Source organism: Pezoporus flaviventris, unplaced genomic scaffold (assembly GCF_033815535.1).
Source record: "Pezoporus flaviventris isolate CSIRO_AGI_PZ_B2104156 unplaced genomic scaffold, CSIRO_AGI_Pfla_v1 ptg000047l, whole genome shotgun sequence".
In the NCBI taxonomy this organism is placed as follows: domain Eukaryota; kingdom Metazoa; phylum Chordata; class Aves; order Psittaciformes; family Psittacidae; genus Pezoporus; species Pezoporus flaviventris.
The window spans coordinates 12,751,650-13,726,824 of NW_026892595.1; the positions used below are offsets into that span (position 1 = coordinate 12,751,650).

At 39.9% G+C, this 975,175-nt stretch overlaps 13 protein-coding genes, 2 long non-coding RNA genes and 2 pseudogenes across 41 annotated transcripts; 7 read left to right on the forward strand and 10 right to left on the reverse strand.

Annotated features, from left to right (window-relative positions):
• Nucleotides 1-16,200: 16,200 nt before the first annotated feature.
• LOC133277021 (macrophage mannose receptor 1-like) lies at nucleotides 16,201-43,045 on the reverse strand (annotated as a pseudogene).
• Nucleotides 43,046-43,160: 115 nt separating this feature from the next.
• On the reverse strand, nucleotides 43,161-107,665 carry LOC133276941 (macrophage mannose receptor 1-like; annotated as a pseudogene).
• LOC133276945 (macrophage mannose receptor 1-like) lies at nucleotides 86,778-89,037 on the reverse strand. Its single transcript, XM_061468335.1, has 4 exons — nucleotides 88,572-89,037; nucleotides 88,280-88,455; nucleotides 87,614-87,674; nucleotides 86,778-87,149 (listed from the first exon to the last, which is right to left on the reverse strand). The coding sequence occupies exons 1-4, from the start codon at nucleotides 88,576-88,578 to the stop codon at nucleotides 87,034-87,036; spliced, it is 360 nt and encodes a 119-aa protein (XP_061324319.1). The 5' UTR covers nucleotides 88,579-89,037; the 3' UTR covers nucleotides 86,778-87,033.
• Nucleotides 107,666-122,194: 14,529 nt separating the features above from the next.
• LOC133276940 (macrophage mannose receptor 1-like) lies at nucleotides 122,195-152,903 on the reverse strand. Its single transcript, XM_061468316.1, has 30 exons — nucleotides 152,608-152,903; nucleotides 150,500-150,898; nucleotides 149,307-149,480; nucleotides 148,080-148,244; nucleotides 147,659-147,775; nucleotides 146,976-147,119; nucleotides 145,426-145,608; nucleotides 145,100-145,254; nucleotides 144,126-144,239; nucleotides 143,308-143,423; nucleotides 142,391-142,539; nucleotides 141,765-141,964; nucleotides 141,260-141,381; nucleotides 140,440-140,527; nucleotides 139,638-139,782; nucleotides 139,146-139,181; nucleotides 138,888-139,057; nucleotides 138,353-138,420; nucleotides 136,608-136,708; nucleotides 135,296-135,438; nucleotides 133,949-134,063; nucleotides 132,631-132,779; nucleotides 131,593-131,695; nucleotides 130,667-130,899; nucleotides 128,925-129,090; nucleotides 127,846-127,998; nucleotides 127,474-127,590; nucleotides 126,030-126,197; nucleotides 124,114-124,155; nucleotides 122,195-123,684 (listed from the first exon to the last, which is right to left on the reverse strand). Exons 1-30 carry the CDS (start codon nucleotides 152,666-152,668, stop codon nucleotides 123,440-123,442), a joined length of 4,341 nt encoding a protein of 1,446 aa, XP_061324300.1. The 5' UTR covers nucleotides 152,669-152,903; the 3' UTR covers nucleotides 122,195-123,439.
• A 4,826-nt stretch (nucleotides 152,904-157,729) lies between these two features.
• On the reverse strand, nucleotides 157,730-218,214 carry LOC133276939 (macrophage mannose receptor 1-like). Of its 4 annotated transcripts, none has more exons than XM_061468312.1 (30): nucleotides 217,870-218,213; nucleotides 213,720-214,121; nucleotides 212,117-212,290; nucleotides 207,092-207,256; nucleotides 203,530-203,643; nucleotides 201,023-201,169; nucleotides 195,786-195,968; nucleotides 192,276-192,433; nucleotides 191,206-191,319; nucleotides 189,787-189,902; nucleotides 188,408-188,556; nucleotides 186,730-186,929; nucleotides 186,089-186,213; nucleotides 184,846-184,933; nucleotides 183,843-183,987; nucleotides 182,314-182,355; nucleotides 182,029-182,192; nucleotides 180,168-180,235; nucleotides 179,610-179,710; nucleotides 178,985-179,127; nucleotides 177,141-177,255; nucleotides 171,723-171,892; nucleotides 169,908-170,010; nucleotides 168,806-169,035; nucleotides 167,569-167,734; nucleotides 166,479-166,631; nucleotides 162,928-163,044; nucleotides 160,891-161,058; nucleotides 158,655-158,708; nucleotides 157,730-158,320 (listed from the first exon to the last, which is right to left on the reverse strand). In XM_061468312.1, the coding sequence occupies exons 1-30, from the start codon at nucleotides 217,928-217,930 to the stop codon at nucleotides 158,070-158,072; spliced, it is 4,386 nt and encodes a 1,461-aa protein (XP_061324296.1). In that variant the 5' UTR covers nucleotides 217,931-218,213; the 3' UTR covers nucleotides 157,730-158,069. The 4 variants fall into 4 exon arrangements, with proteins under 4 accessions (XP_061324296.1, XP_061324299.1, XP_061324298.1 ...); XM_061468315.1 differs by having other exon boundaries at nucleotides 214,007-214,121; nucleotides 217,870-218,212; XM_061468314.1 differs by lacking the exon at nucleotides 217,870-218,213 and having other exon boundaries at nucleotides 213,720-213,903; nucleotides 214,007-214,118.
• Nucleotides 218,215-236,329: 18,115 nt separating this feature from the next.
• STAM (signal transducing adaptor molecule) lies at nucleotides 236,330-274,067 on the reverse strand. The gene is made up of 14 exons (XM_061468329.1): nucleotides 273,878-274,067; nucleotides 260,815-260,899; nucleotides 254,585-254,660; nucleotides 254,402-254,497; nucleotides 253,713-253,859; nucleotides 253,319-253,409; nucleotides 251,946-252,138; nucleotides 251,533-251,627; nucleotides 250,175-250,263; nucleotides 248,354-248,441; nucleotides 245,614-245,668; nucleotides 245,122-245,275; nucleotides 243,012-243,187; nucleotides 236,330-241,880 (listed from the first exon to the last, which is right to left on the reverse strand). Exons 1-14 carry the CDS (start codon nucleotides 273,915-273,917, stop codon nucleotides 241,631-241,633), a joined length of 1,635 nt encoding a protein of 544 aa, XP_061324313.1. The 5' UTR covers nucleotides 273,918-274,067; the 3' UTR covers nucleotides 236,330-241,630.
• Nucleotides 274,068-283,590: 9,523 nt separating this feature from the next.
• HACD1 (3-hydroxyacyl-CoA dehydratase 1) lies at nucleotides 283,591-301,328 on the forward strand. Of its 3 annotated transcripts, XM_061468338.1 has the most exons (8): nucleotides 283,592-283,942; nucleotides 287,693-287,810; nucleotides 288,964-288,982; nucleotides 289,063-289,151; nucleotides 291,839-291,960; nucleotides 294,275-294,453; nucleotides 295,845-295,974; nucleotides 296,172-301,328. In XM_061468338.1, exons 1-7 carry the CDS (start codon nucleotides 283,815-283,817, stop codon nucleotides 295,925-295,927), a joined length of 738 nt encoding a protein of 245 aa, XP_061324322.1. In that variant the 5' UTR covers nucleotides 283,592-283,814; the 3' UTR covers nucleotides 295,928-295,974; nucleotides 296,172-301,328. The 3 variants fall into 3 exon arrangements, with proteins under 3 accessions (XP_061324323.1, XP_061324322.1, XP_061324321.1); XM_061468339.1 differs by having other exon boundaries at nucleotides 283,591-283,942; nucleotides 289,069-289,151; nucleotides 295,845-301,328; XM_061468337.1 differs by having other exon boundaries at nucleotides 283,593-283,942; nucleotides 295,845-301,328.
• Nucleotides 301,329-336,208: 34,880 nt separating this feature from the next.
• On the forward strand, nucleotides 336,209-383,369 carry ST8SIA6 (ST8 alpha-N-acetyl-neuraminide alpha-2,8-sialyltransferase 6). 9 transcript variants are annotated; one of them, XM_061468367.1, is made up of 10 exons: nucleotides 336,726-336,814; nucleotides 337,857-337,905; nucleotides 346,140-346,238; nucleotides 351,760-351,846; nucleotides 361,438-361,530; nucleotides 362,275-362,419; nucleotides 364,733-364,845; nucleotides 366,016-366,108; nucleotides 370,502-370,974; nucleotides 375,777-376,111. In XM_061468367.1, the coding sequence occupies exons 6-9, from the start codon at nucleotides 362,351-362,353 to the stop codon at nucleotides 370,968-370,970; spliced, it is 744 nt and encodes a 247-aa protein (XP_061324351.1). In that variant the 5' UTR covers nucleotides 336,726-336,814; nucleotides 337,857-337,905; nucleotides 346,140-346,238; nucleotides 351,760-351,846; nucleotides 361,438-361,530; nucleotides 362,275-362,350; the 3' UTR covers nucleotides 370,971-370,974; nucleotides 375,777-376,111. The 9 variants fall into 9 exon arrangements, with proteins under 9 accessions (XP_061324348.1, XP_061324346.1, XP_061324344.1 ...); XM_061468360.1 differs by lacking the exons at nucleotides 337,857-337,905; nucleotides 361,438-361,530; nucleotides 375,777-376,111 and adding exons at nucleotides 336,211-336,445; nucleotides 382,683-383,369 and having other exon boundaries at nucleotides 336,719-336,814; XM_061468361.1 differs by lacking the exons at nucleotides 337,857-337,905; nucleotides 361,438-361,530; nucleotides 375,777-376,111 and adding exons at nucleotides 336,211-336,445; nucleotides 373,763-375,145 and having other exon boundaries at nucleotides 336,719-336,814.
• Nucleotides 383,370-387,111: 3,742 nt separating this feature from the next.
• LOC133276956 (uncharacterized) lies at nucleotides 387,112-393,098 on the reverse strand. The gene is made up of 2 exons (XR_009746060.1): nucleotides 393,060-393,098; nucleotides 387,112-388,250 (listed from the first exon to the last, which is right to left on the reverse strand). It is a non-coding gene; the product is annotated as an uncharacterized LOC133276956 (long non-coding RNA).
• A 4,696-nt stretch (nucleotides 393,099-397,794) lies between these two features.
• VIM (vimentin) lies at nucleotides 397,795-406,237 on the reverse strand. Its single transcript, XM_061468347.1, has 9 exons — nucleotides 405,606-406,237; nucleotides 405,383-405,443; nucleotides 401,417-401,512; nucleotides 401,111-401,272; nucleotides 400,508-400,633; nucleotides 399,579-399,799; nucleotides 399,425-399,468; nucleotides 398,956-399,041; nucleotides 397,795-398,435 (listed from the first exon to the last, which is right to left on the reverse strand). The coding sequence occupies exons 1-9, from the start codon at nucleotides 406,145-406,147 to the stop codon at nucleotides 398,394-398,396; spliced, it is 1,380 nt and encodes a 459-aa protein (XP_061324331.1). The 5' UTR covers nucleotides 406,148-406,237; the 3' UTR covers nucleotides 397,795-398,393.
• A 12,899-nt stretch (nucleotides 406,238-419,136) lies between these two features.
• TRDMT1 (tRNA aspartic acid methyltransferase 1) lies at nucleotides 419,137-449,236 on the forward strand. Of its 3 annotated transcripts, none has more exons than XR_009746058.1 (12): nucleotides 419,137-419,254; nucleotides 427,646-427,755; nucleotides 429,448-429,524; nucleotides 430,805-430,876; nucleotides 434,585-434,650; nucleotides 436,140-436,209; nucleotides 437,101-437,184; nucleotides 437,676-438,046; nucleotides 441,999-442,056; nucleotides 443,046-443,175; nucleotides 446,586-447,063; nucleotides 448,519-448,722. XR_009746058.1 is itself a non-coding variant. In XM_061468356.1 (11 exons), the coding sequence occupies exons 1-11, from the start codon at nucleotides 419,191-419,193 to the stop codon at nucleotides 448,617-448,619; spliced, it is 1,203 nt and encodes a 400-aa protein (XP_061324340.1). In that variant the 5' UTR covers nucleotides 419,137-419,190; the 3' UTR covers nucleotides 448,620-449,236. The 3 variants fall into 3 exon arrangements, 1 of the variants encoding a protein (XP_061324340.1); XR_009746057.1 differs by lacking the exon at nucleotides 446,586-447,063 and adding an exon at nucleotides 445,579-445,768 and having other exon boundaries at nucleotides 448,519-448,588; XM_061468356.1 differs by lacking the exon at nucleotides 446,586-447,063 and having other exon boundaries at nucleotides 448,519-449,236.
• A 6,285-nt stretch (nucleotides 449,237-455,521) lies between these two features.
• CUBN (cubilin) lies at nucleotides 455,522-853,670 on the forward strand. Of its 3 annotated transcripts, none has more exons than XM_061468343.1 (67): nucleotides 455,767-456,112; nucleotides 456,265-456,394; nucleotides 456,751-456,843; nucleotides 457,683-457,721; nucleotides 458,441-458,542; nucleotides 459,456-459,559; nucleotides 464,734-464,860; nucleotides 466,305-466,473; nucleotides 467,227-467,358; nucleotides 468,523-468,618; nucleotides 469,176-469,297; nucleotides 471,126-471,312; nucleotides 473,769-473,887; nucleotides 475,166-475,400; nucleotides 475,932-476,113; nucleotides 476,873-477,035; nucleotides 477,239-477,429; nucleotides 481,693-481,849; nucleotides 482,477-482,655; nucleotides 483,144-483,306; nucleotides 483,549-483,765; nucleotides 484,690-484,820; nucleotides 491,724-491,910; nucleotides 494,279-494,439; nucleotides 494,969-495,150; nucleotides 495,756-495,912; nucleotides 498,283-498,470; nucleotides 511,550-511,709; nucleotides 521,118-521,299; nucleotides 527,806-527,980; nucleotides 529,611-529,792; nucleotides 535,751-535,907; nucleotides 537,624-537,740; nucleotides 540,043-540,156; nucleotides 541,415-541,546; nucleotides 541,819-541,951; nucleotides 543,899-544,104; nucleotides 545,100-545,281; nucleotides 546,703-546,892; nucleotides 547,630-547,827; nucleotides 548,175-548,321; nucleotides 549,203-549,393; nucleotides 549,685-549,868; nucleotides 551,155-551,329; nucleotides 551,963-552,141; nucleotides 553,857-554,066; nucleotides 554,355-554,495; nucleotides 556,474-556,655; nucleotides 557,848-558,019; nucleotides 558,869-559,075; nucleotides 562,061-562,210; nucleotides 563,035-563,156; nucleotides 565,046-565,271; nucleotides 567,603-567,790; nucleotides 570,109-570,265; nucleotides 571,750-571,899; nucleotides 578,498-578,698; nucleotides 580,935-581,064; nucleotides 581,960-582,177; nucleotides 591,923-592,128; nucleotides 592,992-593,154; nucleotides 593,605-593,813; nucleotides 594,475-594,622; nucleotides 594,740-594,921; nucleotides 595,951-596,116; nucleotides 597,188-597,423; nucleotides 597,822-598,146. In XM_061468343.1, the coding sequence occupies exons 1-67, from the start codon at nucleotides 455,994-455,996 to the stop codon at nucleotides 597,927-597,929; spliced, it is 10,908 nt and encodes a 3,635-aa protein (XP_061324327.1). In that variant the 5' UTR covers nucleotides 455,767-455,993; the 3' UTR covers nucleotides 597,930-598,146. The 3 variants fall into 3 exon arrangements, with proteins under 3 accessions (XP_061324330.1, XP_061324327.1, XP_061324328.1); XM_061468344.1 differs by having other exon boundaries at nucleotides 477,242-477,429; XM_061468346.1 differs by lacking the exons at nucleotides 578,498-578,698; nucleotides 580,935-581,064; nucleotides 581,960-582,177; ... (6 more) ...; nucleotides 597,188-597,423; nucleotides 597,822-598,146 and adding an exon at nucleotides 853,641-853,670 and having other exon boundaries at nucleotides 455,522-456,112.
• Nucleotides 599,935-707,692, forward strand: RSU1 (Ras suppressor protein 1). Of its 3 annotated transcripts, none has more exons than XM_061468368.1 (9): nucleotides 599,945-599,977; nucleotides 604,611-604,722; nucleotides 613,244-613,294; nucleotides 627,163-627,283; nucleotides 630,860-630,978; nucleotides 632,474-632,556; nucleotides 632,826-632,940; nucleotides 645,543-645,675; nucleotides 707,225-707,692. In XM_061468368.1, the coding sequence occupies exons 1-9, from the start codon at nucleotides 599,960-599,962 to the stop codon at nucleotides 707,325-707,327; spliced, it is 855 nt and encodes a 284-aa protein (XP_061324352.1). In that variant the 5' UTR covers nucleotides 599,945-599,959; the 3' UTR covers nucleotides 707,328-707,692. The 3 variants fall into 3 exon arrangements, with proteins under 3 accessions (XP_061324354.1, XP_061324352.1, XP_061324353.1); XM_061468369.1 differs by lacking the exon at nucleotides 599,945-599,977 and adding an exon at nucleotides 604,171-604,317; XM_061468370.1 differs by lacking the exon at nucleotides 604,611-604,722 and having other exon boundaries at nucleotides 599,935-599,977.
• On the forward strand, nucleotides 730,861-739,502 carry C1QL3 (complement C1q like 3). Its single transcript, XM_061468342.1, has 2 exons — nucleotides 730,861-732,169; nucleotides 736,703-739,502. The coding sequence occupies exons 1-2, from the start codon at nucleotides 731,582-731,584 to the stop codon at nucleotides 736,880-736,882; spliced, it is 768 nt and encodes a 255-aa protein (XP_061324326.1). The 5' UTR covers nucleotides 730,861-731,581; the 3' UTR covers nucleotides 736,883-739,502.
• PTER (phosphotriesterase related) lies at nucleotides 737,990-760,592 on the reverse strand. 2 transcript variants are annotated; one of them, XM_061468340.1, is made up of 6 exons: nucleotides 760,425-760,592; nucleotides 749,717-750,152; nucleotides 747,340-747,605; nucleotides 743,776-743,916; nucleotides 740,273-740,479; nucleotides 737,990-738,127 (listed from the first exon to the last, which is right to left on the reverse strand). In XM_061468340.1, exons 2-6 carry the CDS (start codon nucleotides 750,146-750,148, stop codon nucleotides 738,100-738,102), a joined length of 1,074 nt encoding a protein of 357 aa, XP_061324324.1. In that variant the 5' UTR covers nucleotides 750,149-750,152; nucleotides 760,425-760,592; the 3' UTR covers nucleotides 737,990-738,099. The 2 variants fall into 2 exon arrangements, with proteins under 2 accessions (XP_061324324.1, XP_061324325.1); XM_061468341.1 differs by lacking the exons at nucleotides 737,990-738,127; nucleotides 760,425-760,592 and having other exon boundaries at nucleotides 739,641-740,479; nucleotides 749,717-753,607.
• Nucleotides 853,671-864,934: 11,264 nt separating the features above from the next.
• Nucleotides 864,935-921,773, reverse strand: LOC133276955 (uncharacterized). Its single transcript, XR_009746059.1, has 3 exons — nucleotides 921,726-921,773; nucleotides 870,183-870,349; nucleotides 864,935-865,511 (listed from the first exon to the last, which is right to left on the reverse strand). It is a non-coding gene; the product is annotated as an uncharacterized LOC133276955 (long non-coding RNA).
• MINDY3 (MINDY lysine 48 deubiquitinase 3) lies at nucleotides 921,363-973,555 on the forward strand. Of its 7 annotated transcripts, XM_061468348.1 has the most exons (15): nucleotides 921,363-921,575; nucleotides 929,973-930,052; nucleotides 931,973-932,030; nucleotides 932,476-932,649; nucleotides 937,049-937,100; nucleotides 939,042-939,156; nucleotides 939,564-939,637; nucleotides 940,053-940,132; nucleotides 945,179-945,249; nucleotides 946,437-946,517; nucleotides 963,509-963,581; nucleotides 964,443-964,515; nucleotides 969,081-969,168; nucleotides 971,225-971,296; nucleotides 972,505-973,555. In XM_061468348.1, the coding sequence occupies exons 1-15, from the start codon at nucleotides 921,479-921,481 to the stop codon at nucleotides 972,652-972,654; spliced, it is 1,338 nt and encodes a 445-aa protein (XP_061324332.1). In that variant the 5' UTR covers nucleotides 921,363-921,478; the 3' UTR covers nucleotides 972,655-973,555. The 7 variants fall into 7 exon arrangements, with proteins under 7 accessions (XP_061324332.1, XP_061324334.1, XP_061324333.1 ...); XM_061468350.1 differs by lacking the exons at nucleotides 921,363-921,575; nucleotides 931,973-932,030; XM_061468349.1 differs by lacking the exons at nucleotides 921,363-921,575; nucleotides 929,973-930,052 and having other exon boundaries at nucleotides 932,460-932,649.
• The last annotated feature ends 1,620 nt before the right edge of the window (nucleotides 973,556-975,175 follow it).

Sequence of the window (975,175 nt, forward strand, 5' to 3'; positions counted from 1 at the left end):
GACTAAAGTTACATTTTCTTATTTGTCAGCATGAATTCAGCTGCACTTTACTAGATGTGGGATAGCTGAACTGACAGGCACCAAGACATTCACAGTCACAGTGAGTGCTGTGAGCCTCTGAATCAGTGTCACACATGAGAGCAGATGTGCCTTGACATGGGGATTTGTAAAGTGTGACGGTAAACACTGTACTACATGCTAGAACAGAAGAAATGCTAGTACTGGATAACATCTAGCTTCTTGAGGGTGATAAAACTGAATCTATACATCAATGCAGCCAGCTTTTGTTCTCTCAGCCTGCCTAAATCAGTCTTTTTCTAGTTGTGAATGCTCCATCCCTGGTGGTGTTAAAGGCCAGGCTGGACAGAGCCTTGGGTGACATAGTTTAGTGAGAGGTGTCCCTCCCATGGCAGGGGGTTTGGAACTAGATGATCTTAAGGTCCTTTCCAATCCTAACTATTCTATGATTCTATGAAGAGATGGGCTCATAGTTTCCTTTGCCGTACACCACCATGTTCCGTGTCATCTGGAAGATGATGCACACAATTCCAGAAGCTCAAAGAGGAATCCCTTTATCCACAGGCAGGAAACTGGAGAGAAGAGGTACACCTGTACACTTGCCCCATGATGTTTTCTTTAAATGTTAATATGAAGTAAAGATCTTTGAAATTCATTTTCAAGCCTTGGCTATAATTCAGATTGGGAACTCATCCAGTATATTACTGAAGACTAAGAATCTTAAACCAATATATAGAACACCTTCATAAGTAGCCAGCTTAATAAGGAAGCTATTTAATTTGAAAAGAATGGAGCTGTTACATCATGTATTACAGAGCACCATACATAAAACATTAAGGATGACAACAGCATAATAAAAAATATTATCAAGACAAAGAATTAATTTAGAGTTTGATTATACACTATCGTAAAAACATGATAGACAGCTGCATCACTATCACTAAAACCTACTGAGCTTTCATTTTTAATTTGCTAATTGAGGCAATGAGTATTCATTATCTCAAACTTTAAGCAATTCTGCAGTTCATTTGCCTGCTATGTGATTTGCAGCACTACCATAAAAATCCAGACTAGCAGAAAATGTCAAAGAAAACTAGTGGACCACGCAAATTTCCCTTTACGCATTGCTTCTTACTCCCTATGCAATAACACAACACTATATTGCAGACCCAGATCAGACTTAAATTCATGTCCTATTTTTTGAACAGGGAAAGCAACTGCCCACAAAGGATGTTCATCATTTAGGGATGTATATTAATTGTACCTTTCTCTGGTTCACCACAGTTGAAAGAAGTGGCTTTATATATTGTTTTGCTTAAAAAGATGGCACTTGCAATTGCCCACTATTTTTCTACTACAAACATAAAATTAAAATAGAACAGTAAAATTACTGAACATACTAAGTGCTGCAGTGGTAGATTTGTGCAATGATTGCTTAGGGTTGGCAATAATTCTAGATTACTTGCTTAATGGTTTAATAGAAAGCATTGGATTAAAATCTAATATTAAAAACCAAAACCTGCACAACTAAACAATGACTGCTTTAAACTTTAATTTGGAAAGATTTCTTTGTTCATAAGTCATCCATCTGTCAAAGAAAACACGATAGTTTTTTGTTACCCCCGCTTTTTAACTATGTTTGTTTTGTTTAATAATACATTGCGGGACTAATGTCTAAAAGACAGAACCACTGAAACCTCCACTGATTTTGTAAGATTATGATGAATTTCACTGACAAAAGTGTTTATATAAGTGTAATTCATGCCATTGCAAAACCAATTTAAATACAGAAAAGAACTCACTGGTTAGGACTGACATTTGCAGTGAAAAATCCGTCACAACAGATGTCTCAATTCCCTGAGACATTTTCTCAAGGAAAGACAGATAAAGTACATCAGCTAGATATTCACAAGTTATTGGACTTGAATTCATCAATACATCTCACCTATCATGTCTATATAAGGCTCCAGTTCTGCCAGTCACTATGTGATGTGCAGCACAGAGCGTCTGACTAGAGCGAGCAGAGCCTACACAGGAGCGCAAATATACCCAGCTTACATTAGGCAAGCCCCCATCTTTAGCAGAAGTGAATTTCAAATAAATTTCTCAGGGAGCAGCCATACATGGTTACAGGCTTGTTTACATGTAGATTTCTTAGTTCTGAATGTGATATTCAAACTGTTTTTGCTAAACTTGGGAAAAAAAAAAAAAAGAGTTTAGAGTATCATTTATTGTGATATAAAGAAACTACACATTTTTCATTTTAAATTGACTAAAAGCCAAGCTACCTTTCCATGAATATGAGGGAATCAATGCAGTAGACTGAATCAAGGTAATGACGGATTAAATTTTGTGTACAAACAAGGATAAAACCTCATTATGACCAGAAATAGCCAGTGTTCCTCAACTTTTTCAGTCTTCAGGAAAGAAAAATGTAGTGACCAAAGAGCAAGGCTGAATATTACTTACAGGATTTTCATTTGGTCCAACGAGACACTTTCTTTTCAATTTACAAACACATCCACTCCTGTTCCCTCCCACTCCATCCCCCCCCCCCCCCCCAAAACACCCCAAATAGACCAAAACCCAAACCAACACCCACCCCACCCATCACCCCCAAAATTTACCCACAAAACATATTGAAAGCAAACAGAATTCTGAAAGCCTACCCTGTGGGTTACTAGTATATTCATATATAGACACAATTCTCTTCAGCAATTTAATACCTGGGCTTGACTGCCTTTTAAACTGCATCATGGCTTGGGTTTCACAGCTATGCAGTTACTAGCACATCAGGAAAACAGAAATTCTGGAATTTGTCCTTCAGCTCTCTAACAGTCCTCTTATTCTTAACCTTCTCTATCTTCCTGCAAAATCTGTTACATATTCAGGAAACTTTAACTTTAGTTCTGCCTGCCTTGATGCATGCAATCTTCTGGGATAGTGCTCAGCTGAGAATTTTCTAGGTCCTGATCATTTCAGAAAAACAGACCTCAATCTTGGGCAAGATTCAACCAGAGGTTAAATTTCAGCAGATTTATAGCTTCTGTGAAATAGAAGGATTAGAAAATCTTGGAAAGGGTAAAAAAACCCCAACCTTTTGAAGTCAGTTTCTTCTCTCTCAGGATTTTTGCCTATTATTGTTAGAATGGACACTGAGAGGATTGTCTTGATTGAAGACCTATTGCATAGTATTGGATTCAGAACAAGAGGTCATACATTCTTAGGATACAAGCAACACTGGAAATCATTCTTCTCTGCTTTTTTTTAATTTGAAATAACTTTCCCCGTGTAAACTTCTTATCTCATATTTTCCTTTTATAACATATTTTTTAATTTCCAAGTGTTCAACACAAAGGAGAATAATTTTTCTTTAGAAAACTCAAAATACTTTGAAATGATGCAGAGTTTGCCACAGATGTACAGGAAAGCTTTATTCTGATTCTAAAAAAGTAATTCAGCTATATCTTAAGATTGAAAATTCTTCCTGAAAGCAAGTGTACTAGACATTCTATCATGCATTTGAAAATAAAATGGTTATTTCTTTACATAATCTTTTGATAACTCAACATGAAACCCATAAGATATGATCCTTCTTTGTAGTTAGGAAAAAAAGAAACTAGGAGTGAAAGCTACTACATTAATTTAAAAGCTCCTATTATTACAACAAAACAGTCTTTGATTTAGTAAGAATTGTAGGGCTTCCCATTCATTTCAAATTATTTGAATTGAATAACAAGTACCTGGTATCTAAAGCAAAACACAACAGGTGAAGTACTAATGAGATAAATAAAAGGAAAATATAGTCTACCTCTAATTGATTATTTGCCTCAAAATTCCTATTTTTGTCTTGAATGTTTTACCTGTGATGAAGTTGGTTTTGTTAATATTTATCCATTCAGTAAGCATGTTTGAGTCAAATGAAGGGTTAGCACCTTATGCAGAATTTGTTTAAAGATTCTTTTTTGTTCATGAAAAACATTAATTTCAGTATGACTCCAGAATGCCCAGTAATTTCTTCACTGTAATTATTTAAGCTACTTTCATCAGTCTTTTTTTATGCATTTTCCTTTCATTTTCTCCTACACAACAGCACATGTTGAAGCTTTTCAGGAGCTTTTTCAGAGGAGTTGAATTATACAGTGGTTTTACTTGCCTATCAGTTCTGAGATACCAACAGTCTTGACAGGCTTACATCTTCTAAATGTTTTCAAGAGATCAATACAAGTTTCAGCTGGGTGAAGTTGTATAAACTATATAAGAATTTAATTCTTTTCTTTACAACAGCATGCAGAAGATCTAAAGTATTGATTGGAGAGGCAAAGCTTAAGCTACGAAAAGGCTTCTCAGCTGTTTGAATTGATTTACAGTATATGTGCATGTATACACATGTGCTTCCATAGAAGCTGTAGAATGGCTATGAACCCTTTTAGACAGGTCCCTTATTGTTCAGTTTGTCTTGGAATCACTTCCAGCCACCTGTTCCTCAGGTACAATTCAGTATCTAAGAATTTCTGAATGTAAAGGTGCGATTGTACAGATAAAAGTTGAGTAGATGAGCATTTTTCAAACCAAGGCTTTCTTAGGACAGTTAAAACCATGTTGAACTCCAGGAACCTTTTTCAGTGGTGATCACTAGCAAGGTGGACCTAGATTGCTTGGAAAGCCTTTCTGATACTCTGTTGTGTACCCAATGAAATAGCTGTATGGTCATGTTAAACTATGAAATGTGTTTCCTAATATACGCTTTAGAGGACAAAACCCACAAACATTTTTGGGAGCAATGAGAAGAAGAAATACTTTGAAATAATGGGTTTGTTCCAATTTCACTAGAAACTTTAGATGAAATATTATATTTTCCACTTCCTATTATTCAGAAATACTAGGAATTTTTTTCTTCATCTGCTCATTGCTCTGTAACTGGAATTATGGGGAAAAAACAGACGTGCTGATGGCAACTGATGTTTCTGATGATACAGGCAGCTTTTAGACATCTCTCTTTTCCACAACAGTTGAAGCACAGTATTTGTATGTAGCCAGATATAGAGTGCACTGTTTATTTCAGGAATCTGTAAGTTCATCAGTTAAAATAAAGCTGAGGTTGATTTCCTTCTGAAAAGACCATTGATTTATTAGGACAGCTGGCTTTCTCCTGCAAAGCCTGAGAAATGACAGAAATGACAGAACAGCAGAAAGGGGGGGGGGGGGGGGAATGTAAAATATCAGTGCATTGCCTCATCAGAAGACATGCATTCTGAATAAGCGATAAGGTGGTTGATGGATGGTTGTTAGAAGGCTTCTGAAAAGCATTATTAGTTGCCCTACCCTAGGTCTTTATAGGTTAAGCAATCAGCATTTTAAGTCGTCTTAGATCTAAAGGACAAATTAGCCTGCTCTGTATTTCCAGCATAGTGCTGAGATAAAGACAGTGCTGAAGGTTCATTATTTAGTCCCAAAGACAAAGATTAAAGGGTGTTTTTAAGGTGAAAAGCAATAAAAGGCCCAGAAAGGAAATCTTGCAGGAAATAAGGCAGTGTATTTTTGAAACAAAGCTGACACTACAAGAAACAGAGCTGGGAGACTGTTCAATGTTTGTTTCGGTTGTTGATGGTAGTGGGAAAACATGTAATCTCTTTACAAAATAATCAAGAGATATGGTGCAAGAATAGCTTGACAAGAATTGATTCAGATAAGTCTTACAACCTCTGGTCTCTGATTAAAGCAGGTAATTACCATGCCATTTTCTGGCTTTGTAATGTATGAATCAATTGTGCTATATAAATATTTATTTAATGCAAGCAATTTGGCGTAGCCCTACACACTTGCTAAGCACCCAAGTCAATAGAAAAACAATGTCGCAAAGTATATTAAAGTCAAACACTCAACATTTTTCAGAACACTGAACATAAGGATTTTATTCATGTCCTGAGCTCCAACCAAAGCACTACTGTGGAAGTCCTCAAAATAATTTTTTACTAAACAGAGGCAGAAGCCACTCCTGAGTGGAGTGGAGTATATTCCTGACATTTAGAGTTATAGAAGGAGTCTTCTGTTTAGTCACTAAAATATGCCTCCACAAATGATTCCATACAAACAAACAGACCATATTTCAGGTTTGTACTTCAAAGACTGGAAAACTGCAAAGTATGCAAGTATGGAACTTGCGTGCATATTTCCTTCAGCAGAATACACATGGCAATGTCTTATGAAAAGCTACATTTTCTTTCCCAAAATAAAATTGCTATAAACTGTCAGAATTCCTGAGTAGCAGACAAAGGAAAGTTAGCTGAGTTTTTTACTTTAAACAGTAAAAGAAACACTTTGGAGAAATCACACCAGTGGACACATGCAAAAGAGAGAAGTAAATTTTTTAGCCCTCTGAGATATGCAGTGTAAGGTATTTAATCTCTTCATGTCTCTGAAAGAACATGAGAAGGACCTGCTTTTGTGAAAGCAGTGATAAAGCAATCAGTCCATTGCTCAAAAAACATTTCCAAAACCAACAGACTACATATGCAATAGTTGAGAGTTGTGTACCTTTTAGAAACATTCCAGGCATCTGACAGGTTGATTTAAAAGACATGCTACAGAGCCGTACTTGAGATACTCAAGAACTCAAAGCTTATTCTTTAGCTGAGTGAAGCTCACTTCTTTTCAACTTTGTCACTAATAACAAGAAGAATTAGAAGAACAAGTAGTACTACAGTGCCTCAGACCGGAGGCTCATCTAATAAATTATCTTGTCTTTAACAGTCTAATAATGGGCACTTTTAGGAGTGTACAAATTAGCATGTACTGAATAACTCTTCCTTGCTACATCATCCTGTTTTCTTTGAATTAACAGTTTAGGAACCTCCTGAGATGGAGTTTACACTTGGATGATTGTATTCAAGAGCCCCTGTGGGCCTTCCCCAGAAACATGGCAAATTCATTTTTGACAATATGCCACCCTATGGTAACTAAAAAGCTCACGATTTTATCGGCTTCCATAATATTTACCCTCAATCACTTAGTCTAATGAAAGTCTAGAAAGCTCTTAGTGCATTTAAACCTCATTGAGTCCAGTAACCCCATTAAAAAGTTGATAATTTTGTTAACTGCCTGTCACTGTACATGTATTTTTAGGGTTAATTTTCCCAAATACATTACCTTGACCTTCATAACACTAAATTTGGTTTCCATTTTATTATCTCATATCTCAGCAGTGGACAAACCTGCAGGTGTTCACAGTCCAGCTCCAATTTTGACAACTGTGAATAATTATGAGTTATCAGTAAACACCATCAGTAGCTCTTCCCTTCAGGTGACTCAGGAGATTACAAATAGCACATGACCTATATACGCCACATTTATTGCATCTTTCAGGAGAGTTGTTAGGCCTTATTTCCCAGTACAAAAAACACACTTAATCTTCTCTAAGCTATCATAGATATTTCCTAATTCCTTCCTTATTACTGTTTTTACCAGTCTACCTGGGAGAAAATTATGTAAGCTGTTTTACAGCGCTCAGGAAAGATAAGGATTTTTTTACGGACTGATGTGCTATTTGTGACTTGCTGTTCCTTTGGCACTGGAGGTGTTTTCAAGAACAAGTTATGTACAAACAATTTTGAGTTCTTTTTGAACAACTCCTAGGATATTGTTTCTTTTTTTTCTTTTTTTTTTTTTTGGCCAATATGTCAAATTTGAGAAGAACGTGATCAGTATTACAGTAACGTTCACCAAGCAAATCATGAACAAGGCCTTGTGTTCCTGGTATGGATTAACCTTCTGTTGCAAGTTTTCACTCCACACAGCAGTGATGTGTGTGTACATGTATGTGTAGTGTTTGCATAACAGCACATGCGATAAATAAAAGTCTATGTACAAGTAACTGAAGTCTTCCATTATTAACGCTTTATTTGAAGCCTCTCAATCTGTTGCTGTTGATAGCATCTTAGTGAACAGCTGAAAAAATGAAAACAGGAGAAAAGAAGTACTGTTAGTAAGTCCACCGATGCTTTCTGACGTGTCAAAGTCATATTGCTTCTAAGTGCAATTCCATTTCACTTCTTGAAAAATCTGTAGAGAAATAAATGTAGCTCATTAAAGTCTGGAAAAACATAAAACTAACAAAATGGACATTTACTGAAAGACATGAAACGGACATTTACAGAAAGACCAGTGATGTGGTGAGATGTCTTCATCCTGACAGTAAGACAAAAAAGTTGGTAATAAAAGTGGCCATATTTATATCCCCAAGAGGGGTGAGTCTGGTGTGTAAACAAGTTTCTGAAAGTGAGCCAGGAGAATTCCTGTTAGTTGTGCCACTAATGATAATAAGCTAATGCTCTTTGCATTTTTGCAGAGATTTTCAGTTTTAAGATTTAAAAGCAATTAACTGATCTTGAGAATGCTTCTGCAAGACAAACACACATTATTATCCCCTCATTAGTGAGGGAGACAGAGGCACTGACTACCAGAACCAACAGTGAATCACCCACATCTTCTGTTGCTAATATTGTACGAACTGACCCTAATAGCGTAGATGATGACAAATGTCTACCTGGAACATTAAAGCGATGATCCCATAAGACTTGTGGCAAGGAGGAAGAAAAAAAATAAAAGGGAAAAAATTGTACACACATTAGAATAGACATTAGACTAGAAAAGGAGACAATTCTGGCTGGAGAGAGAAGACCAGGACTATCTTATTCATCCTCCCAAAAACGAATCATGAAATCTGAATCACTTTCCTCTCATCTCCACTGTTGTTCGTTTGCCTCCAGGTTCTGTCTTCCAGAGCGTTACCTGTTTTGTTTCACTCAAACCCTGCACCCTTCGTGCTGGCAGTCCCTCAGGGCAGAGGGAGCTGCCTTTCTCTGGAGGTACATCCCGGAAAACTACAGTAATTCACATGGCACCGCGTTGACCTGCAGAAAAAAACTCAGTCTCCTGTCATAGCACAGATGGCGTCGTAGGCTCCAGAGCTTCTGCCAGCGCTTAGTGCACTTAAACAAAACTAAAGCGGATGGCGGCCTGGGCCGGCTGAACGGCCGAGGCCCTCTGCTCGCTCGCTAGATGGCGCCGCCGGCTTCCGCGGGAGATAGCGCCCCTCGACCCCCAGCCGCACCGCGGCCGCTCTGCGCTGTCGGATTTACCGGTGCGCCGCTCTCACCGCATTCATCTGCTCCCCAGCCCCGACCCGTCAAACAAGGGAGAGCCCAGCTCCAGTGAGCCTGACTGGCTCCCATGGAGACGGAAGGGTAGGCTTCACCGCTCCCTGCCAGTGCGTGTAGGGCTGCGGGGACGGTAGTGCGGTGCCGGGGTCCTTTTGCTGGCGGTGCGGGTGTGGAGGGAACGAGAGCCAGGGATGGGTGGAAGGGAGGGATGCGCGCCGTGCAGACTTCCGAGCTGGGGAGCAGGGCTCAGTGCTCCCAGGACCTAGGGAGAACTCGCGGATTCGAGCCCATAGCTGCATGTTAACAAGGTGGAGGGCAACAGGTGGCTGTGTGCCATGGAGTGTGGGGCAAAAGAGGGAATTGGGAAGTCTCCCTTCGCTCTGGGGCACTGTTCATTTGTGGTGCCTGGCTCGCCATATTAGAAGATGCTGGAATTGTTGCCCATTTGCTGCTAGAACGGCTGTAGTAGGGAGGATGGCTGAGTCATGGAGTCGCTGCAGGGTTGAAGGTGGAAGGGAAATCACCTGGTCCATTCCCTGGCACTGAGCAGGGCTGTGGGTATCTCCAAGCCTGGAGACTCCACAACATATTTGGGCACCCTGTGCCAGTCTTCAGTGTACTCATTAGGCTCAAATCTGGGGTCTTTTATTGTGCAGAAGATAGGCTCTCCAATGGTCATTCCTCAATCCCCTGGCCAGAGTCATCCGGGACACCTAGAAAGTGGTCCAGGATGGAGAGGACCCTTATCCAAGGCATTCAAGTTGCTTTGTAGCTCCAGGAGAAATAAAAGCTTGCTTATGAGCTGTGGATGGTCTGTGATGCAGCCCTGTCCTCAGCCCCTGGCTCATGCAGTACTGGGATGCCAGTGAAGACTTGTCATCTCAATGTCTGTGTGATCTTGTAGGAAAGACATTTCTCCATTTCGCAGCTTCTGCAAACCTACCTAGAACTTGACTCAGCCAAAGTTCAGAGTAATTTAAATCATGCAAGTTCTGTTTCTGTTAAAGAAGGGATCAAATCAGGAAGTGGAACGATGTCCTCTGGATCTATAGCAGATTTATGAACAAGGAATTCTAAAGTTAGGAACATCTGGGAACTGCTGAAATGCAATGGAGAAGCTAATGTTCAGTTAGGAAGAAAAATCTTGTCTCATTGTACTGCCGTGCTAATGAACATAAAACTTGTATCATTTCTTTTAGTTTAAATAATCTTTCTCAACCATAAAAGTTTGCAAAAGTTTCTTAAGTATTTTATAGAAATGCTGAAATAATTACATTGAGAACTTACATTTAAATGTCTTTCCAATATGTCTCTTTCAAACCTCTATGTGGTACATAGGTAGTCTTGGGAAACTGAATTTTCTCCAGGGTATCCTATATATGTATAACAAATTAGAAAAAATCTCTATGGGGCAGGCATAAAAGGCAAAATAAAAGCTAAAGATTCAGGGGAACAAAGTCATAGAACAGGAGAAAAGAGGAGAATGTGGCTAGGATCAATGATTTGTGCTTTCATAGGAACGTCTGTCAATGTTCTTAACATTTACTTAAGAAAAGCTCTCTGCTCAATTTCCATTCTGGATTAGTATGAAAAATAAAATCAACAGAAATTTTTTCATTTAATAGAAATTTTGTTTCCCAAAGTAATGGTTTTGAAGGGGGGGGGGGAAGATCTACCAGGGCTGCTTTTGGTAACTGTTCTCTGAAATAGCCTGGAGCTATTGACGATAAATGTAATCAACAAAAAACGATTAGTGTGTGCTGTGCCAGATTGCATAAGATACCAATTAAGAATTGGATCCTGCAGAACTCAGTTACTGGGAGATAATTGATTTGGGCTTCCTATGTGTTAGTGGGAGTCTAGAGGTTCTCATCAGTCCCTATGCTAGATCAAGTAATTGCACCCTAATGTATCCATTTCTCTGCGCTGACCACAGAGAGGGCCTTGGGTGAGTAGTTTAGCTAGATATGCCTGCATTTTAGATAGCTACATTATGTGAGATTAATACCATCCCCTTCAGATGTCTTAAATAGCTGAGCCTATAAATGAAAGAGATGATAGTGTTATTGTAAATTATTATGATGGAAAATATTATGTGAAAATGTGTCCACAATTCTTCTTCCTGCAACTGTTGAAACTACCCTAAGACTATTTCCGCAAAACTTATCTTCGTCTTCTGAAGACATAGTAGGGTTATTTGTAGAAATGTGAAGATTAAAAGTTTATTGTAATAAGCAATTTACACCCAGGTGCAGTCTTTATACTTTGTCCAAGTGCAGAGGTTTAAAATATGTAATTACTGAAAATAACCCTTAAAGTATGCAGGGTATACTTTACTTCTGTTTTCCTAAATGTTTAAAGTACTTAAAATACTAAAAAGACTACAAATTATTTTTATAATTGTAATGAATGAATTTGCATGTTACAAATTTTATATAATTCATACAGGGAATTTGTAAACCCCATGGCCCATATATGGTCCAGCCTGTTACATACAGCAGTTTATAAAGGTCAGCAAAGAGAAAAGTAAGCCTACTGATACCTTCTAGAGACTATAATAAACAGGTAGAAGAATATGAATTAATTAATTAATGGACAATAGCAAGAAGACTAATTGTTTCATGATGCCTTTCAGGGTCCATTGTTTGACAGATAACAGAAGGGTTTAGAGAGAGGATTAAATTTTATCGTTCTGGGTAATGCATTTATTTTGTATAAGGGCTCATTGTTCACAGTGATGCTGCTGTGGGTCTTTCTCTTGCAAATTGAATGCAACCAGGTAAAACCAACCACAGGCAGCAGTGCCAGTCCTGTTGTCTATACTAGAATTTTTCATTCTGTCAACAGTTCATTTTGCAGCAGTAGTATGAGGTACAAAGTGTTCTAACAGATGCAAAAGAAAATTAGCACAGAAAGCTGAAAAGATTAATTCTTGGAGAACGGACTTTGTAATTGTGAGACATCAAATTAGTTGTAATCCCACACATCCCCCTGTTTTAACTCTGGTATTTCAAACAGTATCATACCAACTCTTCTTTGGCTACAGTTGAAAAATAAAACTTTTCCTTCGGCTACAGAAAGACTGAAGATTCTGTATTTTCATTATTGAATTACATTTTCCTGTCACAAATTTACCACAGTCTAGTTGCAGAGGAGGTGGTGTGTCTTCAGAAACTGGTGAGGAAAATCAGGCAGGAAAAATCCTACATGAATACACGTACACGCATCAGTATAAACACTTATATTTGAAAACAGTGCTGGGGTGTTTTCTCCACTCTGAAGATAATTTAAACAGAGTCATTCAAACAGTGTTTTTCTTATCTCAAACACTGAACTGACAGTGTGTTTAAGTACACAGGACTTTTTGAAGAGAAGAGAGATACATGCAAATAACTGACTTGTCCAGAAACACTGGGGTTTGGGTTTTAAGCATTGAGCATTGAAAGGGGTAGGAGTCTCCTCTGCCCAGTACAGATTAACCAAGTGCAACCCAGCCATCTTCTGCATCTGAGCAAGGCATGAGGTGTGTGGCCAATGTCTTAGTCATATCCAGTATCAATTCCAAAAGACAAATACAGAGGCATCAGAGGGTTCAGATGCATTGGTCTCTGCCCCTGTGGTGGTTCAGTTATTTGAGACTTACTAAATTGAATGACCCAACCTTGCTATGGCAATACTGTTCTGTGCTGCAAGCAGTGGTTAACAAGCCTACCTGATGTGAGCAGGTCTGCTCAGGGCTGTAGCCCTCCTCCCAAGTCTTTCCCCAGATACAAGTACCACTGCCCTGGCTCACTCTGCCCTGGCCTATTTTCACTGCTGTTCTCACCACAACACTCTCTGTTGTTCTGTAAGAGGCGCTTCAGATCAACCTTTGCAGTGTCCTAGTATCTTACAGAAGGATCAGCAGCATACCTTAGGCCTAGCATGTGATCCTGTCCATTTCTTGGTCAGTCATAATGTTATTCAGTCTAGCTGCAAAATAGCTTTACATAAAATAGTATGTATACCAAAAGATTTTCGTATGATAACACAGATAGCTAGCATGCAGAGGAGCCTGACTATTGAGCTCTCCATGCTTCCTGAATAGTGTTGATACCAGCCCAGTTTTTCCTGTGTAGGCTTCTCTGGAGGCTCTAGGCTTTAAGTTAGTCACAAGAATACCTCTGTTATGAGCTCCCAGTTTTTACAGTTAACTTACAGAGAAACAAAATTTAGTCTCTTCTGTTGTATGTTTCCATTTTTCTTTTGGGAAAAGCAATTTTAATTTATCAGATTCACTAAGCAAGGCATATATGATAGGATGCAGCAGCCTGTACTGTTTGTAAGCATAGAACAGGAAAAGCACTTTCAATATTTACTTGTCCAAAAGTCAAGCATAGCTATATATTCCCTGATATCTGTAGCACACACCAGGAAACAATTTTATCTCTAGTCATCTTCATGGGAAGCAGGTGGTGTTTTTCTCATCTGCAGAGTTTTCTGCAAAGTTCTCTCAGCTATTTCCTGTTTCTTCCTGAAAATAGCAGTGAGCATTTCTTTATCAGAGGAGTTGGTATTACAGGGCTTATTATAGTAATTTCAGGAATTTCTTTTTATCTCAGGGCTTTTATCTCGGGGGTTTAAAAAGTGATCAAAGGACATTAATTGTAAAGTTTACTTTTGGTTTACTTAATTTTAACTCAATTTTAAATAACCTATAGGGTTTTTGTTTGTTTGTTTGTTTATTTGTTTTACCAGGTCTCTTGGTTAAGTAATGTCATGTATACAAACCAGAAAGGGAAGAGCAGTACAATCCTTAGACGTCTTTCCGTACCTGTGATTAGTGAAACTTCTCTACAAACTTAGCTAAAGGTGTGTCAATCCAGTAAAGAAGTGCAGTGGTGAAAACTGAAAGCTCAGATGAAACATATTGGTGAGGTGCCCCGTATTTTAAGATAGCCCTTGATAAAACTGAAGTCAGTATTCCTAAAGGAAGGGATTACTTACGTTCTAAGTACCTATCAATAGCATTTCTACTTAGGAGACATTATTGTTTACTGAATATCTAGAAAAATGGTAAATAATAGTGGTAACACAAATGTTCTTAAGCTGCTTGGCCATAGGCACAGATGTAGATAATAGACAGTATCTATTATTCTAGATACTGTCTTCTATTCAGCATGACATCATCTTTTTGACACTCAGAGATGCAGGTATTGTAACAGGTTTTAAATGAATGTTGAAAATCTGAAGTTAGCCATGTTCCCATCATACCCTAGATAACACTGAAGTAATACAGCAGGAAAAAAATATTTAAAGAATTGAGTATAATGATTTCCGTTGTGTACAAGAAAGAGAATTTCTGCGTTGAGTTAAATAAAATAATTTCACATAGTAAATTTCTGTCAGGGCTTTCCTGTAACGCCTCTGGAGCCAGCTTTTCAGCCATGCTCATTTATATGAAAAATATGTGTACTACCCAAACTAAACAAAAGAAATTCCTTTGGAGGGGATTTTGGAGGGAGTATGTGTGTGTATTTATAGAAATCCACTAACTGTATTTGTGAAGAGAGGAGACTGTATCTGCGTAGGAAAATGCAAAACTGACGTAAGATTTTCGTGAGTTGGAACATACAGGCTTTTCGTCACCCTACATCTTGGTATGTGCATCTTTTTCTTGGATATCCGTAGTTGCTTCTAGTACACTCATTCTGGTCAAACTTTGTAGCAGGTTTTGTCTGTTGATGATGCTGGTGGGAAGTACTGTCTCCATTTTCCCTTCTGTAAGTGGATAAAATGAAATCAACACCCTTGATTTTAATTGATTTCAGAATCCAGTAGTGAATGGGATTGCTTTAACCAGAAATCAGACAAATACAATATGCATGTGAAATTTCTCTTCAACACTTATTTTTAATGGGCTTTTCTAGCTATTCAAACAAACAAAATATTATGTCTGGTCAAAACCAGATTTACTTCAGAATAATCTGCATTTGCTACATCTAGATACAGATTAAGTTTATAGACTTTATTTTAAATTTTTTGTTTTAAATGTGTAATTATATTCTTATATTTGAGCATTTAATTATAATTCTACTTAAAAGGAAGTATGCTTACCTATAGCTTCTCTTAACATCTCTGTGTTTTCAGGAGCTTTTCAAAGTAAAAGAAAATGTTTATTCTGAATGCTTTAATTAAAAAACAAAACAAAAACAAAAAACCAAAACAATTTAAACTTTCTAAGTCCAGATGCTCCTAACAATTCCCCCTAAATCCACTTACTGGTGACAACTGCTCTCACAGGGACGTGGAGCTACGTATATGTAAACCTCTAATAGGATGATTGGCTCTTTAATTCCAAAAATATCTGACATCCTCAGTTGAGATACCATACAAGACAGGAAATTAAGAATCAGAACTCTGTTCTTTCTAAAAGTGTTTTCAAATATTTTCATTTCGGAGCAACTGCCCACAGGATCCGTAATCCTTTTAAGGTGTTTTCTGAAACATGAAAAATTTCTTGAATGGATGTGTTGAGTGTTAGAGGTGTATCATGAGCATTTTACTTGAGCTGAAAAGGATCTTCTGTAAGTTTAGCCCCTTCTGTCAAGAGACAACCATACTGTGTGGACGTGTTTCCTGTGGTAATTGTACTTCCTAAACTTAGCAGGTAAGGGAAAAGTGAGCAGGAATACGAAGTTTAACCAAACAAAATGTTCATGCTCTGGACCACTTTCAGTTAACGTTGGTTGGTAATTGAACTCATGCATTTTCTTGCAGATTATCATTTTGCAATCAGGATAGTACCAGCGTTTTATTGCATATGCTCCTACCATGCTGTAGATCAAAAATGCCACAAGAATGTGTCTAATCTTATTCCTCTAATGCATCAACTTAGCAAACAGTAATGAAAGGAATCACCAGTTCCAACATTTCTACAAGAAAGTTTTCCTTGCACTCATCAGAGCAAGATACAGCTTTTTTTATAATATATTCAGCCGAAAAAAAAAAAAAATTGTTTTGATCTTAGTCGGTATGATATTTGAGGGAAAAGCCTACTAAAAACTGAGTTCTTATTAAAAATGAATGGTCTTTGACAATTCTTTTAGCTAAGCATAGGGGTCTAAAGTATTCATGGTGGCTGTGTGGGACTGATGGTAATTTTACAGGATTTATGGGAGAGGCAGACTTCTGAGGAGGTAGTCAGGAGCTGTGTAGGGCTTGTCAGTATTTAGGCAGGTGAATCCTGCTATTGGGGTCTATAGATTTTTCACACAAGCCTATAATGTTTTACATATTACATTATATAATGAAAATACAGTATGAGGTATTATTTACCTTAATGTATAGAGATATTACTTAATTTTTGTTTTTTTTTTACAGATATATCCTTTTTTGAATGAACAGATGTTGGTGTTCCAGAAGCCAGACAGTGCATACATTTCTCTGCAGTCTTCCTGCCTTGTGTGTGAAGGTTCTCCCATTTGCCATTTGACAAAATCCATTGCAGATTTGTCTGTCTACACACACTGTTCTAAATATTTAAAATGAGCATATATGTATAAAATACAGGGGTTAGACAGAATAAGTTGTGATGAGGAAAACAAAAACGTTAAATGTTTCAGGTACATTTCTAAGCATATGTAAGGATTCTTTGACATAAACTTTGATGTATTTTTTATATGTGTGTATTTTTCCACTATACAAAGTTAATTTCTTTCTAATATAACATATCATCATTTTGTATGATATGGTAATGTATAATCAAATATCGAAGATATTATCTTTCTCATTTTTCTTTAGTCCTATCCAAAAGTTTGGTGATTTTCCATGGAGTATCTTAATGGTGTCTGCCAGAAAGTTTACTTCAGTATAGTCTCCTACCGATACCAAATTGGCAGCTGAAAAAATATTAATAACACATCACAATGTCACATTTTTTCACAGTGTAAGTCAATAAACACATAAAAGATATGTAAAAAGGTGTAAAAGACACTGATTCTTGCATGCAGTATTCACTAGTCTATTATATCACTGCATTGTATTTTGAGCATGACTCTGAGCTGTATGGATGCAAGTTGGCACAAGGACATGGATTTTGTTTAGCCTGTGGTATTTTGGAGAAGAAAAATTGATGTCCTTCAATACCATTTGGAGAAGCCCAAGGACAACACAGAATGTGGTGCAAGTAGGCTGAAAGTGGTACATATGATGTAGTTAGCACCAAGTATGTTACCACTACAACTCTATCACCCACCAGCGGCTCTGCAGCATTTTTAGCAGTGCCTGAAACTATGTACTGCAAGGGTAGATAGGATGTGTAAGGAACCCTTACACACTGCAAATTACACATATTACGCATTACAAATACACACAGCCTTGTTAGGGTCTTAAGAAAATGACGACCTTCCTGGCATGGTCAGTGGGTAAAATGTAGGCAAAAGTCTAGAATTAGACCAGTCTCCAAATGTGACCTTTCATTCTGGTTATTAGTGTGATATTTACATTCTGTAGTAATTTATTTTTCTGTAGAACCATTTCAGGAATTCTGCTGTCAACAGCTATAAAGTAAATTATCTTGCAAAGCTACTTTTTCTGTTTACTCAATCATAGGCTCATGCTTTCATACACATGAGGAAACATCCTACACATTAACACTATATGTCTGAGTGATACTTTTAATCATAAGAGAGAATATGAGGGTTTCTTGCAGCGCTTCCCTATGTGTATGAAAACACGGAATTCTGAAATATATGCTGCATCATGGCATTTGTCACTGGACACTCAGGAGAAGTCAGAAATGTAATATGTAAAATGTCTTTTCCTCTCCCCTGGTCCACATACTGTTCTTCTCTCCAGCTTGCAGAAGCTGCATGGCTGGGCGTGTTTTACTGATTCATACAAACTGAATGACTCCTCCATCTCAGTTGTGGGCCAGCCAGTGCGATCCATTTAATAAATTGTGCCCTGGAACTAACAAAGGCAGCTTTTCTATTTTACATTGTGTGGGGATTCTCTCTTGCTTGGGGAAGAAAAAGAAAATGTTTATTCTGAAGTCTGTGTCTTCCTGGAACTGTAAAAGTGTTTATCTTCCTACCCAATTACTGAGGTTTATACAACTAGTAGGAATTTAATTTTTGGGGGATATTCATATTTCACCTAGTATTTGAGATACCAGACACCTCTGTCTTTGACATAGTTTTATTGTGAAAAAGTACACTCAGAAAAGCAAGCTAAAAATCTTTAAGTTTGAAGTTTTAAAGTAATTTAAGATTTGCTTAGCAGTATCATCCATTCTTTCATGTGTTTAAATGACATCTTCAATCTTTCTGAAAAGAAAACCCACTCACCTAGTGGGGCGCATTTCTGGTGAGCTTGAGACCAGCTGCTTCTCCTGGAGGTCTCAAAGTAATAGCAGTGACTGTGGAAAGGTATCCAGGATTTGTGTCGCTTTGATTCAGGGCATTTTCCCGGAAGTTGTGGTAGCTCAGTAGGGGCCATTACTGATAAGAGATCAGGTAGTTGGAATCCAGTTATTTTATGGAACTTTTTTTATCCCATTATATTATTTTTTATATCCCATTATTATTCTATGATTATACTAGTAAGACAAAACTAAAGAGACAATATTAGGTTTGTCATTGTAGAAGAAATGAAGCATGTTCTATACTGAGTTTGAGTATGGCTTCGATTTTGATTTTTAGAGAATATTTTGCTTTATTTGTCAAGGTGTTTGGGAAGATACACTAGTATACGACGAAGTATAGATTTCCTCTAATTATGATTTTTGTAATTACTCTAGTCAACAAAATATCCAGCTGGTTTTCTGGCATAAATATCTTCCTGATTAGTTAAAACTGCTGTTTTTAAAATGTCTTCTGAGTCTTCAGTCTCTCTTTTTGACAGGATCAAAACCTTATAGGAGAAACAGTGACTGTGAATGAAAGTGTTGGTATGACTAAACATGGCTTGCAGGATTTTTTTTTTTTTTAAACTGCTTCCTGAATATATTCCATAGTGATTTATATAATGGGAAGATTTTGGATGAGGAGATAAATGCAGATGGAATGAAAATTAAATGTTCTGCCAAATTACATTTTCTTCCTGTGAGTCTTCTACAGTCTATTTCTTTCCCTGTTAAGGAACATTCAGCACTCAGATTAGATTTCCAGAACATTAAAGTGGAAAGAGACATTTTATATCAAATATGAGGATTTTTTTCAAATTACATCATTTTAGACTGTATTTTGGCATGCAATTTTAAAATTTATAACTGTTCAAGATCCTCCATAATGTTGAGAAAAGCAAGAATATAGCTAAATTGTTAAATTATATTTATACTTGTTTCCATAGAAATCGTAGAAGTTTGTGCTTAGAAAGCTCCTCAAGGGGTTATTTATTTCATCCTTGTGCTCACAGGTGACATGAAGTTGATATATAATTATATAATTCCTAACAGATGTTCATCCTGTCTATTCTTAGCCAGCTGCAGTGATGGAGGTTCCCTGACCTACTCAAAGTACTTATTAAAGGCTTCTGTTTTCCTTGACATATTTAAGTCTGATACTCCTTTTCAACTGATAGCAGACATAGGGGAGAATTTAATTCCATTCGTTAGGGCTCATTTTTAATATTCAAAATTCATAATCTAGATCCTCTTTAGTCTTTTGCTTCTTACTCTTTTGTGCAACACCAATTATGATATTACCTTTAAATTCTTGTAATCCTGGTCATCTGAAAACTCTATCTGACTGAGAGCCTTTTCAAACTTTGGTGTCCCAAACTGGATACAGAATTTCATGATGTCTAATCAAAACAAATCTCATTGCAGGTGAATGACTTTTCCTATAAGAATGAATAATTAAGAAATTAATGCATATTCAATCCTTTGTTTCTTGGGCTTTTGGCAATTATTGTTATGAACTGATTTATTTCTGGGAATAATTCATGTCAATATGTAGAGCTAGTTAGTTAGCTACTCATGTCTTCCTTTATACTAATGTCTAAACCAAGTATTTTTCTAGTGGCTTCTTATATTTACCACAGTTGATAAATCTACACATCCTCTACTTAAAATGCTTTTATACAATTGCTTACCATCTGATTTTTTACAGAGAGAAAAGATTTTTTCCTTGCAAGAAGCTGTCTTCCAGGTGCCATCAGTGTCTAGGCAGACACATGCTAATGTCTGACCCTCAGGTTTTACTGATCCTTTAAAAAAAAAAAAAAAAAATCACTGATCTAGAGCATGTTAAACAAAAAAAGTTATTTTAATCCTTGTGATATAAATTTCAAGAGTAGCAATACAGAGCTCACTGCTATTCTAGCATGTACCTGAGTTTAATGCACTCCTCGTTGTTCCATTTTCCTGTCATCAGCATGACCTCTCATCAGAGAAACGCAATCAAACTGTTGGAGTAAGGAAAAGGATATGAGTACATTGATCCTAGAAGTTATAAAGCAAAGTATTATAGCTCCCTGGGTAGTTTCACTCCTTTTTTAGAATCACAATATTGTAGGGTTTGTATTACAACTCCAGAAACACCTTTCTTTTACCCTTCTCTGTCTGTTCTGGCCTCCTTCGTGGTGGACAGCTCCCCTTTGGTACTGTCTTGTAAATCTTTGTTAACTTCAGCTCAGCCTGTTTGGTTGGTTGGTTATTTTCAAGGATATATACTTGAAAGGCACTATTATTTTAAAGAACTTTCTGTCATACCTTCTGTCTTGACTAATGAGTGACTGCCAGCAAGTTCTTTTGAATAGGAACGAAATAAAATAAACTGAGATAGTGCTTTATATTTGACTTGAAAAACTGACTTTAAATTGTAGTTATTATTGACAGAATCATCTAAATGGTGATTCTTGATGCAGTTATCATTACCTCTAGTTCTTAGGATTTCCCTTTCAACTACACCAAATCAGGGTACCTGAGTGCTTAGGAGGTTGGAACTTTGTCAAAACCTGAAACAAACTACTAAGTTGCCATGCAGAAATTTTAGGAATGTCTGTTTTAGTGGCTCTTGCCTCTAGTTTCTCAAGCTTGAGTAACTTTCTGATGTTATTTCACTCCTTTGAAAAGGATTTTCTGAAGGAGATATCTGCGAGTAACTTGAAGGTGAAGGAGAAAATTAGAATGTACCTTTGTATTTCTCCACCGCCCCAGTTGATATTTCTTGGGAGTGTTATTAGAGGAGCAGTAGAGCTATGTATTATACTGTATCCTATTTTCCTTCCTGCATGCCTTGGCCAGTGGCTAGATGGGCAAGAGCAGATTGGCTCAGATGCAGATTAAGATGCTGTAGGATTTCTGGGTTTCTCTAGAGTTGTGGATGTCAAAATGAAGGGAGGATGAATATAGAGAGGAATTACATAGTGTGAAGGGCACGTTCTGAAACCATGATACAGAAATAAAGAAGAAAGGCAATGTGGGTGTTCAAATCAGTCTATATTGACCTGAATATGTAGAATGCTATTTGCAACATTCTGAGGTTTAATTTCAGTGCTAGCAATGGAGAGAATTTGATTGCTTTAGAAAGCAGTTGCCATCTACTAACCCTTAGCCATTCAATTATGATTTTAAATAGAGAAGTAGAAAAGAATTGAAATCTTTCCTCCTGCATCCTCTGCTCTTCCTTTTCATGACTTAACTTGTCAAATATGAAAATACTCCTCATGTGTGCTAACTTCTAAAACCTGAATGTTACATTTATATTTTCATTTTTATATGAAAATCAAATCACTATGAAACCCAAAATTTGATTCAGTCTATCTAATATTTAATGCCATTTTGTGCTCTAAGATAGCTAGAATACTCAAACATTGAAATTTTTTATTGCAATTGCTAGTGTAATGGTAGATGAATAACCTGGGGAGAAGGCTGAACCAATATCTGTATCAAAGTGAACTGTTACTTGAAGTAACATTGCTCAGATTTAACGATGTTAAACACTAAGCAGTATTTACCTGTTGTATTTTGTGGCCATCTTCTGGATGTAAAGTATCAAACAAAACAGATTCTACAGGTTTTGGGGAATCTGGACCCCAACTTGTATAGGAGACAGCATTTCCATCACTCCAAAAGAAGTTGAGTTCACTGAGAATATCATTCAAACCAATCCAGGGATCACTTGAAAAGTTCTTCAAATGATATGTGAGAAAAGCTGGAAAAAAGCCAGTAGAAAAGCAGATAAACACATAATCAGACAAGATATCAGCTCCTAAACAAATCCTTAACTATTTAGATCATTAAAGTCTTGTATATATATATATTTTATATATATATATAATTATATATATATTTTTAATTAGCATTTGATCAGAAATTTCACCAAGTTTGTTATTTCAAGGTTATGCTAAGCCTTTGTCTGTGAAAAGCCTCAAGCAGTTAAAGTATTTGGAACTATGAATCAAGCTTGGAAAGAGGAAAGATAAAAAAATATGCCTGTTACCTAATGAAACACCATGTTACCTAATGAGTTCACTTATTTCAATACTCGAGATGAGCTGATTGACTAATGGAAATTTGTAGCTGTACACAGCTGCAGATGGATGACCAGGAACACAGGCAAGGTGAAAATGTGTTTTCTTCTGACATTCTACTATTGAATTAAGTTTCAGAATGCAGACAGTCATTTCAGAGAGGTATAGTAATATACCTCTTCCTATTTCTGGCAGAAACAGACCACGGATTCCTTTTCTTTCTCTGTGTCTAAAACTACAAATGCAAGGTCTCAATTTGTTATTTTATGATAATTCATACCCTATAAATAATGTAAAGTGGTTTGTGTGAAGCAGGAGGAGGCAATCTTTATTATCAATAGCATGCCCTAGACGGACAGCTCCAGTTCTTCTAAAAAAGGTTCATGCCATGGCCATATAACCCACATTGAGTATACATATTGTAAAATACATACATTTACATACTGCCTCTTTTTGCCATTTTCTTTGCAGGAAGTGACCATTATATACAGAGTAAATGCTATCTGTTACATGAAGGGCTGTTGCACTATACCTTGTACTTGTTCATTGTGTATGCTTGCCAGGTTTCCTCCATGGTCCAGATAAATTCTTCTTGCATTATACCAGTATTCATAGAAAGAGCCAAAAAATTTGTAACAGTGAGGAAAAATGAGAGTAGACCGCTACTGAGTGACAGCAAAAGGAATTTTGGTTTGAATTACACTAGTTTTAGTAGAAATTAGCCTAGCTCAGGCCCAAAAAATAGTTTTCCAAAGTTAACAGGGACTCAGCTCTGGAACCAGGTCAAAAGCACTGACAAATTGAAAATTTATTCTGTGTCTTTCTATTAGGGAACTGGGAAAGTCACAGCAAAGCTCAACCAACCATTTATAAACCACAACAGGAGTCTGATGAAATTCTAATGCATTAACTGACTCAGAGATTTTTGAGAAGCCATACTCCATTATTAGTAAAAGACAAAAGAGTGCTGACTGTACAAGAAAAGCCCAGCCGAGGGTTTTACATGAAATCACATGAACTTTCTGAAAAATGTTTCTGACCTGTGGTCAGTGTGCTTTCATGGATACATTGAGCCTTTTTCATTTTACAGCTCTTTAGTTAATGGAAGATATGATTCATAGTTATTAAAAAGTGTGTAGTCATCATATTACTAATACTCACTCACCCTGGATTGGGTTTGATAATTATCAGTCTGCCTAGTGTGCCCTCTCCACATTTCCAGCTCACTCTCTGCTCTGTGGCATGGCAATAACACTTTCAGAGACTTATCTTGCATAGCTGGTGGAATATAACAATTCTGCAACTGTAATAAAAATGCAAAAAACCTGTACTGGCATAAACACCACTGGTGTGATTTTCTATGGTTGTTTTCATAACAATACTGTATATACTAGAAAAAAGAACTCTCATTCAATAAGTACATCAGATTTGTCCCTTTTGGGAAGAAACATGTAATTTACATTGAAATCTCTTTGGAAAAATTTGGCTTTATTTCTGGTTTGTTCCAGCTGAGATCACTGATGTTACTCTATAGCTGGTACTTGCAGTTGAATTCAGTTCTTTTTTTTTTCTAAGTGTGTGAAATTTAACATTTTTTTCAGTTTATCTCAGATGACTACTTCTCAGGAAAACAGAAATCTATAAAACCTCGATTTTGCAAGCATTAGAAAAATGGTTCAATTTTTAATGCAGCTTTGGATAATCACTGTCAATCCATAACTGAGACACAAAAGGCCTCTTGCACTTTCTCAAGGACTAATACCATTGTGCTTAGATGGATGTTACCATATCTGATTTTTTAAATAAAAGCCAATCCTCAGGACATTCTCCAGGAGAAAACACTATAAAATGTGAAACTGCATGTATGTTCTATTCCTTTGATAACTGTTCTCTAACTAGTTTTTGAAAGACCAATTTGCTGTTGATTTGAATAGAACATTTTGTTTGTGCAGCTGAAAAATCAGTGATGGAATTGTCCCTGCATTCCCCATTAAAATAAATTTCTTATATTCCACTTTCATGGCTAATAATGTTCCTGAAAAAAACTCAGATGTAATGACTTTATTATGTATATTTTCCCAATTTGCTGGGAAAGAATGGATTAAAATTGGTAAGATATGGTTAACATATGGGGGAAGAACAGTACCCATAAAAATACCTTTTTAAAGAAGTCGTGTATCTCACCATCCTCATTATTTAAGACCACACAATTTTCTTATCTGTGGCAAATTTGGGCTCACCTGGTGCCCAAGCTACATAATGCACCATGCTTCCATCCACCCAACTGAAAAAGACCAGCAACAAAACAGTAGCAGTTGCTCAGACAATGTTCATGGAAAAGTTCAGAAATATCTACCTTAGCACGACAAAAGTATTTTTTAAAAAATCACAGCCAAGTCTGTAATTTGAGTTTCCATTAGTACTGGAAGCCCTTAGACAACTAAATCCTTGCATGTTAAGTCAAAGAACAAAAATTCCTTTATTTTTAACATTACCTAAGTATTCACAGCATGTATATTCCCTATAAAAACATGTAAAGCAGTGGTTTTGCAATGTAGTTGAACCAAGGGAGAGCACTCATTTCAATGTGCAATATAAATCTCTGAACCTGCATTTAGCTCCCTTGTAGTGGTCCCTCCAGAAGGAATTCTGGCAGTACAGAACCTTTACAACCGCTTTCTGTGAGTCTTGATACAGCTTGTTTATCTACCTTAACTGTCAATGAGCATTCTGAATTAATCCTACGAGGTATGACTCCAATTTGCCATTTTTTAAGATCTAAACAAACAAAAAAAAAAGTGCATTTAGTTAGTGCTTTCTAATATTTAGTACTTATCTAATGTGAGAAAAAGTAACTTTTGTGTTATGGAAGCAAATAGAAGAATACACATTGTAGAAATGGTCATGTAGTGACCAGGGAGCCCCCCTGATGAAGTAAATACCATACAACACATATTTTTGCTTTATCATCTTTAATGCTGCTTTCCCAGTTTTGGCTGCATTAGTGGTATGCTTTCAAAAGCTTTCGAGGTTGTTCTCAACTGAAGAAGAAATGAAGATCTGAGAAAAAAAAAGTATACTTTTTTTTGGTACTTAAGCAATGTGCGATTCATGTGTCTCAAGATGTCTGTTGTTTTCCTCCTTTCATATCCTTTCCCATACAATAAAAGCAGGCATCTAATACCATGACACAGAAAGGAGATTATGTGGCTACTTTGGTATTAGTAAACCTGACAGGATTATGGCAGAGGTTTGAGGAGGCAGCCATGCCATTAAACTGTTACCATGCCCCTGTCATAGTTTTGGCACGTGCCCAACAGAACAATCTCAGGCAGTGTATAGGCAGTGCCCCTGAAATACATGACCAGTTTTGATGTGTGTTGCAGGAAAACCAATTCATGCAGGTCCTAGTTCATCAGTCCCTGACCTGGATCAGGCTAAATCTTTCTTCGAATAGTTGTTTTGTGCAGCAATATGGCATGGTCTATGACCGCCAGAGATATGCTGCCAGTAGCCTCACATCTACATGTTACCATGTATTCTGGACTATGATATTCAGATGAGAAATAACCACCCTCTCAAAAAGACAGTTTTCTCAGTATGCAACCAATCTGCCTGTTCATTACTCCTTACATATATTTGGTCATGGGCAGAACTCTTTACCCTAGAGAAAGAATGTACCCACCCTAGTAAATGGCAAATTCTTTTGTACTTATTTTCCTAAAGAGAAGCTCTATTCTGTGGAATAAATATTTCTTTTTCATGAAACATTTATATCTACTGCTAATAAAGTGTTTTAGTATTATGCAACAAGCACGTTCTCCTGCATTTCACAATCATATGCAACAGGGTGTACAGGCCATATATTGTAGAAGATAGCCAAATTTCCTCTTGTACTTTTCCACAAAGATTTTCTTTCACTATTATTTCCAATACTAGCAAAATCACCATGATTGTTTTTGCAGAATGTTCTGGCTTTCTCCAGAGAGGTCTTTTCTGTGCTGAAAAAAATATTCTTTGTCTCTTTTTTTAATCCAGCCATCTTCTGTGACTTCAAATACTGAAACACAGAAGAGGAGCCTCTGTATTCTTCACAATTCTTATACAAACTTGGTATTGTTACATGATACCACCCTTCAGATAAGAGAAAATAAACAGAAGCATACTGGCAGGAGGGTCCAGAGGTTCTGGTTTTAAGAGTGTCCCTGTAATGAAATGGGAAAAAAAAAATGAAGGTTTAATATGTTTCCGAAATATTAAACCAGTATAAGTGTTCAATTAGTGGAAAGTGTCTTAATGTCTATAAATTTTTCATATTTTACATATTCAACACAGAATATATATATATATAGTATCTTTGGTACAGAGAAAAACATGGATGTTCAGGGTATAACAGTGGCTTTACAGGCCTACATCTCTGTCTTGGTAGATTTTTTTTTGTAAGTGCATCTTGCACATCAGGAGTGTTGCCTAAATTAAATGACTGAAGTTAATCTGAATGAGTACTTGTTTCTGAAAGAAAACTGAAGCATAAGAACACTTCACCTCAGAGATCCTTCATGGACATTGTCGTATATCTGGACAAGAAATTCAAATACTAAGCATTGTTTTTTGCTTTGAAGTGTTTTAAATTGTATTAGTATTCATTTACTTATGAAACTTTTGGCTGTTTTGTTCTTTTGTTTGGGTTCTTTGGTGGTTTTTTTTTTCTATGAAGCCACTTTGTTAAGAATCACATTTGACTGAATTTCCATCAATTTTTGAGAAAAAATTGAAATGAGAAATTTCCGCATCACTCAGAGTGGGATACTGGAGCAATGTTTCTTCAAACATGTGAGGCCAACATGCATGAAAATGTAAGACAAATGTCACCTTTTTAACTTTTTTCCATGGAATAATTTGTAATGTTTGTGTTGCTGTATGTGTAATTACAATAAATAAAGTAAGTGTGTAACACACCTGCTTGGGTAAAAAAAAAAGTCATGTCACCTTTTAAAAATAGTCTCTGGCATGATTCATTAAAAGATTTAAAAGAAAAAGTGTATTTCTTTTCTGGAAGTACAAAGTATTATGACTCTTTCAACATCTTTCAGTATGATATTATGCACTGCTGACTAGTGATGGTAATTTCTTCAGGCTGTAATTTCTGTCCTTTATATACCACTAATAATTAACAGTATACAACTACTGACATTTTTGCTAATGATTTTTAGTTTAGTGCTGATCATTCAGGTGAGGTCTTACGAAAGAAGTTACCAGGAAATGTATCTTTACATTTCTCTGAGATAGATATCCATGACTATTACTTTTGAAGCATGAGAAGCAAGGACAATGTGTTTTGGTTAAAATCAGATTATTCTGAATAATTCACTAGCACAGAAAAGAAATAATGTTATTTAGAAAAATATCACTTTAAACATTAACCCTTACTACTTGTGTTAAGGAGTGCAGGGAGCCATAAAAAAAATAACCTTCATTTCAGCAAGCCTGTTGTTATAGGAGTTTCTTTACATGTCATATTACAAAGTGAATGATTCTAGTATGCTGGTAGACTTTAGATTAGAGTAGGTGGATTAGAGTAGGTGACTAGAGTGTCCTTGTGTAGCATTCTAGCTACACCTGGGTGGAGGAGTTTCTATTCACAAAGGAGACAGACATTTAAAGTGATTTTTTTTTCTTCCAAATTGTATTTTTTTTTCCCTCTCTGCCCCCTTAACCCCCAAATTGGGAATTTCCTGTAAGTGAAAGTTCCAAGAAATGTATATTTTCATGTCAGTTAAAGCATCTGTTTTGATAAAAAAATGCTTTTGTGCTCAGCAGTGGATTTTACCAGATAAGACCTTGAGGTTGCTTTTACCTTATTTTCTATAATTTCATAATTGTATAAGCAAGTATATTTTTAGCAAAGCTTATCATATAATACGCTCTTAAATAAAACAAAACAAAACAAAAAAGTTTATCAGGAACAGTTGAAATCTTTCATTCTGAAAGTATTTATATGTTTTGGCCTATTTGTCCTTAAGCAAAATTCCCGTTCAATCTACCAAATTTTCTACCAGCATGTAACTTGGAGAAATTCCGGTTTTGATAGAATGGGATTAATCTTAAATTTATTCCTAATGTGAATTTAGAGTATAAAGTAACCTACCTTTCTTTATTTTACAAATCCAGTTATGACAGGGCACCATAATCCAGAACATGGAAGACTCTTTCCTGATTGCTCCACAATATTCAAATGCAATGTTGTCAATATAAGCATTCTTCTCATAATCCACCTAAAGAAGAAACACAGCTTTGTTTTTCATTCTTATCATACAGGGGAAAAAAGTTGTACTCTGGAAGGAAAGAGAAGTAGAACTGAAGTTTCAAACCACTCCTTACTTTCCTCTTACACCTGTGCAGTCTATGATGTGGGCTATTAAAGCAATACAGTCACTCCACAAGAAAAAAGAATGGGTTTATGCAGTGTTTTACAGGCTTTTGCAGTCCCATGGAAACTTGAATCAAATGAGGTTATAAATCAATAGCAGGGGAAAAGAATGTGGCAGTATATCACCAGAGACTAATAAAAATCAAGAGAAACATTTCTTGTGTTTGCCTCGTAGATAATCATGTCTGTAGCTGTAATTAGTACTCTATCTAGTTTTCTATGCCATCACTGTTGTGATAGTGTAGCCTCAGGATTTATTCGCCTCTTTTAAACCAGCATAGAGAATTACGATTTAGAGTTACCTAGGTAGACCTTTTGGGAATTCTTATATAAATTTCATCCTCACCAGTCATGAAAACAGCTACAACAGCCAAGGTCAGAACAGAAGGAAACTGGCGAGGTCAAATACTGGTGATCCATCACTCCAGGAAAGCCCAACATCAGAATCCAAACACTGCAAACCTATCCAGAAAGGCTGAGATGATGGTGTTTCTTTTTCTAGAGCATGAAAAAGCATATCATGGAGGAAGGGGATGTGTGTGGTTAGCGCTGCTAAATTTTGAAAGTTACATGGGACAATAACTCTCACACTTACTGAAGATAAAATTTAAAGAGATTTTAAAAATAACAAAAGGGGTCAAGTAACTCCCATTAACAAGTAGGTTAAGGTCATGCCTTAAAATTTGCTACTTTGCAAATGATTGGGCTGAAAACACAGCACATTATTTTTCTTCACTGATGTCGTAATTAGTGTTCATTTTAGAAATAAAATGCTCAGATTTTCTGGAAGACACAATTTAATTTCAAGACAGTTCATTGAACAATCTTACAAATGGGCCTGAAGGAGAAGCATTCAGTTTGGTTGTTGGATTGGTATTCTTTAATTTAAGAGATTTGCAGTTGATGACAAATTTTAGGAACTCCAAAAATGTCTTTGAAAATGGTACCCATATGAAACATATTCTCAGCTCTTTTTCTTATGACTACGATGTTAAACAGATAAAGGTTTTCAGCTAATTATCTCAGGAGCAACACAAACATATTATAATTTAGTCCTATATAAATTTATTGTTGCACAAAAATATAAATTACTAGATAGTTTGTTTACTTACATTTTTAAGTTTTCTATCAGTTTGCTCTTCGCTTCTAATGGCAGCCAGGTCTCCTTCTATTTCTTTGCAAAAATCTCGGGCTTCATGTTTTCTTTTGCTTTTCCTCTCTCACAAAACCCTATAGATATAGGTAGAACAATGTTTCAGCATGTTAAAGACAAATCTGCTGACTGCCTTATACAAGCAAACTAGGAAAAATTCCATTACAGTTATGAGATATAACATGGATTAAAGATTATGCTAATTGGATAACCTAATGTATCACTGCCAGAGCGATAGCTCTGTATATTGTACATAAGCTTACTATGTTTATGCAATAGCATGCCATTCTCTGAGTTTAGATGCCCTGTTTGATGCTCTTCTGTCTCATGAGTAGGAGTGTTGGAAAAAATAATAATTACTCTGAAATATGAATTAATGCTATCGCTTGTATCCCAGCCCAAGGGACATCTGGAATCAGAAATGGTTTGGGGAACAAGAGGAAGAGTGATTATTTCAGCTAGTTTTTTGCATAGAAATTTTGCCTTTACTTCAAAGTTCTGAATATCCCATAGTACAGCTGCATTTCCAGTCCTTAGGACAACACAAACAGCTTCATTTCCTTTGTGACATATAAAAGAAAATTGAAATGTGTTTTAAAGTGGTTCCCTAGACAGTTTTACAGCTCATGTGATTAGTTTACCAAAGATTGTTCAAAATTTTAAGTGTAGTGTCTGCTCAAAGGAAGAGTGTTGTGAAAAGAGGAAACCAGCAAATGGAGTTCATCATCTTCCCTCCCCTCTGAAAAGCTTTACAAGCACATGAATAACCCCGTGCCTACCTCTTTCCTATACCACTCACTGCAAGGATCTGGCAGCACAGGCTGGGAGGGATTTCATGCTTTCCACTCTGATTTTACTTTTGCAGTGAAGAGCCAGGAAAGAAGTACTTTCATGGCATCATAGAAAATCACAGAATCATTTAGGTTGGAAAAGACCTATAAGATCATTCAGTCCAACTGTAAAAATAACATTGCCAAGTCCACCACTAAACCATGTCCCTAAAGCACCACATCTACATGCCTTTTAAATACCTCCTGTGATGGTGGCTCCATCACTTCACTGGGCAGCCTGTTCTAATGCCTGACAACCCTTGCGGTGAAGAAACATTTCCTGATCTCCAGTCTAAACGTCTCCTGGTGCAATTTAAGGTCATTTCCTCTCATCCCATCACTTGTTACATGGGAGAAGAGACTGACCCACACCTCACTACAACCTCCTTTCAGGTAGTTGCAGAGTGATAAGGTCTCCCCTGAGCCTTCTCCAGACTGAACACCCACAGTTCCCTCAGCTGTTCCTCATCAGACTTGTGCTCCAGACCCTTCACCAGCTTTGCTGCCCTTCTCTGGACCCCTCCAGCACTTCAATATCTTTCAGTGAGGGGCCCAAAACTGAACACAGTATTCGAGGTGTGGCCTCAACAGCGCTGAGTATATGTATCAGTGACGCTCCTGTTTCAAAGGCAGAATGTTCGTATGTGCCATCATATGAATATATTTTAGCAAATTTGGGTAACAGTTTAGAATTACAACATAGAAAGTTCCTTAGTAGCATAAATTTATTCCAATGGCAGAGTAAGGCATTGCTGCGTTCCAGTTTGTCTACAGAACGCCTTCAGCAGTCACCCACTTGAACATGCCTTGCTATTCTGTGTCTGAGAGACCAATCCAAAAATACTTCTCAGAGCTCAGACCAATGAGGCTGGTAGGTAAGCTTGCTCATATCTGAAATGACAGAAGTCAGATAGGGGTTAAGCCTAGCTTTCCCTTAGTCTGCCATTTCTCATCATCGTAAACTACACAAGACTAGAATGAATGGAGTCTCTGTTAGGTTTCCTTTTACATGGAAGTATGTGCTTAACTGGTACCAGATAGACTAGTTTCAATAGCAGGTGAAGCTGCACTATAGTGAAAAACTCCTCCTTACAAACAGAAGAAGCTGTGATCTGTTTTTTTTCAGAGTAAAGTGCTGGAAAACATGAATGTGTAAAATATATTTAGTTAGAAAAGACACACGGTATTTATTGTTGGTTTGTTTTGGTTTTTTTTCCTCAGAAAAAGTATATTCTTTTTTTCTGGTTTCACATTTTTTTCCAAAAAAAGCTCTCAACTATTTTAAAAAATTCCAATACTATTGCATCAGCTACACAATTTTAAACTGTTTCATACCTGTCTCCTATACTCTTTAAATAACTACTGCTCTTTTCGCAGGTTTTCTTTGCTTCTAAAAACTTTACAGAGATACGTCCAACCAGGTAGCAGTAAAAACCATGTCTTTCCCAGCCCTGTCAAGAACATGTGAAATTTACTTGCAGTAGTAAAAGCATACGTTATAGTAGTTAACTTCAGTGTATACTCTTAAATCAACTTATTTTTAATATAACCAAATATGATAATGTATTAAGTTGAATTCCAGTATGCTACTGGAAATTAAGCTTACTAAGCATGTAGACAGAAGATTTAATGCATGAGTCCAGCTTTTTTAACAGTTAGTAACTGATAAAGAAGTCAGAGGCACACAGAATGGAGAGTGCATTCAGGTGAATAAAATACTTCTTTGCTCAGAACCAAAGAGTAGTCTGTTTTATAGTGAGATGCTAACTCAAGTTTCCTGACGTTTCAATGCCAGAAGAATAGTAACTAGACTAATTATTTGGACTCATCAGTTCACCTAAAAAGTCTGACTGAAGAGGTAGCATAAAAAAATATTGAAAAGCAAAAACCTCAAAATTACACTTGAATTCCAAGTCACTTTTTCCCTTCTATACCAGCTCAAGATTTGCTTGCTGTACGCAAGAAAGGTAAATAAAATCTGGTTTCAGTATTTGACTGCTGCCTAGTTCTATCTAGCACAATAAGTCTTAGCTCTGTTCCCCGTATGGGGTTGTGGGAAATGTTACTAAATACAGAACTGTAGTACGTAGGAAAGTAAAAGGAGGGAAAAATAGAGGGGTGTGGGAAGAAAGCAATAGAATACAATTACTTGTTCAAAACAAACTCACTCATAAAAGCAATTTGATTGTTTTAGTTTGGCCTCAATAGTGAAATTTGTCATCATCTTGCATTATGTCACATAGTCCAGAAATGGACCCCAGTCTCTAGTACGTCTTAAGGCAACCACAGGTGGTTGTAGAATAATATAACAAATATGTAGAAAACCTCAGTAATGGCTTCAGCCTCTTTCACAGACAGTTCTGAGAGATAATGGGCATGACTCATATTGACTAAAAAAATTTCAAAATAACTATTTTAAGAAAGGGAATATAATGAAAATTATCACCCTGAATCTGATGTACAATCACACTTGTTGGGGGAGGGGAAGAGGGAGGCAAAAACTATCAATGTCAAGTGGAACTTGTGAAAACAGACTTCACACTTGGAAATTGTGCAATGGATTTTTGCTAACCAGATTCTTGGTTAAGCTTTCTTTTTACCTTCAGGCAGGCAGGATCAGCCTTTGCTGTCCCAGAAACTCCTTGTAGTGAGACTCTTCTGCAGAGTCTCTTTCTATCACAGGCACTGTCTGCCCAGTATCCATCCTAGATTCAGTTTGGAAAGAGGTGAAAAATAGTGAGGTAGAACCTGTTTGTTTTTGAAACTTTATTGATTATATTTTTTAAAATATTGTTTCAGTGGGAGAATAAAGATCTGTACTTTTTAATGAATTCCAAGTATTTATGCTTAATTGTGTGGTTATATTAAGCTAACTGTCACAGGCAGACTGTTAAGGTTTGCTTGGCATATAATGTACTCAGAATCAGATATGAGCATTGATTTAGTTATCTTTAATGTAATTTTAAATTTAGCTTAGAACAAACAACTTTTGTAGTGAACAAAGATGCCGTTCTCTGACCTGTTTCTGACTTGCATTCAAAAAAACCCTAGAAAGAGAAACAAAAAGCAAATAGTATAGTGCTACACAAATGTGGAATGATTCTACCTCTCCTGCCACAGTGACACAATCTTCTTGCCCACTGACTGCATGGGTTGGTTCTCCAGGCAACCATTTGGTGTATGGCACAGGAGTTCCATCACTCCACTCAAAGTACATTTGAGTGTTGAGGTAATTCAGACCAATCCATAGCTCGTCCACAGCTTCTAAGAACAGAAATTCAGCTGTGTTAGTACCCAATCAGAAATAGTCCATAGGAGCAAAACTTCATGCAAATAAGCAGAAAGTACAATAGAAATTGATAGAACAATGGAGTTTATTTTAAGATCTAATACACAGTCTTCTGTTAAAAAGTTAAAAAATTAGATACCAGCAGGAAATGAGACTCCTCAGCTTTATCTGTAAAAGCTCATTACTGTATCTATAGCTACAAGGTGTTTGAGGCAGATAATCAGCCCAAATATTGCAGTAACTTCAGCTGCTATTTCCTTTAAGTGATTTCATGCAGTAAAAAAAAATATTAAAAAGAAAACCAACAGAAAACCAACACCACAAATTAAAATCAAAACAGAAAGAAAAAGGAAATGAAGACAGCACCAATGACCCCTTGTGTATTTTTGGTGTTCAGTTGAGGGGTTTTTAAACCTACATATCTGCGGGCTTCCCTATAAATATTCATAACAAACAAAAAAAGATATATATTTAAACCTGTAATATGTCTAATAATATAATTCTACAACTATATCAATAGATAGAAATCTGTTACATCAGATAGAAATCTGTAGAAATACTCACTGTAGCCAAGTTGAGAAAATATGAAACCATGCTCTTCAGGGTTGTGGATACTGGCCAGATTGCCATTGCTCTCATTGCGGGAAATGAGGGCTTCTTTCCAGTCTCTGGGATCTCTATGAACCACAAAACAGTGATCTCTATCAGCCAACCTTCTGGGCATTTAACAGGCTCTGCATCACCTGAAAATCAACAGATATTTCAAGTTATTAAGCTGTGCAAACTGAAGCCTAGAATAATTGCAAGTACATTAGAAATCATTGAAAATTAAATGTTTATAAATAAGTAGTACTTCATTCCTTGTACATTTTAGACTTCATTGTTGCACACTGGACTTTTGTAGAAAACATACTGCATTTAAACAAAAGAGGAGAATAATAGCTTCTGGACAGAGGACTATTTTGGAATTCCATGTAGTGTCTTCACACAATGTACCCCACTCAATTATGTTTTAAAGACATTATTACTGCAGCCCAAATAACTCTCTACACAGAAGGCTTTCCATACTAAGTTTCATTAAATAAATCAGAGAAAAGCATAGTAGAAAAGTGGGCTGAAGGATCTTGCTAATTTTGCCATCTTTTTGTTCTCCAGAAATCCCACTGAGAAGCTGGTTGAGCCTATTGGTACCATTGTTCCAAGCCTTCCATGATAAGTCTCAGTGTTCTCTTATTAGAATGCTCCGCATGAAGGGTGAGGCATCTCTAACTTCATTTTCATATTCATGCAGTCCATGATACATTTGTGAAGGTGTATGGCTTAGACCAGTGCCTCTGCAGTTGTGAAGAGTAACCTGAAATAAAAATGGCTTCTGTGGTTTCCAGGTTCCAACAACATTTCAATATTTAAACGATTTGGTTAAAAAAAAACAACAGTATGCTTTGTGCTGTGCCACTTATTAAAGCAGAACAACAAATGACAATGCTTTTAAAAAAAAATATTTCAAATAGCCATGAAATTTCATTTAGTGACATAAATCCTGTTTTTGTCAAAGGGTTTTTATTTGCTTGACATACTTGACGGAAGAATGAAAGGATCCAGTGTGGAGTTTTCCTTTTTACAGATATAGCCAACTGTCAGGTCACACGGCTGTTTTTTCCCATTTGGCATCTCTTGTAGGATTTAGTACTGCACAGTTTCTCAGGCTGAGGCTCAGGATTTCCTTCTTTGAATAAAAATCAAATTAATTTTATGTAACACATATTCTATGTCAGCAGCTAAAAGAGCAATTTACTTCCAGCATTTTCATATGCCAATTGCAAACTCAGGACTTGCTACAGTTACTTTTCTACTGGAGATAAGAAATGTAATTTAAAACTACCCATCAAACACTTCTTTACTTTATAATTTTTGCTTGTTGCATAACAAACACTTCTGCCATATTTAATTACAGAATAGTAGTCTCAAAAATAAGACATTCCTATAAGTTTTGTGGAAACTGTTGGCTCACACTATAGAAATACCAAACTTTAAGCCTGCACTGATGGAAAGACTGCAGCAAGTCCTTTTCTTGTTCCCCCCTCCCCTCCCTATTTGATCAGCAGTACCTCCCTTAAGGAATACATCGCTCACAACCAGTTGCAGAATAAATTATGTTGTTGCCCAGTCAGTAGATGCTGGACTGACGAGCCCAGGGTACCTGTTACTGCTGCAGCTGCAATGCCCTAACACAGACTGTAGGAAATCGGAGTTCATAGTTTCACAGCTCATGAAACATCTAGTTTTACACACAATTGTTGCCAGGACCCAATTATACTAATAGGACTAAGTACTGAGCTTAAAACACTCATGTACATTCATAAAATCAGACAGGTTAAGTTTGAGCTGGTATTTTGGGGCAGGCACACAGTAAGGTAACATCTTAACATAGCTCATATTCAGACAAGGAATTTTACAAATGTAAAGAGAGAAGAGTGTCCTTGAGAGTAAGAACCATCAGGTGCTAACAATAAAAGCAGACTTCAAAACTTTAAAATTAGAGTTCTAGCTCTGCATTGTAGAGCTAAACCAAGCTTAGTGAATTAATATTATTTGTTAAAAACATGAGACAGAAGCAAAGTGCCACCAGTTGGTTAGACATGTCTGGTGGTTGAGCAGGGAAGAGTGGGAACCTGCTCTGGATGAAGCCTGGCAGGGTAAGCTTCCTCTTTGTGGGAGCATGTTAAATAGCTTCTAGTTTCAAGAGATGTGTTCAGCAGAGCACAAAAATAATAATATTAAATGCCTAAAATAAAGTATAAGGCAAACCTTTTGGATGGGACATACCAAATCGTATGTGAAAACTAATTTCCTCATTTCCACAATGCCCTTGTTGGGGAGTCTTTCCTTTCTATATGAGGTTCTGGTCCAATAGCTTTCAGTGGTCTGCTGGAACAAAAAAGTTCCACTCAAGTCTTTGGGAAAGGACCTTTCTGCATATCCCTTTGGCAGCTTGGCTGCTGATTTGCTCCTTGCTGCAATCAGAGCCCAGTTACACGCACTCACAATTGCTGTCTCTTCTCTGCTTGCCACTGCAATCAGCTCTCCAGAAGGTTCTCCATGAGCACTGTCCCTGGAGAATGGACAGTGTTTTCCCCTTCTTAGAGAGATCTGCAGAGTGGTAACTTCCTTCCCCCCCCCCCAAAGATACAACTTACAATAATTTTGCAGTAAACTGGACATGTATAATTAATTCATAATAGCCACCGCATGGGAATAAAGGAACTTCAAGGGTGTGGGATGTTTGACCTGAGAGCCAGCTGCTCCTCTTCTCTGCAAGGCTTAAGGAATTTAACCAGCTCAGCTAAAGGTAGAAAACCCTCTAGCAGCTCTGGGCTTTCTCTTTGTCCTCCGTGCGAGATAAAAACAGGTGGCACCTTTGAGACTTGTGGAAGGCCAATATATATGTGCATTTATTCACCAAGCAAACATACAGTATTTTCTGCAACTGGCTGTTGCTATGACAATCAAGTTACTTTCAAAGATAAACTGCCAGTGATGTGAACTCTATTTACAGTCTCACTTGAATGTTAAAGAGGAGAGAGTGAAAGAGGAAAAGCATAAACAGTGAAGGGGAAGGCTTTGCAAGACTGATGCTCACTGACAGCTGAGTCCTTGCAGGATGCAGGGTCTGATAACCATCGTGAGAGCTGAAGAGAAACACAGAGTATTTAACTGACTTGAAGGCATTTTTAGTATGCTACAGCTCAACTAGGGCTTCTCATTGAGTCTGTTTCTGGTACAAAATGAGTTTATTTAGCTCTTTTGCTTGAAGTTACTTGTGATATACCCAGTGAAGAAAAGCATCACTCTCAGCTTTTTAGTTTCACATATTTTATAAGCTTTCAACTCAATTCCCTCATGTTCATGGGGAATACTACAAGACTGTAATTAATATGCATTCATCATACTGTCGGGAAACATTAATTCAAAAAACTGCCAAGAAAATGATTACATGGTGCCCCCTTAAAGTACCTGAAGGGAATGCCACCTCTCCAGTGCCAGCCACTGTTGAGATTCAGACTGTTCAACTCAATCCAGAGAGAGGATCTCTTGCTGTCAATCAGATCTAGGTAACCAAAAGAGTTGAATACTAATAAAATTTCTTAGGAAATTGTCTGCATTGTCAAAGTTCAGAGTAGGATAATAAATGTCTGCTTTCTAAGTTTCAGTACAGATTCCTTATTTACTGGCAATAAACAGTTTATTCTGCAAATAAGGGTAGTGAATGGCAAAAGACTGTTTAGCATAATAGTTTATCTGAATGTAAGGCTATTCTATAGTTATATGTAAGGAATAAGCTTTGAAAACTGAAACACTGATATTTGACAAATATTTGATAATATTTGTTACAAGTTTGCTTCATTATAATGGAATTAATACAGGGCCTTTATTCTAGTCTTGCATAAATCCAGAAAGTCTTTAGATTTTTCATAGTGTTTTGTATAAAATTTGTACAGTATTTGCAAAAATCTGTTTTATAGATACATATACCATTTTTATATCAGCTATTCATCATAATGTTATTAAAACAATGAAACATTTGTAATCAGTCCAAAAACCTCCTTGCTTCTCTTTTAACTGAGTCTTGCTTATTAATTCGCCTTCTAGATACTTTTCTTCATGTATCTCTGTGATACTTAATAATTCTGCATTCTGCTGCTGGCAGCTCTTCCTTGCTTGTTGCCACGTGAGAGCGGACTGGTAGTTTATCTGGTAGTAGGTTCCTGTTAAAGGATCTGTATTCCAAAATCTGTCATTGTCTGTATGAGAAAAAGGAAATTTAGTGTTGCAGTTTGTATAAGCACCTTGCCCAAAAAATTATGAGAAAATTTAACTACAAGCTTACTTATGAAATGAGATTCTGGAGCAAATTAGCTCAGACTCTCCAAACCTATACTCTTCTGTTAGCTTGTTCTTTGTTAAGCAAAAAAGAGCTTGCCATTGATTTCAGCAGAGATGGGCCTGTCATCCTTTATTTTGAGTTTCCTCAGTCAATTTGATAATCTCCAGGTGAAAAAATAATAGTGTAAAGAGATCAATAAAGCAAAACTGTACCTTGGTCATTATCTACACTGAAAACCTGTTCAGCAGCTCATGGCGTATGCCTGAATAACGCTTGGCTGAAATACAACTGAAATGCAAACATTTCCAATGATAGACAATTTTATTTTCGAACTATGCCATCATTAATTACATTGGCAACACTACAGGCTTGGGGCAGAGTGAATGGAAAGCTGTCAGAATAAACCTGGGGATGCTGATTGATGGCTGCTTATCATAAGCCAGCTTGTGCCCAGGCAGCCAAGAAGGCCAGCAGCATCCTGACCTGTATCAGAAATAGTGTGGCCAGCAGGACAATGGCAGTGATCATCCGCATGTACTCAGCAGTGAAGAGGCTGCACCTCGAATTCTGTGTCCAGTTCTGGGCCCCTCACTACAGAGAGACATTGAGGTGCTGAAGGGGTCCAGAGAAGGGCAACAAAGCTGGTGAAGAGTCTGGAGCACAAGTCTGATGAGGAATGGCAGAGGAAACTGGAGTTGTTTAGTCTGGAGAAGAGAAGGCTCAGGAAAGACCTTATGCTCTCTGCAACTACCCGAAAGAAGGATGGAGCAAGGTAGGGATCAGTCTCTTTCCCCAAGTAATAAGCAATGGGATGAAATGAAATGGCCTCAAGCTGCACCACGGAAGGTTTAGATTGGATATTAGGAGAAAATTATGCACTGAAAAGGTAGTCAGGCATTAGAACAGGCTGCCCAGTGAAGTGGTGGAGTCACCACCCCTGGAGGTATTTAAAAGATGTGTAGATGTGGTGCTTAGGGACATGGTTAAGTGTTGGAAGTGGAAGTGTTAGATTTCCAGGTGGACTCAATGATCTTACAGGTCTTTTCCAACCTAAATGATTTGATAAATTTTGAAAAAAGTATTCCCTATTTCTAGTCTGCATGTTTTTTTAGGTAATTGGAATTTCTAAACTGTCTGGCGAGAGCTTACTGTTAGCAAAATTGTTCCCTGGGCAAGTGCTAATGAGCTGTATTTAAAACTTCCCCTAACTTTCTCTTTTGTTGAGAAAAGTATATGGAATTTCTTGATTGATTCATTAGAAGAGAAGTTTTCTATTTTTCATTGTGTTTCTTTATTGCTGATTCACTTCAGATTTTTAACATTCTTTTTTAATTGTAGACTCAAGCGTCAGTGTCCCAGCAATTTTATAATGCCAAATACTTCATGTTTGCAAGTTTATATCGAGGATGTCCTGGGATATTTCAGGGTATGCCATGTAATATTGCACCAGGAAATAACTGTCAGTAATACTAGTCAAAATTGTGGTGGTAGTAATTGGTGGTTGATATTGAATTACACTGGTTTTCCAGTGCAATTCCCATCAAAATGACAAATAGTGAGTCTGCGATATAGCACTGAAAAGTTAGCTTTTGGGCAGCCTTTCTAATATCTTCATTAATGCCGTATTTTGGTGTCCTTCATCCTGCTCTCAGATGCACATACATTTGTCTGTTAGGATAACTTTGTCTTGAAATGTAATTTCAGACATTACAAGGGAAGGGCTAGCACTGCTGCTATTTCAGTAAGACCTTTGAGCCAATTTTCTCATTTCATGTCTTTCAGAAAAGAAACTGCATCTTTCCATTGACTGTAAACCAATCACAGTATCACAGTATCACAGTATGTTAGAGATTGGAAGGGACCTCGAAAGATCATCTAGTCCAATCCCCCTGCTGGAGCAGGAACACCTAGATAATGTTACACAGGAATCTTGTAATACAGAACAAGGATTAGCATTGGTAGAGAAAGTTATACTACTGTTACCACAAATAGCGATGAGGCAAGGAGAATTAGGCTTAGTCTCACTTTTCAGATTATTTTCTGCTGAATGCAGTCATATTTAAAGCATACTGGTCTTTTCCTGGGTGTTAGCTACTGATAGACACACCCAGACAACTTTTACCCTGACTGTAGACTTATAGGAAACATTTTTGTTTCTTCTGTAAGGAATGCTGTGGCATGACAGAGACATCTTTTAGTAGATTGAAGTAGTTACAGGGCTTTTCCCTTCCTCTGGTAAGTACATGTAAATACAATAGAGAGGAATAAGAGCACATAAAGTACATCATGGCAGCATCAAAAATGTCTTCACTATAATGCAATTTTCATTAACTTTCCACTGAAATACACATTTCTTTCAAGAGACCTTACTGAAGATTTGGAAGTTTGCCATCACTTCATGAGCTACAGATTTAGCTCATATCCATGGGTTTGCATTTGTGCTTAATACAGACAGTGAGTGAGCCTCCTGTGACTCTTGCGCCTTCGGCATGTTCTTTATGGTTTGGATTTCTTTTTTAGGAAGAAAAACCATGGAACAGTGACTTGTTATCTCGCCTTGTTCCATTATTCTCTCATTAGAATGTGTATCATAAGAAGTTGATGTAATTCACACAATCGAATCACAAATATTCTCACAAGAACCAACACTGAGCAGCATACAGAGATAAAGATACCATAGTTGTGGGCCTGTCTGTCTGTACATTGTCATGGAAAGGCAATGTGTGAATGCTGAAAAAACTAGCTAACACCTCCATGGGATTATAGGCAGCCTAATTTAGTATTCCATCAAGACAAACAGGCCCTTCTGGGAAAGGCTGCCCAGTACTGCAGTTGTACTCTTGGCATGTAAAGCAGGTCATTCAGTGCTGGGCATCAGTCTGAACACAGCTGCCTGCTTTTCAAGACATCATACAGCATGCAGCATAACTATGCCTCTCATCCTTACACTAAAAGCCATAGTGATTATTTCAGGCTTGTTCTGTTTCTTTCATTAGTGTCTACTCAGCCACAATCTTACATCTCACATCAGTCCACAAGCTCCATCTCATCCACACAACCTCATCCTAAGGCTAGGAGATACACATACAACACCCTATTTAATTCCTTTCTCTTTTTCATTTGTTGTAAGTCACTCACATATACAGACAAAGACTGTGAAGCACACTGTGAAGTCCATGAACTTCACAGAGCAGACATAGCCAATAATTAAGTTGTATCCAAAAGGAAATCTTTATCTGCACACATGACTCTCCTGACTTCTGATTCCCAGCTTTATTCTGTCTTGACTCTAAAAATGAACCAAAATCTCTGATTCTGTACCTATTTAAGCTTCTAAGACCACACCAGTTGGTTAGGATAAATATAAAATGCAGGGTAGTCAAGCTGCTTGAAAATCTCTAAGAGCCTGAGAAACAAGCAAGACAACAAAAATGCCCGCGTTTACATCCACTCTTGCAGGGGACAAAAGACAAAGACTCACCAAGTGTCTGGAAAGCAGTATGAACAAAAGACAAGAAAGCTAAGGCTGTAGAAAAATACAAGTGTTTCATTTCTTTCTTCATATTCACAAACAGATGAGATGAAATTAACTGCTGCAGTAGAAGTCCTTAAGGAACCAGCTGGTGGTGGCTCCTTCTCAGTTTTGGAAAGTTTTAGTTGAAAGAGAAAACTCTGGGCTCTAAATAAGGAAATATCCTGTCACATGTGGTATTTTGAAATCTATAACGAATTACAAAATTCAAACTTTGCATCTGAAAGTGAAGTTTCCATCCATTTGCAAGTGGCAAAGTTCAAACAGTATAACATCATTCTGCTGAATTATCTTTCTTGGTTCTGCTCTGGGATTGCGAAGTCTATACCCTCAAAGACAAAGAAACAGAGAGTGCACTTTAAATGAATGCTCTTGAAATCTCATACATATGTACCTGGGAAACTCAGAAAAAAATATGTGGACAGTTTTTGGCCAAATAGGTCTTCACTACTACAAGAGTTATACTCATTTCATTTGATGAACTGAACAATATCAACTCTTTCAGTGTGAAGAATTAACCTGGAAGGGAAAATTTAATTTTGATTGGTAACTTGACAGACTGAGCGCTATGTATACATTTGGCATTTATTGTCTCCGATCAACGGTAGAACTACTGTGCTGTTATTTCATGTGAATTTATCTCACTAGGGCCAATACAGATTAGCCTGATCTTTACAAACTTTTCTTTTAACCAGTGATTTGGAGAAAAAAACGGCCTTTCAAAATAGTCCACAAAGTACAAATTAATTTTAAAACTTAATTTTAAAGAGTGCAAGACAGAGGCAGTAATGGGGAAAACCAATTCATGTAAATTTTTGTTTATTCCAAACACCATTTTACTTGAGTAGCATATGCATGCTTCAGTGCATTATGGTGAGATATAGTCTTAAAACGCAGGCTTTGGGGTTGAGTGCTCTGCAGAAAGAGTGCTTACTGTATGTCAGCACTTGCCTGTATGTGATGCTGCCACATATCTCTAAAAAGAGAGAACAATAGGGTGTTTTAAATCTAACTTCCCATTAGCTTCATGCTTGTTTAATTAGCCATTTTATACATTACTGGGTTGCACTGTCATGAGAGTATTTTTCGAAGAGCATACAGCAATAGCTCTTAATCCTTTCCAAAGAATGGAATAATTGCTAATTTTAGTTCATAATATCTATTAGGTGCATTTCCTTTGTTCAAGCTAGATATGTTTTTTTAAGCTTAATCATCTGGCTGTGTTACCCCATTAGAAAACACTCTGCTCACTTTTTGTTGGTAGAATCATTTTCATCATCCCTTCGAGTTAGGGCACAGTTGTATTCTAGCACTGTGCTGTACTGCCTCGTCTCTCTTTCAGTCTCACTTTGAGTTTTGATCTTGAATAAAAAATAAGTAATGAAGCTCATTCCTAATAAAATGATGAGGACCAGAGTAAGTAGTATCCACATATTCATGTGACCATGTTCTTTGTCCTTTTTGGCATCTGTAAATAAATACAGCAAACAGAAGTGGGTGTACTGTAGCCATAAATAAATACAATATTGAAAACTATTGGTCTAAGTTCCCCCTTGATTACTAGGGACAAAACCTATTCTAATGTTTCTGTGTCAGTCACCCTCATAGGTCTTAGCATGCAAATGGAGGAGCAAAGAAGAGGTGGTCAGTTTACCAAAGCATTTAGTTATCCTAAGATGCCTTAAATGTCTTGTGGATACTGCTAAATTACGTTGGGAATTAATTCAGTGGCAACTAAGTAAATTAAGCCAATATAAATAAATATCTAAACCACAAATAATAAATAATAAATACCAAATCATAAAAAATCCCAAATATTTATTTTTGTGTCTCTTTGAAACTATTAGGAAGGAAAATTAAATCCTACCTTCTACATTTGCAGCGGCTTTAAGAATGGCTGTCAAAGATAAAGACAAATGTTTAGCCAAAATCTAAAAAGGTCACATTTTCATCCTGACAGTTTCATGTTAGCAAAAGGACTCTGCATCAAGGTTACCCCATCACTTCTCCTGGAAACGCATTTGCTAAATTAACAGAGATGAAAAGGTGAGATTGATTTTTAATCTGATATTCACTGTAATAAAACTGCTATTTTGTATATTAAAGCTCCCTTCTTGCTCCTTTTTCAATAACCGAAGAATCTCTAAGCACAGGTAGTGTCCAGCTGGTTTAGGTGAACTTTCTCTTCTCCTCTGGTTAATAAATCTTGCCCTCTTCACTGGTTCTGCATACCTGCAGAGACTGGAGACAACTTGGTCAAACACTGAGGATATTTGCCATTTTTCCTGTACTGCACACAGTTCCTTAGAGACCCGGCAGATTTCAATTTACCATCGCTCATTTGCATCTACAATTATGTTTAAGGTTTCTTATGCAGTTTTTCCTGGCTGTGCAAAGAGGGCGCCATCTGCAAGGTCTTTCCTGGCTCTCTGGGTGAATAGCGGGATGGCGGCCAGTGCAGGAACAGGTCTTCCCCATGGGCAGCCTGAGCCGCAGGGATAGTCAGGGTGTGTGTCCCAGCCTAGGAAGCACCAGGAGCTGGGGTGCTGCAGCAGAAGCACAGCAATGCTTTGAGCTCCTGGGTGTTTGTGAACAGGAAGGGAATGCGATTGTTAAATTGTCCCTTGGAAGGATGCAGAGCTCAATGTAACGTAATATTGGCTTGCGCTGAAATACTGTTCTGTTGGAGAATCTGTCAGGGAATATTCTCTATACTTTGGCATTGCACATGGGGGCTGCATCAAATAAAGTCTGTGTTGACAGGGAGTTTCTGTGTTTCCAACATATCTAGCGACAAAGGATAAGCCTTCTGTAGTGTTTATTGCCCTGACTATCCAAAGAAAACTAGGAGTTGCCCTAAAAGGAGAATTTTTCTTTTCAGGAAATGCTCTGACACCACTACGAATGTGTATGTCTGCTATACCCCTCACCTGCAGCCCTGCTCTGAGTGGCGGAAAAGGACAGAACCACAAAACCATCCCCAACCTCAGGGTTGTGAAACAGGGCAGGAAATCATACTTTTTTTCAGCATTAACAGTTAAACTCCAAAATACCACATGGCTGCTTGGCTCACGATATTGTGATATTTCTACTTCCTGACCAAAGCAGATGGTACACGGTTACACAGAAACACAATATTAAAAAGAAAAAAAGAAAAGCTAACAAAAACACTTCTACTATTTTCAAAGGTCACTATATGCTCTCTGGATCATGCTTCCATTCTGTTATTATTTAAATAGAATTGCTTCATCCATCCCTTTCTGGAACAGCATGTATCATAGTACAGGAAGAGGAAGAAAAGCAAAACATTGTCCCATAGAAAGTGAATACAAATGTTAACAGGAAAGTATATGTGTATGTTGGAGCAAAATGACAAAGGTGATTAAATTTTCTTAAAGAAAATATCGATCATCTTTAGTTATTAATTATTCATCACACAATGCAAGAAAATCTGAAGTTATGAAGCAGTAAAACATGAACAGAGCAGACAAGAAAAGATAACTATATATTCATATTATTTTTGACTGAATGCTGAAACAGGTGATAACGAAGACTGCAAATACAGCTTTTTATGTCAGTCTTTTGTAATTACCGTATGTGATATTAGTACTGAAATAAAACCATGAACGTGAAGAGCAAATATTAAAGAAGTCACTTACTCTTAGGTTTCTTACAAATAAAACCCCTTTGGGAAGAGCAAGGAAGGATATTCCACTAGCTGGATAAGGCAGGCAGCTCCACACAGCAGTCAAGCTCGTCCCCCAAGGACTATCCTTCACCCCAGCTGAGAAAGTCTAAGGCACTGCTGTCTTGCCAAAGCAGCTGCCCTGTTGAAAAAGTTAGTAGCAATACTAATAGTTCCATATCAAAGACCTTTGCCATTATGAGTGAATATTCATATTAATGTTATTACTTTACTTGGCCTAATAATGCAATCCTGCTTTCTTCAAATTCTATCTGTGGATGTTTTCTAATGCATTTTATTTCTTTAAATCCTTTTCTAAAAAACAATATAATTGCTTTTCCAAAATATGATTTGCAGATTTTCCATTCCATTTCCAATAGTTTTAAGTTGCATATCCCCATATTTTAGTCTAGGGTACTAAAGTTTCAAACTGAAAAGAAATAAAGCTAGGATTTTAGTTTCTAAATTAGTATTTCGTCAGTACTCGTTGAAAATCAAGAAATTTTTACTGTAATACCTAATTTTCCCCTTACACTAAACCAGAGGAGTTTGATGCTGTGGACTCTGGTTGGACTGCCACAACTCCCACGTGGGTTGCTCCCCAGCTATGAGAAGATGAGAGCCAGCCAGGCCATGTTTCCCACCAGAGCACAGAGCTAATCGAGCAGGAAAGGCTTTCTCACAGTTCAGGAGTAGGAAAGGTGTCCTCACGGAGGGCTGAGGTCAGTGGCGCAGATAGTCAGTGGTCCTCTGTGAAGGCAACCATACTGACACTGCAACATAAGCAGCTGCACAAAACTATCATTGATTACAGCAGTTTCTGGATTGTTCAAATTTAGAAATGAGGCGCCATGATTGCCTCAGGTACGGGCAGCTGAAACTGCATGTTATATCTTGCTTTCTTAACACTATCTTCTCTGTTGTGCTTCTCAAAAGATATTCCTAACACGTCTCCATGTCTTTGCTACTGAACCAGATATAGACAGGATATTTGAATTGAGGCAGACCCAGATGAAGGCATCCCTTTGGTGGACACATGCAAGACCCATAATTGAAGCCAAGCAAATTTCTACAGCCTTTCACACCATCAACTTCCAAGCATTTTCATATTAAATGTTATCATTCTATCTTTTTTGGTTTTAACTACCTTCTATTGTACTTCAACTATTTCCTTAAAAACAACAGTGTATCTTATTCATATTTCTGTCCATTTAGTGGAGTCTATTTGTTATTTATAGAAGTTAAAATAGTTACCATTTACATTTCTATATATTCCTATCCAAAAAGCCACTTGTCTTGCTTGAGTACAAGTCTGCATGCTCTGCTAAAAAGTTTGAGTCAGTCAGATTGTCTACCGAAGTCAACATACTACCTACAAGAAAAACAACAGAAAATAACTGGAGATATCCCCTGCCACAGAAGTCAGTGGCATGTCATTGTAACAGCCTTTGATATAGGGTAAGGTTGATAATTAAACCTCTCCTGATGGTAAGGAGTAAGCAAGGATATAGAGACCAGAAAGTAGTGTTCATCTGCAGCTGAACAGCACCAACTGTGGGTGATTTCATCAGAAATGAAAGATGTAAAAGCACAGTGAAGATTAAGAGTTTTACACATCAGGCAAAATGCACATTATTTTCAAGTGAATGGATATTTTTATAGGTATTACAGATGTTTATTTGTTCTTCATGGTTTGACAGGATATTATGTAGCATGTAATACTGCACAGCAAACAAATTTACGATTCAAACTGAAGAATTATTTTTCTGGCAATGGTGGTGGAGGAAGAGGGCTAAGAGGATCTGAAAACATATAAAGCAGAAGGATCAATTTCTTTGGGGCAGTACAGTGCTTCCCTTTCTCTTTCATAGCCTCCTGAAGCATGGATGAGGTAGCTGATGATTCAGCAGCATAGGTGGAAGGGCTCCAAGGATCAGCTCATGGTTTTGGCTGAGACCAGATGCCTCCAATATGGGTAAGGGAAGCTTTTGCCCTCCCCTGGCTCTGCAGGCTGCCACAGAGCCCTGCTGCTAGAGCAAGGACTTTCAGGCAGTACCTGCAACCCTTTTTGGATCCCCCCATGTTAAGAATAAGTGATTGCTATTATGATATTTACTTCTGCTCTTGTGTAGGGACAGATAGAGAAAAGAAGGAATGAAGATAAAAAGAAGTAATTTAAAAATCTTACTAAAAGAAGATATTTTGTGAATAAAACATGAAATAAGAACAGCTGGGGAATAAAAACATCACCTTAATTTCAACATAACTGAAAAGCAAAAAAACATCAATGGTGAAAAGTAAATGCAATGCTGATTTTTTTTTTTAACCTGTAGATTTTGCTGCATTAGTTTTCAGGTGTTTTTTAAGTGAGTTTTCTTTATGTCAAGATTGAAATCCTATCTTTAGGTAAAAATAATAATTACCCAATTGAGTGCACTGTGTCACAGACTAAGCCCAGCTGGCTTGACTGGCATTGAAGTTATAGCAATGGCTTCAGAAAGGAATCCAATATATGTGATCAGATTCAGGACATGTTCCAATACCCTGTGGGGGATCAGAAGGAAGTACATCTGGAAGAAGTGAGACATTACAGATGCTTCCATTCAGTAGGGATAGCAGCTCTTCAGATTTGAGATCAAGTTTTTTAAAAAACTCTTTCTTAAGATCACTTAAAATATTCTTTGGCAGCCTGTGCTAGAATTGTCAGTGACTATATCGAGAGCGGCAATGAGGAGAGCCAGTCATAGCTGAATGATTCAATGAGAGCCTGCACTCTTCTGTGTTACCAAATAAATCAAACTAATCAAACTTGGACTGTCTCAAGGATATTTGAGTATTCTGGGGGGGTTGGTTCTAGTTTACTTTGTTATAAACAACAAATCTGTATAAATAAAAGGTACTGTAAAAAACAGAAAAAGAAAAGCTGTAAAAATCCCAAACCCTCAGGAGGTTCAGATAATAATTTTACTTTAAATGAAATAATAATCTAAATCATAGTTTGCTGTCGGAATTTCCCATTTAATATTATGCTCAAGGTAATAATCCTCATATAAAATTTCTGAACAGCTTTAAGTCTGACACTGCATGGAATACTCTGATGCTCATTGAATATTTATGTAGTAGCCTCATATTTTCCTGCAAGCAATGAAATTATGGAAACAGTAACATTGTCAATTAGTACATGCACTTTAAAATGAAAGTTGCGAATGAATAGATACAAAGTTCAGAGCATGGCCTGGGAAATGAATTAAAGAAAAACTACACAAAACCAGATCAAAAGAAACTCAGATTTTCCATGAAGTCTGTGTCACTAAAGCTAACAGCAGTTCTCTAATACAAATAAGAAAGCAAAGTGGTTCGGTCTCATCCTAAGATTTGCCTGTAGCTTTTAATTTGTAGCATTTCTGGGTGACACCCATAGAATCACAATGAAGTATGAACTTTTGTTTGGGTCAATAACAGGCTCTTTTTTTTTCCCCAGTTACAATTCTTCTTCCTTTCCCCACTTTTTAGAATCTAGTAACAGTAAAGCTGTAATCAGTGTATGAATGCTGTTTATGTTAATAATTTATTTTATACTTAGTGGATTTTTTTTATTACAGTCCTTCCCACAAAATTCCTGCCAGCAGAAAGTTTCACATTCTAGACTTGAAGTGAAATGTTTAATAGTCCCATAATTTCTACGTTCTGTCTGCCTACAATGTAAGATAACTCCTACAGCCGTTATCACCCAGTACAGTAAACGACAGTATCTTGGCTGATGAATGACAACTTCATCAAAATAAACATGCAAAATAAAGGTATTGACATTGCATATTCAGGCTTATTATTCCTTAAAATATATTTAGAAATTTGTATTTCAGTCAGAACAGATAGAGCAAGGTTTCTGCCATAAAACCAAAAGTCATTGCCATAGCTTACCCTCAGATTTTTTGCAGACAGGAAAGTGTTTTTCATTACAAGGTGCTGTTTTCCAGGCCCCACTGAGTTCTATTTAAACACAGGCTGTTTTTTGTTTTGGTTCTCGATAGCACCACTTTGAAAAATTTATTTTTCTTTTATCTGTCCATCTGTAATAGCCATGATGCTAAAATTGAAACAGACATTCAACACAATTTTTCTATGCTCTCATCTGCTGCTTATGGTGAGTGGATTTATACAAATGCACATTTTCACAGTCCCATAGAGAACTCAGTTTGTAGATCTGTGCTACTATTGTTAAATATTGAATTGAATTGAATCAGGACTCAGCAACGTAAAAGTAAAACACATCAGTATGTCTCCCATGCTGAGACAGTTTTGGATAGAGATGTCCCATGGATTTGCTGAGTGGAAGTATTAATGTCAACGTTGGTGATTACTGATCGCTTATATATTCTAAGAGCAAGCATTTTGCCTGATGGGGAAAGGCACTGTTGGATTCATGGAGATACATACTGTTAATCAACAAGTTCATTGGCTCAGACAATGCAGTGTTCTAAGAGGCTTTATTAGAGTGCTGCTCATTATGCAAGAAAAGCTATTTTTGCAAAATATTTATTCCAAGTTCTCCCTAGAGATACTGAGTTCCAGATACATTTTGCTATGTTATATGTCAGGGTGGAATCACAGCTTGTAGAAACAATCACCAGTTAAGAAGATTATTACTGATGAAAGAGCTCTTTTATGATCAAGGTAGTTTAGTTAGTTCAAACAACAATGCAATAGAAACATGATAATGAAGTGCATTGAACAACTGCATATTTGCTAGAGAAGCTGAAGCTCCTTCTGTCACTCAGTCATAGATCTAGTAAGACTGATGCTTACTCAAGTGTTCTCTTACGCAGTGGTGGACCTGGATATCCATATTCACTTCTAGTACAGTATAGCTTTTACTGCTTTTAATCTTTGGGACGAAGCAGGTGTAACAAGGAGGGTGTTCAGGGGCACATAATATGTCCTTGTGAACCCTTCTGAACAAAAAGTAATGAAAAAGTTATAGCTGCCAATGATCACGAGGCACTAGCCTTAGTGACCCTGTTGGTGCCTTACCTGTTGGGTAAAATTCCCTTCTTCTAAAAATGGCCACCTAAAAGTTAACCAGGTAGTTTTACCTAAGTGTCTAAGATTCCTATAGAACTAGTAAAGAGAGGCCAGCAGTGTCAGAGGTTCCCATCTTCCATTAGCTAAAATGAAGTTTAGTGATTTAAGATGGGTGAAGTCAAATGAAGTGGGTGCTGTCTACCGGTCCTGGGATCCTAAATCTATTCATGCTACAATTCTCCCTGCTGATAGTAATCCAATCATAGCTTCTAACTGCACCATCTATAAATTGATTAATCTTACCACATTGCTATTGAGCCTAATCCATAAGGGCTCACCATATTGCACTGCCTGCAGAAGCAGGAATGTATTACTGTAACAATCAAAACTGCTGGCAAACTGAAGATTTCTCCTTGCAGGCTTTTTTTTTTTTTTTTTCTTCTTCCCAATTCATTTTAGAAGGAATGCTTAAACATCTGCTGTTATCATAATGGATGAAGTCAGAACCTGGAGCAGTTGTGGATGAAACCGTTCAGGCTCTGTAGGAAAAAGGTACAAATATGAGAGGAATGGGAGAAAACAGTGAAAAAGCAGTATTACTTTTGAGTAACAGATGACTATAGTGGCAGCACCATCATCAAGTTCTTACCTAAAACACTGAGATATATTTTAATGGTAAACTGGAATTATTTTTAACTGTAGAGTATATTCAGGGATTAGGGAGAGGCAGAAAATGAGTTGTGGACAGATAAAAAGGACAAAAAACTGCCTTCATATTCAGTCAGTATCAAGAACACTCTGGCAATTGTTTTTGTTACAATTTTTTTTGCTACAACTTTTTTGCTACAAAAAAATGACACCATTATGCATCTTTCTGCACTTGTAAGGAGCAGAGCCATGAAACATCTGGCCCAGCTGTGGTTTCTTCCTGTATTTTTAGTTGCAGTTCCCTATTTCTGTTTCTGCAGACTCTGCAGTGAGCTATGCTCCGGATGTATTTCCCACCCTGAGGATACATAAATTAAACTAGAACTTTCACCCTTCTGATTATTCCTGGTCTTTTAATATGAAAGCATTTTTAGAGACTGAAGAGCAAACTAACCTGTTTAACTGACCTTAGTTAACCCCCAGAGGAGTATGTGTGAGGGTTTGTGCTAGCTGGATAAAGCATAAATGGCTAAGCATTTTATCTATCTGTCAATAGATAAAAATGTATTTTGAAGGCATAGATCTTCTAACAACCTGTTTTGGACATTTGCCTCACAATGAGGCAAGTGAATCCTGCCTTCAAATTATCTACTCGCCATGTGCAGGCAACTGATCTGAGTGTAGATGTCTGTAGGGCAGGTGAAGTCATTCTCTCTAAGTGTCAGTGGGTATGCTGGTAGGGGAGGGGCTGTAAAGATGAAACTTTTCTATAATCCTTATCACAAAACAGGCTTTGAGTCCGGAATTCCTGAGCTGGGAAAGTAGCCCTACTTCTCTCACCCTGGCTGCTACAGGCGCATTCAAGCAGTTACAACTGAGGACGCGTATAGTCAGATTGTTCAGTAAGCGCCTTCCAACAAAGAAGGTAAAACATAAAATTTACTGCTGTCCATCTGGCAAATATAGCTTTTATTATGCTGTCAGTCAGCACTTTTCCAATACCTTGCTTCATGTATAGATTCTTTAGTCACTACAATGCAGTCAGTCTAGGGAAAAATAAAAAATAAAATTAGAGGCAGTAAAGTACAAAATGTCTGGTAAAATAACAGAAATAAGATTGGGGAGGCAAAGTTAATAGCTTTCTTTTCTCATTTTCTGGCTCTTATTTTCATTTATTGTTTCTTGGGAACTAAATGTGTTATATACCTCAAGCAAATGTATTTTTTTTGGCAGATTACTGGAAGAACTTTAGTCAGTTTACTAAAATTTCTTAAAGTACACCAAAGCTATTTATTTTTACCATGTAGTTTATGGTAATGTGTACTGAATATAGTTGCATTTTCAGATGGATTCATGCTGTACAAGGAAGAACAACAAAACAAAGTAAAAATCCCAGCTAGTAAACGGAACAATTCGAGTAATTTTAATTAATTCTTACAGTTATAATACAGCCCACCATTTCTACAGTTCTAAACTTCTGCAAAGGAATGACAATAAACGTAGACTCTAAACAGGCCTATTAGTCTCCAGCTACAGCTTTAAAAACTTGGTCCCTGAAATACTCCGTCGACTTCTGCTTTAAGCCATTGAAATATAGGATCCTATTTGGGACAGAAGTCAGGCTCATTACTCTAACTTTGACTATGTTATTTAAGTTACCTGTTTTCTGATTTTTTTTCTGTTTATCTGTATTGTAATAAACTTCCTGTCAGCTTGCATATATTTATCTCTAAATGGCAATCCTCTTACCCACTTATAATAGCAAAAAATTCTTTCATCTGACCAAATATATGTACTCTCTCTGTTAATGTCGTCCGGTCTGATCCATGTTTTATTGGCAACATCCTTTAGGTGGAAGGTGAAGAAGGCTATTATAAAAAAAAAAGATCATAGGAAAAGAGTAGCTGAGGAGTTGCCTTTCTTCAAATTCAGTGTAAACCAAACTTCAAATGAAACAACTAATCAACTTAAAAAATTTTGGAAATATAAAGTTCAGTATCGTTAGAGTATGAAAGAATGGTAAAAGAGAAATATTAACACTGATATTTGGACTGAAGCAGTTTGATTTCATTAAGGGAATACAAAAGGATATTTTTTATAAAAATGATACAGACTTCTTGGGAATATTGTAGAAATTAGAGCTAGAAAGGACTTCAAAAGGATTAATCAGTCTTCCTCAAGGTAACATCAACTACACATATATCATTTCTGATGGATATTTGTTTACTAACTTGAATATCTGTAGGCATTTCATTACTATGAACTATTTACACCATCTTCCAAGGCCATGGGTAACAGATTATTCTGTTCCCTCCACATGACACTTATGCCAAGAGATAAGAAGTGTCATAATATCACACTCCAGTCTTCTGTCTGGATGAAGCATCTTCCTTCATAGGTTACACTGTTTAGCTCTAAAGGCTAGTTTGGCCTTGTCATTAGATGGTGAAATGTGCTGGGTTCATACTTAGTCCTGAAAGATTCAAACGTCATACCTTGCACTTGCTCATTCTGTATACAGGCCAAATTTCCCCCTAATTCTATACAAAAGCTTCTAGCAGAGTGCCAAGTCAGTCTTTCTTCTTCTCTGGATCCAAATATTTTATAACACTGTGGGCAGTAAAGGAAAAAACAAAATTTCAGGTGTCAAAGAGTATTAGAACCACTGGGTTAGATTAATACAGTTCTAGTCCTTGCATGTAGAGAGCAGCAGATGAGGGATCTGCTGAAATGTGAACTCTTTCAGCCACCAAGGTGATGCAGGTAATCACAGTGATGTGTGTGCACATTTACAAACCTGTGGGCTTCCAATGTTAGTGCTCGGCAAGAATGGGCAGCCTTCAAAAGCTTTTGAGGAGTTAAGTGGATATCCAAGATGCACAAATAGAGGTTTTGGGTAACATAGAATCGTAGAATAGTTAGGGTTGGAAAAGACCTTAATATCACCTACTTCCAACCCCCCTGCCTTGAGCAGGGACACCTCACACTAAACATTACTGAAAAGTAGAACTTTTGAGGGACTGAAACTATTTCCTGATTGAGAACACAGGTTGGGGCAGGTATCTCTGAGGTCAAGTTCCTTCAGTTATCTATTGCAGATGTAGTGCTAAAGCCTGAGCTTGTGTAAACCCTCAGCCTAAGTGGAATGGTCTCAGGAAGAAATGCTCTTCTGTACAGTGTATTAGTATCCCATGGGGATTTTTCCCAAATACTGGTGTAAAAAATGTTGCTTTTGTGGTTGTATATTTTCTCAGGGACAGAAGACATGGTTTGTAACTGGCATATGCTGCTTCTCCATTTTAGTATCATTTGAATGCCTAAAACCTTTTCCTATTGTTTGTACTGTGGGATGGATTTGTGATTTTCATCTGATTTGGGGGCTTTTTTGAAGTTCATCTAGCTAGATGTACTTTCGCTTAACTTAGCAAATAACAACGCTTGCTTGTTTTCTATATTTCATTTGACATTTGTTGCTGCTTGTGTTACTCAATTTGAGTTCTTTTGGTAGCTGATCACATATGAAAAGCGTGACCTTTCATTTTTTTGTCTCTGTTACTCAGAAAAGGAGACAGGATAATGGAACAGGATTTCTGTGGAGTAAAATAAATTCTAGAAACTGAAAAAGTAGCTACAGCTAAAAGCACATGGACATTTACAAAAATTGTAACTTAAACCATTCAAGTTCAACTTCTTTTAGAATTAGATACACACTTGCCAGTATGAAAATTATTTCGCTGCTAATTAGAATACCACTTAGTAAACTGGTGAGGGAATTTATATAGTGAGATAAAAGGGACAGTTGTTTTCTCTGCCTCTAGTAAATTAGCTAAATATGGCTGAGATTTGCTACTGCACCTTGTTTTTAAACAAACGCCAAGTTTCAGGACATCCTCCCAGAGATGGAAGTACAGTAGGAGCAAATCCTGAGTACTTTGAATTCTGCCTTTCACAGATGAAGGCATTTTTCTCAGCACAGTTCACAACTTTCCAGAAACCTGTAAATAAATGGAATACAGAGAATCATTGTCTGAAACTCCCATACCACCATTACAGCATTAAGCCCCAGACAAAATTCATAAAGCACAAATGAAACCTTCCTGAGGTAGGTGAAACAGTTGCCATGTACACACTTACCCAGATAACTTTGGATGAGGCCTTGGGTGATATGATTTAGCGTAAGGTGTCCCTGCCCACAGCAGGGGGGTTGGAACTAGATGATCTTAAGGTCCTTTACAACCCTAACGATTCTGTGATTCTATGATTCTATAAATACACTCCTCCTTTCTCTGTGGTATGTTTTGTCTCCTAATAGTGATGGTGTGTTTTAAACCTAATCTGGTTTTGGCTGGGATAGAGTTAATTTTCTTCCTTGTAGCTGGTGCAGTGCTGTGTTTTGGCTTACTCAAAACACCAACGTTTAAGTTGTTGCTCAATAGAGCTTACTTGATCAAGAACTTTTCAGTCTCTCATGCTCTGCCACTGAGGAGGAGCACAAGAAGCTGGGAGGGAGCAGAGACAGAACACCTGACCCAAATGAGCCAAAGGGGTATCCATACCACAGCATGTCATGTCCAGTTATCTGGAAGGGACTGATTGCTGCTCAGGGATGGGCTGGGTATTGGTCAGTGGCTGGAGAGCAATTATATTATTCATCACTTGTTTAGTCCTTCCTCTATTTCCTATTATTATTGTATTATTATTTTTTAGTTTTATTTCAATTATTAAACTGTTCTTATCTAAACCTGCAGAGTTTTACATTTTTTCCAATTCTCCTCTCCATTCCACTGGAAGGGAAGGCAGTGGCAGCTGCATTGTACTTAGTTGCCAGCTGGGCTTAAGCCATTACAAACCTCAGCGTACTTGTTCTGAAAAGCTGTCAGTATTGTTCAACTACCTGCTTATAGGGTAGCCTCAAATTTAAACATGTAGCAAATGTCTGGGATTTTGATGTTAAATTTTCACACATATATTTCTTGTTGCTATTTTACTTATCAAAATCTGACATTATCACCCAGTTTTCAGCATTATTCACAAAATTGGATCCTTTTGAAGCCCAGGCAACATAATTCACTGGAGTCCCATCCAGCCAGCTGAAAGAAACAAGGAGACAATGCCTGCCAGACAGATCTCTAGCAGTCATTTTGTTACAAGGTCTGTTGAGGCAAGGGGGTAAGAAGGCGTTAGCAGTGATGAGAGGGCAATGGCTCTTCATATACTGGAGAGAAAATATCCGTAGCATTACTGCTGCTTCTCATCTGTTTAGTACTATCACATTCAAGTCCCATCCGCGTCCCATTTTGCCAGAGGTGGGATAAACAATGCCATACTCAAAGGGAAGGCTTCTTATGGTCTCGACAAGACTGAAACCTCAAAATCTCACCAATGCACAGATTTCCCTTTCATCCCAGAATGATGTCCTACTGGGAGCCTTCTACAAATACATTTCTAAAACAACTTCCCTACCAGCAATTTCAGAAAGCCATTGGGTGAGGTGTTGTTTACACTTCTTGCTTCAAGCTCGTATGACTTGGCATTAGTCTGATTAAACCATTACGGCTACATTTTATCAAAATCTTTCTCTCTAACCACTGGAGAACTGGTCAGAGTTAATCTCATTCTAAGGCTGATGTCTAAAGTAGATCAGGTGAATAACATCCTGAAATTAGCTGGTTCTCCTCAACTACGTATGAAGGGTTGCTTAGTTGTTTAACTCAGTTCTCTTAGTGTAAGACATTAAGTGAAATGTATCTTAGTCATGAACTTCTACTGGCATTGCTTTCCCAGATTTGGGAAGAAAACACATTGCTCTCCTTAACTATAGAAGAATTTCACATTTCTGATCTGAGGCTTCTCCTGAAAACTATCCTGAAGTCAGTTGCACGAGTTAGTAACTTGTGAAATGAAAGCACACAAGAATGCTCTCATAGAGCAAGGTGAAATTATCATTATTTGTTATCGCTTAACAATTTTCCTCTACTCACCTGAATTTCTTATCAAACCTGACAACTAAGCCGACTAAATGTAATTCCACTTGGACTTCTGAGGTAATCTAAAACAAAAATGATGAACAGTTAAACACTAAACAGTTCCTCAACTGCAAGCAAAAATCTGGAAGCCCATTAACCATCCCTGTGATTTTTTTATTCTGTTGGGGATGGAGGAGTGGGGGTAATGCTTTTGGTGATTTGGTTTGGTTTTTTTTCCCCAGTATTAGAGCCTCAGGCAGGTTCAGACCCAGATTTCAAGCAGTCACAGGGATATGGGAAACATGAGGAAAACTGCACAGGAAAGCAATAATCACTGTGCTGAACACTATGTATCTTAGAAGAGATAAGAAACCTGGGCCTGGAACTACCCTTTGCTGCACCTTTAGCATTCGCATGTCTTTTTCTTCTACCTATGAAAAGCAATAGGAATTTCTGTATAGGTTCTGAACAAAGATATTGTTATATAAATAAGTAATGTAGGACGATAGTTCAGGACTCCAGCCTAGCTAAATTCATAGGCTGTTCTATTTATTTTATCAACTGCTCTGCTTTAGAATTCAATTATAATTAATAGGCTTAGTGCTTACATATTTCCATAGAAATTGTCCTTCACTTTCATTCTCAATGACAAGAAGATTTGCAAACTTCTTCTGACAAATTCTCCGTGCCTCTTCTATATGGACACGTTCTTTGCTGAAATAGTACTGCTTATCTTCATATATAATCCGTCCATCATGGGTGGCTTGATATTCTAAAAGATAAAGAATATTACATTCATATCTGGTCTGTGCAAAGCCTGAAAACTATACAGTAAACTTTTCTTTGAAAGAGGAAAAAAATCCTACCAAGTTTGTAGTTTGGTTCAGGTTTTAGCAGTGTACCTATAAAATAAAAGATCATCATGAGCAACATTCTAAATACAGAAAAAAATCAAGAGGGGTTTGCTTTATGTAGTTGCAAATTCTTTGTATAATACAAAAGGGGAAAAAAAGAAAACTATGAATTATTTAATGTAGTTTCAAGATTTTAGGACAAATACCACTGGATTAAATTAAAAAAATATGCATAATTCAAAAGTAATTATCTAGTGAAAAATATTTAGAGTATATGTATGTATATCCAACAGTGCTGTGTTCAACAATCCAGGATGTACAGTAAACACTTCGTAGAAGCTTACATCAATTTGAAAATTTATTTAGTATTTTTACTCTGCATGCTATTGTTAATGTTTTATATTCATGAGAATAGAGCCAAACAACATAATCCAGCCAATGTAGTAAATCCTCAAGTTTACTTACATAGTAGTAAACTATTCACAAGTACTGAAAGCTTAATGCTAGTATTTTATTAATACTGCACCTAATTTCCTGTGTCTAGATGCATTCCTGCTATCCTGATGGCTTGGACTTTACTAGGAAAATCTGGTTTAAAGAGTCCTGGAGAGCTAGTAGATATCAAACCCAAGCTTCTGATTACAGGACGGACCAGGAGGAAGTAATTAACCTGTTGCGATTCCTAGAGCCACCTATAGCTCCTCAAAGGTAGTTCTGCTTTCACTTGGATGCCTGTTATCTTGTTCTTCACAAAGACTTCTATTCTTATCTTTCGCCATTTCTTCTGTGATTTGATGGAACAGGAATAGTTTAGATGGGAAATAAGTAAACAAATTAAAAAAATATTAAAATTCCTCAGGAGCTTTTAAACATTTTATTCTTAAGTACTGAGTGAAGAATAGATCTAAAATAATTCATCTATCATCTTCATGATGAATTTACATTCTGAATCTCATATTTATTTTAGTTTTTAATTCTAACATAACGTCCCTGTTTTTCAAAAATATGGAGTATCTAAAGTAAACGTGTCTTAAGTGAGCATGTGGGAATTAACACTCACGACGATCATATAATATAGAATCACAATAACAAGGTCTATTTTTTCCTTTTACTTTTGAAAGGTCATCTAGGATCACAACTAACTGATCAGAGTATTTATGTAAGTAGTAATTTCTTGAGTAATCCCACCAAGAGCAGAGAGCCACATCTGTACAAAGCAGCAGTGCTCAGCATACCAGAAAGGGCTGCACAGGATGTACTGCTTCGAGTACTGGTATGCAAAAGTCACTGTTTTGATGGCGCATTTGTATGACTAATCTACCCACAAGGGAACTATGACTCTTCCTTTTCTCTTAAGCAAGTTTTCCATGTTAGCATGGTGCCTTATTCAAAGGAAACTTTTGGCAGAGTAATCAAATATTACAAATACTCACTACTTTTTTATGCAACTACTTCTCCCTTCCCCTCCCAATTGTGCCTCACATCCTACTAGTTCCCTGTGCTCATCCAACTTTCTTTTAATTTCAAGAAGCTTTTAAGGCTCTCCATGAAGATGCATACAAGTACTCAGTTTACAACCAGGAAGCAGGGACATAAAAACAGGACTGAATAAGCAAGACAGTTTCTCTTATTATCAGCTACCACCTGGGGTCCTTAGCCCATGAAGACCCTGTTTCCTTCTGGCAGGCACCCCAACACATGTTCATCTGGTCCATTTTGTGCCCTGGTGTCAGGTGCAGGAGGCCTAGTGTTAGGGTCTGTCTACCCAGGCAAAGCTGGGGGATGCAGGAGTCCTTCAAGGCTACACCAGCCTCTGCTTTTGACCTCTTTTTCAGAATTGCCTGTTCCTATAGCAACTGGTCTCTTGCTTTGGTACTCACTATTCATTTCACATTTCACAAAGCTTTTTTCTCTTTTGTACAGAGAATTCTGGTGTGTTGCATCTTTGGCTTTCCTGGGTAAGCCTGAAGCAGAAGATAGAAATACAGAGGGGAGATAAAAAGAGTAGGGATAAGGGCAGCCTTGTAAATTTATTCAACCCGTTGCAGGAAGAGATGAAGCCAGAAATAAATAGGGACATCTTTAGCCTCCTTCATTTGAAATATCTCAATTTATTCCTCTTGCTTTATGTGCTCCCTTCACTGCAACTGATTTTAAAATAAACAATTTCCAGTATCTTTTTTTCCTTTCAATTTGTTTAAATCCATACAATTTGGTTTTGAACATGAGTTTATTGCTCCGATTAAATGCAGAAGTCATCATAATTTTTTTTTTGTTTCACAAATCCAATTAAGTAAATGTTCACAGCGCAAATCATTCCAGCACATTTTGGGGGATTTATTAAACATAACACAATGTTCAATTTCTTCATAGGTATTGGGTTCATCTTCACCCCAGTTCTCATAAATTACTTATGTTGGAAATGTATCTCAATTACTATGTGATTAGAACTGAGTAGAAGTATTTGAGATTGCCACTGTAACACAACTTCTCAGGATCTCATCATCTCAAGTACCTACTTTATAGAATCACTAGGAGTTCAGATAGGGCTGAGAGGGCTGTGAAAGTCATGCTGATCAGCTTACTTTCCCTATCAATCCCAGAAGAAAGTGTGAAAATTACAGAGTATAGAAAAGCATGTGTCTGATGAAGGGAAAACTGATGGATGGAGGGAGTCTTGTTTATCTTATTTTGTGAAAGATGGCAACCTGCCTTCTCTGTTCTGACATACAGCAGTGCCCAGCTGGGGATGCTGCGAAGATCTAAGAGTATGGTCTGTGAAAGATGGGATATAACATAGTACCAGGAATGAAACAGAGCCAATTTTATACTTCCTTTATTGTGTTAAGATAGTAGCATCACTGAACACTGCAGTTGATCAGCTCATATAGATAAAGGGCTTCCATGCACTATTGAAAGTTTAAAAGAGATTGGGAAAAGGGCATAAAAATATGAAAATCTGTGTATTCTAAAGGACAGAAAGTCAAATAATATTCAGCAAATAAGTACTCACAGAGGAACCATCAATCCAGGCAAATCCTTCATCAGGATTTAAAAGAAATAAACCAATTCAGAAAGCCTGAGTGTGCAGTCCTTTATCCCTAAAATAAATTATGCACTATAGCTACATGAGCGTAGAAAGGAGGGCCATGATATAAATGTTAGAAAGCATGGAAACACGCTGCTTTCTGTCACATCTGAGTTGGGAACTTCTCCTGCACTGTTGGCCCACAGCCAGGCTCACCACCTGCATTTCGTCAAGGGGTTTCATTGAGAAACTGTCTCCACGTCTCCAGACTCTGGTCTGTGTTGGGACCAGACTTGCTATACTTGAATGGAACTTAAAGGACAAGTGATGTAGCACAGAACTACCTCAGGCTAACATCCTTGTGCGTGCTTCTTGGCATTTTCTATGTAGTTTATTTAATAGTTCATGCTATTTATCTTGTTGTACCTATGGACCAGATTAAATAGTCCTATTTCATTCACTACATAACACAAAGATTTCCCTTCAAAATGATTTCATAGTCTAAAGCAAAGAGACTTAACAAACAAGTAAAAACACCTTCAGCGTCTCATAATACTGAAAAATAATAAAATGAAGGGTGAGGTCATGAAAACTGTTCTTTTTGATACTTTTAAATCTATTTGAGAAATTAAACCTAGATATACGACTAAGTGAAACAGTTCTGATTAAATAGCTATTTATTATATGTCATTGAGATGTCTTGACATTACAGAATACAGAATGTAGTCATCTAATTTTGGGGGAAAATAATGGCATCATTTCCTTATTGTGGGAAAAACATGGCATCCACAGTACTAGCAAGAAATAAAACGAATTCCTCTTTGATTTCAGGAGTCTTCAGTTTAGAGTCATAAAATTTCCACATTAAGTCCTTGGATTTTGGTTTACATTGCATGTTAACACAAGGGGGTTTTTAATGTGTTCGTTAAAATTTAATTGCAACAGTTCAGAAAAGGCATAGTTAGAGCTGAACGTTTTATTGTCTCCCTTTCAGGAATGATACTAACATGTACAAAGTTGGTAAGAGCTGGAGAACAAACAGGATAAAAACGGATAAAAATTTCAAAACTATCAAGCTTTTTCTGAAATATTCATGATTTTTTTTTTTTAAAGCAATGTTTCAGGATGATATTTCCAAGTAAAAAAATTCAATTTTAATTAAAAAATTTATTCTGTTTATTCACTCACTTGCCCAGTTCCACATACGTTTCGAAGGAATTCTTACGTAACATAGCATGAACATGAAAGATAATTGTTGTGCAAGTACTTACAATACTAATTGCCATAATAAAATTTGATCCTCTCGAGTTAATTGTCACTAGATTTCTTCCTATTTCTCTACAGAATTCTTCAGCCTCAAACCAAGACTTCTTTTGATTTCCCTCTCTCACAAAAAAAAACTATTGAGAAAATAAAAGGAATAGATTACTAAATGTGTAAATTTTGGCACATAATAATATATGTAATTTTGTAATTAAAATCAGTATCGCTTTAGCACCTCTTTATCCTTTCAAGACCTATAATATTAAACACAAGGACAAAAGTTATCACAATAGAGTATAGGGAATAAAAAAATAATTCATAACATAATTGGAACTTTGACCACTGAACGACTCAAAGAAAGATGGAATAGCTGTGTTGTGGTATTTTGCAGTAGAAAGCAGGAGATTTTTGAGAAATGAATGGTAGAGGGAACTCAATCGGTTGCAATAGAAGAGATAGTATGGATAGTGAAAGCTGTTTGGCAAAGTGCTGATCCTGACTGAGGAAGAGATTTTTGTATTGTGCTTCAAGCATACAAATATCTCTACTTTGTACTTTGAAGTATATGTGTTCTTGAAGTAAGGAACTGGATCCTTGACATTCTGGTGAAAGGATGATCAACAACTTGGTTATTGGAAGAACCAATAATGTTAGTTACAATAATTGTGTGACACAGAAGTTGAGATGCTTATAAATACAGGGCTAGAAACATCTCTGGCCTCCCAACAGGCAAAAAGTCTCAAGAAAGAAAGAGAGATTTTTGTAAAGACCTGAAGTGCATTGCTGCATCTTCACTTTTACTTGATCTATTTTGCCTCTTCTTTCTTTATTTTTTTTTTCTTTCTCTTCAGAAAGGAGACTTTAAGGCATTTTTAGCTAAGTCAAGAGAACGCCCAAACTTTTACTTGCTGAAGAGTCACCGATGTCAAACTAAACTTGGATCTAAGATTATCACTAAAAGTATCACAAGCTATGTGAGAAAAGGTTGGTGGAGGGCCAGGTTTCCATGATTTTTCTCCTGGGAACAGTCTTGTGCAAATGATGCTGCCAGCTTTTGAGATGCAACACTGTGCTTTCCTGAAGTCCCAAATTCCTGGAAGCAAATAAATTAGGTGAGGCTCTCACCTGACACATATTTACTTTGAAGCATGCGTCTGTCTGAGCAGCTCCATCCCAGCCTTCAGCACAGGCAGCTGCAGGGACCCGTACCGTCACAGCAGGAGGCAGCGCTCCCGCTGCCTGCTGTTTGCAAAGACAATTTGCTGTCTTCTCACAGCTAACAACATCCCATAATCCGGCTGCAATTCCAGTTCCCATGGCAACACAGCTTTGCTCTTTTGCTTTGTGATATGGAAAAGAAATGAGTAAAACCAGTCTTAATTTCTGTATAAGAAATGAGACCTTTGTTTTTACTCATAGAAAATTATGAAAAAGAAGATGCAGATCATGCAGATTAAAAGTCGTTCTGGATATAAAATTATTTTTAATGCTTCCCACCAGAGCCCAGATATAGGCCAATGAGTCTCACAGACACGTTTGCCAAAACCAGAGATTTTCAGCTTTAGAATACAAATCTTCCTTATCTTGCCACCTCAGGGAAATCACAGGGCAAATGGCACTTGATTTTATTTACATATGTAGCAGATGGCCCGAAAACTACTTAGAGGTTTTCAATATCCAGGTACTTAAATTTCAAGAAGGCTGATGTCAAGTGCAACAAGTTTGTTTTAAGGCATAACTAGCTAACATTATGCTTTAATGCATACATACATACATACGTACTCTTATACATGGAAGAGTTTCCATATAGATGCTAATCAGTTTTGCTGAAACACACATGCAAAACAACTAGATGTTCACTGCTCATTTCTCAATATACACTTTGTGGGTGTCCTGGGTTCAGCAGTAGCAGTCATGGTTTTTTTTTTTTTTTCCTTTGTGCTAGCTGGTGCAGTGCTGTGTTTTGACTTCCAGCCTGAGAACAGTGTTGGTGAAGTCAATGTTTTCAGTTGTTGTTAAGTGATGTTTACCCTGACCAAGGACTTTGTGAGGCTCATGCTCTGCCAGGGAGGAGGGGGGGCCGGGAGGAAGCAGAGATGGGGCGCCTGACTCGGGCTAGCCAGGGAGGTATTCCATACCACAGCACGTCATGGCCGGGGTGGGGGGTGACTGGGAGTTACCCGGAAGGACAGGGGCTTCCGGGTGGAACGCGTCTTCCCTGCCAGTGGTATCGTATTCTCTTCCCTTGTTATTTTCCCTTATCATTGTTGTAGTTGATAGTTGCGGTGGTGATTTGTGTACATTGGTTGCTGGACTGTTCTTGTCTCAACCCGTGGGAGTTGCACTCTTTCGATCCTCCTCCCCGTTCCTCCAGGAGTGGGGGAGAACCCCGGTGTGGGGGGGGGGGGAACACGGACCTCGATTTTTGTCAGCTCGGCACCACTCACTGGGAGTGAGTGAACAAGTTACCTGACTGGGTTTAAACCACGACAGTTCTTTTTGGCGCCCAACGTGGGGCATGAGGGGTTGAGATAAGAACAGATCTGACTGGATTGATAGTCACTCGTCACAATGCTGATTTATTGGCTGTCAAGGTTGTTCCTCTTGATCTCACAGTTTCAGTATATCGTATCTTACATCCATCCGGTATTTGCTGTATTAGTGTTTTTCAAGTGTGGGGCTTGCGCTAAGGTTTTTGTCCCATTGTACTTTATGGTAATGACTGTAATACAATAGAATCATTGATCATGAAACTGATCTGGCTTATGTTCCCAGTGTGGTCACCACCTTTATACTTTGGGAGGTATATGATGGAGGTGCTTAGCAATTACACATCTTTTTTCTCCTTCTCAGGTGCTCAACCTGTGAAGGAGACATCCTTTTACCCTCCCAGTCCTCCCCCCAGACCATTTACATTTGAGAGTTTTGAATTTTTTGAATGGCCTTTTAATGCTGTTGAGACTTGTTTGCTGATGGTGATGGGAATCACCATGCTAACACGCATACAGAGTGTGTTTTGCCCACTACTGATTTCAAGAGTTAAGCAGATTCAGGTTTGGGTCTTGTCTGGGGTCAAACGACAATGTAGGAGGACCGAGAGATTTTCCCTGAGGCTGGACAGTCATGAGTGGCAGGGTGTGTGGGATAGTATGGGCAAGTATCTAGGTCAGTGGGCCCCTCCAGTACTTTGGAATTTCACTACCGAACAACTGCAAAATCCAGAAGAATTAGTAAAACACTTAAATGAGGTGTGTGGTCATTCTGGCCATACCAGAGATGGACAAATCACGGCAACGTGCTGGGGCTTGGCCTATGCTTACAGGGCCTTGTTCAACACTATCCAGCACCTTCAAAAGGAAAAGAATGTCGGCGGATCTGAGGGCAGATACCGGTGCACAGTGTACCCTGATGCCATCAAGCTGTCAAGGGGTGGAACCCATCTATATTTCTGGAGTAACAGGAGGATCCCAAGAGTTGACTGTGCTGGAGGCTGAAATCAGCCTGACTGGGAGGGAGTGGCAAAAGCACCCTATTGTGACTGGTCCAGAGGCTCCATGCATCCTCGGCATAGACTACCTCAAGAGAGGGTACTTCAAAGACCCAAAAGGGTACCGGTGGGCTTTTGGTATTGATGCTTTGGAGACTGAGGAAATTGAGCAGCTGTCCACCTTGCCTGGTCTCTCAGAAGATCCCTCTGCTGTGGGGTTGCTGAAAGTTGAAGAACAACAAGTGCCAATTGCGACCACAACAGTGCACCGGCGGCAATATCGCACCAACCGAGACTCCCTGATTCCCATCCATCAGCTGATCCGTAGACTGGAGAGTCAGGGGGTGATCAGCAGGACCCGCTCACCCTTCAATAGCCCCATATGGCCAGTGCGAAAGTCTAATGGAGAATGGAGACTAACAGTAGACTATCGTGGCCTGAATGAAGTCACACCACCATTGAGTGCTGCCGTACCGGACATGCTAGAACTTCAGTATGAACTAGAGTCAAAGGCAGCCAAGTGGTATGCCACGATTGATATTGCCAATGCATTTTTCTCCATTCCTTTGGCAGCAGAGTGCAGGCCACAGTTTGCTTTTACTTGGAGAGGTGTCCAGTTCACTTGGAACCGACTGCCCCAGGGGTGGAAACACAGCCCTACCATTTGCCATGGACTGATCCAGACTGCACTGGAACAGGGGCAAGCTCCAGAACACCTGCAATACATTGATGACATTATTGTGTGGGGCGATACAGCGGAAGAAGTCTTTGAGAAAGGGAGGAAAATAATCCAAATCCTGCTGAAAGCCGGTTTTGCCATAAAACGGAGTAAGGTCAAGGGACCTGCACAGGAGATTCAATTTTTGGGAATAAAATGGCAAGATGGACGTAGACAGATCCCCACAGATGTGATCAACAAGATAACAGCAATGTCTCCACCAACTAATAAGAAAGAAACGCGAGCTTTCTTGGGTGCAGTAGGGTTCTGGAGAATGCACATCCCGAATTACAGTTTGATTGTAAGCCCTCTCTATCATGTGACCCGGAAGAAAAATGATTTTAAATGGGGCCCTGAGCAGCAACAAGCCTTTGAGCAAATTAAACGCGAGATAGTTCACGCAGTAGCCCTTGGACCAGTCCGAACCGGACCAGATGTAAAAAATGTGCTGTACACTGCAGCTGGGGAGAACGGTCCTACCTGGAGCCTCTGGCAGAAAGCTCCAGGGGAGACTCGAGGTCGACCCCTCGGCTTTTGGAGTCGGGGATATAAAGGATCTGAGGCCAGCTATACCCCAACTGAGAAAGAGATACTGGCAGCGTATGAAGGGGTTCGAGCTGCTTCGGAAGTGATTGGCACTGAAGCACAGCTCCTTCTGGCACCCCGGTTGCCCGTGCTGGGCTGGATGTTCAAAGGCAGGGTCTCCTCTACACATCATGCAACTGATGCTACATGGAGTAAATGGGCTGCACTAATTACACAACAAACTCGAATAGGAAATCTCAGTCGTCCAGGCATTCTAGAAGTCATCAGGGACTGGCCAGAGGACAAAGATTTCGGAATGTCACCAGAGGAGGAGGTGATGCGCGCTGAAGAGGCCCCACCATATAATAAACTGTCAGAAAGTGAAAAGCAGTATGCCTTGTTTACTGATGGCTCTTGCCGTATTGTGGGAAAGCATCGGAGATGGAAGGCAGCTGTATGGAGTCCTGGACGACAAGTTGCAGAAACTGCTGAAGGAGAGGGTGAATCGAGTCAATTTGCAGAGGTGAAAGCCATCCAGCTGGCCCTGGACATTGCTGAACGAGAAAAGTGGCCAGTACTTTATCTCTATACTGACTCATGGATGGTGGCAAATGCCCTGTGGGGGTGGTTGAAGCAATGGAAGCAGAGCAACTGGCAACGCAGAGGTAAACCCATCTGGGCTGCTGCACTGTGGAAAGATATTGCTGCCAGGGTGCAGAACCTGGTGGTGAAGGTACGTCATGTAGATGCCCATGTACCCAAGAGTCGGGCCACTGAGGAACACCAGAACAACCAACAAGTGGATAAAGCGGCTAAGATTGAAGTGGCTCAGATGGACTTAGATTGGCAACATCAAGGTGAATTATTTTTGGCCCGGTGGGCCCATGACACTTCAGGCCATCAGGGCAGAGATGCAACATACAGGTGGGCCCGTGACCGAGGGGTGGACTTAACAATGGACACTATTGCCCAGGTTATTCATGAGTGTGAAACGTGCTGCAATTAAACAAGCCAAGCGGTTAAAGCCTCTTTGGTATGGAGGACGATGGTTGAAGTATAAATATGGGGAGGCCTGGCAGATTGACTATATCACACTGCCACCAACCCGCCAAGACAAGCGCCATGTGCTTACCATGGTGGAAGCAACCACCGGGTGGCTGGAAACATACGCTGTGCCCCATGCCACTGCCCGGAACACCATCCTGGGCCTTGAGAAACAGATTTTGTGGCGACACGGCACCCCAGAGAGAATTGAGTCAGACAATGGGACTCATTTCCGGAATAACCTTATAGATATTTGGGCCAAAGAGCATGGCATTGAGTGGGTATATCACATCCCCTACCATGCACCAGCCTCTGGGAAAATCGAACGGTACAATGGGCTGTTAAAAACTACACTGAGAGCGATGGGTGGGGGAACTTTCAAGCATTAGGATACACACTTACCAAAGGCCACCTGGTTGGTCAACACCAGAGGATCTGCCAACAGGGCTGGCCCAGCACAGTCAGAACTTTTACATATTGTAGAGGGGGACAAAGTTCCCGTGGTGCATATGAAGAATTTGCTGGGGAAGACAGTCTGGGTTATTCCTGCTTCAGGTAAAGGCAAACCCACTCGTGGGATTGCTTTTGCTCAGGGACCTGGATATACTTGGTGGGTAATGCGGGAAGATGGGGAAGTCCGATGTATACCTCAAGGGGATTTGATTTTAGAGGAAAACAGCCAGTGAACTCAATTGTATGCCGTTGCCTGCTGTGTAATGCTTTTATAGCCCATCAACTAGATGTCTCCAGGTCACCAGCGACTGGCCCTGACTTCCCTCCAGCCATCAACCCAACAGAGAATGAACTTTGAACATCATGGACCGAATGGACTCAGCAGCATTATAGGGATTGGTCCATGCACTAAGAAAATGATTTTTTCCTCTTGGTCTGTATGTATATGGATGTATATATATGGGAGAGCGATGGTGTATTGAAAATGTGGGATCTGAGCACGACGTGAATGGTATGGAATAAGGGGTGGATAATGTCCTGGGTTCAGCAGTAGCAGTCATGTTTGTTTTTTTTTTTTTTCCTTTGTGCTAGCTGGTGCAGTGCTGTGTTTTGACTTCCAGCCTGAGAACAGTGTTGGTGAAGCCAATGTTTTCAGTTGTTGCTAAGTGATGGTTACCCTGACCAAGGACTTTGTGAGGCTCATGCTCTGCCAAGGAGGAGAGGAAGCCGGGAGGAAGCAGAGATGGGGCGCCTGACCCGGGCTAGCCAGGGAGGTATTCCATACCACAGCACGTCATGGCCGGGGTGGGGGGTGACTGGGAGTTACCCGGAAGGACAGGGGCTTCTGGGTGGAACGCGTCTTCCCTGCCGGTGGTGTCGTATTCTCTTCCCTTGTTATTTTCCCTTATCATTGTTTTAGCTGATAGTTGCGGTGGTGATTTGTGTACATTGGTTGCTGGACTGTTCTTGTCTCAACCCGTGGGAGTTGCACTCTTTCGATCCTCCTCCCCGTTCCTCCGGGAGTGGGGGAGAACCCCGGTGGGGGGGGGGACACGGACCTCGATTGTTGTCAGCTCGGCACCACTCACTGGGAGTGAGTGAACAAGTTACCTGACTGGGTTTAAACCACGACAGTGGGTTAAAATGATCTTTTTTTTCCTCAATCTGATGAGTTGTTGTTAACTGGTGTTAAAAAAGTTGGGTAAAAAAAAGGGCTCATATACCTTGTTAACTCCTGCACATTATTGCCTTCACTCTTTCCTACAAACAAATCTCTTTCTGTACAACTTTGCAGGAGGTTGACTTACACAACACCTGACACTCAGCTGTGACAGTGCTTGTTGCACTGGCATCAAACAGAAGGTCTGATGGTGTTGGCCACCTGCAGCTACAAGCAAAAAAGGAAGCATTTATTATTTCTAACACTAGGGGATGGAAGCAAAAGGCTGCATGAATTGCAGCTGCACTTCTATCAACAAGGGTTGAGCCTGTACAGAGCTTAGCTGGCATGGCTGTGTTCCAGCGTGTGACGAGAGGAGTTTCACCACTGCTCCACCTGAAACTCCCTCGTTCTTCTGCACTGGAGAGACTGATCCAGAAATATTTGTCAGACCTCAGCCCCATCAGACTGATCAGAAAGGCTTGCTCATTTCTGAAGTGGAAAAGAGTGTCCTTTCACAACTTATTACCTTGCAATACTAATCTAAGTGATACAAATCATCGTTGTGCTAGCATGAGCCCTAGGAAAGTGTAGGCAAAACCTCAGAAGTCTTTTAAGTGTAGTCAAAAGAATTTGGTGAGGGACAACTTTCTCCTTTCCCCCAGTTCTGTGAAATGTCACAAGCAACTACTCACATGGGCTTCCACTTGTGTATTCTGTTATTTTCCTTGTCTTTCCAAATCTTTGAGGTGCCTCAAACAGACCACCAAGTCAGGACCAAATTGTCAGCTTTGGTAGCCATCACCTCTGAAAGCAGTCATGCTCTTCAGAAGCCATGAAACCTGCAAAACCTGATTGAGGTATGGGTAGGTTGGAGATGATACATTTGGCTGTGGGAAGATTTGCTGCGTTTGTTTAGAATTTGGCTTAGAAGGTAGTTTAGGAAAATATTTCTGCTAAAGGTTTCTTATCATAAATAGATTAAAATTGTAGTAACTACTTTGCAACAGAAAATAAACCAAACAAACAAAATAAAACCACCAAAACCAACCAACCAATAAAAACTCACAGAAGTTTCTTTGATTAGAAATTGAAAGATAAGGGAAAACTGTTTAACTCATGAACCCTCAGAATGGGAATAATACCGTAAGTAGAAAGCCCTAAAGCAGAGTCTGTTTGGTTCTTTTTCCCCTCCAAGGATGATTTTATTTGGCTTAATACTACATTTTTTTAAAAAAGAACTGATAAAGCGCTTTAAAGAGTTCAAAAACAGGACAAGTTTTGCAATTTGATTCATCAGAAGCGCTGGTTTTGAAGTATACCTGCTTTCCAGCGTAGCTAGATCACCTTTGCTCTGTTCACATCTTACTTGCTTCTGAGAACATCGGAAGTGCAGAATAACCACCAAGTAACAGTGTAAACCATATCTTTTCCAACCCTGTGACAAATACAAGGTTATGTGCAATTGAAAGATATTTCAATACAGAAATTAGCTCTGCTCTTTTTTGTGCAAATACTCGATGTTAAGTTTGTTGCAGCTAAGCTAAAAAGCATGGGACTGGGCTGATCTTTTTATACACTAAAGCTGTGGGTTTTTGCTGTTTGCTCCCACAGAAGGCCTTTTTTTTTTGTTTAAAGGATGGCGTTGAGATCGTTGTTTCCATCTCTTGCAGGTGTCCATGACTTTTCAAAAACGGTGACTGTGCTATTTGCTAGTGCTTTTCAGGCTGGGATTGTGCAAACTGCACCAGAATGAGCCAGTGATTCATCCAGGGGGGAGCTGCAGCTCCAGCCTTCCAGAGCTGTGGGATCTGACATAATGAAATATAAAAATATTGCAGTATGGAAATAAAATCACACACAAGCACAGTTCCCTAAAGCAGCCCCTGCCATCCCTAAGTGCAGTGTCTGAAGAGACTGTATGAGCCAAGAGGAATCCAGTCAGTGGTTGTTACTGGGGAAAGTAGGAGTATCAATAGAACACCCCTGTTTCTTCCTGCTCTCAGAGAAAACTGTGCTGACCAATAAGATTTTCTGAAAGGGTCAATTCTGGAAAAAAATCTTGGGAAAAAGAAGCCAACTAAGGCCATCAGTAGGAACAGGGTACAGAAAAACTGTTCCTTTCCTGTTTTGAAATTATTTTCTTTCTTTTATAATTTTTATATAGAATCATAGAACAGTTAGGGTTGGAAAGGACCTTAAGATCCTTAAGTTCCAACCCCCTGACATGGGCAGGGACACCTCACACTAAACCATGTCACCCAAGGCTCTGTCCAACCTGGCCTTGAACACTGCCAGGGATGGAGCGTTCACAACTTCCTTGGGCAATATAATGGTGATTTTGGGCTGATGTAGTTATTAGTTTGCATTAATATAAAATGACTGGATGGTTATACCTGCCCCTTCATAATAACGCAGTCCTCCAGACCACCTGTATATGTGGAATGACCATGCTGCCATGTAATGAATGTCACAGGAGTCCCATCACTCCACTCAAAATAGAAGTGAGTCTTCAGGTCATTCAGTCCCAGACATAGCTGTTCGGTTGAATCTGAAGCATGAAAAGAAATAAGTTTGCTTATGGTGCACTGTGCAGTATGGTGAATGTTTTCTCATGCAGAACAGGGACTGCTGAACATGAGAGGTGGTCCTTGTGTTTTAACACAAATGCTGGTTTCCTCTCAGATCTGCAGTAACAGGTATCTTGGTTTATAATGACAAGGCCTCAGATTGCATACAGAAATGCTGAGTTTCATAAACATAAGGCTCTTTATGGCTGGCAGAGGACTTTTACAAACTTTCTGAGTTTCTGAGATTCAAAACAACATAATGGTCTCTAGCATGAAGGATAGGACAATGAGCGGCTGTGAGTGTCACATCTCTCAGAAAATCATACTGAGCCCAAGCCATGAAGACATCTGCCAATACAAGTCCCTAATAGTGAAACATTAGACGGCTTGTAATAGCCCATCAGGGGTGTTCACCAAGTCCAGCGTGTGCAGCAAGTGTCAGGACTGGTTAGTACATATCCGAGGAAAATCAGAAGTGAAAATGTATTATTCTCTTAGGAGGATATATAGCAAGTGGTTAACCTCAGCAAGAGGATTAAATCTAAGCAAAAATTTAAATTTCTTCTGAGCTTGGAGCTCAGTTCTGAAGATGTTTGCCATAGAATAAAGGTGCCCAAAGTGCAATTTTTAGTTGTCTTTAGTGTCTCTTTAAGGCATACTTTTTTTTTCTTTTCCTCCTTTATGATATTTTACAATCTAGATTATTCCTTGGTAAATATAAATATACTTCTATGTTTATGCAACAACAGCACATAAAGGAGCACTCATAAGTTAGATTTAGCCTTCCACTTGTGACATCTCAGAGTAAGCATTAATATTTAATATGAAGCCCAGCTTTCATGTTACAGATAGGGCAAACACAATACAGGCCTACATATATACTCACTGTAACCAAGCTGTGACACTAGAAAGCCATATTCAGCATGTTGTGGGCACTTGCCAAATCTCCACCTTGCTTCTTACATGAAGTCATAGCATCTTTCCATATTCTAGGCTCCCACTGAATGCTGTAGCAGTGACCTGTGTATGGCCACCAACCATCTGCGCACTCATTAGCTCTCAATTCCTCTAAAATCAAAATGCAATTTTTCAGATCAATTTTGTGGGAGGAAAACAGAGGACACTAGAATGAGATCCCTCGAGCACACTTTACAAAAGTGGGCCTATGTAAATAAACATAAAGCTGTAGCTAGAAATGCAAAATACATTCAAATGAAAAACAAATATTATTAAGGCACAGTATGTTAAATATGCAAATAGAATTATGTCTCCTTAAGCAAAGAATCATTAAAAAATGCCTACACTGTGTCAAAAATGCAATTTGAAATAATGGTCTGGAACAGAAGAGAGACTCAAGAAGACATTAGTCTCTTCCCTCTTTGTCCCCCAGAGCAATTCAGTCAGTGTGCCATGGTTTCTCATTCTTTCTGTGACAGCTAACATTAGGCTCTCCTTTCTGTTCAATGTCTTCTTAAAGACTCGCAATATTTTCAGATATGGAAAAGTGTGAAGTAATTCCTTGGAAACTGTAGGTCAGTAAGCACTGCAAATTAGCCCAGAGCTGGAAGACTCCTCTTCATATTAACTCAGTAGCTTTTTTTATTATTTATATCCTTAAATATGTTTAAAAGCTTACCTTAAGCTTGCTTTAAAAATAGAATCCTGCATTTCTTTTTAAGGCTAATACTGGAATAAAGATTCTCTGAAATTATGTTTCTACTTTAATATAACCACCTCTTTAAAAGCAGCTTTTGTACGATTCCAACATGACAGCCTCCAGCAGATCTCTCCTGTCTGTGGGATCTGCTGACATGTGGATGTGGGATCTGCTGACATGAGATCCCACAGACATGTGGGATCTGTCTGATCCCACATGTCTGTGGCATGTTAATAGCCATGTTGTTGCCATCAAAGCTGTAGGTCGGGATGCCCCCATGGCTGAAATGTAGCCTGTACCAATACTGCTGCTTCTCATGCTCTGCTTGTATGAATGCATTGCATTGCATACTATTGTCACCAGAGTACATTTTGTATGAATATTAAAGAAATTGCAGTTGCTCATTTGGAGCAAATGAGAGTAAGATTTCTAATGCATTTATGGAAATTTGATTGTTGGTGCTGGTTACCATGACAGAGCAGCTTCTATCTGTCCTGCAAGAATGAATAATAGAGTGATGGAAAAACATAATAATATTCTCCTATGAATGTCAATTACACAATGGGAAGACAAAAGCAATATACAAAGTCTGCCTGTGAATGCGTAGCTGTGTTTTTCAAAGGCTCCTAACTTCTTGGTTGAAAAATAATCTTGGATAACTTTTACAATTTGCAGATCTTTACAGACTGTTCTTTCTGGAAGTCAAAGAAAAATCTTTCTTTTTATTTAATTAACCCACCTTTGGGTATAAGATGTGGAACTGAGGCTTTTCTTTTTACAGAGATAGCCAAGTATCTGATTACATGCTTGGTTCTCCCATTTATCATTCTTTCTGGGATTCAGTAGGAAACAACTTCCTTGGAGTAAGAGAGAAAATAGGAAATAACAGCAAAATTAAATTAAAAAGATTGACAAAGCCTTCGTATTATCAGTAGAAACATCAACTTATTCTGATTTATGCAATACTAGATATGAAGAAGCCCTCCCCTACAGCATAAATGCTGCTGTAGCTTACTGCATGCTGGTTTTGGTCTATGTTTTGAGAGTGAAGTAATGACCTACCATTGACTTTGTGTCGGGATAATACTGAGAAATTTCTAGTTCTTTTCTTGATACCCTGGTGCTCACAGAGAGAACAGCTAGAACTTGACCATGTCAAAATTTCCAAGCCTTAAAAATAATGAGTTTTAAGTTCGATTATCCCTCCAGTATATCTCAAGATTTTGATAGTTTTTCTCCTTTCTTTGCAGTGTGTAAAAGACCAGCAAAGGAAGACTCCTGATACAGAATTTTTGGAAACATAAAGCAGTTTTTAATTATTCTTTTACTACCCTGTAAATTTTTTGAAACAGGAGATGGCTTGAAATACCCAGGGCACAAAGCAAACACAGGACCAAAAGAACAACAAGCAAAAGAATTCCCTGTGTGTCAGCAGCACCACAAACCCACCTTCCTTGAGGTGGCCCAGTGAAATTTTGCATAAACCCTTAAGGAATTACAAGCTGGCTCTTTAAGCCTCTCAATAATATTTAGAATTTCTCCACACAGCATAGTGCCATTATTTTCTAAATATTTTTCTGCCATTGGAAGATTTCATTTATGTTCATAATCTTGGACAACGTTATGGAAAAATTCCAATCTCTGATCTGTGGGGTTATAGATCACTCCAAATGATACTCTGCTTTCATGAACAAGATCTTTGCTTAGATAAGAAAACAGAAGAGCCTGCTTTAGCTGATAGCCACAGCAAACTTCATAATTTGGAAGTGTAATTCTTAAAGTAACAACCTAGATCTTCAAAAAGGCCTTTCCTGAAATAAAAGTAGCTATGCCAGTTTTGTTAGTTGGTGTCTCATCAGAATCCATTCAAAGATTACAAAATGGATACAGTTCTTACCTGGAGCCCAGTTTAAATATCTGAGAGGGCTGCCACCAGCCCACTGCCATCTACTGTTGAAATTTAAAGTGTTCAATCCAATTCAGAATGAAAGACTGAAATTTTTAGTTAGCTCTAAATTAGGAAAAAAAAACCCCAAACAAAAAAAGTAAGTTCCATCTCCCTATTCTCATTCTTAGCAAGTTTATCTGAAAGAAATTAAATCAAAAGTAAGAAATTTATATTTCTTAGTTTAAGCCAGCCCCAGACCACTAATTTCCATTTTACTGAGTTGCACAGGTTAGAAAGTAAAATAGGTAAATGGATAAACATTGATTTAGCAGAGATCTCAGTAGTTAAAAGGGCAAATCAACATCCTATTTCACTACTTAAATAAGAGTTTACTTCTCTCATTTTGTTTCATTACAACATAAGAGATGTAAAATATACCTTATTTTCATAAGGGAATTGTGCTAAAATATTTCTGTAACAGATTTCATGGAGTAAACACATCAAAAAGACAAAGGCAGTGTGCCAGTCAGTTGCTGCCAGATATTTTCAATGTGATTGGCTTCAAAGCCTCCTTCACAACATTTGTAATCAAACTGATACCATAATATTTACATTTGAAATCCACTGGAGTTATTTGGAGTTTATATATGTCAGTGTACCCATATTAGCACCAATCTAGCCATCTTCATACATTCCCCTAGCAAGATTAATAACCCTTGAAACACCAAGGAAATAGGTCACTTTGACCATAGCTGTGCTCAGGAATGAGTGCACCAGCATGAAGTCAATCGGAGCAAACACTCCCCCTGGGACAGGCGCAGAAGATGACGTAGTTCCTGCCTAGAGCACAAAGTTAGGATGTGGTCATCATATTCCCATAAAGGTTTAGGGCCAACCCTTCATATAAAACCACCAGCTGGTAGAAGGGTACTTCAGACCATCCCCCTTTTGGCAGCTGCTGAACCAGCCCTGACACCCTTTCTTCTTCACTGAAACAGAAGACAAGGCAGCCAATTTCATAGTCTAAAGCTCTAGGGAAGCATATTTTAAGGGCATGTTCTCTATCATTTTACCTCCTATATATGCTTGCTCACAAATCTCTGTGATGCTTAGTAGTTCTGCATTTTGCTGTTGACCGCTTTTCCTTGTTTGTTGTCGTGTTAGAGCTGATTCTGAGTTTATCTGATAGCGAATGCCAGTTGAAACATCTTCGGTCCAAAATCTGTGTCATCTGGAAGAAGTGACACAGAACACTGCTGTTAGAGGACTGACATCACATAAACTAAAAGCAAATGAAGTATGTAATGAAGCAAAATCTCTAAAAATTAACTGCATGGTGTCATACACCAGAAAAATTGAAATCAGATTAGGCATCAACTAAAAAAAAAAAAAGTAAACTTTTTAATTAAAAACATTATCCTAAATTTCTAATTTTTCAGAAGGGAGTAAATGGGTTTCCAGACTTATCAGTTGATTGATTGAAAAAAAGAGATTCCAGGGTGAAGTCAGAGAAGGAAAGTAAGCATGTAGGTGAACTATATAACTCTGGAGGCTCTTCATCCCTGCAGAGCTGGAACTCCCTCTTAGCCCATCATCAAGAGAAACATCTTTTTTAAATGTGTCAGAACCTGACCCTGTATAGTCGGAGGAGCTACAAAGACAGTCTGTGTAGCACCAGCGCGCAGATCAGCTGCAGTCTTTTTAGCAGAACAACTCACAAAACCTTATGAAACTGTTGTAGGAAGGCAGTTGGTGAGAAAAGTGAAAAGGTTTGTCCTAAGGTGGAGAGATCCAACCATAATATGGTGTCAAAGATATAGTATAAAAATGGCAAAGGAGGATAATTTTAGCTATAACATTTTTATGTAGGCTGGCAATAGGAGACAAGAAAAAGGTAGGAAATGGATGTTAGGGGGAAAAAACAGCATGTAGCAATTTAAGTGATAATTGACCTACAGGGCATGCCTGAGGAATAAAGAGCAATGGGAATTTTTTGAAAGGAAGATATTGGTCTGAATTTATGTTGGTCATGCCATGCACTAAAGTTTCACAAAATGAGATATCAAAGAGCGTACTCATGTCTCTGATCCACAAAGAGAAACTGGATTTAGAGTCTGAAATATATACCTTGTAGGACCGCCAAATTCTGGGATGATGTGTTGCTGATAAATGTGTTTCCTAAAGGCAGAAAAACTACAAGTAGATCTCAGACAAAAGTGAGTTCACTTCACTGTTGTATTCTGTAGAGCTCAATAGGTTTGTTTTATTATTCCATCTTTTCATTAATTGATCAAGGGATAGCTGACCAGTGAGAATATGGAACAGGTCATCATGAGCATATTTACACAGTAAAACTTTTAGGTTTCCGTTACACACTTCTGCATTCGAGAAGTCTTGCATAATCACCCCCAACTTAGACTCTCTAAGGTTAGCAATCTTTCACTTTTTTAAACTATCACAGTATTATCACACATAAGTATCACGGTATCCTTCTATTCTGAAATTTCTAACGTATGCTGTCAATGTGATATTCATGCAAGCACATTCATCCACTCAGTTCTACATACATTACTGCTTTACCATTTCTCTCTCTGGCAACACCCAAAGAGTGCTATACATCTTCAGATTAGAAGTATTCGTCTAATTTGGTCAGGCTGAGGGGAGGAGCCAGTTCTTCGTCTCTTCTTCCTCTCATACCTCATGTCTTGAAGCAGAAAGAGGAACTTGCACAGCTATCATGAAAACATGGCTCCAAAACCCTTTTACTGATCACTGCACCATAGGTGTGATGGGGAGAATAAATAGAAAGAGCTCCATGATTCCCTATCTCCCACCACCCTCCCATATATGTATCTAGTTTAGTATTTCCACAGAATGGAATTCCAGTTTAAAGTTCCTGCTTTTGTTAACTCCATTTCCCCCAACATCTCCCTAAATATCCCCTTTTATTTATTCTGTGAATCAAGAACTGCCAGGATAATATAAAACATACTCTTTAGATCATGTATCAAATCTGAGAACAAATACAAAATAATCAGCCTATACATAAAAACTGTAAAGCTGCCCAATAAAAAAACATTTTCATATGTAGTTTAACACAAAACCAACAGAAAACGTACCCAGTGACTCTAAGGAACCATGTATGAGGGAAAGAAAAAGTAGGAACCTGGAGAAACTCATTGCAAATGTAACTTTCTTTTCATTCCTCTAGCAGAAGTTGGACTACAAGACTGGCAGTGTATGAAATCCTTGTAAGTGAAGATAGTGACAGGTCCTTCTCTGTGTCAAAGGGTCGATGGATAAAGCTCTGTACTCTAAATAGGGACATATCCTGTCACGTGGTATTTTGAAATAACTGGAGTGCACATTGCAAACGCTGCAGTCTTTGAAGAGCAAGTCACTTCCAAAACTGAAGTCTCCATCCTTGTAACTAGAGGTGGTGACATCTGCCTTTTTCTGGGACTTTGCTAGTATTGCATACAGGTCAGATTTTTGGGTGCTACATGGGGCAGGCCTCTAAAAAAGGCAGCTTGAGAGTTGGTAACAAGAAACCTGCAGTGAAGTGTCACTCATTAAAAACACAGTCTCTGCTCTAGCCCTTACACCTCAGAAAAAAAGGGAAAACAATCCACAGTGGTTCAGTACATCACTATGACGTCACAGCTCTACATATCTAGAAGAAAGAGAGCAATTTTTACAGGCTCTGCAGTGTTCACTGTATTATGAATTATTGCTCCCTTTGTGTTTTTTCTGCACTATTACACTACTTCCTTTGAGAACAGTTTGCAGCTGGGCTGTTCAAAGATCTGAAAGAAGCAAAGATATTCCATGCTATAGGCTAGTGGTAAGCTTCCCTGTAACAGGAGGGAAAAGCTTGCCAGGAATACTTTTGCAAGCAAAAGGATGTGTTCATCTACCTGAGAAATTCCTAAGGAGTATGTTCCAGGACAAAACCAAATGTAAGCTAAATTGGAAAAGCTCCTTTTAATCTGTAAGCAGAGTGCTCATCTGGAAACGTATTGTCATGGCAATTCTCGTACAACTAGGCTGCAACGCTGTGCTGTCAAATATTCACATCCAAACAAGTCCTACTCTTCCTTCTGTTTATTTACATCAGTGAAATTGAAAGAAGTTGTGATAATGAAACTGAAATATGTGAGAAGTGAAAGAGCCATTAGTAATATATATATATAGAAGCTGAACAGATCTTATATGATGAGCAACTATGTTATTTGCTTTTGTGTATAAAGCATTAAGGAAAATCATTGCAAGAATTGGCTAAACTTGTTGACTGTTAGAAAATAGTAAAAGAGAAAAATATCTTCTTTTAAAAAATGTCTGGATTTCAGTAAAAGCAGGAATACAATAGACTGTTTAATAATAACTATTTCATTTTAAGGTGACATTCAGGGAGAGCTCAGTGTGAGCAAGGCTTGCAAAAGTAGCCCAAACTCATAAAGCTGAGTTTAGAGAGTGAAATCATATTTCAGGTACGCCTGAAATCACAAAATGAGATTACTCCAACAGGGAGGATCCCAAAAGACAATACCTGGAAGACACAATTCCTGCCTAGTTCCTTCTGATTCATGACGTGCCAGTTGTGTTCCACTCAAAACCAGGCTTTAGCCCCCATCTTGTGTAAATGGATGCTTGCGAGGATTTAGCTCCTGAAGGCTGCAGACTGATGTGGGAGATTAGTGCAGGAGCTGAGGTAGGCTAGAAGAAGAACTGAGCACTTCAGAGCTGCTCCTTCACATGACCAATCAGCTTGATGCTCGTTACAAACTTTCTGGGGTCAGTGCTCTGCGTGCTGCATTTCACTTGTGCAATGACCTGTTCTCGCCAGCATGTTAATTTCTTGATTGTATTGATGCCAAGAAAAGGGAATTCAGTGCTTAGAAAAGAAACTTCATTGCTAAGCACTTTTCCCATAAAGTGTTGTCTGAATCATATTTGCAGCTCACATAATCCTATTTTGTACCGATTTCCATGTTCACCTAACGCTATTTTGTACTGCTTCCAGATGTTTTTTTAACATCTAGTCTTTTTGCAGATTCCTAGTGCGGCATCATCGGTTGCATTACTTAGTTTTCATTTCATTTTTCTTGCGTTAAAAAATGGCAAGTTGGTGCATGTTCATGCAGAATTCAAAGTGGCAGGGAGAGAAGCTGTCCTTGTTATTGACAGAAGGGTTATTGTGCAGACAGGAGCAACTCACTTCCCCTTTCCTTTCATTTGATTCACAGGGAAGGCTGAAGCTGAAAATTTTACTAATAACTTCATTTATTTCAAACCATTAACAAAATGAAAAGTTCAAGGGTGAGAAGATTTTAATTCATGTTAGTGAACACACTATTGCTAACAATCATATCAAAAGAAAAAAGACCAAAACCTACACCTGAGCTTAATACACTTTGCTGGTATGAACTGTATTTTCCATAGCAGAAAATCTAAATAGTAAGGTTTTCTATGCCAAAGTTACCTGATATAGCTAAGTCAAGAGCTAAGTATATGAGGCACCACTTTATAATATGAAACAGCTTTTGATAAGGATAAGGAGCAATAAAATATACTGATATCAATAAGAAATAACCAAAGTTCTGGTCTGATGGACTGAAGTTTGTGGGGCAAAATGAGACAAAAGACTTTGCTACTGCAAAAAGAGAAAACATTTAAGATTACCGATATCCTCTCTAGAGACTTTTAAGGTACATCCTTTATTTTCAGCAAATAACTTGATCCGCTGAATTGGCAAGTGCCAGGGGATCCATTTTCACCAACTCTTCAGTCACCAACACATCAGTTTAGAAGTGCTTCATTGCCCGAATCTGTTGATAGTTGGTTTTGTCTTTTCCTCTTGTACAAATAAACTGACACACCAGCTCCAAGAAGGGTGAGAATAGCCAAGAAAATGAGTGGCCAAACAGAGCCATGAACATGTGAATGAGTTTCTTCATTATTTTCCTTCCCTGAATGAATCCATATAACTTTGAGAAACCTTAGTAATTTTTTACACAACATAAACCATGAAAAACACAGAGGAGGGGAGCTCTTTTGTCTGAACTTGGAGTCTGCTCAGTTTAAGTCAGCTCCAAATTGTTGCCGGCCAGAAGCCAGGTCTCTGTTGCTGAAGATAATGTGGTTTTAGCAATCTTGATTACAGTGATACACAATGCGTGCAGCGGATGCTTGTAAGAATTTAATGAAAATGCATGCGTTAGATATGGATATGGGATGCTAATTGTCTGAAAACTAGTTTGCAATATTTTTATCTTACAGTATTTGCAATAATACTTATGCAAAAATATTGCATATACATCTACATAAGTTTTAATAGCCTAGTTAAAGCTGTCTGCCTGTTCTCAAAGTTAGTCACAAGTTGGGTCACTGCTCAGGGTTACCCCTTCAGCAGTCCAGTTTACCAATAATATGTGAGTGTTCACATGCCTGTAAAAGGCACCATGGAGCTGCTCTGATTTATAATCATGCATCCCAGTAACTGTCAGCAGGACTTGTTCTCTAAAAGGGGGTGATTTGGGAAAACTTGGATTAAGTTCTTCTTGTATCAAGAGTTTTGTAAATTCTCATAGGAAGGCTCTTACCTTTTCGCTGTAGAGGAATCCCACTTGATTCCACTTGAATGAATATCAGAGAGAAATAATATCACACTTCATCAGAATTCATAAATTTGAGTGTTTTGCTAAAAGTATACAGGAACAAAAATTCTTCAAGTATTACCATTGCATTAATAAAACATACGTCTGTTATAAAAGGTAGCATAAGTAAGGCAAACAATATGCTACTAAGGTTTTACAGTCCTATGTAAGATTACCAAACTATAATATTATTTCATGTAAAAATTTACACTGTTTTTATAACTACCAACATTCAAATACTGTTTTCTTTCTATATTCTCTTAAAAATAATTTTCCATGTTTTTCCTGAAATATTAATTTTCATTTATCAAGAACATGAGCCATAATTTCACATAGCACATTTTAGGAAACTCTCTCTGAATCAATGCTGTAATCTTCCCATTTGCCTATGTGCATAAGAAAGACACAGAGAAAAAGGTCTTCAGAAAAAATTCTTTTCCTTAAGGAGGTTCAAAATGCCTTGATTCACATTAACTCCTCCTTGCATGGATGCAACAACTGTTCCAATACTTAGTTCCTTGAAAAGTCATAAATTTGCACAAGTATTTGACAGACACCATACTAATGTTTGTGTTACGTATTCCAAAGGTTTCTGCAAGTAGAGAGTATACTCTCTAGAGGCCTGACTAGTGCAGACTAAGACTTATAAATTGGATATTTGCATTCCTGTGCTTTAGGTTATTTTGATTAAATCTGGATATCTGAGTGTACACCTATTTCAGATCACTGGTAGAGAGGATATAGGCCTAGATGTTTAAGGCATTTACTGTTGTACCCTCTTGTCACACAGCCTGAGACTTTGATGTTTGTTAATTGACCACCACTCCCTGTTCACTCAAAGTTGTTAACCTGTCTGTGAGTGCTGCCTGAACAATTGCCTCTACGTTCGAGTCAGGCAGTGTGTATTTCCTCTTTTGAAATGTGAATGCATTCAGAAGAGCTATAACTGGTATTAAGCAAACTAAAAATGCCACCCTAAAACTATATGTTTACTGTGCAGGGAGAGGGAGTTCTCACAAGCAAGTTAGCTATGAGAGTGAACAGTCTACAGGAGCTGATTGAAGTGGGGGGAATAGATTTTACTGATGCTGTAATGAAGGTGAAGCATAGTGCTATCTGTGCTTTGCCTTCTCTATTCCCATTGTAGGGCTGGGCAGCAGGGATTTGCATAATTAAAGTTCTCCAGCAGGAGAGTCAACATTCATTACTCATTTTGGTACCAAAAAAGTGAAAACAAGCAAACAAAAAAAAATCAGCATTCTTCTATAATAAAGACGCAGCCAAAAGGCTGTACGTTTTAATAGTCATCACACTCATTCAGTTGAAATGTCAAGAGAGAATTAAATGCTCTGCTCAGAGACAGACAGGTGTACAGGTAGACCACTACAAGAACATGGTTTTGCACTGCATTTAAAGAGGTTGCCAAAAAGCCTCATATTTCATTGAGAAGAAATACATTTCCATCTTTTATTCTGTAGTATTATTCATTATTTAAGTACAAAACTCCAATTAAGATAGTAGTTCTTCTCCAGCAATTTCTGTGGAACAAATTATGATAAGCCTTAAGACTGGTGGAGCTCTGAAAGCCTGAAATGCTCAGAATGAAATTCAGAGCTGAAAGAAATCACATCAGATTATATATTCGAGCTTATCTATCCAAGATGCAGTTCCTATTTAGGAGACTGGGTTGAACAGAGCTCACGTGAATTCATCTGACATGTATAGCCTCTCTTGTTGCCACAGATCATTTCTCCATTTCCCACCTAACTCCATGATGAAGACACAATCTATCTGGAGGGGAAGATACCCAGCCATTACAAAAGTCAGTCAGGAGGTGGTGAGCTGAAGCACCTATACTCCTAGTGCAAGCCTGGTAGCAGAGAGAAGGGAGAGGAGGAAAATCATATAGCTGTCTAAAATAAACAGATTATTTAAATTTCTGGTACCTCACACAATGGTGCCTGTCAATGTTTCCAAGTCATAATAGTCAAAGTGTTTTTTGTTTGGGGTTGGGTTTTTTTTTGGGGGGAGGGGGTTCATTTTTTTAGCAGAACAAAATGTTCTGTGTTTTATATTTCAGGCTGCAGCTTGATCTGAAGGCAAAGTAACCATGGCAGCTTTGAATGAGCCATTTGAAGCTCCAATAGTAGCACAGCTGTAGCCATTTGTGCTTAATTTGAACTGCCTTACCCTTCTGCTCCTTATCCAGGGCTCTCCACGGTGTGTGTACCTGTTTATAATTTGTTCAAGCTATGGCATCATCACATTGCAGGCAGCAGGGGAAATATACCAGCAAGTAAATTTGAAATGAAAATGCATCTGAAATGGATGAGATCCAAAACAATGGATCAAGATAAAGGCACAATGTAGTGTTCAAACATACTTTATGAAATATGTACCACATTCTGGGGGCCAATTTCTCAAGTTAATATAATGTTATCTAGGGATTCAGGTTGCAGATTAAGATACCTCATTTCAGTCATCAAGATATACACTAGGCTTCTAAGCTCCTATTATAGTCAATAAAGAGCTAGGGCAGGATTCATTCGTCTAAACAGAGGTACTTAGTACCGTTTGGGAGGCTATGCAAGGTACCTGCAGAGAGCTGACAGATATGGCATTGTTTCTGTGGGAAGCTTTCAGTCAGGTGGGGCAACTCTAGGGTGTCACAGGTGGCTACAGTCACCTACATATAGGCAACTGAATACTGCACTGGTACCAATTGCTCTGTGGACAGTGCTGGTTCTTCAGGTGAGATCTCCATGTGACCAAAATGAGACTTCAGAGGTCTAGCTTACGTTAGTTACATCTTGTTTTCAACTCAAGCTTGATGCTTTCCTTATGGTCCAATTCAGCTTCCCACATGTAAACTTTTGGCATCTTTTGAGACAAGATCAGGAATGCTCAGCCATGTATGCAGAGCTGGTAGATATGCCAGGGACCAGTGGGATAACTGCCTCTTTCTGTATCAATAACTAATAATCAATAAGAAGGACGGATGCACCTCAATCAGACCAGATGCCTGTGTTTAGAAAAGTGAACCTTGTTGGTGTCTCCATATAAAGGCAGAAAATCAGGTGGGATTGCTGAGTCAATTCATCATAAAACATAAATGGGGAGATTGATTTCATTGCACATACGTTATTGAGCCTCATTAGCCTCAGCTAAGTTACAGAAATACCACCAAGAGAAAAAAATAGCTCTAGGATTTACAAGATATTTACATTGAAGAGTAATTGCAAGCATGTAAAAGTCTTGAGTCATTACATGTATTTGTCTTTCTCCCTTTCTCACTGGCTTGTACCTTCAATCCTCTTATTGTAGCTGTCATAAATGTTTCTTAAGTTCATAGGAGTGAAAAGAGAGCCCACTCAAACTGTTAGAGTGAAAAACCCTATAAAAAGGTGTAATATCAGTCTTATAAATCCAGAGACATCTGATTAAATTACACATAGTACTAAAATCACCCAGTTTTAAGAACAGAGATTCTTCCATGACTGGTATTTTCATCAGTTACTGCAACTTCTTGGCTTGTCACTGTAAAGAAATTGCAGAAAACAACCATAAAAGATTGCGTGACAGCTGACAGTAGAAGCTTGACAGCATCAGTTATAATCCAAGCAGAGACAAGTAAAATCTAATAGTTTAGGCTTGTTACTTACCTTGCTCCGAGAACATTACCACGCTATTTTCCTCATTATTTGCAAAGCTGAGTTCATTAGGTGCCCAAGCCACATAGGCTACTGGAGTTCCATCTATCCAGCTCAAAGAAAAGATATACAAATAGTTATTAATTAATACATTTCAATTGTGAGATGAGAATCCTAATTAACATCTTGAATAACATCTCACAATTAAAGCTCAGCTTTATGGTATGGAGCATGGTTTAAGTGTGTGTGTTTATAGGTATAAAATCCAACATAGTAAAGTATCACTCCAATTTACAGGGAAATCTTTGACAGAAACTTGAGAGAGCGTGTATGAACAGTACAGCTGCCAAGCCTCTCTTCGGGTAAGTGTTTACTCAAGAAAAAAATGTTCTTTTCATATTTCTTTTTGGGGAAAACTAATGCACTTTAGAATATTCTAGGACTGTTTTGTTCTGCTTTGTACTTGTTATGCGGGACTGCCCTCAGCCCTTGAAAACAGCACATTTAGTACCTCCAGCTACACAAAATACTGGGTTTGCTTCTACATGTTAAGAGCTGCAGGGATCATCTTTGCTTACCCAAACTTTTGTCAAGACTCGCTCTTAGACCAGAGAAGTATCCTTCTGATGAACTCCAGAATTCCTTCTAAAACAGAAAGATACTATTTCAATAAATAAATATTTTAAGCAAAACAAGCAGAAATGGATGTGTCATTGATTAGGTTCACAGAGAAGTCAATGAAGGCACCAGCAGTAAGGCACATTCTTACAGTAAAGCACAATGATGTGTTTGCACACTCAGACATAGCAGAAGCCAGATTTTTATCTGGAACATCACAGCTGAGTCCTGCAGCATTGAGGGCTCTTAGGATGGAGTAGGAGAGAAGCAAATCTTGTGTCAGAAGCTGGTACACATCTTTGATTCTTCCTCCAGGACTGCAGAACCTTCTAGTGCCGACCTACAGTTTCCCCTCTCATATCAGCTACTTTCCAAGCCAACACAGCTGGCAACTTCACACATTGCTCTGTCCACTAGCTTGTCTCATGGCCTCAGCACAGCTGGCACAGAGCAGGACAGACCAAATCCCACAGGACCAAAGGGCTCATTTGGGGTGAACGTCGTAGATCTCCTCTCAGGTGGATTTCATTATTGAAAACGCTGATGGCTCTACTTCTGAGGCAATTGAAGTTTTGCAAGCAGATTGTCGAAAACATTTCTACTTTAGGCTCTTTGTTTATAATGATTCTTACATTTTCTTTTAGTGCTCTCTGTAGGAATATTCTCTCAATATTGCTATCAATAAAAGCCAAGTATGTAGAATTCATCCTGCAAAACTCCTGGGCTTTTTCCATGGAGGTATATTTTTTGCTGATGTAGTATAGCTTATCTTCATATATGACCCATCCATCTGCAGTGGTTTTATATGCTGGAAGGTAAATAAGGTAACCTTAAATTCTGTATCTGTAGAGCACAAAAGCTCATTTTAGAATAATGATTTGATAAAAAAATATTGAACAAGATTGCATGTACACAAAAACCTACCGTACATGTTGACTGCTTCATATTTTAGTGGCACTCCTGCAAAACAAGAGAATAGAAGGCATAATGCATGTTCACAGTGTGCTTTACGATGTGGCTTGTGACTGACTGCAAGGAGCAGAGTGAGGAACAGGGCACGATTTTACACTCACTGTCATTGACTGGAAAGCAGGCTTAACCACACATTTCAGCTACACATTATGCAATATGCATGGTCATCTACTTAGAATTGTGTATCATAAGCTGTGCTCCATGTCAGCAAAGCCATAGCTTTGGCTGGATCACATTTCTACACAGATCAATGTAAGAGAAAATTTTTCTTCTGGTAAGTAAGTCACAGTAGATTTATCCAAAACACTTTCATTTTTGGGTTTACGGCCCCTTGACTGATCCACCAATAGACATTCCATAATCCTCCAGAGGAGCCTCCTTATCAAGAAAAAGAATGTTTCCACTAGATGTATTTAAGCTCTATTAAAAACTTCTCTCACTCCCAAATGTTCTTGAGCATTTCAAGCAATTGCTTGAAAGAGTCCAGCGCAGAGCTACAAAGATGATTAAGGGAATGGAACATCTCCCTTATGAGTAGAGGCTGAGGGAGCTGGGACTCTTTAGCTTGGAGAAGAGGAGACTGAGGGGTGACCTCATCAATGTTTACAAATATGTAAAGGGTGAGTGTCAGGATGATGGAGCTAGGTTTTTTCAGTGATGTCCAGTGATAGGACAAGGGACAATGGGTGTAAACTGGAGCATAGGAGGTTCCATGTGAACATCAGGAAAAATTTCTTTACTGTGAGAGTGACAGAGCACTGGAACAGGTTGCCCAGGGGGGTTGTGGAGTCTCCTACATTGCAGATATTCAAGGCCCACCTGGACAAGTTCCTGTGCGATGTACTCTAGGTTACCCTGCTCTTGCAGGGGGGTTGGACTAGATGATCTTTTGAGGTCCCTTCCAACCCTTGGGATTCTGTGATTCTGTGAAAAGGAAATACAACTATATGTACTGCCTGTTATTTCTGGTTCTGATAGAAAAAGAAATGCTGCTGCTTTGAACCATTGCTTTTCCAAAAGCAGTTAAATCCTGAATAATATTAAAGGAGAACTTGAAACACCACTAAATGTTTTGTGTACAAACATGTTTTATTTGGTTTTTAGCTTTACCTGTGTTAGTGTAAAAACCAGTATTATATGGAATTCACAACTCCTTACTTCCTACATTACAAAAATATAACCAAAAAACTTCTCAATATTCACAGAATTTGTAATCTCTGAAAACCTCTGAAAACACATGGATTATTTATGCATCCTAACTTATGTGATAATATAAATTTATTTATTTTCATTGTCTATCATTGAAAAATCCTGCCCTATGTTACACAGTGCTCTTGACCTCCATTTAGAAAAAGTAGTTCTTCAAAATTTTATCTTTCTCCAGCAGCTTGCACTAGAAAGCAGCTACTTTGTAAAGTTAATTTAGCTTCTTGTTTAAGGAGTAGAATAAATCTACCTTTTTTTATTTGACAAAGCCAGTGAAACTGTTCTTCATAGACTGAAAGTAGCCATTGTTTAGAATAACTCCTAGTACAGCACAGAACTTGCATCCTCCTGAATTTCTTGAATCATCCACCCAGTTTGTGTGCCTAACCTAAAGAAGAAAACACCTTGGTTACTTTTTCCACCTGTTTCAGTAGTTATCCACTCCACTAGCAAACAAACTATTTCTGTCTGAATGATTCTGTCTCTCACTAAGAAAAGGTATAAATACAGGGAAACCTATGGACTGTTTCTTCACTTAGCTATGAAGTGCACCTTCATTCCACTCATGCCAATCATGTCCAGAGAAGGCAGCTTTCACTTCATCTACTGTCACCTGGTTTAAAATTACATTGTCCAAGAGCTGTCTGGTGGTAGTGACTATATTGTGTATTAAGTCATAGAATCATAGAATAGTTAGGGTTAGAAAGGAGCTTAAGATCATCTAGTTCCAAGCCCCCTGCCATGGGCAGGGACACCTCACACTAAACCATATCACCCAAGGCTTTGTCCAACCTGGTCTTGAACACTGCCAGGGATGGAGCATTCACAACTTCCCTGGTAAACCTATTCCAGTGCCTCACCACCCTTGCAGGAAAGAACTTCCTCCTTATACCCAATCTAAACTTCCCCTGTTTAAGTTTTAACCTGTTACCCCTTGTCCTACCACTACAGTCCCTAATGAAGAGTCCCTCCCCAGCATCCCTATAGGCCTTCTTCAGATACTCGAAGGCTGCTATGAGGTCTCCACTCAGCCTTCTCCTCTCCAGGCTGAACAGCCTCAACTTCCTCAGCCTATCTTCATACAGGAGGTGCTCCAGTCCCCTGATCATCCTTGTGGCCTCCTCTGGACTTGTTCCAACAGTTCCATGTCCTTCTTATGTTGAGGACACCAGAACTGCACACAATACTCCAAGTGAGGTCTCACAAGAGCACAGGAGAGGGGCACGGTCACCTCCTTCGACCTGCTGGTCACACTCCTTTTGATGCACCCCAGGATACGGTTGGCTTTCTGGGCTGCGAGTGCACACTGAAGCTGGCTCATGTTCAGTTTCTCATCGATCAACACCCCCAAGACCTTCTCCACAGGGCTGCTCTGAATCTCTTCTCTGCCCAACCTGTTGCTGTGCCTGGGATCACTCCGACCCAAGTGTAGGATCTTGCACTTGTCATGGTTAAACTTCATGAGGTTGGCATCAGCCCACCTCACAAGTGTGTCAAGGTCCCTCTGGATGCATTCCTTCCCTCCAGCCTATCAACCAAACCACACAGCTTGCTGAGGGCGCACTCAATCCCACTGTCCATGTCAGCGAGAAAGATGCTGAACAAGACCGGTCCCAACACCGATCCCTGAGGGACACCACTCGTTACTGGTCTCCAGCTGGACATTGAGCCATTGACCACAGCTCTTTGTGTGCGGCCATCCAGCCAGTTCTTTATCCACTGAGTGGTCCATCCATCAAATTGATGTCTCTCCAATTTAGAGACAAGGATGTCGTGTGGGACAGTGTCGAACGCTTTGCACAAGTCCAGGTAGATGACATCAACAGTTCTACCCTGTCCATCAGTTCCGTAGCCCCATCATAGAAGGCCACCAAATTCATCAGGCAGGATTTCCCCTTAGTGAAGCCATGCTGGCTGTCACCAAGCACCTTGTTGTTTTTCATGTGCCTTAGCATGCCTTCCAGGAGAATCTGCTCCAAGATTTTGCCAGGCACAGAGGTGAGACTGACTGCTCTGTAATTCCCTGGGTCATCCATTTTCCCTTTCTTAAAAATGGGGGTTATATTTCCCTTTTTCCAGTCATAGGGAACTTCACCTGACTGCCATGATTTTCCAGATATGATGGACAGTGGCTTAGCAACTTCATTCACCAGCTCCTTCAGGACCTGCGGATGGATTTCCTCAGGTCCCATGGACTTGTGCATGTTCAGGTTCTTAAGATGGTCTTGAACCAGATCCTCTCCTATAGTGGGTCCAAGGTCTTCATTCTCAGTCCCTGTGTCTGCCTTCCAAGACTTGGGTGGTGCTGTCAGAGCCTTTGCCAGTGAAGACCGAGGCAAAGAAGTCATTCAGAACCTCAGCCTTCTCCAAATCCTGTGTAGCCAGTTCTCCTGAGAGCTTCCTGAGGGGGCTCACATTCTCCCTCATCTGTTTTTTATTTGCTATGTACCTGTAGAATCCCTTCCTGTTATCCTTAGCATCCCTAGCCAAGTTTAATTCTAACAGGCCTTAGCTTTCCTAACCTGGTCCCTAGCTTCCCAGACAACATCCCTGTACTCTTCCCAGGCCACCTGTCCTTGCTTCCACTTTTTATAAGCCTCAGAGTTCACATCTTCCATTCCTTGTGGTTAATGAGAGAAGGAGTGTGGTTTCTGGGACAGATGTCCTGCAAACCTAGTGAAGTTATGTCTTAAGAAACTAACATCCAAATCAGAAAGAAGAACCATGTGATATAACCTACTTGGGATTTTCAAAAAGTTCTTGATAAAATAGCTTCCCAAAACTTTTATGGAAACTAATGTTTGACAGGATAATAGGAAATGTCATTAGTTGTGTTAAAAAATAAGGAATAGAGAGCAGAAGTAAAAAAGGGTAATAAGGAGGGGAATCCTGCAGCAACATTTCAGACCTCTGTGGATATTTATGTGGTCTCAAGAAATGACTCACTAAATTCATAGAAATAAATAAATTTAGATTACAGGTCTGAGCTCCAGTTATGAAAAACCCTGAGCCATCACTTACTGGGGGAATGCATGAGTATATTGAGAAATATGCTTTGCTGTTTGATTAGCTCTTAAGATGCTTCCAGCCACTGCCAGAGACAGGATGCAAGATCTGGTATGATGAACATTTATTTTCTACATTATGTGTTCATATTATAGTATGGAAAAGAAAGTTTGTTGGAGTGCTGTGCAGAAAGCTGGAGTTCCTGAAGAGATACAGATAATTTCTATGTATTCAAATGCGTTGCATGATTTTAGCTGTTGCCATGATTATAGACATGGTAATAAGGGTTAGTGTTTTCTTTGATGAGGATACCAGTAAAACCCCCAAAACATCTTAGCAAGCAAATGTAATGAAAAATTAAAATATTCACTGGAGAGCCATCACTCCAGGCAAATCCTTAGTTTGGATTCAAGGAAAATAAACTAATCCAAACTGTTTGAAAGCTACAGCGACTGTCACTAACAGAAATTACAAGGCAGAGCAGTGTGTAAACATCAACACAAAAAACACACAGAAGCACATTGTTAAGCATTCTGGAGCACACTGCAAATTTCAGTGAAGTTGTAATAACCACCTCATTACCTTTTGTGAAGTGCATACCTTTTTTGAAGTGCATACATATACCTACGTTCTTCATAGAAATATGTCACATTTGTATGGCTCAATGGCAATAGCTTAATTATCAGTCTTAGTACTAGTACTGAACCTGTATTTCCTCTATATTCTCTTAGGAAAGGCCTTCACAGATTCAGAAACTGATCTCAGCATTGACTGCTTCAGGGTGAGTCAAAAGTAAATCTACTGGTCATGGTTTCTACCCTACTAAAAATACCACCCCCCACAATTCCATCTACCTAGTAATAATGATACTAGATTTTTTTTAATTTCCTGCATACAAAAAAACCTCTTTTTTACATGAAAGAGTTAAAAACATTCATGAGCAGACAAAATTTCTAAGCATCACAATTTTTTTGCTTTTGAGAAATTTTTATGTTTCAGAAATCATTTAAGAGCATTCATAACAGCTCATATGAAACGTCTCTTAAATCTGGCAAGATAAACACACAGCAAATACTCACTATACTGCTCTTCTTAGTAATGGTATCTCATCTTTACTGTTAATATTGGTCAGATTCGCCTCTATATGTCTACAAAACGCTCAAGCTTCAAGCCATGATTTCTTTTTAATATCCCATCTGTAAAAAACACTATGGAGAAATTACTTTAAATCACATTATAGATGTTATAATAAAGAATCAGTCTCACTCACCCACAAGTGAGGTTTCATACAAGCCAGGTAAATATCCATAAGAGAAATAACATTAATTACTCTATGCATAAAATTTTTGCACTAGAGCCCTCTAGCTAGTTAGAGCAGTGGTGACAAACAAAGGGAAGGAATTCCTAGAAAGAAATACAATTCCCTTTAGCTTGTTTTGCCTAGAGAAGAGCCCAGGCCACCTTTCAGATGAAGGGAAAGGAAAGTGTTTGTGATAGAGAGCAAGGCATCCTGGGAGGAGTCTGAAGATACAGGGTGTGGGGTTTTTTTGGTTGGTTGTTTTTTTTTGGTTTGGGGTTGTATGGTTTGGTTTTTTTTGGTTGATTGGGGTTTGGAGGGGGGGTGTTGGGTGTTTTTGTTTTTCCTATTTGGTTGGGTTGTTTTGTTTCCTATATTCCAATCTCAGATATTGCAAAATGAAAACAACACTTAGTTGTTCTTCCCTTCTCCGCTCCTCCCTCAAACAGTTGAAAGCCTTTGTCATTCTTTTGATTAATTAGGCACTTACTTTAAAACAGGAACTACTAGGGTACTTTGATATCCAACCTTCAGGGCATGTGGGGACTGGAGCAGTAGTTGGAACAAGTGGAGTTGTTGCACTCTTTGCCCACTGCTAACAGATATATTTCTGCTCTGTCTCACAGTTAAATATACCCCATAATCCAGCTGCAGTCCCAGTTCTCATGGCTACACATCCTGGATTGCTTCTTTTGTGAGAAATTAAAAACACATTGTACATCTTATATGAAATTGTTTAATTCTTATTGAAAACCTTTGAGCAGTAGCCATTCACTTCTTGCCAGATTACACTTAAATAGCAGTTATAATTTAGGTGGTTTTCCCACAGGCAAAGAGTAGCATTTTCTGTTTGAGGAGGCCATGACCAGTTCAGGATAATTTTTTTTTTTTTTTTTGGTTGGTTGTTGGGTTTTGGTGGATTTTGAGGGTTTGGTTTTTTGTTGTTTTTTTTTTTTAGTATCCTGCATAGTTTCATGCATAGAAAGAAAGATTGTGTTGGCTTTTTTGTTTGTTTGTTTGTCTGTTTGTTTTTTCCTACAGTGAAAACAAGTGTTTTCAAGTGAGGACCTGTTCCTACTTACATTAAACCTGTTTCATACCCAGTACCACAACCTTGGTCGTTAGTGCTTTTCAAACAGATGGAAACAAAACCCTTGGTGCATTCATACGGCAGGCATGGAAACCCTGACAGAGACAAAATGAAGCTTATCCTGTGTCACTTCTGTAATTTTAGTATATTCTCTCAGAGTGAACTAGAGGAGCATACATCACATAAGATACATTCAAATGCATGGAATGAACTTACATGATGGCTTATTTGTGTTCTTTCTACATTTCCTAGGTATTCTTAACATTCTTATTTGGTTTTTGATTCCGGCTTGTTGGAGACCTGATGTTTTAAAGAACCTGTCTGTCATGGTGCCAGGAATTGACTCCTGAAATGAAATGGTCAGCTATAAGTCCATCAAAAACATTAACCTGCCATTTTACCATCATGTTTGGTCACTTATTCTAACAAGATTAACCTGTGTTTTCTCACAGGTGCATCTTCACTATCAGAAATAATTTCATATCATCAGCAAATCTATTCACCTCACTATTTCACCTTTTCTATATTGTCTGTAAATATGGTGAACAGTGTGGGCTTTGGCACAGATCATTATGGGACACCTTTATAGTGAAAACCCTTGTGGTGAGCACTCTTCTACAGTAAAAAAGAACAGCAACCATTAAAAAAAAGTATAAAATAAACAAAATCAAAAAAAGAAACAAACAAAAAAAAAACAACAAAAAAAAAACATACCTTCCATCCCCTCCTTTTCGATCAAAATTTTTATTCAAGACCTTTCCTGTGTCAGATTAGCTTCAAGGCTTTTGGTAACTGAGATAGACCACACAAACTAGATATCACTTATTTGTATGCTTTTGGCTCCTGTGGGGAGCTGCGGGAGAGCTCTAAGCATGACCTTCCTTTACACAAGCAATTTTCTGTCTCTTTCTCACTACAACTTCTTTGTTCTATCCTTTAGTACAGATTCTGCTAATTTACCAATGACTCATTGGTCTGTATTTCGCCACATCTCCCTGGAACCATTTTAAATGTTGATAACAAATTCACTCTTTTTTCATCCGTTAGCTGTTAAGGCAGTTTTAGCAGGTACTCACAAATTAAAGTGAACAGTTTGCTTAATGTAACCTTTACAGCTCATGGATGCTTCTGCAGCTGTGCTTAGTCCTGACTTACTATTCTTCAAGTCATCTATTTTTTCCATAATCTAGTCTCCTGGTATTTCAGCTTGAAATAGACTCTCTAATGGTACCCTCACAAAGAAACTTTCCAGCACAAAAGTCATTTTCTTCCTCAGTGAGCACAGAGGCAAGAAAACTAATTTTTCTTTACTGTTCCAGACTGATCTGAGTGCTAACTTTATACTCTGATTATCTGCTGGCATCATAGACTCTCTGGCAAGCTGTCTTCTCTTGGCATTTATAGAAGTTTAATTCTATGTCTTCTGGGTTTTTTTATTGCTTTTATTTTATCTTACATTTTATAACCTCACTGAAGATTTTTGAGAAAGTTTTCAGACCAATGATCACTAGGAGGGACATTGCATATCTTGGGGAGAGCAGATTCCTTCATGGCATTTTGAAATCTTGTTTTCTGTGCTGCTGCACAGCATGATTTTGTGAATATATTTCTCTTAACATCACAAGAAATAGTGACATAATCATCTTTGATACTGATTTTTTCATTCTAACTTGAAATCCTTTTTTTACAGTTGCCATTTCAGACTCTTCTCTGAGGTTAACTTTTCCACCAGAGAGATGAGTGTGGAATAGACTCAGGACCTGCCTGTAATTCGTGTTTATCTCCTCATGAAGATGAGACAAAAAGTTAATCTTATGGGTGAATATCTAAGATGTCCCAATATAAAACTGCACTTCAAATTGTTCCCCTTGAAATTAAAAGATGGTGTTTTAAAATTGCCAGTTCTTGTAAATATAATGCAAGCTTAAAGAGTAAAACTCAGAGGACATTGTCAATACAAATCCAAATAGGGATGACGACCTCAGTCAGAGATCACCTAGCACCCACTGCCGTGGCACCTACCAGGCATTTCCGCATCCCAGTGTGTGAAAGAGACAACTTCACCATTGGCCCACCTAAAAGTGCCTTGGCCATCCATGTCAGAGAGACCAAGCCAGAAATATTTCTCACGCCTCAGCCCAGCAAGGCTAGCTTGCTCATACCTGTAAAGGGATCATAAAGACACAAGTGACAAATCCTACTTGTCTGATCTGATGAGCCCTTTTCTCATTTTCCTTGCTTCAGACCTGGGGAGAGAACCTTGTGACAAGATTCTGACTCTCTATAAATCAAAAAACCAAAAGTGAGACTTTTTTGTTGTTCAACTAGAATCCTCATTTGTAACTCACCTAACCTGCCTAACTTGCTCCTTGATGTTGTCTTAGATTTTGTAGTTCCAGGAATATTTCAGAACACATAACATTTATCTATATAAGCCAAGGAAAAGTTATTATAATACCTACTTTCAACTGTGTCTAAGTAACCACCTTCTTCACAAGTGGTATTTGCTTTTGAAAACATTGCTGGAACATGTCCAGTAAAATAGCAGTAGGTTCCATACCTTCTTCAGACCTGTAACACAATTACAGGATTTTCGTATAACTTTTTAATAATTGTGATGCGATATATATGAAGTGAGCTATAACATTTTGAAATTAAGCACAATAATCATTAATATTATGAATTAAAAACCTTTTGCAATGAGATTAGTTTCCTTCTAAGCATTTTTTTAAATTTCTGTCAAAAAATTCTGTAAACTTTCTAAAGTTTAAAGTAAGTGAAAGAAACTACATAATAAACCAAAAAAAAGTAAGTAAAATTAATAAAAAAACAATTAAAAAAAAATCTAAAACATCTATACATAAATAATATAAATAATTCAAATAATTCTAGATGATTCTCAAAGTATCTAATTGATTTGGGAAATAGATATTCATTTCTATATACTTACTTTTTTGCGACCTTAATCAGTAGTTTCCTTTTCTCCTGATATTTGTGATATAGCTTTTCTTTTGCAAATGTAGCCAGCTTTCTTTTCACATAGTCTGCCCAATAGCCATCCTATGGCAGGAAAAAGAATGAAATAACCAAGAGATTAAGAGGAATAATCTAAAGAAAAAGAATAATTTCTTTATAATGTAAACTATTAATTTTCTTTTTCCTTTCATTTTGAAGGAGATTTCTTTTTACCTTATCCAGTTCACCTGGTTGATAACAAAAAAAAATATGCTCACATTCAGTGATATAGTAGACTGAGTTATAATAGTACAGCTACAGCTGGTAGTGGTAAGAAGGGATGATGATAAGGGGAGAATGTACTCAAACTACATTCAGAGATCTGTTTTATAGCCTTAATAATTTCATTGGTGACTTTCAGTTAGTTTCAATATTGAAGTAAAATTTGTATTAAATAATGTTACCTGGCCCTTGATCAGTACACAGTCTCCTGGCCTGTTGTTTCTGGCGGATGGCTCTCCCAGGTGCCATTTTGTGTATGTCACTGGTGTACCATCGCTCCATTCAAAATACGTTTGAACTTTATGATCATTCAGCCCAATCCATGGCTTGTCTGTAGACTCTGAAACATGGAAACACAGAACTAGAAGACCTCTTTATGCCATTGCATCCTTTCCACAGTGCCCTCAAGCTCTAGAACGTATAATTCCTTTCATAAGTTTAAGAAACAAAATTTAGTGTTGTATGATCATTTTGAACGCAAAGACATTAAAATATACTTTGAAAAATCAGAATGCAGTAAAAGCCCTGCACTTCATTAAAAATTTGTACTTCTCCTCCTCATAACAGTGGGAAAAGAGTCAGCCCAATGTTAATACACTATGTTGGTAAGACAGAACTACTCTTTAGGTTTTGTTGCAATGGTCAGGTTTTAAAATACTGGGTTTATGTAAATTGAAGCATGAATGTTTTTAAAGCTACTTTCAAGAAAATGAAGAAAGCAGGGAAAGCCCCTAAGACCACACTCACCAGCTCAAGATCAATTGTTTAGGCAATAAGTAACATCAGAGGTTTGACAACATCCAAAACTTTGCAGGGAAAGTCTGTCAGCAGCCACATCTAACTTTGAAGCTGGCCCTACTCCAAGCTGAGTCTGGACTAACAACACCCAGGGTTCTTTCTGGCCTAAACCAGTGTATGATCCTATGGCTTTAGGCATTCTTAACAAAAGGAAAGCAAGAAAAATGAAAGGTAAATTTAGACAGTATTCACAAAAATGAGAAAGAAAGATACAGAAGGATGCTCACAAATTCTTCAGTAGTCACTAAACTATTCTATGATACCAGAATCAAAAAAAATAAGAAACAGAAACTATCTCCTTGTGCGGTTGGACACCAAGCAGGAAAATTACTCTTTCTGAATAAAAATGTTTTCTGCCTTGAATATCTTCCACTTTTTCAACAATTATATTAGGCCTTTCACCACCCTAATCATAGAAAAAGGCAAATAGTTAACCGGGGCAAAAAGCAGCAGCAGGTCTACAGACTCCTCATGTTTCTGCCAGGGATATTAAAAAGACCATGGGGATATTAAAAAGACCATGGCAAGACCACACTGACATGTTAGATCCAGTGACCTGAGTACTACTCTTTAGGCAGCCCAGGCAATTCCACAGCTTGCTACGTGGAAACCACATTGGCTAGCTTTGCCTATCATTTCCATCTGGCAGTGAAGAAAGCTACACTTTTCTTTAGTAGGTTTCGTCTGTCACTTCTTCCATCATGCAAAGACCTGTGAGCTTGCTGATCTGGCTGCTGGTTGACCACAAGATGCAGAGAATGACTTAAAGCCATGTTGTAAGTTCCCTAAATGCACAGAAAGATGTACACATATGTGGTTTTTCCATAAAAAGCATTTTTTCGAAGCGGAAGTTATATTTCACAATCCTTTTACTAAGAAACCTCACTGGGATGACTGATGTCCTTCTACCCTCATGCAAAGCAAAGCATAAGTCAAGACAGTTGAGTAGGTCTGCAAGTTGCAGCACAGAAGGCAGCATCTGTTTTAAATCTGAAACGAAAGCGTTGCACTAGCCTAACACCACTGGACCTCTGTCTCATGCAGGCATTTCATGGTAGTACAGTTGCTACATCTCAATTCAGCTAACTGGTACTTCTTATATGCAAAGACAAAAGCCCTGCCCTGGAAACACTCACTGTACCCAAGCTGAGACACCATAAAGCTGTGCTCCTCAAGGCTTTGGATGCTGGCCAGGTGACTCCCTTCCTTCTGACAAGAGGCCAAAGCTTCTTCCCATCCTTTGGTCTCCCTGAAGATCTTATAACAGTGATCTATATATGGTACCCATCCATCTGGATGACTAATAGGTCCAATGTCACCTTGGAAAAAAATACCATCATTTTATAGGAGTTCAAATGCCATGTGAGGGATATGACATTGAAAATAATTTCACATATTCTGTGCAGAAGTTCTCTTTGAAAATTCTCATTATAAGGAAATGATGGACACAAAACACAGTAAACATAGGTACAAGTCTAGGTTGTAAAAAGCAAACCAGACACACGAGAAATAGCTTCTATTTCTAGTAAGCTTCTGTTGCTCATCCATGTCAACATGAATGCCAAGCAATTCACGTAATGGCTTCTACTTTAATTATCAACATATATAAACTTACCTGAGGGAACCAAGGTAAAGTTTCTTTTTCTACAAATGTAACCAAGTTTATAATCACATTCCCAATTTTCCCATTTAGCTTTTGTTTCAGGATTTAAAACCATGCAGAGTTTTCCAGAACCTGGAGAAGGGCTTCATTTGGGAAAGGTACAGGTGAAAGAAGTGAACTTTTCTGAAAGGCAAATAGACCTCTAAGCTCAAAGATGCACGAGAGGAGATCACTCCTGGCTGAAGTGAGAGCACCACAGATCATGTCTCTCCCAGCTTTAGAAAGAACTAAGGTAGCTCTCTAGTAGTGGGCATGTTTGCATGAAATGTAGTATCACTTAAGTGGATATGAACATGTAACCCCCTCATAGTTTTATTGTTAGAGACAAGAGAAGACAGCGTAGGTTGGGAAAGACAGTATTGCCTTCAGAGCTAAAGTAGTTTCAAAGTACATAGAAGTTTCTGGCTCATATCTCTATAGAAAATAAAACTTTTTCTAAAGCTAAAGCAAGAAAGCTAAAATCCGTATCTCAGGGCATATCTATATAATAACAGAATTTAAAACAGTATTTAAGGTATGTAATTTTTTCTTTATTTTGAAATAGAGAATCAAAGTCATGGCTACCTGAAGCCCAGTTTAAATATTGGAAAGGGCTGCCTCCGATCCACTCCCATCCACTCCTCAAGTCCAGTCTGTTGAGTCCAATCCATAGTGCAGAATTTGTACCTTCTGTTAACTCTATGTAACCAAAAGAAGATAAATTATTTTTCTAAATCACTTTCTTATTTGCAATAATCACTATTAACGTCTCTAGGAAGACTAGCAATTCGTAAATATCTAACTGTATATGTCATTAGATACTGAGATACCTGAAATATTGACATAGATCAAAGCTTTGATTACTGTAAAACCAAGCAAACAAAAAAATCCTGTTTTATTCTAGCACTTAATGCAAATGAGCACAGATAAGATTCTACAAAGTATATAAAAAATAAAAGTGTTTTTGTAGAATAGGGTAAATTCTCTACAACACTGGATTTATTTGGTACAGTGTAAGTTTAAACAATAAAGCTTTTAGAAGTTAAATTTATCATTAAAAACAACAACAGAAAGTTTCTTCCATACTGTTTCTCCACCAATACATGGGTAGGTAGAGCCATGATTTGGGAACTATGAATAACTGATATGTTTCAATTTGTCAAATGAATGAAAAAAATATCAGATATCAAACTCCATTTGCAAAACCACATCTTTCTTTAGGCACAAAGATATCTCTTAATTCTCATTTTCAATTTTAAAGCTTCCTTTTGACCAAAAAATGAAACTTCCATTTACTTTTCAGATCTCTTTTTCTCAAAAACGAACAAACAAAAAAAAACAAAAACAAAACAAAAACAAAAACCAAACAACCACATCAAAAAAAAACCCTCAAAGTTTTAATAGAACATTTTTAAACAGGAAGTCAAAGTTACACTTGCAGGATACTGGAATGCTTTGGATTCTGTTTAAACTTGACAGTGATTTTGATATTAACTTGCAAATTCTGAAATATTTTGTTTGCTTACTCATGCTTATTTAGGTCCGTAGACATTAGCCAAAGTTATACTAAGAAGTCTTTAACTGTGATGATAGACTGAACAGATCCTGAATGTAAGTCAGGGTTTACTTCAATTCCTTACTTTAATGTATATTTGTTCATGAATGTCTGCGATGCTCAATAATTCTGCATTTTGCTGCTGACAGCTCTTCCTTTCTTGGTACCACATAAGAGCTGATTCAGAGTTTATTTGGTAGTGGACTTTTGTTAGCAGAACTGTAGTCCATGTGGTGTCTTTGTCTGTGGAGAAAATAATTGTTTTGGGGATGATAGTAACTCCACCACAGAAACAAATGGGCCGCAGGTTCTTGTTATGCACGGATTTCTGATTAAATATCACCTGCACTGTTCTTTCAAGAGCACCAAAACTGTTACGAGCAGGATGGGGAAGGATGAAGTTAAGTCTGTAAACTGACAGATAGAGCTGTCAATATTGCCTCCTGTTCCATGAAGATGCATATTTCAGAAATTACTAGAAGAGCAGTGATCACATAGAAAAATATGTGGCATGGAGTGCTGTGTCAGAAATCCGGGGGGAAATCAATAAAAAGATATGCAACATCTCCTCCTTTTCGTTCTGGACAGCAGCTCCCACCGAGAGCTGTGAGAGCCAGCTCTAGCCCTGAATTTAGTATCAAAACAGTTCTTAGACAAATCCCCACCTTGCAACCTGCTTCTGGATGTGCTTCTCACACAGCTTCAGAACATAGGCACTACAATGGTGCTGAGCTGGGTTGCACCCCTCTTCTAATTACCTTTGCATCTTTGTTCTGTTGAAGAACTATCTATACACACTCAATCAAGCACAATACAAAAGGGAATCAGATTATTATTCCCAAAAGACTGTATGAAGTTGAATTGGAAAAAAGAACTGAGAGATGGGACTGACTTTCAAAAGCTTTAAAAATTATTCATTGGCCTATATCATCACATACCTTTTGGGGTCACTGTCCTAGGTGACTTTGTAGGGACTTGGAAAGTGTATTTGACTATGGATTTGAACCACACCAAAAACACATTTTGAATCAACTGGAGTAAAGGGGAGTTTCAACAGTAAAAGACATAATGCTGAACAGGAGCAATGGGGAGGAACATAGGGTAAAGCTCAGAAGTGTTAGGATAAGCCTTCAACACTTTGAATGCAAAGCTTTCTTGTCAAGAACAAGTCTATGAGGGGAGATGGAGAGGGAAGTGATCCCAGAAATGGAAAATAGTTTTCAGAAAGTGATTGAAGTTGTAAAGAAATTCCAGGGATGGAGCTACAGAGTTAACTGTCACAATAGAGTGGAAAGACTGCTTCCCTGGAAATATGAATAGGACTTGATATCATGGACAAAAGGACATATTTCACTTAACTAAAAAAAAAATAAAAAAGAAAAAAAAAAGAAAAAAAAAAACCACAGCAAAAATCACATGAGAATCATGAAGACTGACATGTTAACTTCATCATTAATCTTCCCACATCATTAATTTCTGTGTCCACATCCATTGCAGCAGGGGTCCTCAGAAAAGGATTGTACAATGGTGACAGCACACATCCTGGCTGGAAAACAGTGAGGAGCTCAAAATTATCATGCTGCTTATCAACACCCCCACAATTAGTGGGAAGTGCATGCTGGTTTACTCTTCAATGACATCTTTCACCACATCTTAATGTGGCATTTTATTTCCTTGTATAGAGAGCTTCTGAATGTACCAATACATCATATACTAAAACACATTATTGTAAAATATGTGTTATTATAAACATTCATATTCCACTAGTGCTGTTTTGCCCATACCGCCCCAAGGGAAGCTACATGGGAACAGTGAACTTACCTTTTGATGGGCAAAATCCATATTGCTACTCTGTGTCATAGTTTGCAGTGGTTGCACACCATAGCCAGCCGTCTGACCAGCCAGCCTCTGTGCACTTGGCATACCACTGCTTATTGCATATGAAAGGGAATACACAGGGTGCCCCAAAAGCATTTCCAAGCAGTTTAAAAGTCTCTGAGAAGACAAAATGCACATTATGGAAAATAATAGATGGATGTAAAGTGGAAAATGTGAAGCCTATGCTTCATCACAGTATCACAGTATGATAGAGATTGGAAGGGACCTCAAAAGATCATCTAGTACAATCCCCCTGACAGAGCAGGAACACCTAGATAATGTTACACAAGAATGTGTCCAGGCGGGTTTTGAATGTCTCCAGGGAAGGAGACTCCACAACCTCCCTGGGCAGCCTGTTCCAGTGTTCCGTCACCCTCACTGAGAAGAAGTTTCTTCTCAAGTTTAAGTGGAACCTCTTGTGTTCCAGCTTGTACCCATTACCCCTTGTCCTGTCATTGTTTGCCACTGAGTAAAGCCTGGCTCCATCCTCGTGACACTCCCCCTTTATATATTTATAGACACTTATAAGGTCACCCCTCAGTCTCCTCCAAACTATAGATACCCTATATGGCTCTATTCATGGCTGAATTGCATCTCCAAGTACTTTCCATGTTACCTTTCTTATAACAAAATTCATTTTAACACTTTTTCAGATTTAAGCTGCTGACAGATGTTTTACAACAGCATTATTCTGAGGTAATATTTCATAGATGTGGTCTACAACTAGATTTTTTTTCTGACAAAGATGCTTTTACAAATTTAAGTCTCCAGAGCTCTACCATAAGATACTACTACTGTAAACAGTGTTAAGATTTACATATAATGTGTAAGAGGAGGAACTAATTTTTAAAAGTTTTACTTCCTGGAAAAAGTAAACATCAGATGAGATATTTCATCTCTGGTTTTATTCCAGTGAATATTTAAGTATCTCACATACAGTGGAACAGCTCCCACATTGCAAGGTTCAGAGTTTAATACTTCAACTATACCTTGAGGTGGTTTTTTGAAAATTCATCCTAGATGTAGGAAGGCCATTCAGAACAATCAGACTTCAGCTAATTACAAAAGGTAATTGCACTGTTAATTACAATCATTCCATGAGCATCCCCATCTGCTGAGTCACAAAAGCCATGTTTCCTCTGCCTACACTGGTACTTCCAGCCCTTTCTCAGCCCACACATAATGTGTTTCTTGAGGATGTAATTTCATTTCCATGTTGCTGTAGAAGAAATGTATCAGTGTTTATACTCTTTATTGACAATGTAGTAATACAGTATGGTAAGCAACAGTGACTCTGGAGAATAGTTACATACAGTATCAAAGCAGGTATATCTGTATACACTTACATATTTAGATAATACAGAGAAAGCACATGAAGTATATGAAATACTTTTAATACTAATATCCTATAATTAATATACTGAAATAATGTGTATATAAGATACATATAAAATATATATGAAATACATACTTAGCAATAAATATGAAATTCAAGGCTAAATACCTCAGTACACTGATTTTTTTAAACTCTGAACGTTACTGAAAGAATCAGTCAGAGCCAAAGATCCAAAACACTCTAATGCTCACAAAGAAACTGGTGCAAAACGTGAAAGAATCAATTTTCTGTACCTTCATATCCCCAGGAACATAAAATATCTATGGCCCCAAAGATCTTCCACTTACTCTTCACTCTGAAAAACAAATCTTCTCCTTGGATTGCAAGGAAGCTTTCATTTCTGCATTCCCACCGCTGGAGCTCACTTGTTCAGCTACATGGGTATAGGGCAAACAGAGCCTAACCTTTTGATGGCACCCCTAGGCATAGGTTCAGCCTCACACTCATAAGCTGATAATCAGTGATCTACCTGAATTTTTGTGATTCATTGTCTTGATTGCAAGTGGCAGTTCTAGCAGAGTGTGCAACAGATGCCTGAAGACAGGCCTTGTTGAATTTATTATATATTAAAAACATTTCAATGCCTGTAAAACAAAATAAAACAAAACAAAAGCAAAAACCTAGTAAATGGTTAATATAGAAGATATGTATAGTGGAAATATGCCATGATTCTATCTCCCATTCACATAAACAAGGAGTAATACCATTTATATCAGATAAAAACAGATGGTTTTGAATAGCCCAGTGCAACATCAATTTTGTTTCACAAAAAATTTACTTCATCTGCTTTATCAATGACAGTGAATTCAGTGAGTCTGTCCAAAACAATGAATGAAAATAATCTTCTTTATAAGCACTAAGTCTCCCTGGTTTCCACAGCGGTCATCTGTGAGTATCTTTATGTCCTACAAAGAATTCCACATTTCACCACTTCTGAAGTTTTTCCTGCCTAACTTTGTTACCATTACCCAGACACCAACAGCTAAAAAAATCAGAATACACATTTAAACATATCTCATTATTTTTTTCAGTCTGATCTTCTTGGGTTATTGAAATGACTGTGCCACTGTATCTGGATAAAGCCGTTAAGAATTCAGTCTTTTCTTCCTTGTCATCCATTTCTTTTTTTTTTTTTCCTGTTAGATCCTGCCATTAAGAAGCTCCCCATCCATATGTCCCAAACTACTAACGTACATATAGGCACTGCCACAGAACCAAAAATCACCCAGAAATGCCAGAGGACATCAAAGCAGTTTCACAGGCAGCTTCATAAGAGACAAGCTGGAGGTACTTACCCACCAGCTGCAAAGCACTGTGGACAAGAGAAAGAACAATCAAGAACCCAGAGAACATAACTGCAAATGCTGTTTCCTTCTCTTCCCTTCACCAAAAGCTGGATATGAGAACTGCTGGCAATAAAGTGCTGCTGAAGAGTGGACAGTGACCAATCCTCCTCAGTTTTGAAGGCTGGGCGGATGGATAGAAAGCTCTGAATGCTAAAAAAGGAAATATTGTCACATGCCACATTTCCAAAAACACCAACACACAGCACAAACTTTGCCTTCAAAAAAATAATGACTTCTCACTGAGAACTGTGCTGCCTTAGGAAAGCAGGTATTACACGGACAGTTATATCTCAATACCTTCCAGCCATCTCTGCTAATGAGACGCCTGGAGAGCTCGTGGGATCAAAGCAACAGTGATTTACCAATGACAGAAATTCAGCCACAGCTTTTAAATCTTACACATTAATTACACAGAAAAAAGGTATCACCAGGAAAACATGTTGGTCTCATTTCCATGTGTGAGATGAGGCAGGATTGAATTTTAGAGAAGTGAAATCCATTCTGCAGGACATTATAGAAATTTCTGTGCTTCTAAATGAGACTGCCATTGTCCTAACAACCTGCATTTCTGCATAAATGCAACTAAGAGACCATCACCCAATGGTGATACTATCTGAAAAACGGCTCATTTTAACAACAATCCCCATTTTTCTTACAAAGTAGGTCAATCTTGCTGGACAACCATACCAAGAGCCAGCCAAAATTTCAGGAAATGCCACAATTCTCTTCTTACCTAGATCACAGAGCAAGCACTCAGGAGTCTGGCTTCCAAACAGATGGCTGGAAATAAACAGCACTCTTCTCCTAACCACTATAAACTGTCCCCATAACTGCACAGAGGCCTGGCTTTGTCACAGTAGATTTTTACCACAGAAATATTTTGTTTTGTTCAGAAACACTGCAAAATGGAGAAAACAATCTGCGGTGTGAAAATATTATTCAAAGCATAGTAACATATTTGTTCAGCACCTGTAGCAAAAACATGACAGCAAAGAAATTTGGCATCATCTCCTGTTTGTTGCCAAGATGATTGCCTTTTCAAATAACAAGATTTGTTCCTGCTTGCCTGCTCAACAGAAAGACAATGCAAGAAATAGTTAGTTCTCTGAGAAAGTCTACAGGCTAAAATAAAAAGGAGAAATTGAATTGTGAAATAAGAAACTTCAAGGAAATGCTAGGTACAGATGTTGGGAAGTTACAGGCAATGTTAACTGGATTTTCTTTTCAGATGATTACAAAACGTAGTAACAAGAGCAATAAAATAAAATGTCTTTTTCTGGAAAATACATTTCTAGAATTTTTTTCTTTTTTTTCTAAACATAAGTCGCTTTATCAGCTTCCAAAGAACTTGCCTAGAAAGAGCAAAAGTTTTCTTTGGCCTGAACTGATTGGTCTTAGACTGACTTAGATTTCCTTACAGCATGTGGCCTATTATTATAAAAGATACATTGTCATTTATACTGACAGGAATTTTAACAGCCTTGTTTATTCTGGAGCTTGTATGGCATGAGGCCCCAAGGAATTCCACTTTCTTCTTGGTTAGACATTGTGAAATAACGAAGCAAAAAGGGCACAGTCCCTTTTCTTCACCCTCCTCTGCTCCTCAAGCCACACCAGAGTCAAATGCAGCTTGCCAGTAAAACAAATATTGGTTTGTTAAGAAAAAACAAGTACTTGACAGGAATCCCTTCAGCCAGGTTGCAGACCAGTTTTAGGGCTAAGAATTCGAACAATTCGTACTGTGTTCTTGATACTCCAAACACACAATGTGCACTTGCACCTTTCCTCATCTGGCCATAACTTTGAATTACAGAGTGCTTTGCTGGTTGTGGCTACCTAAGGCTGTTGAAATCCATGAGGTCAGGCTCCAAGGAAAAGCAAAGCCAGAAGAACAAACCTCACTGTCACCTGCATCTGACACCTCCTGATCCCTGTGAGCCACAGGGCACATACCTCAGGGAGTGCCAGGCAGGAAGTGGTACTACCTTTTTACTCCTTTGTGTTTCAGAAATATGGCAATGATGTCAGGCACCTTCATCTCACCATTGCTCATGTGCAATAACTCCAGTGCAAGCTGTATCGAGCCATGAAGCACAGCGTGGCCAGTCCCAGTCAGGAAGGTCAGAAGCTGGGCTAAAAGCAAAATTATACTCCCTAGCATGAATTTAATTAACTGTTACTTTAAATCCAACTGCTAGACCTACATCCTAGACACTAATCCCATCAAGAAGTTACCAATAGTATAAAAAATGATTTACTAAGGATTCCCTGGAAGTTCCACCAAGTTCATTAAACTTCTACTCACCCAAAGATTAAGGGAAAAAAGAAGAGAGCGTTATCAACATCACCCTATACCTCAGCCAGTCTGATGAGTCTAAATGATTAACAGGTGGGAGGTAACATGCAGTGGCTGCTTTGCAGGGGATAATTTGCCAATTACTGATGCCAAGTGTTTGCAGATAAAGTGGCATAAGAGTGCTTTGGGATCGTTCAAGGGCAAAGGTCTTTTAGGATCTGGTCTGCTGAAACTGTGCCTCATTAGGGTATGTCTACCTATGCACTTAGCTGCAGTGGCTGAGAACAACTGATGTACTCCTGTGCTTATGGATCATCCCCAGCTATCAAGAATGATTGCAACGGGGTTGTTCTCATGGGCTGTAGATTTAATAGATCTTCTATGCTGAATTTAGTTGGGTATTATGATACAGAACTGAGATGAACCTGCTGGTTTTCTGTCAGATTCCAACAAGGGGATAGATACTGTTTGCCATCCTTTGTAACCTTTCTCATTCAGGCTTCTAAAGGCATCAGTTTAAAGCTGCTCTGTTTATTGAAAATTCTGGCAATAAAATCCACATAGGTCAAAATAAGTGCTAGCTTAGGGAAGCAGACCCTTAAAATGAAAATATCATGGCTGAAAATATCATGCATGAATTTGCTTGGCTTTTGTGCGTACCTAATGAAAACCTAATGAAGGAAAAAAACTAATGGAATCATGGAGTAATTAAGCAGAAAGGCAACTTTAGGAAAGTGAGAACATAAAGATTTCCATGGGGAAAACCAAGTTTGTACATTGTTTGAGGAGGGATATTGTTTCTTTATTAACATTTTTTAAAGAATGAAGGTATATATGCATTCCTTGTGAATAAGTGGCATTGCATAAATAAGTACTTACTGAAGAGTCTCAGAAGAGCCTAGCCCTGCCTGATGGCCCAAGAGCCTTTGAACCTCAATATACTTGGCAGACCTGCGTATGCTCCATGACTGCTGATTTACGGATGCACTCATCAACCTTTTGTACTACTCTCTAACTGTTTCTCATTAACTAAGCCTCAGTAATCATTGGAAATAATCAACAGGCATCTTCGGACTATTGTTTAAATAATGGATTGTATCAATACTTCCTGGATAACAGTATATAGTTATAAAAATAACTAGAAAAATGCCTGTTCTTTATGTGATGAGTCATTGTTTTTTTCCTTTGCTTTATCACTGTTTCCTTCCTTATATAAAAAAAACAACAAAACCCATATACCACTTCCCAGAAAGAAACCCTTCAAAATATTTTCCCTGGGTTAATACTTCCAGGAGCATCTGCACAGTGGTCTAAGTCATATTGTTTAATGTCAGGTAGTCCTGTGAGGAGCAGGGAATTGGACTTGATGATCTCTATGGGTCCTTACCAACATGAGACATTCTATGATAGCTTTCTACACATTTTCAATCCATTTCTTTTAAGTCCTTACAATACCTAGATGCAACATTTGACTTGAATATTGAAGAAAAACATATTGAATCAGAAACGCTGGCAGAAAATGTATTTAAGACTGTTACCTTCCCCCACTGTCTGCAGATTGGTGAGGTCTAGAACATTACTTTAAATACAGGTAACAAGGATGTATGAAAAATGCCACATGTGAAAAATGTTCTAATGCCAGCTCCCCAACAATGATTCATGACATGGCCTGCTTGTCAGCCTCTGTGAGTGTGGGAGGTATGTAGTAACTGAAGATTCTTTACATCAGCTGGCAAGGAAGACATTGTAGTTCCTTCCCTACTCACACACCTTCCAACTACAATTGTATCAAACCTATTTTCTGAAGGAGGAAGTAAATTTCACGATTAACAGCACAGAAGGAGATATAAAGAGAGCAGACATTGGCATGGGCTGTTACCAAAGGAATCTCTTAACTACAATACTATAAAAAGATCTGTAGGGCTCAGTTTTTTTTTCCTCTGGGAAGCAGTTCAAATAAAAAGTAAAAGGAGCTCTGTGAACTGCTCTAAGGGCTGGCTTTAATCTGAAATAGTTTCCACATTTCTATGTAATGAAGGGCATCTAAATCTATCACAGCTCTTCCAGGCATCATTTGAACATTGTAGTATCACTGCAATGCAATTTGTTCTTTTATGTAGTTTGGGGATTTTAATTTATAACTCTTTGGGAGAAGAAAGTAGTTTGCCTAAGGCATCAGTTCGGTTTACCTGCATCTCAGGACTGCCTGATCCTGAAGGTATAATTCTTACCCTGAACATGCCCTGGGCACACCACTTTGGTCACGTCATTTGTGCAGAATTGCCTGGTTTGGAGAGAAAGGCATCTATCCCTTGCCTACAGAAATCCATAATTAGGCAGGCAGTCATCTGAGCTCTACTAACAAGCTTGAAAAGAGCTACAAAAGTGATGGTCTTGGGTGGGATTTATGATTCAGATCAATTCTGTTTGTCTAGTTTGTGGTGACAATCCCCACATGTGCTGCAGGGAGCTGAGGCCAGGGCTCCAGGGCTCCTTTAACCCAGCCACCAGCCATGGGCATGTATTTAGACCAGTCTCGCTCTTGGCTTTTCTGTCTCTTAATCACCTACTCCTTGATGCATGGACACAAAAAGAGGGGTGGAGAGTGTCCTCACCTAAGATAAGCCAGGCACCACATTTAGAGAACATTGAAGGGTTTAGATTCAACTTCTCTTACCCACCACTGGCATTCCCCAAGACATCTTGACTTACAAACAAGACAAGTCAGTAACCTGCAAACACTGCAGGCACCATGTAACTTTCTTAACAAGGACTTCAGCAGATCAAAGCACAAAATGCTGAAGGCATCTAATGCTTCTTGTTGGACATTGCCTTCTCAGGAAAGAGGTAAACATCTAGCATAAATGTATCAAAGATTTTTCTGGGGCAATATATACCAAGGGAGAGGAAGAAGCACTCAATACACTGCTTATCTCTCTGCTAAAAAAAATCCAAGAAAAAGTGAGAAAATTGAGAAAAAAGTGCTCTACCTTTCAGACATTTCAGAAATTTCAGACAGGAAGACTGGATTATACCCACTGGTGTCAATAGCCTTGGAAATTATCTAATGCAGAAAAGAATTACCAGGTGCTCCTTTGCACTATTAACCAAAACCTATCATTTTCTTCACTAAAGCATAGACAGAGAAAGAGGAAACTTGGGAACCTGAAAAGCTGAACCTTGCCATTCCTATTTCTGCAACTAATGAATCTTAAGAGGATGGAAATGAAAGAACTATTAAGAATGTAGGAACAAGCTATATGCAGGAACATCCATTTGATAGACGGATGGGAAATGAGCTGGTCATCTCCAGCCAGATTTCCATGGACAAAACCAGAATCTCTATGGTGAGTAAGAAAGTTTTGCACTGCCCAAACCTGCCCTGATTTTCCACATATCCAGACACAGAGAAAGCTAAAAGTTAGTGTTTCTGTTCCCAGCTCTGCCCTTGCGGACCTTATCAGGCCAAATCAAACCGTACGTTCTCTAATGTTCACATCTGCAGATCACAGACAATGTGGTGTTGTGAAGTCTAACTGACATCTAGAAAAGTGTTTTCAGCTCTTTAGGTACAAGACCTTTTGTCATGACGCACAGCCTTAAAAACTGCTAGGAGGATGTGAGCTACATCTAGAAACTTGGTAAGCCTTGGTCAAAACTTCAAATTCGAGGCACAGCCAGTTCCCAACTAAAGGACTGTTCAAGGCCACATTATCTGCAGCCAATGCCACGCTTATCTCTAAACATTGGTCTAAGTAGGCACATCATCCATCAAAGTACACTTTTGTGGATGCTGTTCATATCACTGCATGTACCGAGTGCTCTCAACTTAGCTGAATTTCTATATTTATGAAACCAATGTGCATCTAAAATGAGTTTGGGCTCCTGCCCACATTTTTAGTAATCTCGTTCTTTTTCTTGGCAGCATCACAGTCTATCAAACTTAAGCCTGTTCTGGAAAGCTTCAGTGCAGAATACATTTTCCTTGTTATTTTACACGAGGCAGTGTCACTGCATTCATGAGCTTCATTCTTCATACACAAACATATGCAAGCAAGCACTGCTTAAAGTATGCTCTTCATTTCAGCAGCATTTTGTCAGACACTTCTTTTGGAGGCATGGAAACAATGGAAGATGAGTGAACATTTGCAAGATCATTTCCTGTAGCATGAACATTGATTAGTTCTGCACAAGTTCTGCCCAACTTTACCTAAAATAAGAGTACTGATTAAAGATTAAAAGACCCAAATATGATATTTGGGCTGCAGGAAAACCCCATACATTATTTTCATTTACTGTATATACCTTCCTTTTTTTAAAGGAAGATGAATTTGGTTAGTCTTAAAACTTAGAGACTGACTAGAGTGTTTGGAGAGGTTTACAATTATTAGTAAACATTGCTGAAAGCTAGACAGGGTTTGAGCATATCAGAAAACAGTAGGTCAGAAAGGAGGAACTAAGGAATTGTAAAACAGGCAGACTAATATGAATTCTGGAAAGTCAGTAGAAAAAAATGTACTATTTGTCAATCATGAGATGAGAGGCTAACTAGACAGGAAGGAGCCATAGTCAATCCCTTAGGAAAGAGCAGTAATTAACAGTTTATACTGAACTGTAAGGTGTACTGACAAGGGTTTTATGGAAAGATTTGGTGCTATTCTGTGTGTAAAAGCACAGATTATGGTAAAAGTTGTACTTAATAAATTATTAAAACTTGGCAAATGAACTGAAATGCTCAGGAAGAGACATTACTGCAGAGTTGTGTATCCTGTTAATGGATATAGGCATGTGCCCTTCACCCATGCTAGTGAGCACTCCACAGAGGGATTTCTAGGTCTAGCTGGCACATCCAGTGTTTGAGGGACCATTCCTATGAAGCAGTTTGAACACAGCAACTTCCAGCCTGTTCTGGAGCGATCAAGAGCTTATTACTAGCACAGATAAGGACCACTCTAGCCCAATTGTGCTGAGGAGCTGGTGACATTGCAAAACCCACCGACACCATTAGAAGCTTTGAGTAAATTCCCCAGGGAATGGGTGAAATCGTCATCGCTGTTGGAAGCTTTATACGAGGTTGTATCTTTCAGCAGCTGCTTAGTTTTAGCTGACACTGCCTTTGGGCAGGACTTTTTCAGTTCCCTATTTCTCTTCAATTTATAATAAAAGGTTCCTATTCACAGGATATATAAAATTCTAAGATCTTTAACCTTTAAATTAGTCATGCCTTCTACTGCTTACTTTAGCACTAGAAGAAAGAAACATCATTTGCACTTTTTTTTTCAGTGGCATCCAGAACAAAAGAGAATACGTTTATTCAAGCATGATTGAATCCCTCCTTAAGTCAAAATTAGATATTTTTAAAGCTTACAAATCTGAAGTGACACACTGTTTCACAATACAGCTAGGGTGACATGGAAGTGACACGTCCCAGAGTGAGAATACAATGTGTCTGCGTACTTAAGATTTAAATACTGACTGGTTTTATAAGACTCTAAAGTAAAGGTCAATTCTATCAGCTAAGAACAATTTCACATTTTGAGTATCTCTGAGTAGTACTGCTCCTGTGTACAAACAAGAATGGCTAGATAGCTGTTTGAGCCCATGTGCAGCATCATCACCTACTTTTCCTCAAATATCAGGTGAAGCAAGCCTGAGGTTCACTGTCCTCTGTTTCTTCTGTCTCTTCACATAGACAGGAATGATGTGAAGGAAGAGACTGGATCCACATGTGCTCCTGCATGGCAATTTGCTTTTGCAGAGACCAGCAACTAATGGGCATCCACTGAGGGTCTCTGCACATCATTCTCACCATAAAGACATTGAGAAAACAGGGGATTGGCAAGAAATGTTCAGGGGTTACAACACTAGCAAGAAGCAGAGGACTGAGACATAGACAGCAGTCCTGGGAGGGAATCTGATGCTGGAGACAGAAGATAAGTGACCACAGGATGACAAATAACATGTACCCACAGCCACTCAGAAATATGAAAAGGAGAAAAATATTGGTTTCAGCTCCTGCCTCCTTACTTTCTTTTCTCAGCTGATTTCTTTGATTTGTTTGGTTGTTGAGGCTTTTCTCACACTGACACTAATTAATTTCCTGAGGATATGAGAACTCAGTTGCTTGGAGCCTCACATTCTGTTTGGACTCTGAGTTGGAATACCAGCTGCAATTTTTACAACCTGCTAGAAGCACTCATCTAATTGACCGTAGGAGTTGAATATATGGGAGCATTAACCCAGCTTTCCAAGTGGGTTAATGTAGTAATCCTTGCCACAGGACAAGATCCAAGGTGAATATCTGACATGGGACGTTGTCCAAAGAAAGTGCCAGTGAACTACAATGAGCAAAGATACATGCTTTTGAAATCAATATTCTTCAATAAACAGTCCTCTTAGTTGCTAAATAAAAAACAGTATCTGTATTAAACTATTGGTAGAAACTATGGATTTGGCAAAGGCGCCCAAAAAAGTAGCCCTGTATTTGTGATACCCTGTTGATGAGCCCTGAGCTCAACCATGCCACGGACCATCTGGATGCAATGGCAGGTACAGCTTCACTGCCAAGCTGTTCTGAGCAAAATGTCATGCAGCAGATTGGGGAATCAAGACTTGCACATCTGCAGTCTTGATAAGGACTCCACTCAGTGGTAAATAAAAGATTCTGCAGCTCTTAAGGGTGGCAGCGTGTCAAGGAAGCTGCCTGTGGTCCACGAACCAAAGCCAATGATTTGAGCTGGCATGGCATCGCCTCGCTCCTGTCTGCAAGCCAAAGCCTCGTGCCCAGGCTGATCTGCCTTAAGCAGTGAGAAAAGTGCCAGAAAGCCATGTGAACAAGGCCTAGCACCCACTCTGCCCCTGAAAGGGCTGTGGATGTCCGTGCCTGATCTCATTGTCAGACTCAGAGCTGCAGCAAAATCACCCACTAATCATGTCTTTAACAAACAAACAGCTTTCCCTGAAACACGGTAAAAATCATAAGAATATTTTAGAGCATAGGATAAGGAATTACTTTCACTGCTATCTCTGGCTTTTTTTTAGCAATCACATGATTTTTCCTAAAACAGCAGCGGTACAAGATATTTAGCTCGTGATATACAGACAAATAGGATGACTCTTTCAGATACTATTGCAGATTTCTGCCATTCTTTATCAGTAACTGTATTTATTATTCACACTGGCATGGATGTGGCTGTTTCATTTCAGACGTTTTTACATATAAGAATGTATAAGGGTCACTTCCACCAATAATTAGAAGAGGTCCAGTCCTGCACTTTCTGGGCACATACATTTCCTGTTGAAGCCCAAACACTAGGGCACAGAGAACATCAGGAAACTTACATAAATTGAAATGCAGAATAAACTTTATAAAGAATATACAGTAACTGCCTTGTGAAATTAAATACAAAATTTAATATACTTATGGAAAGACAGACTGACCAGAGAAAGTTTCCTTTAATAAAAGCAATAGTAAAAGACACACACACAGCTACCACAGTTCTTCATGGAAAGATGTGAATCAAAATTTTACTCCTCTGAACTAAACCACAATAGTCTACTGCCTGGCTACTTACAAAAACATAAGTATATTTTTCTTCAAAGATGATTTCTTTTAGAAGTCATTGATTGAAAAACCGTGAGTCGAGCTGTGTTTGCTTGAGGACAGGAATTAAGCAGGATTATAGAGTGTCTTTAACTCTGATTTAAAATACAACATGTCTCCTCAAGGACACCAGATCTCTGCCCTCTGATGTACAGACCACTAGAATGTCTTTCCATATACTGACACTGCAGGTTATGCTGCACTGCCCTAAGCTGCTCACTCTGTACGGCATTTAGTAGAATTTGTCAGAAAAGGAACAAAAACTTGGAAATGGTAAGAAAAACACAGTAAAGAGGACTGCTGTCAGAACTTGTCTCGATACATGTCAATGTCAGAACATCCAAAGGGATTTAACAGGAAGTAGAAAAAGGAAAGCATGCTGAAGAAATACTGAATACTTTACTCTTTCCAACAAATATTGCATAACTATATTTTCCTCTGCTGGCTTTCAGGGGGCCTATTTATATAGGAAAAAATTCTAACAGTATACACTCAGTGTATTAGCTAGCCTGTTGCTATGTCTCTATGTGGGCTTTTTTTCCTATTCCATACAAATCAGAGTAAATCAACTCACATTTATTCTTCATTAAAACTTGTCTTTTTGAGGGCTTACTATGGAGTTGTTAGAGTGCTGTAAAATTCAAGCGCAAGGTTAATTGCATGCTAATGTCTATATACAGATGAACGCAAAACCACCACTTCTGGCTCAGGAAATCCCCGAGCTGCAGATGTCAAGGCCAAGAGAGGCAAATAAGGAGATACCACTTGATGTTTGCCAACTCTTTTGCTCTTCATTAAGTGCCTGCTTTTGGACACCATCAAGGGCAGGATGCTAGGCTAAACAAACCTTTGATATGACCTAGTAGAGAGGTTCTTAGATTGTGATGAAAGCCAAGATTAAGTGGCTTAATTAAAGTAGACATCCCTGTCAATTCGGTTGCGTTGGCCTGATAGGGCTCTGTAGGGATCCAGGTCGCCATGGCTAGAGAAAACGTCTCACAGAAGACAGGTCATACATATACTTTCAATCAGCCCTGTTCTTTGTCACTTCAGAACACTCTACAGATGCCAGTCTGTAAATCATTTCCAGCAGATTTGTATCAAGTTTAGAAACCTATTCAGGATAATGATTTTTTTCCCAAGTGTGATTAAAATAAAATAAATTAATAGAACTGCTGGGTTTTGACAATAAATAAAATTCTATACTTGAGTTTCAACAACAAAACCCAAACAAACAGCTCTTGAGCTGTTAGCACCTGATTAGACACCACAAAAAGTTCCACTGATGGAGGGTGCTTGAGGCTTCTGTGCTTTGATTTCGTGTTAGTGGAAAGCTTAAGCCTGATGTGGGTGCTGCTTAAGCCTGATGTGATGCCCATGCATCCACCAGTCATGCAGCCTCTTCCCTGCTTCTGCCACATTTTTGTCTTGCTTCCTTTACCTTTTGTAACAGCACAGGTTTTAGCTCATCAAAAGCTCATAATCCTATAAACCTCTACTGTCCACAAAATTATAGGATAGTTAACACTGGAAGAGATCTCGAGGGTCATTTGGTTGAAATCCTTGCTCAAAGCAAAGGCTCAAAGCTATACACTGTTTCAAAAGTTCCTCAGGGCCTTTTTCAGCTGAATTCTGAGTATTTCAACTACCAAGAATAACATTTCTACAGAAAAAAAAATTGTCTGCGTTGGTGCCCTGTGAGAACAGGCAGAAACTGTTTACAAAATTCACTCTGAATGACACTTTAATTGCTTCATCTATCAAACTCCATAATTGAGCAAAATTATAGGAATATAAATATATATATATATATATAAAGGAATATTTGGAGTGAGTTGTGATAAAATATTAAACTTCTGGAACATAAATGTTTCGAGTATTCAATGCAGTTATAAAAGCACACAAGAAAAAAAGGAAAACAGTTAAAGGAAGATGATCCATAGAATGTGCTTGTCTCTTGTGATTTTTTAGCTGAATGCAAATAGTTTTCATGAAAAATGTAGGATTTCCTTCCTTTTTATCTTATTTCTAGCTTCCTCATTTATTAAAAACTTCCCTATTTTGTGTCACTATGGAAAGTTTTTATATCATTAAATTTCATAGCTTTAGTAAAGTAATGATAATGTAGCCAGTTTTTAGTGGCATAATCAACCTCTTTCATTTTTAATGGACAGCTTCACTGTTATGTGCACTGAATGTAGCTGCTTTGACAAATATTCAGTCAAAAATCAAAATTGTCTTTGCTTTCACAGACATTTATTATCTTTACAGTGTGTGGAGATTGCATAATTGCGCTTTCCCATTTCCTGTTAAAAACTTGTTGTAAACAGACAGAACTCCAAATAGATTCTAAATTATGCTTGTTTTTAAATACATTATTAAGTCAGCGTGCACAGCAAGCTGTGCCTTTAAGAAAAGCACACTTTCAGACAGCAGCCTAAGAACCATCACCATCCCACGTGGTAGCTCTGAAATTAAAACTACCAGGGAAAAATGTTTCTGTTCCCACTGCCTGATAATGAAAAAAACCAAAACTAACAATTTTCTTGCAACATGTAGTGCAGGAGAAATCTGTGCAGATGGGAGATGTGCAATCGAGCCTTGTTACTATTACACTTGCCTCCTGACAACTGATTCATTTCTCTCACTCCCACCACTGATCACAGGCATCATACAACTAATACATCTTTATTCTTCCTGTTTTTCTTGCTTTGCACCACCCCACTGAGAGCGGACCCCAAGACGGCCAGATCCAGCAGGTGGAATTATTGGCAACTTTTCTTAAAAATGAACACACCCCAGGACACTAAAGGGGGTTTTGTTCCCTTATGGGTTGTTTAAAAACAAATGTCTCCACTTCCACAATATCTTTGCAGAGAAAGTGCTTGCCTGAATCGGTGGCTTCTTGGGTTGCAAAACAAACCATACAGTTCCTCTGTAGCTCTCTAGGAGAAACCCCTTCCTGTCCATCACTCCAGAGGCTTTCCCACAAGTCCACTTTCCGTTCCTCTTAGGAAAATTCTGGTTTCCTTCTTATCCTCAGCACTTCAGCACAATGCTCCAAAGCATTCCCCCACCCTGTGCACTCTTGCCACTCTCAAGGAAGAAACCTTCTCCTCATCTCTCTAGACATCTCTGTCCTTTGAAAGATATCAGGAGACGGGATAAGAAGGAAAGGCAGCCTGTCTTTTTCTCTGATCCCCATCTGTGGCCTTTCCAAAGAACACAGAGTACCCACGCAAATAGGAACAAATGTACAAATATCTTACGCCCTTCCAACCCCTCCATGTCCACACGTGCACAATCTTCCCTGATCTGAATGGTGCATCTTGGCTCCTGGGGCAACAGTTCACTTCACCTGGCTTTTCCTCTTGGCTCTCTCCTATGAAGCATGCTCCACCCCATATTGCTTTTCCCTATACCCAGGTGTCCTATCCTCTTGCAGGAACCACCTGTCTCTTGAAGCCCCTGCACTCCTGCCAGCATTATCCACATTTCCCAGACCTCTGCTTTGCCAAGACACTGCTGAATGCCCTAGCCTGACCTGGCTCTCCCAGGGGTAGTCAGCACTTCTGGACCAATTCAACCTGTTTTATTTCTACTTTGGCCTTTCCCATCTATCTCTGGGGTTTTGATAACTCACACTGTATTTTGTACCATTCTTGGTCTATGTTTCTCATTGTGTGAGCCCCTGCTCCTCCCATTACTGGATATTATCCCAGGACCTTAGTCTCATCATTAGCCTTTTCTGGTGAACCACAGAGCAACTGCAAATCTTATATATATATATATATATATATTCATAATTATTGATTGTAAAGGAGGATTATGTCAACTACTTCTAAAAGGAGGTGAGATTAATTTCATCTAGCTGTCTAGATCAAGAGTCTGGATAAAAGGCAGTATAATGGTTGCACTGTGTGCATTTCGTAGAATGAGAGCAAATATTTCCCGAGAGGAACTAAAACTGCTAACCATATGCTTAAAATGCTTTAGAAATCATTATTTAAGAGGTAGTGAATTAAAAAGGTATGCCCTGCAGAGTTCCATAGAAGGAAGAAAGCATGGTATGTCAGAGCAGGACACAGCTAAGAAACAAACTGAACACTAACTGTTCCTGTGTCCGGATACGGTGACATCAGGACAACTTTATGCTTATGGAGTAGTTCAGACCTTTCCTATTGACCCCGGAAAATCTGGCTCTTGCCCACTGGAAACTGGCCTGAAGGCACTAATTCCTTTCACAACTATCTCTCTATTCTGTTTGTATTTATAGGTCTCCCTTGCATTTTGTTCCAAATTACTCTTCACTTCCTTTTTCAGTTTCCTAGTTTCAGAAACATAAATGACGAAGTAAACACACCAGTTCACAAACTTCTTTTGAGATTCCTGCTTTAGCTAGGGAACTGCAGTTAATGTTTTCTTTTCTGTTCCAAGTTATTAGCAAATTGCTTCTCTGTAAACTGGCATTCTTTTGGAGGAGGAGGATGTTCCATTCCTCTTTTTACATCTGTCTGACATGGCTGTGTGACTGTCTGACATTACAGAATCTTATAATCACACAGTCATAGAATCATGGTGAAATCTTCCGCAGCTTTTCCTTCCCTAGAGGCATTTATTATTTCTCACACTGTAGTAAGTGCAAGTTGAGAATCAATTACTTTTTCAGCCATGTTATAGTTGAGAGATATAATGAAAATAGTGATAAAAGGGAGGACGTTCTCTCTAAAATACTGCCCTAATATAAAGAAAGGGCAAGCAACTGAGAAAGTAGGTGTCCACGTCATGTCTATATGGAAAGGCATTTTATAAAGAAAGGAACAGCAAAAAGGATTAGAGACCTAGAAGACATAGCCAGTGAATTAAAAAGGGAAGGACTAGTTTTGCTTTAAGAAAATATAAAGAGGGAGAGGAGACATGCAAGAGCTATCAAATTTATAAGAACCTGTCTCAGAAAATGCTAGAGCAGAACAGCGCATAAGTAGCCTTAAATTACACTTTCTTTAGATGTCCATTAGGGTAAACTTTCAAATGTCATGAATGAATAAGCAAAAAGACACACTCTTTCACAGGACGGTAAAGACAAATCCTTACTGACCTTTAAGAACATGCTAGATCAGGAAAAGTGGATGTTTGTTTGTGTATAGAAGTTTAAGAATCCCATCCCTCCTTCCTGTTATTTTTACTTTTATGATCAATTGTTCCGTTGAAGAAGACACACATACTTTTACTTAGAACCAGACTTTTAATGCCTACTTAGTGAACAAATGTAGAATAAAAACTCATTTACATGTATTCCATAACACACAAAATATTTTAATTTAAACAAAAAGTCTGTCAAAAGTCTAAAATATCAAAAATATCAAATTAAATAAGGACCTTCTCTAGACTAAGAGCCTTGAGCCTTTTTCTTTTGTTTACATTTGGCATAAAATACACTGGAAAAGTGAAAAAGAAAACCTGTATGTGAGCCTACTGTACATTTTTAGGGTTTATGAACCTAGAGAACATGATTGCAATGCTATCAGCTCCATCATGGTGGAAGTCTAGAATGATATTCAAAGAATTAACACTCTTGGACAGGGGGAAGTAGGTTAGAAATTAAAAAATACTTCCTAATGGTAAGTTTCATTAGGCTTTGAAAAAATGGCCTAAAAAGGTATGAAATCTTCACTGATATTGGAGACTTCAAGAATAAATTTTATGTACTTTTTCTGGGTATGAATTAAGTATAATTCATCCTGCCTATCCCTCTTTCCGCAGAATCCTTTGAGATTGTTATTCTACTATTTAAATGATAACGTATTTCTACTCACAATATATTCCTACCTCTTATTACAGTTGATCTTTCAATGCTAATGTGACAGAATTAGAGCAGAATGAAAACAATTTACACTTTCTATACAGATGAGGAAAATGTGTTAACTCAGATATTACAGGTATTACAGGCAACATGAAGGGTTTCTGTGGGTACCTCAGTAGCAAAAGGAAGATGTGGAGTAGGCTGCCTAGCAGCTAGTCCTGCTTTGAGCAGGCACATGCTTCAGTTGAGTTCAGAAATCCCATCCAACCTGAGCAAGTCTGCCAGTCTTTGCTGGAGATTGAGGTGACACAGGATAACAACAGACCTGGCTATACCTTTTGGGGCATGCTAAGGAGCATATTCTCACAGTTGCCTGTGGTGAGCATGGTTCTTCTTGTGCCTAAAGTGACACTGGACCCAGGCAGAGACTGAAACTAGCTGAGAGTTCACTTACACAGATCTATGTGCATGCTCAACAGTCCTCCCAGGTATGACAGTTTGTGAGCAGATCTCTGTATCTGCCTTGCAAGTTTGCTTGTTCTTGCAAGTATAGAAAGCAAGAAGCATCCCGTGCAAATTGAACTAGAGAAAGTCACTTTGCCTTAAGAATTCTTGTATTCCAGCACTTTAATTCCTTTCAAAATAATGCCCAAAATTACTCTGCTTATTACACTGTTGCCTGCTCATTTTGTTCAATATTGGTCACAAGCCAATTTGATTCATGAGTTCCAGGGTCAGCATCACCACGGTATATGGCATTGTCAAAACTGGTTGGAATTGCTTGTCGATCACGCCGTTTTTTATAGAAGAAATAGAATGTAAGGCCAGTCCCTGCTAGCACAAAGAAGATCAGTATAACAATCATCCCACCTAAATTGTTTCCAGATGAAGCAGCAGCTTCCTTTTTCGATGCTGTGAAAGACAAACAGAACAATTACTAGAAATGGCCAAAGACTGTGACTGCATATAACAAACATCTAAGTAAACTGAGTGAAGGTAAAAGTACTGAACAAACATAACAGCAGTTCAAATTGAAGCATGCTCCAGATGGACAATGCAAAACTGGGCTCAATCTCTTGTATGTTCCTTTTAAAAGGAGCATTATATTGTACTACCGTATACTATTAGTAAAGCAAAAAAAAAAAAAAGAAGAAAAAGAAATCAGTAAGACATGCAGTGTGAGAGAAGAGTTCTTTCAAACAGATAACAGATGAAATCATCTGTGAAAGTTAAATGGGTATTTAAATAAAACTTTTCTGAAGGCAATTTTACTTGTAAATAATAAACGCCTACTAACTTATTGAGATTTCAGTTTAATGGGCTTGTAAGAAACCAACTTACCTTTATTGATGGGTGAATCATGGGTTGGCTCAACTTCAGCAACTTTAAAATTAATATATATATATTAGACATAGTTTGAAAGCAATCCTTCAAAGATTAAATAAATACTGCATATATAATTTTCACTTTGCATTCCTATCAAATTTTAATTAAACATAGAATCACGGAATGGTTTGGGTTGGAAGGGACCTTAAAGATCATCCAGTTCCAACCCGCCTGCCATGGGCAGGGACACCTCCCACTAGAGCAGGTTGCTCCAAGCCCCATCCAACCTGACCTTGAACATTGCCAGGGATGGGGCAGCCACAGCTTCCCTGGGAACCTGTTCCAGTGTCTCACCACCCTCACAACTGAAGAATTTCTTCCTAATGACTACTCTAAATCTCCCCTCTCTCAGTTTAAAGCCATTCCTCCTTGTTCTGTCACTACATGCCCTTGTAAGAAGTCCCTCTCCAGATTTCTTGTAGGCCTCTTTAGGCTCTAAGGTCTACCTGGTGCCTTCTCTTCTCCAGGCTGAACAGCCCCAGCTCTCAGTCTGTCCTCATAAGGGAGGTGCTCTAGGCCCTGATCATCTTTGTGGTCCTCCTCTGGATCCAATTTAGTAGGTCCATGACTTTCTTATGTGGGAGCACCAGAAATTTACGTAGTACTTGGACATGAAAAATATATGAAAACATTTTCCCTGGCAATTCAGTCTATCTATAGCTTGAAGGATCCATAGAATATTCTTATTAAAAATATTTGCAAAAATAAAAAGGTTGTCTCACTATTAATTAGTTGCTTTGAACACTTTTTTTGGTAGGGGAGACAGATTTTCAAAGTTTTTACACTTCCACAGTGTAAGGTTTCACACTACACACTGAAGAACTAATTATTTTTACACTTGCAAAGGTGAAAAGCACATTTGTACTTAACAACATTTAAGCTGGTTTAGGCAACTTCCTTTTCCTCCCTCCATTGGTTGGGGAGTATGATTCAGTTAATTGCTTGCAGGCCTGGCTGGCTGGGCCTTACAAAACTCATGGATGACTCCATTGCCAACCTGCCAACATGTGGAGATTCACCATCAGGAGGCTCAATTAGTTCCACATTGCATCTATTATATTTGTGCAGTGGATCTCTTTGCCAGTGGCAAATCTGGCCTGTTTCAAATTGTCTCCCCATTGATGTGTGCAAACAGAGCTGAGTCTGTGTGTATAAGGTGACTCACGCTAGCTGCATGGGTGCACACTGACATCCTTCATGCTGTGCACGCAAGGGAGACTCACCCAGCCTGTGACACGTTCAGAATTCATGTGGGTTGATATCCAAAATGCCACAGGGCCACAAGTAATCATTACAAATGAAATGTTCTATGCTCTTTGGTTGTCTTGTCATGTGTCCATGCGCCTGTGTCAGCAGAGAAATGAACTGGGCCCCACTGCCCACCCTCACTTGATGATTTCCACTTGGTCATCCAGCACACTTCACTGGTACCAACCCCAATGGCAACACCTATCCTCTTTCTGCAGGAGCTCAGTGACTTTGCATTGCTTCCCCTTAGCTTAACTATCAGGATAGTGTCTGCCTTTCTTCTCAGCACTAGTTTAGTCATCTATTCTTGTCTACTGCCGCCTGCACTCTAACTATAATGACTGTGAATTTTGTCCACGCTCTCAATAGGTGATATGTTCTCCTAGCCTAAGGTACAACAAATGCCTAGGAATCAATACTTTTAAACGGAGTGGAGGAAACAGTGACTCAGATTCTTCAACATTATTTCTCATTGTTGTTAACAGAAGTTATTCTTGGCTTCGATGCAGATGCACATGCACCAGCATCAATACATAAAGTGTGCCCAGTGCATAAGCAGTTTGGCTTGATCTATATAACCACTACTTCTAAAATAACTCCGTGTACAGAAATTCAGAACTTACTTTTGGGGATTTTGCAAATAAAATTCTGGTCGACAGAGCAGTAATAGTTCCTCCAGGTTCCACTTGAGACATCCATGTCAACACAGTGTTCATCAAAAATTACTGTAGGCTCTCCTTTCTCCCAGTTGACAAAGTCTACTGCACTTCTGTCTGTCCATAACCATTCCCCTAAAATTAAAAGTATTACCTAGTGAGTGAATAAAGTGAGCAGTCATTTCTAGTCTACCAGGCATGATGACATCAGATACGGAATTTATTAGTTGATTAAATTAGTATCACAGAGGGCTCATTTAACTCTTTTAACACTCTTTTAACAACCAGAGATACTCAGATGGGAATGTAACAAATGCAAGTGCTCATAAACAAAATTAACTCCAGTAGCCTTCAGGGCCATGGCTGTCAGTGATGTAAGGAAGACATGCCCAAGCTACCCAAGGACTTATAGCTGAAGCCTGTGCCTGGGAGCCAAGTTCAAGGATACATATTGCTCAGAGATTTTATTTGTGTATCCAGAACCAGCAAATAGCTGCTTTATCAGAGCTGGATTAATCAATTATCTTTGCAGACTGAATTAGCTCCCTAAGGAGAGCTCCCTCCTCATTTTCTGCTGAGGCTCATCACATAGGAATAATTGCCATCTCTGTTCCCTCAGTGTGAGCTTTCATGGCAGTATATCGTGATATAACTCACAACTGCCACAATGCCACCCCTTCCTTCACACTGTCTGCAGCTGCACTTTCCTTTTGCCTCTGGTGGCAGTGTAGTGGGCCAGGTCAGGACCAAATCACTGCATTTGTACTGCTAGTTTTAAGCTAGAACAGATGAACCTGGCCCACCATGCAATAAGGTGCCTACCATTGCTGGTGGGGAGAGACAGGGACTTGGGCACCCATGGCCAAGGTCACTCACTGCAGCCCAGTCTAGACTTGCTCTGGAGATGTACACTGAAAGTCTCCCATAACTGCAGAATTGCCATAATATACAAACCAGGATCAGATTTGTAGTTAAAAAACAATAAAAAAAATAAGAAATGGTGCCAGGCAGCTCAGATGAGCTGCTGTCCCGTGTGGTTTAGAAACGTATTTCAATTTCAGGTTGCCTCATCTTTGAACTACAAGGCAACATTTTTCTTAAAAGGTTAACACTGGTTATATGTCAAGCAATTTGAGTAAAAAAAAGCAACAGGAAATGTTTTAATCAACTGCAGTGCTAAGCTAGAAAATTTTACAGACAGAAATATACTCTAATCACAGTAAAGATACAGAAAGTGTGGTTTTGTTTTAAGAATTTTAGCAGAAAAGTTATTAAACATATAATAGTTGATTTCTCCCTGGTTATTTATTTAATATTAATGCATTAGTATTAAGTATGTTAGTGTTATTTAGTATTCCCTCTGTTTATTTAGTGTTTATTTTCACCTCAATATGCATTGTGAAACAATTACCATCAATATTTTTGAACAATCCTATCCAAAACTTTCTGAAGTCACTTGCAAGTGGAGACAAATAAAGTAAGAGAAAGTCCATTTCAGCAGAATCTTCTATGGAAACCAGAGAAGCACCTAAAAATATCAATTAAATATTACATCCAATTTCAGCAAGATTTTCCATTAGAAATTAATTATCTCAGAAAACATTCATGACATATTTCATGATCAGCCTTTTCATACAGTAGAAAAGCTTGATAATAAATTTAAATTAGCTGTAGTTTGTAATTGATATACATACACACATCTATGTATTATCTCTTCGTTCCGGATTAAAAAGTCAAGCACACAAACAATCTGTAAAATATCCTAATGAAAAAAGGCTCTTACCCATTTGAATACATGCCATGGATGCATCAGGCCAGCTTTCCTCAGAAGTGGTGTGAACGTAATAGCAATGACCACGGAAGGGAATCCATGATCTACCACGCTTCGGTTCAGGACAGTTTCCAGGAAGCTGTGGTGGTTCACTAGGGATTAACTCTATTAAAAAGACACACAGGTTTCAGTGAGGTCTTAAAAGCCAAGGTAAACATGTATTCTTGCACTGCTCGCCAGCCCTACCAGTTTGACAGTGATTCCAGAAAAGGCACTATCCCATAGACTTAAATAATCATAAAAGATTAAACTAACTGGTAATAAACTATACTGGTTGGAGCTGGTTCTCCAGTCTGCTAAGGAAGGCTTACAGCAGTCTAACTGCAATTGTGTTCAGCAAGGCAATTTTTCCTTAAACTTGCGAAGCAGAATGAAGAATGAGTCAGTATACCTAAAGGATCTCAATAGCACCCTAAGCCAGTGGCTTGTGTAGCAGTTTGTAGCAAGGGTGGTCAGAGAAGCTGTCTGTACCCTCCCATATACATACATCCTAAACTATGCAAAAGTAGCCTATTGCATTGCCTGATCAAAGCCAAAGCAGAGCTTGGATGAATATAAAATTTCTGAAGTATGGTGCAGAGATCATAACTTTCATATATAATTTAAAATATCTTGGAAATTACATGCAATATTTGAGTTCTAATGTATCTCAACAGAAGCTTCCCAGGATCTTATCATTTAAACAAATCAATTTAGCTGCTACCTGAGAGAAATTTCTTATCTCCAAATATTATGAAAGATACTTTTAAATATAAAAATAAATTTGCAGGTCTTGACAACCAAGGGTGCAGAAAAGAATTATTGAATGTGGCATGAAATATTGCAGTTGTCTTTATGATGTGCATATGCTGACTGGCTTGTGAAATCACTCAAGACAGTTTGGATCTGGGAGTTCTTCTGTAATGAAAGCAATAGCTTATCACAAGGCATGCATTATCTATCACAATCTTTGCACCTGTGGGAAAGCTGCGTTCAAATAAAGCTATTAAGTTCTAGCTTCCCAAATCACATTTCTTCCATTTGCAACTTACCATTGGATTGTTTACAGATTGATAAAAAGGTTTCATTGCAAGATGCTGTCTTCCAAAACCCATCCATATCCAAATAGACACAGGCTGTGTTCTTATTTGGTTCTCCAGTGGCCCAGTTATGATACCTGCTCCTCCTTCTATCTGACCATATGTAACGGCCACTAGTCTAAAAGCAAATAACAATAAAGATCATGTCACTTACAAGCATCAGATTGAAAGAACATTAAGATTCCACATGAAGGTATATAAAAATTATGAAAAAATCAGAACCACAGTTTCTTGCACAAAATAAATTAGTCCTCTGCCATGAAAACATACCCGTCTGGCCCAGGCTTCCACTCTCCACAGCAATTAGGGCAGTGGTCCTACAGACATTCATTTAGTGCACAACCTACATTATGCAATATACACTGCTCATCTCATGAGCTAAATGGACAAAGGTCCTTGAAGTAACAAATGTGAATATAAAGTTGAAGATTTTATCAAAAGAGTCCACATATACACACATATCAAATAAAGATTGAAGAGAAACCACTGTTAGTATTCCTCTGACACAGCCTCCTCTCTATTTTTAGAAACAAATACAAAAAGTAGAAGTTCCACTGGAGAGAAGAACATTGATGACATTTCTCATGGGACACACACCACAGACCTCTGCCACCCATGCTAACAGGGTTTATTCTAGGCTTCTAGTTCCTGCAAGAACCAGCTACGGAAGATAAACTACACATATGGGGGGAGTTTCAGTGGATTTCACCACTATTAGCAGAGGATGATCAACATGAGTCACATCCATGGCTCCTGTCACCTACATCCTGTGCAGCCTAACTCCTTCTTCCTGTGTTCTTTGGAGTCAGGCTCCCATCCAGTTCTTTGTGCCACTTCTTTTCCTGTCGTTTTGACTTTGAAGTCCTTGGCCACATTTCATCCCAGGTTCCTGTCTAATCCTAGTTCCCCAGTGCCTGCTCCAGCTGAAGTGAGGCACCAGTTCCTCTCACTTAAGCACCTGTGTCCTCTCTTAATCCTGTGTTCCACCAAGCTTCAGCTCTACCTCTCTCCTCTTGATTTCCTTACAACTCTGCTTCCACAAGTATTTACTATGTCTTCTTTTTTTGTGTTCTTTTTACATGCCCCTAATAGAGGTTTCCCCTTTCAGACCTTCCCACTCTTCATGGACTGAGTTTGTTGGCAGTATTTCTCAAGACACTAGCTTCATCTCCAAAAACCAGCCCAAGGTGTCCTCATTGCCAGAGGTCTGTTCCTGCCTCTACGCTGCCCCTTCTCATTTGCCCTATTGCCCATCACAAGCTGTTGTAGTGCTAGGCTGTGAATTAAACCAAAACTAGAAATAACCTCACAAAGAACAAACTATTTTTAACCAGTCTTTTCTGTGGTGTGTTCAAAAATGTGTCTTGAGAAACAGCAATGCTCCCCTACATGAGCATGTGGTAGACCATAGCATAGGAAATGGAAACCTCACACCCACTTTTACCACTCAAGCCACTGTTTACCGCAGCTACATCCTTGGTGGCCTTTGAAACATGGGCTGTGGCAGCGCAGCTCTCCCTTACATTATGGCCAAGCAAAGTTTTGATGTCTGCCACATGTTCATGGATCTGACCAATAGCACTCACACGGGAGCAAAGAGCTGTGGATCCTGTCAACCTCTGAGCAAGAAATATGGCTGATCTATGATAATCTAGGGTAGCGGTATGATTGTCACAAGCATTTGGTGGACTCACCGTGTTGCTGTTAAGACCAATCCATACAGGCTCCCCGTGCTTTAATATTTGTAACCACAGGTAAGATTCAGCATAAGGATCCAAAACGCTGGCAAGTTCTGAAGACTGGTCTCTGCAGTTCTTCTCTGCTTCTTCCCAGCTCATTTTGTAGTTGATGACCGCATAACGGTCATCACCATATTTGTTATAGCCAAACATTGGAACTACAGGTTGGGAGCTTTGCAGTTTGGGGTCTGTAATAAGCAAACAGACAAAATGAAAGTCAAATGTTTTATCTTGATTATACATATACCTGAGAGAAGATCTAGTGTACTGGAATAGTCAAGTAATTAAGAAAGGCTGGAATAACAAATTAAGATGTGTCCCAACCATCACTGCAGTGATGAAAGCCATGTTTTCTTCTTCTGTGGCAAAACTTTTTAGTTCTTGTGAGAATGACCTTTCGACATACTTAACTGTATCACCTCTAGGAACATGTTTTGTAAGCTCCAGACTTTCCCAAAGCATACTGCAACAATGTAGGGCATTAAAGGGAATAATTCCTTCACTTTTTCCATGGTATATTAGCATTTGTTTTATTTTTTACAAGGAATAGTTCTTGAAGAATTTATCCCTATTAAGACAAAGTACTGTTCTCTCTCTCTCCCTGATCTGATCACTAAAAATGATAAAATACATGATGATCCATAGTTTTTTAATTTTATTAATTCATTGGTCTAGTCCTTAAAATAGGAAAAAATTAAGTGTTTTTCTCCAAAAAAAATTAAATTCCTGCTCATTTTGTTAAAATATCCTGCAGTGCCTGTAACAGTGTCAGATTAATTTCAGTTAAAATAGGGTTGAATACAGGAAAGACATTTTTAATACCAGTTTGACATAATCATTTATGATTCAGCTGTACTAGGAAGTGGTGAAAGAAAACTCACCTGATTTTTTTTGGCATATGTAGCTTTTGCTTGCTTTACAGTCTTCATCTTTCCATTTTCCTGCCTGTTCAATAGGGTTCTTCTTCATAAAGACACAGTCTTCCTAGAGGGTAAATGAGATTCACAAGAAAAAGATGTAGATAGGTAAGAAACACTTCAGCTCCTTCTGGCCATCCTGACACAGCAATCACACACAGACCCACACAGATGAATTGTATGAAGGTCATCTATACGAACTCGAACAAGCAATGGTCAGGAGCAGTAGTATGACAATAATAATTTAGCCTGGATGGCAGCAGAGGTTGGACCTCACAGACCTTTTTCCCATTTTAGCTGAACTCAGAGAAATTCTGTCATGAAAAAGAGAGAAGCTTGGTAAAGCTAGCACAGGAGTACAGAAATAGCACTATCGAGCAGTATTCTACACTAGCCATTTTATAATTTTTGAATAACACTCAGTTTTGCCTTGCAATTAGAAATGTATAGCAGTGCTGAAAATGTCACAGCATGAAGAAAAGGACTTTCAGAATGAAGATTCAAGGGAGAAGATAAAACTAAGGAAGGAAGATCCAGTCTCCTTCGTTTGAGGATTTTGTTCAGTGAATTCATCTTAATAAGCTCAGCGCCAAGAAATGTACATACTCACAGTCATCTGGGTATTTTCGTCAAGCCTAAATAACACTCACTGTATCTCAGAATTATACTGTTACTGCTAAGTTATGGCATATTTGAATCCCTGAGCAGTCATAGTAAAGTGAGAGAAATTTCTCTTGTCTGAGTTTCGCGTAGTGCTTCCAAAGCTCTGCTGGATTCATACAGAATCACAACAAAACACAGAAGTTAAGTTAGAAAAAAATATGTGAAGGTAGATCTCTCACATGAGTCCTCTGGTTTTAAAAAGCAATAGGATTACTAAAAATCTTCATAAAGGAAACTTTACGGAAAATACAGCTGTAGCTACATTACATGAAATGCATGACATTTTATTCATCTGCCAAAGTTGTAATGTTTAAGTGATAAACAAATATTAATGTTTACCTTACTATAATAACTTCGGGAACCTTTTGCCCAGTTTGTATAGTAAACCGGGCTTCCATCTGTCCACAAGTATGTGTGCTCCTGATTTATGTCATTCAGTCCAATCCAAGCATCAGTTGCAGCATTTTTTAAGAGGGACATGAGGGAAGCTGAAGGAAAACAGAAAAATTGTACAAGGAGTGAAACTGAACGCACCTTTCCCAACAGTGCAGACTTTAGAGTGCATGGAACCAGGATGATGAGTTTTTGTTTTCTCTTTTTCAGTAAGGTGGCAATCTTATAATAAAAAATAAAAATAATACATAGTCATCTGATGTTAAAGCCAGAAAAAGTATTTCTAAACTCAAAGATGGGCAAATTTTTAAGAAAATGTGAATTTATGTGTGCACTCTCCCATGTTGTTCATCGTCTGAGGAAGCAGGGAAAATGTGTTAATGGCAGTACAGAAATTAACATGGGTACACTAAACCTTGGCATGTAGAAAACGAGTCTACAGACTGTGTACCCCCTTTTGTTCTTTGATAACTTCTTCGTAACCAGGCTTGATAACTTCATTTCTAAATAGGCATAACACAAATAAAACTACTTAATATCCAAATATGTATGTACTGGGATCTTATCTTTTTGGAAAGTCGGATGCTGTTTCCCGTAGCTCCTGCCTAGACTGACTTTCCACTTGAAGAATGTCCTTTCTTTGCTATAGAAAAAGATATAAACCACAGGTACTGATGGGGTGAGCTAGGAGATGGTCCACATGCAGCCCTCAGGACCTGAGGTATTACATTTTCAGAGCAAACATAAGGCCTCATTAAAATCCTGTAACATGCTGAGCAGCAAGGGCAGGAGGCTGAGGTCCAGCAGAGCAAGGGGAACAGGGGGAAGTGGGGACTCCAGCATTGGAGCTTTCTGCTGCCTGAGGATGTGTCCTCCACTGACACCCACAACATTTGCCTCAGCAGCTAGGTGCATAGCGATTTGGTTGGGATATTACTCCCTTTGTGTGCTATTTTCACAAGCAAACTTTTTGTTAAAAAGAAAAAGACATTTTATTATATGACAAGCCCCTAATATAAAATCATAATATTTGAGTTCTTTTGTATGTCCTATATTAATCCCAAAGCTATGATTTTGAAACTAGTCAAGACACTAAAACCTATGCAAGCAATTTTCCAAAGGTGTAATTTCACTTTAAACATAACTTTACATTAATATGGCATAAATAACAGTATATATTTTAGAAGCTATAACACCTGTTTTAATCTGTTTATCAGGAATTACTTTATGTGTCATCCAGTATCAAAACATTGGTACTTTATACCTTGCATTTCCTTTCTTGATACAGTTGCCAGGTTTCCTCCAAAATCAATACAATTGTTCCGTGCAGCGTGCCACGTCAATGTATCATTTTCATTAAAGCCAAACACTTTGAAACACTGAAAAAGAGAAGTGTGCCAAATCTGTAAATGATCATTATAATATAAATTATATTATATAATATAATATATAATATATATGATATATAATATATAAAATATATAAATTGTCATTATAATTTCTGATGAAAGCTTCTCTGTTTGTAACAAAAATGATAAGCTGGACATATTAAACAAAAAGAGAAGTCAGTTGACTTAACATTAATATCCGACTTGTCTTTAGGTCTTTCATAAAGAGAAGTTCTATAGTAGAAAACTAATATAAAACCCAATATTTTAGCATACAGTTAGAATATGTCAGTCTAATGTTTTAGTAAAACTTATGTTAAAGCTTCTGAGCACACTTCTGAGGTGTGACTTTGTGGGAGGAATACCTAAGAATACCTCAGAAAACAAACAAGTTTAAGATATGTTATTGATGCTGAACATCTCAGCTTCCGTTGCCCTGTTTGACAAACCAAGTTTTGTTCTCACAGGATAATCAATCACAGAAAGAGAACGATTCTGACATTATAAAGAAAACCAAAAATTTACCATTTCTTGTGATATGATTTAACCAAGATGTCATTAGACAGCTTTGCCAGAGTCAAGCAACCAAAATGTGCTAATTAAAGCATGCAACTGAAAAGTTAATCAGGCAATTTGGGGGCAATTAGCTTTTATAGCTTCATTGATGATAATCTATGGATTTTAAATACATACAGGCTCTTATCCTGAACTTTTGTCTTTTGAGAAGGCTAAGAGTGATCTTACATAATAAAATGTGTTGAAGCTTTATTTAAAAACCTTAACAGATTATATTAAAAAAGACTCATAAATTTGCCAAGGGAAGGTGCCTTTGACGATTAAGACGCCAATACATAGTAGGCAAGGGACTAATAAGTGTCCAGGCAACATGTGACAGGCAGACAAGCTCAGTGCAATATATGAGAATATACAACAGCTCCACACAAGTTGTTCAGCCATCCTTGGCAACACAAAACACCAGCAAACATATGACATGAAGTTTTCTTCTGGTACGTCTCATGACCTCCTTAATAACTTCTGTGATCCCAATAGAGGCTATAATTTCTATTTCAGAAATCATACTTTTAGAATCTTCAAATACAATCAGATTTTGTGATGACTGAAAACCCTGGTACAGGGTTTTCACTGATACAGTGAAATCCTCAATCAGATTGTTTTCATTCTGTTATTTTCAAAATACAATATATTGACACTTCATACTGTACCTTGTTGTCAAGGAGGAGCCAGTCTTCTGGACACCCACCCTTCGGTGGTGGTGCAGTGGGAGCAACAGTTGGACGAACAGTAGAATTAAGTCTTTCACAGATGAATAACTCAACGCTGCCACAGTTGAGATCATTCCATGTGCCTGAAAGCAGATTAGAATAAAAGAAAAACAAAATGCAACTGAGACTGGGATAAAAAGTGTACTTTCCTAGTATTTCTCTCCCCCAGAAATAATAAGTAATCTTTAAATATGTTCCTCAGAAATATTCAGGTCTCCAGCAAAATATATCATATGAATATTTTGTCTGAGAACAGAAATATTTCAATATTGCAAACTCATATCATTATGAAAGCTGAGTTTTAGTTCAAAGGCTTAGCTCACCTCTGTAAACATCTATAAGACTTATAGAATCACTCTATCTATATAAGGTACTTGATCTTTGTTACCTTACTTCCTGAGATTCTAACAGTCTTATAGTGTTCTTGGTAATTTTCTCCTAGAGGAGGGTGATGTAAGAGTATAACATTCACATCATCATCCCTATTTTGTGGATCAGGAACTTGGTAATTTTCTCCCTAGAGGAGGGTGATGTAAGAGTATAACATTAACATCATCATCCCTTTTTATGGATCAGAAACGAATGAAAAAATGACATTAATTTCATTAGCTGCAGACAGTTACAAGGTAATTATTTACAGCAGAGCTAATCACATCTTACGTTTAATGGAGATATTTTCATAATTCAGTGAAGTTAAGGACATAATTCATCTTATCTGAAGATCTCCCAAACAGGACATAGCATATGATCCCCGAAGTGTTCATTTCCTTCCATTGACTTCTAATAGAGCCTAAGAAGACTACCTCACCTACAGATTTCGAGGCTAGAAATGCTAAAAAGTAAAAGATATTAACTGCTCCAAAGAAGACTAAGTGCTTGGCCAGTGAAAGCACCATTACTTCCAACTCTCTGTATTAACGGATGTTTGTATTCACTTTAATTAAAATAGTGTATATCATTGTTTAGTAACAAAGACATGCTCAAGTCCTAGATTATTAGGAACTGCACAAATGGTATTAGACAGCTGATGTCCTTGAAAGATAGTCATAAAATGGACAGAGGTTAGAGGAGAAACAATACTGATTCTATCTGCAGATGGTCTGATACTTAACTGATTTGTTCACATTAAAATTTTCTGACAAAGCTAAGAATGAAATTGCAGATATAATCCAATGGGTTAAATACACAGAAATGCACACACAGCCCTCCCAAGCCTGGGCTACACCTGCAGACTGAATGGTACAGCACCCACCTGTCTGGGTATACATGACCACACAGTTTTCATCATTATTTGCAAAATTGGGTTCATTTGGAGCCCAGGCAACATAGTTCACTGGAGATCCATCCATCCACCTGAAAGAAGTAATTTAGGGGAATTTATAATTCTTATTTGAATTTGTTAACTTCTCTTTGTGAAGGACATAGTTGAGATTTGTATTTTAAGTTTCCTATTATCCTAGCTTATGAACATGTTGTTCTCTGGTAAAAGAAAAACAAGACCTTCCACTTTTGAATTAGTAAAAAAATCATTATATCAACTGCCTATTCTGTTGACCTGGACCAGGTCTGAACTAACCATCTCGACTGGTGGTCCTAGCCTTTCTTGGTCTCTGAGCATTGATAGCCTGCAAGAAACACAGCAGTGTGGCACTGGACCTGGCTTTCTGTGGAGCACAGAAACAGAAATCTGAGCCTTGGGTCCAAAAAGCAATACTGGAAGATCTTGTAGGGTAAGAGAGAGCTTTGAACATATGAGGGACCGCTTGGAACCATTTTGTTAAACAAAGAAAATCTTTAATATTATGCAGCTATTGCTTTCAGTTGTGCAAAAATCGTTTCCTAGTTTGGTGATTCACAAATTTATTCTCAAAAAGTAGCCAAGAAAAAGTGAAAAAGCCTCAGTGTGCTGGAAGGAGGAAAGTCAGGTGGGTAATCTGCCAAGACCAAGAGCCACCAGACATCATCAGCTCCAGGGCAATTTAGTGGTTTTCCAGTTTTGGAGACTAAACAGCCATAAGTGTGTTTTTGCAAGTGAACTACAAACAAGGAATTCAGCAGGATGTCTGGCTGCTTCCAGTTGCAAACCTCCCAAGCTAAATAGGAAAAAACAGTACATAATAAACCAGGAGAAATATTATAAAGACAAATAGCAGCACCACCATCCAGCAGGGAGGAGGATGAAACTGGTGAGGAAGCAACGGAGAACTGTACAAACAACAATGGGTTTTGAGCAATGGGTGTTATGTAGAAAGCAGGAGCCTCAGGAGATGAGACTGTCCAGTCTCTGTGGCTTGTGGCCAAGAAAGACATCCAGAGGCAACACAGGAAAGAATGAAACGAAGATGCTGAGACTCATAAGACCCAGCTTCAAATCCCAAGAGTAGTCTCTATAAAAAGAGACAGGGACTGGGAAGGGAAGAAGAGTGCCACAGGAGATATGTGTCTGTAACTCATCTAAGGCTCCAGAGGATATTTACAACGTTCCCAGGATACTTTGTTTCCCAAGACATCTGTAGAAGAATAATGACTCCATGTAGCTTGAAGCTGTCCTGCCCTTGGCTCTGACAGTACAACCATTTGGAAATTACCTTCCAGACAAATGTTCTCCAGTATTGAAATTTCATCTCTAAAAACCACCATGATGACTCTTCCTGCAGGTTTTGAGGGTTCTTTTTCTTTGATATTTGAATGTTCTGTAATGTCAATTTTATCTTCCATCTAACAAAGAAAAGGGGGTGCCCCTGCACTGACTGTGAGTGAACATCTCAGCCTTACAATACAAAAGCAGAGTATAGAACCAAAAGAAGAGAAAATGGATAATGAAAATTTTATGTGAGAAGTGCTTCCCTGAGGACCAAGATCATATATTTAAAACTTTATGCCAAAACATGTCTGTAGACAGGTTGTGGCTGTCATTGAGCTTCAACAGTCTCTTAGAGACATCCATGCCAAATATTCACATCATGAGTCTGGTAAACTTAATTGCTTTTTACTTACCCGAATGTCTTGTCAAGGCTCACACTTAAGCCAATATAAAAACTATTTCCCCAGTCTTTATAGAAAGCCTAAAACAAAAAACAAACAAAACAAACAAACAAAAAAGAACTTTAATGAGCTGTAAGAAAGCAAATTTCAAACAAAATAAGCAAGCTCTCAAAAAAATGCTTTGGTTTCAGCTGTACAGTTGCATAGTATGCAGATGTGGAATTCTGTGCCTGAACAGCAAAATGCAGAATTTTCCTCAAAATTCCAGTATTTAAGGTTTTTTTAAAAGCAGAATGAAATGAAAAAGAAATAGGGCAAGGTTTTTGAAGGCTGCACCCTGAGAGTGTCCTTGAAAAGAAGCTGAGGATTTGTCTACATGTAGCAATTTAGCAAAATAATGATTATGGTAAAGCTCCTAAGCCCGTGAAAGGTGGCACTGATTTCTTTTATGATGGGGAACATATTTTGGTATTTCACAAGTCAGTGAAAAAGGTGCCTCAGTGCAGGACAGAACGGTGCATTTTCCTAAATAAAACACGTTTCTTACATATTTCCAAAGGAAATTCTTTTCACTTTCACCCTCAATGACAGCAAGATCACCAGCATTCTTCTTGCAAAAGTCCCTGGCTTTTTCCATAGGCATTTGTTCCTTGCTGAAGTAGTATTCCTTGTGATTATATATTATCCAGTCATCTTCACCAACAACATATTCATCATCTGCAAGGTAAAACGCCAAGTAGTCTGTCATAGAAATTAACATCATTATATGTTAACTAATTTCTGTTATTGGAACTACAAGACTTACTGAATGTAGAAGCAGGCTCTGGTTTCAGTGGTGCTCCTGCAATTTAAATCAACAACTGAGTATGCATCTTAGACATGTCTCAATGAATTATATTTATACAGGTGTTAGCAATTTAATTCCCAGTAATAAAATTGATCTTACTCAATATGCCTATTTTTGTCACACAGTTTCTCAGAATAGCTGAGAAAAAAGGTGTTACATTCAGCAAAATACCATGTTAGTGCCGATCACAAGTTAAGGATAGAGAAACTATGCCCAAATTTAGGCTTCTGTATCTCACTTCCTTAACCTGCTGCGTATACATCCCAAACTTACATGTGTATCGCATGGATGAAGTCATTGTTTCAAACTGCTTTTACTCAAATTAAAATGCATTAAGTATTTCGTTGCGCTCGATAGCACAGCTGGCTCTAATACATGTAGATAGTGCAATCTGACCTGGAAAGGGTATTCTTATATGCCTTCAAGAGTTGTTTAAGAAAGTTATCTTACCTTTTTTTATTTGACAAACATAGCCTTGCATATGTTCACAAAATAAATCATTCCAATTCATGTAAGTGTAGCCATTAAACACACCACATTTTTCATTTCCATCATAATTGTTTGGTTCTCCGTGTGCCCATTTTTCAAAATTTACCTATAGTGGAAACACAGCCTTGTTACTGTCTCCTGTTAAAGTGAAACAATTGTCTTATATATCATCCTGTTAAAGAAGAATGTACTTCATTTGATCTCGTAGTCTTTCTTGTGCTTTGATGCCAGACCTTGCAACAAGAAGGACATGACCCTTGCGTAGCATGATTTGTCAGTGTATTTATAAGCCCTGTTAGTCAGCCAAGAAGCTGTTGACTTCTTTGTTATCAGGAGACATGAAGTTCTTCTGTCAAGCTTTAGAAAGAAGCATGGAAGTAGCGCTCTCTGATCCCTGGGTTGCTTATTCTGCTCAGATGTTTCAAACTAAGATAATTCATCAGTGCTGTCATAGGGACTTAGGCCCTGCAGACCTCACCTACTTAAGACAGTGAGGGAAACAAAGCCTAGCTTGTGTAGACATACAAACTTATTTTTAACAGGAAATGACAAATGGGAATGTAGAGATTAGTACAACCAGATTTGCTTAGATCAAGAGAAATACTCCATCACCTTTGGTGTTATTTCATTATTCTAAATGTCATACTGTTATCTAAAACTATGAACTATCAAAAGATAAAAACAGGAGAGGTTGAGAGAGCTGTTTGCCAAGACATCCAGTGGAAATTAGACAAAAAGCTGGAAAAATAAATTATTTACTCACTGGGGAGCCATCACTCCATGTAAATCCACTGTCGGAGTCCAAAGCACTTAAACCCATCCAGTAAGATAAGTGAAGATATTCCCTCTTTCTGAATGATTACGAATATAGACAATCAGACAAAGTGCGAAACAGAGAAGGAGGGGGTATATCATTACATTATTCTCATGTTTGACATGTTTTGATGCTTGAAGTATTATTTGAGACATTCATATAAAGTAATCATTTATGTGACAAAAAATGCCCTGGCACTGTATTGCAGTGAAACACAGAGCTTCATGGGAAAGATCACAGGTGTCATGAGTACAGAAATATTAAGTTAAACATAAATATATTTTAAGGTCTTAGCTCCACCAAGTAGCTTAAACATCCAAATTCAGACCTGTCTGTACACATAGGCTTGATGTAAACATTTATATAAGCACATCAATAGGTCAGGTTCAGTCTCCCAGTTTTCCTCCTTAATTAAGGAAGCTAAACAGCACAAACTCTTCCTTTACTCAAGAGCATTTCATCTACTGATCAAATATAAATAAGCTAAAAAGATCAGTTTGAACTCTCTCTTTGAACTAAATGCAGTTGAAACCAGTTTTGATGATCCTTCTTGCATTTTTGTGTTATGTTCAGGCTACTTCAATGCGTAACACCACCTTCCAAGAGGCCTACCAAGAAATCCTTTTGGTTACCTCTTTCTACCCATTTCATTCTGCCACTTCGCAAAGATATACACAATCTTGCAGAGCAGAAAGTGATCATTTCTGCCTTTCAGAAAGGTGATAATTTTTTTCGCTATATTTAAACAATGGACTATGCAGATACTCACAAGCCAGCTATTAGGTTTTGTTCTTCTTCACTGTGGATACAGGCCAGATCTCCTCCAATGGCTCTGCAAAAATCTCTTGCACCAAACCATGTTTGCATTTTCTCCCTTCCTTCCTGAAAAATCTATAGAAAGTGGACCACTAAATACGGTGCTGTATATTACTGAAATTTAGAAACAGAATTCTAGGCTTCTATATTTCTTCTGGTCTTCTGGTCTCTAGTTTTATCACTTACTATTTAATTGTGCAACCGTAAGCTTGCGGTCATCTAACAAATTTGATTATGGCAACTGTGCTTTTCCTTTCATCTCAGACTCCAAACTTCAGTTCAACCTATATACAGCACTTCATAGCACTTCCCAGCCACACTACTTGGTGATGATACTGGAGACATGTTACCACAGACTACCTATCAGGTAGGCAGGGTAAAATCTCCCTTCTATGCATACATGAAATATATTCTCATTTGAAATTACAAACATTTGCATTCAGAAATTAAACACCTACTTTGAAGCAGGAGCTGCTCTGAGGAACGGACTGCCATCCTTCTGGGCATGATGGGAGAGGGGGTGTCGTTGGAGGAGGAGGGGGTGTCACTCCCTCTACCAGCTGCTTGCAGAGAAACATGTTGTTTTCTTCACAGTTCAAAACATCCCATAATCCAGCTGAAGTTCCTGTCATCATGGCCACACAGCCTGGCTCCCTTCCTTCATGAAACAAAATTTTCAAATCTTATTGATAAATGCCTGCGTCTTTTCAAAGCATATGTTACTTACTTAAGAGTAATCTGTCTCCACTGTGTTTGGATGCCAGTTGCTCACAGTTACTCACATGCATTTCAATTATATCATAAAAAGAAACGTTATCATTTTTACATTATAAATACATTATATATTTACACTATACTATGAATCACTTATCAACACTATCAAACAACAAAGAACAAATGATCTCAATAGAGACATGCAGTCCCAGGTGGTCTACTGGAAGGAGTTACCACGACCCCCGATTTAATCCCTTTGGCACAAGCGGAAAGTTGCACTGGTGTTTCTGCCACTTTATGCCAGTAGAGTTTCTAAACTGCTATTTAGCTTTCATTGGACCCCCAAAGCGGAAAGTTGGTGGCCACGTACCAGGCATTCCTGCGTTCCAGTGTGTGAAGGTGACCACATCCCCACTAGCCCACTTGAACGTCCCCTGCTCCTCTGTGTCTGAGAAACCAATCCAGAAATACTTTGCTGGATTTAATCCAATTACAGAAGTCAGAAAAGCTTGTTCGTACCTGTGAAGAATAAGTACCAATCGAATGTATCACATTTTATCATAATTTGTTCATTTCTCCAAACCGTTCATTGTAGCAAATCTGATAAAGTTACGGTGACTTGTTAATATGTGGGGAAAGATCAGTATGGAATGAGACATTCTAATTGTCATGTAATCATAATATATTTTTTTTAATTTATATTTCAAGGTCATGTAAATTGATTTTTATTTTCTATTTTGGTAATGTGAATCATGTTTAGAATTTAGAGTGATTCTATTTTCATTTTGTAATGCACAACGAACATAAGCGAAACAGTACTAGTAATAATGTACATAATATTATTCATTCTGCATGAATAAGTGCTAGTGTTTTACTGAGCTTTATGATAACATCTAGATGTTTAAATTCTTCTAAAAAAGGGTGTGTCTCTAGATTTTCCTATTGCAGAGAAAAGGCTGAAAAGCTCATATTCTGAAGAAATAAATAGTTGCATGTTTATTTTTTTTTTTAGTTCAATCAGTTTTAAACAATCTGGCAATCTGGGTTTGTTGATTAAAAAACCCAGAGTCACCAACAGCTTAGGCAGGTAATAGCAATGGCTTGAATGCGTATATTGATGACATAAAAGACCCTGATGTATTTCGTAATGCTTCTTCAGTTCCAACATAAATTTCCGGCAAGGGGGCGGTACCACACCAGACACTGAACAACTGCAAAGAAGAGATTTCTGTTTGGTCCTTCCAGCCTCGTTGCACCTAGGAAAGGACAAGAATTATGTTTCCATACCTGTCTCTCACAGTAACCAGGTAACCTTTGTTTTCTTCACATATTTGTTTTGCTTCTGAAAATGTTGCTGGCAACTGACCCACGGAGTAACAGTAGAAGCCGTGCTTCATCCAGCCCTGCCAGTGTCAACAGCAGAGATGCACAAGAGCGACTGTCAGATGGCACACCACAGTACACTTCCAAAAGCCACATTAATACCACAACTCAGGTCAAAATTAACATCAGAAGCCATGAGAAGAAACAGAGGATAATCAAACACAGCTTTTGTCTCCACAACTTTGTGTCTTGCCCCTTGATAAAGGACACACAAGGGGTCTCTGTGAGCAGTGAAACATGGTTATGACTTGGAGCTGACAAGCACGGTCACAGCCACTTTGCAGCCTCTTGAGTAGCCTGCTTTGCCTTCTCATCGTGCAAGTGTAGCTGTTGCTGGAGGTTACAAACAATCTGCAACAAAAGTCAGCCCACATATTCCTGCCCCCTGTGGCGGATTGGTTGAACCAAAGAATGCAGCATGCAACCCAAGACCAGTGGGATATAGCATGAAAAAATACTGACATGAACTGCAGAGAGAGGCTTTTATGGATGAAGTGACCACTTCTGCACTAGGAGAGAGCTGAGGGGAGTTCTCATATAAGGGAATAGAAAAAAAAAATCAATCTACTTTTTTATTAAATGAAGACAAATTTTCCCCATTGATCTAATCAGCAGTTTTCTAGGGCTCCACCAGGAACAGTCAAAATAATTGACTTAATGGTAACATCATGGGAGTGAAAGTAAGAAGAAACAACCTTTCACTGCTTTGGTTTTATACTTACTTTCTGGCAACCTGGGTAAGTAACCTCATCTTCTCCAGCTTGTTCTGCCAAAGGTTTTCTTTTACAGACATAGCCGAGTTTCTTTTCACAAGCACTGTCAGCCCAGGATCCATCCTGAGCATGGTAAGAAGAAAACACAAAGAAAAGTGAAATCTAGAGACATACAGATCCAACAAAAATAATCACCATCCTCAGAATGAACCCCTCTCTCTTTGACTGGCTGAGGCCATTTCAGCTCTCTTCCTTGCCTTTGCCTTCTCCAAAACTCCAAAACAAGAAACACAATAAAGACAGCAAGGGCCACGTTTTCTCAGAGGTGTGAGAAGGAGGGTTACATGCATTAAAGATTCAGTGGCCTACGTGAACAGGAGGGAAACATGCTGTTCCACTTTATTCTCACCATCATGCTATTTATTATGTTCATATAACCAGATGATAATAGAAAGGAAATGCTGGCTCAACTAAGCATAAAATACATAAAATGCATTGCTTGAGTTTTTTTCCATAGTATCATATGTCATTTTATGCTGACCACAAAGCAAGATAAATTTTTTTTTGTACCTAATATTTTGTGCCTCCAGTAACATGAGACTCCAAAGTAGCCCTAATAAACCTATATTTTAGGTGTCTTAGGGGAAACAAGGAAGTCCTTGCTCCAAGAATCATACTATGCAGCTATGATCAGCCATGTTGAATGTGGATGATGAGTTACTTCCCCCAGTTTCAGATGGGAGATTTACTGTAGAGCAGACTGAGTCTCAAAGCAGCACACTGCTTCTGGTGCTTCATCATACAACTTCCCCCACCTGGTCTTCAGTCTCTCTCCATCCTAAAATATCCTGAATTAAGTCAAGTTCATAAAAAGCTTCCAAACCCCTGTCCTTTTTACCTTTTATCCAATTTTTTTGTCATGTTTTCCTTTGAGAGGGCACAAAGGAGAGAAGAAAGCATGAAAATGGGAGAGGGATTTTTACCTCTCCCTTCATAACGATGCAGTCTGCCTCATTCAGTGTGTGGGTCGGCTCTCCATGATGCCATTTGGTATAAGTCACAGGTGTCCCATCACTCCATTCAAAATACATTTGAACCCTGAGGTCATTTAGACCAATCCACAGCTCATCCTCCGGCTCTGGGAACACAAGGGTAATTGTAGGTATGGGCAGATCTTAAAATGGAGCAATCACATCTCATGCCCACTTTTGACCAAGGATATTTTAAAAAATACAACAAACATCTAAGATCATGGTTACGATGATCAAATGAATAATAGTAACAGTGTAATTTCAGATAAAATACTTACTGTACCCAAGCTGAGACACTGTAAAACTGTACTCTTCAATGTTATGAATACTCGCCAGCTCTCCGTCTTCTTTTCTACAGGAAGACTGGGCTTCTTTCCATATTTTGGGTGCTCTGTAAATTCTATAGCAATGACCTGCATAGGCCACCCAGTCTCTGGGGCACTTAAAAGGCTTTAAGTCACCTAAAAAGATTATTTCAAACAATTCATGAGCAGTCCTATTAAGTGTTTTCTTTTAATCCAAAAGAAAATCACTTGTACTGACTTGAATTTGAAATATTGGAGCACATACTGGCAGAGGAGAGAAGCAAAAGTCTGAGAATCACAAAGAACACAAACCAGATTTTTCCACCCCAATTGTGCTGGAAGCTAACAAAAAACACTTTTCCAGGATTAAATAAATGCTAAATAATTTGGCATGCAGACTTTCAGGACACAACTCCCTATTAAATCCCCCTCTTTGTGGCTCTGGGTACAGCCATGTTTTACAGAAGAGGGGGTCTTTTCCTACATAGGGAATTTATCTTACTGAATTTGGGAGATTTTGCATATTACTTTCTGGAAACACCAGGTGCTCAGGAGACAGTTGGAGCTCCTGCACAGCCCAAACCATATATCAGAGGCCCCAGACGTGTTTATGTTTTACTAGACATGTCAGAAATCCCAGCTGCACAGAAATGCCTCACGCTTCATTCAGAGGCTATTTCTTGGTGTGAAATTAGAGTGGCCAGCCAGGTTCCACAGCTTTGAAGGTTCACATGATCTGCACCTACATAGTAATCTGAAGAGTGCAGCATGTGCACCCAATGTTGGCATGTGATCAACTACATTGTTCAGTGCTCCCTGGACACAGTTTTGACTGGCACGAACTTGCATTGCCCTGAACAGCATCCAGGCATGGTCTGGAGGTTACCAGGGGTCAGAAACCATTCTCAGTGAGCCCTCTGGATGCAGCCAGAATGTACAGAACACCAGCTACGATGTGCCATTCATACCCTGAGCCAGAGAATAATCTTATATATTAGCATACATGCAGTTCAGTTACTGTAGAGTTAGTTACAGGCTAGGAATTCCCAGGTGAAGTAATTGCACACCTTTCTTCACACAGATAAGACCTAGTCTGCCTCAGGTGGAGAGGGAACTCAACTGGGAAAAGGTGCCAGCCCCATATTCTGAATATTGCCTTTCAGAACATTAAAAAAAAAGGGTCAGAGAGAGCAGGGGGAGTGTGAACTCTGGCTCACATCTTTTAGCAGGACACATCATTACTGTATTTTTCAGAGTACATGATATTCATTAGTATCTTCTGGTCTGGACAACATGACTAAATATATAACACTGCTTCCTTTAGTTCCCTTGGATCCCTTCAAAATGATGAACAATATCTAGATATCATCTTCAAAATAAGAAAATTAAAGTCTTCTCAGTGTTTGACCCAGGTCAACAAGTGTAATCCTTTTGTTTTAACAATATATTGTCACTGTATATATGGCATCTCCCCAGTATTTCCCACTGACTACAAAAATAGCCTTGTTTTTCAATAAACATACCTGAGGTAATAGTGGAGGAATCCAAGGAGGAGTTTCTCTTTTGGCAGATATATCCCAGTTTCCGCTCACACACCTGGTTTTCCCATTTGCCGTTCCTGCCTTGGAAGGCCCCACATATTTTTCCAGATTCCACAGCGGGATTTCCTTTAGGAAAGAGGCAAAGAATCCCTCTGTTAACACTGAAAATTTTCTCCTTATCACAGGAGGGAGCACACAAGTCTTTTGCAGTTGCAAAGCCTCTACTGAATTATTCTTTAGAGTGATAATTCACTAGATAGGTGACAAAGGAACACCAATGGGATGTCTGAGAGGGTTGGCATTTAAAACATGAGACTGGCCACTCTTCTCCCATGCACTGGTCAAGAAGAAATTCAGTGTATTTGAAGCATGGCAGCAGACAGAAAGAGTTTTATAAAAGTTCATCTAAGGCACAATTACTTATGGGGTGATAGTATAGCAAACAACTCAGCATCTTTTACAGCGGAACACGGGACATGGAATGTGCTTTTTAGGTCCACAGGAGTGCTCAACCTTCGGATTTCCTTGTAGTCACAGCAACTATTATGAAAATACGTAATATGGCAACATGCGAGACGGTGAATTGTATCTTAAGGAAATAATATGGGGAAGAGAAGAGAATTTTAACCCAGACACTGATCATCTTTTCAGGAAAGTGCACTTACCTGGAGCCCAGTTTAGGTATCTGAAAGGACTGCCCCCAGTCCATTGCCAGCCACTGTCAAGTGCACTGAAAAGACCAGTCCAGAGCTTTGCATTGACACTCAGGTCACTAGTGAGCCCTAAATGGCCAGAAGAAACAAACAGTAAAGTTATTAAATGCCTCTGATTTTACAAGTTATTCGCTAAAACTTAGAGCATGGAAAACCAAAATGTGCCATTGTAGATATCTTTTTTCTTTAATATAGGTTACATTTTTCCACTATTTTAATCCATTTTTTTTTGTGAGAAAGGGACAAACTTTTTTAAGGCCTGTTTTCACAAGGTAAATGTAAGTATCCATGTTAAGGCTCTTGGAGATGATTTACATTTTAAACATATGCATTAACTTGCTTGTTTGATGATGTTCTGGGTTTTTTACTTTACCTAATAAATACATTTCTTCACGAACGTCTGTGATACTTAATAATTCTGCATTCTGCTGCTGGCAGCTTTTTCTTGCTTGGTACCATGTCAAAAGTGACTCTGAGTTTATCTGATAGTGAGTTCCTGTCACAGGATTTGTTTTCCAAAGGTTGTTGTGGATGGTGTCTATAAAACATGATAACAGCTGTTTGACAAAGACAATCATACTTGCCAACTCCGAAAATAAAACCTTCATTGCAGACTAAAACTACATAACTTTATAGTTTGCTAAACTTTTACATATAGTTTGCCCCACTTAAATATACTTTGTTCAATATTAATAATACATTAATCACATAAGGAATTCTTCCTCCTTACAAACCTAATTTTTCTTCATTAACACTGTTCTTTATGTTATCTATTTGTCTCACAGTTCAGTCCACATTAACCCACTCACTGATATATTCTACCTGTACACATGCCTTTCTTTACTCATGCAGAAAATCTCCAAACCCATTTCTGACCTTAGGACCCCTCTTATGCTCTTCAAAACTTCTCAACATGACAGAAATGATCACTTCCAATCAGATGTAAAGTGAGGGTGAGGGCTAAGGAAGTTGTGCTGGGAATATTGGAAGGTTCTGTTGGATGTAGGCATAAGGAGCACTGGAGCACTGGAAGCAGGTAAAGGCCACTGCCCATATCCTGCACCCTTCCATTCACTTCAGCCTTCCTGTTTTCCATCCTACAATACACCACTGTCTCCTGCTTCCCTGTATCTCACCTTCCCCATCCGTTGCACTCCTTCTGACTTTCATTTGCTCATGCTTCTCCCTAGTCCTAGCACTTTCTCTTCCTTTTTCCATCAGTTCCAGTCACCACCCTCAGAATATTCCCTATATGCACCAGTCTCAGAAACACTATAGGACCACTCCTCATCTCTGCTGGAGAAACAGTAAGAGTGAAGAGCAGATACCTCATTTTGCTATTGTGTAACTCACCAGTGAAAGAGGCTAGTAGAATCTAGCTCACTGCCCAGTGCTAATCATAGAATCATGGAATAGTTAGGGTTGGAAAGGAGCTTAAGATCATCAAGTTCCAACCCTCCTGCCATGGCCAGGGACACCTCACACAGGGACATGTCACCCAAGGCTATGTTCAGATTCCACATCCCAAGGAGATTTTGGCTGTGAGAGAGGATGAAAACTTTGCTTAATGACTTTCCTGAAATCTTTATAAATAAATTACCTTTTAGTGGACAGTTTCCAAACAAATGGTCTTTATCAAAGTCTGAAGAAGTTGCACACCAGAGAGAGCCTGCATCGTCACTCCGGGGGATACACTCAGTGTACCATTTACCATGGAGCTTAAAAGGGAACACGCAAGGTGCGCCAAAGGCATTTCCCCCCAGTGTATAGATATCTACAGAGAGAACAATAGATCAGTAGTAGTCAGTTGGTGTCAGACATACAGCACAGTGTCTGCTCATAGGCAGCTCTCCATGGACACACCTGAGTAGTACAAGAGCTCAGCTTATGAGTAATTCATTACCACAAAGACTTCCCAGGCTGCTGTGCTAATGAGGTGTGATTATGGAAAGATACTCAGAATTAAGACTCTCAAACAACTCTTAATTTGCCCTTAGACCAACTTCTATCTAACTTTTATTTTTCATTGCTATCTGGACTACAGTGTCAGAGGTGCTCTAGACTCAGCTTCTCCCATTGCATACATACTTCTGTCCTTGGATGATATTTAGGTTCGTTTTGTATTTTTTTTTCCCTGTATGGTTGAAGAGGCTTGAAAGGAGATATTTTTATTATTCATCATGACAGGAAGCTATATCTTAAATTTGTAAGTGTCCTTGCTGGGGAGTAAACTCTCCCATCTCTATGTAGTGTAATTTCCTGCTATCTAACAAAGTCATGACAAACTTCATTCCAGCTGGAACCATTGTGGGTCACAGTCAGATTTTCAACCCTTGTTACTTAACTTCACACCCTACCAGTGTCACAGCAGAAAAGAGGTTGAACACTCGGGCCACTCTAAACACCCCCAGAGGGATAATAATGCATGAAAAGGAAATCCAAGTAACAGAAAAAATAAATATTTAAGTATAAGACAAATCAATCAGACATGTTTTGAAATAGTCATAGGTTTTCTCCTGCTTTTGCTGTACAAATAGATTTCCCATTCTCCATTACGATTATATTATAGGCCTTCATCATTTTATTCTATCACTTGGAAGAATTGCACTTTCCAAATTATGCAGAAATAAATACAGTCGTATTTGCCTGCTTTTCTACAACCTATTCGTAGTTAGCTCTGCTGCTGGTGTCACTGTAAGAAAAGGATTGCTGCATGGCAAGCAGGAGGTGGAATGCTTTGCAAATAGGGGCAGTCAAGTTAACTAGAAATAGAGATTAATTTTCAGTACTCACCCTCGTAGCGCTGAGAGCACATGCTGTCTGCAGTTGCATAGATTTTCCACATGCTCCCTTTGCCTAATGCTTTGGACAACCTAATTTTCTTCCCTTTCCCTTTGCCATAGTTGAAAAATAAATCCTTGCCATAGGTTGCAAGCATCTCATTTCTACATTCCCACCACTGGAGCTCATTCGTCCTGTTGCAGGATTCCAACGTGATGGCAGCCTCTTCATCCTTGGAGAGCACTCCTAGGCACAGCTTGAGCCCCACACTCAGCAGCTGCTTGGCAGAGATCCACCTGAACTGTTGAAACTCATTGTGCTCATCACAAGTAGTAGTTATGACCGAGCTAGAGTTTTGAGCTTGGGCACAGAGCTTGCTATCTTCATTATAGAATGAAAATATCCCACTATCTATAAAATAAAATGAGAAAGCAAACATCTGAAGAAAGATTTTTTAGATCAGTTACTTGCTATTTGACAGTCTGCTACAACAAAAGAATTGATATATAAAGTCCACAGAGAAAGAAATCAACGTTAATCAATCAGTATGAAGGATATTCATCAATATATTCTTAAGATGCAAGCAAAGCAGAAGCTGAAAATACATTTCTTTCAATAGAAATCACTCTTCCTCACTCTTCTTCACATCCCTCCTTAAAGCACAATGTTCTCAAAACACCATTCAAAAACGGCTTTTATTAAATTTAATGAGTTCTTCCACCACCCCACAGCCCATTAAACAGGCTTTAATTCTGCAAGTAAAAAGACTTTTTTTTCTTGAGCTATTAAAAATCATTTACATACTTCAAAATTCACCCCAGAATATTCAGTCCAGAACGACTTTGTGGTCTTCAGCTCAACAAGCAAGGGGTGTATTCTTCGGGTTTGGTTAATTACTTTTGAAATTCTTGGCAACTGTGCAAAAAGTTGTTTCTTCACAAAGTTCAACTTGCGAGTTTCTCAGGAGGGAAGCTACAACTTGCAGCATCATCAGTTCAGTTCTGAGCACAGTTAAGCTAAGTACCCCAAGTGCCATTAATAGCTACATTTGTAAATAGAAATGCGAGACACTGCACAACAGCATTTTGTTTCTTAGGAGCAGCTTCAGAAAAGGGACATAACTTCAGCCTGCTCTGAACCCTGACCATTTTTGCAGCTCACCTTAGCAATATCTAAAAGTGAAAGGAACATCATCCAACTCTCTCCACTGTGCCATTGAGCTTTACTGACACCCAAGATTCCTTGTGAAGGATAGAATGGGCTTTCATACCACCACCACCACCACCCCCCCCCTTATGCCCAAGCTGCCAGGAGCAGTTGAACAGCCTTAGTGAGTTTGTCTGAGAGGCTGCAGACCTGAACAAGGCAGATGGCATTTGCCCTGGCACAGCTGTCCTGCTGCAGTGGTTCTTTGGTTCTTGACAAGGTTAGCAGAGGACGGGTTAGAGCCAGCTTGGTCTGACCCAAAAATATGCAAAGAAATTCTCCTGTAGTAGATTAGATCAGTGTTGGCAAGTCCCTGCTGCTACTCAGGCGATAGCACTGGACTCCCCCATTTCTCTAGCTGGGAGCTTCCTAAGGGAAAGAGCTGCAGACACACCATCATTTGTTTTCCTCTCAGCCACAGAGTATCTGAAATATAACAGACTGAAGCTTTTAAGGTCCATCCTAAAGCCATCAGCATGGAAAAATTGGATTCTACTACACAACAATCAGTATGCCATAGTCTATATGAATGAAGAAACTCAAAGCACACATCAGCCAGCGTTTCTGTGCATGCTGAGGATGCTCCCCTGCACTTCTGAGCTCTTCTAACCCCCAGAGGAGTAATTCCAGATCAGCTTTTGTCTGCATTCAGCTGGCTGACTTTCAGGGACCAGTACTGTCTAGATTATGCTTACATCTCTTGGCATATTTCTTTCATTTGTGCGCTACCTTCAAAGCTGTTTTAAGGAAGCAGAATGACAATATAGATACCACCAAATTTAAGAGTTGAATAAAACTGTTTCAAATTACATGCTGTAACTAGATCTAAATTCACTGTTCACCAAGCAGGGACATCAGGGAAGCATGAGAAAAAACTTGCAAACCTTCATATTCAGCAGAGGACAAACACTTACCGGATATTTGAAGAGCTGTACTAGAGGAAAAGAGAAATGTCAGGAGCAGGTAGACAGCCATGGCCAAACGTTTGACTCCCTTCTCCCCTTCCCGTCAAACTGATGCTAAGACCAACTCTGTGCCTCGCAAGAAAACCCTCATGCAGTGAATCACCCTTTCTTGTTTTTAAGACCCAACAGATGCAGGGAAGTTCTGAGCTGCAAATAAGGAAATAAGGAACTGTATCATGTCACATGAGTAATTTTGAAATAATACATCGATGAATAAACTTTGCTTTCTAAGTTAGTTTTTCTATTGTATAAAATTTTTGTCTTCCATCGAAATACGAGATCTAAGAGCAAACATTTTAGTGAGGATTTTTGGAGACGTACCTTGCAATTCAGGATCATTATTTTTACAAAAAGGTGACATGAATGTCTCTTCACCAGAAATAAAGGAAAAAAGGAAAAAAGAAGAGGAAGGTTTGTCTGTAGCAATAAATGATGAAAAAAAGCCACAGTGCAATGCAGTACTGTGAAAACTTGGCTTTGACACCTTGCAAATCAAGTACCTGTGGCTCGCAATCAGAGAGAACCAGAATTTCCCATGTCTGTAGTTCCACAGAAAAGAGAAAAACTGTAGAAAATAGGGCCTGTGTTCTTCAGGAGGCACCTCTCCCTTCTTTTGCTCCATTCCTGGCCATATGCAGGAGCACTGGACCCAAACTGATAGCAACAACCAAAGAAACTCCAAAAAGAAACCACAAACTTCTAGGAAGAAGAGAACCTGTAACTGGAAGATAGTGGATTTTCAGCTATTACTAGAGAGGAATATGGAATGCTGCCACCTTTTTCACCCCACTGGTCTGTGAAAGTTTGCACCCTTAAAATGCACACCCTTCAGGCATCCTGACAGAATTTGGATAGTTAGCTTGAAAAAGCTCTCTCCTTCATGTTAGGTAAAAGAATTAGACAAACATAGAGGGTAGGGAAGAGAAAAGGCACTCCTGTGCAATGTTTGCATCCCTTTTTGCTTGTGGCCTTTGAAAAATTTCTCTTACTGTATCTTCAGGAGAGGCTAGTTTGGAGTAACTTCCCCAATATTGTATTTGCAGCAAGTAATTTATAGGGTCTTTCCCTGAGAACTGCTGCTGTTCCAGGCAATAAAAGCCCTGGACACCTACATGAAGGTGTGGGATCCTGCTTCTATTGTTCTGGCTGAGATGCAGATGTCTCAAAAGGTAAACAAGGAATTAGAGCAGAAAAAGAATTACAAGAGTGAGAGAAAATAGTGGGACCTGAGGGCCAGCAGGTACAGCTAGACCAAAAACACGGAAAGAATGTGATCCTGAAAAGGACACTGACACCTGAAGGAAGTGAGAGAAGAGAGAAAGCTGCCTCCACAAGGCAGCAGATGGCCAATTACTCAGTAAATTATGATGCATATGCGAAGATGGCTGCACTGAGTCTGAAGTAAAGAATTCTGGTACTCCCCAGCATGGGAATGCTTAGCTCTGCAACCTCAACTTCCCAATTGTCCTTGCTTCCTTGTTCAGGAACTCCAGATGTGCAGATGGAAAAAGTATTCTTATTTATTTAGGCAGGAGAAATGTAATGTCTTGTGGTTCTTCTGTACACAACATCTCAGCATCTCCAAAGCTACTGTGAGGCAACAAGTGGAATTACAACAGGGAAAAGGAAACTAGTTCTATTCTGAAGAAAGATCAGTGTTTGGTAAAGGACTGTGAGTGACAATCTGCTGAGACAGGATGAAAAACAGTAAAGCATACTAAGGTCAGCTTCACCTCAGTGTTTGTATGCTTGCCTGAGCAGACCCCATCACAGCCCAAAGAGTGGGAAAGAAAATGAGAAGATTGCAAAGATGCACTCCAGCATCTTCACTTGGCAAGGCACAGGCTGACATTTTAGAAGTGGCAAGGAAGAAAGGCTGCCGGATTTCGTGTTGAGTCAGCATTGTTCCTCCAGCAATCTCTGCTCCCAGGCAGGAAGTTACACTCACAGCCTGCAGATTCACCACCTTTCCTCTGAAGCTTGAGCTCTTCTGGAGAAAAGGGGAAATGAAAGTTAAACACAAGGGTACCCAGAAACGTACAAATGTGCAAAGATGCAAACCTTTACGCACTATCAAATATTGCCAAAAAATCATTCCTCAACTGCCCACAGAAATGCATGGGTGAGTTCATCCAGGTTCAACCAGATGCTTCCCTAGAGAAGTTAAATATATAAGAACAAGTAGTAATAGGACCTGGCTCTAAACTGAAAGAGGGTAGCTTAAGATCAGATATTAAGAAGAAATTTTTTATTGTCTAAACTGCCAAGATCAAATATAAGAAATCTTGGCAGAATCAGAGGATTATGGGTATGAAATATTAGTTAAAAATTACCTTTGCTTTTTTATCCATCATGTATGTTTCATCTTATTACTCAAGAAATTATTTACCTTGTTCTTACACCAAGAATATTGCAAAAAAGCAAGATCTCAGTTCCTCTGTGAGTATATATTTATGCAATATGCAGCCTGACACCTCCTCTAAGTAGGAGCATCTGCTCAGGAGACAAAGCAAGAGGCCACAAGAGCAAGATGGTTCTAAGGCAGCTGACCTATCCCTACAGAAATAGCAGTAGTAGAAACTGGCTGAAAGAATTGGTGAAGGATCAGAATAAATTGAATAACAAATTATGTTTCATCCATATGAATATGAATCATTTCCAAGAAGACACACTGTTCTTTTTCAGTCAAGTAGAGCAACAGGAATGATTTCCCCAGCCCAGTCTTCAAAACATTCTTGATGTACTCCTTCACTTGTCAGTAACATTGCAGTTTAGCAGCAGGAAAAAAGAACATAATGTCAGATCACCAAATGATGTTTGGTAAAACAAGCACGCAAGAACTCAGTCCAGGAAAGATGTAAATAACATGAGAGCACGGAAAGAGAATATCATTTCAGAAAGTACTCTCTCAATTTTTCTTGCAATTACATGATCAGTTTTGTCACAAGCATGACCAAAGGAATGATGATATAAAAACCTAGGACTGGACCCTGCATTCAGACAGTCTAATAAATGAGCTGCCATCACTGAGAAAACAAAACAAAAAAAAAAAAAAAAAAATTCCTGTATAAGTCCCTAGGTAAAAGCCTTTGATTTAATCTTATATTAAAATTAGGTATTATTTAAAGTGTTCAAGCTTGTTCGTTTCTCTGCCTTCAATCAGTCCTCATCTTCAGCTAGCTACACGGAACTGTAAGGATTTCCTGTGCTCTAAGTGCCATCTCTGCCATGTTTGCTCATTTCAGTGGGAACTGAAATTCCATTGTATTGTAGTAGGGGGGCAGTAAACCATGCAGCTTAACTTTCCCCCTCTTCTGAAAATCTTTCAAGTCATTCACTCACTCTTTCTATAATAAGCAGGCCAAGCAGATCAGAGCAGACCTTCTGGTTTGGTACCTCCTGTTTTATCCATACCCATTTGTACAGGAGAGCAGAACAGACATGCGATTTCACAGAAGCAGCTAGCCCTACTGCCAGCTAGTAACTAGCACCGCATTTTAATTCTCTTCAACTCAAGAATGATGTTGAATTTCAGGCAGTGTTACTGGGTGAGTAAGTTCAGAACTATCCAGGCTCTAGTAGCTGGATTCTCCATGATACTGTTCAGCTATACAGATGTATCAGACAGTATCTGAGGCAGATACTGCCTCAGATTGTGCAGGGCCCCACAACAGGACTGAACTTCCTTCAGATAGAGACTGCATCTCTTTGCTGTTTGCACAATGAGGGTGGGATTCCAGCCAGGGCCTCCTGACCTTCCAGAATCCCTTTCACATACCTTGCTAGGCAGCACCACTTCTCTATGTAACTGAAGCATCATCCTCACATTAATCAGCCAGTTTGGTGGTTTCTGGCATGTAAGCCACATCAGGGGGCATGAAGAACCATTAGAGCTGCTACTCCTTGAAAAGACATGCTCAACCAACTATGCATTAAAAATGGAAACGGTGGGAGGGACAGAGGCAAGGAAGTAACTGGGTGAAAGGGAGCAGAGCCGGGGAAAAGTAGTTCCAGCACAAATTGCCCCATCTTACCCACATGTGTATGTGAGATTTTTACTAAATCACTGAGCTGACATTTTTGTCTTGGTTTTAAACAGACAATCCTGGGACTGGTTCAGGAAAATATGGTCAATATGTTACTTAATCACAACTTCAGATGGAAAATCTCCCCAGTTGTAACATCTCCTTTTTAATTTTATTGTTACAGTCTTATATAGACATGACTATAAAATGAAAAAAAAAAAAAATTGTTTAAAAAGTCAAAGCTAGTTACTGTTTTATTTCACAGAACAAAATCTGAAACTATTAAAACAAACCTTGTAAACCTTTGTATGCAAGTGAGGACTCATGCAGGATTTGCATCTTGTAAGATTTACAAAGATGCATATTAACTCCACCCTGGGGAGTCTAAGATTTCCATAACTGGTAACTGATCCAGCCATTTTAGAAAGGAAATAAAATCAGTAGTAGCTAATACACTGGTAAAGATAAGTTATGCTTGACTTCAGCACACACCCCACAAACTTATGCTGTGTATTGAGAGGCTACAGGAGAACAGTACCAGTGTGTGATCACCCTAACACCTGTCCAGCACTCCTGTAAAAGTTCTGAACACATAGAAGTAACGTTCCTCCCTCTCCTCGGTAACTGTCCTGTAAAGAAAGAAGTTTTGTCATCACCTTCATTACCTCCCTCAGACCAATCAACTTGCAGGCAGCCAGAACACTGGCAGTTAACGCCAACCACACTTTCCACTCCAGCAACCTGTCCCCAGATTTTACCTGATTAAATTTTAGAATAAAGAAACTACAAGAACTACCTACTTGGTTCTCTGGGATGTGTGTAATTGTGGGAACTGAAATTATATCAGAAAAGGATTTTTTCTCTATGTGGTTCAAAGAGGATGTGCCTGAACACAAACTGTCATCCAGTAACTACCCCTGTAGTTGAATCCCTAGCAATGCCTGAAATATGGTAGAATTAGAGATGTTTGTTGAATAGCATGGAGAATCTGTGCATTAGCATGGCTGGAAATAAATCTGCCGCAGAAACTTCAACTCTTGAGAGCCTTCTCAAGTGGATCTGTCTACATTTTACTTCCTTTATTGCATCCATTTCTATTGTTCCATTTAATAACTAGTCAGTGTTATCTCTTTCCTTAAGACCCACCCACCAGTGTGGGCCATCAAATCAGGATATCTGAAATCTTACACATGATACAATGGTTACAAAATAAAGTAACTGCTGTAAATAACTACGCACACACTGCAACTGGCTAATGCGGTATTTGCACATGAGAAAATGGCTTTGGCTTAAATCTAGTTGCATAATTTTATTAAAACAAGGCACATTTTATTTTATTACATTACATTTTACATTACATATTACATTGCATTTCATTTCATTACATTAAAGTGTTGCATGTTCATTCCGTTCTATGTTGGTCACAAGATCCTTCGTGTCACTAGTTCCAGGAACAGCATCACTATTAAAATACAAATTGTTCTCAAAGCTGTCATTTGTTGACAAGCGATTCTTCCTTCTTTTGTAGAAGAGATAACCTGCAAGGCCACTTCCAACTAGGATGAGGATGACAACAATAACTACAATTCCTGTTTTACCGTGGTTCAATGCAGGAGTCTTCTTGTCCTTCGTCATTGCTGAAAACAAATACAAAGAAATCAAGAGGACACCACATACTCTTTATCTGATTACTGGAAACAATTTCTTTAGAAAGCATGATCCTTTAAGCAAAAGCATTCCATTTGTTTCAAAATAATGACAGGCAAATTAATTGATTTTTAATCTTAACACTGCATACATCACAAATTATTATTTTTAAATCTGTGTTTGGGCACTGAATAGAGGATATTTTATCCTATGCTCTTAGGAAATAGATATATCAGAAAATGTCAGAGACATAATACAGAATACGATTTGTTCTGTTTATGATATTACATGAGATTTTTGCTACTTGAAAGACAATATTCTTACCCTTTGTAGGCATTTCAGCTGGTGGTACTTCAGCTGCTGGTGGCATTTCAATTGCTGGCATTTTGAAACATTGGAAAAGAATTATGTTATTATGTTATTCTGGTTTTTATTTCTATTTTTTTTTTTCTACATTTGGAAAATACTGAACATCATACTCAGATAAATACATAATACACAACCTTGCATACTGAAAACACCTAGTTTTAGTCCAAGCAAAGCTACATCTGGCCTATCAAAAGGCACAGCACCCTAGTCTACTGTATTCTGGTCTCCTATGTAGTTAGTTATATATACTAGCAGAAAAGAAGAATCATCAAATTGTTCCACGGAGATGGACATCACTACAAAACCACAAGAAAATCTACATAGCATCTTCAGGACAAAGATGATCAAACATAATCCTCAGTATAATTACAAATGTAGTACTTGTTATCTCATAAAAACGTAACAAGTAAAATAAATTTGGTTTGCCAAGAGACTTTCATGGCATACCTACACAGGCAACTGAAATCACTCACAGACTCCAAAATGTCTTAGCACATATCACATCCAAACTAAAATGTTTGTAGCTCACTTAAAATTTAATATCTGGACCATGAAATCTGGCTTGCTGGAAGAACCTGAGACCCCTTTCCAGGCTCTGGGCAGCAACTGCTGACACTGGCATCAAACTGATGAACTGGGATGGATTGAGGTTCCTCTCCCCCTAGAATATACCTAGTTACTATCTCTAGCACAGCCAACTAGCACCTATTGAACTACTGAACAGTACTTTGGAGTACCTCCTTACTTACGGAATAAAGTTAGATTATTTATGAAAGAGACCAGCTACAAAATTTCAGATTAGTGTCTTAAAAACTACCTCAATAAATAGAACACAAAATTACATCTATTCTATTGGAAGGCTTCAATCACAGTTTTGCATTTACAGCCTCTTCAGAAAACAAGAACTATAAGCCATATTTTACTAAGTAAAATCGTGTTTTTAACACCTAATTTATTAGCCTATAGCCTATAGTGTTTTTAACACCTAATTTATTAGCCTATAGCCATTTAGTTTGGTGGTGTTTGGGTTTTTTTTTTTCAATTCTGCAAATGGAGCATTATCGCAGCTTTACAAAACTGTGTCAAGCCAAGGTGCATTTCTACAACAGTATAGGACTCAACTGTGCCCTGTTCTTGAGTAAGCAACTGTCTAGCCCTTGCATTGACATTGGCATTTGGCTGACTCCATGGTGTTCCACCTCAGGAGGCTAAAGCTAATCCTGAAAAATATATTAAGTGAATGAGAGAAAAGTTTTCTGGATAGAGAATGAAAATAAAGTGCTTTCTTGTTTGTTAATCGCAAAACACAGGCAACTAAGACTCTGAATCATACAGATGGCTGTATCTGACAGTTCTGCAGTATTTCCCGTAGAAGATAGAGTCATCATTACAAGCATCTGAGTAAGTAAGAATAATTTTGCATGAGAACAAATTTATAGAAAGAAAAGCAGAATTTCATTTCTGGTACGTAGAGGAAGTGGGCATATTTCAGCTACTATAGGCATTTCACTCTTCTCAGTAAATACTAGTAAGACATTTTGATAATGCAATGCATGCTGGAAGAAATTATTAGGAACTCATATGCACTAGATGACCTTAATGTCAAATTTGCACACTCTATTATTTCAGGACACTTTCGGTTTAGCATATGCTCTGCTTTTCATTCATGTATCTTCTCAAAAAAAGAGAACACAGAGACAAAAGGTTCAAATCTATTCATTAACTTACAATTAAAAAATACTCAATTCACAGAAACTACTTCATACTCAGAGAATGCAGGCACATGAGACTGCCAGAGGGAAATAAGCAAAGGGCTGAGCTGAGGGTATACCCTATGGAATGTAATTTCAAATAGATGAGACAAATTTGTGTGCAAGGCACAGTACTAACATTGTGATTACTCAACAATTATCAATATAGAACAGGCAAACTTAGTAAGTGTATACACTAGGTACAGTTAAGATAGGAACACAATCTTTTAAGCCAATTCTGAAGGGGGTTAAGCACTGGTCAGAACTTGGACTTTCAAAGAGTTACTTACTCTTGTCTTTTTGTTGGCATGCACCCCTCAGCATTTATAAAACCTCAAAACACCCAGCTAAAATGCACTGAGTGCATCAGCCATCTACCAGTGCTAGCACACAAGGAGCGTACTCCATGCATAAAACAAATTCATAAATGTAGCACTTACTTTTTGGCTTTTTACAAACATAGCCTCTGTAGGAAGAACAATAGAAATTATTCCAGTACCCAGAGCTCGCATACATTTCAACACAGTGTTCATTTTGTTGAGGGGAAGGCTCTCCTGCATTCCAGTTGACAAAATTCACTGCAGTGTTGTCTAGCCACAGCCATTCCCCTAATTGGAAAAACATTGAATATATAAAACCAAGATAGTATTTATTTCCATCTTGACACCCACTCCACATTTATTGCCTTCCTGAGAAATCTACATGTGGCCTCTCTTGGAGACAGGTCACAAGACTATTTGAATTTTTGGTCTGACACATCACGTTGCCCTTACATTTTTATCCAAATGATATAACAACAGTTTCTGGAAAATGGCAGGTCAATCTGGATTATGTTACAAAGGCAAGACAGTTTAAAGAAGTATCTCCAACAATATATTGCAATGGTGCAGTGTCAATTATTTACTCCGTTTATAAAAATAACTGATGTTAAAACATAATTTATCTTTCCAAGAAAGCCCTTTATTTCAGTAATTTGCAGGGAGGTTTTGTATTACTCTTTTCAAAGCCTGCACTGAAGTCTTTCTAAATACAATTTTATTCTATTTGGTTTTTAGTTTCTGCTCCTTTCCACCGACTTTACTCACACGGTTTTCCTTCTGAAAGATTTGCTTCAGGGATCTTATGATCACTGTTGTTCAGTGGTGCCGGGACTTTCTGATTCTTCCTTCCTGTTCCTTTTTTTCTTTCTTTCTTTTAATAGTGCTATTTATTTAGAACAAATTTACCCCTTGTGACTCTTAAATTGTATTCAAACAAGCAAATTCTTAGACTCAGCAAGAAAGCTGTGTTTTGTTTTCTTATGAGATTCTTCACATTTTGTTTTTTTAAAAAAAGAGGACATAATAATTTTTCCAAAGATATGAAATTTAGTTATGCAGTTATGCTGAAATCACTATAATCATTATCTAATAATATAATGGCATCTACTTGCTGAAGCAACCCCTTTGTTTATGATCAGTCTAAGAACTGTATTGTTCTGCACCTGCCCTTGCATAACTTTAAAACACATTTTATGTGTCCATTAACCACATGAGTAAACATTAGCTTTTCCTTATGGGTTATGTTTCTAAATCACTGCTCTCTTCAAATTCTTTCTCTTCTGCTGAAAACTCCCCTTTCCTGGTTAAGATTCGAGTAATGTTATTTGAATACTTGTCTTCTCCCCAACTAGTTTGTCATTGAAGTGGCTGAGCAGGCAGCTGTAAAAAAAAAACCTCCAAAACTCAAGAAAACTGCACCCCAAATCACCTGAACAATTCTGCAGTCTTGCCTTTGACACTGGAGCTTTTAGTCTGAGCACCAAAAGACCGTAGCACTTTTAGGTCTATCATAAATACAGATTTTTACTGAATACTAATTGTACTATTGAAAAAAGCAACAATCAGCAAATTTAAGATTTACTTAAAGCAGCTTATTGCCTGTTCTCTCTTACCTTACCTTTGTTACAGTGAAGCAGAAAATAGAAAAACTTGCAATAAACAATTCTATTTTAAATGTGAAGCTGTTCTGAGGGCCTGCTGTAACTAAAGATGGGTCACTGGTCATTCCAGGATAGTCATTCCAAAGACTACAGGTGATATTAGACACGTTGCTCTCTAGCCCCAAAACTGGAGTATCTCAATGACAAGTACATCAAGCTAGGGCCCCTTCCACATCTGAGAAGAGCCAAACTTCATCTCAACTCCAAACACAGTCCTGTTTGTACTGTGTTATATGCACATTTGCACCTTACTTTGTTGTGAGTAAGATTTTTCTTGCTTTAAGATGAAAGTTCCATACCTGGTCTTTCTGTTATATATTACTGTTTATTGCTTGATTACCATCCACCAGCTTCCCCTCTGATGATAATATAGTAACTTCCCTGATTTCACTTCTTATGAGTTACAGGAGTATAATGTGAAGTCTTCAACTCTCAGGTCAAACAGCTTGTAACTATTATTTATCAAGCAAAATGATGTCAAATGTAAAGAAATTACCATCCACATTTCTGTACATTCCTGTCCAAAAAGTTGATGTTTTCCCTTCAAGTGGCTCAATGGTGTATGTCAGAAAGTTGGCTTCAGCTGAGTCTTCAACTGACACCAAAGAGGCACCTGGAAGACACAGAGAAAAAGAATAACCTCTTGGAGACATAAGTCTTCTAGCACAAAGCATTCTCATTGTCCTGTCAAATGTCAGTCTAATTTTGCCAAATTCCAAACTGAGTCTGAAGTTCAAAACAAAAACTAACTTTGGATAGTATCTTATGAAGGACTTTAGCATTGTTGCTGATGTATTTCTTATCATTTCCATGGCAACGCACTAAGAGTTTGTTTCCTCATCCACTGGGAAACAGCAACATAACTAAACAATGATACTAGGCAAAATACAACAGGCCAACATTGTAATCAGCATAAATTTCTACTGATATGTTACCATTAAAACCAAACAAAAAGAAAACAAAAAAAAAAAACCCAAACAAACAAAAAACCCCACACTAAAAAAAAATTAGTTAATTAGTTTTTAGTAAAACATGTATAACTTCAGTCTGTGCACAATATGACATTGCACATTAATGATTAAATATTTTCTGAGCCTTCGTATAGCTCATGTATAGCACAGACTTTGCCAAATTTATAATGCACAGTCATTAGTTTAACTCTTTAAACAGGTCTTGTTTATTTTCCTATATTTTCTTTGTAGCCACCAGAGAAACAAAGATCACCTTGGTCATCTGCTGCCCAGTTAGCATAGTACCCTGTTATTTATATACACACACCACCAGGCATTCTGCCGGGATTCATTCTGTATGATGCTCTAGCAAAATCAAGAAGTCACAGCATAGAGCCAGCAGACAGAATGAGTTGCATGGCTTTGTATGGAGTGGCATTAAACACCAGAAAAAGGGCACCTTCAGTTGTCTTTCATGTGGAGCTGGCATCCAGCCAATAGCTGTGTTTGGCACTTGACTGTTTTGATTTGGCTGTTGATTTTTTGAAGTTATTGTCTCTCAGGTAAGGAAGACACACTTACAGAGAATGCAAATATAAAATTCATTTGAATCACTGCTGAGCTATTGATAAATCCTACAATGGCTCGGAATTCTGCTATGGATAAGATATAATTGAAAAATGTCCAACTGCAAACAAAACCCAGAGTGCAAGCAGGGACAGCATAAAAGAACATGGAACCTTCCTCTTTTTTCAGTGTAGTCTTTATGTTTTTCTACTTGTTCCGCTTTTGTTGAATAGTATCAGATGTTTGGTTACTGTTACGCTGTGTGATAAAAAGCTCTACTACACACCCATGAGGGAGCACAGAGAGACAATGGCAAACAGGGGACCTCTTCCCTGGCTACTCACATGCCCATCACAGGAGCCATCAGCCCATCAAAGACCACACTTCACAAGCCCAGAGGAGCAAAGAGGTGCAATGGCAGGGGAAGAACACAGATTACAGACTCAGAACATCTTGCTCAGGCCCCTCCCAGGGCTGTCGAAGGACATGCTAAGCCACAGTGGCCAGCCATGAAACCCATCAGGACAGCACAATGTCAGAGTTCCTTTCAGATTGAGGCGTGTTACTGCCTAGGGTTATGGGACACATGATGGGATGCAGAAAAGCATTTCAAGATTGCACAGACTTAGGGGAGGAAGCAAAGGCAGGGAGAGGGATGGACCTAGATCATTTGCGAGGAACAAGGATGGGAAAACGGAGGGATAAGAGGATAAAAAGACTGATAATGTGTAAACAGTTTTCTTGTCAGTACAGCTGTCTGGCCACAATTGCACCTGATCTGGGCAGACAGTCCTATCTTCTGATTAAACGCTAATTACTATCACAGGTGAAAACTGTTCACTCTGTGTGCATGTGTGTGCATGGGGGTCTAAGTACCACCAGCTGGAGTGGTGTGGGGGTTGGAATGTATCAAAGCTGTCAGAGACCATGGGAAGGAGAAACTACAGCTGACAATTAAGAGTGACCATGAGAAGAGTGACCTGTCCCTGACTGGTACTTGGAAGATGTTGGAACTGGCAAGGAACAAGGACATCGGAACTGGAAAGAGGATGCCGATAAGAAAATCAGATAGACCTTTCACCTGATGTAACCGCAAGGCAAACACAGATGTGCTTGGCTAATTGCTTGGAAGCATATAAATACCGTGTAATCTGTTCAATAAATGATCCAGCTTGCACTCTACCTCTGGGTCCCTGCCTCCATCCTCACAGAGTGGGACCATGAGTAAGAGACCCTTGTGTCCATGGTGCCACAACTGGAGCAAGTGCAGGTACACAAGTTAATGTGTCATCACTAGGGAGTATCAGGTCAGCCTAGTCAGCCAGGTGTGTATCACCAAGGGTGACCACAAACTGAGCTGGCTATCAGAGGTACCAGGGGAGTCCCATCCAGCTGCTGTCTCTAAGGATAAGACCCACTAGTGTATGTGCATCTCTAAGGGTGAGACCAAGGAGGGGATGGCTACTGGGAGACCTGGGGAATTTCAGCTAGCTCTGTATGTCTGTGTGTCCCTGTGTATCTCTACAGGTGAGACCATGGCAGGCAAACTGGAGGGAACAGTGTGTATGTGTGTGGTGGGGACAGGTGTGTACCAGCAATAGGAGACAGGCTGGTGACCATGAGAGCTCATATTTCCAGCTGCCAGCAACTGAGGACACTGAGATCAACAGGCCAGCTACAAGGCAAACTAAGTGTCTGAGTCCAGCTGCTGGAGGGATCTACACTGTATTTGTGTATCTATTCCCACTACAGACTTTCACCCTGATCAACCAGAGAGGGGAACATAATAAAAGGTGTTAGTTCAGGTTGTGTTCATGTGAATGCTCTCTGTTTCTACCTGTGCTGACCTGTGTGGCCTGCCATGAATATATTATGTATAGATGCATTGTACGTGTGTGTGCCTACAGGGAACACACTCTCAGCCTTGTCACTGGCAGCATGAACAAGATCTCTGCGTACTCTGATGGCAGGTTAGATATCTAAGTCATGTTGCTACCAGTGCTATAGACACTAATGACATATGAAGTCTAGTATAACAAATCTTACACTACTTTCCCAGAAAAGGAAGTTGCAAGAAGAAAACAGCACATCAACCCTAGTTTTCTAATATATTCTGCCTAGAAAGCTGTAACTTTTATTCCAGTAGTATAAAACTACAATAATGAAGGGGCAAATTAGATCAGGAATAAATGTATAAAATGACATTAAAATAAGATTTAGTGCCTGCTGTGGATAAGGCTGACTACCTCCTGTCCTGTCAAAGGACAAAGTTTCCACTTTTGTGACCTCTGCTCCAGGCCACAGAGCTCCTCTAATGCCTGGTCCCACACACATAAAAGTGTGTGTCAACAGGTAGACAGCTATTTTCCATATCCTCCCAGATTAAGGCAATAACTGGATACAGATATCCTATCCAACACTTGGACAGACCATCCTTGAAATCACAAAAATACACAGCATAAGTTCAGATTTTCATAGAGAGGAAAAACAATTCAGAAAAATGTGTTCTTTGGTTAAGGCGAATACTTACCAAGTCGAAGGCATTCTAAAGAAGCCTGGGCCCAATTTCTTGTAGATGAAGATTCAATGTAGTAGCAATGACCTCGGAAAGGGATCCAAGACTTGTGTCCTTCTGATTCAGGGCACTTTCCTGGAAGCTGAGGGGGCTCAGTGGGAGCTTGAACTGTTTAAAAAGAAGAAAGCACAAAATTTAAAGAAACAGCTTCCTATGCATTCTTCTATCATTAACAGATTATTCTAACTGAATGTGTGAAAACTCACTCAGTTCTTTAAAAAAAAAAAGAAAGTAATCTTGGTAGTCCATACTGCTTACTACAAGACAATAATGTGAAAATCCTAAATCTATGAATAAAAAGTACTGCAACTTCAGTCTTAAGAAATCTAATCTAGCTAAGAATTCCAGCATACTTTGATCTTTTAACAGATGCTTAAACTCAGCTCAACTCTTTACTCACAGACATATTTTCATGCCTGACTGCTATGCTGAACTAGGGCCCATATGAACTTGGCCATATGGGCTGTGACCTAATATCATGGAATGCAGAAGGCATTATCAGATGATATTAACAGAAGTTTGAGGTCAAAAACAAAAGAGAAGGCGTCCTGAAGAAGTATCCTTAAAGATTTCTATACCACCTGTAGTTTGTCCTCAGTTATAAAAGGAAAATCTGAAAAACTGTTATAGGTAAATACTGCTTGTGTCGACATATGGCTTGGTCATTAAGCTCTTCTCCCTTCAATACTGTACCTGTGTGACTACTACCTGGCATTCATTGCCTTTTGATTTCTAAAGGTTTTGGTCTTGCATGCTTGCTCAATATCAAAATTAATAGCAGAGTAATGTGAGTCTAAGCTTTGCAAAATACATCAGAGATTATCAATGCAAAGTGATGGCCATTCAGAGTCATCTTAGCTCTTTCTTAGTATGTGTTTGCCCTCATTTTAAAACATTTGACCCAAATAAATTTTAATGATTTTATTAATTTAGCTCTTGAACTAAAACCCAGCATCTAAGTTTATATCAGAAGATATATAACACAGCACAATGAACTCTACTGAGATAATCATTGAAATTACAATGGTTAAATTCAAGTTCTTACCATCAGCTTTTTGGCAAACAGAGAAGTAACTTTCATTGCATGATCCTGTCTTCCAGGCTCCAGCAATGTCGAGATAGACACAGCCTATCTTCTGTTTTGGCTCCCCTTCAGCCCATTTAGTATACTTCATTCTCCAGTTATCAATCCATTCGTAACGCCCATTGGTCTGAGAATAAAACAAACCAGAAGAAATTATTAAATGTAAGCATTAACCATTCCTTCACTGGTCAAATGTCTGTCTATGCAGCACCTTGTGCTAGAAGGTTTTTTTAAGAAATCAACAACAAATACAAATGGCTGAAACTTTTCAACTCTTGTTGTGACAAGCAACTACTCATCCAAAAATACACCAGTGAAAAAATGCTTTTCAGCAACAGGAAATGCAGAGTGACATTGAATTAATTCTGAATGTAACAAAATATTAATTTTGGACTAATAAAAATTTCATTTAAAATAATTTGTAGGACCAAAAGTCTGATTACTTCTTGTACTATTTCCCCCAAAAAATTCAAGTACTGTATATTATTTTAACTTGCAGTATATTCAAAAACTTAATAATTTCCCATCAAAGCTGGTGAACTCAGTGAATCGTAGTGTTGGTTAGATTAGGGGAATCTTTTGGGGCTTAGGAAGTGGTGTGTTACGTTCACTCATTTGTATTTCTGTCATATGGTCAGCCAAATGGAGTGAATGCAGGACAAGTGTTTGTGTCAAGGAGAAAGGGTAGTGTATTTTAGCATCCAGAAAGTATCAAAATATCAAAGAATTGGGAAAGGGTAGACAAATAAAATTAAATGAGGTAAACAAGTAAATTATTTGGCTAACTATCCTCAAAAAGTTGAGAGAGTCATAGCAACAGCACCTTATTCTGTTTCTGAAAATTATTTGTTATTTAGAATAGTTTCTACTGTACATCTTAAAGTATGTGGATTTTATCTCAAATACACTATATATACATATAAAGAGCCAGTTCAAGATGCTAGCCTAAAATATCTTGTTTGGAAGTGCACAGAGTGTAATATCACAGAAAAAGTGTAAAAATGTGTGTAATATATACAATTTAATCAGAGTAATCAAAGAGGTCGGATTCCTACGTGTAAATCTGACAGTACACTAAAATATTTATGACCAAGACAAAAACTAGTAAGCTAAAGTAATGAGATATAATAAGACTTTTCAGCTCCTGATTTGTCAATAAGAGAAGCGGCATCATGTTCAATTAGGTTGATACTCGTACCACATTACTGTTAAGACCAATCCACATAGGCACCCCATACTTTAACATCTTTAGCCACAGGAATGAATGACTGTAGGGGTCTAAGATGCTGGAAAGGTCAAACTGATCACGTTTGCAGGTTTTCCGTGCATCCTCCCAGTTCATTTTGGTATGGATGAACAAATAACTACTGTTGTCATAACGCATAATGCTGGATGGGGATGAACTTGTAGAAGGCAGAAACTCAGCATCTGTAAAATACAGGATAAAAAAAGACTCATATAGTTGTTCAAAAGCGGATTGTGATTTCACTGTGGTTGCAAATAGAGTTAAACAAAAAGCCTTTTTTCTTGATTCCATGTTCCCTAATTTTTAATCAGCATGGATTAGATACACTATTATTTAAGCCAGCATCACTAGTAAAAGTCAACTGCAAATCTGTAGAAAGGCAAAGAGCATCTTAAAGCAACCTTTGACAAGGAGTAAAGAAGCATTTTGTATAATCCTCCAGTAGTATTACTGAAATGAATTAGGGTCAGATTAGGTCACAAGTTCTTTAATAAAATATCTTTTCATCAAAAGAAATGTTTTGCAGAGACTGTGCTGTTTTCCAAGGATTTTGCGTTGGTTTGTTTTTTTTTTGGTCAGAGAAAAGAAAAACTCCACAACAGATCAGTCCTTAAATCAGACAATTAAATCCAGGTTTTCATTGCTTTTTGGAGGTGGATTAGCTCAAGTTTGGTGTGGGTGAGTTACAGTCACTCTCCAGACATTTTATGCTACATTTACAAGCCAGTACTTTCCAGAACATTTTTGAAAGCCAATGTGTTCAGAGAGTAAGAGAAAAATCATAGTACAAATATCATGTCAAGGGTCATAGTAAAGACAAAGATGCAGATGCAAATTCCAGCTCAGGAAGGTAGGAACATGGCCATTACTGGGAAGGGTCAGCTAAGAGTAGTGACTCTAACCAGACCTCTGACACACATGACCTTTGTGTTCCTGCCTGAAAAACAATTTGTGGATGTATCTTTATTGGAAGCAAAATAATGCTGAAATCCACACACCCAAGCCATTCCCTGAAAAAAAAAGTAAGGTCTGATTGAACTAAAAAGACAAGTACCTGCATTAATTTGGCATATATATCCTCTGTTGTTATCACAACTCTCATCAGCCCACTTCCCTGCTTCCTTAACAGGATTGTTTCTCATGACAACACAATCAGCCTTGAGGTAAAAAGACATAAGATCAGTTACAAATAGCTAGAAAAAGCAAAGAAAAAGCTTTTGTACCCCTTCAGACACAAGTATGTTGTAGTTTTACTCTCATACTCTTGTAACATTTCAGAGCATAAGTTTTATGATGTGGAGGTTCTGTACCTCTTGCACAGAATACTGAATGTTCCTCTTTTGCACAACATTAGGGTGGATAAACAGACCAGAGCAATTCTGGTATTCTTATACCTCCAGGCATACAGCATGGAGACAAGGAAAGCCACAGACAATTTAAAGATAAGTGATGTCAACTACTGTAGAAAAGACCAGTTAACTTTGCCCCAGGAAAAACCCTGGACCTTCAATGAGCAAGGCAACATTTCTGACATATCAGTCTCTTCAAATTTATTGTTGCAAGTTGTAATAGTGCACACAACAAAATTAGAACTGGTCCTGCCCAGAGGCAGCCAATGATCTGTCAGTATCCCTCACATTTCAATTTCTCTGATATGGACATGATAGCTGGAACCTATGTTGGCACATATTGAACAAACAATGATGAATGCAAAAAGCTGCATGGGAACAAATGGGTTGCGCAGTGAAGAATCCGTATTTATGTTATTCTATTCTATATACTTATTTTGGGGGAGATGCAGAGAGAAACACTTTATTTGTGAGTGAAGTACATTAAGATTTAAATCTTTCAAACTGAACAGTTGCATGGTATTTTGTATTAACTCAATATGATATGACTATGATAACTTATTTTTTCCTAAGATCAAATAAACTTAAAAATAAATCTCAAATCTATAAAATAAGGACTTTATAAGTTTTCACAGACAACTTCATAGAAATCCTACTACTTTTCATAAAAAAATAAAAATATATATTCCGCTCAGAAGAAACATTTTAAAGATGCTTTCTCTTTTAAACTCTGTATTCTTTCAGGTTTTCTCCTTCCATAAGAGATAAGCTTAGAGGCGCTACTTTCAAAAACAGGAAAAAGGACATTATACAGGAAAGTAAGATTTCTACACCAAAAATGGCATTCAAGAGAAATAGAACTAGTCCTATAATGTGCTGTAGTTTCATACCACAGAACAATGCAACACATAAGATCAGAGCTCTGCAAAACTCTATGACCTAGCAGATTGGTTTGTATGACAGAGAAACAGGGGAAGTGATTTTCCTTTTTTTTTTTCCTGTAAAAACTGAATGGCTCTCTTTTCATGTCCATTCTGCAGCTGTGACTGACAGAATTTCCTTCAGTGTAAGACACAGAGGGGAATGTTTTCAGTGTACATTGCAAGCTACAAACAATTGAGAAACCTGCTAAATTCAGGCACAGGCATGGTCAGAGGACTAGGTGGATGTGCTCATTCAATGTGCTTTCGGGACAAACACAATGAGGCAAGAATCCTACTGTCCTCTTTGCCACAGCCTCTGAGGGAATGCAGGGTGAACACAGAAGCAGTGTAGCTTTCACAGGCACACAGAACTGAAATCTGAAACCAATCTTCTTATGAGCACTCCACAGATCCTGTCACCAGTTAATACAGCGACTGCCAAAGGGCTCAAAACCATTCACTCTATTTAGATTTATATATGACATGTATAAAAGTATGAAAGTAAGAAGTGAAGCAGTAACATGTCCCAAATCCTAGCAAATGTGTAAATGCAATCTAAAATAAAATTTCAGTGAAAAATTTGTGACTTCTATTTACCTGGCCATCATATGAGTATAAATCCATATGTCCTGATGGGAAGCCTTTGGCCCAGTTTGTAAAGTAAACTCCTGTTCCATCTGTCCAGAGGAACCTCATTTCATGATTTATATCATTTAATCCAATCCATGTATCAGTAACAAAATCTTTCATATGGAATGTGAGGAAAGCTAGATTTAAAAAAAAAGGCAAAGTAAAAGAGAAATACTTTTAGTGAAGGACAACTGAAATGTCTGACCTCACCAAGCTTGGTGATATTATTTTTTTCTGAAACACAGAACACTCCATTGTTGAGAACAAAAGCAGGCAAGGTGAAAAGGGGGTATCTTTTGATTTTAATGAACTGGGAAGCAGATGTATAACTGTGGCTTTGGGCAAAATACTTCAGCTAAGTATCTAATCCAGTACTGGGTTGAGTCCCAAAAGCATGATAGAAATGCTTTTAGTATTGTCTCAGGACAGTTTTGAATTCTAGTGTCACAACTAGTGCTCCCCAACCTGGTGCACCCGACAGACTACTACCCGCTGCTGGTCTTCCAGACAGGTGAGGAGGAAGCTGCTTCCCGCAGTCTGAGGGGGATGAAGAAAGACTACAGGGCCTTGGGGCAGATGGTGAAAGAGTCTGGGGCTCAAGTGATCTTCTCCTCACTCCTTCCATCTTCCACTGATGATGTGGGAAGGAATGGGAAAATTCAGTCCATAAACGATTGGCTTTGAGACTGGTGCTACAGGCAGGGCTCTGGACTCTTTGATAACAGCTGTTTTTGTAGGGCACCAGTCTGGACAATGACAAGTGGGAAAGGTTTGTCTCACAGACGCAAAAGGATGCTGGGGCACGAATTAGCAGGGCTCATTTGGAGAGCTTTAAACTAGATTTGAAGGGGGATGGGGTTGTAGCTGGGCTTGCCCCAGTGGGGCAGCACTCCAGAACTGATGAAGACTGGGAGGCCTCCTATAATCCTAGGGTGAAATCGGTGTGCTCAGCTCGCTCCCTGGAATGTCTGTACACCAATGCGCGCAGCATGGGAAATAAGCAGGAGGAGTTGGAAACCTGTGTTAAGTCAGGAGACTATGATCTGGTGGCAATTACAGAGACGTGGTGGGACAGCTCACATGACTGGAAGATAGTCATGGAGGGCTATGTCCTTTTCAGGAAAGACAGGCCAGCCAGGCAGGGTGGTGGGGTTGCTCTTTATGTGTGAGAGCAGCTACAATGCACTGAGTTCTGTCCAGGGACAGAGGATGAGCAAGTTGAGAGTCTGGGTGAGAATTAAGGGGCAGGCTGGCAGGGGCGATACTGTTGTGGGTGCCTGTTGCAAACCGCCAGATCAGGGTGAGGAAGTTGACAAGGCCTTCTACAGGCAGCTGAGAGCAGCCTCACAGTCACAGGCTGTGGTCGTCGTGGGGGATTTTAACTTCCCTGATGTTTGCTGGAAGGACCACTTGGCAACCCAGCCGCAGTCCAGGAGGTTCCTCCAGTGTATGGATGATAAATTCCTCCTGCAAATGGTGGATGAGCCAACCAGGAGAGGAGCACTGCTGGATCTCATCCTCACTAACAAGGAGGATCTGGTTGAAGCAGTAAGGGTTGAGGGCTGCCTTGGTTGCAGCGACCACAAGATGGTGGAGTTCAGGAGTGTGGTAGGACTAGTAGAATACCAAGTAGAATTGCAACCCTGGACTTTAGCAGGGCAAATTTTGGCCTTTTCAAGCAATTGCTAGGGGAAATCCCGTGGGCAAGGCTGCTTGAAGGTAAAGGGGCCCAAGATAGTTGGTTGACATTCAAGGACTGCTTTTTCCGTGCTCAAGATCGGAGCATCCCGACACGTAGGAAGTCAAGGAAGAGGGCCAAGAGACCTGCGTGGCTAAATAGGGAATTGCTGGGTATGCTCAAGTGGAAGAGGAGAGTTTACAGGTCATGGAAGGAGGGGCTGGCCACTTGGGAGGAATATAAGGCTGCTGCTAGAGGATGTAGGAAGGCAGCTAGGAGGACTAAGGCATCTTTAGAATTAAACCTGGCGAGAAGGGTCAAGGACAGCAAAAAGAGCTTTTTCAAATACATGGCAGACAAAACTAACACCAGAGGCAATGTAGGCCCACTGATGAACGGGATGGGTGCCCTGGTGACAGAAGATACACAGATGGCAGAGTTACTGAATGCCTTCTTTGTCTCTGTCTACTCTGCTGCAGGCAGTCCTGAAGAGCCCTGTACCCCTGAGACCTTAGATGAAGTCAGGTTGACGGAGCGGTTTGCCTTAGTCGATGAGGAATGGGTTAGAGATCAGTCGAGCAATCTGGACATCCATAAATCCATGGGTCCAGATGGGATGCACCCGCGGGTGCTGAGGGAACTGGCGGAAGTCATTGCTAGACCACTCTCCATCATCTTTACCAAGTCTTGGGAAACGGGAGAGGTGCCCGAGGACTGGAGGAAAGCAAATGTCACTCCAGTCTTCAAAAAGGGCAAGAAGGAGGACCCAGGTAACTATAGGCCGGTCAGCCTTACCTCCATCCCTGGGAAAGTGATGGAACACCTTATCCTTGGTGCCATCTTAAGGCATATCAAGGATAAGAAGGTTATGAGGGCCAGTCAACATGGCTTCACCAGCGGGAAATCATGTTTGACCAATCTCTTAGCCTTTTATGAGGAAATAACACGGTGGATGGATGATGGCAGAGCGGTGGATGTGGTCTACCTTGACTTCAGCAAAGCATTTGACACAGTCTCCCACAGCATCCTCACAGCTAAATTGAGGAAGTGTGGACTGGATGATCAGGTAGTGAGGTGGACTGTGAACTGGCTGAAGGAGAGAAGCCAGAGAGTTGTAGTCTATGGGGCGGAGTCTAGTTGGAGGCCTGTAACTAGTGGAGTGCCTCAAGGGTCAGTACTGGGACCGGTATTGTTTAATATATTCATCAACGATTTAGATGAGGGAATTGAGTGTACTATCAGCAAGTCTGCTGATGACACTAAGCTGGGAGGAGTGGCTGACACGCCAGAAGGCTGTGCTGCCATCCAGCGAGACCTGGACAGGCTGGAGAGTTGGGCAGGGAATAACTTGATGAAATTCAACAAGGGAAAGTGTAGAGTCCTGCATCTGGGCAGGAACAACCCCAGGTTCCAGTATAGGTTGGGAAACGACCTGTTAGAGAGCAGTGTAGGGGAGAGGGACCTGGGGGTCCTAGTGGACGACAGGATGACCATGAGCCAACACTGTGCCCTTGTGGCTAAGAAGGCCAATGGCATCCTGGGGTGTATTAGAAGGGGGGGTGGTTAGTAGGTCGAGAGAGGTCCTCCTTCCCCTCTACTCTGCCCTGGTGAGACCCCATCTGGAATACTGTGACCAGTTCTGGGCCCCTCAGTTCAAGATGGACAGGGAGCTGCTGGAGAGAGTCCAGCGCAGGGCAACAAAGATGATTAAGGGAGTGGAGCATCTCCCTTATGAGGAAAGACTGAGGGAGCTGGGTCTCTATAGTTTGCAGAAGAGGAGACTGAGGGGTGACCTTATTAGTGTCTATAAATATATAAAGGGGGAGTGTCATGAGGATGGAGCCAGGCTCTACTCAGTGGCAAACAATGATAGGACAAGGGGTAATGGGTACAAGCTGGAACACAAGAGGTTCCACTTAAACTTGAGAAGAAACTTCTTCTCAGTGCGGGTGACGGAACACTGGAACAGGCTGCCCAGGGAGGTTGTGGAGTCTCCTTCCCTGGAGACATTCAAAACCCGCCTGGACACATTCCTGTTTAACATTATCTAGGTGTTCCTGCTCTGTCAGGGGGATTGGACTAGATGATCTTTTGAGGTCCCTTCCAATCTCTAGCATACTGTGATACTGTGCGACACTGTGACTTAGAAATACACAGCCACATAGATCACATACATTTTTGATAATCCCATCGGAGTGGTTACCCCACAATGGCATCAGACAACACCACTAAGCAGCTACCACTTGTGCCTGTGCACAAACAGTGCTGTTACAGAACTGCAAGAGTGTTTCCTCTCTCCCTGCAACACCTGTCAATGGCCTGCACTGTCTTAGCAAGGAGCAGAAGGCACAAACGGCTTAAAATGAGTCTCAACAGAGCTCTTCAGCACAAGCAAATCAATTACCACAGCTTTGCACGGTTCAGGAAGGTGCTTATGTTCCTTAGCTAGCATGGCTATCCCACAAATAGAGCAGTCTAGGTCAGCTGGCATTCATAACCCACTAATCCACAATACATCAACCACTATGATGAAATGAACACACCATGGCTTTTGCCAAGTGCTACAATCATTCTTATGAGATTACTTTTTCCTACAAAAAGATTAATTTCTGGATACTTCATCAATCGTTCACCTTCTTTAGTCTTTTAAAATGAATGCAACTTACACTTCAGGAAACCTGTGGATTTCTTTGCCAAATTTTAGCATTGCTGTTAAGCCAGAGACTGTAGCAGGAACTCAAGCCTTTATACCTACATTGCCTGCAGTAACAATAGTTTTGTGCTAATAGCTTTATTACCCATTTCTCTTTTAGCTGGAATTCAACCCCTGTGCATGAACCAAACACCTGAAATCTGTGCTGCAGAAATGATGCTGCATGAGAATTTAACTATGTTTCAAAAGTGAAAGTTTGATTCTTCATTTCTTCACATGTGGTAAACATAAGTTCATGTCAGCAGTCTAAATTTAAACTACTTAATTGCTCAAACTACAACACAGATTTATTTTACAATGGCTGATTTTTCAGTATGCTCTTTTGAGTTCACAAACAGTATGTGTTGTGCAACCCTGGTTTCTCAACACTGTAGTATATATTTCTAAAATGAGGGTGTTATCAACTTCCATCAAAATCTTCCCCATTTTTTAATTTGAATTTGTGCCATTCATGCATTTGTTTATTCATGCATGAGGTAATTTCCCTCTGCTCATCCCACATAGCCATGCATGCAGCTCTTAGGTTCACTAAAATAAGCACATCTAATGAAAAGAAAGGTACATCTAAGTGGTGAGCTGTGGGTAGATGTACGCACAGTCAAACCTCTGCCCTAAGCTGCCCAAAGACAGCCAGTTCTGACCCTAGTGCTCTGCTTGAGTTAACAGAAAAGCTATGCAGCAAGTTAATGCCACCCAGTGAAACTGCATCACTTGGAATGAAACTTGCTGGGTCTGGCTGGCATCATATGTAAGCAGAAAAAGAACTACTTTGGCTGCCAGGACAACATACATGTATATGTATATCTAAGACAACATTAAAATTTGGTAAGATTCAGGTGAAAACTTCATTGTAAATTCCTAAAAATTTGACATTTTGGAAGGAAAATCAGATGCACAATCATTATTCAAACCCTGTCCATATTCACATGAATACAACGGCCACCCCGTAAAAATGAAATATCCCATCTAGTTGCTACAAAATTACACACAGTACCTTGCACTTGTTCATTAGGGATAGTGGCCAGGTTTCCTCCTAAATTCATGCAAGCTGTTCGTGCGGCATGCCAAGTGACACGTTCATCTTCCGTAGATCCAAATATTTTATAACACTAAAACATGAAGAAATTCTCTATGTATTATCTTTCCTCCAATATCCCTCACAGATTGAAAACCACTGTCTTCAGCAAAGCAGGAGAGAGAAAAGGCAGTAAAATAATACATTTGTCTGAAAAAAAACACATTCAGCTTAAAACAAGATTTTTCATAGGATCATAGAATCATAGAATAGTTAGGGTTGGAAAGGACCTTAAGATCCTTAAGTTCCAACCCCCCTGCCATGGGCAGGGACACCTCACACTAAATCATGACACTCAAGGCTTCATCCAACCTGGCCTTTAATGCTGCCAGGGATGGGGCATTCACAACTTCCCTGGGCAACCTATTCCAGTTTCTCAACACCCTAACAAGAAAGAATTTCTTCCTTATATCCAATCTAAACTTCCCCTGTCTAAGATTGAACCCATTACCCCTTGTCCTGTCACCACAGTCCCTGATGAAGAGTCCCTCTCCAGCATCCCTATAGGCCCCCTTCAGATACTCGAAGGCTACTATGAGGTCTCCACGCAGCCTTCTCTTCTCCAGGCTGAAGAGCCCCAACTTTCTCAGTCTGTCTTCATACAGGAGGTGCTCCAGTCCCCTGATCATCCTCGTGGCCCTCCTCTGGACCCTTTCCAACACTTCCATGTCCTTTTGATGTTGAGGACACCAGAACTGCACACAATACTTCAAGTGAGTAGGGGGGCAGGATCACCTCCTTCGACCTGCTGGTCACGATCCTTTTGATGCAGTCCAGGATACAGCTGGCTTTCTGGGCTGCAAGTGCACACTGCTGGCTCGTGTTCATTTTCTCATCGACCAACACCCCCAAGTCCTTCTCCACGGGGCTGCTCTGAATCTGTTCTCTGCCCAACCTGTAGCTGTGCCTGGGATTGCTCTGACCCAGGTGTAGGACCTTGCACTTGGCATGGTTAAACGTCTTAAGGCTGGCATCAGCCCACCTCACAAGCATGTCAAGGTCCCTCTGGATGGCATTCCTTCCCTCCAGCGTATCAACCAAACCACACAGCTTGCTGTCATCAGCAAACTTGCTGAGGGCACACCCAATCCCACTGTTCATGTCAGCGACAAAGATGTTGAACAAGACCAGTCCCAACACCAATCCCTGAGGGACACCACTCGTTACTGGTCTCCAGCTGGACACTGAGCCATTGACACAACACTTTCTTGTACTGGTCCTTGTTTTGTACAAAATTAAATGTCTCAAGAAAGCATTTTGCCTAAAAAGACACACACTACATTTGATCTGAAATACCTAGAAAATAAGCAAAACCTGACCTTTTATAGACAGCCAGCTAACAGTAGTAAGTTGTGCATGACTGATAGTCTGCCTGTTTATTTGACTCTACAAAGCATATCATATTAGTAAAGTTAATGAAGACAAAATATATTCAGTACAGCAAAAGAATTATGATTGGTTAAAAAACATGAAGAGCAAAGCACCAGTGCTTCAGGAACTCTGTCTAAACTCTTTAAAAAATGCATATCAAAACTTTTGAAGAGATAATTAGAGTATGACTTGTCTGCTGCAACTGAATATGCTCAATTAGAAGCATAAAAAAACCACCTTTCCTGCAAAACAGTGGATGGGCAAGCAAACCAGCTCCCACAAAAAAAAAATCATATTTTATTCTAATAAGAAAAAATATTATTAAATAGTTGACTTGTTTTGTGTTTAATGCTTTGCCAAGCACCCAACATGCACTGTATTTGGTATGGTACCTTGTTATGAAAAGAAAGCCAAGCTGGATGACATCCTCTTGGAGCTGAAAATGTTGTTGGAGGAACAGTTGAATTAACGGAGCTGTTGTGCCTTTCACATATGTAGGGATTTGGATAACCGCAGTTTATATCATTCCAAAATCCTGAATGTAAGATAAATGGGGAACTGTATGACATCACATCCAGAACTGGTTAAACAGGAATCAGTTTCACTCATTCTTACACAAACTGCCAAATCCTCAGTCCCTCAGATTATTATTATTCTATTTCAGTTAAATATGTCACTTTATACACACCGTAATTACGAAATGTTAAAAGCACCATAGAACCAGTTACTAGAAATACCACTGTTACAGTGGAACATTAGGCCAATTTTAAGAAAAAAATATAAAGCAGTTATATAGCAACACAACCACAAACCTCCATCAGAGCTTCCCCATGCTAGGCTTAAGATAAACATAGGAGCACAAAAATATTAGGTCCTGAAAATAACACTGTGGTCTACTGTAACATTTTACAAAAGAGCAAAAAGATGGGGGAAAAGAGGTGCCTCTCATAAGAAAGAAAAATATTCTGACACAAACACGCAAATAATGAAATTCAGGAACAAACATACAAAACTCACCTAAATTCTTATACATAACTACACAGTTTTCATCATTATTTGCAAAGTTAGGTTCATGTGGTGCCCATGCCAAATAATTCACTGGAGTGCCATCCATCCAGCTTAAGAAAAACAATCCAACAAAAAACTTCTTTAACATACAACTAGAATTGCTTCCATGTTACACAAAGTAATTTTGCAATACATTTAATATAGCAGTCCATAGTTTAAGGTGCATAAGATTTTTTGGCCAGTTTGCCTCCTTCTTAATTGCACTAAACTTACTCTCTGCACAAAGACATACGTGTGTGTATGTTGAAGTTGTGTTTATTCTGCATTTATTACAGTCTCTTGCCAACAGTTAAAGATGGGGAATAAGAACACTTTTACCTACAATTTTGAGTAGGGGCATCTCTTTAATATAAATAACAGAATAAAGGAAGCTAGAATTCATGAATGAATATTAAAAATACATGATCTGCAGTGTAATTTTTCAAGGACTTCCATTATTTTTGCTCCACTCAGTAGATTTCTTTATTTTAAAGCACAATGCAAGCTTAATGGTTCTAGTTGGCCTACCTTGTCCGTTGGTCAACACTGAGTTGCAAACCAATGAAATATGCATCCTCTTTGCCATTTTTCAAGATCTAGAATGTAAAGATTATAATTGTATAAATTTCCTCTTTTTATCATAGGAATAGAATCACAGAATCATAGAATGGTTTGGGTTGGAAAGGACCTTAAGATCATCTAGTTCCAACCCTCCTGCCATGGGCAGGGACACCTCCCACTAGATCATGTCACCCAAGACTGTCCCACCTGGCCTTGAACACTGCCAGGGATGGAGTATTTACCACTTCTTTGGGCAAGCTGTTCCAGTGCCTCACCACCCTAACAGTAAAAAACTTCTTCCTTATACCTAACCTGAACTTTCCCGGTTTAAACCCATTACCCCTTGTCATATCACTACAGTCCCTAATGAAAAGTCCTTCTCTGGCAACCCTGTAGACACCCACCAGATACTGGAAGGCTGCTATGAGATCTCCATGCAGCTTCTGTTCTCCAGGCTGAACAGCCCCAGTTTTCTTAGCCTGTCATTGTATGGGAGGTGCTCAAGCCCCCTTATCATCCTCATGGCCCTCCTCTGAACTTGCTCCAACAGTTCCATGTCCTTCTTATGCTCAGGACACCAAAACTATACACAGTACTCCAAGTGGGGTCTCATATTATGATAATTATTAAATATAATGTTAATATTAAATATTATTATCCTAGTATTATGTTAAATCATGATGTTAATATAATTATCATGTAACTGCTACGTTAATATTAAATATTAAGTTAAGAAATGTTAACTATTATGTCAATAATGAGTAATATATGTGTAACAGACAGAAGATATGAACCGCTGTATCCTCTAACTACAATATTTAAGTTAAAGCAGCTCACAGTTGACAGTCCACAGTCAAACTTCACTGCTGGCCAAAAGGTGTGGTCACTATACCAACACTTCTCAGTCTTACTTGAAAGTCACTGAACTTAGCACCTCTTACACAGTGTCTGCAGTGGGTATCATTGACAAGTTTCTTACAAGTGACAAGCATTCCTACAATTTGGAGATAAACTGTTATAGGCCCTCCTGTCATGTCACCACCATTCTCCAGCCAGCTCAGGAAAAGTTCTATGTAGTTCAAATGCACCTTTTAAGCACATTCCTGATAAAAAGAAGTTGGCTTCTATACAATATAAACAGGCAACCAACCCCAGCCACCTAGGAAATATTATTTCAAAGCTCTTACGGCATAATCCATGCCTCAGGTTGGTTTTCCTGCGTAATTATATTCTCCCCACCAGAAGAATGAGGCAAAGGAGCACACATAAGAACCAAAAAGAGGCTGCTAGGTAAACTACATCCCAAATACACTGACAAGATCAAAAGCCAATATTCTGAGTATTACATATAAGCTACTATATGTTTTGATCCACTACTGAAAGTATCTTGAGTTCATATGTTGATAAACTTTATTTTCAGTTAACTCATCCCACCTACAGTATCATAGCTCACAATCACAATACCTCTTGCTAAAATGAAGCCATGGATCAATTGAAAGTAAGCATTAAGATTTACCTTAGCACACTACAAATTGCAGAAAGATATAAAATGGTGTAACTGCCATACTGAATAGGAAAAGCAGATAATGATGTTTAATGCTTACTGTGCTTATTTCTATACAAAATACTAAACCAACCCTGTTCTCACCTCAGCTAAGAAACAATCTGAAAAAAGACTTGAGTGTGTTCTTCATTTTAATCTGGCTTAATGCTACTGCAATTTCACTATCAATACATCTTGTAGGGAAAACACCAGGGTGAAAAGGATTTGTGCCCATGCTCACTTGTTTTGGATGATTTATTCCATAGTATTAATGATTTTTCTTACATATCGCCAGAGGAACTTTCTTTCACTTTCACTCTCAATGACAGCAAGGTCTCCAAAATTCCTTTTGCAGAACTCCCGACCTTTTTCCATGGGAACAGTCTCCGTGCTGAAATAATATAGTTTGTCTTCATGTATAATCCATCCATCCTCTGTAGTCTTGTATTCTGTAAAATACATTGTAATCCAAATATGCTGTTCCTGAGATACTGACACTCTTATTAGCAAAATTATAAGAACTGCTTTTAAACATACACATGCATAAAAAGTAATAGCAGTAACACTTACTGGGTGCAGGAGATTCTGTTGGTTCAGGCTTTACACTTGCTCCTGGAAGAACAAGATATTTATTACAATTGTAAACTTTCTGCTGTAAGAGAAAAAATTTACTCTGATTGATAGGCATGTTTTTCAATTGACATTGAATGTTATGGTTAGCAACAGATTTAACATCAAATAGTAGAAGAAACTAACAAGCCTAAAAGTCCTACGTTGGTACACTATTTGATTTTAAATATATGTTTTTGTTCCCTGTATAATTATGTTCCCTGTTCCATATGTGTATCATAAAATACCTTGAAATTTATCTCAAATAATTAATTTTTGCATTCACTGGATGCAGAAAAATTTATATCCCAAAGCACTAACTCTATTAAGACAGTCCTGTATCTCCCTGTCCTTCCTTTCTCCAGGTCATTTCTACATGAATTCTGGCTTAAACCACAGGCAGCAGGAATGCAGGCTTCTTCCATGGTGCCATAGCTACCACATAGTCAAGTTCTTTTTATCTTTCTCCGTCTGAGAAGAACTTCTGTCTGGATCTTAAATATTTTTCTAGGTAAAATCTCACTGGAAAAGATCCCAAGAAATTAACTGGTCATTTCTGAAAAGAAGACTTCAGGCTAAAGGATTCCCCTGTTTGTTTTTGCTATGGCACCATGAAGATGGCGTCCTGGATGGCGTCATTAGCATCTCAGGAAAATAATTTCTAATACAGGAGATCTCTCCTTATAGGTTTACCAATTTATTTTGTGCTAAAATATTATCTCACAGCTACTGGCATTTAATGAGATATTCTCTAAGAAATTCTCTTACCAGTGTAAAGCAGACGTGGTACTTCATTGTCAATTACCTAATGCACCATCTTTATTTTGCTCCCCTCCCAATGTAAGAATGTGTCAAAATGCTTAAATGAGCACTTTATAAATTACTCAAACTTAGGTAGATGCACTGCTTGTGGAACCCAAGATTTCCCTAAATTATAAATTTTGTATTGATGTCTTCAGAAAAGCATCCAAACTCAGATCTCAAGAGAATTTAGCAAGAAAACAACATGTGAATATAAGCCTGATTAAAGCAAATTATCTTGAAACCATCTTGCAGCTACAGATACGATTGGCTGACAACAGCTGACAGCACCTGAACCAAGTGAAGGAGGGAGTTTCCACACAAAAAAATTCAGGTATGTGAACTGATTTGCAAACTATTTTCTAATAATTTGAAACTCAATGCAGAAAAGGAAAAAAAAAAATCCATAATAGGATTTGCTGGAAAATGAAATGTCAAAAGTGAATGTGAATATTCAAAGTAGTATTTTCTATCTTTCAAATATCACATTTCCTCTTCTGAAATCATAGAGAAGGATCAGTGAGAAGTCCCAGCAGGACACCAAAGGCTGTGTATCTTTAAATGCACTGAAGACATAGAAATCTTTATTCCACTTTCATATTTCACTTTCCACAGGAAAACATTCTGATAAACAGGTTCTCAGATTTTTTATTTCTTATAGTCAAGGAAAAAATCACATATATCCATACCTTTTCTTATCTGGCAAATCCATCCATATAGGTAATCACAGTGCCTGTCATTCCATAGCATGCTGGAATCACCACTGATCTCTGCACAAAGTTCAATTCCTTGATAATTATTGGGCTCTCCGAAGCCCCAGTTTTCATACCTCACCTATGACAGAAAAGGTTTTGTGAAGATTCTGTTATATAGAAAGAAAATAATGGACAGAGAGAGGATACAGCATCAAACCACAGACCTTCAGGTTGTTCCCACTGTCAGTTTAAAAACTTAGATAAGAAGAAACAAGACTCTCCCCAGGCAAATGCTGACATTTCAAAATTTTTCTCAGATTACAACTGGACTGCAGCTTAACAATGATGGGGTATGCTACATGTTGATATTAAATTAAATAAATATTCTATATGATTCAGAGTAGGACATTATTAAGACACAACATAAATGTTAGCATTTTTCTCAGAAAAAATATTACTGCTATTCTAATTTTTCTGTATAAATTCCAATTTCAGTTTTCTGTACGATAAACTTCCATCAATATATTTTGACCAGCCTTTCATGAAATACACCCACATCTCCAAAACCTCCTTTGCTTCTACAGTTTTGTATCTTAGTTTAAAGTATAGTCAAATCACACTGGCATAAAACAACTGCCTTCAGCTCTATGGAAGGTAGGCCATTTCAGATAAAGATCCAATTAACAAAGAAGAGAAATACTATAGATAGAGTACTTCAGTCCAAAAAAACCCCTTGTATTTACAAGAACATCCTTTTGGTCTACATGGATTTAATTTTTTGTCAATTCAATTCACATTTTCTTATTAAAAATTAGTATGTTTTAGCAAGAAAAAAAAATCAAGACAAGAAGTTGTTGTTCATAAACTTTCCTAAAGACAGCATGATGCAGGGGAGGATTATGATTAAGCATAAAACTACACAGGAACACATATACCACACACATCTGAGAAGCACAGGGAATGCAAAATAACAGCTATGGAAAATTAAATCACTCACTGGAGATCCATCACTCCAAACAAAGCCATCATCAGGATTCAAGTAATATAAACCCATCCAGAAATGCTGGTGGTAATAGCCATTGTTCCTAAAAATAATCCCCAAAAAGTAATGATAAATGTCCCATTTGTTAGAAGTTTAAATATAAACCCTGAATTAAGAAAGGCATTGCAATATTTTTAATAATCTATCATTTACAACAGTAACTGTAATAATTCCTAAAGCTGTTAGAAACAATAAGAACCAGGGTAGAAATTAATTAAAATGTAACCACTTCTGGCTGTTATCAGTATATGTTAATTCAAACAGATTGAAATACTGACCAAGAAAATGTCCCAATCTAATCCAACTCCTGAAAATAATGTGGCGTAACACTGTTGTATAATAGTTCACTAGCTACTGTGGCTCCATTTATCACTATCCATTTTCTCTCTAATGGCACTTACAGTTTCCAAACACAGTTACTTGCTGCAGTTGAATCACATTAAGAAAATTGCACCTTAAACTAATTCTTGTTTGCAAGCAGACACATTTTACTGATTTATCTGAAATTACTGAGTCACTTTGTGATAATGCAGCATCTGAGACTTCTTCCTTACTATAAGTATGGAGCCTATATGGGATTCTAGTATGGCTGTAGCATTATGCAAGGCTGCCATATTTCAGTCTTGCTTCCTAGTTAGACAGGGATGTAGAGGTTCATTGAGCCCACTCTATTTAGATCATATTCCAAGTGTTACCTTTTCAAAGTATTTGATATCATTCAGAAATCTCACACCTGCTTTTTACAGTTCAGGGACTTACTAACCTTATTTATATTCCCTGTGTAGGAAAAAGTGAATCTGAAGTTGCTCTTTTTGCTTTCTGATGAGTTCATAAAAGTGACAGACAATCAACATATTGACCAGAATTATATCACACCTGTTTGTACACTTGCTATGAGAAAACTGGTATCTATAGTAATATTATAGTATGCCCAAATGCACAGTAGGTAATTTTACATCAGATGATAAATGTTGCCTCAACTAGGTATCTTGGCAGTCTCATTTTAGCATTAGCTTCTGGGATGATTGTTGCTGGGCATACAACTCTTGCTATTTTACCATATCTGGGTTTTTTGCTGTGTTTATACAGATGCAGATAATGTATCCAGACTGGCTTATACTGAAGAAAACACATCTAAAGCTAAATATTTCAGAAACATCAAAAGGCTAATTAAAGTGAAAGGACTGCAAGTACTTACGCAATAGAACGCCATATCACATACTGTTCTTCTTTACCATTAATGGAGGCCAGATCTCCTCCTACAGCTCGACAAAACTCTTGAGATTCAAGCCATGTTTTCTTTTGTTCTGGTCTTGAAAAAGCCTAAAGAGAGCATTTTGGAATCAGACAAACTAGACCATACAGATCACAAGATCAAGAAACATCAGCTACCCAAAAGCAATTCATTTACAGTTAACTTGTTCTGTGGGGATTAGAGAAACTGAATATAGGGTTTATAAGCATTCGCCTCTGTGAAACACTCATTTAGTATAAGCATCTTTAAGCCAAGTTAGCAAACTGACACATTAGCATTGCTGACACAAGTATCTGCTGCAAGACTACAGTGAAGAGAAAGGCACTTTGACTCTTAAAAGAATGGGAAATTCAATCTTAAAAAAAAATGGGAAATTCAGTCTTCAAAGGACGGGAAATTAATACCAGAAGATCAAACCCGAAGATCAGGTTTTAACTTAATAAACAAAACCATGCGAATTTCATTAGAAGGGAAAAAGAGTCTTACATATAATCCGTAAATAAGCTTAGGAAGCAATTAGATATATGTATACCAATTTTTATTGCATGAAACTACCTTAGTGCAGAAATAAGCAATATACTTACTTTGAAACAGAAGCTAATACGATTGTTTGAGTCCCAGCCTTCTGGACACCTGGGAACAGGAGTTGTTGTAGGCACAGGTGGAAGTGTCACTCCCTCTGCCCACACTTTGCACAGGAACTTTGCCTTTTCTTCACATTTTATTACATCCCATAATCCACCTGCAATCCCAGTCCTCATGGCAACACAACCTGGCTTTCTGCCTGGTTGTAAACAGGAATGCACAAAAGCAACATATTTTAGGAGACATAAGGATTTAGAAAACTTCATATTCTATCCTGACAGAAATTAAGTCTTTGTAGAGTCAAAAATGTTGCTAATGCTAGAGCATGTCCAGGAGAGGGCCATAAAAATCATCAGAGGGCTGTAACACCTCTCCTATAAGGAAAGCCTGAGTGCATGGGGTTGTTTAGCCTGGAGAAGAGAAAGCTCTGGGGAGACATTACCATGGCTATTCAATATATAATGGGGGCTTATGAGGAAGACAGAGAAAGACTTTTTGGCAGGATCTGTAGTGACAGAACAAAGGGCAATGGTTTTAAAATAAAAGACAACAGGTTTCAATTGGACATAAGGAAGAATTTTTTTTTTACTATGAGTATGGTGAGACACTGAAACAGGTTGCCCAGAGAAGCTTTGGATGGCTCATCATCGGAAATGTTCAAGGTCAGGTTGGACAGGACTTTGAGCCATCTGATCTAGTTCAAGATGTCCCTGCCCATGGTGGTGGGGGAATGAACACTAGGCCTTTTACATGTTTCTTCCAACCCAAACCATTCTGTGATTTTATGATTCCAATTCATAAAAAAAAGAAAAAGGGAAAAAAAAAAAAACAAAAACCAAATCCCGATATCAACAACAACAACAACAAAAAACAGTTCTGGGGTTCATCCACACTTGACATACTGAATTGTGCCTCACAACAAATCGTCTCCAGTGACTGACTCCAGCAACATCATAACCTTTGATCCAACAAATCCTCCCCTAAAACTGAAGATGCAGTTAGAGCTAGTTTCTCAAATTTGTCTAATCTGACTATGGTTTTCAAAAACTGAACTTGCTATATATTAGCTTATTACTGGCTTGATGGTCTACATAGCCTTACCTTAGAGCAGAAAAAGAAAAAGCAAGGCTTTCATCAACAAAACTCAGTAAAGAAGGAAATCACAATCTAGCAAAGAAATTAACTTAAAAAAAAAAAAAAAAATTAAACACAAATCTTGCCTTGGCCCTCTTGTCCTTCCCCACAATCTCATTTTCTGTAGGACCAGAAACAAGATGCTTCATGCATGCTGTGATCTCACACACCTCAGACCATGCAGTGATCAAGTGCTCTACGAAATATGACTGAACAGGCAGCACTTGCAAGCAGGGTGCAGTATGCCAGCAGAGATTGCACTTCTGGAGTAATACAGACACAAACTTTCCCAGAAATACAGACACAACTCAGAAACTTGATCTCAGTTTAAGGTTTCTTCCCAAGCTCATGTTAAAAACTCATTTCAGCATTAAACACGAAGTCAGTGACAGGATTTCATGCTTGAGAAAGCAGCCAGGTACATTTGAGAACAATTAGTCATTATACCACCAAGTAAGAACTAAGGAATAAAGTAAAAAAATTAAGTAGTGAGCAGCGTATTTTGGGCTCTGAACTCATTATACAGTACAGAGCCATACCTACCAGGCATTTCAGAATTCCAGTGTGTAAATAAAACAGATTCACCGTTAGCCCACTTGAAAGTTCCCTTTTCTTCTACATCTGAAAGTCCAATCCAAAAGTATCTTTCTGTTCTCAGCCCAACCAGGCTAGTCAGATAGGCTTGTTCATACCTGTTCCAAAGAACACAACTGTTAAATTAATACCGTTAAATTAATTTTTAAAATTACTAAAGGCTTGTTATTTTCACAGGACTACTGCTGTACCTTCTTGAAAGCACAGCTCGGATGGATTTACTTCAACAAAGCACATAACAAAACACTACATAACAGGTATTTTGTAAGCCTCAATAACAGAGTATTTTGCCTTCTCTTCAGATGTCCAGTAAAGAAAGTGACATAATCAGATTGAAATGAAATTGGTGGGAAAGAAGACACCTGACATGACCTGTGTGTTATACCACTGTATTTTTTTGAGATTTTCTAGTAGCCTTGTGTTTTACATACTTCTTGCTATAGCAAAATCCAAAACTGGAAAAGGAATCTCAGCATTATTGTTGAAATATACAAAAATTGAGGCTAGAGTAGTATAATACTAAATTATCAAACTAAGAATCACTACAAATTAGATCCAATGATCATTCAAGAAAAGTTATGTTTAGGAAACAAACCTATGTAGAGGTAACACCTGTCACAGTTCTTTATGGTGTTTAAACAAACAGCTCTTAAGAAATCAAAGTAAGTCAGTCTCCCCTTAACAATGTGTAGTCTGAAGGCCACATTAATGTTAAACCATTTTTATGACAGCTGCAGTGCTACCTATATTTAGAGAGCTACCATTCCTGACAGCTAGAGTTTTCACAGTCAAAAAAAAACTATTTTGATTAAATAGAAACAAATTAGAGAAAGGGAAAAGCACAGAGGTAACTGCAAGCAAAATAAGCTGTTCTTATCCCTTTCATTTTCCCAACATTCCATGTGCACCAGTTGTTCACAGATTTAGCACACACAGAACCCTGGCTGAATTATGATGGATTTTCAGGTACCTTTTGAAAGGAATTCAGAGATGTATCTCTTAATATAATAATCAAAATTGGATCCTGCATCTCTCACTCAACTAAAACCCATCTTCAAGCCACTGCAATTAACAAAATAGGAAATATAATTCTATCTTTTCCCTTGACATAACCATCTACACCAATACCGATTTCACAGTCATCACCTATTTTTACTATAAACTGAATTCCTGGATTTGCCTTCCATGCAAAAACTGTGAGAAGCTCTGTATCTACAGATAGCTGTCCTTTCAAGCAAGATGTTTGTCTGGATCAGAGTACAATACTCAGATGATGCCAGATGTTAAATCCTCATGTGATCCCCTAATGCAAGTAGCCTTTTACATACCTGTCTTCAATAGTTGCTAAAAAGGCCTGATGCCTTCCACAGGTTTGATTCGCTTCAGAAAATGATACAAATGTATTTCCAATGAAGTAACAATAAAAGCCATATCTTTTCCAACCCTGTCAAAATAAACATTAAATGATCACATATGTTGCAGCTTTTCTAAACTTCCTGAAAATAAAAAGTAAAATACGCCACTATCAGCTAACAATTAGACAAAGGAACAACTGAAACAGACAGATTGGAAACAAGCAGGATCAAAGCTTTTTAACATACTATTTTTCATATATTATGATTTTTAATCAGTGCATTCTATTTACAAAGGCAGAAGAGGCTTTGCTGTGTACCTTTAGTGCTCAGCATAGGATTATAACTAGCACACAGGCATTGTGCAATCATGAGAATAGTCTTGAGAAGCAAATTTCAGCTTTGCTTTTCAGAAATGGAATGACACCTCAAACAAGTTTGTTTATTATTAACTAACATTAAAACACTCTTCTAATATTTTGTCATTCAAATGTCACTAATTCTGAAATATGCTCTGAAGTTTGCTGTGACCAGCCACAATTCACACAAATTGTCTTCTGATGGTTTTCAATTTCTCACCTATGAAAGACTTTTGTCTATGAGCATCTACTTAGCTCTCCAGGCAACAATAGTATCCAAAAGCATTAGGAGCTCTCTATCTTTTTCAGCAGTTGAATATTTGGAAGCTTCCCAGGTACTCTTACAAATACTAGGAATAAATATCAAAGACTTCCTCTGCAGCTGTGTAAAGGAGACTTGGGAGAAAAGGCAATTTCTTCATGGAAGACAAAAAGCCAGTAAGATTCCCTATGACATAAGAAATTACAGTAGGTTTTTCGGAATTACTGAGTGTTATGTTACCAGAAGGCAAACATTACCAAATAAACAATAGATCCGCTGGCAGTTTAGAAGGAGCACAATGGATTAATTTTGTTCAGGCATTCATAACAGACTCTTCAAAGTAGAGAGCACTGCCAGAGACCACAGCAAAGCCTAGAGAATAGTATGTAGGCAAGCACACCCTTCCTGCTACAAATAATTTTAAAGAAAATTGTAGGCAGAGATGAAGAGCAACTGCTGGTACAGGTCAATTCCATAGGAAGGCTTGAGTCCCAGTCAAGGAAAAACGGCTGGCTGCAGGGACTACAGGTTTGAGTTTTGGATTAAGTTTTGAAAAAAAGGGAGCATCAAGAGCCAAATGACAGTCCCAGCCTCGATTTATTCATATGTTAATGAATGCCTATCCCACCTGCCCTAGAAATTAGTAGGCCAGATGTTCTGATAATGACAACACAGAACCCATTTTTCCTGTTTAATCTAAGATGTAGGTGTCATTTTCACCTCTTAACCATTCCTAGCAGCCTATTCAGATCAGACTACTTTTTCTTCACTTACCCTCTGACAGCCCATGTCAATAATTTCCTCTTCTGCAGGACCTTCTGACATGGGTTTCCTTTTACAGATGTAGCCAATTCTCTTTTCGCAAGAATGGTCTGCCCAAAATCCATCCTGAACGTAAGAACGTCAGGTTTGATTAGTTAAGGTTAGTCAAGTGGGATCTAATCTTCAAAAAAGGTGCTTTATGCTTTTAAGTATTTAATGATTTTTTTGTTAGCTTTAAAAGAAGCAAAACCTGCATCTAAGTTCAGTACTTAACTCGAACCTCATTCCAACCTATTTTTACTGGCTGATTTGCCAATGACTTACACCTTCGATATTTTTAATTATCACAAAGATGAAAAAAAGCATTTTGCAACATCACACACAGACTGACTTTCACACCAGCTATTATCTCAGTTTCTGTAGTACATCTGGTCAGCAATCACTGCCACATTCAAAAAGGCAGCCTTTCAAAGCAGCCTTTTAAGTGTAGGCATACAGGCACTCAGTAAAGGCTTCTACTAATGCCACTGCCAACTAATTTTCTCATAGCTCTACATGAGCAGTGCAAATGCAAGCATAACATCTCATCCACCTAGACCTGAGATCTATAACTTTGCCTAGAACAAGAAAGTTAAGGCTTCTGTTTTCTTCTAAAGATAATATAAAGACAATACTTCTCACCAACACATTAAAAACTATTAGTGCAATTATTAAAGCTAGGTTTATATCTCATATTCAGCCGCAGCAGAAAAAATTCAAATATACCAAAAATGCCTTGGTAGCTTACTGAAGAAAAGCATTTGCATGTCCATGTACTTAACAGTGAAATTAAAAGTCTTTTCAAAAAAGCCCACGTGCACAAACTGAAATCCAGAAAAATGGATACTGAGGGGCAAGGAAAGCCACCACTTGCCTGCTTCTCAGGGAAAACAACAAAAACAAGAGAGATCCTTCCTCAAAAAAATAAAAGACTCTAAAATTGGCTGCTTCAAACAGTAATATCCCCTACTTTGTCGCTCTTGCATAGAAAAGCCCAACTGATAAACAGAATTATAAGGTAATTAATTCAATAACTACATTACCTTTCCTTTCATAACAACACAGTCCTCTTGCCTGTTGTTTGCATGAGTGGGTTCTCCACGAAGCCACTTGGTATAGGTGACAGGTGTCCCATCGCTCCATTCAAAATACATCTGAACCTTTAGGTCATTCAGCCCAATCCAGAGCTCATCAGATGGCTCTAAAACATACAGTCAACAAGGCTGACAGCGGTTGTTTTACACAATGTGAATTTTTATCTTTATAGAACTCAAAATAATTTATTCTCAGGAAGTTTAAAAGGCAGTCAGGAAATTCAGGCTCCCCGTTTCAAAAAGAGGGCAGATCATTCCTCATATACACACTCCAGTCAGTATTATAAATTATTTATTTCTAGTCTGCCATCCAGCCTATGGTAAAGGCAGCACGTGTTTCCTTTTGTCCACTGCACTGTGACTTAGATCACACTGACCAGCTACATGCACAGTCCTTTCCTTAGATAGCAGTATATCCAAGCACAGTATGAACTATTTGGTTGCTATGAGCCACTGGAATAGGTTGCCAAGGGAGGTTGTGAATGCTCCATCCCTGGCAGTGTTCAAGACCAGGTTGGACAAAGTCTTGGGTGACATGGTTTAGTGTGAGATGTCCCTGCCCATGGCAGGGGGGTTGGAACTAGATCTTAAGGCCCTTTCCTACCCTAACCATACTATGATTCTATGATTCTATGATTTTTCACTGACAAGGAAACTACTAAGAGGGTTTTTTCCAATGCTTATTACCTTGCATTTTTACAACCCATCTACAGCACTCAGAGCTTTTTCCTGTTCAGTTTATTATAATAGTTCTTGCCTTCTTCTGTAAGTCTTCCTCTAACATCCTCTATCCAGACTGACCACAGTCAACCTGACAATGAAATCAGTCACGGAAATGAAAAATGGGATTGTGAGCCCACCCAAAAAACTTCAGCTGCAGGAATGGGTCTCGTAATGGAACTGGAACAACTTGTTTTCTGTTGCTGCTGTGACGAGCAACAGAAGGGCTTGTAAAAGACTTAAAAGACATAACCCTGAGGCAATCCTTTCTGATTAACACATTTCAGATGAAGTTCTCCTAGATACCCCCATAATTTCAAACTTCCATCTGCTAGTTACTGGAACATGGAGACTTCCCATTTTGACCAACCAAGCTGCTGCAAAAATCACCCTGCCAACCTGACACTAAAGGAGTCAACTCTCTCCTCTTTCCCTTCCTTCTCTCCCGTCTTTACTATACCTAAGTATGATCAGCCATCATAGCTCATACATACTGTTCCTACCATCTCTCTCTTAATAAGAAGAGCTCAGATTCACAGGACATCAAGCTCCATTTTCAAACAGGCACCTTTATCTCTTCCTCCAGACTGCTCTTCATGTTCAGAAGTCCCCCACCATCACATCTCAGTATCCCTGCTTTAAACCCTGCTCTGCAAGCAAAATTGAAACCTGTTCCAGTTCCACTGCCCATCATGCTTTCATTCCTTCCTTAGCTACCTCCAGCCACGCTATTTTTTTTTTTGTTTGTTTAGTTATATGTTAAAATCTTGCTGTCTGTGTTTATTGAGCACTTAATAAAGCAAAGGCCTCATCCATAGCCAGAACCTACTTTAGTGGGCTCACACCACAGTAATATGAGCAATAAACAGCTTTCTTCAACAAGGTTATTAAATCAAAGTCTTCCACATAAGCCATGCAAATCAGAAATGGCCAAGAGCCATTTCTGGCTCTGTGAAGCCCCTTCCTACATAACATTTTCTCCCTAAAGAAGAAATGCTGTCATGGCATTTTGCAGTCACCTCTAAAGGTAAGACTAAATACTAAGATTCTTTTTTTCCCCCAGCCACTTGTAAATAAGCTGTTTTCTACTCTCTCAGACATGCAATGAGCCACAGTTGTGCCGTATCACATGCTGGACTTCTGTGTAAACATCCAGAATGCACTTCTTTATTCTTCTTCATGTTCCTCTCTAAAGTTCTCCTTTGTGGGTAACGACAATGAAACTTCAACTATTATGACAATACTCATCTCATTGTACCCCCTCTTCCATTGTTTTATCATGGGACTGTGAAATGTTTGGCACAAAGATAGGCTTTTGTTCCTTCTGTAAGGCAGAGTTCTGATGCAAACAAGATTTTCTAGGCACTGCAATACATGGTGTTCTCATCTCAGTGGTGAACAAGGGTAATCTGATACTGTCATAAACTGCCTTAAAAGGCTTCTTTAGTTGTTCCAGTTTTACTCCTCTGAAAAGAATGCTTTCAAAATAGGCCGTTGCAGTAAGTATTCCGTATGTGAGAAGCCTGGTTTCCTTCAGGACTATTTGCGCTTCAGAAACATTCACTTTTATGAAAACAGTGCAGCGCAGTCAGTTCAGAAAAGGTCTTTGAAGAAGGCATTAAAGTATGAAAAAATCTGTTTCCAAGGAGTAAGGCAAAAATGCAACTTATTTCCTTTAGAAAATGAAGGAAGAGCATAACTTCTTTCAAATGTCCTACTGTCTCATCAGGAGGTCCCACCTTTCTTAACAATATCCTTTGAAAGAGTAAAAGTTTCATGTTCATGAAAAAACAACAAATCACTCTTTCAGGAATGTGAAGACAAGCACAAGTTGCTGTGGAGTTGGCTAGGATACAAACTAAAACATATCAGCTATTTTATGTTTTCCACACCAAGACTGCTGTTAACACTGAAGCTCAAAGCAGCTTACTGCACTTTCTCTAAATCACACTTACCTGGCACTAAAAGCACATATAAGATCAGTTACCGCAAAAATGGATATATAAGTGTGAACATGCTGCTCACATCAAAAGCAGTAACTGATCCTGCATGCAAAATCAGGTTCATGTACAGCAATGGCAACCACAAAACTGCCTCAGTATCAGCGTGGTTTCACCTCCTGGAATGAACACACAGCGTCCACAGCCTAACTTGCCTTGCAAGAACTGGATCGTGTGCTCAGAATCTAAGCACCTAAATACCATATTTAATTTGTTGCACATCTGAAACCACATACTGGGACAGACAGCTTCCTTTTTTTAGAAGAAACACAGGCAGCATGACTTGGAGAATAAGGGCATGGCAGTGCTGCTAACAGGACCCAGATCTTCCCAAACTGTCTCTGACCAACAGACTTTGCTTCCCCTCATCTATCTCTGCAGACCAATAGTAAAAATCCTTCCAGCTTCTGAAAAAGTTGAAAATTGTTTTAATCTGTAAAGAAAGAGGTAGAAGCAGACCCTAAAAGACAGAAGTTTGGGTTTGATGCAGTTCACAACAGCGACCACAGCTTTTCTGTGTCAGTAGAGTTTGCTCAGTTTTTGTGATCTTACTGTATGTTGTTTTCTTCCAAAGATTCTTTTTAATTTAAAATTTAACTCCTCCTGCAATCAGTGATCAGGACAATTATTTTTACTTTTTTTTAAACTATCTCTTCCTTTTATTAAAAGGCAAAATACATTGAAAACTCTTTATTTTCTCAGTATAAACACATATATGTTATTGTAACAAAATACTCACGGTACCCAAGCTGTGAAATAACAAAGCTGTACTCTTCAACATTATGGATGCTTGCCAGATCCCCATCCTCCTTCCTGCAAGATGTTAAGGCATCTTTCCATATTTTGGGGTCCCTGTGAATTATGTAACAGTGACCAGCATATGATATCCATTGATCAGGACATCTAATAGGCACATTAGTCTCTGAAAAGAAAAATTGCCATTAAGAGTTTCAGAATTCTACTCATAACTAAAGACTTAAAACCACATAAGGAAAGATTTAGCAGCATAGCTGAAAAATACATACAGGGATAATAATCTGACCGCAAAAGTAAAACTTATGATACTTACAGATTTCTTTTACACACTACAGTTGCAAATGCTTGCACCTTGCGAAAAGCCAGAATTAAAAATTACCTTAAAACACAGGTTTGACCTTTAGATGCATACATAAATGCTAAAATGTAGTTTGCAGAGCACTGCTTTACCACTTTTCTCCACTCATGTTAGCCTTTCTCTCATTCTTCCTTGCTGTATAGCTATATGTTAAGAACCTGGGCTTACAAAACATTTCTGAGGGCATTTTCTCCCACAAACCTTGGGCATTTTATGGATTAGCCCCATTTACTAGACTAGCAAAATAAAAATAAATGGCTCTACAGGATCATGAGAGAACACAAGTTAGAAAACTGCTTTTAAGAATCCTTTTTAAAAGCTTCATTGAGAAAATTACACTAAGTAAAAGATTTATGCTTAAAATTCACTTTTAAAAGTTCAGCAGAACAGCACCAGAGTACTGCCAGCAACCACACAGCTGTTGAGCAAACAATTCAGCCTTGAGAGGAGTGCCACCAGAATGGACAATAAACAGAATATTGCTGATGTCGAAACAAATTATGATTCTTGCAGCACTTTATCTGAAATTAGCAGATGGGTTTAGCAAACACCAGTATACAGAGTATAACAAGGTAGCAGGCTTGCTAAGAAGTCTTTTGGCAAAAAGTACTTCTGTATGCCAGGGAAGGAGAAGCAATGTATTTGTGCATGACAGTGGGATATATCGTGTAGAAATAATTAAGTACAAATCCAAAGCTATGACCAGTCAGGCCCAGGTTGCAAGCACATATCCTCTTTCAGCTGGAGTATGCTGATCATGCCCCTTTACTCTGCTCTCCTGAGACATCACTTGGAGTATTGTCCACAGTTCTGGTGTCCTCAACATAAAAAGGACATGGAACTGTTGGAACAAGTCCAGAGGAGGGCCACGAGGACGATCAAGGGACTGGAGCACCTCCCGTATGAAGACAGGCTAAGAAAGTTGAGGCTGTTCAGCCTGGAAAAGAGAAGGCTGATGGAGACCTCATAGCAGCCTTCCAGTATCTGAAGGGGGCCTACAAGTATGCTGGGGAAGGACTCTTCATTAGGGACATTAGTGATAGGACAAGGGGTAAGGGGTTAAAACTTAAACAGGGGAAATTTAGATTGGACATAAGGAAGAAATTCTTTACTGTAAGGGTGGTGAGGCACTGGAATGGGTTGCCCAGGGCAGTTGTGAATGCTCCATCCCTCATGGTGTTCAAGGCCAGGTTGGACAGCCTTGGGTGGCATTGGGTATGAGGTGTCCCTGTCCATGGCAGGGGGCTTGGAACTAGATGATCTTAGGGTCCTTTCCAGCCCTAACTATTCTATGATTCTATAATTCTATGATTAGTAGTTACTTAGTGTCACAATACAGATTCCTAGCACAGCTGTAAATAGTGTCTGCTGCCTGCAGACCTGCCTCAAAAAAGTGCTAGCATGTTCTCCTCACAAAGTAAATCTGAACTTTACATCCCCAGGATAAGGGGCTCAGAGCCTTGTCAGAGCCATGTTAATCTTGCCACAGGAGAGTAAGAACTGGACTAGAGAGTGGGGGAATCTCTGAAAAACAATCTCAATGTATGTAGTGGTGTTGGGAGAAACAGGAGAGGGCAGAGGTGGCAAATGCTGTGAGAGGTTAGTCCAATGCTTCAGCCAGCTGCCTAATTCGTCCTGTGTCTGGTCTCAGCTCTGAGCATATGCGTGCTCAGAGCTAGGCATATCTGCACCTCCAATACACATAGTTCACCCTTCTGCAAACTGTAGACACTGAATAGAACAGATGTCAGCAGTTCAGACATAGCTACAGTCACAGAGGTATTTATTCCCCAGTGAGTCCATGAGACTTTTTCAGACCAAAGGAGACTGTGAGACTACTACTGTAAACACTAAAGTAGCTATGGCAGGGCTGGAGAATCTTTTGCTTATAAATCCACTAACAGCAGGGAATTTGTTGCAGGCTACCAAGAAAAGCAGTTGACAGCCTAGTTTCTTTGGTGCAGGTCTTATCAAACAACATAGCTGATGATTTCTCAGTAAGAGAAAGCCTTCAGCTCTTCATTTCCAGTACTCAGCAAAAAAATTTACTCTGTGCTTACCCATTCTCCTTTTAAAGAAAATACTTTGCAACACAAAGCCATATATACAGTCTATCATCTCTTTTATCCTAATGGAAACGAGTACTACTCCCTGAACTTCATTTGGTTTAAGCAAAAGAATCAATAAAAATTACAATAAATAATATGTAACAAACAAAATCATATTAATGTGCAAAAAAATTTATCCCAAATGTCAAGCTGATGAATTTACTGTGGAATAGATCAAGATACAGAAATGAAGTTTGGAAGCATAGGACAGTTATTCTTCAAATAGCAAGCAAATACTTTTGTAAACTGTAAGCATGGCTTCCTGAATACTGAAGATCTCGCAGTGATGGACTTGGGTGTCTGAATGGGTGAAAGCACTAGTTGAAGTTTTTATCATGATTCAGGCATTTGGATTGGCATTCAGATTTCTCTCTCTCATACCTACCCTTTGTGGTCTCATGAGAGCTCACAGAGGAGTCACAACAGTGACACTAAGAGCACCTATCTCCTCTAATTGAATGTTTTATGAGGTGTTTTGAAACAATACTTTGAGATTCCTACACCTGGTTGGATTGGGATGAAATCTATTTTGGTAGTGACTTGGTGGAGGTATAGAGGCAGACAGCCATTCCTTAGAAAATTAAGTTAAAAAATAAGCTAGTTTTGAAGGTTAAAATAACAGGCTCCTATTAATCCACCCTGATGTATTGCACGGCCAATGCTTTGAAGTCCTGTGGTTCCACATCATTTAGATGTGTACAATGACGTGGCCCCCTGCTGGAAAAAGCACTTCTGTTACTAAGAGAAAACCTTGTACAGCTGCTGGCTTTGTGGAAATCTTCATCTGCAACAGAAATAAATATCCTGTAAAGACTTTTCTCTACTTTGTTTTGGACACAAGCATGATTATATTCTATCATAAAATACATATTCCTGTCTCACAGCCCTCACATACTTACTGCCTTGTGACACTAAATTGTAACTTCAAGAGTTACAATTTCAAAGGATTGCCTCTGTTCAACGTGAAGTGCACAACTAAGTGCACATATGGATTTGTGATTCATTTATTTCTTGACTCAGGAACCCTCATCAGGAAAACATCATCTGCCATGAGTTTCCTTTACATCATTAGAAGCTGAGGGCACTTAACACCTTGCGTGATCACATGCTTATTCCTTTTATGACTTCCCCCCATGGGACGTTTTGGAAAATATTTTATGAAGCGAATCACTTCCAAACTCTGGTTAATCTGTCACCATGATTACTCAGCAATTTCTGTATAATTGAAAACTTCTGTTTCGTTTCTGTTTGTCCTCCAAATTACTGGCAAACTGGGGAGTGGAGACAGGGGAGAGAATAAAAAGCATACTGCAAAAGAAAGAAATGGCCATTAGACCACCCAAAGCTGCATTAAATCTAAACAAGATAGCAGCTAGTATTGAATCAGTAGCATATTTACAGGCACCAGTGTCTAAGAACTGATGTTTGATACCTGAAAAGCTGAACTGTAGCAAACTGAACAATCTAAAACAACCTATATAAATTAAAGTATCTGGTTGTTGTGAGCTGTATGCAGATACTACAAAACTTTACAGCTTAATTTAGGAAATAATTAGAATATGCTTTAAAGTCCTTCTCACCTAGGCAACAAATTGCTTGATTCCAAGAGTAAAGTTTTAATTATTAATTATTTGTTCAAATATTTAATTAATGGTATAATACTCATTCCTGCATAGTTTGGTTTTGTTTGGGATTTTTTTTTTTTTTTCTGTTAGCAATAAAGCAAAATGAAATAGGCGGAAGTCTCTGTCCTAAATGTTTTTGACTGGACTGGTTACATACTAGCAAAAGCAGAAAGACGATTAGAAAACATGTTTTTTAAGCCAAATGCTGAACACTGAGTTTCCAAAATAGTTGGTCTGCAAATAATGCATATAAGTATTTGAACTGGAAATCCTGGAATACTTTCTTTCTCTGCTTCCAAAACCTATAGAAAATAATGTCAGTGAATTTAAGAGATACTTGTATGTCCTGGCAAGAAAAAGAAACTCAGAAAGAGGAAAAAGAAGAGGTGATGAAACAAAAGAATAAGTTATAAGGTTTTTATAGTACACAGAGAGATAACAAGGATGCAGGTCTAAATAAAACTATAAACTTATCCCTGTTTTGTCTTTCCTATTTACATTAGGCCAGTGCCAGAATAATATTTCTTCTGAAAAAGTCTGCATATATATATATAAATAATTTCATAAATAAGTTCGGTTTTATATATATACAAATAAATAATTTTATGTATCTCCATATAAATATGTCTATTTGTAAAAGAGATAGATATACAACATTATTAGCTGTCAAAAGAATTTTTTTTCATTCTCCTAATCCACTACCAACTTGCACTGGCAAACTGACTCTATTTCGTAAGCAGTAAAAATGACAAGAAGAAGAAACAGATCAGTTTCACTGAGTACATGCGGCTTTAGATAATTACACTTTTTTTAAAGAAAACATTAAATTATTATCTTTTGATTTTATGTACAAAGTCTGAAAGATATGCTTGTTTTTGAAAATGAGAACTCCACCATTTCTGCAATTTAGAACTCAAAAGCTACTGAAGAAAGACTGCTACACAGGAAGTAGGGAGGCCAGAACAAAAAGGAAGTACACAACGTTCACTTTTACAGGGAACTTTGGTCAAGCCATAGTCTACAGAGACCTTTAGTTAGTTTTACCACATATAAGAACAAAAACTTACTAGAATTATAAAAAAAAACACTGGTCATTCATCATTTGCTGGGGATTTATTACCAAACCTACCTGTAGGAATAATAAAAGATTCTAAAGTAGCGTTTCCTCGTTTACAAATATAGCCAAGCTTCTGATCGCATTCCCGATTCTCCCACTTAGCACCTTTGCCAGGATTTAGTGCTGCACAAATTTTTCCAGGTTCTGGAGAAGGATGTCCTTAAAAAAAAAAAAAAAAAAAACAAAAACGAACAAACAAGCAAAGCTTCAACAACAACAAAGTGTAAGCACATGATGGTTATCCTCCTAATTACTCTCTAATCTGTTCCATGCTTTAGTTTTAACATACATTAACATATAGGTAACTGTGATTCTCCACAGTCCCCTAGACTGAACAGTGCAGTTCATTCCCTTAAAAGATATTTTTTCACAGCAACCACAAGTTGAGATATTTTTCTACTTCACAGTTTAACAGCCTCTTCACAGATTCAAAGTCTTGATGGACGGTGTTACAGTGCACCTCTTTACTTTGCTTTGTTTGGTTTCCTCGCTAAAAAGAAGACTGTCTAAACTCCAGAGCACAGTCTTTAGGTGAAAAAGCTGTTCAGTGAGCTCGTCAAATTCGGTACGTAATAAAGCAGTAAAGGCAGAAAAAAAATAAGTAATTATTTTGCTAATATGAACATCTCATCCACTTGTCTAAACAATACGACAATAGCAGGATATTTGGATATTTACAGTTGAAGATTAGCATTAGCACTAAAGAAACATCTAGAAGAAACATAGAAGCTGTAGAGCAGAACATATTTTTTAAATAAAGTGGATGAACACCTCAAGATCTGGTCTAATGTGACTGAACTTAACATGGATTTTCTTTCATTTTTCAACAAGTGCCACACTTTACTCCATAACAAGCATTATGGAGTAAGTACTGCTCAGCAATAAACACAGCATAATAGTACCTTTTATAGTGTGCAAGATTGTTCACTGAAAATTATCTTATATCATTATCATTTCATTATGATTACATTATGATTACAGTTAGTCCTGTATTTGCAGTCATATCTTCTTCCCATAGGAGAAAAAGATATGTTTACTTCAAAAATAGAGATTTAAATTGTTTTAATGCACAACAAAAGTTAAGCTATTAGGAGTTAGCTATCCAAAATGCCTAACCAGCATAATTTTAGTTTAAACGTTGAAAGCTTAGTTCCCATGTTTTTTTGCCATTTATTTTGGGCTAATGAGATGGAAGAATATGAAGCTTCCACAAATTTAAAATATACTAGTAGAAGATCAGCCAGCTCTTGAACATCCAGGGTGATGAGAATGAGATAGAGGTAGGCTGACAAAAATAAAGTCATGAAGGAGATAGCACAAATAGAAAATAGGTTACAGGGTTATAAGCGTATTATCTTTGAATGAAATTAAGGAACATGAGGAGTTAAAGATAAATGGAGCCCATCTTAGTTACATCAAAGCCCATCTAACTCTTTACAGGACAACAGAGAGCTGTCTGCAGTTTTAACAACCATGAAGAGCTCACCTTACTACTTTCGCTTCACCTCAGTTTTCCCCCGCTCTTCATTACATGCAGATCCCTATCAGTACACTTGTATGACAGACCTACAAATACCTTCATAGCAACTTGCAGTTCAGCCCATCTGTTTGCTTCATGTGCTCAGTCCATTGGAGAGCTATTTATAAAGTAGCTTTATTCACTCTTCAGAGCTTGCCTATTCAAGAAGTTTGTCCACCCAAAGTATGCTTTTGGCCTTATCTACACAAGGAAGCCACTGGGAGATATGATGAAGCATATGTTTATAGTTACTGCATATTAAATACATGTGGCATGTTCAATGAAGAGAAAGAAGAGTATTTACATTGCACAACTTCAGACATCTACTGTAAACTAGTCTCCAAAGGCTTCCTGAATAGCAAACGCAAGGGAACAAAGGTCCTGCAAAAAGACACCTTATCACAGGTACTCTGAATAGTAAACCAGAAAAACAGCTCTTCTTTACTGTGTACACAGATGGGATAGAGACTAGCTTTTAAATAATGGCACCAGAGTGCAACACTGCCACTACAGGTGTGCTGTGTGTGGGTTTGCTTCGAAGTAGACTAGCCTAACATGTTCAGTTTGATACGTGATACTGCTATGGCTAGGTAAATCCCAAATTAAAATGAAAATCTAACCTTTAAGCAAATAATCAAAACAAATGGGAAAGCAATTGAAAAAAAAAATCTCACAAATCAAGACACCTATAGCATCAGATTTATTCATACAGAAATAAAGTAAATTAAGAAGATATACAAATGAAGTGTAAATAGATGACTTCTAAGACTTTCCTCTGCATTTTGAGGCAACAATTTGCATTGTGAATAATAAATTAAGCCTAGTGTGTATCCCAAGCATAAGGGCACTGTTACTCACAGTGGTAACAGCCACACCCAGAATCTTTAAACTTCAAAACAAACTTGATAAGTGCAGGAGAATACAGTACTAGAAAAGAAATATGTTAACCAATGACCAAAGCTTTGCCTTTTAAACTGACTAGCAGTATATTTAACCTTACCTGGAACCCAATTTAAGTATCGAAAAGGTGCACCACCAACCCACTGCCATCCACTGTTGAAATTCAAACTGTTAAGACCAAACCAGAGAGCGGAACTCAGTCTGCCAGTCAAACCTAACAGAGACAAAAAAAGATACTGCAAGAACACAGCAAGAGCAAACATCTTCTCCAAACTTGAGAGCTGAATTCTGGCTAAACCGTCTGCTATTCCTTTTCCCAGTACAGGTTTTAGCTTTTTAGTTAAGGTGGCTACGCTAAACCCGCAAAGCATTTTACATGGGTCACTCTAGTTTTACAGTTTCCACATACAGTGATCATAAATATAAAACAAATATTTTTCTTCCATACTTATTAAATCGATAAAAGTTGAACAAAGGTCTCAAAACCAAAAATCAGCTTTATAACATGAAGCATGAAAAGTTTCCTATTGTGCATTTTCTTTTCCAATAAAATTAACAGTGAGTTTCAACTTTACATAGAATAAAGTAAAAAAACTGTTTGCATTTTATTAAACCACATTAAAATGCGATAATTCCAAACACCAAACACATCTTGTACATTAAAATGCACTAATTCCAAACACCAAACACTTCTTGCACATTTTTCAGACTCATGATTTCACTTCTTTAGCCAATGATAAGTCAGGCTTCCAAAACCAGTTCCAACTTACCACCCTAATTCTGAAAAGCACCTAGAAATACCATGCTTATGTATAGTCCTGCTGCATTACCTCTAGTCATTAACCCATTGTCTATCTCTGCCTTTTGTTGAAGACTTGGAAGCCCAGCTGCCTGACTGCTGATTTTTTTTAATTAAATGTGTTTCTGCATAGATCAAAGAAAATCACTGTGCAATGTGTATCATTTATTTCTGCTTCTACTGATGGCATCATACCAGTATGTAGTTTTGTTCTATATATTTTAGTTTGGCACCATGTTCTATATATTTTAGTTTGGCACCAAGTAAGCAGTACTTGAAGCATGCAAAGGTTGAAAGAAAGGTAGTTAAGCAGTATGACTGGAATGTCATACCAGAGCCTGATCTGGCCCTAGAACATGAATGTGTTCCAGTACTTCTTCCATACAAACAAGTTGTGGCTAACACAATCAAGAACTGAGCATGACAGAAAATCCTGGTACTGCCAGGGTAGCTGTAGAACGAAAAACTGATTTTCACATGCATTTGCCAGCTATATCTAATAGTTTCCAACTAAAACACACCTATTAATATTTCACTTCTATATGTTACTGCCAGATTTCTTCCTTGAGTATTAATTTCAACAATAATTTTATCACACTCAGTAAAATGCTTTGACCAAATCCTTAAATTGAAAACAAAATTTTAGACATAACAGACTGTTCATAGCATTAAAAAAATCATTTATAGTTCATCTAAATTGGAGAAATACGGATTTGATGGATGGACTACTAGATGGATAAGGAATTGGCTGGATGTCTGCATCATCTAAAGAGTTACAATAAACGGCTCAGTGTCCAAATGGAAACAAGTTGTATAACTCTAGGGTCTCTTATTGGAGCTGACAGTATTAAATATATTCATCACTGACATAGTGGGACGGAGTGCACCCTCAGCAAGTTTGCAGATGACACTGACCTGATGGTTTGCTCCATCCTTGGCAGTGTTCAAGGCCGGGTTGGACAGAGCCTTAGGTGACATGGTTTAGTGGGAGGTGTCCCTGCCCATGGCAGGGGGGTTGGAACTTGATAATCTTAAGGTCCTTTCCAACCCTAGCTATTCTATGATTCTATGATTGATTCACTTGAGGCAAGGGATGGCATTCAGAGGGTCTTTAACAGACTTTATGTGTGGGCACATGTAAATCTCATGAAATTCAACACGGCCAAGTGCAAGGTCCTACACGTGGCCCAGGCAATCCCCAATATCAATATGGACTGGGGGATGAATGGATTGAGAGCAGCTCTGCAGTTCATGACTTGAAGGTACTGGTGGATGGACATGAGCCATCGATGTGTGCCGATAGCCCTGAAAGCCAGGCACAGCCTGGACTGCATGGAAGAAGCATGACGAGCAGATCAAGGGAAGTTATTGGAATCATAGAATAGTTAGGGTTGGAAATGACCTTAAGATCATCTAGTTCCAAGCCCCCTGCCATGGGCAACTGACACTAAACCATGTCACCCAAGGCTCTGTCCAACCTGGCCTTGAACACCGCCAGGGATGGAGCATTCACAACTGCCCTGGGCAACTCATTCCAGTGCCTCACCACCCTTAAAGAACTTCCCCCTTATATCCAATCTAAACTTCCCAATTCTCCCCCTTTACTCCACTTTGGAGACCCCACCTGTAGTACTGTGTCCAGTACTACAGGTCCACATCCTCAGGTTCCCAGTACAAGAAAGGTACAGACCTGTTACAGCAGGTCCAGAGGAGGGAAAGAAAAATATCATCAGAGGGCTGGAACATCCCTCCTGTGAAGAATGGCTGAGAGAGTTGGGGTTGTTCAGCTGAAGAAGAAATGGCTCCATCAAAATGTTATCCATGGCCTTTCAGTATCTACAGGGGACTTACAAAAATACTTTAAGACTTTTTAGCAATCCCTGTAGTGACAGGACAAGGGGCAATGGTTTTAAATTGAAGGAAGGTAGACTTAGATTGGACATTAGGAATAAATTCTTTCCTGTGAGGGTGAGACACTGGAACAAGTTGCTCAGAGAGGTTGTGGATTCCCACCACTGGAAGTGCTGAAGGCCAAGTTGGAATGGGCTTTGAGTCATCTCTTCTAGTGCAAGATGTCCCTCCTTATGGCAGGGAGGGTGGATTAGATAATCTTTAAATGTCCCTTCCAACTCAAACCATTCTCTAATTCTCTGATTACATCATAAAGCTTACGACATAAACAGTTTTGAATTGAATATGTTACATCATCCAACTGGTGTATCATATCCAAAACATTTTCTAATCTGTTTAATAGATGAATTAGTGGACTATTTCATCTGTGCACAGACTAAGAAGGTGCTGAAGAGGGGACTGCCTCATTGTAGAATCTAGTTTTATTCAAGTACAAATTCAGGAAAGAATTTCCTCTGAGAAGTTTGGAAATTACTTAAAAAAAAAAACACTGACAGAGATTGAAGATAAGAAAAGCTATTTGTGAGTCCTTTTGTCTATTAGTTCTTTTTCTTTCTTTTCATATTATAGCACATAGTGATGATACAATGGTTTTAATGAGGTGGGCCGAATATGCTGACTAGTACACAAAACACATAGAGCAAAATCTTGGTACCTGCATTTTTGTTTTACAAACTTTTGCATTTTCCTGCATTCCAACATGCATTTTTTATTACTTACATTACTTAATTGCTGGGGGGGTTGTGTAACTGTAACTTTCTGGCAATACGTAATCAGGATAAAATAATCATTATCTGTCCAATTTTCATAGCTGAATCATTCAAGATAACAATTTAAATCTACGAACTACCAGAACTGAACAAATATCAATTTTCAAGATGGAACATGTCATATAAGTGTCACTTTTACATGAATGCACTTCTTTAAAAAAAGATGGGTCGTATTACCCTACCTGCCAGGTATGTTTGTTCATGCAATTCCGTGATGCTTAATAACTCTGCCTTCTGTTGTTGACAACTTTTTCTTGCCTGGTGCCACTTCAGAGCTGCCTCAGAGTTTATCTGGTACTGGACATTTGTTAAAGGATCTGTATTCCACAATAAATCAACACTATTAACTGTAGGGAGAAAAAGAAATGCTTTAAGTGATCATGAAGATGGAGCCAGAAAAAATATAGAATGAATTACATAGCAAAAATACACAAAACCTAAACACTGCTATAGAAAACTGGTTTGAAAGGAACCCTGAGGCTCTCTAGTAAATCCAGGGCAGAGCTAAAACATGACAGCCCTGTGGGACAGGGGTAATGAAACAAGGTTACCGTTTTCTCTAGTGTAACAAAGCTGCTGTTTAAGGTAGAAGCTAAGTGGCTAAAGCCACACTAAAAAAGTTGATTTGTCCCTGTGGAGAAAAAGACTAAAAACATCAAGACGCATGCCAGCTAAGATATATATCAAGCAGACCACTTTCCCCCCCCCCCTCCATTTTTTTTACAGATTTGAGGTACTATTCAAAGTGGCTGTGGGTCTTCTTACTAGAGGTAATCAGACCCAGGCACGGAATGCGAAACTTAGGTTATCAGCATCCATCTCACACTTTCATGCAGTTCCTGATTTGTCTTATGCATGTATCTGACATAACATCATGCTTTCTTCTCTGCCATGTGACCTAAGAGTGATCTCTAGGATTACCCGACCTTAGCACATTTAGGCAATGCCAAATCAGTGGAAACATTATGCAGCATTAGAAGCAGCCTCAGAAGATACCACACTCCTTTCCACTGCTGTAACCTCTCCTGGCTCATCTCAATTGAATCCCCACAACAAGCAGCAGAAATCAGTGTGATCTTGCTCTGCCAGAAATGGAACCTACAGAAGGCCCCAGGAGCGAGCTAAATATCACATAAAGAGATTAAAGTTGCATGACAAAAGCAGAAAATAGCAGAGGTCACTGTATGTCTGCTGACAATAGGAAAACAACTGAAATTCCTGCAGCCTGTATCAGAGTTTTTCAAGTTGCAAGCTGTGAAAAAATTGAGAGAAAGAGGTCTTTTCCTTTTCCGAATTCTGAGAGCTCAGAAAACTTGAGTGCGCAAATAAGAGGAAAACAGTATAATAAACAAAACTCAAGACAACGGATGATACATGTTAAATGTCAGCAGGTCAGTAACCAGTTCCACTTTTTCCTGTATTAATTCTGATAGTGTATAGATAATATGCAGTGCTTCTTTTCTATATTACTCCTATGACAAAAAAATCAAATATAACCTACTGTAATAATGGTATTTGACTAAAAATGGATACTTTCATCCTAGTATCATTATCCACAAACCAACTTCTGTACAAAATGTTTTATGACTATCAGAAGGCGAAATTTCTTTGCTACTCTATGTTCTACAAGACCATAAATTCCTGTGGACAAGCACAGCCTAGGATGAAAAGGAGATTGCAAAAATAGTACAATCTATAATTCAATAAAGAAAAATGTTTCTGACTTGAAATAAAGGGGTTTAGAAATCTTGTACGTTAATACAAGTCTTGGGCATTCATCCAACCTTCCATCTCACTCCCCTAGTCTTATAATTTACAGCTGACTTGCATATGGTGCTCTCCTGTAGAACTTTGCTCTTTCTAAACCTTGGAAAATTTGGTTTAAATATATTTGAGTTCTATGAGATCAAATGCCTTCACAAGGCAGGATTTTTGAAAATCTACATGATATTGCTTAAAGCTTAGCATCCCCAGTGAAGCCAGAAGATAAATCACTTTTCTGGAACAATATATGTTAGTATCTAAATTAATGTTAAACTACACCTGTCCTTAGTACATGACTGGAGATAGAAATAAAAGCTGAACTTTGTCCTTACACAGATGAATTGGGTACACATTCTTTGTAGACACTCAAATTAGTGAGAACTAGCTATTTCCACTACAATTACGATCAAATTCCTGGAAGTAAAATATAGTAAGTTGGAAAAATTCACCCACGTCTTTGAAACGTCTCCATCTTTAAAGCAAAGCAAGGCAAAAATGCTTTGAATTTCAGGTATAGCCCGTGACAGACAAGTTCAAACTTACAGGAAAAGCATAAAGTGCTGACCAATACAGACATTTATGACATTTATAATTTTTCAAATTATAATGACATTTATGACATTTATAATTTTTCAAATTATAATGACAACGTGATTATCATATCAAAATATATTATTTCTCCTGAACTGGCAAATGGAAGGTTCTTGAGAGACTTTCATTTCAAAAATGCAAGCTGAAATCTGGCCTTTGACTAGCAGTGACAATAAAGTGTTCTTGTTTGTTTAGTTATCCATCCAACGCAAGCTGGACTCCCAGTCCAATATCCTCAGAAACAGCATGAATAGAATCATGGCAAACAAAAACTGAATCCAAATCTTGTTAAATAGTGTATAAAATAACTGCCATTGCTTCCTCTCTGAGCATACAGTAGGGAAGGAATCTCATTATAGACACACTACAGTTTATTATATACAGTCTTTACAACTGTATATAATGCTGCCAATAGTAAAAAAGTCCAAATTATACTAAATTTCCTTCACATGCTTATTTTCACTTAGATAACTTTTCTCAAAGTGTTCCTTTTTTATTTTTCCTAGAAAAGTTTGTGACATCCAAAGTCAGGTTATGAGTTCCAGGCAAATCAGAAGAAACAAACACAATTAACCCCATATAACTTAGTTGATCAGTTCACCAGGTATTTGAACCAGACATAAAACCACAACAAAAAACCCTTAAAAACATCTTGAAACAGAAGCATGGGGAAAAATCCTGTCATAAAAAAATAAATTCAGTATTTTTTAATTAATACAAAAATGTAAAGTGGTAAATGCTCCATCCCTGGCTGCATTCAAGGCCAAGTTGGACAGAGCCTTGGGCAATATGGTCTAGGGTGAGGTGTCCCTGCCCTTTGCAGGGGGGTTGGGACTAGGTGGTCTTAAGGTCCTTTCCAACCCTAAACAACCTGTGATTCTATGATTCTATGTAGATTTGTCCAATAATTAACATACCAGGCTAAGACTATTTAAATATTTCCGCATTCTCTGCACTTCTTGTTTCCTTCCTAGTTTTATGCAAGTTTTATGCATAACTTATATGGCTTTCTAAATTCTTCACAGAAATTCTAGCTCATTTGTCAAGAAAAAGGCCTTAATGGCCTTTTGCCTGCTTGAATACATCTACAGGCACACTCACTTTCCTGAAGGTCTTACAGTATGCAACCTGTTTTCTTCTGCAACACCCAGTTTTGTACTGCAGTGCAACATACAGCTCAAAAAGACACAGTGTAACCCGCAAAAAAACAGTACTTCCTAGGCTAGTAAAAATTGTGTGATGTACCAAGATTTCTCAGTTTGTTCCAGTGGGATTTAGGTTTCTACTGTCATTGTGTCAGCATCTCTTTTTAAAGCACTGAATAAAAGGTCAGACTCATGATTATGTTACCTCCACTGGTCAGATTTCTTCACCTCCATTGGGTATTATAACTGTTGTAAGTATAGTCTTATGCCTTCTTCATTTCAGAAAACATTTGAGAATGAAAAGAAAAGCAACTGGTTCAATTATGATAATTTCAGTGTATGTCCAGGCCCTGGGATGAACACCTTGCAACACACTGATGATTTTCATATCAGCACCTTTGCTCCCCCAGACAGTTTAAGAAACAGCAAACACTTCAATCTTATTAAAGAACCTCACATACAAAGACTTAAGCATTCTATGTTTAAAGGTGCTGTTAAGGTTTATTAACTTATCACTCTCTCATGCAGTGTATTCTTCTTTCATAGGGCTGACTAAAACTTCTGCTACCACAGCCTGTCTCTCATTAAAATATATGACTCAAACTTGAATATTTTATAGCCAGTACTGAAGAATCAGGAAGGAAACATGCAGACAATCAGCATAAAGCAGCTTTTTCCAAAAACAATCACAGCCATCTGAATGGATTTCCTTGAATTATGCCAAGGAATTAAACAACATTTTAATTACGCCTCCTATTTGCTACACTCAACAAATGCTAGACAGGTAGCATGTAAGTTAATTTTGCATATGCTCTATAAATAGGATTGGTACTCCCAACATGGGTTTAATATCTTAAAAGTAATACTGGCAGATTAAAAACAAAAACCAAAAACAAAACCAAAAAAAACCCAGCCATGCAGTTTTTATTTGTGTAAAATAAAAAATGCAACATCCATGGAAATCAGGACACTAATCCTTCATCATCAAACCAGTTAGGATCAACATGAACTGTTTTCCTCACATCAAAGGAAAGACATATTTTTCTCCTTAGCTCTGACTGCAGTCAGCTGGAGCTTTACCACAAAACATAGTAATAAAGAAGAAGGGACGGAGAAGTGCTACCTCTCTCAGCATGACAGAAGAAGAAGCAGCTTGCAGACAAAATGCTTAGTGCCTATCTTACAGAAGTTCAGAGAAACTGTATTTTATACTCAAACCTGGCAATTTAGAATATAAATACTTCTCACTGATTTTAAATACGGAACTACAATGAAGCACACAGATTTCAGAAATACTGTGATAAGAAAAAAGTTCATGTAAGCTCCTTCATGTTTAAAAGGCAAGTTACTTTACAAAGTAGTCTTCATTTTCAGTTAAACTATGTTCTAGCTTCCAATACTGCTGCACAAATTTCTGCATGGCTTTTGCCTGTGCTAATGTCACATCTTTACATCTAATTAACTTTCTATTTAAGTAAATGGTGTAGTTACAGATTCCAGCATACAATTAACACACACACAGATGTATTTGGTCATTCCTTTTATGCTGAGCCCTGTATTTGCATATTTAAGTAATTCCTAAAAGGATAACAGGCTGAATGGAGACAGAAAACTGCAACATTTCAAAATGTATTTTGTACAGTAAAGCACATGATAAGAACACCAATGAATAACAGCACAGCAAAATGATGAACACACAAAACTTACATTTCAATGGGCAAAATCCATACATCTTGTCAACATCAAAGTCTGAAGTGGTTCCACACCAGAACCAGCCATCTGATCTGCCAGCATTTGTGCAGTCAGCATACCATTTATCACCAAATTTAAAAGGGAATACACAAGGTGCTCCATTGGCATTTCCCTTCACTGTGTAGGTATCTAAGGAGACACAGCAATTTAAAAATGTATGAGCAGTAATAAGCATGTGACATATACCAGTTCAGCTTTATGATACTATTATAGCATATTATAGCAAGCAGAACTTGCTAGCTTAGTATACAAACTGTACTAGAAATGGGAATTTGACAACTATACTCTCTAAACTGATACCCATGTCCACAATGAGACAACTTTTTACTGCTTAAGGAAACCTGAACTGGACTGGAACTGGGCCAAGACACGTACATTCCCATACTAAATTTTGTATGCATAACAATCAAAAGTACAAAATCCACAGAGTTGAGCAATTTTCTTTTTAAGCACAAACAACTGCTAATATTTTTGTTAATAACTGACTCAGTTGCTGACCACTGTAGACAGGGAAGGGCATGTAAACATAAACTTGAAAGATACATACCACTAAGCGCTATACTATACCCAAATAAAATGTCCATTTATTGCTTTGGCAGAAATATGACTCGATGAAACTTATCAAAGTAACTAAAGCAGTTTTCTGTGCATGCACATATGTACATGCATTCATGAGAGGACGTACAGAGAACACTACTTGACAGGGACAACTAGAAAGTTGACGTATCAAGGTCAGTGCCTCATAGACCTGCTGGAAAACAAAGGAGGAAGGATGGCAGATGACCACTCCACACACCCCCTGCCTCCTTTCACATGGTTTGCTTGGCTACGGTTCTTTTATTCTGGATTTAGACCAAGGATAGTACTGTAATCAGCCATTGTGTAAACCACAGAAAATGCATCCATACCTCTCCCGTGACCATTTTTTGTTTATCAAAGAATAATAAATGGGAAGCCAAATGTTTTCCCACATACTTATCATAAATATATGTATATATGTATGTATCTCACACATAACTTTTTCAAATTTAACTACGTAAAGTATATGATTTCTTTAACAATTCAGCACCAACTCTGAGACTCTCTTCAAACACTTACGAAGGCATCTTTTATATGCTGGAGCTGAAGATGCCAAGAGTTAACTGAATCCTCACAGCATTATTAATATTTTTTCCCCAAAGAAAAAAAAACATAATCACAGACTATACACTTACACTACATCTTTCTGTACATAAGTATTAAAAGCTATCATTAACTGTTGTGTAATAAAATAATAAATACACATGTTCTAAATAACCACAGACTTTTTTACCCTCTCCAAATGAATAACTACCATGAATGGTTAATTATCTATCAGACCTTTGACAACTTGGACAAGAAAGCAAACTGAACCCCTCAGAAAACTTGTAACACACACTCAGGTATTGCTGATTTCACCAGAAGACACATTCACTGATCATTAATGAGATGAAGCAAATTCCCCTACACTTCTAGATATTTTAAATAGATACACAGAGAAATGAGTTTGAAATACAGAAATTAATTCACAGAACTTTACCTTCGTAGCCTCGAGAACACAGATCGTCTGTGGTTCCGTAGACTTTCCACCTACTCCATAAACCAGATCCCTTGTACAGCATAATATTCCTTTCCTGTCTGTTTCCATAGTTGAAAAACAAATCTTCCCCTTGGATTGCAAAGAGAGTCTCATTTCTGCATTCCCATCGCTGAAGTTCACTAGCCTTGTCACAAGGATACAGAGTGATCGGAACCCAGTCTTTCTTCGAAGGCACTCCCAAGCACAATTTGAATGCTACGCTCATAAGCTGGTGATCTGAGACCCACCTGAATTTTTGTGACTCATTTTCTTGAACGCAAGGAGCAGTAGTCACTGAATTAGAACTTAGAGCTAGTACACAGCGCTTGTGTTCTTCATTATATATTAAAAAGATGCTAGTATCTGCAAGACAAAAACCACAGGAATCATTTGGTTTGAAGTAATCTTGCCTACTATCTAAATGAAATATGAACCTGGACATTACTCATGGGGTTAAAATCTGTTCAGCAAAAGGAGATATGGCAGCCCTGTGGCCTACACCTTTTAAATTAACCACAGAATGCACCTAGTTCAGATGTGAGGCCATTTCAAATACTTTGCTTCAGTGGAAGTATGCACATTCAAAAGTGCAAGGCAGCAGAGATGCAGATCTAGTGTCTCCTGTAGCATTAAAACACAGGTTAAAGTGAAGAGAAAAAAAAGCACTCGTGTTATTCCAAGCTGTACCCATGGGAGTAACTGAAACAGGGGAGTGCATACACCATGCACTGCAGATCCTGACTATGAGTACTCCAAGCAGCACTGGCTCCTTGTTCCTGGCTCCCAGATATGAGGAGATGACAACAGCCACTAAATTCTTCAGGCTCCATTTCCTCACCTTGAGGAGTTCTGTTCCCATGCACTCTGCTAAAATCCTCAAAGTCTTAACTGACGGGAAGGATAATTTTTTAAATCTTATACACAAGCTACCTGTAGGGCTAGAACAGCATATTCATTTTTCACTCTGCTGCAGTTGTCAGCGATTTCTTTTTCCTTTCTTCCATTTCTCCAGTTTGAATGAAACAATGACAATAATGGGATCGGCCATTATCAGGTATGCCTCTTACAAAACTTACAAAAATCTCCGAGGCTCTTCACAGCTCCCAAGGTTGTTCCTCCCCCCATGTTTCACAGCACACATTTTCATGTATTCAAGGTTTATTTCAAAATCATAATCATTAGAAAAGTTTTCAGCATCTGGTACATTTGGATGTGCTATGGAGTGCAACACTTCTGAGCGCTGGTCTTGCCCAAAGACTGAGAAATTCTACTCTCCGATCCCCCTGAGACACATTTTAGCACACTAACTTAATAGTTCTCTCTGATACTGATTTACAGAATGTCACGGGATGCCCAAGGTCTTGAAACTGTATTTTAACTGGGCTATAAGCTAGGAAAGAGGAATACTAATTTATATGACTCTGGGGATTGAAGTTAATTAAGAAATATTTTGGTGTATGATTACCAAATTAAACAAATTATATAATAGTGAAATATCTAAGGAGAAAACAACAGGTTAACCACAGAAAATCTTCCCTGCTGAGGCTCCAGTGTGGAAATAATCATACTTCTATGCAGAACAACAACCACCTAGGAATAAATAACCTCTCTCTCACAGAATGAGCTGACCTAGACTTATCTCATCCCTGGTTCAGTTTCCTTCTCCTGTCCTTTGGCTTCCAACCCACTGGGAGGTAGTACAAAACTGATGAGCACCGGGGACAGAAATTGCTCCTTTTTGCCAATCTGTTTTACTCACAGACAATAAAAGGAAATGTATAATTATCATTCCTGGTGATAATTTTTTTATTCCTCTTTTCTACCAGCATTTAGCACAATGTTGCTGTAAACCGATATATGCAATGCTTGCAATTCTCCTTTTCCTGAAATCTTATTTAAAGTTCCTGGGTAAAAGAGACATCAGGCGTGTGTAGAAAACACTTCCTGATCGTTCAAACTCCTAAAATTGTATTTGTTGGCTAAAATAACACTCCTTATTTTATTCAGCTTATCGTGTTAAGGAGAGGATGCTATGCATGTGAGAAAGGTAACCTAAAGTCAAAAGCCTGGATTGCTACACTCAAGCCTGAAAAGGAGTAGAGTTTTGGCTTCAGAAACAAGATTAGAAAAGTGAAAAAAAAAGTCGCTGCAGGTGTGGGGTGAAGACAAATCTTTAGCCCTCTGCTATTCTGACTGCATATTTACTAAGTGTTAGCAATGTAGAAACACAACACGGATTCTTATACAAGGGCCTCAGCACACACAGGGCTCTGACAGGGACTATTATAAAGGTAAGCAGCTAAACGGGCAACATAGCCAAGCAAGCACTGAGAATAAGTTGGCACCAAAACATAACAGAACAGGAGGCAGCAGGCTGCAGGAGGAGCTGTGGCTGGGAATATAATTGCAGAATTTCCTTCCCCTCAGAGTTGCTCCTGTCTCATCCATAACCATACAGCAGACCTCTAGCCTGGTCCTCTATTCCTCTAGTTTACAGCTTCATTTCTGTGTTTGCTTTGCCTGCTTGGACACAAAAGGGGACTCCCATACAACACTTTCTGTGTGAGTTATTAGGTAGTCTAGAAGAATATGAAACAAGCCAGGTATTTGTGCAACACATCTTATGCCCTGCCAACTCTTCTCTCTAAACACTTATCGCTCCTGTCAACATGATGAGCTGTATCTGTAAAATGGGCTGAGCAGAATTACTCATATAACCATCAACTGTGTTTCACTGTTATGTAGCAGCATTTTTTATAGGGCTCCCATAGCAAGGTGCCATTCCTCACTATAGATAAACTGTAGGTGGTACACTTAAAGAAAGGTCCACCACAGTGTGATCATTGAAACCTACCCCTGGAAGGAGGTTCTTTAAAATGCAAAGACACACACCAGGCATAGGAGCCAACTTACCTCACTATTATAAGCCATTCAGGGACATCTAGAATCTTTTCCCTCAAATGTCCCAAGTAGGTCTTGTGAGAATTTTTCTCGCAGGCTTTCATTATTCTCCACCCACCACAATGTGACTATTTGCCTATCTTTCGCCTCAGCTTATATCTGAAGAATTGCGCCAAGTACTGCAAAAATCTCTCTGGTCAAGTATCTTTCCCATATATTTCCAGTATGCCAAGGTAGCTTCCCATTCTGCAACATTTGCAAATTATCACAGACTGTGAAAGTGTAAATCCAGCAGTAACTCATGAAGCGGCTGAACATTACCAGTGTTAAACACTAATGGAGAGCACCAGACGAGCACACCAAAACCCAGAAACAAGAGGGGGGAGCAATGAGGCAGCAAGCAGGTAAGTTGAGTGTCTTCTCCATGGAGAAATGGAGAATGGCCTACAATTGCTGCTAATTACACAAAGCAAGGAAGGCAGTGTCATGAAGTTTTGTTTTAGTAGATCTCAAACTGGGGAGTGGATGATGTTTTCAGTGAGAGTTTTTGTTAAGGGTAAATGCAAAACTTCCACTGAAAAAATAGCTGTGTGCTGGAAATGATGGTAATTTCAGAGTGAGCAAGCACAAGCTCCAGGTTTCACCAAGAAACACAGCTTTCACCTGTTTTCACAGCTCTAAATATACCAATTCCTCAGCTACCTCAACATCACCCCAGGAAAGCCATCTGCCAAAACCAGGTCCCCAGACTCATAGAGGACCAGAGGACTGGAGGAAAGGGAAGCCCCAACACCAAGCCCTTCCACAAACCTCAGTGGTGAGGAGCTACCTGGGGGAAAACTGGGTGATGGTGTTAAATTCATCAGGGACTGAGTCCCCAGAGCAGTGGGGTAAACAGAGGCACTGCTCGTGACAGCCCTGTTTGGCATCCACAATGCCATGGGCACCCAAAATGCCACCTCCTTGGGTGCCTTTGCTCACCGGGCACCTCAGGTGCGGGTGAAGAGAGGCAGGCAGCTGAGGGAGGGCTCGAGGGGAGGCTCCCCTCAGGCAGCACCGAGGGGGTTAAAATGGCCGCGGCTTGTCTACCTGCACGGACTCTTCCCACTCCACCGCCCTCAGTCCCCGGGTCAGGCTGGGCTAAGTGCCTGCCGCGACCCCGCTCTGTTCTCGGCACGTCTCCTCCGGCACAGCCCCTGCGGGCACTTACCCAGCAGCGGAAAAACCCGGGGGAGAAGTGCGAGGAGAAGCAGGAGCAGGGAGGGAGCCATCGCCGCAGCTTCGCCCTCGCCGCCCCGCCGCTGAGCAGAGGGCTTCCCGCCGGGCAGGTCCTCCGCACTTGTGAAGGGCTGGTGGATCAGGGGAAAGCTCTGGGCTCGAAATGATAAGGAAATATCCTGTCACATGGGGTGTTTTGAAATAACAGGAATTCGCTGTTCAAACTTTGCTTTCCTAAGCTGATTTCCCCCCCCCCCCCCCCCCAGCGGAGGGAAGAGCCTCCTTCCAGGAGCATGCAGGTGATAAAGCGGTGATAGCTGAGAGGAGGGCTGTTTTTCTCGTTGTTGCCGTTGGTGGTTTGGGTTTGTTTTTTATCCCCTTTACGACCCTGCCAGCGTTGCACGTGGGTCTGTGGTTTTCCAAGAACCCGTGCCAAGTGAGCAGGACATCTCCCTTCTTTCCTCCTGAGGGGAAGCCAAGTCTCAAACGGAACCTCTGCTCGAACGCCCGGGTTTCTCCCGAGTGCGAGGGCTGCAGAAGTAGCAGATACCTACTTTGGGGAATCCGGGACTTTGCTTCCTCCATCTCCCCCCCTCAGCTCCCCCATCACACTGGCGAGCAGGTGGCTCCAGAGCAGGGAGGCTGCCGGGGCCGGAAGGGAACGCATGGGGCGCAGCCCGTGCTCGGGGCCGCGGGGCTAAGCGAGAGCCGGGGCGGGGGATGCACGGGCTTGAAATCTCTTAACGAGGCGTTTTCTGAGCTCAAATAAAGGAAATCAAACAGATTTTTGTTTATTTATTTATCATTTATTCTCGTGGCTGCGGTGGCTGTATCTGCTGTTAACTGCATAAAAATCTTGCTTGTGAATCAGTGTGAGAACAACAGAACCTTGCTTGTTCGCTGGGTTTTCACAAACTGAAGCACCTAGGTGGGTGGAAAAGGTGCCTGCACAGCACAGCCTGCCTTGAGTTTCTTACAGCTTTTTTGCTGTGCTGGGTAAGGGACCTCCCCGTGTGCTTTTTTTTTTGTGGGGAGCAGCAACTTATTCCTTAGAGGCTGTTACCAGTATACACTCCAAAGGGTCCCAAATGGGTTTAAATCATAAGTCATACTGCTGTTTTACATATAGAGGCTTTTGTAATATATGGGACTTGAGCATAGTGATACAGCATACCTGACTATGCAAAGCATCAAACTTACCATATTTAATAATAAATAAGCAGTAAAGCATGTTGTAACAGCACCTCTCTCTGTACTATCATGCACTCAGAAGTCTCTGGTAAATGTTAATAAACTCCAAAAGCCTCCCTGCTGGAAGTTCTGGGTGAAAAAGTAGAGCACATCCAGGGAAACATCGAAGTGAGATTAGTATGGAAGGATTGAGAGGGTACTTCAACAGCATTTATTATTAGAGGAGAAGAACTGATGAAGACCAAGCTCGTTTGAAGTCAATTATGAGAGTCACATTAACATCAGAAGGGATTCCAGCCAGGCACTTCAGCTGTGCTAGGCCGTCTTGTAGACTACGTGCAGGGAGTGAAGAGGAAGTGCTTCATAATTTCTCCTGACATCTGTGGACCCATGTAAAGGTCAGGAACAGCCTGGCCCGGGGACAGTAGGTGGGAAGTATTTCAGCCACAATCGGCAATGTTCTGTATAGTTATGTTGATGAATTCTCATCTGGGAAACTTCACCTCTTGCTGCACGATATGGTAGATATTTATTATTCACTATTTGCAATGGCCCTTATGCTGAACAACTAAAAGATCCAAGTGCTCACACTGAGGAAATTACAGCTAACAGTAATTGTACAATTCAGAAATGAAGAATTCCTCCATATCCTAGCACTACCCCCCTTCAAAAGATTCAAATCATGTATGAAAAGTGATTTTAGACATGGAAGAAAAAAGTATTTCCTAAGTCACCTTAATATTTGTTTACATATTTATTTTAACTCGCAGTTAACAGCTGGAAGCCCAGGAAAGCGTCTAGTGCTGTAAGGAACAAGTCAGAAGATAGAGAATAATTTTGCTGTCCCAACAGAATACTTCTGTTTGTAAGATAGTCACTGAAAGTTTGGGAATTCATGGTATTCTTTTGACCCAAGATAAACAGAAGGGAGACACTGTATGAAGTTCAGTCTGAATGTAAGTACAACTGCTACAAAAGTCTTTAGATAAAACCCAGATGAGTCAAAAGGCAAAGAGGGCTGTACATAAGTGCATATGCGTGTCACACGAATAGGCAGAAAAACGGAAGCAAGTAGATGAGTAGTTATACCTATTTGGCAGTCAGTGGCTGTACCAGGAATGAACCATACTCTGAAGTAACAGGAGCTGTATTAGGCCATTCTTGGAGAGTCTCAAAACTGAACTGGACAGGGAGCTGAGCAAATTTCAAGTTAGCCCTGCCTGGGGGGGGGGGGGCTACTAGATGACTTCCAGAGGTACCTTTCAACTAAAATGAGACATCAGAAGAGCTGCATCCAAGGCAAGCATTCCAGCCTTTCTTGGGATCTGTGCCTCATCAAATTAGCTCCCTTCCTGATCTGAAAACTGCCATTTTCTCATTGTCCTTTGCACATACTAGAGATACTGGCTCTTCAAAACCATTTTGATATATACACACCTGCCTGAAGCAGCACAGGTCTCGATAAGCTTGTTCCCATAACCTCCACATCTCATCTGCAGCGTACTCCTCAACTATTATGTCTGGATCTGGCTTGCTGTGTGGGAATCATCACACAAATGCATGAATCAAATTCTGATCTGATCTAGTCCAAGAGATTTTTGCTCTTTTGAGACAAAAGGGTTCAGCAAATTCTCAGGCTGCAGAGATTTGTAGGCAAATAGTTACCAGAAGTCCAATCTGTTAAATAACTAATGGCAGGATACATGCCCTATTTAGACATATGTTTTCATCTCTCCCTGGATAGCAAGCCAGCTGCCATTTACGTTTGGAACAGGAAGGCCTAAATTCCTTTGAAACAGGTCAGACCCTCTCTGCTTCTGGCACATCTAGTACTTGCAATTGGTGACTCTTCCTAGCAAAATACCCTGAAATCCTGAAGTCACAGTGGCCCTTGACTTTGATAGTGAACAGAAACATGCAAAGTTCAGTCTAAATGAAATCATATCCCAATCTGAAACATAATATACCTGTTCTGTTTGTGTTGAAGTAAAACAACTGAATTGGTTCTTTCACATTTGCAGCGAAGATGGGTTTTGATGTTTTTATCTGTATCTCTCAGAAGGCATTCAGTAGTTTTCTATACATTTGTAATGTTTGCATGGTCATACATTATAAACACAGACTCAAGAACAAAATGCACATTGTTTGCATCCTTACTATTATCACAATACCAATACTATATTAAGAAGCTCCATAAACAAGACACTGAGCAGGGGAAAAAAATGAATTGGAGAATTGACGAAGTGAATATTTCCTTTTTATGCAAATCAGATTCCTGTGAAATGTTATTAAAAAAAATATTTTGAAGTTTCTAATTTCTAAAAACCAAATATAATGAAAAATGTTTTAGGAAGGAAAACAATCAAGGCTTCAATATCTGTCACTGGAGTACCTTTACCTAGCAAAAGTCCCTTGAGGATACCATTAATATCACGTACAATATTCACTTTAAATCCAACTAATGCAGTCTTCAATCTGTGCCTTAAATAAAAAATTAAAAAAAAATTAAAAATTTCAGCATTCTGCCTTTACTACAAAGCAAGTATGTTGTTGACCCTTGCATATACTTTAACTGCTTCATGGCTATACATAGCTATTGGAATGTACGTATACATACACAATTTCTAACATTTCAAGTCCGGTTCATGCTCAAACCACACTATGAAAATAAAGAAAAATGTCCACACCCTTGCATTTCTCATTGCTTACAGCTACAATGAGTGTCACCTGCATAGTTAAAGCCATGGTAAATACAGCCCAAAGTTTTCAGATGCTCATGACGAGTAAAGAAATTCTACGTTTCTGCTTTCTGTGCCATAGAGGAGACTCAAATGGCAAAGGAGGGAAGATATTTGGCTGTAGAACACCCAGTGTGCCTATGCATATCCTGTCACTTGCCTTTTATCAGTTTTAAATTGATTTTTCCGTGGTATTCTACTACATCATGTTTCTGAAATACAGCTAGGTATTGGATTGTGGGGTGGGGACTGTTCCATTTAAAATGCATACAAGAGTCCTTAATTATAAGGTATTCACATCTTAAAATCAACATATTTTGTTAGGGGCTACTTGATGAACACAGCCAAGACTTACTTTCTTTGAGTGAAAGGGCTTCTTAATGCTTGACGTCCCAAACTGCTTGTGAGATGGCAGGTTGTAAATGCTTTCTCTCTTGATATAGATATTACACTCTTATTCTGTGAACACTGAGGTAGTTTATATGCAACAAGCAAAGGAGTTTTGATGCTGGAATGAGTTACCCATAACAGTACAGTGTTTCATTAGTCATCCTAGACTATTTAAACAGCATTGTCACATTATTGCATTATTTTCGGGAGTTAGCTTTCTAGAAGATTGTATTGGTGAAAAGATATAATTAGACACTGTACTGGTTTTGGCTGGGATGGTGTTAATTTTCTTCCTGGCAGCTCAGATGGGGCTATGTTTTGGATTTAGGACCAAAACCTACTAAGTGAAACATCCCTGTGTTGATAACACAAGGCTGTTCCAAAGGGCGCTTCCACACTTTATGGTGTCATGCTCAGCAATAAAGGCTGAGGAAAGGAGGAGTAAGAGGTGATGTTTGGAGTTATGGTGTCTGTCTTCCCAAGGCCCTGCTTACCTTGGGAAGTAGCTGAACACCTTCCTTTTGTTGGGAAGTAGTGAATTAAGTCCTTATTTTGCTTTCCTTGCACATGCAGCTTTTTGCTTTACCTATGTAACTGTCTTTATCTCAACCCACAAATTTTCTTACTTCTATTGTTCTGATTCTCTCCCCTGTCTTGCTGCAGGGGAGTGAGTAAGCAGCTGCATGGGGCTTTGCAGCTGGCTGGAGTTAAACCACGACATAGGCTAAAACATTATTTATGATGATCATTTCAAGAACTTTACTATTCTATACATTCTAACTAGTATGTAGGAATTGGAGAATTTAGCTTTATTTAAGCCATAATCTTTCAGGGGTCAAAACAAATTAAAGGCTAAGAGGAAAAACACAGAAATCATGAATCTTCTCCAAGAATTTTCAATGTCAGACAAACTAAATGTAACTATAAAACTGAGGAAAAATTAAGAGCGCTGTTGCATATGAACTAAAAAAAGCAAGACACAAGCCTATGGGTACTGACCAGCAGTCACCAGACCTGTTTTCAAATGTAACTAAGGCTGAAACAGGCATCTTTCCTCCATACAGGAGCTGTATGGAGAAGGGTTATGAATACTTTCAGCACTTTTTCATCTCCTCTCTTGCTTTGCAAGGCTTAAGCTCATTCTGTTGACTTGTGCAGGCACACAGAAATGGCAATAGGAAGAGTGAACCAAACAGTGCGTAAGAATCCAGTTCAAAACTGGTTTTACAATACCAGCATCACAATACCACCACAATCAAGAAATTTTGGCCACTGGTGAGGAAACAAAAAACCACAACCTAAAGCACTACCAAAAAAGTTTGCTTTAAATCCCACCAAAAAATCTCCTCTAAATACCCAAATGTGTTCAGATCACACAACTCCTAAGGCAGCAGTTCAATCATCCCACCCTCCCTTCGCTGTTGGTGGAGAGATACAGAGGAACGCTTTGGATCTCATACCTTCCATGAACATGTCAGATGTCCCTTCTTACCTAGCTTGAGCCTGGGACTGCAGTCATCACTAGGATACATGTGCTAAGAAAAGCAATAGAATAAATACTAAATCCGAACAGCCATTTTGGTTTTCTCAAGGCAGCACCTCAAGCCTTTGTCGTGAAGCCCTACATGCTCTTTTTTTTTAAAAAATAAAACATTTTTTAATTACTTTTTTACCCTTCAGTTGTCCAGCATAAAGCAAATGTGATTAACATTTTTTCTGTCATCTGCCTACAAGCTGTGTCCGGTATCTGTTATACAGGAAAAAAATTGCTTACCAGTAATTTGGGAGGCAAGTACCTTAGTTCACTCCCAGAATGGAATTGCTCTCAAACATGAAATCCATGTTACAATTCCCCTCTAGCCAGGATGCAGAAAGGGAATTCCACTGGAGTAATCATTGGTTGCTCTTCACAGTCTATTCAGCTTTCACTCCCATTTTGTGATAACAAAGCACTCCTAAGTGATAACTGTGGGAATTTTGTTTTAATTACAACGCTCTCTGCATGGCAAAGAGCTGTACACAACCAGAGCAGTGGGACCCGTGATGCTGTTATCTGCACAACAAATGATTATAAATCTCTGGGCTGCCATTTCTTGGTTTTCCAGGGACTGTAAGTCTACTTCTCAATTAACAAAATGAATACACATCTTAATCCCCCTCATAACTTTACAAGTACAACAGTGATCTCTAAGTTTTCTTCAGGTGCAGTAATAACCAACTATGCGGATATTGTTGGAGTCCAAGGTCAGCAAAATTTGTAACTCAGTGGGAGTTGAGAAGAGCACACCTTGGCATTAATGTAATGCCATAACATATGGATAACTGTTAACTACCCTTGAGCTGTATACTCAGTTCTAGTTATTTGTCATAGTTAAAAACAGACACAGCAGAAATGTGGCAGTTCACAGGTGAAATAGTGTTTAATAAGGAATGAAAGTATTTTCTTCCCAGGAAATAGGGGGTTTTAGGAATGAAAGGCAAGAGCAGAGAAGAGGGTTATTTGGGGGTTTCTTTGTTTTAACTTTATTTCAAATAATACAATTTTGGCTGAAATTACAGGCCACACTCCTTAAACTCCTTAACCACAGCTTTGACCCTGTCTCACAGGAACAGGAATGCTATGGCATTCCTACAGGTATTAAGGAGGGTACTATTCTTTTGGCAACTATTCTGTTGGATAGTAGTTGAGCAACACAGCAGTATTCTTTATTATAAATAAGAGTCTACATCCATGATCTATAAGTCTATGCCATCATGAGTATTAGTCCGTGATGGCTACAGGAGCGAAGTACTGCACAGATATGACAGAGGAGTTGTATTTGAAAGAAGGAAACAGTTTTCAGTTCAATTTCCCAAAGAACTATGAAATGAAACAAAAACATGAGTAAAAAGAAAGGCACATATTTTTATAAAAAAGTTGATACTGCCCCTAATATTAGTCAGATTATTATTATAGGAGTTTAAACATATGCTGACCTCAAGTTCCAGAAGTGTTATCCATGGTATAGAGTTTATCCATGGGCAGAATATTAGATTTTTGGAAGGAAATATACCTAATTTCACTAAATGCACTGAGAGTTGCAGTCACATCTACGATATCATGTTCAAACCTCCTGTCTGATTCAGTGCAGTCCTTAAGCCTGTGCTGGCTGGAATTTCTTTCACCATTTTTGTAGAATTTAAAAATCTTTTTTTCACCAGCAAATTAACCCAGTAAAATTGAAATATTATTAAATATTATGTAAGCTAAGCAGTCACTGAGTACATATGATTGCATTTTCAGTATAGTAGAGGGAAAGATGAAATTTTGTTTTGCAAAACATTAAATTTCATTCTAATTTCAACAACAAGATTTTGGGGGGTTGGGGGTAATATTTCCTGCAGAACAGAATAAAATTTCCACTCCTCAGTTCCATCCTTGCCAGAACAGACCAAGCTTCTCTCCCAGTGACTTCCCTTCAGGCCAGCACCAGAACTGTAAGGTGGCCCTCTGCCACCTTGTGTTTTGCTCATTAATGAGCTGGGTTTGTACCCCCTGAGAATGACCAAGTTTGATAATGATGTTTTTACTTGACATTGTTTAGTCACCAAATAATGTCATTTTGATTAGTCCGAAACTATTTATTCATTCAGGCTCACCAGGTTTTTTGCAAAGTGATTGTCATGCTGGATTCACAAGACAGGGTGACTCATTAGACCACAGCAGGTGCATTAGGTCTGGGCACAACTACAGCAACGGATGCCTCCCACAGTGGATTTCAGATCTGTGCAGCACATGTCCTGTCACTGCAGCATTGTCCAGGAACACTGCCAGTCCTAATGAGCACACAGTTCTGCATCAAGCCACTCCCAAGCACCTAACTTAGTGATCCCGTGTTTCACTTTATTCCTGCCTTCACTCCCTTGCCTTTACAATGAGATACTTACTACCTCCCTCGACTTAACAGAGCAGCAAATGTAGTGATGTGTACATTGAGTATTGAATATAATGGAATTTATGATCCAGAAAGTGGCTGAGACAGTCTCAAAGCTATTTTGCTTTCCACCCTATTTCCAATGAAATAAAACCCGTGTAACAATTTTTTAGATTGTGGTCTGAAGAGGTATGTGTTAAGGAGGATGACCTGCAAGACAGCGATAGAGGAAGGGAGGCTGGTATCACCTGGAGTAGCTGTGATGGAGGGAGCACACCTGCCAGGGGGTGAAGAGGAGCAAGGATGATGCTGGCTTTTGCTGTGAGAAAGCACATGCTGAAACAAGAGGCTGGGACTGCTGTAAAAGACATCTCAGGGCTTAATTTTTACCTGGATCTCAGAAGGCTGCTGGAGTTGCAGTAACCAGCCTCACTTTTATCTGTCTGCTCCTCCATAGCTGAACTTCAGAGCAGCGCTGCTGCAAGAGATAAACACCTTACCACCTCCTCTCAATACAGTGTCTCCTGCACTAGGTCTTAGGGGGAGAAAGATAAAGAGAAGACGGAAGCGCTCTCTTCTTCTTACAAAGTTTTGATAACTTGAGGGGTGTGCCTACATCTGCAAGTCACCGTTTCTGCAAAATCCAACACCCTTGTCTTGAGGTTTGAGAAGTTTGGCAAGAGCTCCAGAGAACTGTAGCAACATGTTAACATCACAAGCACCACTAGACTGCCCCAAAGACCCCACCGTCTGAAAAACTGCTCAGTGAACCAGGAATGAAATGATCGACTCTGGCCAGAAATGTCCTCAAGTAAGGCATCGCTTCAGCTCTTCTGTGGGTAGCATTATCAGCAGAAATACCCTGGCATGAAAAAGCAGAGAGACTGAACCACCTCTTTCTTTCCTACTGGGAAGAGTTACAAAGAGTCAGAAAATCTCATAGTGCCTCAAAGCCAAGCTGTACCTGTTGTACACGAAAGGAAAACAGCCAATTTCACTGTTACTTGTGCAGCTGGTTTCCCATTATATTTTAAAATGTTGAGATTTAAGTGAAATGTCTCGTACCGCTGTGTAACAGACTCAACAGGCGTTTCCTTGAGAATATTTATGCATATTGACTTTGTCAAATCTGAAAGGGAAGTAGTCCAGATTTCTGGGATCTATGCCAAGAGATTTTGAATCCAGGGAAGCAGCGCTCTCACAATGTGCAAACAGGGCTAAAACCCAGACTCCTGAAATTTAACCTCAGCTACCAGTTTTCTGCATGTTTCTCATTTCACCAGGTTAAGGTATGCTGACATGTAGGTTGATCAATACTTCTAAGACAGTGACCACTCATAAGCAAGATTGTAATGTTCCTCATGATAAAACTTGTTGCAGAATGAACAATAAAGTACAGCCATGAAAGCTTTCCTCAGAACAGCAGGAAGCCAAATTCCTACATGGTTCTGAAAAGACCAAAAGACCAAATGACAGCAGCCAGTCAAGGCCCTGCCTGAAAAATGTCCTTCCCCTCAAAACAGTTCAGAGTACAGGACTACTGTCTGTGATTACTAAATCCTTTTTAGTGCCAGCAGTGCGAATCAGCCTTCATATATGTGGACATCGACAGCACCACAGGGCTAAGGAGCCTCATGCACTCTCCCTTTCTCTGCTGCAGAACAGCCCTGTGTCTCTTCCCTGGCCACACAGCAATGGTGCTGTTACCAGCTGCTGTTCCCTCCTGTTTTCATGCAGATACAGGTTGTTTATGGGTGACCTGGACTCCAGCTTCTGCAGGCATTTCCATAAGATGGACAAGACATTCCCTACATAAGTCAGAATCAAAACCAAACAAAACCCCCAAACCACACATGGTGAAGAACATCCAGTAAAGATGCTTAGAGGAAAGACAGAATAATCCAAATGCAGAGAGAGTTTAGGATTAGTTACTTGCTTTTCTTGCTGCCCTGGTTAGAAGCAAGAGATCAGCCACAGTTGTGGCTGGATTATTTTGATGCCCATTTCAGTGGGAGTTAAGCATCCAAATTACTTTGAAAATGTGAATGCCTGCTGTTATTTAGTCATTAGTGTGAAGTCTCAAAACTGATTAAATGGTAGTTAAATCAGACAAATTCACATGGAAACAGATAGACTGATAGGTTAAGGATTGTTTTGTGATAGACTAGGTTCTCCCCTTTTTTGGACACTCTTTTTGTTAAGACCATTGTCTTTTCTGTGATTTACCATCTCCACCATTTCACAAAAGAAACTCCTTAATATTCCAAAGCACTTCTGTCATTTCAAGCACTGTTGAGAGTCCTTAGGTAAAACATACTGACTTTTTATTGCCTAGTAGTTGCTGTGCTATCTGCATTTAAACCACGTATTTTACCTCCGCTTGCAATTCCAGAAATTAGATCTCTGCATCATTCAGTCAGTACAAGAGGTGCTCACAGTCTGTTTCTGAAGGCACACAGCAACTGTGCCATTTGTTATTTCAGCCTGTACAGCATGTAACTGCTCAGGCAGGCCTGTTGTGACAGCCTGCCAAGTAATCAAGACAGCAATGATACGGCCCCTTCATTCCCTCTTAATTTCATGCTGACATTGTCATCTTATCTAAGCTTTCTGTAGAGCAATGGGTTTGAAATCATCAGCAACTTAAAATATCTATATTTTCTGAGTACAGCTTCCTTCTGCAGTATCAAAACATGCTATTTGCTGTTTCTTCCTAAAATAAAAATACTGACTTCAGCCCTGTGCAGCATGGAGGATTTATACAGGCTATTCATCATGGGAGCCCTGGCAGCTCTTCCTGCCTGTTATCTATGACCAGAAGTGAGCTGATGTATCAGTTTTTACAGGAAACCAAATCAGCAAATATCACACAGGCAGCAAAGCAGGATATAGTAAAGCATGCTCCATATATACATCCCATGCTTCCTTTACGCTCTTAAAGCTGAGACTCAAGTGACAAACAGCAAATGTAGCTGTAGTGGGGAAAGAAAGGCTTCATAAATCATAAACACTGATTTTCTCTGCAAACTACTCAATACAAACATAAGCAACTGAAGATGAACACTGAAGTGCTCAGGATGTTGCGTGCCATAGGAGTCAGAACACTGTCCAAAGAGACTTGCCTATATGTCTCCTTAATTTTTGTTTGTTTTGATAAGTCTCCTGGGTGAGGTACTTAACTGCTGCACCCAAAGCAGGAAATGTCTGAAAGTCTCTTGACATTAAAGAAAACGCCATAATTCAGATTTCTCTGGCTTACTTCACATCTTTTATAAAGCAAAGAGGTTATTTTTTATACAGACTTAAAATACTGCTCGGTTTACGGACAACTGAGGGTTTCTATGGATGAATCCTCCTTATAGAAAGTATGCCTGTTCTTCTAGAAATAAAGCTTTATTATTGCAGAATCATTTATTTGTGCAAAGTCTTCCTCCCTCTTTGTCTCTCCTGGTTGCATCATCCACCTCAAGTGTTAATTTTCTTTTCTCCTTCATTCTCTCCACCACTCTTAAGTCCTTGAGACTCTACCCCACGTCATACCCAAATCGAGTGAAACCAACGCTTGATGAGTTTGGCAGTGAAGCACTAAGAAAAGAGATTAAATTCATTTTCATCACAGTCTCTTGCTTGTCATTGGTGTCCCAAAGGACAACATTACTCAGAAAGATTCACTACCATATTTTGTGTTATACCATGGCGGCCCATGCTGTTCTGTAACGCAAACAAGTATTAAAAATAAATAATAAAATAGCCCCAATACCTGTAGTGACCTATGGATAACAAGTCTGCTTTAGATGAGAAACTTGAAGCATTTCTGGGTAAACATGACAGGTTGGATGTGCAGTGAAGATCCATTTTATGGCACAACAGCCTTTACAGTTTTGCCCTGGGAGTCATAATCAGTGAACACTCAAATGAAGCAAAGATTGCCGTCCATACAAAGCATATGTTAGAAGTGACATCTTTATCAATATCTGCTCTCAAAGAAGCTAACGACCCTCCATTACCGCCTTTCTCAAATGAAACACAAACTCTTTAGGCTTAAACTGCTGATGCAGATCTTATGCAGGCCTAAATACTCTGCGGACATTGCTCCAGCTGTCCTGTAGGATGCCAGGGCTTAGGAGGGAATCACAAAAGAGAGACTTTTCCGTAGACTGTCTTGATAACAAAGATTCTTCAGCCTACAGGATTTACTGTTATGGAATGTGCAGCAGGGCTGCTGATAAAAACCAGCTTGGCAGCAATGGAGCAGGAGGTCATAGTCCTTGAGGAAGCAGGGGAGCATTCAAAATTTACAATTGGACACGTAAGAGGTCAACGCTATTTTTCCTGACCTCCGCCTATACATGAAACACTATTGCAAGTGTCTTAATAACAGCTTTGCTACTAGTAAGGATACAGAAACTCAACTCTGCCGGCATCTACTACCCATCGTCTAGGACCTTCAGTCGTCCATTTAGGACAAGCGAGTGTGAGTGCCACACAGCCTGGAGCACCCTCTTAAAATACTGACGTGGAGTAACACCTCTGGTGTCATCCCTATGCATAACAGTAATCCAGGATAGGGAGAAACCCAAGAGCACGGGTATTTGGTTCTGGATTCATTGGAACACATCCAAGGAATGCCTGGCCCTTATCTTGCTCTTCATCAGAAACATGAACTGAAAAGTAGCTCTTACCAGAGCTGCCACTCATTTGGTTAAATCTCCAACTCATGTGTCTTCCAGGAAAAAAAAAAAGAGAGGAGTTCCAAGATCACAAACTGAATATAGGCAGCACTGGCATTGTATAGGTAAGACAAGAGGCTGTAAGAGGCTAACTGACATTATTATACAAAATGCCAGTGATAAAGGGGACATTACCACTTTCAAGACCCACTCTGATCCAGCACATGTTCAAACTCTTTAAACAAAGCAATTCTCTGAACTTGCAAAGGGGGAACTGCAGAGTACCTACCCATCAGTGTTCTGAAACATTTTAAAAACAAAATTTAGTAAAGAAAACAGCCAGAAAAAAATCAAGTGACCCTAAACTGCAATGCTGACAATAAGATTCCTGACAGACCACGGCAGGATTCTGCAGCAAACCTTCAACAGTGAACCGTTATTTCCAAATACTGAGGCGAGCTGCACATCACACAGCTGGCTGCAGCCTAAAAAATTTGCTGGGAACTGAGACCAGTAAGGTTGAGCTTTGTTAGGATAAAAATAGAAGGAAAATGCAAACATAGGAAGGAGTAAGAGGCAAGACAAAAAACAGGAGAAGAATGTCAGGATCACCAAGGTTTTGTGTGCAATAGTTATTGATTTATTTGAAAAAGAGCCAATACAAATGGGAGAGGGAAAAGACTATTTTTTTCCACCTAATACTAAAATAACAAGATTTAAAAAGAGTTGGTGAAAGAGCCCTGTTAAAGAGAGTGTTTTGAGGACAGGATGGGCCCTCCCAGCGTGATTACAAATGTGCTGCACTTGGGCCCCATTGCTGACTCCAGAGTTCATGAAAGTGATTCTCTTTTAGCTGGGAGTTGTCTTCATATAAACTGTATTTTAAAAAAATCCTAAAAACTATCAAAATAATAATAGAAAAACATGAGGCAGGAACAGGTTAATAACACAAATACCATGATAAAAACACAGAATCAACTGGATTATGCTTAAGTGGAAACTCTTACAAGGCCTATTACAAATTCCACTTCTTAATAAGGTCAGCTAATTAGGCAGACAGACATTTCCGTCAGAATATTGTGTTCAGCACAACACACCACTTTAAAAACAACTTCCAGAGGAAAGCATTTACTGTGAAACACTTTGAACTATTCCATTTGCTCTACCTAAACAATTAAAATCATTAGAATAGCTTCCTCCTGAGGAAAGTATGAGAAAGGAATGAAGAGCTGATGGTGAGATTTTGGTTGTTATCTTTAGAACTGTTCCATAACAGAACTTTTTCCTAGCAGTTTATTCTCAAAAATGAGGCCAGGACATGTCAACAAAAACGATCCCAGCAGCACTGACTGATTCTTGGAAAAGCTTAGAGTCTTCATCTACCTGTGTGATAAAAATTGCAGCCATTCAGTAATGCTTAAAAAGTCATCATTTCTGACTACCTGGAATTTGTGGGCTCACAGTAATTCACTGTAGGATAAAGAAAATGCTTCCTTTTCAAAGCGGTCCAAGGTGTTCTGGAAGTACACCCTTACGTGTCACAGATTTAGAAACTCTTTTTTTCCCCAGGAAGTTGTAGAAACAAGCTGTGCTCTTGAAGGACATGCTCTCACTTCGGAAGATATAAATTAACACCTGAGAAACGCAACACGTAAACGCAGCTTTCTCCTATATTCTTCTCCCCCCCCCCCCAATCATATGAAGTTCTTAGTGACAAACCAGAGTCCAAAGAATGTACAAAGTCTCTAGTAGAGACAAACAAGACTGCAGGAGCTGTTATGTGCATAGTCTAGTTGGAACGACAGCTGCAATCACCTCTGGGATTTTACAAGCATATTCTAATTCTTAAAAGCAATACACATTGAATGGTGAACCGCTCCTAAGTTTATGAGGGACTTGCCACACACACTAAAGTAATTGCCTTCCTGGATCCTGTAGTGGATAAAAATTGCAAATAGGATGTAACTCTCAGCTTGTATCATTAAACCGTTTGGAACTAAACTTTGGACCACAAGAACAGAGGTGCTCTCTTCCTAGGTTGAAATGTGGCCAACTCCCTTTTGAAACTGTACCACTGAGAAACAACAAATCAAGTGAATGAGAAAATGATGGTCCAAAGTTAATGGCAGGGTCCTTTGTGAAGAAAACACCATAGCCCAAAGCAACATTTCAGAGACTTGGAAAATACAAAGGCCAATTATAGCAGTTGTGAGACTGCACCAGTGGTGAGGGAAGGAGATTGTACTTCAGAGATGGAAGAGCAGGAGTGCCTGCATTTCAGAAAACAACTTAAAGACTCCACAAGACACATCTATATTATTGAAAAACAATCTACAGTCTGGATATATATAAGGTATATTACTTTATGTATAATGTCTAAATACAGAAATATGTATATAGAAAATTATTATTTACTGCAGTTAGATTTGTGAGTATGCTAACTGTAAGGATCAAGTATGAGAAAGCATATAAAAGAAGCAGATAACCATTAGGAAACATATAGTATGCAGAATTGATTGAATATATATATATATGCACACACACACACTTAGAGGAGAGCTGGGATTTGGATTCTTTGCACTGCTGCTGAACTACAGGATCCCACTGATTGCTGCTCAGCTCAGAGCTGTTTACAGATGTGCAATTAATTTCTTGCTACCAACTATCTATCCTGAATAAACCCAAGCAACAGATCTGGTGTCAGCCTGAGCCTCATGGATAGATGAATTCAAGGGAGTCTAGTTCTTGGAAGAGACAAAATTAGGGATTGGTTTGAGCAATGGAGGCAAATAGCTGCCCCCTGAAGTTATCAGTGGGACTCTGAAACCTTGGAAGGAGCAGCTAACATTCACAGGAAGCTTTGATTATCTGGAAGATAAGTGCTGTAGAACAGAAAATGTATCTGTGTTGAAAGGCAGCAAGTTCACCAAGATAAATTACTAAGTTAGATTGCCTACTTTGCCAATAAGAGAGCAAAAGCAGTTTTAAAGATTACTAATGCTGAATCCTACTTGAGTGTCATTATCCACACAATCAAATATAAACCACGATTCCACAGAAGCTGCAAGGAACTTGTTACAAAGTGAAATTGTGGATTCTGTTAAAGCAAAACATGCTTTACTATTTGTTTTTCCTCACTGTACCAGGAGGAAAGAGAGCAAACACACCCCTAATGAGAGTCTTTTAGATAACACCTATGGTTTGTTTTCTCCAAAAAACACCTATTTGAACTTTTCAGTAGTCTGTTTCAGGGAGGTGGTTGGTACTGATTCTGTGTTCTACACAGTTCCAGAGAACCAAGACTGCTCTGTCCTCGGCTGAGTTGATACTTCCATTTGTTCTTGTATAAACCACTGTGTTTTTATGTAAATCATCATACCTCAAGCAACATGTTTTTTGCTGCAGGGTGTACATAAATGAGCTCTACAATTCTTCGGCATCAGCCTAGAGAGTATGTCACCAGGGGAGCAAAGACTAATTTGGAGACATTTTTGCTGGTCTAAAAGTCATTAAACCCAAGGGCTCTAAATGTTCACAGCCCTTGGGGAAGCACAGTAAATTGGGACAGTCTGACATAGACACTTGAAAGTAATCACGTCTGTAGAGCCCACAAATACCTAAGGATTCATGAGTCAACAGGGGTGAGGCATCATGGCTGGCTAGAAATAGATGCCAGTGTGATTTCAGTAGCAGTCAGGGCAGACTTGTTTACTTATTTGTAAATCAAGCTTAGAAAATGCTATAGAATATACTGTATAAAATTGAGTGGCCCAGGCACGGATACATTGAAGGGTTCCATTTCTTGATATGTGTGCTTTGACAGCCAGAAAGTGGTACATAGAGAAACCGACCAGTCAAATGACATAAACACCAACCTGCATTGATTTTAGAAATCAAAGGTTCATGCGTAAGGACTCAAAACTCATGCTTAACAGTGTTAAGCAAAGTCAAAGCAATATATATGGTGCTACAATCACTACATTCCTTATATTGTATATCAGCTCAAGAGACTGTACTCTAAAGATGCTCTCAATCTACAACTGGAAGTACCCATTTATCTTCTTCCCCCATATTATTTTCTGTATTATTGGATATTGCCCATGTATACTGCCAACAGTGACGTGAATTTTAAGAAGTGCAAAAGAGCCTGAACCACAGGAATTATCTCCAGGTTCTCTCACAATGGCTTCTTTCTCACTTAAAACACAGACCATGATCAGATCAACCAAAACAGCCCTGACTTAAAACAATCCAGATAATTTAAATTTACAAATACTGGGAGAGATCAAAGCGTTTATCCTGCAACAGGGTAGTGTAAGATTTTGAAACCCAGCTGCAGCAATGAGATAATGCGTTAGTCCCCAGCTTCGCAATGCAATATTAAGTGCCTGCCATGAAGGCAGATAACATGGGAACCACTTCATTGAAAGTTTAAGTGAAGGTCATTGGTTTGATCCCCTTAAACACAGACTGATGCTTATTTTACCTGTTGCCCAGATTCATGGCATTAGGTCTTAAAATAAGCCTTGAAGACTATGATGGAGCAAACTCTCACAGTATTTTCATCATAGGCCTCTCAACAGAAACATTTTCTCTGTCCAAAAGAAAAGGTCAGTAAAGAAAACTCAATATAAATTCTCCCTCGCTGTTCCAAATCAGAGACATTAAATGTTTAATTTCTACACTATCTGTAGGACTTTTAATTCTGTCATCTGAATTGATATTCTTTTGAAACACAGAAATTATCATACTGAATGAACCCACAGTCCCCAAAATCACCTACCCTAAGCATGTAGCTCACATTTTTGGGAAGAACAGGCCAAACTGGTAATCTACTGCCCACTGCTCCCAAAGCCCCATGATGATCTCAGATGCTCACATTGGTTTGAGCAAGAAACCCATGAAGTTTAGCATTGTTTTAAGAACATATCATCCATCTGCCAAGACCACCACGTTTCAGCTGTGGCAGTATCTTATACAGTAATGTAGATCCACAGAGCAGGCTGTAGCCTGATCTTCAGTTCATTTCACAAAGAGCAGACAACCAAGTTTAATGCTACTTTGCATTAACTGTGGTCAGAAATGGAATTGACTGTCAAATAATTGTGTGAGTTAACTGTTAAGCTGCCAGTAGTATCTGCTTATTGATCTGTGTATATACACATTAGACAGTAGTTACAGTTGTTTTCATTGTTCTTTACCACCCCTTTAAAATACCCATGCTGTATTTCTCACCAAAAAAGAACATGCAGCGTACTTGAAATAAGATGTACAATGTACTACTTGGATTTTAGCTAAAGGAAGTTAATGACAGCTTAAAAACTTTACAAGTACAAATAATATAATTATGTGTACGCCATCACATAAAAGAAAAAAAATTCCCCAAAATTCCAGAACCCAAACCTCACCCCTACCTCTCCTGTAATCAGAAAATGTGAGCTAAATGCTTCTAACACACCATGCCTATTGCTGCTCCAAGTCCCTCCAGCAAATGAAGTCCTTTTCTGATTAGTCTTCCATGAAATATATAAATTAACTTTGCAACATAATGAACTAAATACTCCAACTTTAATATTTTGCATTCATACCAAAAGCAATTAACAGTTTTTACAAATAGTGTTATTTACTAAAACAGTTCTTGTACAACAGTGCAGTATATCTAAATATATACATATGCCAACATCAAAGGGAGCATCAAACCAAACAAAACCAAAAATGCACTTTGCTACTGAGTACAGTTTATTAAAACCAAAGCACACTGCAGCAGGCTTCTTTTCTTTTTCATGACAGAGACAAAAATTATTTGGATTTCCAGAAGCACATGCAGGAGAGAACAAAAGCTCCTACCACCTTTTGCAAAGGCAGCAGCACGAAAAGTGAACCTTAGAGCTGCAATTTTACATGGTAGCAAATGGAATGTTTTTAAAACACAAAACATCCTAATTTAAGAAACAAGGCTTCAGAAAAGTACATCATTTTTACACATTGGAGAAAAAAGTTCAAAGGTCAAGGCCCTTCCATATTCTACTGTGGTGCCGGATAGTATGCGCACATGAAGGTTAATATTCTTCACTGCAGCTGAAAATGAGAAAGGACTAGCTGTAGTGGAGCTGGTCAGCTTTACTAAGGCTGAATAACAGAGTAAAAAATGATTCTGCCTGCTCTTAGCAATGGAGGCTTTTGTAACTTGTACTTTACCTTTTTAGTTAAAAATAATCTCCTTGAGTTCTTAACTGGAAAAATTATACTCCCATGTTCTTCAAAACCAACACACGCATCTTCTCCAAGGGAAGCTGCAGTTACGCATTTCAAAGTGCCAGTGTAGCTGCTGTAATTAGAAATGTTCTTTTTCATCCCGTCTGTGAAACCCAGCAGGCAAGGAATAAGGTAAGACCTTTATATGTAAAGACTGCACAGATATTTGTTTAAATACAAGTGAAAAATAAGGTAAGTCATATTAGAGAAAATACTAAACAAAGTGGAGAATGAGGTATTAAGCAGTTCTCCAGTGTAAATCTGATGTTCCTGCCATCTAGATGAAATCAGAGAACTATAATAGCAGCCTAGATTTGATCAGCAAAATATATACACTATTAAATGCAAATTTCTCTCCTTTGTTAATCTAAGCATTTCCACCCTGGCAGAATTCTCTGAAGTTCCAGTTACTCAAATTCAGTTTCCCCACCTCAAAATTCATTAACAATAGCTGTACCATGAGGGCAAAATGCTGCTCCACACCTGCTGAGAAGCATGCTGCAATTCTTCTGGTTTGTTCCTTTTAACCGTTGCTTTACTGCTGTCTATATATCCTTTGGCCAGTAATGTTAAATGCACATCTACACGGGTACCAAAAAAGAGATGGGGAAACCTGTTGCCACTGTTCCTCCATCTGCACACTGGAACACACTGCCACGGCATGAGCGTAGCAACTTCTAACCACTGCCTCAGTGTTTTACCTGGGATGCTTTACAATAAATCTTGACAACTTTGTTATGAGATGATACACATGGGTAAACAGGCTTTGTTTATAGAAGTGAAATGCACAGAAGGCACTTTCCAGCATTTGCCTCAGTTCATGACAATCAACCACCAAAATACCCCTTCTAAAGTTAATGAACATTTTTGTATGCCTTAATGAAAGGGTTAAACAACAAAGGGTTATACAAAATAGTATGAAAACATTTTAGCCTTTCATTGAGAAGGTTGCATGTAAAGAAACAAGACATTCAATAATTACGTCTTCTACTGAAACACAAATAACATATTTCCAGGAATTCTTAACTTTCAAACAGATTAACTTTCTGGCACTTCATTTATTTGCTGAAAAGCTTTTCCATACAGTAGCTGAACATGTGCTTTCACCCTTTCACCCATGTTTCAGTGTTCAATACTATAGTAAGACAGAACATACGTGAACTTGGTCAAAACAATGCATATATGAGGAATCTCACAATAAATCACAACAGAGAAGCACCGGAAACGACATCTCCAGGTTCATGATACCAAACTGGCAGAGAGGAGGTGAACTGAAATGTAATTGCTAAATTATCAGTTACAGAGGATACAAGAGGATGAGTGAAGGAATTAGTGCAATGACAGCATCTAGCAAGGCAGGAGGAGGCATCAGTTCAGAGTATCTAGCATAAGGGACACAAACAACTGAGAAGACAAATAATCTTTTCTGATAAATGAGAAAAATCAACATGAAGTTATACAGCTCCAAATTCAATTTAATCTGAAAATTGCATCTGAAATGGAAAATGTGGGATGCAACAGAAACACAAAGACTCTGAACCTAAAATTCCAGGGATCTACTGCACAAATTGTGGACAATGAAAACTGATTCTAAGTAAACTAAAATTCACAATTTGTTACAGGAGATACTTTAGAGCAGTGAGTTAGGGTTGTTCAGCCTGGAGAAGGGAAGGCTCAGGGGAGACCTTTGAGCAGCTTCCAGTACCTAAAGGGGGTCTAGAAGAAGTCTGAAGAGGGACTTCTCTTACAAGGGCATGTAGTGATAGCACAAGGGGGGATGGCTTTAAACTGACAGAGAGGAGATTTAGATTAGATACTATGAAAAAATTCTTCACTGTGAGGGTGGTGAGGCACCGGCACAGGTTGCTCAAAGAAGCTGTGGCTGCCCCATCCCTCCTGGCAGTGCTCAAGGCCAGGCTGGATGGGGCTTTGAGCAACCTGGTCTAGTGGAAGGTGTCCCTGCCCATGGCAGAGGGGTTGAACTAGATGATTTTTAAGGTCCCTTCCAACCCCAACTATTCTATGATTCTATGACTAATAAAGACAAGAAGGAAAATAAGAAGTGTCTGTCTTTTCTTTTTTTTTCCAGAGCTTTCAGTATACTGAATTTATAGTGGCATCACATTAGACAGTGTTATTCGGTCACGATGAACACAAATAAAAGGTGATTTTCATTTTCTTAAAGACAGATAAATGCCCAAAATAAGCAAGCTGAAAAAGCAGAAGAACTTACGATTACACGTAAGTTTTCAGCTTTCAAAGGAGGAACCAGGAATAAGCATTCCTGTGTGTTAAGGAAAGAAAACTTCCAAAATTTTAAAAACAAAGACAATTAGTAACAAAAAGTATTTCTGTTGAGTCATTTCTGCACAGAAGTTCCATAGGTCTTTATTACGGAACATGTGACACAACATGTGAAAACCTAAGACTGCAAACAGTCAGTGCCAACTGCATGATTTTGGTGCTTCAAGCTTCTCCTTGAATCGGGGTGTAAGAACTACGGATTAAACAGTCATGTTCACTTTTGTGTAAAGCCGTCACCTCTATACACATTGTTTCTCTGCTTTTACAATAGGATACCCAAAGCATACAGAGAACATTATCTAAATGATGCTACATGCTCTTTCTTAAGAAAATCACCTCTTCAATTTATTAAAAATTACCTATGACACAATTTTTTTTTTTAGTATTTCCTTTCAGATTCCACAGACTTTTGTGATGGCACCAAGCACTGAAGTAATGACAGTTTGTAAGGGTGCTTAAGTATTCTGGAGGAAAAAAATAATATGTGAAACCATTAGTACCAAACTAGCCAGCTGGCTAGAACATCCCTAGCTGGAACACGTCAGCTCTGGGCATGTTTTGTAGCCACCCCACTTGGAAGTTATGCAAAGCAGTCATTTGAAAGCATTAACAGGCAAAATACCTGTGTCTATTAAAATAGTGAAACAAAGGCATGTCAGGTAACTGTGTAGGAGTGCATGGGATAACTGAAATCAGCTTACAGTATAATGTACAATTGCAAACTTTAAGTCCAGAAGCATCCCACTAAAACAGAGTACACAAAAGTGAACAATTTCCAACATACATACTAACAAGTCTGAAAACACAGATCTTGTGGTGAAGCCATCTAGTATTGCTCTAAGTGGAGTCAGAGTTGCTGGAAAAGATAAGAGGAAAGCAGGATGTATTAACAGGCTGAATACAAACGCAAAGCAACAACAGTCTTTGTACAAGAAACTGTGATCAAGCATATCTAAAACACCGCCTTCTGTTATCATGGGGTTTTTTGCAGCACCTCAGCTACAGAAAGAAAATAGCATGCCTTAAAGAGCCACCTGGCTAAATTACTGAGAAATGCAAGGATTTAAAAAAGACTAATGCACATTGCTGCAGAAGAGAGTTCAAAGTAACCGGAAAGTGAATGAAAATAAGATAACTGTTCACACTATAGAAGGGCTAATAAACTCAAATGGTACAACTGGAAATTGAAACAGATGTTTAAGGCAGAAGTGTGTGTGTAGAACAGTAAACAGAACAAATTGCTAAGCAAGGCCACAAGAGATAAAATAAAGCCCTGAAGGTTTGTTTAGCAAAGTATTTTAAATGTCCATAAATTCTTCATGTTCTAATTAAGAAAACTTGAATAGTGTTACTCATGTTGTGTATTCCAGTTTAAAACTCCATCACTTCTCTTCCAGCTCAACTCCTCTGTCTTTGGTGTAATCTCTACCAACAAACACAGAATATAGTTCTGGTTCTCACTGTAGAAAACAACTTGGAAAAAATAAATTATGTGCTTCTTATGATAAAATGCAAGATCCTGATCTGTTGCATGGTCCCATGATATGTTTAGCAGCCTCTGAATAGTAGTTTTAAGTTATTAATTATATCTGAAGCAGAATCATAATTTGCTGTTATCCCCCCAAATCAATTGTTAGTTAATTAGTTTACTTTGGTAGATAAGCCATCTAATAGGCATGATACTCTTGTGTTCAGTTCAAGAAGTAATGAAACCTAGACTCAGATACATTTGTAAATTCATATGTAGACTTTAGCTCGTAAGTGTAACCATGATATGCAAAATTACTGATTTTCCTGCATTGGAAAAAGACACCACATATGTCATAAAACTAGACAAAACTATGAAACATGGTTGTCAGTTCATGATTAAAATAAAATAGTAAAGTAAATTATTTTTAGACATTGTGTTAAATATATTCACATGATCACGACAGCTATACGACATGGCCACTATTGCAAGCACACACTATATGTACATAACATATATGCCACAACAGTTTGCAAGTGTTGAATTTTCACAAAGTAGCCAATTTTACCAGACATAAATAATCTTGTACCAATTTTTAGGCATTTTAAAAGGAATTAAATGTCCTAAATATATCCGTTCCTCTGCAAAATTAAGAAGAAAAAAAAATCCTAAAAAGTCAGTGCAAATTGAACTTGTTCACCAAGATAGATTCTTATTAAGCTGAGGATAAACAAAGTTTAATAGATTAAAGGAAGAAACTCATAGAACTGCCAACTGCCTTTAGCAGAAGTTAAAGAAGACTAGGAATCAGAAGTCCTGGATCCTATAGCAGAGCCTTCTGTGAGTAGCTATGCTGTGGTTGCTGAGGTGGCTGAGGCTGTGGTTGCTGTGGAGGTGCTTGTTGACTGCCTGCTGTCTGTGGCAGAGATGTGGATGGTAAGTTATAGTTTGGCACCTGGGACATATTAGTTCCAGTGTTCTGATAAGCAGTGACATCAACAGTAGCAGGTGGTGGACTATACACTGAAGCCTGGTTAGAGTAAGTATTTCCAGCAACAGAGCCAACCATTGCACTGGAAAAAAAAGAAGTAAAAAGTTGAATTGGCAAACAATGTACCAACAGAACACAACACTTTATTGCATCCTCCACTGTTCTACACGCACACACAAAACTCCCCTAACTCTGGACACCTTGCATATTTAAAACTGTAGCCAGTGAATATTCCAATTAAAACTCAAAGACACTCCTCAGATTTAAACACACCTAACACACCTCCCCCACTGAGTTAAAACTAGACTGAATCTACTTTATTTTATTTTAATGTGGAATGTGGAATCACATCTATCTTCCATTCTGCTCATGAAAACAAACCAAAACCCAACTGTTTCAAATAGTGAACCAAGTCAAGTGAAATATGCAGAAACTGGCTTTACCAATGTATGTCTTACCACTCAAAACATGTAACTTCTGGGGACAGAGACTAACCAATACTTTAATAACTCAAGATGGATGTCTCTCCCAACTTTATAAAATAAAATTATTTTATACAGACAGTAATAATTAATAACACCCAACCTAATTTTTCTTAAGGTCAACTCAAAACCTTTCATAATATGGGTAGTTTAGCCAAAGCTTAGCATCTTTGGGCATCCACGCAAAACAGACACCCACTTGTAGCTCCTTTACATGGGGAAGCCATGTAACTTCCAGTAAGTATTCATAGCCCATTCGCTTCCTTTCCAAACTGAGCAGAATTCTCCCCATGTTTCTACAGTCAAATATTAGAGAACAATACAATACACACTATCTCAGAAATTATGCAAAGCCAGCCAGAGCAGCAGATATCATCATCATTAAATGTCTATTAAAAGTTATCATAGAAAGTCATGTCTATAGCACTTTCTCTATTTTTTCTTTTATATAAAAGAAATAGATATAAATTACATATTCCTCATGTACAAAATAAAAACCTAGAGAAAATCATTAAAAAAAAAAGAAGGTAAAAATTTGAAGTTTGTCAGGAATTTTTACCAAATTCACAACACCACCAAAAAGCACACTGGAAATAATTGCACTGAAGTTTCTGTCAGTTCCATTTAAAATTATACTTCTAGAAGAAAAAAAAAAATCTCCTTTAAATATTTTCTGTCGCTCTGTATGTTTAAATTCATCTAAACTTGAATAGGAAAATATTTAAGATTACTTTGTGTAGGATGCCTGTGCAGGCTGACCAGGCAGTACTGAGCTGGCAGATGGAGTAACTGTGCCTTGGCTAAGAGAAGACAGCTGCTCAGGAGGAAGGTTGTAGCCTTGAATATGGCCCATCTGTGCACTCCCTGCCACCAAATACGCATTGCTTTGAGGTTGCCCCGGATAAACCTAGGAAGTTAAATAAAGAAATATTAAAAACAAAATACAAGAAATTGTATTCAATATCTGACTTTGGTATTCAATATCTGACTTTAGAACTTAAAATACAGACTCTCAAACCTTTCTATTTCAGACGTTTTAATAGAAAGCAACTGATTGTCTCCAATTAAGTGTCACAATGCAAAAAAAACAATTATCAGATTTTCAAAGGACATTATTTACATTTCTAATCTCAGGCTTCAGTACCAGAAAGGTCGAACAGTTTACTGGAAAACTTGTATTCCAAATTTTATTTTAATGACTAACACTCATGCTAACTACTTTTGAATGAAAATACCAAAGAATTTAAATCATGTAACAAATAACAGCCCAGAGGAGAATACTTTTTTGGTGCCCAGATGACTTTCATAAGGTATAATCACTAAAATGGAAAGTCAGTAATGTATTGGTTTTGTGTCGTTACTTAACCTGTCGTATCATGTAACTGTTGAGATTGCCATTACAGAATTGTTTGAGTGGGACAGAAGAGAAAATTTGAACTGAATATAAGGTAATGTTTTACAACTAGAGGACTAGCTTGTTAGCAGATGAGTCAATTAAATCAAGATTGAATTTGTAAACTGAATTTAATAGTGAATTATTTGGTTTAACACGAATTACCAGAATTATCAAGTTTCATGCACAACTTACATGTGTTCATGTAAGTTTATGATATACAGCTCTTCTATCTTAAACTCCATGAATTGCAGGTGACATTCATAGAAGCAAAGGCATGAGACCTCTTAACTTCTCAGAACTTTATACTGGCTCATCTTCACCACAAAATCCAGTTTTTCACTTTAAGAATCCCCAGAAACATGCCCATTTAAAAAATATTAAAATTATTTGATAGGGTCACGATATGATTGCTTATCACAACAACATTTGAATGGAAGACAATATTCCTCTTAATGACACTGAAAAAACATATATTATCTTCTTTAAAAGCCACTGAACGTACATATTTGTTGGAAGCTACTAGATTATTGGAAAAAAACAAAACAAACCCAAAGCCATTTGAAATGTTATATATTCCTATAAACAGGAAAAGACTACAGGAAGCGTGTATTAGACTATGGAATTAAATGTTTAAGTGCTTAAAAATACCATAGTATATGAATAAGTCAAAAGACCTACCCAGAGATAAGAGTCAATTATATGGAAATGCTGCCATGAAAGAACTATAATCCTTAACTTCAATAATTTGAACACTAAATGCTCTCCACTGATATTTCAAAAAAAGGAAACTAAAAGAAGAAGTTGAATTTACAGTGGCATAACCTTAACCAGGAATTGTTCTCCTTTGGTTCTTTTTTTTTTTTTTGACCCACCATGCAAAGCTCTGGCAGCTTTCATTTTTAATTTTATGTGCACCTCAAAGCACAGGATGGGTGTTTTCCTTGATCAAAAAGTTCTGAACAGAAAAGAACCTGCAAAAGGAGAGTATCCAAAGCTTGCAGCTGAAAACAAACAGTATTTTATTGGGGGGGTTGGTTTTTTTGCTGGGGTTTGGTTTTGGTTTTTTTTTTTACATATTGTATTGAGAGAAAACACTGCTCTTTCATTTGAGATCATCTCTGAGAGTGCAAGATTATTTTAACCCAGCATTAAGGTAACAAAGATAATAAAATGAGGTTTCCAACTCAGGGAGTGAGGGGAGTGAGAATACAAGGATAGAAATAGGAAAAACTATTACTTGCAATCAACATGCTCCACCATACTTTATATATCAGTATATATTTATTTTAGTAATGTAGAGAAGTATAGTGTAAAAAAAATATTTGAGCAAGTTTTGTAAGAACCTTAGCTCATGAAAAACTGTTTATCAGTAACAATTTAAGAAATCAACCATAGCTCAGTAAGTACTTGATAGCCTAAATGGCCATTGGAAGTTACATACATACCTGAGAGCCAGAAGCGCCAGATGACTGCATGTAATACTGTTGGTTTTGTAGTTTTGCATACATGGAATACATAGGGTCTTCATTCATCAATTTGTTATACAAAGAAAGAGCCTCCATTGCTTTAACATTGAGCTCTGAAAGTTCTGAATGTTTCCTAGAAAACACATTTTGCAATTTATTCTACAATTTAGATAACTTCAGTACAGAGCAGACAATACGAGGAACTTTCCACGAGGTGGGATATGCAACATATTCTTACTGCCTGTGAAGTGATGCCTGACAAGTGCCAGAATGTCAAATGGTACAATACTATAAAATATCATGTGACTATGGAAAAAAAACCCCTCATGCCTCATCCCAGATGAGAAGCTACTAATAAATATACCTGTTTTCTTTTCCAGTATTCTTAGAAACTAACATATGATTAAGCAGCAACGCTTCTATTTCTAAGACTGAATCTTAACATGAATCAAAATACATGACTTTTTTTACCTGTCTATATCTTCCAACTTTTCATCTATGAGAGGTCCCATCTGGTGGCACATTGCTAGAATTGAAAGACATTAAAATCTATCAGAGTAATAAAGATTTCCACACTGTAGAGTCAAAAAGCAGCTTTTTTAAAAAAATTATTGGATAGAAAATGCGTGGATGCTAATTCTTTACGCTAAGAAAGTTATAGTAACAGAGGTAGTGTCACAAACAATGTAAGGATGAGATACAGCTGAAGTTTTCAGTAGCGGTATGGTTTTAAAAGTACATTTAAAAAACAAAATACAACTAGGGCAAAACAAAACATTTAACATCTGGGGAGCATAAAGCTGAAACTGTTTTGCGTAAAAAAGTTCAGGTAAATCTGAAAGGCAAGCTCTTCTTCAAGAAAGAAAATCTGCCACTGCAACCTAGACCATGTGCTCAACTAACATTGCTACAGAAAGACTATATATGAAAACAATGAAAGGGGAAACAGGTTCCAATGATACAAATAATGTGCACATCAAAGACACTTACAGCACTTTGCTATCTCACTGGAATCCTAATAGGGGTAAGGGGACTTTTTCAAACCACTAACACATGCAAAACAAAAACCAAACAAGAACACAAAAATTTACCAGAAGTAGAATGGAAAAGCATAAAAATAAACAAAAATGCACCCCCTGCCAACTTTCAGCACAATTACATGGGGTTCATGTAATTGCCAAGCAAACCACAGTTAACTAGCAAAAAGACAGAGTCTGCCAAATGTGAAACAGTCAGGGTAGCTGGAAGGGGATGCTACAGTCTAACCCAACTCCAGAATGCAAGATGTGACCACTTATTCAAGCAATGAAATATTTACTAATCAAGATATGCGTTTAATCCCAAGCACCACTCAACATTAAAACTGAGAGATAAGAAAAGGCATCAAAGTTGATCTAAATGCATTATAAGCAGCTGTGAAACACTGTCTTCACTCCCAGTCTTCCCAAATTAAGAGATGCAGAAGGTCCTGAAAGCCTCTGGCCATGACTGGTCAAAGAGCACCACTGATGTGTTCCTTGGAGGCAATTCCAGGAAAAAAGGACATGTATAAAAGGCACCTATCTGCTTCTTTGAACCTGGGATCAATAATACATTGGCAGAAACACTGGGAAAAGATGTAAAACCCAGTGTAAGTTATGCCTATTTTTATGTGGAACAGAGTATGTCAAAGGCATGAGAAGGATTGATTAGATTTCTGTACGCTAACATGATGATTGCACTGCTGCCAACCACAAACCCTCGGCTCTGCAAAGTGTTGGGATGAGCTCGCCAACGTAAAGATGTTTGTGACTGGACAACTGGATGGCAGAAGAAAATGAAGTGGTTTGATCAGCACCTGCCACCACTGATATGAACAAAAGATCCAACACACATCTATAACAAAATGCCCAGAATCTATGCCAAAAATAGTAGCTGCCCAAGGCCTACTTGAGTGTAAATACAGTCATGCATATGCCATTGTAGAACTATGTGCAGCCATGTGTTTGCCAAGCACTGTTGTAGGTAGCTGGGAAGCTATCATATGACTACACTACAGCTTTCAGATTCCAGGAGCAGTCACATGGTTTAATATAAAATTCATCATTGTTCTAAGGATCTCACAATGTGTTTTGAAAGGAGATCCTAATGTAAGCCATATCTGGAGGTTGGTTGACAAGCATACCTTTAATTTCTTTACCTCTGTCTTGGACCAGATATAGGCAATCTGCTTCTTAGACAACAGCCTCTGTAGCTATATTTGGTACTATTGGAAAGAATAAAACCATTCATGTTTCTTTTTACCCTTCTTTAGCTTTAGTGGAACTAGAATACATGCAGACATGTCACTGATGTGCAGTACCTAAAAAGGGAATTTTTTTTTTTACAGGTATGATGAACCAGGTGGGTGTGGAAAGACAGGTATTATCCAAAAGCTTTCAAAGCATATGCACTTTTTTCTGACTTACTTCTAGACAGATAGGTCTGGAATGTGCCATTTTCTTTAAAAAATTCTTGTCCTCTCTCAATTGTCAATAAAATAAAAAATTGTTGATAAAAAGCCAACGTTGTCTTATAATAAGTAAGTTTCTTTAGTTCCTTCTCCAAAGTTCGCTCGCAAAAATTTTGATACATCTATCAACCCAGGTAAAATGGTCTACAAGGCCTCTTTGAAGAGGTAGTCTGAATAATTTGAGCTTAAAGAACTAGTCTATTTTGTAGCACTCTAAAGAATTTGTTAATATTAAAGTCCTACAGAAATACACATGATGTGAAAAGCACATGTGGGATACCCACAGGCCTATTTAAGCCTCAGTAGTATTTCTGCTTCCTCTCATGGAATCTTCCTCACACTCCTTTTGCAACTCATGCTGTGCTACTTTATGAAGGGGAAAAAAAAAGGAAAAATAAAGGATAAATAAGACTGAAAAGCATTCCCAGCTCTTGAAAAAAAAAAAAAAAAAGAACAGAGAATACATATTTTTAGAGAGGAGTGGACTTTTTTATTTTAAAACTTTGCACTTTAGTCTCTTAGATGTGGGAAACAGGAAGTGAGAAGATAATTACAGCTCAAGCCCTTCTGCATGCTTGTAGCATGAACATGAAGCTGAAATAGTTTCAGCTTAGTTTCAATTAGGTTTGATAGAGGTAATTAGTATTATTAGTAATTAGTATTATATAATTACAGAGATGAAAACAACAACAACAAAAAAAAACAGTAACATCTTCTTACCCTCAAGATGAAGCAATTCTGGGAGGTCTGGCTGGTCATCAGATGGATCCGCACTTTGTAACATCTGCAAGAGTTGGTCCATTTTGTCCTAGAACACAAATTGTGTAATTAGGGCATATGTGGGTGTGGGAGAATTAACACTTTCAGCACAGTAAATTAGAGCAGCTATTTACAAAAGCCATTTTGACCTCTTGGGCTTTGGACTTAACTTCAAGAAAATACAAACCATGCATGCTACTCTACAGGAATGCAGATGCCCAAACAAGGGAAAGCCAAATGATAAAAACTGTTACCATTTCTTATCACAAGTGGATAAAAATACAAGCAGAATGTGCAGAATACTCATTTCTAGGAGTCCTTCTAAATAGTATTTTCTGAGCAGTTTCTATTTTTCCCTTTCCCACTATTACAGATGCAATGTCACCACCTAGTGGGATTAGTGGAAATGTTTTGACAGAACGCATTGAGAGAATAATTTAAAAAGAAATGGGTACTTAAAACTAAATTCACTGAAAAACTATCCTGCATTCTGTAAGTGTATGAGGCCTATCTGCACATAAGCAACATCATCACTAACATATATGAAAGGTTTTTTTTAAGATGACATTTGGCCAGTTTGCATGGTTGACTTCAGAGTAAGCCATCCTTCGTTAACCAGTTGAAATGCAACCCATTTATAAAAGTACCAAAGGGTAGAAAATTAATAGGCATAAACTCTTTCAAAATTACGTCTTGGAGTAAACTATACTGCTTAACCAAACAGTACATCTAAATGATTGAAAAAAAGTCATTTTTTAGCTGAGTGCTATTAAGTAAATAGCTTTTAACAGGCCAGAGTTATATAGAATCATAGAATCAACTAGGCTGGAAAAGGCAGTATCAAAGTGGAAACTAAAACCAAGTTTTTTCTTCCCTAATCCCATGAAAAGCAGGAAGAAGCCAGATGAACTACTTTCTTAAAAGAGTACGGTAATTTTAAAAACAAGACAATAAAACATAAACCAACATGGAACCACAAAAGACAAAAGGAAGGCACCTCAAGGTGGGCCTGAGATAAGCTATTTCAGCGAATCACAAACTAATATCTGTTGGGAGGAAGGGTATTTGAGGCAGGAGTTAAACAGGACTTTAGGAAGGCAGTAACTAATCCTTCATTCAAAAAACAATTACTGAACCTAGTTGAGAAAGAAAGGGAACAATTCTAAAGACAGCAATTCTAAGCCCTCTGGTAGGGAAAGGGGAAAGATTAAAAGGAAAAAAAAGGTAGAAAAAAAGGCGGCAGAGGAAAACATCCTGGGCTCAGAGGGGAACCTTGCAGAATCACTGTGGAGAGATTGTGCAAATCTTGCTAAGTATAACTTACACAGAACAAAAAGCTCACAGTTTTCAGAGAAGGAAAGAGATCTTTCAGACTGGGGGAAGACAGTGGTGGTTACAGTGGAACTAAATCTAAAACAGTATTCAAGATGGGTATCTCCAAGGTATCTTGAAGTACTTAAAACAAACTTGAATGCAAATGTGTTACTCCACACCAAGCTTCTAGTTTGGAGGTGAACAGCTGTACAATCCTAGAGTAGGGCCCTAAATGGAATACAGTTTCCATATTCAGTTTCAGAAACTCCTAAGAACTTCAAAACACATGAACAAATTAGAATACTGCACTTTTTTGTTTTTAATTAGTAACTTTCCCTTCCTATTCATTTTCTTTTGTTTATGTTCTCCTGATATTTCAAATTGGTTTTGAAATACATGATGAAAGGGTTAAACATCACATATTTAAATGTACCAGCAGTTGAAAATCAGTACTTTTATCATGCTTACTTCATCAATATAAACTGGTTCAGGCTCAGGTTCTATAGTCTCTACTTGAACTTCATCACTGAACTGCACTGTTTTCTTCTCAGCTTTCACTGTAAGATGAAATAGACAAGCAGTTTACTATAAAATAAAAATAAACAAAACAATGGCACAAGTATACAGCTAGCGTGTTGCTTAAGTTCTTCATATTTCAAATATCTATTGTGAGAATTTAAGAAAAAAATAGTATTTTGTTGACATTTGAAGGCAAAAACCTTCTCCACATACTTAATTTTTTAAAACAAATCTGTAAACTGCTTAACAGACATCAGTTCAGACAGGTTCAATTGAAACATGTCTTAGCAAGTAAATGTCTGTATTGCAGTCTCCCTGCACATAACATACTTGTTATTAAGTATCAAGAAAATAAATTAAGAAAGAGTAATTGGAAAAAATAGAGCTAATAAATCAGGATTAAGAGAACACTGCTAAAATCATCCATGACAAACCAGAGCCTTCTTTTCTCCAGAGCAAAGTATAGAATTGAAAGTTCTCAAATTCTGCTCTTCTTTCTTCATCAAATAGTACCTGCGAAAGCATCTTACTCTCCTGTAGTGGAGGCCACAATAAAAAAAAAAACAACCTACATATTTGGAAAAAAAGCCAAGTACTACTTTTATCATACTACTCTTATCAGTTCGTCTTAACATACAACCAATGACCCCTACAGCATGTAATTCTGCTCATACCTATGGCACACTCGTATTGAAATCACAAGAGATTAATCTTGCAAACCCATCAGATTTACGGAAATCAGGTCTAGAATCTTAAAACCTTGTCGCATATTTAGTATTTGTATTAAATATTTACAGTAGGTTAGATGATAAAAATACATAGAAGATAAGCAGTGCAGAAGAAACCCTCTTTCCATTATGCACACATATATACCTACAGTATGGAGGTTTCTTGAATTGTCTGAACTGTGGTAACCTGACTCCAATGACTATCTGCCCAGGGGCTTTCAGGTTTTCCTTGATTAGGTAGGTACCCTTGCAACTAAGCAAAAAGGCAATTTGGAAAAAAACTGCTGTTGCCTGCATCTCTCTAGATTTCAATGGAGTTCTTAAGTAAGTCGCAAAGAAGCTACTGACAAAGCCAGCAGCAGACAGGACCATATTTTTCAGCAAATACCAGCTTGGGCAACCTTGGTCTGACATAAACGTATGACTGTTGTTTGTGAGCGCAAAGCAAAGGCTTCTCAGTTTTGAGTATCATCTTAACTTGCAGCTGAACTCTATCATAAGGGAAGGTAAATCACTACAGAAGTATCCTGTGAGCCATGGCAAGGCTTAATATAGATACATAAATGTAATGTTACTTACTCATTTCTGGCTCAGCAGAAAGATCAGCTGTTACAAAGTTAGATGGAAACAATCCTATACCCTGATGAGTTTCACCTTTCCACCAATTTGGATCACTAAAGATAAAAAAATAATTAAAGCACCCACACATTAATAATACTCACATGAATCTTCCTAATAATTGCCTTGTACAAGGCATTTTTATTACTTGTACATAAATACAATTTGTATTGATGCAGAAATATTTATACAAGAATCTTTATGCCATTACATTTGCATGTAAAAAAATCTAGGAGATAACTAAATAAAGTATTTAATGTTTAAACATATTTTATCGCAATGGTATTCTAATGCATGCTTCTACATAGGAGATATCCTAGCCAATTGATTTTTACAGTCTACTGTACTTCTAGTAAGCATTCTATATAAATTACCTGTCATCAAGGATAGTTATAAGTTCTCCAGCTTTAAAAGTTAATTCATTGTCTTCAGCAGCCTCAAAATCATAGATTGCACGAACTTTTCGGCCTTCATGTTTGTGATTTGTTAAAAGGCTTGAGGTGCTCGGATACAAAGAGGAAAGTGTTGCTTGCTGTTGCCTTTGCTCTTTCAGTGACAGTTCAATAGCTACAAAAGAAGAGGCATTAACATGAAAATTCCCTATAAAAATAGTTTTAATTATATGAAAATTTAGCTCTGTGAAAACTTCTAATATATTGCCATTCCTGTTGCACCATGATCAACTTCTGCCTTTCACTTAGAAATAATGGTAAAAAACAAAAAAGATTTTTTACAACTAGAGAGCACAATCTGCCCAGAGATTTACTGAGGTTTTCAACATGCACAGGTTGAATAAATAGTACGTAAGTATGAACAGGATAACTCAGTGAAGTCATCCATTTTTTATTATTAAAATGCTGTTATTACCTTGAACTGATGTAAAGTATCAACATCCTTACTAATATATACATGATGTTGAACTTTCCACATCACTTGAAATATTAAAAAGATACAACTGCTCAGGCACACACTGTTTCTCTGTTAGATCAGGAGTTTGTAGCTTAGATACACAGAATTGCACAGATTTGTTAAAGTTGGAAGACACCTTGGAAGGTCATCTTGTTCAACCCCTGATCATGCAGGATCACCTGCAGCTGGCTGCCCAGGACCATGTCCAGACAGCTTCTGAATAGCTCCAAGGGTGGATACTCCACAACCTCCCTGAACAACCTCTGCCAGTGCTGAGCCCAAAGCCGTAATACATTCAAGGGCTAACACTTGATGCCTTTACATTGCTGAAGTTTGACATCAAAAACCAGTATCTCAACCAAAAAGATCAAACCAAAAAGAGGTAACTCTTCACACATGTCTCATTAAGGATCATTAAATGACCATTAAATATACTTTAGTACAATAAATCAGAAGAAACCACCCTAGTTTTTTTTATTGGGACTGCAGTGAGACATTTGTAATTCATGCTTAGAGCAATCAAAGCCTCAAAGTATACCACAGAAGCAGTATTCAAACGAATAAAAGTTTAGAGTACCCAAAATACTTTCATACAATTTATACTATAATCCGTATTTTGTCCATCCATCAAATGTTTAAATTGCAAGTGAATGTGCTTCACTTGCCCCAGAGAAAGGGAAAGGAATGGAAATCATAACCACAATCCATAAATATACTATTCATATAGGAATACCACAATCCATAAATACACTATTCATATAGGGAAGCAAAACATTTGTTCCTGGTTTATTTGACATTTACCAATATATTCATTAGATCAGCAAGTAAATGCACTCACCTTTAGCTAAATCCTCCTCTTCCTTTTTGTTGGCTACTGTACCAGGATCTTTGGCAACTAGAGCTGGACTTGCTTTTGCCTGTTCAGCAGCCTGGCCAAAGTGAAAGATGTAAAAATTAACTCAACAAAAAACTGACAATGCATTATGTTCACCATTTTGATCTGTATTCATCTGCAGTGTAAAATTCTAAGGTAAGTCAGAGCATTTTGAGATGATCTTTTGAGGTCCCTTCCAACCCTTGAGATTTCACCCTTCAAAGGAATGTTCTATTAAGACAAGACAGTTTTTATGTTTGACAAACACAAAATTCAAGACTGCAAACTATAAAATACGGAACTGAGACTAAAGAGAATTTGTGATGCCCTTTAAGAACAACCACAGAATTTAATATACCTGTGAACCAATAGCTGGAAAAGTAACTCCTTGCTCTTTAAGATTTTTTATCATAGCAGATATTAAACTAAGCTGTGGGTCATTCTTGAATTCATCAGTCCATTCCACCATAAGGGCTTTCAGCTTTTCACAAACTTTTGGATGACCCTGCAAGAACAGTAGAAACTAGTTACATAATGTAGGAATCTGTTCTAAATTACTTCATATAAAATAATTTCATGTTACTCTCAATATAAACTACATAAATACTTTATTTTCAAGTCAACTGTATCATTAAAGGATATCTTTGTTAGAAATAGAGACTAGTACACCAGCATTGTGTTTGTACAATACATATTAGGCCCAAAATAAAATAAAACAAGGTTATATATAAGCTCTGCATTATCTCCATTTCACCACATCTGTATTTAGCATTTCATTGCTGTTATTTAACGTGAAAATGAATTTGTATACTTACAAATTAACACACCACGCACCACCTCCCACAGACAGAATATGTAACTAGTGTCAAGTGGCATTCAGGAAGTTCTTTCTCACAGCCACAGTCTTCCCAGTAACCTTGTATCCTCCTCCCCAGCTCCCAGATTTCCAGTCTTCCAAAACTAGTTTCCATTCCACTTTCAGATTACCCCAATTCTCTGTATGATTTCACTTTTCTATGAATTGTATAAACCAATGCAATACATTACCTTATTCAACACATTGCTTACTTCACTGGCAAAATCTCTTGAACAGACTTCTAGATGAAAGATTTTACCACAGTTTGATACACAAGCTCCTAGAAGCTAAAGAAAGAAAGATTAAAACTCAGAGAATATATTTTGCAATATAATTGTTCACAAAGTGAAAGCATTACATTAAAAAGAGCCTACTGTTAATGCTTGCATAGCAACATGGGGATCTTTATGGTTCACTCTCTTCATAATAGAACGGAGACAGTCCTTAGGCCTGAAAAACACAAGACAGATTTTAAAAGATGTAATGGAATGAACATTTCCTACTGTACACCTGATAACACTTACAAACAGTAACATTGTCAGTAAATTATTTAGTAGCATATAAGTGCAACATTAAAAACAATAGATTTACACTTCTAGTAGTTGCACCCAGTTCTACCTGTAAGATTGCTAACTTTCTTACTTATCAAAATGTGTCAGTAAGTTACATTACCTTTTGTAGTTATAGCTAAATACTGTAAATATTCTAGAAACGCATAAAATTCTCTGTACTCCATGCACCCGCTCCTCTGTATTTCACATACATATGTAAGGATATTTGCTTACATATTGATCACTGACACCCTTTTGTTAGGTTGATGAGGTTTTTTTATATTACCACCACTGTGTTCCTCAGTCTCTTCTCATCTACAGAGTATCATTTATAAAGAATATATGCAATAAACCAGTAAGCCCTAAAAGACCCTATTAGAACATTCTACATCAGTTTCAAAACCATTGAATACAGAATTCTAAGTATTATCTACACTGTGGTAGATAGTGTGAAAAACAAATTTAAGAAATAATTTGAATGGGGGTTTCAGACACAGTATAGCATACTAAAATCTGTGTGATTTTCTGTTGTTCTGTTGTCTTTAAAGGTAGTAGAAGGCTGAGAGAGGCTGGGGTAGGAACTGTGACTGGCGTAAAAGCATTACCTGTTGAATAGATCTGAAAAGGTACCCTGAAAGAGGGTAAGTAGGGAAAAAGGAAAAGAGGAGGTGTATTTAAACTAAGAGATTTGATGTACTTCTGGAATATTTATGGTACCTTTTTGGGGTGGGGGAGTAAAGGCTACCAAAATTATTTTTCTATTCAACTGATATCCAAGAACTAACATGAAACTCAGGTATAAGTTACACCACAGCTTGGCTATACTATATTTGGCAGTGCCTACATTTTACAGAAGTGTCCACCTCATATTTAGTAGTACTAATTTTAGAAAATGCTATCACACAGCAAGACTACTTATCACTCAGTGTATACCTTCATATAACCAACTATTAAAAATGAAGGCTATAAGGCAAGCACTGCCTTTTATCTATTAATTATCCATGCATTATCATGCATTCACTTTAACTGAGAAAGAATACAGGCCAAAATTTTCAGAAATAACTGACTTTTTTAACCATTAATTTAATAGTAGGATTACCCATGTGATACAAGTGTGAGCACAAAAAAGCACATGTCCATTAATTGTTAAACCAGTATTTATAAAGGTAGGGTGCAGGTTCAAGAGCTTAGCAGTTCAGGAACAGCACCATTAGCCTGACATTTTTATTAAGGAATCCCAAGTCTTATTAAAAAGTAATAAAGTTCCAAGAAAGCCTCAAAGGCAAATAATGTTCCATACATGTCAAGTAAAATTTTGAAGAGGCAAAAAACCACGTAAACCCCTCAGTAATTCATAAGAATACCTTATCTATTTGCTCACATATTTAACAGAAATTATCACTATTTGAGTGTTACTGTTTTAACATGCTCCAACAGTAAAAAAAAAAATAATCTTTTCCTTGTATCTACACCAAAAAAAAACAACCCAGGCTTACTGATGTTTAGTCACACAGACTAAGAATCCCTATTCTAGACAAATCTGTAATCCTTATTTTTACTTCAAATTAATCCATCATACAATTTAGCTTGTAAAAGAAAGTGAAAAGCATTATACAGAAATTTGAGGGAAGGCACATGCCCCATGAGAACAGAATTCTATGTGTTTCTTAGACACCTCTCCAGATGCTATACAAATATTGGTCCACAGTTCAGCTCCAACAGTTCTACAATCAAAATTTCAGAGGCAGCACAGTCAGCAGGAATAACAAATCATTTAATACATTTTCAGGAATTTATTGTTCTGTTACAGTCTAAGGTAACTTGACTGTGGGGCTCATGACTACACAGGTGACTAAATTTTCCTCCTTGCTTCTTTAAAAACAAGCTAGTCAAAGAGCTTCCTGGTTAGCCTGTTAGACGTATACTGCACTGCTACTGAGGTTAAGTAATTTGGGGGAACAAGGAAGGTTGGAAAGAAAGGAAGGTAGCTTGGAAGACTATCAAGCAAGCAGTTTTACTGTTGTCTCTTGTACAAACAGGCACAAAAACAACCAAGAAGAATCATCTAATCAGAATATTGACTCACTGAGGCAGTGATTAATCCAGAAGAAATCAAGACAGAGTTAGGCAAGCAGCAACATAGACAAACCATTTCCCAGTGACAATTTTTCCCAGCAGAGAGTGCTGCAATTAACATTTCTATTTTCTCAACTGTTGGTGAATTTTCACTGACTTCATTTTTTTTTTCCAGCTGTCATTTTTATTAAGTAACTTTTCTGGAGAAAAACTGATGATATAGCTTCAAATATAAAAGTACAAAAGGTATAAAAGTACAAAAGGTATAAATGTACAAAAGGTACAACCATCTCAAAGCAAACAGAATTAGCACTTGGCTAACACTGAACTCACTGAGGAAGGAGTGGTGCTTCATGCTAAAATATACCATATGTGGCCTTTAATTTTCTCATTTATTATGCTTAATGAATCATTCAGATTTTATAATGTTATTTTACTCAGAGCTGATAAACTATAGATTCAGTTGTGTAAGGATTTCCATTGCAGAAAACCAATACTGTGCAAAAATCTGTATCTTTTCTGTAGGAAGATGATTCAAAATGCCAGTCAAATATGATAAAAATAAAATAAAAAATACACAAATTTTTAATAATGCTGTGTAAAAAGAAAAAAAAACTCAGGGGAAAAGAAAAAGCCTCTGACAGTAAAACCTTTGTTTTAATCATGTTCCCATGCTGAAAAGGCAGCTTGCTCACTACCAATGTTCAAAAAAAGTGGGGTGCAAACAATGTAATATGTAACTGCTGAGCTGTACAAGTTCCTGAAAAAAATTCAGAGATTAAAAACAAAGTTTTGATTGTCTTATAGTTAGACAAATCAAAGTGATTTTTTGAACACTTCTGTTCCTGGCTTTTTTGTTCAAAAAATGTGTAATGCCCTTCGAGACATGGTTTAGTGGTAGTCTTGGCAGCCCTTGGGTAAAGGTTTAAAAATTTATCTTATGAGAAAATGTAGCACCTTTGTGACGTAACAGTTAACAACAATTCTTCTGGATGCAAACAAGTTTTTGGCAGACCTAAATAAGACAATGTATCATGTAACACTGTAGGACAAAAAGTCCTTGTTCACGAAGAGTAGTTCTTCTAGTCTACTGTGGCTTTAGGTATAAGATGATCTAAAATGCTGCAGGCATGCAATGGAGCTTACAGACTGGTACACAGAAAACCATTTGCTAGTGACATTGGATTTCTTTGGACTAGCTTTTGTGTAGGTCTGTAACTTCTTCCAGCAACAGACAGCTTGCATTGGAGCAGAACTGGTTAAAAGATTAAAGCATATCCCAGTTAAGAAGACTAGCATCCTTGCCACAGGAACTTAAACTGCAGGAGGATTTCAGTGTAGCACATCTTATTTAAACTTAAAATGAGGAACCTTGTCTTGCTTTACCTTGCTTTGGAATGACATAATACATTAAATCAAAGAAAACCCACTATCAGCAAGCTTAACAGATTCTGAATTTAAGCTATGAGTCAGCTGACAGCCTATTATTACAAGCAGGGTAAATATTACAAAGGTTAAAGTCACAGACAGGATAAACCCACTGTTTTATTACACATGAAAAAAAAAAACCAAAAAAAAACAATCAACCAACAACCAAACAAAAACACACACACACACACAGTACCCCAAAACCAACCAAATAAAACCCAAAAACCGTAACACAAATGCCAGCTGTCCCATAGCAATTTAGCCACACTTTCCTGGAAGATCTCTGGTTTTGTCTGTACACCCAAGCAGCCGTCTCTTGCCAGTTACATACGTTTGAGCACTGTCTAGGCTAAAGTTGCTGTGAGACTAAATCTTGCCTGTGGAAATGTTTTCAGTGATTAAACAGGATACTGAAGCCTTCAATAATATTGTTACAGGCTCAGCATCAATATGCACAAGGAGCAGAAATGCAGTTTGATATATACAGACTAATGTGAAACATTATTATCAACTGTTATTTTAACTACAACTATACACAGCAGCACAGAAGTCTCAATATGCCATGCTATTTATAAACACTCCTCTGGAGACCATCTCTAATCCCAAGGAATAATCTTATTTGCAAACCTGTCTTTTGAAACAGAAGTCCCAGATGGGAATTTGGTGTCTGACATGTTACACTGTTTTCCTGCAGGTTTAGAAGGCAATCCAAGTCATTCTCAGAGAAGCCTTTCACTAAACAGCAGCAATGGCAAACTCTTTTTAAGGCTATTCTTTAGCTTTAGAACTGAACTGTTACAGGGAATGCTTCAGATGTATATAAAACATTTACAAAGCCTAGTACTACACTGAATAAAACCACTAGATACACTAAAATAATGTCTTTAAACTGTATTTTTATTTGCTAGCTCAAATTGTGCTTTAACATTTCATGTCCAAAAAACATGTGCATGCATAAATTCTATCAGAGCTCAGTAAAGAATCAATAATGAAAGCATTAGCAGACCATATTAAGATGTGTTTAATTTAGTATCACATTTTCAAAATGTATATTTATTAAAGTTCTGGTGACAGAAAATATCTTCTTCAAACAAGGGAAAGAAACATAGAGCTTCATTGTTTTCTGTGACAAAGACACTGGTGGCCTGTTGGTGAGAAGGAAAGGGCAGCAGATGCTTTATACCTCAGTCTTAGCAGTTTCCACATACAGTGGAAGCTCATAGTCTCCTTATCACTCAACTGGTGAAACATGGGCTGGATAAAAGGATGGTAAGTTGGGTGATAACTGGCTGGCCTCCTAAACTCCTCAAAGAGTTGCCAGCCAGTGGTACAAATTCCAGCTAGTGGACAGTAACTAGTGGGGTCCCTTAGGGATCCCTGCTGGGACCAACACTGCTAAATGTCTTCACTAATAACCTGAATTATGGGAGGCAGTGCACCCTCAGCAACTTCACTTTGACAACAGCAAAGTGGAGGGGAGCAATCAGTATACTGGAGGGCAGGGCTAATCTTCAAAGGGACGTGGATGGGCTGAAGAAATGGGCAGACTGGAACATCATTAAGGTCAACAACAACAAGGACAAGGTGTTATCTTTCAGATCCTCTGCACCAGCAAAGGCCAGGAGCTAACCACCTAAAAAGCAGCTCTGGAGGAAAAGATCTGCAGGTCCTGTTGGGTGACAGGTGTCGGTAGTGCAGCCTGGCAGCAAAGAAAACCAACTTCCTTCTGGGTCAAACAAGTGGTCAGTGCAGCCAACAGGGCTGCTAAAGTGATCCTCCCCCTCCATTCTTGTAAGATGGCATCTTGAGTACTTTGTCCAGTTTGGGGCTCCCCAGCGAAAGAAGGGTATTGATGCATTAGAGTAAACCAAATTGAGAGGTGCCAGCATGGTCAGAGGGGAGTCTGACAAGAGATGGAGAACTGCTTTCAGTTTAATAATAGAATACATAGAAGATGGAGCCGGACTCTTTCTTAGAGCTGCAGTCATAAGACAAGATGCAACAGACAAGTTGGAACAGGGGAAATTGTAATCAGATTGCAGGGTTATTTATTTACTTACTTGAAGATAGTAAAATATTGAAACATGTTGCCCATAGAGGTTTTGGAAACTCTGACCCTGCAGGCATTCAAGACTCAACACGGTCCTGAGCAACCTGATCTAATTAGACCTGTTTCAAGCTGGAGGGTTGGACTACATGACCTCTGGAGGTCACTTCCAACCTAGATTATGATTCTATAAGAAAAAGCCCTCCTGATGTCTCCTAGGTTTACAATGACACTGCTAAAACATACCAGCTAATTTAGTCCATTACATTGGCAAAAATTTGCTGTACACAAAACCTAATTTTAACAGATCAGCCAGTATCTCCAAAGGAAGAACTGTAAAATATTTGAGCAGAAAACCCATACATTTTCCTTTTACTTGTAATAAATTTAATTGAGCTGTTGCAAAAGACTATATAAGCTAATAAAAATTTCAGTCCTCTCATCTGAGACTGACATAATAAAATTAAAAAAGCTTGGTGAGGAAATCTCTAAAGTCACTTACCCTGTGCGTGACTGTCCAACTTTGTCACAGATGTCTAAGATGAGGCCCCAGTCCTCTGCAGTGTTCATCTCACTGGTTGCTTTCTCTGATGAATAAAGATTAAAATATAAATTAAAAAAAATAAAATAATTTAACAAGATTGTCAACTGGGAGGAACAACCTAATGGCAGAATCTATTCAGCATCCAACTGAAAGTGCCAAAACATGAGAACCAAGCAGTGATACTGTATCCTGCTTATATAGAATCATAGAATAGCTAGGGTGGAAAGGACATTAACACCATCTAGCTCCAACCCCCCTGCCATGGGCACGGACACCTCACACTAAACCATGCCACCCAAGGCTTCGTCCAACCTGGCCTTGAACACTGCCAGGGATGGAACATTCACAACTGCCCTGGGCAACTCATTCCAGTGCCTCATCACCCTCACAGTAAAGAACTTCCTCCTTATATCCAATCTAAACTTCCCCTGTTTAAGTTTGAACCCGCTACCCCTTGTCCTATCACTACAGTCCCTAATGAAGAGTCCCTCTCCAGCATCCTTGTAGCCCCCCTTCAGATACTGGAAGGCTGCTATGAGGTCTCCAAGCAGCCTTCTCCTCTGCAGGCTGAACAGCCCCAACTTTCTCAGCCTGTCTTCATATCAGAGGTGCTCCAGCCCCCTGATCATCCTCATGGCCCTCCTCTGGACTTGCTCCAACAGCTCCATGTCCTCCTTATGTTAAGGACACCAGAACTGTACACAATACTCCAAGTGAGGTCTCACGAGAGCAGAGTAGAGGGGCAGGAACATTGTTTCATTACTCAGAATTTTGGTTTATTTAGTTGGGGATACTTTATAAATACAAGCAAATGAGATGACAGGGAAGAGAAGAAGGCAAAGAAAACCCACAGCAGAACCACACATTATACCTTTCCTACTTGTTTGTTTGGTTTTTGTTTCGTTTTGTTTTTAATATAGCCAGCTCTGGGTAATCTGCAGGCAGATTGTGCCACAAAACACCTGAATTGAATGACTTGCATAGAGAGCCATCACAGACAAAGACATTCTTCTGTATCATAGTCCATGAGCACAGCAGCTGCACTGCTACCAAAGCCAGCCTCATCTCTGAAGCATCATAACAACTTTTTTGAAACACAGATCATGAGCTGCCTATATGTAATTCCCAAAACTAAAAACAACTGGCAAGCACAGTCCAGAGACACACAAAACGCGCTGCATGGAGACAGTTTACTTCCACGACTCCACTGTTTCAGTGCCAATTCTGCTGGAGCTGGAGCAACTCCAGCCAAAGTGTGTCTGCACGGTGCTCTCCACAGCCTTAAGATCCCATCAGGCTCAGAGCTGACATCCAGCCTTGCAAACCCACACCGTTCACTCATACATAATGCTGTACTTCAGTTAGCTCATCCTTCAGCAGACAGCTGAACTACCCAATGGAACTGAAACATTGGCCTTTTCCATTATTCTACATAACAGTCAGTCATCTGTACTTCTGGCAACAATTGATCCTTCTTTCCTCACAATGTCAGCAAAGACAAATGGCACGGCAACCTGCTGTGTCTTACAAACCAAAAAGTAAACTAATGCATGCTTAATGTTTTAAGATAACACCCAGCTGGTTTATGCTATTTTAAATAGCTGGCTAAAACTACAATTAAGACTGTAATTGATGACATAGCTGATCCATACGAACCACACCAGTTACAACCTTTTTTTAATTCTCAATGAGAATATTTTACAGATTTATTAGTACAATTACAAGCCTTCTATGATGGCTACATCTCTTCCTGGAAGTTGAACTCAGTTCTGTATAAAATCTGTCATTTGCTTGCAACACCTTCCCCCTTGTTTGTTGGGATATTTCCTCAGCCAACAAACAGTAGACCGTTTGTTACTAAATCGCAGCCTGAAACCCAGTTTCATTGTGTGCTTTCTGTCTTCTGTAGTAACAAGCATCCATTAATTCCCTCAAATTATACAATTAATCATAAGACATGAGGAAAATGAATTTGCCTCTAGAGTTTTAGTTACATTCTGTCTCAAACAAGGACAGTTTTAAAAGTTAATGGCATACTGTGAATGTTAGCAGTACCCTATCTAAGACCGACTGTCCACAAAAATGGCCACTATCACTGTCAAAGCATTAGTGAGTGACTATCACCTTTCACCACTCTGGGAACAGGAGCAACAAAGATGCCTGACAAAATTCCTATGTTGCATCAGCGTTTTGTAGACAGAATTATGACTTAAGGCTACTTAAGTTAAATTACTTACACTAGCATTACTTAAAATCCATTAATGTTCTCTTTTTAATGGAAAGCACACATCTATAGCCAAAAAAAACCTTTATGTACATTCAGTATTTGCTTACTCTAACATCTGGCACCCACCAGCCTTCAGGTACAGCTGACATGTCACTATCAGACTCTATCATCTTAGTACCAGAACAAACTCTGATGGGGAGGGAAAACCAGACATTTGTGTTTAAAATATCGGGGTAGGTTAGCACAGCAGGTAGAAAATAACTTAAATAAGAAATGTTCTTCATCTTTCACCCCAATAAAAAAATAATTATGCCATAGCAATATGAATATTTACTTCAGACCCTATCCCTCTGTCGTGGTTTAAACCCAGTCAGACAGCTTGTTCACTCACTTCCCCCCTTTCTTGCCCTCCCCCTACTCCTGGAGGGACACAGAGGAGAATCGAAAAGAATGCAACTCCCACAGGTTGAGATAAGAACAGTTTAGTAACTAAGGTATAACACAAATCAGTACTGCTACCACCAATGATAATAATGATAAAGGAAATAACAAGGGAAGAGAATACAACATCTCACCACCAGCCAACTGATAACTCGCCCCCCCCCCCCCCAGCCTGACCAAGCACCAACCGATACCTCCTCCAACCCTGCAGTCCCAGCCCTTCCGGGTAACTCCCAGTTACATCCTGGGCATGACGTGCTGTGGTATGGAATACCTCTTTGGTCAGTTTGGGTCAGGTGTCCTGTCTCTGCTTCCTCCTGGCTTTCCCTCCTCCCTGGCAGAGCATGAGGCTCACAAAGTCCGTGGCCAGACCAAAACATCACTGTTATCAGCTCTGTTCCCAGGCCGAAAGTCAAAACACTGCACTGCACCAGCTACCAAGAAGGAGAAAAACGACTGCTACTGCTGAACCCAGGACAACCTCCACCTCATCACTGCCACAAAATCTTATTCAACTTAGTGAATGCCAAGCCAGGATCAGATAACATTTCGGACTTTACTAAAACAACTTTTAAAGACAGCACTGGCTCCTTCATTAAATCAGTGTTCTTTAAAACTTACTAATGCCATGTCAAAGACAAAGAAAAGCACAACTACGTGACAGAGGTACACAGGACTGAACCCTGTCTCTAGTTTTCTGAAACAGCACTCTCTCATAAAGCTGGGTCACTCAAATTCAAGATATTGTTTTCCTAGCACAAGCAAGGCCTACAAATTATATTAATGTAGTAATTTTAACCAGTGCAAGCCTGTAAAATCTCACATCACCTCAGATTGTAATCAGTAGTTTTTAAATGTTACTGCTTTTTTCTTTTTTCTTCTTTTTTTTTTTCTTTTCCCATTACAGGTCTTCAACCTTAACCTTTTATTTTTCTCAGAGTTACTAAAAACTATTTTCTTACAATTAATTCCCCAAAGACAGGCACACAAACTGGTAAACACATATCATTTCAGAGGAAAAGAATACTTGTAACTACGGCTTCTTTGGACAACAAGGATTCTGCACAATATAAGAATACCTTTTCAAATAACTTCAGCAATTTATTTAGTTCTTAAAACAAAAGTAAGATACACAAATGCATACTATGTATCGCATTTTTCAGCCTCTCTGCAAGGCACAGGGCATGAGATCACCAGGCTTCTCTCTTTATACTTCCGTACTCAGAACATTAACTATACCAAGCCAGACCAATTCCATGTTGGCCAACATTCATTCTCTAATGTATATTATACTGAAAGAAGCAGATGCCTAGGAAAACACAAAAAAAAAAAAAAGAAGAAGGTAAGCATTACTTGTACTTCCCTACAACACAACTTTCAGTGACTAACAATTTGCAGCTTTGTAAGTCCTGAGTCAGAAACAGTGCTTCAACCACACTGTCGTAATCATAAATCACATCTAAAACAATCATTAAGAAAATGTTCTGAAGCAAAATGCATCTCCTCTGATACGAATCGCAGCTGTGTCTGTATCTTCTAAGGTTCTCAGTAAGTTCTAAAACAATCTCTTTCAAATATCTAGATGCTGAAATCATACTTAAAAACTTATTTTCCTTTTTTTTTTTCCTCAAGTAAACACCTGAATAAAATTTATACAAACCTGAACATCATTTGCCTTCTATAGAAAACACCATTCCTCAGTATAAATGCCATCCAGTCTCACTGAAATACTGTACCAAAAACCCAGGAGACAGCATTATACCTATTGATCAGAAGGCAGGCCAGACTGATCTAAAGATATGAGTTACCTTACTTATACTTTGGTTGTGGAGAAAGTACACAGGCCCTTGCATGGGGTCTTTTAGTATACCTAAATGAACCAGCCTTTCCTTGAGCTATAAAGTCCATTAATTTTGTTGAGGTCCCATTTCCCTCCAATTTACACACACTTGAAGGCTTGGAGTGTCAACAAGATTCTGTTTTCTCCTCTGTTTTTGTACATTACTTAGAAATCATATCCAAATAAAGTTTGTGCTGTGATTTTATTTGAAGTTCCCCATTACAAACAAAACACAACTGCAGTTGATCATTTTTAGGGCAGAAGAAGCAAACTTCTCTCAGAAGAAAAAAGAATAATTTCCCAATAATTCATAATTGTCTTAACAGAAATTTTTAGTCAGGTGCATAAAGTACTACTGAATAGAAAAAGTGTAGTACATGCTGAAAGAATCCACTGCCAGGCTTACTGGTAAGGAAATAAAAATATTGCTGCACATTTTCCATGCAAATATGTGCCAGTCACTCGAGTTCTCTGCCTCAGTTCTGCATCTTAACAATAGCATTTTACTCTCTTATTAGAATTTTGCAAGAGTAAAGACTCTCATTAATGTTCGGATACTGCAGTAAAAAACATAGGATACTGCAGTAAATAACATGATACATTTCTTAGAGCAGAAACAGGTAGAAGACCCATTGCTAACAACATTTTTAGAGGGAAGTTTTGGTACGTTTGAGCGTCCTAAGCTTTAGATTTTACAGAAGTTTATTTTTTAAAAACTCCAATCATAGAACTGAGCTTTTTTTCAGCCACAAAGTCTCAAAGATATTAAAACTACATAGAACTTCAAGAAATGACAAAAACAGATCAAACACTCCCAAAACCAACACTTGAAATGTACATGATTTGAAGCAGTTAAAACAAATATGAGTAAAAATTGTCAGACTAGTATACTAAACTATGGCTTTTAACCATTCTAGTTGGTATTTGCTGTTACTCCATCCATGGACACAATTTAATTTCCTCAGTTGCACATCTCTAAAATGAAATACTGAAGTTCTCAGTAACTGAAGTGACAAAGAGTGGCAACAGAAAGTCTTCAAAAGAATGGATACAGAAAGTCTTCATTCACAAGCTAAAATTACAACCAGTTTCCAGCATGATAGAAAAGACAAAAAATAAAAACAAAAACAAGGAAAAAAAAAACAAACACAACACCCACCCCCCCCCCCCAAAAAAATCTATTATATCAATGTAAACACCACAGAATGGACAAAAAAATTTAACACTCCCCTCAGCCTTCTCTTCTCCTCTCCCACCGCAAGTCTTGGTTTTCTGCCAAGGCTAAATAAATAACTTTTCCCCCTCTCTATATAAATGCAAATACTAAAATTCCAAAGCATTGTAAAAACATAAATGTAACTACTTCATCTCTTCAATATAGTTTAAATAGTGCTGAAAGACTGAAACAGATTGAAAATTTTTCTTTCTTTTTGCAGTCACTCACTAAGAAATTCCAATTACATACCATTCCACATCACTGAAGTTAAAAGTAATTAAATTTGTTCTTTTTGTCTGTCAAATAAAATGAACAAATGCATCTGTTGGCCCATTCTACAAAAACCCCTGCTTTAGTATTAACCACTCTGCATTTCACTAGCATGCTCAGAACTGTACAGAAGAATACGTCCAACCAAGGTCCATTCAGACAACATTGAGTATAATCTCTGACAGGCAGTGCCACCACAGAAAGGAACTAGAATTTCCTGTTGAACCATTAATTTTAAAGCTGTTAAGCAATTTCTTCAGTTTAACTGTATCCCCATTTCCAGTATTCCTAAAAAGTCCTTATGGGAGCACTTACAGAAAGTGTCCTTTAAGAGTCCCACTAGCTGATCCAAGGCAAAGCAAGCAGCAGTGACCAAGCTGACATGAGGCCAGCTCAACCTATTTCTTCAGAAGACCTCATTCATCTCACCATGCATGGGGCAACCTGGCCAAGATAGACATCATGCAACTCAGTAAAGCTAAGCAGAATGAAGACAAAAGGATTCAAGATGTGCTGAAAACAGGAAGACAAGCCGGGCAAAAATAATGCAGATGTTCAGACATCTTACACAAACCCTAACAAATCCATGGAATTCAAACGATCTTTCACCCAGAAATACTACAACAGAGCAGGAAGTGGGTGCATTAGAGATATATGAAAACAATGATGATTACTCTGTAAACAAGATGTATCACAGGCATGCCATAAATGGTGCCAGAACCTATTTGCAGAGCCCCATTGAAAAGCCACAGTAGCATTTCAGAAGGAAGACTGATCATCAAGTTGGCTGGGAGTGTTGATCTGCTGGAGGATAGCAAAACTCTGCAGAGGGATTTGGACAGGCTGGATCAATGGTATGAGGTTTAGCAAGGCAAAGTGCTGGATCCTGCATTTTGGCCGCAGCAATCCCATGCAATGGTACAGGTTTGGGGAAGAGTGGCTGGAAAGGTTCTCAGTGGAAAAGGACGTGGGGGTGCATATTGACAGCCACCGAGCATGAGCCAGCTTGTGCCCAGGTGGCCAAGAAGGCCAACAGTATCCTGGCCTGTATCAGAAATAGTGTGTTTAGGAGTACCACGGCAGTGATCATCCCCCTGCACTCGGCACTTGTGAGGCTGCACCTCACCTGTGTTCAGATCTGGGCCCCTCACTACAGAGAAACATTGAGGTGCTGGAGCAGGTCCAGAGAAGGGCCACTAAGCTGGTGAAGGCTCTGGAGCACAATGAGGGACAGCTGAGGGAACTGAGGTTGTTTAATCTGGAGAAGAGAAGGTTCTGGGGGACCTTATTCCTCTCTACAAATGCCTGACAGGAGGCTATAGAGAGGTGGAGGCTAGTCTCTTCTCCCAAGTAACAAGTGATAGGACAAGAGGTAATGGCCTCAAGCTGTGCCAGGGGAGGTTCAGACTGGATATTAGGAAAAATTTCTTCACCAAGAGGGTGCTCAGGCATTGGAACAGGCTGTCCAGGGAAGTGCTGGAATCACCATCCCTGGAAGTGTTCAAAAAACTGTTTAGATGAGGCCCTCAGTGACCTGGATTTGTGGTGGATTTGGCAGCCCTGGGGTTATGGTCGGACTTGATCTTAAAGGTCCTTTCCAATCTAATTGATTCTATGATTCTATGAAATATACAGTATTATATTTATCAGCTAGAGGAACAGATTTTACATGTTGGAGAACAACTTTGATTCTTCTGAATATTTGTATTATAACGCACACTGTCACGGATGAAATGAGGGGAAACACTTAAAATGACAGCTCTTCCCAGGGAAGAATGAAAAAGAATTACCAGAAAAGTACAGTCTACAGAAACTATGGAATGAACTATGTTGGCTTCAAATTGCCCAGCTGAAGTCAGAGTCTGGTGATTAATTTTCAGAAAGACATACTGAAAAGGATCTGGTTTTTGGCTTTTATACGGAAGAGGTATTCCACTCTTTTTTATCCTGTCGGTGTTGCCATTTTTCACTGAGAACATACACCAAAGGTATCTTTAGAGAAAAGTTCTTGTTTTTCATAAACATTTATAAATAACTGAAAAAAGGGGTGGCTATAGCTTCTTCCCACACATTTTCTATTCAGCCTCCCTGCTAGCTCACAGTTAATGCCCTTCTATCTAGAACAATACCGAGAAAAGCAGTAGGCTAACTTGGGCCAAAAACTGCCAGACTCATGACAAGCTGAACCAAAACCTTGGAATACATCTTCCATTGCAGCCAGAAGTTAACTCACAGTCTGTAGTCTCCATAATTATCTGGGGTCAATCTCCTCTGCAACTATTTTCCCCCCTTTTGGGAAACCTGGCCTAAACAGAAAAAGGATGGTCTTAGGGAGACATGTAACTGGATGGTTTTAGAAATGTTGGCTAACCAAGGGAATAAAGCTAAAGAATAATGAGTTTAAATAGTGAAAGTATTTCATTACATGAAAATGGGAATCATAGTCAAAACATTTCTTACATCCTAATAACATCAGACTGTACACTGATGTACACTGACATGTACAATCATATGTAATTCATGCATACTATTAAATATCCAAAGAGTTGCAAGTATAAAATGATCACTAACTACTGTAGTTAATAAAATGTGTGAAAAATCATTGCAAGTCATATCAGGTTGACAGTTCTACTATATTACTAAAATACTTGCTTAATTTCCTACTACTGTAAAAAATGAGCTTGAATCTTTCGTTTCTTCCCACTCCTGTGGTTCCTCAAACCATTACACATTGCAAACTAGACTAAGGGCAAGTACTGCCTTCATTCCTTACAATCACAGAGTCACAGAATGGTTGAGGTTGGAAGGGATCATCTAGTCCAACCTCCCTGCTCAAGCAGGGTCACCTAGACCACATTACTCAGGCTTGCGTAGAGACAGTTCTTGAATATCTCCAGAGAACTAGACTCTAAAACCTATCTGGGCAGAACATACTCGAATGCTCAGTCACTCTCACAGTAAAGTTCTCCCTCATGTTCAGGGGGAACTGCCTGTACTTTAGTTTATGTCTATAGCCTCTTGTCCTACCACCTGGCACCACTGAGAAGAGTCTGGCCCCATCCTCTTGACACTCTCCCTTCAGATACTTAAGCACACTGAGCAGATCCACTCTGAGGCTTCTCTTCTGTAGGCTGAACAGGCCTAGCTCCTTCAGCCTTTCCTCATGAGAGGTTCTCCAGACCCTTAATCATTCTCTTAGTCCTTTGCTGAACCCTCTCCAGCAGTTCCTTGTCTTTCTTGAACTGGGGAGCCCACAACTGGACACAGTACTCCAGATGCAGCTTCACCAGAGCACAGCAGAAAAGCTAAGGGAGATAACCTCCCTTGACCTGCTGGTCACACTCTTCCCAATGCAGTCCAAGACATCATTGGCCTCCTCAGCCAGGAGGGTACATTGCTGCCTGCTGTGGTCCACCAGGAACCCCAGGTCCTTCGCAGACCTATTCTGCAGCAGGTCAGCCCCCAGCCTTTACTTTCCAGGAACTGAGGTGAGGCTGACTGGCCTGTAACTACCAGGGTCATTCTTCTTGCCCTGTTGAAGACTGGGGTGATGTTTTCTTCCAGTCTTCAGGCACCTCTCCCGATTGCCATGACCTTTCACATATGATCATGAGCAGCCTAGCAATGATGTCCACCACCTCCTCAGCAATTGTGGATGCATCCCATCAGTGCCTATAGACTTGTGGATGTCAAGCTCATCTAAATGATCTCTAACAAAATCCTCCTTAACCAAGGAAAAGACTTCCTTTCTCCAGACTTTCTCCCCAGTTTCTTGGATCAAGGATTCCTGAGGGGTGGCCCTGACACTGAAGACAACGTTTGACATTAAGTCAGAATGACTACATTAACTCCATACTTACGGATTTTATTCTTGAGATAACATCTAAATGACACTTTAGAACTGCTTTAGCAGGGAGTCCTTCATCAAACCTAGCCTAATCACTGCTACATTACTAATTAGCCTGTCATGACAGATTAGCAAACAGTCTCTTAGTTCTTACAGCACATTTCACCATTACTGTGGCTGCATTAAACTTACAGACAAACCTGCATTTCTCAGGAACAATTCTCTGGGAATTTTATGATTAAGGTTGTGAAATCTGGCAGAAGCTGACTTCACATCAAACTAATAAGAACACAATTGATTCTAACCCCTTAAATGAAGGCTTAGTCTCTTAATTATAATCTCAGTGGTACAGTGTCTTCAAGATTTTTTCTTTTGTTAGATTCCAATACTATGTTCCTTACTTGGACACACTGTCACAGGTTCTCAGACTTGATTATGAAAACCCCCACGAACTTGTGTCACCAGTGATTAACATCCCTTCCTGTGAAATAGTCTTAAATATGATAAAAAGAGGGTTCAGAAAACAAAACAAAGCGTTTGGGCTTCACCCAGAGATCTGGATTCTTTGAAGATGACAATAGCTGACCTCAGATTTCTGAGCATCTTAAAGCATTCTTTAATATTATTAGTTTAACAGTAGTCTTAAACAACATTATTTTACCAACCACACCCTAAGAAGAGATGCACCCTCAAAATCTCTGTACAAAGTTGACACTAAATGGCTGACACTATTATGGCAACGTTCCACAGCAGAAGCACACTAACAGGACTAGCCAAATGCCGATGACTGGCCAGACAAACAGGGAAATTTCTCCTTCTGAGCTTAGAGATACTTATGCTCTTCAAAATAACAGAAAACAATTTAGTTCCAGATGTGTTCTCTGCAATCTATCATCCGAAATGGTTCCAAAATAATTTCCAACTATCACACAGTACTGATTAGCTGTCACGTAGACAAGAATGCCCAGCTATCACAGCAATACTATCAACTACACCAATGTCCAAATCCACATGAAATTAAGAATAGCTTTTGACTGCCTTCCTGCTGCAGGAATCCAACTTTCAAAAGAAAACTTTCTTGCTGGGCAAGAACAAAAGCAGAGCACTCAACTTTCACTCTGAGAAAAGAACTGAAAAATAACACTACTGCTTGGCAACTTTTGGAAGTTTCCTGAGAACATGAGACCTTACTCACAGCTGACGTTATCTTATGAAGCCTGCCAAGAAGTTCATCCAGATAATAGCACATTCCCAAGGGGCCTTGGGGAAGAAGGGCCCAGGGACACTTTCCAGGAGACTTCATCATTCCCATCTCCCTGGCACAAGTCCAGTTAAGTGATGGATAAAGGCAGCAGGCTCCTGAAAGAAGGTTGCCACCAATTGAACAGCCTGCTGCTCCTTCCATCTCCCTCAGGACGTCATGAAGGAGGCCATCAGAAAGATGTGTTTACTGGTGAAAATTAGGTCACTGCCCACTGCTTTTCCAAGAGCAATTTCAGACTGAGTGGTTATTTCCCTGTGCTCATACAGGATACAGAATAATGCTTCTGAAAAATATCTACTGGTCATTGTACTAGGCAAGCACAGTAGGTAAGGTGTTGCCATCCTCTGCACCTGGAAAATAGCAAATCACTGAAGTAGCAGTTGGGTGCTACTCCTTGCATTAGAAAATTTACAGTGCTGACAAGCACATCTACCAGATGCAGCTCTAGAGAAACCCATTCAAGCAGTCTGATTTTCACTGCAAGACTGACTTAGGAAGAAGTGAAGGTTTGCCAGAACCTCAGCTATCACTTTTTAATCTTATTAGTTCAAATCATTCTCACATATAATATTACCAATGTTTCAATCTTCTAATGGACCATGGAAAATTGGCAAGCAGTGAAACCTCTTCCTCATTTTCAACTGCCAAATTACATTAGAAGACAGCAAAACAGTTAGGAAAAAAATAAGTCACCATCAACTTTGCCACCAAGAAAATTATAAATAAAAGGGCAGTCTTCAGTAGAGAAGTGCTCTTAAATGTTCAGAATGAGAAGAGCAATTATGCTTTATTAAGGTACAACAAAGAATTCCTGGTAACATACATACAGAATTTGTGTCACAGGCTCTCATTTATGCACTAACCCCTTCCTTTAAAAAGAAGATACACACTTTCCAATTAGTTTTGAGTAGGGTTTGTGGTTTTTTTTAAGATCTGGAAGAATTAAACTGGAGTCCAGACTTCTTAAGTTGAAACAACATTAAGAAAGAAACAATGTCTTTGTAGTTGAAAGCTACAGCAAGTAAAAGGCTACTAAAGAAATTTGTGCCAAGGAACATATATAGTGTTACACACTGCTGCAAAAAAAGTAATCTAAGATGGGTGCGGAGGGTACTTAACCTACACAGGTGAAAAAGTCCATTACACTGTTTACCACACAAAGCTTTTATCACTCACAGTAAAACAAACGCCAGCAGCAGGTTGGAGACAAATCCTATTACACAATCACAAATCAGACGTGCAAAATTAATTTTTAAATGCCTCGCTGTTATTTTACCTTTGGACACATCACCATTAAGCACAACCTTTGTCAAGTAAAACCCAGGCATTTCCTCTCCATCTACTTTGGCCTTGGAATAAGCAAAGTGAGGATGAAACCTGCCCACAACACGTCAAGTTTCAAGAAAGCTCCCACAGGAATTCACTTTAAAGAGCAGAATACAAGACTCGTTGACAATGTTCTCATGCCTGTCTGTGAAGAATTGTAGACGATTCATTTTACTTTCCATCTCCCAGCAACACTTCAGCACAAGCATTTCTCAGTACTTGTTTTGTTGTGCCGTAATGATGCTTCTGCTAGGCAGACCAGCTTGTCTCCCACAAGCCCCCCCGTTCTCGCCCCGTTGGCTAGCCGACCCACGCCGCCAGGCAGGGCCCGCAACAGCCCCCGTCCTGTGACCGACCAGGCCGCAGCCACTACCGTCCCCTGCCAGGAGGCGCCCGCCCGCTGCTGCCTCTCGCTCGCCGCCACACGCGAGGCCGGGCGGGCACCGGAGAGCCTGGGGCCGAGCGGTACGGCAGCCGGCGGGGGGCTAGAGGCAGGAGCGAGGTTGGAGGGAGGCCCGGCCGCTGGGTTACCTCAGCGGGAGGCCGGAGCAGAGGGCCAGGCCGGGACGGGCGCAGCGGGAGCCACTCACCCACATCCTGGTCGAAAGGGTTGGTGGCGAAGAGCGGCATCGCGGGGCGGGGGGGAGCGGCGCTGCCACCCCTCCCGGCAGCGCGACGGCGAAGAGAGAAGCTCTCAGCAGCGACAGCAACTCCTCCTCCTGCCCGAGGTACCTCCGCCACTGCCTCCTCCTCCCAGGGCCGGGGAGCCAGCCCCCCGCGCGCAGCACGCTGGGACACCGAAGTGGTCCCGCTGCCGCCGCCGATTGGGCCCCGCTACCCGGCTCCGGCTCCAGCCCTCAGCTTGCCCCGAGGCGGCGGCGGGGGGGAGGGTCCTGGAGTCCCGTCCCGCAGGTCCCCGCGCCTCGAGAGGTGCCTGGCCCTCGCCGCGCTCGGCAGGTGCGCGGATGGGCTCCCTGCCTGGCCTTGCCTGGCCTTGCCTGGCCTTGCCTGGTGCCCTGCTCCCGGAGGCACGGCCACTGCGAACCCAGGCCGGGCATGGCTATGGCGGTTCAAAGCGGTGGTTATTTTGTCTAGTTCTGCTGAGCTTTTCTGTGCCTCCCTAGGTAGGAGGTGAGTCGGTTTCGAGTCCAGATACGTTTGCTTCCTGTAGAAAATTTTCAGAGCTTCCCTATGCATCAGGCTGACAGAGTCTTTTAATTATTGATGCTGTCATGCTTCTGAAGTAGGTGGCCTGACCACAAAGGTGCAGAGTGGTGGTTATGATGGCATCTTTCACAGTATGGCAGGGGAGCCTGACCACTTCTCCATGATTAGATGCTGCTGCAGTCAGTAGCTATCAGCTGTTCACAGGGCCTTGACTATTCTGTGGCCTTTGGTTGTATCTTGCTACTTTGTTTTGTGTGACTATCTTGTTGGCTCCAGTGGGGTGTGCCCCATAACAATTTGACTTACTGAATATGACATGTTCTGCCTATTTCGGCTGTCACACAAAAAAAACAGTCATTGTCCCAAAGGACTTTTAATACTATATAGTTACTCTTAACTAGTTGGATCACTAATCAACCAAAAGAGAGCACATGCATGCAAGTGAGGCGCATCTCAAAGAGCAATATGGGCACACCAGAAGAGTGCAAACAAGAAATAAAAAAGGTGCTACTGCTATTTGCAGTGCAGAAGCACTAGGTGCAATCAATAGCACTAACCATGCTCAATAATGAATGTAATTGCATGCATCAGGCAGAGTTCTGACACATCCAATGAAAACTGAACACCAAGCCTCTTCCCACAGGGATTTACAGTCACTAGCCACTTCCTTACTTTACTAAATTTTTTTCTACTGCCTCTGGTTTTGCTTCTTTCCTTTTCTACAGCAACAGTTTTCAGCAGCTGATGCAGGTCAGCAGTGATCTATTGCTTAGGACTATTTTTATGGAATTGCGTGTTTTCTTTGGATTCTGCCTCAGTTCAACGGCATCTGCTAGATACTCTCAGAGGATGCTTTACCTCCTCACCATTCATCAGCCCCCATTATGTTCACAAAAAAACATATGGTAGATGTTCTTGGAGCCTGTTTTATCCCTTCCTTTTCCATCCCTTCTCAATAGGTTAAAAAAGGAATTGTAAGAACCCTTTCAAAACAGGCAGAGCTTTCGTGCAGTAGTCCTGCAGTAAGAGCAAATAAGAGATGTGGGGAACTAGGGTTTTGGACTGTCTTCAGCCTGAAAGGATTCCCACCCAATTTTACTTCCCAGGCAATACCCTACTCAACATTTTGAAAAAGGTGAGTCTGTACTCAAGGAGCATTGTGGAACTCTGTAGTTGTCCTGGGTTCAGCAGTAGCAGTCATTTTTCTCCTTCTTAGTAGCTGGTGCGGTGCTGTGGTTTTGACTTTCATCCTGGGAACAGCACTGATAACACCGATGTTTTTTAGTTGCTGCTCAGTAATGTTTACTCTGACCAAGGACTTTCTGAGTCTCATGCTCTGCCAGGGAGGAGGGGAAGCCAGGAGGAAACAGAGACGACACCTGACCCAAACTGACCAAAGGGGTATTCCATACCACACCATGTCATGCCCAGTATGTAAACTGGGGGCAGTTACCTGGAAGGGTTAGATCACTGCTCGGTCAGGCTGCGTATTGGTTGATGGTGGTGAGCAGTTGTATTCTCTTCCCTTGTTATTTCCCTTATCATTATTATTATTGGTGGTAGCAGCAGTGGTTTGTGTTATACCTTAGTTACTGGACTGTTCTTATCTCAACCCATGGGAGTTGCATTCTATTGATTCTCCTCCCTATCCCTCCGGGAGAGAGGGGAGGAAGGGGAGGGGAGTGAGCGAGCTAGCTGCATGCCTGACTGAGTTTAAACCATGACAGTAGTCATGGCTCAAGTTTCTGTAACAATCTTTTTTTCTGTTTAACACAGTGTGAAGTACAGGAGTCCTTTGAATACTCTGTATTATATCGCGTCTTCCTCTTTTCCTTGTCCCATAGCTCAAGCATTATTTCATAGCGCAGCAAAGTGTAGTGGTTAGAGCACTCATCCACCAAGTGCGGGGTTTGGCCTCTCAGACACAGGTGACTATTGAAACCAGCTTTTCTACTTTACGTGTGAGTTGTACAACGAGTATACTATTTAAAAAAAGGTGTGTTAAGCTTCCTTTGTTGGATGTAGTTCAGAATGTTTTTATTATTTCCTACTGCATTTGAAATGGGACTTTGGTTGCCTAAGTTAGCTATCTAAAAGTAAGGAATCTAGTTCAAAGGTGCAGTGCATCTAATTTCAGGGTAACTACAGCTGATAGAGAATATAGCAACTCTGCACTCCCTGCGCCCACAACTATGTGCTGCCACCACATTTCTCATATTAGATTTGGAATTTGATCCAATTCATTTGTGGCTGCAGTCAGCTGATCCAGCTGAAAACTACCTCACTGCAGAAAGTTCCCTGTTGGATCATGTCAGTTATCTGACTCACCTTGCCATTAAACCGCAGCAAGAGGCAGGAAGGCATGGCTGGGGACTGTACTTCACTGGCCTGGGTCAAGAAAAGCTGGCCTGGCCTGGGGATAGCTCATCTGTTCTATTTCAGACCTCATTCTGAAGATGGCCTCTGCAACAGATTTGACTTTGTTGATTTCCTAAAGAAGCTTTAACCAACAGTTGTCTGACTTAGGGCTTGTCTCCAGACAGCCTTATAGCAAGTTTTAAGTAGGGTGGTTTTTAGCAATATGTGCTACTTTTGTCCAAAGTAAACAGCCTCACATGATCAGTAAGGACGCTTCTTTCTTTGCACTCTTCATTTTTTACCATAATACCATTGTTCAGATATTGCTGAGAGATAAAAGACATGTATTCAATTGCCAGTGCAACTCACTTCCTGGATTTTAAAAAGTGTGACATACTTTTAAATTTGCTTAAGTAACTTTAATTTTGTTGATCATTTATATATATATATATTTATTTTAATTATGACAAGGGTTTACCCCTACCAAGCTTAGTTACAGACTCTGATGATATACAATGATTCATTTTAATATAGTCTTCTGGTAGGAAAGAGTACTTAGATATAGAAGCTTATAAATTACAGTCTTCTAGGGAAGTTCTAATATTTTTTACAGTCCCTCAGCTGACACATATCTGCATTAGACAACCATATTTCTTAAGAGGAAGACAAAAACATTATGGCCATGGAGGGGAAGGCCACTGCACTTCCAGTTCACTGCTGGACTACTACACTTGGCATAACCATTTTTTTTTAGGACATATTAGTTTGGTACCTGCTGTGCTGTAAAGATAAGGTGTATAACTCCAAAAAGTCAGGCCAGTACACTTCTAACAAGGAGGGAGATATAAAGACCAATGTTGTCTCAGGGATCAGGACACTGACCTCTATTTTAACTGCTTTTTCATTATAGTTGTACAGTGCTTTCAAAACTGGAAGCTGGGCAGAAAAGAAAATCAAAGGAAAACAGGAAGGTTCAGAACAGAGAAAGTGCCAGCAGTCCATTTAATCACAGCTTTTGTCTTTGACAGGGCAAGTACAAGATGTTTTGGATTGCATACAAGATGCTGTAATGCATAATAATACAATGATATGACTGAGAAAAAATTTATCCCAGTCACAGGTCACATGTAAATGTTCTAAGTACTGGACTATAGTGATTTACTTCCCATCTATAATCTTACTGTACATATCCTAGAATTTTGCAAGTGTCCAAGTTACATGGCTTACTTACAGTATTCATATTCTTTATTATATAAAGAGATTATATGAAACATCAGTACAGTAAGTCTGATGTCCTCTGTTATACAAGAAGTCAGTCTAAAAATATTTAATTGCCCCTTTTGGCCTTAATATTTATGAAGTATGCAGGTAGAATTATATGAAGTATATAGCTGGAATTCTCTCAAATCCATGTAACTTTAGAACTAGGCAAGTATTCAAATAATAAACTTTATAGAACAATTCATTTTGCCCTTACCACATTAAAAATTGTAATGTGCAGCTTTCTAGTTGATATTTGCATGTATAGATGTCAGTAGAATGGGTTTGTATCTTCCTCAGTCTTTCTGTATTCAAGGCAGTACTTGCAAACTAACTCACATGAAGTAATACTTCATATGTTTAGACTGCAGTTTTGTTAAATGATTTTGGATAACAAGTCAAACACAAAAATAGGCTTATACCATTTGCTTTAGTAAGCTCACAGTGATGTATGGTGATAGAGCTGTAAGAAGCAGATAATCTGGAAGCTGCTGGAACTTCTGGGTGCCTGTCCTTCCCTGGGGATGCTGGCAGGAGCATCTCGCTTGCCAGCTTCCTGACGCTGCCATGGGGAACCACTTGTCCTAGTGCTTTTTTTGGCATGAACACCTGTTCTCAACATGGCCAAACTGACTGCACCCAATATGGTCACTTTTTCTTGCTGATAACTCAGACCAGTTTTCAACCAATGATGAAGTTAAAATTAATCTTTGCACTCTCCACCACTTTTCTAAGAAGGAAAATAGAAATACTTCCACTGACCTTACTGGGAGTTAGATTGGAACACTACTCCCTTGATAAAGAGTCTCTCTTAACTCAAGTCCTTGAAATAAGACTAAATAACAAGCAAAGATTGCGTACGCTCTGAAACTAATAATGGAAACAGTCTCTTCCACAGAGATTGTAATGCTCATAGAAACGAGCTACCACTGACTGAAGTATACTGAAAATCAGAAGGTATTTTTAGTATTATTGAAGTGTTTTGTGAAACCCTGTGAAAAATATGCTTGATATCTATTGGCAAGGTTGGAAATCTTATTTACAAAAAAGATGACATTATTACATAATATTGGGAAGGGGGTTTAAGAATATCTTACACTAGCATTTTATTTTAACATGTACTTAATTTTATTCACATGCACAATACCATTTAAGTTAATGGTACTAATTTTAAGTTTTGAGCTTTTTGCATATGTATCTGTAGAATTAGAACATGAGAGTGGAGTTAACTTCCTGACATGGCCAGTCTGCTCAGTGTGCAAAGGTGCTGGCTGCACAGATGACAGTCTGTGGGACTGGTCTATACATAAATCTATCCAAGTTAGCAAATGTAACATAATATCAGGTTGCTTAAACTGCGCTATAGCGCAAAATATCCCATAAATAAAATAACTATTGTACAGAGTCAAATTAGTCTATTATAGCAGAAAGCACATTGAGTTTGGGTAAACCAAACCAGATAAGCAGTACAGTCATCTCCCTTTAACATGTGCATGTCCTTCATTATTTTAGTTTGGGTTATAGTTCTGCTTCTGAAGAGGCTTAAATAGACAATACATAAGGGTGTCCCAAACTGGTGCTTCTCAGAACGTAAAATATATATACCAGTGCTTTTCAGATATATAGAATCAGTAGTTCTCATACAAAGACTTCTAAATATTCACACCAGACTTTCTGTATTTTTGCAACAGAAATATAAACTTCCACTTTGGCCTGTGTTCATGGCCCTTGTTTTGCATTGCTGATGACTGAACTATACAGTCAGGGGCTTAATATGAATCACTTTATCTTGCAGTGGTAGTGCAAAACTCCAGCTGCTTCAAATGTGCCAGACACAGAGACATACTCTAGTTCTTCCAGCAAGATTTATTCAACCCACTCTATATCATGTCTTTTGAATGCATTTTCTGCCCTGTTCCTATAGTAAATAAAATGATAACCACACCTGAATGAATGCACAAAAGTGTGTAAACAATGTGTTGTTCAATTCAGACACAGCTAAATTTTGTTTACTTGCATTTATCCTTGAATACCTCACTGATTACTACATATCATAAACCTAAAATAGTGTGCAAGTACTATATATAAGTCTGTTGTCTGAATACTTTGTTCTTGCAAAGTGTGTTGGGAACATTAAGTGAAGACATGGCAGAAGAACAGGCAAAATTCAAATCCTTATTTTTTTTTACACATTTACCTTCCTCAGGATTTTAAATCATCATTTGTCATTTAACTGTTCTGAAGTATAAAGGCAATCTCATGATTCTGCAGGGCTCATAGTAAGTAATTCTTGCAGTATTTCATAACCTTCCCCTGGGATAGTGGAGCTGATAGGTCATTATATAATTTTCAGCATGCTACAACTTTTCATTTCATAGAAATGTTCCCATATTGGATAGGTAAATTTTGTAACAACAACAAAATCATTATAGAACCCTGCGTGAGAACATAATTCTCCTAAAAGCTTCACCTTGTATTTCTGGAATTAGGTTGGAAATAAACCACATTCAGATTTCAAACGTATTGAATAGCTACTTGTGCAATGGGCACCTAGAAGATAAAGATATGTCGATAATATCAATCATGAAGCAGGCCAGGAAAACAGCTTCTTTCTGCAATAACAGTATAGCAATGTTGATGGTTTGGAATTAGAGTGAATAAAGGAGAACTGCCTGTGAAAGTTGAGAATGAATATGAAACTTAATGATGTGCTCACCTACAATACAAAAGACCTTGATCTGACTGCCTTAGAATTTATTGGGAAGGTTGGTTTCAGACTGTACTTAAGTAACAGCAAAGTTGAGCTAAATTGATGAGCCAGTCATAACTGATTTTAAAAAGATGATTTAGGTAATACAATAAATGTATAGGCCTATTTAGTTCTACTGATTACATTTCTATATGTAGACAAAATCTGTCCTATGAATCATAAGGTGCTAGCCAAAGCTGAAGTATCAGCTGAACTAATTTTGCCACTGTAGAAGCACAGTATGTCTAATTAAGCAGATACTGTACTTAATGCTTTGGAAATAGCTGACATTTTATCAAATCTAAATAAAAATCTTATCGTGATTCAGAAAATACAGATTAGTAAACCACAGATGTATACATGGTAAATGATTAAAAGAATAACAACAGAAAACTTATGTAAAGGAAATTACATTTCAACCAATATATTGCAATTCCTGGAACATGTAACTACAAAACCAGATTAAAACAAAATTATCTACAGAACAAACACATTTTGGAAAAGCTGATGAAAATGATCACACAGGAACTACCAAGGGTATGAATTAGTTGTGGATTAAGGAACAAAATATTCCCATGGATCAAAACATGGGAAACAGAAGCTAAGAGCAGGTTTTCTTTATTATGGCAAAAAGAAAGCAGTTGGGTGTTTATGAAGGTTCTGTAATAAGCTTTGTACTTAATACATTCATAAGTGGTTGGGAAATGCAGACAAGTGTGGGACGGCAAAACTTGCAAACGAACCAAAATGTTTAGTTTATTCGAATCCAAAAAGGATTATGAGGATATTTAGAGATTTCTCATCAATTGGGTGAATGGGTATTGTGATGGCAATAGAAATTGCATGCTTTTACATAAAAACCACAATGTTTAAGCAAAGCCATTGAGCTACTTATCCTCACTAATAAGTTCTTAATTGACTAAATCAATTGAAGAGAAATCATCATTACAGATAATTTGTGCATCCAAAATCAGTAAATTTGAGCAAATAAATAGTGGGAAGGAAAGTAATACAGAATCCTAATGAGAATATATCAAACTTCAAAAGATTCTGTGCAAAAGCATGGAAAACATCCAAGGAGGGATTTAAAAATGGACAATGTTCACTTCAGAAAGCAAGAAGGATTTGTTTCCTCAAATCTGCTTTTGAAGAATCTCAAGAGATAAACGTAAAGGATATCTAAAAGTATTAAAAAAAAATCACAACTAATACTAAGAACTGGGATCAGGTCATGCCTTCCTCCATGTATCATGATCTAAAATTAGAAAGTCTTCATCAGTTGTCATAAGTTGGCAAATTCAAATGAGACAACACTTTACACATACTAGATAGTTTATTTCTGATACCCATTTCAACAAACACTGCGTTGGCAAAGCCAAGAAGCCAGAAAGGTTTAAAAAGTGAAATTCAAGTGGGAAAAAGGTGTTAAGATAGCAGAAATGCCCAGCATTCAAATAGTAAATATAGAAAGTATTTTGAAAGCTACGGAGTTTCAACCATTTTACAACTGTTGTGTTGAGATGAAATTTAGGCTCAGATTATCCCATATTTGCTCACTACATAGTTTTTTGCACTTTCCTCTGAAGCCCAAGATTGGCAAAACTTCTGAATTACATCATTCAATCCTGTGTGTAAATTCTTTTGTCTGGATTTTCTAACTATACGATTCCCAAACTAGGTTGTTTGAGACTACCTGAACATGAAAAGCATCTGTGTATATATAATATTAGTACTTTGTATAATTATACTAGCATATACATGGTGCTGTTTTGCCAACTACTCATTTTGCTGTTGCCAGTGGGTGTGTATTTTGAGGATGACAGCTGAACATCTGTTTGTGTGCTCTGGTGAGGAGAGGGGGAGAGACCAAGTTTTTGTACGGCACATCTACTGTCTTTTAGCTTTGCCCATGAACCAAGACCATCTCGGTGTTTTTAACACCGAGATGACCTACTCCACTCTAAAGTAGGTAGATTTTGACTCTTGAAATCTTTTAGGACTAAAAAAGTAGCACTTCAAAGACATATCCTGACCCATTTTTGGAATTCATCTGTTTGTATATGTTGGTGTTTGAGGTGTTTGGGCTGAGTGGTCATGGTCACCATGCTTAGCTGTAGAAATGGGGAGCCCGAGGATACATGTACGCTGCCCAAAGTAGTGAACAGCATCCCAAGGCTACCGCAGTCAGAGCCAGATGTCAGGATGGTGGATGCAGCCTGCACCTTTGAAGAGCCACATCACAACAGTGTAGCTCAGGCTTAGGCTGCCAATCCTTTCATAGCCGGTCCCAGTAATGCTCCCTGTGCATGTGCACGGGCAGCAGGCTTAAGAGACAACATGCATATTCAAATGTTATCCTTCAGTCCGCCAGCTGGGATCTCTTCGGGACCTAGGAAGACATTTCCCCCCATCTCGGGGTGGGCCTTAGTCCTCCGTGCTAACTGACCGTGTTATTTTAGGGGACCTAACAGACTGGAAGGTGTCCTGTCCTCGAGGTCGCCCTGGCAGGTAACTGTTGGCCCTCTGCCCCTGCAGGTGGGGGCTTGGACATATCCCTACCACTCGGTCTCCAGCCATACTCCCGTATGTTCAACCTCAGACGCACATGTCTGTGTTTCCAAGAGCTGCGGTATTTTCTGTGTCTTTCCTGACCGTGGGCTACACCTGCCGCGTTTACCTGTTGGTCACCAGCAAGGCAGGAAACGCGGCACCAACCCACAAGGCGCTTCCTCGATTCATCAACAACACCGTGACTCCTGGGGATCCCGTGTGAGGGCCGGGGCCAGGGCCCTGCCCACCGTGGAGCCCCTGCGGGGAGGAGAAGGGAGGAGCGCTGCGCCATGTGAGCGGCTGGCGGCAGGCAGCGGCCCCCGAGGAAGACAGATGGGGTGAGGGACAGCGCGAAGTCCGGCTGTCAGCGCGGCCTCAGCCCCGCCGCGGAGGGAGCCCCTCCTCCCCGCGGGTGTGCGCCTTGCTGCCTGGACGGCGAGACCATGGCGTCCAGCGAGGAGGACGGAGGCGGCAACGGCGCGGTGGAGGAGAAGGAGAGCGGCAAGAGGAGGAGGCTGGGAGCTCTGGCCACGGCCTGGCTCATCTTCTACAACATCGCCATGACCGCGGGGTAAGCGGCCGCGAGGACGCCGGGGCCGGCAGCTCGGTGCCTCAGTGGCAGCTCGAGGCGGCGGGAGCCGGGTGCGCGGGGGGCTGAGGCGAGGCGGGGTCCAGGGCAGCCCCGGCGGGCCCAGCCAGGCCGGGGGAGCCACGGAGAGCGGGGCTAGCCCTCGCCTGTCGGGCATTGCCTAATACGGTGCAGCGCTGCCAGCCGCCAGCGCGTCACCCCGAGCCCGCCACAGAGGTTAAGTATAGCCGGGTCTGGAATGCCGGGCGGGGGAGCTGCGCGGGCCGCGTCCCACGGCACCGCCGCCCGCTTCCGGGCCGGCCCCCGCGCTTCGCCGGGAGCGGGGACGCCAAAGTGCCCCTCGATGTCCCGGAGGGTCCGGGCGCGGAGGAGCCCTGGGGCTGTGCCGGGCTGATCCGAGTGTGAGCTCACGCCCCGGGCTGCCGTGCGGGGCGACTCCTTCAGGTCCGTGAGTCCTGGGTCAGGGAGAGCAGAGTCCGCACCGGCTCCTTGCGGGGCAGATGTTCCGCCGCCGGGCAAACAGGGATGGGCAGCGGGGAGAGGTGTACAGCCCCGGGGCTCGCCTTAGCTTGTGCTGCTTGCAGCCGTGCTCTGCTGTGGGGAAAGTGGGTACTGACTGGTAAAAGCACTCAGGTTTATGCTGTTTGTGCTTGAAGCACGTATTTTCACTTGAAAATTTGTCCGGGTCATGATCTCTTGAGGGGGGAAAAAACCCCAAGATACTGATTTCCACACGCATAAAAGAAAACTAAGAACAAACAGTTTTATAACTTGCAGGGTGACATTCATCACAAGAACATTTTTACCTTAGTTACCAGTGGGTGAACTCTGCCCTTTGAATCTCGTAGAGCAAAACTGATATGCTACAGTTGAAGCAGGAGTTCAAGCATTAATGCAGAAAGCCAGGAATGCAATCGTAATCTGCTCACTAGCATCTGTGTGTCTTGAGCATGTACTCAAGTCCGTTCGTACACTGCAGCAGCGCCTGACTTTTGAAAAGTGCATTTACCCAATTCTTTTTCTAGCTGGCAGGTTAATGTTACCTCATTGAATTCCCAGCCTCGTGTTCCATGTGTGAATTTGCTAATTAACGCTGACTCTTGCCACTGACTTTTATATATCTGTAGAAGATTATCGAACCATATTTGTTTTGACCTTAGGTGCTGGTTCAGAATCTCCCACTCTCCCATCTTCCAGTAATATCAAAAGGGATTAAGACATGCACAATTGCATATTTTATGTGGAAACAGAGAAATAAGAGATAAAAACAAATTCTTATCATCTTTTATGGATACAATTTAGAAGAAAAATAAACATTTCAAATAGAGCAATATTTGGCAGGGGCACTGCATGGGATAAATAAGTAACAAGCACAGTGTTTGTCCAGACAGTGTAATGCAGCAAAGCATTTCTAGAGTCTTAACAAAGTAATATACAACTGCACGTTAACAATGACTCTAATAAAAACTGTGGCTTATCTTTCTTTCTAACAAAGGTTTAAGGGATGAAAAGGACAGATCAGTAGCAGTGACAGATCAGTACCCAATTTTACTGAAAGTCCCAAACGGAAATGCTGCGTTCATTATGGGAAGTGTTTTCCATTTCGCAGTGATGTGCAATACTGGGTACAAGAGCTTTCCTGAGACCCAAAGTCAAAGACACTGGCAAATAAATAAATCAATTAACAGAAATCCATGTCCAAATAAAAATTTATTTAAGAAAAACGTATTTGCAGTCTTAGCTTCTGAGTGTAGTCCAAGATTACTTCTGTTTGCTACCCTTTTGCTACAGAATGAGATGCAGAAAATGCCTTGTTAGGTTAGATGTATTATGACTTCCTGGGCTGAGGCTGGGACAAGAGCTGTTGCTGTCACCATTCATACTGCCAGCTGCATGTAAACTCACTGTCACCTTCCTCTTGTCAAGTACTTCACTAGAAAACATGGCAGCTTTACTGTGACGGACTAACACTGGTATTCCAATAATTCCTTGTTTCCACAGTAGTGGGTTGCAAACTCATATTAATGCACTCAGATTTAAAATCTGTTATAAAATCTTGGTAACACTTGTGGGGGCAAATTTTGGAGCTCGGGCAGATCAGATTCATGGGCTTATAGTAGAAAGGATCAGGGAGAGGAATGGTTCCTTCCACGTGGGGAAGCCTGACTTAACTCTATGTGAGTTTGAAATGCTGTCATGAAGTGCTAGAATGGACCATGCCAAGTGACAGCGTAGCAGAGGCCACCGTGCGTAAGCATTAAGGGGCTGATACTGAAGCACATGCCATCTGAGGTGAACAGAGGGCTGTCACGATCCATGCGACTCTCATGCCATTACAGCATAGCAGGTCTGACTGCAGATCAGTATTTCCTTGTGCCCTGTTTCTGGTACTAGCTTAATACCTTATGATTAGAGAAGGGTATGAGAACAGGAGATGTGTTAAATATTTATCCGAATGTTTATATAAACATTTATCTGAACATTTACGTGCTCTCTCAATCTGTCTCTGAGTATTTCTCAGCATCCTTGCTGTATCTTTGTGTAGAGTGAAAGCAATGAGTAACTGCTCCTAATATCATCAGACAAGAAGTTAAGATAGAGTTATTTTAATTTTTGTATCTTTAACTCTTAAAATAGCCATCCATAGCTGTGGATATGCCTGTAACTGTATATTTAAGAATTTTTTGTACTTTCTTTGTCTGTGTGCATCGAAACCTGAAATTTCAAGGCATCTAGCTATCATGATGTTTGTAAGAATGTGCTATAGCTCTGCATTGAGGATGGAATCGATAGTGTGCCATTTTGAAAATCTTAATTATATGAACATGAGTTAATTATGTGGAAGGAATTGCATATGCCTTAGGTTATTGTTCTGGGTCTGTCTGGGGTGGGTGGTGGGGATCAACTCACCACAGTTTAGAAGGCTGGTGGTTTTTTTGGTCTCAGTTTTTATCTGAGATTTCAATGTAAGTTTTCTACTAAATTCCATTTGATCAAAATATACTGTTAATTTCTTTCTTTCACATTGGAAAGGCTATCAGTTGGTGTCATTGATGAGTTTTCTTCCAAAAAAAATGATTTGCAAGCACCACAAATGTGCTAGTTAAAGCCAGGAGCACAGAGCACTCATCTTTCAGCACTTTGGAGTCTGGTTTTCAAAGATGAGTTCTCAACACTTTTGAAAACTGAATCGTAATGTTAACTTCAGTTGTACAGTCACAAACAGAAGTATTTGGATCACTAGTAGTTCTGACAATTGTGAGTTGGGGTGTCATGAAAAATGTTAAAATGGTGTGTGTAGGTTCCAGTCCTTTCCTTGTATGCACCTATGACCCGTAACAGTAGATTCAGCGCTGTGTTCGTCGCATATTTTCCAATAACTAATTTACAGTAGAAATGAATGAGGATTTAATAGTAAAAATATGTAGTCACTGCTAGTGAAAACTCTGATGGATCCATGGTTTTTGGGAGGTTGTCATCATCATTTCAAGTTAATCCTCTGAAGGTAAACAAGTCATTCTCTGTCGTTCTCCAGTTAAAGAGATGAGTGTAATGTTTACGTAACATTATATAATATTTATGTCTAAAGATATTTTTAATGAACTTCTAAGAACGTTGACAAGCAAAGAACCAAAGATATTATGTGAAGAAAATATTCTACTAAATTATTTATGCTGGATGGATATTTTTAGAATTCTAATTTGAAATGTATCCATTCTCTTTCTTTTGTAGGTGGCTGGTATTAGGTATTGCCATGGTGCGGTTTTATATACAGAAAGGAACACATAGAGGCTTATTCAGAAGTGTTCAAAAGACACTTAAATTTTTCCAGACATTTGCTTTGCTTGAGGTAAATCTTAAACATAAGTTTGCTTTACTGGATACTGCATATCATAAGCAAAACAGATTTTTAACCTGGATTTAGTATCAAAATATTATATTAGTACTTGAAGTCTGTTCAAATTGAATTATAATATTTCTTTAAAACAAATACTGCCTGGGAACTGCTTTGGTTTGAGAGTCTTTAACTCAAAAGGCAAAATCTCTGAAGGCATTCCAGTCAGCAGATCAACCTTCTTGTGTAGTAGATAGCTCGTGTCCACCTCCATTCCTTATACTGGACTCATTATCCTTATGTGCCTTTCCTGCTTCTGCTTGTTTCCAGACTTGATCATGTATAATCCATTCCAACAGGGTCTGTGCAGTTGTGCAAAGTATTCTTTAAATAATACGACTTTTGCTAACAATGCTCTAGTGGTCTCAGTTTATGGTATGTCTGTGAATGAAACTGTTGGGTGTATTGAGCACTTACAGTTCTTTCCCAGGCACAACAAAGAGTGCCTATCTGAGTTTTAACTTTTTTTCCTCAATCTGTCTACAACATGTACTGTGTTCAAGCATAAATGTTAAAATCACGTGGCCAGCTCTATATAGGCTGTTATACTATTAAACTTTCATAGCAAGTAATTCACTCAAATCTGTCAAAATAATGAAAAGCACTCTACTTGCTAATCATTACTGACAATACAATAAAAATACAACACAATATAAAGAAAATACAATAAATCCGAAGCTTCATTGCTGCCATTGGAAAAATTATAATAACGTTATTAATCTGTAATACAGAACATTTTAAAATTGCTATGCTTTCAGCATCCCTTATGTGACTCCCTCCCCATTGTCCTGTAAAATTATTCTTTGAATAAGGTAATGGAAGGGAAGCTTACTAGTTCAAAAAGTAAATGCTTTGTAAGTATTAAAATATGTAATATATACAGCTAATTAGGAAAATCTCTTTTATGTGTTTGCACACAGATACTGAGCCCGTCACAGCACTGGTTGCCAGGGCTCTGATGTGTATTTCTTTTAAAGATTGCTAGTTGAAAACAATAAAAACCAGTTCTTAAGAATTAAACCTAGGTTTATATTAACATCAAAAGACCATGTTTATAGTGTAGATAGTGACATACTGTACATCAGTAACCTCTTATTTTTATTTACAGGTAGTCCACTGTGCAGTTGGTGAGTTCTTTGTTTAGTTTCTCTTGGAACTACTTAAAATGTGAATTTTGGAGCAGAGATAACATGTTTCTCTTTTTAAGGAATAGTTCGCACGTCTGTGCTTGTGACTGGGGTCCAAGTGAGTTCAAGAATCTTCATGGTGTGGTTCATTGCACACAGTATAAAACAGGTATGTGCTTGAGCAAGTCATGTTTTGATTGGTTTTAAGAAGAAGCTATTAATACAGTTCTCATTTCATAAGGAAGGCCAATTTAAAAGTTAATTACATTCCTACAGAGAATACTTACATACTTGAGTCTGATTTTGGAAGTTGGGGTTACAGGATTTTATGTGCTTCTACCCAAGAGACTGAGCCTGGGTCTCAGCTGTGAGTCAGCATTGTCTTCACCATTGTGCTGGCTGTGGTCTACCTAAGCGAGATCAATGACTACTATGACTATTTACCAAAAAAATCTATCACATTGGAAACAGTTCCCTTTCAAAAACTTTAATTAGCACTTACTGAATTAATCTATATAAAAATATGCCTTAAATTAAATTTTCCTGGATAAATGTGGTTGGAATTTTGCAGTATATTTTAGGAACCTTCTCAAGATTTTAACGTTATGATTATATTAACATTTGCTGGCATGCATACTGCATTTTTTTTTCATTAAAGTTATATCAGGCTGTCCAGGATGCCACAGTGACACTTAAGGTCTTGTATAAATAAATTATGATAGTTTATTTGCTTGGCTGTAGGTGATTATTGTAAGTCTCGTGATTCATTAGCAGAATAAAACAAGCAGACTGCTTACAGCTAGTAGATAGGACATCAGTTCAGTTTATGAAGTCTGCTTTCTGTGAAAGGCATGTAAGAACTAAGTGATGGATTTTGAGTCTGTGCTCCTTAATTTCCTTGAAATTAAAAAGCTGAGCCATTAAACTGTCTCACCAGCAGATGGCATATGCCTTTCTGTTGGTGGAATATTATAGCATCTGCCTCAGTTGTCAAATCCCTTTGTTTCAGTTCAGAGAAGGCATGTTTTCTGCACTTCATCTTTTCCTTTACTGTTGCTTTTCTTAACAAGGAATAGGCTTTTCATGTTTTGGGTTTTTTTTAAGCTAAGTATTTTCATTTTTTGCATAAAGGAAAATGTCTCAAAGATTAACAAGTTTTTTATATTGAATGTTTACATGAATGCTGAAATATAGCACTGCATTTTGCCATTTTATTATTATCGACAGTGGATTAAATCTTCAGCAGCATATCCAGTCATTTCATTTGTTTCCTCTGTCTTCAATACAGTAGGTGAATCTGTGTCCAAGAAAAAATACATCTGAATATATGTCTGATTGTATTTCACGAATTTATTGCTTAGCAGGCATGAATGTTCAGGGTCACCTTAGGTGCTGAGAGGCATGTTAGTGATAATAGCCAGACCCAGATCTCTCTACTTGACTGGAGCTTTGCAAGGCAACAGATAGGAATTCTCTGCATACTTATTTAAAGCTCTTCTGCTTGGATTTAGCACTGTGACATGAATCCAAGTTTGGGTTATCAATGTTTGTCTCTAATCGCATGATGTTAAGAACAACCTAATTCTGTCTTTACCTTTTCTTTTTTGTTTGGACATCTTTGCACTTCAGTGTTGCTGTTTGAGAGTTTGGTGGTATTTTTATACCACCGTCTCTTTTGTAATGTTGGCAAGATCCTTTCACTAAAAGTGAACCTTCTTTGACTCACACATTGAGGGTGCGATTTTATGAGCTGATGAGCATTTATAGTTCTTCTTGACTTTTGACAGAGTTGTGGATTTTCAGCATTTTTGAGATGTATTTTATGCATCTTTGTCACCGTGTTGCATTTTATTTAAAACAATAATTACCATTTTTTGAAATCTTAACAAAGCTTGTATTACTTTATTTTATTTCACAGACATCCCTGGAGCTTTTCAGCCTTCAGGCATGGAAGTGTATTACAAAATTCCTCCCCTTTTAAAGAAAAGAAAATTACTTGCGTGTAATTCTTCTTCTCAGAAGGTAGTGTTTGTAATAGATCCCCATGTGCCTTCTTCATATTTGGGGACTTCTGTTTATTTATTCCTTAGAGTGAAAAAGAGCCAATGTTTTGAAACAGCAGAGGGATGTGCTACCTACCGATGAGGCAGTTTAATGACTCAGAACATAATCTTAAATGGAATTGTTGAGTGAGTTTACCCAAAGCTCCTGATGTACCAACTAATCTTCATTTAGTGATCTGTGTTCCAGCTCCTTAACTATCTTACAGCTCCCTGAAGTCTGCCAAATTCCATCTCCTGTGGCCAAGTTCCAGTTAGTAGATTATACTGAGCGGTTCCTTTTGTCTAAATTTTCCTGGAGACATGGGTTATCTGGTGAGGAAGAAGAAAGATAAAAAGTAAGAGAAACTCCAGGAGACAGAGTAGTGAAAGGCAGAATGGGTGAAAACTGACTGTGAAAGGAGCATATCTTCTGTAGCATTGTTTTCTTTTTTGTGGTTTTGAGGAGTACGAAAACAATCAAATCAACCAGAAATAAAAAGAGAGAGACAGATAGTATAGTAAAAATGAAGGTAGAAAATAAAGAGGAAGAGTATGCTTAATTACAGAAGTACGTATTTTGATATTTGCATAATGGATAAAGATTGCTCAGTTTGTGAAATGCTTGTATATTAGTAAATATATATGCTAAAGAACGGTACATGATAATGGTTTCAGCATATCGCTATATGCCAAAATATTCTTTCTTTACAAGATGTTAGTTCTGTTCCATGTATCTTAAACAGAAGTCTGTTACAGTTTGCACAGAAAAGAAGCTTAAGGATGAAGGAAGTGTTGGTTCTTTATACTTCTGCAGATCCAGAATGAGGAGAGCGTTATTCTTTTTCTGGTCGTATGGACTGTGACAGAGATTACTCGATATTCCTTCTACACATTCAACCTGCTCAACCATTTGCCATACTTCATTAAATGGGCCAGGTGGAGATGTCTTGCACTTCAGTTTCTCGTGGTTCTGTGCATGTTAGTTTCACGCATGCTGAGCTAATACACGGCAGAGCAGATGTTTGAGCTTTGGTTATGTGTCAGCAGAGTGAAGTTGGTTGCTTTCTGTACTTGGGATCGTTGTTACTTGGTTTAAAATGTTAATATTTTAGCTGAAATTTCGGGGTGTGATTTGTTCTTTGCTTTCTGTGTCTCATGGTCTGAACTCTGTTTTCATTTACTTCTTTTTTTTTTCTTCTATCTTTGGAGCTATCTTTTAACTTACATTATGACTCCTTAAGATGCTTTTGAATACAATACCCCAGATTAAGTACCTGTGCTAGTCTTTGTGGATTTCAGATCTTTGAAAATGTGGGAGTTATTGTCACTCAATATGTATGCGTATTATTACTGTATGAAAAGTTCTGCTTTATCAGAGCTTTTTTCTAGTATCCATGTAATGAAGCTAAATACTGATTTAGTTCGGCCCGCATAGAAAGTGTGTTCCATATCAAAACTGCTTTGATGTTGAAGCATACTTATGGTTGGTCACTAGATCACATGTATTACAGAGACTGCATGTTTATCAGGAGACTTAACTGGAAGAGTAGTAGTATCTGTAGTCATTATTTGAAAAATATCTGTAAGACAGACAGACTTACACTGTTACAAGGAAAATCTCTAACCTACATTCAGCATGATTGGTTCTTATTTAAAAGAGTGTTTGTCTATTTTCCTTTATTTTTATTTTCTAGATAATGCAGTTCTAATGCTTCTAATGCACTTCTTCGATATGTCTGATATTTATGTCCATTCCTATAATACATTGTCTTTTTTTGCTAATAGGCTTGGTTATGTTTAAGCACTAAATGGTAAACTTAAAAATAATCAGGTCTGGTTTCATTAATATTTTATTATGTAGGCTTCAGAAACGAGATATGCATTCAGAAAGTACTACATTGACAGATACACTGTTTGCCCTCAAGTCAGTATGTCTTTGAGTGACAGATTTTTTTGCTTCCTTATAATGGACAATAGGGAAAATTGACATTATCCTGGCGAGAAATGTGGTGACATATCCTATATACAAAACATTTGAGAGTGTATTATCTTTTCATAGAGTCCAAAATATCCCATCGAGATTTACAGATAATCAAACAGCACAACTGGGTATAAAGTCAGTACTCCAAGGGAGCTGGATATTTCTGATCTTTATCTTATAATTGTGAAAGATATCTGTTGTTAATGGAATAAGTATGCTCTAAATTTTTGTTTGGAATTTTCACTTTGGGGTTGTTGGGTTGTTTGGTTTTTTTCACTGCATAAAGACAAACTGTGTGTAGGTCATGCCACCGGTTCTTTTTTATACCTCCCCTGTCTGTTTTGTGACCTGTGAGTCCTCTAAGCCCATTTGCTCCTAGAAGGTTTCATGTCTGGTTGCGGCTGTCTGGATAGAGTACACAACTGTACCTTTCTCTCTGTGTGACAGCTCTCTTTGCTGTTCTCTGCATGAATTTGAGAGCTGTTCCGTAGGAGAAACTGCATCTCCATGGTACACTATGCCTAAGGACAGCATAAACCCCATTGGTTATGGTTTTCATTTTATCACCACCTATGTGGCCTATGGCATTCAAACCACATTTTCTTTATACTGAAAACCTTCAACTTTCATTTGAGTATCTTTTTCCCATTTTAAAATGGATCTGATAAGTTTCTGGCACTCTCATTTTCTTTTGGTTTTTTTGTGTGTTTTTTTCCACTTCCATTAGTGGTAAATAGAGTAGTATTTGGATTTCCCATGTGTCAGTGGGTAAAACAGGCTTCTAATGTTTCTCAACATTTTCATTATCTTCAAAGAGATAACAATACATAGACCCAGTGTGTGTGTACTGTGACAAAGATATATAAGATCATCTGAATTTGGAATCCGGTCCTGGTCAGAGTCCTGTCAGTGACAACAGCAGCAAGACCAGAATATTTTTTAAAAGGACATTATTGCAGACTGCACATTTGTGGACTCTTTACTTTTCGATATTAGACATACAGACGTTCTGATACTTCACTGTTTTTAAATAAAAGAACTGAGGAATGCATTCTCTGTAAACCTAAGTGGTGCTATCCAGAGTAACTGAAACTGGTATTCTGTGCCAAGTCAGGATGTGCACCTTGATTTTGGTCCAGGATCTACTGTAATGCATTGCTGTGCCACTAATAATAGCTAGAAGAAATTTTAAATTCATGGGGTGTTTCTCACAAGTTGTTTTTTGTTTCTGGGTTTTTGTTTTTTGTTTTTTTTTTGTTTTTAATGCAGATACAACTTTTTTATCGTTTTGTATCCTGCTGGAGTTGCAGGTGAACTGCTAACCATATATGCTGCTTTACCCTATGTGAAGAAAACAGGAATGTTTTCACTGAGACTTCCCAACAAATACAATGTCTCTTTTGACTACTATTATTTCCTTATTGTTGTCATGTTCTCCTATGTGCCATGTAAGTATTACTTGACTATAGTAATGCTAACAACATAATAATCAATTATCATCAATTCTGGAAACAGTTCCTGTAGTTAAAGTTGCTGAGCACTGCCTACTATAAAAGCCTGCTTTCTGTTGTTCCAAGCTCTGCTGTGCTTTAACTGGGTAGACTAAGATTTTCTGTCCTGTTACCTTCCTCAGAACATAAACTATCTTAAAAAAATCAGTGAAAATACTGAAAACATTCCTAAGACTTGGACAAAGTAAAAAAACTCTTTGCTTACACACAGAAATGCCCATACCTGTGTTGCTGAGAATTTCTAGTGCCTCTACCACTTTGAAGCGATGGCTTAAAAGCTGTGCAAGTTGTGCCAAAGATTTGCCTTGTTTTTATTGCCATTAATATCCATTTACTTGTCACCTCTGAAAATCACCATTTGGGAATGCTTGGGAAAAACCTGAATCAATATTCTCCAAGATTTCGTTTACACAGAAATGCACCCCCCAAACCTCTTTGAACATATTTCAGTCCCTGGTTTAATCAGATTGTCCTTGAACTTCTGGATGCCAGAAGTCACAGATCCATCGGCTATAACCAGAGCTAAGATTAGAGAGACTATGTCTTTCACCTCCAGTGTTATTTCCACTGGTACCTAAGCAGTACTGACAAGGAGGAAGCAACCTGATTCAAATATAGCACCATGAACAGGGCTAGACCAAACTAGGAAAACAGAATATTTTAGATAATCTAGACGGCGAAGCTAGAAAGAAGATGAGAGATTAGGGAGAGGCATTAAGAAGCAGGAAGATTGAAGTTTCAAGGGTCTGTGATCTGCATCCATAAAAGGTATTAATTTAAGAAGTTGACCTTGAATGTAGACTTTCACAGTATGCACTCACACTGATTTTTTCGTCACAAGAAATCATAAAGGCCATTGGGAGAGATTTATGTGAGTAAAAGATGTCCTAAGCTATCATAACATACAGTTTTGCAATTGTGTATATAACTGCATGCTTCAGGAATAAATCTAATTTTTTGTTCATTAAATATAAGGATCAAATCTATCATCAGGACAGTAATGTAATAGATTATAGAGAGCCTGGAGGCTTCTAATGTTTCTCAACATTTTCAGACTTCACAAATAGAGTATATCTGTATCCTCCTTAGTCTTGATGAAAATAATGCTTATCTTAGCACATATTTGAAGACTTCAGGTGTTGCCAGAAAGTGGTTAAGTCCTGTTTATACAAAGAAAATGTTGGAGGGAAGTTCCTTGAACATGGGGTGTACATTCTGCAGTGTGCCATAATTTTTCCGCAGTTCTTCATTATGCAAACTTTTATTTTTCTGTTATTTGAGCTGTGATTTTTGTAATCTCATTTTTTTTCTTTTATGCTTTGATCAAGTGTTTCCACAACTTTACTTCCACATGCTGCGGCAAAGAAGAAGGGTGCTTCATGGAGAAGTGATTGTGGAAAAGGACGATTGAATCAAGCCGTGTAACTATGGTGCTTTTAATGGAAAAAAAAAAAGAGGGTAAAAAACCAAAACTTCTTGGGATTTTTCTGAGTCCAAGTTTTAAAACATGGAGCAAGAATAAACAACTGTGCATCAAATAGCATGGACTGTATTATTTTTACAGTTAATACATCTTCAGACATTTTCATCCTTGGTTTCACTTTGATTTTTAATTGTTCATTTCTTCAAACAAATTATTTTCTTGTTTTCAATAGGTTGACAAATAGCTTTAAGAATTGGAATGGTGGGCTGCTGTGCTTTTTGTTCTGAAAGTTCTGTTATGACCTGTAGTCATCATGAAAAACAAGAGAGTTGATAAGTTATACTGAAAGTCAGTCTTCTGGAAAACAGAACATCAATTGGGTAATGATTTTTTTCACAGACTGAGTGGCTTAAATGGTATTTAAGCTTTATATTAAATACCTTGCCAATTATAAGTATTGTTAGCATATTGTTCAACATTCTTTTGATTACAGGATCACACTATAGAACTCTAGAATGACTTTTCAAAGGAAATGAATTCTTGATTCAAATTTAGATCTGTCTGTATTTTCACTTGTAATAGTAAAGATATGTAGAATAACAGATACAATATTAACTGGTTAAAAGTTTGTGCTGAGGAGCAGATTTGATATGCCTACCTTTCTCTGATCAGCGACTGGAATGGGACTTGTTTGCAGAGGAAGACTGATTGTCGGTATGTTTTCTGTTCTACATTTAATTCTGTATGCAGAAAAAATACAGTCTTGCATTTAGAAACTATAACTATAGTGTGATATTTAAATTCTTATAAATGGCTAAGTGGGATAAAATATATTTGAAATAGCGTCTTAAAATATCAGTTGTGCTTTAAATCATCCCATTGTGCAATTTTAATTGCTCCCTTCCCATTAATTGTTTATACTGTGTTGACCTAATTCTATTTAATGCCTTCAATAATCTGCAAGAGGGATCTACAGTATATTAATAAAAGTTGCAGATGATATTACACTGTATGACACCTGAGTGGGAGAAGTTCGATGAACTGGACTCAGCCTGAGAGATTCAAATAAAATGTAATGTGTTTGAGGAAACTTGGATACTTAATGAGAGAGAGTGAGAGAAGATTCAAATGTAATCATGTAGTAAGAAGCCTTGATAATGTCAGCAACAAAGTTGCTTCTGGCATCGCTAATATCAAAAGAAGAGTATATATGCAGAAGAGCTGCATCAGGCGTCTGTTAATCAGAACACTCCTTGTGATTGCCAAGGTCATTTCTGGAGCATGGTATTACATTTGGGTATGTCAAGGATGAGGAACTGAATCAGTCTTCTGAAAAGTCAGAGAACAGTAACAAAGTTGAAGTGAGAAAAGTCAGAAAGATTGAACCTTGAGAATGTATAATTTTTTGTTATATGACAAATATATGTAAAGGAAGAGGCTTTCTAAGTGTGAAGGTGTAACTAGAACTGATTATAAAAATTTGAAACAAGGTAAATAGCCAGTGAATATCAGGAGAAAGATCCTGCCAGTGAGCAACGAGCTGGGTTATGGAATGACACAGTAGAGCTTATCAATGCATACAGTTTCTTGGAAGGTTTTAAGTCAGATGTGATGCAGCAGTGGAAAGTAATCTTCCTTTGGCAAGAGTTTGAACTACATACTTGAATAGGCAGTTTCCATTTCTAGCTTCAATGATTCTGTGATAATACTGCTTTTTTGAAAATTGTAGATACAACTTTTCCTGGTGTATGAGGTAACTTGATGAAAAAGCAAGGATTTAGTACATCCCTAGCTTTCAAATTCCATTTTGTGCCTTAAATTTGTGGTATTTATGCATGTCTTCACTATGTGTAAATTAGTTTTCTTTTAAATGACAGGTTCGTGCTGGACTTGAGACAGAATAGTTGTATTTCTTACAATTTTAAAAGGTGTAATCTTTGTATTTTTAAGATTAAATTTCACGCAAGGTGCTATCATAACTTATTACTTCTCTGTTTTATATGCAGCTAAAATGATTAAGAGTTTGAAGTATAACTGCAACACTGAATCACAAAATAGTTGTTACACATGTTGTTACGCATGCTAGCAGCATATTTGTCCAGAGTTCTTAGAGTACTGTTTTATAAACTTCTCTTGCTTTTTTTTTTCCATGAGGAACATCATGGCAGTTTTTAGAAATATTTCTCAGCAAGCGGAATAGTGTGATGAAGTACGACTAACTAATATTATATTAAGTTCTGTGTCTCTTTTCTAACTGTCAGGGCAGCTCACTGAAGACCATAGCTATCAATTAATTGAAAATGCTTTGGATACTTTAAGGATGTGATTTTGAAATCCTTGACTGGATGAGTGTATCCCACAGATACTATTCCTGTAATAAAAGGAATACCTGTGCTATAACACTCTATTATGGTGGAGCTTTTTTTTCATTGTGGCCTTAGGATATTATCATTTATCAGTCAAGGAGCTATTTTTGTATCCTTTTGCACCCATCACATGAAAAAAACATAGCACTGTTTGCTAAAATCTTGGGTTTGCACTTTCATAAAGCAACAGTGTAAAAGGTAGTGATACAATTTTGAAAGTGATTTGCAGCAACAAAAAAATCTTGCTAAATGATAAATGAATATAAATACAGCTAAAAATTACTTACAGTATTGCATTCAGCATTTCATAGACCAGAGAGGTTGCCATGTAGATTACCTTACATGGCATGTACTTAGAAACAAAACAAAACAACACATTCTTTTCTTCCTCTTCTTTTTTTGATTAAAGCCTTTTGAAGCCTCAGTGTGTACCTTATCTTTTAATATCTTCTCATATATAGTCAGAATTGCAGGTAAAATCCTTTTACTGTTGACTTCAGATGGGCCAGGGTTTTATGATAGGTAGCTTAAATAAACTTCAATATAACATCATTAAACATTTAATCAGCTTGTTAAATGGACATAAAAAGTATGATTTTCATATGGTGCTCTCTTTCCAACTTCTTTTTGACACCTGTTTTTTTTAGTCTTCCTCTCTGCAATATTTCTAGTTTTCTAAAGCATTAAAATCCTCCTGCTTATGAAAGATTAGGAATGTATTCAGATATCAGCATCTTTAATGTTTTGAGTTAGTGTTCAACAAATTGTTCGTATAAAGGTGCTTTCTTACTTGTGCTAGATATGCCTTCTGGAATGGATTAATACAGAAGCTTTTTTTAATAATAGTAGATAGGAATAGGATTTTGGAAGGAGATTCCTATTCATCAGGTGACATATCCCAGTAGTGGTAATAACATACACACACCATCCTTTTTATAAAGCCCAGCTGGAAGCAGTTGGATTTCTTGAGGTTCCCCCCCAACACTTACATGATCTTCCCACCGTGAAAGGCTGTCCTGGGACAGATTGGGTGAATCGCCTTGTTTCACAGCATTGCCCAGGATGTCTAGAGGCCACATGGCCTCCCAACATGGACAGTGCAGAGGAATATGATGCTGAGAAATTGTATCTTCCACATTAGCTGCCAAGAGGATCACTGAGGCCATTGTGGACAGTAGCTGTGAACATCATTACTCTCACCTCTCACTAAGCAGAATGTGAGAAGGGAGGAAGCTCAGTGTGCTTTTATACCTTTTGCTTAGGGAACTCATGAGATCAGCTGGGAGAATCTCTGTGCACACAGGGTGTGTTACAGAAAAGTCTTTTCTGCTCGCTCAGCTATCTCATTACTATCTGTCTGTAAGCCTGTATTTTTTGAAATACTGGTATGCCAAGATAGCTGTGCCACACTGCTCTCAATTGTGTAGTTCAAAAATAACAACCTGGGAGAAATGGTGCAGTGTGCTGCTTCTGATTCCTATTGAACGTAACATTTAGCTAGGTTCATGTTAATGAACAGGTTGCAATGGCTAGTTACAGGGAGGTCTGTGGAGACCTTTTCTGTGACCAGAGGGAATCTACCTTTTCTTGTCCAGAAAGAAATATGTGCATTTCAAATCTAGGTCTAGCTACTGCTCTGACTGTGGAAATTGCAGTCTTCACAGCAACTTACTTTAGTGCATATTTGCATATTTATATTATTGCTAAATAAACTCGAAAACAAATTACAGTCATTACAGTAAGTTATAATTTAAGGTAGTTGCTACACTAACAGTTTTTGTGAATTCAGCTCTTACTTAATCTGCCTTAAAGGAATAAAAAAAAAAAGGAAGTTAATACAAATGAGTGTTCTGCAACTAGGCAGGAGGGCTTCATAAATCAGAATTTTCAGGCAGGCAGACTGGCTGCAGTTGTTATAAAGGATTGGTTAAATGTGGTTTTGAACAAAAAGGTTGAAAGCTTTTCTGAAAATTAAATTTCATTTCATTATGTGTATTTTACAATGTGCTCAGAGATACTGTATTATTTATTACCGGTTTACAATTTGAATTCATGCTGAACATACACTTTTTATAGGTGATTAACTGTAGCCCATTAAAATGTTTCATTCTGTGTTTGTTACAATGACGATTTAAGAAACAAACACCTAATGTTTCTGCAGAGCTCTCTGTTCTCTTACTCAAGTGAGTTGAAGTACTGCTGGTGTCTATGAAGCTCTGCAAGTCTGTTAAACTGGCAGATTTATATTTTCCAAGGATAGCGCCTTACACTTGCTTTCATGATGGCACACCTAAACAGTGAGTGATGCTCTGGTTCAGTATCTGGTACCACTTGTCCCTGATGCCATTCCAGGGCTCTCGAGTGCCTTCAGTAAGACTGAAGGTTTTACAGAGGTCAGTAAGTGATTCATCCTTAGGATTTACCAGATTTGGAAGACCTGTCTTGTGAACTCTTAGCCCACAGAAGTGAGTAAGTCTGACAAATGGACTTAAGGCTATAGCAAGACAAACTGTGGCAAAACTGGCTAGAGTTGGGTAACTCTAGCCCTCTCATAGGAGCTAGCTGTCAAGTTCAGGCCTGCAACTGGTAGTGGCTTTTGTGTTGTAAAATGGACAATACTTTCTGTGCCATGTTGTATCAGCTGAAACATGTCGTCTTTTTATTCACAGCTCTCTTGCTGCTTTGTTCAGTCTTGAATGTATCTTATGTCCTTTAAGTTGATGGCTTTGTAAAAGTGTAAGTACAGAAATATTTATCGAAGCATATCATGTATAGAATTGTACTTAAAGATTCTTGGTCATGTAAATGCACCGCCACTACTCATTGTTGTCATTTTTTCTGAGATGCGTTGTCAATAGCAGTTTACACAGACAGGAAAGCAACACAATATGATAATTTTAATAACTTATTTATTTGCAAATATTGTAAGATTTGTTGGGTTACAGATTCAGATATTTGTTTTAGAGATTGTTAATAATGTAGCACTGTAGAAATTCATCAATTAAAAGATACATTCTAAACTATGTTCTATTTGATTTTTATTTTTATTTGTTTTGTAGTGTGTAGACATCAGTACATACAAATGTTCACCATTTTATACCAAACTGGTTTTACAAATACTATACTTTTTTATCTGGAATTATTTCAAATATTAATCTTGAGGTTCCGTGTATCATATTTACTATCAGCCAGTCTTCCATTTTATATTTCTTTAAATATATTCCATTAAAAAGCGGTAGGTTTGTGTAGTAATACTGGTTTATCAAACCAGAGGGAAAAATGCAGGGCATCAAAGAGAATGCGTAACATCTGTCAGCATGTATGAAGAGAATTGCGTTACAGTGGTCCTGAAATAGGTATTACAGTAGTGGATATTTCTGTGTTTTGGAACAGGACTTTTTTTGGTATTAACCTTTTGAGGAGGGGTGGAGGCAGTAAACATCCTCTGGCTGTCCTCTGCTACATGACTACAAGACTTAACAATGACATTGCAGGGATGAGGATTTTGTTGCCATGACAGTGTGATATAGCAATATGTGAACACTCACACCTACTTCTTTTGAATTAGGAATCAAGTGGTTGTACCCCCAAGGAGCTTGACTGCCTACAAAGGCTAAATCCTGTTAGTCAGATGCATTATAAGAGAGTCAGTCGTAGATCTCCTAATCTGAACGTCACAGAAGTGGTCTTCTGATCTAAATTTACAGGATAGGATTTATTTGTCTTGGTCCTTGCCAGCTTCACACCAGTCAGGTTTCTACAGAAGATGGTGGAAGAACATCCACTGATCTCAGCAGGAGTATGATGGGACATAGACATTCACGTACTCTCTTCTGTGTAAATCTGGATTTACCAGGAAAAGAGTAAACTCTAGCACTGTGGGAGAGAGCACATGCACATGTGCATTAGCTGCTGCATGGTAGCTCGCCTGCCTCCCAACTTTGCAGTGTGACAGCACCCAACAGGGCTCCCTGTGGAACATGCCAAAAGTCTAGGAAATCTCCACTACATTCTCCACTAGGAAATCTACGCTAATATTGCATTGTACTAATCTGAATTCAGCAGAGTCACAGAAACTCCCTTGACATATCTGCAGGAGTATCTTTTATTTCTGAAATTAACCTAGGCCCAATGACACATCCCATTAAAAATAGGCAGGGTTAGATCAGCCCTCACAGCTGCTTGGACATTCCTAGCTTGGAATGCTGCTGCCACTGAGCAACTTTGATTTTCATATGTAGTCTCTTGGCGGTCTGTGTTCATACCACTGTCATAAAATGGCACTTTGCCTGCCCTTAAGTGGCTGTGCCACGTTCTAGATGATAATTTCTCAGTTGCTTCAGAGCCTTGCTATTTTACATGTTAGCAGTAGCCCACAGCTGGAAAAACACTGCATTGTGGTATTCCTAAATTGGTGGAATGGCTACATTCCTTAGAAATAACTTCATTCTCCCAATGATTGCAGGATGAAGATTAAATACTCAAGACTAGTATTTTTTATGATGTGATTGATTGCCTCCTGAATAATGTCTGTTACGCATGAACAGTTATTAGGGGTTTGTTTGTTTGTTCTACCTATATCATTACTTACAAATTACTTACATCATTGCCTACTCAGTATGAAGCCAGTGGGAATTTGTGGTTGGCATATATGTGAGTTCCTTGAGTTTATGGCAAATTTGTAATCCACTTCCTTGATCATTAGCTTCAACTCTTGTCTGCAAATTCTTGTGGAAAATATGCAGTGATTTCACCTCCTGTCTGAAGTGAGCATTATACTTCAGGTTATCTTTCTCAATGCATTCAATATTTAAGCATGATTCCCTTTTTGTCTGTTTTCCTTCTGACCTGTGTAGGCTAGTGCCATAGAAGGAGCAATCACAAGATCTCTTGTAAATAACACCAGGTTCTTGTTAGTTCTCGTTTTGCTCCCCAGCTCCTTTGAACACTCGCTACAATCCTTGAGCTTAGTTAAACAGCACTAAGTTGGAGATAACTCAGTCACCTTCCTGTGCTCTGTAAAGTATCAGAGGACAGAGTATGAAGAAGACAGAAAGCCATCAGAGGACAGAATATGAAGAAGACAGAAAGCCGGCAGAGAACAGCGAAGCTAACATTTTATGTTAGACAAAGAGTGGGTGGCTTTACTCGTGTGCTGAGGGTAGTACGTCGGGTATATGTTCAGAGAACTGAAAAGGAGACTATTTCTGAATCAGTCACTCCTGGATGTGCTTGTGACTAGAACAAGCTTGCTATTTAGCCCTTGGTATTGAGAAGACACATGAGACGAGCTTCACTGATGAGTGGTACCATTTATATATCTGCTCTTGCTTTTCATCTCTGAGCACGCTATGTGCCTGCAATTGCACGGTTTGCAGGTGCTGCTTTCTACATGTTAAGAGAATTAGCACCTTCCCCCAGTGTTTTAATGTAGTTCAGTTCTGAGATGCCAAGAACTTCTTGGGAAAAAATAGTGCTGTAGACTGAGCTGATTCCATCTTGAGAGCCTGAATGTTTCAAGCAGTAGAAGTATATCTATTCAGGGTTTTGGGTGCCCTCCGTAAATAGTTCTGGCAGCTAATTTAGTCCTGCCTCCCATCTTTCTGATGTCATCTTTTCCAGCACAAACTATCTTCTAATTCATTCTGCGCTATGAAATCTCATTACACAAAATAAAACATGTATGAAAAAGAAATAAGAGGTATGCAGGTGGGCCAGCATGCTTAAAATATGGGACCTGTCCTTCCTCACTGGTTTTGTTTTGGTGGGAATCACGAGGGGGAGAAGCAAAGCTGTTGTTCACTAACAGTGGTTTTAAAGTTTCCTGGCTGTGAACCAGTTTGAGGGAAATCTGCTCAGGGATGGGGTTTGTAAATGCTTGCTGAGAAGTCGGTCATTCGCAAGTTCTTTTTCCCAGTGTATATTGGAGTGCTCTTATTGCTTTAAAATGATTGCATGTACTTTAAACATGATGCTTATACCTTCAGGGTGTCTTGTGCTGGTCCTAAGATTTCTGTCAGCGGGCTTTAACCTTTCTTTTATTCAGTTATATTCCCATTACAGGCCTATAGCATCCCTCCAGTGATGATCTTTCTTCAGCATGTATTTCATATTTCCCTGTGAGGCTGTGACTGTTGTACTTAAACATGTTCAGAGCCTAAGTAATATTACTTACTATTTCTTCTGGTTGAAAAAGGCTATTACCCTTGTTTTGGTGATGGTGAGCATGGAGGGTTTTTGATCAAGGAATGCTTAGTTTCAGAGCTCTGAGATCTACAGTGAAACCTGGAAACCTTAAATTGGAGGAAGGAGTAAAATTGCTTCATTATCGACTAGAAAATCCAAGACCTGTAACAGGTGTCTATTGAATGAGATAATTAGGCATGCTTTAAAGTCAGCTGCAGCCAAGCTGTTATTTCAGTATTGCTCTCTCAGAAACCCCAGGCAGAGGATTACTGGTCTCATGATGATAGCAAATGCCTTAAGAGCACCACCCAGGCTAACCAGTGTTATTTCCCGTTGTCACTCTTCTTCCATGGGAAACTGAGAAATAGTTACTGTGTAAGTACACTGAGCTGTTATTCTTTAGGTATACTATTTACCAAGAGGTTTCATCTGCAAATAATGCCTCTTGAGATGGTGCATGGGAAGGATCTGATAATTCAGAAAAGCCTTTAAAGAGATCAGGTTTTCAATTGTCACAGCTGGGTAGGTTTGCAGTTCACAGTAGGTTTGGATGATAGGGATCGTGGGACCAGATGCTCTGCTGCTGTGCCTCAATGGCATTATGCTGGCTTATACAAATCTAAAGACCTGACTCTTAAAAAGGCTTTTCTAAGAAGAATAGTTACAAATTTGAAAATGTTGTCCATGAGAAATTTTGGTATTTTTCTATTTTAATTTGGACAAACGCTAGAAATACCAGCATTCCTTTCAGAAAACCAGAGATGGAAACAGGAGGGATTTTTGTTCTGAACCTGTTCTAGATTAAACCTTTTCTGAATGTTTTAATACTGTGAAACTCTCAAACCCACATTATTTTCCTAGGAAATCCCTGGCTAGCTCAGTTGCCAAGTCCTGCAAGTGAGGATGTGGGTCTAGGGAGCAAGGTGTAAGAAGGTGAATGAAGAGCCGTCTTGCCTCCCCCAGCTGTGAGCGGCTGGCAGAGGCTTCGACACCAGGCAGCTGCTGCGTGGGACTGCAGCCCTGCAGAATGAGGTCAGTAGGTGGAGAGGCAGCTGCCAGGGGCAGGCTTTAGAGATACCAGCGAAAGAAGCTGTGGAAGGAGCAATACAGAGTGGAGCTTGCCAAGGGGGAAGCAGGGAGTGGCCGCAGCGAGCAAGGCACCAAAAAGAACAGTCCTCAGTTGCTTCATGCATGGTTGTTAAATCGAGAGGGACTTTTTAGGTCTTCTGCCCTGCAGAAAAAGGAGGTAATGTTCCTGGAGGAGAAGGGGCAAATGAATTCATTGGTCCCAGATTTGAGAAAAATACAGTCTCGTTCAGTGAGATTCCGCTATTAATTTTACCCCACTGTGTCACATTGTGTAAGCTTTTATCCTGACTCAGTCTGTTTCTTTCCAATATAAGCAATGAGATGGAAACATCTTCTGATACGTCGTGACATCTGTTTTCTTTCCTGGTGCCTTTGACTTGGAATTTTGAGACCAGTGGCAGGAACTTGAACCAGGAAACAGCTAACTCCTCCTCCTAAAGGCAGCCGTGCCCGCCTTTGTACTGCACCCTTCCAAAGGAATGTTTGGCTGTTCTGTGCATCAGGACGTTAACCCTGGTTCACCTTAGCTCTGTGGTGAGAAAATCCTTTAGGGTCTGTCTGAGACGCCTACACAGCCTGTGGGAATCCCTGGAATAGTCAGAGCTTTGCTAGCAAGCCAGCAGTTTGAGATCTGTCTCTGCTGAGGATTTGGTTTCAGTCTTGAGTAGCCTCCTCTCCCCCCAGTACAGGGGGACAGATCTGCAAAGGAAACCTGGTCACTGCTGTGAATCTAGACTATTGCAGTGGTTCCTTGCTCTCAGTCTGGGAGTGTAGATGGAGTTAAAATAATGCCTGTTCTAACTGTTCACCCATCTCATCTTTTTACCACTATGCCCTCTGGGAAGTGTGACTGGCTGGAAGAACTGTATCTTGTGCTCAAAAGCGTAGAAAGAGGCTTAATGTTGCGACAGACAAGAAATTGGCTGGGAAAAACGAAGGATGAAGTGACAGCAATAACTGTTTAGAGAATATAAACGTGGGATTTAACAACAGTACACAGTAAAAACGAGCTAATTCCACAGTATAAATGCTGATCTTGCATATCTGAGGTAAACCGAGGTGGTTTCTACTTTTCGCAGGTTTTCCAACACTTGAAGTGAACCAGATGGTCATTTTGTGTGGTGCCCTGAAAGTTAAGCTGACAGTTTGCACCAACCTGTACATGGCCTTTTATAAAACACATCACGTGTATTTCTCTTGTCTGTATTGATTTAAGTTTTCTAAACTACATCTCTCCAGATCATTCTGTGGAAAGCTGAAATAAATCCAGGCGCTCTCATTTCACTGTAGCCGGCCTTACTTGGTTTAAGGCTATGGCAAAGGCAATTTTTCCTCTGCGTTATGTGTGAGTCCCTTCTGACACTGAGAACATTCTATTGTCTTCACAAAGGATTGATGCTGTTTATTGGACATAAAACTAAAGAGGGCACTAAAACCAATGATAATAATACAGTATCTGCAGACAAATAGCTTTTCTGAAACAAAACAACAAAATGAGTTATTGCTGGAAGTGCCAATTAATGCTTTTAAAATGCTTTAATTGCACAGTATCTGTTTCAGAATATTGAAATGCAGAGGTAATTTGGGCTAAAAGAAGATGTGATTCACAGTCGAGATGTAAGCTGTGACTTGACAAGGGGTTTAATAGCTGCCTTAGGCAGATCAGAGTGTGCGATAATGAGCATCTAGCAGAAAAACATGTCGTGGAACTGAACTTTAGAGTTTGCCAGAGTAAGCAGTCAGTAACTAGCTGGTAATGCTCCTTCAACTACACAAAGAGGCAGAAGTGGTCACTCTTGGCAGCAGTGACTGCTGCAAGCTTTGAGCTAGTTACAAAGTACTCATTCTCAAAAGAAATACATGCATTCATATATAGTCATAGTCATATATATGCACATACATCAATGTATAAATAAGAAATCTGGTTTTGTGGAATACAGTTCAGTGAAATGACAGAGAAGTAAGTTCATGATAAAGCCTTCACCAGTTTACTGTGCTCCATTGTCTGCCCATGTCCCCTGCCAAGTCCTTGCTGGGAAGCTGTGAAAAGAAAATGATTTGCTGGCTTAGGCTTAGACTTGACTCTGTTCCCTCCGTTGCTACTGTACTCTTCTCTGCAGGGGATCACTTTACATATTCTTAATTGCAGAGACAGCTCGTGGCATTGGCACAGTTGCACTGAGAAATGGGTTTTAATGAAGTGCAGTTCTCTTATTCCACTGGAACTTCACCATCCACAAGCTGAATGATAGCATCCTGTCAAGATAATGCTGACAACTTTGTCACCAAGAGAACAGATTTATTTGGCATCAATGCATTTTATGGCAAGACTGAGCTTTAAAAATGCCTTGCCGTGTTGTTTTATGTTTACCTGTATTTTTCTGTTTGAGATTATTGCTGCTTGGAAGTAAAACGAAAGGGAAGTTCCTGGCTGGACATTAAGATTCCTCTTACCTAGCTCTAGAATTTTGTGATGCAGATGTTTGCAGCTAGGACAGATACCCAAGTTTCTGTTTAGAGTCAGGAGAGAGAAATGGGCACTTGGAGGGCTCAGTCTATTTAACCTTTTGTAGACATCTCCTTTGAGTTAAGTCCCACTCTAGCCTTTTTGTATGAAAGATAGCATACTGTACCTGGTTCTGCAAACAGTGTTCCTACAGGTACACTGGTAACAGCCTCCTGACTCCACACTGTTCATAGGCTTCCTCAGCAGAAGAATGGTTGTATCCCTGAGGCATAACTTGAGAAACTCACCAAACAGATCACTTTCCAGGATGTAGAAGTTCCACTTGGAGAAAATGGAGGGAAACATTGCAGATGATCTCTAAAGGGGGAATTCCATCGCATATTTTTGAAGATTTTGTCTACATACGGATCAACCCAGCTGTGAATTTCAGCCACATTAGAAAGAGGTGGTAATGTCTCCAGGACATCATATTCCTAAAAGATTTTTAGAAAATTGGGGCTTGAATAGGGAAAGATAGAGCCAAATGAATGAGCTGGGGTGCACACGCTGGCTGCCCTACCAGCAACCTCTGGACAAGCCACTGCACCCTACTGCCTCCCTCTACCTGGTACTTTGGGTATGAGAAAGAGCCCAGTGATTTCAGGAATGTAAGGCCAGAAACTGGGGCTGCTAAGGCATAAAGGCAACAGAGAATAGCTGGGTCTGGTGAAATGCTGGGTGGATAAAAATCCATGGGAATCCAGGCTAAGACTGACTGTTCTGTGCATGTCATTCCTAATCGTGCATAATGTTGTTACTGCATAATACCCTTAACTTTTGTAAGTGGAAGAAGGACCTGGAAAATTCGAGTGAATAAGATGGACACACTGTTAAGAAATTAGAGCAAACAATTGCTTGTCTTCACCTGAAGCATCCTTTTCTGCAATCCCCAATTTCCTACTGCAAAATCCTCTTAGTATCTCCCTGAAACACAAGTCTAAAGAAAATTGCACTCTGTCTGCACTTCTGTTGAGCTAACAGAAAAGAGGTCATCTCTGCTGTCTGGGTATTGTCCAAATGCTACACTTAATGAGTCTGCTTAAACATTTAGATGAGAGAAAAAGGTATATAAAGGCTGTTCCCTCAAGCAATTTATCACAGGAGCTATGGAAAGGTCAACGACAGAAATACTGCGAAATGTGTAACACAAATTCAGTGAGGAAATGTGAGGCTGAATGTCCACAGGCAAAAGAACTGTGTTTCCCCCACTTGTCAGGATGCTTATAAAGAACCTGAACAACTGCTTAAAATCAGCATGTGCTTGTCAATATTGTGGCTAGTAACTTAAACCTCCCCAGTCTTTGAGTTAGTCTTGAGTGGGTATTCAGAGCATCTCCTGTGCATTAGTCCCTAGCATGCTCCCTTCATTCCCTGCGCTGATCTGCTTAGTCCTCCTCTCTGGCCTGTCTTATTGACCAGCTTCTCAGCCCTTCTACTTGAGTCTCTGTGACTTGGGTGCACCACTTTTTCCTTATCTCTGAAAGGAAATAATCTGGTTCCCTTTTCTAGCTGAGTGCCGTTTGTTATTCAGAAATCACAGAATTGTTTAGGTTAGAAAAGACCTCTAAGATCACGTCTAACTGTAAACCTAACATTGCCATGTCCACTAAAATGATGTCCCCAAGTGCCACATCTACATGTCTTTTAAGTACCTCTAGGGACAGTGACTGCTGATGAATGATGGAAAGTGGCTTGCTAAGCACTTACACCAGCTCCCTCAATATCCTTTGGTGGATCCCATCCAGCCCCGTAGACATATGTGTGAGTGGTGCAGCAGGTGCCGACCATTTCCCCTTGGCTTATGGTTTATTTTGCTTCCTGTCCTTGTCTTCCAACTCAGCAGGCTCAGTAGCCAGAGAACAACCAGTCTTACTGTTAAAGATGGAGACGGACAAGGCATTAAGTACCTCAGACTTTTCATCATCCTTTGTTACTATGTATCCTCTCCCCCATTGGATAAAGGATGGTGATTCTCCTTAGCCCTCCTTTTGTTGCTAATGTATTTATAGAAACATTTGTTATTGGCTATTACAGCAGCAGGCAGATTAAGTTCTAGTTGGGCTTTGGCCCTTCTAATTCTCTCCCCGCAAAACATCACAACATCCTTGTGATCCTCCTGACTTGGCTGCCCCTTCTTCCAAAGGCCGTAAACTCTCCTTTTTAACCTGAGTTCCAGCTAAAGCTCTCTGTTCAGCCAGACCAGTATTCAGTCTGCCTCTTCATCCTGGTTGGGCGGTCTGTAACAGACTCCCACCATGATATCTGCTTTCTTGGCCTTCCCTCTGATTCTTACCCATAAACATTCAAACCCACAATCACTATCATTAAACTGTAGACGATGAAAACATTCCCTAGCATACAGGGCTGTGCCACTGCCTCTCCTCCCTTACCTCGCCCTTCTGAAGTGTTCATAGCCATCCATTGCAGCACTCCAGCTGTGCGAGTCATCCCACCACGTTTCCATGATGGCAACCATGTCATAGTTCTCCTGCTGCGCAATGGCTTCCAGATCCTCCTGTTGCCCACACTGCTTGTATTGGTGTAGTGCACTTCAGCTGGACTACCGATCTCACTGCTTTTTTGCGAGGAGAGACCCTAATTCCTGTGTGACCATTCTCGGGCACTTCCATTGTTTCTAACCTATCAATAACCCTTGTGTCTCTGCTGCCAGATGGATCTCTATCCCCTGCATCCTCTGAGACATAAGACTAAAGGACCTCGCTAGCACATTGTCCCTCAAACACTGTCATGCTGCCCTTGGGCTTATCTCTAGTGAACCAGGGTTGATCCTTTCCCCGCCTTCAAGTCATTATGCTGGGATGAGAAACAGGTTCACAATGCATTTACTCACTGTTATATCTGCATATAAATTCATCTCCCCGTGACTACAAAGGCTTTTGTGATGTACATTTTCAGTTTGATCTGCTGTTTTCTCATTGTATTTTAATGATTTTTAGTGCCCTAGTTTTAAGACCAGTTGTTAAATAAGGAGGTAATGCCTGTCTGTTGAACACGAATCTGAAGCCATAGTCCCAGTCCCAATCTGGTCTCTGCAATCTGGTACTGCTTTACTCATGAGTCTGGCAATTTCAGTACTGGTTTCAGGAAGGTTTTAGACTGTGGCTTGCACTATCTTGAAAAGCATCTGAAATTACCATAATCGTGAGGTAGTGTATTACTTAGCATTAGCATAGCTGCTACGTGGAGTCCAACAGATAAGCATGAGATTACGTGTCTTGCATTGTCACAGTGCTATTTCTAAGTAGTGGGAATAATAATCCAGATGTGATATATAGTTAGCATAAATAAATTCATTTCATGCTATATTGAGCACTCTGCATAAAACACTAGACTCTTTTCTCTATATTTTTAATGGTAACAGTATTTCTTGTTATTTTATTTCTGTCCTTTTTCTGCTTACTCAGAATTAAACTTTCTGTTTGCCATTTCTAGACCTTTACTGTGTCCATCATTCTTTTATCTGTGTGTTTGCTTTCTATCTCCATAGCCTCTTTTCTTTTACTTTTTAATGAGCCTGGGGTTTTGACCTGTTTCCACCCCAGAAGAGGTGCAGTAGTCTATTCCATAAAAATGAATTTTCAAGACATTACTGGCCTTTTGCACGGAGCTCTTGAACACCCCCCATGGCAGCCATTCTGTCTGTGCTCAGCAGTACAAGGTTTTCTCTCTGAGATCTCAGATTAGCTCAAAAGCCAGCATCAAGCTGATACAAACCTTTACTTAACAGGGGTTCCAGTATCCAGATTGATGTTCTGCTCACATCATTCCCTTTTGAAAGATTCTTTTGCACTGGATGGACTGTGAATGGTACCTTAAATTCTGCTCTGCAGGCTTTTACAGAATGTTTTTCCCTACAAATGTAACAGTTCTGGCCAAAGTCTGGGTACTTAATACACACACATCTAGCATGATCTTTCAGGTTGCTGCAGGTGCACAGTGATTCTTACTGTGATTTTGAGTCTCTGGCCTGTAGAAATCCTGGAATTTTCCTCTAGCTTTCAGTGACTTAAGGTTTGGTTACTCTCTGTACTGTAATACTGTTCTTCCTTTTAACTCTTGCAATCAGACCGGGTTCTGTTTTGCTAATGCAAAATAATCTCTGCCTTTTCACAGGTTAAATGAGGACTGTTGATTAGATTTTTCCCCCCTTTGATTTTGATATCTGATCCCTCTTACAATTTGTTCTGACACAGTGATTATAATAACAGTACATGATGTATTTTGAGTTAAGACAAGTTGCAGCTCTGCCATACATGACTCAGTTTTTCCCCTCTGATTGGTTTCTCCTTTAAAGCTGATACCTTTGAAGAGTGCTTTCTTTCTCCTGGATGTGATATACCCCATCAGTATCTTTCGTGCTTCCTTATCACTGGCTCAGACTTCAATACTTGCCTATGCAAACACAAATAGATGAAAATCTAATCTGTCTCCTAGTAATATTTAGAAAAATACCCACCTTAGGGCCATCTTTCCGGTTGCTTTCCCAGCAAACATAATGGTCACTTGAGCTTTTTCCCCTTGTCTGATACATTTCTGGAAAATGTCACCTTTCTTGCAGTTTTAACTGTCTCCCAACAAAACACTTTATTCACTGCTGCTTTCTTTTTTAAAACCTTCTTTCTGTGTTTGAATCTACTTCTGTTTATTCTCTCAGTCCTTGCATCAAGAAGCATTCTTTGCTTTGGAAGCTTCTGAAGAATTCATAGTTTCAGCTTTTAAGCACAGTGAGTCATTATTATAACAAAAGGTAAAAATAAAGACAATGTGAAGAAATAGTACATGAGGGAGGGAGAGAAATCCGTGTAGCCCACTCTCAGCCTGCCTGCAGACAGCCGATTCAGACAGAATTGCTCCAAGCTGCCACGTTTCAGTCACTGTCATGGCCCTTTGTCCTAATGTGCATGGCACACACAGCCTATAATCACCTGCACTCTAGGGAAAATAATCTGGTAAGTCAGAAATATATTACAGAAATATTCTGGACACTAAAGCACAGTAATATAGCCCTCTGCACTAGGAAAGGTGTAGACAATTATTTCAGGTATTGGCAAGAGAAGTTATATGATACTTGTAAAATAGGAAACCTTTCTCAGAAGGAGATATTCAGTTGTTTGTAAAAATACTAATTGGAAGGGGGTGGCGGGGAAGCATCAAAATTGAGCTGTAAGGTGATTAAGAAGAGGGTCCGTGCTTCTGGAGACTGATGCTTCTTCTCCATTCTGGTGGCCGGTGGATGTGTATATGCAAAACAGAGGTAAGCCCCTTGACTCACCTTAACTCAAGAAAATTGCATGGCTGCCCTAATAGCTGCTCCCAAATTGTGCTCTTCTGCATTTGCAGGATGAACCTGAGGAGTGACTTATGTGTTATTAGCAGCAATAAATATCTATTGGACAGGTTGTTATTGAAAGCTTTGAGACAATAGAGATGAAAGAGATGAACAGATATTGTCCCACTTAAGAATCACAGCTATTTTGAAAGGTGTACCACTTTGAGCAAGAAAGACCTATGGAAAGCTCTTCGGGGATAACTGACAGCAGGAGATGAAACAATTGAATGATGTGAAAGGCAACCTCTATAGGTGAAATACAGAGGATAACCTGTCTGGGAGGTGGGGTTTTTTTTTCCTCTTTCAATAGCTGGCAACAATAGCAGCAGCAGCAGGAGGTACCTGAGAGTGAATGAGAGTGAGGGAGCCTGGGATAATCAGCAAATGGCAGTAAATAAGAAAAAGGACTTGAAAAGGTTCTGGGCCTGAGCAGCTCTATGAACAGTGAATAGAGACAACAAAAGGAAGAGTGCATTTTGAAAGAAAACACAAATGTGCTCTTCCTCCTGGCTGCATCTGAACCCTTTCTCAACTGATAGATCAAAGCATAAAGCAAAGATGTGTTTCATCTTTCATGTGGCTGTGCTCTTCTGTAATAAGCCTGAGCAAACAGGTTATTTACCCGCCTTCCAGTGAAGCCACATTTTTTCAGTCAGGAATCTTCTCATGCCCCATTCTCCAGCCGATTGAAGCAGAGGGTTGATTTTCGCCTGACGCAGACAGAGCTGCACCACTTTCCATCGGTGGGTTGATAGCGGCTCACTTCAGAAGTGAATTTTGTCATATTAAAAAATGTTTAGTTTTTGAGTAGGAGGAAGACAAATATTTTTCGTCAAGCCAAGAGCTCAGTGTAAACTATCGCAATTCCTTGAAGCTGGCAACAACTTTTGGTGATGTCTGAATTCACAGACTTTGCAAACAGAGTCGGATTTGGGTCATAGGCTTCAGGTAAATATCCCTCCCTGCCCTTGGATAAACAACTTCACAGCTGCATTGTCCTACTTGTTTAGTTGGCCGCTCTTTTAAACTGGGTTTTGTCAAGGGAAATGAGAATATGTTAGGTGCCTTGTAAAGCACCTAACAAACAGCTTGCTTAGTCAAGGATGGGTTTTTGCCTTGTTTCCTGCCACTGGCAATCTCAGAAGCAGCTTGGGTTTGTAGGTCAGGGATTTTTGTTCTGACTTAATGACTGTACTTCTAAAATCTTTCCTGTTTAGCAAATTACTTTTTTTGTCTTCATGTCATTGTCTTTTTAGCACCTCCTTAACTGGAGACTAATTTGAGGCACAACAGCAGCAGCATTAAAGAAATTGGCAGCAGTGTGGAGATCTGACCTGACAGCACAACTCCCTTCTCACTGTAGTGACTGCAGGTTGTTCACATCTAAAAACCTTGTCCTCATTCACAAAAATATAACCCCCTTAATTACGACCTCCAGACAGCTGCTCTCTGTGCAGACCCAGATCAAGACATGAATACTCTTTCTGATACATCCGTCCTCTGTCGGAATATAATGTCATGGAAAATGAAATATGACAATCAAATGTGCCAGTGACCATGAGGTGAATAGTAAGTCTTCCCTCTGCTCCCCATATGTTCTGCGGTTGTAGTACTGAGTCTGGCAGAGCTGCTGCATTTGCTCATTTCCTTTACTCTGAGCCAAGATTCCCAGTAGTGTCAGGACAATTTTAGAAGCAAGATGTACTCAACTGAACTTCATCTATGAAGAGAAGAACAGGTGCTTATAGCTGAGTTCTCAAGTCCATATATTACCTTCTTGGCTTTTTTTTTTCTGTCTGAAACAGAGCAATTTGTGAATATGGGCTTTTGGCCAGTCCTCAGATTTCTGGAAGCCATCTACTCCTGAATATGTCTATTCTGGGGAAAACTAAAAGGCAGAGGAGAAGATAGAAACACATCTGCAATGCACAGAATAACTGAAGTAGATAATATAATTGTCAAGCAATATGCAGAATGCCTTCTGGCATAAGAATACCCTCTCTCAGGTCCACTAACTCAGTGGACTTAATAACTTCTCTATGCTTTGCTGTATTGCATGATTTCAAGTTATATCTTGGGAAGGAACAGGGCTAAGTGCATCCACCAGTGTAAAGAAGGGATAAGGAAAGGGTATGTGGAATTGGGAAGGAAGGAGCTAGAGGTTATGGGAGGGTACACGAGGAGAATGTGTGGACACCCTGACATACAATCTGAGAGTTTAGCCTAAAGATTTTGAAGTTTACAGCCTGCAAACTGAAGATGTGTCAGCTGACATGCTCCAACTGAATCGGAAACAGCAGAGACCCTGTATTGCTGCCCAGATCAGCAGAGGCATAAATCAGCATGAGTCTGGCTGGAGCATCTGAATGGATACCCACACCGCCAAGTAGTGCCTTGCAACAGGAGTAAGTCTGTGGAGTGAAACAGTTGGCACTGAGGATCCGATGTCCACACTATTCAAGGCAGGGGGGAGGAGAGGGATGGAGGAGGTTACTACTGCCATTAGTGGTTGGAGCACATTAGGTACAGTCCAAAAGCATGTCTTCTGGTTTAATTTAAGCTGAAAGCAATTCAGCTTGTGCACCCTGAGAGATCTCCACAAAGCAAACAAAAATAGGGTTGGTACAGCAACTGACTTTAAAAACATGCTCTCTGAGTGAAAAATGCTAGCGCAGATGCGCACTCTCCCCACCTCTTTAACAGTGTATAACAGTACAGCTGAGTGGAAATCATTCCTGTGGGTAGGAGGAGGTTTGGTGACACGTGAGCTGGAACTCATGGGAAACAAAGCAGTATTTATTGCAGAGTTCTTTATTTAGGGTGTGGAAGACTTCCTTGTGCAGCCTTTAACAAACTGTATAATGGCACAGCCCAACAACTCTGAGAAACATTGCTCACCTGTGCCAGTGTCTCTGGTCTCTGGCACCATAGGTCTCTGGTCCCCCTACTGGGTCCGGGTGTGATACTGCTCAACCAGTAACATAAACCTGTTGATATTTCCTCGGATAATTAATCACTCAGGATTTCATCAGTACTTAATCGAGATACGTAAGGCACCCTTATGAAGACTATGAGATTTCTTACACTTGGAGGCCTTCTCCCTTTCTAAGGCACTTAGATTTTCTAGGAATAGTCTTGGTGATAAAATGAGTCACCTAACCCTCTGCCAACAGCGAACACGATGACTGACACACGGCATCTTTCACGCTAAGAATGTTGAAATCTATGTGTGGAATCCTGTCCTGAGTCCTGGTTGTGCTGTCAATATGATGCCGGAGCTTTTCTACCCGGGTGTTCTCAGTGTGAGGGTTCAATGCCCTTTGCAACTGCTTTGAAAAGGATCTCTGTGTAGGGTTGTCTGACCTGGCTGGCATGCCTAAGTATTAGGTAGAGAGTTATGGTGCTCAAATGCCACGCCACAGGGAACAGCGGCAGAAGGGACTGTGCAAGTCCTTTGGTTCGGGTCTTGCAGCAAGTCACAGGCACCTCTCCTCATCCCTCCTAACAGCAATGTGCCAACAGCTCCATCCTCCAGTGCACCAGCATGCTCTTTGGTACTGTGGAGATCCAAGCAATAGAGTACGGAAAGGTAAGTAAGTGACATGAGCTTTGTTTTTAGTATTCCTACTGGGTTAACATAAGCAAGACTTGACCGTGCATGCCTAGAAGCATGCCTAGCACCACACATCTAACATGCATCTAACCAAGCACAGAAACAGTAGAAATGATCAGAAAAAGGAATGAGATCTTGCTTGATGGGAGTCAATGATGACGTCAAGTCTATGTTACAGTCTCCATTATTTTCTAGTAACAGCTTTGGGATATTTACTTCTCTGTGTTGTCCAAGAGGATCTTTGCTTTATTTCTTATTTACATTCCTCACTAATATATATCCTAACTGTATGCAGGAACTGGGTGGAAAAATGTTCCCAGCTCAGTTTTCAGAATCACCTTCTGTAGCCATTGCCAAATTCGTTTGGGATTTTTCTCAACCAGCTAGTAACTAGTCCCAGCTCAGTAAGATGTGATATGATGATGTTAGAGAAATTGTTAGTGTAGCACTGCAAAGTTCCTGAAATATAAAGATGGCATTTTAGATCAAATCAGAAATAAGGTAGAACATGAGTGTGAACGTCCTTCCTGAATTTGTCAGTCTGATCATGTACTGATTGAGTGTCCATCATGCTGTAATTACAAAAAGGGAGTTCAGGAGGCAAAAGAACAGGCTCTACAAGAGCCTAGAGATTGCTCCATTATGTCAAAGAGAAACATGATTCTTAGTAAGCGTAAATTTCACTCTTCCTACTTCTTTGTGCAAACAGGCAGGACTGATGCCATGGCTGCTGGCAAGGGAAGCTCTGAGTCAAAGGGGGGGAGACTTGAATATTTCAGTGTAAAATACAGTTCAAAAGCAGAAATGCTTATACACAATTGAAATATAAGGCCTGAGCTCTGTACCTCAGTCACGGGCCATTAATTAACATCTCAGTGCCACTCTAAATTACCAGCATGCTGCAAAAGGAGAATGATATATTCTTTTTGGCAGTTCAACAGCAATTTGAAGAAGAAAAAGCCACTAGCAATTTTTAGATGACAGACTGAAGACTAGGATTATTTAATGCTAACAGGGAAGCCAAAAGTGACGTGCAGATGTCAGAGAGAAGACTAAGTAGTTAATATTAATACAAGTAGTTTATGGAACACTCTTCAAAACCACCTGAGGAGCAGACGGCTCAGCTGTTCCTTCAGCCAGCCGCCAGCCAAACACATCTTCAGCTTCTATACCACAAAGTTCCTTATTCAGATGAACCTATAAACTGTATAGAAAAGGAATTAGAAAAGTAAAATTAAACTTTTTTCTTTTATGAAACTTGAACTTCTGTGGAGCAGATACCCAAGTTCTTACATGAAAATGTCGTAAGTATGAAATGAAAATATCATTTTGTTACTAGAGAAGACAGTATTTCTGTAGCCAACAGCAAGCAAGTGGAACAAGAGGGCTACTGAAGAGAATAGTGTCATTCAGTTTTGATGGGAACCCTGGTCTTTTGAGTGCCTGTGCACATCTGCCCAGCAACATCAGTAGTTTTCTATTTAAAGTGAAGCACTGGTCCACTGAACCTGACTCAAAGATAACCGCAGCCTGTTTCATAAAACTGGAAAATTAATCACTGTGAAATGTATTGGAAAACAGTGCAGTTATTCATGTGCCTCAGCGGATTCCTTATTAGGTAAAACAAGCTTTTGATTGTTCTCCCAAGGCATAGAGTACCTCAATATGCTGCAAAATAGGCTGTTATAAAACGAGCCTGCACGACTTGCATACCTCAATGGCCACTTCTGTGACAAATGCAAATTACTATGTAGAATCCAAGGCTTAAGCCTAACTGTTGAAATGACAATGGCTTAGTCACTAACTAGCTTCTTTAGATGTATGCCTTACCATACATTGCCAGCTGGTCCTGGGCTGACTGGGATCCGGTGAGATTTGTAGAGGGCAGGGACCAGCGGCTGCCCTTGTGATGAGTTCCCTAGAAAGACACAATGCAAATTCTTCCCAGCAGATGGAAAAGAAGCCAGAATCTGATCAAAGTCTTCCTATGGAAAAGGAAAGCACCACACACTAAAATAGAAGGATTAGAAGCTCATAAAACAAAAGGGTGGCTTAGGGTTCCACATATATCATATTGCAAATGGTCTTTCACAGTTGGCTCTGCTCCTTGGAACTACTGAATCATTTCCTACTTGGACACGTTTGGAAATGTCAGCTTTTTCCAATTCAATTCTATCTAGCTGGTTGCATCAACTGAAGCTTCAGAGTGTCTCAGTGACAAAGTGGTAAAGATAGTTTACAGAAGAATATCAATGAATTCAATACCCTTGTAGAATTAAGCTTGTTTAAATAGCTCTGACCCCCACCCTGAACAATGCTAGAACAAAAACTAGAGGCTGGTGCTTTATCAGGAAGAAAGGGTCCCTTTTTAAATCTAGATTACTTTTCAGTAAGTAATCCAGGCTTCGGTAACTTCTTAAACCTTGAGAAGTTGTTTTAATGGGAGGGGATATATTAACACTTATTATCTCCAGTTCAAAAGTGATTATTGAAGTTGGTATCTGAGCCACTTCCTTGGGCTCTCAGGATTAAAGCCTGCAGCATTTTTATATTAATTTCAAATTATACTGAGATATTCTATAGATTGTATTCTATTATGAAGTCGATAAAACAAATCTGTAATGTCAGTTAAAGTATTAATGAGGAAAACTTGTTGTGTATAACACAAAAGCTACAATTGTACCTAGACGTCGAAATGTTTTATTAGGCATAAAGAGCCAGCTTCCAAGGCAAGAGATTGATGGGTGGAAACTCTCCTAAATGTCATGAAACAGAAGATCTGTCTTTTGTCTGATGTTAGTGTAGGAGGGAGAGACTGTTGTAGAAAGAATCTGGCAAAGTTACTTAAGAACCCAAACGCATGGGGCAAAGCTAAGGAGCAGTGTTTCTGTGTGTGCAAGGATGTTCCTCCCAGAAGCCAGGGCTCTTTTGCTGTCCCCTCCTGTCCAACTACAGGTGACATTGGTTAGACACCCTATTCATGATTTATGAAGTAGAAAAGTATTTCTGTCCTTGGGAGTTATGGAAATAACTGGATGCAGGAGATCAGGCTGCTCTCTGCCTCTACCCTTGAGGAATGGGGTAGTAAGACTTTTTATGCTGACTTAACCATATGTCCAGGAGGATTCATTTGGACTCTGCAGTCTTGCTATCAGCTACCAGCTCAAAGAAGATTAGTGTGATGGTCATGTTTCAAGGCATATCATTGATTGGCAGCTATTGATTACTTTGTCACGGATCTGAAAAATTACAAGACCCCCTGATTTTATGTGTCTCCAGCCTGTCTGCAGACTAGTGCTAGGAGAAAGAATTAAAAGGGATGGTAAGACTGCTTTACACACATCCTTATATCTGGTCTAAATGCAGGCTCCCTGTCTCAAGATGTGATCTGCTGATATTTCATTTAACTAACATCTCAGATGGTGTAAAGTCAACACCAGACAGTGCAAACTGCAGCAAAATCCCTGTGCAAGGTGGCAGAGCCACCACAGCCAGCAGCACCTGCACAGGCATCAGCTCTCCTGAGCCTCAGCTCTTAACTTACATGTCCATGTTACGTGGGCAGCATACAGAACAGGATGTGCCTGATGATTTTGGAGTGCAGGCAATTACTCTTTAAAGCCTTGTCAGTACCCCTGTGGTTTGTGCACCCCCTGGGGCACTGCTGCATGCCTGCTTGTGCCACAGATACCCCCTGTGGTCCTCCCAGGCCACCCCCAGCAGCTGGTGGATGGACTTCATGTGAGGGCAAACAGCTAGCCTGTCACCTCCTACCTCCCTCCCCTTCCCTGCAAACACCAGCCAAAGAGCTGTACAGTGGCTAATGCTGCTGTGCAATATACCTGGGATGTGAGCTGCTCTTTGAGCACTGGAATTTTGAGTATATGGTTAACACTGCTAACAGGCTAATGGGAAAATACCTTGATAAATATAAGAAGTCAAAATAAGCTCCAAGTGCATTATTTCTAGTGTTTATGTTTTTAAATAAAGTTACTCCACGTTTCTAGAGGATCTCTACATGGTGAGGGGACTGTTTCACCAGGCAAAGGATTAACTCTGATGGCTGGCTGCAGTGGCAGTGAAAAGAACTTTGCCACAAAGCAGCATCCATGAACACATATTTTCTGACATTACATTTATTCTCTATCCATATTGTGTTTGCTGCTTGCAGACATTCATTTGTAAAGATTTTCTTTTCCCTTCCTGCGAAAATTGCATTTTTATGAGTAAAACAATCAGTGAAGGTGGCCAGGGTGCCACTATCCCCTTTAAACCATCAAAAATAAAACATAACCTGAAATTCTACGATGCACAGATCATTTCGGTTTGCTATCTATTATTTATATTCATTGTCAATAGTTCATCAGTTCTGGTCTATTTCCTCAGGTCAAAAAGCTTGTTTTTCATGCATACAGCTATGCAGTATGAAAAGCAGTGTAATCAATGACCTCAATATAGTGAAAACAACCCACTTACAATGACCTGTTTGCATACAGTCTAGAAGTTGAAAACTTATGTCCCATTTATATGAAAACAATAAAAACCCCAGCAATGTTTCAGGGAAATGAAGTCTATTCTCAAATAGAAATGAATTCTTTCTTACTGCTCTGGACGAGGTATTTGAATAAATTCTTGCAAATGACAAATACACTGGCAGAAATCGGGATGAGTTTGTAAGCAGTTTGCAAAGAAGAAAAAATGCATTCTTCTGATAACATATCCCTCTTCATAAGCATTGCAGCTAGTCCTGCCTAACCAGGAGCTGTTTGTGAGCATTTCTCAAAGTGATGAATGGTGTCTCACCATTTCCTTCTCTCTTTCTTATGATCTGTTATAATGACAGCAGCTTTTATCATAACTCTATTTACGAGAGTCCCTTGCTTTCTTCCTTCTTTTACTATAAAAGCTCTCAAAGGAAGCCTTTGTATGTCAGGAGAAGCCAAATGAATATAATATGCAGCACCTATAAATAGTTCCTTCAAATTAGACTCTTCCACAAAACCTTGAAACGATATTTCTTTCCTTTTTTTCCCTACTGCTGGTAAAAGATACAATTTCGTACAACATTTTTTCCTTTATAAAACATTAATTTTATTGTTCTGATTTTGGCTATTTTCCAATGCTTTTATGCAGCCACAGGTGGAAGATGGGCAGCTCTCTGTTACTGTATTTTGAATTTGTGTAAAAATGAGTTTGTTAGAAATGCAGCGTGTAGTATCGGCAAATTAATTACCAAGGGCAATGGAAAACTGCCCTAAAGACAGGTATTGGAAAAAATGGATTTTTTGCAAGCTGTGGTTTGGCCTGGTTTTTTTTTTTTTCAAACTTTTTGAAAATAGCTTCCAGATATAAATCAAATTAACTAGAAAAGGGCTCATCAGCTGAGGAGCATTCAGACAGCGATATTTAAATCAATGACTGGTACGAGGATGATAAATGAGGAAATGTTAGTCAGTGTTTGCACACTGTAAGGATCATGTGGTGAAATTACCAGATATTTAATGCAAATGATATTACAGAGTATTACTCTTTTTCACACAATGCCCAACTGAAGTGTGGAATTCAATTCTACATGGCAGGTGAGCTCATGAGGAGTTTAGACAAATTCCTAGCAGAGAAATCCCTTAGTCTTTTTAACAAGCCAGTCCCAAGATCACCAGTAACTCAGAGATTTCACAGTGCTGAGGGGTTACACTTAGGGAAAGCCTACTGGCTATATCCCCTTCTCCTTACGCTTTTCCTTTTGGACATGGTTGGAGAGGTATTGATCTTAAAGGTCTCTTAGTCATTGCCCTGGTTTTCACCTAGTGCCACCTTGTACTCACGGGGGCAGTGTGTACGTATGTTAGCTCGGCCCCCCCCCCCCCCCCCCCCCCCCTTCCCCGTTCTCCTCTTGCCTTCAGGGCAGCCTGGTGTAAACTTCTGGTCCCAGCACATGAGCATGGCTGTGAAATCTGTAGGAAAACATGAATATTGCTTGTTGATTGAGGGTAAAGGCCATTGAGTTGTTAGTAATGTAAATATCAGTCACTGCCAGGAAGCACCAGTGCCAGCTGTGCCACATCACTCCTACCTGACACGTGTGCCACTCCCCGTCTGCTGCAGCTGGGATGGAGACGGCCCAGGGCTCTGCTCCGGCAGAGGCTGGGGCTCTTCTGCCTGATCTTGATTTGTTTTCCTCTAAGGACCAAGCAGTACAGAATGGTTTAAAAATGATCCCCATGAACTATACAGTCTCTTGGCAGTTGTTTTCCACTGCTGAAGAAAGAAGAAACAGCTCATACTATCAAACACAGCTTTTCAAAACCTGCACAGGAACACACCAATTCTTCCAAAATAGTTCAGCTTTCTTATCTCTGATTTCATTAACACTGAGGATATTAATTGTATTTTTTAACTCAGCAATTCTAGGGACTGATAATAAAAGCACAGCTTCTCAGAATCTCATGACTCCCATGACTGAGCAGTGGGGAACACACTAAATATCACAAGATGCATAACTAAATCACAGGCCTCCTTCAGTTTCTTGAGATTTTGTCTTGCAAATATTTTCCTGTTCTCCAAAGCAGCTAATAATTTAATCCCTGCCAGGGAAAAGCAATCATTCCTAATCTAATCTAATCTAATCTAATTTAATTTGGGGCTTGCAATGGAGCCAAGGCGTGACCAAACTGTTTGCTTCTTAATTCTATGGCAGTATAATCCATAGCTATACGGTGGGCAAATTACTGATCCCAGCTCATGTGTAAATATGAAATTTATTTGCATAGAGCATAGATTAAAGTATTGAACAGCTACTCAAAGAATGTCTCCTTTGTTCAACTTCAGGATAGCATGCACATCAGAGAAATCCTGCAAAAACTATGATTTCAAACTAACAGGGCTCCTCAACATGTTTTTTTGAGAAAGGTAATAGATGGAGAATCATGAAACAAGCTCTTCGTGCAGCCAAGCTCACTATGTGTCCTGAGACAGGGGCATCTACATTAATTGCTAGTTCCGCTTCCCTGTAACAGTTACTTCTTAAAGAGAAATTTATGAGATGAAAATAGCTTTGATTGTTTTGCATGATGGGAATTCTTTTAACACTTCCGCTTCTGTAACTCAATACAATGATTCAAATACAACAAAGTTCCTGAAATGGGTTCCCTGGAGGGGTTTAGAAACAGTTTTCTTGCCCTGCTTTAACTGTCTTCATTTTTTTTGCAGCTTAAGGCTTTTTTTTATACTGTTGCCAGCCCTTTTTTAAGGAGTTTAGCTCCCCTTTGCTCAGGAAGACATTCCAGCTGTAATTCCGCCCAGGAAGGTCTCTTGCGCGGCAGGGCTGCGTTTGTACTCACCACGCTTTGCAGATCTCAGCGCTCTTTGTGCCTGAGCCCGTGAGCTCTGTTTGAGGGCTTTATCTGCTATAATCACCTTGCACATTTACGGCTTAGTACAATAAGACCTCGGGCAGCTTGTTTTCTTGAAGCAGCACGCTCAGGCTGACAGAATGCGAGTTCCATGATTTGCTCCTCTCTCAGCTTTCTGCAACATTTCAGCACCCAGCCTTTCAAGGAATATTTTTTCCCCTCATGAATGTAAATAAAAATTTAAGCCAATATGCTTTCCAAGGCTCCGATAACTGGGGGAAGAATAACTTTGAGGGAAATGGGCTTTCAATAACTGAATTGCCAAAGAGACCATACACTGTGATCTTCTTAATGTAAACAACAGTGAGTAACAAGCCTGGTGGTGCTGTGCATGCTGGTGCCATCCAGATTCAAAGTACCAGAGCCCTTCACAGACAATGGATGAATTACTCTGGTGGGGGTAGGATTTTTCTGAATATTTCCTACCAACTAATTCTGCTCTCCAGGGAATTTAACAGCAAAACTCCTTTTGGTTTCAATGGTAGAGTGCTTGGAAAATCCCACCCTGCTCTAAGGAAGAGGGTGGTGAGAGAGATATCGTGGCAGCCATTTTCTACATGAAGAGGAAGATAAAGGCAACTTTTGGATCAAATTGCAAGGGAAATTGAAATAGGCAGTGTGAATGTAGAAGGGTGTCCACTGGTAAAATAGTTCATGTCAATAACGCCATGAGTGCAGGCACTGTACGAAGTCTCTAAATTATTCTTCCCACATAATTAATTATGCAAGGACAATTAAAAATGTAGAGTTATCAAGCCTAGTCCATGTTAAAATGTGACTTGATTCAACCTTGCATCTTCAGTAGTTGTGTACCAGGCTATGTAAGAAATACAATTATTATAATCATAGAATCATCATAGAATGGCTTGGGTTGGAAGGGATCATCCAGTTCCAAACCGCCTGCCACCAGCAAGGACACCTTCCACTAGATCAGGTTGCTCAAAGCCCCATCCAACCTGGCCTCGAACACTTCCAGGGACATTTCTACCAAGACATTGTTTTTGTGTTATTTTCATATCACTAATACCCATTTAAAAGCTTGCCCCATCTCATCTTGAATAAAGACAACAATCTATGTTTTCAAATGAGGACAGGAATGTTTTGAATTCCCCTAAGTCTATCTCATTATGAGGGGAGAGGGCTTTAGGAGGGCTTTATCTCACCTGTAGCTGAAACAGTCTCTAGTATTTTTTTATATGTGTAGTAATAAATCTGACCTTAAAAATGTTCACTTTTGGATGAGATAAATTTCTCCCCAGAAGTGAGTACTTTTCTTTTATGTATAAATGAAGCCATGGTGAATGGTTCAGATGTGGATGTATATATGTAACAGGACTGTATCTGATTTTATGAAACCCAGTTATGGTGTCCCAGCTGTGTGATATTTTTTAAAGACCTTTTAAATAAATAGATGTAATGAGGATGATGTTTTGCATGAAAAATGTATAATTTAATATTCCTTTTGAAACCAGAAGCCCTTACGAGGTTTTGTACTTATAAATGGAAAAACCAGCTTGTTTGTACATCATTTATTTATTTTACACCCTGCCTAGGAAAACACAGTATCTATAGGTTATTTGAAAACAAGATGTGACTGGGTAGCTAAGTTTATATTTAATAACTTACCCAACATATTCTCTGTACTTAAATATAAGAGAAGTGACTAAATATGGGATCAGGAATCTGGCAGAAGCTTCCAAATGTATACAATCTTAACCTTCTGATTACAGAACAGATCAAGTACAGCCAAAGAGAGACTTCTGACACTTTTTTGTTACACTACTTTGACCCAGGAGTGCAGATGCTATAGTCTGAAAAAGATTATTCCTGTTTGCTATAACCAAAAAAAACCCAAAAGGGATCTGATCCTCATGTGCCCCACATCTATGTGGATGAGTTACTCTGGTGGGGGCAGGATTTTCTGAGTATTTCCTACCAACTAATTCTGCTCTCCAGGAAATTTAACAGCAAAACTCCTTTTGATTTCAGTGGTAGAGTGCTTGGAAAATCCCACTCCACTGTAAGGAAGAGGGTGTATAGAGATAACCCCACTCAGTGTGTCACCAACCAGAGCCTGGGGAAAACACTTCCCCACTGTCCCCCCCAACAGCTGCTGCAGGATGTGGTATTAGGATGATGCCTCTGTGGGGGAAACAAGTGGGCAGTTCAAAGCACCGCCACTCGCTTCACGTCAAGCTCAGGACCTCAGCCAGCCCTGTGTCCAGGGCACAGATTCACCCTAGAGCCCTACCAATGCAATTCTCCATTCACAGCTCCCTGGCTCACACCTCCTTCCCCAATTTCTTGCACCTTCTCATCACTCATTAGGAGTGTACTCCCGTAGTCATGCATTTCTGCTTTTGTTCAGTCTGAAATAGTTTTGTGCTCATTAAAAAAGGTCCTGCACTCTCATTATGAGCCTAGGTAAAATATATCCTCAAGAAATGTAAAATCTCAGTAAACGTTAAAACAGTAGCTATAACTGGGCTACTGACCACTCATTACAGAACAAAACGTTGACTTTACAGCACTGTGTTGCAGCTTTGCAAACCATACAGTGTCTGAACAAAGAAATCAGTATGTCACAATTTTGAACTACCAGATATCATCTTCCTTCAGATCTAGACATGCATCACTGGATCAGACAAGAAACGGGCCCCATGACAACCACTGGTTCCTGTCTTACTGGGCTCAGAAAGCTATATGCAAATACCTTGTACAGCAGCTCTTTCAGATACCAGCCACTACATGTTTTTCAACCTTAGCTAGACACTAATGTCCCACAGAAATGAAAACAAGCAATTTAGTGCTGCTAATCTGGTTTATTAAGGTTGAGAAAGGAACTTGTTCCATCTCCTAAAATGTGGACTGAATCTGTGGTCTCAGACTCATCCCTGGTGAAAGGACCAGTGGGGTTTCTCCTTCTCCGTCTCTCCCCCCCCCCCCCCCAAATTACTGCACCATACATATTACTGAAGAGTGAGTCACACAAGAAGGGAAAAGGTGAGCAGAGGCTGAAGCAGGAAAGATCCAGGCAGTGAGGTTTGGGACAGTTCAGAGAGGCTCTACGGTGTCACCTTGCTGCTGTCTGTGTTACCCTGTGGTCAGCTGTCAGCAGGGTTCAGTCATTTCATGACCATTCTCAACAGTTATCAATAAAATCACATACTGCTTGCTTGTTAAATTCTCAGTTTGCTCTTAAGCACAGCCTGAGTACATCTGGGAAGCCCGAATGAATTTTCTCCAGCTGCAGGTTTCAAGTGACGATTCCTTGCTTTAGAATCGCCTTTTTACACATGCTCAGCTATTTGGTCAAATGCATACTCATGCGGTATGCAAACACAACATTAAAGGCAGAGGATTTTAAATGTTGATATTTAAAATGCACATCTCTCCAGCATATGATAATGGTACTTTAAGCATCAGCATTTCCCTCCACTGAAAATGCCTTCCTCTTCCCTCTCCTCCTCCCCTAGGGCTCCATACACCCTTGCATGCCAGCAAGCTTTCCCCCAGGCCTCAGTCCCTGCAGCCCCCTGTGCACCCCCTCACCACCCTGGGGCCTCCGTCCTCTCCTGCTCACTTCTGCTTTCCCCTTAGGGTTGTCCTCCCAAACACTGACATGTTTTCAGATTCCTTCAGATCTGAAGGTGAAGCCAAGAGTGCTGAACACAGACAACTCCAAAATGGTTTATGTAAACCGTACCTTAATAAGCTTAGTCTGTTTAGAGGGACTTGTTAGTCTGGGGGCATTTCCAACAGCACCTCACACAGTAGGTCTCTAAATAACTACTACGGGTGTTACAGCCCTCAAGGTTAAAAATAAGGTTGATCAATCTGCAAGAAGAAAATGACCATGTGCTGCAGAAAAGTCTCACCTGGGAGCCAGGTACTGAGTGCCTGTTATGAAAATAATGCTACATATTAAGAGTATATATTGATCCCTTCTGTTCAGATGGCACCCTGAGTTCAGATGGCTACAGTGGGTTTTCCCCTCTCCCAGATCTTAATTCTCTCCTGCCAGGCCACTGAAAGGACTGGATATTAATAAACCAAAATGTGCTTTCTGTGAAAGTACAGTAATTGAGAGGGAGACAATACATAAGTGGCTATCTGAGGACCATAAGAAAGATTCTGCCTTACCCAGCACAGAGACTTTGTGACAATGGCAGTATATTTGCAGAGGCTAATGAAAGTGAGCCAGGAGTGCGATACGATCAGCAAGGCCTGTCACTGAGGCACAGGCTATCAGCATATTTACTGAAATGGAGAATGTAACATTTAAAATAGCTGTTATTTTTAATTAATTCATGAATCACAGAGGAGATTATATTTACATAGCAAAGGATTCCACTGTGGTGATGAAGTTCTGTGCCTAGTGCTGCATGTTTGAGGACAGAGAGCTAAGACCAAGTGATGATCTGCTGCGAGAGGGATCCCTCCCTTGGGCACTGCCTTTTGCACCCCTGGCCATATCACAGGACGTTGAGGTTTGTCACTTGCTCCCTGTGCCAGAGAGGGGCTGTGCTGTTCTGTGCCTGCTAGGGGTGGCTCCAGTCCCTCTGCCCCACCACATCTGCCCCACAGCAGGACAGCAATGTGATGCACTGGCTGAGGTGTCTCTCCCCAGGTCAGCATACATGAATGAATACCATCAAGCATTTGCCCATTTTGGATGCCAGTCTACCACTGGTATCATTCACACATGAAATTACTTCAGAATGGAGAAAAAACCCACAACCCCAGTTTACAAGTAGACTTCCCAAACACCTGCATATCTTGCTGGCTCATGAACCGGAAACATGCTATAGTGTTTCTTGCTTGGAGGTAAAGCTTTTCAGTGTTGGTTTATAAATGGTTCAAAGCCTTACAAGACAAATGGAAATAAAGGATTGTCTGCATTTTTTTTCCCTTGGTTTCACTGAGGGTCTTGAACCAGGAAGGCTGCCCTGCTGCTAAGAGAGGTAGGTTTTGGCATGTCTTACTTTCCTACGTCATTTCTCTTCCCAGGGTGTGCTGAAGGTTTGGTGACTGCCTTGCTTTTCCCCATCACCGCACAGTGCTCCCTCCCTGTGCAAACACTGATGTTTCATTGCAGAGACACATTAACCTTTCAGAGGATTCAGGAAGGGGCTTCACCAGAAGCACGAGACTGGCCCCAGTTTAAGAAACATATTGCTGTGCTTAAAGCTGCAGCTGAGCTGAAGGACCTCTCTGAGCTGGTCCCTGGCTCTCAAGCACCCTCACCAGTAACTTCCTACACAGCCCCATTACCTTTGGGACACGGTGTCTTCTCCAGATTATCCCTGCTTCTCAGCGAGGCATCCCACAGTCACTAACCTTATCCTGCTGTCCTCACTCCAGATCCCCATGTCTCTCTCTTTGGCAAGGCTGCTGCAGACAGGGCAGGCGGATTCGGGCACACCGGCACCCATCTGGTACCTCTCTGGCACCACAGCCTTGTCAGCATTAACTTCACAATGCTGCAAACAGTTTAAGAAGCAAACAGTGCAAAGCGTTCGACACTGTCCCACATGACATCCTTGTCTCTAAATTGGAGAGACATCGATTTGATAGGTGGACCACTTGGTGGATAAAGAACTGGCTGGATGGCCGCACGCAAAGAGCTGTGGTCAATGGCTCAATGTCCGGCTGGAGACCAGTAACAAGTGGTGTTCCTCAGGGATCGGTGTTGGGACCGGTCTTGTTCAACATCTTTGTCACTGACATGGACAGTGGGATTGGGTGCTCCCTCATCAAGTTTGCCGATGACACCAAGCTGTGTGGTTCGGTTGATACGCTGGAGGGCAGGAATGCCATCCAGAGGGACCTTGACACGCTTGTGAGGTGGGCTGATGCCAACTTCATGAAGTTTAACTATGCCAAGTGCAAGGTCCTACACCTGAGTCAGAGCAATCCCAGGCACAGCTACAGGTTGGGCAGAGAAGAGATTCAGAGCAGCCCTAAAGAGAAGGACTTGGGGGTGTTGGTCAATGAGAAAATAAATATGATCCAGCTTCAGTGTGCGCTCGCAGCCCAGAAAGGCAACCGTACCCTGGGCTGCATCAAGAGGAGCGTGACCAGCAGGTCGAAGGAGGTGATCCTGCCCCTCTACTCTGCTCTTGTGAGACCTCACCTGGAGTATTGTGTGCAGTTCTGGTGTCCTCAGCATAAAAAGGACATGGAATTGTTGGAACAAGTCCAGAGGAGGGCCATGAGGATGATCAGGGGACTGGAGCACCTCCTGTATGAAGACAGGCTGAGAAAGTTGGGGCTGTTCAGCCTGCAGAGGAGAAGGCTGCTTGGAGACCTCCCAGCAGCCTTCCGGTATCTGAAAGGGGGCTACAAGGATGCTGGGGAGGGACTCTTCATTAGGGACTGTAGTGACAAGACAAGGGGTAATGGGTTCAAACTTAAACAGGGGAAGTTTAGATTGGATATAAGGAAGAAATTATTTCCTGTTAGGGTCATGAGGCACTGGAATGAGCTGCCCAGGGAAGTTGTGAATGCTCCATCCCTGGCAGTGTTCAAGGCCAGGTTGGACAGAGCCTTGGGTGACATGATTTAGTGTGAGGTGTCTCCCCATGGCAGGGGGGTTGGAACTAGATGATCTTAGGGTCCTTTCCATCCCTAACTATTCTATGAGTCTAAATATTAATGGTTAATGGCATTTTCTCAGTTTAAAGACAGAGGCCCTGTCTCCCTTTCTCCAAACCCTGCAAATCCATGAGTTTATGGTGCTCTGGATCACTTCTGTTTTCTTCAGTACCAAAGAAGCAGTCTATCCCTACACATCAGCATATGATGCTTCCTTATTTTTTTTTATGTACTGTACTCTGTGAATTTCAAGAAAGGAAACGTAAGAATGCCAAAAAAAACACCCCAGGCTCTAGCTGTTTTCAGTGCACTGTGATCCCAAGAAGCCGGTTTGGAGCTGAGCTGTCAGACCACCATCCTGGATCAAACTCAATAGATAATCTTCCCATCCTAAGATTAGGCCCTCATACAGCTGACTCTTTTTTCTTCTTCCAAGTAACCCCTGCTTTGGTTTGTTTGCATTATGCATTTACATTTTCCTAAACTGTGGCTCTGATTTCCCATAAGCATAAATGATGCTGACTGACCACCACAGCCCTTCACATGTATCATTAAGGATGACTCTGAACTCCGCTATGGCCTCTCATTTCTATTGCTGAGCATTTAATGCACACACTTCAATAAACATGTGATCCCAAATTGGATTTTTCTACAGATAAGCAGCTGGACACACTGTGCCACACTCACTGTCAGAAAGAAATGTTTAGCTTGCCATAATTACCTCAACCATCAACCACAGTGCCTGATGAGAACCCTTCCATTATGTGACATCCCTGGAGGCATATTCCCCCTTCAGCCATGCAGGCATCTAAAGAACCTCAGGGAGCTGTACCATCAGTCTGCATGCTGATCTATGACAAATAAATGTTGCTCAAACAGTTTCTGTCAGTGCTGATTTACTTGCTTTGTTTCTTTGCTTGGGGTTTTAATAACAGTATTAAAAGTCTTTGCTCCCAGTGTATTTGACATTGTGCCATTGGTCCATTAGGATTTGGTTGAGTGTTGTGCATTATTTTTACTTTGCATTCACAGTGTGCTCTGTAATAGCTCACTCTGAATTCTAGCAACGGATGCTGTGAATTTGTATTAACAGCAGTGCTGATTTGTGCAATGCGTAGTAAAACTCTTTGCAAAAGAATACTTAGCGCTTCATGTCCTTTAGCATAGGAGATCAGAGTTTCCAAACAACAACAGAGACTTTTCTTAGCAAGTTGTTCCTGGACTAATCATAATGGGAAGGATTTCAGCTTGGATGGAAATCATTGACACAAGCTGCTGTTGAAGCCAAAAGTTTATGTGGCTTCAAAAAGCAATTAGACACAATTATGGAAGAAAAAAATCCATGAAAGGTGACTAAACACACAGATAACTCTGATTCAGAAATTCCCTGAGCCCTTGGTTGCTGAAGGCTAAGAAAGGATCCTAGGGACAGATCACTGTACAGCTCTTCTCTAAGAGTCTCCTATTAGGCACTGCCTGAAGAACACACTGTTCTAGTCTGACTTAATATGGCCTTATGGTGTCACGTTAAGAAGTCACGCTGAGAGCACTTACGAAGAGAGAATGAGGAAAAAAGACCCACAAAATATCCCCCTTCAGGTTAACAACTTGCAAGTGTTAAGATTTTCAGCATTTAAATCCTCCTTTGTATCTGATTAGAATTCAGGTCCTCATAACCCCCATCAGCTTCCTTAGGAAGAGCATACACACTGGACTGCACTATAATCATAGGCATTTTGGTGCCCACGGTGCCCTTAATTGGCTGAAGCCTTGCACAGTGTCTGGCATAAAAGCACTGATTTGCTGTAGTCTGTTTACACAAACTGGCCTCAAGTTTGTATAAACTACAAGATACATTTTTGGCAATGAGTGTTTTAAAGTCTGCCATGGGGTAGGGTCACAATTGCTAAGGAGGAAAAGCTGGTTACTCGGTTAAACTAAGCAGAGGAATCTGGCAAAGCACAGAGAATACGTTACTCTGACAAAATTATAGGCAGTTTACAGCAGTGAAAAATCATTAATTTCGAGGCAAGTCCTACCACAAGTGTCACATCTTAGGAGATGCTCAGCACCATGAAGCTTTCTCCATATGCCTTGACCTTCTCTGGAGAGTGAACATGCCTCCTTAAACAAGTGGTCACTGGCATACTTGATGGACGTATTGAAACTGGGGTAAACAAACATACCTGTCCTGAAAAAAACTCAAAGACATTAAGGTAAGACTGAAAAAGTAGCAACAGCCACACAAGGTGATTATTTGGTTTGGATTTGACTATTCTTTTTTTTTAGTGGGGTACAGGAATGCACTGGGTTTTGGCATTTTTCTGTTGTGAAATGATCTGGACAATTTGATGTCTTGGGGCTTGGCAGACAGCACCTCAGTTCTTGCTGTTTATCGTTATTTAAACCATCTTGCTCAAAACTGTGGGTGGAAATAAATAAAAAAAAACTGTGAAATGCAATGAACCAATGACTTTCTCCCAGTTGAAAGACATGTGGTTTAGTTTTGTGGGTTTGTTGGATTTTTTTTTCCCTTGGTTTTGTTTTTTCCCCCTCTTCTTTTTGCTAAAAGCACTGGCATTGACTACTACACTAGAAATACCCAAATAGTAGTCTTACACCACCTTCTCACTCTGGGCACTCTTGTGCTTTGCCACAATTCAGGACTCTGCTTTCCCTGTATGTCTTCAGCACCTTTCTTTTCTTCCTAATTATGCCAGTCCTCTCCCTTCCTATTTGCAATAACTAATATCCCTGTGACAGCCATTGCTGAGATGAGAAGGCAGCATTAGGAAAGCATTTAGTGAACATTAATTGCTTCTTAATATGATTTAGCTGCTGGAAATAAGAAGGCTAAGCTAGCTCCATGTGACCAGCAGCCCTACAGGCACTGCCACCAGACTCCATTGGAGATGCAATCCTGTCAACCTGGGGGGGCAGCAGCCATTCACGGATGACACCCAAGGCTACGTTTTACTTTTCCAAATTAGCAGCTAAGTAGGGTTGTAGGAGCACAGCAACAAAGTCATCATGACACCACCTGGCTGATTAGTGATCTCTTCCTTCTCTGCGATCCAGCAATTATCAGTTCCCACTGGCTTCACAAGCTAATGGGAATCAGCGGCTGGGGGATGCTGCCAAGATGCAGCAGCTTCCAGCTGTCAGGAGGAGGATGGGATGGGACACAGTCTCAGTGTACTCTCTTCGGTCTCTGCTTTTTCCTGTGTGGCATCTTTGGCACCTGTGCCTGTACCATTTTGACCCTCTACATTATGCTATGTGACACCGTCACTTCAACATGGCAACACGACGCAAGCGAAACTTGGTCTTTCAATCTAGCATTCCTAAATTTGAATCCCGATTTACCATTGATTCTTAACTTGCCCTTTAGTTAGATCACTTAATCTCTTTACTAAGTTGCTCTGCCAGGAACTTAAGGCTGGTAACACGTTAGAGGTATTGTGACAATCAATCAATAAGTGTCTGTAAAGTTGTTGGTAAACAACAAGCACCGAGTGCCAAGTCCAATTTAAACAGATATGGTTTATAAACTTCCCATTTTCTTTGCAAGAACTTTAACACGACACAAAGATTAACCTTCTGATATGGAAAAAAAATATCTCTGCTGATATTATATACTGGTGCTGGCAGCAGACCTCTAACTTGAAATACGATGTTCTTACTGACATCACTAAATTTCCCATGGATTAGCTGACAGTGATGCTTCAGGACTCATGGGAAAAGTGTACTGAAGACAGAAATAACAGCAAGGGGAAAAAATAGTTTTCTTGTCTGTAATTCCACATCTTCGTCTATTCAGAGCTGAAATAGAATACCACCAGACTTCCCAAAATGAAAGATTTATTATTTTATATGAAGTATTTAATGGGTGTTATGAAACAGTTGATAGTATCCACTAACATAAGGAGAAGCCTTCAAATTTTACAGAAGTAACAGTGCAATTGAAATTTCTAGTATCTGATACCTAGTGAACATATATATACCTTGAAAAGCATCACCGTTGGCCCCTACATGTTCATGTACCATGTCACGTGGATTTATAGGATAAGGCTGAAGCAAGTTTTTTTGGGAAATGGTGATGAAACACCTTCATGTTCAAGACATCTAGGATTCATGATAACCTCAAAACAGCAAACTTCAGGACTTCTAAAGTCTTATCTCTGGCTTTGGTTCTTGATTACAACTAAGTACTTGAAAGCCAAGAGGACAACTGAGCTGTGTTCAGGGGGATTGTGCACTGAGCCAGTCCACTACCTGCCACCCCACACAGAGACCAGCCCACAGTGGCTTCTAGCTGCCTCCCACCAGCACCCACAGCACTGCTAACCAGTGAGGTAACAAATGCCCTAAAAAAGAATTAGGCATTTCCTGGCATACCCAATCACAGCTGGTGCTGTGCTGCTCCTCTGATGCACCATAGGCATGCTGCTTCCCATCCTTGTCTCTAACCACTTACCAGTCATGATATCAAGACCCTTGTTACTTCATTTATACAGCTGCAGCAGTGCTCGCTCTTTGCGGCCTTCCAGCCCTTGTTTGAGAGCATAAGAGGAGCAGCCCCAGGGCTTAAGAGAACGCTTGCAGGCACAGAAAATAGGATAGTGAAGAATCTGAAAAAAACAAGGTATCAGCTGGCTACAACTGAAAGGCTGTTATCAAGTATAGCATCTCTACTACCTGCTCTGTTAATAAAGGAGGCTTAATGGCACGTTGTCACCTTACTAGGTTTCTCATAGCTCTAGGTGGTCTTGTGAAAACCCCGTTAAATGCACTACTAGGTAAAAAAAAGATGCAGAAATATTTATTTACCAAACCCACTGCAAACGCATTCTATAAAACCCCAAATAACGCACTGGGTGTTATTTATAAATAGAGACCTATTAAAGCTGCAGCCACCCAAGTGCACCAGCCACAGGGCAGGGCAGGGCAGGCACCCCCAGGAACCTGCCCCATCGGCAGCGGCGCTCCTTGCCCGAGGGTAAAGTTTGCCGAGAAACCCTCCCCCTTCTCCCGACCCTGCCCTGCCCTGCCCTGTCCAGCCCCTCAGCGCGGCCGCCCCAGCGGGCAGGGCCCCGAGCAGCGGCCGCGGTGGGAGGGAAGGCGGGAGGCGGGAGGCGGGTGGGGGGTGCTGTCAGCGGCGGCGCAGGGCTGCGGGCGAGGGGCGGAGCGGAGAGACCCTGTGTCTACCATGACCGCCTCCCCCTCCTCGCAGCCTCCCTTAAATACTATGGGGCGGCCGTAGCTGTGGTGGGTGTTGTTGCCGAGCGCACCATGCGGGCTGTCATCGCCTTGGCCGCGGCGTTGGGCAGCTTGCTGCTCGGCGGCTGTCTCCTGCGGCTGGGTGGCCAGCAGCCCCTCCGCGCCAGGTAGGGCGGCTGGGGGCTCCTCTCCCGTGGCGGTGGGGCTGCAGGGAGGGAGAGCCTGGCGCCGGCTGGGGAAGAAGGAGTGGGACGTGGTGAGTCCCTCGCCGGGAGAGGGGCGCGGCGGAGACTGGTGCTGTGGCCGCCCGGCGCAGGCTGGGCTCGGCTCGGTTGTTGGCGGCGTGTGAAGGGCTGGCGGGGAGGAGACCGGCGCCGCTCCCATCTGGTAATGTTTAATCACTGCTTTTGACAACTTTGTTTTCCTGTCTTGCTTGCCAGGGGCTGGGAGCAGGACGCGGGGGTAGCTGCTGTCACGCCGAAAGTGGTGCGAGCCCTCCGGCAGCCCCTAACGCCCCTTCCGCGGACCGAGAACAGGTACTGGCTGACCGCCACCAGCCGCTGGTAGCGGGGTCCGTGCGAAAGGGTCCGCAGAGGCAGAACCCTGCCTGCGCTCCGACTCGTCCTGCCTTTTGTGTTGACGGCTTGATCAGGGAGAGTGTTAAGAGGCTTACCAGGCTAAGAACATGAAAATTCACTCAAACTGCAGTAAATTATTTGCTCATAGGCCCTTTTAATGACAGGTTTTGCTCCAGTGTTGGTTTTGAGCCCAATAAAATGTTGCATTTAGCAGTTTTGTTAACGTACGATGCAAAAAGTGCTTGCTGTATGTCATCTTCCAGGTATCTTTTATTACTCTTTCCAGGAAGGTGGAGCTGGAGCTGTATAATACTGTTACCGTTTCTGTAATGAGTATTTAGTTAGAAATACCCATTTCTCTTTTAAAATCCATAGGATGAAGACAAATGAGCCCTTTTTCATGTTGTGTAGCATCTTACTTTGTGGGAGCCCTTCCACCTGGTTCCACGTCTTGGGCTTAGATCAGTGTTGATCTTTGCTTTACTGCCTCTTATTTTATACTGTGAAGTTAAATATGAAAATAGTTGTTAGAATTAGCTGTGAAACAAGTTATGTCTCACATGCAGGCTTCACTATAATGACTGTGTTTTCATGCTCTTGATTCTTCACACACCGTAGGAAAACTAATAGTGCAGAAGAGGGTGGTGTCATCCTCACATGAGATATTACTATCTAAGAAGTAGCTTACAAATATTTTTGTTACTCTTTTACTTAATATGGCTTCGTTACCATTGCAGTTTCAGTGATTATCATATGTTTTCAAGGATATCATATGTTAATACATATTATGGGTAAAACCACATGATGAAAATTAGATGTAACTGTGATGTCCTGATTATATTGAAGTCAATGGTGAGCCTTACCTGAGGCTGCCATCTCACCTGATCTAGCTGAATTTGAGGTTGAAACAGCACATGCTTTCCCTAAATGGATGCAAGTGGCATTAGTTGTAGTAACCATTGCAGTGTACCCCAACAATAGGTTTCTTTTGTGTTACCAGTGAGACACCCTTGTGCTCCTGGCCTCAAAATGTAGAACTTTCACAAGCTGTAAGTTTATAATGTCTTTCAAAATTAGACTGAAACAACAGGAACATGTGCAGAATTCTGACTGCTGTTACGTGCTCTTAGGCTGCTTCTCTTTCCTGTGCTCATTTTTTCCCATTCTACCTCTGTTTTCCACTCCTTACAATTTATTGGGTTTGCAGTATGTACCCTGTTCTGCTTTGCTTTTTGTAGCTGTCGCTCCATCCTCCTCTTCAGCCTGTTTTGTGTTATGTCTGTGGTTTCTCTGTGCCCGATGTTCTACGACCCTTCTTTTCTCCTGCTTGTTTCTGAGCTGCAGTCTCCTTCCACTCCGCTCTGTGCTAAACCATGGAGTCAAACTGACTGAAAATGCTGGCAGACAGCATTTCAGAGAGCAGTCTAGGTACTTTCCATCTGCTGTTTAGTACACTCGCAACTGGAGCAAAGAAAGGGTAAGCAACACATACTGAAGTGGGCTGAAAATCCATGGCATGTATGGGTCGGTTTTTAATCTCTGTAATAAGTGAGCATGAGATTTTAAATACATGTTTTTTCTTTAATTTACTTGGAGGATTTAGGCACCAATTTAGAGCTAGTTTTGATCAATCTGAAATTGTATTTCTTTGTGATTAAGTGACTGCAAAAGTGTGACAAGTAAATTGCTCACCAATGAAAGTTTCATTTCATTCCATCTCCTGTAACTATAGTGTCTTTGGAAGGGATGGCTTGCTGGCTGAATCCAAGAGAGGATGTTCTTTCTCGCCCTAGTGGCTATGCTCAGTAAGCTGGCCTGACAGGAGTTCCTGGTGCATGTTTGGTGTATGAGGAAGGAGAGTGAGCTGCTGGACTGAACAGGAGCTGTTACTTAATCCAGAGAGCAGCTGGACTGGGCGGGGAGCCATGCTGAAGGGGTTTGATCCAGGCAGCAGCTGGACTGGGCCTGGCTTAGGGCCATGCTGGAGAGATTTGATCCAGAAAGCATCTGGACTCATTCAGGAGGTTCAGACCCATCCCTCAGTGTTGGAGATGGATGGTCTGGTCAATAGGAATTAGATTCCAGTTTGCAGTGTGAGTTTGCTGCGCTATTCACGAGTATAGCAAAAGCACAGAAGAGTCCCTTGTTGAAATAGGTTGTACAGGGGTTAGTGAATTTTTGAATCGGATGAGGCTATATGAGTATGTTGATCCATGAAACTAGGACAATCTCTTGGTGCAAGTATGGGTCTCCTACAGTATCCCGATAGTTTGATCAGCATTGCTGTGTTGCTGACACCAATGTCCTTTACTGCGTCAGAGTAAGAGGATGTGTGTGGATGTTTGATTAGATTCTGATCTCTTCAGCAGTTTGATGCATTTGTCTGGAAAGGTAAGATTTTCTCACCAACTTCAGTGGAAAAGTTAAAAAAAAAAGGGCACTACCCTGCTTTAACTGTAAGTAATCTAGACAATCTTCAGAATTTCAAGCTAATCTTTCTTCTTATCACAATTCCCTGTGCTGTTGGAGGCATATTTGTAACCAGACATCTCCTGAAGAATCTCCAAAGCCCTATTATTCTGTTGGCTTGCAATATTGAAAGTTAATCTGTTCTTTTACTTCGAGTAATTCTTCTAAAGGGATGAAACTGAAAGATGAAAGAATGAAAAACAGGGGATTGGTTCAGACTGTCACAGACAGTTAGGCAGCTGTCATGCACAGCAATGTTTAATTAGGTAGTGACCAGCCACCTAAAGTTCTCTGAAGATCTGTGCCTTAGTAAATGACCTTGAAGATGTGGCTTGTCTCTTGCAGGACATTTCTTACCACTTTTTCTTGTTAAGGGTTAGGTCACTCGAACAATGTGACTGCCTCTACAGTGTAACTTCCAGGTTCTCTTGTGGGTTTACTTTGCAGCCTGCAGTGCCTGTTAGTAGGGTTTCTTCCTAAAAGAAAAAAAAGGCCAGTGTTAGTAAGATTTCTCTAGTAGTCCCCAGATTTATTCATGGAACCAGTAGCATTCACACTGCAATACTATGGTTCTCTGGAAAATCTTCATGTCGCTGCCTCATAGCATCTTCTCAGTTGTTAAGCTGTAACTGAAAGTACAGCTTAAACTTGCTCAAGCCAACAGTACAACCAAAAGTAGTCTTGCACTTGTCCCACCTTTAGACCGTTGGTCCTCCCCTCACAGCTGTGTTTTTGCTGGAATATTTGTTTGTGTAGTCACAGCATTAACAGCAAAATAGAGGGCTCAGTACTGCTCGTGCTTATCAGAGAAGGTGATAGCAGTAAGAGGAACTAGGTAGTCTTTGTTATGAGGCCTAGGGTGTACTAGGTTAAGCTTGTGCAGAAATTTTAGCTCCTTTTGCACTGTCCAGGGATATATAGCAGATAAATAATGCCAGGTCCTACAAAGGAAGTGAAAACAGTTTTCTCAAGCACTATTTCTATATACTTTGTGCACAACTAATAACAAGGCAGCAGTATACCCTGAAGAACTGACCATCACTACTATTATTCTGTTAGTGTCACTAATTTTAAGGCATTTACTTACTATTTCCCTAACTTACACTCTTCCTTTGCAGGTCCAAGGCAAGCACAGTGTAGAGACTGTTGGGGTAATTGAACAGTGGGAGGAAATGATTGAGGAGCTATGAGTAAACAAGTTAGCATTAATACAGTGTTTTCCATAGTATTTGTTTCTCCAATTCCTCTCTCAGCGGCAGATCTTTATGCAGACCTAGGGAATAAACATCTATACTTAATTAACTGTGCTACAGAGACCTGTACATTCTGTCTCCTGTCAAAATACTGCATTCTGGCAGTCAGAAAGTGAAGAGACAGACTTAACCACAATTATGAGCAGTAGTTTAGTATACTGTAGCATAATTTGCTAGAGCTTAGATTAGTCAGTACTGGTGCCTACTTCACTATTGTTACCCTTTTCAGTATTTTTTCCTTTCATTCCCAAGTGATGCATGTAGATGTTTTTTAGGAGTGCTGTTCAAACACGGGCCTCATGTATTAGTTCTGTCTAAATGAATAGGTGTTCAACTGAAAGCTGCTGCCAGGACACATTTATGTTTTGACAGTGGTGAAAGGTTTCTCAGCCTCCTTCTGTTTACTTGGTCCAAGTGAAACTGCTCTGTCATTCTGTCTCTTGCGTACTGTTGTAACATCATTTTAGTGTAAGTACCTGTTCTCTTCATTTTACCCACCATGAGACTCTGCATGTTGCTTGTCATGTTACCTGTCATGCGGTTTATGGATTTTAGAAAGAAAAACTGTCTGATGTATAACTCTGAATGCATTGGAAGGTCTTCCTTCAAAATGCAGCTTGTCTTAAAGACCTGATTTAGCATTCCTTAGATAAGCAAAACCTCTGTGGGAACTTGAACAAGGACAGTAGAATCAGTCTCTTTCAGTTACTGTGATTAATGTTACAAGAGAAACTCTTACTTCTGTGGTTTGATAAAGCCATTTTAATAGTCCATTTCACCAAGCATTTAAATTGTGTATTGCCTTATTAATCAAGGTGTTTTGAACCTTAAAAATGTCACTATATTCTTATCATCTGATTAATTTGAAATAGTGTCAGAGGTAGCACTTTAGAACACTCTTCCTAGGAAAGTATGGGTTACTGGTTTTTAATTGTGTTCAACTCAAATATAAATTAGTCTCTTCAAGGGAGAGATTTAGACAGAAGGTGTTCACAGTCTGGATAGTGTTGTTCAGCGCCACTTTGCTAGAAGGATATAAATGTGCAGTTTTGCATGCAGAAGTTACCCTTTTTTAGCTGGAGATCCTCAGCTGGAGGAGGGATCAGAGGTCCTGTGCTGCTTCAAGGCAGACAAGAGCAGAAAGCTTAGGAAAAGTGCAACAACTGCTTTTGCTGGGCATGGAGTGAATGGAGTCAATGAGTGAGATTTTTCCATGTGTTCAGTGTGGACTTAACTCTTGTTGAAATTAGGGGTGAAATTCTTGCTGCTTTTAGTGCTGTCAGACAATCCAGTTCTGAGCTCTTTTGAAAATCTCACCCTGTGTTCTTTGAGTTGTTTCCAGCTGCTTTTATGGGAATTCTGGAGGATTGGCCTTTCAGTCCTGGGCATGTCTTTATGTTACAGTATAATTCACAGCACTCGATGTTATTTTTCCATTTTTACCTGTCCCTGTATCCCCCTTCATACTTTTTTCATCTATCTTCTGTCCATCCATTTTCCTACTCTGGTAACTGTTTGGGGTTTAGTTTGGTCTTGCTTTCAAAGAGCTTCTCTTTCCTTTCCCTCCCTACATCACTGCTCCCCCAGTGTACTTGTCTGTTTGGTGATTCCTTGCACTAAGGCTCCCTATAGGCTCAGGGCTGCATGCTACAGGTATAGCAAAAGGGGCCATGTAGTTCCTCTATTTCTTATTCTAAGGGTGGGTGCAATAGTCGTCTTAAAGAATTTTGCAGGTAAAGGAGCTGCTGTCTTCCTGAGAGCAAGATATAGAATAACAACTTGCTGATAAATATGGCACATGGTCCTAATCTACTGTGGATTTATTAAAGTACAGATGGTGTACTTTCAGAGTTCCTAGAATTACCATAGGAAGTATGTGGTCCTCAAGCTGTTCGTATATGATTAAAAAAAAAACGTTTTTCAGATTCTGGCCAGTGATACTGGCTTTGAGAACATCTAAACCCTAAGGGAAATGCAGCAGAAATTTCACTGTTTTGTCAGTTTTATGAGTTCAAGACAACAGAATATAGCAAGGTTTCCACTTCAAGTTCTCATCCAGAGTTTGTAAAATTAGTTGAATTTAGCCTGATATCTGCGTTGCTGGGCATGTTACCTGATTTCATTGCAGAAATTTTAGCGCAGTTCTAAGTATTGAACAAAGACTGTCATGCACTAGGTCAGGTAAATTCATTTAGTGATAAATGTTGCCTAGCATAATTGTCATAAGTGTTCAGAAATCTAATCTGAGCCTGCTGTCTGCACAACTGTGCAATGAATAATGCAGTAGAAGTCTGGACTGCCCCCTGCACACCCCTTTTCTCTGCATGTGGAAATCTTTCACTCATGAGAAGCAGAGGCTACTCTGACAGTGAAACAGAAATTCAGAAGTTTAACTTCTACTCGGATGAGTCATTGCTTTGCATGTCTTGCAAATAATTTGTTTTGGTTTTGTGTCCTTTTACACCATATAAATAGAGTGTTGAGTAAATTTTGTGTGGAAAAAGCTGCAGAAGCAGCATTTTGTTGATCTATCTTGTGCCTGCATTGTATGGATAAAGAACTTAAAGTTCATGTTTGGTTTTCCCCACAGCTGTGCCATTTTCACTATCTACTTGTTATGGAAAGGGAAGACTCCTTATTCCTTTTTTTATTCCCTTGATTGCTGTAAAAGTGATTGGCAGGATATAATGATGAAATGGAGCAGGAATTTATTTTGATCGTTCTTTATCTGACTTCTTCCTTTTTTGAAATTTTCAGGTCTTGAAAATGTGTGTGTAAAAAGCAATTGTATATTGAAAAAAGAGGCAACTTCCTTCAATTGATCTCAGTGCTGTGAATTTAAAAAGACTAAAAGGCTGTTGAGTAAAGCTTGTATTTGGTTGAGAGAATATTTATTCACTGCCCCAGTGATCTGAGGACATAAATTAATAGTAAGCTGTAAGGACCTTGTAATGATTCTCTGTATGGTGTTGAAACCTGCATGTGAAATAACATTGGTTGTCTGACGATGCTCTGAACGTACCTCACAGTGATCTGATCAAACCTAACCTCCTGATCTTCCTGGCAGGTTTCATGCGTTAAAGGAGGTCTCCTCTGTCCAGCTTCTTGATTTTTAGTTGTAATGAAAAACTGACCTGCAGCAGTAACATGCACTTGGCTTATGATAGCAACAATTCTTTTTTTCAAGGTGCTGCTTATGCACCTAAGCTTTGCCTGTAGCCATTTCCCTTACTTTAAGCTGCAGCTGCAGACGAATCATCTGAGTTTGCTGAGTTAAAGAAGCAAGAGGGAGGAAACATGATTTAGTGCTAACTAAACTTGCTCAGGAACTGGTGTTAGGTTGTTTAGTGAAAGGGCCCATCTGGTTCTTCTGTGTAGACAGAACCATTCAGACCCACCTGCAATAAACCTGTGTTCGTTCATAAATAGTGTAAGCAGAATATTTGCTGGCGCTTGCTATGTGAGATCTGCAGAATTGTTTGCTCTGAACCGTGTGCTCTGAGAGCCTTCTGTCCTCATGTTTGTATGTCATTCCTTGAAAAGGAATTAGATGAGGAGCTGTACGCAAGACTGGCCAAGGAGCTCTCGGTAGGTAGTGCCAACTGTTGCTAAGTATTGCAGTCACTGCAGAACTGAAAGGACGGAGGTTTACATTGTGTTGTCTTACCATTACCCTCAACAAGGAGCATGCAGGCTGCTTGTTTCCTTAGGGGCACTGAATGTATACTGGGAAGAAGATCTTCATGATGGAAATAAAGTGAGGGAGCTTCTGCAGCCTGTATTCTGGGTGAATTGTTCCTATGGAGTGACTGACTCATTAAAAAATTCATGGGTGATGGAAAGAGAAGGACAGGTGCTTTGTTCCTTTTCCTCCCCTGTCATAGCTATGAGCATGCCACTCAGTTCAGTAGCAAAATTAACAAGCATTTATTCTGCTCTCTCTTCTTCAGTCAGCCTTTTTCTTATTTGAATTATTTAAGATGTTAGCTGTTTTGAGAAAGCTCAAGGGGGACGTTACCAATACCTGAAGGGAGGCTGCAAAGAGAATAGAGCCATATTGTTCTCAGCAGTGGCCAGTGGCAGGACCAGAGGCAATGTTCACAACCTGAAACACAGGCGTTTCCCTCTGAACATCAGGGAAGACTATTTCACTGTGAGGGTGCCTGAGCACTGGCACAGGTTGCCCAGGGAGGTTGTGGAGTCTCCATCTATGGAGACACTCAAAAGCCATCTGGAGATGGTTGTGGGAAACTGACTCTAGGTGCCCCTGGTTGAGCAGGAGGTTGGACCAGATGACCTCTAGAAGTTCCTCCCAACCTCAGCCACTCTATGATTCCGTGACTTGAAATGGCATCTTTCCCAACTAAACTTCAAAATCGGCTTGCCAGAAATCTTGTTTAGTGGTCAGCATGTTTTAACAGGTGAAGGCAATGGCGTTTTGGTCCTTGTTGGTAAAATGAATCATGGTTCAGCAGCACAGCACATTGTGTACAAACCAGGAAGACCCTTTCTCTTTGTGTATGAGTGCCTCTGTACAGAGATGGCTCAGTTGTTCTGTGTTGCTAAGAACAGCACAGGTTCTGTTCACTGCTGCAGCTCATGCCCAGGAGTGAATGACACAGCATCTGTCTTCTGTATTTCTGTTTCTGGTTTGGACAAACAGGTTGCAATATTCAAGTGGTCTATAAGCAGTGAATCAGTAGAAAGAACCCAAAAGGAAAGGGGAGGGGAGGAAGAGCGAAGGGTGAAGAAGAGCAAGAAAAATAAAAAACGTCACAATAAAAGACAACACCCACAGCAGAAGGCTGATGATAGAAGAGGGTGATAGTATGAGACTGAACCTCGATACAGGGTGAATCGAGGTGAATGGAATAAGACACCGGTATCTTGGTCATTCACTAATTTCCGGCTCAATCTTCTACTATGGCTACCAGGGCAAGGGGACCACACAGGAGCTTGGCAAAAATAAGGCAACAAGATTTAAAGATCACTGTCTGGCACTTGCCTTGGCTCCTTTTACAAATGTTTATCCTCACTGTGTAAATAAACAATAAAAGAGGGAGGAAGTATTAAGCTTAAGAAGTTAAGGTCCAAGTGGAAAGATCCACTTCACCTGTGGTGTTTCCTGTATATATTATATTGGCTCAGAATATTGCATTTCATCAACAAGTTTAGGGAATTGCATCTGCTAAATATTTTACTGGTGAATATTTTAAATATCTGCAAAACATAATCTTCCAGAGGCTTCCCACTTCATTTCTCTTTCTAATTACATTTTCTGATTACAGTGTGAAGCAGAAAATACAATTCACACTATGAAATAGGGTTACTTTGACGAATCAAACATTTTTATCGTCACTAGCAGCAAACTCCCCTTTTATACAAGAGCTTCACCATATGTCAATAAGATTTCTTTGGTGATGATTTCAGCTAAATCAGTGGTTATTAATCATATTGATATAGCAAAAAATGTGACAGCATTGTCAGGGAATGTTCTGTCTTGTAAAGTTTGTTCCTTTTTTGTTTTTCTCCTCCTCCTCTCCCCCCCCCCCTCCCAACAGAACAGCTGTTAATAAAAATGGAATTTACCAGTTCGAACAGGCTTCAAAATGTAAGGCAATTCAGGACAACATTTTATCATCATCTACCAAGAAGAAAAGGTAGGTGTTTGCTGTGCTTTCTGCTTTGTTTGTTTTAAGTAGGAGGGTAGAAGATTGCCCTCTTTCACATAATTCTTGGTGATATTAATGTGGAGCTATACAACCGGAAACTGAAATTATATAACTAATGTTTGCCTGCATTTTTTTCTTTCACATGAATTAGATTTAGTCAAGGTTGTATTTTATTTTTCTTATTTTCACAATATAAGCAAGATTTCTCCTTGCCAGTTAGCAACATTTTATTCCAAGATATTCACAAAAGGCTGTACAGAATTTGTGAGGTATAATTTCATTCTTGAGTGTCTTTTTCCTGATTGGTGAACACTCCTGCTATGAGCAACCTCCGTTAATGGGTTCTTTTCAGTGTATTCACTAGAGTAGGTATGAAAATGTACTAGCATAAAAAATTGCTAATTAATTTTACTCATTATAATGAATGGTTCACAGGCAAAAAATACTCAATTTTGGCTACATTGAAAAAAAAAAAAAAATCCCAGATTAATTTTGGATTTTAACCTTCTGTTCTGCCTTTTCCCAACATGGAAAAAAGATCTTTGATATCAGCCCTGCTCACATTCCTTGCCACTTTCTAAAGTGAAAGTGGGAGAGGCAGCACATTGCTTTTGACATGTAACATTTTGTCTATATGGATGCACCAGTAAATAAAACATTGTAAATGAGAAAGGCTTCCCATCAAGACTGGGTTCTAGCTTAAAATTAATTATTTGACATGATTGCTTTAAAATTGGAAGATTTAAAGCTTCCCTCCCTCCCCCCCCCCCCCCCCCATTTGTGAAGAGAAGTGGAATGCAAAAAAGCTCTCCTAGAAATAATTATGTGCTTTTCCCCATTCAAAGGACTGGAGATGTCAAATTTTATCACAATTTTAAAACTTCTCTGTCTTTTCTGCCCCCTCCTTTCACCTGTTTGTAAGTCACCATATTCTCAGCATTCTGTCTTTACTCTTAATTATTTATTTTTTCTCCTCTGTAACCTTTCCTCCCACCAACATTCCACATCATCAGCAACACTGTTATTGAAGTTTTACTCTTTTGAAAGGTGTTAGACCACTATGTTACTGATGCGCTGCTGGTGAGAGCCAAAACAGAGACTGGCAAACAGAGGTCAAAGAACACAGTTGACTTTAAAATTCAGTGATTAACAGCAAGAGAGGGACAACCAGTCACAGTAGTGCCTCCAAAATCCAGCTATAGCAATATAAATGCTGTTATTTATTCCATGTGGTACAAAATTGTACAGGCTGCAGCAATGCAGATGAGCTCTTCATACCTAGAACGTTTTGGAGCTGAGACTGTAGGAGAAACTCTACCAAGTGTGAGACCTCTATTCTGTGACTAAAGAGAAAGGAGCTGCACCATTTAACAAGGCAGAAGATGAGCTAGGCAGATAGGAAGAGAAACATGCTTGGAACGAAGGAGGAAGGGATTGCTTTGTGCCATGAATATTGCAACTCATTGCCTTTCACTGAGAGGAGCTTCAGGGATCTGTGTTGCTTTTTTGTGACCCACAGGCACGGTATATAAATGTTTTATATTGCAGTTCTAGACTTTCAGGGACATTCTGGATACTCCTTCCTCTTAAGTTGGCAGAAAGGGAAAAAATAGCTAGTTTAAAGGTTGTCAAATGATTTGATAGTAAAAAACGCAATGTAAGTGGGAACTTATTATTACAGCAGGTATGTGCTGGTGGTGATAAAGAGCCTGAAATGCTGAGTTTTGCTGGCAATTTTCCATTTTTATTCTAGAGCAAGCCCTGTGCACACTCTCCTGAGGGCTTTAAAAACTAATAGCTGTTTTGGTACTATTAAAGTGTCCAAAGGCAAAAGGGACCGTCCTTTTCTCTTGCATTTCCTGTAGTTATTTCTCTTTTTATTTGCTTCTTTCTTGAACATGAGCTGCCAAGTAGGAATATCTCATTTTTTCACTCTTGCTGCTCAATTTTCCTTCTAATTCAAATAGCCATTTCCTCTTTTCCCTCTGCCACCCCTCCCCCTCTCCCCCAGTAGTTGTTTAGTTATAGCAAGTAACAGTCAGGCCGCATCTGTCTTCCTGTTCTGACATTTTACCTATTGTCTCCCTACTTTCTAAACACTTCCGTCCTTGCTGTTGTCCTTTAGATATCTGCCAGAAATTAGAAGGTACTTATACTTCGTCAGTGCCTCAGCTGTGCATAATGATTCTACCTTAGCCACTGCAGTTAATATAGAAGGTCACTATGTACCTGACAAGTACTATAGACAAAAAACCCTTCCAGGTGTTATTTGTCAGCAAGGCTCTTACAGGATGAATTTCCTACAACAGCAAGTTATTATAATGGCTGTGGTGCAAGTGGTAGACAAAACCAGAACAAAATGTGTTTCATTCACTATTCTCAGCACTGTCATTGTTGTCTTGTCCATGTATTTTCATAGTTCAATTTACCTGAGCTTTTTTATCTTGGTAATAAACCCCTTTTAGTGAATAAGTGCTGTAAGCACCTGGGTACCAGAGGAAATACAGGTATTGTTCCAGCTCTTTAAAATGGAATAGTGGAGAAGAGGACTGTCTGGGTTACAGCAGAGCCATGAAATGATACCCTGATGGCCTTCTGGACTGTCCTCGATTGGAGGAATGACTCCCCAAGGCTCCCTTAAAGCAGGAATGCTAAAATAGGCTTTCTGAGAGGAAAACAAAGCTTTCTGGGCTGTAAACCCAGCTGCAGCAAATCCCAGAGCTTCACTCTGAGTCTTTAAAAAAAATTAATCAATGGGAATATTGTCTGTTAAAGTAGAGCTCATTGCGTGGAAGCCTTATATTGGGGTGAGCAGATGTGGTGGCTGCCTTGCAGACCTGTCATGGCTGGGAGCTGTCCCCTGGCCCCCAGCACATGCTACTGGGATGTCTCTGCCAGTGCTGGCAAAGATGAGTTCTGACAGTCCATCATGCCTTTGTAAGTCACAAAAGGAGCAAAACTGGATGTGTAGGGTGAGCAGAGGTGGTGGTCTGCCTTTTAAAAACCTGCATGTGGTGCTTTTCTAGGTGAGCTGCTGAGCTTAGAAACCTCTTGCTGAGTGATTCCACCCAGTAAATAGTAGTGGAAAGGCAGCAGGGTTCTTGCATTATTGGTATTTTTACCATAGGTGCAGCTTCTGTTACAGGAAGGTCCTTACAGTTTGTGACAGTGAGTGCCTGTGTTTCTCACAAAGCCTCAGAACTAGCATTATGGGTGATGCTTTGATTTTTCTCCTTACTAAATGTTTCCCTGTAAGTTGCTAATAACTTGTCAGTGCATGCAGTTTCTTTCTGAGCTGATGGTAATTTTTCTTTCTGAGTCTGATCTTCATCTTATCAATGTCTTTAGGGTGGAATTTACTTTTTCTGTTTTTTTTTCTCTTGGGTAATTATAGTCTAAGTAACTCTTCATGCTCTGTTATCCTATTCATTTTTGGAATTTATCCAAAAGTCCCAGCATCTAAGAGTTATTTATCATTTACCCTTAAGGAATAAAACTAGATAAGTGATTAAATATTAGCATAGGCTATTTTGGTCCTGTGCTTCTATCCCATCTTCCCCCACACACACACTCCCTTCCTGCCCTGTGCTGGTACTAACACTTCCCTGACCCCATGGTGAGCCGATTTAGGTAGCAGCTTCAGCAAGAAAGCAGTTCCATTTTCTCTGGCTGCAGTTCCAAGGCTGCTAATACAACACACCAGCATGCAGCTGCCAAAATAAGAAGGCCTTGTTCCCAGTTTCTCCGCTCCCATCACTCCTTGCTTATAGTGGCAGTGTTCTTAAGTGGTGTCTTTCCTGATCTCATTTAACACACTAAAGAAAATGTATTTCCATTTTTTTTTTTTTTTTTTTTTCTTCTGAGGTTGTTGATTTTGGTGGGTTTTTTTTTTGGCATGGTAGCAACTTAGTGTCCTATGAAGGCCTTTGACAAGTGTAAAAGCTGGTAGAAACAAAACCAAGGTGGAGTCAAGTAAGTACCAGCAGCGAGTGGCACAAGGGAGGGAACAAATTCAGAGTTGGACTGGAAGGACGAAGCATGTGCTGCACCAGGTCAGATCAGCTACAGCGGCAATGAAACTAGTTTTGCTTTTCTGTCAGTTCTGCCCATTTATTCCTTCTTTCTGAGCAGTGCAAGGGCTCAATAAAATCAGTTTAGTCACAATCAACTAGTTCTGTTAAGAGTCTGCCAAGTCTGGAGAATGAAAATCATACATGTCACAGGAGCAAACTTGAGACAAAGACCAGTTCTAATGTCATATTCCTCTTAATAGTTTCATTTCTTTTTCTGTGTGAAAATAGGACATGATTTTACTCAGGGGTAGATAAGTTACCTTTAGCAGGTGCAGTACTTCTATGAAGCAAACAAAAAAAGGGATCTGTTCTTTCAAATGTTTGCCATAAAGCTGTGGTACTAAAAGCATGTTGAACACAGACAGAGAATGAAACTTTTGGGTTGACCTCTCCTGCTGCAAGCCCGCTACAACCTTTTTAATATTCCTTTTTAGCAATTTTTATGCTACATTTAAAAACCAGTGAGATTTCTTGCTATGTGTAACTCTTGTAAAACTATTCAAAATACTCACTTGTAAGGTACAGCTTAAATAAACTCATGATCATTTGGTTTTGGGCCAGCACTAAGCCATTTTTGCTAAAATAATAGAAAGTAGATCTTTTCTGAAGAGGTTAGTCCCATAGAATTAGTAGTCATTGCATCCATGTCATCTCTTCTTCCCATTCCCCAAGTCCTTTTCAAAACTATTGTTAGGATCCGGGCACAAATGGAAGAAGTAATAACATTGAACCTATAGGGGAAGAAATGTCTCCATTCTTTTAACTTATGTGGTCTGAAGTACTAAACATATAGACAAATATGAATCTCTTGAAAGGTTTTAAAGGGAAGCGAAAGCTCTTTGGTTACATGTAACAATATAACCAAAGTCCTGGTTGTTGTAAAACAATAGATTGTTATGTTTAAGAGATAATTTGAAGGAAATTTACATCTGTAAATATGGGTCTGTGTTCTTAGATTATTGGACTGGGCTTTAAGGAGTCTATAAGGTAAATGGAGGAAAAGGCATAAGAAGTGTCATGTTTTAACTTGGCTTGCAAGAGCCACATTTCAAAACATTTTTGAAGTCTTGAAACACCAAGTGTAAGAAGGTTTTTGAATTATTTTGAACTTCTGCACTTGAGATGATTTCAAATAACTTGAAGGTATTAATGATCAAATATTGAAGTTTGAAACCAGTGTACTTTGGAAAGTTTCTGAAAAGTTCATTAGGGCATCACTATTAAGAAGAGATTTTTAATAGGTTGTGTTAATTAAATGAGGATAGTACTGTTACAAATTACAAAAATAAAATGGGTCATAGAGTTCTAAAAGCAACCTATTATATATGCACTGTGCACATTATTATTAATACATTCATCATTTGAATGTTTTAGAGACTGTTTCTAAATATACATACAGCTATAGTGTTTGATGTTGTTGCTGTTGCCTTTTTTAGATATACAGAAGACTATTATCTTCACATCGTCACAAAACTGCAGAACTGCACCTGGATAAGGAGACCAGAAGAATCTATGAAATTCAGGTAATTTTCATTGTCTCACTTAGAAAAACAGTTTACTCTAGATTTGTATAACAAGCCATAATTTTAAATCTTCCCTTCTGAAAACATAATTTTGTGTTGCTTTTAGACTACATTTGTAGCTGTACATTTCTATTAACCTTTTGCTGTTGAGGCTCTTCTTATTTATTTGAATTGAACTGTGCAAACTGAGTAGGATAAATGAAGCAAATTCACCCACCTCCACTGTAACAAATAGTTAACTAACTTGGGTAGAATGGATTAAAATACTCCTATCATAAAGCCTACAATATTTAAAAAAAAAAATCAGTAATGTGATTTTGTCCATCTGAGCTGGCACTCTGGTAAAAGACTGTATAATGAAGCAGTGTATTTCTTACCCCAAGGCTATTGCTTCTATTACAGAAATGCCCAAAGCACTCATTAGATTTGATGCTGCATGCTAGGTTTGAAACCCCTGAGCATGTAAGCACGTGATTACATCTGTCCTTTTTCAAGATGGCACATAAATTCATGCTCAGTAGGGACGGTGGTCTCTGAAAAGCTTCCACTATCATTTGGAAGTGCATCATGCTGATTTTAGAGGGCAGCTTCACTGTGCCAACCCTGTTTTCTCCAGGGTGAATTTCTCTCTTGAATTACGTTATTACATGGAACAGAATTAAAGATTCTGTCATGATCATTAAAAATAAACAAACTGACCTGTCTTCCACCTCTGGAGTTAACCAGCATTGAAAACTGAATATCCATGCCCAGCAGGATACCTTTGGAAGAAGTAATTTTGGGGTGTGTGCGCGAAGCTTTCTGTGTAACAGAAATTGCTGTGTTTGTTGTGTATTGTAACTGACTAATTGTGTTTCCAAAAGCTGAGGTAGGAGAATACACATGGTTAAGGTTTAAGAAACTTTCAGTTAACTTGGACAGGCTTTAACTGTGCGCAGGGATATCGGAGTGTGATAAGGAGCTGTAGAAGCAGCCCATTCTGCTTAAGAACAGGCAGGTGTCCTGTACAGAGTTGACAAGAGGTGAAGCTGCTCTCATCTGCTCTTCACCCTGCTACATTTAGGCTTATTGTTGTCCAGTCTTTTTAACTTCCGAACAGACCAGCCACCACTTGCAAGCATTTTGTTCATATGGACACAACCCATGCTGCAATTCTAATGGCAATACTGCATATTCTTCTGTCCCTATGATATTTGATCTGCTTTGATATCATCCAAAATTTCTGTTGCTATGACCAAGGACTGGTCCTTCAGATTAGAGCATTGCAGATGATTGTTTTACAAAAGATGTGTGCTTTTGCATCAGTCTTTTATTTTTCCATTGTCTCAAACTCCTGTCTGTTGTTTTTTAGAAATAGGATATTAAAATCTTACAATTATCCCTGGTCCCATACCCTACTGGAGACTTTCAAGGCTCTTAGCAGTTGGTCAATAGAGGCTTTAAAAATATGATTAAAGAAAGAGAGAAACAAATTCAGTATAAAATTTACTGCCTAAATCTGTATACACTCCATGTTTTTTTATCAGATTTTATCTTAAGCACAAGAGCCTGAAACTAGCTTAGTGAGGGCACTCTAGCTGAGAAATGATGCATTGACAGAGCTCTATGGGGTACAGAGCTTCTAGAAATGCGGTATAATAAATGAGTTAATAATCCCTTGGCAGTACATTTCTTCTTTTTTCTAACTTTGCCTAGTGTCAGTAATGCATAATAATTGTGTGTTACAAGTATTACTCAGTTCTAAAAATCTCATTGAGTAGGTAGATAAATACACCCATTTTGCAGAAGAGGAAATTAATCTCGGAGGGGCTGTGCAGCAGGAATTGAGTAATACAGCTAGCCACCTTCAGGAGCAGAGCTTGAAGCTGCCTGTGTCATACTACTCACCTGCCAGTGCCAGCAGAAGTCTGCCTGCTGACTAGACTGCAGAGAACATGCTTGACCTCTTTCCCTCTTTGACCATCTGTTAAATGGAGTGAGCACTTTCATGCTTCACAGGTGTGGTGTCAATTTTATGACAACTCTGTATTATCCTGAAGTTCTGAAGAACAGGCATGCATATTTATAAGGGATTTAATGTCTTGTGCTTCAGGGCATAAACTAACCTCTAATTAATAAGGTTCAAAACCAGCTTTCTGTGGGGTAGTGAATTTTTCAGAGAACCTTTCTTGCATTTTCCAACAGTCTTTGCTGTTGGCTACTGTCATCCTGGTAGTGGAGTGAGGGAATATACGATCTGAGCCAGTAACTCTTGTGTTCCTCGAAGACAGCACTGTGTGCCAATGAGTACACATTGATTCTCTTTGTAAGCCATGCTCCCAGCAGGTCCAGGCCAAATAAAAGAATATGAATTAGAACTGCAATGCAGGAAAGAAATATTTGTCATTGTTTTTGCCAGAAGCATTACAACCGACAGCCATGCATGGCACAAACCACAATGCTTTTACTAACAGAGTGCAGGATTCTAGGTTGACCCTCTACTGTCTAGCTCAGCTTTGCCATGCAGCTGTGCAAACTGTGTACATTTGTTGGCAGAGAGCTGCCCTTTTCCTTTCCCAAATGGCTTCCTCTAAAGATCCTCTGCTGTGCAGGCTCACACGCACTTGGCTGTATTGCTGTCTGGCAGTGGTCAGTGGTTCTTGACAGCTCTATAACATTTAGCCATGCAGCTCTCAAAATCAAGAAGAATCATGAGGCGAGTACAAGCCATGATTCTCTCTTTAATACATCCCATATCCACAGTCACTCTTCTCTGGTTGATTTTTTTTTTTTTTTTTTTTTTTTTTTTTTTTTTAATTTTTTTTATTTGTCCAGTCTCTCTGTCAGGGAACCAGGCTCCTGACCCTTCACTTATTTCAGTATCAGTAACGCTGACATCACCACTGCCAGATTTAGGCTGTCCTCAAAGGAGAAAGTGCAAGCACTGGATTCACTGCTCTTGCAATCCTAGTCAAGATTTATTGTGCCCCACAGTAGTGTTTGTCAGCTGTCACTAAAGAGGTTTTATCTAACTTCACAACACTAGCAGAACAGAACACAACAGAAGGGTGTATAAATGGCATCCTACTAACAGTGGTTTAGGGAAAGCCTTCTCTGATGTTTACTGCTACTGATATATAGAGAACTAGTTAAGTATTTTGTTATGCAGACCTTTCCTTTATGAAATTTAGCTGTGCTTGTTGGTTTTGTGTGTTTTTGGTTTTTTTTTTTTCCCTCCATTTCTCTTCTTTATGGCTCTACAATCATCAAGCATTCTCCATATTACCTCTTTGTTTCTAAGCCCACCAGGGTTCTCCCTCCCTTTTCTGATTCACATCAGCTTTAACTTGTTTTAGGCAAAGCAAGTCCTCAGATCTCTTGGTTATAAGACAGTAAGAGAGGATTGGTAGAAACTCTGAAAGGGGGGGGAAGTAATCTCACAGCTGCCTAGAAGTGTCATTCTCAAAGCTCCAGGAAAAAAAGCTGTGCTGAGTAGCTTCCTCGGCAAAGGCCCTTCTAGCTACATATAGTGGAGTCTCAGGTTCCCTAGGTAACCTGAATATTAATTATTATATTAGTATTCTTCAAAGGTTTTCCACTTAAAAGAAATGTTTCATTAGTGCAAGAAATTACAGAGCCCAATTAGGTGCAAGCTGTAATCGTTTTGTTGTTTGTTTGTTTTTTTTTTTTTTTACACCTCCACATCCCTTTGCTGTACAGATTTCTAAGCTCAATTTATTCTCATTTGAGCTGCACACCCATGGTGGCAAATAATCTGCAGGTTTTCCAAATAGTTGCAACTCCTGTTTTTGCTGGAAGCTAAGAAATGGCTACAACAGCCTTCAAAATTACTGTGGGGGGAGGGAGGGAGGCTATGGAGAAAGGCTAAGCAGATGCTGTGTTTCAGTGAAGCCTCTGGGCATTGTATTTCTGTGCTGTCTTGCTGAGCTTGGAGCCTGGCAAAGCAGCGAAACAGTTCTTCAGGAGTGGTATCAGAGTGAAATAGCCCTGTGTGAGCTGTGGATAATGGCCCCTCTGCCCACAGAAATACCATCCTGACAACCCTTATTTGCGTCTGATAATGATGGGAGAAGGAGATTCCTGCAGTTTAGCTGGCACACTGCTCCACCCTACCAAAATATCTTAAATTTTTTTTTTAAAAAGAATACAATACTGCTTAAAACCCCCTGGATCTTGAAAAGAATAGTTCAAAGATCAACCCATTTTCCTAGCCCTGTAATTTCCCTCCTGCTTTTTATTCCACTTGACCTCTATTAGCCTTTTCCCACTTTAATATCTCTTCTGAAAAGTGTGTGTTAAACATTCCTGCAGATTATAAAATCCCACTCCTTGAAGAGATTAATTTGTAGTGTGCTACACTGTGGTATATAAATAACAGTGCTGCTCACAACATCTGTGTACTGCAGTGAACCACAGTTGAAACACAAATAAAATACCCTTCAAGGTCAATTTATGCTTTCATAAGCTTACACGACTGCATAATCAATAGCTTTCCTAACACTAAACAGGTCAATAATTCTACTCTACTGTCTGAAATCTTTCATTGGAGTATGCAAGAAAACATGCAGAACTCCGAGATTACAGTCTGACTTAAGAGTACATTTGCTCCATAGGTTTAACAGATCATATGTAAAATCAGGAGTATATATTCAGAGACTTTTTTCTCTTTCAGAAAAAAGGTGGGGTTGAGAGATAGTAATTGGGGACAGTTTGGAGAAATAGTTGAATTTTTAATTGCTCTACAGACTATATACTTCCTGAAGGCTGGAGGATTCCTATGAGGGGAACCTAATATGGAATCAGACTGAATTAATTATGTCTTCATGGCAGACTCTTTAAATAGTCTTTGGTTTGGCAATTTTATTACACTTTTTACATATGCAGTCTTGATTTCAGATTCAACCCTGTTGGCTTTCACTGCTGTAGACATTTATGATGGTACTTCATTTATGGACAGTTTAAGAGCTGTCGGAGCAGCATTCTCCTTCAACACATTCTGTTTCAGACATGAGATTTAACCACTCTTTTCTAAAAGATTGGGATAATATGCCTCATTGCACACTGATGCTATTGACTTGGATTGACAAGAGCCTGCCTGACCCATATGGTTGTCTAGAGCCCCCAGTGCAGTACAGTAAGATAATTGCTTGCTCATTATAAGGTTTTACAGCAGTGGGCATACATGAAAGGTAGTCTCACTATTTGTGGTCACACCCTTGACTGCTGTTACACAGTGGGATATTTTGTAGGTGCTTCTCTGTACTGACAAGACAGTCTCTTTAACATGAAACCTCAGAGTCCTTGCTGTCTTCACATGTACAGGACAATAACTCACATGAGCTAATGGTTGCAAACACCCAAGTTAGGTGAAGTATTAATGCAAGCTATTAGTCAAGCATAGACTTTATCTGGTTATTAATAATTCTCAGACTTTTGTTGCTTGGAATACTTTGCCCTTTATTCAAATGATATTACAAACTGTGCTGTGAGATACACTTAGCATGAGGCTTACAGGAGTTACAGCTTTAAATATTTGCTATTCTTACTTTGGGTTTGGTTATCCCTTTTATGTGGTGTTTATGTGTCTTGGGTAACTGAAGATCCACAGAGAGATATGTCTGTGTGAGCATTGCTGGTGTGGATAATGTGCAAGTGCATTATAATAGCACTGGTATTTCTTTTTGCCAACAGTTGCTTGTACAGATGTTAGTAAAAGGTGAGTTAGAGTCAAATGGACTGAGACCATTACTGAAAGAAGTTTAAAAGTCTCAAACTGTTGAAATTCTGTACCTGTTTCATTGTGCTTCCTAGCTTTAAACTAAGCAAATTGAGAGCAAATTATGATTATTTGCCTCATTGTCCCAAGTGTGGCCTTTGATGACAGTTGAGCACTTACTATTTAGAGGAATGTTCTGTGTGTTCTGATACTTCTGCAGTGTCCATCCCCATCCACTGTTCCTCTCCTCCCACCTTAATTTAGTCCAATGTATAATGACAATGAACTAGTTCACACTGTCCTCAACAATGAAGAATGCCCTCTGGCCCCAGGTCTGCAGACACTGGCATCACACTGAAGTGTAGTTTACACAGAAGAAATGCTATCAAGTTCACACAGTTTTGTCAGGTTCTGCAGGCTCCCATTCTCCTGGGGGTACTGCAGCCCCTTGAGGATCATGGTTAATTGCGCTAGCCCAGTGCTCCAGCTTTAGGCTGGAGCAGACAGTTCCAGTGCTATATTCTCTTTCCTGTGTCCCAGAGTAGGAGACTGTGTAAAGTTTTGGTGCAGAAGCAAGTGCGTTTTCACACCAGATATATATCTGAATAAAATATTTTTAAAAATCTAGAGCAAAATGACTTTGGCTAAGCATTCCTAATTAAAGAATGTGTTCTGAAAAAAGAATCCTACTTATTGCAGAAGGGTGAATCAAAGGTCGTCTTGGTGCTTGTATCAGTAGTTTGGAGGAGAGGGGAGTTTTTAAACTCTGTACAAACTTATTCCGTAAGGACAGATTTCACCCTTCTAGATTCTTCCCATTTCATTCAGGATAAGGGCAGTTCTGGTCTTTGGATCACCTGAGAAACTGCTAGCCCTAGACTGACTGCTTTGGCCCTTATGGCTGGTTCAAATTGAGTTGTCGACAGGAAGATGTTGAGATGCTTGCAATCTCTTGCAGATGTGTGCACGCTGTGTCTTGTCAGCGGGCACATACAGCCTGTACACAAGCACTGAACCAGCTAAAATGCTTCTTAGCTACAGAGCTACTACAGGAGCTGCAAAGAAACTACATCAGCATATTTAGATCCTGCAGGTACTTTCTGACTTCTGCTAGAGTGGACTGTGTAGAAGCAGGGAATGGTTGGGTTTGGAAGGGCCAGTAAACATCATTTAGTTCCAACCCCCCTGCCATGGGCAGCGACACACCTCACGCTAGACCAGCTTGTTCAAAGACCCATCCAACCCGACCTTGAACACTGCCAGGGCAGGGGCAGCCACAGCTTCTCTGGGCAACCTGTGCCAGTGTCTCATCCCCCTTGAATTTCTTCCTAATATCTAATCTAAATCTCCTCTCTCGCAGTTTAAAGCCATTCCCCCTTGTTCTATCACTATATGCCCTTGTAAACAGTCCCTCTCCAGACTTGTTGTAGGTCCCCTTTATGTATTGAGAGGCTTTTCTAAGGTCTCCCAGAGCCTTCTCTTCTCCAGGCTGAACAAGCTGAACTCTCTCACCCTGCCTCCATAGCAGAGGCGCTCCAGCCCTCTGATTATCTTTGTGGTCCTCCTCTGAACTTGTATGATACATGTCTTAATCTTATGAAGTACATGTTCTTAAGGGTGTCATTACCTCATGAAAAAGACCACATATGACATTAATACTATGATGACAGTTGCAGTAACAGATTGCTTGAACTGCCTTGTCTCTACCTCTTTGTTATCCTTTGCTGTCAGTTGTAGACGTACCATATGTGCAAAATCCTATATGAACAGAGAGTTAAATATATTGTTAGTGGGTATTGCTTTCTACAGGTTACATGCATTCCTGCTGAAGTTCTGTACATAAATGCTTTGGTACAGTGAGACTCTGTGTCATGATTTGATCTAAGTAGGAGGTTTCTATTGTTACCTCCAAATTTTTAGCATGTATGCTCTTAGGTAAGATCAGAAAAGGTATCATTAATCAGTATCTATTCTCTTGTTTTCACTGTGTTTCTGAATTAGCCTGGCTTTGTTTTACTTGTGCAGTGGATCCATAATATTAATTTAAACAGTTATTTTCTTATTAATTCTGATATCCATTTTTCTTCCAGACTATTTCTGCTTTTATTGAAGAACTCATTCCTGTGGAATGAGTAATAAAAAACAAACCCATATCATCTGTATTAATGACTGTTATCTGTCATCAGTTTGCTTTTTCAGGTTCTGGTTGCCATCACACACAGAACTAAAGCTGAGCAAGAATATTTTGGTGTTATTCCTTCTCCTCTGAACCTCCTGTGATTTACACATAATATTTAGGCCTTTTAGCTACTTCTAGCTTTAAGAAAAGAATCAAAGAAAGCAAAATTATGAGGTTTGTGATCCCTCATCTCCATGTGATTGCCAGAGAGCAGTGAGGGATGGCTGCTCCTTGAGGGTCAGGGAATGGGGTCCCAGCGCAATAACCTGCTGGCAGAGCAGACTCTGGCAGCCAGGCTCCTTGCACCCTAACAAGGAGTGAGGCAGCCCTAGACATGGGCATGTGCCATAGGATGGGATGGGCACAGCTGGAAACTGTCCCTGCTGTGGTGTTGCTGGGCAGGGACTGATGGCTCTGGAGGGCTGAAATGGGGCCCAGTGTCATGAGCAGGATGGGGGTGGCCCCTGGGGTTGGACAGGGGTAGTGAGGCTTGATGGTGCCCTCAGGGCATGACAGTGATGCCTGAATCTTCTTATTACTGCAGTACATATTAAGGTTAGAAAGAGCTGCTTATAGGAAAAAGTGTACAAAAAAAGCAAGTAGACCCTAGTCAAGAGTGGTTCAATAACATCCAGTGTTTTCGTACTTAATCATTGCACTCTCCTGCCTCATTGCTCCATTTGTATTTTTCTATATGCTTAAAATAGTATGCTATATGCTCAGTTGTTTTCACCATGTGTGTACCTCCTTACTCACAAGAGCATGGTCTTGGTTGCATCCCCACCCTTGTACCTAGCGGTTTTAATTGACCACAGACCTGCCCTGCTCATTAGAGCTTTGAGCAAGGCAGTGGAAATCACTGCATTCAGGGAGTGGAGCTGAATATGGCTTGTGGAAATCTGAGCCCTACTGTTTCCACCCTCAGGAGATGTATTTCCTGTTAACATTTCCTGGTAACTCTCCTGGTATGATTATTTCAGATCTGTGTCACCGCAGCACTCAGTTGTTGCCAGTGTTCCTCACACATCTGGGAACTTTGAGGGGTTTCAGACCTCAGTATTCAAAATGGGTTAATATGTACAGTAAGCCGTTTGACAACTGAAATGGTAATCTTTCATTTGGTATTTTATGCATGAATCAAATCAACTTTCCCACCTTTTATTTCCTCCGTTTTTGACCATTATTTCAAGAGAAGTCAGATTGAGAGTTATCCCAGACCTGTTCATTATCTTCCTTGTCTTCCAGGAAACATAATCCTTGGGTTCTTCCATGTGCTGGACTATGTCTTACCTCCATCAGAAATAGAATTATATTATTATAAGAATATTTGCCCTGTGTACGTTGTTGATAAAGTTGAATGAAGCAACTTCTCTTATCTGTGTCTTGCCCTATTAAAGTCAGCTTATCCAGAATTTGGCCTGTATTGTTTAAGTAGTTCCAACGGGTTGCTTTGCCTTACTCATGGAAAAAGTGTGAAACAAAGCTTTTCTATTCCTCTGGCTCCAACTGTAAATATATCTGTATTTTTTCTTCACAATTAACCTTCAGTGTTAGGACAGAATTCTGTGCTCTGTTATCTTCTAAATTCCAAGCATGTTATCAATGAATTTCCTTCTCTAAATGGTTAGTAGTTTTCTTAATATCTCACCTAATGTCCTGACAATTGATAGATAATGTCTGGCCATGAGTATTTCAGCCTTACAGTCTGAAAATTAGATCAGGTAGCAGCCGAAAGAACATTGTTCCCTAAAGCAAAATGAATTACAGCATTTCATGTCTGATTTCAAAGGTATGATGGGGCTTTTCATTGCATCTTACTGTTAATAACATAGGATATTTGCACACATAATATTTTTGTAAGTTTGGAGGCAGCAGGAATTGTAAGATGGGTGATAGCCTTCACTCCTACATAAAATTTGAGTGATTCACTTGCAGTCTTACCTACTTAAGCTAGCTGTTTTGGAGAGCAGCTTTGCTGTCTGTCTCTACCATGAAGATATCCGTCTTCCTTATTTTCAAGTTGTGATGTGATCTATTTATTATCTGTGGTACTGTGCACAGAAAAAGTGTGCTGAACAGGTGTGATAATGAATTATTAATTAATTGGCCTGTGACTGTTTAACTGTTCGCTAAGTACTATAGGCAGTACTTCCCGTCACCATTCCTTTAATCTGCTTGGTTCTTTCTTCAGCCTTCTAATTTCCTACAATCACTCATTCTATGTGGATGGAAAACACATTGTTAATTCTTTGGGGGCTGAAGTGAGTAATAGTAAGGAGAAGACCAGTTACAACTTTTTCTGGATGGGAAAGAGAGACCAAGAGAGAAAAACAGGATAAGAGAAGGGGTTCTTGGTCTGATTATTTCTGAATGTTTGCTGTGAAAAGGACTTGCTTTAAAAAGCAAGTCAAGGGTTCATATAACATTTTGTTGCTTAGTTAATTAGAACTGTTTTTCATTGATCTACTTCTCTAACAACATTTCCCTGCTTATTTGTCTGTCTTTGAGCAGGTTTTCTTTGGGTTTTTTGCAGATCAGAATTAGCTTCCTGCTGTGATGCAGTTCACAATTTTATTGCTTCTCAAAACAACAGCCCACTGGGAAGTAACATGAGTTATGAAGTGGACAGTAAAAAGACCATCCTCATTACAGAGGACATTTTTAAGATGCTGCCTGTGGTAAGAACTGTATTTATAAGATATAAAGAACCTGTTATAAGGTATAAGATAAGGTATAAGAGCCTCTTATTATAATTACAGTATCATATATATTTTGGGTTAGTAAATGAACTGCTTTCTTTGATTCCTCTCGAAGAGGCCATTCACCCCCGTGTACACTTACTCATTCACCTTGTAAGACCTATTTTTTAACTGCCTTCTGCAGTGATGGATGGACAGGGTACCGTAGAGCACATTGTAGGCAGAGTTGCTAAAGAACACAAGTTGCATCCTGATTTGGCAGCCAGCTGAATTCAGCAGTGAATACTTTGAGCATGTTTGCCTTGCTTTTCTCATTCCCATTTTCAAAGGCATTTCAGTATGGAACAACATTTCATATTCCTCATATTCCCATGGCATTTCTGGTGCTGGCTTGGGCATATAACTTAGGAAAGCTATTTTGGTGGTAAACCTGATATAGAACAGAACAGAATAGAATAGACTATTTCAGTTGAAAGGAACCTACAATGATCATCTAGTCCAACTGTCTGACCAGTTCAGGGCTGACCCAAGTTAAAGCATGTTGTTAAGGGATTGTTCAAATAGCTCTCAAACACTGACAGGTATGGGACATTGACCATCTCTCTAGGGAGCCTGTTCCAGTGCTTGACTACCCTCTTGGTAAAGAAATACTTCCTAATTTCCTAATTCCTAAACCTCCCTGGTATAGCTTTGAACCATTCCCATGTGTCCTATCACTGGATACCAGAGGGAAGAGCTCAGCACCTCCCTCTCCACATCCCCTCCTCAGGAAGCTGTGGAGGGCAAAGAGGTTGTCCCCAGCCTCCTTTTCTCCAGACTAGACAATCCCAAAGTCCTCAGCTGCTCCTCACAGGACATTGCTTCCAGCCCTTTCACCAGCTTTGTTGCCCCCCTGGGGTGGAGCCTTTGCAGCCAGAAACGCCGGTTGAGCAAAGGAATGCAGTTTTGTAGACTGGGACTTCCAGTCCTGATCTACAAGGGACTCACAGTCCCTTACAGACATACAAGCTCTGAAAATGAGACAAAGATGGGCACAGATACGTACTTAATTTCTCAAAAGTAAGAGCACATGGGAGCCCTCTTACCCATTGTGAATTTGTGAGATGCCAGCTACCATGAGTCTAGTCCTTTCTAATGCCACTGTGAATCACTAAAAACTTCATTGAAATAGAGGTTACTGTGGCTCCAAATTTAAACTGAGTGGAAGAAAAAAGTGGCATATTTTATCTGAACGTATACTTGCTAAGTTAGTCAGAGTTGTTTGGCCTTTGTGTTCTCCTACTGTCTTTTCAGAATTGAGCAAAACATTTGAACGTGTTGTTGATGTCTGCCACTTTCCCCACACCTCTTGCCTTGTTCGTAACAGTGTCACTTCCTGATTCTCTTCCAGTAAGCTGCTGAGAGAAGGAGGAAGGATAATGCTTTCTGTAAGCAAATTTTGACTCAATTTTACAAGTGAGTTCAGTTTCTGCAGTGAAAGTAGCTCATCTATTGGCCTCTCTGAATGTCAGTGCTTCCACAGCAGGAGAGGCTGAACAAGATGCATGAGGTGTTTCTGAGGCCCTGGGATAACAGCCAACTATATTAATGTCAAATGAAATAGCCAGCAATTTACATTCATTTGCTAGGTTGTGATCTGTGCTGGTTCACAAGTGGCTGCACTTAGCCCCCATTCAGCTTCCCCCCTGCAAGACAGCAATCTCCAACAAGGAGAGGAGTAGAGGGTGAGCAGCCACAAACATTAACTTCTTCAGTTAGCTATCACGTTTGCCATGGCTTAAACCAGGGCACATGACTATCCTTAACAGCATCTTCAAGTTCCCCTAAACTGGTTATTTTATAGCAAGTGTAATTGTGTGATGACAAAGTAATGCACATTTGCAAAGTTACCTTCTGTTAGCTGTTAAAGACAATGACTGTGACAACCCCCAGTCTGTTACAGTGCAAAGGAAAATGGGTAAATTCAACCTGTCTTCAGTACAGCTTAGGTCCTTAGCTTGTAAACATTCAGTCCGCTACTGGGTAACTTTTGTGTTGTGTCTTTAAAGACGTTAATCTAGTTTTAACAATCCTGTGTTATTCCTTCAAAGTTCTGATGATAGATGTAGCAGTTCTCAGTCTGTTGGTACCTATTTTTGGCCCTTGGTCCAGGCATGGCAACCCTGTGTGCTAAATGGTGAATGCTTTTACTGGGATTTACCAGATTAAACCTACAAGGATGAATGACTAAAGGTGCAAAGAAACAATCACAAGATTTATAAGGTATTGGCTGTGTCTTTTTATTTGTTGCAGTCCTCTCCTCTTTCAGTCTATCCCTTCAAGACCTGTGCTGTGGTTGGAAATGGGGGCATTCTGAAAAATTCCAGCTGTGGAGCTGAAATCGATCGTTCTGACTTTGTGTTTAGGTAAGAGCTGCTCTTTCTTACTGAAGTGTGTCTAGTGTTCCTGAAAACTTGGTAGGCTTGGAAGCATGCCAGTGCAAGTTTGTAGCAAGATCTTGCCCATTCTTTATTGCTGTCTCCCTAAGGATACTCCTTATGCTTTGTAAATTTCAGACCACTGCTTCTTAAGTAAAGAGAGGACTATAGGGATACATGTATGATCTATGATTGCAGATTTTTTTTTTTTTTTAATCAAGAGAATAAAGAAAACCCTGAAACTGAAATAAGACTGGCATTAAATGTCACATGTTTACTTTTGGTTATAAACCCTTTGTTAAACAGCACCCTTATGTTGGCTCACTAATACAGTTATTTAACTGCCCCAATATTTGTCTCACCTTCTCTTAGCCATCTAAAAATTTAGTAATCTAATTGAAATAGATTATTTTACCTCCCTCTGTAGCTTGTGGAGAAACCCAAGCACACTCAGAGAGTAGTTTGGTGCACTCTCTTAGTATGTGACTCACATTTTGTAGTTCATGCAGAGGAGCAGTGTAACAGCATGCGGGTTCTCTCAGTGATGTCCAGTCACTCAGTTTGCTGGATTTTGTTTCCTTTCCTACTTCTGACTAATATTTGGGCTTTTAAAATTAAAAAAACAAAACCAAAACAAAGTAAAACATGAAAAAAAGCCAACCTTTCCAGTTATGTAACTGTCTTCAGAAAAATGGTATAGTAAGATGCTAAATTTACTGACTGGTTTGGAAAAAATGCTTTCTTTACCTTTTAGGGAAACCACTGTTTCTGCAATTGGGCAAGTTATTCCATTGTTGTTGTAGAAGACATAATAGAAGACTTCCAGAAGAAATGCATTGTTTAGGCAAGAGGGGCAATTACACCTTAGCACCTAACGTAGGGCATTGATAGACTGGTGCCTTCTGGGATTTTAGCTTTGCTCCTGATTTGTGAGATGATTTGTGAAAATGAGCTCCCTGTGCCCTATTTTAACCATCTGTACAGTAGATTAAATATTTTTACTGGAAGTGCTGTAAGCCTTATTTAATATTTGTAAAGTGCTTAGAGATCTCTGGGAGCTGACGTGAAAGTGTCATTGCTCAAGAGAGGAATTTGCAAATATTAACTATACAGCATTTCTGGTATGCATTTGTTAAAGTAAATGTTTCTCAATTTCAGGTGTAACCTCCCTCCAACCGTGGGAAGCATTAGCAAAGATGTTGGCAATAAAACAAACCTTGTGACTGTTAATCCGAGTATCATAGCTCAGAAGTAAGTGCTACTGCAAATCTGTTTTGGTGCAATATTGTATAATTGTTTGACATGATTTAGATTTTGTTGGAAATCCGTTGGGATACCAGCATAGAGAGCAGTGCATGCAGATTACTTCATTAAGCTTTAGTTTCCATGTAAAATATGTACCAATGTAAATGGAAATCTGTTAAACCTGGCCTTTTATGGAACAGGAAGGAGTCAGCAATGCCCACGTTAGCAAGTGGTTTGATTAGCACCAGTCCACAATTTATGACAGAATAAAACTGATAATTGCAAGCCCAAGCCTCTTCTTTTCCCCCTGTGACCCTTATGACCTCCAGCATAAGAAAGGAATTGTAATCGTAAATCAGGAAAGCTTGGAAATGTGTGTCTGACTCCGTTGGTAGGACTGTAAACACAGGTTAGAACCTGTTCTGATGAAGGCTGTTTCCTGAATGGAGGTCCAATTTCTGTGATCCGTTTTCTCAATCTGTGTAAAATCTACTCACACACTTTTTTCTCAGCAAAGTTCTTTTTTTGCACTTTCTTGATGAAAAGAAAATCTAATAAGGCCAGGCTGAGTAATCTGACATCTTCAGCAGGCTGGAACTGCGGCTTATCTATGAAAAGGACTGCTGTGGCATGTTATTTACTGCTTACTGATCTTACTGTATCTTATTGTCTGTCATAGCTATATTTGTCAAATACACGACATCAGAGCTTTTTATTTTTTTCCTTTAAAGGAAGAAGGGGAAATTACAGTGAGCATAGAAATGGCTAACAAGCATTTGTTATTGATTCAAGGATAGAAAGTGATTTTTGCAGTCAGTACTAACTACCTTAATGCTTACCCAGGACTTTTTGACTTAAATGAAAATGAGTTATTGCTTCCCCAAAACCAGATTTAGCTTACTGATGTTAGAAGGGCTGCACAACAATATGGGGCAGGAAAATTTTGTCCAGTGATTCAGCATCGTTGGTGGCTACTGACCTGGTGCATGATTTGTCTGGGCTTGATCAATGTGTTCCGCCACAGCTGCCCTCGTTTTTTAACCTAATGTAGTCACATCACGGTTCATAGCAGTTACAATGAAGGAAACAGGAGCTGTATCTGCGTAAGGATGAAATGAGATTGAGAGAACTTTAAGATTTAAAAATCAAAAAAAATAATTGAATACTCAGAGAACACTGTAAATGCCTTTGAAAGAGGAGCAGGAAGGAACTTGGCACCATTTAGCAGAACTGAGTTTTTTTTTTTGTCTCAGAAGACCTATTCTGACTTTATTCACTCTAATTTCTAATTCTGTGTTTGAGTACTGGGTTAGTCTGCTGTTATTGTTAAGGTTAATCAGCTTTTGAACTGTGCCTGTCAGGGTGTACAATGTAGGTGAACTCTCCTGGGGGAGAGAAGCACGGTTCTTGTGTGTCCAGATGGAGCTGGGCTACACTGCACCTCACAGGGTCAGAGCTGAAAAAGAAAACAAGACTAAGTTGAGGTTTTCAGGTTTCTAGCTATGGAAGAACAGATCTGAATTGTGTCCTGAAGGCTCTTTATGTACTTTACACTGAGTCAAAATAGAGAAGATTCTTGTAGTAAAGGCCAGAAGTTCACCCTTCAGCCACTCTTCCTAGACACATGCTCAGGCGTTTCTTGCTTGCTTTGGCTGTGTGGCTTGTAGCATGCACAGGGGGCTGGGGTCAACAGGAGGGCCTGAGTTGTCTTCATTTTGCTTCAGAATCTGATGGTAATGTGTCGTGGTTTAAGCCCAGTCAGTAACTCAGAATCATGCAGCTGCTCACTCACTCTCCCACTTTCCTCCTCCCCCAGCTCCTGGAGGGATGGGGAGGAGAATCTAAAGAATGCAACTCCCATGGATTGAGATAAGAACAGTCCAGTAACTAAGGTATAACACAAACCACTACTGCTGCCACCAATTCTAAGCGGCGAGGAGAAGCAGACAGGCCAACCCAGTATGGGTGATAAGCAAACTTCTCTCCAAGGCTTACCAAATTTCCTTGCCGTTTTATCATCATCAAGCATCGAGTCAAATAACTCATCACCAAACTTTCGCCACTCACTCTCCTCAAATACTGTATTAGGATCTACAAAAAATCCCTTAGCCTTCCCTACAGCCACTAGACCTGCTAGCTGCTTTAGAGTCTCAGGCTCAATTCCCCGCTTTTATAAAAAGCACTGTAATAAGTCCAAGGCTACCTCTTGGTCCATTTTCATGGCCGGCCTTTTCCGGATCGTCTTCTTCTGGGTCGTCCTGTAACCTTGGTCTCCGGATTGGCCTCCCGACGCAGCAGTGTCTGGTTCGCCCCAGCGGCGGATTCCTTTCGGTTAGTCCAAGCACCCGCGTCCGCACCGCAGCAGCATAGCCCGTGCTCCCTGGCCGCTGCCGCCGGCGCTGTTTACTCGCCGTTCTGGGTCCCTGATACTCAGGGCCCTGTAATCCGGGTCCCCACCAACTGGGGCCCTGTAATCCGGGTCCCCGCCAACCGGGGCCTTGTAATCCGGGTCCCCGGCAGCCAGGGCCCTTTAGTCCACATCCCTGTTCGGGCACCATTTGTAAGCGGCAAGGAGAAGCAGACAGGCCAACCCAATATGGGTGATAAGCAAACTTCTACTTTATTTGTGATGCAGTTCACTTATATAGGAGTGGTATTCAGCCACTCCTCCTAGGCACAACAGTATTGGTTAGACCCGCACAGCTTCCTCCACATTCTCCTCCCACCTCCGGTTTCCGGTTACCTGTGGGGCCCACCCCTTGCCTTGCTCGCACAGACCTCCAAGGCTCCATGGCCTTGCTCTTAGAGCCATTCTGCAACAACCAATAATAATAATAAGGGAAATAACAACGGAAGAGAATACAACCACTCATCACCTGCTGACTGATACCCAGCCTGACCCGAGCAGTGATCTCACCCTTCTGGGTAACTGCCCCCAGTGTATATACTGGGCATGATGTGCTGTGGTGTGGAATACCTTTTTTGGCTAGTTTGGGTCAGGTGCCCTGTCTTTGCTTCCTCCCGGCTTCCCCTGCTCCCTGGCAGAGCATGAGACTCAGAAAGTCCTTGGTCAGAGTAAACATTACTGAGCAGCAACTAAAAGCACTGGTGTTATCAGCACAGTTTCCAGGCTGAAAGTCAAAAACACAGCACTGCACCAGCTACTAAGAAGGGGAAAAATGACTGCTACTGCTGGACCCAGGACATAATGGCACTTTTTGGGAAGCAGAGCTGTAAGTTTAAACCCCCTCAGCCTGAGAAGAAGTATCACTCCTTGCAGGAATTCAGTTGTTCAAGAGGTAACTGCCAAGTCTTCCGTGAGGGTTTTGAATGGAGATGGTGGTAGCTGCCGTCCCCTGCCTTGAAGTGCTCAATAGGAAGAGGGTTTGAACCTATTCAAGTTGTGAAGAGAAATGAAACCAATTTTTCCAGCTTCTGATGAAGCCATTTGTGTAAAGTGGGCTCTGGTAGTCCTTAAAAGGTGAAAGTACATGGCTCAGATAGATAGACAAATACCTACAAAAGAAGACTCAGTGCTTTGAATCCTAAAAGGGATTCAAGTGCCGTATATTCACGTGATTCAGACAACTCAGATCTATAGAGGAAACTAGGTGAGTGACCCCCTTGTGTCTTGTATCACTTCTTGGGTAACTCTAGAGGTTCACTATTCAATGTTTGGGAGCATGGGAATTAGTCAGTTGTGAGAACTGAAGTCTCCTTGCTAGCTGTTGGGATCCGAAGCATCTGAGAATAAATCCTTTTTATTTGTGAAGTTAGATCTCTAACTCCATCTGTTCCCTTTGTAGTCTAAGGGGATAAATAGATATGCTTATATTTTCAGCTATTTTAAAAGTATATGAAAAACAGTTAAGACTGTGAAACTTGAGCACACACTACTCTTTAACACTCCAAGACTGCTCATATGTGTACTTGCATCCATTTCCAAATGGGGCTGACACCCAGGTTTTGAAGAGAGTTTATTATATACCTCTTGACGTAAGAAACACATTTCACAAGCACATGCAGTATATATCATACTGCGCATAGTATAAAAATACATAGTGCATGTATTTTTAAACACAGGAAATAAAAATGCCTTTTTTTTCCATTCTTCTTTGAAGTTTCTTGAATTGATTAATTCTGTAAACAGGTCCTGGTCTTACTAGCTGTGAATTTGATCTGCTTCACTAACTCCCATGTTGCCAATTCAATCCTATGGTATGTGTTCTTATTATAAAATAAAGACTGATTTTCATAACTGCACATATGACAACATACAACAGATTGGTATAAATTGACTGTATAGACAGGCTGAACTGGTGCAGCAGAGTTCATAACTCATATATGCAACTGTTCCAACATTCCATTCAGTCTTTTCCTGAAATGTTGTACTTTGCAGGTACAACAAACTAAATGAAAAGAAGGCTGAATTTCTGGAGAACATTGCAGTCTATGGAGATGCTTTGCTTTTATTGCCAGCGTTTTCCTTCAGAAGCAACACAGCCACTTCTTTTAAAGTGTATCACACTCTGCAAGAGTTCAAAGCAACCCAGAGGGCAATATTTTTTCACCCCAGTTACCTGAAAAGTCTTGCCCAGTTCTGGAGAACTAAGGGTGTAAAAGCCTACCGGTTGTCATCTGGTTTTATGATCACTAGTGCTGCTCTTGAGCTCTGTGAGAATGTGAAGCTCTATGGTTTCTGGCCTTTCTCAAAATCCATGGAGAAGATGCCAATCAGCCATCACTATTATGACAACCAGCTGCCTAAACCAGGTTTCCATGCAATGCCCAAAGAGTACAACCAGATTCTTCAGCTTCATGGCAAAGGCATTTTGAAGTTGCAGTTTGGTAAATGTGAATCAGACTAAAAAGGTAGGTCACATTCTTACCACATAAAATGTCTTTATTTAAGTAATGTGTCAAGAGAAAATTTGTTTTGTGAACTGTGGGTCTGTTCTTCCTTAGGAAGACATTTCTACCTTACACTCAATGAAAGTTGTGTTCGTAAATAAGTGAAAGGTCTAGAGTTTTCTGAATAAACGTACTACGGAGTAATGTTTTCTAATTGTAAACTTTAGGTAGGGAGCATGGTAAATACACATTGCCACCATAATTCACAGTCGTTTGATACTGTTTCCTCATCTCAGATATGTGTCTCTAGCAACCTGTGTCTGATTTGGGATCAGTTCCCATGAACCAGCTTCCTTCGTGAATTGCTCTATTAAAGGCAATATTACATACCATAAAGTACAAGAGAAAATACCTAATTCTGGCACAGCCTTTCAAGATGTATAGAGGCCAGAGTAAGGATTAAGATTGCCCATGAATTGAGTACCAGGCATATGCACCCTTGTTCCCTCTTGTTAGGTAAAGATAAGTTTAGAGCAGTGTGTTCTCACAGCCCTGGATGCAGCACAGCTTCTGGACAGCAGTGAGGAAGCTGCCACACACTACAGCAGATCTTGCTGAGGATTTTACCTTGAGGCAGCTCAGAATCTGGAAGTTACAAATACAGGAAGAAATGCCATTCCCTTTCTTCTGTACTTTCTAAATGTCCCATCCCCCTTGGATCTCTATGTATTGCCTCAGAGAAGGGCAGCCCAGAGTCTGGACTCTGATTTTAAACCAGTTTACTGTGTGTGGATTATAGATTACTTTGAAAATATTTGTGCATGTTTTCAATCTTGATTTGCCCAGTTCACAAAATAACATCAATTTGTATAAATACTTCCATCTTTCAAACTAACTCAAATTCCAGCTCACAGTACTGTTGTCAGATGTGTCTTTTACAGACCTGTATTTTTCCACGGGATTCAAATTGGTATAACAGTAGGTGTTATGTGTGGTAGAACTACAATTGTATACAATATGCTTTAACTGGACTGATGTAATCTCACAACTCTATTACTCAAGTTAAATAAATGAAAATAGCATCAACTTGTTCAAGCCAGAAATTTTAAGTTCAAAAGCTTTTCTTCTGGCTATGTGAAATTTGTTTGAAAATCTCCTTTGATGGTATTTAGAAAACGTGTTACCAAAGATACATTCACACTTGGTTCATCGTCAGAGACCAAGTTTTAAACTAGCAGATTGCTAGTACCAAGAAGGCACAGTTTTATTCAGTTTCAGTTTGTCGTGGTTTAAACTCTGTCAACCACGCAGTCTCGCTCGCTCACTCCCCCCTTCTTCCCTCCCCCCAACTCCCAAAGGGATGGGGAGGAGAATCGAAAGAATGTAACTCCCATGGATTGAGATAAGAACAGCCCAGTAACTAAGGTATAACACAAATCACTACTGCTACCACCAATAATAATAATGATAAGGGAAATAACAATGGAAGAGAATATGATACCACCCACCGACCGGGCCCGACCTGAGCAGTGAGTGCCCTTCCAGGTAACTGCCCCCAGTTCTACATCCTGGGCATGATGTGCTGTGGTATGGAATACCTCTGGCTAGTTTGGGTCAGGTGTCCTGTCTCTGCTTCCTTCTGGCTTCCCCTCCTCCCTGGCAAAGCAAGAGGCTTAGAAAGTCCTTGGTCAGACTAAACATTTGAGCAGTAACTAAAAACATTGGTGTTATCAGCGCTGTTCCCAGGCCGAAAATCAAAAACACAGCACTGCACCAGCCACTAAGAAGGAGAAAAAATGACTGCTGCTGCTGAACCCAGGACCCAGTTTTATTTGAAGAATAAACTAATTTCATACATTATTAGAATGATATCAAACATGTAAGAAGGAACCTTAGAAGCAATCTAGTGAATCCGCTCTCCTAGTCCGTGACAGGAGTTTACCAAGGAGGAGGTGTATGTGTATGCAGTTTCACATGGCTAAGGTATGCTTTTTCACTTATGAAAAGTTGCAGCATACTGGAAAGGTTAAGAAATACATAATGCATTTTTTCCTAGTAGCTAAGCTGTTTATACCCTCCAGTTTCCATTGTATTTATTCTTCCTGTAATATAAATGGCTGGAGACATACCATATAATTTTAATTGTAGCAACTACACCAGCTAAGAAAATGAAAGGCAGCTCCTTAGAAATATTTAATTTGGGGAGAAGCAGATAGAAGCCACAAAAATGTTTAAGCATCTGTATGGGTTAATTAAACATTGTCCATGCTTGACAGACTGAAAATCACTTCTGTTGCCAAATTTGTAAAAGAAAAAACCACCAGAAGGGTAAGATGTGCTGCCCTAATTTACATTTATACAAAGAAAAGTGAGTCCTTTAAAACCAAAGGAATTAAATGCTTTCAGTATGAGCTACCATTCTGCTACTATTATCGGCTATTAGAGATAATTGAAATTCTATAATGAGTATATTTTACTGAAGATGACCTTTTCTAAAAATTGAACAATCTCCTTGTTCTTTTCGATTTCCCTTTTATGTTCTTCTCTCTGCTTTGTGCTCTTCCCTGTTAGTGGGTAGCTGAAGAAGATTCCTTACACCACTGGGTGCCCACAGAAGTCTCAGGCAGACCCATTAGTGGAACATGAAAGTTTGGTGCTATAAATAAAAAGTGAAGGAAGCTGCTTTGCTTCAAGCACCTATATTGCAAGCGGGTAGCAGGCTCTGGAACATCACAGGGAGAGCGTAACTGCATCCCAGTGAATCATTTTGGTAGTATTGCTCCTAAGCACTATCTTTGCCATTGTAAAGGTGAACTTTTGGAGTTCATGAGAGTCCAGCAGAGATGGTGCTGAACAACATGGGAACTCCATTTGCCTTCATATCAGCTCCTGCCCCTCTACAGTTACACTCAACAGACATGTCTGTATCTCCTCTGCTAAAGTAAATGCGTACCTATCACAGATGGTAAAATGCAAAGTGAGACATCAGCAGAATCTTAAAATGTAATTAAAATAATGATCTTTATTATTTTTTATTACATTACCAAATCAGTTTTGCTATGGCCCTGCAGCTGAAGGAAGTCTTCTTTGAGCATTGGTTTAACCTGATAAGCCTGAAGGGCATGTCATTAGCTTCAAGTAAACATACGTTCAAGGAGGGAAAATGGCCTGATTCATATTTAAAAATAGACAGAAAAATCTGATTACACAAATTGTCAGATGATAAATTAATCCAACTGGCAAAAATCTGATTGCCCAGAAGCCTGGTTAAAATGCAGGTTTTGTCTGACCAAGAATCCATCAAGTTTTCTGTTTGCTACAAAGAGACGGCAGGGAAGATGAGTATGTGTTGCTTTGACATACAACACAGTAACATTAAGCAGCTGCTCAAAGGAGTCAGTCAACAGAGAAAAAAGCACCCAGACATGGAAAGGAAGAATGAAACTGAGATTCAGTGAGCCTGGGAGAGAGAATAGTGTTCGATCGTCCGAGCGGAAGGACTGAAAGAGGAGAGGCTGAGCAGAGGTGTGCTGGTGGTTAAGGAGTGAGAACTGCTGAACCTTCGACCGAGTGCAAGTGTATCTTACCTGGAAAGTAAAAATTGGGTCTGGGCTTTTTAATTCCAACCAGATGATTAAAAGACATCTGTTTCTGACAGAGCAGCAGTGAAGCCCTCCACTCAAGCTGGAGTTAGCATGGCAGCATCCTGTAAATTAGGGTGCTTCCTGCTTAATTCCTCAGGAATTAACATCAAAGAGAATCATTTTGTTCCAGACTCTATCAGCATGTTATCTTTCTTAATCTTGAAAGTTGCTGCAATCCAAATAAGTCATAAATACTGTTAGAAATAACCCATTTATAAATATAATTGTTATAAATAACCCATCTATGTAGCTGTAGGATACCAACATCAGCTTAAGTTCTGCTGAAATTCTTTCATGCTTCTGGTGCCTCAGTGTAGCTAGAGAAATATGACCTGTCCCACAGTTAATTTTTAATTACCTTGAGAAAAACGATACCACATTTTAAAAATAAGGACACCTCTGGCTTCCTGTCAAGCAGCCAAATCTCAGCCTGTCCTTGACTTGGACAAATATTATCCGGCAGGAAATTATTAGATGTATACAACATTGAACGAAAGGTCTTCTGCTTTAGTGCCCATGCAGTATAGCTTTTAAGCATGTCCTTTTGCCGCTAATTTTAAGTGTGAAGAATAATGTCAGTAATGCAACAAGTTGCGTGTGGTTTGGTTACAATCCACCAGAATAGAAAAATATAGATTAAAGCGAATTTGAATTTATATTTATTTTTGAATCAAATAAAAAAGTCTTTAGAGGTCTAGAAGGGTTTGGTTTTGGTTTGGTTTTCCACAGCAGAACTTGCCTATTGAAGAAATGGAATAATTTCAATCACTAGCTATTTCAAAATAAGATTAAGGTAATGAATTTAGAACATATCCATAGATTAGCAGTGGATGTGTCCCATGAAGATACTGGTTAGACCCAGCCTTGGTTATCTTAGGAAGTCTGAAGGGGTAAGTGTGCACAGGGGGTGTTCTAATGAAGGAGCCCTCCTTTAGAAAGAGCAGACACTAAAGCTAAATAGGGCACTAGCAGTCCAGCTTACCCAGGAGAATTTTGTGAGTCTGTGGTGCTGTATAATAAATGTCACAGACTCCCAGTCTAAAATAAGGATGAAAAAGCAGATGCAGAAGATGAAAGGCACACAGAGAAGACTAAGCTCTTAGCTTATTTTGAATATAATAAGCTATTTTGCTGGTGTACAAGAAATATCAATAACATATTTTACTGTTTTAATTCCAGGGTGATGATCCTAAGGAGACAGTTTGTGTGTATCTCAGCAGTTCAGTGTTGGATTTGAGCTGATGTGGTTTTGTGAGCATTAAGATGCATTGTTACAATAGAGAAACATTTTACACTTGGGGAGAAAAGAGAGTGATTTTTTTTCACACAGTGGCTGCTACATTTCTGAATTTCAAGTAATCATTTTTTTAAATACAAAATAACATTTATTTGGGAAATTCTGAAACTCCTGTCTATTGGTTTAGTTGCTTCAAAGCACAATCTCAGGATGGTGGCAATATGTGACCTTTAATGTATTCTGCTTCTTAAAGGATCATTAAAATATTTTGACATGAGATCTCTGGTTTTGTTAGTATCATGTAATACAGGCAATAGTCTCTGTATGGTAGCGGCATGAGTTGGCAGTGGAAATTTTCAGTTAAGAACTTGATCCTATAAAAACTGACATTTGTCTACATGAGAAAGGTGATGGGAAGAGCTACAGTGGAGTAATTAATTCTGAGCCATGTCATTCTTAGTTTGTTCCAGGGTGCACAGATTCAAAAATCACCCAGGTTGGCGATAGTCAAGTTGTTTATGGGTTTTCATTTTGTGGGAAATAGATAATGGTGTGGCTTTAAGGGGATCTCTCATATGAGCGATGTTAATTTTGTGAGCAAGCGTTTGAAGGACGAATTTGTATAATTGCTTTTAAATCCATCTTCTTGCTTGTGTTTCTATCTAAGGTCCAGTTCAGCTGCAAATGAGAACAGTGAACTAGGTTCTATGCTGCAATCCCTGGAGTCTTGATAGGACATGACTTTGCACACGTTCCTGCAATCCCAGCTCTCTATCTCGGCTGACATACAAGATGGACCATTCATTAGAAAAATGATAGGTACCAAACCCATCATTTCTTCTATTGCTTTTTCACCAACCATAGCTCGGACCAATATGTGACTACAGATAAGGAAACTGCATTAAGCATTATTAGAAGAATGTTGCTTATACAGTTGACCCCAAGTTCTTCTTCTGTACCAGAACATATGAGAACAGACCCTACAGTCCCTGAATTTAAAACCCATGCAGTTCTTGTGCATTAAGTTTTCAGATGGTCCAAGAATACCCAGGGAGCAACATCCTGTGACTAGAGAAAGTGACGTATCAGCCCAGTGGAAAGAATCACATTAACATTTACAGGAGCTACCATGAGCAATTGTTGCCCTAGCTGTGGCTGCTTGTATGTTATTGCTGATACGTTTTCCTGCAGAAGAAAAACCCAACTAAACAAAAAATTGTGATAACAGCTACTGTAACCTCAGTTTCAGTAGCTTTTCTGAGAGTCTTTTGAAAGATCAGTTCAAACATAGTGTCCTTCTTCTTCTTTTTACAGATACTGTCATATATTTTGTTTACTAAAACTCATTTTGCCACCGTAGCATTAATTCCCCAATCAACTGGTTTAAAGAGCATTGAATATTCCACTCATTGAGGATTATATCTGTAAAACAAAAATCCTACTTGAATCAAACCTTATAAGGTTAAAAAATGTTTTAAAGTGATACTTCATAAAAGCATTTTTGTGTTGCAGTATTTGCAAGCTTAACTTGCAGCAGTTTTATAATAACATAAATAGTCCTGAAAGTTTTAGAATCAATCAGTATGGGTGCCGGTCTTTTAGTTGAGACACGTTCAGCATCGTGATCCATTTCCAAGGTAATGATATCGGAATCCAATACTACTCCTACCCAAGGAGAAGCATCCGTAATTCCTGGCTGTAAACACCAGCCATAAAGTAATTTTTTTTAAAATAAGGTTTTTAAAAAGTTGATGGTGTTTTGGGGCATTGAATGACACTGCTAATACATGGGTGGACCTCTGAATATCAATAGGGCTCTTAATGGAAACAAAGTCGATGAGTACATCTGTGTTACCAGCTGGTGACTGAAAGAGGCGAGCACAAGGGTTTGATTTACTGTGATCTGTTATGGTTCCATCACCACACATCCACATTTTATCTTCACCAGCAGTGAAATTTGTGCCAGTTTCTGGCCATAGGCATCTGCTGCTCATGTGCAGAGAGCTGGCAGCTGCAAGACCCTGCATCCATGTTGTGAGTGATTAGGGGTGATTGCCTACTGCAAGTCCTAGTTGTAGATCAAAAATAAATGTGCTCACAGAAGAGCTCCTCCTATACCATGGGATACCTATCACTCACATAGGCTATCCCAGAGTGTTGGTAGCTGGAAGCTGTGCAATGTGACATAGTTGTTCTTTGGGTGATGCAAACAATTTGAGGAGAACCACATCCTATTTTATCCAGAGAGACAAAGATGCCCCTCTGTCTAGGCAAGGACTGTGACTTGTTCCAGTCTAGCACAGTGCAATGAGATGGCTGTGTAGAAGCTACATGGTTTGATTTGGAAAAATTCGTACATCTTTTAGAGACTGAGGATCCTTCATTGTATCCAGAACAATAGTAAAAGTGCTTTGTGTGCACGTAGAGATGATGCAAAGGGTGTCATTCGTTGCTCAGATTAAATTCAATGAGGTACTCAGTGGCTGAAGTGGCAAAACCTGTTTGTGTGTAAGCAGAAGATGTAGAGAGGAGAAAATGAAATGTATTTGCAATGGAGAAGCAATTTCTTTCAGTAGCGTTTATTAGTTAGTTTTGAGTGTATTCCATTATCTCAGTGAATACATCTATACAGAGTACCATGACACATCATGAAGTCATTGTGTGTCTGGACCATTTCTGTGCAGCCATGTTATTTATAACATACATGTACTAGTTACTGGAAAGGTTATTGGAGTACATTTTTAAAAAGGTTTAGCTAAAGGAAAAAACTATTCTAGTTTCCTTAACAGAAAGAGGTCTTAATTGAAGGAGTGTGATGTCACACTCACAAATGAGAGCAAATGGAAGGCTCTGTAACGTGGACAGACACTATGACTTTTTAGCGCTATTTAAACTTGTCATTGACCTGAAGACCTGAATCTCTGTGCTCTCAGAGCTCTCAGTGATTTGTGTGGTGCACAGGGCTAACAAGAAATGTGTGGAGGAATTGTTAACATTTCCTACCCTTTCCCACAAATACTCTTAACTCCTCGTAAAATTAAAATATGCTCTATTAGACTTTAAATTAAGAACCTGTTTTTAATGTAGCTTTCTCGGGCCTTGCTCCAGACGTGAAGTTCCAATTAGATGCTAGTTTCATCCACTTCACTCCACAGGAGTGCAGACCTTGTATTGGGCTTTATTACAGCTATTGCTGCTGTGTGCTTGGTGGCTAGGTCATGTTAATTTGTGCACAGACCAGGCAACCTAATAGTGGTGTTTCTGCGTGACAGGTTATAGTGAGTGAAGTACACTCACTGTAGGAAAGGGTGTTTTTCCAGGTAGCCAAATAAATTCTTTATTTGACATCTACGATTTCTCATTGATTTTACATCTGTGCCAAGTTAATGATGAGTAAATGGATCTTGAATCCATTCTCTAGCTGGGAATGTGTATGACACTTGCAAGACTCAGCCAAGTGCAGCTTTCATGAAGGATTCATGACCAAAGGTTAGGAAGGGCCTTTCAGTTCCCTCTACTTCACATGAGGAATAATAATTTTAGGGTTTGTGGGCCTCCAGTCTGTCACATGCTGTGGAAAGAATATTGAGATTAAATAGTTTTCTAAACATAGAAACACTGACAACGTGCTAATAGTTCCAGTGTACCTTTGCAGAGGCTGACAGTGTCCTTGCACATGACTGCTTTACAGCATCGTTAGATTAAAGCCTGCTTGGCTGCTTTTATTCATTTTTCTCCTCTGAATCTTTAATCTTCCTTTAGGATCTAGTGCTGCCTCAAGCTGGTTATTTCTCTTCCCTCCATAGGGCGTTATGTAGTCCTGTTTAGTGTTTGTTAGGGAGTTCGTATGGCTATGAATCAAATGCTGCTATGCTTGCAGCATAGTAAAGCATACTTTAAATGATTCAGTTTACAGCTCAAGGAAAGCACAGCATGGTGAGATACTCACATTGCATAATTGGAGGTGCTAAAATTGGGCTGTAGCTCCATAGTGGCTTTAGCTGTAATGGCTGGCTCACAGTCCAATCCTCATTCTTGCTCGGCACCACTTCCTTCATGCCGTCTTTGGCTCGTGTCTGATCCTACACTGAGCTGTTTTGGCACACTGAGCTGGGAAAAAACTGACATGGTGGAAAATTGGTGCATGCCAACAGAGCCAGGGGAATTTCAGAGTCAAAGCCAAGGAGGTGGTGAGAGCATACAGGTGGGGCTGTATGGACATATTTAGGTGTCATTTGTTCTCTGACAGCTCTTGGATAGGCCCAACAGTCCCCTGAAACCTTGGTCAAGTCCAGAAGGTGTCATCTCTGGGGAGAGAAGGGCTCCTGCAAGGGGAAATCACATCATGGTGGCTGCTCTGGTGGGCAGGAGCCCCGTCTCTCCCTGTGGTGACAGAAACCAGTTAGGAACTCTATGTACCTACACTGTTAATGATTGCTCCCTCTTCTCTCTTTCCCATTACAGTTACTTTAGCAAGCTGTTCACCATCAGCAGGTTCAGGAATTATAACTGTAAAAAAAAAACCCTTTTGTCTGTAAATATTGTTTCTCAGGCCACTAACAGTAAACTTGCATACACCTGCTCATTATTCAGCATGCCTGTGCTTTCAGTCTGCTAATCCCAGCATGTCCAACAGCATCTGCAGAGAACAGAGCTGCGCAGGGTCTGGTGATTTTGAGACCAGTTAATCTCACTTGGATTCTCTGTACAGTAGTGAGATTTCTGACATATTGCCATGCTTGAGTCAGGGTGAAATTCACTGTCCTGTGTGATTCAGGAAAATAAACCAATCATTTAGGTGGCCTGGCACCTTCTGTGGGCTCCACAAGTTACTAGTAAAATATTCCTGTTGTTATGTATTATTTGATTTTATCCTGTGCAGGTATCTGGATTGGTTAAGCAGTCTGGGTTAATTGATCACTTAGACCTTAAGCCTGCACAGACTGTAGTGAAGCTACAGCCTGAGTTGGCAGTCTAGGTTTAAAAACCCTAGGTTTGACCTGGAGATCTTTCTGTGTCCTGTTATTCACTCTCATGTGACAAATCTGGGGAGTGAGATCCTGAACATCCGTGCAGCAGCCTCTCCAGAGACTCTCAGGTCCACAAAGCACACATCCACTTATATGTATATATAGGAGTCTGTGAGAGTTCAAGCCCAAAGAATATTCTGGCAAGTGCTTTATTCTGAAAGAGCTTTATTTCAGACAGCTGATAGCCACTTGTTGCACACTCTGGAGCAGCAGACTTTGTATACAAGAAGTTTTTAGTATATATATATATATATATATATATATGTATATATTCATGGCTAGGTAATCCTTCATCTTGTGGTACTTCAGCAGCTGATCTCTTTCGTCTCTAGGTCTGCTAGCCGAGAACAGTGACAAAGGGATATGTATTTACACATATAAAGCCTGGCCCTCTTGATTTTGAATTCAGTCATTTTAGGCAGGAACATCATCCTTCTCTGAGTTTCTGAATTTCAAAGGCTGCTGATCTCTCAGGGTACTGTGAAAAAATCATTTTGGCCTTTCAGCCACAGCACAAATGACTGGGCAGATTTATATCTATTAAGCTTTGTTCCAGATTTTCATAAAGTATTTCTTAATTGGCTCTAAATTATCATACTGGTCTAGTAGAGCATGAAACAATCTGCAGCATGCCACTAAACAGAGGAGCTATTGCAGTTGCTTAGTGGTCTCCTTTCATAAAGTAGCATTTCAGAATACATCCTATCTAGGGAACACTGGCTCACCAGAGGAATGACCCTGGGGCCAGCTGGGGTAGCAGCCTATCAGTGCGCTCTCGGTGTCCAGCAAGTTGAAGCACTGTGACGAGAGCTTAACACAATGGGAGTCCACCAGCTTGGGGTTGCTGTAGACCGAGGAGTAACCTTCATACTGTGATGTATAATTGGCTGCGCTCACATTCCTCTGTGTGTGAGCAATAGCTGCTGTTTGGTGGTGGGTGTTGGCAAATACTGGTTTAAGGATGAAAACAGCCTAGCTGTTAAATACAAGAAGGAGTGACATCCTCATGTCATCAGGTAAACAGTCAAATCTGTGTTTTGCTAAAACCTGGCAGAGCTTCAGCAATGCATTGGTGTTTGTTGCTGCACCTAGTACTGCTGTGCCCTGTCTTCTTTTTTATCCCTCTTTTCTCCAGTAAGGGAGAAAACTTAATTGCATGGTGGAAGTATTTAATGATACCACCATGAATTCATGGTATCATAGCAAGGTGCCATTAAATGAATCATGCTCATGGTTGTGACAGGATAGTCTAGTCTAAGACAATATTGCTGGTTTTAAATTCCTCACTATCCACTTTAATCCCTGACAAGAGGAGGTTCTTCGCAACAAATTTGTAGTTCAACAACCTGCTGGGCTTCTCAGCTCTTGGCTTGGCTGTGAGCTGAGTCCCTAAGGACACCTCCTTGGTGTATTTATTGGAAGTGCTTATGGTACAAACCCAGTCTTAAATTCTTGTGAAACAGAAGTTTAGCAGCTGCTATTTCATCATGTTTCATATGCACATTTTATATAGTAGCTTCATATATATTCTTTATGTTGATTTTTTTTTAGATTCTAATTAAAATTATTTAAAATACTCATATTTTGTGCTACCAGAGTAAACTGTGGGGGAAGTTACATAATGTCACCTAAAAAAACCAGTGATACACCAAAACCTCATTTTTAAGGGTATCATCTGACTGATTTATTGATGGGTATTTTTGTATCAAATTTGTCATCTGTCAAAATGTATCTAAAGTGTAATTTAGACATTTGATTCTTAGATGAATCTTTCTAAGGTGGTCTAAGAGGCCACATCTGCTTCTGATTTACTTCCAGACTTGCAAGCAAGAAGGTGGGAGAATGGAGAGGTCCTACACAGAGCTGCTCCTAAAGGATGGCAAATGCATGGTTTTATTTCAGACTGTTCCATGTGTCAAAAATGTATTTTCATGAAGTTTCCATGATAGCTTTTGCCCAGAGGTTTCATTGTCTCTTAAAATGCTTGCATTAATCTTGGTTCCATTCTTTTCAATGCAATTGTGGAAGCAGAGCTTATCCCCCCTTGGCGCTGGTATAATTGTGCTCCTCCACATGCGCCAGGCTCTGTGTGAAGCTGCTAGTGTAGGCTCTGCTACTGCTGTTCCCAAAAAGGTTCTCTCAGATTCTGTCAACGCTGAACTTATTTAGGTTTTCAGATGTGAACTTGCTATTGTCTGAGTAGAATGTGTGCAGTGTAACATAGAAGTGTCTCTGCGCAGGATTTAGGAGGAGGCATGGAAAGCCCCTCAAGCGTGTGTGTGCTTTATTACAGAAAATCAAGATGAATTTGTATTGTTGAGTCATCTGTTATGGCTGATTTAAGTTGTACTTTGTTTTCATGTTTTAAGTGCCTAATGATTTTTTGGTCAAGGAGGCAATGGTTTCACTGTTACAATGCATACTTAGAATTCTGCACTTGTTACCTGTTCAGTAATAGAATATTTTTGCAGTTTCTGTTTGGAAATAAAGACTTATTAGGCATAATTGTGATTTATTTTCTTCTTTTTTGAATTCCTGAGACTTAACAATCAGAAACATGGCTTCTGAGGCACAGCACCGTCGAAAATGCATTAGTCTGATTCCTTTACAGCAGTGCTGGCAACTGACAGTAGAAATATGGGTGGTTCCTTAAAATTGTACAAGGAAAAAAGAAAGCTATGCTTAAAACAGGTATGGGGGAGGTGTGCATGTATAAATATGTATTGCTTAAACAATGCTTTCGTGTAATTGCAGTCTTTTCTGTTCCACACAGTTAACTGTCTTCTTCTTTTGCTACTCCTAATGATTTGAAATCATTTTTTAATTATTTATTGAAGACAAATCAAACAAGGAAAAGAAGCAAACAAGAAAAGTAGCCATTAAATTCAAAAAACAGCTCTAAAAATAGCCGAATACTTTGAAAGCAGTGATTAACTGAAAATAGTAAACCACTGATACAGAAGTTTTTCATAGAAATACTGACCATGGGTACATGTCTAGCAGATATGTATCTAGTAGACCTCTGGACATGCTTTAGTGGATTATATGGATTTTTTCTTAGTATAGGTTTTGGTCACATACACAGGTACTTGTAGTGAACAGATTTCAAACAGATGAATTTCAGAGAAATTTCCCCTCTGAGTGTTTACTCTTGGCCAGAAGGCGGCCGTATAGCTTCTGTGCTGCTTACCGTGACTTCTCCAAGTAGAACTTGACTGTCTCCTCCAATCAGGGCAAACAAGTACATGCAGCTGTTTTGTGATGTGGACTGTTATCCTTTAGGGCCCTCTAGGGACTAAACTGCAATTGCCAAATTTTATTACAGCCAGAACAGAGATTAGAACTGAAAGGTTTTATTTGGCCTCATGGACAAACAAGTGGCTTCTGCCCAAAAATTAAGATCTGGATCTTTGTGGCCTCCCTTCTTCCTGTATAGTACTGGTCTTTCATAGAAGATCAAACCCAAGGATTTTCTTTTGTTTGTTGTGCTGACAGCTGGAATTGCATATGAGTGATGCAGATGCAAATGTGCCCTCATAATCAGAGCAGTTTCTAAAGCAGAAGTGTGATTTCTGCTGTGGAAAGGAAGTGACTTTGAATAAGATTAAGCATCTAAAATATTTAGCTGATAAACAGCTAAATGTTGAAGGAGCAGCACTGGCTGGTGATTAGGGCTGCTTGGCCCAGATACAGAGTAAGTGAGTGCTGCTTCAGACAAAGCATTGCCTTTTCCTCATCCCCTGCTTGAAAGGGGAGGAGTCTTGGAAAAGCTGGCTGGACAAGAGGCGAGCAGAAGGGTTATGCATTGAGGTTATGCTTGTCAAACAGCTGTAGTACCTCTGATCTCACTCAGCGCAAACCTTTCTCCTGGGAGCATAGCATCTCCCATGAAGATGGCACTCCTGCCATGGGAAACACATGGCTGCTGCTGTTAGAAGGGCTTAAGAAGGAATTTTACCAGGAGCAACAAGATTGTTCAAGGCCAGGTTAGGTTTCCTCCTGCCTCAAAATACTGTTAGGCAAAAAGTGTCATGTGAAGATCATACAACATAAGGACACTGGGTTCATCCAGGAGAAAAGAATGGACAAAGCCTGGTCCACAAGCTGACAGCCATGGTAGTGGGTGAGGGGAGCTGGGGTCATGGCCTCAGCCACATGAGCTGAGGAAGATCATCAGCTCTTTAAAAAGAGAGGGGAGAGAGGCCGCCTCCTCCTCAATGATCCCAGTGTGCCCATGTTCTGGTGTCTGGATATGTCTGGTGCTTGAGATGCACGTCTCAGTTTTAGCTTGTTTCTTCCATCCTGTATCAAGTGTCTGCTTCATCCTCACTCTGCGGCCAGAGCCAATTAATAGCAAATAGGACTGGTGAAGTCTCATGGCCTGTGCAGACTGATAGATGAAACCATCTGCTTAATGGAGACACCATAATGAAAGTATTAGCTTTTATGTATATAAATGCAGATGAAACTCTTTTATCATGTAAGTGAGAAAAGAGAGAGCACAGCAAGGACTGAATTTAAGTTGCTGTCTGGTTTCACAGCACAGGGAAACAAAGCTGAATTGGTGCAGAATCTCATGTGCTGCCACTGTCAGTGGAGGCAGAAATGTGGATGTGCTGGGAAAATAATATAAATATTAGAAATGGGATAACTTCCGTCTTCAAAATTACTTTATTATTAGGTATTTTAAGAGACTTTTAGGGGGAAACCAATCTGGTTGATTGAATTTTAAGCACAGTGCTGCTTGTGCAACTCCAAACCTGCAGGGGCATGACTTCTTTTTGTTTAGCTTTTATTCTGCTCTGTGAGGACAATAACTGCTCTTGTATTATGTGTGGAGTTTTAACAGTGTAAAAACACCCAGTAACAGCCCTTCAGTTTGAATAGCCCCTCTAAAACAGATCCTTCACCTTTAACAATGTGCATTGTGTAAAACCTGCCATGAGCCCAGGAGCAGGCTGCAGTCCCATTTTCTCTGCTCAGGCATAGCTCCTGCCTGCTGGCTGCCACCAACTCCCACCAGACCCCCCGGCAGCTGGGTGCCTAGGACTCCTGCCAGGCAATTGGGAACCGTGGGTCTGAATCACCTATAGGACAGGAAAGAGTTCAGCTCTGTGGTTTGCTGCCTTGGTAATGTGCTTGGCAGCAGAAGGAAATAGCCTGTAACTCATCACACCAACCAATCTTCAATTCAAGGTAGGGCGCCTTTTACTACGAAGTAGCATAGGATGCTACTTCATAATCAGGGTGACTACTTCTGTATAAATTTCTCCATCATGAATACCCTAAGCTTACTGGGTCAGTCCCATTATTCCTGTCCTACCCTTTCTCTATCTACACTGAAAGTTTTCTAACAGCGTGTTAATCATAGAGCTCTGAACTCTGTTGGCCCTATTCCCTCTGCTATAATATAGATAATAATTTCTAGGATGAAATATCTCTTTTTCTGAATATATTTAACATCTTTCAGAAGAGTCTAAAATAGAAACTCTGAGAACATTATCTTAGAGCACTTTTCAAGTTCATCTTACTTGCAGTCCATTTAAGTGAAGTGACAACTGAGGTGTGACATGAAGTAATTATACTGATTGTGTTGTATGTGCTCCACAGGAGCTAAATGATTTGCTGAAGATATTAATTTCAAAAGCCAGACAGCAAGAGATCAGCTGAGATGGAAGATCACTGCAAAGTGACCTCAGACCAGGGGAAAAGAAAAACAAGAGTTGGGGATGTGGCCCAGCACAGGAGTTCAGTGCTGTGTAGTCTAGCAGTGACCCGAAGTAGATGCATTTTGGCACCAAAGGTGGTCTCCATGTAACTGAATGCAGATGTCAACATTGTAGTTCAAAGTCATCACTGTAAATTCCCTTTATGATCTATGGAGAGAAGTGGAGAATAATTAATCCGGCTTATTTTTGGTAACCTACATTAGGAGATGATAAATCATGCCATAGATTCCCTGGTTTATAGAGAGTGTGGGCTGAATAGCTGGGCCATGGTGTCTGTAGTTCAGTGCTTCACCGTAAGGGACAGTGTTGGTGAAAGGCAGGTGCAACCTCAGACCAAGCTACCATCTACCTTATCCATACAAAGTCCTGGACTTGTCTATGGCCTGATCATTACGCCTGGGGCATTACACTTCATGACTAGGGGAATAGTAGCTAAGTAGCAGACTATCACTTAGAGATAACATATAATGAGATCAGGTTAATAAGGATTCTCTGAAATAATCTGTACCTTTACAAATAACAGACATAGCAAACTTCGTTTATTTGATCTCTGAACAATTTTCACAGTCGCAAGAAATTAATCAGAATGTAAAAGCTCTTTATCAAATGTTCACCGTTGAAATCAGTGCTGGATTTGTGTACTTGAACTGTTGCTCAGCCCTGAATAGATATATTAAAAGTAGTTTAATCCGATTGGTTTTAGCTTAGTTCTGCAGCCTAGCAGTGCAAGTAAAACTGCTTTCACTTAGGGATTGTCACTGCTTTGCTTGAATAAGTTCATTAGCAAGGCATAAAGTAACTGTGAGTCTGAGGGGCTTTGGGGCCCAGGGGCTAGATCTTCCTGAGAGAACAAAAATTGGAGGCAAGTAATAGCCAGTACTCAGTGTAATACAAAACACTAATGAAGAGGATGTCATGAAGCTTGACAGGGTAGCATATCCTTGAATCTAGATATCCATGCTCACAGAAAGAGGTAGGCAGTAGCAAGAGCATAATTCTGTGCTAACAGGGAGCTCAACACTCAATCTGTTCCACATGGCTTCGTCTGCCATTTGCCAGAAAAAAAATGACAAGCTACTTCAGTTTCACTGAAGTGATGACTTTTGACCAAGACACAATGTTTTGGCACATCCACACAAACCCAAGTCTGTAACCATCATGGTCATCGCTGCTACTGACTCATAGACTTCATGGACAAACACAGACAGTCACTGAACTGAAGGCCCTCAGCCTCTGAGCACGTCTAAGGATCCCTGGTCACTTATGGTTTTGATCACTAAAGCTCAGCCTGTACAGAAGAGGAGACTGGCTATACAGACTGCCTTAAGCTGACCATCTGGGCTAATACAGCCTTCTTTTGGAGGCAGTGGGCTGTTGAAAACAGGCCCTTTATCCCATCCACCACAGTGCTGTTATGCCTCCACTAACAACAGAGAGACAACTTGAACAAGAGGTTTAGTTTTCTGACAGCCAAAGTAAATGAAAGGGTCACCTTGCTCACTGATTATGATTGTATCTTTGCATGGCACTGTTAACTGCATCAGTACTCCAACCTCTGTAGCACAGGCATCATCCTCGGGTCTTCTGTGATGGTAAGAAGGGGTGCTAACCAATTTGTGGCCATCAGGAATCTTTTCTTTCTTTTATTTCCACACAGCTGGAAATAAGGCAAGACTTTGCAGTTCAGAGGGAAGGATACCTTTATTTCTAATATCTCTGTAGGAGAGTAGAAAGCAGTCCCTTGATTTCTCTATGGCCAAGCTCATCTGTTACTCCCTCGTCAAAATGGGAACAGCAATGCTTGGTCCTCTCCCAGTAGTGTTAAGGGGGTAAATACACCTCATCTGAAGACCTGATTATGTTCTGTATGATGGAGACCATGTATGAACTGCAGACAGACAGCTTTTCCGCTCTCTAAAAGCTGCAGTTTATCTCTTGCTGCTGCTTCAGCTTGGTTGGCCATGACATAAAGCACAACTAGACAGATTAGATGTATAGTAGCACTATTATGATATTTGAATTACAAAGACAGAAAACAAATCAAAAGAACAAGGAGAGAATTTAACATTTTTGATCAGCCTTTCTCCTTCACTTTCTTCCTATATAATTTAAACTGGAGCTGTTTTTCCATCCCCAAGAAGTGAAAATACATTTGCAAAACTAATAAATGAGAATCTATTTGCAAAGATATTTATTTATGCGCCTGGCACTTGAGGGTGTTTAGAGGGTAATCTCAAACTGTGAGCTCTGCACTGTGTAAATTTAGAAGCTATTTTTTCTAAATGTCAAGTATTTATTACATGAAAAAAACATTTGGAGTGTGGAGCAGGTCCCTAATGATATACAGTGCATTTGGGGAAGGACTTCTTGGATGAACAGAAGTAATATTTGAGAGATGAAAAGCAAATCATGTGTTTGAAATTGCTTTGTGTACACAGAAAGGAAGCTGAACAAAGGTAGAAGGCCAGCCCGGTATTTTGCTTTGTCTCATGCATAAAATAGTGGTTTTCCAAGCCTATACCAATCTCTTTTCTGAGTCCTGTGGCACTTCTACCTCCTCTGCTTAAATGCTGCTGTCTCCCTTTCGCCCCCTTAACAGCTCCAGCAGGCTCTGTTCAGACCGCAGGCAAATAAACCCTGCAGAATTTATTCATGTAGGATTTTACCCACATGATACCTTACCTTAACGTCAATGTATCTCGAAGTGTGGAGTAGTGAAGTGCAACTCTCCAACTGGAGACTGATGATATGGAATACAAAGGACTTTATCTATTGTGAGAAGCCTGTGATGCCTGTTGTTTTGCTTGGAAATACCAGCCAGCCTGGAAGGCTGCAGCACAATGAGAACCATCACAAGCAAGGGATGCCTCACCTACTTGTTCTTCCTGATCAGAGCACACACCCCCTCTACATCAGGCACCTCCTTTTCCATGGAGGTCAAAGTTTGTGGATAGACACCCTGTGTTTTATTAGTCCATCTAATAAAGTTGGGGGAAACTCGAAAGGCTTTCATCTGAAAGCTGCTCTCATGTCCGAAATAGACGCCATGAGCTTCAAGCAATTGCTCTGAGTTTGATTAGGTACGTAGGAGCTTCACTACCTAAAGGAAAGAGTGACTAGATAATTTACGGGTTAAAGGAGAGAAATGCTAAGACCATTTCTTGCAAAGGACAGAGAGAGACAAGTACTTTACAGCCTGTGTGGAATGTGAAGAGGTTAGTGGTGAGAACGATGTAGCAATTGCATGTACTGAATTCAAGCTAGGAAGGAAAAAAAAACAACCTGAAAGTCCATTTCAAACATGCAGAACTTCAAAAGGGAGCTTCAAATGTGAGCAGCAATAAAGAAAGATAGAAAAAAAGAAAGTAGAAACTAAAAGATTGAAAATGCTGGTAAGGCCAAAAAGACTTATCTTAAAAGATACCGTGTCTGACAGCTGCCGACTGGCTTGTGGAAAGCATCTTACAAAGAAAAAGAGAAAAACCCTCACAAAAATCTCAGCCTAATTAAAAAAGACAGTGAAGGGAACTTTTAGAACTTGACAAAAGTCATTTCCAAATGGGAAAACCAGGAAAATCTGGCAAGTGAAATGTAGATCTCCAGTGAGATGGGTCAAATACCAGTTCAATGCAAGCTGCTAACAGAAACCACTTTCAGACACATCCAAACCACGATGTCTTCCAGAAATTCAGTCAAGTGAGACAGTCAAGAGGTAGAATTACACAGCAAAGGCTATAGGAAAAGTACTTGCTTGAACACATCTCGTTAAGAACAAAGTGATAGAGCCTGCTGTGACAGATGAAGAACAATCTCAAACCGACGAGATTTTGAAGCAAACCAGTACAATTGACCAGTGAGAAGACAGGATGACAATCATCAAGTGGCTCTGGAGTAACTCAGCATGAAACTGCTAACTTGTTACTTGAAATATGGCTGTTGTCAGAGGAACAGCCAATAGCCATTATAACTTTCTTCTTTAAGAGAGGCTCCAGGGTGATGCTGAAATCTATAGAGAAATAAATCTGTAAGAAAAAAGGCTTTATCAGGAGGAACTGTAAGAGCAGCTGTGCTGGGCAGGATTCCACAAGCATTTTTCCCCAAGGAAGTCATGCCTCATGAATCTGGCAAAAAGATCTATAGCATTTCACAAGCTTTGTGGGTAAAGGTGATGCAGGTGGAGGATTTTGTCAAAGGCTTTTTCAAAAGTGATAACTGAAGGTTCCTAAGAAGTACAAAGGGCAGGTTCTCCCGATTTTAAGCTAGGAAGTAGAAGATGGCTGAAAAAGACAAGAGTCTTCACTGTGGAAGGAAGCTGGCACTGGGCTCGCACACATATTTGCACTTTGGACTTTACTCTTCAATATAATCCCCAGTGACCTAGCAAAGGATGACAAAAGTTTTCAGTTGGTACAAAATTAGTAATGGCAATCAGTATTAATGCAAAGCTCAAAGTTGCAGAAGGATACCACAGTTCTGGATGACTGGGCAATCAAACAGTGGATAAAAAATTTATGTCAATGATGATGGAAAAGGGGGGGGGGGGGGGATGAAAACATCAGCCCAGTGATCAAAAAAGTAGATGGGATATTTTTACCTACTTTGAAGGTAACAGAGCACAAAATAGAAGTCCCCATTATGTCACTCTGTGCTGCTCCAAAGCGCGTCTTGAAAACTGCCTGTGTTTTAGTCATCTTGTTTTAAACAGATTACAGCAGAACTAAAATGAGGGGAAGACTGATGTGGATTATTAAGATTTTAGGATTACAGGATAAGGTAGATTTTCTGCAGGATGTGATCCTGTGGTCCTTCCTTTCTGCTCAGTCACAACGAGAACCCTTTGCAGTGCTCTGTCCACTTCTGGGCTCCCCAGTAGAAGAGAGATGGATGCACTGGTGCAAGTCCAGACAAAGGCCACAAAGACAATGAAGGGCTTGGAACACCTGACGTACAAGTAGAGGCTGAGAGAGCTGGGACTTTTCAGCCTGCAGAAAAGAAGGCTCAAGAGGTTTGCATCAACGTGTATAAACACCTGACGGAGGGAGTACAGAAGACAAAGCCAGGCCCTCCTCAGTGGTATCCAGTAACAGGACTAGAGGTAATGGACAGGAACTGAAATGTAAGAAATTCTGTTTCAATGTAAGAAGCAACTTTTTCACTTTGAGAGTAACAGAACATGAGCATAAGATTTGGTCAGGATAGAGGCATATCCCACTGCTGCAAGAATTCACCACTTCAGACCCCTCCTAGATCACAGTCCAATGTTTTTAGCTAAAGCAGCAGGGAAAGAGACTTGTGCTGTGTTTCGCAGGAGCGGTACAGGCATGCACTTCTACAGCCACCTAGCTGCAGGGCACTACGGTCTGATGGGAAAAGGTGGAAGCAGGGCACTACGGTCTGATGGGAAAAGGTGGGAGCAGCAAACCTGTCACACTCCAGCAAGCAACACTGGAGAAGGGCTGTCAGAGCAGAAATTATGTTTGCAATTACCATCCTCAATTTGCAAAATAAGCTTTAAAACTACAAAATTAGTATTAGAGTAGGTGGGTACAGTAGGTGAATTAGTTTACAGTAGGTGGTAGCCAGGGTGCTTTTACAGTCTTTCAATACTAGTTAGGGATGGGTATGGAAACTTTGTCAGCATGTGGAGCACTACAGCCAGCAAAACCATCCTGTATTACTCATTTTGACATATAATATAATAAAGCTGGTTATATAAAAGGGCAGGGCTTTTCTAGCCCGTACATTTCTTGGACATCCATAAAATCTATAGAGTGTCTTGTTGGGCTTAAAATCTTGCTCCTCATTTGGAAAAGATGGACTTTGAACCTGGGTCCTTCCAGGCCCTCGTACATAGCCTCAACCCAGCTGCCAGGTACAGAGACATGCACCCATCTGAACTGCTGCTAAATTCTTTTACTGGAGAGTGGGGTAGAGTTAACCATCTTTACAGCAGCTCCTACAGTGCCATGTTTTGGATTTGTCACGAAAACGGTATTGGTGGCACACTGATGTTTTGGCTGTTGCTGAGGGGTGCTTGCACAGCATCAAGGCTTTCTCTTTGTGTCCCACTCTGCCCTCTCAATGAGTAGGCTGGGGATGGGACACAGCTGAGACAGCTGACCTGACCCAGCCAAAGGGATGTCGCACACCATGCAACATCACGTTCAATCAGCTCAGTCATCAGGGATAAAGTCTGAGGTAAAGGAATAAGAAGGAAGGGTACTGGCTTCCAAGGTGGGCATCGTTCGCACACCAGCTGGGCATGTGTCTGACTGTGGCGGGTGGTGTGTGATTGCCTTGTTTTCTCCTGGGGTTCCCTTCTCTTTCTTCACCCATTAATCTGTCTCTATCTCCAGCCACAAACTTTCTCACTTTGTTTTTCCTGTTTTCTCCCCCATGCCACTGGTGGTGATGGGGGTGAGCAAGCAGTTGTGTGGGTGCTTGGCTGCTGGCTGGTTCAACCCACCATACTTCTTCATCCCCAGCGTTTTTGTTCTCTGCCAAGCTGAAGCATCTTCATGGGCTTCAGAATCACAGTCAGTAGCAGAGAATAACTGCAGGGCTACTCCTGGGGAAAGCTGCATCACCTCCCTTTGCAGCCACACCATCCTGCATGGTACACTGCAGCCAAGGACCCACCGGAGAGGAGAAACGCTCCGCGCAGGCTGCCTGCCCTTGCAGTTGCTGTAAGCCACCGCAGGGAGACAGCTGCAATACGTCTCTGAAACAGGAACAGGCAGAAAACGCCAGGCTGAGGAGTTTGCATGGAAACTATTGCACACGGTTACACTGTGCAGAGAGCTGGCTGCTGTGGGCTTGCCCTATCTGAAGCAATGCGTTTGATACAGACTGCAGCACATAAACTGCTTTTACCTCTGGCCAGTACATGAGACTGGGCTGGGTTGTGAGGGGTCCTGTTGGCAAGAGCATCGCTGCCCTTATTGCAGCAGAAGGGAGCTGTTGAATGAAGGATGCTCTTGCGAGAGAAAGGTCCTGTGGTTAAGGTTGGAGAGGAGGTACTGGACTTCTTTCCTGCTTCCTGGTCAAGGCTGGGAATTTCACTTGAACTGTGCTTTGCACTGGTACCCATCAATGTCTGAGCTTAATTTTCCAGGAACTTGGTGTGAGATCCAGACTAGGAAAGTACCTGGACCTGAAATCAGTAAGTGCCTTAAAAGTGCTAACCAGCCTCACACCAGACCCCTAAGTTCAGCTTCCACTTGTGAGCCTGACCATTGCGCTCCATGGCCCCTTGTGTAAAACAGGGCTGATAATACCCCAGGGCTGCTGTGAAGAACCTTGAAGAACAGCAGAGGGTAGCCCAGAGGAAATTAAACATTCAGACTGTTTAAAACAGATAAATAAACTGTGGGAACACACAGGCAGGAGGGCTGAAAATGCTCTAGCAGTGAGCAGCAGTGATTCCTGAAGCGCTGTTGGGGATGTGCACTGAATGAGACAAGGCCCATGAACTTGCAGCTGAATTCTGTGGCATTATGCATGAGCACAAAGGGACCAAATGAAGACTGAAGATGCAATATTATTTTTTGCACTTCCCAATTCTGCATGCGTGGCTGCACTCAGACAAACATCTCTTAGAGCAGTTTCTTGTATGCAAATGACTTTAAATTTTCAATAATATCCAGGCTTCATTTCCCTTCCCTGTGGAAAGATTTGCAGTTAAAATCTCCAATACTTACCTGCTGCTAGGACACCAGTGGGATTCTCTATGCAGACACTCAGCTGCTCAACATCTCCAAATGTAGGAATTCATATGCGCTGGGCAGCTCCCATTCCACCACTGGCATAAGCAAGTCCTGGCCAGGAGCGGGTTAACCCCAGCAGAACACGATCTTCACAACCACATGGGTCCTTGGTGACTGCCACCATCAGGCCTATGACAGAGATGTCAGACACAAGTTTCTTCATGCTTTAAAGGTGACTGAGAGTCTACAGGATATGTTTTAATTGACTAATGGAGAACAGACCAGTCCCAAAGTAACTAGGAACCCACTTTTACACCTGCAAATAAGACTTTTAGCATGAGCCCTGTAAGTGCTCTGATCACAGGCAGCTGGCATGGTAGGATTGGCCCAGTCTCCATTTGGAGGTTTCACATTGGGCTGGGATAAGCATTTGCCTATAAGCAGTTTTCTGAAGGTCTTTGTTCCTTGAGTGTTTTCATGGCTTTGCATGAAGCACTCAGACACCTGACAGTGTGTGGGGCAGCACCCTGCTGCATGCAGCACAGCAATGCCACCATCCTTCCACTACTGCTGATGGACAGCTTTCCACCATACTGCCATCAGGCCTCATCTGGAGTGTCCCGATCTCTTTAAACCTCACATGTAAACTGAGTTTTCAGAACCTCAGAGCAGTCTTGCAGCTATTTCCTCAACTTAAGGGAAGGGAAGAAGGAAGAAACAGAAGGGAGAGAAGAAAGACAGTGGAAGGAGGGAAAAGTACACTTGCTGTACACTGAAGCAGTCAAACTGAATGGCAGAAGAAATGCATTAGCCACATGTTCCCAGGGGCTTGGAACATGGGGTCTCTGCTAACAGTTTCCATCTTTTGCAGGATTATTAAAAAGAAAAGGAAAGGAAAGCAAGCTTCTGGCTCCATAAAGCAAAATAAACTAAATATGAGGACTCAATTATCTGGAGGATTAATAATATTTACTGTGAGTACAGCTCACACATTTGGTGGTAGTTGCTATGTAAGCTCACGGGAGCAGCTTCACGGTGCTCACTGGAGGGTAGAACAAGTGCTCAGCCACTCTGAGGGCTGCCCCATGGTACAGCAGTTCTGAGGCCAGCTGCTGGCTCAGCACTAAGCAGTTTTCAGTGATTTTATTTGAGCACAAGGCTGCTGTGCCTAGGTCAACCAGTGAGAAGTTGTCACAGTCACCATCTGCTCTCCTTTCCACCACGAGGGTACTGTGACAGTCGCACAGAGCACAGGCTTTGGAGGTTTCTTGCAGTCTTCCTATCCCCTTGGCAACTAGGTTTTATTTTTATTTATTTTTATTTATCCTTGTATTTACTCCCAGCAATGAAAGCTCTGCCACATGCTTCTCTCTGCTCTGGGTAACCCCAAATACAGAAGATCCAGAAATAACTCCTTTGCTGCACTGTCAGCGCTTGATACATACAGTCAGTTCTTTCATCTACTGGGTGAAGCAATCAAAGGCAACAGAAAGCCGTGAGCCAAATAGCTGGCAGCAGAGGGAGAAGCAATACCTGAAAGACTGTCCCACTTGAGGTAACCTCCAGCAGTCAGTGTGCATTTCAGGCAGCACGCTGCGCCGTGGGTGTCTGCCCAGAGCCACGGACGGTCCCACTGCCCCCTGATCTGACTCTCCCTGCCCACCTGCTGCCAGGTGCCACCATCCAGGGCTCGCACACTGCTTCAGCTGCAAGAAATGGCACTTAGCACTGGCCCAACCTTTTCAGTGCCCAGATCCAGAAAAAGACTTCAGCAGTCTTCAATAGGTAGAACATCAGCACCTTATCTCACTCTTATCCTGAAGGGTACACACTTGAGCCTATTGTGTTTAAATTTAGCCATTGCACATGCCTAGAGCTGTCACTATCACAGAAAGCATCTCCTGTGCAAGCTTGCTTGTGCTTTTTTATCATTCCGCATGTCAATAGGTGGTAGAAAACCTGGTGTCTGTAACCTCCCCAGCAGGAAGGAGGCTGGGTTCACTCTCACTTTTTAACACGACTGTCTCACCACATTGTAGACCAGGTTGAATCTGCTCTGCTTTGCAGCAAGCAGTGCCTGAAGCTTGGGTCTGGGCACTCTCCTTGGAGTCGCTTCTGGCCTTTCTGTGTGAAAGAGTCACCAGAACAAACAGGACCAGTGCAGGACTTTTCTCTCAGGTGAGCACCTAAAGCACCAAGCTCAAGAAGCACGTATTCCAGCCAAACAGATTTGTATGCTTTGCTGAACATCAGCCCAAGTGCAGTGTAATGGGGAAGAGGAAACTTCCCTCTGACTTGCTGGGAGGTGGAAGTGAGAGGCTGAAGTCCTCTATAAACACTTACGAGAGACAAACAGGGTAAGAACAGCATCACCTCACCTTGTTTGAAAAGTGAAGTGCTTTTCTGCAGCAAAGAACAGCTTCAGCACTTCCCCCGGGAGAGTCAAAGATGAAAACTGCAGTCACGCCTAAGCCCCTGCATGCAGGCTGTGTGACACCCATGTGTCTGAGCCGTAAGAGGGCTGCAGCACACCGCACGCGTTCCTCACCTCCCTCTTCAGCATCCTCCCTGCAGATCTCCTCACCTCGTGCGGCAGACAACCGGGGCACAAAAAGTGGAGTCTACTGCCCCCTTACTCCAGTGCCTGTACTGCATCTGGCTGGTCGTACGCTGGAGTAAACGGAAGAGCTTCATAAGGATGAAAAATGCAGGGTTTTCATCCCCGTCAGATGAGGATAACAGTAATTTATCTATAAGACAAGCAAGTTTTTCTTACAGATCCGTTCTCGGGTGCATGTGACAATGTCTGTATATGGAACTATTACCATCACCTTGAACAAAGACCGAATGCAATTCACACTTGCCAAACAACTCCAGTTTGAACTTACTGCACAAAAACTGTGTCCAAGTGAAAGCTTACAAACAACAGGCTTTGCAGAAGAAGCAATGCAGAACAGAGTAGCAATTTTTGTGGGGTAAGAGCTGTGCTGAGGTTTTGACTATGTGTTGAGAAATACTTTACTCTGCAGAAGAAAGCTTCTAAGTGTCTAAGTGTTCAACCTTCCATTTCTGCCTGCTAGAAGACTATGGCAGGCCAAACAGGAGTTTTTAGTTCCCCCTTCTGCAGTTCGGCTGATGTTCAGTAGAAAACACAAAGCACAGTGGCTCCCCTGAAAAGGAGAACTCCACTTAAAGGGGTTTAAATCCTGGAATGAAGTCAGCAGCAAGGCAAGTTATTCTCTCTATACATTAATTTTCTCTACATCTAACCCTCACTTCAGCTGAAGACTTTGTTTAACTTCTGTAATACAGACAAGCCTTTGGGAACTAGTCTTTCCTGGAAAATGAAGTCAGCTGTTAACTTATGAAAGCTGCTTTTGCAGATAAGGGTTTGCGTGAACTATTTCACAGCCACTTAACTACTATGTCTTATAGAGCTGAGTCTTAAGGTATTTTGGGAATTCTTAGCTCTTAGTAACTAGATTAACTAGTATATGAAAGCAAGATTAATTTTTATTAGCTTGAAGTATCAGATTTTATTCAAGTGATAAGAAATATCATAATACATTATGCATCTGCCAGTTATAGTCCATTTTAGTTGGTTCCAAAACCTAAGCAGTAAATGAGTAAGACAGTTTATCTAGTTAAACTGAAAAAAACAGCAATCCACACAACCAGTACTAGATGTCAACCGTACAGTAATTCCAGCATTATGATGTTATGGCTTTCCAGAAAGTCATAAAGTTAACAAATTAGAACACATCAATAGCCATTTTCCAAAGATTTATTGAAGTAGCGACAGGTTGCTCATACTGTGCTGGAAAAAGCAGTTTTATTGAATTCAGATACTTAAAAACAGTATTGCAGCACAAGATATTGCTATTTGTAAACTAGACTCCATTGTAAACTCTAATCTTTCAGGGAGAGTCAGTTTGCAAGATCTAAGACCTATTTCCTAGCATAATAATCTTGCGCTCATGGAAAAACTGCAGAAAGGCACTTGAAAGCTGTTTCTTCCTTTAAGACATGGACTTTTTAAATCTTGCTGGTAAGAATTTCTCCTGCACTTATAAGTATGCATCTTCACTTCAGCTTTACTCCAAGTCATCATGATGCTGGGAAGTCTCATTAATAACCTGTTGATAAACAGAGACGCTTGCATTAAGTTTTAGTAGGAAGATTGTTGAGCTTTCTATAGATAGAATTCAAACATCTGGTACCACAGAAGTATGAACGAACGCGTATCAACTCTCACTTCTAGATGAGAAGTTCTAGTTGGCAAAGAGTGCGCACAAACCATTTAAGCTTTGACTTGGTATGAAAGCAGTTTCTTGTCCCAAACAAGTACCACTTTATCGCCACGTTTTCCTTGGGTGATGCGAGAAATCTTTTGAGAACTTGCTAACTCAGCTGAACTCAAGTACTCACTTCACAGGTTAACTATCAGCCACTTAAGGTTTCACTATCAGATGAATATTGCAATTGTTTCCACAAAAGCCATTTACTACATTTGTATGCTCAGTCATGCAGCTCAGACTGACAGATGCTGTTCTACTCAATACCTACTACCCTACAGAGGCTGCACTGACCAGTAAACAAATTTAAAGAGTATTTTAAGGTAAAATCAGCTGTGATAGAAATAAAGTTGCCACCAACCTGTCCATCTCTAGTTTCGACAGTCTTAATTAGAAGTGTCCTCTTTGAGTGAGTGTCAACCATTGGCTGAGACTCAATGTTAGTTTCTGCAGAACAGAATGCATTATTAGTCATAGTCTAGATGAAGTCCTTCCTCAAAAAAAGATGAGGAGTAACAGATTTTAGTGTCTACTTTCAGAATCCTAATTTATATATGAAGAAGTCTCCTGCTCTGAATAATAAGCTAACCTTCTCCATCTTCTGTCTGCTCCCCTTAAAGCACTTTCAGCAGGCATCTAAACCAATCACCCACTGTGCACTGATATTTAAAAATATCTGTGCCCAGGAACAAAGTTGCTCCACCCACCCAAGCTTAAGTAATGGAAAATAATGTAGTTATATCTAAGAAACATACACAATTGCACTTATACAAGTTCAAATACTAAAGGAAATTGTCCAGGGCTCTTTTGCTAATGATAAAACAGCTTACCTCTCAGGTTCAAAGAGGCAAAGGTTGGAATAGGCATGTTAATCCTGAAGGAAAAAAAAAGAAACGGATACAGTCAGACATGGTGTGTCTAGTCAGACACTAGAGCATCTTCAAGTAACTGCTATTTAGAAAACTGTCTGCATGTGATGTTTACCTGCTCTCTTCACCCTCCAGCAGTTTTCTGTAGGTGGCAATCTCGATATCAAGAGCCATCTTTACATTCAGCAGGTCCTGGTACTCGCGGAGATGGCGAGCCATTTCTTCCTTCATGTTCTGAATCTCATCCTGCAGACGGCCAATAGTGTCTTGGTAGTTAGCAGCTTCGACAGCAAAATTCTCCTCCATTTCATGCATTTGGCGCTCCAGGGATTCATTCTAGAAGAGATAACAAAGTCAAGCCCTGCTGCGGCTCAGCCACTCTTCCCCACCCTCAAGACCTTTAAATTCTCTTTTTTTAAAAGCAGTTATGTTAGTATTCTTTCTGAAAATGCCCAGACATGTCCCAAGTTTCTCATCGCCTTATCTTCCTCTTGCGAAGTCAAGGTGGGTTATTCTGCTACTTGATCTGAGGTGTGCCATGTATTTGTCCTACCAGGTGGCAAAGCAATCTCTTACAGTAAGCCCAACACATGCAGTACAATTCAGCATGCAGGCAGCCCTCAGTGAGGGGATTTGCAGGTTTACTACACACTTTCATCAATTTCAAGCTACCCTTTAAGGCATACAGGTTCTAGCAGCTGCAAGATTTGCACCTCCTTTCCACTGGTCCTCCAGCCTTCTTTATAGCTTCAGCTGTACCTGACACACAAGCCATAAGCACTTCAAGAAAGTGTTACATAAACAGTGAATATTGTAGCAGAAGAATGAACTTGTCACTTATACCTTAAGTAAGGCTAGTTGAGTGTATCAATCTAACCAGTGCACAGTAGGGCAAACTGAGCTCACAGCATCCTTTTGAAAAGTATTAATATGCAGCTGTATTGTATGGGCAATCAGCCGCACTCACATTTGTATCAACAATTAAGCTGCAGTGTTAAAGCTGCAAAGGGGAGAGTGTCCCAGGCACTCCTGTCTTCTACTTACGCTTCCCTTAAGGGCATCAACTTCGCAGGTGAGAGACTGAATCTGTCTGCGGTACTCATTAGCTTCTTGTTTGGCCTGGCGCAGGGCATCGTTGTTCCTATTAGCAGCTTCGGAGAGATCTGCAAACTGTGGAAATCCCCAGCTTGGTTAGCATAACCCTTCAACATAAATGGTGTAACAGGCTTTTTCTGAACACAGCATTTGAGGGCAACTGAAGCCTCAACACCCAAAACATTTAAATACTAGCATTACTCTTAAAATTCCTTTCTAATTGTTACATTAGAATTTCTCATCAAACCTTTCATATTTGTTTCCCTGCCCTGTATATTACCCATCTTTTCACCCATTAATTCACTCCTTTCTCCAGTATTTCATCCAATATAGGAAAGACTCTGAGTACAGATCCATGCTGTACACTCTATGCTGTACTTCTACAGGACAAAATGTTTTCAGCTGCACTCTTCCTAGACTAAAGAAGACTGTGCTACAGCTGTGTTCATGTCCAGTAGAGAGACAGAAGGAACACCAAGTTCCCTCTGAGCTACAGCAAAGCTCTTCTGTACAGTTAAGAGCGCCTGATGCATCTGAACAGATTTTACTTACTTTGGACTTGTACCACTCTTCAGCTTCCTGAAGATTCTTAGCAGCAACACTTTCATACTGTTGGCGAACGTCACGCAGGGCAGCAGTAAGATCAGGCTTAGAAACATCCATATCAATTTGGATGTGCTGTTCCTGGAGTTGGGCCTGCAGTTCTCGGATTTCCTTAGAGAGAAGCAGACACTCAGTGTTACTACATGACAGCATATGGAACGTACACAGATTGAGACTCTGGGCCAGAACTAGTGGACAGCTTACTTGCTCACTAGGCTGTCAGTACCTAATCACAGACCTTTTTATTCAGCTTACCTCATCATGAAGCTTCTTCAAGAAGACAATCTCCTCTTGCAGGGACTCAACTTTGCGCTCAAGGTCAAGACGTGCCAGAGAGGCATTGTCAACATCCTGACCAGAGAGAAGAACAATTAGCAATCTTACCAAACTAACGTAGAGAAGACTTTTACAGCAGGCTCAGCAGCATACAGACTGATGTTATACCTGAGCTTTTTGGCAAGACAATATGAAATAAAGAGCTGTGAAAAACCTTTTTTCTACCTCCTAGCCTCAGAGACCACTATGTGCACCTTTATTGTGATTTTGGGAACTATGCAGAATATGGAGTGTATTGCTGAGCATGATCAAGAACATACACTGAGAAAGAGCGAGTCTTGCAATTTGTAAAATTCCATTTTTTTCCAGTGGGGGCTTAAATTACAACCCATGCGCCTACATGCCTACCAGAGGGCTTGATTTCTTATGGACTCCTTGGTGATCAACTACAGAGTCCTTTGGGTCCACAGACTTATAAAGCTAGTGAGGCACACATAGGAACTGCAAGCATTTACTGTGGTTCCAAGTGGTTTGACAGATCTCCCTTGAGAAAAGGAAGGTATGACCATAAACGCAGAGAGAGTTAGTCATCACTGCCTACACCCTCTCTGCAGCTGCCAAAGACTCCACCTCTGGCTGGATGGAGATAGTCTTAATCAACAGTAAAAATTCATTTAAGGCTTAACAGAAAACATGTCATGAATATTACATGGAAGCTGCTTGAATTAGTTCAAAAACATAATTTAAGACTAAACATTGATTGGTAACTTCTTACATCTTAAACATGCAAGACAATTAGCTTGAAAAGGGGAAAACTGTTACTTTCATACTAGTTAAATACATGGCTTCCTGCTTACATTCACATGGTAATATATCAGGGTTTCACAGCTTACTTTAAAGCTATTTTGGACTGCCCAACACATAAGCATTCCTAATCAGCAGTTCTCACTTTTATGGCACTTTTGAAATAAGGAGTGTTTTCTCTGGACTCTTAGAAAGCCATTCCTTGTATCCCTCTTACTCTGGGGTAAGGTTCTTGCTCCAGAATAATTCTTCCACCTTCTTTACCCAGTAAAACACCCCAGAACTTCCCTATCGTTTTCAGTGTTACACCCACATTCGCATAGGCTCTTTTTTTCAATTCAGAGAATTCCTTCATTCATTTGTTCTCCTACTGGATATCATTTTGGTAGGAAATTATATGGCTGTGGCCCAACATGTACGCACAGACAACCAAACAGTTTCCAGTGGATTTTAAAGAAACCTACATCCTATCAATTTTTTTCAGGACAACTGAACAGATAAAGGATTTTTAGGAGCTTATAATAAATTGAAAGCATCTTAAAATGAAGACACTTCAGACTATATGGTGCGTATTTTACTATGTACCTTATCATTAAGTTAGGGAGTAAAGAATCAATGTATCTGTACTTCCCAGATGTACAGAGAAACACAAATTAATAAGCTACCTGTAACCTGAGCAAACCAAGTGTAAAGCATCCATACATGCAACTGGACAAAGCACTGACTTTATCCTAGGAGATTCTTTAATGCCAGCCACAGTTTGCAGGGTTGAGCATCCATGGTTACTTTAGAAAAACCTCACGTTAGCCAAGAGCAGACCTGTTAGTCTTGTCCCAGGTTCAGGACCTATTCCTTGCTGCCAGAGTAACTGGCAAAACTGCAGCAAACAACTTTCTCACCAACTGTGATGCTTATTTTGTCCCAAAGAGAAGATCTCACTGAGCCTTTAGCATCATTTTATGTAGTACAGCCCTCAGCATATGAATAAAATCATATCTTTGCTCAGGAGAATAAATTAAAATTCACAGTACATATGAGTTGTCAAAGCAAGCAGCTTTGAGAAATATAAAATTTAAGTTCAAACATTTGTCCACTTTCTTTTAGAATACTGAACTATACAACTGCTTCATCAAGGAAATTTGACGCTATACCAGAATAATAACGTACCTGCTAAAGTGTTCCAGATTAATGTATACAACTTTCCAGTGCAAGAATCAAGAATATAATTGTTTAATAAAGAGCAGTGCTTTTCTATATTTTTTTTTTTTTAAAAAACTGAGAGTTTGCAGGATGGAAAGTAAAGAATGTTTCAACTTCCGTGTCCTCTGAATTTAATTTCACTTGCAGGACAGTAATACTTATGCTGAAACAGATGTTAAGCCTATCCTTTCATTGTAAGGAAAAATTAAATATAGTGTTGTTCAAATCAAACACACCTGAATGCACCACTTATGTCATGAGTAGATTTAGTGTAGTGTTTCTACAATGATTTACAATTCTTATGCATAAGCTACACCTCAGGAGGTTAAGTGGATCCAGTTCTGATTGTACTGCGCACAGAGATTTGGTAGAGGCTCAGCTCCTGAATAATTTTTCCACAGCCCAGGGGGGAGCTGGATAATGAATGTGGAATATACGCAAAGCAAAGTTCACTTAAAATCCTAGAGTCTTCACAAAATTTAACTGATTGAAATTGAGGTAGACATGCCTTGAAGTACACCACTTAAGTAGGAAAGATCATTTAAAAGCCAGCCTTAACTCAAAGGACTTCAACCAAATTCAGCAAGGATTCAGAACAGAGTAGGTTCTTTAAAGCTTAAGTGCTTCTGCATGGGACATTCTATTGGCTTAGCAGTCGGAAAAAAAGAAGCTAAAGTTAAGGCAGCATCTTAAACTGTTTTGTTTCAAGCTTCTGTCCCCCCAGCACAGACTCTGAATTCCCAGACTCCAAACAGGAGTAGGTCTCCCGGTTTCCACATATTACCTCACCAAGACACCTGCTCTCCTTCAGAGACTATAAATATACTGTAGTCAAGAGCCTTAGCCAGGGAAACACAGACACTCAAGTAATGATCAAGTGATGATTTCCTGAATGGTGACACCACTAACGTCTAAGAAGACTTTTGGGATGAAGTCAGCCCATGTCCAGCTGTCTGGAGATAATGACAATCCCTTCCAGCCAGGAGGAATGCTACCAATACTGTTTCTCACCAGCAGTTCTTGGGAAAAGACCTTGTTTTGAGAAAGCACATTCCAAAATACCTCCTACTCCAAACAAGACTTAATCCAAGTTGAAAGCTGGTTTTGCATATGTGAAATCCTGAGCTTAACACTTTTTGAACACTGTTTGCACAGTTGGTTCTGGCTGTCACATAGGTTTTAGTTTATCCCGGTAACATCATAACATCGTGCAGAAGCGAAGCACTTAAGGCAACTTGTTTCTTATGTTAAGATCTTTTACAGAGAATGAATTCTGTGTTCTTAAGGGACATCCATAGGAGGCAGGCTTGCCTGCTGCGACCTCACCCCAAGGAACAAATTGTCTGCTGCTGCATGTCGGCAGGCAACACCCATATGAAAAAACTTAAATTTGGAACGGCTGTCCAGTCATGCACCAACCAAAGTGATTCATTAAAAGGGAGCTCTGGTTTATGTAAAAACTGGACCATACACATGATGGGCACTTTCGGCTACAAATACGCTCACACCATTACACATGTAGTAAGAATTCAGCCCACTGCACCCTCCCCTCCGACACAAAGGGATCTATTATTTCAATCTGCTGCCACCACACTTGCCATAATGCCTCTATCTGCATTCCACGGTGAATCCCATAGAAACCATTAATACCCTTCAGCCAAGCGAGCAGATGGCCCCCCTTTCATTTTTATTGGATCAGAAAGCGATTCCACATCGGAGCGCTTTTTGTAAAACAGGCTAGACTTGGATAAAGCAAGACAATAGTTTTCCTCCCCTCCCTGCAGACCGCAGCATCCCCCTAAAGAAAACAAGGAGGGCTTGCGTGAGAACCGACGGGATTCCTTTGTGCGAGGAAAGCCAACTCCTGCAGTCCCACCCTCCCGTCCCACCACCACCTCGGGCTCTCCTCCAGCTCCCGCCCCTCCTCCAGCCCCCTCGAACCTGTCTGAAGGACTGCAGGGTGTTCTCAGCTTCCTCCCTCTGAAGCATCTCCTCTTGCAACCTAGAAGGGGCGAGACAACGGTGAGGAGAGTGTGGGGGTCCCCCCAGCCCCCTCTAAGCCTCCCGCGCCTCCCCCCCCCCCCCCCCAGCCCGGCTCGGAATGGTCAGGGTCCCGCCCGGGAGGTGGTTCTGAGCCCTCCCCGCTCTTCCCTCACACACTCACTTCTCCCTCAGCCTCATGATGTCGTCGGCGAGGTTGTCCCGCTCCACCTCCACGCGTGCCTTGTCGTTGGTGAGCTGGTCCACCTGCCGCCGCAGCTCCCGCATCTCCTCCTCATACAGGTCGCCCAGGCGGGACGTGCCCTTGCCCTTGAGCTGCTCCAGCTCGGCCAGGAGGATCTTGTTCTGCTGCTCGAGGAAGCGCACCTTGTCGATGTAGTTGGCGAAGCGGTCATTGAGCTCCTGCAGCTCCACCTTCTCGTTGGTGCGGTTCGCCTTGAACTCCGTGTTGATGGCGTCGGCCAGGGAGAAGTCCACGGAGTCGTGGAGCCGCATGGGCGGCATGCTGCTCCGCAGCCGCACCGACGTCGTCTTGCTGGCGTACATGCCTCCGGGCGAGGCGGACACGTACCGGGCGGTGCTGGGTCGCAGCGAGCTGCCCAGCGAGTAGCGGGTGCTGGAGGTGATGTAGCGGGTGCCGGTGCTGGGGCGGGTGCCCCCGCCGAACATGCGGCGGTACGACGAGTTCTTAGTGCTGATGCTCATGGCGGCGGCGGTTCGGCTTTGTAATCCGGGACCGGAGCGGAGCTGCTGGGCGGCACGACGGGCGAAGAAGGGCGGCGGAGCTGCCCGGGGCCCCTTCTTATGGGGGACCAACGCCCGCAGCGGGGCCCGCCCCGCCGATGGCCGCCCGCCCGCCTTCCGCCGCCCGCCGCCAATCGCCGCCTCTCCCGCACCGCGCCTCGCCTCGCCTCGCCTCGCGGGGAGGGGGCGGCGGCCCCCGGGGCAAGGGGGGATGCGGGGGGGCCGCGGGCTGTTGCGGACACAAAGGCGGGCGGCGGAGCGGGAAGAGGTGGCAGCGCACCGCGGCTTCCCGGCGCGGCGGGACCCTAGGGCCGGCAGGTTTCATTCTCGGGGCTGCGGGACGTGGCCCGGAGGCGGGGCCGTAGGAGAGCCCCGGCAAGGCGAGGACGGGGTTTCAGCAGCGGGCGTTGAGCTCTCCCTTGCTTCTCGCTGTTCCCCCCCCCACCCAGAGTTAGCGCGGTGACTCCAGGGAGGGGCAGCAGACTTAATGTTGTGCCGCAGGACAGGCAAAATAAATAATCCAGGATGCATGCATCAAAAAAGTCCTCTTTAGGTATGATGTGTATATACATGTATCTTCTTGAGAACTTGTTTCTTTTCTTTCTTAGCTTTCTGAAAGAGTAAGATCAGGGAAGAGTGATGCTAACTATTCACAAAGGGCTGCCAAATGTCTGAAAAATAATGTCTCTGTGTCTTAAGCTTCCCCCACCACAGCAATCAGATTCCACTTCTGGGCTGAAAATACAACCCTTACAGCCTAAATGTGTAGCTGGGGGAGCATTTACACAACTAAGGGTTAATTCTGCCATCATTGTAACAACGATCCCAGCAATAACTGATTTTAGGTTGTTTTTTTTTAGTGTGGACAAAACATTATTGAAATAGCTGCCATTAGGATCTTCTGGATGCAGTCCTTCTAATAACTGGGATAGTGGCAGACTTAACAGAGGCTTGTCTCCACACTGTTGTATCCAACAGACTTTTATCTCTTGTACCCAATAGATAAAATGATAATTATTAATTAGACATGATCTGCAAATATTCTATGCGTATAGCATAAATGGCCACACAAAAATCCCAGTGTTTCAAGAGCAATTTTACTGTCAAGATGGGGCTACCAGTGGTAGAGGTGAATGATGTACATGGCAATGGCATAAAATTTAACAGAAAAAAACCTTATGACTAAGTAGCAGCAGACTGTTTTCAGTTGGGATGCTGAAGTTATTTAAAGGAGATGACAGAATCCCTGTCATTTAGATAATTTAGAACTTGAGTGGCCAAAGCATAACTCATAGAATCATAGGCTCATACGATAGCTAGGGTTACAATGGACCTTAAGATAATCTGGTTCCAACTCCCTTGCCATGGGCAGGGATGCCTTACACTAGACCATGTTGCCCAGAGCTCTGTCCAACCTGGCCTTGAACACTGCCAGGAACAGAGCATTTACCACTTCACCACCCTCACAGTCAACTTTTTCCTTATATCCAACCTGAACTTCCCCTGTTTTAGTTTAAAACCATTTCCCCTTGTCCTACTGCTACAGTCTCTGCTGAAGAGTCCCTCTCCAACATCCTTGTAGATGCCCTTCAGATACTGGAAGGTTGCTGTGAGGTCTTCACACTTTGTTGAACTTCATGAGGTTGGCATTGGCCCGCCTCAGAAGTGTGTCAGGATCCCTCTGGATGGCATTCCTTCCCTCCAGCGTATCAATTGAACCACACAGCTTGGTGTCATCGGCAAACTTGCTGAGGGTGCACTCAATCCCACTGTCCTTGTTGCCAACAAAGACGTTGAACCGGATCGGTCCCAACACCGACCCCTGAGGGCCACCACTTGTTACCAGTCCCCATTTTGGACATTGAGCCATTGACCATGACTCTTTGCGTGTGGCCATCCAGCCAGTTCTTTATCCACCAAGTGGTCCATCCTTCAAATTTATGTGTCTCCAGTTTAGAGACAAGGATGTCATGCAGGACAATATCGAACACTTTGCACAAGTGCAGGTAGACGACATCAACTGCTTTGCCCCATGCATCAGTTCTGTTGTGCTGTCTGACCCTCTCCTAGCTCTTTATTTAAGCCATCAAGTTCGAGCTGTAAGCTTTTGTGAGCCCTGGCAGAAAAGTACACACTCCTACGAGCAGGCAAAAAAGTAAACCACTGCATAACCAACAACCTCACAGAGTAAAGATATTTTACTCAGAAGTACTGATAGTTGTAGTAGATTGTTGTTTTTTTAAAAGGTGTGCTGTATCCAATCTTTTTTTCCTAATGGAGCACAACTCACACTCCACATAACCTTTAATGGTACACACATGCAACAATCAGCCTTCATTCAAAAATTGCTTTGCCCCTAAAATACAAGGAGGTGTTTGTTTTAGCAAATAAATATGACACCACACCCCCATGTTTTAAATGTAGTTTCCATATGTTTATGTCACCACTGCCATATGTACTCTTGGCCACCTGCCTCATTGCTGTTTCTTACTACGAAATTTTTCTAGAAATGTTAAGATATTGTCAGCTGTCAGGACTACAATAAACCTTTAAGTGCCTTTTGCTGGTTGGCACTTACGCAGATGCATAAATGGAGAAAGCTCTAAGTTTCTTGTAAGGCTCTAATAAATTCAACACACATTTGCATCCCAAACCCCAAAGGGGAACAAAAACTGGTCTCTTCAAATGCAAAAAGATCTCCACAGTGCTTGTCAGGAAAGACTCTATCTCAGTGCTATAGGACTCTCAGAGACTGTGGCTGGTCAGGATCTTGACCATGTCTTTCACAAGGGAGACAGCATCACTAAACACCATGTTGGGATTATTCATCAACTGTTATGTGTCACTTGTGGTTTTTTATTGTGATGCCTTCATTTGCAATTCCAGTATGTAGTCAGTCAGCTGCCTGGTCAGCTTGCAGTGTCACACCTCTAACAGAGGTAGCTCAGAGGTAAGCCAATGGCACTCTTAAAAAAAAAGAAATAGGTATTTTTATTGTGAGCCTTTCAGCTCACACTGCAAAATTGATCTTGGCATTTTTTGGCTTTTCTTTACCACAGAATTGATGCATTGGTTCACTGCCAAGAATGACATATGGAATCAAGCCCTAGAAGTGTAGCAAAAAAACTAGGTTGTTGTGTAACTTTCATTAAAAGGAAAAATATGTGTGCACAGGGAGAGGGTATGGGTGCCTGAATGGCTTTATACTGAGAATCTGTTACACTAAAAATGAAAAGGTCCTTATGACAGTCAGATTTTCTTGCACAAATACCTGTTGGTCTGAAAACATCCATGAAAAAAACTATCATTCTTTTTTTTTTTTTTTGAGCTGCCATTTCATTTAAACAGTAAGAAACTAGAGAAATTTAGTCCAAATATTGAATGTGCTTTCCACTGACTATAGACCTTGACTAAGCAGATGTGAGTGCTTTCATTAATCAGATTTATGCACTTTTAGTAAAGTTTCTGCTTCCAGGAGGTGTCAAATGACCCATAAATATTAAATACCCATGAAAAACATTCTGTGATGCAAATGCAATCACTTTTGTTGTCAGTATCATACAGCAACCTTAAGCCTTGGCATGCATGGGGCCATAGACACGTTCCTTCACACTTTTCCCCTGCTCCACGAATATTGAGCAAACTCAAGGCAAAAGGGACCTACTTTAGCATGAGGGTATGAAAGACTCTTGATATCCTACAGCTGACTGAACAGGGACTCTCCGTAATGCACAGCCACAGCAAGTGCTGTGGTCTATCACTTGTGTGAGTGCTGTCACTTCTGAAAGAGCACTTCCTCCTTCAGCTGTGATATGAAAAGACTAAGACTGCTATGGTTTTGAAAACAGAAAGGTTCCTATTTCTAAAAAATGGATTCTAGCTCTAGAACTTCAGTTGGGGCCAGTCCCTCCCTTTAGCTGGGAGCCAGGTATAATTGAGGGGCCCCCAAGAAAGGCCAGTGCATCCAAGGAAGAGCTGGTTTTCCTGAACCCTGAGACTACATCTCCCTGCACACTGCCTGGGAGAAGCTGATTTAGGTTTTTGAATACCACCAGGCTGCAGAACATCTAAATGTGGAGGTGTTGCAGTCTCCCCTTGTGAGTAACTTCTCTGACTAATTACGGTCTTAAGAAAGAAATCCGCAAATTCTTTTACGAAATGTATTTTTAAAATTATGTTGCCCGCAGTTGTTGCCAGTGTTGCAAAGCACATCAAACTGGAGTGACTGGTTGCTGATTTTTACAAGGAAATTACTAGGCTCTATACTCAAAACTAACCAAGTCTCTCTTGGTTATATTATTAAACAAGCCAAGTCTCTCTTGGAAATATAATATTGGCAATATTATATTTCAATGTAAAATTAACTATATGAAACTGGCAGGGGTTTCATCACTAGGGAAGTGTTTTGTACATGACTCATGCCACCCAGTTGCATGGCTTACATTTCCAGAAATTATTATTATCGTGCATAAAGTTTCCCTCTCCTATGGCTTCTAACTGCCAAGATAGGAAGTTTTATGTATCAAAACAGGACATTTCTGTACCAAATCAGGTACTCATTTCCAAAGCCAGTACAACCCTCTGCCCTGAGTCCCATGGTTGTCTCAAACACCATGCACAGTTCTAGCAACATAGGGAAGGTAAGTTTTTTCAGTTCTATCACAGGTATTGCCATTTATTTAATCCACCCCTTAAACAACAACAACGTAATTATGACGGCCTGTATACTCTGTCTAACTTATTAGCAATAGCACTGACTGCTGAATGTCAGCAATACATTTGGCAATGTCTGGGACAGAGAGCACAAGGTTTTCCAAACTGGCAACAGGTTTGTCATGATTTGAGGCTCGATGCTCAACCTGAAACTCTTTAAGCATAACTAATTTCCAGAATATACAGTCCCTCAGTGTTGATCTTGGTGCCTAAAAGTAGATAATTTGAAATTTTAGCTCTCCTTGTTTCACAAAACTTGTATTTTGCTAAAGACCAAGAAACTGTTCAAGGATCACAACAGGCACTTTAGTAAGACCATTTAACTTAAATACCAGATTCTTTTCATAGTCAGCTGAAGCTTTCATCAGGATCTGTGTAAAATGTTGTGTAATGTGCAGGGCTTCTTTTAGTCTGTGATCACTGTTTTAAATTTGAGGTCCATCCATTCATTCTCTTTTTTGGAAAAAGCTAAAAGAAGTGATTCTAGTATGTCATTAATAAACCCTGTCAGTTAGACATTTACTACTTCTTTTTGGCTGACATTTTTCAAGGCAAACTCTTTAAAGAGCTACTCTAGCCAAAAAACAATTAAATCTGAGAAGTGATTTCATTCTTCTCTCTCCCCCAGTTCCATCACATACACAAAGCATAAACAGCATAATGTTTTCTTGCCATGATATACCAGGAAATGATGAAGTCCTTTCTGAGGAAGAGGCACAACACAGCAATGGAATCATTAATTGCATGCAGCAATTGTTCCATTCTTCCTCTGAGATGCCCAGGACAAGCAGAATAGTACGAGCTCCTCGAGGGCCAAGTTTTTAGTGGATTCCCCAGTCCAAGTTCTTGTGCCAAATCCTTGGTTCCAATGAGACTCATAAACTGAGCGTACATTGTGTTAGCCATTCTGAGATTAGTTGGCTCCTTACAAAGGGAGGAGGCGGTGGCGCACACACCCCAAAGCTGAGAAGACCAAGTTCCTAAAAGATAAGCTGTTTTTCATGCCAGCTCTCTGCCTAATTTTTTTCTACCCTAATTTTCAATTTTCAGCTCTATGGCTAATTAATCCAATTGGGATTGAGGAGGGAAGATGATCCAGATTTGAGCTGATAGTATGCACAAAATATTGTGGCTACAGGGAATGAATGTAAAATTTATCAAGTACGTATAGAGGAGATGGTGCATATGGCTGGAGAAAGAAAAGAGCAAGTATCTGGAAGAGTGGAGGCATCCATATTTTTTCATGTGGGAAGGTGTCCTGCTTCCCATTACAAAGACAAATTCACTATCTACCTGAAATTTTCCCTAAGAATTTGGTCATTGGGTGGGAGAGAGCTTGTGTAGGATGACAGGAGGAAGGACCCAGCAACTACACAGGAGCTTTGTAGATGCTTTAGTTTGTTGACTTAGACTTTTGCCAATGCCTGTGGCTGTTTATTTGACATGGATCAGGCATTTCCCATAAACTCCATGATATGGAAGTTACCAAGCCTGTTATGGAAGTCTGAAGCACACCAGGATGAAACATCATGCAGGTCAGATGTCAGGATCTTTCAAGGACAGAGGCATGGGATACCCTGAATATGGTAATGCCACTGTCCTGCAGTTGTATTCCGAAAATAATCATCTTCTGTGGTATCATGGGAAATCTTGAGATATATCCTGCTGATGAAGGACTATAATTAGTATTATATATAATACTAATAGAATACTAGTAATATAATAGTAATACTACAACAATATAAATGATGCTTGGGCTGGAAATGACAATAGGAATTATGCACAATTAAGTTAGTTCATTACTTGAGTTTAGTTATGATCACTTTTTAATAACTGTGTCCTATACCATAGGGGATGAGTGCTACATCTGACTTGGCACTGTAACTGTGATAAAGTCATCCTCAGGGACTTATCTGCCATGCAGGGTTCCTGACAGATGGTTCCAACATTTTCCCATTGTATTCCTTTTATGAATTATGTGAAACATATTTGCTAGAGTCTTAAATCAGCCCAACTCCCTACAGCTGAATATTGACACTGCCAGTCCATACTGGTGTATGTCTTGTGCAAGAAGATTTCTTCAGGAAGAGCTATTTTAGGCTTTCTTGACCCATTTAGGTTAGAATTATTGAGGCTTCTCTCTCCAGACTATCTCAGCAAAAACAATGTTTTACATTCATGGCCCTTTTTCTAAAAAAGGCTTGTTTCAACTTTAGGAAAACCCGAAGCTTTTTGTTCTTACTTGAGGCAATACGTAATTGTGGGAAGGGACACTCAAAGATCTAGCACCCAAAAATGACACTTCAATATTTTAGCTGTGGGTTTGGTTTTCTTTTTTTTTTTTTTTTATTTTCAGAATAACTTCTCAATTTATCCTTCATTTCAGTTTATCCTTACAAAATCTCATGACTTCTTCAAATCTGTGCTTTTCTATAGACTATTTTCCAAGAGACTTTCTGGTAGAAAAGAGCTATGTCCCAGCCATCATATTGATGTGTTTGACAGACATCTATAGACATGTTCAAAGTGACAGAATATTTACAGTGCAATCACTTCTGTAACTGCAGTTCAAAAGTGGCATCAAATAGCTGTATATTAGCTTTACAGTAACTCATCTGCAAAGTGGCAGCAATATAGCCAGCATGGGAGACACATCTGTGCTGCCTAGGCACCAAGTGCTCAACTTCTTGGGCAGATTTTATGGTACTTATGGCATGTATTTGTGGTTTATCTCATTTCAAGATAGTTCAGCAAGTCCACAGTTACAGCTCTGCTGCAGATGCATTGAAGATTTCTTTCTCTCTGGAAACACCCTGCTATTGAAATCTACCACCATGGTGTTCAGCATAAGAGATCTCATTTCCTGTGTTAACTACTAGCTTAGTCAAAGATTAAACTCATCACATGGGACTGAATAAAAAAACAAACAAACAATCTAATACTGGGCAAGGGCTGGACTCCTTAAAAGACAAGTCTGTGGTGTACAGAAAGCTTTAGGTGATACTAGATGGCCTTGTGAGCAAGAGGCATGAGCAATACCAACATATATCTACAAGTATTTTTTGCTTTGCACACTATAGGCTGTGCAAATCATACAGGGATGCTACAGATGAAAGTTTCTGCCTTCAGCAAAAAGGTAAGAGGCACATCCAGGCTCACCATCTGTACTGTTTTTCTCTCCTTTCCCTCTTTATCCCTCCCTCTGAGAGAGCAGCAGGCACCATGCTGTTTCCTCCTGCCCCTGCAAGTGAGCTGGGATCCCCCACTCCATTACCTCATCCTGCCGGAGAGGCTTGATCTGATCCCCTATTCAAGAACACCTGGCTCTGTGCCTGCTGTCACCCATCTCCTGTGACGCTTCAGGGGTCTGATTCAAAACACATTCATTGCAGCAGTAATCTTCTGACTGACTGCAGCGGGCCTTATAGAGCTTAGAGTCTGTCTTGTCAGTCCAGTGAAGGTTTTACTTTACTTTTATTTTAATTTAATTTAATTTTATTTTATTTGTTAGTAGCCTTTTTTTTATCCTTTAGGTTTTGTTTTTTTTTTTTGGTCAAGCACTGAAATGTTTAAGTGCAACAAGAAAGTAATAACATTATATAAACATATGTGTCTCATCCAGCCAGGGTGACCCCTGCAAGCCAAACATAACAAACCGGACAGATTTATTTAGATTTTAACTTATTTAAACCAGAACAGTGAAGATTTAATTAGAGAAGCAATGTCTTTTTGTTCCTTATTCCCTATAGAGTATATGCATAGCTCCAGAACCCAAAAATAAAATACTCAGATGAAGAGATTAATGTATTTGAAAAGAGAAAGGTTAAAAATGTTTGTGTCTGATGACTCTTCTAAATAATTTCAGCTAGATAAATTTCCCCTGTATAGAGTTCTTAGAAATGCATTGGGAGAGTCTAACAGCCCTGGTTTGATGTGGGTTTCACTTCTAGTCTTGCAGATGCGTGGTGTTATAAATGAAAATCGCAGCCATTGGTAGCCATAATCGCACGGCCCAGCAGGCTTCCCAGAAATGCCACGTCTGTGGCTGACAGCTACCTTTACTGAGCATCCCTTCAGCAGAAACCAAGTCTGATAAATTCCCTCCTGAGACATTACATCTAGTACAGAACAATTTTGATAAGCTGCAAAAGGTTTTCAGTTTTATTAGTAGCCTACTGGTCCAATGGTTATGGAAACAATAATTTATGCTAGACATTCTCGTTTTTTTTCAATTCAATGACTGCATTACATGCCTCACATTCTTTCCTAGCCACAGTGATTTCTGACCCAGAACATGAGGGTCCCTTTTAGACAGCTGAGATATCTGAATACTCTTCCTGGTCCTCACTTAGGTGTTTAGTAGGTTATACTGGACAGTCAGACACAAGAACCATTATTCATCCATCATCCAAAGTTACATTTGCCTCAATGTAAGTTTTGGCTGATCACTGTGAATGTACTTTTAACATCTGGTGCATATCTCCATTTTTTTAATACAGAGCAAATGCTCACAAACACTTCACAGCTACAGGTCTGCTAGCTGCCATTACCTACCCTCTTATGTTGAGGGGTTACATTCAAAGGAAACTTCAAGCAATTTGTACTGCTGCATTATTGTGGCATCAATAAAACCCCGTGACATGCACTGCAGACTGGCAACCTCCTGCTTACAGCTTGGGGCAGGCAGAGGCTATCCTGGCCATGTTAGTCTCTGCTCTGCTGCAGATGGGAGGGCAGGGAGAGGAGTTACATGTAATGGCAGAAGGTTTGAGATGCCTATAAAATGTTTTATGCACGTTTGTTGTATGCATTTGTTGCTGGTGTGAATTATCGAAATACCACAGTGAAAATATTTTCTTCTCACTTTGAGGACAAGAGTATATGGTCCAGTCACAGTCTGTAATTTTATCTTTCAGTTGCCAAGTACAATGCAGAATCTTAAGGCAGTGGCTTTTTGCATGTTTCTGAGATTTTTGTGGCAGCATTTATGACTGCAACATTTTTAACATTCCTAAAGCATTTTAAGAAGAGAAAATACTGCAGTGGTTTTGTTTGAGTGTTCTTCTTACCACATGTAGCTGTTTCACTGGCTCTGTTTATTAGTTACCAGGGCAACAGTTTCAGATCTAGCATGATTACCTGTATCATACCCCTCATCAGAGATGTGGGCAAAGTTTGGAAACTTCTACAGTGAGGAAATGCTGCTAGTTGCTAGGAGGCAGGAGTTTTCAACATGCTGATATCACATGCTTTAAAAATGTCAAATAATCAGTCTGCTTAAAATATCTTTTACTATAAATATATTGCAGTCAAGAAAATAGCTGCTTCATCAATGCATTATCATAGTTCTATAGATATGCTCGTTCAGAATAAAATAAGATCTTTTTAGTAAAGGCTATCAATAGTTATTTAAAGCCAGCTATACTGTTGAGCCATAACTCAGATATGAAGCAGCCCATACTTGTGTCCTAAAAAATGTAAGAGTTCTGAGATGGGCATTCAACTCTGTTATATTAATCTCCTCTGTTATTCAAATGAAACATTCATTGAGATTTACAGGAATCCTATTAATCCTATATGCACGGAGCGGAGAAAGAAGAAGCTGTCACAATATCCGAATTTCATTAAGTCAAGTCATGAAGATCCAGTTGGGAAATCTTGCAGACGTGACTGCTTTGGGGTCACAAGACAAAGAGTGAGCAACAATTTAGGCTGTGCTGTGTCAGTGACAGCAAGTGTTAGCAAAATTTTCTGAGTGAAGTATGAACACTCATTTTTACAGAGCTCATCTTCTGTAAGAAGAAAGATACAAGTTGCCATTGGCCATGGATCTTGGCACTTACCAGCTATTGCCCCCATCTCTGAAACAAGCAGCAAAGCTTTAATACTATTATATAAGGTGTGATCCAAAAAGTATGATTGTTAATATTATGCTGTCTTTACATTTAGAAAGGGAAGAGCACTAAAAGTAACTGTAAAGTTTTCATTTTGGTCCTTTTTGCAGCAATTAATAATGAGAACCAGGTTAGGGCAGGCACAGTTATACAGAATTATAAAACTGAATACTGGCAGCTGTTTAAAAATGAGCACTAGGGAAATTTTGTTTTTCCCCGTTCTTTTCAAAAAGCAGCCAATAAAATCCCAACCTAGGTTATGAATTTTATTGTGGCCAGTGTGGAGGCATGCTGATCAGCTTCTTCAGTTTACTGGTTGAGGAGGTAGGTGGAGGATTTCCCTTGAGCAGGAAATGTTCTGCTGCTACCAGTATAGTACAAACATCTCTGCTACTTTCTCCACAGACTCCACCCTTCCCAAGTGTGAACCTTGGGAGCAGGGAAACAAGAAGGAAAAACAGAGCTCAGCTATGTCTTCCTGTCTCACACAGGGAAGTACTCCTCCTCTGTAGCTTTAACTGCACAAGGTACTGAGCAGCTCAGAAAATTAACTACTCCCTGCTGCCTAGAGCTCCCACTCATCACAGTATCTAGCATTGCTGTGCTGTATAGTCATGAAGGAGGTAAAATGCACTCATCACTTTACTAATCTAAGTAGTCGAAAAGCTGCCCTTTTCTTTCCCTTCACTTTGCCGCTACATTTTAAAGGGGTGCTACTGAAGTGTATCTTCGTCGCTGATAACTTTGATCTTTGTAGCCACCTTCATCATCTTGAAACCTCTTCTTCAGAGCCATCACTCTCTTTGTCCATGACTGTTTCCTCCACCTGGCATGTTCCTGGTTTTGTTACGCCATTAATTCACCCACCTTTCTCAGTTCTCCATCAGCCATTTGTGCAGGCAGCCTGCCCCACCACTGTTTGCAATGCATGCTGCTCTCCTCTGGTACCTTGGCTGCTGCACCTCCTTTCAGAAATTCTAGCAGTAGACGTTGGACCTCTTGTTTTAAGTCACCTGCTTACTTCCATCACTGACAAATAAGGCAGCAGCTCCAGACTGATGATGATCCACTGGTGAATGACAGAACTGTTTTGAACAAGCTGGTAAGGACCAATATTCTTACTTTTCAATTTTATTTCTAATTCCATTGTTTTTTGCAGTTGATGCATCCCATATTCTGGAGAAGCATGTTGAAAGGCAGCAAGTTTCTCTCTTTTTTGCCCTTCAGTTTCACCTAAAAATTTTCTCCCCCTCCCCCCGAAAGGTAAGAGGTAAGAGCTACTATGACAGCCTGTATGAGGCAGCTTCTAAGAAAAAACAAACATTTCTCAAATCCACCTTATTTCTGACAGGTTTCTAAGTGGCTCCACAGAAATATGATTGACTCCAGAAACAATCACAGAAACATGTTCAGGGTTTCTTTATTTTCTTTTTTTTTTCTTTTTTCTTTTTTATGTTTCATCTTCACAATCTGAATCTGCAAACTGAGGCATAGGTGAGCGTCTACTTGCATGTGGTGGGCAACTCTCATAATAATGTGCAAGATACTCTGGTTACTGTATATATATATATGCAAATACATCTGTCTAACATTTGTTTTAAAAACAAGCTACTTTCCATGGGCAACAATGTCTTTGAGTCATCTCTTCCTTTTCAATGTAGCAACAGCAATTTCGTTGTGTTGGAGCAAATGAGAACCATTTCATCAGTTACTTCCTTCCTTCCTGTTCCACCAGTGGTGCAGGCTTTGAAATGACTTCTTGAAAACATCACTGCACATTGAAATCACAAAATGATTGAACACATAAAACTGCTGAGGGCCATTTGCACCAGCTGGACAGCACACACAGCCCTGCAAAGGGATAATCCCCTTTTGCTGCCCTGTGTCCCCCTTTTCTCCCGTGTCCAGGCCAGATAGAAGCCACACCAATCTATTTCAGGCTGCAGCCTGCCCTTGGGTGCTGCCCTGACCACCGGGCTTGGCCTCCACTCGTAATGCAGGGCCTGAGGAAGGGCAGTGGGGCTGGGAATGTCATTGCTATCTGAAAGGAGCCCTTGACCCCAAAGGATTCATGGCAGAGAGCACGACCTTCTTCTCAGCCCTCACTCCCAGGATGTTACAGCTGCTGACCAGCATCAACCCCACAGACACCTCAGCGGGCATCAAAGCCATCTAAACCAGGGGGTGGCTCCAATCTCCGGGCCTAAACCCACTTTGGGGTTTAAAGAGCAATTAGCAAAGCCGCATTAAGCCGCTGCTCTGGGGCCACACAGTGGGTAAGTGCTGCCGGCCCTAAGGAGGCCGGGCAGAGAGGTGGGAACGAAAGAGCAGCGGAACTGGCGGGCGGCGCTTCGGGAAGCCGCGGGGAGGCCCACGCCGGGTCCCGGCTTCTGGAGAATGGCGCCGCTGCGGGTGCTGGAGCTTTACAGTGGCATCGGGGGGATGCATCAGGCCTTGAAAGGTACCGGCGAGCGCCCGCTGTCAGCGCATCCCTCGGTGCTGCCTGGCGCCGCAGCTCTGTCGTGCGTCCCCGCCTCCTCGGCGCCATCTTTTCGGTGGGATCCCACCCCCCGAAGCGAGGCTTTGGAGGGCGCCGTCTGCTCGATGCGGGGGTTAAGGCCCGTCTCGGCCCTCAACCTCTTCCGTAGCCCAGCGTGTCGCCTCTGCCCCGCTGTCTCGCACAAGCACACTGTGGAAGAAAGCTGTAGGGCGGGAGGCTGGCCTAGGACCCGGAGGCACAACCTACTGCAGGGACAGGGAAGTAACCTGATGGCAGTGGGGTTCGTGTTGTCTCACAGGCCTGCTGCCGGGGCTGTGTGGAGGCCAGTTGTAAGGGAGATGTGTTAACTGGGTTTTGGGTAATGATATGTTTGTGCTAGGGGTCTGTGGCTGTAAACTGAGCAGTGCCCAAAAGCATTCGTAGCCTGCTGTGTGGCTTAGGTATTCAGGTGCATACTGCGACGGAAATCAGGGATCCAGCTGCTCCTGGGGAAGGGTGTGGTTTTGTGTTCATTAGTAGATGCTCTGTCTGAACACTGGCACATTCCTCCTGCAGATAGGATTAGCGTTATGAAGATGTACAGGATGGTAATCAAATTAGCCAGGGTATCCTGTAGACATGCACATGGACCTGTTTTTCATGATATTTAGTTAAGTAAACAGCTGATACGTGATCCAGTGTGAGTCTGGCCATATGAGGTTGGTATAACATTCTGTAAATTGGGAAACTGAATATGGAGTTTGAACTGGTATAGAGAGTTCATGCTAGACTGTGTGGCCAGGTGAGTGTTTGATCTGGTACAAGGAACCCTGGAGCTCAGTTTTCTGAACTGTTAAAAGCATGGCTTGGGTAACCTTCAGCAAGTCCTGTAGCCTCTCTGTGACCTGGCTGCTTCATATAAAAAATTGAATCAGGGCTATTGATTTCCTTTGTGAAGTAACCTGGGCCTTGCTACTTGGAAGTCCAGGTTTCAACCCACATTTGTATAATTTACGAGAATCACCACAATAATTTTAACTGTAAGTACAATCCTTCGAATACTTCATCCTTCATAAGCATTAGCAGCTGTTCTATTAGACTCTAAAAAAGAGACCATTGGCATAAAACATCAGGTGAGAACTCACCTTGTTTTGTTATTTTTCCCAGGGACCTGTCTAATAATAAAAGGTTATGCTTACAGAGTAGAATCTGTTTATTTACTTAATACATACAATTGGCAGTGAAGCATTTTTTCTACTATCAATTTTTTGCTTGAGTGTGTGTATATGTTTTCTGTATTCATAGTATACAAATATACACAACATACCAAAATAGGTACCAGCACTGTTATTGTAAATAATCCTAATCACCTGGTGTAGGGATGCATTTTCCTTATTCGCAGAGACAGAATATTGAGAGCAAACTTTACCTTTGTGTGCAGCTACAGATTTTGGAGTTTTTGTGGAATGAGAAGAGGGTATTATATCTACTATATATGGCTGTAATGGTAGTACTCTGCTTTTCTAGTAGTCTTGTTTCTGAAGTGATGGGGAACTATCTGTGTTTTATTGGCAATTTCCGTATTTTCATAGAAAGTAGACTGGTTCCAGAACCTTAGCCTACACATTGGTCCTTCACGCAGCTGTTTGTCCTGACCAAAACAGACATGTGTGGGGAGGTATGTGGCAACTCTTCACTGAGTATTATCTAGCTATGTTCCTCACGTTGTAATAGATGTTTGATAATGTGCTGCAATAGTTAGCAAATTGTAATGTCAGATGTGATACCATGTGTATGGCCACTTAAGAAGATGTCATTTGCAACATAACAAATACTTGTAAAGATAGGAATATTGAGAATGCAGCCTTAGAAGATTATTAGATACTGTAAACTTGTATCTAAAAGTTACATTGATTGAGAGATGTTCCAGTGTATAGTTAACTGTGCACATGAAGGCTTGAGATCATGTATCACCTTTTGTGCAGTTTATAGGGTGAGGGAATTAACCAGAACCCTTGTATTATTTCCTGAAACGGTAAATTTATTTCCAAGCTTACTGTTTCTGAACTTGCTGAACACAACTGCATCAGCATTATTGTATGTTCTAATTTCTGTTCTTCAGGGCTTACTTTTGACTGAAGAAATTACAATAGATGTGAATAGTGAGACTAATATTCTTCTGTAGTAGCACCAGCCAAAGCAGATGAAGAGACGGTGTATAAGAAGAGGCAAGTTGTTATTTGTGTAAATGACCCTAGATAGTACTAAATGGTTAAATACCAATTAAAATTTGCAAAGTGGATAGATAACAATGCTATTTACATTACAGTTAGTATAACTTCTTTTCAAATCTGGGTGTTTATTTTTCTGGGAAGCCTATAAGAACTCAGCCCATAGGCATTGTCTTGTCTTGGAAAAAATTCAAAACCATACACTTCTAGATAAAAATCTTGGTTTGGGTGTTGTTGACACTAATAATTAGGCCATTTGAATAAAAAGGATTCCATGCAGTTTGCACCAAGTTAAGCATTTAATGACAAGTCTTCATACAAAACTGGTTTTGATAAATTGTATTGCATTCAGTAATGCCAGTCTAGTCAGGCATTTTGATCCTTTCTGCTGTTTTCACTTTTTTAAGTCTTATAAAAATCTGGATTCAGTTTTCTTACACAGTTTCTAAAGGGACAAAGTGAAGTCACGGGAGTTTAAGTGTTTGCTTTTGTGTGGAAATAGGACAGAAAAAAAGTCAATGTTCCTCTGTAACTAGTTTAATAATAGGGTTTATTACATGTTTTTGGCCTGTATGTGGATGTGAAACCATGCTGTTTGGAAATGTCTAAAAAAAAAAAAGGTTTCTTTTATATCATTTAGCAAATGGCAGATTGTTTGGCATCTTCCATTTAAATTAAGTATGGAAATATTAGAAGGCTTTTTTTTGTTTGTTTGTTTTCCCCGTATAAGTAGGAAGCTTGAAAGAAAAACTTCTATTTTGCCAGTGCTTTCATAAAGCAGGTACATGAGAGATGAAGGTTATGTATAATACTTTGTTTTCCTGGTATGCTTTCTAGTGAATCTATATAGCCAAGAAAAATAGGAACATGTAGAAAAGCGAGAGCATAGAATACTTAAGTGGAAGCATCCCAGGAAAGCTACTTGTTCTACAAAAGGCATTCTGCAGCTTTGGCAAGTTCTGTCTCAGTTTTGGTTCCTGGCTGTGTCATATAGCCAGTTTTGTGGCCAGTTGTATTTAACAGTTCTAGTCCAACCTTCTACTTTTCTGTGAAATTGGCAGTGTTTTCTATTGGCAAATGGGTGTTTTTGAGGAAATCTGGCACTGTATTTTCTACCTGGAAGCCCTTTTTGGCTGTGATCTTTCCTAAACTTAATTTAGGACAGCATGTGTACTTACACTTGCAGAATGGGGATGTTCATTGTTTTGGCAGCTGTCATTACAGTAGAATGCATTTGGCACCAAGTAGTATGCAATTGGTTTTAGAGATTGACCTTGCCTGCAGTAGGAAATAATTCAATTTTAATAAATTCATGGAAGCTTTTACTCTAAGTACTTCTTCAGTAACAGTACATAGAAGTTACTAATACATAGTTGAATCAGGCACTGTTTGACAGGAAAAAGAAAGCTGTTCTTGATTTAGGTTTCAGTTCAGAAGTGAAGAAGACAAATCTTGGGCATTGTCTAGCTCTGTGTTGATATTTGAGTTGTAGATAATTCAAGATATGCAGAATTTTGAATTCTAGGTATGTAAAAAGATATAATTTAGAAAGTTGAGCTTGGTTAAGATCAGAAGTCAGCTGATCTGTTCGTATTCACACTCTTGAAAGATTGAAGCAGATGGGAGTGCATTTCTTCCTTCTTCCCACGCTGTGCCCTAAAGTTTGTGAGAATATAAAGGTTGAAGTTTAGATCATATATGTCTAAACATACAATACTTTATATATGTGTGAATGTATTCTTTATACATCAAGTGCAGAGTTTCTGCAATGAAGTATAGTGGTTTAGTTTTAGAAAGCTTATGGCTACAAATTCATTTCCTTAGCAACTTTCCGTGAAACAAACAGCCTGCTCTACCTCATTCCCAACCAAAACAAACTTAAACTGGCTTATTAATTTAGGCAGTGTTCCCATGAAAAATGGGTTCCAGGTCTTTGCCGCAAGCATTTGTAATCTGCCAGGTCACTGAAAAATGTCTCTGTGCATGAAAGGACCTCTTTTAGAAAATACTGTAATTTTGCAGCATTGAACTTGGTGGCATTTTTTCTCTGCAGTTGTTGTGTTTTGATTTTACAGAGTAAGAATTTGAGTCTCTTGTACTCTGTCATTGTGTTTATTGATTTTATTTCATTATCTCTGTGGATTGCACAGCATAATAAACTGGTGTTTGAAATTACACAGAGCATAGCTATCTTAGGAGGAGAGGCAAAAGAGACAAAACTGTCAAGCAGCCTTGGGATTTGGCACAATGCGAAACAAAGATATGCCTGTTTTGAGCAGGTTTTTACACCTAAACTCATTTTGCTGTAGTTGTTCTCTAAAATACAGACACCTTTAATACAGGATGGTGCCGCTTGTGTTGACATGTAAGTTTATGTCATTTATATAGCTGACTATGAACAAATCCTATACAAATAGAGCAGTGAAAAAAGTCATTAAGTATCCTGCAGGAAGCAACTATCAGTGATAGTTGTGTTTGCTGTAGCCATGGGCAGTTCAGCCTAATCATTTCATCTTAGAGCTGACAACTCAGAAATAAAATCTTTGCTCTGTTTTAAAAGGAAATAGGACTAACAAATCATGTGACTAATCTTCCCTTTTCCATCTGTTTCCATATACCTGATAGAAAAGATTCTGGCTCTGATTTTCCAATATGCTGAAATCTGCCAGGCTGTGCCCTTGGTTTAACACTGTGTTTCATGTGCTCTGTTGACATTGACAATTCTATTACAAAAGTACAATGGTGAATATAAACAGATCTATGTTAATTTTAAGGTCTGCCAGAAACACATAGTAAAGGAATTGATTCTGAAGTGGAAAAAGACAGGTACTGTAATGTGAGAAATTTTATTTTTGGGATCTAAAGATGAAACCCGTAGGGTTTGGTTTTTTTCCAAATCGGAAAGCTAATGGATGTATCCTGTTTTCCTTTGTTTCAAATGCCACACCTTACAATCATTACAGCATCATCCCTTTCACTTGAGTGACTGCTACATAGCTAAAATGGCTCATAAGCATTGTGTGTGCAATGAAATAGAGAATTGGGACCCAAAGTTTGCTGCCTTTTTAGGCAACTTGAATAACAGTAAAAGAGTTTCTTCTGTGTGAATCCTAGTGGTTTTAAGCCTCGAGTGGAGAATCATACTTCGTTAATAGGAGGTACAAATTTGAGTTCACCTGCTTTCAGCCAAGAGAGGTTACTACAATTTAGTCTGCCTAAAAATAAGTCCTAACACCTCCCTCAGTAACTTCCCCATCATGTCTGTAGCTTCCATCTGAGCTACAACATCTCATCCAGAAATGTGGTCTTGGTGGTGTTGAGGAATATTGTAAAGCAAGTATCCCAGCAGCTACTTAGTTTCACTTAGAAAAATGTGTGTTAGTTTTTCCTTAGTCTGCATAATATTGTTTAACTTAATTAAACACAGTTAATGTAGTGCGGAGTTTTAATTCTCTTAAGTGGCTTTGTTTTGAAAAATTGACATAGTTTTTCTGAGGAAAAAAAAAAGTCTCCAGAGCTGTGTCTGTTTCTTCTGCTGTGTATTTTGGGGGATTGGTTTAACCTCACTAAGTCAGCAATTCAGGGGCATTTTCATATTTATTAGCTGCTTTTGTGCCTTTTGTCAGTGGAGATAGTTAAATATAGTCTTGATTCTGTTGGTTTTTAGTCTTTTTTTAATGATACATTCCTACAGTCATTTTCAAGTGATAGAGATAATTGCTTTAGCAAAATCAAATATCACAGCTTGACATCAAAGTTATGTACATTTCAGGAGGAGCAGTTCTTTTAAAATGTTTCATTTTAACATTGTTTGAAATTTACACAAGCTTTTCTTTGTTAGGTTGGATGTGTGAGATCTGCTTGTCTGCTCGAGCTCCTTCATGCGTTTCTAGGGTATTTCCGCACAAATAAGCTTAATCAGCTGTTAGAGGGAGTCTGTTCTGTGACAGGAACTCCCAAGTGAGCCACAGTTTTTGAGTGAAAAGCTTTGGAAAAGTTATCAGATCTTTGAATTGGGAAGAGAGGATGTTGGATGGAATAGTTCAGGAAAAGTTCCCGTGCCTTTTACATGCTGGTTAACATCTGTGGTTTAGACTGAGCATTGTATTGCAAGGGATTTAATAAATGGCTATTAGCTACATACTTGCTTTCAGTAAGTCCAGGCATTGAGGCCTGTGAAATCCCTTGATGCAAATCCCCAGTACTTCTTTCTTTTGTTGTTCGTATGCAGGGAGAGATTGGATTGATGTTAGTAAAAAGGATGAGCATCAGAATCTTGAGTTGCGAGAAAAAGTACAGTGCCTGCCTTTCCAATTGTCATTTTTAAACCACGTATTATTTTGCATAATTTGAGTTTCTTTCTTTTTATTTTTGGAATGCCTGGAACATGTAGTAGGGATCAACTTCTTAGGAACTGAAAGAATAAATGAGAAAAGCAGTCTCTTAAACAGTAGTTTTGAAGTTTGTTCCTATTAGGTGCTACAACTTTGTTTTAGGAAGATAAGGGTGTTGGTTCTTGAATATGCTTGTAAATTGAGACAGTCAGCCTGCTAAGGGATGTTCTCTTCACGCTAGGTGTCAGTGTTAATATACCTGTTCTGTAATCTCAGGTGTCATTCTTGTCCTCATGGATATACCTGTGTTTAATACTTCAGTTACACTTAATGGTCAAAAAGTCAAGACAGTAACTGCAAATAATGATTTGTATGTTGATCCTATTGAGTAGCTGGTCATCTGTAGGTCTTTTTCTTGTGAAATTCCTATTCTTTTTGTCCTCTATTACATCAAGTAAGCTCAGGAGAACCAGGCTGGTCTTTGTTAAAATGTGTGCTACAATCTTACCAATAACAGTTTTCTTTTATCTTGGTTTGAATAAGATGGCCTTGAAAATCTGAAAGGTAGTAGATGGGTGATAACCACATCATTGAAAATTAAATCCACTAGTGACATCACAGTTGTTTTTTCATCCTCTCAAACTGTAAATAATCAGCTGAATAGCAGCAATTTATAAGACGTCGCATGAGTTCCTTTGTTAATGTGTTACTTGAGCATGTTGTGAGACTTCTCAAAGGCATATGGCTATTTGCCTTGTTTCTTTTGGTTTTCAAATGTAATTTATAAATTGCCTGAATTTCATCTGTGGCTTTTTAATGTGACCATAATCTAAATTTCCTGGTGGTTGAAACTGGTCTTGTATATCAGGAAGTACAGTCACTGTTTTCTGCTTGTGGCTATAACAGTGAACACAGCCGATCTTCCTGGATAAAAAGCCTCAGTGAAGGTATCGTCACACTATTTATTACTGCTAACCACATGATAAAGCAGTGGATTAAATACTGTTCTTTTTATGTCTTTGGCTTCTGCAGGAACTATTGTTCTGTTACTCTATAAATTAACCTTTACTTGTTTACATTCTTTTTAGTGTATTTTTATTTCAGGATTTTATCTGTCAGTAGATTTGTTACACTGTGTTCTCTTCTTTTCAGTTGTGCCTCTAAGTGTCCAGACGTACTTCCTTTGATACCTAGAGATACATTCAAGGCGTTTGGTGTTTTGACTACCTTGAACTCAAAGGAGGCAGCAGTTGTGTTCAAGGCCTGAGATTTTACTTGAACATAAGCACAGTTGATTTCAGGCAACTTCTTAAAGTTGTATTGTAAGAGTAGATATACTTCAAACATATTTATTGATGCCATTTTTTTTTCACAGTGAGAAGTAGAATACTGCTGAAATAACACATTTAGTTTCTATACGTTGTCAGTGGCTGGAGAGCTTCAGTCTGTGGCAGGGAGGCTTGGCAGGCTGACTGTATTCCTATAGCTGAGGATCTTGATGGCCGCAGAGACCAACTGGGTGAAGGAGGGGAAGTTGTAAAGATGCACCCTGTTTGGGGTTTATGTATGGCTGTATCTAGAAATTATAAAGGGCGCAGTTAGCTCCCGTTTTTGGATATATAAGGAAGTATTTGCTGTATGATTAGAAACACAGTGTATTTTTCATATCATTAAAGGCAGCACAGCAGAGTTTGGCCATGTAACTTCCCTTTTATTTTTGAGCATAGCTGCAATGCAGCTGAACAAACACATTTTTTCAAGAATTGCAAAAAGGGGCTGCAATTTTAAAGTTCTTTTTTTAATTTTAGAAAGCTGTGCATCTGCAGAAGTTGTTGCTGCTGTTGATGTGAACACTCTTGCCAATGAAGTTTACAAGTACAACTTTCCCAGCACGCCATTATGGGCAAAGACAATTGAGGTGAGTGATGAATGTACTTTTTACTCTAGTCTGGCATTTGTCATAGTAAGTTCTCATCCTTGTTCTTATCAGTAATAAGAGAAACATAAATATTTAGTTTATGTTGTTATGAATATATCAGTTTTACAATAACTTTGATTTCTTGTGCCATGGTTCTTTGTCAGAGTTGGAGAGATACTCACACTGCAGTCTTTTCCTGAAAGTCTTGACTGCTGTATTAAGGAGGTGTATGTGAATATCAAGAGGAATGTCTATCACCAATACAGGAATGACAAAAATCATACTTTTAGATTAAAAGAAAATATTTTCATGTATTTTGAAAGAATTTAATAAAATTACTTGGAGGCATGGCTTTGTTTTGTAGTTATAGTTCAGCTCAGTAAAACACAAGAAAATATACTGGATGGGACAGTCTTGAAATTTTTTGTAGGCTCAATAGATCAAATGTTTTAGGAGTTGTCTCTTGTCCAAATTATTTGAAGAAGACTGTAGGTAAAATTGGACTCTGTTTTAATAGTTGAGGAGCGAGTTAGGCATGGTGTTTTTCCCTGGGTTTAGTTAGAAATTATTTTATGCTTCTTGATCTTCTTTGAATTTTACAACATGACAAAGATATGTAAGACACCAGCTTATGTAATACCTAAATAGGTGGCTAAAGGTTAAATGCTTATTCAGCACTCAGTAGTAACACTCTGAATGACAGTTTAGTTTTATATGGGGAAAGAAGAATGCTTGACCACGTCTTCTTACAGTAGATAAGCGCAAATTAGAGTCAGTAAGATCTTTAGATTTATTTGAAAAAAAACAAAAAAAGGCAGCTTTTTTTCTCTACTTTGTGGGCAGTTATGTTACATTTGCTATATAGATACACCTCAAAATACATAAGGCAGTGATTTCTCTGTCCAGCTCATAGTTATTTGGTCATTATCCTTCTGTCCTTGGCCCCTTAATATGTTGCCCTTCTAGTGCTCGTTAAAATTTAGTTGAGAGAAACTTCTAACTGTGTAATTAATTCATGCCACAGGCCTTTCTTCTCTGAACAGACACTCTTTTTAAGAGTAGAGCTTTCAGCCATGTAGTATCTTTGAGGGGTTTTTACTGCATAAAAACTAGAATGCAGTAAACTTTACAGGATACATGGGTAGTGAGCTCCTAATAGTTAAAACCCCACAATTTGGACCTATAAAAATGATGATGTTTAACACTTGAGATTCTTTCCTGTTCAGATATTTTGTCTTTTGAGAAGATGTAACTTTATTTTTTTTTACCTGTTTTGAATATATTAATACTGGTTTTGAGGTACAACGGCTTCATATATGAAAAATGATACTTTATTTGGAGGAGGGATGGGGAGACATAACGAGTCAGTAGCTCAGTGTGATCTACTGCAAGAGTCACTACACGCCTTTTCTGAAAGAATGGGTATATAAAAACCTCAAGTTTGCATATAGATGCTAACTAACACCCTTAGTGGTTTTGGTTCATTTTCAAAGCAATTAATGCATATTTGCATTGTATGATTTGCCAAGGTAGAAAATATTTGTATTATTAGGTCAAATGGGAGATGAGGTAGTTTTTTGCTGATGAACTATATAATGGGAGTAAGAGGAATAGTTTCTTCTGAAAGATGACTTGAGAGTTTCATGTGGTTTACAGCACTCAACATTCTTCTATTTTTTTTTCCTTATTCAGGGCATAACACTGAAAGAATTTGACAGATTATGTTTTGATATGATTTTGATGAGTCCTCCGTGTCAGCCATTTACAAGGTAGTTACAGCGCACTAAAGTGCAGTTACTCCAGTATGTACTGTTAAAGGAGAAATATTTTCAAGAGTGACACTATTTGTGGTTCATCTGGGTATCTTTTTCTTGCTAAGCAAAAACGTTGCACCTCTGTTCACCGAGATGTTTACTGAAGTGGGAGAAATGCAGAAATGTGAATCTTAATTATCGATCACAATTCTTGTAATCTGTTTTTATTTATACTTTGAAAAGTGCACATGCGCAAAAATAGTTTATTCTGAGGAATATTCCTATTTTAGCCAAGACTAGGAGGGTAATAATGTCCTTAAAATGATTTTGTGGCTAATGTAGAGAAATATTTTCCTGATTAAGAACTGAACTTACTGAGAGGTTATTTGTCAGATTGGTTTCAAATTCATATCATTTGACAGCAGTGACCAGTGGAGGTAAGATTCAAGTAACTGTACTCATGAAAAGAAGTATCTTTGTGAAAAAGTCTGTGTATGGTGATGAAACTGCTTGTGTAAGAAAGTGCATTTTATTGAGTGCTTTGATATTGAGAAGAAATCTCTCCAAAGTAGTGCTCATCTGTAAAAATGTATTTTTGCAAACCTATGATGTATATAGGAATAATTTTCTTCTTTAAAAAAAAACCAACAACAATACTGTGAAAAGAAAAATGTATGTCTGTCTAATTTAAAGACATGCTGAAGCTCTTCTACCAAGGCTTTCTTTTTTTCAAGAGCTAATGCAGGTATAAGTTAGGGAACACAGTCCTGGAATCATTCTATTATGTCATAATTTTTATAACCTACAGGAGCTGTCCAGATTGATGTTACAAAATTGTTTACAAGGTTGCTCACAAGGGGCTCAGTCCTGCAAAGTAGTGAGCACTGAGGCTTTAAATCATAGAAGTCATTTAGTATATTCAATGTAAAATAGTGGGGTGTTCCCAGGAACCCAGTGGAGTTCTTTTGTTCTTTCAGAGTGAAGTGTGTTCAAAGGGTTTGCTGGACAAGACCAGAATGCTGAACATTTTGCAGATTTGGGAGTGGGTTTCCTTACTAAATACTTCAATTTTAACCTCCCTATGAGCTAAGGAACTCCAGGGACAGACCTTTCATTACTCAGAGCATTCCTTGGACACTGCCTCTGCGAGCAGCTCCTCTATGTGTGTACATGATGCTTTTGCAGAGTCTGTTTTTGAAACTGAAAGCAAAATGTGTCAGCATTCTATAGAAAAAGGCAAGTCGAGTGTCAGTCTGCTCTGAGTAATACACAGATGTTTCTTGATTCTTTCTTAGAATTGGCCTGCAAGGTGATATATCCGATCCACGGACAAAGAGCTTTCTCTATATCCTTGATATTCTCCCAAGGTATGAATTAACTTCTGCCTCAGTTCTTAAGACCTTTGTAGTAACTAAGTATGTCTTTCATATTTCAGTGAGACAAGTCTGCTATAACATTTTACAAGGGTACAGCTAGTATTGTGTTGTATTACTTGTTTGTTTTCACATGAACATATAATATTTGCATTTTACTATTGCCATTATTATCACATTGGTTACTATATATGTTTTCATTTGTCTGGTTTGCTTTTTACTGTGTTTCTGTTTAAACTGTGGCTGTATCATAAATTAAGAAAGTGAGTTATTTTCCTTTCAACATCAAACTTGCGCTGACTTTATGTAGAGGCAGGAGTAGGTAGTATAGTAGTTTGCTGATGGGCATTGTGGAAAAATGAAAATTATTTGAAATACCAAGTTAAGGCTTTAATTCAATATTTAGTCACCTATTCACTAGGTAGCATTTGAAAATTTGTTTAAATATGTTATTGACGTCACAATCTTCTGTCCCCTTGTTTTCTTTCTTCAATTGTATTATGTCTTTTTGGTGCTACTTTTAGATATCTTAGGTCAGATTATCTATTTTTGGTTATAGTACAGTCCCTTGTTTTGAAAGTAATACTAAGGAATTCAAATAGCCCTGCGTTGCTTGAACAGTGCCCTTGTCTTTCTATTGATCTGTCATTTTTTCCCAGTTAAATCACAGTTCCTAATAGCCATAATTATTTGTATTACTTATGCCTTGTAATGCTTGTAGTCCTTTTTGGGAAGAATTACAAAGCACTGTAAGAATCTTTCCTGGGGAAGTGGAGCAAGCAGTTACTCAGGGAGATTTATCCAGCAGAAATCTCTGCCTCTGGATTGAGATGTTCATTGGGTACCAATTAGCATAAGCCTGGGAATTTCTGTCAGTTACAGTCCAGCAGACACTTACCATTCCTGCAGTCCCCTGTCTGCTGGAGCCTGGGACAGCTGTTCTCTAGATAAACACTGGGGTCTCATTGGTTAATCTTGCTCTCAGAATTGAAGGAGGAGAAAAGGAGGTTTGGTTGCCTGTCTCTTTGTTTGGGGCTTTCTTGGTTGGGTTTGTTTTGTTGGGGTTTTTTTTGGTTGGTTTTGGGGTTTGGGTTGGTTTTTTTTTTTGTTTGTTTTGGTTTTGAGAGCTTTCTGCACTGAAGGAAACCCTTACCAATAACATCCTTTCTTTCAAACTGCTGTTAACCCTGGGGGGAAATGGTCTTCATCCTTCTTCCAGAAGAAACTTTTTTGCAGCCATCAGATGGGACTACCTTTTTGCCCTTGTAATCTGCAAATGTACAGCACAGACACAGAAGGGCTGAGTGGCTTGGCTGGGATCACCTAAGAAATCCTTGGCAGAGAACACAAAGCAGAACACAGTATGGATTCTGCAGCCTTGCAAGTTAGACAATAAATAGGTAAAAGGAAAGGTTATTACTATTACTCCCTGGCCTCTGGCAGAGGCACAAAAATTGGGAGGTAACGTGGGCATCTAAAAGTTGTGAAGGATATCTTTTTTGGAACAGGGAATGTAAGTCGGTCTTCCAGACTGAACTTTCAAAATGAAAAATTAAAACCAGCAGATAGTGTGTAGGTTAATAATTTATATCTTTCTCATAATAATATAGTATATAATATAATAGTATGGAATAATATTACCTTCCTGACCCTTAAGGGGATCCTGACCTCAGTATTCCTTTCTGGTAAACTGAGACACAGTTAAGAGGCTGGGGACATTGCTGTTGTGCGTGAATGTGGAAATGTAGCTTCCTGGTTGCTGTGGGCTTGGCTGGATAAAGGTCAGAAGCTTTTCTTTCTCAAAACCAAAGCTTTAGACACTGTAGGACATACGTTTTCCATCATGATGATGCAAAAGAGCTGGGCTTGGCTGTGGCACTTTATCTCAATGCCTCACGAGACCCTGTGATGTCCCTTATCTCCCTTGGGCAGGTTGCTTGAACGTCTGTAATACGTTCAAGATGGTGGCTTCTGCAGGGTTTCTCAGTTCCAATAGATATATGTTTTAACAAGATAGTGTTTGTGTAATTTTTGGATATGACATGTTTGCCAGACATTGAGTATGTAGTATTTTAGTCCAAAAAGGGGAAAATTTTAATATAGGAATTACTACTTTGCAGTCTAAATTGGTACAACATGAGTTATTAATTTATGGAAGCTATACGATTTCTCATCCTTGGTTATTGCAGCCATTTCTAATGAAATGTCACAGAAATGAGGCTCACAGATAACCTGGGAAGACAAATATTAGAGATCTGGAAAGGACAGTTTCAAGATCTGGAAAGACCTGTGAAATCCTTGGAGTACCCAGCCAGCAAGCAGAGTCTGACCCAGATGGTCTGGATACTGTCTGTTTTTTGTGTCCAAGCCATAACCCAGGAAATCTAATGCTAAAAAAGTTCTGCTTTTACAGGAACATTTGTAGTGTTAATACCTGCCAAGTACTTAAAACACTCTTTGTATAGTGATTACTTGTCTTGTGACCTGCTGATCCTGCATGAGTTCTTGCATTTGAGGCTATGTTCTGGATTCATTAATTTAATAATAAGGTTTAAAGTAGGTGACAGTAATGTGTGGGTAAGCATACCAGTGGATATGTTCTCCATTCCTCTGCAGGGAATTTGGCTGCTGCTGCTTATTTTCAGTTTAGGGGTTTTGTTTTTTGTTTTGTTTTTTTTTTTCAGCATTGTTTTGAGTATTTTTAAATTTGATGTAGTATCTTGTACGTTTCCCAGTTTCTTGTGAAGCACTTTATGTCCTTAATTCATTTGAATGTCTGTGATTAGTGGCAGTTAAGAACACACTAAAACAAATTCTGCTGTGATTTGTACCAGTGGAAGTCCAAAGTCACTTTCTGGTGGCATTTGTATTCTGTTTTTATGTGCTGTTTTCAGATCCCAGTGTGTGGCAGACATACTATGTCTACGTTAGCTTTATTAGAGAATTGATCGGTGTCAAGGAATGTTCCCAGAGACTTATATCATCTGTGCTTCTAAACTGTTGGAATGGTCACTGGTACAGTTTGGGCATGTTCCTTTCTCCAGAGATTTAATACACTGGTTTTGGAATGAGCCTATTTCCACTGCACTGATCTTGTTAAACCTCAGATGTCTTCTTTCCCTTCCCCCATCAAAATGAGAAAGTTAAGTGTAGAAAACAGAATATCTGCAGTTTGAGCTGTAAGCACATTGTATTTTTTTAAAGCAGTTAGATGAATACTGGTTCTGATGTGTTGTCACTAAAGCTGATGTGACATTTTGACATTGGTTTTGGGTTTAAGCACTTTAAAACAAAAGTTTTCTGTTCCATGGCTAAACACCGCAAACAGTTATCTTTCCTATTACAAACTCAATCTGTTGAGTAATAAGATTATACTTTACGAAATGAACAGTGGTAAGCATTTTCAGAAGTACATGCATGGGGTACTGGAGGGTACAGCAGTCCATCTGAACATAAGTGGGTTTTGTTGGGTTTTGTAATCACCGGCAGTCCGTGTTTTTTGTTCAGTTGGGAATTATTTCAGCTAGGCAACCTTGAAAGTTGAGATACTTTAAAGATGCTAAACTTTAGCAGCTAGCATGATGTGGAAATACTTTGATCTTTCTTGTAGCTAAACAAATCTGTGAATGAATATAATGTAGTTTACATCTTGTTACTCTGCTTTGTGATTTTTTTTTTTTTTTTTTTTTTTTTCCTGTGTAGACTTCAGAAGCTTCCAAAATACATACTTTTAGAAAACGTTAAAGGATTTGAATCCTCTTCTGCAAGGTAAAGTCTAATTTATGCAGGTTTTAGTTTTTAATAAAGGACATTTTTCTTTAGAAGGGGAAGGTGTGATTTCTATATCCTAGACTTTAAGTTAACAGCGTAAGGTGAGATAGGACAGATAGCAGCTGTATCGTTTTAGTTTAGGAGTTAAGATCTTAGATTGTGAAAGGAATTTGATAAATAACTATTTATTTCTTTAAGCAGATAAAATGTTGTGGCAGTTTGACTCCATTGATTTTATTTGATGATCCTGTGTGCTTTAGAAAGGGTAAATATTAATTTTCAAAGAAAAATAACAATAAATATAGCATTCAGGTTTTGGGGTTTTATCCCTGACCAGGAGCTCATGGTGTCTTGTGTTACAATCACAGCACAGTATAGGGACTTTCTTCAGTACCTTTCTTGATAGTAGGTTACCACTGATTCAGGGTTGCCATCCAAGTGTCCAGATATATGGTATGAAGACTGTATATAACCTTTGTCTGAAATGTGGAAAAGTTGTCAATAAGGTTACCTGATGACAGCAGGAGCATTCTCCTCTTTTGTGGGCAAAGTAGGAGTCAGGATCGTGGTCTTCCTTCTCATTTCTGGCTGGAATAGAGTAGGATCTTTCTATAGCATTCCTTAAAGCGCCAAGACAGCAGCCACCATGCATATTGTGCTCCTTAACGAATATGGCAGACAGCTGGGAGGCACGTTCAGCTCTTTTACTGGCTAAGTGTGCAGCAGTCTGCTGTGAGCAGCTGGACACTCTGTTAAAGGTGCAGGATGCTGCTGTAGACCCTCCAGTCTATGCCTTGCTGCTGGCCAGTGTTTAGAACAAGTTATAGTTCAGAAAACACCCCTGTCAGGATGCTTGCTTTCTCTTAATAACACCTGGGGTGCAATGTGACTTACAGTGCTAGGTACAGCTCATAGGTCTATAGTTCCAGCCTAGTGCAACCTTCATGGAATAGAAAACATAAGTCTCTTTTAAGAAGATTTTGGTATAGTTTATAAAGTCGCACCTCATTTATCAAAGCCAATTTTTGTCATCCCTTGAGTTGGCCTTTTTGTTAGGCTTAGCTGATGACATACATGTGGACAGAGGGAAGTAGTGAGCTATTTGTAGTGGTTTTAATCTCCTGTTTTATAATTCACAATAAAAAGAATGTTGTGCGCTCTGGTTATTTTGCATGTGGACACACTCTAAGTACTTTTCTAAAGGGGGTATTTTTTGAAGGGCTGTTTGCACTGAAATACCTGTGAGATACCTGTGAATGTGTAATAGCAATTTTTTGCTACAGTAACACTGAACTTCGTATATTGTCTCCTCAAGTTCAGAAGTGGATGACTTCATATCTGAAATTCTCTGCCCAGTTTTTCCCTGATAGTGCTGAATGTCATGGTACCCAAAGTGTTGCATTTAATATGTTTTCATTTAGGATAAAAAAAGGGTCTAAAGGTTGTATAAAGAGAGTTATTGCTTTTTGACTCTTTTCACTGCCAGAAATGAACTTTTGCGAACACTAGCAACATGTGGATTTACATATCAAGAATTTCTCTTATCTCCAACCTGTGTGAGTACAAAAATTGCTCCAGTATCATTTAACTGTTCAAACTGCACTGAGCCCAAGAACATTTGAAAATGATCTGTTGTATTAGAAGAGAGAATCATGCCCAGAACTGAAAATACTCTTGGATGAGAAAGCTATTTGGCATGACTGCTGATTTCTCAGCATTATACTGGCATAATCATACTGCTGTTACTGTTCAGAATCTAGTCCCATATTGCTGTGCTACCATTTGGTATTTTTTAAGAAGGCATGAATTTACAGTGTGACCAGGAAGGTGGTTTTCCCTGCAGGAGCCTCATTGCTTCTGAAGTGCTGATGCCTGTGGATTTCCCAGCACAGAAAATGTGACTGTGTTATTTGTGGGAGGTGGAGCTTTGTTTGCAGGTTTCCCTGGCAACTGAAAAGAGTTGAGGGAGATTTCAGATTGTGCAAGACTAAATGGAATCAGTGAACTGCTATATATATCTGAGAGAAGCTGACAGAGGTTAGCTTAAAAACCAGTTGTGGTGTATTTGTTTCATTGTTAGCTGTTCAAAAAGGCAAGGAGACACCTTTTTACTTTTTTATAGAAAAAAGTATTACCTGTCCCAAGAAGTGGTGCTGCATGTAATTTTTCTTCTTACCTGTCATGAAAGTTTGTTTACATTCCTCTTCATTTACAAAGTCAAAAGCATGAGGTACAAAGAATAATTGCCCACTTGTTTCCTTGACAAAACCTAGTTCTGGAAGTTGTAAGTGTTTAGGTATTACCAGTTAATACCAATACCTATGAAATCGTAAAATATATTAAGTGTGTAATAGTTCTGTTACTATATATAGTGGCTGATAACTTGTATGATACTATAGACCGCTTTTTGTCCCTTTATCACATGGACTTGTGGATTTTGCTTACAGCTTGGCATTCCCAATTCTAGGCTGCGATACTTTCTAATTGCAAAGCTTCACCAAGAACCATTCTCCTTTCAAGCTCCTGGTCAGGTGAGTCTGTTAGCGTTACTTGAATTTGCTTTGTGTCATGAAGATTGAGGGTTAAATTTTCAGTTTAGTAGTGTGTGTTAATGGTGAAGAGAGAGATAAGTGATATCAACTGAAAAGTGAAATTCTGTCTTATTTTTTCAGCATGGATACTGAGTTTTCTAAGTACTGAAATGCATGCCAGTGGCTTAGATGGGTTTAAACAGTTGTGGGACAATGGCTGATAGTGGGCTAGAAAGCAGTTCATTCTGCTATCCTTTTCACACCCTTGGAAGTCTTTTTTCAAAGGGAATTATTTATGGTTGTTCCTGACACCACTGCTGGTAGGTCAGCAAACCTTGGTGCTAATGTGTTTTTTAAATCTTCGTGAAAATAACATCAAACAGTTACTTGCTTTATTCTGAGCATCTGTGAAGGAATTCTTACTCGCTGTAGAGTTGGCTGTCAAGTTGTTTATCAAATGCATTTTTTTTTTCCTCACAATTTGTTCTTAGATATTGACGAGATTCCCAGATCAGGATCTAGAAGACTTACTCAAAGACAAAGTCACTGACAAAGTGGGTGAAGCTTCTTCTTCCTTGTGTTCTGAAGAGAAGAATCTGGATCGAAACATTGGTCCCAGTTGCAGCAGCAAGAAGAGTTTACCAAAAGGGGCCTTTCTGTTTAAACTTGAAACAGTAGAAGAAATGGAAAGGAAACATGATCAGGACAATGATTCCTCTATTCAAATGCTTAAAGCTTTCTTGGAAGAGGAAAATGAAGAAATGAGTCAGTATTTCATACCACCAAAGTCCTTGTTGCGCTATGCTTTCTTATTAGACATTGTTAAACCCACCTGCCGCAGATCCACATGCTTTACAAAAGGGTAAGCTGCAAAGAAAATGTCTTGCTGAATCATGGCCTGAAATTTTAAATGTATTTTTGTTTGCTTCCCTTAAAAACAAGGAGAGTCATTTCATCAAAACCAGCCAGGCCTCTGAAAAATAAATCCTCTTATACAGTGTGCTCACTGGTCTGGTGGAATACTAGCATGAGAATCTGTCTGGCAGGACATCATGTGCCCACTCCAGAAAGGCATTCACAGAAGACAGTGCCATTCGTTGTTGACCTTCACAAAAGCTTAATTACCCCTGCGGAAATATGGTTCCAGTAGACTGGTATAGTAGTGATTCATTAATGAATTTCTTTATATTGCTCGTTGAAGTTACAGTGTCATGCATGACAGATCCATTCCTCATTAAAACTCTCCTCTCTATATTTTATTGATTTCTTGGATTTTTCAGCTGTGTAGGTCAGAATAGCTGTGGATTGCTCATAAGTCCTAAAACCAGTTAGGCTGCTGCATTACAAATCATATTTGATGGGGCAGAACATCAGTGCTTCTCTATCTAGTAGTTATCTGATTTGTACCTTGCAGTTTAAAGTTTGACAGCTTGAGGTTGGTGAGTTCTGAAATCTCACAGTCAGCTTGTAGGAGCTTTTCCACTGGATGCATTTGCATTGGAAAATGCCAGTTGGGGCCTGGAACTTTTGGGGAAATGTTAGGATCAGCTGTTTTCAAATTAGATTGGGTTTTTGTTTTGACTTCTCAGAATGTTTCAACAAAATGACATAGTTGATCACTTAGAGCTGATGACAACTTCCATTTTTAATTCATAGAAATTAGATAGAGCTCCTGCAGATTTTTTTGATTTTTAACTTTTAAAAGAGCTGAGAAGAGAATGTCAAATGTTCAAAATACGTGTAACAGGAAAGCCCTCCCCCCCAGCTCCCATTGATACAAGCCTTTTCTGCCCTCAATCTTTTGAGCTGGGGGGAAGTCAGCATCTCATGGGATCTATTTCTTAACTAGAATAGTCAAATAAAAACCTTAATCCAGAATGATCCCTTCTGTATCTATTGTATGCCTTGAGTGTCATCAAAAATAAATTGGCCACTTGTGGTTTCACTAGAATATGCCATGGTAGTTTGTGGTCATGTTTATCAAAATCACATTGAAGGAGGCTCCTGAGTAGCTAATACGGAGTTTTCTTATATAGCGGTGGGAAGTCTGATGTGGAACGTGAGTGTTGCACTTCTGCTGATGTGGAAGGAGCCGGGCCAGATAGCTGTGGTAGTTCTTGGCTCAAAATGTAGAAATCTGATTTACTGCCTTTGTTCCCCTTTTTTAAGAGGCTTTTCCCCCTTTTTGCATCATACCATTTATAGCTTTGCATTAACAGAAGGATTATAATTACAACTCGGACTTCATCCAGATCACTTTCTGAGGCCAAGAGTGAGTTTCTGCTGTATGTGTTCTAGGAGTTCTGATTTTATGTTTTTCCAAAGTATGAGATTTAGGAAAGAGGACCGTGAATGGAGCGGAACAGCACTCCACGTACTACAGAGAAACAGCTCTGCTGAAATGCCTGCCTTGTGTCTGTCCTCTAAGATACTGATCATCAGCTTTGAGAATGGGAGAAAAATTTTTCTCTGATTGGTTTTCAAATATTTCCATCAAGGTTGATGTGATGAGAGTAATCAGGGTATGCCTTTTCCAGTCCTTGCTAATTCACCAATTTTTCATCAGTGCTTTTTGTCTTTCTGCCTTTGTCCTACCAGTCTTCTAAAGGCTTTGGTGGAGTATAGGGCAAAATGTAATAGCTTGTGATGCATGAGGGATTGAGCAGATGAATCTGTGTTCCCTTCCAACCTTGGACTTCTAGGAAATTGGAAAATGATTGTTCAGTTCCTTAAGACTATAGACATGGTGGTTTCTTTTAGGAGTATGTTTGTACTGTCTGAAGTTGAGAGAGGAGATTGTCCATTTTAAAAGGACAGAGCAAATGAGAACTACTTCTTTAGATGCGATCATTCTGGACTTTCAAGTGCTTGACACTATTGTCAAAAGAAGCAATACCTTCTAAAATATTGTAGTATTAGAGAAACACTCTAGTGTTGTGAAAATTACCTTTTTGTTAGGCATAATATAAGACACAGTATACCCAGAAATAATATATCATGTGTATGAAATTAAAAGCTTTTTTTGAAAGCTTGCAAAAATTGGGGGGTGAAAAAAGCTCTTGAGGCAGATGAAAATTGAAGATTGTAATTTCTTAAGGCAGCTTCTGTCATTATAATTGTAATGAAATGTCAGAAAATCAATGCATTGGGTTTTACTGTGGCAAAAATTCCCATCTTTAATTACGTTCGGAGTGTAAGGTAGGAATGTTAATATTTCTGTAGTCAGCAGCTACAATAATAATTAATAACAATAGAGCTAACATTGGCCATCTGCCCACATTTGTGTTAAAAATCCCACCACCCCCACCCCTTGTCTGTTCCCAAACCACTTTTACACCAACTAGATTTTTTTTTTTTTCAGGGGGGGTGTGAGGGAATTTCGGGGTGGGGGAGGAGGGTTCTTTAGTGCAAATTATTTAGACTGGAGTATTTTTTATAACAGAGATCCTATTAAAAGATTCTTGTCCCCCAATAAAACCCTAAAATACTACTTTGAAATTTATCCTTATTTATTTATTTTGGCTCAGATATATTAATCTGAAATATGGTAAGATGATGATGATCAGAATTCCTCAGTGCTGTGTGTGTTACAGGGAATTTTCAGAATGCAACTAACCAATTGAAGGTGGTTTTATTCCATATGGTTTTAATCTGCACCAGTGTTTAGGGCCTTTTGTTCTGATCCTAAGGAAGATTTGCAAGCACTTTATTTTAAAACGAATGTTGCTCTCAGTGGTATTGGCAGAACTGTTCATAGGCTTTTCCAGCTAAAGAAGAAATTCTCATGATTGAGCCATGCTGGGTCATTGTGTCTGTGCTGGAAGGGAGAGTATTCCTTTATTCATCATGGAATTAGAAAGGCTTGAAACAAAAATTGTTCTGGGGCCTTGCTTTAGAATGGGCCCCAAGTGGGAGGAAGAGACCTTTATACTTGTCTTTACAGATGCACAGATGAAACTCAAGAAGAGTGTCTTCAAATGATTGATGTAGACCACACCCCTCTAATGCAGGGGATCTCCTGAAGTTCTTCCACAGTGCAGAAGTCATCAGTTGGCTTGACTCAGTCTTTTTCTGTTCAGAACATTCAAACACTATCGTAGTTAGACTAGCAGAGCATGTTTCTGAAACCCCATAATTATATTTAAATGATAGCCTGGAGGAGATTGCAGGGTAAACATGTTGTTATACAATTGACCACAAAGCATCCAAAAAGCTATCATATGGTTTTAGAATGCAAGTTTGCTTACTGTTCAATTGGATTTAGGGTTTTTTTCTTTTGTCTCTTTCTTCTGCTCTGCATAAATGCCTGGGCATCTCCCATCCCTCTGTGGAAAATCCACATACAACCAAATGTTAAACGCAAGTGAACCCTTTCATTCCTAATGGAGTGATATAAAAGCTGGAGGCTCACACCTAGTGGTCCTCCTTCAAATATGGAGAGCCAGTTTGAGCCTCTAGGACCTTTAATGCATTTTGCCTTAGCGTAAAATTGGTTTGTGCAATGTAGCTCGCCCTTTCTGGTGATACTACATTTGAATTCCTTGGCCTTGTATAGTTGCCTGGTTGCCTTATATAAGGCATTAATGTAAATAAACTCTTGTGCATTGATTACAGGCTGATCTCCAAGAGAGCATGGTCAGAGACTACTGCACTCCATGGGATAGCATTGTTAATAACAAGGCCTTTTGCATTATCTATCCAGGAGGCTTTTTATTAATCAGAGCAAAACAACCTTAGCAACCTCCCTGCATCTTTGTAGTTGTCAGAACTATGAGGTCTGATGAAAATACTCATTTGTTCTTGTTGTTTTTAAGGTATGGGCACTATGTAGAAGGGACAGGCTCAGTTCTGCAGACAGCATTAGATGTACAGGTAAGAATGTGTATACTCTCACAGAATCATAGAATGGTTTGGATTTGAAAAGACATTGAAGATCATCTAGTTCTTTTTTTTAAAACTTGAGACTTATTTTAAGGCTTGGGTTTTTTTTCAGCCTTCTGCTTTCTTATTCTTAATATTATAACAAAAAAGCTTTTGAAACTGCACTTTGTGGCATCTGAGTTTCCAATTGATTTACTTTGTGTACTTAAACAGCAGCTTATTTAGATAAAAATTATGTTTGCACCTTTCTGTATGGAGAATGAGCTCCTATTATTTTATTATCTGTGGTGTCATACAGAGGTTTCACAGGGTATGTGAAGGTATTAAAAATGGCTAATTCTATGGATAAACTACAGTGCAGTATCATGAATCCAGGGCCATTTTTTGTGCACGTATGATCCAGTAAATAGTCAAATTGTTTGAATAGTCAATGCGTTTGAATTTCAAATGTATTATTTATCTGGGAACACACAGAATTTTGAAAAGTTCTACTGTTGATACCAAGTTCACCACAAAGTAAGCTTAGCACTTCTGTGCTGTTTACTCATATATGGCATGTCTAAGCTTAAGAAGAATGCACCTCTGGAATTCAGAATAATCTTAAAGTGAATGTATTAAAACAGCTGCATCCATACAGCTCAATTTGTGTAGATGGTGTCCTATTGAGGTATGTTAAGTCACTATCCTGTCATTAACAAATGTTTCTAGTCCTTTTATTGCCTCATGAAGCATTGGTGTAGCATGCAACTGGAGGAAGAAATGATGAATGCCCTCATGGCAACATTGATTTATTTCTTGCAAGTCCGTAAGATGAGATGTTGGCTGCGAAAATACACCACCCGTAGTACTTTCAAGCAAAACATGTTTTTTGTTTTTGGTCAAACTGTGATAGTTAAAGAAATACTCTGTTAAGATGTGACTTAAATTTTACATATTTGGCCTGCATTGGTGATATCTGTTGTTTTGGATATTCTTCATAGCTTGAATCAGCATTTGAACATATTGAGGAGTTACCAGAAGAAGAGAAACTTATGAAATTGTCAACACTAAAACTTAGATACTTCACCCCAAGAGAAATAGCAAATCTTCATGGATTCCCTTCAGAATTTGGTACGTGCTGCAAAGTACTTATTTCTACATCATTCTTTAGAAATGCCAATGCACTTTTTTTACTGCGGAGTAACCCATGCTTACATTTTGCTTCCCTCCCCCATGCTGTCCCTCCCTGCCCCGACTGTTCAGTTCTTATGATTGTTGTTATTTAGCCAACCCTGAATTTCTCTGAATTTGCACTAGGTTTTTATATTTTATAAGAGGCAAATTCTGTGGTTAGGTTTATCTTCATAAACTAAGAAAAAAGTTTCGGCATGAGAAATGCTCTATTACTGAACGGCATGAAGGAATACCTTTGTTTAAAGTTCAAACTATTTACTCAGCAGCCAGCATTACTGACAACTGGTAAATCAACATATTCTGCCAGTTTTAGCAATTCTATTAGTGGTTCTCAGTGTTTGAGCTGCTTGCTTTCTCCCTTCCGCACATTTGCAGCTGCTGACAGAAAGGGAAATTCAGAAGATACAGATACTTCTTTGTTCAAGAATAGCCAAACTGTTCAGTTAATGATCTTTTAAGTCATCTCTATTTTCTAGAAAAGGCAGTCGTAGCCCTTGGTCACTTCATTGTCTAACTGGTATTGTGAAGACGAAGGAGTCAAAGAACGAGACTCAGCAGTACCCGCGCATTGGACGCAGGTCAACCAGAATTAAGCCTGAAATAAATTCACCAGAACTGTAAAGAAAAGCAAGCAAGAAAGTGTAGCTGTTACTAGCTGCTGCGGACCTTGGCCTGCTGCCATCCCATCAGTGTGATTGTCTCTCAGCAAAACAAGCATCCATAGAATAAGACACCACTGACCTTGAGTAGTTTGTTATGCTTTTTCTTTGACTTCCGTGATGACCTAGGGCTTTGAGGAGTGCTAATAGTCCTTACACATTTCTTTCTTTTGCAGTTTTAGCTTGTCTTCTCATTCATTCCTTACATTAATATTCAAAATTGCTACATTCAAAGAATGCTAGCAAGGTTGCAATTAGAATTACCAGCACTAAGCTTATTTGTTTCAGAATATTTGCAGGACTGTGCAGTGTTGAGTTATATGCCAACATAAAGGATTTTTTTCATTGACTCTCTTCTTTAATAGATCTGTTCTTTTTGCAGACAGCCTGTTTTTTTTGTTTTGTTTTGTTGTTTGTTTTTTTTTAGCACAGCTCTGTTCTATGTTGATTTAGGCTGAGGAAAAGAAATGAGCTAAACAGGGCTGGATTGGGCTTGTATAGGTTTATCATAGAATCATAGAATAGTTGGGGTTGAAAAGGACCTTAAGATCATCTAGTTCCAACCCCTGTGCCATGGGCAGGAACACCTCACACTAAACCATGTCACCCAAGGCTCTGTCAAACCTGGCCTTGAACACCGCCAGGGATGGAGCATTCACAACTTCCCTGAACAACCCATTCCAGTGCTTCACCACCCTTACAGTAAAGAACTTCCTCCTTATATCCCATCTAAAGTTTGAACCCGTTACCCCTTGTCTTGTCACTACAGTCCCTAATGAAGAGTCCCTCCCCAGCATCCTTATAAGCCCCCTTCAGATACTGGAAGGCTGCTGGGAGGTCTCCATGCAGCCTTCTCTTCTCCAGGCTGAACAGCCCCAGCTTTCTCAGCCTGTCTTCATAGAGGAGGTGCTCCAGTCCCCTGATCATCCTCGTGGCCCTCCTCTGGACTTGGTCCAACAGTTCCATGTCCTTTTTGTGTTGAGGACACCAGAACTGCACACAATACTCCAGGTGAGGTCTCACGAGAGCAGAGTAGAGGGGCAGGATCACCTCCTTCGACCTGCTGGTCACGCTCCTTTTGATGCAGCCCTGGATACGGTTGGCTTTCTGGGCTGCGAGCGCACACTGAAGCTGGCTCATGTTCACATCAACCAACACCCCTAAGTCCTTCTCCACAGGGCTGCTCTGAATCTCTTCTCTGCCCAGCCTGTAGCTGTGCCTGGTATTGCTCCGCCTCAGATGTAGGACCTTGCACTTGGCACGGTTAGACTTCAGAAGGCTGGCATCAGCCCACCTCACAAGCGTGTCAAGGACCCTCTGGATGGCATTCCTTCCCTCCAGCGTATCGACTGAACCACACAGCTTGGTGTCATCGGCAAACTTGCTGAGGGCACACTCAATCCCACTGTCCATGGCACTGACAATCATGCTGTTCAAGATCTCTTTTGAGCACAAAGTTGCTTATTTATTTTAATGCAGCTTGTGTTTTCCAAATGTTAGATCAGTCTTTGCAACATCACTTAGAGGTGTGGTAGAGTTCATATTGCTTGTATTTTACAGAGGGGGGGACCGAGACACTGGAGAAATTTATGTTTGGAAGATTCCATGGGTGATGAGTTTGTGAAACCTGACCTTAACTATTTCAGAGTGCTTAGAATGATTCCGTGCTTTCTCTGTTCAGGGCCTATCTTTAGGGACAGCTGTGAGGTTCAATATATTTGCAAACCAGAACTGAACTCTAAAGACAAGTCATGCTCCTGAATTTGAAGAGCGTCCAGAGCATCCGTCTATGAAGTGCTGATTTAGCAAATTTGTCTTTTGTGACCCAGGAACTGAGGAGGGAAGGACAGGGTTAGATTCCACCTCTGAGGGTAGTACCCTTCTGCCTGAATCATAGGACCTTCTTTACAGTTCTGGCTGTTCTCCGCCTCTCTATACTACTTCCCCAGCTTTCAGAACACATAAAACAAGCTTTTCCCATCTAGTGGTTTCCACTCACATATGCTCCTGATTCAGAGGCAGACCAAGCTTTTCCCAGTGCATTGACTCACAAGTCTGACTTTTTTTCCTTTGTGCTTAATCTAAGACATTTCCTACTTTGTGCTTAAAAACCCCAAGGTGTTACTCAGCTTTAGGCTGATTGAAATCTTTGGTGGATTTATGTACTATAATCTCAGGTACTATAATCTTCTGAGGGTTTGCAAACTATGGGGTGGGCTTTTGGAGAGTTGCTATATTTATGGCTACACAAAGGATGTTTCCCTGACAGCATTTCTTCCATGTTAAATTTCAAGTCATTATTGTGAAGTGTGGTATTTTCAGAGAGAAATATGCTGTAATTTCTGTCTCCATGTTCTGTAGTGACAGCAACATTTAGGCTGAAATTTTCAACAACAGAAATCTTGGAGGTGTACCCACTGCAAGTATATTGTTGATCTAAGAGCTAAGAATGAGAAAACTATAAGTGGAAAATGAAGGGAACATCAGGAAGCTTTGTAACAGATACTGTTTCTAGATGCAGCTAAAGTATTCTCAGAAGGAACATGATTGTCTCTAAATGGTTCTGTATTTTAACAAACTGATGGTCTTTTCCAGTATGTGAGATACAGAGTTAAAATTATTGTCTGCTCTTAACAGATTTATTTGTGCTTTTAACATCTAAATGTGTAAATAGTAATTGCACTGCAGGTCAATGAAATACTGCAGTCATTTGTCTTAGTTGCTGCTGTAGGTCCCATAGCAATACCATTAAAAGTGATCAGAGCATTCTTGCACCTGGGACCTGCTTTCATGAGGGGGGATGTCAGGATGCCTTTTCCATTTTTCCCATTTGTGATGTGTGTAAGCTATTAGGAAACAAATGGCAGCCCCATGGAAAACCAGCACAGTGTGGTAGTGTGCATTGCAAAGACCACTACATCATCAAGTAACACGCGTAACTTAAATGATGCAGTGAGAGCTGTGCAGGAAGTGCCAGCGTAGTGTGAGTTGTTAAATCTGACCTTCTGATACAGGCTACTCTTGAGCCAAGAAGATAGAAGGTGTGAGACAGTGTGTGCAGGCAGATGGAGGAGCCTTGAGGAGAAGGAAATGGGAGCTCTGAAAATCAGTTTAGGCTTTCAGTTTCCAAGAGGCAGAAGGAGAAACTGAAATTTTCAGGGTTCTGGTAAGTTTCTTGGGCTATAAGTAAGTCACGTGTATGCATAAACACATAGGTATTTTGATGTACTCTTTTAGAATGTGTAGATTCTGTACCTTATTCAGTGATGTAACATGAAAAACTTCATCTAAGGAAGTGTGTGTGTGGGAGTGCAAGTGATTGTTCCAAAGCAGGAACGGTTGCCCAAATGTGGGTGCCAGGAGGCGGGGCAGAGTGGATGGAGCTGGCGGAAGATGTGTTTACCGAAGTAGTCCATGTTTGAGGCATTAATAACTGGCACAGAAGGATGGAACAACGCCTCCCAGACACCTCCTCCTCAACTTTCCCCCCCTGGCTCAGCAACTGTCCAACCGTGTTCTCTCCTGAGCGATCCCTGGAAGAGGACTTTTTCTGAAGTGCTGTGCAGATTTCAGGACACACGTATAACTACTTACACACAGTGTGCCTATGCATCAAAGCTAAACTGGGTGGTGATTATCTCGGAGTCAGATTTAAGTGTTACTTCTTGGGAAATGATCAAATAATTGAATGTGATCAAGTTTCAACAGCTTGGTAAATGACCCTAACAGTTGAATCACCACTGCTGTTCATCTTTCACTCAGGTTGAAGCTAAAGGCACTTTAACTCACAGCTGGAGTAAGCCAAGAGTGCAAGCAATGACAGTTACAGATGAACAGCTTCTTCATACTTGGAAGTTTGTTCACCTTTGACCGTGTGCTCAATACACAGCAGAGCCCTTTCACAGTAGTCGGACCATTTTAATTATTTTCTGAGCTTCCCTTCTTTTTGCCAGCCCATGCACTTACCATATGAAGGACTTTTCTGATGCTGTCTGTATTTCTGAGTGCATTTGTCAGGGTTAGCATTGAATTACATGGAAAATTGTTCAGCTGCTTCACCAGTCACTGGATAAGCCTTGCTTGTAGCTTCATCTCTACTGGTACATTGCACTGTGAGACTCATTGGATTTGTTTGCCTCGGTTGGTTAGAGGGACTCATAAGGGAAGTACAATATAAAGCTCACTGAAAAATGCAGTTTAGTTCATCTGCAGAATCATCACATTTTCTTTGTGCCACGGCCACAGTCTTCTATGGATGTTGGGCTGTGTTTGAGGTGCTGCTGCCCCTCCCTGCAACTGCTGGATGTTTTGTACTATACGAAGAGGAGCTCAGCATTAGTTATACAATAGAGCAATGTTCTGAGGCTTCTTGTTAAACCTGAGAGCTAGCAGTGCTGCTAATGGAAGAACTGATCCACATCATAGAACTGTAATTCCCTCAAATCCCATGAGCTGGTTGGGATTTGATTTTGTAACTTTGTGAATGGTAGTGGTGGGGGAGGGGGTGAGCCCTGCTGCAGTCTGTGATTACTGCATTAAGATCTGCTCCCTGAACAAAGGAGTAGACTAAAAGCTAGGAGCAAACCCAGACTAATGGTGTTGCACTCTGTTTTTGTTGTAGGCTTTCCTGACAAAGTGACAGTAAAGCAATGCTACCGTCTTCTGGGAAACAGTCTCAGTGTACATGTGGTGGCAAAACTCATCTCCATTCTACTTGGATAATTTAGACCCTGAATCTGATGAGTACAGACTGGTGACAGAAAATATTTCCGTCTTTCAAGACAAAGCTGATGGCAGCTGAACAAAAATCACATATACCAAAATATCTGTTCTGACACTTTGAACAATTCTGATATATTTTTAACACCTTGCTTTTATGGTGGATTTGCATTGTAGGGGTTTTATTTAAATGGAAATTTACAGGACTTGATTGCTTTATTTAAAGTTCCTTTCTAGTTTGCAGAATGAAAAAGAGCAGCATTTACATGTACCTCAGTGAAAATGGATAAGACTAAACCATCTTTGCAGTACAGTGTAAAAAGGCTTTAAGTGTCAAAGCTGTTTTAATTAAGTGCAAAGACCGAGTTCTATGTATAAAATGTCTTCATCTGTAAATATCAGTGATCCATTCTCAAAAGATTTATTGTATATATGATCTGGAATTTTGATGTGGTGTTTTGTAGCTGATGAAATGATAAAATTTGATATTTTGTATATGATTTTTAAGAAGACTCAGTATCAACCTCTCTAAATACTTGCAGGATTCTGGAGCCTAACTGTATTTGTCTGGAATGATTTGTTTAAGTGCAGCTGAATAAAATATTTCAGGATTATCATAACCTTGACAATAACTTGCCTGTTTCTGTTCTCACTTATATTATTCAGGATTCATTGCTCTTTAACAAGGACCTATACATAAAAGACATAAATAAATAAATGAATTAAAAACTCCATGTGTGATCATGGAGAACAGAGATACTGCAGGTGTTCTCACCTGAGAAAGACTATGAGCTTGGTATCATTATTTTGTGCCGTGGTTGGTCTTGTGCTCACTTCTTGTGCATTTCTTCTTCAGACTTGATTTGCATGCTGGACTGTTAAACCAGGAACCAGGAAAAGCTTGGGTTGACCTACTTCTATCTGTCTTACTCTCCAAGAGCATTTGGGCCTCCTGGGAAGTTCCAGCTATAAAAGAGAAATGGGAATGGATTCTCTTAAAAGAGCTCTGGACTAGGCTCTAGAGAAGGATGAGTTTTGCTCTATCTTTACCCAGTCTCTTATAGTACTTAACGGCAAAATAGTACTAATGTTTTAGGCTGTGCCTACTAGAAAACTGCAAAAGAACACGTGTGGTTTTAACAGTGTCATGAACCAAAGTTACCTGTTTATGTGGTGGTTATTGTGTAGATTTATCAGCCTAACTAGCTTCTGTATGGTCTTGCTCTTGGGAGAGACACAGTAAAAGGAAGATCTGATGCTATCTAATATGATCCAAACATTGAAATGAAAACAAAGGAGGTCAATTTTATGTATAAATTGGGATTATTTTCTGCTGAACCATGTAAGTAGTCTGTTCATTTTGCCTCACCATAATAATATTTGGTAAAATGTTCCCATTAACAATTAGTTTTCAATTCCTTAATGTGTAAAACATGCTTTAATGATTTGCATGCCACTTGTAAGTAAGCAGTATTAAAGTGTAAGTTGAAAGTTCCCTAGCTGCTTCTAAAACATATTGACAGTGAATTTTAATTCATTGTCCTGTGCTTTTGTCCATGCATTGTGCTGTTGTAACTCCAACCTTTTTAAATTACAACCTGGCATTTGGAAGCAAAGCACATTGATGGTGCTGATATATTTTGTGATACCTAGGCAGTAATCAGTAGTTCTGATTAGTTCAAATGTTTGCCCTGTATATATTTTTTGAAAGAAACTAATCCCATTCTGTTTGTAAATATGACACTTAGAAATGGGATTCTACTCAGTATTTGAGTGGCATTTTGACTGTTTATTGATCTTGCTTACCATGTGGCACTACTCATTAATTGTACATGTGTTGTATGTAAGATGAAGCATAGGGAGGAGGAGAAGACTGGATGAGTCCATGGAACTAAAATCCTTTGAGAGTGCTGAGTAAGTAGACTTCTGGCTGAAGAAGTTCCCAAGCTGCAAATAAATGGAGGCTAAGAGAGTACCTAGGAGAGGTACTGTATGTGCTTGCCTCTTCCTCTACCCATTTACTAACTCTCTGCTCCTGGCCACTGTTGAAGATAGGGTACTGACCTAGATGGATCTTTTTGTAACCCAGGTTGATCACTCTTACCTCCTTATATTTGTATGGTGACAGAATGCCAATGTTTGTAATCACAGCATCAATACACAGCAAGTTATTTATGGACTTGGCTCAGATCTAAACCTCTTGATAAAGCCAACAGCACAGAACAGAATGAATCTGAGGGAGGCTGTGCAGACATGTCCATTCATGGCTTTAGGGTTATTAGTGGTAAAGGGTGACTATGCAAATGGAAGTCTCTAAAAATAACTCTAGTGTATGTTAAAGCAATTGGAATGTGCTAATAGGGCTGGAATAATCAATAGAAAAGAACAAAGCCAATGTAGCTGCCTGGAAACTCTTCATGAACCTAATTTCAAAAAAGAATGAATCAGAAAATGGGAAGCATCAAAGAAGTTGGTGGTTTGTAGAAACAACTTGTAGGAATTAAAATCAGAAAGACAGAGGAACCAAAATATTAGTGTAATGAAACTAAAACCCTAATATATGTTGTAACTGCCTTCATTGTGATAAAGGAGCTCAGGGAGAACTGGGACAGTAGATGAATTCCAGCTGAAGGAGCTAACTAGATCAGAATTCATTTATTTGTTATTTGCTATTAAAAACAGAAACTGTAGATTTCCTGGCCAGTTAGTTTAACTTCATGAGCAGGTAACTTTAACTTCATCAGCCGTGATGAGGGAGCAAAATCTTGGGCAGGTGTCAGTGAGCAGTATGCTGAGAAGTAAAAGACATCCTTAAGGAATGGTGTGGGAATTGGAGTTGTGCAATGGCTGTATCCCCTGGGGAAGCTGTTGTGGCCATAAAACTCTCCAGGTGCACTTAAAGAGAAGGAAGGAAGAGATGATGGGTGCTTGTAAGTAAGGGACAGAAAGGGCAATGTTATTTTTCTGAGCCACTGTTGTGGTTTAAACCCAGTCAGGTAATTCGTTCACTCACTTCCCCCCCTTTCTTGCCCTCCCCCTGCTCCCGGAGGGACGGAGAGGAGAATCGAAAAGAATGCAACTCCCACGGGTTGAGATAAGAACAGTTTAGTAGCTAAGGTATAACACAAATCACTACTGCTACCACCAATGATAATAATGATAAAGGAAATAACAAGGGAAGAGAATACAACACCTCAGCACCAGCCGACCGATAACTCGCCCCCCTCAGACCGACCAAGCTCTGACCGATGCCTCCTCCAACCCTGCAGTCTCCCAGCCCCTCCGGCTAACTCCCCGTTATATCCTGGGCATGACGTGCTGTGGTATGGAATACCTCTTTGGTCAGTTTGGGTCAGGTGTCCTGTCTCTGCTTCCTCCCGGCTTCCCCTCCTCCCTGGCAGAGCATGAGGCTCACAAAGTCCTTGGCCAAACCAAATCATCATTGTTATCAGCTCTGTTCCCAGGCCGAAAGTCAAAACACTGCACTGCACCAGCTACCAAGAACGAGAAAAATGACTGCTACTGCTGAACCCAGGACAGCCACCCTTGTTTGATGTAAACCTTGTGGTTTCTGATCCTCTGTACAGGGGCTAATAATCAGCTTAATGCTTGGTTGTCTTAGAGCCATAGGGACACACAGAAAGTGCTAAATTTGATGCGGACCATTGTTTACCCAGCAATTTGCACATTTGTACCATGGAGGTAACAGCTGTGCTTCATATATTATGTGTCACTTCTGAAGGCTGGAATATTATTAGAGGAAAGATGAAAGAGGATGCAGTGAAGTGAGGATGGAAGTACTGGGAGACATGACCTCAGCTCAGGGAAAACTCAGGTAAATGTGCACTACTCAGGATTAAACCAGCAGCAGGGCTGGATTTATAATTATTTCCAAAGATTTGAGTCATAACATTGAATAGCAGGGATTTTTTTGCATCTGTAGAACAAAATAATGGAGTATTTGTTAGTCTGCCATTAAAAACTTTGCCAGGTTGGGATTCACATCAATATGCTCTTCCCCCATATAAAACGGGAGCATTGTCAAGGACTCATGTTCTGCATATGAGGTGATTTCCTAGGTGCAATTAAAGCTTACTAAATTTTTTGGCCATAACCGGAGTCAACTCTTGTCTTTTACAGCAATTACTTGCCTTTGCAAGCACATACTGCTGGAGAGCCACCATTTAATTTCACACAGCTACACAAGATGGTGGTGGTAAATCATAGTCCATGCTGGTACAGGATGAACTTCAACCAGAATTGGCTAGACACAAATGCTCCGTTACTTCCTGCCAAATCTGCGCACAACCTACACTCCTTAGAGGTGTTTCTTCAGCCATCACGTCAGTGAGGTAACGAATGATCTGTCCCAGGAGGAGGGTTTTGTGCCAGCTCTTCTTGTTGCAAAGAACAGTGCTTATTCTTCTGCCAGACATTTGCAGGGTTTCCATTCTGTTCTTCCAAAAATGATGTCTCAATCCAATGTACTTCGGTAAAATTAAAAGGTGTGGACCTATTTTTCCTCCTTAAGATGGTTCATAGATTTCCCAACTTGGCCAGCCTAAGGTGCATCCATTAGGAATAAAAAATAACCAAAATGTAGCAGGTCTAATGAAATGGAAAATAGTGTGTCATGCAAAGTCTGCATAAATGTCCGTATCTCTCTGTGCATAGTCAAAGTCACCTGGTCTTCAGGTCAACTATTTTCTAAGCTATAAAGCCTGCATGAAGAGAAGGTGGATTTCTTCTTCCTCATTGCAGTAGCTTTCTCCCCATTCTCAGTGGCTTCTTGCTCATTGGTCATTTGGTATATTGGAGAGAATTAGTTGAAAACAGAAGCTTGAATCCAAGACTGACAGGCAGCAGAGAGGGGCAGTGTGTGTTCAGTGTGTAATAGAGACAAGAAAGAAAAGGGAGGGTTTTGTGAGTCACAGCCAAAGTCCAGGCTGAAACTGGTCAGCATACACTCGACTTTGTGAAAGAAAGTCCCTGAAGTATGCATACATTCAACAGTCTGCTAAGAAGTGCAGGTTTAGTTGGCACATAGTTTCTTCCAGTTGACACTTAGCAGTTATAAAAACAAGATAAAAGATAGTGAAAAAAATCCCTAACAGACATCAGAGCTGACATGAAGAATGCAGTGACCAGTAGTTTGACAGTACCAGGATGCCCAGAGGCAGAAGGTGTCCTCTCGACTAGACAGAAACATTGATAATTTGGATGTGCTCTCTTACTCCAGAACAGTTCTCAGAGCAAAAAGCATAATAGTAAATGAAGAAATATGCAGGTTAGTTTATCAGTTGATGTAAAATATCGCAGCTCATTTGGATTGAATGGACCAAGGGTAGTTTTCAACAACTGAGGATACAATTCTCTGTTTTCACGTAAACACTATCCCCTGTAATGGTAAAAGACAACACATGGAAATTCCTCCTCATGATCTGGCAGCAGCGCAGCAGATAGTCTTCTGGAGCCACAGGCTGCTGTGGAGCTGATGAATGTCCAGAGAGCTGAGCTGATGCTACTGCAGTAAAAAGTGTATGGGACAGGGTGTCTGCCATGGGTTCAGGAGGAGCTTCACACCGCCCTTCCGGATCTCTAGGCAGCAGCAGTAACTGGGGGGGGGTGTGTGTGTAACTAATGCAGTATCCTGCACCACAGGATGTGTGATCACAACCAAGATGGTCAGCAGGGCCACGCTGTTCTGAATTCTGAGATGTTTCAAATAATACATTTAACAAAATGTAATGAAAGTCTAGATTTTCTGCAAGCAACATGGTGGGATGCAGCTGATACAGTCTTCAACATTGTAGTTATTCACAGTAAAGATCAAGTTACTATCTGCAGCAGCACCACAAACATGAGCTGTCCTGGCTTCACCCCCATTTCCACAGTCCACAGCAGTCCCTTTGTTGAGGTGACATGAATATTTTCTGTTGCTGCATCCATTCTCTGCAAGGGTGCATTGGCCTTGTAACGCTCCTGTGTGTGAAAACTAAATTTGCTCAGTCCCCCAGCTCCAGGGCATCTCTTGCATATCTGTGGGACATCTGTAGGAGACAACTGCAAACTGGATGAGGCAGGAAGACTGGGCAGGGTTAGGAAGTGCAGGAGCTCCGTGGCCTCCAGGAAGGTCTGGGGCATAAAGGGTAAGTGAATGGTGGCTACTGTTATTTTCCAGCGGGACCAGTTACAGCTGTTTCTCCTCTTTTCTTTCCAGTAAAGATTTGAAATATGAGCAGTCTGAAGAGCTGTCTACTGGTAAAAAGTAAAATCTAAAAGAATGGTTGTGGGCCTGGAGGCACAGGTACCTCCTAGCATGGGGAAGGAAAAGATACACAAAGCTCCCCTGAGCAGGGGGAGGAAAGCACAGCAAGTTCTTGTGCAAGGGGAACATGGAAGCTCTGGCAAAAGCAAAGGGGAGGTGGGCATGGACTCTCATGCCAGCAGCAACAGCCTGGGCCTCAGAGATCAGTGCCAGCAAGCATCTGGTGGGACACTTTTGTGAAGGCTGTGAGGTACTGCTGAAGGGTGGAGAAAAATATATCTTGAGATTCAAATTTTGGCTGTCGGAACATAGTGATTTGCATTTTTCAATCACTTTTGAGCCTCCTTTGAATTCTTCCTTGGTCTTCTGCATTGTCTATTGCTGGCCTTGATTTTGGGAGCCCTAGTGTGTGCAGTGAAGACAGCCTACACATGCCAAACTAACTGCAGTGTGTGATGGTTTCCTCAGCATCTGGGGACCGAGTCATCCTTGATTCAGAGCAACCATATTTGGTTAAAATTGTAGTTTGCTGTTGTAATCCATGTGATGCTGTTTGGTACTGCGAAGTTGTTTGTGTCATCTGCCAAATAAATCACTGCCTGGAAGCTTCTCTTTCAATACAAGTATTCTTTGCCAGCCACTGTGGGTTTTTTATGTGGAGGGGTGTTTTTTTGGGTAACAGTCTAGGTCCTTTAGTGCTGCCAAATAATCTTCCCTTCACCCATGTGGTACAGCATGTGAGGAGAGCAAGCCATTGCTGCAGATTCCCTATTACTGCAGCAAGCTAGCTGCAGAGTCCAAGGTACTCAGGGGTGTTCAGCTGTACAGAGGTCAGAGACATCATGATAAAATACAGGCAGATTTCAATTAATGGCCTTTTGAAGCTTCTGAAACCAAAAGAGACAGATGCATTCAGTATCTAGAGGATTTGCACGCTGTCAATCTGTAATTGAGATACTCGAGATAAAGTTCACCCTCGCAAGACAAGACAGCAGAATGGGCACCTTGTGAATAAAGAACTGTGTGAGAGCAAAGGGCACTTGGGCTCACAACAGCACAATTCAGCACTAGCAGTTTCACTTCAAGAGCAGGACAGCTGGAGGAGAGCAATGCTTTGGGCTGCTCCTGCTCCTGGGCTTTTAGTTGCATTATTATTACTTTCTGGACTGAGCTGTGAATCAAACCATCACAAAAATACGAGGCAGAAGAGAACCACTTATGAGGACCAGTAAGTACCATTGCTTGCAAAAGCATTTGTCAGATGATGGCTTCTGAGTGCCAGTAATGGGAACAGAATGGCTTTACTGCAGCTTTTTTACATGCTCTTTGGCAGATATGTGTAACTAAATGATCTCTTTGTTTTTTTGCAAAATACAACAGGCCTCGTTTGTCCTCCGAGCAGGGTAATTTAGTGTTCCATGCTGGCTCCAGCAAAAACATTGAGTTTAGAACGGGACCTCTGGGGAAAATAAAGCTCAATGAAGAAGATCTTGCAGAACTCTTTAGCCAGGTGATATCATTACTTTTGCTTAATATGTTATTGGTTTCACTTTTGCACATTAATATGTTAATTGTCCTAGTAAATGCTTGATGTGTTTTCTATGATTGTTATTTTCTATTATCTACATTGATAGTCCAGTACGAAAGTAAGCTATTGCAGACTTGTAATCATTCCAGTACCGAAAATAATTAAAAGATTCAGTTGTGTGTGTAACACAGGTCAATCTATTTAAGTGTACTTTATAACAGTAAAGTTAAGCAAGAACAAAACTTTCCTAAGCTTTTGAAAACCCAAAGCTTGTTTACATTTGCAAGCTTTTGAAAAAGCCAGGCTTGTTCCACTTTATCTTGCTTGTTTAAATTTAGGTGAGAGAAAGTAACACAGAGATTCAAGAACTTAAAAAAGCCAGCGGTGCCTCTCAGAACACGTCTCAGCAGGTCTCTCTGCTGACCTCCAGGGTAAGCCGTATCTTTGTGTTACCCTCCAGCATTCCCAATTTTCTGTTCCACCGATTAACATCATTGCCTGTTTCATTTTAGTATTTCTAGACCTGAGGGAACAGACATTCCATTCCATAGGTGAAATGAGCTATAGGGGGTTGCGGTGGAAAGACCTGTGCAATAGTTTTGTCTCTTCCTTGCGACTGAAGGTTTTTCTCCAGCAGAAGATTTTGAAACCTTTGTCTGACCTGGCTCAAGTGTCTTTTGTTTCAGTGTTGCCACAAGTTCCTCATAGGAAAATACTGTATAACCTAAGAGATCTACCGTTAGGGAATTGTGCAAATACATATCCATCATATTCCTTGATTCAGTTCCAGCTTGCTGTTTGTGGTTATAGGCCACTGAGTTATTGTAAGCCTTTCCTTGGCTTTTGGTATGTTGTCTCAGACCTCCATCCTTCATGTGCAGATGAGCACCTGAACAGTGCAGCTGCAATATTCACGTTCTCAGTGCTGAGCATCTGAATGGATATTCACAAGACTGAGTCTTGGCTTTTTGAGGCCAAACTGGGATATATTCAGGCTGTCATTTTCTGCACAGCCAAACCCACCCAAATCCCAGTGAATGGGGCCTGATTTCGTAGAATCATAGAATGGTTATGGTTGGAAAGGACCTTAAGATCGCCTAGTTCCAACTCCTCTGCCATGGGCACAGATTTGAACCTGATTGTCAGGTTGCTGGTTTCACATACCAGCTATTCTCTCAAAAGAAATCATTTTATTTGACTTCCAGCATCCAGCAGGTACCTGTGTGGTCACTCTCATACCAAGCACAATGTATTTGCATTTCTCTTGCAGATTGCGAGTCTTGATAACCAACTTCAAAGCTTAGAGCAGGTAAGTAAATGGGAAGCAAACTAAATATCAAAAAAGAAAAAAACCAACCCCTAGTCAATAAAGTGCTGATTAAATGCAATGATTAAATAGCTAAATTATTTCCTTCCTCTCATGAGTTACTCAGGAAAACTGTTTTTTGGCAACAGGAGGTAAAAAAAAAAGCTAAGATTTGTGGAGGAGGTGAAATGTCTTCTTACAAAACATAAACTGTGTAGGAGCCTGCATTTTTTAAAGGAAAAACAGTTGTAGACTCCAGAACAACAATGTGATCCCAAGGACAAGTAAACTCTTCCTTCACTGATCTGTCAATATGAAGACTGAGAATACAAACTGGATTTTATATTGTGCTGGAGATAGCTAATTTTCAACTGTGACTTGCTTTTTAACTGGGCTTCTGATAAGCCACAGCTAGAGCTGCCAATAGAAGCAGTTGTCAGATGAGTTACCCATAGAATCAAAAAGATGAGATGTCCCTCCATCTAGTCTCACAGTCTGCCACTGCTAAAGAGCAGTCTCTATTAATATTTACTTGCTACAGGCCTTTTCTCATCTTAATGAGAAGCTCAAAACCTTTACAAATCAACCTTGCTGAAAAGTAAAAAGGAGGCAGGGAGGACACAAAGAATGAAAACAAGAATAGAAGTTTGTCTTGAAAATAAATGCTAATAGAACCCCAAATAATCAGGAACCTCATTTTCTGCTCTTTTCCTGGGTTTCAGGCTATCCAGAGGAAAGCCTGCAGTAGTAACCCCTGTGAGAACTCTGGGACCTGCATAAACTCTCTGGATGGTTTCTTTTGCCTCTGTCCCAACAACTGGCAGGTGAGTCTTTAGCCTCACTCTTTGAATAAGGAGTGTATATTTTAACTATAAGGATACTTGGCTCAGGGTAATTTTGATGAAGCATAGCATCTTAAGGTTGCTCAGGACAGAGTGAGTTGTACTGAACAGCAAAGTAGCAGTACCACACTCATTGTTTGGTTGAAGGACAACACGTTTAACTTCTCAACAATATCGATATATACCAAAAAATATGAGGTCTGAACCATGGGGGCAGACCCTGCAGTGTTATATGTGTGTGATGGCCCATGAAGTCAGTGATGCTTAGCAGTTTCCACAGCAGGGAATTAGCCTTTGGTTTTTGCTGAGCAGTGAACTGAACTGCATGCCTTGCTGTTGATCTTTCACAAGGGTAGAGAGGGAATGGGGGAAGAGGAGGATATTTATTCAAGCTCAGACAAGCAGGACAAATAGGGGTGTAAGTAATCAACCCCATTATGAGTTTTTAAACCCAAAGACTTCACTGGCAAAGGCTTTAATGGTGCTGTTATATGCACTAGAGATGGAAAAGTTGTACCTTCCTCACAGTCTGTCAACTTGAAAGCTGTTCCAGCAAGATCTAGGTCAAAATTGCTTTCAGTCTTAATCAAGCAGTCTGAAACAAAGTTTTCTGAGCCCTTTGCTAGCGAGGTTGGGGGAGGGAGGATGACAGTACTGTGCTGTCCATATGCTTTCTACAAGCATCTGAAATATTTTATCCCCCAGCTGGCTGATAACCAGGGTCACAGAAACACAGCTGAAAAACAGAGTTTTGTTATAATGTATCATAAGGCAAGCTGTGTTGATAGCAGCCCATGGTTTGTGTATCTTTAGAAACTATATTAAACATTGGCTCCATGGTTTGCATCATTTCTCATTTATTTGGAAAATAAACTGGTTTTCCATTTCATCTTAGGGCCTCCTGTGTTCGGTGGATGTTAATGAATGCCAGATTTATGCTGGAACAGCATTAGCCTGCCAGAATGGAGCCACTTGTGTGAACACACCAGGCAGCTACAGGTAACTTTCCAAAACTATAGACACAAAAATCCTATGTAAAATACTCTGCTATTTTCTGTACCCCGTATCACACCTGCAGCACAAGTTTTAGGAATAAGTCTGTTTCATACCTATGCACTGTAATCCCTTGCAGTCTGAGAGAATATAAAATCCTTAGTAAACCATACGCCAAACCTGCTGCAGACACAGAAGGCCCCCTGAAGCCACTGCCTGCTGTGACGCAAGAAGAGCAGCAAGAATTAGGTTTATCACAGCAGTGCTGGGGAAGAAGGCTGCAAACTGGAGGCTGGCTCCAGTGACTGGTCCCTCTGCTGCAGGTGTAGATGCTTTAATAGAAATTTGCTGGGATATAGATGGGGTGGTGAGATGTTGCATGTTGGTCAGTCATCAGCACTCGTCAACATGCCCACCTAGCACAGCCACATTGTCATCTCTCTGTTAGCTCCTACCCCTTGAGACTAACAGGCGTGAGGAAATGAAGGAGGTCAACAGTTTTGGCCCAGCAAAGGCTTTCTGTTGTTGGAAGCCTCCTGAATGTATCGGTACCCTTGGTCACTGGCATTCCTGGCAGACTGCATAACCCTGAGAAATGCCTTCACTCCTCAAGAAAGGCAGGCATTGCAGAGACTGCAGCAGAGCAAGCAACACACAATGCTGCCAGGGTGAAAGGGAGGAGGAATGCTGTGTGCAGCTGGCTGGACTAGAAGGGTGCCTGGGCTGCCTGTGCGCGGGCCCCATAGGCATGAGGTTCCTGAACTGTATCCTCTGGCTGTGCTCAGCTCCTTAGGAAACATGCTCTTGTTTACAGGGCAAACCAACCTGAGTGTTCTGTATCTTATTTACCCAAACATCAAATAATCTGGTAAATAACTAACTTTCAGATGTAATATGAAGCTATCACTGTGCAATGGGAAGAAGCAGTCTGGAGAGTACGCCACAGCTTTCTGCAAGGAGTTTTGACTCCTGCTGCAGCATGAAAATCTTAGCCCCCACAAATATTTGCTTGGCATCACACAGGCTTATAGTGCTTTGTCAGCTCTTGGAAGAGCCTCATGCAAAGGAAGTTCTCCTGCAGTGCTCCTCACACTTCAGTGTTAGCACAGAGCCTGCTGAGGTGTCACTGGTATGTGATCCTTCCTCTTAGCTTTTCTTTGATTTTAAATGATTGCCTGCAGCTGTCCCCAGCACTGACATTTGCCAAGGAAATTACACACAAAGCAGCTTGCCTTTACCTATTGTTTCTTACTGAGCTCAGGGATGTGAGCTCAGGTGTGTGAGTAAATTAGGATTTGTGAGGACAAACCCGCTGCCTTTCTCATGAATGTGGTCATTGTGTTAGTACAGTCATGACTCCCGTAAGTTTTTTCCCCAATGTAATCCTTGTCCTCCTTGGTGCTTGCTGAATCAGTGCCTCCTGAAATGAGCAAAGACCTCTTCATCAGTCATCCAAATCTTAATATTACTGCTTTTTCATTGCACCCTCAGGATTATTGATTGGTCCTTTCTCCAGTCCCACTGTACTGTCTTCAGAGTCTCCCTTCGCAGTCTCCCTTCACAATCTCCCATACTTATTTCTGAGTACCCCCCAGATGCTAAATCCAAACCCAGGTACAAGGTGATACAGCTCTTTTCAACAACTGTGAGAACATTGTTGCTAGATTTTCCGGGACCCAGCAACCCAGGTATCCCCACTCCTGCTGTAGTGTAGTTACATTCACCAGTGTGAGGAAGGAAAAGGGTGATATTTAACTTCTCATCAGATAACGCCAGGGGAAGGGCAGTTCTGGATTAGGTACTGTGAAATGGAGCATAGTGCAGTCTTCACTCCCTCTTCAGATTCTTCACCTGCATGTTTCAAGCTGTAATGCAGGAAAGCATTAAAGTATGAGGAAAAAGAATAGGTATCCAAGAAATGCCTTCCTGAAAAAGGAAGATATTTAAGGAGACATTGCATCAGTTGGGTGAAAGGTTGTGAGAGTTCCCAAGTGTATCACATTTTGTGTCAGAATCCAAATAACAGGGGCCTCACCACAACGTGCTGTCAGCGATGGGAAAGAACAGGAGCAGTTCCAAGCAGCAGTGCACCCCAATCTGGCTGAAGCTCCCTGCAGTGTGACTTACTTCTTCAAGCTGTTCTCTGAGCAACTTCAGAGGGGTAGCAGGTTAATCTTTGTCAGACCAGGCAGGAGTGAGTGGCATTGTCCTCCTCCTTTGAAGCCAGTCAGATTGCCTTGCTGTGTCCTTTGGAGTTGAACACGAAGCTCTGAATGTACTTTGAACATGCAAAGGTGAACTGGTTCTCTGACCTGTTACCTCTGTGCTTGCTCAGGTTGAAATACTGCACTATAGTGGTCTATCTGGTCTATCTGGCATCTCTTAAATGCTGTCTCACAATACTGCAGACTGCAGTTAAGCATTAAGCTGTTGTGGGTTTTTGAAACCTAAGTTTATGTGGGTTGCTTGTCCTGGGTGCAGTGTTTAGTTACCTGCAATTACTTTATCAAACTAGTGTTTCAGCTGAGCATGTGACACTGGCAGGGACAGTAGTAGCCTATTAAGATATTGCTCCAAGGTCCTGACCAGGTGCACTCAAATACCTTTTATTCAAATTCTGCAGATAAATGCTTTTACAGGATATTTTTCCTTAGCCAGCTTAAAAGTGATCCAAGAAAGCTGATTACCTGCCATAAATCTGTGCGAGAAGCAAACATCAGCAGATGTTGCAGCATATAACTTGCACCCAGAAAAGTGTCTCACTGTCGTTTTAATGAAAAGCTGGTGAACTGGAGGAGGCTTCCTATAGGTTTGTGTCCCTTTCAGTTGTATTTCAGAGCCTCAGTCTGTGTGAAAATAAAGGGCCACAGAAAAGAGAAATGTTTACCTGATGGCATAGAAGTTCCCAATTTCAGTTCCACCTCATATGTACAGTGCTGTGTCTAAAGTGTGCCCCTATAAATGACAACATGATCTGCAAACCAGACCACCCCAGTAGAATGCCTCCCTTCAGCCCACTGCTTTGCTCTTCCCACCCCATGAACCCCAAATGCTTCCTCCTGCCCACCATGCTTGCCTGAGAGCTGAGTTACTGCTGAGACAGCAGCTGCCACGTGTTGAGGTGTGAGCGTGAAGGTACCCTGCTCGGTGGGACAGCCCAGACATGGCATTTCTGCGTATTGCTAGGGGTAAACGGTTAGGCATTTGGCATCATAACTGTCATAAACTGAAACACAAAGTTTAGGTGCTTTGTGACTGAAGTGGGGATTTCCAGGCTGATATTCTGTTGAAGGCTCATGTTAGACATTTCTAAAGGTTGTGGAATCACTCATAGGATCGGACAGTCATGGGTATGCACAAGCCCTACATGATTCTTGAGTCTCTGCTGAGCAGGAGCCTTGCTTCTGTGCACGGTTATTAGTGGGGCTGTCAGTATAGCTCAACAGACAGATTTCATGAGGAATACCACATAAGGAGAGGATGTAGGAAAGGATCTGGTTCAAGACCATCTTAAAAACCTGAACGTGCACAAGTCCATGGGACCTGATGAGATCCACCCGTGGGTCTTGAAGGAGCTGGTGAATGAAGTTGCTAAGCCACTGTCCATCATATCTGAAAAATCATGGCAGTCAGGTGAAGTTCCTGACAACTGGAAAAAAGGAAATATAACCCCCATTTTCAAGAAGGGGAAAATAGATGACGAGGGGAATTACAGAGCAGTCAGTCTCACCTCTGTGCCTGGCATAATCTTGGAGCAGATTCTTCTGGATGGCATGCTAAGGCACATGAAAAACAACAAGGTGCTTGGTGACAGCCAGCATGGCTTCACTGAGGGGAAATCCTGCCTGATCAATTTGGTGGCCTATGATGGGGCTGCGGAACTGATGGACAGGGGTAGAGCAGTTGATGTCATCTACCCGGACTTGTGCAAAACGTTCGACACTGTCCCACACGACATCCTTGTCTCTAAATTGGAGAGACATCAATTTGATGGATGGACCACTCAGTGGATAAAGAACTGGCTGGATGGCTGCATGCAAAGAGTTGTGGTCAATGGCTCAATGTCCGGCTGGAGACCAGTAACGAGTGGTGTCCCTCAGGAATCGGTGTTGGGACCGGTCTTGTTCAACATCTTTGTCGCTGACATGGACAGTGGGATTGAGTGCTCCCTCAGCAAGTTTGCCAGTGACACCAAGCTGTGTGGTTCGGTTGATACACTGGAGGGAAGGAATGCCATCCAGAGGGACCTTGACATGCTTGTGAGGTGGGCTGATGCCAACCTTATGAAGTTTAACCATGCCAAGTGCAAGGTCCTACACCTGGGTCGGAGCAATCCCAAGCACAGCTACAGGTTGGGCAGAGAAGAGATTCAGAGCAGCCCTGTGGAGAAGGACTTGGGGTGTTGGTTGATGAGAAAATGAACATGAGCCAGCTTCAGTGTGCGCTCGCAGCCCAGAAAGCCAAATGTATCCTGGGCTGCATCAAGAGGAGCGTGACCAGCAGGTCAAAGGAGGTGATCCTGATCCTGCCCCTCTACTCTGCTCTCATGACACCTCACTTGGAGTGTTGTGTGCAGTTCTGGTGTCCTCAACACAAAAAGAACATGGAACTGTTGGACCAAGTCCAGAGGAGGGCCACAAGGATGATCAGGGGACTGGAGCACCTCCTCTATGAAGACAGGCTGAGAAAGCTGGGGCTGTTCAGCCTGGAGAAGAGAAGGCCCCATGGAGACCTCATAGCAGCCTTCCAGTATCTGAAGGGGGCTTATAAGGATGCTGGGGAGGGACTCTTCATTAGGGACTGTAGTGACAAGACAAGGGGTAACGGGTTCAAACTTAAACAGGGGAAGTTTAGATTGGATATAAGGAAGAAATTCTTTCCTGTGAGGGTGGTGAGGCACTGGAATGGGTTGTTCAGGGAAGCTGTGAATGCTCCATCCCTGGCAGTGTTCAAGGCCAGGTTGGACAGAGCTTTGGGTGACATGGTTTAGTGTGAGGTGTCCCTGCCCATGGCAGGGGGGGTTGGAACTAGATGATCTTAGGGTCCTTTCCAACCCTAACTATTCTATGATTCTATGATAAATGGAAGAGTGGGGAATTGTCTCTTACTACGGCAATATATGATCTTTAACAGCTATATGAAGACCGCATTTTGATTTTTCTGCCTGCTTTCGCCATTAGCTGCTCCTGTACTCCAGAAACCTATGGGCCTCACTGTGCCTCGAAGTTTGATGACTGCCTGGGAGACTCTGAGACACTCTGTGGGCACGGCATCTGCATAGATGTAGACAGGGATCAGCCCAACAAGGTAAGGAGCAACACGTAAATCTCCTTTTACAGCACAGTATGAATAAACTAATGCTGAGCATCATAGAACTGTGTAGCACATATTGCAGCTGAAAACCAGCAGGAAATGCCACTGTACAACATAACCTAACATTTCTGTTGTCCTGAAGACAGCAGAAAGGATTGAAAATGCCTTGTGTCTTGTTAGAAGTACTTGTCACAGTATGAGATCTACTACTAATCGTAAAGAGCTTGGGAGTCTAATTTGAATAAGTAAAATCTTATTTGAAGAATAATATCTTTACTGGTCATTATTTGAGGTGTTCTAACTTGATAGAATATTTTATTACTTAAATGATTAAGAAGGACAGACATAATAAATCTTGTTTTTCCTTGGAAAAGTCATCCCTGTGGAACGCTCTTTGTGGCCTGGGATCTGCAGCGGCTGCATAGCAGCTGCATGGCTGCTGTGTATCTTTGGTGCTCCTCACTGTCAGCTGGCTTGATCCCAAATTCCAGGCCCAAGCTCTCCAAGTGTCTGTGCTGGGTGGACGATAGCATGCACTTGAATAGTCTTCTGGAGCAAGCCAGCTCATTCTTTTTGGGACAGAATCTGGGTACAGGATGTTCACTCCAAAGGGACATATGGAACATGCCGGCTTTGGTTCTTTCCACTCACAGCAGCCCTCCAAAACTACCCTGCCAAGCCTTTTCTCCTTAACACTCCTATACACCCAAGCACCATTCCAGATACACCAAGTATTCTTTGTGCTGTGCTATAAAATAACTTCTTTGGTCAATTTGTAAAAGTGTTCACAACTCATCACTTGTTTTCTGCCTATTTTTTGTGGAAGAAGCTTTTCAAAAGGGTTCAGTGTTGGCTTAACAGTGTCTGCTCCTGTGACAGTCAACAATAAAGCTCCCATTAGCTTTAATTGGACCAAAGCAAGATAAATGCTGAAATCTGGCCATTAGTACAATTTACGAGAGAGAAAACTCTTTTCCTCAAATAAAACGCGTATTTGAAATTTAATGTCAGTGCTGCACACTGCACAGAATACTGAACAGTTTTCCTTAAAGAAAACAGACGAGCTGATTTCAGGTTGCTTACACTGATCTGTTTACCCTGGTTAAAAAGCAAGCTGATGACTTTTAATTATGTTTATGTACAGTTCATAATTGCTGTTCATTTTCTCTGGGAGCTTTGGGGTAAATTGCAGGTTTCTTTTATGAACATAATGAATGAGCCTGTTGTTGCTTCTGTAATCTAAATAGATAAATTCAGAGGAAGAAATAGACTGAGAAAACTACCAAAGCAACTTGTAAAAGAGAATGTGCAAACCATGTAATGCTCTGAAAGCTTTCCTGCTATAGTTTAAAAGACATTTTATAAATTGAATTCCTCCTGTGTTTTTCTTGTCTGTTCTAACTGTCTTAAATATGTAATGTGATGTTTACTGTGGCAGCCCAAGTACCGCTGTATCTGTGACACTGGCTGGATGTCCCCTCCTGGCAGCCCTGCCTGCAGTGCTGATATAGATGAATGCAGCCTCCCTAATCCACCATGTTCGCAGAATCCACTTGTGCAGTGCCACAACACACCAGGCTCCTACTCCTGTGGTCCCTGCCCCACAGGTATCGTGTCCTTTCATACTCTCAGGTGGGTAGGGGGTGGCTGTAGGGAGTACTGCCTCTATGTCATAAGCACAGTCACAGGATCCAGATGATAGTAACTCCGTGAAATGCTTTGGTCTGTATTCTAAAGAATAAATGTCTACAGGTTCTGTCTTATCTAGGCAACACAGGCAGTCTATCCTAATGTATGATTTATCCCATCCTAAACTAAGCATATAAATAGGTCTGGTGTACCCTCATGTGCAGAGGTACCTTCATGTTCATCATGTCCTATTACCTTCATGTAATATGTCCACAGCACTTTTGTAACTTTATGCTCACTGCCTTAAGGCAATATAAAAACCTAATTGTCCCCTCAAGCTGTACAACTTGTGATTCCTCTTCCTGAGTTGAGTAGGTGGTGGGTATAGGAGGAGTATTTGAAGCATTTAACCAGAGTTACGATAAAGCTTTGATGCAAGTTGTACATGTGTGCGCTAGACCAGAACAGTCTCCTCTTTAGGTTAAAGTGTGGAATATCCAGGTTACATTAAAAATAAAACATTCCTGCACGCACATATCCATCCCGTTGTGTTTGTGACCTATTTTTCAGACCAGTATTAATTTTCATCAGTTACGAGAAGGACAGGTCTGCTCTTGGGTTAGTGAAGTGTCAAGTCACAGTTTTATGCTCTTTGAAAAGATCTGGTCAAAGCAGAAAATGAGAAGGCCACGCATTTTCTATTTTAACGTCTTTCCTGTGCTGCTTCTTAGGCTGGCAAGGAAATGGCTACAGTTGCCAAGATATTGATGAATGTGAAAATAATAATGGAGGCTGCTCAACAGCACCGATGGTTCAATGTATCAACACAATGGGATCCTTTCACTGTGGGGTCTGTCCACCAGGTAAAATGGATATTTTTTTGGCTGATGAAACTATAGAAAGACCTAAAAGATGAAGATTCAACACATTTGAGCTTGTCTTATGGTAAAGTTAAGAAGCTGAAGATCGATTTTATGTAAAGAAGTATCACATACACAAAGCAATACTGTAATGTGGAATGCAGAGTACACGTATATTCAGACTGTTTCAGCTATTAGTTGAAATTTTGTAGAGTATGTCTGTAACAATGATCCCCTGAAATGCATTTCTTTTGTACTAGGTAGCCCTTTTCTGTGTAAGTATTCATTTGATGAAGTACTTCCTTTGTAAGATTATTAATGGGAAACAAAAACTGCATAACTATGATAGTAATTTTGTTGTCTGTATTAATCGAAAGGATATCCTGTGTGCCATAAATCAGCCGTATTGTCTGTCTCAAAAAACCCTTGATATTTCACGCTCTGAATGCTGTCTAGGAAAGTAGTATGTCTGTTACAGTACAAGTCATGCAGTGGAAGTCATGACTTACATCTTTATAATATGTAGTTTATGATTGAAATATTTTATGAAATGCATGCAACCAACACTAGAGAGACTAGCAGGAAAATTGACCTTCCAATTGCTATTTAAATGGCAGTGGACTGTAGGTAGCGAAGACTCAGTTACTGAGTGCTGCAGGGTTATCACCATGCTAGAAATATGGCCTTGGATGAGTTTTGATGTGGTGGTGCAGCGGATCTCATCTCTGGCAGTGCAGAGTCTGTGCTCCAGTGCTTCTCTCCTGCGGAGCCTCCCAGGAGGAGCTGTGTGTTGTGTTTGAGACCCGAGGGCAGCTCTGATGCGCAGTGGAAGCCTGGAGGTAGTCGTGGTTGGCAGATGCATAGGGAGGGCAGCACATGGTGACTGAAAGAGCAGAGCTTCTATGGACTTACTGAACTCAGCTATGTTTGTCTAGCACTAATACAACTGTTTTCTAAAATCATGGGAGGATTTAGTTGCAATCAGAATCCATCCATGCAATGGAGGAAAAACAGGTTTTACTTCAGTGGCTATCTCCACCCTTTTAGCTGCAGAAGACTATGATTTTACACCACAAATTAGTCTTTTGCTCCCCGGATGATTGCTTTGATGTCGATTCTCAGAGAGCACAGTTTGTTACAGACTAACTGTTATTTACTTCTGAACAGGTTATGAGGGAGATGGACAAACATGTACACAGGTTGATATCTGCTCAATAAATAATGGAGGGTGCCATTCTTTGGCTACTTGTACCTCAGGTCCAGGTACGATGCTTTCTTACAGACTGTAAGTAATACCAATGTGAACCCCAAGGAGGGTTTGGTTAGGCTGAATCCACTTTGTAGCAACATATTTAGATTGCAGCCCCTTCTCCACAGTCAGTTTTGCCTCATCAAAAGGAGTTTACAGGCAGGTTAGCTAAAGCCAGCAGGCTTTTTAACCAACACTGACAGAAACAGATTTAGGCTCCATCAAAGTGCAGGTTTAATCATAAAAATGTGGAGACCTTTGCCTTACCTCTTTGATGGGGTATTCCAATTTCAGCTGCTTCTACTATTCTTCTCCTTTCTATTAATATCCTTTGACTACTCCCAATACTTCTGATGAAGTTGACCTTGGACTCTCAGGTGCCCACAGCAAAGCAACACTAAGGTATTTCCATGGCCAAACTGGAGAGTAGCCAGGGAATGTGTCAAAAGATAAAATAAGTTAGAAATATTATTAAAACTCTGCTTCAAAATGTCAAGGACCTTTACTGTCATTGGTATTGTTGTTGTAACAAGAACTGAATTACTTTCTGTATCTTGTCTCATTTCCCAAGGGTCAATACCGTTTTGTTCCTGCACATCTGGGTACACTGGAAGTGGATATGGGCCAAACGGGTGCTCTCCTCTCAGTGATACCTGTCAGCTGCAAAACCCTTGTGCAAATGGGCAGTGCTTAGTAAGTACTTGGCTCCTGACTATTAGTGAGAATGTTATGTAGTTTTAACTAGCAACAACAGGGAGCCTGGTGAGACTGAAAGCTGAGTGCGCACTTAACTAAGTGTAATGAGGCAAGGTCAGTGGGGAGTGGGAGATCAGCAGATATACCTGGAGAAAACAAAGTGAGTTTCAGGGCATACAAGCAATTTCTTTGTGTTTGAAGTAGATGCAGCAATCTTGGCACTAGCAACTTGAGAGACTGCAGCTGGTACTCCAAGCTAATGATGGGATGCTGGTGCTGGTAGGGAAGAACTGATGAGTGGCAGTCCCCTGTGGGACAGGGAAGTAATTTACCACCTTGTGTCACAGAGGAGTTACCCATGACAACAAAACCAATAAACCGTTGACCTCAGACTGTCAATATCCAGTACAGTTAGTGATGTGTGCCTAGGCTGATGTGAGAGCCCTCCTGGAGTCTCAGGCTGTATATAGGGATATGGAAAGGGTACTTCATGGGGATTGGTTGTACTCCTGCTGGTAGCCAAGTGTTTTGGACCTTAACTGACACTGGTGGTGTGAATTCATTCTCGTGCACAGCAACCATTTAGTTTGTCCATATGGACACTGTGAAGGCCTTTTGGCTTCCTCAGCGATGTGTGGTGTGCTCAGGAAAGTCTGTGCTGCAGACCTAGGGATTTTGATAATTCTGTTCTGGAGGACATTTATGATGATGATTTTGGAGAAATGTTCACAGATGATCTAATCTAATCTACTTTTTCTGACTATTCAGAAACTATTTATTTTAGTCAGTCTATTAAAAACCATTATGTCTTCCCCTAAATTTACCCTAACATACAACTGTAGGCAGTCATGGCTATGAACTACTCCGTAAAGATAACAACACAGTCAGATAATTCAGTAAAGGGGCTACAAGAACATATGAAATGGAGAAACAGCAGAGCTACATTTGGCCAGTGTAATGACAGATGAAATGTAACATGCATGAAATAACAGAAAACACATTTTCACCTTCTAAAGCAGCATTCAGAGCACTAAATACACATCAAAATCCTCTTCCATCACATTGAAAATCTCTGTTCAGGACACAAAGGACATGAACAGAGAACACAGAAGGAAATAGAGAATATACAACATTGGTTGTATGTCATCAAAGATGGGATTGTTAGCATGTACCTTGGAATACATTGTTCTTTACTTGTAAAAAATGTTCCTGTAAAACAAGAAGTGTAAGGGAAGAGGAGACGTAAAATGAAAACAGTTAAGTATACAGAAAAACCTGATTATAAGGAAAAGTAGTAAAGGTTGAGACAAAGAAATGGAAGAGACACACAGAATAAAGAATAATGCAGAGAAGGCAACAGAATTGTTTCCATTGAATATTCCTCAGGGTGAAAATGAAAGTTAACAGCCCACATAACTGCAGTGCAGACTTCCCAGGAAACAGGCTTGAGATAAATGACTTATAAACCACTGTTATCTCGACTTGCTATTTATAAGGTTTAGATAATATGATTGACTTGTTTCTAGGGTGATTGTTTCAATGCCAAGCAAACAGTTCTCTGAATGGCTAAATGAATACAGATTCTGGCTTTTTAGAAAGTAATTTGAAAGAGCCCTGCAAAGAAATAACTTAATAGAAAAAGAAAGAGCTAGATAATCTGATTTAGCTTTAGGTTTATTTTGGAACTCACCAGTGACTATAAAGGCCATTAAATTCCAAAGATTTTATTTCTTTGCTCTGATATCTCCACATAAAGTAAGCATAAATACCAATCTTTCTGCCAACTCATTCTCATCGAGTTTATTGTATTTGATTATATCTGTAGGCAATGATCTCTGGATATTTCTGCCTGTGTAATGTGGGCTGGACAGGCCCTAACTGTACAGAGAATATTGACGAATGCGTTAGCAACCCATGCCAGAATGGGGGGACCTGCACCGATGAGGTCAATGGCTACTCCTGCGAGTGCACCAGTGCCTGGACAGGACCACAGTGCCAGACTGCCCAACAAGGTACAGCCAGACTTCCCCCCCCCCCCAGGAGAAATGGGCCACCAGACTGCAGATAGTAGATGCTTGATACATATGATTAATATGTGAATAAGAACCAAGTTATGATGGGGAAAAAAACCAGCATTCTTCTCAGTGGATTACAGGTCCCAAGCCAAAGTTCCTTGATGTCAGTTTTCCATGAGTTTTGTTTATAGCTGCTTTGTTTAGCTGTAGGAGTGTAACAATTGATCTGCAGGCCCACTGGCCTTGACTAGATGCCAGATATACCAAAATCAGATCTCTGTTCCTGAGAAAGTGATCTGGTAAGCTGGTTGAGAAAGAAGATCAGAGACCTCATAGCAGCCTTCCCGTGTCTGAAGGGAGCCTATAAGGATGCTGGGGAGGGACTCTTCATTAACCACTGTAGTGGCAGGGCAAGGGATAATGGGTTCAAACTTAAACAAGGTAAGTTTATATTGGATATAAAGAGGAAGTTCTTTATGGTGAGGATGGTGAGGCACTGGAATGGGTTGCCCAAAGAAATGGTAAATGCTTCATCCCTGGGAGTATTCAAAGCCAGGTTGGACAGAGTTGTGGGCAACATGGTCTAGTGTGAGGTGTCTCTGCCCAAGGCAGGGGGTTTGGGACTTGATTATCTTAAGGTCCTTTCCAACCTTACCTATTCTATAATTCTATGATTCTAAGATCCGATACAAGTAGAACAGATTTACAAGAGAATACATTAATATTTATTTTATGCATACTATTTCATTTGTTGTGAAGCTGAGATGTCCTGACATTCTTAGTCAAGAGGGAAAGCCAGGAACAGTTTCCAAACATAAATTTAATGAAAGAAATATTGTGAATGAAAATGCGAGACCGAGTTTTATAGAGTGACTGAAAGGTTCTGTCTTTAACATTTCTTCTCAGTATCACTTTTTCTGTTTGTCTGGGATTTTTTTTCCATTAATTTTAATTAAACAAGGTCAGAATAGCATTTCAGTGAGCATCCCTGCGGCAACCATCTATCAGATGGCTTGTATTTATTGCAGGTTGCTGTGAAGAAAGCAGATTAAATTTTCACAGAATCTAGACTGTAAAACTTGCACTGAGCCCCTGTGAAATATGGTCTATTTTAGAGCAGCCTTCTGAATCTAAAGGGGGCCTACAAGGATGCCAGAGAGGGACTCTTCAGCCAGGACTGTAGCAATAGGACAAGGGGTAATGGGTTTAAACTTAAACAGGGAAAGTTAAGTTTAGATATAAGGAATAAGTCCTTTACTATGGTGAGGCACTGGAATGGGTTGCCCAAAGAAGTGGTAAGTGCTCCATCCCTGGCAGTGTTCAAGGCCAGGTTGGACAGAACCTTGGGTGACACGGTCTAGGATGAAGTGTCCCTGCCCACGGCAGGGGGGGGTTGGAACTAGATGATCTTAAGGTCCTTTCCAACCCAAACCATTCTATGATTCTATGATTCCATGCTACTTCAGGCTTTTTCCTATTTTCCTTAAATATATAACTAATAATATTTTATTATCAAGCACATATAAAAATATGTATATATATATTTAACCATTCATAATAGGAGGGATATAAAATCAAGTTTTATCCAGTGAGAAAGTATCAACTTTTGGTTTAGTTCCTCATCAGGGGAAAAAATAATACATTTTATGACATGTTAATTCTGGATGTGGTTGAGAAACGGTGAGATGTTTGAGGTGGACACTTAGATTCTTTTTACCACTCACTGAAACAAAATACTTCAGTTTGTTGAGAATCAAGTGTTTCTTTAACATCAGTTCAACATTTAACTGGAGCTGCTTGCTGTACACCATAGCTATATGTGCATTGTATTTTGAGTGCTTTATAGACATATTTTTCTGTAGGTTTGGGATTTCTAGTTCACAGCTCCTATTCACTGAATGACTCAGTGAGAAAAGAGACAACAGCATTTCATGAGAGGTATCATCAGACCCAGAAATCTGACCGAAAAGAGTAAATGGGACAATAAAACACCTGAAGGATAACTTCAATGATGGACCATTACTGAGAAAGACAATTTTGGATCATGTTAGCTTCAAAATATCATTTCACTGTAGGTGAAAAATTTAAAGACTCTGGAGAAATTTTAAGGAATTTAAAGAATTCTGAGAAAAATTAAATAAATCTGGAGGTAGCCTTCTGGAAACAAATTCGTTTATGGATATTTTCCTGAGATAGAATCAACATCTCTTGGCAGTATCCATATATTCCAGCTAAAAATCTTTGTTCTTTTTCCAGGAACTACTTTTCTCTCAGGGAATAATTTTGCTTAGTATTTTGTAATGTCATTCCACTTTAGAGGAAATTCTGGAATCTTTTATAGATGTATCTTTCACCCTTGTTTTAGATGTGTATGAAGCTAGAAAGTTAGGGGTTTGAGTCTGTATAGTGATAGCATGAATTAATTAGTTTAATTTTCTGTCTTTTTTCTGCAGTTTGTGGAGGGTATCTCTCAGGCTCCAGGGGGACTTTCAGTTATCCTAACAACCCAAACAGCCAACAGTACAACAGTGGAGTCAGCTGTGCTTGGGTTATCCAAACTAACTCCAACAAGGTAAAATAGAGCTGAGGTTAAAGAAACCCTCACTCTGCAGGACCCCGTAGCTCATCAGAGCAAACACGACCACCTTCATGCCACATGTTCCAATATTGTCATCCAATCCCCTCAGAATAAATAGCTTTGCAAAAAGAGTAAGTTTCAGATCCCTACAAGCCATCAGGCTCCTTACCTAAAGAATTTGCCTGGGTTACCTTTTCAGGCTTTTTCCTATGCAACTGAAGGTTAGAATTTCTTCACCTACCACCAGCTAGAGAAGGTGCCATTAGTTTATGATGTGATCTGTGAATAGCTGCATGAGAAGAGCTCTGCTCTGATGGGCTCCACAGTTGGTTTGTGAGCTAAGTGACCCCACAGAAATTTTATGTTTCTGATTTCTGAGCACCAGAAATGTGGAATTCATATTATCAATGCCTTTGTGTAGTAACAGCGTTTGAATACATTTAAGGATTAATTTTTAAATGTTGCACTTCAATGTTCGTTCTGCTTCTGATCTGCAACTAACACTTCTACTTGTGTATAAATAACAGCTATAAAATATGTTATTTCACACTTTAGCACTTAGATTTCTTACTTGGGATCTAAATATTTGATCTATTTTTGACATTTCATGGAATGAATTAAGTAGCTTCATAAATCAGTGGTTGCTAGTGGTTTATACAGCATTATCTATATGTATAATATATATGGATATACAATGTGTATTCTCAGCTTTAAGCCTGAGAGCCACTCCTGTCTTCAGCAGAGCTATCTTAATGCACATCAGTGAGGAATCTGAACATATATATATAAAACTGTGAATGTCACTAAGTATCCAGTGTAGGCTTGGGATACACTGTTTTATGTGTGCAAAAAAAAAAAAAAAAGATAATTTAATTTTTTTAACTGCCTTGACAATACTTTAACCATAGAAGGAATGAGAAATATTACTTATCTGATGAGAAAACTTCCATGGAGAACATGAAATGATGTATTTTATGCATATTTCAAGCCTTTCACATGGCTTGAAATAGATACATATCTATATTTCACACAAACACAGGTAAATGGTCTCAATTATTAGTTTATAGACAACTTCCCTGTCCTAATTCTTTCCTTTTGACCCTTAAGGTTCTGTAATATCTTCTTCTGTCCTGGAACTTCTCAGGAAATGGCATAATGGCTCCAAAGCTTGTAGGTTCTCACAGCTGCATGAACACATGTATCTGCTCTTTACAGGGTGTCTTAGCAGATGAAAAAAAAAGAGAGTTTTCTTGTTTTGTTAATTCCCATTAGATTCTGCGTATTGCTTTCCCATTTTTCCATCTGGAGTCAAGTAATGAGTGTAACTCTGACTTCCTTCAAATACACGATGGGCCTTCAGCGTCAATGCACATGCTGGGGAAATACTGTGGCTCCTCACCTCCTGCAGAACTTTTCAGTTCCCACAACTCCCTGTATATTTGGTTCTACTCAGACCACACTGTTACAGCTGGAGGTTTTACTGTTCAGTGGGAATCTCGAGATCCTGGTAAGTTTGATGAAATGCTTAGTAATTTAGCATTTTTGCAGCTTTGAAGCAAAATGAACGACTTGTTTCCTCTGATTAGGAAGCATTAGGAGAGGTAGGACAGTATTTTACTAGGGAGTGGAGCTGAAATGTCACTTTAAAACATTTAAACTCCAAATCTTTTTCTTATTACATCTATATAAATCAGCTTTGCCTGGAATTATTTTTTTGGTTTTTAATGAAAACAGTTTTGTGCTAGGATAAAACATGGACACTAACTGTGAAGTACAGAAATTCAGATTAATTTTCTAAATCCAATCCAAAACACGGTGCTTTTGATCATTCTCCTAAAGACATTTCCATCATAACTGGGAACTGTTATGCTTTTATAACTGAGATGCAGAATTAATTGTAAAATAAAAAAAAAAGTAACTTGGTTTGTTCGGTTTGATATTTGGTTTTGAATTTATTTTGAATCCCAAGTGATACTTTGTTTTGACACTACTGGGGAATTCATCTGACCTGACACATGGTGTTCTGCTTTTCTGTTAGAATGTGGTGGTGAGTTGACGGGTACTTACGGCTCAATAAGCTCTCCAGGATACCCTGGTAACTATCCTGTAAACAGGGACTGTTTCTGGACCATCTCAACCAGTCCTGGCCTCCTCATCACATTTGCTTTTGGCACACTAAGCCTAGAACACCATGAAAACTGCAGTTATGACTATTTAGAGGTAAAGTGTAATTGTGGATTATGACAACATTTTATGGCTATGTTATTGCAAAACAAGATATTTCAAAACTTTTGTACATACAGACATGAAAATTCAGTCCTGGGTTGAAATGATCATTTGTACTTATTTCAGCCATAAATGCACAATCAGATACGGGCAATGTAACAGAAGGAGGGTGAGAGCCTGCTTCACTGAAGACAGTAGAATCTTGTGACTAAAGGTGACAGGATTCAGGCAAAATACCTGTGGGAAGCTTTCACTTTCTTACAAAGTTCAGTTTCCAAACTCCTTGTCAGATGTCAGCCCACAGAGTATTACCATGCTAAGGTAAACTATTACGAAAAGGAATCTAATAGTAATAGATTCAGTCTGTGACTTGATGTGTAAGCTTAAGGCATTTTGGCAGGTGTAATGGCTACAGGACTCACCAGTATCCAGTCATGGAAATGAGAAGCTGTTTTAGAATAGCATGTTCTCCAAAACTGCAGTGCAGACCATGATTTCAGGAAAGCAGTTCAACAGCAGATCTCCTGATACTTTCTCTTTTCACAAAACTCCTCCTAGGAACAAAATCGCAGCTATGCTGGTGGGTCTATTTCTGGGTTCCCCTGTGTTTGGCGGAAACTTCCTATGAGCTTTCCCTCCATTTATCATCTACAATATCTCCTAGGCCCCCTGAGATAACTTTAAGAGTGTTACTACTGTTTACAGTTGGGACAAATCTAATAACCCTAAATGCTGTTTTATCATTCTGTCTAGATTAGAGATGGTCTTCTTCCACAAGACCCTGTCCTTGTTAAATATTGTAGCACTGGGACTCCACCTCCACTCCAAACCACTGGTCCATATGCATGGATTCATTTTCACTCTGATGACTTTGTTACTGATAAAGGCTTTCACATTCTCTATACAACATCTCCTGGTAAGTAAAATTCAGCGTTAAAGGCTGATCTGTGACCTTTCTAAGATATAGCCAATAACACATGAATGGACGCAATGAACACTTGCTATTTCATAATACAGAAATCCTCTTTGATTTGCAGCCTTTGTACACAGGCAGCCTAAACTGAAAGAGTTATCATACTTGTGAATATTTCAACTGATTTATTCTTTTTTTTAATATAGCAGATCCAAGTTGTGGAGGAAATTACACGGACAGTGAAGGGGTTATCACATCCCCTTTCTGGCCTAACCCTTATATCAGCAACCGACAATGTATCTACATTATCAGACAACCAGAGGATGAAAAAATATACCTCAACTTCACCCATATGGAGCTGGAGAGTCACACTGATTGTTCATCGAATTATATTGAGGTGACTTCTCTCAATGGGTTGATATGAGAGGTTGATTGCATGTGTGTACAAAACCATGCTGCATCATTTCTGTCACAAGGGCCACTACAGTGTAGTTTTAACTATAGCAATTTTTTGGGTTCATAAGTCACCGGGTCTAAAAGAGCATGACTGTATATCTGGAATGAAGCAAAGGAAAGCGAACAAGAAAATCTGGCTAGGTTAACACTAATTCTTAATTGGCTATATATGATTAAGGTGGAGTTTGGACCTTTGCTAAATGCATGCCAAACACAAGAAAATAGAAACTACCATAGCCACTATGCAGTGTTTTCTGGAGTCATGGTGTTATTCAGAAAATCCTGTTCTGGCACAAAAGGGAAGCGCATGATATATGTATGTATGTATACATACAAACATATACATACATACACACACATACATACATATGTAAAACCAGGAGTTTATTGTTAGCATAATTGAAATCTTACAAGTCTAATTCAAGAATTGCTATCAATCTAAATCTAATTATAAAAAATAATAGTACAGTTAGAATGTTTATATGGAAAATATAATTAGAATAGTCATGTTGATACTAACTGGGATCCACTTGAGGTGATATTTATGTTTGCTTTCACACCTAGCTCTCTCTTCACTGGTCTGCAGCTTCATGTTATATCTGGATTTGCTACCATAGGGTGCCTTTTTGGGTTTCTTTGGTTTGTTTTTTTGGTTGTTTTTTTTTCTTTTTTTCTCTGTTATTCCTATAGCCGGTTTTGTCCGGTTCCAGGTCTAAATTTCTTTAACTGATAGTAGGAGAGGTTTGGCATGGGCTCGCAGGGGCCATGGGGCTTCCTGGAGAGGCACAACAGGGCCTTCTGACCTGGCCAGTGAGCAGGACAGCCCCGGACATCAGGCGCCTTCCTGGGGATGGGGATGGACCAAGGCCACATGGGTATGCGGGCACGGGGGTGAGCCTGGCTTATCAGAGCCTGTGGCCAGGAAGGGCTATTGGAGCTGGAGACTTCCCTGCTGTAGTGTCGCTGAGGTGGGGACTCATGGCCCTGGGGGGTCAGCGTGAGTTCCTGGCTTTGGGCAGGGTGCAGGGGTACTGGGAGAGGCAAGGCTGTGACAGTGAGTCCTGGTGGTGCCCCCGGGGCCTGGCAGGCTCTTTATGTTGGCGGCTTGTGACCCTTGTCCTGTCATCCTGTCCCTGTTCTCCTCTGGTTTGTGCCCTGACTCAAAGCTGTCAATGCCTGCTGTCGTACCTGTACTTCTCCATACTGTCATAATACCTCATCCTACATGGAATGACTGCTGGGTGCTCCTGCTTGTATAAAGCTGTGGCTGTACCACACAGAGGTAAACAGAAGTAAAACTGTTAGTGAAGGTGCTGCAGCAACTGAAGCAGGTGGGAGAATCATAGAATCATATACTCAGCTAGGTTGGAAAAGGCCTTTAAGATCATCAAGTCCAACTGTTACCCCACAGCTGCTAAGTCCACCACTAAACCATGTCACTAGGGACCCCATCTACATGTTTTTTTTATTTCCAGGGATCATGATTCCACCACTTCCCTGGGCACCCTGTTCCAGTCCCTGATTACCCTTTCAGTGAAGAACGTTTTCCTAATATCCAATCTAAGCTTCCCCTGACACAGCTTGAGGCTGTCACCTCTCATCCTATCGTTTGTTACCTGGGAGAGGAGACCAGCCACCTCCCCTGTCCATCCTCCTTTCAGGTAGCTGTAGAGAGCGATAAGGTCCCCTCTGAGGCTTCCCTTCTCCACGCTAATCAGCCCCACTTCCCTCAGCCATTCCTCTCCAGACCTGTGCTCTAAAAGAAAACCCTGCAGCCCAGAGCAGAGCTGGGTCCCCCGCTGCTGGCTACGCAGTTAAGTGGCAGCACAGGTTTGGTTTTGTGTTTAATCTCTTCTTGATCAAGTCAGGAATAGGCTCCTGTGAGCTCCATGTACTTAATCTGTTTGTAAAAGATGTTACTGTACTGACATCGTTCCCTTCCCTCCTCCTCCAGTGCAGACACTTTGGTTGGAATGAAGTGTAATTAATTTCTGGAATGAGAGGGGAAGTGTGTTTAATGAAAACAGACAGCTTTTGTTTGTTTGGCCTAGTACTCCTCTTGCCTAATTGCTGGCAGAACAGCAGCTAAATTCACAGCAGCCAGAGAGACAAACCCATTTCTGTTGAATGCAATTGGTTTGTATTAGTTCAGCAAGGCATTTACCTCACTGTTTGCGGATCAGTCACAAGCCATTCAGTGTCCCTGTGTTTCTGTCCTTCACGTCTTCCTGCCCTCTCACTCAGTGGCTCAGCCCAGAGCAAAGAAACTGGACCGACATTTTCTGACAAGGACAGTCAGTGTCACTAAAGCACCGAGTTCTTTTATCAAGGCCTGATTTTCCACGTATGTGCATTTTGTAATGAGGTTCAGCTAGAGAGGTAGCTTTTTGGTGCTTCAGGTACTTTAAAGGTCACTCTCGGACAACTGTTTTGTCATTTTGAAAAGGCACAGATTTTTCCCGTCCCTGGTGATACAGGAAACCTGCAGAGTTTCCACGGGGACCAGACACAGCTCACAGGCACTTGTTTAGGGAGGGAGTTTACTCTCTTACTAAGGAAGGAACAGCCTGGGACCAGAGATCTGCAATAAGAAACTAGAGACAATAAAACTTATCTAAGAAAGACTGAGATGTGGTGCTGCAGAGGTAAGGTGTTAGCCAAGACAACTTCTTTTCTATGCCATTCTTCTAGCTGGCAATAGGAGACATTACTGACATACTTTAATGAACCTGTTACTTTTAACACTACTCACTGGGCTTTATAAACCAAAAATGTAAGGAGAATAAGATCAAGAAAAAAAATATAAACTCCTGTGAACCATAGTTCTGGAAAATTTCACTGCTGTCCAAAGACTTTCTAAATATTCCCAGTTGCTGTGCTGTAGATCAGAATAATTCTGTCACCTTATACTCAAATTCCAGGGAAATTAAATATATCTGTTAGTCGGAAAGCCATCTCACCAGCTTGAGATTGCCAAAGCTGGGCAAGCAGGCCTGCCACTGCCACCTGCTCACCAGAGGCTTCCCTGCCTTCTTTCAACTTATGGAGGAATACAGCTAAGGAATGAGGGGGCCCTGAAAACTGGATGTCCCTGTCTTTGCCAATGGTTTCACTGGAATGATTTTTTTTTGATAAATAGCACATAGGTGCATTTAAAAGCGGCTCCAGCTACATGAGCTACCACCACTTTTACAGCAGAAAAGAGCTGTTTTATTTTCAGGAGAATCTTTGGGAGAAAAAATGCATTTATTTGCTTGGGTAAATAGCAGAGGACCTGGCTTTTTTTGACTTCATCTTGTTGGCTGCCCACTTGGAATTAGATGGGCACCTCAGAGAGTGTTCCATGCTCCTTGGCTATACCAGTGCTTTGCCTGGTCCCTTGGATGCACCTATTCTTACAGGCTGTGGGTTCAGAGCCTGAAGTTCAGATATGCAAATGCCTCTTTCCCTTCTAGTACTCTTGATAATCAAGGTTTATAATCAACTTCTGCGAAAACACATAAGATACATGTCTCTTTCGATTAGCAAATTAATTGAGGTCAGTAGAGTGGCAGGGCAGAAGTTAAAAGCTGGAAGTGATTCCCTTCATTACCATTATTATGCATTGGACCTGTCAGATAAAGTAATAGAAAGATGTCAGTATACCTCTTTACTGCTTTGGGGACTCAGAGCTGCATCTCCTGTAAGTGAGCTGTCTGGCTGCATTGCTGTAAGGGTGTGACTGGACATGTACTTGTTCTGGAGAAGTGACACTGAAAAATCACTAGAAGCTTCATGGTGAAAGCAAGAAAATCACAAATCATACCCCCCCCCCCCCTTTTTTTTTTTCCTAGCAGGATTTAGTGCTGGCAAAATTTTCGTAGCTATCACTGGTGAGCACTCTGCCTGGCTCTTTCATGCTAAAGGTGTCACTTTTGGCAGCAGTGTTAAAGCTGTGGTTCACAGAGAAGACCTGTTTCATCTTTGTGTCCTGTGATAGTAACATGTGTGTCTTCTGTGCTGATCATCCAATCTTTCTTTTGAGCTCTTGTAAATCTTGTACTTGTGCCAATTACTATGATGGTTCTTTTTCTCTCTTACAGATAAGTAAATTAGTTGCTCCTTTTGCTTTTAGTATCCTTAGTGAGATTATAATTTTGTCTGGATATCAGATCCCAATGCTTTTCTGGTCTGATGTTTTTCTTTTTTTATTTTCGATGACTAGGTTCGAGATGGTGACAATGAGATGTCTTCTCTTATTAGCAAATTCTGTCATAGTACACTCATGTCTCCAATCACTTCTACCAGCAACAGTCTTTGGATCAAGTTCAAGTCTGATGCTTCTGTGCAAAGGGCTAGCTTCAGGGCCGTTTATCGAGTTGGTAAGAGGAACTGGTGACTTGCACAATGAATTGATCTGTAATTAGGATATTTTCAGCTATTTCAGTGTTATGTTATCCATATAATGGGTTTAAGACAAAATTCAAAAGAAAGAAAATCAAAAAATAGGGTCAATTTATTTATTGATTGCCACTTTTGGAAATGCTAAAAGATGATGTCTGAAGTAGGTCTGTTGTAGGCACTCCTAGCATGCTTGCTGGGATGTGCACCCCTCATTGCTTCTATTAATGATAAATCACTTACTGCTAACATACCAAAGAGGATAGAGCTATAAATCTGACTAAATATTTTTACTTTATATCTTCCTATATTTCAGTTCTTAATCACCAACAAATCTATCTGTGTTTTTGAAAGGAGTCAAATCCATTAGTTACCATGGTATGGTCAGATTGATGGTATCTGTAGGTACATGTTTATGCTATACATATAGCAATATGCTATTTTAAATACATTTTAATACTAGTTTGATGATCGGTAGTAGATGCTGTGAGAAGATAGGTTTTTAGACGTGGTTTTCTTCTAATTTCATAGTGATATTTGTAGACATCATGTTATACATTCCTTGAAACCATTCTTCACAAGTACTTATTCTTAGTGTCTCTTGGCAGCCTGTGGAGGTTTCTTGTCTGGAGCAGGCACCATCCATTCACCTTACTACCCCAGGGTGTCCCCTCACCCAAAGACCTGTGAGTGGATCATCTCCCAGCCAGCTAGCAAAGTGGTGATTTTTAACTTTATTGACTTTGACATTCGGAATACAACCACCTGTGACTCGGACTACATTGAGGTAAAGAATAATACACATATACTATGAATAGTAGATAGATTCCTGTCTGTATATTCATTCTCATAGTCCTTTCCACCAAAGCTGAACTGCTTGACAGTTATAAAAGTTATAAAAGCCCTTCCAGGTTCATAATGGGATCCTAAACCTTTTCTTCATTCTCTGAAGATCGTATGACCACTTTCATAATCAGAGACAAGTATGAGGTGTTTTTAAATAGACAGACCTAGTTTTGGAGGTTTATGTGCTGCTTACTGTTGACGGTGTAAGATCTTGGCTTTTATTCATGTGACATGCTTAGTGTGGGAGAGTGCTTCTCTGGCAGTCATAAGGTAGCATTGTATGTGCGTATAGTAGAAACCATGCTGAGGAAAGTGTAGGGTTTGACTTACTAAGGGTCTCCTTCATATGGTTCTTACAAATTCATTTGTGCTTAAAACTTTAACATAATAGAAGTTTGTATGGGATGTTTCTAATGCATTGTTCTTCAGGTCAGAGATGGTAACAGCACAGATGCTCCTCTTTTGGAAAAATATTGTGGTACAGCTGTACCATCTACAGTGCAATCTACGCGGAACAATCTCTATATCAAATTTAGAGCTTCTTCTTTTTCCAGCCTTGGATTCAGAGCTGAGTACTGGCCATTAGATACAGGTAAGGATTTTTTTTTATTGTTTTTCTGTGTTGGGACTCACCAGATTTTCCTGTACACTGAAAACATCTGGCCATCAAGTTTTATGATGGTGTGATGGGAGATAAACTGTGAATCAATTACCGTGTAGTATGCATTGAGGGGAAAAACAAGACTATGAAATTTCTAGAAAGAAAATAAATTTTATAAGTGCCTAACTTTTTTATAAATGTGTCATTTAACCTGATATTTTAAATCCCTACAGTATGTGGAGAGATGCTTACTGAGCCGGAAGGAACTATTACAAGTCCTAGTCATCCAGATGTCTACCCACATGGTATTAACTGTACCTGGATTATCAACATTGAGCCCAGCTACCTTATCCGCCTGACTTTCACTTCATTTAACTTGGCGTTTGATTATGATTGCAAAAGTGAATATCTTGAAATATATGACAACATCACTGTGGAAATACTGGGAAGGTGAATATGTCTATTAGCCTACTGAGCTGAATTACTGTAGAGGGAGTGCTGTTCTGTACGTCTCGACATCCAAGGTCAAAGCAGCTTGCCTTCTTTGATCATGGAATGAGAAGCACATTTATTAAATATTATACTGAAACTAACTTGTGTCAAAAGGGCAGCTTTTTTAAGGACAGGTTTCAATATCTGGCATTGTCCAGTGCCATTAACATTTTGATTTATGGGAAATAAATTCATAAGCATTAATGTATATGTGCCCAAGGAAAGACGTGATGTGAAAAACTTGCAGAAGTGAATGATTATTAAAAGATTATGCACTTGGATCTCAGCAAAATCTAAACCAAAATCTGCATTTTATAGGAATTTGTTTTCACTTTCTCCTGATGTGTGATTTTCTCTTAGGAAAGAATCTTTTCTTTTCTTCCCCTTCTCCAGTTGGGGTATACACAGGGTTTTCTTGCCACTCTAGAATTCAAGAACATCTTTACTACTTGGGAGTGATATTCAGATGCAGCTACAGACTGTAAAGTAGTTGGCTGACATGGCAGTATTTTGGAAAATAAGAAGCAAACAACTCTCATAATGCAGAGTGTTTTGCACCCTTAGTCTTCGGCCAGCCACTCTGACTCCTACAAAAGAAGAGAATGTGTTGTAGGTACAGCATAGAATAATTTCAATATGAGTTTGGCAACTTGATGAACTGTTTCTTCTCTGATTTTGCCCTAAGTTAGACTTGTACCCTTCCTTGTACATGTGCTATCTAGTCCCATGATACAGGGTATATGTCTGGGATCTGTGCCATACAAAGGAGAAATTTGTGTATGTGTAGCTGTTCTAACTTCCCAGGAAAGCTGAGTCCCCTTCCAATAATACAGACATTTCATAAAGTACTGCTATTCTATCTGGGGCATATTTTTGCTGCAGGTACTGTGGAAGATCAATTCCACCATCGCTCACTAGTGGTGGCAACATCATGACGTTGTACTTCGTGACCGATCACAGTACTGCATCTGAGGTTTTTTCAGCTAATTATATCTCCCTGGATGCATCAAAAGGTAATATCTCAGTCTGTTTGTTATGCAAATTCAATGTTTTCATCTGTCACTGTAAATAGCCACTATGTGAAGCAGGAACATTATTTTCTGTGTTAACAGAAGACTGCTTGATGCCTCTTCTACCCTTTCTTATTTATCCTGCTTTGTTCACAAGCTTTTTCCTCCCTAGAAAAGCAGAAAGCAATTTCTATAAGCAAAACTGCTGTTTTCTTTAAAAAGCCAGTAAGAGCTGACATGGCAGAACTACATTAATTTAGGCAAAATATTTTCTGAATTTGCTTTGTCCATTCTGAGCTGAGTATGCGTGGTCTAGGAAGCTTTGCTACTGTGGACAACTCACTTGCATGGGAGACTTTCAGGTGCCATAAAATTGATTTAGTCGCTAATAAGATTTGATATTGATGATGGGCAGAAAAGGTCATATAGGATGAAATTTGATAAAGCAGAAAAATTACCTGAAAGCACAAGCTGTCTTTCTTTTCATTACAACAGAATGCAATGTTTTTATCTCCACTAGAGTTCAAGGCTCTTGTTATGCCTTAAATCTGTTCTGAGTATTGACTTTTAAGGGGGAAAAGACTACTGAAGAGAAAAGAGCTGTTCATTTCCTTAGTTCTCTGCACTTGAAAAAGCAATCTCTTGGTAAAAGACCGTAACTACCAGTTTCGTGGACCCAATAGCCATGGCTCTGCTATTGCTCCACTCATTGCTGCATGCAGATCTGTAGTAGAAGAGGGACAGGTTCTACTAGCAGAATTAAACTGCAGAAGACGCAGAGTAAGACAATGTAAAAAAAGTAGCTGGGTTACTTGTGTATCCATCATTAATCAGTTTCTAGGTGGTTTGTGTGTATGAGTGCAGACTATGAGCAATTTATTAGATGAATACCTGATATTCGTCGTACTTATCTGCGCAGCCATAAAGTACCAACAGCTGCTCCTTGTTTGCCCTTAGTTTCTTCAATAATTTTTCCTACTTTCTGAGTTTCTCCAACCTGTTTAAAACCAGAAAAATTTCCAATTTCTGCCTTGTGAAATATAACAGCTTTCTTGGTGACACCTTGGAAAATTTGGCTATTATTTAATCTCTCAAGCATGTGTGTATGTGAGACTAGTACAGATTTTGCTACTATGTGTTTATTCACTATCAGATATCTTACAAATCCAAGTAACCAATTTTCTCAGCTGCATTCATTCATTGAGTTGTCTGGCATGAAAACCAAAAAGCCAGTAAAATCAGTTAAGATTTAATGAGAACTGTTCCAAGGAGGGAACTTCTGTTTGTTAGAAAGTAATAGACCAAACCCCAAGTTCTACTTTTAAAAAATCTTTCCAAGAAAGACTCTGTAGTTTAAAACCTGAATTCTTACTAGTGGGAAATTGTGGAATTGACAGCCTTATAAAATTTTTTATGATCTTGTTTTTGCAGCTGCAAACTAACTTCTGCAAATATGAGATATTTTTCCTTTTACCTCAGATTAATATTTCATAGGTAGATTTGGTTCCTTCCTAACTGTTCTTGTAGCAGCTCTTCTCACAACTCATCAAGATCAAAATATTCTTTACTCAACATTAATCTCTATTTCTGTCTCTGTGTAACCTCATCTGTTTCTCTGGTTGTTAGTTACCTTAGCGCTGTCCAGCTTTGCTGCTCTGTCTCCTCTCTTCCATATCCCCCTTCTTTACCACCACCGTGGTGACCGGATTTTCTCATCTTTCATCCAAAACAATGCTGTATGCATCATGCAAGGTTCTAGCTGCACCAACACTGTCCCTGGAATTTTTTCAAACCATGCCTTAAAAATGCAAGTCTTTTCTCTTTAATGTTGTCTACAACTAGAAACTGTATAAAATGTTTATCTGAAATTAGAACAATATAACATCTTTATCCAAACTCTAAACAATATGCATGATTTTGTTTTCCCATAATTAACATATATATATATCTACTACTCTTCAGTTAAACAGTTCTAACTCTCAATTACTCTCATTTAGACCTAGAACTATGATCTGTAGAATAAATGCTTTTTCATTTCAGCCACGTAGTTTCTGTAAGTATGGCGAAGAAGCAGGTAACTACTGAAACTGAGAGTAATAAACTTATGGAGAGGTTGAAACTGTGAGCTATTTTCTTTACAGAGATTTGTTTCTTTTGGTCTCAGCACAAGCATAGCAGTATTATGAAGTTGCCATAAATACTGGACTGCTAACATTTGTTTGTTTTCAATTAAGAATAAAGTGTTTTGAAGCTTCTATGGCCTGAGAGAAGGCAGGCAGATGTGTGTATTTGGACTTTGCTGTGAGAAGCAACTCCCCACTTCCCTGAAATTGTATCAAGTTTAGTTTTCCCACTGAGAGATGTTTAGGCCTGATATTCATCTTGTGTATATCCAGTTGCATTAAGGTAGCAATTTGCTGAACATAATCATAGCTGAGACTTTTACCAAAGCTATACAGAGTTTGTTTGTTTTTTTCTTTACATCTGTTGCCTATTTTCACTTTTCTGCTAAGGAAAATATGGTACTAATAATGTTTCTTGTGCAGTAAGACTCTTTCATATTTTTGAGCTATGATTTCTTAGGCAGCTAGAGCGTAACCAATATCAGAACTGGTCAAAGCTGTTCTGGTTCATATTAGACATTTCAATAGGTTTTGCCTAGGGTTGTTTTACAGAGAATGAACTATTGACAAAGTTGACAAGATTATTTAAGAAAATAAAAAAAAAAGGGTTAAAAAAGGATAAGTAGGAGTGAAAAAATATTTTAATGTAAAACAAAGCTATTTTTTTTCTCCCTGCATCTTAGCAAACACTGCTTTTGTTAGCATAGTTTATCTGTGATACATTAATTAGTTGAAAACTAGCCTGAAAATAATGGCAAAGCTCTGTTTTCCGCCAAAAAATCTGAATGCCTCAAGATGCAGTCATGGCCATGATCCATAAAGTGCAGACAATAGTTTTAACACTCTGCCAAGCAGTAGTCATGCATAGCTAATATAGCAGCGAGACAAATGGAATCCTTCAGTAAACATGACCATGTGATACAGAGCTGTTTAAGTGTATATTGCCCACTGAAACTATGCCTCAAATGCTTAGTTCTTGTCTGTCTGTCTTTTAAAGGATGAAGTCACATGGAAAGGAAGGTAATATTCTGAGTTATTTCCTAGAGTCCAGCTCTCAAATACCCGGTAGATGAATACCACAACAGCCACCTAAGTGTTAAGATAGATTTTAGGGTTTTCCTTCGCCCATCTTGGCTGACCACACCACAAGCAATCCATGTAGAGTTACTGAAAAATCTTTGAAAGGGCTCAGGGTCTTGAAAGATCCAGGCCACAATTTTCCAATAATAATAGCACTAGAGTCAGTGTATGTGTTTTATTGTCCTCAGCTTCTTCCCCTTAACAAGTAAGTGGGAATTTATTTGTTTTGCTTTGAATTAAGGTTTTGGATGGAATATTTTTTTCTTTTTCTTTTTTTTCATTTGTTCGTTTCATTAAAGAGGCTTCATTTCATCCTTTCTCCTGAGAAAATTCAACCTTAGCAAGGTTTTTAACAGACTGCCTTATTGATAGAGATTTTATTCCTGGTCTTTCTTTGGCTTTGGTGAAAGATTAGATTTTTCCTCCTTTTCATGGTGAGTTGTGATTCCTGTTATTTCTCAAAAGGGGTGACTTGGTTTTAAATAGCTTAATTGTGTGGTGTATGTTAGCTGACAGTGACTGACTAGAAAAGTCAGACTTTGAGAAGGATGAGGAAAGACAGGAAAATATTTGTGAACCCATGACCTTAAAAGTGCACCTGAAAGCAATGTATAGATTTGTTAACTTATTGATACTGAGTGCAAGTTGAGATCACAGTTGCCATCTTGTTGAAAGAACCCAGCAAGGATGCTGTCTCGCTTTTCTCTTCATCTGAATGGGCAATGACAAGAATGGAAAGCAATGTCTGATAAATATGTGTGTGCAGAGATACAGGGCATAGTTGAATGGGGCTGAGCTAAGACAGAAGAAAATGTGGAAGTCCTGCATGCATTTTGGGCATCTACTCAGCTCGTCCCAAGTCTCAGGAAAAAAGCTCAATCACCTGGCCATTGACCACTTGTTAGGCCACTGTAACTTGATTATGTTTGACTAGGGTATTAGTCTGCTTATTTATGCCTGTCTGTGTGTACATGACTCTATAGTATGGGTGTTCATGTGTAAAATAGCAGAAGAGGGTCAGATAAGCTTTTTGAACAGCTGTACCCAGTGTTTCTAAGGAGTTTGGATCTGAAATGCTACAAAGGACCTTTGTGTGCTTTCTTGGTAAAAATTAAGCCTGTTAGTATCTGCCAGCAGCAGTAACAGAAGGCCCTGAAGTGCAGACGTGCTTTTCCATTGCCTGTGGAGAGGCATATATATCATGTGCTAGCTTCTTCCTTTTTCTTTCTAAAGGTGCATAGTATTACATGAAGAGCTAATTGTTAGGGATCCCAGTTTTCCTTTGGCAGAGTGAGATTGAAAGAAGACTCCCACTTTACATACTAAACTGTAGTTTTATTTTGGATGAATTAGATTTGTGGCAGCTTATGGGAAAAACCATGGATATAGTTTTCTGCAGTATGCATGATTGCACAAGTGAGTGGTACAAAACCTGGCATTTTTCTCTGCTGTTGGCTATTACAGTGGGTTACTGCCATTTATGGCATTTTTTTCAGAAGAGCACACACAGTCAGTATCAAAACCAAGAAGCAGACTGGATAGCTTTCAAAACCTCACACACTGGCAAAGCAAGATGTGTGATTGTCCTCGACAGTTGCCACCACTTTCTGCTTTTCATGAGCTGTGGTAAATGTCTTCAAACTAAACTGAATTAATTTGTTTTCCAAGCATATAATAACCACAGTATGGCATTAGACTGCATTCTGAACTTTGGCAAATGAGTCAAAGTACCTTTTGCTGCTAACTTTGCTAACAGTTTTCACTGGAAGAACTGTTACTGCCCAAACACACTCGCAAATGCTGTGTTAGTGAGGTGAGTGAAAAAGGGGAGTGTCAGCTTTCCTACTGGGAGTAGAACATAATAGATGAATCCAGTTACCAGAAGAGAGTTGGCTGTCAAAAACCATGGGTTCATTTATGCTTTTCCTAATCCTCATAGCAGTGTATGCTCTGTCTACACTTGGATTTATTTCACTGTAGTCAGAAGTCTGACATTTCTCAGTCAGTCATTGTTCTACCGTCTGTATTTATCCCTTAGCTCATAAAGAAAATTCTTATGTGAAGCGCAGAGCAATATGCAGCATCCAGTTTAAAAAAACACACGTGGGATACGAGTTTCTGTATGGATTGTTCCCAAGGAAGCAAACTGGTGAGGGAGGGATCCTGGACAATTTTGTGGAAATTGTTCTTAAAGGTGTTGATAAAAATACCGTGGCTTCTACGTTACCCATTTTACCCTAAAGACCCTTATCTAGTACATCAACGGTAACATTCTCCAGGCTGAAAGCTAATATTCATGGTCTCAGCCTCTGAGTGGATAAGGAACAGCAGTATTGCAATAGCTCTAACCACTGTGTGTGCATGAGTCAGGCACTTACCTTTCCAAAATCAGGAAGAAATAATTAGTTAAAAACAAGTAATCTAATAAACACGTTTTCATTTTAATTTTGTATTTGTGTAGTGAGCTGTTGGGAAAAAACTTGGGTCAGATTTCTAACCCTGCAGGCAGGTTACTCAAGAAATCATATGACTTAAGGATCTGGGGTTTGGTGATGAGCCCTACATGTCATGAAACACCACAGGAGCTGGCAGCACAACAAGGGACTTATAAGGATTTCTAAAGCATCACAAGGTTTTTAAGACGACCAGGACTACCCTAATTGTTATATGCATACATTAGAGTGCATTTGTGACGGAACACATAAATGATTTTTATCATCCTAGATCGAGGATTTAATAGATCATAATTTTAGGTAAACTAGGGCATGAAACCTTTTTGACTTGTCTATACCGAAGTACAACCCAATGGCAGAAAATTATTGACCTGTTTCTGTGTCATGATTCTTTCTTCTCCTTGTGAGGAATTAGGAACTTGAGTCTGGTAGCTAGCTTTGGGGCTATTTATCTCACAGAAAACATTTTCAACAGAGGCCTTTCAGATGACCAAGAACACAGAAATATACCATTGCAAAGACACCTATAAGAGCCAAAGCATTTTAGTAGTTAAAATGAATGGAGAATAGGCATGGAAATGACCAACCCTAGACATGGAGGGCCTGAACTGTAACTTCATTCTCTCCCCCAAGTTATTACTCTTATTGAAGTGTTAAGCACAAGTATTACTAAACTGCAGCTGTGCTGTGTGAGAAAGATTTCAGAGATCTGTGCCAACCATCTTAAAATGAGTATAATCATATTTTTCTTGCTTTTTCAGTTGTGTTTGATAATTAGTCCAATCCTGCTTATTTGATAGATAGTATTTAAGAAATCTACTTTCACTTCTTATATTTACAACCTGTAGAACCTGAAGCAGGGGAACAGAAGATCAGAATGAGTCTCTAGGGCCATCAGATCCAGCACACAATTTTGTGTGTATATTTTTGTGTTGGTCAAGACACCCCTTTTTCTCTGCTTACCTGGGTTTTAGGTCAAAGCCAATTTAGGCAGCTGGGACTACTCTTACATTGCCTATTTAGACACAGTGTTCTGGTAAAAGCTCAACAACTGAAATATAAGAGATCCATGTAAACAGCTGTATTCTGGTTTTAGTTTATAGTGATGACATTCAGCAGTAGGATGTGTCCAGTAAGAGTTATAATGCACAGGAGCACAGGATGTTTGCTCTTCTGTCGGTTGGAAATAGAAATTTCCTGTTAATCTAAGATACATGTTACATTAATCTGTACTTCTTTTCTTTTCAAAGTGTGCTCACACAACTACAGTACTGAAACTGGTGTGCTAACATCTCCAAACTATCCCAATAACTACCCTATCCAGACAGAGTGTATATACACCATCACCGTGGAAATAAACAGACAGATTGTTCTGAACTTCACCGACTTCACCTTGGAAGGGAATAAGCGCTGTACACAAGATTATGTAGAAATCAGGCAAGCCTAATTATTTCTTTTGTCCTTATTATCAGTAACCTTGGAAGTTGTCCAAATCCACTTAGGAATGCTCAGAAGCTAATTTTTAAGTATAGACCTGCGCTGTCAGTGTGGCAAAAGAACAGGGAACCTTCAAGGCTACCTTTTCCTCCTCTCATTCTGTTCCTCTGTTGGCTTTTCCACTGCTTAAATTCCAGTTCTCAGAGCAAGCAGAATATGTGTACTGTGTTCCCATGTACTGCATCTGGTTGGTTTCCTTAGTGGAGAAATAAAGTTTTATTGCCTGTTTTGTGACATATTCTCCATGATATTTGAAAAGTCATGGCAGGCAGGTGAAATCCCTGGTGACTGGAGAAGTGGAAACATTGCATCCATTTTTAAAAAAGGTAGAAAGGAGGACCCTGGAAACTACTGACTTGTCAGGTCACCTCTGTGCCTGGGAAGATCAGGGAACAGATCTTGGCAGTGTTTGCGCACCCATTTTCGTCCTCATAAGCCAGCTCTCTAAAGGAGCCATGTCTGCAGAATGCCAGTGTGTTTTTTCACTCTGTGCATGCCATGAGTTTCCACAGCCTTGTAAAGCACCACAATAAAACTTATTCTGAATATTATACCAGATATTCTATACGGGTTATTCTTCGGTAAACAGTGTTTTATTTTTTAGAAGCAAACAAAAAGCTGCTTGCAGAACTTGCAGTATTGAGATTCTGGATTCCTGCTGAATTCCTCTTGAATTAGAGTAGATTGTTTTCAGCTGTACATGCAAACTGGAGAAAGTTATGAAAAACTGAAAAGCTTTTTCAGTATTTTCTAAGTAAAGTGTTTTTTAATTTTAAAATAATAATCTGAGATTAAACTTAATCTAACTTTATTCTAACAGTTAATACCTTAATTATAACAGGCTTGGGGTTCTTCTATCTTTTTCACCTCAAGAACTGAAAACATTCATTTATTGCATTAATCTAGTGCTGTTTGCAGCGTGAAGAGCACAGCAGCATTAAACAGGTTTTTAAGACATGGCCAGAACATTGCTACGTGCAACCTTGCACGTGGCTTCTACCCTAACTGGGTTTTCAGAATGTCTCATCAAATCTGGTCCTGTTGAATGGAGCAGCTAGATAAGTCTTAGGCGAAGTGCCACTCTGGTTTCTTGTCCTGAGGTGTCCTCTGATAAATTGCATTCAGTTAACTATGAAAACTGTTCATCTGACCGGAGCTGCAGAGGCCGAGATGCAAGCTGGGGAGGTTCTGGCACAGATCTTCAACTGCCAGTAACCTGAGACACCTTCAAGCAGTTTAAGCAGGAAGGATGACACGAAATCAGAGTGGCAAGGTCTAAATAGAAATTTCTCTCAAAACCAGGTATAAACTTGCAAAAAAGTAATTGCAAGTATTTCTGTCCACTTAAAAAGCATTATATCAAGATCACTCTCATATACACATATAAATGTATTTATTATTGTCCTATGTCTGTATGGTATTTATAATATGAAAGTGCTTAAAGATAAGCTTCAAAAAGTTCTTTACTGTGAGGGTTGTGAGGCACTGGCACAGGCTGCCCAAAGAAGCTGTGGCTGCCCCATCCCTGGCAGTGTTCAAGGCCAGGTTGAATGGGGCTTTGAGCAACCTGGTCTAGTGGAAGGTGTCCCTGCCCATGGCAAGGGATTGAACTGGATGAGTTTTAAGGTCTCTTCCAACCGTAAGCATTCTATGATCTTGTCAAAGCAACTGATAATCAGGTTGTCATCATCTTTTTTAATCCCATGAGACATGTAGCAAACCAAACATCCTCATTATGGTACTAGGGAATATTACTTCATTTAAAAATTGGAAATGAGTGTTTGTAGAAACAATTTTGAAGGCTAAGAAAGTATTTAAAACATGCATCATATCAGTTCTGAGAAAGGGGTTCCTATTTGTGTGGTGGCAAATAAGCATTTTTTTAATATGTCAGGTCATCTGATTTCATGAAAGACTAAACAGTGAGAAGTGAGCAAAGTCTTATTTATTCAAATTAGAAGATTAACTTTGGTTACACTAATGACTGTTACCTCATAGAGTATGGAGGAAGTCCTGCCTCTGCAGCATCAAGTCTACTTGAGACACTTCCTGAGTCTGTCATTATATTGACAGACTCTGGACAGGCTGCTGAGATGAGAAGGTGGACGTATCCGGCAAGTAGGTGCTTGCAGTGGGACTTCTTACTGTGAGTAGCAGGGCTCATCCAGTATTTGGTACCTGTATTTTTGTGGAAGATGAAGAGCAATGATTGGTCTTTCCCGGGCCTGAAAGAATCCAAAGATTTTTGATTTGTTAACATTTCTCATGGTTTCCCTCTTTGAAAGTTATTTCTTCTCTACCATTCTAGAGATGGAGGCTATGAAACTTCTCCTTCTCTTGGAAGATACTGTAGCACAGACCTGCCTCCTCTTATAATCTCTCATAGTAACAAGCTGTGGATAAAGTTTGTAAGTGACAGATTTGGCACAAGAAGGGGATTTTCAGCAGAGTGGGACGGTACATCATCAGGTAAAAAGACCACATCAAATATAAAACCATTTTACACATCTCATTTTTGATCCCACATATGTATTTAATTTCTCACGTTTCCCCCCACATCTTTTCTGCTTCCCATCTTCTAAAATCTATCTGCTAATTGCATAGCAAAGTATAGTCATGTTAAGATCAAGGATACAACTTTCTTGATCCTTAGGCTTTCTTTTTCTCCACAGGGAAAGATATACTATTCCCTAGATATAGTGTAGCATCAATGTTCTTGTATGTTTAAGAGAGCAGTAACCAAGAATTTATTGGAGAGGTTTCTATTTGAAGATAAACTACGTACCAGGAGCACTCTTCAAATTAGATAGTTAATATTTCTAGGTGCTATGGGCTGTCTTCTGCTCAAAACACCATTGGCTAGATGCACCTTTTGGAAGCATCACTGAAGATGTTCAGGGCATGTGAAGGAGATCAGTAGCGTGACTCTTGCACAACATGTCTGATCCTCTGCTTTTCTAGGTGTTCAAGGTTGATTTGGTTTCTTTGCCATTTCCAGGTTGTGGTGGAACTTTGATAACAGCCTCTGGTATCTTGATGTCTCCCAACTACCCTATGCCGTATTACCACAATTCAGAGTGCTACTGGTTGCTCAGAGGAAACCGGGGAACCCCATTCGAAATCCAGTTTGAACAGTTCCATCTAGAGCATCACCCACAGTGCGACTTTGATTACCTTGCGGTATGTACCTTGTGACAATTGGCTCCATAAATGCATATACGGTTAAAAGCATGTAGGAAGATATGGAACTTCACCACATACAAAATGATGTATATGTGGTGAGAGCAGTAAGAGGTAAGGCAGCAGTGTCTGTGTAGCTGCTGGTAAGAAAAGAGTTTATGTCCAGATAGAAAAGGCCACTGAAACAAGAATCTGCCTATACATTTTAAATTTCCTGTGTTTTGGGCCAAGGCCCTAGTATGCTGTCTTGCTAAATTACAAGGAAAAAAGCACAACAGTGTCAGTAACCCTATTGTTAATCCCAAATTTCATATCTGAATTGTTGCATAAATAATTTGAATATTTTTAATAGATTTGAAATGGACTGCAGTTTACCCCTTTTGGTGGATAAGCCCCTAAAAATCTACCACTATTTGGCTACTGGTTTCCTGTTTTTCTACTGATCTGCTTGTTTCTGAAACACCTGTCAGGCTTCCTCTGAGCAGAAATAGAATTTAGCCTCTGCTATACAGTGTAACAATGCACTCAGCAGACATTTGTCGGGGGAAATTACTTGTGTTTGTAGTGCTGTCAGCTTTATTAAATTCTCTTTTGTTGTTTTTTAGGTGTATGATGGCAACAGCAGTAATGCTAGACAGCTAGGTAAATTCTGTGGGAGTCAGATACCCCAACTCATCCGTTCCAGTGGAGAGAACGTGTATGTAAAACTAAGGACAGATAGCAGTCTGCAAGGTGGAGGTTTTTTAGCCACATACAAACAAGGTAAGTAAAAGAAGGTGAGAAGAACCTGTTTCTACAGTTCAGCTTGTTGCTGAAACTGCTTCTTGCAGCCCATGTTGCTGCCTATTTATGAGCAGGGGACAATGCATAGAGCATATTATTGACCCAGATTTTCTTGTCTGCTGCGGTCACAGAACAGAGAGCTGAAAACTATCTGCCCATTTACCTGTGATGGAGATTATCTCCTCCCTGAAAGAAAGCTGGTGAGGTGGCTCTACTTCTATTACCTGCACCAGTAGCACTTACCACTCCATATTTACTCAGAGTAACAAGTGCTAGAAGTCCATAACGTAGTAGACTGGACTGCTCTAGCCCTTCTGCCCATCCAGCCTCCTGACTTTTTAAGGGAGAAAGCAGATAGAACAAGTTTCTCTGCCCTTCTAGCTGCCTGTGAGGTAGGATGGCAAAGGACACATGAGTTACCCTGAGTCATCCTAGATCATTGTGGGTGCTTGGGATCATTTAGCCTACCTGGAACACTTCAAAAAGTTTATTTTTTTTTTTATATTTTATGGTAAGGGTTACATTTTTCTTGCAAACATTTTTTTTGTTAAATATTTCTACCCCAGAAGTATCAGAATAATAGCATTTGGAGAAAAATTCAAGAAGATACATGAAAAATTAAAGCAATTTTGTTCTCACTCATAAGCTTGAATATCATCCCAGTGTTTACTTTTCTGTTTATACTCTCTAGCATATATGCTGAAATGTATGTAGAAAGATATGGAACTTCACTACATACAAAATGATTTACAAGCATTTTTGCATACCCTAAATATGACATGCCCAAGTGATAGGCATTGCTGCAGGTTCATAGACGTTGAGTTGTCCTAGTTTTGGACAATAGTAAAAGGATTATGAAAAACCCAAAGCTATTCATCCACACATGGCACATATAATAATTAGAAGAGCTAATGGAGCTTTGGCTCCCTCATTTCTTAAAGATATTACAGTTTCATCTACCATGTACTTTTCATACAGCAAAGTCAAACAGATCTGTTAGAAAAGGGTTCTCCCCCTTCCATTAGTTAAATAGAAAGAGCACTTTCAAAGCACTCAGATGTAGAACTTGAGCTATCAGATAATGTGAGCTACATTTTACATTCATATTTAATTCCTGAAGATGTGTCAGAGAAAGCTTTCAGTGTCTTACGGGAAAGTTAAGATTATATAGGAAGTAGTGGTCTAAAATAAGGATGCTTATATGCCAGATGCATTTATGTGTACATGAAAGAAATGTAATGATGAACTGAAAATCACTGCAAACGAAAACACGAAATCAGGTTAACATTCAAAGGCACCATTGTGTCTGATAATGTTTCTAATAAATCCTGATGGCAGGGGGTAGCAGCTTTTACCCATCTTGCATTCTTCGAAATCCCTTTTGTGCTCTTCATCCTGTCCTTTCAAACAGTTGTATACTTCAGTGTAGCTTTGCAGACAAGCTCCACTCCACCTGACCCTGACCTTCAGCTGTATCCTGAGCATTTTGAAGTCCTAAGGACACAGACCTTGCTGCTTTCTAAACAATTTAGAAAGAATCAAAAACTTTGCAGGAGGTAGGAGTATTGTCCCTAGTGACAGACAGTAGAAGCGTTTTACAAGCTCATCTCAGCTATCTCTGCTGTTCAAACAATGCAGATTGGCTGTACAGAGCAAACAGCAAGTCTTACTTCCCACTTCCTGCCAACTTCTTCTCTGTGCATTATAGGTCTGCTCCTGATATTTGCTGTATGCTGTCTCCAGATGAGGGACTGCCCACATCAGTATTTTCTCTGAAAGATGGGTACAGGAAAATGAGACTCACTGACCTAATGCAATTTCATTCTTTATCTAGTTTAGTTTCTTTTTACTCCAGGTGATCATCCAGTTCTTATATTAGGATACTATTGGATGACTCACAAAGAAAATCATGGCTCTTTTTTTAACGAATTTAATCACTGGTTCCAGTTCTTGAAGCTAAAAAATCCAATACAAGTAGCATACTTTCAATTTGTTGCTTTAACCAAGCATTATATTTTTTTTCCCAGTTTGCTGAAATAAACCACTTTAATCCATTAGTCAGTCTTTGTTGAGCACCCTCCCCAAACTGGTGAATCTGCAAGTGTCATAAAAGAAGGACATCATAGAGCTGAAGGATTCATGTTTGGAAAGCCTGGATTTTGGTTGCATCATATGCATACGTTCTTCAATAGGTCACCATTCTCTTTCTTCATGATTTCTCTTCTCTAATCTGTGAATAAAAATATTTCTCATTTTGTGATGCTATCAGTAAGTCCAATTGGTAACTTTTTTGAGGTACTGGGTTAGTAAGCACAGCACAAACACAATTTGTTATCACTTCTTTTTCAGTTTGCCAGAATGTACTGACTGTTAATCGTAGCCATGGCATATTGGAAAGTTTAAATTATCCAAATAACTACCCATTAAATGAGCACTGCAACTGGACTATCCAAACTACAACGGGGAACACACTCAACTATAGTTTTATAGCCTTTGATTTGGAAGATGGATCTGATTGTGACCGTGACTTCTTAAAGGTATGCATTATCTTACCTAAATTTGGCCATTAAATCTCAAGTGTTAAATCCAAACTATTTCCTCTGCAATCAATCAGTAGTGTGTGAAGCATTGCCAGAGAGCACTTCATCCTGCCTTAAGACAAGTCTGCAACAGGGAGGATGAATCACTTTGCAGGTGCCTAGATTTGCTATGGAGAATTTAGCTACCACCATAGGTTTGATGCACTGGGTTTTCTGGGTGAAGTGAGATGTCATGACACCTTCATGTAAAGAAGAAGAAATCCTGAGATTAGTAAATGGATTGCAAAAAAGCGATGAACTCAAGTATTTTTCTCTTGTTTTTATCTGAGAAGAAGTGGGGAATGTTTAAAAACTTTAAAATGTGTTATTTCTGCATTTTTAAAGGGAGGGTTGCTTTGACTCCTGTTCGTATTTTCCTTTCATAATTTATCTGCTACTTTAAAGGAACTGAAAGAAATTACATTTACCCACAAACAGAATGAAAAAAATTAGCCAAATACCCTTTATTCTCATTTCCTCAAAAACTTTATTTCTAGGGCAACTGAAAAGATATTTTCTCTCAGTTTTGTACTTTGTACTGCGGAAAGTAGAGTGTATCTATGATCACTACTGTACTGAAGATTATAATCTCCTGTCCACAAATTTGCTGTTTGCTGAACTAATCCATCCTTCAGATCTCACCCTTGTACAGGATGGCAGCACTTAGCCCCTGTGCTCTACTTAGGTTTTGCACAAGAGGATTTGATACTTAGAGAAATGTTAGAGAAGACTACTTACAGCCAAAGAGAGGGCTAAGGAATTATGCCCACATTTCTGGGGACGCTTCATTATACTGGGGTCTTGCAGAAGGTCCACCAACCTGGTGGTGAAGGGCTGGTGAAGGGCTAATCTGTTCCCTCTAGATGTCTTCCCTTGCTCCCTCTACCTCCTTACTATGCCAGACTTCACAAATTGGTAATAAACTGGCAAAAGTGGTGTTCTTCCCGCTTTCTTCTTTTTGTGGTCAGGAATGGAAAAAAAAGAATAGACTTGTGAAGAAAATAAACAAGGGAGCACTGTATCGAAAACTATTAAACCCTCGTTCATTTCTCTGAGGAGACTGAAAAGGAAACACTGGAGCCAAGTGGAGAGGCCAGTGCTAGTCTCAAGATGCCTAAGCTCTTGATCCATGAAAAGCAGGAGCCCTGCACACAGTAGCCAGCCAGTGAGGAGCAAGAGGCTTGCCAGAAGACGCTATTCTAGACATAAGTCAAGGCTGAAGGAATAGTGCCAGAGGCAAGACCTCATCCAAAGCATTTAAAAGGATGGAAATAAAACGTATCAGAGGGAGTGAGGAGACAGGGAGCACAAAAGTACTTGCACTCTTTGTTTTAATTTTTCAGTGCTTCCAGTCAAAGAAAATACAGGCTCAAAGAGGATAGAAAGAGGAAAATGCGAAAAAAACAGTCATGGAAGTGTGTTAAGGAGGCTTTAATTTGCAATTCATGTGACATTACTTACAAATGTTTCTCCAAATACCAATAAGAAATACCACTTGGAAAAGATGTTCTCATTTGGTTGTTGCATGCTGCACAAATATGTGCCATAGTGTAAAAAAGAGAACAAGGTTGAACCAGCCAGGGAATTGAATAGTGTTTGCTTGCACCCTGTGTCTTGCGAAAGGGGAGCATGTTGGCAAGGATCTGAGTGTTCTGTGGTGTAGGGGAAAGGGGGAATCAGCTGGAACAAGTGTGCAGTTCACTTTCTAAGCAGACTGCAGATACTTGGACTTGTCTGTCTGAAATCTATGTGGAGACTGACACCACTGCAAACTGGAAAAAAGGTTAATAAAGAAAACACCCAAACCAACTTATAGCTCTTCAGCTAAGGTAAATTTAATTTGTGCCACATGCTAGTTTTGAGATTCTTTTATTGCAAAGAGGCCTAAAACGGGAAAGCTCTGGTTCCCTGGCTAACACTGGGAAAACAGAGGTATAATCCTGTTCACTGCAGTCCAAGTGGGTGGTGAGTGGACCATGTGCCAGAGCCCTTCTTGGAAGAAATGGGAAGCTGCTGCTCAGGCAGTTTCCATGTATCTGCACTCACAAACCAGAGTGGGCGCTGGTGCTGATTGGGTTCTCTTTTTCACCAGGAGCTTTTAGGTGCCCCTTCTGGGTTTGGTGGCAGCAGCTCTCCCACCTCAGCCCGTTGCAGCAGGCAGCAACACTCTACTTGTCTCCTTAGCTCTGCGACAGCCCTGACAGTAGCAGCCTGAGCTCCTGAGCTGCTCAATGGCAGCTAGCAGATGGCAGGCTTGGTGACAATGTTTGCTGCTACTTGCTGGAAGGCTGGGGATGGCAAGGACATGAGTTAGCTGTTAGGTGGGATAAGATGATTATCACAGTTGTGGTGGTAGAGGGAGTAAGGGAAAGTGATATATGATGGAGATTAAATGTTGCAGGGGTGTCATGGCACAGAGCTGATGTGTCTGAGCAGGGTAGGGCAGTTGGAAAAAAAAACAAACCAAAAGACAAAGTAGGAGAAACAGATTTAATGCATGTAGACATACTATTATGATGTTGCAAATGTCTCAAACTAGAGCTCTGATTTTTTTGAGGTCTTTCTGAATTATGGAGGTGCTTGATGGGGTGAGGTCAGCTAGACTGGGCAAGCTGCATTCCTAAATCCTGCTGGTCTTCGCCTGCTGGTCTCACAGGGTTTGGTCCCAGTCTCCATACTGGAAAAAGGCTTGTTTTTCAGCTTTGAGTTTAATTGTGACTTACTTATACTTCTGACCCAAGAACATATGTAGTATTCAAGAGAAGCATTTTGTCTCATGACTAATCAGTCTGATATACACAGAATATATTAATTTGCTATTTGCTCCCTGGCTTGGTCTGCAGAAATTAAGTCAGAAATTAAACGTGTAGAATAGTGACAGAACCAAAACCTTTTTCTACACACAAGTATTCCTAGTGGTTGCCAGTTATCAAAGATATTATCATCACTTAGAGCAAATAACTGTTTCAGATATAGGACAAGGAAAAAGTCAGATGTCTGAAGAGTGCAAGTAAATGCCAGTACAGTGAGTGGCTGCCCCAGACTGAAATGCAGTCACAGCTGTACAATGAGAAGTCAGCTATGCATTGTGCTACCTATTTCCTTTTGTGCTTTGATCATGGGAAGCTTCTTGTGAGCCAAACTGCTGTTTGTAGCAGCTGCCTCGTATTACTCATGGTGAACAGCATTCCCTCTCTCCAGAGAACCTTGAGTTACTGTGACTCAATCTGACCTGGGCAGGGCAGGCATCTCTACTGCTTCAGCATGTACAACTGTTTATACCTGTGTCAGGTAGGAAGGAAAATGCCCTTTTGTTCTGACTTGGTGGCAATTTTCTTCCCCTTTGCATAAATGCCAGGAACTGAGAAGGGGCAGTGTGGGAGGGAGGCAAAACTGAGTTTTTTATAATATCAGTCTCCAGCATGAATCTCCTATGAGCATTTTCTCAACAAATGAGCAGCATACAGTGTTTCATGGCCTGTCAGAAGATGTTGTCTCATTGCTAGTAATGCTCACAGGATGTGTGACATTTTGGAAGGAGTTTTACAGCAAAGTTTCAAGAATATGAGATGAATTGCTTCTGATAAAGACATACAGAAGTGGCAATGATATAATACAAGGCATACCAAATAGCAGACTGTTTCCCAGTGATGCGGCACTAACTGTAATTAGATTGGATGGTCTCCATATTGTGTGCTGTGTCTTGGCTTAATAACCTAACATTAGCCTTTCTAGAGGAGTCATCAGGCTGTAGCAAGTGAGATATTGCAGACAATAACATAAAAATGTCATTCCTTCCTCTACATTCACCAGGTTGTTAGCTGAACATGCATATATTTAACTCCCCATCTTCAATGATGAATTAGCTTCTTATTTAGTATGACAGAATATAATCTCCACAGAGGCAAAGCTTTTTTATAAGTAAAAATGTCATGTTATTGCCCTGAAGATTAGAACCTGCAGTAGGACTGGAATTTACTCCTTTCATATCCAAGAGAAATATAATTTGAAACACACTAAATCTTTCTGTCCTTCAGTGACAATCTCCCTCTATGTTCTTCTGCTCACAAAGTTCAGCTGGCCCTTGAAGTCCAGTGTGTTTAGCTTCTGCTTTTAATAAATAGAAGGAAGAAGCATCTGCTTTTAATAAGGAAGACCTTGGCCAGCCTTTTGCAAGATGCCACCAGCCTGATAAGCAGATAGTAAACTTGTGTCACACAGCAAGATAAGTTTTAGAGCTCTCTGAGTCTCACCCCTTCTGTCTGGGCAGCACATTAATCTAGTGACAAGGACAGAATTATCATTAGGTTCATGCAAAAGAACATCTTATGGGGGCAAACAACTGCCTGATAACAACAGTAGCCTCCCTTCTGCTGCAGGGCAAGATTGAGTTCCTCTTTGGAATAAAGCACTTCCTTGCTTGCTTACTGCCAGTGTACTTAAGCAGTCCAGACTCTTTCAGCAATAAGGTTCAGAGTGGTTAAAATACTATTGCACTCATATACGTGGAATATTATCATATGAGTACAGTGATTAATATGGCATCTGCTCCTGAGAACTGTTTAATTTCCTTCTGGTGGTAACAGGATATGTCTTTTTTTTTTTTTTTTTTCCCCTTTTTAAACTACAGTAGCATTCCAGGGATGTGCCATAATATCCTTTTTCTCCATCTGGGAATACTTCATTAGATAGTTGTTGCTTGCTCTCAGCTGGTCATACTCTTTTTTTATTAGCTGATCATAGGGAAAAATAGCTTACCCTGCTTCTAGTTTTACTCCCTTTTGTACTTGTAATTAGTAAATATGTTTAAACCATATTAGGAGATTAACATTATTACGTATTATTTACGAGTATGTCTTTTGAAATTGCTGCAGGAATTCTCAAAGCACAGAGTATAACTTTGCTTGTGGCCATGCACTGATTTACAAAACGTCACTGGTAGTCCATCACCCTGGGGAAGCAGATGATATATTAAATATACCCATCCAGGTTCTGCACACCGACAACAAATTACAGCCTGCCGGCCAGACTGCAATCGTATCCGTTAACCTATTACCATGCAAGCTGGCAGTATGCCAGCCTATCCCTGAATTCCTTCAGGGTTTTCTAGGCCTCCAAAAGAAGTCATTCAGTGTAAGACTGTAAGGATAAAAGCGACAGTTCTTGGGTTTCTGTGGACAGCTTCACTACTGATACACAAGGAAATCTTAGCTGTTGCACTGCTTTCAGTGACTCATCTGGATGCTTAGAAGAAGAGTATTGGTCCAAAAAGCTACCCACGCTAGACAAGACTGGCTCAGGGCTCAGATTTTTGTTTCCCCTATTGCCTGCATTGACAGAATCAAAGTACACTTTGGCTTTGCTGTTTGAAAATTTACTTAAAGCAGGCCTACAATTGCACACAACAAGTCCTACCCATCAAGACAGCTAAATTTGTCTGTGATGAAGGGTTGCATGTTGCCTACATAAACCTCAGATGACAAGAAGCACGAGTGAAGGCAGCACAGACTTTGCTATTACACACACAAAATGAGTCAGACCTTCATGGACTCAGCATTTTCCACACCCTGCCAGCTCAGAGCAATGTGACTTTGCCTGTACCTTCAGGAAAAAGCACCGTACAATGAAGTGACTGTGAAATAGTACCATATGATGGTAGTGTGAATGGCACCTGTTGGGGAAAGGACTCATCTAAGTTGCAGCTGGATTTTTCTCCCCTCTGTTCGTCTGTATTCCAAATTTTGCTGGAAAGCGTGTCTGTGTGATGAAGTGGCTTATCCCATTCAGCCCAGGCATCACAATACAAAATTACATGGTGGCTGGAGAAACTCAATCTGAATTGGTCAAAGCTTCCCCTCATCAAAAGGAAGCTCCCAGATGACTCAAAGAAAACCACATGTAATTTAAGGAAGGTCTTCTCCTTCCTCTCCCCATGTTCCCATGATTTTCTGAAAGCCTAGGAGGCAGGAATATTCCCCTTTTCTCCCATCTTCTTTTGCCAAGACCAAGCTTTAGCTCTCCTTAGTTGCCATGGTTATGTATGATGCAAATTCTTTCACATGAGGGGATTCCCAGAGAAGATCCTGCCCTATCTGGCCTCTGGTGGTGTCAGTGTGAGTTGCTTGCTCCAGCAGTTCATCTCATCTGGGCTGGCAAAGCATGTGAGGAACAGCACTCAGCCCTGCACCTAAGTCAGCAGCACTGCAAACTGCTCAGACCTCCCTGGCCTATTCAGACCATGAGCACCTTCTCCATTGCCCTGACTGCTGTGTCCATAGGCACAACTCCATCTCTTTGTAAGGAGCTTTTCCTGCAGTAGCAGCCTTCTGCTAAAGAATAAGTTTGGAAGTATTATTGTCCCAAGCTGAAAAGCAGTCCTGCTCCCTTCACCACGAGTGGCTTCTCACCGCAAAGGAACCACCAGAGTTTCTGAGGCATTGATGAAAGCAGGCACTCTAACAAAGTAGCCACAGCCTTGTGACAAGGCAGGTGTGCTCTCATTGCCACAAAGCTGTGGATCCCCAGGCAGCCCCTTGGTCAGCCAAGGCAGGAGGGACAGTTCAGGGATGATTTGGATGCTGGCCTTGACACAAAACCTCTGCCTCCAGCTCAGGAGAGGCACAGGGTCAGGAACAGAAAGAATGGGCACAGCCTGGGTTTGCCCCAGGCTATGTAGCCATATTTGAGGTCAAAGCACCCACAGTGGTTAGCAAAGCAGGCTTTTTGGACGCACTCCTGCACTGGACTGCCTTGCTTTTGACTCAGCCTGCTCTGTCTGGCATGCATGCAGGAGACTCCAGGACTGCCCCATTGCAGGTGTCTGAGACCTTCATCCAGACAGCATGGCAGTTAGGTGGAGGTGCTCTCCTTGTACAGGCTTCAGGATTTAAAATATCATGCTCAACAAATAAGGTTTTGAGTGCAGGTCTTCAGTTTGACAAACAAGGTGGATGTCTCCTAGGCATTCCTGTCTTAACCAGCAGTTGTTCCCTCCTCCTATATTAAAAACAATCTTAAGATTTCACCCAAAGATACACCCCTGCATTTCTTACATTGTTATAATAAACCCAGAGCCTTGCAAAAGAAAATTATTATTTTCATATCATTTGCAGAAATAAGCCTTTCCTAAAAATACAGCAATGAGCATATTTGCCTGCAGTTAGAATCATAGAATCATAGAATAGTTAGGGTTGGAAAGGACTTTAAGATCATCTAGTTCCAACCCCCCTGCCATGGGCAGGGACACCTCCCAATAAACCATGTCACCCAAGGCTCTGTCCAACCTGGCCTTGAACACTGCCAGGGGTGGAGCATTCACAACTTCCCTGGGCAACCCATTCCAGTGCCTCACCACCCTCACAGTAAAGAACTTCTTCCTTATACCCAATCTAAACTTCCCCTGTTCAAGTTTTAACCCATTACCCCTTGTCTTGTCACTACAGTCTCTAAAAACTTCTTGTTTTCTTTGAGAAGGTATTGAATGGTAATATATGAGATGAAAAATTAATTTAAAAAAATATCACTGCTGTCCAGTGTGGAATTTAACATTGCTTGAAACTTTCAAAGGGCTCTGAGTATTTCAGGCTCAGGTTATGAGCCAAAACATAGACTCAGATGCAGCTCTTTAGAGCTAGACATTTATGTGTTTCTGTATGTTAGATAAATCCCAGTGAGATTAACCAGTGCGCTTAACTAGTGTGCTTATGTGTAGTGATGCACAATATCAAGCTCCATTGTACTATAGAATAAAATGGTTGCATAGTGAAAGCATGTAATTGTGTGGAGACAAGAAAGTTGCATACGGTGGTCAGAGCAAGTTTTATCAAAGGTCATCTAGGGCATAAACATATTTAAATAATCATATTAAAGTATTACTTAGGCTGAGTTCTTAAGGAGGGCTTTTACTAGTGGCAATTGCAAATACTTCTCATCACAGAAGCACAAACATAATCTTATTGTATTCTCCTGTTTGTGCAGACATAACAAGGCTCCAGAGAGTAAGTCAGTCAGAGTCTTAAGCTGCTTTTGTTTCTATGAAGACTATGCCTCTGTGCTGCTAAACTAGTGTAATGTGCCACATCCTGGAGTTTTGGTTTGTTTGTTGTTTTTTTTCCTCTGGCTGACAGACCTGCAGGTTTCTCAGCTTGCATTCTAGTTCTTTTAGAAGGAAATGTGTTGCTTAGAAATGATTTATTTTTATTTGTGTTAATTCTCGCTGTAATGATTAATGGTGATCTCACTTTGGAGTGCATTCTGTTATTTGGATGATGATTGTATTGTCTGGGTTTTGCTTCATTTTTTTTTCTTGTAACATGTTCTTTGCAATGACATAAAAATTTCCTTTCCAAAAACTGACCTATTCAGGAAGAGCTGCTCAGATACTGGTAATCACTGCCTCTAGAGCTTAAATCAATCAAAACAGTCCCATATCAGGTTTCCCACTTTCCATTAGAGGAAAGAGGTACTTGTGTGTGTCAGAACAGCTCTTCGAGGATGTCCTAGAGGCTCCAGCAATGGGTGGGACACTCACAGCTATGCCAGACCGATCCAGGCACAACCTCCCTTCCTGAGTTTTGCAAATAGAGCCCAGGGCTGGGTTGGTCCCTGTTGCTGCTGGTCCCTGTAAAAAGGCTTTCAGACTGCAAATAATTTGTTTTAAGTATCAAGTTGAGGCAATTATTGATATAATTATGCATAATTATACAGTGATTTGTTCATGGTACAATACAATGAGAAATGTCAGTATTTATAGAATGGATGTTCCTCCCATATTATACTGAAAGTTTGCCTTTGATAGACCCCATCATCTGGGGTCATCTGGATCCAGTGTATGTGTTATGCCTAACTAATGTACGTAAGCAGCTTTCTTCCCAGAGCAGGTTAGGCTGTGGGGCTTTTTTCTGTAATAATTTTCCTGATGAAAAAAAAACATGCATTTTCATTGAAATAAAGTCCTCCAGGAGAAAATTGAAATCTTGCCTTAAAAAATTAAAAAAAAAAAAAAAATCAGTTTTCTGACAGGAAAACTGAACAGATAGAGTCCTACTACCTGGAAGGCTCCTGCCATTCTCACTTTGCAAGAAAGAATAAGCTTGACAAGGTGCTCAGCTAGAAAAACGGCCCTGTTTCAAGTATGCCCAAATGGAACACATTCAAAGTTTCTTTCCTCCCATTTGTTTGAGAGTGATTTCTTTCCACAGAGCAGAAACTCCATTTTCCAGATGCTCAGTCCTTGAGCCCTTGCTCCAGTTCTGGCAATGAGCTTCTCTGTGGCACAGGTCATGCTGCTTTCCTTTTCTCCTCTGAAGAGAGGTGAGAAGCTGTGGCCTCCAGAGCACCATTACTGGTGTCAGTGGCATATTTCCAGGCTGAAGAGTCAGAAGAGCCAAAATGTAATACTGGTGACCATGGTGTCTCCTCTGGGATTGCTGCCCAAGGCGAGCCCTTGCTGCAGCCTTGGCTAGCCCTGCTGTTTCAGCCACACTCCAATGTACAGCAGATGTTCTTCAGCTGCCGCTTTGCTGCAGGGCAGTCCCACAGCTTGATTCGTCCCTTAGAGAGATAGTACCTCCCCTTCTGACCTTCTGCGTCAGCCTATACGCTTGCTCCTTGGCAGCCTGATAAGGAGTTTCTTGTAACAGTTATTGAGCCCATGCCTAATAATTCAACTGAATGGTACAACATTCCTGCCTGGGCCCAGTGCCGGGCTGCAGCCTCATGAAAAGGAGATCTCTGGATGCTGATGGGTAATTGGTTCAGTTAGAGAGGAGTCTAAGGATTTGATCATGTGCTGCAGCTGTTTGCATAGTTTGTCTGTTAGATTGCCTGCCAAAATGATTACGAAGCCCTTGGATTTTCTGATGGAGGCCAAAAGGTCTGAATAAATAAATAAATTACGAAACAAATATCTAAGCAGAATGAGAGCAAGCGCTTTCTTCGCAATAAGGAGGTGGGAGGGAGCCCAGTCCTCCGTTTTTAGAGTCTTATGGGACTGGAATGGCTAAAAAATTGTTCCAAAATTCAATTGTCTTGCACAGTCAAGGGAGTACCTTGCCTCATATAGCCTGGGGAAGAATCTTCCCTTGATTTGCAGCAGTTTAGGATAGCACAGATGACAAAAAGGCACTTAGACAAGAAACATTATCTCAGAGATCAGAAGAGAAACTGTGTCTCTTGAGATCCGTGTTCAGCTTCAGTTTCACTTGCCCAAATTTGTGTGAGAGCAAAATGTGGTTTGAGAAGTTCAGAATGCCCTGTGAAAACACACAGCTGCTCCCTTCATTTAGAAATGAAAGACAGCTCGGAAAACACCGCAGTAATTCTAGTGGTCATGGTTCTGCCTCCCTCAATGAGTTACAGCTGGCCAGGCACTCGAATTTCCTGCGAAGCTCTGCTCTGAACCCAGACCCACAGGGCAGCGCCGCATGAAGGGATTGCCATAGTAACCACTCTTTGTGTCTTGCAAAACTGACGGACTGTTTCAAGGGGAAATTACATAGAAATGTGACATTTGCAGTCATAGCTCTTTGAGTCCATAGCTCTTTAGAATGGTTTTTAATTTGTCATCACTAAAGCTAATGGCTGATCGTTGAATATGAGTCTTAACACAGTAAAAATATTTCTATTCAGAGCACAGATTCATGGTCTCCACATTGAGTCATTCTTCACCATTCATATTTTTCTGGTGTAAGGTTTCCATGGCTTTAAGCCACAGAAATATGAATAGTATATACCACAAAGCTGTCAAAGGAAGTATTATTAAAAAATCTAATTGAATCTGACTTGATTTAATTTTTCTGAACTTAAGCCATGAAAGAATGTGTAAAGCTCTCAGCCTGGCTTGGAGGAAGGTCATAACTGTAATATTGGTCATGGATCAGCTGATCTGTCTGTCAGATGGTCCTTCAAGCGTTACATTTGGAAAGAATACAGGTGGATGTTCAACTTCTTAACATCTGTTCTTTATGACAATTTCATGTCTGATATCAAATACATCTGATCAGAGCTTTGCAAGAACTCAACAGTGTGTCTGTAATCAGAAACTTTCAAGCTTTTCCGGTTTCCCCCAGAGAAATCATACCAAAAGGAGCGATAGTTCTCAGGTTCCAATACACTTCTCATGCTCTGAGCCTTTGGTTGTATTAGAGGATTGAAAACCTTGAAGATTCATGGTCAGCAGCCATAAAATAGATCATGAAATATTTCTGCAATTTGCCCCAAACTTCTGGCTGAACTACACTCTGTTCATTTTTTATGAAGAAAAGACATTCAAACTAGACTGTCTGCTTGAGGATTTGAAACCATTTGTGTAGATTTCTTGCCCCCAACTATGTCTTAGATCAACAAGATGATTTCTGAAGGTTCTGCAAGACCAGGATCTCGAACAGAAAAGATGAGAGTTTAATTACTCATTCCCATATGTGGGTCTGCTAGAAAACATGTGCAAAAATTAGTAGCTAGCATGGTTAATCATTATTTACTGTAATATCATACTTCTACGCTATGGGTGTTGGGTGTAAGAGAATTCTTAGTGGAACCAGAGATATTTGGAGAACAGATTTGAATGGAGAGCAAAGACAAATAAACCTTAGCTGTTTCTCTAGAGATTGTAGTTTTGATTTTTTTCTATGGAGAGAACTTTACGGTGATGGCTTCAGAACAAAAAAAAAGTTGTTGTTGAAATTCTGAAAGGAAGCATGCCAAAAAATCACAATGAGAATGTTCAGACATAGCATTTGTGCCGGTAATTTGTGTTAGGACGATGTGATCTGTGAGACAGAAGGTCAGATGAACTGTGGCAAAGTGATAAAAAAGACGCAAGGGTTGCTGTTTCACTAAATTTTAAGAACTCTAGTAACGGAAGTCGACATAAATAAAGAACTTCTAACTTCACAACAGCTAGAAATCTGATATTATAAGTCAAAGGCAATTTAGCTAAAATGTCTCATTTTTACCAGCTTTGCAAAAATTGTACTCCACACCCTGGAAAAATGACACTGAGCAGTGGGATATTTGGTGAGGAACACTGATGTGGATTCAGTGTGATTTACTGGATTTGGACGAAGTCACAAAATTAGAATTTGAAAAGCCCTTTAAACCAGTTTTGAGACAACTAATGTAAAGAGGCTTAAAAAGCCTGTATTAAATGTTTTAATTTAAATGTGAGAATGTTACTAGCTTCAGAAGTCATATACTAGGAACACTAAGGAATACTTAGTCAGTAGTTAGGAATATTTCCTCAGCAATCTGGGGGGTTTTCTTGTTGTTGTTTTGTTGGGGCTTTTTAGATCAGTGATGTTTTAAGAGTGGGATGGGGGATTTCTTGCCTGTATTTGGGGAACAGAAAGATTTTCAGGCTGCCAACACACTGTCTGTCAAAATACCATCACATAGACTATGATTAGGTGATCAAACAAAGTGTTTCTAAGTACAAAAGTTCAGAACGCAGGGCTCAGTCCAAAGCAGGATAAGGTCATGAAATAATAAATAAACACATGTGAAGTTTGCCTTGTGGTTTTTGAGGCTTTACTTTGGGTTTGGGTTTCAGTTTGTCACCACTGTGGGAGGCCCTGGTGATGCTGACTGCTTGGTTTTCTCTATCACAAGCTCAATCAGTCCTGAAATCATCTGAGTGCAGTCTTAAAGAAATGGAGGGAAACAGAGCTGTCACCAAGGGGTTTGGAGGCACTATCAGGCTCAGTGCATGGTCAAATCAGGCAGACATCCTCTTTTTCTTTCTATTTCGGTTCGTTGCCATTTGCCCTTTATCTTCTTCCCCAACAACCCCCAGTACACACCAAAACAGAAACAGCAAACCCTTCCTACTGGACACAGTGTGCAGCCAGGTTTAAAGACATATTGCAATTATATTTGCTCATCATTTCCTACAAATCTCTCCATGATCCCCAGAGCTCATATTGCTGTGCAAAGGTGGCCAGTGTGAGAAGTCTCACTGTTTTTCATTTGACATCCTGTACAAGACATTTAGAATTGGGAGCTGCTCTTTACTTACTCAGATGTTTTTTGCTTCATTTCAGCTCTATGATGGGCCTGATCTACAATCCAACCTGATAGGCACTTTTTGTGGACAATCTCTTCCTCTGGCAGGGCGCACTACAGGGACCAGCCTTCATGTGGAGTTTTATTCGGATGGACTGAATGCTAGAAGTGGGTTCCAAATGCTGTGGAATGTTAATGGTAAGTTAGCCAGGTTTCCTCTGGGAAAGATATGTTTCCTTCTTCCCTGTTTGTGTAATGGAGTCACAGCTTATGCCACCCTATGCCATCTAAGTAGAAATAACCCATTACAGCTCTAAAAACATTGCATTTCCTCATAATTCCTGACATACTTTCCCAGTGGATGTTTCTGCACATGCACACCTTTGACATCACCTCATCAGGGACTGAAAGCTGTAAGTGAAATATACTTTCATTTGCAGGAGTAGGCACAGGGATGAGCGGCATCTGCAGAATTTCTGTGCTAAACAGGAGATAATGTGCTATCAGAGGGGAACTGTGGGTGACGTGGGCTTTCTAATGGGAAACACTGAGCCCTCAGTTTGCCCCATTCCTATAGACTTGCATTTCATTTTCTGTGCAGGCTTCTCTTCAGTTTTATTTAGTGGTGCTTGTTCTCTTGGGTAGTGCATTCACTTCCAGCTGCCCCTCACCCCTCTTCTCTGCATGAAATAACACTGGCCAAGGCCTTGGGTGTTTTTCTCTTGTTCTTGCATGTCACAAAGACCATCATGGGCCTTATTAAATAGGCAAGCATGCGTGCTAATTATAAACAAATCTGTTAATGACTGTACAATTGCAAACTATGTTTTCAGTTTCTACATAAGTGAGGCTACAAATGCAACTTTTTCACTCTGCTTATTTAACAGCAATATTGGGCTGTAACAAGATTAAATCGTGTGCCATTGTGCATCCCATCAAATAGGACCCAACCTTGAAAATAATTAAATCGCCACAGTTGCCCTGTCTGCCTAATCAGTTCACACCATTCAGCTTTGGCAGCATTGTAAAGCAGCTGAAATCAGCTGCAGAGGCCCCACTGTGGGTTGCTGAGGTGTATGGCATGCTGTATGTTGTTTGAATAGGAGCTCCTCCATGCTACCACAGACTGCTGGCATTTGCGGGCTCCCAAAGGGCTCTCGTTGGCTAGACAGGGGTGTTTTGTATTCAGTGGAGGTCAAGGAGCATTTCTGGGCAAAGGAGGGACATACGAGGGAGGAGTGAGATGTGTGGCAGGAGCCAGCAGGGGAAGTGCTGCAGCACAAAGGTACATTCTTGTGCTTCGAGGTGATGTCATTCTGGGACTGCACAAAAGAAGAAAAAGTGGAGGCTTTTATGCACAGCCAGATGACATCAGCTCCATACAGTAGCCATGGTGCTGGGCTGACTCGTTTTTCTAAAGCTCCCAAAGCTTTCCAGAATCTGCCTGCCTGGTAACCTCTCTTGGGCTTTCCCCTCACGTCCCCTTCTAAACACTTCCCGGACTCTCCAGCCCTCTCCCACCCCCCTGTACTCTTTTTCTGCACTGACACATTCGCTTCTCTGTCAGACAGCATTGCCCCTCTGCTAAGTCCTGGACTTTAAACTGTGGCCTGACCCTGCACAGGGCTCAGGCTGCTAATGCAGGGCTGAGTCTAAGCAGCAGAGCAATATCTGTGGGCTCAGATAGGCTTGGCTCCTAGGGAATGTCACTGCTGGCTCTGAACATCACAGCTGTGGCTCCCTATAGCCTGTAATATATGTGCAAGTTCTTCCAGAGCTGACTACAGTTGTCTTTTTGTTCATTGCAGGCACCTCCTTTTTTTGTCAGTCTGTGTAATGTGCAGATAGGTATTCCTCTTGCCCTCGATGGCTGCATTGTCTGGGTATATACCATTGCCCTATCCTGGATAAAATTAGATATTTTCCTGTGGTAAGGGTGCTATATTTGCTTCTCCCTTCTGAAAAACTTTCAAATGCACAAAAAAATCCCTCATTGGAGAAAGTCTCCTTGTCTAGGGGAACTCATCAGGAGATGCAGCCTTTGAGTTGGGTATTTCTTAGGCAAATCCCCAAGAGAATCTAAAACTGGATCTGGTAACATCTCACCTGACAAGAAAATAGCAAGGCTATAAATATTGCTGAGAGAAGAGCTTTTACTTCTGCTCAAGTGACAAATGTGCACTCTAGAGTTCAAGCTGCTGTGAACTATTTTTTAGGCTGTCCATGTGCTGGCAGTGGTGAAGCATCTCTGAGATATATATCAAGGACATTCACATGCTTTCGTGATAAAAGAGAGCAGCACTTACATTTGCCACTATGTGCCTGATACTATGTTAACTTCAGACACTCTTTCTGGCAGTTCTGCTTGTAGTTACAGGCTGATTAAAAAAAGCCAAAAGCTTACTTCATTGATAACTAACGTGAGGAGCCCTTCCTGCCACACATGACACAAATTTAAAGTGTTCTGATTTGAAATATTTGCATCTGATCTTTCCAGTTGCTGAGCCACTGTTTTTCGGTTGCTGAGTTGCTGAAGGAAATCCAGTCTTTAGGCTTTCCCAAAAATAGAATTAGTAACTGATTTTAGGAAAACGATGTTACTTATGCTTAAAAGTGTCCTATATAATTTAAATTGGATGGAAAGCTGTAATGTATAGGATTCAGCTTAAACATGGTTGTGGTTCTGAAATAACGCTGTTCATCTGAGGTAAAGGCCTTTCATTGATGAGGCTGTGGTTTGGCTAAACCACTAATATTTTCTTCTGCAGCCAAGGCCTCAGTAGGAATATTCACTAGAGGAAAGTTTGAATCTGCAAGTTGTCCATTACACTTCTGCTGTTTATCAAGAAGCTTAATATAGGCAAATAAATTTCGGGGCATATATTGGCCCTTTGAGAAAGAACAAACTCTTGGTAACAGTCTGGATGCTGCAGAAGGCGGCACACCAAGTGAACTGCTTTCCTTAAAAAAAAATAAATAAAAAAATCAGGAGGCCAAAAGGACAAAGGTCTCTCAGTGCAAAATTACACCAGTGACAACTGCCACTATCTGGGAAGACACATATTTCCTAGACCCGTCACTTACCTTATTAAGCAATGCGTGTGTGGGAGCTGACTGCTTTTTATATATATCTGCATGTCACTGGAAGCTTACTCATTTTGCTGCTTGATTATCAGTAGAGCTTATAAATGTAATTGGCTCTTCTCAGCATAGTCAGAATTTGTGCCCACTATGCTATTTTGTTACATACTAATTCCCCCTCTAAAAAAGAAGCAAAGAACACTATTGAGAAAAGAATTACATAGCCCCAGAGTATTGTACTGTTCATTTCCTTCACCATAATGTTCTTCCTGCTGTGTTTCCTTAGGAAATGTTTGATGGACAGGGTATGGAGAAAGCCACTTAATTCATGAGAAGTTTACATTAATCTGGGTCTGTATTTTCAGAAGATGAAAATTGTTAGAAGGCATACAATAACTAAAGACTGGGGTTTCCAGTATGTCTGTCAGGTGAAGTGTGAAATAGTTTCTTAGTTCTGCAGAGAAGCACAACAGAAACAGAGATTAGATTAAGATGCAGAAGTCATTCACAGCAGACATTTGCCAGGCATCGGTTAGGATTGCTGGAGAGAATATTGCATTGCAGGGCAATGAAGGGGCTGAGTCCCAGATTTTCTAATCCTGAATCATAGCTATGTTGTTGATTTTTTGTTCAGCCTTTGAGAAATTGCCATTTGTTCGGTTTTTGAAGTGACTATTCCTTTTCAGTGCCTTTCTGACACATTAAGTCTAAGGAAGCACAGGGTCTGATCTTTTGAAGTCCTGAGCAGTTGTTTTGAGTTGTGGATGCTACCCTGTTCAGAGCTAGCTTTTTGTATTGCAGTCTGGCTATTAAAATCATGGACATGTTCTCTGTGAGAGATAAGAATTAATTCATTTCTGTTTCTTCCACAAGCTGGAACTTCTCCCACCCCTCCAAAATAAAATATAAGAATAGAAATCAAAATGTTCTTAAAATGCTTGTTGCTGAACAGTTCAATCAATGTTAGAAAATGTTTTGGGTTTATGCTTTTTTTTAACACTGAACACTGGCAGCTGATATGGGAACTATGGTCATTTACTATCTATCTTGGAGGATTCAGCTCCTGTTTAAATGCCTAAATTTGCCTTTATGTCTCTGGGCTCCAGTAGTCTATCTACTTGTAATAAATCCTACTGCATTCAGACTGAAATATGTTGAAGGAAGCTGCTAAAACAATAACCAAAGCTACAGAAGGGATTAACAAATCAGAAGGAAGAAAAAACCAAACAAAACAAATTCTCACTTGAATTTTTACTCTCTTGCATAAACCCTCACCACAAAAATAATCCCAGTTGCTCCACTTATGAACTCAACTTACTCAAGAGAACAAAAAACTTCAGAATTGAATCAAAGTTATACTTCATGCAAGTATGAGTGTAGTACAGGCAAGTATTCATTCTACATGCTTTTTGCAGCCAGAGTCAGTTAACACTTACTGAAATATTTTACCATGAGCACAACAAATGGAACTCTGAATCCTTTTATTTTCCTAACTCTGATTTTACAGAAGCAGTGCCACTTTAAACTTTATGGAGGGGATTTTTCTAGCATGTGGCTTAAACATACCCCTGAATAAATCTTAAAACCTTTCAAATAATAGAGGTTTCCACAGATTACTACTTCTCTATTCAGCTATAATTATTTATGATAATAGGGATTCTTCTTTGGTTAATGAACACCATCTGCTAACCAGACAGGCAATAAGTAATATGGAAAGATCTATAAATCATCCCTTGCACAATCTTCAATGACTACTTCGAGTTTTATCCAGAGGAAAGCAAAGTCACCAAATACATGTTTCCTGAGCTTTCTGTTTGTTGTCTGATTTCCTAGCAACTAACACCATGTCAGGTAGTTGTTTTAAACATTTTTCAAGGGAATTCTGGGACCTTTGCACTACTAAAAGAGTATTTCCCCTCCTTTTTTTCCCCTCAGTTTAACTGCTGGGCTGAAGTTTCCAAAATGACTGCACAAAGTGAGCATATGCCACATGCAGCTCTGCTGCGAGAAACTTTTTGGCAATGCAGCTGTCGATCTGTCTGTCCACATAAAGCAAGATGGTGTGTTTCTGCGCTGAGAAAAACTTTTAAAGATGTTTCACTAGGAACATAATGGTTTCAGGTTATCTGCTATTATTTCAGTGAGAGCTGAAGTCGTGCAGCAATTTATAGGTTCTGCTTCCGCATTTTTATTTACCCCTAAAGGCCAAATAGTTTTTACTTTGTTGTCATAAACAGCACAAATCCCATTTATTTGAGTAGAAGCAAATTGTAATCTGATGTTTGCAGGCAAATGTAAACATTAGGAGAAGGCTTGTAGTCATTTAATGGTGATGTCAGAGATGGAAGAAGTTTAATTAGCTGAGAAGTTTACATTTCCATTTAAACTTGTCCAATTTTAAAATCTTAATAAAGCAGGAAGGCTACTTTTGTAGGAAAATGACATTCCAGGTTAAATCAAAATGTATTTCTTCACTTGCTCAAAGAATAGGAAAAGGATATCGTACATGCTAATGCATGCTTCAAAAAAGCAGCACTGGCATTTCTCCTTGAAGTCTTCCCTTTAAATGCAAAATTCATATGTATATTCATGTATGTATACAAATGAACAGACATCTGCATCTACTTCTGTGTCTTCAGCCTGAACACCATTCGTATGAATGTAATTTGTTTGCTATATTTTCTAATTATTTTAACTATCTACCAAGGCAGATTTCAAAGCCTAAAATAAGCATCTTAAGGCAGGGAATCTGTCTCACAGGTAATGCACAAACAGTGTGAAAAATACCTGCACTTTAGTTTTCCTTCGTGGCTTGTATCTGTGATCCAATCACAGAAATGCATAATGCTACAAGAATTTTGTGGGTAATGAAGACACTGGATAAATCAGGGATCAATTCTAAATTCTCCTTTTTAAAATATTCAAGGCAAAATGTTTGTGAATAGCAATGTTCCAGGAACTGAAATACAAGGTGCAATGTTGGCTAATAGACGTTTGTTTCTCATTTTGAAATGACATTCCTGGGCAATTCCTTTCATTTATTTATTTATTTTCCATTCTAAGCCTGGAAATCTTTCGCATACAATGTTTGTAAGCATTTCAACAAGTTTTTCTATTGTAATTGAGTTTAAAGGCAGGAACATTTGTTTTAATCTCTGAAATTTCTGTAAATATTTTGTTAAAATCATCTAGCATCTCTATTTTAAAAAATGTACAACAGAACTGATCCCTACCTCATCTGTGTAAGAGCAGGAACGTGATGTATAGACTTTCTGCCAGTTGGCCAGAGACTTCAGAGATTATGTTTCTGCTCTGATATGGAGGTTTCTGCTTGCATATGCAGGTCACTCAATATAGTTCAGGTGTGAAGTTCACATATTTGCAAAGATCAGTGAGTCCTTTTTTTACCTGTTAATAGTGAATACTTAGGCACAAACTCAAGGAATTTTGATTTGTTTGCAAACAATTGAAAAATGATTGGCAACATGAGTTCAGCACATTCATTATAAGAACTGAATCACAGAGATCTACGCTTTACCTCCAATTTACTGGAGCACTTAAGAATCACTTCTCTTGTAACAAAAAGCTTTTCCTGGGAACATTTAGAGTTGGAAGAAAAGGAATGGCACATTAAAGACAGCTTGACATTCTTATTCATGTGCTTCACATACCCCATCCAGAGAATATTGACTGAGCTCAGAGAAAATATAAACCACTCTGGAGAGGGAGCATGAGTGATCTGAATGCTACCTGCAAGGGTTGCACAGAAAGTAAGGTCTGTGCCTCAAAGCACAGCACACAAACTTTCCACTTGTCTGAGCCATTTTAGGTTTAAATAAAAACCATGTCTTTGTGGCTATCAGGAAATTCTTAGTAGGAGAAGCTGAGTCATAACTGCCTGTTTAGTTTTAAAATGTTCCCAGCTTTCTTCAGGCTGAGATAAATAGCAATTGGCTTTGCTCTTGCCTGATGAAACTCCCCTGCCTTCCCCTTCCCACCCCCTCAGGACTCCAGCCATCAAGTCGGTTGTGAAATTGTTCTGTTTCCCAAGCTGGAGAGGCTGCTTTCCCCTCCTGAGGTCTGTCCTCAGCAGCTGTGTCATTCCTGCTGCTGAGAGAAAAGAAAGGGAGTTAAGTCCCCCTGCAAATTCAGCTGTTAAGGCTCTCCCCCTGCTGACACCTCTTTTTTTCTCCAGTTACAAAACCCCAATGACCTGGCTTTTTTTGAGGAAACTCAGGCCATCTTCTGATGGCACTGGGGAAAAAATGGGGTGGTGGGTGACACTGAAGCTTTCTTCCTCTCTGTCTCTTTGCTGAAATGTTCATGGATATCAAAGTTTTAGGAGTTTAACATTTACCCAGCAGTGCTGGCAGGCCTCAAGGGAGTTAAGCGTATTACCTTTTTCTGTTTCTCTCTCCAGAGGGACTGAAGGCAGGATTGGTTTCAAATACACTTAAAAGCTTCTTTTATTTCTTGATTGAGGGTTATGGAGGCCTCCTCAGGGTTATGGAGCATCTTGGGCAGTAAGGTGGGGAAAAAGGGAGAAGACCTGAGCCTGTACCAATTCATCTGTGAGGTCAACATTGGTTATGTAAAGGTTTTCCTGGGTTATAGCTAACGGTGTTCAACTGTGGGAATTCCTGTGTTTAAAAGGTGGTTTTCCATGAGTACTGGGTGATAGACAGAGATATGTGTTACCTTGCTGGCATGGCTGGACTTTATTTAGATGACACTGATTTAGCTTAAAATAGCTTATTGCTTTGCTCCCTTGCAGGCCTGCTGCTCTTTCCTCTCATAGTCCTAGAAGTTCTAGGCAAAGCCAGGCAAAGCCAAACTCAAGTTTCCAGTGAGGGGTTGAAAGACCCCATGGTAGATACGATGGCAAATGCTTCTGGGGATGAGCAGTCACTTTTCCATAACCACAAGTTTGTCACAGAAGGTGCTGAAGAAAATATCTGCATTTAATTTAAGATCTTGATTTATAGCTTCCTGAAGAAAAAAAAAAAAAAGTGTTAAACAGAGCAGTGGCCAAAGATATCTTGTTGAAATTATGCATAGACTAAATAGAGCTTAGGGGAGTTTCACACATCTGTGTAGATTAGTTGAGCAGGTGAGAAGGGTAGTTCATTTGGTTTATGTTATAAAATATCTCCTGTAACTGAAAGTTCTGATATGGATGCTATTTATCACTTCTGACATACCCAGAGGCAGTATTTGCTTCTGGGAATACAGAGCTCATGGTTTATTAGATGGTTTTAAGTATTTGGGGGCTTTTTTGCTATGTGACAGAACCTTCCCTCTGGAGATGAAGCCAAAGAGATTGATGGAGTGTGGGCTTTACTTACAATGCTTGAGTGACCCCATAAAAGCTGTGTAAGCAAAAGATTAGCTAGTCCCTAAATGAAGCACTTGAGGGCTTGTAATGTAGAGAGGGGGAAAAAATGCTGCTGCAAGGAAGAGCGACACACACACATAAAAGCAGATCAGACCCACAATTCCCTTGTTTTCTGCAGGTGACAGATATAGATCCACCCTCCTGGCTTCTGTAAAGGTGAGGTTTCACCATGAATGCACCTAAGTTTTCCCTAACACTGGGAAGGGCTTTTGTCCTTCCCACCCTGTTAACACCTGCACCCAGGGATGGGGTCAGGGAAAGTGTCTTCCTTTAAATTCAAGGAAAGGAGAACAGTGCCACATCTCCATAAAACAGTGCCAAAACTGCAGTCTCAGGTGTTCAGCTGCTTTGTGCTGTCAAATCAGGGCCTGCATTTAATCCATTGTTTTGCATATTTTAATCGTTTAAATCTAGCTCATAATATCCAAGGACTTAATCACCCAAGGGGCTGAGGAGTGAGTTTAGGACAATAATTTCTTACCTGAAAAGAAAATACTTAACTTTTCAAACATGCCATGTCTTACAATTGCACAGTTACAATTGAACAAAAAGAACATTAAATCTACCAAATGTCAGAAAGCCAGTCTATCCATTGTGACTTGGCAGCTTATGATCACACTCCATGGGTTGAGGGAAATTGCATTGTCTTTCATTTTATGATTTCTAAAGCACTGGGAAATGGCATTTTTACAACAATAGGAAGCCCTCCCCATGATAACTTAGTTTGTGTATTAGTTGAGGTCAAGAACAGTTAAGGAAGGATCTGGTTCAGCTTTCTAGAGCTGAGCTAAGCTAGAGGCCAATAATAATAAAAAAAAAAAAAAGTCTTTTTTTCTTTTTCTTTTTTTCCTCTGAGCCACAGTTTCTTCAGCTTTCAAATCAGATGCTGAGGTATGGTGAGAAACATGCCAAACCATGAGGCGAAGTGCTCACTGCTTGGGAAGTGCCAGCAGGTCCACCCTGCCATTTCTGAGTTCCTTGCTAGACTTCAGTTCCCTGTGATAGAGCAGATCCTCAAACCCATTATACACATTTGTGCATGAAATGGATGATAATGCCTGTCCTCATTGCAGAGCTGTTGGTGAGATTTTCCAGAGCCTCACTGATGGGCTGCTTTGTTGTCTTGTCAGGTTGTGGAGGAGAACTCTCTGGCCCTTCTGGTTCATTTCACAGCCCTGGCTACCCCAACAGATACCCAAACAATAGGGAATGCATCTGGTACATTCACACAGCACCTGGCAGCAGCATCCAATTGACCATTCACGAATTTAAGGTTGAATATCACCCAGACTGCAACTATGATGTTTTGGAGGTAAGAAAATTAGATTTACTCCTCAAAAAATACATGCTTTACTCCTCAAGAAGTTACACGCTTTTTTGTCTGGAGAAGATAACCCCAAGAACTGCCGGAGCAGAACAAAAAATTCTACTGCAATTTCCCATTTCTGCTGTGGTTACAGTTAGATCCCACAGGTGTTGTCACAGAAGCCACAATGTTCTCAGTATATTTTGCTTTTATGCCTTTGGAGTCTGTATACCTTAATGAATAATGATGCTAGGCACTGTACACTTCCTAACAAGAGACAAAACTGCCTTGAAAAACTCAGTCTTGTAAAGTCCACTTTTCACAAAGAACTAAGTAATAGGGTGCTGTACCATGGAGATTAAATTTTTTGATGTAAAGGGAGATAATGGATCACTGAGGGGTAACTAAGGTGAGACTTTGTGTAGGACCTTTCAAGGAAAGAGGGAGGTTTATAACTCTGAGCACCGAAAGCTATGAAGATTCCTTTTACACATTAAAAAGAGTAAAGAAGAGGCAGTGTCCTAATCAGCTTAGGGTGGTGGACAAGGAGAAAAAGGACCTTTCTAAGGGTTTACTGACCTTTCAGAGACCCATGAAACTAGATGGTCTTGTTATATACAGTATCTTTGTGCTCATGCTGGGAAGCCTCCAGGTGACCAGTCCCAGCTAACCGATTTGAATAGACTTCCACTGCAGGAAGAAGGGTTAGGAAATAATTTCATGGAAAATTCTTTAGAAGTATTGATTTTCTAGATCACGCTCACTAGAGACATTTGATGTCACTAATGGAGGGGCAGTTGTTGGGTCTTTCAATGTTAATACAATGGTGACATTTAAATGTTTTTGTAATGAACACAAAAGATTTATTAAGAGATCTTATATCACTTCACTGGGTCCTTTCTACTCTTCTGCTGGCTGATGTGATGTGTGACTGGCATACAGCTGGACAGCTTTCTGTCCAGCACCTACACATACTCACTGCTGCCTATTCTGACCTTTGTAGCTTTGATTCCTCCTTAATGTGCACTCATCAGCACTATTCCTGGAAGACTTAACTCAGATCCTAAATATACAGCTGCTGATAGATGATTGCTAAGCATTTGTATGAGTAGAAGAGATGTATAACTAAACTCCAGCTTTTCGGTCTGAAGCAGGCTTCCCTAGAAATGGAAATCGACCAGATGGACACTGTGCTTTGGGACTTTTGTAGGATCTGGGAGTAATGAAATTGTTCCATGAATTCTCTAGCAGCAGCACTGACAAGTATGACTGTATGTCACATTCCTGACACCAGTGCCTGTGGGTAGGTGGCCTGTGTTGGCTGGTTTGGGTTTTGATGAAGCCTGCTGTATTGAAGCTTCATTGCTCTTTGTGCCTAAAATGACAAGATTGAAGCTAATCTGCCTGTGAGCTTCAGTTTTGTCTCTGTTGCCCAAAGGAATCCATTAAACAGCTACAAATATAAGTCTGCTATAGTTGACCATTTCTTGACTAGTGCAAGGACAATGCCTACATCTGCAGGTGGGCACGCAGGTGCTACTGTGATCCAGTAAGCGTAGAGATGGCTGGCAACCATCTGCTTGACAATCTTTTGACTAGTGGGGAGGGCTGTCCTAAAACCAGTGAGTGGGTTGCCAGACATGAACTGCTTAAAGAATTTGTTTAAGAGGATTCTGCTGTTTGCTGCTCTGTATCCCTGACCAAGGTATTCGCCTTAAGTTTGGGGTTTTCTTTCTTTACCATTTCAAATTTATTTGCTATGCTTTTAGTTCTTTGCAACCTTACTTATTCATCAGCACAAATGCCCACCTTGTTTGTTTGAACTTCCCTGCCTTCAGAATTGGCATGCCTCTAAGTTGCTTACCTCCTAACCTTGACTCATCCAGTTCCCAACACCTGTCTCTGATCTGCTGATAGAGAATCTAACATAAATCAACTTACTGGGGAAAATTGGTTCATGTCATAGTGCAAGATCAAAGCTTCTGCCTGGCAGCAAACAGCTTCCCCTGCCAAACTGCAGCTGTTTGGTGGAGTTCTATGCACCTTACCACATACATACTTTCTTTCTTTTGTTATAAAATTACACATTCACAGCATGATTGATAAAGTCTGCCCAAAACAGATGATAACTCAGATTTAGTGGGGGAAAAAACCTCAAATGTGGTTAACCATTTTCAGGAGCTGCTCTACATTGTCATCTCCTTTCCTGTAGCTGTCTACATAGGTCTGGGCTAACAACCACACACACAAATGTTTGAAAAGTGCTAGAAAAAAGAGATTCCTGGTGTGCCTTTGCCACAGTGTGTTTCAGTGATCAATAAGATTTCCAAACTTCTTTCACTCTCACATTGTTTTCCCAAGAATATCCTGTCTATCAGTTCTTCAGGTTTTAAAATCTGCTTTTTCTCAAAATTATTCTCCTGATTTCACTTTTTCCTCATCTCTGAATAGTTCTACCACTTCCTGTTTTCTTCCAAGCCAAATAACTTTCCAGTTTTAATAGGAAGTCAAAATCAGTACTAAAGTAGCTTTGCACCCTGCTATTCCTCCCTGTCCCATTAACACTCTCTACTCTCTGAAATAAGAAGCTGTCTTGTAATAAAAGTTCCCCAGTAATCATAAAACCTGCTCACCTGGATGCATTTAGCTTTTGCTTAGAAACACACTCATCCCTTTTTGAGGGCAGAGAATTGTAGGAACATTCTAAGAGATCTTTCCCATTACAGCACGTTTGCCACTAACTTTATATTTGTACCATCACTTCTTGACTATTTCTCTTGCGCATTTTTTCTGAAGCATATTTGTTCTTGTAAATCACAGCAGCTCTCTTCCTTCCCTTCCCTTTGCCAATGCCTCCTAAACAAGCTGTCCCTTCCATGTCAGTATCCCAGAACTGCCATATGTTTCAACAAGACTGTGCAACAATAGTTAAATAAAACTTTTGTGTGTGAAATCCTCAAGTTCTCCATGTGCCTTCTGCGTGCTCAAGTGTTTGGCATATTCTTCTTTTATCCTTCTCCTTGTTTCTTTATGACACTTACACTCATTCTCTCTTCCCTATCAGGTTCTATTCCATTTGCAAACATCCAGAATCAAAATTTAAATTGTTCTTAAAGATATTTTCTAGAAATGTTTAATGGAAATAGAAGTCATCAGTTTGGACACAAGGAAAATCTTTACATTTAAATGGCTTCTATTGAAAATACGTACGTAGAGAAAAATGAGCATGTCTGCTTTCTTGAATTATGACATCTTTCTTTAACGTGGACCAGATTTTTGTGATCTATGATTATATTCTGCCACAGCAAGATGTAGCTCTGAGCTGAAAAGGAGGGTACCCTGACAATCTATTTCACTTCCAAGTCTTTATTAGATGCTTTGGGTTTCTCATTTAAATATGAAGAAACATCAAGTATTACCATAATTCTTAAGTCTCTGTCAAAGCCAGTCTCTCTCTTTGCTGGTAGTTATATCTGAGTGGGGATCAGTTTTATTCCCAGAAAATCTGTGTCATGAGGGTGACCAACCGCATAAAAACAGCTTTCTGTTGCTCATAACTCTGGAATGCTGACTGTTAACAATAAATGGAGCTAACGGGGCAGAAGCAAATGATAAGAACAGATTAAAACCCGGGGCTTTATGGCAGTGTCGTGCATCTCTGCTATGCCATCCAACTAAATTTTATCTCTGGATCAGGTACTCTGGTCAGAGTAAATGTTTTTATTCTTATTTTTATCTGTTTGCAGCTCAGACATCCTGTGATTCTCTGTGAACCACACCCTGGAATTCATTCTTTCCATCCATTCTCTTTCCCTCTGCTTTTTTTCATGTGGTAACTATTGGTTTTCCTCTTTGTAGCCAAAAGTAACATTTTATTGGTTTTTGTCATGGAAACACTCTAACTTGTTTTTGTTCCAGCCCTTGTGAAAGCATCTGATTAATTGAACTGGCATAAGGGAAAAAAAGGAAAATACACTCTTAACTGTAGAGATCATGCCTTTGACTGAGCTTTTTATTTTGAAACTGTGCAGAAGGCCATTGCTGCACAGTTAACAATGCAAAAGAGACCCACAAACCTCAGATTTCTATCAGTATTTCTTTCCCATCTCTAATTGTCTTCCAATAGGTCAACTATAAGTGTTCATTTCTGAGGTAATACTAGAAGTCAGAAGTGTTTATGTCAGGGCTGGGTTTGGTCTCCTTGCCCATGGTGCGCAGATGTCCCCAGGGAGGCACCAGGGATGATATGAGAGGCTGGTCCATGGTGCTTATTAGATGCATATTAGGAATTCCTGCTGTTTCCTCTACCACATTGCTTCTCTGGGCTGGTTTAGGTGATTAAGAGCATGTGTTCCTGCTAGATCTCATGCTGTGGCTCTGACTCAGGGACTATACCACAAACACATTTTAAAATTCGCATTTTGAACAGACTTCTGACAAATGCAGCTGTCACTGAGCCCCACAAGCAGTCAAGCAGTAAGATTTTTCTGAAGGCACTGAGCTTGCAGCAGGCAAACATGCTTCTTCCTCAGACTGTGACTGCTTCATTACAGATTCTTAGTCTGAGCTGTGATTTCTTCCATACTGACTTCTCTTGAATGCCTCGAGATGATCCATTAGACATATGAACCATTATCCATTCAAGTCATGCAGTCTCCCTACAGAATGCAAAAAAAGTGCTGTCTCAGTCAAAACAAAAATCTTTAAGCTATTAAGCCTGTGTAATCAGCCACTAAAGCAGAACACAGTCTTCTGAGCATCTAACACACTGTGACATTCATAAAAGTTTAATTCCTCCTTCTTTCTTCTGGGGATGCAAGCTTCAGCTTCTGAGGTCTCACATTACTCTGGAGTCATTGAGTAGTTTTCCTAGTTAAAGAAAAATTCTTTCCATTATATCTGTAACGGCAGAGCAGTGTCAGGCACCATGAGCAGTTAAGTGAGCACACAATCAAGTTGCGTAGCAATGCAGTACACGTAGCCCTGGAGGTGGTGGGACTAGCTCAGCTATTTGTAGGACTTGCACAGATATTTAGCTTGGACAGAACACAAACTTCTTCTGCGGTTAAAAAGTATACGGCAGAGCTTATTAAAATATTGAGTTTCCCCTCATCTAGAAGTGATCAGAGGCAAAAGGGCCATATAGGAGGCTGGTTCTTACAGTACTATCATTTCTGAGGGAGATTGCTGGTTTTGACCTTTTTGATGTTTAACAGACTAATAAAATACTGGAGAAGGCTCGAGATGCCACTGGTGGGAAAACCCTGATGGGATTTCTTGCCTTATCTTCCTATTCCCTGCTTTTGTTGTTAGAACTTTCCACTCTCTAGTTTAGCTTTAGGATTTATACATAACATATGCTGATAAAATGAGAATCTATCACTAGTTAAGTTGCTGAAAGACAATAGCACACTCTTTATTCAGGGCATCTCTTTCATAGTTTTCTCATATGAGCTTACTGTGAAGCTGACTTTTGCAGCTGCTGTCCTACCGGGAACACACCAATGGAAGGCGGGAGACTCTTAATATCGGGTTGCCTTTCATTAGCATGCAAGAAGCCAAAAAATTCATCCACTGAAGGCAATAGGCACCAAAATCACTGGATTTGAAAATTGCACTGAGCAGGTGTGTTTTCTTCAGCTTTGAGGAGGAAGATTAAGGAAGATGAGGCAGTTCCACCAGTTATAAATGGGCTTAAACTAGAATCCCACACCCCGTCTGGAAAACAAGAAACAGGATGAACTAGGCTTTAGCACTGCCACCTAATTCACTTCAACTGGTTTTAAAATGCATTATAAACTACACGATATTGCTGGTGATGTTTGAGAGAGCGGTGGTTTTCTGGTTTATAACTGCCTGAGGCACAGTCTTCTGAGTAGGAAATAATTACTCTTAAAAGTCTTCTCTGGCAAATATGTATGATATACATCCTTGTTTCCCAAGAGTATTATCAAAATATTTAATTATATGTATTTATAATACACATGTATTATTTACTTCACCAAAATCCCATAGTTCAGATGTTGATTCTGCCATTGAAGTCAATAAAATTGCAATGTTTTTTGTTTCATCTGAAAAAGTTATAAAATCTAGCCTCAATTTAAAAATCAGTCTTAGCTGTGCCTTTAAACGTAAAGGGTGCAAAATATCAGCACATGCTGATACAGTTTGTTTGCAGAAGCACACAAAAAGTCTTGCTTTATACCGCCACAGAAACAAGGTGCCAACCCTGCAAGAATGGAGCAAAAAGAATGTGACAAAGTCCCCATAGCAGAAAATTCTTATTTAATGCATGGTTGTTTTGAAATCATCTAGAATTTCATACTTGTGCCAGGTAGTTCAGGTACCAAGTAAACCCACAGAGAAAATTACTAGCTACTTTACATTTCAAAATGTGGAATCACTTTCAGTATTTAGATTATTTTTTTCTCCTATCTAAACTGTTCTCATGTATCCTGCATGGCAGGTGGTGTCTGACAAACTTTGACTGTGTTTCTTCCATTCATTTATAGGTTTATGGTGGCTCTGATTTTCTCTCGCCTAGACTGGCCCAGCTGTGTGTTCCGCGATCAGCACAGAACCCATTGCGGGTCTCTACTACTGGCAATTCAGCCACTGTCCATTTCAAGACAGATCTATCAGTGACAGAGAAAGGCTTTAATGCCTCCTGGCAAGAAAATCCCGGTGGTGAGTATGCTGATTAATACAATGAGAAATTCAAGAAGTCTGATAATCAAGGATCAGCCATGCTGGCGTTTAAAGTAGGCAAACAGCATAGGGCTGAAAGCTGAAGGAGAGTTTGGGTTTTACTGGATTTGGTAACACTAAGAGATGCTGACAAACACACAGAGGAGAAAATTGTCTGACTAGCTCAGATCTAGGCCTGTTTATGTATTTTGTAACAGTCTACCTTGGTGTTGTTTCTTCTTTACATAATTAATCAAGACATTCCTGTAATCAGAAAAGAACTTCTGCATGCCAGCAGTTCTTCCCACCCACTCACCCACACAGATTCCTTTATTAGCTGAATGCTCTTGGTTTTAAACTGTGAAGTGAAAAATATCTGGGAGCGTGGCTTAACTGGGAGAACTCGGCAGACTCCAAAAATATTTGGAGTGATTAGTAAATACCTGACCTCTATAAGGTCCATCCCACATGTGATTATTTGTTCAAAGCTGTACTGGTAATCAGTAAAAGAGGAGACAGGATTAAAAGGCCTGACCACATATCTCTCTACATGGGAGTTCTTACGAGAAGGCCAATTATCAGAAAATAATTGCAATTAAAAGTAAGTAGAGGCAGATTTTAATTCTTGCAGTTTTGCTTGATTAAGCACACTGATTCATCAGTTTGTCAAGGTTTATACATCTCCTTTCTCACAAGTTTTATGAGAAAGGCACAAGATTTTGTTTTGAATAAAAGAGTTCTACAATGGTCTTTTGAATTAATCCCCTTCTGGCTTATGTTTTCTACTTAGGCCCCCTGAAGCTTTCTCATCCCTTCATGGCACCTTGCCTGTTGTACTCCAACCCCTCTCTAGCCTCTAAAATACTCACTGACCAGAATGAAATAACAGTATAGGATTTATCCTTCCAGCAGACTGCTTCCATCTACAGCAGTCCCAATATCCTTCCCTCACCCTCCTCCATCCCCTTCCAACATACAAAATTCCATTTGTTTGGTTTAGTCCTATTGAAAGCCCTGGCACTTCCCACACAGTATCTATCCTTCCAGGCTATTTAGATATTCATGAGCACTGGAGCGATTCTGGTCAGAAATACCTGAGGGTGGAGTCCTTGGGAAGCCCTCAGCTGTGTGGATAGAGAAGTGGAAACTCGAGGCTTGCCATTATTTTCTGCTCACGCAGAAAATGGAACTCCTGGCTGCCTTGGTATTTTCAGAAATGTTTTTTTCAGCCCTATGCTCAGCTAGGCATAGTCATCGCTTTCTCAGTATGCTAGGTCTGTCACATTCATATGGATGGTATTTTTGATTACTTTTACAATATCTAGGATAGAGGAATACCAGCACAAATGCTTCAGCCTTTACGACATCTACTACTGGACTGGGACTAGAAAGAAATGTTATTCACAAGCATTGTTATTGTATATTCACAAATAATGATAAAGTTATACTTTTCTGATAGTCATTTCCATTGAATTTTGTGGACAGGACACTTGAACAGTTGGATCACTCATCTTGCAAAAGTTTAATGTAAAAAAATATAAAGATAAAAGTGTTTGTAGCTTAAAAATAGATGTGGAATCTCACTGAGAGCAGAAGTGTTTGTGATTAAAATTGATTATGTTTTTTTCAGGCTGTGGTGGTATTTTCCAAGCTACGAGTGGGGAAATCCATTCTCCAAACTATCCTCAACATTATGGTAACAACGCAGACTGTTCTTGGCTTATCCAAGTTGACTCCAGCCACCGAGTCCTACTGAATTTCACGGATTTTGACATTGAAGATCGCCATTCCTGTTACTATGACAATGTTGCAGTAAGTAACAATAGATATTTCAAAAGCTTCCTTAATGAGTCTGGTGAAATGCTTGCAAAAGAGGAAGCTTACTATGCAACCTAGGCTGCAGATAGTTTCAGACTGCTAGTTGCATGGTCGTATTTATTCACTGATGATCTAAGGCTTAAATTTACAGCTAAATAGTTATTATCTAGCTCCCTTTGCTTCGCCATTGAAACAGGCTTCACAAATGTATTTCTGTGTTCTTTCAAGTTCCCACTTATATGTGGAAGGATCTTGAAAGCAGTGCATATTGCACCCTGGCACATTTTTCCTTTTGGTGGTATGAGTTGTATTTAGTACTGCAGGAATAACCTCATACATAGATGGCTGGGTTTATGACCTTCTTTCTCATTTTAGTTCAGTTTATGACTGCTTGCTCCAAGCCATAGCCTGGACTGCCACATATATGATAGATTGCACAGTCTTACAAACTCAGGACAGAGGGAGATCTGCATCCAGAGGGAATTGTGGCTGGCTGGTTTTCTTTATGTATTGTACTATCTCTTTATGTATATGTACTGTGTACTCAGGTGCTCCTCAACTGTCTGTTTAATTGCTTCATTAGAGCCACTGCTCTGTTAAAAGCTTCACATTGCTGTTGTTTTGTGAGCTTTTGTTGATGTCACAGAAATTCAACTTGCTGCTCAATCAGTGCACAACAATGAAGAACTCCCCACATCTCCACTTGGCCTTTTTGGGAACAGAGACATGAAATCCTGACCTTTGATGTCAGATTGCACTTCACTCAGGACAAAGGCATGTGTGATCAGTACCAGTCAGATAAAGCACAGTGGCTGTAGCCCCAGATCCAGCTTCCCTCTCCTTGGTAAACTGTCATTCACAGAGAACTCAATTTGGCAGGAACTGAAACTCTTTTGAAAAGAACATCAGTTTTAACAGCATTGCCCCCTAAAGCTTTTATGTACTGAACCAGAAAAAAGGAAACGTGTCCCTGTTTTGCTGAGCAGAACTGAAGATTTCATTTGGCCACAAAGCATCCTTGTACAATGACTGTTCATTATTTTTCTGATTCTGAAGCATAGGCAAATATGGGTCTGTCTTTTTTTTTAAATTGTTTAACTACAGCAGGGAGGGTCGTTGCAAGTGCAAATCTATTGGAAAAGCTTCCAAGGCTTCTATGATAGAACACAGGAGTAGGAAATCACATTGCCTGACAGAAACACAGGCCATCTGAAATACCAGCACTGGTATAAATGCCAAAAAGAATTCAGAAATTAAGGGCTAAATTCTGATAAGACTTAATAAACAAGGTTCTCTTTTAAACTTGATGCCAATGGATGTATACATCTATCTAAAAACTTTGCAGACCATTCAACTCCATAAGCTACATGCAGTTACAGGCGTAACTCCCATTACCTTTATGCACCAGATACAGGTGCTGAGTTTTTAAGCCTTGAAAGGCATCAGTCCTCAGCTGTCAGAGGAGATGGCTGTTGTGGAGCTCTTTGCCTGAGTGGAGTTTACAGACCATTGCAGTGCAGTGACACCCCTTGTCCTCTATTGCCATATGAGTATCTGTTGTTTGCTTTTCGATTTCTTGGGGGTGGTACAGGAAGAAGTTGCCCATCAACTCCAGATGTGCAAATACAACTGAAGAACAATGTGTGCAGGGAGAGAGATTTAAATTTAATGCAGGCATCAATCACTGCCCCTCGAGTGGAAGGTGGTTTGAAAACTGGTGACAGAGAATGCTGATTTGAAGCCAAGAGATAGCAAAGGGCTCTGAGACTCTGTGTTTGAGATAAAGAAGAGCTTTTCAGTGCTAATATAGAGGAATCAGGAGGGCAAGAAAGGAGTGGATGGGGTTTCTTTCTCTACCTGGTATGCCAGTAAGCACAAAACCACTTGTTACCAACACCTGGAAGTGATTTGTGTTCATCTTATTCCAAGGCTTCCTATATGCCTCACTCCCAGGAGAACAGAGTGAGTGGCACAGAGTGCCTGGAAATATGTAAGTAGAAGCCTGTTTGGTGAATGGTCTGGGAATTGCATTCCAAAAGATGTGTAAATGGAAAAAATGGGCTAAGGAAGCAGCTGGGAGTAACACAGTGGTTCCATCCTTTTCTGTTTCTCAAATTTTTACTCAAATTTTTATGGAGTTTATTTGCTCTGTGAGTTCTCTTGAGGCTTCCCTCCACCCTTGAGCGTACCAGTGGCTTTTTCCTTCATTCTTCCCTTTTGGGATCCACTCATTCTTCCCTGTTTTATGACCTAGACTATTTATTTTTTTTAATATATATTTCTACCGTGAATTACTGTCTATGGGGAACACATGAAAATGTGTGTTTGGTTGGGTTGGGTTTTTTCCTGTAACATTTTCTATTGTGCATTTGTTATGTGAGTAAAATGGAAGGAGGGAAAATAGTCATGTCTGCTGCTTCTTGGCTATGCTGCAACTCCAAAAAGCCTAGTGCATTTTTCAGCTCAGCTCATGATCGTAAGTGAATTTGAGCACAGATGCAGGTTCAGCCAAGTGAATTCGAAGCCTGTAACGGTAAACCACGGTGTAACTGCTCCGAGCTCCCTCTAGAGTAAATGGGTGGAGTGCACAGAGAAGGGTCAAGGCCACCAAAAAGCACTTTCTTCATTCACCTAGCTGCATAAATTTAGTTGATTCTTCAGTTTCTGTGCCTCAGTTCTGTACCTTATCTATTCTTGTAAGAGATGAACATGTCTTCATTACTAAATGAGGATACATAGCCTTTGCTTTTTCTGATCTCAAATACAACTCAGTTATTCTGTAGAAAGCATAAGGTCTTCAAGAAGAATTTTGTTGTCACTGTCACCATACATAAGGAATAAAGTTTTAATCTCTCCTTCTGTACCAGCCCATTTCTACCTGGAGAGTGTGTCTTACAACAAACAAATCTGTTTCTTTGAAGGAAAATAGAGGGAAAGAACTAGTGAATGAGCTAATTCCTGCATTTTTTTCCCCCATGTGTTTAACCAGTATAGTATCAGACGCAACACCAGGAGTACTGGTCAGCAAGAGTTTGACATATTTAAGGACTCAAGATTTGAGCATGTGGCTCAGAAGGCAGTGCTTGTAGCAAGGGAGAAATAGTTTGTTCTTTTCAGTGGCTTTCATTAAGTAAATGTTATTTTTCTTTCCTGTTGCAGTGTAACAAGTAGTGTGCAGGAATATAGAAATGTAAGCCTCTGGGAGCTAGAGAGAAGGTATGACTTCATTTATTCCAGGTGCTGGCAGAGAGGATCTTCCAAGAGAGGACAGCTAGAAAAATGGGGAGTTTTTATAGCTCAGAAGACAAAAACTATCTTCTTTTTGTCATGTGCTTTTGCCAAATGGAGGACACATTTGAACAAGAAGGCAATGAGTCACTCAGTTATGCTTGTTGCGGAAAAGGAAGGGCAAACTGCTTCTCTGCAAAGCGCAAATGAAAACTTGTCTTTTAAGTAAGCAAATGCATCGTTTTCCTTTACTCATTCAGCCACAGAAACGCAGTTCTCAGATGTTTCCAAAATCACTTTAAGAAACTGAGGAGAGAGACACAACTCTTTCCTGAGCTAGTGTGTGAATATTGTGGTTTCTGATCTAGATTCAAGACTGAAATCCTCCCTATGAAATAGTTTAAGCTAATAAATAGCAGGTGAGCAAAAATGATGAAGCCATAAAATATCCATGTGTTACTGTTCCTGCTTAACTTTGTAGTTGACATAGCTTCTAAGAGTTGCTGTTGTATCTCACTAATGCTTATGCTGAACTGTTTCTGGAATCCGATTTTTACCAAGTGGAATCGTTTCCAGGTTTCTGAAAGAGGAGACAGTACTATCTTCAGGCAAACTGTGCAGAAACAGCAAATACCTCTGATTTAGAAAATGTTTCTCTGACTTCATGCTCATCTCCCAGTATTACCACAGAAAGACTTCATTATTCCAAAAAGCTCTTGGAATAAAACATCTTCTTAGTCTCCTGTGTTACTCATCCCAGCTGACTGAGAAAGCTCAACTACTAGAGTCTCACCACAGTCCATGTGTCAATGGTCATATCCTCAGCTGTGCAGGGTGGCGCAGATCCAGCAAAACATAAACAAGGAGTTTATGTGTAGCCAGGCACTCTCTCTGCAATCTGTCAATGCAACACTTAGTTCGAGCATTCAGGTAAAATCCTCTCACCACTGTCTAGGGAAAGATAGTACCTAAAATCCTAAGGGTTATTTTGCTAGTCATTATTTCTTTCCACATTCCATGGTTTGTGGTTTTTAACTCCAGTCTGTTGTATATACAGAATATATGTGCAGAGAAAGAATAAACACTGCACACTATGTATTACAGGGCTGATAGTGGCAGGATGCCAAGAGAAGAAGGTTGAATGGATGGATATTTTGGGTCTCTTTACCAGGTACTCATTTTTGCAGACATTGCAGTACACTTAATACTCCATTACAAGGTCCCACACAGGTAGCTAGTGTTATAGGCCCAAGGGCAAATGTTTAATTTATGAATACACCATTGGCCATGTAGAGTATGTCAGCAGATTAAGCAGGGGTTTTGTCCTTTGTTTCTCAGCTTTGAGGTTTATTTGAGGCTGGTCACCTTTATCTCAGCTACTGTTTTTTATATATTTATATATAATATATATATAGCAACACTGCACTGCATTATACAGTTTTAATTAGAAATCTTTAATTCATTGATACTGCACTGCTGGAATTTGAGGCATTTTGAAGTAAAAGAAGACAATCTCAATAAGAAGTACATTTCTTCTGAATCAGTGACATTATTTTGCTCAAAGCAGGCTTTTAGATAGCTTTTAACATCCTAGCACCTGAATATCTTCCAGTCCTCCACCCATGTTTTTATCCATATTCTCCTCTAATTTGTTATAGGTACCTGAGTCACAGATTATAGTAAATTGCATGCCTGCTGTAATGTAGGGCGTTAATACTGCAACAGGAACTTAATTCAACTGTTGTTGCTGCCCAGTAGCCCAGAGGTTCTTCCTCTGTGGCTCATGCAGCCGTGCTGATGGCTCCAGTGCTCATCACTTCTGCAACCAGGCACAAGGGCTCTGAGACTGACCAATGCCTTCAAACACAGGAGCAACAAATCATGTCTGCTGGAGTGCTAGGGAAGATTGGTGGGAGACTCTGAGACGTGCTGGTTTTCCCTCTCTGTGGTTTCTGTTATTATAATTTCGATGTTGCTTAAGCTAGAAACTCACTGGTTTTAACTTCACTTTCCTTCTTTTCTTGATTGTGAAACGGGGAGGAAGGAAACAAAATTATCAGCTGTAGGGGGTGGGGGGAAAGAGAAGGAAGGCATTTGTGGTAAAATTAAAAGTGAAGTTTTGCAAACACCTCTACTTCCTTTCTCACTTTTTTTTTTAAACTTTACCCTCTGCTTAAATAACACCTCATGTTTATGTGTGTAATTCAGCACCCTAAAGATATTGTAAAGCATAGATGCATGGGCTCTGATCCTGGATGCTGGGTGCGTGTATCTTTAAACCGTAGTCCTAGTGTCTTCTTTTCATGGTTTTCACTGGTGCACTAGTTTCATGTTAGCAGCATAAAGTGGTCTTTATTGAGGCAAGGTGTAGGGTTTAACTGAATAAAAGCTACATGTAAACTCATGTTAGCCATTAACAGAAAACTATAAACATATGCGGATATCTGGATTGTTAAAGGAGAGTTGCTTTCGTATCAGATACACACAGGAAGATGGTTACCTGGTGCATTTTTGTTACAAAGGCTACAGTAGCTTCAGCCTGTAATACACGTGTTTTTTTGAAATGGCCACAGACTTCAGATAGGCAGTGTACAGTCTGTTTGCACTGCCCATGCCAGAGCTGTATCAGGATCAAAATGTAAAACCAAAAGGGAGGGAAAGAAATAAAAGTCTTCTCAATATTCCTGTTGAAATGAAATACTTCATTTGTTCTTTTCATGACAGGTATTTGATGGTCCCAGCAGTGAAGCACCACTTCTTAGAAAACTCTGTGGAACTCAGCTTCCTCCTCCTATCACATCCTCCAAGAACCTGATGTACATCCGAATGCATTCTGATGCAACCATCCAGCACAGGGGCTTCAGTGCCCGCTTCACTGAAGGTAATTTTGTCATTTACATTAACAGATATTTGTCTACTCACCAGTTTGTTTGTGTTAGTCACAATCTTTTAACACAGCTGATAACGTGAGGTGTTGTTTCTGTGCGTACTGCCTACCAGTGTGTATCTTAAACAGGACTGAAATTTTCCAAATAGCAGATTAAGGAATTTAAAATATAAGGATCATCTTAGATTCTTTGACTGAGGAAAAAATGTACTTCTTATAGCGAGGCATCTAGCACAGGTCAGCTGCCTCTTTTTAATACTCTCTAGAGGGTAAGCTATCCATAACTGTCCTGAGACAAATGTGCAACTGGCAGTTTCTATGGACCTAGTGACAAAATAACATTTTATATGTCCATCCATGCACATGAATCTGAAGAGCTATAAAAGAATTCTGTGTGGTGCTGTTGATGAAGTCCATGAATTCCAACCTGCAAGCTGTGCCAAGTATCAACTATTCAATTTGTGAAGGACTAATTGGTATTTTACATGGTTTTGTTTTTAATGAAGAATTGCACCAACTGGGCAAAACTTCCCATGAAATTACATATGATTTTATGATTGGAGATTTTCCTTTTTTTTTTCCACAGTAACTTTGGAAGCACTTTTCCCCTACGATACAGCCACTTAGATTTTGCAGAGACAATCTCTTTCTCTCATTTTCTTAGGATTCTTTTCACTATAAATTAGTACTTTGCCCAGAAATGCTTTTTTCTCTGAAAATATTGTGCAAAAATTAGAATAAAGAAATCAGAAATTTGCATCAGCGAAAACCTCAGGAACCACAGTTATTGAAGTATTAGTTAAGGTTTTTAACTGGGAATTTCTGACTAACAACTATGAATGCTTAATTTTTTAAACGTTCTCAGAGCACATTTACTGGATTAGGCCCTGCACAAAACATGCCTGGTGAGCAGGCTCTTCCTGGCTAGGATGTAAGCAACCCAGCTTTCCTCTTCCTGAGAAAACCCTGCAAGTCCTATCTCCTGCTGGATGTTTTAGGCAACACAGCAGGATAAATGAATCTCAGTCTTTGGTACCTAACTCCCCTCCTTACTGTTTAAAGCAGCTGTGTGTTAAACTCAGATATGGGGGGGTTATGATGAGTCAGTATGGTAAGAAATGAGGCATGGCAGCACTCAGCACTGCTAGCAAAAGTTATGCAGTCAGCCAAGCTCTTGCACGTGTGTAACATTTCACACAATTGCAGTTTTGTTGAAGCAGCTCGCAAGAGGATCATGCCAATGCAATGTGATGCCATCCTTGGGCACTGAAATGTTCTGCAGTTTGGAAAGTTCTGAAGAGTTTCTTATGATTTTTTTTTCTTTTTAGTTGCCAACATAGGCAAATTATCAGAGAAATGGGTGTATGAGTGTATTTATTTCAGCCAAGTTATTATGGTCCCAAGATTGCTCTTCTGGGCTATAAGGAGCTGATAAAGATGAGATCTGTTCCCAGGTCACTCTGGCTTCTCTCACATGGTCAGCCAGGTGTAGCATGGCCTGTGGATCCAGGTCAAGAACGTATACCCAGTGTTGGTGGGTCATTGAGCTAGACCTCAAGTCTCTTCTGATAAATTACTATCATGAATTTGATCCTCATTTCACATTGATTTAGCATGTTACATTTTATGCATTCATCTTCATCACAGAATCTAAGATATGTGTGTATCATACATAAATGTCTCTCTGTGTGTATGTGTTTTGTTCTAAAGCATGCGGAAGTTTCATAGAGTCAGATTCAGTTGGGGGAGCAATTTCCTCTCCTCTGTATCCTTTCAAATACCCAAAAAATCAGAACTGCAGCTGGATTATTCAGGCTCAGGAACCATGTAAGTAAAAACATCTTTTATAGTTAGCTGGGATGACTAACATCCTCACCATTTTTTCTGTAATAACAATACAAAGTCCTCTTTTATTTCTCTAGGAAGTTCTGCATCCTGGTAGCTGGAGAGTGTGGCTCTCCTAATCTGTCCTAAATCAGATTTAACTGTAAAAGATTTAGTGCATAGTGAGGAAAACAGTTTACAACTCTGTCATCTTAGCTGATTTATTGTTACTCAAGTGTTGCAATTATAAATGAGGTGTTGAATATTATGTGAAGTTGGACTTGTCTGTGAGAAAATCTAAGTAAGAGATTTATATATAATTATAGCACTCGTATTTAGCTGACCCTATTTTGGTCTGGATTTCTCAAGCTAGAGTTGTGTTAGATCAAATCTAAGCTGTTAACATAACAACTACAAAAAAATCCCAACGACAACAAAAAGAGAACAAAAGAAAAAAACAAACAACAAAAACCAAACCCAGTTAACTAATGAGAAAAGGTACAGAGGAATTTCAATTTCAAGTACAAATAAAAATTAAACGAACTGATCTTATCTGCACAGATACCCTCTCAGATGTTCCTGTCATTTTATACACAGATTTACGATTGATCATAAAGCACCAGATATTTGCTGTCAGATACTGCTACTACCTTTAATACCCAGTGTTACCTTTACTTTGTATAAGAGTCCTAAAAAATATTTATAGTTGGGTAATAATATCCTGGTAACATAATTAAAAATAAACATTTATTTTAAATAGCAACTACTGAACTTCAGTTGTAGATCTGATATTTACCCATTGTTGTTAAGAACATAGAATGTTCCAGCCACATTTATAAGTTTATTTTGAGAAGTTATATAATGGAAATCAATTTGCCAAAGAAAGCACCAACAGAAAAATCAAGGGATAGACAATACTTCTTTTTTTTTAATTTTTTTTTTAGCATAGTTTCTTATACAAATACATGAAAAGGGCATCAACAAAGCTCTTCCTCACCTACACAACATTTATTTTTAAAGACAATCTTTTCCTGGGTTCAGGTGGAAAACTCATACATAACTGTTGTCTTCCGAATTAAATCAGTATGACCAGAAAAATGCTTTATAAGTAGCAGCCTGTGTATGTAATGGCTTCCCCCACTTACCGCCAGGACCACTACATACCACACGCCACTCACACAGCATTACATACGTACATACATACATACAGTACGTTACACAACCATATGCAATAGATTTAGCCAATGACAAACCACCGCAGAGTTCCTGCTCTGCTTTTACGGAGAAGGCCAGCAAGTCTCCTGCTCTTTGCCACCCACTGTGTTTATCCTTTTAGCTTTGTATCCTGAGGACCTGCATTGATAGCTGTAATTGATTGACCAGACAGGACACAAAGGAGTGCCAAAAAGGCAGACTAGGCAGCTGAATGCCAGTCAGTGGCACCCTGCTGAATGCAGCGCCTGGATCCACGTCTGTCACTTCATTTTGTTCTGGCTAATTAATTGTAGCGAAAGAGAAGCAAAATTATTTGTGTCAAATTCAGGCTTGGCCAATGTGGGAAAAAACTTAGTTATCTTCTAAAGCATGAGATTTTCTGACCTTCTCGAACTGCATAGGAGCTCTATGGCCAGATGAAACTACTGTCACAGCATGGCATTGAGGACAGCCTCTCTTCTTCCAGCTGTGACTTCACCTTTGTTCATACCAGACAAGCAAGAGCAACACGAGAGTCAAAATTACCCTGAGTCAGAAATCCTCTTTTTCAGGATGTAGCCTGCTGTCCAAGGGTGTGGAAAATCCAATTCTGTACAAATATAGCTGAGGGTCGTTAATGATCCTTTAACCAGTCCAGTTGATGCATTTGGAATGTTACAAAACAATGAAAGAACCAGCTCTTTCTAAGCCTGGAGCAGGGCAGTGTCAATTCACATTTTGTCTGGATCTATGGTATAGATCACAAAGGGACAGAAGGTCACGGATACGTAGAAAGAAGTTTTGTTTCTGAATGTGTGTAGATTTTTCCATGTTGTGTTTGCTGACATTTTCAGTACATAATGAACCTGTTTAGATATCGGGAAACTTAGATTCATGTGTATGTGTTAAATCCTATGCTTCTAATGTCAATTGTGCTAGAAAGCACTGAAATAGGAAGAGATATACTAGGACCTTTTCAGGAAGGATTAATGTACTTCCGTCAGATTCATTCCATGTATCAGAGAATAAACTATTTCATTTGTTTACATGTAACAATTTCTCTGTGAAATGCCAAACTTCTGTTTAAGTTTTTACTCTTTGCTGTTGCCAGTCAGTCACGTCACACTCTCATTCACTGACCTCGATATTGAAAGCAATCGACAAAACTGCACAATGGATTTTGTGGAAATTTTGGATGGGAATAACTACGAGGCTCCTCTTCAAGGTATTGTACCTTTGCCTTGTTTATTTATATATGGAACTACACCCAAGGTGAGCAGGAGAAGCTCTTCTGTGAGTGTCCTCCTGCTTCATGGATTTTCTCTGATAAAGGAAGCTCCTTTATCAGCAGACTGGGAATGGAGGATAAGTCTTCATTATGAAGAGCACTGTCCTCCCAGGTTCTGACTGTACTCCTACTAGCTTGTAGTTTAGGGTTGACTCCAGCTGCCTTTTCCTTCCTCCTCAGCTGAACAATATTGGGAACCGAGCAATTCAGTTTAAACTGAATTCCCAAATAATTGTACAAAAACATAATGTAACCCACACTCATAAGCACAGCTCACAGTAAACGCAGGTAAAGAAAGCTGCAGATTTCTGGGAACAGAAAATGGATTTTCCTCAGCCCCTGGAAAGTCTGATTTTCTGCTTGTTCCTGAGTTTTCTACAGCTTTCTCCTGACATAGCTGTTCAGACGCATCACCTTCAAGCGGCAGGAGTCTCGAGAAGCAAAATTCAGTGCTTATATGCTAGGAAGCCTTGAGAGATCCCTGGCCGCAGGGTAGTCCTGACTCCCCTCACATCCCTGGGGTTGCCTCAAATTCCATCCTGTGAAATTTGGAGTATCTGTGACTTGAGTATGCTTTTCATTACTCTACTTCTGTATATGCTCCTTTGTCAGGAGTCAGGCTGCACTCAATTTGAATGGCTTGTAACTAAGAGCAGAATTGGGTTTTGGTCTCCTGCCTTTGGCTTTGACTTGGGAAGAGGACCAGAATACTAGCTGCTATCTTTCTTTTACTGTCAGATGCCTTTCTGCTAGATCATCACTCATATTTTTAATCCCCATGTTACAATCCATTACAAGAGAACCGGTCTCTTATTTGTTGCTTTTTTTTTTTTCAATCAGAACCCAGTGAATGAAATGGAAACTACTGTCAGATACATTTGATAGGATTTTATTTTAATTATCAATTAGGCTGTAATTTCTGGATAGAGTGAACACAAAGGAGCTCAGTAACAGAATAGCCAGTGACCAGGGAGCCTGGAGTGCAGGAGGTCTTTCCTCTGTTAACAAAAATTGCCACCAGACTTGAGTTCTGTGTAAATGAAATGGAGTATTTCATTTTTTATGTAGATTATATTGACAGTGGCAGTTGTACACAAGAGAAGTTACTCATGGTTGCTGTCAGTCATTGTTAAATTAGCAATAGTAATTACATTCTGAACACCTTTTTTCTTCTCTCTGGCTTGTTCTCTTTCAGGCCGTTACTGTGGCAGTACTATACCACATCCTGTCACTTCTTTTGGTAATGCTTTGGTGGTGAACTTCATCTCCAATGACAACAATGTTGCTGCCAGCGGTTTCCATGCCACCTATGCTGCATCGTCATCATGTAAGTCCACATGACAGATGTTGCTAGCTTATGCCTCTGACTTCTAAGGAAAAGAACAGATCCTGTATCACTTTGTCTCTCTGACATACCCTTTTTGAAAATCCTCTGTTGCCCTTCCTCTTTTTGGCCAAGGTCTCAGCAAGCATGTCAACAAGCTAAAGAACAAGACAACAGAGAAATGCTTTCTTGATTAGCAAATGCTCTGGTTCTGCCAAGGTAGTTTTTTTTAATGTCATCCTTCTCAAGCCTCTGCTGTCTCCTTCTTCTTGCAGCCTGTGGGGGTGCTTTCCACATGGACAGAGGAGCTTTCAACAGTCCTGGCTATCCCGAACCATATCCACTCAACACCGAGTGTGTCTGGAGGATTCTCAGTTCCCCTGGCAACCGGCTCCAGCTGTCCTTCATGTAAAAGCATTGCCAGGGGTTATTATTCAGCTCTTTAACAGACCTGAAGGAAGGGTTCTCTATGTTTATTAGGAAATGTGATCACCAGATGATAAAGCTGGAACATGTTTTTAGAGTAACTTGGAAAGAGAACACAGCAGTGGTTAGTGGCAGCTTGCAATCGGTGTTCTCCTATGTTAGTCATTGCTTATACTAAGACATATACAGCATTATATAAATAGACAGTTTATTGTTTGAGCAACACAGGATGCTGAAGAAGCCAGTTCTCACTCACTTCTGAACAAGCAGAAATTTAGCATTTCTCTGCCTTTGTAAAGAAAAGAAAATTCCTACTGTTTCCCTAATTACTGAATTCATTGTAGTATTTATTATATAGCTGAGTAATACAGAGGACCAAGATACTCCACAGATTCTAGGGTTAAAATTGATATGAAACTCTTCAAAACTTCTCCAGCAATTACATCAGTGGAGGCACAAGAGGGGCCAAGAAAGTATCTGAAGGAATTTTGTTTCCCCTTCAGCAAAGTAACTTTCCTTTGAAGACTTACAGGAAAAGTTACACGTGATCCACAGAACAATGTGGACTCCTTTAGCAGGGTCGTTAAGTTGTTCTTTAACCGTGATGTGGATTTCTGAGCCTCTCTGTTTCCCGGCATCTAACAGTGGCTGCTGCCAAGAAGTAGAGCACTGACCCTTTGCAGTCAGCTAATCAAGAAAGAGCAAGAAAAGAAAAGTAATTCTGAAACCTGCATTTACATTTAATCAGAACAAAAGGAAAATTTGCCCAGTAACATGCTGACTGCACAAGGTGCAATTTGTGAGGTACGGACTGATTCACTAACGCCATAAAAAGGACATTCTGTTCCTCCTTTTACTCACCAAAGCAGAGAAAAAGTACTACAGCCTGAAAGCATTTTCCAAGATATTTGCTACAAAATAATGAATAACTGCTTCTCAGAATCAAAACAGAAATCTAGTGTGAGGCAGAAACTCAGTGGAACATGTACTCAGTTATATGAAGTGACACTGAGTAAATGTAAACTCTTTTTCTTCAGTTACACATAGCTGAAAGGCAAGCTGAAAATATGGGAAAGTATGGCGTAATTGTGTTAGAGAGCAATATTTATTTTATTTCATTTAATATCAGGAGTTTATAAAGTTTTGTTGGCATGAGGCATTCATTTTCTTCAGCTCAGTCTGAACAGAAACGCCTGTCTTGCAATTTGAGGGTTAGCTTTAAATTAGATTGAAGGATATCCAGATGAGTGGTTGAAATCATTTCACAGCATGTGTATGCTGAACACATATGGCTATATTCAGGACTGGAAGGGAGGAGCTGTTACCAGAAAATTAGAAAACACAAATATCTGGGGCATTGGTTAGAAGAGATACTCTCTGGAATCTTTACTGTATGTTCACAGCCTTCTTCTGAAAAGTACGTTGGATTGGATCAAAGCACTTCACTTAGAATAACAGATCATGGTTTTTAGAATATATTTATCATTCAGCTTAGTGTAATAACTGCAAATTTATAATTTGATTACTAAATCCTGTTCCTTTTCTAAGGTAAAAATTGATTTAGAAGAGTTCATAGCAAACATTATTATTATTTTGCACACCCCGCTATGTGAAACTCAGGCCAAAGAAACAGTAATATTTCACAGATCTGGAGAAACCCCTAAGGGATTTCTGAGCTCTGAGGTATTAACTAGAAATTAATGTAGGCTTTTGGCAATTGTTTTCTCACCAGAGAGTGTACTGAAATCTGTATCTGCAGTACTACCAGGTGATGAGAGTGACTTCCCTCTACTGGAGGGGTTTGCTGCTGCCATCTTAACTGTTGCAGCAGGATATCAGCTTCAGGGGGATTAGTGGCTTGGTAGGGCAAACTCTGAGGCATGTGCCAGTTGTATGCCTGCTAATGTTCTTCTACTGCTCTTGAAACAGAGCGTTTCAGGTGGAAGATAGTAGTGGCTGCACCAAAGATTATGTGGAGATTCGTGAAGGGAATGATACAGGCAGGCTGGTAGGACGATTCTGTGGGAACTTCTTGCCTTCAAATTATACGTCTGTCATTGGACACATCCTGTGGGTCAAATTTGTCTCGGACAGCTCAGGCACTGACACTGGCTTCAGGGCCACATTCTCTCACTGTAAGTAAATGTTATTTAACTGAAAACTAATCTGTTGTAACACTTTTGAAACAATATAAAAAAGTGATCATTTGTTCCTGTAAAATCTATTAGATGTTTGTTGATGTTCGTAAGGCTGTAAATTCACCTAAAAAATATTCTGCGACATGTCTGCTGAATGTAAAGGGATGATCCAAAACACGTAAGACCAGAACTCATGTGCATGTATGTTAAGTATAACATAACCAGAAGAATTCAGTGTGACGTTCTATCTTTTTAAATTGTCGTAACAGACAGTATTTATTCAGATTGATCGTATTTCCTTTCCAAACGCAGAAAGTTTCACGGATTATATAAAATGTCCTCTATTTCATTGTCTGCTTTCTAACAGTTTATCACCTGGTTTTCAGATTCTTCCTTCAGCAATATTGGGCTGTGAAGATGCAAGAAAGAGCTATATACTAAAAACTTCTATGGCATCCCTAGTTTACCAGTAGCCTGTTAGAGTTAAAAATATCCCACCATATGTCTTTGCTACCTGTGAGTGAGGAATGGTATTTGATTTTTATGTTTCCATTTCTTAGACAATTGACGAATTAAGAAAAAAACCCATTTAGTTCCCAGTGTTTCATTTTGCTTTTGAAGTGCAACTCCATTTTCTTTCAAGTGTATTTTCCAGTTTGGATCTAGATGCCAACAATCAGGAAGCAGAGCTAGAAGAAAAGCAAACAGTGCCAGCTCATAGATACAAAATTTCAAGGGATCATTGCGAAGTCAGTCTGACTTGCTGCATGAGCAGACTGCTGAAGCTAAATATCCACAAGCTAACAACAAGAAAATAATTAGATATGCATCCTAGGACTGTCCGAGGCACAACTCTATGCCTCACAGTGCTGTCTAATCCTAAGTAAATAGTCAGATCAGCCAAAATGGAAGATGTATTCCAGGCTGGGCCCTGGTTCTTCTTTTGATCCATGTGAATTAGAAGCATTAGTTGTCTCTGTCTTGTTTTTCAGTGTATGAAAATGACATTGTGGGAAACAGTGGACAAATAGCTTCACCACAGTGGCCCAGAAGTTACCCTCACAATTCTAATTACCAGTGGAGAATAAGTGTTAATGCTTCACAAGTTATCCATGGCCATATCCGGCAGATGGACATTGAAAACCACGGCAGATGCCAGTATGACAAGCTAAAGGTGATTTCATTGTGAGAAGTTACATTATTTCAATTAACTTCGATAAAAATAATGGCTAGAAAACCTATGAGAGGAATGGAAGAATTTCCAAGGATCCGGTGTGGTTTACTGCTTTTGCTGTGTCATCTTTTCAATAATTATTAGCTATAGAAGGGTCGCATGCCCTTTATCTCCCTAACAGATATTTCCAATCTGTAAATTTGAAGCTTATTTGATATTTCCAATCTGTAAGTTTGAAACTTAAGTCCATGATGGTACAATCCTGAATATTCAAATCAAAGAATTTCAGGTCAGATGCCAGGTTGAACTTTGCTCTGTGCTGATCCAGTTGGGGACAACAGTGATAATAACATCTCAGTGCCTTTAAAAATAAGTTTCTTTTAAAATCCTACACGGAACAATCCTTTACTTGCACCTTCTTTGATCTCTACATCAGTAATTTGCTGTTTGCCATAGGAAAGTACCTCTTTGGTTGTTTTTTCTGTACCCTTCTGTAATACAGTCTAGCTTTTTTTACCAGGCTAAAAAATACAGTGCATGTGGTGCTAACCAAAATGGAACAATAGAGGGAACAAGTTGTTTCTGAATTTAGCTAAACATAAATGCCTAGTTAAATAAGGTAAATACCTTCTTCTCTTTCTTTTTTTTTTATTAACCAGCTGATTCACCAGTTAATACTAGTTCGGTATATTCAGTATAGTCAATTCTTTATTAATTCACTGATATGCAAATCTGATCAAAAATGATCAAAAAGGAAATATAACTCTCCTTCATCTCATGTCAGATTTTCACAGCATTTTCCTTCTTCTAACTCAGCCTGCTTTTCTGTGTCTGTCACTCTGAAAGCAAAATCAGCTAGACATTCAGTCAGTGTGAATCACTGGCCTTTATCCTGGCTCAAGGATGAGATCTTCAGTGTAATATGAATGTTTATTTAACATTTAGAAAAAATAATTATTGCATATTTAGCTTATAAAATTTAAAATATGTGTTCATCGGGGAAGGAAAAAAAAAACAAAACCAAAAAACAACCAAAACCCAAAAGCAATGCCCTTTTTTTTTTTTTTCCCTGGAAATCGTATTGCTTTTTCCTCAGCAAGGAACAAGTTTGTATCAGTGCACTTCTTTAATGTGGGATGCCAGTCCATGTTCCCAAAGAGCAGCTCTGTAATGGGGAATGAGCTGAATTTGATGACTTCCATTAAGATCCTGCCTCTTCTGAAAGCATCACAATTAACAATAGTATATAATGGAAAGGGAGATTTTGTTCCTTTTGTTCTGAGACGTTGCTCTCTAACTGGAATTTGTTGAATGATCCCTCAGTCATTTAAAGAGAGTAATTTTCTCCTTGGAAACTTGCTGAGTATGGGCTGGTTTAAAATCTGCCTGTGTGAAGAATGGCACTGTTGTCCTTTCTGCAGGTTTATGATGGGCCCACCATCCATTATTATCCTATTGCAACATACTGTGGCGAGGACCCTGCTTCTTTTGCATCCTCTGGCAGTTCAATGACAATCCAGTTCCAGTCAGATTCGTCTGTGGCTGGAAAAGGCTTTCTTCTGGACTGGTATGCAGTGGATGCTTCTGCTGTTACACGCACCATTGCTAGAGGTGGGTTTTCAGTTGTTTACGTGGTTAAAAGTGATACAGCCAGTGATATTCTGAGCTTTACTTAAACTCCAAACCAACATCCCCGCAAAAGAAAGCCCTTTTCTTTTGGGGAAGGGGAAAGCTTTCACTGACATTTTAATTAAGCATCTTAATAGCTTTTAAAAACAATGTATAGAGACTCTCAGATATACTGTTTTACAGAGATTAAAAATAAGCATGTTGCTAAAAAGGCTTTTTTCTTTACACAGGTATTTCATGAAAGCTAAACAGTTTATATGCTTTCATGAAGAAGTATCCCTCCTGCAATACCATTCTTAAATCACTGGCCATTGTGGTATAGAATCATAGAACAGTTTGGCTTGCAAGGGACTATGGGCAAGAGACCTTTCACTAGACTAGGTGTATAATTGGTTATATGGGCACCATTCCTTTCTGATATGCAACCTGCGTTAAACTGTGGTAGATGCTCTTTGGTCTTTTGCTAGATATTCCTAGTGGTAAAATAGGTCACATCATTGCTGCACCAGGTAGCACAGGAACATCCTTATAGCTCAGGATTTTCAGGTTTTGTATTCCCAGTCCAAACTGAAGTTGAAGAAACGCATTCCTGTGACTACAGACACATCCTCACTGTGCCCCCATTGTGATTAATTATAGGACTGTCATCTTATATGATATGAGGGAGTGTTCATTTTAAAAAGAAGATGCTTTCATTTTTGTCTTCTTGTATGTGACAGGTGCATGCGGAGGGGCTGTAACAGCTGAAGAGACACCTTCATTCCTCTTCTCACCGGGCTGGCCCATGAATTATAGAAATTCTGCTGACTGTGTGTGGCTTATCAGAGCTCCTGCATCCACCGTAGAGTTCAGCATCCTTGCCCTCGACATAGAATCTCACAGCTCATGCAACTATGACAAACTTATTATCCGAGATGGTAAGTAGCCGATCTTGCCCTGCCCCATCTACACGTGATAGATACCCAAGGTCACAATACCTGTAATTTTCATATCCCTTGAGCTTAAGCAATCTAGATAGCAGTGACAACATGCTCTAAATCAGTATTCTTCTTCTGTGCTGTGACATTTTCTAGTTAAAATAAAGTAGCAAGGTCTAGCCAAGTCTAGCAAAATACATGGTGATCTATGGTCTATACAAACATTTCTCAGTCTGGAAGAAGTTAAAGATTTTGAAAAACACCTACTTGAAAGTGTGTGTCACAGCAACCAATAGGCAGATGTGAACTGATTTGATTTTAACACTAATGTGTTCTTTTGACCTCAGGCGACACCAGTCTTTCTCCAGTGCTGGCTACTCTGTGTGGACGAGAACCTCCTGGGCCAATAAGATCATCTGGAGAGGCAATGTTCATCCACTTCACATCAGATGCAAGTGTTACTGGAGCTGGATTTAATGCCTCTTATCAGAAAAGTAAGATTTGTTTTTCTTATCCCCCAGATAAATGTCTGCCATGCTGCTAACAATGGGGTAAGGAAAGAAAAGACTTTGGCATTTTTAACAGCTGTCTACAGTCTATTTGATTAATCGCATGGACCAATTATTCACATTTCATGAATATGCATGATAAATGTCTGACTTTGCAAAGGTAAAATTTGCTATTTTACCAGGAATGTAATACAACAAAGCATGATTCAACCAGGCCGGTCACTTTTCAGAAGTAGGAAAAGTGTATGTGTAAGTTTATAACAGCTGAGCTGAAGGGTGAAATAATGCCCAGCTAAAAGAGAGAAATGAATGACTCAAAGCACAGACGCAAAACAGGGAGAAATGCAGAAAGCTATGTAAGTTCCAGCAGGAATGTCAGCAATTTCAGTGGCACTCCTCCCACATGCACCCAGGGATAATAACAGATTCCTGAATGGGCTGAGGCTCCAAGGAAGGTGCTAGGGTTACAATAGGTAGCCAAGGGAAGTTTTTCTGACTTGCAGCCTGTGTAGGTGACAGAAGTTTGGTCCGTGGATAGAAGCAATGTACTCAATAGTGTAACAATATGCTCATACCATGGGAGGTCCTTGGCATAGCTGCCTGCTCACTCATCTGTTAAGTCTCTGAGAACTCAGTCTCACTTGTCAGGATGTTTGGTGTGTGTCATCTTGCAAGCTACTAGATTATGTTTGGGAAATCATTCATTGTGTGCATTGCTGTGTGCCCCTCTACTCTTCATACACTTGCTTCAGCATTTGCTTTTACCCATTTACATCTTCCTTTTAGGAGACAGGGTTTTTCTTTAAATAAATATGGGAATAGTTGGTGCTAATATTTTTTTCTTTGCTTCAACTCATTTTTCTAAGGTTGCGGAGGCTATTTACATACAGGCAGGGGTGTGATAACATCCCCCAACTACCCTCAAGACTATGCTCCTAATCTGAATTGTTCCTGGCATGTAGAGGTAACCTCTGGATTTACTATTGCCGTCCATTTCGAACAGCCTTTCCAGGTTAAGAGTGAAGATACCTCCTGCAGCCTTGGAGATTATGTAGAGGTGAGGTTATTGGCTAGCTCACCAAATCCTCAAAGCTATTAAAGCCACTGAATCTTGTAGATTTCACTGTCAGAAAGGCAGCCCAGGTTGTCAGGTGGTGGGAATACCAAAGAGAAATACCACAGATATTATTTCTCTCTCTCTCTCTTTTATATTGCTGTGCCTTAAATAATCAGTAGGTTATTGTCCACATACACACACCCTGGCTGGAAGCTGTAAGATGGTATGTGCTCAAAGTTTACATTCCACGGCTGTTTGCCTGAGTAACATTAGTGATTTCTCTTCTTCTAGCTGAGGAATGGGTTAGATAATGCTGCCCCACCTTTGGTGTCTGGAAGAGGGAATGGGCGGTTTTGTGGAAGCAGCCCCATCTCTACCATGTATACCACAGACAATCAGCTCTTTGTTCACTTCGTTTCTGACAGCAGCAATGAGGGTCAAGGATTCAAACTGAAATATGAGGCTAAAAGTCTAGGTAAGTCTAGGAAATAAAGAATCCTGCTGCTCAATAGATACAGCTTGGAGCTTGTCCTCTTAGAGGAGGCTCTTGTTGTAAGTCTCAACTCTGGTAAAATCAGATGTCTGCAAGATTGTCCTGTTTCCTTCTAAAGAGAGATAGATAGCTCTAGATGACCTGGGGATATTGAAGTTAAAACCCCCCCAAACTTATGGGAAACCCTTTAGCAGGGGAGTAGTAGCTATAGTTAGGAAGAGATGTTCAAAATTCATACATGAAAGAAAAATAAAACAAAACACATACCTGACAACAAGAATATTATTTTGAACATACAGTACACAGTGCAAGTGCTAAATGATGCCAGGAATGATTTAGGCTAGTGCGTCTAGAAAGGTGGCAACAGTTCTCACAAGTTGTACTCTCAGCTGAGAAAATAACATTCCCTGCCAGAGCTAACATTTTTGAAAGAATGAAAAAGATGGAGACCCAGGTTCTAGCAATAAATCAGGGTTTGCAGTTATTCCACTGTACTCATGACACATGCTGCTTGGGACACTAGGAGATCTCCTGTTAAACACAACTGAGGCCACCTGTCAATCTACTCAAATCCTTAAATGCTTGTTTTCTGCCAACTTTTCCAACAAAGAACCAGTCTTAGCATTACTGTCAGGGATTCATGAAGGGAATAAGTGAAGCCATACAATAGCATTTCTACCACTTCGATTTATGAATCTTGACTAAAACCCTGTATTGCTAGAACCCAGTATTGCTAGAACACAGTGGGGGGTCTTGACAGAAAGGTTCTGGTCAAAATAAAGGTATTTCTGTGGGATAAAGGACCTGAAGAAATCCTCATGTTTGCTCTGACTGGCATTCCTCACGCATTCGTTATTGTCTCAAACAGAGATTTCAGGTTTTGGAAAGCAGAAGTGGGAAATGATTCACAGAAGTATTGATGGGCTTGACTTGCAGGCTTTCTGGCTCTTGGGAATTGGGGTAGGAACAAGGCAAGAAATATGTTTCCTGCTTGGTTTAGAAGCAATCCAAGGAAGAACTAACAGGTGTTGAATCTGGGGCCCTGAACGTTTGAAAATGAGGAGGGCTAGGTAAGCTGGAGCACAGGAATATAGTATTCTACTGTATTAAAATGTTTTCCTATAGTAAGCAGTCAAATGCATTTGGTTTTGATATAACTATATGACACCAGAAAGAAACTATGTTGGAATATAGAGATAACTCATGTAGTTGATGCCTCCCACATTTCCTTAACATGTGCTTTTTATTGGTGATCTTTTCTTTCCCAGCTTGTGGAGGGAATATTTATATCAATGATTTCAACCCCAGTGGATATACATCCTCCCCCAACTATCCAAGCAATTATCCTCCACATGCTGACTGTGTCTGGACCATAAGTGCTCCTAATGGACATGCAGTAGAGCTGCAGTTTGAAGATCAGTTTTACATCGAACCTTCACCGAAGTATACATCCACATTATTTTGCCTGTGTTTCTTCAGAGAATCCATTCTTTCCCTTTTAATTTCTCTAATTTCCCCCAGAGTGCACTTCCAGATTTACAATCAAAAGTGGTTAGGAAATTTTTGAGAGAGATCACTGAATCTATCAGGCCACTGGCATACATTCTTAGGACTTTGCAGATACTTTGGGTCTTTATATGCCCACCTAAGTAAGACCCCATGTTTGGATTTTAATTCCCTTCATGTGTCTTATATCTGTTCCTTAATTCAATAGTCATCACTGAGATTTAATAGGGAATATCTGCTGAATTTGAATGCTGCCCAAACCAGTAGTTTAATGATGGTCACAATTACTCTTAACAGTGCTGTTCATAACCCTCCCCAGGACTTGCTTCTGTCAGATCTGATCTGATCATAGATTGGGCTTGGAATCAATCATCTTTCTTCATCCTTCTAGCATTTCTTTTGATTCAAACATTACATAACTAACATGGATTATGAACTTCTTGATTCTGTCCTGGTCACGCTGAATGGAAAGTGATCTAAATCACTACAGCTTCCTAGCTTTATGCACATACTGAGATGATTTCAAACTATTACCGCCATACATTGAACCGAAAATCTCTCCTCTTCCAGCTGCAGTTCCAGTTACCTAGAACTACGTAATGGTGCTGACTCCACTGCCCCCGTCATTGCCAGGCTCTGTGGAGATTTGATGCCAGGCTTACAGAGATCCTCAGGAGCTGTAATGTACCTGAGGTTCAGGTCTGACAACAGTGCCACACATGTGGGATTCACTGCCAAATACTCCATTGGTAATGCTTGCATTTATCAATTTCTGATTTTAGAGGAGATTTTGGTCTGAAGTGTTAGGCTTTTGTAATAGGGCTTAAATCATGCCTATAAGGTAGACTGACAGATACATGCCTCTTTCAGTTAGTGTTAGAGCTAAGTCATCAGAATCATCATATGGGTTAGCATCAGCGTGTTGTGCACCTAGGAACAGGTGAAAATTAGAGAAATAGAAATAGGAAAGTGCTCATAGGTCTGCAGCAGTGGAAACAACAACTGAATAACCTCTTGTCAATGGCAATTATCAAAGGGGCAGTACAAAAAAAAGCCAACATGGATGAAGTAATGTAACATGGTTTGATTTTCAGCATGTAAACTTAGTGTCACTTTCATGAGCAGGATCCTGAAGGGGAATGCAAAGATTAGCTGAGAGCTGGTAGGAGAAGAACAAATCAGGAGCTTCTCTATGTAAATGTAAATAACAATGTTGCTAGACAAATGGGGCAACACAACAGTGGGCTGAAAAAGAAATGAACGGTGAGAACCATTATTTGCCAGCTGGGAAAAGAAATAACTTTCTGGGAAAGGAAAATTATTTGCTCTCAAACTGAAAAAAGACGAAACCAAAACGAAACAAACCAGGATTAGAAAGCACTAGCAAAGCTTTAAAATGAAATAATGTTGTCTTTGATCAGATTCAGAAATATGCTACCTTTTTATTTTGATAATGTTAATAATCTTCAAAGAATAGCAGCTGTTATGTTCGTATCACTCATATAGGAAATTCAAGGACTTAATTTCTCAAAGGCAAAGTAGTGGGCTGTATTGCTTTACAAAGTTTTTTGCTGATTGTGTTAGATCTCAAGCACGTAAGCCAAAATAGTGTACTATTATATTTCTGAATGTGAAAACTTAAGCAATTTGCATGAGAACAGTGTTAGTATACAAAGCCATAGCCACAGTTTATATTTATCCATAACACATTTACTGTATCTCAGCTGTATGCCAGTCATCTTGGAACAAATCACAAATCACTCCGCAGACAGCATGAACACAACTGTGCCACAAAAAGATTGTAACTAGTAGACACACAGAATGCACTGTAAAATCCACTAGATTCCACCTGGGCATATTATTTGATGTAAGCCTTAGTATTGTGAACTTATGTTTGTAGGTACCACAGAGAAATGAGTTTTCCGAGAGAAAATTAAAATAAAATAGCTGCTTCCTGAATCTTGCAGTGATCACTTACCAAGCACTGCACACAGTGGAATGTGAACAGGAAGGGGCTACATGAAAGAGGCATCTGAACCATAGCTGGGGACTCAAACCAGCAACCAACTTTTGTCAGTCGTAAAAGACTTAGATTCACATTTAGCAAACCAAATTTCTTTGTAATTATCTGATACCTCTTTCCAAGATTTTCTGGTAAACATGAACATGGGTAGAGATTAGATATAGACCTTGAAATCTGTAAGTTTTCAAATTAATAATAGATATGACAGAGAGGAAGGGATGCTTCCAATAGTAAGGGCTGTGCAGGGAAAAAAAAAATATCTGAACTAGGACTGGTTGATTTAGAAGGAAAATATAGAAGACTTTTAACTGGAACACAATTCCTGGTTTATTACCACAGGTAGAAAATGAGTCCATTGTGCTTTAGTTTTAAGTCTTGTTTAGAGGAAAATAATCCTTCTGAGGTCCTTCAGTCAGCCAAACAATGTTCTTCCTTTTGCAGCTCCCTGTGGCGGGACTGTGATAGGACAAACCGGCATCATTGAAAGCATAGGGTATCCTGAGCTTCATTATCAAGACAACCTGCTGTGTGAATGGTTTCTGCAGGGTCCCAGGGGCCACTATCTTACCATCAGACTAGAAGACCTAGATATTCAACACTCTTCCAACTGCACAAATGACTTTGTGGAGATCCGAGAATACAATGCTTCTGGTGAGAGAATTATTTCAGTGTTTGTCTTTCCTTTCATAGTACTACTGCAAAACCTCACCAGAGTTCCTGAAAACATTTCCCTTTGAGTACAAAGTAAGCCTTTTCAATGTACAGTATTTGCTTCTGACTGCCTTGCTTGCTGAAGAAAAATGAGGCAAACAAACCCCTTCTGTTTCCCAGCAATAACTTGATTTTACTCCTGCCTGTCTGGCTTAATAGAAAAGTGATCCCTCTATATAAATATAACATGTTAATATAAAATTGTCTTTCTATATGTGATTTTTGCAGGAAATTTGTTGGGCAGGTACTGTGGTAATACTCTTCCTGATGCTGTGGACACCTCTGACACTTTTGCTTATATCAAGTTTGTCACTGATGGATCAGTCAATGCCCGAGGATTCAGACTGCGCTTTGATTCCAGTACTGAAGGTTGGCTTTGTAAGGTTGCAAGTTACTTTCAGGAAGCAACATACACCATAATTGCACTAATATGGCATATATTGTAGATCACTTTTTCTTGGAGTGGTATTTGCTCTTAAATTTAAATTCTGGGATATGTATGGAGCTCTCTGATCACTACTTAGCTGAGCTGAAATGCTGAGAAGCGAGCAGCCTCCCACTATAATTGATGTTGTTGTCAGTGGTAGGTCTCACACAAAAAGCATGCTCTTCCACACCTTTTCTCTCCAGCAATCAGTCCAGAGATGTCCTACCATCCCTCCCCACATCCTTCTTGATGAGGAGGAAGGTAGAGAAACCCTGTAGTTTTCCTTGATGATATTCTGTCTCTTTGAGGTGAGTAGTATTCTTAAATCCCCCTAAAAATAAGGTTTAACCAGTAGATTTTAAGCAGAATTACAGAACTGCAGAGACACTGAGATTGGAAGGGAACTCCACGCCCCTGCTCAAGCAGGGACAGATAGAGGAAGTGTCCCAGAACTGTGGCAAGTTGGGTTTTGAATGTCTCCATGGATAGAGACTCTAAAACCTCTCTGAACAACCTATTTCAGTGTTCAACAACCCTCACAGTGGCAAGTGTTTTCATATGTTCAGATGGAATTTCATGTGTTTTAATCTGGGGCTATTGCCTCTTGCCCTGAGTGCAATGACTTCAGAGAGCTGCTCAAATCAGGACTAAGGACATGGACTTATTCCTGTTTCACACTTCTCTTTCACATTCTTTAGTGTTTATGCAATGCTTGTCCTGCCACAATATGGCTACTTTTAAAGAAATTCATTGCAGTGATGGTCTTGAAAAATCTCCTGCCAGCCCCTCTTAGCTCCTTACAGCTCATTTAAAAGCTCATCTGAAGCTTCCTTATTCTTGGTGTTTGCTTCCGCAATAAAGTAACAGAGCAGGGAAACAAATGCCAAAAGAATGTTATTCCGCTCCCAATAGAAGATCAATAGAAGAGAAACTGTATTAGCAATCATGGAAGAGAAACTGTATTAGCAATCATGGAAGAGAAACTGTATTAGCAATCATGGAAGAGAAACTGTATTAGCAAAAAATTAATGCAGGTCGATACACAGATGAGAAAATTTTGCAGGAGTCTGTAAGACTAAAAGACTAAATTTCCCACTGCGTTCCATTAAACTACATCTTCATTATAAAAGGAAACCATATGTGGGCTGGTAAAATTATACCATTAGGCTCACCAAAAAAAAAAAAAAAAAAAATGCACTGTATTCCCAAGGCATTTAGTGATCTTTTCTTAGAGCAATAATTGGATATTCATACAAAAGTAGGAGGAAAAAACCCCTCAAAAATGAAAAATAAAACAAACAAAAAAACCCCAACAAAACAAAACCAAAACCAAAAAAAACCACATACAACTATACTGAAAAAGTGTTGCTTAAAATCCTTGAAAGCTTTTTCCTTTTTCTCTACCTCTATCAACCAGCAGAGGAAAAACACATCCTTCATCATTACCCAGTCTAAGACCCTGCTCATTCTGTGTATCTCTGCCTAGTCATCTGAAAGGCAGAAATTCTCATTCCTGCCACAGTGAGAGGTTTGTATCATTTGACAGCAAGGCTTGTGGGTGTCGTGGTTTAAAGCCAGTCAGGTAACTTGTTCACTCACTCCCCCCCTTCTTTCCCTCCCCCTAGGCTCCCCACAGCCTCACGAAGATGGAGGCGAGGGCGAGGGCCAGCTTCTGAAGCCTGGCACGAGCCCTTCAGAGAACATTAATAATCAGACTAACAGAAGTTCTATGGTTAATTTATGGCTGAATGATAAAAGCTGGCAGTAACTTAGCTGTTCAGGCAAACATGGACAAGATAGGCACGTAAAACCAACCTCTCAGCATCTCTTTTTCTTGCATCATTAATGTGTTGTGGGTTTTTTGCTGTAACTCTATTAGCAATGCTTCATTCTAAGTGTCCCAATATTTGGGTATTTCAGAATGTGGTGGGGATTTTACTGCCCCTGTTGGGACATTTACTTCACCCAACTATCCCAACCTATACCCACATAATCGAGTGTGTGAATGGAGAATCACAGTGGGAGAAGGCCGACGTGTGACTCTAACCTTTAATGACATGAAAACTGAAGAACACTGGAGGTGCTCATCAGATTATGTGGCTGTGAGTATCAGGCGTGAAGGCAGAAAATGCTCTTCCTAATCCCTTTATGGAGCCTTAATGGATCTAATAGAGCTGAAATGTCATTTATAGTCGATGTGTGGTTTTAAGACAAATTATTATTTAATCTGGGGAAAACAGGTGGAAAATTCTACCTCTTTATCACCCCTTATTTCCAAAAAGATAGATATGGGTTGCTTTATCATGGTTATTTTAAATTTTTGTTTATTTAGTGAAAAAAAAGAAATCAAACCTGGCACACAGAACTGGACATGGTCAATGGTACAAAAGCCTCAAAAATATGTTTCCTCTGTGAAACTGAGGAATGGGAGATGCAGTTAAGTTTCCCACTTTTTCAGATTAGCAGTGCAAACATGGGAATTGGCTTTGGTATGGTCAGAAGCTAGGCCATGTACATGTATGACAGGGTGAAGTAGCCCTCCCTTGAGATTCATAGATGATGTTTGCCTTGTTTTCCTTCACAGATGCTGTAGACAGACCATGCAGAGCTGGCTTTGCATTGATTAATGAAGTAATGATCTCTTAAAGGAAGATCTATCTTGCTAGCTTTTGTGTCTTCAACACTAATATATTCCAAATCTCAGTGGGGAACATCATTTCTGCCTAGCTCGCACTGCTGAGATCATAGTAGAAAGAAGGAAATTAACTCCTAGGCTAAAAGCTGTATGAAAGAAACTGAGAAAAATACCTCTGGACCATCAAAAAGTGAAATGCTTGAATTAATAAAAAATGCTCACCAGCACTCAATATGTTGGAAGTTTTTTATAAAGTTGATGTTGGCTTTAACAAGAATACAAAGATGATCATTTGAATGAATATGATCAGTAGCTGGCATTATTAAGTGGCTGAAGGTCTAAATATCAAGCTAAAATACAGTATTTTTTTCCCAATAAAACTGTTTAATTTTTTTTTTTTTCCCAAGAAAAGAGAAGGAGAGAGGGAGTATGTTTGGGTTTCACCAAAATAAGCAAGATATTTTTAAGTTTTACTTCAGATCCTCATCCACTCCAAGCAATGGAGTTTTGTTCCAAGGTTTTGAGTAGGTTTGGGAACTAGCCTACTGTGAGATATGTCAATGAACCTTGTATTAAAGATGTGAAACACTGTTAATTGATACAAGAGATGCTTATAAGACTGTACTTTGGTCTCATAAGAGTTTATTTTGACTCAACAGGTTTACAATGGCCTCAGACAGAACTCTCCCCGGCTGGCCAAGTTGTGTGGAGAAGTAAATCCAGGCACTGAGGTGAAATCCTCTGGAAACACAATGAAAGTAATTTTGGTGACAGATATGTCCCATGCAACCAGAGGCTTCAGTGTGTCATACACATCTAGTGAAAATGCAGGTAGTGTATGTTTTTAAATTAAGTAACTGATCTTTGGCGATTCATTTCACACCTAAAGTACTGGTACATGTCAAAAAATAATCTAAACAGATAAAAAAAAATCTCTGATACCTTTTTTTCCTCTCTTACATTACTACTGATTTATTGTTTTGTACTTAGTCTTGAGTAATAAAGTGGCCTTATTCCATTAAAAGATCCAAAAAGCATAGTGCCATAGACAAATTGAATAATTCAAGTGCTTCCATATTACTCAGGAGGGTAATTAACTTACTGTAGCTTGTGAAAGATTGCAGCTAACCTACTTTTGCAAGCTCAGCCTCCAGAGAGGAGGCAGCTGACAGAGCCTTACTATTAATGCTTTTAAACTTGATTTTCCAATTTCTCCCCAAGCATCCTAATGTAGAACGAGTGTTCCAACTCCCCCAAGAGCATCCTATTATAGCACAAGTGCACTGTGCTTGAGAGTATGTTCCAGAAGAATCTCCTTTTGAGTCTAGAATTAGGTAATGGGTAGGGGCAATACTGAACTGGAGCTGCAGTGGGATTGTATGAGAATGTTAAATATACTTCTTGTATTGATAGTGCTGCTGAAACATTTTATTTGGTACCGTATATAATTGTTGTTCTTTGATTTACAAGTCTTTAAAAACTTGTCAATAAATTTCAGGACACTAGGCAAGAATTCTCTTGTACATGTCAATAAATTATAGAAGAAAAATGGAAGAACTTTTGATCTAATCAGCACATTCGCTTGCTGACATGAGCAAGCCTCTGAGTAAACAGGGGCAAGATTTCTCCTCTTACAAGAATTATCACTAGTTTTAAATAAATTCTATTTTGTTTCTGCAGTTTGTGGTGGAACCCTGATGGGATATGCAGGTGGGAATTTCTCTTCTCCTGGTTATGATGGCGTCAAAAATTACACAAGTAAACTGAACTGTGAATGGACCATTGAAAACCCTTCCCACTATAATTCATCCATATATGTGTATTTTGAGGATTTTCACTTGGAACATCACCAGGACTGCCAGTACGACTACCTGGAGTTACGAATAGGTTTGTACATTTACCAGGAGAATGGGTAAAGCCCGTCAAGATTCTGCATGTGCAACTCTGTGCCAAATCTTGTTCATATATGTTTGCAGAGAGTGATTGTTGTAGGATCTGTTCATTTGAGAGGGTGTTCACATGCATTCATTCCATGTTGCCTCCAAGACCAGGAGTGGGATTTCAGTACCAGATGCATGGATTTGGTCACCCTTTCTTTCAGGGCAGAAAATGGAAAACTGGATAGGTACCTTGGGGGGATAAATTATTTTCGTGGTTGCAGTACACACCTGATTCTCTCTTTACAAGGGACAATGTGAATTTCACTTCATCTCCATTAAAAGACAGCAGTCAGAAGTTGGAGTCATCAAATAATTTATTTGGTCCACAGCCCATCCTCTACCTGCTCCTGAAATATCTCTAGAGACAGCAGGAGTGGAGTAAATTTAATTATTCATAGCCTCTGGGCTGCAAACTCACTTCATACCCTATTTTTGTACTCAAAAAGATGCTTCTTCAAAAGCAGATCTCTATTTCCTATAAGACTGCATCACAAAACACCAACTACAGCATTTAAAAGGAAAACAATCACAGGATTAATGCACCAGTAATATCTCTGCATATTTGAGCATCTTTAGCTATCCACAGGAACCAGCAACTGGAAATGTCAGATGAAAGTCACTCAGCTAATGCCAAGTGCAGTATGAAAGCTCCAGCTGTTGTCTTTGCTGAGAGGCTGTATCTGTGAGTCCCAGAGAGAGCAAGTTCTAATTTGCCAGGAAATTGTTTCTGAAAGGTGGTGGGTGAGTTGAGAGCAGGAATCTGTTACATCTTTCTTTGCATTCATTGAATGAGAGCTTTTGGTTGTACAGCATTGGTTCGTCCTGTGCACAGCCAAACCATGCATGACTGCATAACTTACCAGTTCTCTGCCACATAAGTGCTGGAACTGGGAAATGATAGAAAGATAACTCAGATAAAGAAATAATAAAATATATCTGTTCTATTATTCTTCAGTTCTCACTGCTCTCACTTTATTGTGAACCTCAGGCCTCCAGGCAATACAGTCAAAAGAAAGAGATAAAAATATAGTTGTCTTTTGGTCTACACAGTTTTTTTATCTAAAGAGTAATGTTCATTTTGGCCATAATAACAGACCTTCAGTTTCACAATCAGTCTCATGTCAAAGGCAAAATGCTCTAATTCATCTGTGTATGCTGACAAGTGATGAGCGCTGAGATGCAAACAGTACAAAATATCACTAAACTCAGGCAGGTGCTGTTTAAGTCTCTCATCAAAACAGGTGTGAATTTGGGGAATGGTCCAATTCAATGGTAAGTTAACTAGGAGACCCCAAAGGAAGCTGAGATGTGTAAAATTTTTTTGAGTTACCCATGCAACACACTTCATGGTACTGGACAAAAAAAAAAAAAAAAAAAGGCAGAATTGTGTGTATTCACTGAGAAATATCTAATCTGGATAGACAAATATTTCAAATTCCTTTGGGTAAGGATTTATTAAATTATCAGGCATGTGCATGTAGTCTGTAAATGGTAGTACAGCTGAGCATATTGCTGCAGTGAAATGTACTTCTAACTTTTGACTTCTGTGGAAGCCCCTTGATTCTGCCTTTCAGTTTGAACCCAATCTTACAGCACAATCCCACTATTTATTTACATTTTCTGTTTATCAGAAGCCTCCATGTCTGGCCATCTGGCCATTCATGAAAGCAGTGACTGGTGTCACTTTTCACACAGGAGAGACTGAGTGACCTGTTTCACATCTGACACATAGTCAATCCCCTCACAAGAAGTGCAAAAAAGAAAAGTTCACTCCACATTCTAATGCTCAAAGTAGTTATTCCTATTCCAAACCATAATTTACCATGAGCGTCTTCTGCTTGTACAGCTCACTATCATTTTTAGTGCATGTTAACAAGACAGGTTTTAGCATTTCTCTGTGTAATTTACATTAACAGAATTTTATTATATGTCTCCATCTATCTCTGTGCTTCAGGGCACTGAAGTGGCTGTGACACTGTATATGACAGAAAGATGAATTTACTCAGCCATGTTAACTGGAATAACTGTGAAAAGGCTTTCAAGAGCACCCAAAGTTTCTCCCTCTTGCTCTACTGCCTTCTTCACAAGAACAGCCTGCCACTCTGTGTGGACCTAGGAGTTGCTATTGAACAGAAACTTTAAAGTCCAGCAGTATGCTTTTATTAGAGAAACAAATGTAGGAATGGCATTGCCTGAATATCATGAGAAATGCTATTAAGATTATTTACCTTCTCCTGAGAATATATCAGTAATAAAGAGAAACTGATACTTCTACCAATGTGACAGATAAGGCATTACACCAACTTGAGCAAACATACAGTATCACAGATGTGTAGCGGTCTGCGTTGTGCTTTCCTTTTAGGTTTCAATGATTTGAGCAAATGCTGGCGATATGTTAAAAGAGACGCCCACTATTAATACAGTAATGACAGCTTGTTCATGGGTGTGAATCCCTGTAACATGCCTATATGGTAGAAACTTAAAATCCCTATTGATTTTAATGAGGATGTCAAAACCACATAGGCTTAATGAGCTTCCATGACATCAGGTCTTAGGGCATTTCTTCCCACTGTTCTGCCTGAAAATGTCTGCAAGTCTGGGGCATTTTCTCTGGTTTTGGGTCTGATGGGTTATATAAAATGAAAATGTGCAGGGTGGCAGTAAAGGGAAAGAAGCCTAAGATACTAAAAAGATCATTACTACAGCTTTAGAGAGAATTTCCTTGATGAGATTTAGATCCCAGCAATGAATTGCAGTGCTCTACCTATACCCGTAACAAATAATCTGTTATTAAGCGTGATATATTCTTTTGCCTGTACTTCTTTTGTCAAACCAAAATTAAATGCATGTTTTCCCTGTCTATTCCCTGTCTATGTTATTGTAGCTCCTTTAGGATTCAAAAAGTGTATTTTTGTTTTCTTTCTTTACACAGGGGATGCTGATGGAGAACTAATAGCCAGACTTTGCGGTCAGGCTGCACCATCTGTGCCACTAGTCATAGCTGCCCCCCAGATCTGGGTACACTTTATAAGCGATGAAAACAAAGAAGATAAAGGATTCTTGGCCCATTACACATTTGAAGGTGAATGGCATGATAGGCTGTGGCCTTTGCTGACTGAGGCACTTCCAGGGAATGTTGCCATCTATATGGTGATACTGAAAATACACACTATGGGCTCAACTCTCAAAGAGTTCCTCAAAAGTTACACAGTGCCTGCCCCTATATATATCCATCTAAAGTAAACATATAATAGCAACTGAACTTTCGGGTTTATTTTCTGCATTACTGTTCCCATTCCCTGAACTGAGTTTGAGTTTTTTGCAATGCAGTGCAACACTTAGAACAGCTGGTTGCTCCTGGCAATAGGGATGTAACAGGTAACACCAGCCAAGTCTGACTTACTTCAAATAGGCCTCCAGAGTGCTAGCATGGCTGAAATGCATTCTTCTGCTTGAACCTTTGCGCTCATTTTGAAATCCATTTAAAGCTGTATCCGTGCAAATTACACCACTTTGCCATTTACATTCCAGAACAGCTGTTCTTCCTGTCACAGCTGAATTTAGCCTTGGTGCTTATCTAGACACATCAGCAAGTTTTTGATTTGATTGTGTTGGTCCAAGAGTGGCACTAGTTTGCTTAGGAGTCTGAGATAAATAAATTGGAGATAAGGTGGAAGAGGCAGTTGTGTCAGGGGGCAAAGGTTTTGCAGAGCTATATTAAGTATCAGAATAAATACAAAGTTTCAAGGTCATTGGATCTGTTTACTCACTATTCAGTGACAAAGATTTTAAAACTTGGATTTTCCCAGATAAATTGTTCATCCTTGCAAGCTGAATAATCTTCCACTTATTCGATTACAGTGTTCAGTTCCTAAACTGTACTGAAATGTTACTTTTTTTCTTCAGCCTGTGGTGGTATACAGTCAGGTGAAAGTGGAGTTATCTCAAGTCCTAACTACCCAGAGCCTTACAGCAATCTGAATCGCTGTTCCTGGTTGTTGGAAGCCCCTGAAGGTGAAACCATCACTGTGAGTAACACAGCGTCATGGTTGGGTCTACAGCTGCCAGTGTAAGAAGCACCCTCTGAGTCTTGACACACGTTTGAGACAATTTGGAAAATCAGAAATGTGGAGGAATTAAATATCTCCCCATTGGCCTTACCTAAGAAAGAGGGGAAAACAAAGATAATACAACCAAACTAAATTGTGCTTTTTGAACAGGAGAAGGATCCTGGTCTAACTTGACCTCAAAACATAGCACCAACTTTTCCCTTAAACAACTACTTTCTATGTTTAGGAAACTAAAATAACTCATGTTATTAGATATGCATGGATAGTCTCACTACCATGTGAATTAACATGAAGCTGAAATCTTTCCATTTCTGCAGAAAAGTTACAAGGCACTAGAAAGTTATTTTCATGCCTTAATGGCTAGTCTGGAAGATGATATGATTGCTGGAACAAATTAAATCAATAAGATGCTCCTCTTATTTCCCAATAACTATTAACAGGCTGCCTGAGGTGCTCTTTTCTTGAGCCAAACTGTCAAGAGACCAATTTGTGCTTAAATTGGTCCACGGCTTTATAACCAAGCAGTATTAAACTTCATTCAATTAATTATTTGATGGATCCTTTGGAGAACAGGTCCAATCAGTGATGTTTGTGGTTCAGGTCAGAAAAATATCTGAAAAGCAATTCCGTAAAAGTTGCAGATTTTCATATGTAATGTCTTTCACTAATTTCCCTATCATGTTTTCTTTATTCACAACAACAAAGGTATTTCTTAGAAATGCAAACCTATAGTCCTAATTTTTCTGCATGGTAATCTGACCATTGCTTAGGTACTTTTTTTCAGAGAATACAGTATTATTTTAGTAGAACACAAAATTTCTATTTAAGCCACAGATTTGTTTAAAGCAGAACTAATCTTAATCAGAATCACATGTAAGTAGATTTCTGCTTTAAAAGGACTGAATAGCAGCCCCTCAGTGAAGGCAGACAAACCTTTTCCAGTATAAGCTGGCAGTTTCTGTTGCTGGTAAGGTTCCAAACTTAAACCATTTGAGCTAAATTTATATTTGTTTTTTGCCTCAGGCAGAGTTCTTTTGGAAATGAATACACACAGGAAGAAGTAGTACATATTTCCTAAACTTTTCCACAAAGATCCCTATGCTGGAACTGGTAAAAAAAATACTTTCTTGCAAGAAGGCCAAGCAGTCATTATTGTACATCAATATTTCAACATCAACAAATCCAGGAGGCTACTGGATCAGCAAAATAAATCTTTGAACAGGAAATACCACCTATGTGCATATTACTCCAAGGACAAGCAGCATCAGTGTTAGAGGGAGATAGGGTCAGAAGCTGCCCGCATAGACTAGCCTATTTGTGGGATGCATCAAGGCCCATAGGAATGAAACATGCAACTCTTTCTATCAGATTTAATTGAAATTATCATTATTTTCAGCAACTGTTGGAGTATTCTGATTCAAAATAATAGGAAGAAAAAATCCAAGGCTTTATGCTTACGTAGCTACTCATACTTGAATCTGCAACTTCAGATTTCATGACCAGAAGCCTTGAGAGCAGGAAAGTGGCTCAACATCTGTGCATATTCAAGACCGTTTTGAAGCACATACTTAGCTTCAAACGTATGGTGAAGTCTCAGTAACGCCAGGTTTGAACCTGTGCATTTCTCTTACATTTCTGGTTTCATGCTAAGTAGCTGCTGTTACTTATAGTGGCAAGACACCAAGCAATACTTGCAGGAAAGCATCAATGTGAAGTGAGGGTCAGATTTCCGAGCATACCCAGAAATCATTGTGCTAGGATGGCTACAAGATCTGGCTGGAATTGTTTTAACCCCCACACTGGTGTGGTTAGTGTTAGCTCCTGAATGTTGCTTTTGTGTGTTGCAGCTCACTTTCACAGCCTTCCACATTGAAAATCATTCACTTTGTAAGTGGGACTCTGTTACTATCCTGAATGGTGGATCTCCTGGGTCTCCTGTCATAGGAAAGTATTGTGGAAACTCATCCCCTGGGACTATTCGGTCTGGTTCCAGCAAGCTAGTTGTCATCTTTAACTCTGATCGCTCAATTCAAGGAGGTGGCTTTTATGCAACATGGACAGCAGAATCTCTAGGTAAGAAAAAGTAGTGATTTTGTCAGGTCTAACCTCGCAGTACATCATGAATATATAGCACTAGAAGGCTGCTCTAAGGTCTCCCCAGAGCCTTCTCTTCTCCAGGCTGAACAATACCAACTCTCTCAGCCTCTCTTCATTGAGAGGTTCTCCAGCCTCCTTATCATCTGGACTTGCTCCAACAGGTCCACATCCCTCTCGTGTTGGGGGCCTGAGCTGAATGCAGTACTGAAAGTGAGGTCTCACGAGAGCACAGTAGAGAATCACCTCCATCGACCTGCTGGCCACACTGCTGGTGATGCAGCCCAGCACATGGTTGGCTTTCTGGGCTGCAAGCACACATGCTGGGGCCTGTTGAGCTTCTTGTCAAGTCTTTTTCCTCAGGGCTTTCTCAATGAAATAGTATTCCTCCTTTTTAATTAAGTTTGTGTTAAAGAACAAAAGAAATACATGCCAATATCTTCAGCATTCCTGAGAGAAGCCAGCACTAAAAAAGTCAAGTATTAAACCAGTGTTGTCTGATTTCACACAACTAAATCAAATTTGGACTGATTTTGTACTTTTTAAGCCTCCCACTGGCTGTTTCTTGATGCCTGTAAATTGATACCATTCCCATTATCCTCCCAGCAGTGGTATCGTATCTATTGTCAGTGACTATGAGACATTTCATTTCTTGAATAACAATTGTTTCACAGATTGATTTGGTTTAAACACTTAAAACTACAAAGAGGTCAGTTTTAAGACAGAGAGGCAGACAGAACTTCTCAAACAGCACATGTGACAACAGCCTAGAGCTATTCCACTTTGGTGGAGATGTTGGTACACTTTTGAAGGCAGTACACATGCAGGATTGAATTGGTATATTTTGAAAAGCTACCTTCCTTCTGTTGGAATTACTATCTCTCTGGATTAAAAACAAAAAAACAAAAAAAAAACAAACACGAAAAGGAAAAGCTAGCTCACTTATTGTCATGCAGGAGGTGACTAAAGGCAAGAGTAGGTGTGCTGGCTGGTGGCAGGACAAAATTTGCCTTCCTATCTCAGTAAGGAGCTGGCAATGTGTTCCCTATTGTCACTTCCACCTGCAAACCTGGCTGATGTTGATCGCGTTTCCATCAGTCAATGAGCTAGCAGTATTCTCACAGTCAGCTGATGGAGTGTCTTTCTTAAATATATCAGTAGTCTGTGGTTGCATGAATATACACTGACACTTAAGCAGGTTTTGGCACTGTCCCCTTTTGTCACTGAGATTTCAAGTACAAGGAGGGCCACTCTTCAGTGACGCAGTAGACATTAGTGTACACATGCAGCGTGCATAGGCATCATTCTCTGTGAAAAGATTTCTTTCTTTATATACCTGGCTTCCCTTCCTCAGCTTTCTTGTCATTTGTCCCCTGAGAATCTCTGGGTTTACATTCTGCATGTGTGACCAAAACATGGCCTTATATCTTTCTAAACACAACTGGTATCTCTAACATAGAAGAATGAAAAATAATCTTTCTTTTAGAGCTAATATATTTTTTTAGTTAAGAGGCAAAAAAAAAAAAAAATAAAGAATGTTATAAACCTTTTTTTGCTCTTTACTCGTCCTTTTACTACATCATCTCTGAAATAACAATGGGTTGCTAGTACTCTATGCATAGACCTAGTAAATTATTCTTGGCATGATTTTTGCAAGTATGCTTCAAAGTAACTAAACATATTATGTATAAGAACATGAGGTGCCACAGAGCTGTAACCAGCTATTGCCCCCTTATAAATGAATCTGTTAACAATTTTAAAAGCATGTTTTTCAACCCTCTCCATAATTCCATTGAAATCCACAGGGCTGCCTGGGCCGGAGGAGAAGTCACCATTTCACCCATGGTAAATGGTTGTAGCTTGAGTAGATTCACATATGGAACTGCAATATTTGTATGTTTCAGAGTGAGACTAAAAAGGATTCTGCAGTAGATGGAAGCTTTTTTATTTCCCTAGGGTGCATTTCTGAATGCTTTCAGTTAGGATGTGCATGCTGTGGGGTGTGGAAAGGAACCTGCACAGTACTGGGAGAAGCTCCTCATTAATGTATTTCTGACCCTTACTCACTCTCTCTTTCTAAGGAGTACTCACTTCTGACTCTCAGGAGTATATAGATGGACCAAAACAAAAGGGTATGAACTGGCAAGGAGAGGGAAAATTAATTAAAAGAGGGCAAATGCGGTTTGATTGAGTGCTGGGGCTTTCCCCTCTCACTCCTGCAGCCACAGAAGCAAACAGCCATTCCAAGCTGATGCCAACAGGAAATATTTGAACATTTCTCCCACCTCCACCTATTGCTATTTTTTCCAGGATGTGGTGGAATCATTCATTCAGATAATGGTATGATCAAGTCTCCTCATTGGCCTCAAAACTTCCCCATGAACACCAGATGCACATGGACCATCATTACGCATGAAAGCAAACACTTGGAGGTGAACTTCCACAACAACTTCCAGATTCCAGACAGCAATGGGAGCTGCCAGAGCAGCTATGTGAAGGTAAAATGATCTTGGCATTAGATCAGCAGAGCAGTGCTTTAAGAAGGCATAATTCCAGAATCCTCTTTTGCAATTATCATGGTTAGGATTGCCAAGGCACAAAACATAAACTGATAAAAATACCATCAATTTTCTGTTTGCCTTGTGAACTGGCTTGTATATACTTTAAATTTTTATCAGTTCTTGAAGTTCCACCTCCAGCAGTGTCTCATCACCTTACATACTGCTCCAAAAATTAAAAATATGAAAAAATTACGTATGACTTCAGAAACAAGATATAATAAAAAAATATAGTGTGAAGAGAAGACCCTTCAGTTATTCCAGTGAGTAAAAAACACAGGAATTTCACTCTACAGTTCTACAAAACTTCTTTATAAGTGTACAAACTGTCCAAGTTGCACTAATCTTCTTTTTTTTTTTTTTTGGTTCAAAAAACAAAGATAGCATTCTTATCTTTCATAGGTTGTCAAGAGGCACTTGTTTTCAAAGCAATACAATGGAATAGACATGCTTTGAATTTTTCAGTGTCATTTTTCTTCTCAGGCATTTGGCATATGTTCAGTGATTTTGTGCTCATTTTCTCCACAGCAGTACAACTCCCACTTGAAATAAAGGGCAAACATAATTTGACAACATGTAGGAAGACTTGAGCAGCTGTACATCTAATCTGTACCTACTAACTGACAAACCACAGTTACACTAATTTTTTAAGGCTGTTGAAAAGAATACTGTTTGATTTGCTTTTTCATAGCCTGCTCCACTGATTAATTGATGTAATATGTTACAATAAACTTCCCTAATATGAAAGTCTTAATGCCACCCAGTAAAGGTGCTTTAATTTCAAATTTCTAAACCGTCCTAAATGACATGGTCAAACTATGTCAACTGGAGATATTCTCCATGCGGAAAAATATGAAAATATTGGTTTTGTCCACCTCCATTTCTGAATTCCCAATCTGAGCTGTATGAAGGTGTCTGGATATGAAAAAGTGCAGAACATGTGTAAGTTTCTTCCACACATTCCAAGCTGAGCAGCCAAAAAAGAGGAATCCAAAATCAATAGTGACTTTGCAAAAACTTGGCCAGGCCATAGACTGTTTATATTAATCCTTTGAGCATCCATTGCCTCAAACACCTGGCCTGATGAATGAGGTGATTCATATGCCTGCACTTACAAAATAACCCTTGGCTAACCCTTTCTAGAATGTTTCTTAAGGCTATCACAATTTCACGTGGTTGTTCTAGTTCCACTAGACTTCTTTTGAACACATTATTTTAAAAAACAAACATTATTTGGTTTTAATATATGTTTAATATACATTACCAGTAAAAAACTGTTCAAAAACATTGATGAAAAATGAATTTATTATTAGACTAAATATTTTTTTCTTTTTTGTTAAAACAGACATTTAAAATGTTTGGCAATAAACATCCTGATTCAGGAAATTATTTAATCACTTAGAAACATCAAGCATTCATGCCTATGTTTCATTTTATATGTGTTGAAATCCGGTGCTTAAACTGTGAGCCTCCAGTACACATACAAGTAATTACCTAAAGAGGGTTTCATTTTAATACCTACCTAAACTTGCATGTGCTTCTTGAATGCATGGTTTGATTGAACTTCAATGGACTATTGGTTCAGTTGAAGTAATATTAAATTAAAGAAAAAAAAGTATTTTTCGTTATTGTATTTTTTTGTGAATTATTTTGTTAAGCCTCTATATTATTTGATACTTGTCATTCAAGAACAACTAAATGCAACATAACAAAAATGGGAATAAGTTTTGATTAGCGAGACTAGATATTAAGGATCCAGATCTTCTAGTTTGAGCCTCTGTATTACCCTAGCATGACAGCTTTGGTTTTTATTGACTTATAAATAATACAAGGATTGCGTTTAATAATTCATTGTATACATGGGTGTTCATTCATAGCATGTATGGAGATAAGTGAGCAGAGACAAAATGGGGGTAGATAATGATGTGCATAAAATGTTTTTCTCTGGTTCTCTGGACGCGATCTATGTTGACTCTGCTATCAGCAGTGATTCAAGCACATGACCTCCAGATGACCTTCAGAAATCCCCGGCAATCTGTTATGCATTGTGATTCACTTCTTGGAAAACTCTCCTTTGTCTCCCCTGATTGCAGAGTAAATGCAGAGTGACTAGCTCCAATTTAAATCTCTAAGATTCAGTATGAGATGAATCTATTGAAAGTCTACGGAAAGAACAATTGCAGATGCAGTTCCTGGTGGATTCCCACAAACTACATGGGCTTTGAAAGCACTAATCCATTTCCATCTGGGTTTGTCAGGTGTGGAGAGGAAATTCTGAAGAAAAAGCAGCTTTGTTAACCGCAGGATGTGGAAGTTCAGCTCCGGATCCTGTTGTTGCTCCAAACAATGTGATAACTACAGTATTTCAGTCTCAGGATGCTCCGGGGCCAGGTTTCTCTGCATCTTTCACAAGCAGTAAGTAATATTAAAGTCAGATGTCTGCTTTATTAGTCCATTCTGGATTAGTTTGATCTGTGTGCAGCAATTCAGACCTCAGTCCAACAAGGCATTGAAGCCTCTGCCAGTTTTTGAAACCAAGAGTTTCCTTACCAAAAGCAATGGAGCTGCAGTGTGCTTGTGTTTGACCTGCCAAAGCCCCTCTATGCAGCTATAACTTTGCAGTTATTCATAGACACCTTTGCCTCTTCAGCGCACTGAAAAGAAATTAAAAGGCTTTAAATTTTAAGAATTCTCTTCCCTGTAGTTGAACTGCTTGGAAGCTAAAGCTATAATCTTCCTAAAAAGGAAAAGGATCTGCTCCTCCTTTAGATTTTTTTTCTTCTTCTTCTTTACAAGGAACATGCTGAAACCGCGATAATTTCTCCTGTGTATGGGGTAGCCCATGCACATCACAAAAACTGCTCTCAGGAGAAGAAATGACTCCTCACCACCTCCTCTGGCCTTTGTTTTGCTTTGCCTTGTTGTATTTGCATTAAATGTAGCCCAAGTGGCTTTTTTTGGGTGGGCCTCTCTGATTCTTTAACCATGGCATGTGCTTTATGACAGTCAAACCCACCAGAAGTTTAGGAGGTAGTGCTCAATTGCCATCAACTGTTTGGGATTTTTGTAGGATGCTGCCAAATGAAACCACTTTCCCTTCACTGGATTCAGATTAAAACAGAGAGAAATCAGGTGCTTAGAAGAAGACATTATTGAAGTATACAGAATTCTGAACTGAAACTGCTTTTGTTTTTATAATGTCTCCGCTAATGTTGTCAGTAACAACTAATAACCTCTTCGTGGAGACAAAGACAGGTTTCATATGTCTGCTCCTAATCTTATAGCAGCATTTCGCTCTGCACTGCACTCTTTTAAGCCTGTATTTTAAAATAAAGAGAAACCCCAAGGCCATACAGCTGTGTGTGCTTGAAACATTTAAGGTGGCAAACCTTTCCTTCCTCTGCCTCTAGCCAAACAACACAGAGATGGCTCTACAGCAGACTTCATCCTCCAAGCTGTTGGGCATGAAGCAAGAATGGTACCACTTGGGCTAACACGGGCATTTTCAAATAAGGCTAAAATGATGATGTGCCCCAATAACCTCCCATCCAATTCAGATGCATTTGTAAGTTACTAAGGTGTTTTGAAGTGTGCAGGCTCCAAACCTGTAAGAACAGCAGTGCTGTGTCCTTCTGGTCAGTGGGATGAGGGGCTATGGCCTCGTCTTATCCAAGACACTGTGTGAGGCTGTAGACAGGAAGGCCCTGCATTTCCCCAAAACACTGCTCTGTGTGTGCAAAAGACCTGCTTTTGCTACCATGATATATATTACTCTCTTTTTTGACCAGCCTCTTAAGGAGTGATGAGGTCCTTGTGTACATTATTGTTTTTCTCACTGCAAAACTGAAATGATGTTATCACCTGAATTATAACTGTGTCTTATTTATTTCTGTTTGCAGAATGTGGAGTAAATTTCACCAGCCCTGCAGGTCGTATTGTCTCTCCTAACTACCCTAGTCAGTATGATAACAACTTGAACTGCAGTTACATCATAGATCAGGGACCACAGTCACTGGTCATCCTGGAGTTTGAGACCTTCCACTTGGAAGGTAAGTGGTTCTTGATAATTTCAGTGTGTACTCTGAAGCGCAGCTTCTCACTTGTAAACAATACAAGTCTTTTATCATAGAAAATGGTTAGTGGTTAAATTTGCTGGTCCATTCTGAAAATCATTACAGACAAACATTTACAGGGGGCAGTTTTGTGTCACTGAAGAGCGAAGACAGATTTCACCTACTCAGTATCTTGCAAAAATGAAATTGTGGACTTGCCGTGTTGTTAGAGTATGAGAGTGTGGCCAATTCTGGTCTTTACTCCTGCCTCTTTTTTTTTTTTTACCATTGAGTATTACAGTCTTTTTGATCTTAGGCCAGCTGTTTTGCTTTTCAGTGCTTCTGCTTCCATAACAAATAACATGGACATAAATTTGCTCAGGTATTTTACAAGGATGTACATACATATAAATGTGAAACTAGGTGAAAGACCACAGTAACTGAAAACACATAAAAGTTGTTACCCTATATGCATGAACAAAAGTTCCTCTTGAGATTTGAAAACACGGAAGCATTTAGCCAAGAAATAACAGGTATAATATCCTAGTCTTATTGGTGTGAATGATAAAACTTTCCCAACTTTGGTAGGATCAAATTTTTATTGGTGTGATGTGTTGATAGCACAGAGAATCAGCATGTCTGAATTACTTGGGTGGCATCACATATTTTGAGGCCATCTTAATTTTGTTCCCTTGAAGTCACCTAGACAAAGAGATTTTTGAGTAATTTGTTACTAAAATGGAGTGTGTAATTTGAACTTTCCTTCAGACTAAGCAATAAAGTCAGAAAATAGGCTGCTTCTATTTTCTTTTTATGTTTTCAAACTGTTTTGAATTTAAAAGTATTCTGGCCCAAACTGAATTTAGGTCTGAGAAAAAGATTTGATTATGATTTTATCTGAAACATTTTTTTCATCCCCTAATTAAAACTGCTACTTTAAGAATAATTTTTTTTTAATTAAATGTAAACCACAGGATTTCTTTACGTAGAAGACCAGCAGACAGGCTAACCATTTCATTGAATCAGATGATGCCAGTTTTGACACCTTTATGAATACGTTACTGAACTCTATTCTGTTTGTGCACTCAGTTAATTTATAAATGGATTCAAGCTTTTATTTTAAAGAAGGTTGAAGCAAAGAGGCAAGTGATACAGACATAATAGTAAACATAGAGCTAAATGAATACTAAAAATATTCTACTTCTTGCAGGTCAATTTGCTCCTTTATTGTTATAGGCTTCCTAGGCTAAATAAACTAAAAGTCCTTAGTCACATGGAAGAAAATAACTCTGGATATGAGCTAAAGGACATCTGGCTATAAAAGAGGAAATATAATCAGTTGCACCAGGAGAGGTTTAGATTGGATATTAGGGAAAATTTCATCACCAAGTGAATTGTCAAGCATCGCAACAGGCTTCCCAGGGAAGTGGTTGAGTCACTGTCCCTGGAGGTGTTTAAAAGATGTGTAGATGTGGTGCTTAGCGAGAGGATTTAGTGGTGGACTTGGCAGGGCTAGGTTAATGGCTGCACTCGACGATCTTAAACGTCTTTTCTCAACCTAAACGATTCTATGATTCTATGATCTTACAAACTGTCATGCAGAAGGGAAAACTTACTCAGCAGTCCCACTGAATATGTTTAGCACATGTGTCTAAGTGTTTCCAGCATGAATTCCCTTAATTCTTTTGCAAAGGCAGGAGAATGTTTGGCAACATCTGTTAAAAACATTTCTAGCTATTACATATTCATACTCTGCTGAGACTGTTGCTGAGTATGGCCTTTAAAATTTTAACTCATACTAGTACAGATGTTCTGAATCGGGTTTTTACAGTTTAGCTACATGTCCAATTTACTACCTATTTGACCTCCCAAAAGAAATCCGTTTTTTTTCTGTGGTTGTTTAGTAATGTAATGAATTATACAACATGATGCCTTCAAGGCATACATCTTGTTGCCTTTAACTGGTTCAGAGATCTTTTCCAGAAAATTAGAAGGCAGAAGGTAATCGGCTATAGTGCAGTGACACATTGGTACCAAATTGTATGACTTCATGGGTAAGTCACAGATTTCTGCTGTAGAGTAGTTATGTTTTCAAGTATGATGAGGCACCTGTTCTGATTATAAAGAATGACTTCAAACGAGGCAGTTGACCCACAGGAGTGATACAATGTCAGTATATGGAACCAAACGAACACGACATGCATGTACTAAATATTAAATATGTATTAAGCACTAAATATAGCAAGTAACAGGGCAAAAGAGAACTGGAGGAAAATGCATTTTTTTAACATTGTGATCAAAATTCAATCTAAATTGTCTGCTGGTAGTAAAAAAAAAAGTTTTTATCTGACTTTCAGACCCTGAAAATAGACATCTAATTTAGATTATCGTCTACCTAGATTTATCTCCTAATTTTGATTTGACTGATTCATGAACTTGCATAGGTTGCCATTTGCTTCTGGTATTACTACCTGCATTGTTTGCTTGGTTATTTTATAAATAACCAAACAAACATGGATGAGTTTATTTACTCAGCACCACTTCTGTGACAGTGATGTCACTTTCCATCTGTCCCCCTCCTTGTATCAAGGGTCTGCACAAATAAAACATATTAGTAAAAAAAAAATCCTTATCTCAGTAGACTTACTATCCAAGAAATAATAATTAACATCCACCTTCTATTTGTAAGATTTATTCAGATGAACATCCCTACAAATACAGCTCTAGGACAGCTACAGTACTGTATTATGAAATGACTGTAATGCATTTCAAGTATGAGTATAACATCCAATAAAGTCTGAGTTCCAAATAATGGAAAATTAGGGGATAAGTCTGCAATATCTGCTTTTAAAATGCTGTAATATTAATACTCTGTCCATGCAAAACAACTGCACAGTGTTGATACCACGCTGACCTGGAAAATGTTTTAGTAACTTATTTATCCTTTTTTTCTTTTTTTTTTTTTTTTTTTTTTTAACATGCAACTGTAATTTTGCAACCTGGGATAAGGTCACAGCTTCATTTTGGAGTCTTCTCTAACTGCTTGCTTAGTTGTTACTAGGCAATTCAGAAAATAGGTTTAGCAATAGATTATTTTGAAAGAGGAGGTATATATATGTGTGTGCATATGTGTAGTGTATATATATATACATATATATACGCTATATATATATATATATATATGAAAGACTTGTAATTCCTTGCTTTCAAAATATTACCTTGTGCTATGGAGCTGGTTAATATATTGCACAGTAGTATATAGCTGCAGAATACTTCCCCTACATTAGCAATTACTAATTGTATTACTATTTATACCAGAAGCTACAGTTGTGAAACAAAATTTTATTATTCTAGATTTTACAGACTTTAAAAAACCCTACATGTTCTGCCTCAATGTATCAATGTTGAGAAGATAAAGAGAGCAGATGATAGATTAAAAAAGGCCTTGAAAGAAAATACACTCAGCAATTCAAAGACAGAGGGATATGTTCATAATGTCAGGCCAAATAATTGATCTATCCAACGCTATTTGGAAGAAACATTTTCAAGGCTAGAGAACAAGTGGTACAGTATCCATGTTAGGAAAATCACTATTTCTCAGGTGAAAGTCATAGATATGTGAAAGGGTAGCAAAGAGTTTATCTTAAAGATAATAACTGGAAACACTTGAAAATATTTACATCTGGCATGGATGTGAAGACCTAGAGAGATCCAAATTATAAGCATGGATCTAATGAGGGCAGGCAAAATGATGAGGCTGTAAAGAAAGAAGATGCAACGGAAGATTTGAGGGGGGAAAAAAGCTCTCCTATGGTTTCGTTGAGAGACATAAATAAGATTTTAGTCTGAAGAGGCCTGGAAGGCAGAAGTAGACTTATGGGGTCATCAGCATAGAGCTAGTAGTTTCATCTGTCCTTGCAAGTGAGATTATGCAGAGCTAATATGGAGATAAAGAGAGAAAGTCAGGAGAGGAAATGTCTCATTGAATCCTCATAGGTGAATCAGAAGAGAGAATACAGTAATACCAGAAGGATGAGCAAAAGTCCTTAGTAGACAAGGTTTTACAAAGAAAATCAGTGCTAGCTATGTGAAAAGTGCCTGTCAGCTCAGAGGATGTGGGTCTGACATCTGGCTAAGAAACAATCTCTGGAGACCCATAGAAACTGTTCCATTGTAGTGCAAGGGGCAGAAATTTGTCTAGAAAAGATACAAGATGACAGAATTAGAGGAAATAAACCACAGAGGAGAACTGATGATGATGTGCTGACTATGTGTAGAGGCTGGAAGTACAAGAGGAGAGTGAATAGAGGAACCTGAGTCTGGGCATTATTTACAGAATAATGTATTTAGTATGGTCAGAAATTAAGGAAAGTGGAAACAAGAGAATGAGTTACAGGCTAGAGATTAAACAGCCATCAGTCCCGTCAGGATTCATTGGTCATAAATTATATTGTCCTAGACAATGAGGATTTAAAGCTAGACATTAAGCCTTTTGCTCATAACTTCAACTATCTTATTCTTTCCAGTGCAGCAGTTCAAAACAACTTGTGACTGGTATTGTGGACCTTTGCTTTGCTGAGAAATACCTTTCACTCTATGCCTTTCTCTGAAGTCTTTTCAGAAAAGGACCTGAGTTGCTTTCTCTAATCTTTTCTATTTGGAAATAGCACTTTTCTCTTTTCTTTTTTTATTTTAAATTCTATTAGGTTTTTCCATTGTATTGCATTATTCTCATAATTGGGTAGGACATTAAGAATATTATTAATGAATTAATTAATTAACCATGCAAGCATCTATCTGATGTGGCTGGTTGTTTTCAGCTTAGATGCTCTTACTAGAGTCAGACAAGCACTATATTTCCATATTAGCATAATTGTAAAGCACGTTAGGATACATTGTCTTAATTAAGAGAGAAGGAATTAACCTTCCAGAGAGGATCTAAAATATATCTGACTGCTGGGATCGCTCTGTTGTTCTTGTAAAACAAGATTATCACCCCATGCCTATTTGTCATCCTATTCAATAGGAGTCATCCTGTTTCCTACAAATCTAGGAAGCAGCTTGTTTGGTCCGGACAATCTGCAGGAATCATTCCGCTGCAACAGTAGGCTCAGCATCTCTCTTGTTAAATTTAGATAATTCCCTATTAATCCTTTGCAGTTTAAGTAACTGCCCTATTGTTGCTAACAGGTCACTAAACAAAACCTCAATAAACATGTGCCACCCCAGCTTCCATTATGCTTGTAAAAGATAAACACAAAGAAAACATCAAGTTGTTCTAAAAGCATAACAACTAATGAAGGTCATTTTTCAGGAGAGGTGCTGTGTCTTTCATTAACAGCATTAATCCACCTTTCCTGTATAATCCATGTGGGTCCCTTCTGCTCCTTTCCTGGTACCACCCTGAGTACCAGCTTCTCCCCATGCTTATGGCTTCCAGCTGGGCAGGGAGGTGGTGACATGGCTCTGAGCTCCCAGGGTGCTGGTGGCTGGTGCTCAGAAGGTCTCTGCCTGAACTCGCAGCCCTTGCACTGAACTCACACCTCTTGCACTGAAAGCAGAGGTTGTCCTTCTTTGGGGACATCCCTCTGGCGTTCTAGGTCAGCTACTGGCCTTCATGAAAACTGTATGCACTCAGTACATTTCAGACCTCTTGTCTCAGTTGAATCTGGTTGCAAATTGTGAGGTGGCTGGGAAGTCAGGAAGGTAGGGCAGCGAGTTAGAGAATGGCTCATTCCTGCAGAAACCTAACTGCACATGGGAAACTAAAAACCAATGGAGAATAATAGTAGAATATTGCATTTCCCATTTCTGTTTCTTAGTGGTTACAAATGGGCAGCTTTGCACTCACCCTAATATCTGCACAGATTTTCTCCTAAAGCAGATTGTTCTTGAAAATCATTGGGTTTTTTTGCTGTTGCTCAGTTATCTCCAAATCTCCACTGACTGACACAGTTACAGTATTTCATTGGCAAACTACAAGATTAATTTTACATTTTTCTTGTCTTCTAACTCAGGCTGAATAATTTGGATTTAGGTACTGCAAAGTTTGAGGGAATTGAGAGAGAAAGAAATCAGCTCTGAAACAAGTCAGTGTGTGGACTATTTTTTATCTTTTTTTTTAGTTTTCTCACTCTTAATAATTTAAAATTCCCTGCACTGAGTGATGACTTCTACATTAGAGGAAAGAAATACCTGATATCTGGTTGCCTGTAACAAAAGGTGCATTGCTTTGATCTGCAGAGGTGATCCAGGCTTCTGTTAGATACTCTCATCTCCTCATAGACAGTGTTTACTCAGCTATGAACTGCCATGAACTCAAAGGGCCTGGAGCCTTTTCCAGATGGTAGATCTCTTGAATGAGACCGATCTGATGTCTTGTATACAAGGTCTCTTTGCCTTTTTCTGCCTCAGGTTTTTTGCATGTTAAAAATTGACATTTGCTTCCTCAGCAGGCCAATGAGATTCCATTACTGGAATGGAAACTAATAAAAAATTTAATTCTTATCCTCTGTGAGGTCTAGGTACTTGCAGCTCAGTAAATTTTCACATGCAAAATATGCTGCTAATACTTCTGCATTATATGTCCATGCAGCCCCAGCACTCTTGAGCAGAATTTGTCTTTATGATGGATTAAGCATCTTCAGTGGGACAATGGTTACCCCACATCCTCTCATCACGCTCTGTGGTAATGAGCTCCCTGCCCCAGTCAGTGTCTTTGGACCTATGCTGCTCAACTTCTACACCGACTCCCACATTGCAGGCTTTGGATTCCAGGCAAGATACAGAGCAATTGGTGAGTAGCCACTGTCCTGTGCTTCAGGTGGTGGAAATATTCCAGCTGAAGAATGGTTAAGTGTAGGAAATGTTGTACCTCATTTTGCGAATACTGTACATGAATAAAGGTGGTTCATATTCCCTGTGCATTTGCCCAGAAGAGCCCTCAGGACCAGGATGTGGGACTGTTGGTGCGTGTTGTCACTGACCGGTGTGTTATCTCACAATTCCAAGACACTACATATGACCAAGTCAGGGACTGAAACACTTTTCCTTTACTGTAGAAAATAAATGCAACCCATTTTAGCAGAGTTTTCTTGTTTGTTTTGGGTTGAGCTTTTCACAGTGTTTAAGGAGAAACATCACCAGTTTATTTAACTGGGTTTAAATAAAAGATTGTGTCACATACAGGAGAATGGTCTGAATCTTAGTTGTACTAAAACTACATTATACAACATAGGAACCAGAACAAGATCCTTAAAGGTACCCAGCTATATGCCTCCATTTAATGACCCTCTTGCAGTGTCAGGTATTAATGTACGTAAAAACCGGCATCTAGACATATATTTATTTTTGATTAATATTTTCACCAAAACCTTTTGTCATTCACGAGATCTCTTTTGTTTTAAAGTGGAAATATGTATTAGAAAAAGAAGTTTTCAAGTTTAGAATTTACATCTGCACTAATATAAATATCCCAAAAGACTAATTTTCTTTTCAAAACAAATTTTAGTATTTTCTGGGTTGAGCTCATAGAGACAGTCCTTGGACTTTTGAAAGCATCGTTTTCTAACTGCAGAGAAAAGTGTGAGTTCTTAGCTTTGGTATTTCCCTTAATGCATTCCTCATGTTCAAAGCCACAGCAAAAAGCATAAGGCCAAATTCTTTATATAAAATGAATGGCCTTATACAGATAAGACAGAGGGAATGGCACTGAGTAATGACAATGTGCAGTTACTCACGGAAAAGGCCTTCATAACACATTCAAGACTGTTGCTGCTATCTGACTTGTGACTTCTGACATTTAAGAAAGATGACTGCAGCCTTATTAGCTTGTTGTTGTATACAAAGCAGATTCTAGCAATTAACATTCTTCTTCCCTCTAGTTGTATTGTTTGCTGAAAACAAAATGGAAAATGCTTCCCCCTCCTAGAGTAGAATAAAGCTGATTCTTTATCCTCCCAGCTCCTGTCCTTTATCTGCCCGTGGTTCAGGCCGCTAGCCTTTGTGCGGCTGAGGAGCTGTAGCCAGCAGCACCCTGTATGGGACTCCCTTTGTTAAGGTGGTGGCTTGAGCAATGGCATGTTTTTTAAAGCATGAAAAGCTGTGTATGGCTTTGAGCTATTTATCGACAGGACACAGGGAAACGTTTTTTCCTAAGTTAAGATTGTAAAATAAAGGCTGAAGCTAACAATGGTCATTAGAGTTGGTTTTATAATAGTTTTTGTTCCCTCAAGCATTGAAGCTGGGAACAAACATTAGCCACATCCTGGCCTCGTCAGCATCCATGGTGTGAAACCCAGAGAAGCCAAGCCGTCCGTTTAGTTCAGGGCTGCAGAGTTTAACTTGCTCCTCAGCCAGGCAGCAAGCATGCAGTCCTCCACTCATGACAAGTCTCAGCATGAGGTGAGGTGGGGAACAGCCCCAGGGGTTAGTGATACCTGGGGACTCCTCTCTGCCTTTCTGCACAGAGCAAACGCTACAGGAATGTTCCAGCCCTGCTGGGAGGTGGAAAGGTGATGGGGAGCTGCATGCAGTTATCCCAGAAAGGTCAGGAGCAGGCTAAGTGCCAAAATTTCAGAGGCTTCTACTGGGCCAGGGTTTGGGTGAAGGAATGTCTTTGCCACATATCAACCATGTTTCTCATGGCAAGCTAGAACGAGTGCAGAGCTACTCCAGACACATGTCACTCACACTGCTGCATGGCGCACCCACATCATCCTGCTGCTCCCTGCTCCTACCGCAGCACACTTTAAATCAGGCTCAGTTTTTTAGTGCACCAGCACGGAGCTGTTGTCATTTGGTACAGACTAGTAACAGCCTGTTACTTCGATACTGACTGGTTTTCCACTGCAAAGCACAACCTGACAGACATTTTCATGTTTACCAGTTCTAGACATGGCAGTGAAGACTGCTCCTAATCTGCCAAGGGCATTTCTTTCCTTATGGTAAAACTCCTTCAAGAAATAAGAGAATTAGGACCAAACTAGTATTCAGAAACTAATCACTTTTTTTTTTTTTCTGTTTCCCTACAGCTTGTGGTGGCGTTTTCAGTGGCTCTGTTGGTGTTATCAGCAGTCCAGCCCATTCAGTTCTTGATTATCACAACAACATGAACTGTTCATACGACATCACAGTTGGAAACAACAAAGTAGTGTCCCTCAAGTACGTAATCCAAGTTCAGATTGTCATCAAGGGGAAAGGGAGGTCTCCTATTCCAACTAAAAAGAGCAATTATGGAAAATTTTCTCTCTGTCTTTCCTTTTCCAAGGGGAAAGTGTCACTAAAATGACAAACAGCTACTGAAGGAATCTTTATTAACCTCAGGTTCCCTTTCATCTTCCTCCGTAACTTATGTGCAAAACATCACCACAATTTTAACTTCCCACTTTGGTTATCAAGAGGATTCAGTCAGTTTTTGAGGAGTTATGAGGCTCCTGTGAGTTTATCTAAGAAAAAAAAAATTATTCTTTTAGGAAGCTGGTACTCACTTTATAACCTGAGTAAATACCCATCCAGAAAGAGTATATTGAGTGTATGCTGTCTTGCCTAAAAGAAGGATAAGGCTGCCACAAAATCTTGCCACTGAGAAAGTAAAAGATGGGTACATTCCTCTGTCACATATATGCTGATGGTGAGAGAGAGAATTAAGAGAACATTTCCCAGCTAAGCAGAAGACTCAGCTGGTCTGCACTCCGAGCCTGCGTTTTAAATGCCCCTCACGTGCTCAAGGAAATTGCAGCCTGAGCAATTTGCAGAAGTGAGGGAGGGTATGTTTGCACAGGGGAGATCTGCTGCTTCACAGAAAGCTGAAGTATACTGACAGTTTGCCTTGCAAATGGCCCTGGGGGTGAGGGTTGCAGTTTCTGAGGCTGGTTGACTGGAATGTTTTGCCATGCAGTTAGTAGTTCTGCTTGCTTGCTCCTGAAGAGAAATGTTTTGTCTGTGTGTGGCTTTGGCTATTGCTATTACATGGACTTTTCCTCAAACACTACAACCACACATAACACAGGAATAGAAATAAAAATGTGATACCTAAAGCTCCAAATGTATTTTACAGATTCAACAGCTTCCAGCTTGAAATATCTCCCTCTTGCTACAAAGACTATGTGGCTGTATATGATGGCTCAGACACCCATGCTCCTCTTCTCGGGAAATTCTGTGGCTCCACACTGCCTCCGAATATTATGAGCTCCAGTAATAAGTTGTTCCTGGTGTTTAACACAGACTTCTCTGGAGCAGATAGGGGATGGAAAGCATCTTTCAGGGAGACCTTAGGTAAGAGTATGATCAGACTCCTAAACCTAAGAATCTGCTAGTAAGCAATTTCCTTTGGTGAGGAGTGGTTATGGTCTCCCTCACTAGGAGTGCTGGAAACAAAAGAAAGTTTCTTGATTTTGAAAACATTGGTTGAACTAAGATAAATACTAGGCTTTATGGGATCCCTACATTACAGCCCTGGTTCTGAACTGATTCCTTTTATTCTTTGCTAACCTTTTCCTCCCTCTCTGAAGGAACAGGCATTTCTTAGGTGACCAAAGCTTAGCAGCACCCAAAGGCCCTCTCTTTTGGAGGAGATCTGGCAATACCAGAGAATTGTAATTCTTCTATGGGTTGGTGGTGTCCTAAAGATGCCTCCTTTCAATCTATCTTCCATTTCCATTTTCTTGCAGAAAAAGTAAAGTGTTTTAAAAAAAGTAAAGTGTTATGTTCAGCCAAGATTGGGGCTCCCCTGCAGGCACCACTGTGATTTTGTGGGATCAATCTGGTTAGCTGGCTATAACATTAATGGGATCATTCTAAGAAGGAACTGGATGTTTAATGTTTTGATGGACACAAGAGTCAGGGCCAAAGCTTGATTGTTGCCTTAAAAAATGTTTTAAACCCAGCAGTCTATTTTTAAGATTAAGGTGTAAAAGGAGATTTTTACCTTCTTATAACATCTGAATTGTTTAGGGATGATAAGCAGTAAATGATTATTACATGTAAATTGATTTCATTTCACCACTACTAGTTTCCTGTGTAATTAACTCAATGTTTTTGTGATCTAGAAAGAAGTAATTGTCCCATGTACAAAGCTGGCACTCACACAGTTTGGAATGAAAGGCCTTTGTGGCAGAACAAACATAGTCTTCTGCTGAGTCATTGAATCCCCTCCCAACCCCTGGCCAGCCACTTTCTCATTTGATACAGTCTGAGAAAGTATTTACAGATAAAGAAAATAACTGGTTCTACAGCCTTTGCCAGGAAAAATATTCCCACAGAACCTCATGGTCATTACTATTATTAACTCTTCCTTTGCTTCACTCGAAGTAATTGCTACAAGAATACTTAAGACCACTCTTGTGGACTGTTATTTCAAGTAACATAATGTTGCTTCATATGTTGCTGTCTTTTAACACTTAGATATCAGTTATCAGAGATTCCCTGCAGCCTGGGTTCCTGTTTCCAGGGTGAGATCACCAGGAACTCCCCAAGCTCTTGCTTTTCCTGTTGGCATATAGTCAATTTTTTTTAGCCACTGACTTTGGGTTTACTTGCGTGACTTGTCAGAGATTCTGCTTAAGCACACAACAGAACAAACGCCAAGCTTGTCAAGTCAGAACTGTGCCTGACAATTTCCTAGAGTGAGGAGAAGCCTTTTATGAAGAAACTTCGACATCTACTAGGCTTAGTTTTGGAGGGTCATTTCTGCAGGCTCCCAAGGAAAAGGAGGTTGTGGTGTTTCATGAGTTCACTCAGGAGCAATGGAGTTGCAAGTTGGAAAGGATGGTCATGTGGACATATGGGTAATGTGATGAAGAGGCCACGGTGGCAAGATGCATGATCATAGAATCATAGAATTGTTTAGGCTGGGAATGACCTTTAATATCATGGAGTCCAAACATTAACCTAATAGCAGGTCTTCTTTCTTCACTGTAGGAAGCGAACCACACTGACTAAACCACACAGGCACTAGGAATGACTCTGACAGTCCCATTCTGGTACAGAATGGCAAAAAAGTAGAAAAGTGTATTATAAAAGGAAAACATGAGTCATAGTCCTACAAATGTTTCCAGTTTGACTTGTCTAAAAAACAGAGCCAGGAAAATCTGTGGCACATCTTTGTACTATGAGGTTGGAGATTCTGCTTCAAATGAAAGAGAATAAAACCATGAAGATCTAAAAGACTGTTATTGTAAATGGCACTTTAGAGAAGCTCCCTCCTATCTGTCAAGAGATAAAACCCATGTGGTTTTACAGGGTACAAATGTAATCAGATGACAATTAATAATAATAAATCTCTTGGATAAGGAAGATGGTATCTGTAGAGGAACAAGAGGCCCCATTCTCTGTTGGATGACAGTGAGTGTATTATTCTGTAGTTACCCTAGGGAAGCACAACTGGATAATGTAATTCTTGCCCTCTGTTTAATGTTGTGAGTGACCCTGATGATGTATTGGAAAGAAGCGAGGAGAAACAGTACTCTCATGTGTAGCAAAATAAGCTATTTCCTTTCCTCACAAGCTTTTCCAATTTCTTTGCTGATCAGGCTTCTCTCAGGGGTACTGCCAAAATCCAGGGTTAAGCTATTCTTTCACTTGTGAATTTTATTAGTAGGAAGTCCATCTGATAACCATTGTAGTGGGAGGATAGAGAAGCATAGCAAGACTGACAGTAACCAGGCATTCAAAGAGATAAGCCCAGAAATTTCTGCAGAAAAACATGCTGTTTTAATTAAAACAAGTGGTTTGCATCACTGATCCTGCACCCACTAGTGTATTCAAGGTCCCCCCCAGTCAGAAAAAGGAGGCTAACATAACATATGAAATTGTATTAATTTGATAGTACAGCAACATCTCAGCTTTATTTTTTTAATATCTTTTCTTTCTCTTTTTCACAGCAAGTGTGTGCTCCTCTAGGCAATCAATAAAAGGATGAGAAAAGATAAATCAATATCAGCTTAAGGCATTTGGTTACATGAGATGTCTCTGTGAAGGAAGGAGAGCTAAGATTTCCCCCCAGAGAATGAGATCTGCATGTACTGAGCTTGTGACTCAGACAAAGATCTCCTGATTATCTCTCCAGCTCTAAGGGGAGACCTGAGTTTTATAGCTGACCCTGGCTGGTAGGGATAGAGTCTGCACATACCTCTGCCATCCCTGCTGTGATAACAGCGACTTCGTACTTTGGTGATAAAAGGAACTTCTGCCTATTCCCATGTGGCAATGGGGTGACCCTCTCACCCAGTTTGTGATGCCTCTGAGGCTTACAATACAAAGGCTAAGAAGACATATATGGATTTTGTGTGTTTTCATGTTTTTAAAGAGTCAGCAATGCCTGTCTGGAGATGTAGCTGTGACCTTATTAACAGCACATCATTTCTCCTTGGCAGCTCTCTGTGCTCATGTACATAGTTCTGTTGTCTCACTAATGAAATACATATCACATTCTAAACCATCGGAGAAGGATGTAGTTTTCTGAAATGCAGGTCTGCTCGCTGAGGCTGTCTAAGGAATCCATATGAATTTACAAGAAGCAAAGTGTTACACATGGTCAAATAAACAGATTGAGTCAGAAAGCTCTTCCTGAGCTTTCTTTGCACAATACAGGCAAAACTAAAACAGCTGGGACGGTGGGGAAGGTGTGGTGGAGAGGGGCAGGAGGGCTGCCTGCTTTTTCTCTACAGCCCTAAATCCTGCTTGACTTCAAGCTGCAGCCAGCTCTTTCCCCTCCCTTTTTTTTATACTATCTCTTGTGAGCATGCAGAAGAACTTACATGCTTTGTGAAAGAGCAGTGTGGTGTACTGAATTAATATCGTTCCTTGTTTGCCTTACCTTGCAGCTTACGAGTTCATGGACTGTGATTCCACTGGGCACTGCACAGGCAGAATAAAACAATCTGCTGTCACAAAGAGATCATGATTTAAACAAGATGAGGAAAACCAGATGGGTATAGACAGGCAAGAAGAATAGGGTGGCAACAATGAGAAAACTGGTATTCTAGGCAGAAGAAATGCCTCCAAAACCTTTGGCAACCATTAGGCTGTTGGAATGTGAAGTCATTAAAACACCCTGTCCTCTGCATTGTCCTCAGTTTTCCCAGTTTTGTCCTCAAGGATCCCTCTCTCCTTTTTATTCAAATAAGCATTTCTATTGAGTGAATTGTAATCATTTTACATAGGGAAAACACCATAAGTAAGTATAGTTTACAAGAAAAACAGTTGGAAAAAAGAATCTTCTCTGATATACTAGAAAAATGGAATAGGTAATTCATATAAATAATCTAGTAGGCCTATCATAGCAATAGATGATAATTTATATGCTTTTCTTCCTGAAAAAAATGATCTGTAACTTACCTGATAAATTATCTGGAGGTATCTGCCTGCCCTTATTCTATTAGCTGTTTATTGAATTACTTATTTCCTGTTTGGAATACAATACAGCAAGTGCCTATCACTAATGGGTTTAGTGTTATGCTCTCCCCTAATGAAATTAAGTGTACTTTTAAAAAATGGATCCAGAAGAATTTTCATGGTATTTTTATGCTATTTTATTTTATCAACAACAACAAAAAGATGTTTAATATAGTTCTAAGTCCAGTTCTTCCCTGCAAACTGAAAGCTTGGCTCACTCCGTCTTCAGCTTCTAGCTGCAGATTTTCAGCTGTGCTCAGCAAGCACAGTTGCTGTGGAGGTCTTTCGGATTGTTGAGAACTGCAGAAAAGAAAACCCAGTTCTGAATTGGCAATATAAGGTAAAACACTGGTTTGGTTATTCTGTTGCATAGGCCACGTTTAGGTGTTCTACTGAGTCATTTCTAGATTCTTACACCACCAGGAATAATTCATTGCACTGATTTATGTAAATGATGTGAGCACCTGCTGTAGGTGGCACCAGGCACCTGCAATGACAACAGCAGTTATGGCCCATTAGGTGGAAAAGGATTCAGCACAGCTGAATCTCAGGTTTCCTGCAATCTTTTCTCCTTCCAACAAAATAAGTGTTTGAAGAATGCGTCCCCAGCTGTGGCATGTGAGTATTGTTGCATCTTCTTGTGCCTTTGGAAAAGCAGCAGTGCCTGGCAGAGATTTCACAGCCCATTACGACCAGCTTCCAGGGGCGTTATCTCAAGATAAAGACTTAGAACCTGGTGCTGTAGAGGCAAATCTGAGAAGCAAATTGCCTCGAAGTCATAAGTCTTCTTGCAAAACTTTCTTTGGGCTTTTGGTTCACACAGCTTTTTACAAAATGCATTACACATTAATATTACACATTTCAAGATTCATTACATTGTCATGGCTTAACTATGTATAGCTTAATCTATTAAAATAACGAATGAATTTTGGCTAATAATATCTTTTCTTAATCTTATTATAGTCTATGAAAATAAGAACATCCATAAGAAGCTCAAAATATATACTAATAAGTTACAATTCCTGGAATGTTTCTAAATATATTTTGGGGTTCAAATGTAAAAATATGCATCAGCTTGAAATCTGACTAAATTTAGAAAGCACTTGTAGTGTCAAAATACATCTCTTCAATATGTCTGAAAAGAATACAACTGTTGAGCTAAGGGATAGTCTACAAATGCCTCTCAGAAATGTCAGTTATTTAATGTCTGTGACATTTCTTCTCCCACAGCAGAATAAATAGAAGTGAGTTGCATACTCAGACTAGACAGACAAGAAGAGAGGTACACACTTAAGTAAGACATTTCTGACAGGTCTGATAAAATAAGGTGAAAAGTTATTTTTAGACACTGATTAAATATAACTGTAGTGACTAAATGGTTAAAAGTTGATGGGATATTCAGATTAAAGGCACTTTACACAGGTGTGGGTGAACCCTGCTGGTATGATTTATCTTAGCTTGACTGAAGTCAATGACTTCTTTAGCTGAATATCTGTATTCTGGTGTGTACAAACAAAGGGTGAGGAGAAGTTTCTGTTTCATATCACAGAGAGATCTGCAAAGGCCTGGGTGGCTGCGATGCCAACAAGTACATTAATGCAGTATTTGAATGAGGCCAGACTGCACACCTGCCAGTGGTCACCCAGACAAGCATCGAGGAGATAGATAGGAAGGTACATACATTAGGGTTTTGCAGAAGTAGGGCAGGCTTTGCACAGAGTAGGTCTCAACAGTTATATTTGAGATCAGCCAATGGTCTAAAAACTTAAGAATATGAACTTTGTCTTATTGCATTTGTGAAATCCTGCTAAAGCAGGGCACTGGGGCTTCGTAATTCTAAACGTCACTGCTGGTACCATTGCCAGGCCACCAATCCAGTCAAAAAAACCTTTCTGTGTAGAGGCGAGGCTAAGGACTAAAAAGAGTCCCATGCTTTCTGAAGGCTGTTCCTGAAGTGTTGCAGGCACTGCCGTCAGGCTAGCACTGCTGTCAGCATCCTGCCACCCGAAGTCACAATGTCTGTACAATGATTGCCAAACACGGGAACAGCTCAGCTCAGCTCACACAGGTTTACCAACCTTCAGTATCAGCCATGAGACAAAAGTATAACAGTACAATTTTTCCCTCCAGTTCCTTGTCCTTCTCAGCCTTACTGTTTGAAACCATGAACCAAAGAAATATGAGCTAATTATTGCAGCCACTCCTCTGCACTGGAAATAAGGCCCATCAGGAAAGAAGAATTAGTCTTGGCAGAGTTAATCTTTGCTTATTCTGATTTTCAGTTCAGACCATGGAGAAGCCTGGAATTCCCAGGGATTGATATAGGTGACTCAGAAATCTAGGAGAGGATTTTTATTACTCTTTTATTACTCTTCTAACAGAATTAGAACTTTGCTGCCTTCTAGTAGTTGCTCATTTAGTAAGAAGGGAAGGGCAGCAAAATGAGTTTGTTGTGTCTTGAAATGTCGATGGTTTAGTTGTTTCTGCTAGATTTAAAACTACTCAGTAGGCTCCCTTTCATTGCATCCATACCTGTGTAAATGAACCTTACCATTGGCTGTGTTTCAAAAGCAGGCAGCTTCGCAGATTCAGCTTCATTCCCTATCTAGAGAATGAAACTTAACAGAGAAACATGTGCTTGGTCTCTGCTGTAATTAATTTTATTTGCCATAGGGAACCTTCAAGTCCTTCTTTTCTGAATGGTCCTTCAGCCTTTTAGTTTTGTTAATGCTTCCCACCAAAAGCAATTAGTGATGACAGTGTGTGCCCTAGTTCTCCTGATAATTTGTGTTCTCTGGCAAGCTGTTTATGGGGAGGACAAGATTGCAATCTGATTTACGATGACCTTATGATTTTCATTTTAAATAAGAAACCAGAGACTGAAACAACACAGTCAGCCATTTAGTCAGTCCATCTGCCCCCACACAAACTGTTCTATAAGGTACATTTCTCATTACTTTTACAAAGTTTAGCCTTTAATATCTAAAAGCCTGTTCTACAGATTAATAGACTTTTCAGTCCCAGATCTGGCTTAAATTTTAGCTACAATTTCTTTGGCTGTGTTAGCCAGCGAGTATCAGTCTACTAATGATCACCAGCAGGCTGGATGCCTACTCTTTGGCCTTCTATTCAGAAGTGGTGCTGATTTTTCAAACAATGAGTTTTGTCCTGGCTACAATGCGATGCAATAGTGTTTCTCTTAGCGTGAGTGCCCTCCTATTAAGCAGCTGATCCTTCATTTACTTCTGGGTGTTCCCTCGACCTACGCAGCTTCATTATTCTGTAACTTCTAGTGGCTGCAATCAGATGGAGCATTGATCAGTACTAAAAAGCACCATGATGGATAGATTTTTCAACAAGGGCTGCCCTTTATTTGACTTGATGCAGGCCTACTTTATATCTGGTTGGCTTCCAGTCTAGCCGGTATTGATAATGTACTGTCCTGCAAGCATTTGTCTCAACCCTGCCTGAGCAGGCTAGGCTAGGCATTGTGAAAGCTAATGATAAAACTTCATTTTTATTAACTGTAAATCATACTTTTAGCTATTTATCTCCATTTAGATGTGATTAATGGCTCTATTAGCTAGAATTAATTTTCTGATGATGAGGATTTGGCCTGTTTCTCTCTCTGTCAGGTCCATTTTATGTGCTGTACAAACATACCTTACCCACAAATGTATTTTTTGTCATCTGGGCTGTCTTTACAGCTGCACAGCTGGCACTGAAGTGCACCATTGCAAAGGTCCAGACATTTGATATCCAAAAGAGCACTGACAGCCTTGCTGTTGCATGGTTGTGTGGCAATTCCCTACCTCCTGTTGCAGTAGTCTGACTGGCATCTCTGCAGCTCTAACCCAGAAAAGGATGAAGGGAACCTTTGTAAGTTGTCTGATCCATGTATCACTCTGGGCTCAGTATTGCAGAGCTGGAAGGTTTGACTATGATCTATGCCTCATGATTATATGCTTAATGCTATGTTTAGTAGACAGTGTCCAGAATGCTGAGCAGGAAACGGCTCCAGCAAGACTGTTCCAGGAGGACTGAATAAATTGTGCAGAAGGGTGAAAAATAAGGCCTAGGCACCCTCCTGTCTGACATTTTTCTCCTTCCTAGACTATTTGTAAGAACGTTATTTATTGCTTGCTTTTCCCCCACTTGCTCTCAGCTTCTGCGGTGGCACTGGAATGAACAGTAACTTCATTAACAGCCCACAAAACTGGACTTGAATCTATTAATTCCTGACTTTTTCACTTTGTAATAAGTTTCTTCTGTTCATTTTTGGCTACAGCAAAAGCTTAAATCTCATGTTATTACGGTTTTGGTGTTAAGCAAACTTCTTTGCGGGGTGGGGCTTTTCCGGCTTTGGTTAGTAGAGCAGGACAGCATTCAGCCTTAGTCACTCTGGTTTAACCATTACAGTCTTGCAAGACAGGGCTCTTTCTGCTGCAATCCTGACACTTGTATGCTGATTTTTCACCAAAGCGATCTTTTGTAACACTGCAGCTCAAGTAGGGCACAGTTTTATATGACTGGACATGTGTCAGTGTGTCATGGTTAAGTCACTGTATGTCCACCAGGCAAGCATATTTCACACTCACAGATGAAACTCTGAAACTCCACTCATGTTGCTGTAGCTTTGCTTCTTACTGAATTCTCTTAAAAGGATTTGCTGTGGGAGACAACAGGCTGGTTGCAGTTATTGATTTGCTCTGCGCAGTTTACAAAAGCTCCTTCTCAGACTCAAAAACAAGAAGATGAACTGTATTTGAATTCCTGAGTTAAATAACTGGCTAGGAGACCCCACAGAGACTGGAAGGAAGTAAATAAATTGAGCAGATTTATTAGCTGAGTGCAACCTCTGGAAATCAAACTGCGGATAAAAAAGTAAAAAAAAAAAAAAAAAAGAAAAGAAAAATCCCTTCAGATAGCCTGTATTTTTTGCTTGTTTGTGATTAGCTGCAATAAAAGGGTTCTGATCTTCTAATAACTGCTTTTCTTTCAATGTGACTGAAAACATTATAGGGTTCAAATTTTCATGGCGACCAAGTCCAGGACTTGGCTCTTCCTGTGGGATCCAAATGAAAAGCACACTGCTTTTCAGAGGAGTTTTAAGTTCTCACTAAGCAAAACGCTTCCAGAAGTAGGTCACTTTTAGCTAGGTTCATGAATATGAGTCTTGGTCCCAGCGCGGGGCTGCCAAATTTAATCCTCCCCGAATGAAGTTGTATTGCCAAAACAAGCAGCTTCAGTTTTAACCGCGTTTCCAAAGTCAACATCCCAGTGCCCCCTACTGTCCAAATATTTGTACTAGCAGGTAAGAACTGCATTAAAAGGCCTTTTAACCACTATTCTTCAATTTCTGCCCTCTGTCTTCAGACAATCCCTTTTAAGATTCATATTCGACAGAAAACATGAGCCTTTCTTAATTCACTCTACCAAATCTAATTGTGATTTGTATCAATCTAACACACTGCATTGAAAGCCTTTTAATCCTTCAGATAGTCCTTTGTGAGACAGGACAGTAAAATTCTGTACCACCAAAAAAAGCTGCTGGCTTGACATTAAAGAGTTGAAGATTAAATAAATGCCAGGAATTGCTTTTAAAAAGCTTCTGCTTCTTCAACAGGACCTCAGAATGGCTGTGGTGGTTACTTGACGAAATCACCTTATAGCTTTGGCTCTCCAGTCTCCAATGTGACCAGAAGATACGAGAGAAATCTGGCCTGTGTCTGGATCATAACTGCACCTGCAAACAAACTGATCAACCTCACCTTCACTTCATTCATGCTCGAAGCACGATCTGCTCAGACTTGCCGATATGATTATGTCCAAGTAAGATAGCTGTATACTTTAACAACAAAATATGAGTGAGATACAATCCATTATCCTCTCAGTGGGGCTAAAACTTAAGTAATAGAAAATGGTCTTATGAAGAAATTAAATTGCTTAATATAATCAATTTTTTTCTATGGGGCTATATTACTATTCCAGATGACATCCTATCTTTTTGGAAACCAGTAAGAGTGTTAACACTGTTTATGGGGACACACTTCTGGTCTTACATTGTCTACATAAATGAGCATTTATTTTACACAATAGAAACAAAACTCAAGCACTTTGAAATTAAACTTGCAGATTTATTAACATACGCAACTGCTTGAAAGGATTTTAATTTATAAAACATATTAAATTTTGAATAAATATGTCTTGATGCTCACTGCTCACCTGCAAAAGCTATTTTGTTGGAGCAAAATGCAAATTGCAAAATGTAGGATAGCAGAATGCTGCTAAACAAGATTTACCAAGGAGTATTCTAAGATCCTGCTGAGCTCAGTGAAATTAGAAAGTAGTTCTACAGTTTGGTGAATAAAATCCACTTTTCTACTTGAAAAGTGCTTTGAGATTACATATAAAAAATAGATCGGAATGCCAAATTAAAATAGAATAATTTTTGATAGATTTGCTGAGACAGGATCAGAATATTCCATAATGAGATTTACACTGTCCAACAGGATTAGTTAATATAGCAATGAATAATTATAGACATCAAGAACATCCTGTTAAAGCACAAGAGCATCTCCTGTGCTTTTAAGTAAAAGAAATTGTAATGTCTGGAGGGATCAGAGAATTTCATTGCTATTTATTTGTTTGTTGCGCCTAAACTATTAGTGGTTTATATACTTTTCTTCTTTCAGCTTTATGATGGAGATAATGAAAATGCCAATTTAGTTGGCACATTCTGTGGATCTACAGTGCCAGCTCCTTTTCTTTCTACCCGTAATTCCTTGACTGTGAAGTTTTTCACAGACAGTTCTGTGGAAAGGGAGGGTTTCAATGCTACCTACACCACAGTGGATCGTAAGTACACAGATATATATATTTGCATGCATATATACTGTTGTGACTCTTTTATGGAAATAGGTATTTAAATAATAAATAATGAATATTTATTCTAGATATAGGGCTCAGGAAGGACCAAAGACAGTCTTTATCACAGCATTTATAAGCACTGGTAGACTCTGGTGCAACTCTCTTTGGTCTTCGCTGGTTGCAGGGTGGCTGTCAGTCTGGAGTGCAAACCAGGAACAGTCACAGATTGTTAAGACATCGATATGATAGGGAACAAACATTTATTTTATTTTTATGACATACATTGACACAGCATTATCATGTGTTTTACTTTTTTTCTTCCAGAGACTCACAGGTAAATATGAAAATGTATTGTCCAGTGTGGTTTTACTCAATAAATATTCTTTCCCAGTGGGAAAGGTTTTCACTTTATGATGCATTTTTCACTGTTTTACACAGGACTGTGTGGAGGAATATATAATGCAACTTCTACATCCCTGACTGCAACATCTCCTAACTTCCCAAATGAATATCCACCATTTACTCTCTGTACCTGGGTCATTGATGCGCCTCCACAACAGCAAGTCAGGGTGGTGGTAGAGGCCTTCAACCTCCATTCCAGCCAGGACTGCTCTCACAACTACCTAGAGCTCCAGGATTCCCCAACAGTAAGAAATTTACAGGAAATACCATTTCCCATTCATATTCAGCTCCCTTCACTCTTTGCAAAGAGAGGAGAAACCAACCATCTGGTAACAGACTGATGATTCTCTGTGAGGGCACATCCAAAGCGTTATGCACTCTACCCCACTTAAGGCGTGTTAACTGGTACACAGACCTCATGGAAGCACACTATATACATATTCAATTAGACCTGTAAGTGTTAAGCCAATTTTTCACCGTGGTACCAAGTAACAGGGATGCCAGACTTAAGACCCAGAAAATACTGCCCAACAGCAAGTTTTCATAAATTAATTGTGCTTTCTCTCATCCAAGAGCCATAATAAAAATAAATATTCATGCCTAGAAGAGTGCTTGTTAAAAGCACCAGAAAACCCCCCACCTGTTTATGTCCCTTGCATTATATTATTCTAAACTTTCTTTCATTGTTTCATATTTTGGCATGAAAATACCTGTTACATTTGATCTGTTTCTCATCATAATTGGACACAAAATGTTGAGACATTATTAAGTGATTTCCATGAGAACTTTAAAATGTGATTCCATAACTGGTATAGAAAGTATTAAGAGATTTTTTTTACCTCAAGATCAGGAAATAGAAAACCGAATTCTATCATTAAGTAACTTGTGACATGTATTGAATTCCAGCACAGCCAAGGATCAGTCCATAGATTTTGTGGCACTGAAACTTTTCCAGTCCCTGAATTTTATTCTTATGATCGCACTGCCATTGTGACTTTCAAATCAGATGAATATATGACTAATAATGGAGTCAGATTTACCTATCAAGCTACAGGTAAGCTTGAAGAAACATCTAAAAACATCTACCTACCATTCTTTTTGCTTATTTCCTACAGTGAAAAGCAATAAAGAGACCTGAAATGCTTACATGTTTCTGGTTTTCTGCCTCAAGGTTGCAGCAGAGAATATAACCAACCATTTGGTTACCTGAAGAGCCCTGGCTGGCCTGGTCATCACCCCAATAATATGGACTGTTCCATCATTCTACGTGCTCCCCTGAATCACACAATTTCTCTCTTTTTCCATGCTTTCAGTTTGGAAGACAGCACCCAGTGTTCACATGATTTCCTAGAGGTATCAAGCAAGTATACGTATTTTGTGGGCCTGGGTCAAAATCTGCTGACTTCAAAGGATATTAATAAACTTGGATCAAGCTTGAGATGAACTGACATTAGGGACTAATTTATTGTTACTGTTTTATGGGTAACAGACTAACTGATCAGATTACTCAGATGTTACATTAAAAGGTTGAACTAAGTCCAAAAGCAGTAAGTAAATAATTTCATTATCAGCTAACTCATCTTTACCTAGCTCTTGTTGATGTTACACAGTTAACAGAGCAAGCCAGAATAGTTTTCATCTGATTTTAACATCTGTGTATGAACAGAATGCCATAAATCTGAGTGTCTTCATTCCAGCAGTAGATACCATCTGCTTGATATTTTTCTTTTTTTCCAAAAAAAAAGCATTTTTTTCTTAAAAAAAAAAAAAGGAGCTCTAATAAGAAGTGACTGTCCTTTCATGCTTGTTGAAGGTTGTTGTTGAAGGTTTCCCTATTCACTGGTCAGATGACAAAAATCAGATGTCTGTGGCAGAATCTTATTTAGTTCTCCTTTCATATCCTCTTTACTGTCTCAAGAAATAGATCTGAGCACCAGCATTATTGGAGCTCAGGAAAAAATCAGATTAAATCTGAGCTATGTAATATGATCTGTGTCTTAATGTGAGTGGGCTGCACATCTTTTCATCCAGAATATTAACATTTCTTATGAAAAATAAAACATGAGCTTGAATTGCAAAATCACATCTTAGCTACTAGTCAAGTAATTTTTTTCAGTCAGGACGTACTACACCATAAAATTTAGCTGCCTGTTTCTGATGATACTTTTCTATGCAATTACATACTAAAAGGCTGGTTAATGGTCTCTTTTTCCTTCTCTTCAAGAATATATAGTTGGAAAAATAACAGTATTAAAACGCTAATTATAGTATGCATGCAAGTCACTACATAGTTCGTGCTGTGCCTGTGTCACTGCATAATTATACTTGTGTATGACTGGCACAGGGATTTAATGTTGACAATGTCTTTTGTGTCCATTGAAGGTCAGAAATGGGAGTGATGTGCAATCACCACTACTTGGCAGGTTCTGTGGAAACACTGTGCCTAGTCCCATCTTCCCCCAAAATCATGTTGTCTACCTTCGTTTCAAGAGTGATTTTTCAGGGGCTCGTGATGGATATGAAATTACTTGGACTTCATCATCAAGTGGTAAGACTGTAATTACAAAGTAATTCCACATAGAGGGAAAATATATGAATGTATAATTGGACCCTTCCTTGTCAATACTTAAGGCCTTCCCAAGCACCCATAGCCCAACCTATTCAGTCACTGGAGAAAGGCAGATATTCCCCAGGACCAGTAGGGTGAGATCCGTTTTATGTGATGGAAGCAATTCCCTCTATATAATGTTGACTATAGCAACCCCAGAGGAGGTTGTCCACTTAAGATGAAGACCTACTTCTTTCACTGAGAGCTCAGCTAATATCGGAAACATCTGTCTTGGGATCCACAGAGCAATGGTGGTGGTGACTCAGCCTACTCCATTAATAGTTCCGTAATGTGTCCTAGGATCTAGGCACTACTAAGCCTGAAAGGGACTGAAATATGCCCCAAGAAAACAACCTCACTATAATGCTGTGTAGTGACTATATCATAGACACATTCATAAATGGCTTACAAAATGGCAGTGAATAGTATAGGACTATTATAACTAAGGGCTCAGCATTCAAAATAACTTCTGCATGAGGTATGCTAAGACTTTCAATCTGGTTAAGAAACTACTGAAGTCTATAAAATTGAGTGATACTGGATAATAAATAGTGACCAGCTATTCACTGACATTTCCCACAGAAGAGCCAGAGGCCATCAGATAAAGCCAGGAGGTGGCAGGTTCAAAGCAAACCAAGCAAACCAGATGAGGATTCATTACTTTTTCATTCCGAAGAACAGCCAGACAGTTTGTCTCTAGTGAAGTATCTGGCAAATGAACTGACCAAGGCACAGCCTTTAGACTTCGGTTCCTATTTCAAACAGTTTTGGGAGTTTCAATTTTTAATATCCAGTGATGGTCTAATGCTCATTGCATATTCTTCTCAGGCTCCTGAAGCCAGAGCCTCAGTTTAGTCTCTTATTGGAATAATGCTGTTATCCACATTGGTTGTTCCAGTTTCCAGGGTCTCTCTTTTTCAGTGCTACTACTAATACTGTACTAATGCACTACAAGATGTAGTACCTTGTGAAACTAAGCCTTACAGGCTAATTATCAGTGTCTGTTTCCAGGATGTGGAGGAACATTATACGGCAGAAGTGGCTCATTTGCTAGTCCCAGCTATCCGGCAACTTACCACAACAACACTGATTGTGAGTGGTCCATTACTGCGCCCAAGGGACGAATTGTCACAGTGAACTTCGATTTCATCAGCATCGATGACCCAGGGGATTGCAGTAGCAACTATCTGATCCTTTACAACGGGCCAGATACCAGCTATCCCTCAGCTGGACCATACTGTGGGATGGTATGTATTGCCTACTGTCTGTGACCCTGTAAGTGGTTAAAATGAATCTTTACTCTTTCAAATTCAAGACTGTTTCACCAATACTGGCATGAATTCCCCATAGATGAATGTAAGTGAAGGCCTAAGGCATGTAGAAGCCTTCTATTGCAGACCTTACAGTGACATCTAGTGGCACGCATCAAGCTATTTTGCTCTGTATTTAGTTGTATTTGTGATTTAAATATTTGTGGTACCCTCAGAGAGAAATGGAACAGCAGTACCTAGCACAGACTTGAGAGACTTGAGGTTACTTCCAAGCTATGATCCAATCTGTGCCTCAGTTTTAACTCTCTGACTAGCTTTTCCAAAGGATCTTGATGTTCAATAAAGCTTTTCATTTTTCTTGTCTTTACTTTTAGGATACAAACATTGCTCCATTTACTGCTACATCTCATCAAGTCAGCGTAAAATTTCATGCTGAATATGTGACTTTACCATCAGGATTCCAGTTAAGCTGGACAAGCTAGAACACTGTTTATGAGAAATGTATTGCCATTCCTTGATATACTGAAGAGACTTTAGACGATAAAGTAAGTTTGAAATCCAGTTATGATAACTGCAGCTGAAGTAAGGCCTTTTCAAAATTACTCTTAGTGTAGCTGTTATGAATTAGAGTTCTGTCAAAAAAATGTCATCTCCCATTGTACTGAAATTAAACTCTGATCTACCCAACTGGGAAAATGAGGCTTTGCTGCTTTTTGAAACACATTTTTCTTTATGTTTTTCCACATAATTTCAAAGTTTTACATTTCATGCTATGAAAAGTGAATTAGCCAGGATAAAATTTAAACACAAAATATTCAACATGAAGTTGGTAAGAGGACGTAAAATATAAAGTTGGCTTTTGATTAGTTCTACAGAGTTATGTGGCTTTGTCCCAAGTGTCTTTGGAAATGTTAGCAAGAGTTTTATTAAAATTAGAATAGAATTAGAAATTGCTAAAAGATGGCCCCTGTCCTACAAGCACTTACACACATAACTTTGCTGAAGAACTTCCAGTAGAACATATAGTTACATTAAACATTTTCAGATTAGTAGCCCAGAAAACTTTTGATGAGAGACCACTCCAAACCGAGTTCACATTTGCAATCAAGGCATAATGCAGTCTTTGTCCATGAAGTTTATTAAAAGCCCCATAAAGAGGACAGCAAGCAGTAATGAAAACAAACATCTGAACTGCCTGGAGATAAAGCTACAAACTAAGCTCTGAAGATAGCAGATGAAGATGTGAGGCACTGCAAGTGCAATCAAGCATGGCTTCAGTTGTTTTCCTGCAGACATCAGTAGGACTGTTTCTTCCTTGTGAATGGCTGCATCACAGGGCTTTGTGAATGTCTGTTTTGGTTTTGATTTTCCTCTCAATAACTGCGGATTTGGCGCAGGGCAGAAAATCCTCTCAAGATGTGGGCGCTGTCTTTTCCTGCTAGGTGCTGGTCATGGAAACACCTGACTTTAGGCCAGAATCACACTGGCAAGAACGCTGTCGTTTTCTGCATTTCACCAGCCTGGAGCATAGTTCAGCTGGAAAGCACAGGTGAAAGAGAAGGGCATGTATCCCCAAACAGCTCCCTGCCACTGCAGGTGGTGCTCCGCAGTATGTTCATCTCCCCTGTTAAAAGTGGAGTTTGCCCTGACAGACAACAGGTTCTCAGGTTAAACCTTGGCCTGATCAGGAGTATGACAGAGCATAAACTGACAAAAAAAGGAAACCTATACAGTGTTTTAATGAATGAAGTTCATTAATGGCTTTGCGAGACTGGTATCAGCCACGTGTCACAGCTGATGGACACAAAGGTGAGTCTACCCAGGACAACCCTATGGCCATGCTCCCCACACTGCAGCTGCCCTGCTGTTGACTTAGAGAATAGTGCATAGGGCGATCCGGTGACCCGTGATGTGTGTGAGGCCATCTGGTAACACGACCTTTGGCCTTGATCTCTAGACAGGAGCCGCAGTTAACCCAATTAAATTTGTACTTCAGAAAGATTTGTTTCACCAACAGAAAAAGCACGTTTCACTTAAAATGTTTCTGTACGCTTTTTGATATGTTAAATACTTGCTTCTGCAGAAGACAAAAGAGCACTATGAATGGAAGAGAAATGTGTAAGATTATTTTTTTTTTTTTTTTAATCTAACAATAACTAATGCTTGGTGCATCTTTAGATGCCACAAATACTCCATACCTGTGTCAATAACTTTATTTACAAATAGGTAAAATGCATAAAGTTCTTTAGAACAAACAGCAGAGAATTTGTGCACATGCAGACTGTTGAATGAAGCTGCTGGTACAAGGTTCAATTGATCTAGCCCAACCGACTCTTGCCAAAAATAGTCAAAGTCTAAAATTAGAGTAAATTATCAAACCCATTCTTTAAAAAAACAGAAACAAAGTAACCCACTGCAGTCCTCTAACATTTTGTATGAGGAACCACAACAGAAATACCACTGCAGAAGTATTAAAGTGGAGGTCCTCAGAGGACAGAGCTGATGCTAAGCCATGTTTCTGCCTTGGAAGGTAAGAAGTCATTTAAAACACTTGCTTTACAATGAATGCACAGCAGAAGCAAACAGGAACAACAGATAACTTAAGAATAATTATTCCATGAAACTTCTACATGTTTTTTGCAGTGTACAATTCAAAAGACAAAGCCTGTGTTTAATAATATTTATGGCTTCATCTCACAATATTGCTGTGAATATCTTTGCTTTTATGTCTGTGCACACTGCTGTCTATTTTATAAATCATGTCTTAGTAGTTGTGAATACTGCATGTCTGTACTATAATACTGGCATATATACAAAAAAACCTTCCCCTGCCAATGACAAAGCACAGATAACGAATGTGCATGTTTTCACTTCCTAGAGCCTGCATGTTTTTTACTTACATGTAAATAGTCTTCTACATGTTACTATACATATTTATTCTTATACGGAGGTATATTTTTGAGACAGTTATATATGAGTAATAAGGCTAGGACTGAAGAACAAGCTCTAAAAGGTCTGAAACAGTATTTTTTTCAATTGCCCTTCCCAGGGGCAGGACTATTCTTTATAAACAATAAATGAGAAGTAATACCACAACAAGACCATTGGGGTTATAGTTACTTGAAGCAAAGGAGAGAGAAGATATACACCTAAAATACTAGAAATCATAGTGCTGGTCAAATTAAAATGTTAGCTAATTTTAGTTGAATTTACAAAAGCAGTTTTGACTGAAAAACAGTTTTCACTCAACTCATAAAACAAAGAAGGAGCCGTCTTAGTTTCCCACAGTAACTCAAGGTAAGTGTCCTAGGCATCAGAATTAACATATTTAGTGTAACTATTTTTTGTCAGCTACCAAACTAAAACCACAGAATTCTTCTGCAGTCCTGATTAAAATGAAATCTAACAAAAACTCACAGCATTGACTACTGATAATAACAGCAGCAGCAACAATGCAGGATTACTAACAAATAAATGTTTATTTATTAGCTGATAATAAAAATAAAGGCTAAATTTTGCTTTTACAAGGCAAGGTCAATAAAACAAATACTATGTGACAGTTATCACACATAGCAACTGTAATGCTGTACACAACTGGTTCTGCAGATGCACACTGCTGTAGTATTGTTGTGATGGTACGCTAACCCCCCATTAATACTAACTATTATGACAGCTTTTCTTGGAGAGGAAAAAAGGAGGTATAAATAGAATAATAATGCAAAGCCTCATTTCCTTGGTTAGAAGAGCCACCTAGGACAGCCAGAGCAAGGGCAGCATCAGAGCTGCTCATCCCCTTGCTGTTCCCCAGCACAATGACTGAAGGCACATCCAGTTCTCGCTGCCTGGGTGGAGCAGGTTGAGGGGAACCCACACAGAGAGCAACTTATCTCTCCTCTTACCACCCCAAAGCAGCTACAGCTCTGCCACACCATCCTGGCCACGCATCCACCTCAGAGCCACCCATGTCAGCCTGCTGTCCCAAGGACAGAAGGCACATGCCCCCCTCTGGCAAAGAATTCAGGCATTTGCTCTACAGACATTTAAACAAAGTGACAAACTTAAGAACAAATCTGACAGATAGCAGAGATGTTTTATAGCTGTTTCATAAGCAAAAAATCAGTAGCTGGAAGTACAGCGAAGTCTAAATTGGAAAAGCCTGTACCATGTATGAGCTGAAACACTGTACACGAGGGGAGAGCTTCACTGGGCAGTCCCCAAGCACAGGCTGACCAGCCTCTCTAGCTGGAGGTATAGAAGGTGCTAAGGATTATCCGGAGTCAAAGGGGTTGTGAGACAACTGGATGCACTGGGAAGAGCTGGAACACGGTAAGAGGGGAGATGGGGCTACTGCCATGGCACAGGCACTCTGCAGGAAATTACTCTTCAAGAGTATGACTGCTGATGGAGCAACCTGAAAGTTAAGCTTTCAAGACAGAGGAATAACGTGAACCTCAGACAGCATGGCATGTGTACTTCTTATCCATCCTCCTTCTCATATAATTGATATTTAGTGCTTCATGAGGAGCTGAGAAGCTTTAACAGGAAGGCTTGATAGCAACTCCTCTTTGCCAAATCCAGTGTGGATCTGACTAAGGTATTGATTAGTGCGTTGACTCAGATGAAGGGTTTGATAAAGCAGGAACCAAATTAGATCACACAGAATGTGGGAGTGATACATGAACTATTTACATATAATGAAATTAGGTACATGATAACAAACAAACAAAACCAAACAAAAACCCAAACAAACAAATCCTGACTAAAGGCTGTAATGGCAACACATTTATTAAGTGGGGAGTAGTTAAATACTTCTATGGTAGGGTTAGACTGTTGACACTTACAATGTAATAGGGTATTGTTTTTTATTACTGCATAAATGGGGCAGTCGGAAGCCAGGTGAGCTTCTCATTAGCCAAGAAGACACTGTTTCATGAGTATCTTGTCACAGTTAACGTGTGCTTTATCTGTTTGTTGGAATAAGCAAGTTAGGATCATATTTTATAGACAATAGATCTATAAAATAGAGCCTAAGCCTTTGCTACTAAATGAAGCCCGCAATCATTCATTCTTTGTGAAACAAGAACAGTACACATGCTAGCACCTAGGTCTCTAAGACAACTGACTACTGGCAATTAGGGCATTTTCTTAGACAGGAAAAGGGTTCGAATTAATGTTCCTGCAGACAAAGAGAAACTGTATGTCACTGTCTTGTACATCGGAGTGACCATGTGTTCTGCTGAGCAATCTAGATAAAAGGAAGTTCTTCCATCTGTGTTCTGGCAGCTTGTAACTTGAGGAAAGGACTCAAGGTAGTAAACACCACTTATCGATAAATGTGCTTCAATTCTGCAACTCAGAATTAAATCCCTACATTCCTTAAAAAGGAAAAGCTAAAGCTGCACCTCCAGCAGTATTTCTCATTTCCTGGTTTAGGTACCTTTACATTCATCATTGTGGTTTCTATGGTTATTATTCTCTTTAAGCTTGTAACACCATGCAGTGTTTAGGGAGCGCATATGCAAAAGTCAAGACTGAGGTTCTCAATGTGTAGTACGGCATTAGGCAATTTTATAGATTGCAATTAATTTCTCTGAGCTTGCATAGCTGTCAAATGACAGTAAATAGGAATTTCTTAACTTCCGTCAAAGAACTCACATGCCCTAATACATCATGGGCAGTAAGGCTGTAACTCCAGCATCATGGTGATAAGGTCAGTTAAAAGTACTGAACCTGGGCCCAGCCTTGTGAACAGTTTTGCGACTAAGCTGACTAGAAAATCCGTACCTGAAGAAATGGAAAACATTGATTCGATGAACTCTTTTGCCTTAGGGCAGCCTTTGCCAAACTTCAGTGCCCTCAAACCTTACTTGGTCATTCTGAGCTTTCCAGCTCTATGGCTTGGCAGCTTCTCCATTCTCCTGTTGCTGACCCGGTGGGGCATGAAGCTGCCCAGCCACCGTACGCACAGACCTGCTGGTTTCCAGACCTTGGCACGGGGAGCCGCTGCTGCTGCAGGTGCTTTGTGGGAGCTCCCCGAATGCGCATTTCTCCTCTGTGCAAAATGGTGCTTTGACCACAACCCACCTTCTTGGGTTAACACTTGCACAGCGCTTTTCACGTGCTACAGAAATGGAATTGGGTGTTAAAGCTGCATTTTGAAAAGCCAGGTGTGTAAGCATTCCAGGCTAGTAACGGGAAAGGACAGATCACCCTCACGCATGGCGCTAACCCGTTACCTAACCCCCAGACGCACACGCGCCCCTAGTGAGCACGGTGAGGAACTGCCGCCACCAGAGCGGCAGCATGAAGAGAGCACAGCTCCCTCTCCTAAGGTGCCGTACACAGCAGCTCCTCACACAGGCCTGCGCTGCCCTCCGAGGCAAGACTCCCTCAAACCTGGCAATGGCACTCAGCCCGCACAGCAGCAGCGCGGAACTCCCGAACACGACGAGGACTGCGGCCCCGGAAAGCAGGATCCGCCGAGCCGAGCCGAGCCGAGCCGAGCCGAGCCGAGCCGAGCCGAGCCGAGCCGAGCCGAGCCGAGCCACCTACGGGGCGTGCTTATTGGCCTGCGAACCTTCCTCCAACCCCTCCAGCCAATTGTCAGCTGTCCTGCGCCGAGGAAGGCGCCCTGATTGGCCCGACGCCTTCTTAGCCGTGGGTGGAACCTCTTGGGCGGGCAGGGGCCCTGAGGAGGCGTGGGGAGTGCCTGCGCTTCCCGGGGCAGGGCCGCAGCACGCCTGCGCGGGGCTGGCGGTGGGATGAGGCTTGGTGAGGCGGGGCGGGCGTGTGCAGCTGCCGGGAACCGCCCTCGGGGCCGCTGACTGTCGTCCCGCCGCGTCCGGCTGCCAACCGGGGCAGCACCGCGCAGTGAGTTCCCATGGCCGCAGCGGCGGGCCCGTGCCTCCGCCCAGGGCCGGGAGTGTGGCCGGTATCCCGGTCAGGGGTCCGCTGGGCTGGGCTGGGGCGGGCGCGGCGGCACGGCACGGGACGGGACAGGGCGGGTGGAGTCGGGACGGGACGGGATCCCTGGGGCGGCTCAGAGCACATGAGCGGGCGGGCTCTCTGCTCTCGGCCCCCTCGGGACAGGACCCGTCCCCGCAGTGTCCCGGCGGCGCCCCGGCCGCCTCTTGCCTCACGGTGTCCGCTTTTGCCCTGCCCAGACCATGTCTAAGTCGCTGAAGAAGATCGTGGAGGAGAGCAGGGAGAAGAACCAGCCCGAGGTGGACATGTGCGACCGCGGCATCTCCAACATGCTGGATGTTCCCGGCCTCTGTAGGTACCGGAGGCGGCGGGCGGGGAGAGCGCGGAAACTTCCTTATTTGTCCCGGGACGATCCGGGGCGCGGGGGGGGTAGGGGGGTGAGGGTGGTGGTAGGACCTCCCCGCTGCCGGCGGCTGCCCTGGCCCCGCGGCGGCGGTGGGGCTGCCCAAGCCTTCTTTGAGTGTTCCGCGGTGTATGGGAGCTCTGGGCATCGGGGGCTCAGGGAGAGGTTCGTTCGCAGGGGGAAGCGCCCTGCTACCAGCGCCCCACAGCACCGTAACGAGTCGTGAGCGTGGTCACGATCAAACACTAAGCCGCTGCACCGGAGAGACCGGCGTGGGGAGCTGGGACCCCTACCCGTCTCTCCATCACCTGGAGCCTGCAGAGTGCCTCGTTTCTCAGTGCTCTCATTCTGGCACTTGAGTGGTGGGAGACTTTGCTTCCTGCCCGTCCTTGCCCCTCCCTGCTACTGAAGCAAAAACTACCAAGGAGCATCTGCACTCCACTTTTTCAAAGGGATAGGTCATACCAGCCTGGAGCTACACGTGGCTGGTCTCTGGGGGAGAATAAGGTAGTACTGTACTACAGATACAGTAGTAGCATCTCTGGGTATTACATGATTGCATGTGCTTCCAGAATTGTGACAGCGTGTTTCATGGTGTGTTTCATTTACTATAAATCAACTACAGCAGTTGCAACATACCAGTAGTTCCATGCTGTCATGGTTCTGGAGAGCACTTACATGAAGTGCAGGGCAGGTAACTTCTTATTTTTGCTTTGGCTAGGAGTGTGTATAATGTTATGGTACAGCTGATACAGAGTGAATTAAAGCTGTGACTGGCTAGTGTGCAACAGGCGGAAATTTTCCTCTGTGATACAATGAGAAGAAAACAGAATCCAAACTAACCAACTTGAAACTGTACCCATATCCTGGTTTAGCTGTTTACTAAGCATCAGTCACATCAGGAAAAGATGAAGACTTAAGTACAGTTGTGCAGAACCTAGGTTCTGTATGCTTCAGAATTGCGTGTGGGCTTTCAGAAAGATTACATTGGAAAGCTTGTATATATGTATATAACTCATGTTAAACAGAAAGCTTCACTCTATTTTGATTGGATGAACAGTTGTTTGAGACAGAGTAGTCTTACAGACCTGCTTTCAGAACTATGCTTACCCCTTTCAGATAAACTAATGCATTCAGAGTATGGTGCAGCACCAGAGCAGTGTTGCTTTTAAGTAGACTAAAGCACATAATTAATTACCCAGCTTTAATCTTTCAGGTGGGGGAAGAAAGGTAGCAGTAAAGCACACTAGTAGCACTGAAGTAAGAAAAGCTGTTCTTGTGCGAAGACTGTTTTGGGTGAGTTGTGCAGACAGGGTCAGGGACCACAGTGTGCAACATTGTGGTCCACGGGCAGTCATAGAATAGTTTGAGTTTGAAAGGACCTTAAGATCACCCAGTTCCAACCCCCTGCTATGGGCAGGGACACCTCCCACTAGATCAGGTTGCTCAAGGCCCTGTCCCTGATGCCAGATGACTAATGGAGCATCTGAAGCTTGTTTTGCAGGGGGCTCCCTGCATGAGGTGTAGACTTGCGATACCCCAGTTAGGCTGCAGCAGAGAAGTCTGTATGCAGATACTCTTGGTGCACATTGTGTGACGTGATATAGCATGGGGATGTGTGGTCTTCTCCAATTTGAGATGGAAATTAGGGGAGGGGGCAGTGATGACTGCTTTTTGTTCAATTGTGATGTTGCTTTTTCAGTTACTATGCGCTCTGGCAGAGAAAGCTTTATAAGTTGGGGTTTTGGTGTTTGGTTTTGGTTATTTTTTTGTTTGGTTTTGGTTGGTTGGTTTTGTTTTGTTGTTTTGTATTTTTTTTTAATTGTCAAAGTATTTGCCACTTCCCATCTGGAGAAGGAATTACTTCCTCCAAATGCACATTAAAAAAAGTAATGACTTGATATTACCTGTGAATTTTACGGAATGGTTTGAGAAGATGTTAAACTTGACGGCTTTCTAACCGTGTCATCTGGCTCCTAGTGGATGATCTTTTCTGGTATAGATGGGGTGGTTTGGCTCTCTGGCTCTCAGAACTGGCAGGGAAGCTAAATGAGTGAGCTGGTGTGTTGGGTATCTTTCCAATTCAATGTGGTGTTAAAGCTTGCTTTTTCAGAAACTTTGTGGTTTTATTCAATGAAATAAAGGTCTTTGTTAAAAACAGCCATCATGATTCATACCCAATGGCTGTTCTTTTACAGCATCTTGTTATTAATGAAGGCCACTAGTAGATGTTTGGAGATAAGGATAACTTTATGACTGGAGGGAACATTTTGGTGGCATTTTCACTGGTTTTGGCCATTTGAGGTTTAAGGACTTAGTAGGTTGGAGGATACTCCTAAATTACTGTGTTCAATAGCCCCTGACAGGGATTTTATCTTATGTAATTATTTAATGGTTGTGAATGTCCCTCCCACAATAGTCAGTAACTCTTTAAAGTAGACTGCTCCCTGTAGTCTTCATTATCCTTCAAGAAAAGGACCAAGCCTTGTTCCACTGCATATGTGAGTACTTGCTGCAGAGTGGCTAGTGGACTCCTATGTAAGCTTTATTAATTTAATTTACATGACACAAGGATTTAACAGCAGCACAATGTGTAGCATCTTGCTCAGTGTGCCAATCCTCTTCTTTTATGTGCAGACCTATTCTTGTCTTGTGTGCTTAAAAGCAAACAAACTCAGAAAACAACCATAAGTGATCAGAGAAAACTGGTGTTACATGGGGGCAGAGAGGAGAAAAGAGAATGGGGAATATATGCCCTGACTTGGATAGGATTTTTTTCTGGATTCTTTCCAGTCTAGTGAATGACTTGATACAATGCAGGACAGCCACTCGTAGTTCTTTTGTCTTGACTTCTACCTTCTGGAGCAGGTGTGGGAGAGAAAAAAACAGACTAAACTTGCCTCTGTCAAGTACCAATGTCTTTTTCCAAATCAGGGTGGAATGGATGGAGATGAACACTTGGTATCTGAAACCGTCTTAAGTTAACTTAGACTTACAAGCTTTGCAGCCTCTACATCTGTTCCCACTTTTGTGTTTAATAAAGGCAGAGTGGAGTTGTCAGCTTGTTTATAATGTGATGCTCAGGTATACAAAGAAAAGCCCACTAGTCCCTGAAATGCTGCTTGCTCAGGAGTTCATTAATGCCATTAGAAGTTGAGTTCTATTTTTGGAATATTCCTCGAATCCAGGCACTTCCGCATTTTCTCCTAATGTCTTAAAGGACAAACTAAAACTGTGCTACAGGCCTTCAGAGCATCAGAATTTTTAAGGCTTTCATAAATGTAATATGAGAAAGCTCTTCTAAAAGATGTTCTGTAGAGGAAAGATTTGAGACTATGAGTATTCCTTGATCTGGGTGTTCCATGCTTTAGTTTGTCATACTAATGTAAAGACCATGCAAAACAGTTTTAAACTTTAAAGGCTTTTCTCCCTCTTCTGGCATGCAATAAGATGAATGCACCAATTATGAGCACATCTGTACTATAGCTGTCATCCATACATGAAAAGTTTTAAAAATGCCTTGCCCTGTGGAAATGGTCTAATGGTTTGGGTTCTGTTTTTTTTTTTTCTTTAAGTATAATTGCATATTGTGAAATAAATGGATCTATTTGTTTACAAAGAACCCAACACAGGCAGGTAATGTTAGCATAAACAGACATCCTGTAGGATGAACAATTGGGTTCAGCAACTAGGGCGTGATGCATCTTTTCCCTTACCCTGATGGCTAGGGCAATTATGGGTAGGACTTTAAACAGCCATCAACAGTGAGGGAATTGTTTTTGGAGCAGGGACCAGTCTCTGATCTCTCATTTATGTATCTTTAAGTGATCGATATAGGAAAGCTATGAGTTAAGGAATTATTTTGCCCAGATAACTTGAGACATCTGGTCCTCTGTAGTCTTACAGTCAGTAAAGGAATATTGGATGAAATGCTGTTTACTCTCTAAGTGTTAATATGCTCTTGTTATCATTCCATCTGCAAGCTATTCATATTTTACATAAAGTACATGGTGTGTGGTAGAAATTAACATGCCTAGAATTACTTATCAGAAAGTTAGTGTTTATGTAATTGCCTGCTCCTAAAATAACCAAAGCACAGAAGATGGAGGGGTACAATACTTGTAAGTCATTTTGTACAATACTGTTAATGCTCATCCTGCATTAACTTCCTCCAATGGGACAGACAATGGCTTATCTTGGTTCAACAAGATCTTCCTGTTTGGGGGTTGGTTTGTTTCCCCCTTTTTCTTTTTAAAAAATGTAGTTTTGTCGTCTAAATATTTTATGTAAAGTAAACTTACATAAGTATATAAAAGGCTTGATACTAAGGCCAAAAGGGAACAGCTTTAATATTCTTCCATTGACACAGTCTGTTTTGAAGCAATGATGAGACTGAGACCATAATGAGAACTTCTTATTACTATGCAAATCAATTTCTCTGGTAAATGTTAGTATCCTGACCCTCAAACTTCTGTGTGGGTATCTGGTGCATTCTTGAAATCAAAATAACTTGCTGCCTGTGGACTCATTACTGTAATGTTAACAAGGCATCTGATCTGAGGGCTGCAGTCCTGAAAGAGCTGGTGTTTAACATCTAGGTGCTCCTCCAAGTGTCATCATAGACAGATTACAGTAATTCCCCCATAGGAACTGTGGTGCCGTTTGAATCCTAGGGGGCTGGCACTTGGGGTGAATACTGGATTACAGTTCACTCCATCACCTGTGGAGTGATGCTCAGCAAGTCCTGCCGGTTAGGCTTACCTGAGCTGCACGTCTGAAGCAAAATGGCTCCACCAGGACCCCTTCAGCCTTCTAGATGATACTTGGGGATGTTAATTAGTTGCTGAAGACAAATGTCTTTATCAGAAGTACTGATAGTTGAGTTGTCATGAAAAGCTGACTTTGTGTATAGGATAAGGAAAACCACAGCCAGCTGTTCCCGCTGCACAGTACTCCTCACAGGATTAGGTGAGTGCCAGTGTGATGAAAAAAATGGCATTTCCAGACTTGTTTCACACAAGGCCAGTTTCATGTAAGTGAGCAAATTCCCCTCCTTGTATGAGTGACCAAATGCTGCTTTATAACCAGGCTCCCTTTCTTAAATGCTTGCAAATCTGTCTCCAGACTGGTAGTAGCTTTGCACCTTTCAATATTGAAGATCTTTTTATCTAGATATGACTAAAGTGCTACTGGAAGAGCACAGATGCCTAAACCTTTGCTCTTTTCAAACTAACAGTGGAACGTTGCCTTTTTTATTCCTTTGGGAGATGTGAGCCTGCTTTGCAGGCCAAAGATGCAGTGGGGCTCTTTGTCACACATCGAGATTAACTGGGATAGTTTCAGACAAGGTGTCTAAGTTTCAGTCGCATTTGGGTAGTAGAGTCCAGATTGAAATGTCTTTGGTCTAGGAATCTTGGCCTTGAAATTTTTCATGTTGGGACTTTATTCTATTCTGCATAGACATGTGAGACGAAACCGTATTGAGAATAGACTTGTTGAAGAAGACAATGTGACAAATATGGAGAGGGAGTATTGAGAATAATGCTTGTAAGCTTGTGTTGTTAAAGGCCAGCAGTACACATGGCTTGATGGTTTAGTCCACAGGCTTACCTTTAAATATGCACAGAACATTTTATGATACTCAAATTCAGCAGGATGTTGATGTTCAGAAGACCTGAGTCTGCAGCCCCAAAGCTTAATTGCCCTTGAAAACGCATCCTCGCTTCTTGTGTATAGAAATGATAAAATCATGTCAGGAAAGGTTCATCATTTGTGTACACATGGATTAGAGCAAGGTCCGCCTTCAGTTCTCTATTAATAAAACATTTCTTACTCTTTCATTTTTTAGTTCAATTTGTAAGTGATCCAGAGCAAGTACTTGCATGTGTGCTGCTGTCTCACACTTAGTGCATTTCAGAGACTATACTTCTGTGGTGCAAATATGTTGGATACAAGTGGTGTCTCCTGATAAGCTGGCTTCTTGCAGGAGTTATAAATATGATTTATCATGGTTTTTATTTTAAATACTGGATTACATTCTGAGCACAGAAACAGACTAAAAGCAGCTTTTAGTATTTTCTGTGTGAGTTGTCATTCTGATTTGTGTGCTTTAAATGGATGTTTTGCTTTGTGGGGCACAATCAGGATTACCTCTTTACTGCTGCCTTAAAGAGCTTTATTTTGGTAGCCTTGGACATGTCTAGTCTTAGTCTTAACAAGTGATCCTTCATAGAAGTCAGATCCTGATCATAGAACAGGTGGCAGAAAAGAGTTGATAAATGGCATCGTATTGGTGGATGTATGAGCTGAATTTGAGCCTTTCCTCATATAGTTTCTCAAGTTGGTCTAGCTGATTTATTAAAAGGCATATAATGGGGATTGCTGGCTTTAAAGTAATGAAGTTCATTATGGACTCCAGCAAGGAAAAGATTATCTGAATTTTGGATTCTGTGCTGAAGCTGGCAAAGCTCTGTGCAAAACTGAAAGCCCACAGAAGTGGGGTAACAGCCTTTGTCTTTGTTCTGCTGTAGTAAACCAGAGGAAGCATTGGCTTCAAAGGAAAAAAGAAATAGTGCAAAAGTTGTTAGAACTCGCTCTGTGCCTGGCTGCCCAATTTGACATTCCAGTCCCTGCACCTGCAGGGTGGTCGGTGCAGACCCTTGCCAGGAAGCATCTTCTGTAATTTTTTTTTTTTGTAGGAATTGCATTCCTATGTTTAGCTCTATGTATAAGTAATCAATAGTATTAAATGGTTGCTTATGGTTCAGATGCTGATGTGCCTTTTGTGTTTTAGAGAGCTTTATGGTTTTAGAGCTCTTTGGGGAGAATGCTGTTCTTGCCTGCCTTTTAATGCTGATTTTTCCACAGTACTCTTACAGACTTTCTTTGGTCTTCTTTCTCTGTCCTTCTGTTTTGCTTTGAGAGGTGGCAGTGTAGGCAATACTTGTAGTGCTCATATTTTAAGAGAATGTAGGGTGGGTGCACTGTTTCGTCCTTCCTCCTTCCTGCCTGTCCTTCCTCCTTCCTGCCTGTCCTTCCTCCTTCCTGCCTGTCCTTCCTCCACAACCTGTGATTGCACTAGGAACTGCGGTGACTGCTTTCATTCTGCCAACAGGTTATATTTGCCTGTTTTAAGTCCTGAGCTTTCAAAGGTTAGCCGGCACATGATGCTGTATCAGTAAGTAAAAGCTTTTCAAGTTTTTTCCTCCAAATCGCAATTTAGTAAGTATTGGCTGGCATGGCCATCTTTCACATGTACTCACCAGGATATCTTCATTCCCTAAGGTAGCAAGATGCGCGTGGGCTGTCTCTGGGCTAATATTAGTGATGTCTGTTGCTTGAGGAAAGCTCTGAGGGATGAGAGACATGGCACTACAGCTGTCCTTCAGGCAGGAAATGTTCCCAGCTGCCTACGAGGGGCATAAAGGTATGTTCTAGAGCTGCTTTGGAGAGGCTACAATGGAAGCAAGGAAAAGGCATGGTGGAGGAAAACCTCTACATTTTTTCTAGTTCCAGTAAAATACAACAAACTTTTTACAAGTAGGGGGGATATGTTTGAGAATTCCTTCAAGGTGTGAGTTTCTCCTCTTGACTATTTAGCATGTTTTTCTGATCAGATACTGTTGTCAGCTGTGGGCTATCTATCTCCTAGGGAAAACAATGCTGGTGTGAAGGGCAGAAATAGGCAGGAAGAAATGTCAAGGATAAATGTAGGAGGAGTGCTGGTCTCTAGTTGTCTTGTGCCCCACGCATATTTGTTTAATAAAGTGGAATCTGAGGGGCTTTGATCAATCAGATCATTCAGTTAATTTTGAGTAAATATTGCATGCTGTCGTTTGATCATTCACCACACAACAACGCTAGTCTGCTACCATGCTTCATGGGTGTGAGGTTGTAAATGCAGCTATTGATACTTGGCACTTAAATCTGGCAGTGACTTGATAATGAATTTGGAATGTGTGAAAATGTAATTGCTGGTGTGTCATGTGTTCTGTTGGAATAAATGTTAAGAGTACCTATCAGTTTTAACTTGGGAAGTGTTGAAAGGGTGGGAATGAAAAAGGTGTTTGTGTGCCCAGAATTGGAGACACCAGTACTTATTACTCAAGTTGTGCTAGGTCACAGCATCACGGAATGTTTTGGGTTGGAAGGAACCTTGAAGGTCTTAAAGATCACCTAGTTCCAACCCCTCACCATGGGCAGGGATACCTTCCACTAGACCAGGTTGTTCAAGGCCCTGTACAGCCTGGCCTAAACATGAAGTAAAGGAGCAGAGGAGTGGCTGGACAAGTCCGTAAGTCTTGAGCTTGTCTTTTTTTATTGTGATAGTGCTTGTGAAACTGGAGTTACTGGAGTGGAGATAATAACTTTCCCCCTTTTTTTTTCTTTTTTTTTTTTTTTCAGCTGAAACAGGTGCAAGCTTTCAGTTGCATTGTCCATAAACTAACTTCTTTCTCTCTTCATTTGCAGTTACATTGTCTCACATCACACAGCTGGTTCTGAGTCACAACAAGCTTACAAGTAAGTATACTCCTGGTTTTGGACTTCATTACAGTCAGTTGAGCAACAATGAAAATGGGGTATTGCTAGTCTGATTTATTTTAATACATCACAGTGTCACTGTTAAAGTGCTTCTTGATGAAGCACTTTATTAAAATCAAAGAGTTTGAGCTTGTGACTTAGCAGCAATGTTCAGCATGTCTTTCCAACTTCAGTAAAGCTCTGCCACATACTGGAAGATCTGTAATCCTCAGTTTTGTTGCCAGTTCAGCCCAAAATCTTTAACTGTATCAGAAATTATGCAGTTTGCATTTTAGTAGATGTGTGGTTAATTTGACTGAAGCAGGTGAAAATAAACTACAACTCGACTACATTAGATCTATAACCAAGCATGCGAGCAAGACCAACTGAATGCGAGCTTCAGATGTGAAAGTCAAGCAGTCTGCTTCTGTCAAAACAAAATCTTCTGAGTGTAAGTTGTCTTGCTTGTGCTGTGCACACCACCTACAGTTATTACCTTGGATCCTGCTTCTCATAGTAAAGAAGCCCTTAAGTGTGGCGCTGATGAATAACATGTCATGAGAACACAAATCTTTACAAATCGATATGAGTTTAAAAAACTCAACAAACCCCCAAACAAACCAACCAATAAAACCCAACCTACTGAACTCTACTTGCCACACAAGCAGTAAAGATAGTATGTGTAATTTAAAACATATGTATTAATGTGAAAATCTTGCTTAAGGTTCTGAGCATTTGCATAGGATTAAGCATGAGGGGGGAAAAAAGAATATTTTTAGATTTTAGCACATAAACACTTCTCTGGATGCAGTTTATTGGGTACTAATGTGTAGCTTAAATGGTTTGTAGTAGCAGTAGTAAGTGAATAAAAATATGCTTATTATGTGAGTGGCTGTGAGAAGTATGAATTAGTTATCCTAGGCCCTGCTTCTGATTATATAGTGTCCTATAGGCTGGCATCTTGCTATTCTGTTTTTATCCCTGTTGAAGTTTTTTCAAATAAATCTCTATCTATTTATAAATTTGACTAGCAATTTCCAGGCATCTAATGTGTACATGATGACTGAGCAAATCCAGGCAGGGAAATCTGTAAACATTGCTATCAAACACACAGCTCTACCCCTGGTTTAGAAGATAGTGAAGTTATAAATAGCTTGAAGCTGAGAGAATGTTTTGGGAGAGCATTATGTTAAACTTGCTTTGGGCATATTGCTGCCTGACATCTGTTGTCAGCCCCTGGTGGAGTTAGGCTATGGGGCCACCCAGCTGGTGGCTTTTGTGTTCCCCTAGGTCACTGCAGGGAGGGACCTTTCTCTGAACTTGAGCTGCTTCAGAGCTAGGCAGTTAGTTGTATGCAGCCACTTTAGCTTTCTGCGCAGCTTCTGAAGGGTTGCAGCTTGTTCTGCACACCTCCATCTAATGCCTGTCATCAGACAACTCATCCACAGATGGGTACCTGGTGCTGCAAGGCAGAACTTTGGTGCTGATCATTTGCTCTGATATGTTCTGTCTGAATGGCTGCTTAGTTGGCACAAGGATGAAACAAGTTGTAAGCAATACTCTTGGTAAACTTGACTGTTTTTTCTCTTGGATCTGTAAAAATTCTACTACTTTTGAAAACTAACAGACTTACAAGGACTTAATCATCTTTTCTGCATGACACCTTACGAGTCTTATACATAGCTAAGAGTTCAGCTGAACACGTGACTGGCTGGGCAAATAGCAGGCATCTACCTTGCTTTGAGGAAGAGAAGAGAGGCTGAAACTCCCTCAAGACTTGAACTGTGGTGAATTTAGCTGTCTGAGAACTGAGCCTGGGGAGGGTGACATGCTTTAGCAGGAGCACCAGAATTAAAAGCTAAGTAACTAACCTGTGTCCTAGCTAAATAGCTAGTGTTCTAGCTATGAGTCTTAGCTGTAGACCTGACTGGGGAGGGGTAAAGATATGATCGTAAGAAGTGTCCCGGAAGAATGTGTTCAGGTTGTCTTTATTCAAGAAAAATCTAGAGTACACTCTTTGTTTAAAGCAGTTTCAGTTTTCAGAATACCAGTTTAAGGATTGCCATTACTGTAAGTTGGGTTACATTAAATCTTAACTTTTAATTCCTGCTTTCTTTTAAAGTAGTCCTTAGATCAGCAGGCTGCAAGTGTATCTGTTCTCTTAGCCACAGGATTCTGTCAGCCCTTCTAATTGCTATGTTTGGGTTTCTTTTATGGGAAGGTAAAACCCCTGCTTCTCTTGAGAAGTAACTCACCAAGTCTGAATCTTACTATTCTTTCACAAATTGATGTAGACATTTCAATAGACAACACACATTTTTAAAAGGCTAAATTTCAAGTTCATATTCTCGTATTTGACACTGTTGACCTAATCTTTTAAGCTATGTAATTAGTTGTCTTAGCAGATTGTTCTTAAAATGGCTAGGAAGCTGGTGGCAGTGACACTTGACATGCTACACTAAGGTCATATTAGCATCTTCTGCTAGTTTTCTGCCATTTAAATGAGTGTTCTGCTTGCTTTTTTCCCCCTGCTGTTTAGAGTAAATATGTCTATCTGAAAGAATAAATACATGTAACACTGGATATGCATATTTTCATGTAACTATAGTTCATTTTTTTGCCAGCAAACTCTAGTAAAAGTAAGTAAAGTTACATGAGTGAGTATAAGGACCACACTATTAACTCCATCATACTTTGAATATTTTTGTGGCACAGCTGTTGTTAACATTTTTAGTATGCTATTCATACTGCTGGTGCTTGTGCATTTACATGTTTAAATCATTCCTTATCAGAAATGCTCAATTCTGCATTGATTTTTCTGGTGAACTGGATGGATTTTTTTTCAGCTCTCTGGTGCTCTGCTAATGGAGGCGTCTTAAACTGGCTGCTTCTGCACTAAGTAACTTCTGAAACAGCTTGGTTTGTCTTCAGCTGCTCAGTGAGAATTTTTGCTGCAAAATCAGAAGCTAAACTCTAGGTGAAGCTAAATAGCTGTAATATGCAGTTTTCTGAGCCACTTGCTGTGATTCCATGTTGGGGTCTCTTGTGACAATACATTTGAAGTAGAGGGAGGAAGTGTGTATTTGGGTTTTTTCTTAATGTTGATACATGGGCCATTGTCCCCATATGTTGTACTGGGAGCTTTTTGTTCCACCATTTAGTGTCTTAAAGTGTTTTTATGCAATATACAGGTGAGAAGCAAACATAAGACAGTCATGCTTATGCTACTGGCCTGCATAGATTGTCTGGTCCTAACCTAGGTGTCTTTTGGACCTGTTGTCTAACATCAAAATAAATGAAGTCATGACAAATGTTCCTCAAATTTGTGGAAATTTCATGTCCTAGTATAGTCGTTACTAATGTCCTTACTGGGTATGCTGATGACATTTGATAATTAAAATCCATATTTGATAATTAAAATCATGAATAGGAAGTGTGCTTGAAGAGCATTCAGAAACTCAGGTTAGCTGTAATTCAGCCTGGGAGTGCACAGAAGGGAAGGTGTGACTGGAAGGCAGGCTGGGATGTCGAAAGTTACTTCAGCATTGACAGCAGGTACAAGTGCTGGTCATCAGAATGCGGACAACTTGATGTGGTTTATTTTCACTTATTTTGGGGGATAAGCGGTCAGTTTTTGATGACTTGTAACTTCTGTAACAGTTATTTGACTTACTTGCCTGAGATGATTAGTTGGTGTTGTAATGATCTGGGGATCCTATTTGGAGATTCTAGCTTTTGTGTCATTACCTGGTCATACCTGGAGTGTTTCTGTTGCCGGGGAAATACCGGTATTGTGTGCTTTGTCCATTAGAGGTCACTGTTTAAATATCTTTCGCAATTTCTTCCCTGAGAAGATGCCTATGCTCCTGGTAGCGAGCAATTCAGCCTGCCTGGGAGGAGCAGCATCGTTTTTGCGGTTCTCCTCCGTCTCCTTAACCTCAGGTGATCCTGTGGTCGCCAGCTTCACAATATTCTTGCCCTGCCTTGAAATGATCTCAAAAGTTGTCTGCTGTTCATAGCTCAGTGCTGATGATTTTTCTATCATTCTGCTCTCATGCTTGGATTCCTTGCCCAATATTAGCAAATGTCTGAATGATGAGAGATGAGGAACAATTTTATTTTTTTTTCTTAAGCCTCCTCTGTATTACCTGATCTTGTGTTCACTGTCTTCCTCTCCTTTGAGCTTCTGTCCTATACCGTCCTCTGCTCTCTTCATGGCTGCTTCCTTAATTCTCAAGTGTAAGCCTTTACTTCTTTAGTCCTTTCCTTTTTGTGAGATAAACCCTTAGGTTTCTTGCTGCTGCTTCCCATTTCCGTGCCTGATTTAGTTTGAGTTCACTTTCTTACCCTGTCAGAATAACTGTTTCTCATCGATCATGTTCTTTGACAGCCATGTTGTCACCCTTTATTATTCTTGTGCATTTGCCTTTTTCCAGTGGAGCAGTTCAAAAGTTTTCTCCCCTTTTCCTGCTCACACAGCTTACTGCTTCTTTGCTCTACCATTTCCTTCGAAATTGTCTTGCTCTCCATGTGACCAACACAGAAGCTTATCCCTTCATTGCTGTTAACCCTCCCGATTGTGTCCTTGATCTTACTTAACAGTAAATGCTGCTAAAATCCCTTGGTGTCATTTTTATATGAGGGCATGTCCCTTTTAAGACGCCTTTCTGTCTGCATAGTGTGTACCTAGATGTGTTGGAGGTAGTCCAAAGACAGGTAGCCACACTGCATGTGTCCTGAATTGCTTCCCAGTCTATCTGCTTTGTCTTCTTCAGACCGCTGAAATGTGTTATGGTAGCTCCCACTGGTATTGTCTGACACTTTGCATTTTGCCTGGTTATTTATATAGCAAACTTGCTGACTTCTGGAGGGAACTAGATGCCTGTGTACTTTTTACTCTTTATTGCTTCTTTTAGTCTCCTCTGCTTTGCTTCTGCCTCTGCTTCCTTCTGGTAGGTCATTCCATGCTGTTGTACTGACATGACAGACCCCAAAATGGTACAAGTAAACTACCAACGTGGTGAGGCTAGGGTTATGTCGTGCCTGACAATGGCCTCTCAACTGACCTTGGGAGTGGGGCTTTGAATTAACTGTAAGCCTTTCAATTTTGTTACATGTTCTGATTTGGTTTTAATTCCTATTTCTGCTGCAGGGATCTCTAAAGGGAAATATCTTTATGAATGCAGTGCACAGGGCAGTGTGAGAAGGAGGGGGGAGAGATCCTTATACATACACCTTAGTAAATCTGTGACATCCAAGCTCTGCACAGATGTTTAAATACCGTGTTAGCCTTTTTCTTCTCTCCTTAAAAGAAAAACAACACAAAAACCCCACAACAAAAACCCCAGACCTTTGATTCTTAGAAAATACAGATAATAGAGCATTTTAACATTAAGCAATATGAATTTTGGCTTTAAGAAGCTTTAGGAGAATGAAGCAGAATAATTTATTGAGGTTTGTGCTGTAGTGGCATAAGGAGTGCATGCTGGAACTACCCTAATTTATGCATAAATTAAATTGTTGAAGTTTGCTGTATGGCAGCAAAGTCAGTTTTGTATCATAAGTAAATATATGTACTAAATGCAGCACTAGGCACAAATCACTCTAATACAGTTCTTCAGAAGCTGTTTTAGAATCATAGGATCATAGAATAGTTGTGGTTGGAAATGACCGTAAGATCTTATTAAACCTTTTTTGTAAGTCTCAATGTTTTCTCACATGTTTTAGTGAAAATTTCTTGTGTCTTCATTTATCTCCCAGTGACTTAAAATAGCTGTAATATTTTTGTGGAAGACTGATACAAATGGTATTTCCCCATCTATATGTATAGGTTATAATGTAAAATTGTTGGAAAACCTCTTTCCAGCTATAGACTATTTTGAAGTGACATTTTCAAAGCTAGTGAATGTTGCACAAGTGAACCTGTGTCATTAAAAAGCTTTAATTTTGTATCATGTTAATGAATTTACTGTCTAACAAGCAGAGTAGATTTATTTATTTTTTTGTTGCCAGTATTGAAGGATGGAGGTGAGAAGGTAGATTTGGTCTAGATTTATGAGAAAATGGACTTAGTTCTGTATGCTTAATTTTGTACTCTATTTTCTATGCGTTCTTTTGTTCTTCTATAATCATCAGGTGTGTTGGTTTGAAGTGGATGAGGACACAGCATTTCCCTTCCAACCACTCGCCATCTGGCCACTTAACTCTTTCCATTGGTGCCCTGTGTCAAAAACACTGTAGTATGAAATAACTCTTAGGGTGAAAAGTTTCATGATCTTTATCTAAGGATGGGAAACTTGTGGTAATGTGGTTTCTCTTGTCTAGAAGGAATATATTGCTGTAGCTGGAAATGAAATGAATGAAGCCTGGAATCAGCTAATGTAGAAGCACAGGGAGGACTCTGTACTGTGCTATACTTGGTATAGGAAGCCCAAACTAGGAGGGCATTTAATTCATTTGCAGCTTTGAGGGCTGGAACAAGAACCCTGTGGGTGAGAATGAGTGTTTTTTTTTTTTTTACTGCAGCCTCTTCCTGTGTGTGTGTTTAGAGGACAGGCTGGTGTCTCTGATAAACAGTGTCGGCATGGCAGTCTGTGATGCTGAATTGGGGGGAGAGTCAGTTGATCCAAGTCACAGTGAAAAACTAGTCCTAAGGGAGTTCTTAAAAACGCTTCAGTGGTATAAAAAGTGTAAACTACTAATACTGTTCAAGAAAATGAACTGAAGTTATGGACTATTTGTTAGATACACTGAAAGCAGGATTTTGTAAACAAGCACTGCTAAGCGCATGAGTAGATTGATATTCTTAAGAGTCTGAAGTGACCTTGACTTGTGAGAGGTAACCTGTAGTACCTGTTCAAGACCTGGTGTTCAGGGCTTCTTTGGTAGTTCCTCTTGTAGACTGAAGAAAACATGTTAAATAGGCTGAAGTAAAGAGAATATTGAGGGAGGAGAAGGTGAACATGCTGAACTTCAGCTGATTTAACTCAGCTGGTTTGATTTAACTAAAACTGGCTATTGTGCAGTAGTGTGAAACTCTGAAAAGATGCTTAAACAACTTAAACACCTGCAGGAGACTCACTGAGATTTAGTGAGACCATTTGCAATTGCAGTTGGTGGAAGCCCAATATAATGCTATCAGCTGAAGTTTTTCAGTCCTGCAGAAGTTACTTTTCTTAACCATTCCCTGCTGCTGAAAGATCAGCAGATACACATGATCTGACCCGTAACAAGGGAACATAGTCTGTGTTCTTCAGCCTTTTGCATGACATACCACATGGGTTTGTTGTTTTTTTTTTCTTCCTAATGTAAAAGTAAAGTAGCAAAACATGTTGGCTGAACTGTGCGCTTCTAAAAACAATTATTGAAGCTGCTGTGCTCTGCTAAGGTACTTACATGTCAGACTAATTCCAAAATCTTGTCTAATACTCTGTTTTCTTCAAAATTATTTGTAGAAATGAAGAGGCATATTTACAGCCACATTGTTATACCCATCTTCACTTGAACAGCATGGTTCCTTTCTGCTGTAAAAAGGCTAACAAACGTCAGATTTTTGTGAGCTGTTTTGGTGTGGTTTCAGTTCTTTGCTGTTAGGTGATTTATTTTCAATTTAGTAAACCCACCTTAATCTCAGTCCCTGGTTTCTGGTGTTTCTTTCCAAACTCTGAAGTGCATTTTAAGCTTTCTTCTCAGAGAAGAGATTTGTCCTTTGTCTTCACTAGATGTCACTTGATTCCCAGTCTCTTCGTAGCCTTTCTTGTGCTCACTAGCACTTCTTATACTGTGGCTTCTAAATTAAAACTGATGACAAATTGCCTTGTAGCACAGTAGCACATCAGTGAGCTATAATGTAATTTAAACATGTTCATAAGAACATTTTCATAACTGCAGTTCTTCTGTGGATAATTGCAATAAAAAAAAGAAAAGAACTCTGCTGGTTTCTGGAAAGAGCTGAAGATTAAGGCGCAAGTTTGGTTTTAATGTTTTCAGTATGAGGAGGGTGATGGAAGAAGATGGAGTGTTTTCCATCTTCGGAAGAAGGTGGAGGGAGGGCAAAAGGGTAAACTTGAACTACATAATGTGCAAATTAAGTACTGTATGCTTCATTTGGGACCAGGATTTTCTCCAGTTCACTGCCAAGTATGATATCAGCATGCCATAAATATTTAAAATGAAAACTGTTGTGTTCTCCCTCTGCTAATTCCTCTTTCATTTTGATGAAGCTGATTGCTTCTCTCTTGGTATAACAGAACCCTTGTCAAATTAATCTACACATTACTCCAGCTCTATAAGTACAGTTATATTGGCTGCTCAGAATGCATTATATATTTAGTATTCTAAATTCTTCCTCCCCCATGAAATGTGAGTAACATTTCATGTCTTTGTGACCTTTACTCTAAGGGATCCTTACTCATGAAAAGTTCCTGTTGACGCTAACTGGATTAGCAAGTCTGCAAAACTGGGTTTATTATATCATATAGCCCACAGGTTTTACTTTAGGTTTAAGGAGTAGGTTTTTGCTCTTGGCGAGAAAACCTCACCTGGGATCTGCAATGGACTGGTACCGCTCTCGAAAGTCATTATGGAGTCCTTTTTACTCTGTATGACTCTTGACCAGCTTTTAAGTGGAACAGTTTAATTAAAAACTGCTGTAATCTTACAAATCTGTTCTCTGGCAAGTTGTGCTATTTTAATAGTTCTTCTGGATAAACGATTAGAATCTGTTAGGGTTTGGAGTACTACTGAATATCACATTGCTGGTACCGCAAAATAACTTCACTGACTGAAGAAGCATAAAAAAACAAAGATTCTACAGCTTAAAATTTCTAAAGATGTGAATGCCAAAGAAATGAATCATATTTTAGATAATTAAAATTCTTATTTCACTAGATGTCTTGATTCAAAACCATTGAATTCAATGGGAGGTTTTCTGTAGTCTTTGAATCATACTGAGGAGATGGTAAGCTTACTCATGCACAATTTTATGAACAGGCAGGTATTACAGACAGCATTTTGAAACAGCAGTGAGACAATGTTTATTTTTAATGTTCAGTGTTAAGGTATAAACGAACTGAAAAGTTTAACACTGTTTACATAGCAGGTATTCCTCTCATGGAGATATTTTTAGTGGATTATTTCACTTGTCCAAGTTTATTGACTTTTGTCAGATTTTTCATCTGAACTTCCTTGTCTAAAATGTTCTATATATTTTAGTTTTAATTTGCAAAGGAAATTTTGGTATGGGCCTCTTAAGTGTCTTCAGAAATGTTTGATTTAATATTAGTCCCTACTAAATACAAAAACAGACTAGATTTTATCTTTTATCTGAAAAGCAAATGGAGACTTAATCTTGCAAACACCTAAGTGTGTTTACTTTTAAAGTTGTGAGAATTTCTGTTGGTTTTCTAGTGCTTCACAGGAGCTTTAGAAGAAATAATCCTGAAGATCATTTGCAGAAATAGAGACTTTCTGAACCCTGTGCATTTTTAGCTGTATGAAGGGCCCTGCCACAACAAGAGGAATCCTTTTGAAACCTAGGCAAATGACTAAAGAGTGTCAGAGTGGAAGCAGAGGGGAAAAACTATGCACTTCTTTTTCTCTTCTGTTTTCTGTGTTCTTCCTCCTTTGTCAGAGGTTGAGTGTACAAAAGAAGCTGGATCTAGATGTCAGTGGAATGAGAACCGTTTGCCTTCCTGCTTTATGAAAAAGGGTTACATCTGGGACACTCAATTCAAAGCTGTTTTAACTGATTTAAATGTTCTTAGCATGTTGCTTTGCATGATGGCTGCCTTGGATAAAAGGTCAGTCTAACCCAGTATCTGTTCTCCAACAGAGGGCAACATCAGACCTCTAGTAAAGACCTCTGATCTAGTATTGGCTTCTGGTTCTTGAAGGTCCAGGCTAAGGTCCAGTCCAGGATACTGGTGTTATATAGGCACTTAATAGTAGCATTTAATCCTTCTTCTGTATGTTTTGGAAATCATATCAGAACTTTTGAACAGCTGTTGCTTTTGTAGGAATAAAATGTACCTTAAGTAAAAGGCTGCTCTGATGAGAATGTTTTAGTACCTAAAGAGTTGCCACTAACTTCATGGCTTTTTTTTTTTTTTTTAATGCTTTGAAGTATAGCAAGTTGCCAATACTCATTTTCAGCAGCATGCACAAAGTCCTTTTATTCCTTGGTGTGCAGCCTGTAGATCTTCTCTTTCCTTCTCAACCAAGCTCTTGACAGCTATAGACTTCACCTCGATTTCATAGTCAATCACTGTATGCAGTTTCCAGTATTGAACAAGGGAAAGGAAGCCTTTCCTGGTCTTGTGAAGTGAGGCTGAACATGAATGGGGCTTCATGATGTGACTGAAGCTTCACAGGAGAATGCAAAGCCATTGGGCTGCCAAATTTTACTAGCATTTGCTGAGGGGGAGTTTCGTTGTTAATGACACTGGGCAGCAGATGGTCTTAGAAGAGTTGTTAAGACACTGTGGATCGTACTGTAAATATGTGGGTGAATAGAACTGGGATGCTGACAGTTCACTCTCTCAGCTCATCATAAGAAGGTGACTCGAGTGGAATTCAGTAGTGCCAGAACTTAGATTTCTTGGTATTTGGCAGTCTGCTGTATAGCTGGAAAGAATTTTGCAACATAACAGTGGAATAGTAGTCAGGATGCGCTTAGCTGTGTAAAGTTCAGAACAGAGAACGTTATATGCCTGGTTAATCTTGTTTGACCACTACCCATCTTTAGACCTGAAGGTACTGAGCCTGTGCAGCTCAGCTACAAGACCACTACAGAAGTTAATTTCAGTCTTCTGTTTTTCTTTTGAATCCAAGAGAGAATTCTTTGTATTACAGATGAATCTGAATTGTTGAACCAGAAGATAAGCTGTTACAGGAGAAAGTCCTCACCCTGTCCACACCTTAAAACCTGCTCTTCTGCTTTTCCCTTCTCACAACGTATCTCCAGCCCTTCCATCCAAACCAAAACCCACAATTATGGATGGGGGCTTTTTATTTTGATTTAGCAGGGTGAGACTCAAAGTATTTCATCCAAATTCCTTGCTAAATTTTTAGCCTTTTTTCTCATTTCATCTAAAACCCATGCAGCTTTTAGTATGGCTTGAAGAACATAATGATAATTGTTATGTACGAATTAAGCATCTTAAGTGTGACAGCTATATCAGAAACTTAGTGGACAGTGTTCAAGGACACAGCCCCTGTTGTTCACTGAGGACACTTACAACTGCCCTGACAAAAGAAAACAAAATTAAAAACCTCTACTGAATTAGCCAGTGGAAGTTTAGTTTTTGCCTGTGTCTGCAAGTGGGATGAACAGATAGAACTTCAGATTTTTCAACTGTGTAGTAACCCACTGAAACCAGGATTCTCTTTGATGCTGTGATCTTTAGTGCAAATGTAATCTTCTTGAGTGTTCATCTTCTTCCTTGAAATGATTCTTCTTTTCTCCACAGCCTCCTAGCTTAAGTCAAAGTGAGATAAAAGGTTAAGAATTCATTTATTCTTAAAGTAGGAAACAAGCTTGTTGGACAGGTATTTGAAAGGGCACATCCGCTAAATCAGTGTCATTAATTCAAGGTAGCTCAGTAACTGGATCCAGCTTTTTGCTTTGTCTCTGTCAGGCTGCTTGCAGGGGACTTGTCCCTATCTTGTGGTCTGTTCACAGATGCAGAACAGCTCTGCTGTTACGCTGTGATACAAGAGTTAGTTAGGTAACTAAATCCACTGTGAATAGGACTGACTAAATTTAAGGTGCCCATTAACTAACGCTGATTCAGCCAAAATACACAGAAGGTATTGTTGGCTTTCCTTGCATGAGGGTAGCACTAACAAACTGTCTCTGTGGTCTGACAGTTTCTGTAGTCCAGCCTCACAGCAAGATGAAAAAACTGCAGAGGCTTCTTGTCTTTATAGTGATAGTGTTGTTCTTGCTGTAAGATGTACTTTTTTTAGTTGGCTTTGAGTAATTTCAACACCTTGGATAACAGCTTCTTAATTTAACAACTTGCAATGGTGCTCAACTGAAAATATGGAATTGACACACAGACAGCCAAACTGACTGTAGGTTTGGTAAGTCTGGCCTCCTGGATTTCAGGCTCTTGTTCAGAGTTCCCACAACAGAGCTCTACATTACTTTTAGCATAACTTGTGCTGTTAAGTTACACTGTTTGGGTTTTTTTTTCTAGGAGGGCTTTATCTTTTACACTGTCAAAAAAGCCAAAGCCTTCATACCAGATTTTTATTAGTTGTATCAACAGTGTAACTTCAGGAGAATTGTATTTGGTGTCCGTCTGTACTGTTTAGGCTTTGACTAAACTAAACCCTCTATTTGTTAGTACTTCTGATTCCCAGTCTTGCATAAACATAGTATCTGACTGAGAACAGAGACATGGTTTGCCAGTCCATTGCATCTCATCAAATTATAAAGTCTGATTTCTGAAAACATTTTAATAAGGGCAGTTACTGTTCTAGTGAAATATTGAAGCTGGAAATAGCTGAATTATGTCAATTAAAATCCTCAGTTAACTTCTGTTAGGGAATAATTTAAAACAACAATACTAGTAGTGCATTACCTGTTATTTTCTGAAGGCACATGATTCTTGCTATCGTTGAGTGACAGATACACATGGACCAGTTGGAAAATGCCACAAAGGGAGGGCTTTTAAATGTTCAGATTTGCCTTAATGACTTTATAAAAAAAAAAGCTGCTAAAAAAATCTCCTGCAATGAATATGACCCTTAATAGTAATATTTATGTAGTGTAATTGGAGTGTTTGTTAGGGATTCCGTTACTGTGCACAGTGTAATTAGACTTATAATCTAGTAAATGTGACATACTATAATGTTCTGCTTTGTAAACATTGACTCCATTTTAAGACTGAGATTGTCTCATGCCAAGAAATAAAAGAAAATCATGGCCTCATAAAATCTTCTCATTATTTAGATGTGCACTCTATGGGTTCCCAGTGCAGTCAAAGTTGAAACTGAGCCAGAGTGAACATTGAACACAGGTGCAAGCTTCAGTGCAAGTGATTTGCCAGCCTCCTTTTATGTAAACCTCATCTGTCTTCTTAAATCTCACAAAGTTTTAAGGGGGAGAAGATGCAGGTCTGCATAGTTTTTTAACCTTATTTGCACAGGCATATTCATATTGCCTTCTGCCTTACTTTTCATGTTTCTAAATAATAACCAGATTTTGATTTGTTGGAAATCAAAAGTAGCCACGTATGTGCATTGATCAGTTATTTACTCATGGGCGGTAACTGAAAATGGGATTGGAAAATAATTCATCTTTTAGTGCTAAACTTAATTTTGCTGTATTATGTAAATGGACAAGAACTCAGATACTGGATGGCTTAAGCAGTAAGTAGAATGAGGTGTTGCTAAAATCTTTTATTTCACGTTTGCTGTTTAAGACCTTTAATAAAACTGTTGTCTTGGTGTAATTACATAATTTGTTTTTTTTTCAGCTTAATGAAATGATCCAAAACTCTTAGGCTCTGCTCTTTTGAGACCTGTGTGTACTATATGAACTTGGAGGATAGCCTGCTTCTCTTTATTAGTCTATGACAGTATTTATGAGTTGTCCTTGCCTCTCACTGAAATGGTCTGTGTTAGTCAAAATATCTTACAGTACTGGCAGTAATTTTCTGAAGAGCACAAAGTGACTGCTCTCAGCAATGAGAATGGATTCCAGATAGGAGGCTTTTTTGATACAAACTTTGCTTTTATTGCAGTAGCTGTTAGATGCAGTTTCTAATGTCAGCCACTGTACATACAGAGAAAAGGATAGGCGCTAGTGGTGTCTAAAGTCTGTTGAGGTAGCTTGTCTCATTGTGAAATCTTTCCCACAGCTGTGCCAGCAAACATTGCAGACCTGAGAAACATAGAAGTGCTCAACTTTTTCAACAACCAGATTGAGGAGCTGCCTACACAGATTAGCAGCCTTCAGAAGCTTAAACACCTTAATCTTGGGTGAGTATCGTAATGCAAAAATTTGCTGCGGTAGAGAGGTACTGTTAAATGTTGTCACCACTGAACTTGGAACCTCTTACTTTTTGCTATTGAAAGTTCTTGTTGGAAGTGTTTGTGAGGATAACTTGGCAATTACGGCTTCAGAGTGTTTATCTAGTGTCCTGGATAATTGGATGCTTATGTGATCAAGCACTGAAATGGTTACCAGTGTACCAGAGTTTAGGGCTACAACAGCTCACATTCATCTACTACTGAAGTAAAACTTAACAATTATTGAATTTTACTTCACTAGCAACTCTCTTTTAATTCTGTTGTGGCTGCTTCAGTGGAGCTGGTGATACTTTATAATTGCAGAAGGTTTTCTTGAATTAAGAAAATAAATGTGAAGCACAGAACCTTCTTTATTAACTGGGCATATTATAGTGCAACTACTTGAGAAAGCACTGGTAGAAGTAAGCTCTAGCTGTACAGCCTTATCATAGAAAAAATGTTTGTATTTTATAAATCCAAGCTTCTGAACACCTTAAACTGAGGATTTTTTACTACTTTAAATATCACAGGATTTTGGCTAAGCTCTCTCTATCCTGCTTTAGATACTTCTGTAAAGTGCTGATAATTGAATTGCATCTTGAACTGTTGAATGCCAATAAGTGTTTTCATGATGATCTGTTGTCTTTGGTCTTTATTTGGTTACTTTAGATCTCTAGCATGTCTCAGTATCTGCTTGAACCTGGAATTGCTTTTCGGAGCAAATACTATTTTATGATAGGGATACTATGTATCTTAGGGGTTGAATCCACTTTTTTGGAATTGCATGTAGATATGTTGCAGTATATGGAGGAAAGAAGTTGGGTTCTTTCCCTGGATTAAAGCAGTGACAAGCATTAGTGTAGTTCAAATACTGGTCTTCATTAATGGAAAAAAAGACAACATAAAAGTCCACTTGGTTAAGATCAGCAGACACTTATGTCTGGAACCACAGCTGCTACCTTCATGTAGCCCAGGATCTTGTAGCGCAAATGCTCTTCTTTTTTAATACTCTCCTTGCCCATAATCTTCAAGGTACAGGATTAACAGCCCAGCTTTAGCTCTGCAAAATAGGTTCTGATTCAGAGGTCGATGAAGTCAGTGAAGAAGAAACTGTTTCTGCCCCAGTAGTTTGCCAGGGGCAGCCCAGAAAACCTCTTGTTATCTGCAGTGCGTTGGACACACAGGGCATCAAAACAGCCCTCTGGGGCAGAGGAAAAGCTTGAATAAATGCTTAGATTATTCTGGGGAGGAGTTTGGTGCAGAAAGGTCAAATGGTGGGGTAGAAAGTGGGAAGGTGTACTGCTGCACTGAAAGATTAAAAGAAAAGTTAAAAATTTGGAAGGCAGATGTGGCCTGGTTGCTGTGGTACAAGCTCAGTGTTTGAACTTCTGCAGAGCTACATAGCAGAATCAGCTGATTCTTTTTCCATGCCAAAGAATAGATACCATGCCACCTGTTGTCAACAGAGAGAATACTCTTTCTCCCTCTTTCTTGCTTACAGAATGGAAGGCTGTCAGGACCACTTACTCTTCTTGCTAGTGAAAGAGGAGCTGCTTTCTTTAGTCCTGTTTGATATAAAAACAGGACAATAAACAGTGACAAGTCTGCAGTAGTAGTAATGGAGAATGCCTTTCTGTATTTTAATAGCTACTACTACAGCAGTAATACTAGGTGAATATCCCTGGTGGGACGTCTTATACAGGATAAGGAGGAAGAAGTTTTCATCTAGAGTTTAGCTACAGAGGGTTGATCTCTACAGGATCTTGTTTTAGTAGGGCTGGCTTATGCAAAAGTGGGAGAGGAAAGGTGAGGTTAGTATGTGAGAGCTGCAAAATAAATGTTATTTTGATACAAACTGCTCACATGTAGTTGTCATACTTAGTCTGGAGCTGCAGCTGCTCTTGTGTTTAATTCAGTGTCTGAAGAACTTTTATAAAAGATGGGCTTATTTTTTTGTCCTACAGGTGTATTTCATACTATCACATAGTATAGCAAGTGTTGGCCAGGTCTACTTGGAGGGTGGTGGAGCTGTTGACAAGGGGGAGAGCTCCTTTAGTAGAAGCAAACTGATTGCAAATGCTCCATCCCTGGTCGTGTTCAAGGCCAGGTTGGACACAGTCTTGGGTGGTATGGTTTAGTGTGAGGTGTCCCTGTCCATGACAGGGGTGTTGGAACTGGATGATCTTAAGATCCTTTCCAGCCCTAACTATTCTATGATTCTATTCTATGAAGTGTTTGACAGACATTACATGGAGGGAGGGAAGTCTTTAGAAATCGGAGTTCTTTATTATTTTTGGGTACCTAACCTTGTCAATACTTTGTTTTCAGTGTTTAGTGTTGTATCATGCTTCATACGTTCACATTATATCTTCTCTTGACTCCAGTTTTGGCTATTGCAGTTTATCACTTCTACATCAGAAGGAGAGTCAAATTCAGAGTATGTTTAGAGATACATGAATGGCCATGACTGTTTCCAGTCATCACACAAGAATAAAAATCCAGTTCTTCAGAATACCTCCCAGTACATGCTCTTCCTGAAGATGCTAGTCTTCTGTTCCACTTTCAAACCCAGGTGACAACTGAAGCAAGATCCATACATGAAAGCTATATGTTTGGTGTACATGCAACAGGGATGGTATGAATAATAAGCTGCTAGTTCTTTTCTGTTTGTGTAAGCAGCCAGTGCTCTAGCTCATACACAAACAGTAAAGAGATTATATTCTATGAATATAGTCTCCAGCTCCTTGCCTTTCTTTGTCATGGCAGTAGCTCCAGTGATTATCTGGATCACCTTGTTTGAGTCCTTTGAAATCAGAGGGAAGTTAATGTTTTCTGTAGCTTGTCTGCTTCAGGTTATCAGAGAAACCTTTTCCGTCTGCTGGCTTTCCTTGTGTTCTTCCAGCTGCTGTTGTAAACTCACTAAGACTGGCTGAAAGAGCTCTATTTAGACTAAGCCTCATCAGTCAGAGGACTGACATTTCATGCTCCATATGCATCAGTAATTATCTAGTGATACAGATTTGCCATTCTTAGGAAGGGGTTTGAGTAGCAATTAGTAGTGAACATGAATACTGTGCGGTTGAGGTATTCCTCTGTATTTGGTACTGTGGTGAAAAACTGTGTGGTAGAATGGCGGATGGTCAAGACTATGTGCAAAAAGGTTATTTGTAGTTCAGCCCGAAGATAAGTCATCTACCAAGGACCAACTTGCTCTGTGGCAAGCTGTTTAAGCTGATCATAGTGTTGTGACACCTCTCTCCCTTGTGTTTTGTGTTTGAGGTGTGACTGTTGACTGACCTAACGGACAGGATCCCTTGTGAGTGGTTCAGTTTTGGGCATATTTATGGGAAAAGGTGATTAAAAAAATAATCTGCATTGTGAAAGTCTTGCTCAGTGTCCTCTAGCATCAAGCCTTTTCAAAATAAAAGTGAAGTTTGGTGTAGATTATATTTTTCAGAAATAAAGCTCTTGTTGCTTGTATTATTCCTGCTAGGTAAAGTTAATACTGATGTCGTGTTCCGTTTTCTTTTCCCTCTTTACCTACAGCATGAACAGATTAAACACCTTGCCCAGGGGATTTGGCTCTTTACCAGCTCTGGAGGTTCTTGACTTGACTTACAACAATTTAAATGAAAACTCTCTACCAGGAAACTTCTTCTATCTGAGTGAGAAACTTTTCTAAAAACTCTACAAATCTTCATGATATGATGCTTTGCTTTCTGCAGTTGAAATTTATTTGATGGAGACCAAACTCCAACAGAATTATTGTGATATTTATGTTTTTCTTTGAGTATCTCTTGAATATCTCTACATAGCTCAGCAATACTTATCTCTGATATGCAGTTACCTGACACTATTGGACATAAGAAAACTAGGTTAGTAATGGTAAATTAGTTTTCTTCTGAGTAATATTTCCTTGAGTCCAGAACTCGGTTAAAACTTCGTGGAAGCTTGCATGCCTCAGGGCAAAGTAAACTGTTTTGCAAGGCAACTGTTACGCGTTGACTCTGGAAACAACAGTGTTCCTGATGGTTCATTACTGAAATAGTTTTAGCAGCATGTGGAAGTTGAAGTGTCCAGTATGTTAAAAAATATGCTAAGGTTGCAAAGCTTGTCGCAGGAATGGTAGAGCTAAGCTGACCTTTGCACATGTTAAAAATACTCGGAGTTAAAATAAAGGTATTGCAATACATATGTGCAAAAGGGCTGCATTGTGGTTGCCTAAGCAACTTGAATTCTGGCACTTTCTGGGTTTCAGCTATTCTGCTACCTTACTGGTCTTTTCAGTGTGCTCGGCTGAAGTTGCTTCAGCATTTAGCAGCAAAAGTGACGGGCGAGGAGAGAGGAAGGAGTGCCGCTGCCTGAGCGATTTTGTGATTGTAACCTGTCAGATGGAAATTTTTAGTCAGCGTTATTAAAAATGGTCACATTTAACGAAGGGAAAAGAGGAGGAGGAGTAAACTGCGTAAGGCAAGTGGGACCTCCTCTGGTGGGGAGGAGAGGTTTTGCTGACCTGAGCACCTTCCTTCCCGCTGCGCCCAACAGTTCTTTGTGAGTCTCCATTTTAATTTTTGTTTTCCAAACTGTCATGTATGCTCGTTCTATAATAGCAAGCTACAAGGTTGTGCTGGGTCATCTCTTTTTCTCTGAATTTCGTAGAGACTAAGCATGGAGGTTACAAATTTTACAGCTTGAATCTTCTGTATTGCTCTCGTTTAAGCTCTTCCTAGCATTAGACTGTGCTTTTTATAGAGCTTGACATAGTTGTTTGTCAAAAAAACCTCAGATGACTGTTTTTAAATGTTTGTTTATGATGCCAATTGATTTAATAAATAAGAATCAGAGGCAGTAAAAAGTAATGACTGTATTCTGACAGCTAGGCATCAAGACTGTATGCCAGAACCTGCCAGAGTCTACTATTGTAGAAATTGTTAATTGTGCCATTCCTTTCAAATATAGATATTTTCCTGAACTCGCCAACAATACAATAAGCCAGTAAATCTGAGTTTGACCTGGTTGTTATTATTGTGAGCCCTGAGTATGTTAAAGGCTTTTCACCAAGTCAGGGTTATTAATCAAACCTGACTCTTTTTTATTGATTAGACCTCAAACGGTTGGGTTATATGCCACCCTGTTTATATATTGCTATTTAATTTGCAGCCACCCTGCGTGCACTCTATCTAAGTGACAACGATTTTGAAATCCTGCCGCCAGATATTGGGAAGCTCACAAAGTTGCAGATAGTAAGTAATTTATCTAAATTCTTGGAAAATCGATGCACTTTTGCAACACTTATAGGAATAGAATCCAGTCAGTTTAAGAAGTAGTAGGGTATGTTTGCAGGAATAGACCATTACACCTGGAACTATTTCTTGTTTACCAGTAGACACTTGTAAAAAATTGGAAGAATTGAGTGTCTAGGAGAAAGGGAGAGGCAGAGGGAGTGCAGTTCTGGTTTAGACTGCTTTATGGTAACTGATAATTGTTCTGACTGTTTTATATTCACTCTTAGCTGAGTCTTAGAGACAATGACCTGATATCGCTGCCCAAAGAAATTGGTGAGCTCACTCAGCTTAAGGAACTTCATATCCAGGGAAATCGCCTTACTGTGCTGCCCCCAGAACTAGGTAAGATTATGGATGATCATTTATTTACTTGAATAATAATAATGATAATGATACGGTGTGTTTCCTCTGAAATGAAACCAGTTGTTAAAGTCCAGGAGATGCTTATACTTAAGTTGTCATTGCTGCTAATACGAGGTTTCCCCTGAGGAACACTCACTTTTTTGCTGCTATTGGATATACAGAAGGATCCAGATGATGATGTATGCTTGGTTTTACAGTTTTTTACATGTTACATTTTCCTTGTCTATTAGTACACCTCATTGCCAGTTTGTACATAGCATCTTACTTTATATAACATATAATAAATATTGGGTTTGCAAAGCTATTCTTGTTTCTGGCTGGGTTTTGAGAACACTTTTTGGATTAGTCAAAATTAGATTAAGCAAAAATGACAGCAACATAAGTGGCTTTTTTTTGTGTCTGATCCTGTAAAAATGGAAGCTTGATCAGTAAAATACAGCTAAATGAGAGGAATTTTTCATTTTTCTGTTTCAGTAGCCTGCCTTTCTTAGTGAGGTGACAGCTCTTTCACTTAAAGCAGTGGAACTAGTTGATATATTTTGTGACACTGATCATTTAAATGTGATTACAAATGGCTTCTTTCCAACCTATGGACTTTTTCTTTGAAAGGTATCAATATGCTGAATTTACATTGCAGTATTCCACTTTATGTGAGGGGTGTTAACTTCAATAGAGGTTTTCCCTGTTTGTCCCAAGCCAGAATTTGGTCTTAAATCTCTTATGAAAATCTTTAAAAAATATTTTTATTCAGAATACTGTAGTTACATCAGTTACTTGTTGTTGAAACCCCTGTTACACAGGGTTGATTCCTTATTTCATGTTATTGTAGACTGTTACATAGGGAAGCTTCTTTGTTTCTACTATTACCTTCCAAGTAATAGTTCCCCAAAACTCAGAAAGATAACGACTGAAGTTAGGATCATAAAGCAAAACGATTTATTGTCATAAGAACTCGCTTCGACCCATTAGAGACTGTGTCAGCTGGGTGCATAAATGTGGGAGTCTGGAGTATGTGCTATTTTGTTTGTGTGCGAAGGAAAGTGCTTTTTCTGTGAGGTGGGGGAAGATGTTTGTTTTGATTCTTGTTTGCCCAACATGGGCTTTTTTTTGTCTTTATCAATCTACTGGACTATATGATGCTGAGTATTCTGCCTCACCCCCAGTAGATGATAGTTACTCTTGTTTTCTTAATTCAGATGTTTATTCCCTGACACAAGTATACTTTCCTTAGCTTCTTATCGAAGTTGTATTTATTTATAAAGTCTCTTTCAACAGCAATAATATTCAGAAGCATGTAGTATATGTAAATTTGCTTTTTTGTACCTTCCTAAGTTATGGCTTTGTCTTTTTCTGGATAGTGGAAGTTCAGTGCTGCACTGAGTCGAACCACTCTCTGTGGCTAATTAAATGTTCTAAACATGCTGCTGCCTTAGAAGCATAACAGCAAATTCACTTTAAATGGTTTTACCATCATTGTCCAAAACAAATATAAATGTTTGAAACAAAATTCATGATGTTTATTTTGCACTGACCTTCAAAACTTGGGATGGCCAAGGGAAGCATTTCTTCTTTTAGTTAACATTTGTTTGCATTATAGAACAATATAAAAACCTTATAGAAAAAGGACTTGTAATTTTTTCCTCACCTGATCAGGATGAGCTGTATTGGCACAGCTTAAATACATGTCAGCTTTGTTCTTTATGACTCAAATGCTATTCTTTAAATGATACTTTAATGTATTAATTCACTGGGTTTTCATTTTATAGTCTTCCTCTTTCATTCATGATCAGTTGGCGTTATTTCTGTTGCTCTCTATGCCACGTGTAGTGCTAGAACTATCTCAGACAGTTAAAAACCTAGATTTGGTGGTGTATTTCCAGAAAACATTGCACTGAAGTCTGTAATCTATGCAATTTGCAAGCATATTTACTGTGCAAAGCAATGCTCTTGCTTGTTTATTAAACATCTAGGCAAACACTTAGGGAATGGATTTTAGTGAACAAAGCACAAGGCTGGGCTTTGGAGGGCTTGTTTGAGATCAGGTAGAAGCAGGCCACAGGCAAGCATGAAGCTCCTGAATGATTAGAAAAATGTACTTGCATCTCTGTAGTCTTGTTTCCCCTTCTGCAAACTAAGGCAATTTAGAGAAGCGCGCCTTTGCGGACAGTTTTAAGTCTGCCGGTGTAAAGGCTGTACGTGAATGTTGCACCCTAATACATGGACTGCTAATAGTTGCCATCTGAGAGAAAACCAATTTTATCTGTTGTCTGAGTTCTCCCTCCTAAATTTTTAAAATTGATTTATAATGTAAGAAGAGCTATGCAAATACTTTGTGCTGTGCATGCTGGATAAATAGCTTTTCAATGGGCAGCTCTTATTTGCATTAATTGGAGATACTGCAGTTCCAGTCAAAGTAAACAGTCTTTCCTCTCTCATTATCGCTTTCATAATTAAAGGCAGTGAGGGCTTTTGATTGGCACTGGTGGACAGCAATGAGTCATTAGAAGTTCATTTACCATGGACATGGGCACAATATAAAACACCAGAATAAAACAGTGTATTTGACTGAGGAGAAGGCGTTGGGGGAGAGTACATGAAGCTGGTTTTTAAAGGTAACGGAAATAAGTGCTGAAGAAAATATGGAGAGTCAGGTATGAGAAGAGAACACAGACAGGCTTTGGGATCCTAGTTTTGGAGTGGAGAAAGATGCCAGTAAATGAAACACTTCATCTGCTCTTAATTTCAATCAGTGAGATTTTTTGGGGGCTAATACCAGTAAGAGGGCTGGGGGGAAACCAGTATTCTCCTCCTCTTTGTTTATCAGAGAATACCTGTTGCTAATTTAAGAGAAATATTGCTTAGAAGGAAATGCAGGGACTAGGAGAGTACACTGGTGTTCTGGGTGAGGGTGCTTGTCTGTAAATACAGTACGTGTGAGTGATGAACACAGGAAGTGACCAGGAGTAGGTGGGTGGAATTTGCAGCTTGTTTTTATCATTTGTCTCTCAAAGCCCGTTCATGAGGAATGGTGGTGGGCAGTCATATATAAACTTTAAAGAGGCGCTGGCATTTTTTTCCTAGCATTTAAAAGGTTATGTGCCGCATTGCGAGACAAATAAATCATGATTCACTGCAACAACAGAGTTGCAGTCAGTTATATAAATTGCCAGGGAAGCACTAAATCTGTCACTTTGTGTATTCTGACCGTTTAACAATTGGAATAGTGCTTGGAAGGAAAGCTGAGTAGAAACATGAACCACATAAAATGGCAGATGCAATTAGTAAGATCAGTTACACCATTTTAAGTTCATTGTATGGTCATCTGGATGTACCCATATGTGCCACGTAGAAGTTTTTCTTATCATAGTCAGGAATACTCAGAATATTCACAAAGTTGTAGCTAAATGTAAATAGCCACCCAGAAAATATAACTAGCGGGTTTGCTGTGAAAACAAATGGCGTGATTTTAAAAACCCAGATTCTAATGTTGACTGTGTTCTTTATCCTGCTGCCAACACACACGTGTGCACCCATACAGGGAGTTCACTCATATTTATGCTTATGGGAAGAACAGTAATTTCTAAGGATGCATTTTTAATTACCATCCTCTTTTTCCAAAACCAAATGTTGGCAACAGTAGCTTTTAAGCTAACTCTTCAATCCTCTTCTAGTTTATCAAATAATTTTCTCAGGTAAAGGGAGAAACTGTCAAAACTGTGAAGTTAGGTACTTACTTGAAAAGTGGAAAATTCAAGCTTTTTAAAAAAGGGGAAAAAAACCTTGATGGTGTAATAGTCATGTTCCTCCTCAAGGAGGGTGAAACATTTAATAAATTAAATCTGTATGGCAGAATGGCTAAGTAACTCTTTCATCATTTTTTAGTTTTGAACAGCTAAATTATCTTCTGTGGACAAAAGACGGGCTTTAAATGTGTGGTTCAAGAAATCATGCCAAGGTCTCCTTATTTCCTTCACAAGAAGGCCTTTTAAAGTTTAGGCTTTTGAAATTACTCTAGAATTTGTGAATGAATATTATATTACTTAAAGTAGTTGCTGCAGTTGTTTGTTCAAATTAATATTAATCGAAATCGGAGTTTACTTAGGTAATTATAACAGGCATGAGCAAACATCGGAATCACTTATTTCACAAAAGATATTTCTTTTCTAAATATACTTGACATAAGTGCCAAACTTCTCTTATTTCAGTAAACTGTCACTGCACTCTACCTGTGTCACACCACCATGCTGCTCACCTAGAAATACAGGTCTGCTGTGCTTGTTGTAAGCCTGAGCATCCTGGGGCTCTTGAGACACCAGCTCTGAGCTGGAACAACTAATTGGTACCTTGCAATTTAAAAGAAAAAAAATGCCTGTTTCTACATTTGGAACTAAGGCAAAGGTGGTGTAAGAAAGAGCTTTGTAAAACTTCGCAGTGGATAAACAAAGTAACTTGTTTTCTAGGACTGCTGATGTAGCAGTTATTACTTAAGGAATAATAGAAAAATCTGTGTAACAAGGTAGGTCACAAGCAGATTATTTATAGAAGAAAACTGTCTCTGAACATTTGTGAGTATTCTAACTGTGGTTTTCATTTCAGGCTTATTCTAAGTTAAAAAACAAACACAAAAATACCACAACCAAAACCGAACACTTTTTATGTAGTTGGAGACCAGGCTGCTTCCCAAGTACTTGATGGGAGTTCAGGTGGTATGGGAAGAGATGACAACTCTGCAGTTTCATTATACACAGAAAGATGTTTTCTGTAGCCCATCACTTAGATATACACTACAGGAATTCATTTTCTTACACTGCTGCATTTCTTGCCAAAGATTCTTCCCAAGATTCAGATTTGATCTTAACATTAGTTTTTAAAATATGCAAGTCCTACTGTTGCTTCTCAGATGACTACTCTGTGTGTGTAGGCTCTCCTAATGTTGACTGTACTTACCCTGATTATAAGTACCATCAGCATAATAATGATGTCTCTGTCAGCAAATATTTCATCTGTTCTGTTGGAGCTGTGGTAGGTAAGGGAACCATAATTGGAGCCAATCTGAGCAAATGTTATATTTGTTGTTAAATTTGGTTCATTTTACATGTTTCATAGGACTCAAAAGTGGTTTTGGTTTTCTGAATACTTGGCAGCCTGTGTTTGGATGGAAGCTTCAAAGGTGTGGGGCAAAAGCAGTACAGTGCATCCTTGTTGAACTCTCATTTTTAAATTAACTAGATTTTGGACCCTTCAAAGACGTAATGCTCTGTTGAGTTCCCATGTAATTGAGAATCCCAGGGGAGTTTCTGAGGTTGGAAAAAAATGTGCCATATATTTCAAAATAAATTGGGATGCTGATCTTCTAAGCCTGTAATATTTCCTGTGCCATTAAAATGTCTTTAATGTTAAACTATCTTGACATCATGTTAATTCCCTTTGTTCTAAAACCTGTCTGCTGCATGGTGTGTTTCTTTGGTTTCTTCACTGGGTGTACTTAGCAGTGACTGTCAGTTTAGCCCCTCGTGTTCCACGTCAGCGGCAGACATTTTTTACACAGAGCAGTGAGGGAAATAGTATTTCCAGCGCAACGTGTCACCTTTCAGAGAATGAAATCAGTGAAACTTACCACACTTACTTGTAGGTCTTCTAGTAAATGGTCTCACTCTTACATTAGGAATGTGGGAGAAATTAATTTGAGTTTTAATTTGAAATATTTTTAGAAAAATATAGGAAACATTTTGAAGTAATTTCTTGGATTTTTGTCAAAATGCTGTTTCTTCTGCCATTCCTGTTAGCTGCCCACATGACGGCATCAGCCGGGCTGGTTGCCTTGGTACCTGAAGGCTGTGTGGTGGAGTTTGGCTGTTGAAATGGTGCAATTTGTCATGTGGAAGTATGGGCCATTCGCAGAATGTTGTTTGCCTTATGTGCTGCACTGAATATAAGTTCCTGTTTTGAGGCTTTCATTTGTGAATGTTAGCATTACTTACTCTTTCTACTAGTTGTCCTGCTAAGATCAAGTTTGTTGAGTGGTTTGACGATAGAAATTGCTGGGGCTCTCCCCTTGTTCCCAGAGAGTCACCTGAATATGGAAATGTGAGCTTGCCCAGCCAGGTTAGGTCTATATTCTGCCTATACTTAAAATCTGAAATGTGGTTTAAGGGAGTTCAGCATTTCATCCATTCTGTTCTCTTTCCCAGGCTTCATCTTTTGTCTTGACACGTTCCTGAGTGGAAGTCTCCTCGTGCCAGACTCTTCCTTGCACTTTGGTATAATGATTCTGGCTGACCTTTGCTATGTTGCTGGAATTCCATATAGATATCCCAGGTCTAAGTTCACTTTGTTTTAAACTCTCTTCTATGAAAGGTTGAGTTGGAACAGTGCTGGAGAGTAAAATCCTATTCCCACAGAATTGTAGTAGTGGTAGCTGAGATAATACCAGTTCGCTCTGTATCACTTCACCTTTATGTTAAGGGTAAATAATTCAAGATTTAGTTGGTCTGTTTTTACTTTCGTATTTTCAGCAGCTGTGGTCCTTTTGCTAAGAGTTAAAGCAAGTAGAGTAGCTATTCTGGGATTGCACCAGCATCTTTATTTGACCTGTGGAAGGGAAGTGAGAGGGGACTTAGCTGCTGATCCTCACTAAGTCCATGAGAAGAAAGCACAGGTCACTTTTCTCCCTTATTGATGGGCAGAAGAAGCATCAATGCTTGAGAACTAAGCTCAGTTCAGCATGGAAATAAAAAATTCATTTTAACATTGCTGGACCATTTGAACAAGACACCATTGGCAGCGCCCGTATCTCCTGATGTTTTTCAGACTTATTTCACTTGAAATATCTTTGTGAAACTCCTCAGTTACTGAACTGAAAAGAGATTTACTGTTAGATGTATTCAAGTGATCATTCAAGCTGGGGTCTAATCTCTGACTTCATTATTGGAAATTCTCATTTACATCTAAGAAGTTGTTAGAATTATATGTGTTATTACAATATCTGCACTCCTGTCCCAGAAAATAATTGTAAAACTGATAGTGAGCCTAGGTGTCAGTGTTTGGCTTTCAGATTGCTTGTTCAGCCTTCCCCTTACCGTGGGACTTCCTGTCTAACCTTGCAGGTGAGGCTGCAGACGTTCCTGTCTGCATGGTCAGGAAGGCAGTCAGGGGAAGACTTGCAACCTGCTTCTTGTCTGATGGATGCTCTGGAGTATCTGTTTGTTTTATTTGTATGTACTGAAATTGACTTGTTATCTGAGACTTGAACCTTTTCCTGTTTCATAAAACTACCACAAAAGGTCTTTTGGTGTTCTCTGAAGTGCTGATGGCTCCATGTGATGCTGTTAAGAACTCTAGTACAAGAATGTAGAGGTGAGAGAGCAGAAGTGTTGCTGGGATTGATCTTTTGGAGGTGCTTCAGTCTAGGTTTGGGTTTACTACTTATTTTCTTTTAGTGCATAGAAACTCATCAATAAGCAAATGTATATTTTTGACATATGAAATGGAGCAGTAGATTTGTTTATCATACTGAATATTTTTGTGAATATTTCTTCTGGTTCCAAAAAGATTGAGTCACACTTCATTTATGTACAAGCAGTCTTTGCACTCTGTTGTCTTACTGCTAATTACTGTTTAGATCTGCTCTTCTGTTACTAATACTTCAAAAGTAATAGCGGTCTTCAAAGCAAGATGATCTTGTTTACAGGAGTGATACAAGTTACTAATACACAGCTTACAGGTGCTTAAGATGGTTGTAAAAATGATTTGATTTTGGTAACGCTTTGTGGTATAGTATGTATTTTCCATTTTTATCATTGATTTTAAGACATCATTCAAAATTACTTGCTTTGGCATCATTTTTATGACATAATAGTCATGATATTTCTTCTACTCCCATGCTTAAACGAGTCTCTGTATCGAGACAAAGCACATACCACAGAAGTAATAAAAATAATAAGCCCTGTAGTGTAAAACAAATCTAAAACAAGCCAGGACAGACGTAGTTTTACATATAACCTAAGTTTAAATTTAGTGTAGTGGATTGGACCCTTACTTAGCATTTAATAAAACAGGATTCAAAGGTATTTATATCTAAATAAAGAAATAGAACAAATTTCATTCCTCCTGTCCTTATGTATGACAGAGAGTAAGAACTTTGTGTTGTAAAGGCGAAGAACATTTAAATTGCAGTCTTAAGAAGAATTGCTAAAAGGGATGTGTTACAGCTGGAGGACTGTCCTTCAGACAGTGCAGTGGAGTATAGGCTGGAAGTCAGACTACCAATGAGACCCAGATGTGAAACTCAGCCATATACAGGCTAAAAATTATTTCCATTGATTTTAATGAAGCTGCACTAGGGATGAATTTAAACCATTACAAAGAATCGTTGATCTGGCATTTTACCGCTAGGATCATGTTTCTTATGCTGAATGCCAATGTTCAGTTCTCAAATGTCAGAGTTGTTTAATTACTTTATTTCACCTTCTAATTTTTGAAAGTATTTAAAGTGTTGCCAAAGGGCATTCAAGTGGAAAGGGCAAGTCAGGTTTATGTTCGTTCTGGTTTCTTTTGTTTGTATTGAAGTAATGCTTATGTACACTATTCATACCTTACTATACCTTAAGTATACATACATTGGGTAAATATTACATGTTCCATATATCATGCATCACAGGAGGATGAAGGGCTTATAGCTAGCTGTAAGAGGTACTTACCTCTTGTAAGAGGTGAGTATCAAATGGACAGAAGCCTGGGAAGTCTGAAGAGACACCCATGGTCAAAATGATAGGTAGCATTATCACTGGCTCTGACACTTTGTGCAAGCACGACTGCAGGAGGCAGCATTTTATTCACTTTTATGAGCTCCTTTTTGACCTTTACAGGCAGTTGAGCAAAATATGAATGTTCACACAAACCACTTTTTATTTTAACAGCACTGAAAGAAAATAACAAGAAACATAAACTATCATGCTTTAGCTCAAATGCAGGGAAGATTTACTGACAGAGGTGCAGTGAATCTCTAGCTGCCTTTTCCCTTTAACATCATGCAGGATGTGTGGACTGTCACACCAGGTGTCCCTTCTGTCCACCCATGGCTGTTCAAGCTCTGAATTTAAGGAGGAACAATTTCTTTTTAAGATGGGTTAAACACAGAAGGTCAGTCACACTGATCTGTCAGACTTAATGGTACAGGATCACCTTTAGAGACAATGGCTGCTGAGACAGGAACAAAAATGCCAAGACCAGGTATTTCTAGGACCACACAGCTGGCTCCGTTTAGGCTTTTGGTCATTCTATGCAGGCTGTCCACAGCAATCTGCTGTTACACCTTTATCTCTGCTCTTTTCCGGACTCTTCTCTTTTACGTGTCTGCTCACTGGTTGCAGCATATGTCCATTTTGCATTCTTCCTCCTTGAAAATCTGCTCAAGATAGAAAGCTTAAAAAAACATACTCTTCAAGCTTAGAAATTAGAAGATTATTTAAGCATGTTAAACCTGGGTTCTGGGCTATGTAGTTCTTATTATTTATTTGTTTATTTATAAGAATAATTTTAGAAGCACCCAAAAATAATCTGAAAAACATTTCTGTGATCTAGGAAAGGGGCTGTGCTGATTAGTCTTAAATACAGCCTTCTCCTCCCCTCTTACCAGAGGCTTCCGATAGTTAATGCGTAAGAGGTAATCTCTTTCAGTTTGGCAAAATAGCAGGATCCTTAAATCTGTTATGAAGATATACAATTTTAGTCCACTAGTTATGCCAAATTTTAGAGATTATAAATTTTTTTTAATAGGCTGATGTGTATGGAAAGAATGAATCGGCAATGACCAATGCAATCTCCAACCCTAATATATTTTGTGATTGAATCTTCAGTACTGGATTTTTACTAGAGGCAATTTTATATTTTGCTTACTAAAAATATCCAAGGGATTTGATGTGATCTGTGTAGCAGAACAGTATATAAATTTCCTAAAGCCCTGAGGATAGTGTTCTGCTGATGTTGCTGTTAGACAATATGCATGAAGGCGCATCTGCCATGGCTTTTTCCCTGGCCCGTGGCTCCAGTGCTGCAGGGATGGAATAACAGAATGTCTTAGCGCAGTGCTGCCATAAAAAACATCTTAGGCCAGGAGGCAGTTGGAGGTGAGGAGGGACACATCTGTAAGGTGTCTGGATGTATAGCACTCCTGCGGTGAGCCTAGTACCAGCCATTGCTTCAGGCATGTTTGAGTATCTCTTCCATGCTGCTGGCATTGTCTTGGTGCACTGGGATAGAAGTGCTCATGCAGGGATCTGTGTTTGGTTACCCCAGCACATACTGTTTCTGAGATGTTACCAGGACTTGGGACTTCTGAATGTCCTACAGCCAGCCCCAATTCCCTCTGTAATTAGGTTAATTTTACTCTAAGGGCCTCTGCCTGCCTCTTCTCTCTAAAGGTAAAAAGTAATATCTGTACCTGTCTGCAGTATCCTTTGGGGAAAACCAGGAGATGAAGGGAAATGAAGTGATTACTTTAGCATAGGCACCTATGGTTCATTTTGCTTGAGAAGTCCTCTTTTTGCTGTACGATTTCTTTGGCAGTAATAGAATAGTATTTATTACAATTAATGATGTTTTAATGGGCCATGTGGAATGGAAGTGGGCACACCATGCTGTGGCAATGGAAACACAGCAGTGTTCCCTGGGTGGTACATTCTGGACACAGCTCAGGATGAGAGGATTCATCTGAGACCCTGACTATTGAGATTTTGGGAATTGTGACTTATTCCTGTAAACAGTATTAAATTTGACCCATGATGCGGCCCTGCTTGCCTCCGCAAATTTAACTGTTGTTGTTAGTTGTACACAGATTGATCAGTTTACCTTGACGCAGTATTTGCAGAGCTGTAATTACAAGTGAGTGCTTACAGCGTCAGTAGCTGTGGAAAGCAATGTATGTGGGGTTTTTGCAGGTAATAAAATGGAAAATCCAATTTGCAATTGCAAAGCAAGCCCCTGAGTGATACATGGTCTTCATAGCAGCACTGGTCAGGGGGTTATGGCTAATCACAGTGCCGGCTTGCTTCCCTGGTGGCCTGTGCCTGAAAACTGAATAGCGAGCAGTGTGAGCCTGCGCCTTGAGCCAGCGTAGATTTAGACACACCAGTTTCTAGCTTATTAGGTCCTCTTTGTCATAGTACTTAATCCTCCTTCCTGATCCTTGTTAGAACAGGGCTGCCAAGTCCCTTAATAAAGGAGATGGGTGCAAGGCTCCTAACGAGGCGCACTGAAGCATGAGGCAGCGAGGGCAATTGCTGTCTGACTGACAGAGGGGTGAAGTGCTCCCTGCCTGTTGTTATTTCAAAAGAACAGGCCCCAGACAGCTGACAGACGAGTGTGCTGAGGTAATGGTAACTTGTTGATAGGCCGATATGAGATGCATGACAACTTCTCACACGGTATAATGGTCTGTCTGTACACTAATTGTGTTAACCCTTTTTATGGAGAGCAGCACATCAAGAATTAGCTGTAATGTGGAACATGCAACTGAAATGGCCAGCAAGCACACAGCTTGCAGTAGCTCCCATAGCATGCGTGTTCATGCAGCTTACACAAGTGCCTTTAGTTTTTAAAAGCTAGCACAGCAGGTTGATTTCAGATTTCTCTGACAGCTTGACTCGGTCAGTCTTCAAAACCTTGCAATTTTGTCTTTTGTTTCCCATAGCTAAAGATTTATTTTTTGTTTCTTTAGAATGCTGGGGGGGGGGGGGGGAGGGTAGGCCTCTCTTCATCATAAAATTCACAAAAATAAATGTAAAATGTAGCACAGATTTCTTATTTTGATTGAAAGAGCTCAAGAAATTATGTCAATGGCTGGATGGTCCTGGAATTCAGCCTGTCATATCCATAGTCATGAGGAGTTTCAGCAGAGCATGTACAGTATTGTTTATGGGTGGTAAACATTTACAAAACGAACAAAAAAATCCCCAAGAAAACCCCTGATAGGTATCTTACCTATTCAGCTGGCAGGAGGACTTAAAACCAGCATGTTGCAAGAATGACACTTTTTGTTTGTTTTTCACAATATAGAGAACTATAACCACAGATGAGTGATGGGATCTCAGTGCAAACAACATGCTGGCTACTGGGAAGGCAAAAGGCATATTGGGCTTTGCTTGTTGACACGGTGCTTGGAACAGTGATCAACAAATGCTTTGAATGCTAAGCTTTGGCAGAGCAAGCTCCTGTCCCATTGTCATTCTCCTTTCACTCTTGCAAGTTGTGTGGAGGGCCCAAAACCTATGCACTGTTAAGCCCTGCTTAAAACTAATTTAACGGATAAATACTCTATGTACTGGGCTGAGTTCAATCCTGTTGAGCAATATGTGGTAGCACTGAAATTAGTAGGGCAGAATTGCATCCGTCATGGTGGGAAATGTTATGTCATCCTCTTCCTCTCCACCAAGACTGAAATATTTGCTTTTATTAAATATTTGCTTTTATTATGGTTGTACTCTGAAGCAAATGAAAAGTTTTCTATTCAAAGTAGGATATTTCTTTTAAATTTTCCATATTTCACACTTTCTTCATATGCTGTTTTGTTTAATCCCTTTCAGGTAATTTGGATTTGACTGGTCAAAAGCAAGTCTTCAAAGCAGAGAACAATCCTTGGGTTACCCCTATTGCTGACCAGTTCCAGCTGGGCGTATCTCATGTTTTTGAATACATACGTTCAGAAACATATAAATAGTAAGTATTCACTTATATACTGTGTCCGTGTTGTTGGGTTTTTTCCTGTAGTGTGTTTGACAAAGTGTTACCAGCTGTACCCTTCTTTCATAATTTGTGCAGTAGCTTGGTATTCAGGGTAAATATGCAAACCTGTCCATTTATATTAGGGAATTTTGCTGACAAGAATGTAAATAAAGATATAGACATGTTTGGAAAGCACAGAGACTATTTGATGTTGTCCTGCATTTGTTGTTCATTTCCAAGAGCTGTTAAGCAACATAAGAGATGTAAAAGAGCAATCATGATAAGCCTGTGACAAGTACTAATTTTAAGTTGAAATAGATATTTGTAAATGTTTCTGGATGCAGGTTGTTATGGATGTGTCCAGAATTCAAACCTCGTTCAGTCTGGGTGGGTTTACAGAAGTCTACAACCCCAGTAATTCGAAATAGGTACCAGTGTTTTCTTCAGCAATGTAACTGGAAAAAAATACCTCTCACAGTTGGACTTCTTTATTTTAATTCAAAATTCTATGTACAAGTGCTAAGCATTTATTTAGGAAATTATGTCTTTAATCATTGACTGACTGAACTGAAATATTTCTTTTTAGTAAAAATTTCCATGTTACCAGTCCACAATAAAACTTCAGATAGGAAGTTGCTTTTATGTATCTGGCAATAACCTTGATGCTGTCTTCCTAGAAGCAGTGCATGAAATTAAAAGATCCAGCAACGGCTTTTGTAGACTGTTCTTCATTTACAGAATTTGAGTGAAAAGGATCACAGATGGGAGGGTGGTTACAAGAATTATGTGTCTCAGAAGTGTCCTGATATTTTGCTGTAATATGTGTTCTCAAGATAGATTTATTCATAGATTTAAGTAGGTTGCAACACCCTTCTTCCAGTAGTACTAAGTACTACAGACATGGCGTAGGAAACCAGCTATCTCCTTAGACCATCCCTTCTCCACAGTTCATTCTGTAGCTGTGTCCAGGTCTCTTGATAGTTTGTAATATTTTTTGTCATCAATTTTGTTTGTTTGCTGAGCAGTGTAGTTTAGGAACCTTCATGCACTTCTCACCACTCTGGGCAGCCACCATGAGGACAGCCAAGTTTCAAGGATTGAAGTGCAGTTTTGTGAATTTGGCTCATGCTCAGTTTGGTTGAGTAGGGGCTGTTGTTATGTATCTGTAAGGGGGGGGGAATTATAACTATGAATATATTAAACTCCTCTGGCAACTTTCCTTGTGCAATCAAAATTGACATTAAAGATTCTGTAATTCATCACTTGCTCCACTATTGTTCTTTGGTTTAAATTAGCCATATTATGTTTGCTGTCTTGTTCTTTGCTGAGGTGCAACAGTGTTTTGTTGGCTAATGGGCTGATTTTCATTTTGTCCACAGTAAATATTTGAAGCCTTTGTAGTTAACAGTGTAAGCAAAATCAGACTGTAGACATTAATAGGGGAAAAAACAAAACTGAAGAATCTTTCCATAGCTCATTCATGGCCTCTACTTCAATTTTACAAGCTCATTCAGTTAAAATGGCATTATTTTCAAAGATCAGTGATGAAAACCAAATGCATGCAGATGTTAATAATTAGATGATAGGGTTTTTTTGTTTTGAGGTTTTTGTTTTTTTTCCCTGATTTTCAGGATATAAATATTTTATATTTAAACAATAAATTTAAAATATTTGTATAATTCTGTTAGGATCCCAGTAGCAACTTCTTTTTGATTCTTGACTGTACTTGTTTCACATACTATAAATAAGAGTGTGGATTTCCTGCTGAAAAAAGACTGTCCTTTTTATTTCCAGTTTTCTTTAAATATGTGATCTGAGAATTACTTGGATGCCACCTGCTATATGCATTTTCCTGTTTGCATTTGATTTTAGGTGTTAAAACTCATAAGCAGTGGCATAATCTAAGTAACAGGTCTAGTAGCATTATTGTGCACAAAAGCTGTGAATACAGAAGAAATGAAAATTCCTTTTTGTGATGAAATCTTGATTTTATTTTTTTTTTTTTTTATTTCCCTGCTAACAGCTATAGACCTGCAACTTTCTTTTGCTTTCAGAGCCTACATCCAGGTAGTGTGTCTTTTTTCTCATTGGGCAAGTGACAAGGTTGAGATGTGAATGTAGTAATTTCATCTGTAGATATCTAACTAAAATTGATCTCTTGAGTTTTTTTGATCCATTCACACAAAAGAAAAATTTAAAAATTAATTTTTAACATTTGGTAGACCCACAGAGCTTAACTTCTACTCTGAGACAAAGCACTACAGTTAAATAGATGATTGGATAAATTGCTGATTAGATAACTTCACTTGCAACACTGAGAAGAGAGAACAGCTTGCATACGGTAGCAGCTGACAATCAGATCAGTAAGTTAACTTTCAGGTACTGGAAGATATGGACTTTTCATAAACCAGGAGCTGTGCATCTATATAGTAGATGGATTTTGAGCTCCAAAGATAGTAATTGTTTCCTTGTGCCCATTGCATTTGCTGGAATTACTGATTTTACTTTGTTTACGTGTCTAGTGTTGTCTGTACTAGCTAAGAGAGAGGGTATGCTCATACAATCACACATGCCAAGTTTCAGGGGCTTAGCAAGTTACATTTCACAAAATGGTTTATGCTAATACATTTTAATTTGTGTTTGCAATGACTAGAACATCATATTTACTCAGTTGCTGTTATCTTAGCCAGAAAGTGGTAACTCAGTAAGTCTTGGCAGTGTGCTCACTTGCAGTCATGTTACTAAACCTTCATGGTTCTACTGATGGCTGGCACAAGCTGTAACTATATGCAGCAGTCAATGTCAGAGATTTCCATTTGGATTCTGTGAGGTTGCCCTTGTGAAGCAACTACCAAACAGATCACAAACCTCTTCTTTCCTCTGTGAAATGTACTGGCTGTTTCAGTCATATATAGTGAAAAATTAGACTCCATTTTTAGCTTTGTCTTGGGATATTCATGCTCTAGTGATTAATTGACAAGTAGGGATGACACCTATAAGGGATGATTATATCTAAAGATAAAATGTCATTTGTCTCACATACTTCTACATTTTTACACTCCTCTTTTACTCATGCACCAAGAATATAACTGGAATTGCACTTTACTTAGAAGCGTGTTAGCCAACAGGAGCCTCAGATCAGCTCTTCTTACTTTGTAGTTTCTTTCATTTCCTTTAATTTCCTTACCTTTCATGAGAAATGATGCCAGGTGATTTTTTTCAACCCTCATTTTTCAAGGAAGACTTGTGCTGACAAAAAGATGGGCCATATATTGTGGCATAAAATGTGTGTGGAGGGGCTCTTAATTCTTAACAGGAAATTCAGCAGCTCTTGGCACTTTGCTGCTTTTGTTGGCTAAAATACACCCACTGCACATATCATCCTGTGACTGCATCATTTGGAAATAGGTCAGTTTGCCAAGTATATAACGATTCTTAATCTCTGACTGCTGTGCTAACTTTCTGAAAGTTAAGTTAGTAAGCTGAGTATTGGCTTTGATTCTATATATACTCAGGAGCTGCCATTAAACTCCCCGTGTGGTGTCACGATGGTGTTGAAAAGCAGTTGAAGAACTTACTCAAACAGTAAAGGGTAATGACAACATCATCTTCTCAAAGGGCTTGACTAAATGTTTTATATTTTATTCATGCCTTTAGTTAACTTTCAAGTGACCTTTATGTTGTAAACATATTCTCAAAAGATCTCTTCTAAGGTACTGATGAAGAGATGAGGTATTGTACGTTTTAGTGTTTACAGTGTACTTAGACAAGTGCAAACAGAATGTATGTTTGAAAGAAAATAGTGAGTAAGCTCCTATGAAGAAAGGAAATACTGTGATGCTCCTCAGGATCAGTGTAAGGTAATTAGGGATTTATTAAGATGAGATAAAGCTGAGAGGTGCAGTTGGTACCACCGAGTGGGTTTGGTTACTGGCATTTACAGTACAGTTAATCCAGAAAGTCTCTCTTTGGGTACATTTCTGGCATCAATCGCATGTTCCTGATCAATCTGCATGTAAAACTTGCCCTTTGCCTGGTGGTTCTTGTAACAAGAAAGTGTAGTGATTTTGCTTTTATCACAGCAGAGTCTTGCAGTCATCAACTGATAGTGTAATCTCAAATAAAACAAAATAATTTGCTGGGTCCTGAGTCCTTAAAATAGCATCTGGATTTCTAGCCTGTTTAAGCTGCTGTTAACGCTGCAATCACCTTTTAACACTTTATTTAATGATTGTTGTCTCCCTGCTTGACCTCCTTATTCCAGTGAGGCAGAATTATGATAGAACAGTCACTGTTTTTTAGGTTTTTAGAAAGCAGTTTTTCCCCATGAGGCAGTCAGTTTGGAGTCAAGAGTCTCAACAAGGTATTTTGTGAAAGGTAGTAAGTTGCACTTTTCACCTTTCCATCAGGAAAGGTGGTAGAAGAGCAAGCCATTTTAAAGACTGACACATTAACTCTTAGCAGAGGAAATGGTTTGACAAATGCTGTGCTGAGCATATATCGCTTGGCAGCATTGGAACATAGGTTTGCCCGGGCAGACTATTCTGTGCTAAGCATTGTAATTGAAAACCTCATTTTATCAGCAGTGACAGTCTGGAAAAATTAACTCTTGATTCAGTCCTCCATTTAAAGACAATCTTCCCGCCTTTCTTCTTGAAAATGAATTGTTGTACTGGACCCCCAAGATTACGTAGCAGCTGTTTCCAGGGCAGCAGATGCAGGTCATGAAGTAAGAGATTCTTCTTCTGGGTTCTATTAAGAAAGTGTATTTCAGCATTTATTTTTAACAGCTAGAGGAGACTGGCAAGATATGTGGTCTAATGCACTAAAGTACAAACAGTATCCTTAAATAACTCCTGTTCTTATTCTACAGTTGTTAAACCTGTTTAATTTCAGCTGCATGAGTAGTGCTGTCCAGGTTGTGAAGATGATGATCAGTAAAACCACCTATCCCAGAGTGGAAAAAGAGGTCAAAGAGGGGAAAAAAATAAAAATCCATGTGTTGGTGGTTGGGAAGCATGCTGGGGAAGTGGGAATTACCAGCAGCTGAGATGGAGGCATCAGCAGATTGAGCCAATAGGAGAAAAGATTGTCCTGGAATGGTGTTACTTGTGCAGCACTGTCTTGGACCTGCAAGAACTTATTTACGTTAGCACAAAGAGCAGGAATACTTAGGTGACATTTGGTGTGATGACACAAACCTAGCAGCACAGAGGAGAATCAGCATGCCCCACAGGAAGAATTAACAGGTGAAAAGGAAGCCTTGAGTGTATTAGTTAGAGGTATTCTGTGAGCCACCAGTGGGATATGCTGGAGTGAGGGGAAGAGAAAGAGAAGCACAGTCTCCAGAGCTGGGTTAAGAGAGTGGAAATTTTCCAGTCCAGAAAAGGAAATATTACACAGTTCTGGTTGTGATGTTCACAAAAGATGAATTCAGGCAGGAACAGGCAAAGTGAGGTAGGATAATAGGATGATAAAAGGAATGAAGAGCAAAGAGGAAATTTAAAAGGTATTTGGTTTGTTCAAAGCAAAGGCTGACAACCAAGATCACTGGTCATTGCAAGGGAAATAGGGAGATTCCATTTAAGGCATTAAAAACAGGAGGACATAAGAACAAATATAAGCAAGTTGGTCAGGTATACATTTGAAGGAAGTTCTCTAATTATTAAGGGAGCAAAGTTATAGCCTTCTGATAGAAATAGCCTTCTGACAGAAAAAACGAAGGCCAAGAACTTGTTTGTTTCAAAGTGAGTGCTGATCAGTTTGAGCAGGAGGATATGACGTGACTACTTGTGGCAGAGAGCGGCATGTCTGTGATGCAGGCAGACCTTTGTACTCATCTTTGTATTCATCTTTGTATTTGTCTCTCATGACTTTTGAATGCAAAATTCAGATGACACTGCCCATATATATTAAGGTAACTGCACAGTGCAACTGACATTAAGCTAAGAGAGGCAAAGCTCTGTTGTTGGTTAATATAAATAAGGCAAAATATCATTTTGACTGTTCCTGTATTTGATAACTTGTTCAAATAAATATGTAAGGCAGTTCTGTGCAGTAGCTGAAAATGACTATTTTTTAATAACCCAGTAGTTACTTGTTATTATATATTTGTTAGGAAAAAATTATTCAGGGTTATAAAAATCTTCCTTTCTCTGCTTAGATACATAGAGAAAATGCTTCTTTTTGACTGTCTCCAAGTAAAATTAAGTAACTCCTTGTATTATCCAGTAATTATCTCATCTTGTAACAATACCAAAAAGAACAGAATTGAGTATGGTATGATCTCAGAAGTAATTTCTAATGGTGAGTATTCTGGATCCGGGAGGGAAATAAAGACCATAGAGAGGAACACATGCAAATTGCTTTAAACGTCCAATGTAGATCTGATTCAAAGGTGTGCGGTTGGATGCCTCAGCTGTTTGTATGATGCACAGAGGTCAGTGAAGGTTTAAAAGACTTGGATAGTGTGAGTCTGCCCTGCCTCTCTAGAAAAATGGGCCATAATAAATGCTATTTTCCTTTTTTCATTTATCTTTTCTTTTGTCACTAGTCTTATTTGGTAGTTCATGGAATAGAAGGCTTCATGCATTAATTTTCTGTTAGGCTCAGCTCTACAAATACTTACAATTCTAGAACAGGTTATTATCATTGTTCCTAGAGAGATTGCTCTTGTGCATGTGCGCATACTATGAACCTGTAGTAGGTGGTACTTTTACCTTCTCATTTTCACAGTGTGGTTGTCCTGGGCCCTCTACAAGACATAAGGCTTTGTATCCAACAGCCCATTGCTGGTGCTCACTTATATATTTCAGTGACATTTTAGCCATTTTATGGCTAACTTTACCATTTGGCCCCTGATGCAGAGGCACTGTCTGTGCCAGCTGTGACCTCATGTACTTCAGCTTGCTTTCAAAGACTGGGTAAAGATAGTGAAAAAGAGATGACCTCAGTGATCTACCTTAGGTGAGAGTCTTTGAGATGTTGCATCTCCTGTGAAAATGAACTCACAGCAAATTAACCTTCGCTCAAAGGATGGCAGGAAGCAAGATCCATCATAGCTAAGAATAAGTCTTAACAATCCTGGTTCACTCATTTGGTCACGTACCAGTAAAAAGTTTTAATTAACCAATAAAAATCTTTTGCCAACCTGATGTGGGGAAATATAAAAATGTCATTTACGTTTTTTTTCTGTTTTATCAAAGGCATAGTACTGTGTATTTTATATGAAAATACCGATTTGTATTCCAACCAAATGTTGTATTTATTGGCTGTATTTTAAAAATTGATAAATATATTAGTGCATTATTTCCAACAGAGAAAATAGATGACTCAGAGTCCTGACATCTTTAGACAACATTTACATGCAAATCTGTAACTCTTCCTTAAAAAAGAGCAAACTGGAACCCATGTTGAAAAATAAACAGGAAAAACAGTATCTCTGTATATTTGTGTTCATATATTACTAAGATGGATATGTAATAAAAACAAAGCTATCGCTGATGTATCTGACAGATATAGATACTGCACATATAAATACTGGTCCAACAACTGATATTACTGTTCCCTCTGATGTGAACTTTCATATAAAGTTTAGAATGTTATGCAGTAATCCATTTACCATATCAAGGATGATAACCCAGGGCTTAAGTCACTGGGGCAGATGTCTAGGGCTGTGTTAGAAGTGAATTGGAATGAAGTGAACAAAGTGCAGAAGCTGAGGATTTGATGAAACCAAGGCAGGAAAGCAGTAACAGTAGGATACAGGATTTGAGTAGGGAAGCAAGGCAAAGTTGCATCTAACTATAGGGCAAGGCAAGACCGGTAGTTGAGTTAAAAATCTGTGGTAATTATGGTAAAAATCCCAAATGAGAAACAGATAGGGATGTGTCAAAGAAAACGGTAAGAAAGGGAATCAAGGACAGGTTAGGGTTCAGGCAAGCAAATTGTGAGATTTACAGCTGTGGGCAAGCATCACCCTCAGCAGGAAAATGGTAGGTGAGATTGACTAAAGTATGTGTAGTAGGAAAGAGGGCTGTCTTTTTAGGCTATCTGTGAGCCCTTTTCTGAACTATGATGGGCAGATTATTACTAATGATGAAGGGAGGAAAGTCAAGTTCTGTGTTTGGCACAGGCAGGATGATCTTTTAGGGAAGATAAGTTATTTCTCAGTTCATTAAGTAGGAGCCTGACCAACATTTTGTTGTGAGAAATGGTTTTAAACCTCCAGGCCTGTGAATGTGCACTCAGAAGGTTTAGGAGACTTGACTTACAGAGTCTGGACTCAGCATAGTTCAGTCTTTCAGTTGTGGCGTAGGGAAATGCCAGAAAGGGACAGAAGTGTTAGTATCCTTCTCACATCAGGGAAGGCAAATAGAGCAAACTGGGTGATTATGACCTAATTTACTCTGACATCAGTTTTGGGTTAAATAGTGAAAAGAAGACATGGGATTCTACTAGTGAAGATCTAAAGAATGTGACTGTAGTATGGATATAATTCATACAATTAAGACATGGGTATGATTTTGGGAACTGTTTCCTGAAGAAACATTATAAATTTGGTTGGTCAAAGCAGTTCTTTAATTACGTAGAATTTTGTGAACCATTCAGCTTGTAGAGCTGTACAATGATCTCATTGGAAAATTAGCACTGTATAATTGCCATAAAACACTCAAGAATTAACAACTGTCTCATAGGTCTTGGGAGGTAGTTGCTAACAAGGACATTTCTGGTGAGGCCCACAGAGGTCTGACCTGGCACTGTTCAACATTCTCCTCAAGTATTTGGAAACAAATATGCAGTTATTTCTGATTAAAAATTATATTGGAGCTGGAAGTTGGTGAAAGACCACAGTGAAAATAGGGGCTGTCCTGGATCACTTAATGAACTGAGCCTGTGCTTGTTGTATTTTAGAACAGCTCAAAGAAGAGTTATATATCTGTGAATAAGGTGTGCAGGTTATACCACACATTGTGGTTATGACTACAGGAGGAAATAAAAAGGAGTGAATACTGCTTTCCAGAAAACAGTTGGCTCTGAAAAATGTTTTAAGAGATGTAATATAACTGAAGTGCGCTGTCAGTTCACAGTTCAATGCTATATCTGAAAGGCCTAAAAGAAGCCTTGGGTTGATGAGTACAGGAATAGTATCTTACTACTTTCAGCATCAGCTGATGCTGATACTGAATTCAGTTCTGGTATTAGTAGTCTTAAAGGGATGTTAAAAATGTGTTTAGCTACAGACACCTCAAAATTATTTAAGAGTGTACGTCAAGCAGATTAAGAAAAAGAAAGCAAGGTACAGCCTTGTAAAAGGATGCTTATTAGGGTGAGCTGCCAGGGAAAGCAGCAGATTCATTTTTCTGTCATTGCCCTCTGATTGCTTCAGGGTGCTTCCTGGGAAAATTTGTTTTAGAGCAACATCTTGGTATGAAAGCTATTGTATGAACCGTGATGCCTTTTCATATGTTATGCATAGTGTGCAAAGATGATGAACTGTTGCCTGATTTTTAGACTCTACCAGAACTGCCACTGTTTTAAGGCTTCATATCCAATAGTGTGCTTTTCTGCTGTAGCTCCTGTGAGCAGGTTGCGTCCAGCTCCTCATCTCCAATGGATTCAAGGGGTTTACTCAACATTTCTGAGTAGTGCTGCTAACGAAAGGCAGTATGTCCAATAAGAAACTTGACTGATGTTCTCTGAGGGTGCTTCACCTAATTTTCTTTTTTCTGTTGTTTTTTGGCAAGGATATTGCAGGGAATAAAATTTGGACTTTACAGTAGGTAACAAAAAGGATAGAACATTTTAAAGAAAATCCTTGAGACTGCAACAGGGAGAAGAATAAATAGAGCAGGCAACACTACTAATTGAGAGCTAATGTGGAAAACATGTAGCAACATGGGTTTTCTGGTAAACTTGTGTAGCTAACAGTAAGTAGCAGTAAGCCTGTTAACCCTTTGTATTCATCAAAATCCAGTTGATTTGCTTTCTTGTTTTCTTCAGTTTGATTCTTTACAACAAAACAAGAGTTACTGTGCACGTTTGCTGGGTTTATTTTGGGGATAAATTAAAAATTGGGACTTTTATAATCAAGCAGAGCTGTCTGCAATTTCTAACTCTATGCAGTCATATCTGTTTTATTACATACTGGCTTTTACTGAACTCCAGTTTCTTATTTCAGTCCTGCATTATTTGAGGGTTTTTTTTTGTGAGTGCTAGCAATTTCTTTACTCTCCTTGTGAAGGCTATCAGTTAGAGAAGTGTCCCTAATTTTATAATTGTCTTTATCAACTGTTCATCCAGTGGAAGGCTGAGGTAGGACTGATTCTGGTATAATTTGCTGGAGCCATTTGTATTGCAAGCTCTGATAAACTTTTTAACAGTCATGATTTTGATTCAGGAGGCATTATTGCCATCTGGTTTATATGTGTTTTTTTACAGCCCCTTATACCTGAAGTAGTCTTGAAAACAGTTATGATCAGATTTCGTTTTAAGTTCTTGCTATTAAAATTAACTTTTTCTTGAAAAGTATAACCTGAAAATCAGAAGCATCTACTGTATGTGACACAGGATTTCTCAGTTGTGCATTTCAGTGCTTTCTTCCATCCAGACTCTCAGTCTTGCATTTCAACATTTTATCCAAACAATAATTGTCTTTCTGTTAAAGCTGGGGATAGTCAGATTTAGGTCCTGTTTAGGCAAGTCCTTTTGACTGCAGCTTTGCAGTGGCTTTTTTCTATTCTGTGCCCAACTACATTAATAATTTGAAAATCTGGTGTACTGAAAATTAGTATCATATAACCCAGGAAAAAAATATCCTGTAGTGTTTCTCCTTTATTACACTTAGTTGGGAAACCGGGGAGAGAAATTACAGTCTAAAGTGAAGTATTCAGTAAGCAAAATGACTTGGGATACTGATCATTTCAATTGTTCCAGCTTCAGCAAATCAGTAATAATAAATGCAAGAATATTAGGCTTTTTCATAATTTTGCCGGATGTTTTAAGAAGCTGGCTCCAGTGCTAGATGCAAACAGCAGCATTTATTTCACTGAATGGGGAACAGTGATTCCCTGAATCCTTTCTGTTGTCTGTAAAGCCCACTTATAAATTTATAATCAGATAGGTTTTCAATCCTACAATCATATATCTTGCAACAAACTGTTGTCACATTATGGTAAATATATGCAGAAGTAAATGGAGCAAATCCTAAGCGCAGTGCTGTAAGTATTGTTCCTCTTGACAGGAAAAGGATAAATTTGATCACTGTTCATATATACCCAGATCCCTACCACTCTCTACTCTCCTGCTCCAGTGTCTAGTTTTGTGGGACTTTCTGCATGTTAAATGTTTTGGGGAGTTATCCAAGGGATGAAAGTTGGGACCACAGATTCTAGGACTCTTTAAAGATGCATTGCAAGAACCTGATACATGCAAAAGCCCCAGAAAAAAATGGGATTTAGGGACCTTTTTAAAAGAATGGGATTTAGGCACCAGTATATATTTGGTGGTTTTGACTCCTAAAATACAAGTGAGTTTTACTTACAAAAGCTGCAACTCTGAGAAGATGGGGTTTAGACACCTTTCAACTGGATGTAATTTCCAAGCTAAACTTTGAATGTTTTGATTATTGTTTGATATTCTGCCTCCCTTTCATTTCTTGGCTGTCCCAAATTTAGATTTACTCTTAATGTTGACTTTTAAAAAAGGGAAAGGTATGCAAGGACTGACAGTGATGATCCTGAATATAAGTTATATCAAGCAAATTGATGCAAGATAAAATTACCAAATCAACCTTTTTTATTTTATATTTTATGGAATATCTAATGTATGTTTGGCAGTAATTTACTCTTGCACATGAATTTCTGACAGTTTCGATTCTTTGGGCTTATTAATCAATGTAGTCAGCACCAGAGCAATTTTTATGAGACTCACTAGTCATCAAAAATTTATTATCAAATAAATCAAAGAAACAACTAGCATCTTAATAGGGTGAACAAAGTGACATGTAAGAGATCATTCAAGACTACATATTTTTGACACTTGTGTATTGCATTTACTGCTAGGGTCAGAGGTTTTGTTTGCACTTTCATTAACATACTCATCACTGTGACACTATTGCTTCCTTTTGTGCTAGACTTTTCTTCCTTCAATTTTTTATGTGTATGTATATTTCATGTTAGAACTATTCTGGTAAAGCATGAAACTTCTATGTAAAATATGGAATAGAGCTTTAATTAAAATCTGAAACTTTTATAGTGAGAGGCAGTAGATCATGGGCACTTCAGGAGCAGGGTGGGATGGAAGCAGCACTGGCATGCCCCAAATACGCTTCAGTCTCTGATCCCATTGCGTAAGGAGCTCTGATACTCCTAGTTAAACCTCTAGTGTCTTATTTGATAGTCTTTCTCCTTTCTGAAAAGATACATGCTTCTAGTTTGGTATTTTAAGAAAAAATATCTGGTCACACTTCTTGGGGCTGTTATAACAAGTAAAAGGAAGCTGAATACTTCCCAATCTAGCTATTTGCAGGTACATCTGCCACGTAGCAACAGAGGTTGGGGAGCTGATACAGCTGGAATCTAATTGTTTGGTTTGGCTTTTTTAGTCTGAATTACCTTCTTGAAGTCAATGCCTGGCAGCTAGCACTAGTCCAGAAGACAGCAGTGCGCAGCCGTAGAAGAGGTAGCCCACTGGGGTAAGCTTAAGTTGGAAGGGATGGTTACATGAACCCCTCAGCTGTGCACCTAGAGGCATGACAGGGAGACCCTGAGTCCTTACATGCATTTTTTTCACTTCATGCACCAAATTAAGCAAACCTCCTGTGCAGAGAACATAAGTGCTTTAAGAACTTGAAAATAAAACCTCCCCAACGTCAGTGAACTAATGGGAAACCTGGATTTGTCAATGTGCAGAAAATAGGGGGAGGGAGAAACTCCTGAGAGACTGTATTTCACATGAACCTGGTGATGCTAAAAATCTGCAAGTCTCATTAGTGGAGTTCTTGTAGCTAGGTTTCTTATGTTTTGCCTAATAAAAAAAAAAATTATTGAAGGGAGATTGAATTTATTCTGTGTTAATCACCGGAAGGGATGTTTCTGGATGGCTACCAAGCAATGCCAAACTGTGAACAAAAGAAACTGTACTGTTCCCTCTTCTACCCAATGCATGCTTTTACAGAAGAAACTTATTTAACTTAACCATGGGTTGTTTTTTTTTCTGTTTGTAGACCTAAGTATGACTGAAAATACAGCTGTCTGTGGGATGAGCGGCTTACAGAAACACTGTTGTCTTGTAGCTCTTAAAGTTTATCTCCCTGGTCTGATTCCAGTTCAAGTGAGTTATGGCTGAATGTGGTTGCTGTGGGCTGCTCACTTAGCGGTGTATGTAAGGTATAAGGGAATGAGATAAAGATCTCATAGATACATAGATATAGCTCTTACAGATCATATTTTAAAGTTGTGGTGGTTTCAAAACTAATTATAACATCCAGTTACCTGGATGTTGTTATAAGTTACTAGGTTAACATCTGTCTGCAGCTGTGCATTTCCTCTAACTCTTTACCGGCCTATCTGCAGTTTCATCTGTGTGAATCTTACTTCAGGAGTAGATTTTAATCTTTTTAATTTTGAGACAAATCTATGATGAGACAAAGCTGGTGTGTTTCTCATTAACCTATCAAAATAACCATCTCTACCTTTTGTATGGCTGTTGCTCAGCAGCATTTGCATTCAGAACAGAAAGGACTAATATTCTCTGGTCTTTATTTTAAGGCAGACTGGAGTTTGGACCACTCTGGGTTTAGGACAGCTTTCTGGTGGACTATGTAAAACCACATAGACTGTGGATTAAAGGCTGTGATTTAGACAATGGCTCAGGAGGCTTGCTTGAAATATGTGTGTATTTCAGAGTACTCCCAGAGCAAGCTTGGAAGAATCCAGTGGATGATAACAAAGTGGGAATTTGAGATCCAAGCCTTTCTATAAATTGGAGAGGTATCAGGAAACTGACAAGGCATAAGTTAGAATCCTAGTCGCAGATTCCATGTATACTTTAGTGACTTCTTCTCAAGGATCTCAAAGCAACCTAACTTTGGTTTAGGGCCATAGGCTTTTAAAGGTCATACCAGGCTACTGAATTCATATACAGCAAAGAAGAATGTATATCCATTTTACCATGGAGAATCTGCAGTTCAGGTGGCTGGTAGGAAATCAACCAGTCAACAGCAAGCTGGCATTAGAGCGCATTGTTTGCTCCATTCACTGGGAACTCTGTTCACTTCATTCCTATTGTAAAACCTGCATGGACAGACCTTCATTTTCCATAACTTGATGAAGGTTCTCAAGTGCCATAGATAGGAGAAACGCATAACAATTACCCTTTCATCAATACACAGAGTTCAAGTGGGGTTGGTTGCTGCTCTTGAGGTCCGAGATCCCACAGCTCCTTCTATAGCACCTACCACTGATGAAAAGGGTCGAGATCTGCTCTAATGAGTAGTACAGAGAACGTGAGGGACAGATGACTCTTTTTTACGAGGTGCCCTGTATTTCTGTTAGAAGATGGAAAGGATGAATTTTGTTCAGTGTATTTGGGTACTTACTGTACGTGGCCTCATGCATCTGAAGTGGTCTCTGGTGTGACACGATATAACTAAAAGAGATGATTCAAAAAACAGTTTTACATGGGTACATCCGATCATGCTATATTGTTCACAGATTTCTCCACCATCAAGACATTTTTATTTTTCTTTATCTTTTTTTTTCTTTAATTAGTAATATTGACTCCTTTTTCTTTGTTTGTTGATTGACTTTAATTTGCAATTTTACTCTGGGAATTGAAACAAAATAGTTTCTTTTTGAAGTTGGGTGAAATTTTGGGAAATTCAGTCGGGCATTTCACAATTTAGATTTTGATTAATTTGTTTACTCTTTGCTTCAGTTTTGAGAGTATTCTGTAGACACATGCCAAAAAAAAAATATTTTAATCTATTCTGGAAAAGTTGGTTTGTCCTGCTTTCCTCTAAAGTACGGTCCTATTTATATGATGAAATGCTACCAACTAGATAGCCCTAGAGATTCAGCAGTGCTTATGATGAAAAGCTGGCTGATAGCTGTTTATCAGTTCCAAGTGATTCACTGCATAGATTTGTAGCTTTGGAGATGTCAAGTACATGTCTGAGTGTTGCAATAATCTGCACATCCCATGTTGTTTTATGGAGGAGACTGCAGGTAAAGGTTCTTATGGACCAACTTGAAATCAACAGATGCATCGTATTAGACTAGTGAGAGTAACCTGAACGCTCACAAATATTTGACAGTTCAGTTTGCAAAGGTAAACACCTTCCTTTCTTATACTGGTGTTGTTTGCATTCCCACTGGATTATGGCAGCAGTGATGCTTGCTCCTTTTTCTGAAGATTTACTTTTATAAGTATTGAATTGCTTGATTATTGTTGTTTTCACTAGTATTTGCCTATGGGCATACAAATGCCTGGTATTCTGTGGTGTTACGAATGGTAGTTAAAACTTAATATTCCATCTGCTTGGCAACTTGTGTGTCCACTAACCTAGATAATTATTCATAAACTTAGTTTCATGCTTTATTATGCTTAATGTTTAGTTTTAATCATCTGAAACTTGGTTTACTAGAGCCACATTTGCCTACATTTACAAAGTAAGTACTGTGAGTTGCTTTCATTACTTCCTCACTGAAAAAAGTATTAACATTTATGTATAAGAAAATGAGACCCTCGTAAGAAGGGTGAAGGTTAGTCATTCTCTTCCCCTGTAAGGGATTGATTTGTGATATTAGATAATACTAGGACATACTTCACACAAGATCTTCCTTTCCACAGAAAAATTTCACAGGCAGTGAAGTTGGGAATCGGAAAGGCTGCTTTCACTACAGTATTCTTACTTTGGCAGGGCAATATATGCGTGAGCACTAACGAGTATACTGGAGAGGTGAGGAGCCTGGATTAAGATAAGCTAAAACACCTCCTGTGTTCCTGCTGGGAGAGAGGTGAATTTCTAACAAGTTGTGAGTTTATATGCTTGTGGTGTATGTGTCTGTGCACACACATCTATCCATAGATATTCTCTCACGTTCCTGTATATATTTAGTTTACTGCTGAAATCATGTATTGTTCAGTAGATGCAGCTATTAACTCAGTTCCATTTTATTATTTTCTGGGAAGAAGGATGGATTTGGAAAACAATGGACATTGCAGTGTAGAATTCTGTTAGCACGAAATAAAAATACAAATGGTGTTAAAAATAAATGTGTAAAAATAATGTTCAGAATACTGAAATGATCAAAATGAATCATGGGAGGAACTGATGCAAAATGCAGGTGTTGCAGAATCCAAATTATTATATTCATGGGGATCATAATTATTTAATTCTAGATATATACGCACTGTAGTGTATATAGCCTAAAATGTATTGCAGGTTTACAACTCACTAGCCGTTTTATGTGGCAGAATGTAGTCTTTGCATATTTATTAAAATTATTCGTAACTCGTGCTGCCTACATGAACTGCTCTATTCTTCTGTCTTGCTTCAGTACGTTATGTGAACCATTTTCTCATGACACAGTAATGGAAATTTGTCTAAATTCTAGAGTGATCTATGGGGCATTTTCCAAAACTCCCATCAGCGTCTCTTAAAAACATGTATTTGCAGTTTACATTTAACAATGCTTTCAAAGGGTTTAGTAGCAATAAATATTTTCTATATAGAATTGTGTGCTGCTTTTGTTAAAAAAAAAAAAAGGTTATGTTTAGGTGAGAAAGGGATATACATTGAAAAAAGTTAGAATAGGCATTTAATTACATTTTCTGTGCTTATCCATTCTCCAGCTTCTTTTACAGATATCATAGAATGGCGAAACATGTTCACAATGTGGTTTTATACCCTTTCCCACAGATATCCCAGCAAAGTTATAAAAATCAATTATATACCTACTGAGTATGTGGTGTCTCACCTTTGTTCCCCTGGACTGGTCATGGAAACAAGACTTTTTCCAAGGGTGGCTGTGTGACAGGGGAAAGCAGGATGGGAAGGTTTTCAGGCTTTGTGCCACTCTGATATGCAGTTAGGGTGACTATAAAATAGTCACAGTTGCCTTATCTGGTGGCAGTTGTACACACAATTGGCTAATTTGTGTATACAGGTACGGCATCATTAATTCCAATGGAATTCAAACACAAGTCTGCCTGTACCAATATCCAGAAATAAGCTGAGATTGTACATCTTGTATATCTTATTTTGTCAACCATATTTGGGGGTTTTTTAGGTAATTTGGAAGAGCACAAGAAGAAAAAAGTTTAGTTTTCAGAAAGAAAAATTTAACTTAAAACATTTCCACATTAGGAGTGTAGAACAGTTATAAATTGTTTGGAGCTTGTTGTATAGAATCATAGAATGATTTGTGTTGGAAGGGACCTTAAAGATCACCCAGTTCCAACCCCCCTGCCATAGGCAGGGGCCCTTCCTACTAGACCAGCTTGCTCAAAGCTCTGTCCAACCTGGCCTTGAACACTGCCAGGATGGGACATAAAAAGAAAATGTAAAAAAAGTGTAAAGCTGAAGGAGCGTGATACTGTAGCTGGAATGTTTTGCTGTATGGTGGATGCCCTGGAAAGGGACTGCCATTTGCATGGTGGTGCAGCATCTGTAGTGAAATTCTGCACAAACTGTCAGATGGACACTTTCTATTTGATTAAATATGTCTTGGTGGAGAATAAAGGAAGAGTCCTTTTTTATGTATTATTATTTCATGTCTTGCTGGAATATACCCAGATTCCCATTTATAATTAAACGGAAAACAGTTAAAGAAAAACGTGTTAGCTCAAAAACTAACCATGACAAATTGCTTTGTGAGCACCACTGCCATGACCATGCTTTGTCCACAGAATGCCTGAGGTACAGCAGTTGCTTTACATTCAGACAGAAGACACAGTCTCAGCTGCGGGCTCCCTGCTCCCAGAGAAGGGCAGCATGAATCTGTTTATCAGAGGATTTTGCAAAGCATCAAAATTGTTTGTACTCCAAGGGGTGCAGGATATCCTCTTGCAAGATGAAGGTCTTCCACATAGGCATAGTGCTGCAAATAAAATGGGAAAAAATGAGAAATAAGGAAAGCTAGAAGAAAAAAAAATGCAAGTACGTATGTTTACCATATCTCTCTGGGGAGGTTTCTGTCTGGATTTGCTGGCCAAGTGGAAGTATCCATAAGGAGAAATCTGGGGTGGTTGTTTTTTTGTTTGTTTTTTTTTTACCAGCCTATTTATCTGCTTTCTGTCTGAGCTCACCCTTACAGAAACTAAATACAATACCTTTCTGTTGTGATATTTGTTGACTTAATTCCTGTGCTCAAATGTTTGGGACTGTTGTACTGAGGTTTTGGGGGCTGCCTTCTATTTTAACTTTTCAGCAGAATAACATGTGAGAAGTCTTCTTTCTCTGCAGAAAGTGAGACACTGTGGTTCAAGCCAGTAGGCTTACAGTGGAAGCGTGTTACTCAACTTCATTATGTCTTGGGCAGAACAAAAACTCTCACAAATGACTCCTGTGCCTCTTCCCAACCTAAGGGTGTTGTGTTGTAATGGTCTGTACATGTGGGTGTGCTTCTCTGAAGCAATGGGATAAGAGAAATCAATTCCCAGGTGGTGGTTGCTAGTAATTTTTGCTATAGCAGGTGAACAAGATAAATACCTGAAGTGACTGGATTCCAAAACCTTATACAGCCAGATAGCTGCCAGTGTCAAACTATGTACTGGTTTGAGGGGTGACCCAGACAGGCAACAGAGCAGTGCATGACAAAGTACCTCAAACCCTCTGTGACATTGTATTTTGCACTACAGTTAGCAAAACGGTTTTCCCTGTACGCAAGCGTAGGTTTTACACCTCTAGTTGGGCAGCAGCTTAAGTGAAACACACGGTTGTCTGAACAGCCTCACCTTTGTGTTCTGCCAGCACACGCCATGTAGATAAAAGATGCTTGATGGGCTTTTGGGGAGTTTTGTTATTGGAAGTAGTTTCTCTCTGGATATACAGCACAAAAAAAAAGAGGCAGACTGTCTGGAAGCTACTGAGAGACCAGGACAGGCTTGTACTTACAGGCTAAAAGTGAGCCAGTGGCATTAATTTCCTTGCTAAGTCTTGGCAAGCAGTGACACTTCCTACTACCTGTGGGTTTCAGACTCAAGGTTTACTGTCAGCACAATTGTTTTGGGGGTGAAAGATGGGCCACTTGGAAAGCTTAACCTTTCTTTTCTCCTTCAGAGAGGAGATAACCCTTTTTCCTCTCAGACCAACACATCAGTTCTACCAGGGGAGGCTGAAAGTTTTTCAGACTTTTTCCAACCAACATAATAGACAATTTGAGCCAAAAACTACCCTTGGTCAGCCCTTTTTTAACAGCAGCCAATGAGATACTGTCATCGGTTTTATTCTACCCTTTGCTTTCCTGTGAACCTGCTCCATTGAAGGAAAATGCTTAATGCTATTGCTGTTAGAATTTCAGAAAGTTTTCAAGTCGGTAAAAAAATGCTAGCTCAAACTTTGGGCCTTGGTCCTGAAGTCTGCTTTAGTGTAATTGTTAATTATGGCATTACAGAGCAGTAAACAGCTGCTTGTGCCTGCTGGGGTTTTTTTTTGCTTTTGGTTTGTTGGGTGTTGTGGATTTTTTTCCACCTAATGATGCCAACAAAGGTGACCTGGTGTTTTTCCCTTAATTAAAATGGGCCTTTGTGAATTAGTGTGTGAAAATCACGGGATACAGCACTAATTGGAGTTTAGGCAACTGCTTCCCTAACCTTTCACAGTGAAACTTCTAAATGAAATGTTTCAGTTTTCATTTAGTAGCTTGAGAGTTTTTCATAGCTAGATACAGAATGACGTTTCTTGACCTTTTCGGACAAATACATTGGCTTTTTTTTCTGAATAAAACCTTTTTACTGCATCATTCATGGCTAGTCTTACCTGTGGTTTGACTGCTTGAGCTCCCAGTTCTACAATGTTCTACAGTGGATGTCTTAAGGATATAAGGAAAGATTTTCTGTGTCAGACCCAGTGAGTGCAGCAGCCTTACTCCAAGAGGCTGCAGGAGATACTGTTCAGGGAGAAGACACAGGACTGGCTGCTATCTGCAGTCCCTTCCCTTTGTTCTCTCCCAGCATCCAGTGCTGTGGTATTGGGGGCGATGGAGAGTACACCCCTGACTCTTCCTTTTATCACCTAGTTTTGGGCCTGTTGTCAGCAGATTTATCTCAATGTTTTTGAAGCTCCTGAGACTGTATGCCAGCACCTGCTGTGCCAACAAGTTCTGGAAGTTCACTAACTGCTAGGTCTTCTTTTCTGTTTGAACTGATCTTGCTTGATCGAGGGCCGAATGTGGAAATGGGACTTATTTTACTTAGAATCAAATTTTTCTGCTAAGACATAGATGGGGATAGTGCCAAAGAACCACCACTGTGGCTGGACCAACCATACCCTTTCAGATGAGATATTGTCATGCAGAAACGAACTGAGCACCACTGATACAAGCCGCTGTGTACCAAGTAATACACTGCACCTTATTCCTACAGGTGCTATACAGCAGTTTCAGGAGCATTGGTCTGGTGAGGTGGTTTGTGAGTTGGCAGGAGAGTCTTCAGGAAAAGGAATGATGAAATACTGGGAATGAGTTTAGGATCTTGTAGCATGAAGGCAGGTGCACAGTATACGGGACTGCAAGGGTGGTGCAGCACTAGGGAGCTGTATTGGGAACATAAGAAGGGTAATAATGCCACTGCAGTACTACAGTCAGGCAAGTCGGGATAACGCTAGTGCACTAAAGAATTTACTTCAAGAAGATGAATACTTACTTCACTGAAAAAATCCAGAGTAAGGTCACTGATAATGTTTACAGTTTCTTATGCCTTTAGGCTATGATTATATTCTGGAATTTCACAAGCCAGATGTTTGTCAAGGGTATATAGAAATAGCAGAGGATTTTGACAGTGTTAGTGGGGTTTAAGTATAAAATTCTAGGTGTTCTAATTGCACTAAATGCTGAAGGTTGCCATTTTGGAGGAAAGCACTCCTGCATAGATTTTGGACACCAATTATCAATCTATGCTGCAGTGGACTAGATCAAAATCGGTATTTCTGCCTGGAATTCACACAGCCTCTTTGAGAGACGAGATTAATATGGTTACTGTTCGACTCTATGTTCTCAAATCAGTTAAGTATGTGCACTTGTCATTCATATTTTGTTTTTAGCTTGTTATTCTGACAGAAGAGTCTCTGAGGAATGAAGGGAGAGCCAGTTTGAAGACTAAAGTGATGTAACATTTACATATTTTCTCACTGTTGGGGAAGCTGGCTGTTAGACTTTGAACATTATTTATTCATTTGATGCTGCTATTTGTTACAGACCTCTGCAATATGTTACTGACAGTAACTAAACCATCCGTCTTGGTTTAGGGTTTCTACTGATTGCTAATTTTGTTGACTAAGCGGTGGAAGAAGTTCAAAATGTGTTATATGTAATAGGACAAGTTTCTATTAGGGGTTTTTCCCTAATACCATGCTCCCATACTGAGTTTCACAAGAGGGTTTTCTGATGCTGGCACATGTGCTGAATAAAACCATCATGTTGTAGGCCTTGCAAATCATGCAGATCATTTCAGTTGGTGCTGGTGTATTCTAAAAATCATGCAAATGAGCTTTCCAATGTGGCTGTTTTCCAGTGATTGGAAATATAACTGTTGTATTCAGAGGGGATGAACCGACTAACTCTGAACACAATTACTGGCAACATTGATTTTTCCATTAGTTGGCTAAACCCTTTGGAACTTGAAATCTCTAAGGACAGCATCTGAAATGTGTTACTGCTTTTGTTGCTGTTATGATTGTTAAATTTTGGATGCTACCAAAATGTCCTGGGTGATACTCAAATGCAACACATGATCTCCTGATCTTGAGAACTAAGGAGTCAGAAAGACGGAACAATGTCAAAGGGAATAAACATTTCCCAAGTGCCTTATAATTTCATGGTATTTTTGATAACTGTTTAGATGATGTGCAATATAAATTAGACCTCACTGAAAATATTGAGTTATGAGGGGTAATTCCTTGCCATGTGTCATGGTTTAAAACCCAGTCAGCCACGCAGTCTCACTTGCTCACTCCCCCTCCCCCCCTTCTTCCCTCTCCCCCCACTCCTGGAGGGATGGGGAGGAGAATTGAAAGAATGCAACTCCCACAGGTTGAGGTAAGAACAGTCCAGTAACTAAGGTATAACACAAATCACTACTGCTACCACCAATAATAATAATAATAAGGGAAATAACAATGGGAGAGAATACAATACCTACCAACCGAGCCTGACCGAGCAGTGAGTGCCCTTCTGGGTAAGTCCTAGTTACATCCCGGGCATGACGTGCTGTGGTATGGAATACCTCCCCAGCCAGCCTGGGTCAGGTGTCCTGCCCCTGCTTCCTCCTGGCTTCCCCTCCTCCCTGGCAGAGCATGAGACTCACAAAGTCCATGGTCATTTGAGCAGTAACTAAAAACATTGGTGTTATCAGCACTGTTCCCAGGCTGAAAGTCAAAACCACAGTGCCACACCAGCTACTAAGAAGGAGAAAAAAATGACTGCTATTGCTGAACCCAGGACACCATGGCATAGCAGGAGAGATCTGTCCATACATGGGCTGGCGGCAGAACATTGGGATTTTACTATGTGGGAAATGGGGAAATGGGCAATAAAGCTAGTATCATTGATAGGGCAGAGGAAATGTGATTGATAGGGGAAAAAATATGGTCCTTTTGTATCAGTTGAAACAACTAAACCAGAACCAAGTAATGAGAAACAGAAAATTGAACACAATGCACTGAAGAAGGATAAATTTTTTGGTAACTTCTGCTATGGACTGGAAAGGAGTGATATATGCACAGGGAAATTATGTCCTTTACTGTTCAGGCAGTGGGGAATAGCCACATTTTGAGTGTTGTGAAGGAAACTACATCAGGATTCACATCTCAGTTGCTCCAAAATTTGTTTGATTTCTAATGGAATAATTTTCAAGGCTTTGCAACAGAACAGAATGACCATGAATGCTTGAAAAGATTTTTTTGAGTATTCATCCTTTGTCATGGAAGAATGTGAACAGAAAACTGTCAAACTTATTAATAAACAAAAATAAGTATTTAAAATAAGAAAGTGTGCCACAACATGCTTGCCATCTTAGGAGGTTGTTTTCTGCTCAAGTGTGGCTTTCAAAAGATTTTTCCTTTGGGGAATTTTGGAAACAGCAACAAAGCCTGAAAAATTGTCCTCTGTAGGTCAGATTTAAAAATTTCAGTGTAAAAAGATGAAATAAATAGAATTTAAGTGTTTCATCAGGCTTTTTTTTTTTTTTTTGAGCTGAGAAGATGTTTAAGAGAAAGTAAAAAATAAAACTGATGCATCAAAGATACAAGTCTAAATTTGCTGTTCTTCATTAAGTATTTCCTTTTATTCATCCTATGGTATACAGGTGGTGTATGGCCAATTATTGAAACATGTTACAACTCACCTTGGTCAGAACTCACACCTTGTGTGTCTGAATTGGTTTCCCCATTGAAATCAACAAGTGATTTGGAATTTTGTTTGAAATACCTATTGTTTTAGTCTTCAGAGCAATTACTGTGCATATTATAACTAACGGAAAAATATATTCCTGCAAGCTTGATGTACTAGATTTTCACATTGCAGTGAAAGAAGAAATTATGCAAAACAGAGGTTTTCAAGCACAGGGAGGGCTTTTTTTAGTTAGAATTGAATATGTGAGGAAAAAAATTGCTTGATGAAGAAGCTTTTAGGGAAAGAAAAAAAAAGGAAACATCTTAAAAAGTTAAGTGTACCATCAGACTTGTTGGACTGTGCACAGTAGCCAGGTTAGGGTCACAGAACACTGCAATCATAGAATAGTTACACAACATGTTTATTTATGATCTCAACTTGGGTAAGATGATTTAGTCTTCCATAGTTCACTTCTGACACTCAGTAAATCACCCTTTCTTGTGCCAGTACTCTTTGCTAGGGGAGGGCAAACCCCCTCAGCTCCATCACACAGGGGATGCAGCCTATCCACAAACCTGCTGTAGGTCTTTTGTGAGATGAGGTCCAACACATTCTGGCTGCTTCAGCCTTTGTGCAAGTGTGGAGGTCAGGCAGATCATGTGCACTGGGAAGTACAGTAATGCCAGAACATCCCAAATACAAAGTGTTACAGGTCTTCTCAACATAGTTGAGTTCTGCCAGTCTCTGCCATGAAGTGGCATGTAAGCTTTGTTTCCTTATCCTTCATGCTCTGCCTTATAATATTATTAATTTACAGAATATACAACCAGCAATTCAGTATTTAATACCAGGAATGTTTTATGTATCTGTCTGTCTGTCTCTAAGCAGAAAGACTGCCATGGTCCCAGGGATCCTTATCATCTCAGATAACTATGTCGCTGTTGCACTAAAGGGCTTAATCTGATTCAGAGACCTGTGTGCTGAAATAGTATTTGATATGGTTATTGAGAGATAAATATAAACTTTTTGAATGTTGAAAAACATTAGTAGAAATCGCTACCCAACATTTTTGGTGGGGGAAGAGAGGGGCGTAAGGAAGGAGAAATAACTGATTTAGGGACCGAAGTTAAGTGAGAGACACCATGTCCTCAGGCCTAAGCACCACCTCAGTAAAGATGAGCAGTGGTATTTCACAGCAAAGCCCAGCAGTTCAAAGAGGTGTGTTTAAATATGCCATTTACTTTATTATTTTTGGGTTTTTTTGGTCTTTTTGCTTACTTAGACGTATGTTACCTGGATGTTCATTACCTGGGTGTTTGTGCATAAGCCAAATTTAAAATGGCTGTTTCAAGATCCATGAACTTGATGATGTTGGATGCACACAATGAAAGCAAGTGTTTACATCACTGTTACTTGTAGAATTATTTAAAGAACTAAGTGTTTTGTTTCCACTTTTCCTCTATTTACACCTCTTAGTTTTTTTGGTCTATGAGCAGAAAAAGCAAACTGTCACTATTTTGCTGTAAATTGAAGCTTTTAATAACTATGTCTGTTCTACAGCATTTGTCAGCTTTGAATATTCTGTCAGTAGAAAATAAAAATAGCAGGAAATCTCAGCAACAGTGACACTGAGAATTTATCTGCTTATGCTCAAAAAGGTGTAAAATACAGGCTTCAAGAATAAGCAGTTGTAGTTTTTCTTTCAGAAAAAAATAATCTGCATTTGCTGTGGCTAACAGTAAACTCTATAGATCACTGCCAAAAGAAATGACATGTAATGTAGTAATCTGCACAAAATACTCTTAAACCCATTAAGCAGTAAGAGAAGGCCAAATATGTATTATTTGTCAGACTTCAGCATTAGGTGCATTATTGGACACATAGATGAAGTTGTAGAAATGCTCTGAAGAGTGCTGCTCAGTAACAGGCATGTTTTACCATCTTGTAAAACTCAACTGTCATGTCAGGGTGTTTACAAGTAAAAAATAAAAAGACATTTCAGATGTAAATCATTCAAATAGCATTATTTTATTTAACCTGGAAAAATGCTTGGTAAAATGACGATATATAAAAATAATGAAATTTAAAGTTTATGTCTGTAGGCAAACTGGAATTTTGTTACTCTTATTTTTCAGTATTGCTGAGGGTGGTACACTTTTGGTAATTATCTTGTCACTGGGTTTTAATTTCAGGTTTTCTTTATTGCTCTGTATTATTTCTCCTTAAGTAAAAAAAAAGAGGGGGGCTTTATGAACTTTTCTTTAATGTTTTTATTTGTTAGTGAAGCATGACCAGAGTAACGGTACAAACTCTGAAGTACAACTGGTTTAAATTGTGGTAGATCTTTTGTTACAGAACACGAATATTTTGGGACAACCTTGGCAGGATTTCTGGTTGTTCGTAGCTGAAGTGTTTCACTTGCAATGGGACTAGTTCAGTTCTACAATCAGAAGTGTGTTATATGCAGTCTAAAACACTGTTTCCCACCTAATGCCATTTCTCTTTCAGATTCACTTTTCTCTCATTTCATTTGTACAACTTCTAACAAGGTAGTGTTATGGTTTTAGTCTTAGCAAATATCTTGGCAATTACCCATGTCTCCTTCTGTTCAGTAGGGGATGGCTAATTTTTAATTGCGTTCCTTTTTCCTGACAGCCAGAAAGCTAGTAGATATCATTTTCCTTTCCAATAAACCATCTCATTCACAATCCTCCTTTGGAATTGTGAGGCTCATTTTGCCAAAAGATGAAACTGATTAGAAAGAGAAAAGCACTTTCTATTTTAGGAGAGGGTCTACAAAAATTTTATCTGGTCAGAAAGAAGTGTTACAAGATTGAATTCCTGTCCCCTGTAGATGTAATTTTTGTGTGACAGAGCCTTCAGTCTGCTGTCAGTGTCTTTCAAGAATAATATGGGAATGTAAAGAAGGGGGGGGAACTTACCTAGAGAAGGGTAAAATTACTCTTAGGATAAATACTTTTTGTGTGCTTATTTCACAGCAAAGGCTTGAGTCTGTTCCTGAAGTAAAGGTCAGCACAACCTAGAAGGGCCTAGCAGGGAAATTGTGACACAAAAGGATTTGTTTAATTTAGGAAAAAAGAAAAAAAAACGTAATTCTCTCTCATTTTTCCGTTGGATTTTGTTGGGCAGAAATTGTATTTTAGCTAGGGATCATGATAAAAATGGTTTTGTCTTAGAAGTCATTGGGCTAACTGAAGCCTGTAAACCAAATTCTCTAATTCAAAACTTTCAAAATACTTATTAAGTTAAGATTATGCATACTGTATCTAAAAGTGATTCATGTAGTATGCATCTCTAAAACTAGAACAAAATCTCTTCAGCCTGGAGTAACATAGAAAAGAATAGTGGAAAAATGAGTCCATTGTGTAACAAAACAAAATTTAGCATATCTGTAGATTTATAGCAGAAATAGTTGGAGGGTTGCAGATTCAGAGCTTGTAGGCTTGCAGTGTCTTTACCCAGTTAGGAAGGCAGCGCATTTAAATTAATTAAATTAATAGATAATTAATATTGGAAAACTGTATGTTCAGTGGAGAAATATAAGATAAGAAATACAAATGTGCAGAAATAGATTTGAACTCTCCACCTTGGAAAGGAAATAATCAACCAGGATGTATTACAGAGCTGCAAAACAGTAACTGGCATGATCCAGATGAATAAGGAACTTTATTTAGGAATTATGAGAAATAATCTGGGACATATGTAGAACAAACAGAGGGAAGGAATGAGGTGGTTTGGTTTTTGTGACGTCATTCGGTAGCAGGGACAGATAGTATAAACTTGTTCCAGAAGCAGTTAGACAGACTCATGGAAGAAAGTCCTGACAAATAAGATACATGAGGTGTGACCCCAGTTCAGGAATTTTCTAGAACTGCTGGAAGAGGATCTACCACTGGAATAAATGGTTATGCTGGGTCGAAAAAGGCTCATCCAGTCCTGTAGTTGGTAACACGCAATGCAGGTACAAAGGTACGTGTATGAAGAAATTTTGTATGTGACGTTGTGTTCTCTTGCTTCTAGGGTCATTAAGAAATACATATATTAAGGGTGAACTCTTAGTGTGCAGCTAGTCAAACACTTGGCTCGTGAAGAATCTCCTTTGCTGCTTAAATTAAGGCAAGAGCACTCCCCTGCCTATCCCCTTCACCGTTATCCCCACAGAAAAGAAATTGTGGTGCAAAGACCAGGCGGGAACAGGCACATTGATTTGAATAATGCTGGGATGTCACATGTGTCTGCAGAGCAATTAATAGACAGCCTCTGTACTGACACAGAAATTTGCTGCATATGTAGGAACATTTGTCTGTAACACCCCCTGATCCAGATACTGCATCTGGCTACGCTGTTACCCCTCAGGTACAATATTTGCATTTGGGAAGGAGCTGCATTTCAGTCTCTTGGTCATTCCTTGCATGTAGTCAGAGTACCCGTGTTCTGGGTAAATGCATAATAATCGCATTATTGGAGATGGATCCACCTAAAGCTATGTGGGCAGAAAACCTTTTATTTGGTGGTATAGAGATGATGTGAGTTAGAAGGGGGTTGTGTAGAAGTCATTTGTGGGTGACAGGAGGGTGACACGTACATCGAAGAGTAGATGCACTGAGACTTGGGATTGAGAATACCCCTTTGTATGGATTTTTTTTTTCCCTCTCACCCATGCACCTACATGTTATGTCAGCCATCTGTTTGACATACTCTGCTGAAGAATTATGTTGCAGAGGGCCACATATTTCAAGTGGCATTTAGCTGACGAGGAGCTAGCAGTTGTGCTGAGAGGTCCCAGAGAAGGAGCTTCTCCAGCACTAGTTGTTCCCTCTGCAGAGCATACTGCTGGTAAAAGGAGGTGCAGTGTTTTCTGTTACCTGTTGGGTTCTACTGGTTTGGAATGGATACATGCAGTCTGACTTGCCACTTCTGCAAGGTTGCTGACCCATGATCTGCAGAGAGAGTCTCTCTAACCACTGCATTGCCTGTGAGGCTACGATTAATTCAGGACCAGTTCAGCTTTCAAGGCTGGAAGCTATTTTTAAGATCTCAGCTGCTACAAGTGTTCTACCCTGCCCTTTCTTCAGTGCTGAGGCTTCAGATCAAGGGTCACACCACCTTCCAGCATACCATCTGCTCCCTGGGACCTGCCAAAATGCACCCTCGTGTCCTGATACAAAGGTGCTTTATCCCTACAGTAAAAGTCACCTGCCAGTTACTTCATGGCTGGAGGATGATGCGGGCAGCTCCTGCAGGAGCAGCTCATGACCTGGAAATTCATGGCCTGGCATACTGGTGGTGACTTGTCCATCAAATCGTGCAGTTGCTGGAACTGCAGTCTGCACCTTAAGGGGTCTTTGTCCCTCTTGCTTTTACATATGTTCAGCATGCATATGTTTTTAGGCAAGTTTTGAAATACCTAGAACTTAAATGTTTTTCTTGTACCCATAAAATCTCTCATCTCCATTTTGACAGAGTTATAGAAGCTTCAAAGCAACCATATAACGCTTTGAGATAGTTTTAATAACACCTAGTTTCTTGGATTTGTAACTCCAACAGCAGTATTTTTAAAAGTCAGATAAAGTGTTTTTATCTATTGGTTATATTTTTTGATGCTTTGGGAGGCATGTTTAGTTTTTATGTTGGAAGCTGCCAGGCTATTTTAGAACCCGCTGAAAAACGTTGTCTGAGAAGGGGAGTAATCATATAGCAAGGCTTTGGGAAATCACAGGTATTCAAGCAGAGTTTCTAGTAAATATATTAGATCTGTTGAAAGCTTTAAAGACAGCACTTTTAAGGAGGGTGTGTTCTTGCAAAAATAACATTTGTCATTATGTCTTTCCTCCCAGGTAAGCACTCTTAATTCAGCACACTGCAAGCAGGGTTTGATGTGAGACAAACGCCTCACTGGTGCTTCTCCTCTCAGAGAGCTCTCCCCTGTGCTTGGAATTAATAGTCTAGCTGATTGCTCTGATGTTCTTAAGAAAGCTTTTTTGCCATTTTCTGTCCCCGTGCCTTGCACACTTCAAACTTTGAGTGCATATTTCTTCCTTTCAGTCCAATTGTACTGTGGGGGTGATGCTGGTTTAAATGGCTTTCCTGTGTGAATTGGTTCAGTAGCTCTGGTGGATCAGTTCAGTGACAAATGCCTTTCAAAGTTGTCCCTCAGACCGTCAGAATAGTCCTCTGGTGTGACAGGTAATTCTAGTGCCTTTAAAACAGGAACTCTCAATAAAATGAGTTATATTCTTTTACTCACACATGAGTGATGGTTATCATTTTTAACTTTCTTGACAGCCTGCATGTAAAAGAATGTGAGTGTGTGTGTGTGTGTGTGTGTGTGTGTGTGTGTGTGTGTGTGTAAAAGAATGTGTGTATGTGTGTAATTTAACGAATGGGTCTTTTGTCCTTTTCACCTCACTACTGTCGCAATCCTAAAAGCAAAAAGGAAAAAGAAAAAACCCACTTCTTAGAAAAATTTTGATTAATGCATTGCTTCAGAATTCTAGCATCAAGAAATGGAAGAAATGTATTTTGGGTAACTGGATTTTTCTGGAAGACCTGCTTTTAAAAGATGACACGTTAAAAGTGGCTTTATATCTTTGCCTGGGTTAAGTGATATAGCAAATGCTTTTGATATAATATTTGTGTTTCATCTGAAGGCTGTAAATATTTTTTCAGATCTGCCTCTGATATCCCTGTGTCTAGCAGAAATTCTCCCTCTAACTGAAGCATATCCATCATTCTTTAGGGAATCCATCATTGCACATCCAAATTCAATAAGAGATGATATCTCATTATCCTTCCAGTGAGTCACTGTGTTTATGGATTTAAGTGTTATTGTCCATATGTATCATCTTCAATTCAGCGTGTTCGGTACTGTGGGACTTACTCCCTGTACTCTGCAGACCATAGGTTGCTGTTGTGTGGTGCTGGGCCTTCCCAAGGCCTAGTTTCATCTGAGAGTGGTATCAACAGATAGCAGTTGAGTTCTGTCAGTGCAGAGTTTATATACTCAGCTTTGTTGAAATGGGGGGCTTTGATTTAGCTTATAGTATCTAAGGAGTCTAATCTGATTTCATAGTTGGGTTTTCACATAGTGTCTTTTTCACAGCCATCACAGAGGATTGCATGTATATATTTACCCTTGTTTGGTTATTGAGTGTTATGTGAACTTTCAATAAGTATTTACCAATTCTACATAGATATTTCAGTTCTTTTAAGAATTAAAAAGCATAAGGTATGTTCAAATTGAAACCTCAAGGAATCTTAATTGTGATGGAGTATGTGACACTCGATGAAGATTTCACTTACAGAAATATACTTTTTAAAAGATGATGCTTCACATAGCTTGGCATGTCCTTCAGGCATGCCTGTTTTAACTGACTATGAATGGTTTGTTGAAAGTTGTTTTCTTTTCTGCTTGTAATTACACTGAGATACCCTGTGACCTTGTTACAATCTTCCTAAAAAAAGAAATCAAAACAGAAAGAACCAGGTGTACTTTTTTAATGATGAGAAATACAGTAAAGCTTTCACAGGGTTAGAGGTTAGTAACAGCATCTTTTCTTATTCATGCATTTTCATAAACAATTATAGAAAAGAACTGAGGAGATAGGCTTGCAAATAAAGCAGGAGACTCACGATCTGTGCTTCTGTGGCAGTAGTAGTTGCTGGTAATGCAGGAAGGGGAAGAAGTTAATTACAGGATCATAACAGTCTACAGATGTTTAAAAGATGAATACACTAGGCAGAGTATTTGTCATTTTTATTTTTTTTTAGCTTGTATTATAGGTGGGATATGGAGAGAGTTTGAGCTTGAATGCTACAGAAGACTTCCTTGTAGCAAGATACAAGTGAATTAACTCTTTAGATCATACTTTCCCCTGAAGTACTTTAAAGACATTGTAGCAATATTTAATAAGGGGGAAATCTCATTGCTCAGAGCATGGGCTGGGTTCTGTTTCTAGCTGCTCTGGTGCTTGAAGCACTTTTCTTGGGGCCATCCAATTACAGCAGTCTGTTAACCTCTTTGGAGGAGAAAACTGAAGCCCATGTCCAAGGAGATGAATGAGATGGACCTGAGGGCAGACAGCTCACAGAATAGGCTTTTGATTAAAATATTACCTCGTTCTTAAGTACTGATTGGGGAATTTCAGGGAAACAGATGAGAGAGATCCTGATATATAAAAATTCTTGCATTTCCTGCTGGAGAAGTGATTGGGCAAGCTGGAAGTGGCCTAAATAACCATTTTTAGAAAATCGCCTTTGCAGAAGAACGTTAATTTCACTATAGTTTTGAGGGGTAGTTGCTTGTTTCTTGAACAGGCGTTCCAGTTGTTCATTACATGCTGATAGCAGCCAAGCAAAGGAGAAAAGTAATTCGCAAGGAAGATCCTTATTTTCAAGCAGCAAAGTCATGATCCAGATAATTTAGAAGCCATGTTTTAGCCTCTAGAGTTCCTTCCCATAATGTTATAGACTTGCCAAATTAGAAGAGGTGAGAACTTTAAGAAATTATGAAAAGCATCAGACAAATGTCCCAAGTCAATTCTAGGAGAACACACACGCAGACAGAGGAGGGGAAACATGCTGCTTTGGAGTTACTAGGGTGTTCTCAGGAGTGGGCTGGCCGAGCAGTGGAGATGTGGTTTTTTAAAGCCCCCACAATTCAGTAAGCAGATGCAATGCAGAGGAGAACATCTCTTCACATTCTCCAGCACTCACAGGCCACTTTAATAGATGTTTTGGCACTCCAGCATACTATTTCATACTAGATAAGGTCTCAAAGGGACCCTTCCAGTGGCAAATCCTTTGACCCAGTGTGGCTTTCTGTATCCCACTTTTTTCCAGCTTACTGTTGGTGTATTCTTGTATTCTGGGAATGCATGGCTAATTAAAAAGCTGCCTAGCTGCATCACTGTGTGTCAGTGAGAGATTTAATAATCAGGGTCAGGTGTATCGTCTGAAGTCAGAGCTCGTTTGATCACAGTGTCTTACAAGACAAAGTTGCTAATTCTTTTTGAATAGAGACTTGGTAAAACTGAGTTCTCTGTTCATTTTATTTTATTATCCAAGCCTCCTCATGCTTTCCTTTCCTTAAAGCTGGAATGTCTTTTAAACTTTGCAAAACAGGCTTATTCTGTTCTGGTGGGATTTCTTCAGCTTCCATCAAGTTAAAAATTAGTAGTTCCCAGAGAAGAGTGAGAGCAATGGCGAAGAGTTGTTATCTACGTGTTATTTCCCTTGCAGATCCCCAGTGGTGGTCCTGGCCATTCAGCAGGTGCTCTTTGCTGGGCTGCTTGGCGTGACTTGTCTGCTGTGTCACTCTATTGTCTGTCTGGCTTGACAGGTTTCGTTGTATCACCATCCTAGCTTCATGCTTCTGGGTAAAATTTCTTGCAGACGTAGTGGTTCCTTCATCTGCCTGGCTGTTTTCCAATAGGCGTGAGGCTGTGGTGTTCGTTGTCAAGATTTTGATAGGGTTTCTCAGGTTTGGCACTCCCCAAACTATGCAGTACTCATCAGTGTTTCAGCCTTCCTAAGAGGCAGTGTATGTTGGTACCTTATTGAGTTTAAGAGTATTCTTGTCTGTCAAAGTTGCCACTGTCAGAACAGAAAGTGTTCCCTCACAAGGAAGTAAAAGGAATATAGAAATCATTATTAATACTTACACCTGTAAAGTATCCATGGCTTTTTTTTTTTTTCTTTCCTCAGCACTTTTCCACAGTGGAAAGGAGGGACCTTGAGGGTTTCTTCTAATTTTGTCAATTTTTGTTCTTGTCTGTCCATCTGAGTCTTGTAGCCCGTTAAATTTAAACCTCCTTGCAGTTGGTTTTAATTGAATCTGCTGGTGTCTTTGTACACTATACGTGTTTCCAATGTGTTTCAGTGATTCTGTGTGTAACATTTCTGAATCATCTGTGGACTCGTTTGTTTATAACTGTTTATTTATTTATTTGGCCAGTCCACCCATCAAATTCTTGAGTATTGTCTTGACAGTTGATGTCAAAGGCTAGATCTTTTATCTTGGAATGAAAGAAAAGAGTATAATGTAAAAATGTAAATTCATTGTGTCTTCTTAATATATAAATGCTGCATATAATTTTTATATATATATACGTTAATATATGTTATGTTACATAGAGATATTGTCCACTGATGTAAGATGTCAAAGCTCCATCATGCTGTTCCAGCTTACACCCAGCCACAATGAGCCCCCTGGCATGTAAACACAGCACACTTCAAACATTGTTTTTGTCTGTTTTTCAGAGGAAAGTCTGATCCTCAGTGTGCCAGAACGTGTTCGAGCTGGCTTTAACAAGTATGAAAAACAGTAGAGATACAACAACATAAGGTTCAGCAATCTTGTGCAGCTGAAACACGTAGCTTTGCTTCTTCAGTGCTTGCTGTTGTCTGTGCTATCTTGGCTGGGAATTGCTTATTCCCTTTCAGTACAGACTTGCGACTAAGGAAGGACTCATCCCTTTCTTGCTCTGACATTGACCTCAGCAGAATTACTCCTTTTCTGTGTGTGAGCAAATGAGAGGAGAATTGAGCCTGTAATCCTGAGAAGAAGAATTGCTTAAATTTGATCTCATGAATAAGTACTGAGTCCTAATTTCATGCTATTTCTGGTGTTCAAATGGAGACAGAAATGTATTAGGGATTAAATAACAGTTTTGAAGCAGGATTGAAAATGCAGCATTTGCAGTTGCTTCGTTATGACCTAAACTGTGTAAGTGACCCTGGTGAGGAGACCAAACTGACTTTGTTCATTTCCTCCTGATGTTGACTGCTCTTGCCATCCAGCACTCTGGTTTTTTGCTTTCTTTTAAAACAGATCAATAGGGTAAATTATTATGAAGGGATTAGGTGCACTGAATGGCAACGTATATTCCTGTTCAGTTACTGTAAAGCTGCCTTGTTTTACAACTAAACTGATGCATTTTAGGTGAAACTAGCATTTGTGCCCTAGAGCTTGTTTAGGCAGTAAGTCTATATTAAGCAGCCATCTCTCCAAGATTCTGGGGTTCAGCTCCCAGAGCTGGAACAATGTTAGCATGGATTGATCAGGTATTAATGTCTTTCCTTTTAGAGAAAACAGGTTTGAAAGAGGCCGTGTCATTTTGGTGAAGCCGCGTTTTGGACTCAGGTGCATGCAGTGTTGTGGTTGGCATTTAAAGATGTTTTCACCTTCGTAATTCTGAGCTGCTAAAATGAAGATTGTAGAGAAACAGTTTCCAAAGTAGGATAGACTTTTCACTGTCCAAAATATAATACTTTCAAAATAAGAAATAATACCTTATTTCTATGGCCTGCATCTGTGTTTAAGGTAGCGATGAATAATTACCTCCTGAACTCCCTTTGGACTAACAGTAATTACTCTTGAGTATAGCAGGAGGATTAAACTTAACGGCTTAAAATAGAAGAGAAAAAGACCATATATATTGTTATTGGAATTTAGTGTCACAAGGTTAGATTGTAACAGTGAAGTGTTGAAAAACAAGAAAAAGAAATATCAAAACCCTTCTCTTCTGGCCCCTACACTCAAACACCTTCTTGTCTCAAATGAGGCAGTTGCTGTATGGGCTCTGTAAGAAATGGCTGAGTAACCAACAGTAATAGCTGAGCTGTCATTTCTTAGGTGTTTTCTTAGTTGCTGTTTGTTAACAGGTCTTCATCATCAAGCTTCATGTAGCTGCAGTTATGTTTAGGAGAGAGTAAAAAACAGCATGTTTTTATGGTAATGAGATGTCATGTGATTCCTTTACATTTGCAGTTTGTCAAAGGATGTTCAGGATGATACCTTAACTGCCTCCCACTGTCTCCTGTTTGTTAGGGGCAAAGACCAGATGGGATGAGACTCTTGCCAACAATTGCAGCCCAGTTGCAGCAAAGGACTTGCAACAAAACTAGATCATTCAGTCAGAATCCTCAACAACTGTGGGCAACACAAGGAAAAGCTGTGCTGCAGTGTGGTCTGTGAAGGGTCAGGGATGCATCCTTCCACGTCACTGAATCAGGGAACTTTGCAAACAGCTCCATGTCTCTCATTCCAGTAGTTCCTGGTAAAGCTGACTGGTTTGGATGCCATTTTGCAAAGTTACATTCCTTCCTGACCAGTGCTCTAGTAAGCGGGCCCTGAGGAAAGTTGTGCATTGATCTGACAGGGACGTTGAAAGATCATTACTGCTGAGCAAGCCAAGGTATTGTAAACCTGTCACGTTAATGCAGCAGTGTCTGGAACAAGCTGTATTCATACACTCTGGTAGAAAGGGAAAAGGCTTCCTCTTTCAGCTGTGAGGCAAGGGGTCCAGTCAACCTGTCCTCATGTTCTTCTTTTTCTGCAGTGTAAGAACTGCTACACTGCTGTCTGGATGATATTTATTTGAGTGCCATTTTAACTTTCAAGCTGCAGTAACCAGGAAGAGATCAACAAGCCATAGACCATAAAGCAGAGACCAGGGGGGAGATGTGAAGGTTTAAAAGTGATCTGCTTGGAAAAGGTCAGCAGTGTCAGGCTGAGGATGCCTGGCCCACAGGAGCCATTTCTGCCTTTCATAATGAGGACAAGTGAACAGGGCTCTGGCTGCTCCCCTCGCCAGTCACTGCAAAAGCAGCTTAATGCTGGGGACTTGTCCCTTGTAATAGGAGCACAGCTGTCATTTAGAAAGATGTGTAGATGGTCTCAAGATGAGAGTGTTAGGCACATGGCTCTACTCACAGAGTAATTTAGCCAGTAAAAGACCCACCCACTTGTTTACTAACCTGTTCTCAGCGTGGGGAAGAATGTGATAGTTTTTTTTTAGTTCAGTTTTTATGAAAAACAGAACAAATGAAACAGCAGGTGTGAAGAACTGCAATTTTAAAGTCTCACGCCAAGTCATTCAGCCTTCATTCCTGCCAGAATTTCTCTAAAAACAAAGGGGGTGATTTGTCTGAGGTGGGACTTGATCAGTTTCAGGTAAGAGTAGGTGATAAACAGAAATATGTTTCATAAGAGTTAACTATTAAAATGTGTTTGTAGCTTAAAAAAAGGTAATGAAGTTAGTGGTAACCCCCTCAGAGCATATTTTGACATGTTATTTTTGCTAATATACATGTGGCATGATGTGGATTTTTTTTAAAACCATAAATCTGTGTGTGTTTCTGAAAACCAATATCAGGAAGATGGGAAGCAGTGGGAGGGTGAGTGGATCCTGTGGCAATAGGAATGGTGGAAATGGATGCACAGTGATGGATGAAAGCCTTTTTATTTGCTAGTTGACTGCAGCTAGTATTAAACGCTTGATCCCTTGTCCTTTATACTAGTTAGTGGAACAATGCCATTGGCAGATTGCTTAGGAAAAATGGCATCTCAGTACCTGGGGACACTTCTCTGGGAAAAGTATTATTCAGCTTAACACCCCCTTCACCCCCCACCCCCCGTTTTCAGGTGCAGAATTATCAATGAGGCTTAGAGGATTTAACCCTAAAATCCCAAGAACAAACTCTAACCCTCTTCAGTGCAAGGGACTGGAGTTTTACCGTTAGCTTCAATTGAGTTGAAATGGTAACACTCTTTGCTTCCCCCACTCCATCGCATACCAGGTAGTCTTGACCATCTTGTTTGGCCATTCATCTGTTTTCCCATGCTCATCTATGGACAAAAGAATTGTATGTACAATGTTATACATAAATCCTGATTGGGGCTACCTGTTTCTGGATTTAGTAAGTTTAGCCCATCATGGATAGCACAGCTGAGCCATTGATAACACCAAATGACTATTACTCAGCTGAGAAAATTTTGTAGTAGGTCACTTTTGCTGCCATCACAGTAAAAACCTGTGAAACCTGGGAATTTCGTTCAACACGGGAAATAATTAGAAGCTTCAAGACAGTCAGCAGGTCTCAGATTCCTTAGTGATTTTGGGACCAGCAAGAGGATAAGAGTGTGGATGTATTAACTGATGGTGTCCTACTGGAGCCTTTCTTGCCTAACCTGGTGGTATAAAAGTTAGCAGCATTTTGTTAGATCTAGTCCCCTCAGCTGAAAAAAAAAAGAACGGTTTGCAGCCCTGGTCGATGTAAGATCAGCTGTTTATGTGAAAGTACAGGGGCTTGGTGTTAAACTCTGCCAAAAATATATTGGATTGTTTATATACAGGTAAATATTAAAAAAATAGAACTTGTGAGAATCTACTTTTTACATATTGTTGCAATGAAATGTGAACCACTTGCTCCCAGATCATAAACTGGACATCTGCATGAATTGCAGGGCTCCTGTAAATATTTCTCAACACGGAAAGGTAGATGCTATTGGAAAAACCAGAACAAATTCTTAAGTTGCCAATATTGTCACGAAGTCTCCCTGCAGAATGAAGTTGTTTGACAAAGTGTTTCCCTGGTGATTTGGCTGCAGATGAAAATGTCTTCAGCAATAAAATTCCGTGCTCGGGTCCCAGCTCTCAGTGCTCATCAATCAGCAAATGACATATCAAGGATCTTTTTTGCTGGATTAGTTAATATGGTGGGGAAAATATGCAAGACATTTGATACTCCTTTGAGTTTCTATACATAGCAGGTATTTTCCCCTCTTAAATACACGTTATTTTTTAAAATATATATCTATTGTTCCCTACAGCTTCTGACAGTAATCAATAGAGCTGCAGTAGAGCTAATGTAAAACTGGTTTTTATGTACACAGATTTTCTTGCCTGGAGATAATGCCTCCTCAGAAAATCACTGTCAATCGTATGAAAGGGAGAGCTGGGCGAAGGAGAGATGTACTTTTGGTGACAGCATTTCTACCCTCAGTGTGCTGGCCTTTGTGGCTTAATATATTAATGTTTTGCCAACAAATGGCATTTTGTGGATTTTTGTATCGTAAATGCAGTTTTGCTGGGGATAATCATGTTCCATATCTTCTGATCCTTTCATAAGCTATTGTTAATGGCTTTAGAAAGTTCAATTACATGGCTGCAAAGGAATAAATCACCTTATGGTTTAATTACCTCTAATATAACAGCAGCAAATATCTTCTGGGATGCTGCCTTCTGTGTTACTAAATGACTGTCAATGATGAAGCTTCTTTCTTTAAAGGATGCTCTATTAAGAAGATCATTTCACAGTGGTTTATGCTGCATCTGTTGTTGCCACTACTAAATTTTATAAACGAATTTAAAATATGACAGATGTCAGTAATAATTTTTATTTCATGCCTACTGTTTAAGGGGAAAATTGAACTTATTGCAATTCCCATGAAGATTTGTATGAAAAGTTTCATTAAATTCTTTCTAAATACTTTTAAAATATTTTTTGAATGATGATATGGGATCCAGTGAAATACCTTAAAACACACCGTAGCAGATCCCCTCTTTGTAGTGCGTGTCCATCAGCTAAGGAGAATCCTAAGAAGAGCCATTCGTTTTCCTACTTAAGTGTCTCAAAACAGCCACTCCTGTTCAGATCCAACCACCTGAGAAGCAAGAAGGGAATACATATGGAAAGATAAGTATCCTATATAATAAAAAAAAAAAAGTGATAAAATGATGAGAAATAAGGAAAGGAAGGAAGAAAGCATAAAAGTGGTACAGGAGGAAAACCAGGAAGAAGGCAAAAGCTGATGAGCTGGGAAGGGAAGAGAAATGGGAAAAGCTGAGTTTCTCAACCAGGAAAATAAATGAGGAGATCTGGCTGATTAGGGAAAGAGAAGAGATAGGAGGAAGTGGAGCAATAGCAAAATAATGGAGAATTTAGTAAAAGCAGAAATCAAGGACACCAAATAAAGGATAGGATGAAAAAGGATATTTGCTGTCTTTTCCTCCCAGTACCAGTCAGTAGATGAAAGAGAGAAATGATGAAAAAATGTCAAAGGCACAGCCAGCTTGTATTTTCTTGCTTGTCCTCTTCTGAGGACTTGGATTTCCTTTGTGTGATTTGGTCCACCATGTTTGCTTTGGGTAGACCATACTTCCTGTGATACCACTGTATTGCTAAACTCTGTGACTACTTTGAATTATTTGAATGGTACTATTTGGGGATCATAGCTGAAACTAACAAGCTTTAAAATTACTCTGAGCAGTTTTGGATCATCTCTTGTCCTTGTGCTTCTAGAAGAGTGCAAGTCTCAGTATATCACCTCCCCTCTTTTAATCCAGTAACTAGCAAACACTTTGACTTGATAGCTCAAACATGTAAGGGATGTGCAGCCTTCAGTGTGTTAAGTATGGCAGTGTGTAATCTCAAGCATATCCCTGTCCATAAGGTGGTGGGGTGCCTCCAGAAGAGGTAGAGGATGTAGACACTGACCTAGATGCATGAGTGTGTGCAAGGATGCTGCACCCTTGGCCGTGCTGTGGCCCACCCTTTCATTTGACGGCTAGCAAAGGTTAGCCAGCATGGGAGGAGAAAAGGGCAAGGCTTTTTGAGTGGTAAAGCCCCTGGTATATTTTTGTTTTCCAGAAGAGAGTAACTCAAGGAGCATGCCCTGCACTTTTCTTTTGGCAATTTCCTTACAGCTTGGTTCATGCACTGTTAACACTTCACAGGCTAATGGGTAGGTCGTTAACTAATGGTTGTTTTCAGCCTCTAACTTGCAGGATATAACAATAAGGATACATTCTATTTCAAAGGGTGATTTTTTTTAAAGGTAAAAAGTATTTTTTCTGAATTCAGGAGGTGGGAGTTAGGCAGTACTTAATGTATTGAATGCAGTGAGAGAAAATTTGAGCATAAGGTACAGAGACATGTAGGTTGGGTTTGGATGAACACATTTGTGTGTGGAAAATTATATACTGCCTCAACAAAAATGACTTTTTCTTTCTGAAAGAAAATGCTGTTTTCTCCCATGTATTGAGCAGAGGTACAGATCTCCCATTGTAGCATGTGTAGTCTTTATCCCCATGCACGTAAACAGCAGTAGTATTAAACTAATTTTTGCAAAAATGATAGAAGGCTCCTCCAAAATTGTGTCTTTCTTCCTTCAAACTGTTTTTATTCTACGTGCTGATTATTTATCCTGAAGCCGTGAACCCCTGGCCTGTTCTTCATTGTTCTGGCAGAATTAAAAAGCACACCACAAGTGTATTCCCTTCCGATAATTTCCAAATAAACTAACAAATCTTCAGGGAGGCTGTGAGAATATCGGGTCTAAAGTTGCCAGTACTGAAATAGTATTTCCAAAATATAGGAAAAAATCAGTAAGAACAGAATCAACTTGAATTAAATCTTCTTGTTTCTCCCAGGCCAGGATTAAATTCAATACAGAATGGGTGTAATAACATACGGTCACAGCCCAATTAAAAAAAAAACAACAAACAGCAAGTAAGGAAGATGCGTCCTGGAAAAATCTGGATCAAAGTAGAGCCTTGCTTATTTGTCTTAGCCTCACTGTTTCTATTTTGGCTATCTACAGCTGATCTTCAGTGCCTCTGCTTAGCAGGGAAAAGCTGCTCACAAGAACCAGAATTTTCAAGAGAAGGTCCTCAGTCTGCCTCCAGTCCACTTAAAGATACCCACACAGTGTGCTCCTGTTTTGACTTTGATTTTGGCTTTTACCTAATCCTGAGCGGGACCATGTTTGGGGCAGCCATGGGTTCATGCCACGGGGCGGTGGAACTGTGCCAGAGATGGGGGGACATTGGCAAGCAGTAAAACCTGGGGTTTAGAAACATTGCACAGGCAGAAGAGGCGATTCTTAAAACAGCTCAGATGAATGAGCGCAGAGCAAGCCCCGAGTCAGCTGGTGCTGTTTGCTGGATGATGGGCGTTGCCATAGTGACTGAGAAAGGGGGAACAGAGGAGTTTGAAGAGAATATGAGCTGGGGCTTCAGTAATGCAAGCTTAGCGTGTGACGTCTGCCAAAGACCCACCAGGGAGATGGGTAGTTATGTAGTATGACTGCATGAGAGCACCCAGGTCACCTGGCATCAAGTCATGGCTCAGATGTATAGGGAGGTGTGGTAGAAATACTCATTGTGTGTTCACATATGCAGGTTATCTGTTGACACACTTCCTAACAGGGTAATTGCTTCTTCTTCATCTTCTGTTTCTGCAAATAGTGGGTTTAATTCTAACAGTGGCTGCTATAGGAATGATTGCCAGGTCCCAGGTGTCTTGAGAGCATCACCCTTTCCTCCCAGATGCTACGTGGGCTCTTCCACCCAGGATGCATATTTCTCTTGCTAAATCAAAAAGCTATGAAGAGTAGCCATGGGCTGACCTTTTCCTTGTGCTTCAGCAGTAGTTTTGTGCTCTCTGTGGGTTTCTTTCTTGATTTGTGGAGACACCTGTGGTTGGTGCATGTTAGGGGAATAGACTCGGAACGTGGGTTACCTGCATGAGTCTCTTCACTAGGGTACTGCATCTGCGCTGTTAGGACATAACATGTATCTTCAAGCCAGATGCTGAGCAATACTTGCGGGCAGCTCACTGGACCTAGTGCTTGTCCCTTGAGACTGGGGATCGACCTGCTCTTTTCATGGAGCTGCAGATTTTCTCACAAAAGCATGAGACCAGCTTTTGAAGCCAGGTGACTTCTCTCTTAAAGCAGATAGCTTGAGCTGTGTTGTGCCTATACTTGACAGTAATTTGCTGTCCAGGATTTGCACTAAAAAACTCGTTTTTGCTTAAGAAATACTGTCTTCTTCTAAATACATTAAGCCTATCAAGTGGGTACAGTACTAAAGATGTCGAATGAATGAATCATGTTCAGGAAGGAGAGTCAGGACAGAGTATGTCTCTACAATGTGGAATCAGGATCTAGACTAGGCTAAGAACTGCTCAAGGTCAAGATATATGACTGCTCTGATACAAAGTAAATAGCATTTTTAAAATTAATATCCATGGCATTGGCTATGTTAATACTTCCTTTTTTTAACATTTATTTTTTCATTAACAGAGGTAATGTGACTGAAAGATGGATGTGAAGTGACAAGCACCATATATGTTTAAACAGGGCAGGTCTGCTGCAGTCTCTGCTCATGGTGAACGTGCTTGGTCTTGGATTAATGGTACTGAAAAACATAGACTAAGAAGTTCTTACACATCGTTTGGGGGATAGGCTTTTGCATCATTCAAGAGTCCCCCATGTTCTTCTGTTCTGTACCGTAAGGGCTTCCTGATTTCACATGGTCTGCATGCTCATTCCTTCATTCCCTCTATGTTCCTTTTCTTTACTAAAGTGAGAGTTGCCTGTGTGTTTCTTACAATATACAAGTGTTGTACTCTTTTTCCCATGCCATGGCCAGTGATTTTCCATACCTGAAGCTTTGTGTGTTTCTTCATCTCTCTTTGGTCCTCATAGCTCTTCCTTCCTCTCTTCTGTCCTTTCCCTAGCTTGGTCTTCCTTCCTCTCCCTGGGACAATTTGTTCTGGATGTCAGCATTTCTAAACTGTACTGGGATCAAGTTCTGCAAGGATGTGGAGGAAGGGGGGGATCATTAACACTGACTCTTTGATCACCAGGTCACAGATCTAGATGGGTAAAACAGCTGCATCTGCTAACTAACTGCAAGATGTCACAAGCCCTGTGCATATGAGTACCTTTTCCATTGCATTTTCTTGTTCCCATAAAAATCTAATGCATCTTTGGCAAGAAACTGGGGCTGACCATTATTCTCCCATTGTGCTTGTTCCTCACAGCTCTTTACATCAACTTTTCATGGGGCTGGGGAATTTGGGTGACAGTGGAGTTTCCTTCACAGCACGTATGCATGTACCTCTGTGTAGTTACACCTTTTGATTCATACAGTCTGATTTGTGTGGAGTTTTTAGTTACAAAAATGGATTAATCTAGTTTCTTTTCTTTACCTATTTCCTCTGGCTAGGGTTTCTCATGCCTTCATCACATGAAATCTGGTAACCAGAAAGCTGTTTAGCCATGTTAACTTGCTGACATGAGGGAAAGCGTGCACCCCGAAAATAACCATTTTCTAACTACAGTGCTAGAAAGTGGTCTGAGCAAACCATACCATGAGCACTAGAAGAAGTGAAGTTAATGTACTTTTGGCTTTGGTTGTTGGTGCTTAGTTATGTTTATTTTGAATTGGCAGTGTTTTGGATTTGGTTTTCAGTTGTTTTGTTGGGTTTTTTTTATGAAGGGGTATATTTGTTTTTTCTTAGACAGGAAACTAATAAAATAGAAAAGGAGGAGTTTTAGAAATAGAAATAATAGACTGAACAGAAATATGAGTGGTTCTGGAATTTGTTTCTTTTAATTTTCAGTGTGAAGTATATCACAAAGACTTAGTTGGGAAATAGATGTAAAGCATTAGAAAAACAGTTAATTGAATGTAGTAGTATTCAACTTTTGAACTGGACATTTTTCATTAATGCGAAAATGTGTTATATATAGTTTGGTTTGAAGTTCAATCTTGATCCAGTTTACTTGGCTGTGATAAAAACTGCAGTCTGCTGAAGCCCCAGAGAAATTCATAGAGAGCAGTTGTTCACCATAGTATCATTTCTCAAAGATAAATTATGCAGCAGTAAAGACAAGTTCATAAACTTTATTGTATTGCTTTAGTAGCAGTGCTTTAGGTACTACCGGGAAGGCAAATTTAACACGAAGGCCTTCCCCAAGGTTTATTAAACTGTCTTAGAAGTTGCCAGTGTAATTTGTTTTTTTCCCTTTCTAGGATATTTTTCTAAGCCCAGTAGTGGGAGGGGGGAAGAAAAGGATGGCCTTTTTTTCTTGATCTTTGGTTAATCTTTCAAGCTTCCTACTTACACTAACATGTAAAAGAATCATACTATAAGAAAAAATTTATACTCTTTTTATACTTGATTGACTCAAACACATGTAGCTTTTTATAGGCTTGCCATTTTTCTTCAATAGCATGCATCTTTGTCATAGTTTAAAAACTATCTAGAAATAGTACAGTTACAGTTCTTAAAATTATGTGCAGCTATGAGCAATATGTACTATCCACATTTTCCATATGTTGAGACAATGTTCTAGTTTCATGTGTATAGTAAAAAATGATATCAGTGATAAGTAGTCAGTCGGGTGGAACTGTATTTTAATTGAATACTTAAAAAATCAGAATCAAAGTATTTACATTTGCTTTCAACAGAATTTTAGTACAAAATGTTCTTCTTACGTTACGTGGTAACCCTGAAATATTAGATCTTTGTGGTTTTTGCAAACTGCTGTGATGCAATATTGGCATCAGAGGATTTATGGCTGTTTGCCTTTAATTGATTCATTTGTTCTTACGAATTTCAGATCTTTAAGCAGCTATCACTTTCATTATTTATCTCTGGGTTTTATTTTAGGAAGAATGTAGGAATGTTGAGCTGTTGCTATTCTAGCCAATGTTTCAGTCTCTTCAGAGATTTGGTTCAAACTGCAACTTACAAGACTGAAAGACTTAAAGAAAGATAAGAGGCAGAGTTTATGTCTTCACTACCCATGAAGGTCTATTTTTTACCGCATAATAGATGTTCTCTTGTAAAATCCAATGCACTGATCTATTTATTTTTTTCCATAATATCTCTGGGTGAGTTGAGTCCTAGGAAACTGCATAGCTACATCATGGTAAATACAGCTTTGTCACTGTGAAGGTGTTAAAGAGAGGGAGCAAACAAAAGCTACTTCTCTTGCAGTAAAATTTTCATCTTGACAGTAAAGCATAGTCAGGCAGAGAGCTGATACCTAGCCTTTGAGCCATATTTTAGCTCCCACTGCCTTTAGCTAGGACCCAACAGGTGAGTATCAAGAATTCAAGCATGATCTCAAGAATGCAAGCACAGTTGTTCCCAGTGGGACCAGATGTTTCCCCTGTACTGAAGCAGCCATGTGGATCGCAAACCTCTTGAATCCCCATTCTCAGCCCTGTTTTCTAGAGCATGTGCTAATCAAATGGGTAAGCTGTCTGGAAACACTGATAGAAAGCAACTTGTCCACAGTGCAGTTGTTCACCTGGGGATGCATCTATTCTGTATCTGAACACATGCTCTGAAAATACCTGTTGGCCAGCTTAGAGCACTGAGCAGTGAGCTGATGGTACCTGAGTGCTTCAGTGAAAATACAGCACCATCTCACCAGTGGGTGCCAGAAAATAATGTTACCCAAGACTGAAGGAAGCAAGCCATCTTCCCTGTAGGCCCTCACTTGGGCATCAAGCAGCTTTCTGACTTTGGAGACTCAAGTGTTTAATCTGTGTGAGCCCCTCTCTACTGATTCTGCTTATTTTGTTTGTCAGTAAACAGGAGAAAACAGCCAAAACCACAATATCACATTCTCCAGGGCCTGAGTATCTGCATACAACTGTTGTGTCTAGGCAAAGTTGGTATTTATAAGGGCTCTGGGGTGGTGAAATGAGGCATCCCATGTGAGAGAGGAGATGGTTTAGACCTTAAAGAGGGATTGATTTGTGGTTATTATTGCTGCCTTTGATCTGCCAACAGGGATCTGAAACTAATCCACCAGAGCAGCACAAGTCTGATATATAGTGCCAGATGGAGATGCCAGAATAGGTTACTCCTGCTGTCTTTGATGCTCCCTTATCATGAAGTGATAAAATAGGTAGTACAAAGCAAAGCAAGCAAGGGTTAGGAGCCTGTGCACCGCAGGAATACTGCTGGCTGTGCAAAGTGACTGCCAGTTGTTACAGCCACTGCAGGATCAATTCGCCATTCACAGCATCATCCTAACCCAATAAGAAGCTGAGGGACCCAGCCACACAGAGCAGTTTGTTGGTGTACAGAATTGAACATTGCTGGGTACTTCCATGCTAAATTGAGGGAGGAGAAAATGCAGACTCCCTGGATTTCAGAAGTAATCCTGTAAGCACAAATGGCCATAGAAGTGAAAAACAGTGCTTTGTATAAGGACTTTTATTCACTGTGAGTGCATACCCCATCTATAAAGTGTATAAAAAATGGGTCTCAATAAGTTTGTGCTGTAAGCAGTGAATATGGTCCAGCTGCTGGTGGGATTTTTCCATTTCTGGTTTCATTTTGCTCTAGAAATTAGAGCAATTTGAGCTTAGTACAGCTATTAGTGCTCTATAGATCTCATGATTGTTTGAGTCAGCAAGTTCATTGCACAAGAAAAGCTTTATTTAGATGTTGGATCAATTGACAGTGAGTTGTCAATAAATGTAACTCCTAGACACTGTGCAATTGACAGGCTAATGAAGTGCCTTCTGAGTGACAGAGAGCTGTTGACATCTTTTGCCACTTTGCTTTTCCCACTACTGCATTTCTGATAGATGTGTTTCATGCCACAAGCCTGGGCAATACTAGGGCAGTTTTATAAGGAGGGGGCTGCCTGTTTGCTACCTTGTGTGCATAGCCTAGGATTTGGCAAAAACATTAGTAGCCTGTGTGTTGAGGAACCACAAAGTAAGGAGGGTAGTCCAAGGACCATGTTTTCCCTCCCTGCCGTGTTATCCAGCATATTTCTAGGAAGATGCAAAGCAGACTTCCTGCAGTTTTTTGTCCAACACTGCAACTTAGGGTTTGGCTCCTTGTTGCACTGTTTCTGCCTTCATTGCACGTAGACTGATTCAGTGCATGTGGTTTCAACTCTATTTTCCTTTTCCTCTTGCGAAGAAGCAGGTGGAACCACTGGTTTATTTTGCATCAGTCTTTTGCAAATGTCTAATGATGGGGTAAACTCGTTCTTGTCCTTTTATGAATAAGTTTGGTACTCGTTCCTCTAACTCATGAGCATACGTAAGCACCAGTGATTTAGAATTATTTAGGATGAGTGCTGCCTACCTACGGCAAAAAGATGTTCAGCAAAACCAGATCATATCAGTATGCATAATCCCACCTTCCTTGTAAGAGAAACTATTTTGGTTAATGCGTGCATTAAGAAGTTTACAGAGTGACTCACTGGCCCTAGCTATTACTAGCACTTGATTAGAAGGCATAATTTTCACTCCAGTGTTCATAGCCAGCCTAGATGTTCTTCATATGTTGTTGCATAGTTTGGGGCTTGTGAGCTATACTGCAAGTGCAGTTTGCATGTTTGCTTGCATAGATAACAAGGGCCATGTGTAGATGATTTAAATAACAAAGAACATGCTGTTTGATTGACATCATAGAGCCATGTTTATTTTGGCAGTTTCCAAGATATGCCTCAGTTGTTAACACTAACTACAACACAAATTTCTATGGAACTTCTGCTGTCTTAAGTAGCAATCTTTGTACTTCTCAGGTCACTCTGTTCAGGAGAGAGCTAAAGAATTACAGGTGATTTCTAAGAAGACCATGATGAGAACTATCTCACAGGGTAGCCCATGCTGCATGGTGTGCACTACTGGATTTTCAGTTGTCAGGAACGGATTGTATGGCATTAAAGGCCAAACCTTGCACCCACTGAAATCAGAAGAAAAACTTGTACTGATTTTGTTGAAATCAAAATCAGGCTGTGACCCTATGTTTTCATTTCATCTTGATGGGCATCAGGGGAGAACAAAGCCTCTCAAAAGGCTTTATGTTCTTCACACTGTGGGCCTTGAAAGACACGAAAAGCAGCTTGGGAGAAGTCATGTGGATTGGATGACACCGAAACTTACTGATGTCAGCGTAACTGCTGTTTTCCATAGGGTGGTCAGCTTCTTGCTTTGCAAGAGGGAAGGAAGCTAGTGTAAAGCTCTGCAATGGAGCAGGGACAAGGATTCACATAGCAAGTGAGGCTTCTTGTCTCACCCAGCTCATCCAGCACTGGAATACAAATCTATGAAAAACACTGCTGTCAGGAAAGCATGAATGTATGTATATATATATCAGTTTGTTTCTAGTAGACAAAAGGAAGTCCAACCATTCTCTCAAGAATGGAAAAATATTACGTGATTTTCCTGTTGTCTCAGAACCGCCTCCAACTTGAGGCAAGTTTGTTTTTCAGAACAAAGAAGAGGACAAGCTAGAAGAGAAATGGTAAATATTCAGAAATGTTAGTGTCTTGTGTTAACTTAGGAGCTGGTTCAGTTCGCTGATGGCTCAGTTTCAGCGTGGTGTGAGTAATGAAGAGCTGACTAGTGAGCCTAATTTGGTGTAATTCCCTCAGTACTCTTGAAGCATAACGAACCCAGAAAGACTGTAATGAAAAATAATAGAAAGGTAGCTAGGGGTTTAACTTATGATCTCTGCTCATTACAGTAAGCGACATTTTCATTGCAGTGTTACCATAAAGATTATTGGCTGCCATACAACATGGGTCCCTCCTGAAAAGAGTCTGGAACAGCTTTGCTGGCACAGTAAAAGCCATGGGAAACCACAACAGATTTGCTTAAAACCCAGTAATTGTTTGCCAAATATTAATAGTGCAATGCTTTGTTCAAAACTAGCTGGAAAATGGGGTGAAAGTCTGTATCATTTTATTACATGGTATCTGTGTGACCATCTTTGGTCTTCCACAGTAGATGTCATCCAGAGAGACCTTGGCAGGCTCAAGAGGTGTGTCTGTGCAAACCTCATGAAGTTTATTCAGTAAGACCACATGCCAGGTCCTTCACCCAGCCAGGGCAGTCCCAGGCACAAACACAGGCTGCACAGAGAATGGATTAACAGCAGAGAAGAAGCAGGAGAAGAACTTGGGAGTGTTGTTTGATGAGAAGCTTGACATGGCCAGACAATGTGAGTTTACAGCCCAGAAAGCCAGCCGTGTTCTGGGCTGCATCAGAAGGAGTGTGTCCAGCAGGTTGAGGGAGGTGATTTTTCACCTCTACTCTGCTCTCATGAGACCCCACCTGCAGTACTGCGTTCAGCTCTGGCACCCCCAACACAAGAAGGATGTGGATTTCTTGGAGTGAGGCCATAGAAAGGCCACAATGATCTGAGGGCTGAAGCACCTCTCCTGTGAAGACAGTTGGGCTTGTTCAGCCTGGAGAAGAGAAGGCTCCAGGGAGACCTTAGAGCAGCTCCCAGTGCCTAAAGGGGCTACAAAAAAATCTGGAGAGACTTTTTACAAGGGCTTTTTACAGGGATGAGGCAGACACAACTTCTCTGGGCAATCTGTGCCAGTGTCTCACCACCTTCACACTAAAGAACTTTTTTTCTAATATCTAATCTAAATCTCCCCTCTTTCAGTAAGTCCTGTGCCTCCTTTACACAGTGGTTCCCAGATCTTGCACTGCCTTTCTTGCGTTGATTCATGCAGGTGGGTTGTGCAGTGGGACCAGGGATTTAGTCCTTTGCCTTTGAGGGTCTCAGGAGTGAGGATTTAGGAGGACTAGGTTGAGTGCCTCCCTGTGTCACTGTATCCCCTGTCAGTGTTGGGTCTTTTTGTCTATTTAGAGGAGCTGTTAGGCAGCTGGCCCTGCAGCCAGTAGGGATGACAGAGGCAGACACCCTGGGAGAGGCATGTGAGCCAGCCCAACAGAGCAGGGCAGCTATATAAACCCTGTGCCTGGAGAGCTGTGGTCCCCTGAATGTTCTTCCTCCTACTGCCAGTGAAATCGGTCACCTCAGTGTGCAGCACAGCAGCCTCAGATTAACTCAGAGATTTCAGTTTTGCTTAAACAGAGAGAAAAAAAGAAGAAAAAAAAGAAAAGATTCTCTGTGTATCAGTATTTCCCCAGAGCCTCTTCTATACATTTTACTGGTACACTTTGTCTAGTTACTGGAAAAGAAATGCGTACCTGCCAGACGCAGAATAACTTAAAAGTTCCTTGGCTTGCACTTTGCTATTTTTACCCTGTGTTTTCAGTTTTTTAGTGATAATTAGGTGCACAGCAAAATGCATGTAGTAAATCAGTAACAAAGATTATGTAAGGGGATTTATCTGAGCAGCAAGCCCCTTAGTATAGTATTCAAAAGGGAAAATGAGCACTGTTTTACTTAATCCCAAAGGACTCGATGTAGACAACATCATTAAAGTAACATAAGAATGAAGAGGACTGTGTTTGGCTGATGCCAGGAAGGTGTGTGTGCTGCATTGCCAATTATGTTTTCTGCACCACGTTCCCTGACTGTCCAGGGTTAGTTTGAGAGCTAGGAAGTGGCCCTGAATATGGTCCCAGCAACATGGCTTGGTGAAATGGAGCAAACTGTTGATTTACCTACTGCATGCTCACAGAATTACGAATACGTAAAGATGAAGTTTGTGGTGATACAGATGACTTCAGTAAACAGAATATGCTTCTTTCTCACTTAAATATTCCTTCTCCTTCTTGCTGGTACATTTTTCTTTGAAGCCACCTGTGCTGGCTTCTGCCAAAGAAGCTGAGTCTGCTCATACAGATTCTGTGGCTCTATTACTTCTGATTCATTAGGTGGAGGATGTCATGTCTTCTGGTGAATACCTCAGCCCTCGGGGTTACAGCTGGTGCCTGTATCTGGACTAAAATGTTTTATTTCTGCTCATATGTAAGTGGGAAAGCACTGTTTGGTCTGTGAAAAGAAAACAAGGGGAAAAATATCCCACTTCAGTCTGTGGGAATTGTTAGTTGTGAGGACTTCAGCTTCTGGCCTGTGGAGTTTCTCCATGCCTGGGGTGGGTGCACAGACTGGTCTGCACATGCAGGCTGAACCACTCACCAGTCCATTTTAAATGGAACATGAGAAGGCAGATCAGCCCTCCTGGATGTGCTTGAAGATGCAAATCCCATGTGAGAAATTCTTCATAACTGAGATAGTCTGATAGGACCATCCAGGTGCAGGAACAATTCATCCCCTCCCTGGTCCTCTCAGGCTGCAGTCTCGTTATACTGGGCTAGGTGGGAGTTCTTGTCAGTGTAATAGATTCTGTAGATGAAATCTTGATTTGTGTTTGTTTTTAAAGAAGCCCTTATGACAGTCCCATGGGGGTCCCCCTTGTGTGTCTCTCTGGCTTTGTAGCACAGCTGAGATTTTCAGTGCTGGGCTCCCTGGGTATTGGGTAGGTCTGACTTTCAGAAAGCAGATGTTGGTATTCCGTGCACTTTCAAAATCCTCTCTGTCAAAAGCCACATTTCTTGTAAGGTCTTTCAAGTGAGGTGTGTGAAGTCATTAGCCAGTTTTGCAGATCTTGGCCTATACATTTTCTTCTAAAAAAGACTTTGTTTTTTGCTAGGTTTCTATGAGCTTCCAGCTGTGCTGCCCTAACAAGCTTCACATTTAAAGTACTTGCTTCAAAAGGTTGCTAGCCTCAGAGAATATGAGGAGAAGGCTTTTTTTTATTACTGTATATTAATTAAAGGAATGCCTAACACCTACTTGAATTCCTGTCTGGAAAAAAAAAAAAAAAAAAGAAATGAGTTCTCCTTAACTTGTAAGATGGTGAGTTCCAAGAAGCAGGGATTAAATTAACCACTTTTAAGAGTGGATGTGTCTGGCAGGATTAAAATTATCCAGCAATTGTTGTAAATCAGTTACCTCAGCTCAGATCTTCCCACACAGACATGTCTCCCCCAGGGTGTCTCCTTGTACATCCTATTGGATGGTATTTCTTTTTTACAACTGCTGTGTTTGGGCGGTTGAGTCGTGATGGCAGGACTGATGATGCTATTGTGAGGAGCATCACAAGGAGCTCCTGAGCTTAGGCCAGAGGTCCATCTGGTCAGGGTCCATCTCTGACAGTTACCTGTAGGGAAAGAGGATAGGAAGAATGGCCCGTAGAGGTTGAGTCTTTCTCTTCTTCAGGTGGCACAGCAGATGTAAAGGGAGGGATCTGGTGGAAGGGAACCCTGTGGCGAATTGAATGGTGAAGTGGCCATTGGGAAGCATACAGGCTGGGTGGGCTATTTTGGAGGATGCATGTTCTACAGAGTCGCTGAGACAGTGAGCTCCAGGACAGTTTTGGCAGAAAACTTTCTTTTGCTTACTGGCATTTGGAGTGTTTTTAGGCCGGAATTTGCAGTATGTCAGCATTGGACTGTATGACTCAGCAGTCTGTAATGTAAGGTAGCTAACAGCTTGTGCAAAGTGGGAACAGAAAGGGAGTGGTTGCTTTAGGTGGACTTCATCTAGCATTTTAAAACATCTAAACATGAGTGTCTGCATGTCAGCCATCTGCCCACTGTCTACTGTAGCTGGTGAAAATCTGTAAGAGAGTATAGCCATTAACCATCTCACAGCAGATTGTATTGCTTGTACTGGGTCACTCAAAAAGCTGTCTACACTGCTATCTTCTTTGCTATCTCTTTGCCTCTTGACACTGGTAATAGTAGTACGGAAAGGTGGCTTCTTTACAAGGATGACTGTGTCTAACTCAGATCCTGTTCTCCCAACAGAAAAATGTTGTGCGAAGCTACCTACTTAGGAAATCTCTGTGAACTGGTGAAGTATTTTGAAGCAACCCTTGGTGGTTTGGGTACAGTAAATCAGTGAGCATTCTGAATTTTAACTGAATGTCTTCTGGTGGACTTGTCTCTCCTAGGAAATCCTGTTGAACACTTCATTAGCAGGAAGGATTTCCTCAGTTTTAATATCTGCTGACAAAGGGAGGCAACGGTTTCTGAGCCTTTTTTAGGGAATGATCTCTTTAAAGATTAGTTTTGCTTTATTCTGTGTAATCCTTTAGATTCTGGGAAACCTATTAGCTCATTATCTGGTCACTGTTTACCACTACAGTATATTCTATAACACCATAGTATTTGACTTTTAAGAAACTTTTAAGCCAATCTCCACTGACTGCAACATGGGCTTGGATACCTAGCTCTCCAGCTGTAGCGAATCCTCTCCTTCTCATCTAATTCAGGCTCCAAAAAATGAAATTAGCTACAAAAAAAAGAGTTAAGCCAAGATGGGAAGAGGTGATCAGTTCCCCTGTGGTGTGCCTCTGGAGGTGAAAGCACTTGAGGCGGATTAGGGATTTCTGGTAATGCAGAAAGTCTCTTTGAAAGGTGAAGTGCGGGACGTAGTGGTTTAGGGAGGGTGATGGCAGGACAAACACTTCAGGAACTTTGGGTTATGAAGATTATCGGGGCAGGTGGAGGGAACAGAAAAACACGGTTTGTGACACTTCGAATTGTCTTGGGGGTGGGCTCTGGGATCTGGAGATCTGGGGCAGTCTGAAGTATTAGGCATACCAGAGTGTGAGTGGGCAATAGAGGAAGACAAACTGTTGCAGACCTAAAAATACTGGAGCCGTTTCACAGCGCATGAAGAGCTGCAGGTTTAGTAGCCCAGAAGCTCTTGCAGCGAGGCAGGCAAGCAGCACCACCAGCGCCTGCCCCCTTCAACCAGCCAGCATTGCCTCCAGTTCAGAGCATGAGGGGTGAGCTGCTGCATGAACAGGGGACAGGTCAAAGCTGAGTTTCCTGAAGAAACTTGCAGAGAGCTTCAGATGATAAACGTCTCTGACACTGCTGCCATCTGCTCTCAGCGCACTTGCAAACAAGGGGCAAAAAATTAGCTGAATAGAATGAGTCACTCGTGTCTGTTCTTCTTTATTAAGATCCTAAAACTGCAGCTTGCCATCCGAGTGTGCAAAGAAATCACATACTCATCTCACTTAATCTAAATCATTTTACTTATGCCACAGAGATTTTAAAAAAAAAAAATATTGGTAGATACCAAGATGATATGATACTTGCAAAGTAATTTGAACCACCACTATTTTCTTTCACTGGTATATTACTGATAAATTCAGTCCTACTCTCTGTCCCCTTCCTGGGACATGATGTGGTTTGAAGAGGTGACATGTTAGAGCTCCCTCAGGAAGAAAGGCCAGTCTCAGTCACTCAGAGGGGATACCAGAGCTGCAGTAATCTATGCAAAAACTACCAGGGCAAAAGCATCTTGCAGTAAGTGCTTGAGAATTGTGACTGATCCAGGCTAGCCAGCACATGTCAGTCTTGCAGGCACTTCTTTCAGTTTTGCCTCTGTAGTGGTACCACCACAGATTCAGCCTTTCCCCTCTCCTGCTTCAGCAGCTGGTACTGGGAGACAGTCCTGTTGAGATCAGTGTAAATGCCCACATCTGAAACCTGTGTCTGAGCATTAAATACGCACCTGAACCTGAGCTCAAGCTTTTGGAAAAGCAGCAGCACTGGAATGTTTCACCTTTGTTTCTTGGATTACAGTACATACTTGGAGGTAGCGTCTCTCCAGGATCATATTTAACTGTGTGTCCTTTTCATGCTGCATATGCACCCTGTAGGGCTATTACAGATGTAAAGTGAGAGCAGTGTCTTTTTTGTGGCTCATTCTTGAAATCCTCTTTCAAAATGCTTAATCTCAAGAAAATCAATGTGTTCATCAAATGCTTCAGTTCACTAGCTCACACAAGCTCACTCTTTTCATCTCTGGGACATGTAGCCTTCAGCTAGCAAGCGTTTTGTTGTACGAGAGAAAGATTGTAAGAGAGAAAAATTGGAGGCAATTGTGCTGAGGGTGGTTTTTGAAAGTGGCGCTTTTGAACTTTATTAATTCTAACTACAGCTCTCTTTTTGAATTCAAGATTCTGGTAGGAAGACTGTATGCTTTCAAGTTACAAGGTTCCATGCCTGATCTTATGCTGTAAATTGCAACATTTAGCAATTTGTAGTTTAATTTAGAAGGATCACCTACTTTCCTAAATGCTTAAGTAATGTGGCAGGCTGTGGTTATTGATTCTCTCTGAATTTATTACAAGAAAGCTGTATTCACTCTTTCCTCTTGGGAATGCCCCTTCTGAACTGCATGCTTGCAAGTGACAGCTCAGACCCCTGATACATAACCAAAGACCTTGCCTAATATCCTTGCAACTGCTTGGGGAATTTTTATTAAGTAAAAGCATCATTAAAGTAGACAGAATGATGAAGTTTAATGAGCATCTTTCTCACTTGATGTTGTTAGTTTTGCTGCAGCAGCCATAGTGCTCTCATTTGTTACTTCCAGTGGGGCAGATAGCGAATACAGGGAGATTTTGTCTGCATTTATATTTGCATACAAAGAAACATTTATGTTCATGAGAGATACTTGCTTTGAAAAATACATACAAGGAAAGAAGGCAGCTGGTAATCTCTATGAGAGGGCTTTCTGCATTTTCAGTGTTGCATTTAATCTCCCCTTTCACTTTAACATGATGAGAAGGCTGCATGCAATACTGCAGCTGTTAAGCCTACAGAGGTTCAGCAGTTTGTGAGCTGTGGCTATAATAACTAGCTTCTGACTGTTGCTGCAAAATGCATATGTCTCAAATATTTATTTGCACTGCAGATTTTTATTCTTCAGCTGAGGTTTTGGTTCACAAGCGATTTGTGGTGACCAGCCCCATGAACAGGTGATGTTCCAAAATATCAAATGTGAAGGTGTTCCCATTAATGTATTATCAGCACTTTTATCTCACAAATCTGCCTTGAAACAGAAGCCACAATCTACCTCAATATTCCTTTGTCTGTTTATGGAGACCATCTGCCTTCACTAAGGGTCTACTCATACAAACAGGTACATCAAAGTGCCATCTCCTCGTACATTGCCATCCATCAGCTGAGCTGTGTATCTTCTGCATGCAGGTCTTAACCTGACCTCCGCTGCTGAAGCCAGTGTGCAAGTGTCTCTGCCTTACATGTTTGACTCGCAGTGATGCAGAGCAAGAACGTGTACACAGTTAGTACAGCTTGGTTGACAGACGGTGACATGCAAGTTATGGTGTCTGTGTCCTTCCAGTAGGTATCAAAATCATTAAGGACTGTATATGTAAATTCCACATCTATTACAGCCAAAGGGTTGTAGATTCTCATGTAATTCAGGTAGTTGCTTCTCCATGTGGACCAGCTCCATTAGTTTTTTTCTTTACGCTTTTTTTCCCAGGGTTTTTTTTTTTACCCTTGGGAGCTATAAAAGTGGTGCCTGTTGTTGTACCAGAAGTTCATTGAAAATTGTGAATTCAATTTTCCCTAAAGTAACAGAAGGCAAATTCTGTCCCAGTGGCATTATCACAGTCATTATTGTATTTAAATGTTGTTGTGACACCATATGTCTCCTCGTATTTGATGTGTGCAAACACAAGAGAGAGTTCCTGTCTGTGAAGGCTTGTATAGTCTAAATACGTCTGATCCTTGCTCTTTGTGTAGCAGACTACTGTGATAGACTATAAAGCACTTATCTTCAGTTGAGATGGCAATGTGCAGCTGAAACTTCCTTGAAATTTTGCCAGAGAAACCTAAGTAGGGATATTTGATTTGCTTGTTTCAAACCAAATAATTATTTTTCTGGAGGAAATTTAAGCGCACATTCCGATAGAAGTGGTTGGACACAAGAATAACTAAAAACAATGTAAAAGTGCTGCAGATGTCTGCAGCTCATGCACATCTACTGCTACTAACATAGTATTTTCATGGGGTGGAGGTAGTTCCTGGAGTACCAATAGCACTAAGTACCATAAGGAGCAAGTATCAAGGGAAAACTGCTACCAAAAACACGTACAGGTCAATTGGAATTTTTACTGCTTAATGCATGCAGTGGCCACTGGACCTCATTTCGCAGTCAAAAGGCATTGCCCAAGGAGACTTCCTCAGAACTCGCTGAAGTTCATTGAAAATGTCAATATTCAGTTTCTGCACTTCAAACGCACCCATGTAGTCAGGAGACTTCCCACCACACCCTTTTACTTCAGGAGACGTTCACTAATCTGAGCGCAGAATGAATGCCAGAAGTGTCATCTGAGAGGGAAAGTCAGATTAAGTTTCCAAAGCAAAAAAGTGGAGCCTAAGCCAACATGAGCAAAAAAATGTATGTAACACCTAAAAGCCACTGAAGCTCTTACAGTCCTCTGGGTTGGCACTAACAGGGCAAAGGAGCTGTGGGGCAGCAGGAGGTGGGAGACAGGACAGTGACAGGGGCCTTCCTTTCCCATCTGCGAAGACTTCTTGTGCTCAGATACAGTGGATCAGTAGATTCTCTGTTAATTCAGTGCTTAAAGTCCCAAACGGGATCTTTCTTATTGCATGAAAAAAAAACCCTCGTGTTCTATTCCAACATAGCATTATTTCTCTAGAGCCAAAAAACAACTTGAATGTTAATTTAGTATTTAACTGTTGGTGCTCACAGATTTGAGCATGCATTTCCACTTCTCTGTTGCTGACTTCTCAGAGTCAGAAAATTATTGCCGACAGTGGTTGAAATGCTGTACTGCATATCAGTGAGAACAAGGCTGACTTTTTCTCCCTTGGATCAGTTTCTGATGGGACAGCCATCTTGAATGACACTTCTGTGCTCTTCCACAGTGTCCTGGGTTCAGCTGTAACAGTTATTTTTCTCCTCCCGAGTACCTGGTGCAGTGCTGTGTTTTGGCTTTAGTCTGCAAACAATGCTGAAAACACCAGTGTTTTAGTTGTTGCTAAGTAATGTTTGCCCTGATCAAGGACTTTTCAGTCTCGTGCTCTGCCAGTGAGGAGACGCACAAGAAACCAAGAGGAAGCAGAGACAGGACACCTTACCCAAACTAGCCAAAGGGGAATTCCATACCACAGCACATCATGCCCAGTATATAAATGGGGGGGAGTTACCTGGAAGGCCCAGATCACTGCTCGGGTCGGGCTGGGTATCGGTCGTGGGTGGTGAGCGATTGTATTGTGCATCCCTGCTGTTTATTGTTTCTTTTTTCGTTTCCCTTTTTAGTGTTGTATTCTCTCCCCTTGTTATTTCCCTTGTCATTATTAGTAGTAGCAGGAGTAGTAGTTTTATATTATACTTCAGTTATTGGACTGTGCTTATCTCAACCTGGGAGATTTACATTCTTTCAATTCTCCTCCCCATCCAGCCTAAAGCGAGGAAAATGGCAAGGGGCTGAGCAAATGGCTGCATGGTCCTGAGTTACTTACTGGCTGAACTTGAGCCACAACACACAGTGATAGTATTTCCTGGTATTAAAACATCTCCTTCCATATCTTCCCTCCTTCGACTTGCTTAATGCCATCCAAAGCAGGACAGTTATTTAGGATGGATATTTGATTACTATGCATACTATGTACTTGGATAATATATAGCCTTGTGCTGTTGGGGCTGTATCTCTTATGGATAGAAAAATATGCATACTGTAGCTAACACTAAGCATGCAGTTATTGCGGAGAGTCAGGGATATCTGTATTCATCAGAAAATGGTATCTGATCCCTTGCTGACAGTAGGTGATGGCACACATAAATTTATAGTAAGGTGATGTAATGTCGCAGTTTACAGTTTTTCCTTGAGGAAGTCTGTTCTGGATACAGTGTACCTTGACAGGAGCCTGCTTAGCAGCATGATGTAAAACTGCAGCTGCTTGAGGAGGTGAAAGTGCGGGATGCCTCTTCAACCATCCTACAAGAAGCTCTAATCCCATTCTGCAGTCCGGTAGCTCCAGGGTTGAGGTATCTTCCAGATACAGCAAAATAAATCTCAGAGCCATTGGTAGCTTTTTAACTTCCTCACACAGAATAAAATAGAATAAGAATACAAATAAAATAGAATTATAATAACATGAGACTATAATATAATAGATATAATACAAATATGAATTGAATGTTTCAGGAAGGGATCTACAATGATCATCTTGTCCAACCACTTGACCAATTCAGGGCTGACCAAGTTAAAGCACGTTGTTAAGGGATTGTACAAATGGCTCTCAAACACTGACAGGCCTGGGGCATTGACCACCTCTCTAGGGAGCCTGTTCCAGTGTTTGACCACCTTCTCAGTAAAGAAATGCTTCCTAATGCCCAGTGTAAACCTCCCTGGTGTAGTTTCGATCCATTCCCACATGTCCTATCACTGGATGCCACCGAGAAGAGCTCAGCACCTCCCTCTCCTCATCCCCTCCTCAGGAAGCTGTAGAAAGCAATGTATGTCTTAACTAAACTCTGTCTGTATCTGACATAAATAGCCCCTGTATGGCCATGCCTTATAGCACAGTAATTCAAGAGTATTTCTATCTGTTTGGAACCTTGTTCAGTGTCTCTTACATACAGTTGACTGCATAGTCCTCCAGGCCTTGTAGAAGAGGGAGGGCATATCCCCTCCTGAAATTAGTTTCAGCCTGCAAAGCACAAGTCATTGTAAAAAGAGTCGCTTTATCTCCAAGATACCTGCTGAGGGTGTGTCCTGGGTTCAGCAGCAGCAGTCATGTTTTTTCCTTTGTGTTAACTGGTGCAGTGCTGTGTTTTGACTTCCAGCCTGAGAACAGTGTTGGTGAAGCCGATGTTTTCAGTTGTTGTTAAGTGATGTTTACCCTGACCAAGGACTTTGTGAGGCTCATGCTCTGCCAGGGAGGAGGGGGGGCCGGGAGGAAGCAGAGACAGGGCGCCTGACCCAAGCTGGCCGGGGAGGTATTCCATACCACAGCACGTCATGGCCGGGGTGGGGGGTGACTGGGAATTACCCGGAAGGACACGGGCTTCCGGGTGGAACTCGCTTTCTTGGCCGGTGGTATCGTATTCTCTTCCCTTGTTATTTTCCCTTATCATTGTTTTAGCTGATAGTAGCGGTGGTGATTTGTGTACATTGGTTGCTGGACTGTTCTTGTCTCAACCCGTGGGAGTTGCACTCTTTCGATCCTCCTCCCCGTTCCTCCGGGAGTGGGGGAGAACCGCTGGGGGGGGGGGGGGACACAGACCTCGATTGTTGTCAGCTTGGCACCACTCACTGGGAGTGAGTGAACAAGTTACCTGACTGGGTTTAAACCACGACAGGGTGATACCCACTGTAGAAATGTATGTCAGGTCATGCTTTCTGGCTAAGCAACAGCATATCATGAATAACTACGTCTGTCCCAGCGTGACTGAGTAAAAGTAGCAGAAGAATCTGTACGTGGTCCTAGTTTGCAGCAAGGGGCTGGACAAACATGCAAGCTACATACACGGACTCTGGTGGGAGACAGTGCATGTGAGGGTGTGTGATGGACCAGTGCAGCTTGCCTGTAACAGCTGGGACCTTCTACATGCCGCAGACACATGAAAATGTGGGTCCCAGCTTCTGTGGCAAGAGTGCTGACAGTTGCCCATCCAGATTTTGGCACATCAAAAGGCAGTTCTAGGAAGAGTCTGAGTTTCTCAACCCCAAGCCCCTGATCTGTCCTGATCCTTGACAAAGTCCCCCAGAAGGTAGAGGTGCAGCGACACAAGGAAGGCTGTTGTGGGAACTGGTGCCATTATCATCTTTGGCAGCAGAATTCCGATCAAATGTTTGAAGTTGTGTCCAACTCTGCTGGCAACAGCCTGGTACATTTCTGGTCAATATCCACCCTAGATAGGGGTAGACATTCACCAGCATCAGGCTGAAGCATTAGCAGGGGGACACCTTTCAGAGGAGTTTGAGTATCCGTGTCAACATTGACAGTGTTTATACAGCTGAATGAGTAGAAACAAAGCTTGTCTCTGTTCCCTTTTAGATACAGTGACACCCCCACGAAGTATGTCTTCAAAAAGCACTTTATGTCAATAAGGGAAGTTAAGTTTGAGCTGTGTTTATTTTGGGTAGGTTTTTAATTTAGTTTAATCAGGATTACTCATAAATTGTCTATTAATTACTATGTGATATTTAGCAAGATCCTTTCAGCCATGTAGTCTACTTAGCTTCTCTGTGAATGCTAGCCATCTTAATTGTAGGATACTTTGTCAACATTTAATCAGTGGTACTTACTAATGTGGCATTGATGTGTTGGTAGCTGTCCCAGTACTATCAATCATGTGCGAGCAGCAAAGGCAGCTGTGACACCATTGCTCTCTGTCACATTATCAAGCCCTTGGGTTTTCTGGTTAGGGATGATGCTCACTTTGCTCTAAGCAGGCACTCTATCTCTCCAGTTCAACCCAATTTTTGTCATTGTCAGCTTGAATACACATCCTTGCAGCCTTCTGAGCCTTAATCCCATAACTGCAGAATAAAGGTTGCTAGTTTCTGAAGCAAAACTGATTGCTCCTTCACTGCTCCAAAGGCCTGCTCTTCCCAAAGTTGCCCTCCTGATAAGTCACAAAAGCCCTAATATTATTGGTTGCGTCATCAGATCTAATAGAAAATTCAGTGTTGAGACAAAATAAGTATACTTACTTTCCTTTTTTTTTTTTTCAATTTCTAGTTACAAGATGCATTGCTTAACATGCTGCAGAGCAAAAACTAGTGTTTAATGGTTATATCACAAATATTCTGTCTCATTTCCTTACAGTCTTTATGGTAGACACATGCAGGCGAATCCTGAACCTCCAAAGAAGAACAATGACAAGTCAAAGAAGATCAGCCGTAAGCCTCTGGCAGCCAAGAACAAATAAGTCTCTGGCTTCTGCCTCTGTTTTTATGTCTTTTACATTGCTTTTGCATGTGCCTGTAATATTCCTATGCATCTCCCGTTACTCATAAGAAAGCAGACAGTAGCAGTAAAAGCAATTTTCTATGTATACTGCTTTAGAAGATACTGCTGAACACAAAATTAAATATTCCTCTAATCATGGTCACATTTATGTAGCCATTTAATATATCACTGTCAAACGCATTTTAGCTTTTCTATTTATATGTATATTAATGTCCTCTCTTCACATGTATCACGTCCTGTTAATATCAGGGGGTTTGCACCTATATTATACAATATTGAATTTCATATAATATTCCAAGTGATTTTAATAAAGGTCTTTCTTTGTATTGTGTTTCGATTTCTTTGGTCGGACTTATGAATAGTGAATTTCTTGAGGAACGGGTATGTCCAGTTTCCTGCAATGTGTTAATTTCTTGTGTAGGAATATGTTAGCATTTTATCAGATACAAATTAGTCAAAATGTAAAGCATTCTGTTCCAGGAGTAAAAAATTTTAAGAGGTTTGTATTTCTTTTTTGCATTGCTATGTCCTGCTTTTTTGTCTTGAAGGTTATTTTGAAATCAAGGAGTAGGGGAAGGTAGAGAGGAAAGGGAAAAAATTGTCTTTGTAAAGAGCTGTCAATTGCCAGCCCCAATTTGAGTAAAGAGAACTTTGTCATTTGACAAAAATGGTATTTCTGCCATTTTTTTTAAGGGTTGGGTTTTTTTTTGTTAGACAGAAAACCCAAATAATGTATTTAATCTGTACTGAAAGTGCCTGTATTGAAGAGCTGTTCCAAATGGCTTTTGAAAATGCCACAGGTTCTATATTTATCTGTACAAAGCCAGCACCATAACTAAGCTCAGAAGCCACAAATTGTTTAACATCCCAAATAGCTTGAGGTCTTAACTGACACGGAAGAAAAACCTAAAATCTACAGACAGTGATTTCCAAACAGTTTTAGTCGTAGCAGAGGAGAAGCTAACCAGGAAACTCAAGGAACAAGAACAGTTATTCATACCTAGATTGCTCGTGCCAGGACCTTCCTGCCCTTGATTTCCAATTTTATGAATTTCATGCCTGAGCAACCCATCACCGAGTTTCGGCTGCCATCCGGACAGCAAGCCAGGAAATACACCCAGACTGCCAAAACAGGCCCGTGGTGTTCAGTGAGAGAAGAAAAGGTTTAAAATATCTCATGCTAGAAATTATATTTTCTAAAAAAGCCATTTTGTATCTCAAGTCTCTGTTATCAGCTCCAGCCTCTTGATCGCATTTAAGATTACCCCAGCATTTAATACATGACTGCCTTAGTCTGGGAATAAATGTATTGACATATATTTTGCAACAGATTTTTTAAATTGGCAAGCAGGAAGTTGGCATCAAGCTTTAGACACATTTTAAGTGGTCTTTGGTACTTGAGAAGAATGAGGCAGTCTTGATAGGCAGATGGAAATAAGTAAAAATGGTAGACTTGTCAGAAACAGTCAGTTCTATCTGTCACAAGCTCTGCAGAGGATTTTCCAGACCTCCTAAATTATCTGTCTAGGGGAACAGGTCCAACTGAAACAGGCCCTTGAAGGCACTAGGTTGGGTACATGTTAAGAATTCGCAACAAAAACTGGCCCCCGGCTGGAATGCACACAATTAAATCTAGTGCTGGCATTAACACGTGAGGGTACCTAATGACAGTAATAATCGTGCTTCAAAAAGCCCTGAAGAAATGCCAGTGAAATGTCAGAGGATCCCCAAACTACCATTGCAGATTCCTTTTGGAACAAAATAAATAGCAAGGGCACATCTATCCGGAAGAGGCTCTAGATCCTTCCCCCAGTATCCTCTGCTGGCACTGAATGCTATGGGCTGGCAATGCCCACAGGGCTGACCTGCTGCTCTTCTGACAGATTCTGGCAGCTGTGGATAGACCCCTAATTTCAGGCTTGAAGATGTTTTACATATGCTGGCTTCCAGCTAAACTGGATTCACCGCTCCTCTGAAATCTCCCTGGGTACCCTTGGACATGTTTTTCTGTGAGCAGTATGGCTCTCCTTTGATATAAACACAAATCCAGCCAGAGACAAAAGCATCTGGTGGTGTCCAAGACTGTGTCTGTCACCTGCTCTGTGTCTTGGTGTTTATAAAGAGAGGAGTCGCTGTGGGGCTACAGGGATTTCAAAGCATGGAGTAGAGTCTCTAATATAAAAATAAAAGCTTGTTGGGCAAGGCTTGTGGTGGTGGTGGGAAGCTACAGCACCACGTTAAAATAAGCTGCTGATTTTCAGGCATTAGTCAGACTGCCATTAACTGAAAGTGTTGAAGGACTCATGCAAGCTCTCCTCTGCAGGGTTTCCAAGTATTGAGAGGAGCATTCCTGGGTGTTCGTTCATAGCAAAAAAATCCACCCAACCTTCCCACTTCTTCCCCCCTGAAGGAGGAAGAAACACAGTTTTGACAAGCAAAAGCAGGATGAAGGGTCTGGGGAAGAACAAGTGAAAGGCATAAGATAATAAGGATAAAAGAAATCCTAATGGGAGAAGTATTGTACTGGAGATAGTGGCAGATGGGGAGAAAAGAAGTGTCTTGAGAAAAAAAAGATGAAAAATAGAAAGATAAGGATCTGAGAAGATGGAAAAAATGAAACGTATAAAGCTTTACAAACAGAAACAAAACGGGGGAAAGGGGTGCTCTTCAGAGGCTCAGGGCAGGGTAAAAGACATGGGGAAGAAAAGCAAACCAGCTGGGATGTAATATGCTAATGTTTTAGTGTTTTTAAAAAAGTACCAGCTTCCTAGAGCAAGCTACCCAACAGTTTGAACATGAGTGATGATTTTTAGGTATCTGTTCTCTAGAGCTGGTGCTTTTTTAATATTTAAAAATGATTCGTTTCGTGTTACTGGGACACGCTGATTTCCCCACTGTACTTGAAGGAAGGGGGCTGCTGTGTCCTACTGCAGGGAACCAGTTAATGAGCATCGCAGCTCGTGATGGTCCCTCTCATAGTCCCAATGGTCATTTCTCCAGTGGATCCATCAAACTGAGGCTCCTTCCAGTGATCCCTTGGGTTCTGCCCCGAGGCAAGCAATTGTGTTGTGCACTGGAGCACAGAGCTCTGTAAAGGCAGCTCTCTGCTCCTCTGGTCAGTGCCATGTCACTGGCCTGGCTGACACTGAGATTTCCTGATCGCAGGATGCCTTGAGAGGACTATTTTGCCATCCCTTCATTCCCTGTCACTGTTACAGGTTGCCTCTTTGGGCCAACCTCTCGCACAGCCAACACTGTGCCACTTCAAGGGGAGGAAATGATTCCTGTGAGAAGGAAAGTTGCTTTTTACAGCTTTCCAGCACCTGGGAGCTCGTTGAAAACAACAATGCAAGTAATTCTCTAGTTTAATTTTGCATACAGTGAGCTGGAAAGAGTTTGGTAATGTTTTTGCATACAGTGCACCATGACAAAGAAAACTTTTTGAAATTACGAATATGCTGTGCCATTGCAAAGAGTAGCCTGGGGAATTAATGCGCCTTGCTAAGGATAGGGCAAAATGAAGGCAGAAATCCCGCATGTGCAGGCACTATCCACAGTTTACTTGTACTTACAGTGCCTGTTAACCCTGTATTGCCTCCTGCACTCCTCCTAGTAGACAGGTAACAGTTTAAAAAAACCAAACACTCCACAACCAAAACCAATCTCAGCTCTGGGAACTTGGGCACTGCTGTTGTTTTTCTTCTTATCTGAAAAAAAATTGTGGGCAACAACGCAGATTCCAAAGTTTTACCTTTTTATGATTGTTAGTCTGGAAATACGTTTCCCATTGAGTCACTGGTATTCAAGCATCTTTAGTTTGGATTTAAACAGGTCTTTCCTATTAAGGAAATGACACTGTAGCATCTGTTCATCAATTAGCTGCCAGCCTTAGAGCTGCAAATCACACCAGCAGCATGGGCACTTCTCCTGAGATGGCAGCTTGTTTGGAGGTGCGATCGGAGCCAGTGTGGCCCTCGCCTCTCCTTCCTCCAGCACCTTGTATCCATCCCCTCCATCCTCCTCCTCCAGGCTCTCCCCACCACACACAGGGCTGAGTGCTGGGCTCTACCTCTGGGGAAGAGGTAGAAACCTTCCTCCTGCTCTGCCAGAGGAGCAAAGTGAGGTCAGGAGGCATTTCCAGCCCCGGCAATGCTGGCGCATGGCTCAGTGCTGGTACGAAAGCCGAGAGGGTGAGTCTGTGCCGTCCCCACGTGTGCTGAGCAGCAGGAGCTCCGGAGATGGGTATAATATTTCCAGTTTGGAGCGGGTGGGAACTGTTAATATCCTCATGACAACCAGGAGGAGTGAGATTGTCATCGGTTATATTAGTTGTTAATTTAGTAAATATTAACAGTTTCTGGGGTTATGGCACAGGATGTCAGCTGTCAGCTTGCTTTGTTTTTCTCCTACCTCTTCTTGCAGTGACACATCTTTCATACTCCCGGATTCATGCCATGTGTTCGTTGCCTCGTGCTGACACCGGCGTTGGCAGATGTTCTGGGCTAAAGCCATGATAACCTCCCAAAAGCTAGATTTTCATCCCCTCCTGGGTACTTTGTTTCCTCTGATCTAAGGAGAAGTAATCTGCCTGTAAAGCACAGTGATTTATAATGCCTGTGGTTGGTTTCCATCCCGCCTCCCCTTCCAGCTCACCTGTGAGTGCCGCACGCAGGCACTCCTCAGAGCAGGGACTGAGTTACAGCCCGGCAGGAGCTGCTTCCCTATTGTGCAAAAGCCCTTATAATTGACATTTTTACAATACGCCTCAAGAGCAAAATTTTAACTGTATTTTTAGACCCAGGCGCACGGTAATGTGTGAGTGCCAGCCGCGGTAGTCACCCCTGCAGCTTGACAGACATGTTTGAAAGCAGCTTTAGCAACGAGTTGTGACTAGGGACAAAGCACCGAGGAAGGCAGCTTTGCCAGGGCACCTTGGCTCCCTTGCTGTGGGTGAGAGCCCCTCTGCCTGCTCTGCTCCACTCCTGTGCTGCCAGCATCCTTGAGTGCACAGCTGGTGTGCAGCCGAGCAGTGGTGAGCCCCAGCAGTGGTGAGCCCCAGGGCAAGTGTAGCTTTTCCTGACATCCCAGTTACTCAGGATAATGTTTCAGATGGCCAGGTGCTGGAGCAGCTGAGAGCACAAGTTGCTGGAAGCATAGCCCTGGCTGGATGGCTGCTCACAGCGGTATGAATCTGGCATTGAGCTGCACCCTCCAGCCTGGAGTGATTCTTTCCTCTGGATGGCAATATGCAAGCACCGGACAAAAATACCCCTGTGGTTTCAACACTCATTTAAATGGGGTGCCCTCTGCAAGGGCTGGCATCTCACAGGCCTTTGGGGAAATGTACAAAGGCTGTGATGTGTGCAGGAGCATAGGTGGGTGAGGCTCTCAGTGGGAGAATGGGTGGTGGTTTCCCTCCAGCTGTGTGGTTTAGGTTGTACATCACAGCATTGACATGCAGAACTGGTGGTCTTGTCAAGTGCCCCCTCAGAGGGGTTAGTTTAGAAACCCCTGTGTATTTTCATATTGTTGGTGGTTTGAGCACCCTTTAAACCACCTCTTCTTTGTTCTGATACCAATCCAGCTATACTTTATTTTAGGTAGCTACTCAACCATGCCTGGCATATGTGGTTTCCCAAGATCACACAGAAATGAGCATCTGTGTTTGGAGCATCAGAGAGCGCTGATTCAGAGGAATGAGGTGCACAGGCACTTACTGTGATGTGATTCTAGCAGTTACCATCCAGACCGTACAAAGCAACTTCCCTGTTTTAATTTCTGGTCAATTTAAGCTACTCAAAGATTTCTGCTCCACCAGTGATATCCAGAGACACATCAAGCACCCTGTAGATCAGGAATTCAATACTAATCCATTCTGTGGGCAAACATAAAAATCAGAGCTTTGATTTAAATTCAGGTACCTTGTAGATAGCGTGTGGGCTTGGGGCTTAATTGTCAGAAGCTCTCAGCTGCTTGTGCCAACGGGGATGACCAGCGGCATCCAGAAATGCAGTTTTCCGTCTTTGCCAGCAGTGGGTGCAAGAATGCAGTTAGAACGGCGAGGGAGGAAAACACAGGACCTGAGCAAAAAGTAAGGCTTGAGATCCTTCTAATTCCTCGTGTTGCTGAGACAGTCCACAGCCACTGTCACCCCCGGGCTTGGCAGAGTGTCCCCTGGAAGGCCGCTGGTGTTTCCTTTCCCCTCACTTTGCTTTACATCAACTCCTCCAATTAAGGAACCAGATAATTCAGAGGCAGCCAAGCGGCACTGAGTGCCCTCGCAAGGGCTAAACGTAGCCCCAGAACCTGGGGAGCCAGGTCTGCACCGAGCAGAGCCTGATGTGGTGTGTGGGAGAGGATCACAGCCACGGCTTGGCCTCATCTGGGGCAGACAGCCCCATGGCAGACCTGTGTCTGGCAGCTTCACAGTCACAGAAACATGGAATAAAACTGAACAGCCATTCCTTTTCTCCAGCAAGAAAACAGAAACGGACACTCCTCCCTTCCCAAGAAATAAAGATTGAAAAATAATCTCTCCAAAGCCCTTGAAATGAAAGAGGGGAGAAAAAAACCCTACAGGTTTGGGAGAAAAATGGAATTTCTTTTGAGTAAATAAGAAAGCAGGGAAGGCCGGGCCACTGGCAGAGCTTCACAGCAAGACTCACACTCCTGAGAGGTACGGGCAGTTATGAGAACTGAAATAGTGCATCCCGTTCTGCACAGAAGCTTTCTGTTCTTGTAAACCAAATGAAATTAATCATTACATTTATCTACAGGCTATTCTATAAAATCAATCAGCTCTAGCACTGCCTAGCAATCAAAATACGACAAGGCACTTAAACTTTGCCAACTCAATCCCATTAATGATATCTTTGTTAGAAAACAGTCATTTTTATAGAGTCAGTTGACTCTTCAAGGACTATAATAAAGCTTGATACAAGCTCATTGATTTTTTACTTTATGATTTCCAGCTGAAAGCAAACAGAGATCACTCGCTTTATAAACTGGTGAAAATATGTGTATTTAGCATAACCAATGTTATTTATAAGCAGCAGCTAATATTTAAGTGCCTCTTGTACGCCTTGATAGAAGTGGTTCATGAATTCAGATGTTCAGAGGGTGTTCTTCCACATTATTGCTGTCGTCATTTGTCTTTCCTCTCTGACATGTGCAGTTTTTTATGCAGGAAAACTGTAGACAAGGCCCGTCAGCAAGGAGGAGGGCAGCCTGAATACCTATGAGGTGTCACTGGAAACCAAGCGCTTCCCAAAACCTGGCTCTCACAGCTTTTCGTGCAGCAGCCTGGGATCTGGCAATGCAAAAGGGTGACCAAAGAACCCTGAGGAAAGCGAGAGTGGGATAGCACTGCAGGTGTGGGGGGTTAGAGGTAGGGAAAAGCTTATTGGGTGGTAAGGACTTTTGGGGGTGAGAGGTAGAGAGAGAAAGGTTTGGTTTGGGATAGGTATTGGAGGCAGGAGACTCACCAGGTGCTCAGGAAGCTCACAGACCCCCTTGGGAAATGAAGCTAAAAGAAAAATCCTGCAAAAAAACATCCATCAGGAGTTGAGCATCACTGAACCCAGCCCCTCTCCAAACAGCACAGGTGGGGCAAGAGCATTTCTGTGCGGTGTGATGATGGCCAGTGCTGGATACACATTGGGTCTGGGGGGGGTGTCCCTGTGCCGTGTTGACCCTCAGCCACCCCCTGCATTGAGCCAAAGCCGGAGCCGAGCCTTGGTGCTCCCTGCAGGACTTCAACAGTGCAGATCAGAGCTGAAAACTGCAAGCCATGGGTAAAGTGCCCCAGTAAATGGCACTGGTGAGAGCTGGTGCTCAGTCCTGAGGCAGGATGATTGCCCCCCATGCATACAGGCCTGGGGGCTGGTTGGGCTCAGCTCCCTGCCTGGGTTTGCAGGAGGTTTGATTTCAATCCCCAGGAGCAGCCAGGCACTGAGAGGCCTGGATCCAATGGGATTTTAACCTTTTTGAGCTGATGGTCATGAGATTAACAAAAGACCACCCAGTTTATGCCATGGTTTCACTGGCAGAGGACACTATGTCCTGCCTTCAATAAATGCATAGGAGAAACCAATTTAACCAGCAGGAAGGTGCCACTGACTGGCCCATCCCTGGCAGTGTTCAAGGCTGCGTTGGACAGAGCCTTGTGTGACATGGTTTAGTGTGAGGTGTCCTTGACCAAGGCACAGGGGTTGGAACTTGATGATCTTAAGGTCCTTTCCAACCCAAACCACTCTATGATTCTATGATTTCCACAGCAGTTATTAGCAGTTACATGGTGCATTACTCCAGTCTCAGGAACACCTTGTATAGCCACGCACCAGGGTGTTGCTGGCACTGCTGGAGATTATCACTTGTCCACATGCTGATGGGGAGGGGATACAGGCACCCAGGACCGGGCATGGGGCCACATCTACAAGCGGGCGAGCCTTTTGCCACAGCAGGAGGGTTGCAAAGACCAGTGAGCAGCCAGAGGCAGCACCATCATGGGCACAGGTACGCAGGCACGGCTCAGCAGACCAGAGCACTTGGTGGCAGGAGCCATTTGTGGCTCAGTCCTGTGAGCTCCAGTGTTTGGGGAGGCAAGCTGTAACAATCACTGAGGAAAGCTGGGCCCGGTCCTCCAACTGCTTGCTCCCCCTTTGCCACGGCTTTTGGACTCTGGAAGCAGTATAATAGAGTGAATAACTGGGTGAGTCTCAAGGCAATTTTTTGATGGTCTTGAAATCAGCCGGGTTAATAGGAGTTCCTCAAAGCAGCAACAGGGGAAGGGGAGGAAAAAGCTGTGACAAGAGGAGACAATTACCCGTCTGCACTGGGGGAGCCCAGCCTGAGCCAAGGGAGCTGCTGCAGAGCAGGCACCTTCTCACAAACACGGAGGCCTGCCTGGGGCAGTCAGTTCATTTCTGGCCAGGATTAAGTGCAAGCATGCATAAAGGAGGCTTCGGTGTCCCTACACTTGACTGGTTGACCGGCGCTGGTCAACCCTGCAGAAGGACACAGCTGTAATTAGTTCGACGGCGAAGGAAGGAGAGGCTGGATGCAGTGGGTGGTGGTGGTGAGAGGAGATGGGAGCAACCCCTCTTTGTGCATCCCACCTATGCAAAGCTTGTCCTGGGGCTCAGATAAGCCCTGCTCCAAAATGTAGGAAGCCCAGGGCAGCAGGAGTGAGCTGTGGAGCTGGTGGCACATAAGAAGCGCTGCCCAGGGCTGTGGTGCTGTCCCTGCAGAGGGAGGCTGCCTATGCAAACACAGCAGCAAGAAATCCCTTACAGAAGTGAGTGACAGTAATTGGGAGTAATTGAAGCAATGCAGACATGAAGAAGGCTTTTTAGTAATTCACTGCTCCCTATAATATGAATAATCCCCCTCTAAAGTGATGGTTATGGCCACTCAGCCTTGTCATCTTTCCGAGTTTCACCTTAAACTGGTTGTAAACTGAGATGATCAGTTTCCATGGGATTATTAAGAAGATGGTACATCTATTATGCTTCTCAAATCAGCCACTTTTCCACATTGTCTTTATTTAATGTCTTTTTCCTTTTATTCACCCTTTAAAGGGAGATGGATGTCCTTCGTCACTTGGGCCTGCTCTCCTGCTTATGAGTGCCATGGCAGGCATTTCCTACCAGGAAGGCAGATAAAACTTGTGTTTGGAATAACCCTCGTTCAACGTTCTCTGTTTCAGCAGAGGAGGCTCAGCTGCCTTTCAGGCTGTACTCACCACACTGCTCGGAGCCCCGGAGCAATGGCTGGTTTTAGCCTGGCTTCTGGTAGTCAAGTTGTAGCACTCTTAAAGGAAAAGGTGTAGGAAATGGAGGGCAAAAGGTCAGACTTCGCAAGGGGGTGGATGAAGGCAAATACCCCAGCTGGGACTTACAAGACGTTCTGGAGAGGATGAACCTTCAGACCAGGACAGGGAGCCTGGTGCCCGGTGCAGGGACAGCCATGCCCTGCCTGCTCTCATCATTCACCCTGCTGCAGCGCCTGGGGGCTGAGGGCTTCTTGAGATAAATCTCCTCAGTACCCAGGGTCTGTAGCAAAAGGGAGCATTTCCACATTACTGAAAGCCAGGCCTCTTGCGTGGCTGTCTGAACAGGGCTAACGGCACCACAGTGGGAATCCTCTGCTGCTATTTCACAGAGCGTGTCCCTCGCCATTTCAAATAAGGCTGGTTTGCCGGAAAGCTGGTGGGGTTCTTGTGAACTTTCCTTCTGAACAAAGTGTGCTAAACTGCTTCTGAGTGGCGTGAAATGCTTTAATCTGACATTTGGTATGCTGGTACGCGTCTTGTATGCTTGTTTCCATCGATCGCAATTCCCCTTTCAGACAGGCTGTGAAGTGACTTCCCTTTCTGCATGTGCAGTGGGCTATAGAAAATGCAAGCATGTTGTAAGCAAACTCGGATGTGACCCACCGTTACCTTTTAGGGTTACCATTCAGGTGCACGCAGTGAATGAGGTGGGCTGCGGTGGCCAGGTGCAGTTCAGAAAGAATATGAGTAGTTCTTCAGAGCAGATCTGGCACAGAGATTAGCATACAAACAAAGGGACAGAGGTCAGAGCAGCACAATTAGAGCATTCGAGCAAGGAATGTTTGGATCTGGATTTGTTTAATTCTCTGCAGCTTGATCATTCTGTAGAAGTTTGGAAAAATATGGGCAAATATATTATAGGATCACAGAATGTTGGAAAGGACCTGAAGATCACCTAGTTCCAACCTCCCTTGCCATGGGCAGGGGTGCCTCACACTAGACCAAGTTGCTCAAAGTCCCATCCAGCCTGTCCTTGAACACTGCCAGGGATGGAGCATTTACCACTTCTTTGGACAACCCATTCCAGTGCCTCACCACCCTCACAGTAAAGAACTTCCTTATATCTAACCTGAACTTCCCTGTTTAAGTTTGAACCCATTACCCCTTGTCCTATCACTACAGTCCCTAATGAAGAGTCTCTCCCCAGCATCCCTATAGCCCCCCTTCTGATACTGAAAGGCTGCTATGAGGTCTCCACGCAGCTTCTGTTCTACAGGTCGAACAGCCCCAACTTTCTCAGCCTGCAGCCCCAATTTTCTTAGCCTGTGAATGCATTACGAAGTATCACATATGGAGAATCTTTGTGCTCTCATGGCTGTTGAGCAGTGAAGTGTCAGCATTCAGGTCCAGAAGAAATTCCTACATTTTAATACCGTTAAGAAGCAGGCTTTCCTTCCTTCTGTAGCCATTCCCTAGCAGTGAGCAGAGAACCTTCTGCAGGGTGGGTTGTGGTGTCTCTTTTTCTCCCTCCTCCCCTTTAGAGCCAACCACAAGACTTGGGTGACTGTAAATGTTTGAAGTGCTCTGTTTCAGCATCTCCCCTCCAAAACATCCACCCTGAGCTTGCAGGGCAAATTTGACCCTCTGTAGAGTCCAGAAACTTGGCTCTAAAGAGAAATTCAGGCACTATCTCTAGAAATAATCCAGTCTGCTCCTAGTATCAGGACAAAGAACTTCTCAATGATGGATTAAAGAAAGGCAATTTCTGCCTAGCATGCTCAGATAACTTTGTATCTGTCATGCTGGAAATAGCTCCCAGATAGCAAAACTCACTCGTCGTACAGACTCTTCTATATCAGTATCTATTCCTTTTAATTACCCACTACAGAATGGCTTGTCTGCCATCACACAAACCTCCTCAACTCCACCAGTATAGATAGAATAGCATCCTCACGGGCACTTCTCAGAAATCCCACCAGTGCCAAGCTGGGTTTCAACATGTATGGGGCCTATCAGCACAAGCTTGTGGCTCTGTTCAATAGGTGCCAAAGCTGGGGGTTTGGGCACCCCCATCAGTCCTAAGATGCAGCTTCTGTAGTCATATCACTGCCTGCATGGTTTTGGCATCTTCACAGTGATGCAAATAAAGCTGCTAATTTCTGGGAGGAAAATGACAAAGCCTGTTTCACTACCAAGCTATCAAAAACAACTTCTTTGATTACTGAGTAAAGCAAGAAACTGAATCAGCTCCATTTCCTCGCAGCATTTTTGGTATTCTGTTGGTGTTTCTAAGATTTCTCATCTCCTAACACACTGAAACATTCATCTTCAGCTACAGTGAAAACCCACAGGTTTGCAGAAAAGTCAGAAATTTGTCCTCATCTGCTGCCTGTGATGCAGTCAAATGTTTCAAGCTGGCAGCTCCAGAATATCTCATCCCTTTGGCAGTGCTTGTTCAAGTATGTCCACTTCTCCCTAGTTCTTTGCTCCTCTTGTGGTGTTTCTCAGCTAATGGCTGTGTTTGAAGAGGGCTTCACTGTGCACTTGCAGCAATACAAACATAAGAGAATTTGAGGTGCTCTGTCAAGAGGCTGTTAAGCCACAGTGCAGCTGTAGGAAAAAAAGTGGGAGCAGAAGCAATACCAGTAGGGTAGATGGAACGGGTACACCTCACAGACACACATCAACAAAAACACGAGGGGTAGGGGAGTATCAAGTTAAGCACAGAGACACAGGATAATGTCAGTGGGGAAAACAGAGACAAATACATTCTTCAGAGGGGGAAAAAAATAAGACAAGAAAAAAGGCATTGTAATTCTGTGTGAAAATGTGAAGCAGACTGTACCTTCTAGCTGTTGATTGGTTTTTCCTGAGCTGCTGAACAGAATAATTCTTACAGAAAAACACAGCAAAGATGTGAAGAAAACATATTAGGAGACCAGAATACATTTGTCAATCTAAATCACTGAGCTTTGAAAAAATTGCCCAATACAAATGGCACCAGGAGCGTAACCCACACCCGCAGAGGCATGCTGGATGACCAGCACCTTGGGGTGCCGCATGGACCTGCAGCTGGAAGCTGCCTCCTCCCTGGGTGAGAGCATCCCCCCAGCCCTGCTGAGCTCCTGCCTGGGTGCTTCAGTCCTGGCTTGGGAAGGAAAAAAACAAACCATGGCACGCTTGAGGGAGCAGGCCCCTCGTTCGGGGAAGGGTTTGCTCACTTCTGTGATCCCTGTGGCTGGAGAAGACCTCAATTAGCAGGATTTTTTCAGTCTGTCTGCGCAGGCACTTTGAACAATCAGTATCGAGCGCTCACAAATCAACAGTGTTTAGCTCAGGTGTCCTTTAGAGGCATTAGTTGTGTGCAGACACATTTATATTTCTATATTTAAAAGTTTCTATCACACACTCTGAGATTCCCAGGCTGCTCCTATGTGGCACAAACCCTATTTACACAAGGTTGGCCCTGGCAGGAAGAAGAAAATCAACCCCATTCAGCTGCAGTCACACAGTGCTCTTCCAAGACTGCAGTTCCAGTGAGTTTCCTTAATCTAAGAGGGACAAATACCACTCCTGAACAATGGCCTCTTGCCTACCTGAGTCTGACAGGTTTGTGACTGTATCGCAGACTGGCTCTGATGTGGACTGACAGGCACACTTTTTAGCTGTAAAAGAGAATACGTTTCATTCACGTAAGAAATGTGTAGCACCATGAGTAGGAAGCACATTGTGTATTCCTGAGAACAGGAAAGAAATGCAGGCGTTGCTGGCTCCCCCACGTCCTCCAGGTAATTAAAGATCTTTATAGACCCTATTGAGCAACAGATGTTCTGAATTAACTACATCAATTAGAACCAATTTCATGTCACTGGCACAGCCCCCTTGCCTGGACACTGCCAGCAGCCACAGTGCTGTTCTGGTTTAGCTGTAGTTGGGCACAAGACTGAACCAATTTAGTTCTGCAGTGAGGTGGCTGGAATAAACAAAGTGCTGGTGCTGTCTGCAACTGCACCCAGCACCATTGCTGGGAGAGTTTGCTTTGATACGAGGATTCCTTTCCAAGTCAAGAATCCCTAATTCCTAATCAGAGGTTGTTGGAAGAAGCGGTAGTGAACACGCAGTGTGTTTTAGCAGCTACAGTGCCCTTTAGCCCTGCTCAGACATGCACTTCCCATTACCCCTTCACGCATGGCAAAGTAGCAGCGGTACGTGGCACCATGGTAGGCAGAAACCCCCTTTGCAGTGGGCCAAGGAGCTGCCTGTTCCCTTCTCCTACAGCAGCCAGGAAAGTGTGTATCCGCTACTGGGGAAAAAAAAAAAAAAGGAACACCACCAAAAAAATTTAAAATATGCCTTTCCTTTTGGAGAAAGGACTTTTCTTTTTTTCCAAGGACTTGGAATTTGCTCCCCTTCACAGTGTGCCTGTGCGAGATCCTTTGGCCAGACAGACACTGGATGTTGCCTGGCTGCAGACAAGCATGCCCCTTGCAGACGACCGCCAGCGCTGCTTTACTGGCCTCAAGCTGCTTGATGTTACCCACAGCAAAGGTGTTTTCTCTGTGGGTACTGCACACAAGCAAGCACTCTGCTTTCCCGGCACAAGTGGGCAGCCTCATCCTTCTCAATTTTGTGAGCTGTAAAAGCCTCAAAGCAGCATTCTCTGTACAGGGGAGCAGTCAAGGAGAGCTATGCTAATTATCTTGGGTAGAGGATCCTTAGGTCTTTGCCAGTTTTTATCAAAGCATAAAAAGCAATTATTAAAATTAATGCAATTTACCATGTGTTCTACTTCTAGCAAAGCTATTTTTGGCAAGGGTTTCCATCTGTCCCATTCAGCAAGATCAGCCACAGACTTTTGCTATTCCACTTCCCACAGTTCTCATGTGGAGCTAGGCAAACACATGCCTTTTTGCAGAATCAAGAACCTCAACTACAGCATGTAGCTTACCTGAAAATGGCCATCACCTACCTTGTGGTGAGTGGCCTCTGCATGATGAATGCTTTTTCTTCTCTCCCTATTGCTCTGTCTGCAGGGTGACAAAAATCAGCTTCTGTCTGTATTTTCACTCTACCTGAAGCAAGTGGAGATTAGTTCGTTTATGGTTTTATACGGCTGAAGATAAACCAGTGCAAGGGGAATAAATGTGTAAAGAATAAAGACCCGACTCCAGGATGGCGTCTGTGGGCCCAGAGCATTCAAAGTGTTCCCACTAAGAGACTCTGGAAAACTGGCAGTAACACCTGTATAAACAGGAACCCAGCAGGACTGATTGTCCAGAGTGGAAGCAAGTGAATTCTCTGAATGACTGGAGTTCTGGGGATGGTTTTGCATTTGCCATCCCCTCACAGTCCTCTGGCAGCAACATCCTCTGCACTGAGACCTCTTCTCTGTCCAAATGAAAGAGAGCCCTGCAAAGGAAATAGCACAGGCAGCTCAGTCTATCCTTTGTGCCACTCGTCTGAAGTTGCGCAGATGGAGGAAGCTGGGCAGATGAAGAAGGCTGTTCTAACGTGACACACTGAATCACAGCGGTGAGCCGGCTTATTTTCATTGAAAAATACAATAAAACAACTGTATTTTTACCTGTCCACTGAGCATAGTAAGAGGGAGGGAAGCCCAGATGTGATGCTATCACTGAGATAGACCCCTCACCCTGCTCCTCTTTACCTGGGGAGAATACGTTAAGCTGTAGCCCTATATGTAGTACATATACTAGAGTAGCTGCTTATTAACATTTTAAAATAAAGAAAGGTGTAATAGATTGAGTGAGGAGATGTGATAATGACACAATTAAGAATGGAAACCTGTTAAAATATATGTTAATTGCCAAATTGATGTCTGTCCCTGTGAATAAATAAATAAATAAATCTGGGATATAATCCCTAAGGAGATTATTAATACATAAAGAGGGAACTCTGACTCTTGAGTCTTTAGACTCAGCCTGTCTGATGGCTGTATCCCATGACATCCATGCTTGGCAGCACAACAGCATACTGCTTTCCACTTGCCATGCTTCCTGAATAAAGGAACCTGAGTGAAAAATCTGGCAGCAAATTAGTTTGTGCTTAAAGTCACTAATATCGCTACCTGGTGGGAGACAAATGTTGGAGGCACAGTTGCCAGACAAGTTGTCTGGAGGAAGAATTTGGTCAAAGCTGCCTTGAAGTTTCCACTGTTCACCTTCACTGCAGCACTGCCCTGTGCATCCAAGTACAAAGATTCCTCCTGCAGACACACTCTCTCTGCTGTGTTGTGCCAGACTTAAAATGAAACTCCTGAGTATGTTTATTTCAACACCGTGTCACTACAACATTATGGCTAGAAATGCTGCTCTCCAGAAATAATGTTCCCTCTGTAACCTAGGTCCGCAGCAGTCTCCCAGTCACATTGTCTTAATCTGCTCAGAGGCACTGCCCTTTCCTCGGGTATTTTCTTCTTATTCCTCCAAGCTCTGCAGGGAGAAGTGGCATTTATTAGGATACTCAGTGCAAATTCTTCCCATTTCATTCTCTCTCACAGGCATTCAATTCAATAAAAGATTCTTGCCTCTTTTAGATATTTAAAGACTGACATTAGCGATTTAAAGTTAATTAAACAGAAGATTCAAGGCTAAAATCCATTCTCACAAATAGCAGTGAAACTCTAGTATAAGTATAGTGTGCTTCACTGCGTAGTAACACAAGAGTGAGGGCTCCTTCCAGGCCAATGGAGTCACTGATGTGTAAAGTGCAAACAGCATTTGGCACTCTATCAATTAACTCAGTAGAGTAACTCCACGTGTGAGCCAGTGATTGAGAATATTTTCATGGAATATTGTGTATATTATCCTGCTCTTCTGGATTGCATTTAAATAATAAAATACTAAATATGTGCTTATATATATACATATTCATGTATGTATAGGTATAATGCACAAAATTAGCTCTAGGTAGTCCTGTGAGGAGCAGGGAGCTGGACTCGATGATCGTTATGGGTCCCTTCCAACTCAAGATATTCTATGATTCTGTGATAAAATAGCAGGTTGCTGAATTGCAATAAACACAGATTTTAGTGTTTTGTTCTGCTTCCACAAAACCATACACATTTCTGTTTTACATTTGTGTGCATATACGTGCATGTGTGTGCCTCTGCATATTATAAACATATGTATAATGTCTCACTACATGACAAGAAAATTACAGTTGAGATTTTTTCTTCCTGGAGAGTAGGAAATCTCAGTCCCCAGATGGTAGACATGCTCCCCAGCCAGTCGCATTCCTCTTCTCCTCCAATGCTTTTTGGATTTGTGCAGCAATTTTGCATAGTAGAGTTTTATTGCTGTATGGAAAGAATACCAACTGTCTAGCTGAAAATGTATATATTGCTTAGGAACACATGCATATCTCAGAAGATGGTAAATACTTTGATTTTTCTCTCCAATCTACATCCTTTTTTTTGTTGTTGTTGTTATTGCTAAATGCATAAGTTCAAGTTAAATTCACAAATACCAAACCCAAAGTTACATCCAATGCAGGGTAGCCTATTAGTAATGGCATTGGCAATGCATTATGCTGGGAAACATACACAGTGGTTCTTCTGCATGGCTCGTATCTCTACAATGCATCAAGGAAACGTCTCAGTCCCTTCCTCATGGTGCAATACAATCAGTCCCCTCTGGGGATGAGAGCACTCCCTGTATCTCCCTGTGCTCTGCAGTGCTCCAAATGTGACGCAAAAAAGTAGATCTCACTTGTATTAGTTAACTACTCAACCTCAGTAGCGCAATTCAGAGTTTGTGATGGATCAGGCCTAGAGATCAATATTGCAGCATGGGTTTTTTTAAAGATGCACAGACAAATTTCACAAATTCTGATCACAGGTGCCTTCCATAATAATCGAAGGCTCAGTCTTTGATCTTGCAGGATCACCCCGAAGTCCACTGTATGCCATTTTGTCGTAAAGAAAATTATTTGGGATCAAAGTGTCTCCCACTTTAACTAATGAAACAGATAGGAAGAAAAATGAATGATCAGAAATAACTGCAATTTGAACAGTAATTTACACCATTAACTACTCCAGAAATCAATAATCAGGCACAAAAAGAAAATCAGTTGAGGGGATGACTGAAGAAAAAATAAATCTCTTGGGCATCTTGCCACTCCGGGGATTTTAATTTTGAGTTTTCCACTCCCAGCCATCCATTCTTATTGCTCACCCATCAACCTCCTGATGAATATAAAGGACTCCAGTATGAAGCGCCAGAAGATTGCTGGGTTGGTAGAACAATGGAAAGGGAGTCCTTTGGGTTTGGAGGAGGAAGGGTAAATTGCAGATGACAGTTTAGAAAAGTTTGTCTCTGCTCTTGCCTTTCCCCCCCTAACATCTCTTTTTAATATCATTGGCAGGCTAATAACCATTTCAAAGGTAACCAAAATCATACTCACAGGCAAATCACCTGGAAATCTCCTCCTGATTGACTCTAACAACTGACATAATTTTTAATAGAAGTGCAACATGATTTATGCCTTTGCTTAGTGGTATAGTTTTAAGCAGGGACAAAGTGGCTGTTTAATCTTACTCCCATGTTAGAGGCATTTATCTTCCACCCCTTTGTATTTACTATTTACATCTTCATAAGCATGCAGACACTGTAGCCTTCACTATTAGCAATACTCCTTGATTTAATAGCACTTATGAGAGTATCTCTGTATTTTGAGAGTTATTAATGAACATTGTGAGTTCATCTGTGTGCCTGTTTATGACAGGTTATCTGCTATGGATTTTGATCAGGAGGGAGTTGAGGGGGCTCAAACAAAAATCTTACATGAAAAATATTACAACCGCTGATGTGGTTACATAGGCAGTTACAAAAGCCGACTTCTACACCAAAAGAGTGACAAGTTAAAGTACCCATCCTACAGAAAGGGAGAGGTGTGGTGTGTAGGTGAAAAGGGTGTTTTCAGCAAGTATGGCTGACCTAGACTGTGAAATGGACCCTGCTTCAAGCAGATACTATCCTGGTGCCTGGGGGCACAGGGTGTCCAGGCTCCTGTGATGAAAGCTGGCAGAAGTGCTGTGTAAAAAACCTCACTGTTTGAAACCCAGATCCTGAAATGCAGTGCATTTATTGGCAGATAGAGGCTGTTTGTGGAGGAGTTGTTTACTGGTTGGTGCAAGCGTTGCTCAATTGCACCTCCATAGCACCATGGCTCTTGGAAACCCCACTAGAAACTGTCCAACTCACAGCTCCTCCTGCAAAGGAAAGCATGGGCCTGCCACTCGGAAGGCGTGACAGATATAAAAAGGATCTCAGTGGGTGCATCTTTACCCAGAGACTGTGAAGCTGATGCTAGGTACAGATCTTTGCAGTTCTATACCATCACCAGTGCAAGAGCAATCAAGTGGCCAGGCACCACTGGGGCTGAAGTACGAGCATCACTGTGAAAAAAACACAAAGAGAGAAGGAGGTTTGCAGGCACGGGAGAAAGGAGAGGAGAAACCTGCAAGAACAATCTTTTATGCTTGCAACTAGTGGTTTAAACTTTGGAATAAACAAGGTCACTTGCAATTATGGGTATCTTTTATTGCTAATTACTGCTATTTATGTTGGCATTTATAAAGTGGCATGCATGATTATTTCATATACTTAAACTTGCTCAGTTGAATGTGTAATCTTTAGCTCCCTATGTGTTTAAGACTTATTTTTACACACTCAGACATGTTTCTGTATCTGCTGTAATTCACCAGTCAAAACATGATATACATGACTTGGGTACCGATCTTTCCATTTTAATTGACACCCCACCCAGTAACTAGTCATGTTTGACTGCTTTTTCAGATTAAAAACTAAAAAGGAAGAGTTATGTGGAATTTATTTGCAAATTCTCTTTGTTGAGCCCTGTCACTTTAGTGACAGCCCTCCCTGAATTCTCCCTCTTTCGGGTTTGAAAAGTGGTTGTAACCCTTTCAAGCCTGGACACATTTTCTTTAGTTCATTTTCGTGTTTGCCTTTGCATTCAGAGGCAGATCTTCAAAGGGCATTATTAGCAAAACTAAATCCAGACTATTTCCAATTGCACGCAAACACAAAGATGGCTCAAATCCCTGAATAGCAGAGAATACCCTGCAGAAGAGCTTCCGACATTCCAGAGGGCAGGTTAAACCTTCAAAAAAACAGCACAGCAATTTTTTTCTCTCGTATGTTGAAGATGATTTTCCTTCCATGAGCATAAAAGTCTAATTTTATTAAATAATCCAGTGGGCAACTTGCACCACTATAAACACAGATGGTCTTCAGTCATGCTGACCAAAGCAAGTTTCTGGGAGAGCTTAGTTAACACTGCCTATACCAGCTTCTACCCAAACTGGTACAGGATGTGTCCCTGTCCAGAGCCTACTACATGACACATGCCCTGAGACTTTAGCAAACTGAGTGAGCAGAAGTGAAATAGGACACCAGGAATGGTTGAGGCAGCAAAGGTGTCACCACCACGGTAACTTTGAGCCATCTGATATGAATATTTGTCCTCCTTTTATGATATATTTTATTTTGTAGCATTGAACTCACATATTGGAGTGAGTGCCTGTTTTTCCTTGATCCGATCACTTGTATTCAGGTTGGACACATAACCTTGGCACACATAGTTAAACCAGTGCATATAAAGGTACAGTGCAGCAAAGCCTTAATTTTTAAGTTGACTGAAATTCAAAATGCTTCAGTAAAGTAATAATAAAAAAGAGTTAAAATATAAGGAAGAGCAAAACAGATGCAGATAGGAGAGAGCAGAAGCAGTATGGAACTTGGCTCAGCGTTCGAACACTCCTTTGTTCGGCATATGCCTTTTTCCACATTACTCCTGCTCACCGTAGCTGGTATCGGGCTGCCCTTTCTCACATGGTATTTTTGCTGGGTTAACCCTTTGAATTTAGCACGTCAGGCATAAGAAGCCATTTTGTGCCTGGCAATTGCAGAATGTGTTCCCCTGTGTGCCAGTGGATGCGTTCTTACACCATTTTCTCCATGTTTACCCTATATTAGCGCTGAGGCAATGTCACACGTGTAAAAGGGACATGCATGTTATGCTGTACATCTTTAAGGCTCTGAATGAACATTAACTAATTAGTCAGTAAGGAAAAGAGCTGTGAGAAGGCTCTTTCAAAGAACAGAAGCTGCAGGGGATACAGCTTGAACACCAGCTGCGGTCTGAATGTGTAAAGGCCCAGAGGACGGGAAGGGAAACAAACAGGCTGAAAGGCTGGAGCAAGCCTGCAAGAGGGCTCCAAAAATACAAAGAAATTTAACGTTAAGACCGGTTGCAGCTCACATAGGTACAACTAAGATATTAAGAATGGACTGTCAAGCTCGACTGTTAGCCTTTAGCATGAGAGGAGATTGTATTATAGCATAAATGCTACTCAAGCCTTAATTATAGTGAATCAATGCTCTGACATACCACTTTAGGAAAACAAAGGTCCCATGATAAAAAGAGGTTTCTACATTTCCTTTAACTTTGCTCCAGAATACTGAGAGCTCCAGTGAAAAACTGAGCCCTTTGGTTTCCCATTCTTAGTTTTCTTGGACAATGAATATTTTTTTCCTTAGAAACTAAGGATAATCTGGTAACTAAAACATGGGTCTGGCATTCAAGGTCTCAGGCTGTATTCCCAGCTAGCTCACAAGGTCCACTGACAACCCACCACCAGTACTTTCCCTGTTCTCTCAATTCTGCTTACTCAAGGTGTGATTTTTGTGGCTGTCTTCTTTGGGAGAAAGTCTGCAAGAGTTTAGAGTGAATGAGCACTCTTGGCAATATGCACGCGAATAAAATTATTTGTCTATTGAGAAGGTGAATGTGGTTGGCATGGTAGGACTTCACTTCGAAAATCAGGCTTATCAATAGCTGGAGTAAGAAACTGAGAGCGTGCTTGATGCCAGTAAGTCACCCAGCATCACTATGGTTTGACAGGGCATGAGAAGTTGGTGCCTATTTGAGAGCAAAGTGTTTTTCCCAGCGTCTAACATGGCTGTTGCAACGGAGGTTTATGGGCATCTCTGTCATGAAAACCACTTGGGTTAGGGATAACTAAATACAACGCCTCAAGGGCCCAGCTACAGGCTGAGACGGACCCGTCACTCTTGCCATAACTTTTCCACCTGCCCAGATGAAAGAGCACCGCTGAAAGCCCTTTCCTATGGGGTGAGGAGAGCAGTGAGATATGAGCATAATCCTCCAAGTGTGCTCAACTGCCTTCCTGGGTCTTTAGGGGAAGCCCCTAGCTGAGGGAACTGGCTAGCTTGTGTCAGTGCCAGATAAAGCATTTTTTAAAGACAGAGCATTGGAGGAGAGAAAGAAGGAAGAAGAAAAAAGAAATAAGGGGGGGGGGGGGGAGCAAGGGATATTTACAAGTGTGGGAAATGGAAGCTTTATCGGAAGATAAGCATCTGGGCTGGCCCGTCTCTACGAAGCGTGGACACACTCGCTGCCTCTGAGTCTCTCAGGAAAGAGCAAAAGGAGCTGCTGACATTTCTGCTGAAAGGGAAGAATCAATGAATCTTTGTTTCCCAACGCCTGCTTGTTTGACCTTATTGTGTTGCGGAGTCGAAAAGGAAGAAAAGAGAACGGGTGAGGGGAGAGGGGATAATAAAATCCAAGACAAGATCACAGCCCTCTGATCGCTGGAGATGCCATTATTTGGTTGTTGTCCTATTTACCGCTGTTGCTCATTTCTGATTCTTGCCTCGCTGTAATAAGTCACACTCGTTCCAGCCATCATCCCTGTATTGATAGGCAAATGTCACCCGCGTTTGATTGACGTCCATTGCTCCTGAATACAGAAGTATGATTTAGGAATCAATTCTGTTTGTTTATTTAAACAGCTCTTTGTGTACCTTGTATATCTGTAAGCAGGACAAGTTCCTTAGTATTTTCTCAGGAGAAATGCCACTAATACTGCACATTCACCTTCCCACTCAGTCACGGAGGTGCTCATCACCCCTTAGGGGAGGAGAAAACTTTCACACACAAATAGGAAAATTAAAAAGATCGAGAATTTTTTTTTTTAAGGAAGAAAAATCAGGACTTAACAAAACGCTTTGCTGGCCCCGGGTTAAGCCAGAGAGATGTTTTTCTTAGGTCCAGGCATCTGTTGATCTGCGTATGCCCGGCACTTGCCTTTGGCTTCTACAGAAAAGGCAACTCTTTCCCCCGATGTCAGTTTGCTAGCGAAGCGGCGGCTGACTTTAACACCGGGAAAGCACGACAGTCGGTGATGAGTGCCGTCAATTCCAATTCACAGAACGCACCGCTTCCTTCTCTGCCTTCATGGTTGCAATCGGGGAAGGGGGAGAAGAGGGAGATCCGAAGTTGTGAGAGATGCTAATCTCTGTTACTGCGCGAGGTGGGAGGTTTATGTCAATAGGCAATGGGCAACTGTAAAGCTTCCCTACATTTAAAGCAGTATTTCCCAGAAAACACTAATATGTCAGGTCAGCCTCAGGGAAGCCTTAAGCAGGTGGATTGACCTTTTAATTCTCGATCGGCGACCTGAAGGGTACCCAGAGGCTGCTAAACACATGTCTTCCTTTCGGTCTGCTCCAGAAAGAGCTGTCATTGCGAGATGCAGCTAGTGAGTGAGGCTCACGATTTCACTGTTCATCCGTTTGCGGGAGGGGAGGGGGAGGGAGAGAGGTGTGGGGGGGGAAATACATATTTCCCACACTGCCAGAGTAATGCCAAACTCTCTGTGAGTGGGAAGAGCAGAGCAGATGCTGGAATGAGATGCCAAAGCAGCTCCCCTTTCCCCTGCGCTTTTGGGTGCCTATAAATTGCTCCAGCGCGCTCGTCAGCCTCCTCGTCTCCTGGCAGGTGGCACCCGGGCAGGATCCCGCTCTCTCTCCGGCTCCAGCTCGGGCTCGGGCTCCGGCGCGGCGGTGCGGTTCGGGCTCTCGGCGGCGGGCAGCGGGGCGGCGGGGCTGCCGGGAGGCGCGTCCCCGCTGAGGACTGTCGTCTGTGCGAGGGGAGGAAAAAGAGGAGAGAGCGAGCAAGCGAGGAGGCGAGCGGGGCGATCGCGAGAGGAAAGGCAAGTTCCAGGGAAAGTTGACTCAGACTGGCACAGCCTGCAAAAAAAAAAGTCGATCGCCAGCAGGAGCATAAAAGTGCGGGCGGCCGGGGCGCGGCGGCAGCGCTCCCTCCCCTCCGCTGCTCTCCTCTGCTCTCCCTCCCGCCCCGCGGCCGCAGCGGAGCCGCGACCCGCTGAAGCCCCCGCCGCCACCGGCAGCGGGAGGGCGACGAAGCCCCAGGGGAGCCGAGCTCGGGCGGGCTCGGCGGTTTTTCGGCTCTGAGGAGGTCCCCCGCCAACCATCAAGATTTTGTCCAAAAGCAGGCAAGAGGATCGCCCTGCGCTGAGCCGGCTGGTGGGCAGCAGGCGGCGGCTGATCGCTGCCGGCGCGCTGGGGGTGGTGATGGTGCTGCTGCTGGTCATCCTCATCCCGGTGCTGGTCAGCTCGGCCGGCACCTCGGCGCACTACGAGATGCTGGGCACCTGCCGCATGGTCTGCGACCCCTACGGCGGCACCAAGGCGCCCAGCACGGCGGCCACGCCCGACCGCGGCCTCATGCAGTCCCTGCCCACCTTCATCCAGGGGCCCAAGGGGGAAGCCGGACGGCCGGGCAAAGCGGGGCCCCGTGGCCCCCCGGGGGAGCCGGGGCCGCCCGGCCCGGTGGGGCCGCCGGGTGAGAAGGGCGAGCCGGGGCGGCAGGGTCTGCCTGGTCCCCCGGGCGCGCCGGGGCTGAACGCGGCTGGGGCGATCAGCGCCGCCACCTATAGCACCGTGCCCAAGATCGCCTTCTACGCCGGCCTCAAGCGGCAGCACGAGGGCTACGAGGTGCTCAAGTTCGACGACGTCGTCACCAACCTGGGCAACCACTACGATCCCACCACCGGCAAGTTCACCTGCTCCATCCCCGGCATCTACTTCTTCACCTACCATGTGCTCATGCGGGGCGGCGACGGCACCAGCATGTGGGCCGACCTCTGCAAGAACAACCAGGTGGGCACCGCGACGGGGGATGTCGCGGGGAGCAGGGGACTTGAGGGCAGCGGAGACCGGAAGGGAGTCGGGTTTGTTGAGGGCAGCCGGGTACCGTGAGGGGAGCAGGCACCCGTGGGGAGACGGGGTCTCTGAGGAAGCGGGCCCAAGAAAGTGCATTGGGGTAGTTCGGGGGTTGGAACTAAGCGATCTTCAGGTCCCGTCTAACCCTGATCATTCTGTGAGTCGGCACCAGAGAGGGAAAGCCGGGCTCCCTGAGGGAGTGGGCGCCGTGAAGACAACTGGCGGGGAGGGGCGAAAACCCTTGGGGGAGTTGAGGGGAGCGGGCGCTCGCTGCTCCGGAGCCGACGGGGGCCCTGCCGGCTCCGCCTCGGTTGCCCCGCCGGCCCGCGGGGTGAATGCGGACTCAGAGCACTCTTTCCCCCGAGAGTCCCGCCGCTGGCTCCCGCTCTCAGCCTTCTGTCCGAGCCCGCTCTCGGGCAGAGCAGCACCTGGAAGCCGGCCGCTTCCCTCGTCCGGTTCTCAGTGTCGGCCGCAGGCCGCGAAGCGCTAGCCGCAGCATGCCGCTCCGGGAGCGGAGGGCGTCGGGGGCGGCTGCTCCCGCGGGTGCGAGCGGGACAGGAGATCCCCCACGGAGCGGAATCTCGCTGAGAAGGAACAAGAGCCGGGGGAGGCGGTGAGCTCAGAGGGGTGATCCTGCGTGGGGAAGGGTGAGATGTGAGCGAGGAAGACACCCACGGGACGGGGCTCCCACGCCCGATTTGGACACGCTCAGACCCTGCTGGGAGCGAAGTCTCCCTCTGCCAGGGAAAGCCGGTAGCAGTGAGAGCACGGTGCCCGCAGACCATTCCCAGCGGCGGGCCGACACACAGCCACTGCCCGAGGTCTGCCGGCACCCCCGACAGGAGGGAAACGTTCGGAATAATTAAAGACCCAGCCGTGCTAGCGTCTGAGAGACAGAGGAATCATCCATTTTAATTAGGGTGAAGGTTGGCACCGCGCTCGCAGGGGCCGTGCCTGTCACATCGCCCCCGAGGAGCGTACTTCGCAATTTTTCCTTTCTTCCGTGCGCTGCTCGCAGACAGAGAGCTTGGCTCTAATTATGAGAGCGCTTCGCGATACCGCCATGCCTCCTGCCCTGAGTGCCGAGGGCAGCACGGGGTTCCCCGCGTCTCTGGGAGCCCCGTGGTGCTTCCCCGGCCTCCACTGAGGAAGGAGGGCGAGGGACCCGCCGCTCAACAGGTCCTTCCCCGCTCGGGTTGTCCCGGCCCGCAGCGGGTTGCCGGCTGCAGGCTGTCCCAGTTTGGGGTACCCGGCGCTCTGCCCGGGCTGTTCACCCGCCGGCGGGCTGGGCTGGGGGTTGATCCGGTGTCCCCGCCGTGTTCGTTCGCTCGCCGGTGCGCCCCGTCCCCGCAGAGCATCGCAGATCAGCGGAGCCCTCAGCCCGCCGGCCCTTGGCGCTCGGCGCAGGCGGGAGCGACGGCGGCCGGTTAATTCATTTAATAGAGCACTTAACCTTCTGTTTATGGCCCCTCAGAAGTACCAAGGAACCAGAATAATGAGGCCATCAGCAGCAATTAATTAAATTAGAAAATGTCCACCATAAATACTACCACAGCAGATAAAGCAGGACTAGTAAAGAGAAGTACATCGCTACCTACTCACTTCGATTTCTTCAGACAAAGGCAGTATTTTCCACCTAGAGGATACCATTTTATTGGCATTAAAACATTCTTCTGGTTTTGACCCCCATTTATAATGTTTTAAAGTGTTTATTTACCCAAACCCTGAACAAAATACACACCAGCACATTTTAAAAAGTACTCAATTATTGCATTGAACCTGAAGTCTAATCGTTCCCAAATGTAACTGCTTCCAGTACCAGCCATGAGACAAATTAATCTCGCAGCAGTTCAAAGGGGGGGGGGGGTGTGTGTGTAATGCAAGAAAGGGCAGAGGCTTTATGTATATAGTTGTATCTCTCTATGCAAAGATAAGAGTTTAGGTAAATACAAACTATTTAAAATTGATACATAGTTTTAATGTAGCAGTGCCTCCTTTTGATGATGATTTATGCTTGAAACACTAAACGCTGATCTGACAGCGGTTAATTTTGCGTATTATTTGTGAGAAAGCTCAGACATTTTGGAAGGAAGTCGTTGAATGGGAGTCTGACAAAGGTCACATTATAAATCCGGTGTTTTCTAACAATGAAAAGACCAAACCCCTGAAAAGTGAATGACTTACAGGGGGAACAAATCATCCCTAAGCAGTGCGCAGGTAGAACCTCAAGGTCTCTGCTGTTAACACATTGCCTTCTTTAATGGTTATGAAGCTTGATCTCACCTTTAAGGTAAACTGAGATCACACAGCTTACCTTAGATCACACTATTTAGTATGTGTGTGCAACCTGAGAGCATAGCTTCATGAGAGAACTTGCACGCAACTTCTGAAATGTATAGCCCATTAGCCGTTTCATTTTGAGATACATTTACCGTTTTGCAGCAGAGAATTCATTTGAGACTGTTCTCCTAGCCTTTGCTCTGGCTAACCAAACAAGCAGGTAAAACCCCCAAGAATAGCACTGTAGAGTATAGAGGGCATTTATTGCTATGCAGAGGGCAGGAAGATCGGTACTTTGGTTTCTAGACTTTCAATACTGTCTTTTTTCCTTTTTTCTCTTCAGCCAGTATGTACTGTATGTAGAATCTTAACAATTAAATATTCATTGCTGTTGTAGTCAGTGACCATGTGTTGACTCCCTTAAGATAGTCACTAATGCAATTTGATATCTCCTTTACCATCCACAGAAGCACAACATTTTAGACAAATCCACAGAAGTAGCACTTCATTACCATGTAAATGGGAATCTGGAATGTACTTTTAACCATTTTGTTTGCCACTATGCAAGACACTAGCTCTCTATGAAAGTTTTCCTACCTCACCTGTAGCCTTTTCTCTCCTTCCCATTACCCCCTCTGTTTACACTCTCACCTTCCCAGCGAGTGTCTCAGCCCATTATTTCCTTTGCAGGGTATTTCCAGGGTTAATGGCCCAGACTTCCAACTCCACCCTGCCTGTCATTAATCCAGAGGAAATACCCAGTGCTTAGAATAATTATTGCTTAAACACCAGCAAAATAGCTCGTCTATTTTGTAACAATCCCAGGCAGTTCAGGACCAAGAAATCCTGAAATAGTTGGGGTTTATCATCCTGCCGTGTATCAGTTTAAATTTGCAGCCTGTCACACCCCTGCAAGCCTTGTAAGTCTTTCTCCCTCTCTTTACAGGATGTATAAAGAATTTCCACCTACTGTGATTTTTTTCAGCTCCATAATGCCATAAGAACCCGTGTGGTAAAAGAACGTTTCAGTATTAATGTGAAATCCTATCACATGAAAATTTAATTTGGAAATTTATCATTTAAACTTTGAAAGGAATCCATTGAAAATTGTGAGTTATAGCCTATTTTTTCAACTCAGAACAGATAAAATCCCACATATAGTACACCAAGTCATGCATTATTACTTAGTTCAGGTTTGCAGGACCACTAAATCACTTACTGCTCTGTAACTATGCTAGAACAAAGCCAAGCAGATGATGTGTTACACTGAAATAAATCACATACAACTAAGTTTAAATATTTTACTGAACAGGGTCAAATTATATATAAATGATTTGGAGATTTGCAATGGCACGGGCTATTCAGTGCTGGAAACCAACACGCATCTTGAAATCACAGATTACTTCCCGTTTGCTAGTAATGTCAAACGTAGTCAGCAGCGGAATAGCAAGGGAGGAATGCAGAAAAAAAATTAGGTTTAAGTGAAAGGTGCAAATGAAAAGCCCTCAGTGACTTGTATATCCCAAAACCTCCTAGTGCGAAGAGCCACTTGTGTGTGATTTTGCACATTTGCATCTCTTAAACCACACCAAAATTAAACCTTTGCTCGCTGAAATGTGGCAATAGCAGTTTCCCCAAACCCTGACCAGGCTCTTTACCTGCTTTGTGTGCACTGGAGTGTGTGTGTGGTTGGGTGCGGATGTTTTGTATTCTTTTTGCAGCATAATGCCATTAGTAGTACAACAATAAATCACCTCTGGGAAAAGTCCAGCCAGGTATTATCAACAGGGCCTCACTGCGGATCCTCACCAGTGTCAATCACTCGTCCCACTCAAAGAAAAGCAATGCCAATGTAAAACTGGCACATGACCAGATTCAGTTGTCCCAACTCCAGCTGTTATTCCGCGTGTATTTAAAAAGTCTCCAAACATCTACAGGAGTGCAGGTGGTGGTTGTGTATTAATAAGATGACTGAGAAAGGATAGTTCTTAGTTACTGCTTTCATTTCAGAGGTTGTTTTATAGGAGAAAATAAGCAATAACCGTAGGAAAGAACTACAGTATATGTTGCCAGGCATTTAATGTGGCAACTTGTGCATGCTGAATAAAACATTTGAAGATATGCTTTAATTTCACCATGCAGGAAGAATTATCCGAGTTTTCTTAACCACTCATTATGTATTTTATGTAGGTTCGAGCTAGTGCGATTGCTCAGGATGCTGATCAGAACTACGACTATGCCAGTAACAGCGTGGTTCTTCATTTGGAGCCAGGAGATGAAGTTTACATTAAATTAGATGGAGGAAAAGCACATGGAGGAAACAACAACAAATACAGCACATTTTCTGGATTTATTATTTATGCTGACTGATAATGAGTAAAACAGACCCACCAAACCAGTCCAAAAATGAAGCTTGCTCTTCTAAGCAATGGATTTGCGTGGCAAAAGTCAATGAAACAAGCACCCCAGCAGAGAGAGACCATCGAGCACCTCACTAGCGGGGGGGGGGAAAGTCGAATGCTACCTGATTCACATCTGTACAACACAGAGAAACCTTATGTTAAAAAATTGCAAAACAAGTTAAACAGATGTGCGATCCAGTACCGCCAAAGCAAATACTTCCTCATTGTCAGTGTCCATGTGAATGAAGTCGTACATAGAGCAAATTTTTATAGAAAAATAAAACACCACCTAAGGACGCTGAGGTATTTTTTCAATGTATATGATACTTTGATGTGTTATGATCTTGCTGCTTTATCCATACTTCAGCTTTGGTTCTTGTGACTTACTTGCTAACAATGATGCTTGGAGTCCACTCGTAGTGTGATAAGGAATGATTTTCCAATAAAAGGAAGGGGTAATCAAAATACGCTTTCTCTCTCCAAAGGAATTGTTTCACTTGTACTTCTCTTATCCTTCTACATAAAACTAGAAATTAATCAGCTTCAAGCCTTAACTCGATGTTCCTGCTTTGTAGGTTTACATTAGACTTTTGACATCAAATCAACCCAGTGGAGTTGTTTAAATTTTGTTTTCCCCTTAACTGTGTTCTAAAAGAAAAGGGATAGAAGAAACCTTTCCTTTTTCTTACTTCCTGAAAAATACAGCTATATAAAATAGAATATGAACTATTCTATTGGACCAAATCCCTGATTCCACCAAAGCCAATGGCGAAACTCCCATTGATATTAGTGGAAAAAAAGATGATTTGGCCTTTAAATTGTAAACATGTAAATATATATATTTAGACAATTCTTACAGGCCCATTCCTGATGGTTAGTAGTGTAAATATTTAGCAAGGCTGGCATCCACATCCTCAGACTAAGGTAGAGTGTTTCCTTTGCAGCAATTAGTTGTCATTAGTCTTTTAGCGCTTAGTCTGTACTTGGGTACAATTTCTAATAAAATATTTATGACTTAACATACTGCAGACGTTCAACTAGAATTTCGCAGGAGTATAATGGGTCAAAACATTACTTGTCTTAGGTGTCTTGTCTCACTGATGTTAGTGGGCTTATTCCTACAAAGGAAGAATGGGAGATCTGACGTGTGAGAAAATGCTGTCACACAGACCTTTTCCATGGTAGCTAGTTACCGGTTTGTAGTAAGGTGTGCCTATGAAATGGACACAAATAAGCATATTACCAAAAATGATAACACATATGCAAAGAAAGAAGCAGATATTTACATGCAAAAAAAAAAAAAGTGTGTATTAAAACCTATTTTTCTCAGTCATATAAATATATATATAGATATATATAAAGTCTCAAAGTTTAATCCATAGAAAGGATTAATGGCTTGGAGAATTAAACTAAACACAGGCATTATGAGTTGCATAGTTATAAAAATGCTTTAAAATCAGTTAATACCAGTAATGTCCATAGAGTATTTTTATTCAGAAAACGGATTTATTATTTGGTTTGGTTTGGGGAGGGGAGGCAGTCTATTTCTCTCAGGTTAAAACTTGCAGATCTCATTCTAAACCGAAATTATTATAGCAGGATAATTAATAAGCTCCTTAGCACAGTTGGTTATGTTGCTTAACATTTTGGCAAAATGAAGGTAACATTTTCATAACTTCTTAAAGAGTAATAGAAGCTACCCCCAGCATTTCTGTTTCATGTACTTTGCCAAAAGCAACCCTGTCTAATATACTAAGGGTACAGACTCAGATTTATCTGTACTAAGATGCTGAATGTGTCTGCCACTGTGACAAAAAAGCTCTCTGATGCTGGCTGCTCAGTAAAAGGTTTTATGAATCTCTCAGAAAATCTCTTGTTTGAACGAGTTAAGCTTATTTTAAACAGAAAGTGTTACTCTTCCTGTTTTGACTTGTCCAATTCAAAACAAGTATTGAGTTAGTCTAGGCTGACAGATCCAGTCTAACTCAGCTAGGATTTATAAAGGGACATTGTGCTGCCAATTCCTTGTTTATTATCTCACCAGGCTGGTAACACTTTTACTTTATGACAAAGTGCCAACCTATACCCGTACATTGCAGTGATTGTTCCTGGGTTGTTTTTTTTCCTACAAGGTAATGTATTTTATTAACAGATGTGTAACAGACTTCAGGTCTGTTCGCTCCGTGGCTGCTTTCACTGGTTAGTACACTCACAACAGCAGTGTAGCTACAGATTCTTTACATAGTATTCAACAGTAGCGTAGCACGCTAGAGATCATTTACAGCTTGCAATGTGCATTTACTAAGGTATCTATTGGAAAAGTGTAATACTACCAGATGATATGGTCCAAGTTGAAGAAGTTTTTGAAATGAGGCTAACACTGCTACTGCATAAGACCATTTTTTGGATAAATCACCTGCCCTGGTTAAAGTTAGACAAGAGCAAAGAACACACTTTATGTGAAAAACACATAGAAGGCAAACATTTCTTCCTTTTTCATCATATCTTGATATACTGATTTGTAAAGACTTATATCACAACCTTTGTTATAACTATTACAACTCATTAAAACTGTATTATGTAATACATTTTGACTTTTGGTGTTGCCTCCTTACAAAAGAGAAGCTGGTCTGCGAGACGTTTCACATGATCGTTGTGAGATGCCAAAAGTTCAGGATAAAAAATTGGTTCAATTAAAAGAAGACATCCACAATAACACACATAGCTTAAGAAGTCATCAAATTGCTTTATTCAAAAATATATTTTCCACGTGATTTTTGCACTCTCAGTTAAAAATAAGTTGATAAACTAGAAAGAAACAATATCATTTTAGAATTACTTGAGATTCTTTTTGCCTTCTGTTGTCTGTGGAAGCTACACAGAAGTCACAGATCTTTTAGCAAGCATTATTTAAAGAATGTAAGGATAATTAGAACATTGTCAATATTACAAGGATTAAAATCGCCCCCCTGGAGAAGGAGAATTTAATTGAAAACTCTAATTTCCTTCAAAGTCCAGATGATGCATCTTCAATAATACTTTGGGTAACATTTAATAGTAGTATTAGATTACCCTGTAGAAACAATCATTTTAAAATTTCAGTAGAAAAGATTTTGCAGGTAGGCTCATATCCAGTAAATTATTCATGGACAGACTTCTAAGAAGGAGAAAATGCAGAGAGGATATATATTAGTTTTTCTCATTAAAGAGAAAAATCATAATCAGTTTGTTCACATCTAACTAGTAACTTCCAGCTTCTCTGAAAAGAACCATGTTTTAAAATGACTGCTCTCCTGAAACAAACGTGAATTTTATCAAGGTTCCTTATAAAATAGGAATGTTTATTCATTATTCTTACTTAAAAGTCAGCCACCGCTTTGGATTTGCTAGGAGTATTTTATCAATTTTGTCTTGGGATATGCCTCTAATTAGCATTTTAGGAATTATATTTTTAAGGATATGTGAATATCCATGGCCTCCATATTTCATCAACCTATTCTTAGTATGCACATCATGAGCAATCAGAATTCTGTCTTCATAGCCTTCATCGACCAGCATACGAATCCTGCAAAAGTAAAAAGCATACCTGTCAGTGAAAGGCTCCCACTGCAACAGCATAGAACTGAGCAGGATTTACTCTTTTTCCTCATTGCTGGACTGTATAATAATGGAAATACTTATTTTCAGCTACTCAGAAGACATATTCCTTATATGCAATTGAAAATAAAACACGTAATTTATTGACTGAAAAAACCCCAAACACCTCTGGAAACATACCACCACATCTCAAAATGGAGAAAGGAAACACTTTGCAGTTGGTACATGACTTTGCATTCCCAGCCCCATTAAGTCCGTGGAGGAATTCAAGAGCTTCAGCATCACGAAGCACGAGACATGGGTTTTACATACACAAGTAAGTAGTAACTTGCTACATAAACTTCTCAGCAGGTTAATTCTTGCTGCTCTCACAGCGCTAGTCCCATTACATTTGTTAATGACCAGACTCTGTGTGTGACAGGTCCTTTGAGAAGCCCAGCTCAATCACACAAATACTTCCATATCTTTAGTTAATTCCCATTTAGCAAACATTCCATATAGACAGTTATCATACAAACATGTTTCAAAGATGTTTGTTAAAGAAGATAAGACAGGTGTTGCACAGTGCATCTGTCAGGAAATGAGAGGAGTTAGTACAACAGCCCAGCCAAAAAGGACTTGGCAAAATGACAAGTCAGCTTGGAAAAAGAAGTAATCCGTCTGGTCACTGCCTTGTAGCAAGCCCGCCACAAGCCCTTCTGTTCCACTTTTCACCCTGGTAAACTTAATCCTTTGCTCTGCTCACTCTTTAAAATTTATTCAGTGGGTGTCTAAACTCCTGTTCTGCATGACTGTTATGTTTCCCACTAGGCTTCAGTTTAGTTCGGCAGTAGGTTGCAGCATTTAATGCAGAGATGGACAGACCGGACCTAGGAAGTGCTTGCTCCTCATGAAGGCACCCAACTCTATTATTTGCCAGCACTGTGAAATTCTAATTCTTAACTTCCTGACTGTGCTTTGAACAGCAAGAAAGCAAATACCAGTTTTATAAGGAACTACACCGTATCTGAAAGCCCTTACTGTCAGGTTTTATTACAATTAGTTATGAGGAGATACATGCAGCAGGATCAAATCAATATGGGCAGCAGGAAAAAGGCAAGTAAGATAGAACTTGGTAAAATATGAGCATCTTCCAAAAACCTACCATAAGCTGTGCTTTTTAGTGCACAGCACTATGTATACTGTTGTATTACAACATCACAAGTATCTTTTCCAGCCTAAAATTCAGACAGACCACAAGCCAACCAGAGAGTAAGAACAATGACACTGGAGTGACTAAGTTTTTTGCAGACCAAACATCTTAGAATCATCTCCCTTCATGTCTGGATGAATTTCAGGGGCTGGGAAGCATATGGTCCTTTATATCCCGTACTCATTCTTGCTTTTTGCTCATTATTGTAAGTTTTGTTAGTACTTGCTTCTGACTCAAGGAAAAACTGCCCCTGAAAAAAATCAGTTCTTTTACTTGCATTGACAGTAGGCTGCAGCAAAAATATGGAAGTACACACATGGCTAAACTGTGTTTGAGTACGTATGGCACGACTACAGGAGTTTACGTTTTGAATAGACAAGACCCAAATATATATTTTCTCTTCAGTATTTTCATCAACATATTTAATGTCTATTTGACTTCCACTTCTCTGGTGCAGTTTTGACAAAAACCAAACCCTAAGGAGATGATTGCCACTGTCATCCTATATCCAGTGTGGATACATCAAAAGCCCAGCAAAACCCATTTAATGGCACATCTAACTCAAATGCGCATACTCACACCATACAATCAGAACACTTTTTCTGTTTTCTTCCTATCAACAGCCTGCTGCAACAGATACTCAAATGCCAGAAAGCTGAAGGAGAGACATCAATGGCTGAACAAGTATCATGGATGGAATGAAAACTTTGCCATGGTTGAACAAACACTTGCTAACCACGGCATACCCCATTCTTCTACACACACTCCTCACAGCCCTGTGCACACGCTGACCTCCCATGGCACAGGAAAGGGGGGGAGGCACAGGGGAGAGGAGCAGCTTTACCCATTCTAAATGTGAAAATGGTGTATTTGGTGCAACAGTTTAAAATACCAAGTGCAAGACTCAGAGCCCTGTTAAGACAGAGATAGGATTTCTCCTGTGAAAAGCAGCAGCAAACACTTGGCAGTAAGTGGAATAGTAACCATGACACCTTCTTAAGAAGAGAACAGTCTGAAAACAGAGAAGATTAGTTTTGAGGTTAATATGACAATGAGGGGGAGGGAAGCTGTGTCTGAAATGTAAGTGAAAGCTGAAAAGTTACTTAATTAGTGATCAAGGATCACCAAATGTTTCCAATCAAGGAATTCTGAAAGGAAAAAAAAGACACAGGCAGGATGGCAGCCCACCCTCAGAAACCTGCCACTTCACTGCACACGAACATTGTGGACAAACAGCAGAGGAGGCTCCCACCTCCAGCGTGGAAGGAGTGAGATGCCCATTCCCAGCTGATCCTACCTTCTCTCTTACAGTTTCTGCAAGGAGTGCATCTCCTTGGCAATACCTTGTGTTAGCACAGCACAACAGATTTGCTGTGCAGCTGAGCTGAGACTGCATGGGCTGACAAGCAGCAGGGAAGAGGTATCCTGCCAGTGGGGCCAATATTTTCACATTGTGAGTGTGAGGAGCATAGGAGTGCTGAGGAGATGGGAATTACACCTTTTGAAAGAGAGAAAGGGCAAAAGGAGAGGGGAAGGAGAGATGGTAAAGTGCCTGGAAGAAAAACAGTGTGGTTTTCAGGATGGAAGCACAAATCTACCTAGGACAACCAATGTGCTCTGCTGGTTTACTGCATTTGTGAGGAGATGTAACAGGCTCAGATGATGCTTGGCAGCAGGACTAGCTTTCCAATACTGTGTTTCAAATAAAAGCCAAACCTTAACACGAATCCAGTATCTCCAACCTTTTTTACCGACTATATAAATGCAGTAAATGATAAAATTCAACCAGATCAGCACAGAATTAGGACAGAGAATGAAGTGAAAAAAGCTCTTGATCTTCTCAAGTAACTTTCCACAACACTATGATTCTACATCTTCCTTTGCAGACAGAAGAAATTATACATGCTGCTCTAATGATGTGCCAGCAGCAGGGGAAAACTGTCATTATTTTAATATGAAGAAAGGTAATTTTGAACAGCAAGCAGAATCACTGTGACAGCCTTAAAACAAGTGCCAATAATATTCATTTGTCAATGGCAATGCTATAGCTTAAACTGCATGGAAGCAGATACCTTGTAATTCTGTCATTGTCGCTCGGCATGTCAATCTCAGGGTGGAAGTGGTAATGAAGAAATTCTGTACCAAATAGGTCATACTCTAAATAGCACCCAAGGTCAGCAAATTCCAGAAGTTTCTTTTTATCAAATATGGTCCTGAGGAACATATAAAACAAAGTCAGCATTGTAAAGGGAAGAAAAAATCATTATAACAGGAAGAAAAAAGAGGATAGGTATTTTGTGGCTTCCTACTTCAAGAAACAAAACCAATAATCTAAGATGTAGTTCACCTTTTTGGAAAACAGGACTCCTGTTTGACACATGCAACTTAAGCTCATACACCTTTCACCTCCATCTGGGACTTCATGCATTAAAACAAAATAAACCAAAACAAACCCAATTCTTCCCCCATGAAATAATGAAAACATTTATGATAATCTTTAAATGGAAACAGGAAAGTTACTTACTTTTGATATCACTAACCCTCTCAATAGACAACCTAGCAAGGAAGGACATTTAAGGAGGAGGTTAATTCATAGAGACATTTAAGAAAGACAATGGATTAGTTACAGAAGACAGATTTACTTTCTCAAAAAAGTTACAGGAGACAGCTATATCCAGGGCTCATTTCATCTATCACACACCAGTAATACACAACTTTGTCTTTAGTTTCTATTCTGTACACTGACGTTTCTAGATTGTCATTAAAACAGCAATATATCATTGTCTGCAAGGGGATCTGGCCAGAATGCTTTAAGGAAATGTTCTCACCAAAATACATAATGGCACTGTGAGTACCTGGAACTTGGGCTTTGCAGCAGATCTGAAAAGTGAAGGAACAAAGAGAAACAAAGCTACTAAAACCTGTCACTCACATGGGAAAGAATGGCAACTGAAGTAAGAGCTCTCTGGAATATATCTTTTTTCCTTGGAAACATTTTTGCCAAGAGTATAAGCTATCCAAAAAAAAAAAAAACAACCAAAAAAATCCCAGAACAAAACCCCTCAAATGATACATTATAATTTTATCTTTATAACCAAAGTACAATTTTTTTCATCTAGGGAATAAACACATGTCCACAAGAATAGCACAGTTAACCAAAAGGGCAGTTGTTAGGTTTATTACTGCAGATATTGATGACACAAAGTAATTCTACCCTCTACAATGACATCACAGTCTGTTGCCATGGAAATGGCTGATGTCACAATCTCAATATTATGACTTTACAACAGGGCCAAGTAGGAGGAACAGATGGGCTGAGAGAGAAACTCTTGTTGAAACAAACCTGCCATCAGCGGGAGTCTAAAATTTGCCAACTGTAATTAATAAAAAAGCATTATTTTAAAATAAATGTCACAGTTTACAGAGATTGAACATTTATCACCAAATGAGTTCTCAAAGTGCAGAGCAAAAGAATGAGTTATTTTAGATCCAGCCCTGCTCAGTTCACATGAAGATGGTAGCCAAGAGTATTCAATCCTGTGCAGGTGTCAAAACCCTCACAATGATGCATCTCAGAATCAGAGCCAGAAAAGCGTCTTTTTAAAACTATTGCTGGTGTTGTGCTTTTGGGTGCTCTGACCCAACAAAGAGCAGGAGAGAGTAATTTCATCATCCATTGGATCCCCTTGTAAACCACATGGATGTAGCAGCAGCAACAGTTACCAGCTGGAACTCCTAAATATCTGTGCTAGAATTAGGTGTTTGGGCAGCAACGTTCCTGAGCAGCCCTGAATGCATGGGAAAGGAGATGGCACACAGGGAAACATCCTGTACTTTGGACCTCATCCACACAACACCAGAGGGACACCCATCAAACCATTACTAAGCATTCGTAACAGTTGCTGTGAGTCTTCTAACAAAAGTTGCTCAAGTGAATGTATGTTGATATCTACCAAGATACCTTTATAACCTTGGCCCCTAAGAAATGGGCAAAGCCAAGACCAAGTAGCTTCTGCTTCCCAGCCTTTATCTACACTACAGTTTCACTAAGGACGCTTGCTACTTTTTGTTCCAAGATGCTAAACTGAAAAACAGTCTTATCATTTGATTGTAAATCCACCTGAAAACTACCATTCTGTCTGTGTCAAAGCAGACATGAAATATGGAGCTATGTACAAATTTATCTCACATTTAAGGGACTGGGATGCTCCCATGTGGATTCTTCTCACTGGAGGAGACTTAAAATGTTAAGTGCACATTGCACAGCCAAACTTCACAGTAGTTTAGAGACTATGCTACAGCAAATGCCAACCCAAATGTGTGAAAGTAATGATAGAAGGAGTGTAAGAAAATGTCATATTGTGTACCAATGGCTGTTAGTGAAATTGCACCTCTGTTTTGCCTGTTTCCCTACTTACATTGCCTATTTTCCACCAATAAATCACTGAATTCAATGATTTACAACAGCATACAAAGGCAAAACCCCATACCTGTGTGTTTATGTTGTATCAAAATGCCTGCACAATTACCGACACAGGCAGCTTGCTCAGTCCTCTATTGTAAAAAGATTTATGTAATCATTTTTTCTTTAAAAAGGAGAGAAAAATATAGCTACAGATACAATGAAATGCAGGTAAATATATAAAGTAAGCTCATATATGATCAAATAAAAATAAAATTTCATCATACTGAATTTTATGCTCCAAAAATTCCCATGTAAAACATTGATCTCTGTGTGAATACAAAACACCTGTAGCTTTATTTGCAAGCTGTTAGAGCCTGTATCTGTTAGGAATTTGGTGCACAGTTCTCTTGCCTGTATTACACTCACACAGAGGGCAAACAATCCAATTGCTGAGAGTCATATGACCACAAACAGTCTCCATTATTCAGCAACTGTCCAAACTGATCAATGCTTGGATATTTTCCAGCTCACCATGAGCAACACAAGGTCACACAAAACAGATTTGGTAATAGAGGCTGTGTTTCTAAACTGAAGAGAGAAAAGCGCCCTAATTCTTCTCCATGTCTAATGTGAGGCTCCTGGTTTTTGTTCTCAATGAAACTAAAAGTTAGCTCTCTGGGCAATGCTAAGAACTATCTAAACCCCAACTATTTTCTTTTTAAGCAATATTTCTTCTGGCTGGTAGAAGAACGTTAAAGATCTGCCTTCTGCTTTGATACAGAATCCAGCCAAATCAGGGAGTTCTCCATTAGCTTTTGTGAGATTTCGGTAGGCCCTTAAGAGTGCTCCAGTTTTACAAAAATGCCAGAAGCCCAGAGCTTCCCACCCAATTTGGTGAAAGGGGATCAATTTCTAATGCTTTTGTGCACGGACATGAAATAATGGAATTCCATTTTTTTTTTTAATGCGGCTACAGTTAGTCCTAATCTTGCTCCAGGCCTTCAAAGAGAGCATTAAAACCACCAAAATCTCTGTATCAATGTGAATCTCACAGATGATCCTGACTGAAGAGCTGGAAGCTGATGAAGCTCTATATAAGCAGTTATTTTTAAGTCAGTAAACTTGAAGATAATTCTTCATGCCATGATCCCAGTGCACAACAGAAACCTAGCTATTTGCAGCTGCTATGGGTTGCAGCAACACTGCCAGGACAGTAGAACAGTCTGCTTACCTGTCGAGGTGAGACATGACTGTCTTTGAAGCATCAGCCCCAGCTTCCTGCAGAATGCGGATAAGCTGGAAAGGTGAATTGCTGTGCCTGCCAGGATGGATGATAATGGGGCACCCAAGCTGTGACTGAGCCTGCGCTGTTGCCTGAAGCACTCTGTGTTCACTCTGAGTCAAAGGCCAGGAGCAACCTATTTCTCCCACTACACCACACTTGATGTCAGTCCCATCCGCTCCATTGAGTATCTCATCAACAATAATGCCTGTAAGCTAGAGAAAAGGAAAATGACATTTTTTGTTATTAATACTATTTGTGTTAAATAGCATCAAGTTTGGGCTATGAACACTCTCCTAGTTATACTCCCAAGGTCTTTCTGAACTTACTTAACAGTTGGGTGTGTGAAAACACGGTGGTTAAAATCTGATTTCTGTCAATTAATGTTACGCTAGCCATTCACTAAGACCAAAATAAACACAGAAGCATATCGATTTAACAGTATCCACTCACACAGTTGTCCAGGTTTGAAAGGAAAAGAAAGCTGGTCTACATGTAATTTGAATACTGATTTAGGCTGAGACTAATTTTTCTTAAATCTGTGCCTCACAGTCCTGAAGCAGATTCAGAAACAATTCAATGCAATTTTTTGTGAATAAGGCAACCTTGTCATTCAGATGGAGAAGGGAAATCTCTGCCAGATGCTGAAGAGACAAGTTTCAGGCAAATCTTGCTTGTGTGAATGCCAATGTAAACCTCAAGAGCTCCCCTGACTTACCAGAACTACACGAACAAAACTCAGCTGACAAATTTACAGGGTCAAAATCAGCCTGTTTTTAAATATCAACAGGCAAACAGGACATCAGAATCTCCTAATAAAAGCAATTTGCTATAAAAACTATAGCTTTTCTTTTCCAGAATAGGCCATGTATCTTAAATCATACATTCAGAACCAAGAGCACAAAATGGCACTAATGATCACCTAACTCTTTGGCCTTGAATCTTAAAGAAATCATGATTTCAAGGAAGAATAAAGTGAGCAAAGGAAGAAGGAAGGTTTGCAAGCAAATCCAGAAAACTAAATTAATCTGTAACTTATCTCTACTCCACAACTTATCTCCTCAACAGCCTCATACGACATATTAGTAAATACTTAATCTATATAAAAAAGTCAGCCCAAGGTATTACAGTTTACAGCAGGCTTCTGCCCAATAATTTATCCTATAATTACGCATCTTCTGCTTCACGTCTAACCAGTCTGCCAACCATTTCTGTAGACAGATACAGAATTCACTTCTCTCCTGAAGAGCATCTCTCAAAATACTCAAATTGTCTTTGTCTAATCATAAAACATATCATCATGTCAAATTCACTGGCAAATAAGGAACCACCAGTTATCGAGGATCAGTCATTGCACAACCCTTTCTAACTAACTGTCTTCTGGACTAGATTAAATATTGATGACCTGCTGTATACAGGACATCTCTGGGTCTCCAGCAGTCCATATACAAAAGGGAAACCTTTGCCCCAAGAAATCTATTTGTTATCAAATTTCAAACAATGGAAGAATATTAAGGAAAAGTAGTTCTGTTCCACACAGCCTGGGCCACTGTGGCTGGCAGACCTGCTCAAGTTACGCCCATTGATTTCTAAAATTAATTTGGCTCATTTGTAAACTGTGACAGATTTTAAAAACCTTTTCCCAGCTCTGTTCATCTCATTCACAGCCTCCTGCCCTGGAGAGTTCCCTTCCCTCTTCTCGCTATCATCACATTTTCTTAATAAAAGCTGAATGAATATTTATAACTATAGGAATATCTGGGGACCTCAGTCATTATTAACACATTGTCTTAGGCACCACACAAACAATCTGATGTAGACTTTGCCCTGAAAAGTCTGGACAAATGGTAGAGAACAGAGATGTAACACACAGCCTGAGCAGAACAACGATTTGCAACTGTCCTGTAAATACTACAATTATTTACGCTTTTTATAAAAATCCTGGGTGGTCTCATTGGGAAGCAAAGAAACAGAAAAAGACAGAAGCAGCAGAAAGGATATACTCCTTCCTTAAAAAATGTAAAAATAATAGGATAATTGGTGCTGTATCAGATACCCACAGACGAAGTACTTTATTTCCGCTTTACTGTTGCATTATAACAAATTTCATCAAACAGAGCTTAAGAATTGGAAATGCTGACAAATGATCCCAGGACACACAAATAGTGCTGTTCCAGGTATAACACACAAGCAGTAATGCTGTTCCCAAGGTTTTCATGTTGAGAACTTCTAGATTTCATCCATTTTGCTGGAATTCCTCTCCAACTTTGACTTACCCAGGGATAATTCATAAGAGAGAGACTCTGAAGCAATGGTTAAGACTTACCTGCTCCACTGTCATGGCCTGTGTTTGAGAAGAATGAGTAAAACCCACATAAAACCCAGCACCAGCAATAATATGGACTCCAGTTTCTTCAGCAAGTTTCTTCAAAGTATTCATATCTCGACCAATTCCTGTAGTCGTGTTTTCCACAATCGTCCCACCACCTGCTGCTTTAAAATGCAACAGCTCCTCCTTCACAGCATCTGTTTCCTGATACAGAAGAAGGTTTTCCTTATGGCTGTAGGGATTTTGCTTAATCCAAAACAAGTTCTTCATCTCAATGGGCCCATCAGACAGAGGCTCTTGGCCTGGAGAAGGTGGCAAAAAACTGCTGCTGTAGTTCATGGCCAAGTGTTCATGAGTCAATGTATAGCCAAGGTGGTCTGGCTCCACAGGGCCCAAGACAGTCTGTACTTTCCCGCTCAAGGAAGGCATTTTTCTTCAACAAAAAGGGAAAAAAAAAATCAGCTTCTAAAAGAGTCTGGGAAAGAAGAAGAAAGGAAAGAACATTTCAGAAAGAGCAAACCTTTCTTACACAATTTCTGAATTCCCTCCTCTCTCACACACATGTACCTACAAGCTCTGTGTGTTTGCTGAATGAAATGTTTTGAAACGTTTTCAAATGCTACTTCCAGTAGAGTGCTCAACGTGAAAAACATTTATTTTACCTAACTATGCTTGTATCAGTACTCTAGCAATGTAAACATATCACACTCATCATCAAAGGAAATCGTCATCACTTATTGCGCTATAGTCAGTATCACGATTAGAGAAATGTTTCCTATTTAATTAACAACCACTGTATGCTCATTTAGGATTCTCTGCTTGACATCAGCTGTCAGATTTTGCCAGCTTGAGCCACCATGAACATACTCAGCACCAAGGCTGAGTATTCCTGGTACATTCAGTTTATTCATCTGTGTCGTCCAAGACACACTGTAGCCCGCGCATGCCGAGGAAGCTGTCTGTGTTTGGACACCTCATCTGTCCGTCTGTATGAGGAATGCAGTGATGGGGACAATCTTCTGTTCCTTCAGCTTCAATGGATCTCAGGTTGTTTTGCCAGCTGTACTGTAGAGGTCTGGAACAGCCCAGGACAACTCTCCCAAGGCTAACAACAGCTGCTGAAGATACAGGGTGGCCCTCAACCAGCAGCGAGAAGCCAAAGAGATTTTCCCATCAGCTTCATTGGCCAAATATTTCATCAGTTAAGAACAGACCTTAATCTAACAATTTACATGGCTCAGCCTTTAAGATACATTCATCTTTAACATGAACAGAACAATGCTCTTCCTCAGAATCTGAAATGAGTTATGACAGACACACATTGACTCTGCTGTCTGCAGTTGCTTCATGTCAAACGCATCTGCCCTGTGCCAGCTTGGCCTGACTCACTGAAGGTTAGAATTAGCTGCAGCTCTCACCATTGGGATTTGGGGGGAGGTTTCTCACTGGGGAGTGGGGGCACTCCTGACTACCCAGTTCTTGTTAGATCTTCATGACGCTAGTTGCAAAGGCTTGAGGATATATAGTTATAATCCCTAGTCAACCAAAATCATCAGTTATGAAACAAAATACATGTTTAATCATGTCCAGAGGACAGGACTAACTAGAGCATGCATTATTGATTAAAGAGAGAGGTCTTTCCCATTTCTGTCTCCCTTTTAGTGAATAATGTCATAAATATGGTTTTGTTACTGGTGATGCCCTCAGAGGACATTTTCCTTTTAACTGCTAAAGTTAATCTACCAGGATGCCAGAAAAACTGAAATCTGAAGGGCACTGAACTCTACATATCAAAGGGCACAAGAACATCGAGGTCTCTCTGGGGATACTTTGATCTCACAAGCAGCAGTCATTCTCAAGAGTACCAATGTACAAGTGACTCAGCCCCTGGAAAAGGCAGTTATCACCTGCCTAGTGATGTCTGGAGTGCTGGCAGTTATTTTAATACGGAAACTTGGCCATCCATAAGAAAGAGAAAGGACTGACTGTCTTGTGTAAAAGCACATTTAGGAAGAACTGTTCTTTTATGAATTTCCTATCTAGACTAGTGTGTTGACTTGTTTGAGAAGGCAGAAGAATAATTACTCTCAGAACAGACTGCTGGCTGATTAATATAATGATTTATTTTTTGCCAAATAAATTAAGTGCATGATTTCAGAAAATATTATTCTTGAGCAAATAATCAAAAGCAAAATACCTGTCTTAGTCAGAATCTGCTGCTAGCTGCAATTCAATTAAGTTGTCCAACCCAGTCATTAATTCCATCCTTGAACAAAGCTGGCGCTCTATAGAGCAACCCACTATTCTGGAGAAAGTTCAATGATCTGAGTCATTCCTAGATGCACAGCAAGGAGCCTAACATAAGTCTATGATAACTGCATTACATTTGCTTCACCCCATCCCTTTTTTCTTAAAACGTTAAATATCTACATGCTGGTATTCAGTAAAACCCTGACAGCATAAAGAGTGATAACTACTGTCTGCATTGCAGACATGCTTTTCTTTCCCCATGTTCATTGGCAATTTTCAAATCCATTCAGGAATTTCAAACACATTTCAAATTCAAGTTAGGAAAACAAACCTATATAAATATTTTGTTATATAATCAAATACGTAAGTACTGAAGTTCTGTTACTAAAACTTCACACAAATTTATTGCAGTTTGTTTCCTTAAAAAATTTCCACTTCAGTTTTTTAGTTATTTAATAGTGCAGTTACTAAAAAAATAGAATGTGAATTTTTGCCCACTTTTAGATTACTACTTTAATGAAAAGTTGACTTTCAACGTTTGCTCCCACTCATTCTTTTCCAACACAGCTAATTTAGATTACCCTCAATTAGTCTGGCCTGCCCACTCAAAAGACCTACCGTTGCAGGCGTGAGATCATCTTACAGCCTGAGGTGCTACAGATCTCCTGACTTATAGCAGTAAAAGAAGATCTGAAATTACCAGTTCCAGTGAAAGGTTTTTCTTATAGCAGATACCAACCCATTCATTTTTAGACTCTAGATTTCAGATTATAGCATACACACAGAGTTTACACAATCAATGTCTAGTACTGAACCTTTTGATTGAGGCCAAGGATTTTTATAAATACAAGCAGCATCACAAAAACAGAAACTGACACTAACAGCATTTAAAGTAGGCCTAATTTTATCTGCATGAAAAATACGATTAATATTAATGTTTGCACTTGCTTACTAACACAGTTTTAGAAACCCACAGCTTTTAATAAAAATATGAAAAATAAAGACAACCAACAACCTGTGACTGGAATAATTTTTAAAACCACCATCTTGATATCGTTCCTGCTGTCATTTACATAGGCAGCATGCCCTGATTAAATGCTCTAATGATATATTATTCCTAATAATATTCACCTGATGGAAACAGAATTTAATTAGTGTCTTTAAAACAAATTCTAGGTGCAAGCAACTTTTAAATGCAGCAAGGACTGCTTAATTTAAGCATGTATATGTTAGTACAGGATTCAGTGTTTGTGTGCTTTACTAGTGACTGGCATGCCATGTTTTACTTTCTTCTGAGGAAGTTCCTTCTTTCATACATCATGGACTGAATTCATATCACCTCCTTTAGCCATCTAACATGAGGTTTGCCTTCTACAGAAGAGCATTTTCACAGCCAAGATGGAAAGATATATCCATAGGTAACTCATCCAGCCTATTTTGCATGTTTGTAATAGGACACGAAAAGTCACTTTCTGTAGTATCAGCCTCCTTCCAAGGACTATGGAGGGAGCCAAGAAACCATCCTGGACAAGAAAAGCGTATTTTAGGTGGTTCTATATAAGATGTGTGAATTATATTTCCTGAATCCTAGCCCAGTCTGAGGGAAGGGGAAAGGTGCTGATTCCTATGACAGAAGATAAATAGGTAGCTCTTACCTGGCAATAACAGGTATTTTGGTTTAGGAAATCACTAATTTATGCTGTGGTGTTGCCATGGTATTCCTGCACAGATCAAGGCTTCCGTGCTTCAGGTACCATATAAACAGAGAAATAAATGGTATTTCCTGAAAATTACATATTTTGATAAAAATTAAATTATAATTGCTTTAAGATATAACCAAAACTTGTATTATTTCATAACAGCCTTGAAAATACACCTCAACATTTCTGTAATAAACTGTGGACAAATCTTTACAACCAATCAAATGGTGCATAAAATACAACTCTCGCCATTAGCCAACCATTAAATACTGGTGAAGTAAATGTTTTTCCTAGGGGTACTGTTAAGAGAAAAGAGACTTGCTGCTAAAAAGGTCCTGGTACTGCATTCCTGACTCTGGTAAAAACTCCACTGAGTTCAATAGATGTTTTGCCTGAATACTGATGACAAGATTTGTGTTCCTGCATTTCCCATCTGAAACCTGCGCTTCAGTCATTGTGTCATTTTAATGGTATCGTAATGGGAAGTCTCTTTAGGTTTGGATTAGCTGCTTCCCACAGTAATCTCATATTGCAGAAACATTATAATTGCATAAACACAGTTTCCACATGCTAACGCCGCATTTGTTTTGATTCAGTAAGCACATTTTAATGGTATTAGCATAGATTCTCCCTAGGCTTACATGGGAATCATTTGATTGCCATTACATTACAAAGTGAGATTACAGTGACACTAAATCCAGATTGCTGTGGGAAAAATTTACCAAAAAAAAAGCAAAAAGAATAGCTCAATAGGTATTTATTATAGTCAGAAAAAGTTAAACACAGCTGCTATTTAGGAACAATTTAGCCTTGGCTGCATGAAGAGCACTGTAAGCGGGTCTTTCCTTTATAACCATGCAGTCCCAGAATATGTGACATAGCACACATTTGCTATATACTTACAGATGGAGGAAATGCTCAAAGAGCATTCAGTTCTATTCTGAGCTACCTCTACAGAGCATGGGAAGCCCCAAATTAGAAACACATGACACATCTGTAGTAAATTACCATTAGTTGGTCAATGCCGTGTTATCTCACCATTCCCCACATGCAAACATTGTGCGATGAGGAAAGAGTTAGCAAGACAAAGGAAGAGGAGAGGCAGAAAGTGTGTTAGGAAAAATGTAAAAAAAGAACTTCCTTCTCTCTTCTTCCATGCTTCTGCCAACCCTGAGGAGGTTTACAGGGTGAAAGGAACTCTGCTGCCAGCACGGTTCCTCCTCTATCCCACCAGACAAGCAAGCTGTCTAACTTCTCTGACAGATGTGTGCCAGATCTACCTTACTTTCTAAAAAATGTATTCACAAGTGCCAATTACAGGACAAACATGCCTGAAAACCAGCTTTCTCATACGTTGGCTTTTTTGCTCAGGCGTAGTGTCAGGAAAGTGCAGCTACAAGGGCTGTGGAGCAGAGCTCACCACAGCTGTCAGCGTGAGAGCAGCAGTAGGACTGAACTTGCATCTGCTCCAGGACAGGTACAGGCTTACCTGTCATTTAGCCCAGCAACATCCTGTGTGTCAATGTCCAACACTGGTGTCCACCAGCCTACAACACTATTCACAGGCACTCTCACAGCACCACTGGTTGTCTGTGTTACATGAGATAATAGCACATCTCCTACTGCTTCTGGATTACTCTGCCCATGAAAACAGAATTTGGAAATGGTGTATAAGTACTATGAAAAAATGCAGGTTTCTGGGCAAAATACTGTCTCTTCTGCAGAAAGGGAAGATATGCTTCTCTGAAGGTGATGCAGATTATTCTCATTACAGTCATCACTGTTCTTCCCTGTCTTCAGAATTAACAGTGGCTGGAAGTGACACTGCTCTTTTTCTTCTCCCATACTGGAGCTATGAGATTATCATGATTTGCTGAACTTCAAGCTAACTCACAAAAGTACGGCAAGAAAAATAATCTAATCTATTCAGAAGGAGTGTATTGTTTTCCATTTTTCACTTCCTTCATACTCTGTTAATTACAAAACCCAAAGCAAAATGAGTAACATGACAGCTTTTCACAGCATGAGCCCTTGCCTAGTGCTGAAGTGTACTAAGGGGAGAAAGGCATGCTAGTACTTCCATGAGCATCAACATGGAGGCAATGCTTTGTGTCCTAAGGATCTATGTCACACGATAGATCTTTCATGTTTTGACTAAAGCTCTTCTCAGAGAGGAGGGTAACACAGTGCTTCTCTCCTTCTAAATCTCCTAACACCATACAAGCATCTGCTGCACCTGCTGCAGCTCTTCACTTAATGGGGCACCTGCAGTTTTCCATCTTTGGGTGGCTGCATGAAAATGCAGCAAGTAAGAACCTTACCATTTCAGATACGTGTAATCTCTCACCTACCAACAGAATCTGGCCAACAGATTAAAAACCAAGAGAACTCTTGGGGAAAATATTTTAAAAGTATCATCTCTCTGTACTATACCACATTTTTTCCTGAAACACACTGTTCTAGAGATAGGGTAGTGGGTTAATGCTGTGGCCTTCAACAACCTTCCTCTGATCCCCAAATCATTCAGAAACATGCATTTCCTCCAGAAACCAAGCTAAAAGAAATGCTAAATATTGGTTTTCACCACATTTCCAGCAAACAAAATACCCTGACACTACAGAAGTGAAAAGGGATACCCAAAGCAAAACTTTATATAAAGTCACAATACATGCTATGAAAAAAAACTGGGAGAGCTTTAGCTGAGCCTTATACAATCCTACAATGATAAAGAGAAGTCCCAGCAAAATATGCACGTATACATACCACAGCAACTACGCTGCTTGAGTGATACTGGTAATGGTCTACAACCTAAAAGCAAAGTCACTTAAATTTTAAGAGAAATTTAAGCACTTCCACACATACGTCAATGGCCAGTATATTGATTCCCTGCCTTCAGAACCTCTGAAAAGCACACTCGAGGGTGAGGATCTTGGCAAGCAAGAAGCAAAGCTTTTAAATGTTCACCTGAAAGGGTAAATGAAAATGCTCACTGTGTATTCCCTCTGTCACTCAGCTAGTGGCAGACAGATAGACCTTCCAGCTTTGCGAGGTTTGGGGGTCACATTCTTACTCTAGCTAGGCTTTGAGCCAGACATACATAAAACAGATTTCTTCCTTACAGCGACACCAGAACAAAGTGCAGCCTCTCAAATCGATTTCACAGAATGGCTATACCTCTGGGACCAAAGCAAGTACATACAATCTGCACATGAGCATGTATGCACACGTACATTTGCCCAAAAGCAGAGGTTAAAGCACTTAGCATGTAATACGGTGCATAGGTTTGGGTTTGTTTTTTTTTTCAATTTGGTTAAAGATCAGCTGTTGTGAACAGAATAGTCAGACTTTTATTTTACCTTATTTCTGTGTAAATAACAGTTTCAAAATCTAGCCTTTTCCCAGCAAAGTCACATTGAAGTTCTCTTCCTCAGAAAGATCTGAGACCAACATCCCCACAGGTGTTTTTTCATTAACATCTCCTTTACAAGAACTTCAGGGGATTTTACATTTTGGGCGGCTTCCAAAATTACTCCAGATAAAAGGTCAGATAAAAATTCTCCCCTAGGTCCAACATTACATTAATTATATTTTACATGCACACATAGTGTTTTTAGGCAAAGAAATCAGAACTGAAGTCATATTATGCTATATGCAAATATGGTCTGGGTCCTGCATGTGGATACATACATTTGTATTCTTAAGCCTAAAGAGAATCGTATTTGCTTCTCACAGGTTCTAGGCTACAAGCCTTGCTAGGACAAGAAGATACAGGAAAAACTCTGCACAGTGGAAAACAGCATGGAAATGGGGTCTAGCGCCTCAGTCAAGACTGTAGACTGCAGAAACTGGAATATGCAGAGACTTCCAGAAAATCACTCTACTAGTGAGTGATGAGCTTAGATGCATAGAACCAAATTCAGTTTCCCACTGCTGCAAATCGCATCCCAAAAGTAGCAACCAATCTGAAGACCCAGCAAAAAAAAAAAATTATGTTGAGAAAAACCTCCACACTTTCCATTGTGACTGTTCCCTACTGCTGTCTCAGGAAGTGGAAACCATACGCCCTTCTCAAGGTCAAGACAGGGCAAAGACAACTGTGGGATAAAACAAGTCTTCTTTTGCACTTTGAGGTATGAGGTGAGATCCTGAAAGAGCAGGAAAAGAGAGCACCTCAGTAGGTAATATAACACTCTTGCTTGGTCCTCGACAGAAGTCACTTCAGGAAAAAAACACCCTGCGGTTTTAGCTCTATGCAAAACTAAGGTTTCAGAATAACAATCCTACATGCTCCTGAGATCTGACTGAAAAACTGTGATATACTTAAAGATGTCATATAAGAGATGGAGGTGGTGGTCTTCCTACTTCCTTCTTATCAAAGCAGTTAAATAATTTTGAAACGTATCAAAGTCACTGCTAGGATAAGATGACTTTCTTGGATTATTACACATGTATATATTACTACCAGACTAAAGACATGGCCACTGCTTAGAAAATTCTGAGGAAGCTTTTTAATTCATGTCCAGAAAATGATGTTAAAGCAGGAAACCTACCCTACCAGTTTTGAGAAAAAGATGAAATTTCTTTTTAGAACTAAGGGGACGGGACACTCCCTTCCCTTCCAATTCAGCTGGTAATGCAATGACTTGTATATTCTCCAGAAATACAGAAGACCGAAGTTAAAAACTACCCTTTAATAAACCAGTGACTTGAACCTTAGGTTTCCACAACCTAGATGGATTTCTAATCCTCTCCTACCAGGCAGGTGGCCAGTCTCTTGCAAATAGAAGTCTCCTTCCTCTGTTTTCATAGAACCTTAAACCTCAGCTTCAGTTTATTAAAAATAGAACTGTGTTCAGTATTTCAAGTTTTGAAATATGTAAAAAATATTTTAGATGTTTATCCAGTGAAATAAGAGATAAAATCCACAGAATGTTGAGAGAAATCACCCTTTAACAAACACAGAACCCGTTGGTGCCATATGCTTCACTATATACTGATTTTTCTGTGTGATGGCTCCTTAACCACAGAGGGAAGCAGTGACACTCGTTCCTGCTCCACCATGCATTCATTTAATAAGTTAGCACTGGTCACCTATATGAAATGTAATTAAGCATCTGAATGCCATTGTTGCCACCTTTGATTATAACTACAAAAATGAATGTGATGATAGTGACATGATGGCAAACATTATGTCTGTTAAATTCCAAAACGTGAGAGGCATTCATAATAATAAATGACACTTATGTAGTCTTTCATATAACAGACCCAAAGTACCTGACAAAATGATACAAAACTACCTCTTAGAACCATCGTTTCACCCATCACTGAAACATAGCCCCCAGCGGAAAGAAGGCAACAACCTTTAAAGACTACAGAACATATTACAACAGAGGACGATGAATAATGTATCCAGTATAAAGCACAAAGGAATTCCAGACAAGCAAAAACACAATTTTCCAAAAGCAAGTGACCTCCGGCTAAAAATGTGTTTCATTCCAGAGTTACCACAAGAGTCTAGCATAAAGAAGACACCATCCTTAACAAGACACACACAAAAAAATATGCCTGCAAGTTTCTTAGAGATCATACACAAATTCATGTACTTGCTAGGCCAAAAGATGCTTTTCTAAATTCCTCACCAACAGGACTTGTACGCTTCAACCTGGGACCAAGTTCACTACAGCACAAGACCTGCTGCAGAGGGGTTGCCAAAGCACACCCGGCAGAGGGGACCCGAACCTCCTCCACTCAGAACCAGGACGCCTCTCTGCAGCTCACCAAACCAGGGCAAGGGGAAGAGAAACCAGAGCGTCTGCCGCACTGCATCTTGTAAAGGGCAGCATCCCTCAGACCAGGGAGAAAATGCCTGGTGTATGGATCCAAGTGAGGCTCACAGGCAAGTCTGGAGCTATGCTGTTGGGCTTTGTCAAGCTTCAGCAACTTCGGAAACATCTTGCAGAGGGCTGCGGGTGCTTCCAGATGGAGAGACAGCTGAAGGCAGGCTTTGGTGACGGTCCCAGTTTTGGATTGAGGCATTTGTTCCTTCACGGAGCCACTTTCAGGGACTAACGGGAGAAGACTACCAAGAGGACGTAGTTCCAATATTTAACTTGCTATGACTCTACAAGTATTAAATACCAGCACTAATAATAGCAGCACAGCTGCCCTCGCACAGTGAAGCCCGCCCGAGCCCGCGGCTTGCTTTGCTGGCAATAGCCATCAGACCCTGTGAAACGCACGTCTAGAACGGAAGAGGTGTTCACCACCGCGGGTGGCCCTGCAGAAGCCCTGCCCGACCCAGCGCCGCTCTCCCGGCCGCTGTCTCCTCCCTCGTCCGCTCAGGCCAGGGGGACCCTCCGTCGGGGCTGCACTCGGCAGGGCCGGGCGCCCAACAGCGCCCTTACCCTCCGGAGCGGCGGGACCCGCGCCCCCGGCTCCCAGCCCTGCGCTTCCGACCGCGCAGCGTCGGCCCGCCCGCCTCAGCCGCAGGGCCCGACGCGGCCCCGGCTCCGCAGGAAGGGGACTCGCGGCCGTCACCGCGGTCGCTGCTCGCTGCCCTGCCCACCTCAGGCCCCCCTCCCTGGGCCGGCAGCCGAAGGAAGGGGCGGAAGCAGCTCTTGCTCCCCAACTCCAGCGGATTTGCTAGGCCCGGGCGCTTGTCAGTCCGAGGGCATTAAGGGCAACCTTGGGACGGGGTCTGGGCCTTGGCAGGCTTAGGAGACGCGCCCCGAGGTCCCGCCGCGCCAGTCGCTCACCCCGCGGCAGGACCCTCGGCCGGCAGCACGTCAGCCCCGCGGCGGTGCTCTCCGACTGGCAGCCAGCAGCTCCCACCGGCTCGGGGCGGGACTCCCCGCCGCGGCCCGGCGCCGGGGATGGGGGAGGGCGGTGGACTGGGGGGAGCGGGCTGCGTGCGAAGGGGGCGGGACCCGGGGCACCGCAGGCCGGGGGAGCGGGAGCAGAGGAGAGAAGTGACCCACTGCATCCCTGCGGGGACCGGTCCAACTGTGGGCACTGCTTCTGGACCTCTGCTTCGCCACCCGCTGGTCGTGCGCCCCAGAAGCCCGTTCCGCCTTAGAGTAAGGTCCAGCAGTGCTGTGTGCCAGCGCTGGCTCAAAGTACAAACGGGAGCCGGTGGATGCGTGCATCCTGCCTGCCCTTGCTCGTACGTACCCCTGTTTACACAGCAGGGAGGAGGCTTGGATCTACTGAGTCATTTCGGGGGGTTGGGAGATCGTGCTGAATGCTTGGGCTTGCAAGAGGCAGTATTTTCTAGTTTGCCCTTGCAGTGCAAATAGCAGGGAAGGTTGAAGAGGCGGTTCCCAATATCCCCAAACAGGATGACATTGACACTGATTCCAGATAAAAACAGGTGCAAAGTATGAAATGAAAACAGCATGCACACCAAGTTTTTACACTTTCTGCCAAGGATCTCGAAAGTGTCTTATTTTCCAAAGGCTCATGGCATCCTGTGTCATACTCTTCCATTTTATAGAAGGGTAAACAGATGCTGGGAACATGACTAACAAAGACACAAAGGATGGTGAACTCCTCCAGCCTTTGCGCACAGCCAAAGCTGCAGCAAAGCCACCCTCTGCACTGAGCCCAGGAAGGGAACCTCAGGCTTTTGTGGGAGAAGTACTTGCTGTTCTCATTGCTGGCCATTCTGCTCTGACTCCTGCCCCGTTTCCCTTTGTACGATGCTGAGGCCAGCAATGGCCATGCATCCCACTGCACCCCAACCTGCACCCAGCAGCATAGTGCCTGCAAATGAATTCTGGTGTGTCAGCCTTTAATACAGCTGTTCATTGCCTAGGGGAGCTGCATCCTAGCTTTTATTCAGATCCTAGGTAATCCAACGATGCAGAATGTGAGTGGGCAAAACGGGGGATGAAAGCCAATGCATGCTGATGCTCAGGCCTTTTACCATCTATCTTACAGTGAAGGAAGAACAAAAGTGGAGGTAGTGGATGAAAAATGAGGAGGGTGCAGTAGTAAACAACTTTATAGAGGTAGGAGGTAAGGGAAAGTTGTGCTTTTATAAAAATGATGAAGTGGAATTCGTCTTAAAAAAAAAAAGAAAAAAAAAAGAAGCGGAGCATTGTGAGAATACTAGACCTATAGGGTAGAGTGCAGAGTGACTGGTCGTATTGGTGTGGGGAGGGCTCAGCCTTTAGGATCTCAACCCAAATGGAAACTACTGCTCAGTAAAGGGAAAGTAAAAGGTGAAGCAAGTGAAATGGGTTGGATCTTTTGAATTAGCAGCCAGTCACCAGACATATGCAGCAGTGATTAATACAGATAGATGTCTAGAGCAAAGCTGCTGGGATGGTTCTAGTTGTCAGTGTCACTTGTTTTTATTTGCTTCTCATATGAAGTCAAGTGAGTATGGGTCCTGTAAAGATTAAGTGGAGATATGAAAGACTGTCATTTATAATGCCTTGTATTTCAACATGATCCTATTGCTGGGCAATCAGTGCAAGAGAAATTATGTATGAGAGCTATGTTAAAAATAGTCATGCAATGCTTTATGGAACATCATTTATCACTGGCCATATCAAATCTGTTTTTAAGATTTGCGATGAATTTTACATAAGGCCTGCACTTCTACATCTCTTTTTTGTTTTGAAATAAAAGCAATATTAAAACTTGGGTATGTACAAAGTAAAACCATATTCAATCTGCATTTTTACGCAAGCAAAATGAGCTTCTCTTTAAAGCAATCTTCAGTATGTCCAAATCAAAGTAAGGTGCTATATTTTTATTTTTTATGTCCTTGACTTCAACCTGCTACAAAACTGAGGCTTGTAAACATAAAGTAATGAGGCTGTCTTGTTCAGACCGAATGTGTAGTGAACAGTGAAAACAAGCCAGCAGCTGGCACAGTCTGTACATATCACACTGTATTCACAATTTAGGTGATATACAACCTTTTGTAATCTGTCTGGCATTTGTATCCCCTTTCCCAAGTCTGAAAACCAGGCTGTGGGCTTCCTAGAAATATTGAATTGGTTACCACATTAAATGGCTTATGAAACCGGGGGAAACAAAGGCCGCAAAAAACCTCAGCTATGTTGCCATACAAATGGCGGTGGCAACTATCAGTAATAGCACAAACTAGAACATCCATATATGGTTCAGAAACAAGGAAAAGCAGTTTACTATCCGCACTAAAGAAAAGCTTGGTGTCAGTGGCTTTTGTAAAAGCTACAGTCTGATCAGGGCTAAATAACACCCATACTTTTGTCAGCCACTGTCATGCAGTGAGCAAAAGGGATTGATTCTTTACCCATTGGAGACATTTTTGTGCACTTTTTCCATTATTTAACAGTAAACACAAAATAACGAACATATCCTTGCAGCTTTGGTAACATCTCTTTCCAAGAGAAAAGAGCAGACCTGTAGGTGCAACACCAGACCTGATGCAAGGGAGTGCTCTTCAGGGTGACCTAGGGGGATGTGCCATAGAGAGGCTGTACCCAGAGGGTGCACAGAGGTCCTAAACCCAGGTGGGATTCCCAGGACAGAGAGGCTATGACAGCCACTGCCACCTGTATGGCTGTGGATGCACCTGGGCCATGGCTCTAGGACCTTGGGAACTTCAGGATCTTCTCCAGCCTGACAGCTACTCAGGGCTCAATTACTCAGGTGCTACAGAAGATATAAAAAACATGCTGTGTTTTGGTTTATTAAGAGAACAATTGATAATGTTTTCACTAGCTTAAATGTAATATTTTTCTTCTTTGAAGCAAGCCCCTTTTGGTGGCTGTGGTAACAGCAAAACATTACAGCATTCAGTAAGCTGACTAACGGTAAGTGGAAAACAAGGCAAACTTCCAGGCACAAGCAAGTACTTCTTTAATATGAAGCTGTATATGAATTTTTCTTCTGGTATGACTTGAAGACAAGAGAATTCCAGTTTGTATTAATAAAAATTAGTGGTTGAAGACTACAGATTGCTATTATTCTTTCTTTCTTCAGAAATGGAATAAGCGTGTAAAGGAAAAAGACACAAAATGTAATTTCAAGCTGTATTTGTGCAAGGGCCATTGTAAACATAAGCATTTTCACGTACTGTTGAAAAATGGAAGCGAGAATATCAGTTGTGCACATGTACATATAATCCATAATTTGCAAGTTAGTAGCATGAATAAATAGGAACCCCAGAGAAAATTCATGCAGCAAGGGTAAAATATGCAAAATTTAATTCTTCAGGGAAACCCTTTATTGATCATGGAAAAAATCCCCCCTGCCCCCCTTTCCAAGTGCTTCCATAAATTGAGAGGGTTAAAAAGAATAATTTGCTTGTCAGTGTGGCACAGGCCTGTTGCTCTTAAATAACTGAACAGCAGACAGGAGTCCTTCAGTTCATTCAGGAGATGAATTATATGGAAAGTAGGGGTTTAAAATCAACCATGACTGTTTGGAAGGCTTTTCACATGTGTCTTTTTTGCTTAGGAAGGGTTGTTTTTTGGTTAGCAGTGTAATTCAAAGGTTAATAATGGATGTTCTTGAAAAATTCTGATGTGCTTCAAATGTAGGTACCATTTAAGTGAGTGTTAAATTGCAGATGCAAATGAAAATTGGAAGAAGTAGGCAATACATAATACTTAACTGGAAATAACACAAAACTATTCATTAACAGCAAAAGTAAACATGTCTCTGAAGAATATTAAGTTACAGTTTTCTGGAGGCAAAAGGCAGAACGATGTTAACTTTGACCAAAGATTTACTTAATCTTACATTCTTAGTTATTATTTGAGTTAGTGGGGGGTATTTTGAAATAGCCAAGGTATGTTGATCATTAAGAAAGTTTGCAGTTTTCAGCTCAAATATTATTTCAGGATGCTGTTGAATTCAAAACCATTAAATACAATTCTCTCAGCACCCTCATCTTTGAGTAGGTTAGAAACTCTGAGCAGGTTATATGATGGTGCCTCTCCTGTTATCTTGTTGATTAATATTTTAGGAGGGTAAGTATTTTCAGGCTTTTGTTTGATCTGATTTAGTATTTTTTTATCAGAGAGGAGGATGCAGACAAGTATTCCTGTGAGTCCTCAAGCTTCTGAGATATTTTCAGCAGAAAGCGCATGTTCGCTTTCTGAGTTAAGAGGAATTTTTTCAAAGACATGTACGTAAATCGACTCTATCCAGATGACAAGTGACTACACAGACATTTTTTTTTCCTTAGAAAATGACAGGTTTACCAGTCACATATAATCTGAAACTGCAGGGGTCTTACTGTTGGTGGTTATACAGTAGAGGAACAGAAAAAAGAGAGAAGTAAAATCTCTCGTTGCTCTGCTGGAGTGGAAGATGGGATGATGGGCAATTTGCATAATTTATAATGGGCTGCTGGTTGAGAGCAAAAGGTTCCACAAAAAAAAATTCCATTTATTTTCAAGAAATAAAGATTTTTTTTTTTTTACAGAAACAAGAAAAAAATATCTAAAAAATCAGAGTGACTTTTACTGTTTCACTCCCTACTATTGACTTGACTATATATTTAATAGTACTATGTGGAGGAACTTTGGAAAAAAACGCTGCTTTGTTTCTAGCTCAGCGCTGGGATGATTTAATTCAGTAGCACAAAATTCAAGCTTATTTCTGCAGGTGATCAGTGATAACACACATGAGTAAACCAAGACTGGTCACTTCAGCCTGCCACTTTTCCTTTGTTCTTCTGATAAATCCCAAGAGCTGCAGATAAATGACTTCTATATCGTCTGTACTAGCAATTAGTACCAAAGTTATGAATATCTTCATGTGGATGTAATTGAGGGCAAAACTTGTGGCTGCTAGGTTTCAATTCACTGTACAAACACAATTTCTTCCAGTTAGTTGCCACCTTTTAAATTTTATGTCTTTAATGAGAGAAGCTGAGAATGAGAAAACTCCTTAATGAGAGGAATTGAAATGGAGATGGTTCTACAGCCTCAAACTAAACTGTAAAGGGAGGCTAGACTCTTATTTTCCCACTAACTCGCCGGATCAAATCCTATCTCCTTAAATCAGTTCCCTAACTCCCATTTCTTTGTTACATTTCTTTATAGCCTCACCTTTCAATTGCTTAGGAAAAGGCCTTTGAAGGTCATGAAGTTGCTTATGTTTAAGAAAAGATAAAATTAAGCCTACAAGCCTTTGGCTTGTTTGCTTAAAGCACATTTCTATTTTGTTTAAAAGTGTTTCTCTGCTAATTTGGGAACAGAAAGATGCTGTAAGTAGTTCTTTAAACCTAGGAATGAATTTAGAGGCATGGGATCAGGTCTTCTGTGCCCCACCCTCTCTAAGCAGTCTTTTTGAAATCAGTGAGGTGAACATAGTCCTTGTTCTGTCCAGAAAGTTGTTGAACATTATTTAATAGAAGATACAATTGATGGCAATTTAGAAGCATATGAAGTTAACATGAAACATCCACGCAGCTATCCAAAATGGAGCAGATGGAGCTGAAACTGGTTAATGCTAGATCAAGAAAAGCTGGAGTATTTGTACTTATTAATGCTATCTAAGTTACCCCTAGTGATCATGCATGCCTTGGCTTGCTCGCACTTTGCACTGGGCTACCCTGATCCAAAGAACTACAGAGACAGCAAAGGAATTATCACATGGTGTCTTTAACCCTTTCCCTGTTGAGTAAAACTTTGATAGTTCTGTCTCCAGCCATTCACATTCTAAAAGTTTTTTTTGTGATGGCTTTTTTTTTTTAAACTTATATTATTGGTCTGTATTTTTTCCCAAGTAGAGTTTATTTATTTTCCCTTCTTGCAGAATGGCAATCTGCTACCACATCAGCTTTAGCCCTATCTTCTTGATCTTTTATTCTCACTTGTTCACTTACCCGTTGTTTTCACCTGTCTCTCTAAATAATACTAAGCATACATCTTCCCATGCTTCAGTGTCTAGCTTCTTGCTCTGCTCGGTCCTCTCAGTTTTTGTTCTCTGTCATGGCTCATGAGACACACGGTTAAAACTTTCTTTTAGAGCAATGAAAGATATTGCTTTTTCTCCAGTCTTCCTCTAACTCCTCACTTTAACCTTGATCTTTTCTCTGATTTTTTTTTTCATTTTGATATAAACCAATACATAACACTACGCCAAATAGATGCCTCCCAATGCAGTTTAATATATTATTATTTCCTCTTTTATTGAAAAAATAATATTAGTTTATACTCACAGCAAAATCGTAATTCAGCTTTAGGCCTTGCAGAACTGTGTTTGGGAGATTACAGTTGTTCTGATCCATGAAATTAACTACCAAACACCAATCTTCATTAGATTTAGCACACTTAAATGTGTGCTAAATTAATGATTCCATTAAAAATTTAAATGCCTGAGAGTTTTACGTCTGATTTGTAAAGCTCAAGCTCACTCTTACCATTCCTAACTATGTTGCTTTTCCCTAATACCTACATTGAGATCAGTAATTTCCATGTGGAATCCTCTCTTGAAAGCCTCTTTCTGGACAGCATCATTATATCTGGAGGGACAATCTCTCTTACTCCTACTCTGTTTTCATACTTTCAGTCAGTAAGGCTGCTGTGATGGTAGTTCTGTGAGTGACCTGGAAGCTCCCCTGGGATCAGATTGCTATTTAAGAATTGAGCCCTGTCAGTTTGCCTGCCCTGCCAGGAACTTGCTTTTATCTATGGTAATTGCTTTTAGAGCTGGATAGCAAAGATGCTCTTCTCTGAGATTCCCATGCTTCATCCTTGCTTGTGGCACACTAGTTTCACAGCTGCTCCAGCCCATTTAGGAGTCATTTTTCTTTCACCTAGTGGATATAAATCTGCTGCATTCCACCTACAATTGACTGTCCCTCTGCTTCACTTTAGGACTTGTCCATTCAGCACTGCTTAATGATCCTGATCCTGCAGTCCCTTGGTGTCGACTGTAAGCTGGGTGGGAGAAGGGTCAAGTTTGAGACTGATTGATAGAAGCAGAAATGACTGCCCCTTTCAAATCAAACTAGGGTGAGCAATTTCGCTCTGACTAGGGTGCAGCTGCAGTCCGTGCTATTTAAAAGCAAATGTTTACAGGAGAAAAGCAGTTTCCACAAGGCAAACAATTTTCTGTGGTTCTAACAGATTCTCTAGTTACTGATCAGCACAGCTACTTTTCTGAAAGGGAAAGAAAGAGCTACTGGGGTAAGCAGCAAAGTAGCAGCATTTACCCTGTATTAATTTGTATGATACCAGCTGTGTACTACAGGGTATTGCTTCCAGCTATATTACATAGCTGTAGAAATTTCAAGGCTGACTACTGTCACTGCCAGGGGCTATCGCAGCAGCTGGGGATTGCTGGAGTGAGGGTGACCTGGATTTACCTTTTTCCTGAATAATTTCTCAGTCTCAAAATTTCTAACAGGGACAAGAATGCAGCTCTGAAAGTAAAAATACTTCCCCTCTGCCTTGGGCATCCCGTGCAGGAATTGATGTGGCCATGGGGAGAGGGGATAACTGACAGCTTTTCAGGAATAACAAACTGGAGACCAAGTGAATAAATAAAAGGGATTTTCTTATATTGAATGTTTGTGGGAGAAGGACAGGACAAAAAAAAAAAAAAAGTTATCCATTTTGCCCTTACAAGGAGGTGCTTGAATTTTTAGATCTAAATTTTTTTTCTCTTTAGTCAAGTGCCTGCTTTGGGCAACATTTTGCATCATTAGTTCCCCTGATCCTGCAGGCTGTTGCATGTGGGAAACCCCATGCTCCCATGTAGAGCCTCACTATTTTAAATGGGGTGCTTTGTGGCCAAAGGCATTTCCCCGTGGAGAGAAATTTTCAGTGTGAGGTGCATTAGTCAGTCTTCCCTTGTTTGTATCCATCTTCCAGGCAATAAAGGGAAGATAAAAGGTAGAAAAAACCTGAAAGTCACACATGCATCCTCATATGCATGCACACAGAAGTACACATGCACGAAGGTAGGAGCAGATGTCAAAAGAAGCTATTGTGGTTAATTTTTGTGTTGTCTAAATTATGAGCTGACAGTATCTCCTTGTATCCTGGAGTAGCATTCATTAACAGCAAAATCTCACAGGGAGAGATTTCTCATTTTCCCCATGTTTTGATTTCTGAGGCTAGAGCTGCAGTTATTTCTATGTACATTTTTAGTTCTGTTCATATTTGCTGTTGAATCTTAGTTTTACATCCAGATGAAGAAAGTCAAGGACAGTTCTCTTTCAGCTGAAAACATTCTTTCTTTGAAAATTTGGCTGCTATGTTCTTTCATTTATTTCCTTTCTTATGTTCAACAACATACCACGTCTCATGTCACAATATTCCTATTATGAACAAGAGTGGTGTTTTTCTCTTCTGTCAGTGACAGACAAAGCAGAAGAGCTTGCGTTTTAGAAGACAAAGCTACAGTTTCTGAATATTATATTAATTATCTCAGACAATGCACTTGGGACACTGTACCTGCCTATTTAATCACCTTGCAGAAACTGTGAGTCCTTATGTTGCCATGCAGATTTTATAATCCGTGACTCCTGTGCAAAGGGGTATGAAAATTGTATGTACTGAAATTCCTTCTCTTGTTTGTACCGGTGACAACAATCACACATGGAAGCTCATGTTTACTGAGAGATCATTTTGTGAGCAAAACAGATGGGACAAATTAATCAGAGATAATAGGCACATTTTACAAATACGGGGTATATTTTTGTTTCCTGTTTGAAAAACTAACAACTCAGAAATTTTAAATTGGTATGAATATTTGATGTAATTGTCTGCAACATGGGTGACAGTTTGCTAGAAATATGCAGAGGCAAATCCACCTACTTGGGTTCTATCAAGTTGTGGCTTCCTCTACTAAGTTAGGGAGGGTATTTACAACTCAGAAACAATGTTACATGCTAGAGTTTTGGACTCAGCCCTCAGTGCTTGATCTATATTGATTTTCCAGCCAGTGGCCCTCAAAACACTATCCAGATGATGAGGATCCTGGTCAGAGCTTCTTTTCAGTCATATCACCTATCGTCTCAGGGACTGATGTTGTGTAAAGCACAAGTTGCCTTACATAGCTACTTTATCTACAGAAGAAGGTACTTGGAGACTGGCTGCTGCACAGCCAGTAGGGCTTTATAGCTCCTGCTGGGAGCAGAGAAGTAATACGTAGTAGGTCAGCTCCAAAGTATGTCTACACATAAAATAGAGTGGAGAGCAAACAGCCATGAAAAATCTGGACAAAACTTTGTCATTGCCTGTATCTGAACCTGATATAAATTAAATAAAAATCTACTAATAATTAGTAGAATGAAGACTGGGATATTATGTTCAGAAAAGACTAAGCAACTGTTTTAAGCAAGCTAAATATTTCTATGACCAATATCATAAAAGCATCCAATGTTATGAAGTACCAAAGAAAGGTCTGAGCATATCTGTAGGACTGCTTATGCTCCTAGCTATCCTCCCATAGAAAGACCCTATTAAGTCAAGGTAAATTGTACCAACTACCTTAAAGTGGTGCCTGTCTGTTCTAATTCTTTTGATACAGCAAGCTGAAGCTTAGTCTGATAGTGATTGTACTGACCTATTAAGGCTGAAACTGATAGGAAAATGCATTTGTCACCTGCAGGTTTGTTATTGTGCTGAAACAGAAATATTCTTTTCTTGCACCGTTCTTGCTTGAAAGTGAGACAGCAGTCCGCTCCTTTTGTTGTCCGGTTGGATAACACTGGTACATTTGCTATAAGGATGCATTTCAAATGGGGTTCTTTTTAAAAATGCATTTGGCAGCCTGAAAACACTACCAGAATAAATTAGTTATGCTTAATGCTGCATTCAAACAGCAACTTTTCAACTACTTTGAAAATAAGTCATTCCACTTTCAGTTGTTTATCACAGCTCAGTGCAGCTTGTGTCATTCTGTAAAACTAAGACTTTCCCCTCTTTTTTTTTCTTTTTAGTTTTTTGTGTGTGTGAATTTAGCTCATGAAAGATGCCAAATTAACAGCCTTAAAGACTCTGTTTTTCCAGAGGACATTCAGAGTATCACTGGTGAGAGTTCAGTGTTTGCTGTGGTACCTCAGCAATCTCACATTGAGTTGACCACCCCAACTGAAGGAAGAGATAGTTCAAACTCTTGCAGGCTAGGTTTATGCCTATCCTGCTCACACTGCCTTAAAAAGTGGCATTGCAATGCGATGTGGCATCCAGAGCTGAAATGATAGATTTTGTCCTGTTTGACGTGTCCTTCATAACAAGTTCCTCACGCAATCTTGCCAGGTCTGTTTCTTGCTATAGGAATGTGTTTTGCAAGGTTTGGTTAAAGTGCTGTATGCACATTGATGGCTATGTAGGCATGAGTTAAAAAAAGCAGTTGAACATGGTCCTGCAGAAGATGATGGGCTCCCTGTCTTAATTTAAGCACTTGCTTAAGTACTCTATTGATCTCGTATTCTCAATGTTCATTATATTTATTTTACTAAAGCTCCATGTGAAATAACTTTTGCTTAATATTGGAAATTGGTGATCAAGTCCTCCTGTAATGCTAATGCTTTATGAAGTAATATAAGTCCAGGTCATAGCTTCTAGTTTATGTATGGAAACCTGAAGACGTTTGAGGGTATAGAATATTTTCCCGTGTGTCTGAGTGACATAGAAGCTAGCATCCTGCCTGAGAAACAGATATTGTTCCTAGTGTGGACAGGACTTCAGGTTCAAAGAGATATATTTTTAAAGCCATGATATAGCAGGCATCAAGCTTTGCTTGCTCCTTCCACTTAGAATTCAATTGTGTAAACTTTACACCTGAGTACTTGGACCATGAACAATTTATTTGAAGATGCCAGTCAAACAGTCAGCAGTACAAATACTCCCAAATGCACCTGTGTTTGATTTTGCAGATACAGCAGAAAACTAGTTTTCAGTGCCTTTGAAAGCCCCTAAATTTTATTTCTTAATTAAAACTTGGTTTGGTGTGGTTTCTTTTACATATGTACGAGAGGCTGGAAGAGAGGCAGCAGGAAGATCAGCAAAAGCATTTTTAAAACTAGTGTCAGTGAAATACCCAGGAAGGAATTATGACATTAGATCATTATCAGGAGATTCACGATGGATTTTTCTCATGATTTGAGAGTTAGATTCCCAGTCTAGTGAAACAGTTTTCTGCTATACTTGGTTGACCTAATAAGAGCCAGATAAGGCTTACAGAGATCTTTTCTTCTGGTGCAGAAGTGTTAGTGAAGGTGCTGATAACTCCTTTGCCAGCTGACTGGTGAGCCACTGAACACATGGGTCAAGAACAGGCAGGGGGCAAGGCAAAGCAGAGCTCAGAGCTGTGCTGTTTGATCTTTCGGTACGTAAGTGTTGCATCAGGAGAGATATTGAATCATAGAATCATAGAATGGTTTGGGTTGGAAAGGACCTTAAGATCCTCTAGTTCCAAACCCTTTGTTATGGGCAGGGACACCTCACACTAGACCGTTTCACAGAATCACAGAATCATAAAATAGTTAGGGTTGGAAAGGACCTTAAGGTCATCAAGTTCCAAGCCCTCTGCCATGGGTAGGGACACCTTGCCCTAGCCCATGTCACCCAAACCTCTGTCCAACCTGGCCTTGAACACTGTCAGTGATGGAGCGTTTACCACTTCTTTGGATAACCTGTTCCAGTGCCTCACAACCCTCACATCATTTTTCTTAGGACATCGGACTGTTAGCATTGAGTCTTGGTGTATTGAAGCACCAGGGAATATGTCTTCCCTCACCAGGAAACCAGACTGATGCAAACCTACAGAATATATCAGTTCTACATTAAAAAAGCATATGTTCATGAGATCTTGCTTTGGTGTAGTTAACTTAAAGACAAGGTCTTAGGTTGTGTATTCCTATAGTTTTGAGGGTGTAAGCATGTGCTATAAAATATGGTGTGTGTTACGCTGTGAAAAAATTCTTGGTAATGGATTTGGGTAAAACATTCTTGTCTTCAAGGCTCAGAGTGCGGTTTAGTATCGATGTGCCCTGTTAAATAGTTCTTGGGTTTCACATTAGAGCTGTCTGTTTTTTGCCATTAGGCATGTGATTCAAGAGCATGTAAATCAACTTGGCATCTCACTGTAGGAAAGGTGCTTCATTTAGATTAAGCCTATGCCCCTAGTGTCTTTCCATGGCAGACTATTAAAACAGGGATGTTTTCTGTAACTGGGGGAGCAAATACAAGCAAACAGTCTCATTTGTGTTATAAAAGCATAGACACAATTGACTAATAGCAGCTAAAATATGAAATATCTCAAGAAGCTTCGTCTCCTGAAAAGAAATTGTCATTTTGGGTGTGATCCAGCTCATTCTAATATGTTTTCTCTTGACAAGTCTGTTTCCTCATCTCCTCAGAATACTCTCATTTTATATCTCTTTGTAAAAAATGTCTGCATTTCAGATGTCTGAGAATCAGTGGAAGCTGACAAAGACGATTTCTTGAATACCTTAGACCAAAGGTTTGGTTCCTATCCTCGTGAAAGACTGAACACAAACAGTGTTTACCTTTTCTAAATCTCTTGTCCTTGAATATGATTATAAATTTTTTCCTTCATGTAATCTCTCCTCTTAAAGGTACTTCAGCAGAAGATAAAAGCTGAACCTTTTATCACGTAAATTTGTTCAAAGCAAGAAAGCTCCAGAAAACCGATTTATAAGAAATATGCATTGTACAAAATTAGCTTATATTTCTGAAGCCTTAGTCATTATGCTTCCAAGTGCAGCTTGCAATGAGGACATATTAAATAATTAGTGGTAATTGCATGCTGAAAAAATGTTATGTACACATTAACAAGTGTCTTTTAGGCCATAGATACACAGACTTTATAATTGCTGTCTGAAGAAAGTAACAGTCAAATTGCTGGATGATAGTGGTTTGCAGATGTTGAGATACTGTTTGGTAACTGTAGTCCTTGAATAGGCTGAACATTCCCAAAACAAGATGAGTAGTCTACAGATACATTTTAGAAAAAGGAAGTGTCCCTGAATTTGTTAGAATCATCAAAGAGAATGGCTTTTAGAGATTCCTGAGTAATGTTTTTTCTTCATTTTTTCTTTTTAAGGAAAACTCTACTTTTCACACAAGACATAAAAATGGCAACATTTACAACTGACCACTTCTCATAACTATTTATAGAAATGCAATTGAAAAATAAACTGCAGAAGGTGAGATTGGCATTAACTGTGTTGCCTGGAGCATGGCTACTTAGTCAGTCTCACAGAATAATTATAAATGGGAAATAATTATCTTGGCTTGTTGCTGTTCAGTTGTTTTGCTAATTATTTTTGAATCATGATGTTAAAATTTACAGATAGATCCAAAAATCACAATGACATGAATTATATATGCTATGCTTAACCTGAAGAACATATTTTTTAAGTTCATCCCCATAGGAAGACTTATATCTTGACTCAGAGAAAGCATTGATAAAGTGAGGGTGTGATTCAGTAATTCTGGAAATGACATAGGAATCACAGCAGTTAGATAATCAAAAGAAGCTGAGTGCCCAATCTGATGCTGTATGCAAGACAGCAGCAGTGTAATTCCTGCAGGCTTACATCTGCCAATATCAAGAAGAGGCAGGAAGATGAAATTACTTCAGATCTATAGTGACAATGACTCAAGACATATTTCAGCATTCCTTCCCATTCCTTCCCATTCAAAGTTACAAGAATGAGTCAAGGAAAACATGAGAAGAGGAAGACCCAAAAGCTCAGTCTACATTAGTTTTCAAATATTGCTTATAAAAGGTAAAGTAAGAAAAGATAATCCTTATGCATTAAGAAGAGGTAGCTGCTTGTATATGGGTCTTAATCTGAAAAGGTAAAAACAGAGTTTCACCATGGCTTTTTTTTATCTATCTATCTATCTATCTATCTATCTATCTATCTATCTATCTATCTATCTATCTATCTATACATATATATACATATATGTACATACATTCCCCTACTTCTTTTTGTTCTTTTGTCTTAAATATCTCCCCATTTTCTTGCCCTGTTGGTTCTCTTTTAGAACCAAGAGCCTCTGACTGCAGCTTGATGAACAATTACAAATCCACTTAGTATTGCTTTAAAAAATAATTAAAAGGTCTCATTTTAAAATTAGGAAACTGCATATGAATTTGGGGATTTATTTTCTACCTCCTTGGTGTTTAATATGACAGTACACATCATAGCTCATTTTTCTGTGTAATAAACAGTGACTTTCAAACAGTCACTATTTAATATCCCTTTGTTTCTATGCCTAAATCATCCAACCTGTTACCACCATTGTTAACACCTAGAAATTTGTTTCTCAGTTTCATGTATAACTACTTTCAAAGGCTTCAGGCATGTTTGTTCATTTACAACTGCATTTTTGGCAGTTCCCTCAGTAATGATTTTTCAAGGTTTTAATGGCTGTGAAGACCATATGAATGCTGATATTACCACTGTGGAAAGTTCCAGTTGTAAAACAAAATTAAATTTCAGTGGTGACTTGAAAAAATATTCAGGAAACACATTCGAATGCCTTGTTTTCACTATCTGTTTGCATCAGTGTGGCAGAAGGTATGCAGTTAGATAGCAAGCTGTTGGCTATTAAATATGAACTCATATAGTTTGCAGTTTAACATTTGATAGAACTGAATTTGAAGCTCTTTTAGCTAGTTTTGCTAATGTTTTTAATTATGAAGATAGTTACCTTGCTGTCAAGCTTTTTTTCACTTATCTGTGAAAGGAGGTTGTTTTTTTTTTGATGCCTTTTTAAGACTTTGAAAGTGCCCTACAGCCACTAGTAATATTAAGTAAGTCTAAATAGGAATTGCTTTTCAGCTTCCTTGGAAACGTTTTCTTGATTGCCTGTTCCACATGGGGATGAAACCAAGTATGCTCACCTGTTTTCAAACTGCAGAAATGGGAAAATCAGGTAGACTGGTTCTCATTCAGGACAGACAAAAATCTTATGTGAATAAAGGCATGAAAGGGAAGACTTATTTCCTATCTCAGGTTTAAAAGCAAAAGTCACACCATACAAAATAACGGGTGCACAGCCTATCCTTCCCTTACAATTTTAGTGTGGGGTTTTTCCCACTTCAGAATGACTGAAAACAGTATTTTGGCCACTCATCTACAGGAAAAAGGCTAAGATGCAAATTTTAGCTCTGAATATCTTGAGTGTTTTTTCCCTCCCCAGCACAATCATTTTCATTGAAGCACATCTATTTTTTGCACAAACTTTTGGTCTTGAGCTGTTGACATATTTGTGATGGAAAGCTATTTTACCAGAAAAATTCCTACCAACTCCAATACTGATCTCTTGGAAGGTAGTAGCAAGATTCCAATCCTATCAGGAATTCCATCAGCAAATGTAAAAGTAGAGAGTTTAAGGCATATATTTTCAAATGTTTTCTCTAATTTGAGAAAGAGAATTCACATCTCCTGTTGCCTTTTGCCTTGCTTTTACAAATATGCCAGATTTCTTCTTGCTTGAAAATGTCATTATGCTTGTTCCTTCAGCTGCTCTAAGCGGGCAGAGTGAAACATCTCTCTATTTTGAAAAAGAATATGTAAACTTTGCTATTTGAATCTTTCTGGCTGGTTCAAAATAATCTTTATATGTGATAAGCATCATAATTATTTCTTTTTTTCTGCATTAAGATAAAAAAACAACTTTTATATGTAAAAGAACAAATGACTCTCTCCATTTAAGCTTACTGTAAATGTGGAGCATGAGAGCTAAGGTGCAATTGTTAATATGACAGGGAAATGGATTACTGTGGTATTGTATTTTGGGTGACAGGATGGGTAACACAGGAAAAACATAGGGACAGATCAAAATGTTCACCAATGCATGTCTTCAGCTGTGTGCTTACCTTCTGAAGTAGGAATTGAAATTTTCATGTAAATAGATTTATTATCTCTCAGAAACATTTGGTTTTAACTCATGGTTTCTTAGTACCCTTTGCTCTAGATTCCTGCAGCTATAGTCATGCAGTTTATAAAACCCTGCTTTGCTCAGAAACATAACAGAAAAGAAAACTAGCAGCTCTTGCCAGCCACCAAGTTAGGTTTTTCCAGTAGAATGTCTATTTTCCTACCCTTTGTGCAGGCTCCATTTTTCTTTTCTGTTTGGTGGGTGTTACCAGACCGTGTCATTCTCCACAATGAAAATTGGGTAAAACTGAAATGCTGTCAGCTGGCTCAATAGCAAATTTTGGTGTCTAATATTGAAATGTTTGATCCAGTTAAGCTAAGGGATTCATGGCTGAAACATGGAAAATGGTACATGTAATGAGTAGGAAACTGAAAGAAATGGTTAATTATGAGAGAAGAGGAAGAAATATTAACATTTAGATTTGTTTTCTTCTGAAATTAAATTGTATAGCATCTATGTGCATGTGCTTATAAACAAACAGCTGTTTATTGTTCTACATGGCTATAACTGCTCAATTTGCTAGATCAGCCAGTTCTTGTCACTGTATTTCTGATCTTGTAACAAACTTGAGTCTTAACAGGGATTGTACAGAGAAGAGAAATGGGATAAAGGTAGCACCAGACGTCTGTGTTAAGAGGTTAGAGAGAGTCCTGACTTATTGTAGTGAGATATTTTAATGGAGAAAGGGCCGCAACCCAAACCTGTGCTCTTAGTATACTCTGGAGTCTCTGTGTCCTTAAGCTGGCAGGATTGCTAACAGTTTTCCCTGGACTTGTAAGAGAGAGCCCTGTAGTGGCCTTTTTGGCAAGGCTGTAGGAAGCTGTATTCCCTGACAGGTCATGTTAATTTGCCTGATGACTTGGTGCCTGTCTACCTGGGCTAGAGCTGGATGCTTTCTTTTTTTGGCTGACTTTTTAAGCAAAATACAAACACAGCTTTATCACAAAAATTGTTAGGAAAATTTTATTTTAAAAATAAAAATGGATTTTTAAAATTAATTATATTTGATAAATTTGCTTTGGAAATATTTTAGGCTTCAGATTCTCAATGAAACTTTATAGGGTAAAATAGGTGGGGTTATTTCTTAAAGGTGCTTAATGACAAATAACTGAATTTTTAACCAGCTCCAGCATATATGTCTGCAGATTAAATAACATTCCTGAAAGGCTTCACTATTTTTTTTACTCAGATCTGGTATTTCTTTTCGTTCAGGGTATTCTCAGAAATTATGCTATGCATTCAAATGAACCCATCATGATATCAATGAATACCAAAGCAATTAATAATGATTACACACTTACATTAAATGTCATTCTCTATATTTTAGTAAGAAAATAATTTCTGGCATCTATTTTTATTTGAAAAGAGTCACATTGCTCACAGGAAATTGTAAATGCATACTCAAAGTTTAGCAATTAGCATAGGTCAGAAGGCCAGGAACAGAACAGACAGTGAGAAGCAGTTTGGAGTTTTGGTTATTTCATGGGAGGCATGTGCTTTATCAAGTTGTTTCTTTCCTGGAATCAAGATAAGAATTAACATGAAAAAAACCAGAATATCCTTTCCAGATTTTTGAAGAAGAGAGGAGACAGAAGTCGATTCTTTGGTGCTGTTGTCACACTTGGTTATGAAAATGCAGAGTGGAAGTCTGAGTACATCCATTTTCTCTAGGTCTTTCAGCAGTCCTGAGGTGTTAGGAGAACTTTTTTTCTGTCTGTTTTGTCACAGTGGACCTTTCAGCTGTCACTGTTGAGCCAGACTGCAGGGCTAATGGAGGCCCCCTTACCCTCCCTTTTCTGGTTTCCTTTGTGACCACACATATTTTTATATACACAGACACTAATAGTGGGGAGGGAACCAGGAGACAATCAGAGCAGTTCCATATATCTCTGATAATATAAAATACAATAAGCCTTGTAGTGGGGTTGAAAAGAAGGTGAGGATATAAACATCCTCCAGGGACAGCTTGTCATTGATTTATGACAAAATCTTCTCCAAAAATCAAATTGAAATGGTTTCCATTTTGCGTTTTGCAGGCCCCACTGTAACAGCAGCCTCATCACCTTTCAAAGGACAAAAGGTAAAGGAGTAGTAGGTTCAATACTCATACAGCACTCCAATATATCTAACCACAAGACTATTGAAATTATCCTCCTTTTCTGGCATGACTGTGGACTAGAAGGACATGCAATTGCTGAACTTGTAATAAGATTTAGTAGTTCTGATAGAAGTAAATTATTTATCGTTCACTGCCCCGTTTATAGGCTTGATGATGTTTATAACTGTATTACCCAGTGTCTCTCACTATGCAGGGTAGTCTTCCTCTCCAAAGAGGAATTAAATATAGCCAGCACCTGACTGACAGGGCATGGAGCAGATGGACAAATGGATAGTGCACTTCATCTTGGTCACTTCTTGCATGGTGGCCTTTATGAAAGAACCACCCACTCCTTCCCCCCCCCCCCCCCCCCCCCCCTTTTTCTCAGCATATAGCAAAGTGACATTAATCTGGCATGATTGAGATATCAGTTTGGTTAGCAGGCACAAAGCAACCTTAAGTGAAAGGGCAGAGCAGCTTGAGAAATGTTGGTTGTTAGTCTTCAGTAACAACCCGATTGAGAAGCCCTGAAGTGGTTCAAATCACAGACTGCCTGCTAAGTGGTCTTCGGGGAGGCTGTTCTGCATCAAATCCCACCAAAAGAAATATGCACAGAAGAGTGGAGATCAATGTAGGTGCCTTGCTCGGGATGTTAACTGCCCCACCTCCACTTCTGACTCCTGCAGTATGCCAACTCTGTTCCCAGAGGGGCAGAGGATTCTGCTGGGGTCTGTAGCAAAGTCTGTTGAAAGCAGGAGAACTGACATTTTGCTGATTGTCTCAACTGCTTTGACATCTCACAGGCAGTACAAATGATCACTTATGTAAAGGTTATTTGAATAAAGGTAACATCCCTTGGTGTGACTTAGCTGTGAAAGCATTCCAGTTCCCTTTTGGTGTCCCTCTGAGATTTCTAGTCTTCTAAAATGTGCATGTATTTCTAATTTGCCTGTAGGCTAAAAGAAAGCTGGAATCTAACGTCTGCAGAGCTTGTCTGAACAGGCAGAATGCATTGAAACTAGGTTTATTCAAAAAGGCTCTTCCAGGGCTACAAACAAGATATGAAAAAAAAAAAACAAAACTGAGACATTCCTGTCTCAGGGAGCTGGCGTGAGAACAGCTGGAGACCTGCTGGGATGGACTCTCCTGCCCACAGAGTTACTGCATAAGCAAAGGATTTGATCTGCAAAGGGAAGCTTTTCTGTGCAGCCCAAGCTCCACTGGGGAGTGGCATAAGGAGGGTTCCTCCAGCAGCCTAAGAAAGGGGTCTTCCCTTCCCAGGAGCATCGGTTTTGAGCTCTCATTTAGCTCCTCAGTCTTTGCAAACACGTGAATCATGCTCACAGAGTTTTCTCGTAGCTCCCCTTAGGGCTGATGATGTTGAGGAGGGAGAGATGAGCTGGTTTGTTTGGGTTTTTTTAGAGCAACATCAGACATTTTTAGATGGAACCCTCTAACTTGAGGAGATGATAAAGAATCAAACACTGCAAAGGGCTCAGGATATTTCAACAGCAAAGCTGTGTATTACATGTAGCCTGGACACTCATTCTTCACTGCTCTGGTTGTGGGGAGCCTGGAGTGGAGCCTTGTGGAGAATCCCTCTAGAAAGGGGAAAGCCCATGTTCTGATGCCCTAAAGCAAACCTGCCATATGCTGTCAGAGCTCTAATTGCAGGCTTTTGCAATTAGACCCTGTCTTTGCATGCCTGTATAGGCATTTCCTTCATTAACTGTGTAGTTAACTATATCTAATTAGTGTCCACAGACATTGCTGAGATATGTAAAGATCTGTTAAGGAGAACTGCAAGCATCATTTTAGATATTGGTTTTGTTCATGTCTGAAAAATTCTGATACTTTGCTGCACTGATAGATACTGTTAGATCATATGTCAAAATGAAGTCACCCCAGGTTAGTGAAAATGCTATGCATCTGTAGGTGAGTAAGAAGTTCAGTTGCTCTGAGTATGTGTCCCAAGCTCTGAATTAACCTGATGCAAAATCATTCTGAAAAGATCACAGCTGGGATTAAACCCAATACTTCTGCTTTGTGCTGGAACTGTGGTCAGAAGCACTTGAAGCTCCTCCATGTCTCAGAAACTCCCTTAGTTGCCCTTCTGTGGTAAACTGGAGCTAAGGGAAGGGGCCTTGGCCACTTTGTTTGCAGAAATGTGCTGACTGCCTTTGTAATTATGCTCTTGCCCTACTTCTAGGCTCAAGAAGGGTCATGAACCTGGTGCAAATGTAGGTTCATGTGTGTATTTCAAACTATCCTATGAAGTGGTATCATCTTAAAATCATATGAGGGTCATATAGTAGCTATGTGAACAGCGTTCGTATTGCTCCTTTCAAAAGAGTGTCTGCTGTGATGTCAAGGTCTCACTAAATGCGCTGGGAAAAAGCCCACATTTGTAAATTCTGTGCAACATAGCTCAAAAGCTTTGTACCTCAGTAGTAATATTCGTTATGAGGCTTTTCTTATTAGGCCATGGACCGGAAATCCTGATTTACCTTAAAGACCATAAAACTTGAGCCTATAAATTTTCATAGCTCTGGACGTGGTAGCAAGGTTTCCATCAGAAAGACACAAAACTAAATCAGCTTTCACAAGAGAAGATCTATACTCTCTAATGGCACAGAAGAGCTTAATACATTTGAGTGTGGGGAAAAGAGCTGGAGATTTTTTCTGTGTATTTTGGTAGTGAAGTTTTTCTGAAGCTCTTTCTTTAAAACGAAAACGCTGTACCATAAGTACATTAAGAACATGAGCTGATGCCAAGCTATAGCAGACATCTGGAATTGCCTGTTGGATTCATAATTTCAGTAAATTAGTGTATGATGATTTTTATAACAAATTATTAAATGCCAAGTTAATTATTAATTATTGGACACTTATTATACAGTATTGCCTGTCAATGAGTTACTCCATCTGCTCTGAAACTATTGCAGATACTCTAAAGCAAGACTGTTTAAAAGTGTAAGGAAGGACTTTATAACAAGCAAAGTAAAATGATGACAAAATAGAAAAGAACAACTCTTTCCAACTTATAATTTCATTTGGTTGGTGCTTAGGTTCAGTGAAATTGTTGCTAGAATCAGAGTCCTATAAAGTACCATCCCTCCATGCAGAGCTGATTGCATGCAGTTCCCATGTGATGCAGTCTGCCTGCTAACTAACCCATGTAGGCCTGTTGGCTGTACAAGAGGAGTGGCCTAGCAATGAGAGAAGAAATTCTTCCTCTCTTGTCATTGTCATTGTCGCTGTCACTGAAGTCTCATTTAATGACTCTGCTTTGGCAAACTGTAGGAGATTGCCATGGCAGCCAGATTTGATTCTAAGTGTCCCCCAGATCAGTGTCCTTGATCAACATTTACCTTGCTTGCTGCAGCTTTCTTGCTTTCTGTCATATTTTGCCATTTGCTCTCCAAAGAGAGCAGGAGGTTTCCTTTACTGGATAAGTTGGTTGACCTCTCACATCCCATCTTCATTTCCTTCTGACATGGCCTTTCAAATGTGAAGTTGCAGTTTAGTTGCTGAAAGGCATTTGAACCTGCTTAGGGATAACGGTGATACCAGATTCTGATACCAGAAACAAGGGACTTTGCTGATGTGGCTATTGATCACTGTAATCCCACCATTCAAGTGGGATGTGAACAGCTGGCCCAGCTTCATGCAAGTGTTACTCACATCCAAAGCTATGAGGCATCCCAGGTTCTGGTTCTAAATATTTTACCTTCCAATTTGAAAAACAGGACTCCAGGTCCGAGTTGGATCTCTCAAGCATTCCTGAGTCAATGTGGATAATTCCTCTACCTCTTGAGTTCCATTGTGATTTGGTTTTGATGATACACTTGCAGCTTCCCTTTAGAGAGGATTTTACTTCAGTTACACATCTGCTATTGACAGCCAGCTAATCACAACCATTTGAAATCTTTGGGCCAGAAACTCCACTGGTGTCATTTCAGTTGACATGTACTGATTTCCCGAAGGCAGCTGAGGATGTGGGAAGATATAGAGACCTGTCTTGCAACCGCTTTTACCTATGGACGGTTTGAGTGATCAGTTTCTACTAAAAGGCTGGTTATTTTTTTCTCATGGGCCACAGTAAATTTTTAGGTCCTTTTCCCCCCTTGTTTGTTTTTCCCCTTTTCCTTCTTAAGTGTCAGCAGCATTTGGTTGGGATTTTTGTTTTTCCTTTTATTTGTGTGTGATCTGTTTTCTGAAGCTTCCTCTGAATTCCCTGTTTGACTCATTTCTCTGTGCTTCCTGCAAAAAGCATTTTGTTTTTAATTCTAGGCAACATCTGACCATCTCTTCTGTCCTTCCTGCTTGTCACCATAGTCCCTGCCAAGGTCCGCACAGTAAGACAGGAGTAAACACATGTTTTGCCACACTTTCTGCTGTCCAGACTGCAAGGGTTAATTTTTACTCAAACTACAGTCACAGGCAACCCTAAAGAGGGATTTTTTTTCACAGTCACCACAGCATCCATCTTTAATTAAAACACTTTTCCAAATAAAATGATGAGCTTTAGGCCTGACCTTGCCCAAGTGAGGTCTCAAAAGAATTTTCTGTATTACACCCCAGAAGCACTTTTATTTTCTGCTGAACAAAACAAATTGCTTTCTTGCCGACCACCAGCTGTCTCAGAACCAAATCACAGCAATTAACAAGCAAGACTGGTAGGCTGCGGCTCTTGTCGCCACTTGACTTCAGGATGTCGTCAGCACTTAGCTCCTTTTTTCACTTCTTTGTGGTAGTGCTTCTGGTGGTAATCACCTCATCTATCAATTACAGTGGGTGTCTTCTCAACCAGGGTTGATAGTCTGCAGACTGCTGCTACTGTGAATACTCATTCTCACACCAAGTAAAGGTATTTCTGGTGTTTTATGAGAGTAACAGGTGCAGAAATTCAGTATGGAGCATTTCCACCAGCAAAAGAATGACCAACAGAGGAAGAACTGAATGGGAAAACACATGTAGGTTCAGGGAAAGAACAAGTTTCCTCAACGCCTTTTGAGTCCACTTCCAACAACCCTGGCCCTTGCCCAGGACAAACCACCCACTTGCAGTTTTCCATATGTAATTTTTCATGCTGCAAACTGATCAGGAAGCCGAATGTAGCCAAGTGCAGCGCATTTAGATGCGTACAGCAAATTTAAATAAGCCCAGTGAAGCATGTTATCCAAACTCCAGAAGCACAAATGATTCTATTAGTGGCAGTGTTTTGGCAATAGGGCTAATACATTTTCAGTGTTTTAGTTGCACATGGCTGTCTCAGCTTTCCTGAGAACCTGTGGTCACCTTTACCTACCTATTGCAGCATCTTAGAGCTCTTGGTCCCTAAGAAACCCCTCAGTTCAGCTTGTGGCTTGAAGATAAGATGACAGATTCCAGGGAAAGATCCAGACTTTCAGCAGATGCAGCTACTGAGTAATATCTATTCTAAAGCCTATCATGCACGAATCCTGGCTTTCTGCTAGAAGTAGCTGCCTGTTTTTATGTATATATTTTTTATTTGAATCCTTGGCACCCAGGGACTGACTGGATTCTGTCATATCCCAGAAATCGAGCAGCGAAGGCAGACTTTAGCAGTTTTCTCTCAACTAACAAACGATGCTTTTGTTGACTTATTGTTTATTTTACTTCTGCGTTAAAATGTGGTGCTTAAGAACTGTGTTTTAATTGCAAATGAAAGAAACACAGTCTTCTTGCTTCCGTGGGACGAACGCCTCCCTTCCAAGAATGACTAAGAGAAGAAGGCTCTTTTGCCTTTCTCCTCAGAAACCCTGGGAAGATGGGGAGCACAGAGGAGCTCAGTGGTGTTTGGGAGAAAGAGGCTCCTCCGTCGGGATGCAAAGGTGCTGTCTCAGGTGACACAGGAGGGTGGCTGGCATATTGTCGTGGGTAGGTAGAGAGGACACTGGGAGAACACCGTGCAGTGTGGGATACTGCAACCCTGCCTACAAGGTGGGGGGCGTCTCATGGAGTGATTAAATGCAGGCTCAGGATCACTGTTCTCAGTGTATCATTTCTCCCTAACCTGTTTTCCCTTCCAGGCTCTCCTGTTCTCTATACTCTGTATTTGTTGCCATAGTGAGAGGACCCAGCTCAGACAGCAAATGCTTGCTTTTACTTTGACAGAGGTCCAAATAAAAATAAGGGCAGAACAGTCATGTATAGTCCTACAGAGAATCCTTCTGTGCCTTCAGTGTTTGTCTCTCAACAAGTTAAAACTCACACTCATGGAAAGAAATGTGCTCAGGATAGCACACCACAACCTGCCCTGAGGACCTGAATTCAGGACTGGAGCTACTGGGACATGAGAAAGAGAGAAGGAATACAAAAAGAAGGTGCAGAAATGCAGAAAGGGTTGTTCCTTTGTTTCCTGGCTGAGAAGGAAAAATGGTATGGAAAGGGAAGAGAAGAGAAACATATCTGTACTGCCTACAATAGCATGTTATGGCCTCTCCAAGCCAGAGGAGAGCAATCCCGTAGCCAGGAAGGAAGAACAGACTTCTCCCAGGACTTAAGCTAGCAGTGCTCTGTATGTGAACCTATGGAGTGCTCTAACATACGGCTCCTCTGTGGCACATGTGTAGCCTAGGGATTTAAGAAAAAGATTTTCTTTGACGCATGTATCTTGCAAGTCATCAATTATGTTTTCCTCTCTACCAAGATCTTTCTACGTAGTTTTTAATCCAAATACCTCTTGATATGTGCACTATCACCTGTCTAGCTGTCTAGACTTTCCACCTACAAAGACTCAGAGGCAAGGTTTTGCTCACTTCTGTTGAATGACCATTCTCCTTTGTGGCAGTACCATGAAGGGAAGCCCTTCAAGTAGGCAGAACAAGTGTGCTAGTAAAAAGAAACTCGGTCAAATATTTTCTAAAAAGACAGACAAACGTCCAGGTATAGGAGACATTGATCATGATGCCTGTGCAATCAATGCGAGTTTTGCCAATGACACCAATGGGAATGAATTGGCAGGAAAGAGAATGGGGAACTTTGTAAAAAGTGCATCAGCTTTGCATTTGTAGAAGAAAAAGCAGCTGCATTAGCAACTGTCCCATTAGAAGGTGCTCAGGGAAATCAAGATCCATTGCTTCTATCTTCCAGGCATTAACTGCACATTTTTACTCTTAACTTCTGATTAAAACATTTAATTGGACTAAGCCCCATTTTTTCCCCTGTGTGCAATGTAATAGGCACAAGTAAGAAGGTAAGTTTAAAAGAAATGAGAGAACTCTCATACAGAAGGGTGCATGAGGATGTTTCTTCAGAGATTGGCTGAGATGCCAGCAGCCTCTCTCCTGGAAGTGCTGACATGTGCCATAGGTAGACCAAGAAGTGACAGTGTTGTCAGTGTCTCCAGCTCAACATGCAGGAGGTCACATTTAAACATGACCTTCACTACAGCATATAAAGTAGGTGAGGGGTATCAGTCCTCAGATATCTCACTCAACCACATCTTTGCCATTACCCAATTTCGGAAAGGAGAAGACATATAAAACACAATGGGCAGGATGTTAAACTCAGTTTAGAAATTGGGAAGCCCCTTCTGAAAATGTGATCCCTGGTGGTAAAACATGGTGTGGAAAGATGCAGCAGTGTAAGCAAGAGTCATCTATGATTTCTGGGGGTGGCAAAAGAGCACTGAATGCTCTGGATGAATGCTCTGGAGGTTAACCCACAGCATTGATTTTCTGTGTGATCTAAAACTGTTCACTTGAAGGAGTGGCTTGGCAATTGCAGCTGAAAGCAAAAACTTGCCAGAACATCAGATACTGTGTTAGACTTGAACTTTCTGGATCAACATAACCCCATAACTGATAGACAGTTCTCCTGATGACACAAAAGCATGTTCCATGACTCTACTAATCAGCTGAATTTCCATATGTGATGTGATTCTTTTTATTAACCAGACTTGTTCCTTCATCTTGGATCTCTAAAATACCAGCTTTTAAGGCTTTGCCAAACTACTAATTCTTCCTTTACAACAGTCAGTTATGAAAAACTGTGATTTTGAAAATATGTCCTTTCCTTGAGCGATCTCAGCCTTTTGCAGTAATGATATCCCAAAATATTTGGGGAGACAAATGTTTACCCTTTATTATGGAAGTAAATGCTTCTTTTAGTAGTAAATGGACAGTTGCATGGCACCCTTCGTTATCAGTGACATGGAAAAATTAAGCAATACTGAAATATGGTTGTAGCTAAGATGTCTTCTGGTATGTAATTTTTCCCTCTTTCATGTAAACAGCGTATTTGTGTTTTTCGTATGAAATACGTTCTGAATATAGAAAAAGGAATCTCTTGGTAGAACTTGCTTTCTCTACTAACAAATGGCTTAATGTTAGTAAGTAGGCAATATTCCTAGCTGGTAGCTTTTCTTAACATCATCCTAAAAAGTGGGACCATTGTTGTATCAGAAAACAGTGTAGAACAACAAATGAGGATACCATGAAGAACTGGGCAACTAGAGGACTAAAATGGATTAGGTAGTAGAAAATGGATAAAATGTAATTGCACTTAAGGGGTAGTAACATGATCTTTTTAGGTAAATGGGGAATTCATTGATTTGAAATGAAAAAGAAGAAAACCAGGGTGTGTTACTCAATGTCAGAGTGGCTGTAAGCAGGAATTACCATTATTACTATTACCATAGTTATGAAAGCCTCAAATTTTGTACTAATGTAGCATATGAAGCATTTTCAGAAAAAAAAAAGGAGGAAAGTATTAAAGTCATTGTACAATATAGATTATTGGAAAAAGCTCAGGCTATCTGTGTGCTAGAAAGATTAATTAAAATTAGAATTGGTGCAGGATGACCAAAGGAATGGAGATTAAAACATTTGGTTGGTACATCTTAGCAGACTGGCTGGGTGGAAACTGTGAGAGCATGTGATTGTGATCTATAAATGCATAAAGGACATATGTAGTCAGAATATAGAAGAGCTATTTAAGCAAAAGAATCAAATAAACATAGGACAAATAAATACATATTTTAATATAGAAGTTAGCAGGAAAAAAATTCTAATTGTTGGTGAGATTCTGGATCAGCCTGACCCAAGAGGTAGATTCAGTAGTCTGAGCGTGATTACTGCATAAGAAGTATATAGTACAACTGTCTGGAGTTGCAGATTAAAGATCCAAAGACTTCCCTTCCTATTCTAGTTCATACACTGTGTTTCCTCACTTTGCCATACAAGCCAGCAAAAAGGAGACAACAAAGACTTAAAAATGAACAGGAACCCTGAATCAACAATCCAGTTGTACTCAACACCCATACATGTTTTGGCAAGATGAACAGCCACAGCCAAATGACCAAGTTAATGGCCAATGCAATGGCTTTTCTTCAGAAAGTATATAAACAGCCACTGTCTGACACCAGGGAGTAAACTGTGTGAATCACTGTCTTCCAGTTAAATGTCATCATTGCTGCAGACAGCCTACCATAGTAGGTATCCTTGGTTGGGGCTCAGCAGCAGAAGCCTGTGCAGCAAAAATAGACACAGGGTCCTCCCTCTGCTATACACACCAAACTGCTACAAATACAACATTCAGTTGGTAATGTGACAAATGAGAAATTCAAACTGTGCTTGACTGATTCGAGCCTATTCCAGAAAGTTTCTCACCAAGGCACCAAGTTTCCTCTCTGCAACAATTCCTGTTGCAGAAGCCTCTAAGCAATAAAGGGTCTGAGATGGAAGTGATGGTAATACAAAATCATCATTTTCTACTAAAATGCTCAAAATAATTGTGGTGTTGACCTTCCTGTTGGCCCTCTGAATAATCACTCCCTGCCTTAAAACAGGTAGCTGTTTTCTTCCTGTGTCTCATGAAAAGCACTTTATCTTGCATCACAGATTTTCAATTCTGATTAAGCTTCAACCACAATCGTGTGACAGGAATTGTACTTTCTCAGAACAAAGCAGTTTTCTACTGTACACTGTAACTGGATTCTCCAAGACTGAGTAGAAAAATGCTGCAATTTTCCCTCAGCATTCAGTTATGCATAATGTGTGGGGTAAAACACTTTATTAAAATGACAGAATAGTCCTCAGCCTCTGAATATTATACTAAGCATGCTTTGGCATCTTATATTTTGAGCGAGCTATTTTATGCTCATTTCCTCTTGATGCAATTTAGTTAATAGCCAAATTCAGTCACAAAACCACTTGTAAATAAACACCTTGTTACAGCTTACGGCATTCCCAATCCTCATGGCTCTTTGGCTCTATCAACCAATAAAATCTGCCAATACTGTATATTAAGTTCTGTCATGTTGGAGCGTTTTTATACATTAATGGAACAGCTTGTAATTTCGCCATATAGGCTACCCACTCCTGGATATACAGCACATATCAGATAAATAAGCTGTCCAAAGAAGACATTTGTATTGGATGTTCATTGTTGGTTTCTTCCTATACTGCCTTCAGATGCAGAAGCTGCCCTGGGAGATGAATGTGCCAGGATAAGTTATCTGGGGCTCATAAAATCTTTTTTAGAAGATTGAAATAAAGTCAGTGCTTGCAGAAGACAAATCAATTGTGACATTTCTGAATAGAGTGCGATGCATTTAATTAGCACAAGACATACTGGCAAATGCTGAATTACCCAATAAATCACTGAATGCTGGAACCCATACAGAGCCGGGAATCAGCTGTCTTTTGAGATGTACAGCAAGTGATAATAGGAAGATCTGGCCATTTCTGCTCCATTTTCTGCTAAATTTCTTCCATTTTGACATTTGCATGTCAGACCATTTTAATTATTTTAAAGTACCAAGAATTTCTCCAGCCCAGTCTGAGAAATCTTTGTCATTATCTGCATCTGCTGAAGAATGAAACACATATTTTGTGGTATACTACATACAATAGTTTTGCTATTCAGTCCAAGGCAAATGATGGAAGTTTAGCCTCTGGGAATAAAAGTACTTATAAGAAAATTTACAAGGCTGGTCCCAAGGGAAAGTGTTGTAGGACCAGGCCCTGTAGTGACCCCTGGCATTGTCCTTGATGTCTCAGGACCTGCCTGTGTGATGAGCAAGAGGGGTTTCGGGCTTGTGGCACCGGGTGAAGGGGGAACAGACGACAGGTTCAGCTTTGAGGTGTAAGTGCACTCCCTTGCCTGAGCCTCCTGGCCACCACCTCTTGCACTGTGAAGAGGTTGGGGCTGAAAGCAGCGTCAGGTTACGGTCACTTCTGGGTGCACATAGGAAGAAGTGCCATCCATAATGTGCAATTCCTGTACACTCACTACGCCCTTTCAGGGCTGTCCGATACTCCTGGTGTGTGACAGGAGTAATTGGGCTCAGCAAAATTTTATTAACATGTAAGAAACCTTTCCAAGATTCACAGTGCTCTCACCTCACTATCCAAACTCCTTCCTTTCATCTCATTTCCTTGTGCTTCACTGCTAAACGTCACAAATAAACTCAGTAGCTATGTGTAATTTTCCAGAGACTTGAGCACCTAACGTACTTAGGACACAAACAAAAAACCCCTCCAAAATAAATTCTTAAGATTCCTATGGAATATCCTACACTTCGTATATTTGTATTTACATCAAATTCTTGTTTGCTTTATGCTATACAGCTTAATTACACTTAAAAATACATTTGTTTAATGGGAAGTGATTTTACTGTTTCAAAAAAGCAGCCTCAGGCTAGACTGAGCTATCTTTAGGAATAAGATAGAAAAGACGTATACAACTGTACTGCTAATTTTGTGCCTACAGTGACAGAAAACTGCATATGCAACCATGGAATGAAGATTTTGCACCCATTAGGTCTGTGCTTTTTAGAACTTGGCATTTAATGATATTCCCCCATGCAGGAGTGGCCTACAGTATCTGCCCAGCATCCTCCATTAGGCAAAAGACCAGAAGATGGCCTCTTCTCAAGAAGAAATCCAATTGCTTTGGGTGATGCCAGTATTTGATATTTATTTAAATATGTGTTTATCACCACTATAAAAATAAATATAGCTTCAGTGCCTGATTTCTTTATTTCTTCTGGCTGAATATATCCAGTGCAACACTGGTGTAAAATATTTCATAACCCATCCTTCTACTATACAGAGTTTATTCTCTTGCCAGTTTTTCATGGTCCCATGTTTGTTTTCAATCTAATAGTTTTCACTGCCCTGCAAGAGGTGGTCTAAGCCACTCTACCAATCTTGCAAATGAAAGATACAATTCATATGACACTTTCGTCTTCTCTTTGTTACTGACAACTCCTTGTCCTCAAGGAGTCAGCAGGGTGTCCACTGGTGCTGGTTGAGATTGCCCACAAGTAGCATTCGAAAAAAAATAGACTGAGGTGCTTCTAATTTTTGTTTCTGTCTTGCTCAAACGACTTCAGAGCCACCAGCTTTTGAAACTGAATTTAGTTGTGGATGCATGAGAGTAGTCTTTAAAATTATGGTTGTAGACAATGATAACTAGCAAATATATACAATCTTTCATATTTGCAGAAAATTAAAGCAGAGGAACCAAGATTAAAGCAGCACTCTGCTATATGGGTAAAGGATGAGAACAAAATCCTCTTATATCCTTTGTACCCTCTTGTGCCTATTCCTACGGGAGGCTGAGTTTCCTCTACCTCCAGGTGCTGCAAAGCTTCCTCTTGCCCCAAATTTCTCTAGTTTTCTGTTATAGCCTTTTAAGCAATGAGGCACATTGATTATTACTCAATTATCCGTTAAACAATATACTGCCTTCTCTGTAATGAGTGGGTGACATCTCTGCTTTGCCTGTTTATGAAGTATGGTAGAGCCACATAGCTGGAAACAGGTGTAATTTGCATTTGTGTGGTTCTCTGTGTCTTTCCCTAAGTTCAGAGCAGGAGAACAATGATACAAAGAAATTAGTCCTTTGTATTTTCCATAAGGATGATTCTGTTATCCCTTCTTGAGGTACTGAACAGAACTGTTTTTATCACAACACAGCCCACAAAAGGCCAAGGACCTGGAAACCCATCACTATACTCTTGCTCTTAGTGTGCTTAAAAGCTTTTTTTTTCTTTTTTTTTTAAAAAAAAAAAAACAAACAACAAACAAATAAATGGTTAGAAATTCTTAAGCTTCTTAATGTGGAAGGACATGTGAATTAAAGTGGGTAAATCAAGTGGATATATATAAAATATTAACAGAGGGAATTTCATCTTGAGGTTTTGCTCAGCTTAGGCCTCTTGAAACAAGGGATGCTACATTTCAAACACATCCTCACCTACCTGTTGTCCAAATAGTGACGTTTATGCTTCCTTCCATGGGCCTTTATGCTGGATTGCAAAATGTAGCCACATAGCCTCTGATTCCTTGGTCATCAGCATGGACAAAATCAGAGCTGCTGTCTCAGCTTCCCAATCTTCTGCTTCCAGTGTACAGCTGCTTGATTTCATTGGTAGTCACTACTGCAATTACTTTTATAACTGTTTGTAAACCAGCACCTGACTAAAATATTTTGTGGTTTTCTGTGTCCAAAACCACCCCTGCAGAATTACACAGAATTCTGTCAAAATGAGTGTGGCCTCCAGTAGTACCATGTCCCTCTTCATCCTCTTCACTCCCCACTGCTGTGCATGTTGGTAAGGCAACCCAGTAAATCCCCTCTGGAACCAGCACTGCAGCTGCTTTGAGAGGGAAGGGGATTTTGATGTTAGCACTGCCCAAATCCTTCCAGTGCTCCCAGCTCTCAGGCCCTGCGGCTTTCAGATCAAAGCTGTGGCATCACTGCAGAGAGCAGAATGGTTTGCCAAAAACAAAAAAGAAAAGTCTGCCAAAATGAAAGCTCACTGAACATTTGGGGTGCTTATTAGAAGCAGCACCTTCAGTTTTTGCTTAAAGCAGCTCCATAGCCCACGCAGACCTGCTTGCCCTGGCAGCACCAGTGCCTGTCGCCCTCAGATTTCCCCGGGACTCCTGCAGCCGGGTGTAGGGATGCTGTCCCCAGCCTAGAAAGAGAGTCGGCTTCTGATCCTGGTGAAACACAGACACAGAACAACAGAGATCTCTGCTGAGCACTTTATCTCACTTTGATTTAAAAATTAATAGTGCTGAGATAAACTGTGGGTGATGATTGCTAAAGGTTTAAAATAGAATTAAACTGTTAGCTTGGAGTAGCCAAAAAAGAAAATTTTTTGCCTCTCCCTACAAGTGCCACTCACGTCACTATTCTGTTCCTCTCCTCCAGGTCTTTAAGTCATTTGTTTTCATGTTTGTGCTGTTTTGAATACCCATCACGATGCTGTACTTCCCAGTGGGGTGTCAGAAGCACCCAATTCATTTTGTGCAATCCTAGTGTTTGTGCCAGTGCCATTAGCAAAACTTTTAAGCATGCTACATCCTAAAACTTGTGCTCTGGGAGTTCCACAAGTAGCTTTCCTATTTCTTTCCCCTTTACTATCCCAGTCAGATTCTGGGTGAATTTCTGATTCTTGCACTAATGCTGATCTCTTCCAGCTCAACAGTTTCTCATATGGCACCATATGCACATTATCTTAAATTTCGGTAAGTGAAACTTAGGACATTTCATCAGCAATTGCCATACGAAACTCCAAAATATCAAGACAGTTTGGCATTATTTATTCTGACAAAAAGAAAATGTTTTTTTCTATCTTACATCCTGTACATTTCTTTCACTTTCCTTAAGGATTCTCTCTCAAGTCTTGTGTACCATTGATGAGCTTGGGTGATTTTATCACTTCCTCATAATTACAGATATTCAATTTATTGATCCTTGGTGTGTGCCGCACTTCTTTTTAGCTGGTCCACTGAAAACTGCTCATGGGGAAATTTCAGTCCCTTCTTTTTCATTTACGGAGCTGTAGGGATTTGGGTTCCACTTTGAATGCGCTGATTTCTATCTACCTCCCTTCCTTCTCTGGTGTCAGTGAGACCCGAGTCTGGTCTTTGGTTGGAAGCAGCAAGCGACAGTGTATACACAAAGCTGGGAATGCAGAGAGGGGCAGATGGGATTTCAGAGGCTGTTTTTGATAATTTGTCCTTACACATTTGTCCTAGTACACACAAGGCATAACAGCAAGTGAAAGAAGGGAAGATTAATCATATTGCTAATGGACGATTTGTCTCCTGAACACTCCCAATGATGGGGGTTCCACACAAGCTGTTGTCTTTGTAAAATTCAAGCCCTGATGTCGTGCTGTGTGCATTTTGCTCTGTATTAGTTTACATGCTGCATTTGCTTTTAGCAGTCTAATTGTGAGCTTCATTGGGTATTTTCTGGATCACATACATCTGACCCACCTGGGTTGGGGCAGCCCCTGATATTGATACAGGCTGGGGGATGAAGGGATTTTGAGCAGCCCTGCAGAGAAGGGCTTGGGTTTACTGGTGAATGAAAAGCTGAACATGACCTACAGCATGCGCTTACAGCCCAGAGCATTCCTTGTTAGTTCTCTTTCTGCAATACCTTGCAGTAACAAAGAAAAGTGAAGCTTTAATTGGTTGTATTAAGACCTATGTATTGTATTGTATATCTTATATTTATTGCAACTATCATATCTTCAAATCACCTTTTCCCTTTCCATTCCGAATATGATTTGGCATTTGACAGTACATATATTTTGGCAGAGATGAGAACAAGTTAACAGGCTGATGGCATTTTAATTATTTCATTGAGATGGCATCGGCCCAGAATGCTTGTTGGAATTTACAAATGTGCGTCGATTTATATTTTATTTTGTAAACCAGGCCCAAGAGGCTGACTAATTAGAAACATGACTCAAGCTATAAGGGGTACTTATTGATTCAGATCATGAAAAGACCAGAATGATCAAAAGCAAACATCTATCTCCCTCTTCTCTGGGGTTCAGGAGGTTAAGTGCTATTTGTCTCTAATCCCAGGCATTAGCTCTGTCTTGGTAATGTAGAAGACAATTAACATCTATATCTATTCATGTTTAGTACATATAGTATTATTTAGAAGAATGTGCTTTTCATAATTAAACCATGCACAATAAACTATTATCAACTTGTTTTATTAGATGGTATTTTGCTTTTTTCTCACCTTAACTTGTATTTTTCGTTCTATGTATTTAAAGTTTGGAATGCATGGCTTCATTTTAGAAAAAAAATATATGACTGGCTAAATATACAGGTTTTGTGCTGCAAATCTAATTTGCATACCATGGCAACATATAATAGCTTCATTAGTTACTTGGGACCAATTTTAAATGGCATCAACACTTCTGTGTTGCCATAATGCAGCAAAAATGCTAAAATGTTAATGCATTCATAGGGTACTCACAAAAACGCAAAACAGAAGTGTTTTATACTGCCTGTACTGCTCCAGGACTCCACTGGAGCCTGGCTCAGAACTGGAAAGGAAGGCAATGTGTATGGTGAAAACAGACAGAGAATTCAAATTCCTCCTGAATGTAGCTGAGAGAGATTTTGTTTCCAGGGAAAGAAAGCAGGCAGCATACATACCTGCCTCCTTCTGTCCTGTGTCCTGCCAGGGGGAACCAATAATGAGCTGACCTGGGTACATTCTTCTGTGCCACCAAAACACCTCAGAGGGACTTTGTGTTTTCATGGGTGTCTCAGATCTTTAGACAGTGCCTTTTTCATACTGAAGTGCCGAATATAAGTACTGTGATTAATTTTTAGGATGTAACAAAGCACAGAGAGATGTTAGGGTCTTTTGAGTACTCTTCTGTCACTCTGGCTGTGTCATCTCAGTGTGGCACTCACACAAAGCAAAGCTAATTGCATTAGCACTGGGGTGCACTGAGAAGCATATTGGAGTTGGGCTTGGAAAGCGGTGCTCGCAGTCCTATGCCTGCTGCAACCGCCTTTGCCAAAGCATTCATTACTATGAGCTGGAAATATTCACACCCTCCCACACATGAGGACTGGATTGAGAAAGTTTCATATTGCAGAGTTACTGAAATTATTAAATAGAAAAACAAAGGATGTCTCATATAGGAGACTAACTGATTCAGGTTTAGCAGCGTTAATGGGAGGCAGGACTTTCCATTCCAGATCAATGGGCTTCAGTAACGACTGCCTCCAAATCACGAATAGAATCATAGAATAGTTTGGCTTGGAAAGGACCTCCAAATATCATCTAGTCCAACCCCCCTGCAATGAGCAGGGACATCCTCAGCTAGATCAGGTTACCCAGAACTACATCCAGCATGGCCTTGAATGTCTCCAGGGATGGCGCATCCACCACCTCTCCAGGCAACCTGCGTCAGTGTTTTACCACCCTCATTGTAGAGAATTCTCTCCTTACATCCAGCCTGAATCTCTCCTTTTTTAGTTTAAAACCATCATCCCTCATCCTATCGCAACAGGCCCTGCTAAAAAGCCTCTCCCCATCTTTCTTATAGGCCCTTTTTAAATGCTGAAAGGCCACAATTAAGGTCTCTCCAGAGTCTCCTCCAAGCTGAACAGTCTCAACCATCTCAGCCTTTCTTGAGGTTCTTCAAGCTCATCAGTACTCAGTGCCAGAGCAGAAGTGGCTTAATGCTGCCCATGGAGTACCTGCAGAAGAAAAGGTGTTTTCTCTAGTGACAGCCTCAAGTGCGAGACCAAGTGCTGAGCATCCTCAGCTGTCCTTGCTGGTGCAGGGACCTGGAGGTGCCCTGTATGTGGTGCAGTTGTGCTCTCTGTGCTGCATTTCACTTTCTTCCTGAAAGGTGAGAGTTTCAGGCTGGGGCTGACAGCAGTCACTGGGTGTCAGGAAACACCCTGTTGGGTATCTGCCTATGTTGTTCCTGCCCAGTGGGTGACCATGTTAAACAGGAGTGGGAGAAATGGAGGCTGAGGTGCCATGGAGTGGTACACCGGTTACAGACACAGTGAAAAGGTTTCTTCCTCCCCCCTAGTCACCCCATCCCAGCTTGTGATTAGTCATGCTAAGTCAGGTCAACTCCAGTTTGCTCTGACTCAGCCTTTTGCATGGCAGGGCTGTAAACCGCATGTACGCAAGAATCAATTTACAACAACAAAAAACATATCTGGAGACAGATTTTAAAAAACAGGCTCCTGTAACCCAATCTGATTGAGGATGCAGCCTACGAGACAGCTGAGTTAGATGAGCTAATCTAGCAATTATCTCCAGGAAAAAAATGTTTGTGAATAGGAGGTTTAAAAAAAGCTCTCCCCCAGTCAAAAGAAAAGGGGAACCACTGCTGGAAGCTTTGTCAAGCAGAAGTTTCATTTACAAAGGACTTAAAAATGGTATTGTCATGTAGCTAAAATAGTAGGTTGGAATCATCTAACTAAATGTGTATATCCACATCTGAGTTGGTCAGCTTGGCTACATTTACAGTCAATGGAGAGACAGTTGATAAGCGGAGCATAAAGCATGATTCCTCCCTTCCTAAAGCTGTCCAAATTAGATGAATCTCAGCAGTAAAAGCCCTTGTTTCTCAACAGAAAGGAACCTCCAGTGACTCAGACGTGGATCCTTGCATTATAGATGTGTAAAGTTAAGTGAACAAACCCTACCCAATGTGACAAATATTTTTCCTTTTCAAACATTCTTACCATTGCTTTTGTTCCATGAAATATTTGAACTGCAGTGACCTTGGCTCCTTACTCTTACTGTTTTGTTCAGTACCTTATTAATATCTTTGGGCTGCAAAGGCTGTCAAGAAGACATTGTTCTTTGCCTGACATACCTACTTACTGCAAAGCACTGTGTACACTGCTGTATAAATAACATCTCAAAAAAAAAAATGAATAATTGAAAAGGATGGAAAACTTTGTTCAGTTGACTGAAATAATCTAGTAGAAGCTATATGAGAGCAGAGTCTACAGGGACAAAATTTCCTAAGCATATCTATTAAGAATTAATTTTGGCAGTTTTGAACAGAGTTCTGAAAAGATACAAACAAGACAACACACAACTTTAGAGAAGACAAGTGGTGAACAGCAAACCAGGGAGCCCTCCAGCTGGAGGTAAGCTTGTTGATGTCCGTTCCTAAAAATCTTCCATAGCTGGAATTTCCAGTAAGGGAACTTGTTTGCAGCCTCACAGGAGGAAGAAGCCTCTGTTTCCTAATGGACCAAGGATTTTATTTTCCATATCAATGGTGAAGTGTTTAGCAAGCATCTTTTTTACGCTGCGTTACTGCACTTTTCTTGAGTGGTGCTGCTGAACCTGCAACCATTTCTGTGCGGTAGAACTCAGTGTCCCACTGCCTGCTTTGACATGAAGACTGGACCACAGATATTTTCCAGAAAGATGTTTTGAGGCCTGGGTGAAGGGCCATAGCCAGGTTACTTTGCACTAGATAAGGGATTTCTGGTGAAGCAAATGAACTTAATGAGGAGTGGATGACTTTAATATTACTGTAGATTTCTTCTGTGGTCATGAACAAAATAAAATATTTTTTCTTTTCCTTTGCACCCTGTGTAACATTTTGGCCATGTAATGAGGCTTCCTTTAGCCTTTTTCATCTACCTTATTTAGGTGAAAAACTTGGTGTGCTTTTTATTGTTATGGTGGGTTGATAGTCCCCTCCCGCCCCCTGCTACCAAAACCTTGCCATGCAATCGCAATACAATTGCATACATTTACATTACTTTATACGCTGTGGTTCTCCTGGGGACTCTAAGTCTTGCTATAAACCAGACAAGTAATTTAATAGTAAAAAGTAGTCTACCCCTCACGCATCTCTCATATAGTTGTTTTCCTCTTAACAGCTCTTAATGCTTATCAGAGATAGTAACTGTTAATAATTCCATTAAAAAATATTTCTTCAAGAACTTTAGGAAAAGGAAATTATGATTTTTAAGCAATTTAGTGGGAGTAATTGACGTGAAGAATGCATGTTACAACTATTCTTTAATGTAAACTAGGGTCACAGATAAATTCTTTGATTTCCGAGGTCTATTGTTAGTCACAAAAAGACTTGTGCCTGGTGAGAAAAGGAGGGCTTCCATGTAATAGAAAGACATCTTTAATTACTGTGCAGTGACTGTGCTAAGCTGGGTACAGTCTAACAGAAAATCATGCTTGCTACCAAACCTGCTTTTGTAACACTGACAATACTGATTAGGGCAGAAAGCTGTCACGGGACTGCAGGACCTGTGCAGCCGAGTGGAGCTTTTTCATCAACAGAGACAGAAGATGGGACATAGAAACATAATTCTTAATTAAGCAAACAAGTGCCTGTACTTGGTACCAACTGTGTATATCATAATCTTTTTCTTTGCCACCTTTGATATAGCAGAAGTGGGAATCGTGCAGCGTGCATGCATTTGCTTGGGAAAAAAAAAACAACTGCTTGAGACATTTCAAGCTGACTTTAAATCAGCCTTCCAAGTAACCACAGTATTAGAGTCACTGTGGTGCAAACTTCACGGTGAGTTGGCCATCTGAAAACCTATAAAGAATCCATAGAGGTTTATACAGCTTGTGCAGAGGTCCAGGCTGTTATGGCCTTTGTGTTACGTACATCAAAGCTGACGCAAATAGATCTATACCTGCAGTAATTGTGCCCATGACTCAGAGAACCCCAGGGTATGCACAGAGTCCAGGCTGAATGCTCACACCTACGCTGGTGGGCTGTATTTTAAGGGTTACAGCGTGTCTTAACCCTGGGAGCTAATTAGGAAAGTAATAAGCTTACTGGCTTATTACTTCCCTAATTAAGATTTTGGACAATGCCTATGAAGCTGGGTGGACATTTAGATGTGCTTTGTTGTCACTTTGGATGTTTTTTGGTCTGAGACTTTTTGTCACTCTTGGGATATAGATGGTGGTTTGTGCTCAGACTGGGAAAACAAATGTCTTTATTTTATTTTATTTTATCTCATGCGACAGACACAGAAAGGGCAAAAGCGTTTCTGGAGGAGATGCTTGAAAACCTAAGTGAGAGCTCATCACCAGAAGGTGCTGGAAGAGTTTGCTATGGAGAAGTAAATTGCATTGGAAGGAAGTACAAGATGTCAGAGTGGGAAGAAGAGGACCTTGTATGTCACAAGCTTCAGTGTACCCCCAAACTGACAAAAGAATATAACACTGAGAAAAGACAAATCTGCTTATGTAGATTCTGTTTTCCTTGTCAAGAGGAGTGCATGAAAACATGCTTCATTCAAGATGAGACTTTAATGAAGCAGCAGCTCCAAGAGCTTTGTGAGGAGATGAGTATTAGTTAGCAATTAATGATTACAGAAACCTCAAGAACTGACCTAGGAAGGTGTAATTTCAGTGCACACAGATGGGAACGCTTTGGAACTGGGAGAAATGGTAAGCATCAGGAGACCCCCCCAGGCTCAAGACCTGGCTTAAGGCAGAGAAAAAAACAAGTCCTGCATCAACAAGAACGTAAGAAGAGGAGCAAGCCTGACCGTTTAGAGAGACCAAGTAATAGTGTGTTGGGTAACTGGCAAATGCAGATTTCAGCCTCCCCCTCTTGTGAATGTGCTTACCCCTGTGGATAACCCCATTTTATCATCTTCACATGTTTGTGTAATTTTTGTCTCACAGATAGACAGGGTGTTAGCAAGGAAAATGCTTCCCTGAAAAGTAGCATCTTCAGTATGCCCATATGAGTACTGCCTTTTTTTAGGTCTAGAGATGAGCATTTTTTGTTGTTGTTGTTTGAAATAATAGCTTCTTGTTTTATTATCTTTTTAGTCTTTTCTAGTTTTAAATTAAATGTGGTGTTTGTGGGGGTGGGACTAACAGAATTTTCTGCCTGTGCCTGTCTTATTACTAACAGTCAGACTCAGCCCTTCAGTATTTGCTATAAACTGGACCGTGCGACCACACTGCTGATAAAGCCCTTTGGCCTACAGACTGTTCTGGCTGATACTCTGTATTAGACCTTAAATGGTAGCTTCTCATTAATTCTAAACTGTTAAGAAATATACATATATTTAACTTGCATCTTTTGTATACTTTTGAACCATTCACAAGGAACTAAGCCAGCAGCAATTTGTGGATTATCTGCTACTGTAAGAATTGTACAGGATGCTGTCTGCTCATAACAACACATGAATTCCCTCTCCAATGAAATACCCCACACATTTTACATACAAATGGCAGCCAGCAAGAAAAAATGTTTGGGAAAAAAAGTCTGCCCAGGATCAGACTACCACAGCCCTCTGCCCTTCCTTTCCTCTGCTTCAGGTTCCCCCATGCTCCTGGTTAAAAGTACAGAGCCCAGGACGCTGGTGGGTTACCGTAGCTGGATGGCTGTCTTCAGCAGTCTTCTGCAGTGCAGCTCTGAAAGCAATACACTGGGCCCTGGGGGCCCACCGAGGTATCTCTAGGGGAGGACAGGCAGTAACTGGCCTCGGTGGCCATCTGCTCCTCTGCACTTCCATGGGGGAAAGCACCACATGGAGAGTAGGTTCATGTCTCAGTGCAAAACAGCATCTCCTGAGCCCCAGTTACTCCGAAAGGCACATGCCCCACCATCAAACTTGTTGTCCTCAACTCCCCCTATATGCTTATAATGCATTTGATGAGGTAAATATCAAAATTAAACATACAATAAAGATAGGCCAGGCATATTTCTGATTTTGTGTAATATTTTTGTAATAAAGATAATGGTAAGATATCAGCAAAATAGGAAATCCAGTGCTTTTTAAAAGCTTATTGCTATTAACTAGCGTTAATTTTAATTCTTCATTCTTGGTCTGTAGAGGTATGGTCACTCCTGACCTAGAGTTACACTAGAATTCTTATAAGAAAATAAGCTCAAAATCTTGCAGCTATGAAAAGCTAGGTGTTTATCAGGAATATTACTACTGCTGCATTTCATACAGCCGCTTCATCATGTTCCTTATATTGGTCAGTGATCCCTGAAGCCATGGCACCTCAAGCGTTTTGGAGGTCAGTCTGACCTTCCTGAACTGCCTGCTAGCAATTTTTTTTGCCAAGATCAAAGTAATCAGCATCTGGCGGTACCTCTGTCATGATAGCAAGAGTATATTATATAGTCTATTTTTAAAGGTGAGAAATAGATAAATCATCCTAATGGATCACCAAAATACCGTATTAGTATTTCAGCTGATTTAGATGCCTTTATGTGGCACTGCGGTGTACTGTACAGACATATGTCCACTAAGCCATGATTACGTACTATAATCTTATGATCCCTCCTGTGTACACAGGTCTGTGGCTTCAGCAGCACTTTCAATGCATGCAAAGGGAAGTGTTTTTAAATGACATAGAGATCCTAGACTGAACAGAGGTGGCACTACGGTTCATAAGTCAGATTCACGGAGAGAGCTGTCGAGTGAAATTTGGACCTCCATAGGCTGTAAATGCTTCTGGATATTGCCTGCTTCAACACATGGCATTATCCATATATGGAAGAAGTAGTTAAAAATTGTACAAACAGATGAACTTGGAACACTAAATGATGACAATTTGAAAGTTAAGTGCTGTAGGAATATTGGAGGACGTTACTAACTAGCTTAAATGGCAAAAGTTTTTTTTGTATGATATGATGCCAAAGTGAGTGGGTGACAACGGAGGTCCAAATGCCAGCAGGAATTATTGCTGTTAATATTGCCTTGAAAAGTACTTACCAAACATTTAAAATCATGTTTTCACATTACCCATTTAACTGCAGTCCCTCCCAGCTGATTTCCATTCCAGATAAGCTGGCGAATAAAAATGGATGGGTTTCCGCAGTATTGCATGTTAGTATGTGTTATTCATAGATGTTTTCCCTTTCTTGTCTGTTGGCTTCATTAGCTATGGAGCAGGTATCCTTCAAATATACAGTTAATCTGTCTCACTACATGTATCCCTATTCAGCTTGGAAAGATGAATCTAGGCTAGGCTAAATGTTTTTCTCTTGGCAGTGGGTAATTACGCAATACAAGTGTTTCCAGGCTCACCAGGAGTCAACGATGCCTGTGCTGCCTCAGAATGGTTGGTCACACATGATGTTGGGGCCAGGTTCAGAAGTAGCATCTAGACCTTATGAGTCCGTTAGCCTCCCAGAGACCTGCACCACCCTACATCCCACCAAAATATCTGTTTCTTCCTCTACAGTGCCATAGAGCATCACAGAATGGTTAAGGCTGGAGGGGACCCTGGAGGTCACATGGTTCAGAGCCTGGCTCAAAACAGGACGAAATTCAAAGCTAGACCAGGTTTCTTGACTGCCCAGTTGCTTTTTGAGTATTTCCAAGGATGGAAATGCCAGAAATTCTTTGCACAGCTTGTGACAGAATCATTTACTCTCTCTATGAAGGTACTTTTCTTTAATGTCTTGTAAATTTCTCTTGCTGCAAGTTGTGTCCATTTTGTCTTGTCATTTCACAGTTCACGTCTGAGAAGAGCCTGGCTCCATTTTCTTTATATTTTCCTATGGGGTAGTTGAAGAAGACATTAGGATCTTCCCTTAGCCTTCTCAGCTGCAAATTGTACAAATCCAATTCTCCCAGTCTCTTTACGTACTTACACTGCGATTTGTGCTCCCACCCTATAACCTTCTTGATGCCCCTCCTGTGGAATCTCCAGTTTGTCAATACCTTAACTGTACTGGGGTACCCAAACCTAAACACAGTACACCAGATGTATACTCACAAGTGCCAGAAAAAGAGCAAGCACATCCCTTGATCTGCTGGCTGTGCTGTTCACACGCAGCTCAACACATGATTGCCCTTCCCTGCCACAAGAGCCCAGGGCAGACTTGGGTTTAGCTGCCTCTCTACCACCAATCATGGCTGACCCCAGTCTGTGCTGTTGCAAGGGGGTCATTTAATTCCAGATGTATGGCAATATGCTGAGCTAGCTCAGGTACCAGAAAAAAGATGGTCGGCCTTTTGAGTGAAATTTGGTGTGCTTAAATTTGTTTGCATAAATGGCATACTAAGGCGGTTGTAGTACCTCTCCTACCACATTTTGTAAGATGTTTGGTGTAGCTCTCAACTTTTTGTTTAACAATACAGGATGATATAAAACCTTCCATTACTAAAACAGACAAGGACCAACTACAGTATAGAGAGGGTTTAGACTTACCTGTTAAAACAGGTTCATAGTCTTTTGCTGGTGAAATGAACACAAGCAGGAAAAACAGCAAACACACAGGAGAAATCACATGGACTATAAAGCCCCTTTCCCTTCTGATTTTCATGGGAACATCAAGACAGGAGGTAGCATTACCTCTGTCTAGTCTCCATCATGGATCACAAAGCAGCAATGAGGCAGCATCACCATCATAGCAGTAGGGCAGCATCTCCATAACATGACGGGTCCCTGTCCCATATTGCCAAGGCTCTGTCCTGGTGGCACTAAGGTCAGTGGGCAGCAGGAGGCAAGTCTGTAGCTAACTCCTCCTCCCAGAGCAGACAGAACAAAGGCAGCAATATGCTGTAAAGCAGGAGACATCTGTTCTTGAGAAATTAAAATAAGAAGTAAGCTTATGCTCTGAAGAGTGACGAGAACAGCCCTGGTCCAGAACCAAATGGGACAGGGCTTATGTGTTCAGATTGATATTGCGTGACAAGGATCATGAATTGCCACTTAAGGAGTCATTCAAATCTTGCCAGCTTGGTAGGCAATGTTTCTACAATGAGTTGAAAGCAAATTAAATATTAGAGAAGCCTATAATTTCTCTGCCAGTTGCTGTGTTTTTATGGTCTTTTATTTCTGTGTTGGTTTTTTTTTCAGATTTAGTTTGGGAGCCGGTATATGTGTTTATGTAATTGAAGTGAATGGCAGATGACTGGCTAATTCCTTTAAGAGAGCGCTCCCAGAGACACTGTCAATAAACTGAAACATGCAGGATTATAATTATCTGCAATCTGTCTAATATAATAATAATTTAATATGGGTAGGCGCAGAGGGTCAGCTCTTTGGTTCAAATTAGCATGTCTCCATTGAATTAAATGGACCTCTGCCAGTCTTCAGCAGCTGAAGAACTAGCTCAGTATTTTCAAGCAAATTGTGATTTTAAGTAGACAGTTCACCTTAAAAAGTGTGTTTACCAGTGGTACACTCAGTCTTCATCACAGAAGAAGAAATGTCACTCTCTGTAGAGTGATTTGCTACTTCTTTCTGTACAGCAGTCTGGAAGTATGTGTGAACTTGCTGTGGTGTTGAAAGAGGTATTCAACAATGCCAGAAAAAAAGCAAATGCTGATCTTTATCATCAGTAAGACACTAAATAAGATACAATTTAGTAGAAGGAATTAGTAAAACAAGACAAAAGGTCTTCACTCCCTTGAATGCAGAAGCGTTTTCTGATTCCCAGAACACAACCTGTGCTGATTGGATGACATGACATTAAAGCTGCTGACACACTCGGAGATGGGCTGTTTGTTTACACTGAATTGAAATTCAGATCCATATTGTCTGAGCAGGGCTGGCTGCAGGCAATTTCGTATTGTTTTCCTTTCACTGCACCACTTCTCCAACATTTTCCCCCAAGAAGTCCTGGCTTCTTGGGACAAAATATGTCCGTGTAGCAAATTCAGAAGCATGTGCTGGCTCAGGGGCTTCACGGTCTTTATGACCCGTTGAAAACTTCATGGGTTTATATTTTTTTGTTTTCAGAAGATAGATCTCTAATACACTGATCATCTGGAATGACCGGTGGACTGCGATTTAGGCTGGACCATGCTGAAGCCTCACAACTCCACCTCCTGGCTATTGGAAGCTGAACAGAAGATCCATCTCTAATGTTGCTTTGATAAGGAAGGCAGCTAAGATTTGTGGCTATACTGCAGCTAGTTTGGAGAGAAACTCCCTAGCTAAGGCATTCATTGTTTTAATGCTGTTCTCAAGGTATACTTGATTACTGCACATCACAACCCTGTGTTACTCAAAAGAGAGAGGCTTGACAATCAATCAGTTCCAAAATGGGCCCAGGACAACTGAGCATGCTTAGAAACATCATAGTTGTGCTTTTCCTTTAAATGATGGAAATGGGAGATAATGCTGAGTCAATATGAATCAAAGATTTGTATGTATTAAGCCTTTTTTTCATATTGCTTGCTGCTGTGTGGAATGTGGTAGTTATTCCAACATCCCAGAAAAGACAACTTATTTATGCAAGCAGAGCCTTAGAAAAACTATTAAAGCACTGTCTGAGTGTAAAAAACTTGCTGTACAAGTCGTTATTATGATAATACACGTGTCACTGAAGACCATTTACACTTTGCAATTTCTGTACAGGACACTGAAGGTGGGAGGAAGTCCTCGGTTGACTAGCCTGTGTGTTTATGGCTGCAGAACACAATCTGGAAAAGCAATGTTGCATCACTCAGGATATGACAGTTTGGGAGAAAAGTTTTGTCTTGAGTGAGACAGAAAAACTTCTGAACTGTTTTATGGCCAATGCTCATTTTGTTAGGATGCCTGAAGATAGATAGTGATGATTTCTTCCTATCCTGCTAGAAAAGCTAAAGCTTACATGCCTTTCTGCTTGCAATCTAAGTTTATTCCGAAGAAGGTATATATGCCTTAAGAAACAATAGTTTCAGGGCATGACATCTATATAATAAGGAGTAACTCAGAAAGGGTTAATGGAGAATGAATGAGGGCTCTAACACATCCAGTTACAAGAGCTAAGAGACATGCAATTTCATCAGCAGGCAGAAAGTTCAAAACAAAAGAGATGGGTTTTACCTAATATGCAGATAATCTGTGTAGCCCCTTGAGTCTGGATTCTGTGAATACTAAGAATTTACACGGTGTCAAAAACACAACTAGATAAAATTCATTGAAAAGAACCCATTGACATCCATTAAGTGGAAAGGCAACATCTCGTTCAGGAAGTCTCTCAGCTACAATTTTGGGAGGCAGGGAGAGAACTCAGGGGAAATAAAATTGCCTGCTTCCCTCATTTTAGTATTCATCCCTTGCTGGCCACAGTCAAGAATAGGATGCAGTGCTCTTCAAACTTGTGGTCTGCCTCAGTAACACCAGTTATGCTGCATTATGTTCTGCTGCATTATTGGACTGGATCTCAAAATTCCTGCAAAGACCCATTATAACTGAGAATGCACAAAGGGCTGGAGGACCTCTTCTGTGAGCCATCTCTTGATGTTAATTTGTTTGTTCACTGGGGTGGCATTTTATGCCATAAAAAGCTCCAGGACTGAATCAAAATGTATTGACTCAATCTTTGCCAAAATCTGAAGTATTTTCAAAGGCCTGGTAACAGTTGAATGGGAACCCTGCAGTTTCCCCAGCATTCTTCAAAAAAAGACCCATGGCATGTACAGAAGTTTAGAAATAGAGCATCCATTTATGATTCTTCTTCCCTACACTCGAACTCAACGGGATGGAGTCATGCTACAAACGTCAGCTCGAGATAAAACAATTTGCACTATGTGAAGTTTGCATATATGTAATCTTGTCAAATGAAAGCCACAACAAGTTTGGTGCAGCAAAGGACAGAGTGAGCTCCTTATGCTGTTTGTAATGGGAGCAGCTAAAGCCTCATCCCTCCTATAAAGGCAGTATGTTTAAAGAGACTGGGAAAGATGCCCATGTTCTAGCAATTTTTTACTTGCCTGTGTTAAACAGAAAACAAGCTATTCCCACAGTAAAAAAAAAAAAACAACAGGCTTTAAAAATGGTAGAAACTGCATCTTGGACCTGTTATATATACATATATTTATCAGCCGTTACAGGAGAAGAAAACATATAATTATCTGATTACCCACAGTGAGGAGCTGCTGGAGTGCTAATAGCTCTCTGTCCTCTTGAGTTTGCAGAGCTCTCCACTGCAGTCTGGAGACTCTTCTCACTCTAAGTTCAAACCTATCGTCTCAAACAGAAGTTATGCTGCAAAGCACAGAAAGGTATTTTAATAAAATGGTTCAGAATAAAATGCTGACCACAGGACAATTCTGCAGCTTCACAGTAGGAATTGTTGGGTTCCTGCTGCCTTCTTAACTGCATGATAAATTGCACACCTCTCACTTCTCTGCCACAGGCTCAGAGAGCGTTGTGTGATCACCATTGCTTTTCTGATTTATTTTTCCTGCCTACTGCTGCCCACATAAAACCTCACTTTCACTATGCTCAGGCCTCCTCAATTTTTTTCACAGGTTATACAGTGCAACAATCAGATTGGTAACTAATATAATCATATATCATGTATGCAATGTTAATTACGTATTAATTCTCAGTGTCCATGGCATCTGTCATCGCAGTTTGTGTACTTGTTGTAGCTATGAGACTATTAACCCCATCAGCAGGGCTCTGGAGTAGTTTGCTCAGGTATGCACAGGGCCTGGGTCTGCACTATTTTGTATATCTAACAATGCCCAAATCTTTCGGTTTCACTCAAAGTTTGCAGAGCATTTTGCTGTGCATGGCAAAGCGTATGTACCTGTTCTGCTGTTGTTCTACCTGGAAGCTACCTTCAAGCACTAATAATACGTGAAGGCTTGTTTTCATCCAGATCTCTGTGCCTAGTGTTTTTCTTTGAAGAGGTCCTCAGACTCACTGGGGAGTCTGGCTTTCACCACTGTTTAGGCACAAATAATTGGTGGAATTTTTGGTTTTTGAATATCACACTGGGGACCTCAGCCAGAGCCCACTGAACTTAACAGAAAGCCTGAAGATAAGATTTGGTTCCAACTCAGGAGTGAAGACTGCCCTGAGAGCAGTGAAATCTGAACCAGTTATATTAAAAAAGTGCCAGGGTAAGAAAAACAAGAGAGTAGATACAAGCATGTAGCAGGTACTACAAACGCAGGGACCTTCATGAGATCCTTTCTGTGCTAGTGAGAAACTGAGCTAGCTAGTCTTCTCCCAAGCCTTGGTCTTGCTGGCTTGTATGAGTAATGGTGGCTTCTACTCCTCAGTAAATAGACCGAACATATTCGAGCCTAGAAAAGATACCCCATCGATGATTTCTTTCTGAGATCCATCTGTTAGCCAATTTTTAATCTTTTTTAGTATGTGCTTCAGTGGTTCAGTTAAATGTTTTTAATCACAATGTCATAGTGGATCAAGTAAAAGAACCTGCGGAAATCTAAGTGTATTATGTCAGCTGTCACTTTTCATTAACTAAGCTTGTCAAAACGCTGGCAATATTTCAGCGTTAAATGCTAACGTTTAAAAATTTACATTTAACACGGATGCTGTTGTTTTCATTAAAGCATGTTGGTGTTCCTTATACTTGCAGCTGACACTACTTATACCTGTCTTTAACGATAACATGTATGTCATAGTCAATCATTCCCATGATTTTGCTTGGGGTCAGTGCTAAGCTAACAAGCTTGCAGTCAGCTAGGTAATACCTTTCAATCTTTGGAGCCTTTGCCCATCATTAACACTTCACCTGTTCATATGTATACATCTGTCATTGTGCAGCATCAAACACAAGGTACTATCATAAAAAAGATATATTTTGGTGAAGGTTACCCTTTGCTACATGCAAAAATTTCAGCTCTACCAAAAGCACCTACAAGTGCTTTTACAGATATAGCAAACATAAGCACAGCATAACCTCTAAATTTTGATGCAGCCTCTGGCTTTTAGCTCCCACCGTTAAAACAATCATCTTTCAGCAAAGTGGAGGTATGTATGCATCAGTTAATATTTACATAGTGATTTGAAAATACAAGCTATTGAAGTCCTAAATGGGAGTCAAACCAAGTTGCTGGTTTAGTACAAGCACCAGACATATAGGCCACCTGAGGCAATATAAAACCTCAGTGAGCAAGACTGTAACTAGTTCAAAGCTGATGTTCTAGTGTGACAAGACAGGGTCCTTGTTTTATTGAAAAACCCATAAATACCTTATAATTAGCTGGCCATTTATAAAACACTGTAATGTCTAAGTTGTGGCATGATTACAAGGAAAGGACATACAATGACACTGAGCAATTGAATCAGATATGCTATAGAATAACAGTCCTAAAATAGTAAACGTTGCAATGAATTATTAAAGTTGCTTATTTTAACATTTTATTTACTGAATTTTGCATTATTAAAATTACAAATCATCAACTCACATTGTGTTGTCATTGAATCTGGCATCCCCAAGATTTGCTTTGCTCTCATTCAGTCTACCCAGTTGGTTAACATGATCTCGGCTCCTGACCTTTTTCTCATTACACCCTTATGATTCATGCCACTGACTCCCTTTTGCCCATTCCTTCTCATTTGAATTTTCTTGGCTGTGACTGCAAAGCTTTGCAAGGCTCCAGCACACCATGAATTTCTCATCATGTGTTTTCCCATATGCAACACCTCTTGTCCTGCACGTCCCAGAGTGCTGAGATACTGCCTTCTTTCATTTAATTTTATCCTAGGCAATGAAAAACAAAATTAAAAAAAAATTGCTTGTTGAAACAAAATCCCCCATGAGATGCTCAGCATATGCCAGCTTTCCTGTGATTGTTTCATGCTCTACACATTTTTGTATGCTTTTGCTAAAATATTGAGCATGGTTTCACATGCAGGTCAATCAATGGATTCTTTAGAGTCGTGGCAAGAAGGGACTGCTCCTGTAACATGCCTCAAATGGACTAAGGCTTTGAGATTAAATTCCTTAGAGTGATCATACCAAAAGAGAAGAATCTGTAGTGCTAAAAATGGAACATTTCAAACAGAAAACTTTTTAGACAGAGTGAAGTAGAAAGGTATAGGAACAACTCTACCTATACCTTTCTGAGTTCCTGGGAAAAGCCTGGCTCTTTCTAGTGCCATCCAATGAAATAATGCTAGCCCAGCTACATAATGGCATCACAGTATGTTCCTGTTTATGTTTTTCTCCCCATCCATGTCTTATCTGATGCCCACCTTTCATGTAAAACATGATGTAATAAACACATAAAAAGAAGAATCCTCCATTATGACTTTAAAGAGAACCTGAGAGGGCAGGTCCCATGGACAATCCCTGTATCATTTTCAACATAATTTCTGTTCTTCTTTGATGTTAAAGAACCTTGATCAGGCTTACTCCTTCTGAAGCAAAGCTGCAGTACAGATAATCCAGGCAGCAACAGCCTAACAGTGTCTTCTTTGTGGCTCGAACGCTTTATATTCAAAACTACCTATTTATAACATTTCTCATATGAATTCTAAAATAGTATCTGCCATTTTTAAAACAGCACTTATCAGTTCTGGTGAAATCTTTTTATTTTTGAAACTACCTACCTTGTGAATGTAGTCATACTGCTGGCAATGACAGCTGCAGTTTGACTCAAGTCACACAAGCAACAGTAATTCGCCATTACACCTCACTTGCCTTTTTAATCTCTGAAAATTCTCCTAATAGATGAACTTTTTGATATATTCAAAATGTCAGTTCAGTGTCTGGTTGATTTTGAGACTACCAGTGGTACCTGCCTAATGTCTGAATAGGGATGCTAAGTCAATTGTACCTAAGCACAATGCTCACTGCCGTTACGTGTCCTTAGAGCAGCCTGTGTGAGAGGAGGGGCTGCCCTGCTCATCAGCCAGGGTTAGGTATGTGTTTAACTTTAGCTACAGGTGCACAGTTGACAAGTGACATTGTTAAACCCCCTGCCTGTCACTAGCTGTGTCTGGGCTTTTCACCTTGCTCCAGGGAGATGCAGGTCGTGCCAGTCAGTGAGTGGATGGGAGCTGCACCGTGTCCTGATACAAGTGTCTAAGAGCTGGGCTTGTTTAGCTGGAGGAGAGACATGAAGTTTGGAAAAGACCTCTAAGATCATTGAGTCAAACCATTAACCTAGCACTGCTAAGCCCATCACTAAACTATGTCCCTATGTGCCCCATGTACACGTCTTTTTAATACCTCCAGATATGGTGATTCAACCACTTCCCTGGGTAGCCTGTTCCGATGCTTGAATTTCTGTGGTTGAATTTTGACAGTAAAAGAGGCTGGGTGACTCATGCCATAAGTGTGCTTTGGAGGTCATGCCTTCCTCTCTACCACTCCTCCAGGGGAGCTAGGGTGAGCAGTTCAGCTGGAGGTGATTGCCCTGCAGGAGCTTCTCAGCTACCCTGCTTGGAATCACCCAGCTGCTTGGCCTTGTGCCTTTAAGGGATTTTAAGAATAAAAATAACTTCCTTAATAGTCACTGAGTTCTTTTTAAGGACAAATAAAGTGGAATCCATACATTGTGGCTTATTGTTATAAGTGGGCATGTGTTTGGTATACAGCAAATGTTACTATATATATATTTTTTTCTATTCCTAAAAATGGTATTGCTTTGCTGTTGGGCTTAAGCTCTCTTTGTCATTAAAAGTACATCCGGTGGATTGGGTAATCATTCCCAGGATGTTTCCATTTCAGGCTAATGATCAGGAAGAGCAGCTGCTAAGGTAGAGTGCAATTTAATACTGCTGCTGAATTCTTCAGGTTTCCCCTACAGAATTGTTTATGCTTTCTTGCAAATGATTCCCTGAAAGGTTAATCAAAATAATGTCAGTGTATATTTTCTTTGGTGCAGCTATCTGTGCCAAAGCAGTTTGCTTTACATGGAAAAGCCAAGATACTTTTCCAAATGTAATGCCTAGCACCAAGGTTTTCTGTATCCCACAGTAATAAAAAGAGGCCTTGCAGATGCTGGCCTCTGTGATGTACTCAGTTAACTTGGCACAGCCTTATTCTAGTAGGATTCCACTCTTGGTGGGATGCTTGCACGTAGATGATAAGTGCTGATAAGCTTTGTTTATTATGTGTGTGTGTGTGTGTGTGTGTGTGTGTGTATTAGAAATGAGTCAAAAGGCTCTTTGATCACCTTCTGGCCAAAAGGCAGCACTACAGTTTTCCATGTAAAGATCACTGGGAAACTTATTTAATGCTTCCTGAATCATGCAGAAATAAAAATAAATGTTGCAATCCCACAGATATTTAAGAGTGTGTGAAATACAGTTCATATGAGTGTCCCAAAGACTTCAGTCCAAACTGGAACAAAGGGATGTCTTCTGCTCCTTTTGATTCCAAGGCCATTTTTTGCACAGCCTCAACCAGTCCTCTTGGCAGAATGTAAATCCAAGAAAGTTCTCTTCATAGTATTTGGAATTAAGTACTGCACAGATATTTTGTTAACATCTGTCTGTCTCAGTTTAAGGAACAGAAACTGATTCATCTGAGGAAGCTGCTGGCAACTGACACACAGAAAAGCTGAATTACAGCCAGCATCAGAATCATAAAAATGCACTGCTTTGTTCAGAGGGAAGAATTTTGTCATTAGCCATCCCAGAAACTGCCTTCATTGACAGAAATTGATGAGAGCACATTATCTTATCTCAGCATCCAGTTTAGCAGGTCACACACTAGCAGACTCCTAATCGCATCCCTGACCCCACAGGGATGACAAAGCCAAGCTTTGTTCTTGGCTCAGGAGAAGTTTCTCTATGTGTATGTCTTTGAATACTGAGTGTGTGGCCACCCTCTCCCATGGCAACAGGCAGCCCTTGCAGGGAACCCCCTCTATGATACTGCTTTGTTCTCTTCATCCCACTTTGGAAGGGGTCTGGTGTCAAGGAGGTGATATATGGAGACAGCAGCGACCACTACACTGTGGCTGCTCACTAGCCCTACACTGGATCCCTGAGTAAAGTCCTCCATGGATAAAGGGGCTGCCACCCCAAAAAGCCTATCAGTTGAGAGGTGCACCATCAGGAGCAGGAGAGGCCAGACCTGCCCAAACTCTTTGTTGCTGAGGATGGGAATTTTTTAGGGAGATAGATATTTTCATGAATATGGAAAGCATTGTTCTCCTCTCCAATAGAGCAGTCATTAGAGAATTTTCTGGAGATGGCACAGCCTGGGACATTGCAAAAGATTAATTTCTTGTGAATATTTCTGGATTGTTTTAAGGGTTTTGTTTTCTGAATCATTGGTTCTGCGGCCCTACAACTGCAAATGTTGAAATGAGAAAAAGCCATGACTCTCCTAACCTTTTGTGCTTTGTCATCTCAGAAGGTGCCTTGAGTAGGGTTTTTTTTTTTCCCTCTCTGCAAGCTGTTTATACCTCCCAAGAGAGACTCTTAACAGAGGAAAAACAATTAGATGGCTCTAGGAATGTCATCAGGAAAATACTGCCTTCTCTTGACTCTCTGAGAGCAAACGTGCAGCTGAGCCTGCTAATGTGGACAGATGCTTGAACAGCATCTTTAGCACACGTGATAGAAAAATGGAAGACTGCAGCACTTCAATAGTTCAAACTTCTATTCAAACAAAGGCATTTGTTAATTAGTATACCACAGTTAAAAGCCATTTGGAAGTGACAGGCAAATAGCTTCAGTTGAGAAATAATAAAGCAATAATAATAATACAAGTCATATCAGACTATGTTGATCTTAGGAGAACTTACTCCTGGTTTCAGCCTTTGTTACTGTGTTACATGACTTGCACATAATTTACTCTTCTACTCAAAACTTATACAACTATCAAAGATTTTTCCAAGCCTTTTCAGTAAGATTCGAAGGCAAGAAGACAAGAGGGACTTTAGGAAACCCATCAGCCTACGTGGTAACAATGTGTTTGCAATGATTCATTGAGTGTTTACTTTAGCAACAAAGGTTCAGGCAACAGGACTGTGCAGATTTGTGCATACATTTAACAGTTCATTAGATTGTACAACAAAGGGATCTCAAGGTGTTTGCATACTCATTTTCAGATGTTCTCTAAGAAACTATCTGAGGATTTGAGGAAGAAGTGCAGTAATTCATTGAGCTTCCATTATTTGGGAAAAAAAAAAAACAAACAAACCACAGCCAAAATTGACATAATTGTGTGAGGAAGCTGGTTTATATCACCGTTACACAGGTCAGGGAAGTTCGCTGTTGTAATGAATGACCATGTACTTCTGAACACATTTTAGAAGACAGCTTAGATCCCTAGACCTTATGTAGGACCACCTTCATCCACTGAATTTCTTAATGTGTGTTATTGCTATTATTACATGCTGGTTTAAGTTGATACGCGATTTTCTAGAGATGCGATAGCTCAAATCAAACATGCTGTGCACTGATCTCATTGTTAAGTGTCCTGCAGATATTATAGTGCAACAAAATAAACATTTTGTTAAATTATACAGCTACTCCTGTACACTCTGTATACGCAGGTGTGAAGAACTCAGAAAATATTTGTATTAATAATACCCTATTCATCCACTTTTTTTTTAGAATCTCTCTAAAAAAATCAAAGCAAATCTGTATTCTTCTTTTTATAAACATTTCAGAGAAGTTATAGTAATAGAAATCACATTGGGCTAGCCCATAATGCTAAGACAGCAACATAGCCCAAATATGCTACCAAACATGTGCTGGCATATACTAAGAACAGCCTAATATGTTCTTAAATCATTGCAGCTGAATCACCCAGAGGCAGAGCTGGGGTAACGCAATGTGGTCTTGTGACGTGCTGAGCGCCTCCTTGAAAGGTGTTGCACAAGGGAAAAGCCATGAGCGCAGCACAAATCATGCTCAGCAACTTGCAGGATGAATCCTCTTTGAAATGAACTGACCATCTCTAGATGGTTTCTTTTATTTTATCAAAAGCCTCCCAGATAAACAGGTTCCCAAAGGAACTTTGTGTTGTTAGAGTTGAGAAATAATAGTAAATTTCTGCTGTAATTGAGAAAATATGAATAAATAGAAAGGAGATGATGTAAAGTGAAGGGTCAAATGCACGCTGTTCAAAAGTCTCTTATCAAAAAGCAGGGTGTCATGGTTTAAGCCCAGCCAGTAACTCAGAATTATGCAGACACTTGCTCATTCCCTCCCTTTTTCCCTGCCCCCTTCCCTGCTACTGGAGGGATGGGGAGGAGAATTGAAAGAATGTAACTCCCACGGGTTGAGATAAGAACAGCCCAGTAACTAAGGTATAACACAAACCACTGCTGCTACCACCAATAATAATGATAAGGGAAATAACAAGGGAAGAGAACACAACCGCTCACCATGTGCCGACCAATACCCAGCCTGACCTGAGCAGTGATTTCACCCTTCCAGGTAACTGCCCCCAGTTTCTATACTGGGCATGACATGGTGTGGTATGGAATACCTCTTTGGCTAGTTTGGGTCAGGTGTCCTGTCTCTGCTTCCTCTTGGTTTCTTGCACCCTTCCTCCCTGGCAGAGCACGAGACTGAAGAGTCCTTGGTCAGAGTAAACATTACTTAGCAACAACTAAAACGCTGGTGTTGTTCTGAGACTAAAGTCAAAAACATAGCACTGCACAAGCTACTAAGAAGGGAAAAATAATTGTTACAGCTGAACCCAGGACACAGGGCCAGACTCACAGCTGCTGTAAATCACTAACTTTCCTGTTCCTGATCTGAAACTTGTTTGTTGCTAAGTGCCCTGTGACATCCTTCCAAAGGATGATGTGTGGCAGTATTGTGCAGCAACTAAAGGTTTTTTGCAATAACGAATAAATCCAGAGGGCTATGTTCCTGTAAAAGAGTAGTCTGTGAATGATGTTTCATACAGGAGACATTATGACCGTAGGTGAGAAGATTTGGAGAAACAAGTACGGAGGAACTGTGATCAGGCAATATATGGAACTGTCTTGAGGACAGCATGGTCACTAGTGACCTTTCAAAAATCAAAGTAAGCACACAATAAGTAGGCAGCTTTAGTTCAAAGCTATGTTTTGACCTCTGCCTTCCATGGTTTTGCATCAGGATCATTTCAGAAAACAATAACCCATAGGTGGCATTCAAGGACAGCAAATTCCACTGATTTTGCATGCATGTATAGTGCTGCCACACATGGTCACACAGGAACATTATGAATGTGCTAATATTTTTGTAAGCTGTGAGAGTTACGGCGTGATTCTCAGTGGGACAGGCTGGCCAGAACGGGAAATGGGCTTGCTCTGATGCGGCTCCTGAGAGCTGTCAGCTGCCTTTCTCCACAGACTTCCGTGCCATACTACAGTCCCTCCTTCTCTAACTTAAGGCGCTGACTTGTCAAAAAGGTTGTGGGCTATGGCATCAGCTGAGCTCTAGCCGCGTCTGTTTCCTGCTGGTCAGGGCGCAGCATGACAAGCATTAGCTGTGCCAATGTACTCTCCGCCTGCAGCCTGCTTCTTGGAAGAGGAGGTCTCTGCAGATTGCAAGCTCCAGCTGCCAAGCCTGGATGTCTCCAGCAGTGCTGTGCTGAGCTGGCACCTGGGAGGACAGCTCATAGGTACCTCCACAAAGTGCCCAAAGCTGACCCTAGCTCTGCTGTTGTAGATCATTCTGGTCTGTAAATAACATCCCAAGCAACTTTATTTCCTGATAGAGACCAAATCCTGACAACCCAGTGCCTGGAGTCTCTATGACTAGTTGTTGGATGTCTCCTCTTTAGATCATATATCGGCCTTTCCCCTGGTAAGGACAACCAGCCTACCAGAAGCAGAGACAAAATAAAGTGCTTGAAGAACATAAATAGAGCAATAGCAGTATCACCACATTCTCTCCTGCAAACATTAGTGCAGCAACTTGAGACTAGAGGCGGGTGAGAGAGAAGCCAAAGCACCTGGGAAGGCCGAGGGGCAGTCTGGGACCTCAAGTGTGTGCTGGGACGGGGTGCTGGTTTGCAGGCGAGAAGGACCATGTATGACTTGTTTTCCCCACCTATCCTAAACACTGTACCTGCATGAGGCCCCCACCACCATGGATTTCCCTCCTGCCTGGTTGTCAGGAGGCATTTGTACAAATCACACTGCAGATGCGTCCTCTTGCCCAGGCCACCTTCAGAAACAAAAGGTTTGCTCTCCTCCATCCTGTACCAGCTTTTTAGATCAGCACGGCAAGCCATCACCTCTGTAGTCAGTGCAGAATACCCAGGAAGCAGGACAGATAAGCTAAAACAGCTGAGCACCATCTCTTTGCTAAGATACAAACACCATAGGAGTGTTGTGACCTGTGCAGGAGCAGTTTGTTCTCCAAAACTGAGCCTGTATTCTACCCATCAGCATGGGCAAATCCTTCAGAGCAGCTTCATGTGTTTGAATCACCCCACACTCCAGGATTTCATCCCCACAGAGTGCTTTGAGTACCCTAGGTACTGTCGATACACCATAACTTATCCCAGCTGGCATGCTGATGTGCACCTATTTCCATTCATCTCATTGCAGCTGGAGATCCCCATTCAGAGTTCAGAGTGAAAAATCAGACACAAACTTTTTATCTCCTAAGCATAAACGTTAAACTTCAAAAACGAGGCAGTGTCCCAACACCTTTATCACGTCTGGTCAGTGCATTCACCAGCACAGGGCAGCCAGTTTAGACATTGCTCAGGTATAACACCCAAGGTCAAACCTTGTAGTGACATTCTCCTTTGCATAAGCAACCTGTCCACACAGGACTCTTCCTCTGCAAATTTTGTAAAGCCTTGTACAAGGGGTAATTAAAGCAGTCTGTTTCTACAGCACGTTCTGTCTGTTTCTTCTTTTCATTATTAGATGTGATGACACATTTGCCTGTGTGGCTTCCCACAGATGGCATTGAAATTTCGTGATGAAATGGTAAGAGTAAACCAACTGTCAGTTCCAATCACAGCTTCCCATGTTGCTCTGCTGGTGTAAGAATACAGTTTTAATAAAGGGCTCCTTCATAAAGTGGTACAGTTTGCAGCAAGGATGGAGTTTGAGAATACTATGTCTGATTCAATATTAACAGATTCAGGGCTCTACTATGAATTTTTATGTTCTAACTACAGATTTTATTTGCAAACACTTTTAAAAAGTCAGTAATATGAAGTGAACATTATTAGAGACTGTGTTTAAATTCACAGGCAATTTTCATGGAAAACGAATAAAATACAAAGTAATGTAGGTGGTGAATAATTGAAATGCTTTGAAAATTCTGACTTCACAATAGCCAAGTGTAATATAATGCATATGTACAAAGAAGAGGGAAAATAAGACGTTGCATGATTTTGTTTGGCTTAAAATAGAAAATTGGTTTGTAAGGAAGACAGATTTAAGTTAGTGTAGTGCTAATTCAAGGCATATACATGCCTGGCACCAACCAGCTCACCTCAGCCTCCTCTGAACAGATCAGACTTGTCCTGGGTGCAAGCAAATTTGGATCCGACACTGGGGAATCTAAGTAAGATTTCTGCTTGATAATCCAGTGCTGACAGAACAGCATAAATGATGCAGATCAAACATTTATTTGTGGTTTCAGCTTTTTCTGCTATTCACAAATTATCTATGAACAGAATTTGATTTTGACAGATTTGTTCAATATTCAAAATAGTCAGAACATATTCCAGGCTATGTTGTGTTTGCAAATTATTTGTTTCCAGTACGGGTGTGTATTCAACTGTTTGCTGAATATCATTCACTGCTGCTGGTTGGAGGAGAGAAAGATTTATGACACAAAAAAGAGAAATCTAACTTCCTCATGATAATAAGTGCCTGCATGAGCAGCCAATAGTCTCCGCCTGCAGGGTTAAGCTGTGTTTTTCTTGCAGACACCTAATGAAGGCAGCCAGTATTAGTGTGTCACTCCCCTGGTTCATCTGGATCCCTGAGCTACCCAGACCCCTCCCTTTCCTCACCTTGGTCCTTTTCCTAAATGTCCCATAGGAAGTTTTGTACTCAATCCCCATAAAATATTCCATGAGTTTTACACAGTTGTCTCCCATATACCAAAAAATACATCCCAGGCCTCTGCAAGCAATCAGCCCTTGGTTTCTCTGGGCTGGCAGGGGATGGGGGGACCCCTTCTTGACCAACCTGAGCTGGCTTCATCCCAGGGACAGCGGTCCACTTGGCCTCCTTGGATAGCTGATCTGGCAGCTCTGGTTTTGCTTTCTTCACCAGGACTTGGTGTTTCATTTACAGGTCATTAAAGTGTTTCATTTCCTTTGGGCAGAGAACCTAACTGAAAGGTTTGCATATCCTCCAGTCTTTCCAGCCTCTTTCCATCGGCATTACACAGGAGGGGAAACCTGCTTCAGCAGAGCAAGTGGCGAAACCAGCCAGTGGTCCAGGGTTGGGAGCGGAGAGGGGAAATCCCTTGATATGAAACCCTGGTGCCTCAAGCTAATCCCAGGCTGACACTTCCACACTAATCAGATATTTTTCCATCTTCCTGGTGCTCTCGAGAGACTGATTAAACAGAGGAATCAATGGATGCCTTTGCAGCAATTTCACACTCTGAGAGGATTCCTTTCACCTCTTGTTATCATTAAATAACTGACATTTTTCTATGTTAATAAGCTACTTTATTTCATGGTGGGGCTTGTTGAGGCATAACGATCTCCAGCATGGACTGATTTGCTAACGTATATTGTCCTTTTTAATTCTATAGAAAGAGATGGTTTCTCAATATCACATGAAAGATCAATTTGACTAAGATACGGTATTTAGTATTAAAATTTCTCATGCACATGTTAAATAGTGTTTTTAAAGGTCATAGCAATTTAAACTGCAATCTGATGAACCTTGCAGTTTAGTGCATTATGCATTAGAGGTAAGTATTTTCAGCTTTTAAAGTCAGAGACGTTAAAAAATATTATTTTATAATTTTATTCTGAAATTGTTGTTTTCTGTACTAGGGACCTTTAGTACTTTTAGTACGTTGGGCAGAAGCCGTGTGATTTACTTTTACACAAGTTCCTATAATCCCTCCTATAAATCCCACAGCCCAGCAAAGAAAGAAGTGAGATAACAAAAACTGCCTGTGAAAACCCTGGAGCCAAAAATACAGTGTGGTGGTCTTGTTTCAGCAACACAGAGATAGCATCTGGTTGTTAGAAAATCAGATCAACTTCCTAAGGGTCTTGTTAAATTGCTGAGTGTAAATTGCAATTGGAATTGACTGTTAAGGATCTTGGTTGAGCAGGTTAAACATCTGCTGGATTTATTACAGTTTTATTTGTACTTCATCTGTAACTGGTACAATTAAGCCAATCAGAGTAAGTGAGTCAAATCTAATTTACTCTCTAATGGACCAAAAAAGAATGAATAAACACAGCACTACTAGATCCAAATGATTAAACATGTCTCTGAGGTAGTTTTTTCTATTTTGGTGTAGAGGAATCATGGTGTTTATGCTATAATTAATCATCAGGATTGATGTAAACTAGTTTGAGCATTCAATCATTTTTCATATGGTTTCATAGAAATGCTAAACATAACGTGGATGCAATGAAATAAATTATATTGGAACAGGGTACATTTATTTATATAACCATTTACCCTGTTCCTAAGATTATTATAGGGTTGATACAGAGAGACATATTCATGAAATTGGATGAAAATTTGTTGTGCCAATCTTTTTCACATTACCAGGCCTTTTAAAGACAAAATTCAGCATGTGTCAATAACTGTCTAAGATGCACATGTTGCGTTCAGGTTCATTAGGTGACCATGAACGTTAAAGTTATATCACCAGGATTAATTTTATATTTGATATTTTATAGGTATGGAAAAGGGAACTGCTGTGCCCGTCTACTCCGCACTAGATAGAAGCTGCACACTGTAAAGTCTGGAATCCTTCCTTCTTCTCACCATCAGGAAGAAAACCTCAGCTTACGGCTGTTTACTCACGCCGACAGCTGGAAAGAGGATTTAATCTAAAATAAATAAGCTAAATAAGAAAACTATTTAAAGCATTAATAAGCAGAAACACAACATGATTTAACCATATCATACGGAAACAACCCTTTCTTTTGGAATGACCTCTTTTTTTGTGCCAGTGTGATGCCACTAGGTTTTTGTATTCTGGGGACATTTTATCATGGCAGGAGGCAGCTGCCTTCTCTGTGGGGTTGCTTTGCAGCCCCTTGTTTTTCATTGTACCTTTTCTGTCATCCTTAACCTACATGCTCTTATATGAAGCTATGTTTTGGCTCTTCACTGAAGGAAAGAATGCATATTGTCATGTATGAATAGGTTGGAAATAACAAATGCATTGTAAATGTTTATATATTTTACACCATTGTGAGACATCTTTGCAAATATTGATATTCTGCAAGGATTGAGAATTTCAACAACCACCTGAAGCTCTTCTTTGTTAGAACCTTGCTAGGTCACCTTTAGGGCAGAAATATAAGGAAAGTCAGAAATTACTCAAAATCTTCTGTGAGAAAGCACATTGCTCAGGAACTTCTACGTTTACTTGGATATTTAACGAACAACTGAAGATAAAAATAGCAGGACTTACACTTTAAAAGCAGCACTTTTCACAACTGAGGCTATCATCATTCCTCAAATCACTTACTTGAATAACAAATTTGCAGTGACAGTTTTCAGTCTGGGCTTGTACAATATCTAGTGTGAAGGAGTCCTGGCCCACAGCTGAGGCTTCAGAATAACATAACCATCAGACATACTATGTTGCTATAGCAAATTTACCACTGTCTTGGCATGGATTATAGTGCATATTTTTACCAGTCAGTGCCGTTCCCAAAAAATATTTTTGCAAGTGAGGCCACTAAGATGAGAGAATCTTTCTACAGCCTGTGTCAATGTGTGATTCCTGATACAACTGGGAGGTGAGCTGCAGCAATGTTGTGGGGAGCTTCTTGCTACCTTGGTGAGTTGTGCAGCCCTGCAGAGGCATTGCACTTGTGGCTGGGCTAGGCAGCCTGCAGCAGAAAACACATCAGCGCTAAACTTCAACCCTTTCCCTGGCCCTTGGGATGCTAAGAGAGAAGAAAGCCCAGGTGCTGCAGCTGTGAGACAATTTCAGCAGATCCTCTCTGCTACCTCTAAAGAGGTGGACACGTAACCACATCACACACATGCCTCCCGACCCTCCCAAGCAAAACCCAAATTGGGCTCCACTATCACACAGCCTGTGAGCCCAAATCGCCTTGTGGTTGCCCCTAATTGTATGAGTTTTCCTTTCAGAGCAGAATTAGCTTTAAATTATGAGTGACCTGTTTGATTTTTCCCTGAAATGGCACGGGAGAGCCTGTGTAGTTGGTGATAGCTGAGATGACTGGAAATGCAACATTGGTGCAAATATATGGAAAGATTCAGCTTGTGCTAAAAGTCAAATATAGATGAAAATTTTGGTTTTTAGAACGCATAAAGTGAATGAACTCAGTATTAAATCTTAGTTACCTATTCATGCAAACATGCTATTTACATACATCCCTCACTCACTTGGGTTGCTGCTGTGTGGGATACAATCCCGATGACAGAACAAGAGTCCCCAGGCACTTGTACCGCGCATATTTTATATCAGGAGTAAGATGCATGCCACAAGCCTGCTGGATAATCTGCAGATCTTTTGTGAGTCTTTTCTTCTTAATGTTTTATTTAAGGAACCTATTCATGTAGTACTGTCCAACCAGCTTTTGCCTTCTGTAGGTGACTTTTGGGATCAATGACCTATGGAGTCAGTACAAAGGACACCCAGAACCTGCATCACTGTCCCAGCATAATTGCTGATGTTGAGTCATTGGTTATGAGTTGAATCATCTCAAAGAAAGTGAATTCTGCACACAAGATTTTCAGGGCTGGGTGTAGGAATAGATGTTGAAATGCAACATCAGCCTACAGATTTCTCTTTCTCCGATTTTTACTCAGGCTTACAGCTAGGTGTTAAGTAATACAGTTCTAAAACATATGTAAAGGACAAAACAAGCTGTTTATTTTCAAAGTGGCAGACTAATTCAAAATGACAATGAATAATTTAACTAGCATGATCAATAATTACTTTCTCTTAAAAATATAATGAGCATGGTTTTGATAGGTGGATTTAATGCACCATACCTAGCAAACATTGCTTTTGAAAGGTACTTAAAAATACCTTAACTAATCACCTGGAAAATAACTGTGTACCAAATGAAAGGCACGGGAGCAGCCTGGGACTGTGGATCAGAGCCTTCTATCCACAGTCCCAGTGAGCTGGCTTTAATTAGCAGCAAGACAGTGAGAAAACATCTTTCCAGCGTCATGACACCAAACCTAAAATTGAAAGCAGCTATCACTGGGGAGGCCAGGGTGCAGATATACAAAGGAGTTTAACACCTACAAATGGACGAAGGGTAGGGTTGAAAGACAGAGGAAGCCTAGAGCTGTAGCTGGGGAAGGGGCTGGAAATGGGCTGAAAAAACTGCGAAGATGGCTTTGGTGTGAGACATGGTCAGAGGCCGGAGAAGGAAATAGAATAGGAGAAAATGCTTCAGAAAGGTCTCCTGCTCCAAAACAGGGCTGTAGAGGGGCTAGATGTTTGTAGCACTTGCTTCTCATGAAGATTCCTGGGGTTTAGTTCTTGACCACTGTATCATTTCTTTTGTTCAGTGTTACTGAATGACAACTGTTTAGTATTGTTTAATGCATGTGGTTTTACTCATGTGTTATGACAAGGCTTGAAGTAAGGCCCTCCAAGCTGAATACTATCTTTACAGGCTTACAACATCATGCTTTCTCCTATAGTCTCTCCTTCTGACCCTAAAAACTTTCCCACTGTTTTCGCACAGTAGGGAACCTGTGCCAGGCAGGAGGCTCATCCCTGTATGCTGTACAGTTCAGTATTCAGCCCTGTCTGCTGCGAAATGAGCTCGATCTGCCTTATGCTGGAGAGAATTCAGATATGAACACCAGAGTAGCTGACAAAATGATGTTGCTGTAAGTATTTTAAAGAAACAAAGGGAGCTGGTCGTCTGTACCCACAGGGATGATTTAAGTGACAGAATGCTGGTCTGTGAATCTCACATATGTTTTTTAGTTTGGGGCCAGAGAAGGAACAGATGTCTAAGCCTGGAAGAAACACCCTTCCCTTTTTAGCACTTCCTATTGACTGTTATAAGGTGTCTCCTCATCCAGTAGTGATTTACGTTCCTTCATATCTAGTTTTCCTGTGCATAGGGTGTGGTTGCTGTCAGGTTCAACCTCAGTGTTTTCATCTCTGCTCTTTATGATTGTGCTTAAGGAAGCAAGGTTGGTATGGAAGCTGCCACAGAAGTGCTTTGTACCATCAGATCCTGCAGGAAGATGTGTCAGGAGAGTGAAAAAGAGGGAATGCTGTGAATGGCTTTTTGTTTGTTGGTATGACCTCTCCAGAGTTACACACAGTCTCTTGATAAATATTGCAATACAAATTAGACTTTCGATGGAATAAAGGGCTGTTTGAACCTCTCTCTCTTAGCAAAGCTGAGTAGTACTGAACTGCTAACTTGGTATGAGACCTATGTTTCACCTTCATTGCAGTTTTGTATTTTTGAATATGTTCTTCACAAGCAGCTGTATGTATTGGTAGCTCCTTTAGAAGAAACAGTGCAATCAGGAGGAGGAGAAGGTGTCAGGCGCATGAAAAAGGAGCGAACAGGCCCTAGTCTATAGAAAGATGATGGCTGATAATACCACTCACTCTCTTTGCTCATTAGAGACATTACAGTATTAGGTATTACTGAAGCAACAAGACTTTCAAAACGGAAAGCAGATATTTTTCTTTAGGTTACATAGGATTTACTGCTATTTTGAAGTTGCCATGACTTCTGTTTTGATTTTATTTTTAAACCAGGAGATATTACTCATCCATTCTCAATCTACAACCTAAAATACGCATCCCAAATCTCCTTCAGGTTTAAGTGCATGGTATCATCTTTGCCATGCAACCTGCGGTCTGGCTTGGCAGCTGGCTGCAGAGCAATGCTTCTGGGTTTTCAATTCCCCTACAAAACCAAAGCATGCGGGTGGGACTGTGCTCTTCATCCCAACTCCACCTTTGCAACCTGCACAAAGAGTTGAGGTCACGCACAGCATGAATCCAGACAGTCACCTGAACACAGAGGCTGCACAGGAGCCACTTTTCCTCAGGGGTGCCCCTGTTGCCAGCACAGAGCCCTTTGAGCTGCAGGCTGTGCCAGCCCCTCCTGCCCTTTTGCTCAGAGCCACTAGCATTCTGATGCCAAATTAAACAAGTATTCCATTGTGTATAGAGACATAGTTATGGACAAGGTTACAAGGACTCTCAAGATAAGGCAGGCATGCAACAAAAGAACCAGATGTTTTCCTTCAAATGGATGTGCACTTTCCTCCTTTCTCCTTTCTCTGCCTGAGAAACAAGTAAATAGCTGCAAGAGAAAACAGCTAAAGGAGCCTCTCATGGTCATAAGTTTCACACCAATTAACATGTAGTTAACTGGTGACACTAAACACACATTCCAATGTCTTTAACTAACAGACTCCCATAAAAGGGTAAAATGAGTGGGGGCATTTCTCCCCAAATGACCACTATGACCCCCAGAGACCACTCCTCGTATTCACAACACCTACACTTGTGCCGCAGCCTTATCTTCCTAAATTACCATATGCAATGAGTAACAGGATTTGGGTAGGCACTTCACAGAATTATGATGAATATATATACATAATAAAGGTCTATAAGCTGTAAACTGTCTCTTCTCAGCATACATGATAGGTGGAGCTATCTCCCATGCACCTGGTACCATAAGAACCTGTCATTCTGGTTGGAGAGTTTATTTTCCTGGATTTTTGTGACAACTCCTGAGATATGCCAACTAACCTGAAGCTTATACATACACCATACCTTACTCAGTACACACAGCCAGCAGTCTGAATGCCTGCCCCTAGAGTGTACCCCATTGTGAGACCCTCTTCTCCCACAGCATCCCTGCTGCCAGGCATTGTCCCCCCATACCCTCCTGCAGCTCTTTCTCCTGCTCAAGGATGCTGCAAAGATGGGCATTCATAATTAGTTTTTTGATTTTAATAAAATCCATTCATTCGTCCCATGACACAGTTCATTTGTGACTTTATTATAAAACTACAAAATTGTATTTTAAACAGAAGTAATTTTATGAGTGAAGTGCAGATTGCTGCCAGTTTTCTCCCCTGTGGCTCATCTACAAAAGGATTTGGGTGGAGATAAGAGAGAGTAGATCAGAAACTTCTTCCTACTGTGCCAGAGAATATAGAACCAGGAGGCAGCTGACAAAAGGTGGCAACAAGACAGTAAGAGAACCATGTTTTGCAGAGATATAAAATCCTAATGCCATAAAAATAGCATTACCGAAAAATAAATGTAAGTTATGAGCACATATTCAAGAGAGCTTGAGGAAGGTAGGAAAACGGTATCTATGTGAAAGAAGGAAGTCATGTGATTGTAGAGTTTCAAGAAGCTTCCAGATGACAGGACCATTTATTGGCCTCAGCATGGGATCAGGCTGTCTTAGTATGTTGCTTATCATAGCAATCTCCTGGCTACCCTTCCTCTATCTATCTTTTTCTATGCGTCTAAGACTCAAGATGCCCCTTAATGTAATGTCTGAAAGGACTGATTGTGCATACCTTACTGAGTTATTGCAGTCTGAATATTAATATTATAGATGGTAAGATTTAAAATACCTATTTTTTGATGATACGATGTGGATAAATTTGGATTACATATGTCTCCTTATGTAAAAGAGATCATCTTCTTTTAGTAACACATTGTCTACTGCACTTGCCTAGCACCCCTTACCATATGCTCTTTAAAACAAGCTGTTGCATTTCAAGAACTGTCCCTAGTAATTAACAGGAAAAATATTGTATTTTTTTCTGAATAAACTAGAAGACCTTGCATCAATTAAGATTTACTTTTCCGTTTGGCTAGTTGTTCCTGTAAGCCATAAAATCACTTCCTTCTGTTCAGTCCCTCATCTCCTGCCTGTCAGTTCAGATTTAGCACCAGTGCTCCCAGTAAATACAAAGCAAGCTTTTCACAACCATCTTTTCCTCTCCCTTTTCCACTTTGTCTCTAAGCTTTTTGAAATCTTTAAAATTAATTTGTTCTGAGATCTTGTTTTCATCTCTGTTTAGCTCTCTTCATTCTCATACGTGGGTTTTTCCTCTCTTGCTTCCAGAAACCTGCGTCTGAACCAGTGTCAGAGCTTTTGTTTGCATCCTCTTGGACCTCTTCCCTTTTTCTGGATCAAAAATAAGCTTTCTTTTTCATTCCAGAAAAATTGGCCTCTGTAGCTTTCTATTCTTTCAATTAATCTCCCTAGTACTCAACCAATCAGTACTCTGGGCTGTATGGGCTCCTTGTTACCTCTTTATATTTCAGTCACTGTGAGATTCAAAATCTTCAAATCATTTTCCTTTCGCTCCAGCACATCAATTCTGGCCCATGTCATTTCCTTATTGATTACCCTAACTGTTCCATGATTCCATGATTCTATATCTATAGATACATTATATAGATACATAACTCTCTCCATAACTGTGAGTCTCAGAGTCCCTCAACTCTTTCTTTCCTTCTTCCAGTTCCTCTTCTTCATGATCTGCCCAACATCCCCTAGATACTTCAGAGCTTGAGTTGAAAGAGTTGTCTCAGTGTCTAGTTTTCTCCTTTTTGTGACAGTTGCAGGTTTGTTTGACATCTATTCATCAAAACCTCAGAAAACCAGGCAACTGTCCTAAGAGAAGACTGTTTTTTAATCACCTCATGTCTAGATTCCCCTTCTTCAAAATTCCCTACTAACTTTGCATTCTATTGGTTTTAAATGATTTAAATCACTATCATATAGGAGCACCATTCAAATAAACCTATAGGAAAGTTTCCAATAAAAGGAGGAACTCTTCAACCACAATTTTGCCTAGGTTTTCTTTAAGTTATGGGTTTTTTTTGGAAAGGTACCTGGAAGTGAAGAGGTTGCTTGAATGGCGAACTTCCTCTTTGGCATGGAAGACTTTTTCAGGAACATTAGAGTCCACAGATCCAAAACTTGATCCTCTTGCCTAAGCATAAAAAAGAAATCTTGAGTTTATCACTGTCTTAAGAAATAAAGCTGTTGTGATGTGTTCTAGGCTGACCTAGGCTTCAGGTATTGCAATTCCATACACAGATGTATCAATCACTTTGGCCTGGTTTTCAATTTGGAAGGAGGACAAAGTTTCCTAGAAAGTGAATTAGAAAAAGGTGTTCTGAAAATACATTTGTTTTTACTTGCTTGTCTGGGTTTCACAGGGTCTGACCAAAGGTGTACGCTTTCCACTGCTGAAGGCTGAAGTCTGTGGAAGACAAGAAATAGTATCTGGGGAACACTTTAAAGACATGACACTTTTCTGGACCAGCACAGGTTTGGTCTTGCATGACTTAAGCAAAACCAAGCCAGATGTAATCTTCTACAAGCGTTTTGCTATTCTACAAATAGTAATGGTTTCCTCAGTTATGAGTTACAGGTTTTGTACACTTATTTCAAGAAATCTTTCTTCCAGCCTTGACAGCTAGTTTGCATGCCCCTCCTACCCAGACAGTAGTGGGCTGTCCCTTCTCAAAAGATTTCTTTCACAATGTCTCCTTCAAGAGAGTTGGAAAATCCCTGTTTCCTTTAGGTTGAATCATCATCTAATTTTGGCAGGCAGAGTCTTTGTTCAATTTACAAAGACGTTTCAGGTGCCTGTATCAAATACAGCAGCAGTTACACTCTGCCTCACAGGGGAAAGTTAATGCAGCACTTTGACATATCAAGTTATGATTTGACTCCTCTTAGGAGTCCTAAGTGATGGATTTGCTTCTTCTAAAACAGCATCTGTCTCAGATATGTGTTACCAACGTAAGCCTGTAAAACATATGGTATGTTGAGGTCCCCATAATAACATTCATATGCACCCTCACGACTGATTACTCCCTAGGGAGCCTAAAGCTCTGCTAAACACAGTGTGTAGTCCTGAAATAGAGCTGTACATGGTCCAGTCATCAGTACTACAGGAATAAATCCCCACTGGTACTACCTCCAGCTACCCTTCCAAAATTGCCTTCCTTTTGTGAGATGGCTATAAACATACAAAAGTTTTAAAAAATCAATTGCATTTCATTTTATCATGAAGATTTATTTCACAGTCTGTTCATGGATTTTTGCTCCCTGTGTTTTCCAATTCCAAAGTCCAAATAAGATTTTTCCTTGAACTTTGTTGCTAGGGAATACCAATGCTGTATATTACATCCTGCACTAAGGCATTTGATAACGGAGGTGTCTGCATCTTCAAGCCAGCCCACAGACCTGAAATGGAATGTGTAATGGTTGTCATTTACAAAGGCTTCTTGTGCATGGATTGTGTAGCTTAGAGGGCCAGACAAACTGCCAGACAACAGTAACATTACACCAGAACACTGTAAAAGCAGATTAAGGGGAAGATCTTAGCAACATGCTATGGAGAAGTGTGAGAGTCTAGGAAAGACTTGGTCTAAGCCAGAAAGAGAAGAGGTTTTTCCTGTGCTGAGAAGCAGTAGTTGTGCTTTTCCTATTCATTCCTGTGTAAACCTGAAAGCTGCTAGAAGCTGGTTGAAGAGGAGGAGCTGCTCTCCTCCACTGGCTTGGGAGAGCCTCCAGACCAGCTGGTGGGGAATCTGCAACCTGCCACCACCTGAGCAAGGTCTGCCCACAGACTCATCAGAAGTCCGCCTCCTTCACAGATATTTTGCCACCTGACTCAAAACAAATCTCTGCTTGGAGCATGCTTTTTAACAGCCAGCTTTCATTGCTGCTTCCAGATACCATCTTCCTCCTTTGCAGCCTGGAGAAGGCTGGTTGACTGGGTGATTTCCCAAGGAGTAATTGTTAGAAGTGCTGGGAGCAGCTTCTCTGCATTTGAATGTGATGATAATGAAACAAAACTGGTGTTGCCAACTATCACATCTTCTTTATGTATCTTGTGATACACAGTGTTCTCCAAAGCTTCAGTTCAGAATATCATCAAAGAACAATCTACCTTGTCTTTAATTCTATTGCATGTAACTATAGAACTACTGATGAAAAGTTAAGTCTCAAAGAAAATTTAAAAAGTTTTAAAAGTTCAGTGTATTTTGGTGTTCATTTGATTTAGGTACTTTGGTCTAGTAATGAAATTGATGGCATTTAGAGGTAATCGTAACAACCATCGAGGGAGCAAAGGTGATAAGAAAGAGGCAAAGATTAACGACATTTTTGTGATTTATTTTTTATGTTGCTGGGTATGGCTTCTTATCTGACATTTTAACTCCAGCTAAATCAGTTTTTAAGCTTTTAGGTTAAATAGAGTTATTTAACTTAGTTTTAAATAAATCAAGCTATTCAAGTTCTTTTAAATCATGCTCAAGCTCCGACACTTCTTTAAAAGCATTCATACATGGAGATACACTGTAGAACTTAGTCTTTAAAATAAATTCTATTAGGATGGCAAAGAGGGCTAGTAATGACAACAAGGAATACCACAGCCTCAGAGGAGAACTGTAACAAAATCCAGGTATCAGCTGCCTCATTTACCATTAGCATGGAAGTGAGAAATTTCTTATTGCTACCCTCAACTAGTTATGTGGAATTTATCTCTTCCAAACTCAGATAAGAAAAGCGTAATTCTAATTTTGCCTGTTTATTATGTGGTTACAAGAAGTGCATACCTGTAGGAGATGCATCAGTCAATCAAATTAGTAAAGACAAGCAGGAAAGGTACATTAAGAACAGCTCCTTACTGTGGAGTTAACATACATGACTTTCACAGAGTCAGTGGTATAATAAATACATACATGAAGCAGGGAGACGCTCCATTTTTTTTCTTTCTTTTTTTTCCTTCCCATCCTCAAAAGGAAACGTTAAAAGTTAAAAATAGTGAAATATTCACCAAAACCAACTATATACACTGCGGTTGGCTGCAGTGGAAACCACTGGGTTCTACAAGATTAAAAGGAAACTCCTCTCTGGGTATCTACTGAAAGACAACTTGATGGATTTCTTTTCTGTTCTACATTATCTAAACATTTATAAATCCCTGTTAAACCTGTGCAGTAATACGAACATATGGGAGTTCTTGTCTTTGACAGAAGTATGTTTAAAAGACTACTGGCTACATTCTGGTGTATGAAGTCTCACATATACAAACTTGGATGCTGCTTTTCTCACAAATCGTTTATACCTTAGGCATACTGTGTTTTTAAAGATGCAACTGTAAAGATATATTTATGATACCCTGGCTCTGCCTCCCCAAATTCCCCTCCCCCTCACTTTCATTAATCTTAGAACAAAAGCTCCGAAACCTAGCAATATCCTTAGTATATGTATACTTAGTTGGGGCATCTAGTGATTGCTGCATTACAAATTACTATTAATAAATCATTGCAAAAACTCCAAGAGTTTAATTGCATTGGAATAATGGATCTGCTGTAGAGAGAATGCACAAGGGGTAAAATTGCACTGCAAGATTGGCAACTGTTTGCCTTTAATATTAATAGATTAATTAGACAGTGCATTTGAGACACGATTGCCTGGAAAATTTTTCTTCCCAAACTGATGCAGTGAACTCACCAGGATGGAACTTTGGTTGTCAATGGTTACTCTGTAGATCTTTGAAGAAATTTATTTTTATAATAACTTACAAAATGTTGGCATCAACATTACATGTTTGAATGTGATTAAGAGTTCAGTGAATGTGATATTTTAAAACATGTTCAAGATGTATAACGTTAATGCTCTTGAAATAAGTCTTTTAATGGACCTTCTTAAGGTAAAGAGTTCCCTTGGTCTTTCAAGACCCATATTATCCCACTGGAGACATATGAGCCCTGTGGATTTTTTTTAAAGGCTTTTTGTTAGTGTCTGGAATTGCCACAATCTGAGAGAAAGTTTCCACCACAGCAACTGGTCTATGGAGAACTGCCTGGATGAAAAAAACCCACAGCACAAAGGAAACAGCAAACACATGATTCTGAAATGCACAGCAGTACAGTACTGAATCAGTGCAGCTGGGAGTGTGAGCTGCCGTTCAGACAAATTGGTGATGCACTATCAATGTTGGAGTGATGTGTTTGAAAATAACTGCACATGATTGCAAAACACAGCACTGGCAATGTCTACCAAGTACTGATGCTGCTACAAAAGCCATTGCAAACCTAGCAAAAGCAGCATCCATGCCTAGCCTATGGAAGAATATGTAATCACACATTAGAGCTACAGGGAGGGATCCATGCATCTGGAGTGATGAGTTATAAACCCCAAATCTTTGCTTTCAGACAATTTCTTCCTGTGGCAAGTGAAGTATCAGACAGGAGCAGACTATTGTCCAAAGAAGCAAAAACCAATGAGTTTAGCTTGTGGCTAAACTCAAGTGAGACAGTGAGTTAGACTTCACCAGGGCACTGACCATCAAGGCAGAGGAAAGCAGTGGCTGCAGGCCAGGGCACTTCTAGAGCTGGGGAGCTCTGAGCCCAGATGCTGTGAACAGCAAAGTCAGAGCTGAGTCTGTCGTGGGGGAGAAGGGAAGAAATGGATCATATCTCAAGACTTTTCCTAGTCTTATTTTTCCGTAACTGTAGGTGATTCTGTATTCTAATCTTTGACTCCGTTTTATATGTACACCTCAACTATCTGCTGCATTTAAACAAACTTTAGCAGTGTCCTCTGTCTGTATAGTTATTTGGTCCAGTTAACATGAATTGGATTATAGAATTGGGATGCAGAGTTTGATATTGCAAAATGAAACAAAAAGCACAAAAGCACAGCACTTTGTGTTGTGAATATTTTTGCAGAATGAAATCCCTAGCCTCTAGCCCTAAGGAACTTACTCTCTTCCATTTCAGAAACTGCCAGAGCTCTCATACCTTATAGTTCATTAATAATACACTGTTACAAATAGAAAAAAATGGCAAGAGTTGATTTACTCCAATATGAGGCAAGCTTGTCTTAGAAATGTTCCTAAAAGGCATAATATGAAGGCCTGATACTTGTCTATAGCAAAACAGCCAGAGACACTCTGTAGCAATAGGGCAGCTGATGATCTGTGCTCCCCAGTGGTTAAACTGATGTTTTGCTAACAAAGTGTCTGTTAACTTCACTTTCCAGAAAAGATTTTATTAAAATGGAAACCAGTTTAATGAAAGTGGAAATGCCTATGCAGATGTTTCAAACAGCAATGAAAAGATTACTGAAGTTTGTCCCTGATCTTCAAATTGCCAGTTTTAATTAACATAAGGGTATCTAGAAAACATGAGAGAGAATAAAGTAACAAGACAACCAAAGCTGCTGTATTTTCAAAAGGAATGACCATATTGCCTTCATGATTTCAGGAACTACTTGCAGAAGTCTTTGCAAATGGAGATAAAGTGTAGGTCTTGATTTCAAATGTATGCAAGACATTTATGTTCAGCAATGGGTTGTCCAGTTAAGTGCTTGGGCCAGGGCTACTGATGTATTTAGCTCATTTAAAATCAATGGATCTAGTGTTGCTATAGATGTTTATATATCTTTGTGTAAGTTTTATGGGTCACAACAGCATCGATACAAGGGAAACAGGAAATACTACTTTAGTTCCAGACTTCCTCAGTTCCTTAGACAGACATTACTAACATTCATGTGCCATCTCCACCTCAAAAAAAAACCCAGTATTTTTTCCTAACTCCTACTGATGTGCTGTGAGGATAAAATCTAATGGTAGTTTTGACAGTCTCAGTAAGTCTCAGCAGCAGATAGATGTTCTGACTGCAAGAAAAAAGATACCCCTTTGTATCAGGATGAAACCAGAAACACTCCAAATACTGCAGAACTACAAACTGACCCAGCCTGAAACAACCAATTACTAGTATTTAGGGTGCTAAACAAGGCAGTGGGAAATGTAAGCTGAAATCCATTGTGTACTTCAGGTAAAGCAGGGAAGGGAACTACATTTTCTGCGCTTTGGATGACCAATTCTGAGGAGAAAAGCTTCCTTTCCAGTTAAAAATTCTATCTAAACCCTGAAAGATGTTCCTTAGTGAAACCACATGCTTTCGCTCTAAGTGCTATTTTTGACAAGTGAGAGTTTTCAGACCAAATTGTGTAGCTGAAACATTCCAGTGAGCTCTAGCACTCAGCTGGTGTGTGATGGAGCCCACCTACACAGACCCTGGAGAGGAGACTAGGTGGGGAGTTCCACCACCAGCAGAGTTCATTCCAGTGTCACTGGAGTTTTGGACCCCTCCACTTTCTCACTTGTGTTATTTCAGTGGAAGTAACACCAAAAACAAAGCACAAAGATCTAATGCAGCAAAAAAGAAGGAAACTCAGGATTACTGTGTCCAATGTGTGCCTTGTCCTGATACAATAAGGAAAATATTCCTATTGTTGAAGACAGCAAATGACTATTTTACATGCTTTACTGGATTTTTACTAGTTAACCAGTAAAAGAGATTTAACTGGTAATCCTCCACCTGTTCCTAAGGGATACTGAGCCATTAGTCTTGTACCCCCTCTAATGTCACACTTGAGTGAGAGTCCATCACCATTCAAGTTATACTAATAGGATGTTGAGAAGGAAATACCTGCTTTTTGATTGTGTAATGCTCCTGCATGTGTATATCCAAAAATTGGTTACTGAGGCTGTGATGAGCTTTCAAGCCTCTTGGGCACCATTATGATGTGTATGTAGCATAGATGTCTGGACTGATAAAATTAAAAGTTAACAAACTGCTAAAGTAAGATAAATCCCGAAATCCCAGAATGGTAACCATGGCAATGGGCAATTCTGCTTCTAATATACACTATAAAGAAAATGGTATTTTTTTTTACCTTGCCACCTATTGACTTTTGTCTTAGACTGAGGTTGTCTTTTTTTTTTTTTTTTTTTTTTTTTGCCATGGATCTACCTTTTCCATCTGTTTGTGCAATGACTAGAATAGGGACATCGAAATTGTGATGGGTGGCACTAGTTATGCAAGATTGCTATGACAAGATTGATAGCAATTATACAGTTGGTCTTTCCAAGAAGGAGGATTGTCCTTATTATCAGGCTGCATGAATAGAATAATGAAATTGTGTTTGCTGTTCTTATATTGTGTAAAATGTCTTTCTTATTTAAGATGCATGTAATGTTATACATGTAATAACATTCCAAATCGTTTCAAAAGCAGTGAGACCCTTCATTAAGTTCTCTTGTGATTATAACACTAGCAGCAGTGCTTCTTAATCATTTGAATATATGATTAAGAAAATGGTGTGTAACTTCAAGTTGGCAATGCACAGGATAAAACATGTCTTTGCCCTGGTGGGACTGAGTTAAGCTTCCTTAAAGCAATGTCTTTCAAGGCTGACCAAGATTTTCCTTTTTCCAGTTCTCTCATTCTTCGAGCCAATATTACTGCATACCTACCATATGGGTAACATAAACCTTTTGAAATATCTGGTGTGCTCTTCCTGCGCAGCTGAGTTATAGAATTAGGAAAAAGTCAATTTATGGTGCTAGCCCTTTCCTTTCCAGGAAACCAAGCCCAGGCTTTGGCTTTGCAGTTAAGGAAAGGCAGAGGTAGAGCAATGGGTTAGAGTTCATATTTAGATCTCTGTCTCCCTACACTCTCAATTCCACTACTATGCTTTCATAAGCACCAAATTCATTAAAAAAAAAAAAAAATCCCCAAGTGTGTGCCAACCAATAATACTGAATGTCAGTATTTTGATACATTAAGCAGCTGCTATCTCCCACTAATATTTCAATTAGCAGTATGAATGCTAGTTATAAATATTTCTGTGCATTTTTGGAATTTACAGTTGGAAGGATTGGCTGGAGAAGAATTGGAAGTGGTAGCGTTTTCTGAATAGCCTGAATACCTCTTGAAGCAGCAGGTGGACAGGATGTCATACAGATACTATTCAGGCATGCGTTCAGATCAGACAAGATCCCAGCACTGGCTGTAGCTAAGATCTGGTATTGATTCCTATTTTAGCTCCTAGTTTTGGTTGCTTATAACTTTGCAAAGCTGTAAGTGCTTGTAAGTGCTGTGTCGATAACTTTCTATTTGGAGAATAAATTTGGGTTTGGAAAATTCAGCCATAAACTTTTTGCAGAAAAGCCGTCTCTCACACACAAGCTAATGCATTTCAAAGGATGAAATCTTCTAGTGCTCCAAGCAGGCACATGGGGGAGCCAGAAAGCGCTGTTCATATGTGTCAAACATTTGCCCAAATTGCAATTTGAAAATTCAGCTGGCATAGGATCAGTAGAGGTTTATTAAAATTTAGTTTCTAAATGCCCTGACAATGTAAATCATAACATGCATAGTCTGGTATGTGTGAGTAAACTGGGAGCCTGCAGGGAGGTGGAAACTGAGATGAAGAGAGAGAAGAGGTGAAGAAACAAAAATGGGACTGAGTGGGAAAGGGTGCAGTTTACTGATGAGGTGCAAACCAGACCACAAAAAGATCCAGAATCAGCAGACGTGTGGGAGACTGAACTCCAGGGAGGAAACCAGCCTGGAAGTGAGCCTGAAACTGGAGGCTGGGATTGTTCAGGGGAAGAGACCAAAGCGGTCACACTTCCTGGGGAAGCTTCACCTTTGACTTTGCCATTCCCCACGTCATGAGTTAAATGTACTGCATAGCAATGGCACACAGATCTTTGGCCAACCCAGGAAAGTAATGGCCTTGTAGCACTTACATAGTGTCCCTGTTTGGATTTTCTTTTACCAAGACACATGTGTAGCTGTTTCACTTTATGTTAAAAAGAGAACTAGAAGAAGAGCTCACTCCTGCCATTGCCTTGTTCTTCCCAGCAACCCCCATCTCTGAAGGGGTAATGCTGTTCCCTGTTGCCTGTTCCTGTGCTCTCTTCCCCCTCTGCTAGATTTGCAATCTGGCCATGTAAAGGAGCATGTGACTTTTTATATCCTGAAAACTAATGCAGAGGTGTTAGAAATACTGTCATAATTGTTTGAAGAAAATTGCTAGCCTTTCCAGAAGGAGAGGGGAACAGCAGGAGGGTTTTTTAATGTAAGTTTAATTATAACAGCCAAGTAGCTCAGCAATGTCAAAGCATAAGTTGCAGCTCTCTGTTTATGATACACCTGCCAGGAGGAATTTCAGGTTCCTTAAGATATGTGTCTAATAACTCGTGCCAGTCCTTAAAGGCACAGGCCTTCTGCTCCATATCCTTTTCCACTTCAACTTGTTCATTTTTTATTGAACTATGAAAACATGTAGCAACAAATCCTTTAAAATTAATAACTTATACAATGAATTAAGATTAATGAAATGCTTTATGAAACAGCTTAATCAGTGACAAGGCTAAATGCTGCCGTTCACAAGTTCTGAACTTGGAAATTCAGAAAATATTTCTGTTTCCTCATACTAGATTCATGCAACTCGGACAGTAAGGGTAACCTTCAATGGATGTGCAAAGATTCCACGGAAGTAGAACAAAAGAGCCAACAGATGGCACTGTATGTAATTTGTTAACAGTGTTCGCTAATTTTATTTATTTCTTGCATTAAATTATCCATTTTTTTTCAGGGTTATTTGTGAATGCATCACAATACTGTTTAGTATGTGAAACAATGTATTTTCATGCCCATGAGTAGCATGCCTGAAATTTTCAAGGCCAGTTTTAGCACAGCTATAATAGCTTGAATGGAATCTCAAAATATTTTATATCTGGAAGCTGCCTTTTTTTCTCTCTCTGCTTTTTCACTGACTATCAAGACTGTTGCAGGAACACCTCCCAGGCATGTTATTGTAGAATGTCTGGTGGTGCGCAATAGTCTTCAGCTGTGGCTGTTATTACTGTAGGAGGGCTGGGCAGCAGTTTTGGACTGTTTTATTGACTGTGTGCCAGTCTTCAAATCTGGTGCTATACTTAGATGCCTGCTGTCAGCGGTAATATTCCCTTGAGTATCACTTGCAGGATTAGGTATTACGTGCATGATGTTATGCAAATTGTACGGTTGCTGCAAAGCTGAGAGTAAACGCTCTGGAACTACACTGAGATCCTACAGTGGGCTTTGCTGGTTTTAACCCTACTCTAAATCACAAGCAACATCTTCAACCAAGATCCCAGTGGTGTAAATCACAGCTTAAAAAACACCCAGAAGCAGGATTTAACAAAACTCTCCAGAACAAATGTCAGTTTCATAGTATTTTAACTATAGCTAGGGGCGGGGTGGGGAAGGAAGGTTGGAAATGGATGATTCCTCCCACAGACCTTTTCTGGCAACACTACGTCTCCTGGAGACCACAGTACACAAAGAAAGCCAGGGTAGAGTTGTAAACTGGTTGCTTTTCCCTGCTCTTCTTTGCATCAGCACTTGCTTGGTTCTCTGATTCCATTTTTTCAGGTTCCCTCCCACTTCTGTTAAAAAATAAAGCGTTCTCTTCAAATATAGAAATGAAATTCCATTTATGGACAAGAAGTGTCCTTCTTCAGGGATTACTGATGGAGCTGTAATGTGTCCTGAACAGTAATAAAATACATTCAGACTTTCAGGTCCTTTGTTTCTTGTTCTGCTGATCACTTCAACTGTCCAGTTCCATGTATGCTCTCTTGAAATCTACTTTTCTCTTCCAGATAGTGTAACCCTGGTACACCCCTGAATCCCTTCTCCATTTGGAATAAAATATTCTGTGTTTTAATTCTGCTGCTATTCTTTAGATTTTGAAACAGTAGCCTGCCTAATATCTAAATGAGATATTCCTAGGACAACGTACTTAAACACAAATTGTTATTAAATGACTAAAGCTGTTTCTGAGTATCTACATGAGATACCTAATTTCTAGGACTGCAGATGTGAAATTAAGTGGGTTTGAGCCTTCCTGGAAAGCAGGCCAATACTTTTATTTAAGTACCTTTCAAAGGAGCCTTACTTCAGATGCATCCATATGGTAGTGCTGGCCCCACATTTTCGCTCTGAAGTTGAAGAGATGTGGTGGATGAAAGGGGGATACTCAGAGGATAGGAAAGAGAAATACATATTTTTCTGTCCTTCTTGTAATACTGCCATTGCCCTCTCCCATCTGATATCACTACTATAGCACAGTGACCCTGTGGAAGGGGAATAAGAACCCCAAAGAAATTACAGCCATTTTGCAGAAGTCAGCAGCCCTACAGATGCAAACATGAAGAGCTCTTTGTTACCCTCCTAAATTAAATAGTGTCTAGGGATACTAAATCTGAACTTACTGATTCAAATTGCCATTTGGGAAACGAAGCAGATGATTGTGTGGTAAATGTCACAAAAATCCCGAAGTTGTTCTCTGATCTAATTTAGTAATCAAAATCTAAGCTTCTCCTACTTCAATACAAGCCACCAGCTAACAGAGCCAGTGCTAAGCTTTTGCTGAGCAGGAAGACACTATTGCAGTGCACCAGTGCCAGCAGCAGTGCATGGCAGAAAGACAGGGGCCAGCCAGACCCTTCCAGGAGTGATGCAGCCCATGTCGGTACAAGGGTGAAGGGGCCACTGGGAATAAGCAGTTTTCTACAGACCTGAGCCCATGATATCTCTTTGGGATCCACTAGCCCACCTGGCACAGAGCCACCAGAGAAGCTTGAACCCGACCCAAGTGGGTATCAGGGGCTGTGCAGATATATTCCTCTGATTAGTACTGCTGGACCCATAGCGTGCCTGGGATGATGGGCGAGAAACCAGTTGCTGGGGCTCAGCATGGTAACGGTGGATTGGCAGCTGGAGACCCACTGGGAGACAGTGCCTGGGGCCCCACAGGGCTTGGCAGGGGCTGCTACAGCCCCCTAAACTTTCCCTAGCTTTTTGATAAGGTTTGTGGAATGGGGAAAGAAAATCTGAGGAGTGGTTGGAGGGAGAAGAGGAAGAAGTACTAGGTGGAGAAAAAGCAATGATTGCAGGTGGTGTGGGAGCATCAGAAATCAGAGTGAAGCCTGTACAGAGGCAGAATCAGTCAGAGGGGTTGAAGCATTGCAGTGGAGAGACGGAAGAGAAATAAGGAGTATTCTGAATGCCTGTGCATCCCTTATGGTGAACAACAACAAATCCTAACTAGATGTTTTAGTTACTGCAGGATCATGAACTTAAGGTTCAGGAGCAAAACCCTGACATTTTGCATGGTTAATAAGTTAACCCTGGAAGCTGACACTGCTGTACAGTTTTCAAAGATGGAGCAAGCAGGAAAATGTCAGAGGTGGCAATGCCAGGGGTCTGCAGGAGATGCTGGAACTGTTCTGTTGTGCCTGTACTCGTGGTACCATACTCGTCTGGAAAGTGGTAATGAGAAGACATTTGCTTAAAGGCTGATATTTAAAATAACAACCACCAGTTTTACAAGCATCGACTTGCACCAGTTAATAACTGTGCCAGGAAAATGGAAGGTATTTTTAACAGCCAGCTCCTCAATCTGAAAGCCTTGACATGTGAACAAGCTACTCCTAGAATAACAAGTTACCAGAAGGCGATGGCTAAATTCAAAATTGCACCACTGTGACTTCAGATCAGCTTAAAAGATATTTAATTAAATAAAGCAAAACCTCTATTTCTTCCAATTTATCCAAAGGTCCTATAGACTTAATCTGAACTGATTCAAATCCATATGAACCTGCTTTAATACAATTAAGAAATGCCTGAGGGTCAGCTGGGTCTTCCATCTGCCAGCAGCAGAAGCACACAGATTAACATACGAGATGCTCATGACTGGAGTTAAGTCAGGTAAATGGGAATGTTTTTCCTTATTAAGTAAAGTGGCTGGCTGTATGCTTACTTGGGCTGGGAAGATCACAGAATCATTAGGGTTGGAAGGGACCTCTGGAGATCATCTAGCCCAACCCCCCTGCCAAGGCACAGCCTCAGGACCCTGAAAATGAGGTGAAGTGGTAGTGGTGCAGAGATCTTTACGTGCCTGATGCCTCTTTTCTTATGCTGATGGCTTTTAGCTGCTAGCCATATTCAAAATAGACAGAATTTTTGCATAGTAAAAAAGCAGAAACAGAGAGTTGGAGAAAACTGTCTTTTTTTCCATTTTGTTGACTTCTTCACACATAGCATTTTCCATGAGTGTTTAAGTCTGTGAGAAAAACCAAACTCTCCTTATTAAAAATGTGTGTTTCTGAAGGGATACACATATCCAATATAACCTTCATTGCGATGCTTCTAATTAACCAATCTGCTTCACAATAAAGTATCTAGTTGTCACCAAAATCAACACTTTTCAGTTATTAATAGATTAAGGAAAGAATGTTAATTTCTTTAAGCTCCATTTCAATTGGTCTCATTACTTCGCAAGCCAGATGGTAGCAGGGCCAGACCTGTCAGCAGGCACCGGGAGGAAGAATACGCTCACCGAGTGCCAAGCTGCAACACAGGCAGCATCTAAAAACCTTCACTCTGGGGCAGCTGCTTACAATTCCTGGGAATTACTCTGCGGAGAGAAGAAATCATGAATCGATCTAATTTTGTTTGCTTTTTCTGACCTCTCCCTCTAAGGTACCCGACATCATCTCCAAGATAATGGCAGCGTGTGCCTCCAGCTGTGAAGGAGGTAGTTCTCCATTCGTTTTAGGTGGCAAACTAATTGCCTTTTTCCTTATGCTGATGGATTTTATCGTCTCTTCTGAATTGGCTGAGGTGATGCCAAGTTGGAAGAGATGCTGCAGTCTACATCCAATTTTCTAGAGACTTTCATCCTGCAATTTGAGTCTTAGTACTAGCAGAAAAGCACTTTGTCACACTGATGAAAGTGTGGTGCATTCCCAGGCTCACGCAGGAGTAAAACCAGGAAAGAGAAGTTCACCTCCATTTACAGCCCGGGTAAAATGAGTCCTATCCTGAAAATTTTAAGAGGGTTATTTTTTTTCTCTTCTTAGAAATAAATTAAAGAAACAGAGATTTTGAAAGAGAATCACCATTAACACTTCTGAAAAAAACAAGACCATCTGTTTCTCACAAAAACTCTCCAAGATTTCTACTTTTAATCAAAAAAAAAAAAAAGAAAAAGAAAAAGAAAAAAGAAAGAATTTAGACTGAATTTAACCTGAAACAAAAATTTGAGAAAGATTTTCTCAGGTTCCCTTTCCTCTCCTTGAAACTATACAGGGGAGGTAGTTCAGAGTAGCACAAAGCTTGGTCAGGTTATCTTTCCGTAAAGAGTCAGAAGTAATCATACTGAAGACCTTCTGGAAATATGTCTTGAAATTTTCCATTTGGAATTCTGCCATCTCTCTGAGTAGACTGTAACAGTAATTTTCTGTTGTTGTAATTAGCAAGGTTTTCCTAAAGTCAAACCTAAATCTTCTTTGCTGCAAATTAAGACAATGTCATCTTATCCTTCTTCAAGCTGAACAACTGATTACTTATCCCCTTTAGCATCTGCTTTGTGTGTTGTAAGACCATTAATGTTTGCTTACCCTTAATGTGTGTCTTCCATGTATTAAAAGGATGTCTTATTTACAACAAGCTCAGATTTTCTAAGTTTCTTTTCATTTGTGTTCCTCTATCCTGGATTTTCCTTAATGACGTTTTTGGGCTTTTCCCAGCTTACCAGTGCATCCGTGACTGATTTTTTCAACTTGTCACAGTTGAGAAACAAAGTTAATTTAAAGTAAACTAATATGTTTATTTTTTATGGAAAGAATGTAAGAAAAGAAAGAAAATTGTGAACATTTTCTACAAAAAAGTAATTTTCTGTTCTGTTATAGAAAATGTCCCTAGATTAAAACATTTTACTATCCCAAAACTGTTAAATCCCTAAGTCATATTAAATCCCTAAGCATAAATGTAGACATGGTAATATTTTTGTGAAACATTACAGTGAAAAGGCTCTGAATAGGAGCAGGGCACAAATATACCACAGGATGGGCAGACCTGTGAAGAAAAAGTACGTGTTCTGGTCCTCCTCTTTTTGACACTTGTTTTGCTGTGGGGAGGCCAAGTTGCAATTTCCTTGTTCATCAGAAGGACAGGATGAGCACAGCTGTGGGAGCGGGGTGATCAGGCAGGACCTCCCTGGCCCCATCCAGCCACAGCCTGCAGCCCAGAGAGGGAGCAGCCTCAGCAACTGCTGCAAGTTGATGAACTGGTAACACTAAAACTAATGGCAGATGGAGATAAAAAATGATCTGCCGGCTCTAATTATAGAGCCGGGTTATAGAGTTTAAATACGAAAAGCTTTCACACAAACTCATGTGTATGATAGCCATATGTAATTAGATACTGTAGAAGACATAGATTAATAGTAATGAAGGCCGTTTTAGAAAGGCCAGCTAAAATTACCCAGAAAACAAATTGAGAAAGGAAGAATAAAGGCACCAATGGGGAATTTATCAGAAAAAAAGGCCTGTCTTTCATCTGAATGATACTGAGGGAGGGGAAGCAAGTAGCAGTATCAAAATGGTAATCTTCCAAGATAAAGATAATAAATCCTATAATTTTTAGAATCTTCCAAGATAAAGATAATAAATCCTATAATTTTTAGGAAACAAAATGAGCTCCAGCTAGTACCAGATATAGTAAAAGATAACTATTTATGCCACTATGTACAAAAAGAAGTTGCTCCTGCAACTTTGTTTTGGCCTTCACAAAACTATTTTCTCACCAAAGCAAGAGGTGTCAAGTTGAAGACCTAGACTGCTACATTTGTTAAATTTATTTCAGTAACTTACATACTTTCTTGATAGGGAGTCTGTAGATAGAGAAAAGATAGATGAACAAATGCAAGAAAAGCCATAACTTTCCTAGACCTCTCAGTTCTTGCCACAGGGTCATAAGGCTGGAACATTACCCAGGGCTTATATAGTCCATTCATTATCCCCAAGACAAGATCAGCAATAACTATGCCCTTCATGAGAAAGTCTGGTTTAATCTGTTTAATTTGTTCTTAGAGAAATCTAGTAGTAGAGGTGTTACAGATTTCCTTGTTAATCTATTACCCATTTTTATGTACACACTTATGAGATGTGTGTTATAGCATATGATAAAACATTTTTTGCAGCAATTCAAGTCCATTGTTTCACTTCTGTCATGGTTTAAGTCCAGTCAGTAACTCAGAACCATGTAGTCGCTCGCTCACTCCCCCTCTTCCCTCCTGCCCTGCTCTTGGAGGGATGGGGAGGAGAATTGAAAGAACGTAACTCCCACGGGTTGAGATAAGAACAGTCCAGTAACTAAGGTATAACACAAACCACTGCTGCTACCACCAATAATAATGATAAGGGAGATAACAAGGGAAGAGAATACAACTTCTCACCATCCGCCGACTGATACCCAGCCTGACCTGAGCAGTGACATAGCCCTTCCGGGTAACTGCCCCCAGTTTATATAGTGGGCATGACATGCTGTGGTATGGAATACCTCTTTGGCTACTTTGGGTCAGGTGTCCTGTCTCTGCTTCCTGGTGGCTTCCCCTCCTCCCTGGCAGAACATGAGACTCAGAAAGTCCTTGGTCAAACATTACTGAACAGCAACTAAAAACATTGGTGTTATCAGCACTGTTCCCAGGCTGAAAGTCAAAAACACAGCTCTGCACCAGCTACTAAAAAGGAGGAAAATGACTGCTACTGCTGAACCTAGGAGAACTTTCTATTTACTCCTGTATAAATTTCTCCCTTCCTCACTCAGTTGTGTTGAAGATTGTTATCATTTTTTCTTTTGTTGTCTGGGTTAGACAATCCTTGTTCGTTTGTTCTTGCCTCATACATCACATTTTCTAGAGCTTGATCATCCTCGACACTCAGCTTGTGATCCATGTCTGACATTAGGTTGAACATGTTTTTCTCAGGGATGCACCTATTTGAAGTGCACGGCATGGTGGTGAGGTTACTTCAGTCAGGGCTTTTGCCTCAGACGATCTGAGATATGTCTAACATCAGGGTAGATGGACAAGTGTCCTTCCTTGAACACTTAGAGGTTTCAAGAACAAAATGTGAGTATGCTGTTATCAAAGACTCAGAGGTAAACAGATAAGGATTTATCAGGGCAGGAGAGAGAAATTAAGGGGCTCTGTGTCCAGCAGCATTAGCTGGTGTTACACAATTGGTACAGTCACTGGAAGGGTGGTGGGCATTAGCGGAAGGGTTCTCACTTCGCTGTACAAATGCACCATCCAGAGCACTGCTGTTTCCAGTCCTGTAGGAAGAAGGTAGGATAAAATTCAGCCTAAGATTCCTTTTTTTTTTTTCCCCTAATATCCTACAGGCAGATACGGACAGAATAACGCAGTATCTTTCCTCAACATCTTATTTTCCCATGTAAGAGGCGTGCAGGTAATCTATTGTATCTGATCTTCAGTAAAGCACCACAAAAGTAATTCTTTAAAGCAGTGCTGGTTAGAGCAGAACTTTAGGTAACACATGAAATGAACCAAATAGGAGATGGCAAAAGTTAAACTTGAAGGAAGAAGTATGACACGTGAGAGATTTAGGATCATCTTCAGTGCAGCACAGATCTTGTTTAATATTTTCTTTATGACCCTGATATGGAAAACAATCATTGCTGATGACATGAAATCAAATAGAATTGTCAGGGCAGGGAGGGTCATGATGACCTTGAAGACTATAGTTTAAGAACTGTCTTGAAACTAATCACATAAATGGCAAAATCATGCACTTATAAGCTAAAGCAATTTTTTTTTTTTTTTGTTAGAAGTTAAGTTTTGAAAAATATGGGAAGAGTAATGGATTTAGAAATCATTGGGGAAAAGAAAAGTGTGGGTACTGCAGATGATCACAGCTTCTGCAGAAGCTTCTACAGCAGGGGATGTGGGGGGAGAAAGGATGAATGGCTTAAAATGTATGCAGGAGAATCAGGGAGTCACCAGTGTCCCTCCAGGCACTGGCAAGGCACCATCTGCGCCACTACGGTGGGTGCCAGTGACTTCTGTGCACGAGCAATGACCAAATATACAACTGATACATAGAAAGGCTGCTGGGGAGTAAAAGCTTGAAACCTGAAGCATTTGATTTGCAAGGTCTCACAACATGCAGGCTGAGATGGAAAGTGATCACTCTCTATGAGTGCAACCTGGGAGGAAGAAATCAGGAAAAAAAGAGCTGTTTAAGTTAACAAACATTATTAGCCCATGAGCAATATTGAGCTGAGGATAAACTAAGGCTGGGTACAAGTGGGGTTTCCAACTACCAGGAAAATCATGCTCCTGAATTGCCTTCCTGTGTATGGGTAGAGGGTGCATTCACATAAAAAATTTAGGGAGCACCTGTGTCTCTCAACTTAGATTTATATGACAATAGAAAGGAAGGACAATCTGGGCAATAACCCAGGTCTGGAGGTATTTTATGCAGTTCCTGCATTGCATACCTTCTCTTTGACCTTCACCAAGTTTCCTCAGATGACTCTCTGTAAAATGACTGTTGAAATTATCCCAGTTTATAGGATAAGGGCTGGAGAATCAGCACATCTATGGTCATTAGAGAGAGGGCTTTTTCTAATGCAAGAGGGTAAGTATCACATATAGTTGAGTTTCATGTATCTTCATGTATCTCAGTATTAGGCAGAAAGCTTTGATTTGTCAATAAACTCCCATCATTTTAATTCTCCATTGAAATACAATGAGAATGCAGGGAAGGGCGAAAAGATATCTTAACTCCAGAAAAACCCAGACTGCCATAAAGTCCAGATTACCTGTGTAAAGTGACTAAAGTTTAAATTCCTCTGGCTTTGCCCAGGCTAATCACAACTCTATTACCCTTCAGTTCTACAGGAAGCCCTGGACCAAAATGTTCTCAGAAAAGGGGTATCCCTCCAACTTTTTACAGAGAAGCTCAAAGCAGGGTGCAAACCTCTAGAAATTCAGCGTTAAGTCCTTGGAAGTTAGCTGTCCTTTCCTGTTGTTTTCACATGTTTATGAGCAGGTGCTGCAGTCTGAGCCCTGGTGGACTGGGAGTATTGGAAAGCTGCAGAGCATCAAAGAAAACGGTTTAGGCAGCTCTGTAGAGAGCCCTGGAGCTGGAGAGTGAGGGCTGATTGCTTTGTTCTGGCATGGTCTCCCTAAATAAACAGATTTTTTCTTTCCATCTCTTGATCCTAAATTTGCTCCCGGAGACTCCCTAAAGGTGCTGACCGGTGACACACAAGCACGTCTGCCTGAGCATGCTGCCCCAGGGCACAGCCACAGCCCAGAGTCCTTTGACAAACTCTGCTCTGCTGTTCACAGCTTTCCTTTCCTGTAAAGATTGACTCTGAATCTTAATAACTTGCCTGAGACGGGAGGATTCTCAGTCTTTCTTCCCTAGGTTAATGCCAGTATGCCTGTTAATATGGGATAAGCTCAACTACAAATCAGCTGTTTTTCCAAGCTAAAACAAACCCAAAGATTTCAAAGGCATTGCATGCAGGTTTGTAGGAGAAAATCACTTCTGTACTTAAGTCTCAAAATTTAAATCCATCATTCCCTAACCCATCGTCTCATTTTGTGATCTAAGAGAAACAAAAGGCAGTGGAGAAGTTGTTTCCTTATCTCTCATTTCAACTCCCTTTTCTTCAACCCACAGGAAAACAGCAAGAAAGATAGTTCAAGAAGTATTTTTCACTTGTTTTTCAATTTTGCTTCAAACACATGATAAGCTTTCCTGAAAGGACAAGACATCATCTCTGAGATGAATGGGTCAAGATGGGGGAAAGACAGACATAAAATACAACTGAAAGGAACTAGCTGACAAGGGCATGTGACTAACAAGTTTGGTAAGGATTTGTCTTTATGGTAGTTGTAAAAATCAGGTTAAATTCTGTGGTTTTTAATCTGCCTTAGCAATGCAGTCACCACCAGCTCTATATGATACTGGTGGGAATCTTAACAAGCTATACAAACTTATTATGAGATTTCAAGTTTCCTTGTGCTCTTTCAGTAGACAAATATTTCAGATGGGCCCTCGGAGCCAAAAATGCAGAGTGAACCAGAAATGTTCATATGTAAAGGGTTAAAATGTCGTTCTACTACTAGAGCACATATTAAATAGTTTTAAGGATTAATCTCCTAAAATGCTTGCATATGGGTTATTAGCAGTGGTGACTGGGATTATGCTTCTCCAGGAACTTCCTCACAGATCATTGCTTACTTACTACTTTATGATTTCATCCATGATTACACACAAAATCATTGCTAAAGCCACTGGTGTTGATACAAATGGCAGTGGAATGGTAAATAGAAATTAAGCAGGACAGCCAGGTATTTTAATTAATGAAAAAATACACAGAGCTCTGTGTGTGTGAAACAGAGGCTGCTGTTGAAGGAGACATGGCAACATAAGACTTCCTGTAAAGCTGTAAGTTGCCATGTTGAGAAAGGCTGTGTAGTCCAACACGAGATGTCTTTTGCATCTTCCAGTCTCTGGTTTTTGCAATGTAGTGGCACTGCTTCAGAGGACCACTATTTCAAATTAGACTACAGTCAGTAAAGCAGGTTTTTTTAAAAATGAAAACTTGGATTTGAACCCATCACACTGACTGGAAGTTAATCTTTTGCTTCCAGTGGAAATGTCCGAGCACCAGCGTGCTGTGGAAGATACCCTCTCCTCCAGCTTTAGCCTGTGGGCCTATTTTTTGGTTCCAAAGTCAGAAAGATGCTGAGTCAGAAAGGAAAACCACCTCCTTTTAAAAAAGTGTCACTCACTAAGAGGAGAATGTTGATTTTGGTTTTGAACCCAGCATCAGTAAGGATTATTGCAAAAATTGGCATTCAGTTCTAGTATCCACATACTTATAAGCTGCTGTTTAAAAGCAAACACAGAGAAACAATACAGCAATTTGAAAGCTGGAGAAAACACTTGCAGAATGTCTTTGTGTCCAGCTACCAGCAAGAAAACTAATGTATACTGACTATAATGTATAAACATATCTTTACAAACAGAGGGTGCTGCATAGTAAAAGATTGCTTAAGAGCTAGTAGCTCCTTTTAGTTATACCCTCTGAGAGTCTGTAAAAGTAGATGTAGTGTTCTAAACTACAAGATACAATATAATTTGTTCAGAACTCCAGCACTAGTATTGCTGCAGAATTGCCATGCCTGTTCTGGTCCTACAGCCCTTTTCTGACCAATGCTGTCCATTTCTTGTGGGCCATTTGTGTGCGTTTGAATTTGGTAGTTCAAGTTTTCCCATTCATACAGTTTTCAGGAAGGACTTTTTGATAGTGCCCCATGACTTACACTCAAGCATTTTTAATGGTAATATGAGCTGATGTATGTATAACACTTTCAGAGGTTTTCTTGATGTGGCCCACAGAAGCACAGAGAGCATTTTTTAGATTGCAAAGTGTGGCCACTTGGCCTTAGACCAGCACTCTGCTAGTCCTAAGTAACTCTCATGAAGACTTTTGTCTTCTCCTAACACCAGCATGCTCTTGTTCTTACCCACATTTTCTGCCAAAATGCTTTCAGGAAATATGAGTGTTTGTATCTTGTCACCCCCTCCAGTTTAGCACAAACTGAATCACACTGTATAGTTCAGCTGAGTAATAAAATATAATCTGATTGGCAGGAGGTATTAGAGGGGGTGCGTCATTACAGATCCTCTTTTAACCCAGTTTAACAAGTTGCTCTTGAGAAGTTACTTATTCTAGCTGTCAACATCTTGTTGCTGAGATGACAGCGATCAAATCTCTGTTAGATCAGAATTCTTCTTACTCCACCTTCAAGTATCTGAGAGCTTCATATAAGGAATATCACTTTTTGTCAGCAAAATGATTTGTTTGATAGTGATCATTTGCTGAAAGATACAACAATGTATTTTTTTAATATCTGCAACAATTATTAGCATGACATAGAGATGAAATAAATAGCAGGCAATAGTGAATCATGGAGCATTAAAATTCTGAATTGTTGCTATGTTGAGCACGCTAATCCACATACAAAACAAGAATGTATTTCAAAATTATGAAACCTTAGCAATGCATTCCCCGGTGCATAGATGTCACAGCAGCAAATTATTAGTCAGAGACTGATGTTCTCAGAGTGTCCTGGGGACACCTCACTAGCTAGCAGAGTACCAAACCGATCTCTATTATGAAGTTATAAGAGTTCTTTTGTTATGCCTCTTGATGATTGGAACTGGAAAGGAAAAAGCTATATATTACCTGTCAGGCAGACTCCACCTAGACTTGAACAGTAGCCTGACGGGAAACCGTCCCTAAGTGATGTATTCTATCCTGATTTTATCTCCTCCAGCACACCCAGTTTTTGACGCTCATGGAAATCTATCATGCCATATCATGGAAATCTATCACGCCGTATCATATGACCCAGTAAAACTACTTGGAAATTAATTGCTTGTATTTACAGGTGATAGGTGACAGCCAACATGGCTTTACTGAGGAAAAATCCAGTCTGTCATTCAATAATGGGGCTATAGAATATACATCTGCATGACAAGCTCTGACAAAGGACTGAGGGGCCATCTGTATCTTCCAGGTAACACTCCCAGTTTATATAGTGGGCATGACATGCTGTGGTATGGAATATCCCTTTGGCGAGTTTGGGTCAGGTGCCCTGTATCTGCTTCCTTCTGCTTTCCCTCCTCCCTGGCAGAGCATGAGACTCAGGAAGTCCTTGGTCAGACTAAACATTACTTAGCAACAACTAAAAACATTGGTGTTATCAGCGCTGTTCCCAGGCTGAAAGTCAAAAACACAGCACTACACCAGCCACCAAGAAGGAGAAAAATGACTGCTACTGCTGAAACCAGGACATTCATGCAGAGGGAACCAAAACCCCGTTCTTTCTTTCTTTCACCTCTGGGATCACCACACTCAAATGACTGTACATGGTATAAAAGCCTTTATTGATACAGTCTGGACATAGGGATTAATTTAGAGGGACAGCCCTCAAGGGTGCCCAGTGCGTGGCCACCATGGACAGAGACATCCCCCTGGGCCTCCTGGGCACAGGCACTGCCTCAGGGCCAGCACCCCAAAGGCCTTTCTCCAAGGGATGCTGGGCGAAGGGGCAGCAGCAGCAGCAGGGCTGCGGTAGGCAGGGCTGCAGGGGCCCCGTCACCCCCGTGTCATAGTGCCAGCACCCGGCCATGCAGCATCACAATGCTCCGGGGCAGTATGAGTCCAGCGCCCTCCCCTGTCCCGCTGCCAGAGTGCCCGGTGCTGCCACCGGGACAGAGCTGGCAGCCTGAGGGCATCTGAGAGGCAGTCCCTGGGGCACCGGGGGAATTCCTGGCAGGGGGGCGGGGGTTGATGAGGGCAACCCTTGAAGCTGCACGAAGCTGCAGGAGGTTCTGTGCTGCGGTTCCAGCTCCTGGAGGGGCCACGCTCAAAGCTCATCACATGGATGGATGGATGCATGGATGGATGGATGGAAATCCTGCCTCAGTCGTTGGGGAGCTCGCTGTCCTCGTCTCCTGGGCATCAGGGAATTAGGTGAGGGGGGGACTAAGGGAGGGAACACTTGAAGCTGCAAAGCTGCAGGAGGTTCTGTGCTGCGGTTCCAGCTCCTGGAGGGGCCACGCTCAAAGCTCATCGCATGGATGGATGGATGGAAATCCTGCTTCAGTCGTTGGGGAGCTTGCCATCCTCATCTCCTGGGCACCAGGGAATTAGGTGAGGGGGGACTAAGGGAGAGAACACTTGAAGCTGCAAAGCTGCAGGAGGTTCTGTGCTGTGGTTCCAGCTTCTGGAGAGGGCACGCTCAAAGCATCATCGAGGGATCATGCTTTAGTTGTCAGGGAGTTCGACGTCCTCACCTCCTGGGGAGAGAGTGGCAGCAGCCAGAAGAAAAAGGATGCACAGGTGGCTCAGTGCCCTCCCTCACTGCCAAGCAGAGGAAGGATTCATGCTCCGAGGATTCATCAGGCCAAAGGCATTTTGCTGTTGTTGGAAGCCCCTGAGATGGCTTCAGGTGGAAGCAGAAAAAGCAGTGCCAGTGTCCCCTTGTCCCCTTAGAGGCGTAACCAGCTTGTGGAGCTGGAGCAGGTCTTGCTCACGTGCTCAGGGAGTAGCCGATCGCCAGCACTGGGGTCAGGAAGGAATTTTCCTCCGGGGCAGATTGGCACCGGTCCCCGGGGGTTTTTTGCCTTCCTCTGAGCACTGAGCATGACCCCTTGTCAGGGCTCCTCAGTCCATTCTGGCTGCGTTATCGCCTGGTGCTCATGCTCCACAAAGGCGGCCCCTCGTGTCCTGCAGCTGGGGGGGGGAAGGCTTTTTTCCCCCCAGGCTGGACTAGGAAGCGTCCCTGGGGTTTTTTGCCTTCCTCTGCAGCCGAGCACAGCCCCTTCATGGGGGTCCTTTGGGTCATGGTGTCCCAAAGGCAGCTGCTCGTGCTCCACGCAGGTGGCCCTCGTGCCCCGCATCCGGGGGGAGGCAGCCTTCTGCACTCCCAGGGTGGCCCCAGCGTGGCCCCGGGACTTGCTGCTGTCCTCTGGAGGACTGAGCACCACACCTCGACAGGTCTTCCCTGGCCCTTTCTGGCTGGGTTCTTCTTGCACTGCTCTCGCACCACCACGGCACCACTCCTGCCCTGCCTTTCCTTTCTCAGGCTGCAAGGGAGACTTTTGCCACCTAAACTGAAGGCTCTAAACTAAACCTGACTAAAATTAACTCAGCTAAACTAAATCAAATAACTTTATCTAGAAATAAATAAAATACTCTTTCTACCCATAACCATTCTGAGTTGTGTCTTTGAAAGTGATTTTGGTGCTGAAATTCCCTTGGCATTTCAGGTAAATAAGGATCTCCTCATTGTACAACTTGTGAGTGCAGGCAAGGGAAGGCAATAAAACGGAATGGAATAGAACAGAAGAGAGTGGACTGGAACTGAACAGAATACAATAGAAAGCTCTGCTATGTTATGCATATAGAATCATAGAATAGTTAAGAGTTGGAAACGACCTGAAGATCATCTAGTTCCAACCCCCTGGCATGGGCAGGGATGCCTTGCACTAAACCATGTCACCCAAGACTCTGTCCAGTCTGGCTTTAAACACTGCCGGGAATGGAGCATTTGCCTCTTCTTTGGAAAACCTGTTCCAGCGCCTCACCACCCTCACAGTAAAGAGCTTCTTCTTTAAATCCAATCTAAACTTCCCCTGTTTTAGTTTGAACCCATTACCCTTTGTCCTATCACTACAGTCTCTAACGAAGAGTCTCTCCCCAGCATCCCTATAGGCCCCCTTCAGATACTGGAAGGCTGCTATGAGGTCTCCACGCAGCCTTCTCCAGGCTGAACAGCCCCAGCTTTCTCAGCCTATCTTCATACAGGAGGTGCTCCAGTCCCCTGATCATCCTCGTGGCCCTCCTCCGGACTTGGTCCAACAGTTCCATGTCCTTCTTATGTTGAGGACACCAGAAGTGCACACAATACTCCAAGTGATGTCTCACGAGAGCACAGGAGAGGGGCAGGATCACCTCCTTTGACCTGCTGGTCACGCTCCTTTAGATGCAGCCCAGGATACGGTTGGCTTTCTGGGCTGAGAGCGCACGCTGAAGCCGGCTCATGTTCAGTTTCTCATCGACCAACACCCCCAAGTCCTTCTCCGCAGGGCTGCTCTGAATCTCTTCTCTGCCCAACCTATAGCTGTGCCTGGATTGCTCTGACCCAGGTGTAGGACCTTGCACATGGAATTCAGCAGCAGTCAGTGAGGTGTTGCATTCCAGTAGTAGGACAAGAGGTAAACCCCCAAACTAGACACATGAATGTTAACAAACACAAGCAAATATCTAAACACCCTCTGCTACAAACATTGCCCTGTGTAACAAATGCAGAAGAGATTTCTTGAATTCTCCTTTCCAAGACCTCACCATAGGCAGTGTAATAGCAAATGCCAATTGGTGTCTTGATAAGGAATGGTGAGGAAATGCTGCGTGCTCTATGTTTCTGCAAAGTTCATGCAGATGGAACCCAAACCCCTTTCCTTTCACCTTTGGGATCGCCACACTCAAATGAGTGTACGTGGTATAAAAGCCTTGTCATGGTTTAAACCCGAGCCAGACAGCTTGTTCACTGTCCTGGGTTCAGCAGTAGCAGTCATGTTTTTCCTTTGTGGTAGCTGGTGCAGTGCTGTGTTTTGACTTCCAGCCTGGGAACAGCGTTGGTGAAGCCGATGTTTTCGGTTGTTGCTAAGTGATGTTTACCCTGACCAAGGACTTTGTGAGGCTCATGCTCTGCCAGGGAGGAGGGGAACCTGTGAGGAAGCAGAGATGGGGCGCCTGACCCGGGCTAGTCAGGGAGGTATTCCATACCACAGCACGTCATGCCCAGGGTGGGGGGTAACTGGGAGTTACCCGGAAGGACACGGGCTTCCGGGTGGGACTCGTTTCTTGGCCGGTGGTATCATATTCTCTTCCCTTGTTATTTTCCCTTATCATTGTTGTAGTTGATAGTAGCGGTGGTGATTTGTGTTGTACATTGGTTGCTGGACTGTTCTTGTCTCAACACGTAGGAGTTGCACTCTTTCGATCCTCCTCCCCCTTCCTCCGGGAGCGAGGAAGGGGAGAGCCCCGGTGGGGTGGGGGGGACGGCCCTCGATTGTTGTCAGATCGGCACCACTCACTGGGAGTGAGTAAACAAGTTGCCTGACTGGGTTTAAACCACTTCCCCCCCCCCCCTTTCTTGCCCTCCCCCTACTCCTGGAGGGACACAGAGGAGAATCGAAAAGAATGCAACTCCCACGGGTTGAGATAAGAACAGTTTAGTAACTAAGGTATAACACAAATCACTGCTGCTACCACCAATGATAATAATGATAAAGGAAATAACAAGGGAAGAGAATACAACATCTCACCACCAGCCAACTGACAACTCACCCCCCCCAGCCCAACCAAGCTCTGACCGATGCCTCCTCCAACCCTGCAGTCTACCAGCCCTTCCGGGTAACTCCCAGTTACATCCTGGGCATGATGTGCTGTGGTATGGAATACCTCTTTAGCTAGTTTGGGTCAGGTGTCCTGTCTCTGCTTCCTCCCAGCTTCCCCTCCTCCCTGGCAGAGCATGAGGCTCACAAAGTCCTTGGCCAAACCAAAACATCCTTGCTATCAGCTCTGTTCCCAAGCCGAAAGTCAAAACACTGCACTGCACCAGCTACCAAGGAGAAAAATGACTGCTACTGCTGAACCCAGGACAAGCCTTTACGAACACAGTATGAACATACAGATTTATTTACAGGGACACCCCGCAGCGATGCCCAGTGTGTGGCCACCATGGGCAGAGACATCCCCCTGGGCCTCCTGGGCACAGGCACTGCCTCAGGGCCAGCACCCCAAAGGCCTTTCTCCAAGGGATGCTGGGCGAAGGGGCAGCAGCAGCAGCAGGGCTGCGGTGGGCAGGGCTGCAGGGGCCCCGTCACCCCTGTGTCATAGTGCCAGCACCCGGCCATGCAGCATCACAATGCTCCGGGGCAGTATGAGTCCAGCGCCCTCCCATGTCCCGCTGCCAGAGTGCCCGGTGCTGCCACCGGGACAGAGCTGGCAGCCTGAGGGCATCTGAGAGGCAGTCCCTGGGGCACCGGGGGAATTCCTGGCAGGGGGGCGGGGGTTGATGGGGGCAACCCTTGAAGCTGCACGAAGCTGCAGGAGGTTCTGTGCTGCGGTTCCAGCTCCTGGAGGGGCCACGCTCAAAGCTCATCACATGGATGGATGGATGCATGGATGGATGGATGGAAATCCTGCCTCAGTCGTTGGGGAGCTCGCTGTCCTCGTCTCCTGGGCATCAGGGAATTAGGTGAGGGGGGGACTAAGGGAGGGAACACTTGAAGCTGCAAAGCTGCAGGAGGTTCTGTGCTGCGGTTCCAGCTCCTGGAGGGGCCACGCTCAAAGCTCATCGCATGGATGGATGGATGGAAATCCTGCTTCAGTCGTTGGGGAGCTTGCCATCCTCATCTCCTGGGCACCAGGGAATTAGGTGAGGGGGGACTAAGGGAGGGAACACTTGAAGCTGCAAAGCTGCAGGAGGTTCTGTGCTGCAGTTCCAGCTTCTGGAGAGGGCACGCTCAAAGCATCATCGAGGGATCGTGCTTTAGTTGTCAGGGAGTTCGACGTCCTCACCTCCTGGGGAGAGAGTGGCAGCAGCCAGAAGAAAAAGGATGCACAGGTGGCTCAGTGCCCTCCCCCACTGCCAAGCAGAGGAAGGATTCGTGCTCCGAGGATTCATCAGGCCAAAGGCATTTTGCTGTTGTTGGAAGCCCCTGAGATGGCTTCAGGTGGAAGCAGAAAAAGCAGTGCCAGTGTCCCCTTGTCCCCTTAGAGGCGTAACCAGCTTGTGGAGCTGGAGCAGGTCTTGCTCACGTGCTCAGGGAGTAGCCGATCGCCAGCACTGGGGTCAGGAAGGAATTTTCCTCCGGGGCAGATTGGCACCGGTCCCCGGGGGTTTTTTGCCTTCCTCTGAGCACTGAGCATGACCCCTTGTCAGGGCTCCTCAGTCCATTCTGGCTGCGTTATCGCCTGGTGCTCATGCTCCACAAAGGCGGCCCCTCGTATCCTGCAGCTGGGGGGGGGGAAGGCTTTTTTCCCCCCAGGCTGGACTAGCAAGCGTCCCTGGGGTTTTTTGCCTTCCTCTGCAGCCGAGCACAGCCCCTTCATGCGGCTCCTTTGGGTTATTGGTAGCCCAAAGGCAGCTGCTCGTGCTCCACGCAGGTGGCCCTCGTGCCCCGCATCCGGGGGGGAGGAAGCCTTCTGCACTCCCAGGGTGGCCCTAGCGTGGCCCCGGGACTCCCATGGTGGCCCGAGCCTGGCCCCGGGACTTGCTGCTTCTCTCTGTTGCATTGAGCACCCCCCTTGTCGGGTCTTCCCTGGCCCATTCTGCCTGGGGTCTTTCTCGAGCTGCTCTTGCACCACGGCACCCCTCCTGCCCTGGCTTTGTTCCTTTGTCAGAGTGCAAGGGAGGTTTTTTCCAGCTAATCTGAAGGATGCGTCAACCTGCTGCTGGCTACGCGTGGGCATTGGGTTAATGCTCGTGAGCATCAGCTCTGCAAGATTTAGAACAAGAAAATATCATCTAGATATATCAACTAGACTAAAATTAACTAAACTAAACTAAAATGAAGTAAGACAAAGAACTTCATTTACAAATGAATAAAATACTCTTTCCACCTGTAACCTGAGTTGTGTCTGATTTGTGTCTTTGAAAGTGGTTTTGGTTCTGAAAACCCCTTGGCATTTCAGCTAAATAATGGTCACATCATTATAAAACTCATCCTGAGTGCAGGGAATGGGATGGGATGGAATGGAACGGAATGGAATGCAATGGGATGTAATGGAACAGAAGAGAATGGAATGAAATGGTATGGAATGCAATGCAATGCAGTGGAACGGAATGGAACGGAATGGAACAGAAGTGAAGGGAACACAACAGAACAGCTATGATATGTTATGCATATAGTTCTGCATGATAAGCTCTGACGTAGGTCTGAGAGGCCATCAGCAGTGCAGGTCCCAAGGGAGGCCGGTCCCAGGCATTGAGGCCTGTGAACACCCTCCGGACCCTGACAGAAGTACACCTGCACTCTTCATATACTCACCTTTAGGTATGCATGGGGTGAGAGAGAGTATTGTGAAAGATGGACTCCTGGTCGAGTGTTGTTCTCATGCTCTCGTATTGGGTTCTGTTTCTTCAAAAGAAACAGCTCAGGCATTTTTGAAAACTAGTATTTGTGGGAAGGCTGGGGTTGGGACTCCGATTACTACAGGATAAGCAGCTCTTCCTCCTCTTTTTTTTTTGTTTTGTTACCCTTTTTCTTTTCTGTAGGTGGTATCATGTATGCTTTTGGCCCCTGGTTAGTCTAGGCCTCAAGCAAGCTGTCCAGCTCCCCCTCACCTTCCCTATTGAGCCTGCGTGAAAGCAAGAGGTTACTCGCAGCGATGAAGAGGAACTACAAGCCTTCATCCTCACGACCCCTAATGACCACCACCAGGAGGCACTGCGCAGGTGCACCAGTGGGATGAATGCCAGAAAACTAATTATAATACTAGACGGGAATAGGTTTTGCCTATGTATTAGGCACGAAGCAATATCATGTTTAGGTAATCATTATATATAATAGAAACAAACTGAGTGGCAAAGGGGGTGTGCATGCTTTTTGAGGAGCAACCCCCATGCGCCTCAGCTGAATAAAGCATACCTACTTTACAACTCTAACGAGTTGTGGAGTCAATCCCCGTGTCAACACCTTTTGGCTACTGACAGTGCCCCCCAGCTCAGCCCCTGCTGCAGCAGGGCCTCCACCAGGGAGCACCGAGTGCAGCCCTGCCCGTTTTGCACCCTCGCCTCCCGAGACCGGTGCAGGCACTTTCTGCACCCCGAGCTCCGCGCTGCAGCCTCCCCTCTCATCGGCTTTGCCTGGTGCCGACGCTGCCACGGCCGGGGCAGCCAGCGCAGATCCCCCAGCCCGGGCCTGGCCCTGAGGCGGGAACACCTCTTCCCGCTCAGCGCCTCCTCGCGCTGCCGGCTCTCAACCGCCTCGCCAATCGCCGCTCCTCGCTCTTGCTCCGCTCAGGGCTGGGCCTCCCTTCTGGCACCGCCCCCTGTGAGTCCCTGCTCGCCTCAGCGCAGCTGCCGGCTTCAGGGCACGGCGCGAAGCTGGGCTCGGGTCTCCCTCTCGGTGGTCGGAGCTGAGGCTCCTGGACGCGGTGTTTTCCCTCGCACCGGTGCTGAAGGCTCCTCTGTGGAGCTGCTCACCTCGGCAAACGTTATTTGGAACATGTGAATCACTTTTTAATTTTAGGAAGCTTAATATTTTAGGCTTAAGATGCATTTGAAATAAAATTTACCACCTACTGAGTTCAAAATTATTCATGTGACATGTTATCTGTCTCTTGGGCTATTTGTGAATGCTTGCACATCTCATTCTTGCATGGGACTCTGAAAGCAAGTTCAGATGTGGGTATTTAAAGGTAATAGTCCTGATTCTCTTCTGAGATCACTCAGGCATATTCTAGTGACAAAAATTCTAAACTGAAAACCGGGATATTTGTGTAAGAATGGAGCCAGCTGGTGTGATAGAAGGTATTCGCCAATTGAAAATACTGCTCCTGCTGCAGAGACCCGACCTAATCAGCTGTGCAACTAACTAACTGGGAGGGAGTGTTAATCTGCTAGAGGATAGGAAACTTCTGCAGAGGGATCTGGACAGGCTGGATGGAGGAGCTGGGGCCAGCAGTACGAGGTTTAACAAGGCAAAGTGCTGGGTCCTGCATTTGGGCTACAACAACCCCATGCAATGCTACAGGCCTGGGGAAAAGCAGCTGGACAGCTGCTCGGTGGAAACAGATCTGGGAGTACTGGTTGGCAGACAACTGACCATGAGCCATCTTGTGCCCAGGTGGCCAAGAGCAACCTGGACTGTATCAGCCATGGTGCAGCCAGCAGGGTCAGGGCAGTGATCATCCCCCTGTAGTTGGCATTGGTGAGGCTGTACCTCCAACACTGTTCAGTTCTGGGCCCTTCACTGAAAGAAAGACATTGCTGGAGCGGGTCCAGAGAAGGGCAGCAAAGCTGGTGAAGGGCCTGGAGTGCAAGTGTAATGAGGAACGGCTGAGGGAACCGGGGTTGTTTAGTCTGGAGAAGGGAAGGCTCAGGGGAGACCTCACTGCTCTCTACAACTACCTGAAAGGAGGTTGTAATGAGGTGGGGGTCAGTCTTCCGAGTAACAAGTGATAGGACAAGAGGTAACAGCTTCAAGCTGTGTCAAGGGAGGTTTAGATTGGAGCTCAAGATGTGTAGATGTGGTGTTTAGGGACATGGTTTAGTGATGAACTTGGCAGTGCTAGGTTAATGGTTGGACTCGATGACCTGAAAGGTCATTTCCAACCTAAATGATTTTATAGTTTTACAATTCTAGGCTTATTATGCTGATTCATTGCCTTTATTTTGGGATCATATATTTTAGAGAATAGCATTTTTGTGTGTAAAAGAAAGATGTGTTACTTTCTGATTTGACTTCTGCAGTGATCTTAATGCCTGTATTTCACATTCATAGGAAAAAAAATATGTATCACTGCTTATCACCCCTCTTACCTCCTCATTACAGCAAAGTCTCATGTTTTTACATTATATTTTCCTCTCTCATTAATGAATCAATTTGGCCTCATATTTTGAAATGGTTATTTATGAGAGTGAACAGCCTTGAAATACTAAAGCATTAATTTCTATATTTCTTTTGCTGGCTTCCTTTGCAATTTCATTGCAGCTTTTATGTAGTTAAAAAATAATACTTTTACATTGCTTTCTACACAGAATAAGAAGGAAGCCTGCCTTTTTTGCCATAGGAATATTTTTGAGAAATATATTGGTTTCACTCATTATTCAAACTATAGTTGTAAGCTAAGTGGAGCTTTCCATGGCACATTTCTGTGTAAAAGGTGGAAGGAGATAAATAGATGGAAAGCTGCTTGTAAAATGTTGTAGAATTAAAGAAAAATTTCCCCTAAAGCAATTTGACTAATAAAGGTTATTTCTTATGGGTTTGCCTTCCATTTGAATTCTGTAGTATCCAGTAATGCTCCAATCTATATATACTACTTTGCAGAAGACTGCCCTGAAAGCAAGCTGTGAAGCAGGCACAATGGGAACTGCCTTTTGCTCCTTCTGGGGTGAGCCACTGAGCTGAGGAAAATGCACGTCCCAGGGAGGAAACTGGAAAGACACACTCCTGGGAAAAGAAATTCTTGCTTTAAGAAGAAAAGAAATCCTTGCTCTAAGGATACCCTGTGCATTTAGTGTGGACAAGTCATGGGACAGTCCTTTCATTGCTGGGCAAAGTGGTAAGAGCTGTGGAATATAAGTGAGTTCCTGATACGAAAATACAGTTTATTCTGTTGTCATAATGGTGGTGTAGCTGGGTATCATGACTGTGCCTCTGTGCATGCTTTAGACATTATTTACCTGGGTAATCAACAGCCCCGCAGCCAGCCATTTGGCTCAGTGAGAGAACAAACTGGTTTGAGACAGTGCACTGATTTGGAATGAGTGCTAGAAGTAGCTCCTCCATAGCAAAGTATTTGACTGATTGCACCAGGAACTTTCCAGATGGGAATTTCAGACAGTGCTGGAGATTCTCCACAGGCAACAATTTGTATGCTCAATATGTTGATTAGCAAGAGTGTCCTAGAGATACCCAGGCTGTTTCTGCTGTAGAACTGATATATGTGATAAAACACTTGGAAATAGTAGAAATTGTTCCTGTAGCTACAGAAATGGTCATATAAGATATTTCAGAGTTGTTTTCTACGTAGTTAAGATAACCATGTGCTGGAGTAGTTACATAGGACCATAAGCCAAACAGGTTAAAACTGAGCAGAGCAGCAGCACTGGTAATCTCAACCCACCTGAAGACACTGATGCAAAAACTCCTGCAGCAGAGACTACTGTTGCCATCTGACAGCAACTGGCAATCGTGAGATCTGATTCTCTATGCAAGTGTTGTTGCATGCTAACATGCCAATAATTTTTTTTTCTTTTCTTTTTTAATGAATTTTGTGTCCATGCCTATGCAAAAGGTAGAAACCAACTTGAATGAATACTCTGGTGAGCAGGTTCTTCTATAAAAGATAAGTACTTCTTCTCTGATCATGTTTCCAAACAAAGGTAATCCTTAGTAAATTGTGACCTCTGTGAATTTGTTTTAACTGCCAAATAGGACTAGATGTAAATAGCTGCCAAGTGTTTAGGCACAGCAGACCCCCTTCTTGTGTTTAGTTTCATGAATTATAAGTTGTGCTTTAGGGGTCGAATATTTAGTCTAGGCTTCTAATTTGAGTTAGTAATTTAGATTGCCTCTACTACAGAAGGAAATACACAATTCTAGGGTGCAATTCATCCTACTTCCATCAGATGTTCCTATTTCTCTCCACCGATTGCAAAGACATCTTCAGGTAGCTAGGTTAGATATTAACATTTGCTTTGCAGATACTGAAAGTCAGGCAAAATTTGCCTGCAGGCCCCAAAGCTGTATCAGGAGAAGCATTAAGAGCAGGTCAAGGGAGGCGATCCTCCCTCTCTACTCAGCCCTGATGAGATGCCTTCATGGTGTTGTGTCCAGACCTGAGCTCCCCAGTACAAGAAACATAGACATAAGAAAAAAAGCTTTTTTACTCTGTGGGTAGTCAAACACTGACACAGGCTGCTCAGAAAGGCTGTGGCATCGCCATCATTTGAGATATTCAAAATCCAACTGGACATGGCCTTGAGAAAATTGACCCTGCTCCAAGCAGAAGGTTGGACTACATGCTCTCCAGAGGTCCCTTCCCACCATTCTGTGATCATGTGAAATTATTCCAATTAATGGCACCTACATTTAGTCTAGTAAACTTTCTTATATCTTCTTTTGTTTATTTTTACAGCTTTTCTTTAATCTGAAGGAATGTGCCACATCTCTAGCATGACATTTCAATAAATTGTTCTCATTTCAGGGATTTTTATTATTGTCTTAAACTGACCTTCCCATACAAATTCTCATAAATAGTGAACCTGAAAACATTGTCTATATTTAAGGAATTTTCCTCATGGCAAGAATTAAAAAAAAAAGTAAATGGGGTTTGGACTTCTGTTTGCAGATGTGAACATACCTAATATGAGATTCTTGTATCTAAATAATTGTACTGTACAAGTTAATCTTACATAGTCTTTGTACAGGGCTTTATCTTGAAACCCTTGCTCAGGTGACAGAAATTGTCTCTAACTAAACATTGAGGAGAAAAGACTTTGAAGCTATATTGCTATATTGTGTAAATGTGAAATATTTACTGTGCATTTGGAGCACAGATTTCATACTCTAACCTAATTCTTGCCTACAGGTATTCTATGAACATATTGAAAAATTGGAAGTTTATCCTCTGATCTCCAACTGTGCCTAATTAGGACATAAGGCTTGCTTACATTAATAAAATAAAACATTCCATAGGAGAAAATTGGGTTTGGTTTTGTTTTCATGTGTGAAATTAAACCTGTATATTACCCCTTCAAAAAGATTAAAATCTAAATTAAAATTAGATTTGCCATGTCAAAAAACTCTCAGAACAGCATCCTTGTAATATTGAACTAAATGGAATATGAATAAGCAATATTCCTAGTCCTAGGAAAATATGGCTTAGAGTTTCTGTCTTTGAACCACAGCAAAGTATTTGGCTAAAATTCTAAGGAAGTAAATAATGCATCGGTAATGTTTGCAATGCTTCCTTTAGTTATTTAAGCAAAACAAGCAAGAGGTTTACTTAACATTGGCATAACTATTCCCCCTATTAGTTTTGATCAATTGCTTTGTGGTCATGTTCATTAGACAGCCTAATCCGAACTGCAATTAGATTTTATCCTTTTAAAAGACAAAGCAGAATCCCAAGCCATTAATTAAAAGGTCTGACTACAGTTGTTTACAAGATGGATGTTGCATACCCTTTACTGATGACTCAACTCAGCAAAACAGAGCACTTTAGTTTTAAGTGGCATATACTCTAGCAGTAATTGAATGAAAACTTTTGCTGTGGTGCAGGTGGAGAAAGGCAAATCATTTCATGTGCGGATTCCTGAAGACACGAAATGCTAATGAGAATCATGCAAATAAGCTAGATTTACATAGCAAGTATGATGAAAATGTTTGACGTAGGGGAGGCTGATTAATATACATTCCTGTGCCACTTATCTGCAACATTATTTCTTTCAGACACTGAAAAACATTTAATATTTAGTCTTCTGACCCACTGGATCTTATGCTGTGGTATCCCAAAACAATTTACGGTACCTGAAAAATCAAAAAACTCATTACTTGCTACAACTAAAAACCACAGGTCAGCTAGAACATTAATGTGCATTTCCAGACAGAGCTCTACCTCTGCAAATGTAAGAAAACTGTCCCCAAATAAATAAATCTGATCTATTACTTACTACATGATTCCTTAGTTCTGCAAATGTTTCCTGATTGTACTCCATGGATTTTCCCCAGGCCTTGCTTTGTAGTAGGCTGCTTCCTCATGCTATCCGAAGTGTAGGATGCACATTCCCATTCCACATATGAATAAGTCCATATTCTTTGTCCCTCTCCTCCCAAAACCACAAAAAGTCATAAATGTTGCTGATCTTTAAGAAGATCTGATATCATTTGTCAAGACAAGAAGCTGCACTTAACCATGCACAAAACCATGTAACATCAAATGCTCCAGGTTTAGGTGTCTGCTCCTCCAAAGGTTTCCTGCATGACCATAGAAAATATCAAAGGGAACTTCAGCTGATTTTGAAGGCAGGTAAACCTAGGTAGCTTTAGTGTAGGCTTCTGTGAATATGGCAGTATTTCTCAAATTCCCAGAGGTCCTGCAAGACTCTCAGCTCATGTGGTAACTGAGGAGAAGCACAAAATGTGAGGTGGAAAGATGAAATTTAGACGAGGTAACTAACCTTAAAGTAAAGATGAAATTTAGATGAGGTAACTACCTTTGAAAAAGAATAAACACATGGGTAAAGGGATTTTTTCTAACTAAAAAAAATTTCAGGATATGTTTTTAAATGCTTCACTGAGGCTTTCATCTGGTGTATATCTGGGTGTCTTTCCTCTTCCATACATTTGGAATAATAAGATTATTACCTAGAAGCTTAACAAAAAAAGGGGAAAAGCTGCTCATTGCCAGTGAGGGAAAAATGTATTGCAGACATAGCAATCAGGGCCTGCAGCTCTACCAGTCATCTGTGTGTAGCTAGGGTTGCTAACTCAGCAATAAGAAGGGAGCCAAAGCACACAGAGATATTTTTTTTTAATTAGTTTATTGTCCATTATTAATAGGAAACCCATAGAAAATAAAAATCCCAAATTGTAGATAAACACAAAAGCCTATTTTTAGTCTGTGAGAAATATGAGAAATATGAGAAGAAGGTACACTGCAGCCACAGGAGGTTATCTTCTATTTGTCTCATGTTTCCATCATAAGTTTACCTACACAGCTGTCTGTTAAGGTATTATCTGCCTAATATCTAGCAGTAACAAATCGTGCCCATGCACTAGGCTGGGGGAATGGCAAAGAAAAGCCTTGTAGTTAGTTTGAGGAAGGTTTGTCTGGCATAAATGTCCTCTAGGATGAAAATGAAAATGAAGAAAGAGCTGGGTTCCCCAAAGATAACCAAACAGAGTGAAAAAATCAGGAAAATACAGGACCAACATCAAGAAAAGCAACAAGGCTAAACACAGAATCGAAAGATTATAGCAAGGACAGGCTTTGCTTCAGAGCAACACTGCTAGCACAGGGAGTCAGAATTTAATAAATAAAAATTTTATCATCTTGCAATGATTTTCATGTAGATCTTCATAAACCATTAAAATCCTAGATAGCAAACCTCTGGATCAGATCTTCCTGATAGTGAGCAAAATACTCGGCTGAAAGCACTGGGGCAAACCATCATCTTTATCAGGTTGTCTTTGTTTGGTGTTTTCAGCAGACAGCTGGAAGAGAAAATTATTCCCAGATTGGTATGCAATGCATCACTAAAGATTAGAGACACTTTAAGGAAATCCACCCATGAATAAGAGGAAAAATGGAAAATGATTTTAATTTTCCTAGTTGTGGAGACTATACAGAATTTGCAACAGAGTAAGTGTATGTGGAGGGGTTATATATATATAAACAGCTTTCATGCTGAAAGAATGTTTAAATCAAAATATGAGAAAAGATCTGTATTTTAGCTTACAAAAAGGATATTTACATAAACAGCATGAAACTTCCAATGCTACTATTCAAAGAAAAGTACATGCTGGATTCACAGTTCAAAATTACTTCTATTCTGACATTTAAGTTACTTAAAAAACAGAAGTCAGAAGCAAAATGAAATATTTGAAATCAGAAATTACAATTTCACCCACACTATTGCTTCATGGAAATTTTCAATATTACGATTTCTGATACCTGTATGGTTTAAATATTCAACATTTCCAAACCTTCATAGGACAAAAAATGAATCTTTCCCCTCTATTCATTAAGCATTTTGAACGGAATAATAAAGACACTTACAGAGGTACTTTGCCTGTCATTAAATATATTCCCTCGCAGAACTGCGTTCTGCCTTGAAAGTAAGAAAATTAAGCATTTGAGCAAATAATCATTAACTGAAATGAGCATTTCCCCACTGATTTTAGTGCACAAAATGAAGGGCTTCACTTTCAGAAACACAGATGTGTGGTTGCCTCTTTAAACACAAAGAGGCATGTAACTGCAAACTGTTCCACTGATCATGTGTACGGATTGTCCTTCCAGTCCTGCAGATTTCAACACATATTTGAAAATGACATACATATATGTATTCCTATAATGCATGTATATGGAAAGGAACATAAAATATTTATATATTTTGGTCTGCATCTTCAGACCAAGTATGCTTTTCTACCCTCAAAGGAACACACAAAAAAAACCCCAAACCCATAGATCTGTTACAGCCTAGATTCGTTTGTTTTTTTTTTTATATATTGCTGCCTACTTGCTCATTAGACAACCTTTCTCTTCCTAATTTATCACTTTAACACCAGATTTAGCACAAAGAACCAGCCTGCAAAAGGTAAAAAAAAAAAAAAAATTATACTGAGCAGTTCACATTAGTGTGAAAGTTGGCAACACCAAAGTGTTTCTATTTATCACCATTTGCTTTGATGGGACACCATTCATTTCATTCATCAGTTGATTCCTTTCAATTATTTCTTCTTGGGAAGAAGTACAATCAGCATTATTTAGTTAGGATTGTTTGCCCAACAGGTTTTGTAAAGTCCATTAAAAGAAACTCGTTCCTAGATACCTGTGCACTGGGTCTAGAGTTTTCCTCCAATATCTGCCTACCTTGTGATTTAACAGCATATTTGTTTTTTATTGTTACTGGAAGCCAACATAGATTTAAACATTTCAGCTCATAAAGAGTGAGCAAAATCAGATGAGTATGTTCTTTCCAATTTCAGGATAACACACTTCTATCTGAAATAACAGCCAGTTTGAAAATCTTCTACCAAGGAATACTGATGAATATCTTACTGTCTGGAGTTGGGAATTGTTGGTTTTTTGGGGTTGGTTTGTTTTGTTTTTCTTTTTTTTCCTCCTCAATTTTGGAAGCATTGGTAATTCTCAGCAAGGACATGGGACACATGATTCTAAACATAAAATAAAAATGACAACATTAGCTCAACTGTTAAATAACCTGCTTAGGTGCACTGGGTCATTACAGGTATTAAGTCTGACAACCTGTCACACCTCTCCTTCCCCTGCCATTACCTTTCAGAAGAAAAGACACATAGATGCATATATCCAAGGAACAACTTAGTTGTGTGTATCTAAGTTCAGGGAGGGCTCTTGGACTGTAAATCCAATGTTCAGCAGCTCTCTCAGGGCTCCTTTATTACTCCCTACTGATCAGCTTGACACACTGGGCATCATGAATTTAATCTAGAGTGCTTAACCTCCCATTTGCTGTGGGAATCACATTGCTGGACCCTGGCTTCTTAGGCAATGGCACTTGTCTATTGCACCAGCACTTGTACTTCAGCCTCTTTGTGAATTTGATCCTTATTCTTCAAGTATCAGAGGATGCAATATCATGAATAAATACAGATATGGTTCCTAGGATGATAACAGTTAAATGTCAGATGTAAATTTACAAGTGTGAGTTGATACATTGCTAATGAGTTGCTCTTACTTTTCAGGGACAAATTCTTCTGCTATTTCTGGTTTCTCATGTGACTCTGGCTTCTCAGGGCCAGACCTTGCATCTGGGTTTTTAAGAATATTGAAAAAGAGGAGATCTGCCCCTGAGACTTGGTGCTGACACCAAGGAAACAGTAAGTTTGAAGGTCCAGAACAAATTCCAGTAAAGCAACAGGCATATTACTCATCTCTCAGTATTTGAATCATTGCACTTGGAGGAGGAGGACTCTGACTTCTCTGAGACTTTTAACTGTTCTTCTCTAAAGTTATTCATTAAGTCCTCCTTTATGGGAGACGGAAATGGTCTTTCTGAGTGCCATTTTCAGATTTCCAGTTAATCACTTGTTAATCCCTGCAGTTAAAGACTTCTCTGTGCTTCAGTTAGCCTCAGTTAAAAATGATGACAAGCATGCTGACAGGCCTAGCAGAGGACTTTGAGAACCTCAGATAAAGAGCACAGTGTTTAACACTACTTCATGAGACACATGCCATCCCTTTAGCTTCACGAACTTTGACTTTCTCTGGGTAGTGAAGAGACAGGGAAAAAATAATATTCAGGGGTAAGAAATAAAAGCAATTTTCAGTAACTTTCAAAGAAGGAATTGCACAATGGTGCTCCTAAAGTTAGAAGGTGTCCTGGGTTCAGCAGTAGCAGTCATTTTTCTCCTTCTTAGTAGCTGGTGCAGAGCTGTGTTTTTGACTTTCAGCCTGGGAACAGCGCTGATAACACCAATGTTTTTAGTTGCTGCTCAGTAATGTTTAGTCTGACCAAGGACTTTCTGAGTCTCATGTTCTGCCAGGGAGGAGGGGAAGCCAGAAGGAAGCAGAGACAGGACACCTGACCCAAAGTAGCCAAAGAGATATTCCATACCACAGCACGTCATGCCCAATAAGGGTTAGATCACTGCTGGGTCAGGCTGGGTATCAGTGGGCGGGTGGTGAGTGATTGTATTCTCTTCCCTTGTTATTTCCCTTATCATTATTATTATTGGTGGCAGCAGCAGTGGTTTGTGTTATACCTTAGTTACTGGACTGTTCTTATCTCAACCCGTGGGAGTCACATTCTTTTGATTCCCCTCCCCATCCCTCCGGGAGCTGGGGGAGAGGAAGGGTGGGGGAGTGAGTGAGCGGCTGCATGGTTCTGAGTTACTGGCTGGGTTTAAATAAACCATGACAGAAGTCCATAAATATTCCTGCCCCCCACAACAACAGTCACACAGCCCCACCAACCGCTTTTGTGCTGCAAAATCCTCAGTCAGCTAAGGTATTTTTACTTGAATCCAAGACTCCTGTCTGTAGCAAAACACCAGTGAAACTGGTGGAAAAGAGTATAACATGCATCCTCTTAGGCTCTCTAAATAAGTAGGAAAATGTCCTAAATAGAGGTCAGGAATATATCTGCTTCTGTGTTTTATTCATTTGCAAAACAGAGCCTCACAGTGGCACAGCAGGACAGTTAGGCATCCATCTGTTGTGCAGAGCTATATTTTTTTTCTGCAAGGTATACAAGAAATAACCAATAATTCATTAGAAAATAATAATTTGACCTTCACTTTAAAATATGCTTTAGTCTGCCTAAGAAGCTATAGCTTGATGTCCTCAGCCTTGCCAGACAGTAGTATTAAGAAGAAAAAATACTCAAAGGAGTATCCAGCGACTGACATCACATCACTGCACCACTACAAACATCTGGAAGGATTACATGGAAGGCACAGGCTCTGTGTTTTATTCCCGTCTCTTAAATGGTGCTTTCCTAAGCTTTAGGAGTGATGTGAGAATCAAAGCCATTGCAGTGTTCTGTGCTGTGCAATGCATGAAGGACAAGGATTATTTACACAAAAAACCAGGATGCAGCAGCAAGCTCCCCTTCGAATACTGGCTTGAAAGTTTGGAAAGGCATATTCAGGTGCTTTAAATGGTACATAGATAATGCAAGATTTTTACAAAAGCACCTTACCATTTAATAGCCAAACTTAGGTGCCCCCATCTTACATGCTCCTGGTCCTCACCTCCAACATCCTATAAGGATTTGCAGAAGTTTGGAGAAAGCAGCTTCCTTCCCAGGAAGATACCAGATCTTTTGCATTTCCACCCTTACAGTACCCCAGCACAGGCTCCAGGACACCACTCGGCTCACCGCCAGGCCACCCTGCCAGTCTCAAGCCTTTGATGTGATGTTCCCAACACAAAGCAAAATTGCCCAACAGTTCAGTCAAAAGTCCTATGCTCTTGCCAGTGAGGGAGGAAGTTAAGAAGAGGGAGAAGGAAGAGGCAGATGGCTATGGAGAAAAGGTATAGGGAATTTTGTTGGTTATACCTGTTAGACTTTCTGAGGTACCTTGCTAGGATACAAGCTTGTGTGGTACAAGCTGTGGCTACCTTAGACAAACAGAATGAATACGTTGATACCTGGGTTTGTGAAATGGCAAATCTACCAGACATTCCCCATCACAAACAGTGACCATGCTTCTGACTAAACTTTTCTTCATAAATTCTTTTCTTCTCCAAAAGCCAGCATCTGGGTTTTAGAGCTATCATAAAGGCTTTCTTTTGGGGTACAAGATGTGCAGCATAGGAGTAGTTAGACAGTAAACCTGGAAGCCTATTAGACATAATGAAAAATACCAAAGAACAAGTGCAATTAATAAAACGTAAAACATTTGCTCCATAAAAATCTAGTATATCATCGTTACTGCTTCAAATTAGTTGAAGAATAATTATCCCCAAGATGTTCTGGCACCTTCTACATCTTGCTTGCAGAAGTTTGACAAAACAGGAAAGACCTGGTAAAGATAAGGATATCAAAACTCTGTTGGGAAAGGAAAATGATTAAACTATTTTAAGTGAAATGACAATACAATCAAAATTGGACAGCACTATTTATCTGTGTAGGGAATGTGCACACATGAGTATCTGAACTGCAGCAAAGGTGACCTTGCGTAGACTCATCTGATAGAAAAGCAGATTAAAACTCCAATCTATCTCAAATATTGTCATTACCTACTTTTAATAAACAATATGAAGCTAGTGGAAGAGTCCAGGTGATTGTTAATGTGAGTGCTTGATTTGCTGAAATTGTGCTGCCTTTTGTGCTGAGGTGATTTAGACAGAGAATTTATTAATGAGTTTTAGGAGCATAGGAATGTTTTGCAAACAGGGTGGAAAAAGTCCTTCTGAAGCTTGACTTTAAGGAAGGTCTCGTTACAAGATTTGTAACAGGGGATTCTGTATTGTAAATATTTCCACCGTTTATCTGGGATAAGGAAAGAAGAAGACCTCTATATCCCAGTGGTGAAAAGACAGCAGAAAAGTCAAGGTTAAGATTGTCTTTGAGGCATATTGCTCCTCTTACTAGACCAGGTGAGGCTTACAGCAAGTGCGTGCCCTGGGGAGGGTTGAAGGTGGTGATCTCCACAGCCCTTCAGTGCACTGGGCACCAGGTATAGCAGGAGGAACAGATCTCTCCCTTGCCCAAGAAGAAAAGGAACAGGGTAGGAGGATGTGCTGGCAGTGTGTGTAGAGAGTGAAAGGAAAGCAAGATGGGCTGCTGGATGCCCTTCCCTCCCACCAGATTCTGAGAAGAATACTGTGCTCTATACTGTGCTAAAACATGACATTTAGACTTGAGCACTTTAAACAGTCCCCTGAGCTATGTTGAGGGTGCAGAACAGCTGTATGTATAATTAAGTAAAGCTAATTACAATAAATAAAGTTAACTAGAAAATCAGTCAGAGCTTTTATTCCTAAAAGTTCTGTTGTTGTTGCCAGAGTTTAAACTGCTGCAGGGCAAGATGCTGGGCCACCACAGATTGTCAGAGATCTAGTCACTTGGTTTTATTTTAAAATCAGATTGGTAAATGGAGAATGTTGGAGTAATGGAGAAGGTGCACAAATTTTACCTCCAGATTTAGAAACTAGATGAGGAGGCTGTTCTCTCTAGGAAAATTGTAGAGCTGAGGTACGTGCCTTCTTTTTCTCTTGGCTACAGAAGACTTCTTGAATGCTCAAGTTGGCATCAGAACATGGTGTGAACATTTCCTTTGCCCATCTACCCAGCCATGCCTGCACAGCTCTGCTCTAAAACTGTTAACAGGTACTGAAACTTTTCTTCTAGCTCAGCTTTGAAACATGACAGTCCAGTGAAAATGTAGTCCAGCTCCATGAAAGTCAGCAAAGTTATACAAATACGGCATTAGTGAGTCCTGCCAGAGTGGGGTTTGCCTACCCATTTGTGAGATTCCTGTTTCAAGCTGTGCCACGAAAGAAGAGGCAGCCTGCCAGGAGAAACCTCAGTTCTGTTGTAACTGGCGGAGAATGTAATACAACTGGATGAATGGTAGATGCTTTGGATTTATGGTGGCACTGCTACCTTGAGGATCAACTCCAGGGAGAATAACGTACAGTATCGGTTGCAAATGTCTTATGGAAAAAAGTAGAGCTTGTTTTGGCTGTAGCTGTGGAAATGTGTGTGGCACAGGTTCAGAGTCGGGGCAAACCCACTGGGAAAGTGTCGCTGTAGTTTGCCTTTTTCTTGCATTTTTTTCCCATCTGCTGCTGTCCACTCAGAAACGGGGTACTGGGCTGAGTACTGGTACTTTGATCTCACCTTATACAAGTATGATGATAGTGCAGTCTGCTCCTTCAGTTGCAAGATATATCCAGAGAGGAACAAATTGTGGTTCAGCTGGCACACAGCAAAGAGATGCCAAAGGCTGTGTGAATTTCTCCTGTGTCTCAGTGCTGGATGCTGGAGTTAAAGACCAGATTGTGAGAGGGAGAGCAATCTTTCTTTGCAGAGTAATGACTTTACTTTGTGCAAGGAGAAAGGAATTAGATTGGCAGGAGCTTTGATTTTGCCTTCTCCCCACAACAAGGCAGTTTCCTGTGCTGGAGAATATAGACTGCTCAATGCACCACTGTCTCACAGTGCTTGCTTTTCTCCAAGACTCTTGGAACAGTGCAAAAACTGGGGCAAAACCTGGAGTGAGCCTCCTAGCAGCAAAAACTACATTTAATTCCTTTGTCTTATTGGCTAAGAGGGGATGTGACCACAGGAAAGATTTTTTAGGATAAAAATGAGTCGGTAACTATCTTTAAAGGATTCAGTTCAAGGGTAGGCGTAATGCAATCCACACAGGCTGTGAAATCATTCTCATCGGGAGGCTTTAAGGAATGTTTCTGGGAGCCAAGGTGAATTAAAGTTTGACCTTCTTTTTAATATTGTCTTTCTCGACACTTCATCTCATATATACACTTGTTTTCAGGTTTCAGGAATAAGCTGCATTGATCCTGTTTTTGGAGATCAGTCATAGTGGTAAACAGCAAGTCTCTGTGATTTATGACTAGGCTTGCAGCTAGTACCTTAGAGATATCTGAGCACCTGCAGCTGGAGGTCTGGCTTTAGGAACCAGGAATTTAAGCCTTTCAGGTACAGCTTTCACAGCCATGCTCATCTGTGGGATGAAAGCTAATCAGATGAGACAGTGATTATTACCAGTGATACTGATCACTGTTCAGCCCATGAGAAACAGATTTTTCTGGGTTTATAATATTATTTGTCACCCCTTTACCTCATGCAATTCTGTATCAGCCCTTTAGTAAAAGCTAAACATGCAGGATTTCAAAGAACACCAAACGTAATGAAGGGGGAGTGGCAGGACCTACTATGATTGTAATAAATTTAGCAAAATTAATAGAAAATTTTTCAGTTGATGAAGTATTCAGACCAGTCAAAGTGGTTTTGTTGTTGTTGCATTGACTCACAACGTGATTTCATACCAGCTACCACAAAAACATAGCTATTGTGTGCAAGTCCCGGTTAGTCATCCCAAATGGCAGCAATGCAAAGTAAAACTGTATTTGTGAACACTAAGTTTAACTAGTGCTTGCCATTATACTTAGTGAAAGCAAGGGTAGCATAGAACACATAGCTATGGACACACCATTATCTTTTCTTTCTGTATGACAATAATGGTTATAAAGGCATCCTATACAACTGATAAGCCTGTCGTTGACGGGAAAGACTGATTTGGGAAAGATTCTTCTTAAATGCTGAGCTTTAAATTCATTCATTTTCATTGCAAACTAAGTAAGAGTTTATCCTTGAATAGCAAGGACAAATTTGGCTACACAGGGCTGGATGTTGCCATGATATTGATAGAAAGGGCCATGCTACACTTCTGGCTGCACAGCATGTAGCAGAGTGCTAAGGGTGAGGTCTACCACCCTCTGAGTCACTGCTGAATATGCCCTTTGGTACTGTTGGAAAACTTGAGCATGTCTGAGATTCACAAGCTGATTTGTAACATAACATCCTTTCAAACAAACACAGCAGCAGCAAACAATTGTGGGAAAAACCCTGCAGGTAAATGACACATCTGTATTGATCAAGAGCCACTTAATAAGGCATTGAAAACATGCCACTATTCATTAGCAGTGATTGAAGGCACAGATTTTTAAGGCCAGGAAGAATCATTATGATTTGATAGCCTGACCTGTACAACATGGGCCAAAGGAGTCCTCTGGCACAAGGCCAACAGCTGTATTTCAACTAGGACATAATTTCTAGGAAGTAAAATGTAACCTTAACTGTTAAAGAGCCTTTGAAAGAGGAGCCATCTTAGGCTTTCATAACGTGTTCCAATCACTAACCACACTAAGCAGTAACCTGTACCATATTACTCCTACTGATACCTACTAATCATTCCATAGGCATTAGGAATAAGATTCAACCAACTTTGGGCACCTTCACTAGAGGACTGCAACTGTGCTAGTCACACTAGGTGCCTTTCACAGACAGTGGAGCAAATAGAAACATTAAGGGAGTGATTCATCTAACTTGTTTTAGACATCTACTTTAGATAGAGATGAATTGTGCTTTATAATCCACTGAGAATATTGCTTAGTATTGACACACAGAGCTTCTAGATGGACCAGCTCAGGTATAGACATCTGTATTTAGTCAGATGAATCCTACCATCATACATGACTTTTTTCTGCTGAAGAGTTTGGCCTTTCCCAGTAAGATACATTTGGTCTATAAGCGAAATATCCCTTAGCCCTTCCCTTGTTAAGGGAAATATAACATGATCCCTTAGTATTTGTTTCCTGACACTTTCAAATATTCTTACAGTCTTCACATTTTCAGTGTCCTTCCTGGACTGTGAACATCAGAACTGGCCACAAGATCAGAGATCTGATCATATATCAGGGTGGTAAATATAGCAGTAGTAGGAACAACAACATATGACTAACTGCAGTAGGTCAGACCCAAGGTCTGTCTAGGTAGATAGACAGCTTCTCTTTGACAGTGATGGGCAGTGGATGATTCAGGGGAAGTTTAAAAAAAGGAAAGAAGTGATAATTTCTGGACTCCTCTACCAGCCTTTAGCTTTATGACAGACACCTATGCGGTCAGGAGTGCTCCCTGGAAGGTACTTAATGAAACCAGAAAGAACTGGTTTCATTAGCATAAGCTTTTGGTATCCATGATATTGTATGCCAATGAGTTTAGCAGTTTAAACATGAAGCATTTAAAAAAAAAAATTAATTGTTTTGTTTGTTTGTTTTGAATCTGCCACACTGTTTTCCCATCCTGTCTTCTAGGCTTCATATAGCTAGAGACAGACACAAAATACTTCCCAGTATAACCTCCTTACTTGAGATTATCCTGTTATCTACATTAACTCTTCTTGCCACAGCACTGAGCTGAGGTCATCTGCTCCGAACCCCAAGATGTTTTTCAGAATTTCTGTTTCTAGAGGTGTGTTTCCTAATGTACCAGTCTTTGTCCCTGACATTTGGGCATGAATTGAACATAGCTGTTTAAATGCCAGCAAATTTGTTGTTTTGTCTCATGATCTGTGGGATATTTACAAACTTTACTAGGACTTTGTTCCCAGAAAGTTGTTAATAATGAAAGTGCTAGACAGCTCAGCAGGGTCAAGAATCATATTTTGTAGAACCACTACCAGAATTAGAATAGTGTTACCATTATTTTCTATTCGTAATTGCAATTTGTGACATTTAAATATTTAACTGATACTAAATGCATTTCATGTGGGCTACATTCATATGCTGTCAGAGTTAGGGCCCAGCCGGTAACTCAAAACCACACAGCCACTCGCTCACTCCCCCCCACCTTCCTCCATTGGATGGGAAGGAGAATCGAAAGAATGTAACTCCCACGGGTTGAGATAAGAACAGCCCAGTAACTAAGGTATAACACAAATCACAACTGCTGCTACCACCAATAATAATGACAAGGGAAATAACAACGGAAGAGAATACAGCCGCTCACCACCCACCGACTGATACCCAGACTGACCCGAGCAGTGATCTAGCCCTTCCAGGTAACTGCCCCCAGTTTGTATACTGGGCATGGCATGCTGTGGTATGGAATACCTCTTTGGTTAGTTTGGGTCAGGTGTCCTGTCTCTGCTTCCTCCCGACTCCCCGGCAGAGCATGAGATTCAGAAAGTCCTTGGCCAGACTAAACATTACTGAGCAGCAACTAAAAACATCAGTGTTATCAGCTCTGTTCCCAGGCTGAAAGTCATAAACACAGCTCTGCACCAGCTACTAAGAAGGAGAAAAATGACTGCTACTGCGGTAGTCCACATGCAATGTGCATTCATATGCACTGGTATATTATACTGACCAAAACTTTGTGCTGTATCAAGTTTGGCAGTTAAATCACTTAACATTTATCTACCAAACGTGCAGTCTCAAAAGGAAGCACCAAGAGACAAGACCTGTTCTCTTTGAACCCTCCTTGTCTGAGGAAGGTAGTTCCTTAGTGCTCTTTACTGTTTTGTAAATGGAAGTGCTCTCTTTTTTCTTTATTTTTTATAGTGAAGTGCTCTCTTAAAAATTATTATGAATGAGTAAAACCTTTCTAAGATCTTCTTGCCCTTTATTGTCTGCCATGTTCTTCCTTATCGCTCTCTGCAACTACCTGAAAGGAGGTTGTAGTGAGGTGGGGATAAGTCTGTTCTCCCAGGTAGCAAGCAATAGGACAAGAGGAAATGGCCTCTAGCTGTGCCAGGGGAGGTTTAGATTGGGCATTAGGAAAACCTTCTTCACAGAGAAGGTGATCAGGCATTGGAACCAGCTGCCCAGGGCAGTGGTGGCATCACCATCTCTGGGAGTGTTCAAAAACCCTGTAGATGAGGCCCTCAGTGACAGTTTAGTGGTGGTCTTGGCAGTCCTGGATTAATGGTTGGACTTGATGATCTTAAAGGCCTTTTCCACCCTAGGTGATTCTCTGATTCTCAAGTAAAAATCTGGAAGCTTAAGTAGCAATTCAGAGGCTATATTTAGACTACAAATTAAGCATAGCCTGCAGTTTAGATCAGGTTCAAACAATTCTGTTCCTGGTTTGTGTGCCTTGGGTTTTTTCCAGGGACAGAGGAGGTGGCGTGGTGCAAGCCCAGACATCAGTGCAGCGTCACTGCCTGGCAGGCTAGACGTAACTGGAAAGGACCTATAGGAGCAACCAGAGCCTGTGAATGGGTAGCTTGCTTTGAAACCTGAGGTACCAGCTAGCATTTGTGGGGAAAAAAAAACCCAAACCAAACTATGAAGTATCCAGATTTGGGAGTGTGCAAAGTTGAGAACTATGAACAGCCATGGCTAAAATGCTTTGGCTAAGAACTTGGGACTGGCAGTAGAGCTCATCTGCAACCCACCAGCATCTTTTCAGAGAGACACCAGATTGTAGGAGAATGTATGCAATCAGGTAGCTGTGTTTTTCCTTAGCACATTTGTCCACAGAGCAGAACAAAAATGTTTCTCTTTCAGGTAAGGGTAGAAATGGTGCTGCTGCCTTGCTCAGAGAACGTTTTCACAACTCAGTTTGGCACGGTGCTGGCTTAGAGGAGGGGTGGTGTTTGTGCCATGTGATGCATCTGAATTGCAGTACAGGTTTGCTTAATGTTAGAGAAGCTGCAGCATGGGTGGGAGTTCTGCCACCAGGGCTGTGACAGTCACTCTGCCCTTTGTGATTTCCTGTTTTTCATTACATTTAAATCTCACTTGTACTACTGCTGTCTGGTCTGTGGCACCTGTAGTTGTAGAAATGTCTTGTTCCCTCCCTGACTTGTTTCAGTCAGGTCACACAAAACAAATTTCTGAAGGAGAAAATACGACTTCCAGCCTATGTAACGCAGCCAAAAATAGTTAACTCTTAAATGTTATTTACAATTTTATCTCCTTCCTCCTGGAGGTAGAAATGCTGCTGGCATCCTCCATGGGGAAGATGCTTGCCAGAGGGTGGAATGCATGAAGAGGGATAATTTCCTGAATCATCCTACGAAGGCGGCCACACTATGGAGGAGGAATGGAACGACCTCTCTGCTTCTTCCCTGTTTCACTCCATCTGGAGATGGATGTTGAACATAGATTGTAGGAGACAGAGGGGAGGCACATGGGGAGCTTTGTACCTCCCACTCGCCGCATTTGAAGGCACCAGCCCACTTGTGCATGCTTGTCCTCTCCAGTTTAGACTGTTCTTTCTCACATTAAGGAAGATCAGGGAGATACACCAAAGCAGGCCTTCTGCATTCAAGTTAAAACAGTTATTTTATAGGGCTTTATAATTTCAAACAAAAAATTATAGTTTTACCATTTCAAACACACTGTTGCTTGCTCTGTGTGCAAAATATTAAGCACAAAGCTCAAGGCCTCAGAAGTGAGGGGTTGATCTTTACACAGATCCCCTATAAAAGGTGATTTTCATTGCCTATGAAGATGAAAAGAAGAAAAGGTAAAGGTTTTGGGATATTTGAGGTAGAAAGGGGACATGCCTGGCTCTGTAGAAGCAGTATGAGTGAAAAAAGAAAGCCATGTAAGTCTTCCTATATCCAGCTGTTCCATAAAAAAAAAAAATTTTGGCTCACCCATGCTCAAGCAGCAACTAGTATCTCCTACACTATGAGAAATAAGAAGGGCTTACAGTGATGGGAAGTCATGACACAGTTAAAAAACAGAACCCGGCTTTCATTTTTACACTATAAATAAAAGGACTTTCTCAGAGTAACCAGACAACCATAAATCTTTATTGTAATATAACCTTTCATTCACTAAAAGATGACATTAAAGTGCCTTCTGATTATATAATCTTAAGATTTCAATTGGATAAAGAGTACCCATGCTTGTATATGAGTATAGGAATAAAAAGAAGAAGAAAATGATAGAATAAATAAGGTTTATCATTAAAAAATGATTTAGGCATTCATCAGAACAGCTAAATAAAATTACATCTGAGCTATGTCATTTAAGGCTTAGTAAGGATTTTGCAATCTAGTTGTGTTAGCGATCTGAGACATCAGTTTCTACTGACACCACTATCCCCTGAAGATGCTTTGCAGTGTGATCTAGGATGGTATTTTCCCTGGCTTTAGAGGCTCACCAGCAAAAATACAACTTAACCTACTGCCTTTGAATTGCCACAGGTATGTGCTGAAGAATCTATATTTTTCTTAAATTTAGCAGCTCTATGTCTGAGAAGAATTTTGCATTGAAAACCAAGGAAAAAATGCTTTGGATCTGCAGGTCCATGGTGTAATTACTGCCCCAAATCGGCTATCTCCTGAGCAGCACAGAGTGAAATGCCTCGTGACAAAGGGCACCTAGAGCTGACCAATAGCTCAACATCCAGTTTGTCTGGTCTTTGTATCACCACTGAAAAAGGATAAAGCTTTGTGTCTGCCTATGCAGGGTGAATATAAATTATCTCAGTATTTACTATTGATACAGAAGCACTGTATACACACCTCAAGACAAAGCTGAATAGATCTGCATCTCTATGGAATATGAGGTTATATAGATGGCTGACACAACTGCTTCTGCAGGATTTGCAGTTGTATAAATATGAAAACTGACTCTGAATCAAAATGATCTTATTAAATAAGCATTCATGTCAATGGCATGGACAACACACAGTTTATTTTATCAGACATATCCACTTACTCCTCTAGTTCAACAAAGCATTGCGTATTGATTTGACAAAGACACTGTCAAATCATGTTGAGAGACTGCTGGTGGTACCAGTACAGACGTTAATTTATATTCTGGAACTGTGCCCTTTCTGCCATCTTGGATCTTCCTATAAGATCTGATAAAATGCACAAAAAAAATCTATTCCGCATTTTTCAGATTTATGACTCTCAAATGAAAGGAGGAACAGAAATAATCTTTCCATTTGTCAGCCTGTCATCTACATGGAACAGACACAGCTGCTACTGCTGCAAGAAAATTCTATTACAGGTGCAAAATGGACATTTCCTTCACAAATATATTTGTCATTAATTTAGCATAAAAATCTATGAGATCTTAGGGCAGTAGAATACTCATTTCATCTTCTGAACAAAAATACCAAGCATAATTCACTTCAGGTTTTGATTTTGTTACTCTGTGCAGCTGAAAATCTAGCCAATTCTGTGTAGTGCTCAGAGGTGCATGTGCCTGGTTTTGAGAAAGGTAATATGCAAAGTTGCTCTTTCACTTCAGTCTTCCACCTCGCCTCGGAGATAATGATGGGAGTCCCTACATGGTCCCTTGAAAGCGTCAAGGAATGAAGGCTACCACTACAGCAATCTTGTTTGCTTATCTCCTCAGTGAGTTATGGATGAGCACTGTCTCCAGACTAGAGATAACTAAGAATGAGTTAATTTATTTTTTTACAGAAGAACAGGTAGCTTAGGAAATACATGCAACTGTGAAATTTCATCAGTAAGCATTAGTTTGATGGTAATATGAAAAACTATATGAAATAGGAAATAAAGAACAAAATCTAAATACACATAAAATTAATATAAATTAAAAAAGAAAAAAGATAAAAGTCCTCACCTGACCCACTGTAGTAGCATGGTTAGACTCAATGATCTTAAAGGTCTTTTCCAACTTAGTTGATTCTATGCTTCTATGAGATGTCCCTGTATCATCCTAAGCACTTCCACAGCAGACAAATGAGAACTCAGAGAGTGCAACGTGCCTAGGAATGTGAAAGGTACAAAATGTGCTTTACTATGTGCTTCCGTATCAAACATCCGCTTCCTGCGAGGAAGCAGCCATCTCATGACCCGGCAGGTCATTCTGAACCCCACTTAACAAAGCACCTGACCATAACACCCTGCTGTGATCCAGCATAGACAGACCCTACCCCGTTTTCCCTTGTTATCCTGACTCTCCTCAAAGTACTCCTCTTTCTCAAATTTGCAGAGGTTCCTGTCTCCCTCTCCTTTCACTCTTCCCCCTCACATTCCATCTGCAGCCTGAAAGTTCCTGAGACAGGGGCTTCACTGCCCCCCTTGCAAGGAAATGTCTTACTGTCCCCCACTTTTCTGCCTTTTCCCTCTCTTCTCCCCCTGTAAAGGATCCCATGGGCTAATGGGAGGGGGTAGCTAATCAGAAACTACTAAACACCAGTTGGAAAGAGAATCAAAGTGCAAAATGTATCTAAGCTGAGAGAACAAGCTGTTCCCTATCCTAAAAGTCTTCAAGAACAAATACATGACAGAAATGCCAAGCATTTGTACTGATCTGTCAATGTAGGTGCAGGATCATATGACTGGAAAAATAGTAAAATTAATACTTGCGAATCTTTTATGTTTAAGAAAAGAGGAAAGCCTTGAGATTAAAAAATCAGCTTTATACCTGTGAGTCTGATGTGTCCATGTGCATGACTTCAGTGAGAATTTCAAATTAAAGAAAAATCAGATTTAACTATAAATGGGAAGTGGGTTAAAATGTAAAGTGAGATTATTGAACTATATTAAGCACATATTTTGAGAAGACAACTGTTTCTTAAAGTGTAGAAGAAGTAGTCAATCTGCATTTCAGTAAGGAATTTAGCATGATGCCACCTAAATAATATTTCTGTATAGTGTAAAACAAAGTTCTGAGAGCTGATCTCAGGAAAAAGAAGTTTCCATTTTACAGTTAATTCTCAAAGCAGACTGCATTTCAAAATCAGAGATCCTTCAGAGCAGATTTCCGACATCAGAACTTGATGTTTGCCTTATTTTGAAAAGTTGTAGACTTCATGCAATTATTTGCAACAAAAAAATACTGTGTTCGGAATTTAGAGATGTTCTGCATCCCATATATTTAACACTGTATTGTAGACTGGATGGACAGTTCTTTCATTACAAATCCTTACAGATAGGATATATCTAAAAATTTCTTTGATTCATTAGCATGCAAGGAAGAGATACCTGCACTCTTTTACTTCTGCAATGATGACATAAGTAAAGCTCTAATTTTCTGAGAAAAGTTATTTTAAAGTTTTAAGAATAGATCACTAGATAATTCACTATTTTTATTCTGAGACTATTATGTTTATCCTTTGGTTTTAGTGGAGTTGGCATGCTCATAAATCCCACCTTCCTCTGGCTGTTATTTCTGTCTGGTAAATTATTTTTTTATTCACAAGGCAATAAAAGGTCACTGGGAAGAGGAATATAATATTCACTCTCATAAAATAAAGTTAAAGAGTATTTAGCATTTATATCTTTCCAGGGTGGTGAACAAAATATGGTTTATTTGACTCAATGAAGACCTATGATACTGAAAGAGATAAATCTAATGACTTGTTTTAACAGAATAAGTTAAATCTTTCAAGACAAATCTTCAATAATGCCATGTTGTTCCCGTGGAAGTCCACTACACAATTATACATAGGTGCCCCTAGAAAAAGCAGCACTTTGGCTCTTACCTGCCAGAATTATTTATGAGATGCACAAGTAGATTTCTTAACCTCTTCTGGAAGTACAGCACGCTTCTAAGCTGTGAGTCTATTAAATTATAAAAGCAAAACATTACTTAATGAAGTTTAGTACTAAATTTGGTCATAAAATTGCAGGAATAACAGATTTTCTATTTTTCATCAAGCATTATTTTGACTGAGGGCTGGTTCCTGGGCTATGTTTTTGAGAAGCAAAGCAAATTAATTCCTTTTGAAAGGAAAATTTAATTCCGCATAGTAGGAAAATTTAATTCTGCTTGAGATACTTGGTTTAAAAAACCTGATGTAGTTGCTAACCAACTATATGTACCCACAGCCAGAAGAAGCTGGAATTTTTTAGAGCAAAATTGTATGTGAAAACGCAGTGCATAACACAGTATATTTTGCATTTTGCAACTGCAATATTCACTTTAGTTTTCTTTTTTATGCTATTTCTTCATATTCATATTCTTTTAATGCACCATGGAAGAATGGGAGTTCTGCCAGAGAATCATACTGGCCCCAAGTAGTTCCTTAGCAAGGGGGAGAATTATATTCAGAGATTTTTCCTGGTTGACCTCATGTATTAATTGCAATCTTTAATGTAAGCATCTAACAGAAATAAATAAATAGATAGGTAGACAGCTAAATAAATAAATAACAAGTTATTCTGCCAGTGGAGTTTTGAAACAAGATTTCTCCTAAATGTGCACTCAGCTTCAGAGTTTTGAATGGAGAGTGAAGTCAAACATCCTTCTGTATCTGCCCTATGGCTTCTATCTGCTTTCTCCCATGTCTGCTCTAATCAGTTTCAGCCTATTCAGCCCATGCTCTTTGCAAACCTCAATTCACTTCATTAATCTACCTTTTCCTCTCCATTAAGGAAGAATTTTCACATAAAGTGTTGTTGCTGTCCTAAAAAAAAAAAAAAATCATCTTGCAAAGTTAAGATTTAATTAAGCGTTCTCTGGGAAGCTTAGCTTGAAATATGAAATAACTGTCCCATGTTGACACACGGTACACTTTACATTTCAAGTTCTTACTGAAGGATTACAATGAAAAAACAGAAGCATCTTTTTAAATTTTGGGCAACAAGTTCCTTATTCCCATTACTGTTCTCAGAAGTAATTGAAACCAAACATTTAGGTTCTTCGTATTCTTTTCCAGTAAAAGACCACCCTGCTGTGGTACTTGAAACTGCCCAAATGCTGTTATTGAAGATATTTTCAGAACAGTGTCTCAAAGAGTGATTGAGGCTTGATGGAACTTTTTCTTCCTTTCTATCTCAGTATTGAAAATCAAATATAATCACTACTTATCCTTCCACCTGCACAGCTACCTGCCTTGGGCTTCTCAAGTGGCACCATGTAACTTCATAACTCCCATAAATCAGGTAATCATGTGTATTCAGTCCTAGACGTGCCACAAACTCATTTTTTAACCCAACAAGATTTATTGGGTGGTGATTTTTCATGCCTTCTGGCACCCCGTGACAGTGGATATTTATACTTTTCTTTCCAAGTTATTCTATAACATTTCAAAGCAATGACTGTATATCACAGTTTGTGTTCCAAAAGTATCATCTCATGACGACCTCCCTACGCATTGATACGCACAGGATCTAAGAGTTCAGCCATTTCTTTTTTTCCATGGCTGACTGTGCTGCCGGTTTTTACAAAGACAGAATGGATGTATCTGGAACAATGTGTTTTGCATTGTTGTTTTGAAAGTCCTTGTTACGTACTGGCATAATGGATCTTCCCACCTTGGTGTTTTTAGCAACTGGCAAACTACAGGTGGTATAATATGCCCTAAATGACAATCTGTTACCAAATCTTGTCACCAAATTTTAAAGACATTATTCAGAAGACAAATCATCTGTAAACAGGCTACTACAGTGAGTTTATCCTTAATGCTAATGTGTGCTGATATTCCAGTGATGGAAGATGGAATGATTGTCATCTTTGTCAGGAAAATAATAAACCTGTTGTAGAAATCATTAATGATTCAGTTTTACAAGAGTAATAATACTGAGACAAACCTTCCTATTCCCATATTGAAATAGCGAGAGTTGAAAGCTCCCTGAAAAGCTAGTTATCAAAGGAAAAAGAAACAGTAGGAAAACTGCACATTTGAGCCAGGCTTAAACTGTTTACCCTGGAGCAAAGCCCATGCTGCAAAACCTGGCAAAGAAAGCAAACACAGTGGAGCAGTGAAATGCAAAATGGTCTAGCCCAAACTTTTCTATATTACTGCCAGTAAAGTCATGTGATTTTTTTTTATTAACATACATAATAAAATATTTTGTCTTCTGGATTCTGCTGTGTTTGGTTTCCTGGTATCTGTGCTATTTTGGTTAGACCGCTAAGGAACAATTACACATATCCCACTGCACTAACACACCCACTGATAGTCAGCTCCATGGTCCACAAAGATAGCTGTCCTCATTATAAACATTAGACTGAAATATAATTATTATTAGGTATCATCATTATGGAGTTCATAATACTAGAATGTTATTTATATTCAGAGTGTATTATTTTATGATTCACCCATACATATGATTCATACTATTCAATTTATGCTTTGTTTCCAGAAGTTTCTAACTGTGATGCATTTCAGTTTAAACATTCCCTGATTACATTATCTGTAATCCTACTATTGTCTCTAGGAAGGCCATTGTAGTACTCTATGTAACATCACCCAAGATCAGTAATACACTCTTAAATAATGTGAAGCAAAGCATTATTCAAGCCTCTCACTATACAATATTTGAGAAGCAGGACCTAGAAGTGAACAAAACACAGAAAAAAAACCCTGGATTTTAACTGCAGTCCAACGAAAGCATGACAGTCAGTGCCTCAAAGTTCATTAAATGTGCAGAAACTGCTTTGATCTGCATTGTGTTTTAACAGTAAAGGTGGAATTGCTACAATTAGTGTTGAGGCTGTGATTATAAAATAAGAAGATGAAGTACTATCATGTAAAAATAAAATCCACGTCCAGCCTCCATCAGATTTGGCTTTCACATGGCCTAACACAGCCATGAGCCATCCACTGTCTTTTCAGAGTCTTCCCTAATCATGAATTTGAGGATGGATCAATGGCCGAGGCTCCTTGCAAACCTTACTGGAAAGCATCTTCAAGGCCACTATTGCCTTCACAACTGTCTTCAAGTTGGCCTGGACTGCAGGCAACCTAAACTGCAGCCAGCTGCCCCTTGGTACTGCATGAAATACAGATAAATCATAAAATAGCTACAAGAATGAGGAACCATGCCAGACTTGAATACTCCACATGCACAAATAAACTTAAGCTCGGCCTCTTTTCCATCACTAACCTACATCTAAGACTATCTTTAACATTATGACAAACCCCATACCCAACAAGTATATGAAGTATAAGACCCTGTGTGTCCCAGCCCTCATCCTCACTGTGGAAGATAAGCAAAATCCAAGCATTAAGCCAGTATAATAATCCTTAACACTATCCACAACCCCATAGATACTGCTATACCAGCAGTGCATCACCTAGCTCTTTAAACAACATGGACAAGGTCTCAGAGGATCAAGTAGTTAATCTCCCAGTTCAGGCCTCTGTCCCAGTCTCAACCCTAATTCAAACTGTAACCTTGAGTATAATCCTTCTTGTCCCTTTCTCATTCCAGTTTTGTCCTAGGCTTGAATGACACAGAAATTTGAACAGTAAGTCTATCACTTCAGCCTTTAGCACCCACAACAACATATCAAGAAGAAATTAGTCATTAATCTTATATTATAAATCAATTTCAATTCAATTGTCACAGAAAGCCCCAATACTTGAGCAAGTTCTTGGCTTGGTTGAACTTAATAACAATAAATCAATGTATTTCACATGCTGAATTTGGAAGAGTAAATGTAAAAACAAACTTTTATCCCCTGGCATTTTAATGAAGGGTAAACGAAGTCACTAACCTACCTAAAACCAAAGTGATCTTTTTCAAATGTTTAAGACATTCTGCAAAAACATTTATTCTTTTGAATGCTTTTTGGAACCTTCTAGGAGGAATTATTTTGAGAAATACTAGATCTAGAGAAAAAAAGGCAACTATATTGGCTCTCAGAAACATGAACATAGTAAAGTTAAGCACCCTGGAAAGCAACAGACCTGAAGCAAACTATAAACTGGAAAGATATTGAAGAGAAGATGTGAAACACTGAGCTGGATTGCCTGAACCAGAGGATTGCAGTGAGAATTTATGGTTTAAAAATTTACAGTTGTTCAGTTTGAAGGAATTTTAACCATGCAGAGTCCTCCCTCTTGAAGCCACAGTGACTGCTCACATCTCTCAAGAGAGGGACAGCCTGTATTTTATGCCTATCAGTCAAAAATTTCCTTCCTAATGATGTTTTTAAGTATACATGCATGAAATGGGAGTAAAGAGTCTTGGGAAACACCTGTAAAAAAAAGTCAGGTAAGATTTGTATGGTGCGTACTAATTTCACATGTCCTTACAGATGTATAATTTAATAGATGATACTGGAGAATGTAATATAGATTTTGTTAATAGGCTATGGATTATGTTAACTGAAGGAGTGCTTGAGAACCCTGTAGAATAGGATAGAAAATACCTTCTTTCTTAAGAAACTACTTTTCTATAGCAAACACAGAACTGTTTACTCAAATAGTGGATTAAAAAAAGAATTTTCCAGTATGAGTAATAATGACAACATCTCAAAAGCTGACAAAACATGTTTGGGCTTCAGCCCTGCCACTTACTTGATGAAGAACACCCTCTCAAAAATTACATTATAGGCTTAATATAAGTAGGGTTAGGTTTTTTTTCTAACAAAGGGGACTATGCGATCATGCAAAAGCAAATGCATAACCGCATGCAGGCATTAGCCTTGCAGCCTCAACACCAAAAGCCCAGGTGGCATTTCAGGAGCAGTGATGGGCTCCAGCTCAGGTGGCGCCTGGCTGCTGCTGCTGCTGCACTGCAGGCTTGAGGGAAGGACCCCTCTTTGTTAGGGGAAAAGTGCTGAAGCTGTAGCCCACCCTGTTACGGAGGTTGCCAGGGTTACTGCAGGGATCCCCAGTGCAAGATTCAGGACTGTGACAGAGAAGTTTTGCTTCACTAAACAAAGAAATAACAAAATAGAGATCATTAAATACTAGAAGATACTAGAAATAAATACAACTGAAGAAAACCACTAACAGCTACACCCAGGCAAAATGCCAGAGCTGGGAAGATTATCGCTAAAGCCTGAATTACCTGCTGATTTAAAAGTGTTCTATAAACCCAGGGGGAATTTCTGGCACAACACAATTACATTAATATTCCTGTCTGTGTTATACCCTTTACCAGTCTCATGGTATGCTCAGCTGTATCTGAGCTATCCCATCTATGCTGCTTGGAGACGGGTATGTCTTGTTCCCAGTGCAGAACCAGATGAAGCCTCAGCTTCAGCCCTCATGCTGGTTCAGCACAGCTCTCCCTGCGTTTGACTGTAAAAGGACTCATCCAGGAGTTTTTAACTGGGTTACAGGTTGATTCAGTGTTTGAGTACAAGATGCAGTTTGAATCGGTTCAGCTGCTGTGCGCTGTCTCTTTCTGGCACAGCACGTCTGTGTGAGATACTGTAACCAGGGCCAAATATGGGAGCACAGGCATGAAGCCGTGCTGCTGAGTAGGCCATAGGCACATGAGCAGCGCTGTATAAGCACAGCAAGAGTGCACTCATTTTATTACATATTCAAGGGTAAAACATCTTGTATCTGAGTTCAGAACTGCACCCCTGATATAGACACAACCTTAAAATACGAGTTCAGAAACTACCAGTGGTTGCTGTGAAATACACTAGCACAAAAGCCTCCTAAGATTTTGAGAAAAATCCATCAATCTTAAAATTCACCAAGTCTTAAAGCTGCTTATTTTGGTTTGAGCTTGAGTCTTTTATCCATATTTTTCTGCTTCTAGTTTATATCTGTATTTGAGGAAATGCACTTACTCTTGCCTTTTTTTAATGTATTTTTGACATGGAAGCACGTATAATTTTATGGTATCTGTGCAAAGTCTCATGTGACCAGTATAAGGTAAGGAAAAGGTGACTTATGTAATAAAAGAGTTTGAGAGAAATCTTGTATTAAAAGTAATGTCCCACCACTTACATAATGATTTCAGATACAATATTGTACTGAGAAATTACACTGAACAACAGTATTTACACATTTTTCTAGGAATTGCTTTTTAAATCTCAAGTCCAAAGTATTGTTCTCCACCATTAACTGTTTCTTTGGCTGTGAAACTTAGTTTGGACACTTCTGCATTAGCATTCTTAACCATTGCAGGTATTCAGGATATCAGAAATTTCTTTCTATTCTAAACCGTTCCTTTTAGAAACTAGTTTTGAAGATTACCGTAGTTTAAGTCCTGAGAAAGAAAAGCATGCCTGGATGTATTCATGCTATAAACAATTAGTAGAAAATTAATAAGAACAACAAAGAATAATTAGTAACTCTAAAAGGGTAGTTTACCTAGTGAAAGAAATGGTTTTCTGAACTTAGCTATTTAGGCATATATCTTGACTTATTGTGAAGATTTTCAAGCAGTATAATTAAACTAGACAATTTGGGTTCATTATCTTCATATTTTCCCCTGGACACTTACGGGGGTTTGGCCTTTATTAGTTATTTAGGCATGTGAGCATCCATTTCTGTATTTCTTAATGGTTGGCTTTCTCATAGAAGGAACCGTGAATGTCCTACGCTTCTGGAAGTTGTACTCAGTAAACTTTGAATTTTTGGGTCTATCCGTCTCTTCCACTGGACACACTCTTCAAGCCCTTGTGTGCGATAGAGATTGCAGGAGCTGACCCGTCCTCCATCCTAAGGGATGTTTGATGGTTCCACAGCCTCTGCTTGGTGGTAACTGGGCACACCAAAACGAGAGAGAAAAGGTAAAGAATCTCTCCTAGGTACTCATGGCACCTTTTAATTTTTTTAAACAATATGTTTAACCCCCACATAAAAAGTGTGACACCAGTTTTGGTTCCACCTCATTCCAACCCTGTCTTATTCCTGGGTATGAGCTGTCAGATGCACAGGAGACAAGCAGACAAGCCTGATGTACAATGTGGACAGAGGAAAGCATACTGCAAGGATACCTCGTGCTGCCCTTTTCAGGAGACTTTAAGCCTCTTTTTCTCCTTTGCTCCTTCCATACTTCCAACTAGAAGAGATTCAGACTGGAAGAGAGTGCAGACAGGAGACAAAACAGACAAAACATTGCATATGTTGCATCAAAATCCTGTGGCAGTAGACTTAGCTGTATCACAGACAGGTTTGGGATTTCATTGAGATATAAAGCTGAAGAAGAAGCTGACAAAGGTGAGAAAAATCCCCCAGCAAACGCAGGGAAAAAGGTATCAAAAAGAATGTAGCCAGATAAATTGCTGTTTGTGCAAATGGCGTGAAAGTCTGCCTTCAAAATATTCAACATACACATGGATTTATTCTGAATTTTTCTGTCTTTTTAGCCATCAAAAGTTTTCTGCAACTTTGAATTGCTGGACCATATAATTGAATAAAAAGAAATATGTTAAGTGTTTAGCAGTAACAAATGGATCTAATAATCGTCAGAATTTTAGTAATACAATTATCACATGATTCTGGAGTTCTCACAGAATTAAAGGGATTAAATGCCTCTCTAAGGCTTCACAATTTGATGTGAATCTAGAAATCAAAAAGGCTGCCTGAAATTCCTCTGCCTAAATATATATATATATATATATATATAAAATGCACACAGAGCTTTTACTCCAAGTGAGAAACATGAAGAAAAGAGTTGTCATGTTGAAAATTTGAGGGTACGTTGGGGCTGACTTTTGGGATTTTGTAGTTTTAAGAAAAGTTCAGAGGCAACTAAAAGGATTTTTCCATGTTAGCTAAACTGAACGTGAGGACAAAGGGAGGACTGTCCAGAGTACAAACGATGAACTGTGAGATTAAAAAGAAGTCTCTTTGTTGCAATTTTATCATCACTTGTAAGTGACAAAGTGCCAAAAGACAGGTTTGTGGCAGCAGCAATATATTTTCTTCAGGGCAGAAAAATCATCAACAAGGTGTCTGTATATGTGCAGCACTGCTTGAATATGAAAGCAATTTTCTGAAGCCCTGTGGCTTAATTCTTTGTTTTCATCAAGAACGAATATTCTAGATCACAATCTTCAGTGACTGATAGTAATGACACACTGTGAAAAATGGATGAGCAAGTTCCTCAGATGACTGCTGGACAAGGCTCCGCTACCATCGACAGCAATAGTTGCATTTATCTAAAAAGAGATTAAATGCTAACAAGGTTTCGGTACATTTATCTGCCTGGCTTCTGCGTATGGTTCCCATTAAATTAAAGGGGAAAGAAAATATAAAGGGAATAAAATGAAGAGAAAGAAGAAAGAAAAGGCATGATGCATGTAGAGAGCAACTGTAATTTTCCATTTTCTCAAATACATTTATTCTAGAAAAATACCAACAAGAGATGCAGAAATACAAATAGTGATAAAATTGCTCAATCAAAACATACGTAATGTGGGATAATAAGAATTATTGCATGATCTACCTCTACTGCATTAACATACCTTCAAGAAAACCTAATTATGCATCCAATATTCTTCCTTAATATCTTCTGAAAAATGCCTCAGATACATGAAAGCCAATGCTTTTCCTGCAGCAGGACCATATCCTCCAGCATTTGATGGCAACATAATTTACAAGCTTCTTTAATTATGCCTGGCTGGTACCTTCATTACTTTCCCATGCAGAGCACCCTCCGAACTGGAGTAAAGACCGTATGTAAGGGAGCAAGTTCTGTAGACAACCTCAAGGGATTTTCTTTTCATTGGCAAGTAGAGATAGCTGTTGACTTCTCTATCCACTCAAAATTTGCCCAAAAAATCACTGGGTTTGTCCTAGATATGGACTTGAATTAATGGATTTGTATAAATTACTTCAAGCAGTGAAGAATATTTGCATTTGATTCTATTCCTTCTGATATAAAATTAAAAAAAAACAAACCAAAAGCATAGGTAGGAATGAGATAGGACACTGAAAGCATCTGACATCAGGTGAAAGTGCAGGACTCTGATCCTGATTCAGGCAAGAATATAATCTTGGTACAGGCTTGGCTTTCTGCACGTAAGCAGTCTCACTTCAGACATGGCAAGATTAAAGCAGATGGAGGTACACATGGGCAAAATTAAGTCTGTTCAGTTCCTTGCACATTTAAACTATGGCATTTATTCCCCGAACCTCAAAGCTATTTAGACACCTTAATCTCTCTGAGATGCTGGGCATTACTCAGTACTGCAGAAATGGGCTTCTTCAATAGAGTTGAAACAAAATTATATTTTAATGAATTTATGTGATTAATATGATTAGAAAAATATTGTGATTCTGTATTCAAATAGAGTTGATTTTGATGCTTTGTATTTTTTGCATTAAAACCCTGCCTTTACATGAATTTTAAACCAGATTGTCTAGTTAGTGTGAAAATTAAGCCATTAAAATAACACTAGGAAAATTTTTTTTGGAAGTATTAATTATGTGCTTATTTACAAATCGAAACTTTTCAAGCCTAACCATCCAGGAAGGCTCATTATCTCTCTGCAGTAACACAGTTCTGCTGAAGACACATGTGATTAATTTGTTATAACCTTCATAAAGATAGTGCCTTGGGGCCAAGCATGGCCCATCCACAAAACTCAATGGAAGCTAGCAGTGCTTAGTCAGGGATAGGCTCTGCCACTAGATTTTTCGATCCTTGCTTTTCTAACTTTCACGGTCATCACTGGAGGTGATATCCAAGATGATAAACAGTGTATGGGTATGTGCATGCCGTTATGTCTTCAACTGATGGAGAATTTCCCAAGCTGAGATGAAGTAAAAGGGCTGTGTGGTTACAGGACCCTTACTCTACAAGGTGATGGCATCTCCTGTAGTGGGACCCTATGCTGGTTACGCCGGGAAGTATTTTTGCCTAACCTCCACAAAAAATGAAAAACTGTAGCCATCTGTCTTTAACTGTCACTCAAATAAGCTGTGAATAACAATTGGCTGAATACAATTATCACCAGTGAGACTGCTATTTAGGTTAAATGTAATAGTGAGCACTGACTACACAGAGAGCCGTAAGGACAAAGGCGAACTGTCGGTGTTGTTAAACACTGGTTAAAAGCCTAACTAGGGAAAAGAGTAGTATATTTCTATTTAATTCCTATCAATGAGAGTAATTTTTGATTCTGTTATAACAATACATTTTAAAACACATTTTGCATGTCTATTATTCCTGTAAATATAAAACTGATATGAAACCAGTATTGTGAATTTCTTTAGTGACTGCAGTAGTCTGACTTCGTCATTAAATGTGTTTACTTCACAGCCATAAAGAGAACCCCTTTTTTTTAAAAGGAAAATTGTAAAAGTATACATTATTATAGTATGAGAAAAAGTAAGAAGTATTTTGCAGTGAATTCCAGTGCAGTATAACAAGCCTTAAATTCTCCACTTTGATGTCTTAAATTTCCTCAAATCTCACTCCACCGTGAAAAAATCTAGTCACAACATGAGCTCATTACTAGATCATGGAGGCCAGTCTCATTACGGCCTGGGATTCTGGGAGGGAGCTCCAGAAAGATCAGACCTTCAGCAAGAAAAACAAGTCCATTATTTACCAAGATATTGGCGTTCTGTCTCTTTATTCAACTACTTCTAACACTGCACATGAGAACTACAGTACTGAAAATATACTGTACCAGGAATGGCACACAAGATTTATGAACAATTTGTCCCTCCTGTCATTGGCAGAACAAGCCTCACCGCAGATCAGAAATGAAGCAAAACAAAAGAAAAACCTTAAAACCCCTCATGCAGCAGATGCTCCATTCAAACAAGCCACTCAACAAGGGCTAACTTTTCAAATTTGCAAAGTTCAAATTGTGTGACACAGTATTTATGTGGAAATACGCAATGCACACATACATCCGTGAGGCATTTCTGGACATATGCTCTCTCTTCTGAAGGCTACAATGTCTCTTTATATTTTAGCATAAATTTATTTATTCATACGTTCACTCATCTGTACTCATCTGTTTTGAGTCAACAACACCCTTAAATTTAAGCAATTCTCAATCCCTCATGTCTATCCTCCTGATCTAATTAAAGCAATCACATCCTCTTCTAGCTCACTTTTTACAAGACTAAAAAAAAAACCCTATTGTGATCTTCAGCTCCTTGACCATCCAGGGAACTCTTCTTTGCAATTGTTTCTAATTGATTTCAGCTTTACTGTAGGTAAGTGAACAGAATTTTATCAGTACTCAAGATCAGATCTCAGTAGGGCCTTATAAAACGGCATTCGCATTTCGTTCTCTCTTAGAAATGCTTTACCTGATGCAGTCAAAGACCAACTACTTTTCACACTCTTGCATACAGTCAATGTCAGAGTTATCCTTCAACCAAGACTGCACCCAAGTCACTTAAGGCACCTACTACAGGAAACAGCAGAGGACGCAGAGACAAATGGTGCAGAATTACTCATGCCCGCACTGCTTGGGACATGCAGTCTTTTTTCTAGTGACTGCCAACCATGTCTAAATTGCATAGCACTTGATCTGGGTCCCCTGTGGTGTCTGCATGATAGTCCTGTGGACCTAAGAATGAATACTGATTCTCTTGTGGCTTTCCAGTTAAGGTGCCCAAAATAAAAAGGAAACTGAATTGCTGTATGCCAGAGTAATGTCAGACCAAGGACACTGTTTGAACATGCATGATACATAAGACGTACTGGGTTTGCTGAAACAGGGTTGGATGTCTATGCAGGACAAAGGGAATTAAATGTGTTTAAGCTCTCCCTACCTGTATGTGGAAAACAGTCCCCAGAGTGAACTTCACCTTCTACCTAGTAACACACTTGGATTTCCCCTGGGAAGGAATTAATGGTGAAGTTCAAGAGAAAGCTTCAGGATCCAACACACATGCAGTGTAACTGATCAGGAGAAGACCCAGAAGTGAGCTGAGGATTTCCATCATCTCACCGGCATATACACTCCTTTTTTTCACCTTTGTTATTTCCAGCAGATGGTGGTCCCTTGCTTGACAAATTACTTTCAATCCAGTACTATCAATGCAAATTAATTTTACATTTTCTTTATGTTTAATTTAAATTGAATCATCTCACAGTGATCTCTTAGAATTTTCTGTAGCCATTTCATCCTTACCATCTCAATTGTTTCCCTAGTTTGAATATAAAATAACATCAACTTGTATTGATTCAATGACTGTTTACTGAAGAAATCAGTCTGTTACAGTTCCTAACACACAGATAAACCATTAAACAAAACAGCACCAGTGAACAGTGGAACTCCTCTATCATACAATTATTAAAGTCATGATATAATTTTGCCCTGTCTCAACTATCTGTCTCAGCCAACTCCTAAGCACAGTTTAGGAGTTACCACAAGCTGGCAGCATGCATGGAGGCAGCCTGTTTGAAGACTCAAAGTGTTCAATAATATGGATATGGGTCATGCCATGCTGTTGGCTTCTGCATCAGTAAATAGTCCCAGTCCTCTAAATTACCTGGTGCAGATTTGGTCCACATCGTTATTAGCCTTGCCTAAAGATAAACCAAATACTTCAAACTAATTTGGAATTATTATAACCACTTAAATACACTTAAATCTGTATTTAAATTATTTTCTTTAATATGTTTGAAGATTCAAATGGTTTGCCATTTTCTTAGGTCTTTAGGAGGTAAAACATTCAGTTAGATTTCAGTATATTCCAACAAGATTAGAAGACTCTAACTAATTGTTCACTAATTGTGAACATTGTATGTCACTTTATCTCTGTGATGAACAGAACCAGTCTCTGCATTCGAACACATCTAGACTTTGGGTGTTTTGCCCAGCTTTGCTACTGGAATGGAGAAAATGATATTTTAGTATTGTAGGACTTTTTCCTGTAACAGTAAACCCATCAAGTTCCTGGAAGATATTTTCTGTGCATAGGAAAGTAGGACTATAAAAAAACATAAACCTGCAAAGGTGGTCAGAAACTGCGATCATACAGGGTTTGTGCAGATCATACAGAGTTTCAGAGAGGCAAAACCTTATCAACAGAGACACAACAGCTCCGGCCACCATCCTGCAGAGATACATGCACATGCACTGTCCTCTTTCATGCACCACTGACTCAGCGGGACCACACATATGTACAGAGCTCAGCAGGATCAGGGACTGCCTGTTTCAGACGCATCCATGACCCTGACTGGCTCCTCTAGATTCTCAGTAATTACTAAGTGATCACTGTAATGAATTATGCATTCAAAAATGTTTTTCTTAAACTGATATCACTTCATTCTCCCAAGTAACATGCATGTTGGATTCTTACTAAATGTATTGCTTTAGGCTACTGATTTCTACTTAACGCAGGCTGCATCCTTGTGCCCTTGCTTTCTCAGTTACTCTCGCTAATGCTTAGGAAATGCCCAGGTTGATTTTGTTGGCAGTTTTATGGTACTGGGAGCAAAAAGAGATGGGATAATGAGAAGGAAAGAGATCGTTTATCAAGACAGAATTAAAAGCAAGACTTTAACAAAAATGTATTTTGGTTAAAATTTTAAATGGCATTTGCCTGAATTGTCTGGGAACCAATTTCCATTCACTCTATCCTCATGTGGCCAGAAGGCTTATACAATGCATTTTACACTGTGATTTTCCCCATATTATGAGGGGGGAGTTATTTCATATTCTACTGTGCTTCCAGAGTTTCAAAGCTGAGTCTTAACCTTTCAATCTGCTTATTAATACTCATGTCATGGCTCCTGTTGAGAAAGAGGTTTAGTGTCACTGTCCTCAATCAGTGTCCTTTCATTCACTTTCATTAAAGAACCATGTTTTCCTGACAAAGGATAACAAATGGACGCTGTGGGTCCCTAATGTGCTTTTTGACTACAGAGCCTGCACCATTTCTCTGAAGCAATGGCAATTATTTGTCATTTTAATATGACTTGGCAAGGAGATCCAAAAACATATGACCATTATTCATCAATATGTATATCTTGTGCTTGCATTAATATTAGAATATCATTATTATTACCCTGACATTGTATGAGTTAGACAAAATTACATCATGTAAAAAATGTATTAAGCTATGTTCGGCTATATCCATACAGCAAGGCAAAAGCAATTTAAAGACCTGTAGCAACTCTGTGTTGAATGCAGCAATTCATTCTGATTAGCAGTAAAATCCCTTTACCTGTGTATTAATGAAATATGTTCCAGTATCGCTCCACTGTTAATTGGAAACAGCATAGTACTGTGTTTCTATTGTTAGCAAACACAAAAGATGATCTCATCCATTTTCTTTGTTGCTAAAATCTCATAATATTTCATAATCTTGGCATGACAAAGAAAAAAAAAGGCAATTTCTGTTAATTTGGGAGAATGGCACAGCCACGTTTCTGCCATCTCTTCTAGGTGTTTTTGTGGCTACTGCTTGTGTTCAAGCTATTGCACATTTATGTAAGCCAAGCTTGTATGTGCTACTTGAGTCCAGTGCTAAGTTCATTGTAATTTTTTCCTTCAGGAATAAAAGAGTTGTGCTTATGTCACTGACAGTTGGATTTAGATCAAGAATTACTGGTTAAAGCCAAAGAGATACTCCTATTCTTTACTGGATCGGTGGAGCATGGAATTAAAAGTGGATGAAGAAAACATCCTAACAATATTTAATATTTTCCTTCTCATCCCCCTCCACCTGAAAAATAACATTCCCCTATAAAGAAGCTAAGGTAGAAAAGTCTAGGAATAAAATCTCTGTAATAACATTCAAGGACTGCAGGTTCTATTCAAGCAGAATGCTACGATTATTTTTCTCAAGAGGGTATGACCTGAGGGAGAAAGACCCTAACATGAAGTAATATTTGAGTACCTCTTTTTTCCTAGGTGACATACTTATTTTTGCACGACATTAAGACAGCTTCAAACATACATCCCCTTGCACAAGTTCTGCCATTTAAGGACATTTTCCCAGTGAACTGTTGGAAAATATAGTTTGTAACTGAACTGCAGCAGCAAAGATTATCAGAGGTAATGGCAAAGGCACATGGCTTCAAAATGCTCAAAATGCACAAAAATTAGTTTTCTATCAGAAAGCCTGGAACTCACCTGATGTATTAATTAGTTTAGCAGCTGAAAAATTGTATGAATTTGATTTTTCACCTATTTCCCTCTAAGTTGGAATAAGATACTAGGAGCATGATACTCTACTTTAAGACGTAAGTGTGTGACATTTTTTCAGGTCACTGAACCCCAGCTGTCTCAGTCTCTCCATTCTGTATGGCTGGACTAATATCCATTAGGATCTCTTAAGGGCTTGGGACTCATCCTTTTGTTTATTCTCCTTATCTTTCACTTAATATCAAAACCTACATTATTTTACCTCTCTCACATGATTTCTCCATTAATTCCCATTTGACCAGCTGTAGCCCCTTATCAATTTTGTATAGATATTTATGTTAAAATTAGGTTACTCTAAAACATTTAAACCCATCACACAACCATGCACCTTACTGTGCCCTATATACTTCAATTAATATCTGTTCTAGAAAGAGCTCCAATTTGATCACTTGAGTGCTTTGTTTGTAAGCAGAAAAAGGCAGTCGTAAAATGCCACTGAACTCCTTCATGCAACGTGACATGAAGCACCAGTTGTGCCAACTTAGGAGCAAGCACGTATGACAGACAGACAAAGGCACATCAGTTATCTGGGTGGGAGGATTTTTGCAGAATACCGTTTTGCGCATTTGAGACAAAAAGACCAAAGACATGAAGAGAAAGAATCAATAAATCAACAGTATTACCTGAACAACATTGGGATTATAGCCCTAAAAAAAGCCCAGCAAGAGTTATGCCAAATGCTATCTGAAAGACGCTTATAATTCCTGTCATTTTGAGCAATCTTTGTAAATAAAAAAGATGATACCAAAACACCTGACTCCTTCAACCACTTTTCCTAAAAGAAATATCTCATTGACCAACTGCTCAAGTCAAACAAGTGATATAGGAGTATTCTTTCCAGTACTGCTTATATGCCTTCTTCACCTTCATGCTAAGTAAGCGGTCCAGAGGCAGTAGGTCTGGTCAGCACAAAACCAAATGGATCGGGATGGGGAGTAGGAAAGCAGTGAAGATGTCAGCACCTAGCTATCCATTTGGTACTGCACCTGAATCGGAGCAACCCCCTGTTATCAATACAAGCTGGGGAATAAATAGATGTATGGTTACATGATTTATATCTGTCTAGAGTGGGGTCACTAGGGTGTACTCTAATACCACTTTGGGACTGACTTTCTGTTTCTTGCCTTCTAGTGCAAAATCAGTAAGAATGTGGGATGGCCAAAGTAGCTGCATCAATGCTTGGTTATTGCCTGGAGTACTTAACAAACATGCCTTTTCAGTGTTTCCTCAAGTGTATATATTATGGGAAGAGCAGCAATATTTTTTCAGTCTTTTGAGAGCATGAGTGGGAACAAAGAAAAATTGAAAACAGCAAAATTAAGATCATCATTCTTAAATACGAACAGATATACTATGAGGAAATCACACTGACTAAATATCTTTAATATGTACATGCATTTGGCACTTTAATTGGGGATGTTTAAGATTCAGGTTGTTTATCTTTCCAGTTTTTAGTTAACAAAATACAGCTGGGATGAGCTGTAAGAAACCACTGTATGTAAAATGGTTTGTGGAAGACCAGAATAGCATCTGAAATAGCGAATCACCTGCTGGCGCTATAGAGACAGATGATACCCTAAAAATAACCTAAAGGAAGAATAATTAAAAACTGCAGCCTTTATTAGTTTCCTGACCTGGCTTACCAGTGGGAACCCCATACAGACCTATCGGCACAGCAGCGGGGGAGGCACATAGAGCGAATAGCTTTAGCTGAGCACTGGCGATAAGAGAAACTAGGGCTGCTCCTGAAAGAAATGTACATCAAATATGACACAGTAAAATGCATCTTGTTTAAGCTTTATGTTTTTTTAGGACTGCACATTTGTGTAACTGCCCAGAAAGCAGCAATATTTCTTCCCCATGTTCCCCTGGAGAGGACCCACAGGAATACAATGCCTGCGCTTGGTGGCCACGAGTACTGATGTAAAAAATCAAACCTTGCATGAAGTTACAAAGGGTGGCCACAAATATTTGGAGGATATAAAGATCAGTTTCTTAGGATAATCTTAGGATAATCTAGATATCCCCAAATATCTTTTAGGATAAAAGATATTTAAAATCTGAAAAAAATATGGAACCAATGTGAGAAATCCTTTAATGCTCTTACAGGTTTGGAATAAACATGGAAAGGCAGTAATGGCTTTGCTGCCAGGGAGTTCCTTTAAAATGAGACCAAACAAAGCACTGGAGAATAAGAATGATGAACTAGAATCTTTAATTTCTATGATTTGGAGGTTCTTTTTCATCACTTAATCGATTTCTACATTGTCTATAGAAAAAAAAAAGAGGTGTAAAAAGAAAAAGGAAATACAGAAGGCACTACGGCTTACGCTAAAATTCAGCTATCATTTAATAAATGTAACATTCTTTTTTCTTCATGCTGTTTCTTGGATCTATCACATTTGCTGTCATTTGCCACATTTTGCATGAGATACCAATTTTCTGAGAAACTCTGGGATAATGATTGCCTTCTGTATTTGTTAATATAGCACACAGAATACTGAAACTTTCATCCCTCTTTCACGTCCCTCTTTCACGTCCCTAAGCAGTAGTAGTAAAAAAAAAAAATAAAAAAATAGAAGGGGCATTATCTGCACTTTTTAAAGCTGCAAATGACATGTATTGTATTTTTCTTGCTGCCGCTTTCTTCCTGTGAAGGTAAATATTTATCTTGAGAGGTCAACTAATGCATAATAGAAGCAGAGTATTCCACATGGTGGTGCTGCACTAAGAACTTCTCCAAACTCCCTTCTCAAAAGATATTTGTTGTTCTTGACCTTGACTGTCCTTTGGGAAAGAGAGGAAATTTGGTCTCAGCTTTCACAAGCAGTAGCAAAAGCTAATCAAACTCCCTTTCACTTCCATTTCCAGCATGTGTGTTGCTTTCTGATGAAGACTCCTGTCCACTGAGAGTTTTACCCAAATCTAAAACATTTCCCACAGGATCTCTGGAGATGCTGACACAGTAATCCATGTGAACTTCAACAAATTTTTAGCTAATCTGGGGTCCTCCAGAATTTACCTTCAGCATCCCAGTTATATTTTGACCTGAAGGGTCTGGCATTTTATCACAAAATTTTTACAGTAATGTCAAACTCATTTGGCCTAAAGGGAAATTTTCCAGTAGGAAAGAGGTGTTTTTTTTTTTATCCTATTCTACCTTTCTTAAATAGAAACACTGCGTATAGCAATGCTAATAGCTCAACAGTGACATACATATGAATGGGTGCATGAACAATATTTGCAGTGGATTAAACCTCAGTACAAACACAGCCTCAGAATGCTCTGGAGGACATCCTCGGACATGGCAGGAAAGAGCATTCAAAAGAGCAACTGATGGTGCTTGTGAAGAGGTATAGCTTGTTTTCTACTTGGTAGACAGTCACTAATGCACTACTAAATTCTGCTAATAAAATACACTTTGGGTGAGCTTTACTCATGCATTCCACTTTTCACCTCTTGAGAAATAGGGTACAAAGGCACCATCACAAAGATGACCTTCTGTTCTTAACAGATTTATAAAGCTAGTATCTGGAAAAGAAATATCCAAACTATGTGTTTCCAAAAGTCTCTATTTTGGTAATTCAGTTAAAGAACAAAATAAATGCAGTATGAATATATTAAACTAAAATAAATAAGCATTAAATTATTACATTCTTTGAATCCACAAGTTGATTAAATAACATTCAATAACTCAAGAATTCCTACTAAAGTCTATGTAATAATTTTAGTTGTGGTGCTATTTAGTTCTCTATAAAAAGCAGAAAGACTTCATCTACCTCAACTTATTCAGGTTCCAGAAAAAAAACAAACAACATAGTAGTGATCAAAATCTCACAGATAAAACCAAAACTTTCAGCTGACTACAGGTCTGATGTTAAATAAGGCTGCCTGCTCGAACTATCAGTTGTCATTTAGTAGTAACCTTTTTCTCTTAATACAAGAATGTAATAAAATGTTTAGGTATAATTCAAGATAATGCGTTATATTTCATATTCATAGTAATGTGATCACTCAGAACCAAACACTGATTTTCTGATGATGTAATGACCTATTTAATATATCTTTTACATATTAGGATGTTTTATCTATTGGCTGCTTAAATATATTTGAAATTGAGACTGGCCAAATTCAAGCTACCATACAGAACAGTCTGCAGAAGACAATTTTCAGCATGCTCATTTATCATGGATTTTCCTGGGGATGGGGATGGGAGGAAGAAATGGGTGGCAAATACAGCTCAGCTCTCTCCTTGCTATGGCCCAGAACAGCCCTTTTATTTCCACCCTTTAGTTGGTGACATTCAGCAGCTCTTCCATTCACTGTAGTTTGGCTAAGCTGCGACCACTTCCTAACGCTTCCAGCAAGGGTCATATTGGGTCATGACCACAAATTGCTGTAATTTGCTGGACTCGACTGCAACACAGTATTTTAAATTTTACTTTAAAATCCCATTCTCCAAATGCTTCCGTTTGAAAAATCTAATGTTCTTTTTCCAAAGCAAACACAGTAACATTTTAAACACATCTCTACACTGTCTGCTGGAATAAACATTGGAGACTGGTAAGCAGAAGTTGACAATTATGCAGTATGGTATTTGCAACCATTGGGGTTTTCGTCATCTTCAAGAAGTTGGAAAGATTAATCAGTGCTCCTATGGATCCTGATACTCTCTTTTTTGTTCATCTTAGGTTGAGAGGGTGCAGAAAGCATGAGCCTCTTTGTTAAGCATAATGTCACTGCATAGCTAGAAGCTGGCATCTAATGGATAATAGCCCTTTTATACAAATACAATAGCAGGGTTTTTCTTGTTACTCAGTTTTGGTCATGGGGAATCTTCATCATCTCCTTGGCACCTGTAACTCAGCTCAAAAAATTCTTTAACAATGGGGGAAAAATGTAGCTCATAAAAAGTTGGAAGTAAAACTATACAATGCTCCAATCATTCATTAACTCACATATACACAGAGAACTGCAGTTTTACAGGAAGATGCTTATAATGTTTCCTGGATATTTTAGAACTTTATAGTTCTAAAAATGATTTACTGACACACAAAATCTAGAAGAGAATGTCAGCTTTGTTTTATCACAGTAAAAATCTATTATCACAAAAGAAAAAAACCCCAATCAACAAAATTTGTGGGGAAGAGATACAAGAGCAGAGCTTTCAGAAGTGTTTATAAGAAAGCAAAGCACCGACTTAGTCATTAGGCAAGCAACTGAAATAAGTACAAGATCTGTTTGCTTATACAGGAGTTCTCAGTCCCACTGAGGTAAAGCTAGGTTCCATGAAAGCTTGAGCTCGTTGTCTCTGAGTATTTCAGCATGCATGTGTTCAAATAAGGAAATTCTGACGATTCAAAGGAAAACAACGGAAGCTCGTTTTCTTAAATAGGTATACGTCAGCAGAAGCAAATATTTTTCAGAAATGGATGAGTTGTTATTGAAAATGGGCAATAATTATCCCAAATTAGGACATAATTTAATTAAAGGAAATTGTATTTGAGAAGTAAACAAAGCAGCAAATGAAGTAAATAAAAAAAGTAATTTAATCAAAATGAAAAAGTTTGGTTTCAAGGTCAAAACACAAAGTCACACTGTAAATTTTGCTTTGCCTTATTGTTTAAATAATTTCTATTCTAAACATACAGTATTTGTTTTTCAGCATACTTTGCCATTCTATATATTAATCATTACCTTTCATGGACTTGGGTGAATGAACTGCATCAAACTGACTCCTTTTGTGGAGAGTAAAAATGCAAAGAACAGTCTGTTTGGATTCCTGTTGAACCTTCTGGGTGAAATACTGAGTCTGCTGGAACTGCCAGGAATCTGGGCATGGATTTAGCAAAATGTTCTTCTAATACATACTATTTTTCATTTAGTGAATTACTTGTATAAAGGAAAAGATGGTACAGTAACAACACAACCTGAACTCTTATCATTGGCTTGCATGATATAAGTGGATTGAATATATCTCAAATTTATAAGATCCAGATATTTAATGTATAAAAATCAAGATAGTGCTCTTAAAAGTGAAACATTACAGTTGGATAATGCTTCCAAGAAATCTTTCAATAAAACATATTTACATCCAACTCACCCATACCGAAAAGTATTCTCATAAATATTTTGCCGTCAAGCCAGCTAATGCTACTTTAAAAAGGAACTGCCAATAATTTCTAAAATAGAACATAAAAATAACTAAAGTGTCCTTTTGATCCTTGTGAGTATACTTTATTTGTCCTTGAAAAAAAATATATCCAATGTACCTTTCAAAATGATTTATTATGTGTTATTGTTACAGTGTTCAATATTGTTCAATACTGAACCACTGTACTGATTACCACTCTCCCAGTCTGCTTTAGCTCTATCATGTGCTTTTATTTACCACCTGAGGCAAAAACATTTTAATTGGTTTAGGGAAGCTTGAACTCTCTTTTATCAATGACATATTTCATCAAAATAGAACAAAGCCAGGAGCTCTATGTACTTTCCCTGTGTTGAAAAACAATGGTTTTGTTTGAGGGCTTAAGCTTGGAAGTTGTTCTCTGCAGTGTAAATGACTTGATAATTTTAATAGCAGTAGCAGAACATGTTGGGTTTCTTCTTCCTTTTTTTTTTTTTTTAATAGTAAGAAAACAGATTGCACAAACTTTTCCCTAGTTTAACTTTCTTTATTCTAGACAAATACATTCTGCAAACTGACCCTGAAGTCTGTATCGTGTATCTACCAAAGTTTTATAATGTAACATTACATGGTTTATAGAACTGCAAGTGAGAGAACTAAATCATGTACCTTCTGCTGATCTAAGAAGTTTCTGTTAAAACTATCTTTATTCAAAGCAGAGAAAGAATTGCAGCCCTGTTTGAAATGAGTGTCATTGTTTGCAGTGATTAGAAAAAAAAATCAAAGTTTTCTTGATCAAAAATGCTCTTTTAAAAATGCATATAACTATCCTAGGGAAGATATCGCATGACTTGTGAACAACAAAAAACCAGTTCTCTTTCTATTTTATTAAAAGTGCTTAGTTGACTAGGCCAGGACCCTCCTGTGAGCGTATTTGTTAAAAGTTATTTGAAACAAAAATATATATGTAACTACAATATACTAGTTAAACTTAATTACAAAACAAGGAGTAAATCTTACAGTCTGTTTCTACCAATATTTTCAACTGTGATCATAAATATTTTACATTGAAATATAACAAGAATTATACAACATAAATATTTTTTCCATAAGCAACAGAATTAATGAGTCCTTTTCTCCTAGCAGGTTATGCATGATGTCCCCCACAGAGCTTGCCTGCCACCGCTCCTGCATCTATCCCAGTATTGTCTGGGCAAAAGGTGGAATCGCACACATGGTAACTGTCCAGTCAGTTTCTGTTTCAGCACAAGCAGTGGTTCCACACGTACTAACACATATAAGTTCTTTTTGTCTTTTCCTCAGTGAAGGAAATCTTCTCTATTCAAATACCAATTTCAGAAAACTTCTCAAAATTCATTACCTTTAAGATATCAGATCCACACTGTCCATATTGTCTGAAATTAGCTTCTAGGATTCAGAAGGTTTTAGGTATAGTTGAAAGGAAAGATGCAGAGACAGACTAAAAGAATAATTGCGTGCTTTGTTTGTTTAGGAATTCAAATTAAACAAAACCAATAAAATGAGACACCAAGGATCTTTACCTTTTGGCTTTCACAGCATTGGCTGTGTGAGTGTATGTGAGAGACCCTCCAGTGTCATCAAGAGTCACTGCAAAAGACTTCTGCTTCCTTTGACATTTGTGATGCTTGCCCTCTGCCTGTTGACTGCAGAACAGTTCCGTAAACTTCAGACACTCGGAGGATCCTTGGGCATCTAGGGCACTTGTTAAGATGTCAAATGGCCCTGCTTCATGGATTGTTTACAGGCTTGGGTGAGGAATGCCTTATTAACCTTAAATCGCACTTCAGACAGGTTGAGAAAAAAATGTAAAAAAGCATGGCCTTCAGAACAAATAAAACACTTTACCTGGCAAGGTTTTGGAGGGGAGGGGCTGCTGTGAGAAGCTGCTAGAAGCTTCCCCTGTGTCTAAGAGAGCCAATGCCAGCTGGCTCCAAGACGCATCTGCCGATGGCCAAGGCTGAGGCCACAAGCCATGGTGGTAGTGCTTCTGGGATGATACAGTTAAAAAAGTGAAAAAACCTACTGCCCAGGAGGAGCTGCAGCCAGGAGAGAGGAGTTAGAACAAGTGAGAGGAGCAGCTTTTCAAACACCAAGGTCAGTGCAGAAGGAGGGGAAGAGGTGCTCCAAGCACTGCAGCAGAGGATTCCCTGCAGCCCATGGTGCAGGCCATGGTGAGGCACAGTCCCCCTGCAGCCCATGGAGGTGCACAGGGGAGCGGACACCCACCTGCAACCCATGGAGGACTACATGCCGGAGCAGGAGGATGCCTGAAGGAGACTGTGACCTTGTGAGAAGTTTGTCCATGACAGTAACTGGTAAGTGATCTCTTCTTGCCCTTATCTAAACCCACGAGACCTTATCCATAGCAGAGAAAGGAGTGACAGAGGTGGGCACCAGGCATCCAGCCAGGGTCAACCCACCACACTCTTAATTACTTTTCTTACAATTGGTTTACCTTTGCACTACTAACCTATTTTTTTCCTAATGAGATTCTAATAAGGTTTTCAGGTTTTTTTGCCTTTCTTTCCCCACTTTCAGAGGTACTTTAAGTCTTACAGCTATTTTCTTCTTCAATGAAATCAGTCTCTTTTGACCAACTTAATTCTATTCTCTCCTTCAATATTAAAAATTTTCACTGTCTTCTAAATAGAATAATATTGGGAGTTTTTTCCCTTTCACAGTTATGTTTCTCTTACATCTGGTAAGGAACTTAAAAAAAATTAGCTGTAATAAGAAATGTATTTTTCAGTGGACCTCATACTCTTTATCAGTTTTTGCATTATAAACATACATGACACAAATACCTAAAGAAGCTAGTGCTGTGTAGCTTATTGCTTTCTCCAGCCTGAAACCAGATACTGGCATTTATTAACTACTTTAGGGGGATTGTGTGTCTTTGGTGACTGATCTTCAAGCTTTTCCTTTTAGGCATACCATAACAGTACAGCTTTGAGAAGCTCGTTGCAGCTGAATATATTGTGTAGATGATTATTTTGGTAAAGCTTCTCAGTTAGCTTTAGATGAAAAATAAAGCAGACCTCTCTCCCACTGTCTGACTGTTGATGATTCTGAAGAAGCATTTGTATCTAAAACTTCCATTGATGAAGACAGAATTCAATACTGGGTACTGATATACTGGGAAAAGGATGTGTGTTTCAGAAACCAAGTAGAGTTCCTATTGCCTTCAGAGTTCCATGTGGACTGCTGGAAGAGCATCTGGCAAATCTCTGCCAAATTCTTAAGCTGAAGGTCTGGCACTGGCATTCATGCCAACTTTCATACTAACAGAAATTTGGACAGGCATTGAAGATGGCTTTTGTGATGTACTTGGCAGCCAACATCAAAACGTTTCTAACACCATCGCAGCCAAGCTTTGTGTACCATTTATTCTGAAACAGGAAAGAGACCATCTTCTGTCTAGGGAACTACTACTGGTATTTGGGTGACTGTTACAAAAAGTAAATATAGAGGACCTGATTTAAAAACTCCACCCTGTGAAAGCTATTTTGCTTCAGTTCCTGAAAAATGCTTTATAACACCGTTTCATTGACAACTCATGGTTAAGTACAGGAAAATGGCAGCACTTCAAAACCACTTGTTGAAAATCCATCCAGCTTCGGGCCTCTTTGGACTTAACATGTTGATTACATAAGTTAACACTACCATATTTCTTTACCATGCACAGTTAGATGCAAGAACATAATGTATTTTTCATGCTTTCTGGTAAAACAGTTAGTAAGGTGTTTATTGAAAATACTTTAAAATGTATTTTTAATTTTTCTTGACAAATACTTCAGAACGTACTGCAGGAGATAACGCTTCCAGACCTGTCCTAATGTCCAACAAGTCAATAACAAATTTTTGTGCTGAATCCTAAATCTGTTCAGTAATCTAAAATACTAACTTTGACATTGCAAAACTTTGAGGCAAGCAGGGAAATCAAATACTGCTGACCATGCCCATAAAAGCTCAAAGAGAGCAAAAGACCCAGCTACAGCAAGATCTATAGGCAAACAGCAAAGTACCTGTAACATTTGGTAACATAGGAAACAGCTGGCATATTATTAATTCCTAGTCTTTACCTACACAAACCCAGTTAAAAGGAGTGGAATGTAAAAAGTCAATCCGTAGTTTCTTATTTGGCCTGGCTGATTTTACACAAAACAACAAAATGCAGAAACTAAGCTGGGTCCTATGATTTACAGTGTTTTTTCCATGTTATTTATTACACTGAATGGCTATAGATACATAGCACATATATTTAATATTCATCTCTGGATTGTTTCAAGTTAGCACATAACTTCTTAAATTCTACTCCCTTTTCTTTTGTTTATTGGGTCCAATAAATTCTTATTGTTTCCCTTTCTTCATTTTACAAGGTAAAAACTTTACTTAATGTGTCATCTTATGGGTGTAAAACTGGAAGTTGATGGAGTACACTGTTATGATTTATACAAGTTCACCCAGAACTGTGTGTGTATTTAATCCCATAGTGAGGCTATGATGTCTCTATAACTACTATTTATTTCTGAGTAAAATTATTTGATACAAGAAATATATAACTTGGGGGGGGGGGGGGGATTACAAGAGAGAGAAACCCAAGAAAGACTAGAAATGGCTCAATTATCAATGTGCAGTAGTCAACCTACCTGATACCAGACTTTAGACTTTGGTATATATTGCACACTATTTTTGTCCTGTGCTTTTCCTCTCTGGATCATTAGCCTAAGGAAACAAAGATGACCCTCTAACTGATTACTAACTACATACAAACCTTTCTTTTTTAAGCTTTCAAATACTGGACTGTCAGAGGGAAAATTCTCAAAGCCTGTTAATTTTCTAGCTATTAATGGGGTTGGAAGGCCCCAAGAGACTTCCAGTAGGAAACTCCTAAGCTGCTAATCAAAGCACTCGATATCAAATGAAATATCAAGAAGATGGAGAAGGTGAAATAACTGTAATACTGTTCATGCATTTCCAAGATTCAAGTAACATACCATACAAATGAAAATTCGTAACTTATTTCTTCTCAATTTTAGTTGTTTCATCTTTATACTGTCCCATGCAAAACAAAATACTATTGACCACTATTTTCTACTTTAAAAATATGAATAAAGAGAAATAGATCTCTCTTAGTCCATACACACTTGATGACTACCATGTAAATGAATCCCTCAGAGAGAATCATGTCAGTTGGAAGGAACCATGGGAGAACATTTACACCAACCTCCTACTACAATATAGATCCAGCTGCTGAAGGCAATAGCCACTTGAGTTTAAAGTATCTCCATGGGTAGAGATTCGACAACCTATCCAGGCAACCTGCTCCAGCATTTGACCACTCCTGGGGCAAAAGATTTTCCCTTTGCACTGGGATGGAGTTTCTCATGTCACAGCCTCCTGTCCTTCCACGGTGCTCCTCTGGTAAAAGTCTAGCTCTGTCCTCTCAACATTCTTCTGTTTGGTAGTCATATACAGCAGTTAAGACTCCCTCGGTTACATTAGCCACCTTTTCTTAGGATGGAACAAATATGTCTCTTAGTCCTTCCTTTGTATATCATGGGTTTCAGCCCCTGAAGCATCTCAATGGCCCTCTGATGCACTTGTTCCACTCTGTCAATGTCTTTGCTGTGCAGGGTAAGCCAAAACTGGATACAGCAGTAGATATGTGATCTCACAAATGCCAGAAAGAGGGAAAGAACCATCACTTCCCCTCCACCTGCTGACTATCCTCCTAATGTAGCAGGCTTTCCTTACCAGGTGCAACTCACTGCCCTCAAGGACCTTGGATCCTTTTCTACAAAGCTGCCTCTTAGCCAGCCAGTCCCGCCTTGTACTCTTGCATGGGCTCATTCCACCCCAGATGCAGGACTTCGCATTTGCTTTTGGTGAATTTCATGAGATTCCTGACAGCCCATTTCTGGAGGCTGATGAAATCCCTCAACCAGCAGCCCTGCCCTCCAGTGTACTGATGGCCCTTTCCAACTCATATTAGCACCAAACTTGCAAAGGATGCACTCTATCCAGTGTACAAGTTCTTACTGAAGACAAGCATGGTTGGTATCAATCCCTGAGGTATGACACTCATAGCCAGCTGTGAGCTTTGTACCAGTGATCACCACCCTTAAAGCTTAGGGGTTGAGATAATTTTCCACCCACCTTACTGTCTATTTATCTAGTTCATAGTTTGGCAGTTCGGCTGTAAGAATACTAGGCAGACTGTTAAAGGCCTTGCTAAGTGCAAGACATATGACATCCACTGCTCTCCCCTTATCTGCTCAGCTAGTCATCTCATCATAGAATGGAATGTGGCACGGACCACATGGAACAGAGGATATATAGGCAACCCGAAGAAAGCTTACCACAGATAAGGAAGCCAGAGTATACAGGGACAAGTTGCTCAGCAACTGTTTTCAACTAGTGCAAACTATTAAATAAAAATAATGATAATAATAATAATAAAATAATCCAGAAATCTGGGAAGCCACAACCAGTTACCTGCTGACCTTGCATCTCCCTCAAGATTTTCATTTGTTCTGTCAGGGTAGCAACTTCTGATGCAAATGCAATGACACTGGAAGCTCAGAGGTGCAAAGTTTAGGGTATACATCCTCACCACTAATTCCTTGAAATTAACATATTTTTTCACTGAAATACACAAAGCTTGTTGAAATTTTTGCCACATTAAGCTGCACACTGATTTTAACTTTCAGGGTCATGTGAAAGTTGCCAAGCCAAAAATGCTCCACTCTTGTCATGTGATTAATCATAGCACCAACTTACATTCACAGCTCCTGACATGCTCTTGCATTTTGCTTTCAGTTGACTGCTCCAGAATTAAGCTATTAAAGAAGTGAAGAAAGCTACTCTAGGATTTCTCTGCACATAGGTGATGCCACTGACTGTATACTAATCCTAACTGCTTATGATGATTTATAAAACAAAAAAAATGGTGAGGCAATAGTAGAGAAGAATGGATTTTGAAACTCATCCATACGTGCTTCATGTAGTGCTAAGTTTTGTAGAACATTATGCAAGGAGGTACCATATGTCAAATTGCAGAACAGGCACTGACGTTACCAGTTTCATATGACTTAATAACAAGCATTTCAACTTCAACCATTTCTAGTGACTCAACAAGATGCCCCAATACCAGGCTGTCACCTCTGTTTTCCACAGCCAGCCATCTTAAGATGAGAGTTGCCATAATACTCTAGATTAATCTGCTGATTATTCCTTCCGAACAGCAGTGTTACCAGAAGTCACACTATTGTGCTGGATGGAAAGCTTTCTTCTTAGTCTTACTTTTCAGGAGTTCATATATTTTTCTAAGAGCATGTAGTACCTAAAGATATTTAGTATATTTCAAAGGGGCAGAGGGGAAGTAAGAAGAGGGGAAAAAAATAGCCTCAGACTCATAATAAAATAGCCTCCTAATAGCCTCAGACCTTTCTGGAACTGAATTTTATAAAATCCAATGAATTTAGACTCATAGAATGGTTTGGGTTGGAAAGGACCTTAAGATCATCTAGTTCCAACCCCCTGCCGTGGGCAGGGACACCTCACGCTCAACCATGTCACTCAAGCCCCGTCCAACCTGGCCTTGAACAATGCCAGCAATGGAGCATTCAGAACCTCCCTGGGCAACCCCTTCCAGTGCCTCACCACCCTCACAGGAAAGAACTTCTTCCTTATATCTAACTTGAACTGCCTCTGTCTAATTTTAAACCCACTCTCCCTTGTCCTATCGCTACAGTCCTTGATGAAGAGCCCCTCTCCCACATCCTTGTAGGCCCCCTTCAGTACAAACTGAATTTGTACAAAATGGAACCTTACTTGTTTTCACCTAATGGCAAAATTTAAAAGAAAACCTTACATAACACTCCCAGTTATGGTCCTTGGTCCATGAGGACCATGAACCAGTCAACGAATTTTATCTCAAGAACAGATTGTTTTAATTAACAGAGGAATGTAGTACTGAGGAAATACTTCTATTATTCTACAGAGTGTTTAACTAAGAGAGGAACATGGTATTGAGGATATGTTCCTAATTCATCTAAACAGTTCTAGATTACAATCATCTCTTGAAGCTTTGATGCCTCTCAATTGCTGCTTAGAATGATGAATGAATGGGAGAACACATATTATATTTTACTAGTGTTCTTTTGTTATAAAGAAAATAAGAAAATGAAAAGCAAACAAAAATGTCAGCATAATTTTGTAGGTGGAGAAATTTAAAAGAAAAAAGAATAAAGTGGTTTATATGTTCAAGAATTAAAGTTGTCAGTAAAAAAGCCAACAGTATGTAAAACAGGGACAAGTCATGGCTGTTGTGGAAAACCATAAATTTCAAATCCTTCATTTTGTGTGTTCCAAAGCAGATGTTCAGCTGCTATAAATCAGCAAAGCTCCCTGACCCTTAATTTCTTAGCCACCCGATTGCGCCAAGGATTTTTTTATTGCACTGACTTTAGTCAAACTAAGTAGTATTATTCTAGCTATTCTAAGAACCACAACACCCTCTAGTGGACAAAGAACTTATATTCAAATTTAGTAAACCTGTCAATTTTAATGATCTGAAGCAACCACAAGGTTGAGTGCCTGACTCACACATATATGGTCTATACAATAAATGATATATAAGCCATACTGATGGATAAAAATCCTATATTATAGGCTGGTGTGATGATAACATTTCATAAGGAGGAAGTAGAAATTCACCTTCTGATGAAAGAAACGACCCATCTCAAATCCATTCCGAAGTTACAGTAACTTACTCATGACCTCCCTTTCCCTAAGGTTTCTTATCTGATGGATGCTTTTCTCAGTGCTGCCCAGCATCTCCTCTAAACAAATCTATGGTTCCCAACATGGTTTCTTGCTGTGAATCTCTTGTCCTTGTATTCTTCCTTATGTATTCTTAAAATGTCACAGATATGTGACACTTTTGCAGAGTGTGTCACAGGCCCAAGGAACTCACAGACTCTTAGGGAAAGGGTATCAGTATGAAAGTAGATGAGATTTTCAGCTACGTCTGTGAAAAAAAGATGAAATAATGAATTTCCATAACAGACTTGAAGGACAAAATGTCATACAGGAATAAAAAAGTAATAACCTTTATATTGATACTTAAGGTGTCAGAACAATGGTTAAGGATGGAAAATTAAACAAAAGGCAGGTGTCATGAAACATAAGTACTGTAGATGAAAAAGAGATGAGAACATAAAGAGGAGCACAACTGTGCCAGGCTTTCAGAAAATAATTCATAACAGAAAACCTGTGAAAGTAAGAAAAATAATTTAGACAGCAAGTCACTTAAGTGGGCGAATGGTTTTGATGGCCACATGTACAGAATGAGGTTCCTGTCCCTTTTAATACAGACTTTTGAGTATCTTCATTTTCTCCTATCAGCAACCTGAACAACCTCTTCCTTCTGCATTCTTCCAACACAAAACTTTCCCAGCAAAACTAACTTTCCCCCCATTCTTTCCAAGATAAAAAGTAAAACTGGTCTAAATACTTTGACGGAATTTTCTGCAGGAAACTAGTCCTTTTGCAAAACTGGAACTTTCCCATCCAATTTTGACTAAATTACGTGCATTTAATTCTGTTAACATTTCAATACTATTAATATATTTCAATACAACTTTATTAAAAATAAACAATTCTTTTTTTTGTTTCAAATAGTGTTTCAGTTTGAAATGTAGTTCACGTTACTAAAATTGCCTTTTAAACATTTAACTGCATTACTAGCTCTTTTTATCTTTTCTTCAGTGCACTGTCACTGCTAGGTAAACTATGCAATTAACCAGAGGGCAGTCACTGCAGAACAAGTTATTAGCCCACTCATGTCACACTAAGCTTGTCTGAGCCACTTGGAACTAATAATGCCAGAGATACAGTATTAACATCACTGTGTTGGTACTTGACATTCTTAATTTAATTATATTCCTAATAGTCTTAATAATTACAGACTTTTTCTTGCCAATTACAATGCCAATTTTTTTTCCTTTTTCTCTCCAAAAATATTGCAGGCCATAATCCAGAGGTATTTGCTGTATATGATTCACAGCATACAAGGATATCATTATATAAGGATAACTGAATGTTTAAATTTTACCTGTCTCTGTAAGATCATTTTATTTGAAAAATAAGAGAAAATCTCAGCATGCTTTGGGAGGGGAAAGAATAAAAAAAAAAAAAAAGACTCTTGCCTTTAAACAACATGAAAATGACGTGATAACTGGCAAAAAATGAATAAATGACTGTTTCTAAAATAGTCCATTTTCTGTCATACTTTTTTCCATACTTACATTTACTGATCTTAAATGAAATGCAACAATGAGTAGAATCATTATGTTCTGGTGTAGGTTGTAGTATTAATACAGGTAGGCTTAAATTTTAAACTAACAACAGTGTGTGTGCCTTTAACATAGCAGAATAGCCCAAACTGTTCTAACTTACTAACACATAGAGAGAAAGGTATGTTTGGCTGATGGGGGAAGGAACACCATGGGAGTGATAACTTAAAGAGACAGTAAATAAGACCAAGGATGCTAGCCTTCAAGATAGCAGAGTGAGACTGGAACAGAACAGAAGCAAGGACATGCCACTGCTAACTCAGCACTAGAACCTTGCAAGCATGTGCAAGCACTGAGGTCATTCAGTAAACACAGTGAGGAAGACTATCGACAACCACCAGAGACCACCCCCTGCTCAGCAAGAAAGCACACACTTAATTAGGATGCAAATATTATAATTAGTTCCTGTAAATATGCATGAGCATGCTAAGTATATAGCTGTTGAAGGCACATAACAGGAGCACTCACCTTTGCGAAACAATTCGCTATGTGCCCAGCACGACAATAATGAATGCCTGCTTTCTAAAACTCCAAATGAGTCTCAGAGAGTTTCTCCAACCGACTTTTATGGTAACATACATGGGTATTCACTCATCGGTTCTAGTTCCAACAGTTTTAAACAGCTCACTTAAGCCTAAACTATCATCTATAGCATTAAGATACTATATATATATATGTGTGCGTGTGTGTAAGAATGTTTTTTAACTTGCTATATTGGCTATTACAGAAAGTTGTGATTCTCCAGAAATTCCTTCCCATTTCTTAAGGACGTCAATCCCAAACATTAACACACTCAGGCTAATCAACAGCTTGTTTTATCTCATGGACAGATTCTGATGGCAAATATCCACCAAGAAATTGCCCATTTTCTCTCTTCTATAATTTCAATAGGAGTCAGTCCTCCAAGAATTTTTTCAAATCTAGCACTAATCCAATGTTTAGAAAGAGAAAATAAGATACATCGGAGCTTTCTGTTTCTGAGACTTGGAATCTACCTACTCAGAGAATCTGGTGATAACGCGCAGCTCAAAATACAAGTTTTTACCCTCTTCTCAAAATAAAGAGGCCTAAGAAGAGACAAAAGGAACCATGCAAGTCTCAGGGCCACAGTATGTCCCTTGGCACCTGAGGGATTTAATTTTTGTGCCCCAATTTCCCTCTCCATCCTCCTGCTGGCAGAAAGCAACTTACTCTGCGCATTCCCTGGATTGTGGGGCCTTTTCCTCTGCCAGACAATGAACCTGGATACCCCAATTCAGGATGGGGACACTGAGCAGAGAAACGTGACACTGTGTTCTTGTTGCTTCCCTATAGTGTCTTACTGGCTAGCCTGAGCAAAATAACAGGGATCGGTGACTCTCTCTCTTGCCACTTCATCACCACTGCTACTACAATTATGTTTACCCCAACTGAGAACAAGTTGGAAAAATCAGTATCAGCCACAGTCCAGAGCTTACCTCTGCTGCAAGAAAGGGAGTAATCAGCATCTTGTAAAATGATAACATTCATTATTCCCCAGACACAAATGTGCACACAAATGGAATTTTGAGTGGAGTTTTTGTACCAAACAGGTACATAACACTTCATGTTCCACTATCAACAAAGGCCTGGCACACAGGCATTGGTAGCATGTTAGGTATCCAAACAACAGGTAAACAAGTAAACACTTGTGATTTGGTTCAATTGCCCTTTCTAGCCCACCATAATGCTTCAACTTCTTCATAACCTTTTTTACCTATATAGACCTCATGGTGTGATTTTTGCTTAGCTGGGGGGGGGGGGGGGAGGAGAAGTGATTAAAAGAAAAGAGTAACAGAAAATGGAATTGTAGGAAACTTATAATTGTTATAGGCAATTCTACCTCCTCACTAATATCAGAACAATTTAAATAAATCTAAATAGAATAAATGTACCATTACATACCAGCACTGTGATTCCCTTTGGAGCTGGACGCACTAAGCTGCTTAACATTTATTAATATATTTGGTTTTCCTACTACCCAAACCAGACAAAAAATTTTTGAAGACAAGTAAGACAAAGCTATGTCACTGTAGATGAACTTTATTGATATTTCTCTGGCAAAAATATACAGTATCTGTAATTTGTACTGCTCATTGTCATCAGTTCATACCTGTAAGCCCATAAACTCTCAATTAATACAAAAACTTTCATGAATAGACTTAATCCTTAAAAAATACATTAAGTAAACCAAAAGGGCCTGCACACATATAGAATATATGCTTATGTTCTTTATCTTCTTGTTACATGTAGTGAACTGCTGTGAGGTGTTACGTACTGAGATCAACAGAATCAAGATAAACCAAGTGAGTCTGGATTAGAGACTAGAAGGAAGAAAACGGCTATTGCTATGTTTGCCTAATAAAACCCAAAACCACCAAACCAGTCTGCAGAGGGAATTAACAGCATTTCACAAGGGAAAAAAAAATAAGTGAACAGTGCATATTATTTACGAGGAAAAAAAAAATAGAACTTGCAGCTATTTCTAAAAGTGCCACATGATGGCAGTCCAACGTTAAAGAAAAAAAAACCCAAGTAAACCAACCAAAACAAAACTTGCACATTTAATAGAAACTATTTGAAAAAGTAGTTCAAATCTGTGCATTCTACTCAGAATATATCCAAGCAATACTACAGAGTAGCAATTTTTAATCTTTCTTGATTTGCATACGTCTAAACATGCTAAGGAGGAAAAGACCCAATATGCACAGAAGTCTGCTGGTTTGTCTTTCATGAAACCCTGACTTTACAGTACCGTTCATACAACCCAGGGTCCATAGAAACAAGATTTAAACACTGTTTCATATTTTTAGAAAATACTCCAATCCACACACATTCTCTTCAGTGTCATACATTGCTCACAGTGTCTATACAGTGTTCACACATTCTATTCATAAGTCAACCTGATATTAGACATGACTGAGCGCATAGTTTCTCCCATAGTGAAAAAAAACAATAACCTTTAAAAACCGAAGCCCTGGTATGTTCCTAATTCCAAAATACCAGTCTTCTCATATGCTTTTCTCCTAATCCTCCTTTTTAGTCTCCTCCTCACTAACTGCAACCTCCACAAATTCACCCACGTATTTTCCAGTCCCATTTTTTTTGGCATACATATCACTAACTTATGAATGCCCAAAACTTAAAAGATAAGCAGTAGGAGATCAGAAGACATAACTGATGACATTCACAGTCTCATTCACTTGTATTCAGTGTCATTTTCTACAGCTGATTGTACAGTTTCCTTTTTGCCATTTTTTTTTTAGTGTAATGGATGGGACCCTAGCTGAGAGTTGAACCTGCTCATGATTGTAAGGGACATAGTAAAGTATGTTTTTGTCAAAGTGTATTTGATAAAGTATATATATTTATGTTCACTGTGACTGTTTGCCAGAAACAAGCAGGAAAACACAAGCATGGTGCTCTTCTATGGCTTTCATACTTGGCCACACCAGGGTGCCTGCGCAACACTCCGCGCAAACACGGAGATCACGAGAAACTGCACAGCCATGAGTAAACGATAAGAAACCTGGCATAAAGCCAGGCTGTTTTTGTAAGGGTATAAAAGCAGGACCCTCTTGTAGCCAAATCTGAAGCCTCACCACGTGGTGGATGCACCACATAGAAATTTTCCCCAGTTATCTGAGACTCCTGGCATCATCTGAAATGGGGCTTCCAAGCTTGGAGTGTGGGCCTGGATGATGATTAGGTGATAATTGGTGATGCACTGCTAATTTTCCTCTGTGTTATATATATATATGTATGATTCACTTTATTGTGCTTATTTATTATATATGGAGATATATACCTGATTCGGGTTAGTGTGCTTGTTTGCTTTAGTGCGCTTATTTGCTATAATGTGCTTGTTTAATAATAATGCATGTTATATGGCTAGTGTGGGATCACTTTGTTGAATATCCTGCCTCTTAGCAGAACAGTAAAGCTAATGGTTTCAGTGGTATTTCCAAAGTAATTCCCTAACATTTTTCCTAACCAGCACATAGCAGATTGTTCCAATTGGTACATATGCCCAAAATTGCTTCCTTGTTCCCAGATTCATTATTTTTTGTCTATATTGAACCCCACATGCTGTATGCCAACCAAATCAAGATGGATAAAATCACTCTACAGCTTGTGTCTCTCATTCCTGTCTTTGCTTTTGTCAGTATAGGAATTCTGAAGACATGCTTTCTCATATCTGTGTTCAAACTACATGGAGCAAATTAGCAATACCAGAGATATACAACAGTCATTTCAGAAGTTAAGTCATTTTTACATAGCACAGAGCATTAGCCTAAAAGCTCACTATCACTGCCACACAACAAAACTGCCACCACACCAAAATGTGGCTATTTGTCATTCTAAGTTGGGTTAGAAATACAGATTCAACTTGATATTATGACTTTACAGGAGTATTAGCTGCTAGCTCATAATCACAGATGCGCAGCTGATAAGCATTCTTCCAACTACGAGGAAAAAGTAAAACAATTGCACTTATTTGCACATTAAACTGCAGCACCTCTTCTGCTCAGAGCTCCCAAGTTTGTGACTGAGCTTTTCCTTATGCCTCTTTCAGTGTGAATACCTGTTTGTACCCATCACAGGGCACTCTCATTCTAATTAACTTCATTTTGACAACACACAAATAATGATTCAATGCACCAGAGAGGGAAATGGAGGAACTTTTCCAGCCTTTTGGTGCCTCAGGGTGGTACAATCCCTCTTCCACACAGCAGTGGCCATCGTCCAGCTGTAGATTCAGCACCTTTGTTTTACAGTGCCCCTCAATTCTCCACTCATTCACCAAATTTTTTTTTTCAGACTACACCCTGAGCATCCATGACAACCTAAGTTTGCTTCCTCAGAACAAGCCTAGCAGCTTGAGGAGATGGGCTAAAACTTGCAGTTCCTTCCTCCGCCTCATAAAGCCTTCCTATCAATGGATTGTCCGAACTTTGTTGAGCTAGTTGACTTATGCTTGCACCATCACACCATTGTGATATACATACTCTGAAATATTTCAAAGCTATATTCAATACACTTTAAAATACATACACTTTGATATTTGCCTCCTTCTTATGGGATGTTACAATTCCAACCCTACTATACCTAGCATTAAACTCAAAATACTACAGCTACATAATTTGCATTTTACTGAAAAATTGATTCGAATCACAGAGAAAATAAAAACATTATGACCTTTATTATAGTATGTCCAGAACATGATTTTGTTGTTATGCCTTTAAATTCTTTCTCATTTGGAGTTCTTTCTTCATGCTAAAAATCAGAAAGTGTCCATTAAAAGCATTACTTATGCAAATCCAGAATCCATTCTGTAATTGATACCAAAGGAAATTGATGGCTTGCCAGTAATAATTATTCAGAAAATGTTTAATCGCTCAGCTATTTGAAAATGCTTAAAAATCAGTACAACCACACCATCTTCTGATCAATTTGTGGCATGACATGTCAGAAAGCTTTTAAACACCCTGCTACTGACCATTCACATACTTAAAGCAGAATGACCGCACATTTAAATCTCCCTATGTGCTTAATCTCCACAAAAGTAACGAGTGTATGTAATGATGTGAGTAGGCACATCACAGCACAATCCATCTGTACACGACATAAAGAATTCTAAGATGGCATATGCAATAGCCTCACCTAGAAAATTTTTAGATTGAAACACTTTTTTCTAAGAGAACATCCTTAATCCAGTTTTGCCAGTGGTAGTAATTACCACCCTTTGGAAGAATTTTGTTTAATGAAGTCTATGTTAATCTAGTGCACAACACTGACCACAAAACCTTAACGAAGAATTCCCATTAGAATGGCAATTATCTGTAATAAAAATAGGCAACTTTTATTTCTAGAATGTCTGCTGGGAAAAAAAAAAAAAAAAAAATCATTACTACATTAAAAGAAGTTACTTCCCGAATAAAAATATGTTCAAGTTGACAGGATGTCCATCTAACACCACTCCTAAGTGGTCTAAGAAAATCAGATGTCTACCTTTCATTGTTTCAAACCACTGTATGAAATGTATGTACCGCCAGCTAAAAGAACTGTTTCTGAAATAGTATAGAGATTTCATGTACATATGGTAGCGCTACATTTTACCTATGTTAGGTTAGCACTTCCACACCACTATAGAAGACTAAAGAAAAACACTCTAAACACTGGCGTGACTGAATTCCTGAGGCATCTTGATATATCCAGTCCATATGCATGATTGGAAGCCTTAACACTTGACTACTGTCTGCTTCACATAAAACCTTAAAGGCAAACTCCTTCAGTGCACTCCCCGCAGCTCAACAGTTAAGGAATTGCCTGGAGCGGCCCGTGCAGAGTAGCACCCAACCCGCAGTGTAAGCAGCGGCCGGGCCGAACCCAGAGGGCGAGAGGCTAATGGCACCTCCTTGCTGAAGAAACTGGCCTTGCAGCCGTGGCTGACAACCGCAGAATCACAGAATGATCTGGATTTGAAAGGACCTTAAGATTATCTAGTTACAACCCCGCTGCCATGAGCAGAGACGCCTTACGCTTGATTGTAAAATCACAGAATGATTCCATGCTGGCTACTATTTGGGTTCAGTGCTACGCTCATCTACACACACCCTACACACCAAGCTGAGGTCTCGCTACCAGCCGGGCAGCTGGTACCTACCGAGACAGCGCAGCGCAGCCCTCCTCACCGCCTACCTGCCCACCGCCCGAGCCAGCCTAACCTCTCCTCTCCTCTCCTCTCCTCTCCTCTCCTCTCCTCTCCTCTCCTCTCCTCTCCTCTCCTCTCCTCTCCTCTCCTCTCCTCTCCTCTCCTCTCCTCTCCTCTCCTCTCCTCTCCTCTCCTCTCCTCTCCTCTCCTCTCCTCTCCTCTCCTCTCCTCTCCTCTCCTCTCCTCTCCTCTCCTCTCCTCTCCTCTCCTCTCCTCTCCCCACTACACCCGCACCGCCCGCGGAAGCAGTAGGGCCTGCTGGGGAAGCGGAAAAGCGACCGCCACGCATGCGCATCTCCCCGTGGCGCCCCGCCAGGTCCCGCCCACCGGCGCGCGAGCGCCCCGCCCGGCCCCGCCCTCCCGGTGCGGCCCCTCCCTTGCGCAGGGGCCGCGGCTGCTACAGGAGATCTGCTGTCGGGAGTCCCGTCGCCCGCCCGGCCTCAGGGCCGCCGCCGCCCCGTCATGTCTGAGGCGGGCCAGGAACTTGTCCACCTGGTGTGGGGCAAGAAGGCCGGGCCCCGCGGACTGGCCGACACCATCTTCTGCCGCTGGGCGCAAGGTATCTGCGTGCGCCGTGCCCTGGCCCCCGCTCCCCGCCCGGCCCTTCCCCCGGCCCGGTGTCTGCCCGGCCTTCTGCCCCCTCCTCACCGGGGACCTTGCTTGACCCTCGGCCCACCCCACAGCTCTCGGCCCACCTGCCCAGACACACCCACAGCTCTCTCGGGCGGTCTCCCTGCCGCCTCCGCGGCGGGCGCGGGGCTGTCCGTCTCCCAGAGGGCCGGCGGTCCCCCCGCGCAGCTGTGAAAGAGGACGGGGGTGGGGGGTAGTCGTTGTCGTTCATGTTCCCGTCACAGGCAACTCCGCGTGTGGCCCGCGGGAGAAATGATACAGCAGTTTCACTGGGTAAGCGTTATGGTTTTGCAGCTCGGTCGTCTTTTGCCACAAACCTGCAAAGGACCTTGAAACAGTGGGGAGGGGACGGCGCTTCTTAAATGTATCTCACAGCGTCTTGTGCCGTTATTTGCATAGCTTGTGGGAACGTGAGCACGAGTTGTCTGAGGGGTTTATTTATTTATTTATTGGGGGGGGGGAGGAAAAACATGGGAGTCTTAAATAGACGTGGCGAAAGCGAGGGCAGGCTTGGGGCAGAGACCCACACGTTGTGTTAAACTGGTTCTTTCGCGGTTGAAGCAGGTGCACGCCGTCTTTAGGGTGGGGCAAGAGAGCAGAACAGCCGTGGAACCTGAGGTATTTGTAAGGTGTTTTACCGTACTTAAATTATGCAACCTGCACATAGTTTCTTCTTGATGGAGACCTCGTGGTGTTCTTCCAAAACTGCAGTTGCAGGGTGTAGTAAAGAGACTTTACCAATAAAAATAATGCGCAGGAAAACGGTCTGTGTACCTGTCCTGGCTGGAAAACGGAGTAGTAGCCTTCTCTGTAACTTACTGCGGACTTTGAAGAATTCTATTAATGGTTATGAACATTTAAATAAAAACATCACTAATTCATGGAGGAAAATCTCCAAATAATAGTGGAATTCATAGATGAAAAAAATAATATAATGCGTTCAGGTCTCATGTTAATGTAGGCCGAAACAGAAAGATGTTTTTAGTGCTCTCTGTTCCTTGCTCTTCTGTTTGTTTTTTTTTAACATGAGTTTTGTCATTTACGTAATTTCAGTAGATGCATGTGTGGTGTTGATTTGGGAGCTGCACAGCTTCTCCCTTCTCACAGGACCCAGAGTACACAGAGACTCTCCTGTCTTTTTCCATTGGTTGATTTGTGTTCAGATAATTCAGTGAGAAATAGTTGGGGGGAAAAGTGCTAAATTCCTTCTAAGGTCTAGAATTTAAGCAGGCCTAATAAAGTGCTACTTTTTTTTTACTGAATCAATTATTTGAATTGAAATATAATTATTTCTTAAAATATCTCAAGTTTTGGTCGAGTATTTCTGTTTCAGTACAAGGTTTTTGCGAAGTCAGAAAAAGTAGTGTTAAAATGTTTAATTATTTCTTTAACTAGTAATGTTATACCAAAATTGACATTTTTCAGGATAGTTTGTATAAGAAATTTTAGCAGTTTCAGTATCTACTGGAATGTGTGTTGTGATGTCCCACATATGTGATCCTGTGAAAGATTAATGGAACAGGCCTTGTGTTCTTGGTGGGTCCTGGAAAGGAGCTATTATTTCTTAACTGTCTTTGGGAAAAGTCCTGTAACTATACTGTGTAGTATATCTGTTCCCTTCTCTGTATCCTCTTTACTATAGTCAATTTCATGTAGTAAAACCGCATGACAGTAAGCTAGTGTGTTGTTTGGAGGATTTGTGCTGGGAATCAAGAAAGTCAGTCTTGGTTCTTTATATTGTGTAGCAGCATAATATATTTACCCAACTTTCGATTTCTGTTCTGTTGAAAAAGTTCTGCACCATTTACTTACTACAGAGGAGTTTTGCAAAACTGACTCATCAAGATTAAAAAAACCTCGAGCATAAAAATCAAGCTTTATTATTTCCACAAAGTTTAAAAGACACACCCTTGTTTCACGTCGTATGTACGGAAAGTATCATAGAACTGGTCTGGTGCTTGGTTTTTTTTTTGTAGTTTGGGTTTGAGTTTTCTTAGGGTGTCATGCCAACACTGGTATTTATTTCAGATACTTTCTGAATGTTGTCTGATCCTTTCTCAAACCATTTGGAAGTTAAGAATTATAATTTACAGTTGGAAAGAAAAGTAGAGAGCAGGGAGGGTGTTGAGTAATGTAAGACTCGAAGCAGCCAGTTTCTCAGTAAAGATAGCAGTGTTCTGGGAATCCTTGTCATGCCCCAAACTCATTAACCATCATAGTTGTTTGGTCAGAACTGAGGGCAGGCTGTTCTGGGTTCTGTAGGCAGTTAACAGAACTGACCTAGCTAGCATGCTGTGCTGTTTGAAGTTAGTGACTAACTCCCACAGTTTGCTGCATTGGCAGTTTTAAATATACTGGTTTGATTCCTGATTTAAAGGCATGGTTGCAAAGCTGTTGTTGCAGTTGGTTTTTGGTTGGTTGTTTTGGTGTTTTTTTTTGTTTGTTTGTTTGTTTTAAATAGCTTTTTATGGTTGCAGAAGAATTTGCAGTTTGAACTTTGTGATTTTGGAAAACAGTATCTACAGAATCAGAGAATGTAGTGCAAAGGCTTGGTTCTGTACTTCAGTGTTTCCTGGCATGAATATGATGACTTGGGAAGGAGTTAGGGAGGACTGAACCCTAAAGAAACATACTGTTGTTAGGAGTTATTTTCTTCATTGACCCAAGAGACAAATGCTGTTCATGGAGGTACTCTTCAGATCAGCCCTAAGGCACGTAGCATCAGGTCTACACAGCTATGAATGTCTGGCATGTTTGGGTGCAGCGTCCTTTAGAAATTACTTAAACTGTTTTCCCACTGGTCTTTGGAAAGAAAGGTATGCGCCAGTCTTCTCAAAATAACTATTTAACTTCAGAAGCATTGCGGGAAAGTTTTAATACTATAGTTCATGTATATGTATATATAGTTTTAATACTATAGTTCATGTATATGAACTATAACGTACAATGTAAAAAAGTGTTTTATCTAGATCCTCTTTCAGCCTGAGAGCTGGAAGAGTAGATAGAAAAGACAAGCTGTCATTCTCCCCTCTTCTCTGTAGGTTTCCTGTTTATTACATGCTTGGAACTCTGGTTTTGGTCCGCTACTTTGAAACATCGCCAGATTGGCTTTTGTTACATCCTTGGTTGAGGAGTTAGGTTCTGTAGTAGTGAGTTTAGTCATTGGAGCTATAATATTGTTAGACCATGATTAGATCAAGGTTACTAGGAAATAATATCTTTACCAAACAAGCAGATATATTTTGAGCAGGAGCACACTTGCCATTCTTTAAAGTCTTAAATAGAAGTAGCAATTTGAGAAGTGTTCCTCTGTGTTGAGTTTAATTTAAATTAATTTGGGTGATGGAAGAGAAATAGTGATTGATATCTCTGTAATTCTTGTAAAATGTTCTGATGGCTGTGATTAATAGAATATTTGCACTTGTCTGCTTTCCATCTCTGAGTTCCATATTACTTGTAAACAGTTAATCAGGAAGAAAAGCATTTTTCATTTATTATTCACAGTTAGAGTATAGACAAGTGTGGATTGTACAAACAGGTGGAGGAGGTGGTTACACCTGTTGGCTGACCTCTGCCTACTTGTTGCTGCTTGTCTGCTGTGAGTATTGCCTCTGCAAATCGTCTGGTGAAACTGCTGTTGGAGCTTCTGCTTTACAGATGCCAGTCACACTTAGCAAATTAAACCTTGATGAGTGGTCTTCAAGTCATGGTCTATGGGCTGCTTTTAAGGCATCTGTAAAAATTAAGTAATAAATTAGAAACCAGACTTGCGGCCAGGAATTTTAACATCATGTGAGAAGGCCTTCAAAGAAACAAGTACTGATGACCACCAACTTAGAGCTTCTGTATAAGTAGAAGGTGTTTCTGTTTAAATAGATTTGCTAATTCCACCTGTAAGAAGCGGTCTGTCTTGCTAACGCAAGGCATACTACTGTTAAATGTGAGACAACAGTAGCTTTTGGAAAAACAGTGGGAACATGGTGCTGAGAAGAGTTACCTAAAAGCCTTCTCTAGGGAAGAAGTCTGTTCTCAGTTTTACACTGGTAAACCTTTTTCTTCTTTCCTCTCTTGGAGTAGCGTATTGGTTTTGGGGTAATGACACTATTTACAGAGAAAATAACCACATCTTGCTGTTTTAGGCTGCCAAATGCCTTTCTATTGTATATGAGATTTAAATGTTTATTTAATGCATTAACATAATACAGAGTTGTCTTAAAATAATGGGTTCATTCTGAAGGTTTCAAAACCTCTTGTGAAGCTTGCTGAATGAAAAGTTAGGCTTTGGAACAGAAATACAGGTTTTTGAGAGACTATGTATGTAAATAACAGCCCTTTCAGCACTGTTAAACTGGAAAGAGAATAGATGATACCATTCACTGTGAAAAAATGGGGTGTGAACATGTAAGTGAAGCTTTTAAGATTGTATTTTCTGGCTAATGGGCCTGGTGACTAATGATGTAATTGGAATACCCGCAGAGCAGTGAGAATTTGAAATGCCCTGTAACACAGTTACCTAAAAAATTAGTGAGCCCTGAAACTCTTTCCTGCTGCCTAGGCCCAGAAAGGAATATCTGGAAAGACACTGTCCTTACTTCAAGAAAAGTAACAGTGCTAGTGAGTCCATTCTTTATTCTAGGCAAGTCTGATGGGCTTCAAGAAAATAAAATGTCTTGAGGAATGCTGCCATTGAAGGCTTTTATCAGGGTTTGGATTCAGAAGTTTCAGTCAAAAAGAGTTTGAGTTCTTACAAAGGTGTGAAAGAAAGCAGATGCATTGGAATTTTATCTTGTTTTCTGGAAGCTTTTTGCCCAGTTTAGTGCTAGCCTACTAGGTAATTTGGAAACGTTCCTCAAATCCTTCCAGGACTTCCTTGCTCTTTATCCACAACCCATTAAGTGGGAGTTTTGTTGTGGTACTGCTGTAGTACTCCTTTCTTTCTGTGTGTGTGAGAAAAGGCTGTTTGGTTTGATTTGGGATTTTTTTTCCCTACAGAAAATTTCAGGAGTTTGTTTACAATAAAAACACACTTTGAAAACCCAAAGCCACATGCAAAATGTGTCTGTCATTCTACACCCAGCTCTAGAAAAAGGATGAAACATTAAGACATGTTGTAAACCTTGTATTTGAGTAATAATGGCTTGTTCTCATGTTCCTGTCAGGCATTTTGGTATTCCAAAAGAGAAAAAGAAATGTGGTTCCATGGCAAGAGGCCGGCTCTGCAGAGAACAGGACAAAAAAAGCAATAGCTCAGCATCTTTGTAGCTAGTTTGATCGGAGATAGAGCAAGGTTAATGTTTCATGCTCTTTAGCTACTCCCTTTGTTTCTTTCATTCATTCTCATACAGAGTGAAAACAGTGAAGGTGTGCGGTATCCTTTGTAAAATGAGTGTTACTGATGTCTACACTGTCTTGGATGTAAAAAAAAAACACAACACAGCAGTATTTTGAGAAATAGGCAAATAATAAAGAGATGCAGGAAAGCAGTGGGGCTGTCATAATGAAAGAATGTGTTTTGTAGTGCTTTGGGCAATGATGTGAAGTGTTAGATGAAAACCAAGAGTAAGTAACTAAGCCATACATTAATTTTGGCAAACTATATGTAGAAGATTTAACAGTTAGGTATAGAAAGAAACATGGAATCTAGACCTGCTTGTCCCCCTGCCCAGAAAAAAGGTTAAAGCAGTAGAACAGTAGTGAAATTGGAAAAAAAAATGGGGTCAATGAGGTCAAAGCTGTAGAACAGTAGTGATGTTGGAAAAAAAAAAAATTGGGGTTAATGGAGCTTTTAATAGGGTTATAAATTAAAAGGAAGATGAATGATGATTGTACTATTTTACATTTCTTATAGGTAAATAATTATAGTAATGGATAACAAGGAGGTAGTTTTTTGTTTTTTTTTTTGTTGTTGTTGTTGTTGTTGTTGTTTTTGTTTTTGGTTTTTTTTAAATGCTTTTGGCTGCATTTAGCTGCAGCCCACTCGCTCTTAAGTATAAATTAGTCTGGATTAGAGCTGCTAGTCTTGGGTGGTAGATTAAATGGTGGCCAGGCCATTCCTATGAATCACATGGATGAGCCTGGAGTTGATGGATGTTTATAGAGATTGCCCAAGGTGTAATTACTGTGGAGGATAGAAAGGTAACTAGGTGTGATTGCAGGCTGCGGTATCCTTTAACCCAGCTGGACTTCACACTATAGGGTTTTGAAATTTTGCCTGAGCTGACTTCAGATTTTGTAGAAGTTTTAAAAAAGAGAGTAAGACTAATATCCCTGAAGCACTTAACTTTTAAGGTCTTAACAGCTTCTAGAACAAAATTGATGTTTACTATCCATTAAGCAACATTTAGGTAAGAAGAAATTAAGTATTCTGTTAGGCATGAAGCGTGGTTTTTTTCCTTTGGTTGGATTCTGTTAAATTCTGTGTAATATCAATTTTGAATTATCTACCTCAAATTTGTGTTCACTCTGGAGGGTCATACTCGATTTTCTTTATTTTTAGGTAGCAGTTACGAAAAATAGAGCAGGTTTAATCTGAGACAGCTCATGCCTTCTATAAGAAGCCTGAAGAATGTGAAACAAATTCAAGATTTCTTAAATGTGGTTGAGTGGTACCACATCCAAGTATGTTTTTCTTCTGCAGTGGCTAAATCATTAAAACAACTAAAAAAAGCCTGGCGGTTGCGGTGTGTTCAGATGGCATGCTGTCACGCTTCAAAGTAGAAGATGACTTAGCTTTTACTATCATAAGCCTGCGTAAACTAATTTGGAAAGTTTAAAGGATTAGTGATATTTCTTATTGAAGCATGTTAACAGGCTTAATGAGTGCAGACTTTGGTTGAAGTACGGGTTAATGGAGCTTTGTTGCTACATTAGGTGATGTTGGGGACTTAAGTATGGAGGATTCATCTGCATATGGGATTCAGATACAAAATAAACGTCTGTAATGCACATTTGCACATTCAGTTAAAAAAAAAAAAACAAACCCTGAAGCCTTCAGTCAGACACAAGGGAAACCCCATTTTTTTAAAAGAACTGCTACAATGATCCATCCTTTTAAAATAAAATCACATTGTCGTTGAACAACAGTTATTTATGTGATGAAATATGGCCCACAGACCGTGCAGTAATCCTCTTGTGCTGGTTTGGATGTTATAGCTGTCATGCAATAGTGTGGAAGTCTGCACTGGGGAAATGCATTTCCCCAGTACATATTCACATCCAGGGATTAGAGATGCTTTTGATATGGCAGCATGCAATGATACAGAATTGGGAAGAGGAGAAAGTGTGGGAAAGCAGCACTGAATATTCTTTGTGCTAAGCCTGACACTGCTGCGAAAATGTGCATGTGTGTCCCTTTACTCCCTACCTCTACTTGCTTGTGCTTGCTGGGTTGCTGACTACAGTTGCATGGTTTCTAGATTACATTGAACTAGAGTAACTTCAACACAATCTTATCAGCACTTAGAAAATAATGCAAACTATCACTCACTGTGGGTAGGTTGCTGGGTGTCTGCTTTATTGAGGTAATTATCCATGTATATGCACTTATCTGTGAGAAATGCAAGCTGTGAATCACCGCATCTTGAAGAAAAGTTTAAGGGGCAAGGTAGTAACAAACAATTTTGCAGTAATTGCTCCAGCATTTGCTCTGTTACATGGCAGTAAGGTAATTCTGAAATACAAATACATTAAAGGTTGGGGGGAGGGGGGAAATGAGTGATTTTGCATCTCAATAAATATAGTGTATCTTATCTGAAAGAACACCCATAAGAGGCTTGGTTCAGTGGTTACAAGTGAATATTTCAGTTATTCAGCATAATTCAGTCTTAACAGGAAGCAATAATAAGCCAGAAATGAGTTCAGTGGGTTACATACTGTGCCCTTCATAGGGAAGAGAAACATTCATGTTCAGTGAGGGTCCAAAGACAACCTTTATCTTACATATGTAAAACAAAATATTACCACAATTTTTATTTTATATATAAGAAATCCTAATAAAATTATGGTTAATGTATTCAGCCAAATGTGTCCTAGTGACAGTTTTGCTGTTAAGAATCCTTGTCTTTAAAACCCTAGCTGTCCCCTTTTGGTCATGATTTCATTGCTGAGATAAATAATTTCTGTGCTTTCACCTGTATTCATGACTTTTTTTTTTTTCTTCAAATAGTTGAACTACATCCTTTTGCATAATCAGAAGGAAAAAAAATCTTGAAAACTTACCTAACTTGTAGAGGAGAATAAATCAGGTGTCATTTCTGTTAGGGAAGGAGTATATATAAACGTGCTTGTTTACATATTTCACTAAATATACTAATTTTTCATTTGACAGGATTTGTCTTTAGTGAATCTGAATCAACTGCATTAGAACAATTTGAAGGTGGCCCTTGTGCAGTGATTGCACCAGTGCAGGTAAGATGTTTTTATTGTAGAAATGGTTTAGAATTAGTAAGCCCAAAATCTATTCTTTATGTATGTGGAACTAAAATAAATATTAAAAGAATTGCAGATCAGTTGTATTTGGGTTTCATAATACAGTGTGGAGGAGACAGAAAACTTGGTAGAAAGGCAGAGATGGTCTGATTTTGAACTATAATTTTACAGAAGTGAAATTTGAGGAAGTGGTGCAGGTTGATCCAAGCAGAGGTTAACTTGGAAGTGGGTAGTGCAGGGTAGAGGAGAGAAGTAAAAGATCAGATATAAATGTAATCCTAATCCTTTCTCATCTGTCAAATTCCCTGTCCTTAAGAAGGGTAATATATGTGTCACAATGGCTGCTTTAGCAAACTCTATTAGAAGGATTTGAAGTAATGCGTTTTTGAACCTGTCAAGGTTTGCTATGTGAGAAAAGGGGAAATGTTAGCAGAATAATTGAAGTATATCAGGTGCATATATTTTTATTCTGGATACATGTTTAGGATTTCACTTGTGCGTCAGATGTGCTCAACCAACTGTGATTGTGATTATTTTTTTGTTTTTGTTTTCTTCTTCCACTTCTAAGTTTCTAGGGCACTTGTGACTCCTGTACAGGTTATATGACCTGTAGGCTGGGTCTGTTCTGCTAGAGCAGTTTGTCTAATCTGTGACTGCTCTGATTCTCTCAGGAGCACCCTGTAGAATCAGGCAGACACCGAGTCATGGGTCAGATTACTCTTTTGGTAACCTGCTCTTGACTCATTCTTAACACACAGATCAAATTCTGCAGGTGTGTCTAGGCCTGTGTTGAGGCCTTGCCCACTGATAGTGGAAATTAAAGTCATGTAGCAGAGTTAATTGGATCATGAACTGGGAGGTATCTCAGTCAGACAACTCATGTTGTGGAACGTCTCTGGATGTTATAGACACTGGTCACACCAAAAGACTTGTACCACAGGAAGAAGCACTGCTTGTGTAGTTGTAAACAGTCAATAGAAAAATGTTATATTATGAATTGCACTCTGTAACATGGCTGTGTCTAGTTCTGTGGTCTTAAAAACAGATGTGCAGTGTCTCTGATGTTAGAATTACAAATCTTTAATTTGGAGGAGTGGAGGGAGTAAAGAATAGGACCAGTTGGCTCCTTAAAGGCAGTGCCAAGTCTTTACAGTATTGAATGGTTTTATCGACAGTGGATTTGCAGTTTTATATGTAGTTAAACTTCCTTTAAATTAAGTAGTTAAAGCATGTTTAAAAGTGAGATGAATTAGATGTAGGGATGGAGGAAGTGATCAGAGAGATCTTGCAATGCCTACTGCTGCTATGGATTTCTAAAAAAGATATGTAAAAGATCTGTGATGGGAAAACAGAGTGAGTTCTGTAAGGGAAGAAGTGAAAGTTGAAGCATCTATTTTTAAGGTGCTACAAGTACCTGAAACAGCATCTTAACAGAGTAATTACAAAGACCAGGAGTCTACTTGCCAAAATTTTTTCTTTCATTGCTCCTTCTCTTTGAGTCTGTTCTTCTAATTACAGCATTAGTGTTGATGGAAAACAAAGCAGGGATATACATATGCATAGTTTTTTGTTATTCTGATATGTGAATTATGAGTTGCAGTGGTTAAAAGAGATGGGCTTTCTACTCCATTAATGCAGTCCTTTGAGTCTGGAGATGTTTATGTAGATATACCCTCTGTGTATTTGAAGCACGCTCGAGATATAAACTCGATCAAGTATGACGCTACCTTTGTAGTTCGTTTGAATGGGAAAAATCAGTAAACAGTTCAGGCTCAGGGTCTCCTACTAAATGATGAGCATCTTGAAACCCTTCTAACAATGTACAGAAATGCTCTGTGACACAATGTAAAAGTTGGTGTGTCTTGTATTTTAATATTATTTTATGCTTTGATAACAAAGGCATTCCTTTTGAAGAGGCTTTTTACCAGTGAGAAGTCTAATTGGAGAGACTGTCCAGGTACTGAGATGTCTTCTTTTTCTCCTTATTTTTTCCATTTGAATTATTTGTAAAGCATGTCCCAGTACAAAGACTTCAAAATATTGTATATTTTAAACTGTGCTTCCATGCCATTTTGAGTCATACAGTATGTATACATGTCTCTAAACTCCCATTTGTGAGGTCTGTGCCTGTCCATAGTACTTCCGTGTTTTATAAATATTTAATTGAAATCTATTATTAGCAAAGGAAATGGATTAGAAATCATATTAAACCACATTTTTCTAAAGACAGCTTTATAACTATTTGGTCCAGTATAGTCCAACAGCAATTAACATTAATAATTAATAAGATAAAAGTAATAAACTCAATTATTTAGATAACAATGTATTAAAAAAGATCCTAGTGTCTTATATAACGTACTGATTAGCAGCAACTGAACTCATGTAGGTTTCTGATCTTTCAGAAGAGGACCAGAAGAACCTTCTCTGTCATACATTATGTGACATTTTGGAAATGGCTTGCTCTGATAATTCAGAGTCGTACTCTCTGGCAACGTGGATAAGAGGAAAAACAACTGAAGAAACTGCTAGTATTTCTGAAAGTCCTGCAGAATCTAGTCGTCAAGAGGAGCAGCCTTGTAAGATGTATTTCTATACTAAGTTACCCATCTCTTACTGAAGTATTACTTTTTTTTTTTTTTGAGGGGCAGTGCTCATTGTTGTTACACAGTTGTTTTTTTTTCGCCTTTGTGATTCCATTAGCAAGAGATGGTTTTTTGTCTGTTATAATCAGAGGCATTGATCCTTCTTGTTGAAAGGAATGTGCTATCTATAACTGGAGTTCTAACGTGTTTCTTTTGAATTTGAGCAATTTCCGTAATTTTTCAATTTTATTTTGTTATTTATTGGGACCTGGTGTGACTTTAATTTGAAAAAATCTATATGCTTCCTAACACTGGAGGAATATTTTGATGTGTCACTTGTTGCTTTATTTTGGAAGAGTTTTTTTAGGAAATTCTGCAGTGCTTGATCTGCTATAAAATATTCTGGATCCCCTGTTATGTAAAAGTAGTCTTTTTTCTTTTGATTATGTGCAGTACCAAAACAGCTTAATCAAATCTAGTAGATTAAAGAGGGTTTTGTTTTAGTTTTTTTGAGTTAGAATTTTTTTGTTACCTGTTTTTTGGAAATGTCTTGATTCCTTCATATCCAGCTTGATACTTTGCACAACTGCAATAACTGTCATAACTATTGTTTCCCAAACAGTTTGAAGAAGATTCTGTACAGTTGTTCCATCCAAGGCATTAAATTGGGGGTTGGGTTGATGGCAAATTGAACATGAGTTAAGTGTGCCCTGGCAGTTAAAAGGGCCAAATGTGTCCTAGGGTGCATCAAGCACAGCACAGCTATCTGGTTGAGGAAGGTCATTATCCCACTCTACACTGCAATGGTGAGGCCCCCTGTTGAGTACTGTGTGCAGTTTTGGACATCTAAATAGGAGAAGGTCAGTAAGCTATTAGAGTGTGTCCAGAGGAGAGTGACCAAGGTGGTGAAAGGTCTTGAGGGCAGGACTTATGGGGAGCAGCTGAGGTCACTTGTTTTGTTTATAGCTTGGAGAAAAGAAGGCTGAGGGGTGACCTCATCACAGTACACAACTTCCTTAGGGGGGGCAGCAGAGGGGGAGGTCTTCCAGAGAGGATCTCCCTGGTAACCAATGATAGGACATGAGGAAATGGAATGAAGCTGTGTCAGGGGCTGTTCAGTTTGGACATTAGGAAAATGTTATTCACTGAAAGAGAGGTCAGTCAGCACCAAGACTGTCAGAAGAAGCAATTGGAGGACACTCTTAATCACGTGATTTAGTGTTAGGTAGACCTGTGAGGAGTGAGGGGTTGGACTTGATGATCCTTATGGGTCCCTTCTAATGGGAGATTCTATGATTAATCACTAACATCAGGATCTAGTATACATCATCTGTTGTGCTAAGATACAACATCTAGTCATCTAACTGCTGTTGAGCCAGTGACATGGGAAGTTTATCTATGCACACATGATCATTGAGACATGTATTTATTAATCTTTTATTAGGAGATACCTAACATCTTAAAAGATAAGCCTCTTTCAGTTTTTGTTCCAAATGTGTCCCTTCAGAAGTATGAAAAGCTTTTTGCATGAGAACATGCTTATAAAGGTGCCATCTTTTGATAGAACGAATATTTTATTCTGCAGTTTGTGGCATAACTACAAAGTCAGAATTTTGCAAGTAGATTTATATGTGCACAGCTAGCTATAGCAATTAGTAGTGCTGGAGCTCTTTGTGTTACAAGTCATCTTCATCTGCTTCTGTCAGATGCTCCATGTGCTTTAGAAGGCTCAAACAATAATTAAAATGTTACTTAATTGAAAAAAACTGGTCACCACGTAAGCAGGGGTTTTGTATTAGGAAAAAGTATAGAGAAAGTTGTAGATACAGCTTTTGGTTTTAAAAGAAAAAAGAAAATTTTCCTTTGCAAGATAAGGCAGTTATAACTGAAATTCCTAATTTCTGTGGATTTTTTTAGTTGTCTGAAACTTTTTCTCATATTATGAAGCTTCCTTTGAAGAAAAAGTGAAGTAATCCATGCACTTTTACTGTCCTGTTTATTAATATATTGCCTTATTCTAAAGAACTTTTAACTGTAGAAACTGTTTAGCAGAAGGTCTTGTTAAACACACAGTAATTGCTCTCAACACACAATTAATGAACTAATCCATTCTGTTACATATCTATATTTTTCATATTTCTGTACAAGTCTACAAGTTCTGCATGACTTGTCCTCAGTACCATGGAATGTTCTTAGGAACAGCAGGATACACAGCATGAAGTCTACTTTTGTTATGAGCAATGTTGATCTTCATTGTTCTTATCCTACATTCCTTGCTAGACACTGAATGTACCTCTTATATGTATTTTACAGTTCAAACAGTATTTTACTTTATATGTATAATGCAATACACTTCCTGATTTAATATGTATTTGTTAGGGTTTTTTGTTTTGTTTTTCTTTTCTGTCCTGCTAGACTAGCTTCTTGCCTGGTTAAGCTTGGGACAAAGATGTGGAGAAGAAGGTATTATTAATTATGTAGAGTTCTGTTACTACTAGTGCAAAGGAATAAACTTATTTCATGCTTGGTTGCTGTAATCAATAAAAATAGGAACTGGCATTGTCATAGTTGGTAGGACTTAAGAGATGCGTGGGAGGGTATTACAAATACAATTCCACGTGGCAGGCTACTGCTAATTGGGAATTGAATGTGGGAATGTGTTTATAATAAAACCATGAAATATCATTAGACACAGCATGAGTTTCTATCCAGTTGTGTCTCTCGTACAGCTCATGTTCTAATGCTATTTGTTCTCTTCCTCTCGTCTAAGCACTGTCTTTATTTAGCATTGTTTGGATTACATATAGTTACACTTTTCTTTAGGATTTCTACTTCTTTCCGTTTGTTTCAAATAGTAGTTCTCTTACCATTTCACTCTGTTCTGTAGTAACAGAATGAAACTGCCTATCATCCTGCTGTGTGAACAAAAGGTGGATTCGAGCACACTTACTGAATGCAATAGCATTTTTCATCTGCTTTTGTGGTGTATACCAATGACTTCTTGTTGGCCATGCATTGGCTGTAGTAGTGCAAGTTCCCAGGTTCAAAGACTGCTTTATATGATTTAGTCCCTCTAACTTTCTGTTTACAAAACATACATTCTTGCATCAGGGTTAGTTCCTGGAGCATTTCCTGCAGTTTAGATTCATTATTTCATATTTTAAATTAAAGTCTTAAAAATTTTCTTAAGTTTAGTTCTGCTCTTAGTAGTGTAATTTTACGGACTCTGTAGTTTTTCAAAAGTCAAAACCTAACACTCTTAGGACTACTGCTGCATTATTTCTAAAGTAGAAAATAAAAGTATTCTATTGCTGCAGTAACTGTTGTATTTGCATTTAGGAGAGTCAAGTGCATCTTTCAAAACATAATCAGAAGGGGCATAAAAAGTCTTTCCTAGAATTCTTGTGGGAAGAATTAATCAGTAGTATTGGCCTTATGACTTCAGGTCTTTAATGAGTTGAATGCAGCCAAATTCAGTAGCTATGTGGTCAGACATTTTTTAGATATTCATCATTAAGTGGCGTTTATCAGAAGGCTCATTTGTATTATTCTTCTAGTAAGAATATAAAGTCCTTGTGGACCTAAGGGGCACTAAAGACTGCTAGAGTCTTAATATTTGAAAGCCTATAGAATTTGATAATTGCACAACTGGGAAGTATGACTTCCCCTTGGTAAAAAACAAATTTGATTTTAAAAGTTTATTTCATCTCTTTGGTTTGGAAATGTTGAGGGGAACAAAGGTATAAAGCCTGTGTTGAACTTGGGAAGACACTAATGCTGTATTTTTTTTCTGTCTTAGACGCAAATCTTATTTGAAAGGCTGTTTATTCATTATTAAAAGAAACCATTGAGAATTCCTTTAAAAATAGGATGTATAACACTGTTTAGAATAATTCTATTTGTTTGTAATAACTAGACATTAAAAGGGAAAAAAACCCACAAAATTTTGGTAATAGATATGTATACATGAATTAAAAATACAGCTTACCTACATTGATAAATTAATCCAAATAATCATGCTTGCTTTTCTAGGAGATAGTACTTCTTCTTGACCTGCAAAATTATATTTACAGTGTGCATATGCTTGATGACTTTGTGACAGCCATGTTTTGTAAACAAGTGCTTAGTATTTGACAAATATTTTCAAGGCTACCCACTCCAGTAGCTTTGTGTTTTTAATAAATTGATTAGTCCAAATAGAAATGTTCTCACTAATTTGTATGGTGGAATCTTAATGGTGCAGTGAATTATTTTATACTAATCACTTTAAAAAATTCAATCTCAAGGGAGGATTAAAAATATAATTAAAGCTTGAAAGTATACTAGCTTGCTGTGTGTATCTTGTGTCATTTTTTTGCCATGTGTAGTGCTGAAAAGTGTCTCTTGTGTATAGCTGCCTTGGCTGTCGAAGAGCTTGGCTTTGAGCGATTTCATGCATTAATTCAGTAAGTAATATGTTGGAACATTTAAAATACAATATTTTGAAATAACACTAATATTCACAGCCCTGAAAGGGGTATGTTCAGAAACTTTTTGTGTTACACATCAGGTTAAGCTTATATTTCAAATTTTGGTTTGGGGGTTTTGGTGGTTTTTCTTTGCATTTTGCTGTTTAAAATGGAATATTTTGAGCATAAGCATTAGCTTTAAAATAAAACTGGAGCAATGTAATGTGGGAAATTTGCCAAATAACTTGTGCTTTTCAAGTATACGAGCACATCTCATTAAGATTCACGTTTAAGTTGAAGATGTTAATCCTCAGTATTTATACATAGTCTTCACAAGTAATTCTAGCTGAAAAACTTTATATATACTGAAAAAATGTGACGTAGTATTTCTCCTTATTTGAGACAACATAAGAAACATTTGTAAGAATATTTCATTTCTGAGACTGATTTTTGTTTCATGCTTTAAAAACTGCTGTCTTCTGGGGGTCTAAATGCAGAGCTTACAGTTCTAGTAATTGTTGTAATCATTATACAAATAAATCCCCAAAGAGGAAATAAAGAGCAACAGAACTTAAAAAAAACAGTTGAGATGGAAAATGTTGCTAATTAGAACTACAACAACTACTGGTTATCATATCAGTAGTAATTATAGTTTGTTCTTTAAACCCATCATCATATGAAGAAAGATGAAAGAGGAAGATATACAATTTCTCTTAACGTTATCTGATCAAAACACTAATTTCCTGCTCCCCCTACCCCTTCCACTCATCTCCTCCATCTTTGAACTTGTGGTACTCACTTCAGTTTTTCTCAGCCTTTCTCACTGAAAATTAGCCCTGGCATATGCCTTCAGAGCAAGACGAATGATGGATTTCAGAACTAACTTTGCCTTGCATACCTTGAGTGCCATGCATACCTATTGATAATGAAAGGTAGATTAAAAATCTCAAATGTTAGCCAGAATAAACCCTTGTATGGATATATATTTTTGTAGCTGTTTATTTTTTTTAAACAATACTTAATAAAAGTGTGAAAGAAATTAACACACAAGTTTATGCAAGATAAGCAGAGAGTGTGATCTAGTTTGAGTTACTCAGTATGACCTGATGTTTGTGTTACGAAAAGTATTTAGCTCTGTCCCAAGAAATAGCCCAAGAAATAGAAAGTGCATTGGAACCTTGATGGATCTTTTCATTTCCTCTTTTTTTTTTTTTCAAATTCCTTTTTTTTTTTTTCTTTTTAAATATATGATCACCTGGAGTTACCTTATCATCCAGACAGCAACCCTATTATAGAACTAGATAAGTTTCCCAGATGTTAACATACCACTCGTGGTTTTGAACATACTGGTTTTTACCAAAGCTAGTTTAACAAAATCAAATTTTCCTGGGAAATGAAATAATTACTTTGAAAGCCTGAAAGATGTTCTTACATGAAGATTTTTTTCGCCACTGTTTATGGACTGAAAATCTTTCAGAATGCTGTGTAATGCAAATTTATTTTGGTGATATATAGACTATTCAGTTTCAGTAACAGTGTGTTGTAGAATTACTGGTTCAGCCCTCTCTGCTATTTCACGTGTGTGTAACTTTATGGTTAGTGTTTGCATATAAAAACTGTGTTCATTTTTGCACATTGCTCCAGAATTGTTCATTTTTGCACATTGCTCCAGAATTATTCATCTTCTGATGGGTAAATACTCATGACTTTATGGCAGTTATAGTAACCCTAGAACAGCTGCTATGTCATTCTGTATATAACACCAGTTTTACTCAGCTTTTACTTGGATATTTTCATGTTGGGTATTAGTAGTTCTTATTTGTGCTTTGTGACACTAATCATGTTAGGTATTAGTAGTTCTTATTTGTGCTTTGTGACACTATGCTAATGCCTCATCTAAATACATTCTTCTTTTTTGTTGGGTTTTTCTGTCTTTAGTAAACGAGCATTCAAAAGCTTCCCTGAAATGAAGGATGCAGTTTGGGATCAGTATTCGGTGTGGACAAACAGATTTGGTGTATTGCTCTTTCTGTATTCTGTAATACTCACAAAGGTTTGTGGGCTGTTTGATGCTTTTTATGTGTGTGTGCTTTTCTTTTTTAAGAGAAAGTTTGATCATATAACCTTTTTTTTCCATAAAAGGTGAACACTAAACTGATAAACTGAATAAAATCTAGACAAATGCATGGAATGGTGTCTTCATTCCATGTTGCAGTTCATTTCCAGCATATAAACCTGAAAACCTCAGTCCTTTTTTTTTTTTCTCCTTTAATGATAGAATTACATATTTTGGAAACATATTTCCTCATAAATCCCCAACATCTCTTACTAAATGAAGTGTCTTTAGGTATCAGTTCATATAAGGGCATCAACCTCCTAATGTTTTACTGTTGCATTCTGTTGTTGTAAATGTGGCAAGTTATTCCTTAAAAGAGAAAAAAGTTTGTAATTTTTCGGCAGGGTATTGAAAATATTAAAAATGAAATTGAAGATGCAGCTGAGCCATTGATAGATCCCGTTTATGGTCATGGAAGGTAAGCTGCAAAATATGGTTGCTGCCTCTTGAAATAGATTAGTGGGCTATTTTTTTTTTTGTTTCTGTAGCTGATCATTCTTCTAGGAAATTACTGATATGACAACAAAGAGTCAACCATAACTTTAAAATAGCTAAAAGTAACACATTTCTGAGGAAATGCTTCTGTTATTGGTGAATTTTCAGAGGAATAATTCTGAAATGCGAAGCTACATTTTTATATCAAGGTGTTGGTTGAAAGAGTAGAGATAGTATTAGCATCACTGAATTAGAAATACAAGCTAATTAAAGGAATATACGTAATACTTGCTTAGCTGACCAGATAATACAATATTTTTTCATTTGTTAGAGTTAACCACTTTTTCAGAAATAAATTTTATATCCCTTTTGATAGGCTATTTCTTTCTGTTATGTAGCCAAAGTTTGATTAACCTCCTGTTGACGGGGCATGCTGTTTCTAATGTGTGGGATGGAGACAGAGAATGTTCAGGAATGAGTAAGTTGATTCTGTTTTATGCTTGTTCATATTTTTACTGTGACCTACAGATTTGGAATATGCTCTGTGCTCTATTTCTGTTTTGATAGTCTCCTTGTTTACTGTCCTTTGATTTAAGCAGACCTCCAGTGGAAATAAAACATACTTGCACTAAATCTCTGATGGTAATATTGATGAATACAGGATTGTCAGCTGCAGGTTGAAATGGTAACTGGTGGCCTGAATAATGGAAGGGAATGCAGTCTTTGGAAGTTGTGAAAGTTCGTCATTACAACGGGGATAGGGCCACTATTCAGAACAGCTGCATCAGACTAGAGAAATGGACTGACAGGAACCTCATAAAACTCAAATCCTGCATCTGGGATGGAATAAGCCTATGCGAGAGCACAAGGCAGGACTGGCTGGCTAGGATGCAGCTTTGTAGGAAAGGAGCTGAGTGAGTTGCCCTTGAGGCATCAGTGTGCCATTCTGGCAAAGAAGGCCAGCTGCACTGTGGGCTGCATTAGGAGGAGGGAAGTGATGGTTCTTTCCCTCTGTCTGGCACTTGTGGGACCACCTCTGGAGTGTTATGTCCAGTTTGGGCTCCCCAGTACAGGAGAGATACTGACGTAGTGGAGTGAGTGTGGTGGAGGGCCACAGAGATGACTGGGAAACTTTTGTGGGGTTTGTGCATTTCATCTGACAAACAGAAATTATTTGAAAGCAGGAACAGTTGGATTATGAAAGTGTTTGCAGCCTCTCTGCTACTTCTCCAAAGTTTATCTTGGGTTTATCAGCATGCTTATTACAATGATCTTTCTGTCATCCAGGTCATCACTTTTTGATTTTTAGATTGTGATTTATCAGTCTGAATTGTTAGATTATGATCAATCTTAATTGTTTTGCAACTTTCCTTTGCACTAGGATAATTTGCTGTTTTACAATTTAATATAACTTTTTTTGAAATCTTTGCAGTTCATCCCCTTGTCTTTCAGATTCTGTCTGGTAGACCTTATTTGTTAGTTACCTAAGTTAGAATTGTTTTATTTTTCTGAGAATATTGAACTGTTTGCACTCTGTAATATTTCACATTTAGGTTCTCATCAGTTCTGCCCTAAAAATACAGAACTCCCATAGAAACATCTGTCTCTCTTTGGGGTGAGAGAAGGACCAGAATATAATCTTTTGTACGTTTTAAGAATCTTGTATTACATGTCCTGTTTTTCACCAGTCGAGTAATTGAAATTAACTAATGTTGGGAGCCCTCCATTTTCTTCAGATGCTTGGGATAATTACAGTCAAACCCAGCTAATTCACTGTTCTAAGTCTATAATCGGTATATTACAAAGTGATTTGTGTAGTCTATCAACAAGAGGGATGAAGAGCAACCAGTACTGTTCACAGCTGTGTAGCCAAGACTGAATTTTAGATACATTGTCACATTTCCTTTATCAGTCGTGTTTGTCATCTTCTTCAGTCATTTCTCTAGCATTTTGACTTTCTTTGGCATCTTTTCTACCAGTGCTATGAGTTTCTCTTGCAGAAAGGTTGCAGGTTTAAAAATAACAAGTACTAAATATATTTGCTGACTGTTTTTTGAAGTTAGCTTTTTGTGCGTTTTTCTGGTTTGGTTACTGGTCACTTGCCTAAAATTCATCTGGTCAAGGAAATACAAGTTGGATGGTTTGACATTAGTATTGTACAGAGTTGATTGCCAGTGCTGCTTTATCTTTCCATGTATAAACATAATGGAAAGATTTCAGGTACTTCTGCAATTAGGAACTTCTGAAACTGAGGGACAGGAGAGGCATCCCTCTCATTGGGGGAACAGTGGTGCCAAGGAGCTGCAGAAAGCAATGGATGTGATGTGGTTCATGGCATATTTGCAGGGGCAGCAGTGAAGCATGGAGCAGCAGTATGAAGATGCAGCCACAACGCAGGAACAGAAAAGATGCTAGTTAAGTGATGCTGTTATCATAAGTAAACACGTTTACTAAATTGGATTTCTGAAATGGCATTTGCCTTACAATTTTTATTCAGAAGTTACGTGAAGCCGCTTTACCTCATGTTCAGCTGTTTAGGTAATAAATTTTTAATTAAGAAGTAAGTCTTTAAAATTATTTTAAAGCCATTTTAAAGGTCCTGCCAGTAATTTTATCAGTGACAAAAAAACATGCTAAATTAGGAACTTCAGGGATTACCAGGTAGTTTGCAGATTATACTCAGAGTTCTGACTCTTGCAGTACTGCATATTTTCCAAATATGCTAGGAGTTATTAACTGGAATTATTCGTGGTTACCACTGATAAGAATACCAGTGGAATGATGCGTCTTCTTTAACTTTCTGTGTCTTCCCCTTTAAATCTTTCTTCTTACTATATTCTCTTCTCTTGCCACAATTACAGAATCATAGAATCGTTAGGGTTGGAAAGGACCTTAAGATCATCTAGTTCCAACCCCCCTGCCGTGGGCAGGGACACCTTACGCTAAATCCTATCACCCAAGATAGGAAGAATATAGGGAGGTAGATGTATTTTTTCTTTTTTATTAAAGAGTTTAATTCTTATGTGACGTGTAGCAATTGAATATAAATACAGAAAATGCTGTAATAGTTTTTTTCTAAGTAGTGTCCAAGAATTCCTCATGTGTTCATGTTGTCACTAGGTGGCGGTATCCGATACAGTTGGAAGCTATCGTTAGATTTTTTAGAACCGTCGTTTGTTTGGACCCGATTTTTTTTTTTTTGTAAAGGCTTGAGGTTTCTCCCTTTTTAGAAATTGGATTACGTTGCAAAAGTACTTTTTGAAAAAGGAGAAACTAACTTTCTGACAAGAGGTGTACATATTCATTTTCTTAGGTGATCTTTGGTATTACCATATCTCCTGCAGGGGTGTGTTGTTTTTTTTTCTGGCAGGTGATGGTATAAACAGGGATGAACCTTGATTTAGAGCAGCTTGATTTCCTTTGTTTCCTTGTAACTCGTAGAAGAGTGATTTTTGCTTTTGTTCCTGTCTTCTCAGTTGACTAATTCTGAAGGAGGCATGGGTAGACCAGTGACTGGGCTGAAGGTTACCTAACAGCTTTCAGATACACGATGAATGTAGCTTGACTATGAGATACTCAGTTATCTGTCAAGGGAAGAAAATACTTAGATCATAGAATCATTCCAAATCATTTTCTGAGTACTAAGTATTATTTATATGTGACTTTGCTGTACTGATCTGAGCATTAGCTCCCAAATCTGAAGCCTTAGTTTAGCAGACTGAACTTTAGATTGATATCTGTGAATGATTTTTAAGAAATACATGTGATGTGTTAAAATTTTTTAACTTTCTGTTGCTTACTTCTGCCATTTGTTTCCCTTCATTGCACATATGAATGTGCTATTTCTGAAAAATAGCTCTTCCCTAGTTTGAAGGATCCTTCATTAGTGGGTTTTTCGTGTTTTAATTAAGCTAATTCTCTTGCTCTCAGCTCAAAGAAAGGATGAATTGTTTCAGTGTATGGTAGTTTATAGCAACACAGCTGTAAGTCAGTGAGATAATGGGCTGTTGCAAAGTATTATCTGTCCCCCCCTCAATGTTTTAATTCCAGTCAATTTTGAAGATAATCCTTAAAAACAGAGTTTCAAATCAAAGAATTCTGCACTGTAAAAAAGAACCTTTTAATATGTATAGCTGACAACTCCAAGGAAGCAGTTGTATTGCCAGGCCACAAAGGTAGGGAATAAGTTAGTATTTGTAAGGTTTTGGCAATTGTTTTGTTGAAGTTGGGGTTTGGTTTGGTTTCGGTTGGGTGGGGTTTGTTTTTTTTTTGTGTTCTTTTTTTTGTTTGTTTGGTTTGTTTATTTGGGTTGTGTTTTTTTTTGGGGGGTGGTTATTTTTTTGCTAAACAGTAGAGGAAAAAGCTAAGCCATCACTATAATAACTTGTGCACTGTTGCAAAAATCGGTGAGGTAAGCTTGAAGTTGGTGAAGGGAGCATGGCATACCATGCCTAGCGCTATGAGTTATGGTGAAATGCAGAGTTGGTTTTTGGAAGTCCAGAAAATTTAGAAGAGCTTATTTTACTAGCTCTGGTCCTGAGGCTTTAGCCCATCGGTAAGGGTTGTCATAGTTTTATGCTGTTGTACATGAATGATCAGTGTTAAAAAACATAGTTGGAACTTAGTGCTTTAGAGGGAACTTTCAAATAGAAAGTCAGTGTGCTCTGAAAAAAGGCAATATAGATATTTTTAAATTGGTCATGGTGTATGTTCCCATGTTTATTTGCAGGATCAGGCGTGTGCTGCTCTTTATTTAGGCAGTCTGGGGACCTAGCAGAGCTGTTCCAAGTAGACAATACTTGCACTGCTGAGATGATGTGTATGTAAGCCCAGAGCTGCTTCAAATCTTATAGCTAGTTTCTAAGCATGAATTTTGAAGAACTTTTATTCTTCAATAAGGGTCTGTAAGTGCTCTTCCAATCAGTTGTACATAAATATTTCAGCTATTCCTGACAGCTGTGTGTATGTTTGAGAGCTGTAGGATGCATTAAGTGGAAGTTGGAACAGAATGCCAAATAGAGTAAATGCTTTCTTTCCTACAAACAAAACTATTATTTGCAAAGTTGTTTTATTATTCAGAGTGTGAAATTATAAAGGATAAAAATTACCAGGGAACTATCTCCCTTTAAAAAAAAAAAAGGGGGGGGGGGAATGTGGGGTAACACATATATGCATATATATGGGATTCTTTCCTCTTCAAGATAGCTGCTTTTCTTAAATTTTTCTGAGAATAATTCTGGTGCAAGTTACAAGTACTTGGTATTCTACCAAATCCATCAACTTTTGAAAAAAGGCCATCAACAGTAGACTTGTAAAACTATTCATTTGGCTCTTAGAGAGGGAACTTATTAAACTGTTACTAGCTTTTGACTATATCGTGATGATTTGCTATTGTTGCTAAAACTGCATGATTCTTAGAATTGTTGTTACTTGATCAATTTTTAAAGTTAAAAAAAAACAACAAACCTGCTTAGAAGAGTCTTTTCAGATTTTTCTTGTAAGTTTTTTGCTTTATTTTGAACAGAACTTCTTGGTATACATAAACAGGCAACAGTAGGCTTTTTGACATTGATGGAATCTCTGAGATATTGTAAGGTAAGCAGTTTTATGCATCATTTAAGAATTCTATTAAGGTGTTGTTGACCTCTTAGACAGTATTACTAACAGCTTCACTGTGAATTTGCGATTAAAGAATTTTCAGAGTATGTTGACATTAAACCTGAGAATAATCATAGAATAGTTAGGGTTGGAAAGGACCTTATAATGCCACATGAAAAACAGATACATGATAAAGTAGTTAAATGCATCTTACTGACTAAATATTGTTGCTATTGAAATTAGAACTTTATTATACCAATGTAATATAGCCAGGTATAAGCTTAAGTTTTTACTAAAGTAAGGCTTAATGCAAGTCACGCAGATGGTTATAAAACTCTAAAGTCTCACAGTGGCTTGCTGTTATGAATGTTGCAGTTTTATTGTTTTTTTTATGCTATCACTGTCTTTAATTTAAGAGCCATAAGTAAATATGGTAAAACGACTATAAAGTAAATGTATTCTGAATAGAATATGTTCAAGACCTGAAAGTTACTTATGTATTTATCTGTGAACATTCAAAAGTAACTGAAGTGCAGCTTAGTCCATATTGTTTCTTCCTGTTGTGCGTTTCTTGATTTAAGGTTTTTATTTGAGAAATTTTTTGCTTTACAAATACTACTTCAAAACAATGTTACTACTCAATTTCAAAAGGCTTTTTGATTATTCTTGTCAATCTCTATTGAATACCTGCAGCTTATCTCAGGGTTAAAGAGGATTAAGTAGTTGGTGTATTGACTGTAACTAACTGTCCATTACATAAATGGACATTACATAAATGTCCATTACATAAATGTCAGTTCTGAGTTGGTTCATCCAAAACCAGCTAATAAGTTGTATGGACTTCTACCTCATTTAGCATCCAGTTGTAGTATTGTTAAGCATAAGAGTATTTATGTACAGTTTGAAACATGGCTCCAATGGTGAAATAAGGGATATTGTTGATACTACAATCTCACTGCTGTTTTATTTCAGTTAATTATCATATCAGCTATCTTGTTTTCCAAGTCAAAAAAGAATCAGTGGTTGAAATTAAAATCTAAGTAGTTTAGATGGTTTTGTCATCTCATTGATGTTGCATTCAGAGCAGTTGGAACTCCACTAACTGAATTCTCATTAACTTGATCGCTAACTAGGTGAATTTTCTGGGTTTGATTTGTGTTTCTGATTTTGTTGTACCTGTTTAGGTTGGCTCCTATTTGAAATCTCCAAAATTTCCCATTTGGATACTTGGCAGTGAAACGCACCTCACAGTCTTTTTTGCCAAGGTATGTTAGATGTGATTTTTTGGTAACCTCGGGCAGATAAACACTGCATAAATTCAAAGTTCAGGTCTTGCTGCAGTGTGAGTTTCATGTGGCTTTAATGTAAAAATGTAGTCACCAAACGTTTTAATTAAGCCTTCCATTGAAGGCCGAGTTGTTCATATGGTTTAAGGATATCTCATAAATTTTAGTAAAGTCTTTCAGTTCTAGCTTAATTTATTAGGTTGGGGGAAGGTTATGCTTTAGAATACCATAACTGGGATAAGCACTGTCTTAAATTTCTGTAGTGTGAGAGAGATAAAAAGGAAATAGTTATCGGTAGGTGCCTGTTAGTAGTTTAATCTCCCTGACAGTACTTTCACAATTTTTAATCTATAACCATAGTTTGTTGTTCTGGATTTAAAATCAGTATCAAGACTGTAATGATAATTCCTTGTATTTATTCTAGATTTAAAATACATATCAGGACTGTAATAATAATTCCTTTATTTTATCAAATATGTACTGTAATCTGTAGAACATAAAAAAAGCTTTTGAGATGAGTTCTCAAAGTATGAGACCAAATTTTCTGAGAAGACAGTATGTATTTCTTTAGTTGAAGATTTAAATTGCTTTCCTTACATTTTTCTGTTTCTATGCAACACTTGTTTCTGCTTAAAAATAGTTGTTGAAACTTTAAATGCTACTTACTAGTACATTTATTAGTACTTACTAGAAATGAGCTTTCCTGTCCTTAGTATCTTACAAATGAATGACTATTGTAGGTTTAAATCTTGAAAGTAAGTACTAGAACATAAGACAAAGTTGAGCTGTTTAGGCCAAAGTTTTCTTTAAGGAAATTAATCTTTAAAAAGGGCACACAAAACCTAAAATTTTTCTTAGAAAAATGAACAAACCTCCCAATACACTGGGAATTTACACGTGGCAATGGTTCTTTACCTTTAAATTTAAAAATCCTTTAAATTAATTAGTCTGTATTGCACACTGAATATTTTTTTGCAAATTCTGTTGCAAATGCTATGCTAGAGCTTCCCGGAATCCCTTGTGTCTGATAAATGCTTTTTCTTCCTTACTCAATGGTAAGGAATCCTCCTTTGAACGTTTGTTTTTTTTTTTCCCTGCCTTACTCTCTTCCCAGTAAAGTTTTTTTATTTCAATTTTGAAATCAAAGTCAGTACCTTATCCTATAGATAGCAGTCTGATGCAAATAGGCATAATCACTCTGTTATACTAGTCAAATGTACCTTACTTGTCCAGAATGTTATTACGTTTTGTTTCTACAGTGGCCCTTTCCAGATAGAAATTCATTTCTAATGCTCTTTCTCTTAGGATGCTGGGGCCTGTTTGCTGGGTTTAACATAACGGGGCATCAAAATCCGATGCCTCCAATACGGCTTGGTTCCTTTTTCTTCACTGAACTCTGCTTAGCCTGCAGAAAGCTGAAGGTTGTGATTATTATCTTAAGAAATAAAGCAGGGAAGGGAAGCAACATAGGCTTGGCAAAGAATTTCCTAGATTTTTTTTTTTTTTTTTTTAATTTGATGTGAAGAAGCAGGAGCTGAAGGTGTGTAAAAGTTCTGAGTCCTGGAATTTGCATGTCTCATCTCCCCATTTCTAAATTTAAGGTTGCTGAAAATTTCAGGTGGAGCAGAGATGTCAGCTACAGTGGAAATATGAATCATGTCAGCAGTCTGTTTATTTTGTCAGTTGAAGCTACATGCCAAAAACTACAGGAAGAAACTTCAATTAATTGCCAGTGGTTAGTCAGCAAGTTGTTGAACTAGCGTGTGTTAATTGCCTAGATGGTGCTTGATACTGAGGATGTAACTTCTATCTTGATGGTGATTTTGATTACATGAGAGAGAAGTCTTCAAAATGGAAGCAGAAAAACAGACTGTGGAGCCAAAAGCAGTGCAGATTAATTTTGGAAAAAAGTAAATGCAGCTTTAATTCTTTCAAGCTGCTTATAGAATAGAATAGTTAGGGTTGGAAAGGACCTTAAGATCATCAAGTTCCACCCCCCCTGCCATGGGCAGGGACACCTCACACTAAATCATATCACCCAAGACCTCGTCCAACCTGGTCTTGAACACCGCCAGGGATGGAGCATTCACAACCTTCCTGGGCAGCCTATTCCAGTGCCTCACCACCCTAACAGGAAAGAATTTCCTTCTTATATCCAACCTAAACTTCCCTGTTTAATTTTTAACCCGTTACCCCTTGTCCTATCACTACAGTCCCTAATGAACAGTCCCTCTCCAGCATCCCTACAGGCCCCCTTCAGATACTGGAAGGCTGCTATGAGGTCTCCACACAGCCTTCTCTTCTCCAGGCTGAACAGCCCCAACTTTCTCAGCCTCTTCATATGGGAGGTGCTCCAGTCCCCTGATAATCCTTGTGGCCCTTCTCTGGACTTGTTCCAACAGTTCCATGTCCTTTTTATGTTGAGGACACCAGAACTGCAATCTTCGTTGCTGTCTTGGAGACATTTCTCAAGCATGGGAGGTTCAACAAGCAGAAGGTTTTATTGATGAGAATATCAGTAATTTTTCTTCCTGGATCTTAGCTGATCTGTTGCCAGCCAAACAGTTATTTACAGTTAGATACATTGGAGGCAACCATGCAGACACAATGAGTTAAAGTGCAGTGGATCATCTCCCTCTCTACTCAGGCCACACCTGGAATACTGAATTTAGTAAAAATATTACAGCTTGTTCTGCAAGTGAGTATGTAATGTAGTTGGAAAGGACATACAAGTATCTGTATTACCTGAATAGTTAGCTTTTTGGAACTCTTATGTGTATCGTAATAGAGCTGCAAAAGCTTGTATCAATAGTTTGGACAGGGGACACACTTTAGCAGGGAACTCTAATTAGTCCTGATGTGTTTTCTTTCTTTCAGTTACAGCTGTGTGTGTATAAGTCCAGAAAGTTGCCTAATGCTCAGCTATACAAATTTAACATTTGCTAAAGAAATAAGGGTGGCTATTGCTGCTAGTGGTAATGGGCTGTGCATTTGCAACAAGGTAGATTTTCCCTGAAAATGAGTATGTAGCTTCTTCATAAGAAGCTAAATCCAAGCAGTCGTCATTCCTGCCTCTCCCTGCCCTTCCTCCCTGTCAGTGAGTAAGAAAACTTTTAAATGGCCTCAGGCCAACAAAAATGAACAAGGAAGCTTTCATCTGACACACTAAGTATCCCTGCGTGCTCTGTCAGATGGTAGTAAGGGAAATAGATAGTATTGTAAATGTTGTCTAAAAATAAACTTTAAAGGACTTTTTTGGCTTTGTTTTTTGTTGGGGTTTGGGTTGGTTTTTTGTTTCATTTCATTTTATTGTAGGAAAAAAGTGAGAATTGGGGCATCTTTAAATTACTTGATGTACGGATAAAGCTGTGATGCTCTGGATCAAATGCTGTATGGTCAGTTCTTGGTTATTTTTATGATGCTTGTAACATAGGAAGTTGGAACAAGCTGAGACTCTCCAGAATTTTAGGAATGTCAATAGTGTGGTCAGACACTACATAAAAGAATGCCAACAGGTTGAAAATGTTACGTGAAATAGAACAAGAAAACATTTCAGTACAAACAATAGGAAGAATAACAGCAGGTTAATAGCTGCTTTCTAACTACTATTTGCTGGTGTGCAGATTCACATTGTCTGAAAGTTTGAATTCAGGCTCTTTGGAAGTTAAAAGACAGCATGGAATGAGTGTCTGTCTGGTGACTTGAAACTGCCCATGGGGACACTTCAGAGCTGTGTAAGTTTTTTAAAAATTTCTTAGTTTATTCCCAGGTCTTGAAGCACAGAGGCCACAACAATCTGTCCACTTTCAGTTGCAGCATTGTGGCACTTCTAGACCTGAAAAATCAGATAAGCAGACTAAGCTCCTAGCTGAGACGTCTGAACAAGTTACAAATTGCTGCTTTTCGAGGAAAATGTGCCTGTTCTGCTATGTTGGGACAGTACTTACGGGTTTGGATTACATTTATTTTTCTGACTTTGATCACTGTAACCTGTTCTGCATGTTCTCAGGGCCGTTCTTCAGCATCCTTGATAGTATTGTCTCTCAGAAGAAAGACCATTCACTTCTGTTCCTAAACAATCTTTTTCATCAGAGTTCATCAGAAGGACACCTGAACAAACACTGACACTGCCATAGGAGATTCTGAATTTGGGTCAGTGGTATTTATCAGAACTGGGCTAAGGGCAAGTGTTATTTCGTACAGCATTTAATCTCGGAACACCAACAGAAAATGTCAGTGACCATGAAAGGAAAGAAGATGCATATGTAAAAATTCAACCATTACTAGTATGTGTTAGCAGCTCTGATCTCTGCAAAAGTAACCTATATATGTCCAAATAAATTGTATTTATCCTTTAACTTGGAACTCTTGTACTTTAAGAAGGTAGTGAAAAATAGCTGTGCCCTTCGTTTGTTTTTTGCTCCCATGACCAGTGAGAGCAGGTAATCAAATTTTGAAAAAGTCCAGAGAAGAAATTACCAGAGAAGAAATCAAAGTCAGATTTTGAAGAATTCTACTTCAGGAAATGGTTACAGAGCATGTGGTTTCAGAGTCTTTAGTTTCCCTGAGTAAGTGGAATTCATTCTGCTTGGGACAGCCTGGATATCTAATAGAAAGAATATAAATGTGCGGAAATAACTTCTGGACTAAAGCAGGGTTTAAATTTTCTGTGTGCAAATGCGGCTCTGTTCTTGACAGTATCTCTAACCTGGCTAAATCAGCCGTGAATCTTCAGCTATTTCTATTAGGCTCTATCTAAGAGCTCCTTTCTGTAGGAAGAGACCTCTTTTTGAAAGGAATGTTAGAGCAGGTTGTTTCTTGTGGGATCTGTGGACCTCCGACAAAAATTGAAGTAACCTGGTTGGTTTAAGCTTCAGAGTATGAATGCTATTGGTAAGTGAATTTAAATTGTTTTGAATAATGCTGTAGTTCATAAGAGGTGCTTTGTCCAAATCTGTTTTCTAACAGAAAGGCCAACTTTGAGGCCTCATAGTTGGCAGGGGGCACCACAAAATAAAATACTTCTGTAAGGTATATACCCTATTCTAGATTTGGAAGATCACAGACCATATTCTGCTCTTTGTGGGTCTGTTCCGTTTGTACTCATGGATGGTATTTTTTCTAACATAGATGTGAGTTTCTCTCTCTGGGATCAGACATTTCTGGGCAGTTTATTTGTTTGGGAGATTTTTCCATGGGAAAACTTGTGCTTTTTTTCTTCTTATCAGTGATTTTCACACCAGTGTTTATCCATGCAACTTCTAGATTTTGTCTGAACTTTTCATTGTAGTGAAAGAGAGTTTGTGATGCAGCAGTGTACAGTGGCATATTTATTTTTAATGAAACAAGTTCATTATATCAATTTACCCAAAGTCATAGTGGCTTTATTTTCTCTAAATATAAAAATATGTAGCACTGTCATTTATGATGTCTCTGTGTTTTGGGGAGTTTTTTGGTTATTAGAAATGTAATTTAGCCTTTAAGTGAAGATAGCTTTCATGAGATGCTCTGCAGGAAACCAAAGACGCTCTGTGGGGAAACCAAAGCAAGTTGGAGTGACTATATGAACTTTCCACAAGACATGTTCTTTTCTATGGTTTACACAAGGCTTGGGAAAGAAGCCAGGTGTGCCCTCTCCAATCCAAGAGATAAAGAACAAATTCTGGTTTTACAGCCTCCCTGACGTCCTTTCAGGCTTCAGAGTTTCTTGGAGAACTCTGGGCTTCTGAGAAGAGCAGAGATATGCGGAGGATAGTAGAAAGGTTGAGTGGGTAGATGGAAGTGGTAGACAGCTGGGGCTGATCTGCAGAATTATGAAGGGTAGGGTTTGTAGATCATTGTGCCTTAAGAAATCCAGTATAGACACTACTTAGACCAAGTCATAGTCTGATGCAGTAGACAGGAAACACTGTGGTTGTGACATACATTATCATGTCCTAAATCAGAGAGAGTCAAGAGACTGTGCTAAATTTCTCAGGATTTTAGTGGGCCTGACTTGGATTTTCTGGTTTTAGGATTGCTGATACAGGATCATAGCTCCATCTTCCAGGGTCAGGTAGGACTCTAGTTACGCAGGATTTTGGAGTCTTTCAGGTATTATTAGAAGGATGGAGTGTGATCTGCCACACAGCTACAAAGAGGTGTTGGAGATCCAGCTATGTGGATTTTTTTGTTTTTATTAGCCTAGTACAGTAACTAAAAATGTTGAGCTAGGAATAGAAAGCCATAGCTATGGAATCTAAGATCACATGATTTAATTTTATCAAGGCTAGAGTATAATAACATACCTATATATGTTGAGGAAATTGCATGTGAAAAGTATTAAAGAGCATTCTGGTGGTATTCCAGTTCCTGAGGTTGGGTGATAAAGAAGTTAATGTCTTTGAAGACTGGAGAAATGGATTTTTGGGCAGTAGTAGGCATTTTGATAATTTGTGGCAAAAGCTCTAAAGGGAGAACATCTAGAGTTAGGTCAGGGTCCTGTAATGCTTCTATTGCTCTTGTTGGAACTGCTGTGCATCCCATAATAATGAGTAGCAATTATGAGGATCTGCTGCTCATAAAGTGGTCCTCACTAAGATCATAAGGCGGTAACTCAGTCATGTGTATTTGCATCATTTGCTTTTGAGTCGAGACATAGAAACTGTAATGTAAAGGGCATTAAACTGAGGTATAAGGCTCTGAATGTTAATCTAACCAATTGTTTGGGATTTACCATTCTAAAAGAACTGTGTTCACTGTGTTTACCCTAATTCTCTGACTAATTTCAGCCATTTAGTCATATCTATATGTTCTTAAAGTTTTAGGAAATTTTTAACATTCCTCGCATTATCTGCAACTTTCACAATGATAATTTAAGGACATTGTTCATGGTTGGCTGATACAGACCATGAAATGTAATTGTATGTGCCCCTAAGCAAATCAGCAAATTACTTCCTTTTGGGAAAAGACTTCTCATCCATTTTCTTTCAGAGGAGGAGATTCAGTTTTATATAGGAAGTAGTTGAGTGTAGAGCTGCTTAGATGATACCATTTTTCATGTATTTTTGGTTTTATTGTTCCAATTTTTGTGTCACTGAATTACTACTCCTGAAATGTTACACATTTTAATACTGGTTTGTGCTGAGGTAGATGAGAGAATGACTTTGTACTGATTCCTTGCATGCTATTTCTAAGCCTAGATGAAAACTTGTAAAATGGGGTGTGAGGAGTAGTTCTCGTGGTCCTGATAGGAACTTTTGATCCAGGAAAATTCACATCTAAAAATTCAGAATAAAGCACAGCCACTTGTTGCATGAGACACCCTTTAAAACAGAGGAAGGAAGGAAGAAAGTAGGAAAGAAAGCAAGAGTGCAATTAAGAGAACCTGGACTAAATCCACGAATGAAAAATGAAGGAATTTCCCATGAACTGCTAACCTCTCAATTTTATATGTCATAGGAGCACTCCTGACTTGGAAAACTCGCAAAGAAAATATGCCTAAGTAATAACTATGTATACCACATTGATCATTTTTAGAAAAATTGTATTCCCTAATCACTTCAAGTCTATTTTAAATATAATTAGGAAAAAAGTGATTCTATCAATCATCTATTTATTCAGTTTTCCAGCTTCCTGGCTCCCTTCAAAGCGTATGGTCTGTTTACTTTCCATTGTCTGAGTTTGTGCTTCAGTTGGTTAAACTTTATCTGATTTTTAAAGACTAGCGCTAGGCTGTGGGAATGTTTGAAACTAATGTGCAGTCGTCTCCATGAAACAATATTTTGGCTATACCTTAAATGCTGCATTATTTCTGAAGGTTAGCTAGCTATGTTTTTAGTGGGTTAGATTGTAGCGGTAAATGTGTGAAGCACCTGTTGTGAAAAATGCATGGAGTAATATGGAAATGGTGGGTCCACTTGTAGGCAAAGCAGTCCTGAGGAGTACCTTTTCCTCATATTTGAATGAGTGACTTATTGGAATTGAAGACTGGAATGGTAATGGAATGGGCTGTACCAAATAAGAGTATTAACATCTAGAAGGAATTGCAGCCTCCTGTTTCAGGAGGAAGGTATGAGCAGCTTATAGTTTATGCATGTTGTCCTATCAAATGAAAGGCTGTTTTTTAAAGAAATAAATTTTAGTCTTTTGTTTTCTTTTTGGTGGTATATGCAGAGCAGCTTCCAAATAGTAAATGCATCAAAGACATTGCTAAATGCAGTTTTATAGTTTTTAAGTCACTGTATAAAGTGATCTAAAAGTCAACAAACAGCATAGGAAAAAAGGCTGAGAACCTCATTGTATTATTCTGTATCCTTTTTAGGTGTGAAACCAATGTTGGTTCCAGCTATATTTGATACAATAGCGAAGACATTGGGCCTGAGTCATCACATGACGGGTAGATATTCTGTTTTTCAAATTTGGAGGAATAGGCCTTCTGGCTCATTGTTTAAATATGATGAATACATTTACAGAGGTTTTTAATAGTATTGCAGCTTTTAAATATCAACCAAATTTGTATTTACAGAAAAGTGTTGCATAAAAAAGTATTATTCCTAATGCTAAATGAAGTAAAAAAAACAAAAATGCTTTTTCCTCCACCATTTGCTTATTCCACTGGTCAGGTGCCCCAGCCTTTCCAGGTTCATGTCCTGCTCAGTTCTGCGATGATTATTCTGTTTTCTTCTATACTACGTAGTGAAGTATTGTTTATGCTATTGCTCAGGTGGCAGTGCAGTGGGATACAGTGACCCACTGAGTGCTGACATCAGGTGTTTTTTAACACACCTTTTTTAATACAATGTTGTCATGGTTTACAGCCAGCCAGTAACTCAGCACCACACAGCTGTTCAGTCATCCCTCCCTTCCCTCTGGGTGGGATGGGGAGGAGAATCAAAGGAATGTAAACCAAAGTCCAATATACTACTACTACTAACAATAATAAAAAATAAATAACAAGGGGAGAGACTATAACATTAAAAGGGGAAAGGAAAACCAAAAAGTAAACATCAGTGTTGCACAATACAATTGTTCATCACCCGCCGACCAATACCCAGCCCGACCTGAGCAGCGATTTGTGCCCTCTGGGTAACTCCCCCCAGTTTATATACAGGGCATGACATGCTGTGGTATGGAATGAACTAGCTCTGGTTAGTTCAGGTCAGGTGTCCTGTCTCTGTTCCCTCCTGGCTTTTGTACCCCTCCTCACTGTCAGAGCATGAGAGATTTGGAGAAGGCCAAGGTTCTTAATGACCTCTTTGCCTCAGCCTTCACTGACAAGTGTGCTAGCCCTGCTGCTCAAGTTTTGCAAGGCAGAAGCAGGGACTGTGAGAATGAAGACCCTAGGCCCACTGTAGGAGAGGATCAAGTTTGAGATCATCCTGGGAACTTGAATGTGCACAAGTCTATGGGACCTGATGAAATCCATCCACGGGTCCTGAAGGAGCTGGCAAATGAAGTTGCTAAGCCACTGGCCATCATATTTGAAAAATCATGGCAGTCAGGTGAAGTTCCCAACAACTGGAAAAAAGGAAACATAACTCCCATTTTCAAGAAGGTGAAAGTGGATGACCCAGGGAACTACAGACCAGTCAGTCTCACCTCTGTGCCTGGCAAAATCTTGGAGCAGATTCTCCTGGAAGCCATGCAAAGGCACATGAAAAACAATGATGACTGACGAGTTTGGTGGCCTTCTATGATGGGGCTGCAGAGCTGGACAGGGACAAAGCAGTTAGTGTCATCTAGACTTGTGACTTGCGCAGTGTTTGACACTGTCCTGCATGACATCCTTGTTTCTAAATTTGAGAGACATCAATTTGATGGATGAACCCATCTGTCGTACTTGTTCATTTCCCACCTTATTGTAATTGCCAAATAGTATGTTAATGCTCACCACAGGTTTTATAGCAAACACTTCACATATATGTATTAGATATATTAGACATAATAGTATTAGATATAGAAACTGTATTAGGTATAGGAAAGTTATCTAATACAGATATTTTTCTAAAGTAGGAAAAAAGTAGCATGATAATGGAAGCTACTATTTCTCTTGAATAAATTAAATTACATTGTGTAGTTTTGGGGAGTCCTAAACCATGGGATTTGCGGGTTTCCAGTTTGGTTCCTCTTTGGAATGAAGTTTGGCATTTGTATACTACTGTATTCTGTCCTAAAGAAATAAATATCTAAATATGGCAAACAACAAATAATTTGAAAAGCTGCCCTTTTGGGTTAAATTTGTGACTGGGGGGTAATATGTAATTTAGTAATTAGAATTTAGTAATAGAGAATTCCAATAAACTCAAGTTTGCTAACTCTTAGTGTATAATTCCAGTAACATATTTTTGTTTTCAGAGCAGTCTTTGTTCTGTGATGATGAGCAAAACAAGTGAATGATAATTTAAAAAAAAACCACAGTATATACCTAATGTATATGACTCTGCAGTAATCTCTTACAATCTGTCCTTCAAAGCAGGAAACGTGGTGAAAAAGCTCTTACTGTGTGTGTCAACAAGTGAATTGTTACCTTCTTGCAGTGTTTTGAACTAAAAAAAACATCATCTGTGGCAATGTAACTGTAGTTTGAGTTTCTCTAGTTTTTGAAAGACTGCAGTGCTGTGGCTTTTTTTGATGACTGTCTCATTAAACCATCCTCTCCCACAGGAATGGACCTTATATTAGGATTTCCGTAACTTAGCTGAGTGTATGCTAAGCCCTGCTTTCCAGATGGATAGGCCAAGAGCGTGCTCACTGTAGATCTCAGTATTACTAATTCTCGCTCTTTGGTTTGTGTTTGCTTTTCCTCTACAGCCTCACCCCACCCTTGGATCAAGTAGGCTTCCTTTTTTGACTGGGTAGTATGGGTGAAGGTGAAAAAGGATCTCAATAAGTAGTTATCCTTATGTACCTTTTCATTTTGCCCTATTAAGAGCTCTCTTCATTTGCAGTACCAGCAAGGTGATGGAGGTACTGCCAAGTAAATGCAGTCCTTTCACTCTTACTCACAAGGCAGAGTGCAACTAGAGCCAGCTTGCTTCCTTTCAGCAACCTTGCTGAAACAAATTGCTAACCATGAGTGTTTCTTCACCACCACCTCTACCCTTTGAACACTTCCAGATAAACTGTGTCATCTTCTACTGGTCTGAATTAGAAGGCCTGTATTTTATTATCTAACCTGTGACAAGAACTTTGCTACCACGGAGGTAGCATGCTTCCCTTTGTCTTTTTCCTCCCTTGTTCAAGGAAAGGATTTTCTTGTGGCTTTTTCTGAATCCCAAGTAGACCACAGTCCCTTTTCAGGGCTGAGCAGGATACAGTATATGATCTTAGACACCTACCATTCTGAAGTGGGAACAGTTGTGGCTACAGTGCTCTTGTGTAGGGACAACTAAGCCAAGGATGTTTCTTTCAGTTTCTCTGTATACAGCTCTCAAGCAGTAAAATCTTTTACTCTTCCTAGTATTCTATGGGTATTTTCCACTAGTTTGACACTTTTAATGTCTTCTATCACAGAAGATAACATGCCGCAGACCAATTTCATATTCCACCAGCCAGCACAGGAAAAGCACTGTGAGCAGTTTGTAGAGGATACTACCACTGCAACAATTACGGGTAGCAGCCCTTCCAGACTGTTGGTGCAGATGATGTCCGTAAACAGCAGTGGGAGTCTTGAACTAGTCTTCATTGCCCATCTTTCTGTTCAGAGCCCAACTGGCAGTCTTTCAACTGACATTTATGTCAAGTAACATCAAATGCTTTAGTATGGAATTTACAGGTTTGTTGCTACAGCATAGTTCTCCAACTCTGTCCCATTTCAGGGATCCTTCATGGAAGTGGCACGGATAATGGGATAACTACCCATTATTCTCCTCTTTATTGGACCCATGCTTTTACCAAATGATTTTTGGATTTCTGATGTGGTCTTTTGCTGCCATCTCCCTCCCCAGCATCTGTCAGAACAGTCTGTATCTTCACCAAATGTTTTGCCATCTCTGAAGCCCTCAAGAGTGATGTGAACCTTAATAAAGGATTTCTCTGAAGAAATCCAAGGTTGCTTCTGGCAGTGCAACTACTTTAAGCTAATTTAAAACTACACACGTAAGCGTTTCTGTGTCAAAGCACATAGAATCATAGATTCATTAGGGTTGGAAAGGACCTTAGGATCATCTAGTTCCAACCCCCCTGCAGTGGGTAGGGACACCTTACGCTAAGTCATATCACCCAAGGCCTCGTCCAACCTGGCCTTTAACACTGCCAGGGATGGAGCATTCACAGCCTCCCTGGGCAACCCATTCCAGTGCCTCACCACCCTAACAGGAAAGAATTTCCTTCTTATATCCAACCTAAACTTCCCCATAGGTAAGAACAAACCATCTGAAGCCCGTCTTCCAGCAGCTTGTCTCCTAGACCCTTTCTGAAGTGATTTTTAATCTTTCAATTTCCATCTCTGTCTTGCACCTCTCTTTCTCCCACTCCCACACACTCATACCTGCTATAATAACCCACCACTTGTCTCCTGTGGTAGTCCACAGGAGACAAGTGTGCAGTCCAGGTCTGGGCTTGGGCCAGCAGTGTTTGAATGGTTGTCTACCTGTTGCCCAACATAGCAGTTCACAGCAGGATTCTGCCTTCCCTCTCGGTGGGCACACAAACCAGTATGTTTCCTCCTTGCTTGGCTTCCACTTTCAACAAGAAGTCATGAGACCCCATTCTGTCTGTTAAATAACATGGAAATTGGGCAATGGATTCAGAAGTCAGCTAGAGAGATGGGAATTGGTTTCAGAGATCTCATCAACCTTGTTTTCTTAGGAAACCATTTTAGGAAACTTGATAGCTTGAAAGCCACTGATTATAGGATTGAAAAATACATGTTTTTCTCTGTAATACAAGACTGGATTAAATAATCGTTGTTCTTGCAGATCTGATTATAGCAAATTGAGAATTTATCGGTGTTTCTATATTGTCTTTAGGCAAATTTTTAAGAAGGAGGTTAGTGCTACAATATGCAGTTCTTCCACATATCACTCAACAGTGCTGGTGTAGAACTGTAGAGCAGTCCATATGCAAACAGATTTCATTTTCAAGGGCAACAGGTCTTTCAGGGTGGGATCTTTGTAAAAATTCTTAGCCAGGATTTCAGCGTGGCTTAGCCATTATGTCCTGCTTTTGGTTTGGAGAATGAAAACTTCTGGAACGTTTTCATTAAAACTTACAAAGAGTATTTTTTGCCTCTGAGGGTAAACATGGAATCTTAAAATAACTGGTACTACTGATGAGAATAAATTTTCAAAGTAATATAAAATGACTTGTTTGTGTATCACAAGAGCCAGCGAGTGAAGCATGATTTTTGTGACATGTTGTACTTGGTATTGGAAATAATTATTATAATTAACTGTTGATGGGATTCCCTTATATGGAACTTTCAATGCATGGGATTCATCAAAATACAATTCATAAGGCTGGGGTGAGGGATATATTTTGGCACATATGATGAAATACCAGCTTGGGCAGCTGAAGTATGTTTTTGTTAGATGTTTGTCACGTTTTCAGCTTTGCGGCCTGAAAGAGCTATGTTACTTTTTTTCTCTCTAGAAACAAATACATGGACTAGTTGAACTTTTAAAGTTTTCTGGATACTGGAAGTGAGTGACATCTGAAGTTAGACAATGCATGGGATTTGTATATACAGGGTTAAAATCTTGTGGTTTTAACTATTTATAGTACAACAGTCTCAGTTGAAAGCTAGAATTATTTTGAAGATAAGAGATGCAGGATTTTGGTAATGTCTCCAACACAGGTAACTTTAAGTTTCCCCCTGAAATGACTTGCTTAGAGTATCAGTAAATCACATTCAATGAATAAAAAGCATTAATATGTAATAATTGGGAGGCTTTACCATATTTGAAAGTTCAGTTGAAAGACATAGAGAATTTTCAGTATTAAGTAGTGCATTCGGTGACTAAAATAACTGAAGTAACCTGGAAAGCCAAAATGCCAACAGAAATGCACACTCTGCAATTGGTCTATCAAAAAAAAAAAAAAATTGGTAGTTGCAGGAAATTTATTTTAAAAAATCTGGTTTGCGTCACATGAAACTGTGGAAAGAACAGCATTAACAAGATAATTTGAGGGGAGGGAGGACAGTGCTAATGATAGTCTTTATTCTTGGATTACATTAAGATTTTATGGAAAGAACTGCATGCTCATAAACCAAAGTAGAACTATGTAGTTTGCATTTTAAATAATATGTCTGTGCAGTTGGAAGTTACATTGGTCATATCCTTCCATACCATGGAAATTTTAAGAGTTCTCCCTTGTTACAGTGGCTCCATGAGCTGCTAATCATTAATGGGAGCCTACCATAAAAAAGATCCCCTTGTTACAATTAAACCCCGAATATTAAAATCAGTGACCATTTTGTGTTAATAAGCTGTATATACTACGGCACCATCAATTTTAAACTGAGAATTATTTGCAGTAGTTTACTGTTATTTACTGATAGTGAAATCTACTCCTACTTAGTATGTTCTGTAATACTGACCCCAAAAAATTAAACTTCTGGAGTATTCCAAATTATTTAAGAGTTGGTCACATATTATCAAACCTTACGGTGTATGTGTGTACCTTATATAATCACATTAGCATTACCAGTTATAGAAGAGTTATTATAGAGAATCACAGAGAATATATACTGAACAACTGCACAACTTTATACATAGTTTGGCATCATGAACCTATTTATGTTGAGCTGTAGATGTTATTAAAGCACTATGGTCTCTTTATCTACAATGTACTTTAAGAAAAAAAATTTGAACATACATAAACATGAAGATACTGTTAAAGTACTGGTTTTCTGTAGGTGTTCTAGTTACAGAGTCATAGAATGGTTTGGGCTGGAAGGCACTTCAAAGCTCATCTAGTTTCAACCCCCCTGCCACATCTTCCACTAGACCAGGTTGCTCCAAGCCCCGTCCAACATGGCTTTGAGCACTGCTAGGGATGGGGCAGCCACAGCTCCTCAGGAAAACTTGTTCCATCACCCTCACAGTGGAGAAATTCTTCCTAATCTGATATTTGGCACAAACTTCATTCCCAGTAAAGTTGCAGTGTGGATACCCCCTTCAGTGCATCACAGCAAATTGAACTTCAGTCCTTCCCTCTATGCACTGCTTCACTTTGTAATGTAGATGTTTTGCATTGTGCTCAAGTGGCAATGGAGTGGCCCTTAGGAGTGAAAGCATATAATGGGCTACTGATCTAGAGCCTTGGAAGACAGCACAGATGTCTCTTTCTTGTCTAATATAATTCTGTATAAATACCAAATTCTTGTCTCTCCTCTACATGGAAATGAGAGGAGCTCTGTAACCCCCCATTGTTTGCACCTTATGTCAGAAATAGCTACATCATTTATCTGTTCAAAGTAAAACTGTTACCTATTATTTTTAAGCATATGTTGTGTTTCTCATTATTCTTATTGGTGTGTCCTGGGCAGTTGGCTTTCATTCAGGAAAGTTAAGTATATGCTGGAAGCCATTAAGTGTATACTTAAAATTCTTGACTGGTTTGGAGTCAGCTATTAAGTGAAACGGGGTAAGAGTGGAATTCTGGTCAAATGTATGATTTGCTTCTGTTCCTTCCCCGAAGCAGGTCTCTTAATCTGTTAACAGTAGGTCATTATGCATCTTTTAATTTTGCATTTTCTGATTTCTTTTCTGGGCTTTCCTTCACACTTACAGACTCGTATGGTTTAAACCAAAGTTCACTGTTAGTACATACAGGTATAATGAGAGGATGGTGTCATGATTTTCTGCTTCAGGAAAATCTAAGTCATCTTCAGAAAGCAAAATTGAGCTGAACAGGAAGTGAACAGGAAAAAAACCCAAAACATATACTTTATAAAAGACTTTAACGTAACTTTTTGGTTTGTAACAAATTAGTTCACTTAATACAATACGAAAAAAGCACATTTCTCAGAGTTGAATATTACTCAGGGTAATGTCAGTGCTGCTATTTCTAGGGTTTTATTTTTACTGTTCACAGCACAGCAGGTAACACCATGTTTTCACTTTGACGGGAATTAAAACTGGCACTGGTATTGCCAAATGCAGTGTTGCCCTCTGAGCAAGTTTTTCATTTTCCTTTCTTTGTGAAAAACTACATGGGTGATTGTAAATTTGCAAGAGGAGATGTAGGAATTAAAGTACTCCTAGCAATTAGGTTTTGGAGCTCTGTTTTGGAGTTTTATGTTCTATTTGAACATCAGATCTTTATATCCTTTTAGATTAAAGGGTGTCTTGAATAGGTGCATTTCTTACTATTTATGCCACCTTTAACTTCTCGTAAGTAACTTACCAATTTCACTTTTTTTCCTAGTAATTTTGGGGGCATAAAACCAGAGGGCTGTGTTTATTGCTGGTTTTCAATAGTGTGCCTCCGCATATGTTTTGGAAAGCATGATTGTATTTGAGATTAAAAAAGTCACAGATAAATAGAAATATTACAATAGCTGCTGTTGAAATCATACTTTTTCGTGCAGCTAATGAATTGATGTTCTGCCATTCTATGAGATGGGCTTTAAAACATTCTCTAACAGTTTTCTATCTAAATAATGTTTATATATTTCATTATATTCATAGTACACTCAGTTTCACTGGGTACGTGTATGTGTGTTTTCTGACACAAAGAACAATACTATAAATCTAAAACTCCACATAATATATATATTCTCCAATTAGCTTTTGTGCCACAACATGTGCACGAAAAGACTTAGTAAAATATGTCTAGAAGTCTGTGGAATAATCGTTAACATATCAGCAATATTGCCAAATGACCTGAATTTTTCTTCTGTTGTATTTACATTTTCATTAATTTAATGTCCAACTCTGTGTAGCATGGCTAAGCATTTCCTTAGTAATCTGGATCTGAATTAAGAATATTCTGAAAGCTTTTTTCTTTTTTTTTTCCTTTTTTTTTTTTTTTTTTCTCCTAAGGATATGGCTCTTGTTGCCCCTGAAGCGCCTTCGGAACAAGCTAGAAGGGTTTTCCAGACATACGACCCTGAGGGTAAGGGCTGTACTTCATGTTGAAATAAGACTTTTTGTTGAAACGTACTCACTAGCAGAGACAGATTCCAGGTAGTGATGAGTTCTGCATTGTGTAGGGTATCTCTTCAAAAAAGAGGACCATCATTTTCTAAAATTTGTTCCAAATACTGCACTTTCAAATCCATTTCAAATTCCATGCCAGGGTAATACCCTGTTTATACTTGAGCTGATTAAGAGAAGAATAAAATACTTAATATGTAAGAGTAGGTGTTTTCTATATGGAAGTCAATCTACAAGTAATGTGAAGAAATTTCCTGAGGATTCTATAGTAAGGGAGGTTGCGTATAATGCTGTGGAGTTCTTGTAGCATAAGATTTTTAACCTTGTAATGTTCTTTCTAATTAACATAAAGCTTTAATATAATTTGATTTCCCTTATGTTACATTTTCTTAAAATAACTGATCCACTGTGGTTGCATTCTTCATGAAATTTTGTTCTTGAATGTATGTGGCATACACAGAAAATTTTCTTATGTTTTGGAAAGCAGATGTCTGCCATTCAGGTGCCGGTTTAATTAATCGAAAAAAAATACAGTTGTTGTCCCAAGGTATCTAGTGGAGATGGAGATTGCTATAAAAAGATTGAATTCTTAGTGAGTATTAAGCTACTGAGTGTATGAATGGATAAACAGAGTTTCTGTGTTACAGTTCTCTTTCTTTATTGAAGAGGGAGAGAAGTGTTTGAAAACTATGTTCCTTCTAGAACCTCACGCGTGTGAATTTTAAAGATAAATATATGCAATATTTGTATTTTTGAGTAAAATGTGTATTTCTGGAAAGCTTGTTTCTTTTCCTAATGAGGAGCTTTGCTACTTCTTCAGATAATGGTTTTATATCTGACTCTCTACTAGAAGACGTAATGAAGGCTCTGGACCTTGTGTCAGATCCTGAATAGTAAGTACAATGAAATTTAATTACTAAAGAGGTTTAACCACACAGTAATTATAATTTAAGGGTTTTTTTCTGGTTTCAATTAACCATGTGTCAGTTATAATTTGGGGGGGTCTTCTGGACTTTTCTAGCTTGCGTTCTGGGGGCAGTGTTATTTTAGAGTGTTTAAGTCAGCTTTAAATTAAACACGAGGAATTAAAATTAAAATGTCTAACTTTTGTAGTGATAATTAGAAACCAAAAAAACCCCTCATCTACTGTATTACTATATATTGAGGAGATAATTTTGAAGATATTCCCATATGTTGGGTGACAGTGAAACTGTGATAAAAGAGCCAAATATTCTAGGTATTCAAAGGCAGAATAGCATTGGATTAGCCCTGGATCTGTCTACACAGTTTGGAGCTGAAACTGTTTTAGTTATACTTCTGTTTTCACCAGCACTCAGTACCCTGTAGTGCTTATAATTGTCATTTGTTTCCAGAGATGACATCTTGATTTCTAGGATTAGAGTTAAAACTATCAAATGAAAAAGTTATTTATTTTAGATCTTAATGTGGATCAGGACTAATATTCAGTGGCAGCAGTTAACAGCCTTCAGTGTCAAAGCTTACCATGTTTTGCTGCTAAATGTTTAGGAGGACTATGTGCTTGAACTTTTTTACCTCTCCAAAAGATGGTTCTGCCCTTTTGAAGACACAGAGTCTAGTTTATTGGGGTCTAAACCCGTTCTTCCTGTAGAATGGCTCTGGAAACTGCAAGTTTGCTTACCACAGCTCTCTGAGATTTGATTGATGCCATTTTTTGTCCTTTCAAACGTTACTAAATACAACAAAGTTTACTGAGCTGTTCTGTATGAGGAGTAGGAGTGAAAATTGAAATCAGAAGACACCCAGGAAACTAAAACCGGAAAAAATCCAAGACCAAAAGGCTGGCATTCATAATATGTTAGTACATGGTGAAATCTGCAAAAGATACGGTAGGTGTTTTTAAGTGAGGTAAAGAAAAAAGCCTTAGTTTAATAGGTGTCAGAAGCTTTCTTTTGGCCATTTTGTTCTGCTGCCTCAGTAAATCCACAAAAATCCTCCTTTTGCATTCAGCATTTTTTCTGTTTGGATGTTCAGCCTTCAGGGTATTTGTGGCATAGCCCTGGCCTATTTTGTTGCCCATAGCACATCAAATACAAAATGGTGTAGGAGGAGCCAGTCAGAAGGTCTGCAATATTGAAAAACATGACCAAATCATCACCTCCTCTTAAATGTTGTCTAATTTGTTCGTTGTCTATTATTACTGTCTTGGGGACCTACTTAAGATGTCCTATCTGTTCCACACAGGTTTTTCTGGTTGTTTTTTGTTCGTTTGCTTGTTTTTAGGTAAAAATAAAGTCATTGCTTCCAAGTGTACTCCTTGCATTTTTAGTTCAAGAACTAAATGGAAATGCTTTGTGATCATCTAATCCAAGTCTTCGAGCTTCTCAGAATCTCAAGATGAGTAATATTCAGACCTGCTTAGAGGTTAAGAAGTATAGAAGGGAAAACTTCGTAGGGCAGATGTGAATTACCAAGGTGGCTTAGCCATTCCAGTACTCAACACCACTGCCTGTGATTTTAGTAAAATTTTCTAGTCTTTTAGTAAATACATCTAACAACCCAGGTCTCTTGTTTGGTTTTGTCTGTTTGTTTCTAAAAAAACATCTGATAATCTTTAGGGCACTGAGTTGAGTACATCTGTCAATCTAGGTTTAGCTTGTTTAAAACATTTTATCCTATCTGTCTGTTTGACTAGTGCTAGAGGCTTTTGTCCCCAAACACTTCTCATCCATTACAGTGCAATTGCCATCAGTATCATCACCCCAGTATTCATAACCTCTTCAGTTAAGATGCTAGGCCTCTTACTGAAGTGACTGGAGCATGCACATACACTTGTCTTGGTAGCTCTGCTGCAGTATCAGTAACACTGAACAGTGCTAACTATTTGCTGAATGAAAAAGCCTCAAACAGCAATCAAATTTTATTAAATCTCCCCTCCTGCTTAACTGGTTTAGCTTTTATACACTGTCCATACTTAAAAACAGCATGGCTCTGCATTTTTAAACAGTTCTTATATTTCATTAGTGAGTATATAGCTTGTTTTAATTTCATTATGGAATTTTAAGTGCATTTTCAAAGTTAACTTTACTGCCTTGGTTCTGTTTACAAACACAGTGTTTTTACAACTCTGTTAAGGATTTCGAGAATTTCAGCAGGTTTCAGACAGCTACTGAAATATCTTAAAGTGAGAGTAAGAATGAGGAATAGAAGGTTTAAAGTCCAGTATCTTGCGAATCCTCAGTTGTAGTTTCACTTGAATAGTGAAATGTCTTTTTTTTTTTCTAGCTATTAAATTAAGAGAGTTTATAGGATTATCACAATACCACATTCAGTCTTAAGAACCTTAAAACTCCTCTTCCAAGCTCCTTAATAGAGCCACTCTTGAGAATTACGTGATATATTCTGTGTGAATCGGCGCAGAAACAAAAAAAAAGCCAAGTAATTTACTGCTAGTACTATGTTAGGACCAAGAAACTGCTAAAAATTTAAAAACGAAGACATATAACTGGTAGCCAAAAGGTAAAATGCTTACCTGCAGCAGTAATCGAAAATATCTTAGAAAGACACTTTCTGCCCACATACACTGGCGAAAGAGACCTAAGTGGTTAAAGGCCTACGTGGTAAAAGAGGCAGCTATGAGAAGCTAAGACGCTGTCTCCTGAAAGGAAAATGTAGTGCCTGCATGAAAAAAAATAGGGAAGAATCTATATTTATGGAACATTAAATACAAAATAAAGCAGAATTAAAATCTTCTGAAGACTAATCTGCACAGTTATAAAGTAAAAACCAGTAGTACTTTCTTTAAGCCAGTCAAAACCAGGAGACTGGAAGATGGGCTAACGGAGAAGTCTCAGTACAACAAAAGTGAACGATTGCACAGGGAATAAAACAATCCTGATTTTACATAAACATTGTTGGCCTGTGAGCTAGATGCAGGAAATACATCTTAGATTTAAACTGATTCTCAGTAGCAGACAGACATAGAGTGGGATTTCTAGAAATTATGCCATGTTATAAATGTATGATGTTTCACTCCATCTTAAAAAGAGCATTGTAGAAAGTCATCAGGCAACAAGGCTAATTGAAAGTTATTGCCATGTTATAAATGTATGATGTTTCACTCCATCTTAAAAAGAGCATTGTAGAAAGTCATCAGGCAACAAGGCTAATTGAAAGTTATTGCCATGTTATAAATGTATGATGTTTCACTCCATCTTAAAAAGAGCATTGTAGAAAGTCATCAGGCAACAAGGCTAATTGAAAGTTATTAATAATTAATATTAAGGATGGCATTAGTACAAGGAAGAACTAGGTTAGGACTGTTTGACCTGGAAAAGAAAGATAGCCATTGGCATGTAAGAGTGGTTTGTAAAATCAGGGGTTTCTGAATAAATACAAACTGATTGTTAATTGCTTCTCACAATGCAAAAATGAGGTGTTACTAAACTGAATGATCAGGTGACAGGTTCAAAACGGGAGGAGATACTTATTCCCAGAATCTGTAGTTTAATTTTGTGAGCAGAGGTTATGAAATGCCACAAGTGTATGTGGGTTCAGAGCCAATTAGGCACGTTCACGGAAAGAGGAAGTATATACTTTTGTGTTTTCTGTACTGCCTCTCACTGAAGATGTCTGAACAGCAGACTGCTGGAAATGGGGAGGGTAAACTAAGGATATCACTGTCTCTCTTGTTGTACTCTATCATAAGCATCCACTACTGACCAGTGTCAGAAAGAGCATACTGGCAAGACGCTCAGTCGGTCTGACCCGATGAGGACATTCTTGTGTATGGTACAACTTGTAACTTAGCCAAAAGGATAGGCAGATGCAGATAAATGTTTAAGTGATCTGATGTCTGTAGAAATATATTGCTTAAATAGAAATAAAAAGTTAGAATTGACATTCATTTGTAGTGACCTGAAATGGTACCAGATTCGTGCAGTAAGGCTGTCAGATTAGAACTGTAAATATTTTCATTATTTATTGGGTTTGGCTTCTTCGATATCAAGGATGTGATGTAAATAAGAAATGTATCTGTTAAACTCTAATTTTATTTCAGTGTACTTAGAGAAAATCTTGGAGGTTTTTCAAGTCTCCATTTAAAAACAGGTTGCTTGGCAGTTACAGAGCTGTATTTGAAAGCTGACTGGTTTATGTCTCTTAAGTTCAAGAATGCTTCCAAGATAGCAAAACACCTTTTGGGTTGTAAACCTGGTTTTAGATTATATGGGTTTCAAATTATTTTACCAAATATGGTGGTCCTTCAGAATTAGCACTTACTTAATTTAAAATAACAAATTACTTTTATTTAAAAATAACTGTGTTTTGGCAACTTGCATGCCATTCTGGTGCAGTTGTCACGATTAAAAATAGGATGGTTTTGCTATATTTGGCAGCCAGTACTGTGGTAGCACAGCGTAACTTAGGCAATAATAAAAATGTCTTACTCATACTTTTATATTCAATGTTTTTGTCACAGTGTAAACCTCATGAAGACCAAATTAGACCCAGAAGGACTGGGCATCATATTACTGGGTCCCTTTCTGCAAGAATTCTTCCCTGAGCAGGTATCAGTAGCACTTTATTGCTGCAAAGCATTGTCTATTCTTGTATTTTTGATTCATTAAACACTTCCATCAGTATCACAGAACTGTTTCTAATAACAAGTATTGCATTCAGAACAGCTGACCAGCAAATGATTTCTTGTATTGTACAACAAACTGGAGGCTTCCATTTTGCATAAGTTGTCCATGATTTTGTCAGCTTTATACTGGAAGGAAACTCCATTGTAGCAACAAGTTCCAAAATCAACTTCAGGAAATATATGATCAGTTTGCATTTGAAACTGAACTGGTTCCTTCCTCAGAAAGTTCACATAAATTTGTTTTTTCTGAGAATAAATGACCATGCTGTTTTTTATCATTCTTGTCTGCTGTAATTGCTAGCAAATGGGAAAAGATTACAAGCATCTTTAAAACTATTTTTATTGTATCTCTAATAATGTAAAATTTTTGACAGTTTAACAAAAAGTTGTGTTAGAGTTATGCTTAGCATATGTGGAAGTCAGTGTGTGTGCCAGGGTAATGGAAAATTCCAGAACAGGGAGCTGGTCCAGATGGGAGCTCTCCTTGGAGGTTTATGGAGGTTTGTGCCATGGCCATGCCAGTGCTTCTATCAGCAGAAGGGGGAAAGTTTCTCCAGGGACAGAAAGATAGGCTGGTGGAGGCAAGAGAAGGGCTGAGAGGAGTACTTCTTTCGAGGCTTTTGTAGAAATGAAGATGAGTGTCTTTCTCTAAAACAGTGTGAGGAAACAGATGCTAGTGATAGTTGGAATTGTTAATGTTTCTCTTTATACAATAACACATAGCTAGTGCTGAGATATAGATTTGATTCCTTCTTTGATGCGAATATTCCAAACCCCATTCTTACTCTCTTAGAAAGTGCTAAATGCCACCTCAAAAGCAGGAAGGTACCTCAGCTTTCCTGTTCAAAGCTGTTGGCTTAAACAAAGATCATTCAGCCTGAGAGAGCAAGCCTGACTCCTTAGTGCTGTTTTGGGCAGTCGCTTGGAGAGAGGGATTCCTCAATTCCCTGATAGCCCACTATTTGGGAAACAATTGCTGCACAAAATTCTTGACATCCATGGGGCAGGAACTGGAAAGCAGCACTTCTTTTCCTTCAGGATGAGCATACCTTCCTTGGTGAGCAGAATAAGTGTCCTCATGTCTTCCCAGCAAAGCTCGATTTTATTTATCTCTGTGAAGCAATTTCTGTGAGTTACTACTTACTATTCCTTTTCACCACCACCCCTCCACTGAACAGCTTGTGTTGCTGTGAGAGACCCATACAGAGATAAGGGTTTTGAATCATGCAAGAGGAGAAAAATGAATAAGGGCTTTTTGTAATCTGATGGATATACTGTAACCCAAGTAGATTTTTCTCATTCCAGCCTTTACCTCAGTCTGCTTAAAAAAATGATAAGCTTTTGTTTGGAGCCTGGTCCACTAGGCATAAAAGAGATTGTATTGCACCTGATTTTTTTTTCCTGATTCAGTGAAATGCAAAGCTTTTCAGTCCTTTTAGGACTAAAGCATTTAAACACCTGGAATTGTAAAGGTGACAACTGCAGCACATCTGCTGTTAGGCCTCAGCTGAACAGGTGTTTTCACAATGAATTTACAGTTAAAGTAATTTACAGTTAGGCAAGTGCAGGTGTAAGTTACTTCTTAGCCCTGAAATGAAGGGCTGGAGATAGGATCTGGTCCTTAGTAAATATTTAGCTTTGTAGCATCCAGACAGTCATAAATACACACAAATATGGCTAGTACATAAGGTGTCTGACTTTAAAGATTAGGATGGTTTCTACATGGTCAGTGCTGAAGTTGTGGTTTAGAGTGTCCAGATGTACACAGAAAATCATTACTTGCTTTTGGAGTATTACTTATTAATTTACTGACTTTTTTTTATTTCTAATGAGAAAGGTAAGATGAACAAAATTTTCATGTCATCTTAAAGAAATTGTACTTTTTTCTACGATGTCCTTGAGTCTTCCTGTTTAAATGCACCTGTCTCATAAAGAGAAACAACAATGTATGTGTCACATGAAACTCTTCTTTGTACTAGGACTCTAGGGTTTCGGAGTCATTCACTGTTTACCATTACAATGGACTGAAGCAATCGAACTATAATGAAAAGGTAAGATTTAATAAACTCAAATCTAACCCTAATAACAACTGGCATGCAAAACTGACTGTAGTTACAGGCAAAATACTCAAAACTGGTTTTACAAAACTACTACTTCAGCAATTTTATTCCAAAAGGATATCTTTGGAATTGGAAACTGTGTTGTGCTCCTGAACAAATCTTAGGTAGTGTACTGGACCAATTGGCTAATCTACCTCTCTCTTTAAGCTGCACATTTTGAATAGAGCATTTTCAATCCTTATCCATGAGAAGTGGTATCTGAACTGTAAAGGGCAATGGAGTCACACAAATTGCAACATGTATAAGTAACCCTACATCTCAAATGAGATTTTTGGATTTTTTTTTGTGCTATATTTTAGTAGTCCAGATTTGCATCAAAAATCAATATTTTTTGGAACCATGGGGGGCAGGAGTGGGGAAATGACAAGTTTCATTTTCAGCTTTCTTGGAAGAAAGAGTGCACATGACACACCAGGACTGCTTTTATGTGAGTTCCTGAATTAGCATTTAGAGTAGAAGAGTGTTAAGGCATTCATAGACATGGGGAACAAAAATGGCTTCAAGTGAGAAGGCATAGCTTGGATATGAGTCCTTAAAATTACTCCTGTGAAATCTTCAGCAGTTTCATGCACAAAAATGTAGGCAAATGCATTTATTTTTGCTATTGAACATATACACATAATCAAGAAAATTTAAACAAATTTTTGTTTTCTGAGGATTCTCCCTATAGCATTTAAAATACTGTTTTCTGAAAAGAGCTGGTTTACAACAGAAGTTGCATTTTATGGCAAATCAAAACTCCATAAAGTTAAGTCTAAGAAACACTTCCCTTATGAAATAACTGTTTCAGTCTTTGCAAGTGCAACAGTAGTAGAAGATCTGTTGTCACAGAATTTTTGCGTTGCATTTTCTTATTTAATTTTTATACCAATTTGGGCCTCAACTGTTGAATTAACAATGGAATGAATATGGCCTGATCAGGGTTTTCAGGCACTTGAGTTTTGATAGATTTTTTATTTTTCATACCTAATTTCATTAAAAGAAGAAATAAAAAGTATATAAAATTTCATGGATTTAATCCTTGTAATCAAAAGAAAAAAGTGTCATAACAAACCGTTTCCTGCCCAATGAAAATAATCATCTCACCTTAAGTGTTCTTAAACAGCCATGGGCTGCCATAACTGGTTTCATTTTGGCAGGTCATGTATGTAGAAGGCACAGCTGTTGTTATGGGTTTTGAAGAACCAATGCTGCAGACGGACGACACTCCTGTAAAACGCTGCTTGCAAACCAAATGGCCATATATCGAATTACTGTGGACCACAGATCGATCACCTTCCTTGAACTGACAACGTAAAACCACGGGATCTTTGAGGAAGATACAAGGAGTGGTATTACTTGGAAAGTGGTTTGTTTTGACTGTGTGGAATTATACACTGGTATCATTGATGAATTGTAAATAATGATTACAAACACTTTTTCAGTGTTAATTGGAATATTTAATTTTTTTATCAGATTGATTTCTATTATAATAGTTTGTCTTTTTTGGCCACTGTAGTACTGTTAATGTGAGTTATCCTTAAAACAAAAAAACCCTAAAGTCTTAGCATTATTTTGCCATCTCATGAAGATTTGAAAAATGTCTGATACTGCAGAATCTGCATATTAGATGTCAGATCTTTAAAACATGAAACATACTCAGCTTCCTCTGAATCATATAAGCATGTTCTATTATTTAAATTATATTGGCTTACATTACAGTACCATAATGTGTGGACTAGACTGGCCTTTGCACTGGATATGTTTTAATGAGTTTAAATTTTTTGCAATTTTACCTGAAATTGAATTTTACCTAAAGAGCTTGCACAATGTCACATCAATATGATACATCTTTAGGAATATCAGTAAGTATAATTCATAAATACTCTTTCTTGGCAGTTGTACATTACTGTGGCTTAGTTATCAGGCATGTTAAAAGTGAGCAAAATCTGAGGAAAAATAGATGTATTAATATTTATTTGAATTTGTATAAAAGAAATGTAAAAACGGCGGAAAGAATTTCTTGTTCTATAATCCTTTAACTATTCAAACTTATAATATTGCCAAATACCTCTTTTCAGTTTGTCCAAACAGCAGTGTAAGCCAGCGTTACTGTATGTGTTAAGTGCATGAGAACATCTGTTATTACATTATTATATTCCTTTATTTATTATCAACTTGTTAGCCCTAAAATAAAATCTTTTCCTTGAATCATGATGTTATAAGTTTGGTTTTAATCAAACTTGTTCCCTGCTTCTCTAAGATACTGAAAAGGGAACATGGGTTTATAAATGTCAGGTTTTGAGTTGAGCACATCTCGGGGTGGGGAAGATATTTTACTGCATCTTGACAGTGATTGCAGAGGCTCTGCTATTGCCAGCGGGGCTTGATTTAACATTCAGAGTTGGTAATTTTTAAGATTCTATTTTCATATGTAAATAACGATATAACTCCAGAATGATCATCATGCAGGAAAACAAACTGATTTTGGTTGAAAATGAGGTATGTAGTTTTGGGGGGGAAACCCTTGTTGGAGAATGTGCACTGTAAAGCCTGTGGTAGTGGTGGAAAGAGAACATCCTGTGTGTGACCCTTGCAGAAATGTCCTCTGCAAGACTGTACAATGTATCATGTTTGCATCTGGAAGTGGGGGAACAGTATAGATCTGTGGTGGTTGGCCTTGACTGGTTGCTCTAGCATGAACTCCTGCCTCCATGGGGCCACAAGTCCTTCCAGGAGCCTGCTCCAGCAGGCTTCCCACAGGGTCAGAGTCTCCTTCCGGGATCCTCCTGCTCCAGTATGGGGTCCTCCCCAGGCTGCAGGTGGGTATCTGCTCCACCATGGATCTCCATGGGCTGCAGAGGGGAACAGCCTTCTTCACCACAAGCTGCAGGGGGACGACCTGCTTCACCGTAGACTTCAGGGGAATCTCTGCTCCCATGCCTGGAGCACCTCCTTCCCTCCTTTGTTGCTGTCTTTGGGATCTGTGGGGCTGTTTCTCTTGCATATTCTCACTCCTCCCTCCCAGCTGCCCCACAGCATTTCTCATGCTTTGTTAAACTTGTGATCACAGAGACACCACCAGCTTTCCTCAGCTTTGTCAGGCAGCAAGTCCATCATGGAGCCAGCTGGAACTGGCTCTGTGCAACATAGGGACAGCTCCAGGTGACGTCTCACAGAGGTCACTGGTGAAGTCCTGCCTCCCCTCAGCTACGAAACAGGTTCAATGAGGACTTGTTTAAAAATGAACTTCTGAAATTCCTGTGACCATTCCTAACTGCAGAACTCGGCAGCTGCCTTAACTCTTTTGGAGATCTCCTCTTCTAGAAAAAACAATTCCTTTGCAGGTGACAATAATGTGAAGAAATTCCTTAATTCATCTTCTCTAACCCACTTAACTTAGTATTTGGTCTTGCTGTGTGGGCCTGATGCTGAAAGTCTTGTGTGAGAGTAGTTGCACTGAAAAGCATATGGATAATTAAAGCAGATTCTCTTCCTCTGGACTGCCTGGCAAGTCTGGAAATTTACTTTCCCTAAAATAGGCTTGACAGATACTTGCTTTAGATGGTTTTGCACAGTTAATGTCTTTAGGTAGACTTGCACCAATGCCTTGGAAGGTGAAATGTCACTTCTCTTGCTCTTTTTCCTGGATTCTGCCATTTGTCTTGGCTTGTAATAGACTTGAACAACACAGCCTGCACTGAATCACAGCCCGTATCTGTTAGAATGAACATCCTTTTTCTAGTCCACTGTCAGATACAATTTATGTTCTGTCTCACAAAACAATAAATAAAACTGAAGATTCCCAGCTGAGACCTGTGTGTAAGCATT

Bases quoted from the DNA above. Each gene is read 5' to 3' on its own strand.
- STAM (XM_061468329.1), bottom strand. From the start codon at position 273,917: ATGCCGCTCTTCGCCACCAACCCTTTCGACCAGGATGTGG. The intron at 254,498-254,584 runs GTAGGCTCTTTT...TTCTTTCTTTAG, and splicing joins TTGCTATGCAAGCATTAACA to CTTCTAGGAGCTTGTGTATC. The intron at 245,276-245,613 runs GTAAAAAAAGTC...TGTGTTTTCTAG, and splicing joins AAGTTGGAAGATATAGACAG to GAAACATTCAGAACTTTCAG.
- MINDY3 (XM_061468348.1), top strand. From the start codon at position 921,479: ATGTCTGAGGCGGGCCAGGAACTTGTCCACCTGGTGTGGGGCAAGAAG. The intron at 921,576-929,972 runs GTATCTGCGTGC...TTCATTTGACAG, and splicing joins CTTCTGCCGCTGGGCGCAAG to GATTTGTCTTTAGTGAATCT. The intron at 945,250-946,436 runs GTAAGCAGTTTT...GTACCTGTTTAG, and splicing joins AATCTCTGAGATATTGTAAG to GTTGGCTCCTATTTGAAATC.
- C1QL3 (XM_061468342.1), top strand. From the start codon at position 731,582: ATGGTGCTGCTGCTGGTCATCCTCATCCCGGTGCTGGTCAGCTCGGCC. The intron at 732,170-736,702 runs GTGGGCACCGCG...TATTTTATGTAG, and splicing joins ACCTCTGCAAGAACAACCAG to GTTCGAGCTAGTGCGATTGC.
- VIM (XM_061468347.1), bottom strand. From the start codon at position 406,147: ATGAGCATCAGCACTAAGAACTCGTCGTACCGCCGCATGTTCGGCGGG. The intron at 401,513-405,382 runs GTTCGAGGGGGC...CTCTCTGGTCAG, and splicing joins CCCTGCAGTCCTTCAGACAG to GATGTTGACAATGCCTCTCT. The intron at 401,273-401,416 runs GTAAGCTGAATA...CTTCTCTCTAAG, and splicing joins TGAAGAAGCTTCATGATGAG to GAAATCCGAGAACTGCAGGC.
- TRDMT1 (XM_061468356.1), top strand. From the start codon at position 419,191: ATGGCGCCGCTGCGGGTGCTGGAGCTTTACAGTGGCATCGGGGGGATG. The intron at 434,651-436,139 runs GTAAAGTCTAAT...TTTCACTGCCAG, and splicing joins TTTGAATCCTCTTCTGCAAG to AAATGAACTTTTGCGAACAC. The intron at 437,185-437,675 runs GTGAGTCTGTTA...ATTTGTTCTTAG, and splicing joins CCTTTCAAGCTCCTGGTCAG to ATATTGACGAGATTCCCAGA.
- PTER (XM_061468340.1), bottom strand. From the start codon at position 750,148: ATGCCTTCCTTGAGCGGGAAAGTACAGACTGTCTTGGGCCCTGTGGAG. The intron at 747,606-749,716 runs GTAAGTCTTAAC...CCTTTTCTCTAG, and splicing joins AGGCCATGACAGTGGAGCAG to CTTACAGGCATTATTGTTGA. The intron at 740,480-743,775 runs GTATCTGCTTCC...TTACTTTTGCAG, and splicing joins GACAATGACAGAATTACAAG to GATTCGTATGCTGGTCGATG.
- RSU1 (XM_061468368.1), top strand. The intron at 604,723-613,243 runs GTAGGTACCGGA...CTTCATTTGCAG, and splicing joins GCTGGATGTTCCCGGCCTCT to TTACATTGTCTCACATCACA. The intron at 630,979-632,473 runs GTGAGAAACTTT...TTTAATTTGCAG, and splicing joins AGGAAACTTCTTCTATCTGA to CCACCCTGCGTGCACTCTAT.
- LOC133276945 (XM_061468335.1), bottom strand. The intron at 87,675-88,279 runs GTAAGAATCATT...TTTCTGTTTTAG, and splicing joins AGAGAGCACTAAAAGAAAAT to AAGGAATTCTGGAGTTCATC. The intron at 87,150-87,613 runs GTTTGGGTAAGC...TGTATATCTTTT, and splicing joins AAGAGCGAGTCTTGACAAAA to CTTTGAGCTGGATAGATGGA.
- CUBN (XM_061468343.1), top strand. From the start codon at position 455,994: ATGCTTTGGGCTGCTCCTGCTCCTGGGCTTTTAGTTGCATTATTATTA. The intron at 457,722-458,440 runs GTAAGTAAATGG...CCTGGGTTTCAG, and splicing joins AACTTCAAAGCTTAGAGCAG to GCTATCCAGAGGAAAGCCTG. The intron at 559,076-562,060 runs GTTTGTACATTT...TTCTTTACACAG, and splicing joins CTACCTGGAGTTACGAATAG to GGGATGCTGATGGAGAACTA.
- HACD1 (XM_061468338.1), top strand. From the start codon at position 283,815: ATGGCGTCCAGCGAGGAGGACGGAGGCGGCAACGGCGCGGTGGAGGAG. The intron at 289,152-291,838 runs GTATGTGCTTGA...ATACTTCTGCAG, and splicing joins TTGCACACAGTATAAAACAG to ATCCAGAATGAGGAGAGCGT. The intron at 294,454-295,844 runs GTAAGTATTACT...GCTTTGATCAAG, and splicing joins CATGTTCTCCTATGTGCCAT to TGTTTCCACAACTTTACTTC.
- ST8SIA6 (XM_061468360.1), top strand. From the start codon at position 336,351: ATGCGGGCTGTCATCGCCTTGGCCGCGGCGTTGGGCAGCTTGCTGCTC. The intron at 346,239-351,759 runs GTAGGTGTTTGC...TGCCTTTTTTAG, and splicing joins TCATCTACCAAGAAGAAAAG to ATATACAGAAGACTATTATC. The intron at 351,847-362,274 runs GTAATTTTCATT...GGTTTTTTGCAG, and splicing joins GAAGAATCTATGAAATTCAG to ATCAGAATTAGCTTCCTGCT.
- LOC133276940 (XM_061468316.1), bottom strand. From the start codon at position 152,668: ATGGCTGTCTACCTGCTCCTGACATTTCTCTTTTCCTCTAGTACAGCT. The intron at 139,058-139,145 runs GTAAGTCTTGTA...TTTACCTTGCAG, and splicing joins AGAGCCTGCTTCTACATTCA to ATGATGAATATGTTGTTGGT. The intron at 127,999-128,924 runs GTAAGTTGCAAA...TCTTTTTAATAG, and splicing joins AATCTGTAAACAATCCAATG to AGTTAATCCCTAGTGAACCA.
- LOC133276939 (XM_061468312.1), bottom strand. From the start codon at position 217,930: ATGGCTCCCTCCCTGCTCCTGCTTCTCCTCGCACTTCTCCCCCGGGTT. The intron at 182,356-183,842 runs GTATGGATATAT...TTGTTCTTCCAG, and splicing joins GATTTGCCAGATAAGAAAAG to GAGCAAGTGTAAAGCCTGAA. The intron at 161,059-162,927 runs GTAATTTCTTTA...TTTTCCAATTAG, and splicing joins AATGTACAGAAATGTGGATG to GGGAATGGCTGTGGCTAGAC.